The 1126603-nt window shown below is 42.4% G+C and overlaps 99 protein-coding genes, 7 long non-coding RNA genes and 2 other non-coding genes across 207 annotated transcripts in view; 58 read left to right on the forward strand and 50 right to left on the reverse strand.

Moving 5' to 3' along the window:
• The first annotated feature begins 3653 nt into the window (after positions 1-3653).
• On the forward strand, positions 3654-62386 carry LOC108074318 (uncharacterized). The gene is made up of 11 exons (XM_017166316.3): positions 3654-3958; positions 4033-4424; positions 10502-11714; positions 13929-14027; positions 14348-14474; positions 14553-14649; positions 23703-23835; positions 29303-29523; positions 55595-55856; positions 56915-56990; positions 60668-62386. The coding sequence occupies exons 1-11, from the start codon at positions 3655-3657 to the stop codon at positions 60894-60896; spliced, it is 3153 nt and encodes a 1050-aa protein (XP_017021805.1). The 5' UTR covers position 3654; the 3' UTR covers positions 60897-62386.
• On the forward strand, positions 5079-6037 carry LOC108074321 (uncharacterized). The gene has a single exon (XM_017166321.3). It carries the CDS (start codon positions 5311-5313, stop codon positions 5869-5871), a length of 561 nt encoding a protein of 186 aa, XP_017021810.1. The 5' UTR covers positions 5079-5310; the 3' UTR covers positions 5872-6037.
• Ptp36E (protein tyrosine phosphatase 36E) lies at positions 32339-36036 on the forward strand. Of its 3 annotated transcripts, none has more exons than XM_017166318.3 (2): positions 32339-32530; positions 32767-36036. In XM_017166318.3, exon 2 carries the CDS (start codon positions 32851-32853, stop codon positions 34906-34908), a length of 2058 nt encoding a protein of 685 aa, XP_017021807.1. In that variant the 5' UTR covers positions 32339-32530; positions 32767-32850; the 3' UTR covers positions 34909-36036. The 3 variants fall into 3 exon arrangements, with proteins under 3 accessions (XP_017021807.1, XP_017021808.1, XP_017021806.1); XM_017166319.3 differs by having other exon boundaries at positions 32770-36036; XM_017166317.3 differs by having other exon boundaries at positions 32339-36036.
• An 830-nt stretch (positions 62387-63216) lies between the features above and the next one.
• On the reverse strand, positions 63217-64788 carry JMJD4 (jumonji domain containing 4). The gene is made up of 2 exons (XM_017166320.3): positions 64030-64788; positions 63217-63972 (listed from the first exon to the last, which is right to left on the reverse strand). Exons 1-2 carry the CDS (start codon positions 64650-64652, stop codon positions 63318-63320), a joined length of 1278 nt encoding a protein of 425 aa, XP_017021809.1. The 5' UTR covers positions 64653-64788; the 3' UTR covers positions 63217-63317.
• An 825-nt stretch (positions 64789-65613) lies between these two features.
• Ir21a (Ionotropic receptor 21a) lies at positions 65614-70452 on the reverse strand. The gene is made up of 6 exons (XM_017166232.3): positions 70165-70452; positions 68182-70087; positions 67823-68104; positions 66890-67769; positions 66644-66836; positions 65614-66584 (listed from the first exon to the last, which is right to left on the reverse strand). The coding sequence occupies exons 2-6, from the start codon at positions 68590-68592 to the stop codon at positions 65744-65746; spliced, it is 2607 nt and encodes an 868-aa protein (XP_017021721.1). The 5' UTR covers positions 68593-70087; positions 70165-70452; the 3' UTR covers positions 65614-65743.
• A 5981-nt stretch (positions 70453-76433) lies between these two features.
• Positions 76434-81334, forward strand: net. Its single transcript, XM_017166376.3, has 2 exons — positions 76434-76630; positions 79448-81334. Exons 1-2 carry the CDS (start codon positions 76558-76560, stop codon positions 80494-80496), a joined length of 1122 nt encoding a protein of 373 aa, XP_017021865.1. The 5' UTR covers positions 76434-76557; the 3' UTR covers positions 80497-81334.
• An 8390-nt stretch (positions 81335-89724) lies between these two features.
• On the reverse strand, positions 89725-92041 carry LOC108074269 (32 kDa beta-galactoside-binding lectin). Its single transcript, XM_017166239.3, has 2 exons — positions 90791-92041; positions 89725-90726 (listed from the first exon to the last, which is right to left on the reverse strand). Exons 1-2 carry the CDS (start codon positions 91929-91931, stop codon positions 90674-90676), a joined length of 1194 nt encoding a protein of 397 aa, XP_017021728.1. The 5' UTR covers positions 91932-92041; the 3' UTR covers positions 89725-90673.
• Positions 92042-92270: 229 nt separating this feature from the next.
• On the reverse strand, positions 92271-96183 carry galectin. Of its 4 annotated transcripts, none has more exons than XM_017166363.3 (3): positions 95935-96183; positions 93531-93646; positions 92271-93467 (listed from the first exon to the last, which is right to left on the reverse strand). In XM_017166363.3, the coding sequence occupies exons 1-3, from the start codon at positions 96007-96009 to the stop codon at positions 92441-92443; spliced, it is 1218 nt and encodes a 405-aa protein (XP_017021852.1). In that variant the 5' UTR covers positions 96010-96183; the 3' UTR covers positions 92271-92440. The 4 variants fall into 4 exon arrangements, with proteins under 4 accessions (XP_017021852.1, XP_017021850.1, XP_017021853.1 ...); XM_017166361.3 differs by lacking the exon at positions 95935-96183 and adding an exon at positions 94994-95401; XM_017166364.3 differs by lacking the exon at positions 95935-96183 and adding an exon at positions 94122-94492.
• A 247-nt stretch (positions 96184-96430) lies between these two features.
• On the reverse strand, positions 96431-114632 carry dbr (debra). 4 transcript variants are annotated; one of them, XM_070286535.1, is made up of 8 exons: positions 114378-114632; positions 114088-114311; positions 105052-105214; positions 104756-104914; positions 100352-100566; positions 100016-100147; positions 97346-99957; positions 96431-97289 (listed from the first exon to the last, which is right to left on the reverse strand). In XM_070286535.1, the coding sequence occupies exons 5-8, from the start codon at positions 100487-100489 to the stop codon at positions 96995-96997; spliced, it is 3177 nt and encodes a 1058-aa protein (XP_070142636.1). In that variant the 5' UTR covers positions 100490-100566; positions 104756-104914; positions 105052-105214; positions 114088-114311; positions 114378-114632; the 3' UTR covers positions 96431-96994. The 4 variants fall into 4 exon arrangements, with proteins under 4 accessions (XP_070142636.1, XP_017021842.1, XP_017021844.1 ...); XM_017166353.3 differs by lacking the exons at positions 104756-104914; positions 105052-105214; positions 114088-114311; positions 114378-114632 and adding an exon at positions 100925-101148; XM_017166355.3 differs by lacking the exons at positions 104756-104914; positions 105052-105214; positions 114088-114311; positions 114378-114632 and adding an exon at positions 100925-101148 and having other exon boundaries at positions 100352-100569.
• LOC138929639 (uncharacterized) lies at positions 106844-108120 on the forward strand. 3 transcript variants are annotated; one of them, XR_011445871.1, is made up of 3 exons: positions 106844-106980; positions 107091-107408; positions 107468-108120. It is a non-coding gene; the product is annotated as an uncharacterized lncRNA (long non-coding RNA). The 3 variants fall into 3 exon arrangements; XR_011445872.1 differs by having other exon boundaries at positions 107472-108120; XR_011445873.1 differs by having other exon boundaries at positions 107091-107403.
• Positions 109968-146633, forward strand: Cda5 (Chitin deacetylase-like 5). Of its 9 annotated transcripts, none has more exons than XM_017166345.3 (14): positions 109968-110039; positions 111076-111177; positions 132434-132993; positions 133238-133434; positions 133720-136317; positions 136934-137492; positions 137589-137635; positions 137948-138448; positions 143493-143579; positions 143641-143834; positions 144299-144524; positions 144755-145192; positions 145265-145463; positions 145525-146633. In XM_017166345.3, the coding sequence occupies exons 2-14, from the start codon at positions 111108-111110 to the stop codon at positions 145693-145695; spliced, it is 5847 nt and encodes a 1948-aa protein (XP_017021834.1). In that variant the 5' UTR covers positions 109968-110039; positions 111076-111107; the 3' UTR covers positions 145696-146633. The 9 variants fall into 9 exon arrangements, with proteins under 9 accessions (XP_017021834.1, XP_070142593.1, XP_070142604.1 ...); XM_070286492.1 differs by lacking the exon at positions 133720-136317 and adding an exon at positions 139007-142078; XM_070286503.1 differs by lacking the exon at positions 133720-136317 and adding an exon at positions 139007-142078 and having other exon boundaries at positions 137270-137492.
• Positions 146634-147558: 925 nt separating this feature from the next.
• On the reverse strand, positions 147559-193150 carry kis (chromodomain helicase DNA binding protein kismet). Of its 11 annotated transcripts, none has more exons than XM_070287639.1 (18): positions 193056-193150; positions 182264-182791; positions 180429-182145; positions 174047-179738; positions 173808-173985; positions 171887-171974; positions 171548-171686; positions 170278-170566; positions 170041-170130; positions 168392-168601; positions 166395-167448; positions 165344-165742; positions 153282-155619; positions 152978-153218; positions 152701-152905; positions 152343-152592; positions 151596-152226; positions 147559-151536 (listed from the first exon to the last, which is right to left on the reverse strand). In XM_070287639.1, exons 2-18 carry the CDS (start codon positions 182305-182307, stop codon positions 148593-148595), a joined length of 16509 nt encoding a protein of 5502 aa, XP_070143740.1. In that variant the 5' UTR covers positions 182308-182791; positions 193056-193150; the 3' UTR covers positions 147559-148592. The 11 variants fall into 11 exon arrangements, with proteins under 11 accessions (XP_070143740.1, XP_017021757.1, XP_017021753.1 ...); XM_017166268.3 differs by having other exon boundaries at positions 152701-152902; positions 166395-166570; positions 167291-167448; positions 174047-182145; XM_017166264.3 differs by having other exon boundaries at positions 166395-166570; positions 167291-167448; positions 174047-182145.
• Positions 171757-171841, reverse strand: LOC121502508 (small nucleolar RNA U6-53/MBII-28). Its single transcript, XR_005991026.1, has one exon. It is a non-coding gene; the product is annotated as a small nucleolar RNA U6-53/MBII-28 (small nucleolar RNA).
• Positions 172106-173662, forward strand: LOC108074286 (cilia- and flagella-associated protein 263). The gene is made up of 2 exons (XM_017166273.3): positions 172106-172793; positions 172854-173662. Exons 1-2 carry the CDS (start codon positions 172247-172249, stop codon positions 173600-173602), a joined length of 1296 nt encoding a protein of 431 aa, XP_017021762.1. The 5' UTR covers positions 172106-172246; the 3' UTR covers positions 173603-173662.
• Positions 193151-193559: 409 nt separating the features above from the next.
• Positions 193560-194769, reverse strand: Rpp30 (ribonuclease P protein subunit Rpp30). Its single transcript, XM_017166287.3, has 5 exons — positions 194615-194769; positions 194375-194562; positions 194251-194319; positions 193918-194192; positions 193560-193859 (listed from the first exon to the last, which is right to left on the reverse strand). Exons 1-5 carry the CDS (start codon positions 194703-194705, stop codon positions 193562-193564), a joined length of 921 nt encoding a protein of 306 aa, XP_017021776.1. The 5' UTR covers positions 194706-194769; the 3' UTR covers positions 193560-193561.
• Positions 194770-194881: 112 nt separating this feature from the next.
• On the reverse strand, positions 194882-220582 carry Dus1 (Dihydrouridine synthase 1). Of its 2 annotated transcripts, none has more exons than XM_017166281.2 (5): positions 220447-220582; positions 196194-196649; positions 195689-196133; positions 195456-195633; positions 194882-195397 (listed from the first exon to the last, which is right to left on the reverse strand). In XM_017166281.2, exons 2-5 carry the CDS (start codon positions 196630-196632, stop codon positions 194948-194950), a joined length of 1512 nt encoding a protein of 503 aa, XP_017021770.1. In that variant the 5' UTR covers positions 196633-196649; positions 220447-220582; the 3' UTR covers positions 194882-194947. The 2 variants fall into 2 exon arrangements, with proteins under 2 accessions (XP_017021770.1, XP_017021771.1); XM_017166282.2 differs by having other exon boundaries at positions 194882-195394; positions 220447-220581.
• LOC108074289 (uncharacterized) lies at positions 206578-215684 on the reverse strand. The gene has a single exon (XM_017166275.3). The coding sequence runs from the start codon at positions 214542-214544 to the stop codon at positions 211590-211592; it is 2955 nt and encodes a 984-aa protein (XP_017021764.1). The 5' UTR covers positions 214545-215684; the 3' UTR covers positions 206578-211589.
• On the forward strand, positions 217915-220325 carry LOC108074290 (uncharacterized). The gene is made up of 3 exons (XM_017166276.3): positions 217915-218192; positions 218282-219439; positions 219499-220325. The coding sequence occupies exons 1-3, from the start codon at positions 217992-217994 to the stop codon at positions 220159-220161; spliced, it is 2022 nt and encodes a 673-aa protein (XP_017021765.1). The 5' UTR covers positions 217915-217991; the 3' UTR covers positions 220162-220325.
• A 586-nt stretch (positions 220583-221168) lies between the features above and the next one.
• On the forward strand, positions 221169-223246 carry LOC108074296 (acyl-CoA Delta-9 desaturase-like). 3 transcript variants are annotated; one of them, XM_017166284.2, is made up of 5 exons: positions 221169-221317; positions 221728-222005; positions 222078-222414; positions 222550-222735; positions 222810-223246. In XM_017166284.2, exons 2-5 carry the CDS (start codon positions 221744-221746, stop codon positions 223096-223098), a joined length of 1074 nt encoding a protein of 357 aa, XP_017021773.1. In that variant the 5' UTR covers positions 221169-221317; positions 221728-221743; the 3' UTR covers positions 223099-223246. The 3 variants fall into 3 exon arrangements, with proteins under 3 accessions (XP_017021773.1, XP_017021774.1, XP_017021775.1); XM_017166285.3 differs by having other exon boundaries at positions 221236-221321; XM_017166286.3 differs by having other exon boundaries at positions 221238-221317; positions 221733-222005.
• Positions 223247-223590: 344 nt separating this feature from the next.
• On the reverse strand, positions 223591-225557 carry mbm (mushroom body miniature). Its single transcript, XM_017166279.3, has 2 exons — positions 224303-225557; positions 223591-224246 (listed from the first exon to the last, which is right to left on the reverse strand). The coding sequence occupies exons 1-2, from the start codon at positions 225491-225493 to the stop codon at positions 223668-223670; spliced, it is 1770 nt and encodes a 589-aa protein (XP_017021768.1). The 5' UTR covers positions 225494-225557; the 3' UTR covers positions 223591-223667.
• Positions 225558-225628: 71 nt separating this feature from the next.
• Positions 225629-226674, forward strand: LOC108074301 (uncharacterized). The gene has a single exon (XM_017166290.2). It carries the CDS (start codon positions 225841-225843, stop codon positions 226627-226629), a length of 789 nt encoding a protein of 262 aa, XP_017021779.1. The 5' UTR covers positions 225629-225840; the 3' UTR covers positions 226630-226674.
• Positions 226675-226771: 97 nt separating this feature from the next.
• On the reverse strand, positions 226772-229793 carry LOC108074291 (uncharacterized). Its single transcript, XM_017166278.3, has 4 exons — positions 229507-229793; positions 229258-229446; positions 227361-228551; positions 226772-227290 (listed from the first exon to the last, which is right to left on the reverse strand). The coding sequence occupies exons 1-4, from the start codon at positions 229706-229708 to the stop codon at positions 226974-226976; spliced, it is 1899 nt and encodes a 632-aa protein (XP_017021767.1). The 5' UTR covers positions 229709-229793; the 3' UTR covers positions 226772-226973.
• Positions 229794-230095: 302 nt separating this feature from the next.
• smo (smoothened, frizzled class receptor) lies at positions 230096-233747 on the forward strand. The gene is made up of 5 exons (XM_017166274.3): positions 230096-230422; positions 230474-230852; positions 230918-232020; positions 232077-232247; positions 232307-233747. Exons 1-5 carry the CDS (start codon positions 230415-230417, stop codon positions 233745-233747), a joined length of 3102 nt encoding a protein of 1033 aa, XP_017021763.1. The 5' UTR covers positions 230096-230414.
• Positions 233748-234615: 868 nt separating this feature from the next.
• LOC108074300 (androgen-induced gene 1 protein) lies at positions 234616-235686 on the reverse strand. The gene is made up of 2 exons (XM_017166288.3): positions 235117-235686; positions 234616-235049 (listed from the first exon to the last, which is right to left on the reverse strand). The coding sequence occupies exons 1-2, from the start codon at positions 235617-235619 to the stop codon at positions 234716-234718; spliced, it is 837 nt and encodes a 278-aa protein (XP_017021777.1). The 5' UTR covers positions 235620-235686; the 3' UTR covers positions 234616-234715.
• A 108-nt stretch (positions 235687-235794) lies between these two features.
• On the reverse strand, positions 235795-247733 carry LOC108074302 (protein amnionless). 5 transcript variants are annotated; one of them, XM_041776108.2, is made up of 3 exons: positions 246420-246640; positions 237286-237506; positions 235795-236650 (listed from the first exon to the last, which is right to left on the reverse strand). In XM_041776108.2, exons 1-3 carry the CDS (start codon positions 246615-246617, stop codon positions 236326-236328), a joined length of 744 nt encoding a protein of 247 aa, XP_041632042.1. In that variant the 5' UTR covers positions 246618-246640; the 3' UTR covers positions 235795-236325. The 5 variants fall into 5 exon arrangements, with proteins under 5 accessions (XP_041632042.1, XP_017021782.1, XP_017021780.1 ...); XM_017166293.3 differs by lacking the exon at positions 246420-246640 and adding an exon at positions 242061-242270; XM_017166291.3 differs by lacking the exon at positions 246420-246640 and adding an exon at positions 237860-238060.
• On the forward strand, positions 238106-240001 carry LOC108074295 (fibrinogen-like protein 1). Its single transcript, XM_017166283.3, has 4 exons — positions 238106-238245; positions 238403-238479; positions 238642-239741; positions 239812-240001. The coding sequence occupies exons 1-4, from the start codon at positions 238233-238235 to the stop codon at positions 239945-239947; spliced, it is 1326 nt and encodes a 441-aa protein (XP_017021772.2). The 5' UTR covers positions 238106-238232; the 3' UTR covers positions 239948-240001.
• A 544-nt stretch (positions 247734-248277) lies between the features above and the next one.
• Positions 248278-248976, forward strand: LOC108074343 (protein PET117 homolog, mitochondrial). The gene is made up of 2 exons (XM_017166366.3): positions 248278-248515; positions 248577-248976. The coding sequence occupies exons 1-2, from the start codon at positions 248424-248426 to the stop codon at positions 248917-248919; spliced, it is 435 nt and encodes a 144-aa protein (XP_017021855.1). The 5' UTR covers positions 248278-248423; the 3' UTR covers positions 248920-248976.
• Positions 248977-249259: 283 nt separating this feature from the next.
• Positions 249260-250678, reverse strand: U2af38 (U2 small nuclear riboprotein auxiliary factor 38). The gene is made up of 2 exons (XM_017166365.3): positions 250430-250678; positions 249260-250360 (listed from the first exon to the last, which is right to left on the reverse strand). The coding sequence occupies exons 1-2, from the start codon at positions 250471-250473 to the stop codon at positions 249610-249612; spliced, it is 795 nt and encodes a 264-aa protein (XP_017021854.1). The 5' UTR covers positions 250474-250678; the 3' UTR covers positions 249260-249609.
• A 155-nt stretch (positions 250679-250833) lies between these two features.
• On the forward strand, positions 250834-254376 carry LOC108074337 (glycerophosphocholine phosphodiesterase GPCPD1). Of its 3 annotated transcripts, XM_070283324.1 has the most exons (6): positions 250834-250871; positions 251071-251181; positions 251663-252065; positions 252203-253663; positions 253735-253881; positions 253956-254376. In XM_070283324.1, the coding sequence occupies exons 3-6, from the start codon at positions 251664-251666 to the stop codon at positions 254073-254075; spliced, it is 2130 nt and encodes a 709-aa protein (XP_070139425.1). In that variant the 5' UTR covers positions 250834-250871; positions 251071-251181; position 251663; the 3' UTR covers positions 254076-254376. The 3 variants fall into 3 exon arrangements, with proteins under 3 accessions (XP_070139425.1, XP_070139426.1, XP_070139427.1); XM_070283325.1 differs by having other exon boundaries at positions 250844-251145; XM_070283326.1 differs by lacking the exons at positions 250834-250871; positions 251071-251181 and adding an exon at positions 251205-251222.
• Positions 254377-257784: 3408 nt separating this feature from the next.
• Positions 257785-269661, forward strand: Shaw (Shaker cognate w). 7 transcript variants are annotated; one of them, XR_011445926.1, is made up of 11 exons: positions 257785-258045; positions 260926-261200; positions 261413-261708; positions 261772-261889; positions 261949-262143; positions 263403-263621; positions 263684-264287; positions 264354-264488; positions 265477-265917; positions 266261-266499; positions 267297-267385. XR_011445926.1 is itself a non-coding variant. In XM_070289192.1 (10 exons), the coding sequence occupies exons 4-10, from the start codon at positions 261455-261457 to the stop codon at positions 267641-267643; spliced, it is 1872 nt and encodes a 623-aa protein (XP_070145293.1). In that variant the 5' UTR covers positions 257785-258045; positions 260926-260955; positions 261046-261200; positions 261413-261454; the 3' UTR covers positions 267644-269661. The 7 variants fall into 7 exon arrangements, 4 of the variants coding, with proteins under 4 accessions (XP_070145293.1, XP_070145294.1, XP_070145295.1 ...); XR_005990990.1 differs by lacking the exon at positions 265477-265917; XR_005990989.2 differs by lacking the exon at positions 266261-266499 and having other exon boundaries at positions 265477-265937; positions 267297-267358.
• Positions 269662-272439: 2778 nt separating this feature from the next.
• On the forward strand, positions 272440-300437 carry LOC108074262 (uncharacterized). The gene is given in 12 exon segments (XM_070289073.1): positions 272440-272713; positions 289608-291058; positions 291512-291678; positions 291774-291915; positions 293178-293351; positions 293829-294130; positions 294192-294350; positions 294676-294837; positions 294904-295075; positions 295143-295630; positions 295938-296101; positions 297227-300437. Coding segments are annotated over 11 exon segments (3492 nt in total). The 5' UTR covers positions 272440-272713; positions 289608-289935; the 3' UTR covers positions 297666-300437.
• A 4307-nt stretch (positions 300438-304744) lies between these two features.
• LOC108074348 (uncharacterized) lies at positions 304745-317644 on the forward strand. Of its 3 annotated transcripts, XM_070288326.1 has the most exons (20): positions 304745-304936; positions 305055-305101; positions 306125-306262; positions 306333-306514; positions 306576-306743; positions 307193-307330; positions 307630-307734; positions 307790-308091; positions 308154-308475; positions 308734-310303; positions 310368-310615; positions 310667-310845; positions 311167-312605; positions 312669-312864; positions 313889-314023; positions 314846-315258; positions 315338-315543; positions 315616-315779; positions 315849-315990; positions 316261-317644. In XM_070288326.1, exons 1-20 carry the CDS (start codon positions 304849-304851, stop codon positions 316310-316312), a joined length of 6234 nt encoding a protein of 2077 aa, XP_070144427.1. In that variant the 5' UTR covers positions 304745-304848; the 3' UTR covers positions 316313-317644. The 3 variants fall into 3 exon arrangements, with proteins under 3 accessions (XP_070144427.1, XP_070144428.1, XP_070144429.1); XM_070288327.1 differs by lacking the exons at positions 304745-304936; positions 305055-305101; positions 306125-306262; ... (1 more) ...; positions 306576-306743; positions 307193-307330 and adding an exon at positions 307438-307552; XM_070288328.1 differs by lacking the exons at positions 304745-304936; positions 305055-305101; positions 306125-306262; ... (1 more) ...; positions 306576-306743; positions 307193-307330 and adding an exon at positions 307501-307557.
• Positions 317645-320893: 3249 nt separating this feature from the next.
• bowl (brother of odd with entrails limited) lies at positions 320894-334258 on the forward strand. Of its 4 annotated transcripts, none has more exons than XM_017166328.3 (4): positions 320894-320979; positions 321711-321986; positions 329639-330538; positions 331895-334258. In XM_017166328.3, exons 3-4 carry the CDS (start codon positions 329670-329672, stop codon positions 333345-333347), a joined length of 2322 nt encoding a protein of 773 aa, XP_017021817.1. In that variant the 5' UTR covers positions 320894-320979; positions 321711-321986; positions 329639-329669; the 3' UTR covers positions 333348-334258. The 4 variants fall into 4 exon arrangements, with proteins under 4 accessions (XP_017021817.1, XP_017021818.1, XP_017021820.1 ...); XM_017166329.3 differs by having other exon boundaries at positions 320912-321021; XM_017166331.3 differs by lacking the exons at positions 320894-320979; positions 321711-321986 and adding an exon at positions 328787-328994.
• Positions 334259-337543: 3285 nt separating this feature from the next.
• bark (protein bark beetle) lies at positions 337544-354423 on the forward strand. Of its 4 annotated transcripts, none has more exons than XM_017166325.2 (13): positions 337544-337625; positions 342013-342656; positions 344283-344461; positions 344525-348578; positions 348644-350849; positions 350967-351178; positions 351235-351590; positions 351652-351777; positions 351977-352000; positions 352068-352165; positions 352230-352600; positions 352691-352915; positions 353016-354423. In XM_017166325.2, the coding sequence occupies exons 2-13, from the start codon at positions 342144-342146 to the stop codon at positions 354057-354059; spliced, it is 9408 nt and encodes a 3135-aa protein (XP_017021814.1). In that variant the 5' UTR covers positions 337544-337625; positions 342013-342143; the 3' UTR covers positions 354060-354423. The 4 variants fall into 4 exon arrangements, with proteins under 4 accessions (XP_017021814.1, XP_017021811.1, XP_017021813.1 ...); XM_017166322.2 differs by having other exon boundaries at positions 337550-337684; XM_017166324.3 differs by lacking the exon at positions 337544-337625 and adding an exon at positions 341308-341379.
• Positions 354424-355334: 911 nt separating this feature from the next.
• LOC138929260 (uncharacterized) lies at positions 355335-356900 on the reverse strand. Of its 2 annotated transcripts, none has more exons than XR_011445673.1 (2): positions 356336-356900; positions 355335-355656 (listed from the first exon to the last, which is right to left on the reverse strand). It is a non-coding gene; the product is annotated as an uncharacterized lncRNA (long non-coding RNA). The 2 variants fall into 2 exon arrangements; XR_011445672.1 differs by having other exon boundaries at positions 355335-355688.
• A 413-nt stretch (positions 356901-357313) lies between these two features.
• On the forward strand, positions 357314-362179 carry Reph (Regulator of eph expression). Its single transcript, XM_017166334.3, has 4 exons — positions 357314-358151; positions 358432-358519; positions 358716-359083; positions 359149-362179. The coding sequence occupies exons 1-4, from the start codon at positions 358080-358082 to the stop codon at positions 359830-359832; spliced, it is 1212 nt and encodes a 403-aa protein (XP_017021823.1). The 5' UTR covers positions 357314-358079; the 3' UTR covers positions 359833-362179.
• MED15 (mediator complex subunit 15) lies at positions 359962-430239 on the forward strand. The gene is made up of 7 exons (XM_017166300.3): positions 359962-360058; positions 384375-384399; positions 427668-427743; positions 427806-428598; positions 428657-429380; positions 429440-429582; positions 429645-430239. Exons 2-7 carry the CDS (start codon positions 384387-384389, stop codon positions 430215-430217), a joined length of 2322 nt encoding a protein of 773 aa, XP_017021789.2. The 5' UTR covers positions 359962-360058; positions 384375-384386; the 3' UTR covers positions 430218-430239.
• Positions 362668-365399, reverse strand: LOC108074352 (uncharacterized). The gene is made up of 3 exons (XM_017166377.3): positions 365149-365399; positions 363361-365077; positions 362668-363302 (listed from the first exon to the last, which is right to left on the reverse strand). Exons 1-3 carry the CDS (start codon positions 365185-365187, stop codon positions 362815-362817), a joined length of 2244 nt encoding a protein of 747 aa, XP_017021866.1. The 5' UTR covers positions 365188-365399; the 3' UTR covers positions 362668-362814.
• slp1 (sloppy paired 1) lies at positions 380811-382177 on the forward strand. Its single transcript, XM_017166241.3, has one exon. The coding sequence runs from the start codon at positions 380886-380888 to the stop codon at positions 381927-381929; it is 1044 nt and encodes a 347-aa protein (XP_017021730.1). The 5' UTR covers positions 380811-380885; the 3' UTR covers positions 381930-382177.
• slp2 (sloppy paired 2) lies at positions 394399-396526 on the forward strand. Its single transcript, XM_017166235.3, has one exon. It carries the CDS (start codon positions 394845-394847, stop codon positions 396270-396272), a length of 1428 nt encoding a protein of 475 aa, XP_017021724.1. The 5' UTR covers positions 394399-394844; the 3' UTR covers positions 396273-396526.
• Positions 430240-430392: 153 nt separating the features above from the next.
• On the forward strand, positions 430393-515077 carry ush (Zinc finger protein ush). Of its 6 annotated transcripts, XR_011445668.1 has the most exons (10): positions 453602-453746; positions 497222-497266; positions 510444-511450; positions 511532-511983; positions 512041-512241; positions 512313-513687; positions 513751-513896; positions 513957-514824; positions 514883-515004; positions 515061-515077. XR_011445668.1 is itself a non-coding variant. In XM_070288611.1 (8 exons), the coding sequence occupies exons 2-8, from the start codon at positions 497248-497250 to the stop codon at positions 514369-514371; spliced, it is 3615 nt and encodes a 1204-aa protein (XP_070144712.1). In that variant the 5' UTR covers positions 430393-430553; positions 497222-497247; the 3' UTR covers positions 514372-514881. The 6 variants fall into 6 exon arrangements, 5 of the variants coding, with proteins under 5 accessions (XP_070144712.1, XP_070144705.1, XP_017021786.1 ...); XM_070288611.1 differs by lacking the exons at positions 453602-453746; positions 514883-515004; positions 515061-515077 and adding an exon at positions 430393-430553 and having other exon boundaries at positions 513957-514881; XM_070288604.1 differs by lacking the exons at positions 453602-453746; positions 514883-515004; positions 515061-515077 and adding an exon at positions 450979-451094 and having other exon boundaries at positions 513957-514881.
• On the forward strand, positions 431050-432443 carry lectin-24A. Its single transcript, XM_070283483.1, has 2 exons — positions 431050-431738; positions 432239-432443. Exons 1-2 carry the CDS (start codon positions 431050-431052, stop codon positions 432441-432443), a joined length of 894 nt encoding a protein of 297 aa, XP_070139584.1.
• cbt (Kruppel like transcription factor cabut) lies at positions 433891-437517 on the reverse strand. Its single transcript, XM_017166301.3, has 2 exons — positions 437219-437517; positions 433891-435794 (listed from the first exon to the last, which is right to left on the reverse strand). The coding sequence occupies exons 1-2, from the start codon at positions 437285-437287 to the stop codon at positions 434523-434525; spliced, it is 1341 nt and encodes a 446-aa protein (XP_017021790.1). The 5' UTR covers positions 437288-437517; the 3' UTR covers positions 433891-434522.
• A 414-nt stretch (positions 515078-515491) lies between the features above and the next one.
• Positions 515492-516755, reverse strand: lwr (ubiquitin conjugating enzyme lesswright). Its single transcript, XM_017166234.2, has 2 exons — positions 516598-516755; positions 515492-516493 (listed from the first exon to the last, which is right to left on the reverse strand). Exon 2 carries the CDS (start codon positions 516419-516421, stop codon positions 515942-515944), a length of 480 nt encoding a protein of 159 aa, XP_017021723.1. The 5' UTR covers positions 516422-516493; positions 516598-516755; the 3' UTR covers positions 515492-515941.
• Positions 516756-517111: 356 nt separating this feature from the next.
• LOC108074350 (minor histocompatibility antigen H13) lies at positions 517112-518870 on the reverse strand. Its single transcript, XM_017166375.3, has 3 exons — positions 518564-518870; positions 517643-518493; positions 517112-517581 (listed from the first exon to the last, which is right to left on the reverse strand). The coding sequence occupies exons 1-3, from the start codon at positions 518786-518788 to the stop codon at positions 517470-517472; spliced, it is 1188 nt and encodes a 395-aa protein (XP_017021864.1). The 5' UTR covers positions 518789-518870; the 3' UTR covers positions 517112-517469.
• A 1217-nt stretch (positions 518871-520087) lies between these two features.
• Positions 520088-522066, forward strand: nAChRbeta3 (nicotinic Acetylcholine Receptor beta3). Of its 2 annotated transcripts, none has more exons than XM_017166359.3 (4): positions 520088-520364; positions 520437-520624; positions 520683-521310; positions 521574-522066. In XM_017166359.3, the coding sequence occupies exons 1-4, from the start codon at positions 520103-520105 to the stop codon at positions 521984-521986; spliced, it is 1491 nt and encodes a 496-aa protein (XP_017021848.2). In that variant the 5' UTR covers positions 520088-520102; the 3' UTR covers positions 521987-522066. The 2 variants fall into 2 exon arrangements, with proteins under 2 accessions (XP_017021848.2, XP_017021849.2); XM_017166360.3 differs by having other exon boundaries at positions 520440-520624.
• Positions 522004-531058, reverse strand: Ets21C (Ets at 21C). Its single transcript, XM_017166357.2, has 4 exons — positions 530963-531058; positions 528153-530831; positions 523838-524078; positions 522004-522868 (listed from the first exon to the last, which is right to left on the reverse strand). The coding sequence occupies exons 2-4, from the start codon at positions 528907-528909 to the stop codon at positions 522367-522369; spliced, it is 1500 nt and encodes a 499-aa protein (XP_017021846.1). The 5' UTR covers positions 528910-530831; positions 530963-531058; the 3' UTR covers positions 522004-522366.
• Positions 531059-532251: 1193 nt separating this feature from the next.
• rempA (intraflagellar transport protein rempA) lies at positions 532252-537093 on the reverse strand. Its single transcript, XM_017166369.2, has 4 exons — positions 536928-537093; positions 536272-536870; positions 532772-536214; positions 532252-532713 (listed from the first exon to the last, which is right to left on the reverse strand). The coding sequence occupies exons 1-4, from the start codon at positions 537072-537074 to the stop codon at positions 532361-532363; spliced, it is 4542 nt and encodes a 1513-aa protein (XP_017021858.1). The 5' UTR covers positions 537075-537093; the 3' UTR covers positions 532252-532360.
• A 1267-nt stretch (positions 537094-538360) lies between these two features.
• On the forward strand, positions 538361-539321 carry Tspo (Translocator protein). The gene is made up of 2 exons (XM_017166370.3): positions 538361-538808; positions 538873-539321. The coding sequence occupies exons 1-2, from the start codon at positions 538473-538475 to the stop codon at positions 539095-539097; spliced, it is 561 nt and encodes a 186-aa protein (XP_017021859.1). The 5' UTR covers positions 538361-538472; the 3' UTR covers positions 539098-539321.
• Positions 539322-539546: 225 nt separating this feature from the next.
• On the reverse strand, positions 539547-542438 carry uncNacbeta (uncharacterized nascent polypeptide-associated complex beta subunit). The gene is made up of 2 exons (XM_017166310.2): positions 542297-542438; positions 539547-542239 (listed from the first exon to the last, which is right to left on the reverse strand). The coding sequence occupies exon 2, from the start codon at positions 542229-542231 to the stop codon at positions 539718-539720; it is 2514 nt and encodes an 837-aa protein (XP_017021799.1). The 5' UTR covers positions 542232-542239; positions 542297-542438; the 3' UTR covers positions 539547-539717.
• Positions 542439-542542: 104 nt separating this feature from the next.
• Positions 542543-544273, reverse strand: Mis12. 2 transcript variants are annotated; one of them, XM_017166315.3, is made up of 4 exons: positions 544058-544273; positions 543691-543983; positions 543312-543541; positions 542543-542680 (listed from the first exon to the last, which is right to left on the reverse strand). In XM_017166315.3, exons 1-3 carry the CDS (start codon positions 544125-544127, stop codon positions 543356-543358), a joined length of 549 nt encoding a protein of 182 aa, XP_017021804.1. In that variant the 5' UTR covers positions 544128-544273; the 3' UTR covers positions 542543-542680; positions 543312-543355. The 2 variants fall into 2 exon arrangements, with proteins under 2 accessions (XP_017021804.1, XP_017021802.1); XM_017166313.3 differs by lacking the exon at positions 542543-542680 and having other exon boundaries at positions 543272-543541.
• Positions 544274-544328: 55 nt separating this feature from the next.
• LOC108074315 (uncharacterized) lies at positions 544329-546759 on the forward strand. The gene has a single exon (XM_017166311.3). The coding sequence runs from the start codon at positions 544383-544385 to the stop codon at positions 546492-546494; it is 2112 nt and encodes a 703-aa protein (XP_017021800.3). The 5' UTR covers positions 544329-544382; the 3' UTR covers positions 546495-546759.
• Positions 546517-548532, reverse strand: Nle (notchless protein homolog 1). Its single transcript, XM_017166312.2, has 4 exons — positions 547472-548532; positions 547058-547408; positions 546868-546994; positions 546517-546626 (listed from the first exon to the last, which is right to left on the reverse strand). Exons 1-4 carry the CDS (start codon positions 548457-548459, stop codon positions 546614-546616), a joined length of 1479 nt encoding a protein of 492 aa, XP_017021801.1. The 5' UTR covers positions 548460-548532; the 3' UTR covers positions 546517-546613.
• A 217-nt stretch (positions 548533-548749) lies between these two features.
• On the forward strand, positions 548750-553157 carry Sf3b1 (splicing factor 3b subunit 1). The gene is made up of 3 exons (XM_017166332.3): positions 548750-548877; positions 549036-549730; positions 549796-553157. Exons 1-3 carry the CDS (start codon positions 548850-548852, stop codon positions 553096-553098), a joined length of 4026 nt encoding a protein of 1341 aa, XP_017021821.1. The 5' UTR covers positions 548750-548849; the 3' UTR covers positions 553099-553157.
• A 697-nt stretch (positions 553158-553854) lies between these two features.
• Ipk2 (Inositol phosphate kinase 2) lies at positions 553855-555073 on the reverse strand. The gene has a single exon (XM_017166236.2). The coding sequence runs from the start codon at positions 554987-554989 to the stop codon at positions 553994-553996; it is 996 nt and encodes a 331-aa protein (XP_017021725.1). The 5' UTR covers positions 554990-555073; the 3' UTR covers positions 553855-553993.
• A 109-nt stretch (positions 555074-555182) lies between these two features.
• Positions 555183-556847, forward strand: cold (coiled). The gene is made up of 3 exons (XM_017166341.3): positions 555183-555374; positions 555436-555746; positions 555804-556847. Exons 1-3 carry the CDS (start codon positions 555317-555319, stop codon positions 555894-555896), a joined length of 462 nt encoding a protein of 153 aa, XP_017021830.1. The 5' UTR covers positions 555183-555316; the 3' UTR covers positions 555897-556847.
• Positions 556848-556862: 15 nt separating this feature from the next.
• Positions 556863-558736, reverse strand: Ptth (Prothoracicotropic hormone). Of its 2 annotated transcripts, none has more exons than XM_017166339.3 (3): positions 557792-558736; positions 557193-557543; positions 556863-557126 (listed from the first exon to the last, which is right to left on the reverse strand). In XM_017166339.3, the coding sequence occupies exons 1-3, from the start codon at positions 557798-557800 to the stop codon at positions 556863-556865; spliced, it is 624 nt and encodes a 207-aa protein (XP_017021828.1). In that variant the 5' UTR covers positions 557801-558736. The 2 variants fall into 2 exon arrangements, with proteins under 2 accessions (XP_017021828.1, XP_070144928.1); XM_070288827.1 differs by having other exon boundaries at positions 557193-557563.
• Positions 558737-559097: 361 nt separating this feature from the next.
• Positions 559098-561318, forward strand: Pph13 (PvuII-PstI homology 13). The gene is made up of 4 exons (XM_017166338.3): positions 559098-559406; positions 559562-559848; positions 559909-560674; positions 560733-561318. Exons 1-4 carry the CDS (start codon positions 559366-559368, stop codon positions 560779-560781), a joined length of 1143 nt encoding a protein of 380 aa, XP_017021827.1. The 5' UTR covers positions 559098-559365; the 3' UTR covers positions 560782-561318.
• An 8499-nt stretch (positions 561319-569817) lies between these two features.
• On the reverse strand, positions 569818-582492 carry Gsc (goosecoid homeobox). Its single transcript, XM_017166237.2, has 3 exons — positions 581578-582492; positions 580091-580467; positions 569818-570319 (listed from the first exon to the last, which is right to left on the reverse strand). The coding sequence occupies exons 1-3, from the start codon at positions 582233-582235 to the stop codon at positions 570035-570037; spliced, it is 1320 nt and encodes a 439-aa protein (XP_017021726.1). The 5' UTR covers positions 582236-582492; the 3' UTR covers positions 569818-570034.
• Positions 582493-592544: 10052 nt separating this feature from the next.
• Positions 592545-593200, forward strand: LOC108074283 (uncharacterized). Its single transcript, XM_017166256.3, has one exon. It carries the CDS (start codon positions 592641-592643, stop codon positions 593106-593108), a length of 468 nt encoding a protein of 155 aa, XP_017021745.1. The 5' UTR covers positions 592545-592640; the 3' UTR covers positions 593109-593200.
• Positions 593201-614483: 21283 nt separating this feature from the next.
• On the forward strand, positions 614484-615408 carry LOC108074268 (YEATS domain-containing protein 4). Its single transcript, XM_017166238.3, has one exon. It carries the CDS (start codon positions 614624-614626, stop codon positions 615296-615298), a length of 675 nt encoding a protein of 224 aa, XP_017021727.1. The 5' UTR covers positions 614484-614623; the 3' UTR covers positions 615299-615408.
• Positions 615409-628732: 13324 nt separating this feature from the next.
• LOC138928012 (uncharacterized) lies at positions 628733-791356 on the forward strand. Of its 2 annotated transcripts, XR_011444464.1 has the most exons (4): positions 628733-628900; positions 716135-716173; positions 780104-780195; positions 791287-791356. It is a non-coding gene; the product is annotated as an uncharacterized lncRNA (long non-coding RNA). The 2 variants fall into 2 exon arrangements; XR_011444465.1 differs by lacking the exons at positions 628733-628900; positions 716135-716173 and adding an exon at positions 778689-779769.
• ds (dachsous cadherin-related 1) lies at positions 638473-711497 on the reverse strand. Its single transcript, XM_017173124.3, has 11 exons — positions 710699-711497; positions 700255-702259; positions 655766-656444; positions 653972-654564; positions 652868-653321; positions 651519-652021; positions 647983-649129; positions 647472-647882; positions 646999-647371; positions 643175-644454; positions 638473-643033 (listed from the first exon to the last, which is right to left on the reverse strand). The coding sequence occupies exons 2-11, from the start codon at positions 702145-702147 to the stop codon at positions 639675-639677; spliced, it is 10692 nt and encodes a 3563-aa protein (XP_017028613.1). The 5' UTR covers positions 702148-702259; positions 710699-711497; the 3' UTR covers positions 638473-639674.
• On the reverse strand, positions 739285-743683 carry Eaat2 (Excitatory amino acid transporter 2). Its single transcript, XM_017173453.3, has 6 exons — positions 743536-743683; positions 742921-743254; positions 741761-742333; positions 740677-741006; positions 740490-740604; positions 739285-740438 (listed from the first exon to the last, which is right to left on the reverse strand). Exons 1-6 carry the CDS (start codon positions 743681-743683, stop codon positions 740250-740252), a joined length of 1689 nt encoding a protein of 562 aa, XP_017028942.2. The 3' UTR covers positions 739285-740249.
• On the forward strand, positions 743222-771367 carry GABA-B-R3 (gamma-aminobutyric acid type B receptor subunit 3). Of its 5 annotated transcripts, XM_070285164.1 has the most exons (11): positions 743742-743865; positions 760137-761361; positions 762116-762259; positions 762711-762986; positions 763634-763885; positions 764462-764842; positions 764920-765221; positions 765634-765772; positions 767499-767774; positions 769155-769473; positions 769590-771367. In XM_070285164.1, exons 2-11 carry the CDS (start codon positions 760687-760689, stop codon positions 770867-770869), a joined length of 4044 nt encoding a protein of 1347 aa, XP_070141265.1. In that variant the 5' UTR covers positions 743742-743865; positions 760137-760686; the 3' UTR covers positions 770870-771367. The 5 variants fall into 5 exon arrangements, with proteins under 5 accessions (XP_070141259.1, XP_070141265.1, XP_070141264.1 ...); XM_070285158.1 differs by lacking the exons at positions 743742-743865; positions 767499-767774; positions 769155-769473; positions 769590-771367 and adding an exon at positions 743222-743287 and having other exon boundaries at positions 765634-765868; XM_041775994.2 differs by lacking the exons at positions 743742-743865; positions 767499-767774; positions 769155-769473; positions 769590-771367 and adding an exon at positions 750530-750574 and having other exon boundaries at positions 765634-765868.
• LOC108078957 (uncharacterized) lies at positions 749014-749822 on the reverse strand. Its single transcript, XR_001770844.3, has 3 exons — positions 749695-749822; positions 749566-749633; positions 749014-749383 (listed from the first exon to the last, which is right to left on the reverse strand). It is a non-coding gene; the product is annotated as an uncharacterized lncRNA (long non-coding RNA).
• On the reverse strand, positions 767251-768387 carry LOC138928317 (uncharacterized). Its single transcript, XR_011444829.1, has 2 exons — positions 768299-768387; positions 767251-767799 (listed from the first exon to the last, which is right to left on the reverse strand). It is a non-coding gene; the product is annotated as an uncharacterized lncRNA (long non-coding RNA).
• Positions 791357-791724: 368 nt separating the features above from the next.
• On the forward strand, positions 791725-792039 carry LOC121502387 (uncharacterized). Its single transcript, XM_041775798.1, has one exon. The coding sequence runs from the start codon at positions 791725-791727 to the stop codon at positions 792037-792039; it is 315 nt and encodes a 104-aa protein (XP_041631732.1).
• Positions 792040-793739: 1700 nt separating this feature from the next.
• On the forward strand, positions 793740-795530 carry Gr21a (Gustatory receptor 21a). Its single transcript, XM_017173059.2, has 2 exons — positions 793740-794491; positions 794551-795530. Exons 1-2 carry the CDS (start codon positions 793740-793742, stop codon positions 795140-795142), a joined length of 1344 nt encoding a protein of 447 aa, XP_017028548.1. The 3' UTR covers positions 795143-795530.
• Positions 795503-797454, forward strand: LOC108079157 (xylulose kinase). The gene is made up of 2 exons (XM_017173409.3): positions 795503-797250; positions 797312-797454. The coding sequence occupies exon 1, from the start codon at positions 795503-795505 to the stop codon at positions 797222-797224; it is 1722 nt and encodes a 573-aa protein (XP_017028898.1). The 3' UTR covers positions 797225-797250; positions 797312-797454.
• Positions 797214-802128, reverse strand: Pkg21D (Protein kinase, cGMP-dependent at 21D). The gene is made up of 5 exons (XM_017173397.2): positions 801869-802128; positions 799358-799743; positions 797843-799297; positions 797596-797781; positions 797214-797498 (listed from the first exon to the last, which is right to left on the reverse strand). Exons 1-5 carry the CDS (start codon positions 802007-802009, stop codon positions 797336-797338), a joined length of 2331 nt encoding a protein of 776 aa, XP_017028886.1. The 5' UTR covers positions 802010-802128; the 3' UTR covers positions 797214-797335.
• Positions 802129-811425: 9297 nt separating this feature from the next.
• LOC138929686 (uncharacterized) lies at positions 811426-812161 on the reverse strand. Its single transcript, XR_011445927.1, has 2 exons — positions 812024-812161; positions 811426-811970 (listed from the first exon to the last, which is right to left on the reverse strand). It is a non-coding gene; the product is annotated as an uncharacterized lncRNA (long non-coding RNA).
• A 4450-nt stretch (positions 812162-816611) lies between these two features.
• Positions 816612-818144, reverse strand: lectin-21Ca. Its single transcript, XM_017173046.1, has 4 exons — positions 818065-818144; positions 817501-818006; positions 817209-817347; positions 816612-816735 (listed from the first exon to the last, which is right to left on the reverse strand). The coding sequence occupies exons 1-4, from the start codon at positions 818142-818144 to the stop codon at positions 816612-816614; spliced, it is 849 nt and encodes a 282-aa protein (XP_017028535.1).
• A 7944-nt stretch (positions 818145-826088) lies between these two features.
• On the forward strand, positions 826089-827890 carry Dbp21E2 (putative ATP-dependent RNA helicase Dbp21E2). The gene is made up of 2 exons (XM_017173287.3): positions 826089-827045; positions 827114-827890. The coding sequence occupies exons 1-2, from the start codon at positions 826185-826187 to the stop codon at positions 827840-827842; spliced, it is 1590 nt and encodes a 529-aa protein (XP_017028776.1). The 5' UTR covers positions 826089-826184; the 3' UTR covers positions 827843-827890.
• A 112-nt stretch (positions 827891-828002) lies between these two features.
• On the reverse strand, positions 828003-830605 carry Saf6 (SAGA factor-like TAF6). Its single transcript, XM_017173276.3, has 5 exons — positions 830089-830605; positions 829879-830025; positions 828871-829816; positions 828579-828815; positions 828003-828518 (listed from the first exon to the last, which is right to left on the reverse strand). The coding sequence occupies exons 1-5, from the start codon at positions 830479-830481 to the stop codon at positions 828070-828072; spliced, it is 2172 nt and encodes a 723-aa protein (XP_017028765.1). The 5' UTR covers positions 830482-830605; the 3' UTR covers positions 828003-828069.
• A 191-nt stretch (positions 830606-830796) lies between these two features.
• Pex12 (peroxin 12) lies at positions 830797-833725 on the forward strand. 3 transcript variants are annotated; one of them, XM_070288657.1, is made up of 3 exons: positions 830797-832360; positions 832423-832623; positions 833585-833725. In XM_070288657.1, the coding sequence occupies exon 1, from the start codon at positions 830869-830871 to the stop codon at positions 831778-831780; it is 912 nt and encodes a 303-aa protein (XP_070144758.1). In that variant the 5' UTR covers positions 830797-830868; the 3' UTR covers positions 831781-832360; positions 832423-832623; positions 833585-833725. The 3 variants fall into 3 exon arrangements, with proteins under 3 accessions (XP_070144758.1, XP_070144755.1, XP_070144752.1); XM_070288654.1 differs by lacking the exon at positions 833585-833725 and having other exon boundaries at positions 830797-831805; positions 831875-832360; positions 832423-832802; XM_070288651.1 differs by lacking the exon at positions 833585-833725 and having other exon boundaries at positions 832423-832802.
• Positions 833356-834877, reverse strand: PGAP2 (Post-GPI attachment to proteins 2). The gene is made up of 2 exons (XM_017173084.3): positions 834086-834877; positions 833356-833964 (listed from the first exon to the last, which is right to left on the reverse strand). The coding sequence occupies exons 1-2, from the start codon at positions 834714-834716 to the stop codon at positions 833828-833830; spliced, it is 768 nt and encodes a 255-aa protein (XP_017028573.2). The 5' UTR covers positions 834717-834877; the 3' UTR covers positions 833356-833827.
• Positions 834878-835086: 209 nt separating this feature from the next.
• On the forward strand, positions 835087-836419 carry Clp (Cleavage and polyadenylation specificity factor subunit 4). Its single transcript, XM_017173072.3, has one exon. The coding sequence runs from the start codon at positions 835273-835275 to the stop codon at positions 836221-836223; it is 951 nt and encodes a 316-aa protein (XP_017028561.1). The 5' UTR covers positions 835087-835272; the 3' UTR covers positions 836224-836419.
• Positions 836420-836627: 208 nt separating this feature from the next.
• On the forward strand, positions 836628-840619 carry LOC108079094 (integral membrane protein 2B). Of its 2 annotated transcripts, XR_011445678.1 has the most exons (4): positions 836628-836853; positions 839176-839893; positions 839959-840431; positions 840486-840619. XR_011445678.1 is itself a non-coding variant. In XM_017173325.3 (3 exons), the coding sequence occupies exons 1-3, from the start codon at positions 836746-836748 to the stop codon at positions 840099-840101; spliced, it is 969 nt and encodes a 322-aa protein (XP_017028814.1). In that variant the 5' UTR covers positions 836628-836745; the 3' UTR covers positions 840102-840619. The 2 variants fall into 2 exon arrangements, 1 of the variants encoding a protein (XP_017028814.1); XM_017173325.3 differs by having other exon boundaries at positions 839959-840619.
• Positions 840570-842161, reverse strand: LOC108079084 (RCC1-like G exchanging factor-like protein). Its single transcript, XM_017173313.3, has one exon. It carries the CDS (start codon positions 842050-842052, stop codon positions 840685-840687), a length of 1368 nt encoding a protein of 455 aa, XP_017028802.1. The 5' UTR covers positions 842053-842161; the 3' UTR covers positions 840570-840684.
• Positions 842162-842316: 155 nt separating this feature from the next.
• dock (SH2/SH3 adaptor protein dock) lies at positions 842317-850129 on the forward strand. Of its 3 annotated transcripts, none has more exons than XM_017173237.3 (6): positions 842317-842914; positions 846446-847109; positions 847180-847384; positions 847750-848098; positions 848161-848631; positions 848691-850129. In XM_017173237.3, exons 2-6 carry the CDS (start codon positions 846716-846718, stop codon positions 848898-848900), a joined length of 1629 nt encoding a protein of 542 aa, XP_017028726.1. In that variant the 5' UTR covers positions 842317-842914; positions 846446-846715; the 3' UTR covers positions 848901-850129. The 3 variants fall into 3 exon arrangements, with proteins under 3 accessions (XP_017028726.1, XP_017028737.1, XP_017028745.1); XM_017173248.3 differs by having other exon boundaries at positions 846450-847109; XM_017173256.3 differs by having other exon boundaries at positions 846622-847109.
• Positions 850130-852409: 2280 nt separating this feature from the next.
• On the reverse strand, positions 852410-873447 carry drongo (Arf GTPase activating protein drongo). 3 transcript variants are annotated; one of them, XM_017173223.2, is made up of 6 exons: positions 872300-873447; positions 855841-856658; positions 854452-854979; positions 854067-854261; positions 853683-854008; positions 852410-853487 (listed from the first exon to the last, which is right to left on the reverse strand). In XM_017173223.2, exons 1-6 carry the CDS (start codon positions 872467-872469, stop codon positions 853446-853448), a joined length of 2079 nt encoding a protein of 692 aa, XP_017028712.1. In that variant the 5' UTR covers positions 872470-873447; the 3' UTR covers positions 852410-853445. The 3 variants fall into 3 exon arrangements, with proteins under 3 accessions (XP_017028712.1, XP_070142678.1, XP_017028704.1); XM_070286577.1 differs by lacking the exon at positions 872300-873447 and adding an exon at positions 862893-863014; XM_017173215.3 differs by lacking the exon at positions 854452-854979.
• A 197-nt stretch (positions 873448-873644) lies between these two features.
• LOC108079109 (WW domain-binding protein 4) lies at positions 873645-875634 on the reverse strand. The gene is made up of 5 exons (XM_017173351.3): positions 875495-875634; positions 874891-875041; positions 874760-874832; positions 873976-874703; positions 873645-873912 (listed from the first exon to the last, which is right to left on the reverse strand). Coding segments are annotated over exons 2-5 (1023 nt in total). The 5' UTR covers positions 874893-875041; positions 875495-875634; the 3' UTR covers positions 873645-873692.
• kraken (serine hydrolase like 2 kraken) lies at positions 875220-876790 on the forward strand. The gene is made up of 3 exons (XM_017173363.3): positions 875220-875436; positions 875609-875695; positions 875789-876790. The coding sequence occupies exons 1-3, from the start codon at positions 875364-875366 to the stop codon at positions 876625-876627; spliced, it is 999 nt and encodes a 332-aa protein (XP_017028852.1). The 5' UTR covers positions 875220-875363; the 3' UTR covers positions 876628-876790.
• Positions 876791-878320: 1530 nt separating this feature from the next.
• LOC108079127 (uncharacterized) lies at positions 878321-879058 on the forward strand. Its single transcript, XM_017173376.3, has 3 exons — positions 878321-878439; positions 878504-878630; positions 878692-879058. The coding sequence occupies exons 1-3, from the start codon at positions 878366-878368 to the stop codon at positions 878932-878934; spliced, it is 444 nt and encodes a 147-aa protein (XP_017028865.1). The 5' UTR covers positions 878321-878365; the 3' UTR covers positions 878935-879058.
• A 775-nt stretch (positions 879059-879833) lies between these two features.
• On the reverse strand, positions 879834-880218 carry LOC108079135 (cytochrome b-c1 complex subunit 6, mitochondrial-like). Its single transcript, XM_017173386.3, has one exon. It carries the CDS (start codon positions 880125-880127, stop codon positions 879876-879878), a length of 252 nt encoding a protein of 83 aa, XP_017028875.1. The 5' UTR covers positions 880128-880218; the 3' UTR covers positions 879834-879875.
• Positions 880219-880986: 768 nt separating this feature from the next.
• On the forward strand, positions 880987-886233 carry LOC108078942 (32 kDa beta-galactoside-binding lectin). 6 transcript variants are annotated; one of them, XM_070284061.1, is made up of 5 exons: positions 881392-882848; positions 882903-883382; positions 883720-884290; positions 885175-885768; positions 885832-886233. In XM_070284061.1, exons 3-5 carry the CDS (start codon positions 884202-884204, stop codon positions 886097-886099), a joined length of 951 nt encoding a protein of 316 aa, XP_070140162.1. In that variant the 5' UTR covers positions 881392-882848; positions 882903-883382; positions 883720-884201; the 3' UTR covers positions 886100-886233. The 6 variants fall into 6 exon arrangements, with proteins under 6 accessions (XP_070140163.1, XP_017028592.1, XP_070140162.1 ...); XM_070284058.1 differs by having other exon boundaries at positions 882903-883054; positions 883228-884290; XM_070284065.1 differs by having other exon boundaries at positions 882903-883054; positions 884020-884290.
• A 74-nt stretch (positions 886234-886307) lies between these two features.
• aru (arouser) lies at positions 886308-892670 on the reverse strand. 3 transcript variants are annotated; one of them, XM_017173166.2, is made up of 6 exons: positions 892327-892670; positions 888880-889305; positions 888672-888815; positions 887006-888607; positions 886771-886947; positions 886308-886718 (listed from the first exon to the last, which is right to left on the reverse strand). In XM_017173166.2, exons 2-6 carry the CDS (start codon positions 889225-889227, stop codon positions 886617-886619), a joined length of 2373 nt encoding a protein of 790 aa, XP_017028655.1. In that variant the 5' UTR covers positions 889228-889305; positions 892327-892670; the 3' UTR covers positions 886308-886616. The 3 variants fall into 3 exon arrangements, with proteins under 3 accessions (XP_017028655.1, XP_017028662.1, XP_070140152.1); XM_017173173.2 differs by having other exon boundaries at positions 886308-886709; positions 892327-892669; XM_070284051.1 differs by lacking the exon at positions 892327-892670 and adding an exon at positions 890128-890270.
• Positions 892671-893791: 1121 nt separating this feature from the next.
• Positions 893792-895140, reverse strand: dbe (KRR1 small subunit processome component homolog dbe). The gene has a single exon (XM_017173184.3). The coding sequence runs from the start codon at positions 894913-894915 to the stop codon at positions 893887-893889; it is 1029 nt and encodes a 342-aa protein (XP_017028673.1). The 5' UTR covers positions 894916-895140; the 3' UTR covers positions 893792-893886.
• Positions 895079-902245, forward strand: PNUTS (Phosphatase 1 nuclear targeting subunit). Of its 4 annotated transcripts, none has more exons than XM_070284041.1 (6): positions 895079-895172; positions 896078-896322; positions 896400-896497; positions 896575-896849; positions 896978-898372; positions 900019-902243. In XM_070284041.1, exons 2-6 carry the CDS (start codon positions 896320-896322, stop codon positions 901713-901715), a joined length of 3468 nt encoding a protein of 1155 aa, XP_070140142.1. In that variant the 5' UTR covers positions 895079-895172; positions 896078-896319; the 3' UTR covers positions 901716-902243. The 4 variants fall into 4 exon arrangements, with proteins under 4 accessions (XP_070140142.1, XP_070140143.1, XP_070140141.1 ...); XM_070284042.1 differs by having other exon boundaries at positions 895148-895208; XM_070284040.1 differs by lacking the exon at positions 895079-895172 and adding an exon at positions 895439-896004.
• A 957-nt stretch (positions 902246-903202) lies between these two features.
• Positions 903203-904141, forward strand: ninaA (neither inactivation nor afterpotential A). Its single transcript, XM_017173494.3, has 2 exons — positions 903203-903785; positions 903851-904141. Exons 1-2 carry the CDS (start codon positions 903267-903269, stop codon positions 904052-904054), a joined length of 723 nt encoding a protein of 240 aa, XP_017028983.1. The 5' UTR covers positions 903203-903266; the 3' UTR covers positions 904055-904141.
• On the reverse strand, positions 904052-911038 carry LOC108079205 (uncharacterized). Of its 4 annotated transcripts, none has more exons than XM_041775964.2 (15): positions 910853-911038; positions 910666-910790; positions 910399-910609; positions 910208-910340; positions 910019-910155; positions 909330-909965; positions 909072-909273; positions 908644-909017; positions 908017-908573; positions 907659-907958; positions 906992-907606; positions 905871-906935; positions 904820-905811; positions 904263-904644; positions 904052-904205 (listed from the first exon to the last, which is right to left on the reverse strand). In XM_041775964.2, exons 1-15 carry the CDS (start codon positions 910962-910964, stop codon positions 904152-904154), a joined length of 5895 nt encoding a protein of 1964 aa, XP_041631898.1. In that variant the 5' UTR covers positions 910965-911038; the 3' UTR covers positions 904052-904151. The 4 variants fall into 4 exon arrangements, with proteins under 4 accessions (XP_041631898.1, XP_070142528.1, XP_070142531.1 ...); XM_070286427.1 differs by having other exon boundaries at positions 910399-910622; XM_070286430.1 differs by lacking the exons at positions 910208-910340; positions 910399-910609; positions 910666-910790; positions 910853-911038 and having other exon boundaries at positions 909330-909954.
• A 7803-nt stretch (positions 911039-918841) lies between these two features.
• LOC121502386 (protein FAM81A-like) lies at positions 918842-921994 on the forward strand. The gene is made up of 3 exons (XM_070283484.1): positions 918842-919324; positions 921275-921704; positions 921795-921994. Exons 1-3 carry the CDS (start codon positions 918842-918844, stop codon positions 921992-921994), a joined length of 1113 nt encoding a protein of 370 aa, XP_070139585.1.
• Positions 921995-937995: 16001 nt separating this feature from the next.
• Positions 937996-939685, reverse strand: LOC121502384 (low affinity immunoglobulin epsilon Fc receptor-like). The gene is made up of 3 exons (XM_070283493.1): positions 939627-939685; positions 938117-938940; positions 937996-938006 (listed from the first exon to the last, which is right to left on the reverse strand). The coding sequence occupies exons 1-3, from the start codon at positions 939683-939685 to the stop codon at positions 937996-937998; spliced, it is 894 nt and encodes a 297-aa protein (XP_070139594.1).
• Positions 939619-939783, forward strand: LOC121502501 (U1 spliceosomal RNA). Its single transcript, XR_005991019.1, has one exon. It is a non-coding gene; the product is annotated as a U1 spliceosomal RNA (small nuclear RNA).
• Positions 939784-957851: 18068 nt separating this feature from the next.
• Positions 957852-960510, forward strand: LOC138927945 (apolipoprotein A-IV-like). Its single transcript, XM_070283496.1, has 3 exons — positions 957852-958370; positions 960096-960317; positions 960499-960510. Exons 1-3 carry the CDS (start codon positions 957852-957854, stop codon positions 960508-960510), a joined length of 753 nt encoding a protein of 250 aa, XP_070139597.1.
• Positions 960511-963412: 2902 nt separating this feature from the next.
• Positions 963413-967120, forward strand: GluRIIC (Glutamate receptor IIC). 2 transcript variants are annotated; one of them, XM_070283224.1, is made up of 11 exons: positions 963413-963565; positions 963663-963818; positions 963879-963941; positions 964082-964285; positions 964341-964552; positions 964628-964750; positions 964803-965045; positions 965110-965526; positions 965581-965952; positions 966011-966691; positions 966749-967120. In XM_070283224.1, the coding sequence occupies exons 1-11, from the start codon at positions 963529-963531 to the stop codon at positions 967037-967039; spliced, it is 2799 nt and encodes a 932-aa protein (XP_070139325.1). In that variant the 5' UTR covers positions 963413-963528; the 3' UTR covers positions 967040-967120. The 2 variants fall into 2 exon arrangements, with proteins under 2 accessions (XP_070139325.1, XP_017028929.1); XM_017173440.3 differs by having other exon boundaries at positions 963413-963610; positions 966749-967119.
• Positions 967121-974480: 7360 nt separating this feature from the next.
• On the forward strand, positions 974481-1012671 carry Tmtc2 (Transmembrane O-mannosyltransferase targeting cadherins 2). Of its 2 annotated transcripts, XM_017173338.3 has the most exons (11): positions 974481-974960; positions 982394-982653; positions 1005101-1005187; positions 1006575-1007130; positions 1007233-1008358; positions 1008419-1008533; positions 1010873-1010958; positions 1011030-1011418; positions 1011485-1011569; positions 1011627-1011784; positions 1011857-1012671. In XM_017173338.3, the coding sequence occupies exons 2-11, from the start codon at positions 982589-982591 to the stop codon at positions 1012028-1012030; spliced, it is 2841 nt and encodes a 946-aa protein (XP_017028827.1). In that variant the 5' UTR covers positions 974481-974960; positions 982394-982588; the 3' UTR covers positions 1012031-1012671. The 2 variants fall into 2 exon arrangements, with proteins under 2 accessions (XP_017028827.1, XP_041631880.1); XM_041775946.2 differs by lacking the exon at positions 1011857-1012671 and having other exon boundaries at positions 1011490-1011569; positions 1011627-1011741.
• An 8116-nt stretch (positions 1012672-1020787) lies between these two features.
• Positions 1020788-1021717, forward strand: LOC121502383 (mannose-binding protein-like). The gene has a single exon (XM_041775794.1). It carries the CDS (start codon positions 1020788-1020790, stop codon positions 1021715-1021717), a length of 930 nt encoding a protein of 309 aa, XP_041631728.1.
• A 12470-nt stretch (positions 1021718-1034187) lies between these two features.
• Positions 1034188-1044077, forward strand: LOC108079685 (uncharacterized). Of its 9 annotated transcripts, XR_011445534.1 has the most exons (5): positions 1034188-1034400; positions 1034453-1034524; positions 1036754-1036980; positions 1037371-1037396; positions 1038265-1038279. It is a non-coding gene; the product is annotated as an uncharacterized lncRNA (long non-coding RNA). The 9 variants fall into 9 exon arrangements; XR_011445533.1 differs by lacking the exon at positions 1038265-1038279 and having other exon boundaries at positions 1034190-1034400; positions 1037371-1038234; XR_011445532.1 differs by lacking the exons at positions 1037371-1037396; positions 1038265-1038279 and adding an exon at positions 1037091-1037357 and having other exon boundaries at positions 1034190-1034400.
• Positions 1044078-1046704: 2627 nt separating this feature from the next.
• LOC121502382 (accessory gland protein Acp29AB-like) lies at positions 1046705-1047652 on the reverse strand. The gene has a single exon (XM_041775793.1). It carries the CDS (start codon positions 1047650-1047652, stop codon positions 1046705-1046707), a length of 948 nt encoding a protein of 315 aa, XP_041631727.1.
• A 777-nt stretch (positions 1047653-1048429) lies between these two features.
• LOC121502381 (C-type lectin domain family 4 member F-like) lies at positions 1048430-1049437 on the reverse strand. The gene has a single exon (XM_041775792.1). It carries the CDS (start codon positions 1049435-1049437, stop codon positions 1048430-1048432), a length of 1008 nt encoding a protein of 335 aa, XP_041631726.1.
• A 5906-nt stretch (positions 1049438-1055343) lies between these two features.
• On the forward strand, positions 1055344-1056874 carry LOC108079567 (E3 ubiquitin-protein ligase NRDP1-like). The gene is made up of 2 exons (XM_017173909.3): positions 1055344-1055889; positions 1055957-1056874. Exons 1-2 carry the CDS (start codon positions 1055521-1055523, stop codon positions 1056593-1056595), a joined length of 1008 nt encoding a protein of 335 aa, XP_017029398.1. The 5' UTR covers positions 1055344-1055520; the 3' UTR covers positions 1056596-1056874.
• An 18992-nt stretch (positions 1056875-1075866) lies between these two features.
• On the reverse strand, positions 1075867-1086423 carry Atet (ABC transporter expressed in trachea). Of its 2 annotated transcripts, XM_017174010.3 has the most exons (7): positions 1085836-1086423; positions 1083542-1084043; positions 1078901-1079230; positions 1077540-1078837; positions 1077372-1077472; positions 1076921-1077209; positions 1075867-1076847 (listed from the first exon to the last, which is right to left on the reverse strand). In XM_017174010.3, exons 2-7 carry the CDS (start codon positions 1083817-1083819, stop codon positions 1076636-1076638), a joined length of 2508 nt encoding a protein of 835 aa, XP_017029499.1. In that variant the 5' UTR covers positions 1083820-1084043; positions 1085836-1086423; the 3' UTR covers positions 1075867-1076635. The 2 variants fall into 2 exon arrangements, with proteins under 2 accessions (XP_017029499.1, XP_041631733.1); XM_041775799.2 differs by lacking the exons at positions 1083542-1084043; positions 1085836-1086423 and adding an exon at positions 1079314-1079542.
• Positions 1086424-1088681: 2258 nt separating this feature from the next.
• On the forward strand, positions 1088682-1089566 carry LOC108079540 (uncharacterized). Its single transcript, XM_070283498.1, has 2 exons — positions 1088682-1089210; positions 1089346-1089566. The coding sequence occupies exons 1-2, from the start codon at positions 1088682-1088684 to the stop codon at positions 1089564-1089566; spliced, it is 750 nt and encodes a 249-aa protein (XP_070139599.1).
• Positions 1089567-1090400: 834 nt separating this feature from the next.
• On the forward strand, positions 1090401-1091156 carry LOC138927948 (CD209 antigen-like protein E). The gene has a single exon (XM_070283500.1). It carries the CDS (start codon positions 1090401-1090403, stop codon positions 1091154-1091156), a length of 756 nt encoding a protein of 251 aa, XP_070139601.1.
• Positions 1091157-1091558: 402 nt separating this feature from the next.
• Positions 1091559-1101374, reverse strand: bdl (borderless). The gene is made up of 6 exons (XM_017174088.3): positions 1100797-1101374; positions 1095222-1095729; positions 1094648-1095057; positions 1093367-1093595; positions 1092422-1092628; positions 1091559-1092361 (listed from the first exon to the last, which is right to left on the reverse strand). Exons 1-6 carry the CDS (start codon positions 1101007-1101009, stop codon positions 1091781-1091783), a joined length of 2148 nt encoding a protein of 715 aa, XP_017029577.1. The 5' UTR covers positions 1101010-1101374; the 3' UTR covers positions 1091559-1091780.
• A 464-nt stretch (positions 1101375-1101838) lies between these two features.
• Positions 1101839-1126603, reverse strand: part of tutl (immunoglobulin superfamily member turtle) — a 40605-nt gene continuing 15840 nt past the window's right edge. The window contains exons 6-14 of one of the 4 annotated variants that reach the window (XM_017173956.3): positions 1122963-1123245; positions 1122023-1122264; positions 1121707-1121781; positions 1119547-1119817; positions 1117808-1118671; positions 1117353-1117436; positions 1111377-1111790; positions 1106982-1107096; positions 1101839-1106488 (exon numbers count right to left, since the gene is read on the reverse strand). In XM_017173956.3, the coding sequence (XP_017029445.1) occupies positions 1104658-1106488; positions 1106982-1107096; positions 1111377-1111790; positions 1117353-1117436; positions 1117808-1118671; positions 1119547-1119817; positions 1121707-1121781; positions 1122023-1122264; positions 1122963-1123245 (4179 nt within the window). In that variant the 3' untranslated portion in view covers positions 1101839-1104657. Of the gene's footprint in view, positions 1106489-1106981; positions 1107097-1111376; positions 1111791-1112230; positions 1112372-1117352; positions 1117437-1117807; positions 1118672-1119546; positions 1119818-1119894; positions 1120017-1121706; positions 1121782-1122022; positions 1122265-1122962; positions 1123246-1126603 lie in introns of those variants that run through there. The other 3 variants (XM_017173951.3, XM_070284613.1, XM_070284615.1) reach the window with 3 other exon arrangements.

The following is a 1126603-nucleotide window of genomic DNA, read 5'->3' on the forward strand; positions in this document are numbered from 1 at the left end:
CTAATTTACGCCTTGCGTGTGCTCTTGGCCAAAAACTGTTGGCCCGGGTCGAGCATTTCCCATTAAGTCTGCCAGCTGCTTTACTCATAATTCATGCGGCACACACATACACACACCCACTGGCACCCACACATATGCACACAGAGACAGTCACAGATTGGGGCATGTTAATTTGTAGGCCAGTGCAAGCGGAAGTCCTTTTTGAGGTCTTTAAACGCAAATGAAAGGCAGGACGAAGCTTTTACTGCCTGCCAAGAGAGCCCATGTATCACTTGTGTAGCTCTCTATGTCCATCCCCCCCACACCCTATAGCACCCTAGAGCAGTGCGTGTGTGTTGCTCTAAATTAGATTTTCATTTGTGTTTGAGGGCGCTGTTCTTTCGGTTAGCCTTTCTCCTTTGCTAGTTTTATCAGCCAAAAGGACTATCGCACTTTACGACCGCCACATAAAACCCTTTTACAGAGATGGGCCACAAAAGGCAGGCAGAAGTAGTCTAGGGGCCCGAAATCAATGCCGAAATTAATTAATCCAGTCAAGTTGAAGCCGTCATAAACCGTCAACAAAAAGGAGCAATAAATGTGTACAAATATAGAAACAAGTAGTGAAAATCTAGCTCTGTATATGGAAAATAAATTAATTTCTAGTTTAATAATTATTTCATTAAATTTTTCTAAAAATATTAATCAGTTGTTTGAAAATCGGTAAAAGAGTAAAAACGATGGGAATTCTTTTTAAGTATTTATAAATTATTTATAATTTTTCAGCTCTGGCGTGAAATATGCAGAAAAGAACAAAAATCAAAGGGAGATCAAAACAATAAAATAATAAAATACTGGTTTCTCACTTACCCCACTCTGTTGCTTTTATCGTTTTCAAATCTTCAATATTTCTTTCCTCTTTTTTCCAAATTTTTTCTTTCACTTACACTTGCAATGAGCCGCATTGCTTAGAGTTTTCCGGGTTTCCGACAGATTTTCGCGCGTTTCACCGATACAGATCCCTCCGGAGGGATGGTTTTTCACGACGGGACGACTTTTTCAAGCTTTTCCACACTTTTTACGTTTTTTACCGCGTTTTCGTCCAAGTTCCACTTGCGAAATGAAGAGTGAGTGTAGAATATAGAAGACCACAAAACAAACAGGAAGCTGGTAGGGGCGAAAGAGTAACCGACACTCGGCTATAGTTTGTGGCTGATATTGGAAATGTTTCCGATCCGCTTTATATGCTTTGGAACGGAGCAAAGCGGAACTGAAAAAGATGTTTGGAAGGCAGTGAAATTTTATAAGTAATTATAAACATAAGAAAATATGCAGAAAAGAACCAAAACCGAAAGATAGATAAAAAAAAATAAAAAAAAAAACGAAATACTGAAAGCGAAGCTTAGCTTAGAAATTTGACCTGAAATCAAAAGCTCGCTTATTAATTTCATTTCCCCGGGTCCGATTGCAAACTGCAAAGGTATACAAACTATCTGGAACATTCAACAGTTTCGGAAGCTGCCAAACAATGTGCAAACAATTAACTCATTACAGGCGCTCATTAAGTGCCACAACTTGATTAAAGCCTTCAAAACTTTGCCGAAAAAGAATGTTTGAGGTCTCCTGCCCTACTCTCTTAATTTCTTTAACCCTCATCCCCCCACAGAAAAAAAGAAAAGAAACAACACAAACCCAAACAATTTGCTCCCTGGCGGGAGGGAGACTTGTGACAAGTGAAGTGCCACTCGAAATATGCCCAAGATAAAAATGTTTGCTCGGTGTTTGGTTGTTTCGCTTCTTCTTGTCGACGCAAACTTGGCGACGGCAAACTTCTTAAAAATACTTAAGAAGCGATAAATATCGCAAATATATACGAATATATGTACATACATACTTACATATACGCACACGAAGGGTGGCGCTCGTTCGGCTCTTGAAAGTTGCCTCAAGTTGCCTATTTGTTTCGCTTCACACTCATTTTGTACAGATATGATAATCAAAGTTGTACTTTATCTTTGTCGTAGTTAATTTAAAATTAAATAATTCATTTTAAATATTAATTTTAAAATATTTTTTGAACTTAATAAGTTCAAAATTAATATATCAGGCGTAAAAAATATATATTTTTCTATTTTAGAGTAAGATAAACTGCTTTTCTTTCATATATACAGTTACAAATATTTATAAATAAGTTTAAGAATATAAAATCTTTAAAAATTTTAATTTTTTCGGAACATAAACCTATTATTTCTCCCGCAGCTGTATATATTACAACCAAAATTGGCATTGGAACTCTCCCCAGACTCTCTCCCACGCTCGCAGCCAAAAAGCACTTGTTGTTGCTCCTTGGCTGTTCTCATTATCTTTTAACGTTATTATTACATTGCATACTTTCTGGGGAGCTTAGCTGTCATGCCATTCCCATTATTTTCTCCGTTCCGAAACAAATTCCGCCTGTTTGCTTGATTATTATATTTGTTTTTGGCTTTTGTTTTCGTTTCGCCTTGGCTTTTGCTTATTAAAAAGTTGCCATCGATTATGCGAAAAGTTTGACATCCAAATGGCAGGGGGCCGCATCAAAATAAAAAATTTGGTTGCCTGGCAAAAGGTCTAAAAAAAAAAACTTCAATTGGTTGCGTCCAGAAAAAAGAAATTCATTCAACACGCGCCTCAAAAATCAATAGGCCAAAGGTCAGCTGCTAATTGGCTAAAGGTGTCTGCGGCATTTTGGCAACAGGTGGTCTAATTAGGTGTTGTTAAAAAAGTTAACTTTAAATGCTTATTAACTATGAAATATTTAGATATTTAACTTAATTCTAATGTTAAATTCATTATGATATAACCCAAACTTGGGTTACAAGCATATCAACTCTTATTTATTGAATATTACCCATAAAAACCAAACAGGATTTTGATTGATTTCGAATTCCCCCCAATTCTTATGTTCCCTTGGTTTTGCTTTCGAGAAATACTTAGATAAAATAAGTAAATAAAGCCCATCCCATAATTATTTGCACATATTTACAAGGACTCCGCTATCTCTTGTGTCCTGGCAAACAATGAAATCAATTTAGAATAGACTTTTTAGTAAGCACACACATATCGCCTAAGCCTAATCTCATCTCTGGCTCTCTGCTCTCCTTGCAGTTATTATAGACAAACAACCGGCGGCGACTAAGCCAAGTCTATTAACAGAGCAAACAAAGGCAAGCCGCCAAAGGAAGCAGCGGCGGAGGAGTCTCCAGAATCACCAGAAAGTATCCAGAATCGAGGAAAGGAAAATCCAACAGAATCCAGCGAAAAGGCAAAAGAATGTGAGCCAGGAGACAGCCGGCAATGAGAGGGCCAAAACGACAAGGGGCGCGGGCGCCACAATTGAAACAGTTAGCTGGCAAATCGGATTCCGAATCAGCTGTATATTGACACAAGGAAATCGTTAGAGCCGGCTTAGCCCAGCAAGAGGCCAAATTTAAAATTAAAAATATATATAAAGCAGGCAGCAGCCCGACGGAATCGGAATCAAAGTGATATGCTAATGCCGAGGAGCAGTCAGCGAGTGTGGCATGAATATTTCATGAGCAGCGAGCAGTGAGCACCCCGAGCTACCCCCTCTCGATGACAATAAGTCGGCTCCGGGAATAGCAATCAGTGAGAAAGAGTGAAACCGGTGACACGATGACGGAGCTAAGACGGGCTAATGGTCTCCACAAGCAGCACTCGCTGAGAGGTGATCGTCAGGTGCATCCCCTGCTGCACTCGCTGGCGGATCACGGCTGCAATCTGAGCAGCGGTGGCAACAGTGCGGCCAGCACCACCAGCAGCAGCACGGCCACGGCGACTACGGCTCTCGGCGGAGGAGGACCTAGTTCCGGTGGAGGATGTGGTCTGGCAGCGGCGGTCACTGGCCAGCGCAGCGTGGAGTTTGACGAGCACGACATTTTCTACGTCTCGCCATCCAAGCGAAAAGGTGCCCCAACAGGTAGGTTTTACACCAAGAGAACTAGGTTTCCCTGCTACTAAGTTTAAATGAACTATTTTATACCTCTTCATAAGGTTCCTCTGGAAATGTGGTAACCTTTTCGAATTTCGTGAGCGAGCAGCGCCTGACGCCATCGTCGTCGAACCGCGGCTCCCTCAAGCGGAGCAAGGGCCGCTCCAATCAGTCCCTGTGTAGCTGCGATGCCGGTGATGAAGCCCAGCTGGATCTGCAGCCGAATGCGGCCAGACCCCTGTACGAGTACAGTCTGGAACGAAAGCGCAAGACACACACCTACAGCTGCGAGCAGAACGCACAGATACTCATGAGACTGGAGCGCGAGCGTAATCGTAAATTATCGCTGACTGGCATGGAAACGGGATTGGGAATCGGATTGGGAGTAGGATCGGGATCTGGTGTGGGATTTGGAACGGCAGCAGGAGGAGGAGGAGGGGGAGACCCCAGCCAGGTGAGTGAAATCCCCGCACCACTTTGTGTAATTGAAATTGTAATCATGAGCAGCCAGCGGCGGCACGTGCCTCCTCAATGATTTTCCTCCTGATTTTCCACCTGGGCTTCAGCCGCTGCCGAGTTTCGAGCTTCTGCAACAGGCAAATGCGATAAGCAAACAGAGCGTGGCACGTACCTTGGTGTAGGGCAAAGGAGGGATGGTGTATGTATGCTACACCAGGTAGAACACCGACACTGACTAACTGACTGACACCTGCCACATCCCCCTAGCTGCTAGTCCAAGGACCAAATGGAGTTGAAGTTCACTGAGCATTACCATACACACATGCGAATTTTGATTGTTGTGGTAAATGCAGTGCATGGGGAGTGATGTGAAATCGATAAAATTATTAAACAGGATGCCAGGTGAATGACAGAGAAAATAAACTTACTAGAATATACTCCGTCTTTAAAAGAGACTAGCCATGAAAGTAAAGACTAACTAGCTTGTTAAGTAATCTTTCAACGCTAAATACTACAACAACAACAACAATAACAACTAAATAATACAAGATTTTATATGTATCTCCAGGAACTAACAACGTAAAAACAATCGTAGCAAAGTAGGTCAAGCCTCAGATCTGTCCAAATTGTCAGAATAGTTCGAATAGCCCGCTCAAAAAGTTATCAGTTTACTTTCAACATTCACACTAGCAACACTGATATCGATCATTTCGATATCCCGTCCGTGTCATTTCGTTACTGTTTTTGATAAATAAACAAATATTTACAGGCAAATTGTGAGAGAGAAACTATCGTGATTCAAATTGGCTCACACTATATCTACAACATTTACTAACGTCGATCTTGAAATTTTCGATACCTTTATCGGCAAATCAGTCACCATGAGCATGCGAATGATAGGCAGTACGATGTCCTCGGGGAGCGCCATCCAGTCGATGGCCTCTCTGAGCAGCAAGACGAAGCGCCCGAAGAAGCAGAAGCTGCCGACCTTTGACCTATCGCTGGAACAGAAGATGGACCTTAAGAAGGCTTTCGATTTATTCGATACCCAGTGCACGGGATTTATCGAAACCAAGGAGCTGCGCGTGGCCATACGCGCCTTGGGGTTTGAGCCCAAAAAGGAGGACATCAAGCGTATGATGGATGAGATTGACAAAGATAAGACTGGAAGAATTGCCTTCAATGATTTTTTGTATCTGATGCACAAGAAAATGTCCGAAAAGGACACCAAGCAGGACATGATGAAGGCGTTCTCCTTTTTCGATGACGATCACACCGGAAAGATATCGTTACGCAACCTAAAGCGCGTCGCCAAGGAGCTGGGCGAAAATCTCACTGACGAAGAGCTGCAGGAGATGATCGACGAGGCCGATACCGACGGCGATGGCGAGGTCGACAAAGAAGAGTTCTTCAATCTCGTAAAGACAACCAACTTGATCTAGGACGCTTATTATTTATTCACCTTTTTTTCCCTTTTTGTTTTTTCTTTAATGTCGGGGAAACGAAGCTCTTTTCTGACACAGCCACTACATACCAACACTTACAGTACAACATCTTGATGAAGTTTGGATATGCTTCGGTTCAATAAAGCAAGGCAATGTAAATGCATTATTCTAGAATTTGTCATCACAGCCTATCTTGCAATTCTAAAAATTAAAGCTCAGACTGGGGTAGTATACCCTGTTTTTATAATCGGGGGCATCCCCTAGTCTGATTATTTTCCTTGGTCAACTTTTTACAGCAAACTGGCAAGGGGCCGCTGTCATGCATAACAAATCTCTTTGACACATTTGATGTATGCCCTTCCATGGGCCTGTGCTCCACTTACGGTTTTCAGTTTCCAGTTTCCAGTTTTGTAGTTTTCAGTTTGGCTCTCTCAGTTGAGTTTGTTACAGCAAATTGTGGCTGCAATTTGGCGGCATGCGTGGGCGCTTTTCCAACTGCCGGAAGGGATTTTCCCAGTGCTTTTAGGCCTATCTGTCCCTGTATTCACTCTTCAGTGTCTATCCGTTTTTGTGCTCAAACGGCAAACATAATTTAGTAGCAGCATCGTTTTAGGGGTGTTATTTACGCTATGCGTTACATTGAGCTCCATTTAGTTGTTTACTCGCGGTCCTCTAAACTTTAAATTTATCAACTTCCCTCTAGTCGGGATTGATAGATGGATGCACTGATATATGGTATGGTTGACTGGCTGAGTGAACTGACCAGAAATTTACTGTGACAAGGAAACCTTCTACAGAGAGAGAAACGAATCACACAATTTATATATGTTAAATAAAATTTTATGTGTTCTTTGTATGTGCACAGCATTAAACAAATAATTAGCGCACTTTAATAAGTGCTAGGAAACACCCACAACCCACAAATTGATAAATGTGTAATAAAGTGTGGAAAGTAGCCATACATCTTCCCCTACGCCATTCAGTTTTTCCTCACACGCAGTTTTTATGGTCAAACTTGCCACGTTTACAGCCCTAATAATTGGCAACTTTCTTTCTTATTTTTTGGCCAGCTTGCTTTTAAAGCTAACAAACAAAAGCCGAAATGGCCCTTGGTAAAGTCGTAAAGTTAAAAGCTCTGATGGATAATTACAAATTGGCAGGGAGGAGAGTTTTTCCTGGACTCTGCTGCAGAAAACTAAAACAAACTTGAGTATTTATAAAAGTTTTTGCTTATTGCTTTTGCCCAAATCGATTAAAGGCGATTGTTTTTCTCTTTTTGGGAGGGAAAAGTTACCAGTAAAATATAACCAACACTCAATTTTACGAACATTTAACTAAATACCCGGACAGCAGAGGGGAAAAACTGAGACAGAGAAACAGAGACCGAGAAGGAACGAGAAAGGGAGAGAGACGTTCGTAAAAAAGTTTTTTTTCGCAAACTACAAAACTGCCATAACTCAACATTACGCCCGACACACCAGAAGCTCTCCAGAAAACCCTTTTCCCTTCGCCTTTCCATGACGAAAGTGGCCGGCAGGGCAGGGAAGGGTGCACACTCGCGTATAGTTACATAAATTATAGTAAAAAATTGCACAAAATTGCAGCAAAGTAGACGAAAAATTATTATAAAATGTGCATTATGAAATTTAAAACGAGACAAAGACGCAAAGCATAATTCAAAAGAGCACGCCACGAGAGGATGAGGCGAATGCGAAAAATTTCCATCCGAAAAAAAACAACGAGCGACGAAGAAACTAAAGCGATATATCAAGCAATTTAATGCTCAAAAACGCAACGAGATGCGGTTCACCGCAGGTCCTCGAGGGGCTTTCCCTCCGTTTTTCCCCTTTTTCTTCACTTTTCTCCAACCCTTTTTCTCCTCCATAAACATGTAAAATTTGCGACATAAACGCCAAGTAAGCATGTTGCATACAATTTTGCAGCAATTTATTCCTTAAATAAAATACGAAAGTTTGTAAAGAAAAAAACCAGGGCAGGGATTAATTAGAGACTGATTTGCCCTAGACTCTTGAAGTAAAGAGTGAAAAGCTCAGGAGTACAGAAAAAAAGGTAATGATCTGAAAAGAGATGAGGAGAAAAAAGGACTTCAAAGGGACATGTATAATCGTCGACAATTAGTTTTTAAAGCGATTAGTATTTTATATTTTATGCACTGTGTGTGGTACTGCATTAGCTAGATAATCCTTTTCAGAATACAACAAAGAACAGATTGAAGCGCTACAGCATTTTCAAGAGTATTTATCTCTAATTGGCACAACAAACTCCAATTAAATCTCTCTTTACATCACTATTCTCAAATTATCAATTATAATTGCCCAATTTGAACTTTGATCTCGTTGTAAATGAGGAAAACCTTAACGTTTCCCATACCTCACAGAGTGACAAAATAAATTCAAAGAGAAGAAAAGATGAAAACAAGAAAAGCGTTCACAAATTGGCCAGTCTTAAAATATGCAGCACACGCCGGCCGCTAAATATTTGCATAAATTATTTGAGGACGACAGGAGGACAGCATAAATAAATTACCAAATGAAAATATGAAAATTTCAATTTCCACTTAAGCAGTGGGCAGGATGCGCGACACGGGACACGACACGGCCATTGAAAAAAAAGGACAAGACAAAGTAAATAAAAAATAATCAGCAAGGACACAGACACAGACAACAACGGCACAACACACTTTTTCCTTTTGAATCTAAGCATAAAGCAATCAAAATTCAAAGGAAATTTTTATTAATGGCAATGCGTTTCGTTTCGCCCCCAGACGCATAAAAATAATAATTCCACCAAGGACGCAAAAACACACAAAAATACAAAAAAACAAGAAAGGAAGCTAACTTCGGCACGCCGAAGTTTGTATACCCTTGCAGATTGGTTTTGATGTTTATTTTATAGATTTAAATGCTGAAAACACTCACAAAACAGAGTTTCATTACATTTTACCTATACTTATTATGTTTACAGTTTGACAGTTACAGTTTTACATTCTCAGCTTTATATATTTTATACATTTACCGATCGCTTCTATGGCAGCTATAAGATATAGTTGTCCGATTTTTATGAAATTTATACCAAAATTCTAGAATAATAAAAAAAACGTATATCTCAGAGTAAATAAAAATGCGTTGAAAAACAACGAAGCTATAATTTTATTTCTATTAATTTCTCGATCGTTCCTATGGCAGCTATATCATATAGTCGTCCGATTTTCATAAAATTTTTACCAAAATTCTGGAATAATATAAAATGGCTATATCTCAAAAATGATGCAAAAATATTGAAAAACAGCCAAGTTATACTTTTTTTTCTAAAAATTTATCAAACATTTGTATGGCAGCTATATGATATAGTCGTCCGATCCGGCCCGTTCCGACATATATAGCAGTGAGAGCATATAGAAGACTATATGCAAAGTTTCATTCAGATAGCTTTAAAACTGAGGGACTAGTTTGCGTAGAAACAGACAGACAGACAGACGGACAGACGGACAGACAGACAGACGGACAGACGGACAGACAGACAGACGGACAGACGGACATGGCTAGATCGACTCGGCTGTTGATGCTGATCAAGAATATATATACTTTATAGGGTCGGAAACGTCTCCTTCACTGCGTTGCAAACTTCTGACTGAAATTATAATACCCTGCAAGGGTATAAAAAACCCAGGAATAAAAAGGAAAAAAACCGAAAGATGGGCAAGGCAAATCAATGCAAATGTATTTCCCGTAACTGAAATTCAATTTCAAGTCCCAAAGCATCTCTCCTGTCGATGATTATGATGACGACGCCGACGATGATGATGCTGACCGAAGCAAATTCAATTAGGGCACTTGGCATGGCCACGCTCTCTGGGAAGTGTCGGAAAATTTGGCAGGAAGGGTGTGCAGGATAAACCTTTTTCCTGCCCTTTTTCATGCCAAGGAAGCTGTGCGTGAGTGTGGGAGGCCCTTAGTCTGCCCCGGTGTCTATGGCATAATTAAATTTTATGTAGCCAGGGGGCGTCGTCCTACGTCCTACGTCCTACGCTTCCCAAAAAGGAACGTCTTTTCTCCTTCTGCCATGCCTCATCACTCTAAAAATCTCCCATTCTTTTACTATCCCACCCTCCCTGTCTTTTTACACCATATTGCGAAATTTTTTGGCAAAAGAGTGCGTTGCATATTTTTCGGGGCGCTCGTTATGAGTGAAAGCCAATGTTTATAGTCCCTTTTTTCTCGGGGAAAAACTTTAACTACTTGAATAAAAAAAGAGGGAAAAGGTGCTGATCAGCTCTTGAGGAAGCATAATATTCATAGGATAATTTTAAAGGCAAGAATAAATTCTAAACTCTTCTTTTTAGCCCAAATCTGAGAGAAATTAGATTGACATTAAAACATTATGCATGACTTTATCTAAAATTAAATTAAGTAAAGATTATTTACAGGGAAAACCCTGGAAAAACGATAGATGAAATAGAATTTAACACAACCAAAGCCTCATATCCGCCGGAAGCTGCTCATGTCCACATATTGATTTAATGCGAATTTCCCTTCTGTTTGCCTGTCAACCAGCTGTACTCACTTCCTGTCCTTGCTCTCTTTCTCTTCTCTTTTCGGTGCCGCAGAGTGACACGCCCAGTTTGTCGGATGTGGATGTCATACCGCCTGTGCCGCCGCCGCCATCGATTTCGATGAAGCGCAATGGCAGCATGCGGAGTCTGCGACTGCTCCAGCATCTGCAACAGCTGCAGCAGCACAGCAACGACAGCAGCAGCAGTGGCAACAACAACAACAATCACTTGTCGCAGCTGTGCAGCAGCGATCTTTTGCAGGAGTGCACCAAATCGGCGCTGGACGAGTGCACCGCCACGCTGCTCAAGTGCACCACCACGACCAGTAACCACAGTAGCAGTAGCTCTGGCAACAACAACAATCAATCGGCGGCAAAGCCCGATCTCTGCCAGCCGCCGGGACATGCCCACAATCACAGGCACAAGCTGCCGCAGACGATGCCTCCTCAGAACCCACATCAGAACCTACAGAACCCGCCGCCGCAGCAGCCACCGCCCCCCTTTGCCGCCCACGAAGAGGACGAGATCTTTTCCCCACACTCGAAGAGGTCAGATCCCAGTCTGTGCTTCCTGTCGTCATCGAAATACAATACCATTGGGCCGAGCAGCGATTATGCCAGACACTTGGCGCACTATAGCCGCTACCTGCAGAAGCAGCACCATCAGCAGCAGATGGCGCACTTCCAGCAGCAGCGATGTCGCTGCTTCTCCCAGTCCCTGCTGAGTTTTCCCCAACAGCAACAGCAGCAGCAGCAGGCGAATCCTCACCAGAACTCGCAACACCAACACCCCAATGCACATCAACAGCCGGCAATATTTCACACCAGCAGCATGGACTGGACGCTGCCGATTAATAGTCGCAGCTTTAACAACCTGGTCAACATCGATGGCGGTGGCGGAGGAGCAGCACCTGGGGGTGGCTCTTGCCGTGTTCCCTACCAAAAAATGTCGACCACTGCATCGGGGTTGGCCGCCTCCTCCACATTCACACTCACCTCCTTCGACAGCGACATCGGACATGGCCTCAAAGAGCGCGAATCGCAGACCTCGCTGCATCATCCGCACTCGCATTCGCATCCCCACACGCATCAGCATCCTCATCATTATCACGCGGGCGGAATGGGAGGAGTTGGTCCCGGCCCCGGTTCGGGCTCGGTTACGCCGCAGAAGCACCACCAGCTCCACTCGAGCGTCACGAGCATCATGCCGTGGAAGCACCGCCAGTGTCCCAGCAGGGGATCCTCCAGCTCCGGCACAAACTCGTTCCGTAAGTATCGAAGGGTGGGTTTCTTTTGGGGATTTTATAGGATTATGAAATGTGTTGATTTAAAAACCAGAAAATATTATAGATAAATCATCTAGGCAAGTTCTCCTATATATTTGCAACATTTTGTAGAGTTGAAATCATAGAAATTTGAAATTTTTAATCCTTTTTCAACACAAAGGATCCCGAAGGGGATTTGGAACTCATTTAAGATGGAATTTGATGACGTTTCACCGTCAGTTTGCAATGGTATTTGGGCATTTGCCCGTGTAGCGGTCCTACTGCCAGACGCTGTACATGACATTGCACTTAATATTCCGCTGCCCGTTGGCTGCGTCCGTCCTCCGGGGAGCATTGCCATTTAGTCGTTAGCCGTTTGATTGCGCTTCATGTAACATGGCTGCTAAATGTTAAACCTTGCCAATGCCCGCGTGACTTTGGTCTCATCATCATCAGCAGAAACAGCATCCACCAATCCACCAACCTTGTCATGCTCATCACCATACTCATTCTGGTCGTGGTCCTGGTCCTGCTCCTGGTCCCATCATCATCATCATCAGTCTCGGGCTGCTCATTCCCATCCTCGTCATGTCTCCTGGCAACTGCAATTCGTTAGCAGTCAAAAACTGCGTAACTGCGGACGATGTCCTGTGTCTCTTCCCCCTTAAATTTATGCAAATCGCTGGCTGCGGTTGCAGCCAACTGGACCCTTTTTTACACCGAAAAAAAAGTATGGTAATAAATATGAGAAGGTTTTCGCTGGTTTTCTAGATGATAAAATGAATTCGCAAAAGTAATTTTATGAGAGAAGTTTTTAAAGAGAAAGTAGTAAGTCTTGGGACTCCCATTTTATACTTTATTATGTTCCAAAATTTCTGTAATCTGCTTTTTAGCAGTGCTCGCACACATTTCTAGTTGACGTAACAGCGCACACCTATTTATACTCATCCCTGCCTGAGCAGAGTTTCCTCGTTAGGTTGCACATTGCCTTTCATTTTCCAGTTGCTTATCGGTAATTCACTTTTGGAATCGCCCAAGTGCCGGCCACTGTAATCAAATGGATACATTGCAGCCATCGCTCACTCTGGCGCCTGAATCCGATCCGAGCTCCATGCACAGAGCTAGTTTTCTGCCTCACTTGACTTATTTGCTTAGCTCCGGTGTCGGTTTCAGCTTCCCATTTCCATTTTATTCGATTTTACTTGTATAATCAAAATTTGGACTGCAATTAGAAATTACCAGCTCGATATTGATAGCTCGCATAATCAGAATCGCATAATGAGATTGGCATTTACATCGATTTGCTTTGCCTCAGCCTTGTGTGGGCTTCATTTTCACCCGGAGAGAAGTAAGAAGCTTATACCTGCGAGTATTAACGAGTATTATGGAGTATTATGATTACGGCTGGCTCCAAGAGATGCTTAGCAATCGCACAATAGACTGCCACAGTAATTGGTAATTTGAGTATTCTGTGATTGAGGCATTAAATAGTAACATCTTAGCAAGTTCAAACTACTTTTCCTTAAGCTTTTACATGTATAATATTTACTTTCCCAGTTCCCTTCCTTGACTTCAAATAACTAAAGTTCCCAATCAAACTATTCAAGCAAAGCGAACGTTGCTTGAATTACAAGTCCAGAATACTCGTTCCGAGCTAATTTCAGCACATATCCAACAAGTTGTTTTGCTTGATCGAACTCAATTTACTTGGCAAGGGGGAAAAACCAACTCAAAGAAGCTTTTCCTTTCCCCTTTTCTTGTTGACCAAAAAACCAGTACAGCAATTCAATTTTAAACGTTTAACTAACCATATTTCCTTATTATCGTTTTCTTTTCTGTGCTTCCTCGATGGGAACCCGTTGCCGCAACTTGATATTGATGTCGATGATGCTGCCACTGATGCTTTTTCCTGATTTTCTCGATGCTTCTACCCATGCTGCGGCGTTGTTGCTGCTGCTGTAATCAATGCCACTGTCACGCCAATTTGCACACACACAAAATGCAACACAACATCGAACAATGAACAATGGAACCACTGCGACTATGACGTCCTGCTCCTGCTCCTGCTTCTGCTGATGATGATGATGATGATGATGACAACGATGCTGCAAACGACTTGGCATTGAACTGCCAATAACAACGGCAACAACAACAACAACAATCGATGTGGAACCCCTGGTCATCATGAATGCTGATGACGCTGCTCTCCTCCTGCAGGCTTCGATGCTGCCAAGCACTGGCTGGCTGTGAGCTCCATCCTCCTGATAATTGGCGCTGCCAGTGTGGCCGTGCCACTGGCGCTACGTGTGGCAGCAAGTGAGTATCGCTTCGAATCGAATGGGGAAAGGGAAGGAACCAAGCCCCGAACTGAAGCTCAGCATTCCTCAGTCCTGGTCCTGCTGGAGACACGGCCACTCCATGGACAATAAATCAATTACCATAACGCATACGACACGTCGGCCTTGCTAAGGGATCCTTGGTAGCCAGTGTCGGATGCGGTATGCGTACCAGAGTGACAATGACTCTAAGTTGGTTAGCAACTGTTGATAGAGTACTGGGCCAAATAATTCAGAAATGGAAGGAAACTTGTCTAAACTCAAATACATTTTTCAAAAATGAGCATTATCCTTTTGCAGGTGCCCCATTCGAGGAGAGACTGCGCGTGGCCGTTCAGCTGCTGGATCAAGTGCCTTTAATCGACGGGCATAACGATTTACCCTGGAATATCCGCAAGTTCCTGCACAACAAACTCAACGACTTCAAGTGAGCATCCATCACATGGAAATGCAATTAAAATTTAATACCAATTTTGTGTTATTATCCCCTCTCTCCCGCCACCAGCTTTGATGAGGATTTGCGCAATGTAATGCCCTGGGGCCGCAGCCATTGGAGTCATACGGACCTCACGCGACTGAAGAAGGGACGCATATCAGCACAGGTAAGACCCCCTTGGCCTCACCTCCATTTGCTGAGGTAACCTGTAGCCGCTTACCCGGAATTATTATTGCCGGCACAGCTTAAAGTGAAGTTGCCAGTTTCTATACACTATCAATGGTCTGGAGCTACAGTGAAGTTGATCTTTAAAATCTTTAAAAATTATAAAATATATTTATAAAAAATTTAAAATAATTAACCCAAGTCACTAGTCACTTCCTATATTCAAAATGTTCAGGATTTTCTTATTACAATACTTTCCTGAATTGCATTTTCTTAAAAAATGCAAACTAAAGTCAACTAGCAGCCTGATAAATAACACACAAAAGCGCATTCCAACTTCATTGTCCTTAGCCAAAGGGCGAAAATGCTCTTTTAATATTTTATCTAAAGGCAAGTCGTTGTCCAGACAACGGGGCGACTTTTGCTTTGAGTCTTGGAATAAGGCAAAAAAAATATTAATTATGGACCACTCACGAATCTCGACAAGGAGCTGAAGCAGTGGCAAGGAGCTACGAGCTAGGAGCAAGGAGCAGCTGTAGCCGAAGGATGCTCCTATAACAGCTTCTTCTTTCTGCTGTCGATGATGAGGCTCTTAATTATTTTTTGCCAGGCGACCGGCCACCAGGAGTGGTGGAATATATCCACTTGATGCCCGTTATTGATTCGCTTATGGCTCGATTACGCGAGAAATTTGTGAGCTTTATTTAAAGTGAGTAAGCAGATCGAGTGACTGCCATTTAATACTCACGAAAATTGCTCAACTAATTGGGAATAAAAGGACAGAACGAAGAGGAAACTCCCCTCCCCCCTTCTGATTGACGTGACCGGGACTGGCGGCAGCCAGGATTAATGAGTGAAACTGGCCAGAAAATAGCAGAAGTAGGGAAACGATTAACCTGCGAAAAGTTCATAAATCAATGAGGAAACCGAAAACCACTTGAATATTTCAAATTGTCCAGAGAATTTTCCTCTATTTCCTTTTACTCTCCTCTCTCCTTCTCTCTCTCTCTCTGTAACCGCAAGGACGATTTTTCACGTCCGCCGCGAACGAGTCAAAGGTAATGGCGGAAAGGGAAAAACAACACATTTCCACCTGCCTCGACCATAATGAAAATTAACTTTCCCAATGCATTTTCATTCTCGATGCCCCTCTCCCAGCAGTCCCATAAATTTGGCTGCAGTTTTGTGTGTGTTTTCGCCGTTGAGGGCTAACAGGTAATTGCACCAGTTTGCCAACTCCAACCAGCCGCAAAGTAAAATTATGCAGCACTCAATTTAATTACCCCGCCAAATGGCTTGAGTCCTGACTCTTGTAATCACAGGAATGCAGGAAGTTATGTAGTGTGAACACAGCTATAGAGAACAATGCTGAAAATTTTGATTTTAAAAAAATTGTAAATGTTTTATACATTTTATATGAAATATACTTGTGTTGTTTACGTACAATGAAAGTATAACTATGTAAGGCGAACAACTTAATTTATATAATTTTAATACCAAATTAATATAGTAATCAGAGATTTCTCCCTGTGCAAAGACTGCAACTTCTGTCAAGGACTTTGCTTTTATGGAGCACTAAACGTGTGATGCTTATTAAAACTTCACACTTTCAGCAGCTGCGCCCTGCACCTTGGCTCTTTTGCCTTCGGGTTTTCTTCTGAGAAAAACCTTAGCTGTGCCCACACATAGACACACTCCAGAGAAAACTTCTTGATTTTCATGTTCGATGAACGCGCGGCATGTTATTGCAGCAATTTCTGGTTCCTTCGGTTAGCTAATTGAACTTGTTGACGCCTTGACGGCGACGGCTTCCGGTGAACAATTCCGACAGACGGCTGCCAGGTAAATATTGTGCAACTTCGGGGAAGCTGTACTTAATTGCCACTCAGAAAGTGGAAAATGTAACTCGCTGCACTTAATTGGAAGCGTAAAATAATATATACCCTTCAATGTATCATTTATGGTGTTTCTGATATTTGTAGTTTCAAGTTGTAGCGATTGGTATTCTATATATATATTGTTTGGAAATATTTTATATAAAAATTATAGAACAACAAGAAAGAAAACTTTCTTCGGGAAGCCGAAATGTGTATACCCTTGCAGTTTGCCATAGGATCTTTCATTCAATCAAAAATCGATCATAACTAAGCCAAAAAAGCATCAAATTCAAATCGGAATGTTTTTCTGTGCTAGTTTTTTCCAGATAAACAAATCTGCATACTAAGTTTTACATTTTAAGATATTACAATTTTTGCAAATTTTTTCTGTGACAATTGAACCATTTAAAACCTCAAAAATACAAAAAAAAATTTGGAAAAATGTTTTTCTTCCAAACATAGCTAGATCGACTCCTCTTTTTGTGCTGATCAAGAATATATATGAGATATAGGGTCGGAAATGACTCCTTCGCTGTCTAAAATCATGAAAACCCTTCAAGAAGATCTGAAATATTCATTTTTTTCAAATGAATATTTTTATATATTTTAAATGGTATTTTTTTTATAAAAAATAATCATAACTAAGCCAAAAAAGCATCAAATTCAATTCGGAAAGTTTTTCTGTGCTAGTTTTTTCCAGATAAACAAATCTGCTTACTAAATTTTACATTTTAAGATATTAAAATTTTTGCTAATTTTTTCTGTGACAATTGAACCATTTAAAACCTCAAAAATACAAAAAAAAATTTGGAAAAATGTTTTTCTTCCAAACATAGCTAGATCGACTCCTCTTTTTGTGCTGATCAAGAATATATATGAGATATAGGGTCGGAAACGACTCCTTCGCAGACAAAAATCATAAAACCACTCAAGAAGATCTAAAATATTCACACTCTCTAAATGAATATTTTTATATATTTTAAATTGTAATTTTTTTATAAAAAATAATCATAACTAAGCCAAAAAAGCATCAAATTCAATTCGGAAAGCTTTTCTGTGCTAGTTCTTTCTAGGGTAACGAAACTGCATACTAAATTTCACATTTCAAGAAAACAAAATTTTTGCCAATTTTTTTTTGACAATTTCAACTATTTTAAGACCTCAAAAATGAAAAAATAACTTTTTTTTTTTACTTTCTGCTAAACATGCCTAGATTGACTCAGCTTTTTGTGCTGATCAAGAATATATATGATTTATAGGGTCGGAAATGACTCCTTCACACACTTTTGACTAAAATATAATACCCTGCAAGGGTATAAAGGTACAGAGGGCGGAAATTTTTGTCTTTCTTGTCTAGGGTACCTTTAGTAGTTTTTCCTGTTCTTCATCAGTCCAAAATGGTATATGTTGCCCAGGCTTTTGCATAGCATTTTTATGGCTTCGCCTAATGTGTTGGCACAACTCCGATTTGAAAACTTTAGCAACACTCAATTCCCGGCAAACAAGTTAACTCAATAAACCCGCTCTCCACAGCGACAGGGGCAGCAACACCCAAATTTCTGGCAATAACAACAAGCCAACAACGTGGCAACTAACTAGTTGACAACATGTTTCAACAATTTGTTGCCCAAAATGCCAAACGTGCAACGAATGCTCTTCGAAAACGCAAAACAAAGAATTTAAAAAATAAAAAAGCAGGGGCTTGCTGGGCGGAAAATCACGTTGAAACCATCAAGCGCTTAAAATCTTGTAAGTGTGGCTGCAGTTTTTAGCCCAGACCCAAGCCTTTTCCTTGAAAAAAAAAACGCCATCTGTGTCCCAGACGAGGCCTTGATGAGAAATGGAGAAGAACGAGGGATAATGTACCGGAAGAAATTTTAAAAAATTTATTTGATTTCTTAATTATAAATGAGAAAAATCCAATTGAAAAGGGCATAGTTACTTAATCCTATTTCAGAAATTACACTTTAAATTGTCTGAAAAATTCATTTACTTCTTCACTAATCGAAATATAATATTTTTCTTCGTGGACGCGGAAAGAAGATAGCCAAGAACAGGTAGCAACAATGTTGAAACATCATGAAGCTCCAAAAAGTTGGCCACTGTTTTTCGGGGCCGGGACACGGAAACGTCGTGTTACGCTTGTCCGGCTGCATGACTGCCCTGCATTCTTCCTTTGCTCCTTCTGCCTTCAACTTCCTCCATTTCGGCGCTTCTCCTTTGCCCCACTCTGCGGCGCTGCTATCCTTGGACTCCTCGCCCGCACACACACACACACAAAGCCTAATGGGAAGTGCACATGCAGCGGCTGAGGGGGAAACAATGGCGACGAAGGACGCGCTTGGAGCGGAAGTGGCCGCAACGAAGAGTAGTAGTCGTCGACGACGACGACGACGACGAGGAGGCTGTAATCTGGGCCAGGACATCCAGGACATTTGGGGCATGCAGGACACGGAGGACATGGCATCGTTATGGTGGGGGAAATACGCTGCTCGACTGTTGTCCTGCTTCTGGTTTTCATACCCTCCACAGAGATACAGAGAACATACAGAGAACAGGCTTCTGCATAGTTTAAGAACCAAATGGTAGTTAAAAATCTTAAAGTTTAAACCATAACTAAGCCAAAAAGGCTATTAGCTGACCCTTGCAAGGGTATGAAACGTATTTAGTGTTGAGGTAGACACACGGAAGTAGCCACTGACACTGGGTCTCTTGACTGAAAGCCGAAATAAAACCAAAATCCAAAGGAAACAACACCACACAATTTTTTTCTGTGGTCTAAAAAAAATTTCGAGGTTTTCTGGGGATTTGTTTTGCGGACTCTGGGTTATGTGCCTCTTGTTGCATTCTTGTGGGATTGCAAAGGTGTTGGACTTGCGGTTTTTGCTAGCCAGCCGCCACAAGCTGTTGCTCGGCTTATGCACCAGATTTCCCTAAGCCAGACATTCCTATCCCGCAGTAATTATGGAATGCATTGCTATGCCGCAAAGCAATCAAAAAGAGAGCTGCCCTTTGGCGGAAATCCCTTTATATTTCTAGCAAACACACATTCCTGGCATCGAGTCACAGAAATACCTGGGGGTCTGGAGAGTTAATTTCTAATTAAAACACCTGCTGAGAGAAGTATTAATTTAAAGTGAGCCAATGAAATATTTAAAAGCGACCTACGATTGAATTTTGTGTGTAATAACGCCTGGAAAATACTTAAAAAATATAGATTTGGGTTTGTGTATATATTATATATGCACACAAATCTGAATGCTCAGGGGTAAGTTCGGGTCCCAGCTGCTAATGTTATTGTAAATTGTGTTCAGACTTAAATATATGAATTATCTAACAATAATAGCAACAAAGTTACACAAATAACCACAGAAAGGCACCCAAAATTACACAAAGGAAAATTACTGCAATTATGCTTGTGAGCTTCGAAATTGTTAGTTAATTACTCATTGCTTTCTTTATTCCCACAAATTATTTAACCAATTTATCTTGTTAATTTAAACCTCCCAATTGTTTATTTTCTGACTAAACAATAATATGAGTGGTATTTGTTCTTAATTTCGAAATATATATTCATATTTCCTTTTAGCTAGGATTATAGTCGAGGGTCTTAATGGCTTGCCCTAGCATTGTCTTAGTTTAATCCTATTATTACATCCATTTTTGTTATCATTTTTTACCCTGCATAAACACACATACACTTGTTCACATTGGGCAAACACATTCACACGTGCCGCCCATTGACAACAAATCACGCATATGGCCACCGTCGCCACAACAACGGCAACAACATGGCCAGATTCACAATTAACTCGAAGCCAAAATGTTGTCCTTGAGGGAGCTGTAGTTGCACCGAAAGCCAGTTTAAATATTAATGTGCTTTGTGCCCAGCACAGGATGAGTGTGGGGACAGGGGGCGATGACGATGATGGGACCTGGTTTGAGAACACCAAAGGCGACGACACTTTTGGCCACGATGATGACGATAATGATGGCACTGCAGCAGGTGTAAGGAGGAGGAGCACTCGGCCTTGTGGGCTAATGGCCAAGTGCCGTGCTTAAACACACTTGAAGGCGCCGCCTTCAGAAAGCCAAATACACAAAAGGCCGCCCCCGAGTTTCAAGTCACATATTCACTTCTCGACAAACAAAGGTACTTGTCTTGGCCATTGTGAAGTCATAGGGAGGACGGGTGAAAAAGCTGGATGATAACTCAGGTGAAAAAGGGGAAACAGGGGAGTTAACACTGGTGAAAAGGGGGGCTAAACATGGACTGAAAGAGGGTCGAATATAAAGACTGAAAGCGGTACCAAAATGGCATAACATCAACCATCAACAGGTGATGCCCCGCCGGAGACCCAAAGCATAAATGAAATATTTTCGCTGCCCGGATAAAACAGAAAAGAATGCCAACTGCTGCCATTGAATATGCCAGAAAGCTGAACAAAGCGCGAAATTGTGAGAAAATATAGCGAGAAAAATAGGTATAACGAGGGGGCGGCAGAAAAATAAAAAATAACCGTTGGTAAACAGAACAAGTTCTAATATTCATATATACCACAATTTCCTTATGAATTTATTTTCATGTCTGTGTCAGTTCAATAATAAATTCCACTATTCATATTTTCGCAATTCAGTAATAATTTTAAATCCTATCTACCTTACAATGACCAGTGTAAAGCTGAGCAGCAAAGGTAGGAATTTCCCACAGCAATCATCTTCTGAGAAACGTGGGCTTTTACATAGAAAATTGCGCATACGCCACGGTGTACCTGTTGCCACCAATCATAACACAAACCCAGACATTTCACACCCCATCCCATCTGTTGCGAAAAACCCGTTTTAATGCCTAACAAAATGTTTTAAGAGGCTTTTGCGCAAAAAAAAAAAAAAAAAGGGAAAATTAAGCAACAAAAAAACCAAAAAGGACACACGCGGAGCAAAAAGAAAATGCAAAGTTGTGCGTGGAAAATAACGCGAACAAAGCGACATGAAAACGGATGAAAAAGTGAGATTTCCATTGGTCCCTGTTTGCCCTCGCATTCGCCACGAGGCTTCTGTCTGCGGTAATGTCGGGACATTTTCCTTATCTACCTGGCGAAGCCCCCAAAAAAAAAGCATTTTATGTAAATTGCTTTATTTGGGATTTAATGTACCCAAAAAAAGAGGTTCTTAAATGGTTTGTAGAGAAATAAAATATATAAATTTAAAAAATAATTCAAAATATTAATTTTTACTTAATAATTGTATTAAATGTGACTTAAAAACAGAGCATTAAATATTGAAGGTAAGGAAAAAAATATCTAAGTTCCTTAATTCATTAAAAATATAAAGAAAAGATAAAGAATTAACTTTAAGCTGTTTATGCAGATTCATAACTTGTTTTTCTTAAATTATCTTCTTAAATAAAAAGTTAAATTTTTAAGCCATGCAAATACCCCCTCTGAAAAATGGAAATTCCCGTATTCCCATGAAGCCCAAATACCACCCGAAACGCTGCCAAATAATTCCTTGTAATTAACTTAATTACCAGAAACAGACGAATGTTGCAATCATATTTTCCACACGATTTTTTGCCTTTGAACAAGCACAGCCATTAGTACGGTTATCATTTAGCCTTAGCATTTCATTATTTCACCGGGGGGCATGGGGTCACCGGAGCATACCTCGAAACCCGAATCCGGAACTCTGAGCCCAGAGTCCAGGAGCGCAAATGAACGCAAATGGTAATGAACAGGGAGGAGTGTGGCATTGCCATGGTTACGACTGCATGGTCCATACAATTAACCCGAATTGAACTAATGCCCCTGTACTCTGGCCACCTGATAAGTCCCGCCAGTCTGGCAGATGGAAACTTACGCCCATTTTTGGGGTTTTCCGGGCTTTCCTCTCGGTATGCATAAGTGAGTGCTGCCCGGAAAAACTCAACTAAAAATCAACACTAGCGGGGGACTGGGACAGGGGAGTTGTGGATAAACTTCTGCCTTTTGCACGGAATGGAATTCCATGTGCAGTTGTCCTTGTTATTGTTCAGTGTTTATTCGGCGCATAGCAGGTGCTGGGAAATCCACAAAATTTCCTCGTCTGTTGTGCAATTAAAATTGCACAAATGCAGGGGCCAAGAGTTTCCCCAGGAGAGTCCAACAGCCCGAGACTCGCAAATCCAATTCTGCAACTAACACAGGACACACACACACAGCAACTACACACTACACACTACACACACCATTCATCCATTCCATCTCTGGCCGTAATTGTTTTTCTGTGACTCGTTTATTGAAAAGTTTTACATATTTCATATGCACATCGGAGGCCAACCTGGGAGCAAACCGAATTTTCCTCCATGAATTACGCCAAACTTTATCACCATCATCATCCACTAGGGGGCAGGAAAACCGAAACAGAAAACGAAACAGAACAAATGAACATTTAGAGTATGGCCCTTGTTTTTGGTTTTAATTTACTGCCCGGCACTGAAATGGTTTTAAACTACGTGCTTAGCACGTCGAAAAAAAAAAGAAAAGAAATGAACGAAAAATATGGCTGGAGAAATAGGGCCTTTCTTCCGGGTTTTCTAGTTCAGGCCTCTCACGAATTTATATTAAAAATTATTTATTACTGGGGCTTCCTCACATTTCCCGCCAGCCCGCCCGCTCCCTTCCGTGTGCGGAGTACAAAAAGCCAAAACTTTTTAATTGCTCTTTTTTCCGAATCGCTTTTCGCCTTCTGCCACTCTCCTGCACAGCTCGTTCGTCCTCGTTCGTTCCTCATTCTGGCTTCAGCTCCATGGAGACACGTACGTGCCTTTATTTTCCTTTAATGATATAACGTGATAAAACTGTTTTGCCCCTGCCACCACGCTCAGTTTTTCTTGTTTTCTATTTTTCCACGCGCTCTTCAAGGAGTTTCAGTTTATGGAAGGTTGTATATCACTCTTCAAAGTAATGTGCAATTAACAAAAAACTTTCAGATTCCCAGACTAAAAAAAAAAGACTATAAATTGTTGAGTCTTACAAAAAAATACTTTAGTGAAGCAAGATTGTAGTAGTGAATGCTAATTGGGAGGCTTCCCAGAAGTAATATGCAGACATAATCAATTAGCAACCATAATTAAAACTTAAAATTTTCATTAATTTCCCCAATAAACTAATCTGTAATATTTTTCCCACTCTTCCAGTTCTGGGCCGCCTATGTCCCCTGTGAGGCGCAGCATCGAGACGCAGTGCAGCTGACTCTGGAGCAGATTGACGTGATCAAGCGGCTGACGGATCGCTACTCCCCGCAGCTCACCACCTGCACCTCCGCTCAGGGTAAGTTTAACGCCAAAAAATATCGCACATACGCCGCGTAGGCACACTGGCGCATTCCGGAAAACATCTGGGAAACTGAAAGTATTCCGGGAACGAGAAAAATTCCAGACGCTACTGCTGCTACCGCTCTTTTTTCACTAGTTTTTTTTTTTGCTGCCGGAAAACTTCGAGTCTTGGGCGAAAAAGTTGTTGAAAAGTATCTTGGCCGGCTACCAAAAAGCAGTTTCACCGGAGTAGATGGCGGCCCTTGAGGCGGCTTTCGTGCCGCTGCTTACCGCGTGCCATATTTTTGCACCATTTCCTTTGATACGCTGCTGCTGCTCACTCACCTAGTTGGCAGAAGAAAGGAGGAGAGGCCTCGTTTAAGCGAAAGGAAAACAGTTCATATTTCCTTGTGTGCGAGGAGGGGTAGGGAAAAGGGCGGCAGACTTGCCAAACATACCTTGCACTGGCAGAAAATTGGTTGGTAAAGCTTGAAGGCCTTATATATTCACAGAACAGTTTAGATATTGTGTGTTTATAGTATTACTTGTATATTTAAGACATTTTTATGATATTTAATTTCACAACTTGATCAATTGTTAATCCATTATTTTTGCAAGTGCAAGAAAAACAGCATGGTATAATATAGAGAGCAATGGAGCTCAGTTGCAAGAAGCAACTTTTGACTTATGCCCCGACTCCCCGGCCAGCATTTGAGTTTCCTTGTTGGTTTTCCGTTTTGCATTTTGATTTGCACCCACTCCGCGGCACGGACTCTAAGGTCCTCCTGGGGTGTGGGTATACCGAGGTCCTGGCAATATTTTAGTGTTGCAGCTGCTGCAACACACACAAAGAATCGGGGCAAATGGCACAGAGGAAACTACAGAAATAAAAATAAGAAAAGCCTGAAAAAGCAACAAATCGCTTCCGGCATTTGCGTTGAAACATTTATGTAGCCGTAAATGGAAATGTCAATAAATCATGGCTCAGAAGGAAAATCATCCGCAAAACACAACAAGAAATATGAAACAGGAAAACTTTTAGCCAAGAAATATTACTGGCACAATCGCAGCGCATATGTGTGAGTGGGGAGTGGGCCAAGGATGTTTATCCTTTTTTTTTTGTCAGAGGTGCAGAAGAAGCCAAAAGACAACTTTGAATCCTTGCAAATATGAACATCTCTGTGGGAATCAAACAGAAGTGAGCAGTTTGTGCCAATCTCCTTGATGGCCTCCTCCTTCTCCGTTTTCCCAATCCATCTCCGGGGGTCTCCGGGACCTCTGTCGAGGTCAGCAGAAAAATGTTTCCTCTTAATTGATGCGGTTTTTTTCGTGCTGAGGAAATTGGATTGAGTGAACCGAGTGAACTGGCAAATTGAGCAATAAATTTGATTAAAATTGGAGCTTGGTGAAAAAATAATGGGAAGCACCCCATAAGGTGGAAATAAGAGACAATAAGCAAAATGAAATTAAAGCGAGTGATTGTTTCCTATGAGTGACCTTACAGCAGGAAAGTTTTCAATGATATTTCCTAATTTACAGAAATACTAGCGAAAAAATATTGAGTAAAACGTCTCATACCCAACTTTAACCCATCGAAATCTCCTTAATTTATAACATATTTGCTTTTACGTCAGCTCTTAAATTACAACCTCAATTACAGTTGATTAAACATCAACTTTCTCTTATTTAAATCCATTGAAACCCATAATTTTATCCCACTACCGATATGATATGCAAATAATGATAGGCAATCGGCTTTACACTGGCAACAACAAAACAGCTTTCAATTACTTGCCAAACAAATCCCCGCCACATTTCCATATAATCAATCGGAAATCCCCTTTGAGCCTGGCTGTAAACCAGCTTGCGAATCAAAGGCCCAAGTACAGAAATCAAAGTGAAACCAGCCAAAACTGACCTACCTTGGCTTGCTGTACTGTGTACTGGCAAAGTACCAAAATAAAAGTGGAATCAAAATAAAGCGACCTCGCCTCCGAGGTTCGTGAAATCCCAGCTGCCGCTGCATAAAATAAAACCGAGCATTTTATTTTAACTACTGCAAATAAATTCAGCTGAAATTGTTGTGTCCGCTCAACCAACCGCCCGTCCACCCGCTCACATGTCGTGTAAATAAAATGCGAATCCAAGTGACTATTGAGCAAATGCAGCAGGGCGTGCTTTCCCCAGGACTCTGCTCTACTCCCTTTTGACCGGGTCCTTTCTGGAGCAACTCCTGCCAAAGTGATTGTAAAAAATGCAAACCTAACGAACCGAAATACAACGCGACGAGTGACGGGCAGCGTCACTCACTGGCTCCCGCTTCAGAATGCGAATGCGGAATCCAAATCCAAGTCCACACCAGGTCCAAGTTGGTGTCTTGCACCAGGAGAAATGACCTTAAATCAGGGAAGTAAATGCTGAGCTAACAGGGGAATCTACTTGAAGTATAACACAATCTTGGGGTTAATTTATATCTCTTAGCAAATGACGTTTCCCTCTTTAGAGAATAAATACACATTTAAAAAGTGTTTTTAAACACATAAAGTTATTAAGCCCTCAAAGCTTAAACCTTTTCAAAATAGATTTCTTTTTCAAGATGCATGTTTATATATTTTTCTTCGAGTGCAGATCACCTGTCCCTTGTCCAACTAAACAAATGAGCGCTGCATAAACACAGGAGACATGCAGAAAGTGCTCGGGAAATGCGATTGCATATCCCTCGGATGATATCCTTGTGGCAGTACTAGTGTCCTTCTCGTTCCTGTCACCTGCCAGTGGCCAGCAGCCAGCATCGCAGCTACTTTACATTTGGCACAGCCCAATGTGCGAATCGCTTTTATTTGCAATTTTCAATTTTCACCTTCAAAAGTGTAAACTTCAATTTACACAGCTCCGAACACAGCAGGAGCAGCTCGAGAAGAAGGATATTGAGAAAATTGCATTCTGCTGCAGCAAAAAAGAAAAACAAAAATAAGAAGCGAAGGGCGCATTTGGTCGCATCAAGTCGGGCACTCTCTAAAGTACACTCACTAAAACGTAGGGTATACTGGTTTAAGGAGGTTTTAATTCAAAATATAAAAAACGGCAGGGTTGTATTTTTATTCATATGTATATTTATTTAAGATCGTAAGAAGCTGTATATAAATATCAGGAAAATAGTAAATGTACATCAAGTTTATAAATACTTGCTTAATAATGTAAGTCAAGATTTTGTTTAAAAACTAAACCTAAACCTAAACTATGACTCGATCTTTAAGCACCCTCACTTGGCAATAACTCTAGGGTATCTAATGTTTCATCCATCCAAATTCCTGCCGCCTTCATTGTTCCCCTTTTGTATTGCTGGCTGTTGCCCATTGCTTTTGGTTTATTGCGTCAAGTGGCATTTCGGTAGGGATTTTCATTTTGAAATGTATTGGAGCACTTCCCGTGTGTGTGTGTGCAGGCGAGCGAGTGCTCCACAAGAGTTGCCTCAATTCGCATCCGATCCGAGGACGGCCATCTATTATACATTACGGCCCCGGTCGCCAGAAATCGAGGAACCGGAGGAGGACAAGGAGAGCACGGGAACAGCAACAGAGAAGAGTAGTCACCGTCACACAGTCGCAGTCACAGACAATTACATGCAGGAGCAGAACCAAAGGCCGGAGTCAAAGTCCCGGCTACAAAATTGAACTTCAGCTCACGTGGCGTATTTTAGTGCCTTCGGCTGCCAGAGAAGGATTCCTGAGAAGGATTCCCTAGTATTGGTATTGGTTTCTGGTACATTTGTTTATTTGCTCCATATTTTAGGGTTTTACGACGTTTCCGACATCGACCAGGTTATTCTTGTGGCAGGTATTTTGGCCTTTCCCAACAATGCACAGAAAGCGAAGGGAATATATATAAGAAAAGTGCACTGAAAAAACGGTTTAAGGATAAAGAAAAGGAAATACAAAGTAAAACGCTAGACTTTATATCTAAAGTACACTTTAAGACAACATTTTAAATGATTTTAGAATAGACTTTTATAGCATTAAAAATGTCCATTGCAAAAATACCAAATACAGTTAATTTTTTCGCAGTGCATGCTATAGAAAACAGCATCGGCGGTAACAATTCCCCACTTCCTTCCACCTGACGTTGCCTTTGATTTTGGTCGCAGCTTATTTGCTTATAGCCATGAAAACTTCGCCAGTCCCTGTGTCTTGGTCTTGAGTCCTTTTCCTGTTGCCAATTTCCAGTTGCCCCCCTCCTTCGTCTCCCTCGCCCAGCAAGTAATGCCTGTTGGCCTTCGTTATGTGGCAAAATTTATTAACCCGCTTTCCGTTTGGTGGGGAAAGAGGAGAGTGTGTGTGCGAGACATTCGAAATGTTATCAAAATTGGGCACACAAATGCCTCTGATTTGAATAGCTTCTGGGAAATGGGAACAACAACCATTTTCGGGGGACCCAGAAGTGCGCAAAGGTTCCCACAAAAACATGGTTCTCCAATTAGTTGCAGATAAAACGGAACAACATTGGTGATTGACAAATCCATTAAAATAAGGGAATGTTTTACACATCAATCAATGACATATTTGGACCTTTTTCCAAGGGTTCTCTCAATGTACATTTGCAGATAAATTAATAAGAGGTTGGTACATGATACGAAATACAATAAATTAAATGGGTTTTGGAATGCTTTTATTATCGCACCTTTTGCAGTATTTAATAAATTGTTTAATAATTAAAATAGCTTAAACTTCTGCCCACAAGTTCAAGTTCATCACTTGAAAAAGTCCTTTCTAAGCTAAATGATTATTTTAAGTCATTTAAACTTTTCCACTGACCATTGTTGAGTCAAGTTTGTAGCTCAACTCCACTCCAAGACACTCCAAACAATATGTGTGTGGGTACTTTAAACTTTAAGCAAACATTGCTGGTTGGCTTGGCTGGCTTAAAACAATGAATGTAATGAATGAATGAGCAATGCACAAGGATTTTGACAAGTGCTCGTTGGCAGCTGAATAAAATGTCAAGAAACAGATCAAAGCTTTCCCGGAGCCAAGACAAGCGTGAATATTGCATGGCACAGCGAGATGCTTTGTTGGCCAACGGATAAACTGACAAGGACCAGGGCCAGCTTGGCCCGGACCAGGACCAGGACCAGCCACAATGCACTGAGCCCTGAGTGCTCTGCCCTCTATGGAGGCAGGGCAGTCGAGCGAATGACAGGCCGCAGAACAACAAATGTTACTCATGGCCAAAAAAAAAAAACAAAACAAAGCCAGTCGAGGCCAAGTCTGAAGTTTATCCACAAAACCCCAAGCACTTCAGCCACTCGTCTGTCCAGTGAGTGCAGTTTGGGGGGAGGAATATCAGTAGACATGTCATGAAATTAAAAAGCTTTTTGTTTAATTCTTGGCCAAAACTCGTTGATATAAAAAGTAGTTTGCAATTTATTCACAAACTTTTCTGACAAATTCTATTTAAAAATAACATTTCTGAAACCTCTTTTGCAGACATTATCGAGGCGCACAAGAATCAGCAACTGTGCTCCTTGACCGGCGTGGAGGGCGGTCACTCGCTGGGCGGATCCCTGGCGGTATTACGCACCCTGTATGCCATCGGAGTAAGGTACATGACGCTCACCTCCACCTGCCACACCCCCTGGGCGGACTCGAGTTATGCGGATGCCCCAACCTTCAACATGAAGCACGGCGGCCTCACCATATTCGGCAAGGTAAGTCATGGGCCACCACTCTTTCCGCATTTCTTGCAGCTGATTTAATGCTAATTAGTTGAACGGTCCTCGGGTCCGAGGGTTGTTTGTCCTTTGTGGAGCTTACATGGGGATTTTGGTCGCTGATGAGGCGGCTCGTCCTTTCTCGTCCCCTCCTCGCTCCCACTGGGCTGCCTTCCTCAGGTTTCCCGACTCCATTGTACGCGTAACTATGGTCAACCGCAGTCAACGCTTTGTTGGCTTAGCCATAAACATGTGCAGCGGGGAAAGTGTGGGCGGGCACTGCAAGAAATTCAACTAATAAAAAGATTCTAGCCTCCCAAAATAAATATTGAACTTCTCCTAAACTAAGTTCGTTAATCTTCCTTTTTATTAATCCAAAGATCGTGAAATAAAATTCCCTTTCTATGAAATCATTTGACTAAATTCAATGATTTTCCTTCAGAAATCTTACTACCCTTTTTCCACAGTGTCCATGGGAAAATGGTGGCGAGGTGGTCGTGTCTCGGTAGTTATGTACTTAAGTGCCCTTTCTGAGGGGTTTTTGGGGCATTGCCTCTGTGGGCGGATTCGGATGGCACCTTGTGCCCTCTAATGGCTCAACAGTTCGCAAATTAGGTGCCTACTACAGTTTACAATTGCCAAGCGGCTTTGCTCCGGGATTTTCGTGTGACCCGACCGACCGGATCATATATATTAAATTAGGCCCACCGACGACCACTCTCCCGGCCCCCAGCTTTCAGCTCCTCCTGTGGCCAGCTCCCGGGACTTAATGGGGCGAATACTTGAATCTATTATGGATTTGCGCTAAAGAGAATTTCGGGAAGCCGAGGCATCGATTTCATGGTTAGCTGCTAATTGGCTATATGCAAATATCCTTGCCAAATAATCTGTGCAGAGTGCCAACAGCTGGCGATGATTTCACGGTTAGTAAAGAGGAAATTGAATGAGTTAAAGGTAACATTTGCAAATTTCATAATATTAGTGATTTTAAGTTTAAACTATTTGCTAGTTTAAGTTTAAAGAAAGCTGAAATGTTCAAATTTCCAGACGAAATCACGCAAATAACATTTTTTCTGGCAGATGTAAATGAAACCATGAACACCAATGAACTTTTCCTATATTCAGATGTTTTTAAAACTAAAAATTCAACCCGAAAGGGGTTATTTCTCATGCATAACAACTAGATATGGTTTATTTTTGTTCAATCAAAAATTGGTTTATTTTATTCAAACAGAATTTCCACCAATATATTTAATATATAATTCTCCCGCGAATGCAATTACCCATTGAGATTTTTCCAATCAAAATTACAGATGCAAACGCATCTGAACTTGAATTTGCATTCACATTTCTGGGCGCTCAATCACCGTGAGGTCATCAAACTTGAATGTGTCAAGCATCAAGGCCAGATGACAATCAAATTTTTGAATTAAAAAAAAATTACGAGTACCTTCTTCAGTCAGTCAGTGCACAGGCACTGGCACTCGATTTGATTTATCTTCCTCTGTTTTATTTTAACACTCGTGTCGGATTCTCGTGTAATTATTTTGAAATTCGAATTTTTTTCTGTTGCCACTGGCCACCTCAAACCCCATGGGGGGATGGGGTTCAAACACGATTACAGCGAAATTGCAATTGCAATTTGTTGTTTGTTCTTGACGGGCCTCCGCTTCCTCTCTTGTTTTTTCCGTGGGCCAGTGCCAAAATGCTATTTGCAGACAAAGTGCATGCGGAAATACGAAATTCGCAAACAAACCGCAGAAAGACAGCAAAAAGTCAGGCCAAAACACAGAGAGAGAGGCGATAATAATAACAATGGCAGCAGAGAATATCAACAAACCATCACAGCTGGCTGGCTGCGAGCAGGAAATGTAAATTTACTGATTCCGATTATTTATGCATAAAAATGATACATGTTTTCCCTGCCAATTAAATATGGAAAATAAAATGCTAGCCGAACAGAATCAGCGTCACTTCCTCATTTAACCTGCGGAATTTTCAATTACACATCGTTCTACAGAAAACAATAGACGACGAACAAAATACGCAAAATGAAAAGTGAAAAACTCGGCCAGGGCGCAGGCGCCAAGAGAAATTCCCCAAAACGAGAGAGAGAGTGTGAAAAATCAGGAGAGAAAATTCTGGTATGTGGTGCTGTGCTGCTAGATGGAAAATTTTAGCCACTGCTCAAAATGAGCAGGCAATGGGAAAATCGAAATTTTCATTCATACTATAAGGTGAATTGCACAGTGTTTGGAGATGCTAGATATTCTATTATAGAAAATTAGTTTGAACAATTGGTATAACATTTTATTAAATATTTATGGGTTACTTCTTAAAATTCGAAGTAATATATTTACTAAATATCTTAATACTTTTGAGTACTGACAATTCCCAAAATGTATGTTCTTTGAAAATAAACAATTTTCATCATGAAATTGTGATTATTTTCAATTTTTAGGCTCTTACAGCCAATATAAATTATTTTTACCTATAAAAAATCCCAAAAAATAAATAATACTTCTTGTATTAACAAGAAAAACCCACTGTGACCACTTAGCGCTGTCCGCCCGCGCTGTCTAAAAATACCCGCGCACCCCACCGCCCAGCGTCGGAGCGCCCATCAAGTGGCGCCAGAGTCACATGGGTGAAAATGCTGTATGGTGAAAATGTGCTCTCCGCTCGGCATTTTCCCGCTCTTCGGCTCTCCGACTGGGCATTCCGCGCTCCCAACGACAACGACGACGTTGCTGTGGAGGAAAATCGCCAGTTTTTCGACGCAAATCGGCAGCAGTTTTCAGTCGCCGAACGATTTTCGCCACAGCAACGAGGAAAATCGCCTCGTTGCGTTCTATTGTGAATGTGAATGGCAGCGAGAGAACGAGACGGAGGAAGGAAAAACCAGCAGAATATACGAAGAATATACACAGAATATACACGAAATTCTTTTTATAACGAAACCAAACCAAAACGCGCATCGCAACGCACATAGAGCCCGAAAAAGGTGAACAAATTAGCTAACACTCTCGAGTACCACTAACCCCTAAGTTTTCCTGGAATGCCACTAATTTACTAACCCGAAGCGAGAGAAAATAATAAGAAAAGTCAGGGGAATGCTGTTGAAAATGTAGAGACAAGTGGACTAATCGACACACTACTTCCTCCTCTATACACGAATCGAAAAACAACGACGACGACGACGACACTTTCTGGCATCGTGATTTGATGATGACAACGCAGCAGCAGCAGCAGCAGCAGCTTGTGGGAAAGTCAGCGGAAGCAGAGGCGGAAACCGAGGAAAAACCAGCGGAAGGAGGTGCAAAAATGACGGCAGCGACCACTGGGGGCGGCAGCTCGGCATCGGCGGGCGGAAAAGCTGGTGGTGGGAAGCACAGGTCGAGGTCATCTGCCCGATACGACGACGTGGAGAAGCAGCAGCGCAAGAGCCGAGCCATCGTCTCCATCCCGAACACCATCAAGCTGAGTATGCTCAACAGCGGCCTCCTCTCCTTCGACCGCATCAAGCTGGAGGCCCGCGACGAGAACAACTCCCTGTCCAAGACGATACCCATGGGACCCATCGACATCCGGCATTTCCTCAAGCTCTGCGACCTGCGGAGAAAGTTCCCGGTGCTCTATAAGCTGGAGTTTCAGACGGCCGCCAAGGTGGAGACGAACACCTGTCGGCATGCCATGAAAAAGAACAACCAGGAGAAGAATCAGAACCCCAAGTGCATTCCCTACGACTACAACCGCGTTGTCCTGGAGAAGATCGGAGGTCTGCAGGACTCGGACTACGTGAATGCCTCGTATGTGGACAGCTTACTCAAGCCGAATGCCTACATAGTGACTCAGGGACCCGTGGAGGAGACCGTCCAGGCCTACTGGCGCATGGTGTGGCAGGAAAACATCAGCGCCATCGTAATGCTAACGAAGACCTTCGACTTTGCCAAGGTGATGTGCCACCAGTACTGGCCCCCGAACATGGAGGTGCACGAGCAGTACGGCGACATCTACATAAACATCGTTAGGGAGGAGCAGCTGGCCAACTTCCACATAAGGACCTTCAGGCTGTACAAGATGAACGAGAAGCAGGAGGTCACCGACGAGCGCCTGATCCTGCAGTTCCACTACACCGAGTGGTACTCCCACTCGTGTCCCTTCTCCAATGCCCTGTTGGAGTTCCGCCGGAGAGTCCGTTTGGTGGTGGGCAACATCATCAAGGACGGCGACGATATGCGCGGCCCCATCCTGGTGCACTGCAGCGATGGCGGCGGCAGATCCGGCGTCTATATGTCCATCGACGCCAACCTGGAGTTGGCCGAGGAGGAGGAGTGCTTCAACGTCTTTGGCTACCTCAAGAAGCTGCGACAGTCGCGAAAGGGCCTCGTGGAAAACGTGGAGCAGTACAAGTTCATCTACGACACCCTGGAGGAGCACATCATCTGCGGAAAGACCTGGTTCCCCGTCTCCGAGCTGTCGGATCGTCTGAAGGCCAAGGCCAGGCGCAACTCGGGCACCAAGATGAACGAGTACCAGGCGGAGTACGATCAGATCTGCAAGCAAACGCCGCGGTTCACCATCGGCGACTGTGCCGGCGGCCATCGCGCGGATAATCGGGAGAAGAACAGGGATGTATTGTGCGTGCCGCCGGATAACTTCAGGCCCTACCTGACCTCCTTTCAGGGCAATGCCTTCACGGACTATATAAACTCGGTGTTCGTGGATGGATACACGAAGCCCCGGGAGTATATAGTGACGGAGTGGCCCATGAAGCACACGCTGGGTGAGTTTTGGTCGCTGGTCTACGACCAGGAGTGCTCCGCAGTGGTGGTCCTGTGCCAGCCGCCCTCGCAGTCGCAGCAGTATCCCTCCTTCTGGCCGAACAAGTCGAAGATGGAGAAGTACGGCCCCGTCTTCTCCGTGCACTACGTGATGTCCAAGAGCTACACGAACATCAAGCAGTGGGAGTTCAAGATCAACAAGAAGATCGTGTCGCTGACGGAGATGATGGCCGGCGTAAAGGCGCCCACGAGAACCGTCCAACTGTTCCAGCTGACGTGCTGGCCCATGGGCCACAAGGTGCCCAGCTCCACGAACTCGCTGGTCTACCTGATGAACATGGTGGAGATTTGGCGGAACAAGGTCGACTACGGACCCGTGTGCGTTGTCTCGCCCGATGGTCGCAGTCGGGCCGGTGTTTACTGTGCCGCGAATGCGTGCATCGAGCAGGTCATCCAGCACGGCGAGGTCGATGTCTTCCAGGCGGTGAAGACGGTGCGCCGCCACCGTCCTCAGCTGGTGGAGAACATGACCGAGTACAAGTACTGCTACGACCTGGTCCTGCACTACGTCCTGCACTTCCTCAACAAGAAGGAGTGAGTGAGGCAGTCGGCCACTACTATTTTTTGGATGCCCTGGAAAGGGGCTTTAATGGTTAACAGAAGACGATACAAAACGATACTTGTGGTCCATATATTTGAAGCCTGGGTGTTCTCTTTTTAAATCCTAGGAGCAACACACACACACGCCGCCTTAAAGCAATAATACTGAGTATTTTTGTTGTCCAAGGAAGAGGAAACAGGAGCGCCGAGGAAAGGATACATTTTTGTTACGAGCGTCGAAATTAAATTTCACGCGCCAGTTTTTAAACTTGTTTTGTGACCACGAAACATGATACTATTACCCACGGGTACATATATGCTGTATATATATACCCCGTATAAGCTTTTTGATCTGAAATGTATGTGCCATTTGTAACCCTAGTTGTTGTTTGTTATAAACAGAAAGAAGGTGAACAGTGTGATGACCACGATGTTGGGGAGATATAGCGGGGGAGCTGAGGAAACTATAGGAAAGATAACTATTACCATTACAATTTATATTTATATCTGTAGTTTATTACGTTTACTATTTAAAAAAACAAGAACAAAACAAAAGAACTTGCTACCTGGGCAATTGTTGATATATATCTAAACTACATATACCTATTATGAATCTATTTATACATAAAGATATATACATATATGAATGTTATGTACTATGTAACTGTTAACAGAACTTTATTTTTTATTCATGTTAAAAAACAAAGAAAAAACAAATATTTATTGAACAAAAAGTGGCAACTTCGAACTGCAGAAGTAAACAAACTTTATATATTGTTTATTTTTAGAAAACAAAACACAAACAGAAACACACACACACACAAAACACTCAAAGAAGAGTACATCATTATGTATGATTGTATCATGATTTTCCTGTATTTTCGCATTTATGCATTCGACACACAGACCTACCTACAAACCTATATACTTGTATATTGTTGTAACTCTTAATTAACTTATTTTTAATTGTGTATACTTGTGCGTATGTCCATTTTAAACCTTTGTATAAACCAATCTTCATGTGTGAGCATAAAGCACAAAACTCGTATTGGATTAGGCTAAACGAAATGGAACGAAGAAGCCAAGAAATGGAAATATAAGAAACGAAACGAAAAAAAACAAGAAATGAGTTTTATTTATATATTTGTTGGGTTTTTTTTAATATATACAAGTACAACAATTTAGTAACAGCTTTAATATTCTTGAATAATTATTAAAAACTCATATAAAACATTTGAAACTCAAAACTTTCTCAATGTAAAATCAATATTTACTTCTATAAACATTTTTCCCTGCACAATATTTTCCTCTATGTGCTCTCCAGCTAATCCATCTGAATATATACAGATGATCTAGCCACTCCACAATTTTTGGCATTCTTCAGCTGAGTCATAAAATCGAAATATCAATCAAATATACGGCCTTTCCCCTTCCAGCCATTGAGATCATTTGGCCAGCCAAGGAATGGGGCCAGATGAATTGGCAAATGGAAATGAGTATAAACAAAGCATTTAGCGATGATCCCGAAGGGAATACAGAACAGGCAACAACAGCAGGCCATATAAAACCTTGACCAGATTACAGTTTAATGCGTGCAAATCAAACAGAGGCGTTGTCCATATAGATATGACCCTCTCGATAAGGCACGGAGGAGCACACGGCGGGTAACCGATGAGGTAAGGGGTGACACGGAATGGGGTAGGTGCGGTTGCTATAAAATCGATAAATGACAACACACTTTGCTTTAGTCGGCAATAAAAACCAACAGCAATAATAGTAAAACTTCGTGGCGCGCAATGACATCAGCGGAAAAGTCAGGAGGGCAGGAGAAGGTGGTTAAGGGAAAACAGGGAAAATCCGCAATATGAAATTGAAAAATTGTGTAAAAATCAAAGCGATTGAGAACGAGCGATTCAAGCTGAAAACGAAAATGAATATCAACCTGACTGGCACAAAGTTTTCCATTGCCATTTCCATTTTCCTCTTTTTTTCTTTTCACTTGAATATATATTTTCCCTGAATTTTTTCCATTGTTGTCGGCACTTTAATTGTGGAACCTCATGCAGTGCGGAAATTGTTGCCATGGCGGGGCCAAATTTTACGCCAGACAAATAAACCAATTAGCTTTTTGTTTTCCAAAATTTATCTTTACGAGCTATTAATACAAAAGCCAGCGCGTGGCAGCAAATTGCAAGCGGGCTTAAGCGGCGGGGTGGGGGTACATTTAGTTTTAGTTAATTAAAAAGTCAGTGGCAATTAATTTAGGGGCTCTGCCGAAAATTTATGGCTCGCACATAAAGTTATGAAAGTGAATCAAAGTGGATGGCCAAAATTGGAATTTTTATGGCAAATCAGACTGACGGAAACAGTAGAAATTAAATATATATCTTTACGAAATTTATAAGCATTTCTAAGCAATGTTTATAAGGAAATATTCTACAAATACAGGTTAAAAGCTTGAGAGCCAGTTGATTGATTAGTTTCTGGAGCCAAAGAAATGTTTACAGTTCCTTGGGCTTAGATACATTGACGAGGTTTTCTGGTTGGTCACACTCTAGCCTCGCTCGGGATTGCCTCTGATAGTAAATCACTGTTTTAATGGATGAGGGACTGACTAGTGTGCGTTTGCGTTGTTACTGCTGTTGTTGTTGCCTTAAACATCCTTAGTTGTTAGCACACATGTTTACAATAAACCCGGCCAGTCAACTTGAGAGTGCCAACAAACCAAATGGCAGCTGCAAGGACCAAAGACATGACACAAGCTAGCTCTGGCTCAAGCAGAGAAAGTCTACACTGAGAGAAGGAAACTCTCGCTAAAGTCAACTCAATTTTAGAGTATATTAAACCCAGGGTACCATCTAATTTATATAATAATTTCTAGGTTTATATAAGGCAAGAAATGCAGCTTCCCGAGGCTAGAATCCTTTCTTGTTTTTAAAACAAAATTAATTAATGAATTCTGTTCTGTTTCCCTTTGAATCTCTGGTTCCACCTGTTTTTTTTTTCATCTGTACAAATTTCTTGTGTGGGTGCAAGACAATAGATATTTAGCAAGTGCATACGCCATATACTATAGAGCTGCAGCTTTATATTCAGAGCCAAAGTCAGTCACTTAGGCAACCAGGAGCGACCATTTCAATTTGTCAGTCATCAACAGAGCCCAGAGTGCAGTCGTCGTCCCTTTGTGTGTGTGTGTGTGTGTGTGTGTGTGTGTGTGTGTGTGTGTGTGTGTGTGTGTGTGTGTGTGTGTGTGTGTGTGTGTGTGTCCGGGCATCCGAACTATTTGCATTGTGTGCATGTCAAAGTCGTCGTGTTAACATTAATTAAATCTATAGCCCGACATGGCCAACAATAGGGATCCCAACTTTGCACACTTCCCACTGGCCCGGCCGCATTGAATTATTGGTTTTGATTCGAATTTTTTTGCCTAACCAGGGGGAATTTGTCGCAGCTATTTAAATATAAATATTGATTGGCACATTAAGCAAATAACAATTTATACACTCGCTTTTGTATTAATTGCCAGTTGACACCACGCTGAAAAGTATGCCAGGTCCCCGGGGCTGAAACAATCGGACGGACACAAGTGTTTTAATATTCACATAATTGCTTTCGCCTCGCTCCTCTCAGAAGTGTGGCTTTATTTGTGTACATTTTCAAAAACATTCAAGTGAAGTGAGCTGATTTTGGCCTCGAGGGCCTTGAAGGTAGTGTTTTCAATAATAAATAGCCAAGAAGGCAGAATGGCAAGCCACTTTGATTATATGTAAATAGCTAATATCTTAATATTTGTTCTAAATAGTTTGTTTAATTTTACATCGGATTGAAATTGGGTAGTTTCCAGCACTAAATGTTGCTTTAATTTTCTTTTGTTTTCCATCTTAGCTCGCGCCCAGAGCTGGGCTTGTTTGAAATTAATTGAAAACGAGTCGTAGCTGTTGCTATGAAAAGCGATGCCAGGAGCGCACAAAAGGCATTCGTTTAATTATTTAAATTTAATTTCATGTCATATCAAATTAGTGCCACTTATTTTCACCCCGAGCACATGGAGTCAGCCGTCCGTCTACCTTTCTGGCCTCGTTTCCTGCCCGTTGTGTGTGTGTTGAGTGTTGAGTGTGTGCAAAGGCTAAAGGCCAACACTTTTTAACTCATTTCCATTTCGTGCCGCCTCCCCTTTCCTGGCGTATATAAATGGCTGTATGTTTTTGCATTATGCTGCCATCATTTTATTATTATTATTATTACTTATTATAAACTCGTTTCGTTCCGAGTGCGGCTGCCTATGGGTGACTGAGTGCCGAGAAGTGTGTGCATACAGGTGTGTAATAGGCATCACTGCCACTGCCACTGCAACTGCAACTGCCACTGCAGTTTGCAATGGCAATGGCAATTGCACTCCTCCAGGTGAGGGAACCCTGGCAAATACCGGCGCATAATTGAATTAGCTAAACAAGGAGCGGTGAACAGAACCAGAAACGCCACGAACAATGGCTTATTATAATGGCAATCAGCGGTGGAGGCGGAATGGAGGCGGAGTAGAGGAAACTCCAAGTGGCAGCAGCGGAAATTGCCGCAACTTCGGGGAATAGAGAGCGCAGGGGGGGGGGGGGGGGGGGGTTAATACAAATAGAGTAAATTATACCTGAGAAATGTAAGACAGAATGCAGGAACAACAAATAAATGTATATTTTTCAAGGGAAATAGCAGCAGAAAACACAAAGGAGAAGGCAAATTATTGGGAATTAAGTGTTTTGCTGCGCATTAAAAACAAAATTACAATGATTTAAAAATAATATTATTAAAACTTAAGGATATTGCTTAGATTATTAATTCATTATGATATTTGTTTCATATACTATTCGTTTTAACAATTTATTAATTTTACACAAACTTTAACAATTAAATTTTCCCATTTTATGTAAATGCTATTTGAAACCACAAACATTTTCTCCCATTAATCAATCACTAATTTCGGAATTTCGTCAACTGGCAAATAAATAATTTTCAATTCCATGCTTAATTTCGGGCAATTGAAACCCAAATATATATATGCAATAATTTTTATATCCTTGCAGGGTATTATATTTTAGTTTTAGTCACATAGTGAAGGAGTCGTTTCCGACCCTATAAATCATATATATTCTTGATCAGCACAAAAAGCGGAGTCGATCTAGCCATGTGTAAAAGAAAAACATTTTTCATAATTTTTTTTTTTGTATTTTTGAGCTTTTAAAATTGCCACAGAAAAAATGAGCGAAAATTGTAATATCTTAAAATGTGAAATTTAAGCAGATTTGTTTATCTGGAAAAAACTAGCACATAAAATTTTTCCGAATTGAATTTGATGCTTTTTTGGCTTAGTTATGATTATTTTTTATACAAAAATTACCATTTATAATATATAAAAATATTCAATTGAAAAAAATTAATATTTCAAATCTTCTTGAAGGGTTTTCATGATTTTCGACAGCGAAGGAGTCATTTCCGACCCTATAAATCATATATATTCTTGATCAGCACAAAAAGCTGAGTCAATCTAGCCATGTTTAGCAGAAAGTAAAAAAAAAATTTTTTTTTTTTTAATTTTTGAGGGGTTAAATTGTTGAAATTGTCAAAAAAAAATTGAGAAAACTTTTAATTTCTTAAAATGTGAAATTTAGTAAGCAGTTTCGTTACCCTAGAAAAAACTAGCACAGAAAAGCTTTCCGAATTGAATTTGATGCTTTTTTGGCTTAGTTATGATTATTTTTATACAAAAATTATCATTTAAAATATATAAAAATATTCATTTGAAAAAAATTAATATTTCAGATCTCTTGAAGGGTTTATATGATTTTAGACAGCGAAGGAGTCATTTCCGACCCTATAAATCATATATATTCTTGATCAGCACAAAAAGGGGAGTCGATCTAGCCATGTTTAGCAAAAAACCAAAAAAAAAAATTTTTTTTGTTTTCCAGGTCCTAAAATTATTGATATTGTCAAAAAAAAAAAATGAGAAAACTTTTTATTTCTTACAAAAATTATCATTTAAAATATATAAAAATATTCATTTAAAGACAGTGAATATTTCAGATCTTCTTGAAGGGGTTTTAATGATTTTCGACAGCGAAGGAGTCATTTCCGACCCTATAAATCGTATATATTCTTGATCAGCACAAAAAGCTGAGTCGATCTAGCCATGTTTAGAAGAAAGTAAAAAAAAAATTTTTTTTTTTAATTTTTGAGGGGTTAAATTGTTGAAATTGTCAAATAAAAATTGAGAAAAATTTCAATTTCTTAAAATGTGAAATTTAGTAAGCAGTTTCGTTACCCTAGTAAAAACCAGCACAGAAAATCTTTCCGATTTGAATTTGATGCTTTTTTGGCTTAGTTATGATCGATTTTTGATTGTATGACAGATCCTATGGCAAACTGCAAGGATATACCAAATTCGGCTTCCCGAAGTTAGTTTCCTTTCACATTTTAAATTTCCTATTTACTTTTACACGCACTTCTGGTTGAACGCATTGATTGGCGATTTGTAATTTATTCATTACATCCAACCAAATAATTGCAAATCAACAATTATAATCAAATATTTATTGATTTGCCTAATGGCAGGCATTCATACATATATGCCATCAATAAAACCTGTAACGATAATGCCAGCATATGTGCAAGGGCACGGTAACTAGTCGCCATTATGTAATGCGAAAAACCGCATAAAATATATTTGAAATGATGGCAAATGGGAGGCAGAGATAAGGGTTTCCTGCTAAATTACATTCATAACTGGCAGAGCACAACATTTAATTACAATTGTATTGTTATTTCATTTTTTAAGCGGATTATGTGGGCAGAGGAGGAATGTTGTATAAGTTCACAGTAATTGATTCAAGTTGAATGGACACTTTGATCTCTCACATAAATGTAGTTAAATTAATTTTAAAGTTATAGGTGATAACCTATACATATATTATATATATATTACTAATCATTGTTAACCCCAACTTTAAGGGCAATTTAGTTAGTTTTTATTAATGCTTTTTGAAACTCGAAAGGATGCAACTGCCTGCGCCACTAAGCTTCCAAATTATTTAATTAAATATTAAATTATAATTTGATTATTCTACACATAAAGTTTTCAAGTTGTCCGTGACGTTACAAAAATTGTTAATGACATTTAGGTAGACAAAGGGAGTTTTTTGTGGAGGGCGCCAGGACGCCGGAGCATTTGACGAGCGGATGTGGGGCGTGGCAGAGCAAACTTTTCCCAGCACAACTACTCGCATTCGAAACTTTTTGCGGCTTAGTGTGTGCGTGTGTTGGCTGTTGTTAAATGCACAAAAGCGTAATTAAATACATAATGAACAAGAGCCAAACAAAATATAAACAGCGGCGAGGACTGGGTGCCGAGAGTTCGCTGCATATCAAATGTGTCTCATATGAGCTGGCTGGGTAGGATTCTGCCCCGCAGAAGGCACAAAAAGCCTTTCAAAATTTGTTCAACAACCGAGCGGCGGAAGCTCATTATGTGAGCGGAACAACAAAAGCAGTTGCCGCCGTGCAGCTCGTTGAAATGCATCTGGAAATTTGTACCTCAACGCTGGAAAATTAACTGCGGGACAAAAGATTCTTTGTTTGGTGTCAGGAGGAGAGGTGCTGCCTAGGCTTTTTAATTAAATTCAACTCGAACTTTTTTGGAGGGCAGGGAAAATAATTAAGAACTTTGATGTATTTTACACATCAAACAAAAAGGGGAGAGTAATTAAATTATTTAAAAAAAATAAAAAAACATACATTTCATGATCAGTATTAATTAATGGTTTCACGTTAAAGAATTTGAGTGGCTTTCTTGTAAACTTCATATTTTCGAGCTGTGATTCACTGGCGAATCTCCACTTATCACACTGCCCACAAATCCTGACTGGCCTCGGTGTCAGCTTCGGCTATCCATCTTCATCAGCCAGTTGGCCAGCTGCATGAATATTTTAGCCAGGATAGCCAAGGAGCTGGGCGATCCCAGAGATTCGCCCACTTAATTAAAATTACAGAGCTCAGGCCAGGACCAGGAGCAGAGGCAGATGCTGTCAGAAACCGGAGTTGTGTCCTAAATTGCCAGCCTGCCAAGCTCGCTCAGTCACTTATTGTTATTGCTGCTCTTTCTGGCGATACATACAGACATACGTTTATATATGGGAAAACACTTTTAGGATTTAATTGAAAATTATTGTATTTGTAGCCAGTTCAGCATTGATTACTAAACAGAGGGCAGCAGCCAGGGTCCCTGGTCATGTAAATCAAGTCAAATCAAATCGAAGGCTTGATGCCTCTCACAGGGAACTCCCATATGCCACGCAATTAATAAGCTCAAATTGTATTAAGTTTATATATTTGCCCACTGGCATAGAAAATGAGTCATTGTTGCCCCATTATTGTTTGTTATTATTGGGAGCAGAGGGCAGCTATTATCATATTTGAAGTATTCCTTGGCCAGAAAGGGAATTCGAAAATCGAGAACTTATTAGACCAAAATGAGAGTAGAAGGAAATTGTGTTTTGGTTACAAAGTTAATGGAACGTACACGCAGGAAGGTAAATTTCCAGAAAGGAAATGTTTTCTTGTTGTGAAAATGTAAAGGAAAATATATGGGAAAACATGTGCACCTCATAGAAAATAGCTTGAGTATTTCCGAACTTGCTGAACATTAGGAAAATACAAAATCTGAAAGGCATAATTAATATTTTATATTTAAATTTCCCCACAAGGTTGAATAGTTTTTAAGGTTTACAAAATTTTAACTTACATTTATGGGAATTTAAAAAGGGAAGCTTTCCTTTTATACTGATTAAATAAAAGTTAATAAATTATACAAGAACGACGAGCTAGTTACGCCAGCTGAAAACGTCAAAGGTGAAGCGGATAGGAGAGTGTGGGTTTGTGGGAAAAATGTAAATGAAACATATCGCGGATCAAAAAACCAACTGTGAAAAACCAGATGGAAAATCCCCGAGAATACACCTATATACATATATATAAATATATATATATATATGCACGCATACGTAAGCAAACACACGTATGCATAAATTTCACGCACAACTGAATTACGATGCGAATGATGACGAGGCTGCCTTGTATGTAATGTAATATGTTCCGCGATGGATGCGGAAATCTGCACAAAGGAGCGTTCAAAAACAACAGAGTGGCAGAGGGAGGGATGGCGGTAGAGAGAGGGGTCTTACACACGGGAAAACTAGAATGTTTTCTGGGTTTAGTATCTGAAATATACACAATAACATATTTCATGGCTCGATAATAATTTTATAATAATTCTTAATAAATTGCAAGACTCTTTTCTTCATTATATTTTACTTTGAATATCAAAATAACGAGTAAAGGCATTTACAAATATATTTAGCACGAATCTATCTATTTCCCGTCATAGGAATATCCAACGGATATAGAGATACTTTTTGTCCGAGTGCAAGGAAGAGCACGAGGCAGCGGCTACAGATTCGGTTGGGTTAGACAGTTAAATAGACGGAGCTGACAGGTTGGCCGGGGCGTGCAAAAATTCAGCAACGCCATCATTAATCTTTATTTGCGCCTCCCGTTCCGCCACCCACGGCATTACCCATTTCCCACTTCCCTTTTCCCCCCAAAAACCGGGCGCGTGAATAATTTAGCTACCTAATAATAAATCATTGCAGCCTGTGCATTAGTTGACTGTCTCTTACGTCTGTCTGTCTGGCTGTCCCTTGGAACCGGAAGTGCAGAGTTACATGCTTAAATGCTTATCAAATTTTATGCGTCGCCCCTTTTGTCTGTCTACCCTGGTGTGTGGGTGTGTGTGAGTGTGTGCCAGGGACCGCTATGCTCTCTGCGCCACTAATGAGCATTAATTAATTGCCAAGCTGGCAAAGAGGGCGTGGATGTGCCACGCCCGCCTTAAAGGTCCGCCGCCGGCTTCACAGGAAGCATTTTTGCGGCCGCTTAGAGGTTTCTCTCCGGCGAAAGGTTAAATATAACGTATACGCAATTAGATCTCGACGCTTATTTTTGGGCACTGAAATAATGAGCTCGTCCCTGGAGAGACAGAGAGGGAGTACAGATGAAATGGTGCTTGAAATATTGTATTTCCTTGCGGTGGAATAAGAATGGGTTTACGTCTATCATTCTCCACATTCGTCAGTTGAATTTTTGTTTATTTTTATGATGGCAATTGGATCTTTCGTTTTATTTTGGGTACTGAAATAATGAGAGTTCCCAGGAGATGTTTTTTAAATATCATATTTTATTGGTCGGTGATGGGAAAATTATTTAAAAATTTAGAAAAAACCTGTCCTGCCTATAATATGCATATTTTTAAGTTTTTTAATTCTATGAATTTAAATTAATGAAATATATTTTAGTTTTTTATTTTGTTTTACAATACAATTTCTTGCTTCACTTATCAACGATTTCTCTTTGATTTTTATTAGCTCTTATTTTGCAGTTAGCCCACACGTTGTATACGTAATCTCCACAGCACAACCGACGAAAACTTTTAACATTATTGAAATTTTTCATTGAAAGATATTTTTTTACTGATTTTCGTTGCTGTTGCTGGGTGTCGCCTTCTTCCTTTTGATCTTTTTTAAAAGGAATTCGAGCAGCACAATAAAAAAAATTTCTAGAATTTAGCATGCAACATAATTTGATTACTTTGGCAAATAGAACGAAAGAGTTGCAGGCAGCTGACAAAAATGTTTTGTCCAACTACAGGGGGGATGCAAGGTGAATACAGGAATTTTAATTAAACCATGATGGCTTCAAAACTCTGGCACTGTCCACTAAAAACACTAAGACCCAGGACAAAGTGCTGGCATGGAAAGGGAAAAGGAAATGGGATGGGATGAAGAGAATGCCATAAACTATGGTAAAATATTTGGACATCTATTTGCAACTTAGTTTGCGGCTTTTCCGGAGAATGCAATAAAATATTTAAATGCACAATCAATAAACTGTGTGTGCTCCCCAAAGAAAATTCGGCTTTGCATTTATTTTTGCCGGAATGTATCGTTGCAATTTCCTTCGCTTGCCTTCTTTTTATTTTCGGGTGGCTTAAATTGATATTTCGGACAGGGCTGCGGTCGGCTGGCCGTGTCAAATGGACAAATATTCTCAATTAAAAATGTTTCTCGCATTCCACTGGCCAGCCCGGGGTCCCTTGTGTGGCTTTAATTGTTTGCCCATTGCAGATGTACCTGAATGCAAATTGTTGCATAATCGAGAGAGCATTTACAGTATTTACTGGTCGGAAAAGTAGAGGAAATATTCTATATATTAGGATACGTTCGTGGGCATCCTTTGGAGAATCTCTTTACAATTCTCATGTCCGAGTTGCTGCTGTAATCTGTCGAACCAACTTCAAATTCAAATTATTTCCATTTGCGGCCCACAAACACGTTTTTTGTGCTCTCTCTGGCTCGGACGTTTTCAACAAGCCAAAGGCAGCGACTTAGCCGACAACAAAACACCAGACAGAAGGCGAGAGGTGGAGTTTACCTGGGATTTAAATGCTATTTACACAGCTTCTGTCTGGCCAATAACATGCGCCGAAAGTAAAGCTCAAATCTGAGTGAGTCTGGGAGTGCTGGGGATGGATGAGGAGGAGCTGGTCCCGAAATAGTGTTGACCCTTTTGCCATTGTCTGGGCACGTAGGAGGGGGCTAAAAATGTGACACTCCGGGAATGGGCAGCTTGGGCTTAGGTGTGTCTCTTCCGAACCACCACTCACTCGCTCGCTCGCAGCCCAATCCGGCAATTCCAAAGCTGGCCGAGATTCAACTGGAAATTGTGCACACCTGTCGACGGGGAAAGATGGCAATAGGACAGCTGTGGGCGCAAGAATAGGCGCAGCTAAAGAGTTTCCAAAAAAAGAAGGTCGGACTGCAGAAATATTATCTTCATTTTGTATCACAAGTTTGAAAATTATATCAATATAAGCCCAAATGTGATCTTAAAATATTGAAATAGACATGTGCCCTCGATTGTAACAATGGCTATGGGAATAGTCGGAAGGGATGGGTAATATCCCCTCCTCCCGGCAATTCCCTGGCTGAGGCTCAGGCAACGTTATTACCTTGACACATGTGTAACGGCTTTGTCTTCCTTTTTTCCGTTCTTTCACCGGCCTCTTTCACCTGGCTGGTTTTTTATTTTTTCTTGCTGCTGAATTCAACTGTGGCAACAACTGCAAAAGATGCTTTTGTTTGGAACCTTTGGCCCCGAGAAATCCCGCTCACCTTTCACCCCCCAGTGGCGGCCCTTTAACCCTACACAGCCCCAGTCCCCAGTCCCCGGTCCCCGGTCCGCTGTTAACACTCCGAGGGCCTAGCGTGTTGCTAATGCATGTTGAGTAGAGCTTAAGACACAATTTCAGTCTGCTGGAAAAGATTTGTGCGCCCCTGGCCCTTTGATGTGCGGCCAAAAAACGAAAGCGGGGGCCTAGAGCTGAAGCCGAAATCCATTTAGCAATTTCCTCATTTTCAATCAGCTGCCAGCAGCGGCGCGGAATCTCTAGGGTTCCGATTTTCGGGTCGAAATGATTAAGTATGGTGCCAGGAATACCCTGGAGACGAAGCCAAGGCCCGAAGTGTGACAATTTCCCTTGGAAATTTGGTCAATTACGTGAGAAGTTTTCTAAAAGATAAAACCACAATGTTCAAGAAAATAATTATAGAATCCATGCAGAAAATAAACTTAAATATCAATACATTGGAGCTTCTTTAGTTACTTCCACTTCACTTAATATTCATTCCAATTGGAATACAATTATTTCTGTCCGACTTTGAACATCCCATTCCGCCTTCCAGTTCAATAATCGTACACAAACATAAATCGCCTTTGGCTTTCATTAAAGTTCCAGTTACATAATCCATTGAAAACTTCAGGGATCAGGCAATGCTATTTGATGCCATTTAACAGGGACCAGGAGGCGACTTTCTATATATTTCGCCCACAACGGAAAGCTGGCTCCCTTTACTGGGAACCTAGCTGGGGAAAATTGATGAAATTGATTTCCACATTGGCAATTTTCTAAGCGGACTCACGTTTGCACCTGACAACTGCAACCGGCTGACCTCTCTCAACTCCCGACGACCTCCCGAGCTGCTGCCCGACCTGCAATGCCGTCCCTCTCCCTGTAAATACTTTGGCCAAACATTTTGTCATCCATCTTGGAGCCAGGAGCCCAAACACAGCCACGTCGCTGTCTATTAGTTGCAGCTCCAGTTTCTCGTCCTGATACTGCAGCTCGTACCTGCTCCTACTCCTGTTACCGTTTTCCCTGCGGGTTCAGACGTCGCCATCAACAGGAGCATCCATTTCCCAGTCTCAATCTTGGCCAACTGCAGCTCCTGGATTTTTTTCTTCCTTGCAGCACGTTTTTCTAGCCGTTTCTTGATTTTCCTTTTCGTTGCTCGATTTTTGCTTGCTTGCTACAAATTGTGTGCTCTGCTTTCGGGGGAGCGAGGAAGGTGCTCGAGGTTTTCACTAACGACAGTTTATAAAATATTCAGCCTGACTGCCAGCGTGTGCTGCTGCTAGTTGGACGCTGTTGCCGCTGTCTTGGCAGCTAAAAGTTTTTAATGAATTTTTTAGCAAGCTAATCGAAGTCAATGTTAGTTGAAAAATGCATTAAATAACGTGCGGCACGTGTGTTCAACGCGTCGTATGCGCAATGTCGCAGAGAAATGTTGACAGATTCGTTTTGCGGAATAAAGTCAGCCTTTTGGAGGTTCAACTTTGACTTTTTGATGCCAGAGCTCTCACACAGAAGGTCAGACAGTCGGAAAAGTGGGGAACTTCCACTGAAAAGCCAACCGGGCGTATGAAGAGTTTTCCTTTTTTCCACGTCGGCAAGAGAGTGGATATAGTAACATGCTTATCAAATTTGCAATGCAAATTCGGTATTTTCCACTTGGTGGATATATGTGGAAAAGAACCGGGCTGAAATGAAGGGCTTAAGGGCCGAGTTTGGCCAAATAACAAGTTAAATATTTTATAACAAGTGCAAGTAAACTGCGTATACGTAATTTTTAGCTCATAAAAGTTTAAAGCAACAAGACCTCTTGCTTTTCCCACAAATTTCAATATCTATCTATCTACATATACCATTAAAATATAAATTTTAGTTATCCCTATTTATTCTTTTAATCTGTACTTTAAACTGAACCTGAAGGGGAAAACTCATTTTAATACGTTGCTACACAGTCGTAATTAACTTTCTCCGCTTTAGTTGGAAATGCTTGTGGCATTGCTGAAATATTTATCCAATTAATTTCTACCTCGGTTGCCAAGCAATTTATTGCAACTTTCACATTTTCATTACGCTCCTCTGCTCCTCCGCTTCTCCGCTGTTTGCGTTGGCTCATCGCATCTCCTATATCTCAATTTCCTTGCTTATCTTTGCCCGATTCCAGCGATGTTCCCACAGCTGTCTGCACCTAGTGCCCCCGGCTGTTATTTCAGTTGCAGTTTGCACGCTTTCCGCGCTCTTTGATTGCCAGCCAGCTACCTCTCTCATTTTCCCCGCCATTTTTCCGCGCTTTTCTGCCCCCTAAGTAAGCGCCTCAATTATAGACCCAGAAAGATAGACGGACAGGGAGACAGGCCGGGAAATGCGGGGGAATTTTTCAGCTAAGAGACGTGAAAACCGTGGATTCTTCGAAGCTAGAGTTGGAGGTGGAAATATCCCGGCAGCAGGATAGCAGCTTATGAGCAGGGCTTAAGGATCCCGAAGTGAGCCAGACTGTATGCCCTGCAATTGAGCTTTCGGTAAATAGTTTGCTTCGCTGCAGTTTGACGTTTGATTGGTAATCATCCTGACCAAAGTCCCCTGCGGGAATCAGGGATTATCAGGATGATAGGGAATGAGAAGGTACAAGGCGAATCTGCAGATTATTTCACTGATTTTAAAGCTGTTCATAGAATATGAAACTCTAAACTTTCTTCATAAATATACACTTGGATCTTGATAACAAGTATATCTTATTCAATATATATTTTAAAGAAAATGGTTCTCATAAATTTGCCTTAGTTTTTGGTAGAGGCCATTTCCATATATCAGTGGCCGCTAATGTTTTTTGTTTTTATTTTTTCAATTTGCAAATAACAAGTTCAGTGTCAGCACAAAAATTGTTTGGCATTTTGCAAAAATTATTAGCCAAAATAATGAGGCTCCACGCCCCAAAACCAACTGGCGCTGTCCACACTTCATTTCCCAGGGCTTGTTGGCTCTCCCTTCCTTCCGCTTTCACACACACACACACACACACCCAGCCCTGAAAGCCACAACCAGCAATGACCTAATAAATCCGTTTTATGTCTTGGTCCTGGCGCCGCCTTCGTTCGACTCCAATCGCGTGGACGGAAATGCCAGCGCACAGTGGTTGCGCCCATAGGCCAAAAATAAAAAAATGTATTACAACAAAAATGTACGAAAAGTAAACAGATCGTCTCTTAAATATCCAAACTTCTTTGTGGCATACCAGATTTTTTTTTAAATCTAACAGGACTTTCTAAAAATTAAATTAAAGATGTGAAGATGTATTAATTTGCAAAGCGTAGCTACGCGCATCGCGAGTGTTTCACAACCAAACCGAACTTTGAAGTGGTCCGATTATTAATTACGTGTCCAAATTAATATTTTTTGTAATGGATTTTGAAGTTCAAGGTATTTTCTATAAAATGAGATATAATTTAATATATTAAAAATAATTATTGTTTTCATTATACTCATGTGAAATAATCATGTTTCTGGCCTATATTTTAAACGTATTTTTTATGTTTAGCTAAAGTTATAGTTGTGACCCCACAATAATCTACAGTTCATATGTATGCCAATGTGTTTGTCGCGCTTTTAAGATGACAAATCGTAAAAAAAATTTTGCCGAAATTTGCCTATGTGCCTATAATCTTAAAAATACTAACACAGGTTAGGGTAATTTTTTAAATTTTTTTTGGTATTTTTTTTTTTTTTTTTTTTTTAAATAAAGGTTTAATATCCTTAAAATATTGTGTAAAAGTTTTACATCGATTATTACAACATTGACGAAGTTATGGGTAGTTGAACGGAAGTCGTTTGGTGTTCGATGTATGAAAATCACAAAGTTTAAAGCGTTCTCCTGAAAAATGCCATTTTGAAAATCGGTGTACTCTATAACTCAAAAACTACTTAACCAATCGGTTTGAAATTTTGAACATAACTTTGAAATTTAATTGTACAGGTACTCAAGTAAAGCTTTTTTAAATTTTTAATGTTAATATATATATTTTTTAATTTAACTTAATTTTTTAGTCGAAAATCGGGGTTTTGACTTCCAATTTTGATGAAAAATCGGGAAAAATTTTTAAAAATAAAAACGTCTCTTAAGTACCTTGGGGCACTAATTCTTTAAGGAATGCAATACATTTTTTTTGATATCGGACGTTTTTGTGGACAGTTAGGATGTACACCGAAAACCAACTTTTATTTGTGGGGACTCAGGAGATTAGCAATATAGCGTAGGCCTGTAAATATTTTTTAATACAAAAATTAAAAAAAAAATGGCTCAAATGTTTTGTTAATTTATGGTATTTAATTCATTAAGCAAACTTGCTAGCCGTTTCGCCAAAACATTTTTTTGAACAGTGGGCAGTTTTGTACCGAATTAGCCTTACCCCCCTTAAGCTGTGTGCATTTGTTACTAAACAAATAAAATACACAATATATAAGTTAATAATTTTTTTTACTTTTGGACACTTATATTTCACCAACATTCTCTTTAAGAAAAAAAAATTAATTTTAGCTCTTGGAAAAAAATAATTTTATAAAAAATTTGTATGGGAGCTATAAGATATAGACATCCGATTTTAACCAAATTTGGTAAGAATGCATAAACCTGTTCCAAACATATTATCTGTGAAATTGGTTAAGATATTTTGAAAAACAAAAAAGTTTTTCATACTAAATGTTGATTTTTAACAGATTGTTCCAATGGCAACTATATGATATAGACGTGCTACATGGTCAAATTTTTGGACATATACTTAAAACATTTTTCTTGATTTTTGGTATTAATTTCGTAACGATACATCAACTAGAACTATTTTTGGCCGCGTCTCCATACAAGCCCAACCACTGTGCAGCGGCGTCTGTTTGTGGTAAAGCCCCTCAGACACAGCCTCCGTTTCCCGTTCTCGATTTCCCCAAAGCCCAAGCTAGGCACTGAGAAAAATAGGGGTTAGACCTTTAAAGTATTTAAAATACTTTCAAGTTTTGAGTGAATAATAATACATTTTTTATTTTAAGGATTTTATTCAGCACATTGTAAAACCAATTTCGATATGTGGATACTTTCTCTTGAATTTTAAAAGCAATTATAGACTTTGTTACCATTTTATGGCTCAGTGTAGACTCCCGTGCCCTTTTCAATTCATATTCAAATTCAAATTGTAGGCGTGGTCGCGCCATTTATTGTCTGCGCCATTAGCTGCACTAATGATCCATTCAGCAGGAGCCAAATCAGAGGAGGAAAAATTGGAAAAGGGAAACGGAATCGCGGAACGCGAAAGGAGAAAAGCCCTAAGGCGGCCATATTTAAATACGAGCCTGGGATGCAGACTCTCCTGCCATCCTGCCCATCCCAAATACCAAATACAGACAGACACATCGGCATTGTCAATATGCTTAATGGATTTTCAAATATTTAAACAACCAAGAGCCAGAGAGCAGGCAGGGGCCAAGACGACGGCGGTTTATCCTTCCCTCGCCTCGGTTAGCCCCTAAATGCATTTGCACACACATTTACGCATTCTGCAAAGGGACACAAACGCACATGCAGACTTTACATACATATAAATCAAATGTTATGGGTCCCGGGCTAATGGAATTACAAATTGGAAATATTCTTCTGTTTGCCATGCATAAGCGATAATTGATAATTGATAACTGGGTCAGGACAAGTGCCATTATCTGCATTATGAAAGGGAAAATACAAACAAGCGCAATCTCTGAAAGTAATACAAATTTAAATGGAAAGGAAACTCTACTCTGAGATGGTTTCTCTTAAATTCTTTAAAATACAATTAGTTGAAATATTTTAATTTCAATTTCCATTTTAATCTCAAGTTCAGTTAAAATTGAACCCATCTTTTATACATTTTCCCAATCTTTATACGGAAATGGACGCCATATAACTTCACATGAGTTATGCGAATATGCATTTTATTTTATTTCAATTTAAAAGTTTTAATGAGTTTCTGCACTGTGTGCCCTCTCATGTGAAAAAAGGCTATAGCTACAAACTTGCTGGGATTTTATATTCCGTGTGGAGTTTATTTATTTACACTTTACAGCGATTATTCCGAGCAGAGTTTCCCTTGCCATTTTTCCTGAGCTTTCTCTCCCCCTCTCTCTTTCTCTCTGAGAACAAATTTTAAATTAATTTCCGAATTCAATTTAAATGCGGCTTCTGTTGTTTGGCTTAAACTAATTGCCACTGCACTGTTTTGGACAAAGTCTATGTGCCACGTGCATGAAATTTTTATGGGTTTCCCCGAATCTCAAATTGCACTATAAATATTTTCAGAAATCGTGGTTCAACGCGTACAATTTCGATTTAATGGATGAGGTCGAGCAGGAAGATAGAAAATTAATAACAATTAAGACCAAAGAGAGGGAAATAAAGGATTTTCACAGCCAATTCATCAGACACTTGACAATGCCTGTCGGAGAATGTTAAATAACTATGCCGGAAGCCCCTCTCCCTCTCCCCCGCTGCTGACATTAATGAGCAAATGTGAAAAGTTCATGAAATTTTTTCATGCAATTTTCCCTGTCACTTTTGACTGAAAGAAAATGGCCTCTCGTTGTCATTGTTGAAATGTCTGCCAGCGGCTTTGTTCGAATGTCCATTTAAATACAGGACTTCTCTTCGCCCAGTCCCCGGGCTAAGCTGAGATATTTGCACACAAAAATATTAAAATTTGAGCTCTTCACTTTTGCCAAAAATGGAATTGTGTGTAGGGAATGCTTTCGGCTTTCATTTAGTGCGACAAACAAACCGAGAAAACCAAGTTTCCCCGCCCGGAAGACTCCAATTAAAATGGCAATTAAATTCGGGAACCTGAACCTGAAACGCTTTCGAATTGAATTGATTATAATTATGCATATATTCCATAAATGCAAAATAAGCACCAATAAATATCAATAAATACGTGTGTGTGTGTGTGTGTGAGTAAATATTTTGCCTGGCAAATTATTTGCTGCCGCTTCCCTGGGCTAAGTAATTAATCACCAAATAATTTGGTAATTTTAATTTACTGCACACACTCGCGACAAGTGCATGGAAACCAATTTGTGCCAATGCACCGTTAATAAAGATTTAATGTCGATCAGAAACGCCTTCCGCCGCCCCTTTATCCCTTTTCTATTTGCCATTTTGTATACGTAATTAAGCGACAATAAGCATTTAATACACATTTTACCCAGCAGAGCCACCACCCTCGCAAGTTTGCAATTAGTTCAACGGCGTATCTGTCTGTGTTTGTGTACGCCCTTAATGCCACGCCCATTAAGTACACAACACCCAAACACACAGGCACACACACACACAACAAATTGCTTGCTAATTTGAGAGGCAACAAAATGGCAACCGGCTTCAATTGACAAGGACTGTATGGTTGTTATATATTGTATATATATTTATATGTGGGATGTATGCCCATATACATAGTATATATATTTAACATATATGTAAATACATGTATGTATGTGTGTGCCTGCAATTAAAAATTATCTGCGAGACGGCATCGGGCATAAAATACACTGTAAATTTGGCAGGAAATTAAGGAAAAGTGGGGAATGGAAAGGGATTTACAATGGGGGGGAACATTTATTAGCTCTTTTTTTTATCCCCATACATTTCGCATCACAAAATCTGCGAAAGGAAGGAAAAGTATTTAATTTACAAGGCTCTTCCCTTTAAAATCAGGAAATATCAATTGCTTTTCTTAATTTCTTCAGGTTTTCACAACTAGAATCTGATAGTTTTGGCTGGCACTGTACTCGAATAAACCAAGATTTAAGTTCGTGTCCCGGATAAGGGAGTTACAAAAACGTGGCATGTAGCGATTACTCCACCATTGAAATATTTAATCGTGGCTTCCTGATTTAGCATCTAACAGTGTAATAAATTTTGTCCACATAATTTGTGGGACTGTTTTGTGGGGCTGCGGGGGAGGTAGAGGAGCGACTTGCATCAGATTAGTAATTATGTAAGACCCTCAGCAAACCCACGCATAGATTCGCCCCAATGAATCCCCATAAATCCGCGCATAAATACAAATTACCCACAGACAGGCAGCGGCAATATCAATTTACTTGTCGGGCGCGGCCTCAGAGGGTTAAGGAGAGGCCAAGCGGCGCAGTCAAAGGTTAAATAAAATCCCATGCATAATGAAAACCGCTCGCAGTCAGATGTCCTTTGGCTTCATCGTCCTAGTGGTCATTACTTATGTTTTATGACATGCGACTTAGGTTTTTATATCCCTCGGCATTTCATTTCCTAAAGCCATAGCATAAGCACTCACATATATGTGGTAAAGGGAGCGACACACTAATCAGCAACTAAGTAACTAATGCACACCTCCCGATTAATCCCCTCTCCTTGCAGACAATCATCCGCGAAATGAATCGACTGGGGATGATGGTCGACCTGTCGCACGTCTCCAAGGGAACGATGCGGGACGCCCTTGAGGTGAGCGAGGCCCCTGTGATATTCTCGCACTCCTCGGCCTACGAGCTCTGCAACACGAGCCGCAATGTCCAGGACGACATCCTGCAGGCCCTGGCCAAGAACGGCGGCCTGGTCATGGTCAACTTCTATTCGAAGTTTCTTTCCTGCAGCGACAACTCCACCGTGCACGATGCAGTCGGTAAGTAGTTGGAAAAGTTTGCCAATTATCATGTTTTACATTTTTATAAATTTTAATTTTTCACAAAGAAAAATCGAACGTTAAGAAGCCTAAGACATAGATAATTGAAATATTTTAAATTCCCAGAGTTCTTGTTTAATAAAATTTGTATAAAAAAGAAGTAACAAAGGCCAAGTATAAATTTAAAAAAATCCATTGGCGAAGAAATGCCAGGCAGATTGAATGCCTTTGTGGAAGGGGCTTACACTATGTGTATCTTCTTCCATCCGAAATCAATCAAAGCCAGTGACTGGGTCGCGGTTGCTTTTTGTTGTGGCCCTCTCCTTGATTGTCAGGCTATTGTTTCAGTTAGTTCATTGTCTGCTCTTCCTCCCGTGGACTCCCTTTTGTCCTCCTTTGGACCAATGTGCCCGGATCCTATTCTGATTTTTCTGGCATCGCTTTTGACGCGCCATCAAAATGGGTCTCGTAATCACTTCCTGTATTTCGTTCTCTTCTTTTCGAGGCACCTACGATTTCGCCCACTTCTTTTCTAGTTCCACGGAGAAAAATACAATTTCACACTAAATCAAACATTTAAAATTTATACAAAATATATTGAATTGAAATAAAAAATTAAGTATACGCCACGTGTCTCAGTTTTTTAAGCATTAATCAACAGATTCAAATCTAAACTTATTTAAAATCTCTGGTAATAACCTATGTAGAAGTTATTAATAATAAAAAATATGTATTTTAAGGTTCTAAAAAAATGTAAAATTAAATAAACTTGCTTTTAGTTTGTGTAAGTGTAAGATAAACCTCTAATCTCTTCTCTTTACCTCTCCTTTCATGCCTTTGTCACCTATTTTGGCTGCCGGGGACACATCTCAAATTGGCACAAAATTTTAATAACGGCTGACTTATGATGGCAAATACGACAACAATGGCTCGGCGAACCACCAACAATGGCCCTTAATGAACTTGGAAACCCTGCCAAACCGCGGTCCTGCTGCCACCCGATATTCTTTACACCCAAAAATATATAAAAAAAAACACTCATTCACTCCGGGATACAGCGCATATTAATCACATTAAGCGAGTCGCCGGCATCGATCACGTTGGACTGGGCGCCGGCTACGATGGCATTAATTAGTAAGTAAAAGTCATTTATTTCACTTAAACTCACATTTCCTCGGCCCCCCCATGCCTCGCACTGTATTATATATCCGCACGGAGTCCTGCAGGTGCTTGCCATTCTTTTCCTCTTCAGTTTTCCAGTTATTAATTGATTATATTTAAGTCCGAGGTCTTAACATTGGCATATTGCCAGCGGTACGGCGATGGATGTGGATAGACCGTTATTATTTTACCGCTCATTACGGCCACTTTTGTTCATTTTACTTTTTCCGAGCGCCCGTTTTGCCCCCCAAACAACTTGTGCAATCTGTTTACGAGATTTTTAAGATAATTTAATGAGCTCTCATCAGGCAAAAGCAATAAAAGATTATCCCACCCATTGGGTGGGAAAACTTATGGGAGTCGTAAAATGCCGCCATAATAAAATTTCAAAAATGACGAAAGCAAGGATATAGAATTACAATCGAACTTAAAGTTTTTACCAGATGCAAACTACGATAATTTAATAAGAAGAGGGTTTTTTTTTTTTTTGTAGATATATTTCTTTATTTAATATATGGTACTTTGACGAATATAAAATAACTTAAACTCTAAAGGTTTTTAATGACTAGATTTTTCCATTCAAACTACGATAATTTAAAAAGAAGAGGGTTTTTTTTTAGATATATTCCTTTATTTAATATATGGTACTTTGACAAATATAAAATAACTTAACTCTAAAGGTTTTTAATGACTAGATTTTTCCATTCCATTTTAATTGCCGATTTTGTCATGTACATTTGAAACTTAATGTAAATGTAAAATATTTAAAGTACCTGTGGCCCATTAGTGGGACCCAAAAAATGTACATTACCTCAACGAGTGGCCCATTGGCCGAATGTCCTAGTTTGAGGTCCTCTTACATCGTGCCAGCATCATTATCATCGTCATGACCATCCGCGTCATTCGTCTTCATTATCGCTTGTAATTATTCCCGTGATGCTGGTGGAAAATGCATTTGCATAGATTTCCATTTCATTGCGTCGACGGAGGAAGGGAAAACCAAACGCGAAAACAAACAAAATGTGCAGCAAAAATTTTGGATAGAACCTCCTGTGGATGTCCCCCTTATGCCTCTCGCACTGTTTTTAAATTAAATATTTTCGAGTACACGGCAGTGCATATTGCATAAAAAGAATAACAAAAAATTGTCCATGTAAATCAATTTCCACTGAAATGAACTTCACAATTTGTTTTTGGCGGCGACCACAAAAATTGACAACAACAAACTGCTTTTGGGGAGGCCTGACAGCGGTAATAAAAACAAGAAAACTGAAATTGCGTACACACACATGAATATTTATGGGCCAGGAATACGAAACAAACCCGAACATGACACAATAAATAATCTAAAATTCTATGAAATTAGTAAATGTCAAATGGGTTTGGTTCCCAATTTCCATAGGGGGAATAACCAATTGAATAAATTCGCACTTTAAAGGTTCACTTGCTTATGGGTCGCCATTATATACAAATTTACATATATACAATTATATATTGTAAATTCAATTTTAAGCTTATGCCCCTTAAAAAGCCGCAAATGAGTTTGCTATTCATTTAGGCACAAAACACAGAAGGCATAAAGCATTCAATAAATTGAGAAATTTGAACTTGCAAAAGCCAATCCAAGAGGAAAAAGGACATAAATTGTTTTGCTCCTCGTTGGTTGTTAGGGTGTTCTTTTGGATAAAACTTGATTTGTATTCTATAAAGGGTGTCGAAAAAGTGGGATATCTTTTAAAATTATTAGAGACATATAGGGCTATCCAATAAAATAGTTATATTTTGTGTAATACATTAAATATATTTGAATTATTTATTCTTTATTTATTTAATCAGTATTAATTTTTATATTAAGGACCCTGTTTATACACACACATCCGTAGGCGGTTTCTGTTTGTGCCATTTAAATCGTGTTTGGCCTAAACGCCTGCAAATATGTAGAGCTAAATGATTATTTATTTGTATGAAATGTCTGTTCATAAAATATGATTACCGAGCACTTGAGAGCGTTTGGCTAGCAAAATGTTTATTTATTATTTATTTTCCTTTGTGTGTACTATTCATTATTTATTTGTTTTTTTGGTCCAGATTGATGTCCTGCACACACGAGTTCTTGTGTTTTGCCTTGCCAATGGCCCCGCCTTTAGCATTCTGTTGATTTAATTTTATTTTATACCCTTGCTGAGTTTTTAGTTAGTTCAGGTAGTCTATTGACTATTCTTACTACTATAGGTATAAGTTGGAATATAGAAACGCTCGGAAAATTTTATCGGAATTTATAAATAAATTAATAAGGGTTTTTTAATTCGATTTTGTGTTAATTTCTCTGTACAAATAAATGTACAGTCAAGTAATCAAGCCAAAGCGCTTGAAATTTGCAATCCACAAATGTGGATCCTATTTCAGGCTCTCTTTACCGTAAGAGAGCGGTCCTCGGTTCGTTTGCTTACAAACACAAAACCGAACAAGAAAAAAATGGAAAGTTAGATGACAGCAGACAAAAGAAAAGATGCAGAAGGAATGAAGAAGCAAAGCAAAATGAAAAAGGAAGTAAAATAAAGCTGTACAAATCTACCCAGAAATTATTTGTAAACGTGTAGATATTCCTTCTCTAAGCAAAAACAAACGGGACCTTTTCGGCCGTTTTTTGCCCGTTTTACCATTTTTTTTTTACTCTTTTCCCCGCTTTGCTTTTACCGATCAAAGCAAGGAGATCATTTAAATTTCAAGGGCAAATATCAAACACAAAAAACTCACAAGAAAAAAATGAAAGGTTAGTTGGACTGCAGAGCAAAAGAAAATATGCAGAAGAAAAAACATAACGAGAGAAAAGTACAGTAAAAAAAACACAAAATACTATATGTGAGCACTGTAAACTGTACTCACCAATTATTTGTTGCGTCCAAACGTATTTATTCCTTCTCTAAGCAAAAACAAACGGGCCCTTTTCGGCCGATTTTTGCCAGTTTAACATATTTTTTTCTCACTCGTTTTCTTCGATTTACCGTTTTACCGATCAAAGCAAGGAGAAGAGCATGAAAGCAAGGCGAAAACAAACGCGACTTGCTCACATCACTCTGTCTCACTCGCACTCGCGCTTGCACTCGGGCTAAAACTTAAAACTGAAATAAAACCGAACGCTATGCTTTCCGGGCATAAATTTTACCGACTTTCGTTCCGATTTCAATTTTTCACGTCGCGACGATGTTTTTCCGCTTTTTTCCGACCGTTTTTCCCCGTTTTAAGCCCGTTTTCGTAGAAGCACGCGTTTTTTCTGCCAAAAAGTTTTTTACCGAAAAATGAAGTGAAGAGGAATGGCGGAATACTGGTAGAGGACGAAAAGCTGGAGGCTGCGAGAGAGTGAGAGAGAGTTGAAACTGGCTCTCACTCTCTCGCAGCCTCTAGCTTTTCGTCCTCTACCAGTATTCCGCCATTCCTCTTCACTCTCCGGAGCACGATCCGCTCTGTTTACATGTTTTTTAAGCTTATATATATAATAACAATAAATATTATGGTTATTTTTATTTTATTTTATACGATTTAAAAATAATGTTGTCGTTAATTTTTTAATTTTCTCAAGACTAAATTATTGTGTATTTCATGGAAAGCGAACGGAATAATACAGACGTATCTCTTTATCTTGCTTTCAGCACTCCCAAAGGACTGGAGGACGTCTCGTCGTATCCGACCCTCTTTGCCGAACTCCTTGGCGGCGGCTGGACAATTGATGAACTAACAAAGCTGGCAGGTGGCAATTTTCTCCGGGTGATGCAGCAGGTGGAAAAGCTGAGGGATGACAAGAAGGCCTCGGGGGTTAAGCCCTTCGAAGATCACCCGAATTTCCGCACCGATGATCCCTACAACTGCACATCCAGCTAATTGAGCAGCACCGGACATAAGCACGCTGAGGTTGTACCAGAGAGGCCAGAAATCGAATGAATCCCGTAGCAAATTTATAGAAACTAATTTCCAATAGGCTAAGATTTGTATAAGCTTTAAATATGTGTAATTGTAAGATATATATGCCCGATCCTTTGGCATACAAAGTAATATTCTCCCCTTTTCCCCCTTGGTAATCGAAGACGAATTTCTTTTCATTTTAGTGACAATCTACAGACTGCCAGAAAAAAACAAGAAACAAATTAATAAACTTAACTATAAACAGCACACCAAGCCCACAAATTCCAACAAAAACTCGATGAATTTTTTTATACCCTGAAAATAGTAAGCCGGATTTTTTTTTAAAACTCTACTCCAAACTGGACCAACAAGATTTTATTTCATACTCCCTTTATTTCAATTATATTCCACTAATTTACACGAAAACTACATATCAAGTGTGTAATAAATAAAGAAAACAAAAAGTATTGTATTGAATTTAATAAAAAGTACTTTGTTTTTTGCATTAAAAGACAATGCAAACATTTGCGAGTGGGGAAGCATACACTTAAAATTAAAATCAAATACAAAAAACGGATAAAATAATCATAGGAGATCCAATCGATGAAGGTTAATATTTAAATGAATTTTTAGTTTACATTTCGAAGCAGTTTAAAGGCGACGATAAACTGAAGAAATGAATAGCGTAATAAAAACTAAATTAGACAGTAAGCTAGGTGTGGGCGTGGCACTGCCTGCCGCACAAAAATCTGTAAATATAACCCTTAGCCATAAATGTAGTAACATATATAAAAGTCACGATTTTCCAACATATTCCCCATATACAACCACATCGCTCTGTCTCTGTACCTTCTAAAGAAAAATCTAGCCAAATGCGTCTCTAGCCTAAGTAAACCAATTATACATAAACGATAAACAATTATAGCCAAGCCCCAAGACAAATTCAATAATTGTACATTTTTCTAAGCCGAAGCCCAAGCCGAACAACATGTAACTCTATATAAAGATTTATATATATATATATTAAAATCTATTGTTACGTTTTTTGTACGATTTTTGTATGTGTATATAGCATTTTTACACCTATGCTCTCATTTATATAGTTTTCTAGCAAACAATTCAAGCGTATTATTGTACTGGATCCGAATAAGCAGACTTGTTGGTAATCACACCTAGTTCTTAGTCTGGCCTGGAAGGCCGCCAAAATAAATATATCTGTAATGTTTATACATACATATACGAAATATGCCTAGTTATAGTCATTAAACCACAACATATACACTGAAACTTAATTCTCCCCCCCATTAATATCCCAGTATTTATTTGATCTCTGGTTTATTTCCTCAACTAAGACAGCAAACACTCACAGACACGCATATGGAAAACCAAATTGTAGTTAAAAACTTGAAAAATGGTAAAGTGTTTAGCAAATAAAAAGCTCAAATGGCAAAGAAAATTGCGGTAAATATAAAAACAATTAAAGAAAAAGTCAAATGGTTTGTTTTTATGAATGTAGGATGTTGTGCGAAAGGTAACTAGTATATATAGTGGTACGATCTCGTTCCTTCCGTTTTATATAGAAAGTATCCTATCTGGAAAACTGCAAAAACCAGAGCTTGCAAATAACTGTCGACGGGGTTTTTCCTGTGCTCTCGGTGCGAGCAAAACCGAAAAAGATCATACTCTCTCGCTCTCGTTCAGAGCAAGGGAGTTTTGCTGTCTTCATTTCGGTTTTTTGTTGAACGCTTTTCGTTGAGCTCTTTTTGCTTCGGCCTTTCAATGAGCCGTGCGTAAAGAGCGGGACGAGAAGCGTTCGCACACAGAGAGCCAGCAAGAGACCAAGGGACCGAACAGCTCAGCGCGAACGGTCTTCACCTTTGTTTGTTTTTTTTTTTATTTATTTATTTTTGTGAACAAGTGTCCATATAACAAAATGCTATTAAAAAGAATAGAAAAGTTTTAGACAATTTTGTTTTTAAATCGCAACTAAACGTTTAACGATTTGCTTGCCTATGCGTGTGAATGTATACCAATACATACGCAAAAGACTTTTGTTCACTGACCACGGTTCATGGGACAACCGAAACAAAGCAGAATAGAAAAAAACGAGTTCGCTCTGAACGCGCGCGAGCTGATTCCAAGAACTCATGAACGGGTGCTCTCTGAGTCTTTTCGTAAAGAGTGAGAGAGAGACAGATATATGCAGACAATTAGAAACGGTCGACAGTTTTTTGCAAGCTCTGGCAAAAACCAAAACAAAACCCACCCAAGTAGCCTTGTATGCAATTAGTACAGTCTTCATAAATATTTTTAATAAAATATTACACCTATTGTCTGTATATGAATACACAAGTACTTTTTGGTATAAAAATATTATGCCAAGGCCTCTACGAGTGACTTTTAAAACTCCAGTTGGCTGAGTAACTGCTGGCAGCGACTGTGTAGTGGAAGAGAACTATTCCGGATAGTCTGATCCTCCGTCATTGTCTTTATTATCTTCCTCAAGCACTCGAGATCGTACTGCACGTGGAAATCGTTCATTGTATATCGGTTGAATAGTAAAAGCTTGGTGGCTGCGCTTTCCTCAGCCAAACGGCGAGCGGCAATGAACTCCAGGAGCTCTATAAAATCGAGGTAGTTGATGCCAAAGCTGGCCCTCAGCATGGTCTGGCTGTGCGCCTCAAAGTTGTCCATTTGCTGGCAATCCGAGATCTCCTTCCACACGGCTGCAAGGTTGCTTTTGAGGTTTTGCCACACCATGGCAATGTTGCAGGCATTGAACCAGTTGTGATTCACGGATATGGTGTCGGTCAGATTCCACACTTGGTGGAACCAGCCGCTGGGCACAAAGACAGCTTCATTGGCCCCCTGATTGATGGTGTAATATCGGACCTTGTGCTTGTCCAGCATCTCCTCATCGATGCTGAATGGGGGGTTTCCCAATCGATCGTTCAGTTTGAGTTCCTCGCCTGGGGGCATTATCAACCATTTCTTGAGACCCACAATGTTGGTTGACCAGCTGAAGGAACCGAAGACGTCCGAGTGGTAGGAGGTCCTAAAATTGGGGAATTACTCTATTATAAAGTTATAAGGAGAAGGGATAACCAGTTACCATGAATTCTTGGGCCCCATGTAGACGAATCTGTAGTCGTCCCTGCCCTGATCAATCAGTTGTTCGTTGAGCCAGTCGGAGGCAAAATATTTAGGCACCTGGTAGAAGCTATAGCCAGGCATCTGGGCCGCCAGATGCCAGTCCTTGAGGTAGAGATTGTCCCGGCTTGCTGTATCCGCATTACTGTTTACTTCTGGGGTTTCGCTTTCGATTCTGCTCCTCCATCTGTCGAGGTAGTCGTGGAAATTGAGCTCCAGCTTCGTGTGGCTGTTGAAGTACGCGGAGTTGCAGTCGGCTACGGGAACGGGGGTATTCCCAATTTTGGTTTTGAGGTAGTCAAAGTTAATGGAGCGGTGGAGCGAGGGCTGTCCGGTATTGCAGTTCACATCCAACGTGTTCGTCGTCGTCCACTGTTGGCACTCCCAGTTGTTGGAGACATCTGTGATGATTACGGGCAAGTTCTTGTGCATGAAGAGCCAGAAAAAGTCACTGTAGCTTAGTTCCTGGGCACGACATCGCAGGATCTCATCGGGCAGCTGGTCCTCCTGCTCGACTTCGATTTCCTGGTGGGGCTGCAGCCGAAGAATGGAGAGCGCCCCGTCGTCCCGCTCCTCGGTAGCCATTCAATCCGGCAGTGGGGCTTCGATATCCCCAGGCTCCGACTCATCCGCCGGCTTTTAACGCAGATTATTGTATTTGTTTATCAATAAAAGATTTTGCAAAAGCTCGATGTCGTGTGCCCGCCGGTCAGTCCGTTCAAAAAGTTGAAAATTCGATGGAAGTACGGATTTTCTCCGCCACGGCAGCTGGTAACACTCAAAAAACACGAACGTATTACGTAAGGGAATACACGTAACAGGAATATATATATAGATATTTAGCTCTGAATTTGGTGACTTTAAATGGTTAGAATGATTCAAAGATACAATTTTATAATTGTCTCAAGCCCTTTTCCTCCGTAAGACATACAGCCGATAAAAAAAACCAACTTCCAAGTAGCCGTTATCGATTTTAAACGAAAAGGTGTGAAACTTTGCTATATGTTTAGCTCATGGACGAAATCATGGGCAGCATTGGTGCGTTGCTAGACTTGTAAATTTGTTCTTACGTGTAAAACGTGTTTTTACATTTTACTTTTACGTATACTCGTGTTAAATATGAATGAAATAAATATTAATTATAAATACCCCCTATAAAAATAAATAAAAAATTTTAGAATTTAAAGAAAATTAAAATTGATTTTTAAAAATTAAAATAAATAGCAGTTCATTGCCGATTTTCCCGAAATAAAGAGGAATAGGTGAAGCATTTAAGAAATATATACTAAAATTTAAAAAGCATCCAGAAAAACGTACAAAACTTTTTAAATTTTGGAACAAAAGGTTAACAAAAATTTTAAAAATAAGGTTTTCGATTAAAAAATATACAAAAGTGGAATATAAAACCTTCTTTGTTTTACTGAAAACCATATGTCCACGGATGAGAATTTTAATTTGCAAATTTAAATGAAGTGTAAATCAAATAGGAGAGTAATTAGTTCAGTTTCACATTAGGAGATTCGCCCAGGAGCTGCCAAATTAAACCAAACATTCTACAAAAGTTAGTTAACTATCTTAAATTTTTGGTAAAATAAAATGTGGAATATGTTCTTCCTTTTCCTTGACAATTTGAATTGTTTAAAGCTTTCAATACTAAGAATTTTCGTGCAACCTAACTATTGTGTTTCAGAACTGTCCCCCGGTTCAGTGTGTGGTCCAAACACTTCGTCTGGCGAAAAGTCGTGCGCAAAAGACTCATTTTCGGGGCTTTCCGCCTCCATCTGAGAAATAATATCGTCTAAACGGCCCAGGGACTCTAGGGCCTCCCGGGTCGACTCCTCGTCCTCGAAGTAGCTGTAACTGGCGACATTGGCATGTGGCTGGGCATGCTCGGGGACCGCCGCAGGAGTAGATGACGGATCGGGTCTGTTGTAGCTGCCGTAAAGCTCGCGCAGCGTTGTCCTGGTGAGGTTGAACTCGCGCATGCCAAAACTCATCTTCTGGCCATCCTCAGCGGCGTCCCGTCGCGCCGCCTTCCGTTCGTCGTGCGCCTGCTGCTCGGCCTGGGTGCGCGGCTCTCCGCCCAAGTCTGCCGAACTGTGGCGGGAGGACCAGGAGCTGGAGGCCGACTTGCGGGAGCGCTTGAGTATCTGCCTGCACTTGTTCGTTATCCCGCCCACAATCTCGGACACGAGAGCCGTGGCCCCCAGGAAGTAGCCGAGCGCCATGAGCAGGAACATGCCCTCCGTGTCTGCCGTGGTCAGCTGGCGCTCCTCCTGTATGATCTCCCGTAGCGCTGACGACGAACTGGCTTGGAGCAGGCGGCCAGATGCCGAGCGCTGCATTGCCCAGCTAACCTCGTTGTTTATTTTGGTTATGAGCCCGCTCTGCTGCGCCAGAAGGATCATCGAGTCAATCTTGCGCTTGTAGACGGCCTCCCGTGGAAAAAGCAGGCCTATTTGGAAGAGAGCAAAGCACTCCTCGCTCAGATGCAGTGCCGATCGCCGTGATATGTTCCTAGACGTGCATACAAAAAAAATAAATCCCCTGACAGCATGGTCCCTGATTCTGCTTACTCATCCGAGAAGTTCGACTGCACCAGGTACTCCAGTTGAGCCTTGGAGCCAAGGAAGGCGTAGTTCCAGAAGAAGCTCTGCGTGACGTTGCCAATGCCTTCCTCGAGGGTCCCGACAAACTCCATCTTCTTGTACAGCCTGGAGGTTGGAATGTGTGTGGAGTTCTGGAACCACGTCTCCCAGCCCCCATTATCTGTGAGTTAGTATGTGAATCAAGTTGACATTTCCCTTCTCTTGTTTGCTCACCCAAGGTGCCCACGCGAAAGAACAGGCCCAGTAGGTCAAGCACAGAGTCAACGGTATCCGGAAACGCCGGCAAGGTTACAAAGGCTATGATGGATCCGGTGTAACAGGACGTTATAATGATCGTGAAGAGCCAGTAGGCGCCGATCAAGAGACGCGTGGAGTTCTTCTGCGTGTTGCTCCACGAGTATTTGCCGCTGAAGGTGAAGGCGTTGGTGAACATGCCAAACACATACCAGAACATGTTCTCCACCTCGCCCCAGTTGCCCAGCAGGTGGCTGAGGGTCAGGCGGTCGGTGAAGACGATCGGAAAGATGCCGCCAAGGTACACGCAAATGAGAGCCACCCAGACGGGCCACTGGAACGGACCCATGATGGCCCTGTACTTGGGCAGCGCTTTCGACGCCAGCGTTATGAAGGCGGCGCAGTCACGGGAGTGGCCCACGGACATGTCCGAGTCCCGCAGCCTCTCCTCTGTTATATAAATTCCGGACATCCCTATGTCCACTGACCGCTGCACAATCTGCTGCTGGATGTTGTCAACGACCCCCCGTGTAAAGGCCTGCGTGGGCGTCTCGGTGATGTCCACCGAGAAGTTCAGGCGCTTGGCGATCATGCTCAGCAGCCGATACTCCACGCCGTCCCAGCGCAATTGACCCATGCCCGAGGAGTCCAAAGTACGGATGCCGAAGATGAAGGGCGGCTGATTGGCGGCCGACACTTGGAAGCGGTGGCCGGCAAAGCCCATTTGGAACTTTGGCGGAAAGAGATTAATGTGTGGCCGGGACAAAGCTCCCTTTATCCAGCTGGTGAGCACCACGGGAGTATTGGAACCGAGGCCATCTGCGTACAGCTTGTGGGTGTACAGCACGTAAGGACGCTCCTGTGGCAGAAGTAAAGTTTAAATATTTCCTTAATCAAAGCACTCCTACTCACTCGCAATGGGTCGGCCATAAGGGATTCTCCTATGACCAGCAAATTGACAATGTTCGAGGACAGTTCCGAGGACAAAAAGTCACGCAGTTTCCACTGCGTTGACCTGGAGACAAGAACGACCCGACTTTCTGTTTGGGCACCCAGAATTTTTCGCGTCATCAGTGGGTCCGAAAGGAACAAGATATAACTCTTGCAATTGCTATCGATGGGGCTTGTAAAATGGGGGTTTTTCGCCTCATAGCGAGCATTAATCTCGCCATGGTAGAAGGTAATGGGGAGAGTCTGCGAACCAAGATATGTGCGGTTTTTTTAAGGAAACAAATCCTCTAGGGATATTTAAATATGTATGACCAAGTTACCTTGAACAAGTTTTCCAGAATCAGGCCATCTGATTTTTCCACAGAACTATCGTAATATATGACTGGTGGGCATTTCTTGAGGTACTCCTCGGCTATTTTGTTAACCAAACCCACCAGAGAGTTCGTCTGATCGAAGTTGTAAGAATTTACGTGAAATTTGCCAGCCAAAAGCTCTGCCCGCGGCTTGGGATTCCCGTGGAAGGTAGGATCGACACGGCGTCTACTTCGAAATTTCGTCCGATGGCTGTTTCCGCACTCTCCCTGTCCATATATCTCCTCGTTTAACTGATACCGGTTGATGAGTCGCCGGCTAACACATTTCTCTGGCACCTCAGTCTCGAAGGAGGCTCCTGCAGCGGCGACGACCCATGGGACGGTTAATAGAACTGCAACTAGCCAAGCTTTCGGCATAGCGACTTCAAGCACTTCTGGTCGGGGTTCCAAGTACTGGCAGTGGCGGCACTTGCAGCTCTATTTATACCATCCCAAAGGGCACAATGGCTGCACGCTACGGGTCGTCACCCCATCAAATTATAGGGCTTCCAATCGAGAATATTAATCGTAACACCTGCGCCAAAGGCTTATCATAGAACTTGATTGCTTCACTCATAATTGGATCCTGGTTTTTGTTCGAAACAACTAATCAAATGTTATTTTAAATGGTGAATTTTATATATAAGATCGGATCAGTATCAGTGTATAGTTTGCTCCTCTAGTTTGCAAATTTTGTGATGGATATAATAGTAATTTAAGAATAAAACAGTCATCAAAAAGGAAGCCACATGGCGTTTCATTTCAATTTTCATGCGCTTCCGGCCAAAAGACATGTGCCGCAAGTTTTCACTTTCACCCACAAGCAACAGCTGCAGTGGCTTTGGCGGGATTCTTTTTTAGATTTAGAACACGCCGCACACATTCCGGCCTGCCTGGGACTGCGCCATGTTTTTACGACCGGAATGCAGGGGAGGCGGGGGTTCTACTGGTTGCGTTTGTCTGTGGGGGACGGTTGTGATTTTATGTGGGTGTCGGTCGAACTAGCGATGAGTAAGTAGTTCCTGATAGTATTTAATAAAGTGGACAGGCCTGCACCTAGATCTCTTGAATATGCATTAAAAATATTCCATTAAGAGTAAGGTTCACCGCAAATTAAATTCCGTCACATCAAATTGCTTCATTGCGAATAAATTTGGTGGTGGCGACAATCTTAATGAGTTCTTAAGCACATATACTGCACATTCTGCTTCTGCTTTAATCCATTTTTAAACAAATTATGGCCTACACTCGGAGAAAATACAATTTTGGCAAGCATTAAGGAAATGTACAGACTGAAAAATAAATACTTATAGGCGTTTTCAATGTATTTCTTGTGTTTCTCATGGAAATAAGCAAGTGCATATTTATTTTTCTATGTGTCTTCTCTTGGGATGCATCATGACTGCGTACCGATTTCCATTTCGGAGCATGTCTGTTTCGACGACAAATTATGACGAACTGTGCCCCATCATTTCCATGCATCCTAATAAATACCCACATGGCCAGCTGCGAGTTGGTTTATGTGCTTTTTAACCCAGGGTTGCCTCTTATGGGCCGTTAACGTCTCCAGCATTTAGCACGATCACCTAAATATGACTTTAGTGACTTTTCCACCACCCTCCTGTCGGATTGAATTATTTCAAAAGATGTCACCTCAGCACCGTTGATACTCCCAAGTCCCAAAGCAATGGTAACTGGCGGCTTCGATACATCCACCTGCAGCTGTATCACAATGTCCGCCGGCAACGCAGTCTGGGACGCCTCCGCTCTTTTCGTTTTGAACTTTTGTGCCAGAAAGCAAAGACACTTGAACGACAGATGCCACTGAATGCGCCACCATCCTCATCCGAACGTTTGCCAAAAAGATCGGCCGCTGGGTGCAAAGTCCAATTAGTGACATTCTGACAAGATGTTGCATAGAGACCACCGCATATGTGCAGCTGTACATACATATGTGTACGAGACCGAACAACTTAATGAATCGGCGGTCCGCAGAGCGAAGCCAAAATGCTATTCTAATTGTCTACATATTTTTCACGGCTGGCGCCAATTTTCTTCATGTGCAGCCCGCTATCAGCTTGTTAGATCCGCGAATCTTGTGCCCGGTGTTGGGGTTGCTTCGACACCCTATTTGATATTTAAGCCACAAAGGAAGCTACTAGCTTTATAAGGCAAACTTAAGTACGAAAATTTGAAATTAATTTGAGGCCAAGTTAAATTTAAACACAACTTTGCAGAAATGTGCTAACTAAATGATAGGCAACTATTTATATTCAACGCTTTGTACTATTTTTAGTAAGCATATACGAATAAAGCCACATTAATTAACTGTCTAGCACCTTCCGAGGTGTCTGATTCCCATTCTGCAGAGTCAGACAGTGCGAAGTGTGTGGCCTAGGTACTGCGCATTCAATAAGCCCCATTCATTGTATAACTCGGATGGGGAGTTGTGGAATCAGACCTACAAGTTAATACCAAAACTTGGTCTTTGGCCTCCGATCTAGGTTACCTCAGTGGCGGCTGCATCGATAATTTATCCATTTAATTTTCGTAGAAATTGACATCCATTCAGGCCCGTCGCCAGGGTCATTTTACCTGCTGCTGAATGAACTTTCCAAAAGCACCTGAGAAGCCCGGCCGGCCGACCGCACGCTGCAGTTATTAATTTAGGCAAGACAGCGCCGATCAACAGGCTATGCCCGCCAGCATATCATCAGCGGTGGCAGTTGGTCTGCACCTTTCCATGACAAGGTGTCCTCAAAGAACACGGCCGGTGCACGGTGCGGTTCGGCAGACCACTGGCAATAACGACAGAGCATACATACCGATGTACCCATGTGGATATGTGAATAAAAGGTGCACATCTCGTGTTGGGTTTATGCGGGGCAAATCCCTTGTTCACTATCTGCCATACTCATTCCCATCCCCAATCTTCCCAGCAACTTTGAGGAGTCTGGCCGGCTGCGTTTTGCGAATTACCAACTTGCGAATATCGTGCTCGGCATGAACCTGGCAAGACAACCGGGCAACAGATGCCTTCGGCACGCAAATGAAGAATTCAAACCAGTTGCTGGGACGGCGACAAGTAGAAGTGGCGAATGCGCCAACATTGGCAAATGAGTGGCCAATAGCCCGTGACCATCCCGCGTTGGAGCTGCGGTTCGGCATGGCATGTGGCACTGCCGCAGTGGCAGTGGCAGTGGCGTCGTGCGGGGGGAATGGCAGCGCGGGAGTCCGTTCTCCCATGGAATGTTTCCAGCTACGTTCATGCGTGTCAACGTTGAGGCGCGAGAACTGCAAAGCATCTGGTCGGTCAGACCAGAAACCTGTGCTGTGCCGCCGGTCACTCACTTATTTGCATTGCGTTTATGACACGGCAATCGCACCGCACGCTGCAGCAGCAGCAGCAGCAGCAGCAGCAGCGCCGAGGCCACGGCAACCAGCTGTGCAGCTGGCGCCAGCCAAAAATTAACAAAATCGTCTTCTGTCTGGCTCTTTGTGTGTTGACTGCAAAAATGAAAATTCCTATCCAACAAAGGACAAGTGAACAATGCAGTTTTATGACAAGGATTTGACAATGCCTGCGTCTAAATGGGTAACGGGCGATAGCCATATCAGGAAGTGCACTTAGGGCCGACGACTCGTCGACAGGTACCGCAAAACCCTAACGCGTCTGCCTGTGGCATTACGCTACACTTTGCTTTCTATGATCCAATATCCAACAAGGTCTCTTATGGCAGCTTTAGTGCGAAGACATCTCCAATGCGGAACTCAGCGTGAGTGACACAGGCCCCAATCCCCACTCCCAAATCAGACCAGAGGTGGCCCACTGCTAGAGCACGCACAGGCGGGTATAAATAGAAAGATTTGAGGTGGATGCCACCGTCATGACCACATGCTAAGGCATTCTCTATTAAGTAACTCATTCCAGCACCTCATTTTGGAGCTGCAGCCCAGTGGCAGCTCTCGCCCAAAGCGGTCTCGACTTTCGAATTACCAATTTGCTGCTGCTGCTGCCGTATTGCTTCTGTGTAATTTCCCATCTGCAAGAGTGTTTTGGGGGCGAATAGAGGCCACTGACGCAGATGAAGGCTGCAGAATTCTGTTGCTTGCGGGTGTTTCCCGTACCAAGAAGCGTGGGAATTGATGCGATACTGCTCTCCATACCCATTAAATACCCCACCCCAGTCGTTCTTTTTGCGTGCCAGAACCCTTTCCAAATTGCAATGTGGGGGTTGTCTGCGCTGTGTCTCGCCAGCAGTCCCGAACTTTTTGACATTAATAGCGTACTTTTTAGCATCTAATTGTGTTCCATGGGCATGATTTCTTGCACGCAGGTATTTGATTGCCGGTGTTTGCTGTTCACCTTAGCTTGGGGCTGTCACGCTCCCCAAGAGGGAGTGGCATTCAAGCTCTAGATCCAAATTAGCATCGGATAATGTTAATTACTTGATTGAACCGCTTGTGATTCCTGCTTTGGCACCCCTAGATGCTGCATGTTACACTGGTGTCTACCGCTGGGCGCAGACCATTTAACAGATGTGGTTTTTCCACAAACTTTCCCAAATTAATTCCCACGCAAGCGACTTTGCAGGCTTGGTAATAGGCAAAGACACGTTGTCGCCAGTCTGAGCACAACTGGGTGCAAATTTCACACATTTCACACATTCTGGACTCAAGGATGCGTCCGCTGTTCCTGTCCTTCTGGTCAGCATATGTGCCACTAGCCGTCGACAGCGCAATTTCCATGAAAAATTGCAAATCAGGCTGACGCCGCCAAAGGTCACAAGGCGAAGCCGAGGAAAGCAGGGGCGTAGCTAAGCAAAACTCTGAGGGGGTGAAGTATTTTTCTACTACCAACCAGTACAGTGGCTTTTCTTAAAAAAATACACACTGAGATTACTGAACATTCCTGGGGAGTGTAGGGGCCCCTCTGGGAAACGTCCGTGACCGAGAAAACACACATGGATGCTGGCGCAGACGGTCCAAGGCGCTCAGCAAGGTTCCCATGTGTTCCATCTGGATCTGAACTCCATTCCTGTAAATACATTTTTTAAAGTCGGCTGCCGCAAACAATCCTTTCACCACCCGCACTCCTCGCAGTGTATATGCTCGTCGTCGGAGATTTGGATAAGATTTTGGAAATGTGGTAAACAGATTGGCGGAAACTGACTCTTGTCCGTTGTGGGACTCAACTCAAGCGCTTAAGTTGTCTTACTTCCGCGGCAATGCCTGTAGTGTAAACATGGGGATGCTACTGACGATTGACACTTGTGGTAGCCGAGCCTCCGGTATGAGTCGGGGCGTCATTTATAGGTGTTTGCTCTAACGAAAACTATTATTTAATCGTCACTGAGCTAGTATACAAAATTGGGTGGAACTGGAGGCATGCAAATCCAAAAACCACGTGCCAAGGCCGGTGCCAGAGTTGGGGGAGGCTCTGGTGAATGCAACAAACGTGACGTCACATGGAAAAACATGTGCATATTACGGCAACGTTATGTCCACAGGAGAAAAATCGCAGTCAGATGGCAGCCCAGGTAATCTTGCTATGCAGCACCTGTGGCATCTAAGGTAAGAGCATGTGTACACATAACCACCCCGGCACCAGCTGAAACGGAATTCCTCCTTTTTTTTAGGAGTACATCACGTGGCAATGGTACACAAATACACGACATTCGTCGATGATTTAACAGAGATTTAAGTTGCGCAGAATATTGTTTTTGGGAAGGTGAAAGGGTTTTTAAAATAATATGTAAGTGGGGCAGAAAGGAGATTAAAGTAGGAAAAGCAGGAAAAGCTGATGCATCTTTTAAGGGACCTATCAATTAATATAAACTTTTGCTTTATTCTCTCATAAGACGGACGAACATTTAGACTGGAGCCTCGCAAATAAAGAATTTTCTAATGAACGTACTTCACAGCTCTTCTCCCTTTTGCAGACTTGGTCTACGAGAACGAAGTCATTTCATTCCCCGCTACCTGTCCTGGCTGTTGTTGTGTGTAATTCCAGAAATTTATCAATCGTCCGTGTGTCTAGCGAAACTATTGGCCGAGGCCGGAAATTAGTCTGAGCCGACTGAAAGCAATTAGCGATCGAGACACCTACCCGTCGCGGGTAGCGCCAGGCCGAGATCTGTGCAGGTAGAACGGTGTGCTTTGTGTGTGCTGCTTAATTGACATATTCACCTGAACGCAAGTCAATTATAATCTATAGGACTCACGGTTCCCTTTGGTAATAAGCATATTGATATCGTTAAATCCCTGCAGGAATACATACAAATATCGAAGCCAAGGCGATGATGTTACCTCGCTGCTACGAACAGAAGCCAAATCAATAACTGCAACTTTAGCTAATTTTATACGAAACCTACAGAAATAATTCAGGGTAATTCTAGCCGGGCCTCAAGGAAAAAATGGTTTGTTTTAAAAGGGAGAGATCGAATTTCGCCGACACGTACACGGACCATTTTTGGAAGTCCAGCCTCAGCTCCTTATCCTTGAACTTCCAGCTTGACAAAGGGAAACGACTAAAAAGCCCGATCGCGACCTGAGCGGCGGCGGCAGCGGAGGCTGTTTTGGGCCTCCACTGCGGGACAAGGCTGTGGACTTTAATGTGGAGCCTGTCCAGTCCACGAAAACAGGTTAGCCGGCAGCCCAATCGCATTCTTATAAAAGCAGAACAAGTCTCTGAAAAACGAAAGTCATCATTCAAAAAGTATTTCGCGCGACAGCCACAAACTCGTGCCCAGCGTACATCTGCTGAGTATATTGGACTCGGACTGCGACTGGGACTCAGACTCAGCTCAGACAACCAGACGAAATGAACCCTAACGATATTAGTGGCTCTGCCTCTTGTTTTTAAGCGGCAGGGGTTGTATTGTGTGCCGCATTCGAGGGAATGATCATGCGAAATTTAAACTTTTTTCCTAGAATTCCCCACTTTAAAGTTTAAACCGAATACGCATAGAAGCATACACACATCATCCATAAGTGAGCATAAAGGGACAACGACAACCAATGTGTGTATATATTGTTGGATTCAATGAAGAATATCACGGCCTGGATAGGGTCTTGCACTGCAATCATTACTGTTTAAGCATGTAAATAAATGTCAATATGCATAATATTGATTGATCTGGATCCAATGTCGACGTCATTGCAATCATAAGACATGTGTAGCGTCGCCATCAACCGCAGGAGCAGGACGTGGGCCCAGCCTCAGGGTCACTATGACGCATTTGCCACCAAATGCGCAAACGCGTTGCTGCGTCGAGAAATGAAACAAATCCTGGCACTGACAGAAACCACCATACATAGATGCCAGCCAGCGTAACAAAGCTTTAAGAGAGATGCGTAATAAAAGGACCTCCACTTGTCAATCCTCGTTAATGCAATACCATTTCGCCTTGCATCTGTGGCAGATATTCTCGGTCGCTGTGGGTTTAGTGACATAGGTTTGTGGAGCTTCCAACATGTTTGCGACTGGGTTGGGTGCTGCCTATCATCGCTGCCATTGAAAAACCTGCCGAAATCATAGGAATTAAGTGACCCTCAATAGATGGAATATAAATATGGACAATGATGATGGCATTTCTTTAACATGGGAATATTAGAAAATATATAATAATATAATATAATATAATGGATTATGGGGTTTTCTGAATCCATTCTATTCCCACTTTAAAAATGTCAATAAAGCATTGATTTAACAGAAACGGAGACGCATCACTTTATGACTTATCCTCTAAAAGAAAGGCTAGCAGTAGTACTTAAGGCATTCTTAGGGATTGAGGGGTAACGTTTCAGGGAGTATATAGTATATAGTATTGAATTGGTTAAGGAGACCTTCACATTCGTAAAGGTAACAGCTAAGTTAGCACTTGCTAGTGCCAATTCTACATAGGACAATTTCAACGTATCCATTCATAAAACCCAGCGAACATGCTCGACGGCGAACGACTCAGGTTCGACCGCGTGTTGCCGGCCGACCGGCCGCTGGCACTTTCAGATACAGATACTGATACACGTTCAGAACGTCAGATACTTTCGTCAGATACGGTCGTGCTGCGGTCGGAACTGCGTACAAGTTCTCGTAAACATTCAAAAAATCGACAAAAAAATTTTGAAACTGACAAAAAAAATTGTGAAAGTGCCAAAGCTGCTCACCTTTTAAATAAAATAAAGTGCAAGTTATAGGAGCCGCAATTATATTTTACGTGAGATATCAATTTTGATATCAGTTTTTGGAAACAAGAATACAAAGTACCATTAAAGCCGGCTTGAGCCACTCTTGGATTACGCGCTCCCCCTCAGAGGTTTCGGCTTCTGTCCACTGTTATTATGGCAAACACGCAGCCGGAAAAGCTCTACATGCAACTAAGCGCAGCCGAGTTGGCGGCTATTATAATGAAAGGTGAGTTAAGCGTCCGAAAATGTCAAAGACAGCACACCAATGCCACCTGTTGCCTGCAAACTCTGCAAAATGCACAGCGCAGCACTAAAGTAAACGACATATTTCCGTATCAACTTTTTGGACTACAGTGGCATTTGTTGTAGCAACTCCTGAAGTTAGGAATAAACTTTGGAAACTGAAACGTTGAACGTTGGCAACTGAAGAATGACTGTCGACGGGCTCAGTAATTACCCAAAGCAGCTGTGCCAAGCTAACTGGCGACAGATATTCCAAATGGATGTGAGGGGATGTGCGGTGCACCCACACCGAGTCCCTCCCCCAGCTCCACGCCAGCAGCAGGAGCAGCAGCATAATCATAAAAGTGGCAGTCCTTTGAGGGTGGCAATCTAGATACAGACAGATACGTAAACAACGCCAACTATTTGTCGCCAGCGTACTTCAGCTCTGGGTTTTGCAGGGGGGCGGCGCATATGTCAGCCAGCCACTTTGCGCGCTATACTGAATTGGGGACCGCGATGTCGCCAGACATATTGGCAATTTGTCTGTTTGCGGAGCTGGAATGGCAGTTGGCCTCGAGAATGTGTATCCTCATTCACCGCCGCCTGCTGACTGTGACAGCTTTTCCAAGGGGGAAGTTTGAGCTCTCTCCTCTCTGGCCTCCCAAGCTAAAATCTGGATTAAAGGTTACATCTAGGATTACTTGGTCCCCCAACTGTCCCCCCAAAGTGCTGATAACATTGCTTGTACGATCGACTAGTCTAAGATAGTGGACATCTATGGCAATATTATTATTTTTTAAAGTTCTTTGCTCTTTTCCTTTAAAAGTGTATGCAATTTAATTTGTTAAAGAACCAATAATCCCGGCCAGGACCCAAGGACTTTGACCAGAAAAAAGGGGCACGGAGCACCCATGGTAGCTGGGCCACCGATTATGCCACCAAACTGCATCATCTGGTGTGTTGTTGCGTTTCATTCATAAAAGTGATGCGTCATTTTACTACAATATACACCATATAGTCGAGTCGCCTAACATACTTGCATATACATACATACAGATACATATGTACAAGTACAAGTTGCGATAAGCCGCGGCTTCCCACACACGGAACGCTTCCCAGTGGACCGACCGCCAGCCAGCCAAAAGCCGCCTATGATGATAACCTTTCGCTGACTTTTGGCGTGAATATGGGATTTTCTGATGCCTCTGACAGTTAATGTCTGCCGCTTTAAAGTAGGTTTTAGCTGATTTTCACAGGAGGGCATTCATTCTTGGAAGAAAAGGCCAATAACGCGCAAACCATTGACAATTTTGGCGAAAAACCTTTTGGTCTGGACTCTAGAGCTGGAGACGGATCAGATGCATCCATTTAAAATGAGCTAGACAGCTTGCAAGGGGTATTAACAAGAACAAGCCAAAATGTATACTGGGAACTAAGCCCAAAGTCACTAGCTTTCCCCTTGATTTGATGTCGGATTTATCTTTAATAGACTTTTCAGGCATCGCTAAATAGATTATATAATTGGAAATTTGATAACACTCTTAATGGGCCGTATATGAGTCCTGCACAGGTGTTTTGCTTGGAAGATGCCAGTGACGATGGCGATGGCGACTCGTAGGCAAACATTTGTCTAAATATAAATTACAGTGCTGAATATATAATAACGGCTCAGCACAACACAGCACAGCACACAGGGAATGGAGCTGGGCTAACTGCTGTTATTTGAACAGCCTGATTTCGCGGCTGCAATGCCAGTCAGACAGTTGCTTTGAATTTGGCTCCGTTGTTTATCTGTCTAAAATTAGAAGAGATAGCGGAATATTATGCTTATAAATAGTTGTGTCAACAGACGAACAGCACACACTTTCCGTAAAATGTGTACTATTTTAGCGACTTGGATAAAAGGCGTTCAAATTTGATGAATGTATAGGTGCAAAGCCGGGATCGTAGGTAGCGTTATTAGCGTAAGCTGATACCAAATGACTATATACCGCTCAGTAGGACAGATGTTTCGGTTTATTCCAGATTGCGAGGCGGAAAAGCTCACAACTGAGTAGGTTCACCGCTCGGACAGCTGCTGTCTTAATTAGTTAGTTAGCCAGCAACCCCTCCCTGGAGCTGTCGAAGAGGGAGCACTTTGACTCCCCACTTGCCACACTTACCACACTTGCCCCTGCAATCCGGTTAAACGCTCGCTTATTTCGTTTGCGCCTCAATACGTAAATCGCTAACCGGGTTGTTGGCTTCCGATGCAGCGACTGCTGCCTGAACTTGAACCGACTTTACGCGACTTACGCGCCAGACGCGAAATAAATTACTTTTAACAAGTAAGCTGCGTTTAAACACTTTTGAAATACCTGTGGAGGTCAGTGGTAAACTGACGCGGCTGGAAACAGGTTTCATTTTCTCGATGCGATGCGATCCGATGCGAAGCGATGCATAATTTGAATTTACATTTTCGGCTGCACTGCCCGAATCAAGCTTGGCGTTCTCAGGATGATAGGAAAATGAGCAGAGCCAGGGGTATCTCTTTTACGTCTAGGATATTTATACTGAATGGTTTTATTATTATATAATATAAAGCCAACACGGGGCCTTTGTGCGTATTAAAATTTAGCAGCCACAGGGGTGTCGTCGCACAAGAGGCAGTCGAAACGTCAAACCCTATTCGGAATGGCAAATCTGTTCCGCGAAAACGGGGGTTTTTTTTAAATAATACCAATACCAATAACAAATGCCAAAACTGGGCAACCGGTTTCCAACTCTTAAACGTCATAGATAGAAGACAACTAACTCTTTAATTTTGGTTTATTTTTAGATTCACCCAATTCCAATGACCGTGACGCAGGTTTCTGTTCCGCCAGCTCGGAAAGCGAAGGCGGAGACGACTTGGCCGTCGAGCACTCGCGCAGTGGCAGTCCCGACATCGCGCCAAAAGGAACAGAAGACGCGTCAGACCCTAGCTCCAATTCAAACTCCAAGCCCATCGCCCTGATCCGCAACAAGCGCAAGAGCTCGGAACCCTCCAAGGTAGTGGGTTCGCTGCCCGGGCCTTCCGTCCTTTCCACTGCGAGTATGCATGCTACGGGTCCGCTCAAGAAACGCATTCGCTACACCTCCTCGGCCGACTCAGCGGTGGTGCTGACACCCCCGGCCGTGGACTCTCCGCCGCCCAGCGGCTGCCTGGCATCCTCGCTGAGATTGGATCAGGAAATGATGCCGAATCCGGCCCACATATTCGCCCGTCACCCAGGTGTCACCACTCTGCATCGGCCGTTTGCCTCGCCCTATCCTGAGCAGCTGGAACCGCTTGCACTGGTAACGAAGAAAACCCTTTTGGAAGCCGAAAAAGAGGCGAAAGCGGAGTCCTACCCCAAGCTGCCGAGTGCCAAACCGCAAACTCCGAAAAAAGCGCTACAGAAAAAGTCAGCAAAAGCGGTGCCCACATCTTCTTCACTGCTGGACGCGAGTCTCAGCGATGAGGACACTTGCAAGGTCCCCTCCGGACTAAGGTCTGATGTGTCTATGTCGCGACCCCACCAGAGCCAGCACCACCATCAGCGTAACTACAAGAACATGACGCGGGAGCGCCGCATAGAGGCGAATGCTCGGGAACGGACCCGTGTCCACACCATTTCCGCCGCCTACGAAACACTGCGCCAAGCCGTTCCCTCCTATGCCAGCTCCCAAAAACTCTCGAAGCTGTCCGTGCTGCGAGTGGCCTGCTCCTACATACTGACGCTGAGCCGAATGGCTGGCGAGGACTACAGCGCCGACCAGTCCGAGCCATCGATTGCCGACTGCTTGGAGGCGGTGACAGCCACTATTCAGACGGAGGGCAAGGTGAAGCGGAAGAAAGACGAGTAATCGTAGGCATTCAATGCGACTGATTGCCGCTACTGTTCCTGATAACCGGGTGGGCTCGAGCTGCATCTGCATCCAGCATTCCTACCCACACTCTCCGAGTCCTAGGCATAGTGGTGGTCACGGGTGGCCGAATAGCTTTAAAAGTTTTCAAAGCTTTGTTTAGTTGTAACCTACAAGACCAGGATGCGAGTCGAGGGGAAATGAATAATGCGCGAAATACACTGTAATTGTACCATATACTGATAGATTAGAGTTAGAGCTTAATACCAGCGATGTGATCCTAATTTAAAGTCGCTTTTTACTGAAACAATACGAGGTACGGGCACTTAAGGCAGTACAAACAGTCAACACCAAATGATATACAAAACTGAACACTGAAAGCTGAAAAGACAATAATCCTAGCGGGCAATAACGTGAACGTTTGGCTATTTTCCAGGCTTCACACGCACTACTTTTACCATATATTTTTAAAATCCAAATATATTAAAACTGGATTCAAATTTGAAGCAGCCATAACACTATATATTTGTACTTTAAGCTAGCAACTAAGAACTCTACTTGAACTGGATCGTGGAGAAGCAATAAAGTGTGGCTCCGACTGACTCTGATCGATTAGTTACTTGTTCAACAGTTGCCATTGTGAGTGAGAGGAGTGTTATCGAATGATTTGTAACATTTGCATTTGTAAATAAGAAGGTCCTGAAACATTTCAGCCCCCCTGTAAATAGTCCCCAAATGTAATCTCATTGTTTTAGGTTAATATGTAGATCTAGCATTATACATAAGCGTTAGTGCCATAAAAGTGGAGAAATATACAAATCTGACTGTCAAACAAGTATATATTTTGTTTTTTGGGGGATCTTAGGTGGACGTGGACGAGGACGGGGCTGACCCATTAGTCAGCCCGGGTACGAGCGCACTGGGGATTGCAAACAGGCACGAAAAGGGGTAATTTATGTCTATACGTTGAATAATCTTATCGCTGGCAACAAGCTATTTGGTATATAAACTCCAACAGGTGCGCGCCCAAAGCGGCAGGCGATCGATTCGGGTGCACCCGAACTCATCGGCAGAACCGCTATCATAAACGCGTTTTGGCACACAACAGTCAGTGCCCTTATCGGGCCCAGAAATAAATTTGTCAGCTAATCTAGCAGGCACAAAGTTTAACGATATCGCCACCGGCTAAGCGAGGTGCAGGCGCACCCATGACGTATTCAGTCAGGAACGATGCTGCTGCACAGTTAGCTATGCAAATGTCAATCGAGGCGCCTGCATCTAGTTGACCCAGTGCAATAGCCAGCACAAATTACATCAGCTTAGTAGTAGCCCAGTGTAGTCTTAGCCCCGTGGCCGTAGAAAACAGGTTAATTGGAGCAGTTTCTGATCGGCGTATATGATAATGACTCAAAGCACGGGCGTTATTCAATTGAAACCAGGTGCTTGGGCTGGCACTTGTTTCTCCGAAGCCCATTCAAAGGCACTTGCATCTGCATATTTATGTGGCTGAAAAACGGTTGTTTACCCGACACTAAGGCTGTTCTAAAAAGGCGTTAAAATCGAATCAGGCGCCAAGTCCAAGCACTTGTATTTATAAAATATGGATGGTAGTGGGGGGAGCAACGAAAAATATTAAATATTAAATCGCTTTGTGCTGATCATTGGACATGATTCAGCGATTTGACTACATATACCTCCGAAGCTACTATATTTCATTATACTAAGCACTGAGGTGCAATATACTCCCGAGAATCTACAGGCAACATTATCGTTTGCGGATGACAATGACTTTCATCTCCGGCGAAACAACATCTATTTTCTGATCTCCTTAGGAATTTGTTAATACAGTTTCCAAAGTCCTATATGAAATAAGGATTTTTCCACTAATTATAAATATTTTCCGGTCAGCTCAATTCAATTAAAATTATCGCATAGAACTTAGCATAAAGCCAAAGCTGACGCAATTATTAGAGTCTATTGCAGAAACGCCAGATGGGAAGTATTACCAGATACAGTTCTCGTTCTCAGTTCATTTCAAAAGCGCATTCATTTATCAATGAATTCCTCTAGCCTGCATTAATATCATTGCATACCAATGAGCCTTTACCAAGAACACAATTAAACAATTTACTTAATTGGCAAGCGAAGTCTACGTAATAATTATGTTGTTTTGTTTATAAATGCACTTTTGGACATAGTAAAATATCGTGTTTTGCACAATATGCAAAATAGGTAGTTCATTGAACCAGGGCGGCAGTAAGAATTCTTTTTATTTCTTATTTTTTTTCTTAAAAAGCAGCCAAAGGCGGGTCACCCTAGCAATTTTGACTCTTTTACTTAATTGTAAAACCTTTTTTATACCCTTGCAGGGTATTATTGTAGTTTAAAGTAGACTTTTTTAGGTTGAGTTTTCTAAAATATATAAAAAGATTTTTAGGAGTGTGGGGATCCACCACTAAATAACCCTTACCGGTATATACATTTACTGTTTGTGCCTTAATTTAGCGACAAAAAATTGCAGACAATTTTGTAAGGCTTTATAATGGTAGTAATCATCAAAAATAATGAAATAAATTTTGCCAATGCACTTAAATAAGACAGACCTAATTTATATTCTGTCAACGAAACGATTGGACCTCGGCAGCAAAGATAAAAAAAAAAGAGGTTTACTTGGAAAGCTCACGCTCATTTATATACCCTTCCACAGCCAAGATGAATCCTTCTCATTGTGTATACTTTTCGATGGTTTTGTCCGGAGAGGTTGTTGTATTCATTCATACCCACTGTTAGGGCATGCAAACCGCTGAAAGGAGCAGACTGAGGCGCTGTCCATTGATATTAATAAGACTTATTCTCACATTAAAAACTCTTTTTTATGCAGGCCGAGTCAGCCCAGTGCCCAAAGCGAACGAGAACTCGTTCAAGCCGGTGTCCTACCTGTGGCATTGGTAACCGTTCAGCGGCCAGGTTGGTACCCTAACGCAGCTCCGAACATCTGTTGCCACCTAACAATGCCATGAGCTACCACCCATGCCAAGTGTGCTTGGCTTAATTTGAGCTAGCGGTAGCTGTTGCTGCCGACGCAAAAATTAGCATTTGTGTAAACAAGAGAATAAAATAAACTATGGCAAGTCGGTGCATCACATGTCGTGACGAGATGTTGTTTTAGTTTGCTCCCAACTGAGAAATTGTTGCGCAAATATTGGCTTTAATGCCGTCTAAAAATACCCCGTCTCCGGTCGCTGGTAGTTGCAGCTTTAACTTATAGGACCAGACGTCAAATATTGTCGCACCTGTCACAGGTGTGGGCAACGTCTATTTCGGGGAGCAAGTGCGCGTGTGCCGCCTACCGCCTCCCGCCTTGGAGCCAGTGCCAGTCCGATTGCGAGGGTGACTCGAACTGCGTATCGTCTTGGCATCACATGCTGGCCAGCCGCGAGGCGTGATCTTTCCATTAAAGATGCGTAAAAATTAGCACGGGTGCCGCCGATGCTGGCTGGACTACTTTGATAATTAACCAAAAATTTACTACTCGTTATAAAGGCAAGGCTAAAAATAGAAGCCGGCTGCCTGGCTTATTGTTTACATGTTAAATTGCTGGCTTTTGGGTTATTTTAAGATCGTTGTCTAGGGACAACTACTATCTATATACATATGTACTGGATATTTTTGAAGAGTTTGAGGAATAGGTCACTAAATATGAGTGTACTTCTGGGGGCCTTAGTTCTGATATTTGAATAAACCACATAGAGTATGGAAGATGTTATGTAGTACTACTTTGCGGGGCTCTTACAATGCAAATTAAGATGCATAAGAGTAAATGGTACCAAATATACTCAAGATTCCGTTCCAATGTATCTACTCACACCAGCTTCGCTGAGCTAAAACTATTTCTAACCCAAGAAGATGGGTTTAGCTTGAGAGGTCGATTTCCGAGAACATTCGTACAGCTGGCGTCACTCGGATAGAAATGCAAAATTCTTATTTGCAGGGCGGCAGTGGGGATGAGGAGACAGCGAGTGTGCTGTGCCTGTGCCTGTGTGCGCACACGATTGGTTGGCGCCTAGATTGCAAGGCAGAAGTGACAATTTTAAAATAAAACCAGACGGACGGAGGCGCGGAGCTGGGGCTTGTGGCGGTGCCATTGCATCGTTGACCAAGCGAAATCACAAAGAAAATAAAAGAAAAAGAGGCAAAGCTATTAGGCGACACGGCGCGACGGCTACGGATACTCTTCGTCGCATGCCAAATGTTTGTCTAGCAATTTTCGTGTAAAATATTTAAAATAAACTTTCTTGCCAGCTGCCCCGTCTAGAACTCCAATCCCCATATTGAATGTGAGAATATTTGTACACCTATTACATTATCACTAATAGATGCATTTAATTGGCGTTTCTTGGCCCTAAAATATGGCCCAATAAACTCTGGCTCGCTGCATAGACAACCCCCTGGCTAACTGAGCACTGCAGTGGGCAATTAACACGTAATTTGCTATAATTTAAGTGCGGCCGCCAGTCTGCAGCGGTTTTGTTGTTGTTTTCAGTGCGTAATTGACGTGGCAGACAGGAATTTAAATTGACAGATAGGCGACGGCGGTGCGCCGACGCACAGACCGCCCCCTTCCTCCAGGCTGCTCGTTGCCGGCGTCAATCTTTTGGCGTGCGTAAATGTCACTACTACTGGCGCCAATGATCCAATCGCCATTGGCATTCATTTAAATTGCAATCTAATATTCATTACATAAACGGTGGCCCATGCAGAAGCAAGAATTGAGAAGTACCAGGTAAAATTTTACATTTGTATCACGGGAAGGGATTCAAACGATATATTTAGAGCAAGAATGTATTGAGATCCTTAAACCAAAGTAATCATATCGCTCCAATAGTATCTATTAAGCTATTAAGTTGGAATACCCCGCCATACAAATATGCGTGGGGGCGTTCTTTGGTCGCCAATTTATTCAGCCAGACGATGGTTCCTTCAGAACTGAGATCCACTTTTCGGCCGCGTTTATGAATACACTCTTTTTTGCCTCAAATTTTGCACTCGCTTGCGTGAGAGAATTTGAAAGAAATCAACGGTCATCCGAGCATCTGCAAATTTGATTTAATTCATTTTAAACACGCGATTTTCATGGACGAGTGTCCGAGTGTCCTCCTCCTGCAATTTGAATTGTGGTAGAACCAACTTAAGCGAACACAAATCGTTCCACAGCGTTGCCAACTTTATAATTTTATTTCAAATCGAGAGTTGGAGAAATTAAAATAACAATTACTGGATAATAACAACGTGGCTGGTGGCTTGGTGCCGCAGCTGTTGGGAAAGTCTCAGCGAACAAATGCGCCATAGAGCAAACTGACGCAATATGCCCAGTGAATTGCAAGCTTATTGATTTCCCTTACAGAAGCTATTCCGGCTGCAAAACACGAAATACGACGCTTATTCAACTAACGATGTCCTGCCCCACAACAGGGCTTAACAGTGACACCCGACAACCGGGCAACCGATGCCAATCTGCCCTGCGATTGCCCCACTCAAGGGCCACATTTCAACGGCAGAACGGAGCACGGAGCACGGAGCACGAAGCACAAGTGCTAATAATGCAAGTGCAACATCTGGCAGCCTCCCTCGCATCCAGGCTTAAATGCACACTCCACGCTGGCTGGGTTACGTTACCCCTTCCGGTAGTGGAGGCTTACTTTAACTCGAAGGCAGGGTGTCCAGGTAGTATTGCTATGATATGATGCAACCTCCCCCTACTGTCCTCTCAGTAATTTATGCGGACAATAGAGCTTGGCATAACTGACATCGCCGTTTAACCAATACGACGCCTTTTCCAGCCACCAAATTTACGCATTTCTGCTGCAGCCATCTGTGTCCGGTGCCACTGCCATCGTCATACCCAAACCCAAACCTAACCCCATACCATCCTAGTAATCCAAGTCACAGCCTGGACATGCGCAATGCACTGGCGCCAGCATGTCCACGCGTCTACGCAATATGCCCTGCTGGACCAGGACCAGCTCACATCATCCCACTCGTCTGACGGCTCTGTTCTTGCCAAATGTGCCACATTGAAGAAGCATTTGTACATATATACTTTTGTACATACATTGTACATGTACATGGACGAACGAAAGCATTTTAAAGTTGACAGATTGGTATCTGGAAATGCGCATCACTTATAAGCAGAATCGTTAGTTTTGGCAAACAAACTAGTCCTCTCTCTATATTAATACTACATTGTTTTAAACTTGGGAGTCGGGAGTCGGGGAAGCTCTGTGGCCGCAATTAAATGACTGAAATTTTTGTCTTCCATCAGGGCCACGAAAACTTAAGGACGTGCCTTTATAAAACAAAGCAAGTAGCAAAGAAACAGACGCCGACGCCGCCGGCTGCTTGTGCCGGGAGTCGACGACGGCAACGGCGACGGCAACACCGAAAAAGGATGCGGACGAACGATGTGTCCAACTACCATATAAAAATATGCAATCAAACGAGTGTAAGATTGATCTCGGGCGATATTCTGAGAAATCGAGAGCCGGTGCTCCAGTCTGATCGTTGGTCCCTTAGTTGGAGGAGCACACTCACACTCACAGGCATACCGGTAGTATAAGCACAACAATTTTAAACAGGAACGAGCGGAGCGCGGTCAAATGTCGGTTTAACAAAAAACCAAAAAACAAAAAATAAATAAATAAAAATAAAAATAAAAACCGGCACAGCATCTTACCAATTTTGTGGATTTATCGCTGACAGCAATGGGCAAGGACAGTCTTAGTGGGACTAAAATGTTATATTATTTCTGAAAGCCTTTAGAACTTTCCATAATTTGCCAAAAGCGTTTGCTTCTCGGTAAATAAGTTTCAGAACAACGCTTAAGCTTCGCTTTACATCGTTCTATATTGTGGAGCTGCATGCCAAAAGGCAAATCTTTGCAACTCCAATTACCTTCTCGAGGTGTCCTTGCCAAATCCGATATCCGCGTAAAAGGCCGTTGTCAGTTCATCAGTACGTAATTGATTCTGACAGTGCGTACTCGAACTGACACCTCACCAGGGAGAGCGAGGCTAGTGTGAATCCGCGGGATTAGCACATACACAATGCCCCGTGAACAGGGCAAAAAGTGATTGATTTCGCGGACTTTTTCGAACGGCAGTCGGCGGCAATCGGCAAGTTCCATACAAATAAATATGTGCAAGTAAGTCCCAAGCACCAATTTTTCGATAAATTCGCTTTTTCGTTTTTGGACGGCCGTAATTCGGACACAACAGGCAACAACAGCGAACGAAACGGGTTGCATTCCGTTGACCATTTCAAACAATTGGCAGTGGCAGCTGCTGAGCCAGACCCAGCGAAGCGGAGGTCCAGGAGGAGCAGGAGCATCAGGGGCACCAGTGGTAGCAGTGGCACCAGAGGAGGACGAAGCCTCAATTGAGGTTTAATTTAGAATGTAACCAGTGCCACCGCACCATGGAGGCATTGATTGCACAGTGTTCTGTGTGACATGGGCACACAGTCGGAATATTGATAAGCCTTGCTCACTTTTGCGCCTGGCCGGCTAATCGGCGCTGGCCGGCGAGGACATGTTGTAAATTGGTGCGAATGCATTTGTTACCATTTATTCAAGCCAAGCCGATGCCCGGGTACTACCGCCAGCCCAATTTTGTCCAATATAATTGGACTTTTTTTTTGGTCGAAAAATGTCCAAGCTCCAAGGAATGTCCGAGCGTTAATTATACTTCGAGCTTAATTTATTTTGGTTAAGTACTAAAAAACCGAAGGATTTTCTAGAAAAGCTTTTCAATTTCCAAATAAACATATGTACATGCCTTTAAATGCAACGAGCAACACGGCTTATTAATAAATATTGTTGTAGCCAATAAAATTAATAACATAATAACTGCTGATAAATGGCAACATTGAGTAAGTTATTTGCGAAATGCGATCATACGAAAGAGAGATGCCAAAGCCAATGATTGCCATTGAAAAATGTGCAAAAAACGCGAGCAAGCTGGTAAAATATGAAATTAATAAACTGCAGCAAGGCAGAGTCCGTTCGACAACAAATCTCCTGCAGCTGGTTCAGCGATAATTACCTCACGCTCGATGGGACAAGGATCGGGGGCTCGGAACCGGCCACCGAAAGCAGTCATCCTGCAGGTCAGGTAATGGGAAAGCTGCAAGACAGGAGCATGGTTCTCGACAGAGACCAAGACCCGGGCGGCCCCCAACCACTGGCTCCCATGTTTGTATAATTACTTGCATTTTAATTATTGCAATCATAATAATCATAATTATTAGAAGCATATTTGTTTTTCTATTTCAATTTCGTAGAAGTAATCAGATTAATAATAAAAGATGAAAGGAAACGTAACTTCGGCTGGACGAAATTTGTATACCCTTTCAGTTTGCCATAGGATCTTTCATTCAATCAAAAATCGATCATAACTAAGCAAAAAAAACATCAAATTCAAATCGGAAAGCTTTTCTGTGCTAGTTTTTTCTAGGCTAACGAAACTGCATACAAAATTTTTAATTTTAAAAAATAAAAAATTTTGGCAATTTTTGCAAATTTTAATTTTTACATTTTTTTGCAAAAATGGCTAAAAAATAAATTTGTTCCGAACAAAGCTAGAAAGAAGCGCCTGTTAATGCTGATCAAGAATATATATGATTTGTAGGGTCCGAAACGACTCCTTCACTGACTAAAATCATAAAAACCCTTCAAGAAGGTCTAAAATATTCACTTTCTTTAAATGAATATTTTTATATATTTTACATGGTAATTTTTTTATAAAAAATAATCATAACTAAGCCAAAAAAGCATCAAATTCAATTCGGAAAGCTTTTCTGTGCTAGTTTTTCCTAGGGTAACGAAAATGCATACAAAATTTCACATTTTAAGATATTAAAATTTTTGCTAATTTTTTCTGGACATTCAATAAATTTAAGACCTGAAAAATTAAAAAAAAAAATTTTTTTTAACTTTCTTCTAAACATGGCTAGATCGACTCCGCTTTTTGTGCTGATCAAGAATATATATGATTTTTAGGGTCGGAAACGACTCCTTCGCTGACTAAAATCATAAAAACCCTTCAAGAAGGTCTAAAATATTCCTGGACTTGTACAACTTCAGTCTGGATAATACTCATTGGCTTCTTGATGAAAGATAGAAGAACCTCCCCTTCGCAAAATCATAAACTAAAATCAGAGTAAAATTTTCGATGCTGATGATAAAATTTATAGACACTTATTAAAAATAGACTGCTGGGTTTGTATATGGGCATCTGTTGAAAAATGTACGAATGATAAATACACATGTGTTTGTGTGTAGGCACAGGCCATAAGGCATCCGAAATGGAAACCTAATTTGGAGGCACAGTCGCATCAGTAATCCACTTCATTAGCAAAATGGTCCGAGGCATGCGTGACACGTACAAACTTGAACCATAAATAATACTTTTTTTTCTTGGCAGACGCTCGCTACTTCCTTTGGCAAGCCTTGGGAAATATTTGCAGGCTGGACGTTTTCGGCCTGGCTTATTTTGTTGCTCCTGCTGTTGATGCTGCTGCTGCTGCGGCTGCTTTTTGCCGGCCATGACAAAACAATGTCAACTGTCTTGAGAAACACATGTAGACATAAACGTCAATTCAGGACAGCCTGCATGCCCAGTGCCGACTCTGGCCTGCCCGGCCATGCTGTGTCCTTAATCGATTATCATTTTTAATAATCAATTTCCGAGGCCCTTCGATATCAAGCAGCGGCTTCTGCTTTGCCATCCATTATGGGCAGACGCTCAGGCTCAGGCTCTGCTCCTCCTCTTCCTCTGGCTCTGGCTCTCTGGCTCAGTTGACGACGACAGCACGTTGACATTTATGAGTTGGAGCGCGGCGCAGTACCCTAGGCCATTTTAATTGCAGAATCGCAAAATACTTACTCTGTGAGCATGCGTGTGCGTTTGGCAGAGATGAAATCATAAATCTGCGCATACAGTGAGTGACAGGCAGGCTTTGGGTATCATTGCAGTCCTGCGCTCCGTCTCCGTCTGTTCTCCTCCCCAAATAGATGCAACGAAGTCAACATGGCCCTTATAAATTTGTAGAACATGCCTTTCGACAGGTTGCATTTCCGAACAGTAGCATATTAATTGATCTCGAGGTGAACACACATATTTTACTTGCCGGTGGACTTTTCAGGTTGCCGCCAGCGATGAAAATTAGAACGACCTGCCGAAGGTTTTGGGTACAAATGGATGGCGGGCTAAGAAAGACTTGCACAAGCTATAGTTACCTTTAGATGCCTTTGGCCCGGCCTGGCTGCCCTCTATGACCACTTCCCAGAGCTTGACGTCGCCCCGGATGTTTACCATGTCGACGCAGCGAGGGTTCATTTGATATTTGAATTCCAGCATCAACTTTGTGTTGACGAATAGCTCGTAGTATCCACTGCGGCACACAATTACGATGACAAACGAACCGCCAGGCGTGAGGGTTGTGTTTAGGCGCGACTCCTGGCAATTCACCCAATTGCCATTTTGGTAGGCGGCCCGTTTGATCACAGCCTTACCGATCTTGTCATGCCTGCTCTGCAGGAAAATGGGACTGAAATAGAAAGATACTCGCGGCTGGGGCCAGATCTGCTGTCCTTCCTGAAGGGCGATACTAAAGCTTTGGGGCATCAGGCAGACGCGACCAACGATCCGAAGGGCGTTTCCTTCATCCAGCGGAAAGCCTTTCGGAACCTTTCCGTAAAAGGGAAGGCTGATGCCTTTACGGAAGAGAAAATCGTTGGTCGACACAGCGGCCGACAGGAGAAGCGATTCGTTTTCCCAGTCAGCTTTATCATCATCTGTTACCATTCTGGCTGCCCCAGCATCGTTAGTCGCCTTTATCGTTTTCGGCATGGAGTGAGTCAGGCGAACAGGATACTCGGACACGAAGTGACTATTGATAACAAGGTCCGAAACGTCGCCAATTACCGTTACGGCTTCCAGCATCCGGTAGGGCATACGGTGCGTATATGTCGCATAATGGTAGCCGTTCACTGCTATAAAGAAAACATTCTCCGTCAGCAGGATCTGCATCCAAAAGGACGTGCCACGGCTCAGCTGAAAGCTAAGGTTCGATGAATTCTCTTCAGGACCCCACTTCTCCCGGATGCGTGAGTTGCGTGTGATATAGTTTTGGGGCAGTCGGGCTCCCACTTGCAGCAGCACATCGTATACCTTGTCTGGCGGCTTGGAGAGGAAGTTTATGGAAAAGTGCTCACATGCCCGAGGAATCATTCCGTGAAAGACGAAACATTGCCCTGGCCTTGGGTACTCGAGCACTTTGAACTGTTTGCGACAATGGGATTGCGAGCGTTCTTCGTAGAACATGGAGATGGCGTCCAGGTCCCGTCTTAGGGCGATGGCCTTGGCTCCAGGAAACATAGTCGCGGGGACTACACAAATACATAGCAAACGACAATTAAATCAAATTCAGTTAAAACCTTCGACAAAATGCCCCAAAATTTTGACATAATATTCCCAAAAGTCACTTGAAAAAGGTCATACCCTATAAGCGCCTTTTAATTTTGTCATTTTGTTATTTATTTATTTATTCGCTGTGGTGGACCGTAAGCTCTGAAAGCTACATTTGCCAACAACCTGTTGTAGCATTCGAAGAGCGAGAGAGCTTGTTTGATTCCACAAGTGTTCTCGTCTGCGTGTGTATTGCAAGCTTGCCAAGAAACGCATCAGTTCACAATAGAAAGCGTAAAAACAGGGAAATAGGTAATTCCATTTTACTTTTAATTTTAATTGGTAATACGATTATATTACACTATTATTAATTCAACAATATACAGTTAACGTTTCGAGTGAATAAAAACCTTATTGTATTATTGTCGCCTATCAATGAGAAAACAAGCATAACTTTAGACCCTATAATTTGGACACAACTAGTACTCAGTATCAGAACACAAAGGATTGTGATAAATGCGCACATTCCTTCCCCTAATCACTGGATTCTGCTCCAGCGTCACATTCCATAGCTTGACGTCGCCCTGGATGTACACAGTGTCGACTAGCTCGGGGCTGACCTTGTACTTGAATTCCGTGATGAACTGGCGATTGACATACACCTCGAACGAGTCCTTGGTACACACGATGACCAATATGAATGTTCGACCGGGTCGGAAGTTCGTGTCCAGCTCCGAACGCTCCTCCTCGGCCCAGGCACCGTTGAACCAGGCATTACGGCACACCACGGCCTTTCCTAAGGCACCGCTGCTGGCCTTCGAGAAGCGGGGGTTTAAGTGGAATGCTATTACTGGATGTGGCCATATGTCCTGTCCCTGCTGCAGGTTGATGTAGAACGAATGGGGCAGCAGTCGCACCCGTCCCTCGATCTTCAGGCATCGCCCCTCGACCAGCGAGTTTGGCGGCAGCGCGCCATAGTAGGGCAAGGTAAGTCCAAGGTCGTTTGTGCTGTGATCACTCTTTGGGGAGCTCTCCAACTTTTTGGTCGGGGCGCCAATAAGGCACCACTCCTGGGGTATGGTGACGGCCTCCTCAGCGCTTGCGTCGATCTCGTCGATCCCATTATCTATGTGCAGCTCTATGTTTTTTGGCTCCGACTCCGGCAAGCGTTGGGGATAATTCATGACCAGCGCCCGCTGCATTTCCACGTCCTCCACGTCACCCTTGACCTCAAGAATGCGGACGTCCTTGTAGGGCACTCGATGTTTGTACTCGGCAAAGTGCTGACCGTTCACCGATATCATGTAGCAAGGGTTTGTCACGAGCACTTGAATGGAGAACTTCTCCCCGCGGGACAGGCGGAAGGGCAGTGCCGAGGAGACTTCCTCGCTGCCCCATATCTCCTCCACTTTGGTGTTGCGAACGATATAGTTCTGGGGCAATCTTGGGTTGACGTGCAGAGCCACATCCCTCGATTCGTTGTTGCGAACGAGATTGATGGAAAATCTGGGGATATGCATTCAATTTGTAATTAAATGTGCCAACTTGGGCGACTTTTGTTTAGCATACCGCTCGCAGTTTACCGGCAGCCTTCCGGAAACGGTGAAGCTGAGCCCCTCGCTCAATTGCCCGATCTGGTCGTTGTAGTACTTTGGTTGTGGATCCGTATATTCGTAATAGGAGGCCTATAAGGGGAACCGCAGCATGTAAGATAATAAATACAAACACAAAAGAGCAGATCTGCTCGTTAGTTACTGAAATGGATGGTGATGGTTGTGTCCTCGCCACTTCATGGGGGAATGCATTTTGCGAGTCCCAATAGCTAAACATTATATCGAATACTGTTGCAAGGCCTACTCGGGCACCGAAAGCTAATCCCATTTATGACGCCATTCCAAGTCTACTGCCAATTCCATACATTTTATGCGAGCACGTACTTGGGCACTGTTTTTGATTGCCTCAACCTCAACCGAATCCACACTGGCTATTTTTGGCTTAAAACAATTCATTGTTGTATTCGTTTTGTCTCTAATTTTCGACATTTTTTACATATTTAAACAGCAAAGCAAGGTCTTACTTAGCAAGGGTTGATCCTCCAAACGTTCCTAAAGGCACCACAGGGCGAATCAATAATCCCCAACTCCATCAATTGGTGCTTACCTCATTCAAGCCACCTCGCTTTTTCTTGCGGCAGCAGCAGAGCCACTTTTCGGACAGGGCACTGAGACACATTTTATGTCCTGGACTAGATAATAGTTTCTCCTTCTTTTAGACGCAATGATTCAACATCGTCCTTGCACAGTTCACGGCACACGGAATATAAAAATGAATAAGCTTATGCTTATACTTTGAACTGCTTTTAGTTAGTGGACGCCACAGGCGCCGATTTGGTGTGGAAGACCCAGGAAAATATGTGGACAGACAATTGTTGTTTCACAGCTAAGGAGGGAGCTTGCTGCTTGGCCGTTGTTATTTTTTGTTCGATTGTCTCGCACTTCGCGAATGAATCGCTCGAAGAGAATCGAAGGAGACAACACCGCTGCTGTCGCTATGACAGCGTCGAAAAGCTCTTTGTGTTTGTACATAAAGCGCAAATCGGTGTTTATCGACCCTGCGATTCTCTGGCAGTAAATATATATAATATATACAAGTAAGCCGCTGATTCAGCTTCTCTGTGGGAGCTATGACTCCAGCACAGTTTCTGTAAACAGTCCGTACAGATAATTTCAGTTTGTGTGTAAATTGGAGAATTATTTTGTCTCAGCAAAACAAACCGAAGCTTGAGGCGGACGCGACTGTGACAAACAGCTGGGAGAGGGCTTTCGAAGCACACCCCAACAATGCGAATGGAGGAGCTACTGCAGAGAACGCTAAATGTCATAGTAAAGACGCAGTAGAGGAGAGAGAAAGATGTGTGGATGAAAATGAGAATGTAGTAGTGTGAAAACTGGCTCTCTCTAAATTTAAAATTCACTAATTGCAAAGGCACACCAGGTATCAGATGATTGCGCCTCACTTTTCCGATTACGTACTTTATACTCCCGTCCGTCCACCACCTCGATGTCACTGAAGTAGTCCATCACCGGTTCCAGTTGCTGGCCCTCCGCCTGCTGGAACCTCAGGTGCACATTCCGGTCCCGCTCCCGGTCCATGTTTTGACTGCACTCGGCTCCCGCCTCAATGGCCGCAAAATCAATCACGTCAGGTCGATGCCGATGCATGTCGCAGATGGCCGGCCTGTCGGGGTTATCCAGGAACTGACGCAACCAGAGCTCCCGGCAATGAAATCGAAACAGTTGCAGGCGCCGTTTGGTGCGATAGTACCTCAGACTTCGATCAATATCAAAGGCGTTTTGCCACAGCGCATCCGACAGATCAACGAGTTCGCGAACGGAATGGCAGACCAGTAGTATTATCGCCGTCATACTACCACAAAAAACAATTGGTTAGCGTTTTACACTGATGCAGAGATGCGAATTTGTTCTGGGGGTGCTCACGCTCTGCTCTGCTCTCACTTGCTCTCTTTGCTCTCACACAGGCTGGCTCTCGGTCTCGGTTCGCTGATAACTCTCTCTCTCTCTGGATAAACGAGATGTTGTTGTTTGGGGGGGGGGGGTCTCAGTAAGGCTGGAGTTGGGTTTTTTTATGCGCGATTTTTTATTCCGATTTGTTTTCATGCCGGTCTGACGGTCACCTGTAGTCTAATAGCCGTCACCTATAGCCTAAACTTTGTATCGACACCAAAATAGCTTTTTTTTGTCCCCCTGTGATAACGCACACCAACGCACATATGCGGGGGCGACTATTCCTATGTACATATATGTATTCTTTTATATAGGGGACCTAACACGCAGACAATTTCCTAACTGTCCAAACTTCCGATAAGAGTTCAGTTGCAGGGCTTTCTTATCCACCATGAATGGGCGACGATGAACCAGGTGATGCACCATGGAAGATTTTACCAATAACTTACATCGTCGTTTCCAAAGCGCCGATAATTAACCTGATCGCTCCGCTTCCGTTTCCTGCAACAGCAGCAGCAACTCATCTCACTCAGATAGATCACAAACACAAATTAAATCCAAAAACCAAGGCGTTATCAGTGGGTGGCTGGCCTCGAACGACCTTGTTCACTAACACGAGTAACTATGTAAATATTCAAATTTTGTTTCTTATATTTAGGTGGCAAATAATAAATTCTTTGGTTCCCAGAAACACAGGCTAAAAATATTTAGCATTTAGCAACCGACGTCTGTCACGAAACTTTTGCAACTGAATTTCGCTTTGCACACTTTCATCAAGTCGACTGAGTCAGCCACCAACGCCTCGGCATTGTACATTCGTAGATGTACGAAAGCATGAAAATGTTAATTGTATGACAGAATACTTCTAATTGGATATTGTTCATAGATAAAAGTAAGCTTTTTACAGCCCCAAGTTGTTCCCAAATGATAAACTGGCGAGCGTACTTACAAATAGTATTACAAATTTATTAGTTTTGGTTAGAAAAATAGAGGAGAATGGTTTTTAACTCAACCAAATCAACTTTCAAACAAGAGAAGCACTATGACCTGATCGCAGAGATCATAGAACGGACATTGATCGTACAATTGCAGCTGTATCATTTTCAGTAGATATCTTACAAGCCCCACTTTGAAGAAGGCAGCAAAAATAAAACTAAATAATAGACTTCTGGGTAATCGTCGATAAAAATATAATTCAAATAACGCAAACTTTCAAAGATCTTAAGGTTTAACTTTCCATTATAAATGTATATATTTTAAGTTTTATCATTACAATCCGTTCCTCATAATTTGATTTATAAGAGAACGATTTCAAATAGTTGTACTATTGTCCTCGAATCAATAGGGTTCTTCGACTCTAATGTAATAACTAAACGAGGTTCAACATTCGCGCGTACATTGTACACAGTTGAACAATTCCAAGACACTTAAGCTATGTAATTTTTCAAAAATAATTTCTCATATTTCATATGTGAAATAAAATGTAAATCTTTTGTGGCCGGGAACTAATCAGCGCTGCCGTGTGGAGCGCGTACCCATTGCGTGCTGCGATTTGGGGGATGGACCCTTGTAATACTTGGACAAGCTCTTGCTCGTGCGGGTCGGGCGGTTGCTACTACTGCTGCTGCTGCTTCGTTCCATAGCCTTTTCAGCGTCCGTCTTCAACGGCATTTCGTCATCCTCGTCCCATCGCTCCAATTTCTTTTCTTCATCGCCCGAGTCCGCTGTTGCATCCGTCTTGGATCTACGGCTTCGGCGATTCCGCGACGAGGAAGAACTCACGTCGGTGCGTTCAGATTTCTCGCTGAAAATATGGAAATTTTACTAGGTATTTCTATAATAAAAACTGGTTTAACTCACTCCTTAACGGACAACCTGCTGTCATCTCCGGATGTTGCCGTCTTGCGCTTTAGCAGTGCCAGCTCCCGTTCCGCAATCACTTTTTTGCGCTCATCCGCCGATTCGGCAGCACTGAGCTTGGTCGTAGAATCCGCCAGTTGCTTGACGGGCTCTTCCTGCTTCACCCGCTTCAATTGCTGCTGTTGCTCCTGCGCTTGTTTCAGCGAACGTTTCAGGGCGCTCCTGAGGGTGTCGCGCGAGCTCTCCGGTGCCACATCCTTGCCAAGCTGAGGAAGACCGATTGCCTCCAGCAGCTTCTGGCCGAGCGCAGCCTTACCCTCCGACTTGCGAACGGGTGCCGTGTCTGCTTTGCCGTTTTCCGTATCTCCACTGGCTCCATTCGACGGAGAAGCCTCAGTGGCTTCAGGAGGCTCTTGCTCAGTTGTGGGTAGAGGATCGACATGATGGCTCGCAGCCTCTGGCACTGTGCTTGTCGGTGCCTGGGACGGCTCAGCCGTGGGTTCTTCAATTGATTGCTTTACTTTTTGAACAGCATTTTCAGATAGCTTCATAACAGATTCCTCTGAGGCAACAGAATAAGATGCTTTTTGAGTCTTTACAGGGGACGAGTCCCTATTGCTACGCCCTACAGTTTCTGGCGGTTTTGAGGCCTGCATGACGGTTCTACGCCTCTTAACAACAGGTCGATTAACTGCAGGTTGCTCTATTGGAGGGAGTTGCTTGATTAAATGGTCATCCACGACGTCCTCGGCGGCGTGTGGTCCCGCCTCCAGTGGCTGCGCCTGCGGCTGTGGCTCGACTAGCACAATATCTTCTAAATTAACTACACTGCTTGACGCACTACGTCGCCGGCGGGAACTACGTTGTTCCTTCGACTCCTGCTGCTGCTTAAGCAGTGAAATAAGGGCCTCGTTAAGCGCATCCGCAGGATTTGATCCAAATTGTGATAAAAGCATAGCGTTGATGTTCAATAACTCGCTGCTCACATGCGCCGCATTTGAAGTTGAAGCCGATGGTTGTCCGGTTGGCCGTTCTCGAGTCCGCACTTTTCGTTGAGAACGTTTCACAGAAGATACACTAACTGACTTCCTGGGCCGCAGAGGTGGAGGTGGAGGTTCCAACTCTGTGGGGCTGGAGGGTACTAGTTGAACCGACGTCTCTGGTGGTAGTTTGTAAGGCATTGCACTGGATAGGTCTGTCAACTTCAGTATATCCTTTGTGGCTGGCAAGGAATTGCTCAGCCCAGCAGTCGGGATAGCCGCTGAAACAGCCTGTTTATCTTGCTGTTGAACAACCGCCAGCATGGGGCCCAAATAGGGACCCAAAAGCTGTGTGAGGTCCGTGTCCTGAAGAAGGTTGTTATCCGACATAATAACACCAAATTTTGAGCACTTTAATCGAGCCATTTGCTCTTCACAGTTCCCGGCAGATATTGGCCACTTCAGTGCTTTAAGAATGAGCATCAACAAGTCCGGATCCCTTATAACGCTGCCCAGGGAAATTGCATCCGAGAGGCTTTTTACATTGGGCATTGATTTGGTCGGGGGTGAAGCATGTGGGCCGGCCGAAGATTCAGTCAGGTCGAGCGTGACCGGCAATGACTTGGCTTGACTTGGCGGCAGGCCTTTCTTTAACTTCGGCGGAACCGTCTTAACCAAGGGCTCTTCGTCCTCCCGCTTCTTTTTTGGCGCCGCAAAGATCATGTGCTCCGGCAACGCTTCCTCCACCGATGGCTCACACCCGTACAGGGCTTCTTGAGGAACTACTGTCGCAGTGACAGAGGGCCGAATATCATCGACTGGGTTCCGGATTTGCGCTGACTTAAGCAGCGACACCTGCCCGCTGTGTATGGCTTTGATGTTGTTCAAGGCGTTCTTGAGATTTCTGCGTTTCTGTTGTAAGACGTTGCTGGGTAAGTTTGCCATTCCGGTCCCTTGCGTATTTGAAGTTGGAGAAACGGATGCCGTTGTAGTTCTGGTGTTGTCGTGTTTGCCGGCCACCGGCACATTGCCGGTGATGCGTCCGTGCGTCTGAATGAAGTTTATCACCCCGGCCGGCGACAGTTTCTTCTCCGGACTCTTCCTGGGGATACTGATTGCCGAAACCTCGGAAGTTAGAGGGACCAACGAAGGCAGATGTTGCATCGACCGCTGTGCAATCGACATTGGCGCCGATCCGTAGCGAGAATCCACAAATACGCTACTGCGACGCGTCGGCGGCAAATTGCTCCTTCCAGTTGCGATACCAGGAGGCACGACACTTTCCCTAGGCTCCCTGAGTTTACTGGCGACAACGCCATCATCCTTGGGCCTACTCCCAGCCTGCGGCTGAGACACTGTGATGGTGGTCTCCGGCACACGGGTCAGCATAATAGGACGAAATTCATCGGTGTGCGAAAGGTTTTCCTCGCATCTCACAGTAGCCTTGTTGGATCTAGTAGCAACGTTGCTGTTGTCTTCTTTAGGTGTGTTCCCAGCCTGGGGCTTGGACACTGTAATGGTGGTCTCCGGCACGTGGGTTAACAAGATGGGACGGAATTCGTCGGACTGTGCAGGATTTTCCTCGCTTCTTCCAGACAGCTGTGCCGCTGCTGCTTCTCGTGCATTTTTGGGCTGCAAGTTGGAAAGTTTATTAAAATTTTTTGCTAGTGGGGAAAGCATTTCCGTTTACCAATGTGCTGAGTAGGAAATCCCGAAACACAAGCTGCGTGTGCTTGGCAATATTTGAGAGCGAGGCCGTGGCCTCAACCTGTCGGTAGCACGACTTGCAGAGCACCTTTGGCAGTGGATCGTCTTCAGCGACCTAGAGGAGGAGTGAACGTGTATGAGAATCATCTTAGGCTTTACGACTCCTTCATTTGCAGCATTTCAGTACTGATCTCCAATTTTAAATTAAGCGCGCTCAGTTAGGTGGTCTCCAGGGTTGGCGCATAAGAGTTTCGGTATTTTTTTGCGGCACATACTAAATAAGCCGATGCTGCAGTGCAATCTCCGGCAATTTACTTACGTTCAGATAGAGGTGGCGCGATATCTTATCCTTGAGGCCTTGGGTCTTGAAGATGAACACACTCTCCACCACCGAGTTGGTTTTGCTCTTCGTATTGGCCGCGCAAATGCGGCACAAGTGCTCGAACTGGGCATCCATGATGGCTTCGTTGCACCTGCACTTCCCTTATGTAGTCGCCCTTTCACCTCCAGAGTCAGAGCACCGCACGCAACATGCTACTGGCAAAGACGAAATGCATTTAATAAAATCTCCCACGGGGCGGAAAATAAACGAGTGCGTCGTCCCGAGCCGCTCACTTTGCGTTCACACCGAATTCACACACACTGCCGTACAATAATGCGGCTTGCCTTGCACACTACATTTCGTACTATTTTACACTTGCAATTTGAGAAAGTCGCCTTGTCGAGACTGAGCGAAACTAGCTGAGAGCGTGCAAAACAAATGGCAGAAAGAAAAACAAATAATAACAAACTGTATTCCGTACTGAGCAGTGAAGGCAAAGAGAGCACAAGTTCCTAAGTAGAGGGCTGAGAGGGAGGGAGAAACGATCTTCGTGCTCTCTGTCAAACTCACATTTTGCTTTCTTCTTTTGACGTTGTCCGCACTCGCTATGCTACGTTTTTTGAGGAAAATATATTTTCCCTTAAAATCTTTGTGTAAACCTTATTTAATCGGGTTTCGGCTGCCCAAAGAGCCCACTAACTTGGACACGGGGCCACTATAGTAGTTTTATCAGCTTTAAAAAGGCTTTTGCCACAACGATTTCACCAGCACTTGCGTCGCGACGAGAAAACGAAATAAAACTGAGCGAAATAAACGTTGCTGCTGTTTGCCATTACACTCACCACCCACCCATACTGATGCATTCCCGCACGCACACACGCGCGCCGACGGCTTACTGTACTCGTCTCTCCGCCTCGCCTACGTTGTTTTTATGCGCTCGCTGCGGCTGTGGCCTTTTGGGCCGTTGGCTGTGTGCGTGTGCTTGCTGCCTGACTGTTGCTTATTTTACACACATTTACACGATTTTTTTGTTTCTGTATTTTTTTTCGTGTTTCGCGCACTGGTGTGGGTGAACGCCTGGTATTCAGTCTGTTTCATGGCGCACAGCCAGTTTTCCGCTCTATCCATGTGGCCTCAATGCCTGCCCCCATCTAGCTGTGTGCGTTCTGGTCGGTTTTTCTTTCGGCAGCCGCGGAGGAGAGTGCCGGGTACATGGGATCTATGCAATAAATGTCATAGGCCCAACACTTGTCCAGAAGTATCAGGAAGCTTTCGCTTTACCATTGATCTCAGTTCAAACGGCACCTTGGGTGCTTTACAACTTTAAGGTTAAATAAGCACAATCAGAACAATTAGCTTTCAAAATCAAAAGCATACCATTAGACTAAAGGGTATTAGTCGACTCGTGGCGATGCGACACGACATGCGACTCCTCTCACAAAAAAAACTAGTCTCTTCGTTGGACAGTGTGCGTGTGTCTTATTATGTATGTATGTGTGTGTATCTATGTTTGAATGCTTTAGTGCTCTGATCTTTCTCTCCTTTTGTTGCTATTTCCTTACGCTATCGCGCCATACTTTTTTACTTATGGACGACTGCTGTGTGTGTATGTGTATAAAGAGAAACTTTTTACATAAAACCGTTGGTGTACATTAAGCCGACTAGGAATTATTCATTATTTTTTCATTGAACTAGAAGGGTACGACTTTATTAGATAAGAAAGCGGCCATTTTTATACATTTGTATTATTATCTGGCTAAGCAGCTCCATTATATGGAAATATAACATAAACATAAAACAAATAAGTAGGCAAATGTTTGGGTTTTTTTCGTGTTTTAATGACTGAATGTAATTTTATTAAGTTACATACATACACATTTGTATTATTGTAAATACATACATATGTATGTACATTAGTATAGGGGTTCATTAAGGGGCTGAGGATCAATTGGGCAGTGAATTTTAAAACTTTTTTGTTGATTTTTAACTAATCCATTTCCAGACATAAAATCTATGTAGAGATCGTATGCTCTAGTACCCTCTTTCATCACTTACATAAGTACATACATACATACATACATATGTACATATTGCATCCCTACGCCGCAAGGTATGCAATGAATTTTTGTTCGATTTTTATGATGCTTCAGAGAGAACTTTTGCAAAATTTGATATTGCAATTATTTACAGGGGGTTTCATGGCATTACCAACATATGCACAAAATATTATTCCAAGATCACATGCACACTGCAGGTGACGGTGGCATTTGGGGAGGGAAAGAACCCGCCCCAAATTATGGCGCATTTACTCCATGTGATTTGCAATGTAAGGGAAAAAAAGCAACAGACAGAGCGACAAACTTGTGTGTATACTTAGCACATAACACATAGAAACAACAAGAAAAAGGAAAACTTATAGAAGCCGAAGTTTCTATACCCTTTCAAACCTTAATTTGGCTTAAAGATTTAATTATTTATTATTACCCAAGGTACTTTATTTGCACATATGATTTTTATTAAATTTAATTTGTAAAAAAATTGCAACAAAGCCATATCTTGTCTATTTTCCGGTTCCGAATCCTTTATCCAGATTTTAAAAACCTTTATAACTGACTAAGTTGCAAGCCTCTCATTAAAACTATAATACTCTCTGCAACTGTATACAAATAAAAAACGCTCGCCCTTCGTTTTATGGCAACGGGGAGACAAGAGCGCTATGTTAAGGGGTAGAGCACATGTGTGGGTGCGACGTTATTTTTTTTAAGGGGCGTCTGGTCGCTGGAAAGCACATAATTTTTTGCGTGCGTGTTTCCACTTCACTCTACCCATTGCTTATACAAGCTATTGTTTCATATGTATGTATTGTAGTATTGAAGTTGCTTCTCCAGCTGGGGAAAGTCTACAATTACAGCAAAATATTGCTAAAGATGTATGCCACGGAATGTTCAAGGCGCTCATTTTCTATTTTTCGTTGCATACGTCTAGGCTGAAAATTATGAAAGTCGAATGAACCTCTGATGTTCGTGCATCACGTATTTTACACGGACTCTATACATCAGTTCTCGACATATAAATTGCAGAAGCTTACTTTTAGGCTGCCCAATGGATCTCCGCTGCAATCTGAACTTGTTTTTAACTCGTAAAATGTTCAAGTGCTGCGGGGGGGCGGTAATAAACAACAACCAACGGCCCGAGACAGTCAAATATATGCATACATATTTTGACTTTTAGCCTTCGAGTTGCAGCGCCACGTTCTGGCTTCTCGCTGCAGCAACAAAGCCGAATGCTACGTTAGAAATGGGTGCGGATTGTGCACATTGTGCAAATAATAGTTTGCATAGGCCGGTGGCTGGGCCGGAGCCGGAGTATTGCTGCTGCTCTGATCCGAAAAATATGAAGGGAACGTGGACCTGGCCGGGCAAAGGCCGCACCTTGGGATGCCAGAGTTGATGGTTTGTCATAATGTATCGTCAATTGAATCATAAGCCCGAGACAATTGCACTCCATTTGATGGAATCAGAAGATCTTAAAAATTTGGCACATGGCGTGGACTTCGGGGAGGGGCCTGGGTTGGCTATGAAATGCACCTTAGCTCGGATTTAAGTAGAGTCATCAAAGAACACGCCCCACTTTTTGGCCATTACAGGAACACTCTTGCGTGGCGTAAATGCCAAGCTTAAAGTATTAACTTGATTTGTTTAATTTTACACATATCGGACGAATTTTAACGGCCAATACATACATATGTACAGACTATTAGGATTTATTAAATAATGCCATTGGAATACATAGTTGGTAATTAATCTGCCTAAAAGCTGCTTTCGGCCGATAGACATGACCAACTGGCAGTGCTGCTGCTGGCCTGATTTCTGGAGCTCGGGATCGTGTCCTGCCTTTCGCGTCTGTTGTCTTCGTTTTCACGAATTTGTTCCAAATGTAGCGCAATGGCCACAGCAACGCACCAGGGGGTTTGCCTATAGCCGTGGTGGGGCTTCGCCTCAATTGGAATGGTAATTTACTAACTGTTATATTATGAATAAATTATGTGTGTACACATAACTGGTTAACCTTTGATGTAAATTTCTTTACTTTTTATTTAAGTACCTAAAAAAAAAACAGTTTTCTACTAAGAGATAAATGTATTAGTTTGTTTAAAAGTTTGGAGAGGTACCAAATTATGCCAGGTTTTAAATTTCAAATTTAAAAACTAGTTCAAATTAAATGAAAATCTATTTAAAGAAAATTGGTCTCGAAGCTGCGTTTATATTCAGTGGAAAGGTACACTCGCCACATCTCGAAGGGCAAAGAATATAATTTGTAGGGCAAAGAACATTTTTGCATTAAGAGTAAAAGAATATAGGAATATATTTAGTATACAAATTAAATGAATTGTTCACTTACCAATTTATTATACCAATTTTATTCTCGTTTCTTCTTTCTTCTTCGTCTTCGTCTTTTTCTTCTTCGTCTTTTTCTTATTGAATTGAAAATTAAATTATAAAAATTTCCTTCCTTTTCCTTTTGTATTTAAGGCTCAATTTTTAACTCACAGAATAAACACTAAAAAAAAATAACAGAATGGAAAGAAATGAATCACATATTCCCTTTCCATATTAAATTTAAAGCCTTTATTAAACACTCAAAAAAAAAAAAATAAAAAAAATAGAACAGATTGGAAAGGAATGGAAATTACACACCCACAAACACACTTCTGATATTTCACTTTCACATATATTTACTTGGTTTATACACATTTACATTTTTATTTATTGTCCGCGGATGTCGCAGGATTTTATACCCGTTTAATAGTTATAATTTGATTTCGATTTGCCAAATCCTTTGAAAATGTCTTCTAGGACTCTGAAAATACATAAAAAATTACGTATCAATGATATATAATTTTTAGAATATAAAATTGATAAAATTCATATCATCTTGTATTTTATTTTTATTATCGAGTATTTTTATTTTAAGAAGACGATATTTTGATTTTGCTGTTTAACTGAAATAAATTAAAACATAATTGGAAATTTACTACGAAGAACTTGTAATACTTAAACTCGATGCAATCAATCACAATGTTTTCTACAAACCAAGGTTACATTATAATAAAATTTGGTATTACCAATTACTAAATTTAGCTATAAAGTAACCCAGAGAAACAAAGAAGTATATTAAGCGCAAGATAGGGAAAGGAGAGCAGAGCAATAGCACTATGGTAGTTGTGTTTTATGACACCGTGACCTCACAAAGTGCTCCCGGTTAAATCAAAGCAATTGGGTATTACCTCACACAGAGCGCAACAAACAAAACACTCGACCGAGCAATTTGATTTACAATCGGTTACGGCCACAGTGAGGAAGTGAGTACCAAAACCCAGCAGACCCACAATGAAAGTAAGAGTTGTGTCATTCTCCGAGCGGAATTTGTTGCTCCAGAATGTAGTACTCGCAGAGTGACCATAGCATAACAACAATTGTGGGCGGGTCGATGGGTTGATGGCGAAACAGCAGAAACCGAAACAGAGACAGATTGCCCGGCTAATGCCCATTCGCTATAGTTGGAGTCTGGTAATGCATTGACAGGCGAGGAGGCCGTCATATTGTGTGCATTTCGAAAGCAAGCCGAATTGGCCCAGGCAAAGCTGGCTTTCTTCTTTTCCTTTGCTCTTCCCAAAACTCCATTTGCACGCACCAAACTTGGGCGGTCACGCACTTGAACTTGCTGAGCTGATATCGGAACGGGCGGCAGGAGTAACAGGCCCTGTTTCTGGTAACGGTGCGCATTCGACCCGTTGCCCTTGCCTGTGGGAAGGAGGAAGTAAGTGCCACTGCAGATCGATGGAGGTTCTGCCTCGAGAGAACCAGTAAAACACGTCTCTTCCGCATTGCAACGGGCTCGACGGGCGGAACTTGATTCCCACCTGCCTCCGGTAGGTAGGAAAGAGTTGTAGTCCCGCCAGCAGAACGGCCTTGGCGTAAGATACTTTTGCTGGTTGAAATTGAAGTAATTGTTAGTGCTGCGGCTGCTACAGTTTGTCACTGGGATCCGGTTTATTCAACCTGCGCTGGGCTGAGCTGCAGGCGATGTTTCTTAACTTTAAGCGACAAAGTGTGACAATATTGCCAGTGTGAAATGAGAACCTAAATCTCCTAAACCTTAAAATTTGTATTAAATAAACAACAGAGCTCAATTGATTCAATAAAAACGAAAAAGGAAAACATAAAAGTGACCAGACAACAATGGGTGAATGAAGGAAACTGAGGTCGTTAAAGATAATTGCAATGGGAACCGTATTGCAGGTTTTACATACTGCTTATGTAAATATGGTTAAATGCTTTCACATGCAAGATACATATTAAGATTTTTATATATTTGATATATTAAATGTACAAGTTATACCAGGGTTCGATTGTGCACAAACAATTGGTTGATCTAACCACTTCTGTTAGTCCGTAAGAGACCAAATTAAAAGTCAATCAGAGTGAGCTTGGCTGTCGATCAACAACACAACACAAAAACTGACTTGGGAGTCTGGTCATAGGAAGCAAGGCGTGGTCACTAGCTCTACTAGCTAGCCACTCGTCAGCTGGCAGCTGGCAACTGGGTCCGGTAATAGCTAATAGGTAATACCAGCTTGGCGGCTGTTCTAGTCGCCACCATTTGCGCAGCGCCTGATCTGTACAATTCATTTGCTGAATCGCCCTCGCCCCTTCCCCTACTGTCTATCTGCCAGTCGCCACGCCTTTGCTCCGCCCCCCTTCTGTACCGTTTTATCGACTGTTTCGAAACCGTCACGCCGAGCCATGGAGAACGGGAAGGTCAGCAAGTTACTCTTGGCTGCCTTTGTGTCAGCAGCCCCACTGCACTTACACTAAAATTGGCATCAGGATTACAAATTTTGACTGGGAAGTATACTAGGAATCGCTATACCCCAGTCTTTCTATGAAAAGGAAAGTCTTGGGTTCTTACGCAAACATTCCAGCAAAGATTAGCAGTAAATGTACCTGTTTTGAGTGGCAGGTGTGACTACGACTGCCTGTGTATGTGTAAGGTGATTATATGTACTTTGAATTGTTTATAAAAAGACATCATTAATTTAATTTTCATTAGAAAGGCAAGCCCCGAATGCGTGCCCCGAACTCGAGTCATTTAGACCAAAATTACTTTCAAAATACTTCAGTTCATACAATGGCTTAGAGCACAGGTCCGAAAAGTGCGGCGATTGTGTGAGGGAATTCCATGGCATTCGATTGCGGATTTTGCGTATCACTGGCTAGGTGCGATCGAGTTAACGCTAACGGCTGCAATAAATTGGACTACAAGTAGCCAAAGTCGAATTGTATTGACAAGGGCAAGTCAATTAACGAGCTCCAGCATGTGCCAGCCCAAGCACCCCAGACGAACACTAAAAAACTGCCATCAACATGTACAATGTCAACGACAATCAGGTGGTAATCCGTGGAGTTTTTGATTGTCCAAGGCAGGGAAATGAATTCTTAACTGTGCGAGGTCCTCGTTTCGCCTCACAAACTCTCAGTTTTCCAGCTTCCAATTTGTGACTTGTCACTCACATCAAGCACAATTTAGTGCGTTGAATTTCGTATTAACCCTCACCGAATAGACCGGTGATTTAATTAAGCTTTTACCGCTCTGTTCCACAATGATTTTTTCAATTAACGGGACCATTATTATGTATTTTTGAAGTGCAACACTCCCATTTATTAATCGGAAAGCGGGGCGAGCACAATGGATCCGTATTTCAAATACAAGACAATAATGAAGGCCTGCATGTGTGTTTGCTCGTAGGCTTACCGACCGACCAATAAGCTCTTTACAGCAGAAGTAATGGGGAAGTTTTCAAGGTTTCCAATTTAGCGGGCATTTAACGGTCGGTCTTAGTCGCATACTGAATCAATTTGGGCCCAAGGTATGTATGTGCGACCGACCGACCGACCGACCACCTTCTGGCGGATTTCGTTTTAATGAAAACGTTAAACTATCAATACGAACACTGGCCAAAATAGTTCGAAACGGAAACGGGATTATTACGCTGTGATAAATTTGCACCGCCTATTTATAAAGTGAATGGCAAGCACTTTTGGGGCTCCGCAAAAGGTAAGCCAGAAACGACTAATTGTAGGACATTTGCTGGCTTGGCAGCAGCACTCATACATACAGATTTGGTTGGTTCATTTTTGTGATTAAGACATTGGCCCGCATTATAATAATTCGTTTGTGAAATTGTCCATTAAAGCTAATAACCACCTGTCAAACTGCGACAAAATCGCGGGCAGGGTGACCCAACTCGTCTGGGGAATGCTGTTGTAAGAGGCACCCCGATCGTTATCCATCCCAGCCACGTTGCGCATACGCCACGTCATCCGTTCATGGACACCAGCCCCTATATTCTAGAATCCATATCATTTATCATTCTAGTCGAAACTGCCGAGTTCTTTGGGAAAGGTAACAGTCTCAGTACTGAGCTCCAGAAACTCGAATAAAGGTATTTGATTATGAAGGCCCTTCAGTGGCCTCATGGCGGCTCAACTGTGAAAATTATACAACTTCCGAAACAGCGCTGAGATCGCTTCGGGCAGAATGCGCCTCGCCCTCCACTCACTAGCAGAATAAATCGTGTGAAACACAATCCAGCAATAAATAAATTAATACAGAATTATATTAATGCTTATGGCTTGCTTAAGCCATCAAGTCGGGCGGTCGCCGTTCACCAAGGGGCCCCTTTTACTCGGACTCGGGCTCTGGCTCGGGCTCGCTTGTGCTTGTGCTGGTTCGCAGGCCAAGTCTCAGTTTGGTGTGGCTGGTCTTGGTTGGCTGCTTTGGCCCAGTTCTTGGCCGCTGTGTTGCCATGCTTCCAACTCGGTTTCACTTTCAATTCTCTGCCTGAAATCTGTGCCTGTGGTGGACAAGGCGCTGGCGTTAAGCTATGCACACCGCCGCATGTCCAATCGAATCCATCAAGGACAATGCGACTGCGCCAAATGGATTAATCCCAGCTCTGACCTGCCGCTGAACCCTTGTCCCCAAATCTGCTTTAGAAGCGTCAAGACGACAGTCCAAGTCTAAGTGTAACAATGTTTCACAACCGCCATAGAAAATAGTTGCAGAGCCAGGCGGATCACCAGTGGCCACAGGGAGGAAAGGAGAGCAGGTTTGCCGGAGCCGAAGCTTGAAGCTGGTGCTAGTGCTGGCTGGTTTCGTTGGTTTTCAAGAAAACCACCCAAGTAACCCGCCTTGTGGTGTATCTGGTTTGCAAATGACAGACGGACACCACCGTGGGTTCGATTCCCAGCAAAGTGCTCAGCTTCAGCGAGAAAATTGATCTGGGATCGCGTTCTCGCAGTAACTGGTGCAAGATAATTAGTCCAGAAAGATCAGAAGCAGCAGCCCCACACCGTGGACGCAGTGGCTTTGTTCACGCTACAGTGGAACGAGCTTTACCCTCCTTACTCTTACTTTCAAAAGCTTAAGAGAGTAGCTGCTCAGCGAGGTTAACAGGCGCTGTACAGTAACAGCCGGAGCCGAGCGTGGCTCAGACTAAACTCGGCTCGGAAACTTGGCTCTGCCTGCTGCTAGCTGCTTCAGCTGGCCGCAAGACACTCGCTCCGCACAGTCGCGCTGTATAGTTGTTCCGATTAGGACGTGTGGTTCGCTTGAGCGCACGGTAAGCTGAGATCGACCCTCGAGGGCCACCCGGACTTGTACCCTTAAAAAAAATCCGGCGAGCCAGCGCGGACCTGGCACCGTTCAATTGACACTCGAACCCATTCGACGTGCTTAAATACTAATGGAGCTTGGCCCTCGATCGAGTATTGCACTCCGGCCAATAGAAAGCAGGCTCCACTAACTGCATTTTGTGGCTCAACGCTCGAGCGTGTGTGTCGGTAGAGGCTCGTCGCCTCGTCGAAAAGAAAGTTTCGCTAAATATCAAGCATCAACAAACAAAAATAAAAACGTGCAAGTTTTGTTTTATTTTGCTTCGCATTTTCTTCTTCCCCGCACACAGTTTTCCGATCCGATTTGGTAGTGCCCGCGAATACCGTACGGGAAATCTCTCAGGTCTGATGTCTGATATCTGCAAATCTGAATCGCAGCAGGCGGCCATCGGACATCGGCCAGCATCGATCTTCGTTTTGTTTTGCTTGTCTCTTTGCATTTTCTTTGCCCCTGTGAAAAGCTGTGAAAAACCAAAGACTGAGACACCGAACTGAGACAGACACTGAGAAACTGCCAAAAAGGCAAAAAGAGGAGAAAAACCAAGTGTTGTAATCTGTGAACGTGTGTGTGAACTATGCATCGAAAGCTCCAATAATAGGGGCAGCGCAACTCCATCTACTTGCCACTAACAACAATACAAAACACGTCTAAACAAAGTGCAGCAGCGTCAGCAGTCGCAGCAGCCGCAGCAGGCAGAAACCCACAGCCAAGAAAATTGTAACACAAGGCTCGTAAAAAAATCTAAATTGAAAGATTGCGACACTGCCTTCTTAGTTATTTGGCAATTGTATGCAACAAACCAGAGCTTTTCTCAACAGCAACTGCCGCTGCCACTGCTGCTGCTGCTGCTGCTGCTGGTGCTAGTGGTGCTGGTGGTGTGCAGCTGCCCCCGCTCAGACCCGGAGCTGAGCTTGGTGGTATTTTGGGTTCTGTGAACTAACCTCAAAACGCAACAGCACCAACCACATCAAGAAAATTTACAGTTACAGTTACAACGACGCGCAATACCTGCATCATGGAGTACTCAACATGTCGACTAAGCATTCTGTGGCTGCTGGGATTATGTCTATTGCTGTTCAAAACAGGTGAGTAATGCACACTCTCGGGGTTGAGGTTGCTCTCTAGACAAATAGGACTGCAGGGGAACATGTCTACGGATAAACAGCTGAATCACCTTGTCAGGAAGATTCTAATAGCAGTCGAGAAGGAGACCTCACACCTTGGCACTCGTAACTTGCAACTGCCAACTTAAACTAAAAACATTTTAGGAGCTTAGCCACTGCAAATGGCTAACAGACTGGTTGCTACTGGCTGCCCAGTCAACGAACTTGCATAGCCAAAACGACTTTGTCTAATTACAGCAGTCGAAACTTAATGTTTCTACTAAGGCTACTTTTCCTCGTCACAAAGCCTGATGATCAGTCGAGACAACAGCAACCTTTCTAAGTGAAAAGGGGAATCGAATTGTCTAAGCCAAAGCCCAGCCGATGTTACCTCATTCGAGGCGATCGCATGAAAGTAAGAGTTGGGGAGAATAGCCCCGAAGACTCTCCGACATTGTATTTTCAGTTGAATTGAATATTTTGTATATATGATTAGCAGATGAGGCTAAACCTCAAAAATATATTCTGTACTTTGTCATGGAAATATCTTGTTCCGTGAAAGAATTGAGCGGGCAAACTTGTTTTCGGCCGAGACGAACTCACAAAAAGACTTGCGATCCGATGTCAAATTCAATAATCTTTGTAGAAGAAGTCAAACCACCAGCTGCCAGGCCAGCACTTGCTCCGGGCACAAGCCCCGGCTGCTACCAAAATGTTTTTTATTGGCCAAGATATATGAGTATTCGGCCAAAAATTTATATATTTATTTTACGCGATTAATCGCTTGTCAATAGAGCGCGGTGAGTCGTAAATATAGACTCGCGGACTGCTCGAGAGTGTATTTACATAAGGGGATAGCCGATAGATAGATGGATAGATGGATGGCTGGCTAATTAGGTATGTGTGCAAGTGTACATGGCTCTGATCACCTGCTCTATTTACCAGCGAAACAATAACATAATCGAGCATTTCGAGCATAACAACCCGAACCGTGTCAAGCTATTGGTCAGCCCGGGTTGTCCACTCAACGAACTGCTGGGTAATGGTAATGGAATTATGTAAGGTATGCCAATCAGCCAGCAGCAGCAGTCAGCCAACCAACCAGCTTATGGCACAGATATTAATTGCACACAACACAACACAAGACACACTGGCTCGAATGGCATGAATGGGTTGAATAAGTGTTTGGCTAAGTGAGTGAGTGTGTCGGTGTAAGCGAGCAAATTGCGGTTATAATAACTGTTAATAATCTGCAAACAGTTCACTTAATTGTCCGTCGTCCAAATTTAAATATATGCATACAAATTTGGACAAAAAAAACCAAGCCGCAGGAGGGATGGAAAATCGGAAATTGATTTAGATTACGTATGAATAGTGAGCGGGGCGAAGAACTTGACACAGGCCAACGAAAAGAAAAGTGGGGAAAGTGATCGCCTAATATAAACATATTATTAATAAAACAATTACGTGCACGTATTTAATATTACAGCCATGTGTACACGTAGAGCCCTCCGCAGTTCCATGCTGAGCTGGTTTGTTGCCTAATTCACTTTCGCTTTCATTTTAATTTCTAGAGTTTCAATATTAATGGTGGCATTTGTAGCCACTACTGATAGTTTAATTTCTATTCAATATAAACAATATTAAAGATTGTTATTTCTAATTATAAATCCCTTTTCCTGTTGCCTTTCACCAGTACTTTAGCTCACCAGTTTTGACTGGGTTTTTAGCGAGTTTTCTAGTTTCTTGGGTTGTAACAACTAAATGAGAACTAATTGATAGTTTTTAGCAAGACTTAACTTTAAAAACCACAAAAATTAACACAAATTAGAGTGTGTGAAGCAATGCATATGAACTGCAGATCAAGTGGACATTATATATTCATTTAGGAGAATGTCGTCTGGCAAGAAAGTGACATAAACACTCCAAACAGAAACAAATGCGTGTGTACAAGAGCACATTATAAAATAAATAAAAAGCCAAAGAAAGCCGTAAAAAACAAGCTGCAGACTGTCACTAATGGCCGGGGCAGGAACAGTCAAAATACTTTCCATTTCGTTGAACTATAACAAACATTTGGATGTCATTCCTACAAGTTAACGAAAGGTCTCGTCTCGTCTCGCCTAGTCCGGTCTCGTCTCGTTGTTGTCCCGCTGACATGCCCCTTTCCCATCTTCCCATGGCCCTGAATGAAAATATTAACATGCGTTATTGCTGGAAAATGTTGAGCGAAAATGTTAGGTTTTTGAAAGTGTGACTGGTTTGCATGGGAAAGTCGCTGTTGGCCGAAAGTGGCCGCAAGAACTCAGCGTTACATCAGGGCTTGTTTCAGTTTTGGCCCATAGCTGTCGGGCTATAGACTCGTCGAAGTGCCAATGCCAATCCAGCTATTACCGCAAGATGAACCACCCGCCCGCCCGATCACTGTGTTGCCCCTTAGGCGGCGGTGTCAATGCTTACCGTGCGAAAGTGTTGGCGCACGCGGAAGATGGTCATTAAATTACTCGACTATGTTGGGTCCCGGTTGTAATCCAAACGCTTTATATTTTATACGAGGCGCATGCTCACCGTGCACTTCCATGGCGCAACTTTGCTTTGCATGCAGCCACAGCCAGAGCCAACAGTCGCAGCCACAGCAGTGCACTTTCGCTTTCGTACTCGTACTTATACTCGGCTCAGCTCAGTCTGAGGCAAGCTTGAATAAATTTGCACACTGGGTTTCGAAAGGCTCCAGTTAATTTGCGTTGAATTGGAAGTTGAAATATGTTGTCGGCGCTGTGCGAGGAGTACCAATAATGTTTTGGACACCCCGAATAGTAAACAGCAAACACCCAACTTCCCCAATGCTTAACGATTGCCCTACGAGCTGCTGGTCTTAATGGTGGTACTCACCTTGAAATGCACATGTTACCGTCTACGTTGGCTGCAAATTATTTTCGCTGCGCAATGAGCAATCTATTAAGGCATTGCCACAGCAACAGCAACAGCCCGTCGACATCCATAACCGATGTGAATAGAGCTCTTGACGTCTCCATGTGGCTGCTCCACTTAACACTCTCACACCTGCCCTGCTCCACGGCCAGCTAGCACAGCCTGAGCTCTCTTTCTTTCACCACCTGCCCGTGAGGATTGCGTAAAGACTTTTAATTTTTATGATTATTTTATGCGTGTTTCACACTTACGGCAGCAGGTTGCATTCAACGATCCGTGGCCCAAGCAGCCGCCGCCGCGCGTATCTTAGTAATTGATTAGACAGGCGGCGATTCTGCACGCTGCTCCACAAAATCACATAGTATCTCGACTTAGAGGTCTCTACATGGGCCAGTCAATGCGCTTAACTATATTACAAACAGCCACACTTTGATTGATTTAGATGAATTCACCGAATAAGAAAAATGAATTCAAATTGCAATTCTCCTCTTCTTCTTCTCGAAGGTAGCGTCGATAAACTGTCATCGAGCATCGATCTTTTTTAGCGATGTTTTTTCAAGGGTTACGATGTTTTTGTTGATATCGATGTTAACCGATGTTTGAAACATCGTTCTCTGATTTTACAATAATTATTAATTATTTATTTTTTAATTTTATACATAATATATAACAAGTTGAAAGACTGCTATCAAAAATGTGATATATTTTTTCCCTATTTTATAATTTCAAACAATGAAAGAGTCTTATGGATGCATCAATAATGTTTAAATTTTTAATTAAGGAAGCTTGTTTGCAGTTTTTACTTGTAAATAAACAATTAATAGAATTGAGCCTTTTGTAATTTATTGAAAAATTCATCAATGCATCGAATACCAATGTTTTCTTAGCCCTATTATCGAATGTTTTTCCGGGCATCGACATCGAGCTTTTCCTTCAAACTTCCATCACTAGATTTGACCCTTGTTTTTGTCGTTGCTGTACTCCCCCGAATCTAAATATTTAATTAAATTCATAAAACCAAAGGTGCCTCCAAGTCTACAGTTTCTTTACACGATCTCCGTGATTTAGTTACTTGTTGAGACGTCTGTGTTGACATGACCGCGTGCTGCAGACAGAGATTAACGTAAGTCATCCCAAATTATGCATTTTTCAAGACCGTCAAAGTAACGTGAGTTGAATTTTAAAGGCCTTTCCCAACGGAGCCCACGTTCTCATCCTGTTCTCGTAAGCCTGCGTGCTGTTCGAGACCAAGGTTACGTCTTTCTGGGCAATTTAGAAAGGTAAATCCATAGTTATTCCTGGACTTTTGCCAAGTTAAATAACAGGGCAGTTAAGCTCGGATTCACAGTAATTTGGGAAAAGCAATCCCTGGGTCTTGGTTCCATAAATTAGTAAACATGGTAAGCCAAGAATGAAAGTAAAACACAAGGTTTGCGGCTCAGCGGTTGATGCGTTCCCACTTTATTTTTGTTTTTTTTGCAAATAAACTGGATTTTGCAGATGCTCGATGCAACGACCTTGACGCGATTGCGGTTGTTGTTGTTTTCCGCAGACCGTTGCTTTTCGAGTTCATTTCGGAATAAAGGCCCCAAGGCCTTCAAGGACAAGGCGCTGATGCAGTCTGTCTGCTCTTCCTCATCGTTCCTCGCTTTTCATTTATCAAATACACACACACACACATGGAGCGACCACCTTTCACTTTCACCTTCAAAGGCCGCGCACCACAGTGCGTATTAGTGTTGTGCCCGCTTAAGTGAGCGATGACGGACACAGTGACAATATGTTGGCCAGCGGAGCGGCCGGCGTGAAAGTATGTGAGCTTATCGATTAGTGGATTGCATAACGCACTCATCTGCGTCGTTAGGAGCTTCATTAAGTGCCCGGTGTCAAATGTAATGAGTTGCAGGACAGCGATTACGCATACGTATGGCACTCTGGGCGCTCCGAGCTCTCCACATGCAGAGCCAGCCAAGCGGATTGCAGCTCTATTAATCACTAGACGATCTCTTGGCCACAGCGACTTCATCTGGATTGCAAGTGCATCTGCGTAAGCCCACAAGCAACTCTTTTTCCGAGCTGATGCTTTGCCGCTTAGATGATATCTCTGTTGATGCTGCCTTTTAAGTGCATTTCGTTGGCGTTGGCTCATTGCACCTGGCTGCTTTCATCGGGATCCTGAATTCGGTTTTCGATTTTTTCAATGTCACCTGCAGCAGGCCGGGGCGGAAAGCCAACTATCCAACAACAGGTTCCCCATGTAATGGATAGTTTGATGACATTTTACCGAGTGGGGTTTGTTTTTTTGATTGTAAAGTCTTGTAAAATTAAATCATCGCCTTGGTTTTTCTTCGTTTTGTGGCGGCTATTGACTGCAAAAGCTTTGCCAAGTGCTGCCCGCTTGGACCAAAAGGAGATATGCTGCCATAAAGTCATCGAACCGCCTCCAGCTGAGCTGGAGCTGTGAGTAACACGATCTGCATATGTATAGCTGAGTATTGAAACGGAAAGCTAGCCAACTGCAAGCAGCATTGAGATGTTATAACTTATAAATAAGATGCCGGTTTCAGAGTTATTGATTTTACTTATTTACGGACTTGTTTTTTGTATTTATCACAATGCTTCTTTGTGGCTCTTTAGTCTCAATTAACGGTTTTTCGATGTTTGTTTTCATTAACTGGTTTGACAGTCATCGACTACTTACCATTATTTATTTAGCTGGCTCATATTCTTGGCCTTGTGACTCTGCAGTGGCAGCGGGTCAACTCCAACACGAGTCCTATTTCTCCAATTCAATTTGAAATGAGCTGTTTGCTTCTGTTGCGGTTAGCTCCAATTTAGTTACACAAAAGTTGACATTTAAGCCGCAATTGGGTAATTTGCATGATCGTCACGAGCAGCTGCACTCGCAGTTGCTCTGGCGCAGGGTGTGGTCGTCCACTCCAGCAGCCACCATTTAGCGTGGGAAACGGCTGTGTTTCAGATCATTATTATACAAACATACGAACAGGTCAATGTCGTGCCTAGCCAGGTGGAAGCGGTAATTTGATGAATTTATCACTCACTGGCTACACCTGAGATCTAAATAAGCCATTAATCGAACGTGAACAACTGTAGCAAATGCTGGTTGATTTTGCTAACTCCTAATATCCACCGTGATCTTCAGTGGTATCTTGATGAAGCAACATGTATAGAGCAGTAAAAGATAAAGCAATCATGCATATTTCAATTGTTACCCACACCCAAGGGGGGTAATAAATTTGGTGTGACCCTGCCCGAAGGCGTCGAATAAGTTGCAAGACGACATCGCGTAGGACTCGCTAACAATGTGCCCCCCAACTCCTTGCCTTCAGCCAGCCAGGCAGCCCGCCTTCTTGTACTTTATGAGATGGCTTCGGCTTGATTGCATGCCAACAATAATTCTGCACTCTACGCAGTCGCAGTCGCAATCCTGTCCTGGCTTCGCGCCGCATAATTCACAGATGTGACACCGATAAGCACTACTCGATATACCCTGACACTGACACATCCCTGGGCTGATGTAGGCTATAATTCAAATCAGCCAGCAGAAAGTACAAATTCCTCTGGTGGCTGAACGAAGTCGGAGTTGTTAGTCTGAGGCGTTTAATGCGTACTAACATGGGTATTGTGTGGCCGATGATGATGACTCTGAGCTAGCCTTGAATTCGTTTGTCAGCAATGTCTTTGGATCCCATCGAAATATCAACGGGCAGCGCTTGTATGTCTTACAAAGCGGTATTGGCAGAAACATTGGCATTTTAAATATACACGCATAATTTATCAGAAGCTTATGCCTCAGACAGTTAGCCCGAAACCGGATAGTAATCCAAAGGCAACTAGCGGCCAATAAATGATATCCGCTTATGCCGGAGCTACACGGCCTGGGCAGGCTTTGTAGATGTTTTATTCGCTGATTAGTCAGCGCGTTATTAAAAGATTCGGCGAATATTGAAAATTCCCCAATCGGGGAAGTAAACCCAAAACGGTGCGCTTAGCGTGCGTGATCTGCTGCGGAACACTTGACGTGTCACTCACGGGCAGAAGAGCAAAAATGCTTAAGCCGCAGACTGAGCCTCAAGAAGCTCAAGATCACAGCTCCAAAATGTAGCCCACTTCTGTCACAAGTATACAAACATCGACGGCGGCCCTGACTTTGGCTTTTCCCATGATCGCAGTTAGTCGTAGTCGCAGTATATCTAGCAATCAATTTGCTTTGTTAACATTACTGCAAATACTACGGCTGATAGATCGTGTGGCCACCAATCATTTTTCTGAGCTGCTAGCACATCTCAGCCGCTTTTATAATTATTATTTTGTGTTTTCTCCTACATGTTTGTGTTCGGTTTTTTTTCGTTTTTCGTTTTGATTAGTTGTGGTTTGACTTTGCCTTCTGCTTAATAATCGCTGCCTTCACTGTGTTTGTGTTGCCAATTAGACATCTTGATTAAAAGCTGTTAATGAAGCTTTGTCGTATCGAGCGCGAACGCACGCAGCCTCCGCAATTTATTGGGTTAATGTCTTCTGTCCGCCGCAGCTCACTGCCCACCAGTGAGTGCGGAATGCGTTTATTCAGGCAGAACAAATAAATTATGTTGTCCTGTCTGCGGCTAGGAATGCTTCTCCTTCTGCTACAAGCAAACTCCATTTGGTTAATTGCATCTCTTAAAAGCCTTTTCGGATTTTCGCCCTCAATAGTACTTTATTTGGGCTAAAAACCAAAACAAAAGCGTACCTTCAATGTCATGGCCAACAAAGTCTTGCTATTTGGTAATAGCGCCAGCACCCAGTCAGCAGTTACAGGCCACCAGACGTAAGATGCCACTTTGGGCACAGCTCTTGCTGTATTTTCGCTTTTCAATATTCGCTTCCCGGCGTTTTCCTGACTGGGCCTTGTTGTTGCTGGTCTTACTGGTTGCTTTTACCTGCCAAACGTGTGCCATCGGCGGTTCAAGTTCAACGACAGGGTGGACGAGGTGCGGTGCCGGTCCACGCCATGCCGTCACCGGTTGACATTACCCGTGGAGTCCAAAGCATTTCCCCATCTGGCCGGGAATTGGAAATTGACGTTTCGGGATTCCCCGCTCGTCGCCCCTGTTGTATGACTGCCAAAACGAGCCAGCCAGAGAGATATGTTAGTCGTGGCTGAGCATCGGTTTGGTATTTGATTTCATGTAAACGATCTTCTGGCATCGTTTTTCATCTTCGTGCGCGATGAGCAAAAGGTGAAGGTCACCTGTAGCCGCTAGCAAAGCATTTTGCTTTATGCTGACTTGCAACTACATCGACGTCTGTCGTCCGCCGCTTAAGTCATCGCTGCTAGCTGGCTTTGCATCAGTTACCCATACTTGGCATCTTGTCGTGGTGGTGCAGGTCTGCTTTTTGGTCTGATTACCTTTTTGTTTCGCTCAGCTGGTAGTTATAAGATATTTAATTATAGCAAGGCAGTTCACACCCAGCAGCAGCAGCAGCAGCAGAAGTGGCTGCACAAGCCCTGCCTGGCAAGTGCTCTCCACATTACCATATTTAGCATTTAAATAGAAGGCCCAACCTTGGCATGGTTTCAGCTCACAAAGAGAACAGAGTCTCAGGCACACAGCCACGGCAACAGCGACTGAGAAACGAGAACAATTTGCAAAGAATACTGATTCAGAAATTAGAACTTTACAATCACGATCTATGGGCACTCGTACAAAACTCGTATGTTATTAATTTGACGCTGTGACTGCGACTGCTGGGGGTGCGTGCAGCAAAGGTGAGACAGCCGCAACAGTTGTATTGCTGTTGCAAAAGCTGATGGCATTAAGACAAAAGACACGTTTGTTGCTTAAGTCTTTTGTTTTTCGCACTCTGGGGGAAACTTCTTGGCCCACTGCAGCTGCTACCTGGGCTTAGTCTGGCGGCTAAACGGCAGAGTGGGGACCTGGTTTTAATTGGTTCACATTATTTATAAGCAAGCAGCAACAGATCTAATGGATTCCGCGGCCCAGAGCGGAGCAGACACTCCCTCGAGCTACTTACCAGAGCTTGGGAACAGCACTAAGCTAAGCTGAGCTGGGAGTGAGCCGCCGAGTACACGGCCAAATAGCCAATCAACCGACAGACATCGCTGTGCCTGTGCCTGAGCCTGAGCCGCGCTGCTGTTACACTTAATTCAACAAATTAGTTTGCCAAAATGGAATTGAATGCGCCCAAAGGCGGCGACGTTTCTGTTGCATAACTGCCAGGCGAGATGTCGAGACTCAGAGACTGTGGGCGTTTGAGCCCGACGACGACGACGACGACGGCAGAGTTCTTGGGAGCACGGGAATGGCGACTGGAACTGAAATAATTATCAATCCGACTCCGCACAATTGGCACCACGGCAACCTTTCAGTTTCGTTTTAACGGCTGGGCTTGGCACTCATGCGAACCGTTTAACGTTTAGAGCTTGGGTGTTTTAGTTTTCGGTTTTTTGTAGCATGACTCACTAGCAGCAGCACTTGGGTGATACCAATCTCCTTTGACTGCCCCTTGAGAATGCATTTTTGCCACTTTAGAGTTTGGGACCTTCGATTAACAGCTAAGAAGTTTAGTTTCTGGTTGATACCCAGTGGGAAGCCCCTGCTTGATAGCGCCATCATTAAAGTCGAGGGCAGATTCAGATAAATAAACCCAGACCCAGACACAGACCCAGATAGGTATACAAATGTGTAGAAGGCGAATAAGGCCAAACCGAGTTGTTGGTCTCAATTAGATTCAGCTCCACTTATTGTTATTGCCCTGGCATAATTGTTTTCGCCATTGTCATTCTTGCTGTTAATAATTGTTCGGTTTTTCTAATAAGGCGCATTGTTGGTTTTGGCTCAGTCCGGATCCGGATTCGAATCCGACGCCGACGCAGGCGGACTTAGGAACCATAATGGTTATGCCTTCTATTGCATATCGACGGCGGCTGGGGCTGTGGCTGTGGCGTTCTCTTGCGCAACTGGCGGAGCCAAAGCCGCCGCCTTTTATAGACCGCAGTAAGGCGTTTGGCGTTTTGCGACCCTGAATTCGTTTCTGACTCGACTTTTGAATGGATTTATGAAAGCCGCAACAACAAGGCGAACTCCGCATTAACCGCCAGCCGTTGAGAATAATTAAAGTGTCATTTGCTCTTCGGTTCTGGAAGGAATCTGAATGCAAACTCGGGGGCACCGAACGGTTTAGCTTAGTTGTGTAGCGACAAAATTGGAACAAGGATCATTAAGATACCGTATCACAAAACATGCAAGTAAGGCGGATTAGAGCTGTTTTGCATATTTCTCTGCCTGTGTTTTCAGCCTTTTGGGCACACCCAAAAATGTGCCATGGACCCCTTTAAATCCAAGTCGGTCCGGCGATCGTGGGGCCGACCCGCCGCTCACTTTTGGATTCTAATGCCAAGTCGCTGGATCGCAAGTACTGCTGCGGCTGCTGGCTTTTTGAATTTGGCATCAGCAAGCAGTAAATGTCGTTAGCAGGCGCCTACAATTACATTTACGGCGACTACGAGAGGGCAGCTATGTGGGTTGCCTTTGACTTCGAGTCGACTTCGGGCTGCTGCTCTATTTTTAAGTCCAAACCCATTTGGGTTGGCGTATGTCAATCTTACAGGAAATCAAATTGGAATGGATTCCTTGCTGATCAAGAAATGCCAAAGTGCTGGCTACCTAAGTTCGTAGCCCGAGACTGATCTTATAAGTCATCTTAAGGCTGCCCACACTTGGGTGAACTATAAGTGGCGCCTTTGAAAACGATTGCAGCGATTACTTTCCGTCTGCGGAGCACCTCGCCCCGCGGATCCAGGGGGCTGGGCTGGACTGAGCTGGGCGGATCCATTTGTTGGCCAGACCCCTGAGAGCCCAAGGCGCTTTTTGTGGCGGTGGCCTTTGCTTTATTTTTGGCATTTTCCGAGTTGATCCACCTTTATGTGGGGCAGAGAAAAAAAACCAGATATGCCACCAGTGGAATACATTAACCTGGATGTGATTCAATCTTGCAGTTTAAGCTTTTATTATTTTACTCACATTTTTGGTTCTCTATACGATTATTGAGCGTTAAACAAAGACTTTTCGTATTGAAATACTCGGAAATAGTTTTAAATTATTGCCAGAAAATGTTGTAAAGAGCACACATGGGGGCTTTGAAGGCTTTGAAGTGAAGGCAACCCGAGTTTCCCATGGGAAAAGCCGTTGCCGAACAATGCGAGCGGTCTGTTTTGGCTTAAACGCCTGCCCTGTTCGCCCTAGCGGCTCCGTGCGAAAATTTGAATTTCAAATGCATCTTTTGCCGTTTGCACATGCTCTGCCACAGCCATTGCGGCAAGGGAATGTTAATTACGAGCTGCGTTTTAATATCGTGCAGTAGGTGTAGCAGCAACTGGACTGCCCCTGCCGCGTTCGGATACTCGCGCACTCGTATGAGCTGCATTGCTTACATCATAAGCATCGAATCGAATCGAATCAAATCGCAGAGCAGCCATCGATTTGCGGCGGACTCTTGACTGCATTTATTGTAATACGAAAATACCTCCAACGTGCTGCGAGCCCCAGCCGAAGGCTCTGCCTGGCCAACGACTTTACCCACGCACAGTCACAGCCACAGACGAAGCCTCGTCTCGTCTCTGAGCCAAGTGTAGCGGCAGTCACGACCAAATCTCCCAGTGGGTCGCAGCCGACACACATGTATAGCCAGCCGCAGCTCAATAGCCCCATTCCAGTTCCACACTATTCATCTCGCAGTGGAAACGAACTGGCGAATCTGTAGCGGGTTTCCCAGTCACAGATACCCAGCAGATGTGCCCCAAAGTCGATTATTATTTATTGCGTTTGCGACGACAATTGAACGCCGTTTCTCCCGAATGCGGAAGATTTCAATTTGAATGCCCCTCTGACAGGCGCCGTGATTATTGTTTTCTTTATTTACAAATTACGCATACGCAATCTCGCCGAGCACCCTTACGTCCATGGTTTCAAATTGAGCTCGAATCAAAGCTGCCAGAGAAAGATGTGGGTCGAGGGACAGCTGAAGCAAAGGCACTCACTCCTGGGAGACCAGTTGGTAGGGACCACGCACAATTCGTCATTGGCTGTCACTTTAAGATTAAGACATTGCATCGCTCTTGTCCCGCCCAGGCCTCATCAGTGTCATTAATCAAGCGGCGGTGGCCTAATAGCCGTTCGCTCTGGCTCTGAGTGCACCTCAGGCCACTCCCCCCTCTTATGGCGAGCAAGAGCGATTGGGTGCCAAAAACCATCACGTCAACGGCAGCATGTCGGGCCATAAAACTGCAGCGCTCGACGAAGACAACGCATCCGAGTGGCAGGTAATGGGGAGCCAGACCGCAAGCAAGCAGCCAGTGTGATTACCAATGCGAAATTCGAATGCAGGGGCGTTGTCCTCCCGTTTTGATTGTCAGTTAACCGAAAATGCATATTGGCTAATTATTTCAGCTATTTGCAGCTCGTGAAAAGCGGAAGCGCCACACGGCGGCGAACAATGAGCGGAACTTGGGGCCCAAAGCTGGGAGGTTCAACCAACCTGGCGGCTTGGGTTAGAGAGCATTGCAAGTCATAATAAATATGTATATATGTACATATACAAGTGGATCGCTTTGGTCCTTCTCAAACGAGCAAAGTGAGTCTGCAAGTACTTTAGATTTTGGCCAAACGTGTGCCAAAACAAGTACGCTAATGTAAGACACCAGGCACCGAGTGGAGAGCAAAGATTTCCGGCACTATCAAGTTGTTTCAACGCGGACTGGGTCTAGCCCGGTCTCTGGTGGTGGCCCGTGGTCGCTTGGTCTGGCCCGGTCTGGTCATTGTTGCAGTTGTCTGCTGCTCTGGTGCTTATCAAATTCATTTAAATGAAAAGTGAAAGGAAAATTGTTATTGCCCCTACTCCACTGCCGCTACTACTCTAGTCTTATGACTGCCCGTCGCCGTCCATGTCAGCCACGAATTTGTCGCTGCTGCTCGACAGGCTTATGTCTTCTACTCGATCACATAAGCCTTTTCAGGCTCCGGTCGAACCTTTTTCGAATGAGGGATTAGGAGGTTACTGCCAATAAAGTAGGCAAGCAGACGCACTTCCGCGCACCTGCTGCCAGACGAGAAGAATTGCATTGGCATTTCAGCAAATAACTCTGGCTTCAATAAGCTGTTTTAGCAAAATATTAATAAAATTGTGGTGCTGCATACAGTATTTCAGCGTGGAGTATTTTTAATTTGGACTTCCACAATCCGCTTGCCGAAGAAGTCAGATACGAGTTCGAGGAGTACCTTGACCTGTGAGCGAGTGTGTAGCCGTGGATACCGATGGAGCAGATGATGCTAGCGGGGCGTTTTCCTTTCAATAGCGAATCGAGTCGATCGGTAAATAGCAAACAACGCGCCGAAGCAGAAATCTGTGCTGTGCTGCCGTTACTGTATGTAAATTTTTGACTTTCGGACTGCCAGCCAGTTGCCAGCGCACTTTGTAAGTGCTTCCTTCGTGCCGGCTACTTTGGAGTTGGATGTTTCGCCAAATTTATGGTTTGTTGCCTTTGCAATTTGTTACCGACACCGCCCACTGCTACGTCTTCCTCTTGTTTTCGTTTTGGGGCATGGGATGGACCCTGACCTTCTCACAAGATGGATTGGGAGGCAGGGGGGCAGGCGCCGCGGTCAAGGCAAACTCCAAACTGCAAATGGGCATTTTTTTTCGATTGAGGCACAAGCTCAATTATATGGATTTCCCTTGGCAGATCGTACGCCCAAGCGTGTTGCAAGAAGAAATCCATTGAAATGTTACCTGGAGCGGCGGCAGCCGTGTCTGTGACGAAAACAAACTGCCGTCATGTACTACACACGGAGCGACACACAATGCAATCGCAGCGAATCGCCCTCGGAGCGTTTTACGACATCGAATTCAGTTCGTATTTGTAGAGCAAATCACGCGTCGCAAAGTTCCCATTCCCACTCTACGGAGTGGAGTAGCAGTACCCGAGACATGGTCTACCTAGACGGCCGATCGTCACCGCCAAGTCTCTGGACCCGTGCCCGTCTCCTGGTTCGATTATTGCAGCCTTATTGGCAATGCGACACACGAACCGCGGACATTGCCCAGCACATAAATCGAGTGGCTGCCGTTGCAGTTGCCGTCGCCCAGTTGCAGCAAGCGAAAGTGATCGATTTTGAGGTGGGCGTGGCAGGCAGCGAGCCTTGCGCCACAATGTGGCGTTGTCGTGGTCGCTGTCGCTGTCGTTGGAGTCGCAGTCGTGGTCGTAGTCGCAATTTTAGTCACAGACGGCGGCGACTTGCCGTCGCGTGGTCTAGTTGCTGCCACTAGAAAAAAGATCTGAGATACCAACACACACACACGGACACCACTGGGTTGCATGTATGTCGCCGTGGTCTCGGTGAGTGCCGTGTTGTGTGGCTGGCGGTTATGCAACATTCTCGGTTTGACCCACTTTCGCGCCGTTTTCTTGAGCTTTTTGTCGTCGGCAGCAGTCGCTGGCCAGCAGCATTCACTTTCGGGGCAACTCACAAATGCAAATGTAGTTTATGGCCAGGAATGTGGTCGAGTTGCAAGTCCCTAGAACAGCCCAAACACCGACATGATCCCATTAGAGCCGAGCTCAGAGCCGAAACCAGGATAGAAACAGGCATGGCACAGGCTGTCGGGAGCGAGAGCCATATTTTGAAAATGATTTGAAAGTTTGCTGCCAATTAACATTTTGAAAAGTTGCCCAGTTGATAAAATCGTGTGCCACAAGTGTCATATTGCCAGTCATAACGAGTGCACGGACTGGCTCGCTCCGGCTCTGCTGCGTGCCCCGAAAGTCAAGTCGTTTGCGTGTACCGCCGATGACATGTACAGGTGGCCACCGCTCCAAATGACTGTCCCCCCACCTGCGAAAAGTTTAGGCGCATTTTTCCACGATTTGATTGACCAGTATTCTGGGCACCTTTTGTTCAAATTGGCCCATGTTGTTGGTAAGGGTAGGTAGGGGATCCCCCTGAAATTGGCACAGCGGAGAAGGCCGTTATAGTCCGTGGCCAATATAGATGATTATGTGGCGTTAAGCGGACTTGCAGCCCCGTCTCCGTCGACGTAATCGCTAAATCGAACTGGCCGAGGCAGTTAACACACAGAGAGACCCACTAACCATTCTCCTTGGGGCTGGTTGGCCAGGCTACTCCGCTGACTTTGCAGCTCGTAAGTGGAGCTTGCTCGTAAGCAAAGAAAGCCCAAAGCCTGGCCAGCAAATTGGAGCATTCTCCCCGAAATAGTGGAGAGGAAAAGCGAGCCACCACTGCCACTGCCACTGCACAGCACAGCACAGCTCCGAATGTACATTGTCGATTGTACGTGTGGCAACCACACAAAGCTAGTCGATAGGCTCTTGTTGCATAATAGCCGAAAAGCGCTTCAGGCCGGAGCTCCACTTAGTATTTGAATGTGGCCCACAGCTACAGCCACGGCTACGAAAAGGAAAGCAAGCGGCTTCAGCGGGGCATGGGGTAGGGAGAGTAAGTGCTGCATATTTCCTGTTTTGTGGTACACTTTGAAAATAGGTACACTGCTGCTCATTGCGATTATTTCATTTTTATTTCCCTCCATCGCCATCTCTCTATTCCCGACTACCTAAGGCCCCCCAAATCTGTCATGCTGCTGAACGCTGAAATCGAAATTGGTTAATTCCGATGGCACGGAAAGATGCGGTCTGCCCACTGAGTAATGGTTTCATCCCGCTAATATCAATGATGATATTATGGCATTTAGTTGGCAGATGGGTAGCCTTCTTGCAGAAACCGCCAGAGATAACGTTTTACAAAGCTGCTGTGGCACACGTGCCGAGCAAATGGCTCATTATTTATGGCTTATTGCAACAAAATTAATGTCCCCAACAACGGGTAAGGGGGACGCGCATGTGCACATTTATCTGGTATCTCCGGGGGATCCCCGCAGACTGCGACTGCTGCCAGGAAGTGCAGCTGCCGGCGGAGACTTTTCCTTTAGAAAGGTAAAGCGAAACTGATTCCTCTGCCAGCTTCCTGCGCGTGTGAGCATGCAAAGCGGCGCCTTGTCTGCGGTCACCTGGGCCACGTTTCGCAATGGGAGAGATGTTGGAATGCAACAATCAATTGGGGCGGCCGCCTTTGCCACTGCCGCTCTTCGGGGCCCTCCCATTGATTTGTGCAGTCGATTGAAAATGGAAACAAACGAAAGCCCGAGTCGGCAGGCCATGATTTATATTTCCGTCTTGCGGGTGTGCTGTGTGCGCTGGGCTGAGCGTGCGTTTAATTGCGGACCGCACCCAGCGAATCGAAAGACTTAGGCAACAAACTTGCCGGGCACTCGCCGCTGGTCAGCCGTGTTTAATTAAAAGTTCAAGCCAGAAACACGCGAATAGAAATTGAGCCATCAATCGAGGCAAAGACTGGGCAACTTTTAAGCTGCTTTAGCGAGAGAAAAAGAGTAATTAAATCAGATTTCGACTCTTAAGTGAAGAGAAAGGTGCCCGAAAGCAGTAAGAATAATAGTGGAAAACAGGCATTACACAATCCCATTAATCAGATCAATTTAAAGACCCTTCCTTCTGCAACAACAGATCTCTTTTTCGGGCCATTTCAATGTGGTCAAATGGCTCATTACGGCCGACATAAATCAGATCTCGAGGCTGCATCCGACGCTGCCAAACGAGGTGGCAATTAGTGCAATGCTTCGCGCCATTTGTCTAAATTTGGCCATGCTATTGGCGGTTGCCAATTTTATGGCTTCAAATAAGTCGGAGGCAGTGTTGAAATGCCGCCTTGCCGGCCGCCATCTAACGGCTTTTGGGCTGTGTGACACATCGACGCCGCTCCGTCTCTTGGGCCTGGCATTGGTATCATCGGCCCTCGTTAAGGCCCAGAGAGGCATTAAGCAAATGGCGCTTTGCATAAATTAACGCCTTGCCGTGCGGAACCGCTTAATCAATGGAAACAGTCGGCTAGGCCTGATCTCTTTAACTCAGACCTAGCCTTACCGCACACCGTGCCGTGTTACTTATAGGCCATAAATATTCAACATTTAGATGCATACGACACTTTTATTGGTTTTAAATGCCCAGCGAGCATCTCTCAAGCAGCGACATTCAAATAAAATTGATAATAAAATGCCTCGCGCTGATCTTCAGCAAGTTGTCTCAAAGCGAGATGCTTATTTACCACAGCGCAAAGTGCCGTGTTTTATGGCCGCTTCCGACTGACACGAAAGTCAAGTTGCTCATCAGCCGCATTTAACGGCTGAGAAGTTGTTGGTCGAGTGCACTTTGGGCACATCCAATGAAAAGGCCAAGCAACCTGCCAGCGGCTGGAAATGCTAAGGCTACCATGCAGGCGACACTTGCTTCATGGCTCACAATACCGAGGCTTCTAGGGTATTCTGAGAGTAGCTTCACCTGCCGAACTCATTAACCATCGAGTGGAGCAGCATAAATAAGCCTTTGGAAGCGACAAGCGCCAAGCAAAACAAATCAGGCTTACAGCTAGTTGCATAACAGCGGACCAGTCAAGACTCGGCATTGGCTTGAGCTCCGCCATCGGCCTAAGCCTTAGCTCTAGCTCCGCTTGTACGTCAGAGCGTACAAGTCGTATTGTTTAGTGGAGCAGAAAGTACATTGCACACAGCCTGGCAGCGACACAAACGCAGTAACAGTAACAACAACGAACAGCAAACAATCAGCGGCGGCTGCTGCCAAGTGTGGGTTGTGCACTGTGGCCTACGGGTTGCGGACTGCCCGGTCTAATACAAATGTCATCCGTGCTGACGGCGGGTCTAGGCTCTGGCATGGTCAATTGCCATTGGCACGTGATTGGCTTTCGTTGTGCGCCAGAGCCGTATATCAGTCACTCAGACTCGGTCAATGTAGCTGCCTTGGAGACGCCGACTCCGGACATTTTGCGCGCGTTAATTACACAATTTGTGGAGGCGCCCGGCTCCGTTGCATGCCAAGTAGATGCCCTCCCAGAGCCTTGACACTCTTTCGGACTGCGCAGGAGACGAATCTTAATGCTCCCCAGTAGCTCCAGCTGGGAGGGCGCCTTTCTCCCAGCAGTGGGAGCATCGGAGGCGTTTGGCATGCGCTGCGAATTAGCAATTCATCTACGCTCAATTATAAAGTGTCTATCGGGCGACTGGTTTTTTAAGTACTCGGGGGAGTATTGCAAAAGTGAACGTACAGAGCACGGCGCTTTCATCAAACGGCTAAACACATTGTTTTGCTTGTTACTCGTGCCACTCGTGTCCGGTCAAAAGTGCAGCATAACGGCATTGGCTGCTGGCTTATTACAGAGTCGGTTAGGACTCGCGCGTTACAATTATTTTGTGGGTAAAGCTCGCCCCATTTGTGCCTTTAATTGTGTCTCTCTAGACGGGAGTCTCTGGAGTGATACTCAGCCTCAAGCTGAGATGTTCCAAACACTGGGCTGGGCTGGCAGCTTATGCAATGTTTTCTGTGGCCGGAGGCTTTAGCCTGTCTAATTTATTGGGTATCGTCGTCGGTGAATAAGACAGAGATAGATTCCAGCCAAGTCGGTCGCTCCTCCGTTCGCCTTGGAGCAGCCTTACTTGGCGCTGTTTGTGCAGCATTTAAGCTGCAATAACTTTGATTGCAAAGAATTGATTTCAATTGAATTCAAATTGAGCCCCAATTGTTTGCCGTAATCAGTTTTATTTTTTAGTCTGGTCCCCCACTACAAGTGGGCTTTTTCGGAGGCCCCCAGACTCATTCTGTGTTGAGCAGCGCGCGCTCTTTGAGGTCAGCTCTTATTTGGGTGCAGTTACCTTTGCGAAGCTTATAACGGCACGTTTTTATAATTAAAACTTTTTTGGTCCGCGAATTGTCACCACTTGATGGCTGATTCAGCGCAAATCGCTTTGCGGGCGCACTAAAAGTTTGGGACTCATTTTTTGCGCGCCTTTTGGATGCTGGGTACTGGCGATGTAGATTGCCATAACGGCCATAAATTGCGGGTATTATGCAACCACATGTGCCATTCTTTCTCCGGCCTGCTCGTGGGCCGAGCTGAGCTCTGTTTCTCAATTAACATTCCAGCGTCGAACGCCGGGAAACGAGACAAGTAACGCCGCAACGGGGCCGTTCCCCAATATGCGATAATTCGAGGGGAATAAACTTTGAATGATCCACTCTCGGAAGGTATTAAAACTGAAGTGTTAAAAAGAACTTGGCCAATCGCTGCTGAGTTAACTGTTTGGTATATGCATGCGCATACTAATTGGCATTTCGTAAATGATTTTGGCAATTAGCTATTTTAAGAATATTTTAAGAAGACATTAAGAACTTCCGCGATCTTTCGAGTCCATAAGCAGCAGTCTCTCAGCTATATATATTTATGCATATATATTTTTTAGATATTGAAAGGGTATTAATTAAGATAATTTATTTATAATTAAGGCATATACTAATCACTGAATAATAAAAATCAATAAATATAGCCGAAATTTGTATACCCTTGCAGTTTGCCATAGGATCTTTCATCCAATCAAAAATCGATCATAACTAAGCCAAAAAAGCATCAAATTCAATTCGGAAAGCTTTGCTGTGCTAGTTTTTTCCAGATAAACAAATCTGCTTACTAAATTTCACATTTTAAGATATTACAATTTTTGCTACTTTGTTCTGTGACAATTGAACCATTTTAAGACCCCAAAAATACAAAAAAAAAATTATAAAAAATGTTTTTCTGCCAAACATGGCTAGATCGACTCCGCTTTTTGTGCTGATCAAGAATATATATGATTTATAGGGTCGGAAACGACTCCTTCGCTGACAAAAATCATAAAACCACTCAAGAAGATCTGAAATATTCACACTCTTTATATGAATATTTCTATATATTTTAAATGGTAATTTGTTTATAAAAAATAATCATAACTAAGCCAAAAAAGCATCAAATTCAGTTCGGAAAGCTTTTCTGTGCTAGTTTTTCCCAGATAAACAAATCTGCTTACTAAATTTCACATTTTAAGATATTAAAATTTTTGCAACTTTTTACTGTGACAATTGAACCATTTTAAGACCTCAAAAATACAAAATAAAATTAGGAAAAATGTTTTTCTTCTACACATGGCTAAATCGACTCCGCTTTTTGTGCTGACCAAGAATATATATGGTTTATAGGGTCGGAAACGACTCCTTCACCGACTAAAATTATAAAAACCCCTCAAGAAGATCTTAAATATTCACTGTCTTTAAATGAATATTTTTATATATTTTAAATGGTAATTTTTGTATAAAAAATAATCATAACTAAGCCAAAAAAGCATCAAATTCAATTCGGAAAGCTTTTCTGTGCTAGTTTTTTCTAGGGTAACAAAACTGCATACAAAATTTTTAATTTTAAAAAATTTAAATTTTAGGCAATTTTTGCAAATTTTAATGATGTCACCCCTTACATTTTTTTGCAAAAATGGCTAAAAAATAAATTTCTTCCAAACAAAGCTAGAAAGAAGCGCCTGTTTATGCTGATCAAGAATATATATGGTTTATAGGGTCGGAAGCGACTCCTTCACCGACTAAAATCATAAAAACCCCTCAAGAAGATCTTAAATATTCACTGTCTTTAAATGAATATTTTTATATATTTTAAATGGTAATTATTGTATAAAAAATAATCATAACTACGCCAAGAAAGCTTCAAATTTAATTCGGAAAGTTTTTCTGTGCTAGTTTTTTCCAGATAAACAAATCTGCATACTAATTTTTACATTTTAAGATATTACAATTTTTGCAAATTTTTTCTGTGACAATGAACCATTTTAAGACCTCAAAAATACAAAAAGAAATTATGCAAAATGTTTTTCTTCTAAACATGGCTAGGTCGACTCCGTTTTTTGTGCTGATCAAGAATATATATATGATTTATAGAGTCGGAAACGACTCCTTCACTATATAACACACTTTTGACTAAAATTTTAATAATATGCAAGGGTATAAAAATTGCCCATTGGCATTTGGTTAAGAGTTTAAGAAGGTCAAGCAAAGCCACAACAATGATCAGCAGAAACTCGGCAATTCAACAAGACATTCACGTTTGCTAGTGTAGAAAAAATCTATGAAAAGTGCAAATTAAACCGTGACAGCCTATGACCGAGATGTTGCAACTTCAATCAGCGAAAGATATTAGGGTCCGATACGATGTGTCAGCTTTTGGCAGCTTAAAGATCTATACATTAATTATTACCTTACCGAATTATTACCTTGAATGCCTAATAATTCTTCCTCTACTCTTCCTTTTAGGACCAACAGAGGCACAGAGCAAACGAGCCTCACGCATCACCAGCTCTCGCAGCTTCGGCACCAACGTCAAGCCCACCAGCTCCAATGGCCTTAGCTTCGACTGCCCCGAGGAGTTCGGCTACTATCCGCATCCCACGGACTGCACCCAGTACTATGTGTGCGTCTTCGGCGGCGCTCTGCTCGAGAGCTGCACCGGCGGTCTGATGTACTCGCACGAGCTCCAGACCTGCGACTGGCCCCGCAACGTGGGCTGCGAGCTGGTGGATACTTCCTCGGAGCGTGGACCAGCGCGCAGCCAGGGCCAGAGCCAGGCACAGCAGCAGCAACAGCATGTGCCCAGCCGAGTGCGCTTCGGGGCGGCTTTTAGCAGCCCGGCCGGCACTCCGAAGGCACCCACGGTGGCGCCTCAGTACCACCGATCGCCGCCGCAGGTGATCCAGGCACAGGTGCACAACATCCCGCCGCCGCCGCCACCAGAGCTGCGTGTGCCACCCAATCCAGTGATAACGTCTCGAGGGCAGCCAAAGCCGCTGCTCGACTCCCAGGAGGACATAGCGAAGGTTGGTCTAAAATGTTTATTGGTAGAAAGATAGGTAAACTTTGGAACTAGTTGGTCAGTTCCAATCATAGACTAATTAATGCGACTTTGTAAGGAAATTAATTTATGAAACTTCAAACTGGTTTTCGCTAAGAACAACTTGTGGCCTTAATGACTTTTTTTCGGTTAAAATAATCCCCCAAATCGATAAAAATAACTTCCTAGTTTTCGGGCTTTCGATTTATATTAATCATTGTTATCTTCAGCTGTACGCCGATGCTCAGGAGACGCTGCCGCCCGTGGAGGAGGAGGAGTCCGATCGACAGCAGCGAGTGTACCGCGGCCAACCCAGTACCGTTAGTCAGGTGCAGCGCGATCGCGACGGAATCATCCACCAGGCCAGTATCAATGCCATCCCGCAAGCGGGCAAGATCGGATCGTACGCCTTTGGAACGGCCTACAGGTAAGCGGTCACCCACATAGCGTCATTGCAAAGTAGCTAGCTCTCAGCTCTCATTAATCGTTGCTTTCGAATCGATGCCACCTACCACCTCTGATGCTAAATCAAGTCAAAATTCTATGCAACTCATCGTATTCCATGCTCTTTTTTCTCATGCAACGCATACTGCACTATCTCTAAATCTTGCTCCAATTGACACCGACACAACACACACTCCGACGCGTACCCAAACCCGGACCCGACAACCGGACCGTTAAACCGCTTTTGGATAAAACTGTACGCAAACAGCGAAAGCTCAGACGAAGACCAGACGCTCGAATACAAACTGTCCCACAACCGACTCCGCCGGGACCTCGCCGGAGTCACGGTGCTGGAAAGTTTGCCCACAAAACGGACAGACACCGAGAATCCAAACGATTCAAATACGTCCAGCGAAGAAGTAGTGGAGCCCGAGGGCTCCAAAATGTCTCCGATAAACAGTGAGGCCTCCAACAGCTCCAACAACTCACAAGAACGCTTCGAGGACGCGGCGCCAGCCGTCACCAAGCCCCAGAAATACTCCTCCAAGATTAGTCAGCCAAAGGGCGATCCCACCATGGAGTTTGATTACGAACAGGAAGCGGATGAAGAGGCATCTGGAGACGGGGAGGATGCGGCCACGGGCGAGTCAAAGAGGCGTCCCCGGCAGTTGAGGCCCATCTCACACACGTCCTCCAAGTGGCCGGGACAAAACTACCGCGCTATTGACGCACCTCCTCCGCCGCAGACGTACTCGCAGCAACAGACGGGCTTCAGTTTCGGCAGCTACAATCCCTACCTCACGCCGCCCAACCACGCCCACAGTCCACCGGCCTACAGCAACAGCCAGAACTACAATCAGCTGAGTCCCGGCTACCAAGCCTACTTGCACCAGCAGCAGCAGGTGGTTCCGGCGGGTCCGCATCCCCAGCAGAAGCCCAAGGTCGTCTACACAGGCTACAACCTTTCGCTGCCTCCGCCTCCGCTGGAGGACGACTTCCGGCCCATTGCAGGCAACTACTACGGTGCAGCAGGACCGGGTCCGAGCAGTCCGCGACCCCTCAACTCCCAGCAGCAGCAGCACTCGAGTCCTGGCGACTTGCTCCCCTATCTCATCCAGCAGCTAAAGGAGCTCAAGGAGCGGCGCAAGCACCTGCAAGCGGAGAACTTTGCCTACTTCCATCTGGACAACCAGCCAGTAAGCCCGGCCTCGCCTTCCGGCGGCACATCGCTGCCCGCTGCACCCAGCACCACAGCGCAAACCCCCTTCAACCACTATTCGCCTGTTGATCCCTCGAAGCCCGCCCAGCTGGTGACCCCGAACGGTCAGTACAGCACCATGGGCGGATTCTTTAATAACCAGCAAACGGACCAGAGCTCCTATACGTCCTATCCCGGCAAGCTGGTCTCCCAGTACAGCATAGGCTCGGCCGACGGTCAGCGCGGCAGCACCACGGAGAGTAACTACTTCCAGTACAACATTGTGGCCAACCAGAAGATGAAGGGCGTCTTCAGCACCGTTCAGCCGAGCCACAACCAGATCGGGCACGCCCCCGTAAAGGTGCGGCCCCCGGTCACTCCCCTGCAGGTGACGCAGAGCATCAACGTGGTATCGGCACCCAATCTGGCGTACAACAGACCAAACAGCCTGCAGCAGGTGCCGTTCCGCGACTTCTCCCACCTGCCAGTGGGCATCAGTTACGCCAGCAACAGCAGCCTGCCAGAGTCCTACCAGACCTTCACGAAATCTGTAAGCTCCACAATGGCCCCGGCGACAAGCACAACGACAACCACGCCAAAGTCTCAGCTGACCAATTTCCAGTTTAACATCCACGAATTCATGGCCAACCTCAAGTCCAGCGACCTGGCCAGTGTCAATCCGGCCATAAACCCATTGATTAAGTACTTCAAGCAGGTCAGCAGCGACGGAAACGGGAACGGGAGCCTGCGCAACGCTCTGATATTCCGTCGTCCCGTTGCGGCCAGCACGAGTTCGACCAGCAGCCCGAGTACGACCACCCAGATGATTCCCACCACGACGAGCCCATTGGTGCAAAAGAGCCGCCTCAGAACGAAGCCAACAGTGCCCACGCCTTCCACTCCGACCACGACAAGAGCTCTCAAGGGATACGAGAGCTTCATCAAGGGCATACAGAGCCAACTCAACAAGCAGGCCTCCTCCAGTCAAAGCCCCCCCGCCAGCAGCAGTACTCCGAGAGTGACGACCACGCCGAGAACCACGACCGAAGAGAGCATCGACTATTACGACGAGGACTACGAAGTGGATGAGGATATTTTGCCGCCCTCGCAAATGCCGCCCTACATGCCCATGTCAGAGACAATGGCCCCTCCCCGCCCACAAATGGCCACAGTTGCTCCCATCACCGAGTCCCCGGGAAAGGCGCGACCCAACTTCCAGACCGGCTTTCTGGAGGCCACAACGACCCGTCGCCCGTTCCCCAACTTCTCGCAGCTCAACCAGCAGCCAAGTGCAGAGTCTGGCGTGCCGTCATTCATCAACTTTCCCAGCGACATCTTCCAGGAGTTGAAGCAGCGCTTGCCCCAGCTGCCAGAGGCCAGCACGCCCCCACCCATCACTCGAGTCACTGCTCCACGCCCAAGCACGCGTCCGACCTCCAATCCCAACTCGATTACCTCCAGCACGACGCCGTCGTCAACGACGCGAGTGCGCTACACAACGCGTCCGCGTACGCGAGGACAGCAAAAGTGGATGACGATGGCCCCAGCCAGCCAGGACTCAAGGAACGACACCGACAGTAGCCCCGTAGCCGTGGCAAGCAAGCACAGTAACCTGGGCGGCCTGCAGCTGAACTCCATTCATGTGGGCTCTGGCGCGGACAGACACAGGTACCTATAACCGAGCAAGCCGAGGCAATCGCTGCTACTAGCCGTTGCTAGTGGTGCTAGTTACTCTGTGCCGCTACACAAATACACGCAGAAATCAGTGAATACAAGAAACAGCCGATCTATGTACATATACCATAATGGCGACATTACTGCCTATACATACGTCTACCCAGACCCGTAACTAAGCGATCTCACAGATCGAACCTACCAAAGCTGTACAGTTGACTAAACAAGTGTTTTTTGGACGTGGCTACGTTAACGCTAACCCCTAATGCTAACCCTAACTCTAGCTCTAACTGTAACTCTAACCATAAAGCTAACTACGTTTCTCTGCTCCCATCCCCCCTCCGCCTGTCTGTCATTGACTGTTGTTATTTGAATTGAATTGTTTTTGATCTCGTTTTACATTTTTCTCCCCTATTTACGAACATATACATCATCGAACATATATATCTCCTCCTCATACCCATCCATGTCTATTGCTGTGAATTTTTGCCAATGTAAATAATCAACGCTAATTACATGACAACACCACCACCATCACACCTTCTTCGACAACAAATACAACCATAAACAAAATCGAAATCGAAAATAATAAAAACTGCAACGTGTACAGGGTTGAGTCATCCTCACCGTCATCGCTAGGGGCGCCGCCACCTGCTAATATCTTTGTACAGCCCACACCACAAGCTCCATCGCCACAGTTAGAACCCAATCGTAACTACTACAATGCATCCATATTTAATCACGGGGGCGGCTACCAACAACAACAACAATCGCAGCAGCAACAGCAGCAGCAACAACAACAACAACAGCTACAGCCAACACCATTCCAACAAGCGCAATCGCAACCGCAACAACAGCAACATCAGCAGCAGGCACAAGCCCCCCAACAACATCCCTATGATTCATCCTATTATTCTGTTTACGACGACGATATCGATTTATATAGGGACCTCGAGTACCAGCAGCAGCACCAACAGGAGCAGGAGCAGCGACAGCCCCCCAGCGCCCAGCAGTATCAGCCTGCAGTGCGCCAGCAGCAGCAGCAGCAGCAGTCCACCTACCGTCCCCTAGAGCTCTCGGCCACGCCGACTCCGCCCCAGAAGTCTGTCTACGGCAATCAGCCCACTTTGAGCTACAGCACCGACTACGACGATGACCTAAATGCTCAGGTTAGGGTCAAAAGAAATTTAAATATTAATAAAGTCCTAGTTCACTTTTATAATTTTATAACTTAAATAAATCCCCACTTTGATCTCCCTTTGCAGATCGAACAGGATAACGTGTACGATCAGCCCACACGCTCGCCCCAGAGGTAAGTAACATCGACCACAGGCCCAAGCACCGTGTCATAAATCAGGTTGCGATCATCTCGAAGGGAAAGCATCCACCGAAAAAGAAACTCACCCACACAAAAAACAGTCAGCCCTGCAGAGAATCATAATGCAAGTGCACACTGAGGAACCCCTTAGACCACAGACTAGATAGCCTCCTCCTGCCAAGTCAATGTCCACACAATCAGAATCACAATCACCTCCACACACACAGCCACACACTGCATCAAAATTTACACACACCACAGCCAAGTCAATACGTATACACCCAACCACAATGCATTTTCTACCAGGCCGGAGCAGGTGGCTATTCAAAAGCTGGATGCCAGGACCACCCCCTCGAGCGGCTCACCCTCAACGACTCCCGCATCCCGCCCGGATGTCCGCACCTACTACGATACGCTGACCACGCTACCCGATGCCCCGGGCGACTACAGCTACTCCAGTTCAGCGGAGTATGCGTACGGCTCCTCGCCAGAGGACTACGATCAGAGCGAGCGCACTGTGACCCGCGCCCAGTCCTACGCCGAGACGGATGACTATGATGTGATTGCCAATGTCGTTGGTCCCACCAGCAGGAGCTCGACACCGGCTCCGGCGCTCATACGAACAACACAAAACACGAAACAGTCGACCCCGGCGATTGGCAGGAATCCGACCAAGACAACCACACAAACTTTTAAGGTCACAAAGTCCACAACCACAACAACAAGAACAACTCTAACTTCAACTCCAACTACAATAACAACTACACCACAGCCCCCAACGACAACAACAACAACAAAAGTAGCAAGGTATTGTCACCAATTGATAGCGAAATGAGCGCCAAGACACAGGTCTTTCTCTGCCAGTCGCCTTCTATCGCAATCGCCACTAAGTCATTAGCCGGCTTTCAGTGTTATAGTTTAGTTTATATTCCTAAGCTCTCATTCCGCCGCTTGCGATTTTGGCAAACATTATACAGAAAACACACAGCTACACGCCACACTCACAGATAAATTCGGTCAGGGACTATCTTACTGATATCTGCCGGCAGCAATAGGGCATTCCCTGCGATCAGCCATCGATCCAAGACTCTGCTGACTGTTCAAACTATCTATGTTCCCCTGTAACGTGATTAAGTATCTGTATCCATTGCATGACTACTCATAAGATAACTCGCTGGGGGTCTCGCATGAGCATGCATCTTTCGTAATTAGCAGCTAAATATGTGATGATCGAGACAGATAACCCAAATGAATTTCGAAATCTGAGAACCAAAAGGCCAGACAAATAGGACCCGCCCCACACAGCTAGCCCTAAGTTACTAACACCTCTGTGATTACTTATTTAAATACACGTCTCTTCTACAGCTCGAAAGCGCATGCAAATAAGCCATACAAACAACATGTCCCCAACAAGTCAAAGACAACCACCACCACACCACAAGCTCCCAGTACAGCACCTCCCAGTCCCCCCACCACGACCCCTGCCACACCATCTCCGCCGAAACCTCCGGCATATAGCTCCAACCCCTTTCTCAAATCGAAGCTACAGAGCCTGGCCAAGTCGCTGGCTTCCTTTGTGTCGAACAACCAGCCCCAAGGCCCTAGCAGTGCCGTCAGTTACCGCCAGTCTCAGAACCTCACACACTTCCATCGACAGTCCACAGTTCAAGACCCAGTCCCGAATCCAGTCCCAGTCCAAACTCCTCCCCCTGTCCTCCCCCCGCCTTCGACTACGCAAGAGCCTCTGGTGGAGGACAGCCTGAGCAATAGCCAACTGGAGCACGTTGAGACGGTCTTCGATGAGAGCCAAAACATTAACGTTCAGACGGCCGAAGTGCCCAGGAGTCGCTCCTTTGAAACGAGCACCTCGCCCAAGTTCCTGGACTTTATCAATGCCGCCGCCTACGGCACCAGTCCGCGTGGCAATCTGCTGCATTCGGCGCCAGAGAAGCCCTTGAAGACGGCGAGCAGGGAATCAATTCCATATAAGGGCCATGTTTTTGAGTCAAGTGCAGCGGAGCCGGAACAGCGCAAGCGCATTCAGACCTACATCACCTCTGATGTGGCGCCTCAGAGTTTCAGGATCCCGCCAAGCGACGGAGTCACAACGGCGTCGGAGGATATGACCAGCGCTAGTACCACGCGCCCAAATAAACCCATTCAATATAGTCTGCAAAGTGGATCGAGTGGCTTCAGCTTGCGCGTAGAGCAGAGCCAAGGCGAGGCCAACAACTCTGAGCCATCTCTCGGCGTTGTGGAGAAAAAACAGCCAGTTAGTACCACCAGCGCTCCAAGACCTACTCCAACAAGCACCCGAGCTGAGCCATCTGAGGATTATGTGGAGATTGTGCCCACGACATATGCTCCTCCGCTGCGCATTTGGCGTAATGGCAGACCCACCATTCAGCAAGCGTTCTACAGGCCAACGACTAGCCCTGCAACTTCGGTTTCGACTTCAAGTACAACTACGCCGGCTCCTTCCACGTCAACAACTGTCACTGTGGAGACCAGTACCTCCCCCAGGACTACCACCACACCGAAGGCTCAGGGCCCGCCTAGCACCGAGCGTTATATGGCACCGGCGGCGGGCCAGAGCTTCACCGCCCGCGCCAGTTTCCTAAGGGACAGTCTGAACCGGGTGACTGCCAACCCGGCGATGCGCTTTGTCTCTCCGTACAAGAGTCTGGAGAACTTGCTGCAGGAGGACCGCCAGCATCAGCATCACCAATTGCGGACGACATCTAGACCGCGGTACACCAACGCAGCCGCTTTTTCACCCTTCCTCCAGCAGACAACTGCCAAGCCGCCGAAAAATCTCTTTATGACCGCCTCTGGCAGGAACACCAGTCAGGACGTTCTGGCCACAATGGCAACAGGAAACGCCCGTAATTTCAGTGTAAGCGACGCCATCCTCAGCACATTCAGTCCACAGCGACCAGCACCGAGCATGCTGCGAACCACTACCAGTACAACCACGTCCACCACGACCACCGAGCCTCCGCCGCCAGAAGTGACAACCATTGGAAGCAGCACAACAACTGCTTTCGCAGTGGTCGCCTCTTCTCCCATCCGCGTTTCGCCATCTGGGGTGCGTCCACGTGGCCGCTCCCGCTACACGGTAGCCACTCTGAACAGTCTGGTGGACAGCGAGGACGAACCCACGACTTATGCGCCCAGGTTTAAGCTGCCAAGCGGATACGACACAAGCCCGTACCAGAAGCGCAAGCCCCTTCGCGTCCGAGTTATTAGTAACCACCAAAGGACCGTTCTTGGGGCGCCCACTGCGAAGCCGCAGGAAAAGTACGAAGCCTACAAGGCTGCTTTGCAGGCCAAGGACTCCTCCATTTACGGCGCGCCAAGTGTTTCGGCCAAGTCGCTGAAACGTAAGCCTATAGAGAACGAAGCCAGCATTCCGGACGAGCCGCATGCCGAGGCTTTGATCAGCCAGCACCCGTTGGAGGCCAGGCAGCAGAACAGCTTAGAAGAGGCCGGCACGGCGACGGCGTCCAGCTCCACCGAGCACGTCGTGGCCATAACAGATCGCCCAACTGTAAAGTTTCTTTACTCCAATAAATATCGCCAGCAGACGGCAGAACGCACCCTGGCGGAGAGTCTTCAGAACGCTGGCTACATCGCAGCCTCGAACGGACGGGCCCAAAAGTTCCGATCGGCCAACGTGATCGAGCAGCTCAGGCAGTTCCTCGCCGGCAGCGACAGCAGCAGCAATAGCGACGAGAGCGGCACGTCCCAGTTCGTGGACGAGTATTCCCTGCCCGAGATAAAGGCGGCTGTCGATGAGATTAAGCAGCTATACTTGCCAACCGACCGACCATCCACGAAATCGAGCACGACGCCGCGTCCTACCACTACGCCTATTCCTCCACCCCCTCCGCCCTCACCCCGACCCACCGCCACCGGCTCTGTGGCAGCTCCTCAGCGACCAGTGGCCAGCCAATCCAAAGCGAACTCCTTTTCATCCACTCTTACCGATCCCACTACAACCGCAAGAACCTCTCAGAGCTCCCCCGATGTTAGTACCGCTAGAAGCCCCACAGTCTCACCAGTTTCCCTCAACCCGAACCCAAACCCGAACCCGAATCCAAACCCTACCCCTGCCACCGCCACAGCTACACCTTCCATGTTTGCACCGCCCACTGCGCGCGCGTCGAGGGTAAACAGTGTGATAAAGTCGTCGATTGCCGCCGCTGCCGCCCAGGTCGGTCAGTCCGGCGTAGGCCCTAGCCCTGCCGCCTATCAGCCGCAGGTGGCGCCGGGCAAGGCCCACAAATTCCAATTCGGCTTCGCCCCCAACAATAAGAATCAGCACCAACAGCAAGCCAGCAGCAGCAACCCCAATGGCGCCGCAGCCTCAGCTTCAGCCACGGTGAAGTGCTCTGACAGCACGCCGAACGCCAAATGCAACGAGATCCCTTCAAGGTATAGATACCCGTACAGATTCAGATCCTCTAAGCTCGGTCGCTCCCAGCCATCACTCTACTCTCCGTATCCGTATCGCTCTCTCTCTACTATGTTACTTCTCTTTAGCATCACCGTAATTTCGTTTCGAACACAACCAACCATAGCCATAGCCCCCACTGTACTGTATCTCGTACTGCTCCAAAGCTTTCTCTAGTCTCTCATTTTACCACCCACATACCCACCCACCTGTAATCCACGTATCTAGTCACTCCCACTAGGATGGTGTTGATTGTCGGCTTACTACAACGCCCACCGAACAGTATTCGTTCGTAATCTCCACTCTCACTTGAAAATCCCTTCGCTGGCATACTGGCATACTGGCATAGTACAAGGACACACATAAGTGCATACTAAATTCTAGCTGCTGTGTAAAATGTTGCTATAGACTCTGGTATTACCAAACCGTAGACGTTCGTTAACCGATCTAAATTATAAATAAATTGTATTTGAACCGGTGGTGGCCCGTAAAAGTTCTAAAAGTAAATCCCCACAAACTTTCCTTGATCTATATACTCGTTTTTTTCTTTGATTAAAAGTACAAACCGATTGGCGAAATTGAAGTACTGATACTAGCTGTGAGAACTAAGAAGTTTGAGAGGACAAAGCAGACTCAAAGATCCAACAATTAATGCAAAATTTCAGACACTTTTGAAGAACACCTTTTGGAATTGGGCTCAGAACGAAAGCGATTTAAAGACGAAGGCAATTGGAACCAATTATATAAGCACATTTTACCGAGCCTAAAATTAGTAGATGCTTTTGTGTCCCAGACTAAAGCATTATGCTGGTGATAATCGGCCAGAGATTTGTTAGAAATTAACAGGGAATCACAGCTGTCCTGATAAAGCTGTAAACCTTCTCTCAGTGTACTATCCATTGTAAATCTTTCGTCTTCTTCTTAGTGTTCCTGCGGTCTTAACACAAAATTATACACATTATTCGTCTTTTCTCAGCCTGTCAGTCACCGTCAGTCAAGTCAAGTCCCAACACGTGACACACATAAGTATGCTTTAAAACTTTTTGGTTCTCACTGTACAAAAATTGAAAAAAATTAATTGAAATTGTAGGTGGTTTTTTGGGGGGTGAAGGTACTATCACTATTATTATTACTTTTACTTTTACTACTACTATTATTAAGGGAAATCATTGTGAGCGCACCACTAACCACCATTGCGTGATGTGTATAGTATGTAATAATTAATCCTGCATTCATCTGTATCTCTGCCCATTTGTGTAGCACAAACTAGTAAATCTAGTGGCAGCAATTGCAAATTGTATTTGAGTAGAGCCACTCTCTCTCCTTTTACTGACCTCAACCACAGCTATTTTTCCCCAAAGTCCTAAATGAATATATGAAACAAATTGTATTTAGAAACAACAATAGGAACCGGGGCAGTGCTATTTACGCCAACCAGGATCGGGACGTGGTCGCCACACCGAACCGCGGAACGCACCCACCGTAAGCCCTAGGTTTCTTGAGTAACACATGCCGCTGGAATTAAATGAATTCTTCTCTTCAGACGAACCAGGCCCACACTAAAGCCGTCGGGAACCATCGTGTCGAAGGCCCAGGAGTTCGTCGACATATACCGATACCCGCCGAGTCGGCCGGACCCCATTTACCCGCAGCCCACGCCCGACAAGACGGCTGCCAAGTGCCGCAAGGATGTGTGCCTACTGCCGGACTGTTACTGCGGAGGCAGAGACATACCTGGTAAGTGAGAGAGCCCGACCAAATAGACATAGTTTTAATGCAGAAGGTGGCCGAAATAAATGAAATGTAGGGGGGCTGAGCGCCGCGGAGACGCCACAAATCGTGCTGATGACATTTGATGATGCTGTCAACACCATAAACATCGACCTCTACCACGAACTCTTTGATAACAAGTCCCGGAAGAATCCCAACGGCTGCCCCTGGCGCGGCACCTTTTACCTGTCGCACGAATGGACAGACTACGGCATGGTACAGGACCTGTATTCTGAGGGGCATGAAATGGCCTCCCATACCGTTTCGTAAGTTGTGCCGCATCAGTCGAGCCACAGCCTGGCCATCATCATCTGCATAAGTTTTCCACTCGCTTCTGTCTATGTTTATCCTGGTTAAAAGTCTGAGTCGACCTCTGCCTGCCTCTATTCTCTCGACATGTTTTCATCCACATTCCCCATCTGCATTGCTAGGCGATCTGCCGGTCGAGAGCATCCCCCAAATCGTTCTCTTGACCTTTGACGACTCAGTAAACGACTTGAACAAGCAGTTGTACACGGACCTCTTTGAGAAGGGTCGTGTCAACCCCAACGGATGCCCAATCACCGCCACCTTCTACGTCTCCCACGAGTGGACTGACTACAGTCAGGTGCAGAACCTGTACGCCGATGGACACGAAATGGCCTCCCATACAGTTTCGTAAGTAGATGGAGCTCGCCTCGAGATCACGATCCCCGACACAGAAACACAGCAATGACAACAACTAGAAGCAGCACCAAGTCACAGTAGTCAAGTAGCTAGTTAAATCGCCCTCCTCACTGCACTTACGCACCACTTAGGTACCCTAACCCACATCCAAATCAAAATCCATTGCTGAATTAACAGAGACAAAATCGAGAATCGCGTATACTAACCACATTCGTCTACAGTCACAGCTTTGGCGAGCAGTTCTCGCAGAAAAAGTGGACCCGTGAAATAGCAGGACAGCGGGAGATCCTGTCCGCATACGGCGGTGTGAAGCTGTCGGACGTGCGGGGCATGCGCGCACCCTTCCTTTCCGTGGGCGGCAATAAGATGTACAAGATGCTGTACGACTCGAACTTCACCTACGACTCCTCCATGCCCGTCTACGAGAACCGTCCCCCCTCGTGGCCCTACACCCTTGACTACAAGATCTTCCACGACTGCATGATTCCGCCCTGTCCCACCCGATCCTATCCAGGTGTCTGGCAAGTGCCCATGGTCATGTGGCAGGACCTGAATGGGGGTCGTTGTTCAATGGGCGACGCCTGCTCGAACCCCAGCGACGCCGATGGAGTGACCAAAATGATTATGAAAAACTTTGAGCGACATTATACCACAAACAGGTGAGCTCAAGCCTGAGCCCTACATATATGAGAAGTCCTCCTAAACCCAGCACATCTATATTTCATTCACAGAGCACCTTTCGGCCTGTTCTATCACGCCGCCTGGTTCACGCAGCCCCACCACAAGGAGGGATTCATCAAGTTCCTTGACGCCATCAATGCCATGCAGGATGTGTGGATTGTAACCAACTGGCAGGCGCTGCAGTGGGTAAGGGACCCCACGCCGACGTCCCGCATAAACTCCTTCCAGCCATTCCAGTGCGATTACTCGGTGAGTGAATTACAAAGTGGATTTGGAAAGCAGATTGTAACTTCTACTAATTTCCAACTAGGATCGGCCCAAGCGCTGCAACAACCCCAAGGTGTGCAATCTGTGGCACAAGTCCGGCGTCCGCTACATGAAAACGTGCCAGCCCTGTCCCGACATTTATCCCTGGACTGGTAAATCCGGAATCCGATCCTCCCGCATAGACAACGAAAATGTTGAGGAGCCTGCGGCGTAAACTAGAGTCTCGCCTGGACCTTCAGTGGATTAAGACCTTAGGCTAGCAGCAGTGGGCATTGGGACCACAATGCAGTCCCAGATGCTGAACAGTAGCAGCCACTAAATTCATTGTAGCTCGAAATACGGAATTCACTCGTTAAATGTTAAAAATTCCACGTACTTTAATACTTTAGCTAATTTTTCAAGGAACTTGAAGGACAGCAACGATCATAGTTAATTTCTTTTGGAGCATGTTACCACAAATTATTTATTCCCTCTTGTAAACGTATAGCTATCAATACCTATATCTGTACATTCCTATAGATTGCTGCGCATACGGATATTCTTGTAGTTGCACACGCAATCCCAGCAATTGAAGACGTAGAGCAAGGCAATTAGGCGTAAGATTGTAGACTTTTAAGTACTAATAAATTGCGTTTTGGTGCACCGAGTCCAACGATGGGAGGATTTGGCTGCACCAATATCCAAGGTTTCCACGGAACGCATTTAGAGCTAGGCTAATAATATTCGTGTTTAACTTGTGATAAAGAGTTACAGCTGAATTTATGTATTATTAAATGTGCACAACCGGCGCCTTTTCGAGACAACATTTTCCCGTTTTCCACACACACGTACTATCTATATTGTAAAGTTCAAGCCCAAGTTGGATTATTCCCCTGGAACTGGGTGCCTTCAAATAGACAAGTTCTGACTCACCTCTCAATATTCTCTGCTTAAAATCGAAATAAAACGAAGAAAAATTAAAAATAAAAAACCCTTAGCTTCAGAACATTTAGCTTAGACTGGAATGCGCAAGGGATTCCCCATATCCTCGTAATAGAAATACCCATCGGTATCCGAGGGAAGTCAGCAAAGACCAGGAGCCACGTATAGGTAGATAATTAGGTTGAACAATTGCCAATACTTAGCCGTTCTTCAGAAAAAAACAAAAAAACAGTAGGCAATAAACAATAATCGGTTCATTGAAACGACGTGCAAGCAAACCTATCAAGTGTAGTTTACCATCTAAGAATAAATAAATATACGAAAGTATTAAGGGGATTCGAAATGCAATAGTTAGAGACGATAATCGATTAGGAGAAGCATCATATACTATAAGGACATGTAACAATAGAGCTAAGCCATGCACAACAGGGGCAACGACGTAAGAGAAATTTCAAGAAACGAGTGAATTAAGTATTTTCTGCTAATGATTGTACAAAACTATACCTATGTATGAGAGTGTACGTGTGTTTGTAATAAAATGTACCATTTAAAATAACATTACTACGTGTAATTATTCAAAAGGGGGTAAGGCTAAGCTGCAAGGGAAAGCTGCTGCCTACTCAGAGAGAGAGCAGTTTGCTAGAAGGAGATATGAAATATTGGACTTCGTTTGCTAGAAAGAGAAAGTAAATAGCTTCCACAAAGAGATCAGATCTACATAATGGGTTCCCATGTACCAAAATGTTTTAGAAAGTCTTTCCCCCCGAACCCTCTTGATAAGAAATCATTTGTTTTGTAATTTTTGAAATTTATTTTCTTTTTATATTTATTTATTTATCATCAAATATCAATAATTGATGCTCGCTCGGTTGTTGTTGTTGTTATCTGGTGTGTTGCGGTTGCTTCCTCGGTTATTGTTGTTCTGCAGTTCCACATATTATAATTTTAATTAAGATTTATACTTACAAGATAAGTGTATGCAATATATGGTTGTTTTTGTCTCTTTTTTTAGTGTGTGTGTATGTTTTGCTTTTTTTAGGTCTCTCTCTCGTTGAGTGCAAAAATAAAATAAGAAGAAAAAACCTTAATCGTCGTTCATAATTAGTCGCAGCATCTTGTACGTGTCGTCTCAGCTCAATTACACATTAAAAATTGATTTAATTAAAAAGTTATATATATTTTTGTCGCTCAAGTGTGTGTATAAGGGAGTTTCTGATTAAAAAAACACATACAATTGGGACACTTTTTACTAATTACAAAATTAAAAATTATACAAATTACACGCAGCTTGCCAGGGGAGGACACACAGAGACAGGACAGAGAGAGTAAATACAACATAGTGAGGAGGTTATGAGAGAATACATAATGTGTGTGTGTGCCTTCCTTAATATATGTTTGTATATGTTTAGGTGTATATTAAAAACGTTAAGCAATGCGAGAGCCATTTTGTAAAGATTATATAAATTATGTACAGGTATCGTATATATTAAGAGACGTTGTATCTGTGTGTGTGTGTGGAAACCCAATTAGTATCTTCCGTGTCTCTATTATTAAAACATTTCTTGTGGTTGCAATAATTTAAACGATTAAGCCGGATGCAGCAGCAATCCTTCCTCAATTATTCTCGGTTACAATTAAATTATAAGCGCTTTCTTTAAATTATGTTTCGTAATTTTATAAATATATTCTTCAGGGGCAGGAAAAGTGATGTGAAAACGAGTTCCAGATTTTAAGCAGCAGTTCTGAAACTCGTTAACCCAGATCATCAACGAAGGCAGCACCTATCCTGCCTCCCCACAGGGCCAGACGTTTGTTGCAGCAGGTGTCCAAGCCCAGCAGAAGGGGATGGTGTGCGTTCGCTGCCCAGTTCTCCTCTCTCCTCGCCCCCTCGCTCTCTATTTATATATATAGTTTAGTTTATATATCATGATTCCTTAGACTTTACACAACTTTAAGCTTAAGGGTTCCTTCCAACTCCTAGTGGTAACAGTTTCGCCTCGACCGCGTTTGCATCTTGATCATCTTCTGCATATTTTCCTTTATCTTCACCTCTTTGTTTTTTCTTTTGTTATTTTCATTGACTTTTTGCTTCGTTTGTTGTCGTCCAGTTGTGGCTCCTCCTCCTCCTGGTTTCAGAGAAGGCGCCGCCGCCTCATCCTGCTAGCGCTGGCGCTCGGATCTGCGCAATACTCATTCATTCCGCTCCTCGGCACCTGACTCGCTGCCAGCCGATAGATTCAGCGTGCTGGCATCCGCCGAGGAGCGAGTGTGGCGAGTCGATCTCAGCTCGCGTCGCTTCTCAGGCGGTTGTCCCTCCACCGCTGAACCAGGTGCCGCTGCTGCCTGCTCGTTGCCCGAGGACCGCGGACGCTTCAGGCGGTTTGAGGAACGACGATTCTCTTCGGCGGCGGCTGCAGCGGCGGCGGCGGCAGCCGCTGAACTCGTTGAGGAACCGCTCAGATTGGCCACTGCCCCGGCTCCCGCGGTGTCCAGATCCTCCACGCTACCGCCATGGCTGCTGCCTGGAGCAGGAGCAGAAGCCGCTGCCGAAGGCTTCTTGAGTATGGGTTGTATGATCAGTTCGTCGGCCTCCTCGTATGGCGGAGGCAGTTTGGCCGCATCTGCCGCATTCGTGATGGTCAGGGAGATGCGCGACTCGGAGCGCTCGGAACGCTCGCTGCTGGTGCTCGCTCCGCTGCTTATCGGCGGCGCTATGGTTATCGTTGTCTGACTTGGCAGATTGGCGGCCAAGCCGGCAGCAGAAGAGCTGCCCGATCCCCCGGAGGCATTCAGCGGCGTCAGGGTTACCTTGTCTTGTTGGTGGTCCCCTCCAGACAGGGGTGCCGGGGTCGAGCTGCTGGAGCTACTTCCGCCCCGCAGACTCTTCTCGATGCTGCTCATGCTGGCTCCCAGGTTGAGAGGCAGTCCGGCAGCCATGGCTGCAGCGGCCAGCTCCTCCTTGGTGGGATGCATTTCACTGCGCGATCGCTTGGACTTTTGCTGCTGCTGCTGCTGGTGCTGTTGCTCGGCATCCAGGGCGGCAGCGTAGGCGGCCGCCGCGGCATTCGCCGAACTGGAGGCGGAAGACGATGCCGAGGACGTGGGTATCAACGAGATGCCCGATCCCAGGCCCAGAGTCTTGGTATAGTAATCCATTTGCTGTTTGAAGGCGTCCTGTTCGCGCTGTCGCTTCGATGAAGAGCTGCTGCCCGACGAACCGCCTCCTCCACTTGATCCTCCGGCTGAGCCTCCTGTGAGTCCCGCCAAACTGGCCAGAGAGCCAGGACCACTCAGCGGCAGGGATCCTCCGGCAGCGGCCATTGCTTGGGCGGCCATTTCGGCCAGGAAGGCCTGTGAAAAGTCACTGGACATGCCCGGGATTTGTGGCAGTTGGGCTGCCGCCGCGGCAGCTGCCGCTGCTGCTGCTGCAGCAGCTGCCGACGCCGATGACGACGATTTGGAGTTCTTGCTGGAGGCTGAGGATGACCCGCCAGCATTGGAGCTGGATGATGTCGAGGGCATTTTGCCCTGCGAGAATGCCTGCAGGGCGGCCAAATCCGTGGGCAGGGCACCGCGTGCGAGGCTCTCGAACCACTTTTGCTGCTCCTTGGCCTGGGCATTCGCCTCGTTCACCTGCTGCTGGCTGCTGCTGCTGCTGCTCCTCTTGCTGCCGCTGCTGGCGGCACTGCTCGAGGAAGCGCCGCCCGCGGTACCCGGCAGCGGTGGCATGCCCAAGGAGCTCATGAGGCGCGTGGCTTGTGCCAAGTCCATGTTGCTCATCCGGCTCAGCGACTCGAGCAAGTGGGGATCCGCACCTGGCATAAGCAGGCTGCTCAACTGCGCCATGTCCGCCGCTGTGGGCGTCGTCTGGGCTTGGCTTCTGCTGCTCGACGACTGCCTACCCCGGCCCGACGATGAGGACGAAGGTGTGGTTACTGTGCTGGCACCGCCGCCGCCCATGCTGGCCATGGCATTCATGAGGCTGGCCGCGGCCGAGGCTGAGGCCGAGGCATTCCTCGACTGGCTCGACTTGGACGACTGCGACTGGTGAGACTTGGACTGCGTGGAGCTGGTGTTGGAGGCAGACGAAGTGGCGCCACCGTTCAGCAGGTTATACTGCTGCGCCAGCTGGTCGTAGGCGGAGCCCAGACCGCTGGAGCCCAGGGAGTACGGATTGAGTCCGCCCAGGCCCATGGGTGGGTACAGCAGCGAGGGATTGGGGAAAAGGAACGGGAAGCCGGCGGCCAGTTGCTGCGATGCAGATGCGGCTGCATTCTTGCCTCCGCCTCCACCGCCGCCGTTACCGCCTCCTCCCGATGATCCGCCACCGCTACTGGCACTTATGGCCGCCGCCAGCTGAGCAGCTTCATTTTGCGCCTGCTGCTGGGCAGCTGCCGCTGCCGCTGCCTGCTGCTGCTGCTGTTGTTGCTGCTGCTGCTGTTGCTTCTTCTTGCTGGCCGAGGAGGATGAGGCGGCCGACGACGACTGCCCTTGACTCTTGCCGGAACCCGCTCCGCCGGCTGAACCCGTCAAACCGCCAAGAGTTGGCCCGGCAGCAGCCATGAGCGCAGCCAGCGACTGGGTGTCCATCCCAGCTAAGTTGCCCAAACCTCCCATGCCCGCCAGACTGGCGAACAGGTTCATGTTGTTCAGGTTGCCGAGTCCCGGGATATTGCCCATGCCGGGCATGCCGCCAAAGGACATGGACAGCAACGGGTTCTTGGGATCGAAGGCAGCCAGTGGATTCTTCGGATCAAAGGCGCCCAGTCCCGGAAGATTGGCCAACAGGCTGGGATTCAGGCCAGCCAGCGAGCCAAATTGTAGGGCCGCCTGATCTAGAGCCGCGGCAGCTGCCGTTTGCTGGTTTCGTGACGACTTCTTTGATGATCCTCCTCCCGCCGGCGACTGAGCGGCGGCGGAAGATTGCTGCTGCTGTTGCTGCTGTTGGGTATGCGACGAGGAGGAGGCGTTACTCGAGTTGGACGAGGGGCGACCGCCATGGGACTTGACCGCCGGCGAACCGTAGCTACTGTCCATGGAAGAGGATGCGGGCTTGGGCGAGGGTGCCGACATGGGATTCTGCATCTGCTCCAGCCACTTGGGATCCACCTCATAGTTGGGATTCTCCGTGAGCCTGAAAGGTGGGTTAAGAGTTAAGCGACTATGCCTACAGGTTGGCTTTCCTAGACTCACCATTGCATGAGGCGCTTGAGCTGCGGCGCCTTGTTGCCGCCCAAACGCTTGCCCGTCTGCTTGTTGATCACGGGCACGGGCTCCTCTCCCGTTAGATTCTGTGGCCCAGCGGCCATTGAGTGTTGCTGCTGCTGCTGTTGTTGCTGCTGCTGTTGTTGTTTCTGCATCTGCGAGGCACTCGAGCTGCTCTGCTGACGATTGGAGCGCCGACTGTTCGAGCCACTTGCTCCACCACCGCCGCCGCCGCCGACGTAGTCAATGCTGAGCTGGTCGCCCAGGGGACTGGTCATGTCCGACAGCCACTTGTTTACCTTTACGTCGTGCGGCGAGTTGGTGGCGGCTGCGGAGGAGAACTTGGGACTGAGCTTCATGGCCTGCTCCATTTCGGCCAGCATATTCTCGTAGGCCTTGCGCTGGGCGGGCGGCAGGAACTGCATCATCTTCTGTTGTTGCTTGAGGAACGTCTGCGGATCGGTGGCCATGGTCTGGGCCAGCAGGGCGTTTAAGCTGTCCTTGGAGGAGAGGCCGCCCATGGCCATGTTCTGCAGGGCGCTCAGGCCGCTGCCGCCGCCGCTGCTGCTGCCGCTGGCCGATGAGCTTCCGCCGGCGCCGGTTCCGCCGCTTTTGGATTCTGCAAAGAAAGATGGAAATAGACACTCGAGATTAGTCAAGAACTCTTTGGGAAGGGCTGCCCGTCCTCGGGCGGCGGGGTTAGTAAAAAGTAAAAGCGCAGAGACTCCAACTCACTTCCGGGCACTGTGGTCACAGTGATGGTGAATGGTTTCTGATTCAATTGCTGCTGGCTCGCCGAGGACTGCAGATTGGCCGGCGTCACCGAGACGCTGGGCGGTATCTGTGGCTTCTTCGACGACGAAGACGACGAGGGCAGCGAGGGATCGGGGAAGGTCTTCTGCTCCTTGGCAGCCGATAAGCCCAGCACAATCTCGTCTAGCTTCTTGCGCTTCTTCTCCTTGCCAATCACGGGTTCTTCGATGGTCTAAAGTAAGGAAAGAAAAGAAAAGAGGAAAAAGAGTGTTAAATCAAAGTTTTCCCATTTTTAACTTTATTGCAAACAAATAAAGTACATTTTTTAAGCTTTACTTACACAATTGTTCTTCTTCATGAGCTTGTTGAGCGTGTCATCCAGCTTGCTCTTGCTGCCGCCCATCGAAGGGAAGGCGGAGCTCAGAGCCGCATGCACACTGGACTTCTTGGAGGGCATGGAGAAGTCCTGCACCTCACTCAAGTCAATGGCTCCGGCACTGGAGGCCGACTTTAGCATCTCCGTCATGTTCATCTTGGGCAGGCTGCTGCGGGTAAAAGGTTTACAGAAATTAATATGACTTCTTGGCCAGCATCTCCTAGCGTGACATGACACCCACCTTGAGGATAAATCCATGGGTGCGCCCATCGAGGGCGGTGGCGTCTTAAGCGCCGGCACAGCTGGCTTGCTAAACTGTCCCGAGGATTGGCGCGACAGCGAGGCATGTTGGTGCGCCGGCGGCGGTTGCATGCCACTCAGGGCAGCCGAAGAAGAGCTGCCGCCGCGTCCGCGACCAGAGGAACCGCCTCCAGTCAAGGCCTCCATATTGGCAATCTCACTCTCCCAGTCCTTGGGAGCCACTGAAAAAGAAAGAAACATTATATATCCCTATTCGATGATCACATTCCCGGCAGCACACTTACTTGTCGAGCTGTTGAGCAAAGCGTGGAGCTTAGCCCTTTCCGTTTCCACATCGATGGCAATGTGTCGCTTGCGCTTCTTGCCCACTCCCGACCCGCCACCGGCATTGGGCACATTTAGGCCACCACCGAGGCCGGCTGACGAGGCCGATGAGACGCCACTTGCCGCACTCAGCGACATACCCGGCAGCAACGAGGACAATGAGGTGGCATTGCCACCGGCTGCGGCTGCTGCCACGGCAGCAGCCACTGCAGCATTGATGCTGTTGGCATCCAAACCGGGCAAAGTGGGTGTGGACTTCGACTGGCTGCCAGCCCCCTGGGAGGCGGCGGAGGAAGATGCCGAACTAGCGGCCACCTGTTGCATCTGCGAAGCCTGCAGATGCTTCGTTACACCCTGATCGGTGGTGATTGTAATTACATCGGGGGTTGTCGAGCGACGCTCCAGGCTGCTCAGATGGGGAATGGACTCATGGAGGGCGATACTCAGGTCTGTGACGCCTGCCTTGCAACCGGCAAAGGCACTGTACTTGATGTCCACCGGCCACTTGCCACCCTCCACACAGGCCACAATGTGGGCAATGCGGCGTTCCAGGGCAAAGTCCTTGAACCAGCGGATCATGCACATCTCCAGCTTGGGCTTCTCCAACTTTTGTTGCTTTACGGCCGCCGGTTGGATGACCTCCAGATCGGGGAAGCGGGCCTTGAGCTCGGCCGCCTGCTTCTTGCACTCCTCCTCGACAGCCTTCTCCTTCTCCTTCATCACCTCGTCGTCATCGGGATCGGTGGGTCCAGCCACCAAATCAAGAATCTCCTGATCGTTGGCTGGCTTTTTCTTGGGAGAAACAACTGTCTCGGCTTCTGATGCTGCTGATTCAGGTTTCTCCTCCTTGTCCTTGCCCTTTGTGTCTGCCTCCTTGGAGTCTTCTTTAGATTCTTCTTCTGGCTTCTCTTCGTCAGTCTTTGTCGCACCCTTGTCTGCTTCGGCTTCCTTTTCCGGGGATTCCTCCGATTTCTCAGTTGACTCCGTCTCTTCCACTTTAGTGGCGGCTTCGTCAACGTCCATTTTAGAGGTCTCTTCGTCAGCAGGAGCAGCTTCTGCTGGCTTCTCCTCTCCCGAAGATTTCTTCTCCTCGGTTTCAGCAGTCGGTTTCTCGGGGGAGACAACTGTGGCTTCCTCGTCCTTCTTTTCGCCATTTTCAGATATGGCTGGCTGCTCCTCCTCAACCTCCATTTTGTCGTCGCTGGTCTTGGGTTCTCCCTCGGCCTCTGAATCAATCTTCTTGTCAGCCTCAGCAGTGGCCAGCACAGGCACTTTGTCGGCTTCAGCTTCATCTTCTTTATCAGAGACTTCGGCTTTGACTTGCTCCTCCTCTTCCTTGACGACCTTGTCCGCCGCCTGCTCTTCAGCTTCAGTTTCAATCTTTGCCGGCTCTTCATTCTCCTCCTGCGACTTCTTCTCGGCATCTTCCGCGTCCTTTTTCTCAGGACTTGCTTCAGCCTTAACCTCATCCTTCAGGGGAGTAGTAGCCGGGGTGGCCTCCTTCTTGATGACACTATCATCGGTCATGAGTTCATCGTCAAGATCTATCACCTCGTTCTTGACTGCTGCAGTCTTCTCTGCTGCTGCTACTGCTGCTGCCTTCTCTGCGGCGGCCGCCTTTTCAGCTGCTGCCAACTTCTCTGCCTTTTCGGCATTGAAAGCTTCCAGCTTGATGGTACGCTGGATTTGTGCCTCCAGTTCGCGGATGAAACGCCTCTCCGATTCGCCAAAACTAAAGTTTGGATCGTTGAAGATGAAGGTTTCAGAGCGATAGAGTCCGTGCTTGAGGACAGCTGTGATTAGTTCCTTGTCGTGGCGTCCTGCCTCCCACCAGTCGGGAGTATCCGCATTCATGGTGCACAGTTTGAGGCGCTCCTCAAGGTGGGGATTTCGTGCCACTTCCCTCAGCTTGGCCAACAATTCCAGGCGATCCAATATGAGCTTGGCGTGCTCCTTATCAATCTCCTCAATGATTCCCTCTAGACCGCGCTCTGACTCCGCAAGCTTCATGCCCGCCTGTCGCTTGCACATGGCCACAAAGACCTTGTAGTAGTCTGTCAAGGTTTCGTCGCTCTTTCGCTCCAAGTGAGCCATCTGCTTGAACTTGGTCCAGTCGGGACTGCCGCCGCCGCCAGAGACACCGCCCATGGTGGACTGATGCAAGTCAATGCCGTAGCCAGTGAGAACACGGAGGAATTCGTACTCCTCGCGACGATTCCACTTCTTGGGTATGAGCTGCAGGCGCTGGGACTCGCGCTCCTTGGCCGCCAGCTCCATCTTGCCCTGCCGCTCCATTTTCTGCAAGAAGAGCGAATAAATTGGATGGCAAATTAGTAAAAAATATAAATAATTGGATTAGCGAAAGTTTATCTTTTGATGAAGGTGTCAATTGATAGTTATTTGTGTTTGGCTAGGTGAGACATCATCATTGTACATATATGTTTCGTATTAGTGTTGATTGGAGATTGGGATTCGAATAGGTAGATAACTTTATAGGTCTCTTGTAAGTCACCCATTTACGAAATATTAAAATACTTTACTTGCTACTACATATGCATGACTCAATAGATTACGCTGATGCCTGATCCGTTCACAATAACAATTCCCAGTAAATTAACTTTAAGACCAGAGATAAGATAATTCCAACAAACTACGTCGCACACCAAGTGCTTTTTTTTTTTATCAATAGTACTCCAAAAAACAATATAAGATATTATAGGAAAAAACATGAAATAGGTCAGTTAATATATAGTTAAGGGACCTTCAGCTACCTATGATATTAGGCATTTTAACCATGTTTTTCCTCAACTAAAAATCCAATCTCTACAATTTCTTGATTGACTCTCTTTATCGTCAATGTTTATCTATTAATACAGACAAGTTATCACATAGAATTAGTTAAAAACAATTGACTGAGAGCTGCACACCAATTGTCCCTATTTTCCTCCCTGGACATCCCCCTTGAGTACATAGCTATATATATATGTATGTGTATACCATTTCCACAATAAGTACATGAACCCGGGGAGAGAGAACACCCCTTTGGGCGATGGACGACGATGTGTGATTGTGTGTGCATTTTGCAAGTGCAAATTCATTACGAATATTTACACAATTTTGTGCTGGGAAAAAAGAATTAAAAAGCGTCCACCAGGAGTAACAGCAGCACCCTTCCCTGCTGGAGCGTAATGCGAGACTCGAAACAGGGGGTGGGATGGATGGGATCACCCTCGTGGCATGGTTGGTGGTGACGCTGCTGCAGGGGTGGTGGCCTCATCACCATCACCATCATCATCATCTCCTCTTTGTGTACGTAAGTCAGACGACTGACTGACTGACTATTACAGCCTTCCGAATTACAAACGAATTTTTGCGAAACGAAAGACAAAATGCGAATGGCGAAAGCAAAATGAAACGACGAGGGGGGGCGAGACGAGACAATGGCGTGTAGCAAAGAGAGCGGCGAGAGCAGAACAACTGGAACTGGAAATACAATAAAATCATAATAATAAAAGTAAAAAATCCATTTTACACCCCTAATAACGCTCCCGAGGACAGAGGCCAAAGGGCGGACAGGAGTCCTTGTTGGCGGCTGGTGGGAAATAGAGACACGGCGCAGCAATGAGCACGGGGCACAAGTACACGCCGCACTAAGCAAATGGCTACGAACCCCGGACAAGGAGGCGCACGAAACGGAGACGGAGACAAACAAATGAATCCAGTGAGACCAATTGCACGCGCCGCAGCTAAAAAGGACCTCCTCCGAAACACCCAAATAGCCACCCACATCCCACTTCACACACTCGTGTGTGTGTCTGTTCTCTTCTCCGTGCCCCGTTTTGTACATGTTTGTTTGCTTGCTTGCTTGTATACTCTCCTACAGTTAGTTATGATAATAATAATGGGGGCCAAGAAGAAGGAGGAAGAATAGGAGGAGCTACGAGGAACGAAACCAAAGCCATCGCAAATACACAAAATTGCATGAAAGCCTGAATGTCGTAAGGGGACTGTCATAGTGGACGAAAAAACATGGCAGCACAGTGAAATGGGAATACCCTCGGAGCCCGATATTATAGTTTCCTCTAAGGCACATAAGTGTATATGGGTATTATAATTACTATTTATTATTATTAATTATAATGGTTGAAAATGTCCACTGATTGAAATGTTTAGTGTATTTGCTTGTACTTTGCAGGCAAAGCAGAAAATGCAAAAGGAGAGCCGATCCTTCGATATTTTAGTGAAACTAGACAGTCTCTTGCAATATTAACTTATTTTTCTCTCTAATATTGATCTATAATGAGTGCAAAATAACTAAGATCTACATTTAATTTTCAAGTAAAATGTAAATAAATTAAAGACAGTAACAATAAGCAGTTATCACATGCTTTTTACTTCGGCTTTCAGTCAAAAAGTATTCACAAAATAAAAGGGTTACAACCGGCATAATTGTTAGGCGAATCGGGGTAAAAAGTTGCGAAATAAACCCAACAACAAACCCAACAGATAGCTTCACCCCATAAAATAAGCACAAAAAAACAATAAACCCCCTTTTTACGGACTGCAAGTACGACATACGAGCACCACGACAAAGACGCATGATGTCGAGTTCTCGTATAATTGTAGCATGAAATCAAACCACAAAACTAAATGCAATCCTGGTGAATGCGCAGTGTTTGCTGCATGTGCCGGATACGGGATGACGTCGAGTGTTGAGACTCTAATCCTTTTGGCATAGAAAAATCATAAAAAAAAAGGATGCCAAGTGGGCGCGCAGGTTGGCAACCCTGCTGTCTGCCGTGCCGTGTTCCCAGTGTCCGCTCTCCTTCTCCTTGTTCCTCTGGTTCCCTGTTTCTGTTCTGTTCTGTTTATACGGCTAACGGCTTTTTTACCACTACCCCAACCCCCACAGACGACGCCGAACGATGGCCACAACGAAATCCAAAAAGGGGGACAAACAAAAACAAACGACAAAAGCAACGGCGAGCGCAGCGCCATAAGATAAAGAGACCCGAGACCTCTCCATACGTACTATCTTCCCATCTGACTATCTCGCTCTGGCCGCATTCACACGATACAAGTGCGAGCCAACTCGAGCGATTGATTATGATTATTAGTAGGAGAAACCGATGACTACACCAGGCGATGGCTTCCACAGTGACTTCGTTCGTCGTCTTGGAACTGCCAGCCAAAGGTGAGGATGGGGCAAGGAGAGACGAATACAGGGACAGAGAGTAAAAGGTAGAGAGAAAAAAAGAAGGGGAGGGAGCAGAGCTCAGTAAGCAGCCGCGGAAAAACGAATTTAAATGAGCGGCATAACAGCCGCTTCTCGAACAGCAACAAACAAAAAAACAGATAAAACACGAGTACGTTGCACAGTGTCGGTCATAACAGTATGTAGAGCGACAGCCGGTTATCGGATAATTGATTAAACACTGAAGTTACTTGTGGGGTTTTTGATTTTTAATAAATGAGAAAATTAGAGTAATATGCTCATCCATTTTTTTTTTCAATTTGGTAACTCAAGCTCTTTTATTCTGGGACATCTAGGCGGACATGGCTAGATGGACTAACTTACTAATTTGTTACTTTCCTACACTGTAAGTACCCGGACATTTCGACTTTAATTGTAATATATTTTGACCCTTGCACTTGGTGTCTATTATTTTAACCGCAGGTGTCTGCCATCGTCTTGTGCTTCTGCTTGCTCCTCTTCCTCCTTTGGTAGCTACACATGCTACCACCCCCTTTGGGGGAGCGTGTAAAGTGGCAAACGACAGCGTCGCCGCTCATGTGAAATCTATAGGCATAAATTTATTGTTTTGTATTTTCGCTCGCTGCACAACCCGTGAGCGAGATGGAGATATGACCCCACTGCCCCCTCTTCTCTCGCTCGTTGGCTCCAACAACTTGAGTCTCGTTTACTTTTTCTTCTTGATTTGACTCTCCACACACACACAGTCACACACACATTCTTTGCATATTCTGCTCTCTTCTTGCACTCTTGCATTCTCGTTTTAATTAAGAGATATGGGGATACTAATATTGGTATTGGAATTGTCATTGCTTTTTGCATTACCTCCAAATAAATGCCATTTCCATTGCTTAATGTGGTTGGCATCGTGGCTGTTGTCGCTGTAGTTGTTGCTGTCGCAGCTGCAATTTGCGAGGATTTATTGAGATGCTCACAAAAGGCGGAGAAGCTGCTAAAGTCCATGGGTTTAATAACCTCCATTTTATTTAATTATTTACTTTTTTTGACAACAAACACTATAAAACACTATAAAATATCACAGTCGCAGTGTAGAAATCGAAGCCTTGTGGTTTCCGTCACGATTATTGATTTCAATTAAGCACTAATTATCATTCATTGCGCCCCCAATGACAACTATTTTGCACCTAGTTGCTGTGGTTGTTGTTGCCTCGGCAATTACATTATTCCGATTCCATTTCCAATACCATTCCGTCGTTTTGACTATCACTCCCACTCGCTCGCTCCCATTATTCTCGCGATTTATCGCGCGCCCGCTTCTCGTCTCTAGTCCGCTCTCGCTCGGCACCACACTTGGACTTTTTACAACTTTACACCGCGGCGCTCAAACAAATAATGAGCGGAGCGCATTGCGGACTAAAATACAAGAAACACTCCTCATCACACACACAGGCACAACGCGACGGCGACAGCGGCAGCAGCTAAAATCGAATGCGAATCAGGCAGCGCAAGAGAGACTCAAAAGAGTGGCAGAGGCAGGAGCGGAAGCGAGAGGCAGAGGAGAAGGGAAACCAAACAATCGTGAGATTAAGCCAAACGCCGTTTTGGGTGAATGTGAATATGAATGAGATGGGCTAAAAACTGAGACTTGAGACCGATACCGATACCGATGCGGACCGAGGAGCCTCAGACTGAGGTGAATGAGCGTCACTTGCAACAGAGACCGAGAGAGAGAGCGAGAGCCTTCGAGCGAGAGAGCCGGGCTCAAAAGAGAGAGAACGGGACATTAAATGTGACTGAGTAAGTGTGCACTGGATGGACGAGTTGAAGAAGAAGCACCAGCGGCGGTGGCGGCGGCGGCAGGCACATTGTGTCAACTCGGGTAATGTAAGCAAAGAAGAAGCACCAGCACTAGCCTGCCACACACACACACAGAGAATCGAGGAGACGGGGACACAACACACGGCTGAATTGGAGGCAAAAAAGCCAAGGCAATGAAACAAATGTACCACAAAAACTGTTGACGACATATAGAGAGCAGCGAAAGAGAGAGCGCGCGAGGCACTCAGTGGTCGAGGGAAGGAGATAAGGAGGAGGGTGTAATGACGGACGCAGGACAACAGCGGCAAAAGGGATAAAATAAAATAATAACAGCAGCCGCCACAGCGGCAGCAGAACGCTAAGCCTGAGAGGTAAAGCCATGAAAACGGATTAAAACACAAAAAGCAGGTACAAAAGGAGCATAAAAAGTTAAGAACTAATCTCACGAGAAACTACAGTCAGCTCTCACCACTTTCCATACGTTCATTCATTTAAAAAAATCCTTGTTTTAAATTATCGCAACTTTATCGTAATTAAGTTTTATATTTAGGGCTCATAAGACCCTATTGAAGAGTGAGGGCTCATGAAAAAGTTGTCATATCCTTGAAGCTTACTCCCCTTAATCTAAACTTATCTATAAATTATATAGTTTCAGTTTTGTATCTCCATCCAAAACCTTAACCTATGCTAATGCTACATATCTAGTCCCTGTTTATTTCTTTTGTTAGTGTATAGTATAAATATCTCGTTTATAGAACCTTGCCCTTTATATCTTTCTATTGATCTAGTAAGTCTATATCTTAATAGAAGACTGACATACGTTTTATATTGCAGTAAATTGCTGAGACTTTTCCCTTACTGAATGTACAGATACACGTTTAGCATGTGACAGATTTGAATTGTACGGGCTTGACTCTGATTATTGGCATATTGCAATTGTTTAATTAATTCGACCTTTGGGCAATCTACATACGCGACATACACACACACCTCGAGAAAGATTGAGAGAGAAAGAGGCAGCGAAAGATGGAAGCAGGGCCAAAGTGCGATAAGCACGTAGTCAGAGCAAAAACGAAACGAGATTATTAATCAATCCGCAAGATACAGATGCAGATACCACATGAGTGAGTGAGCGAGCGAAAGAGTGAGAGCGGCTGTCCAAGTGTGTGTTTCGGATATACGTACATGGATGAGCGAGCAGGGCGGATATAATCGCACACAGAATCGATGCAATGGCGACACATCTCCTCCTCGGCAAATGCATACGCGCAAGATCAGCGAGTGGAGAGCGACAGAGAAGGGCATCTTTCCTATCGTAAATTCGACTTAAACTAAATCAGCGGAAGAGAGAAGCAACCAAAGATGCGCAGGTAGACCGAGACAGGGGCTCTCAATGAGATATTTAAACTCGAACTGCAGACACAAAGCCCTCAATATATTGACGGACTGATGGACTGACTGGCCATTCGGCTTTATTGGTTAGAGACAGCCGACTTTTCCCAATGCTTTACGACTGACAGGTGTGAAGTGAAAAATGCGCCGACGCGGCAGCTGCACAGCTCCCAAATGCACTCGCTAGATCGCAGTGAGCACGAAAGAGAGAAGAAATAAGATGCGGCAGCAACACGTGAGGTGCACGCGCACAGTAGATTAAATCATCTAAAGATACATCTTTAAAGATACATCTTTGAAGATACATCTTTAAAGATACATCTAAAGATACATCTTTAAAGATACATAATTGAAGATACATCTTTAAAGATACATCTTTAAAGATACATTTTTAAATACAAAAATAAAAGTAATAATTTCATTTGCAGTATTTAAAAATGTTAAATGAATTATTTATATTATTAAAATAATAAAAATCAGTACGAATATAATTTTCAAAATAAATTGAAATCGTTCCACTGTTCAGCACAGCAGCAGTCGAGGCAGTGGCAGCCAAATGCTAATAAAATAATAAATCGAATGGCAGCAATAGCAACAAGCACAAAAGAAGAGCAACGACAGCAACAACAACAACAGCGGTCAAAAGCAAAGAGGCAAAAGGAACCAACAACAGCAAAGCATCCAAGCAGCAAGTCGAAGGTGGGCCCCGAAGATGGCCACAAAAAAGAATGGCCAAAGCCAGCACACACAACCTCCCTCCCTCCCGTACACATACACGCAGCCATTTCTATGCTCCGGTGTTCTAAATACACGTTGCAAAAATGCAAAAGGAATCAACAAAACAAAGCGAAAAGTGCTTTTAAGCTGCAGCCGCAGCAGCATAACGTGAAAAAAGAATAAGAGGAAGGAGGAAAAAGTGAGGAACGAAATGGGAGCTGAGCTCTCAAATGAGCACAATTAGGCGGCTGGCTTTATCGAAAACTCGCGCTCCGTGCAAAAGAAGAGGACAGGAAACGGCAACCGAAACGAAACAGGAACAGGTCACCCATTCTATATACATCCCCATCCCCATCTCCTTCCTCCTTTTTGCTCCGTCTCCCAAGTCACATATTGCGCTCAATAATTCAGTTCGTGAGAGCAGAGCAGCAGCCGCTGCTGAGGAGAGAGTGCCATCCATCCCCATTCCCCTGCCGACTGGCCAGGCATTTTGGGTGGGCGCGCACACGAAAAAGGAAAAAATTAAACATTGGATAAATCCAGAAAATGTAAAATTACAAACACACATTGCAGGCACCGGAGCAGCGACAGCGACAGCTGGTGGAAGCGAGATGGGGCGACACACTCGCATGGAAAACTAATACATACAGGCACAAGTACAGCCAACGTGTAGCTAGGCAGCAGAGCCAAAGCCAAAACCACCCGATGATATCGAATGAACAACAACAACAACAACAACTGTAACAACGATAAAACCAAGTCGTCCACCAACGCCAACGTCTCTGCCGGCTGCGCCGCAGCCGCAACAATCATCGTCACCAAAGAACTTCACCTCGTCGATACAACAACACCAAGAAATACTTGGCTTTGGCTCTTCGGCTCTGCTGCTTCTTCATCTTCTTCAACAAATCCGACTTGCTCCTGTTGTTGTTGTTGTTGTTTTTGTGGGTTTGATTGATGGCGGGCTGCCTTTACCGCTGCCGCCCCTCTGCCATTTGATAATGGCGGCGTCGCCCATTCAGTGCTGACCGAAAAAAGGTGTCTACATACACATACCAAATTCCTAGCTATTTTCAAGAGAAGTAGGTAACAGGATTTCACGTACATATAAAAATATTGAATTGAAATTTTAAATAGTTTCAAGAAATTAATTAATTCACCAAATTTTTAAGGATTTTGGCTAACTCGAGGTCCTTTCCAACCATAACAGAATGGTTATTATTTAAATTCCTAAGGAATGCTATCGCAGATAAATGTATTAATTTGTACATTATAAATCAATTATTTTAATTTAAATTAAAGCCCCTAACTAACTAATATTTTTGTACTAGTTCTTAGGTTTAGCTTTTTCAATCACCCAACTGGCTTGGCTGGTCTTTCCTGCGCATCTCCAGCGTCTGAAACTACAGTGGGAATGCGGCGAATCGAAGCGTCAGGTTGTACAATTGACTCCCGGGCCTCCACTTCGCTCTGGCTCATAATTTGACCCAAGCCTTTTGGCCAACGAGCTGCGGGTTCCACTGTGTTTGTGTGTGGTTGTTGTTGTTGTTGTTGTTGTTGTTGCCACCTCAAGGGGCAGCAAAAAGCGAAGCAGAGGCAAGAAAAACGAAACGAAAGCAACGGTTTTGCGCTAGGCAGAGCAGCCGGAGATGGGGATGGGATGGGGCAAGCAGGAGGAGGAGGAGGTGGTGGTGAAAAAGGAGAGGGAGGGGAAGTTTCATGTATTGCCGTTTTTGTTTCTGCCGCCGAGTGTGCAAAGTGGTTTGACATTTCCTCCGTTTTGGGCCGCTCATTCGCATTCCCATTCGCGAGATGAGTCGAAGGATGAGTAGGGAAAGTAGGATAGGATGAGAAGGGGGAGGAGGCGGAAGGAGCAGACTGTGGAGCATAATCCGAGCATCTCGTGTGAGCACCGTATTTCGGGTTCAAATTCGAGTGTACATGTATTTCTTTTATTTTGCATAAATTAAGCATAAGTGTATATTTGCTGTCGCTCCTCCTTCTCTTCTTTAGTGGCTCGTTTTCGTTTATTCGTCGTCATTTCGATTTTGTTTCCCCCATTCGGCAAGACACGCACACTCGTATAAAAAGGGGGCGGATACACAGACGGAGAAGTTGACAGACTTTTCACCTCTGATACCCCAATATGCCCTCCCTCTTCAACAGCTCAGGTGGTTGGGTGTTGACTTTGCTTTTTATTTAGTCAGATTTCCCGAGCTGTTATGGATTTGTCGATAACAGAAATGGAAATGGAGAGTATCGAAATTCTGTTTGTCAAAAAGAATGTTTCGATATATCACTGATACTTCTGGTTAAGTATTATCATACTTTTGGTTAATTCTGCTGAAATCTTTCAAGTACATTCCATATTTGATAAACATCTCAATTTGTAATGCTTTTATGCTAAAACAGGATGTATTTAGTTCTAAACATAACCCTCACTCATTAAAAGTTCAAAATAGTTCGATATTTTTGAAGCTTAATTAGTTAGTAGTCATGGTTAAAAGTGGATTAATCTCGTAATACTTTGGTAGTTGGACAACTCATGCAGGTTAGTATGATATGCGGGGTTAGTAGAGTAGTGTTTGGTATGGTAGCGTGGCTTTCGTGTCAGTGTTTCATTTTTTTCCTCCTTTTTTTGGGTTAAAGTCTTTCTTATCGGGGGGGATTATTGTTTGGACTGTTCACGGTCTATTGGCCCTTCGAAAGGGTGGCGGCGAGTGCTAGTTAAGGATTGATTTCAATTAAGGGGGGTTGATTTAATCAAACGGGCTTGCTTTTCGGGGCTGGTAGTGTGGTGTGGTGAGTGGTAAGAATGCATACATATGTATATAGAAATAGTAGATAGAGGGTACTCATCACTACATTGCGTTTGCGTACATTGTTCATGCTGACCAGATACATGGCCAGCTTATTGATGTCCAAGTTGGCCAGCTGGCTGACGTCGGTCGTGTTGAGGATGCTCAGCATCAGGCTGATGTCGGCGGCAGTGGGCATGGCTGGCATAGCTCCCGATCCGCCCACTTGCGATTGGGACTGCCCGGATCCGACGGATCCTCCTCCTCCGGCTGCTGCGGCAGCGGCTGCCGCTGCTGCGGACGTGCTGGCGCCCTGCGACTGCATCAATGCTTGCAGACTCCGGCCGCTGGGATCTGAAGAGCCCACCGTGGAGCCCACAGAGCCGCTGCCAGAGCCGCTCTGCAGCTGCATTTGCATCGACTGAAGCGTAGGCGTGGTGGGCACCGATAAAGGTGGCGTCGATGAGACCAGTGCCTGGAGCTGTGGGGCAATCACACACAGAGAGAGAGAGAGAAAGAGAGTTGGAGGCATTGGTAAGCGGGCAACAGAGATCAGGGATATCGTGGTTTCGGGTGAGATGGGCTTTAGGGTCGTGATTTTGAGGACGTTGGGGCACTCTGATCCCCATGTCCGTACATAGTTTTGCTGATCAGCTGTTGGCTGCTTTTGGGTTTATTTATAATCTATGATCTCGATTTCAAGTTTTTCATTTGCCTTGGGCTCTCCGTCAAAGTTCGGGTTTCAGTTCTAGTCCTCGTCCTGGTCCTGTCCGTTCTCTTGTACGCTAACTACGGTTAACTACGGCCAACAGCTAAGCAACAAAACTACGTACTTTTCAAAACACACTTTGACACTACAACATAATTATAATAATAACAGATAACAAGATAAATTATAAATCAGTTTTATTTTGGTTAGGCAAAGAAACGTGGACGTAGGCGTTAGATATTATTTTCACGTTAAAAAGGTATATTTTTTTATAATAAATTCTAGTTCATTTTTTTTGTATATTTCCGATATATTTAAATTTACGTTATTTTCGATGATATTGACCGCGACTTTTTTGTAGAATGCATACGAGACAGGGATACTCTGGGATGTACTGTGGATAAACAATGTCTAGTGGACTCACCTTGGCCTTTTGCTGCAGCTTCAGCTCCTCCTTCTTGTAGTTCCTCTGATAGGCGGTGATGACGCGACGGAGCCGCGTGTTGAGGTCCTGCATCGATGGCCACATGGTGGTGGCATCCTCAACGGCTGCCACGGTGGGCGGGTAGCTACCAGCAACGCTCTCCTCTTCGTCCAGGCCTAAATGTGAGTTGGAGTTAGCATGGTCGTTGGTTGTGGAGTTGGGGGCATTAGAGTTAGCCGCTTTGGATGATGGATTATTGGTGGTTGTGGTGGTGGTGGTGGTGGTAGTGGTATTGGTAATGGTAGTAGTAGTAGTGGTGGTGGTGGTGATGTTTGTGGTAGCATTGTTAGTGCATGATTCCGCTTGATCGCCTTCGGCACGGGCAATGGCAGCGGCTTCGTTTTTGGCTTCCCCAGCAGAAGGAGCAGCAGCAGATGACTCCTTTGATTCCTTTTTGATTTCATTTTCGTTATCGTTATCGATTTCAATTTGGCTCGTAGTTTCTTTATCTTTTTCGATTTTTTTCTCCGATTCGTTCTCTGACTCGCCATCGGCAGTCTTGGCCTCCATTGTCTCCAGATCTTCTCCAGCTTTCTCACTGGACGACAACGAGGTCGAGACTGCCGCGGCCTTTTTCTTGGTCTTGATTTCCGGATCTGTTTCTGTATCTGCCGATTGTGGTGGAGGAGTTGCTGATGATGCCTCCTGCTGGGCGGCCAACGTTGCCGCATTATCGACATTATCGCTACCATGGTCCGGCAAGGGATCGGCTTTGGATTTGGATGAGGATTCGGATTCGGAAGCATTTGCTGCGGTTTCTTTTTCGCATTCCTCCAGCTCGTTGGCCTTCGTTAGCGTTTTTGCGTCGTTGCCGTCGCCGATGCCGCCGCTCTTACCCGACGAACTTGGCCGCTCCGGGTCAAGGAGGAGCAGCGAGTCCTTGTTGCTATCGCCGGTGGTCAGTTTGCCAGAGTCCGAGTCTTTGGTCGTGGTGGTGCCATCATCGTCCACCTCGTCGCCATCGTCGTGCTTTGAATTTGCATCGTCTTCGTTTCTGTTTTGTGCCACAAAGATTAAGTTTTGGAATAAAATTATCAAAGATATTAAGATACTTAAGGTGTTCTAAGGGGGTGGTGGTGGTGGTAGAGTATATCATGCCAAAACGTAGTTAAAACGTTCTTGTAAAAAGCACAGAGAGAAAATTCACAACACACACACACGCACGCACACACATTCAACGCAATGGCAGATGGAGATCTCAATGCTTTGGATGTTTGTGCGTGTAAATGGGAGATACCATATAAGGAAGCTCTATTACGATCCTAGGGTTCTCACAGGTGTAGATAAATTCGGTAGATTTTTATGAGAGGTCTTTAAATCTGCAGTAATCGAGTTTTGCATTTTAACATCTTCATTTAAAACCGTAATATTTGCACATTTTCTAAGAGTGAAAGCATGATTTTCATGATTGGGAGGAATGTGCGTGGTGTGCGTGGGAATGTTAATGAGTTTTAGCAAATTCTGTTTCCTGTTTTAGCTTCAGCTTGAAATACATCTAGTCGGGGGGCTATTTTAGTACTTGTGTGTGTGGCATATGTGGGATTACTTAATGATATTTATGCAGGAGTGCGCCAATCACATTGATTGATATATTCCCTATCATCCGGTGTGTTTTGGGATCTTCAACTCACAGCTAATTCGTTCTTTAATTCTTTCTTTAAGACAAAATATACTGATCTGTGCCTATCAAATCTACTGATCAGCATGTTATGAGGGGTCCAGCTGAAGTTCCTTTATAACGTCTTTCCCTTTAGAGGCACCCTGAATTCTTGAGATATTTTTAAAATTTATAGATTTTTTATAGAATTATTTTTAAGTTCCCTATTTCTTATATAAAAATATTCTATCCTAAACACACCGGATTTTAATATGGTTTTTATTTTGGGTATTTATTTATATTTTTTTGTTTAGTTTCCGTTTCGAAAAATGAGACTTACATCGGCAAATTCGTGACAGCCAGATCGTCGCCGGCAGCACCGGCGCCCACATGGGTCACAAAGCACAGATTGGGATCGGCGCGCATTTGACGATACATTTCACAGCCATGCTTGTAGGTTCCAACCAACAGACTCTTATCACAACAAATGGGATTCCACCATGAGGATGGCACTTGATCTGGCGTTGGCGGCGGGCGAATGGGGAGCTCGCTACATATGATATTCGGTTTTCGTATTCGGTGGTCGATGATGATTTACATTCATGGATTTTGGAGGGAGATTTCACACAGAGAGAGAGAGAGAAAGATGCGCGAGAAAAGAAATGCGTTGGTTTAGTATAAAAATTTCAAATTTTGGTTCAATAATTTTGTTGTTGTTTTGGGTTTATGAGTAAAAATAATAATAGGAAATGACAAAACCAATAAAAAGAAAGATCAAATCATACGTATCATAACATTAATAATTAGCCAATTTGCACTACGGATTTTTACCACTACAAAAATGCAGAGAAATTCATACAAAAGCAACATAATAATAATATCAGAAATAAGACACATCTTATTTCTTCTATTGCCTTTGCTCTGGTGTTGATTTTTTGTTCTTTTTGAATTTTGAATTCATTAGAAAAATACACAAAAGATACACGAATAAAAAAGCAATGTGAAATTTCGATAATAGAGAGATAGTAGCAGGGATTTCCCTATTCGCCAGCATATTTTTTCATCTTCTTAAATGGAACGAGCGATTGACAGAGCGAGCGATGGCGATTTTTGGGTATTATTATTTTTAGGGATATTACCTTTCCAGATTGAGATTCAGATTCATATTGAGTGCCAGCTGCTGCTGCTTGGCTTTCGTACTGCTGCTGTTTTTTGTTTGTTTTTTTTAACATAATATACGTACATGTATATATAGATATTCGCAATGAAATCAATTGAGTATTTTGTATAGGTTTTGATTAAACGAATTGAAATTGAAATAAAAACACGAAACACACACAGCAGATAGAAGGAAGAGTTTGAGATGCGCCGAGGATTAGTTGGCAAAAATGTATATATAAATAGTGAAGCATATGGTATATAATATTTAGGGTGAGAATGAGCACGGATTAATGAAAGGAGGTAGATGTACAAATGGTTATTGGCTAGGCGATCAAAACGTACATAGAAAATAATGACTAAAGTTGTTAAAGAGAGAGCATAAAGGCTAATTTATTTAAAAAGAGAGACAGATTCAAGGATAGAGGTGCATTTTGAGCCCAAAAGTTGGCAAATCAGCTAATTTCAATTGCAAATAGAGAGAGACTCTTCTAGGAGACTACGAAATTAGCTGATCTTAGTTACAAGGAAAGAGAGAGAGCGAAAGCATTTCACCTGAACTTTAGTTCTACAGGACTTTATCAGTTGACAAAAAGATTAACTTAGTGTAGGTAATTCACAAATTGGCATTGTAAGAAAAATATGTATTGAATAATTTAATAAAAGTAAAAACAAAAAAACATATATGTGATCAACACTCTTGAGCAATCATTCAGTCAATCAAGTAATCAATCAATCAAACGACAACAGCAACAAACAAACAAAATGATTCAATGAACTCTAAAAAAAAAGGCTTTCTTTGTTCACTAAAAAGCGCCACGATCGCCTTACCTGATGGGCGTATTGTCCTTGATCTGCTGGACAAACTCGCCAATAACCTCGTGCTGGATATAGTAAAGCATCCTCACGCGCAGCAGGACTCTGTGGATTAAAACGAAAGACATTTGAGAGAAGGAAGAGAAGAGCAAAGAAAGAAAGAAAGAGCGTAGGGATTCGATGTATTAGTTGGATTGAATTTCAATGGGGTTAAGACTAGCTTATAAACAAATTCGATTCCACACGACTCACTTATTCGCGTGTCTGCCCAGATGCTTCTTGTAGGCGCCCTCCAAGTACGCATCCGCATCGTACTTCTCCTTCTTGCTCCAATGATTCGGATCATGGATGCTTGTGGGAGTGGTGACTGCCGCAGCCACTGCGCTGGCACTGACTCCTACGCCTCCATCCTTGTCGGACCCATCCAAAGCACTCGACTTGTGAGCCGGTGTCGTGTTGCCGCTATTGCTGCCGGATGCTGTGCCCGGTGCTGGGGTCGAGCTGCCCGTGGTTTCCTTGTTCGACTTGCCGCCATTGCGTCCTGAAAGCCACAAAATATTCGTACAGAATATTAGTGAATATTTTGTTTAAGCAGCTGCTGCTCTCCAAATACAGATAAAAAGAAAATAAGAACTGTACAGACTTTGGAGGGCAGCTGGGCCGTGAATGTAAAATTGAAATTAATTTTACAAGCTCTACATGAGATCTTTGCTTTTAATATTCACAGCTATTTTTTGTAATTTAAAAATTAAAATGTAACTACAAAAACGAAAAGTAAAACAAATCTTGGATAAAACCAAGTTTAATCATCGTCTTTGCCTGGATTTGGATTATTATTTGGCTTTGTTTTGCAAACACTGTCGGCATTTCAAAATATCTCGGATCCTCCAGCAAAGACAAGAATATTTACAGTTAGTATTGAAAAACTTGGTTGAAATTAAAAGGTTAAAGCAAATTAATAATACAAATATGAATGAGTTTGATTATAAATATGAAATATACATAGAATATACATTAGTTAATGATTACTTATACAAAAAACAAATAATAAGTTTTGATATATAGTAAAAGGCATACAATTGCATGGCAACAAAACATACACACACGTTTTCATCGGTCCAGTCAAGTGTAGGTAGAGTCACAGTCCGGGTCGTATTTAGAGAGATTTGATTCGAGAATTGAAGTAAGTTATGATGGAATATATATAGGAAGTAGAAGGAGGAAATTAGAGGCCATTACATAGACCCAAAGCAACACACACTAGTACACATAATATGGAGTTGTTTCCTTTAGCGGGGAAAAAGGATACGGAAGTACACAAAGTTAGCTAAAAGTCCAGATAAAGCCCCATTTTGAAATAGAGTGTGTCGAAATCGTATACAAGTTTGATTCATTCTAGTTTTCCCATTTTTATATTATATATTTTGAATTTTTTGATGTTTTTTAAAACTCTCTACGTCCGTGCAGCAGTTTGGGAGGTGTGCGTGAATGTATCTTTTTACCATACCTTTGGCATTCCTACCTCGTGGCACCAAATTGTGTAGGCCACTATGATCCCTGCTGATCTTTTGCACCTCTCCGTCCTCCGTTGGCGTAATCAAGTCCCAAATGAACGTCTTGATCTTCTCATCACCCTTGTACACTTGGAGACAGTAAAGGAGCTGTAAGAAAGCAAAAAACTTGTACGTTTAGCAGGCACTTTAGAGAAATACATGTTGTGAAAGGGTTTTTCTCTTTCAGCGGGTTGAGAAGTTAGTTTTTACTCAGCGAAAACCTAAAGTTTTCTCAATATTAGCATGGTTGGTCATCATTAAGAAAGAAGGTCTCAAATAGCCAAGTTTAAGATCAAGAGTTAACTTACGATAATGCGAGCACAGTCCTCGACATCGATATCACGCCAGCCGCGCTTGAATTGTCCCAGCTCCAGGAGTTCCGACCATCGTCCCCAACTGAAAAAGCAAGGTTTACAAATTAATGATGAATAATAAAGTCAAATTTTAGATATATTATTATTATTAGTAAGAGATCCTTTTGAATCTTTATAACCTCTTTTAAATCCTCATCTAGTGATCCTTTGGAATCTTTGTAGCCACTTTTAAATCTCAAAAAAACAAGCATACAGACGTATTATTTGCAAAATATAAATTTTCGGAAGCAATACCCATTTCCTACAAACAAATTAAACACCCAAGAAACAAGTTCCCGCTTAAAAAAGCTCAAAATGTCGTTCCACAGCATCAGAACGGAAATGAGCCGACGCTCCATGAGGTCGCATGCGAGCAGAATTCAGGTTGATAATTGGGTGCCGCAGGAACTGGACGTAACGGGCATCATTGACAAGTTCTTTTTGGAGGATTTTCACACATATTCGGACGAGGAGCGCGAAGAGCGGCTGGCCGGTCTGGATGCCCTAGAGATGCTGCGCACCATCGAGCTGGTGCACAACGATGTGGCCACTTTACGGCTAGAGAATCACATTATGGTCGAGTTTCTAGAGAAGAACGATCCGAAATTATTGATGGGCCTGAGGCAGCGTCGCACTTCGATACTGAAAAGATTGCAAACTAAGCGTGGCTCCGTGGCGGGCAGTCATAGTAGCCGCCACTCGAGCTCCAAGCGATCCATTTCCCTTTCTATGCGCGGCTCCCTCGGCGGGGGAGAAAAACGACGAGGCATGGAGTTCAAGCTGAACTACAAGGCCAAGGCCGAAATGGCCGAGAAGAGAGCCGCCGAGGTGGAGAAGCGAGTGACGGATATTGAGAGGAATGGTAAGTAGAGCTGGAGGTGGTGGCCTTGACACTTCAATCCCTAAACACGTACTCCCCAAGCCCTGCGAGAGGTGAAGCAGCTTAGGGCCAAGATAGAGGAGCTGCGCTTTCGCAGCGAGGAAACCATCGAGACTGAGAACAACTTCATGCTGCACTTTTTGCGCGACGAACAGGACGTGGCCTTCTTGGAGGGGGCCACCGAGCGGCAGATCGAGCGCAAGCTGCGCAAGTTCACCACGAACTGGTTCAAGAATGCACGCGCCCTGCTGGGAACCATGAAGTTGACCATTGTCTCGCTGCAGGAGACTTGCCAGCAGCATCGCGCCGATCTCATCACCAAATCCGATCTTAGTGGCATCCTGACGGCCGTCGATTTCGAAAAGCTGATGATCAAGAGAACAGAACTGGTGAACCAGCTGGAGGAGAAAAACATTCACATGGCTGGACTCAAGGGTGTTACGGGTAAGACCTCCTTGGCCATGACCGAGGAGAAGCAGGCCATGATGAACCTGGAGACGGAAATGCGCACGGTACTCAATAAAACCGAAGAAGTCACCCGAGCCATACAGAAGCTCGAAAAGGAGGTGGCGGCCGTTCAGAATCACAATGCCAAGGATTACGTTACGCTGGATGAGTTGAGGGCCCAGCTGCAGGAGTACGAGGCGCCGAGCGTTGGCGAGTATATCGAACGCAAGGAGGAGGCGCATATGCTCGAGAAGGAGGAGAAGATGCTTCAGCGAAAGATCTACATCCTGAACATGAAACTCAACAATGCCATACGTCGTAAGAATCGTTTGACTGAGGGGTAAATTGTGTATTATCCTTTGTCCTTAATTTCTTGTTAATTGAAGTGTAATTGTATCAGCTAAGCTCCCCTACGACTTTTCTTTTTGGTTAAAGCAAATCCCCGCTAGGAATACACTTAAATGTGACATAAATTCCTATATATTTATTATTTCTTTTACTTTGCTGCTCTCGATATGCAGCCCTAATCCCAATCCCTTCTTTACTCACCCAAAGGAAAGCAGCCCCTTCTCCACCTTGAAGCACTCGGACTTGGCCCAGTTACCGTACTGAATCTCCTCCAGTCCCAAGGCAGCCAGGGCATCACGTTCGCGTGGAATGTACTCATCGTTGCCCTTCTTTTCGCGGGCGCGATCTCGTTTCTCCTTGCGGCGGCGTGAACGAAGACCTAGAGGCAGATTAGCAATAGTTTAGTAAAGGAATAACAGCTAAGCACAGTTCATACTCACCAATTCCTCCCTCCTCGTCGCTATTCTCATTGGAAGATTCCTCCGAGTTCAGTTCCATCACATCCTCATGACCGTAGCGTTTGATCTGCGTGCGTCGCCGCGGCTCTGATAGAACCAAATCCTCAGTCTCGTCTCGCTCACAGGCATCGGGATCGATGTCAACCTTCTTGGCCCACTTGGTCCAGAAATCGGGATCATCGATGGTAATATCCGATCTGTTGCCGGAGGCGGCAAATGAAGCCTTCGAGAAGGTCGAACCCTTCTCCGATTCCATGGTGATGACCTGAGTGCGGCGCTTCAGGATCGAGTCAATGTCCTCTTCGCAGAACTTGTCGCCGGCATTGTCGTCGTCCATGACAGCACCGTAGGCGCCCTTCTTGAGCAGATCTTCGATCTCCTTTTTGGACAGCTGCTTGTTGTTGCCATCCTTAGAGCCCTGCGTGTTCATCGACTGCAGCACGGCCTTGTCCAGGCCCAGCTTCATCGACGCCTTGTCGAACATCTCACGCTCATAGGTGTTTCTGCAGAGCAGCCGGTAGATCTTCACCATCTTGCGTTGTCCAATACGATGGCACCTGGCCTGGGCCTGCAGATCGTTCTGCGGATTCCAATCGGAGTCGTATATAATGACCGTATCGGCGGCCGTCAAATTAATGCCCAGTCCTCCTGCTTTGGTGCAGAGCAAGAAGACAAACCGATCAGAGCCCGGTTTGGAGTACCGATCGATGGCCTCCTGACGCAGATTGCCCCTAATCCGTCCATCGATTCGCTCAAAGGGATACTTCCGGTACACCAGGTAATCCTCCAGAATGTCCAGGCACCGCACCATCTGACTGAAGATCAGCACTCGATGGCCATTGGCCTTGAGTTTGGGCAAAAGTTTGTCAATTAAAACCATTTTGCCCGCCGAGAGGATAAGATTCTTGTAGTAGGACTCGGGATCCTCACCGTGCTGGGACTTAAAATCGTATTGAATCTGCTCCTCGGCGCCGTTCAAGAGGTACGGATGGATGCAGCACTTGCGCAGCTCCATCATCGTGTTCATCAGATTGGGAATATTCGCGGATGTGGTTCCCTTCTTCAGGAAACTGAAGTTCTGTTCGAGAATGCCGCGGTAGTACTTCTTCTGTATGTTCGTCAGCTCCACCTCAATGATGGTCTCCTCCTTGGGCGCCAAACTCTTCTCCACATCGTCCTTCAGGCGACGCAACATCATGGGCTTGAGCAGGGCCTGGAGCTTGTTCACTTCCTCCTCGTTGCGGAGGTTACCAAACTCGGACATGAACTCCTCCTGCGAGGAGAACTGCGAGGGCTCCAGGAAGTTCAGCAGCGAGAACAGCTCGCTGATATTATTCTGCAGTGGAGTTCCCGAAAGCAGGACCCTGTGCTCCAGATTCAGCTGACGCAGCCCCTCGAGGAGCTTGCAGTTTCGGTTCTTCAGGCGATGAGCCTCATCGATGACGCACAGGCGCCAGTTGAAGGCCTTCAGGTCCATGTAGTCGGTGACAATCATTTCGAAGGTGGTGATCAGGACATTGAACTTGATGGGCTCCTTGAGGACCTTGCCGCTGTCCGTCTTGTAGTAGAACTCATAGTCCTGTATCATCTGCTTGCTGGTCACCGACCCGTGATAGACGACCACATTCATGTCCGTCCAGCCCTCGAACTCGCGCTGCCAGTTGGGAATCGTGGAGAGGGGAGCTATGACCAGGAAGGGTCCCCTAATGCCATACTCATAAACGGAGTGGACAAATGTCAAACTCTGGATGGTCTTGCCCAGACCCATTTCATCGGCCAGGATGCAGTTGTGTGTGTTGTACCACGAGAACTTTAACCAATTGAGACCCTCCAGCTGGTACGGTCTCAGGCTGTTTCCCGCCTTGTACACCGGCGTCTTCTCCAGCTTCTTCCAGAGCTCCGGATGCGGCCGCTTCTTGCTCTTCCACTCGCACCTCAGCGGGATCTTGTTGAAGCGCAAGTACTGCTCAATCTTGTCGTTATCGACATCCTCCTCCAGCTCCCAGGTGCAGTCCTCGTAGGGCAAGGACTTCCACTTGACCAAGTAGTGCTTTGTGGTCTCGCCACTGTTCTCATCCGTGTGCACGGACATGTCCAGCACCCGATCTACTTCCGTAAAGTCGGGATTGAAGGGCTCCTCTTCGATATTCTCGAAAATGTTCAGTTGCTGCGACTGCTTCTGCTGGAAGCGTCGAATCTTGGCCGCCACACGGCGATCGCCCTTGAGGAGTTCCTCTTCGGTCCGCCACTCGCAGTGGAGGTAACTAAAGTTGCGATACTTGACAAAGTACTCCTCCACATCGATGAAGACGGGCTCGGGTTTGTTCTCCTTGTCCCCAGCATCGTTTCCCTCTTCACCTTCCTTTTTGTCGGACTCCTCGTCTCCCTTCTCCTTGACTGCCGTTGCCTCCTTTTCCTCAGCTTCCGCAGATTTCTTATCTTTTTCATTGTGTTCCTCTTCGGTTTTCACATCTTCAGTTGAGGTCTTGTCCCCACTGGCATTCTCTTCCTTGGGCTTAGTGGGCGATTCACTCTCATCCACATCCATTTTCTCACCACCATCAGTTTCCTCCGTTTCCTTGGCCTCCTCTGCGGTTTCTACATCCGAAGAGGTGGTTTTCTCATCTTCTGTGTTTTCGGATTTCTCTTCAGGTTTCTCCGTTTCGGTTTGCTCTGTTTCTGGTTTGGATTCATCTACGTCCATCTTGTTGTCCGCATCCTTGACCTCGCTGGAGGCTTCTTCCTCATCAGACTTTTCAGCCGTCTTCGTTGCCTCAGACTCATCCTTGTCGCCGTCCACTTCCATTTCGGAAGTCTCGTTTCCCGGCTTCTTAATCTCGGAATCTTCTTTTGAATCCTCTTTATCCACAGCCTCTGTTTTAGGCTTTTCCTCGCCTTCGGGCTTTTCCGCTGAAGCTTCTGCTTCTGGTTTCTCCCCTTGATCCTTCTCCTCCTCCTCCTTTTTGGTCTGCGGCTCCGGCGTCTTCTCCTTGGGTTTCTCCGGGATAAGTTCCCGTTTACCCATTCGCATGGCCAAAACTAGTTGTACCACCATGCTATCCTCGTCGCCAGTGTTGATGTACACATAATTGGGCTTGGAGGACATGGCTGCATTGGCGGCATCGGTGGCGTTGAGGCGCTCCTTTTCCGCAGCCGCTGCGGCCGAGGTCGAACTCGAGCTGGCTTCCAGCTGGCTGCTTTCGTCGGGGGGAAGATTGGATTTATCCTCAGAGCCCGCTCCAGCTTCCTGGCCAGCCGCTTCGCCCTCAGCCCCTGACTGAGGCTCCGCCTTCTCCACATCACTGCCGGCACTAGAGTTTGCGGCGGCTGCAGCGGTAGCGGAGGACTTCTTGTCTTTCTTGACTGGCGAAGCCACTAGGAGAGAGTTGTCGTCGTCGGAGAACCTGAGCATGACATCGTCAATGTACTTCTTTCGCTGCGTATTCCTCGACGATCGTCTCTTGTTCGAGTCCAGTTCAGAGTCTGGTGGCGGCGATGGTGGCGGTGTCCTGTCCAAGGTGTCGTCTTCGCCATCGGATTCGGGCACAATCCTGCCCCTATTCCTTCGCTTCTTGAGGGCCTTGGCGGAGAGGGAGCCACGATTCCGCCGCGCACTACCGCCTCCCTCCTCGGAATTGGCATTGCGGCGACTACTCCTGGCCGTTGACCTTTTCCGATCCCTCCTACTGGGCGTGGTTCCGGCTGCATCGCCGGCGGAGTCCGGAACTGAGTCCACAGTCTCGTCGCCAGCCTCGCCACCGGCATCCTTGTCCTCGTCGTTGGCGCTCCGCGGTATCTTGGATACAGGTATATCGTCATAATCCGGCGACTCGCCATCGACTCCTCCGCCGCCTCCTCCGCCTGAAGTGGTTTCCGCTTCGCCATCGGCGGATCCAGCCTTAGTTACGAGTGGCTTATTATCCTCCACTTCGCTGCCTTCGCCGGTTTGCTCGGCTCCTTCCTCGCCATACTGCTTCCTTCGCTTGCTAACACTGGCCCTTTTCCGGGCCGGAGCCGGTGCCGGTGTCTCCGGGTCACTAGGATCTTTTGGTTTCTTCGCCTTCGGCGTCCTATCCCGCGGCGGCTTATTCGGATCCTTGGGAGTGCGCGGCTTGCGAGGCTTCTTCTTTTTCCCACTGCCATCGGTAGAGGTGTCTAGTTCGTTGGCCGAGTGGACATCCTGCGAGAGATCGCCCATGCCCTCGCTGTACTCCAGCATGCCAACGACACTGGTGTCGCCGGCTCCCTGGGTCACACAGTCCTCGGAGACGGGCAGCTGCGTTGTGGGTATACTGGGAGTATCCACCACGTTGCCACTGATATCCATTAGGTCTCCCTGGCGCTGTTCCAGCATCTGCTGCTGCTGCTGATGCGCGGCTGTCGACGCCGCCACCTGTCCCCCCTTGTCGCCCTTTTTGGCCCGCGGCTTCCGTGGCTTATTCGTTCCCTTGCCTCTGCCCCGTCCGGTGGTGCTTGAGACCTGGGGACTCTCCACCATTTGATTGTGCAGCGGATTGTTGCTGCCCGGCGGGCCGTACATAGGCGGCATGCTCTGGTAGAGTAGGCACTGTGGGCCACCGCCGGCACACTGATCGTTAATCTCGTGCTGGGTTAGCAGATTCAAGCGCTCCTGCATTCGCATTAGCTTCTCCTGATGCTGGTGCTCATGGCCCGGCGGCATGCAGTACAATTCCTGGATCTGCTGCTGCAGCGCTGCAATCTCTTGCTGATGCAGCATCGGATACGGAGGCGGATACATGCTGCCCGGCGGTGCTCCGCCTACTCCTGCTCCATATGGCGGCATCATGGGCGGCATGTGACCTTGCGGAGGAGCGCCCTGGGCATCGTATCCCTGGGCCATGGGATGCATTGGCATTCCTATGGGCGGGGGAATCTGCTGTTGTTGCTGCGGCGGCGCCTGCACTGTGGTGGAATCCATTGGCGGCACTACCTTGTCCTCTGGCAAATCGTCAAGGTTCTTTTGGGATTCCTCTGTCGTCAGGTCTCCCAGCTGAGTTTGTTCTATCATCTCCTCGGCGGTGGGCTTCTCCAGGAGATCCTCCTGCACAGCGGTCGGCAACTCGGTGCTCAGACCCAGGCTGGTATCTTGTGTCTTCGGAACACTCGACGTCTCATCCATCGGCAGCTCGGTTTCATTGACAGGAACGCCCGCTAATCCCTCGCCTCCCGATTCGCTCTGATTCTTCTCGAACTCGCCGGCATTCGACGACTGCGAATTGCTGTCTAAGAGAGCCGCCGCCGCCGTGGCTGCTGCATTGTTGGCCACCGCAGTCGTCACTGTTGCCGATTGCGAGGACATGGAATTGTTGTCAAAGAGACCACCGACATCCACTCCGACGACATCTGAGTGGGAGTTTGTGTTGTCCATTAGCAAGTGCTGTTGCTGCGGCTGCTGCTGCTGCGGCTGGTTGTTGTTGCCGCTGCTGTTGATGCTGCTCTGCGAGTTGCTGTCATGGACCGAGGTCGGTTGATTGTTGACGATGCTGTTGGTGCTGCTGTTGCTGCTGCTGTTGTTGCTATCATTGGCTGCCACGGCCAGGGTGGAGGAATCGTTCGAGTTGGCCGTTTCGTTAAGGATGCTGCTCAGGTGATGCGACGAGGGTGTCACGCTTTGCTGCGGCGGGGCCTGTTGTGGCACCTGTTGCTGCTGCTGCTGCTGCATTTGCGCTGGAATCGGCGAACTCACATGAGCCGGCGACATTGTCTGTTGAGTCGTAGCTGCCGGCGGCTGCTGCTGCTGCTGGCTGCTGTCTCCCAAGATGTTTGCAAACGGATCAAATTGCTGCTGCTGCGGCTGTGACTGGTTGTAGCTGGGCAGATGTTGCTGGTGGTGCGGCGACTGATGCTGCTGCTGGTGTATCGGCGATTGGTGCTGCATTTGCTGGTGATGCGGCGACGTTAGACTCGCCTGCGCTTGCTGCGCCGCCTGCTGTTGCGCCGGCTGACCCGCCTCCATGCTTGGCTGTATCAAATGATGCATACTGGGCAAGCTTTGCTGGTGCAATGGAGAGGAGGACATGGCCGCCAGTTGGGTCTGATTTTGACCGCTGACCGCAGCTCCACTGCTGTTGCTGTTGCCGCCTCCTCCACCTCCCACAATATCGTTGATGGAATGCTGCAGTTGATCGTTGAGTGATTGCTGCTGTTGTTGATGTTGTTGTTGCTGCTGCTGTTGCTGCGGGTTAGGCACTACTGGTGGTGCCACCACTGGCGGCACAACCTGTTGCTGTTGCGCCGCTTGTGGCTGCTGCTGCTGTTGCTGCTGTCCCATCGCCTGTCCGTACATGCTCAGCTGTTGCTGATGGTGCTGCTGCTGCAACATAGCCGCCTGCTGCTGCGGCGCTTGTTGCTGCTGCTGTTGCGCCTGTTGCTGCTGTTGCATGGCGGCCATGTGCTGGGTGCCCCACTGCTGGTGATGCTGCTGCTGCTGCGGAGACGCTGGCATCCTGGGACCAACCACCGAGCTCCTGTACGCTGACGGATAGTCCATAGGAGGCAGTCCATGCGCCTGTGACGGCATCACCATTTGTTCGAGGGCCTGCAAGGTATTGACGGGAGCAACGGGCGCCGGTACCGCCTTCGATACCGCTCCTCCTCCTCCTCCCCCTGCTCCAACGCCTCCTCCTCCGCTGCTCGGCGGCTGGGGTCGTGGCGAGGGCAGTCCGACCATGCCTTGGATGCTATGCTGGCTGGGCTGGTTGTTCACCACCTGCTGCTGTTGTGGCTGCTGCTGCTGCGCCTGCGTCTGTTGTTGCGTGGGTGGTGGCTTTGCCGGCGACACGCCCACCGGTCGCGGTGACATCTGCGGATGCGGCGACATGGTCGGCGGACGTGGCGACATCTGTGGCGATAGCTGCGGAAAGGGTGCGCGATACTGGGGCGAGGAATTCAGCTGAGCGGCGGCCGCCTGTTGATGTTTGCTGCTGGACATGTAAGGCGGAGCTGCCTGCTGCTGCTGCTGCACTTGCTGCGCCTGCTGCTGTTGCACTTGCTGCTGTTGCTGCTGCTGCTGGTGGTGGCTTCCGTAGCTAGGAGGCATTCCCATGTGCGGAGGGGGCAGCACGGCGCCTGGCAACTGTTGCTGTTGCTGCATAAGCGAGACGTGCGGTTGCTGCTGCTGCTGCGCCTGCTGTTGCTGCGATTGGAGTTGCTGCTGCTGCTGGTGGGCTCCCAATTGCTGCGCTGCCTGCTGCTGCTGCGCACTCAAATGATGGCCCGGCGGCGCTCCTCCCGGCACGTGCTGCCCGTAGGCTGACGCCTGATCCAGCCCCGTGTGGCCGTAGCCCACATGTTGCGGCGCTCCCCGTCCTGGCTGGTGCTGCATGGGACTGCCGTAAGGGCTGTGAGCGTAGGCCTGGGGCACTGTCGGAGGCTGTCCTGCCTGGACAGTGGGTGCTCCCACTACACCAGGATACAGGGGATGTTGGCCAGGCGCTTGCGGATAGTGCTGCGGCAGTCGAGCCTGCTGCTGACTCTGCTGCTGCTGCTGTTGCTGCTGCGCCTGTTGCTGTGCCTGCACCTGCTGGGCCTGCACTTGCTGTGCCTGCTGCTGCTGGGGCGTGGGCGGCTGGACCTGCTGCTGCTGCGATCCGTAGCCGGCCATCATGCTTTGCTGTGCTCCGTAGGGCGCCACCAGCTTCTGCTGTTCCTGCTGTCCGTAGGCGGGCATGTGTTGCCGATACGCGCTGGCCTGGCTCTGCTGGCGCTGCTGCTGCGCCGGCGGTGCTGCCTGCGGATGGCCATAGGCACCCAATCCGGCGCCAGGATACGCTGCTGCCTGTCCCGGTACCGAGGGCGCTGCACCCCAACCACTTAGATCACCCATTCCGGCTCCAACGCCGACGCCCACTCCGAGGCCCATGGCCGCTTGATGATCGGCGGCCCCCAGCCCGTAGAGATTCTCCGCCGTTGGCTGGTACGATGGGTATTGGGGCTGTTGCTGTAGCGGATGTGGAGCGCGGTGGCGAGGCGGATAGCCGCCGGGCGGTCCCATTGCCCGAGGATTTGCCGCGGCGGCGGCTGCTGCGGCGGCTGCCGCATCGTAACGGTAATAGGGATCTCTGTATAAATAAGAAAGCACAAAAATAGTAAGCAACAATTACCTAAACCTAGAGCCAGCTCTGGCCATTTCCTGTGAGGGTTGACAATCAACAAAGATTCAGTGTTTGAAAAACTCACCCTTGATGATTTCCGTGAAACATATTTTGTGCATTTCCATCCATCAGATTTTTGAAACGCAGCGCACACAGAAATGTCCGTTACACGTCGACCGATGGATGACGACGCGACGCCGCTGCGTTTTCAGGTTTGCTCGTCGGTTGGCTTAATTTTGATGCTGCTTGCTCTCTGCGCGTTGGAGTTGGGAGGAGAAAGGATGAAATGCCTAGCCTAGAGAAGTTGTTCTTCTTCACGGCGGGGACGTTGACTGCCACTGATTGTTGAACGGATATCTTGTGGCTCCTCTACTTCTCTCTCCACTCTCGCGCTTCGTCTTAGTTTACCGTTTATGATTGCGTATCTAATATATATATATATTGGTTGTTCTGGGTTTCTAACTACTAAACTTAATTACAACTGGTGTGCAATTTCACGTCTTGTTGTTGTGGTTGATGTTGCTTTCATATGTTGGAGTCATTTGTGTCTCGTGTTTCGTGCACTTCATGGCCGACCTTTGACATATTCGCAGTGAAACACATTTGCTCACAGCTAGAAAAACATTTAAAAAAAACGAAGATTTGAAGGGATTTCGAATTGTACTGATAAAAAAAAATATTTATTATAAAAATAAAAAGTTTTTTTCGCGTCACACGATAATATTGAATTTATTGTGGGGAGATTGAGCGTATTTTAAGCGAGCGTTTCCATATCGAACATTTTTATTGAATTTATCTGTAAGGAAAAGAGAAAAGTGGTTAGGTTAGTTAGTTAGAATTTTAATTATTTAAGGCTATTAAAATATTAACACCTAATTATATATTATTTGAGTATTAATTACAAATCAATTCTTAAACGTTATAGATTTTATATTTTTTTTTTTTTGTATATCTATCCTAATTTTCTGAGAGATTTACCAATTAAATTATTATAACTTTTTAAATTATTACACTTTTTCGTTGTTGTTGCATCAACTTTTAAGGGGAAAAGCTATACGCTTATGAATTTCATAGATTGGCACATATAACGTACAGTTTGACCCCCCAAAATGATGAGCAATAATATTATTCATTCTATTTATATATCATAACACATTAGCTGCAATTTGGACTATTATTTGGGCCCAAACAATGTTAAAAGGAAAACTCAAAATGTAAAAAGAAAGGGGAACAGATAATACACTTTATACAGAACACTATATAGTACTAGAAATGGTTTTGAGATTTCAATGAGTGGTATGAGGGGTTGGTTTTTAGGTTGAAAATCTTTTTTGCGGCAACAGTGAGAAAAAACAATGAAAACTCTATCGATTTTTCCGCATTGTCTCTGCTGCTGCTGCTGCTTTTAGCCGAAAAATCTAAAGCAGCAAGCAGTTGGAAAATCCGCAGAGAGACAGCAAAAAGGAAAAGGCGAGCGAGTAAAAGGCAAAAAAAAAATGCGGGTGGGTTGACTGACTGCTTGTTGTTTCTGTTGTTTTTGTTGCTGTTGGAAGCTGGGGGAGAGCCCAAAAGATATGCAAATGGAATGGTGGGGGGTTAAGGGGTTGGTTGGGTGGCAAGGTGTGGTGTCTGCTTTGTGTGTTTGTTTGTGCAAATGGAAAGTGGAGAGATATAGACACAAAACTACCGAGAGTACATAGAGATATGCACTTACACACACACACGCACACTTAGAGATACACGGCCGAAAATTCGCCGTTCGTTATAAAGGTGAGGTGAGAGGAATACACACTGCCACACACTATATGGCACATCATCAAGCGAAACTTATGTGGAGTGCCTGACACATGGGTTAAGCGGTAAGCTTAGCACCGCTCCCCAGCACCACCCACTCTTCACTCCTCACCCTTCACTCTCCGTTCTCCACCTTTTCCCCCTGCAACCCGCTACTGTGAGCTTGCCGCGAGTTGTTCGCGCTCATTGGACAATCATTTAGCCAGTCGTCGGTCGTTGTTGTTGCTGTTGTTACTACACCGTAAAAAAGTTGCTAACTCAAGAGACGGCCCTATAAATACAAGTGATCTATAATTCAATATTACTAAAGTTATCGCGATTTGTTTATAAAATTGTCAAGTATTCCAAGAATATCTTATTTTATATAAAATTCACATTTAATAATTTAAATTTCTTCAGTGAACTCGAAAATACTATTTGGCTTTAGACATTGTCTACTTGATTAATTTATTTCATTTTATTTTCAGAATCAATTTGAGTCATAATAATTACAGGCTCTGCGATAATTTCTCGCTGTGTCGCACTCGTTGTTGTTGGACCCTCTGGCTGCTTTGACTTTGCCGTAATCAATTACATTTCGCTTTTGCAATTTCAGCTATTTATTTATTTAGTTTCAGCTCTTGCCATTATTATTAGGCGAGCGTAAATACATACATTTATACATAGATATTTGTATGTGTATCTGAAAGTTTGTGTGAGCGGCGAGACTTTACTTTTGTATATCTGGCAGATATCTATCAGTGAGCGAGTGTGTGTTTGTCGCATTTTTCTTTCGCCTTAGTTTTTATTACCCGCTGCTCGCTTCTTCTCATTTTCTTGTTTTTTTTTTTTTCCTTTTTTTTTTTGGCGTGGCTTTTACACAAACAAATCGGACAAAGTAATTGCAAAAAGAAAAAACAATAAACTAAAAGCAATAGTAATATGCATATACGTGTGAATGTTTGTGGTACTGCTGTCCGTTTGTCCATCTGTATGAGTTTGTGTAAGCAAAGCAAAAGCACAGACATCTGAAAAATTGTGAAATTATACTTTACTTATTGCCTCGCCTCTCTGCCTCTCTTTTCGGTGTTTATGTCTATATGTCTATGTCTATGTCGCCGCCGTCTCTGTCTCTGCGCACAACTGTACATTTGTTTTAAATAAGCGAAAAATCGATTAAAGGTGATAATAGACGAGCAAATTTCAGAGTGTCCCAAAACGACGAAAGACGCGAGCCACATTTTTGTGACCCGACGTTGCGACGACGACGAAGCACCACCACCGCCACCAATATATGTAACACCAACAAAACACCATCAAGAACCATTGAAACAGGCAAAACCGAATGGTGGATTAGCTCTTGGGCTGGGTCCACTTCTTCCTCTGCTTTCCCATGCCGCTCCACTCACTCCATCGCTTTATGAGCCATGAAAATCGCTCTCAAAAGTTCATCCAAGTCAGAATTTTCTCACCATAAGACTAAGGAAGCAGTAGAAGCCAACTTTAAACTAGAACATACCCCTCATGCCTAGTTTAAAGACTAACTCCTTCTCTAATGTACCCATCTATCTCTACATCCCAACTTTATAGATATAATGTATCAATATCTTACCTTATTATTTAAATAAGTTTGTTTTGGGAAGGTTAGATCTTTACAACAAAACCAAAATATTGGAAAGATAGATAGATTAACTTCTACAGATACTATCTATCAGATACTTTCTAACCTTTCTTCTATTGCATACAAACTCACAGTCACAAGTATGATACCCTTATTTAGGGTATACACGTGTTAAGCACCAATTGCCCTTTTTGTAAAAAAAAGTGGTGCAAAACTTAACTTGGAGCAATCGAATGCAAATGTATTACATATCAAAACCTGAATGAACATACCTACATACATATGCTACATACTATATGTAAAACTGCCCAAAGCTTGTGATTAAACATTTTGCAATAATAATAACAACAATATATACCCACAAATAAAAACAAAAAACAGAAATACGATAAAAGAGGTTCATTCACCTTGCTTTTAGTTAGCTCACAAGTTTTGACAGTTGTTTTGTGCTCTTGCTTCGCTTTTTAGGGCCGACTTTGTCTGCTCTTTATCTCAAACTTTTCAAATGTAACGAATACCTGACCCACAATAAGCTAACCAAAGAGGGGACCGTGGATGAAATTTCGCACGCTCAAAAGCTTTTTATAAAGATATTTTCGGGTATCTCATTTTTAGAAGTTTTTTAGTCATTTCAATATATTGATAAATAAATACTTTTATTAAATGATTTGGGATTCATCGACTGAAAATTATTTAAAGTACATATAATAAGTTTAAGTTTTAAACGGTTTAAAGTTTTTACTGAACATATTAAAAAACCACCTGTATACGATCCTAAATATTTTTAGCTAAAACCTTTATTTATGAATTATGCTCAGATTTATATATAAACATATGAAGAGATTAAAAACTTGGTTAATTTTTTTTCCTTTTTTTTTAGTGTTGAACTTAGAAGTGTTGTCATTGTGTAGTCACTTTGGTGGTAACACCGCACACATTTAGCGAATAGTATGATGCACGTACATATGCAACGAATAAATCTCTTGCCTTTAATAACAATCAAGTCAAGTGGCTGGGGTCCCTCGCGCTAACAGTAACTAAAAAGTACAGTTGGTTTTTGTAAGAAAAGTGGCAGCAGCATTCAGGCTACATTCACAGAGCCAAGTCCGTCACTCAGCGCGCGCGGTCCAAAAAGAGGCAAAGAGCAGCCCGAAAGGAGAGACAGCAGCGGCAATGGAGGTGGAGGAGGCTAAAGAGGAGGTGGAGGCAAGAGACGACAAGAAGCAGAGCAGAGACAGATGGGCGCAGCAGCAGCAGCAACACTCGCACACAGCCCAGGCCGTACGGACGTACATAAAAATGGTAATAAAATAGGCAAAGTAACAGCAGCGGCGACGGCAGCAGCTGAAGAAAAAAAGAAGAAGCACAGACGCGGACAAAGGCTGAAAAGCCACACACAGTTTTTCGGAAAAGCCAAGAGAGCCACCAAACCAAAACGAAACTCAACTCAACGCACACAAACACAGTCTCTTAGAGAGAAGTTTGCTGGGCAAAAATTACAAACACGTCGCAAGCTTTTTAAATGTGTAACGGTACATTTATGGCATGTCCAATTGGCATTAGAGATGAGTGTGCCGATAGAAGCGTCAGAAGTCAATCCCATAAATTGCCCGGGAGTTGCTCATCGGTAATGACCTCTAACAAACAAGACCTAAAGATATATGAAATCTTAATTTTTAGGGTAAAAACCCCAAAAATGCATTACATTTAAAAGGTATTCAGCAAGAAAGTCATCGATTACCATTTAAAATTGCTGCCGAACGAATAGAGGACTTTGTTTACAGACAGCTGCTTGATCTCGAATGAAAATTCAATTATTATAAGAATATTATTATTTTTATAGTAAATGTAAATAGTAATTATTCAGTATGCGGTTGTTACATATTAATATTTTAAATTGTATATTCAAGAAAAATTACGGAAGTGGGAAAATTATTAAAATCGGCGCTTAATCAGCAACTTCAAGCACCAAATCGGTGGCGATGATTCCATCTCTAATGCGTGGACGACGCACAATGGGGCCCGCGATGACGTTGCAGAAAGCAAGGCCAGAGAGTCCGGAGGAGCAAAGTAGGGGCCAAGTAGAAATGTCTAGTGGTGGCCTGCCACAAGCCCTGACGCCATGTTTCCCGCTAGAATTACCAAAATTATAAAAAAAAAAAAAAACAAGGAACACACACGCTCACACACAGGCAGATACGAGTCCTGACCCGATTATCGAGTTAAACTGTTGTATAAAATTTGCACCTGGACCTAAACCGGATCGAATGGTTGGATATAGAGGTGCCCATTGTCAACCCAGCAACTCTGAAGCCGGATGAGAGAGAAAGAGCGGGAGAACTATGGACAGGAGAGCGGCTCTCGTTGAGCGCCGTGCCGGCTGAATACGAGAGAGCGGCAAAAACACACGACAAAACGAACCGATGGAGAGAAAAAAAAAACAGCCCAACAAGTGAAACGAGCGTATAAAAGCAAAAATGTGGAACCGACAAACACACACAGAAAAAAAACAAAAACAACAAAGAGGCGAGAGCAAAGCATAGCGTGCGCTAAAGAGCAGGCCAAAAGTAAAATTACAAAAGCACAGCGACTATATCACGTGCTGCGACGGACAAGGGCGAAGGGGACGATGGGAGGGACGTGTGCCGGCCTTTGGCGGCAGCGCTGCTGGCGGCGCAGTCACCATGTTAGGCGGACGGAGGCAGAAGCCAAGAAAGACGGAACGGAAGGGAAAAACGACGGAGAGACAGACAAAAAGCGACAGAGCGACTGTTTCGTATAGAAAGAGAGTAGGCAACAGAGACGGCGATGAGCCAATCAAAACAAAATGCGAATGAACTGAGAAGAAGCAACAACAACAAAATGAAGATTAAAACAAATATAAAAATATAAAAGTATTTATAGGGGTTTTAAAAATATGAGAGAAATTTGGTTTTGCCTTGCGTTTCGTGGTTTGTTTACTATAATTTGTGAAGATGAAATATGAATTAAGTTAAAATTAAATTAAAACAAAAATTAAACAAAAATATTAGATAAAATAGGTCACTACAATTTTTTTAATTTAATTTTTAGACTTGTTGGGAAGAGTATCAATACCCTTATAAACATTTTTATAAATATCTGAGGTCAAGAAATAATATAAGAAGTTTAAAGGTAAACAATTATTTTGGCCGGCGCTTTTCACTAAGAGGGTTTTAGATATTTTTGTTGCTGGTTGGGCAGTCTTTCTGATGTGGTCAGTTGTAGTTGTTGGTTGGGTGGTCGTTCATCAAAAGTGAGAGATTAAGAGTTTCGCAGCGACGGACGGGTACGGGAGAAAATCGGCGAAACAAAGCAAAGTAAAGCGAAATGAAATAAAGAAAAGAGGAAAGGCGAATGGCGGCGACAACAACAACATTACGGCGACAAGTACGAGACACGTATTATGCATGGCATGTAGTAAAAGCCGACGAGTGCTGGTATACATGTAGGTGTATCTGTGTGCTTAGGCTTGTGTATTGGAGATTCGCATGATTCGTGCAAATTCGCCGCATAGTTGTTGCTGCTATTTTATTCGCATTCGCATATCGTAGTGCGCGCCTTTGGCTTTTGCCTTTTGTTTGTCTGTATCTGAGAGTTTGTTTGCCTGCCTGCCTGCCTGCCAGCCTGTGTGTGTAAGCGTAAGCGAGCTGGCTCGTGTGTTTGTGTGAGAGTTGGGGTCGTCGTCGTTCATATGTTTGCCTTGCTTGCTGTTGTTGTTCTTGTCCCGTGTTGTTTGGTCGGTTTTGATTCGGTTTTTTGGGATGGATGATACGTATTATGGTCGCGCAGCGTCGCTGCTGGTCTCTGGCCAGAGCTCCCTCTGCTGCCGTCGACGTCGCTGCCACCACACAGCTTTTCCATCCATCGTTCGGTTCTCGTTCGCAATCGCCCGTCATCAACTCCTCCCCACGTCTTTCTCCACCGCTCTCTTTCTCCCAACAGTTGTCGCTCTTTTCGATTTGGCCACAGTGGGTGGCACAAAGAATCTCAAAGTTGTTGAAACTTGTGCATTATTTATTTGCGTTACAATAATAAAAAATAAAAAAAATAAAACGAATGAAACTTTTATTAAAAAAAAAAAATGGATTTTTTTTATTATGACAGAATAACAAATTCAGAATCAGTATGGAATAAATTTATTTATTCAGTTCCACTGTAGCTTGATTCAGTTTTCTGTCCGCTATTAATGTTGCTTCTGTTCTCCTCCTCATTTGCACGTCACACGTAGTTATTTTTTCTTTTCCTTTTATTACTTAAATTTTTCGCCGCAGCTCCTACAATAACAACAAAAATAAACAAAAAACAACTATAAGCAATGAGTGGAGCTGCCCCCACTCGCCTTAACTTTGGCTTTATTCGCATATTAACGAGTGGGGGAGGAAAGGAGATGGCGAGAGCTTGGAGTTTACGGCCCAGGGGAGGAAGAGAAAGAGGGAGAATGAACAGGGAGGCGTGTGACGTTTTTCGCTGCTTCTTCCACCAAAAAGAGTTGATTGAAATTATTTCGTTTGGCGTTTGCGTGTGCTTGTGTTTGTGAGGTTTTTCGCTCAATTCATTGTCCGTCTGTGTGCGTGTCTCGTCTCTGTCTCGCTGTACGCGTGTGTTTGTGTACGTGTGTATCTGCTTTCGGTTAAAGATACATAATTATTTCTAAAAAGCATTTTCTGCCTTTCCATTGTTGTAAATCGCTCGCATTTTCACATGTCTCACTGAAATTTGGTGCTTAACAAAATCAAAATGCATTCGTATTAATTACTCACCATTTTTCCTATATTATTTTCGTGATTCCTCACTCTCGGCTAATCCATATTTGCCTATATCTCGTGCTCGCTGGTTCTCACAATTTACAGTTCATTTTGTACTAGTTTTTACCGTTTTCGGGTTTCTGTTTTTTGTTACCGATTTGTATTTGTGTTTGATTTTTCTTTTCGGTCACGCAATCGATAGTTAGGCGAAGCGCGATTCGCAGGAGAATGACAGATGATGGCGAGAATGACAAACAAACGGGCAACCACAATGCTAATTCAAGTATAGATACACACATGCGAAATAATAATTGTAGCACAATTGCCACAGCTAGCAACCAAGAAGAAGACGAAGAAACAGCTCTGGAAGAGAAGAGGAAGCAAATGGGCGAAGAAAAAAAATACAAAAGCGCAACGATTGCAATTGCAATTGGCGAGGCTGTTGCTTCTTCTTCTTGGCCAACGCCGCCGACTCTCTCTCACACTCACACTAATGTACCATAATTACAATTAAACATGATATACGCGCACGTAGTTTTTCAGCCGAAAAGAAACAAAGAAATCGATAGATATTGCTGGAAGTCAGTGGAAATCTCTGCTGCTGCTTCTTCTTTGTAATTGCAGGAGTGAAGCAAGAAAAAAGGCCGCAGATGAGGAGAAAAGGCAGAAAAAAAAATTGTTACAGCCGCCGAGTGGCTGAAGAAGAAGCAGAGACGCACAACAGACGACGCGACGCGACATCGAGAGCGGCGACAAGCGCATGAATTTTACGCTCTCCCATCAATTGTGTGTTGAGAGCGAGAGCAAAGAGTAGCGGAAGACAGGAGTGGGAGAGTGGTGTGCCCGGCTAGAAAAACGTGTGTCCATGCAATGCCGCTTTGCCAGTGTGTATGGGTGCGAGTGAGGCAGCGTGCGAATGAGTGGAGATGGGAGTGGGGCAGAGGAAGGCAGACAGATGAGTTGACACAGCGGGGCTGAGGCAGAGCAAAAGCAATCAAAGAGGGATACCGTTGCATATGTTGTGCACTGTATCTATGTGAGTGGCGATATCGAGATATCGATGGGGCACAGGGAACACTGAACAGAGACCACCACAGTGGAGCCTGGCCAAGTGCCATCTATTAAACGAAAAGGGGAGCGAATATTCGGCTTCAATTTACTTCACTGAAAACATCTGCAGACACACTTAATAAAAAAAAAAAACTATTTATAACTTCCATGAAAAACAACAACATAAATAATTCCCTTTATTAAAAAAAAAAAAACAAACAAAAATAATTATAATTGCAAGAGATAAAAATAATCCATTATTTGAATTTGTAAAAGTTCGTGTTGCTAAAGTTCCACCGCTCTTAAAAAAGAGATTCAACTTTAAAGAGTGGCACCGTTTAAGTGTGTGAAAGAGGTCAGGCATTTAAAACCCAGCATCAACTTTTATTATAGTTTCTGCTTTAAATTTAAAGAAAACTTCAATTCCATTCCGACTTTCCGAGTTTCGCACTCGCATTTGCCTTGAAACTAAGCCCAACTTGAGCTCTTGAATAAAATCTTCCGTTTAAGATACTTGCAATTAAAAAACTCTTGCCGTGAATGTAGTACTCCTCGGAGCTGAGAATAAATTTAATTGCAATACATTTTAGCACACAAATTGCACTTCGATTTCTCTCGTTCCCGTTCCGTTGCAACAATAACAAAATATGAATAGAGGCAGCGAGAGGCAAATGCAAAGAAGCAGAGCGGTAACAGCGACGCCGGCAGAGCAACTGTAGCCAATGGCCATTATGGCATATGGACAAACGCGGGGGTGTGAATGGATGAGGAGGATGAGGACGCAACGGGGGGCAACGCAGATTGTCTCCTCTGCACAGGTGCAAAATGTGCGACGCCGCTGCTGCTGCGGCTGCATCTCCCGAATAATGTTGGCAACACTGCAGCAGCGGGGCACCAATACATACACAAAATTTATGCGAAGCGCGATACACGAAAAAAAAGAAAAAGAAATGAAGCAAAGTGAAACACAAACACACAATTTGTTGGTTTTGCGATTTGTGGGGAGTTTATAAAGAAAATGGCGAGCAGAAGTTGAAGAAAAGAAATCAACTGCAAAACGTACAGAAAAAAGAGCAGGCAATAATCAGCGCGATGATTACAATCAAACAAACATCATAATGAGCATCGCTCACACACACACTCGCACGCACTCTCGCATACTCGCCGCCGATGAGGTCCATTTTTAATTACATATATTAGACCGACCGCTCCACATTTTTTCATTTGATTTTCGATGTTCTTCGCCAATTTCGCCATTAATTAATCACATATACACACACGGACACATGCACGCCACGGGAGAAATGCACTTGGCAGTTGGCGGAAGGGAAAAACAATTGAAAATTGGACATTGGCTGCTGCTTGCTTTTGCAGCATTTCTTCGTCGCCTCGCGAAATACATATTTCTTTTGCTTTGCCGTTTTTCTCGTCTCGTCTCGTCGCTTGTCTTCGGCGCTCTCTTTTCTCTCGCTCTCTCCTTCTTTTTGCTCTCTTCTTCTTTGCACATTTTTTCTTTTCAAGTGTCTCGGCTCCGGGGCCGCTTTTGAAAAACCATTTTTCGCTTAAAATACGCTCAATTTCGATATGCTTTTGCTTCGCTTTAGTTGCCGGCAACCTTGCGAGCGTTTTTCCGCAACTTTTCGCAATTGATTTGCACTTTTAATTACCGTTCAACGCAAAATTCTAGACCAGCACTTTTTTCAACGACAATTTTTTTCCAACACCTCCATTTTGTTTTGTTGTTGTGCAGTGTGCCCGGCAGGGAACCCGTTTATAAACGGCAATTCACAGGAAAAGGGAGGGTATTTTTTCATAAGAGAAAAATGGTCACACCTAAATTGGGTAAAGCGTTGTAAAACTACGTAAGTGTATGAAAAGTATCAGTTTTGGACGCAAGTAAAAACAACGCAACAATTTTAAATTTATGTGAACAAAAACTTGATCGTTTTTATTAAAAACTTTTCAACGTGTGTACCCTCCACTTAAATTTTTCACACTTCAGAAACAACGTAATGAGCATAACTGGTATACTCCATGGTTGAAAACCTGGCTATTTTGAGAAAGCAGTACAGAACTGCTGTACTTAACTGCTTTACCGACCGTTTTAATATCGATGTTTCGATTGTTGAGACTATCAAGCGCCAAGCCGAAAATTTTAAATTTGTGTCTCGTTTTACGCGGTTTTCAGTCTTTTATTCGCCGGCTTGTTTTCTTCTTCCTCGTTATTTTCTCCATTAGCTCCATCACTCTCCTCATCCAACTCCTCCTCCTTCGGACATCCCTCCATTTCGTCGTCCTGCGAGTCGCCCTGGTTGTCATCCGAGCTGTCTGAGAAGACAATGGGTCCGCCGCCTTTCACGAACATGATGGTCTTGCCCAGGCGTCGCGACTCGGCCCTCAGGAAGAGCTGCCGGCAGTGGCGGTCCACAGCATTCTTGCCTTGATCCTCCGACAGGCCGAAGATGAAGGCTCTAAGAAAGCACAAGGAATTCGAGTAACCCAGAGATTGTAACTTTTTCGTTGTCTTACAGATTGGCCACATCGTAGGGTCCCCGCAGTTGGAACTGGTGCTCCGCTCCGCTGCTGAAGATGATGTTCCGGGACTTTCCCTTGATGCCATAATTGTGGGCCACCTTGATCATGTCCTTCCTGTTGTTCGAATCGGCTATCGCGGGCCCGTACTTGATTTCGAAGAACATGCCACGTCGCACGGCCACCTGGTAGGCCTTCCGATTGACCATAAGCCGTGATCCTGCCGCAGGATCGAAGGTTACCAGGTCACCGTTGAAGGTGGTGCAGCAGTGCTAAACACACACAAATTAGTCGAGAATTTCCGCGAGAAAGGGTGAGCAAAGGACTTACGGTCAAGGCGGCATCCGTCTTGGGCTGGCCAGCAATCAGATTGAACTTGCGCAGGTTCAGGGAGACGCTCTGGAAAGATGAGAAACCTTTAAGAAGTACAGGACAAGGTGCCTGCCTGTCTTACCATCGCGTGCGCCACATTGACATCCACGTAGAGAATGGTGATTCTCTGCAGGATCCGCAGCTTGTCCCCGAACTCCTTGCGCAGATGCTCGACCTTGTGCGGCTCTGGGAACATCTCGGAGCCCCTCTTGCCCGCCTCCTTCCGGCTGTGATCGAAACTCTGGTCGATGGCGATGGTCTTGTAGCCCACTGCAAGGATTCAGAGATAAATGGATGCTAGACGGCTTTCCCGGCTACTCACACTCCACCAACTCGTTGAGCAGGGCCCGCATCACCTTGTCGTCCTTGTTGAAGGGTATGCAAAAGTCGTAGAACGGCCTTGTCTGCTCCATTTCCAGTTTGTTTTGATTTTCCGGCGAGCAGCAAGCGTGCAACTGGTGTCTAGAGTGACCAGAGCTGTCGAGGGGAGAAATGCTGTTCTGCAGGCTATGCTGGTCACACTGGGCAATTTAAAAAAGAAAGAAGTTTAAATTTCCCGGAAAATTGCAATTAAATTAAAACACAAAACTATGTTTAATCTTCTGCTTCATTTAATTCGAACATAAACAAGAGGCGTCATTGGATAAAGCTAGGGTCACAGGGGGTCCTTAGCCTCGACTGTGGGTGATGCTGGCTGCGCTGAATGCTCCTCGAACTGCTTGGCCTTGGCTCGCCGGGACTTGATCAGGATCCCGTGGCCGGGACAGTCGCAGTCGGTGCTGTAGCAGCGGTCCTTGCAGCAGACGCGGCACAGCCGAAACTCGCACTTGGATCCCTGGGGATTGGCGCACTCCGTGCAGTATTCCAGGCGTCGCTCGTGGCGCAGCTGGATCTGGGCCTCCGTTTTGTTGGGTCTGCGCTGGCGTCGCCGCAGCTTCTTCATCCGTTTGCGGGAGATCTCGTTGCCTTCCTTGTCAAAGTACTGCCGCTTGGCCCGGTTGGGGTCCTCGGCGGCGCGCTCCTTTTCGGCAATCTTTTGGCGATGGGATTCGGGTGAGGCACGAATGTACGGCTGGCACAGCCAGGGCTCCAGGCGTAGGCGCTGCTTGGGGTTTATAAATTAGATTTTTGATTCCTTTCAAGAGTACACAATCTTGGCTTACATCTTCACCGGTTTCCGCGCTGAGGTTGACTTCCATATCCTCGGGCTCGTAGGTCATATCGCCTCTTTGGTAGGGCTCGTACTTGGCCTGCACCTTGTCCACGACAGTTTGGAATTGCTTCAGCTGATTGGCTGTGGCCAGGGTCTCTCGGAGCTCCGAGTTCTGGCTGATGTTCATGCTGGAAGAGAGCTAAGCATTAACTAAGTTGCAATTTCTGGATCCCGATCCCTTACAGGTGGTGGAAGAGCTTGAAGAGATGTCCCCGTATGTAGGAGCTGGGGCAGGGATAGAGCTCCACCAGCTCCAAGTACTCCTTCGCCATCTGCCAGACTGGCGGTGCGATGCCTTGGAAAATGGCCGGATTGTGCAGATTCCCCTCGGCGCTCATAACGCCGTCGACGCCCGTGGCCTCCAGGCAGCGGTGCACGTCCTCCAGGCTCAGGATATTGCCGTTGGCAAACATGGGGATCTTAATGTGCTGCCGCACATCCTTAATGTAACTCCAATCTGCCACACCAGTCAGTGGTCCCTTTTGCTCCCGCGTCCGCCCATGGACCGTGAGGAGCTGACAGCCGGCCGCCTCCAGCATCTTGGCATAGCGAATGGTCTTGTCGCGGTCCTCAAAGATGCGGATCTTGCAGGTCACGGGTATGGAGAGCTTGGCGTTCAAGGTGCTCACTGAAAGTCGGAAAGTTATGACAACTATTTATGAATTCCCTGGCGCGCTCTTCCACTCACCAATCTCCGTCAGCAGTTCCCATTCTTCCTGCAGAAACGATCCGTAGTGACCCCTCTTGGCAATGGCCTGTGGGCAGCCCAGATTAATGTCCACAGCATCGCAGTGATCCTGTGCCGCCAGCGCAGCCTCCAGAATCTGCTCGGCATCGTTGCCGCAGAACTGTATGATCAGGGGTCTGTCGGCGGCACATGTCTGCAGCGCATCCTTCCGGTACTTGGGATCCGTGGCGAACAGGTTGGCATGGAACATGGGCGAGTAGCAGAGCTGGGCTCCGTATCGGCGGCACAGCATCCGCCAGGCCAGCTCGCTCTGGTCCACCATGGGTGCCACCACATAGCGCGGTGATCCCAGCGTGGAGCGATAGAAGTCGTAGCCTTTCAGTTTGCTGGAAGAGACTGCCTTCGTAGCCTCATCCGGGCCCTCGTCTGTGTTGACCATATCAAGGGATTTGTAAGCTGGAGGGGAAAAGGACGAATGAAGGATGATTAATATACAAATTAATTATAATATCAAAATAAATATAATTAAGCTTCTTCAAGGAAAGGCAGAGCTCGTACTTAAAGCTCAATCTATATACTAAGAGAGTGAAACCTACAGGCTCTCAAGAGTTTTTACTCCATATTAAACCTCTCACATTACTCATCCCCCATCCCGAGCTGCTCTGCTTTGACAAATTTCCGCAATGCAGTCAAATATTGAGGCTCATTTTTTGTGGCAAGAGGGACGGGACCACCCACGCATTTCCACGGCGCGGCTAATTAGCGACACATTAGCAGGCCACCAAAAGTAGGTGCGGCCGAGCGACCACGGCGGGTAAAGAGCCACGCACAGCTGGGCAAAGCGGCCTAAAAGCGGCTCAAAAGCCAAACAAATTCACATTGAGCACACACACAGCACGAGAGAAATACAAGAAATTAATGGAAAAGGTGAAAATATATGAAAAGGTGTCTGGAAAACACAAGGGGTTATGTTTGGGGGTAGGTTTAGGCCGGAGTTTAACCTATTAACCAGGGAAATTTTGAAATGAATTTGTACTAATGAAAAGAGTATTCATTTGAGGTGATTGAATGGGGGTTTCTTCTTTTTTCTAACCAACTAGAATCTTATTTATTAATCAATTAATAATTGTTTGAGAGGTTTCTCCGTGATATTTACAAGTGTATGTATTTAAATTTATATCCTGAAATTATTTATAATAAAGGAAAACAAATCTTAAAATTTTAAAATCAATTTTAAGCTTGATTTAGAAACCCAAAGACCAAAATCACATACAATCTCTGTTTAAAAAACCATCAGTTTCAGAAATATAAATATATAAAAATACAGAATGCTCAAAAATGTATTATTTTAAATACATTTGGTCATCTTTTTTAACAGTAATCATTTCTGAAATCATTGTCTGGGAAATATTAGATTTTAAATGCACTTAAAGCCTTAAATTAAAGACCCCTTCCAAGTTAAATACAACCATCAGGTATTGCAATTTATCTTCAATTAATTTTCTCTGCTATCTTCCCAAGCCAATGGCTTTTTCATTTCACTTTTCCTCGGCGTTTTCCTTTTTCACTTTCGATTTTCGGGGCTTGGCCCAGTCACAGAAGCGTGAAAATTGCGCTCTGAGCCAATGCACAGAGCCCGGCAACAATTGCAGCAATTAGGAGAAAAGAAAAGCGCCGATGCAACGGCCATACCCGTGGCCCAAACAACATGTAACAATGGCGCACTAATTGAGTTATTCAAGTTGTGCACGCACTTCAAAATAACTTGCAACTTGCAGCTTAAAACTTGAAACTTGAGTCCCACTTGGGCGCAGCTTAACGACACGATGTATTCATCGGACGGATCGCAAAAGAGACCTTTTAAATGGCTAACAGAAGGTACAGTGCGTTTGGGTGGCATAAGGTTAATAATTTTGAATAATAATATTTATTTATTATTATTATACCTTTTTTTTAAAGGAAAAATTCTCAAAAATTAAAGGAGAGTTTAATTTAAGGCAGAAAATTCTCTAAAATGTTTTTTTAGTTTACAAAGATAAATATTTTAATTAAATATAATAAATAAATAAATAATAATGCGTATTACTTATTTATTTAATCTCGGAAAAATACAAAAAATAAAAATAAATAATAAAGCTTATTACTTATTCATTTAATCTCTGAAAAATACTCCATCTAAGCCAAGAATTTAATTGTGAAGAGCCCCTTAAATTCTTCTAATAAAATATTTGAAAATCTGTTCAAATAATAAGGAAAACAAGAAAGGAAACTAATTTCGAAAATCCGAAATTTGTATACCCTTGCAGTTTGCCATAGGATCTTTCATCCAATCAAAAATCGATCATAACTAAGCCAAAAAAGCATCAAATTCAATTCGGAAAGTTTTTCTGTGCTAGTTTTTTCTAGGGTAACAAAACTGCATATTAAATTTTTAATTAAAAAAAAAAAAATTTTGGCAATTTTTGCAAATTTTAATGATGTAACCCCTTACATTTTTTTTGCAAAAATGGCTAAAAAATAATTTTCTTCCAAACAAAGCTAGAAAGAAGCGCCTGTTAATGCTGATCAAGAATATATATGATTTATAGGGTCGGAAACGACTCCTTCGCTGACTAAAATCATAAAAACCCCTCAAGAAGATCTTAAATATTCACTGTCTTCAAATGAATATTTTTATATATTTTAAATGGTAATTTTTGTATAAAAAATAATCATAACTAAGCCAAAAAAGCATCAAATTCAATTCGGAAAGCTGTTCTGTGCTATTTTTTTCCAGATAAACAAATCTGCTTACTAAATTTCACATTTTAAGATATTACAATTTTTGCTAATTTTTTCTGTGACAATGAACCATTTTAAGACCTCAAAAATACAAAAAAAAATTATGAAAAATGTTTTTCTTCTAAAAATGGCTAGATCGACTCCGCTTTTTGTGCTGATCAAGAATATATATGATTTATAGGGTCGGAAACGACTCCTTCACTATATAACACACTTTTGACAAAAATTTTAATACCCTGCAAGGGTATAAATATAAAACGCTTTTTAAATTTCAAGGAAAACTCTTTTGAGCAACACAATAATCTTTCTATATTTTCCCCTATCATTTGATACTCTTAATTTTCAGGGAACATTTTCCCCTCGATTAAATTCTCACTAATGAAACGCACCTGCTTCAAGATGCTTCCCAAAAATAAGGCAAGTCCCAGGTAGCTTGCACAATAACTTGCATAACTTGGCTCGATTGGAAATTTACTTTGGCAACACACACAGACACAGACAGGGACACAAAACAAACAAAGAAAAAGTTTTTGCATTGAAAGTTTACTGACCGGAAATGGCATGCAATTTTATCAGTGGCAAAGGCAGATTTCCTCCTCTACTTTTCGGCTTTTCCTTCACTCCTTCCCCCCTTTATTTCTTTAGACTTTCCGCTCGAGTCTGCCACCCTGTTGCTCCTTACCCCAAAATGTCTGTCGAGTAATTAAAGTTCTTAAATGGGCAGGGGAAACTTTTTTGCCCTCGGAACGAACTATAAATTGCATAAGAGAGCTGGAATAAAGTGCAGGCCCGGAAAACGAGGAAAAGCGGAAAAAGAGGCGTGGCTGCACCGCCGCCAGCTGTTGGCTTTGTCATAATTATGCCCAAATTACAGCCAAGTTGCCAAAATGAGACGTCCGCAGCAGGAGCAGGACCTCCCCCAAGGGGTTCCCGGGCTCGGGCATTGCATTTTGCAATTAAGAACTTTTCGCCGAACAAAACCCAACTGCAACATGAACAAGAGTCCGTTAATGTGGACAGATTCTGGGTGAATTACATTACATACATTTTTCGTTTCCTTATTATTTGCCCAGGAAAGTTTCGGGGGCCATAAATTACTGCGCTAAATAGGGGATATATTTTTAAGTTTTCCGCAGAAAAGAAAGACCACTTCATTGCAGAGAGATGTAGAAGTTGGTGAGGAAGAGTTCAATATGATATAGATATGAAAATAGATACTATGGGATACCTACGGAAAGTATCCTATATCCTTTTGTAGCTTCTATAAATTATATGCAATTTAATTGATTCAAATCCTCTTTAAAATAGACTCCCTCCTAGCTAAGTAAATTATTTAATTTGCATTCAAAAACACAAACAATTGGTCAACCACAAACCGCTGTGAAGAATGTGGCCCTGCAGTTGGCCCGGAAAACTAGGAAGACCAGGGGGTCCATCACGAAGACCGCAGACAAGTGCAGCTGTTGATTTAATTACCAAGCGTTCGATTTCTGCGGCGCCTCGAACGATACTGGCAATTAATAATTTCCGCACCAATTAAGATGGCCCAAGACCAAGATCAGGAGCCAGACCCAGGCAATCTAGGCGAGATACCAGAAATGTGGAGGAGCACTCGACCATGGAAGCCATTAACCGTTGGCCACGCCCACGAAGTCATGCTTGGAAATTGCCTTAAACCCCGAGGCGCTCTCATCCCTCCATCATGTTTTCCCCATCGTTGGCTTTTTCCAATTTTTGTTCTTTTGCCGAATTGCATTGAGCAGAATTTTTTATTTATTTGAACCCACCAGCAACGCCATGAAAAATGCAAGAGATTTTATTGGAAAAGCGTTGGAAAATAAATATTCGAAAATATGAAATATTCATTGAAATGTTTAGGTTAGTCGTTGGGATACTAAACCTTGTTTTTTATTGTTTAAATTAAACAAAATACGCTTAGCCAATGTTCATAAGATATATACAAAATCTATCAAAGGATAATCCCCAACTAAACAAGGATATGCAAAAAAATTTAACTGGAAACTGCTCAATTTTCCAAGTACTTTCCGCGAAGCATTTACAAATCGAATTCCCTGATCCCTGGACGGAAAAACATTTGCCTTTGTGGGGGGAGGGGGGAAAACTGCAGACGTTGGCAGTTCCTGTTTTCCCCCCGGAATCCAGGATTCCCCCAATCGAACCTCTGAAGGCCACACGGCAGACGATGAAGGAAGCTCAATAAAAAATTGGTAATGCGAAAAAATGTGAATTAACTTGCTTGCCATTCAACGAGGCGTTAAATCCTTTCAACCAACACGGGAATGGTGCAAGGACGAGGACCAGGATAGGGGAAGAGTAAGAGCAGACCCTGCTGACTCGGCTCCTTCTTGTAATTCTTTTTTTCTCTTCTTTTTTGTGGTTATGTTTTTGCTTGGCTTCTTCTAAAAAAACTCATCCCAGGACCAGTGCTCCGCGTCACCTCGTGTCCTGACCGCAAAAAGTATCCGCCACTTACTTACACTGAAGGAAATATATTTGAGTTTTGAAGTTATCATTGAGTTTGGGTCAGCTTTAAGCAGATCAAAAAATATAGAAAATATAAAAACCCTTTATAATAAAACAACCTGCTTTTAACTTTAGTTTAAAAACTAAACTTAAATAAAATTAAGGACTTTTTTATCCTTTTTCTAAGTGCTTTCTCTGCAGTCCTTGGCTGCTGTATGCTGCTCCCTCTCCTTTTGTCTCGCTGCTTTATTGCTCGGCCTGCTTTACATTTGTTTCGCTGTCGAACTTGCGGCGCGACAAGAAAAGAGGAGAAAAAGGAGCAAGGAGCAGGGAGCAGGGAGCAAGAACCAAGGAGACAGGAGACAAACACACTCGAAATAACGATGCCAGCTCCAAAATATGACCTCATTCCCACACACACCCATGAGGCTTTCCACGAGTTTTTCTCGCATTACACGCACACAGTGGAAAGTTTGCAAAAGGAAACGAAAAAAAAAGAACAACAAAAAACTCGACAGAAAAGTTTATATACTCTTATTAAGGATACTTTGAAGCTTGTAACTCTGCAGAGAAATTGCATTTAGGAACTTTGGATTCATCATTTTATTATCAATAAAAAAAATAATAACAAAAATTCTACAAGTAAACAGCAAATATTAATTATGATTTAATAACGTACAGTTTATTAAATTTGGAAGCTACTTAAATTATTAAGAAGAAATTAAAATATTCTTTTATAGTAAAACAAGTCAATAGAGTATAAATAAACCGAATTCGTGGAGCAGTTCCGCTTGGTGCTTTCACATTTTCCTCTTACTCAGCAAGCGCAATGAAATTTCAAGTGGTCAAGGATGGAAAATGGGCAAAAACACCAAGGGGGGCAGGGGAATACCCGCTAGTTGTGGTCTATTAAAGCGCAGGCTTGGCCAATGCCCAAACTCTCCGTTGTCCGGGCTGGCGTCACCCCTTTCTTCACATGCAACTGGCGGCCCCACGACTCCCCATGGCGTGATGGCAATCAAATTGAAAAATAAAAACTCTCTTTGCGTGCAGCCACAAAACACATTACAACAAAAAAATACAACAAAAACCTGAAACCCCACCAAAAGCATTCACCAACAACTACAAATACAACGTATGAAACGAAAATTGAACCCCCAAATGTCAGTTTTATTGTCCACCTTAAATTGCATGGCAGCTCTGTGTGCGATTAACCTATTCGAGTGACCTCGAGTGCCTTGAAGTGGCCGCTGAAAAGTGATTAAAGTTCTTGAAAACCAAAAGTACTATATTTTGAGGGCACAAAACACCCTTTTAGATTAATGAAATGATTGGATTTCGCAAATGGTAAAGTGAAAGCAATTGGTAAAAGCTTCCAAAGGCACCTTTTGGGATATTTAATTGTTAGTAATTTTCTATTTTCAGGGTTTTGCTTTTGTTAGATGACCAAAATTACAAGAGATCATCAAACATGATTTATATATTTTTAAATATTTTTTAGTTTCTTATTTTCCTTATTGCCCTTGGTTAGTCATAAATAAGAATGTAAATTCTCACCTTTTCCTTTATTAAAAAAAAAACAGAGTTCAAAAGAGTGACTCAAAAATAGCTAAAATGGGTTAAGGGGCGGGCCTTTAAAGCGCCGTTAGATGTCGTCACTTAATCAAATGCAGGACTCCTTCTGCTCCTACTCCTCTTGGGCTCTGCCACCTCTATTTCGAGGCGACGCCCAACTACGTCTGCCATTTCTTATGCAAGCGGGTCAAAGTCAGGGCACTTGGCCCAGCTGGCGGTCCCGCCCCTCCATTCCAGAGCTCTTCAGAAGCACAGGAAAAAAAATATTAAGAGCCTTTATATAGAATTCAGATAAGAGAAATCGCTAATGAAATCTTAAAACTTGTAAATGTTCCATTGATATAAAAAATAAAAAACGAAGTCGAATTTTGATAGAAAGTTAACTCAAAAAGCATTACTAATTATCTAAATAATATTTAAGCTATTTACCAACCTTGCAAAATATATCTAACTACTAATAAACATAGTTTTCAAATAACATTTTCTTCCAGTGCACCTCTCCACTCGTTGTCCTGTATGTACAATCCATTTGCTGACGTAATAAACCATAATAAAGAGGACGAAGCGCGTAACAGACCCGCATTGTGCCCATTTCAAGGACAACAAACGACAGAGGAAGGAATATAGAGAAAAAGGATGGTTTAGAATCGGCCAAGATGTGGCGACAATTTGGCGTCTTCGGCAGGGCGTTTTCCCAGCCAGAAAAAAAAAAGAAAACACAATTGAAATAGGCCAAGTTATGAATGCAGGTTCTGTTTGCTCTCCTTTCTTTCCTGCCTGCACTTAAATTTTTCAAAAGAAGGTCGGTCGCCAAGTATAATCCATCTTTAACCTGTAACCTTTTCAAATTGGTTTATTAATTAGTTGGGCTGACGCCTAGGATCCCAGATTGGAGGAAGGAGCGCCTTCTTTAATGTTGTTTGCACACTTTTGATGAAATTTTATTACACACAGCTCATTAGGACTAATGATGCTTGTTGGCTGTCAGACTTGATTCAGATCCTGAGTACACACAAAAAAAAAAAATAATAATCGTAGTAATTAAATGGCTAAAAGTTTAAGAAATTGAAACTTGATTCTTAATTTCTTAAAATTATGCTCTCCTCTATTTTTCTATCCCCTTTTCTTCTCTTTTTCTTTACTTGTTAATTGCTTATTTTCCACTTTATTTTTCTCTCTGTATTTGTAGCGCAAAGGCTGCCAACTTGAGACGAGACCTGAGCCCGAACCTGAGATTATGGCGGATGAGGAAGAGTCTGTGGGAGGGGCGGGACAGGAAAGCCAACTGCAGCAGTGACGATAATGAAGGGGCTGTCGGTTGGCCTTGTATGATATATATGTATATACTATATGTAGTACAGGGAGTATCTTTGGATGGGGCTCAGCGTCGACTGTCTGCCTTTGCACTTAATTATATTTGCAGGGCCCAGACGATGACGATGTCGAAGCCAAATGGCCAAATTGAACGTGAATTTCACTGATTCACTGACATGGGAAATGGTCACTGAAAAGGGCAAGAATAACGAATGTTTTTTTTATTGGAAAATCAAGGAATTTTCACCTTTTAAAAGGGGGAACTTTAAACTAAATGTATTTACGTATATGAAATACATTTAAAAAGCTCAGCTTGTACGGTTTATTATTATTCTGTTGATAAGTTTTGGCTATTTTTATATTTAATTAGCTAAAGTTTTAATGAGTGTGTAATGTCACGTCAGCAAAGTAATTATAAACATTACATTACCTTAATTATTTTTAGCCTTTTGGGAACAAGGTTTATTAGAAATAAAACAAGGCAACTTAAAGAGAAAGAAGCTAGTTTTTATAAAAATAAATGTACAAACTTTATAACGAAAGTAAATTTAAATTGTTGTTACTCTTGATAAGTATTAAAGGCAGAAATTAAAGCTAACCAATGTAATGAAATCCTTTGGTAATGCTCAAGTCCTTGTATCCTTGGCTAAAAGAAATGTTGCCTACTTAACGGGCGCTGCTCAATTAGTCGTCTTATTTGCAATGAATGAGAGTTGCCTGGATTTGTTTTTTTTTCTTTTGCTACAAGGATGCAGACAGCAGCGGTTAAATTAATAAGAGTTTCGAAAAAAAATAATGTAAACCAATTAAAAAATTATGATTAAAATATTTTAGGCCGCAGAAACATTCGAAAACAATCAAATGTTTATTTAAATTAAAGTAATTTCCCCATAAAGAGCTTTATATTATTTTAAATAAATATTTAACATATTTAAAATATATGGTAAATGGAAGTAGGACGACTAAAGAAACTATATAAATTCTTAAGGTAACTTCTAGACCATTTAAAGCCACTTTTGCTTTAGTAAAAAAGCCTTTTATAAAGGCTCAAAGCCTGCTTTCTTCAATGACACCTACTATTCTGACCACAGGTGTCACCCACACAGGTTTATACTCCCAAAACAAAGCACTCTCTCCTCTCACAAATACACCTGCAAAGTGGAGAAGCAGACAAACAAGCCAAATGACACGTAGCCATAAATCCCCCTACATTTTATTACCAAAGCGCTAAGCTTTAGGGCCACGTCTCCAGGTGTGTGTGCGTGGTGTGTGTTTGCGTGTTGGTGCGTAGGTGTGCGTGTGTGATTAGTTTTGGCGAGACAAACACACATGACACACACACACGACGCAGACGTCAAACAGGAAACATAAAATGCCAACAACAATTTACTTTGTTAATTTACGTGCAAGTATTTGCATAAATAATAAAAGCAACAGCACCACCGCCAAAGGCTAAATAAAAACAATAAAGGGGAAAAACCCAATAAGAAATTTCAATACTTTCGAGTGATTTCTTTTCCTTCGAAGGAATATTTTTTTATTACCCATTTGGTTATCGATTGGTGTCCGGGTTGGGGGAATTTCGTTGGAATTTTTAGATGTTTCAATAAACAATAATAAATATATTTTAACTACATTACAGAAGTCAGCAGAAAAGAGTGAAGACTTGAAAAGATATTGCTGTTTTATAAACATTTAAAGTGTTGTATAAATTATTCAATTTTACCTATTCAAAACTTAAACAAAAGGTTAAGCACCTATTTATTTATAAGTACAAAATCTATTGCAAACTTTCAGTTTAACTTACCTCTATTACTTAAACAAAAACCAGTATTTAAAATATTTAAATAATTGAAATACATATAGTATCAGTACTTTCTAGATAGCATTTTGCTTTGCTCCAATTAATAAACCTCAAATCGAAACGCCTAGACCTAAAGTTCATGGTTCACTTACAGAAACCACCAAAATTGCGCATACGCAGCGTGGGCAGTTAGGAAGGTGGCAGCTTAACCGCAACGAGTAGCAAATACAGCAAATGAAGCCACTGAGGGTCCGATGGAATTGTCAACACGTTCGAGCCACCCGATGGCCATTCTCTGGCTGGTAAATATTTAAAATGCCAATGAAAGCGGGTCAGAAGCCAGCCCCGAGCAGTGACGGTGATGTAGTTTTACCCCCACTTTTCCCACCTCGCAATGATGGCCAATGATAGTTTTATGGCTCTCTGTTTTGTAGTTTGTTCTCTGGCGTTTTTATTTCACTTTTCTGTCTGGGCTCTTTTTGCGTTTTAACGTTTTTTGTTTTTATTCTCTTTGGTTTTTTCAAGAGCCATTTACAATTTACTTAGGTTCTAAAGGGGCGGCGGCGTACACAAAATATTAGCAAAAATATCAAACGGAAAGTAACTATATTGTTATTAGTAATATTATTTTTATTTCTGGATTTTATTATTATTATTTTTATTATACAAAGCAGGGCCAGAAATCCTCTAGTTCAACTTTTGTTAACCATAAATGTTTCAACTCGTTTCTATAGCATACTTATCTGCTTTCAATACATAGTTCTTGGTTTTCTCTCTATAAATATTTTCCTCTTTGTTTTCAATTTCGTTTTTCAATGGACTGCACATTTTATCAAAACATATATAGGTTTGTATATATTTTTGCTTTATAATCTGTGCACAATTATTACAATTATTATTATCTCTCTGGCTTTCAAATTCAATCTTTTACATTATTTCCCTTGCCACCTCCTCCACCGGTTCCAGTCTCATACGCATTATTTGTTTTATATTATTTTCTCTGTTAATTTGTTGTCAGCTTAAGTTACAGGAGGGACTATGGTCTACATTCGTACATACATATATCTGGGGGGAAAGTCATTAACTAAATTGAAAAGCATATTAAAATAGGGCCGAGTAGGAGGCACCTCCGCCATGTGTGTGTGTGTGTCTGAGTATTCCGCCTCGGTGAAAATCCAACAAAGGAGAGCCAGAGGAGGAGTTCGTTGAACCGAGGAAAAGGAAAAGGAAAAGCAAAGCCAGGCAACTGAAAATGTCACTGCTGGTTTGGAAAACAAAGGCGTGGGGCCAGGTGGAGTGGGACTTGGAGTTAACCTAACTACCATTGCTAATAACAACAGGGAGGAGGAGCAGTCGAAGGAGCAGGTGGAGTAGTCCAAGGCGTAGGCCCTGATGATGAGATATCGCACCCAATTTCTGCCCCAATCAATCATAATTCGTTTGCCTAGCATGGGATAGTTCTCCTGCTGGCGGAGAGGCGTGGTCTTACACTTTAAATAGTTTTAAACAAATTACTGCAAATTTAAGTAACCTTTCTTGGTTAGAAGTATCATTTTAGGATGACCAAAAATATCGATATAAGAAATGATATCTTAACCTCATTGCTTGTACTTTGCAGGCTTTAGATATTGCAAGCTCTGATCTATTCTCTATACTCTGCCCCGACTTTATTTCCAGTGTGTTCATCAAACACAAAACATTTTTCGGCTTGCATGTCAAAGATGTATATCAATATACCTAGATATATAAAATAATCCACAGGCAACAAGCCAATGTTTTATAATTGATGCAAGGCAATAACCGGGACAATAACAACAACAAGTGGTCATGACAACAACAGAAACTTAAAAATAAAATGCAGAGAAACGCAAAAAAACCAAGAATGTTGCATTTGTTACCATAGAGAAAGTCAGTCAAGTGGGCGAAACCCAGAACCCCTCCTTGATTCCGATTGGAATATTTCTGCTTTTGTCCCGTAAACAAACTCCACACACACCGGTTCGTCCTGGAATCAAACTGAAAAGTCGTCGAGGGCGTTGCCTGGCAGTTTCTCCCTACGCCTCCATTTTCCCCGGAAAGCACACAGAGAGAGTCAGGGAGATACATGACACGAACATGCAATTAAAGTCGAATATATATATATAAACGTAGAGAGAATTTATAGAAACACTGACTTTTTATATCTATTCAAATTTCTCTACAGAAAATCCCACAGCAATGCAGAAAGGATTCCACCTCTTGCCAGGTGTGTACAGATGCACTTGCACAGACCGACGCCTCTGAAGAGTGAGACTGGCTGACCAGGACAGACATCCGGATAGACACGAGATAAATGCAAATGCGTGAGGCAATAAAGCGAAAGGAACAAAAAGGATGTACCTTTGATGTTTTCAAAATAAAGTGTAAGGTTTTCTTAGTTTTTTTTCTAGAGAAAAATCCTATTTTTGAGCATAGACTGTGGCACACAAGTCTCGGCTACGTAATGAAGCTTGGTGTTCGTGTGTCTCCCACTGACAGCAGGTGCAGCTCCAAATGTTAACGCCAAGTGCCATCAAATTAAACATTTTCCTCAGCGGAAATGAAGGAGAAAAAGCAAGCTGAATTGTGCTCTGCAAAGTCTGCATTGAAAATCCATTTATAGTTTGTGGCATTATGTTATTTTTGTAGCCTGTCTCCTGTCTGCTGTCACTGCAAAACGAACTCGAACTGGTGGCAAAGGCACTGCAAGTGCACCGCATGCCACTCCGCCCGAAGTCGGGGCTCAATGACACCGTCTCCGATTCCGTTTCCCCTATATATTCCATATTTCCTGCATATTGTATAGTCTGGGAGGGTAGCAGCAATTTTTGAGGTCTAACCGACATGATTTGCAGCGTCAAAAAAATGAGGTTTTTGGCTCTAAAATTAACTTGGCATTTATTTTGGCCTCAATCCGCTGACGGAGTGACCGAAATAAGTAAGCATATGGCTTGAAAAATTCAGTTAACTATGGAAAGTTGGCCAAAAAGGTTTAAGAACGAGATAAATAAGCCTTGAATCTTGCATAAACTAATTTTAAATATTTTAGTATGAAGTTTTTGCTTTGAAAGGATATGCCTCTTGGTTTAGGCTCAAGTTTTTGGCTTGACTTTACACATAGTTAAAGCAGATTTCTTTTAAGGGAATTTATGTTTCTAAACACTGCAAAAGAATCACCTTTTAATTTATAAAATTAAATATATATCTCAACCTCACAATCAAGGAACAATAAACAACTGCCAGGGTATCCCTTTCAGTGATTGAGGCCAACCGAAATTGATTCGGGAGTGCTCACTCACTCACTAGCTCACACTGAGCTCTCCACTAAAAGGAAAACTAATCACACTCGTCCTCGTTGTCGACTCGATTCTCCATCCATCTAACTGACACCACTTGTGCTTCCCGGAGTCCTGCCTCCTCCTTTTCTGGTTAAAAATGGACTCTCCCCCGCTGTCAGTTTCAATAACATGAACTGCCTCTGCTGGAAGGATGATAAAAAAGACGGCAGTGGAGTGTCATGTGCGTAGTCGTTATGGCTGGGCTGGCGTGTCTACAACACAGAGATACTTGGTACCTACAACCGTGCGCTCTTTAGCCGGCCAATCCTCGATAGCTGTCCAACTGACAGCTGAGCAGGATGAGCCCTGAAGGGGACTGAAGGCTGAACTCCACTCAATTCCGCAGTTGACGCATTTCCATTTACAGGTCTTGTTTTCCCCGACTTGTGCCGCTGCATTAATTATTCAGTTTCGGCATATTTAATGGATGGGGGAGAGAGAGAGAGTCAGTTGTCAAAATCAAGTTTAGAACAAAGCCAACAAATATATACCCATGACGACTGCCATCGGGGCTTTTGCATTTGAATTTTAATCGAATGAAAACATTTGCGTAACAATTTGGCAACATGCAGCCATCGTGTGTCCTTCTGCCTGCTGCCAGAGATACAAGGATACACGGATTCCCCGAGCAGCTGCAGATACAATACGTAATCATTCGGCGACGCCTCCGCTTACACACATTTTCCAAAATGAAAATCAATACCAGCGGAGGCGTGGGGAAAGGGGTGAGCTGTCTTTTCTGTCTCTCTTTCTCCCTGGGGGGGAGAAAAGTCCCCGTAGCCTGGCTCCAAACTTCTGCACATGCTGTTGCATATTTTATCAATTCAACTGCAAAGTCATTCAAATGGATAGCAAAGACATGTTTAGAGGGGGGATCTGATGCAGTTAAGGACTAACGACTAACGACGTCAACAAAGAAGCTCCGCATGGGTAAAGCAAACACTGAGAATCCTAAAGAAAGAAAGATTCCCTGGGATAATGGGGTTTATGACACTGCAGTGTGGCTTACGTTAATTGGAATCATATTTCTAGAGTAACAAAAGCAAACAATATAAACTAAAAGCTGGTATAAGTAACAAGAGATAATATTTCAAACTTTTGTTGATTCTAAATTCTTTAAATGGATATTTATCATAGTTTTTATGGTAATTTTTTAAACCAATCAAATTTTAAAAACTACATAACTACGTCAAAAAAGGATCAACTTTAATTGGGATAACTTTTCTATGCTAGTTTTTTCTGGGTTAATAAATCTGCTTACTAAATTTAGTTTTTCAAGAAATCAAAATTTTTTCCAATTTTTGAAAATTTGAAGTTTTGAAAGATGGCCAGAAAGACTCGCCTGTTTATGCTGATCAAGAATATGTATGGTTTATAGGGTCGGAAATAACTGCTTCCCTTAATAAAATCAAAAAACCCTTCAGAATGGGATATTTTCTTTAAAGAGATATTTTCCATAACTACATTAAACAATAGGATTAGGGGCTTAGTTTGCTCAGTTATATAATGAAATTTATTACCCATTTTCAAATTCGTTTTAAAGAAAATGATATTTTATTTACTATTTTTGCTTAACCTTAAACCCTTTTAAAGAGGTGTAACGAAAAAGGTTCCAAATTTCCCATAACAAAATAATTTATTATCTCCAGTAATAACTTATTAAATGGGTAAAAAAATGCCATAAATTCCCAGTATCTTAGGGACATTATTGCCTCTCCAGAACAGACTCTTAATAAATCAAATATGCAGTCCACAAAACTCAAACAAAGAAGCCGCCGGACCACCGAGCGACCCACCGACCGAAAGCGGTAATTAAGTTTGGCCATGAAACCGCATCGCATCAAAGGCAATTTCCTCTCCTGACTCTGACAGCTCGCCCACACTCAATACGCCTCCTCCCGCTCCTGCTTCTCGTCCCCCTCCCCTCCCTCCTCGGGCTTAATTGATTTCAGTTATGACTTTCGATGCTTATTTGCGGATTAATTGATTTCCGGAACTCCAAACGGAATCGAGTGCGGGACGGGGTGGCTACATACATACTAAGACTAGCCTACGGACTAAACAGAAACCTCTTCCTTTCTACTAGGTGCTGCTCGAATTGGAGCTGATGCTCTGCAGGGAGCTGTTGGAGGCGGTCTTCCTTAGGGTTTCGCCCGCCAAACTGCACAGATTCTGGACGAGAAGGGCCGAGTTACCGGATCCCAGAGTGCCGCGATTAAGCAGCGTTGGCGAGGACGTGGCTTTGGCCGGATTGGAGTTGGTTGCATTGGCAAGATGATGGTGCCTCAGTGGCTGCGGCGAGGTTGGATTCGAAAGGCCGGATTCGTGGATGGGCGACAGAGTGGGGGACCGGGTCCTCAGGAAGTGCTTTCTCCTCTGCCTCCGGTAGACGTTGCCCAAACTGGGCAAGGTCCGGCTGTTTGTCTGGCACGATTGCTGCTGCAGGTTGCTGGCGAATCCCAAGGTCTTGGCCAGCTCGGCCAGCTCCTGGCTGGTCTGGTTCATTTTCCTCCTCGTCGGCGGCGGCAGGGCGGGCGGCAAGGTCAGCGTGTAGGTGGTCACACTGTCGTCCCTTATCACGGATGTGGGCAGCAGCATCACCTCCTTCTGCCCGCCGCTCGATGGACTGGTGCTCAGCTCGCTGCTCTCCAGGGAACTCCGGCTCGGCGAGCTGGCCGGCGGTGTGGGCGTCGCTGTCGAGGTGGCATAGCCACGCCCCGCCGCCTGCAGCTGCAGCGGACGTATTTGATTCTGCTTGATGCCGGACCCACCATGATTCTGGTGATGCTCCTTGCCCGCCGCAATGCCGCCGTGGTGCCCACCATGACGACAGCGCGGTCTTCGGTAGCGTCCCAGCAGGCGCAACATGTGCCGCAGCCTGGAGCTCCTCGGTGGCGTCGAGGGGATGGTTGCAGGCTTCAGCGGCAGTTCCTGATCCACACCGCCGTTCAGGGTGCGTATGAACTGTATGGGGGGCAGCTCCTGGGCACTCAGTTTGGCCGCAGCGGCCGCCTCTTCTCGCTCCCGGAATGTCAAGGCAGCAAGGAGATCATTGGGCACATCGGGACTATCAGGGACCGAGGCGCAGCAGTTCCATTTCCTCCGCCAGCGCTGGTGCTTTGAGATATTCCCAGCCGCTGTCGCTGACGACGAGGATCCGCCCGTCTGACTGGTCAGAGTGCGAGTGCTACTACTTCCGCCGGCACTGCTCACAGCCCCCGAGGATCCGGATGCCGTGCCCCTTCTCAGGCGGAAAGTGCACAGGGTGCACTGCTCTGTGTACTGGAGATATGTGGCCGGTCGTTGCGGTCGCGGCTCCGCGGAGAGCAGTGAACCCTTGGCCAGGCTAACGCGACGCTGCAGGGAGCTGGCTGCGAAGCTGGAGCAGCAGTGGAAGCTGCTCAGGGTGTCCTGTTCCAACTGAACCTGCTGGGGAACCCGCCGCTCCTCTAGCACCGAGCACACGTAGATGGCCTGCCGGCTCTGGTGGAACTCCCTAGAGCTGGCGCAGCAATGCATCCTCATGGATTGCTCTCTCGTTTGCCCCACCGCCGCCGCCTCCTGGTTCTGCTGCTGGCTGGGATGCGGGGCACTTGAACAGCAGTAAAGCTGCTGGCCGCCCGGCAACGACTTGGACGGAATGTGTGGCTCGGGCATGGAGGCCGAGAAGTGAACACTGCCATTCTTGGCCACTCCCGTGGGAGGAGCGGCCTCCTGGAGCTGCTTGGCTTTGGCCTCCTGTGCCTGACGGTGGTTCCTGATATACTCGTAGGTGGTCAGTCCCAAAAACGAGATGTAGATGTGAAAGAAGCACAGGTGGAGCAGCAAGCCGGCGCTGACAGCGGCCAGCAGGCCCAGGACACCCAGCAGGAGCAGGAAAATGGTCTCGTTGACTCCGATTCCTCCGACCACAGGTGTTACCGTGTGATTGGTGAGTGAAATTTCCGGCTGCGTTGTGCTAGCTTCAATCAACGCCGTAAAATTCTCCAGGAGTGTGGGCAGAGTGGAGGAGATGGTGGCGTTCGCCTGTAACAGCAGCAGCTGCTCATCGTCATCATCCATTACCCGTCGCCGCTGCTCCTCTTCCTCCATTGCAGGCTGTTGCTCCATGCCCAGGCTCAGTGTAAGGTTTATATAGTCGCCGCCATCCAAGGCAATGTGATGGTGGCTCGTGTTCACCTCGGAGCCCAGGCGACACCAGTAGAAGCTCAGCCACTCCGGCTGGATGTAGTAGAAGACGATCTGCGCCACCACGGCGGCCACGATGACGAGGGTGGCCACCACCGCACTGACCACGCACATCAGGAAGGCCACATAGTTCCGCGAGCCGATGCAGTGATTCAGCCACTTGCAGTGGTGATCGAACTTGCCCACGCACTTGTTGCACACCGAACAGTGCTTCGTGCGGCTCGACGAGGTCCGGATGTTGCACAGATGGCACCGCCCGTTCTCGATCACGTGACCGTGCTTCGTCCGATCGAATTCGGGCACGATCCGATCGTTGCGATGCACCCGCCGGAGCTCCTTGTCCGCGGGATCCGTCAGCAGGGCGGTGAGATGGGAGGCAATGTGGACCAGATAGAGGCCGGTGATCAGACCATAGAGGGGTCCCTGCAGGGGCGTGTGAAAGGCCGGTATGAGCACCCAGTAGCTGGCCACGCCGAACAGAAGGAGCACCAGCCAGCCGAAGAGCTGAAGGGGATGCAGGGGCAGCTGCAGTCCGTGGAGGCGTCTTCCCCGCCGGTGCTGCACATCGGCGATGTTATTCTGATAGCTAACCAGCTGCGATAGCCGGCACAGACCGAGGGCTTGGCTCTGCTTCTGCTCACTGGACGATGTCGGCGGCGATGAGGGAAATCCGCTTCCCAGGGTTTTGGTGACAGGTGAGGTAGGCACTGCTCCCTTTACTGGCTCCTCGCTGCCCGACTCGGTTAGGCTGGCAGTGCTGATGGTTATGATGTGGTCCGTTGCCTCCGTCGGCCTGACTCCGTTGGCTCCTTTGGGTCCGGGTCCTAGTACAGCTTGTGTTGTGGACATCTTGTTGATGCGTCCGAAGGAGATGCCTCGTTCGATGATAATGGCGATGATAGTGAGGCTGACGTAGATGTGGATGATGTGGATGAGGTGTGATGATTGATGAAAGGTCCTGCTTGACAGATGAACATTACATCTGATTCTGAGCCACGCCCTCAACGGATGATGATGCAATCCAGCGGTGGAGAGACCTCATATAATTCCCAACCGATTTTTAAGCATGTTTTAATCTCAAGTCTCTGTTTTTATGTTGTAATTTGTTGATTTAATAGTTAATCACTTAATTAAGTTCTTTCTTCTCTTTGTTTTTGAGTGTGTTTATAAGTTTACGATATTTTTGTTGAATTTGAAGCATTACGATATTGAGTAAAACTCACTTTTCACTTATTATAATTATTTTAGTATATTTTTTGGTAGTTTTTGGTTGTGTGGAATTTTAATAGTATTGTAATTACGAAACAAAATTTACTTTTAATTTGGATTAGAGAGTTCTTCGTCTATTACAGTCCAATTGTTTTATTATATTTCCCTTCCAAAATGCTTGTTTATTTATTTGTTTGTTTATTTTGTTTATTTATTTATGTCAAAATCTCCTTAGCTGGATTTATTTTCGGAAAAACTTTTTTGTTGCCTATTTTCTGGCTCTGCTCCCGCTTCACTGACTTCTCGTCTGGGCACTTATTGTTTTTTATTGGCTTTCTCTTTTACTTTTTCTGTATTTTTTATTAATCTCCTTCTTTGATTTTTGTTGCTGCTTTCTCTTCTTTGCCTTTGTTATTTTGTTTTTCTGAATGGCGCAGCAGTTAACGGTTCATACGTAAACGAATTTTGTTGTGTTCTTGCTGTTATTGTTGCTTTTGCCTTTGCCGCTGTGGGGGGGTGGTAACACTAAAAAGCGGGCGCAGAAAACCAGGATTGTCGCCACCCCCGTCCGCCTCGCCGTTTTCTTTTTTTGCGAAAATTCCTGCTCTATGATTCCCCTTCAGCGCGGCGGCCCTTTTGCTTTTTCGCTCTGCGTTTTGCTATTTGTTTTCGACTCCGCAAACACACATACACACACACAGGCGTATACAAGGGCGTCGCGAGTTAAAATAACGTCCACGTTTACCGTTATTTCAGCATCTGAACAATCCGACTCCTTCAACCGACGCGACCAAACTGACGAAACCTAGCTTTCGGCATCCCCTGCCAAGCAGGCCAGTGCATTCAATTTGTAAGTTGGCAGTCGAGTGGAGAGTGTAATTCAACTCCAACGAACCAACTCAACGGAGAAAGTACTGTAAGCTTAAGCTCGGCCTGTGTGCTAACAGCATGTTTGACAAAAGCTGCCAACTACCACTGTTAACTTACACTGGCCTACACAATGATTAAACTTTGCACAAGTGATTAACCTTATAATAAACCTTTTTGTAGGGAAATAGAAAAGGAAAATATAAGTTAATAATACTTTAAACCCCCAAACAATTATAGATAATAACTTTTCTTTTACTGAAATAGATAGTGCTAGATGGAAATATTAAAAATTATAAATTTAAAAATTTTAAATATTAGTTTCAAGTCAGATAAGATAGAAATTTCGTTATTTGTTAGCCAGTTAAATGTTAAATCTTACTGCTCTCTGCCTCTCTTTCTCCCTTAGCTTGAAGCGCTCTCAAATGCCGTTGAGAGAGGACAACGCTGATAACGATTGAAAGTCTCTCTCCAGCTGATTGAAAGCTGCAAAGCTTTCTCCGTTGAAAGTAGTCGCCAGTCAATTTCGGGTGGTTACAACCCACCCAGGCGCAAGTAAAAGAGAGAGTGAAGGGGCATCGCAGGACAGCTGTGTGTGGTTTTGCCGGTAGCCGTTAGTCAGATGAAGATAAAGAAGAAGAGTGGTTTTCGGGGGGGATTTTTGTGTTTTTTTCGGGGATGTTTTCTTCCATTTGAGAGATATGAACTTATTCTGCGTGATCGTTTAAATATATTTAAAAAATAGTAGGAAAGCTTCTATAAATACTATACCAAAACCATATATTTGTAAAATAAATCTTGGCTTTAAAGCAGAAGATATTTCAATGGTCTATGGACAATTTCAATAACTGAATTTGGGATAGCAATCCCTGTTTTTCTGTTTCCCGGCGGATTATTAGCTTGTTAGCCTTATGACTCACGCTGCCATCCCTGGGGACTCATATCGCAACAGGAAGTAACTATTATATAACGTCAAATGGGCCAGGACAGGAGGGGGACACAGCAGGACGTTGGAGTTGGGCACGCACCTTTTGCTGTCCCACACAGTTTCCCTCTCTACATTTTCCCTTTTCGGTTTCTTTTTTGGCCTGCCAGCATCATTTTTTATTTATTTATGCCATCGACAGAGCTCACGTGAGAGGTGGCGGCGGCAGGTGTTAGATGAAATGGAAAGTACACTCGAGAGAATATTTGGAGCACGTGCTTGCCTGGCTATGGCAGCAAGTATACTTCAGCACTTGGTGTGATTTTATTTACATCGAAAGATGCACAATATCGTAGGGAATTTTCCCAAGGAAAAGCCAAAGGAGACAGGCCGACGCCTGACTGACCGACCGACCGAACGATTGGCAAATATTTATGCTCGCAATCTCTAGACTTGTCGTAGGGAAACGAGGTCACCGCCGGGGGAGGGGAACGACGAGCCATTAGATGGAGACGGATAGTGAGCCGGGGATTTATGTAAGCCGCAGCCAAGCTGGGACTATGGGCACATCCTCCGCTGGAGCTTAGCTAATGGCAATCCAACAGGAAGCAAGCTGCGATTCTTTAGCCTCGTAAAATCGAAACGCAAATTACCAAAACAAAATACCCAAATTATGCGTGTGGATATATATATGTATATGTATATATACATATGTATAGTATCAATGGAAAGGCCACAAATTTGTTTATTTTGCATACGATAAGTAGAGGGAATTTATGAAGACGCCAAACGAAACAGTGGGTTTGTTCCAACAAATATTTATAGGCAATTTAGGAGCTATTTTAATATTTTCAGTCAAGATGGGATATTTAAAAAGTCACTGTTTGAGTTGATAAATATTTAATTAAATTTGAGATAAATAAAATGAGTTTTCTATAGTTTCCGCCTCAGTGTTATTGCCTCCTGGCAACGATAACATAACAGGACGCAGAAGCCTGCCTCCTCAAGAATACCGGTAACAAGAAAAGCAAGCTTTGATAAGCAGAGCTAAGCACTTCCACTGAACCGTCAAAATAACTGGCAAAACAGACTCGGCGAGGAGGCAACAAAATCGAGATGGTTACCAATTTTACGAGCTTTTCCAGACATACCAACGAATAGCAAAGCTTTAAAAAATAAAGTAGGCAGAATGTTTACAGTAAAAAATAATGTTTGGGGTTTAGAATCAGTTATCAATTGAAATTCTCAGAGAATAAATACACAATATAGTCAAAACTCGAATTAAGGGCGGCAAGATGATAGACATCCTGTCGCTGCCTCGCCGGAACAAGGTGTCCGGTAATCCGGCACTTTTAAAGATGCTCTCCTCGTACAAGACCGGGCTGCCCATCAACAGTCTGCCCGGCTGGGAGCTGATACCCCTTAACTGCAAGCTGCCCATGCTCAAGTGTCCTGGGAATCAGGTTATATTCTCCAAGAATAAGATCGGACAATCGGTAAGTGAAGAACCAAAGATAGCTAAGCCTCAAAGCAATCAGATTCTCTCTAATAAATCCTGATAAATTTCGTATAAATCCTTATCCAGTTCAAGAGCGGCATGCAGGAGTTCGTGTCCTCGGTCACGGAGCACATTCCCGAGTACAATCCGCTGCACGACTCCAACCTGAAGACCTTCTACTCCAACGAGCGCAATTTGAAGCGCCTGCGCGAGAACGGCGAGATCACGGAGGACAACGATGTGATCTGCAATCTGAAGGACTTCAACCGGCACCGCCAGGAGCTACACAAATCGCAGCTCTACTACATCCTGCAGGCGTACAAGAGGCGCGAGCAGGAGCAGTATGATCGCATGCTGATCGCCAATGCCGAGTCCATAACGAAGCGGGATCACCAGAATCTGGCGGCTCGCCACCAGAGCACCGACCAGGTGCTGGTCCGGAAGCAGCAGCTGGAGGCCGAGCGTCACGAGCGGAAGGTGCATCTCCTGAACATTACGTACGAGAAGTTCAAGCGGCTCGAGAACCTGGCCACCATGCAGAACTTCCTGCTGGAGCACCGCAAGATGCTGACGAACATTCGAGTGGCCGCGCACATCAGCATGTGCCAGGACCTGCAGCGGAAGGAACTGATCAAGCAGAAGAAGCTCTTCCAGTTCAAGAAGGACCGCTTCAACAAGAACATGCGGCTGCTGAGGAAACAGCGACTGATCAAGAACACCGAACACCAGATCCAGTCCTGGCACAAGCGCTTGGACGAGCGCATTGCCCAGCAGGGCCGCATCAACTACCTGCTGCAGGACGTGGAGAAGGAGCGGGCGAAGTTCATCGAGAGACACAAGGCCCTGTACAGGGAGAAGTGGCAGAAGATTCAGGACGATATCAAGGAGCGCTCCCGCCAATCCAAAGCCGCTCGCAAGCCCAAGAGGAGTGGAAAGCGGCGCAGGCCAAAGCGGCCACCTCCGTCGCAGGTGTCGAAGCACACCTTCTGCGACGAGTACGAGGCCACCTTTGAGGGTCTGCTGGACAACGATCTGTGCTATGCTCTGAATGCCGCCATTGCCATGGAGGGCCAAACGCCGCTGACCTTTGCTCCCGATGATCCCATCTACAAGGCGGCCCGCTACATTCTCGATCACATAGTCACCGGCTTCAACGACGATCTCAGCGAGGACGACTGTGCCCTTCTGGTACTCAGTTCACGCATCCAGGAGTTTATCTGCGATGCCAAGAGATATGTGCACTCGGTGAGTAGATTAGGGGCATCATTTAGGAGTAATCTCGAGCCTTTTCCCTCGTTCTGCAGAAAGCCGCCCAGATCATTGGCTTTGCGAGGGACCACTGCGCCATTGATGTGCCCACATCGTTGACCAGGTCAGCGGCACCGCAAAAGAATCATTCGCGCGCCTCGCACGTATCCTTCAGCGGCGTGGCCAGCACCATTGGCGTGGGCAGCTACGAGATCCATCCGTTTGTGGATGTCCGTCCGTGCTCGGACCGCAGGCCCACGCCGGCGGGTTCATTGGCCTCGCTGGCGGTCAGCCAGATTGGCGAGCGGGTGATCCAGGACAGATCGCGAATGCCGCATCTTAAGCGCAACCAGATCGTGTACATCGAGCACTATCTGGTGAAGTTCAAGCGGGACTTGCTGGTGGGCCTGGACAAGTTGGTCTTTGCGGCCATTCAGTGTCATTTCGAGAACCAGATGATGGAGGTGCGCGAGGAGCTGCTGGCCCTGGACAGGAACTATCTGTTCGATCAGATTGCCCGGGGCATACTCAGCTATGCAGTGAATCCACTTAACTATCAGGCGGTGCTCAAGCTGAGCGTGAGCGTGCTGTCCCACGAGGTCATTTGGGAGCTGCAACAGACGATGCTCAAGCCGGGCGTAGATCCGCGTGGCATGAACCATCCCATGTCCTGTGGCACAGAAAGGGACCGCGAGAATCTGGCCCTCTGCATTCCTTAGAAGGAGGAGGAGCAGCGGAATTACCTGCCAACAAATTTCCCGTGATAACTGGCGACTCTTCCGAGTCCATTCTTGTTTTTCTGGGTCAACAGATCTACCAAATTCCCTGTGCTGTTTGTTGTCAATTTGTTGTTGAATAAAATATGTTAATTGTTGAGCAAAAATGAATTAGGAACAATTACCGAAAAGTAGCTCTAGGTTAAGTTCAAATAGCTCTTAATTTGCATGTCTTTAAGGCGCTCTTGCATATACAATTAATGTTAAATAGTACAGAGAATCACTCACCGCTGCAGCTTTTGGTGTTAGTTGACAGATTTCGTCGTTTTCCTTTTAGATTTCAAGTGTAAACAGAAACGCAACCGATTTAAGACAATTTTGGAGCATGTGCAACAGCTGTCAAAAGGCAAAAACAGCTGTTTTTTCCCAGGGATGGGGATACTTCCGATAAGGACTATCGATTTCAGGAATGCCTAGCCATGCCATCGATAGGTAACGTGCATTTCGCCAGCGAAATTTGAATTTGAATATATTTAAATCCGCCTTAAAATTAGTTTTCGCAGTTGTAGAGGTATAGTTGGTACTTTGGAACTTATTTTATTTTGAAACTAAAAGACAAAACTAGCATATTCACACCAAAACCAAAATGACTTGCCATTTAATTCTTTTAATCATTTTCCAAACATCATAATGAGTTTAGATTTCTTTAAACTTACCCAATTTTTTATAAATAAATGCCAAAAAAAATTTATATTTTCCGTGGAAACTTCCAAATTTAACACTTGTCAACGCTCCACAACCCAACTTTGCAAATGTGAATATATATACCCAAAAAAACCAAGAAAAGCAAATGTAATACAACAAAAGTTTAATTTTAATTGTATTTAAACAAGGTATTTCCAAGTTTCAAATATATTTCCTTTAGTGAAATACCACCCAAGACCATAATGAAATGGTGATGAATGCACCTCTTTGAAAATACGTTTAAGCCGGCCATAGTTGTTATCCAATCAATAATCATTTGCATGTATAATAACAACCTTAATGCTATATAAATAAAAAATTTCACGTTCCTAAAAATAGTTCCAAAAGAGCGGCGAAAGCGACAGGCGGCCGAGCAGTGCCAGATACAAAAACTAGATTTATCCTTAAGTTTAAAGTGAGTGAGTGAAAATAGTACGGCGAATATAGCGAAAAAGGATTCAAAATATTGGTGAAATTGCAAGAGTATAGAAACATTACAAATCTGAAATCAAAATGGTTAATTTATACTCTCTTGATAATTCCGAAAATTATAAAAATTGCGTCAAACAATCAAATTCAAAATTCATATATTCAATATTCCACCTCAGTTGAACCAAATGCATTTCCGTATACGAAATATTGAATATTTCTAGAAAGGTTTCTAATCATGACCCTGTCTGCACAAAGTTTGCTTGCTGCTTTAATAAAGTGAAACATGTGTTGCGACTTAATTTCAATAATTACACTGCCAGAAAAGGGACAAACACAAGAGTACTAGCTGAAATCAATCGCTAACTTAAATGTTTCCCCTAATTTTTAATTTAGAACAGAAGAAAACAAGATGACACCCAATCCCAATCAAAACTTTACACATGAGGAGGAGGTGGAGGATTGGACGAAGCCATCGGGTGTGCTTTTTGAGAGCGATGTGACGACTGACGACGGTGCTCTGTCGACCTATACCGGCGAATTCAAGCAGGCCCAGGCCTGGAAGAGGCCTCTGGTGTGGGGCAATATAATCATTTTTACAGTCACACATCTGGCTTCGTTATACGGAGGTTACCTGTTGTTCACAGATACCAAGCCTGCCACCATGCTATTTGGTTAGTATAGCCCCTTGTCCAATTCCTTCTTTCTGCTTATGGTCTTTTTCCCCCTCGCACTGTGTCCCTTAGCATTCGTGATGTACTGCCTCGGCATGCTGGGAATTACGGCTGGCGCCCACCGTCTCTGGTCTCATCGTTCCTTTAAGGCCAAGTGGCCGGCTCGCCTCTTCCTGGCCATCTTAAATTGTATCTCCTTTCAAGACTCCATCTATTATTGGGTGCGGGATCACAGGATGCACCACAAATACTCGGAAACGGATGCCGATCCGCACAATACTTCCAGGGGTTTCTTCTACTCGCACATTGGCTGGCTGCTGGTGAGGAAGCATCCGGATGTGACGATAAAGGGCAAGGGATTGGATCTCTCCGACCTCCATGCCGACCCCATTGTGATGTTTCAACACAAGTAAGTATAGAATTCGATTTTCATGCTCCCTGAAGAACCGAAAATGCATATCCCCCGTGAATTTCCCTTTAAGTCTACTTTTCCTTGAACTTTTGTGAGACAAACATTTACAACTATTTATTGCACTTACTTTAGGTACTACTATTACCTCATGCCGCTGGGCTGCTTCATCCTGCCCACCCTAATTCCCTGGCTGTGTTGGAACGAGACACTGGCCAGCTCCTACTTCGTGGCAGCCATGTTCCGCTGGTGCGTCCAGTTGAACATGACCTGGATGGTGAACAGCTCGGCCCATGCCTGGGGTGGCAAGCCCTACGACAAGTAAGACTGGACTGGCGAATGGAGAGTCGCAGCAGCTTACCTCATTTTTGTTTTCTTTTTTTTACCCCCCACAGAGGCATGAATCCCTCGCAGAACTCCTTCGTTTCGCTTATGACCTTCGGAGAGGGCTGGCACAACTATCACCACGTGTTCCCCTGGGACTATAGGACGGCCGAATGGGGTGGCTACACCCTCAGTCACGCCACCCTCCTGATCGATCTCTTCGCCAAGATCGGCTGGGCCTACGACCTTAAAACGGTGACGCCGGAGATGATCAAGAAGCGGAGTCAGCGGACGGGCGACGGAACTCATGAACTATACGGCGAGAAGGTGGTTCCTAGCGTTGCTAAGAAGATAATGTGATTTATCCTAAGAGGGGGGCTATCTTGGTTATGTAGATTAATTTTGTTTGGATTCATTTCTATTCTATCTATCAATATACACTTATATTTATGATATGAAGAGGTTGGCATACTTAATAAAATTTTAAGAGGGCATAGCTAAACCAAAACGGATTTCGTATTAATATTACATTTTAATGAGGAACAAATCTTGATTTGGACTTGGACTTTACTGTAAAATCGATACAATAACAGCTTTGCTCCCTTGTAAGCAAAGAACATTTTTATAATATCTGTGTGATAGTTCAATGGAACTTCAAGCCTTTAATTTTATGACATTCATTAGTCCACATTCAAGTGAAAAGCGTGATTGAAGTGTGTGCATAATTACCCGGCTGTGTGTCCCACTCGATGAATTAACAAAAGCTTAATCAAAGCAATAAATTACCTTTTTTTTCAGTCAGCTGCAAAAAGAATTTGAAAGCTTCCAACTTGAATACCAAACAAAAAGTAGTTGCAAGAATCAGGCCTTTGAAGATTTTCAATTAACTTTATGTGTGGTCTAGAGCTTAACCTAGTGTGTGTATTGAATTATTTCGGAAAACTGAACGGCGTCCCATAGGGGTACATCATGGAGTTGTAGGGAGCGCCCGGGGCGCCCAGCAGGGGAAACGGAAACACTTGCGGTGGCAGACCGGCAGCAGCAGAGGTTTTGCTTTTTGAGCCGCGCTTTCGTTTCGGAGGTGCTGCTGGCTGCTCGTCACTGGATTCCGATGCAGCTTCGCTTTCGCTGCTGGCCTCCGTTGCCTCATCTTCGTCGTCATCCTCATCTTCATCATCATCGTCGTCGTCGTCATCCTTTGGTTCAATCTTCATGCGCTTCTGCGGCGTCTTTTTGGCCGCCACCTTCTTGGTGTTGGCCACCTTTTTGTCCTTTTTGGCCTTTACTGGAGTAACTGGTATGGAAGATGCAGCTGCAGATGCTGGAACAGCAGCGGGGAAGGCGAATCGTTGCTGATCGCCAGGAAAAGACGACATCTGCTGCATGATAAACTCCATGAATGCCTGCATGGCAATGTTGAGGTTGGGCGGACTGGGACAGCTTTTGAGGCTGTGGTATCGGCCGGAGCAATTCCGGCAGATCATTTGGCAGTTGAAGGAGGTGTGACCCTGAAAGGAAGATATTATAAGTCAAGTTTGGTAAATAAGCGATGGCCAGGACCCACCTTCTTATCGCAGAGACCGCACACATCTATGGCTTTGTTTTTGCTTCTGCTTTTGCCGGCCTTCTTGTCCTTTTTGCCCTCAGCCTCGGTGCTTTGCTCCTCCTCCTCCTCCTCTTCGTCCGTTATAGTGAACTGGCGTTCTTGGGAGCCCATGCAGACCACATCCTCCTCGGAGGCCGCTTTCTTCAGTTTCCTGGAGGTGGACTTGCTACCAGCAGTTGCCTGACCCTTCTCCTTGGCAGCCTGTTTGCTCTTCGCTGGCGGCGGCGGCGGACTCTCGTCGTCGTCTTCATCGGAATCCGAGGATGAAGCCTCAGAGGATGATGAGACCGGTGGCGGCTTTGCAGTCGCCACGGTTGGTTTGCTGACCTTCGTTTTGGGCGAGACGGCGGCCACAGCGGCGGGTTTGCCTTTTACGGCTTCTCCAGGCTCCGGTTCGGATTCCTCTTCCTCCGAGGAGGAGGAACTAGACGAGCTTTCGTCCTTTTTCGGTGTCTTGGGCTCCGACTTGGCAACCGCTTTGGGTTCCTGTTTAAGCTTCGGCATTAGCTCCTTTTCTTTTTTTATATTAATCAGCGGCATCTGGGGCGGCTGCTCTTCCACAACAGGAGGAGGTGTCTCTGCAGGCGGCGCTATGGCGTTGCTGAAGGCAATGTTGGCAGGTGGAAGGCTCTCCTGTCTGTGTGAGGATGGAGCCGGCGATGTGGCTACCGGTGGGTGAGCAGCAGCTGCAGCTGGGGGATCCTCGGTGAAGTCACCCACGTTATCGTAGTACAGCATGTGACTGCGTGTGGGGCTCTTGGCTTGATCTTTGGCGTGCCACGAGTTGTTGCGTCCACGACCACGGCTGCGTCTACCTCGACCACCACCACTTCTTCCTCTGCCGCCTCCCTTGTTCCGCTGCTGATTATCCGGCTGCTGCTGGGGATCCCGAAACTTGTTGAAGGACTCCTCTCTGCCCCGCCCAGCACCAACGCCACCCGGCACGTTGCCATTGCTGTGATTGTGATTCCTTGGCACCTGACCGCCGCCACCTATGTGTCCACGATCGGCCCAATTGCCATTGGATTGATGGCTGGGCGCCTGGTGACCGCCTCTAGAGTCGCCGCCGCTGCGTCTCTGCTGGTTATTGCTGTAGAAGTGGGGCCGGGAGTGGTTCCAGCCTCCGGAATGTCCTCCCCCGTTGTTCATCGTGGATATTTTTAATTTTTACGAACCGCCTCGGCGCACGTGTTGAGTCGATTGCCGATAGACAGCTATCGGAGCAAGCGCTGGCGATCAAGCGATTTTAAAGCCAAATCTGTCTATTAATCAGGCTCAAATTGTTGCTGTTTTAAGCACCTGTGTAGAGTGTAAACTAAATTGGAGCAGAAAAAGGACCACAAAGCCAGGGTTAATTGTGGCTTTAAACTGGAACAAGCTTATATCGAACTAAATATCCTAGCTTTTTCCCGTCACTTTCGATAGCAGCAGCGCTTGGGCCTATCGAAGTCTGGGGCACCTCTAGCAACAATTCTCGGGAGCAACAAATTGGAAAAATGGAGCATAACAAGAAGCCGTTCTTTGAAAACCCCCGATACCTTGAGAAAAAGCACAAAAGGGAGCTGGAAACTCGCACAAAGACCTGGGGCACGGTCAAGTTCAAACCGCAGGCGTACAGATCCAATAAACCCGCCTTCACGCCGCCCGATCCGCAGGCCACAGCGAAACCCTGGCAGCACGTGAAGAACGACATAATCGACGATTCGGAGGAATTGAGCCATGCCAGTCGCCTGGATGTGGACAGCGAGGACGCCAGGCAGTTCATGCAGCAGCGGGAGCAGAACCATCGGCGCAACATCATCGAGACCAGTCGATCGGAGCCCACCAAGTGGGAAACCTTTGACGATGAGCAGCCCTCTACCTCTAACAAGCTAAAGAAGAGGGAGAAGGAGAAGTCCAAATTTTGGCAGTGCGACAAGTCCAAGGGCGAGCTGCCCACGGACGCCAAGAACTTCACATTCAGGGAACGCAACTTTTTCCGCCGAAAGATAACGATGGGTCTAGCGGTGGGTGGCGTAAGTCTCGAAAGTGCCATACAAGATTTGAAGAAAAACCATAGGCAGCTGCAGCTTCAGCCAGTAGCCACCAATAGATTCAATACAAAAGACTCTAATCCGGCTGAAAAGGTCAAAAGCAATCCTTTTCCGAAAAGCAGTAAGCCCTTCCAGGACCGCAAGGCCTTTCAGAAGGGGAGCAAGCCTTTTCAGAAGGGGAGCAAGCCCTTTCAGAAGGGTGGCAAGCCCTTCCAGAAAGGAGGCAAGGGAAAAAAGTCCCAAGAGGAATAATAGTTAACTACAATTAAAGCCTAGAAATAAATGAAATAAAGCTAAATTTCCAACTGTTTTTTTAAAGGTGGAACAACATAAAATCGACCTGTTCCCAGCTCTGTTAAGCCTCCCGTTTTCCGGAAAAACCAAAGACCATAGGTTAATCGGGTGACAAATCAGAAATGTATACACAACATTACTACACACTTTATGTAAATCTTAGAAGTAGAGTGGTACAAATACATGTGGAATAGGTCGGCGAAAATAAATAAACTAAACAGAACGCAAGGAGGGGTGGAGGAGGGGGAGATTGAAGCGGCGCAATGGATACCAGATCCAGCAGTATGGATCCTCATCGGCCTTCAGCCATTGGCATTGGCATTGGCCACCTTGGCGATGAGCTGATTGAACTTGCCGTTGCTGGTGAGCGGCTTCTTGGCCAGACGCACTTGCTCCGGCGAGTGCTGCAGAAAGTAAACGACGATAAATTCGAGTGTTTGATTGGCTTCCTTGGGGTACATCATGTTGAAGGTATAGTAGTAGCAGATCAGCTGGGCCAATATGTCCGGCAGGTCGTTGTCCTTGGCCCCGAACGTGGCCATTATCTGGCCCTCGATATAAACCATAGCCTCCAGCTGCGATTGCATGACGCCGTCATCATCCGTGGTTTTGGGCGTATCTGCGGGAAAAACAAAAAAATTATATTTAGCTCAAGTTTATATAAAAACGTAGCTTTTTAAGATACTCACTGACTAGAGCCACCCAGGGGGCATTTGTGGGATTCATATTCTGCAGCGCCTCCTTGGACAAGGGACCGTTCTCCAGCTGCTTGAAGATGTAGTCGGGATCTTCATTGAAATGGTATGCAATGCCGCGCACCAAATTGGCATTCGACTCCTCCTCCAGGGCACTGATCTTTTTGTTCTTCGATCCCTTGAAGAACTTAAAGAAGCGCTCCTTCTCGCCGGCCAGACGCTTCTCCAACAAACGGGGATCGATGGACATGAGCAGCTCAAAGTGTTGGTACAACACCGCCTTGTCAAATATATACGGCCAGTTCTCCTTGATGGCCGTAATGTCGGGGATCTTTTCGCTGTTGTTGAAGAAGGCGCGCTGGAGCGGAAAGCACTCCTTCATGTACTCGACAACAGTGGAGGGTTCCAGGGGTGAGCTACCGCGGTAGCTGGAGATGAGCAGCTCCTTTTTCTGCTCTAGATCTCGGTTGAGGGCCAACGCCTTGGCATCGCCATTGGAGGCGGCTGCGGCTCCACCGTATTTGCGCTTCTTGCCGGAAGAGATGTGTATTTCAAAGGTGCCGGAACTGGCACGCTTTTGCGGCTTGTTGAGCGCATTGTTCCGGTTGATCATCTTCGAGATGAGCGACTGCGGTGTGGTGGCTATGAACTGGCCCTCGCGATCCTTCTCAAGCAGGGAGTCGGGGTACTTTTCGGCTGCCTGCTGTGCCACCTGGCGGAACACTCGAATGGGTATGTGCACCGATATTTCGCGCAGCTCCTCCACCAAGACGTTGCCCAGCGTATTTAGGCGCTTGCCCAGGCTACCCTTGCCCCGGAGCAGCTTCATAATGTCCCCAGGTACCTTGCTCCATGGTATCGAGAAGTCTTTGAACAGCGCCGAGGTCTTGGCACTCGACGGGGTGACGCTGGACAACGACAAGGTCTCATCGTTGGACACCGTCGAGTCATTGGGATTTGAGACAATACTGTTGTTGGCATAGAAGCTGGGATCTACCGAGCTGCCGGCGCGTTCCGAGCGGTTTAGCGGTGATGGTGGCGGCAGCACCACGTACTCCTCCGATTCGGCAAGGAGCATGAGCAGTATCTTCTCCTTGGCGGCGAACAGGAGCACGTCGTCCTCGCAGATCTCGCAGCCGTTGCTCTCCAGGACAATTGTACTGCCGACAAGGCCGTATTTGTGGGCTAATATTAGATGAAAAGGGAGTTTATTTATATTATTTGCCATAAATAATTGTATTTATCTAACAGATACTTTTTTAGATTAAGATATTAATACCAGATACTTTTTTAGATTTAGATATTTTTAAATTTAGATATTTTTAGAATAATATTTAACAAAAAATTTAATAGTTTCATTATTTATTCCCATTTTAGGGGAATTGTTAAAAAATAGGTTTTTTAAACAAGAAAAGAAGCCAACTTTGGCACCTCCTTTGCATTTTAAAAATTATATATTAAGAAGTAAAAAATTAACAAATAGGCCAAAAATGCTTCTGACTGAAATTATAATACCCTCAAGGGGTTATTAAAATTTGTAATATTTATCTTTAATTTTTTATGATAATTTCCATGTTTCGAAATATAATAACTGAGCCAAAAAAGCGTTAATTTCAATTCGGAAAGATTTTCTGTGTTTGTTTTTTCTGTGTTAACAAATTACATATTAATTTAAAAATTTTAAGAAATCAAAATTTTGGTCAATTTTTTTCAATTTTTACGATGTAACCCCTTATAAAATTTTGAAAAAATTAAAAAAAAAAAAAATCCACCGAACATGGCTGTATGAACTCGCCTTTTGATGCTGATCAAGAATATATATGATTTATAGGGTCGGAAACGACTCCTTCACTTCAAAAAATAATAATAATAAAATTAGAGATGCCCCTACCTTTCTCAATCACATCCTTTCGCGTCGGCAAGGACATAAAGGTCTTCTTGTTCTTTCGGTCGGCACTACATATGGTAATCAATACTTTCTCAGCCAGCTCTGTCCTGGGCTTGCCTGCCTCGTCCTTCCTCTGCTCCTCCTCCCTCTTCTGGCCAGGCAGTGGCCCAGTGGAATGTGTAGCTGTAGATTCTGTAAACACACAGGAATAGTTTAATGCCGAATCTGGGCAGTATGTGTATATTTTCTCACCGCAGCAGCTCTCTGGCTTTTTTGCTCCTCCTGTTTGTACACCATTTTCGATTGTTGTTGCCTTCGCCGGCGCTTGGCTTGCGTTTTGATTCGGATTCTGGTGGTGGCCCGGCGGCGTCTGTTGCTGTTGCTGCTGCTGTGGCTTCATCTTCATCTCGCCGGCGGCGTGGGCGGACGTGGGCGCTGCGGTGGCGACGTCCATTATTTATTTTGTATTTTTATTCGTCCAACCAAGCCTCCAAGCCTTTTTTCTCATTTAGCAGGGCTGCACAAACATTGATGTTGCTATCGATTGCATCGATACCACCTTCCCCTCGAAGGCAGCTGGTCAGCACTGTTGGTGCTGCCAGACTGTCAGACTGGATACAAATTGTAGGTTTTTTATTTCGTTTTTAACTGCTTTTCGGAGTTGTAAAACTTCGAGTTGCGTAAACTTCCCTCTGGGAAGAATCTAATTTACGCTGAAAAGCCGTAAAGCACTTGGGAAAGTCTTGGTAGGAATCAAGTATCCTTTTTCAGCGGAGCTGCCAGACAACTTATAACGTAACGTAACGATTATTTAATAACGTTTCATCGATAGCACTATCGATAATTATAAGAATCACCATCGATTCGAACGATCGCTGCACGGTCACGCAGCACGATCGCATTTATTTTTGTTTTCCTTGGTTTCCGTGGTTTTTCTTCACTTAAAACTTACCGCAAACCGAGAAGCAACAGCCTCGCAGCACGGAAAATCTCAGCAAAGAAACGGCCACGATGCTTTGATCAGTCCATCGATCGGATCCTCCAAACAAGGAGCGGCTAATTCGCGGAGCTCCCATTAAAATTCACCAAAGGCAGCTGCTTAATGTTTTTTATAAGAGGATAATTACATAGTTTAGCTCTCCACGCACGCCCCGCGCACAATGCAAATGTGAGTAGTTGTGACCAACAAAAATGGAATAACAATATAATCCCCCCCTAGAAAGCACCTGAAACCCGCGATCTTGTACCTATGGGTGATCCTGCCCCTTCTTTTTGTGAGCGAAACAGACGCCAGTGCGACGAAGCTGGATGTGGAGCTGGAGGCCATCAATGGCACGCTCAACTACCGGCTGTACGCCAAGAAGGGCAAGGACGATAAGCCCTGGTTTGACGGCCTGGACAGCTCGCACATTCAGTGCGTGCGACGAGCGCCCTGCTACAGCACTTCCAATGCCACCAATACCTGCTTCGGCTCCAAGTTGCCCTACGACCAGAGCAGTCTCTACTTGACCGATTTCCACACCGAGAAGGAGCTGAACGAGAAGCTCAATGATTACTATGCCCTCAGGCATGTGCCCAAGTGCTGGGCGGCCATACAGGTGAGAGCGTTGTTCACTTTACCTAGTTTTCCTACCTAAAACCCAGAAATAATCCCGTTTTACAGCCCTTTTTGTGCGCCGTCTTCAAGCCCAAATGTGAGACAATCAACGGCCAGGAAATGGTCTACCTGCCTTCCTACGAAATGTGCCGGATTACCTTGGAACCGTGTCGCATACTGTACAACACGACGTTTTTCCCAAAATTCCTGCGCTGCAACGAGACGCTCTTTCCCATGAAATGCACGAACGGAGCGCGTGGCATGAAATTTAATGTTACGGGCCAGTGTCTGAGTCCATTGGTGTCCACGGACACCGCAGCCAGCTATTATCCCGGCATCGAGGGCTGCGGCGTTAGGTGCAAGGATCCGTTGTACACGGACGATGAGCACCGGCAGATCCACAAGCTGATCGGCTGGGCGGGGAGCCTGTGCCTGCTCTCGAATCTCTTTGTGGTGGCCACGTTCTTCATTGACTGGCAGAACGCCAACAAGTATCCGGCTGTGATAGTGTTTTACATAAATCTGTGCTTCCTGATCGCCTGCGTAGGATGGCTGCTGCAGTTCACATCCGGTTCGCGGGAGGACATAGTGTGCCGCAAGGATGGCACACTGCGTCACTCGGAGCCCACGGCCGGGGAGAACCTCTCGTGCATTGTGATCTTTGTGCTGGTGTACTACTTCCTCACCGCCGGCATGGTCTGGTTCGTCTTCCTCACTTACGCCTGGCACTGGCGGGCCATGGGCCATGTCCAGGATCGCATCGATAAGAAGGGCTCGTACTTCCATTTGGTGGCCTGGTCCCTGCCCCTGGTGCTCACCATCACGACGATGGCGTTCAGCGAGGTGGATGGCAACAGCATCGTGGGCATCTGCTTTGTGGGCTACCTCAATCACCCGATGCGGGCGGGCCTGCTGCTGGGTCCGCTTTGCGGGGTGATCCTCATCGGCGGCTACTTCATCACGCGCGGCATGGTGATGCTCTTCGGGCTGAAGCACTTTGCCAACGACATAAAGTCGACTTCGGCCAGCAACAAGATCCACTTGATCATCATGCGAATGGGTGTTTGTGCCCTGCTCACCCTGGTCTTTATCCTGGTGGCCATTGCCTGCCATGTCACGGAGTTTCGGCACGCCGAAGCCTGGGCCCAGAGCTTCAGGCAGTTTATAATGTGAGTTTAAGGACAACTGGGTGATCCTGATTCTAGCTAAAATACTCCCATTGCAGTTGCCAAATCTCTTCGGTTTTCGAGGAGAAGAGCTCGTGTCGCCTGGAGCATCGACCCAGTGTGGGCGTCCTGCAGCTGCATCTGCTGTGCCTCTTCAGCTCCGGCATTGTCATGTCCACCTGGTGCTGGACACCGTCCTCCATTGAGACCTGGAAGCGGTATATCCGAAAGTACGTACGAAAATCGTTTTTATTCGGATTTATTTGTTAATTTTTCTTGCTTTCTGCAGAAAATGCGGCAAGGAGGTGATCGAAGAGGTGAAAATGCCCAAACACAAGGTAATTGCCCAGACGTGGGCCAAGCGCAAGGACTTTGAGGACAAGGGCCGGCTCTCCATAACGCTGTACAACACCCACACGGACCCGGTGGGCCTCAACTTTGATGTGAACGATCTGAACTCCTCGGAAACGAACGACATCTCCTCCACGTGGGCCGCCTACCTGCCGCAGTGCGTGAAACGACGCATGGCCTTGACAGGAGCCGCGGCCGGGGGCGGAGGAACAGGTAATTCGTCGAGCCACGGACCGCGCAAGAATTCCCTGGACTCTGAGATCAGTGTGAGTGTTCGTCATGTCTCCGTGGAGTCGCGTCGCAATTCGGTGGACTCTCAGGTGTCTGTGAAAATCGCTGAAATGAAAACCAAAGTGGCATCCAGATCAAGGGGAAAGCATGGAGGCGGCGGCGGCGGCAACAAGAGAAGCCACCGAAGACGCGACTACATAGCAGCGGCCACGGGCCGAAGCAGCCGCCGCAGGGAGAGCAGCACCTCAGTGGAGTCGCAGGTCATTGCCCTGAAGAAGACCACCTACCCGAATGCTAGTCACAAAGTGGGCCTCTTTGCCCATCACAGTTCCAAAAAGCAGCAGCACGGCAGCTCCATGAAGCGGCGGTCGGGGAACGCGGGCCTGGATCCCTCCATTCTAAACGAGTTTCTGCAGAAGAACGGTGACTTCATCCTGCCCTTCCTCCAGAATCAGGACATGAGCTCCAGCTCCGAGGAAGAGAACTCCCGCGCTTCCCTCAAGATACAGGATCTCAATGTGGTTGTGAAGCAGCAGCAGCAGGAGGAGGAAGACGACGAGGAGGAGCGGCTCAGTGAGGATGGTGGCATCCAGATTGAGGAGCTGCCCAATAGCAAGCAGGCCGTCTTGGAGAACTTCCTCAAGAACATGAAGAAATCAAACGAATCCAACGGTCACTCCCGGCACTCGGCAAGGAGTCGTCAGTCCAGGAAATCCCTCCGCAAGAGCCAGCCCAAATCCACGGGTCTGGAGCTCGACTTCAAACGGGATTATGGACGGAATTGCACGAATAACGATTCCCTCAGCTGCTCCTCCATGGAACTGGACGTGGCCCTGGATGTGGGCAGTCTGCTGAACAGCTCCTATTCGGGCATGTCCCTGGGGAAGCCGCAGAGCAGGAACAGCAAAACCAGCTGCGATGTGGGCATCCAGGCGAATCCGTTCGAGCTGGTGCCCACCTACGGCGACGAGGAGCTGCAGCAGGCCATGCGACTGCTGAATGCGGCCAGCCGGCAGAGGAATGAAGCGGCAGCCAACGATGATGGCGGCGGCACGGAGCTGCAGTCTTTGCTGGGTCTCTCCCAGCGGCAGCCGACGTTTATGAGCGAGTCGGACAAGCTCAAAATGCTGTTGCTGCCCTCGAAATAACAAGACTTGAAACAAAGCATTTACTTAAGCAACACTCGACTTTAAAATGTCCTTCAAAGGTTCTGTTTCGGTTTTAATGACGATTTAAAAGCTGATAATTTTATACATTAGACACAAAGAGCATGGAGCATGTCTGTGGTTAATCTACATATATTTTACAACATTCTTTTGGACTCCCTTTTAAAATACTTTAGATTGTCTCATTCCTTTAACATTTTTCTTTCAAACTAAAGCCATGGACACCAGAAAATTGTATACATTTCAGTTGAATCTAGCTTAGTTTCTTTTGTAATTTGAATTTGAGTCCTAGTCTCATATTTCACATGTATCCTTTACAGAAAAACAGGACAAGACAGGACAGGACAAGTATTGTAATTTGATATTTTTTTTTAATCATACAGAAAAAGTGATATTCCATCAAAGCAGAAGCCCTCTAAACAGAATGTAAAAACCGAAACAGACTTCCAAGCATATTTTTTTATGCTACATTTACACCTAAGCCCTGCGATAGTTGCTCCTTAATTGTTTTATTGAACAGATCAAGCGTGACTACAACGAATTACGAATACTCATACATTGTAAGAGCTACGAATATTATTTTCCAAAACTCTGCTCCTCTGATTTAAGCCAAGGAAAATGCTTAGAGTAATAGAGAGAGCGTTTTCCTTGGCAAGGACTTACAACTAGACTCTAGATTATATGTATAAGTACCCTAATGTACGATACAAAGTACATGCATGGATCGTACCTCTCAAAGTGCCTTTATAAGATTTACAAAATATTCTTAAAATGTTGTCTGTGTGACGAATAAAATGATTTTAAATCCTTACAAAAAGCTATTAATCATGGATAGAAGACAGATACACAATTTCAGTTATTTATCGATTATTTCGATATTTTAATGCCATATTTTCCTACACTTAAAATCTCGGTATATCAAAGTAGCTCTCAATACATCTTTCCTCTTCCTAACCCTGTTTGCTTTTCTGCTCCTTGAGCAGCTTGAACTCTGGGCCCCAGATCACCGTGTTGGCATACTCCCCGAGCAGATAGCACGCCAGGTTGAAGCCCACCAGCAGGGCCAGGAATAGGTAGCGCAGCGGCAGGGGCAACACCTCCAGAATCGGATAGACCCACTCGCCACTGAAGTAACGCACAATGTGCAGCCAGATGATGTAGAGCAGGATGAAGGAGAAGTTGCCCGCGAGGCCGGCCAGGCGGCTGGGGTAGCGACGGAAGCAGGTGAACAAGTCCATAATGGCCATAAGGGCCACATTGGTGTGCACCACGTGGTTCAGCCAGCTGCAAAAAAACAAGAAATGGGTTCAATTAAAGAGGTTCCTCTCTCTGGAAGCCCTAATGTACGTGCCTGGGAAAAATTGCATCCAGGGCCGAGGGAAAGATGAGCTCACGGTCCCACATGTAGACGACCCAGAACGACAGGCAAACATTGTGGGCCACTGGAAAGGCAAAGGCCGCAAAGATGTAATCCCGCAGAGATCTCAGCTTGGACTTTGGCTCGGCGGTGACTGTGTTGTCGCCAAAGAGATCGTTGAGCAGGGCCAGTGTGTGGTAAATGGCCTGCAGGATGACGTCCAGGAAGGTGAGGTATTTGAATTTGCCACCCCATCGGGCCTTCAGTTCGGCCACCTCGTCCTCCTCCACCAAGTCCTTGGGCCAGTGCACCCGGAAGTAGTGGTAGTAAATGCCGTAGGAGAATTGAGCTGCGGCCAGCAGGTGCAGCAGAAAGCGCAGGTATTTGAAGGCTCCGCTCGTGTAGGCATCGTTGCAGGTGTCCAGCCGGGCGACTGTGGCCTCGGCAGCCTCCTTGGCGGCTTGGAAATCGCGCACTTGCTTCTTGCTCTTGGCCATGGTTGCCGGAAAAACAGGCGCCGGGCTGTCACGTCGCTCTTAACAAAACAAATAAAAGCTTGCACAGCTGATTGGGGCTGTTAGACACGACAGGGGAAACATTCAAAGCCAAACAAGTTGGCAGTCCTGCCAGATGGGCGCCATCTTTAAAAGGAAATGAAAATATATTAACGACTTCAAGGGTTTTTAGTCAAAAACTGGAGTTTTATTTGTATACTAGAATTGAATTACAGGTTACAACGCAGGTATTCAGAGATGGTGTGGTTGGTGTGTGTGTGCCTGTGCCTTGATATGATGGAGAAGGCAAATATATGTACGTACAAGTTCACTCAATTAAAATCTACAAGCTACTATAATCTCAAGTTCAATGCAAGTCGTATTAAGAATAGATTGAATATCATTAGCAAACGGGTTTCTGTATGAGTTTCACTTTCACATACAACTTGTGTATCTTGTTAAACTCTAAGCAAAGTACGTTTAAATCACTGAATCTTGGTCATGCGAAGATTACGAATCTTACGGTGCGCCGCCTTCCTAACTTAAGGTAACTCTCTGCTCTGCTCTGACCTTTTGCCTCGGAAAATGAAGTTATCTGTGAGGTAAATAACCGAAGCAGGACTCTTGTTTCTTTTATTAATCATTACTTGTATTTTGTGGCTAATCGAACGCGACTCTACGTGCAACAGAAAACGCCAGGGACACCAGCCTAGTTTATTTTGCGCTTGGCCAGCTTCACCTCCTTGGCCCAGACGGTGTTGTTAAGGAACTCGCCCAGCAGATACAGCGACAGCGTGAACCCGATGACGGCCACAAAGAAGAGAATGCGCTGCGGCAGCTGCAGCACCTCCAGCACTGGATACACCCAGACGCCGGAATAGTGCTTCACCACATGAATCCACACCAGGTAGGCGCCCATGAAGATGGCCAGTCCGGTGAGGCCCTGGCTTCGCTTGGGATATGATCGGTACGAGGTGAAGATCTCCAAGACGATGAAAACGACAATGTTGGTGTGCAGGACATGGTTGAGCCAGCTGTAAGAGGCAAAAATTAATTACTTTTTAGGTCAGTAGTGGAAGAGGGAAATAGGCTAGATGAGAAATGTATAGTCTCTTGTTTACATTGCTTAGTCTTAAGCACTTAGCTGCGGATAAATACTTTTATAAATTCAATTATAATGGTTTTACATTAGGCATTTGCCTCACGTATATGCAAACCACAAAAGCGACTTTGAATAAATTATCAACAACTTGAGGCAAAGTATATAGCAGTTTATGTGTGAGCTAAGAAAACAGAAGAACATATTTATATAGTAACTGAGCAGCAATTAAACGTTATGAAAGGGTTTAATGTCGTACATAATAGTTGACCTAGCATATTTTAGTTGACATTCAAACAATTAATGGATATAAACAAGATAATTATATGCTTATAAAGCTTATATAGCGCTAGGGATATCATAAGAGTTTAAAGAATAAGAAACTCTTAAAGAGAAATCGCCAAGTCTTCAAATAATGCTTTGTTTATAAACAAAAGAGGGCCATGCCTGCAATATAAACAAATGTGCTCCCTTTTCATTTGCTGCGCCTGATATGTCCCATGTGAAACCAAATTCTTGTAATAGAAACTCTGTCTTCTTTCCCCCTTTTTCCTCCTTGGCAAAACTCACCTCGGGAAGACGGGGTCCAGCACCTTGGGGAAGACCAGCTCTCGATCAATGGCGTACAGGGTCCAGAAGGTCACGCCCACATTAATGGCCACCGGAAAGGCCAGAGTGGCCATTAGCCAGTCCTTGAATCTGCGCACCGCTGGCGGCTTTTTGGGGGTCAGCTCGTTGGTTCCCACAAAATCGTTGACCAGCGAGACGGTGTAGTACAGCGCCTGAATTATCTGCAAGTGAACAAGCGAACAATAGACGTGTGTCAGATAATATGGTTCAATATGAAGGGTTGCTTAAGTGGAGTGGAAGGAATTAATGCACAGTAAACAAAAATGTTGCTTATAAATGTTATTTTTACTTGCTTTTAGTGGGAGCTTAAATAATATATATAATTGAATATGTATAATTTAATTTACAACTAAAATAAATATTTAGAAAATACTACATTTATTAAGAATTTCCCCCTGTGTAGCTTTAATTTGCGTGCTAAACCCAGTTAAACGGTTCGTCGACTGTGGAAAAAATCTAACCGCTGGCGAACTTTAAACCCCAGAAGCCTCCCCAGTTGTAAGCTATTGATTACCGCATCCAGGAACGTTAGATATTTGAATTTGCCCCCCCAGGGATGATGGATCCGCATCTCCGGCTCGCTGGTGGGAAACTCGACGTAGGTGTAGTCGTAATATATGCCATAGCTGAATTGGACGGCCGCGGTCAGGTGCAGCAGCGTCCGCAGGGCACCGAAGACGCCCTGGTACACGGAGTTCCCTCTGCCAGATGCCATTTTCCCTAGTTGCAGCTGCTGCTCTTGATTGATTTTTCACGCGCGGGGGGCACCAGGAGCACAACAAATAAACCGGTCGGTCTCGTCGCTGGAAATACTGTGCTGCCAACCCGCCCGTCGCCACCCTTAGAGGTACCAGTGTGACCCTGCCGCTGGAGAGAGAAAATCCCAGATGGTAGTATTTGGTGAGCTGCTAAGCACTGGTCACACTTTACCTTTTGTCTTTGATTAAACCGGCACATCGCACATCTATTCGTTTATTGTTTCAAAAACCACTGCATTTTGCTATATTTGCAAAGATCTCACTTGTTGTTGATGGTGTATTTGTTAATACCTACGCAGGCAACATGAAAACCGACTTATTGGCCCAGACTACCGACGATGCAGGTGCATCGGACGCAACTTCGGAGTATTCATTGGTATGTGTGTGTGTGTGTGTCTTTTGTTTTCTTTAATCAGCCCTTCGTATACCCTTACTTTTCCATATAAGGCTTGGTTATATAGAAAGAGTATAGAGACATCGGCCTACCGAAGATTCAAATCTTCCTTTCTTACTTTAATGAAGTAATATTCTATTTCAGCTCAGTTCCGAATCGCCTGATGGCGAAAATATGGAGAAACTGAGGGAAAAGATTATAAACCAAGACGTTATAATCCGTGATTTTGAGACAAAACTGACAGAAGCTGAAAAAAATATTATAAATCAGAACGAGAAGATCAAGATTTATGAAGCTACAATTAAGGACAAGAATGATTTGATCGAATTGATGAAAGAAACCAAAGAATTCGCGATTAAACAGTTAAAAAATGAAAACGCTTTCTTACAAATCGCTCTCGATTTCAGCAAGAATCCAACTTCAAACAAAAACGACGCAAATGCAGCAGATTCAGCTGAATTTGAGAAGAAATCAACTGAGATTGCAGATTTCCAGACTCTGCAGAAGCAATTAAAGGAAATCCAGTCTCAAAATGAAGCTCTTAAATATACTGTATGTCAGTTGAAGTCAAGAAATTTTAAACTAAAATCAAAGCTGGATGAAAATATTAGGGAAATGAACACCCTGGAAGCAAAATCAGCTACGGATGCAGAAGAGTTAAGAGCTAAGATTGCTGAACTAGAAAAGAACGCTGAAATATATAGGGTAAAGTCCGAAGAAAAGAACGCTATGCTTGCGGAAGGTGCGTCAAATGCTATAAATTCCCAAGTAACAGATGCACCATTTGTTTTACTAAACCATTCGAAAGTGCCCAATATAAAATTCATTAAAATCGGGGACGAAGACAAGCCGGCAATAGTTGAAAATATTCCCACTTTGGGTACCGATTGGATAGTAATTCTGCGTCGCTTTGATGGGAGTGTCGACTTTTCTAAATACTGGAGCAATAGCGTTGGTGACTTATCCGGGGAATTCTGGATTGGTTTTAAATCAATTCACAAACTGACCTCAAGTGTCCGACACGAATTGTACATTCAACTCGAGGACTTTGATGGCGTGACAGCTTACGCCAGATATGATAACTTCGTTGTTGGAAACTTTGAGGAGAACTATATCCTGAAGTCTTTAGGTTATTATTCGGGAAACGCTGGCGATGCTTTGCGGAGTCATGTTAAATCCAAAATGAATTATAAGGAATTTGATAAGAAATGGCGTTACTGGTGGTTCTCGAACAATAATGAATGGTGAGTAAATATATTGGAAGCTAATAAGTAAAGTTTGAAAGATTTAATATTTATCTAAATATATTTTCAGTTGCTTGACTGGTGAATATAAAAAATCGAAAGAAGCACTGACAAGCGAGTTGGGCATGTACTGGGGAAATTGGAATTTGGGAAAGCGTTATCCTCTGAAGGCCTGCAAAATGCTAATAAGACCCTACCCGAAATAAGCTTTCATTTTGTAATCTGTTTTCAATGTTAAATTCAAATAAACTTAATATTATTTAATATAAGGGAAAACAAACATTACTTTCACTCAATGCTGTAGCATGCTTTAATCCCTCTCACAACTCTTCATTAGTCCCATCTATACACAATATCCAAATTTACAAGCTTACCGCACAGAGGAAGGTCAGGAACTTGAATTTGCCGCCAAATGGCACCGCATTGGGCATATCGAGGTTGTGGAATATGTGAATGCCACAGTTGAATTGGAGGACGGCTGTGCGACCCTGGCGCTGGAGAGATGGTAGTGTTGTCGTTGAGCTGCTAAGCACTGGTCACACTTTCTCTTTTGTCTTTGATTAAACCGGCACACCTATTCGTTTATTGTTTCAAAATCCACTGCTATTGCTATATTTGCAAAGATCGCACTTGATGTTTATGGTACCTACGCAGGCAACATGAAAACCGACTTATTGGCCCAAACAACCGACGACGCAGGTGCATCGGACGCAACTTCGGAGTATTCATTGGTATGTGTGTGTGTTTTTGTTTTCTTTAGTCAGTCCTTCGTATGCCCTTACTTTTCGACATAAGGCTTGGTTATGAAGAAAGAGTATAGAGACATCGGCTGACAGAAGATTCAAATCTTCCTTTCTTACTTTAATGAAGTAATATTCTATTTCAGCTTAGTTCCGAATCGCCTGATGGCGAAAATATGGAGAAACTGAGGAAAAAGATTATAAACCAAGACGTTATAATCCGTGATTTTGAGACAAAACTGACAGAAGCTGAAAAAAATATTATAAATCAGAACGAGAAGATCAAGCTTTATGAAGCTACAATTAAGGACAAGAATGATTTGATCGAATTGATGAAAGAAACCAAAGAATTCGCGATTAAACAGTTAAAAAATGAAAACGCTGTCTTACAAATCGCTCTCAATTTCAGCAAGAATCCAACTTCAAACAAAAACGACGCAAATGCAGAATATTCAGCTGAATTTAAGAAGAAATCAACTGAGGATGCAGATTTCCAGACTCTGCAGAAGCAATTAAAGGAAATCCAATCTCAAAATGAAGCTCTTAAATATACTGTATGCCAGTTGAAGTCAAGAAATTTTAAACTGAAATCAAAGCTGGATGAAAATATTAGGGAAATGAACACCCTGGAAGCAAAATCAGCTACAGATACAGATGAGTTAAGAGCTTAGATTGCTGAACTAGAAAAGAACGCTGAAATATATAGGGTAAAGTCCGAAGAAAAGGACACTATGCTTGCGGAAGGTGCCTCAAATGGTACAAATTCCCAAGGCACAGATGCACCATTTGTTTTACTAAACCATTCGAAAGTGACCAATATAAAATTCATTAAAATCGGACACAAAGACAGGCCGGCAATAGTTGAGAATATTCCCACTTTGGGTACCGATTGGATAGTAATTCTGCATCGCTTTGATGGGAGTGTCAACTTTTCTCCATACTTGAGATATAGCGTTGGTGATCTATTCGGGGAATTCTGGATTGGTCTTGAATCAATTCACAAACTGACCTCAAGTGTCCGACACGAATTGTACATTCAACTCGAGGACTTAGATGGCGTAACAGCTTACGCCAGATATGATAACTTCGTTGTTGGAAACTCTAGGGAGAGTTATGCCCTGAAGTCTTTAGGTGCTTACTCGGGAAACGCTGGCGATGCTTTGCGGAGTCATCTTAATTCCAAAATGGAATTAAAGGTAATCAATGAAAATAAAGCGTGTTACTGGTGGTTCTCGAGCAATAATGAATGGTGAGCAATTAAATTGAAAGCTATTAAGTAAAGTTTGAAAGATTTATTATTAATATAAATATATTTTCAGTTGCCTGACTGGCTATTATAAAAAATCGAAAGAAGCACTGGACGAAGTCGGCATGTATTGGGGAAATTGGTATTTGGGAAAGCGTTATCCTCTGAAGGCCTGTAAAATGCTAATAAGACCCTACTCGAAATAAGCTTTCATTTTGTAATCTGTTTTCAATGTTAAATTCAAATAAACTTAATATTATTTAATATAAGGGAAAACATACACAACTCTTCATTAGTCCCATCTATACACATTATCCAAATTTACAAGCTTACCGCACAGAGGAAGGTCAGGAACTTGAATTTGCCGCCAAATGGCACCGTATTGGGCATGTCGAGGTTGTGGAATATGTAAACGCCATAGTTGAATTGGAGGACGGCCGTTAGGTGGAGCAGCAATTGCACTGCCTTGTTGAAGCCCGGAGATGTGGAGCCCTTGCTCTTTGATTTCGTCTTGGGCTTGGCCATGTTATACCTCCTAGTGCCAGATATATACTGATTACGGTATAGCCAGAGTCCAGTCACTAGCAGTAATCGTACGTGTTTGCTTACAGGGATTCCTGACTAAGTTGAATTCCTTGCTTTAAGGGTATAGTTTTCTTGTAGGAAAATGATTTTGCGGTGCTTGTGGCAAAGCATACATTCAAATACTATATATTTCTATGAAACATGCCCTACAATCGAGGCTCCACTGTATGTACTTGGCCTGCGCTTTGAAACTGATAAGGTACGCGCTTATCAGTCGCACTCCCAATCGCCGTGGTACAAAGTATTGCCACTCGAGAATGAATCGGCAGAAGCTAACGGGAAAAAAGGAAATAAATCTGAAAATGGGCGCATAATCCGCATCGGAACTTGTCCCGCCTCCTTCCTCCCCCTTTGAAGCGCAGTGCAGGCTATGAATAGCTACGGATACACAGCAGCGGCATATTTATGAGCCGAGACAATAATGGCTCTACTTATGTTCGCAGCTAATGGCAACTATCGATTCCCCGCCCGTTTCCGCCCACCGTCGTTCGGCATGTGAAGGTCAAGGACAAAGGGCGACGTCGTCATCAAAGCCCCCCAACCAACTGTATTTTCTGGTATCATTATATTGAGGTCTCTTTTACCTTTTGTGTATCGGTTGACGGCTGTGTAATGTCCAAAAATAATCCCATATTAACGTAATATTTAATTCTTTGCTATGTGTAGATGTAGAAATAAATGGTAAGTATATTTCTTACGAGAGTTTACTAGCATTTAACTGCTATACAAAAAATCCAACGAATATCTGCCACGCTCTACCTGCAATGTACAAGCCAAGCAGCGACATTTTCACCTTGAATCAAAGGACACCTCCCGGTTTATTCTATGGTCTCCACTTCGCCATCGCTATCAACGCCACCGGACTCTAGATTTATTTCCGTGAGCTCTTGGTCATCCTCCAGGACACTAGGGGCGCCCAGGTCACCAGTCTCCATGCGAGGGGCACCCGCAATATCCACTGGCTGTTCCTCGGCCTCCCTATCAGCTTCTTCCATGGCTGCTGCCTGCTCGAACATGGGATTATCGAAGGCCCGTTCCCTCACTTCTCCGCTCTCCGGGTCATAGGCCATAATCCCCAAGCGATCCACACCAGATGTGCCGTCTTCATGAGAGCCCTCGCCACCAGCACCGCCAGGCACTGTGTTCTCAAAGCGGTTGAATAGCAGATTCCGGCGCAGTCGCACGCCCAAGTGCCGCCATCTCCAACGCCTGGGGTCGTGGATCCAGTGGGGTATGCGGTTCAGGTAGGGATTCTCCGGCATATAGTGGGCCAGGATGATAACCGAGACCAGGCCTACCAGAGCCATGCAGAAGAGAATCAGGAGAATGGACGAGAAGCTCACGTTCGGATTGTAGGGGCGTCCGGAGACCTTCAGGGTAACATGGGACTTTTTATCAGCCTTCATCAGAGACTCCAGGAACTCCAGACTGCGCTCGCTGTAGCCATGACGATCCGTGACCACGGCCTGCAGGTGGTTTCCAAACTGCCGAGAGCCCACGAACTCTACGTGGAGTTGGATCTGATCCTCCAGACCCTGCTTGGCGATGAGCTCGTTTATCTCGTCCGTGATCTGTTTCTTATCCCCTTCGGAGCAGTGGCTGGTGGGCGTCGAGATGATGGCCCCACAAATGAGGCAACAGGAGCCCAGGGGACGTACTGGCGACAGGCAGTGCGGGACCTCACACTGTTCCTGGACATTGTGGCAAACAGGCTCCACCAGTTGGTCGAAATCCTTGTGGCAGCCGCACAGTTCTCCTCTGTAGTACTCCACCTGCACGTCCTGGGCATTGTGGAAGAGGTATCGCCCCAAATCCCTGGTCAGCAGTTGCTCCAAGTAGAGTTTCGACACCGATGAGCCGGCCAGTATGAGCTGTCCCAGCCTCAGGTACTCCACATTCTCCAGGTCAAAGGCCAGGGGGCCGTGGCCCTTGATTATGACTTGCTCATTGTCACAGGGAATCCGCTCGAGCTCTGGCACTGAGGCAGACACTTCGCCAGCCTTGTCCGTCCTCCAGGTGCCGGGATCAAACCATTTGCTCGATTTGGGCTCCCTAAGGAGAGCCACCTTTGTGTGTTCCGTTTTGCAACGGGAATTGTCCGTGGAACCAAAAGTTATGGTTGATTCTTCGGCCAGAAGAATGGCCCCGTTTCTGGGGAAAACCAAACCTTCAATGGATAGTTCCTCGGGCAAAGGCAGCAGGGCGGGATAGTTTGATGGGAAAACCACCAGATCTCGGTTACAAGGCATGTAGCCATCTATCCAGGCAGAGGGATCCTTGAAGTCCAGGCCCCCGGAGTACCACTTGGTGGCCAGAGTCACTTTCATCGAGTCAAGTAATGTGATAATCAGAAGCCCCCACAGCATGATGATGATGTGAACAGAGTGAACTTCCAACTAGAATTGGAATGTGTCAGGGAGGGAATCATACTCATATTTGGGGGCGTTAGCCCATAGTCTCTGTGGAATTTGCCAGTCTAAATGCAAGATAATATCTGTATACATAAATAAATTCAAAAATACATTTACAAGTAACTTATATTACCCATTTTTAGTATAGTTTTTAACATGAATTCCTAGTACTAAGCAATGCGCGCTCCATAAATTTTTGTTTTAAAAATATCGCACTAATTAATGCTGGAAAATAAGCAACAAAAACATGTGTACCTATGAGAAATCCATATAATATGTACAGGTTCACATTTTTACTATAGATACCGCGTCTGGAATACAGAAAGAATTTCCTTTTCTTTTTGCTAAAACAATGCAATTGTTTGTCGGAAAATAGTTAAAGTTTATTTTTTTATTTTGATTGTGCTGATATAAACAATTTTCCTGCCCATCCGATGCTTGACGGAAGCCATTGGAATGCCCAAAAAGAAAAGCTGGCAACAAAAACAATTGAAAACCGGATGGTAATGGCACCGAAAAATACTCGTGGGGCTACACATGAAAGCCCAATGAGAAAAAAAAATGGGCGAGTGCAGATCTTCTTCTGTTGATATAAAGCACTTTATGCTCACCAGATCAAAGTACATTAATCAAGGCCACACAAGGTCGTGAAACAACAAACTAAAATCTGGTAAACTTTGAAGTACAAAAATTATGTTCAAAACGTGTGGGGAAAATTATATTGACAGTTTTTCATTCTCTAATGGGTAATTTTTCACAACAATAAATAATCGAAAATTAAGTGTATTTAAATAAAAAAGAAGATATGTAGGTTAATGTACATATATTTGTTATTTAATTGCTCTTGGCATTCGATTTATTGAGCCCATAAAGCCCAAGGAACAAAGAGGGAAACCACAAAGAATGTCTTCCTTTGTGGGTCACAGCTCGTTTAAATTATAATTTTTTTTAATGGTATCAGTACAATTTATAGGCAGTAACGTTTAATGTTAAATTCTTTGTCTCTCAGTAGGTCACATAGCTTAAATATATTTGCATTACATTAATTATACTTCAGTAGCTCAGATTTTCAAGTTTTCTGATTTATTTACCCATCAAAAAATGGAAATTTCCCCGTTCCCATGATGACAACCACTTTAAGATATTTGCTTGTGTTTTCTTTGGCTTTCAATTGTTGCCAAGTAGCTGCTAGAAAATAGCTGAGCGATCGATCGATCGATTGGTTTCCTAAACAATTCTAAAGATATGTAAATGAGTGTTGACGCCGGCCAACTGCCTCGTATGGCATATTTTCCTTGGCGCCCCAAAGATAATCTGGCATTCATCAGTTCCATAAATTTTGGCAACAAAAGAAACCAAAAAAAAACCGCAAACATCTGAGCAAATAAAGCTGGAAAACCCGAAAGATGCAGGAAAAAGTGCATTCAGTAGAAGGAGGAGGAACTGCGGCGTATCTGCCAGATACTCTGTATCTCACAGTTGTTGACCCCGGCATGGGCATCCCAACGAGCAGACAAACAAATAAACAAACATATGGCAGGCATAAATGCGAAGAATAATCATTTTCTTTCGCTCAATTTCGGTCACTCGACACTTGAAATAACCAAAATCGGCGGCGGCCGCATTTCCGTCTTGCTTTTTAATTCTCCAAAAATCACGAAATATATATATATGTATCTTGCAGATTCGTACTCACCAGCGACCAGTAGGAGAGGAACTTGATTTTCTGGGACAGCGACTCCGGCACAAGGCGACGGTTCAGGCTGGTCTTCAGCTTGTAGCTGCGCTGGATGTCAAAGGAGCTGTAGTAGAGGCCATAGGCGAACTGGCCCAGGGCGCACAGGTGTATGATGGTCACAAAGACACGCGACTTGTAGAGCTCCACTTTAGTCATCTTGAGGATTTCCTTTCACAACAATAATAATAGTCCTGCACGAACACAAAGACCAATGGAAGGGAAACTTGAAACTGGCACAGGGGGAAATAGTAACACAAATATTCTAATTTGATTTTAATAAAATCTATTTCAAGACTTTTATTTAGATTAAGACTTTTATAACTTTAAACTTTAAATTAAAGCTAATATAATTTAAAGTTTAAAGTTATAAAAGTCTTGAAATTTACAGGAAATTTTAGACTCTTTTTTCTCTCTGTGCACTACAGTAGTTCTCCTAATGACGACGCCTCGCCAAGGTGTTTCTTTTTGCCTCTTGAGCCACGAAGACACCTCGACAAGGCGCGCACAAATTTAAATCAATATTTGCGTCACCGACATAAATATTTAAGCCTCCCAAAAATATAAGAAAAAAGAATAAAACTAAGGCTGAAATTCTAGAAAATCCGGCCGACTGCCCCCTATTGCTTTATGCTATATGCCAGTGTTTATAATTGGGTTATGTTCATAATTTGACGGTTTCTTATGGGCCATATAATGGCAGCATTTGTTGATTGTTTCACATTCGTTTCACTCTCTAAACAAATCACCAGCACACGCACGCTATATGTATGTATTTCCCCTGATTTCTGGCTTTACTCTTGGGGGTATTGCTCGATATCTTCCTGCCTTGACCGACGCTCCTCTCGCGCGCGCGTGCCACAACCGAGCGTATGGAAAACTGGAGTCACACTGGATGCGTTGCTCATACGCCGTGTTGCCTCCTGAGCTCTTTTTCTTTTCCACTTGTACTTGTGCTGTTGCTTCTGGTTGTGCCTGTGTTTCGGCTTCGGTTTCTGCGGTGTCGCTTTCGGTTGTTCTCTGTTGTTTCGCCTCAGGTGCGTGCTGCGCATGTCCGGGACTCCGGTTTTCGCGGTTCCGGGAGTGCGTTTAATGGATGGCCCAATCACCTGAATGAATCAACACACACACACACTGCAGCCCATTGAGATGCCTTTGGTGTTGTTTTCTGTCCAAGTGAATAAACAGATTAGGAGCTTGCAGTCATCATCACATCCAAGGGAGATAACTTTGCGGAGCCGATAAGCATCTGGTTTTATTTTTAGGGAGTACTGCGTCAAACCACAAAAGATAACAAAATAAATAAGTTCAAAAAGGAAAAAACTAAAGTTTTTAAATATAGATAAGACTTATGTATTGTTGGTTTTAACTAGTAATTTTTTTTTGGGATTTATAAGGCTTAAGATGACAATTACAAATTAAAGTGTAAACTATTTAAATAATATATAAATTTAATATAATAAATAATTATAAGTCTTGGAAAGTTAATGTATGAATTTATAATAAATATAAATTCAACACAAAATGTAATAAAAAGAGGAAATTAAATTAAACTATTATGCTCTTTAAGTAATACTTTATTTAAGGCTTTCACATATATTAAAACAGCATCTAAAAGTTAGATGTAGGGATCAGAATAAAGCTATTTCCAAAGCCCCCTCGTACATTATTATTCCCCATTAACTTGACACAGCAAATAAATCTTCAACTATTTAAATTCCCATTCAAAAAATCGTTAATTTCCCGCCTCAAGTTCCCTGAATGCCCCAAAACTTTGGCCATATGAGACAACCCACCACTGGCCACACCCGTCCACAAACTGTTCCTGGTGTTTTCTTTCAAATTCAAAGTAAAGTCATGTCGTAACCCGAAGCTGTACAGCACATAGATATCTATTGGGCCCCTCAAAATCCTCAGACCAGGCAGTTCCCGCCGAAAACTCCAGCTCCAGTCCAACAGCCAGCCATGTCGGCAACTTCGAAGATTACTTTGGGCATGGCCGTGACCGTATCCACGGCGATCATAGGTTATGTGCACTATAAACAAGCGGCGGACCGGTGAGTGCCACTTCTCGGTGTGTGTGTGGAAAGTACTAATGCGGGAAGCTTTTCTTTGTAGCCTGAAGCTCCATGACGGGGTCTTAAGGGACGTGGAGCAGCAGCAGCGGCGGAAGCACGAGAACAGATATGCCCTGCAGCAGCAAATAGACATTACCAAGCAACTCAAGGCCCAAGAGCAAGTAGTGGACATTACCAAGGAGCTTGAGGGAAAAGAGCAAGTGGACATATCCAAGCTGCATGAGGTCCAGCAGTCGTCCGCTGAGAAAACCCCCCTCGTGGAATCCGCGCCATGCAAGTGCAAATGCTGCTCAACCACCTTGGCTGGCTGTTCCAAGCAGCAGCATCAGCAGGCAGGAGCTGAAGAGTCCATAGGTGATGAAGAGGCTACGCCAAAAGTCTAAATTTAATCAAGGCGTGTTTATAATTAAAAACAATAAGATAAACTCGGGTTAAAAGCAGCATTTTGTTTTTAAAATGTTATTTTTCAATAGTGTTCTTACCAGGACAGTGTCTTTTATGAGCTAAAGGTCACTATTTTCTTGTTAAACTATTTTATTTTATAAGGCAAACCAAAGAGAAAAGGTCTTTGCATATGAAGCAAGACCTTAACTATTGTTACATAAGTTTAAAGCGTAGAAAATAAAAGAAAAACCAAGAGAAGATTCTGCCAAGACGGAAAATTGCAAGTATTTCTTCCGGAAGAATCCCAGGATCCCTACAGACCAAATACAACTCCCTCGATTCCGATTTTACAGTATACATTTAGTATTTATTACTCAATTTTATTATTTACGAATGTGTCTGTATAGTTAATTACAATTCTAATGGGCGCTCGGTAAACGTTATTTCGCGGGGGGTTTGTACATGGGTGGCTGTGGAACACACACGCACACCCCATCATCATAATCATAATCTTTGCCTACTCCTAGTCCTCGGCTATGCTCTCCACTCCTCCACTCTCCATCCAAGTTGATAAAATAAAGGCGTTGTAAAAAAAACGTCGAGAATAAAATACAATATGCTTGACGACGTCACTTGTCCGTTTCTCTCATAGAATTTCCACCGAATCGAAAAATGTTTTTTTTGGAGATTTAATAACGTCCACCACCGCCACCGCCGCCTCCTCCTCCACCGCCACCGCCTTTGCGACGATCACGATCATTGCCACGATCGCGTTCGTTGTTCAAGTAGTTGCCACCGCCGACACCATCGCCGCGGCCGCCTCCTCGATCCCGCCTGCCCCTAGAGCCGGACCGGCTGCGTGAGCCGCGTCGCCGGCTGCCGGGAGAGCGGGAGCGCGAGCGGGCACGACGGCGGCGGGAGTAGAGATACCGGCGAAGTTCCCGCGAAATGGGCTTCAAGTGCATGAAATTGCAGAAGCCGGAGCGAGTGCATTCCCCCATTTCGTATTGGCGACAGCAGGCCTCGCGGAAATCGGTGACCGGCGAGAGTTCCGAGTAGACCGGACGACCGCCGAACCAGCGGTTGTTCAAATCATTCGCAGCCTTCTCTGCATCCGCCTCGTTCCGGAACTTGATGTACACGTTGCCCACGAGGTGGTCACCCAGATTGTCGCACACGTTCATCTCCTCGATCTCGCCGTACTTGTCCTCGCACTCGACGAACACGTCCTCGAAGAAGTTGTCGTAGTGCTCCTGCATCTCCTCGTCGGAGACATTGGCCACCAGATGCGAGCCATCGGCCGACTTGGCCGAGTTCTGCGGATTCACGTACAGGTTCTGGAGCAGGACCGTCTGCGAGAAAGTGGGTTTGTTGTGGATGCGCGAGCAGCGGTCGCCGTGTCGGCAGGCGCCGATCTTGAAGTAGAACGAGCAGTTGACTCTGCGGGAAAAACGCGGTTAATTACCGGGGGATGCACGGGTGTGACGGTGCCAGTGCCATGCGACTTACTTGTCCTTTTCTGTGCCAAAAATGGATGCCAAGTACTCGGCCATGGTGGTGGCGGCTCTGTTGTGCGGATGCTGCTGCCGAAATGTGAGTCCTAGCTGCGCGCTTGCCTCTCCAACGCGTTCGTACTAGAATCGCTGGCTCGCTCTGTGTGTTTTTCGCCTAGTTGTAGTTTATTTTCGGTTTTTGCCGTAAAAAGCAGCGTCTGGTCTGGTTGTATTTTGTAGAGCGTTGCCAGCCCAAAATTGGGTGGCTGTCACAAAGCGGCTATCGATACGTGGGTGGTGGGTCTCGCTTTCGTGCGATAGTCACGCACGAGGGAGGAGTTTATCGGTATAAATTTGGTATCTAGTATATTTTAGTAGATCTACCGATTGTTGCGTCTATTGGTTGTTGGCTGCTGGTCACACTGTCACAGTTTCCTAAATTTTAATAAAACTCGTAGGTAAAATCGGTCGCGCTGAAATATACAACGGATTACAAAACTTTAAAAATAATTATAGTTGAAAAACAAGTGCCCTATAATCTCGCGGAGATAAAGTGCTAGTCATCATGCTTTCCTAGTGCAAATCACTGACCGCAAACAGCTGTCGTCGCCCGAATTCCTGCACAGTTTTTGCACACCTTTCTATTTGTTTTTGTAGTTGCGGCAAAAGGAAAATCGAAAAGAAAATCGAGGCAAGGAGGCAAGGAGGAGAGGCGAGAAAAACCAAAACAAAGCAAGTTGTGCATTTGTTTTCATTTAGCAGCAGCAAGTAAGCGATAAACATACATATTTACGTCATCCACTGATAAGGTCAATATATAGAATAATAACAAAAAGCAGGGGCAAACCAGAGGAAGTTTATTTATCCAATGTGTTTATCGGCTGGCCTTTGTTAATAAAGTGCAAAAAATATATGTACAAATTTCATCATTGCTTTGTGACCCTAATTAAACATTTATAAAGTTTTGTTAGCTTTCAATTTACTACTTTCTTAGTGAAATAAACATTAATCATGTTATAAATTATTTGTATTTAATTAATTAATTTAATAAGAGCTTTTTTACACTTCATTTATGTATATTTCTTCATGCTTTTATGTTCAAACTTGCCTTTAATTTAGCTTAAAATAAATTTAAGAAATATCTTTTTTAACACAAAATTGTTCTTTTAGTTAAGTTTAACCATTTAAATATTTATTTACATAATAATCATCAAAATACTCACCATTATTGAACTTTGAACCCACACAGAATGCAGAGCTGCTGGCACGATGGCGACGAGGACGCCATGGCGGCGCCGCCCATCTCCTCCTGCACGGCCACAGAAAACGCCAACATTCTGGGATCACGGCGTACATTTGGCGATATAACCACCAACAGGCTCTGGACATTCCGCGTGCTGATGCACCAGGAAATGGCCCCCAACGAACGGCTGGCCGTTGTGGGTAACTGCGAGGCCCTGGGCAATTGGCAGCATTCGGGAGCGGCCCTGCTCTCCAAGGACAACCAAGAGGAGAACGAGAGCAATCTGTGGACGGGAGAGGTCTATGTGCCCCGCCACTGCCACACCGAATATCGCTACTTGGTCTGCGCCGTGGACCCGAGCAGTGCGGAGCAGCCGCTGCTGGTTCGTCGCTGGGAAACTCAATTACAGGTCTAGAGCAATTGAGTTTTTCATTATTCCTCCCCTGAAATACCCGATGGAGAGTTCCGTTCCGGTAGCCTCTTATTGAAACATCTCAAATCCGAAAAAAAATCACTAAAACAACGAAATCTCCCTTCTCCCTGCAGCCCAGGATCATCAAAGAGCTCGATGAGCAGCCCGCCAAGGAGCACTCGGACATATTTGGATCGTTCCGAGGTCAGGAGAAGGTGGACAGGGGTTGGCTAACCCAGGAGACGCTGGTCCAGCTCAAGTTCTTCTACGCCCCGTTCACGTTTAAGCAGCGGATGAAGCGACGGCATGTGCAGGTGAAAGTAACACCCATGAATCTAAGCATACCTAGTGCCGACCGTTGCGAGGCCTTTGCGCCCGTTTCCCCGCTGGAGGATTCCCTCTCGAATGACACGCACGACACCAAGGAGAATGGTGGCGAGTCCGCGACGGCGTTTGCCTTCAGCGAGGTGGTGGCCTTGAGTGCCGACGATTGCGAGATCAGGGCCCAGGAGCAGTTCGGCATTGGGTGCGGGCCCAGCGACTTGGTAATCTTCCACATGACCGTGGCGGATCTGGAGAACACTGCCTTCCTGATCGACCTGTACACGTATAGCTCGCGGGTGGCCAAGGAGGACGGTGTACCGAATCACCTGGGCTATCACTATGTCCTGCCCAATCTGTTCAAGCGCTCCGAGGGCCATCTGGAGCTACCTATTACCTGTGCCAAGGGCCATCGTCCGTTGGGAATGATGCGGCTGGGCTACCTCATCGTCAAGCCGTCCTCCCAGAGTGCCCTCATGGACATGAGCGTCAGCTATGCCCGCTACTGGAACAACAAGTGGACGGGCCTGGATGTGGGACATCGCGGCTCCGGCACCAGCTTCAAGGCCAAGGATGCCGTGATCCGCGAGAATACGATAACCTCGCTTAGATATGCCGCCGATCACGGTGCCGATATGGTGGAGTTCGATGTTCAGCTGAGCAAGGATCTGGTGCCGGTGGTCTATCATGATTTCATGATCTACGTGTCCCTGAAATCCAAGTGCAGCATGCAGGAGCACGACTTCCTGGCACTGCCCATGCGGGAGCTGTCCTTGGAGCAGCTGAAGAAGCTCAAGGTGTACCACACAGCCGAGGGCCTGTCACGGGAGACGCGCTCCTTTCACAACGACGACCTGCTGGAACACCAGCCCTTTCCCCAGCTGGCCGATGTCCTCGACGCCCTGGACGTCCATGTGGGCTTCAACATCGAGATCAAGTGGTCACAGCGCCTCCAGGATGGGAAAATGGAGGAGGAGTTCGAGCATGTGGTGGACCGAAATCTCTACATCGATTGCATTTTGGACGTTGTCCTGCGGAAGGCGGGCAATCGGCGGATAGTTTTGAGTTGCTTCGATCCCGACATATGCACCATGCTGAGGTACAAACAAAACAGATATCCAGTCATGTTTCTGACACTCGGCAGGACGACGAGATACGAGCAGTATTTGGACCCCAGGGGCAACTCGATGGAGCTGGCCGTTTGGCATGCGGTGGCCATGGAGCTGCTGGGAATTGTGGCTCACACGGAGGACTTGCTGCGTGACCCCAGCCAGGTAACACCCAACATGATGATACTGATGATGATGAACTCGTGAACCATTCAGCCACGCTGGGACGCTTTTAGGTGAATCTGGCCAAGGAGCGCGGCTTGGTGCTATTTTGCTGGGGCGATGACAACAACTCCAAAGACACCATCAAGCTGCTGAAGGGGCTCGGCCTGCATGCGATTATCTATGACAAAATGGATGTGCTGACCACCAAGGAGGTCAAGGTGAGTGTGTAACCCCGATAAACAAATAAATTTTGATTAATGTAAGTGGATCCTTTCTTCTCCCTGCCTTTTAGCAAAGCGTTTTCCACTTGCAGGCCAAGGACAGCCAGAAGGAGCTGCTCAAATTGCAGGCCTTGGAAATGGGTCATGTCTGGCACACCTCTCCCGATGGCGCCGAGGAGCAGCAAGCCTAGAGATCGCTCGAGGCCTTTATACTCTTGCGAACTCTGCTAGGACCAAAACCTCATCTATTTTTCACATTTGTTGTTTCATTTTCTCACTTCTCATTTTCCCTTAGCCAATTGCATTTGCTTAATTTCTTATTGTCTGTATAAATGCCTAGTTTAAACCTTACTAAAAAAAGGAGAAAAGAGAAAACGAAAATCTGTTCTCAGTTAGTTTTTCTAAGCTTTGCTTAAATACTTAACTATAATATATAAGAAAAATTTTAAATAAAAAAGGCCGCTCTTTGTTTACATTTCAATTCAACACTAAGCCTCTTTTGTATATGTTTTGTATCTCATTTGCAATTTAAATGTGCTTAAGTCTTTAAGTACTTGGGTTTGAAACTCGGGTTAACCGCCAAGAATTTAAAAAGACAGTGTAACCAGCTGCTTTTTAACAGACAAAATTTACAATATGGTCACACTGGCACGTTTTTCGTGGCCCAAAGTTTTTATAACAGTTTATACCAGTTTTCAGTTGCTTGCTGCTGATTTCTGTTCGCCTGGTACCCCGATTTGGGAAACGGGCAATTTGCATGGAAATGTTCGGAATTTTGGATGGGCTGCTGTAGGGATGTTGTTGTAAAAAGGTTGTCGTTGCCACCAAGCTGTTGTTGTTGGCAACAAATAGGTATAAATGCATAAAATGAAATATAACAGTTTATACCAATTATTATTTTTGCCCAAAGATTTTTATAACAGTTTTCAGTTGCTTGCTGCTGGTTTCTGTTCGCCTGTTACCCCAGTTTGGAAAGCGGCCAAATCGAATGAAAAAATTTGCTCACTTGCATCAGTGATGCTCATCTCCATCAGTGATGCTCACTTCCATCAGTGATGCTCACTTCCATCAGTGATGCTCACTTCCATCAGTGATGCTCACTTCCATCAGTGATGCTCACTTCCATCAGTGATGCTCACTTCCTTCAGTGATGCTCACTTCCATCAGTGATGCTCACTTCCATCAGTGATGCTCACTTCCATCAGTGATGCTCACTTCCATCAGTGATGCTCACTTCCATCAGTGATGCTCACTTCCATCAGTGATGCTCACTTCCATCAGTGATGCTCATCTGCATCAGTGATGCTCATCTAGCTATATTGCAATATTGGGAGGCTATAAAATCGGGCTTAATGGCAGTGATGCTCATCTGGCTATATTGCAATATTGGGAGGCTATAAAATCAGACTTTGCATCAGTGATGCTCATGTAGCTATTTTGCAATATTGGGAGGCAATATATCAGGCTTAATAGCAGTGATGCTCATCTAGCTATATTTCTTTAGTGGGACAAAATAGATAGATGAGCATCACTGATGCAAAGTCTTATTTTATAGCCTCCCAATATTGCAATATAGCCAGATGAGCATCACTGCCATTAAGCCCGATTTTATAGCCTCCCACTATTGCAATATAGCTAAATGAGCATCACTGATGGAGATGAGCATCACTGATGCAGATGAGCATCACTGATGCAGATGAGCATCACTGATGCAGATAAGCATCACTGATGCAAAGTCAGTTTCAGTGTGCCCAGGTGCATTAAGGCAACATTTTAGCCAAAAAATGTACAATATGGTCACATCTGGTTTGAGTCTTCGCTTACTCCAAGATCCATGGTTCGAAACTTGGACTTTTTATAACAGTTTATACCAGTTTTCAGCTGCTTGCTGCTGATTTCTGTTCGCCTGTTACCCCAATTTGGGAAACGGGCAATTTGCATGGAAATGTTCGGAAATTTGGATGGGCTGCTGTAGGGATGTTGTTGTAAAAAGGTTGTTGTTGCCATAAGCTGTTGTTGTCGGCAACAAATAGGTATAAATGCATACAATGAAATATAACAGTTTATACCAATTATTATTTTTGCCCAAATGTTTTTATAACAGTTTATACCAGTTTTCAGTTGCTTGTTGCTGGTTTCTGTTCGCCTGTTACCCCAGTTTGGAAAGCGGCCAAATTTTAGAAATTTTGCTCACTTGCATCAGTGATGCTCATGTGCATCAGTGATGCTCATTTGGCTATATTTTGCAATATTGGGGGCAATAAAATCGGGCTATATGGCAGTGATGCTCATCTAGCTATTTTGTCATATTAGGAGGCTATAAAATCAGGCTTAACGGCAGTGATGCGCATCTAGCTATTTTGCTTTATTGGGAGAAAATGGCATTTCACTAACTGCCAGTGATGCTCATCTAGCTATTTTGCATTAAAATGCCATCTCACTTACTACCAGTGATGCTCATTTCATTGTTCTTATAGGAATAGGAAAAATAAAATAAAACAAAATAATATAAAATAATGTATTTTATTGTTTTTATTTAGGTTCATTAACATAGAATAAAATAAAGTATTTTAAAATTAAAATGTTGCTTGTTGTGTTCGTTGCTGTTGTTGTAAAAGTAGCCGGCAGACCTGACTGGAAGTCCTATTTATGACAGATTAACATTCCGGATCGAAACTGCCATGATACTTTGACTTTTGGCTTCTGGCGGTGCTCTCTTCTTATCCCTGATTCCTGATCCCTATTCCTCCATTCCCATCCCTTATCCACCATCCTTTTGCGTGTGTCGTTGGTCCTTTCCCTTGGTTCTTGTCCAGGGTGGGTGTCAGGTCTACTGATACTGATGACTAGGAGCGATGGCGATGACGATGAAAAGTCTGTAATTGAACAGAGAAAAATAGCAAATTAAAAACTAAAATAGGCATAAATCTGTCAAAAATGCCTTAATTTGCATTAGGAAAGCGGTGTTATGTTAGTTTTTATAAGGTTAACAAATCTGCATACTTAGTTTGAAATTGAAAATTTTATCAAATTTTGAGAATTTTAATGATGTAACCCCTTATAACATTTTGAAAAAATTGATTAAAAATTTGTTTCCTCCGGACTTAGCCAGAAAGATGCGCCTGCTAATGCTGATCAAGAATATATATGGTTTATGGGGTCGGAAATGACTCCTTCAATGCGTAATTAGCTTCGGACTGGAAATAAAATACCCTGCCAGGGTATAAAAATTATAGCTTCGTTGTTTTTCAACGTATGTTTATCTACTCTCAGATATAAGTTTTTTTTTATTATTCTAGAATTTTGGAATAAATTTTATAAAAATCTGACAACTATATCATATAGCTGCCATAGAAGCGATCGGTAAATGTATAAAATATGTAAAGCTGGGAATGTAAAACTGAAACTGTCAAACTGTAAACATAATAAGTATAGGTAAAATTTAATGAAACTCTGTTTTGTGAGTGTTTTCAGCATTTAAATCTATAATATAAACATCGAAACTAATCTGCAAGGGTATACAAACTTCGGCGTGCCGAAGTTAGCTTCCTTTCTTGTTAGTTTTATTTTGTAGACACTAAAACTATCTGATTAAAAGTGTCTCAACTATAGCCTTTCGAGACACCTATTTCTCAATTTCAAACTTTCCATTACTCATACGCAGTGTTGGATTTTGGCGCCCACAGGCGAATGTCAGAACAAAAGGAATTGCAAGCGAATAAGAAGAGGAAAGCCACTCTCTGCGCATGCACTCGTCTTTCGACAAAGATGAAGTGGAACAACATCATCCCCGAACACTAAAAACTGAGAGAATGTGAGGAAAATGCCGTCAGTGTGTGCTGGCCGCCGAATCGGTTTTGTTTCGAAATTCCTTTTCAGTTTGTTAAATCGCCTCGAACGGTGCGGAACGCGAGTGCGAAGAGAGCGGAGTGGACAACAGCCTGTAGTGAGAACGGAATGGATAACAGCCCGTAGTGAGAACGGCAAGGAGCGCAGGGAAACGGAGAAAGGAGAAAGGCCCACCAAACCCAAACGAGAAAATAAATCAAATAAATACACAGAAGCAGTGTGTCTAGTGTAGTGCAATCCCTGGTTTCCCAAGTATTTTCCAACTATGTCCGTGGGCCGTGCGCTTCGAGACCGCAGGATGAGGGCATAGAGGTGAGGTCCATCTACTATGCGTGTCCCTCTGTGTGTGTGTGTGTAGACTAGAGGTTTACGCCGATGGTTAAAGGCATCGGCGGCGGCGTAGAGGTCAAAATGACTCGGCGGCGGCGGCGTAGTAGTCAGAAAGAACCGGCGGCGGCGGCGCGTCAAATAAGGCAAAAAGGCCATTTTAATGAGTTATTTATTTTTTTTAAAGTTTTATAAAGAACAATGACACTGAAGGCCGCGCTGAAGCTGCGCCGATGCCGCACCAGCGGCGCGCCGCGGCGCGCCGTTATTTTCATAATTTGGCGGCGGCGCGTCAAATAAGGCAAAAATCGGCGGCGGCGGCGGCGTGGCGCGGCGGCGTATATGTCTAGTGTAGACCAAGTCCGGCTTAAAGGAAGTTTCAGTGATGCCCCAAAAAAAAAATACAAAAAAATATAATGAAAAAAGGAACGGAAAAATCGATGCGTGCGCGACACACACGTGTAAGGGGTCTCCGTTTACTCCGTGTGCTCCTCCTGTGCCCCACTGTGTCTGTGTGTGTATATATCAAGTATACGCCAAGTTAACCGAGGCAGGCAACTTCATACCCACAACAAAAACAGAGAGAGAGCGAGCACCAGAGAGACAGAGAGCACGGGAACAGTTACTACTACAACACGCTACTTACAAAACACTCCTGACCTACTGTGTGTGTGCCCCCCAGGAGGAGGCCGTTAAGCCACCTCTAACTACTCTTACTTTGCGTGTAATGTTCTTTCGGCGGGTGGGGCAAGGGAAAGGGACAGGGGCGGGGGAATGGTAAAGGGAAGGAAATTTGGTATAAAAAATTGAGGAACAAAAAACAACACCGACACCGAAAAACTCATTTTAAATACTTGCCAAGAAGTGTGTGTGTTTTCTAGGGTAGCTCCGCCACTCATTAGTGGGTACACACACTCCCCTTTAAACTTATGAATATTAAAGCTGGACTCTTGGGTGTGCGTGTGTGTGTGTATAACACAATCATTAACATTAATCGCAAAGTGAATTCCGAATATTCGGCTGGGAAGCGTGTGAGTTTTCGGTGTCTTGTTTGTTTTGTTTATAAAGCCCCCTCCTTGTATATATGTGGGGAAAATGGTGTGTGCCCGCCTTGTTTTGTATTTTTTTATTGGCGCTGATTTGAGAATCTGGAATCGGTAGGAGCCGGAGAAGCAGCAGCAGCCAGCCGGTTGCAAGTAAACACATCCAATGGACAAGGATGAGAGTCGACAACAGAAAAAGAACAGCCCGGACAGGCAGGCGGACAGCACAAGACGCTGTTGCTCACTTTGTCTATATACAGACAGAGAAAAAAACCTACTTTCATTTACAATTTTGTTTAAATATTTAGAGGATAAATATCACAGAATACACCCATCAGATATTTACAATTACATATAAATATTTACAGGATATGCCTCTCAGAGATTACATTTTTAATCGCGACTAGCAGGTTCTATTTCGAACTCTTTTGCCTTTACTTTTGCTTTCTTTACACCTTCTAGATATTTATTTTTAACAATCATAATTAAAAGATTAAAGAAGATATATCAATATTTTCAAACATTCCCATAATACTTTTATTTTAATTTATAAATATTGCAATACTCTTTAAATTGAAATATTATTCTTAAATATACTTAATGCCTAGCATTTGTTTACCGTGTACACATGCGGGTGTATCTAGATACATTTGTATCTGTGCGTGCGAGTGTGTAAACAATGCAGCGCCAAAACTAAATATTGTTTAAGAACAAATATTTGCCTTTTGTGCAAATCACGAAAAGGCAATTTCATTATTCCGTTACGTTCCGTTTTACTTCCTTTTATTTTATTTTTATATGCTTATATATATATATATAAAGTATATATCTTTAAAGGGTGTCTTCTTCGTTCCACTCTCTGATATTGATGACGCTATCGATGATATTGTTTAGAGTCTATATTTAGTTCGATCTGGGAGGAAAAACAAGCCCAAAGAGTGGGATGATGCGCTTCACGAGCTGCTAATGGGTCAATTTCAGTTGAAGCGAATATTATTGCCCATTTCCCAGATAAATGGCTCTAGTTCGAGCGCTCAATTGCTGTTGATCCTCGCCAAATATAAATACAAATATCTATGCGGCGTAGAAAATGCAAATAGAGTGAATCCAAGCATTGAATCATCGGATTGTGGGGGCGGTTGGAAGGATGCATCCATCAAATGAGGTTCTTTTTCGAATTTCGGAGTAACACTAGCCTCCTCCATCCGGCACACTTTCGCACATAACTGAATCACTTATATCTGGCAGATAAACAAATAAATCGAAGATGTGCGAAACAGAATCCATATAAGCGTATATATACATATTTCTCAATGATTTGTGTACACAAAATATTGATTTAGAATCGATGATTTGTATGCTTAACATTCAAAAGGCATGTAGGCCATGTGATTTGCCAGTCTTTTATTGCGAACTTTTGATTAAACTTGGGTTTTATTAATTATTTAGATCTTTAAACAAATTATAAAACAATTTTTAAATAGGATAAACACCTTGTTTAATTATATCCATTATAAGAACAGGCTTTAGCCTATTTTCTTTATTGGTTTTATTCCCGAAATAGTTGAGCGTGTGCATTAAATCGACTTTTTACCCAGCACACACTCATATACAGGAGGAATGTAGGCCATAATTACTAACCATCAACTATAATGGGGATCATATAAGTGGGTTTCCATGAATTCCATTTGGAATTATTCCACAGGAACTTCTACGAATGATTATTATAAACAACCACTGAAAATATTCAATTAATTTGTATACATATTTAAAAATAATTTCACAACTGATAAGAAAAATCCTATATATATTTTTTTTCCAGCGCCATGTTGTCCAATGTAGCCCCAACTTAGTGAGTAGCTCAAGGCCCAGGGCGAAGCATTTCGAGGATGCTTTGGGTTCCTAACCGTTCCTAACCATTTCTGGTTGAACCATTTTCAAGTGGGAGTCCGCGGGATTGAGACCTGATCCCCACCTCCTACTCACCCCCCCTGGAGGTTGGAGCGTCGTCTTGTTGTGTATGAGTGTCGAGGTGCCTGGGACGCGGGGCACGGATAACTGTACAAATCGTGGGCAAGGACAACGAAAAACAAACAGGTTGGACAGCAAAAGAATACACACATATATTTTATATATATATATTATAAAAAGAAAAACAAAGAGAAACCCACACAAAACACTCTAAATCCAAGAAATTAGTTTTCTTTGTTTTTATTTCGTTGGAAAAAGTATCTAAAAACTTTAAGAACATCTTCAGATCATTTTAAAATATTTAAATTTTCAATTAATTTAATTATAATTTATTTCAGTTATATTATTTAAAGATTTAATTTAGTTCTTTCTGTGAGACAATGACTTATATACCTAAAAAAATGCAACACTATGCGCATGCAGCCATGAATCTAATCAACATGGACTCGGAGAACCGGGTGGTGCTCAATGTGGGCGGCATCAGGCACGAGACCTACAAGGCCACACTGAAAAAGATTCCGGCAACGCGACTATCCCGCCTCACCGAGGCCCTGGCCAACTATGATCCGATATTGAATGAGTACTTCTTTGACCGGCATCCGGGCGTCTTTGCACAAGTGCTCAACTATTACAGGTGAGAAGGATTGCAGGGTATCTATATAGCAGGGGTCTATATATATAAACCAAATCTTTGCAGAACTGGCAAGCTGCACTATCCAACGGATGTGTGCGGACCGCTGTTTGAGGAGGAATTGGAATTTTGGGGCCTAGACTCGAACCAGGTGGAGCCCTGCTGTTGGATGACCTATACGCAGGTGAGTTGGATGTGGGGTCAGTTTTGGGAATTACTTTTAATGATTTTATTTATTTGCAGCATCGCGACACTCAGGAAACCCTGGCCGTACTGGATCGCCTGGATCTGGATACGGAAAAACCGTCCGAAGAGGAGTTGGCTAGGAAATTTGGCTTCGAGGAGGACTACTACAAAGGCACCATATCCTGGTGGCAGGAGATGAAGCCGCGCATTTGGTCCTTGTTCGATGAGCCCTACAGTTCCAATGCCGCCAAGGTAAGGAAGCTTTTTAAGTGTAAAAAGATCATGTAATGTCAGTTAGTAAAATATTTGTATTAATAGGATGAAAATTAAATAATAAAATAATAATTTAAATATAAAAAAAATATAAAAAACAAGAAAGAAAGCTAACTTTGGCCAGTCAAAGTTTGTATACCAGAAAACACTTAAAATATATCATAACTAAGCCAAAAATGCATTCATTTCGATTCGGAAAGCAGTTTTGTGTTAGTTTTTATTAATTTAATAAAACTGCATACCAAATTTAAAATTTTAAGAAATGAAAATTTTTTGCAATTTTTGCAAATTTTAATGATGTAACCCCTTACATTTTTTTGCAAAAATGGCTAAAAAATAAATTTCTTCCGAACAAAGCTAGAAAGAAGCGCCTGTTAATGCTGATCAAGAATATATATGGTTTATGGGGTCGGAAATGATTCCTTGACTTAGAAAAATATTATTTTGTATTATAAAATCTGATTTTTTATATTAAAAAACTTCTTGATTTTTTTTTAAATTAAAAGTATCATAACTCGGCCAAAAGAACATTAATTTTAAATTGGAAAACTGTTCTGTGCAAGATTTTCTACAGTTAATAAATCTGCATACTTCATTTAAAATCTTTGAAAATTCAATTTTTTATCAAAATCAAAAATTTTAATGATGTAACCCCTTATAAAATTTCGCTAAAATGGCCAAAAAATCGATTTCTTCTGGACATGTCTAGAAAGATTCCCCTGTTGATGCTGATCAAGAATATATATGGTTTATGGGGTCGGAAACGTCTCCTTCACTGCGTTGCAAACTTCTGACTGAAATTATAATACCCTGCAAGGGTATAAAAAGGGACTTAAACCGTTGATCTTCTAAACAAAAATATCCTTTAATAGCTTGAATAAATTATTATTAATTATAATTTTTATTGAAATTATCCCATGAATTCAGATGCATAAATAATTCACAAACAAGATTTATTTATAGAAACATTTCACCTACATAAAAAGTGCACTTAAAATGATATATTAATTTTAAAAGTGCTTCGAATTTGAATTTATATATCTGGAAAATACAAGTGTAGTATATTTATAGTTTGTTGAAATGCATAAAATCCATCAACCAGACCAAGGCATATTAAAGCATTAATCATTCCATGAATGAGGTTGACAAGAAATAAATATAAATATATATTAATATATTATACATATTCAATATATATTATATATCCTAAAATCAACATATTCTTCTCTATTCCTCAGACCATTGGCGTGGTTTCGGTATTCTTCATCTGCATTTCGATCCTGTCGTTCTGTTTGAAGACCCATCCCGACATGCGGGTGCCCATCGTCAAGAATGTGACGGTGCGAACGGCGAATGGCAGTGCTGCCTGGTTTTTGGACAAAACACAGACCAATGCCCACATAGCCTTCTTTTATATAGAATGCGTGTGCAATGCCTGGTTTACCTTTGAGATACTGGTAAGGGATCTCAACCTTAAGAAACTTAAACCCATATCTAAACATGTCATCTCCCTCCCCAGGTGCGCTTTATCTCATCGCCAAACAAGTGGGAGTTCATCAAGTCATCTGTTAACATCATAGACTACATAGCGACGCTTAGTTTTTATATCGATCTAGTGCTTCAGCGGTTCGCATCGCATTTGGAGAACGCTGACATCCTCGAGTTCTTCTCGATCATCCGCATCATGCGTCTGTTCAAGCTGACGCGCCACTCGTCCGGCCTGAAGATCCTCATCCAGACGTTCCGCGCCTCGGCCAAGGAGCTAACCCTGCTGGTCTTCTTCCTCGTCCTGGGCATCGTGATCTTTGCCAGTTTGGTCTACTATGCGGAACGCATCCAGCCGAATCCGCACAATGACTTCAACAGCATACCGCTAGGCCTGTGGTGGGCTTTGGTCACCATGACCACCGTCGGCTATGGCGACATGGCGCCCAAAACCTACATCGGCATGTTTGTGGGCGCCCTATGCGCCCTGGCCGGTGTATTAACCATTGCACTGCCAGTGCCCGTCATCGTCAGCAACTTTGCCATGTACTACTCGCACACGCAGGCCAGGGCCAAACTGCCAAAGAAGCGGAGACGAGTGCTTCCCGTCGAGCAGCCGCGGCCGCCACGACTGCCAGGTAAAACAGTCTTAATCTTTAAGAATATAAATTTATAAAGAATAATTTGTTATAAAATCTCTAAAGGTGCCCCTGGCGGCGGCGGGGTCAGTGGCTGTGGCACACCGGGCTCTGGCCCTCACTCCGGTCCCATGGGCTCCGGCGGAACTGGACCACGTCGCATGAACAATAAAACCAAGGACCTGGTCAGCCCCAAGTCTGGTGAGTTCCTACTCAATAAAGTCTGTTCCACGATCCAAGCAAGCCACCAACAAAAAAAGTACAAGAAAAACTACAAAACGAATTCGAGCTGCGCTTCAAAAAGGCACCCAGTTATACATTTATCACTAAAAGTACAGCAAAACCAGGACTTAACCGAGCCCTAGTATATATGCCTAACCTGTCTCTAAAAGCTTGCACAGCTCGCACAGCCCCAAAAGTCCGAGTTGTATGGATTAAGTTGGCACACAAAAACCCAGTAAAAATAACTACTCGTTATCCTTTGTGCCGTCTCGCTCTCAGTTTTATTGACACAACGAAGATGAGTTACAACTTTGGTCCCGTAACGATTAATAAAGATCTTGGGTGCGCTTTTCCCCTCCGGCTATACTATATATATCCATAATTTACCATGTCATTCGTCGTGTGTACGTGTATATATGTACTCTATGTAATTACCATGCATTTAAGGCTTCTTTATTCATAATCGGTTCATACTCGATTCATACTCGATTCATTTAATTCGAGCTTAGCTTTCATTTCCCGCAATTGCATACGAGAGGGGACTGGAGTGATGATGGGGTATTCGGAGAGGAATTTCTAAGGTTTATCTGTCATCAGTTCCTAAATTCCTCTTCGAATTACCCATCTTCAGACTCAAAGCTCCAGCCATAAAGCCCATCATATAAATACCAGACCTCGACTTCCTCCCAAAACACCCATCGAAGGCATTTCTGTATATTCAAGTCATCGATCGAACTTCAATCAGTTTAGGATCTACCTTCAAAGTACAAGAATCTGTATGGTACCAATTCATTTATATATATATATATATACTCTATAATAAGCTATCTCTACAACGATTACGATATCCAGATACGAGACTCTATATATTTTTTGATTTTACTCCTTCGTTTTACCTTAATATAATTTGTTTTTTCATTGATGAAACGATCCAATCCAAACCCCCCTACAAATCTTGTGTAAATAGATGAATATACAACCATGATTGGCAAACCGCGCGACGGCAAAAAGAGCAGGCTGCTCTAAGCCATAAAACACAACGACATCTCAGCAACATCGACAGCAGCAACATAACCAGAATGAAGAACCAATAGTGTAACCAACTTCCCCCAGAAAGAAATTTCCAGGCTTAGAACCTTTCAACTTATATAAGAATCTGGCAAACTGATCTATGAGCAAGCGAAGGGAGAACAGGACTGGATAGCAGAACAGAGCGAGAGAGATCTGAGGATCACAGATCACAGATCCCAGATGGAGGAGCCTGTGGTACGTTGGATCGAAAGCTCACACACACTCCTGGATGCCACATACCCACAGATATGATTATGAATATGAGTTACTATGCCGGCGACGTCTGCTACTGCTATCTACTGTTACTACTACCACTCCAACAACCTGCTATATAATCGTATATATACTCAACAATATGTAATTTTCTACGTGTTTTCTACTCTCTCTATATATATATTTCTCCACCTATCTTTACCTAAATAATATTACATATGCTAAATAGATATATATTACCATATATATCGTGTACGTGTTGTTCTTCAGTTCTGGCTCGTTCGTTTCTTCGTTACCAGTGTGTATTCTCTCTCTCTATCTCTCTCTCTTGTTGTGTGTGCGTGTGTAATTTTGTGATTTTTTTATGGTTTTTAGTCTCAACCCAAATCGGAGGACCCTTCCCTTAGCTGTTAATTATCAAAGAAGACAACGTTGTATTTGTATTATCTCGAACTCTTGTATTTCAGATATGGCCTTCAGTTTCGACTAAAAGACAGAAAGATATTTTGTAATTTCTCAAGACACCACAAAAATATATAAGAACATAAAACTCGACCAGAAAAAAATCGAAAAGAACGAAACGAAAAATCAAAAATGAATGAAAAACCTCAGTAAATGTAAAGAAATAAACCCAAGAAAGACCTTCATCTATCATGCTACCTAACATCGTAAGAAAACCAAACCTCGGAGAATCTCTGCTGGGCGGGTGTGTGTTTTGGTTTAAAAACCACATTTTTAACCCCCTCTTAAACCCCCACCCCCCCCTAAAAATAAACTTTAAAACTGTCGCTCTCTTCCGAATCCAAAAATCCCCCTACTAAAAAGTGTCAACTAGTTGAAAATATAGTTTGTAGCGCCAAGCAGAAAGCCCTAGCCCCCGAAACCGACTTTATATTATCTAAAACTATATATGTGCTGCATGCTGCATGTGTTATTTACCTGGACTTGAGCCTGGAATCTTAGAGAGCGTGTTTGATTTGATTTGATTCCCTAGATGTTAACTTAATATATGTCATGTGTGTGTGAGTTGTTGTGTTCGTGTTCGTGTTCGTGCTACACCCTTCCCAGGAAACACCCACCGCCACCTCGTATACCGTATATATATGTATCGTAGTAACCAAGTGCACCCAGTAATTACTATCAGCAAAGCCTGAACCCAAAGCCCTCCTAAAACTTAAAACTTAAAACGTAAAACTTAAAACCTGCCAAGACAAAATTCAAGTTAAACGAATTTGGTAACTAACCGAAAGTTTCATGAAAATAATATTTACCTTTCTCTCTCTCTCTCTCTTTCTTCTTCTTTTTCTTTCTCTGTTTTCCGCCACCACACCACTTCCTGGACTACTCCTCCCACAACTCCTCTACTATATATATATGTCTATCTATTGTTTCCGGCTATATAACTCCACTTCCTGTACCCACTTCCTGTAACCAAACCGAAACCCGACAACCGATAATCTCTTTCTGTTCTTCCGTGTTCTGTGCGGGGTTAAAAACAAAAAGTTGCTCAACTTTTCGCAGGTCCTTTGGGCGCTAGCATTGTGGCCATGAGTCCCAGGACAATGCTGGATCTCAATCCAGCCTTGGCAATGGGCAAGCCAGCGTTCCAGCCGCGTATACCCACGCCACTGGCCGCCACACCGCCACCGCATCAGGCAGGAGGAGAAACGGGAGGAGGAGGAGGAGGAGTAGGAGTAGGAGTTGCAGGAGCCGCCGCTCCTCCTCCTCCGATACCCAGCATTGCCGTCTCCACCACGGCCAGTGTGGGCAAGGACTCGGGCGTTTCTACAACCACCACAACGGCGACCACGAACAGCGGCCTGGAGACCAGCAAGAAGGCCTTCCTCTAATCTCAGCAAGAAGGAGTGAAAGCGGGCAGCCAAGACTCAAAGCCACCTGATATCTATACCCTATATTATCCCCCATAATCATCACCCGGAAATAAGCAATATCTCGATTCGATATCATATAGCCTTCGCATACGTATAAGGAGTACTTCAGAGATGGCATAAGGATCCAAAACTGATACCTATCATTGATCGGAGATCGTCCTTGTTTTGTTTGGTTCTCTATTGAAATGAATATCATATATTCGCCCAGGAAAAGGTAAAGGTATCAATTTGTTTCAAGCTGGCAGAAATATAACAAAGTGGAAGAAATAGATATGATATATTCAACTTTTAATGTCTTTAGATACAGCCACTTAATGACTTGATTTACTGGCTCTTCAAAGGTTGTTTCTTTTCTACTTATAAAATGTATAACTAAGGCTTTTAAGGTTATTATTAATTAATTTATAAGTTCAACTAAACTGTATGTCATATCAGCGAGAAGCAATATCAAGGGAGAAACCTATGTTTTCAATTACATTTCATAGCTAATTTTTGTGACATCATATCAGTATATATTTCATACAATTCCCCCTTTAGAGGATCCAGGGCCATCTCTGATCATAACTTTGTGTTGACCATATCACACACGATCGAAACCTATCAATATCGAACGCCTAAAACATAACCCTAGCTAAAATATAGATAATCCAACATGGCTTTTACCAAGACAGATGTTTTTAAACCATATACGAGTATATATACATACATATTTACCTTTTGCAAGCTTACTAACGAACCCGTTTTTTACATTAAATAGTTAATAATAAATCGCTGAAGAATGTACATAATCCTAGGATGCTTTATACTCGGTTTGCCAGTTCCTTATGCGTTGTGTAAAGACTCTAAAGCTTTAATTTAATATATAGATATATATAAATGTACCTATATATATACATGAATTACTTGTAAAATGGGAAAGGAAACTCCAAACAGAAGCTTTACCAGTTGAGGTTTTGCCTAATTGAAAACAGAAATCAATCGAAAAACAACTCACACACGCACACCCTTGGCTCTGAAGTCTGTTTAACAATTCACATGTTGACTTTAACTTTTCTGGCGAACTTAACAAAACAGCAAAACAACAAAAATTACATAGGTAAATAAAATAAATTAAGGAAGGTGCACAGGAAAGTGGAAGAAAACAAACAACATTTCGCGCTCATCACACACACTTGGATTCTGGGCTGAGCTTCTTCTAGATTCTTCTCCTTTGAACAACCAAAGTTGGCCCACGTATCAGGCTAAGAGGGAAGCGGAAAAATTAAAAAAATTTAAGAATTCCTACCGCTTTCAAAGGTAAATAATTTATATAGGCAACCAGGAGGCAGTTCCTTTTCCCCTTAAAGTTAATTTAAATTTGCTAAAAAGTTTACCAAACTGCTGCTGGGGTTCCCCCTTCATTTACCCAATTCTCTTGTACATTTTGAATATAAATACGTTACATATATCTATCAGCAAGCATACACATATTTGTAAGAATAAACATGATACTTACTAAGAGCAAGCAAAGGAAAAAGGTAATAAGTAAATAAATAAAAGGCGGCAAAACTTAAGCAACATTTTGGATCGAAGAATGGGCAACAAATAAACGAAAAATAAAAAGCAAGCAAACAAACAAAAATTTGTTAAGTTTTTACAATGAACAAAGGAGCGTTAATAAGAACTAAATTAATATTACAAATATTATACTTGCAAGCTATATAGGAAATGGATACAAACAATTGTTTATATCGTTTTTCATTTAACATTTTCTCGCTATGATTTCAAGAGGAAAAGCTGTTTTTTAAATTGTATAGTTAAGCAAATTGTATACTATTTGAACTAAAACGGAAACAAACCCAAAAACAAACGAAATTGTTCTCTCAATAATTCATGAACAACAAACAAATTAAACTAATTATATATACATTTATATATATATACATCTATATATATATGAAATAAAAACAAAAAACAATATAAAAAGAAATGCAATAAAGAAATCTATTGAACACCAAACCCGAGGCTTGGCCAATTTTATTGAGGGGAAAAACAAATATGGAAATGTTACCTTAGGAGTTAGATAAACAATAAAAATATAATATTAGCAGACGTAGGGAAATTAATTATGAAGTAAAATATTTTATATATAACAAATTAACAAACTAAATTCATTAATTACAAATTTTTTTTTCATAGTTACATAATTACACGAACTAAGCACTAGATAAATTTTTACTCCGAAAAGTGATGACTCGGCACAAATCACAGTGCAAATATCTCGCCCTTCCCATTTTGAATACCAGGCGCCCAGAAAACAGCAGTGGGCAGATGCTAAAGAAATATATTTCAGCCTACAGCAACAGTTTTAATTTGTCTCAGAACCGATAAGCCTTTTTAAGCCCAATATCCGAACTTCCTTGGCAAGACTTCATTTGGTTTGCAATTTTTATACCCTTGCAGGGTATTATAATTTCAGTCAGAAGTTTGCAACGCAGTAAAGGAGACGTTTCCGACCCTATAAAGTATATATATTCTTGATCAGCATCAACAGGGAAATCTTTCTAGATATGTCAGGAAGAAATCGTTTTTTTGGCCATTTTTGCAAAATTTTATAAGGGGTTACATCATTAAAATTTTTGATTTTGATAAAAAGTTGAATTTTCAAAATTTTTAAATGAATGCAGATTTATTAACTGTAGAAAATCTAGCACAGAACAGTTTTCCGATTTGAAATTAATGCTCTTTTGGCCGAGTTATGATATTTTTAATTTAAAAAAAATCAAGAAGTTTTTTTATATAAAAAATCAGATTTTATAATACAAAATAATATTTTTCTAAGTCAAGGAATCATTTCCGACCCCATAAACCATATATATTCTTGATCAGCATCAACAGGCGCTTCTTTCTAGCTTTGTTCGGAAGAAATTTATTTTTTAGCCATTTTTGTAAAAAAATGTAAGGGGTTATATCATTAAAATTAAAAAAAATAGCCAAAAATTTTGATTTCTTAAAATTTTAAATTTGGTATGCAGTTTTCTTAAATTAATAAAAACTAACACAAAACTGCTTTTCGAATCGAAATGAATGCATTTTTGGCTTAGTTATGATATATTTTAATTGTTACCTGCAAGGGTATACAAACTTTGACTGGCCAAAGTTAGCTTTCTTTCTTTTTAAAAGTAATATTCTTTTTAAAATTCTTTATTTATAATCAAACTGATTTTATTTATTATTATTATTTGATGCCTCGCTTTGTGTTAAAAATCTACAATTTATTTAATTTTCTGTATTGAAATTCCATTAAAATAAAATGGGTAAATGGTAAATGGTAAAACCTGGTGGCACGGTGTCTGGGCGCTTTGGGAACCACTTTATGGCCACTTTCGGCATTTGTTTCGATTTCATTACCAACAAAAAAGTGCTATTGCAATAACACAGCTCAACACGCTTAGCTCCCAGCTCTGGAGGCCGTTTGGCAAATAAACCGACAAACAAAAGGCAACAACAAAATGGAAAAAGCTACATTTTGGACCCTCAGGGGCCTGACCTTCAACACTCTGGCATAAAGACCCAGATAAAGCAGGGCAGGGGAAGGAAGGTAACCCAACCGAGTGTAAATCTCGACTCACCTCTTTTTGGGCCTTTTGGCGATGGTCCAATAAAGCGCTTCATTAACCAGAGACTACTACTAACCCCCCTGTGTGCAACTCACCCACCCCGCCACCCCGCAAATAAAAGAGCACAGAGTCCCTCGACCTATCTCTATTCATCCAAAAAACCAAAGCTATTCCGGACTCGCCTCAATCAACAGTTGGTTCCGGGCTGATTTCTCAGGGTGGTGGTGGTGTTGTTTTTTTTAGAAGAAGAGCACCAAGATTTTTGTATTTTTTTCACTGTCTCCCAAAGCATCAGTTGGTTGACAGTCTCCGGGTGAACTAATAATCCATGAAATTTCAATTACAAGTCAAAATTTAACGCGAGCAGTCTCTCCACGGCACTCGCTCTTTTGACACATGAAGAAAAATGTTGCTACTTTGTATGGTATATAATTAATTTATTTAACATTTTTATTTATAAATTATTTCATATTTGACACATTTTTTTTAAATATATTAAATATATAATACAGATAATAATTTGCGTAGGTCCCATTATTTTACATTTGAGAGAATCTTCCAGCTCCGAGGGTTCAACAGTATCTGGAAAAAAAAATAGTTTTTCGGTTAAAACCTTTCGTTATTAATAATTTAAATAAATTAATAACGCATTGTAAACTATATAGTATCCTATTTTTATAATAATATTGCTTTGAATTTTCTCTCAGTGCACTCATTGCTCTCTAGTGTAAGTTGTAATCATTGAGAGCTTTTTTGTTTTTGTTTCCTACGCTCCCCCCTGGAAAAACATGGTTACTATAGGTGTATATATAGATATGTTTTTTGTTTGCCGACTATTTGCAGAGTTTTCCAGTTTTCGGTGAGTTTTCCTTTACTTTCCTTTCCTTTAAAAGCTCGCTCACCGACTCTCTCGTTGGGAATTTTCTCAATGAAGCTCGCTCTCTTCGGCAGCCGCTGCTCTTACTCGCTTGGCTATTTCGGCTATTTTGCATTGCCTTTCCCGTAGAAAGTGACGACGCTCTCCAAGAGCGGCGTGTAAAGCGGTGTAGTGGGTGTGGGAAAGGGGGGTACTGCCTGCCGGTCTGGTCTCTTTTATGGCCAAAATGTGTGTTTTTCTGGCAGCGCGGATTCAGTTGAATTTTGACTGCCCGACGAGCAAGTCTTCGCTGCTTTTTCTCTCGTCCGCGACCGCGTCCGTTGCACGGTCTCTTTTCTCCGCTTTTCCCAAGTGCTCAATGTGACAATTTTCGCCCACAATTGTCCCCGCAAAAAAAGTCACAAATTTACAAAATAAAAATAATAAAAAAACATAAAACAGCAGTCGTGCAAAGAAATAAATATACAAAAATATATATAATAAATTCCTGTGTCAAGCAGCGACGGCAGCGGCGCAATGCTGCCGCTTCCGTGCAACCGCCGCCAACTTTAGGTTCGTTTGCTGGATTTTCCTATTTTGAATATTAAAAGCCAAAAGTGCGAGGACAGGCGGACGTTCAATAGCCAAAATGACGCTGACAGTTTTCCACGACCCCCAGGTACCAGTACCGTTCCCCGACGCTCCTCAGGTTTTCCTTTGGCAGCGATTAAGACCAGTCAAAGTTGTTGGCCCGGCCCGTTGCCTGGCTACGTTTACAAGAGCCAAGAGATGCCGGAGAGATGCCATGCATTATACATAAGCTCTAGCAGTGAGAGGTTTGCACCGTTAAAAAAATGTTTCATCAATTATTTACCACTTTTCATGCCACAAAAAGAGTTTTAAAATGTGGCACCTTTAAGTTGGGTATTTTAAGGAAAGCTAAAGTTAATTAGGTTAAATTATTTTTCTAAAAAAAAGTATGAAATAGGACAGTTCTTCAATATGCCAGAAACTGGAATTAGTTTCTACTTTTTCTTTATAAAAACAGTATTTTAATTGTTTATATTAATATACAATTAATTAATAAATGCTATAGAACATTTTTTGGGACTTATTATTAATTTTTTGAGCAGACAAATGTATAAATTATTGACCTTAAGAGAATTCTGTATAAAATATACCCAAAAACCAAGAGAAAAACTTAGCCAGAAAGTACCATTTTTTAAACCATATTAGATTCATCATATATCCTTTTAATGATTCCCTTAAATCATAAATTTAGGAACATTTAAGAAAACAATTACATTTCCTATCAAACATTATTGTTTAGAGCACTTTTAGCTGCAGGTGTACCATGTTGCTGGTCATGACACGTAATTACGAGTATTTTTGGTTAAAACTGACATGTTAAAATTCATTTGTCAAAGTTGATTAAAATTTTCAAGATTGATTTTCCCTCTGTGTGGGCGCCGGGAGGAAAAGCCGAGATGATGGGGAGGAAAACTAAGCGTAAAAAGAGTAAAGTGCTAGTGGCTGCTGCTGGTCTCGAAACTAGATTAACTGTGAGTCCGAGCTTTTCTCAGTTTTTCTCCATTTTTTTTTCGAATATTTATTATTAGCCTGGCACTTGGCGTCGATCGGAGTGGGTCCCCTGAATATTTGGTCATTGGACACTTCGCCGGTCGGTCCGTCGGCACACAAGTCTCGTTATATATTAATGACAATTTGCCCTGACAAATATTGAATCGATTGTAATGGTTTCTGGCAATGGTAATTGTAACTCGATGCGGTTAGTTAAGGGGTATTCCGTATAATTGCGGTGGGGCTTTGATTTATTGAAAATGTGAAGCACAGGTCGTATATTGGATAAGCTTAAATGGATTAAGATATCAAGTGTGCGGTTAGGCCGAGCAATTATTTGCATATTTATGAGGACATGGAATAGATTTCTTAAGCAGCAAAAAGATCATATCGAAAATATATATCGAAATATGATTGTATTTTCGAAAAAATTTCCTAAAAGATTATTTAATTATCATACCCTTGCAGGGTATTTAATTTGCTAATTATTTAACTTAAAATTAACTTAAGATAACCCAATTATATCGAAAAAGGCTTAGTCTTTTTTTATTCATTGATTACCTCATAAAAACCAAATACTTTTACCTAGTTTTCCCATTCAAGCTAACAATTAAGAACCAAAACACATTGGAAAAACGCAAATATCAAAAGAGAATTAACATCAAAAGTTTACCCAACGACGACCGGCGAGTGACAACCTGACAATTACGCGAAAAACCCTAACTGAAGCCGCACTGATACCGGAATAAATGGCGAAGGAAACTTTATACCGCAAGTCCCAGAGTTTCCTTGAGTTTTCCCGCCTGTGTCGCCACAAAACCTCTGGCATACTTTTGGGCCAGCGCGCTCCATGGTTGGAAAATTGCGATGAAAAATGAAATAAAAAGAAAAACAGTACGAAAATCAAGGTATCCAGCGGGTCGAGGCAACGTTTAGCGCAGTTCTTGGGTTAATTTTTTATGCGATTACCCGGCAGGGGGGCAGCTGGCAGGCGGCAAGCTGTAATTGCATTTTAATATTGATGATATATTGATGTCGACGCTGCGCGATCTGTGCCGGATGGATGGATGTGGATGGGCTCTGTGTGTTCACTTCATTTATGAAATTTACATTTATTTCATTTAGTGACAAGGGCCACCTTTTTCGGGTTTGATTAACGCCCACCGACGACGACGACCCGCTGATTGGCAAGGCTGCGGCGGGGTCACGGTGGAGCTCATTTGCATAGTTTGATTTCCCGTTTCCGGATTGCCATTTTGGTATTCCGATGTTGACACTAGCCGTCAGCTGTGACAACAAACAGCCAGCGAAAAGGTGAAAGCAGCGCGCACTTTTCCGTGTGTTTTGTCAAAAAATCAATTGAACGTTCAAGTGTCAGTCAGTCAGGACATTTCACACGAAAATTTTCCACTCGCCCTCACATTACACGGGGCGACAATTGTCCCGAAAAGGTTTGGAAAATAGATGGTGTTTTGAGATCTCTTAGAAAGGGTGCTGAAAAGTATGCTATGAAAATACGTGTTGGTCTATTTACTCTATATTTTTATGTATTTATATACATTTCTTCAAAGTGATAGACTTTTTTTTAAATAATTATCTATTAGTATTTTATCTGTAAAACAATCCTATACTTCTACAATCTCTAGGTTTTCAATAGCTATACCTTTTAAAGTCCCTGAGTTCATAACTAAGTCAAAAACGCATCGAATTCAATTTGGAAAAATTTTCTGTGCTAGTTTTTACTAGCTTAAACAATCAGCATACTGAGCTTTACTTTTTAAGAAATCTCAATTTTGGTCAATTTTTGAGAATTTTAATGATGGTACCCCTTATAAAATTTTGAAAATTTGTTTGAAATTTTTTTTTCTTGCTAACGTGGCCAGAAAGAGTCGCCTGTTGATGCTGATCAAGAATATATATGATTTATGGGGCCGGAAATGACTCCTTCACTACTTAGCGAGCTTTTGACTATAATTATAATACCCTGTAAGGGTATACAAAGAGCCACACAGTCTTGTCTAAATTGATTCTTCTGGTAACGCAGGCCTGCTTTTTAGGTATCAAAAACGTTTCCTATCACTCTTTTCTCATATATGCTCTAGGGAATCCTTAGAACCCAACAAACCCATCCACATCGACTCGTCTGCTGGCGCTAACCTCCCTCTGTCTATCTTTGTTTCAACACTAGATATCCTAGATATCTAGGACTAATCCTCCGACTTTTCTTTGAGTGAATTTTTCCATCTCCCATTTACAATATTAAATTTGTGTCGAAGGAGTCGTGACTACGAGTTCGGTCCTGTTATGTCCCTTTCCCCAGATTTTCCTGCTGAACTCCGCACAACTTTTCCCTGCCCTCTCCTCCCTCCTGCCGCCCACAAATGCATTATTTTATTTTCTGTTTTTCCCTTTTGTTTTCCTCTCTCAACTCGAATAACAAGTTCATTCCGAGTCCTGTAAACAATGGATTCCCATCACAACAAAATGCGTATATGTCAATCGAAAGTATTTCATTTCATTTCGTGCTCCCGATTCGTCCTCAAAAATTGTTTCCAACAATTTTTCGGGGCTGGCTGAAAAACCTTTTTTCCGTTTGTTTACAGATTGGCTTATCTCAGATTTGTCTATGGATTTCGATTACACTGAAATGGATATTTTGTGAGGCTATCCAACAGAACATGCCAATTATTTATTGATTAGGCAGCAGGGACATTAAGATTTATCTTTTAGCAAACAAAATAGACAAAACAAAAGGGACCCAAAAGCGTATCAATGTCCAGGGATTGACCTGAGAGTCGAGTGTGCCTACCCTCTGGAAACTCATCGAGTCCGGAGCCATGACCTCTTCTGGGCAAAATTTTCCAATTTGAGGCAATTTGCAAGTTGCCTGGACAAAGCTTCTTCTTCTAATTAGATGATGGGTGGAAAGTCATCGGCATAAAGTGTGGATAATTTGCATATTTCTAGGGCGTCGAAAAATTCACGAAACATTGAATGGGACTCCACTCTCTCTCTCTCTCTCTGTCGCTCGGCTAATTTAGTGACTTTAAAACTTTTCTAAATTCTTAAGTGTATGCTAATGAAGAGACTCAAGTTGTGCTTACAATTCTGTGGAATTCTTCTGCTTTTATTGGGTTATCTTTTTGATTTCTTTTCAGCTTTCTTCGGCTTGATTAAGTTTTGCTTAAATCAAGCTGTATGGCGTTGAATTTCACACTTCATAAAGATTGTATATCCATTATTCATTGATACATGAATCTACTGGAGTCCTAAAGTGCTGGAGGCTAATTAAATAAAACGAAGAACAGGCTAAAGATACTTTGCATAAAGCTGAATAATAATTACTTGTTGAAAGCGATTTAATGAATTTAGTGATTGCTGTTTGTTAATTGTATATTAATGAGTGGCCTCTCTGGTTTCAATTTCAATAAATTTTCAGAATGCTAAAGACAAAATATTGCCTAGGAAAGACTTGCAAAAGTTTCCTTTTCCAAAGATTCTTTCTCAAGTATTAATTCTCAAGTTTCTGGAAACTGCTTAAAGTAGCAGACTCCCTGCAGTGTTTAAACCAATTAGTTTGAATAATTCCTTGGCGCTTGTATCATTTATAACCCCCCATCCCCAGAAAAACTTCTTAATCAAGCCGCAGAAACCACACAACGGCTTCCCCCCTGGGGTTTTCCATTTCCCATTTGCCGCAAACTGAAAAAAAACATTGCTTAATTGTCCTTCGGTGCGCTTTTCTCTACTCTCTCTCTCCTAGTTATGAGTTTCCTCCCGATTTTTGGGTCTAATCCTGGGGGATACACTGCATTGTGAGTGCATCTTATCTTAAGCACTTGCCCCGAAAACGCATTGACAGCCACTTGATGGTGCGTTTTATTTTTAGTTTGCTGGACCTCTGGCAGTTTATGGCTTTGCAAATCCTTTATGATTTAGTAGAGTGTCAACCCCCGTGGAAATCCCCCTCTCGGCTGTCACATAAACCGATTAAACTTTGAGCAGCTTATGCATTTTGTATCTGTCAGCTATCTGGTATCTGGCAAATGTGCAGCTCTAAGCAGCAGGAGGACGGACTCCTCCCGAACTCTGTCTTGTGTATCCCCCAAATAGTACATGGAGATGTACACTGGGATATATTGAGTACAGCTTTAGGAAAACGTATCATCTTTCCCATTTCCGCCAGAGTTTTCTTCCCACATCGATGGCCCATAAACTGTAAATGTTTCTCCATTAACGAAGCACTAAATTGTTGTTAAATTTTGATCCATTCGAATGGCTTTTCGTTATCCCAATTCTCCTTAGCAAATGTTTTTGCAATTATCTCTGCCTTGATGGCTTCCCTTACCCTTATTTTTTGTTGGAAAATTTTACTCTTCCGCCTCGCAGCCCCACAAATAAACATGCAGAAAGTTTTCCCTACGATTTGTTTATTATTATTTCCCATTGCTCTTTGAAGCAACTCAACTCTTTGCAGCTTCATTTTCAAGAAGAATAATAAAATAATGGGTATTACACATTTATTGTGCAAGAAACAAAAGCCGTTGAGGAGCAGAGACAAAAAACAGTCAAGAAAAAAGCGTACCAGATGCAAAGGAATTCAAAAAAAGTTGCTAATGTTAGAGGGCTTAAATGGGAACTTTTAGTAAGGATTCCTTTAGTGGGGATGCTTTTTACTGAAATGTGAGAGGGCTAGGACAAAAAGGCTTATCTTCTAATTGGAAATAATTAATTTGCATGCAAAGGGTCTGAGAAAATGGGGAAAATTAATTTTCAACTCAAAACCTCTAGCAGATTTTCTTAAAGGTAACTCGAACATATTTGAAAAACATATTTTTCGGTTTACTAAAATGTAATTTATATTCTATATATATTTAAATTACTTTCTCAATACTTTCCCTTACATTTTCTCTTAGAAAATATGTTTTATTTTAGAGAGTAAACTCTGGTTCGTTGTTACTTAACTACTTTTTAACTTTTCCTTGGTTATTTTTGGCCTGAGCCTTGAATGGTGCCGTTCGCTTAATTTATTATTCAATTAAAGCTGCAAAAAGTAAACTTTAATCGCAGAGCAGTCATCAGAAAAAGGCCCCAAAAGACACTAACGAACACACAAGTATTACACAGAGGAACACTCCACACACACACACACACACACACACCCAAAGAACACACAATAAAAATAAATATGGAAAATCGTGAGTGTGTGCCAAGAAAATTGCAGCAATATTTTTGTAGCTTTTCGTTCGTTTTCTTTATTTTTTAGTATTTTTTTCGTGTAGCTTTTTGTAATCGATTAAAAGTGCATGTCAAACTGTGCGTGTGCTCGCATTTTCCCCATTTTTTTTTTGGCTTTAATGGGCTGCTAAAAACAACAAAACAAATATTAATAAAAAAAAACAAGGACGAAAAATAAGCTCCGGCTCGGGCGCATTAACATGAAAATGTGCGATGAAACAGCAACACCAACAATGAGCGGAAAGCCCAGAGATGAAAAGCGGACAGAAATTTAAGTGCAGAAAACAAAAAAAAAAAACAAAAAAAAATAACAGAGACGAGTGGAAGAAAAGCGAAAAAAATGTGTATGACAAAATTTACGAGCATCGCTCGTTCCTCATATTTGTACATACCGGAGAGACTCGCTATATAAGCCTTGTACGACGCACATCCCTGCTCTCCCCTTCCTGCTCCTGCTCCTGTCCTGGCCATACATCAAACACAATGGCCCACAAAATATTAGCATATTTCTTTTAAAGAGAAATTTGGGATTAGGCCAAGAAAAAGATTGGCTAGGGATATTTATTTATTATTATTTTTGGGGTTTAAAAGTAAAAGTAACAAACACTAAGTTGGGATGAAAGTTTAAGCTGTCTTTAGATTATAAATAGATATTTTAGTTTATTTAAAATCTTAAAAAGCCCGTTTTTCTACTAAAAAGGGTAAACACCCCTAAAAAATATAAATGAATAAATTATTTTGTTTTTTTTTATATTTTTAAATTATTTTCAAATATTTATTTAAATATTTATTTCCAATTAAGCTATTGAGAAGCATATTATACATATTTATTTTCTTTGATTTGTGCCACAGGGAAATCATCGACAAATTATGCTATTATATTTATCATGGCTGTGTTGGCTCCACCAGGAGTTCCTCTGTAGCTTCTCCACTCCTCCGGCAGCTCCTCTCCAAACGCTTCTCTTCAGCTGCCCCGCTTTTCTGCTCCCCCTTCTCCTCCCCATTCCTCCATTCTGGCCACTGTGGTGACGCTTCCTCGTGTGGCTTGTTTTTAGTGCTTTGGCACGTAATGGGGTCGTTCCACAAGCCCAGCCTCCCAATCACCCACCTCCTCCCTCCTCATCAGCCTACACACAGTCCCGCCCCCCTTTTTTTTTTACCCACAATCGCCTTTTGTGTGGCGCCTCTTGTTGTTGTTGTTGTTGCAGCTGCTGCTGTTTGCATGCCGCCTGGTTTTCTTTGGGACTCCGGAGTCCGTGTACTCCTCCAAAAACTCATCGCTTGCCACTTGTGTGCCATATGACGATGATGAGATGAGCGCCAAGTTGAGTAGAGTTTAGCCCCCAGTCTGGGCTGAGCCGGGAGCCCCGAGTTCCCCGAACTAACAGCTAAGTGAATGCCTGGGAGAACGGGGAAAGGAAATCAACACTGTGAGAAAATTTAAGATATGTAGACTAAAGTGGGTTATTCATTGTTAAGGGAAGGAGTTAAGGCAAAAAAGGCTTATTTTAGGTGATAAATGCTATACAGAGGGCAATTATTCTTTAAGAAATGTATCCCTTTTCTTTTGTCCTTAACTATTTATTTCAGTGCCAGCGAGGTGCCATGTCCCCACTATATATTCCGCACTTATCACTCGGTCGTTGATGATGCCAACTCGTAGAGTCAACTCTGGGGCTGCAGCCTGAGACTGAGGCCCTGTTCCTACACTCTCTCCACTCTTTGTTTGATGCGATATGAAGAACCGATTAACGACATTCAAGTGCCTCGAAACGAACTCCTTCGTCCTTGGCCATTTCCACGACCCTGACTAACTGCTGCTGGCAGATTTGTGGAAACCACGAAAGCAAATTACGTTTGACGACGAGCATCATTTTCCACTTTATTGAATTACCCAGGGAAGGCAGTTACAGGGGCAGGCAGCTCCTGTCCTCCCAGCAATGTGTGCTGGATTGTGTTTTCTGTTTTTTTCGGGGTGGTGGCGGTACGGCAGCCAGGACGATTCCTTGGGCCAGATAAACAGAATTTCAATTTAAAATAATTTTATATATTTTCTTTGGCAATTTCTCCTGTGGTCGTGCAGCCACTGCTGCTGCCTTGGCATAATTTCTGTAGGAGATGGCACAGGCAATGTCTTTACTTAGCCCCGGACATAAAGAAGTTATCAGCATGGCGTTTATGGCAGGGAGGTGACTGTGGATGGTGGGTGGTGGGTGGTGGCTGGTGAGTTTTCCCCAATGCCTTTCATTAGCCGCGCAAAATGCGACGACTGTCGAGTCAAGTCGAGTTGCTTTGTTTAACTTTTTGTTTAGCCCGTTTGTTTGACTGTCTGTTTGTTTGGTTTTCTTTTATTTTCTTCTCTGTATTTTTTTTTTGTCACAATTTTGATGAGCCCATCACCTACACAAAGCCAAAGGAGCTCTCTGTGCCTCTGTATATATATATATACTCGTGCGTTTGTATATAATCATCATTGTTATGCGCATTTGAGGCACTTGTGCTAGACACCCAACTAGCAAAAGACAGTGGCCAAAGGCTCTTATAGGATCCCAGTGGTTCTGGGGAAAATGAAGTCATCTGGAAGCTAACAAAGTTCGGGGATTCGATTTGGAATATTAATAAAAATACAGAATAGCAGAAGCTTCACCCAAAATTGTAGAAGTTTGGCAATTGAATTAGACACAAAAACCATTTTAAGTTGTACAGAAATTGGAATTCTAAAAGTATTTGTGAGATAGGAATATTTATGTTTATATAGTTTTAAAATTAAGGAAGAAGTGAAGAAGTATTCTATACTCTCTTTCTTTTTCTAGGTCATTATAATAACCCCAATTTCTTGACAGTTTTAAATTCCTATAAGTGGTTACCACTGTGCCTTGTCAGCAGCAGCAGCAGCCGCCGCATCCCGTTTGTCCGCCCCCCCGTGGGGCGCCATGGTAGCGTGCTCAAAAGAGCATTGCCCGCCGGCATTATGTTTTGTGTCAGCACTAAAAGACGATGTCGGGAGGGGTTAAAGAAGGGGGAAAGCACCTCCCGAGTGCGGGGACACTGCACGTACGTACCGACATTTTGTGGGTTAGCAGGCCTTTCATCCCGTTTGCTCCGCTTTTCTGGCATCGCTCTAAGTTGGCCATGTTGACTGTGTCATTTGCTAATTTAGCACAAACTGTTTGAGTCTATACTTGGCCTAGCCAGCCATCAGCCAGCCAGCCAGCCAGCCGGCCTGCATTCGACAAAAGGTCAACAAAGATTGGAGGGGACATACACACACACACATAGAATACATAGAGTGCAAACGAGCATTAATTAAGCAGGCCAACGATGGATGGCAGGCAAACAGCTATGGAAAGTTGGCTAAAAGGATGTCAGGACATGTGCACAATGCCGGCAAAACGAATAATATACATAACCACAAAATTCAGCCATTCAAAGCGCCCCGAGAGCCATTCATAATTTACATATAAAAGCTCGAAGAGCTTAATGGATTTTCACACACCTCCATAACACATAGTATTTTTAGCGCAGGCCAAAAACCAATTTGTACAATTTTTAGCTAAAATTTCGATCCTCAAGATTGATGAGGTTACGGGGTGCCAGTGGCATTCCCAATTGTGCGACTGTCACTGTGCCCCCTCAAGGCCCTAATGGTTGGGATCCAGCTTCATCGATGAGCTGACAGAGACTAACGCTCGCTGCTCGTCACACACGTTGACACATTGTTAGTCAAACAAAAGATTTCGCATGCTAATTCGATTCTCCGGTCTAACACAAACACACAGACATACACAGACATCTGGGCTAAGACCTCTTCCTCCTTTTTATTTGCTTGGCTTGTCCTTTTTTTTTTGTGTGTTGGTTGCGGCAAAGCCAGCCCAGAAGCCAATAATAAAATTGTTTATGTGGGTCACAGGCTTAAAGGTTTGCACAGTAAAAATTGTCACCGCAAAAGTGGTCATCAAAATTGCTCGTAAATTTTAAACAAAAATCAAAATTTTAAAGCTTTTTTGATTTGGTTTTGTAAGTTTTTTTAAAGAAAATAAATGTTAATATTAGGAATACAAAATAAAAGAGAATTTTTAGACTTAAAAAAGAAATAAATTGGTTAAAAAGGGTTTTTGAAACTAAGTCTATTTATTTCTTGCCAATTAAACTGTTTAAAGTTTAGTTTTGTTCTTTAATTAAATTTATTTTGAATTAAATTTAGTTTCTAGATTTATTTTCTCAGTGTCTCCTTAACTTTGGAACTGATGTTGATAAAGCAAGGCGCACGACACAGGAAATTTGTTGCGAATTTCTCTCCGGCCGCCGGCCGCCTTGTAAATTTCATTGTTTTTAGGCCTCGCCCGGAACGAGATGAGACGATGCTTGACTTCCGCTCCCCGTTCATCATTTTCCCCGTACGGAAGTGTCGTTTTTTCCAGCTAAGAAGGGCTTAACTTTTCCTTTAGGATGCGGCTCACGCCCGCACAGCCACAAGACAAAATCACAGCCGCCGCTTCACCACAATTTCCGGTTGGATTCCGGATTTTTCTGCGGTGCTGTGGTTAATTTTCGAGGTCTCAGCAAGGTTAGCATTAAAAATGTATATCGAAAATAATATTAATTTTAATGTCTAATGGCTGACGCTGACGGCTAAAACCTAATTACGCTTGTGATAGGATTTTTGAGTTGGGTTCACGGCTCGATGGGCCCCGGAGCCCCGGCTAAACTCCCTCCTAACCCTATTATTTACGAGGCAGCACCCTTTAAAATTGGCTTATTGGGGACACATTTTAATGCCCGTGTTCGGTTCAATTCGTAATTTGGCTAAAAACATAAATCCATTAGTCGGCACTGCGGCCCATAAAATATGCGCAAACTTCCACAGACCCCGGAAAATGGTCAAGTTGAAAAGTTTTCCCATTTTATTTAAGTGCTTCTTTTTTTTTGTGTCCCAAGTAAGTCTGCAAACTAAATGAAAAAGTATTAATATATCCCTTTGGCTGCATTGCAAATTATTTAGCCCTGGGGAAAAGCCAAAAAATATCTTCACACACAAAAGGCAAGGCACTTGTGTACATCCCCAAAAGAAGAGCCAGGCACAAAAAAGACATCAAAATTCGTACCCTTTTTTCTGGCACAAATAAAAGTTGTGAATGCAAACACATATTTGGCCAGAAGGGAAGCTAGAGGAGCGTCTCAGCCAGGTCAGGGCGTGTTCCGGCAAACAATTTCGATACAGCCCCAGAAAGTTGTTCGAATTGTAAGCGAGCGACTTGAGTCCTTGTAGGCAAAGTCCTTGCTGCAAAAGTTTAAGTTGTTCGAGCGGAAATGCGAGTGGTCAAGTCATAAAGTTACTTTTCATAGCTGTTTTCGGGATTTCTTGAGATGCGAAACTCATGTCAGCCGAAAGTAGAATTTCAGGAGGTTAAAATGTATTATTAGGCAAGTGTCCAAGGAATTTTGTTGGCCATTTTCAGTAAGAAATTATTGATAGATCTTTTATTGAGAGTTAAAATATATAAATATATTAAACCTCCTATTGTAATCACTTTTCATAGTTCCCTTTATAAATTTTAAACCTTAAAGTCCATCTGCAACCTTAAAGCTTTACTTTTTAGCCATTCATAAAGGAACTTTACACATAATGTGGCTTGGTTTATGGCTCTCCTCCTGTTGTTAATCCCAGTTGGAAACTGTTTTATTTAAAATATTTAACTTTAACAACCGCATAAGCTCTCGACTCCTGCTGTTTTTTTTTTTTGCCCCGAGAAGAAAAGTGTAATTGGAACGCGACAGCAGCGTTGCCTTCGTTTTATTATCTCGCCTCGACTTTTAAGGGTGCCGATGTCTTTGTCGTCGTGTGTTTATTACAATGCAAAGTCCAGAAAAAACAACAACAAAAAAAAACTGCGGGAAAATGGAAACTAAAATGCGAAACCCTGGGGCCATATGATACCCATTATCTGCCAACGGGCAAGCGCTCCAAACGAAGTTTAAATAAATTTTATGTGCTTCGTTTTTGCTGCGGCCCGCTGATGATGGCGCATATGTTTAATCAGCAAAGTAAACCCGACCCGAGACTGACCCGGCATCCAGTTAAATCTCACCTCGCCATGCCCTGCCACGCCCACGCCTCCCAGTAAACAAAAGTTGCCCTTTTTTTTGACACAACCGCACACGGACACACAGGGAAAGGGTTTCCACAGTCCGTTTCTGTGGTGTAAGTTCGTCTGGAAATTACATTAATTTTATTAAGGAATTATGAAAGTTAAAGGGTTTAATTTTGGAGAGTTTTTGGGTTGAATAAATATTTTTTAGAATGAAGTAAGAAGGTTTTATTGGTTTAAATTTGCTTCAGAAGATGTATTAATCACTGGGGGAAATTTCAAAATATTATTATTAAAAGAAAATACCTTTCTAGATAAACTATAATTTTTAAAATCAATTTTTAAGGTCCTTTAATACTCCTTAAAAATATTAACCAATTTCATTCAATGTAGTTTTTGACACATGTTTTCTAATTGCCCACAATTTCCATTAAAGTTTGTTTCCTTATCTTTGATTTATTTGATTTTTGATGCACACTACAATATGACTTTAATTAATGGCTTTCTCTCGCCATAAATTTAATGTCTCTGTTTTTATCTATAAAGAAATCTCTCGCTTAAAGGTGAAATAAATTGAATTTATTCCCATCAATCAGCTTAGGAAAGGACAAACAAAACGCTTTGATATTTATTCTGACAACTGTCTGGAGTGTTAACCACTCCAACTATATTAAAAGTTAATCCGCTGTCAGCCTGTGTGCGTCGTCATACAGTTCTGAAACGGACTGCAAAATTTTTTGACTGCAGCATAAAAGTTGGTAAAGTCAATGACCAGTTAAGTCAACACTTCGCCAGTGGAAGAGGTGGTGGGAGGATGGCAAGGTGGTCTCTGGGGGGCGTGAGGTGAGTGGGTCCATATTGAAATCGTTCACATTTTAATATTGCATTTTAAAGAACATAAAACTGGTGACAGTCATGTTTGTGTCCATGTGCCACAAGCATATTTAAGGATTTTTATTGCAACGCGTCGGGCAACAAAGGAAAACGCTGTGAAAAGTCCGCCAGCGCAAGAAGAAAAATGGGAAAATATACAGAAGAAAATATTGCCTTGTCTTGGATTTTTACGAAAGCAAAGAAAGCTGTCAATAACTTAAAAAATGGGAAACTTTTGTCATCAAAAGGCAATATTATTATATTAATTTTCTTTCAATAAAAGAGAAGGATATTTGTTATGGAAACGTAGCAATTCACACGAAAGTGAGTTCCTTTTGAAACAAATAATTATTAAAACACAAAAGGAAACATCAAGGAAAACCCCTTAAAGTATTATATTAACTCAAAAGTAGTGGTCAGGCTTCTTGGAATATTTTAAATATAATTATAATTATTTAAAATTTACTTTCCCCATATTCATGATTTCAGTAATATTAGAAAAAATATTAAAATTATACAAAAACCCGAGAAAAATTATTTCAAGTGTTATTTTTTATATGGTTATGACTCTTCAAAGGTTCCCACTTATTTCTAGCCGTGTAACCATGAAGCGTAAGAGCGGATAACATGGGATATCGTTATGTATAGCTTGTTTGCTCTTTGCTACAATGTTGTTAAATTTTATGTTTCCACAGGTAATAGTAGCAGCAACAGCGGCGTCGGCATCATCATTTCCAAGAAAATGCACATCCTCGCTCCCGAAGTTCCATTGCAGTAAGCGGGTGCTTTTTTGATTGATGTTCCTTCTTTTCCTTGAACGTTACTCGGAGGCTTCCTTTTCTGGATGCTGCTTCCGGTTTTGTTGCTTTAGGTTCCTCTGCTGCTTCCTCTCTTGCTCCTACGTCTTGCTCCTCCTGCTTGCTCCTTGCTTACAATCAATTTAAATGCGCCTCTGTGCATTGTAAGGCGAAATTCCTTTGGCTAAATCGCTGTGTGTATGTGTGCCGGCCATAAAACTGGATAACTGGGCCATATTGCAGCACCATGCCACTTGGCACCTTCCCCATATGCTCCTACTCCTGCTCTCCCTGCTCCTTGTGCTGCTGGGGTAAACTTTTCCCGATGCAAAATGATGCAAGTTTCCCTTTCGGTGCCTTTGTTTTTCCACTCCCACGGTTTGTTTGCTCTCCTGGTTTTCCCCACACACCGATCATTTATCATTTTTATAGCCCCTGAATGGGACATTGGACTAATCTAAATGATACCATCGCTGCCTGCCTGTGCATAATGGAGAAATAGTCAAACGATAAAGACATAAATCAATCAAGTTTTTCGGGGCGAAATCGAAGGAAGTGGCAGTCGTGAGGGATGTATATCGAGAGGAAAATATATCGGAAAAAAATCGATTGTAAGAAATATTTTTCTCGTAAAATAAGAAATAATGAAATTTTAAATATCGTACAAAGTAACATATTAAAACTTAAAATATTGTAATTGTTCTTTTTAAGAAATTATTAATATACTTATTATTGAGATATTCAAGTTTTCTCCCATCTCTAAGCTGTGGTACTTGATGTTTCATTGCAAGGAGCCCTTGAATGAATTACACAGATTTTCCAGACTCCCAAAAAACATTGATTTGTTGAGATCATGAATTCTGGGAACACTTCCCCCAATAAAGCCATCAGAAACAGAAATTTTTGGCATAAGAAAACATGTTTAAGCTTTTTGGCAATTAACTCGGAGACAAGGAAAATAACGAAAAACTTTTCTTGATAATTAACCTTCGTTAAGAAAGGAATTTTGACAGATTTTGATGAAGGTCCTTTCAATCTTTCACTCTCACCACATTTATGAAGCTTAATGAGCTCAAAAAAACAAAAGAAAAAAGTATAAATATGATATTAAAATATATTTAAAATCCTTGTAAAATATTTTTAAATTATAAAAAAACTTTAAAATCTTTGCAAAATATTTAAAAATAATTTTATATTTCCTAGATTTAAAATCTACTTTATACAATTAATTTTAGTTCAAAAGTACAAACTAAAAAAGTATAAATAAAAAATATATTTAAAATCCTTTTTAAAATATTTCATAGATTTAAAACCTTTTTTATGACATTAATTTCGCTGGCTGACTGACATTGACAAGGGTCCTTCACTGACCTAAGACTATAATATCGATGTTTATGCCCCTATAAACCTTCTTCTACACTTAAACTGTGTGTTTTTTGAGGCTGTGACATGCTTTAAATATTTTACAACCCATTCAGCTTTTACCAACATTCCATTTGCTTTATTTTTTATGCTTTCTTTTTGTTTTAGAAGCCAATTTCAAACACGTTCAGCTAGGGAAATTCCTGTGACAAATATTCCACAAGCACTAGAATAGGACAAACACATTCCTTGGGCAATTTTCAGTTCATTTCCATTTCGAAGCTGACATTAAATAATTTAGAGAGAGCGCAAATAAAATAATATGGTTCATAAATGTGTTATATATAGTGCATACCATATATGTATGAATGTACATTTATGTGGAGTGCCGAGTGCCTGTGCCAGTCGCAGTTGGCTAGCAAATTTGTCCTAATTCTTATGCCACAGTGACCGCAAAGTTTCGCCCCAGCCGAGTGCCATGTGCCACGCCCCCCACCGCCCACTTGACTAACTTAGCTGGCAGGCAATTGAAATACACGCAATTGAACAACAAATTGAATTATGCATTGCATATGCTTCTTGTTTGCCGTCTATGTGTGTGTGTGTGTGTGTGTGTGTTTGCCGGGTGTAGAGTAAACAAATTGATTTTGATTTGATTTATTTATTGACTCCCGCCGGTTTTCGCTGCCGCACATCTCACTTCCCCTCTCTCTCTATGTTCCTATCTCTATTTTCTCGATTTTCCCAGTGTTGGCCACGTTCCGGTTTTTGGCTACACTGAGGGAAATTCTGGGGGTTTTAGGGGGATTCTTTTTATTTTAAATATTATTATTATAGCCTGGCGGGGTATTACCATATATTTTTGGTCAGAAGCTTGCTAGGCAGTGAAGGAGCCTTTTCCGACCCCATAAACCATATATATTCTTGATCAGCATCAACAGGGGAATCTTTCTAGTCATGTTTGAAAAAAAGTTTATATTTTTGCAATTTTTATAAAATTTCATAAGGGGTTACATCGTTAAAATTCTCAAAAATTAAAAGTTTTGTTGATTTTTTTTAATTTAAAATTCATTATGCAGTTTTTTTAACATTGTAAAAAATAATACAGAAAAGCTTTCCGAATTGAATTTAATGCATTTTTGACTTAGTTAGGGACTTTTTAAACTTTGATTTGCCATTAAAAATCTAATATTAGAAATAATTGATTAAATATTAAATTTTTAAAATTCTGGAAAGAAAATTAATTAACATTTTAAGCCTTGGCTCCTTTCTTTCTTGCTAATTGGCCTCCTTTTCTTTCTTACTACTTATTTTTTAGTAAATATATACGAAACATAGACTAACGGACACACTGACGGACAGACGGACAGGCTAGTTTTACCTCCAAAAGACTTGACCAAAGATTGTGGATGAATTAATACTACTGATTTTATATTAAAAATGCTTAGTAAAAACAATTAAATAATCTATATAATAATCTATATAATCTAAATAATCTATATAAAATTTCTATACATTTTTTCTCAGTGTGGAAACACGATTTAGCGCATCGCCAGAATATGTTCGAGATGGCCCCGAATGGATGCAGTCGGACATTGGCGGCGGCAGCTGCCTAGAAATCCCGGGGAGCGTGTTGAGCGAAAACCAGAAACGGAAACCATAAACCTAAAACCGAAACCGAGACCTCAGACTCGAAAATAATGTACAGCAGCAGCAGTAGCAGCGGGCATTGAAGTTGACAACACTCCGGGACACATCACCCAACCCACACACACACACGCACACACACACACACACCACACACCCAAAATACTGAGGAGAAGCATCGGTTGAAAGCTTTTTTGGTCAGAGTACAATGGTCATCCAGTGCACATGTGATTGCAACTGCAGTGATAGTAGAGACAACCGGAGCCTCATCTCCTGCCTGATCCCGGGCAGAAGCCAGCCCCTCAAGTGGGGATCGTCGGCCGGCGGCGATGTCGATAACGGATCATCGGAGGAGCATCATCACCGGACCCCCTACTACCGCCGCCTCTCGAATACCTCATCGGCGCTCTACGGCAGCTGTCCCCAGTTATTGCCCCCCAGCACGAGTGGAGGAGTCTCTGCTTCTGCTGCTGCTGCTGCTGCCCATCCCCCAGCCGCCTGTCTCCAGCGCCTGCTCCGCCACCCCGAGGCGGAGGAGCGACAGTACTCGAGTCTGGTGAGGCCCAAGCAGCGGAGTCCCGTGCTGTGCAACAAATGTGCGCTGTGACGAAGATACAATCTGAGCTGTGAGCATCCCAAAGCCTCCACCAAACAGCAGCAGCAGCAGCGGGATCCTGACCAGCAGGACCAGAGTCAGCAGGGACAGCAGGATCCGCAGGATCTGCAGGAGACAACACAAGGCCAGGCTGCGGCTGAAACGCAGCGATATTTGTGCCACGAGTGTCGGTTTAATAACCAGCCATTGGCCTGGTGGGTCTCCTGTCCACGCCTCTCCACGGTCCAAGCGAAAATGCAGCCCTGTCATAGCGGAGGAGGAGGAGGAGGAGGAGGAGCCGGTGGCACACCACCACCGCCACCCGCCCTGCCCAGATTTCCCAGCAAGCGGCATTGTGACAATTTTGGCAGCTACGCCACATTGCCCACCATTGAGCAGCAGTCACAACCAATGCCCCACTGCAGTCGACACGGAGTCCTGGGCGGTGGTTCCGGCGTAATGCCAGTTCCGCCGCCGCCCCGCTACGCCAATCCCAATTTGAATGGCTGCTGTTACATGTACAATCCCGTGACCACCGCCCATCAGAGTCACCTCCAGCCGCCCCAGCACCACCACCAGCTCCAGCACCAGCACCAGCACCATCCCACCCATCAGTATGCCCCGCAGTATTGCCTCTGCGATAATTGGTACCATCAGCCGCAGCAGCAACAGCAGCAGCAGCAGCACCTCCAACAAAGGAGCAAGCCTCTGGTGGCCAACGGTGGCTGCTATTTTGGTAAGTACTTACACTCTCCGGAAAGCACAGAAACTTAAAAGGAAGCAGCCATAAATTAAGGTCTAATTGAAAAAAAAAATCGAGTGCATAAGGAGCCTTCTTTAGTGGCGAATTTATTTGGTCAATTTGCAGGAAAATATTTTTGGAAAATGTGATAAAAGGAGATACTTTGCAAAGAGGAATTTTTAAAGAGGTTTACTGGGACTTTAAGTTGTTGAAATCCAATATTTTCTATTATAGGAAATAAATATATTTTCCACAAACAAGAATTTCCCCACTTTATAGAAAACACATTTTCCCAGAAAGAGTTTTCATGAAATTCCAACCCAAATACTAATTGACTAATAAAAATCACAAGCCTATTTGTTTTTTGTGTACCATGATGAGCCAGGCAGGCAGCCAGCCAGGCAGGCAATTGGGTCCATCATTTAATCAGCTCGCAATTGTTTTTAGGCTACGAGTCCCACCAGAACCCTCCGCACACTATAGCCCATCCCAGCCACATAACGGACGAGGAGGACTCGGCGTTTCCAGGACTGCCCGATCGGGAGTTCCATTTGCTGCATCGGAATATACCCGCCTTGCGACGCACTGGAGTGGACACGACACGCATTAGACAGGTGAGATATGTAGCCACCTGCCCCCTGCCACACCCCCCCTTGTATTTTTAGTGTGCCTGTCAAACTGTAATTGCCTCCGTCCTTTGTACTTGCAGTACTTTTATCCCGACGGCGGCTGGGGCTGGATCATTTGCGGTGTGTCCTTTCTGGTCCACATCCTGACCACCGGATTGCAGCTGAGCTATGGCCTTTTGTTGTTCTATGCCGTCCAGTATTTGCATAATACCAGTGGCGTAGGTAAGTCACAGGGAGAGGGGGCTGAGAGCATCCTTAATCGGAATCATAGTCCTGGGGCCTTTTCTTGTTTCCTACGGCAGTTATCTCTCTCGAGTAATCAAAATGTTTGCTGGCAAATGCAAATATTTTAAATAATTCCCCATGTTGTTTGTAGGTGTGGACTTTTGCATAAATTTTCGCATCTGCACTTGACATCATTTTTAGGGGGGAGAAAAGTGTCAAAAACGTTGTGTGTTTGTGTGTGGAGTTAACCATAAATCGCAAAGTGTTAATATTGTTTTGTATTTTATGTGGACTCCTGGTGTTTTGCATATTTTTCATAAATGTAATTATTAGTTCGTTTTGTGGTGCAAAGTATATTTGATATATTGAAACATTTAACAGGAATATAAATTACACAAAAGGTGAATGTGTAAATATAGGTTTAAATATTGTAATAATAAATCACATAGGTTTTTAACACTTCACATATAAAAACAGGTGTAAAATATATTGTCATGTTAATTGTGGGTCACTGGAATCGAGCAATTGATGAAATTGTACTGCAAATGTCAAATTTAAAGCCTCGTTTTTGCCTAGAACAACAACAACAAAACTGTTGTACAACGACCACGTCTTAACAACAAGAATAGTTCGATTAATAGCCGCCAGGTGGCCTCTAAAAAGTACGCATCATAACGACTTTCTCAAATATTACGTATACGCACTGGTGTAATTAAGATTTTGATTATTCCTATAACTACTCATTATTTATTTTTGTATTTCTGGCTGATTGGCTGACTTATCAGCCGTCAGCTCCGCTTTCCGCTGCCAATGTGCGAGCGGCCTTATAGCAGAAATCCAAAATATTACGTATACGCACTGGTGTAATTAGTATTTTAATTATTTATTTAACTATTCCCTATTTATTATTCTATATCTAGCTCGTTTAAAATAAGTTCCTTTTTATATATTTCGTAAAAACCAATTGATAAACTCTAAAGTTTTTATAACTTGTTTAAATGATTGATCCCTTGAGGTGGTAACCTGTGTGACTTAAACACATTGTTAAAACCTCATAAAAACCGTTTAAGTGAAGTTCTCAAATTCCTGGCTGTCAATTTTGGGTAAAAGGAAACATTTTAAAATATTACCACCCAGGACGCAACCCCCCTTAAAATGTGTTAATACCCATACAAAACACCTCGTGCCGCGTGACCTTCGTCAAGTTGACTTTAAAATATTATCACTCTAAGAGAGCTTAACTTTCATTCGTTTTGCAGAACTGCTGGGCGCCTTGAGCTGGTCAGTCTCCATGGTGGCCACATCGTTTGTGGTGTCGCTGTGTCGCAAACGCTCCATCCGCCTCCTGTCCATCGTCGGGGGATTGGTGATGCCTTTGGGCATTCTGTTCACCTCATTTGCCACCGAGTTTGGCCAGGTTGTTTTCAGTTACGGTACGTATATACACGGGTGTATATATATATATAAATAAATAACCTGACAGATGGCAGAATGCGGCACGTTGCCGGAAGTTGCTTATCATTTGCAAGCAAAAAAAACACTGAGAAATGTGTCGTAGGAGACTTTAAAAAAATTGAGAACTTAGAGAATTAAATCTAGATATTTCCCTTTCTCCTTATTCCCTTCTATAAAAACTTAAATTAAGAAAAAGAATTAAAACCCTAATTACAAAAATACATAATCTTGTTTTTTACCAATTCGAAATTGTCCAGAAATAAATGAAAATTTCCAGGCTACAAAAAATGTTCATTATGAGAATACAACACTAATTAAATGGATGCCCAAATACCGTCTCAGAGCTCGCGGAAAGAAATCATAAATTTAATTACTGGAAAATAAAAATTCCTTCGCTTTCCCTCAATGTACATACTAAAAAATATATATAAATATAAAAAAAAACTCACCCGCAGGCATCGTCTTCGGTGTTGGGGTCGCCATGGTGCGGGAGGCATCCACCGTGATGCTGGGCAATTACTTTAAGCGGCGCCGTCAATTCGTCGAAATGGTGGCCATGTCCGGCGAGGGTGTTGGCATCGCTTTGTTCTCCGTCATCCTGAAGGAGGGCGTGGGCAAGGCCGGCTGGCGCCTGGGCCTTCAGATCGTCGCTGCCCTGACGGCACTCAGCTTCTTCATGGGCCTAATGTACCGGCCCGCCTCCTTGTACCATCCCCAGCGACGGGCCATTCAGCATCTGAAAAATCAACGCAAGAAGGTAAATTTTACAGGAAATTACATAAAGTTTTTTAGGCAACCAACTTGGTTTTTTTTGTTAGATGCGCGAGAAGAAGCCGATTCTCAGCCAGGATGTGGAGATCAGCTCCCCAAGATATTTATTTTTGGACATATCATCACTGAAGTCGGTGACTGTTAAAATCTTACTCATGACCTCCAGCGTGGCCTCCTTTGGCATCTATACGCCCATGTTCCTAATGGTAAGTGCTTTTAGCCATATTAATTTATCTTAATCATTGTTTGGGGCTTGAATTATGGAGGGTTTTTGGGATTTTTAAAAGCATTTTTATAGTAGAAAAATGAGATTTTGATTAAGACAAATATTGGAGGAATATTTAATTAGGAGAGTGCTGGGTCTATCCAAATATTTTTTCTATATTTTAATAAGCAATCAGAGCTTGCTAGGGGGGTACTTCTTACCCCTGAAAATGGGAATCAAAAGAACCTTTACTTTGTTAATTTTTAGTATAATTTATATAGATTCTCCTAGTATTTAAATTTAATTTAAAATCTCTTTAAAAACAGGCCCTCAATGCCGCCGAGCAGGGCTCCGATGTCCAAGAACTGGTGCTCCTGCAAACATTCCTGGGCATTTCCATGGCCTTGGGTGTGGTCATAGCTGGTGCCTTGCTGCGGCGTTGCTTTGTGATTAGGCACTTTGTGATCAATACGAAAATAGTCACTCAGGTAAATAAAAAAATTAAAAACAAAAATCTAAAAAATACGAATAAAATCCCTCCTTTAAATTCCTAGATCTTCATATCAATTGTGGCCTTGGCTATCCTCTTTCTATCCTTTGTCATGGGCTATACGGGCCTGTGCATACTGAGCTGGCTATATGGCATTGGCCTGGGCGGGTTTCAATATTCATTGAAAATTCTGGCACTAGAACGCATCAAGCTGAAACACTTTTCCAAGGCCTGGGGTGAGTTTTTCCCGTTGAGCATATTGATTTTCTCTGGCTTCATTTCCTCTCTGAATTTTTTTCGAAGGTTTCATACGGGGTGTCGAATCAGTTCCTGTGCTGATAAGCGTTCCACTCACCTCGTTTCTGAATGATTACTCGCTCAAGTATGGCCGGGCGGGCTATTATATATGCTCGGCGGCAGCAGCCATTTCGGGCATCATTATTTTCTTTATAAGTGAACCGCAACAGCAGCAGCAGCATTCGCAGCAGCACCAGGATCAGGGGCATCATCATTACCCACACCGGAATGGTCATCTGCCGACTCCCTTGCTGGTGCGCCACTCCTCTGCCCGGCAGCATCGCACGCATCTACCGCTGGACTATGGCTATGGGGAGTATCCGGCACCAGATCTCCTCAGTCGCAGCTGCATTAGTCTCAATCAAATGGAGCCATATCTCCAGCAGACCAGCTATTGCCAGCGCCACATGATGCAGCAGCAGCAGCAACAGCAACATCAACAGCAGCAGCAGCATTCCCACCTCCAGCAGTTGGCCTGTCACAATCTCGATCAGGTAACTAATACTATTTTGCTTTTAAAATGTTTCAGGTAAGGTTTTTTCTTTTTCCACAATTTATCTTCTTTTCTCTGGATTGAGGATTCTCAGTTGAGCGCTTCTTATTGCGCTCTGTTGAGCCACCGCACTTTCAAAGTCAATAAAATCGATTAAAAAGTATTTGCTCTGGGGTTCAATTGAGTGTTCTGTCTTTTTAAAGCTCTAGACCTTAAATAAACTCTAAAAAATAAATATAAAGATACAAAGAATTAGGGAAGCTCTTCAAAAACTCCCCCAAATAATCCCAATTACCTTTTTGTTGCAGGTCCGCGAAGCCTACCAGCTGGGACAGGGTAGCATTGGCGCCAGGATGGGCAAGCGGCTACAGCGGAGCCTGTCCTTCATCCAGCAGCACAGCAACTGCTGCGACGGGCAGATGTACTGCAGCTGGCACAGCACCTACGAGCTGGGCTGTCACAAGAGCAACAAGTGAGTACACACCTCGGTGAATGCTCAGTGAACCTTTGCTCTCCCTTCTCAAATGTAATTGAATGGCAAATCAAAGTTCAGCTTTGAAATGTTCCGGCGCGTAGAGTTCAATCTCGGAAGAGACAGCTTACAGCGAGCTAAATAGGGGGGAAGCAAAAATCAAAAGGGATTACAAAGAGAGAAATGTTAAAATGATAGCAACAATATATTTTCAATAGGTATTTGGCAGGGGTTTATGGTGATGGTGTTGATTTATTTACCTTTAATTTCTTTTTAAATCTTATCAAGCATTTATTGCAGACAATTTGTGTATTGCCATGGCAGCGACAATTTCCATTAAGCAGACAATTATCAGAAATTAATACTTTAAAGAACAGAAGAAAAATGAATTTAAGCAATTATAAAAATGAATTAATTAACTAATAAATAATGTGTCGATATTTAAAGCACAAGCTGCTTATGAATACATATTTACCTTTGCGATATATAAGCTATGAATCGATATACTCTTAGATATATCGAAACTGTGCCCAAAAAGACAAAAAAACGTAGTTTAAACTGTTGTTCCTGGAAATAAATAAGAAAAGAATAAGGAAATAAATTGAATTGAATATTTTTTTAATGAATATTTACATTTTAATGTCTAAAATTGTAATACATATATCAAACTTTGGTATATTATTGCACTATTTATCGATAATATCGATATTTTAACGTTTAATTCAATATTTTTACAAAATGCATCATTTTCGATTTGATATCGGTGCGATATTATTTTAAATATATCATATCATACTTTTCTGCTCGATAAACAATCCCTTCCCAGTGGTTTCTCGATTATAGGTCAGCCATAAGTGTAGTCGAATCAAAAACCAATTACAGGATTTCCCGCCAAGCAAAACAATCGGCGGCAATCAGCCGAGAAGCCCCAGAAGAAAGACAATCAATTTAGCGATGGCCTCCGCCGCCATCTTCTGGCATTCGTTTGTTCATGCAGGCCGCAATTTTGCCATTTCGCCACTTTGCCACTTTGGCATTTTAGCATTCTGCCATTTTGCCCAGCATTTCGCCACCGATGACACTTTTCCGCTGCCTAAACCTTGGAAAATTGACTTGCCATTGCAGGAGCCCCCACCAGGAGCAGCAGCAGCAAACGGACAGACAGCCATTGATATGCACCTGCAGCAGTCCGAATGGCCAGCAACATTCCCACTCCACTGGCTATGGACTACCCGCCGCCAGCTCCGCCCGCAGTCGCAGTGTTCCGGAGGGATTGTCCACCATGTCGCAGCAGTGTAACTGCCGGCACGGCCCGGTTGGGGGCGGACACGCGGGACCCACGCGGGAGTTCATCTACGTGCCGCATGCCTACGCCTCCCTGCAAAGGACACCGCATCGGCACAGCCAGGGGGCAGGCACGGGCACGAGTGCGGGTGCCGGAGCCGCTCCTGGTGCCTCCTGTTCGGCATTGCGAAACAATCCTCAATGCCGACTGAAGCGCTCACAATCGCTGTGCCGACCCACAGCCGTGCAGTTCGTTGAGCAAATCACCACGTCCGTGTAAGGAAAAGCCTGCGGAAAAGAATGGGGGGCACTTGGGGAAAAATCTATCTGAAATCTAGCAGAATTTTAGATGAATTTGATTTTTTATTAAAGTTTGTTACGTAGTGAAGGAGTCATTTCCGACCCTATAAATCATATATATTCTTGATCAGAATAAAAATCTGAGTTGATCTAGCCATGTTTAGCAGAAAAACATTTTTTAAAATTTTTTTTTAATTTTTGAGGTCTCAAAATGGTTTAATTGTCACAGAAAAAATTAGCAAAAATTTTAATATCTTAAAACATGAAATTTAAGTAAGCAGATTTGTTTATCTGGAAAAAACTAGCACAGAAAAGCTTTCCGAATTGAATTTGATGCTTTTTTGGCTTAGTTATGATTATTTTTTATAAAAAAATTGCCATTTAAAATATATAAAAATATTCATTTAAAGACAGAGAATATTTAAGATCTTCTTGAGGGGTTTTTATGATTTTAGTCGGTGAAGGAGTCGTTTCCGACCCTATAAACCATATATATTCTTGATCAGCATTAACAGGCGCTTCTTTCTAGCTTTGTTCGGAAGAAATTTATTTTTTAGCCATTTTTGCAAAAAGATGTAAGGGGTTCATTAAAATTTGCAAAAATTGCCTAAAATTTTTATTTTTTTAAATTAAAAATTTTGTATGCAGTTTCGTTACCCTAGAAAAACCTAGCACAGAAAACCTTTCCGAATTAAAATTGATGCTTTTTTGGCTTAGTTATGAGAAATTTTTGATTGGATGAAAGATCCTATCGCAAACTGCAAGGGCATATTGTTTAAAAAAAAATCTAGCAAGAAAAAAACGATTTAACTCATTCTTAAATATATTTTCTCCTTTAATTTTTGCTAAATTTCTGGCATATTTTTCTCCAAAGGGGAAAGGCAAACAGAACAAAGAAAATCGAAGCCCCCACGCAACAATTGGGTCCTATAAAACTTATATTTTGGCATTATGGTCCAACCCACATACACGCACACCCTCACTCACACTCACCCCCAGACAAACACAAACACACAAACACACACACGACTACGTGAATCGCATGCAGAATTTGTCAGATCTCTTCTAGTCCTCTTTGTCGTAGCTCTACTTAGAAATGTAAACTTAAAACGAAAGTGTAACTGAAATCCCACAACAACAAAGAAACGAAACAAAACTCGATGAATTTTTCACACAGAAATCCCCACTACGAGGATCAAATTTTTACTCATTAGCATTTATATATATGGTAATATATATATATTATAGGAATAGCAGACAGACGCAAAAGCTTTATCTGAGTATTCAAATGATGGCCAATACATAAATATTTATGAGATAATTCAATCGAGGGCAGAAAAACTTCTTAAATGGTCCATTTTATATACGAGAACGTGCATACACTTTAACCACCGAATACCGAATACCGAATACCGATTACCGATTACCGAAAGACGCAGATGTGTGTATATATATATGCAGATGAAGTCGATCCAATTATAGGACTCGTCCCCGAGGGCAAGGCTGAGTACATTGAGCTGTAGCTGGGGCCATCGCTGATAGTCCTGTCGGCGCAGTACTTTATTTTTCAATAACAATTATATATTGCATAATTAAGAGGCGTTTAACGGAAAATGGAAATTACTTTTGCGACCGAGAGCCTTATTTTTCAATCGAAATGAAGCATATGAAATAATAATGATTACCGATATGATAGCCCCATAATTAATTGATGCTGGCAGCTCAATTATCGCAGGGGAAGTGGTCAGCATTGAATGTGTAATCCCCAAATGAAATACTAATAAAAAAAATACAGACTCAAAATAACAAAAAAGAGAGAGCCAATTTGTAAATCATTAGGAATTCATAACAAAGAGATATGGCAGAAATCGTGTGCGAATTCCGAAACAGACTCAGCTGCATAATCAGCTCAAATAACGAAACCCATACTAAAACTAAAGAAGATTTAATAAAAAGCACGGGCCAGGTGGCAAAATAAACCGAATAAATAAAATATTTGCAAAAATAAACAAGAAAATAAATACAGGAAAAGTTATCGGTGAGTAAAAAAGCAAGGATAAAGTGAATATTTAAAACAAACTAGTTAAATGGCCAATTTCAGAGTAAACAAAAGGCAAAATTAAAACAGTATGTTAAAGGAAAAAACCAAAAACTCTAATGGAAACCGGAAAACCAATTCATATAAAAATTTGCAAACGAATGAAAAGAAAATACAAATTTATATAAAATTTCACCATCGATTGGAAAAGCAGCAAAAACCTCTCTCCTTTGTGTATATACAAAATAAATAATCTAAAAAATAATATGGACTCGAGAAGAAAGCCAACAACTGCCATAAATGCAATAAAGAAAACCAATTTACATATATTTATATTTATACTTAAAGGCATCTATAAAAATTCTTCTTTAGACAAATTTCTTTACTCCTTTTTCACGGTCATTAAAATAAATTAGACACACACACACACTCTCCTTTCTCTTTTCGCCAATTGTGTTCAGCGAAAAACAAAAAAGAATCGTAGCATAAAATAATATTAACCCCAAAAAACAAGCATATCTATGTGCCAAATAAAAAAACATTAACTATTTGAAACTAACAAACTTAAGGTACAACTTGTAGCTAAAACAATTTTTATCTGTTTCGGGGGGACTTTAGATACGTGAAATTTTTTCAGAGAAAAAACAAAAGCAACCTAAGGCAAAACTCATATTTGTAACTCTTTATCATTAGTAGTTTAGTGTGATAAATGTTAATAAAGAAACCATAAACGAGACAAACTTCCTCTTCCCTCCCCCTGGCCTTTCAATTCAATTCAATTTGTGTCTTAAACCGGAAAACCCTTTTTGGCCAGCCGCAAAGTGTCCTGGGTTAAGCCGAAACGGGATAAATAATAAAACTTTGCATTTATTACGTGATAAAATTTAATAAACAGGTTCAACGACAGTGTGAATGTCATATTTCATTTATTAATTAATGGCATTAACATAAAGCGTCAATTTGTGTGTCTCCCACACGGATCCGCAATCCCCGAAACCCCGAAACCCATCCATAAAAGAAGAGCCAGCTCCACTCTAAAGCCGGGGCGATTAAAAAGTTTATCCTAGGCAAAGTCAAGACCGCTCTTAATGTTGCATATATTGTGTGCACATAACCCCGGGCTACCCCATTACGGAACGTGCCTAGACTGTAAACAGTCGCCCTGGGAGTGAATCCGTAGACACACGACGGCATATATAACACACACAACCAACACACAGCGCACAACAATTCCGCAGAGCGTCAATGACATGCTCAATTTTTCATGCATTATGCCGGGGCCTACGGTGCGTATGCTTGATATTTGCCTCAATATCGAGGCCGAAAGCACATTTAAGCCGCCGAAGCAGAAGCCAAAGCTGATGCCGATGCTGAATCAGAATATTTGCGTAGCCAGGGCACAGCCAGGGCGAGAAACTTTACAGCCAGTCCGTTCGCACAGACGAGCCCATGGCCGAAAAGCCATAAGACAATTTGCTGCTAGCTTACATTCTGGCACTGAGAGAAATAATGTAGTGAAAAGGGTAAGTAAATCTAGAAATAAAATTAAAATTAATAAAATTTGCGGTTGTCTAAGGATTAATATAGAATATTTAAAGGGTTCTTATAGAACATTTTTAATTGAATTAATTCCTAGGTGTTTAAAAAAATTATATAATTATTTTATAAAATTATATAAAAATTATATAAAATTATATAAATTTTCTAAATTGAATTTAACACATTTTTGGCTTGGTTAGGCATTTTTAAAATTTCGTTTTTCCCCAAAAATTATTAGTTAAGGGTTTTTTAAGTTTTGTTCATTTCAAAAAATTATATAAATTAATTTTTTCTTAATTGCATTCTTTCCTGTATAATTCCTAGGTGTTTCTAAAATTTTAATAAATATTTTATATAAAATATATACATATATTTTTCCCCAAGTGTCCCCAAAACTCATACATATACACTAGATACACACACCCGATGGCGTTGGTTTATCTTGGGGATATATAGTACGCTCGTGCCAGGGATGATTTCGTTGCTATTTCGGCTGTCGGAATTGTGGGCTTTGAGCAAACACCGAGCAACGGAAACTATCGTCGTCTATATTGAGGAAATGGTTAAAGGCAGCAGCTCGGTGGTCTGGCATTTTGGGTTACATAACTGATTAAAGATTGGCCTGGCTTATGGGGGATATACTGTAGATGTGGCAAGAGATTGGGCCCAGGGCTAACCTCTCGTGTCAACTTGTTGACTAAGCAAAGTTGGCCCCACACAATATGAGTTATGATTTACTCAGCTCTTAAAACAGGCAAGAAGACAATGATGGGGGGAAATTGCCTTTCAACGCCTTTTATTTGGACAGGAAAAAGAAAGACAAATATATATATACAAATAGATACTTGGCTGTCATCTATCATGGGTATTGATCAGCATTAATTAGTTTCGAAGTCAAAATGAAGTTGGATTAGGCATTTAGGTGATTTAATCAATGGAAATTTATTCGAAATAAAATAATAAAATATAGATTAAATGTTAAAGATACTATTTAAAATTTGTAATATAATTTAAATATTTCCTTAATACTTTTCTTAACAAATCAAATCAATTAAGAGTATTCAAACCCCTCTTAAATCCTTAATAAAAATACCTTTTGCAAGGCATCCCCATTTTTAATGAACAAAACTCTGATTTCCACCACAAGTTAAAGATTATCACGGCCCTTAAGAACCGCAATAACAAATCCCTACTTGGACATTTCATCAGCCAACAAAATGAATCTTCAAACGTTTTATATGCGTCCTAATGCCATAAAGCAGGCCAAAATTCGTGGTTTTGGCCATTCTGTAACTGTTGTAATTTTGTTATGACCACCAGCAGTCTCTCTGTTGGCCCCCTCCTAATTCCCACAATTCCGTCCCCCCTGAAAGTATGCCATAGGAAATTTCAGAGTAATTTAGTTGAAATGCTGCAATGGCAGCGCTTCGGCTTCCGTCTGGGCTTTGTTCTTTCATTTTGTGTGGCAGATATCTCAAGCAAATTAACCTAACTACTCTTAATGCCGGTCGACTACACAGCCACGCTTTCCCATTTCCCATTTCCCATTTCCCTCTTCCCAACGCACACACTCACACAAAACCCAATTAAATTCTTCCGCAAAAGCATAAAAGCTTCGTTGCTTCGATTAAAGCTAGCCCCAGGATGATAAGTGGAGGGGTTACACCTAGGAAAAATATAGAGCTCTATGGGGAATTGTTTAAGGGGGCTATCAGGGTTTTGTGTTTAGAGAGTCTTGTGAAATATTATAGAGAGGGAGTTTATCTGTGGGATTTATTAGGAGACTAAAGTAGGGGACTGACATTTGAACTTATTTAGAAATTGTAAAAGGCTGATATTTACAAAAAATATTTATAATAGTTAGAATATAATAAACTTGGCTTTAACTTTAAATTAAAAAAAAACACCCAATGGTTAAGTCAAAATAAAATTGTGGGGCTTAAAGTAGTACGTTTTTTTCTATGTTAACTATGGTAAGTGTAAATTATTTAAATTTTAATATACTACATTTTTTGTATAAAATAAGACATAGTTAAAGAAAAGCACAGATAATTTTATGCTGTTACTTTTATATTTTAAAATGAAGAAGAAAATTATTTAATTTTATAGTTTTAAAACAAATCTTTTAAATAATTACGGTTTTCAGCCTGGTTCCACCAAGTTTAAACCTTGTTTTGCATATTTGTATTCCTAAATCTAAGATAAATAGTCTAAATAGTCTTTCATCAGAAAAACCTTAATATATAAAGTTATTATGTTTTGTATTTTATTTTATTTCCCATTTTCTACTGTGCATGTTTTGGTTAGACATGTTTTTGCTTAAAGCCAGACATGGAAGCCGTGTGAAGTCAACTTTTGTGGACGCCTCGAACGCGTTCTAAGTGAAATTTAGCCGCTGGCTACGTGATGATGCTTCTGCTCCTGCTGCTGCTGCTGCTGCTGCTACCGATGCTGCTGCTCCTGCTCCCGCTGCTTGATGTTGCTGCATGGGTCCCTAGCATGTCCTGGCCAACTGTCTGCCTTGTTGACATACGTCCTGCTGCCTCTGCCTCTGCCTGCTGCCTGCTGCCTCCTGTCATGCGCAAGGAACGCACGCTCTGATGCCTACTTCCAGGCGTTTCATTGTTGCGCTTTTCGCAGCCACAGCTTCCACAGGACACAGGACAGATGCCAAACATCTGTTTTATGTTTGTCTCGCTTCCAGGGAAACTCTCTTAAAATAATTTTTGGGGGAAAACTAAGCTTGCCCGCTCGCTGCGCTCTCTTTTTCTCTCTCTCTCAGTGTGCGTGGGAAAATGCGAACTCACTCGGTTTCTCAGTTTCTCAGCTTCAGTTCCAGCATCAGCGCCAGCGAGTGAGGAGCGACTGCTTTGGAGACCGGAAAAATCCGTGAAAAACTGTCGGGGTTATTCAAGCCACGCAGAGCACACACACACACGCATACGCACACTCGAGTCCTGGCAAAAACCCAGCGAAAAGCAGCCAACACAGCGGAATTTTAAAGAACAATTAACCCAGGACGACAGCTCTCTCCGAGAAAAACAAAACGCTGAAATTATTGAAATAAAAAGGAAACGCCAGCTATGGGGAAAAAGCGAGGACACTGCGTTTTTCCAACTGCTCTGGCTTTGGGCTTTTTCCGTCGTTTTTTGGCCAACGCGAATATCGATTGCTGCTGCTGCTGCTGACTGCCTTGCATAAGTCCAAAAAAGGGAGATTAGTATACAAACGCAGTCTGGAGGAGCGGAGCCAGGTGCCAGGACGCAGGACGAAAGCTCAAAGGCTCAATTCAAATGACATCGAACTCGAACTCGCACTCGTAGTAATTAAGTTTTTTTAATCAACAAATAACTGGTGGAGCCGAAATGGAGATGGAGCAGCTGCCTAGCCCAGACAATTGACGTGGAAATCGGAGCAAGGAACTACAAGGAGCTAACTACAAAGGAAACAAGGCTCCCTGGATATATATATATATATATGTGTATATAAATTGAATTCCGAGGAATATCCGTGAACTATTCTAGACCTACGCGCGTGTGTGTGTGCTTTCATTTTCCATTTTCATTTCCTTTGTTGCTGGGTGAAAATGGATATTGCCTTGCGCGGCACAAACATAGCAGCAGCAGCAGGAGCATCATCATCAACAACAACAACAACGACTGGAACTGGCACTGGTAAGTCCTTGGAGGGTCCTACGAGTCGTCCTCCTCCGATTCCCACGGTAATCACATCTTTTATGTGCGCTGTGTTTTATTCTCGCCAAAGTGAAACAAGCAAACATTTCATTTGCAGGTCTGCATCATGCTGTGTCATTGGGCAACATTGAGGTCTCCGCCAAGGTTCGTACCAGCATCAAACCATCTCAGACATTAACAGGGAAAACTCACAAAGAAAACTCACAAGAAAACTCACAGGAAAACACCACAAAGTGTGCGGCGAACAAAAATTAATTCCTGCCAACGCAGAAAGCGCGTCCAGGGAAGCATTTAAGTGGCGTCCCTGTCATACCGAATGATTGACACAATTATTTTAGTATAAATCTGGAGGATAGGGCAATGGGGGCTGGAGGCAGCCCGGACAGGGCTCAGCATGGGAGTGACTGGAGAAATTAGAAGAGCTTAAGATAGGGCTACGAGGAGCTACAGAAAGAAATTGAGGGATTAAATAAGATTAGCGGGGCTGGGAAGGTATAGAAGGATAGAGAGAGGTAATAAAACTATTTCAACAGTGGGAGATAAAATATATCTCTTGCTTGAAATATATAGTACTTATTCAGTAAATATTAGGAATATTAAGGCGTTTGGGTAATATTAGGAAAATGAGTTATAGTAAGGCGTATATGTAATATGTAAAAGTGTTATACCAAGACGTATACGTAATATATATATAATTACATTTATAATAAAACCATTAAGACAGTGAGGGCTTAAATAGAAAATAGAATAGTAATTATTAAAAAAAAAAGTAGGTCGATAAGGCGTATACGTGGTATTACAACAATATTTTTATAATATGTATACGTAATTTTTTTTCTATATTTCGGGGAGCATAGTAAATAGCTAATTAATATATAAAGCTTACAAAATAAGGTATTTGTTTAGTAAAAATCAAGGTGCTTAAGGCGTATACGTAATATTGCACAAATTTCTAATAATACGTATACGCAAATTTTTTTTTATAATAATTTTATTTGGTTAAATTAATTTGAAGCTTAAAAAATACAACAGAAACATCTAATAAGCTCAAAAATACAATCAGCCATCCTACAAAATAGTAAACTTGATGAAAAATTTTTTTTACTAATCTAAAATCTATAAAAAATATCCTTCTATAAAAAGCTTATAATATTTTTTACCACTCAGGCCACATACTCCAGCCACATGGACCGCAGCTACGACTCCGAGGACGAGCACACTGGTCGCCGCAGACTACGCCACACTCTCTCCACCGAGCTACAGCCTCGCACTTCTGTCTACTCCAGGGGAGATATTAGGGAACAGGTGAGACTATAGCCTAAATAGAAACTATATATTTATTATTTTTAATATTCATCAACTATTTTACTTGCAGTACTGCCTCACAGATCGCCAGCTGCATAGCATAGAGCAGCGTCCCAGGAGGGAGCGTTTTTTTGGCTGCCTTTCGCGACGCGGTCAAACCCAATCGGGCAGCTTCCTGGGCGGCTGTGTGGGTCGCCGAGTGCCCTCCGATGAGAATCTGGCGGCCTATGCACCCTTTGAGAAGTATCCACGGTGAGTATAAAATTCGCTAGTGTAAAGTACAAGTTATTTAGTATCGAAAAAACTGCCACAGCTATCAAAACAACTACACGGACACACAAGAATTGGAAAGTTCCTATTTTCGCCGTCAGCCGGCATCGATTTTGAGCACTGGAAAATCGGTTGAGGCGGACCTGGGTGGTCGCTACACCTGGATTGGTCAGCAGACGAACAACAACTCCGATTACTCAACGGACCACAGGTATGTCCGACACAGAAAAGATATCTATAAAAAAAAAACCTGAAAAACCAAAATTAAAAACTCCGTAAAATGCTATGCCAACTGTCGCTTAGATCATGCTATACTGTCGCACTTTCTGTCGCATTTGTAGACTGTCGCTACCCTTTTCTTCCGATATAAATATATATATATAAACTGCAAAGCTTGCCTGAACTTTCCCACCCAACAAAAAACACTCATTGCATTATGCCGCTTCTTGCCTACTGATGAACTCTACTTGAACTACTCGAAAAAAGCCACCTAGAAATGTATAAAAAATACTCTTTTCGTTATTCATCCGCCTGTCCTACTTCTCTCCTCAAAACGACTGTAAAAATCAACCAAAACAATTAACAATTGATATTGCAAAAAAAAAAACCCTAACCAACCCAAAAATTAAATGAAAAATCAAATAAAAAATATGTGTAAAGGGCAACTTGTTGTACAGCACCACTTGAATCCTTTTACCAGGATGTTTTGCTACGGAATTATTATGTCGAGCTTCGCGCTCCACCAAATCCTACACCACCAACATCACACACCAATCAAATCGCTAATCTAAATGTTTGGTATGTAAAGTGATCTTAAAAACAAAAAAACTAACTAAAAATATAAACTTTAAATAATCTATAAATATAAATGCTAAATCAAGGAACGATTCTATTAAAAAAAAAAACAGTGAGCTAATCGAACAATGTTTTTATTTATGTTATGTGTCTGCACGTGACCGAAGCAACAATAAATCAAGAAATCAAACTTAAAGTTTCAATTAAAATTCAAGGAAATGTAATGTAATGTTTGTGTTTCTGCTGCAAGTCATTGTGGGGGAATTCCTTTAACATTCCGCTGATGTGCTTGCTCTCCACAGCTCGTATCACTGCCCCACATACGCCACGATGCCAACCACACACCACCAGCACCACCATCACCACCAGCAGCAGCAGCAACAGTCGCAGCAGGGCGGGAATGCCAGGTAAGCTTCTAGATACAATTTTCCAGAAATTTACTCAGCTTTCCCTTCCTGTCAGAACGAAACACGTGAGCTTCGCCAGGTCGCACACCCTCACCAGCTTCGACAATGTCAATGCCGGCTTTCGATCCTCGGGGCGCTTGAAGACAGCCCGCAGCCAGGAGCGTTTAATTGGTGGCAAAAAGCCCATCATAGCCACGGGCTCCATGTACGAGACCCTGCAGCCGCCGCAGCAGCAGCACCAGGTGCAGGTGCCACAGCAGAGCTCAACGCTGCCCAAGACCTGGCTGCCACCGCCGGTACAGCTGCAGCCCTGCCAGCATCATCATGCTCCGATTCACCTACACCAGCCCATGCCAGGTAAAGAAAACTACTCCTTAGTAATCTTTAAATCACTTAAAATACTTTTGCTTTTTCCTCAGATAACATGGTTGGCCTGATTATCCCGCAGCCTCTGCCCTTGACCCTCCCACTGCCCAGTCCCGAAGTGCTCATTGTGGAGAAGAAGTTCCGCAATGCCATGAAGACCCAGGCCACACAAACGGATGCCGCTGCTCGACGTAACCAGGGCCAAGTTGGCTATAATACCCAAGTTTTGGCCCTAAGTCCCCGGCCACCACATCGCATCAAGGTCGTGTCCCAGGGCGCCCAGACAAATGGCCTTCAAAATGGCAAGAAGCTAACGAAAAGTCTCTCGGAGATACCAAATGGCAAGGAAGTGCAATCACATTACTATCAACAGGGGTAAGATTTTAATATTAAATTAAAGCGAGTGGAAAGTTGAATAATTTTAGAGCTAGGTACGAGTTTTCTTAAAGAATTTTTCATTATTTTAGTTGATTTTAAATGCATATTTATTTGTGTTTCTTATTTTTCCATATTTTAAAATTTAAATGTATATTCAAGTACGATTTCTGTGCTAACCCTGACAATGTTTAAATATTTTAAAATTAATTATAAATACTTTTAAAATACTAATGTAATCTTTCCCACGCCTCTCAGTTCGATTTACCCCCACGAGATGATCTACCGCACTCAGTCGCAGGACGTGACCCCGCTGCAAACCCTCTCGGATGCCCAGAACAACATCATGTACTACAAGCCGCCGCCACCTCTGCTGGATGCCCACAGCTATGGCCTGGGCATGGAGCACCTGAGCCGCGGAGCTCGTCCTGCGGCCTCTGAGCAGAGCGTGGAGTATGTGAACGTGAATGCCGCCGCCGTGGCCCTCAACGAGAGCTTCGACTACGAGAGCAACAGTTTGCCGCGACGAGCCTGCACCTCGCATGTCCGCACGGAGACGGACTACTACTCGAACAGCCTGCCCAGGAGGCCGGAGAGCCTGCATAGCCACGACGTGTGCAAGCATATCACCGAGTGCTCCGAACTCATCACGGACAGCGTTCCCCTGGACTTTACCCAGTCGCACTTGCTGCCGCCACCCAGTGAGTACTGCAAGAATGACGACAACGAGGAGGAGTACTACGACGACGAGGACGAGGAGGATCACCCCCATGAGACGGAGAGCTACAGCTCGGAGGTCTGCCTGGAGCAGGCGGCGGCCGCTCAGAACCGTCGCATGTCCATGATACCGCAAATGATTGATTCTCCTTTCCGGCGCGATGACATCCGGCGCCAGTCCATGCCCGTCTATGGACAGACGGAGAAGCTCATCGATGGCTTTGGACCGAGGACATCGTTCCGAAGGCGCGACAAGGTCAGCTGCTTTGCCGACCAACCGCCTTCGGCACCGGCCTCAGCCTCGGCTCGGGATCAGGAGCAGGAGATCTTCATAGACTTCAAGCCGCATGTCTCCCCCAAGCCGAGCCTCAAGCTGCAGCTGAAGCACCGCAAGCAGCACAAGGCGGAGATAGCCATGAGGAAGATGCAGCAGCAAAGAATGGCCCAGGCGGCGGCCCTGACCCTGCCGAAGCTCAAGCCACCGCCGCAGCCGCAGCCACTGCCAGTCGAAGTTGAGGTTAGAAAAGTTGAACTTGAGCCCAGCGACGACGAGGAGGAGGAGGAGGAGGATGAGGAGGAGGAAGTCTCCGAGCCTGAAAGGAAGTATCCAGACGAAGAGGAGATCGACGACAAGCTGGACCTGGATCATCCGGAGGATGAGGAGCCGCTCTACGAAAACATAACTCCGTGCAACTGCAAAGTGGAGCCACAGCATCCAGAACTCGAGGATCTGCAGGACAAGCGCTCCCAGTTCCGCAAGCGTTCCGTTAGCCTGGACGATGACGATGCTACCGGAGCTCCTCCTCCATCTGCGTCCGGCCTGCGCCTGCCCTCCACGCCGGCCAGTCCCTGCCGGGAGGATCTGCTGCTGGCCAATGTCTCAACTTATCCATCCTCAGACTCGCTGGCCAATGACAATACCCGCGACCATTCCGACGGCATCTGGAATGAGTCGCAGGTTACTGTCTTGACGGCCGAGCAGCGCGACATCTCCGATGGCTCCTACAGCTCCAACCTATTGCTGACGCCGTCCTCGAAGCGGAAGAATCTGCTGCTGCAGCATCAGCAGAGGAGCTCCGTGGACACCGATGCCTTGGATTTCGAAGAGCAGGTGAGGCTAGTGGTAAATTTCTTGATTTTTTGATTCTGATCTGATTGATCTCTCTCCTGGTTAGAGTCCCACCTATGGCCTACAAACACTGCCGAAGATTGTGAGGACGCCCACGCCCACCACCTCGCGGCCCGCCTCCACTCAACCCTTGATACCGCCGCCAGCTATAGCTGTCACTCCCTCCTCCAACCAGATCAAGGCTGTCCTGGACTCCACCATAAGCTCGCCCCTGCCCAAGCGAAGCCTGGTGGCCAGAGGCTCAGTTCCAGATGCCCGACAGCTGATGTTTATGGGAGGAGCTGCCAAGCAAAGGTTGTTATCTGAAGCTTAGAAAGTTTATATTTATAGTTCCTATACTTCCAGACACTCGGATGCCTCTTTCCTGCCCACCACTGCGGGCGGTGGTACCCGCAGTGCCGACATCTCGGAGTGCAGCACAAATACAGATGAGTATGCCACCTGCACGGACACCTCGAAACGTACACCAGGTATTAAGACACCACCGACGACGACCAGTTCCTCGTCGACCACACATGTTCCAGGTTTGGGGTTCCCCGATAATTCGTACTGTGTGTACTGTGTGTGTGTGTGTGTGTAGAAATCGCCTCGATCCATGAACCACTCACCACTTTCCATGCTTACAGCTGAGATAGAGTTAAGCCGCCGCCCATATAGCTTCTAGTTCGTAGACTCATCTACACATCCTCCACACCTCAGTCTCTTTCTAACTCTCGCTACCTGTCTCTCTCTCTCTCTCCTTAGTTTAATGTTGTTGCCTTGCTCGCCAATGCTTTAGCTGTGCCTTTAGAGGCATCCTTAAAAGTACAACTAACCGAGTCTTAACCCTTCTAACTCCTTGACAGTTTCCACGCAGAGCTCGCAGCTGGAGAAAACGCATGCCGGCAGCTCCTTCGAGAGTGCCAGCTCCCTGTACTCCATGCGGGAGGATCTCCTGCAGCACGATGAAAAGGAGAGGCAAGCCAAGTCGCAACTTAAATCCCCAATTGGCGGTTCGGTGGCAGAGTTGACTAGGAAATCGCCCTCGCACTCCATCAGCAGCACCACTTCTTCGGGCAGTTGTCCTATCTCGGGTGCTGCCATCAAGTCGCCAGGCAAGGAGAGCCAACCCCAGACGGTGTCCAGCTCGATGACGCCTCAAATGAAGGTCAGCACAGCGGAAAGTGTACCCGTTCTCAAGCCCAAACCCGATTCCATCTCCGAGGATGAGCGCAGCGAGGTGCGGTACTCCTCATCGGGCTATTACGAGAGTCCCCACGACGAGGACGACGAGGAGCAGGTGATGCGAAGCAAGGCGCGACGACTGCGCCATGAAGATGAGCGAAAGCGGCGCAAGACCAGCATGAAGCTGGACATCGAAAAGGAGAATATGAGGGCTCTAACCAGTCCCATCAAGAAGCCAACCGCAGGAGGTGTAGGAAAAGTCCAGTCGCCAGAGCAACCCAGCAATAACAACCTGGACAATGGAAGTCCCAGCAGCCGGATGAAGCGCTTCCGACCCAAGATACGACGCCAGCTGAGGAAGAGCTCGCGCGAGGATGTCCTGGCATCGGCAGCGGCCGCAGGACGCAGGAGTCGTGCCACGCCACCGACCATTTTTGGCCTGAGCAGCGGCAGTGGAGACACGGAGCTCCTGCTAGATGCCAGCATGTCCAGTGGCGCTCTGGTAGGGACCACATCCCTGTCCACCACCACTACTGCCATGATTTCCTCTTCGCTAACACTCAAGGGTACTGTTTCGGAGACCATAGCCTCCTCCTCTTCCCCACAACCAGAGGCCACGACCATTCCGTCATCTTCAGTGGTAAAGAAACCCCATAGCTGCGCCACGCCCACAGCCCTGCTCTCGCCCAAACTGCCCACAGTGAGCAGCACCCAATCCAAGTCCACCTCGGACACGTTCCAGCTCAAGGCCAAGTCCATTGAGTCTCTGCGTTCGGTGTCGCCCGGCTCCGATTCGGTGTTTTACAGCGAGGCCGATGGCAATGCGGCCAGTGCCGCCGATCAGAGTCACTGCCTCCACTGCGGCAAGGAAATGGAGGGTGGCAAGCAGCCGAGCCACCAGAACACCATCAGCGAGTTGGCTGGAGATTCTGTGGAATCGATTCCCTACATCGAGCAGGACATTGTCAAGCCGCCATCGGACTTTGCCGACTCGCCGGTGACCACCAAGACCACTCAGCGGCTGTACAAGAAGATGGACAAACGGTTCCGGTCGGAGGAGCGTTACCACGGCGAAAGGGGGAGGCACTACAAGACCAGGCAGGAGAATATCAGAGCCAAGGTTTGAATTAATATTTTTAAAATATTAATATAGAAAATTTATATGGAAAATTTCATTTTATAGAGCGAGGAACGCGGACGGGTTCCTAGCCTGCCCAACACCCCTGTCCTGCGTCCTGCCGGCTCCAGTCCCTGTGTCCTGCCCGATATCAATACGGAACAGAGCCAGCACATCATCTACAAGGGACACTACGACGCTGGTCGCTATACAAGGCTCACCGACGATGATTTGTGGACTCAGTTGGATCATCAGTGCTTTGGTGAGTAAAGGGGATGCCGAGGAGGGTATTGCGAGGGATATTAAAAGGAATATTGAAAGGGATATTGAAAGGGATATTGAAAGAAATATTGAAAGGGATTTTGAAAGGGATTTTAAAAGGGATATTGAAAGGGATATTGAAAGGGATATTGAAAGGGATATAAATCAAATATTCAAGACAATTTTGCTGAAATTATTTCAGAGGTTATTATATACTCCATAGAGCTATCTTTATTAATGGCATTTAATTCCATTGATCAGGCGCCTAAGTTCAGATAGCATGGTCTTCATTTCTTCCATTTGGCTCGTCATATCAGTCTCCATCTTATTCAACTTATATCTGTGCGCATTCCACTCCTGTCAATAGTTTAGAAATAATATTTTATTGACAAACGAAGCTTTACCTTGCACTAAACTTACGTTTAAGGGAATATAAGACTCGACCACATTCAGCACTATGAAAGCACTAAGAAGAAACACTACAAACTTGTACATTATATCAGTGAAAGACGACGTCCACTTAAGTCAAATGTTTCCAGAAAACTGATTCTGCATTGATTTGAACTAAAAGGAAAACTAAATTCTTGCTCAATTTTAATCTATGATTTTTTCTTGGAAATTTGGCCGAGACTAGGTGAGATCATACATGGATTTTATTCCCAGAAAACTTAAGGTTCTACGGAATATAAAAAGAAAAGAAAAATAAAGGTTCTACAGAATTTAAAAAGGTTATCTGGGGTGAGGTGTGCTTGAAAGTAATGAAAATAAAAAAGACAAATGCTAGAATGCGATTAAGAAAGACAATCAGTTCAAAACTATGCAACATATTTCTACAGCAAGATTATAATTAAAATGTGTATAATGTATAACATGAAGTCTACTTGGAAAGCTTTGACTTTCATATAAACTAAATAATTAATATAGGTAATTAAGAGCCCTATTCTTAGTGGAAAGTTCATTTAATTCTCTTCCTACTCGAATTTCCAATTTCTATTTAATTACTAATCAAATATATATCCCAACAGATCGTTCCCGTGAGCGTCGTGCTTCCACAGAGTCGGAAAAGGGCTTCCACGCCAAGTACCAGGTGATCCTGCATCGCCTCGTCCAGCGTCGCTGCACCCTGGAGATGTACCATCGCCAGAAGCACAACAGCTTCCGTAAGTCTAGGAGCACCCTGTTCGAACACCCGAAACAAAAATATTCTAATTTTGGCGCCCCAAAAGAGTGGAGAGATCGAGCGAGAGGAAAGCCCCAAAAAAGCCGAAGAGAGAGCCACTATAGATAATGAATGGCGCTCCCTCGGACTTTTCATGACCGGCACTTGGCATACATAAATATATACATATGTGTGTGGGGGAAAAGCGAGAAAAAAACACATAGTTTTTTATTTTTTTGGCTCTATTATCGAGAATAGTTGAGGTGCGTGCTTTGTTGTGTGCCGACCGTAAAAAAGTCCGCAACGCGCTTACCATTTCGGTGTTTCGGTTTCAGTTTCGGGGTATTTCAAGCTAAAGCCCAATGTAAAGAGAAATATAAGTGCGAAAAGCGTTGCGTTGTTTACAAATAATATTATTTTTTCGTATTTACACACGAGTCTAAGGCCAAATGATTGGTGGGTAAACATAGACAGACGTCGTGGCCGTTAAGTGAATTACTTATTTGTTTTTATTTTAATTAATTAGAATTAATAGCATCGAATTCCGCGCCCGATTCGGTTCGCCGCAAGTTGGAGGAGGTCCTGAAGCTGATGCTCCTGGTCTGGGCACGCGAAAGTTTTGTGATATCCACACTTAGCAACGGTGCACATGGTAAATGATGTCCGGACGAGATCCGGAAATAAAATCACACAAATCACTTGAATCTCGCTCTTGCTCTGCCTTGCTCTTGCTCTCTATAAATAATCACCCATACGCTTAGAGAAAAGTGGAGGGGAAATGGTGATATTTGTTGATTAATTTTTTCTATATTTTATTTCCTAGGCGTGGACAAAACCGTGGTGGTCAAGAGCGATTCCGGTGAGTTTGGCTTTCGCATTCACGGCTCCAAGCCCGTCGTGGTGGCTGCCATCGAGCCGGAGACACCGGCGGAGAGCTCTGGCCTGGAGGTGGGCGATATTATAATCTCTGTCAATGGGGTTCAAGTGCTGGACAAGCACCACACCGAGGTGGTTAAGATCGCTCACGATGGCTGCGAGAAGCTGGAGCTTCAGGTGGCCCGCACCATTGGCGTTTTGATGCACGAACAGTTGGAGCCACCCAGTCAGCCGATCTTTAGTGGATATTTGTGGCGTCAAAGCGGCCAGGCCAAGGGAGCTCCCAACTCCAAGAAATGGGTGCGACGTTGGTTCTCCCTGAGACCGGATAACTGTCTATATTATTATAAAACTGAAGATGTGAGTGTTCCCAAGATATTGCAAGGTTTTTCTAATATTTTTAATACTTTAATTAACCCTTTATCCTCATCTTTTTCAGGACTCCCAGCCCGTTGGCGCCATGATAATGGCCAAGCACACTGTTGACCTCTGTCCCGTGGATGTGGGCAAACCCTTTGCCTTCAAGGTGGATGCCGGCGAGGGTATTCCCATGTTTGTGGCCGCCGATTCCGATGAGCTGGCCAATCGCTGGCTCCAGCTGCTGAGGCAGGCGGCCGCCCAGGACAACCAGTGGCTCGACAAGAGGTGAAGGACACTGATCTTAGAGAAAGGCAACAGCAAATTATATGTAATTCTCTCACATCACTTCCTTCACAGTGCGAGGTGCTTGTACCAGAGTCCCAGCAACATTCAGAGGCCCGATTGCTTTGGCTATTTGCTCAAATTGGGCTCAAGGTGGTGCGGCTGGTCGAAACGCTACTGCGTACTTAAGGATGCCTGCCTCTATTTTTACCAAGATGCGAATAGCAAGAGTGCATTCGGTGAGTCACGATGCTGAAGCAGGTGACTGACTGATTAATTTGTTTCAATTTTCATTTCATTTAATTCAGGCATGGCCTGCCTGCACGGCTACAAGGTGGCCTCAATGTCCGCGAATGCGTCCGGCAAGAAGAACTCGTTCGAGATAATACCACCAGAGACGAAATTGCGTCACTACTTTTTCTGCACAGAAAGCGAAATGGATAAGAAGCGGTTGGTATTACGTTTTTAGGAACTAAAAACAATTTTTTAAGACATATTATAGGTATAATTATCGTACTTAAGGATCGCTTAAAGCGAGTTTCTTTTAACTTTTCTTAAAAGAGAGAAAAATTTAGAAGATCACTATGCTAAAATACTCTCTCGTTCGCTACTGAGAGAGGAAGCAAAGAAGAAAGAGCAAACAAAACTTACACCAAAACCCTTTGCTTATTTTAATAATATTATCCATTAAAAATCCTCTTTTTAATTTCTCTTTTCCAGCTGGATATCCGCCCTGGAATACTCCATCGACCGGTGGATCAAGTCCGGGTAACTAAGGTTAAAGACACGCTCCAGATCGGCTCTGAGTAGCCGGCTCAAGCGTCGCAGTTTTAGCTACTTTATGGACTAGACATTTCGATGGGATAATGTTGGGACTTTCTTCGATTTGGAGACGATTTAGAGACGATTTGATTCGGCACTAGTACGGGTACTACCAAAAAAAACAACCACACTTAGAACTTAAGCCAAGCAAACCAATTAGTTTTAGGCATACATAGATGATTGCTTAGTCCAAGGAATTTAGTGGGTCATTCAAATCGGGTTTAAAACTATTTTGAACAGAGGCGTACATACACAGATATTATATACACTCGGAATATATATACATACATATATAGAGGAATGCAATTGAACATTTTTGGTGTGTGTATTCTTGTTATATAGCTTACAACAACAAAAATATATATACAAACTTATGTTTAGTGAGGTTGTCATGTCACTTATATAGATAATATATATATTTAGCCGCCAAAAACGAATGAAAAGAAAGAGAGAAATGATCGTACAGCAGACCAAAAAATTGATTGTCTAATGTATATAGGATTCTAAAACATGATTAGGTATTCAAAAGAGGCTCGAAACGAAGGCCAACCAATGCAAAAACCCTTTTTAGATAAATGTCTATTTACAGCAACTCAAGGCGAGACCAACAAATTCGGCAATATGTTATAGTTTGTTCCCAATTCTCAATAGCTGCTTCCATACAGAAAAACATTGACATTTTGTGAATAAAAAATAACAACGGTTTTCGTCCTTATTGGAAACGATTCTTAGTTAGACACAATTACGATGTAAGCCAGGAATTAGTTAGCGCTTTTTTGATAGGTTGGATTTTTTTAGGGAACATACAACATACACACACACACACAACGTTCACAGTAGATCAAACAATAATATTAATAGAGTTTATAATTCAGAATCCAGTAGTTACTTTGTCGTATATATATATATAAACAAGAAACAAAGATATGATCTTTAAAATGCTGATTTCCTGATTTTTTTGGGTCAGTGTTCAAATACCGAGATTGAGTGAGGATTGCAAACAGTTTTTGAAGCTTCGTTTTTTGGTTTTTTAGAATACGTAAAATATATATATATATTTTATATATTTTAAATAGAGTTTTCCAATTTCAAGGCGGCGCAAACAAAAATTAGATAATACAAATGTATGCATTATGATTACAACTATTATTATAGATATATGATATACACAAGAGACAGCCATTTTATGTTGTAAAAAGTCATCGAGACAAGAAAACCAAAAACAAAAAAGAACACTAAATAAGAGCTTTAATTATTAAATAAAGAATATACCGAGAATGAATTCAAATGACGAAAGATTGTGCTGACAGGCCTGGGGGGGAGGGGTCATTGAAATGCATCTATAAACATCATTAATTTGGCTCAACGATCCGATTCCGAATCGGATCGGATCCGAGACTACCTGCTGTGTGGGGCCAACGAAGCATTTCAAATGCGATCAATGAACCTGTTGCCTTTCTGCCCCTAGCTGCTGACCGGCCACATGTTTTACACAGAGTTTTTCAAGTAATTTATTTTCAAATCGTTGAGCGATGCAAATGCGAAATATGCAAGCTGAAAAGACCACTGCCATCACACTCAGAGAAAAAAAGAGGTAGGTAAGAAATTTCCTTGACTTTAAATAATTATTATTATTTTTTGTAATTTAGATTATTTTCTTTTATTAAATAAATAAAAATGTTATAACTTACATTTTCCAATCCAGGACAGACACCTTATGTAAAGATGGAAGCTAGGAAACCACCAGGCATGGGAGCTGTATAATATAATATTTATTGAATAAGAAATTCACATTTTTAATCTTATATTTAAATAAACTTTTAATATTTAAACTTAGATAAATCAACTATAAATTTATCATTTGTGCCTTTTCTATAATAATTTTAGTCGTAACTTTATGTAGATTTATGGAATGCGCATAATTTGGGTCTACTAGTTGGCTTCTGATGGCAAAAAAGAGAATGATTAGATTTTGGAAACGTTTTTTCCTTATATAAACTCCCAAAATAATCTTTATAAGTTCTCCTAGTATTCCCTTTACCTAAATACTTATTTCTTAAATATTAAACAATATTTTTCCCAGTGCAAAACATCAGCGGCAGCAAACAGTTGCTGACGGAGGAAAGTCTACCGACGACGACGACTAGCATAACAATTCGCTCGCCCTATGAGGTGGCTACCGTTTTTCCTTCTTCTCTTCTTCCACCGGTGCCTTCGCCTGTCTTTTGTGCCCCTCCTCCGGTTACCAGTTACCATTTATCCAGTTACCAGTTACCAGTTGTTACTGTTTTCGCAGTGGCAGCCAGCCACAATTTAGTTCCACTGTGCAGCAGTGCCTTAATTACATGGGCCACGACGGCTCTCTTTTGTTGGAGATTTTTCGGGGTTTTTTTTCTCGCGATCATCGTAACGATGATCGTCATTAGCGCCCAAAACGTAACTCCCTCTCCTGGTAGGCTGTTACCTTTTTTGTTTCCTTTATTTTGCCACTTGACTGCATTGATGCTGCGCCTGATGTTGCCAGATTTTTAAGGCTGGAGTTTTTGACTGGACTTGAGGGTTATATGAAGCTATGGATCTGAAGCTAAAGTCATTATTAGGACTTGGATAAATATTGTGAAAATTTTGTACACAAATTTTCATTCTATTTCGCTATAATTCACAAAGGGTTCTAGCGTAGAAAATCATTCTCTAACGTGCGAAAAAATCACTAAAAATAGGTGATGGAATGTTAAAGGTAAAACTGAAATGAATCCCTATTCGGTTTTAAAAAATGAATACTATTTTTCGTTAAATTAAAAAATTTGACATTTTTCGTTGGCACAATTCCTAATTTCAAAGCTAAAATTATATAATTCTTTTAGAGTGTTTAAACTTTTAAATTGGAAGAAGCACATTTAGAAAGAAAAAAGTATATTCCTATAAATGGTTAATTTGTTAACTTGGAAAATTCTATCAAGATTAATTTTTATTTTTTTATAAAGTTAGAATTTATGGAATTATAATCGAGGTACAACTTGTGGGTTTTCACTATTTTTGTTAAAAGAGGAGAAACCTATCATAAACTTAAATTAGTCTTAATAAAAGTCAGTCTAGCGATAATTTTGTTTCTGAATAATCGTTTTACAACCTTTTCCGCAAGAAAAGTTTTTATGTATGCTACCCACCAACTTAGTACTCAGGGCATTCATTAATTCATTAATAAAATAAATAATTTTATTACTGTTTGAATTTTAATTTAAATATTTAGTATAAAAGAGTTTAGTATTAAAGAAGTTGTAAACTATAACAGATAGACCTAGAGTTAGTAAAAACTCTCATATAGTTTTACATAATTTATATGTTTAATCAAATTTTATAGTTTAGCAAGATCAGAATGATATTCAGAAACGCTCTATTATTAAATGTATTTATTAATTTATATTCCTTATTTACCTATCACTAGCATTATCGTCCTGGTATCGATCGTTCGCCTAATAAAACATTTGATACGCTTAACAACCCTTTCTCCGAAGTAACCTTATCTCATCCATACTTTCCGATTAGTCATTCCCCCTTGAACACGAGAAACCGCAACAATGACCCAAGAACAAAATACTCCCCCAACCGAGCAGTGGAAAGGAATAACAATAAACGAGGGGACTACCACTGTTACACCCTCCAGTGCACCCTACTGCCTACTGCCTCCTCCTCCTCCTCCTCGGCCATAACGATCCGTAGGCAATCTGGCAACACCCGGGCAGCAGCAGTTTTTACCCTTCCAACAGCAGAAAAAAAAATAACAAAAAAAGCGGTCGGCAGTCGGTAGTCGGACGACGGTAAACAGGTAGCGCTCTAACTGACAATAACTCGTCGTACTCCGCCAGTCGCCGCCGCTCTCGGTCCGTCCCCGGGTCCGGCAGTCCGGCCAGCAGCGTGCGACTGGCGGTCGGTTGGGTTGAGTTCGGTTCAATTCCTCTCAGGCACTGCCCAAAACAATGGGAAACTTTTTATCGAATAGGAATGTTTATTAGGATTTTTGTAAAATATATGTATGATTTCTTCAGAATATAGGATTATTTTAAAAGTTACCCAAAAAGAAAGGAACTAACTAAGCTGTGAAGCTATTTACTGCAAATATATACACTATAATTCCCAAATAGTTCTAGTTTGGTTTTAGTTTTATTTGGATTTCTTATAAAACACTTCGCATGTTAAAGTTACACAAGATGGCTCAGCTCTAAGGCTATTTTAGGGACTTTTACGCTATAATTCTCAAAGGGTTTTAGCGTTCTTTTAGTGAAATCAGTTCTTTAAAAGAGTTTTCTATAAAAACAAATCCTATAAAAAACTTAAAACATTCTGCTAACATGATTCCTATAGAAAGAATTCCATAAATTTATACCACTAAAGTATTTTCCAGTGCACTAAGCTCCTGCTCCCGCTCGCTACTCGCTATTCTCCCTATCTCACTCTCTTCTCTTTTCCAGCCCGTTTCTCCTACTTATTCGACTCTCTCTTTCTCCGTTTGGGCCCTATTCGACGGTTAGTGGCTCAGTCTTCCAGTGATGATTGTGGCCAACGCACCTGCGCGCGGATCGTGGATCATTGATCGGGAAAAGTGAACTGCATCGCATCGTATGTAGCTCTCCCTCTCGCTCTGCCTATCTGCATCTTGTGGTATTTGTGTGTGGTGTGTGTGTGTGTGAGTGAACTTGTTGCCGCGAGAAAAGCGCTTTTCAACTGCAACTGACTGGGCTGAGACTCTCGGCTTGTGTGTGTGGGAAGAGTTGGGGACTACTTGAGGAGCGAATTGGTAGCTGCACTGGCTTCAGCTCCTATTTCAAACAAAATGTAGAAAAACACATTTCAGCTGCCGTGGTTATATCTCGTTCTCGTTCGGTTTCGGTTTTGAGGTTTTCGGTTTTCGGTTCGGGTTTTTCATTCGCCTGTATCTGTGAGATACATTCTCTGATCGGCGTGTGTGTGCGTTGATTGTACGAGTTGTACGTGGTTTTTGTCGGTTTTTTTTTTTTGCTGGCAACTACTACGTGGTTTGTGGTAGCTGACTGCCGTTGATGCTGCCGCTGCTCCCGTAACCGCCCGCCCCCTGTGCGCCCCCTCGAGCGATCGTGCCGTGATTTGTATCTCAAAATTGTCCCACTGCGTGCGTTGGATATTTTTCTAATACAATTTTTATATCGCGTGTGTTGGGAAAATATAATGAAAATATTTGTAATATTGAAAACACAAATATTTCCGAAAACTTGAGTTTTTTAAATTGGAAAACTCATCAAAAAGCAAAACTAAAAACCTTAAATTTCCTTACACCAATTTTCTACAATTTAAATCGTTTATTTATTTCACAGAAATCAAATTTAAAAAGTGCTTTACATTTACAAAAAATCACAAATCAATTTGAAAATAAAAAACAAACAGAACCCAGTTCAAGTGCCTCTTAAAAAATAAAGATTTCCACGTAAAAAACAATGCCAGGCATTTTTTCAATGCTTAAAAACTAAACAACAAAAAAAAAAGCAACCAAAACTTGTTCAAAAAACACAAAAAAAAAACTACTTTGGATACTTGTCAGCTCAGCTCTCAGGCTTACAGAGCCCGCAGGCTTTCTTCGGTTTAAGCCACAGGTAAGAACAGGCCCTGCCCACTAAGATGAACAACAACAAAAACGAAAAAAAAATTAAAAATTCCAAACATTACCCATGTATTTATTATTATCATATTATTATATTTTTGGCCCTATGCCAAGCTAAGCTAATTATTTTTTTATTTTGGTATTTTTGCGTTGGCCAAAACGCCAGCGAGTAAACGAGAAACACAGCGAGTAGGGAGAGAGAGAGAGCAGGAGAGACTTGAGATTTCTCAAAACCTGATCTGGGAGCGGTGGAGAACGAGAGGGCCACAACGTTGGCGGTTCGGTTGGCGGACTGTCGACCGACAAGCGGCTTCCACTACAACTGCATGTGCCACTGTCATTGCCACCGAACTCAGTGTGGTGCCGCACAGTCCGCTGTGGAGTACGCCCCACCCCCTCCTCCTCCTCAACCCCTTTGGAAAATAGTTGTGGCTTTTTTTTGCTTTGCTGTGGCGCTCATTTCGACGCGGGACCGGGCCCGGCTCGAGCCGGACTCTACCGAAAAAAAACCTTCGCTTGGAATTCTGTGGGTCTCCGCCTTGGGATCTCTAGCAGAGAGTACTTAGATTTTCTTGAAAGATTTGTATACAAAAATATATGGCAACAGGGTTTGAATATTTGGAATATATTTGAAATATTTTTGGGATTTTTAAAGATTAAAAATTTCGATTAAATTAAATATTAAATATTTTGAGAAGTCATATAGTAAAGAGTATTAAAAGTAAAGTAAAGTATTAATATATAGAAATTAAATTAAATAACGCAGGTTGTTATTTTGAACAATATAAAATAATACAAATTTAATGCAGAATTTTTAAAATATTTTGAAACTACTTATGGCAAATATTTTTCTATATTTAAATGAATTAGAAGTTAATAATTCTCTACTAAATTCTTAAAGTTGTTTTTATTCTTTTCTGAAAATAAAATATTATATTTTTAGGCTGTAAACTTTCTAATAATAACCATTCTCTAGTTTTTCTCTCCCAAAAATCTTCTTTATTTTTTATTCTTAGCAGAGTATTCAAGAATTCGTCTTGGGAACTCAACCTTCTAGGTTTTTTCCATCTCTGTTTCTCTTTCCATTTTTTTTTTTTATTTGTAAACCAGTTCACTTGTAGCCAGTGCCAGTGGCCACTGGTCGCTGGCTGCTCTTGCCATCTCAGTCGCTCCAGCCGCGACTTTGAATCCGGTTTTCGGTTTTCGGATTTCAGTTTTCAGTTTTGGGTCTTCGGGGTTCAGATACAGAGATTCAGATTCAGTCTGCTTCAGTTTCCGAGCATCATCATCATCATCATCGTCATCTACATCTCTTGATTTCGTTTAAATGCTTTACTTTTTTACCTCTTTACATTTTCCTTATATTTTAAGCTTTTTTTTTTGGGTAAAAAACGCCTCCCGCGCTCTCACAGTCTTGTGAGTTATTTTTTTTTTCCCTCAATTTTTTTTTGGTTGCGGTTCTATAAAGTTATTGGCTTTTGTTTCGCCTCAGCGGAGATCTATTTGGGATTTGTTCATTGTCTCGGTTTATGGGGCTATCCGAAAATGAGTTTTTAGCATAAGAATGGGGAGTAAAAACCATAAAAGTTTATTGCATTCGATCGCTTTGGGTGGGTTTTTCTTTCATTTCATTTCTTTTTTCGGTTGCAACAGTAGGAAGGGGAAACTCTGTTTAATTGCCTTAGGAAAATCGAACATGGAAATTTATTAAAATTAAGATCGTTAAATAGGAAAAACGTAAACTCGTGACAAAATAGCTGATGAATTTTAGTTGGCCATAAAGCGAGACGAGGAACAATGGCTCGTTAGGGTTTTGCCATATCGGACACACCTGGTTTTTTCTTCGTTTTGGCACGTGTCTATAATTCACCTGATCGACCAGTTCAGTCTCATCAATTTTGATGAGGAAATTAGACGTTGTCCAATGGGGAATATGAATATTTGATTCTATTAACACAGAACATATATTCGATCAGGGGTTTTTTTATGGAATTGGGAAAATTGATTGAGATGATTATTACATTATTTTGCATATTTGTTCAGGGTACTAAAACTTGGTTATTAATTAATTCATTATTAATCGAGAAATATGTCTCCTTAAACTAATAAATCGTAGTCTTAGGAAAGGCCGTATGTGTCTGAAACCTACTTAGCATAAACTCCTCTAATAAATAAGAATAACCCACGTCTGGAAAAAGTAGCAATCACTTGAACAAAAGACCTTAAGAGCTCTATTCATTGGGTGAAATTCTTGAATGGAACAGAACAATATACCAAGAAATTTATGAAGAGATCGGCTTAGCATACAAAGTAGATTAACTGCAAGAGGGATTAGTGTTTGAGTCAAAGTTAAGCCGAGAAGAAGTGTATTTGAAGAATAGGAAAACGACTAGAACTCGTGCTAAGCCAAAGGGAATTATTTTTAAAAATGTTTCACTTGACTTTTAGATGAAATTAAATTATTATTTCATTAGAAATTGATCTCTAAAGGTTTAAAAATATATTTAATCGATCTCATTCTCCATTTATCATTTGAATTTAATCCCTTTTGCCACATTCTTTTTGCATCCTTTAATAATACAAAAATCTTTAGTCATAACTTTAAAGCATTTTCAATTTATGCTAACGACATTATCAATCCAGGCTGAAGCAGCAGCAGCAGCTGCATTCCCGAACCCATAAAACTTCATTAGCAGTTCAGAAAACATGGCCGCGAAATTAGCAAAGCTCTTTGAAATTAATGGCCGGCAAAAAGGCAGAGAGGCAAAGGAGAGGCACTCCAAATGTGTAAATCTCATGGATATTAATCAAGAAAATTATATAGACAAGGCTGGGAGCGCAGAAGGCACCCGAAGGAGGATCGCCTTGGCTAGGGCAACTTGTTTTTCCACCACAGGCCATGATTATGCTAGATTTTTAATAGCTTCGACTATAATCTCAGATGCTGCTGCTGCTGCTGCTGCCCCGAAAGGGTTTTTCAGATTAACGCATGTGAAGTGCAGGCAGCCGGGCAGGTCTTGGACTATAATTATAAGTCTGCGTTTTCCTCCTCTCCTTCTCCTCCTCTCTTGGTTTCTTGATTATTAGCTACCTTCGCCCCAGCAGGAAAAATCGTATAGCCCATGTCCCGAAGGGATTAAAAAAAGGAGAGAGAGACGCGATGCCTGGCCAAGAGCATTCCGAGCTGCAAAACCGATCTGGGCGACCCTTTTTTTTCGTCTTTCTTTCCTTTTTTTACCCCCTCCCCCTGTCTTGTTTGTTGTTTTTGTTGGCTGGTGTTTTGTAAGCAAACTGAAGTTGTGTGGAAGTGTGGAGGAGAGGAGAACCCGGTAAGCACTCCTCGGCCCATAAGCGAGATATGGTCAGCAGAAAGGGAGGAGGCCCTGGGCTGATGAACTAACAAAATACCCTGGGGGTGTGGGTTTAGGATATATTTTTCTTGGGAAATAAAATAAATAGGAGTTAAAGGGGGTTAAAGGATGGTTTGTAGGGCTTATAGCATTTGAAAAAAGAAAATATTAAATATATTCCCTTAAAAATAAGCTTACATTGGATGTGGAATAAAATTAAATACTAATGGGATGCTATTACATTATTACAATTATTCTAGATATATTTATTGTAACGTTTAAATATTAATATAGTGCATATACCCCTTTTGACACCTAAAAAACCGTAAGTACTGGGCAGTAAGACAGCCTGGACATTTCCAAGACATCGTAGGCCATCATCAGAGGGACAAACTCCCCTTCTACACCTCCTCCACTCTCCGCGTTTTCTATACAAACACTAAATCCGTTTGCCCAGTTTGTGTGTGTGTGTTTGTATATATTTTTCTGAGTTTTTTTTTTATCAACTGAAACCTTTTCACTCTACGCTGTGCTTGGGCCTCAGACTCTGATGTTTACACACAAAAACCCAGCCAACAAACGAACCGATCCCGGACCCAGGCCACAGAAGACGTAGAAGAAGCAGAGGAGGAGGGAAAAAAGTGGCAGCCAAATTGCTCCTCGATATCTTTTCTTATTTTTCCTACGCCAGCAGTAGTAGTTGGTCTTCTGGCTCTTTTTATTATATGTACGATACACGAGAAGAAAAATAGAGAACGAAAGATATAGGAAATAAATGTTAGCCTTTGAAAAAGTAAAGTTTCTTTGTTTTCAAAAATTGATTTACCTAAGAAAAGGGTGTTTATTAAGAGTTTTTGTCTTAAAATTCCCAACTGGTTCTATACAACAAACGAGAAAGCTAAAATTTATTACAGATTTCTGCAAATTCTAAGTAAAGTAAACACTTTTAACACTTTTAAGATCACTTGCATTCGTAAAACAGTAAAAGTAAGTTATCAACCCAAGAAATTGAGAATTGAGAAAATATCCTAATTTTTTTCCAGTGCCCTCATAGCCATAGTACACATATTGGAAATTTTTAAGCCTTTGGCTTCATTTGCTGGGCAACCGTTTGCGCAAACGCTGCGCTGCCTGTGTATCTGTAGTATCCGTGTATCTTTGTATCGCGGTATCCGCATCTGTATCGGTATCGGTATCTCACAACTCTCTCCCTCCCTCCCTCTCTCTCTCTCTCTAGTCTACGTGCTGTCGCTTTTGCGCTGATGATGTCCATTATTTACATGGATTTTTATTTGTTTTTCTTATTTGGCTTGACGTTTTTTTCTTTTTTTTTTTCAAAAGTGCCGATGTTTCAAAAAGATAATGAACGCTGGAATTGTACATTGTATGTGCACAGAGTGTGTGAGTCCGGAGGGGGGACGGTCGTCGTAAATGCAAAAGTGAGGAAACAACAAAAGCCTAGAAAAAAGTCTCGGTACAAAGCAGAAAAAAAAATAATAAAATGGAAATATGAAAACCAGAAACGGGTTACGGTTACACTTTTCGAGGCTACCAGAAAAATACGTGAGCCAGAGTTGGGGGAGTTTTATTATTATTATCGATATGGGATCGTAATCGAATGAGATATTAGTGGCTCATCCACTGATCATATCAAGGCGGATTTATTGTAACCGGAGTGTCATAAACAGATCAGATAAGCTTCTTTATTGATACACCATATAGATAAGATTAGATATATATTTATACACATAGGTGTAGGTTTGGAGTTCGGTATTATTCAATTATTAAGCTATAAAAATGGGGATTAGTTTGGCATGTGCTTCTGAGGGAAAACCTGTGGAGGTTTGAGTGGTTTAACTCAAAGAGATAGTGTTATGAGTTGGTATTTATTATTGAATAATTCAAAGTTATATCACAAAGCTATGTAATAAATATAATAACAAGAATGTTTTAAGAATCTTCCAAGCATTTAATTAAAATTCAAGTAATTTGTATGTCCCTGAGTACTGTAAGATCATCACATTTTGTACTAAAAGTCACCCTGATAAACCCAAGATAACACCTTCCTTCCACAGATATTTAAATTATGATCATGAGGTTCTCCACATCTATTTTTTTCCACTTGAACTACGCATTCCGCTTGCCAAGTCATTCCCATTCCCTATAAAGCCATAACAATGAGACTCATGATCAAGTCATGATTCCAGCTACTTTATAGAGCTAATCTGACAGCGGGCACTCTCGGTCGACAATGCCAAAAAAAACGTATTTCCATAGATAATAGAGCTCCACAATAAAACTAGAAGAACGGTACATCTACCCACAATGGGCGCCTCTTCCAACTGCCTCAAAATCTTAGCCAGATTTGTATATATTTTTTTCCTTCTTTTGACTGATCTGTTGACTCTTAATGTTGATCTTGATGACGTTGCAGCATTTTGCATTCAAAATCAACCGAGACAGAGAGCCAGAGAGTGGGATTCTAGCAAAATGATAAGCAAAACTGTCATTGCCCAGACAGCAGGGTAATTTTTTTTTTCTACCTTTTTTCTACATTTTTTCTACCTTTTTCCCCTGTCTTCTCTTGGGTTTGCTCAACTGGTTATAAATTTAAATGAGGCGCTCAGACAAAACGGAATGGAGAACACGGTAAAAAAAAAGGGGTTAAATTTGTATTTGAATTTTAATATTTTTTATAAGTTTTTTTTTTAAGCCAAATTAAATTGATTTTCAAGGGGTTCAATAATAATTTTGAGATCTTTTGAGAAGATTAAATATTTTTCAGAGAGCTAAGATAGAACAGAACCCCATTTATATATATTATTCTAAAATATATTATAATACCTTACTTAATATTTAAAACATTCAACAACTTCTAAACTCAAGATCGTCTTGACCCTTTTCATTTTCTCCGTGTTGAGTTTGAGAAAACCCTGGCATTCGGACCGCTCCACAAGTTTTATGGTTCTGGCCATCATTGTGATCATTATTATCTGCATTATTTTGTTATTATCGCGATGATCACGTTCTCCGCTCCGCTCGGCGCACTCAGAAGTCGAGGCTCCTGTTGCGTAAATCCAGTAAGCAGTCGGTCGAGTTCGGTTCGGTTCGAGTCATTTACCAAAAGCGACGGCAACTTGGCTGGCTTGCTGCCTGCCTGCCTGCCAGCCTGCCCCTGTATCTGCATCTGTGTGCGCTTTGTATCTTTGTATCTGGCAGTGCCACTGCCGTATCTGTGAGTGCCGTATCTGAGCCACGGGTAGCCTAGTGTGCGTCTGTGTTTATATCGTTACTACTGTGCTGGCTTACTTGCTTACTCACAGCAGAGGCAGGTTTTTTTTTCGTAGGTTTTTAGACGCACAATCTTATCTAACCTGGCAGCGGCGGCAGCACCAGATCGCGCCAACTGCGACTCGTTTTCAGTTTAGTTTCACTCGCCGTCGTCGGCAGTCCGCCGCTGATAATAATAAAACAACAACAATAAAGGCTCAAAGAGCCATAAAAAAAACGGAATTCATATGGAAAAGCGCAGGAGTGATAAACCCTTTAGTTACCCTGTGAAAATCAAGATTCTAAGTCAAAGCTTATGGGTAACTTTTCAAAGAATTTCGGGTTGAATCAGCTTAAAGGCCTGTTTTGTAATGAAATTAGTGAGTGTTGAGCTGTTTATTTATTTTATTTATTGCAAGTGCAATGAAAGTCGGTTTATTTTGCGATAAGAAGTGCAAAAAATAAACTTAAAGGTGTTAAGGCGCATTAAAAGTGAGTTAAAACTTGGAGTAAATGGAAAATGCATGGAAGACTTTTTGGGGAACTTTGAAAATACAAATAAAAGTTTGTAAATATAAAAAGTAAATTTATAAAAATATTTGGAAATGTTTAAAATATTTTGGCCAACATATAATATATTTTGGAATATTTAGTAAAGGTTTTGAAGCTTAATTTTTGATGTAAATAAGGTTTTCAGGGTACCCAAAGCCCCGAATTTAAGCCCCTAACTAATTAATATAAATATAAACACAAATTAATACAAACTCCTACCAAGATCACCTCCCAGCAGTGGGTTTATCATGCCCCGTTCTACCTTGACAGCTATAAAATACAGCCTGGAAATAACTGTTTATTGCACTTGAAACGCAATTAAGATAAGCCTCAACAAAAAAAAAGAAGAACAAAATAACGAGAGCCCAATTAACCTGCTACAATTAGCACGGCCAAGGCGTCTCCACTAATTGTTATTTACTGCCACCTTACTCCCTGCCAGCCCTAATTTATTTTCCATTTTCGTTTTCAGTTCTAACGGCATGTGAGAGGAGCCCCACACGATGCCCACGGAAAGCTCATCCAGCGAGATCTCCGGCGGAGGAGGCGGCGGAGCCATTCCCATGCTGCGTCCCTCCCGCATGGATCAGTTCATGTCCTCGGTGGCAGCGGCAGCCGCTGCCGTCGGTGGAGCGGCCGCCGCCTCGGTGGAGCGGAACGGACCGGGCGGAGGTGGATCCTCTGATGGTGGCTCCCAGAATGGTGGCGATTCCAGGAACTCCTCGGCCAGCCGGATGTCCGCCTACGAGACACAGCTGGCGTATCAGCAGCATCTGGCGGGACTCCATGGAGGACCACCGGGGCCACCACCACCGCATCACAGAGAGATCTCCGCCTTTGTTCCGGTCCTGCCCACCGGAAAAGTGAGGCCCGGCAGTAATTCCAACTACGAAATCATCGCCATGATGGCGGACAAGCGCAAGGAGCTGGCCCTCCGGGAAGCAGCGGCTGCGGCTGCCATGCTGGGACGTGGTCCTGGGGGTGGCCCACCCGGAGTACCGCCACCGGGAGTATTGTACGCCCCGCCAGGTGTCCCACCGCCGCCATATCTCACCGGACCGGGACCCTCGCCCACGGGAGCCGGAAGCTTTCCCTTTCCGCCCGGAGCTGCTGCAGCGGCGGCAGCGGCTGCTGGTCTCTTTCCGCCCGGCTTGGGACCTGGTATGCACGCCGGCCTGGACAGGCGGTTGCTGCGAGCACCGGGACGGGCTTCAAGGCCCAAAAAGCAGTTCATCTGCAAATTCTGCAACCGGCAGTTCACCAAGTCGTACAATCTGCTCATCCACGAAAGGACGCACACGGACGAGCGGCCCTATTCCTGTGATATCTGCGGCAAGGCGTTCCGGCGACAGGATCACCTCAGGGATCACAGGTGAGTTGCGACTGATATTAAAAAAAAAAAGAAAAGATAACTAAAAGGGGGAGTGTCTGCCTCGGTAATTGCCATCCAGGCGGCTGCAGACCTGCAGTTAAGTTTAAGATTTGATTTGGACAAGTAGGAGGTTCAAGAAATACCCTTAAAAAAGAGGGAAAATATTGGGGATTTAAAGGAGAAATATATAAATAATATTATTTAAGGGAGAAGTAATTTCATAAATATTTAAAGTTAAACTTGGCCTTTAAATAAATTAAAAAGGGAATAATTGTCTTTAGATCTTCAACCAATTTAAGCCTCTCATTTAATTGGAAATCCTTTTCAAAACTAACTATAAAAATTCCTAGAATATTCTAAACTTTCTTTTCCCATAAAAATAATCAAAAATTCAAGCCTTTTCCGACTCCATCTTAACCGAAAGAGTACAACACTTGACGCAAGCCAAGGCAACAAACAGCAAAGTTAATTAACTCTGTTTGGTTTTCCTTTTGCGGGCTCCAACAGCCAGCATTAAAGTCGGAGGGAATGCCACGGGGAGCTATATATATATGTACATATATAGGATCCCAGCCCCGATCCCAGGCAGCAGGTCTCCTCCGTACTCGAGCAGCCTGTCCGCAGAGCGTTCTGTCTTTTGATCGTTCGGTATCGGTCCATTTGTCGTTTGTTTGCTTTTTGCCGCGGGGCTAATTCTTCTTTTTCCACCGCGTCCAAGAGCATGGGAGAAGAATCTCGGTAGAGGCAGAACCTGTTTTCGGGTCTCGCCAGCAGCAGCTGCTGGCTGCCTCCAATGAGGCTGATGCTGAAGCTGATGCCGAGAAGATGGGGACTTCCACTGGGGGCCGAGATGCTGCTGCTGCTGCTCCGGCTGCTGCTGAGGCTGCTGCTTGCCAACAACAAGTGGACACCATTGCCAAGATGGCCGCCATAAACATTAAAAATTAATGCAGGCAAAGGCAAGTTCAGCATAAAGAAACTTAAATACCCTTTAAAGTCGTTATTTAAGCGGTTTTTTTTACTTTAAGAAAATCTTGTTTAGGTAGATTTTTAAAGCTGAAGAGTGGGTTAATCTGTTTTGTAGGGTAAAGGAGGCAGGCTTTAAAGCTATTTCAGGTCCCCATCAGAATTTTTTTAATTCTGTCTGATATTTTTTCCAAAATTAACCCTTAGTTAGGGTATCACAGTATCATTATAAAAGCAAGCTAAATGTTTTCCGTTTTGTCTTTAAGTAAATGCCACATTAGAGCCACAATAACTGTCAACCTGAACCACCAATTGCTGCTACCAAACCACCCACACACATTACCCTATAATATTTCACCTGGCTAACCTCTCTATTCTTTGCCTCCCCAGGTACATCCACTCCAAGGAGAAACCCTTCAAATGCACAGAGTGCGGCAAGGGCTTCTGCCAGTCGCGAACGCTGGCCGTGCACAAGATCCTGCACATGGAGGAGTCGCCGCACAAGTGCCCCGTCTGCAGCAGGTCCTTTAATCAGCGCTCCAACCTGAAGACCCATCTGCTCACCCACACGGATCACAAGCCCTACGAGTGCTCCTCCTGCGGCAAGGTCTTCCGCCGGAATTGCGATCTCCGGCGCCATGCTCTGACCCACGCCGTGGGCGAGGTCAACTCGGGCGACTATGTGGACGTGGGCGAGGAGGATGAGGCCAGGAACTTGAGCGGCGACGAGGAGGATTCGTTGCTGGAGGTGGACTCGCCCCGACAGTCGCCAGTTCATAATTTGGGTGATTCCTCTGGAGCTGGCGGTGAGAAATCCGAGTCCGAGCGAATGAGACTCAAACGAAAGGCCGGCGCCCTGGATCATCATCAGGAGGATAGTGAGGAGGAGTTCGATGACTACGACGAGGAGGAGGATCTGCACGATTTGCAGGCCAGAGAGGGAGCCGGAGGAGAAGAGGAGGAGGACTTTGATCCAGAGGATGAAGAGCGGGCAGAAGTGGCTCTGGTGGCAGCTCGTTTCCAGGCAGGCAAGACTGCCGCTGCTGCAGCTGCTGTTGGTGATGCCATCTCCTCCAGCGTTGCCTCGGCATCTTCCAGTGCCTCCGGCAAGCCGGAGCGGCAGGGCGTGACCCACTGCCACCACGAGGGCGGGGAAACCTACACGATGAGACCGCATGGAGAGAAGCATCTAGAGGAGCCGCCTGCCAATCCCAGTCTGGCGGTACCACCTTCCTTTGTGCGATACCCGCCAGGAGCCGGACCACCTCCTCCACCTCCACTGGGATCGCACCCAGGACACCCACACTTGCTGCCACCCAATGGCGATCCCTACTTGCCGATCCTCCACGTTCGTCGCGATTTGCACCACAAGAGCCTGAACCTCTCGAAGGCAGCTCCACCGCCACCGACTCCTCCTAGCATCAGCATCCAGCCCGAGACGAGTAAGCCACCCACTCAGCCCCTACACTCGCCGCACGAGGCGATGCCCAGCTTCCTGGGTTCGATTCCCATGCGAAAGAGGATCCTGCCGCCACCGCCGCCGCCTCCCACCTTGGACCTGATGGATCCCCAACACCATCACCATCACCATCATCCCGGCCTGGGAGGTCCTAGGACCTTCGTTGATAGCCCGGGTATATATGCCTTGAATATGTCGCGACATCCACCAAGGCAGCTACTGGGAAAGCCTCCGCCGAGTACGGAAACTAGTGGAGTAACCAGCTCAGAAAAAGGAGCACCACCTGGGGCAGGAGCACCACCTGTGGCAGCCCCACCCATAGCACCGCCAGCAGCGCCGCCCAGAAGGACAGGTTTCAGCATCGAAGACATCATGAGGCGTTGACCCTAAACTAAAACTAAGAGGGAGGCCACGGAAATCGTTGTGATTTTGAAATTCACTCAAAAAGTGGTCTAAATAAATGCACTAAATATTTCGTTGCATAATTTAGGTCACCTCTTTAAGTGATTTCAAATCTCCAGCGATTTCTGCCAAACTGAAATCTGTAAAACATGATCTGAAGCCGATTTCGGGTCCTTAAAAACTTGTTCCCATAAGGGGTATTCATCCCGAAACATTTAACGTTAATTTAGAACTACGTTTTAGTACATTTTAGTACAATGTCTCTAGGCAAGGCAATAGACCTAAACTAAGTAATAAAAATATATAAAAATAAAGCATTCCCTAAGCTGTAATTCTAAGCGTAAAGAAACTGAAACTCTGTTGTTGCATTTTATAGAGCCCCTAAAAATATATATATATATCATATATATAAGTTAGGTTTTAAGAAACTTAGCTTAAATCTAACCACTTAAATGCTTAAGTACGAGAGTCTATCGCTTAGTTTTTTAGTTATTTTCTCGTGTATGTCAGTGTGTGTGTGTGCCTGGCCCCAACAACACTAAGTGTTGCTGTTTTTTCGAGTGGATGCCAACTTTTAATTTATGTTTCCTTATCCCGTAAGCTAATCTTAATTAAGAAAAACAAAAGACGCGAAAATCGTAAATCGATTTTGTTTGTAGGGGAAAAAAATGGTTGAAAGTAAAAGTAAAAAACAAAATCAAAAATTGAAACTAAGCAACATTCCAGTTGAACCTTATGTAATTTAGGCTTAGTTTAGTTTTTAAGACTTTTTCGTAGTGCTTAAGTGAGTTGTGTAAGTAAGCATTCCATTCCATGGTCTTCCTTGAATTTTAAATGATTTTTTATTCAATCCATATAGCGAGTTAGTTTTATTACAAATAAAGATTGCATTAATATGGAAAATGAGTGTCTCTTTTTTATTGTTTTAGAGAATAGTAAGCTTATATTGCATACTTTCTGAAGCATCTTGAAATGATTTCAGGTGAATGGCGACCGTGAAACTATTTCTTAAATAAGAATTTAAAGATAAGTTTTGGGTTTGATTATTGTTTTTCTTAAATAAATATAGTAATATAGTAATATATCTTCCTGAATTCCTATTCTGTTAAACAAATAAATATTTTTATGTCAAAGAAATAACATTCTACCCATAAGAAAACTCCAAGGTCCCTCCCCCAACTAAATTCTACTTAATTTTATTAACTACCAATCTCGGCAGTTTATTTCCCATAAAAGCTGTGCTGATTTTAGAGAGATTGCTGTCAAGATCGAAAGGGATCTCCGTGGAGTTATAATAAAATACAAAAAAATCCACTGACTCACTCGCGTTTTGGGGCCATCAATCACACAGACTCTGCCGGCGGCCGTAATAATACTTCGGGCACGTTTCGAGGCCCCTCACCTCACCTTCCTAGACACGGCAGACACGACAGTTTGCGGTTTGTGGCAACGCCTTTAACATTGACTCTCCGGCAAATCGATTTAGAGAGAGAGGTGCGGGCTAGGGACTGAAATCAAGTACGCGCCACTTGGACACGTAGAAAGTTCAATTAAAATGCCACGCAAATTGTCATCATCCTCGCCGCCAGTTGGGAGTTGTGCGTTTCCTGGAATGCCGCCCTTTCCGCCAAATATATATGTGATTTTCCCAGCAAATGACATTAATTTCGGGCTCAACTATAAAATAATTCGCCAAGTTTCTCCGCCAAGATGATATCATCTCGAGTCCCAGGAAAGCACGTGATTTGTTTGCCAAATAAAAAATACGTTGCGTGAGAATGGTCTCAGATATTACCATTTTTTTTATCACTTGCCACGGAAATTTAATGTTTTATATGCAACAAGAATTGCAAATTGTTGGAAATGGTTTTAAAATTTAAATCCCAAAAGAAGCTGAGCATAATATTTACATGCTAATAGTTATGAAAATAAAAATCATTCATACTTACTAAATTTCACATTTTATGAAATCAAAATTTTTGCCAATTTTTATTTGACCATTAAACCATTTTCAGACCTCAAAAAAACAAAAAAAAAATTAAAAAAAAAATTTTTTTGCCTAACATGGCTAGATCGACTCTGCTTTTTGTGCTGATCAAGAATATATATGATTTATAGGGTCGGAAATGACTCCTTCACTTAATAATTTTATAAAACCCCTTAATAAGATCTTAAATATTCACTGTCTTTAAGTGAATATTTTTATATATTTTAAATACTAAGTTTTGTTGGTTAAAAATATCATATCTAAGCCAAAAAAGCATAAAATTCAATTCGGAAAGCTTTTCTGTGCTAGTTTTTTCTAGGTTAACAAAACTGCAAACTGAATTTCACATTTTAAAGAATCAAAATTTTTGCCAATTTTTATTTGACCATTTTCAGACCTCAAAAAATCAAAAAATAAATTTAAAAAAAATTGTTTTGCCTAACATGGCTAGATCGACTGTGCTTTTTGTGCTGATCAAGAATATATATGATTTATAGGGTCGGAAATGACTCCTTCGCTGACTAAAATCATAAAACTCCTCAGGAAGGTCAAAAATATTCACACTCTTTAAACTAATATTTTTATATATTTTAAATGGTAATTTTTTGTATAAAAAATATCATATCTAAGCCAAAAAAGCATCAAATTCAATTCGGAAAGCTTTTCTGTGCTGGTTTTTTCTAGGTTTACAAAACTGCATACTAAATTTCACATTTTATGAAATCAAAATTTTTGCCAATTTTTATTTGACCATTGAACCATTTTAAGACCTCAAAAAATAAAAAAATAAATAAAAAAAATTTTTTTTTGCCTAACATGGCTAGATCGACTCTGCTTTTTGTGCTGATCAAGAATATATATGATTTATAGGGTCGGAAATGACTCCTTCACTTAATAATTTGATAAAACCCCTCAGGAAGGTCTAAAATATTCACACTCTTTAAATTAATATTTTTATATATTTTAAATGGTAATTTTTTGTATAAAAAATATCATATCTAAGCCAAAAAAGCATCAAATTCAATGCGGAAAGCTTTTCTGTGCTAGTTTTTTCTAGGTTAACAAAACTGCATAATAAATTTCACATTTTAAGAAATCAAAATTTTTGCCAATTTTTATTTGACCATTGATCCATTTTCAGACCCCAAAAAATCAAAAAAAAAATTTAAAAAAATTTTTTTTTGCCTAACATGGCTAGATCGACTCTGCTTTTTGTGCTGATCAAGAATATATATGATTTATAGGGTCGGAAATGACTCCTTCACTACGTAAAAACTGAATTTAACCTAATACTTGATTTTAGCACTGCTAAAGAGAAAAAACAAATTTTAAGTGCATTGTAAAAATAAATTATCAAGTTTTATCGTTTTTTTTTTTAAATTTTATTTGATATATTTATTAAAGTTGAAGTTCATATTCTCTAAAATTATATTTTCGATCTTCATTTTACCGAAAAAATCCGATTTTACACTATTTTACAGACGCTTAGTTCCCGAATCTCACACAAAGTTGTGGCGCTAACAATGTACACTTCCTATGGTAAAATATCAGATGTGGGGAGTTTAGATATTTAAAAATAATAGCAGTTATAAATGGAATAGTAAAACCATTCAATTTCCATAGAAGAATTTTTTTTATAGAACGATTTCTATTGTATAAGAAAGAAAAATATTAACGTTAGAGTTAGAAAGAGATATAATAAAAAAATAATAAAGCACTAGAAGTGCTACAGTTTGGTGTGATCGACTAAGAGGTACCCTGTTCTCAAAGCATTAGTAAGAAAGGAACATGGACATGACTATTTCCCCACGTCTAATTATGCTGAGTTAAAAAACAAAGGAAACTTAACTTAAACCGAGGGAAATATTGAAAAAATGAAGGCACATTTTGCTAAGAATATGTTCACCCAAATAAAAACCTTTCCACCCACAACTTAACAGTGTTGCAGCCGTGTTACCAACAGCAACAGGTTCCAGCTACCAACCACTACCTCGCTGCAAGCTTTTTTGGGCTCCGCACTGCACTGTTAGCATTTCGGCCAAGGTAACTGGAGAGTGTAACTGGTGTTTTGGCCGCTCGCTCGTCCGAAAGCTGCTCTGGTCTTTGGGCTTAATGCGATTTTTCAGCCTCTCCAGGCAACTCAATGCGCTCAACGGCGCTCATTGGGGCTTTTTGTAGTCAGTTCGGTTCCGAAGGTGTTCGCTGTTGGACGTGTTCTGTGCTCGTAGTCGCTCGATCGCGGGAAAATAGCGCTAACTTATTGATCTCAGAAGGTGGCTTTGTTGTTGTCACGTATACGTACAGTTGGCCGTTCGAGTGTGTGTTTGTGTGTGTAAGTCTGTGCGAGAGTGTGATCGCTGGCTGTGTGCTGACCGCGCCTTAAAGCGTTGCGACGCTTCTTAAAAAGTTAAAATAAATCTTATTTTGTATTTTTTAAAGAGAGTGTTTTTAATAAATAAAGGAAAATATTATGAAAACAGTGTTTATAAAGTGAGAAATTTAATAAGAAAATACAGAGAGTGAAGAGGCAAAGCTTTGGGCCAACTAAAAAGTGAGGTTGTGTTGGTGCTTTGGCCAAAAAAAAAAAAGTATTACCAAACACACCAATACCTGTAACAGCGCAAAAGTGGAGTGTACACAAAGAAAACATACAAGAAGCCGAGAGAATTACGGCTTCAATTAAGGCTTAAAAGGAGACAGGATTCTTGTTAAAAATTATAGTGCTAAAAAATAAGTGATTTTTTATATAAAATCTGTAGGGAGGTTATGAGTGTTGTGACCGTTAAATTTGAGCTGAAGAGAAGGCTAACAGAGTAGTGAGATTTGGGTTAAAAGAGTTTGGATTCTTGGTCAAAAAGCAAAGGCAACTTTAAAGAATCAATTATAAATAAATAAAATCTATCCTTTTTCTGAAGTAATATTTAAGCATTTTTAAATTAAACCAAGTAAGCAGACTTGCAAATAATATATTTTATTTACCTTTCCCTGGCGGTCTTGCCAAGCCGATTGAAACCGGTTTAATGGCGTTTATTTCTTATGCGTTCTTAGTCAACATCAAAGACTGAATCCTAGCAATTACTTAATATGAGAAGAATACAAGAAAAAATATAAGAAAATTAAAAAATGAAAAGTAAATACTATAAATAATAATAAAGAATTTCATTATTTGATGTCTTAAAAAACAAAAATAGCCTCTAGGGAATTACTATAACTAATTATTTTTCTATCCCCATTTTATGATATAATTTCTGCGCTTTTTCTATAAAATCTTTCACTTGGAACAATCATAAAGCCATGATTTTTTCTTTCTCTCTTAAAAAAAGATTCGGTTCAGCGAAAGACTGAAAAAAACCATCGAAGTATAAAGATTTGGATCCGAAAAAAATTCTGTTAGCTGGCTGCTCTGTTTCTCTCCTCGTTTTGCACGCTTTCTTGGCAACTAATTGCACCATCTATGGATATTTTTTACTCAATTTTTTTTGTTTTGCGTTTTGTTTGTGGCCAATAAACTGCAACTGCAACTGCAACTTTTGAGCCCCGATGCGTTCAGCGAGCCGCAACGTTGAGTTGGTTGCACTTGTTTCCCGCCAAATCCCCCTCTTGCCTAGCGACAGGTTCCTCTCTCGGTAGTTCCTCTGTCAACTTCCGCTCCGCATTACTCATCCGCCGGGGAGCCGCCGATGACGCGTTGCCCCTCCCTCTCTGGTAGGCCGGAAAAAAAAGTGAATTAAAAGAACATTTTCGCCAAAGGAAGTGGGGCATTATCAATCACTTGGCTTTTAGATAAGGGGGAAAGGAAAAACAAAGACAGGCGACGGTGCATTTTCTTGGGGTCTGTAAACCTATATCTATAGCCATATATATTTAAGGAATTGATAAAACAAAAAGCTCCAGAGACTGAGGTCATGCTCAGTACTTTTACACAATATTAGTTTTTAATTTATTAGTTTACTTGATGAAATATAAAAAGGGGGTTTTCGAGTAATAATATTACATTATTAAATGTGACTTCTAGTTCTATATTCAAATTCAATATACAAATAACAAACAAAAAAATACATCAAAAATAATGGATGCAAAACTGGCAGGTCAAGCTAATTAACATTTTTGCGTGTCGAGCATCATCAATGACAGTGTTGAGAGATAGATATATAGAGAGCAATGAGCATTTAGTAGTATTAGTCATTCATGCCGGCAAATGACTAACAAAAACTAGTTAAAATTCTTCGTAAATCAAAGCAAAACAGAACGAAACAAATTGAACAATGATGGGAGCTCTCAAATGACCATAAAATTGGTTAGACAATTGTAATTTTAACAATTTGTAGAGCCAACAGGTTTGATGAACTCTCTTTTTTTTTTTTTTTTTTTTGTTAAAACGGAAACTAAATTAAATTGCTGTAAAATTGACCAAAAACCAGCTGCACAGCGGGGGTATAACCCTTTCACATGAAGAGAAAGCTCAATTAGACCAAGAACTCAGCCTGTGGGAATTGAAACTAAATTTGAAGTCTGACTAAAACTAGTTTAAAATGTATGAATGGGAAAATGGTAATTAAATATAAAAAAAATATATAAAAAACGACTCTAAATTTATTTTTTTAATTAAAGCATACTTGTAAAATATTTTCTAGATAAATTATTTATATATAATATAGCTGGTAATTTTGATATCTTATCTCTAAATTTTCTATATAAGCTATAAGCTTTTCGTAGGTATAGAAACAAAGAAAATGTCTAATGGGCACGTATTCCAAAATAAATCATAATATAATTATTTAGAAAGCTTATATACACCAGAAATAAGCCTATTATCAAAGGCTATATAATTATAATTAACTAAATTTTCTGAATAATAATTCCCTTATTTATGCCTTCAGATTTAGTTTTCTGAAGTAAAAAACCATAGGTTCCTTGGTCATAAAAAACCTCAACATAAAAGATACTTCAGGCTAAGTGCATTTCTTTAATTTATGACAAAACGCGAAATGCCAAAGCACTAACCGAATCGAAAACTAAAAAGTTAATAAACCCATAAAAAGGCAAAAAAAGACAATAAACGTATTGAATGCACTTCAAATGCAGTCACGGCAACCACGAAAACAACATTTCAGCCGGTGACGACGCTGTTCAACGACTTGCATCGCTTGCAGTTGAGTCACACGTCCGAGATACAAGATACAAAGATACAATCCACACACGCACCGTTGTCCCCCCGATAGAACCCGGCTCTCTTGAAGCTACTTTGCATATTCGATACATAATGCTGGCTATCGGGGAAGTTGGGGCTACAGAGAGAGAAATGAACGTATATATTTCAAATATTTTTATTTAAAAAAAGGAAGGGATATATTGCAATACCTTCAATAAATAAATCATAAAAGTATTGATAACTAATGGTTAATAATAATTAAAATTTTTTTAAATATGATTTATTTCCGATCTTCCTAAAGCATCAAAATTTCTCCCCGTGCACATTGGAGGTGGAGAAAAGTTTAAGGTAAAGCCCGTTAAGTCGAAGGTGGAAATGCTTTCTGCTTTCTTCTTTCTTCTTACTACGCACACGTAACCGAAGAAGAAGAGGAGAAAGAAAGTCAAAAGAAAACTGGAGAAAAACACACGAACTTTACTTGCGGTGCGTGCGTCGCTCTCGTAGTATCTCCATCTCTTCAAAGCTCTGCCTCTCTCTCTCTCCCTCTCTCTCTCTCTCTGGCATGAATGAAATGCCTACACATTTACAGTTATTTTACAAAAAGTTTTTGGGGGGGAATTCCAGCAACAACTCCCCAATAATTTACATGTTGTTGTTTCTGTGTGTTTTTTGTGTTTGTTTGCCTCATTTCTTTTGTTGTCGCGTTCGGTGCTCTTGCTGCTATTGTTGTTGGTTGCTTGGCGTCCGCTCTCCCTAGTGGGCAATGCAAGTTACTAAACCCTCCCGAAGTCAGTCACTGCTAACGGTTCTTTGCGTATGGACGTGTTTTTGAAAGATAAATAGGAAAAAAAAATAAAGCTAACTCAACTGCATAGGTATTTGTTTGAGGGTGTGTATGTGTTAGTGTGTTGTGGTTGGAAAGGTGTTTTGGTATGAGTTTTGTTGTTGCTCTTTAGCGGCTTATCACAAAAATTTGTTAACAATGTTGGCAGCACCAACCAAAATTCTCATGTTTCGGTTGGGAAATCTTCAGGGAAAAACGCACAATTGAGCATCAGTTTTTGAGGTCGCCGAAAAACATGAAAATTGGTTAAAAACACCTAAAAAAAGGTGTCTTTTAAACAGGGAAAAATAACAGAAATGGCTTAAATATTACTACAAAAATTAATTTTAAAATATTAATTTATCTAAACAAATATTAAATATAATGTGAACAATTTGAAACACAAAGTTATAGTCATAACTATATGAGAATTATCAGAGAAAAGTGTTGTGAACATAAAAAAAATTAAAATTAGAAAAAATTGTAAAAACTGTAAATAACAATAAGAATTTTTTGTGTTTAAAAATAAAATGCTCCAAAATTAAGTGAATAAAAAAATACAAAACAATGATGTTATAAAATAATTTAAATAATTAACACGACAACATATAAACCTTTTTTTAATAACTGAAATCAAAGCTCCACATCAATTCCCAATAACAAATCTGTTTTTCAATCTCTCCAGCTGTTTAATAATCACGAAAACTGCCATGGCGAATGTGTAATAAAAAAAAGCTATTAGTGAAATAATTAATTTCAACGAAAAGTAAACCAAATTTAACGACAACCGCAAGGATATAAAAAAACGATGCACAAATGAAGCTGCAACGACATAAAACAAACTGCCAACAAAATATAAAAAAAGTAACTCAAGGAAAATCAAGGGAATCAAAACCCCAATGGGCCGCCATATGTTCATGGGGGACCATCCTCCTGTCCCTCATTTTCCTGACACACTTGGCGCAGGCCCAGGAAAATCCAAATCCACCAAAACAAACCGACTTGGAGGTGGAGTTTCTGCCGGATAATGATATCGAGTTCGCTAGTCTCGATGGCGCCACCCAGCTCCTGCCAGCAACGAGGCATTCCGACGTCACGACGGCGCCAACGACTTCCTCTCCCCCGGCCATGACGTCAGCCCTGTCATACACAGAACTGCAAGGTGGAGAAATCCTCAGCGAGCGTATCCTGCGGCTCAGCGAGAGTCCGTACTTGGCCCGCGAGGACTTGGAGGTGTTGCGCGGCGCCAAGCTGACCATCGAGCCTGGTGTCACCATCGAGTTTGCCCCCACAAAGGGGCTGAAAATCAGCGGCGTCCTGCAGGCGGTGGTAAGTTGAGGGAAAATTATGAGGAAATGGGGGAACAAATAAGTGAAAATTCATTATAGGGAAACTCGAGTAGGATTTACTGGGTCGGAAATTTGGTGTTTTATTAGTGCAATCTAAAAGGGTGGCAAGAAAATGCTTTAAGAGGAAATTTAGTAACTAGATGAATTACTTGAAAAATAATCCTAATGGCTTATGTCATTAATTCCATAAATGAATAACATTAAAAGAGAAAAATTAAAATTGAATGGTTTTTAACTAAAATGTATTAATTTTTATTTTATATAAATTTTTGCGCTGTCCACCATATACACCTGTTGTAGGCATTGTTTTTTGGCGAATGATTAAGCGGCACCTGTTGCTATCAGCTACTAAGAGTCCATTATGAGTAACCTCAATGATAGATAAGCCCCATACCAAGGGTTTCGTATGCCGGGGTTCTCTCATTGTTGACTTTTACAGACGCGATAAGATTGCGATTGTCTGATTTACACATCAGGCTTGGTTAAGGGGGAGATATGTATACACAGCAAATAATATACCTCAATTATTTTTATATCGAAATGAAAAGGAAATATATACAGTGAAAATTACGGAAAATTGTTTGTCATTAAATTAAATATAGTATACATAAATAAAAATAAAAAAATAAAAATATAAGAACGAAAAAATATATTATTAAATCCCAATTTCGTCTTGATCGTTGCTACAAAATTTCCCCCAGTGCAATGACAAACCAGAGAAACGCTCCGGATACCAAATGGAGGACAGGGCGTGCTCGTACACAGAGTATAGTGGTAGGTTAGGGCCTCTGGGCATGCGCAATCTTATGACCTGTCTCAAATTGGGTCAGCCAAGTTCAGTTCAGAGACTTCCTTCCAATTATCGGCATCAAAGAGCAATGTTTGCATGTTCCGGACTGTAGTTCTTATGGAGTAAAGTCACTTAATCAGCGGGTTCAAGGGGTCAGCGTGGGTTAATTAGATTTAAGTGAATGTCGGGAGAGCGAATAATTGAAAGGGAAATGTATGATTAAATTAGCTTTTTGTCAAGCGCTTAAGCTTAATTCTTAGCCCTCAATAATTATGTTTTCACACTTTTTTTTGTTGTGTTTTTTATTTTGGGAATATGCAAAATATCTGTGAGTCATGGGTTTTCGTGGGTTAAGAGTTCACCATAGCCAAGAGCGTTAATTAAATAAAAGTGTTTTGTTCTGTTGTCGCTGTGGGCGAAGATCTCTCCTATTTGGGTGGCTGATCTTCGAGGCAAACATAGGTGTTAATTAGTGCCCCAAATTGCCTGGAAATTACTATATAGTATACATTTTTCATGTCGATTTTCATTGGCAAGCGAAGGTTAAAGTGGCGAGAAGAGATCATAATTGAAAACGAAAATAATTGCATGCCGCGTGAGAGAGTCAAAGTGAAAATATGTGTGAATGAAAATGCTGAAGCAAGCAGCAGACATGTCTAATTGAAAATTAAATTATAACTGGGAAATATTTTCACTTTTTATGGTTTGTTATTATTTTTATATCAACATTTTTGATTAAGGGAATTAATGCGAAAATAAAAGTAGAAATGGAATATAAAATGTACATATCTTGTATTAATTTTTAATATTTTTCAGGGCACTCCAACCTCACGTATAGTGCTTAAATCCCAAAGTAACACTGCCAACTATAAACTTGAACTACCGGATGACCAGGAAAAGGGTATACGACTTGTGGATGGACCCACGCCCGTAGAGGGAAGACTGCAGCTTTTCCACAAAGGAGCCTGGCGTTCGGTTTGCTCCAATTCCAGAAAGTAAGTTTAAAAATCATTTTAAATATTATTTTAAAATTCAATAAATATTTTATTCCCAAACAGTTGGACATTACTGGACTATGGCGTGGCCTGCAAGCAGCTGGGCTACCGGGGAGGAAGATTCTGGAACTGGGTGGAAAGAACACCAGGATATTATCCCAGACTCCTCTATGAGCAGCCCAAGTGTCGCGGCGGGGAAAATAATCTCCAGAACTGCGCTTGGACGTCGAGACAAATGGGAGCCGGTGCCTGTGATTATCACAATGATCTGGGAATCCAGTGTCTTCCCGTCCACTCAGAGCCCCTGGGACACTGGCGAGGCATCTACTTTGATAATGCCCCCTCCACCAAGGCCTTGGGAAGAGACAACACCGTCTATGCCGCCCAATCAGAGTCACGTCTAAAATATGTGGACATCATAAGAGCAGGAAATGGTGCTGGCTTTAGTGCCAAGTCAGCAGTCGAAGTCCAGGGATTACCTCCCCAGATGGAGCACGTGGTGATCAGTCATTCGGCCTACACGGGCTTCAATAGCACCCTGCCCTGGGCTGGATTCCAGCTCCAGAATGTCACGGTGATGAAGAGCAATGGCATTGGGGTCTTTGTGAACTCCAGTCAGGGCTTAGTGCAGTTGGATGGATGCTCCATTGTGGACAATGCCGGTGATGGCATCAAGTATGTGGGCCATGATCTTAGGGGAACGGAGAGAAAGGATCGTGCCAGTATCTATGACTTTTGCACCCTGCCCACGACATCGGGACAAACCTATCCCATCTCCCTATCCTTCACCCAAAAATACTATTCCGGATCGGCCAAGGAGTGTGGCAAGTACTTCTTCACGAGACCCGGCTATCTGCTGACCCTGCACTTTGAGCACTTCTTCCTCATGCAAAACGAAACGGTCAGCGTGGAGGTCTACGATGGAGCCTCCACCAACGACCGTTTGTTGTTTGAATGGAAGGCCCGGAACTTTACAAGACCCCAGAGTGTTACCTCAACCCGGGACAAAATGTTCGTGAGGATCAGAGCAGACGCCAGGCAAGAGTTGAACGGTTACTTCCGCATTACATCGGGAGACTCGGTGGCCTATGATCTCAGAGTGGCCCAGTCCACCGTAGAGGATAATGGTGGTCGTGGTGTGGCTATAGACAACATTCGATCCAAGCTGCATGTCCACGGGAGCTCGGTGTCCGGTAATGGTCACGTGGCCGGCGTGCATGTGACCAGTGGCGCTGGAGATGTAAACATAACGAGCTCCAACATCAGCTTCAATAATGGCGCTGGTGTTAACATTACCTATTACGGAGGAAATCGTAACATCTCCAGGTCTGCGGTGAATGCCAACAAGGGTTACGGCGTGGCCACCTGGCTAAATCACACCACAGACATCAACAGAGTGGAGTATATACCCTTCAACCAGACCAGCGTGGTGGAATACTCGCAAATTGGTGGCAATCTAGAGACTGGCATCTTCCACGGCAACTTCTGTCGTCCCATTTGGGTGAACATCACTGGAAATAACTTCAATGGCAGTCAACAGAATGATGTCTTCATAGAGTCCTGTTACCAGGCCACAGCCAATGGACAGCCCAATATGCAGCTCCAGCTGGGACACAATCAGTTCAAGTACTCGCAAGCAAACTCCATAAACCTAAGTCCTGCCTTGAATCTGGTGGGCAGGATAGAGTACAACATGTTCCGATATGGTTCCTATGGCTGCCTGTTTGTGAACAATGATTACATATATCCGGAGTTCAACTACTTTCCCGTCAAGCTTCTCATACAAAGCAACTATTTCATGCGGAACAGTGGTGTCCATGTGGTTTCCCTGGGTCTATCGCCCTACAGCCGCTCTGAAGTACAGTACATACTCTTCACCCGGAACTTTGTGAGGGGTAACAATATAACCGAAGCCTTTGGCCCTCTCATAGCTGGCTCGGAGGGTAGTGATGGTGCTGGCAGGCTCAATCCTCGCTCTCGAGTGGCTGCTCCCGTTGTTATAGGCTCCAGTAATATCGATGTCTTCCGGAATATCCTTCACAATCTAGACTCCATGTACGAGATCGGGTCACAGCTCACGGATCAGAGCCAGATCATCAATGCCACCTGCAATTGGTTGGGCCACACCGATGAGAGTAAGATATATGCACGACTGTTTCATCGCAACGATCGCTATAATCTGGCCAAGATCAACTATATACCCTACTTGCTGCACAGCTCTAATCCGGGTTCCACTGCCATGATCACCGTTTCCACAGTGGTTCCGCGGTTTTTCCACGAGGGTAGTGATGTCATAGGAGGCGAAGTTGATGGCCAGGACATGGTTCCCGCGGGCACATACACGGTTACCAAGGATATTAACATCAGACCCGGTGGCAAGTTAATTTTATCACCTGGCACCATCCTCAAGTTTGAGCCAAGTGTGGGAATGATGGTTGCGGGCAAACTGGAAGCCCGAGGACGGCGACCGGACGATATACTCTTTACCCTGAAGAGGGAAACCATTATTGGAGAGCACAACGACACAGAGACCATTGATTTGGATAGTGAAACGGAGGCCGTGGATATGGAAACGGAGGTGATACCCGCTGATGGAGTGCCCAGAGTTCCAGTTCGATTGGTTGGCGGTGCCGGTGCTAACGAGGGACGACTGCAGGTGTATCTTAAAGGACGTTGGGGCACCGTCTGTGACTATGGCTGGAACGTGCTGAACGCTGCCTTGGTGTGTCACCAGCTGGGCTATTCACTCAATCCCGATGATTGGCGTTTGCTGCGCTCTCAACTCCCCAATGCCGGCACCTCGGAGGACATTCTGATGGCCAGTGTTCGCTGTACCCTTCAGGATCGTGATGTGACCAAGTGCAGGGCCGAGTACGAGTTCGAGAACACCTGTAGCCACGAGAACGACGTGGGTCTTCGGTGCTATGAAGGTGCCTGGGCTGGAATCCGCTTCAGCATGCTCGCCGAGAGAGCTGATCTCCAGTATGTGACCGTGGAGAAGGCCGGACTCTTTGACTACACCACAAATGCCTTTAAGCCCGCCGTTCAAATGGATCATGCCCGCCACAACCTGGAGAACGTGAGGGTGGTGAACAACCTACAAGACGGTCTGGGCATTGTCTACTCCGATCTCTATGCAGGCAAGTCGGTGAACAACATCAAGAACTCGGAGTTCTCTGGCAATCGAGGCAGTGGCATTAGCTTGAAACAACTCGACTTCCGGATCTCGGGATCCATCATCAAGGATAACAAGGGCAGTGGCATTACCCATGATGCCGTGATAGCTGCTCTGGATCAAAAGGAAATTGGGGGATGGTTCAACATGGCGAGGGACTTTAATGCCTATGACACCGACTATGATCCCTATGTACTGCCCCACGAGATAAGTAACGTTGATCTGGGAACCTTTGAGCACAAGTACATCAGAACTGAAGAGCTTCTCGGAGAGAATATCAACCGAAAAATAGTGGTTCAGTGCCCTGCTGGCTATGTCATAGGCATACAGCTCCTGAATCCCATTCACAATCTCTCGTCGGAGAGCATAAGCATCCTGAATGCCCGTACAGAGAATATTAGGAGTGATCTCTGGCAAGTGAAGAGGGATTTGAATGTCTTTCCGGTCACCAGCAGTAGCTATGGCATTATTATTTACTATGAAAGTGGCTTGCACGCTCTTGGTGGAGCTGTTCTGATGCTTAGTACAGTCACCGCGCCTGTTCAAAACATCCGAAATCGCATTGTCAGCGGTCCGGTGCCTACTCTAACAATTCGATCAACGAAAATTCAGAAAAATCTGAGAGGTATTACGGGCATCTACTACAATCGCTATATAGGCGATAATGGGGAGTATTACCTGCGAAAAGCCAACGAATCGATCAAGTTAATCAACTCCGAATTGAGCTTTAACGAACGAGAAGCTATTTTGATAAGATCACCTTTCTGGGATGTCATCTCTAGCAATATTTCCGAGGTTACCCTTCATGTGAATAGTTCCCTGATCTCGCAGAATGGTTTTGGCATACGACAAATGTCCAAGGATCTGCGATCGTCTAATAATTTGTTCCATTATGTGATCCAGGATACGACTGTCGAGCAGAACACCCATGGAGGTTTTCAGGTAGGAAAATATACATTTATTTAAAGCAGAAATAATATTTAAATTATGTTCTTTATTATTTTTAGGTCTCTCTTCCTTATGTCTGGCAATACAACGAAAACTTCACCCACTCTATTTATTTCGGCAACAGCACTTGGCAACGAAATCGTGACTTCCGCATCTCCGTCCATGGACACTACACGGTCTTCAATATAACCTCGAATGTTTTCCGTGAAAACAATTGTCCGGGAGCTCTGATCCTACTCGATGGCATGGAGAAGCGTCTGCGCTTCGACAACAATCGCTTTGAATCGAATAATGCCAAGTTTGTGCTGCTCTTCAAGGCGGATTCCCTTAGTGAGATCATAGGACAAGTACCAGCGAGCATCGAATACAATAGTTTCAAGGGAAATAATATTGTGACCATGACAGCAAACTATCGAAATCAGTATATGAAAGCTGCCCGAAGGATTAGAAAACAGCATAAGATACCCACCGCTGTCATCCGTTTAGATGGCGTCCAGAACGTTCGGCTATATCGCAATCTTATATCGGAAAATGAAATGGACTATAATCTGGTCGCCGGCGTGAGATCAGCCCGCTTGAATAACTACTTTGAGGCGAGAGAGAATTGGTGGGGTACTAAGGATACTGCCTTAATAGAGGCCAAGATCTTTGACTTTGACAATTGGAACGATCATGCCGATGTCATCTATCAGCCCTTCCTCATCGAGGACAGCTACGATGCCAGTGTCTCCGTGGTAGTGCCTTTTAATCAGGACCAGGAAGTAGATCTAACGACATATAGAGGTGGCCGAGTGTACAAGGATTTGATTTTAAAGAAACAGAACACCCCGTACTACATATCCTCTGATATCACAGTAATGCCTGGAAAAACCTTGACCATAAACCACGGAGTTACCATGGAATTTGAGCCCAATGTGGGTATCCTAGTCTTGGGTAATCTCGTGGCCATTGGCTACAAAGAATCTCCCATTGTGATGAGACCCTTTAGGAATGCCACCCGGGAGGCACTGACTGATAGCCAGCCCCAGAAGCGCGCTCTGGAGGATATGAGTGCTCCTTTGACCGAATTCGATGCCATCAGACTATGTACCAGTGCCAATAATTGCTCTGGCGATGCCGATGGCTTGTTTGGCCTGAACGAGGGCTTTTTGGAGTACTTTAACCACACCACTCTTCAGTGGGTGCCCATCTGTGACAGTCGATTCACGGAGAGAAATGCCCAGGTGGTGTGCCGAGAAATGGGCTACGATCCTCTAAATGTCTACTACGGTCATGATCGCCGGATCGAGTTCCACACGAATTCTTTGACCCGGATTTGGTCCTGGGTTCAACCCCTGGAATGTCGCGGTGACGAGGAGCGAATGGAGGATTGTGCCGAGCGCTTGAATGGTCAGCTGTATGGACATCGCCACGAGTGCCGGTGGGATGATGTCTTCGTTTTTGTCAGCTGCAACAGTGTTGCCGACGATGAGGTTTACTGGGGTGGAATTCGTTTTGCCAACTCAAAGTTCGAGGAGATCCAGTATGAACACAGAATGCACAACACAAGATCCCATGCCAGGCTACCGTTGAGGGAAAGCCAATTGGAGTTTGTCCAGATCGAGCAAGCGGGAATCCTGCATAATCACAAGGCGGCTGCCATACAGGCCATCCACAAGAACCCCTCCATAACCTCGGTGAGCATCGAGAACTCGGCCAACCACGGCATAAACCTAATAGCTCCCAGTGGAAAGCTCAACTTGAATCACTTGAACATTAACAAGACCCTGGGCACTGGCATCAGCATTGTGTCCCTCACCGGCGAAGGTCGCGATAGTGATGAATCTAGTTTTTCTCCTTTAAAGAAATTAGATTTACCCTACAAGCTCTTCTCTTTGGTGGACATGTGCGACCCACAGAAGGTCCTGACCATCGAAGAACGCATGATAATCTACTACAAATACGATAATAATCCCGTAAATTGTGTCAAGATCTTTACCTCGGCTTTCCGAGCCAAACCCATTGGGTTCCGATTGCTGCAATCGAATCTTTTCAATCACTCAAAGCTTTATGGAAGAACGGATTTTATTAAGCTATACGATGGCGACATATATAATGTAACAGCTACGTATTTGGGTAAAATTGAATCGGATACGGACAACCAGAGATCATTCTTCAAGACCAAGGGTCCAACAATGAGTCTGCAGTTGGTGGCCAGTGGTGCTCCCGAAACGCATGGATTTATAGCCGAGGTGGTCACGGTGCCCATTTCTACCTTAGGACAATGTAAGTATTATAGTAGTTACTGTCTTTATATAGATAATTTGTTAAAAGTACTTCAACTAGAATTTAAATGTATATTTTGTTTATAATAAATTTGTATACAAAATTATGTTCCCCCAGACCGCGATGCCCTCCACAACATCACAGACACACACATCTCAGGTGCCATGAAGGGAGCCGTAACGTACTCCTCCGCGGGCGAGGTCACGCCCACTCTAACTCTAATAGGAAATCGAATAGAAAGAAACTGTAGGCAATTGTATGGAAATTTCTCAACCTGTGCTTCTGCCTTGAACTTGGATGTGCAAAACATGAACTCTTTGTATTTTATGGTAAATGATAACATTCTTTAAATTTTTCAATTAACTTTAATGAATTACGATTACAGAACAACCTGATAATGGAAAATCAAGGAGGTCTCCGCATTCGAGCCGATTCCCGTGGCTCGGCCACCTCCTTAAGAGGCTTTGTTCATCACAATCTCTTTATGAGGAATCGCAATCGTCCGGCCTTGTATGTGGAAGGACGACAATCGTCGCCATACCAGGAAGTGGAACTATATCGGAATTACTTTGCCCAAAATATGGCCGGCTATGAGGATGTGATACGATTGTGCCAAGTGGTATCCAATTTCAGCTATAACTATGTTCACAGCAATGTGGGAGGAAGAATAATGGAGGTTTCAGGCTTTGAAAAGGTGCGATTGCAGATCTATCAGACCACGGCCCACAATGGTTTCTATAGGTAATATCTTAACTTCTTTTAATTTATATATTTGATTATTAATATATATTTATTATTTTAGAAACTTTGCTACCAATTGGATGACACGGGCCACTATTGTTGCAGGAACAGCGGGTCAACAATATGTGGATAATATTTTTGAGAACTATGAAAACGATTATGAGCTGCTGACAGTCAATAATTCTATGTAAATATTTTTATTTTAAGAAAAAAAAAACACAATTCTTGAAATATTTTGTTGTGAACTTTTGTTTACCTCTTAATTTTATCTTTAATCTTTAAGTTTTTGAGTTTTTAAATTCCTTCTAGACCTAAGCTCTTTCTTTTAATCCTTTTCTAATCTCTAAATTCTTTTTCTCTATTTTCTCCTCCTTTTGCCTGTGTAGTTTGAGTTTTGACTATGAAAACAGGTAAGATAAATCGGTTTAAACTAAAGCACTTAAGACTTTTATTAATTTTCAATTCATTTTCCCTTAGGACCTTTGAAACATGGAGCTCTAAGATCGATGCTCGTCACAATTATTGGAGCTATAATAATACCATTTCGGTGCAGTCTCGTATAAGAGATAAATCTGGTAAGCTTTTTCTGGTGAAATTAAATATTTTCAGCTATATAATAATTAATTCCTTGACCTACAGATGATCCCATGCTCCTGGAGGTGCTGGCCGTACCCTTCCAAATGAACAATGAAACCATACTCGATGGCAAGTGTCCACCAGGCTGGGCTTTGGTCCACGACACCTGCTTCATTTATGTGGGAGCCCCGATGACATTCCACGAGGCCCGAGACTTTTGTCGTTCAGAGAACTCCACCATGCCATTTATACGCACGGATAAGACGACGCTTTGGAGGTACTTGCAGTCTCAGATGAGGCACCTCAAGTATCCCGAGAAGGTTTGGATTCAGGACTACAATCACATTGAGAGGTGCACGAATTTTGTGTTTGGTGAAATCGAAATTGAGGATTGCAACAAGGAGAGGGGTTTCATTTGTGAAATGGATCCGAGGGTAAGTTGATCACAATTGAATATTTTGATAGCAGTATTAAAATCAATATCATAGATATTCAATAATTAAACGAAATTCACTAATTTTCAGGTCATAATTGATCCGCTTTCATGGCGTGCCGACATCTTTGCCATCAGTATTATCTCTGCCTTCGTCCTTGCCGTTATTTTATTGATCCTGGTGGCCTTCTGCTGGTTTGCCAAGTCCAAGCATCGCCATGTCCAGCGACTTCAGCGTAGGAATAGCATACGGCAGAGTTTACGCAGCTTGAACAGCATCGATCCGCAGGGCTCCCTACGACGAAGACCCAATTATGTATGATTTGCTTTTGATTTTCGTTCATCTTAATTTCTTTTTATTTTTAATTTCCCTAATTCTTTTTTGTATCATATTATTATTTCCTTGGTTAATCCAGAACATGTCCAGCAACGGAACCCTTTCCAAGAGCCAGGATTACAAGCAAATGGTGGCCAATGGCTCCATTGATTCCATGGACAAAAGTGTGCTTAGCTCCGAGGCGGGCAGCTTCGAGGGCTACGAACAGAAGCCCCACTACAATGAGTATGTGAACCAGAATGCTTTGAGACCTGCTCAGCAGGAGCACAAGGTGGCCACCATTTCCAAGGCTACAGGTCATCGAGCTCGCGCTGCTGCCGCCGCCGCTGCGGCCCTAGAGCCCGATGCCTTTGAGCTGAGTTATCGGAATGAGGGTTTCCGGGATAATTCCACCTACGGCGGCGGCACCAGAGCCAACTCTGTGAGCACCAGTGTGGCCGAGGACACCCCCATCATACATCACACGGATCAGGAGGGCGATGAGGGTGGCTCCGATTATTACGGAAATGCCAGTACGTTGCCCCTAAGAACAGAAATTGGAGGAGGCAGCAGCTCTCAGGGAGGTGGCCGTCGTGGTCAGCCCGGCTTGGCCTTCCTCAGCGAACTCAAGCAGAACCTGCCAGAATATCAGAGGAGCTCCCATAGCAGCTTTATGCCGCAACGGAGTAGCGGCGAGTCTTTGCCCTTTGACCAAAAGTTGGATCAATTCAACTACTCTACCGAGTCCTCCCTGTACCGACCGGCTCCGGCGGTTCCTCCTAGTTCCCAGAATGTGACGCCAGCGGACATGCGACGTCCAGACTCTTATTACACGGCCGTCAGGAGCAGCAAGGCTCCCGCCTCCCACTACAGGACACCGAGGCCACTGGCCCAGCCGCCGGCAGCTCCTCCTCCCACTCAGACGCACTCGTCGTCGTCCTCGTCTCGTCCCAAAACAGTATACCAAACGGCATCGGGGGAGTCCTCGCCGACCATAACGTCTCCACTATCCAATCCCTATCATCGCTCTAAGTCGGAGGCGCTCCTGGAAACAGATTTCGATGGGGATGGCGGGACAAGTGGTCTGCAGCCGCTGCAAACCAATGGACGTAGTCACAGTCAGCCTCTGGAGACGGCCATGTGATGATGAATAGTCCCCCCAATTTCATACTCTAATTTAAACTCATTTCACACCTTCAAAATGCCGAAATTATAAAATTTCCAAGCTCCTACAACTGCTTCGTAGCTTTTAGTTTATTTTGTGTTAACAAAAAAAAATAATTTTTAAAATCGAGATTACGATTGTGAGAGAGACAAAGAGAGACGAATACGCCCGCCCGTTGTTTATTTTTTTATTTGTGGTAAACTTAGATCATTCCATCCATTAGCCATTAAGTCTTAAGCTTAAATATTGCCTTAACGAACGCAAAAAACGAACTAGGCCTAAGATGTTGTATATATAATAAAAAACAATGTGTAAGAAAAATTGTGACAAAAAAAATAAATTAAACATAAAAAAAAAATCCTTTCTTCTGACATCCTCTCGATCGCTTTCCCTGTTCTTCGCAATGAGAATCACCGTTATTTCTAGCACACGCACACATAGATAATAATATCCAAAATGGTCTCTCCCGCTCTCTGTCTTCCTTTTTAGTTTTTTCTTGCACTCACCTTCTGTTCTCCCTTCTCTCTGCATGCATCGGCCATCATTTGGCCTAAATCAAGAATGGCAGGACACATTTTTTATTATTTTATTTACATAAATAAATACACTTTTACTTTCCCTTGTTAGGTTTTTATATTTACAAAACAAAAAATAAATAAAACACACACTCGCGGGACTTCTCTTCACTTCGGTGTCACCAGCCGGTAACTGAGCAAAAACAATTGAATAAAATCATTTAATTTTGTAGTCTTAAATTTATGCATAAATGCATAATTTGAGGTGTCTTTTTCCCAATTATAAAAAAGCCCAGATTGATTTCTCACCGGAAATGTTTATTGGGTTTGCTTTTTATGCGAGGCACAATATAAGAGAGGGAGAGAGCAGTGATACCATCTCGACTGTTTCCCCGTCAGATTCGGCTTTTTTAGCTTAAAATTGTTGTTGATTCAGCTTTTTCAGCTCCAGAAACAAATTATATTTGTGAGAGAGCGTGCTTTTGAGAGAATCAGCCTGCACTTTCTTATTGGATAGTGAGAGTGGGCGACGGTGTTGCCAGGTGACGACACCCCCGTATAATCTAGATTCGAAGCTAAAAAATAAAACAAGCAGCTTAGTTCGATAAACATTATTTTCTTTATTATTATCTTTTTTATTCGAATTTTTTTCTTGTAAAGCCTGTTTTGTAAACTTTTTAATGCCTGCGTAAACACATTTTTAACATAACCAATCCCTAAATACACATATTTAAATTAATTTTCTTGCGACATTTTTATTCAGGGTTTTTATTTGAGTTTATATTTGCGCCACCACAATTCAGCAATAAAATAATTTAAAATATATATCTGAACATCTATTATTATGCTTTTCCAGTGAGGTAGATCTAGCCTGAAATAAGCCAAAAAAGCATCACTATGGTAAGTGAGAGAGAGAGTAAAAGAGCGGAGAGCGTTTGAGCTTGTTTTGTCAAATTAAATTTGTAGTAGCGCTTTGCGCCATTCATCGTTCTTCACTCGCCGCTGGTTTTCCTCGATGTTCCCCAAACCAAAAGTCCAATTACCAACTTGTGCAAAATATACTATACCAAAAAATTAAGAAAAACAAAAAAATCTGTAATTAAATAGAAAAAAAAAAAAATAAATAAATAACATCGAGCGAGCGAATCAAGTAAGTTTTTTACTAAATAGCCCGTGTGTGTGCGTTCAAGTGCAAGTGTGCGAGAGAGAGAGTGAAAATATTGCTGTTGAAGTGAAGTTGCAAGCTTGCGTGCTAAATTTAGACCTCAAGCTGAAGGCTGTGCAACACAGAACACACCACCAGCCCCCACCACCCAACGCCGCCCACACAACTCTCCTCTCTGCAAAACTGTCGCGATACGTCAGACGCTCTCCAGTCCCGAGCTCGCGCGAGTGTGTGTGGTATGAATGGAACAAAAGTACTTAGACTTAAGCGACGTGTATTTGTTGATAAGAGGGGGGAGGCGGCGGTGGGTGGCAGATTATGTGTGTATTGGTGCATGTATGCATGTATTTGTGGCACGTAGACTCGTAGTAAAATTTTCCGCGTAAAATTGAAAGCAAATTGAAAAGCTCACGAGGGAGCTGCTGCAAAAACGCCAAAAACCTTGCAAAAAATAATAAAAAACTATTTTTAAAATTCTAAAAAATGTATTGCAACCAAATCTATAAGATCTTGTTGAGCGTCAGTGAAAAAGTGAAATTAAAAGGTAAAAATAGATGTACAACAATAATACTTACATAGATTTTAAATAAAAAACATTAAAAATATTTCGAAAATGCCTCAAATTATATAAAAGTGGCTGCAAAATTCCATGGGTCAAAAATCCCAATTGAGAGTAGCCGAAAAACCAGTTCGTGCGTAGTTTTCCATGTCATGTTTTCCCCCAAAGCGAGCTCCAAACAATTTCCCATATCATCCATCGTTGCAACGAGTTTCGCACGCTTCGTCTTTACTTTTTGCACCGTAGTTGCTCTCCGCTTTGCTCTGCTGCCGCACGTTACTACTCACATATGTACACAGAGGCACAAGGAATAGGCAATAGCTCCGACCCCCTCCCCCTCCCTTCCATTTTCCATGCTCCCACATGGGCATCGCATCCAATTCCGAAGTGTAGTAAGTGCACTTTGGTGAGCGCGACAGGGTTGCCAGAGCGACGCAATTTTGCGCAATAGCTGGGTGGGAATGGGCGAAGAATTTAATGAATGGGAAAAACAAAAACTGCACACTAAAACAACTCGGCCGTAGGAAATGTTAATTCAATTCGCTAATTAATGCACGTGCAATTAATTATAGTGCTCAACTTTGTAATGTTGCTTTGTAATACAAGGAGACTATAATCAATGGTAGCGATAAATAATGTAAATGCAATAACAGATAATAGTCCGAGAAGTCAAGTCATTCACCCATCCATCTGGTAACCCTGGAAATTGCAACTGAGAAGAGAGTGGGAGGCACATGGTGGAATAAGAATGGAAGAAGAGAGAGCAGTCTCCAGCGCCAGCGCAGAGCACAGATTTGCGGAGATGCCACATCGTGCGCAATAAGTTTTCAGTTGCAGCTAGCCGGTGACGCGAATGGGCCTTGTGCTACAGAAGCTACAGACTAACGGGGCACATAGTAACGCCGTAGTAATCAGCGGAGTCAGCAGGCGTAGGCGGATCCAAAACCGTTGCACAACTGCACTTTTGCTGCGGAAAACTGGAGAAGCGCGCGGAAAATAAAGGGAACACGTGAATTCAGCCAACACTTCGACGGCGCGGAATCTCGACGTTACCGTTTAATTGCGGGCAGTGCGGTGGTGTCCTTTTAGTTTCCCGTCTGGCTTCCGTTGTTCCCGTGCGAAAAAATCAATAATTCCGTGCTGTATAAGTTACGGCGAAAGGTGCGCGGACTCGGTTTTCGTTCGGCTCTCTCTCACCGCTTTACCGTTACTCGCTAACTACGGAAATTACAACCGCCGAGAGAGTGTGGGCGACACACAGAGAGAGAGAGAGAGAGAGAAGGACAACTTACAACCCAAGTGAGAGAGAACGTAAACGTGATTGAAATTTTTGCACAAAAGGAAGCGCCGCTTACGCTTTACACGCGCGCCAAAGCAAAGAAAACGAGAGAGAGGAAGCGGAATCAGAAAACGAAGTAGCGCGTAAAAATAACAAACAAAAATACATGCGGAGGCGTATAAATAGAAACAGCGTGTAAAGCGCAACGGCAAAAAAGTCAGTAGTATGTAGTAATAGTAGTAGAAGGAGAAACCGGAGGAGACAGAACATCGAAGCCGACTGCGGCGCCGGCGCCGACGCTGACGCTGACTGCGACGTCGTAGTAAGTTTTTTCTGCACTCTGTGTGTGTGTTTGTGTATTTCGCGCGCGTGTGCGTCGGTGTTTGTGTGCTTTGCGTGGGTGCTGCAACGTCGTTTTACGCACACAGCGTAGAATGTGGAATAAATAAAAGTCCGAAGAAGAGGAGCTGAGAGGAAAATCATGATAAAGTTTGTCAGGCAAAAGAATCGCGAAAACTCACTAAGGGCATCCAAAAATTTTATGCGAAAAAAGGTGTGATATCAAATTATTTTTTTACGTTTTAAGGCCCTTGTAAAGGGTATTAGTATTATGCGACCTTATAAAGTACATAATATATTTAAATAAAACTTTGCACATCTTTAGACATCTTTCTATTTTAGACACCATATCCTAATTTGACTTCATCAATAATTTAATTTTTTTTAAATATTTGTTTTTACCTTTAAGTGTAAAAACTTAAATTTAAATTAATTATTAGATTTTACAACTTATGATTTTATTTTAATTAAAGAATATAACTTTTTTTATACAGCGTGAATCGAATGACTCTGGCACCGAATCTGATGGTGAACTCCTCGATGTGGAAAACCAACGTCACTTAGACGTGGATATGGAAACTAGTAAGTTATTTAAATTAGAATTTAAACATAAATTATAGCCCTTTCTTGGATACAATTTTTAAGAACAACCTTGCTTAAAAGTTTAAGAGTTGAATACAAAGATAAATAAATTCCTAATAAAACGTTTTTATTTCTAAATTTTTATAAACTAACAGAAAACTAACTAATCTCAATAATAATCTCAACCTATTTGTAGGTGTTGCTGGCCAACAAAAATCAATCACTGCTCCTGCAATGATGTGTCACCAGCCGAACTCGTCCTCATCCTGCGCCCATCTCATGTACGACCAGCACAGTTCCGAGGAGGAGCTCGAGGTGATCAATGGGCCGTCGTCGCAGGCAGGTCAGCATCCTGGCGGAACGACGAATGTGGCGGGAACGGGTGGTGGTTCCTCCTCGTGCACATCCAGGATCTCTAATCGGGGCTGCAACTCTTCGTTGGACACAGAGGCGCCCCCATACGAGGAGCGGGCCACCACATCCTCAAACTCAAAGCGCTCCACCAGCTCCACTCTAATGGTGGAGAATCGTAAGCGTTCGCTGGCCCATAGCTCCGATGATGAGGTGGGTTACAGTCCATTTTCGATAGAACTACTTTTTCTATAATTTTTAATATCTTTTCTTTACAGCTTCGCAACTCGCTGGAGCCCATATTGACGCCCGTGAATTTTCGTACATCGCCGCCATTGGAGGCATTCAAGCCAAATCGTAGCCATATGATGTTCCGCTCCACAACGCCACTGATATTATCGGAGGCCCGTTGTGGCATCGAAAATATTCAATTATGTGATAATAGTGTTAACGAGGAGAATGGCGGCGGCGACTCAGGAGCAGGAACAGGAGCAGCAGCAGCAGCAGGAGTGGGAGCAACTAGCAAGTGTGCCAAGATTGGCAACGCACCTGGGAATGGAGGCAATGAGAATGAGCCAACAACGAGCGTGATAAAGGCATGCAGCAGCTCCCTGAAGATGAGCAATAGCAGCCATCACATTTATCAGCCGCAGCCCAAGTATAGTTTCCATTACAATAGCTCGAGGAGCAGTCCGGCCAGCACCACCGGCCTGGATATGGATATGGTTCGTTCAGTAAGTCCGCCAGCGAAGCTTTTTCATTGCGCCATATCGCCGCGGAGGCGACCTAGCAGTAATAATGCCAGCGGCGGAGGAGGATCAGGATCAGCCACAACAACGACACAAAATGCTGCCAATTCCGGAAACGGCAATGCCGGAAACGCCGCCGCCGCCACACAGAGACTGCAGCGACCGCATCGGCCGTGTTTAGATTTTGATAAGATGCAGCAGGTGAGCCTCTAATGCAGAGAGCGCTAAAAGCAAGGGGCAAGGATCGGAAAAGAGGAGTAGAAACCGGGGCAAATCAAAGACTTTTATACGAGAGACACAGCAGAGGAGCCGAAGTACCTAAGGATTGAGGTATGCCTCCAGTGAGAACCCCCCAGAGAGGAGCAGCAGCAAGCGAGAGAGAGAGAGGAAGTGGAAGATATATCATCAAATCAAATTAAAAAATATTAAAAACAAAAAGGTAATTCACATTTTAAAATACAAACCAAATTAAAAGAGAAACCACTAAAATTTACAATAGAAAAGCAGCAGCTATTTTTTCACAACTTTTAAACCTAAAAGAAAATAATAAAAAAACATGACAGAAAGCAGGGGAAAGAGAGAGAGCGCAGAGTAGAAAGCTGTAAAAAAAAAAAGCTAAGGATATATAGGAAAGACTCACTTGGACAGGAAGCTCGATGTAAAGGAGTTGAAGAACAAGAGAAAGCTGAGATTTAGATTGTAAACGAAAAAGAAATCCAGTTCTTTGTAAACTGTATATATTGTGTATTTGAGGAATTTTTGAAGAATTGGCGAGCCATCGATAGGAGCAGAAGTATTTTAATTTTTTTAAAAGTGATTGATATTGACAGAAGACTCGAACAAAATTATATTTCTATAAATTGAAGGTGAAGAACGAATATGAAGAGAAAGGAAAGTGAAAAGTAAGGAAAAATGGAACAAAAAATAGCAACAGCAAAAAAAAAAAAAAATAAAAACAAAATGTGAAGAAACAATAGCAACTGAAAGATTATTAAAACAAAAAACAACACACTTTTGTATCAAATCGAAAGCCGAAAGTAACTGGGTAACAGTTTAAAAACAGTTAAATATGTGTTTAAATGTACAACATAAAATAGCAAGCTATTTTATAAACAATATTCAATTTAATCCAAACAATTAAGGGAGAAACCAAGAAGAAAACAAAGAAAAAACAAAAAGCTGCCATCAACATTCATGCATTAAAGCGGTTCAGTTTTACCAATATTGATTGATTGATTGATTGATTGATTGATTGATTGATGATGATAAACGCAACAATTAAACAATTGGCAATATAATAATTTCTTTGTCAAAGCAAAAAATAAAAACCAACTAAAACCCCATATTCAATTCCAAGAAAACCAAATAAAAAGCAAAAGAAAACTTAAACCAATAAATGTGTGCATCCATAGCAAAAAGCAAATGAATTAAGCAAACAAAAAATACATTTTTAAGTACCATATATAAATATTAAAAGCAAGCAAGAATATTCAAAACTAATTGCTAATTTTAAATCATATTTAGTATGACGACGAAATTTCAGTTAATGCCAACCACAAAAAACGTAGTCAAATGGTATTTGATAATTTTTTCTCTCAATAATCATCTCTAAAAACGTTTCACAGAATCACACCCAACAAACACTAAATACATTCAACCTACCAAAACAAACAACAGCATAATCCACACCACCTACACACCAAGAATATATATAATATATATATATAATAATAGCGATGAGATCGAAGAGAAACATCAGGCAAAGTTAGGATCGGGCTGGGAGAAGAGTGACGAAGTGATGAAGAATGGATACTGAATAACTGATGACTAGAAATGCAGTTTTCATAATTTTTAAATTAATTAAGAGAAGGGAAAATATATTATCGGTGTGGCCACACAGAAATCGTTATCTAACAAGTGTGCAATAAAATATTGAACACCCTTTCAAGGGATTTAAGATTTCTGTTGGCCTTCCCGATATATCAATGTATAATGATGTGTAAACTGGAGAAGCGAAGAAATGGGGGAAATTAAGATATCAATGGACTGAGCATTACATTAAAGCGTGAAAGTGGAGAAAGCGGTATGTGAAGCAAACCCAATACTAGGATTTTAGTTGATAAGTTCTTAAGTTCGTGGAAAGGAAAACATTGTGAACAAAAAACGGCTAACAAATATGGAAAGCACACACAAAATCTATGATTTATTTGAATATTTTTCTGAGAGAAACAAAACAAAAATGAAACAAAACAAGAAAAAAAGAGAAAAACAAAAATTATGTTGTAAACAAAAAGGAAAAAAAAAAAACAAACAAAGATTTCATTGTGTTGTACATAGTTACATTAATTACAAACAATATATATATCTTACTCATTAACTATTAAGTCGATGAACGGTACAAGTGCAACAAAAAAAGGAAGAAGCGAAAAAAATATGAAAATAAAAACAAATGGAGAACAATTAAAAAAACAACAACAAAAGAAGGAATAATGAAGACAAGAGAAGAGATGAACAAAAAACATGAAAATAATAAAGAAATGCTCTGCAAAATAGAAGTTTATTGGAGTGAATATTTTTAGATTGGACATCGTGGGTTCCGTGGAACAAATACTTTTAATAATCAAACAATTTATTTTTTAATTTTTTATATTTTTTTATTGTTTATTATTTTTTGTATTTTTTTGTTTTATTTTTATTTATTTTATTTATTATTTCTTTTATTTTTTTAAATTTGGAGGGATGGAGGGAAAGCAGCTGGCTCTCTCTCTTCCTCTGGCTTAAACAAAAATTTAAGAGACCTGGTTATTTATTTATTTATCTTATTTATTGTTTGTTCTTTATTATTATTATTATTCTATCTTATTGTTTATTCTTTTTACTGTCTTTCGTTAAATCCTTATCTTCTCCTTCTTATCTTCCTGACCCACCCCGTCTTCCTCTTCTGTTTACATGTTCTAAAATTTAAATTATATTGTGTTTGTTTTATTTTATTTATAATTTAATCTTTATTTTATTATTATTTATTTTTTCTTCATTTCTTAAATAATAATTTTAAAGTCTTATATGAAGCCTTAGATTTCTTACTTAAATTCCATTCTCACTTATTTTCCATTCTTCTCCATTATTTATTTACATATTTTGTACAATTTTTTAAAAACTACTTTAAAGAAACCTTGGCTTGGCATAGCAGCGTGGCTATGAGCCCGGTATTTCCCCCTCAGACTTGTGGTTTTGTGTGTGATTCTCCTCCTGATCCTGTAATTTATTTGTAGAAGCAACAGCCGCTGCCTTTTCCTTCTTCTTCCCCTTTTCCAAGGCAGCATTTCCGTTTCTGGCGGGATCATGGATGCGTGAATGTCGCTTAAGATCCCCAGACACTCGGAATTTCTTTTCGCAAATCGAACACTCGTAAGGTCGCTCTCCCGTGTGAACTTTAACGTGACTCAACAGATAGGAGCTGGCGCGAAAGGTTTTCTCGCAATACGGACAGGCATAGTTCCTTTCGCTGGTGTGGATTCTCCGATGGAGTACAAGGGAATACCGCCGGGAGAAGCTCTTGCCGCAGAATTCGCACATGTGAGCCTTAATGTCGCTGTGTCGGGAGATGATGTGATACTTGAGATCGCCCCATTGCCGGAATTTAAAGTCGCATTTTTCGCATTTAAAGGGTTTGACGCCGGAATCTGTCGGGGAGGGATTAGTGCTTTATATAATTCTTTTATTATTCATCTCTAAACTCACGTGTTCTCTCATGAGCCTTGAGGGCACTCTGGGTGTAGAAGGATCTCTCGCAGCTTTCGCATTTGTGGGATCTCTGCTGGTTGTGTGTATATTGATGGTACTTTAAAGCATTATACGAGTTGAAGTCGCGACTGCACTTGTCGCAAAAGTGCTTTCTCCTGGCCTTTCCACTGGAGTCTTCGGTTAAACTGGTGTCTAGTCCAGCCAACGAGTAGCTCTCTTGGTGTTCATCAGTCTCTTGGGGATCTCCTTCTTCTTCGTCGAAGGGTGAAGGTGGTCTGCTGTCGTCTTCCTCCAGTTTGAAGCCTTCATCTATCATCAAAGGGGAGCGACGAAGTTGCTCGATTGAGGAGTTGGTTTGAGGATGAGGGTGTGCAGGAGGAGGAGGAGGTGGAGGAACCTGTTCCAAGGTCTGTTCCATATCCTCGTTAGCCTTGGCCCTCTCCATTTTGGGCTCTGTTTTTGGCACTCCATTTAGGAAATCCAGCGCCATGTGTGGACTCTCCTTGAGCAGGGCAGGAGCCGCCGAAGCTGAAGTCGATGACGACGACGATGGTGGTGGCTCTCCTGGCAACAGCAAAGCAGGAAAAGTGATGTCCCTAAAGTTATTATTGAACCAAGGAGCCGTCATGCCACTGGAGGTTAGCTCTAGATCCACAAGCTCATCGCAAGTGTCCTCTATAGACACCTTATCCACCACATTCCGTATGCCTTCCAGCATGTCCTCCGTGTCACTAAACTCCACATCATCGTCTACAGGCACAGGTATGGGATTTGGTGGGGGTACGACTATAACAGGACTGAGTTTATCGGAGGTTTGGCCAGGCAACACCATATTGACGCCCACATTGCTGGGCACAACATCGTCATCATCGTCGTCATCCTCCTCCACATGATGGTGATGGTGGTGATGATGATGGTGGTGGCTGATGTTGTGGAAATTCTCAAAGTTTAGTTGGACATCGTGAAAGACTTGATCCAGTTTGGCCTGTTCCTGTTGGAGCTTATCCTGGGCAGACAAGCCGCACATGTCCAGAGGCTCCTTTTGCAGCTGCTGTTGATGATGCTGCTGCTGCTGGGGATTATGATTCTGCTGCTGCTCCGTGGGCTCATAGTGCTGCTTTAGATGGGCAAAGAAATCCAATTGCGTGTGCACCGCATAACCACAAATCTCACAGCTGTAGAGCGCCGCAGAGCCCGGTACATCCGGCACATCCTCCTGTACCAGCTCCTTGTGCTGATGCTGCTGCTGATGCTCCACTAGCAGATCGTTGTTGTCCATGTTACCCTTGAGCTTCCTGGAGATTCGTTTTTTGTGGGGCAGCACTTTCCTTGCATTCATGCAGGCGGATGAGGCATACAGCAGCTCCTCGGTGGCCACCACATCCATGATGGGCACTGGTATGGGCTCGATGTTGCCCAGAGCGGGAAATGCGGGCTGCTGGTTGACTTCCTGTTGATGATTAACCTGATGCTGTTGCTGCTGCTGCTCTACACTTTCCGGCGACGATGAGGATTTGTTTACAAACTGGAAAATAGTGTTTAGGGATTCTGGTGTAAGGGTGTCCTTGATCTCCACGTCCGCATAGGCGGATCCAGCGGGATGATGCACAGCATTGGTGCTGAGGTTGGTGGGTCCTTCCGCCTTGTAGGTGTGATCTATGAGATCCATTATAAAGTGGTTGGGATCGCGCATTAGCTCCGTGGCGAGGAGGGACTATTTAAGAGGGAAAATGAAGGATTTATCAGGATAAACCTTTGGGGTTTTCTCTAGAATTCGAAACTTACGTGATCCATAAACTGTTGTTCCACTTCCTTGCGCTCCATTTTGTATGATTTTGGCTTGGAAATTCATTCAAGGTGGAAAATGGTTTACAGCTTGGGTTTTCTTCTTGCTGTTGAGGACAGGTACAGCTTGCTGGAAGACCTCCTCTTCTGGAAGTTTTTTTTCTTAATAAATTAATATTTCATTTTTTTTGAGTTAATAACAATTTTAACAATTGTTGGTTCTTTTTTTATTGGTGGAAATTTCTAAATGCAGTTCAAGTGTTGGTAAACGTCAGCAGACCATCAGCTGTTGCTGTTATGTTAACAACAGAACGGGTCCAAGGCAAGCAGTGTAAAGTAAACTGCTTGCAGGCTGTTAAGGAAAAAGAGCGCAATATTTGAAATAGGTTTCTTATCACTAACGATAATTTTTCATTTTAATAATAAATAATAGATATATAAATATAAGAAATTATAATAACTAATAAATAGTTGGAAAATTCTAGGAATAAATTAAAAAAATATTTTTTATTTCTTAGGATAATAAACATTTAGATAAAAAATATCACAATTTCGACAGAAAATAAGGTTTCTAGGTTGATTTCTTTACTTAGTCCCTGCTCTTGTTGTGTTATTGGGCAAATAAAAATTTCATAAAATATGTTAGTCAGCAAATATCTTCCTTAAAATGTTGAAATACTTTCTTAAATTTAATTTTTTCCGTTATACCAAATATTTAATCAAATTTCAAAATATTGTTTGAATTAAATGCTAAGAAATCTCGTACATCTCAAAGTGTTTGTTATGATTTATAGGAAATCATCTCATTCTCTCTCCCAATCTTCAAAGGGCATTTGCAACCCCTTCCATGACTTGTCAATTGCTTCGCTCAAGGTGTTCCTTGATGGATTCCCTCTCGCAGAGATTTCTCCTCCCACAGAATCCAACTCGCAAAGATTCCTCCTCCCACAGAATCCAACTCCCAGTGATCCCTCCTCCCCCAAATTCCTACTCCCAGTGATTCCATTATTATTGTTAGGATTCATGGGAATTCGTGTGCATAATTCAACCGATTCGATACTCGTATTCAGAGGAGTGCCTTCTCTGAGTGAGTCAGAGAAAAGAGATCAAAGCTCTCCCAGAAAAATGTGTGTTGGATTGTCTAATAATTGTTTATTAAACATTAATAGTTGCTAAGCAGCAGCCGTCCCTCGTCACTTGAAATTGTACATAAAATTTTATAGACCTTTTTGCGGTTGAAGTCGAGCCTATAAATATCCAGAGAGTCGAACATATGGCCAACCACTGACTGCTCGGTGCTCGGTGCTCCTTCTCCCTAAGCCCCCTGATCCCTTTACCATAAATATGTTGATATATCACTGAGCAGGATTAGCTTCCTGTTTGCAACCATATGGAGATTGGAGATTGGATGAGGGGCAAATCGTCGTGGATTATGTGCCACTTCAGACGTCACTGTGTGTGTGTATGGGGAATATACTATATGAAGTGTTAATTTGTTAAGGGGAATATATGCTATGAATGTTTATTGCTCTGTTTGTTGTTGAACTTTATGTTTCAACCAATTGGTGAAGCAAATGGGGGAATTTTCGGAATTTTTAGGAGGGAAATAAGGGCGAGAGGGAGCTATTAATTGTAAATTTCTATGTATGGCAACAGCTTATTAGTTAATTTTATATTAATAGGGTTTTAGTTTAGTGTTTAGGGAGGGTCTTTAATAGTTCATTATTTATAGAAACCTTTTATTAACTTAATTTAATTGTATTTAAGGTTAGTTTTGTACCTTAAACAGTCTCCAATAATAAGTATATGTTTTATAAAGTTTAATTTAATATATATTTATATTATTTTTATGTTTAGAAACATGGTCTTACAGATTAATTTTTAATACAAAGTATTTATACATTTTTGGTTTACTTTAATATTTATTGAGACTAGTTTTATTGTGATTTATAAGCTTGATAAGTATTACAAGAAATATTATATAAAAATGAAACATTTTTCAGTGTTAAATTAATTTTTCTAGATCTTAGTTTCAAACAATAATTAAAATAAACTCTGAGTTTCTTTATCTCTTTTTTCTTCAATTTCCAAATATTATTTTTGTCTATAATTTTTTCTCTTTTGTTGCCATTCTATAGCCACTCCTTTAAATTGCAATATTTTCTTATAAATATTATTTTTTCATTAAGGGAAAAATGCAAATTGTTTACTTTTTGGCTCACACATTAGAAACGCCCACCAACCGGCAGCAGCTGCCCACCAGATATCTAGGTTTTAAGTATTCCATATTTCTACCTGACTCTGTATCTTTTGCGGCTTCATTTGTTTATTTTGCGAGCTACCAAACGAATTTTTGTTTTGTTTGTTTTTGGTTTATCGCTTTTCCTTAAATTCTATAATAAATAAATAGCAAAAAAAGTAAATTCTTTGTGGTTTTCAAATATTTTTCACAAATATGCAAAGTCAATATTTGTTTATGGCGAAACAAAAAATAAATACAATAACCTGCGTGGGTGGAAAAGGGGATTGCTATGGTTAGTTTCTGGGAAAAGGGATTTTGATTTTTAGATTTAAGGCTGTGTTTATTTTTTGAGGTTTTTATTTTTTATGAATTACTTTTAAAATAAATTAATTAGAGTAATTTTAGTTATCTAAATTTTTAAAAAGTATTTTTTAACAAGAAAAAGTGTTAATTACTATAAAAACAAGAACTCTAATTATTAAATTCATTATATTTATTTTTGCATACTTTCTTGAGACCTTTTTGGTTAACTTTACTTATAATTTTCCATCAGGTTCTTCTTCTAGAACCTTAAATAAATATTTCCCACTTGATTTCTCCTCTAACAATCCTTGGCTCAGCTCGTTAGACAAGTTTTGCGCAGTAAAAAAATAAAGGAAAAACTGAGAAAAAAGGACTGCGGCTGTCAAGAGATTTTTCATACACACTTTTTGTTACATTTCGGTATATACAATACATAATGCCATTATTATCATAAGCGTGCTTTTTTGTGGATACAACAAAAGCAGCAGCAGCAAGTAAGTTTTTGTAATAAAAAACACACAAAACACGGAGGCTAGGAAGGACCCCTGAAAATCGGGCAGGAAGCGCATGCAAGTGCCCAAGTGCCTTCTTTTGTTCTTCGTCACGTACTGCGGTGCTGTTGGCTCCCCTCCGGAACTAACCACCTTACAGCCAGGAGGAGGTACAACCGGGACCTTACAGCTAGGGGGAGAGGGGGAGGCACCAGGAGGCAGGAGCCAGGACCAACCTACCGCAGATGCCTCGAGTTTTTGCGCAAAAGAGGAAGCGGAAACAGCCACAAACAGCAGTGGCGACAACAACATCATCGAGAGCGGTTCGATCGCTGGAGAGCTTGCGGGATACCCTGGGTAATAGGGGGGATATTGGGTTTTTCAATTTTCAATTTCCAAATTTTCATTTTTTTTAATAGTTTAATTGTTTATTTTACTTTATTTTTTGGATTTTTTTATTATGTTTATTTTATTGTATTTTTAAAATATTTTTTAAATTTAATTATATTTATAGGTTTTTTAGGAAGTAAAAAATTATAATAAAATAATAATATTAATAATTAAACTAATAATGTAAAAATATTAAAAAGAATAATAATTTCTTCTCTTTCATTATTATTTTTATTTAATTCTTTAGTAGAGTACGTTTTTATTTTTCAATTATTTGTTTTTTTATTTTTGAAAAATTTACCCCATAAATTATTATTATTTTCTTAAAAATTAGGAACTTTTTAAGAGATGTTTAAACTTTGTTTCCATTTCTTAAATCTTGTAAACATGTTTTCCTTTTTTAATACCCATTGTTTCTTGTTGTTGTGGCCTCTTCGAGTTTTGTCGCCTTGCGGGGTCCAAATTATAAAACAAAAGCTACAAAATGTAGACAAAATGCAAAAACAAACAGCCCCCCAGAAGCTCCCCTCCCTCCCCCTTGGAAAACCCCATTTTCCAACCTTCCATTTCCATTTCCACTTTGCTGTTGGTGCTGGCTGCTGCATAAATATTGTCAGCAGCAGTGCTTTTTGTCTGGCTTTTCCTTCTTCTCCCTGTTTTCCTCCCCCAAAACTTTCCCATTCTCTGCTCATGTTTTTTCCACCATTTTCCCCTCCCATTTGCCTTTATTTTTGTTGTTAACATATTTTGTGCTCATCTCAGCGAAAAATCTGTTGACGCAATTGTCACGTGCTTGCCTGAGTCCGTGTCCTGCCAAAAGGATGATGCTTTTTACATAGTTTTTTTTAAGAAGAAGAAGAGAAAAAACACATGGTCCTTGCCTCGTGCCACTTTTGTCTCGTGCCTGTGGGCTTTGAGCTGCTCCTCCTTCTTCTGGTTAAGTGCAATGCGACGGCGTACAAGTGGCGATGCTGGCATCTCTGATTTACACTTGTCTCTTCCCAAAGAAAAGGACATTATGTGGTGGTTAATGGTTATCATTTTGCGGTAGGCTGTGGCAGGATTCATAAGGGATTGCGATGTTATCGGGTTCTAAGTGAAAAGCTATTACTGAGATTATTTTTAATTGCTGTTATGAGATTAAATTTTGATGGGTTAATGGGGAACAATTTTATAGAGGTGAAAGTTTGGGTTACTAATGGGTTAATTATGAGTTTATTAAGTTTATAAAAAGGTTATTAAAAAGTACAGATAAATACACAGACAAGAGGTGCAAAAACTCGCTAAGAGTGCACTTATAATTCCCAACTACGAATTCGGTGACACAGAAGTCTTTTTTTTCGAATTAAAAAAAGCAGACTTTAACTCGAGCTATCAACATCGTTCATATGCCATTAAAAGCTGTCTAAAATATTAAAGAAAATATTTAGAAACTCATTTTTGTTACTCCACTAAAATATTGGCATATGTGTTCATAAAAGACGGCTTGTTCCGCCATTCAAACCTCACACTAGTGGGTCTCCACCGCAGGCCAAGCCACCAAACTAATTAAAGGAATCTCCCGCTTTCGAAAGACTCCTGGTTCCTGTTCCCCTTTTTAGAAATATAAATAATAACCAAAAGTAAACCAGGGATCGACTGTTTTGCTACCCCGCTAGGCTTGCACACGCCCTGCTCTACCTTTTTGCCAATCTCCCCGATAAACCAAGGCAGGACACACCCCGCCAAAAAAAGAAATCCCTAAAAACCGAAATCAAAAGAAATATATATATATATATATATTTATTTCGCCATGGAGCGATAGTTTTCACATGTTTTGTTCAAGCATTAATTCCATTTAAATGATTTCCGCAACAGATTTGAGCTTTGCACGTAATCAAGTGGAAGTGAATTTGACCAACACAAGAGGTTTCCTCTTTGCCTTGTTTTCTGCGGTGCCCCATTAGTTTGATTGTTCCAAAGGCCACTGAGCCGTGAACAGAATAAAATATCAGGGAAATAAAATAAAATAAAAACGATCGGCGACCAGCAAATTGTTAATAGCAAATGTTTTGAGATTTAAGCGATAGCCGTTTTACAGAGAATTCGCAACGGGAGGCTATCCTGGGGATCTTCAGGAAATTCTGCGGCTACTCCAAGTCATTGACCCATTTTTCAGATTTTAGTTCTTTCAAAAAAGTAAAAGATTTCAAGATTTCCCTAAGTAATATCTTGCATATTAGTTCCCCCTTAAAGGACCTTGAATGGTCAACCGAAAAAACCAAAAAATTAAACACCAAACTTGAGATTAGTTAATGTCGTGTTGATACATCGTGACTGTGACGGAATATACAAACGCGACAGGATCTCCCTAGATCCTCTCAAGGTCAATGTATGGCCACAATTCTGCGTTAGAAACGGGAGATCGTCTGTGTGGGTTCAATGTCAAAGTTTCCATCATCAGGAAAGAGATTTGTACGGTTAACCAAGGAGAGGCCAAAATATGCCATTTACTTTGGCCACACATCGATGCGTCTCAAGGACGAGTGGCCGAGTCCAAGGACACAAGGCAATGCTGCTTGGCTCTGTCCCGGAGCAGCTGAGAGTTTGGCCTGCTTGCTGTCGTCGGCCTGTCAATGCCAGCGGGTGCCGTAGAGTCCTTTGAGTCCTTTGAGCCATTCAGAGAGACGCGCACTCTACTCGAGGCTCATCATCTCACAGGCAGACGCGGTGCATCCTGCCGCGTGGCTCCCCCCCTGACTTTTGATTCTTGTCCTGCGATTTCTATTCCATTTTTCCCTGCCTTGCTGCCACCTCCGGTGCACTGCTGGTGCAAATCGGCGACATTTAACACTAACCTTCCGATCTCTGCTGCCGTCCGTTGAGGCTATAGCCAGCGGGCGTCTTTGGGACGGAGGCTGCCTTCCAAAATCAAAACAGCACCTGAGTTTTGGAGAGAAAAAACACCTTTCGATGTGGTTTAATGTGGAAATATTTAACACTGCCTCAGGGAATAGGTAATAGAAGCCAGAAAGGATTCAAAGGAATCTGAAAGAAGTCGAGAAATCAACTGATATTTTTATTTAAAAATTTATATCACCAGGAGAGTCGATTTAGACATGTTCGTTTGCCCGCTTATGCTTCTCCTTCTAAAAGGAAATTATTTATATTTTTATGTTATGTTATGTTATGAGATACACTTTAACCTATAAGATATTGTATCTTCTTGGTCTAGAATATTTACAAAAAATATCTATGTAATTATTAATCGATTTTCTAAACAAATTCCTTGATTATTTCTCCAAGTGTCTCACCAATTAATTCTTGGATTTTGCCTAAGAAAATTCCTTGTTTTCCTTGTAGCCTTTTATCCCTTTTACCCTCCGCTACAACCACGCCCTTGCCCCTTCCTCTGCCTCATTATCCTCACACACTCTTCTGGCACATATTTACCCAAAATGATAACCAAATATTTTCCAATGCCAAGACATTTTCCAATTTGAAGCAATGAAAACATACAAGTCGCCGGTCGCCACGGCGGCCTTTGATGTTGCACGTTCGTTCGATGAAATTTGAGTGAGTCAGTCAGTCAGCCGCTAGAGTGGGTCTCCTTTCCCCCTGGACTTCGTTGTGAGTTTTAGATTTTTTTTTTTTTGTAATTAACCGACTTTCAAACACATCGACGTCACTGCCTCCTATTTGGGCTCCTCTCTTGTGTTGCCACGTCCACGCCTAAACACTTCACTTGCCGCATGTGTTTCGTCTCTCCTCGCCCCGCTTGAATTTTCCACCGGCAATATCGAATTTCCCGAAGTGACAAGCCCCGCTAGACATTAGCTCGGCGCCTCGGAAATGTCAGCGAATTTTGCGCCTTGTTTTTGTGTTAATGAGAAAGTGTCAGCCGTCGCGGCAAAAGACCAAACGCATTTCCCATCTTGTCATTATGTCAACGAGGTGTGATCCCAGCCGGGTTATGGCTATGGTTAATGGTCGTGGTCGTTGTCGTGGTCGTCGTAGTGGTCGAGGTTGAGGTTGAGGCTATAGCTTATAAAAGGCTGAGGAAGTGCGCCACGAGCTGGAGCTGTCTGACACACTTTCACGCCTCGGGTGAGGAAGGAAGTCATTTAATTGAAAGTAGGGAAATCCGATCAAGTAAATAACAAAGCTCCTACATTAATTACAGCTTGTGTTTTTGTGGGAATGGGGTTTTTTTAAATGGAATAAAAAGTAAAAGGAATATGTTTTTCTTTTAGAATTATTTTGATAATCTTTTTTTTTAATTAAAAATATAAAAAGATTACAAACATTTTTGAAAAATATGTATAATACAGTTTTTGATTTAACAATATATAACAACATATTATAAATGAGTTTTCTGACTTAAATTATGTGGTTAAAAGGGAGTGGAAAAATATTTTAGAAGGAAGACGGATTAAATATATTATATATATATATTATATATTTTATATTTTTTTCATATAAATTATGTTTTTCATTATAAATTATAAACTTTAGGGTTTAAATATTTATTTTAAATTGAATTAAACTATTTTTTTTTCATTTAAAATTAAATTAGAGTTAATGTATTTATCTTAAATTTAATTTAAAAATTGTTTTTCGATTTCAAAAAGGGTATTTTACAATTTTAAATTCGGCTTCGAAATTTGACCTAATTTTTTAACTAATTATTTATTTATATGTTTAGCTTTAAGCATACAAAATTCCTATAAAAAAAAAAAACATATATATATTTTTCGTTTAAATGTTCATTAAAAAACAAGTTCATTAATTTTATAATATTTTATTTTGTTTATTTATGTTTATTATTATTTGTTAAATACTAAAATGCTTAAAAATTCATATTCCTTTCCACTTTATACTAAGGCAGGGTTTTTCCATACCTCTTATAAGTTTTCTTGTCTTCTTATACTCCCGAAAAGTCCGTACACCTCCTCTCTACTCTCCATTTTGAATATATTTCTATATTAAACACATTTTTCAGGTGTTTTTTCAAACATTAAATACTTTTCCGCTTCCCCAACTCCCTCTGAGCCGCTTCACACCTTGGCTCGAAGCACATTCCAATACGTCCATAAACCGATCATTTTGCTCGTCATATTTGCCAGCTGTTGGATGTGTTTCTTTCCGTGATCCGTGATCCTTTATCCCCTGGTCATATCCTGTTGCCGCATAAATTCAAACATAAATTCTCTGCTCCTTAGCGGCGGCGGCAGACCTTGTAAAAAGTTAATTGCTATGTTAACACGTCCGAAAGAAGAGCAGAAAGAGCCGTCTGCTGCTGCTCATTTCAATAAGACCAAAAAAAGATGAAGAAAAAAGGAATCAATTTTTAAGACTATTAAAGGCAGAACGCAGGCAGCAGGCAGCAATCCGCTTAGCCGTCGTCCCTTTTGACTTTTTAATTGTGTTGGCTTATTCCTTGGGTGATGTGGGGATGCTAACGACGCTTCCTTCAAACATTTTGCACGCGCTGCGATCATTTGTGGTGATTATACTATATATTGTTTGAGTTTTCCTTTGATTGCGTCCAGGATCAAGGATCGCCGTCGCATAAATCAAGGACTCCCGCTGCGGTACAACGTGCAGGAGGCCCCTCTCGGGGTATATATGTATAGGCGTGGCCCAAAGTCGCTCAAATAGAATGTAAGTCAAAGTCCGAAATGCCGAAAAACGTATAATAATTGAGACATTTGTTGGCAGCGGCGGCAGCGGCTGGTTTTTTCCTATTTTCCTGCTCTGTCCGCAATGACAATGTGATAAAATGTTTTCCCAAAAACAAAGGCATCAAAGTCGGGACTCTGGCGGCTGCTTCTAGCTCCTTGCTCCTTGCTCCTTTTTCAGGTGACATTTCCACACGCACACTCTTTCCACCTTTCGGCACGTTGATCGGCTTCCTTTTTAGTACTTCTTTTTTTTCTTCCTCCTCCAAAAAGGACATGCGGCCGGTGTGATCTTTTGCCGACTTGCCTTGATTATGTTGTCACACAAAAAATCACAGAGATTAGACAAAAATCACGACGATGATGGGGATGATCGGGCGATATATATGGTATATTTAGTTCAAAGGGAATCCCCGTCTTTTGGCTACTTTATGTGGATTATGTTGTCACATTTTGGCACTGTCTTTGTTTTTAATGGGTTTTCGGGGAACTTGCTTCGCTGAAAGGATAATGATTGTAATCGTTGGAGATGCCTAGATCAGCAGGGTGATACTTTTATGAGTCTTGTTGCTCTCTATATGTGAGGTGAGAAGTTTTTTTTTTAAGGTGTCAACCCATGTGTGGTATCAACAATGAAAGATTGGGATCAAAAATAAAGCCACACGTAAGCTGTTAATGATATTTAGGATAGGGTTTCACTATAACTTATAAAAAAGATATCTTTTGCAATTCTTTAGGTGTATTCCTCAACTGAAAACCAAAGGATTTACTATTGTAGAAGAAGGAAAATTCATAAAAAATCCTTTTTGAAGGATAAACAACAAAGGTTTTTAGTAAATCTTAAATCTTATAGCCCTTAATATTATCCTTGAATTTCTATAAGAAAAGTATACCTCAGAAACCTCAGGAAAATTCCAAAAAGTAAGCCATATTTTTCCTAATTTAATCTTAAATAAATCTCCAAATAATGAGGTCTAGCCTCCCCTTATTTATAAAATATTTCCCCTAAAATCTACCTAAAACTCCCCCAAGTACAGTCACCTCTGTAGATCCTCTGCCTTCGCTGACATCTTAATCCGAACGGAATCGGGAACCGCATCATGGACATGGTGCCTGCTACTAACGAGCAATTATCGCCAGCTCCCAGGACGTTGTTTCCCGATTTCACACGCCCAAGGAGAGGCATAGAGAGGAGCCTGAGATATCCTTTACAGAGAGCACAACCATCCTCATCCACGCATTTGCTACGCTTTGGGGGGGAGTCTTGCACACACACCACCACCACCAGGGAAACCTGCACACACACACACATATTGTTAGGACACAATGGATGAAAATATTTTCGTCCTGTTGTCAAATGATTGCATTTAATGTATCGAAATCTGCGTGACGAATCAATTCAGTTCTGGCCTGGCCTGGCCTGGCAAGCTGCAAAATGGAGTTGCCTTTTATAATTCGATCCTGGCATCCTGTCTGGAATACTGATCCCAAACCGCATGGACAACTTAATCGATAAGTTGCAGATATATATATACTTTTTTATGTGTGCCAGTCCTGGAACTGATCGATTTTGTAGTGGGTGTACGAGGAGCCTATAAAGTTGTCAAAGAAAGGCTGGTCGGGAGGACCTCCAGCTGTGAGTTGGGCGGTGGCCCTACTTAAGTGGAACTTTCTGACACATATGGTTGGAAAATAAAATAAATTTTAGCCGGTGAAGGGGAGAAGAGGAGCTAAAGGAGGTGGTGCCTCTCGAGAGCTGGAGTCCTTTAATAGCTGGAAATATTAGTTTTTGACAACTGAATTTTATTTATGTGGAAGTTCCTTGAAGGCAAAGGAGATTCTAGGGTTTTTAAAAGGAATTTGGGGAAAGAAATTGAGTCTTGAAGGGTTTAATAACTTTTTTTTACAATATTTTATATAACATTTTAAGGGTTTATTTTTCTAGAATTTTAAGGGTTTATTCTCCTAGAATTTTACTAATTTTTGGCATATTATATAGGTATTTATTTATTTTATTTACATTATTTATTATTTTAGCTTATATTAGCATTTATTTATAATTACACAACTTTATATTATTTATAGGCCTTTATTTTTACACCCCCAATAATTTATTTATTCTTTTACAAGTCTCTTAAATATTCCTACCTGTTTTTTGAGCAATAAACTTGCCAATTTCCAACCCTTTTGCTACCTGAAACCCCTCCAATTTTTGCAGTCATAAAACCATATATAAAATCATACATAAACTTAAATCCGGTTTGGCGGGATTCATTCAAAATCTGGGATTTATCAATAAAAATGGAGGCTTCAGAAGAAAACCCAGAAAAGGACCTGTGATTAGTGACAGTTCTCTAGGCTCAGCTCGTTTCGGATGCATAAAAAATCCAGTTGATCGAAAGATCGATCATGGCCATTGTTCTAAGCCATAAAATCGGACTCGAGGTATATCTCTCGGTCTGTGTCCTGTGCATATCCTGTCGATATGCAGGACGAGGACTGCTGACAATGGCTGAAAGGCCAAGTGCGAGGCGACGACGACGACGACTCGCTGAGCGCGACAAATGCCCGGGCTAGCTGATGTCCTGCTGATGCCATGTGACAGTCTCGCAGGAATGCTGCAGGACTGCTGACAGCAGGGACATCTCAAAGGAATATCGCACATTACGATCAATTATGAGACTCAATGCTCACCCACAGTGGAACGAAATGGAGGCGAAAGTTCTGCCTGGGATCAGAAGGAGGATGGAAATCTTGTGGCGTTAATTGAAAATTACATGGACATTGTCTGTGGCCACGGTGTCTACTTGGAATTCGCTTGGTCTTATTCTATAGATGGTCCCTAGCGTTAAGGATAACGTTCTGTCTTGTAATTCTCCTTCGATTTTTGTGAGCTAATGGACCGGGCGTAGCGTAGCGCGTGAAACGAAGCTCCTCTGGCTTCAACCAAGGCAACGCCCGAGTGTGGTTTCTGGCAGTGAAGCCATAATGTCCAGCCAGCGTGGAGTCCTGCTCGAGGTGACCGCGGTGCGGTCCTGATCGCCCTCTGATCACCCAATCAGCGACCACATGCTCTCGGTCTGTGTGTCCAGGCAGGGATTGCAAATTCGTAATCAATTCGTTTTACTGCATTATCTACGAGGCAGGGAAAAAATGTAGGAAATTTAATTTTCAGTCAAGGATGTATCCTTGTAAATTGAGGTGATATTTTAGGAGGGAATACTTAAGTATAACTTCTAAAAAACCCTTAAAATACCACGAAAAGCTTGTGATATTAATTTTGCCTTAATTATTTTCAAGGCTATATTTAATTTAAGTTAAAAAATGGGTCTTTTAAAAATGTATTTAATTTTATAAAATACATTTAATGCATTAGAGAAATAAATTTATTATTATAAAGTTAAAAATATTTTTATTTAGGGACTTTTTCTTGGCTTTAAATAAATTTCTTTTTATTTTTTAAATTTATTTATATTTTTATTTATTTAAGTTTAATTCTAAATTAAAAAAATACGATTTCCTGAAATGGTTTTTTTATATTATTAAATTTAATATTTAAAGAAAAAATATACAAAAATTATTTGAAGCCAAAAATAAGTCCTTCAAAATTATATTTGACTTTATTAAAATAAATCTTTTAAGTTTAAAATATTTAAGTATTCAAAAAAGCTCTTCTTAAATTGTTTCTCATATATTTTAATTTAAAATAAAAAAGACAGAGGAATTTAATCGCTATATACCAAATCATCAACCTTCTATACCTTATTTCTCCCTCCCAAAACCCCTTAATCCTCCTCCGCAATGTGTGTGTCCTGCGAGCCTGTGGTTTTTGCCTCGTCTTAGGGGATTTCACAAATCAATTAGTTTTATCGCGGCTGTCAAAATTATGCACACCACCGTCAAGTCAGGGAAAAGTCAGGGAGTCATAGAGCCATAGTCGGCGAAAAACCTTTCATCTTTCGCAAATAAATAAGAAAATCTACACAAATTTCCAACTCAATTAGAGAGAGAGAGGAAAAAAAGAGGGGGAAGAGGAAGCCGCAAAAAGAAAATCGAGGCGTTCAAATCTTCATTTATCCCATCGCTTAGAAAAGAAAGAAAAGAAAGAAGAAAAGAATAGTAACTGAACCTGCTGCTGCCTGGCCTTAACGCCTACTTTTTCTACTTTTTTTTATGTTTTACTTTCAACTTTGCCGACTTTTCAGAGAGTGCATCATTATGATCATCGGCAAATTGGAGAACTACTGCGTGTAAAGTGCGCTGCCTACTTTTTCTTCTACTCCATTGTTTTCTGCCAAAAAAATAGAAACGTAGAAAAAATATGAGTAGGGGACGGCAGCAAATTAATAGACAGTCATTTGGAACATGTGTTTTGTTGCTTTGATTGTTTTGTCAAGTTGTCTAAGATATCAAACGGGTAAAGCCGACATTCCCCATCCACCTACAAGACCATTTATCCCGAGATCCATCCAAAGATCTCTCCATCGACCCGTCTGTAATAACCCACAGCGCTGACGTCTTCATTGTCTGCGCACTTGACTTTCGCCCAATTTACGTACATCTCGTTGCTGTCCGTATATTTGTTCAATTGTTCTAACAAAAACATGCCATAAAAACATAAAACAAAAACTACTTGTACTTCCTTGTTATTGTAGTGTCCAGTCTCGGTCCGTTGCCAGTTGAAATTCCAATCGAAAAATCGGCTACCAAGTACTTGTACTATATAGAGTCTAAGTAGAGACGCTTCCTTTGATCTTCAAGAATAATATGTATGTTTACTAGCCACATGAGTTGCATGTGTCGTTAGGGAAGTCACTTGAAATTGTCAACATTGCAATGATTTAAAGTTGAAAAAATTATTTAAAGTATAAGCAGTCATTTTTCTGAGGAATATTTATTTATATATTAAATAATAAAGTATAATTCCGTTTTTAAAAACCACTTAAACCTTTTTTATAATATTTTTGCAACATTTTTAAAAGTCTGTTAATTTTCCTTTCTTCTTAATAAACCTTTAAGAACCTTGCAAATTATTTTCTCCCTTGCCAAAGTCCCAATAAATCCCTAGTTTTCAAAAAATCATCTTTAAATTAAAATCTCGCCCCTTTAAAATCCAATTCCTACTTACTTAACTCCCCCTCACAAGTCACCAAAACACAACTTAACTTTGCCTTGAAACCTAGTTTAAACTTCACTCTAAAGTCTCTGAAGTACAAATATTTATCTGGCTTGCATTTACCGAAATTTATTAATCTCGAAAAGGATTGCCGGAGAGATCCACGTATTGATTTCGCCGAAGCGCGCCCAGAACTAATTCGAAAATCTTTCGCGAAACTAGAACAAATCCCGGCTGGCTTGGAAGGGTTAACCCGTTTAACCCCTTCGGATTACCTGAGCCGAGCCGTTCTGAGCTCCATTGAGCTGTCGAAGATCGGGTGCCGTAAGCCCAGGCAGAGGGATCGGGAAGCGGGATCTGTGTGTCCCGTAATCCCCGGACCAGGCCGCCAGAGAAACCCTTTGAACTAGTTTGGGCGGGATTAAGAGCAGCTCGGAGACAGGGAGAGCTATAGAGAGTCTAGTTCTACGAATTCATTGTCAAATAATAGAAGTAAAAATTAAATAAAATATTTAAATCAAATATTTAAAATAAAATATAAATAAAATAATCCTAAAACTTGATTAAAACGAAACTAAATTTAATCTGAGACACAAATAATTTAAATAATACTTCAAAAACGTTCCGAAAATTTTGCGAATAATTTATATACGTTTTATTTATAATATACATATATAAATGGGTTTTGAGGAGGTTTTTAGGGAGGTTTTATCTTAATTTTCTGAAATAATCAACTTAAATCAATTTATATATTTTTAATAAATTTTTAAAATTATTAAATACAAATTTATTAAAATTCAAAGAAATCTGCGCTCCTGAAACATCCTTGAAAGCTCCACCAGGCGCTGTCACCTTCAATTATTCAAGTGTTGGGCCACTTTTTCGATTAAAAGCTATTCAAAAATTACAAAATCCACTATAAAACTAATAAACATCCTGATTTAATTGCAAACTCTCCCTGAAATCGGTGTGTGTTTTTGTTTTTATTAACCCGCTTGTTAGTGCAATTAATAGTCAAAACAGCGCCGCCGCTCGCGAAACAACCCCCAGCGAATGCCCGCGAGAGAGGCAACCCTGTTTGGATTGGATGTAATGGATATTTTGACGCCGAAGCAGCAAAGACTGCAAATAAACATCCACAAGTTCCAAAACAAAGGCACTGCTCACGCTCTCCCATATAAAAATATACACACACTCGCACACAGGGGCTGTGTGGAAGGCGAGTGGAACAAAATGGTCAACAAAATGGAGGGCGGAGTCACAGGGCTCTGCTACCTACTTTCACCCTCTCTCTCCCTCCTTACCAGCCGGCAATCTACCTATCTCTCTTGTGGACCCTCGCCTTGTGGACTCCCTTCTCTCTCTTTGTAGACTTTGTTCGTGAGCCCGGGGGTAGGACTATAAATAGCCCGGGCCGGTGCTGTAGAGAGTCAGTTCAGAGCTACTCTCCAACGCAAAGCATCTCAAGCGATCCCGAGTCGTGTGTGCCGCAGAATAATCTGAAAAATCAACCAAAGATACAGCAAGCCAGAACAATGGTGAAAAGTGAAATGGAATTCAAGAGCAACTTCTCCATCGATGCCATCTTGGCCAAGAAACCCCAAGTAAACCATCAGCAGCAGCCCGTTATGGGCATCAAGCAGGAGCCCAGTCATCATCATCTCCAGATGCACCATCAGCTGCCCCATCACCAGTACGTCCATCCCTACTCCAACTCGGATGGCGAGCTCTCTGCCTCCGAGGACTTTGACACTCCCAGCAGGACCAGCACGCCCATGAGCAGTGCCGCCGAGAGTCTGTCCTCCCAGAACAATGACAAGCTGGATGTGGAGTTCGATGACGATCTGGAGGATCAGCTGGAGGAGGACCAGGAGAGCGCCGAAGAAGAGGGCAACCCCAGCAAGAAGCAAAAGATGAGCTCCTCCTCCTCTTCAGCTTCGGACAACAAGAAGCCGCCCTACAGCTACAATGCCCTCATCATGATGGCCATCCAGGACAGTCCCGAACAGCGCTTGACCCTCAACGGGATCTACCAGTACCTCATCAACCGCTTCCCGTACTTCAAGGCCAACAAGCGCGGCTGGCAGAACTCCATCCGCCACAATCTCAGCCTCAACAAGTGCTTCACGAAGATCCCGCGCAGCTACGATGATCCCGGCAAGGGCAACTACTGGATCCTGGACCCCTCTGCCGAGGAGGTCTTCATTGGCGAGACCACCGGCAAGCTGAGACGCAAGAATCCCGGCGCCAGTCGCACTCGCCTGGCCGCCTACCGTCAGGCCATCTTCTCGCCCATGGCGGGCAGCGGTTCCCCCTACGGAGCTCCTGCTCCCGGCTATGGTTATCCCGGAGTTCCCTTCGGTGGAGCTGCTGCCGCTGCCGCCGCCGCTGCTGCTGCTGCCGCTCTCTATCAGCGCATGAATCCCGCCGCCTATCAGGCTGCCTACCAGCAGATGCATCAGTACCAGGCTCCTCCTCAGCATCCCGCCGCCGCCCAGCTGCAGGGCTATCCGCCGCATCTCAACTCCGCTGAACTCTTCCAGCGGATGCAGTTCTTCGGCAAGTTCCCCGCCAGCTAAATGCATATATATTGGGAAAAAAGGAAACCAAGCCTTTGGATCACCAAACAAAAACAAAACCAACCAAGGGACCAGGCGGAGCAGCGTTGGATCCAGAGAGATCTAGCCTTAGGTTCTTCCCACCCGCCAGTGACGTCTAAATGCTGCAATTTAGCAAAATTCCCCAGCACTTTGCCTTCGGTTCGACCTGGAACGTCGATCGAAACTCTGGAAGAGAGCAACGAAATCTTAGGGATATATCGCCGAGATCCCGAAAGAGCAGACTTCTTGCGATCGAAGGCCTTTGTAGTTTGCCTTGTCAACACTTTTTTGTATATATTTCAAAATGAATTTTAAACAAAATATAAAATAAATAATATTTAAAAGAAATTTTTAAACAGTTTTCTTATTTTAAAAAAGTTTTACAAGAATTTTAAAGGAAATTTTTGGTTGGTTTTCAGTGGATTTTAGGTTGTTTTTGATACTTTCTTTAAGCAACTTTCATAAATATTATTTCCAGTTAAGTTTTAAATATTATTTTCAACACAAAGCTATTTCCTGGTTATATTTTAACCTTTATAAAGAGCTATTTTCTTCTACAAAACACCCTCTTTATTTAATTTTGACTTCCAGCTGCTGTCCAGCTAAATATTTACCCAGCTTCCTATCCATCCTGATGACTTAATTAGTTGTTTGGCTCTAGCAAGGCGGCAAACATGAAAATGATTCCCTTAAAAAAAATGAAAAGGGAACAGCAGAAAAATGCCCAAGCCAGAGCGGATGAGGTTCGAAAATGAGCCATCACCCATTGACTTTTCATCCTTCGATTTGTTTGGCTCTTTACATGCCCAGTGACAACTCCAGCTGTGAGGCCCGGGGCACCGCAGGTACACTGCTACGATCCTGAGCGATCCGATATGATATCCCATAGCTGCTGGACCCGTTCCCCCTGCTCCCACGTCCCTATGTCCGTCCCCAGCTAGGCCATTGTCTATAGATCTTGGCCAGCGAGAGAGCGCACACTTCGGGATATCTCTCTTAAAATGTCTCAGGCAATTTTTCTTTAACTTTTGTTATACAATTTTTCAACTAATATGTGCGCTACACTGAGGGAAACTAGGACAACATTTTAAAGGATATTTATCATGGTTTAATTTTTATATAATAATTTTAAAGTTTTCTTATTTCATTTTCCTTTCAATATCTAAGTCTTATTAGAATAATACTATCATAATTACTATATTAATTTCTCTCAGTGTAAAACCCATGAACTCGCTTAGGCCTCAATTTGAAAGATGAGAACACGTTAGGAAAAATAGTCTAAAGAAATAGTAAAAAGGGCACCGACTTGGGCGTTGTTGTTCTGAAATTTCTCAAACTGTTTCCTCGGGTTCTCAGTGGATATCTCCATTATTTTGGATATTTCTACGGCATAGTCGTCGGCGGCTTCTAAGGCCTTTGATCACTTGACATGTGTTTGCCAGGAGAAGAAAATAGAGTTGTGAGTGAGAAAAAGGGAGCATCCATCGGCATCAACAAGTTTTTCCCCCCTCTTCCCATAACAAGACTCTCGGCCATATCATAAATACTGCGCTTTCCTCGCTTTTGATTCCCCACCGAAAAGGCGATTTGTAAACGAAATGATAATTAATATCATCGTTACTAGATTAATCTCCTCCTCACTCTCTGTGGCTCTTTATCTCCAGCGATAGACGGGACGATCGGTAGCAATTATCATATTTTGTGTTTGCCCATTTTTCTTCGATTCAATAATTGTAAATTATTGTGAGTGTGTTGTGTGTGAGTTGGTAAATCATGTTATTGAAGCGATTAGCTGGCAGTTTTATAAGGTGTCAGGTTTAGGGGGAACCTAAATGGATGAGGAGGTAGGGTTTTCGATGGGTTTAGAGTTATGCAATATAGTATGGATCTTATGTAAATTACCACTCTGGGTTGGAGTCGTCTCTGGGTAATTTATAAGGTGGTTTTTGAGTTGGTTAATACCGGAACCTGTATAATTATATAGTTAGTTTATTTTTGTTTGGCTATAGTCCTTCGGAAATGGTAAAATAAGAACAAGTTTTATGAGGGAGACTCTCACTAGGGGTGTTAATATTGAGGGGGAACGAACCAATATGATATATCAAAAATCTTAGATGTTGTAATCGATAATATATCGAAATTTTAAGCTTACGAAATATCGGATTTAAATTTAAATTGTCGATCTTATTTTTAAAATATCTGAATAGTGTTATTAAACTTATTTGTTTCAAGATAATATCGAATTTTGGCATGTTTATCGTAAATTTAACATATCGATTTATATATCGACTTTGTAATTTGATGTTTTTAGGGTTTTTTCATTAGTATTATTGTTAATATAATATTTTTTACAATTATAATATCCTTAAATAACATATTTCTTTAATGTATATATTAATAATAATATATTTCTTTTAATTTCAGATCGTGTTTTCGATGTTTTCATGGGGTAAGTTCAAACATCTTTTTCAAATATATTTCTATCGGGGTTATCTTTATTTATTGCTCAAAGGATTAATATATATCCTATATATCCCTATATCCTGCTCTTTTCACCATCGAATTAAGAAAAACTAAACTATCTAGACAATCTTGGATTCCCAAGTCTCTGTATGTACATATTTTTGGGGCTTATGCTCAGCTTAGGTCCAAAGCAAAGAGTTAAATCGGTTTTCGGCCCACACGCCCTAAGCCAACGATTCAAATATTTTGCATTTAAAACTCAAAACTCAAACTGAAACTCAGACTGAAATCTCAGAGATGGAAAAACAATCCGCAGATCAGGCGGATTGCAACAATTTCCATTGGCGGGGCAGCATTGTTTTATTGGGTTGCCCTCGTCCCCGGCTTATGTAGGTTTTTGGTTATTTTTGTTATTGAAATAGATCGGATGAGCGCATTATATACTTAACACGTCGTCGTCGTAGTCGTATGTGCCCTGGATTCCGGATTGAATTCAGAAATCCACTTACCTAAGCCTAGTCCTAGTCCTTCCTAAGCTCTAAGTCGCTAAATCAGTCCGGGACTGCGGCTTCGTTGGGATTCCTTTAACTATATCACTTTAGAATTGAAGAATAGAAATGGGAATAGTGGAATAAAGAGAGTATAGCACGCGTACTCGGTTTGGGAAATGTCTTAACCAGTTTTTCCGTCCAGAGGTATACCGAGGTCTCCTTTTCTGTATATTGGCTTAAGTGCTCGACATGCAATTTACAAAGATAACAAGCGCAGGAGCAGGAACCTGGGATCTGCCTTACTTATCTTATTACCCGGGTTAAGTGCAGGGATTACACTGTCGAAAGAGCAACCTACCAGTATCGGAGACTATATTGTGTGTGTGCCTCAGGCAGATGCAGTAGCATCTTAGGGAGTCCGAATGGAATACCTATGGTCCTATGCGATCTCCTCCTGTGCCTGTACGTGTGCCGCTTGTTACACTTTCTGTGCAATTTAGGACTGCTCCTGGGTGCTCCTTGGCCTCTCTAATGGTTCAAACCCATCGGCTTAGTCTCTGCGAGTTTCTATTTCATAAATATTTTATACATATAATCGGTTAGCTGCTGCTCTCGGTGCGGTTCGGTTTTGTTTTGTTTAAAGGCTTAAGGATCTTGGTTTTTTTTTTGTATATATTTCTCTTTATTATATATTTTTGTTTTTATAAGCAGAGAAGATATATATAATATCTTCTTGGGGTATGGATTTAGATAAGTTGTCGAGGTTTTGAAAACTTTTCTTTGTGTTGAAAGAGGTGTCTCTATGAAAGAGGTGTCTAAGTGGTTGGCAAAGGTGTTCTTTTTATTTTTTAGAATGTAAAATGGATTATTTTTCGGGGTTGTCTTATAAATGTGTAATACCTTAAGGTTTTCTAAGAGGAATTATTCATATTTTATATTAAAGATCAAAGAGATTTATCCAATATTCTTAATGGTAACACTCTCATTTATAGACAACTCAGCCTGCTAAGTTTAAAAAACCCAGTTAGATGACACTAAGTGGCTTACACCAGCCACTGGTTCTCAAGATAAATTATTGGCACAATATCGATCGATGGTTTTTTATAAATCCAGTTTGATGGCCACCACAAGACTCCTCCGCCGTTGCCTCTCCTCCCGAGTCAATGTGCCCACATTGAGCTTGGGAAGACCCTCAAGTGTCGTTTGGGTGTGTCACCTAGGAATCGGGGCTTATAGAGAGAGAGAGAACCCACACCCAACGATTTGAACCAAGTGACCAGTGACCACAAAATGTGTTTTTAATTGAAACTGATGTGGCCTGGCCTGTGTGTGTGTGTGGCTGCCGATGAGGGCCGTGGCGCGCATTCAAATATTTATTAATAAAATAATTGGTAACCCATGGGTCGCCACTCCAAATAATCAAATAATGTCAGCAAATAGGGAAAATATTTGAAAATATTTAAGCGACAAATGCGCAAAGTAACAATAAACCTTCTACGTATGTACATGTGGGCAGTGGTGGTGCTGGCTCTCCTCCTTAATTAGTTTCTTCCATTATCTTGGCCTCTCTGTTGACCCGAATTTCAATTAAGTTAATTTACGCTCGAGCTGGAACCAATAAATAAATGTATGAATGGACCTAGTATACTATAGTTGGTGGCTTCAATTGCCGCGAGGAGAGGAATACGCTCACAATTAAGGCTGGGGGAAAATTATGAATGAGTAATTACGAGTTGCACTTGAACACTCGACCCCGTCCAGTTAACACTACTTCGGGAGGGGATTTTTCTTGAATCGAACGGAAGTGGGTTCATTCCGGCCTCGAGGGTTAACTTAGCTCTGTATGGTTTTTCTTCCTCTGTTTCTGGTTGAAGATGCCGAGATATCTGAGGAGAAAGACAGCTTGCATGATAGGTTGGCATCTCTGAACTTTTTAATTGAAGTCTTACAGGGCGATTGCAGATGTTTTTTAGCGGAAGTTGAGGGTCATTCTTGAGGTGATGTTGGGGGTATTTGTGGAATATATATAAAGGAAAACTATTATATATAAGTTCAAAAGGGATTTTTTTATATTTTGAAATTTAAAACTAAGTTTAGAGCTCATATTTAATACATTTATAGGGATTCTTGACAGTAAATCCAATTAAATTTAGATTTCCTATCTTAATTAGTTTAAAATTTCCCAGAACTGTCAAAATTAGGTTTCTTTCTTCAGAAGTTTCTTTGAAATAAAGTCATTAAACAATTTCAAGCTTCACTAAACTTGAGCTACTTTTTGGATGTTTCAATTATCCTCTAAAAGAGCTCCTTTTTCTATAAAGTTTAGCATATTATATCCCAACTCTCTGCCAGCTAATTGCTTCCTAACCCTGACTTCATCATGAGATTCTTGATGATAGAATTCAGCCTCAGATTTCACACTGATACACAGGAACAGCACACTCCGGCACACAATCAACAAATTAAGCCAGGCCAAGGGGCCAGCACTCGGACCTCAATTAAATTGATTTAGATCAAAAGAACTCAGTCAGAACTCTATATGGAGTTGCCCAGAACTGACCGATGCTGAGCAGGCACCAGCATAATCGGGGAACTATAACTCTGACCGATCTTGTGTAAGCAATAAATCCGCAAAAGTACCCGCAAGTTTTTGGCTTCGAGGTTCAGAGTTTTGTGACTTTTAATACCCTGAAATGGAGGTATATTCAATAGGATATAAAGGCTATAGCATTTGTTTTGGGTTTTTTATTGTTAACAAAAATAAGACTCTAAGTATTTAATGAGGAATTATTAGTTTTAAATGCTCTATTATGATTAGAGATATGAAAATATGGGACAATTATTTAAGGCATATAATTTACCCCAAATAATTGCTAAATTTTAGGCAGCAGTAAACAGTTTTTCTTTATAAAAATCAGTTGTGGCAGAACCATAGTTACCATAAAATGTTTAGATATCTCTTTGCCTTCTTTGCTATAGGATATTTGCTTATAGAGGTTGTATCTTTATCTAAATCCTTAAAAAAGTAATCATTAGTATACTTAATTTTTAGGTTAATTCTCTAATTGAGTTTACAAATATCAATTGTGAATCTGTGGATAAGAATTTTGCCGATTTTGAGTATTGTCATTTGGAAAAAGTGAATAGAACTTATAAATATATAAACGCCAAGGTCCTGCTCTTCAAGAAACCCGTAGACAAAGTTAAAGTATGTTTCTGAATTATTTTTAATATTTTAAAAAGCAAATTTAAAGAGCTCTCATAATAATAGATAAATGGAGCCCTCTATAAGCGTTCCAATGGCTATAAACCTTTTATGTACAATGTCACTGTTGATGCTTGCAAATTCTTCAAAAACCTTAAGGCTCAACCCATTGCTAGAAGCATTTATAGTTTTTTAAATGGTGTTTCCAACCTAAATCACACCTGCCCCTATAATGTAAGTAAGCTCATGGCAAATATAATTGATTAATAAATAATACAACCAATTTTCTAGCATGACCTTTATGTGAATCAGCTTACAGCCGATTATCTGAATAATAATCTAAGTCATATCTTGACTTTTCCAAAAGGAGATTATCTGTTTCAAACGCATTGGTTTGCCTATGGTATCAATAGAGCTGTAATTAAATTATATTGTACACTTAAATGAGTTATTTGTTATTTATAAAATTTAGTTTTTATAACTATTTTGTACAATAAAATTAGTTTTTGTTCTTTATTAAACAAATATGTTACATTTAATATATATTTTTTATAGTATCCCCTCGAAATCTTATCTTTGGCTTAGTATTCTTTTTGTTTAAGGGTATTTCTAGCCTCGGTTATTTTATATTATTTTTCTTTATTCGATCTGCGGTTGCTTGTTGACGATTGTTGTCGCTGCTGCCGTTAATTGTTACGCAGTTCATTAACACACATCACAGGGCAGCACCACGCAGCACCATGCCACATCACAGATCGGGGTCCCCTTGATATAGACGGGACGGCAGGGAGTGTGTTTGTGTGTGCCACCCTCGCGTGGCACACGCGACTTTTCCCCTCTCACCCACTCGCTCTCCCCTTCCTTATTCCCATCCCCGCCCACTGACCGTTCCGCCAGCGCTAACGATGACATCTAAGCGGTTGCTTCTGATGCCCTGATGTTGCACTAAAATAAAAAAATCTTTAAAAAACCAATTTAACTTTGTTTTGTGTTTAATTAAATTATAAGTATTAATATTATTTATTTAACTTATTTATTGAGACTCAAGTAATCCTTAAAAAATTTTTTCAATCAAACAAATTAATCATTTTAAAATTTAAACAAATAATTTGAATTGTTATTATATATTTTCGATTATATTTTGTATTATTAAGATTAATATTCATAAGATTAATATTATTTATTAAAATTTTTATTGGGACTCAAATAATAATTTAAAAATCTATGCAATCAAACAAAATAATAAATTAATACATTTATATATTTATAAAAATATTTTAAATTGTTATTATATATTTTCGATTTTATTAAGTTATCCAAATCTAATTATTATTATTTTTATATTCTTTAAATATTTTTATTATTAATCAAATTTTGTGTCAGTGTGTTGCTGCTGTTTCCCTTAACGATGTCGCTGACGAGTGTCGCATTGCTCATGGACTTCGTCAGCGGGTTGTGGGTTGTGTTAATATTATTTGTTGCTGGGCTGGGTGTTGCTGTCGCTGCGTGAGTTTTGGCAGTATTTTTTGTTGCCGTTGTTGTTGTTGTTTTTTTCGTTTCGTTAAATGCGTGTAAATCAGTTTATAACACATTGTCAACAATTATCAAGTGTTGGCCATTGAAAAGGGCGAGTGTGAGAGAGCACTGAGCTTTTTTTTAAGGGTTTTTTCGACTGATTTGATGCGCTACGTGACTGTAAATGGGAGATGAGAAGGGTTAACTGGAGGCTGGGTTTATTGAAACAGAAGGTAGAGTTTATGAATATGTAATTAATCATTTTTATTAACTGTTAAACAACTTGGGATAATGTTTTCTAACTAAATAAACAATAGAGTTGATAAGCTTGTATAATTTTTGTGAAGAAAAAGATTTAGGTTTATATTTATTAAAGTAAATAAATATAATATAATATAATTTTTTTATTTTCAAATTTTATCTCAAAGAATCTCATTTTCTCCACCCTGTGCTCTTTCCTTACACCTTTGATGATCTCTCCAGATATTAATCTCTTGCAAATACCCTTACAAATAATATTCCCTTATTAAAGCGTACTTGGCAACCATTGAAGCTGAAAGTTTCCTCTTTCTAAATCCTGGTTTCCGGCTCATCACCCCGCTGTATTTTTCGCCTAACCACCATATGCTCGCGCAGCATGGTGGACACACAAAGAGTCCCCTGGTCCAGAGAGTAACCCCATACCCGACATTTCACCCTTCGCTGTACTCAAAGCAACCTCTAGGACACTCATTTGGCTGTTTATTTGCAAAACGAAGCGCAGGATAACAGCAACAGCAGGGACAACAGCAACAGCAACAAAAGTAACAAGTGTGTCCGAAATCCGGAACTGTCCAAAAGGTCCACGAACGTGATTTCAAACAAATTTGGCCAATTTGTTAGTTTCCCTGTGTTTCCCTTTCAAAAATCCCCCCTGGAAAATGCTTCAGAGCGGGGAAAACGAGAGGAAAAATGTATTTTATATTTGGAAAATTGTGTTTTTGAGAGTTTTTGGAAAAGAATATCAAAGAAATGGTCACATTGATTTTTTTTTTTGAGAATATATATAAGATAATAGAAAATAACAATATTAATTGTTGTTTTATTTTTGTTAAAATTTTTAGAATTATTTATTAAATATATTTTGTAATTGATTATCCACTTTATAATTTTATAAACATGAAATTCTCCTCTTAATAATTAAATTTTATATTTAATATACAACTGTTATAGATTTTTTTTAACTTAGTTAACACTCTCAAAACCAAATCAGATGTCGAGTGTTTGAACTGAGCAAAGGGTTAACCCTTTTGGCCTTTAATCGAGACAAATCCCAAATTGAAAATATTTGCATGGCTAAGCGACGGCGATTAAGGGCGGTGGGCAAGGATATCGAGGAAACAAAGAAGAATACAGAGACAAAGACAAGGCCAGAACGCAGCTTGAAGTCCACGAAACGAGATTAATGCGCGCTAAGCTAAGTCCTTCGCTCTTCGATCTATAATCCTTGCTTAACTCTTTCGAAACGGTAGCTGGTAGGGGTGTGGGCTTGACGTAGGTACTCGCAGGACATGGTCAGTGGAGGACAGTGACTGTAAACAGACCATATAAACAGCGGAAGCGACAAGCGGTGATCCTTTGGACGCCTTAACCCCTTCAAGTCCTTTCGAACTCCGCGACGACTGGCCGCAGGTAGCTGTCCCTTGTTTGCATGGCCCGCGCTGATCCGTTGGACAAACAAGCTAATCCTGCGGTTAAACTGCCATTGAGTCGTATCAAAATAAGGCATATAGTATATGTCCATACCCGGAAGGACTTGCGCGGGCGTGGCAACTTTACAGCCCATCGAGCGAACGGGTTGAGCTCGCAGAATGTGGCATGTCCTTAAAGGGTTAGGCTGCCATCGCGGATTTATCAAATACGTTCGCGTTCGGAACAAAACTAAATGCCTGCCATAGATCTGGCTGATTAGTAAAGTACTCTCGCCTCCTTTTGGGAAAGGGAATCATAAATCCCAATAAATCCCCCGGCATTCCGGCATCTGTAATCCCCTTTACGGTAGCGCGGAAATATCTGTCTCCTTTTTCGGCTTTTTGATCAATGACAAGTTGGTTTTCCATTTTTTTTGAGTCGCTTTTTCTGGTTTCTGTTTGTGTCCCCGGGTAATTACGATCTGTAGTTTCCGCCTGTGTTTGTTTTGAGTTTACTCGAAAGTATTTTCGAAAAGGATTTACCCTATTTGGCTTCTGAAATTTTCAGCGGAAAGATGAATCGAAATGGTGTAAACACAATTTTATTTTTATTTATTTGTTTAATCAACTTGCAGTTGGTTGATGGATGGTTTAAATGTTGAAAGTAATTACAAGGCTCAATCCTTAGAGTTATATTGATTATTCTTCAAGATCTAAGAGAGAGAAATTCAAAAGAGCGAAATAAGCAAAGTTCTGTTAAAGCTCTCTCTTTCGCTACTGCTAGTACATTGAGGGTAAAGCATGAACTAGATGCGAGAAGAAAAGCCATATTTATAGATAAATCTATATTGTATTACGCAGTCCAATTTCCTATCCCCACTATTTCTTAAATGTCATTTTATTAATTATTCAATTTTAATAAATAGCCCAAATAATTCCTTAGTGAACTTCACCATATCCTTATAATAATAACATAATCGATAAATTATTTGAAAAATGTCCTCCCGTACATCTCCATTATGTATTTAGAGCAAACATGTAATTTTATAAAAAAAGACCCCCTATAATTTCCAATCCCTGTTATTACTTTCTAAGTTGACCATACATTTAGCTTTGGTATTTTTCCAATCGCCCATCACAGTTTTTTTATATGCAAAGCAACCCAAAACAATTATCCAACAAATGATAAATAATTTAATTGAAATACTGAACAAACAAAGCGACTGAAAATATAATTATTTTTCATTGGGCGCCATTTTGTATTGGGGGGCAACGAGAGAAGTCTCCCCAAGAGACAGAGAGAGAGAAAGAGCAGAGCGCATGTCTCCACTTTGGGGCGGGCGTCCATCCAATCGTGTGGAGACCCACGAAGACCCACGAAACTTGATTCGGACACAGATACCACCGCAGACCTCAAACATGGCGTCGTCTTCGCTCGGTCTTGGGTCTTCGGGTTTTCTTTTTATATCTATGGTTTTCGTTCAGGTAAAACACGTTTTACCCCTCTCCACACACCTCTGGGCCATAGAGATATATTCTCCAATCGAACGGCCGACGTGAGCACGCCCCCAATTTTGTGAAAACAATTATTATGATTACAGCAATAATGATTTCGATTTCGATTCCGTTCGGTTGGGGGGAGTGGCTCTCTGGTTTCTATATAGTCTCTGGGGTTATTGTTGTGCCATGTGGCATGTGTTGTGTGTTGTGTGTTGTGTGTGTTGGGTTGTGGCTCATGCGAATGCCAGCAGCTGCTTTTATTCCACTTTTGCAGTTGTTCTCGAGAATTCTGTTTGGTCGGAAAATTGTGATTGCAACAAATTACAGTTAATTGTCAGATGGCCCGGAAAAGTTTTGTCTTTGAGGAAAATTGCATTGGCTGACATAAGCTTTGGGAAGAATTGTTTACCAGAGAAGTTTATAAATTGGTCAATTTTGAGAGATAATTGGAAGAAAAGTTTTTTATACCAATAATTTTATAGTTTTCTAAGTGAGAAAATATTATTAATAGGTATTTTAGTATTGTTTTATATTCTATGTATTTATTTTAGAATTTAAACCAATGAAATTTATTTTGAAATCTTTAGAAAGAGCAGTTTTTGAATTACAAAATAGTCCTTTATCATCAAGCATTTTTATGTTCAGTTTTCAATACCTGAAATAGCATATAACTTTTAACAAATATCTTTATTAATTAAAAATTAATTTTAAAATCAGAAACATAGTCCATAAAAATCAGTTATAATTTCTCTACAGCTGTTGAAAGAGATAAAACCTATAACTAAAGCGATTTGAAACCGTTCCTCAAAAGTCTTCCATAAATCCTTTAAAATCTCCAAAGCCCCGTTGATTGTAACGAATGATCTTAATGTTTTTTGTTTCTATTGGGAATAAAAATACATACAATCTGGACACACAAATCTACAACCATAACCATATCCCTAAAAACCCAACCCTGCAACCCCCTTTTCTCGTATCTTCTATGAGTTCCATAAGTTTGCAAACTCGCCGAAAAATTAACGAGGGCAAACGACGATAAAAACAACAACAACATAGGTACAAGATACAATTAATAATGGCAACTTTTGTGTGTGAGTGTGTGTGTTTGTGTGTTAAGAACAGCTGCCGACATAAAAGAGCAAAGCGAGAGGAAAGAGAAAAAAAAATATAAAAATAAGTGGGAACGGCGTATCAAAATGCAACCCACAATGCGGAAAAGGGTGACCCACTCACAATGGAATATGATGTATGTACATATACACACATATACATGTTATATTCATATGTGTGTGTGCCTGCGTCGGTGGCAATTAGTAACGAATGTGGAAAAAATAAATCAGAGTCGCGTAACGAGAGAGCAAAAGAGAGAACAGCTCTCGGTGGCAGAGAGAGTGCGACATGAACCATTCGTTCCACAAAGCTGATTGGTCGATTCACCCGAGAACCACCCCCGAATAACACCTCTGGAATTACAGACACAAACAAAAAAAATAAAAGAAAGAAAACCGGGCCTGCGTTTGCGATTGGGAATTTTACTGGGAACTCTCGCCTCTTTAGTCTTTCGTCTTTAGTCTACACTGAAAGCCCCTGAGCAACGGACGTGAGATCACACACACGAGAGGCTCGACAGCGAAAACGTGTATTTTGTGGGCCGTGTTGAGCGTCGGTAAAACTGAACGTAAAACTAACGTTATAAACTCGACGAAGAATAGCCAATTCGAATAAGAATAAGTGAAGTTGGTAAAAGAAAATTACTTATGATCACTAAGATTTCAAAGGGATTTTCTAAATTAAAACAACTCAAAATAAGAACAGTTTTAAAAAACAAAATAAAATTTAAAAGCCTGCCAAAATTAAATCATAAATTTGAAAATCAACTTAAATATAGAAACCGGCTACTGATGAAGGAATTGGCTCTCTACTGAAACAGTTGCTACAAAATCTTTAAAAGAAAATTCTAAAAAGAAAACTCTACAAAGAAAACTCCACAACTAAATCCTCAAAATTAAGTAAAGGCAATGAGGAGTCTCTGAAAGATAACTCTCCAACCATGGTGAAGATCGTCGAAGGTCTGCCGTCCAGCGAGATCAGTGCCCACCACATTCAGCAGCAGCATCACCTGCAGCACCATCCCTCCCATCATCCCCTGCCGCCTGCCACCCATCCCCATCATCCGCATCCGCTGCAGCAGCCGCCTTCCGTTGGCCTGAATCTCACCAACCTAATGAAGATGGCCAGGACGCCGCACTTGAAGTCCAGTTTCTCCATCAATGCCATACTCCCAGAGACCGTGGAGCATCACGATGAGGATGAGGAGGAAGGCGATGTCGATGGGGAGGAGGAGAAGAAAACCAATCTTAATAACAACAACAATAATCCCAGCACGCCCTGGGGCAGCGAGGATCCGGAGGCGGAAAGTGATCCCGAGTCGGATCTGGATGTCACCAGCATGTCGCCGGCCCCCGTCAATGCCGCCAATCCCAACGAGAGCGATGCCGAGGAAGTGGACGAGGAGGATGTGGAAGAGGACATCGAGTGTGACACCGATGGCGATGCTGAGAGCAAGTCCGGCGATGGCAAACCCGTCAAGGACAAGAAGGGCAACGAGAAGCCTCCGTATAGTTACAACGCCCTGATTATGATGGCCATCCGGCAGAGCCAGGAGAAGCGTCTGACCCTCAACGGGATCTACGAGTACATCATGACGAATCATCCGTACTACAGGGACAACAAGCAGGGCTGGCAGAACTCCATCAGGCACAATCTGAGTCTCAATAAGTGCTTTGTGAAGGTGCCGCGGCACTACGATGATCCCGGGAAGGGCAACTACTGGATGCTGGATCCTTCAGCGGAGGATGTCTTTATTGGTGGCTCCACCGGCAAGTTGCGAAGAAGAACTACGGCAGCTTCGAGGTCCAGATTGGCGGCCTTCAAGAGGTCCCTGATAGGACCCATGTTCCCGGGACTGGCTGCCTATCCTCAATTCGGACAGTTTCTGGCTTATCCCCCAACGGCGCCCAGTTTGCTGGCCAGCATGTATCAGCGCTATAATCCCTTTGCCCCCAAGAGCGGTCCTGGACACCATCCGGGCTTGCCGCCTCCACCGCCAGCACCTCATCCTCAGGGGGCAGGCGGCCCACCGCCGGGACCACCACCTCCACCCTTTGTGGCGCCTCCTTCGAGCAGCGAACTCTACCAGCGATTGCAGTACCAACAGCTGTTGCATCAACATGCGGCAGCCGCCGCTCTGGCGGCTCACCAGCGGCAGCTCTCGGTGGCAGCGGCGGCGGCGGCCACAGTCTCACCTCAGTCCCCGCTCCACCCAAGTCACCCGAGTCACCCGAGTCACCTGAGTCACCTGGGGCAGCAGCCACAAACCTCTCCAAGTCACCACCAAGGCGGCGGCGGAGGAGACTCCCCGGGACCCTCGCCACAGCCACTCATCAAGCCCGTCACTGTGGTCTCGCGGAACAGCTGAAGGAGCAGCCACTGTAGTCCCTAAGTATTCACTGTACATAGATATAGCCGCGACTGAGGCGCTAGACGCTTGTAAATAAAAGAAAAATAAGTGAAAAGAATTTAGCTGGATAAAATTGAAAGAAAATTCTTGTGGAAAACCTTTGCAGAGTTTAGGAAAAGTTGAAAGAATATTATAAAAACTGAAAATATAAGTTATTTAAATAAAAATATGATGAAAATAATATTGAAATTTAAAACTTCAAAAATAAAATGTTATTATTTTTGGGAAAGGCTTTTGGCTTTGATAATTTAATACCTTATTTCTTAATTAAAACTAAAACTGCATTTAAACTTTGCTAAACATTACAAATTTAATCCTTAAAATTAATTTAAGCTGTTTAAAAATTCTGTTAAATAAAAATCCTATTATATAAACCCCTAAAAATCAGAACACTGTTAAATTCTAACGTAAATCAAGCAAAAACTAATAAACAAAAGCATATTTGTACCCTTCCCAGCTACTTAATTAATGTCTGTCGTGTAGCAATCGCGCGTTAAACTATAAATCTCCCTCGATATGCCACCTTGAGAACGTTATAAAAAAGTGTATATACTATTTCCACTGAGAAACCAGCTGGAAAACATTACTTTGCAAAGGTTTTCCATGAGTCTGCTAACTTGTTGTCACATATCCCCGATATATATGTAATTAAAACGATTAAAACGATATTTAAGACTCTAAGCACTATTTAATTTATATTATTATTATTGTATATTTAGACACCGAAACGATGGAGCGATGAAAACAGAAAAAACCAATTAAAATTCTAATGAAATAAAAACCAAGAAAATATATGTAGAAAAAGTCGAAAATAAGTGACGTCTGCGGGGGAGCTGGCAAGTATGCGTCCGGCGGGCGTTAAATTGAACTGCAGTGGCCGCTAAATGAATCTGTTGTCGCGACAAACTTGTCGACGACAAACAGGAAGTCCTTAATAACTGGACACACACTCGAATGTACATATATAAATATGTATATAGCTAGCTATTCGAGTGTTGTAAAAGCAGCGCCAAAAGCCACTGCCAAGTGTCAAATCAAATCAAATTTTTAGCGCATGTCCCTCGCATGCCGCCAAAAATTAAAACAAAATCTAGGGGCATGCTGAGTTTGGTACTTGAAAAAATAGAATAAAGTTTTATAAAATAAAATATTAACTAATCAAAATAATAAGAACATTTTTAATATTGGTATGTTTTTTTTTGCAACATTTTAGAATATTGTAAATATTTATTCTTTCACATTTTTTCAGGTTAAAAAATGTCTAAACTGCTTAACTACTTAATTTATATTTATAATTTTTATTATTTTGTATTATTTTTTATTATTCCTAAACATAATTCGACTTTTTTTCACATTAAATACAAGTTTACCTACCTTTTTTCAGTGTACTAGTTATGGTTATGGCGCCAGGCCAGCACAGACACTCTATTTTATTAATATAATTTTTATTTTTTGCGAACTGCCTAATAAGTCCTCATTCCTCTTAGTCGGGCGCACCTTGACTGCAGCTCGATCTTCTGTTGGCGATGCACTTGCTCCCTCCCCAGGCCATGTCGATGATGGTGATTCATCGCCTGGAGGCGCTCAAAGGTTAATAAACTGCAAAGATTGTGCAACTGCAGCTCACGGGGCGTATGCGCGATATTCGCATCCATCTAGCTGACAATTGCCAGCTGACATTTCTCAGTTGCACATTTCAATTGAGGCGAAATAAAAAAAAAGAAAACGTATCTTAGATCCAGACTGGGAATGAGAATGAGATTATCCAATTCACTAAGTTAATACCTCTCGTATTTCACTCTTCACTCACTCGAAAAAAAAAACTGCATTTGTTGTTACAGTTTTCAATTGCGTTTCGCCTGCCATACTCAATTCCATTCAAGTTGCCAATTATGCGGCCATTATTCAATCAAAGTAAATTTATTTGTTTGTGTCTCTTTTCCACGTAAATCTCTCTCTCAGCTGCAGACGAAGACGAAGATTTCTTTGCCATTTCTTTCAATTTATTCGCCTTGCGCGACAAGGGAATTATCCTACAGACGGCTCTCGCATGATGTCACACAGAGGCATTTACTCAATTAACTTGTAAAGATCTCGAGGGGTTATTGCAGTGCTATATTGTGGGGTCTTAGGTTCAAGAAACTCTCTCTTTCGGTCTCGGTGGGCGAGAATATATATTGCTCTAAACTCTGATTTAGATTGAATGTGGCGCCAGTTATGTGTCGTGGGTTTTGTAATACTTACTGTGGTGGCATCTCTGTGGCAAAGTGCGAACTACAGTTGATTGGGTTATTAGACGACATGGACTTGGAGTTGATATATATGGGGTATAGATGATGTTGCAATGGAAAGTGGTTGTGATAATCAAGTTTTTTGATCAAAAAAATTAGTGGGGTTGGATTTATCAAAATTTGAAATATCGAATTTGATCGATTTCATAGTTAAAGAATCGATGCTATCGAAAATATAATGGTGTTTCATAAATATACTTTTAAAATAATATTTAAAAATTATTTTAAACTGAATTCTTCTTATTTATTATTCATTCTAATTTCTATAAATTCTTTTGTTATAGTAAAATATTTCTTATAATACGGTTCTCTTATATTATCCAGATGTTATTTACATTTTCTAAAACTACATTCTCCTGATCCTTGAGAGGGCAACCCCTCAAGCGTTACCCTAAACCAAACCCACTCATTAACACCTCCAGGTCCTTGAGCTACCCACTCAACCCCCAAATTTTTGGGTAGCCTTCTTGAAATAAAAAAGAAAGAAACCGAAAGGATGAAGCGGAGCACATCCAAGAGCAGTTGCCACTCGCTGACGCGGGACTCTGACAGGCCTGGGATCTTTTGTTTGACTTGTGGCATGGCTAAACTGTAATAATTGGATGAGGCGAGACCGACGATGATCATCGGCATAATGACGGTGGGGCAGGGGTTCCTCAGATGACGGCGACGATGATGATTATGATGTGCAACTGTGACTGGCATGAAGAAATCATTTTATTATTTTCCGAAATTATAGCGTGCAACATCGATACACAACAAGCCGCAACTAAAGCGGCAAACGTCACAGAAGAACAATGGTGGCAGAGAGCTGGACTTTAAGATGGAGGGATGGACTAATGACGATAATTGCACACCTCATATATACCGTATATGTATAGAGGAGTCGGCTCTATTCACTTTGGGCCATAAACACAGGCATTAACACCTGACCAGGCCAGCGACAAAAGTTTTTCATTATTTGCAGGAACACCAAGAAAAATTTCTATTAGAATATATAAGAAAACAATTTTAAAATGTTATTCAGTATTAAAAAAGGTTTATTTTTATGTGTGAAAACCCGCTTGGGAATTATAAGGTGTTCGAAATGATATACTTGAGCGGAAAAAGCACTTGGGAATTATAAGGCAGCTTTTCTCAAGGAATCCCTTGTTATTATTTTGTTTTCCTATTTTTTATTAGCAAAATATTATCGATAAAATTGATATTAAAAGATATCTTAAATAGATATTCTTACAAATTTTTCTGACTGCATCTAAAGGTGTTTTTCCGTGCATTGTTATGGTAAACAGTTGCCCAGCGTTTCCCCCCTTCGCTCCGATTTTCACTCCTTCGCCCGGACCCGTTCCGCTCCTATTTATAGTCGCAGCTTAATCTGGAGCGGGACAGCTGAGGCTGAAGCTGAGCGGGAACAATTGGACAATGGGATTGGAAATGGCTATATGTATATGGTAGAGGGAGTACAGAGTACTTTGTAATGCCGCCAGAGGCAAGGTGGTAGCCATCATAATGGGGCACTGGCATACGTACGTTGTTGGCCAAAAAGCGCGCAAGAGTTGCCAAACAAATTCTTTTGTTACTTAATTGTAACCAAATTATTTCCACACGCCGCCTCCTTATTTTTACCATAACCATTGTTCCCTGACTCTGTGTCTGCCATTGGGTGAATATACATATATATATTGTATGCTTTCCAAAAGGCGATCTTTATCGCCTCAAGTTTACAAATTTTAGTTCCTAATGAGCGATTTTAAGCATTGTAATTCATGACTTTCGGCGGTTACCGCTTTTTATGTGGTTTTATCTTGGAATTCTTTTTGTTTTTCGTTTTTTTACTCTTTGGGTCATGACGTTGAGTTGAGTTTTTTGTTGTTTTTTCTTTTTTTCTGGGAGGTGTGGTCGCTTTTGAGGGCGTGACTTTGATGTTTAAGCCCCCGTCTGGCTTTAATCGTGTTTAGGTGTTTTTGTAAATTGGAATGGCATGCGTGGTGCTAACTCATGTGATGCAGTTTTTTATTTTTTATTGCTATGATGGCGGTTAATAATTAATAAGTGCACAAAAAGGAGCCTTGGGGTTTATTATTGATTTAGAGATCCTTTCAAAAAATATTTGTTAAATATAAAAATGTTTTTTTGGAATTTTTCATATATCACAAATCTTGTATAATGAATTTTTATCACAAAAAATTTGTATACATTTATAAAGGATTTTTTAACTAGATTTGAAATGTATTTACAAATTAAAAATATTTTTTAAGCTTTTTATTTTCTCTTTTAATTTTTTAATTTCTTAATGTTGTTCCTTTTCACCCTTGAAAATTCCCTTAAACCCTGAAAATTAACCCATATAAATACATTTTAACGTAATCCCCTTTTTGTACTCTCTTAAACCCACACTTGAAGAAACAGATGATGATCTACTTTTCTATTGAAGTCTAAAGATATTAGACAACAATTGGATCGCTTGATATAATCTACTTTTTGCAACCGCAAACCTTTCTTTCCCCTGCAAAATATCGCTTTCACTCCTCCGCTGGATTATTATTGCCAAAAAAAAAGGAAAAAAATTGCAACTAGCTTGCATCCTTGTATCCTTTCTTTCCCCAGAGTTGCCCAATATTTTCCAACATATTTATCTGGGACATCTGCAGCAGAAAAGGTCAAGGGATTAGACGTGAAAGTAAACCTACACCTCGAGGAGATTCGCATTACCAATCATTTGGCATTGTTTCTGCCTCTCGGCAGCTGGACACGAGGAGTCCTTTTGTGGGGTAATACGAGGCGGACAAAAAACAGCAAGGATAATATTTTCATAGGCAAAACAATTGCGGTTGTGCAAGCAAAAAGCAAATGACTTTTTGGGAATGAGAGGCACTTGCAGCTGGCCCGTAATATCCATAATATCCTTTTCGTAATTTCCTGGGAAAGCTCAACAAACGCAAAACACTTGAGCACTTAAAAAGGCGCATGAACTCGATGCTTGGCTTCCGATTTGGATTACCACCGCCATATCTCCTTTGTGTTTCTCTGTGTGTGAAACAAAACCATTTGTTTCAACTACCTTTCTCGGGCCTGGCTGCATTTTACGGTGTTGGGAAACAGACGAAATGGACTCATTGATTCCAATTGACTGATTTCAATTGAAGTTAAGTGTCCGCAAATGCAGAGACGCCGCTCGTCCCGCCGACTGCCATTTGCCCGCGTTTGATTTTCTCAGCCAGGTCGAACGGCGGCAGCGTCGTTGCCTTGTTGACTCTATTTTTTGGTACCCACTGGAGGTGCTTTTGGGGTTGGATGGGTATGATGGCACTGAGGATAAATTAAAAGCTAAATTAAATAAATTTGTAGAGAATTTTTAAGAGTCCCAAACTTAACTGCTAAGGAAGCTATTTTTCTGGCAAGAAAAATATTTTCTATATTTTTTACACAGTACTTTCAAGTCTTATATCCCAACTCTCTATTAAAACCCAACTCCTTATGCCCTTTTTTTTGGTCATGGCAGCTGAACTCTGCCCTCTTTTGGTTGGGGGTGACTCCCTCCCCTTTTTGCACCTCCCCTACCCGCTCTTCCAAACCCCCTTCCGCTTTCCGTTCCATTTCATCGCCGCAGTCGACCTTGTCAAGTGCCTTGTTAGCTGTTGGGCAAATGTGCCACACAAGTGGCTCACATCAGCGGGTCGGAAGAGCATAAAAACGTTTTCCCAAGAAAAACGTCGAGTCAAAGTTGACTGAAAACCGCTGCTTCCGCTTTAATTGACAATTGAACCCGAATCGGAGGAATATACGAATTATATATGAGAACGAACTCCTGGAGAGCAGTTCGAGCTTGGAGGTAGTGAGTACGGCGACTTTTGAGTCATCTCGAGTCATGCGCTTAATTTCCCGTTTAAAACGCCATTCATTCAATTAAGCGAATGAATTTGTGGCACGGCAGCCGGCACAAAACACTGGGAAAAATTAGTTTTGGGTTAAATATATCTTAAAAGGTGATCAATCTTTTTGTTTTTTAAGATTTTCTATAACCTTTTTTGATAAATTTTTAATGCTTATATCGCGCTTGGTATTTTAAATTCTTTTTAGGGTAGTAAAATATAACAATATTTCTCTCTGTGTTAAAGATCTTTGGACATCTCTCCGCTGGAGCTTCAGATCAGATCAGATCGCTTCAGATGCTCCATAGCATGCGGGTCTTGGGTCTTCCAGCTTCCAGCTTCCCCTGATCTCATCTCTGATCTTTTGTCTGGCCCCCGGGGGCCTTTCTTCACTAATCAGACGCGGGTCAAAATATTTACCACTTGACCCTATTGATTTAATTAAATAGTTTCAAGACATTCAACTGTTTGTTGGCCGCGCAAAACCAAACATTTAAGAGGCCCCGCGAGTAGTAGGTTTCGAATGCAAATACCCGAGACTCTCAGAGATACAGAACGAGAGAGAGAGAGGTCTTCAAGATACAAGATACTATATATATACGTATTCTTCCTGCTCTTGCCTTGTCTCGGAGCTGTCAACACAGATTCCAAGCTGTTGGCTGCCCCTTGCGCCACAGACGTGTTAATTAACGAGAGAGTTAACTAATTGTTGTTAGCAAAATATTTTCGTAATTTGATACTAAATTTGTGTGTTCCGCTCAACTTGGCTGCTTGTGGGCTTTTGTGTCGAACAAGCGAAAAGAGAACTTAAAGCCGAGATACAGTGGGTTTATTGAAAAGAAAATATAATAAAATGTTTTACATAAAAAAATTTAATTTAAAATTGGGTGTTAAAATATCAAGTAACACAAAATTAAAGATATAAGAAATTTTTGAGTTTTATTATATTTTTAAACAATTCTTCAACGCTAAATAGTTGAAGGAAAATATTCCCAACTCCTTTAAACCCGTTAAAAAACTTAAAAATTCTCTTCCAAAAGTTTTTCTTATTACTATTATTCTTTTTCTATAATAATAATGATTTATTTTTTCCATTTTCTATCATAGGATGCCACCAACTAAGTACTTGATAATTCTAAAGACATTTTCTCTTAATATTTGCTTTCATTTCTTAGCTTAAATGAGGGATTTTGTTCTCTTCCTGCCAAGTTTCCTTTTGTAACTTTATAAACTACTTATTATTATTGTTTAGTTTGAAATTTATTAAATTTTTATTTTCTTTATTTAACTACAATTTCCTCTTAATTCTCTCCACTGTCCTTGCCTGTTTTCGCTGTTGTCTAACCATGTCGAAACGCTGAATTGCGAGTGGCAATTGGATACCTGGCTGAATCTGAATCTGAGTCTGAATCTTAATCTTGAATCCCTGAGTCTTTTGTGGCCAATGAACACGGCAATGCGGCACTACAAAAAAATCAACGATAAAATATATATGTATTTTTTTGCGCGCGTGTTCCAGTTTTAAGAATCCCCCCAAAATGGTTTCAGTTTCGCTTGGGCAACGCCTAAAATGTTTTATTGTTTTTTTCTGCTAAAGGCGCTTCAACAGATAGATGTGAAATTTGTTTCCCAAAAAAATAAAAGGAAGGAACATAATTTTTAAATAGCGAGGAGTATTCCATAAATCAAATGCTATAACGTTTAAATATTCATGAGTCCTGGGACAATGTGTGAACAAGCTGAAAAGGAGCTCTAAAAAGGAGGAGGATTGCAATGCGTAATGTATTAATTTCATTTATGGCCATTTTTATTCTCATGACAAGGATGCAAGCCGGGTTGAAGATAGAGATTGCAGTGAGAAAAAAAGGACATGCCTTTTAAGAGAAGATTTTTTGATGTTTTTTGAAGAAAATTAATTATAAAAATCTTTAAAAAAGAATATAATTATGTAGGTTCGTTATTATTAAAGTTTTCTTTTCCTGAAACTTTGTTTTTTATTTTTTTAAGTATATAACATTATTAGGTTCTTAAATAAAGGATTAATTTTTAAAACATTTATAACTTTTAGTACCTATTCAAATTGTAGTAAGCTTTTTTACATCATCTTTTTTCTCGCTGTGCATAAAATGGTAACTGCGGAACGGGTAGCGGCCTTGCGACATATAAATGACAAGGACACTCCCATATTTAGCACGTCTTAACATATGGATGAACACAATGGCAACTGTGGCAGGCTGGCTGCTCCTCTCTGGGTGCAAAAGGTGGTGGTGGTTGCAGCAGCAGCAGCAGCACCCTTGTGGAAATCAAAATCACCCGAAATGAAATGGAGAATGCCATTCGTTAATTACGCGTCCTGTTCCTGCTCCTGGCTGTGTATGTGTATGTGTGTGTGCCTGTGTCCTGGATATCCGGGAGCACCCTTTTAGTTACCAAAAGGCCCCGGCATTTAGGTTGGGCTGTCATCGCAGCCATTGTTGAGCGGTGGCAGCCGCCGCAGCCGCAGGATGATGAGGAATGAAGGACAAAGTTTCTGCCTCGTTTGCTTCACAGAGATCCTGCCACAGCCGTCGTCCTTTATTTATTTGTGTTTATAATACAACAAAATCAGCTACGCTTTCCCCCTGGAATATTATTTATTCCTCCCTTCTTCTTCGTCGCTTGAAAACTGGTCTTCTTCTGGGCTTTTTCTGCATTTTCGATTATGACTGGGACTGTGACTGTTCCATGTCGACGTGATGTTTACATTTATGGATTATTGTTTTCCGTGTGTCCTGCGCTCCTTTACGCACAATCATGCTCATCAGCAGCCTGCGTTTTGTATTTTATTTGATTTTACTTTATTTTATTTGATATTTCAGTAACTGTGTCCAAGTCTCTCTTGGGAGTAGATGGTACAGTGGGTTTTTTGGGGGGTGACTCCAGTTATTTCAATGATTTCAATTGGCTCGCAAAGTCAAGTGGGTCACGCGTGGGCGAATTGGGTGAGAAAGCTGGACAAGTTATAGTGAATAATGATTGAGATTATTTAGGGGGAGGTTGTTTGAAGCTACCAGCCAGCTCCTGGATTTCTCCTTTGCCTGCAATGTACAAACAATTGTATACAGTACCTATTTAGCTTGCGTTTTTCACTCAATTGGCATTCTTTTTTCTTTTAATTGAAAATTTCCTTGGATTTTACACACTTGCTTATTATTATATATATTTTTTAACTGTGTATAAGCGCATCTTAACTTCTCCTTTGCCTGCAATGTACAAGCAACTGAAGCTCAACCTTCTTAGCTTGCGTTTTTCACTCGAATGGCATTCTTCTTTTTATTTTTTTGCCCTTTAATTTAAAATCCTTTTTGATTTCCTCATAGCTTATTATTATATATATATTTTTTGCTTATTATTACACATATTTTTTTTAACAGTGTATGATCCTTGCTAATGTTTTTGTTTCAGTTTGCTGCGCAGCATTGAGATTCAAATAAATAAAATAATATTTGGGATTTCGCACCCTAAATACGGGGTAAGAGTACTCGCCGAGGGTTGTGGCATTAGTTCGGCTTTATAAAAATTGTTAAGCAGAGACGCGCTGACGTTGAGGCAGTTGTTAATATTTTGTATACATATATATTTTTTTATGACTGTTGTTGCTGTTGTGATTCGCTACGACATTACAAAGGGGGAGAGGCAGGCGGAAAAATGGAAATTGAAATGGAAACCAGACGCCTTGGGCCTTCGGCTGAGGTCTTAATCTAACCGAAAAGGCAACCCCGAGGGATCGGAATCCGAGTCCCAGCGCATATGTCCTGTGCCGCCTCATCATCCCTTCCTCTCACTATTACACGGATTTATACATTACGCTCTATTGACTTCTGGCTGTTGCTGCCAAGTGGTGTCCACTGTAGTTCCGGGGTGTTTGCCATAAACGCAGATTAAGACATTAATTTAATTGCCCATCCTTCCTGAGAGAGAGAGAGAGCGGGGAGATCGAAATAACGCCCAAAAAGTTGGGGTAGGAATGGCATTTGCCGCCTGGGAAATGTCTTTGATTTTCCCCCTCACTTCTGCTGACATTTCATGCGGATTTTCCCATGCTGCAGTAGCACCAGTCGAGGCCAGAAAGGAGTGGCACCTGATTGGCTTACATAGCTGTTGAGTTTCTGCTCTGGGAAACAGGTTCCCCAGGAGCTCCAGCCAGCGAGCTTGACAGAAGTTTTTGCTGCGATTAACTTCTCAAGTGTAGCGAAAGCAGAACGGGGGGAAACTTTATTTTATAAACTTCAGAACAGAGCAGAGATTATTATGCAATAATCTAAAAATGATTGGGAAAGGTGTAGCCAAATTTGTATTGTAAAAGAAACTTTAATTAAGATTTGTTCTGAATTTTTTCTTGATTCTTTTTGTACCTTCAAATGTCTAAAATAACGCAATTGCCTGCAATGTACAAGCAAATCAATCTACCGATAGTCTTAGACAAGATAATTAGTAGATTTTTGTCACTAAACTTTTCTGTATTTAGACAAATTATATGGTCTTAATTTTAAGCTTCTTGCAATATTCCTAATTTCGAGTTATTATCTTATTAATTTATATATCTTCCTATCTTTAAAACCCCCTCTAACTTCCTACTTATCTCCCAAGAGATACAAAAACATGGCACAAATTGAGACATTCCCTGTCCACAGGCCGCCTCTTCTCCACACCCATTTCTGTGAATATCAATAACAATTTTCCACTACTTTTTCAACAACAACATCCAAAGGCTTTGGTCTTGATTTTGCAAAGAAAAAAAATATTTAAAAAATACTCTCAAGTAAGGCTAAAAAGCGACTTAAAGCCGCAGTCTGGCCTGGCCCGCTCGCTTCTCTTCTCGTAAATCGCCAAGCCGCCGAGCTTTTGGCTGGGCAAAAATGTTAATTAACTTTTCAATCCTTAAATAATGAATGATCAACGCATCCGCGGCGACACGCTGAGTTCCTTTTTATCACTGAAGGAGACTCGCTCCTCTGGCCAGGGAGGAGCCTGAACGTGGAGCAGCTCTCGGCTGATATTGGCTCGCATATATAATTTATATTCGATCCGATAAATTTATGCGCTGTGTGAGCATGAGCATGTACTGTGACTGTGACTGCGACTACCGACGGTGGAAACGGCAGTCTAGTTTACCTGTCCGAGATTGCTCTCGGTTCCAGCAGCTCCTTGGGCTCCTTCGGCTCCTCTAGCATGTGTCAGCGGGTGACCCGAGTGTTTACACGCAAATTTACACTCTCATTTGTTGTGCGGAAAATTGTGCTGTTGCCCAAATCGCTGACTGCTGGCAACTGGCAAATGAAGATACCAAGATGCACGCAAAAAAAAAATTGGGGTATTTAATTTTAAAAAATATTGGAAAATGTTGTTTATTTAAAATTTTAAGAGCTACATATATTTATAATAATTTTAATATTTAATCAAAAATCAAAATTATAGCCTAGCTTAAGATTAACTACAAGTTCTCCTTGGGTTTTTTGGATTTATTTGTTAAACTCAAAACAAAGAAAATATTTTTTTATAATTTTTTTATAATATTAAAAAAAATATTCCTTGGGGTTAATATTCTTAACATTCCTAAAAAAAATCTATAAAATCTCTATTTACTTATCCATTTTTTGCACAAAAATTCTTTAGATTTAATCTTGTGAAAATCTGATCTTTCTTCTATTAGAAAACCTCCGAAATTTCTTAGTTATTATATTCTCCTAATATTTTCTTTCGGTGTCAACTAAGATACAGATACAGGCAGCTCTTGTTGCCTGCCACTGCTTTTGCCATAAATAAAGTTTTGTATTATGCAGCAGCAGCAGCATTTGGCATTTGGCAGCGCATCCCACAACAGTCCGCCGGGGAGGACCCATTCGAAAGGAGCGGGTATCCAAGGATCGCCGTCGTAGTTGTGCTTGCAATTATCGCGCACTGTGCTGAGAAATTGGTTTTTGCCACTTCGCACTTTCATCATTTTCAATCACGCTCAATTTTAATTGAAAATTTTCAAATGCAGCAACATTGTAGGGATTCCACCAGAAGGTTTTTTCGATAAGGTCTCGCAGGCTACTGTTGTAGCAGGAAGAAGGAACTGCTTAGCGATCGTAAATCATATTCCAGTGTGTTGACTAATGGCTGAAAATAAATGAAATCATTATTTTTGGACCAAGACTGAAGTATTACTGAGAAATTTTAAATGAAAAATGGTTAAAGAAATTCAAAATAAGAAAATTATATTGGTTTTAATAGTGAAAAGTAAAGATTTTTAAAATTGTTTATGTTTTGTTAACGAGAAAAAACAATAAATATTTTTGTTATATATTTAATCCTGATTATTATGATATTTCTGTTGATATTTAAAGGAACTTTTCATCGGGAATAATTTTAAAAATTAGAAAAATATATCTTAAATTGATGTTAAAATATTTTGGTATCAAGAAACTACATAAACTATTATTTAACTAATTGTTTATGTATTTGGTAAAGAAAAAAATGTAAGATACATATCCATTTCGCACTTTACAAAGATTTTTTATATATTTCAAGGATCGTATTTAGGGGAAAAAATTTTAAAATATTTTTTCAATAATTTTTCTTTCTAAAATAAATTTTTTAAATAACTTTAAACCCCTTTTTTCCACTTTATATCCTGTTTTTATGCTTACAACTCTCTCCTTTATAACTAATTAGCATAGTTGTGCCTACAACAATTATGCTTTGGTGACCACATTTTTCGCAGCCGTCCTGCGATCCCCTCCCCTCAAAAGTAATAATAAATTCGTAGCGAGCATGAATCAGTCCGATTATATAAAACATAATACCCAACGGGGAGTGTTGTTTTCCCGAGCCTACCAGCAAGGCTTTAGGTCTTAGCTCTTGTTTTCCTGCCGTAATGCCAAAGGGGCCTCTGCTTTCCCATTCCGCTGATATATGTAAAAATGTATCGAGTTACGATCAGAGATAAGCTGATGGGCAAATACACATATAATATTTATACGCAAACTTGTTCAAACAAGGCCAGCAGGAAGACAAGCAGACAAATGTGCAAAATGTGCTCGTTAACAATAAAAGAAAATGCGAAACACACTCGGAAATTTGTAACGATTTTCTAATTTTCAAGCAAACAACCCTCAGATTTCTCGATTCCGATTTCCTGATTATGTTGTCGAAGAAGGAGCACCACGGCGATATATCTGTTGAAAATCGCTACAACAAACATGGAGAGGACAGCGGGTAGAGAGATCCCAACAAATTGTAACAAAATGCGGATTACTATTCGAGTTCGAATCGATTCCCGCCCCTTTTGCCGTGTTTCACATTAATGAGAATATTGTTAAATTAGCAGGCTTTGAAATGTGATATTGCCCGACCACAACGAGAGAGAGAGAGAGAACGGCCTGAAATGGTAATGGCATAGTGCCTCCTCTGGTGCCCTCTGCTTGACTTTGCCCGAAAAGCGAGCAGCTGTGTGTCACCCCGTTTGGAAGGGGTTTTACGCCCAAAATGCACTCGGAGAAAATGCAGGATAATTTTATATTTACATTATTTTAATGATAGTTTAAAAGCTAAAAAGATCAATAGAGAAATTGTTCCCGCTTCATATTTAAATGGGAATTATAAAGCCCCCAAAAGATGGATCTTTCCTTTTGCATTCTGACTCTTGCTTTTTTCTCCTCGCTTTACCTGCAATGCACAAGCAAAGCTGCATCTCTGCTTTTTTAAGCTCTCAAACTCTGTTGAATAACCCTCTCTCTCTCTCTTTTCTCTCTTGGTAGCGAACGAGAGAGTTATTGCACTCAATGTGAGCCTTGTATATTTTATATTTTAGTTCCTGTAACAATTTCTTTTTAAATTTTCCTTTATTAACCCAATTTCTCCAAGTGCCACTGCAACTTATAGCTCTCTCTCCTTCTCTTATTGAAAATGTCATAAAAATATATAAAAAACTTCTGTTGGCATTACTTTTTTATAGCTTCCCTGGAGAAATAAAAGATGGATTAGGTCAATATTTGAGAAAAGCAGCAAAAGAGAGGAATAAGAAGGCATAACGCATAGAGCTTCGCCACCAAAAGCTGCCTTAATAGGCTTACGATAAACATGACACTTGACTTCTGGTGCCCAAGGGGGGAGTGGGCGATATTCTCCTGTGCGGATGCGGTGCCCAAATTGCCAGTTGACACTCAATTTGACACATGAGCTCGCTTCAGGGTCTTCTCAGAGCCATCTCAGAGTCGCCAGTTTAGCCTTTAGCCTTCGACCTCAAGTGTGCTCCATGGCAACAACTAACTTGGCTAATGATGTGCTCCCTTTTGGCCCCTTTGGGCGTTATGGCCTTATGTTACATTCCTGTCAGGGTGAAAGGGGAGGACATATGAATAGCTAAACATTCGTCATTATGGCAATTCGAATCCCCAACCGAGAAGTTCACTCTCAGGGATATGGTTACAATTACAGTTTCGGGAGTCCTGTGGCCAAAGTTTCAGCTGAAGATTAACCCCAAGGAGGTTTATGTGTGCTTAATTAGAGTTTTGAGAAGTTTTGAAGGTACCCTTTTCTCTCTATTTCAACTTAAAAGGTCACCTCCTTCCTTGACAAACTCTCACCTCATTTAGCCCCAACCAAAATCCCTCGATTAAACTCTTTATGAGCTGCATTTAAGCCCTCTGTCATCGCTCCACATTGCTCATGCTCCCCAAGCTCCCGAACGAACACCAAACGGCACCTCATCAACACATCAGCATTATCATTATGATTCCGTTCAGAGCAATATAATTCGAGCACACATGCAGGGAGAGAGGGAGAGGAGGGAGAACTAATAATAATAATAAAAATTTCAAACCTTTCGGAGCAACAAAAGTGAGGCAGTAACTCCGATGAAAGAGCCCCATCTGTTATGGGATACAAAAATATTTATGATTATGAGAAATACACGGCTGGGGCCTTATTATAAAATACAGCAACTTTTCCTGAAATCAAAAGAAAAATCAAGGCAATGCCGCGCCGGGACACGTTTTTTTTTTCTTCTGATTTTTTATTTAAATACGATGATGACTATTGGTGTGAGGGGGCATTGGGTTCTCCAGTTGTGCTCGAAGATCTCTTAAGTAGCCTCCGCGTTCCGATCGAGACCCCGGCCATATCGACAGGTAGCCCAAATATTTATAGTGTTCCATAATTGAGATACACATTAATGAGGAGTTGGGGCTGGAGTTCAAGTCGAGGCTGGGTTTTTGGAAAGGGAATATTATAGAGTTGACTCAGAATGGTAGTAGCGCGCTTTATTTCATATTGAATAGATGTTTGGTATACAGGAGGGGTTTTACATTAAATACCCTTTGCCATTAAGGGGGTTTGAAAAGGTCTAGAGAGTGGTCAACTTGATAATTATACAATTTTAGGATAAATTTAAAAAAGGAAATTATTTTAGTATTTTTAAAATAAAATAAATTACATTTGAGTACATTTATCAGAACATAAACAAAACTCAATATTTATTATCGATTTTTGTCGCTTTGATCGATATATAAATCGATATTTAAACATTGGGAAATTGTGCGATAACTCGATATTTTGTTTGATATATAAAAACTGTGAAATTTTGATAAATCAAACTAGCATATTTTCGATATGATTTTGATATAATTATGGATACATTATATCGGTTTTATGTTATATTCTAGTTCATCGATAAATTCCAATATATTTCCCTTTATTATTCATTTTCTAATTCTAAAAGAGAATCTACCACTTCGTTGTTTTTCCACTTAAATTTTCCTTTCTTGTTTTTATTTTCATTTCGATTCCTAGTTGTCTCCTCCTCCATTGCCTGTCGCTGTAAATTTAAATAATAATTTCGTTGAAACTTGCCGAGTCTTCGATGTTATTGTATCTTTTCCACAGATGCTTTTCTCACTTGAAGAAAAAAACGTGGGATGAATGCTGCTGCAGCCAAAGATTTGTCGGCGGCTGCCTTTTGTCGGCATTGATCAGCTTTGATTGCTATGCAACTTATTAGTTGTTGTTATTTGTTTGACTAGACACAGTCATATATATCGAAGCAGTTGGAAGCCGCTGCTGTCCGTGGTGATAATGGAGAGAAATAACCCTGGCTTAATCCCCCGGACTCTGTAATCATTTGGGCCCGTTGTCAACAGATCTGGCTTATGTGAGTCAGAATTATGTGACGATCGCTGCGGCAAAAGGCGGCAAAAGGTTTTTGAGGTTCCAGAATCCAGAATTCAAGTCAAAGTCCGAGCAGCATCTGCAGCTCTTTCAGGCCACATGTTGTTGCAGCTTTAATAAAGACATCAGCCGCGCATAATTATGGATTTGTAGTAGCAGTCTCTGCAGTCTGCAGTCTTCCCATCTTCTTTCTTCTCTTTTCCAATCCCCAATTCGTTCTGCTTCGTTCGGAGCTGTCTTTCTTTGGCCGTAAGTCGTAGATTGGCATTATTGTCACGGCCGCCAGCTCTCCGTTTTGGCTATATCTTAATTCTATTGGGCATTTCTTCGATTCTCCTGCCTCTTTCTCCTCAATTAAATTGATATCAAAATGTTTTCCATTTATTTTTGTTTGGTTTTCGTTGATTTTTTCTTGGCTACTGAGCGCGTGACTCTGTCTGGGCGTGAGTTGCAGTTAGTGGAAAGCTTTTAAAAACGTATTAAATTGGGATACAGTTAGACTAACAAATTTCTGATAAGTTTGCTAAAGAGTTTTTCCAGCTACGGGGGGTTTTTTTAAATCAGATTTGTATATACAATTTTTTTCCTAGGTTTCTATAGTGAATTTCTAAGGAATTTGCCATTGCCAGTTAAGATTTATGCACTGCAAAATGTATTTAATATTTAGAAAATTTTAAAAAATTAAGCAAGAAAGGAAATGGTATTTTTTATGCTTTCTCTGTGAATTTAATGTCTTATTAATACTTTTAAACCTTTTTAAAAATTCTTTTCAAAATACTTTCTTAGTAAGAAACAGTTTAAAAAACGGTTTTCAATATTTTAAGGCTTAAAAAATAAATTCAGATCAATAAAGATGTATATTATGAACATCAAATTTCTTTTTCAGACCCTGTTCAAAGCATATGTAGCCTCTAAAAAATTCCCTCTCCTCAAAATAAAACCTTTTTCTCCCTGTTTAATAATAATAATCCTTTCCAAACCGTTGACAATCCCCAAAATGACAAAGCTGTCACAAATGGCAAGCCAATCAAGCTCTAATCCCGCATCTAATGGCAACGTAAACAGCAACACCTCCTCGGATAAAGATCGCAGGCGGAGGATGGGCGGAGGAAGGAGATACAGATGGGGACGGGAACACAGTTTGTGCAACGATGTTGAAACCTATTCAAATTAACAAATGTGTTTTAATCTCCGACAACAAATTTGAATTGTATTTTTTTTGGTGGAATTCCGTTGCCCGGGCTTCGTCTTTGTCATCTCCCGCTGACCGGGGACAGGTACCGAGGGGCACCTACAGGGATCGGTATCCCTCCTGCGTCAGCCACTGCCACTACTGCTACCCTGTTAAATGCCTCTCCTTCTGGCATTGTTGGAACAGGTCGATCGATCTATGACAGATGAGATCATGTTGACTTGCCACAAAAGGCGCACAGTCAGTCGTCCGATGAGGTTGAGGAGCAGGGCCTGGAGAGTGGGCATTGGGCTCGAGCTACGGGTTCGGACTCTGACTCTGACTCGAGCTCTGACTCTGGGCTCTCACTCTGGGCTCTGGCGTTTTCCCAACTCTCGAGTCCTGTTGCTTTCGATGATGTATCGTTTTCGGTACCATAGCTGCCATGGAACTCACAACTCAAGCTCAACGATTTAGGCACTCGAAAAAAATAGGTAGTATTTTCTAAGCTATTATTATTATTTTATTTATTTATAAGTAGATTTCGCAAAAAATATCATTACAGCATTGATATATCTATACTTTGTTGTCATCCCTATTTTATATATTGTTTTTTTTTCAAAAAGCATTCAAAAAACCTGGATTTTTGCTAGAATTCACAACCAGTTTAAGCTTTTAGAAAAAGAAACTAATGAAGGGTTGTAGTAAATTCTTCTAAAAAGATCAATATATTACAATGTTTCAAATATCCGTTAGATTCTCCTCATTTTTCTCCCTGTGCATCTGTGAGCCCTTTAGTCCGTTTGTTGGCATTACCATTACCATCAGCCATTACCATTTTAGCTTCACGCTACGCTACATGGCCCGCCGTCGCGTCGTCTCATCTCGTGGGCAAGATTCATATTCGAAGTGACATTTATGCCATGCTCTACACATTCCGGGCGATATGATTTGACTGCCTTCAGGCGAAAACCTTTTCGTGGATTTCTTTATTAATTTTTTTTCTCTCTCTTTGAGTTTTGAGTGGGGGCTTCCCTGTCCGATGAGGATGATCAGTCTTCCCATCTCTCTATAACTAAGCCTCTTTATTTCTGCCTTAACAATAGCCCTGTTTATTATTGCCGATTTGTGTTTTATTTGTTGACAGTTTAGGTTTTTTGGCCTACGAATTGTTTTGGGTCTTAATCCTACTGTATTTGTGAGAGGCACTGAGAGAAATTTCAAGGAGATTTGAGATGTTTGAATAAAATTCTAAAGGTATTTATTCAGTTAAAACATTTTATTTATGTTTTTTATTAGTGTTCAATATTTTAATTGAAATATTTTTTTAAAAGATAAAATACTAATTTTAAACATACAATTTATTAATAATTCTTTTTTTTATATTTATTAAATTTATTAAATTAAAAAAATATGTTATTTAAAAAGTTTTTTATATTCCCCAACAAAATACACTTACTTTTTATTATAAGTTTTATATTTAAATATTTTTCTTACCCTGTAACTGCAATTTGCATGTGTGCCTCTTCACGGGATTATCTCGCACACACACAAAACTCGCAGATACAAATTCCCGGAGAGAGTTGACAGATACATAGATACATTTAAAGGCACAAATTGAGTGCAAAGTGTGGGCAAATTCTGTTGCCATTTAGGGGTCTCATTGTTGCTTCCGCAGTAGCAGCAGAATTTTGTACAAAGACAGGACACATATCCAGCTGACAGCAGTTCCTTTTGCGATCCCTTCCTTTCCCCTGCTGATCCTTCGGAGTCTGCACAATTGTGGGCCAAGTCTTGGACGCATGTCCTTGTTTTTCCTGTATTTTGTTTGACCAAAAGTCGTGTTGACAGGCCGAGTATCGAATCCTGTAATCAATCAATCGGACAGCAGGGGCCTCGTTCTCATTTTCCTTGGAAACTGGAAAATGCAATGACTGTTTGTATGGCACCCATGGGGAATTTTTGACGGGGATACACCTCCAGGCAGGGGGCTCGTGGATAAAATAGTTAAGGGTACAAGGTATAGGGACTGGGGAATAGAGTCATCTGGTAACCGCATTCGGCGTAATCAATTGTTTGGGCTACCGATGGACCACTCGCTCATCCAATTCCTTGGAGAACCCAGAAGCGTGCCTCTGGGAGAAGAAAGGTGTGAAGATCGTAACGGTCAGCAGCTGTGGGTTATATTTGTCAGTGTTTTCTGGATAATATTAGTGGAAGGGAAAGGATAACCAAATAAATAAGTAACGTATAAGCTGTTTTTGCTGTACATAACAGGCAAAGCCTGAAAAAGAGAGCGAGTAAGGAACATACAAGCGTTAAATTTATTTTAAATTTATAATATTTAACAAACAAAATTTCATTTTAAACCCTATCTTTGACTTACTTTTCACCCCCCTTTCTCTCTGATCCCTGAGTAATTACAATTTAATATTGAAAAAACAACTGATTACCCACATATACCCCTCTTTTTTCTTACAATACTCCTGTAAAAAACTAAAAAGAACAACTCATATGTGAGACGCGCCAAGCCGCTTTGATCACAACAACAATGCTTGCCACAACAAAACAACTTCTTTGGCTTTGTGCTGCTGAAAAATATGTTTGTTGGTGGAGAAGAAAAGACCCCAAGAGGGAAAGAGAGAAGAAGCCAAGAAATCCATCTTCAGGGCTGATGATCACAGATACAAAACGTATCTATACAAGCACACACAGATGCAGATACATTTACAGATACAAAAACACAGAGCACAATGGAGGTTTTGAGGGCTTTTTGGTAGAAATACACACAGTTTTCGTATTGACGCTACTACTTGAATCCGAATCACGATTTGTAAACAAATACAACGGAGCCAGCCACAGAGATCTTTGAGGAGAAAAAATACAAGTGCGCGTAATGGTAATGGTATGCACTGGGGCGCACAGTGGGGTTTATGGGGAAAACTATGGCTGGAATTTACTTTACAATATTCTTAGTTAGTTTCTAAAGAGCCAAGGTTTTTTTTAGATATTTTTAAAGAAGCCTATGAGAGCTCTAGAAGTTAAATTAATGAACATTTCACAAAAAATAATTCATTATAGTAAATTTACTGTGTATGTGGTAGGAAATATGGAGAAATAGGAAAAAATGGCATAATTTAATTTTTTCTTAAAATAAATGTAAGCAAGCCTTATTTTTCAAACATTTTTAGAATTTATTTCTTAAAAGAAAATAATTAATTTAAAAAATTTCAATTCCCATAATCATTACTTCTCACACCCACTGTATCCATTGGTTTATATGGGGCTCCCAAGTGCCTTGGCCCAAACAATTCAATAATACAATAACAACAATCATAATAATAACACAAAATAACACTCACCAACACACACTCTCTGTATTACAACCACCACCCGCACTCCCCATCCACTCCATATACACCCATAGAATATCCCCAGTGTATCCCATCATATAAACATACATCATAACGCGCCGACGACGACTGACGACTGACGAACGACCTTATTCCACTCACAATCAGTCAAAATTGAAAATTTATTGAATAACCAAGAGGAGGAAGAAAAAAAAGGAGAAAAAAAGTTTAAATATCACAGAGTCATACGTATGGACGTGTACGGGTTTTTGTGGTTGTGTAAAGATCAACAAAGGATTTCTTACCAAAATAGCTCGTGTCAAAAGACTTTGATCCATTAATCAATATGCCGCTGCCTCTCGGAGAGAGAGAGAAGGTTTTATTTTCTTCTTATTTTTGCCTGTGGAACTTCATCTTGGCGCTGTTTCGTTGTAAGCGATGCACTTGGAGAAAAGTCGGGGTATTAATGATGAAATTGCAAAGCTGTGTGTGTGTTGTAAATCAAAAAAGTTATAATTCTCAACTAAACCTTTTTGGGAAATTTTTTAGGAATTTTAAGTGTCACATGATTATAATTTCCAAGTTCAATGCTTTTTAGTGGAAAGTTAAGATTGTTTAGATTATAAAATCCAATCTTATTTGCTATAATTCCCAAGTTAGCATTCATGAATGACCTTAGGATTCCCAAGTGATTATTCTGCTGAAGTTTAGTACTGAAAAAAGAGAAGAAAGTACTTATAATTCCCAAGTACAAGATTTTTGATAAAGAAAATAGAAATTCCAATTTAATCCACAATTGTTGACATAATTTGTAATTCTCATCAAGGCTGCTAATTTTCCTTTTACCATAGTTCCTTTATTTTATTTAACGTGTAAGCCTTAAGTTGATGATGATGATGAGACGACCCCCGGCTCCCAGGTCCCATAATATCGAAGATCTGAGATCTCTCCATCTCTCGCTGAGATTTCATTACAAAAGAGCGAACCCACAGCTGGACGACGACGACGACGACGACTGCGCTTTTTGTGCCCAGTCAAGATCATGATGAGGCTGTTATTTTTTGGGTCCGAAGATGATGTGGCACAGTGGGTCCATAACCCCACCCCGTCTTGGCTTTTTTTTTTTTTGTAATTTTATTGTCTTCCGTAATGCGCCCGACGAGCATGTGACATGTGTAAGTGATAGCGTTAATGCCGCCTTTAAGTAGTAATTATGTCTTCAATTGGGCATTGAACGCTGCGTCCACTGAGCTTTGTTATGGTTCCCCGGCGGAGCAGAGAAGAAAAGAGGGATCCCATGGAGAGGGAGTTGGGTTAGCGCGTGTTTCCCAAGTGGGGGGTACCGACCGTCCGTATAATGGGCCAGCGTAACGCTCTTTTAATGAGGGGGGGGAGCCTTCTCCAAACGGAGTGATCTTTAATGGAATTTTTGGTAATACAGTTTGTAATTTTCAAGTAATGTGTTTCGTTTGGTCTATTGGAAGTTTATGGGAATTATGGGTAATAGGTAAATTTAGGGAATTACTTATATTATCTATATATTAAAAAAAAATTATAAAATATTTCAATTTATCATAAATAGAAAACAAATAAAGAGCCTTCTGATAATTAGTAAACAGTAGTTAAGTTATAATTCTTAAGTCATAATTCTCATAATTATTATATGACTTATAATTCCCAAGTTGCGATTCTGTTGGCTTCTGCCAAGAGTGCACCTTGTAATTCCCAAGTACTAGGTCTCGACTTGGCCAAAAGGCACGTCAAGTTTAATTATTTAACTTTTATTATTATTAATTAAGAATGTATATTTCTTTTAATGGTTTTCATCTTTTCAACACTTTATTTATAAGCTCCCCAGAACCCGTTCTTGGCCACGTGGTTGTGTTCTCCCCAAAACTTTTCCAAAACAAATCCCAAAATCCAATTCCCAGTAGAGACATTCTATACCGGCGCTTAGGCCTGCCCGTCGACGACCAATTTCCGAGTTGTGGTCGTCGTCCGCCATTCGCTTTTGTCAAAACACAAATCTTTGGCTTCAGAGCTGGTCGTGTGAAGCAGTAATTGCCCCCTAATCTCCTCCGGTTCTTCGGAGAACCAGGAAGGCAGAGGAGTGATTCTTCCCCGTCGAACCTTTTGTTTTAAGCGAGGGAGTAAATTAAGGACTCAGCCTGCCCTTATTGTTGTCATATAATTATTGTTTAGTGGCGCATCCTGAGGCTGTCCGCCGGAGCCTCCTCACCGGATGGTGGGGATCCCCGTCCCCCCTTCAAGGGTACAAATGTAGTACATAAATCGCGCGCACAAACGAATGGCCGGGGATTAAAGAGCAAAAGATATCGAATTACACACCTGACGACGGACCAGAAACCTGGAATATCAGAAGGAGGAGCAAGAGCAGCAAAAAAAAATGAAAAGGGAGCCCAGACAAAAGCTAAGCCATGGCGTATTTTATGTGAACTTTCTTCGGGAGTTCTCCTGATTCTCCAGCTGGAGAACTGGAACTGCATCCTCCGCATACTTTATGGGCATTAAAAATTCAAGTGGCAGCAATTTTTCGTTGGCAACTTCAAATGGAAGCCGCAGCAACTCGCCGGGTTCTCCTCTACCAGATTCCGATTTCCACAGCCACAGATTCCCCTCCATATAATCCCCGGCTGTGGGAGCCCGGGCTCCCTTCCTCCGCCTTCACTGCCGCCAATTTAATGTGTCGGCGTGTTTATCGGCTAATGAAGTTGACAACACGCGGATTAGCGCATTTAGTTGGCCAACTGTTGGCAACTGCCGGGCGGGGGCTTGTGGGGAGCAGGGAGCTGCGAAGGCCAAGGAGCGCTCTGGCATCAGGAACCCGTCTGAGTTGAAGGCACTGCAAATAAAAGTAGAGTTAGTAGGGCATTGAAAATAGTTTATTTTATTAAAATAATATTTAATTTAGTTTAAATTAATAAATTTAGGCTTTAGATAATTCTAATTACGCTTGAGACATGGGACATTTTTTTTAAATTATATATTGATATATATTTGCATTTTATTGAACGTTAATTTCACAGAACTTCTAAGAAATCTTATTAAAATTTTTTTTACATTTATTGTTTCTCACCCCCAATATTTCTCAGTGTCTAAACTACACTCCTCTGCTGGGCATTAGCACAAGGCAACATAACTTAATAACGATAACGATGAATATTATTTTTATGCACAAATTGCAAAAACCGAAATTGCAAAAAGCCTTGGCTAGCAGTCTCCTCTGTTCCCAGTTCCCAGTTCTCGATCCTCCTCGGATCCCAATGCTCTCTCCTAGCGGTAGATTCCACGATCTTCTCCAGCACAGCATGTGGATGGGGCCCCAACCTAATGGTTATTTGTGGCTCTCGGTCGGGTTGTGACACTGCGAGTTATACGATGTGATAAGACAATAAATATTTTTGTACCATTTACAGTTCAATTATGCAGTTGAATTTGTCTGCAAGCCGAAAGAAGTCCTGTCCAAGTTATAGACTGCTGAGAGGCCTCTCTATTTATGGTCAACTAATTTTTGTTCAGATAAGTCTGGACGGGTTTTTTTTGGATTGGTTCCCGTGATCTGTGATGTGTTGATCGCTGATGGGACATTCGCTGACATAGATTTCATAAGTGGCAAGAGATCGTAAAATATGAAGAGATATCAGCTGGAGTTTATAGAATAAAAATGGAATTGAAAAGCTAGGGAAGTACTGTGAACAAATTTAAAAGTATTTAAGCGGAAATTGAAAGAATTTTTGTAATAAAAAGTGGAGGGATTTAAGATATAGTTTTCCTCAAAAAATGTTAATAAAAAATATACATATACTAGCTTCGGGTAGCCGAAATTTATATACCCTTGCAGTTAGCTATAGGATCAGTCATCTAATCTAAAATTGATCATAACTAAGCCAAAAAAGCATCAAATTCAATTTGGAAAGCATTTCTGCGCTAGTTTTTTCAAGGTTAAAAAAAAATGCATACTAAATTTCACATTTTAAGAAATCAAAATTTTTGCCAATTTTTATTTGACCATTGAACCATTTTCAGACCTCAAAATATCAAAAAATATATTTAAAAAATTTTTTTTGCCTAACATGGCTAGATCGACTCGGCTTTATGTGCTGATCAAGAATATATATGATTTATAGGGTCGGAAACGACTCCTTCACTTAATAATATTATAAAACCCCTCAAGAAGATCTAAAATATTCACTGTCTTTAAATGAATATTTTTATATATTTAAAATAGTAAGTTTTGTTGATAAAAAATATCATATCTAAGCCAAAAAAGAATCAAATTCAATTCGGAAAGCTTTTCTGTGCTAGTTTTTTCTAGGTTAACAAAACTGCATACTAAATTTCACATTTTAAGAAATCAAAATTTTTGCCACTTTTTATTTGACCATTGAACCATTTTCAGACCCCAAAAAATCAAAAAATAAATTTAAAAAATTTTTTTTTGCCTAATATGGCTAGATCGACTCGGCTTTTTGTGCTGATCAAGAATATATATGATTTATAGGGTCGGAAATGACTCCTTCACTGAATAATATTATAAAACCCCTCAAGCAGATCTAAAATATTCACTGTCTTTAAATGAATATTTTTATATATTTAAAATAGTAAGTTTTGTTGATAAAAAATATCACATCTAAGCCAAAAAAGCATCAAATTCAATTCGGAAAGCTTTTCTGTGCTAGTTTTTTCTAGGGTAACGAAACTGCATACTAAATTTCACATTTTAAGAAATCAAAATTTTTGCCAATTTTTATTTGACCATTGAACCATTTTAAGACCCCAAAAAATAAAAAAATAAATTAACAAACATTTTTTTTTGCTAAACATAGGTAGATCGACTTGGCTTTTTGTGCTGATCAAGAATATATATGATTTATAGGGTCGGAAACGACTCCTTCACTTAATAATATCATAAAACCCCTCAAGAAGATCTTAAATATTCATTGTATTTAAATGAATATTTTTATATATTTTTTTGTTAATAAAAAAATCATATCTAAGCCAAAAAAGCATCAAATTCAATTCGGAAAGTTTTTTTGTGCTAGTTTTTTCCAGATAAGCAAATCTGCTTACTAAATTTCACATTTTAAGATTTTAAAATTTGTGCTCATTTTTTCTGTGAAAATTGAACCATTTTAAGACCTCAAAAATACAAAAAAAAAATTAGAAAAAATGTTTTACTTCTAAACATGGCTAGATCGAATCCGCTTTCTGTGCTGATCAAGAAGATATATAATTTATAGGGTCGGAAATGACTCCTTCACTATGTAACATACGTTTGACTAAAATTATAATACCCTGCAAGGGTATAAAAAAATACATAACATTTTCCTTAAAATTTCCCACTAAAGTAATCTCTGTAAAATCCATTTCAAAGTCCTCTTCCCTTAAACCTAAACTCACAAAAATTCCTACCTGTTAATAAATTATTAAATTAACCTTTTTTCAAGTCATCTTCAGCTGCTTGGGTTTCCAATAATATTTTCCCTGCCGCCTTTTGCAAAACTTTGTCATTTTATTGGCAAATATTTATGATAATTACAGACATTGCTACCAACTGGGGAAAATAAAATCATTTCATGGCTTTAAATGATGGGCTTTTCCGGGGAGAGAAGCAAACGGAAATTGGGAATCGACATTTTTTGTGTGTACAAACATGTGACATTCAAAGCCAACTTTTGTGGCAAACAAATCGAGAGAGTTCCGGTCAGGCATATTGATAGTCCTTAATTATAGCCTTCATTACCACCCCCCACCTTCGTTTCCCTCAAATGCTGATGAGTGTCACGCGTTAAAGAAGAGCTTCCCTCCCCCCCAGTGGGTGTCCTGTATAATTCATGGTTTTTCAACCTGAAATTAAATGGAAAATTGCTCGGGAACCGAACAGGCTTTTCAAGGGGGGCTTTCCCCATGTGTGTGCGGGTGTGGAAGGCTATGTAATTTGAGTAAAGTTTTCATGAAAATTGTTAAGTGCCCAATTGTGCGTGTGAATGTGTGTGTAATCGAGCGTCACCAGCGAGGCAGAAGGACGGAGGACGAACCTGCTGCAGCGGGCACACAACACAACACCTGTCCCAGTTCGCATTCATTGTCCTGGCAGGGCGGCTCGGAAGGGGTGGCCCCAGGCCAGGATGGGCCTGTGTATCCTGGTGTATCAGGTGCCTGGGCTTTGGCTTGTGAAATAATTTGTGCAACGAACCAAATTCAAATCACAGCAAGCAGGATATGTGAGGGAAATTGGCAGGCTGTTGTCCTGGTTTCAGGGATATTTTTTTAAATTATTTTAAATTAATAAAATAGATTATCGGTTGTTAGACAGCCAGGATAAAAGAATCCTGAAGGTTTTTTATGTAATATTTATAAAGTTTTTAAACATTAAATTCAAATTTATTGTTAAACTTTTTGCACTTAAATTTTCTAATTTCTTATTATAAATCCCATTTATTTACTTTTTCTTTATTTATCTTCTCAAACCAAAACTACTTCTCCCCCTAAAATAAATTCTATTCTACCCGCATCTCTTGACATTGGCAAATTAATTCAGTTCTATAACTCAACACACAATGCTGTCAAAATATTGAATTTTTTTCATTTCCCTTTTGCTAAATTATCAACGTCAAATGGGAAGAGAAAAAAAGCGGAGAAAACGTCGACGGCAAGACATCAGAGAAGCGGCAAAATTCGCATCTTCACCGCGAAGCTTTTTTTTATTTGTATTATTTTTTTTGCAGAAGCTAAAGGTTGTCTCTGAGACAGAGGCCCTCAAGCACACACACTCAGGCTCAGACTCAGACAAATCCCCAATAAAGACAATAAATTTTCAATTTTATTTTTGCCGCAAAGCCAGAGCGCTTATGGCATTTTTTATTACGAATTGGTGAAAACAAAATAAGCAGTAAAATTAATCGTCGACTTAGCCGGGCGATTAAGGGGAAAAATATCAAAGACGGCATCCATTTTGGAACTGAAAACTTGGAGAAGAAGTTTGAATGGTTTAGCCAGTGGAAACTTTTTTGAGGGCTCAGAGCGGAGTGGTTTTTCTATATTGGCTAATCTTTATTATAGCCGACAAATTGGCTAGATGGATTAAGACATTTTGGGTAAGGGAATTTGTAGATATTTTAAGGTTAAAGTGGTTGGGAAATAAGTCTAAAAAGGGAATGTTTTTTATGGGATTTTAATATTGAAATTATGAAAATGTTGATGGTTTTTAAAGGAATATTTTGGGGAATCTAGAAAATATAGTAAATATTTTTTTTTTTTAGTTTGAAAAATATATTTTAATGAATTTAAAATATGTTTATGAGCCACATAATTTATATAATGAACTTAATATTTTTTTTTTAGCTGAAAAATTATAATTTTATATTTGACAAGACTTTTTGTAGCTTAAAAAAATTTGTTTTTAAATTAATAATATTTTTTTGGTTATAATTTAATATAATAATACTTATAAATATATATAAATATATATAAAAAAATTTATAAAAATTATCTCAACTTAGTTTAAATTCCTGATAAATTACCTTTATTTTTCCAGCTATTTTCCACTATCCTTAGCATGTGTGAAAACTCCTTAAGAATAACAGAATTTTCACAAACCTCTATTCTTTAGTTAATTCAATAAGAAAACCCCTGAGAAATGATTCGGAGTTTGCACTCCTTTATCTTTAGGCTACTCCCCAGGTTCTCCATTTCGTCATCTGCAAACCCTTTGGCACTCCGCCTCCTCAGGCACCTTTCAGGATTAGGAGGATGCTGCTGCTGCAACCATATGTGCCATACGCTATGCGCATCCTTTGTGCTCCGAATAATAGAGTCCTTGGTTCGATTTCTTCGATTACACCTTTTGCCCCCAAAAGTGTAAATTGAGCTCTAATCAAGGCGAGCCGATCGGGCCGAGTCCCAGCTTCGTTTCAAGCCATCTCACGTTTACCAAAAGGTGCCGAAAAAGTGCCAAAAACACACACACAGAACACAGAAAACAAAACTAGTGAAAGGATTAGGGGCACACAAAGCACACACATGTCCCATGGCGGCACCAAATTAGGTATAGAGGGATCCCTATCCTATCCCTGACCCCATATACCATATAACATATATCCCTGATGGCCTTTGTGCATTGTGCAGGCAGCAAATTAATTGCATTTACTCCGGAGGAAATCCGATACTTTTCCACGCGGCAACACGGTAGCGGGTGTGGATTCACGTCTCTTCTTTTCTTTTTTGTAATCCTAAACTTGTGCCAAACCTTTTGATTAAATAATTAATAATATTTTATAAACAAGCGGCGTGCTTATCAGGCTGGGTAAAAGGGAGGAATGGGGGAAAAAAGAAGGTAAATCTTAGGTGTTTCGTGAAAAAGTTAGGAAAAGATGGTGTCTTATAATTATAAATAAATAAATATCATAATAATAATATATAAGAAGTCTTTAGGACTTTACTATTCCTGAGAATTATTATTTGTTTTTATTATTAGAAATATTCCCTCCATAAACCCCTTTTTAACCAACTCTAACTCCAATATCTCTTAACAATCTTTGTTTATTTTTGCTGAAATTCTATCTGTCTATTAGCTCTTAATGTTTATTTGTTTTCTTGCCGTGTAAGCTACTTGTTTTTGGGTCTTAATCTTTAGAAATGGCCCACACAGGCGCATTTAGGCCATATCTGTGATCTCTGATTTCTGATCAGGGAATGCCACTGCGCACCGCACACATCTTGGCCAATGACAAAACACAGAAGGCCCAAGACAACAGCCAACACATTACCCAGTCCCGAGATGTAGATAAGTATATCATTGGTGCAGTGCAGGACCATCCTTTTCCAAAATACACAGGGGGAAAAGTGTATATAAAAGATTTCTAAAAATAGTTATAATAAAAAAGTGAGAAAAATGTTAGGATATATACTAAAAATGGGATTATGTACATAATTTCTTTTTTATATATATTTTTGAGAGGGAAATACTTTATTTTCTTTACCTTAGAGTCCTATAGTTTTTTTCCTCAGTGGTTCTCTCTCTTCTCCCTTTTGGCCATATTCCTTGGACCAGACCTCGTCCAAGTGTTGACGTCTTGTAGGCGGTAACGATGCCTAAAGGCCGCCAACAACTTATCGACGGACTCGAATCATGGATCTCCCTTTGTGGATGTATGTGCTTGTGTGTTCCCTGGACTGCTCCTACTCCTCCTTCTCTGCTGGTTTTGCCGCAGGATCTGCGATAAATCACCTTGCAGTGATGCCGCAGCCATCAAAATCAATAAAGACCACCGCCGGCCGCTGGAGGGGTGTTTCGAGGTGTAGCCGTTGATGGCTTCATCATCATTGGCCAAGCTGCGGCATTTGATCACAGCATTCGTTCCGCTTGCCTGTAGGTCTCCTCTCCGCACTCCTCTCCTCTTCCTTTTTTTGTTACTTTTTTTGTTGTAGTTAAGGTTTAGGTAAAGGTAAAAGTAAAGGTCAGCTCTGACCAGATGCCTGATTTATGTCAAACTGTTTGATGACCAGTTAATCTTTTGAACTGCTTAATTGCTCGGTTTAGGAGATCCTAAATTAGGTTTGATGTCTTATTAATTAATTACTTTTTATGATTTTGGTTTGTTGGGTTTTTTTATATGTTCTTTAAATTATTTTGATTGAAATAATTAAATTTTATTGCGTTTTTTTGTTATTGAAAATATTTTATATATTTTTTATATTCATTATATCTAAAAAATCTTGCAGAAACAAAATAAAACTGACCAACCAACTCTTAAATATTTTTTTAAATCCCTTTTTTAGTAGGTATGGTAATTTATAATATATATTATAATTATAAATAAGTATATATATTCTTACTTTTGGTTGTTGTTTTTTATTAAAGGAACTTAAATCAATTTTTAAAAGATTATATAAAATATTAAATTTAAAACTATATGGAATTAGTAATTTAACTTTTAACATATTCAGATTTTCTACTTTTTTTATATATTTATATATATAATATATATATTTGTTTAATTTGTGATTATTATTTTTAAATTTGTTTATTTAATATTATTTATTGTTGTATTATATATTTATTTATTGATTTCTTCATATATATATATATTTTATATTTATTTATTCACGTATTGTGTTAAAAGACCCTTATTTTATTCAAAATATTTATTTGGTTAGTTTTTAATTTCCGAGCTTAGAGTTTTCAAATTACGCGCTCCCCGTCTGTTGCCCAGCACTGGTCAATTTGAATTATCGGTAATCGATAGACATCAACGGAGACGTGGTTCGAATATTAGATGAGGTTCAAATATCAGATGTGGTTCGAATCAAGAGTGGCTTTTTTAGGAGGAAATCTCAACTTTTTGGGATTTTTTAGGGGTAGACACAAGTCCCTTAAGTCTGGCCACACTGCTAAGAAAAGAAGAAAATTTTCGCAAGAAAGTAAAGTTGAACTTTAATTGTGCGTTTTGAAGTTTATTTTAAGAACCGTGATACCATGACCGACGATTGGCAGAGCCAGAAGTTCCGCCAGAATGTCATCTCCAAGATGTAAGTACTCTCCAAAACCGAAAACCCGCGGTGGGACTCAAGTTCTGGCCACTTTTGCACAGCCACGACTTGTTGCCGCCGAATTCACAGGATCAGACGAAAAATGCCGGCGTTATGGAAAATCACATTTTCCGCAAGTCGCGCACCAAGGACGAGTACCTCGGCCTGGTGGCCAAGCTCTTCATGCACTACAAGGACATGTCCCGCAAGTCCCAACAGCAGCAGCAACAGCAACAACAACAGCAACAGCAGGGCGGCGGCGGTGGCCCGCCCCCGAATCCCGAGATGGGCGGCGGCCCCAACATGATGCAGGATCCATTGAATGCCCTGCAAAACCTGGCCAGCCAGGGCAATCGAAATCCCCAAATGATGCCCATGGGCGCTGGCGGTGTGGGTGCTCCCGTGCCCGGTGGCCCCGGCACTGCCTCCAATCTACTGCAATCGCTGAACCAACAGCGTCCGGGTGTTCAGCAGCAAATGCAACCCATGCCCAATATCCGCGGACAAATGCCCGGCGGCCAGCAGATGCAAATGCAGGGCGGCGGCGGTGGCGGCGTGATGATGGGCGGTGGAGGAGCTGTTGTGGGCGCCCAAAATCAAGGACAAATGGTGGGCAATCCCAATCAGCAAATGGTGGGTGGTGGCGGCGGCGGCGGTGTTATGCCCAATCAGATGGTGGGACCGGGTCCAAACAGTGGCCCGGCTGGCGGAGGAGGCGTTGGACCAGCAGGGCCAGGAGCAGCGGGTGGCGGTGGACCTGGCGTGCCCAATCAAATGCAAGGCGGTGGACCAATGAACGTGAATGCCATGCAACAGATGCCGCCCATGCAGCAGATCCAACAGAACCAGATTGTGGTGAGTATCTCAGTCTCTAAAACATTGAATTCCAATAATTTCCCCTCTTAACCCACAGATGGGCATGAATCCCATGATGCGCATGGGCCAGGGCAATGGTATGGGCGGACCCCAAGTAATGCCCGGCCAGGGGATGCAGGGCATGCCCCCAAACATGCAGCAGGGCCCCGCAGGACAGCAGCAGGTGGTCGGTGGAGGCGCCGGCCTGCCACCCAATGCCGTGCAGCAGCAGCAGCAGCAGCAAGTAGGCATGGGAATGGGAGTGAATATGCCGCCGAATCTCCAACAGAAACCCAATATGGCCATGGGCCAGGCGGGAGGTCAAATGTTTCCCGGAAATCGGGTGGGACAGCAGCAGCCGGGACAGCCCTTTATGCGCTCCAGTCCTTCGCCAGCGGATGCCCAGCAGTTGCAACAGCAGCAGCAGCAGGCACAGCTCCAGCAGATGCAGCAACAGCAGCAGCAACAACAACAGCAGCAGCAGCAGCCAACGCAGCAACAGCCACCCACCCCCCAGCAGATGCCCACGCCCAATATGATACCCAGCCCGGCACTGGTGCCCCAGTCCAGTCCACAGATGATGCAAATGCAGAATCCCCAGCAGCGCAACAACCTGCGTCAGCAGTCGCCGAGTGCCTCGATCAATACACCGGGACAGGTGACCGGCAACAGTCCCTTCAATCCCCAGGAGGAGGCCCTGTACAGGGAGAAGTACAAGCAGCTGACCAAGTACATAGAGCCGCTGAAAAGGATGCTGGCCAAGATCAGCAACGATGGGACCAGTGAGTATTACCTGAAATATAAATAAAAGAATTAGGTTACATTGAAATCTTCCCCAAAGATGTGGAGAAAATGACCAAGATGAGCAAGCTGCTGGAGATCCTGTGCAATCCCACACAGCGTGTGCCCCTGGAGACCCTTCTCAAGTGCGAAAAGGCTCTGGAGAAGATGGATCTCATCTCCTATTCCGGCCAGCAGTTTGGCGTAAGTATTAAATTATTTATTTAAGGGAATTTTGGGTAAATCCTTTTAATTCTTCTCCTCAGAAATCCTCGAATCCCCTCCTGGAAGTGATCAATACCACCCTCCAAAGTCCCGTGGCCAATCACACGCTGCATCGCACCTTTCGTCCCACCTTGGAACTGCTCTTTGGCACCGATATAGCGGCTCCTGTGCCCGCCAAGCGACCCCGTGTGGAGGAAAAGAAGAGCTCAGCCTTCGAGCAGGATGTGCCGCATGTCCTCCAGGGCGAGATTGCCCGCTTGGATAGCAAGTTTAAGGTCAAACTGGACACCACAACGCAGATAAATAACAAGGCCATACGCCTGATTTGCTGCCTGGACGACAAGCGGTTGCCCAGCGTTCCGCCGGTGAGTGTCAGTGTGCCCGAGGAGTATCCATGGCAGGCACCGGACTGCTCCCTAACGGAACAGGAGTACTCTGCCTCGCCCTTCCTGCAAACGGTGCAGCAGGCTTTGATCGCACGCATATCCAAGTTGCCCAAGAACTACTCGCTATCCCATCTGCTGGACACCTGGGAGATGGCGGTGAGGCAGGCATGCTCGCCGCAGGCCAAGCCCAAAACCGTTTGTGAATTTACCGCGCTGTTGGGTGTTTAATTCAAATTAAAATTAAGTGCAAGTAAGATTTTTAATTTTTAATTTATTCTATTTTACAAATTTTGATTTTGATTTTTTACTTTATTATTTTTAATTTTCATTTCAATTTATTTTCTAAATTCTTATTTTGATTTTTTATTTCTTTTTTACTTTATTTTCTACTTTTAAGAGAAAAAAAATCTAAATATAGCTGAAAAAAAAATTAAAGCAACAAATACGGGACTTAATCAAGAACTCGTCGCAGAGGAAAATCTCTGAAAGAATTCAAGAATCATTTCAAGACTGAATCAAGAACATATTTATTTCATCAATGATATTTTCAAAATTTATACCGGGGTAAGTTTGAGGTTTCTTTATTTTCCATCTCTTAACTATTCCCCAATGATTTAATATTCTCGGTATAAAAAGTATATAGAAATTTATTAAGGTTATATAAGATCTTTTGGATACATTATCTAGGATTATACTCCTATCTTTACAAGCAGAGTGTTAAGTAAGAGTATCTGCAGATCTTCAGGATATTTTGCCAGGCAAACTTTAACTTTACTGCTAAAAAATATTTAAACGTAAAAAGGCTTCTATTTTTTTGGAATTGTGAATAATGTAATAAGTGCTTCAAGACACTTTTGGGTTCTAGAGGGTTAAGTTACTTTCTTGGCAATTTTGAAAATATAATTTTGGGAAAATATACACTGGTACACACATCTTTATAAGCTTCTTATCAGTAGCAACTGAAGCCGACTGCCTCTTAGAATTTCATCCCATGATTCTGGGAATCAGTTCATCAAATACTTTTACCTTCACTAGTCGCAAACTGTCTCCGAGTTCCAGAATGCTCAAATTCCTTACTTATCTCCTTTTGGCGGTGGCTGCATCTTCAGCGGAGGACCTACAATCAGGTTATGTTTGCCTGATAGACAAACCCAATCCCCAACAATGTGACAATTTCTGTCTCAACACACTGGAACCGCTGCTCAATAAAATCTCCCAGCGGCGAGATGAAGGGATCACTTGTAATGCTGACGAAGAAACCAAAACGAAGCTGGACCGATTGGAAGTCAAAATGGAAGAGCAACTGAAGCAAGTGCGTGAAAAGTTGGAAGGCCAACTTGGAGGAATTGAACGAAATCTGCTTACGGCGCAGACTGGACTAGTAGGCCAACTGCAGATGGATCTGATTACAATGAAAGCCCAACTGCAGGAAATAATAAACAAGATGAATGACTTTAAGCGGATTGGTTCGAGGTATTTCCGTATTGTAGAAGAAAAAGTGAATTGGTTTACTGCTAAGAAGAAGTGTTTTCAGTTGGGAGGCTATTTAGCCGCCTTTCAAAGCAAAATGGAATTCAAGGCCATCGGAGAAAAACTTAAAGAAAATGAGAACTACTGGCTGGGCATAAATGCCCTGGAAAATGAGGGCCACTATGTATCCATGGCCTCCGGTCAACCACCGCCATTTGTAGATTGGGGAGATGGGCCTGCATTAAGTAGTAGATGTGGTTCGATCCAAAATGGCAAAATGTGGGAGGACGATTGTTATTCTACCTTTTATTTTATTTGTCAGGCAGACAATGAGACTTGATGAAATAAGCTTAAACATTTTTAAATAAACTTACATTTTAGATAGTAATAATTTCCAAAAAGTTTACTAAAAAAGAGAGGGGGGCTCTTATGGCTTTTCAGCATTTATTTTTATTTCAGAAAGTTTTAGCACTGTTTTTCAGGTAATCTCGTTATCGCTTTGTTTTCGCTTCTATGCAACAAAGTCATTCATTTTAACTTTAATTTACTTGTCACTTTCCCATCGATAGCAATGTTTTTCTTTAAGTGTATGTGAGTTTTGCAAACATAATAACCTTGGGGGAAATATACACATATAAATCGAATCAGCATACAAAGTCAGCCTTCTTATCAGTCGCAATGGAAGCCGGCTGCCTCTTAGAATTTCATCCAATGATTCCTGGAATCAGTTCATCAAATACTTTCACCTTCACTGGTCGCAAACTGTCTCCGAGTTCCAGAATGCTTAGACTCATTACTTATCTCCTTTTGGCGGTGGCTGCATCTTCAGCAGAGGACCTACAATCGGGCTATGTTTGCCTGATTGATGAACCCAATGAGGTCCAACAATGTGAGAATCTCTGCCTCAACAGACTGAAACCGCTGCCCAATAAAATCTCCCAGAGGCAGAATCATAATGGTAATGGTAAAAAGAAAGGAAGCTAACCTCGGCACACCGAAGTTTGTATACCCTTGCAGATTGGTTTTGATATTAATATTATTAATTAAAATGTACTTATTTTGTTTGCAGTTTGACAGTTACAGTTTTACATTCCCAGCTTTACATTTTCCATACATTTATCAATCGCTTGTATGGCAGCTATATGATATAGTTGTCCGATTTTCATAAAATTTATACCAAAATTCAGAAATAAAATAAGCTTATATCTCAGAGTAGATGAAAATACATTGAAAAACAACGAAGTTATAATTTTTTTCTATTAATTTCCTGATCGTTCCTATGGCAGCTGTAAGATATAGTCGTTCGATTTTCATAAAATTTTTATCAAAATTATAAAATGGCCATATTCCAAAATTGATGCAAAACTGTTGAAAAACCTCCATGTTATAATTTTTTTTCCAAAAATTTATCAAACATTTGTATGGCAGCTATATGATATAGTCGTCCGATCCGGCCCGTTCCGACATATATAGCAGTGAGAGTATATAGAAGACTATATACAAAGTTTCATTCAGATAGCTTTAAAACTGAGGGACTAGTTTGCGTAGAAACAGACAGACAGACAGACGGACAGACGGACAGACAGACAGACGGACAGACGGACAGACGGACAGACGGACAGACGGACATGGCTAGATCGACTCGGCTGTTGATGCTGATCAAGAATATATATACTTTATAGGGTCGGAAACGTCTCCTTTACTGCGTTGCAAACTTCTGACTGAAATTATAATACCCTGCAAGGGTATAAAAATCAAGCAAAGCTTGACCGATTGGAGATCAAAATGGGAGAGCAACTAAAGGACATGCGTGAAAAGTTGGAAGACCAACTTAGTGGACTTGAACGAACTTGCGATGCAAACTACATTAAAAGGCCAACAGGCAATACTCTCCAAAATGGAAAACCAACTGGAGGCATTATTAAAGATCATGAATTTTACCCAAGAAGCAGACAAGGTGAAAAAAGAAGCTGAGGAAAAACCAGCTGAGGAAAAAGTGCTTTCGATGGAGGACGGTTTTGATTTTGATGCGATTTTTGTTAGGGAAAAACCAGCTGAGGAAAAAGTGCCTCCGATGGAGGACGATTTTAATTTTGATGCTATTTTTCCACCACCTAGAAATACATAAGAATTGGCTTCCTGCGGAAAGGAAAGGTGTATGGAGATTTTTAAATAAAGTTACATTCAAAATAATAATAATTTGTCGAAAGTAAAGAAGGGGTTCTTATGATATTTCAGAATTTATATTAGTTTGATAAATTTTATAACACAATCAAAGGGAGAGTTAACTTTGAGAAGCCAAAGTTTATATAACTCATGAAACATACTTTCCTTTTCGGGGATCTAATCTTGAATTTCCTTGCCCAACCAGGGGTAGTGGCTAAGCCCCAATTATATTCCCCCCGCCCATTTAATACAATCAGTTATAAGATTATTTTCGAAAATATGTATATTTTCATTTGTTTTGAGATTTGAATCTTTTGGGGATCCATTTTCTTTTTTTTTTCATGTTTTTCTTTTCTCTTTTTGTTGACATTTAGCAATAAATACAATTGTTATTAAGTTTAAGAGAATTACTCGCGAATAACTATAGTACGATATAGAAAATAGTTAAGAAAAAACTTAAATATCACAGATGTTCGTCTAATATATATTTACAAGGTATATTCAGAGTCGGGAAATTGAAGTATGAATCTGAAGAAGATTGCTGCTAAGCTATAAGATGTGCTCTTGAATTGAAGAAAAAACAAAATTTGACAAGATCTAGCTCTTAACTAAAGCTTAAGACTAACACCAGCTACACTTGACGAAAAAACTCTGTTGATCCGAATCAGGAATAGAATTCTAAGCTCTTGGAAACACTCTTTAAAGAAAAGATTTTTGAAATGAGTTCTTTCTGGGATTACGAAAACAAAATCTATCAAACTCTACTCTACAAAGACTCTACTCTTTTGTCGATTTCTCTGATTTTTGGTGGGAGTTTTTTCTTTTTTTTTCTAAGCTGGCGATACTGTCGGGTGTGAGATTGGTTCTGGATGCAGGTGCTCCTGGTTCTTCCTCCCCTCATCGCTGCACTTGAAGCAGGGCTCCGCCGAAACTAAAGCTAGCCTGCTGCTGTAGCCGCAGGAGATCCTGGGCGCTGTAGACTTGCAGGCTGGCCGAAGAGGAGGAGGAGGAGGAGGTGGATGTAGAGGAGATGGGCGAGGAACTACCGCTGCTGACCGCCGGTGCTATCGCTCGCAGATGTAGCGTGCTAGCATCGCACAGGGAAGCGGCAACGGAGGTGGCGGCGGACACAGAGGCGGAGGCATTGACCAACGAGACATGTCTATTGACGCCGTTCGCCTTGTCCTTGTTGTGGCGCTTCACGTGCTTGGACAGATGATCGCTGCGCATGAATTTCTTTTGGCAGACGCCGCACTGGAACTTCTTTTCGCCGGTATGGGTGCGCTTGTGCCGCGACAGCTCATCGGAGCGGGAGAAACGCTTGTCGCAGTTGTCCCACTTGCAGATGAAAGGCCGTTCACCGGTGTGCACACGCTGGTGGGCCTTGAGGTGGCTGCTCTTGAAGTAGTTCTTTCCGCACTCCGGGAAACTGCACTCGTAGATGCGACTCCTGGTGGCGGCCGCCTGGGCGGCTGTGATTCTGGGATGATGTTGCTGCTTCTCCTCCTCGGCGGGCATGATGATGGGCGTGTGACTCTGCTGGGCGGCAACTGTGCTGAGCAGGAGGAGCTGACTGGCTGGAGAGGCTACCACTGGGGCGAGATAGAGCACGGGCTTGGCTTCCTCCAGCTCCTCTTCCTCCTGACGCCTTTCCGCTGGTGCAGATGGTGCCGGAAGCTGAGGAGCAACAGGTGCTACTTCCTCTGGTTTTTGTACTGGCGGCATAGCAACTTCCGCTGCCCGCTTCCTGTTCATCTTGAACTTGAGATTACGCCACACATTGGTCTCTGGATAGTCATCCTCGACGGTGGGCGCCATGGAAATTGTACTTGTGGTGGTGGTGGCATTGGACGAGGAGAAGGAGGAACTGCAGCAGGAACTGGAACTGGAGGAGCTGGAGCTCTCGTCTTGGTTGCTGGAAGAGACCGCTCCCGAGCTGTTGACCCTCATGATGACACTGACCCTCTCCAGCTTCTGATCCGGCGGCGGTGTCATGCTCACAGCGGGCTGTTCCAGGCGCGGCTTTTTGCTGGGCATCTCGGTAGCCTCATCCTCCGTGTCCGAGGGATTAGGTGTGATGATGCCGCCATTCTTTTGGTTCTTCTGGGCCACCAGCTTGAGCTTGGCCTTCAGCAGGTTCTCGTTCACCTGTTGCCCGTCCTTGACGACCTGAAAGTATACAAGAGAAAAGTCAGGGATTAGTGAGAGTTCATCAACATGGTGTTTTGGACCTAAAGAGTGCATTCACATTCACATTCCCGTTCCCATTCACTTTTTTCCCTGACCAGCTTTGACCCACAATAACTCTTCCCGTCGAAATTCCGCTAATTACTGGCAGCGACGGCTGCTGTACAAGGCCATTCACCGCTGCTGACCTTCACCCACCGCCGCACCCAACCCACCGAGTTCAATGCTCGGTGCGTGTGAGGCCAAGGGAGCAGGGTTTTTTTTTTGCGGTTTTTTGAACCTGCTTCAAACGGCTTTTCGAGGCGAGAAGTAATGAGTAATCAAGATTCGTTTTTTAAGCATTGTGATTTATTTTAATTTAATTTAAAATATAAAAAAAAGGGGGAACATGTGAAAACTTGATAATTTTGTTTTCAGTATTTTATACAGAAAACCAAAATAATGGGGAAAAAATATGTTCTTGTTAGTTTTTTTTATTTATTTTTATTATTTGTTAATTTATGCAACATTTTCCATATATTTTTTCTCCGTCTCTACTCCCTAGTTCCGTTTTCCCCATTTTAATATATATACTTATGACGCACATATTCCAACAAAAGTATACAAATTTTTTCTAGAATTACATTTTGACTATGACCACTAACTTTCTGGTTTTTTTTGTGCCGTACTTCCCATAAGCGAAGTGCCGCCTAAAAGCAGGCAGCGGAAAATGCAGTCTTACTTTATTATGACGTGCCTCAGGTGGGTGAAATTAGTGGGGTGAGGAAGGGGGTCTTGGCGTGTGTAGACGTTGAAATCTTTTTATGGGCTCGGCACGTTGCGCTCAATGTGTGTGCGTTTTGGGTTTGTTTGTTGCCTTCTTTCTTGGCCAGATAAGTTAAGTTAAAACGACCGAAAGGCAGGAAAAAAGAAGCAAAGCAACCAGCCAGCAACTAGAAATGTGACATATTTTTATGGCTTGGGGCTTGGCCTAGCTATCGTTCCCTCTCTGCCCCACGCCCCCACAGTTGCCAACAATTGGCAACTCACCTTCGCTCTCAAACAAAACTCTCTCACGGGGCCGCTCTCTCTGTATACCTCTCGCGTGTTGTGTTGCTTTTTCTACTACTGCTGCTGGCTGGTGCCAAGTCCAATGTTCAGGCAAGACCCTCTCGCTCCCACTCACACATCACTCGCTGTGCATGCGGTGTTCACGTGAACGCGTGCTGGCTGCGTGATCGGGTGGCCTGGGGGCGAGTGGGAGCGAGACCGAGAACTTTTGTTTTTAGAAACGCGACAAGTGGAAGCGAGAGCGAGCTAGCCACCGATTCCGTTTGATTTTCCGTTGACTTTCCGCTGCCTTGAGTGCACTCGAAACAATTGCTAATCACTTTCAAAGTGTTCCTGCACCTTTGTAGGTCACTTACATTTTCCAATTTGTTTTCACGCAACGGGGGCGTTGCGGGTGGCGAGGGCAGCAGGGTATCCATATCCATTCTGCTGGCTTTTCGCTGCACTTTGAACTGCTGCACACTGCGCTGCGAAGAGTCTGTTGTCTGTTTGTTTGTTTGTTTTGCTCTCTGGCTTATCACTTTATCACTTGGCTTAATCTCAGTTTTTGTGTTCTGCGTGTGGGCCTTTTGCACTGTTTTAATTTCGCACTGCGTTTTTTGAGCCGTGTGCCGAGCTGGGCGAACCGTTGCGTTCGAAATTCAAGAGACGAATGAAAAAGGCAAAGGCGTTCAGCTACCAGCAGAGCTGGCGCTGCCGACGTCGCCGTGTGTGTGAGTGGAGCCGCCGACGTAATCACTTGTAAGTGGGCATGTGTGCGTGCGGCAATCGTCATCGGCAGTGGAGCAACCAGTGCAATGAAACCCGGACGAGCATCAGCCAGCAGAAACGTGGGCAGAGCGCCACCTCCTCCTCGCTGTCTCTCTTTCGAAAAAGGTCAGGTCTCTTACCAACCCACACACACAGCGGAAAAGAGGGGGCAGATTGTGATGATGAGAGAGGCAGTTCTCGGAGGGGAAACACGTAACCAACGCATGGACGTCATCAGCTGTTTACTGCGAGAGGGAGAACTGAGTGAGAGAGAGGCACAGAAGAACTGGGGGGGCAGGGGCGTCTTGGATTCCATGCCATGCCATTCCATTGGGGGCTGTCTATTCATAGGCTGTTCATGCAGTGGCCGCGTGCACAGCCCCAACTCACACACAGACACACCCCAAAGCCGTGACTGAATAGCTGACGCTGACGCAGTTGTTGCCACGGAAGTCTGTGATTAATCGAACACAGAAAATAAGCTGAAAACAGGCTCAGACGAAAAACTGGGCGGCAGACGCCCCTCAAAACCGAAATCCATTAAAATCTGGCCCCGCATATTATTTGCATTAACTTTAGAGCCAAGTCTGACTTTGAGTCTGGCAACAAAAGTTGTCAGCAGACGAAAGATTTCATTAATAAACGAAAGACGGAGCAAGAAAGAGTCTAATGGGGGGCTGCGCTCAACAGTTGAGCGAAGGCATTGCCAGGCGAAAGAAAGGAGCAGATAACGGGGATGAGTCATGGGAAAAGGCAATTTCAAATGAGCTTTTTTACAAGCTCCATGTAACTGATAAATAGTCAGACTGCGATTTAATTCATTTAATTGCTAATCCCGTCTAACCTCCGGGTAAATTCCACCTGGCAATGCCACATCTAAGTCTCTGCCTGTAACAGTTTTTCAATGCAAAAAGGGGCTCGTGCAGCGTACACACCGCAAGAGAGGAAGAGCGAGCGAGCGCCAGAAACAGCTGTGACTATTATACGGCGGCGCTCGTTGGGGCTCTCTTGCTTGCGCAACAACAACAACGCCGACGAATAACTAGCACGCCACCAGACTTGTGTGGCGACTGGTTCGCTCCATCGAGGGTATCAAGGGTATGTTGAAGATAGTATTGGGTGTTGGGGAAAACTACCGAATATTGATTAATTTTTCATCTCAGGTGGTGTTAATATATTTTTAATTTACTTGAAACTCTTTGGTGTCCTACATTAAGTCAAGGGTATTCCCCAGTCGACTCCCTGAGGTAAATAACCTTCTTACTGGCTGAGCACGCTCGCCTGGGTGCCTTGGGTGTGTGTGTGTGAATGTCTGTGTCGGTCCGTCTGGTATCACGCGTTGACCTCATGATGTTCACGTGAACATTTGTTGATACTTTGCCTCGCCACACGGCTGCCTGAGTGGGAGCGAGAGGCGGCGATAAAAGCCAGCAGTCTGCGGCATGCCTATCGGTGTGCCTGTCCTCCTCTATGTGTGCGAGAGTGTGTGAATGTTTGCAGTACTTGCGTTTTTGTTTTTGTTCCCGTGTTCGTGTTTGTGTTTGTTATTGGAATCGGGGAATTGGTGTGTGTAAATTTCGCGCGGAACTGAACTAAAGCAAGCGACGGCCTCCATCCACTCTCTCGGGGAATATGTGGGCGTGTAAATGGGCCGATGTACCGTTACCGCTCCTCTGCCGCACCCCTCCCTTCCGGATTTTCAATGCAAACTGCGACGCAGTTGGGGGAGAAGCTTCTCCGCGGGAATCTGTATGGTGCATTTAGCTAACGTTTAATTTAATCAACAGACGCAGGTTGAAATCTAAAATTAGACGCACATCTCGGCTCCCCTCGGCGGGTTCAAGTTCAGTACAGTTCCCTTGACTTGCATCCGCCCACGCAGATCCGGATCCGTATTCCACGCCCACCTGGAGTACCTTCTCCGGGTGGCAAAATCCGGAATCTGAGTACTCACGTGGGCCCACGCACATTCTCGTCAGCACGTAGGCCGCCGGGCACTGTGAAAAACAGTACTGATAACGCAAAAGATTGACTGACCCACCTCTCATCGGATTTCATCAGACAAGTCCGAATACCAAATATTTTTGTTAAAGGTGTTTCAGGTCCAGAGATACCGTTGTAGTATGATAACGTAACGTTATAAATTATGATACTTTAAAGTAAAAAGGTTAGGTTAGTCTTACTTGTAGGTCCCTCTTGTAGATTATTATCACAGAAACCCACATACCAACTTTGATGCCAATAGTTCTTCAAGGTTATTAATGATAATAATACATAATTCCTGGGAAATAAGAAGGGTTTTTGTGGAGGTCTATTTAAACAACAACAATCTCAAATTTAAGAAGAAAAGTTCCTGGTGCCTCCGAGATATAGTTGCCCGATGATATTATTATACCTTTCAAAAAGCAGAATCCATTTTTATTTTCGGTGTGGCAAAATGCCGACGACTTTGGGGGCAGGAGCGACTTGGAGATGAGAGCAAACCCATTCTTTTCCGCTGAGCGAGTTTGCGCATTGACGTAACACTCTGCTGGTCTGGCATCTGGCATTACGTAGTGTCCCGTGTGTCCCTCTCGGTGACGTCACACCCACGCTGAACTTTACTCCTGTTGCGCGCGTCAAAGGTCAAAAGCGTAAGAAGAGTGACGTGTCGGCGTTAGCTACCGCCGGGTTCAAGGGCGCACCTACGCTTCTTTATGCTTTATTAATGAAAAGCGAAAAACCCAAGCAGAATCAAAAAGCACAAAAGCAGACAACTTGTGCTCGGAGGCGTTGGTCGAGCGTCAATCACAGGTGGACCCTGACGTCAGGGCCCTCTCAAGAAAATAACCTCTTCCTCGCATTCGCATTCGCATTCACACTCGCATTATTCATATTCTCGTATTCCTCGACTCAATCATGTAGACGGCGAGTGGCAAAAAGTCATGAGGAATTGGTCTATAATTTGCCACGGCAACACAATCGTCAAATGCGACGCCCATTTTTGCAATTTTCCTCATTTCACTTTCCCAAAGCATATTTCTTGGCACTCTCGGGGCGTGGGTAAACCCCCGATATCGCCCGTGTTCTTTCCTCTACACAACATTCACCACAGAAAACGCGCCAAGATCATCGTCAAAAATCTCCATGACGTCATGGAGAGCCCAGCTCGTGACTTCAAACTGAAGACACTCTTCGTTAGCTTACTTGTTTACCCGTCTTTGAGGGAGTGATGATGATGAATTAAGCTGAAATTTCCATTTAGCATAGTTGTAAACATGTTTACAAATAAGAAGAATTTCCACAATTGAACACAGAGATTGTGAGAAGACTGCCCTTTGAAATGGGTCAAACTGGTTTGCGAGGGAGAAGACTGACTCTGAAAATCTTTAGGAAAACTCCTTAAAAAGTTTTCTTTAGATTTGTTAATTGAAAAATATTAAAGTAGAGAAATCAAAGAGTCTTTTGTTACCTTGGTAGATTTTTTAGGGAGAACAACCTTTATAGCTAAAATCTTTTCAACATTTCATCATGATGCGTAAATATATCTTTTTTTATTGTCTCAGTAAACAAATGTCTATATTGTTATAAGTAATAATATCTTTTTCCAATATACATATACCAATATATTTTGACGAGTTATAAAAGAGTGGCTCACATGACTAACTCGAGACCCAATATCTAAATTAAGACCTATCATTTTAATGAACCGATCTCGATCTTTTGGGGACTATTGATCAAAATATTAATGAGAAACTCAAATCGGATGTTATTTATATTATGACTTTACGACTTTAGCGTTTCTATATCGATTATAATCACATGGTTAGGAGTCTTAATGGAGAAAACCCGATCCTTGGCGAACCTCGAGACTCTAATAACCACTTAAGATTCCAATTTTAATTAATGATCCTCGATCTTTATGAAGCTTTTCATAATTCTGGATGGTTAGTTTAGGGTTTGACTGTGTTAACAAAATAAGTTAGCAGCATCCCCAACTCGAGACGTGTGTCTTTGTAGATTTTAAGCGTTTTTTTTAAGTCTTCAAGAGAAGTTAAAAGTCTCTCTTAAGCACACTTTGGAGTCTTATCTCTCTTTCTCTGTGTTTGTGTAGATTTTATAGAGAGATCTTTCCCCCTCAGAACCGAAACCCCCTTGTCATGTGTTCTCCCGCCTAATCCCCTTCACATGTGATGCGTTTTTTTCGCTGCCTCTGTCGGCGTCGCTGCTGTCTACGTGCCTGACGACGCGTTGCTCTAAAAACCGAAAGCTAAAAAAAAAATACAAAAAAACGGAACAGAACGAAATGAAACGGAATGGTGGAGAACCACAAAGTTTACAAAGATCTTTGGAGCAAGGCCACCGCCATGTAAACAAGGCGGTACTGCTTCCCAAATGGAAATTTACGATGATGCGAAGGTTTCCCCCGGTCACTTATGCCCATATGATACAGTAATGCAGTTTTCATTAATTAGCTACTTCATTAGAACCTTGAAAGAGTCAGCTATATTGTCATTTTGTTTGGATTTTGCTTGGATTTTGCTTGGATTATTTTGGTAATACGACTACGGTCACACCGACCGTAAAAGGTAAACAAAAAAAACGGCCGCCATTCGCGGCGTATTATTATGAATTTCTGAATTCCTCGTCGAAGTATTATTGCATAAATAAATGCAGAATCCTTTAAATTTATGTTTTTAACCTATAATGCTTAAAATTTTTTTAATTATTACAAAAAAAATAATTTTAATTAATTTTACTGCGCTAGAAACTTGCTACTGCAAAACATATTATTTTTGCTAATTTTCTAATATATTTTCAGTTCAAAAAACAAGCGAAATGATATAAAAATAAAATTCTCATTGTGAGACCATACTGTCAATGAGCTGGCTAATACATTTTTCAATTACAATTTTCTTCATTAAACCCGTATTTTGTTATCGAGTATCTAGTATATAATATGTAGATCTATCGATTATCGCGGCAATGAAGTAGCTAATGCATTATTCTAATGCATTAGAGCGCCATATAGTCGTCTTGCTCGCACTTGTGTAAAACGCTATAGCGCTGTCAAATCTTTAATGAAGTCTCTAATTAATGCGGCAGTGTCATCCCACTATTATTGAATGTCGCCTTTTTTTTTCCATCTACCTCACTGTTCCTCTCATTATTCGCATTCCACTTCTCGGTTCTGGCTGCGACGACCTTGGCCCAGTTCCTTTTGGCTGCCAAAATGTTCCCCCATCTGAACTTGAAAGTTGTTTGTCCCTGGAACAAAACGAAATGGGAGAAGGGGAATGGCATGGGTATTGTGGCAAGGAATGGAATGGGAAGGATAAGGACCGACCCTGAACTGGTTCAGGTGAACGCCTTTCAATGGCAACCGACGACAGTTCATCATCATCATCGCCGTCGGCTCGGTCATGCTTTGGGAATAAAAACAAACAACATTAATACGTAGAAAACATATAGTATTAAAATATGGGACAAAACACAAACAGTGGTATATGATTGCTTCCGTTTTGGCGACTACAAGATACCCAAGGGTTTGAGGTGTATGAGTTTTAAAAGATACACTAGCCCCTGGGAATCAGAGGTACATATAATTTTCCTAATTTAAGATTTTATACAAGTAAAGAAAAATTAATTAACTTATTAATTAAGGACGATATTTGACGCAAACTCCGATATATAAATCGATATTTTTCGATATATTAAACGATATTTTTGAGTAATGATACTTATCTTTTTTATCTTTTTATTCTTTTATTCAAAATTTACCATATTCTCTGTGTTACTAAGAGAACTCGATATCTTTTTTATATTTTTATAACTATTCTACCCGTATTTATCTGTGTGTTACCAAGAGAGCCATGATACTGAAAAGATAATGCTCTTCCCTCGCTCTTAGGCACACTTTTCACACCCTCCTTAACTCTGGCTCTCGAGAACAGGTGTCTGTCATGACAAACATACAACATTCCCTTGGAATACCGCGTATAAATATATTTTTATATATGTAGGTATATATGGCACAAACAGAAATAAATCTTTAGAATAGGCAGCGACCGCTGATAGACCCGTTTTTTTTGTTTTTTTTTAGTATGCCGACGTAGATTCCGATTCCAATTCCGAATGGCGATATTTACGTTGACGAGGTCGCTGGGGCGTCTGATTGGGGCCACGTGAAGTCAACGTGAACAGAAGGAATAATAATAAAATTGCGTTATTCATAATACATTGGAATGGGAGGGACCGGGACCTACATCTCCCCCGGACAGTCTCTGTCCATTTATAGGATCAACCCTACAACTCGGGGGTTCGGTTCTCGCGATAAGCGCACGGGACAACTGATAAGCCGCACGATTCCCAGCTGGCCACCGCATGGTCGGTCGGTCAGTCATCAGTCCACCGCCAGTCTATCAGTCACAACATGAGCGAGAGGCGTGGCCGCTATCAGTCCGCCGCGTTCGCTTATCGATTTCCCAGAGCAGCGGCGTCAATGGGGGGTTTATCAATTTCCGAGGGGCTGGACTGGGAATGCAGGTGCTACGGTTCGTTCGTTCGTTCGTCATCTCTGCATGCCGGCTGGGCTGATCTTGGTCTTGATTTCTGAATGCTGAATGAGTTGTAGGGTTATCTCGGGTGGGGCTTTTATTCCAGCTTAATTAAAATTTCCGGCGATGACAAATGCTGGAAAATAATGTTTTGTAAATTCCTGTGTAATAACATAGACCTTTATATTTTAAGATTAAAATATTTGAGTCTTTTTTTTGTTTGGTTAGGTATTGAACATTTCTGGGTGAAAGAAACACTGCCTCTCACGATTTATGTTATCTTAACTTATCTTTCGCGTGCATGAAACGTTCCACCTTAATTATAAGATAAATATTAAAGAAATAAATCACTTATTAGAGCACTTAAAAAAATCTAAGCAAGGAATAGACTTTTTCCCTTAGTGGTGAATTTTAATATTTTGTAAAAAAAAAGAAGAAAAAACTGAACTAAAAAACCGTGAGGTGCATAGAATTAGGAATCTTTCGTAATGTTTTTACTCCATACAAAGCTTTTACGCAGTTTATATTTCAAAATGTACCTAATGTACTCTTATGCAATCAGTACATCGTAATTTTTTTGTCTAATATCAAGCAACATTATCTTTAAAATAGTCAAATATAATATGTACTTAGTTTAGTTTATGCTGTTTTTATTATGCAGTTTGAATTAAAAACTGTTTCTAAGTAAGAATCGTACTGATTTTTGCCACGTTCCACTCTTAAAATACCCAACAAAATAGATTAGATAGATTTTGACTATAGTTATCATGCAATAATAGAAAACTGTACCTAAATTTCTAGTAATAAATGTTTATATTCTATCATGGATATTATATAACATTTTATAGGAAAGTGCACTCCCGGTAGGCGTGCTCATCCGCTTATATCTTTCGTATATCTCAATTTTCGCACCACACTTCCGATTTTGTTTATCGAACTCATTGTCATTCGGTGGCAACGTGACCATCGCAACCGCAAATTCAAAATCGGGGCGTGTATCGAGTGCGAATCGGTTTGGAATCGGTCCCTTCGGTCGCTTCGAGTGTTTATCTAAGCGAAGCCAGCGAAATGACGTAGCCAGACCTTGTTTATGGGGCGTTGGTTCCTCTCCGCACTTTATTTTGTTGTTTGCGCGATTTGTTTTGAAGGGGAGTGTACAGAAAAAAAATCAAACAGAAATTAAAACGTTGATTTATTGTTAAAAAAAATGTTTTAGTATCTTTAAAATTGTAATTTTGATTCTAAAAAATCGTTTTGTATTAATATTAATGAAAAATTGAAACTGAAATTTTATCGAATTATATCGAAATTAATCGTAATAATTGTAATAATCGTAATTTTATCGCTGGTAAAATGTATCGGCTTAGAAATTTATCTAAAAATATGTCCTACAAATATATATTTCTCACAAAAAGATAATTTTTAATTGAAAAATAATATTACCATTAAAATTGTATCTGATATAAAAAAATGTATCGATAATTTATTTAGGATTTCTTTTATCGTTTTATTTGTTTTCTATGATCCAATATCAACTTGAACCCTTATTTATCCCCATATTTTCTTCAGTGTAGACGAGGGGCTGATAAAACGGGACCGGGGGCATTGATAGGCCACAGAACCTGCGATTAATGAATTGCCCTTGACGGGGTCCGTAAACCCTTTCGCAGAACGTACTATATATACTATGGTATATATGTATAGAGAGGGAGGCTCGCTGCTGCTCACAAACAATGGAAATTGCCCAAGTACACCTCGCCTGGCACTTTCTTTCTGCAATTTATTACTGCGAAGTACATGGTTTTTTTTCTGTGTATATTTTGTTGCTTTTATTATTGACATTGTTGCGTTTTTTATTTATTTTTTATTCTTTTTTGTGTTTGGCTAAGTGGGCGCGTTTGTTGTTGTTGATTTTGAGATGGGGCGGAGGCGTCTGGCTGCTTATCTCCGGCGGTTACAAGCAGCCACGCACTGATTGAATGACTGCCATACACCCAGAATCGGAATCAGACTACTATATATTACAGCAGTCTCGCAGGGAACTCTCCCTATTCGCCGCACTCAAGTTGAGGCTGAAAGTGCAATCGCGGAAATAATATGGGAATTGTGAAATTAATATTTATGGCGTGACTAGGGAGACTTGTACAAAAACTAAATGAAAAACGTATTTCATTTTATAGTTTATTTATTTCTTTTATTTATTAGACTTCTGCTTATCAATTAAATGAGAAAACATGGCTTAAATAGGATTTATTCATAATTAAGATAGAGAAAGATAAACAAGAAATCCCTTATTTAAAATTATAAATATAATTTAAAACCCTTTAAAATATATCCTAAAACTCTAAATTCTTTTATAAATTTTCATTTTATTTTATGAACATTCTTATTTTGTAAATATCTGGTTCCCCAAAAATTCACCTAAATGTTTAAATTTCAAAACATGCCCCCAATTTCCCACACATTGTTGTGTTTTCTTTTGGCTGGAAAATTATTTAGCAATTTTCCCCTGGCTCATCAGCCCAATGGCTCCCCGTTGGACATGAACAAGAGGCGTGCACAATGCTTGCGAGTATTTAGCACATTTTCTGCTGTTGTTTTTTTCTTCTTCACCCGATTGTTGATGGCTAATCGAAGCACGAGCGAAAAAATAAAAAAAACATCGATGCTTGTGCCCACATTTTATATTTATTTTTAGCAAAAGGCGACGCGCGTTTCAAATAATTATTATCAAAAGCTGGGCCATCCGAGGAGATATAGATGGGGGTTAATGAAAGAGAAGCATCTCAGGTGCCGGCCCGAGAGGATCTAAGAAATAATTAGCATATTTCTGCAAATTGCCAACCATAAATCGGAGTTTCGAGATCGAATGATCGCAAATAAAAAATCCAAGCCTCAAAACGGGGGATGACTTGTTATACTTTATTCGTATTTATTTTATTTTATTTTTTTTTTTATTTTCTGCCACGGAGGCTTTTGCACTTTGGCAAGGACAACGACGGAAGTAAATATCAAAAACATGAGCAGCTACAAATTGCATTTAAGGTCAACGAGCAAACTCACAAAAGCGTTGAACCACGCGAGAAAATAAAAAATAAAAATGAAAACAATGCACTCGCTGGGGTGAGAAAAATATATACGAAACAGATTCAAAGCAGGCCGGTCAGATCATCAGCTGAATAACAGAATAAAATTAAGTAAATAGGGCTCGAACTGGCCGACTATGCAATACCCGGGGCTTGTGGTAAAAAAACATTGAGTGAAAAATCCTTTTTTTTAATTAATTTTCTAATTAAATAAGCTTAAATGAGGGTGGTGTTTAATGAATGAATAAATGGTGCCATTATTTAAAAGGGAATTACGTCATTAAATTAGTGAAAATTATCAAGAATTAAATGGTTTAATTATTTATAAGGGAATTACGTCTGTAAATTAGTCAATAATATTATTAAGGAATTAATTAGGTAATAAATGGTACGATTTATTTAATAGGGAATTACGTCATTACGTCAATTAGTCAATATATTAACCATAATTTTTTTATGATTATATAAAAATATATATATTTTTTTAAGTCAACACTTAAACGACCCAACATAAATCTAAAAAAAATTATAGAATTATAGAAGCTTGCATACCAAATCTAAGCTCAGAACCCTTGATAGATCCCGAGATCCCGTCAAGAAATTACAATACTCCCTGATCTCTTAAAAGGTATTTATAAAAAAAAAAAATCAGCAATATAACAAAACTGCAGCGCACCCAGCACATGATCATTGAGTCTTGGTTTGAACTTTGGAATGATGTCACTTGAGTCACTCGCACTCTCTCAGTTTTTCTCTCTTTGTGGTTCATAGCTATAGGTTCCCGCGGCTTCGAATATCTCGATCAGTGCAAATACTAAATAAAAAAAAAAAAAAATCATGCGTGAGGCGAATGATCGATGGTGCTAAAGAGAGAGAGAGAGAGAAAGAAGGTGAAGGTGACCCGAAAGGTGACCCTGGCGGCGTAGAGTCTACCACTTGGGGGTGAAGTACCGAATTTTGTGGTAATCAAGCATTATAATCACCAAAACACCCATGGTATTTCATCAGTTTCCTCTTTAATGTCTGGTCAAAGCAACTTTGGGGGCTATAAATAGATGGAGAATTCGCATTCGATTTGAGATAAGAAAAGTGGATCAGCGGAAAACATATATAAAGGTCAAAGGTCCTAAATCAACTCGGATCAATCAGTATTCATGGGTATTTTTAGACAGTCAACTTTATTACTCGTATGACAAATCTAATCATCTTATTTGAACCGGAAACCTCTACAAATGAATAGCATAATCTCAGCCTATGCCTAGCTTTTAGGCTATAAATATACTAATTTTGAAATTTATAATAAACTTTGAAATATTTATAATCTTTATTTAAATAAGTATTTGTTTTTGTAGGAATGAATCATAATTCAAGACGAGTTTTAAAGTAAGACAAGATTATTGTTCAGATTGTTTAACTCATTTTGCAAATGTACGTTGAATAAATTGATATATTTCCCCTCGACTTGCACACATTCCTAATTTTTCAAACCAACAACATTAAGTTTTTAAAACACTTCCCTTAGCCCAAGAAAATCCTCTATAAATGATTGTTTCTCGTAATTACCTTGGCTCTCTTTTACACCCAAATTACATGCCTCGATTATCGCCTGCCAGATGTACACTTTCGGGTGTATTTATACCTTAATACCGTCCCATGGCCACTTGATTATACATATGTCTGTAGGTACATACACTCGGGGTGGCCAAAGTCGACATCACGTATACGCAGCATGGGCCAAAGACGAACCTACCGCAATTAGCAGCGGCGGCAAAGAGAGCCCCGAAAGTGAGAGGGCGATTCTCTATTATAAATATTGCATTTTTGTTTGCCATCTAAAAATAAATCTGATGAATATCGGGCTATATATCTCGGTGGGGGGTAAAAAGGGGCGGGTTTCGTTTGGACTTTGATCGCGAATGCATTCTTTGGGGGCGGCTATAACGGGTAAATGCAGCATTGCCAAAAAATAAAAAAGAAACCAAAACAAAGAAGCTTTTTATAAAGAAAAAAACAAGTGAATAATTTTATCTCCGCTTGGGAAACAGTCAGTGTCTTATTTTTTTGTTTTTGGCTCGCTTATGCGACGAACTTGGCGGATTTCATCAGCAGTTTTAATTTATGCAAGGAGCCCAGGCCGCCGACGATGATCTTGGCAGCTGGATCAGCATCAGAAAAAAAGAGATATAGCGAGAGCTCCATTAAAAGAAAAGAAACAAATTTAAGAGAGTCAAAGAGAACGGCAAGGTTGAAATGCACAGAAAAAAATACTCTACAAGAACTGAGTTTTTAACTTAAATTTATTTGATGTTAAGAAACTACGAAGAATTTATGAAATTATAAAAAAAAAACTAAGAAACATACATGAAATTTAAGTCAACGCACCTAAAATCAAGACAAGACATTATATTCCGGGTTACTTTATCTGTTTTTCTGAAATTTGGTGCATTTTATATCTGATTCACTTAGTTTAGTTCCTTTCTTAATACAAGATTACATTGCACTAGTTTTGGAAATCAATTTCTCCTAAAAACCTTGGCTAATTCACCCTAAAATTTGTGTTGCACATATAATTCCCAACTGGTTCTAACATTCCCGAAATGAAGTTTATGGTCGAATAGCCCCTGAAGTAGGCAAAATTGTCTAAATATAATGAAAAATTCATTTAATATTTACACAATTTTAAATTAACATAATTTTTACAACCCTAAAATTCAACTCACAACAAAAACAAACCCATATCTTAACCTTTAACCAATATAATCCATTTAAAGACCTTCAAAAACCCATAAAAAAAACATGTTAAATATCACTAAAACCCTAAAGACATAAGTAAATAATACTAAAAACCCTAGAAAACACTCGGTAAATAGCTAAGCAACATATAATTTTGTATCATTAAGGCTGCTCAGTGTATTGACCCCAATTTCCCATATATACGAACTCACGAACACATATTGTTCCGTTCAGGGTAAGGTCAGGCAACGAGGCATCTCCCAGGGTTGGAAGCACTGCTCCGCTTCCGATTCGATCGGATCCGAATCCCATCCCAAAAGCACAGATCAACGGATCATTGCACTCGGCGGAGCAGGCAAGGTAACTGCACCTTGTGTCAATGATATTCGCTTCCCCCGCCAAAATTTTCGGCTGATGTTTAGTGTGTTTTTTTCGTTTTTTCGCGTATTTCCATTTCCATTTCAGTTTCAGTCACGGGCATGGCCTTGCCGCCGTGCAAGTTGCTTGACCTGGAAGAGTTGCTCACCTCGTCGTCGTCGTCGTCGGCAGTTCCCAATCCCCACATTTCGCGCCTCCCCAGTTGGCGAGTGTAATGGACTATGATTACAGCAGGAGGAGGCCGTCTCTGGGTTACATATTATTTTATTTATTTGTTTATTGCCTGTTGTTGGCCAGAAAATGCGGTTAAATACAACGGCTGATTGACAACGAAGCTTCGACTCTATAAATTAGTTGAAATTCCAACTAAATTTGCAGGGAATCCCCCCTTGGGTATTAGCCATGGTTATTAGCTAGATTTTTTCAGGCAACCTGTTAACAAGTTTGAAGATGCGAAGGCCATTATTCTTTGTAGAGAGGCTTTGGCTTTTTTAGGAAAGTGTTTTAAGTTTTTTGTTTGAGTTTATTTTTGATAGAAATTAGATCTTTCGAGACTCGTAACCCTATAACCATTTTTGATCTTGCTTTTTTACCCATTTTATCTTTTATTTTACCTTATTTTTATAGGTTTTTCTGGGCGTTTTGCCGAATTGCATTGAACACAGCAGCAGAGAAAAAACAAAACAAAAAAAGCGATCAGAAACCCGAAAAAAGCGACTAAAGTTTAATGAACGTAGCGAAGGTCAACGGTGCGTATACTTCATTACCGATTATCGCGGGGAAAGGTGGAGGGGAATGTATTAAAAGGGAATTTAAAATCCGCCAAGGATAAACGGGGAGCGGGTCCTATTTTGCTAATCGACTTGGCCATATGTTAGCCGGGATTATGGCCGCATCGCTAACTAACTGCTTTCTGATATTTATTGCTGTCGCATTCCCCACTTTGCATGAGGTCCTTTTTCGTCCAGGAAGCTTTTCATTTCCGTTGCTGTCGCAATTTTTAAAATCTATGAGCGAACAATGCAAAGCAGCTGCAGAAACCATTAAAAGCGGGCAATAGGTGCAAATTACAGGACCAAAAGGTGTGCAAACCTGCAAAGAAAAAAAAAAGAGTCAAGAAAAATTACGCAAAACAAAAAAGTAGCAAAACGAAACGGAAGTGCAAGCTCTAAATAAAATGTTAGCCGGAAATGGAATTCTGTGGCCCAGCTAGAGCGTAATTATTTATTTTTTTATACATTTATTTATGGTTTATGTGAGATAAAAGGAAGCTAGGATGAATATGGGTGTTAAATGAAGAATTTTAAGATTTATTAATTATTTATTTGGATCGACAAGGCACATTTTTTATTTACTTAGGTCGTTGAAGGCCGGAAACTAATTTAGATTTTTTTTAAATTTATTTATTTTTATGTTTGCCTAACAACATTTGCTAAATTTTAAACAATTTGTGAAATTTTAAACTTTTTCTGAGTGGCGCCTTTTCCTTGGCAATGCCTAAAAGTAGACTTTACTTTGGGTCGTCTTCCAAAGCGCCCTCTATCGGCATATAGCCACAGCTAACTCTGCTCAAACTCACAACTGCGTTTGCTGATAAGAAAAATGCTTAACGCCAATTGGAAGACAAAATGAAAAGGAAACAAGAAGCAAAAAAGGAAAACAACAAAGGAATTTTTAACAAATTTAAAGAACCCTGCAAAAAACAATGGAATAAACAGAAAATGTGTACAAGAAACAAGGAATATAATTGGTGTATCGTGAATCTATATAACAGACCTAAAAATGCTGAAACCTGTGTGAACAACAATTGCTAAACAACCAACAAAAACAAAGAGCTCTTAGCGAGTCATAAAAAACAACAAACTCGTCATTTTTACAAATTCCAATAAGAAAACGTAAACTTATAAAAGTGTAACAAAAAGTGATTTAATAACTAATAACCTCCTGTTTAATAATAAGAGAAAGAAAGATGGAGAGAACGAGCAGGTGCGATGTGTGAAAACGTGCGTAAAATGTTTCGGCGTTTTTGTTTTGATTCTTATCAGACGAAAGCGAAGCAGACGGTAAAGCGTGCGCGGCAATGAAAAACAGAGTAAAAACAAAATGGTAACGGTGAGAGCGAGTGAGCTCCAATAAGAGCGTGCTCTCTCTGTAGGGTTCTCTTTCCAATTAAGCTTTTCGTTTTCTGGACATTTTGGCGCTCTCTCTCTCTCTCTTTGGCTGTAACGTTGGTTTCGGTTTCGCTTTCCGTTACTGTTATGTTTCACTTCCGCTGCGTTTCGATCGCATTCATAAATGAGAGCTTAAGAATTATCAAAATGCTAATTATAAGTCTGTTAAGGCAGTTTACAAAAGTGAGTCAGAATATTCATCACAGCTAATCAGAATGCAAAGCAAATTGGAAGGGACCAATAAGTTCGTTTCCATAAACTCGCCCAGTGATATTTATGAAAATTATTAGTTTTGTATTGTATAAACATAAAAATAATTTAATATTCTCTCGTTATTTTATACGATGAGTTTTAAATTAATGAATCGGCAAGTCCCACAAATTCTGGCGCATATTCCAATTAGCAGTGAGAGAGCGGCTCTCCATTTAACAGAGTTCTCTGTTGGCCAGAGCGCAGCTCTCTGCAAACCTCCCTCTGGCGAATGGTATATAAGAAATGAGACGCTAAGAAAACCGTTTCAAAATTTTTTATTCGCGGCACAGGTACACGACGGAATAAACTTGAAATTTCGCCGGAAAAAACGTAATTTTTGTTTAAAAAATTCGCCACGAATGAACGGATTTGTGAAAAAATCGTAGGAAAATATCAAAGTATGGATTTGGAAACGGTGTTCTGGTAGAGTTCAAGTGGATTTTTACATAGATTCCGTTAAATTGATTTGTCATTATATATTTAATAATGATATGCTAACATAATAAATAAACCAAAACCAACTCTGATCAGACATCAAAGTGATTAATCGTCCATCGACAGCTGCATTCCAATTGGAAATATAATTCCACGTTTCATTGCCAACGTTCCACGATCGCGCGCGCCCTCCCGCGTTTTTTAACGCGCCGATCGTTAAAAATTCATTAAGGCTTGTTAATCGCCGCAAATAAAAAAAAAAAAAAAGAATTACAAATAATACAAATAATAATCGCAATCTATTTATTGATACTCGCAAAGTGCGACCGTGTGTGTGAAAGTGAGTGATTGTGTATCGCCGTATCAGTATCTGCATCCGCAACCGCATCCGCCGGGTAAATGTCCGCGAAAAGGGTAAAGCATTTGGATCAGCTGCAGATTTGATGCCGTGACGTAGCTGTCAGGAAAACGTCATCGATTTCCCGCCGCTTGGACTCGCGATGTCACGACGCAAACAGTCCAATCCCAAGCCGTTGAATAAAGGTGAGTTTTTCTTAGATTTTTTTTAATTTACTACTTTTGAAAAATATCTTATATATGGGGGTTTTTATTGCTTAAAATATTCATATTTTTTATACAGAAAATAATATTGTTCATAACAAGGAATCTGGATGTCAAAAATATTTAAAATTAATTCTCGAAAATTGATTTTTAAAATTGATTTCGTGAGTTAATTGGTTTCTTTAGTTTCCCTGTGAAATATACACCTTCACTTCGCTTTCCACGATCGCTTTTCCCACCTGGCGACCCCCCTCGAAGCCAGCTGACCCATTCGAAAATTCGCTCGCTTGGTCAGCAGCTCTCGTTTTTTCGTACAGCATAACATGTGAACGAACACACAGCAAACACAGAAAACAAAGCAAGGGGAACGGCGAGAGAAGGGGAAGACAGCTGATAAACTATGCCAAGACAAAAAGCAGGCAAAATAATAATAATAAAAAAATACAAACCAAGAAACAAGTGAGAACGATAAAGTCAAAGTTTTTTGCGACTATCGGAATACCCGATATTAAAATGATTTATACGACTTTTGATTATGTACGAACTTTTCAAGAAAAGATCTTTGTCAGACGGGAAATTGCGGTGAAGATAAAGAAAATAACTTAAAAAAAGACATTAATATACATATCTTGGGTTTCAGGTTGTAATTATTCTTTAATAGCAAATATTTTTTTGTTCTTTTGGTAGGTTCTGTTTTATATTAAACTACAATAAACTTGTACCCAAAAAGCTTTAGATTTTGGGTTAAACTCATCAAATCAAGACTTGTATACTTCAAGAATTTTGGATTTATAAGTGGTATTATGTCTGGGAACCCCTATATCTTGCTGGTCTTATTAGTAAATACTCTTAAACTGAGAATACTTATATAGAAATATATGTACATACCAAAAAAGCAACCAAGAACTGGAAGATATTCAAAGTTTTAAAAATATTTTCCATGTGGCTCTAAGACAATTAAGCCTTATATACTCCACAACCTTGGATTTATCAAGGGTATTATATATTACGACAAAAATTGTCAACTTTTTTTTTTCGTTGCTCATTTAAATGAAATTTCTTTGTCGTCGCCACGTTATCGATATCGATACCTGTTGTACGTGCTGCAGGTGACACACCTTGTACATAAATATTGCCAGCTAAAGAGAGAGAGAGAGCGTGAAGAGTATTAACTAATTACATTTCGTTGTATACCCATTTGATATATTTATGGCCCCGGACCATTTGACACCCAATGAATGCATATATTTCGGAATCGGAATCGATAAAACGTGCCGGACCTGCGACACTGGACACCGCACCTCAGCTCAGTTCGGCTCACCTCTGGTTCACCCCGGTTGCCATTCCCCCATCCGTTTTCCGCCTTATCCATTTTGCCATTTTGGACTCCTTATCGCTGTCCGCTGTGCTTCTGCTCCGAGCACGTTTCTCGGCTGGCTGACTCTCTGGCCCCACCCAGCCCACCGGCCACCCATCATCCATCGAGCTCCCAAACGAGCTCTGACCCAACAACGAGTGATATCAGCTCCAAAGTCATTACACAGCAAGCTGAAAAGGCGCAGGATCGATAAACTTAAGCTAAAGCCTATGATAAAACTCTAATGGAGCAATCAGTGGGGAAAATAATAATAATAAGATGCATAACGCCATACAAATTTCATTGCTAATAGTTTGTCTTTGATCATTCCTTAGTAGTAAAACCCAAACACAATCTACTTAAAACTCTATTTATATTCGAAAACAAGTTCAAAAAATCCATTAAGCTGAAAAACTTTTAACTATTTAATAGGGTAACCGTTGAAATGGATAACGAAGAACTTCTCCATTTGCGTAAAACGATAATTTAGGGCAGTTTTGTTTTTTATCTCTGCAGCTGTTTGTTGTTCATTGTTCGTTGTTGTTGTTGTTGTGGCACCTGCACTATCATTGGGTAGAGCCACCTAACCACCCCCTAAAGGCCACCATACTCCTCTTAACATTTTGTGCTTTGCATATTTATCTCTTGCCTCACTTTCTGTCCGTGTCCCTGTTGTTTTCTATCGCGTTTTTAAGGGGGGTTTTAAGGTTGTTGAGGAGGCGAGAAAAAAAAACTGAAAAGCGCAACTCGATAAACTTTTATCACAATTGCAGCAACAGCAGCAGCAGCAGCAGTGGCTTTTGTTATTGTTGTTTGCCTTTTTACATAAGCTTCAATAACTGACATTTGTATATCGGCAAAAGTGTAGGAATCGTGATGACAACGCCCTCGGCCTCGCTATCGATTACACCCTTCAAAAGGGTTTGATTTATTTGGAATTGATCTGAATGGTACTTAAAGCTGTTGAGCAAATAGAAAAGCTTTAGTTTTCAGGTGTATTTTAGGTATTATTTAAACCCCAATTCCTAACTGAATGTTTTTTCTTCGATTAACTCTTGTTCCTAATTAATTCGATAAATTTCGATTAATTCGATTATTTTTAAATGGTTATAATTTTAGGGTATTTGAGTTTCAACTGCATTTTGATCACCTGCCGCCCTTGATTCGTATCTCTACACCTTTTAGAGCTCAGAGAGACCTGAGGGAATGTGCAGTTGCAGACTCGCATAGATAAATTCTGTTATTTGTTGTGGTTGCTTTTCGGTTGTTTGTGTTGTTGTTGTTGTTGTTTTTTATAAATTTTAATTACGCTTATCACTAATTTTATATTAATGGCCAGCTGTTGGTTGTCGTTTATCGGTTGCTGGTTGGTTGTTCGCTTGTCAGTTGGCAGCCACAAAAGACACAACAACGGCCCAGGCAGAGCAGCATCGACATCGACATCGACAGTCATCCCCAAATGCGGGTGACAATTTTAGACCAAAAACTCGACTCAAGTTTGAGTTTTACAGTCATATGGGAGACACTGAAAGAAAATATATATAAAGAGAACAGCTGAAAAAGACTCTTCTCGTTGGCTACAGAATAAAACTTGTAAGCTGTTATTGCTGCTTTGCTTATGCATTGCAGGCAAAGCAGTCTGAAAAAGCTTAAACCGCAAGAGATGAGCGAGATTGAGGGGTATTTGTGAACTATTATTCAAGAGAAACCCCCTTGTGAGCTCTGTTTTCTTTTTCATCAATCATTCTTTAATTTATTAAACCTTAACAATAATTTTTTTCTGTGTAATGTTGGCTCTATTCTGCTGCTCAGTCTGGCTCCGCCGGGGCGGTCTCCGGTTGCGTATCTGAAATCGGCGCGGGTACGTGTCAAGCGGTTCGCTTCGCTTTCCATAGCAAAAAGGGGGGCGCTTCAAAAAGGGGGTCTAAGAGCCGATAAGAGCAGCTAGCAGCTAACTACGTACTGCAAAATGCAAACTGCAAATGCCGTTTTTTGCAGTTGCAGTTGCGATAAAAAAAAAGTCAGGGCTCAGGTTGCAGCACCCCATGCCGCTGCCCCTGTCCCTGTGTCCATTTCAATTGGCAAAGATAATCGCCGGGGCTCTCGGCTCCATTTTGACATTGTATTTTAATAATTGCGATAAGCTCTGTGTGTCTCTGTTTCTGTTGATTTGCTGGAAATCGGACCAGGAAATATCAGCAGATAAAAGCACCAACAGTTGCACACAACAACACACCAACAAATACGAAAAAAAAACACCAACACACACCAACAAGCATAACAAATTACAAAAAGGTTGTTTTTTTACATTGTTGCCTTATTTTTTTTTTTTTGTATTGTTTTTATTGTTATTATCGTTGTTTTTGGCCAGCGCACACATTTGCATATCAAGTATGAAGGCAAGTCGATAAGGGGCAGTAACTGGATGATCTGGAAGTGGAAGTTAGTCATAAAATATATATATATTTAAAAATATAGATATTGCAGTTTTTAGCATTGTTTTTTGTGTTGTTTTCTTATCACAAGTAAGAGAGAGAGGGGAAATCGAAACAAATAAGTGAATAATCAATGGATAGGAAGGGCACTGGAAATAACTCTGATAAGTCTTAAATGCGTTTTGAGAGAGGGAGATCTAGACTTTCCTAAAATATTGAAGCTTATTTCATGAAGTGTGTATTTTTTTTATATTATTCATTTTATCGTGTTTCATTAATAATAAAACGTAACCTTATATGGAATACATAAATTACTTGATGACGTGCCTGGCTGAGTCATGGGCCAGAAATTAAAATCATTTCCTCTGATAAGTTTTTTATTTCCGTAAAAACAAAGGAGTCAGCAAAATTAGCTTTTGAATAAAGTCGAGTAATGAACCAAAATGTTATAAATAAAATATTTTACCATTTCAGAACCTATTGAACCTTAAACCTTGTAATTCCCAAGTACAACCTTGGTAAATCTTTAGTATTTCCGATTAATGAGGATTAATTTCATTAGTTTATAATTGTGTTTACACTTTAAAGATATTTTAAGAAATGTCTTGACTGATTTTTTCTTTAGATTTCTATCTTATTTCTCATTTATCATTCGTTGCCACCGGATAAGAAAGGCATTTAATAAAGATCTTGATTAGCATTTCCTACAGTTGACTAATCACTAGACCGATAGTGACACCACAATTCTACCCCATGATTTTCCCCCCCACATCCTGTATCCACTCTGGCTGGGTTTTTATTTTAGTTTTAATCGCAAAATGCAATCGACAGAAAAATAAATAAAAATAAAAAAAAAAACTTTGAAATTTGATGACCGGCCGGCGATAATGGTTTGTAGTCATTTTCCGAACATTCATTCCCTTTTCGTACAAAAATAAAGCTAAAAAAAAGCTTAAAACAGCTGTCGGTTGTTGCTCTTTTTATTTATTTTTTTTGCAATTTTTACCCTGTTGTTTTTGCTGTTGCTGTGACGGTTGATGGCTGGCTGGCTGGTTGGTTGTTGTATGATTTGTACAATGCTCCAGGGGTCTCTCGCTGGTCCGCTTGCCTTTTTATCAGCTGATCTGATGGCAAGATTGTCGCGCTTTGCTTCAAAAAATGAGAGAATGAAACAACAACAACAACAACAAGAGCAGCAGCAACGATAAAATTGTAGCAACAACAATTGTTGCTGTCGCTGTGTGTTTTTCGTTTATAACAATTTGAAGAGAGATTTTCAGCTAAAGATAAAAACATGTCGAATGTGATGTGGTTTTGTCGGTCGCAGATACAGATCCCTAGCTAGCCTTCACGTGAGGATACATCCCCTCCTATCGAAATTATCAAAAAATTACGAATATGGGAAAATATATATTTCTTATGGAAAATTTTGAAAAGCTTAATATAAAACATAGAATATAAAAATATAAACTTTATTTAAAAAGAGAAAATCAGCGGTGAATGTCATATATGATATATCGATTTAAAACGCTCTTTAATCAAACAAGTTATGGTTTTTTCTATATTACAATAAAGTATCGTTATATCGAGATTATTTTCCACACCCAGCCCAAGTATCTCATATATATGTAGCTGGTTTTATATCTGAATGATCGATCTCTAACGTTAAGTCGCGGATTTCCCTTCTAGCAAATGGCGCGATATTTGTCAGTTAATTAATTTCCATTCGTCGTCGTCGTCTTTTGCATCAGATATTAGTTTCATTTCGATACCGAATCGGATCATATTAAATCGAATCGTTGGGGGATCGCACATAGCAAGGGTGACCCTGCAGAGGCATTCCCCCGGGAACCAATGAATTCACTCTGTCTCCGGGGGTATTGATAGCGAACACATTGGCCTAGCAGCGTAAGCGCCATAAATCTCTGTCAACGCCCCGAAACCTCCTCCAAATCTGACTGATAGCCGTTGGCCGATGGCTATCGCTGCCAAAAAAAAAAAAAATAAAATAAAATAGAAGTGATTTCTATATTCAGTAGAGCCGACGGGAAGTTCCAAAGGCAAACGGAAAACGCAAAGTATGTCTTTATCAGCAGGGCGACCCACTAACCGACCGACTGATCGCCCTATAGTGTCCACCGATCAAACGATAGACTTGGGGTATAAACAATGAAGAAGACTGGAAGGTATGATTAGACCAGCTTTATAAATAATTGTGAGGAAAGAAGAGGTGTAGCATTGTGATTTTGTAATTTTGATATATATTTTGAACAGGGATTTTAGATTTGCTTTAATTTTAACGTTATTTTCGATATGTGATATTGTGTGCAATGTTTTGTCAATGGATATACATCGCTGGTTAGGATCTTGGGGATCAAATAGCTTATTCATTTCTCTGTCTGTATAATGAGTTTTAAATTCGATTTACCTTTTATCAGTTACCTAAATCTAGACAAAAACAATATAGCCTTTACATACCACTTTCAAAGAGAGAGAGAAAGAAAGAGACATTCTGTGATATCGGGGCGACAAATCTCAGTTGAAATTTCGACACCTTATCTGTGTGCGTTCATCTGGCGGGTTTCCAATTTCGAGTGCTCCCAAACAACAAAAAATGCTGTGTGATGTGTGATGTTCTTGTGCGTTGTGTCAACGATAATGGTTAATCGTTATCGTTATCGCTACGCTCAGCAAGACGAATGCGCGCCGTCTAGTGTTTTGGCTTCTTTGATTTCTACTTGAGATTGAGATTTCCTTCCACGACGCGACGTTGATTTTCAATTTCGAAAAGGGGGGAACCGTGGGTTCCCAGATAACCATCTGGCTCATCATACAGCCACTCCTCCGTCTTCCTCCTGCCCGGACTTCCACCCACTTAATTAGTTTCGATTCTGGCTCTGAAATTCCCTCTTTTTTTTATCAATCTTTGGAAGCCGCACAGCGACGGCCTTATCTCCGAAATAAAGTTCATGCCGAGGTCCTGTTATCTATTCCCAGCGATCAGAGCGTTCAGCATTCGTTTAATTGACCAACCAAGAACTGACCCAGCCATCCATCCATCCATCGATCCTCTGCTTCTCTACCATACAGCTGCTCCTCCTCCTTCTCCTCCTTCACCTCGTGTGCATTCGTTTCTCCAGTGCCTTGCCGTTGTCGCTTCCATCTGCAATCTCTGATTAAGTCCGGGCTTGGCCTGCCCAGGGGCATTAGACCGCAAATCATCGCCACATATACACCATATATATATAGTATAATGCTGCATATATAGTATGTTCACTGTACAGTACGTGGAGGAGCACTCTGACTCTGTCTTGACGATTATCTGCTGGTGGCCATTGCCAGCAGTCAAAGTGCAGACCTTGAAAATTATTAAGCCAGCCAGAGATTTGATTCCAGATTGGTAGAAGATGAAGCTTACAGCCGAAAAAGTGATTAGTTAATTCTGATTACTAGCTCTGAAAGCTCAGAGATTTCTGTTCTGGGTTTTTGTTTTTATTTTATTATCTAAGGGTTTTTCTTATTAACTTTATAAATAATATAAACAAAGCCTCTCAATCTTAATTCTTAAACCCCAAATATACCTCATGCCTTGCCATAGCCCAAGTTATCTTAATTATATCTCAGTATCTGCTTTGCTCAGCTCTTGATTCACTTCTTGGAACTCCTCTAGAGTTTAGGTTTTTGCTTATTTCCTCAAGCCCCTCATCAATCAATTATTAATTACAAAGTGTACAGCTGAGTCGTATCTAGCTCCATAGCTCCCCCCTCTCCACCGTCTGCTTGATAAATTGATTAAGTTTACATGTCCGCCCGGGGGCAAAAGGGAGATAGCTGAGAGGCAGGAGACAAGAGGTGACATCGAAATCGAAAGCAGCGGAATCGTATCGAAATATCGGGACACGCACACACAATGGCACGGGGGAAAAAATTTCAAAATGAAAATTTAAGTGCTGCGATTAATTTGGCTTATCAGGAGGAGGAGGAGGAGGAGGAGGAGTAGGAGCAGCACAAACACAAATACAAACGGAAAGCAGAAAGCCCGAAACAAGTGCAATTAAAAGATTTTTAAGCAAACATTTGTCATTAGAGATAAGCCTACCTCTGGGATGGGTAAGGGGCAACTCGAGATTGGTAATGGATGGATGGAGGGAACGACACAACCTACGCATAAACCAAAATTAGGATGTCTCAATACGAATTGAAGAAGTTGTGGTTGGGTTTCGAAAGCAAACTAATTACGCGATAAATGACAAGGTTGCGAAGTTTACATCTTTAGCTACATTGATATGGAAAATGTACTAATATTTAAGGTTGTATTTTTTAAATATTTTAATCTTAAATCTCCAGCTAAGATAGTTAGTGTTACAAAGGCTTTAAATGCAAATTTATTTTATTAACAATTTTATTTAGGTTATTAAAAGTCTCTTGAAACAGTAATGTGATTGCAATACTTCAATTTTTGCACCCTGTAACTGGTCAAAGCTACCTACATTTACACCTGCTTCTGAATGACCACCACTTTTGCCTCACAATCCGCTTACTCCAGAGACACTCCCCCCTCGGGGGTATCTCCTGTTTACGCACGACAATCGACAAAAAGCCAACTGAATGCTACTGTCGATGCCATCTCGATGGAATCGAAATCGTTGGCCCAAACCAACAAGACAAGAGAGTCCAGACCAGACCTAGGACTGGCAACGTGCGGCAATCGATTAAAAATCCATAAAAATATATTTCTAGATTTTATTTGCTGATCGGAAATGCGGGGCACAAACGCACTCTGTCTATGTGTAATTAAGATTGAAGCAAAAGGGGAAGCGGAGCGCAAATGGAGGGCAATATATGAAATCTATTTATGCCATTAGCTTTGCGCCGATCCCACGCCGCGATAGCAGCCAGCGAGCATTTGGAGCTCCTTCATGTCGCTTCGGTGGCCATTTTGTACGTTTTATCTTTCGCTTGTCTTCGAGCCCAACCCAAAACTTCTTTTACCCAGTGACACTGAGAATTTAAACTTTAGATTTTAAATTCAAATTTAATTTATAAAGAAAATAAATATGGGAAATAAAAGGTAGAAAAGTACCAGGAAAGGCAGTTACTTGAGAAGGTCTAAAAAAAATTTAAAGAAAGTGAATATTTCAGATCTTCCTGAGGGGTTTCTTGATTTTTGTCAACGAAGGTGTCGTTTCCGACCCTATAAATCATATATATTCTTGATCAGCACACAAAGCGGAATCGATCTAGCAATGTTTTGCAGAAAAAATAAAAAAAAATTTTTTTTTTAGTTTTTGAGGTCTTAAAATTGTTAAAATTGTCAAAATAAATTGACAAAAATTTTGATTTTTTTAAATGTAAAATTTAGTAAGCAGTTTCGTTACCCTAGAAAAAACTAGCACAGAAAAGCTTTCCGAATTAAAATTGATGCTTTTTTGGCTAAGATATGCTTATTTTTATCAACAAAAATTACCATTTGAAACATATAAAAGTATTCATTTAAAGAAGGTGAATATTTCAGATCATCTTAAGGGATTTTAGGATATTACTAAGTGAAGGAGTCGTTTCCGACCCTATAAATCAAATATATACTTGATCAGCACAAAAAGCGGAGTCGATCTAGCCATGTTTAGCAGAAAATGAAAAAAAAAATTTTTTTTTAATTTTTGAGGTCTTAAGATTATTAAAATTGTCAACAAAAAAATTGGCAAAAATTTTGATTTCTTAAAATGTAAAATTTAGTAAGCAGATTTGTTTATCTGGGGAAAACTAGCACAGAAAAACTTTCCGAATTGAATTTGATGCTTTTTTGGCTTAGTTATGATCGATTTTTGATTGAAAGACAGATCCTATGGTAAACTGCAAGGGTATACAAATTTCAACTTCTCAAAGTTCCTCCTTTCTTGTTTCATATAATATCACTATATATTCTCAATTGGTTTTGACTGTCATCAAACTGAATTTATTAAATATGGTTAATAATTAAAGATCAGGTGGAGATCACAAGCTTTTTTTGTGTAACATTTACAGTCAATCATGAACATATTCATACAAAAAACAAAAATAGTTCAATGGTAGTTTCTTTTCTCCACTACGACCTTTTTTTCTTGCTGTGTATTTTTGGTAACTGCAAACAACAGTAAATCGAAATCAAAGATTAAAAACGAATCACTCATGTTACAGATTGAGAGAGGAGTCCCGAGCTTCAGAGGGTGGGGAGTATACCATATAATTCATTCGATTCTTATCACCGAGCCGAAAAATTCATTTGAGAGACTCTCGAGCAGAATCGCGTCATCATCAGTGCCCGAAATAAAAATCTCATTAGTTCGGTCGGGTTTCAGTTTTTTTCTTTTTTTCGCCTTCCCTCAATATCGCTGATGTGGATTTTTCTCGTTCAATCATCATGTGATTTTGGCGCCTTTGGAATGCATTGGAGTCGCCGTTCCGGACGATCTGGATTCCAATCCAAGCTTCAGGCCGAGAGCACTTTAAGCCTAATCACCTCGATGGCCCACAACTTGCATTTGTGCCCCGAGATGCAGATGCAGATGCAGTCGGGATGGGAGACATGAGACAGGAGACATTTGCCGCCGCCAGTCTTATCTAAATGCCAGCCTCACAGTCTCGTCTTCCATTATGATACCGCGATAGGGGGACACACGTGGACAGGGTTAGGAAAAGAAACAGGGACGGAGACAGGAACAGAGACAACTGCTGATATCGCAGAGAGCCCGCGCAAATATATATGTGTATATATCTCTTTGGAGCTATCGAATGCGTCGCCAATGTGGAGCCAAAGTGAGAGAGTCGGAAATCGAAGGCAGTTGGGCGGGAAAAAGGGAGCAAGGAAGAGTTATAATTGCTTATTGAGGAATTTAAGATGCTCTTTTGGGAGATTTTAGTATAATATTAATATAAATATTGTAGTCTAATAATATATATTTATATATTGTCCCCACAAATATGAATTTGTTATTGATACTTTCAGTCAAACCTTTGAATTTAATGTTTAAAATACAAAAACAGTTTTTATTTGAAATAAATATTTCCCTTAAAAGAATAATCATTTGCTATTCAACCATAATTAAACCTTATAATATTCATAAATTTATAAAACTCTTTGAACATTTAGCTAACCCACTATTACCCTTAGAGCCTTACTTATAATTTATTAAATGATATTTTACAATCACCGACTAAGCCACAACTTAAATGGACTTGGGGTTAGGGAACCACAGAAACAGAGAATCCAAGAACCCGAGAACTCAGCCTCTTCCGAGCAGCAAAAGTGTTGAGGAAGCATAATTTACATGGCAACAGGCGCCATTAGGAGCTCACCTGTGCCGCAGTCTCGAAGAGGTGTGCTTGGTATAGTAGCTCTAAAACTGGTCCAGAAACGGGTTTCCAGGTGCGTGGCGGCGGCAGAGAATACCTGTTGCAACCTTGCAACCTGCAACGGAGCTCCTCTGGGGCTTGGCGCTGATGGATGCGTGTTTGTTTACAGCTTTGCTGTTTGTTCAGTTTAGCGTAATTGCCGGCGGGGGTTAAGGCCTGCCGGGGGGTTAAATGAATGTTAACAACGTGTTCTGTCTGCCCATGCTCTCTCTCTCTTTCTCTTCTTTTTTAAGCATTTAAAACATTTTAATTATGGGACCGCAAAATGCGTGGCTGCTTATCCACCTGAGTCTGTGCCGTCTTCGGTGTGTCTCTCATTGAAAGGTGTCTCTCTCATTCCTGGGACTCCTCCACGCCCCTGGCTTTTCTTAAATGGCATTTAGATAAGGTCCTTTTGCCCTCCACCAACACCCCTCCCTTTACAATGTCTTGTGTCCATCGATTTATGAGAATGTTGATAGCGAGAAATCCTGCTCCCTCTTCTCGTGGCAAATCTTGCCCATCATTCTCGGTCTTTGCGGTCTTCTCCTGGCTCTGCTCTCTGCGGATGCTGTCATTGTGCGTCATTTATTGGGCAGCTGATAAGGGGAATCGTACCTCCCTACCTCTCTCCCTCTTGGTCCCCTTATCATTCCACGAAATATGAATTCGATTTGAAAAGAAATTAAGCAATGGTAAAGAAAATGAAATAAAGACATTTTGTCGCCGGCGACATTGAGCTTCCCCCTCAGTCCCCTTCCAACACTAATTGCTTTTTTCAGTTTTATGGGAATTAATAGGGAGGTTTTTGTAGAAAAAATTGTTTGTTATTTTTTCGGATTTTTGAATATTAAATTTAAATTAATTCTGTTTTAGGTTTTAGGCATAATCTGACAAGGAATTTTGAGTTATTAATATAAACATGAAATAATAATCATTTAATTCAAAATGTTAAAACAAAACTACACTGGTTCACCCTAAGCCTACCCTCCTTTTTGTAGAAACATGTATTCTAAATTTTTTAGATTTTTATTAAATATTAAATTTATAATAATGAATTTATTTATTTAAGAGTTAAGGGAGAATCTGACAAGGAATTTTTCATATGAAATAATTATCATTTAATTACAAATTTGTTAAAAAAAAAACAAATCTGGTTCACCCTAAGCATCCCCTCTAGAGAGCCCTGTGTTTTACCCCGCTTATCGGTGATATCGAAGCTGAAATCTAGACAAGACTAGCTACCAATGGCTTCGGCTCCAGCTCCTCCTCCTCCTCCTCCTCCTCTAGCTCCAATTCCCAGCTACCGACGAAACCCGTCAGATACGAATGGAGCCATCCATCTCGTCTGTCGTCCGTCCTTCCCTCCCGCCTAGTTCCCATCCACATCCACATCCCCCACCTCACATCCCCCCACGAAACGCTCTTAGTTTGAGTTTCGATTTCGATTTTGGTTTCGGTTTCAGTTTCGGTTTTCTTAATTATGTTTGCTCCGCTTTGGAGCATCCGTTTGTGTAGATCTCTTCGCGAGATAGAGCAATTTATGATTTACGTGGAACATTGCGCTGGAATTTGATTTGGCTTTGATTTGATTTTGGATTTTTGGTCTCTCTCTCTCACTCTCTCGGTCTGAGTTTTGGCTTTTCGTTCGGCTTTGTGGCCTTGCCTTGCTCTTTCTTTGCTTTTTACATTCGATTTTCATTGCCTGTCATTATGATTTGGCCTGCCTCGCGATTGCTTTCGTTTTCGGATTTTGGTTGTCAAGCTAGTCGCCCTCTCTTTCTATAACTGAGGAAAATTAGTAGGAATTTCTAAAATAATATTTAATAAATATTAAAAAAAAGAAAAAAAACCTAAAAAAATCAAACTGAAAGAAAGTGATATTTTAAAATTACCAAAAGCTCTCTCTTTCTACTATATCATCCTCTATAGTTCCCAAAAAGTTTGATAAAATTTCGATTGACATAATGTTAATCAGTTTTACTATATTTTCTGTTAAAATTCTTAACTGGTTCTAGCTCCTTTTTCCAAGATTTTAGCTTAAAAAGCTTCTGCCTGTTTTTCCTAACTAATTTTGTATATCTTTGATAGAAATATTTTTGTTGTCTTTTTAAAATACTACCTTCTCGGCTCATAATAATTTTCCACAGTTACTTTTGAGTCATATTCTCTCGGTGTAGCTCCCTTTCTCCCGCCCTTCCCCGCCCTTCCCCGCCCTTCCCCGCCAACCCCGCTGCGCAAAGATCGAGGTCAGCGATTAGGCCGCGACTTTTGTTTGGCACGTCAAAGTCAAAAGGCATTTTGTCCGATTATTCCCCGCCTGGAATATCGCTCATGCCATGACTTCGACCACACAGAGCACAGAGCACAAAAGGCGCAGAGCTCAGAGCTCGGCCCGCATTCTTTTCGGCCTCCTCCCGATGGTGGTTCTAGCCGGGACAGGTGGGAGATATTGTTGTTGTGTGTGTTTGTGCGTGGAGCCCGTTGGTATAATTATTTTATAAGTGCAGCGACATCAGGGCTTATCCAATCGAAGAGAGAGAGAGAGAGACCGCGAGCCCCGCCAAGCATGATTCACTTGGCGTCGCCCGGCCGAAACCCGAAAGAGCGCCGGCTCCAGGCCCGATAACTCCGTGTAGATTAGCCCCGACTGACTGACTGACTGAGTGCAGCGATAGCAGCACTCCACGTACCAAACTCCACACTCTCCATACCTTGGACTCCGACTCCGACTCTGCGATCTGTGGTCATAATGTGCGGCTGAAAAAGGTTTTCTTCGAGCGCCGTATCGCAGGAATTGTTATCCCAAAATGTGGCGGCTTCAAGACGCCGGGCGTCGCGATGATGGACCCCGCATATATGGCCAGAGGTGGTGATATCATGGCCCCATCCTTGGTTGCGTTTTGTTTTCTCCCCGAGATATCTAAGCCACTAAAGGGGCCTGAGTCATCAAAGTTGGCAGTTAAGCAATTGGTTTTATGGCGATTAAATATGTTAAGTTTCAGTTGGATATACAGGGATTTGGATTGAATATATTAATAAGGATGTTTTGTACTTGATGTAGATGTTATTATTTAAATATTATTTGAATATATTTTCAAAAAATCCTGATGCTTAGCAACCTCTTCCAGCTTTAATACTTTTACAAACCTAATCCGTTCTTATCGCTCTCAAAATTCTTGGAACTTCTTTTTTCAATTTCTGCTCATGTTCCGCCTCTCTTTTGCGATTATCAAATATTATTATTAATATTATTATTATTCTTTTGCGGTTCTTGTGACTCCCATGAGGTCTTTGGATAAGCCCGTTTTTTGCCATTCAATTGTTGTTGCTGAAACGACCACAAAAGGATTGAGAGCGCAAAATCTTGAAAAGTTGATAAACTTTTTGTGCAGTTTTTCCCCCGAGAAACGATGGCCATCGTCCACTTTTGATTGCCCCCCTCTGGGATGTGTCTCCCCCGATTCCCGGAGGCGAGTGTGGGCGTTCGTGTGAAACTAATGTCGCACTTGGACGGACCATTCCCATTCCCATTCCGATTTCGATTCTCCGATGCCATTTAAACAAACAAGCCAATGCAATGACACATGGGGACAGTGGTTTTATTTTCTAAAGTACAAAATTAAATAAGAAATTTAATATTCCTATACAATTTTCAAGTTATATCCATATAATATGGATATATATATATTTATATTTTATACATAAATTTATATACAATTTTCATGATTATTTATAGGAATGTTTTGTCTTCTTAAATTCAATTTCTTACAATTTTAAAGACCAAAATCGTCTTCAAAGTATTTTTATGATATAATTCCTAATTTGTTATATCTTTCAAATATACTTTTAATTAATTTTAACTGACTAAAGTTTGGTGAATTCTTATAATATAATTTTATGTAATGTTTATAATTTTCCCATTTTATTTATGTTTTTCCTTCAACTCCAACCACTGTCTTTTGTCGTTTTTTTTGGGTCTCCTTTCCAAGCTGAACGACGACTGTTTGCTGCTGATAGGTTTGTGTAGATCGTGTTGAACGCAGCTTGTTTAGCATGCCAATTAGGCTCCTCTCTTTCGGACTTGGAATCGAAATCGCTCTGGTCTCCTGCTTCTCCTTCCCTACTCCTTCCTACTGCTCTACTCCCTTCCTTTCTCCTGCTCCGCCTCCTTTTTTGGGGGGAGAACTCCATCTCAAATGCAAAATCAGCTCGTGCAGCTCCTCCGCCAGTCAGCAGCTGGAAAAAGGTGTTAATTTTGTCTGGCATGAAGGAGCGCAGCTCCATCTCCCAATCCGAGTCACAGCCTCCCTTTGCTCCTCCCTCGCCTGGCTTTTAGCCTTCCTTTGGGTCTTGGCCAAATAGTTTTCGAAGCTGGGCCCACGTTATTGCCAGAAAAAGCGCAGAGCGAGCGTGCTGGTTCACCGGGGTCAGGAGTCAGGAGTGGCAGTTGCAGTTGCAGTTGATCCACACAATTTGTAGATACATTTCCCTCGCCACGAAGTGAGGGGTCAGATTGAAGTTAGATTTGCATTAAAATTGCCTGTGATTTATTCTGTTATTTTATCCCAGGCAAAATTAACCACAAATATACCTTTCATCTTCGGCTATTCCCCACCTCGTGGAGTTTCTTATCTGCTCCCAGACATGGCTTGTAGTTTCTATATGGGCGTGGCCTATTAACGATTATGATTATGATATCAATAGAGCCCGCAGACGTGCTAAAAAAAAAGTACAGAAAACACAGCCAACACCAGAACTAACAAGTAAGGCAAACACATAAGGGGAGGCTTATGAGGTGCCAGATGGTAGAAAGGCACTGGAAGAATTTATTTGAATAACTTGAACTCTTTAAGGAGTTATTTTACTTAATATTTTACTTAATATTATTATTATAAGATAATAAATCAAAGAATTATAAATACAAGAATGAAAAGATAAAGCTCCCTTGCTTTCTTAAATGAACCTCCTATAAACAATTAGCCCTTTATTTTCGCCAGTGTAATAATGTTGCTCTGAAAGAAGGGATACCGTTCCCACTGCCCATTATAACACTTTCACGGCTCGTTTAGCTTTTTGCTGGCCATCCGCAGCCGCAGCCACATCCCCATCTGGGAAGATGATCAGCGCAGTTTAGCCGCCAGAGGAGCACGAGTTCTCCATTGGATTCTCCCGCTCTCTCTTGGTTCTTGGTTAGCCAGCCCAGTCCTCCCTTCGCCCTGAAGGAGTTTGCATGCCATCGTGATTGGTGTGGATCATAGTCTTTGCATCAGAGCCTTGGATGTGTGTGTGTGTGCCTGTGTGTATGCACGATTCGACACCATCTTTCATTTTAGCCCAAGCTTTTGGCTCCAGCTTTGGCTCTCAGGCACTTGGCTAGCGGAGAACCAGAGAAGCATTTTCAATTAATGGCCACACATTCCACAGGAAAGCAGGGGCATCGAAGGAACCTCCAATCTGAGAACGGAGTAGAGGCCTCCACGGGCTCCAAAGTGTTACAAATACGCCAATGGCTGAAGAGACCCGATCTGGGAGTAACACTGGTCAACAGAAGTGGGTATTATTTTAAGGGAGCTATATTAGGGAGAAATAAAGCTAAACAAGCTAAATATTTATAATTCTTCCATCGAGTCAAAGCTAGAAGCAGTTGGGAATCATAGCGTTTTAAGGTAAAGAAATCTATATAAATCGTAATATTCATATATGGGAATTCTATTAAAAACCTAATAAATCTTTAAACATTTTAAAGGAAATATATATTAATAAATGTTAGAAAATGGAAAACTTAAGTACTTATAAAACTTTAAGATTTTGTCCTCCTAAGTAACCAAATTTTGTTGCTTAGTGCTTCTTATATACTTTTTTTCTCTATTTTTTCGGCTCAACCGCATAGCGAAACAAATTGCATCCCAGAGTTTGAGTTCGCTATCGAATCAAAGCAGCAAAGCAGCGGCAGCAGCCAGGCACGACGCCTACGAAAACCGCATTACCTGTCTGTCCTACCCCTTTGGAGTCACTCTCCTGCACTTCCTCTGCAATCTCCCATCCCAGACAGCCAAAACTTCTTTCGGCTTTCCTTCTGCCGGCCTTCTCTCCGGGCTCTTGGGACACGTTTCGTGATTTATGAGGTGCGAATTGCATTGAAATCATTTTGGGCTTTGACTCCCACTGGTGCTCTGCTCCTCGCTGCCACATTAAATTGATGCCAGGGATATTCGTGGCCAACTTCCATTTTTAGCCATATTTTTTCGGCACAATGGAGATGAAATGGCGATGAAGTCGGGGCTAGTTTGGAGCTCTTTCTCTCTCTCTTAGCCTTTTGATTGGATTTCGGACGAGTTCTTGGCTTGGCTCGTTTTGGTTAAATATAGTTTTTTGGTGTTGATTGGCTGCTTACGGTTTATGGGAGTGGAGTTAACCCCTGAACAGTTAGGAAGCAAACAAAATTATCATTTCTTATGGGAAAATGGTTGGGATTTAACGAGGATTTTTAATGTATTTATTGCAATAATATCGATGTTTAAACACTAAATGCAATACAATTATTGATATTCAAAGCTATAGTTTTCAATTTTTCGAAATTATTATTATTTTGATATATATTTTATATCGATAATATTTATCTCCTCAATATATTTATCTACAATCAAAATCAATCTCTTTTATTATTAAAACAGTTTCTAAATACACCCATAATTTCAACCTTTAAGTTTTTTTAACCAATTTAAGACCCCCAACTTTCTGTAGTTAATCCCCTGGGCTTTCAATAATTTCTCCACGATTTCCAACTGGCCATTAACACAGTCTCTGGGAGCTCATGGGCTCATAACTCACCTAGCTACACGGGCTCAAACTGTTAATATTTTAATTAAAAAAGAGTCGCGTGCATTTGGGCCATTAGTCATGGGCCAATTGCAGTGCAGTCTTGTCTACTCAGACTCTGCCTTATGTTACCTTGGCTTATCTTATCATTTGTGGCTTGATATTGCGCGTTGATAAGGGCGACAGGCGGCGAGAGCTCTGCGCCAATCATTGGTCGGCAACGATTGCCAGACAACCGCCATTTTGTTTCCGCATTTTTTAAACGTTTTTATTTGTTATTTTTTGTGATGCGGGTTTTTTAGAGAGAGAGAAAGGAGGGAACTTTATCTGGTTTGACTTTCTAGGCGTCTTTCATTGTCGATAAAACGTTTTTTTTTTTCAATAGAAGAGGGTTATACCATATATTTTCCCTATATATGTATATAGTACATAGGGTAGTATACTGGTTATATCTCGCACTTATCGCAGGAAATTTAAATTTGTGGGCGGACATAAAAAAACCAACAAGGGAGAGTAAACCCATTAAGTGCAGATAGCAGGCAGCGATACTGTACATTATAAATTCTTTTTTAAATATTATAAAATATTTGAATATCTAAATATATAAAAATAATAAAAAAAAGAACAAGTATCATATATTAAAGTATTAAAAAAATACTAAATACAACTAATTAATATTTTAAAATAAAGTATCAAATTATTTCCTTAAAACCCACAAGAATAATAATAATACCAGAAATGATGGGCTAGTAATAAAAATTATACATTTTTTAAACAAACTTTTGAGCATTAAAAACTTATAAAAGAATAAACATTTTTTAAGGATATATGTTAGTCAGAAATTACAGTCTTTCTTCTTACTCTGAAATATAATCGCTCAACTGAAAATGCTCTTTTATATCATAAACAAAAAACTGTTTGAAATCGGAAAAGAAAAAACAGTGAACATTTTAAAATGTAAACTGCAGAAATGTCAAAAAAACCGGAGACGGAAGCTGACAAAACGCCAACTGGATGCTCTGACACTGACTGATGACGTTCGGTTCGCTGCTAAAAAAATGTGCTGAGAATGCTGAAAAAACGCTATTATTTTCCCTTATGTTAATTTTTCATGCTCGCTGGCTTTGTTTGTTGATATTTACACTGTTTACACACACACACACTCACACATTTCACACCGATGCGACTGCAAATGCTGACAGGCCGAACTCATCCGATTTGCATCTGATTGTGGCCCTGTTCTTCCATTTCTCCTACTACTACTACTACCAAAAAAATGGGTTAAAAACGCAGATTTTTATGCAAATCTCCACAAGAGTCATATATCTTTTTTGCATTAGCCAAAAATAAAGCCACGAAATCCCAAAAGATACCAATCTGTTTGCTGACCGAGTGTCGCATTAACGACAAATTTTAGTTTTAAGCTTTTAAATTTTTCGGCTTTTGTTGTCCGAGGCATTTTTTTCGGCGTTATCTTTTGGCCGAAAGGCAATTTCCATAAATTTCTAATTTTATTGAAATCCACACAAACACTCGGGGGGAGCTTTGATTGCTGATAAAATTGCGTATACGCCGCGTTTCGATTTGGCGATTGCCAGCATATCTCTCTCCCTCTCTCTCTCTTTTTCTTCGCTGAGTTTTCTATAATTTATGACCCACAAAAAGACAATCGCTGATCAGTGATCACCACTGGCCATAGTGCCATATGCAGATGTGATGTGCCTTGTGTCTGGTTTAAGTGCTTGCCGATTTTTATATTCGTCCGAGGTGTGATTTTGGCCTTTTGTGGCATATATATGAAGTCATCGAAGGCGCCTTATCGGGGCCCGCAATCTCGCCGCGTCTCTGTGTAGCTTTGAGTATCTGTATCTGTGTATCTGTATCTGGTCTGCCGCTGGCTCTGGCTTTGGCTCTGGGGGCGCTCTCTAAGTGGACCAGTTTTTGATGATCGCATTAATTGATTTTTAATAAACGATAAGCAGGGGCGACAGGGTCGTGTGTGGAGGGGGGGAATTGGTATAGAAAAAGGGGCTAGAGATTGTAGATAAATTTATAAAATTTTTATTTATATTCAAATGCTTAAGAATATATTTTTCGAATAAGATGCAATGAAGGTTAGTTCAGTCTAAAGATTTTAAAGAATAATAAAGAGTTTATAAATATTTAGAAGATTTTTAATTGTTGTTTTTAAAGGTTTATTATTAGAATAAATTGTTTTAATTTTTATTGGCGAAATAAATAAATAAATAAAAAGTCTGTAAGCTTTGTTTACCCTTGTAGGGTATTTTAATTTTATTCTGAAGCTTTCAAAGCAGTGAAGGAATCATTTCCGACCCTATAAATCATATATATTCTTGATCAGCATCAACAGCCGAGTCGATCTAGCTATGTTGCTAGAAAAAAAATTTATTTGATTTTTTTCAACATTTTGTAAGAGGTTCATCATTAAAATTGCAAAAAAAAATTTAAAAAAAAAATAATAATTTCTAAATTTGTAAATAGAATATGCTGATTTGTTAACCTAATAAAAACTAGCATACAAACGTTTTCCGAATTGAAATTAATGTATTTTTGGCTTAGTTATTATATATTTAAAATTTTAACTTTCTCTAAAAAATCACAAAATTATGGAAAATATATTTAAGGCACATATTTTAGATCTTCTGGCTGGAATTTATTTTTTAAAAAATCACACAGTTCTTTAAAAACTAAACCGATAAGCCCGTGATTAGCTTAAGCGTCAAATGCAACTTGGCTCAGACCTCTCAACGGGTTCCCAGCGCAACGGCCAAAAAGGCAAGACTCGGCTCAGTTCAGCCAACGAACGAGGCCGTGCTCGCCGAGGCTGTAAAACCAGATTGGGGCGGCGCGCTCGACTTGGGCCACCACCAATCAGCGCTAGCTGGGGCCCTCCGGGTAGCCCCCGGTCTCCAGTTCCCCTTTTATTTATATATTTTTTTTAAGTTTTTTTCTCCCCAAGATAGTGTGAGCGGAGAGCGAATTCAAAATGGTTGCGCGGCAGAGATTTCCACAGGCAGATAGTGTAAAGTGCGTCGATCAGACAACGCTTGAGAGGAGCTAAGAGAGCCAAGAAAGCTGGGGAACTGGGGAGGAGTAGATATATCTGGTATCTGGTCTGGTCCTTGGACACTGCACTGCACTACACTACTCCAGGTTGCCAGGTGAAAAACCTGTTTCTGGCCTCCAGTTTCCCCTGGCAAATTTGCATTTTCCTGCCACCTTTCGCCTTTGGCCGAAACAGAGAGAGAGAGAGGGAGAATGGGAGGAAGTGAGACAGAGATTTTGGCCAATTATCGCTTTGGCAAATCAACGCTCAGTTAAGGCGACCATCAAAGCCATCCAAGGAATGCTTTAGATGCTTTTTAGATTTTTTAAGGTTATTGAATTTAATAGTGAAGAAAAATAAGAAGTTTGAAGGTTTTAAAGGTATTAAAAATAGATGGAAAATTTTAAAAATCTAAAAATCTGAATCTAAATTATATTTAAATAGGAAAGCTTGAACTAAACTTTCTTAAAATGTAGAATTTACATGCAGAATTTATGTACATGTTTTTAGTTATATACAATTTTCGATCAATCAAAAATGGGTAATATATGTATGTAAATCTATATGTATATATCCTCTTCTCCATGAAACCCCTCCCCCCAGTTTCCCTCCTCAAACTACCCGCAGTTATTTCTCTTTATCGATTGCATTTAAATTGAAATCGCGACGACATTTCCCCGACTGGTTGCAGAAATTTCCATTTATTCCATATTGCATTTTGCATTTCGCACTTTTTTTTTTGTTTGCATTTTCCAACCGCTGCTGGTTGGGGTTTTCCTTGTTGACAACTCGAATGAAGCTGCCGGCCGCCGCTTTCCTTCCTTTCCCCTCTCGCTTTTCCTCAAACGAAACTGTTGCGCCTCGCTTTGTTTTCTCCTCGTTCCTTTTTATTTGTTTTGGTTTTTCCTCTACTAACTTTTTTTTTAGGTTTTGTAGGTTCAGAATGTGTGTGGGCGTGGCCCCGGCCTGCCAGTGACGTGGTGGATTTGTTGTGTGTGTTTTTGTGTTGTGCGCAAATTGAAAACGCTGACAATATTATCAAAGTTTTTCAGTTTACACATCACTGGGCCTTAATTGTGGGGCCCCCGGAATTATGAATTTTCATTTCTAAATTGCAATTTGATCAACAAATGTTCGTTATTGTTTTTTTCGCTTGATGTAAATTGAATTTAAATAAAATGTAAGCCGATATCATCGAGTAATTACCTTGCCTCTATTATTTTTTGGGCAAAGTTTTGGGTGTAGTTTGATCCCACATACTAAATACCTATGTATAAATGTATATACTGTGTGTGTGCTTTTCTAGTCCAGTGTAATTAGCTGGACCCACGTAACGAGCTACGTATGTAGCTGAAGATCTCATTTAGTGATTGCCACAAAAAAAAAAAAAAACTCTACTTTGTACAACGTGAAATGCCTGAGCTTGTTATCCCATTGCACAAATCTCGAAATCTCATCTGGCGATTAGGTTTTGAGTTTTTATAAAATAAAGTAGAGCAAATCACGATAGATAGTATGTGATTTTAATGAGCTAATGTTGTAAATGTAATAAGCTGAATTTTATTTATATCTTTTTGGGTAATTTTTCGTTTACAAACATAACTAAATAGAATTTTTAAGTTCTTCTCATTTTATATTTTCTAAAAAGCTTAAATAATAATTCTAAATTTATTTTTTCTTTCCAGGTGAGTGAATACATATTTTAAACACATTATCTTTCTTGGGTAAGCTTGAAAAAAAGAATTTTAATATAAAAAAAATACATTTAGTTCTTCAATTTATTTATTTTTATTTTAAAAATATTTAATATGTGACTCTAGCTCATTGAAAAATACAAATAAACCGGCTTATTTTCAAAAAGTAACAACAAATGAGCTAAAAATGCTTTGGTTATAAATAAACAGATTAATTATAGGATTGACTTTAACATAAACTAAACCAAAACATTAGCTGTTTAAATTGTATATAAGCAAAAGCCAGGAAAATGTTTATACAGTATTTGAAATTATCTAAAATTTAATCCCTATCGCCAGGCTGTGCAGCAGCTTCTTCACCCTCGTGTCGTGGGAATTATTATCAGTTAGTTGCAAGCATTTTGCATCCTACTTTCCAGCCCTTTTCCTGCAGGAAATCACGTTGCACACACACGCACCAGATAGAGGCGCGTGGCGTATGAGCAATTTTCACATTACGTATACGCAGCGTTTTGGCAACTTTTCGGGTGGGGGCGGCGCGCACTAAAAACTTTTCGACGTCTTTATAGCGCGAATCATGTCTGTATCTCGTGCGAGAGTGCCTTACGTGCCTGTTAATGCAATATTCAAGTGATTGCAGACATTTCCTGGCTGCCTTCCCTCGCAGTTTCCTCCCCCGGTTTGCTTACAACTTCTTCAGCTGTCACACGAATAAGCAGGAGGGGGGTGGAGGGGAGTAACGGCGGGATAAGGGCGAACGTTTCTTATCTTGGCCCGCTCAGTGTGCATGTGCATCTTCGTCCTCCTCAGCAAGTTTTGTTTCCTCCGCCCCCTTTTTATACTCCAAGAGAGCAATCTCTGTGGCACTATCAAGATTCGCATTAAAATGTATCATTTTTGCCTGCTGCCTGCTGCCGGCAACAACAAGTATTCCCTGCTGCTCCTTCAGCATGCATCCTCGTCCTAAAACTTCGTAATCAACTCGTAATGACAATGCATAATAGCTGACTCCGACTCTTGGCTGCCTTGCATCCTGCAGAGTGCAGAGTCTCTGCCTCCTTGTTGTGTGTGTGTGTGTGTGTGTGTGTGTGTGTGTGTGTGTGTGTGTGTGTGTGTGTGTGTGTGTTCAGAAGGATGCAATGGATACACGGCGGGAAAAGGCAAGGTGCTAATCTCAGATCACTTAAAAGGTGATTTTTGCATGTTTAAAGTAAGGAGAAAGAAATGGGCAGTAATTAAAAGTTAACAACAGAATAGGGTTTACTATAAGATGGGAAATAAGTTAATGATTTAATAGGTTTAAATGGTTTTGAAAATAGAAAATCAATTTTGAAAAATGTATTCGATAATACTTATCCAAAGTATTCCATTAAAATATTAATACACCTATCGATATATTACAAATCTCTAAATAATTATATTAATATTATTATAAAATCCCAATTAAATTTTCGCTCAGTGCACTCCTGACTCGGCGTTCTTATCGCCCGTTTTACGTTTCATAAAATTTTGTTGGCTTTTTGCAAAAAGCCAGTTGCTGCTGCAGTTGCTCCTCTATCTGTGCGATGGCGTTTTAGAGAAATATTCACTATATTTAACTGAATTTCTCGAGTCATGAATCAATGTTTGAAAGGGATATATATACTATGAGACTCTAGGACTAAGAACGGGCTTAAATAATGTTGCTTAGTTGGCGGAATCCAAAGGCAACATCCTTGGTATCCTTGGTAACCTCGTATCCTTAATGATTTATCAGCTGGACGTGGACTAAAAATGCTCTTATCTCTCGTTGGCTTTAAGGCCAAAAATAAAAACAAAAGAGTTGAGCACGCAGCATAAGTAAGGGGGAGTTAAGGAAGTCTCCAACTCCCTAATACGCCAGGTCTCCACCTTCCCCTCTCTCCATTAAACCCACTCTCCGTTTCCCTCTCTCTTTCTTTCCTATTTAAACACCTTTATTGGGTTTCTTTCTGTTTTGTTTTTATTTTTCCAGTTGAAAAACGGCACATTTGGTGTATTATCTGCTTCTGTGTGTGTGTTTGCCAGGAGTTGTTGCCATTTGTTTATTTGCTTGTTGTTAATACTTTTCCAATTGCCTTCACCTGCTGCTGTTGCTCTCTCTGTCCAGCGCACACACACTCTTCCTATTCCTCGCTCTCCCTTATCGGTGTGGCGCTCTCTTCTGCCGGCTTTTCTACTTCTCTGTTTGTGTTGTTGTTTATCTTTCGAGGCGGTTTTTATTTGCGTGCCTGACTCACCCTCCCCTCTTCAGTTCCTTTACTCCCTGCTCCTTTTCTTCGCCACTTTTTTTCTTTGTTTTGTTTTGTATTTTTTTTCGGAATTCCTCCGTTGTGTCTGCGGGCTGTGTGTTCTCTCTCTGTTTTCGGGGCTTCTCTCTTTTTTCTGTGGGACTCTTTCTGGGCGCCTGTTCAATGCCGGTCGCGAATCTCAACAAAAACACAAACAAGGAGGCCAAAAAAGGTGAGAGAAGATGCCCAGAGAGATACACAGATACAGATACATCGGCAACGAAAGAGATAGATATACATAGATACAATCGTGGGGGAGATATGTGGAAGGATGATTTTTAAATTAAAGAAAGCGAAATCGAAGAATTTAAAATTTAGAAAATGTAATTTTTTTATTATTATAATTTTTTTTAGCTTTTAAGTAAAGGGCACAAAAAACCTAGTTAAGTGTTTTATTATTTTATTATAATTTTTATTAATTTAAATAGTCCTTATATATTATTTAAAATTTTAGACCCTTAGAAAGGGTTTATAAAGTATAATCTGGCTTTTATAATAATATTATACATACTTCCTTGAATGTCTTTTTAAGCTTATTTCAATAAGTTGTTTTCTATACATTTCTCTCTGAAATTGTCTGTTACGCCTTGTATTTTTGTTATATCTACTTTCACTTGACTGCCTTGTTATCATTTTAGCCTGCTCCTTCTACTCCTCCTCCTCCTCCTATATCCTGTCTCATTATTTTCCCTTTTATTCGTCCTCCTCTGTGCCTCTCCAGCTTTTCCCTTTTGTTTATGAGCAAGTTTTGCGCGCTTTTAAATGTGATTTTCCAGCTGCGATAAGCTGAATTATTATGTTTTAATATTTTCGGGCAGACATCTCGAATCTCTGCTGAATCAGCCAGAGCCTCTTTCGTCCTGGAGATACTTTGGCTTGTGGCTGGGGATATTTTTGATTTGTTGTCATAGCTGAGTTGGCATTTTGTGGGGCTTCACCCTCTCTCTAGATTTCCCTATGTAATCTCATTAGTTGGAGGCTTTAAAAGCAAAATTTGTCAATTTTATCAGAGTCGATACATCAGAGTTAGGTACCCCACGCAACGGGCTCTGCTCGTGGCGGCTAATAAACTAAATTGTAATTAATTATGAGCAAAAGCTGGGGCCAAGCCAACCCTCTAAATGCCACCATTTGTCACCTGCCCACCAGATGGACTTAACCTCCATATAAAATCGAGTCCAATCGAGTCCGAATCGAACGCAGCGCGCTTTGCATTTCCATAAATCATTTTAATGAAAATTTCCCTCATTTTTTTTCTGTGGCTGTGGTTCGCGATAAGGTAACCCCGCCAAGACATCAAGACATCTCATCTAAGTGGCGCTCGAGTGGCGCTTCAAGGCGGCTTTTGTTTGAGGAATCCTGCTCCAAAAACCAAAACCCAAAACGATGGCGTCTTCATTATCGCAGCGACGGCGACGACGACGACGACGGCGGCGGTTGATAAAAGTCCATTCGCTTTTTGGCTCGCCCAGGGAAAACTGGGGCGGCAGGTGTGGCAGAAAGTGGAGGCACAAACAGTCATCAGTCGGTGTGTGTGGAAGGGCCAAGGGGGAAAAGATACCCAACTGGCATACCTTGGCTCCGTTGGTCGTTGTTTCGCTGGTTTTGCCTTTTGTTTCACTCGAAAATAACGCGATAAGGGGCACTGTGAGAAATGGGCATTGAAAAGGCGTGAATGAACATAAAAAGCAGTTGAAATTTGGATTTTTACAATATATAATTTCTTTATATCTGTGTTGTATCATTCTTTTAATAAAAATTATGAACCTCACCATACGTATCCAATATCTTCTAGATCCAATATCTCCTATGTATATTGAAGTTCAAGAAATTATTTATATAAATATTATATACATTTAATAATCACTAAATCCTATTTCCAATTCCTTTCCTTTTCCACATCTTTCTCTGCGATTCCCAATACGATTTCTGGTTGTATCTGGAACTCTAGTTGTAAGCCAAACCAATCTGTATCTTAAACTTTAACTGAAACTAAAACTGCGAGGCCGATGAGGATTTTGTTTGCTCATCGATTTGCTTTATGCCGACGATGACGAGCGTTTTTCCCCCTCCTTTTTTTTCGATTCAGTTTGGGGCACCTGTGTGGCATGCCCCTCATGCCCGTTCCCTTTTCGGTTTTATGCGATCTTTGCTTGTGATTAATTAAGATTGATTGATAAGCTCTGCCCCAAATGGTGTGTCTGTGTGTGCGGTGTGTGTGTGTGTGTGTGCGTGTCTATAAAAAGTTTTCGTTTTTGCTTTTATTGGCAAATATCCTGCTGGTAGGAAAACAAAAGAGGCGGGAGAGCAGGGAGAGATGCCAACTAAGCGATAACTCGTTTCGGCTGCTTTCCTGGGAAAATGATGAGGGGCTGGGAGCGGGGGGAGGAGGCAGTAGCAGGAGCAGTGGAGATCCTAACCCAACGATAGTCGATATATTACCCAAAGCGCGTTGCTAGCCCCGATAGACAAACGATATATATGCAGCACTATTCCAATACAAATGCAACAAAGGTGGGGAAAATTGGGATCTATAATTTGAAATAATTTAAAATAAATAAAATTAATAATGAGAAAATATAGATATTTATTTGTATTTCTTAAAAAATACATCAAAATATCTATAAATTTGATACTTTAATGTTTCTGCATCTCCAGTCTTCATTATTTTAAACAAAAATGTTGATAAATGTCGATTTAGGTATCGATAGTATCAATTTTTATGCCATATTTCATTTTTTCTGAGATTAGTTTTATTATAAAAATGGATTTGTTATAGTTCGATAGGGTAATGCTTTTTCATATATCGATAATTTCGATAAATTGTATTTTAATGATTGATAAATAATTTAAATCTCGATTATTTTCAATTAATTTAATTTAACTCTTATTAATTTCAATTTATTGACATATATTTTTGCCCACCACTGTGTCTGATACACCTTTTGCAGAGGTATGGGTAGGTGTGGGCTTCTGCCAGAGTGTGTGTGTGCCTTGGTCATAAAGCAGAAGTTTATGACTCTGTTTGCTCGCATGGCACATTTAGTTATTTAGTCATGGGGCGCCAACTCGATTCCCATTACCATTGGCATCTCCACCTCCCATCCCCTCCCCAGCAGCCTCATCAATATTAAGCGATACTCGATACTCGATGCTCCGATCCCAGCCGAAAGCGTAATCCAACACCCCAAATCGAATTATATGGGAGGGGCTCGAAACTAAGTCACAAATATGTGCATAAGTTATGGCCGAGAGTCGTAAAGCTCTGCATTTCGGATTTTCTTTCGATATCTTCATATTAAGTTGGAGAGACCATGGAGCTTTATAGCGCCACTAACGATAGTTGGATGGATCATAGTGGGTCTTGAAATGGAACTAACGATCTTAGTGATCTGATAAAGGGAATAGCTTACTTAGACTTAGACTTGGGTTATTAATAATCAATTACAAATACCAAGAAACTGTAGGAAATATTTATTTATCTCTTTATTTACCCCACTCTACTTATTATTTGCACCATTTAGTATGTTACGCTCAGCTTTCTCGAATCAATTGAGGAATTGATGAATTATTCAGCCATTAATAAATGTTTCTGTGGACTTGGCCTGCCGCCTGTCAGCAGACTTATCATCAAAGAATCCATCAGAGCTATCAGCATTTTGGCATCTTGCCCCCCCAAAAATAAACCACAATTTTTGTAGAGACGAACAAAAATTAACGAGAAGATATATATCTGAACTATATGTATATAAACGAAAATGAGGGGTAATGGGCAGCAGAATACGAATTGCAATAGGTATGTTATCAATCAGAGGCAATCATCATTAGCCCCGTCCTTTGCAAGTGACCAAAATTTCATTGTGAAGAAAGGGAATTGAAGAAAAACAAGATGGGAAGCTTCTTCCCTGTTGTATTTTTCAATACCATACTTTTTCTCTCTGTGTGGCCAAATCGATGTGTTGCCCACTCGCTTGTCTATCTAATAGTTATCCCATTCACCTGCAGCTTCTCTTGGCTCGCAGCTTGTTCTGCTGATATTCCGCTGTAGCTGCAGCTGGCGATAAAGTCTATCTCTCTCTCTCGTTCTCTCTTTCTCCAGGGGTTTGAGATAAGCTCAGCACAGCTGTGAATTCGCTAGAGTTGCACGTGCGTTACTATCGTTATCAAAGCATTAAAGAACTCCCCATCTCCCTCGCTCTCCTGCCTGAAACCAGAGTCAGAGGTATGCAGAGCTCATATCGCGACAGAAAGGCGGCGGCGAAGCTTGTATCTCACAGCACACGTGTTGTGCCGCTGCCTCACCTCAGCAGCAGCTGCCACCCTCCCCCATTGCGAATGCGTAATCTGGGTCAGAGCCAAGTGTTTCCCAAACATTTTGGCCAAAAACACAAGTAGAAGGCGCCAGGCCAGAGAGCAACAAGCGAGCGGAGGTGGCGTCGAAAAGTGCGCACACATCTGCAAGATACAAATGTATCTGCTGGATCCTGGGCTCCTGTTATTCCACACACCATTCAACACACACAAACGCACTTCGCGACGCGAGCGGTGCTAGAGTGTGTGTTTGTATGAGTGTGTGCGGAGAGAGAAAAAGGACGAAAAGAATGCTGCAAATGTTTAGCTTTGTTTGGTCTTTTGTTGTCCAACTTGGAAATTTAGATATTTTAACATGATTGTTTTTTGACTTGTTTTTAAAAGCTGGTTAAGTAAAATAGTTAGCCTTAGATTAAATTATTTCTAATTTTTTTTAAGAGTATATTGCTTTTACGGGTTTGTTTTTTATTCAACTCCTATAAATATCTATCAATTTTATAGTTTTTCTAAAGCTTTGGTAGTAAAAAATTTAAGAACTATAATTTCTTAACAAGACGATTTTTAAAATTAGGAAATGATTTTTTTTTTTAATATTTTCTTAGAAAATTTAATGGTTAAGTGGTTATTTTGGGCAAAATAATGTTTTCTGATTATTAAAGTTGTATTTTTTAAATTCAATTAATTAGAAAAACTTAGTTTTTGGCCTAAAAAAAGGCATATAAATTTTATTTTCACTTTACACCATTAGGTTTCATGTATTTTCCTACCCCTTCAATGGGTTAAGAGGTGTGAGAAAAGGTTATTAATGGAAATCCACTAAAAATAGAAACTCTAGAGGTAGCCACCTCACCCTTATCCCCTCTTAGATAACAAGGGCTTTTGCCTCAGTTGTTTGGGTTTAACCCACCTGCCGGGCTTTCCATCTCCCCCCTTCCACTTAGCTGAGTTGTGTGTTTCTGTGTGTGCACGCAATGAACAGGACTTCCCCCGAAAATAGAGCTTGGAGGTGGCTCGGAGCTTGTAGTAGTTCCTGGCTCCGGCTCCTGTTCCCTGTTCCTGCTGCCTTATCTTTAGGGCCTGGGCCTCGCTTGGCTCTTGGCACATTCCAAAACACAGCGATAAGCTTGGGGAAGTACCTCCCCCTACTGTGCCTCTACCTATTCCCCTTGGTCGAGGCCGAAAAATGTGTTTGTTTATCGGGTTCCATGCAGGCGGCGCCATTTTCACTTCAGTTAATTAAGTAAAGGCGTTACACAGCACACTGAGAGGGGCGGATATAAGAGGGAGGCATGGCCTCTGAATGGGTACTGATGATAGTGTGGGCGTGGCTGAAAAATCAATTGCAGAAACGCATAAAAGAGGCGTCACCGTCACTCGCTCAATGCCAAAGCGAATCATTTCATTTCAACAATTTCCATTTCTCAATTTCAATGCGAAAATTGCGCATTTTTCAACACTGAAAGCAGGCAGGGGTGGGAGGGGGGAGACATGGAAATCCTTGATTACAAAAGGGGCAGAGATGAGGGGGCCGGCAGCCAAAGGATTGTCAACTGGTTGTCATTGTTTCTGTCCCTGCAGCATCGATGACTTTATGCTGCTGCTCCGATGCTCTCGGCGAATGGTTAACACCAATCCTGCGCCGCCCCACTTGTTCCTGTATGTGTGCGATAAGCAACACTGCCTCCAGTGTCCTGTCGCGTGTCCGTCCTTCCATCCCAAAAAAACACCCACACCCACCCTACAGGAGCAGAAGCGCTGGGCAAACTGATAACGACACAACGACAACGCCACCAAACCGGCAAGTGAAAATATTCGTGGGCCCGCGAGCGCAGAAAATGGAATTCACTGAATCGCAGGTGAAGGATGAGGAGTAGCAGTAGCAGGCAGGTGGAGGTGACTTCACCTGGCCAGGAACTATCCCTCCCTCTCCCGTTTTGGTCCCACGTCGCATTCAGTTTGAGCTTCGCTCCGCTTATCTCTGCCAGCAGTCGTAGGACAAAGCCCCTGCTACACCCAATTCCCGCCCAGAGATGCGCTCCTGACGTCGCCAGGAAGAAGGGGAGAAGGGTAGGGCAGGCTTTCTGCCACTGATAACGCACTGAGGGAAAAGTATGGGTATTTTTTGAAGGTAAAAACTAGAATTTTCGATTTAAAATTGAGTTGGGATTTAGGGGAATTTAGAGGGTAGCTTGGAAATATTTATTTTTTTGTTTCTAATTTATTTTTTACAATTTAAGAACTTTTAAAAATGTTTTTAAGTTGTATTAAAGTTGATAAAAATTTAGTTACATTTATGTAAAAATTGGTTAATAAATATTATGAGACTAACATAAAGTAGAACGTTGGAGAATAATGTCCCCTTGTAATGGTTAAATAGTTATCAAAACGATTTAGTTGTTTTAAAGATTAAAAGTTAATATAAATTACCAATTTATAATTTATCTAAAAATAAATTTTAAACCGTTCTAACAAGGCTTATAATCACAAACAAGATTTTAGTTACTATCACCTTTTCTACCCTTTGGTAGCCCCAAAAAGTAGGCAATCTTTTGCAACCCAAGCGCCTTCTATGGACTATATCTTTCCTTAACCATAATAATCCAACCATAACTTTAAACTAAACAGATTTTTTTCATACTCTACCCTGCTAGCAACTCCTTGTTATGCTCAGTGTACTGCCTCCTTGCCCCTTGCCTCCTGTGCTCGGGCTGTGTGCACTCCATTTAAAATCTTTTTGCTTATCGCCGCTCGCTGCTCGCCTGATTGATGGCCATAGATAAGACTTGGGCCCAGCCCAGTTTTTGGGTGGGCCTCCCAGTTTGTTGTGTGTCCTTGTTGTGTGTGGGTGTCGGTGTGGGGTGTGGAGGGTATGGATGGGTGTCCTTGCTGTGCAGCTCGGTTCTGTTGTGCTGCGCTGCTCCATTTGGCATTGTTTGGTCCCATTAGCGCCGGGTGTTATCAGTTCTCCAGCTACTACTGCTCTCTGTCTCTGTCTCCCTTTCTCTCTCTATCTGTCTCTCGCTTTCTCTGTTTCTCTGAACGGGAATGGCTGAGTGAGAGTTTTGCGATAAGAATGTAAAATATAAAATATGGCGCATGGCGCTGCCTCCTATCTCTCGTTCTCTTTCGCTTGGCTTTCTGAGGAATGTCCTTTTTGTGGCCAGCTCCTGCACCCTCCCCGCTTGTGTGTTGGTATTTTGTCAATTTAATGGCTCTCGCTCTCGCTACACTGAGACAAACTGGCTCTGGCTCCACCCACAACTTTCCTTATCAGCTGCTGCTGCGTTGTCCTGCGTGCCTTTTTGCTTTGTTTTTGTTTTTGTTATTGTTGTTGTTTTGGTCCTGCCTGCCTCCTCCTTGCAGTTTGTCATTTGGCCGGCTGCAGTCGCTGGCCATGGGAATTTATCGTCCTGGCCCAGTCACACAGCCAAAACGAGCAACAGGATAAAGGATAAGCGATTTATGTGTGTGCGTCGTGTCCGAGTTTTTGCTTTAATGAACACGAATTATGTACAGTCAAGGGTAATTATATAGGGAAGCCAATGAAACTTTTTGAAATTCTTAAGAAATTATTTAAGAATTTTTAAAGATTAAAAAAGAGGAATTAGGGACTTAATGCTATTTTTAAAGAATCACAAAAGCAGAAAAACAAACCTTAAACCTAATTTATATGTTTTTAAAAATGTTTTTTTTAATTACAAAATATTAGAATCAAATTTCTCAAAAATTAAACCTACAAAATAAAGATTTAAACAACTTAAATTCGTTTATATAAATCCCTTATAATTATTCTTTACTATAATTAACCCCTAAACATTTATTATTACTATCTTCACCCCTCTTTTCGAGAAAATAAATAAACAAAAACGAAACACAACTAGCAGCTCCCCCTGAAAGTAATTTGTAATTTACGAAAATTGTTATTATCCTTGAAAGTTGAACCTTGAACTCTCCCCCCTTTGGACATTTACCAAGCAGGACAAATGCTTTTTTATTCGTTGACCACACAAAACTTTCGCTGATGGGAATCTCTCACTGAACTTTAGGGCATGGCAGAAGGAATGATGATGATGACGACGATGATGATGATGATGATGAGTCCTGTCCAGTAGGAACCTTCAGGGGCCACAGCTCACTTTACTCATCATGTGAGGAGGCGCAAGACAGCACATAAATGGTTATGATTTTTATGGTGCGACCCCAGAAACACTTTTTTTTTGGGCATGAGTCAGTCTTGCTTTACTCACAGGACCCTGAATGGAAGACAGGAACAGGAAGAGAAGCTGTAGCTGTGGCAGGAACAGGGGGGCAGGAGCAGAAGCTACCAACAATGGCAGCTCTCGAGAACTGCAAAAAGAGCTGGCAGGAGAGGAATGCCAAGTCTGATAAGGACACCATACACAGAGCCACGTTTCCGATGAGGCCTTCGCCGTCATCTCACATCTCACAGCATCAGCAGCCCATGTGTGTGTGTGTGTGTCTCGGGGAGGAGTCGGAATCGGTAGTGAATCAGCTCAAGAAAGGGAGGAGGGTGGCCTGGCCTCCGATTGAGACAGCGAAACGGTGGGGTAAACTGAACCTGGGGAGAAGGGTATTTGAACTAGAGGAAGAAATTGTGGAGTTTATATATATTTTGGGTTATTAAATTAATTTAAATTTTAAAGTTTACCTTGAGGAGCTTAAAGGTATTGAAAACTGTCATTGAAAAGTATATTTTCGAAATTAAAATGCCTTCAGTTAATTAGTTATAATATAATAATAGAAATATTGTTGTTTTTAAACCCAATTTAATGTATAATATACCCTCACTTTAGGGTCCGTTTCCCTTATTCAAATCTAAGGATATTACCCAAGGGTATTACCTAATTCGTCACAGTCTGCCTGCCCTTCCTTAGATTCCACTTCCTTGCCAATTGAGCTGATCAAGCAGCGGCGCCCAAAAGAGGTATATATTCCCATATTTCCCTTACCAAACCCATTTTCCATATTCCCCTTGTGGTAAGCGAGGCAGAGTGAGACGGCGAGCGTGTAAAATATTTTTATTGCACCTTCCTTTTATGATGGCACTTCCGGCTGCGATAACAGCGACGTCGTCGTCATCGTCTCCGTCTCCGTTGTCCCTGTTCCCCGTTATCCACTCGAGATCTCCTCCTCCTGAAGCACCGTTGACAGGGGCGCAGGCACCCAAAAAAAAAAAAGTGGCAGGCGCAGCCTCTCATCATAGACCGAAGCAGACGGACTCTCGGCAGAGCAATTAGCTTGGCATGTGTGCTGTATCTGCATCTCGTCCCTGCTCTCTACCTGAAGGCATGACATTCCACGGGGCGGCCCTCCTACATTGACATCGCCATCGCCTCGTCATTTGCTCATTTGATGACTGGCGACTGGCGACTGGACCTGCAAACGTTTAATGTTTTACAAGCCACTTTCGGGCTCAATTTGCGTATGGCGACAGGCCAAGGAGACAGGAGAAAGGAGGAAAAGGTGCTAGAGGTAACAGCAGAGAGAGAAAGAAAGGTAGTCAGAGAGAAAGAGACGGTGCTGTCTCAATATCGGTTATAGGATCATTGACACTTTTGTCAACGTTGCCTCGCGCCCGCGTCTTGAAATATATATCGAGTGGCGGCTTTTAGCCAACAGTGCTGGCAGTTTGGTTAGTTAGCTGTTTTGGAAGGAGCTAGGCTTAGAAGATTTAAAGGAAATTTTAAAAAAATTATTTGGAAATTAAAAATTTGTCCACTTAAATAACCCTTGAGTTACTCCTTATTTTATATACAATTTGTTAAGATCTACACACTTTAATTTAACCATAAATTATTTAATAGATATGATTATATTTATAAAATATTTATTTATTATCTAGATTCTATTAAACAAAAATATTCCCAAATTTACGTATTTTCCAAGCCATACCCAATTGCCTTGGCTATTTTCTTGCAATTCCCTTTTGCCTGTTCTAGCCATTGTTTGGCAACACAATTGGCCAAGTAATCTGTGAGGCGGCGGCAGCGGCCGCGAGTTGTTGGCCGGCGACTTGGGTTTTATGGCATTCCGGCTTGACTTTCGCCTCTCAGGAGTCGGAGGAATCGAAAATGAGTCGAGCCCCGAGACCCGGGCTTTGTTTTGTTGGCTGCCTTTAACGACGTCAACTTGACGCCGAACTAATTGATGCGATAACTCGTGTTTATCACTCACTTACCCAGAGAGAAACCGAGCGAACCAAGAAGGAACCAGGGTCGGTATTCAAAACAGAAACAGGCCGAATGTCGATAACGTGGAAATATATATATATATATATATCGTATATATATATAGTATTTTTGAAAGAGCAACGACGACGGCGACAAGGAACGTTTCGTTACCATTTCCATTTCCACTTTTTCGTTATCGCCCTGGCCGTGCTGCATTTTTGTGCTGCCGCCGGTTTTATCCAATATTTTAATCTCGCACTTACCAACCGGGATGACTGACTGACTGAGGAGCCGAGTCCCAGATAAGGATTTTACGACAACAGAGGAGGGGGAGGGAGCCCAGGGGAAGCCGTGCTGAAAAGGGGTTGCAAGCGGTGGTGGCACCCGCATATAGCGGCGGCTTCCTGATGCATTAAGCATATTTTATGACCACTTAGCGAACTCCAAGTCGAACTCGGACTGAAACTGAAACTGGGACTGGGACTGGGACTGGGACTGGGACTTGGTAGGTAACCCACCGAAAAGGAGGTCAATAAAACGAGTCCAAACTGCGGTTTTGGATTACTCACGGTCATCATATAATACTGTCTGTAGATTCAAGATCTGGCGCTAGAAAATCAAGGAGCTCGTAAGGTCATAAAGCGATAGATGATCATTGGCGGATAATATGAGTCACGGGAAGCCAGGTAGAATCAGGGATTTGGGAGTTAAAATAGGAAGATGTGCATATGAGTGGGGGAAAGTATGAAGAGATTTACTAAAATGGTTAAATGGTTTATAATTAACTAATTTTATATTATTTTTTCAGAATTTTTAATATTTAAAATTTATATTTACAATTTTAAAGGTTTTTGTAGATGTACCTCTGACTTCTCTTACTAATCCCTTAAACTCAAAAATGATTTTTTTATCCAAACTCTCGACCCCAGCTATAGGTTTCCATTAGTTTCGTATCTTTTCTGACATATCTCACATTTGTGGTTTTGATCCCACTCCCCCCTCCTCGCTTTTCCTGTCTCCTGTGCCCGCTCTCCTCGTTCTGTTTTCCAACGATAATAACTCAAAATTTCAGTCTGGCTTTTCGGCTGAGTTGAGTTCTTAATCGTGATTTTACACAAGTGTATGTACATAACGTTGTATTTTGTGTTTGCTGGGAGCTATGCCATAATTTCTGGTGGTGGCGCGCAGATACGCGGCATGAAATTTAAATCACTTTGATTGATTGCTAGATTAGCGCAGCAGTGGCGTCGGGCAGGAGGGATTTAATTGGGGAGCCGGGACAAGGTGGCAAACAGAGATAAAACCGAGCAAAAGGGAAGCAAAGCTCGCACCTTGGCTTATGTTAATTGATTTAATTTCGCTACAATGAAGTCATTGCTTATCTGGCAGACTTCATAAATATGCAGGCAGGCAGGCAGGCTCTGGCTCCAAAAGCAAATTAAAACTGGAGGGTGGTGGTGAAAATTCAGTGCAAAAAGGAAGCTAAGAGGTAGGGGATAGGCAGGCAAAGGGAAGTGAGGCTGTCAGCACCTGCAGAGACGCGAGATAGCTTCCAGTCTCAAGGTTGAACAATTTCAGTGTTTTTATCGTTTAGTTTTTGTCTCTTTTTTTCTGTTTTTTGGTGGAAATGAGTTGAGCAACCATGGATTATATAACACCGATCCCGTCTCTCCCCTTTAAAATAATGTGCGAGTTTCGAGTTACAACAGCAACAATTTGTGTTTTTTTTTAGGAGTTTCCAACGGAAGAAGAAGCAGTTTCAGAGAAAGAGACAAAAAAAAACTTAAGTAGATTTATTTCATGATAAATGTTTTTTTCATTGTTGTTGCCACAATCGCAACAACAACAACAACAAATGCTGCCTGTGCTATATAATCTTAACGATGCATCTAACCGAAAAGCGAACGAAATGAAATAAAAGCAACGAATGGGGGACCGAGGGAGATAGCCATAGCATAAGTAGAAATAACCCAAAAAAAAAAGAGAAACAACAACAATAACAACGAGCAACAACTGTGAGTTTACTCGCTGCTGCCTTTGCCTTTTTCATTTTATCAGCGTGAGGATCTCTTATCAACTCGCTTGCATCTGCGCGCTCTCAGCGGAGTTTTATTTCGCTTGCTGCGGTGCTGGTGGGGTGCCCAGGGGGGGTTGGGAGGTGCATCGAGGTCAGCTTGAGTGGGGGGGATAGAGGGAGAGATTGAGAGATTGAGAGAGACGGTGTGTGTGTGGCTCCAAGTGCCGCGTCATTCGAAATTGCAGCCTTTAAGACACTTGAAAAGGTAAAGCAATTGGAAAACTTGAAATTAAAACAATCAGGAATTGTAATTATAAATAAATAAATTATTAATTTGCTTATTTATTTTTATATTTTTTCTTATGATTTTGCTTATTTTATATAAAGATTTATCTAATATCAGTAATTTTTTTATATTTATCTCGCTCTTCGAACTCTATCGCTTGGTTCAGGCGAAGCTCAGAAGCTCTCATCTTTTTTTTTCGGTGTAATATTTCACTCTCATTGCGGCCGCTATTGTTGTTGTTTTCTGTTGCTTTTGCTGCCTTGTATTTTTAGCATATTTTCTTGAAAACGCTTTTTCGATGTAGTGCAATCAGCAGACGTTGATCTGTCGCATTTGTTCATATTTATGTCAATAAATGAGCACGTAACAACAGTGACACACAAAGATACACTCACACGTGGCATGGTGGCTTGTAGCAACATAATTGCTAAACAATTGCCTCTGTCGGAGCAAGAGAGATGGAGAAAGGTGGAAAGAGACAGGGCTGGTGTTGGCAGTTCATCACCCCGACAACCAGCAGCAGCAGTAACAACAATGCGAAACAACCGCAGCGGGCGCGCATTTATCAAAAAACCTTTTGCAGATATTCACGCATGAAGTGTTTATCGCTGCATAAGCAGCAAAACAGAAAAAAAAAGAAAAAACATTAAACAAAAACAACAGAAAAAACACCCACAAACTGTGGTAAATATATTCTAACACATGAGCAGGCGGCAAGAAAGGCTAAAAGTTTGATAATAATCCAGTTAGGAGTGAACGAACGAGGCGATACCCTTGAAAATAAGGGCTTCTAAGCTAAAGAACCATAGAAACTCTTGGGCTCCCAGGATAAGCAGCCTTGTTATTTTTATTTAATCAATTTTAAAAATTAAGAAACCGTTTAATTCATCAGATTAAAATTATATGCATTTTGCGATAAAAATGCCCTTAGTTTTGCCTCACGTAGGTCGATAATTATGCGTCCCTGAACTACACTATCTATCTCATGGTTATTTTTTGCCAGGGTATCTAAGAGTCGTGCCATGGTCCCAGCTGTGTGGTATCGCAAAGGGGGTTGCTGCAAGGGAGTTGGCAGCGGCAAGCGGCACGTTTAATGAATCTAATTAAAAGTCAACAATGGCAAAACGAGATAATCGTCGCACAGGCACAACATGAGCTGGAGGAGGAGGAGTGGTGTTGCCAGGGTGGATAGAGTGGGTTAGGCCACCACAACGCATGCGCAACATGCTGCCAACAACAGCTGATAGCGGCTTCAAACGAAGAGAGAGCAGCAGCAGATATCAGAGAGGCGTTAGAGAGCACAGAGCATAATGCAACGACACAAGGTGCTCTCTTTAGCTCTCATCAGGATGATAAACCTTTCCATATACAAGCGACAGTCCACAGAGACAACCTTATGTGGTTCCACCATGGCACAAACACACTGATAGCGAGAGAGAGAGAGGAGGAGAAAGAGAAACCTCTGGTAGATTATTATCGCTGGGAAAAAGAAGAAAACGTTTTTTGCATCTGCAAAGTTGCCAGGGAAATGGAAATAAACCAAACGCTGATAACAATCACAAGGGGCGGAGAGATGGGGAGTGGCCACACGATGAAGAAGAAGAAGAAGAAGGAGAAAGAGTAGCAGAAGCAACATAAAAATAGATCTACGGCTACCGATAAGTCGCGAAAGGAAAAACTGAGAAAAAGCTGGAACAAAAGCCCCCGTGAGCCAAAAACTGCAGAATGGAGATGATGGAGACGCGCAGATGCAGATGGAGATAGATGGAAAATGGATGGATGTGGATGTCGATGGGTATGGGAGCAGGTGACTGATAACCCAAGGAGGAGAGGAGAATGTCACTGCGAAGAAAGTTAAGCTTTTAATTTAGGCAAAGCGACATAAGGCATTTTAGATATACTTTTCCTATTTGTACTTACATTGGCACTATAATTCCCAACTGGTTTTAATATTTATTTACATATTTAATATTTATATTTATATTATATACAAATACAGATACAATTTTATATACCAACCATATTTAGTTGACTAGATCTACAAACTATCTTAATTATTTCCAAACAAATAATTACAAAAAATTACCAAGTACTCTCTGTATTTCCCCGACAATGTAACCACACGACCTCCCATTTCGCTCAGTGCACTCAGATACAGATACAGAGATACAATTAAACACAAAACGCTTATCACTAAGCAATAATCAGAATTCCATTAGCCGTAGACGCGATATCGCTGAAAAGCATCTCCCTCGCGCACACACAGGCACAGCACAAGCACCAGCACAGCACAGCACGGCACACACACCCTCGGCCGAGGGTATCTTGGTATCTGTATCTGCAGTGAGTAGTGTGTGTATCCGTTCGCTGCTGGTTGAGTTGGCTCAGCTCAGCTCAGTTCAGTTCGGTTCTGTTGGGCTTTGAGTTTATTTCAGCCGCTGCTCGCGATGTTATCTAACTCTGCGCTCGCCGCGCTGCGCTCTTATCAGTGCTTTATCAGTTTTTGTTTCGAATAATTCCGAGGCGAGCGAAGGAAGTCGACCGCAGCAGCAGAGTCGTCGGTCTCTGGGTCTCGGGCGATATCTTATTTCAGTACCAATCCGAATCCCAATGCGAGAACGAGTTCGAGTCCAGCCTCGAGATAGGGCAGCAGATAGACGCTCTGGCAGACGCTGGCAACCGAAAGATAAACAACATCCCGGCCTCCGGTTCCCCTCAAGACTCTCCGTCTCTCTCTCTCTCTCTCTCTGGGTCTGGTCTCTGGTTCCCGGCATCAACAAACATCAGCTGGTCGGAATCCACTTCACTCTTCGCTTCGGCGTCGTCATCGTCATCGTCACTCGGCGGTTCGCTCGGTATCTCTGCCTGCCTGCTTGCCCCGCCGCTGCCGCCTGTATCTGTATCTCTCAGATACACAGAGAGAGAGAGACGAGGCGCTTGAAATTTCATTACTCACTTTCAGTTGGCTGTGGAACGCGAAGCGAGCAGCAACCACGAGCGGTACCAGAGCACAAAGCACGAGCACGAGCACAAAGCACAAGCGACACTCGAAACGTCCGTCACAGCGAAAATTTGAATAAATTTTAATGAAATTTGAATACAGTGAAGTGAGAATCGGGAAGCCAAGTGAAGTGACCACATAATTACAAATCAAAACAAGCTCAAAACCGAAAGCAAAAGCATGAGTGAGTCATAACAGAGTGAATAAACCAAAAGGAACACCTAAACAAGCCGGGATTAGCAGCCAAAAGTGGATTACCTTAAATGACAGCCATGCTTAGCAGCAATTCCAGAGGTGAGAAGCGTTTTAAAAGGGGATTTGAGTAGAGTTGACAAACTGGGAGGCAAGGGAATTAAAGGAAAATAATAAATAGAACCTCCTTAGGATTAAAAATGTAGGGTAAGCTTGGTGAATCTTAAATATTACAATAACATACAGAAAAAATTATAATTAAAACTTGTTTTAGGTGTTGAAATATTCATCATTTCTTTAAAAGCCGGGCTTAACTTATTTATATAGTATTTGATTCCAGGAAAAAGTAAAAACTTATCGACAATGTCTTAAGTATTTTTAAATACAGATTATTCTTTATACATACAACTTTATCAAGAAATAAAAGTGAAAGAAGAACACTCATTCTTGGAAAGCAAAGCAAGAAACTTTTGATTTCAAGTTCATGTTATGTTGATTTAACAGCAATTTAAGTTGATATATTTCTTAATATAAAGTTTTCTTAAGATTCAAAAGAATGCAGGGAATATATAAATAAACTAAAGATAAATTAAATATAAATAATACAACTTAAAAACCCACACTGAAAATGTAAAAAGCTGAAATTAAAATGGTTTTAAAATGAAAATTACCTCTCCCCTTAATTTAATTATTTAATTTAATATAAAATAAATCAATTTAAAATTACAATATATTATTTATTCAAATCAAAACGAGGTCTCAGTTTAAGGATACTTTTTTAATAAATTAATTTAAATTTTTCAAATTATTAATTATACAAATGAAAACTAGCTTCCCTTTTAATGTTCCCTATTTTCCCTAAAAGCATAGCCATATTAGCCCCACTTTTAGCCAGTCTTAGACACTTTTTCCCGCTTAATTTCAACCTGTAGGCCATGTGTGGGTGTTGCAACTGCAGAAATCCCGCCAATTGCCAGCAGTTGGGGAAAACCCAAAGAGAGAGAGAGAGCGGGAAAGGGTCCCCTGGCCCGACACTATAGTCCAAGTCCAAGTCGATGTCTGTGTCCGCGTCCGCGTCCATGGCAGCCAGCTTTCAGTTGCTTATCAGTCGCCTATCTGCGCTGTGTGGCTTCACATTCATTCCACGGCCAGCTCAGTCGAGCTCAGCTCATATGTATCTGCAGCTCTGCGAGTGTGGGTATTCGTATCTGTGTGTGTGTGTGTGCTTTGCTATCTGCAATCTGCGGCCAGCGAGCGAGCGAGCGAGGAAGAAGCTGAAATAAAAACGAAGGAATTCTGCCGGATTGTTGTTATTATTGTTATTATAATTCCTTCGAAGTGAATAATCAGCGAAATATAATCAAAAATGAGAAAAACAACACAAAGAGGACTGGATGAGGAGCCAGAGATACGAAGAGTGGGAAGAGGGGGTAGAGTAATGGAGTAATGGAAGTGGAAGTGAAGGCTTGGACACCGGCCTCGCCGCCAACTATCATCCAACTACTGTGCGTAGTAGGGCCAAGAGCTGGTAAAGACACTCATGCTGAGATACTCTGATACTCAGATACTCGGTTACTCTCAGATACTACTGCGAATGGTTGTACAAACAATGAGCGGCAGCAATTATTATCGCTTTCAGAGCACCGAGAGCCATTTGGCTGGAACTATCTGCGATAAATATCAACGACTATTAGCCCAAGACCTTTGGTATCCATGAAATTCGGAACTCGGACTTGAATTCGAACCTTGCCGCAAGCCCACGTCTCTGTATCTTTCGCTTAGATGGTCATCTTTAGGGTATAGTTTTGGTAGGGAATATGAATAATTGCAGGGTTTCATAAGCTTTCTTAAGGGTTTAATGTAGAGTTAAGACTTCCAGTAGGTAGAATAGTTCTTGAAATATAAGGTACCCATATTAAAGAACTAAGATACTCTATGTCTTTATACCCTTGCAGGGTATTAATATTTCAGTCAGAAGTTAGTTAAATAGTGAAAGACTCATTTCCGACCCTATAAACCATATATATTCTTGATCAGAATCAACAGGCGAGTCTTTCTAGCTATGCCGGAAAGAAATAAAAAAATTTTAATTTTTTTCAAAATTTGAAAATTCTATAAGGGGTTACATCATTAAAATTCTCAAAAATTCACAAAATTTTGAATTTCTTAAAATTTAAATTTTAGTATGCAGATTTTTTAACCTACAAAAAACTAGCACAGAAAAGCTTTCCGAATTGAATTTAGGGCTTTTTTGACTTAGTTATGATATTTTTAAATTTTAATATTCCACACAAAATGATCATATAGAAATATGGATAAATTATGGATAAATAATCCATTTTCTTTAAGGGTATTATTTTTTATTTGGGAAGTCATTTCTAAAACATCTCTCTTTCTTTTTAAGGTGATTGTTCCGATACCACAGAAGACATGACTGTCGACAGCAGAGGTAAGTCCACAGATAAACTCCATTTATAATTTATAAGAAAGAAGTCTAGCCCAAAAGCAGGCCACATCCTGCCGAGTGTCAACCAGTCCAGTTGTCCTTTTTTGTCCGCTGCTCAATCCGCGATAAGTTTGCGGCTTAAAGTCGAAATGGGCCAAAGCCAAAAAATAAATTCTTATCTCGGGGAATGCAGGAAGCAGGCGACACCGACATAACCCGTTAATGCCCAATAATAAATTTCCTCAATGTGTGTCTGTGTATGTGTGTGTGTGTCAGGACATCGTCCTGCCGCTGCTGATATTCTGCCAATAAAAATTTAATCCCAAAAAAGATGAAGACGACGAGCTCTCTCTAATTTAATACAATTTTTATCAGTGCAAAGGCACTGCTCTGCTCTCTTCCCGCATCCTGTGGGCTGTGTCCTGTGTCCTGTGGTTTTTCTGATGATTTTTGACACCTCCACAGACCTCAGAAAAACCCTTTCTCGCTGTGGCAAAAATGGGGTGAACTCTCGAACTCAACCCTCGTTTCAATCGCTGTTCCGATGGACTGCAGGAAATGACAACGGGTCTGGAAAATCCTCCCCCTTAGTTTCTGGGTGGCATTTTGACTCTTCACTCCCGACATCATTGGCATCAATTTCATATCACTTCATAATCATCAGCAGTGTCAACGTCATTGAGACGATGGTCTCTCTGACCCCCCCACCGAGGAGGTCTGGCTTCCCACACTCGAACCCTTCTCCGGCTTACCCCAGGAGCGGATTTGTCTTTTCCAATTGAATGTTTTTCCAGAGATAAAGGGTTGGTAATAAGCCACCAGGATTATCGTCAAGTTTATTTCGAGTTAATGGGAATTTATTTATTCCCTGAACTTAACATTAGGATTTTTAGGAAGAAGTAATATAACTTGATTTCTTTTTGGTAGAATAATTTAGGAGATTTTTTATGGCACGAATTTAATATTTTATAAATTATTCCTAATAATTCTCGTGAAAAACCTGCACTTCATGATTGTTACCTTCCCTAAATATTTACTGAAAATTCTATTATTAAATTCAATTTTTACAGCCAACTTTCAACTATGAATCTTCCGATTATCCTGTAAAACATTGCCTAGTTGAGGTGGCTGATCCAACCCTAAATCTCCTGACTTTCAGCTCCGCTCCTGCTCTCGTTCTTTTTTTTTTTTGCCGCTTGACATTCCGCACCATTTCGCTGCCATCTCGAGCATTCATCATTAATAATCCCCCCAAAAAACTGGCGGCAATTGGAGCATTGCTGCTCCTCCCACTTTCCCCTCCAAAATCTCAGCCCTTTTTGTGCTGCGTCAGTGAAAGATTTCCAGCTCAAACACAGCACAAACACACACACAGAGACACACAGAGAGACACCACCGAGAGAGGGCCGGGATCGGACCACGTCGAGTGGCCAGTGGGCGGAACAGTTGGCCTAAAAAGTGGGCGTTTGTCTGGGCTAATCTTTATCTGGCGGTTGACACTCCATGGCGACGCCAGCGCCGGCCAAACGAAAAACAACAACGGGGTAGCGATGGTGTGGCTTTTGAGCCTTCGCTGCCACCCACTGGCCTCCTGCTCCTGAACCCACTTTTGTGCCCAGAGAGATAGCCACACTTGCATTGCTTTTCTTTGCTGCCCAGATTGGATTAGGCTGTGCTCAGCTTGATCTTAGTTTGGGGGTCATCCAGAGCAGCTGGGTTTCCACGAGCTAGGTTTTTCTTTTATTTTCTAGATATAGTGGTTGGATGATCCAATGAAATATTACCTTAATTACACTCAGGGTTAGTTTTTTAGAGGCTAATTTTAGAGAATTGAGATATATATATGGATAACTTTGAATATGAAATATGGAAATATATCATTAATTATTTTTACGAAAATTTTGTTGATGTATTTTAAAGTTCTTACAAAATGAGAATTTATTTGTTTATTTTACTTATATATTTATTCTGTTCATTCGTATTTTAGATTGGTTAATTTTAAATGAAAACTCAACAATACAATTTTTATAATAATTTTCTTGTTAATTTTATATATATTTCATTTGCTTTATTTTAAATTGCCTGTTCATCAGACTGCATTGTTCAAATCCTTTTCAATTTTATTTGTTTTTGTTTTTACTTTAATTTTATTGTTTTATTTATAGTTAATTTCTTCATTTTCTGTATGTTTATTTTCCTTTATTCCTTTTAAAAATATTTTAACCCATTTTAAACCATTCTAAATTTCTGTGGTCTGAATTTTTCCTGTAGAGTATTTCATATTCTATGTGAAATAATTGCTCTTGTATCTCTTGTGTGTTTTTCTGGGTCCGCCCCTTGGATGTTTGTTTGTTTGTTTGTGGTGGCTTCCGCCTCCAATCCTCCCTCTCTCTCCCACTCCTGCCCTGCGCCACTTGCTGCTCGGGAATCTGGTGCTGCTTCTGGCGATGATGATGATGATGATGATGTTGCTCACTTTGGCGCTCTTCATTTGCTCCAGCTCCTGCTGTTGTTGTTGTTGCTGTTGCTGTGGCTGCTCCTGTGCAATGTACTGTAAGCGCATCTCCCTGAGCGCCTGTCCCCGGGTATCTATAAGCGGCTGTGTGTATGTGTGTGTGTTGGGTTTTTATCTATGAAATTCATGAATGCTTCGGCTTATCTTGCAGAATTGCATACTTGCAGTACCAGCTGCCTGCTCTGCCCTGCCCTAGCCTCCCCCGGCCCCTTTGCAGTTGGTTTGGCTTTTTGGTTGGCTGCTCCTCTTGTTGGTGGCCGTTGCCTGTTGGCTGCCTTCTAATGGCGCTAAGTGGTGACTCTGGCCTCCCTCCTCATCCTCCTCCAGCACTCCCCTATGTGTGTGGTTGCCCCTCTCTAATAGCATTTTATCTATGGCATAATTTTTTATTATGTCTCCCTTGCTGTTCTGGCTTAATGACAATCCACACACACACAGAAACACCGAAGCGAACCTGAACCAGAGACGGCGAACGAGTCAAATTGTTAGATAGCTTTTCGGCATGTAATTAATCATTTGACAAGGCTTCCCGGGGTAGGGGACAAGGGGAGGAAAGCTCAAAGTTTCCCTATCGGAATTTTCTTTTTCTGTTTTTTTTTTTTGTGGTTTCATGCGGGACTCGCAGTGCAATTGCTGCGGGCAAAAGGCAACAAACAGCCAACATCAACATCAGTAATCGAAAGACAGAAAAAAAAAGAAACCATTACACGGCGCTCGACCTTATCTGCAGTGTTCCATCATCATCATCATCAGCTCAGCCCTTACCCCTATTGTGCTCAGTGTAAAATTCAAAATGCAGTTTGGCATATCAAGTATACGACATGTGGGGCACTATAAAAGCGAGAAAATCGTCAGGGTTTTAAGTGCTTACTATTTACCGGATTTATGATTCAAAATATATGTAAAGCACACACACCAACGTCTTTTTTTTATGACCAGCCTCAGCTATGTTTTCTTATCCTGTATAAAAAATGTTGTGGGGATTTTTGATTTAAGATGTGAGCCAAGGAATAGCTTTGTAAATACAATTTATACTATTTTTACAATAAATTACAACAGAGCAAAGGGAGAAGGGAGAGTTATCCTGCGGGTATAATGAAATATTGAGAGTTTAAAGGGGAAAATACAGAGAAAAATATTCTGTTTTTATAAAGAAAATGGTAGAAAAACTGTTGAATTCAAGAAATATTTTTATTGGGTAATAAAAACACAATTTATGGTGTTAAAACTAAAATCTTATTAAAGCTTGTGCTATGTAAAATTGTGCTCTTAATTATCTTAAAATAATCAATAGAATTCCCGCAAATTTCCTAGTTTTTACCCCATTTTCTTTCAGTGATAGAGAGCAGTGTAAAAGTAGCCAGAGAGTGGCAACCTCCTCGTAATCCTTTTTGCGGCGCGGCAGCATTTATGAAATGTATTCCCGCCTTATCGCTGGCCACAGATCGCAGCTGGCGGTCCTGCGCCTGCTCCTGCGACTGCTCCTTCACCAGACTCATCCTTTACCTCCTCATCCCAACCCCCCCGTGACCTCTGCCTAAATCCCCGTCCGGACCCATGGTCCCTGGAATCAGCAGATGATGATGATGATGAGTTCGACTTGGGGGCTTTGGTCATAAAATGCGAGCATCAAGTCGAAGCAGGACTTGCCTTGTCCTTGCGGTTGCGCAGACAAAAGGAGCTGGCAGGAAAGGAGGAGGACCAGGAGCAAGAGCAGGAGCTGTTGCTGGCCCCCTCACATTTTTGTGGTGGCCATAACACCAAAACGCAATCCTTTGGATAAATTTTCTTATCTTTGTCGACCAGACGACGATATTATTTTTAATACAACAACCAAAAATTTGTGCGTGTGTGCAAGGCCGTAAATGTACGTGTATGTTGTGTGGAGTGTGTGTGATTTATGCTGTAATTTTTTTTATGTATGTATATGGCAGGCATTATATATGGTATATATGATGCTTTATCATTTCTTCCAGAATCTGTAGGAAGGAAAGGGTTACTCGCCAGGAATTTGTATATCGCTCGAGGACGCTGGCTTACGACTTGACCTCTGTCTGGGTATGGGTATCCTTGAGTCAGCCAGGGATAATACTTCATTTCATTACTTTTTAAGCCTTTGAGAAACCCCGAAAGAAAATACTTGCTGGGAGAGAGATATCACAAAGCTGGAAAGAAGTTTAAAGAAGTATTTCCCCCCTTCTCCTGTAGCTTAAATCTTCTTTTTATTACCTGGGCTTAGTTTAAGGCATAGCAATAAATATAAAAATATTTATTTAAAATTTTATTACTAAGAAAATAATTTGATTTACTAGAATAAAAAGATTAAGCCGTGTAAATTACATATTTTCTAAGGAAATGTCACACAGCTGGTAAACTACACACTTTCCAGGGAAAAACCTTCTTAAACTGCCATTACTTTTCTTAGTTTTCGCTTATAAAATTCTAATAAATTCTTCGCCAGTTTATATAATTCCCTAGGCTTTTCTGCCATATCCCTTAACCTTTTTAAATCGATTTCATATACTCTTATTGAGAAATCACATTAAGCTGGGACACACATGTGTCAATCAATTAGTTGCTTGTCAGCCTGCCTGCCTTGGCAGCATTTCCCATCCCGTTTTAGCCTCCGTCTGCTTGTCATCTCAGTTGGTCCTGGCTTTCCATTAACCCCTTCTGTCATTCGCCAGTCGCTATTATTATTATTATTTTCCCACAATCCCAGGACTGTTTGCATTCGAACATCTAGCTCACGCACGAATGACCCTCGTCATCGATGTTGATTCCTGCTCCGACTCTGATTATTGCCAAGTATTTGGTGTACAAATTCGTACAAATCCACTGGCGAAAATTCAATCAGCAATCAAAGAGCTTAAATCGCTGGGAAAACGAATTGAAATCGAATTGCCAGCCAGGATTTGTCGAGTCAGTGTTGTGTGTGCGTGGAAAGGAAGGGTACCTCCTTCCTCCTCCAGATTTATGCTTCCTTTTTGCTCTCCATAAATCCCAAAGCATCACAGTTTCTCGGAGCGAAGCTCATTACAAGCTGTTAGCAGGCACTTTGCACTTCATCATCGCCCGGCCCAGGTAAGGTAGCCCCAGTCTGAGCCTCCATCCTGCATTTATGGCTTATTTGCTGGCTGTCAGTCACTCGGCTGCCGCTCTCTCCCTTCCTCAGGCTCCTCCACTTTAAGCCAGCAAAGACCGACCAACGAAACCCAACTCATTCGCAACGTTGTAAACGTTTATTGTGCCACCAAAAGAGCAGCCTGAGGAGTCAGGAGCCTCGTCCTCCTGGCTTCTTCGGGGCCTTCGTGCCTGCCTTTAGCCTTCTTTCTGCCCCTCCTGGCCTGGCTCCATATTCTCCTGGCTCAAACCCTGCGCCACACAGAGACGCACACACTTTTCGGGGCCTAATTGGTAGGTAATGATGTGTCTGGCTCTTGCCGCTTTGTTAGCCAGAAGGCACTGAGCGAAATAAGGTGGGGTTTTACAAGTAAGAAATAAAAATCCTGCCTCAAGACACTTTTCAGACTTAGAGGTTCATCTTAACTAAGTTTTAAGATAAGTTATCTTTAAAACCTTCACATATTTCTGTGATTTCTTTTTATTTAAATCAAGAAAACAAGCTTAATTTCTCTCTCTGTCCTGCCAACAGCTTTTCTTCCAGGTTGCGTGGCCTTTTTTGCTTTCTGCCTGGGAGTTAAACTCCGCCGGGCCCCCAACTTGGACTCGGAGTTGGTTCTGAAGCTGCTGAAGCTGGGGGAATGGGAGTTGCTGCGTGGCGGCCTTTTTAACTTTGTAGTTTTGGCCAACTGCCGGTTGTTGTCGCTGACTGCCTCGCATCTTGTTAGCAACTTGGACGCCTGTTTCCCCGTTCTGCCTTTCAACTCTTTGCTGTGTGGGGTCCTCTTTCCTTTTGTTTTGGACTCCTTTTGTAGCATTTTTCTTATGTTTTTTTTGTTTAAGGAATTTAATTCCCATTCACACAGCTCTGGCGGTTAATTTTCGCGCCTCTTTAATTTACTGAAACCCGTTGTGTTTTTTGTGTTCAGTTGTCGTGATTGGTTTGCTTGATGAACACATCAAAAGTCATCAGAGACAGAGAAAGAGAAAGAGAGAAAACAGAGCAAGAGACAGAGACACGACTTTGGATCGAAGATCAAGGGGGCGTGGCCCGGCAAAGCCCTCACGAACTCTAAGCAGTTGTAACAGTACAAAGGCAGGGAAAAAGTCTAGGGTCGTGTTAGCATAAAGAAAAATCGAGTCAAAAAATAGAGGAAAAGAGGGGGGGAAATCAGGAAAAATCAGAAAAAATCACAATTGAATTGTGACTTCTAGAGAGAGCTATGTAGGTAGTAGTTGTCAAGGCTTGATTGATCTGAAGAAAAAGCGTGATTTGTTTACAAAGCAACTACTCATACTAGCTAGCTGCTAAGCCTTAGTTACAGCTCTTAGTTCCCTCTGATATAACAAACTTGGCATCCTTGATCCTTATCCTTGAAAGCAACATTTATGCAAATATCCCAACTTGTTTAATAAACGCAAATTATGAGCAAGGAAGCTGCAGCTGAAGCAGCAGCAGCGGCAACATGTTGCCTCGTCTGCGATGAACGATTAGCCGACATTCAAAACTTGCACTTTGGGTCAATTTAAATTTGTGCACGGCAGGCTCTACTCCTCGTAGCCCAAGCTACACATGAGATTGTGGGAGCAACATTGGGGTATTCCAATCGCAATTGATCACTGGGGCTAAAGGCTGTAGCTACTCCGGCTCCTGCTCCTACAACTGCTCCTGCTCCTGCGGCTGCTGCTGCTGATCAAGCGATCAAAGCTCTCTGTGAGCGTGCTCACACGATATTTTCAAGTACTTGCTTGCGACAATTTTCCCAAACTCCTACCCTCGGCTTATCAGCTTGCAACCATGCAACAGCAACAGCTACAGCTACAGCAGCAGCAAACACATCTCAACAGTTGCATCAATTGCTCCAACATTGAACTCTGAGCAGCAGCAGTCCGAGGGCCCTCAGATCTGGCCTCCGGCTTCCTCCCTGATCAAGAGACCCCTTCGGTCTTTGTATCATTTGCACGTTTTTTAATTAAGACATCAAAAAGAGAGACTTTGACTTGGGCGATTTCGAGGAATTGCCTGCCTGTCGTCTGCCGTCTGTCTTTGGCTTTGTGTCTGCGGTGCCTGTGTTTCGGTTTCTATAGATCGAAGATATAGTACAAGTACGTACCACATGGGTTGCTCCAGAAAATATACAACAGTGGAGGTGAAAATGGAAGGTTTCAAGAAATATTTGATGTTTGTTAGTAGAAGAAAAATGTATTTAATAATAATATATTAAAATTAGTAGCTTAAGAATTTACTAGATATATTTTTAGTTTTATGTGTTCAAGATTAACGGGGATATCGTAGATATTTGTATTATTTATTATTTTATGGGTTCTATGTCAGCTCTCTTTAGTTTCTTCAAAAATTCCTAGAGCGTTATGCATCTTATTTCTTTTATTGCCTTTGGTTAGATCGACTTGCTAGAGGTTATAATCCTTCCTCAATTACTCTTTCTTGATTTTTTCTTCAGATCTCAAAGCTATATAGCTAACCCCAACTGTACTGATATATTACCTCCCTCTTAATCCTCTATTTTTCCCTCCTTTTCCTTCCCCTTGAGGTTAATCTCCTGCCAACCCATTGACATCAGCAGCACAGCCTCTTTGGTTTGTGTTTGAACCAAGTGAACTAAATTAGTTTTGGTTTCAAATACGAACTTCTGTTGAGATCACAAGAGCAACAACTCCAAGAGAATAGTCCAGGGAGGTGGCTTATCCTCGAATCGAAGGAATTTCCTCTCTCCGAGTTCCCATAGAGCCAAGGTGCTGACTGCAGGGACTAAAATCGCAGCTAAGCTTGAAGGAGAAGCTACGGATCCGGCGAGTAAATCACGAATAGCTTTTGGAAGCCCCCCGAAGATATGAGAATGTTGATTATTTACACGGACACAAGGCCCACAACAAAATAAGCGAAAAGAAAACAGATCTGAGCTAAAGAAACTAAGTTAACTCTTTGCTCTTTTTTCTTGTTGTATTTTTTCCTTCTGGCCAAAGTGTGAAGTGAAATGAAATTTGCGAACTTTGCGCTCCGGCCCCTCTTTTCCTTGATTAATAACAATTGATAAGCCAAGGAGTTGTTGGCCCAGAGACCTCGCTGCTGGCTGATGGCGTTGATTACCCGTGCCCAGGCCTGGGTCTCAGGTCCAGGCTCCTCCGGGCTCCTCCTCCATCGTCCGTTGCCATCGCGATGGCAGGAGGGAGTCCCGGAAACCCAAGGCAAGGTGGCAAAATTTTCGCGCGAAAATGAAGATTTCTCTTATCACAATTGGCAGCTGCATTCGCTCTCTCTCTCTCAGTCTTTCTTTTCTTTTTTTTTTTTTTTTGGGCTGTGCTCACTCACGTTTTTCAATTTCTGCTGCTGCTTCTCCTCTTGATCATCCGATTGCCTTTGCTGAAATTTGTTTAATTATATTCCCCGAGGAGCAGGAGGAGTAGGCTTCAAGGCAGTCGGTCTTCCGTTTGCAGTAGTCTTCCCTCGCACATTTTCTGGCTGACTAATGAGGCTGAGGTTCTGGGAGGAATGAGGTAATGCTAAGTTATAGACGGATGTTAAGGAACTCTAAGGATGTAATAGAGAAACTAAGGAATTGTACTGCAATGGGACTTGAAAGAGGCTTAGAAATGTATCTAATTGATTAACAGCTTGTCTTTACTTATTTTGAGAGAGTTTAGAGTTTAGCAAATATTATATAGATATTTATATCCATCCTCTCTGAGCCCCCTCATTATTTCCTCTTAAGGCGCACACATTATGCCTAAGCCCCACCAAGAAGGAGGAGCACCTCCAAGTACTTGCACCCAGCCAGACGCACTGGCGACTTGGCTTGCTTCCTCCCCCTCCTCAAGCCTTTCTAGGCACCTTTTGGATTATTGCCAGCACCATCTTCAGGGAGAGAGATCCTCGTTTTTTTCGGGTTAACTGACCCTGCAACGATTAGCAGCGGCGGCGGTCCGTGGACTTCAACCCAAACGACAAATGAACAAAGGGTCGCCTCCGCCTCCTCCTCGAAGGTTTCTGGCCAAGATCGGGCTACGTACTACGTACATTCTGGGTTCCAAATTGTTCGATTGTTTATGGCTGCCAACAACGCCCACCGAGCCAAGTGGCGGCCAAGTGAGAAACCGGCAACAATCATCTGCCGGCTGATAAACAGTGCGGTGCCCCCTCTCTCTCTGCCCACCTCCAGATGAGGTGAGTGTGTGTGTGTGTTTTTGTTGTGTCGCTTATCGGCGAGGATCGATCGCGAAGCCAAGGTGGAGAGAGAGACCCCAAGCCGAAGCCTCAGCCGAGGCCTCAGACGGCGGTTGAGCTGATTTAACAAATTGATAAACAATTGTTGGCGTTGGCCAAGGGGCTCCCTCTGCACCTGAGAGAGGTGTGCTGGAGGTGGGCAGGGGGGCAGGAGGGGCAGCTAAACAAACGATCGGGAAACGATCGCAGTTTTCAGCGAAAAAAGCCACTGCTGCATCATGTTCCCAGATCCCAAATCGATTTCGTATGCGAATGTGAATGCCAATAAGCGTAGCCTTGGAATTCCACCACGCACTGCCCAGGGGAGGTGGAGAGGGGGTTATGGAAAAAATAATAATAATAACAGCAACACCTTGTTGAGGATTTAAATATGAATTTTAGGGTTATTACCAAACTCTTTCGTCACTAAAATATTTAAAAATGAGGTTACAAAGCTACATCCTAAAAATGATTTAAAAACCTCTTGTAGAACCTCCTAATCTCTAGTTTCTGGAAGAGATTTCCTTGCCCAGAACCCTTAGTATTTGCAACAATGAAAAGTAGGAGCGGGTGTTGCGATGGCACTCGCGAGACAATCGCTGCCGGAGATCTGCTGCTGCTGCTGCTGCAGCACCAACTGAGAGCTGAGCCGGTGGACCGAAAACCAAGAGCTGAGAGCAGAGATCCCGAGCTAAAGCTAATCCTCGGCAGAGGCAGCTGTCGCTGGGAGGCAGAGCTGGGGTTCTCGGGGATCTTGGGGATACCGAAACCAAAACCGAAAGCCATTGTTAGCTGTTAGTCTCCCGTTCGCACTCTATCGGCGCTGGGCCATCTTCCCTGCTCCCTGCTTGGGCTCCCTGCTCCCGGGTCCTCTGCCCGGGACAAAACACTTTACGTGTGCGGCTTATCGCCACCCAATCGAAGGCAATAAATATCTTACAAATAAGCAGAATGCCTCGGAATGCCAGCGGAGAGCGGCGACCCAAGGGCAGGTGGCGGAGAGCTCCTCCGCTGATTCCTCTAACTGATTGCTCACGTGCAGAATTGTGTGAATTCGTGAAAAATCGACGGCGGCAATTAGGGCGGGCCCGTCAATAGTCGGTTCTTTATTTTTTTGTGCTGTATTTTTTGGCAACAGCAGCAATAGGATACAAAAAACATAAATAAGAACGTAATAAAATGGGAATAAATAAAAGAAAAAATTTCAAGAGATTTTACAAGGCAATCAAAAGACTTAGGCAACGAACTTGGCTTGTCTTGGAAAGAACTTATTTAAATGCCATATTAATTAATACATCTTATAATAAATAATTCGTATAAAAAAGGAAATGATATACCTAAAAACGAATTAAATAATAAATTAAACAAGAAAGAAAGCTAACTTTGGCCAGCCAAAGTTTGTATACCCTTGCAGGTAACAATTAAAATATATCATAACTTAGCCAAAAATGCATTAATTTCGATTTGGAAAGCAGTTTCGTGTTAGCTTTTATTAATTTAAAAAAACTGCATACCAAATTTAAAATTTTAAGAAATCAAAAATTATGGCCATTTTTGCTAATTTTAATGATGTAACCCCTTATCAAATTTCGCAAAAATGGCCAAAAAATCGATTTCTTCCGGACATGTCTAGAAAGATTCCCCTGTTGATGCTGATCAAGAATATATATGGTTTATGGGGTCGGAAATGATTCCCTTGACTTAGAAAAATATTATTTTGTATTATAAAATCGGATTTTTTATATTGAAAAACTTTAAAATTTTTTTTCTAATTAAAAATATCATAACTCGGCCAAAAGAGCATTAATTTTAAATCGGAAAACTGTTCTGTGCAAGATTTTCTACAGTTAATAAATCTGCATACTTCATTTAAAAATTTTGAAAATTCAATTTTTTATCAAAATCAAAAATTTTAATTATGTAACCCCTTATAAAATTTTGCAAAAATGGCCAAAAAATCGATTTCTTCCTGACATATCTAGAAAGATTCCCCTGTTGATGCTGATCAAGAATATATATACTTTATAGGGTCGGAAACGTCTCCATCACTGCGTTGCAAACTTCTGACTGAAATTATAATACCCTGCAAGGGTATACAAATTAAAAAATGATAATATTTTAACTAGAAATCTTCTATCCATCTTAATAATTCCCCTACCCTTTTAATAATTATTTTTTAAATTATTTAAAACTAAAATGTGTTAAAATCTCCAACGATTCCAAGCTGTTACCAATTCCCAAAAAAACAAAATGTTTTCCCCCTGAAGTACCTCCTCGCTTTCTCTTCTCTTTGGCCAAATAGTTGGTCCGCTCGCTCTGGATGTGCTGACATTTCAATAGCCAGCAATTGACAGGTCAACGCGCATTCTCTCCTCCGGTAGATTCTAGGGGGGATTGGGATCAGTTGGAGAAGCTCTTTGGGAGTTGTTTGGGAGTCGTGGTGGGCCCGCACGGAAAGGCAGGGCGAAATGTGTTCGCTGCCACGAGATGTCGAATTTCTGGCGAACCGAGGAGATGCAAAGCTGCTTATCCTGCCCGACCATCTCCATGCCACATGTGTGTGCCATGTCCACGTCCAGTGCCAGTGCCAGGCCGCCATAATCTCGGCCAGCATCGCCGTTGGTCGTTATAATATTTCGCCGTGGCCGAAAGCACACACACAACAGAACCGAGAGAACAAATCAGATGTCAGAGGCTCTCGGGATTTCTTCTTGGCCAACTTCGAACTTTTGCGGGCCCTAATCATCGGTGGCCACCATGAGCTTTTCCTTTGCTTTTCCACGTAAGAGATGGCCAAGCGGGATAAACTTCCCCGTGCTCTTCCCCTGGACTCTTGTCGCATTGTTTTCACAGCTCTTCTTCTGGTCAGCGACCACTGACCACTGACAATTTGTTCGATAATAATTGCCAAAGCAGCTGGCCTGACACATAGATTCCTCACGGGCAGAGACGGCGGTCTTCTGGGATTCTGGGAAGCCAATTTGAGGCACTAAACTGCCATGTGTGAGGAGATTTGACCTGGGGAGCAGATGCCCAAGGAGGGAAGGGGATATATCGAGGGAAAGGGGCTTCAAAAGATCTAGGATCTTGGAGAAATCTCTTATAATATATAAAGTTTTCTTTAAGATGCGAATTAATTCAGATAAAATAATATTTATATATTAATTATGGCTAGGAGTATCAGAAATTATCGTTAAGTCGATATTGTACCGATATTTGTGCAATAAATAATCGTAGATGTACGACATCTTTCGATACATTTTTTAAACAATTTTAAAGCCATTCTAATGAATTCACCTCTCTCTTCTTCAATTCTGCAGATTCCAAAGATTTGACCGCTCAAGAGATGGGCAGCGAGGAGAAGGAGCAGCAGCAGCTGGAGGATCAGCTGGATGACGACTCCCGGGATCTCCAAGAGACCAACAATAATAACAATAACAATAATAATAATAACGAAGATGAAGACGAAGATGACCAGGACGACGCTGTATTTGAGCAGCCAGATGAGACTAATGCCGCGCCTGATCAGGATCTGGGCGAGACCGATCCGCGGCAGGAGGAGATTGAAGACGAACTACCCGTCAACAGTCCCAGCACTCCGCCCAGGAGCAGCCCCTCCTCGCCGCAGCTGATACCCAAGCTGGAGCAGCCTTCGACGCCGCCATCCGAGGCCGAACCCTCGCCCTGTCCCTCACCCTGTCCCACGCCCACCAGCACGCCCAAGTTGCCCAAGCTGCGTCTGAATGCGCTCCTGGCCTCCGATCCCGCCCTCAAGCCCGATGCCAAGGAGCTGACTCTACCAGAGCCTCGCCTGCTGGCACCTCCGTCGGTGTCCATAAAGCCGGAGGCGCCGCCATCGCAGGCCGAGAACCTGGGAGCGGAGCCGCTGATGAAGCCAGCCCGTTTCATGTGCCTCCCCTGCGGTATCGCCTTCAGTTCGCCCTCCACGCTGGAGGCTCACCAGGCCTACTATTGCTCTCATAGGAACAAGGAGGCGGACGAGGATCAGGCGGGCAGTGACAAGTCAGTGACGGGCGGTGGATCTGCCTCCGGAGGAGGCGGGGCCGCGGGACCGGGAGGAGGAGGAGGAGGAGGATCCTCGTCGGAACCACCGGCCAAAATGGCCAGAACGGGCAAGCAGTACGCCTGCTCGCAGTGCTCCTACAGTGCGGATAAGAAGGTGTCCCTCAACCGGCACATGCGGATGCACCAGACCTCCCCGGCCACGCCCACCTTGGTCAGCCTGCCCAATCTCATCCAGAACGGCATACCACCGCCGCCGGGCGTCGTGGTCGCGCCCAACTCGCTGGAGGAGGCCTCTAGTCAAGTGAGTAAAGTGTTGTTGGGGTGCCAGGAGTCACTAGTAAGTTCCCCCGAGTCTAATCCCACCCCCAATCCCGCCCAGCAGCAGACGGATCGCTACTGCAGCCACTGTGATATCCGCTTCAACAACATCAAGACGTACCGGGCGCACAAGCAGCACTACTGCAGCTCCCGGCGGCCGGATGGCCAGCTCACCCCCAAGCCGGACACCTCTCCTGGCGGCGGAGGTGGTGGTGGCGTGGGACCAGGCCCATCCTCCTCCTCCTCGGCATCAGGTGGAGTCCCTGGAGCCACCCTGTCAGCGGCGGCTCCTGGCAAGCTGAGTCCACAGGCCAGCAGGAACAACAAGACGCCAACGCCCGCCATGGTGGCCTTGGGCCATGCCGCAGCGGCGGCGGCGGCGGCGGCAGCTGCAGCGGCTGCCTCTCTTCAGGCGCCGCCTCACCCGCCGCCGCCCTTTCTAGCGTTGCCCACGCATCCGATCATCATTGTGCCCTGCTCGCTGATACGGGCGGCCAGCTTCATTCCGGGGCCACTGTAAGTTTTCCCTTTATTACATTTTTAACGTCGTTAAAATATTGTTTGACCTTCCAGGCCCACTCCCAACTCGGGAATAGTGAATCCGGAGAACACCTGCTTCACCGTGGACAATGGAACCTTCAAGCCACTGGCCACCGCCCTGCTGGGTACTGCCCTAGAGCCAGAGCGACCCTCGGCACCCTCATCTGCAGCCGAGGTGCCAGAACCCAAGAGCAGTCCTCCCGAGCCCAAGCGCAAGGAGGCGGGCGGAAGTCGGTAAGAATCGTCTGGGAGATTCTTCAAAGATTAGGGAAGCTTACCTAATTCATACATCTTCTCCCCTTTAGAGAGTCTGCGCCCTTGGATCTCTCACTGCGCCGTTCGCCCATCTCTCTGAACTCGCTGAGCCTGCGGCAGCGACACCTGCGCTCTGCTCTCCTCGATATGGAGGAGGCGCTGCTGGGCAACGTGGGCAAAGAGATTGCAGAAACCTCGGCTGGCGGAAGCGTGACTCCCGAACAGATCGTGTGCGCTCCCTCGCTGCCCAGCAGCCCCTCGATGAGTCCCTCGCCCAAGCGGCGAACCATCAGTCCCCGGAGCTCTGGAGCCGGCAGCAATGCCTCCATGTCGCCACCTGGCCTGGGTGTGGTACCCAGCCTGCTGGACATGCGCTCCATGCTGCCAGCGGACTTTGGCTTGTCCGAATCCCTGCTGGCCAAGACCAATCCGGAGTTGGCCCTCAAGCTGGCGGCGGCGGCAGCTGCGGCGGCTGCAGTGGCCGGAGGAGGAGGTCCTTCCCAGGCGCAGGCTAGTGTAGGGAATCCCGGGGGAAGTGGAGCCACTGCAGGAGCCCCCCAGCAACCGCAGATATATGTGAAGCAGGGCGTGTCCAAGTGCAAGGAGTGCAATATCGTTTTCTGCAAATATGAGAATTACCTGGCGCACAAGCAGCATTACTGCTCCGCCAGGAACCAGGAGGGTTCCGCTGATGGCGATGCCAAGTCGGCTGTCTCGCCAGGAGCCGGCGGAGCCGGAGGTTCTAGCGTGGGAGGAGGATCAGAGCCTGCCACTTCGGTGGAAACAACACCGGTGGCGTACCAGCAACTCATCTGCGCCGCCTGCGGCATCAAATACACCTCCCTGGACAACCTGCGAGCCCACCAGAACTACTACTGTCCCAAGGGAGGAGCCACGGCTGGAGGAACGCCCTCAGATCCGGTCAAGGAGAAGTGTGGCAAGTGCAAGACCCTTCACGAACTGGGCCTCCCTTGTCCAGCGCCACTCACCAGTGTCCTGGCGGCACCCACAGCCAACTCCGGCTCCTCCTCCGCGAACTCCTCTTCGCTGGCCGCCGCCTCCAATAGCCTGAACAAGTGCCCTGTCTGTGGTGTGGTGAGTCCCACGGCGGCGCTGGCCAAGAAGCACATGGAGATGCATGGCACCGTGAAGGCCTACCGCTGCAGCATCTGCCAGTACAAGGGCAACACGCTGCGGGGGATGCGCACCCACATACGCACCCATTTCGACAAGAAGACCACCAGCGAGGTGAACGAGGAGCACTTCATGACTTGCATCTTTCAGGAGGAGGAGGAGCAGCAGCAGCAGCAGCAGGGTCGTGCAATCAGCCAGGAGCTAAGGGAGCAGGAGTCGGCCATGGATCATCCGCCGCAGTTGTTCAACTGCGATTACTGCAACTACGCCTCCACCTACAAGGGCAATGTGGTAAGTAGTAGGAGCCCCGTGATCTTGGAGAGCTTTTAACTGAGTGAGATTAAATCCTTGCAGCTGCGCCACATGAAGCTGCTGCATCCGCACGTGGCCCTCATCAGTTCCCCCTCGATTTCGCCGGAGTGCAGGGATCAGGATTCAGTGATCTTGAACTCGACAGCCAGCAACCAGCACTCCGAGGGCTCCAATGGCGAGGCAGCCAGGTAGGGATGAGGATTATGAATCTGCTTTTACAAACGAAGTTAATCTGAATCTCCCTTTAGCTTCCACATCAAGTCCGAGCCCTTGGATCCACCCTCGTCCACGCTGAGCCTGGTCCAGGAGAACAACAACTCCTCTCCCGTGCCCACCCTGACGCCACACATCAAGGCCGAGCCCATGGACATTGATAGCCTGACGACGGTGGCCTCACCCTTAGGAGCCGCTGCAGCCGCTGCTGCTGTGGCCGCCGCCGAGGTGATGAAGAAGTACTGCTCCACATGCGACATATCCTTCAACTATGTGAAGACCTACCTGGCCCACAAGCAGTTCTACTGCAAGAACAAGCCCCATCGGCCGGAGGTCAGCGATAGTCCCAGTCCGAACCTGGGAATGGGTGGTCTTAGCAGTGGCATCGGCGTAGCCGGCGGCGGCGGCCAGCAGAAGAACAAGGAGAACCTGCAGGAGGCGGCCATTTGAGAGAGCCAGCTGCGCTGGGAGGAGCAGCGTAAGCAGCTGGAATGGTACTACAAGTGCTTCTGAACCGAACCTAAAATCGAATCGAATCCTAAAACAAAAACTAAAGCTAAGCCTAAGCCTAAAGCCACCTGTAGTCGACGACAGTATTCCCGGAGAATCTCGCTGTCCCACTACGACTTAACCCGATCGTTAGACATACACACCCTAAACGCATATAATACACATATATAGACCATAGATCCTAGACATAATAGAGACGCATAAGCCCACGCTGTGTGGGAACCCCATGACATATAATGCATGCCAAAGCTTACCACTTAGACGGAGAAACTAAAGCGGAGAAACTACAAGTTTTGCCCAGGAGGAAGGAGAATTGTGGAGCAGAGAAGACAGAAGTCGGAATATTCCTATTGTAGAATCCATTATTGTATTGTAAATGAGTACATCAAGCGAGTACGTTTATTTATTAAGTGTGTGCGACAATAAAAATAATTAATTTATTCAACCATAGCTCGGAGTTGAGATGTGTACGAGCGTTGGAGTAGAAGAAGGATGTGTGTTGGAGTAAAAAGTTAAGAAAATTATTTTGTGGAAAATAAACATTGCAGAAAATTCATCAGTTAATTTTTAAAAGTAAGTATTTAGAAACTAAAGTTTATTATTTCCCTAAAAGTGTGTTTTTTATTTAGCGAAGAGTGCAGATTAAGTGAGAGAAAAGGCTAAGAGTTGTGGGATTATGAAGACTCCAAGGGTAAGTGGAGAGTTTTTATCCCTATGAGGTGGTGGAAGAATCGTAGAGTTTTGATTCTAAAGAGGTGGTGGAAAAAACACAGAGTATCTATCGAAAAAAATGTGGAGAATTGCATAAGAATAAAATATAAATTAGCTATAAATACAAATAAAAGAAGGTCAAGAATCTTAAAAGAGAAAACAGTTTTTAGGACAGTAGAAATTGGCCAACAAAGGCGCTACTTGCTTCGTCCCTCTTCGTGATTTGTACTCACACAAAGGGGCTTCCGTTTCCTTTTATATAACTCTCTAAACCCATAAAAATAACCTTTAGTTATTACCTTACCACGAGTAACCCACCACAAAACCAAATCCCACACACACAGTTCCGTTATCTTTATGACTAATACATTTTTAATTTTTTATTGAAATGATACGAGTACATATTTATATCGTATTTAACCTAAATACAACAAAACGTGAATTTTAAGAAGAAATTATAAGAGATGTATCCGCCTCATTTGCTGGAATTCCATAGCTCCACCAAGATCCCGGCGAGTAATGCCCGCCACGTAGTCACAATCTCTTGGTGTGCGTGTGTGTACATGGTTGGGATGATGGAGTGTGTCGGATTATGTGGGAACTTTGTAGACTCTCTCTCTTTCGCATTCAGTTGCTATGTCGTTAAGTGTAGTGTTGCGTTGTTTCTCAATTAAATCGATATTGTAAAGGTGAAAAGGTGCGAAAGGCGTTCTCGAAAACGCCCTTCTTCTAGATGTTTCGACTTTGTTGTGGGTGTGTGTGTGTGTTTATTTCTATGTAAGGGAGTTGCCGGTATGGATTACTCGGTGGCCGCCATGGCACGGGCCTGGGCACGCACACGCTTCTCATACTCCAACCGGTTCTGGCAGTAGATGGTGTAGGCCTCCGCCTGGGCCGGATCCTTAATATTGGGCTCGTTCAGCAGGTCCTGAATGCCCAGCAGAATCTGTTTGATGGTAATGGCGGGACGCCAGTCCTTCTCCTCATCGAGCAGCGACAGGCACACGGTGCCCGATGGGTACACGTTGGGATGGAACAATGGCGGCTCGAACTTGCACTTTGGCGGCGAAGTGGGATAGTCGTCCTTGAAGATCATGCGCAGCTTGTAGAGGCCGCCCTCCCAAGGTGTCGACTTCTTGCCGGGAATGGCGCACTCCCAGATCATCAGGTTGAGGGTGCCGTCCGGGTTCTTGGCCGGTCGGGCCACAAAGCCGAACGGGTGATCCTTGCGCCAGGCCTTGCGCTCCTCCCCCAGCCGTGTAATGGCGATGCCAGACATAGTTCTCTGCTCCTTTTCTTCCTGTCTTCCGTTGCAATCTCCAAGATCTCTGCTCTACACGCGCGTCTGTCTCTGAAAAATGCGAGTGTGTGTGTGGGTGTGTGAGTGTGCGGTTAGGCTTGCCTTGTCTTGTCCGCTCCGGGATCCAAGCGGTGCAAATGGGTCTATTAACCTACCTTAAATGCAAATTGCAATCGCTATTAATAACTAGTAATTGTGGTGTTACAATTATTAATTATTTCGCCTTTTTTGCGAATTCTAGCGCAATTTTCTCCGGAACGCTTCGAGGTGGTGTTAGAGATGTGATAACTTCGATAGCACATTCGAATGCATCGTTTCGGAGTAGCCCTGCCGATAGTTGTTAAACTATCGTTTAAAATATACTAAATTTAAATTTTAAATTTAAAAATTAATATTAACAAGAGTAATGATAAATATTAAAATTCAAATGTAGATTCTATAATCAACCTTTTGTTTTTTGTATCTCTCATGTGATGTTATCGTAACGAGCGATATTTTTACTGACAACTATCGTTTTTACAGTCAAGGTCAGATAAATAGCTATAAATACAATAAAATAATAATTATAATGTTTAATAGTTATAATTAATTATGGGTTTTCAAAGTTTTAGAAATGAATTTCCTAATCCTCCCAAAATCCTTTAAAAAACCTAATTAAAAACAAATCGCTTTGGAATATATTTGTATTTATTTAAATTTACGCCTCCCTTCCCCGGGAGTTACATAAATTAGTGTTATATTTCTACAATTTAATTTGATTCTGGTAGAAAAGTAGACAAATTAGTTTTCTACAATTGTAAACCTAATCGAACTAAATAAGGTTGTTGTGCCTTACGCAAAGGAACGTAACTAACTCAATCTAGTGAATCTTCGTCTTTTTTGCAGTGCACGGAGGAAGGATGCAGAAGGATCTGAAGCGGAAGCAGTGACTCAAAGAAGGCTTGGCTTGGCTAGCGGCTGCAGAAGACTTTTTTACGATGGAACGAATGGAGATGTTGTTCGGGGAGATGGGAGCCTCCTCCCGGCCTTACTTGGCCTTCTTGGACTCCTTCTTTTTGCTGCCGGACGAGCTGGATGTGCTCTCCTCCTTGTCCTTCTTCTCCTTCTTCTCGGGCTTCTCCTCGGGATGGTCTTCGTAGCTGCAAGAGAAAGGAGGCCTTAGAGCGAGGAACACAGGTGAGAGATCAAGATGGAACTTACGCAAACAGAACCTTCAGCTCGCCGCGGACGAGCGCCACCAGCAGCGGCGTGCCCATGCAGGCGGGCACAAGGTAGAGCAGCGCCGGCTGAGCATGCTTAAAGACGTGCATCACAAAGATGGTGGCCAGCAGGCCCAGGAAGTAGGCAATCAGCGTGGAGTAAAAATAAATGCGCGTCTTGCGCTTCTTGCTGTCGTCGAAGCGCAGCAGCAGGGCAATGAAGATGCCCGGAATGACGATGTCGCCCAGTCCCAGCATGGCAAAGTTCGAGGCATTCAGTCCGTGCTCGATGAGATCCTGGGGGAACACTAGCTTGATCGGTGCCTCGAAGCTCTTGGCCACCGTGACCATCACATTGGTGCCAAAGACCCAGAAGATGTCGTAGAAGAACAGGCCGCTCAGCAGGATCACGCCCGTGACAAAGTTGTTCAGGTGAAGCATCTCCACGCCGTTGATGGCAAAGGCCAGACCAAAGAGATTGTTGGCGATCCAGTGCTTCTTCAGCAGATACCACACACCGATCACCGAGGAGATCACCAGACAGACAATGTCGTGCGTGGAGAACTTGTAGTTCACAATGTCCTCCTTGTGCTTGCCCTCGCCCTTGGTGAACAGGATGTGGAACGGTACCTTGGGCACCGCCGCCGGCATCAGCGAGTTGATCACCGGGCTGAGCAGGTGCGCCAGCGCAATCACGCCCAGCACAAAGAAGTACCCGGTGAGCAGGTAGTTGATGTGCACCTTCTGGAACACCTTGAAGAACAGGTACAGGCCGAACAGGGCCGCCGACGCGATCAGCGGGAAGTACATGGCGTCCTTCTTGGTCATCGTATCGGCCTTCTCGCCCGTCGACTATGCGGAGGAGGAAACGAAGCATCCAGTTAGCATCGGGATGGAATCCACACTTCCAATGGCCACCTACCTTCTTCAGCTTGTGCAGCTTCACGGAGCGTATGGAGCCAAAGATGATGGGCAGCATAGCCATCACCACCAGGCTTCCGTAGGCAACCGCCATTCCCTCGGGCGTTGATGGCACCTTCTCCGCCGGCGGCGGGGCCGACTCGTTCTTTGGCGCGCCTCCGCCGCTCACATTTTCGAGGATGCCCTTGATGGCATCCTTAACGGTTCCAATCACTCCCTCAGCCATGTCCTGTCCTGCTCTCTGTAGTGAAAAATCGCCGGCTGACGGGGTGGAAAATGAACGAGGTATAAAAAATGACACGCAGCAGGCACACGTCAACAAATACAGATGGCAATACCTCGATGAAAATATCGATTTTGCCATCGATATTATCTATCGATACAATGGAGTGAAACTTTGCTAAACAGTGGGAATGAAACATGGGTGACAGCGCGACATCCGGCAACGCTAACATCTAAATGGAAAATAGCTATAAATGCTCTAAATTATTTGGTTGTTGTAAATATTTGCCTGTAAGATATTTTGTTGCATATATGTTGTTGTTGTAGTAAATAATAAGGTCCCCGTCTTGACTTTTAGCCATGCAAATTAATTTAATAATGTACAAGTGTGCACAATGCTATATAGCTAAATCAGCAGTTTTGACAAGATGCGAATTTGTCCCAATATTGCAATATAGCTAAGTGAGCATCACTGTCAAGTTAGATGCCATTTTCCCCCAATATTGCAATATAGCTAGATGAGCATCACTGATTGGCATCTATAACGCAAATTGTAACCGCCAAACTTAAATTTTGCCATTTTAAAATATAAGTTGGTCATTTTTGTGGCATCTTTTGCGCTGAATTTTTAAGTCTTTGATTAAAATATAATGTACGGCATACTTTTGGGCGGCGATGAATGCAACTATAGGTTGGTCATTTTTGTGGCATCTTTTGCGCTGAATTTTTAAGTCTTTGATTAAAATATAAAGTAAGGCATACTTTTGGGCGGCGATGAATGCATCTCAACTTTTACAGTTTGACAAGCACTGGTCTAATGGAGTTACAAACTTTTACAGTTTGACAAGCACTGGACCAAGTGAGATTCAATTTTTACAGTTTTAGAGCCACTGGACAGAAACTCCACTTGGGACGCCCAAAAGGGAGTTTCTGACCAGTGCTTGTCAAACTGTAAAAATTGAATCTCACTTGGACCAGTGCTTGTCAAACTGTAATATGAACTTCCGCCTAAAAGATGCCACATTTTTAATAGAAACCCCCCAAAAGTATGCTATAATTTTTATAAAATAAACGTCATACCAAAGAAATATCGTACAGCTCGAAAGTATGCTACAAAAATTCTTACAAATGCAGCCCAAAAGTATGCTACAATAAATAAAAACTGCGATACAAGAAACATTTTCGTTTATTTCAAATGTTGTAAAATGTATATGTACAAATATACAAATAAATACCAGCTAAAAAATCGTATCAATATATATGGAAACTGCTGAATAAAACAGAGTGTGGCAAACGCCCACGCACACTCTCATTCAGTATGTGGGCCGTTATCTGCGACGCCGAGCAGAGCAGTCACTGGCGATATCAGAGCCGCGACCGCGGCCATGTGCCAAGTCGGAGAGCCGAGCTCAGTTACGCACGAGAGTCCAGGGAGCGAGCATTGGATAGGAGGCTTTACTCGAGACACTTCCAAACGAACCCAACCATGAAGGCGAGCCTGAAGATAAAGACACCGACTTCCGGCATGGAACTACTGCTACTGGGCTTGGCAGCAGCTTCCGTGCCAGGCGCCACTGCTGGTGAGCTATAAAAACCTACTTATTGTGATATATTTAACCGATATAATCAATTGATTTACTATAACTAATCAGCAGACTCGAATATTGGCGGTGTGAAGGCCTTGGATCGCCTCCATGCTGGGCTATTCCTCAAGTATGACAGCCTGGTGCAGCCGCAGTTCGAAGGCGTGCCCACGCCCGTCTCGCTGGGTCTGGTGATCAACTACATAGACATCGAGGAAATCAACGGCAAGATGACCGTTCACTGCTATCTGAATATCGTAAGATCTCAGTACTCACCTTGTAGCTCCTCCTCTCCTAACCTGTAATCCTCTTAAGCGCTGGAAGGACGAGAACCTGGTCTGGCAGCCCTCGGAGTACGACAACATATCGCAAATCATTGTGCGGTCCAGTGAGGTGTGGACGCCGCAGATCACGCTCTTCAATGGCGACGAGGGTGGCCTCTTGGCAGACACCCAGGTCTTGGTGGGCTCCAATGGGAACCTGCTGAGGGTTCCTCCGGCCGTGTATACCGCCTATTGCAACCTCAACATGCAGAATTGGCCGCAGGACGAGCAAACGTGCACCTTACAGATCGGCTCGTGGGGCTTGAAGAACATTGTGGCGGAGAACATAACGGGCAAGGACACATCGATGGACTACGATGAGCTGGTGCAGTCGCCCGAGTGGGAAATAGTGGACTCCAAGGCGAAGTTTATCAACCAGGACTTTTACGGCTACATGGAGTACACGCTGACGGCGAAGCGCAGGTCCTCCATGTACACCGCTGTCATTTATACGCCGGCGTCTTGCATTGTCATTCTGGCCCTGGCCGCCTTCTGGCTGCCGCCGCACATGGGCGGCGAGAAGATTATGATCAATGGATTGCTAATCATCGTCATAGCCGCCTTCTTGATGTACTTTGCCCAGCTGGTGCCGGTGATGGCCAACAAGACGCCTCTCGTTGGTGAGTGAATTTGGCGTTTATTTAGGCATTCTACTTACATATCTGTCGACGCTACTTGCTCTGAAAGTGTGTAGGCCTTTAAAGATAAAATTTAGCTTTGTTCCACGCTTGAAATTCACATTTTTCTTCTTTTTAAGCACGTTTACAATGTTTACAGTGGCTCTCAAACTGTTATCTAGGGATGAGCTTACGAGTTAGCTGTCATTTTTGACAGCTGACTTTTGACAGATGAAACTTTATTGTTTATTCTCGATCTTTTGCAGTTATCTTCTACAGCACCACGCTTCTGCTGCTGAGCGTGTCCACGATCATCGAGGTGGCCGTGCTCTACCTGGCCACCGTCAAGCACAAGAGACGCATCCCTGATGTGCTGAGGAAGCTCCTCCACGGCAAAGTCGGCACCTGGCTGCTGCTCTCGCATTTCTGCACCCAGCCAGCGCCGCAGCAGACGGAGAAGACCAACGAGCTGTACGAGCAGCAGCAGGATCAGGAGCAGCATGTGTACGAAAACGACGATGACGAGGCAACGAATCCCTTGGACATCAATCCCAGCGAGGTGCCCGCCTACAAGGCCATCCAGTTCGATTGGGCGCTGCTGGCCACCGCCGTGGATCGCGTTTTCTTCGTGGTCTACAGCCTGGCCTTCCTCATCCTGGCCATAACGTGTGCTGTCTAGGATCAAGGCGGGGAACATGTACTCCTTAAGCATCATTTATTCTTTAATCGACGTGCAAAATTAAAATTACTTAATGATGAGAGCCCTTTGTTGGAATAAATAAAGGATCTCTTACAACTAGAAGAAGCCAAGGATAACGGGCGAAGGATAACAAATTGAGGCTCGTCTCCGAGTATTGCTCCAAGGTTATCACACTTATTAACCCCACAATTAACCCAAAGTGGCTGGAATTATGCGAAACGACCTTTTTTAATGGCCGGCTGACCCTTCATCCGAGACTTGCTCTCTCTCTGCGCAATGGGTGGTCCTGTGCGCAGCTCCAGCGACTCCTCCTCCTTCCCTGAACGAACTCGGCAACAAATTGGGGTTGCTCTACGGGCTCAATTAAATGCATTTGGGGTGGTGCTGTCCTGTGTCCTGACAGGGTCTCCAGCTCCTGCTGTCCCGCCTGGGAATGGAGCTGGGAAATTCGATGTTGAGGCGGACGAGGCGTTGGTGGGTGGCGCCTGGCCAGGCGAGAGCTGAGAGGAGGCCGTCGAGGGCGAGGGAAAGCCCAGGCTGGAGCTAGTGGAGGCGGGCGAGGTGTGTTCCAGCGGATGCAGGAAGTGAGGCTGCCCCAGCTGATGATGTGGATGCGAGTGCTGGTGATGATGCGGGTGATGGTGGTGCGGATGGTGCAGCGGCGGCGGCGGCGGTGGATGGCGGACCACCTGCATTCCTCCGCCCCCACCGCCGTGGTGATTGTAGGAACCTAGCATACTGGCGGCCGGATCTCCGCCCTGCGCCTGGGCCTGGCAGGCGGCCATCAAGCCGTGGAAGTCGAATTTGTACGCGTACCGCTTGCCATGCACCTTGGTCATGATATTCTTGTCGTAGTAGTATCTGTAAAAAATGTAATAATAATTATTAAAACAAAAGAAAACATTAAAATTAAATATCAATAATAAATATCGAAATTATAGATTTGTCAAAGTTTAAAAATATCATAACTAAGCCAAAAAAGCATCAATTTCATTTCGGAAAGTTTTTCTATGCTAGTTTTTTCTAGGTTAAGAAATCTGCATATTTAATTTTGAATTTTAAAAAATCGAAATTTTTGGCCATTTTTGAGATTTTTAATGATGTAACCCCTTACCATTTTTTGAAAAAAATTGAAAAAAAAAAAATTTCTTTGGAACATGGCCAGAAAGATGCGCCTGTTAATGCTGATCAAGAATATATATGATTTATAGGGTCGGAAGTGACTTCTTCACTGCGTAACTAGCTTCTGAATGAAATTATAATACCCTGTAAGGTAAAATAACAATAAATATCGATCCCTAGTATCCCTAGTATGCGCATATTTATTTGGGAAATTATTGTGACCGAAACGTGAACGATTATAAAAAGTTGAATATATTCCAATTTAAAATTTAAATATTAATTAAAAAATAATTTTTTAATAACAAAACAATATTGGAAAAAATATCATAAAAAGAGTATTGAGTATTTTGCACCAATAAAAAAAAAATAATAATTTAACACGGAAAAGCTTTAGTGATTTTCAGTTTTTTTCGTTTGATTTGCACAAAAAAAAAACAACATTAAAATATAAATAAAGATATATATTTAAGAATATGTAAATTCTGGTGTATCTGCTTTATGTATTCTCCATTAATATGTTAATTAATTGATGTTGGAAAAATATGACAAACAAATTGAACTTAATTTTTAACATTTTTTTATTCTTTCAAATTGTCTAAACTCTAGAAAAAATTATGAAAAGCCAATGCATAAAAGCTGATTATTTTATTATAATTATTATAGTTATAAACATTTAAGACTAAACAAAGTATATGTGTTTAAACTCACCTGAGAGCCCGGCTCAGCTTGTCATAGTTCATGTTGGGCTTGGCCTTGCGCTCGCCCCATCGCTTGGCCACCTCGTCGGGGTCGATGAGCCGGAACTCGCCCGATTGGCCCTCCCAGCTGATGCAGGCGGCATTGGACGAATCGGCGAGCAGCTCCAACAGAAACTGCCATAGCTGGATCTGGCCCCCGGAGCCCTGGGCGACCAATCGGTGCGAGGCAGCGTTCAGCAGCTGATATGGATCTGGGGAAGAAGGGGGTCATTAGTCGCCAGATACACAGATATATGTATGTATGTGTTTCTCGCTAGAGAGAAACAGAGAGCAGCGAAGAGAGAGAGAGAGAGAGCAGGCGAATCGCGAATGAAACCCATCCCAAGCTAAACGAGCTTTTCTGTGGAGCAGGAGGCAGAGGCAACGCGTGGACTGAGTGCCAAGTGATGGCTGTGAAAGGCCATAAGCCAGCGCGGATTCGCAGAAAATCAACCGCAAGCGGACATAAATCCTGGACGGCACACTACACAGCGAGAAAGGCCGGTTTCAAAAGCAACTTGTAACCAGTTTAATGGAAAGTAGAGAGAGGATTCATTAAGTGATTTACTTAATTTAATTTATGATAAAAAGAACACATATTTGTGACAATTTTACGATGTAGAAATATTGAAAAATTAGAAATATAAATAAAAATATATACAACAACTGGGTTGTCTTAACAAGCTTTAAAATATTAAATAAATTACAGCATTAAACAATAATAAAGAAGCAAGATTTTAGTTTAGTTAGAAGGTAAATCAACTGAAAAAAAGTCAATAAAAATTAAAATAAATCATGTAAATCAAGCAATAACAATATTTACTTTAATTTAATTTTAGTTTACAAAAAAATTAGAGAAATATAGTTTCTTTCAGAGGCTTAAAAAAATTATTAATATACAAAAATGTAGAGTAAATTTTACTTGAATTTTCAAGTTAAGATTTCTGTTAACTTCCTTTTAAAAAATACTCCCGTTAGTAATCTTTTCTACATCCTGTTGACCTCATTCGACTCGGAAATTAGGGAACCCATTTCATAGGAAGTAACTAATTAAGCAAAGCTAAATTAGCTTTTTATATAGCACAGAAAACTGAACTTCCTGGTCGTAGCAGGAGTTGGTTTCTGACGCTGTAAATATTTGCCAGTTTATTCTTAACGTCTTCATTGGGGACATTCCCACATCCTAGATTTAGTTCAGCGGGGAAAATCCCCTCAAAAAGGCCGCCGCAAAAGTCACGAAAGTGCCATAACACCGAAGGTGACTCATCCCAGCACGCCGTCTGTGATCAAGCGGAGCCGCGGCCAAGAGACACCTCTCACACTGCTCGCAGCTAGACAGTGTCGGAATGAGCAAGAGTAAGAGGAACTGGTACCACCACCGATCCCATTCAGCTCTCTAGGCGCCGGAAATGCCGGCGATCGAGTGGCTGCCATTCCATTCAGAGAAGCCTCGGTTCATTCACAAGTTTTTCGGATATGTTGCCTTCTCTCTTGGCGGCGGAAATTCCGATGATATTTTTCGGCGGACAGATACATCTGTATCTCTTACCATTGAAGATCATCGAGGTGTGCGGATGCTGATGGTGCTGGTGGTGGTGATGGTAGTGATGATGCACCGCCGAATGCGGATGTGGATGCGAGTGCTGGCCGACAACGGTCGGTGCCGCCGGCTGCATGCGGAGGCCGAAGCGCCGGTTAAAGTCCTCCGATAGGCGCCACATGACACCCACGTCCACGCTGACGCTCATGGCGGGTATTTTTGAATGTCTTTAGATATTATTTTATATAATTTGCATTTTTCACTTTTTAGTACATTTTTAAATATAATTTATTCTTTTCTCTAGCACTTCGGCATTTAAACTTTAATAAATTCCTTAACTTAACTCGTTTGAAGTTTAGTTTTATTATTTTTATTATGGTCTTTAAACCTCCATAAAGTTAATCCGTTTAAAAATATTTTTCCCATAAAAACAGATTTTTTAAAGAATTTAAACGCTTTTTAAAATCCCAAATATTTAAAGTTGTTATATATTTATTTTCCTTATTTTTAGGAGCGTGTAAACCGCGTCGGACCAGGGTCCAATGGCAACTGAAACTTTAGCTGGGACGGATTTCGGTCCTTAGCATCTTCGCCTGGCCGCTTCCGAGGACACAGCGCAGCTCCGAGGCGACTCTGGGAAAGATTACGGCTCACCTGCGCAGCTGGTGGTAAATGCTGCTTCGGCATTCGCCGCCGAAGTCGCTAAAGTCAGAGGCCAGAAGCCAGGAGTCAGGAGCCACGTGCAGCCACTCAACCACCGCCACCCACCAACATAAACACAATAAACAACCAGAGGAGGAGAAGGAGGAGGGGGCAGGCTGCTTCCGTCCAGTTTTTCGACTATAGAATACTCATTGGCTATTTCATTCAGTTATTTTTATACTGTCATGGGACTTGATTGAGTTTTAAAAAAGAATTAAATACTTTGGTAAGCGAATTTCCTAAGAAAAATATTTTTGGCACTTGGTAATAATTTCTATTTATATGTGGTTTTAAATGCTATATTTATAAACGGGAAGCCGAAGTTTGTATACCCTGAAAGTTTTTAATTGATTTATCTAAGTTTAAAAATGTCATAGCTAAGTTAAAAAAGCATCAATTTTTATTCGGGTAACTTTTCTATGCTAGTATTTCTTAGGTTTTCAAATCTGCTTACTGAATTTTAAATTTTAAGAAATCAAAATTTTTGGCCATTTTTGAGATTTTTAACGATGTAACCCCTTATCAAATTTCAAAAAAATTGAAAAATTTTGTTTTCTTTCCAAGATGGTTAAAAAGAAGCGCCTGTCAATGCTGAGCAAGAATATATATGGTTTATAGGGTCGGAAATTACTTTTTCACTGCGTTACTGGCATCTGACTGAAATTATAAGACCCAGTAAGGATATAATACCAATAAATATTGATCCCTAGTATAAATAATCCATTAATAAATTTAGATTAATTTATATAATATCGCATGTATATTGAAATTTGTTTTCCATTATTTTATTACGATGATAATGATAATTTATACCTATTGTAAAGAAAACTAGATTATTCTTCCTACTTCTTAAAACCTTCCAACCCCAGTATACCCTAGTTTTCTGCTCTTGTCGAGCAGGCAAAGGGGGCGGTGACTCAGGACATGGGAACAACCAACTATGATGGCAAAACTCCCGGGGTAATCTACGTGACGGCAACGCCGACGACGAGGACAACGCGTAATCCTCGTTGGCATAAAAAACAAATCAATTAAATCGACGTCGCCGGCTCTCGGGATCAGGCTAGCGAGCAACCTATGGCACAGACCCAAATCAGAGGAGGCTTTCCGCCACAGGAAGGATGCGACGAATGAATATTTTCCTGTGCCCAACTCCTGGAAGCTGGCAGCTGACCACCCGCGGTGCTGTTGTCACCGAAAAGCCACCCAATGCCGACGCTACTGCTCCCCTTCTCCGACTTTAACTGAAACTTGACTCTGTGGGATTATTTTGATTTTATTATTAGATGCCACATCCTGCGAGAAATTATCATATTTACATCGTTTATTATTAAGTTCATCACTTGAGGCCAGGCGAAAGCCTTGCCAAGTAATAAGTGGGGAAAAGTGTTGCATACTTTGGCTGTCGCGAAGAGATTTTCCCAGCGATTTACGTTTATGGAGTTGGGTGAAACTTCGCGGAGGAAAAGGTAATTAAAAGGTTGTTGTTCTCACACACACCTTTGTGCCGAGCAACTTTTCTCCCTTATCAAACACATTAACTAAAGAGGGAATTAAGGAGGAATAAAGCCTGGGGCGTGGGGAGTGAGGAGAAAACAATCAATGAAACACATAAGTTACCCCTAATCTTAATCAGTTGCCATTTAACTGAGAGCCTGGCAGAGGTCAGAAACGGATTCAATTGATGCCTGACCACAAAGGATTTTCCACACATGCTGGAGACTGGAGGAGGACTGGAGGCAATCGCACTATTGGGAATAGCACGTGAACCCAATTACCAAGCAGCTCAATCTCTGGCCTCTTGGACGCTTCAGATTTATGGGCAGCGAGATTAGAAGAGAGCTTTCTTGTGGGAAACAATGTGGAGAGGGCAGGATACCAGGAATAATCCTTTCGAGAAAGTCTTAAAACGTTCTTTAAAAGTTAAAATAAACTTGAAAAAATATTGTTTAATATCTGTTTAAAAGCATTCTTAAAGTTCTCTCTCTCTCTGTCTCTCTAAATTTTAAATTAATTTCAAGTCCCATCCCTGCCCCGTACTCACTTGGCTCGTTGTCATTCAACATGGGACTCGTCTCTCTTCCAGTGGCATGGTACAGGCTCAGCGCAAAGTGCTTAGACAGGAGCATCCCACCACGCCTTGATCCGGCACAGACCCAGAAATCCGCACGGGTTAGCTCGCACAGCTCCTGGCCTTCCTTCGGGAACCTGGTGATGTCCGGCTCCGGATCCAATTTGAATTTACGCGTTGTCCAACGGACCCAGCTGGAGATGTCCTCTGCAGTCCAGGCATGTGGATCCACGGGCACTTCGACGGGCGTTACGCTTCGATTCGAGTCCAAGGAGTCCCTTCTAGGTGGTGGAGCCTCTTCTGGTTGGTGAGCGGGGGAGCTGGCGATGGTAGCCAGAGGCAGGGACTCTGGCAAGTTTAGGGCGGGTGGAAAGGGTGTACTGCTTTTGCTGGCGGCGGAGGAGGAGGAGGCGGAGGAAGTATCGGAGGAACTGGTATCCGAGTCTGTGGATGAATCCGAGTAGGAATCACTTGTGTCGCTGGTGGAGCTGCTGCTGCATCGCCTTCTCCTTCGTCGCCTGCCCGGAGATTTGCCTCCTGGCGTCTCCGCTTTCTTCTCCTTCGCTTCCAGTTGGGCTGCGCTCTCTCCACATCCGATGCTCTTTCGCCGGACATCCTGGTGCATGGCATTAACCGCTGCCCTGGGTTGGCACCAAGTATGGTATGGTATGGTCTGTGCGTGGACTTGGCTGGGGTTTAGGCTTTGGTGGCGATTCTGCAGAATGGCCATTAAGCCAGGTGACACTTGAGGTTGGTATTTGTTTAAATTTTTAATATTTTAAGTAATTTGTATTATTCTTAGGACCGAATCTCACAGGGAGTTCATTATCAGCTGTGGGTCTTTGGTTGATTTTTTATTTTATTTGGGTTTATCATTATATTCTTTTGAATATTAACTTAGTTGTTGTAACATTTATTGTTATTTGTGTAGATTCCTTGATTATTGGTTACTTTTTGGGAATATTTCTTTAAATTCTTGATCACTTTTTACTTTACTAAAATAATTCTTGATTGCTCTTATTTTATTAATATTTTTAAAATTTTTATCACTTTTACTTTGTATAATAATTCTTAAGTACTTTGACTACGTTTTTTAAATAGTTATTTATTTCTATAATAAGTTTAAATGTTTTTATAACAATTTTTGGATTATTTTTGTTTTATAATTTTTTTATTTAAATATTTATTTTATATATTTGATCGCTTTTCTTTTGGTTTTCTTAATAAGTCATTTATATATTCTTATTTTTGGCTATTTTTTAATTGTTTTTAGAGTTTTTCATCACTTTTCACTTTCTTATTTAGGTTTCGGGTCTTTTCTTTCAACATCCAAAGACAGTTTATAATTATTGATAACGTTATCTGGTTGTATTTATTTTTTCAACACAACAGATCAACACAAAATGTACCAATAGCAACAGATTCTCTGATTACTTTTCATTTTATGGCGAAATCTTTTGGTAGTTCAAGGAACTAAGAATATTCCAAACTCCAGCATATAATTTTAAAGCAGAACTCGTTTTAAATGTTTTAATATTTTTATCTTACACTTTTTGTAGAACTATAAAAATAATTCACCGAATTTAAGCTTTTATTTTTCCATCGAAATTTGTTTAAAATAATTTTAGAAACTTCTTAAGGTCACTTTTGCACTTTATTTAAACTGATTCCATTTATTTATTGTTTATTATTATTTATTTCGAGTTGTTTGATTCACATTAATTCCTGGAATATCGGCCAATAAAAATCACTGATTTTGCTTGTCGCCTGCAACCGGTTGGTAGGTGGAAAACGACACGGATTTAGGATGTGTGGCCTGGATGATTCACCAGCGAGTATAGTGCGGGGAACACTTCACCTGCTTGGCCGAACAAGTGGCATCAGCTGCCGGCTTTCCGCACGTGCCGGATATCGCGGAAATCTTTGCTCGAAAATGATAGGAAACCTTTTAATGACCGTTATTGTTTCAGCGACCGATTACGACCGAGGTGGTACTGGTACTGGGTGAACCTATGAACCCCGTCCTATTGAGCCTATGCGTCCGCACCGATCCGCGAGTGACGAACTAATGATCAGCGTCGGCAAAGTGTGATAAAGCCATGACGAAGTCGTAGTCCGCGAGAGCTTTTGGCTCTCTCGCGAATCGCCTGGTGCCCCCTGATCAATCTGGCTGAAATCGAGTAGCTTCTAGTGGTCTTCCTACCAGATTCGCTAGGGGGCTCGCAAGCTTTCACTCTCTTGGAGGCGGCTCTCCTTATCGCCAGCAAATAACAACCTTAAGCATGACGTCGTGGAACTGGCGCACACTCGCCTGGTGACTCACCCGTCCATAGAGCAAACACATTGCTTGGCGATCGGCGGGCACTTGGAGTTCCCCAGTTCTTTAGGCGAGAGGAGAGCGGAGGGTAAGGTCGTTCGGCGGCCACACGAAAATTCATTCATCGATTCGCATGGGTTCTCTTTCTCCTTCTCCCTCTCTGTGAGTTCGTTTTTCTCGCTTTTTGTTTATGTCGCGTCATTTTTCTGGGAAATCTGCCATGAGTCGTTAGTTGTCTGTGGCCACAAGCCCACTTTTGGTTAGATATAGCGGTAGTATCTCTTCGATATTTGGCCAACAGGTCGCTTTACCAAAGCTCACACGGTGAGAAAAGGCTGAAAGGTTTGAGATTTTGTGGTATTTGTATTTAAACTTAGAGTTGTTTGAGCAGTAGGTAAATTTAAATTATAATTAAATATATACCGTAAATATATATTTTGTTTATTTTGTATGACTAGTTTCTTACCTTTTAAATGGTCTTTCAAGGGGTCTATGAAGGCTTCTTCTTTGATAAGCTTAAAATTCAAGAGGTATAATTGAACCTTGTTGTGTTTTTTGCAGATTCCAGGATGTTTCAAACTTTTCTCGTTATAAGATTAGTCTAGATGATTTAAATATAAAATTCTTGCCCGAATCCAAGCATCTGCTGATGAGTGTCTTCTGCAAAGATAGGAAGATACATTTAATTATAAGATAAAAATTACAAGAAAATAGCACTTTACTTGTAATACTCACTTGAATATTTCGCCATAAGGTGTTATTTATCCTTGGCTGATGCATCATCAACAGGTAAGATCAGTTATTTATTTTATATTGTATCACTGAGGCATCATTAAGGTAAAGTCCAATTATAAAAAGTCGTATAATAAACCCCTTTTCAAGTCTTCCTCCAGTGTTAAGCTGTCACCACACACGGCAAGATAATGCCTAGTCAAAGAACTATGACCCAATCTAAACACAATTGTTTTCTGTGCACAAACATAAAGCTTATTACGATCCATCTCCCCTCCCCATTTGGAGCATATCAGCTTGCAATTGCTTGCGCCGTCGGCTTGTTTGAGTTTCAGCCGAGGATTCCGGGAAATTGCTTCTGATTTCATAGCCCCCAATGGGGACGGTTTTGGACAAGTGATTCATGCTTTCAATTCGATGGCCCACTCTCTCGAACACTTTTATCGCTGGCGCCGGCAACAAAAATTCATACAATCAAAATCCATATCGCGGTTTATATTTGTTTTGTTTGTGACGTTCTTCGCTCGAAGCCCTGGAGAGCTTTTACTAGACTTGCGTATATCGTATATATAGTTCAGTTCATTCATAAAATGCCCACAATGGGGGTTGTGAGCAATCAAGCGATATAGTATATGTATTTGTAGATTGCTCATTGCCTTTGTGGGAGAACTTTGAACGCGGTTACGCTTTGTTTTGACTTACGAGGTGAATTAGAAAAGGGTGCTTTCCACTAGACTATGAACTATCTATCCTAGTCACGGTCTTATATCACTTTGCGTTATCATTCGTAACAAGTAGGGGGATCTTTTGTCTTGTAGGATTTTTCTATACTCACGATTAGTGGAATTATTCTGTTCATTCCTGTACTTGGGTTTTTTCTTTAGTTTTAATAGATACTTTTCACTCCAAAAGGGATCACTATCGATATATCTATATAGCCATTCCTTGATCTTTCATATCTACCTGTTTAACGTAAACCTAGTGGTCTTCTTAAGACTATTTTCCTTATGTAAATCAATGAAATGTAAACTAAATTCTTGCCTTACGTCTCCACACAGGTATTTGTTTATTATTATTTATTCAGTCGAATAAATACCACCATGACTAGTTGCTAGTGTATTATTGAATCATCCTAATGCAGCTCCTCGGTAATCTCCTCGTCATCGGCCTCGTCGTCGTCATAGCTCGCCCTAGTTGTTGTCATGGCAGAGGTTCTGCTGCTGCTGCTCATTCCTGTACTCAGCGAGGAGGCGGTGACGACCTGGCGACCCGAGTTCCAAATGCGATCAAAGTCCAAGTCGCATTCCTTGGCTATTTTCTGGACTATGCCACGATCCACCAGGCCCGAGGCACTCCATGAGTTGTCCTTGACAGCCAGTTCCTTGAGAGCCCGGCCTGCCTCTGGATATTGCTTGGCATAGACCAGAGATCGCACCAGCATGGCCAGGATGTGGGCATGGCGGATGGGTGGGAGCTCTGGTTTGACTGGAAAAAGTCCCCTCTTGATCACTGAAACCACAAAAAGTTTACCCAAAACACTTACCCAACATGCTCCTACAAGATCCTATGACCAACTGGTGGTCGCCATCTCTGAGGGCCTGCTGTATCTCCAGAATGGCCTTGACATCCGCCACCGTGCGCTGCAGATTATTGTAGGCATGCTGGGCATGGGTGAGCTTCTCCAGGCACTTGGAGGCCTCCTGCATAGCCGTCAGGGCCTTGCCATAGTCCTGGAACTCTTCAATATCGATCTGGGCGCATATGGCGTAGAAGTTGGCCAGCGAATCGAAGGCCTGGCCCTTCGTGTAGAAGCTGACGATGTGCTTGAGGATCTGGGGATCCGACTGCCAGTCCAAGGCCTGCAGGTAGTTGGCCGCCATGATGTACACCTCCCTTTGCCGCGACATATTAGCAAAGAAGATGATTTTGTCGGTGTTTCCGGACTTTAGCAGACTCTTCATGGCTCGCATTTTGTCGCCTGCCTGGGTGAACTTCTTGGTGGCGCTGTGGTAATCTCCCTGCTGCTGCAGGAGCTCCCCCAGTTGGATGAGTATGCTGACCCGTGTGGCCTCCTCAAATTCCCCCTTCTCGGGGGTAAGCATCTCCGACAGCTCTTCGGTTACAGGGACTCCCCTCTCCAGGCAGATGCTCACCGCCCTCTCCAGGTGCCTGGTCTTGGCCAGGAGCTGGACTGCCTTCTGGAATTGCTCGATGCTGCTAAAGAAATCCGCACATCGATTGATCAGCTCGGCATCTGACTCGGGCACCAGCTCGGAGGCTATAATCTCCAGGATCTCGGGCTGCTGGCTCTCGAAGGCCATCTCCAAGGCCTTGTGGAGCATCCCGGCTCGATGGTAGAGCTCCACGGCGTGCTTGAAGTTGCCACACTCCTCGAAATAGGCCGCAGCTATGGCCTTGTCTCGTTGCCGCGAGGAACTGGCCACGGTCCAGAGCTCCTCCTGGAAATCGTTCTCCTTGCAGATGCGTATGGCATTGCTGAATGTCTGGGCGCGTGTAAAGAACATGATGGCCTCCTGGAACTTGCCCACGTTCTCGTAGTGCCTGGCCAAGTGGTAGCAGGCAGCTCGATCGCCCGACTGCCTGGCTATGGCATCGGCTTTGGAGATCTTGCCCAGGTAACACAGGATCTTGACCTGTGAGAACCAATCCTCTGCCTTGTGGTAGACACTCAAAGCCGCATCCATATCCCCAGAGCTCTCGATGTACTGGCCCCACCACTTGAGCAGCTTGGGGTCTGAGGTGGTCTGGATGTAGCGCTTCATGGCCGCCGGGTTCTCCAGCAGCAACTGGGTTATATTCTGAGCCGGATTTTGCGTCTTCTCAAAGTACTCCAAGGCGCCCTTGATGTCACCTCTTTCGCGCAACTCCTGGGCCTTCTGGTAGTAGGTGTGCTTCAAGTGAATCCTGTCCTCCGTCTCTGCCACCTCCAGAGCCTCGTCCAAGTGGCCCGTGGCCTGCAGGAGCTGGTTGAGCAAATCGTAACGCTTGCAGCGACGATACAGATCCTTGGCCTCCTCAATCATGCCCAGTTCTATGGCCAGAACAGCCACCTTGGCTTCGGTCTCCAAGTCATCATCTTCAATGGCCTGCCGGAGGGCTCGCACAGAGCGTGCCTGCTCCAGGTGACCCATGCACACCGTGGCCACATCCAAGCGATTGGTGTGGACACACATCCTGGCCAGGTTGGTCCAGATCACCTTGGACTGAATGCTGCGTATGCTGCGATAGGCCAGATCCATGTTTCCCTCGGCCACATAGAGACTGAAGTTGAGAACCTGCTTTCTGGTCACGGGATCGCACTGCTGGAGGTCCACGAAGTCCTGGAGAGCCTGCTCCTCCACGGCATTAATCTTTAGGAGAAGCACATGGGGCACACAAAGATTGAGCAGCTGGGAGCCCGGCTTAAGGGCTTGAGTCTCTAGGACATTGAGGGTATCCTTTTCCGAGTAAAACAGGAGCAGAATCTGCGACTGAACAAAGTGACTGGGCTGCTGGGCTTGGACATGCGAGTGATGAGAGTTCTTTGGAGGCACCACCTTCTTCTGCATCATGGACTTGACCTCCATGGCCAGGAGTCGCGGCTCGTCGGCATCCCAGAAAATGCGCACAGGCAGGCTAGAGCTCTCCTTCCTGGACTCTCCCTCCCCCAGGCCGTACTCCAGGAGATTATTCCTCTCAAAGTCCCAGCAGTAGAGCCTGGAAATGGGTGTAAAACTGCTGCTGGCTATCACCATGGCCAGATGGTTGCCCTGACTGTTGCACTTCACCAGGATGAACTCCCCAAAGTCATCGAAGATGTCGTGACCCGACTTGCTGGGGAACAGCAGCTTGGGATCGTGCCTGGACACATCGTAGGCCTTCACATAGCCATTCATGGTGAACAGGGAGAGGTGACAGCCGCTCAGGTCCATCCCTATGATCTTGCCTTCGATGTCGCTGGCCTGCAGCCGATGGAGCACCACGCCGCCCACGGAATAGATCATAATGTCGCTGCTTCCCAGGCAGAAGATGTTCTGGTTGTGCAGCCCCAAGGATAGGCACTCGGCGGCAAAGGTCTGCAGGAGCTTCACACTCAGCGAGGGCGAGGCTCCGCTGGATGGCGGGGCTTCCACACCCTCCACCGCCTCCAAAATCTCATCAAACTCATCCAGGCTCTTCTTCTCCACCCTCTGCAGGCTGTAGGAGGAGATGCTTCTTCCGTTGCTTAGCACCAGGCTCAGTTCGTTCAGGGCCAAGGCCGTCACTGGAAACTCCGATTGGACCAGGGTCTCCCGACCGCTGCAGTGCGTCAGCTGCACTGTCTTGGCCGCGCGCTGAACGGCCCACAGTTCGCGGATGTGAAACGCCAGTAGAGGCTGCTCCTTGAGCATAAACACATTCGAGGGACAGTTGACCAGCATGCAGGGTTTTCCCAGCTCATTGAAGCCCCACTCACAGCTCCGAATAGATCCCCCCCTCACCGAAGATATATTCGTCAGCTGCCAGGCTTCTTCCGGGGCACTTACCAGTCTACTTCCGCTCCTCTTCCAGGCATACAGATTCCCCTGTGAGGTTCCGGCACACAGAGTTTGATTCGTGGAGCTGTAGGCCAGACAAGTGAAGATTTCCCCGCCGAACTTGGGTGTCTTGCGAGGCACACTGCTGCTCTCGGTGCTGTCCTGGCTGAAGAACTGATTCGAAGAGGACAAGGTGCCATTGCTCAGGCTGGTCAGGGAGGATCCTATCTGATTGCCACTGGGCAGGTCCATTTTCAAAAGGTAGTTGTCACTCCTTTCGATGTCCCAAATGCGCACAAAGAGATCGCCTGTGATGATGGCCAGCGAGTTGCCCGACCAGGCAATCCCGCCCTGCCTGCCTCCTCCCCGACCGCTCATCTTGACGCGATCTAGCTCGGTGAGTATGCCCGTGGACTCCACCAGGAACAGAGTCACAGTCAGGTCCTCCATTAAACAGATGACTGCGTCTCTAAAATATGTAAAAATATATAAATTTAAGGGCTTACTTTTAGGTACCTCCTCTTACTTCTTGGGATGCCACAGCATCTGGACAATGGGCGGCAGGGAGCCGCACTTCATCACCTCCAGACAGGCACCGCCCTGGTTGATGTAGTACACCACTCCGCCCTGCGTGCACGCATAGAAACAGTGGTTATCCCTCACTCCCGAGTGGGTCATCCCCCGGGCCGCCGTCCTCGGCCTCCAATTGGTCAGAGTATCCAGAGCATTCTCATCGCCGGCCACCGCTGCCTTGGCCAGATTGGCCATCTCCTCCCGCACTTCGCTCTCCACCGTCCGCCGGAAGCAGATCAGCAGCAGTACCTCCCGCAGATCGTGCGAAAACATGGTGAGGAACTGATACTGACCATCGCATCGCCATCCGGTGACCAAGCCCATGGCATCCGCTGTGACCATGCGTCCGCCCTGCTCGCTGAACTGCAGCAGGACAATGGCCGCCTTGTGCGGGGCACTGACGCTGGCGAACTCGCGATGTCCCGCGAACCACACATGGATATCGCCGTGCTCCCAGCCGCTGGCCAGCAGGGCCTTCTCCGGGTGCCAGCACAGGGCCGTGGCCTGTGAGGTGGCGTGCACTGGATATGTGACATCTCGCTGTGGTTCGCCCTTTGGGTTTTTTTCACGTATTTAGTAAAATATTAAAGGCAGACAGAAAATACATACAGTATCTGCAAAAATCGTCACGGAACCTCCTCTTTCTGGGCTGAAGGAGGCCACTGCAAAGAGCGGCTCACTGGGATGCCAGCTGCTGATGGTGCTCACCGCATCCGAGTCCAGAAACTCGATTTTAGTATCGAAATATAATGTCATTTCGCCGCGTTAAAGGTAAATGCAACTGCAAATTTTTCCGGCAAAAGCCAAAACAAAAGAAAATGTTTAGAATGTTAGCAACGGTTGCCATGGTTTCGAAAAGTAACGGTTAAAAGCGGGTGCATTTTTGAATATAGGGTGTTTCGGGTTATTTAGGTTGAGCTGGAAGACTAACTTTTGTTTTTAATTTCATCATAAAACAATTTTGATTAATAATATAAAATAAACTCGCAAAACTATCTAATTTATCCAATTTTCTACTAATTTCAGTTAATAAGTTTATTTTAGGATTTTGAAAAACGTATTATAACGGTTAAAATCCATCCCTGGTTTCATCAACCGGGTGTTTCGTGCTCTTCTGAACAATATTCAAAAGTTGAGTAATATATTCATATTTTCTGAAAGTTTTTTTATATTACATCAATTAGTGTTTCATTACGTCATGCTGGGATTTATTGATTATAGTTTAATGCCTCATTTATCTATGCATGTGACTACTAAGCAAACACACACATTAACAAAGAAGTAGATTTGCAGTAATTTCTATAGTGCTGACAAGGTTTAAATCTTTTACTAGCAAAAAAGTTAGGTTTTTATAAGTCATACAAAATTAACGATGATTTAAAAAAATAATAGAATATAAAAATATATTCGTTAATATAAAATTTATAACAAATTAACAATAAGCTTAACAAATAATTGTATATAAAATATATTCCTTTATGCAAGATTTCGTTAATTTTTTTTATTGTTTTAATATTTAAAAAAATTAGCAATAAACTTATAAAATTATATCATATAAACTATTATCCTTTACGTAAGTTTTCCTTTTTTTAATATTTAAAAAAATTAGCTATAAGCTTAAAAAATAATATATAAAATAAATATTCCATTATGCGATTAGTAAATTTTTTAAATATTTTAAGAGGTTAACAAATATACCTTTAAAAATAAAAAAAAGGAAAACTTACAAAAAGAAATATATTTTTTACGATAATATTTTTTAAGCTCATTGTTTATTTTTAATTAACTATTAATCGTACCTTATTGCCAGTGAATTTTCTTAAACTTTTATAACAAATTTATTTAAAAAGTCAAAAATATAACCTTTTCCGATTTTTAATTCCTTACTTTAATATTTTGTAATTTGTTTTACCCTTTTAATTAATTCTCTATATTTATAGTTTCCATCTTAGCTCTAAAACAACTAATTAACCATCTCTAGCACTTACCCACACACTGGCAGCCATCAAGTATACGCCTTGCGTATACGCAATACTCGTGCACACAGATGAAATCACCGGCAAACAAAACAATATAGAATACTGGAAGAAACCGCAGTCGATATTGCGACTCATTTGCAGTGCAAACTCCTCCGAAGCAACACAACAACCAAGAATGGCCGATCGTCCGTGTGCTGGCAACGCTCTCCGCATCGCCGGAGCCGTCATTCTGCCCAACCTGGGCGGCATCTACAATGGACGGCTGACCAGGAAGCACCTCCAGAACTGGTATGCCCACCTCAAGTTCCCCTCTTTCAAGCCACCCAATTGGGTGTTCGCACCCATGTGGACATCCCTGTACGCGGGCATGGGCTACGGCTCGTATCTGGTGTGGCGGGATGGAGGAGGATTCTCGGGCGATGCCCAACTTCCACTGATGGCCTATGGCACCCAGCTGGCTCTGAACTGGGCCTGGTCACCGATTTTCTTCGGGCAGCAAAATATTAAGGGCGTGAGTATAGCTCATCGTTATCTGAGGTGTAATGCGTTTCTAATCCCCTTTTTCCTCCATTTAGGGTCTCATTGACATAGTCGCCCTGACGGCCACCGCCGGAGCTTGCGGAGTTCTCTTCTATCGCGTGAACAAGGTCGCAGGTTTGCTCTTTGTCCCCTACGTTGCCTGGCTGGGATTTGCCACCGCTCTGAACTATGCCATCTGGAAACTGAACCCCGAAAAGAAGGAACCTGCGTTGCTGGAGGAGGAGAAGCCCTCAAGCAGCCATGCAGGCAAGGCGAATTGAGCTGGAAAAGGGCCTGGAAATGTTTTAAAATCTATTAGTAATTAAGTGTCTTTGTGCATTCAAAATGTAATTAGTTATCGGGAAAAGTTATATATGTAGTACCAGGGATGGTCAGTACTTGGATATATATCGATAAGTGATCCAGAAAAAGAGCTTTAACAAAGAGCAAGCTCTATTTGAAAATTGTATTTGTATTGTAAAATAAAGTTGCTAAATTAATTAAAGTTGTTTATGTTTTGTTTTTGCAGTTTTAAGCTGTTTTTCTTTTGTACAAGTTAAGTATTGTTTGTTGTTTAAAAAATATATTTAAGTAAACAAATGTGTATATCTATTACCAAAATTTACTTAAAAACCCCCAAATATCTTGATAGTAAACCGCTTTTAAATAAAAAAAATCGTAGTTTTTTTTTATTAAATTCATAAATAAAATAAGATTCCACAATAAAATATTTAAAAATTTCAAATTTTATTCAAAAGTTGGCCACAAAATTATCAAAAAGCTGGTTTTACTCTGAAAAAAATAAAGATGCAACTGAAAAAAACCGAAAAATTGAGTCTGAAAATGCGCGGTAAGTTCAAAATGCAAGGTTTGCCGATCGAAAGATTGAATCTGGTTAGGATTAATTGGTGCCGCTAGAAGGAGCCGGAGGAGAGGCTGCAGCGGGCGAGGGATTCGGATTAGGATTGGGCGGTGTTCCGGTCTTGGGGGAGTTGGCTTTCGGCGAGGCGGCCGCCTTGGGCGAGGGCGTGCCCTTGGGTGAGTTTGTCGCCGGCTTCTGCTGTGGTCCTCCTGTCTGCTTGGGCGGCGATGCCTTGTTGTTGGCCTGTTGCTTGGCCTGCTGCTGCTGCTGCTGCTGCTGGGGATTTGCCGGATTGGCTGTCTTTGGAGGCGAAGGCTTTCCAGTGGCCTGAGCTGGCTTTGGTGCCACTGCTGGCTTGGCATTGGCATTGGGATTTGCCTGCTTCTGCTGCTGTGGCTGCTGCTGCTGAGGCTTGTTTCCCCCTCCTCCTCCTCCTGGTGGCTGCTTCTGTGCCTGCTGTGGCTTCTGCTGCTGCTGCTGCTGCTTGGGCTTCTGTCCTCCAGCTGGCTCTGGCTTCTTCTGAGGCGCCTGCTTCTGTGGCTGGGGATTTACTGCAGCCGTTGGCGATGGTGGAGTCACGGCAGCAGCTGGCGACGGCGGTGTCCCAGCCGCCGCAGAAGGTGGAGCCGAGGTAGGAGTCGATGGTGGCGTTAAGGGGGCCACTGGTGAAGGAGCCTCTGCTGTGGGAGTTGCAGCTGTCGCTGGAGTCAAAGATGGTGGCGTCACTGGCTTGCTGGGTGGCTGCGTCTCCTTGGCAGTGGGAGCAGGAGCAGGTGCAGCTTCTGCCACTGGCTTTGGAGTCTCTGCTGGCTTTTCAGGAGCAGCTGGAGCTGGCTCTTGAGCTTTGGTTGGCTGAGCGCTGATTGCTTCAGGAGCTGGAACTTTGACAGCTTCGGTGGCTGGAGCCTTGGCAGCTTGGGGAGCGGCAGCCTTTGCAGCTTCAGGAGCCGGAGCCTTTGCAGCTTCAGGAGCCGGAGCCTTGGCAGCTTCAGGAGTCGGAGCCTTGGCAGCTTCGGTGGCTGGTGGCTTGGCGGCCTCTACGGGTGGTGTCGTCGATTGCTTGGCCGGTGGCGGAGTCATTTGCTTTGGTTTCGCCGCAGTATTCTGGGGAGGAGTTCCCTGCTTTGGCTTCTCCGCAGCATTCTTGGGAGGAGACCCTTGCTTTGGCTTTTCCTGAGCTCCCTTCGGAGGCACCTCTGCTGGGGGAGCACTCTTGGTAGGTGATTCTTGCTTGGGAGCACTCTTCGGCGAAACTTCCTGAGAAGCCACACTCTTAGGAGGCTCTGCCGCAGTGGTTGGGGCTGCCGTAGAAGCAATTGTGGGCTCCACTTTAGCTGGCGGAGTGACAGGAGGTGACACCTTTTTTGGTTCTTCAATTTTTGAAGCCGGAGTTGCTTCTGAAGTTGGTTTCTCCGCCGGTTTGGGTGGCTCCGAAGCCACAATCTGGGCCAGGGTCTGGACACCGGGAGCTCCCCAGGCCTTGGGTGGCTCAGGTTTTGGCTCCGCTGCTACTGCTTTGACCTCAACCTTTGGTTTTTCTGCTTGGTTCTTGGCTTCAGGGGCTACATTTTGAGCGTTCTGTTCGGCTTTGGGAGCAGCTGGTTTGGGTTGGGGCTCCGCTTTCTTGGCTTCGCTGGTCTTTGGTTGAGGTGACTTTTGGTCGGTCGGCTTAGGTTTCTCCAGCTTTTGTTCAGTGGGTTTTGGAGATTCCTTCTTCTGCTCCTGGTTAGCTTGTGGTTTCTGAAGATCCTGTGCTGGAGGAGCTGCTGCAGCTTGGACAGGCTTCTCTTTGTCAGCTGGTGGAGCCTGTGGCTGGGCCTTTGCTTGATCCTTTGATTGATCCTTGACTTGATCCTTAGCTTGATCTTTGGCTTGATCCTTGCCCTGGTCTTTGTTCTTATTCTGTTTATCCTTGTTTCCCTGCTGCTGCTCCTTTTTCTTGCCTTCCTGGCCCTGAGCCTTCTTGTTGTCCTGCTTGTCCTTGGGCTTTGCTGCCTCCTGGGGCTTCGGTTGCTGTGGCTTTGACTCCTGCTTCTTGCGCTCCTCCTTCTTCGGCGGCTGCTCCTGCTTAGCAGAAGCCTCCACCTTGGCCACCTCATCGAAATCCCCCACTAGCAATGGAACTTCATCTTCCTCCTCCGCACTAGTGGGCAAGGCTGCTCCTTCTCCGCCTGCCGTTCCCTTTTGCTGGTTCATGGAATTGGCGTACATCCGGAGTTGGACCACGGTTTCTTGACCCAATTGCGGCAATATATCCGGCAGCATCTCCACCACCTTCCTCGTCTCACCGTGCCCGGTGACGGCGAACGTATTGGCCGAGAGAGAGGCCTGGGCCTTCGGGTTGTTGAAGTGAATCACGGTCAGGTCATCCTTGATAATGTTGACCTCCTCGATGCCGGGTATTGTGCTAACCGATAGCTTCTTGAGCGAACTTTGAAGCTTCTTGTCGTCGGTGGCGGCGGTCTGGTGCATGACCTTCTTCTTGCGGCGGGGCGTGCCCTTGCCGCCGATGCGAACCTGCGCCTGCAGGCGCTTCAGCTTCTCCACGTTCATGGCGTGATCTTAAATATATGGTAAATATTGAATATATATTACATAAAAATGGTGACTAAATCTACCTCAGAGGCGGCGGCGACACGATGTGCAACTCCACGGGCGAAATAACGACGAATGCAGCGGATCCTCGAGCAGAACCAAACCCGAAATCCAACGCAGCGAGCGACAGCGCTGCTTTTATTAATATATTCGTTCGGCCTGCTCTTTTTTTCGCATTTTCGCACATTCTTTTTGCTTTTCTTTCTTCTTTTTTGCGAGAGGAAAACAAGAAAAATGTCGCCCCAGTGCTTAAAAATAGCTCCACATTTCCTCTACACGCTGGCCGAGGAGGCGATGCTTTGCTTTAGTTTTTCAGTTTAGTTGAGGCGACGGCGGCTTCTCTCGGCGTGAGGCGGCTGCCTGCCTGGCCAAGCGGCTGTTGAACTTCCCTCTCGGGAAGCTAGGGGCTGGGGATTGGGATTGGGATGGTATGGGATGGGTACCCGAAATAGATGGCGAACTTTTCTCACTTGCAGCAAAATAGTATGTATTTTTTTGATAAGAGAGAAATGTTAAGGCGGCGAGAAAGCATTTTGTTGCAAATTGAATAATTCATTTCACCTATGACTAAGAGATTCATATTTACTTTTTGGTTAAATGAACCTGCAGCCAAAATGGTTTTAACTTAAATTTTGAGACAAAACAAAAAATTAGGAAATAATTTAAAAAAGTTGAAAACAAGATCATATTTTTGAAATATTTCGTATGAAAAGAATAAATACGAAAGGTACGTTTTTTACTACCTTTCTTCACCATTTCTGTTTTTTTTTAACTTTACTAAATTCAATTTTAAATAAGTCCATCATGTTTTTAGGGAATAATAGTAATATACATTTGAAAATATTAAAATAATATTGAAAATGTCTTGAAGCTTTACTGAGATTCTACTGGCACCTTTCTTTGGGTTCCTAAAACACACAAAAATTCTTTAAAGAAAATTCAACTTTGTAACATAAAAATGTAAACAAACAAAAATACCATATAGCACCTATTTAAAGTATACCGTTCTATCTGGAATATATTTTCAATCATAAATACCTTGCAATCAATATTAAAAATAAAAGTTCCATAAAGATTATCCTTTAAATCTTAGTGGCTTTTGGTTGATCGCTGGCTATTCGGTTGCAGAACTCTGAAATCTTGCCCGCATTGAAGGAGTTGCACACTTCGTGGGCCATTTCCTGCATTTGAATCTCTTTCTGGAGGACATCCTCCATTTCTGCAAACTTTGACTCCTCGGCCTTTAGTTGAGCCAGCATGGCCATGTTCTAAAAAATAAAATATAAATATTAGGAAACACCTTAAAGTTATGATTTACTAATAAAGAACAATATATATGTATAACAACTAAAACTTGATCTTAGAGAAATACCTCTTAATCCTTCTCTCTGTGTTCACTCAAAACTTCCCCACTCACCTCTCGAAATATTATCTTCATTTCCTCCAGCTGGGCCGTCTTCTGCTCTTCGTCTTCACTGGTGAACGTATTCTCAAAATGAAGATCCTGCGCCAAGAGCACATTTGGTGGAACGTGAAACACCTTCTTGTCCAGATCCAGCAGAGCCTGCAGGCCCTGCTGGCAGGTTTCCTGCACCTGCTCCACCACAGCCATTTTCCGGTCATCCAACAAAACCGATGTGGCCGGTGTCTCGATTTGCTTTATGACCTTTCCCAGGGCTTTTGTTATGATGAACTGTGCCAGGTATTTGTCTAGAGAAAGAAAAAAGGTTCAAGGTTGCAACTTTTTCTGTGAAGACCTAAAGAATGGGCTATCTTAGGCTTACGTTCCGCTGCCATCTGTTCCGACGTGAAGTTGAACAGTCTTTGGTCTTGAGCTCTCTGAAGGAAGTCCATGGCGAAGGTTTAAGGTGAAGTATTGATAGTAAATTCCAAATAAGTGCAGAGAAATGTAATTGTAAACGAAAAGACGCGCAATTTGGATTAAGAGTGACCGAACTGGTAAATTCGTGAAAAAACACGCTTATGAATAGTGCTGCCAACCTGTACCTGTACTTGTGTTATCGATATCGATATTTGTTGCTGAGTTGGCAGGACTGTCTGGATCAGCAGGCGGCGACTCGCGTGCGTTTTTGTTTTGATTTGTTTACAATGCTGCTACGGCGAAATCTCCTATTTCCCGCCGTGCGGTTGCTGCACAGGAGTCTCCGTCGACACCAGCATGACCACATAGTGCTCCATCCGGAAGTGCGGCAAGCCCTGCAACTCCATAAGCCGGTGGTGGCTCTGGAGTCCACGATAATTACGCACGGAATGCCGATGCCGGAGAACGTGACAACGGCCCTGGCGGTGGAGGAGCAGGTGCGCCTCCATGGAGCTATTCCCGCCACCATTGGTATACTGGACGGAAGGATCAAGGTGGGCCTAACCCGCGAAGAACTCACCACGCTGGCCGAGAAGCCCCGGGATCAGGTCATCAAGTGCTCGCGTAGGGATCTCCCATTCGTGGTGGCCAGGAAACAGAGTGGCGGTACCACTGTGGCAGCCACCATGATCATTGCCCATCGGGTGGGCATCAAAGTGTTCGCCACGGGAGGAATCGGTGGCGTTCATCGCGATGGTCAGGAGTCTTTAGATGTTTCCGCCGACCTCACCGAGCTGGGACGCACTCCAGTGGCTGTGGTTTGCAGCGGTGTCAAGTCGATCTTGGACATACCGCGCACACTGGAGTATCTGGAGACACAGGGCGTGTGTGTGGCCAGCTACGAGAGTTCCGGTGGCATCTTTCCGGATTTCTATACCCGCGACAGTGGCTGCACGGTGCCCTATGACCTTGGCAGTGCCCAGGAGGCGGCGAAGCTCCTTCAATCCTGGCAGGAGCTGCAAATGCAGTCGGGTGTGCTCATCGGAGTACCCATTCCCGAGGAATTTGCGGCGGATAAGGCCAAAATAGAGGCCGCCATCCAAGAGGCAACGGAGCAGGCCAAGGCCCAGGGTGTGTCCGGGAAGGAGGTGACTCCCTTCCTGCTCGCCGCCATAGCCAAGATCACAGGGGGAAGCAGCCTCAAGTCCAACATTGCCCTCATCAAGAACAATGCCAAGGTGGCAGCGCAAATAGCTGCTTCGCTCAGCGAAATATCCTCGAGAAACGACTCCACCGCCGCCGCCTCCCCTTCTGGGATATCAAGGAAACCCCTGGTTGTTGGGGCCTCCATTCTGGATCTCTCCTTTACCGTGGATGACCAGAAGCGGGATGTAAGGCTGGACGGAGCCACCTACTCTGCGGTGGCTAAGCAGGCAGCCGGCGGCGTGGGCCGCAACATTGCGGAAGGAATTTACAAGTTGTACGGCGATGTGAATCTCATATCGGCCGTGGGCAACGACCAGATGGGCCACACCCTGCTCCAGATGATGCCCAAGGCCCTGAAACGTGGCATAATCCTCGAGAGTAACCAAAATACCTCGCTCTGCTCGCTGATATTTGACAAGTACGGTGACTGCAGGCTTATACTCGGAAACATGGAGATCCATCAGAGCATTACGCCCGAGACACTGCAGGCTCACCATCAATTCTTCGCCGATGCGCCCATCATCGTCATGGACAGCAACATTTCAGAGCACGCGATGGCCAGCATCCTGCATCAGGCGCAAAAGAACAAGATACCCGTCTTCTTCGAGCCCACGGACATGTTTATAGCGGGGAAGCCCTTCAAGCTGCTCCCGGAGCTGACCAAGAACATACGTCTGATCAAACCCAATCTCCAGGAGCTCAAGACCATCACGGAGGCTATCACAGGTCAACCAGTGGTCTTGGAACTTGGCACCAAAGTGCCGCAGGAGAAACTCCTCCAGCAGGCCAAATTCATGATCAAGCAGATCGGTTCTCATTTCAACTGCATCATAGCCACCCTCGGCGACCATGGCGTGCTCCTTAGCTATCGCGGCGATGCCGAGCAGGATGCCAGCCTGCTCTTGGACGTCAGTAAATCCGCTGTGGCTCACCGTCTACGCTTCTACGCCGCCCCTCTGGTCCATAATATAGTCAATGTCTCCGGTGCGGGCGACAGTTTCTGTGCCGGATTCATCACGGCACTGCTGCAGCAGGGACGCATCCTGGACGAGTGCGTGGCAGCCGGCTTCGTGGCCGCCGAGAAAGCCCTGCAATCGGAGTCGGCAGTGCCGCAGTCCTACTTCTCCCACTCCGAGACCTTTGAGGGTCGCTACAAGCAGAAGGCAAAAAGCCTCCAGCAGCAGAGCATTTAGAAGATATTGAAGAGAGGATTAGTTACTCAGGATCACTCGAGATCTCTCAGGATCTTTGCTTTATTTTCCCAGGTAGTCACTTAAAGGAGAGAGTACAATATGAAGGAGGATGTAGACGTCTAGTAGGCCCATCTGAAAGATGCAACAAAAGCCAGATTGTCAAAGAAGAAAAATTAAGTATGAAATAAATATATAAAAAACTATAAAAACCATTAAATGGTTACACTAGTTTTTGACAATAAAGCCCGCCTAAAAATTTACAGAATCTCTTGTCTAATTTTGGTTTCACTAAAAGTCGAAATTGTAATTAAAGAAACGCCTCATTTCGACCCTCATCTCTTTTCTCTAAATCACTTTTTAAGATAATACTCACAGCTTAATGACTTTGTCCTTGCCACCAGAGGCCACCCGAGACCCGTCGGGCGCCCAGTCCACGCCAAACACCTCATCCGCATGGCCAGGCAGCTCCTGGGCCAGTTTCTTGGTCTGAACACTCCAAACTGTAGCAAGAAAATAAACTTTTTAAAAGAGCACTCCATCAGATGGATAGAAGTGTGACCTACCCTTCAATGTGGAATCTTTGCTGCCGGAAACGATCAAGCGTGAATCCGCTGACCAGGCCAGCGTGTAAACAGCCTGCACATGTCCCCGGAAGGTGGCCATATACTGGCCATCATGGGCACGCCACAGACGCACCGACTTGTCAAAGGATGCCGAGGCAATGAGCTTCACATCCGGCGAATATTTCACATCGTTGACCACATTCTGGTGGCCAGTCATGCGCTCCACGCACTTGTTTTGGTTGTTGCGCCACAGATAGAGGGTGTTGTCATCCGAGCAGGAGACCAGAGACTCCACCTCATCGGGACAGACAGCCTGGTAGCGCTTCAAGGCAGATTCCTGCAGTTCTTCAGCTGTAAATGATTGGTTTCTATAATTAAAATAAAAGGAAGGATAGAAGGATCAGGGTTACTTACTGCTCTGGCTGAGGTGACTCTTGGAACGATCCTTGACCGGGTGAAAGGGACCTGTACGCAGCACATAGTCCGTGCTCAAGGCAATGTTATTCACCCAGTGGGCATGGCCAGAGAAGGTGCGACACAGGATGCCATCGGCAGCACGCCACATCTTTACCGTGCGATCCTTGGAGGAAGTGTAAATGAGACCAGCTCCGCCCCATCTCACCGCTGTCACTGCATTCGTGTGACCGGCAATGTTCATCAGGCACTGGCCCAGTTTCACATCCCAAATCCTGCAGTCACCGTCACCGCTGGCGGACGCCAGCCTCCGACACTCGGGATCCCGGTGATATGGCTCCCAGGCGAGGCAGTTGATGTGCTTCTTGTGTCCACTGAGCGGTCGTCCCTTTTGCTGGCCCGTTTCCGGATCCCAGATAATTATGGAGCCCGCCTTGCAGCCACTGGCCAAGCGCTTGCCATCCGGAGCCCAGGAAACGCACAAAACCCACTGCTTGTGACCCGTGCAGGTGAAGTGCGGAGTCTCTGTGTTGAGATCCCACAGGCGCACAGTCGTATCGCCACTCCCGCTGGCCAAATGCGCTCCATCGGGACTAAAGTTGAGGGAAACCACAGCCTCGGCATGGCCCGGCATGGAGCTCGTGCATCTCGTCACAGGGCGAACCTTGAAGACCGCCTGTGGCTGGTAAACAATGTCGATGACATTCTCTGTGTCCACGGTAGCCAGGTCCAGGGTGTCCTCGAGGCTCTTCTTGATCTCGTAGTCGCCCACGAAGAACAGATAAGGCGTGGTCTCCTCATTCTTCAGCAGAGCGTTGCAAATGAGGCCCAGTTGCTGGGTCGTAATCCCCGCTGGCAGATCAATGGGCGGCCCAGCTTCCTCGCCCGTGTCTGATATAAGGCGCGCCTGTATCGTGTGGGGCGTGGCCTGTGGTGCCTCACCGGCGGAGTCCGTTTCCGCCTGCATTTTTTGTTTTTTGGCCAGCATTTTCACAGAAAGCCTCGGCGAGAAAAGAACAAAACAAAAATAAACACGTGCCGCGAGTGGTCGAGTGTGACCAGGCAGGAGCAAAGAAGGCGATAACTCTGTAATCGATAGATCTTATAGCCTTTGGCGAATTTGTAGCCAAATCCAGCTTTTTTCATGAATTTCATTTTATAAAAAATTTATTTAAACAATTAAAATCAATTATTTAAATAATTTTAATACAAGTTAATTAATTTGAATATTATATTGTATGGAATATAATTTTTTAATTTTTATTAAATAACAGAACTATTTATATCGTTATATCGATACTATCGTAACACAACGTCTCAGCTCTAACCGATCCAACGAATTTTCATGTACGCGTCTTGGTGAAATTTTCGTTAAAAAATGGAAAATATACCGCGAACGCATGAAGGTAAGTGAAATAAAGGCATCCAATTGTCCAGCTACCGGGTCAGGGAATACCGGGATGCAGAAATCCACCACTGGAAGTCCATAGTAATCCCAATTCCCAGTACCCGGTTTGCATGAAAATCAATCAACTTGAAACGATTTTTCTTCTCCCCCACACAGACATCGAGGCACAGATTAGCGTGATCCAGGAGAAGAAGACTGAGCTGGCCAAGAGCACGGCGGCGGCAGCTGGCGTCGGTTTGCTGGACAGTGGCGGTTTCTTCGATAGCGACCTCTACGACGATGAGGCCAACAAGGGGAAGGGTCGCTACGAGGGCTACAACACCTCTATAGCGGCCAACGATGCCGAGGAGGTGGACGAGGACGAGGATGATGGCTTCCCCGTGCCCCAGAAGCGCACCACCTACACGGCGCCCACTTCTGTACTGAAAGATGTCACCCAGGGCAAGGAGGATGTGGATCCCATGGCCGATCGGCGGCGTCCCACGATTGCGGATCGTGAGGATGAGTACAGGCAGAAGCGGCGACGCATCATTATCTCACCGGAGCGAGCGGATCCCTTTGCCGAAGGCGGCAAGACGCCGGATGTGGGCTCCCGCACATACACGGACATCATGCGGGAGCAGATGCTGAAGGGCGAAGAGACAGAGCTGCGGCGCAAGATCCTAGAGAAGACCAAGGATGGCACGCTGGTCAAGTCTTCCACGTCGTCGTCGTCAGCAAATGGTGAATCCTCGGCCCCCAAGGAGGGCGCCCGAAAGCGGGGAAGATGGGATCAGACAGTCAGCGATAGCTTTGTGCCCGCCAAGGTGGCGGCCACACCAAGCAGCGCCGCCACTCCCACCTGGGAGGATGTGAGTATAAAGCTAAGATTCCCTTCTCCTTAAAAAGATTTATTAATTTATATTTTTCCCTTCAGAAAACTCCTGGAGACCATCGTTGGGATGAGACGCCAGGCCACAAGGGCAGCGAGACGCCCGGCGCTACGCCTGGACTGGGCACACGCATCTGGGATGCCACTCCCGCACATGCCATGACCCCGGGACACGAGACACCGGGCCATGAGAAATCGGCGCGCAGGAATCGCTGGGATGAGACACCAAAAACAGAGCGGGAAACACCGGGACACAGTGGTTGGGCAGAGACCCCCAAGCCCGACCGGACAGGCAGTGGAGCCGGCGGCGAGAGTATCTCCATTGAGTCCACACCAGGAGCCTCGAAACGTCGCTCGCGCTGGGATGAAACCCCCTCGAATGCCACGCCCGCTATTACGCCCACAAACGCCAATGCCATGACACCGAGCATGACGCCTAGTATGACACCGCATGCCACTCCTGGTCATGCCACCCCTCTGATGACACCCGGAGGAAGCACGCCTATTGGAGTCAAGGCAATGGCAATGGCTACGCCCACGCCGGGTGCACTGGCTGCCATGACGCCGGAGCAGCTGCAGGCCTATCGCTGGGAGAAGGAAATCGATGAGAGGAACAGGCCGTACACAGACGAGGAGCTGGACCAAGTGTTCCCGCCGGGATACAAGATTCTACCGCCGCCCGCGGGGTACGTACCCCTCCGGACGCCCGGCCGTAAGCTTATGGCCACACCCACGCCCATAGCTGGGACACCCGCCGGCTTCTTTATCCAAGTGGAGGACAAGAATGCCAAGTTTATGGATAATCAGCCAAAGGGACAGAATCTGCCCTTCATGAAGCCGGAGGATGCGCAATATTTTGACAAGCTCCTGGTGGACGTCAACGAGGATGCCCTGTCGCCGGAGGAGCTAAAGGAGCGCAAGATTATGAAGCTATTGCTGACCATAAAGAATGGTTCGCCGCCGATGAGGAAGTCAGCTCTGCGACAGATCACGGACAAGGCCAGGGAGTTTGGTGCCGGGCCGCTCTTCAATCAAATCCTGCCCCTGCTCATGTCGCCGACACTGGAGGATCAGGAGCGTCATTTGCTGGTCAAGGTGATTGATAGAGTGCTCTACAAGCTGGACGACCTGGTGCGTCCCTATGTGCACAAGATTCTGGTCGTGATAGAACCCCTTCTGATCGACGAAGATCACTATGCCCGCATCGAGGGAAGAGAGATCATTTCCAACCTTGCCAAGGCGGCGGGCCTGGCCACCATGATCTCCACCATGCGACCGGATATCGACAACATTGACGAGTATGTGAGAAACACAACAGCCCGGGCCTTTGCCGTGGTGGCCTCCGCCTTGGGTATACCCTCGCTGTTGCCTTTTCTGAAGGCGGTTTGCAAATCCAAAAAGTCCTGGCAGGCGCGGCACACGGGCATCAAGATTGTCCAGCAAATAGCCATTCTTATGGGTTGCGCCATCCTGCCGCATCTCAAGGCGCTCGTGGAGATTATCGAGCATGGGCTGGTGGATGAGCAGCAGAAGGTTCGCACCATTACAGCCCTGGCCATTGCTGCCCTGGCCGAGGCAGCCACTCCCTATGGCATTGAATCCTTCGACTCCGTGCTGAAGCCCCTGTGGAAGGGTATCCGAACGCATCGCGGCAAGGGTCTGGCCGCCTTCCTCAAGGCCATCGGCTACCTCATACCCCTCATGGACGCCGAGTATGCCAATTACTACACGCGCGAGGTGATGCTGATCCTGATCCGAGAGTTCCAGTCGCCGGACGAGGAAATGAAGAAGATTGTCCTCAAGGTGGTGAAGCAGTGTTGCGCCACTGATGGCGTAGAGCCGCAGTACATCAAGGAGGAGATCCTGCCGCATTTCTTCAAGTTCTTCTGGAACCATCGCATGGCCCTGGACAGACGCAACTACCGCCAGTTGGTGGACACCACCGTGGAGATAGCCAACAAGGTGGGCGCCTCCGAGATCATCAATCGTGTGGTGGACGATCTCAAGGATGAGAACGAACAGTACCGGAAAATGGTGATGGAAACGGTGGAGAAGATCATGGGTAATCTCGGAGCGGCGGATATTGATTCCCGGTTGGAGGAGCAACTCATCGATGGCATACTGTATGCCTTCCAGGAGCAGACCACCGAGGATGTGGTGATGCTGAATGGTTTCGGCACCATAGTAAACCAACTGGGCAAGCGCGTGAAGCCCTACCTCCCACAGATTTGCGGCACCATCCTGTGGAGATTGAACAACAAATCCGCCAAGGTGCGACAGCAGGCGGCGGATCTCATCTCCAGAATAGCGGTGGTGATGAAGACCTGCCAGGAGGAGAAGCTAATGGGTCACCTTGGCGTCGTGCTCTACGAGTACTTGGGCGAGGAGTATCCCGAGGTGCTGGGCAGCATTCTGGGCGCCCTAAAGGCCATTGTCAACGTCATTGGCATGACCAAGATGACGCCGCCCATCAAGGACTTGCTGCCCCGATTGACACCCATTCTGAAGAATCGCCACGAGAAGGTGCAGGAGAACTGCATCGATCTGGTGGGCAGGATAGCGGATCGTGGCCCGGAGTATGTGTCCGCTCGCGAGTGGATGCGCATCTGTTTCGAGCTGCTGGAGCTGCTCAAGGCCCACAAGAAGGCCATCCGGCGAGCCACAGTCAACACCTTTGGTTATATAGCCAAGGCTATTGGCCCCCACGATGTGCTGGCCACGCTGCTCAACAACCTGAAGGTGCAGGAGCGTCAGAACCGTGTTTGCACCACCGTGGCCATTGCCATTGTGGCGGAGACATGTCGTCCCTTCACCGTGCTCCCTGCCCTGATGAACGAATACCGAGTGCCCGAGCTGAACGTCCAGAACGGTGTACTCAAATCCCTCTCCTTCCTCTTCGAATACATTGGCGAAATGGGAAAGGATTATATTTATGCCGTGTGCCCGCTGCTGGAGGACGCCCTCATGGACAGGGATCTGGTTCACAGGCAGACCGCCTGCTCCGCCATCAAGCACATGTCCTTGGGAGTCTATGGCTTTGGCTGCGAGGACGCCTTGACGCATCTCCTCAACTACGTGTGGCCGAATATCTTCGAGACATCGCCCCATCTCGTCCAAGCCTTTATGGATTCCGTGGACGGCCTGAGGGTGTCCTTAGGGCCCATCAAGATTCTGCAGTACACCCTGCAGGGTCTGTTCCATCCCGCGCGGAAGGTGCGTGATGTCTACTGGAAGATCTACAACTCGCTGTACATTGGCGGGCAGGATGCCCTTATTGCCGGCTATCCGCGCATCACCAATGATCCCAAGAACCAATACGAGCGGTACGAACTGGACTATGCGCTTTAAGTTTTAACCGAGTAGATCTATCTTTATATAGGACACGAAAATAAACACAAAAAAACCAAAATGTAGAAAATTAAAGGTTTTTTTTAACATGAGAGGGAAATCAAAGGTGGTGGTAGGTTTTGTTTTTGTAATTCTTACCCTATCTAAAGCTGTAGTAATTTCTTTATCACTAAAGAAGTCAAGAAACTCTCAAATAATTCTTGAGTTGGAATATGAAAACTTACGTTTCTTAATCTTTTTATCATTTATCATCTTTTCCGATTTCTTATCTGGCTGTTTTGTAGATTAGATAGAGGATTACTGATTGTAAATATTTATGGTGCTCCCAACTGTAGTATTTACTTTAAAAGATAGTAACAACTTTTGCAAGATATTGCTAGTACTAGATTTATATGGGTTGCATTTACTGGAAAATCACACAATAACTAAGCTATTTCAACTATAAATCTCTTGTTTTGTAATTTTTTGTTATGGAAACTACTATATGCTTATGGTTTTTTATATTATTAACCTATTACTAAAGTAATTTCCTTGGAAAACCAATGACTTACTGCATTCTATCAATGAACTCATAAGATGCGTAACGCTCATACTATTATATTTGAATTTCTATATACAAATATTAAGGGGTAACCTCTCTTTCAAGATACTTATAGCTTGTACATTACAGGCAAAGCTTATAGGACAAGATTTTAAATGATTTCAAAACCTTCTATTAAAAATAAGTTAAAACTCCCAGAAAAAAACCCAACTATATAACACAGATTGTACAAAACCGGGTTTTATTCTAAGTTTAGAGTCGCTTTGCTTGCTATACTGTGGACTTAATCTTTTGGCTTACGATAATACAAAAGTGTGAGTGTCTCATTGCCATGAGATTGGAACTTCTTCCTGGTCATCGATGGAGTAATGCCTGGACCACCTCTATCAGGCTCCTCAGGCCGAACATGTAGTTCTCATCGGGCAGAGCCTGCTCCGCTGGGTAGACGTGAGCAAAGTCAATCATACGGACACGCACCCAAGTCGAGGGGGAGGTGGGAGCATTGTCCTCCTGCTCCCCATGATGTGGGTGGTGACCATTGAGCAGCGGCTGGTCCTTCAATCTCGAGTAATCGTAGCAGATGAGCAAGGAGCTGGCGTAGAAGTGGTACAGCCGTTGGCTGTGAAACCAGTTGAGGATGTCCTGCAGCTGACGGAGCACTTCCTGTAGTAACAACTCCTTGCCCGCTCTCCGGGCCTTGGAATGGCTAGTGCTGGCATTAAAGAACAGGGCCATGGTCTCCTTGAATCCGTCCACGCTCAGGCTCTTGCCATAGTCCCTGCCTCGACGCAGAATTGTGGCTTTCTCGGTGTCCTGATCCGGAATATACACCTGGAAGCCGGGCAGGCACAGTCCCAGCGCTTGCTTACACTGCACATACTTGGCCTCCTCCACTTGCCGCTTGTGGGGAGAGGCTGCCGGATCCCAGGTTCGTTTACCCACCTTCACGTCCATGACGCACGGCTGGAGCATATCGCGCGTGAGGTCTTCCAGGCGAAGGAACGTGCGTTCGCGCTGATTCACAACCAGTTTCAGGGGGCCGTAAAATCGGGGGACGTGACCGCGGAGCAGGGCAAGGTCATTATCACCTAAAGCACCTGCCTCGGCGAGTGATTCATAGAATCTCAGCTCTCTTTCGCCGCACTCCGGCTTCCCCAGGGGCTTCAGCACGCAGCCACCCGTGTAGTCTTGCAGGAGTCCAATGGCCTCGGCGTTGCTGGACTCGAAATTGTGGCCGGCCACCTGTGTGTTTAACTGGCGGAATCCCTCGGGCAGTGCCGGCTGCCAGGAACACCTGGCCGGGGGTGGTGGCAACTCCTGGTCGACGACATCCTGTTCCTTTTTGGCCATCTGACCGGGAATGGGATGCTGCTCCTGCTGGAATCTCAGTGGAATCTGAATCTGGTTAGTCGTCTCTCAAACAGGTGCTGCCAACTTGATGGATCGTAAAGAAGCGCTTTAGAAAAAAGCCAGAAATAGCTGAAAAATATGCCACAGGTGGCAGCACCATCCTGTGCTGGAAAACGCCAAAACTTTAGGGTTGCAAAACTCACGCGACTTTTGTTTTTTTTGGGAGTGGTTTTGTTTGTTAATTATTTTTGCGTTTATTTACGGTTTTGCTATCAATTTTAAGCTATTTAAGTTATTAAAGACTTTGTGAGGCTCCATCTGGTGAAGATGAAGTCGTGGGAGATAGCCCTGGTGGCCATTGCTGCCGTTTATTTGTGCTCGCAAGGTAAGTGACCACACCTAAAGAATTACAAACACAAAAAGCCAATTTAATTCCCATTTCCTAGTGAGTTTTGTGGCCGGCTTGGAGTGTTATGTGTGCTCCAACCAAACGGGCAATACGGAAAAGTGTCTGAACACCATCAAGACCTGTGAGTCCTATGAAAACACCTGCGGAACGGAGATCCGCTGGGGATCGCAGCCATACTTCTCGGAGGGCGCCCTCAAGCAGTATTACGTGTCCAAGCGCTGCATGACCAAGGAGCAGTGCCAGTCCAAGCGGAAGCGCTACATGCAGCTGTACTGCACCCACATCTGGTACGAGGATTGGGCGTGCAACGAGTGCTGTCAGGGCGATCGCTGCAACTACTTTGTGATTGTGAGTAGAAAAAATGGGGAATCCTAGAGTCCTTGAACTAACCTTTACTTCTTGCAGAGCGGTGCAACATTGAGGCAAGGCTTTGGGCTAGGCTTGACCCTGGGTATCACGCTCTTGGGTATGGCAGCCCGGCTCATTTCAAGATCTTAGCCGGCAACACACAGAAAATACCCTCCGCTTGATTTATTAATTTCAACAAAGCCGTCCATAAGCTAAGTAAGATTACATCCATAACCATTTCCTTTTGTGGAATGGAACGCGTCCAACTAGTGCCTTGACTCTCGCTCAAATATTTTACAAGTTTTAGTAGAGTAAGTAACGTAAGCACATGATTTTTAAAGACAATTTATAGGCGTTTTTCGAATATTTTATACATTCCCAAAAAGAGAATAATTTCCCTTAGGAAAATATATTTTAATTTCTTTGTTTGCCTCAAAAAGTACAGAAAAACAAAGAACTTTGTAGGAATTTCGATATTTTAAATTCCGATATTTTAAAATTTTACGATATTTTCGATTTGCTATTGAGTGAGAATATTTTTTCCATATGCTAAATCGGATTTTACCTCTTGAAATACATCAATTAAGAACGAACCTGCAACTCACACTTCCTGCTCAACGAAGACATTTCTCTAACGAATTTTATTTAACATTCCTTTTAAAAAATGAACTATTTTCAAACTAAATATTAATACATTACTTGTAAAACCAAATTAACTTCTTGAAATCTAGCCAATATCTACCACAAAAATCTCAAAAGTTGTAAACAATCTTTAAAGAACATATTTTAGAGACCTTTTCTTTTCTTTTTTACCTTATTTGTGTCTTGGAAAAAAAGGAATGATGACAAAATTTACATATAATATTATATTATTCTATAAATGCACAAAAGGCCATCCAAAAGTCTGACAGGCTGCAGTTAATCTAAAAATAATATAAATTTAACAAACCACAATTGAAATAATTTTACAACCAAGAAAATGCCTTGATTAAAACCACTGTTGTATCTTAGAATCTCACACCCCCGACACCCACAATAAAGCAATTCTGGCGTCTGTTTGGCGCTTTAATATACAAATATATCTCACAATTAACTCACATCCTTTCCAACGATCCATCACTTGGCACAGAAGCAGCCGGCGGTCACGGTAACTGTTTTGAATTGCCAAGGCTGGGCCATCATGTCCCTGTTCAGCCAGGAGTTGGCTGCACTAGCGCTCTCTGGTGCCATCTCCTGCGTTAAAACCTTAACCTTATACTCCAGTGGGCGGCAATTGGAGCCGTGAGTGCACTTGGCCAGATCCTTGCCCGAGTGCGACTCGCAAACGGCGTTCATTAGGTAGCGAGGAAAGGCCTGGCTGCCCAAGTCCAGCAGTTCGTTCTAAGGAATCAATGGAGGATCATAAATCATCTATATTTCAGTTTTTCCCAAAAAAACAAAACAAACCGTAACTTTGCAATCACAGCCAGCGGAGTGGACATCATTCCGCTTGGTAGCCAGCAGGTCCTCATAGAAGTCGTTGTAGTACATCGGCGGCAACTGGTGGGGCATGGCTCTTGGTGATGCCGGCGCCTCCATGGGATGAGGTGTACTGGGTGGGAAGCCAAAAATGGCACTCAGCATCTTGGAGGTACTGCGATCCGGCTGCTGCTCATCCTGCACCTGATCTTCAAGACACTGGGGCTCGCAGCGTCTCAGACCGACCATCTCCTCGTAAACGCCATCGCTGGGGTACCGATTCGTGGCGTATCCTTTATTTGCCAGGATCAACAGCGCCAGCGCTATGGAAAAGGGCAACTATAAGGGGAAAAAACATTCTTTTCATCATTTATATTTATTTATATTTTATATATTTTTAAACATATTTTATAAAATTTTTAAACATATTTTATATATTTTTAAATATAGTTTTTATATTTTTAATAAATTATATATATTTTTAAATATACTTTATATATGTTTAAATATACTTTATATATTTTTAAATATATTTTATATATTTTTAAATATATTTCACATATTTTTAATATTTATCAAAAACTCACCCAGGGCATCCTGCTCGATCTGTGCCTGTCCAGCACTAAACTTCTTGTGCGGCTCTGGCAAAGGAGTCTTGGCCCTTTTTATACTCATCTTGGACAAAAGGCCAGAGCCCCGCTCGGATTACCTTTTGTGGAGAAGAGCAACTCCATTATGGGCCGTCACCTGGACAGGATGGAGAACAATGGAATCAACTGTTGACACCACAACAATGACCGCACCAAGCTCAAGTGCTGATGGCGAAGGGGTTGAGTAGAGTCCGTCCCTTGGCTATTTATACACTTTCCTGTGGCTTTCCAAGGCGATGGTGGTAGTGGTGGTGGGCGAGTGGGAAATGGCTTTAAGGCCTTAAGTGTTGTGGGAGTGTGTTGTGCTGGAGTGGGTCCAAAGGAAGCCCACTGACCCAGACATGTGTGCACAGGCAAAGGGCAACCTGATCCTCCCGCCTGCCGCCGTGGGATGACCACTGCTTGTGGGGTGGCTTCCGAAACAGTCTCCGAAAAGTTTTTGGTCTAGGTAGGCATACTTTTAAGCGGACAGGCAAAGAGGGCTTGCCTTCACGATGGGATTTGTATTTTCCGGAATTTTCCCTTAATTTTCCTTAACTTTTGTTTCTTTTATTAGAAAATTTGCTACATATTTTGGCTAAGAGAGGTTAGAAGATATACTTTCTATACAAATGCTTCTAAATTTTAGTAAATACGGAAATATACACAAAAAATTTAGGTATTACCATCTCCCTAGACATCGCCAGGACTCCCTTTCCCTTTTCAGACGCCACTAGGTATGAGCTCACTGTGTCTCTGCTTATTTTTTTGGCCACATCTTGGGTCAGGTGCAGAGCCTATGCCCCCAAAGAAATGGTATGTCCGGCTAGACCGACTGCCAGAGGTATCATTGGGTCAGAGTTGGACCTCCACTGAAGACTATACTATATGCCATAGTAGGGTGCCCGACGAGTGTGTAAGGTATAATGAACGGACTCTGGGTCTGGGACTAGCCTTCTAGGGCTTCCCGTTCGGCGGGGGCTGCTCGCAGCTAGACCACTGTGGAAGTACCCGCCTCTCTCAGTCGAAATCGCGTCGTCGAGGCAAGAACATTGCCCACTGTGTGTCCACAGTTTGACATGCACAGCTAGCCAATTGCTTTCGAACCCAAAGAAGAACTCTGGTTATTCCCCGAGGAAGATGCAGCAGCTTCCTCCGCTGGTCGCGGATTTATGCTGAGCTGCAGCTGCCTTCCAGGAGAGGAGTAGGTTCTTCTCATCGGTGCTGCTGTTGTACAGTTCTTTTTTTCCGCCGTGGAATTTGTCGAAGCGGAAAAGCGGCGAGAAGCAGCAGCAGCGCCCGCGAAGCCCTCAAAGTGTCCGACGAAAATCGTTAAAAAATAGCAGAGCAACAAAAAAAAAACAACACTCAATCGGCGACTATGTCACGACGCGCTTGAAGACCGTTATAGATAGGCAAAGATTTGGGATTTGCAGGAGAGATCCAAACAGAACAGAGCCTGCTACAGCAGCTCCCGAAGCTTCAGCGGCTTCTTTAATCCATTTTCACCCATCTTTAAGCTCAGGATTCGCATGGACAAAGGCACAATGAAGCGCAAGCAGAGGAGATACAGGTGGGGATTTGCTATAATCAATATAGAAATCTGAAAATTACTTATAAACCTGAACTCCTAAGTTAAAGAAAAGGCAACGACCTTAGAATACCCGATCACTAAATCATACATAGTTTTTGATTTTGTCTCTCTCTTTTTGTACCCCAAAAAAACAGAACCACATTCAACACCCTTCAGCTGCAGGAGCTGGAGCGGGCCTTTCAGCGCACCCACTACCCCGATGTCTTCTTCCGGGAGGAGCTGGCCGTACGCATAGACCTGACAGAGGCCCGAGTCCAAGTGTGGTTTCAGAACCGGCGAGCCAAGTGGCGAAAGCAGGAGAAGATCGGTGGCATGGGAGGCGGAGAGTACAAGGAGGGAGCCCTCGAGCTGGATGTGACGACGGCAGCGGCCTACGATGACAGTGCCAGTGCTGTGCTCGGGCAACTAGACAGTGCTTTGGGTAGGGATTACCCAGGGATATATTATAACTTTTCTAATATTTTTTTAACCCACTTCCTAGGTGGCAGTGGAACCCTTCTGCCAGACACACCCCCGCAATCCTCCAACTCCTTGGACAACGAACTTAAGGCTCCCTATGGAACAGGCGGCATGTCGCCTTCGCGGCTATCGCCCAATATCTTCTTGAACCTCAACATTGACCACCTTGGACTGGAGAGAGGAGGCAGTGGCCTGTCCATGGAATGGTCCACCTATCCACCTCAGAGTCAGGGCCAGACGCAACCGCAAATGGAGGTGGAAAACCAACAGCTTCAGCAGCAGCAGCAGCATCAGCAGCACCCGCCTCAGCAGCTTCATCAGCAGAATCCTCACCAGGAGAATCCGCACCAGCAGCAGCACCATCAGCAGGCTCTGGAGCTTGCCAACGCCTTGGACCTGGACATGACCGATGGCTCTTCCGCCTACGATGAGATGAAGTTCCTCAGCGTGGACCAGTTCACGATCGATAGTTTCAAGGCGGACTGCATACTCAGCATGCAGGAGCAATCCCAGCTGCAGCCCTATGTGGGACACTCCTCCCACTCGCTGGGAGTCAGTGCCTCCAACTCGGAACTCTGCCTGGAAGGTATTGGTATTGGCATCGGCATGTCTGCCTTTGGCATGGAGGAAGGCGAGCCCAAGACGCCGCCTTCGCTTTTGGTGCTGGATAAAACGTTGCCCTCGTTGAGTATTGGCGTGGAGGGTATCGCTGATCTGGTTGAGCAACTGCATCATCATCATCATCATAGCCATCACCAGGAGGGCGGAGGCATCACCAGCGATGTTTTGTGAGTCACACTTAGGCGAATTACTTGAATAGTTAATCTTTGACTTAAATATCTCTAGTTCTAATGGATGTGTAGCTGCTCTAGGTCCTAGGGAAGCCTTGTTTTAGCTGTATTCTTGTTTTCTAGTCAATGTCGATAAGTCTAGGCTTAAGTTCCAGACCAAAAAGGATCAACACAACACAGAAACCATGGAAAAACATGGGAAGAAGAATTATAATAACAAAATCTGCACATTATATGGCAGCCAAACCGTGCGATGAGGCTTACTTAAAAAATAAACACATATTTCCGTTAAATATGATTTTGATTTAAAGTTTTTATTTTAAATTTTCCAAAAAGAAAGTTTAAAGATCAAATATACAAATTTTTGGGAAGAAAATATGTGCTCTGATACTCACAATTTCTTTTAGTTTTAATTCAAATTTTAAAATTTTTTTTATTTTTTCTTAAGAGTGAGGTAGTTGTCAGGCTCCACGCTCATAATTCGTTGCCCATCCATGTTTTAAATAAATTTAAATTTTATATATAAATCAAACAAGTGTAATCATTTAAACAAATTGTGAAATTTCAACCTTGTAAGTCTAGTTTAGTTTAAGGCCAAATATAAATTAAATATTAAAAATTTATAAAAATTTGAAAAGATATCTAGATTTCGGGTTTTTTTAAAAGAAAGATTTCAATACTTTTGGGAAAAGATTTCTTCAGGATTCTCAAACAAAATATTACTAAACAAGAAAACGCATGATAATATAAGAAATAAGATGCGTAACGCCATAAAATGTATATTTCTGCAGGGTGAACTCTCCTCCAAGGACTAGGGAGGTCATTTCAAAGCATATAGTAGGGTAAGGTGGGGTAAAGCCGACCTAGTAAATGGTTTTGGCTATAAAATGCTTATTTTACATCGGATAAAGTCGTTATATATACCAAATTAAAGGTTAGACTTTTGGGCAACGTTCTATGCATAGCATTTTATTCATACCTTTGAAAAGTTTTGAGATACAAGCGTTTTACGAAAAAGTTCATTTTTGCTAAGTTCAAAAATGATGGGGTAAACCCGACCGCCTATGTTTTTGGTTGATTTAGTACAGATATAACCTAAATATAGGTTTTGCAATGATAAATCAATCAATGTTATGTTAAATAATGGTAATAAAAGATAAAAGAATTAAAAAAATTTAAATAGCAAAATAATTAATCAGTATCATCTGATTCGCTGCTCAAATAGCTTGCTGGCGTTTTTTGGTTCGAGTTGAACGTCTGGTTGGCTGCGATGTTGATGGTTTTGGTGTGATTGTTGTTTTTTTTGGATTTTTTGCGGCAGGATTTACCCCACTATTTAGAGGTCGGATTTGCCCCACCACGTAATTTTTCATAAAAACGCAATTAAAAAAGAAATTATGAAAAAAAATGAACCAAACTTATATGCACTTTGTAGGACTTTATTCAAAGAATCTAAATCCACTTACCTTTTCATGCGATAACTTTGACAAAAAGAAATATCCTGCAGTCAATTATGCACAAAAATGAAATTCAAAATTGTGAAAACAAACTTGTTGTCGTTTGACCATCTCAATGTTGACTAATAAAATGCTGTCATTTACATTGTTTTCGATGCTCTACACGACAACACTAATATTATTTTGCGTAGTGCTTCCGATTTTCGAAAACAGAGGGAGGTCGGGTTTACCCACACTGTCGGCTTTACCCCACCTTACCCTATTTATACAATATTAGGAATAATATAGTTAAAGCTTTATTTATGATTATTTTTAGTGTAACTTTCCCCTGACATATAAATCGTGGCGTGACGGAGTCCTTGACTACCATCAGGTTTTGGTATTTAACTTTTATGGATTCCGCATATGTGTGTGTGGTATACGTAACAATGGAATCCCTACTCCAATACTCCTGCCCTTGTTTGTGGCTCGGATTAGAGGCAAACTAATTGTGCGATTTGAATGGATTTCGGGTTTTCACTTCTGTTTGTTCGGCAATAACATTTGCTTTTGCTTTTTAACAATTGCCGAACAGAGTGCTCCTCCTGCCTGCTCCCCCTCATTCCCTGCTGGCGGTAATTTCCATTTACCGTTATTAAGGACGACTGCTGCAGGACCTAAGCAGTCTTAGGAAGGACCAACCAGGACTCCTCCACTTCCATTTAAAAGCTGTCCCGGCTTAGGCAAAAAGCTCACAGCGGATGAGGATTTGAAAATAAAGAGGAAAATGGTCGAGATTGTTTTATTTGCATTTATAATAATAAATTATAAAAAATATATAAAAAATTAAATATAAATAATATAAAATATATATATAAATATATTATTAAAATTAATAAATAAAAATTAATGAATTTTATGAAGAATTTAAATTAATTTTAATTTTATAAGCTAATGTTTCTTATTAAATTTCTCATAAAATTGATATTTCCAGTCCCATTTCCCTGATCTGACGACGTGTCCCCTGGTTTGATTAAGACTCCTTCAGACAGGCCAGCGCCCAGGTTCCAGGACTTAAGTCCAAAGCCTTGAAGGGCAGAGGGAGTTTCCGCTGCTGGCGGAGAATGCAGAGCTCACGGCTCAGCTGGCTTAACACCTTGGCAAGCTCCTTGTGGATTTGTTGGGGCCAAGGGAAACGGCCACCTAATGACACCCTCTGCTCCCTGTCCCCCAGCTCACCCGTCCTGTCAGCCATTTTGCCGCTGACAATGACGAGCACAATAAGCTAATTGAGGCTGAGGTGGATGTCGCAGCGGGTGGACAGGGCACAGCATCTCCCGGATACAGATTCAGATACACACACTCTAGAGGTTTACGCCGATGGTTAAAGGCATCGGCGGCGGCGTAGAGGTCAAAATGACTCGGCGGCGGCGGCGTAGTAGTCAGAAAGAACCGGCGGCGGCGGCGCGTCAAATAAGGCAAAAAGGCCATTTTAATGAGTTATTTATTTTTTTTAAAGTTTTATAAAGAACAATGACACTGAAGGCCGCGCTGAAGCTGCGCCGATGCCGCACCAGCGGCGCGCCGCGGCGCGCCGTTATTTTCATAATTTGGCGGCGGCGCGTCAAATAAGGCAAAAATCGGCGGCGGCGGCGGCGTGGCGCGGCGGCGTATATGTCTAACACACACGAAGCCGAAAAAAGTTCATTATCCCCGGGTCAACCAGGGGTTGACACCGTGTCCCCTGGCTGCGGGTATGCCGGCAAGCGAATGGTTGCCATTGGATAATCTTCTCTTATGAGGCCGCCCAACGATGCGCGAAATTCGGTTGGCTTTTTTTCACCAGTGCAACCCAGATACCCGGAGAAGAAGGGGATTCATTCATTAGTCCATAATATATGTATAATGAAAGGATGACATTATTAACTTAATAGGCAACGGAGATTAAAAAGGAAGCGCATTTTTTGTATATAAAAAATTAATAAATGAATAGGGAAATCATTGTGGTTTTGAAATAAATTAAAACTGTGTCTAAAAAAAACTCAACAAAATTTTAAAATGATCATTTAATTCTTGTAATATTTCTTTGTTTACTTTTCAGAAGGTTTTTTATATATTATATATTATTATATTATATATTATATATTATATATTATATATTATATATTATATATTATATATTATATATTATATATTATATATTATATATTATATATTATATATTATATATTATATATTATATATTATATATTATATATTATATATTATATATTATATATTATATATTATATATTATATATTATATATTATATATTATATATTATATATTATATATTATATATTATATATTATATATTATATATTATATATTATATATTATATATTATATATTATATATTATATATTATATATTATATATTATATATTATATATTATATATTATATATTATATATTATATATTATATATTATATATTATATATATATTATTTATATTATATTTTTAATCTACAACGTTTTAATGAACATTTTGGTTATTATTTAAAAATTATGTTTAAAAGTATACAACAAATGTAATATTTAAACAAAGTAAAACCACAAAAAATATATATTTTTAAAAATCTCATAAAGAAATTGAACTAAGTGTTGATCTGAATCTCATTTTGTGACAATTTTTTCCAATAATTCTTAGTTTAAATATATCTTTATCTAATCCAAAAAGCTCTAAAAATTATAAATAAATTTAAATAATACCCAAAAATATGTAAAAATTTTTTAATATTTTTAAATATTTTTGGGAATATTTAATATTTTTAAATATTTTTGGGAATATTTGGGAATTTAAATTTGTTTCTAATTTTTAGAGATTTTTGCACTAAAACATAAAACCAAAAATATTTCTTGTACACTTTTTGACACAATTTTAATTGATTTCCTAAATCCACAAAAATTTCCTTAGGCTTTAGTTTCCTTTTTATATTGAAACCCATCAAAATCTCTGAAGATTTCTTAATCGCTTGATAGAACACGAATTTTTTGTATAAAAAAGATTTAAACTACATGCATTTTCCATTTAAATCTTATATTTTGCCACATTTTCTTTGAACTTGCTAATGGTTTTTGTGACTTAACCAGAATGAATTTCTTCTCCAATTTCTGCAAGCTCCTTCTCCTGCTCCTTGCTGTTCCGCATCTTATTCCTGGCACATTTAAAATTAATCGAAAATCTTTTCTTTGGTATTATTTCGAGCACTCTCGACTCCGGGGCTGTGTGCACAAGGACCACAAACTTTAATCGATAGTCAAATAAGCGTCGGGTCTTTCCAGGAGCAGAGGCAGGGCGAGGACAAGGCAAGGAACACATCAGGACATCGTCTGCCATGTGTGTGTGTGTTGGGAGAGAGAAAGAGAGGGGCTTTCTGCTCCTTGCTCGGCTTTTGTGTGCTGTAATTTCTCTAACGTTTGTTTATATTTTATATCGAATGCGCCCCGGGCCGCATAAACGCAATAATCGCACATTTTATGGATTAAACTCACCTGCTTCACCTGCTAATCTACAGGGCAGAGCAGGACTCGTGCCCTCAAGCGGATCGACCAGTGATTCAGATTCTCTGAAGGTCTTTGATCTTTGGTTAATGCAATGAGAAACACATCCTGCTGAGGAATTATAAGAGAAAAGGGAGAGGGTACTGGGATGTTGTTACTTTTGGTTATTAGAAAATCTAAATAAATATATTTAGGAGATCTTAAGAGATTAACAAACTTTAAGGTAAACTAAATAGATATTTATACCCTTGCAGGGTATTATAATTTCAGTCAGAAGTTTGCAACGCAGTGAAGGAGACGTTTCCGACCCTATAAAGTATATATATTCTTGATCAGCATCAACAGCCGAGTCGATCTAGCCATGTCCGTCTGTCCGTCTGTCTGTCTGTCCGTCTGTCCGTCTGTCTGTCTGTCCGTCTGTCCGTCTGTCTGTCTGTCTGTTTCTACGCAAACTAGTCCCTCAGTTTTAAAGCTATCTGAATGAAACTTTGCATATAGTCTTCTATATGCTCTCACTGCTATATATGTCGGAACGGGCCGGATCGGACGACTATATCATATAGCTGCCATACAAATGTTCGATATATTTTTCGAAAAAAAATTATAACTTTGCTGTTTTTCAACATTTTTGCACCATTTTCAAGATATGGCCATTTTATATTATTTCTGAATTTTGGTAAAAATTTTATGAAAATCGGACGACTATATGATATAGCTGCCATAGGACCGATCAGGAAATTAATAGGAAAAAAATTATAGCTTCGTTGTTTTTCAACGTATTTTTATCTACTCTGAGATATAAGCTTTTTTTATTATTCTAGAATTTTGGTATAAATTTCATAAAAATCGGGCAACTATATCATATAGCTGCCATAGAAGCGATCGGTAAATGCATAAAATATGTAAAGCTGGGAATGTAAAACGGTAACTGTCAAACTGTAATCATAATAAGTATAGGTAAAATGGAATGAAACTCTATAATATAAACATCAAAACCAATCTGCAAGGGTATACAAACTTCGGCGTGCCGAAGTTAGCTTCCTTTCTTGTTTGTTATTATTTTAGTAAATTAAACTAAACTCTTGTCTTAAAAACAACTAACTAAGCTCTTCTATATTCAATTCCCTTAAATATTTCCTCTTACCCTTGGACTCAATTGTATTAAATAAAATTTAAATAACAAAAACTACTTATTTGCATATAATTAATTAACAACATAATAAATAAATTTAATTAAAAAGCTACAACAAAGAGCTCATTACCTATTCAACATTATATTACAATTAAAAATACAAATAAAATATGCAAAGCCCAAGGGGATTTAATTATCTTAAAAGAATATTAAGGCCGGGTGCACCTAAGCCAGCCTCGATTCCAACCAGTATCACCTTTAATCCTTCCCCAAAGCCAGGTTGTGCTCCAATGTTCCATGATAATTCCTCGCCAGCTCCGGACGACACTCATGAATCTCTCATCTCCGTGTCGGTTGGTGCTCTCCAAATGGGTTATTCATTATGCATATGCATTCCCCCTACCCCTGGCCCCCAGATCCTGGCCAGGACATATTAAATAATGAAATATTAAAATCGAATGCGACTGAAATGACTTTTGGCCCGGCTCTCCGCCCGGCGAGGTGTTCATGTGAATAAATTGCAATTAACAATATTTTTATTTCAACAAACGAAATGTCGAACCCTTTCTCCCTCCTGCCTACCCTTGGGCTCCTATAAATAAGAGAGAAAAAAAATGGGGGAGCGGCATTTAATTAAAGGCAAATTTAATGGGTAAATATTTCATATGCCACACACACAGACACACTCATATACACACACAAAGAGCTCGAAAAATGGTCGAAAAAATTGTATATAAAAAATAGGAACATATATATTTATATATGGATACAGTAAAGGTCATAGAAATAGGTTTTTTCATTTATAAATTTTGTTAAAAATTAACAAATCTTAAAATATATATTTTTTTTTAAATAATTATAATTAATAATTAGATTTTACTTTTTATTTATTTTCTATATAATATTTAAAGCGGTATCAAACTATTCTTCCCTACAAAGAAACCTGAGAAATTGTTAAAAATTTATATATTTTTTTTAAATTTTATATTAATTGTATTTAAAATATTTAATTAGACTTCCCTTACAGTTTCGAAACGCACATTTTCCTAACGCTTAAAAAAAGCCCTGACTATATGTGTGTCCTGTGAGTAAATATCAGCGAGCGGGGAGGGAAAGTGTATATTAAATTTCGTGTTGATACAGAGAACAGGAACGGAAAAAATTATGCGAAGCGTGTACTAGAAAAACAAAAGAAACACGAGAACGGTTTGGAAACAAAAAGAAATCAGAAAAATTAATAGAGTGCAAATATTTGTAGATTTTTACACGAACTATTAACAACGCAGGGCAGCAAACAGAGCCCGCTGGAAATAAGGATCCAGATTCGGATACGGATTGCGGGTAACTCGAGATCGTATCATCATCATATAGGGCCTGAGCCACATAGGCCTATGCAAATAGAAGGTCCAGGGCCCGGAATGACAAGGCACAAAGCCAATGGCGACCGTGACAGGGCAAAGGAAGCGGAGGAGCAGCCACAAGGAACTCGGCTCTGGCTCTCTCTCTCAGGTCAAGACAGAATAAATTTGAATTTGAATTTGAATTTTTGGTCTTCTCTCACCTGACTGGGCCCTCAACTCTGTTTCCCTGCTGTTCTGGCTCTGCCAAAGGAAAATAACAAGATGGAAACTTTAGCAAAGAGAAAAACACAAAACAAAAAATCTAGGAGGGAGAAAAAACAAGCTGAAAAGGACACAATACACAGCAAAGCGAGACAAATTTGTCAGTTGCATCTTGGATGTCCCCAATGGAGAGTGGCGAGGTGAAATTCTAGGACTAAGCACAGAGAAAAAATGTTAAGAAAAGTATTTAACCAGAGCTTAGCCTTTACTTATCTTAATTTTTCTGTTAATATTTGCTTAAAACCAAAAAATTTAGTGAAATAATATAATTTCTAGGTGGCTATGATTTTTTTTAAATATATATTTACTTAGAAACCAATTTAGTTCAAGTTTTAAATAAAGGTTAAAGCTAGGGTTAAAGTCATGATTACCAGATAGAAAATTAAAATTTTGAATTTTTTAATAGATTTAAATTATAATTTCTAGATGGTTCTGAATCTTTTCAAGCTTGTTTATACTTTTCAGATATTTCCCAGAATTTATTAAGATATATTTATCAAACTGACTTCAACGACTTCCCATGGGGATGATTTCCACAGACTTTGCCATCTTGTTTTCGCAATGCCAGATAGAAAATGGCCAACAAAATGCCAGAGCAGAGACCTGGCAGATACATCTGTCCCACACAGAGAGATACAGATACAGATACAGATACCGAGACATATACAGATACATATACATTTTCCTCCCCCAATTCACAGACCCCCTCCTCAGACCCATTCCCATCAATTTCAGATCCTTTGTGAGTCTGTCCGTGTGTTTGCAAATTGATTGGAGGCGAAGCCATCAAAGTGTCCATTGGAGCTGCTAACAGGCTGACCACCAACGGCTCTGTCTCTTACTCCCTCTGTCTCTGAGTTATCTCGAGCTCTTGTTACCGGTTACCGGGCAGGTGTGAAAGCTCCTTGCTGGGTCTTCCCACTTATCATTGAAAGTTTTTCCGCGTTAAATAAAAATTTCTTTTCACTTTTTTTTAATTTTTCTTGGACACTCTGGACGAGTTTTTGTGTTTTTTTATTCGTTTTGTTTTCCAATAAGTTACTTTGTTTTTGTTTTAACATTACAATTAATCGTTGGAGGAATTATTACACTTAATTTTTGCTATGGTATGTTTTTTTTAGACTTAGTTTTTTATGAATTACGAATTATAATTAATTATTTAGATGCAATATTAACTTTGGACTTGGACACAGGACACGAAACAATTAGGACTCGCACACACTTACATTACATTACATACATACATACACTTTTACATACAATTAGTGACTGTACAGATTTTACTAAATATATTTAGGTTTTATTCAGTTACTTTTTGGGTTTTTTTTCTCAACTTAAAACTTAGTAACAAAAAAGAGGCGACTCCTTGCTATTTACAAAACAAAACTTAAGGAACTAAGGGCCAGTGAATTATTTATATATTTCAGTTTACAAATTTTAAAGTTATAATTCAGTCACATAAATAATTTTAGCACATTTTTAAATAAATATAAATAATTTGTATCAAAGGTCTTTCTAAATTTAGACTTTAAATAAATCTAGAAAGGTTGAAACTTCATCAAACTTGGCCCTTAACTTATGACTATCCTTTCTCTATATATACAGTTGCCACGCCCTTTTCTTTAGGCCACTTCCAGATCGGAGGACTCGTCGGCATCGCTATAACCATTCGGATCGCTCTTGATGTGCACTAATTGTGTGGCATAGTGTTCAGAGCCCGGGCACTTGATGGCTACGTTTCCGTTTCCGGTGGAGCTGGGTGTGCCTGTGCCCCCGCCGCCATTATTGCTGTTGCTTGTTGTGCCGTTGGTGGTGCTACCGCATTGCTCCTCCTGCAATTTCCGGAGGCGCTCCTGCTCTTCGCGTTTTTGTTTGCGCCACTTGGCCCGACGGTTCTTGAACCACACCTGGAAAAATTAACAAGGGAAATATTTGGTTTTAATAAAGGGTAAAAACGAAATATAGATTAGAATTTTAAATTTTATTAAATAGATTTATAGTTATTTAATAGATAATAAGTTTTATTAATAAGCTTCTAAACATAGATTTTAAACTTAAGTCTTTGCCTGCAATGTACACACATTAACGAACTAGGAGCAGCTGTACTAGTTCTCAAAATTTAAACTCAAGTTTCCATCTTACTATACTCTAAGCTGTTTTATTATTTAAATGTTATCACTTTTCTTTAATTTTTTCCCCTCTAAGGTTTCTATATAGAATCTACTCCCTACTTCTACCTCCTCTTCTGTTACCTTGGTTACCTTTGAGCCAAGTGGCGGGGCTTCAAAAACACTTTCATCCGTTTTTCTCTGGAAATTTTCTCTTCTTCTTTTCGGGATTTCTATGCATAAATATTTTAAGTAATTTTTTGTACCATTCCCTCTTATTTTTCTCCCTCTTTAGCTATGCTTAGCCTTTCGTTGGCTTCTTTTGGCTCAATCTTGGCGTTTATCTTTTGGGGGGCCAGTTGCCAGGGACAATTCTTCTCCTGGCCCTTCGCCACTCTGCTGCTTTTTTTTCAGGATTTAATGAGATGACTTATTGTAATTGTAATTAATTGTGAAGGCAGCAGGAGGAGGGAAAGAAATGGTACAAAATAAGGGAGAGCTGAATAAAACTTTTGAAAACTTAGGGTAGAAATGGGGTATGTTGAGTAGAAATAAAACTCGGAAGGTTAAAAAAAACATAAATAGTCAAAAAATAAATTAACAAATTATAACATATATTTTGAAAAATCTAATATATATTTTTTTTAATTTTTCTTTTTTGTTTTTAATGTTTCTTGACTTGTTTCCCTTATATTTTTCTTTTTTTTGTGCTTTAATTAGACCTCTGGCCACGCCTACCAACCCTTGTCTCGTTCTTCTCCTTCCTTAACCCCCCCAGTACCCTTGAAACTCACTCGCTTAACCCTTTCCCATCTACTTAGTTAATTAAAACAAAAGACGACTGTGAAGTGAAGTGACTTAGGGGTTAAACAGCAACACATTTCAGGGGGGTTAAGCAGCCAGAGGATGGCATTTCCCGTTATGTAATCACCCTTGTGACCCATCATCATCATCTATATCTCATTAGCCCCCCTCACAGAGAAGCTACCCCCAGAGAACCCACTCCCCTGCCGAGGGCGGAGTCTCTTCTTCTCCCCCAAACTCGCTGGCTGTCTCTGTGTCTCTGTTGCTCCCCTGCGATTTCTCCATTTCTCTCTCTTATTTAGCCCAATCCCAGTTGCAACCCTTATTTGTGTATTTCCCTTGGTCTGTTTGTTGATTATTTGTTGAATAAATACTCGAGGAAAATGCTGTGCAGGCTAGGAAAAAGTTTAATTAGAACAATTAGCAGAGGGAAAAGTTGATTTTCCGCAAAAATGAAATGTTATTATCATTTCGAAAAGGGAAAAGTTGAGGTTTCTGTGTTGTTTATGCAGCAAATCGACTGAATTTGTTAAAATAATACAGAAGGAGGGAAAGGAAAAGCAGGGATAAGCACGAAAGGCAAGCGGAAACGGAAATGACAGCAGAAAATGCGCTAAACTTATAAGCAAAGGCAGCACTCTCTCTCCCGGAAGCTCATTTAATTTCGCATAAAATTTGTGTAAATTTCAGCAGCTGCTTTTCATATATATTTTCTCGACTTATTTGCTTAGGATTTTCCCTTCTCTTTTCCCCTACTTTCCCGTTGTGATTTCTGCTGGAAAATGGCGGCACCTTGGCAACCTTTGAAGGCGTCATTCGTCAACGTCATCGCTGCTTTTTTTGATGTCAGTTCATATATTTCTCATTTTCCACTTGATTTAATTAGATTTTTAGACAGCTTTCAGCATTAGGTGTGTTTTGTTTGTATTTTAGTTATTTATTTTCATAATTTTCATAATTTTCATGAGCTTAAGTTATTAAAACAACATAACGCGCGGCGGCCGTTTTTCAAAAATTACGCGTTGTTGGACAGGCAATGAATTTTGTGATTTAGTCAGCTTAATTATGTCAACAAAACACATACAAAAACACACACATTTTTACTCCCACGTAATTGCCAAAATGCAACAGTTTTATAATCCAATAAATTCTAACACGAAAAAAATAAATGGGGTTTTTTTCGGGGCTTTTTTCCGACGCTTATTAAAGTTGCATATTTTAATTAAATGCTTGGCCAGGCAGGCTAAACCGCATTGAACCCTAATCCAGGCGGAACTATAAGGCTGGAGGATGTGTGTGGATGAGTGGGTGGTAGGAGGGTTAGAGTGGCGGATGTGTGTGTGCCGGAAAAAAGCGAACGCGCTCCGCTAATCCCGTAATTTGTACAGCCAACAGTCGAAGTGGAATGTGTGCCAGCTTAAAACCCTCCTAAAACCCCCCTTAAAACCCCCGTTTAAACTCCCTATAAACCCCCCTTAAACTGGTCTAGTACCCCTCTCCTATATCCCCGCTTAAAATCTGACTAACGCACAACAATTTTTGGCCATAACGCTGCGGGGGCCTTTTTTGCTCGCAGTGAAAATTTTCGACAAATTAAATAAACAAAGGCGCAAAAAACTGATGGAACAGAGAGGAAAGAAAGGTGTATAGGCGTGCATGTGTGTTGTGTTGTACGATTTTCCATGTTGATTGATGGCTTCTGCCTGGCAAAATTGGTAACAATATGGCAGAAATACTGTTCAAAAAACAATGATATTAAAATAATATTTCAAAAATCTAAAAAAAAAATATGTGTAAGGGAAATTTTCAAAATAAAATATATTGACAAAGCTAGGAATTTATTTGTATTTTTTAATTTTTAAATAAATCTACAGGTTTTACTCTGGGCATATGAAAATGTTGATAGTAAAAGTGTTTTATAATTAATTATAATATTTGAACCTAATAAAATTCCTTTTTAATTATTAACTAAGTAAGAAATTCCTATTATTTCCCCTATTTTTTCGTTCAGTGTTCATGGGCAGGTGAATTTCTCATCCTCTGTTTTTTTGGAAAAGAACTTGACATGCATGGGCTCTCGACTTGGAGTCGCCAGAGAGATCTCTCCCGACCTTTTGCAAATATTGCCACAGATTTTTCATCCAAAAGCGCATAAATCGCTGATACCGCAGGAAAATCGCGGGGGCGGTGGGGTCTCCCGAGGGGGAAGCGTCTGAAAAGCGGCACACACACATATTGGGAAACGTGCATGAAATCCATTGAACAAACAGACCCACGGCAGTTGATTTTTAATTAACTACAAAAGCGCTTTACGCTCCGCCCCCTTTGCTACGCGCTTAACCCGTTTTTCCCCCTGGGAAAAATCTCTTCTGGCATTCTGGCAGACTGACCCTGGGTATGTGTTATTTTTGGGGTTTTTTGGTCAGTCTATGCGTGTGGTTTGGATTACCAGAAGAGGACCAAAAAGGCTGAAAATGCCGGAAAATGCATCGATGTGGCATGAAAATGTTGCCGAAATATGTAGAGAGCTACACTGCTATCATAACTTTGCGCTTCGTTAATCGCTGCACCTGCTCAATGCCCCTCTTTGCTGATTTTACCCCTTTCCTAATTTTCTTTGTTGTTCCAGTTCGCCAAAAATTGTCCCCGACGAAAGCCAAAAACATTGGCAGCCAGCAAAAACAAAAACGAAAAATTACATTTTTGGCTGGCTTCGAAAGGGTTAAAAGGGGAGCCCCCCTTGTAGATTTAACAGGTGGGGAGCTCGGTGGGCGTTGTGGGGTTAAACACAAAATGGCGGCCGCCTTTTTCGTCAGGCGCTTCTAATTAGTGAAAATTGGCAACACAATTCGTTTGGAAACTTCGTCACCAAAATGGGTGGCACCCTCGTCACTCCCCATCCCTCCCTTTTCCAACCTTTTGTGGCAAATTGTTGACGCTGTTTTCCGTCGTGTTGTTGGATTAAAATCGCGCAGCCATGAAAATTGCTCGTTACGCACATTCCCTTTCTTCTGCCTTTTTTTTTTTGCAAGCACACAAGGGTTAAAGTGCTGGTAGACTAATTACGTAGCAGTGAGCTTTTGCAGGACTCCAGAAGGTTCTTAAATTTATCGGCCTATCGGAGAAGTTGACAATTGCTGCTGCTGCTAAAAAAATCATTTTGTATCCGAAAAAACGTGTGTTAATACTCAAAAAGGGGTAAACCTTAAAACAAATTATATATTATGTCGAAACCATGAAATGCGCATGGAAAATTAGAATTTATAAACATAAAAAAGTAGCCCGTGCCTCTTAACTCAACTGTACTTGTGACAGCGCAAAACGCAATGGGAAACGAGTCATAAACTGCAAAAGCCGAAGTGATCGGGTGTTTCATTAATAGCATAATACGTAACTAGTTGGTTAAAATTGCAGACATTAGCAAACATTTTTGCATTAGCCATAAAAAGTGCAATAAAACAATTGAGACTCCTGCGGACAGTGCAAAGATGGCAGCCGCCATAATACAACATGCGTACAAGTGTATGTGTGTTCCAATTCGCCGCAGCCAGGCGAATATCGAAAGTACCGTATGCAACCGTGCAACGGCGAAGTGTGTCTTTACCTATTTCCTGTTGCCAACGTAAGAAAGAAATCTATTATTTAAAAAAAATTTTTTTTTACCCAAACAAGAAGGAGAAAGTTAATCACAATAGGAAGAAGAATAATACGAAAAGATTGACAATAAGAAGAAAACTAAATTAAAAATATCGGTAAGCGACAAATTTACTTTACTTTTTATTTAATGTATTCCAATTTCATTTAATCATTATTCTTCCTAGGAAATTATAAAAACTGTAATGTATTTTTGTAACTTAAGCTTTAATTTTAATTTTCTTTTGTATAGGTGTTGGTTTACGAAAGTTCCCGAATTCTTTTGGATTTGTTCATGCGCAGGATAGAATAAATAAGAAACAAAAAGAACTGAAAACTTAAGGAAAAGAAAATATATAATATGCTAAATTAAAGCTTAGTTAAGTCGAAAAATGAAATAAAGAAAAATTATGAAATTAAATAAAGAATGACAAAATTAAAAAAAAAAATAAAATAAATTAAGAAACTCTTATACTCTCTTAGACTCTACCGCGACTCTTCCACGAGTCTTCCAAAAGACTCCTCTGGGACTCCTTTAGAAGAGCCCCCCGCGACTCACTTAGAAGTGTCGCATTCGTAGGTACACTTTCTCCCAACAGAAGATTGGAAAGCGATCAGAATGCGATGTCGCAGGCGATCAAATTAATCTTCTAGAAGAGTCGCAGGAGACTCTTCCGCGATTGAAATGGTTGGCTGGGGAGTTATCGATGTGTGGGAAAAAGAAAATGAAGAAGGAAATTATATTGCTTCAATTTATGTTAAAATAAATGTATATTCTTGGAATATAATAAAAATAATGAAAAAACACTATTATGGCTTTCTTTGTTATTCCGATGCATCACGATATATCAATGTTTTGAAATATCAATATCGAAAGTATCGATGTATTACAGCTCTACTATATATATTTAGTTATTAAGGTTCGCCAACTAGGGCCAAACCTTATCCTACTTCTTTACTTATTTATCTACCAGATGTTTTCTGCTCGGCTGCTCCGACTGCAGTGACTGGCACTGGCCGGTGTGTCGCTTTATATAGCCGGCCGACATCTGTTTTCCGTCGATCGATAATCGATCATTTTCCGATGGTCGATAGCCGGGGCGTCGCCAGATCGTCCGTATCTATTCGATTACTAACAGCTGTTGAGGGAACAGTGAGAAATTGACTTTACTTTTTATTTAATGTATTCCAATTTCTTTTAATCATAATTCTTCCTTGCAAATAATAAAAACTGTAAAGTATTTTTGTAACTCTTTTGCCAGACTTTTTAACAGCGCCATTTATGAATTCAAACAACGTCTGCCCCTCTCCACTTTTGCAGTAGCTTTTATCATAATTAAAAAAGGAAGAAATATTCTACAATCTCCCGCAATTAAATACCCGTTAAAATATTTTCTTGACATTTTACAGGAATTTCACAGTTAATCCTCGTAATACGAGCATTTTTTTCCAGCAATTTTTATGATTTTTTCACCCTAAAAGCAGAGCTTTTTTATTATCTTTTCTATTACTTTTTTTTCTTCTTGCTAATCGCCGACACGGGGCGACCTTTTAACAGCTTAGTGACCTTAGTGCACCTGTCCAACCACGCCCCTTCATCGGTTGAATCCTCTAGCTAACCACCTTCGCACTTTTCTTGGGGGTTCTTTGTGTAAATTTATGCAGCTTCGAGGGCAATTTTCTCCCTCAGCGATAATATTTGTCTACGGTTACACGCTTCGACAGCCAAAACTGTAAAGCAAACATGGGAAAAGCGTCGTTCCCCTTGGAAAAATCCCAGCCCCGAGGCGGTAAACGCACTTTACTGCCCGCAATTCCCGCGAGAATCTAGAGCCGAGCTTCCTCAAAACTCAAGTGTTTGAATAATGGAAAATTATTAAAAATTATGACGGCGAGAGAGTGTTTTCACCCACCCACTGGGGGGTGGTGGTTGCTCTGTGCTCCGTGACCTCGGGTAAAATTAACGAAAATCTGCTGATTCCAGCTCATTGCCGTTTTTAATTCAATTTCGAGGCTAAACAAACATATTGCCAACGGGCGGGAGGGAAAGGGGACATGTTTATTGTGTCTAAGGGGGAGACAATAATAATAATAATAATAATTCGGAGGCAAAATATACTTTAGTTAATTGCCGACGCAGGTGGCCTGCTCGAAACAGAAAGAAACCCCTTGACGAAGTCTCTTTCTCTCCCGATTGTGCAACTTCAAAGCGGCATGATCCTGGAGATGGGTAATACGAGGGTGACACAGGCCCTTTCTCAAGTCCTAGCCAAGACAAAAAGACAAAGCAAAAGTGGTAGAAAACAGAAGACGATCGCCTCACAATGAAGGAGTGAGGAGTGTGAGGGGCAATGAGTGGGCACATTCTTCGCCGCACATATACATATATTCGAGAATGGGTAACATCAATATTTGTGGAGTTTTGAGCGAGAGAGAGGAGCACAAATTATGCCAAGCTGATGATTACTAATTTCTTGGCGACGCTACTGCAACCCAAGACAAATATTTGAATTGCCCTCCAGCAGACCGCTCCTCTGCCTATATCTTCCACATACCCGTCCCTCTATCTGGGCTGATCGGGAAACGAAGTCACCTCGATCACTTGAGCTGCGGGATTAGGCGTATTTGACTTGCACGCACCAAAGAAGGCAAAGCGAAAAATATAAGAGACGCCCAAGAAGAGAATGGCTCTGTTTGCTCTCTACACACACACACACACAGGTAACGAACCTCTGTGTGAGCTACTGTTTTACCCGATCTTCTTCGCCTCGATCCAATCCCAAACCCAATCTCAAACCCAATCCCATCCATCGAGTGTCTAAATAAGAATAATAATTGTAAATGATGAAGTCAAAATAAGCAGATCATTTAAATGCTGACTGCTGTTTGGATGGGAACTGAATAATTACGACAAGTTTAGGGGGGAGGGTTTAAGTTTCGAAATCGGAAATCTGTGAGAACCGAGCTTTATGTGGCGTTAAAGCATTGGTATACGAAGGTCTTAGGTAAATGGGTGCTTAATTAATGAAATACTTGGAGAACATGTAAAAACTAAGTTTTCTCTTACGAATGGGAAGATTTTGGTATAATATTTATTCCATAATATCGGATGTTTATAGTTCAAATTAGTTATATATTTTTTAAATTTCTACCAGAAACTATCCGATAAAATTGTTTTCCTTAAAAATCCTATTCCAAAAACTCCCTAATTAGATCACAAAACTGATGTACTCCTTCCCCACAAGAGTAACCCCTGTGTAGGCATCGAATTTGTTCATTTTTTACATTCGACAGTTTTCTCTTTTGTTATTGCTGCTGTTTGTCTTAGGCAAGATTTTCAATAATTATTGCCACTTATGGTACCGCGACTCTGGGGTCTTAGAGGGACAGAGAGACGATACCAAGACTCTGGGCATCGAAATCGCGGAAGAAGGGGCGCTCTCGAGTGGCCAGGCTCTTGGCATGCAAATATGCTAAACAGTAGCAGTCACAAAAGCTGGGGCTGCTGCTGTAGCTGCTGCTGAAGTTGATTATGCTGCTTAAGTCAATGACGAGCGATGACTGAGCACAAGATTTGCTATGGGGGGCTATGGGGATTTTCAGCCATCAGCCATCGTCCACTTTGCTTGTCAGAGACAAGTTTGAAGTCTCTTTTTGTGTGTGTGTTGTATGTTAATTAGTCACAGTCGCCCCAATGAGGCAGCAGATTTGTTGTCAGTCTCCCCCGATTTCCAATTAGTTGAAGAGTTGGGAAATCATTTCCCCCCCACTCTCTATCTTTCTGTAAGAACTCTATCACAAACCTGCATTCTAATCCGCTTAGGATTCCGAATATGATGACCCGTGGGCCGGAAACTTGTCGCCTAATCAAAGAGCTGGCGTCAATTCGCCTGCGGGTTAAGTAACGCCGCTCATTACCCAAATGGGTTGGCAATGCAGGAGAGGAGGTTGTCTTAAGCTGAAGGCTAAACATGTACCCACACCCAGGTGTCAACAAATGTCGCACTTGTCCGCTTTCCTTTACCACGGAAAGGTGAGGGTGAAAGGAAGAAGGGTTTCATTTGGGGTGACGGCAATGTCTAGATTAAACATTTGACCGGTTGACAAACATATTGCCACGGTAACTAGCTCTCGGGACCCGGAAAGCGTTGCTAATCCTTATCAAAGACGACGCCCTCTGATTTCTATGCATTACAAAAATTGTGAACAAATTAAATTGTCAACTTTTATCGCCACTTATCGTCCTGCTTTCCCCCTTGGTGACCTCTCAATTTGTTTGTTTGCCTCCCTGCTTGTTTGTTGTTGGGTTTCCTCGACACTAATGGACTTTGAATCACAAATGTCGAAGTTGTAGTAGTCGCAGCAGTATATCCCCAGATCCAAAGGGATGTTTAGACCCCCGGGGTGGGATTTACAAGGCAGTAAGAGGAGGGGAAGGAGCTGGATGGGAATCCCTGCATATTTACATTGGCAATGATACGATTCCAGAGACATACAACCACCAAAGAAGCACCCAGAAACAAGCAAATAACCATCGCCATCCGTTTAAACATGCGGTCCCATTACCCAAATTAAGTGAATCATTCGGATTGGCATTGTTTTGCTTTCGCCAGAAGGAGAAGCGAAGCCCCGCAAACCGCCGACAACTAAATAAACAGCGAGAAGTTCTCAAGGGGCGGGGTGTGCAGGGAATTCTCTGTGAAGAGGAGAGCAGAGCACAGAGATTGCGATGCAGATGCCAGAGATTCGAATTCAGAATCTGATTCATTGTGTGGGCATTGCGGGGGTGTGGTAGCACTCAATTGGTTTCACGCGGTGAATTAAAATGAGCGTGAAATTAGAGCCAAATAGAGGGAAAAAGGTTGATTACATAGGGTGGGTAAAGGGAGACTGAAGATTTTGAAAGCCAAAATTGATTAAATAAATTATAAATCACAAAAAAAACCTTACAACAAATGATATGAATATGAATTAATCCAAAAATAAATATATAAATTATCGTCTCAAGGGGAATATTTCCCTATTTTTACCTTTTTCTTCTAAAACTGATATTTCCCTAAAAAAACCTAGCTACAAAATATAAATTCTCAATATACTCCTTAAAAATATACAAAAACAATTGGCGACACTCACCTCCACGCGCTCCTCTTTGAGATCCACTTTCAGAGCCAACTGCTCCCTGAGCACCACATCCGGATAGTGGGTCTTGTCGAAGGTGGCCTCCAATTGCTCCAGCTGCTCCTCCGTGAAGATGGTGCGATGGCGACGCTTCCTCTTTGGTGGCGGCCCATGGCCCAAATGCCCCAAATGATGGTGTTGTCCGTGTCCGTGGTGGTGCGCTCCTAGATGCGGATGGTGCGGATGGGCGTGCGGGTGATGTGGGTGGTGGCCATGGCCCGCCGCCAATCCGGCGGCTGCTGCTCCGCTAACATGCGCCTGCATCTGAGCGGCGGCCACATGGGCCACGGCAGCCGCGTGCATGTAGTTGGGATAGAAGTTGGGGTAGGCCACTGTGTGTGCAGGAACGGAGCAGGGAAAAAACAATAAGAAAAATTCATTACTCCCATGGCTGTAATAACAGTCATATCATCATCATCCTCATATATGTAGAGGGTAGGAGTGGGGCCGGGGTAAGAGGAATATTCCTCGGTAAATCCTTAAAAATGCGCATAACATAAAACGCGGAAAAACGGCCGCCATGTTGGCTTTTACACCAGAGGAAAGAAAAGTAGAAGCACAAAAAAATGTTGGTTGCAGCAATTTTACTAAAATTTTACTAAAAAAAATAATTTTAAAAATAAAAAATATTCCTTATTTCAATTTAACTTTCCCCTTTATAGAAACTAAAATGTTTACTCCAATTGTAAGCGTGTGTGCGGCTTCCGTTTCCGGTTGCAGTGCAAGCCGAGGGAAACAAATTTATTGCGCCCGGTTTTTTTTTTAATATTCATATCCTGCGGGGGAGCCTTTGAATGAATTTAAGCGGGGATTCTGCATAAATCTTCGCCAGAGATCCACGCTCGAATCAACACAAGACCCAAGCTTGCGCCCAAAACCAAGCCCACTCTTAAAGCCAACCCCCCAGGTGGCCCAATCTGAGACTTAGGCCTCATGCAAATCCTCTCACCGCACAAAATCGAATGGAAATGGGAAACGGGGAAGGGGAAATGCGGAATCATCTTTCACGGATCATTGCCTAATTATGAATAATGCCATTCAGGATTCGCTTGAGGATGAGTGTGGTTCGGTTCAGTGGGTGAGAGGATGAGGATGAAAATAAGGATGTCGGGCTGTATGAGTGCATGAGTGGATTCCCTCAAGGTGTTTTCCCGTGTTTAAAGTTTGATGGGAAGCCGCATAAAAGAAGTTATTGAACAAGTACAGTGGTTACCAGGAAGTGGAAACTTTTCCACAATCAATATTATGAAAATATTAGGGAAGTTGAAGTAAACTATTAGGATATATTTGGATGCGTAACTAATTGAGAAGAAATATATTAAAAAATATATTTTAAATTATATTATTTAAGCAATAAATGATGATGAAATTTCTTTAAAAAATTATTAAAAAAATACCCTTTAGAATTTAAAAAAAAGCACTTCATTAAGAGCTAAGCTTACCCAGAAAATCAGAAGGCGAGGCGGCAAAACCGCTCGCCGCTGCCGCCGCCAGGTGACCCAGATGCAGGCCGGGATGCTGCAGCATGGCAGGAACCCTCTGCGGTCTAATTGGACTGGCGGCAGCGCTGGAACTAGAGTTGGAGTTGGGCGAGGCGGGGGACTCGGCTCCATTGCGCTTCAGTCCAAGACTGATGCCATTGGAGGTCAGTCCATTGGGCAGTCCTCCGTTGCTGCTGTTGTTGTTGTGGTTGCTGCTCGGGTTGGCCGTAGATCCGGCCTGCCGAGAACCCAGGATGCTATCGATGGTAAAGAGTGAAGCTGCGGCTGCCGAGGCAGCTCCTCCACCTCTCCTATCGTCCTCGAGAATGGTGACTCCAGACTGACTGCCATCATCGGAGGAAGGCGTCTGGCTCTGACTCTGCTGGTGGTGTTGGTGATGGGCGTGCTGCTGTTGCTGCTGCTGCTGGAGCACCGACTGCAATCGTTGGCCAAGGTAGCCGCACTGCTGGGAGTTCAGGAGCATGGCGGTGGTCAGGTGATATGCAGCCGAGTTACCAGGGCTTCGGGAGATCTGTCGCGGCGGCTGCTGCTGCTCGCCAAGATCGCTGGGCGATCGCTTGAGCGTGTAGCCCGCCGGCGGGGAGTTGGTCTCAACCATTTGGGCAAGTAGGGAGCCCGCAGGTGGTGGCGTCGGCGGTGGCGATGGACTGGGCGTGCTTACGACGGTGATCTTGAACTTGGCGGACTTTGGGGACGGAATGATGTTGTGGTCGGGCGTTGTGCTGGGGCCCTCTTCGCCACCTCCAGCTCCTCCTCCGTTGGTTGCGCCGCCCGCCAGCGTCGCCGGGGTCCACAGTGAGGAGAGAATTTTGAAGATTTTTTGTTCTACTTTCGAAGGCGAAAACAGTCTCGACGGCACTTAATTGTACGTATTATAACCCAAAAGGTTCACTAATAACTCGCAGATAAATCGCACTGAACACGCGTCGTGATTTCTCATAAATTTTCACAGGTTTTTCCTCAGATTTTCTTTACCGAAACGGATGGAACCCTTCTTGTCCGCTCGAGCTGCGAAACTGTTGTGAGAGCGTGTGCCACACGACAAGTTGTCGTCAATCCAGTTTTCACGGATACAGATGCAGGCCAGCAGTAGCAGATACACAGATACAGATACAGACGACCGGCTCTCTCTCGTTAAGCGGACATTTTTGGTCTCGGAACCAATGAGATTGCGCTGAAGCCACGCCCCCTTTTGCTACCATATTGTCTGGCCCTGCTCTCTCTCTCTGGCTGTGGCCCTCTCTTTCTACCCTCTTGTGCCCGGCTCTCGGCGTCCCTTTTCCACGAACGAACCATTGTTTCCGGTGGTTGCTGGCGTTCGTTCCTCCCAAGGTTGCCAGGAGAATGAAGAGGTCTTTGATGGCAAAAGATGGCGCTTCAGAGATAATGCTCCCCCCTGTGAGCCCCCCATTTCTTTATCCTATATTTTATTTTGTATTTTTTTCTCTGTTTTTCCTTTTTCACTGACAGTTATTTGTACAGATAAAGTCATCACTGACAGACCCCGTGGCCCCCCAGAAAGAGAGAGAGAAACAGAAAGCTGCACGGAGGGAGAACGAGAGAAAGGGAGTATGTGCAAACGAGATGGTTATACAGAGGTTATCCCCTTTGCTCCTGCTGGAAAGGAGAGCGTTGATAGTGTGGGGAGCATAAAAATGTTGCCTTTGGTAATGTGGAAAATCACCCAGGGTGGCGTCGTGAGCGCTCTTCTGCTCGGGGATTCTCCGCGCTGCTATCTCTGCCGGCGCAGTATCTTAAGAAGATAATGACTAAATTAATGCTTTTATGTTTTTGGCAACACATAAACATCATTATGCGCTCAATCCGCCCACGGAGATGCGCTGGTTCTTTTTTTTTTTGTTCTGCTTTCTTCCCCTACTCCAGCTTCTCGGGGGGTTAACGGTTTTACATAAGAGTCTGAGCGTCAAGGAAGAGGGGAATGGTATGTACTATATACGGAGGATCTATGGAAATCTACGGAGGGATTTATTAAGGAAATAAAAAGGGGCCGGTGGGAGAACTGAGAGAATTGGGGTAGACCCAACTACTACTATTAATCTTTACCATTTTGTGTGACCCTCTATAGCTATTGTGTATGTGTGTTGGCATATGAAAATATTTTAATCTAAAGTTTCCACATCAAACATGCCCAAGTGCAAAATCCCCAATGGCGCCCCGGGTCTCCTCTTCTACCATTCTCTTTCTCTCTCTCGAGTCTCTCCCCTCTGAAATGCAGGAAAACAAAAGCTAAGCTTCGACTAATGATAAATGCAACTCTGGCAAGCCACACACACGAACGCAAATGGAAAGTCAGCTGGGAAAAGCGAATGAAGCGAAAAGTCACCACAATGTCACCGATGTGTTGTGTGTATATGTGGGCTGTGTTTATATAGGGATCACTTGGAGAAAAGCGTCATCTTATATAAGAAACTCAAGATCTATATATTTATTGCAATATATGCTGTAGTGATAAGTATTTTTTAAAACATGGTTTATTTCATTTATAAGTTCCTTAATTTTCCTCTTAGTTTAATGAAACCTGGACTGATTGGCGACTTCTCGCATTTACAACTAAAATTAGTATAAAATTCAAAACTCCGTCGAATTCGAATATTTCTTCTGTGTAATACGAAGGACAAAGAGGAGGTCCTTAGTGGGAAGCTTACATAAATGCAGATACGTGTGCGTGTGTGTGTGTGGGTGTATGTATCCAACTGATTACAGGGAAAGCAGGGGGGAAAATGGCAAGGATTCCGCCGTCACATGCACATTCACATGCTGTAAAAGGATGAAAGGATGACGGCTGATGACGTCGACGAATGTGACCAAATGCTTTTAGAAATTATTGAATAATTAAGCAGAGGCAAGGACCGTAGGACAGAGGACCACCAGGAAATTTGCACTCCCTCCTTGCTCTAGCGAAATCTCTGTGGGTTATTTCTCAAACCCTTGCCACTTTTCTCCAGCTTTTCCATATTTGCCTTTGCACTGAACTTCTTACATGACCAAAACTCCCGACGGGAAAAGCGATGATGATGATGATGGAGAAATGAGAGCTGAGAAAGGGAAGAACAAGGAGGAGAGGGAGAAAAAGGGGAAGCACTGGGAGTGCGCTTCTCACTAAGCTCAAAAGTTGTGCTTCCGAGTTTTTACTATTTTTTTTCTTCTTGCCTTTCACGTTCTCAGTTTCTCCCTCACATTGACCTGTTTTTTTTTTCTGTACTACTCGCACTGTACACTTTTTGTTTTAGTTCGTAGATTGAATTTTAAATAAAAAATTATATTAACTCGTCTAAGTATTGTATTTGGTTAACCTCCCTTCCCTCTGCTTTCTCCTCATCGATTGGCTGTGCTAGCAAAAAAAGTTCAATTGGCAAAAGGACTAAGCAAACATTGTGGAATAAAAGGTTTTTCTACTTTTCCATTTGAGAACTGGGAAAACGAGTGGGATGCGGGGTCCGAAATCTTCTTCTTTTTCGAACTTTTTCTTGACTCCAGATGATGTTCGTTGATTTTTATTTCGATTTTCTGTTGCCATTTCTCTTTTCAACGCCCACGGCAACATTTGCCAGTTGTGCAAAATTAGAAAAGTTTTCTTCCACTCACTCTCTCTGATTGTTTCCTAGAAGCGGAAAAACATGGAAGAGGAGTGGGGAGCAGGAGGAGGGAGGCAAGCGTGTGCTTTGGGTATTTGTCTTGTTAAAAATTTAAGCGAATTTCCTCGAGAAGCCAAATCGAAATCAGCATCAGCAGCAGCAACAGAATCCGCACCAGAATCGCAATCTGATTCGGGATTCAGAAGCTAAATCCCTGGCTGAGGATTTGCAATTGCTCTGCGGCTGAGTCAGAGAGTAGCCTTCGCCGCTGCCTGGTGCTGACATTGATATGTTAATGAATCCGCATCATCGACAACGACGACGACGGTCTCTAATCCTTGCCAGCAGCAACCCCTGGAACATACCGGGATCCTTTATATGGTCACACCGGTTTTCGCTGAGCAGTCAATTAAATGTTTAATCCAAATATCGTTTTATGCGTCGCATAGAGAGCAGAGGCCGGCTTGTTCGGAGATTTGCCAAGCGAAAGATCCCAGCGACAGCTATGTGGACAGGGCAATAAGAGGGCAGAAGGTAGGTACACTGGGAAAAATATACGAAATATGTAATGGGAATTCCTTTGAAATCAGAAGCTCTACAAAGTAAAATTACAGATTGTTATAGTTCTGGTATATAAAGATATATAGAAATGTCTAGTAGGTATTATAAAGATACATGATACAATAAACTTACCGCGATCGGGGAAATAACTACGCTTTTTAACGTCATGAACTCCTGGCACACTTCAAATAAAAAAGCTTTGACCACAAGTTTCTTGCAGTGTACCAAATAGAAGCATTATCCAATGGCAATGGCAGTCGCATCAAGGGATCAGTCAGCTCAGGGATCGGGGGATAAGTTTAATCTTGCGATATGCGTAAGCGTGCAAATTGCATCGATTACGCATGGCGAGCGGGATGAAAGAGAGGCCAGAGCGGATCAGAAGGAGACAGGGATATCTAAATAGAGGGGAGACAACAACAAAAGGTGCAATAAAACCGACAACCCGAGAGCAGATGAATGGAGAACACGCCGCAGAGGAAGCGAGAGGCAGGGCGTGAGGCGAAACCCAAAATGGTTGCCGATCAAAGAGGAGTAAGCCAGAGAGAAAGAGAGAGAGAGAATATGAGGGGAAGAGAAGGAAATAGAGCATTAGCAGCTGCTTTTTTTTCCATCCCAAGGAAAAAGGATCTGTGTTTTGGGTTCATATTTGCGTAAACAAGGCCACACTTTGGTCAGAGCCCCCCATCCTCATCTTCTCTCCTGTTTGATATCGGGCTCAGCTTGTTTGATTTGCTTTGGGAAGAAGTTTCCAAAGGATAATGCCTGAATACAGGCTCCAGAGAACACAGGGGGGAGAACACAATAATAATAAAACTAAGTGAGAAATCAATTGACAGATAACCTTCCAAACAGAATTCTGGTTTCAAGTCCCTGCCCAGGGCCATTTTTATTGTGAAAGAAATCCCAATGGTTTAATCATTTAGTATTAGAATATTTAAGGGAAAAACGGAAGGAAATCCTTAAGATAAAAGTATAAAATAACTTGAAATTATAGCTTGGATCTCTAGTAAGTAAAAGAGATAAATTAAAATGTTCATTATAACAATTTATCGAAATTAAAGTAAAAAAGTAAAGACTGAAGTAAATACAAACCAAAAGTAAAAAAAGGGGCGAAAACAGAGCACAAACATTGCAAGATACATAAATATTATGTAATATATATCTCTACCCTTAAAATGGTATTGTTTTCCTTTTTGTACCTCCCCCTTAAAATGGAACAACCTCCCATAACAACTCTCCCTTTTTTGCTGTCATAATTTTTCGTGTTGATTTGATGCGTAATTAAAAATTTAAATTATATAGCTCTAGGATATTTTTTGGGGGCGTGTAGGTGGAAGAAATATGGAAAAAGGAGCAAGAATGAATGGCCAGAGTCAAATATTTGTCAAGTGGAAAGGCAGGGAAATGTCAGGAGGTGAAAAAAGGAGCAATCCCATTTGGCAAGAACTTTTACTCTTTACCGAAAATTACTTCAACTCAATTAATTAACCGAGTTTTCTTTGCAGAGAGAAACCCCATTTACATCTCCCTTCATTGTTAACTTGGCCCATTGTGTGTTTGCTTTAACTCTTTTTGGGCAAATCTCGCAAATCAGAATGCTGCGACTGTTATTTCCCAGGTTCCTTCTTGTTTCTGCTCCGTCGTCGTCGTAGTCGTCACCTCTAGACAAAGCCAAACAAATTGGCAAACAAACAAATCGCGAAAAAGAAATAGAACTGGAAAAAAACAAAACTAAACAAAAACAAGAAAGGAAGCTAACTTCGGCACGCCGAAGTTTGTATACCCTTGCAGATTGGTTTTGATGTTTATATTATAGAGTTTCATTCCATTTTACCTATACTTATTATGATTACAGTTTGACAGTTACCGTTTTACATTCCCAGCTTTACATATTTTATGCATTTACCGATCGCTTCTATGGCAGCTATATGATATAGTTGCCCGATTTTTATGAAATTTATACCAAAATTCTAGAATAATAAAAAAAGCTTATATCTCAGAGTAGATAAAAATACGTTGAAAAACAACGAAGCTATAATTTTTTTCCTATTAATTTCCTGATCGGTCCTATGGCAGCTATATCATATAGTCGTCCGATTTTCATAAAATTTTTACCAAAATTCAGAAATAATATAAAATGGCCATATCTTGAAAATGGTGCAAAAATGTTGAAAAACAGCAAAGTTATAATTTTTTTTCGAAAAATATATCGAACATTTGTATGGCAGCTATATGATATAGTCGTCCGATCCGGCCCGTTCCGACATATATAGCAGTGAGAGCATATAGAAGACTATATGCAAAGTTTCATTCAGATAGCTTCAAAACTGAGGGACTAGTTTGCGTAGAAACAGACAGACAGACAGACGGACAGACGGACAGACAGACAGACGGACAGACGGACAGACAGACAGACGGACAGACGGACATGGCTAGATCGACTCGGCTGTTGATGCTGATCAAGAATATATATACTTTATAGGGTCGGAAACGTCTCCTTCACTGCGTTGCAAACTTCTGACTGAAATTATAATACCCTGCAAGGGTATAATGAAAGGATTGCAAGGGTGCAAAGAATTGTGACTAGAAATATTCGGCCTTAGGAGTCGATAGAAGCACTGAGAGAAAATGAATAAAATTATCTTATTAAGAGAAGAGAAGAACTAGGAAAAGATAACGTAAGTAATTGGAGAAATTTGGGATTTAAAGAGCATGAATTAAACTTCGAAGGCGTTATTGTGAATACATAATAATAATGATCTATTGAATGTAATGCCTGATCCGGAGCTTAGAATCTTGGGCCTGCTCTTGCGCATGTTCGTTGTGTGTCCTATATCTCTCGCTTTTTCGTTCATGCCTTACCAGCAATGTACAATCAAAGTACTGGAAAAACAGCAAATTAAAACGGAGGCTTTCCGCTCTTTTGAGTTTCATTCTATTTAAACTTGGATCCAGAACCAAAAAAATGTATTGAAAATATATTTATTGAAAAATTGAAGTATTAAAATATAAAGTGATCAATTTTTTCCCAGTGATATTGCTGAATCAGCTCTTCTGAAGGCGGCTCCTGCTTCTGCAGCGTGTGTGGTGTGTTTGTTTTTCTCCATGTTGTTCTCCTCATCTCTTCTCATACGTATTTCTCTTGTACCAATCTCCATTTCCTTGTTATCCCCGTGTTCTCTGGCGTATTTGCCATGTTGTCTCGGGCATAAAAAACAAAGCAAAACAAAGCTGCTGCTGCTCCGAGGTCCTATTTGTTTGAGGTCGTCCTGCGCCGTGTACCGTTGCTGGATCCTGATTGCCGATCGTTTTCCCTGGTCGCTTTTCAATTGACCGTTGCAAATCGTTGCAACAAGGATCAGCCGGGATAAGCCCCTTCGTTGTATGGCAACATATATTTCCCCCGGTGTTCATTTTTTTGTTTCGCTTTTTCAGTGTCCTTTTCTTCACACGCCCCGCAGAAGAAGGAAGAAAATAATGGAAGGCTTTCTCCTCCACAAACGTTTCTCGTTTTTTTTTGTTTTTGCGGTGATTGGTGATGCGCATTTGATGGCTGCGATCCTCAACAAAAAATTATATATAGTGCAATCCCCCGGACCTGTGTTATCCCTCTGTTCGTGTTTAAGTCTTTGGAAAATCGTTTTTTTGCGCCTTTGCCCATTTCCTGCACAGCTAATTGCGAGAGAAATCTGCTAAGACCCTTGGATCACAGATACCGATGAAGTTTTTGATAAAGATTTCGTTTTAGATTGATTTGTTGGAATCAGAATCAACAGCAGGAGCAGCCGTCGCCGCAACCTACGCATCTGAATAAAAAGGGTGTGAAGTGTAGTGGAGGACCACTTGAAAAATCTCGTTATCCTGTCAGCCGCAGGACTGGGCACTTGGCACCACTGCTCCTTTTGCTGGGAAAACTGCCAGTCATTTATGCCTAGCCCAGGGAAGGGGTTCTTCTTCCAAGTGGTGGAGTGCTCCTTCGGCAGCTGTCTCTCGCCTGCAGCCCCCCGTATCGCTTACAGTCCGAAAAGCAGATGAATGAAAAAGAGCAGCAGCCAGCGATTCTGTCACTCTATAATGCACTCGGAAAAATATAATTGGACTGGAATTAAACTTATAGTAAAACTGCAGCTCAAAATTACATTCGAGGTTGAAAGCATGTAATTAAATATTTTTTTTTTAGAAGGAAATCTTTGTAATTAAAATTTTTAAAAACTTTCCGCCGTCATTTTCCCCGAGTGCAGATGAATGAAAAGAGCAGTAGCTCGTTCTTTGTTCTACCTCCACCTACGACAACAGCGACCAGGAGCTGCAGCAGGCAGGATCAAGCGCAGGCAGAGCCGCCCTTCTTTGTTGGGCTTAGCACTAGTCCAGAGCAGCAGCAGCAATTCATCCTCCTCCTCCTCAGAAAGCACATAAAAACCGAAACCGAACCACTCAAACGCCTCGGCGGGACTCAATTGTTTTCGAGATCAATTTGCAACTTAATTGAAATCCATTTAAAGTAATGAGAGTTACTAACTTGTCCTGACCCGCGACCCTATCCTTTCGGGGACTTTTCTCTTCGTCTATTGTGTGCATGGGCATCACCCTTGCACCCTTTTCGGTGGCTTTTGTTGCCCTGATCCCCTGCTCAAGAATTGTAATCCCACGCGCGCAGTTCAGACGAATGAATACCTGTCGCGGTACCACCTTCCATCTCTCCCGATTGTTCTGATGCTCCTGATTGTCCTGATTGTCCTGCGGCCAGAGATCTATTTGCGAGCCGTGCAAATGCAAATTGTCCCTAATGTAGCTCAAGTGAGTAGCAATCTCTCAACTCCCCGCGGCGAGGATGATTCTTAAAGGGATTTTTGAGGGTGCCCAAAAGTGGGAGCTGGTTCTAAAAATTTACTTGCTTAGTTTATACATTTTAAATAAAAGTTTGTTTGAAATAAAATACTTTTAGATGCAAAATAAATTTATAAGAAATATATATATAAATATATAAAGTTAATAAAAATAAAATTAGATATAATTTTATTTGAACTTTTCTAGAGATTTTTAATATTTAAAAAAATAATTTGAAAGGAATTAATATTCTTTTATTCTTTAGTTTAAATTTGGCCAGAAAATTAATATCCCTGAACCTTATATAAAAGGGATCTAGTTCCTGAGCTCTCAACTCATATGAATTAAAATGGTTTTTTGTGCGCGCAAAAAAATATGCAAAAAAGTCGCTGTCCAAGTCCATTAAAAGGGAATAAGTGCGTGCAAATCCTGGCCGCAGGATGTTTTTCATATTATCAGAACGCATATTACTTCATCGGAAATGAAAGCTCCTCCATCCCCTGCTCTTCCTCTCCAGCGCCACTCTGCCACGCCAAAGTTGTTGCCAAAGTAAACATGTGTGAAGTGCTCCGGAAAGAGGGCGGTTTCCGAGGGCGGGATGATGATGATGATGGTCATGCTGCTGCTGCTGCTAACCATATATATCCATATCCATATCCCAATCCATAAGCATAACCACGCGCCTTTTTTCGTTACACTAAAACCGCAATACAAACACAAGGCACACCCTCGCCCTCGCTCTGACCCTCAGGAGGAGAGATCGATGAATGTGCACCACATTCAAGTTGATCCCCTTGTAAATCTCTAAATTGTTTTATGAACATATTGGCCCGGAAAGGTGTAAACCTAATTTTCCTTTATGAGAGCCGGCAGGTAAAGTGGCGGAGGAAGTGCGTGCTTGCAGTCCGCGTTCCCCGGACTTTTGTTCCGGCACAGCAGGATATGTATATATGTATGTAGATCTCTGTGGGTTGGTAGATAGATATATCAATCTGCAGTTTCCATTGTTGGACCGCCTTGTGCTGAGCCTCATTTAAATCGTACCGCTGGCCAATTTGCATTCGCACCACAGCCAAATTGATCCGCCCTAATCCCCAGTCTCAGTTTGAACTGGACTACGGACTACGGACTGCAAACTCCTTTCCTCCTTTTGCTCCTTTGACCCACGACCGATCTTTATAAGCACGGGATTTGAATTTGCTAGAAAAACAAAACACTCGGCTTCGGCATCGGCTTCGACTTCGGCTTCAGCTTCTCCCTCCTCTGCCTTTTTCGCTTGGTCCTCTACTTCTGGCTGGGATTGGCTTGGATCTGGATTTGGATCCAAGATCCGGCTTGGCTTCTGCTTCTGCTCTGGCTTTGGCTTTGCGCTTGCCCTTTGCGGAGGAAGGATAGCGACTCGAACGGGCCAACATTGAAGTCAGTCAGTGCTTGACACAGTTGAAACGTTTCCGGGCATTTGGGAAAGGGGTTGCTTTCGAGGACACAACTGAATCAGGAATTATAATTTTAATTAAATGTATACATTAGGAGGTGTCTAAACATATTTATTATTATTATTAATAATTTTTTATGCATATAAAAAAAATATTTTAGATAAAGTCTTTAAATTCTAAACCCACTAGGTAGTTAGGAGCTAGACTAGACCTAAAGAAGTTCATTAAAAAGTCAAGACTACTCATAAAAAAGTTCATCAGATAGTTAAGCAACTAGACTAGACATAAAACAGCTTACTAGATCTGCTTGTCTGGTGATGCTAATGACACGTAAAGAACACGTAGCATACTTATGTATATTTTACATTCGTTACACACAGTTTTAAAAATTTTACTTTTGCCATGCAGCTGCGCCATCTGTAACTCGTTTTAGTTTCGGCTCTGTGTGGTAACTCTATTTGCCATCAGCTGTTTTTGAGGCTGCCAACTTGTAGAAACTTGGAATGGTGGCCACACTGTCTACCATCATCTTCTTCTTCATCAAGAAAAACATAAACAAACTTTAGGCTCCCCGAAGCCAATGCAAGAACAGGAAGCGATGACCAGGAAGCGTGGCAGAACCCGAAACAGGAGCAAACAGCGTAATCGTCGTCGTGGCTGCCGACAGAGACGGGAGGGAAAGCCACCGCAGCAGCAGCTACAGAGACCACCACAGCCAACAGCCCGGGAGCAATGGGCAAGGGGAGCCGAGATGTGCATCCAGACAAGTCGCAGTCTCTTTGAATGGCACCACAATCAGGTCATGAGCCTCTGCCAAGGCTTGAGGCAGCAGGAAGCCACCCTGGGAACACAGCACTGCCTGGACTATGTGTATGAGAGTTCCTCGGAAGAGGATGAGCAGGAGGAGGAGCTGGAACAGGACCCGGAGCCCATTGACGAGGGTTATTTAAAGTTCTTGGAGGTCACTATCAAGCACCAGGAAGAACTACGTCGAAGGAGAGCAGACACTACCACCGCCGGTTCAGATGAACTTAGTGATAAGAACTAGAATACTAAAATATATTTTTGGACAAAGAATTGTATGATTAAGACATATTTTTAAGTACAAGACATTCAAAATTTGAAAATATATATTTTTTATTAAATATTGAGCATATTTCGGATATTTTCTTTATATTTCTGAAATTATATAGAATATTTCTCCTATATTATAATTTTCGACGAGATTTATGTATTTTTCTTGCCTTAGAGTTATAGTTTTTGGAAAATTCTCGCTTAAAATTAATTTAATTTAATTTAAGACATAGTTGGACACCAAATTTAAGTTACGAGTATGATAAAAATCACAATTTTAAAATCGTGAAAGCCCTAATCATAACAGTAAAATCTTAAAAAACCCTCCTCAGGGTTAAGAACAGAAATTTGCGTAGGCTGAAGAAAGCAACTGTACTTTGGTTCCTGGAACTCTTCATCTCACTCTTCTCACACCGAAAGTTCTTCACTAATGAAGTTGTGCGAAGACGAGCATTTTTCTTTGTTTCTTTGTTTTTTTTTTGTTGGCCAAAAGGAGACGACGCACATTAACCCGGCCAAGACTAATGCGATGTCATTTATAATCGCTCAGGAAGAACCAGAAGAAAGCTTCAAATTGGGGCAAGACCAAAGAGCAGGATGAGGAGGAGGAGGCGGAGGAGCATGTGACCATTTGTGGGTCAGAGACAGCGTGCATGTGAGTGTGGGCGTGTCAAGTTGGGCATTAGCCAGCATTTTTCGGCACTTTTTGTTGAGCTGAAAAACCTAATTAAGACGTCCGGCTTTTGAGCCCAGCAAAGTGCCAATGGATTTCCCCAAGACTCCTCCCTCGGAGCTACTCTCCAGTCCTCCAGCTCCGTGGAAATCACGACTGGCGACGACAACTGCGAACGACCTTTCTAATGCCCGGCGACTGCATAAATCATGGCCCAAATGGCGGCCACCTGCAACAAGCAGCAGCAGCAAATACAACTGCAACTGTTAATGCACTGAAAAATAAAAAATGGGTTTATTATTTACAAAAAAATATATGATAACTCAATATTTTGGTAAAAAATTTCTAGGAATTATTGTAATTTTAAAGGAATGTGTATTTTAAGTTAACTGACTTCAAATTTCATAGAAAAGAAAAGACTACGTTATTTTGGATAGTGCAACGCGAACGGAAACTCGGCTACAACTTAAAAAGTTGGGATGGTAACTGGGGGAATCACAGCTGGACATTCACCGCACGGGAGCGATAAAAGTTTTGTCAAATCGAAATAGAGATTTCAATAGAAAGTTTGCTGGCTCCACCCACTGAATAAGATGAGCAATGGGGGAGTTTCTTTTCTTAATAAAATAACTATCACATATTAGAGATTATTTTTAAGAGAACTTAATAATATATTTATGAAAAATGGAGAGTAAAGAAGGTTCTTCTTCATTAATAATAATAAACTTAAGAACAAAAGCTTTACAAGAGTCTAAGGTATAATTTACATAGAATATATAGAAATAATTCTTGAAAGCCTAATTCAATAAGAAAGGTCTCAGAGTTAGGTACAGGAAAACCCCTACAAAAAATATAGCCTCAGAAGAATCAGTACTTTTTGAATTTCATATATCACTGCCTTCTTATAACAGAAATCCATAATAGTTTAGTTTAGTCGATGTGGGTACTAATCATGTGTTAACAAAAAGAAGCCTCACAAGCCTAAGAACACAAATCTAAAGAACAGAAGCCCCAGAAGAATCGGAAGCCCCGCAAAATGGCTGCCTCGAGGGCTGGGCCCTTGAGATAACAAAAAAAAACCAAGAGAGAGTGTGAAGGAGAGGCCCCTAATTAAATGGGAGTAACTTGGTAACTTGGCTTGAACATGGCTAATAACCAGCTGACGGAGGAGGAGGAGCTGCCACATGCAACATGAGGAGCTGGAGCTGAAGCTAAGCCAAAAGGGCTGGGCTCTGGCCACCTGTTGCTCTGGTGCTCCTCCCTCCCTCTCTCCCATGACGCCATGTTTGCTGGAGATTTGCATGCGATTACGATCAAACAAACACCCCCGAGATTATATATGAATATTTTATGAGCTGGCAACCGGCTGCTGCTGTTTTGGAGGCCAACAGGCCCGACGACAGTCATGGAGCATTTCAAAGTGCCAGACAAATTGTTGCCTACAAATCAATTAAATTGCTAATCAACAGCGACAACAAAACAAAACGGCAGCAGCACCGGCAAAAACAAATCGTGTATTAGGCTCACAATTTAATGGAGCCACATTCCAGAGAGGCATAGAAGGCTAGAAGCCATTGTTGTTGGCTTTATGTCGTATGGTTAGTCCCTCAACCCGCCGCCAAAGCGACCACAAGAAATGCATAAACATATTGCAGAATTTTGTACTCCTTTTTGTTTACTATTTTTTTTTGTTTTTGGGGCAGAGCAACAGAGGGAGAGGAGATAAATAAAGGGGACAAGACAAAGCCCCTGCCAGACTCTTGGACACTAACAAGTGCGCCAAAGAGCGAATAGGAAACGGGGGTTTGGAGCGGAAAACTAGCACGACCCGAAAAAGCAAAGAAACAGAGACAGAAACAGAAGCAACATGGAAACACCACAGGAGGCATTTGACAAAAAATCAACTGGCCAACATATTTGTGTGCCTGGGATAAATAGGCTTGAATATATTATATATTCAAGGGGTAGATTGGTAGTAAGAATCGTAAATAAGTAGAGGAAGAGGCTTAATAAGAAGGCAATGAAAGCTAGCTGAAATTCCTTTAGGAAATCCAAATAAGAACATTGCATTTACAGAATTTCTCAGCCCCCAAGAGGCCTGACAATATTAAGAATATATGAAATTTCCCTACCATTAGTTCTAATTTAATTCAATCTTAGCCCTATTTGAGGGTGTAATGTTCCTCCACCTTCTAGGGGATTTCTGGATTACCAAAACACCACCCGCTGTGGCAGTTGTCGCCACCATCAACGGCAGCAGCTCTTTGGGTTATTTGAGAGTTAGCTAACTGAGAGCCAGGCGCTGTCGAAATTCGTTCAGATTCAAAGCAAAGCCAGTCCCAGATTCAGATTCAGACGCGGGCTTAGACTTGGATTCGGACTGGGACTCGGACTTGGACTCCGATTCAGACTCCAGTTTCAGGTTACCACGCATGAGACTTTCATGTCGTTCTCCATTTGTCGCCTGGCACCTTTTTTTTACTTCTCTAACTGGTGGTGTGTGAAGAAGGAGTGGCGGGGATCGAATGTGAATGTGGAGGGGATAGGATATGGTTATCCGCTGAGAGAGGAGGGTTGAGAAGCGTGAGAGTCGACAACAAACTGCGCCTGCGCACGCGTTCAATTAGCTGCAAATTGCAAATCGTGCGGCGCATGCGCAACGTCCAACGATGCGATGTCGCCACAAACGGCGGCAACATGTTGCTGCTGCTGCTGCAACGGCAACGGCAACTGCAACAGTTGCTAATGTGTTGTCAACAAAACTCATGTTGACAGCAGAATCGAAAATATTTCATTTCAAATTTGCTGCTGCCCGAGCTGCTGCAGCAGGTGTGGGAAAGAGAAAGGCTCCCAGGGAGCAGGAGAGGTGTCGATGTCCACTGTTAATTGGACACAAGGAGGCAGAGGCAGGGGCAAAAGCAGAAATTGTGGCGGAGGCGGTAAAGAAGGAGGAGGTGGAGCTGGTTACCTTGAGAGAGACACATCCTGTCGCCGGTTGCAACCATAACTCACTAGCAGCAGCCTGTGGACTGAGGATTTGCATGGAGGGAATCGAATTTCTTGCCAAGATTCGAATGTTTTGCCGCTGTTGCGCTGAGTGAATGATAACTGACAGTTGGAACAGCAGCAGCAGCAACAACAATGCCGCTGCAGCAAACATTGCAATGACAACATGTTGCTGCTGCCGTTGCATCCTGAGGGAAGTCGCCTGCTTTTTGCGGCCTTCTCCCCTCGCTTAAATGTCAATAAATATTGGCAATGCTCTCGTCCCAGACGCTGTCATTGTCATGGTTGCTGCGGTCGCCTCAGCAGAAGAAGCATCTAAACACTCGAAAAAAAGAACGAATTTTAGCACAGTAATTAGCTATCAAAAATTTTAATATATTATTCGGTGTTGAGATTTCCATGTTTACTTATTTTACCTTGCATAAACACTGCAAACAAATATATATAATTTATATAGGACATTTTTAAATTGGGTTTTAACAAGAAAGAAAACTAACTTCGGGATGCAGAAATTTGTATACCCTTGCAGTTTGCCATAGGATCCCTGTCATCCAATCAAAAATCTATCATAACTAAGCCAAAAAAGCTTCAAATTCAATTCGGAAAGCTTTTCTGTGCTAGTTTTTTCTAGATTAAAAAATCTGCTTACTAAATTTTACATTTAAAGATATTACAATTTTTGCTACTTTTTTCTGTGACAAATGAACCAATTAAGACCTCAAAAATACAAAAAAAAATTTCGAAAAATGTTTTCCTTCTAAACATAGCTAGATCGACTCGGCTTTTTGTGCTGATCAAGAATATATATGATTTATAGGGTCGGAAATGACTCCTTCGCTAAATAAAATCATAAAAACCCCTGAAGAAGATCTGAAATATTCGCTTTCTCTAAATGAATATTTTTTAGTGTAATTTTTTTAGATATACAAAGCTTAAAAAAACCATAACTAAGCCAAAAAAGCATCAAATTCAATTCGGAAAGTTTTTCTGTGCTAGTTTTTCCCAGATAAACAAATCGGCTTACTAAATTTCACATTTTAAGATATAAAAATTTTTGCTACTTTTTTCTGTGACAATTGAACCAATTAAGACCTCAAAAATACAAAAAAAAATTTCGAAAAATGTTTTCCTTCTAAACATGGCTAGATCGACTCGGCTTTTTGTGCTGATCAAGAATATATATGATTTATAGGCTCGGAAATGACTCCTTCGCTAAATAAAATCATAAAACCCCTCAAAAAGATCTGAAATATCCACTTTCTTTAAATGAATATTTTTATATATATTCGAAATAAAGTGTTGTTAAAAATTGAATTTCCTAAATTTTATTAAGCATAAAAAGTATTGATAGCTTTAAAGATTTCTCCCAGTGCAGCAGCTGCTTGGAATGCCGGCAATGATCTCGCGTTGTGGCTCGTTTCTGCCGATTCCGAATGCGCACATAAATTCTATCAAACAAGCAAATGGAAATATTAAGGAAATTTAGACATGCTCTCCGCCAAGGAGCATAGGGGGATAATAAAGAGAGGATATGCAGAGGATCTCCCAGGAAATGGTAGATGTGGTGGGATGTGGACGTGGACGTGGACTCTTGTAAGGTCAAAGCAACCGCCGCCAATTTGAAGGTGCGGCTAAAAAGCTAAAGGAGAGCCGGAGAGTCAAAGGCTAGACTGAAACCGAAACCAACCGCAGAGCCACATACATCATTTTCACACCACCAGCAGCAGCAGCAGCGGCAGCAGCAAATGCAATCTGCGGGGAAACCTCAAGGCGAGAATTATGAGCGACAACAACAGCAAATGACTCTGCTAGTGAATTTGCAGCTAATAATTTACACAAAAGCATTTTTAATCATCCGAGGAAGCTTCTCCTGTCCCTCCTCCGCCGTCGCCTCGGCATCTCTCCAATAAATTGCCGACGTGCCAAGCAACAAAGTAATCAATCAGCGCGGTCAATAGTCAATGATCCCGCTGCGAAGGATTGTGTGGGGATGTATGACAGAGCAGAGCAGAGGAGCCAGGAGGCAAGAGGCTGCTCTATACGGAGGAAGATGCATTTCGGAGCACAGCTCCACCGCCTGGCATTGTGTCAGTCCAACTGCAATGGGAATGCGATGCAATGCCAGATCATTGATAATGATCAGCAGCGGCAGCTTCTGGAGTGCAACCTCCTCCAAATGAGAAAATCAACTCCGCAGCTCAAAGTATGCGTAATGGCCCCAGGGAGCTAGAGAAGAAGCTCAAAGATTCTCCATTTCTCCGATGGGGGCCAGCGGTTGTTTGCCTTTTGCCTAGATTCCACAAACTCCAGCGAGAATCCGCGATGAGAAAATGCGTCATAAATGCGTAAAACCGACGACAGCGGTAGCGTCAGTCACCAAAAGAAGTAATCAGCGATGGGGTTAACTATAAAAATATTATGAGGTATCTAATGATGTAAGGCCAGTTATGCTTAATTTTAAAAGACATCTTGGGAATATTTTAAAACAAGAGGTAACGAATATTGACTACAGGTTAACTTACATATAACTTAGATTATTATTATCACATTTAACTTAGAGATTTACAATTATTACATCAAAGAATGTGAAAGTTTAAAAGTAATTAACAAAATATATTTTCCAAAATAGTTTTTTAAAATCAATTTAAGGGCTAACTTTTTAAAAAGAGCTCTAAAATCCATTCAGCCTTTCCTCACGCTCACGTGACATGGCCATCTCTAGGATTTCTCGATCGCCTTGGACAGTCTTCATCATATTTAATGGTTGTGTGATAATATGCCACGTTTGCTTGCTGCCGTTGTTGAGGATGGGATATATGGGATGCCAGTGGTGGTGGCGATGTTGCTGTTGCCGCTGCCTCAGCCTCTTGCCTCTTGCAGCGATGTTTGCTGCATGGCCATAAAGAGTCCGCAGTTGCAGTTGCACAAATGCAACGCAAAACTCAATTAAAGAACGCATTGCAGTCATGATACTCCCGGTGATGACTCTCCCTGTCCTTGTTTCCCTCTCTCTTCCGATGATCATCCGAGCGCTGCGATGCGATGCGATGATGATGAACAACTGACATTGAAGTGCCAGATCGACAACTGAGCGAAGCCATGCTCATAAATATGGTTGCCCCCATGCCCAGGCTCACTCACTGTTCCCATCTACCACCATATATCCCATCTTGCATCTTGCATCTCCCCCAGCTTTTTCCATTGCCATCTGAGGAGGCCATCCTCCATCGCAGCGCTGGGCTGCTGGCCGCCTGTCTGTCGTCTACAAGTTGGTTATTAGTCGAACGGAATGTTGGCGATGCGCGTTAATTAACTCATCAATTTTTTGTATTGCAGCTCTTCCCCCCCCCCCCCGGCTGCTTCTGGCAGCTCCTGGACCTGAGCTTGGGCAGCTGATGGATGCATTTACTCCTACTTAGCATTGTCCGAGGGTAAAAGGATTTTCAGCGTGTGCTTCCTTTGTGCTGGGGCTTATCTCCGGTTGACACAAAGCCCCCGGCAATCCAATCAGCTCGTGTGAGGTGGCATTTCATCCAGCTCCTAGTTGGCTTTTTTTCGCCTTTATTTTTATATATTTTCATTATTTTTTTTCCTGCCGCCTGTCAGGGAGGCCTCTTGTTTCGAGGGAAATTAAGTACCTACTAGAATGTAGTTGAAAATGTCTTTAATAATGACAGCAACTATGTGTGGAACTTGAAAAGCGCGTAAGCATCACCGGCTTCGGTACGGGATGGGAACACGTTCGTGTGTCTCTTCTGCTGTGTGTGCAATAATCTGGAACGTCATTTTTATTGCTGCCACTCGCATTGGGGCATTCCTGCCCGTTGCCTTCACTCTTATAGAGTATATCCCACTCCTGGAGCCCAGGCTACCAGCTCCCAGTTCTCTCAGCCTTTCAGCCTGCTCGTTGTCATCTTAAGCAATCATCTCATAATCGGCAGTGGCAGTAGCCGAGGCCTCCAACCGGAGGTTGAGCATTTGCTGATGTGTGTGTGCTCTGACTTGTATACACAGTGAATAAATCTTGAAAGAAACATTATATTCCTTAAAATTTCTCTGATTTATTGCTGGATTCTATGTATCTACTATTTTTCTCTCTGCAACTTCCCCTCCCATCGACTCCCTGTTCCCTGTCAGCAAATCCCCACCAGAGTTCTCCAAGCTTGACACATCTTTGAGAGCACAGAGCTCGCCTGACTGATATAAATCTAAGAAGAGCACAGATCTAACATAGAGCGCACCTTTTTGATTGATTGTTGCGAGGACGTTTTTGTCGCTGCTGCTTTTGGTGTTAATAATAATTATTATCAGCGGCGATGTTTGTTGGATGGATCCTCCGAGCAGGGCGGAAGCGACTCACTCGCTTTGAGAGTGCCTTTGGGGAGAAAACGTGAGAATTCTCGATGGAGGCTTTGTTGTCATTCGCTGGCGGGACTTCAGTTGGTTCAGCTATTCCCAGTGTAGTCGCACGTGCTGAGGATTGAGTTGGAAATTCGACTAAATTAAGGTTTTGAAATTAATTGAGCTACACATTCCTCACTCTAAAAAGAGAACTTGAAGTTTGAAGATGTAGATTGTAGTTTGTAGTTTGGGCTAGCAAGGAATTGTATCTTTTAATTCACTCTAACTTAAGATCTAATGATCGCATGGAGAAGCAAAGATGTAGCTGCTGGGAATGTTGGTTGTATCTTGGATTGTTCTTGACCATTTTTAGAGATGGCAACAATCGGCATCGGAGTGAGAAAGAGATAGATGGGCTCAGTGACGTGTGTGGCATGTGGGCAAATTTGTTGCTGCCGCCGCTGTGGAGATGTTGCTGCTGTTGCTGCTGCTGTTGTCATCGAGCGCGGCAACAATGCAACGGCGGCGCTGCAATTTAAATAAGTGCCTAGCAACGGCAACAACTGATCAACTGCGAGAACAACGAACATAATTGCCTTTTGCTTTGTTTCGCTTCTCTTGTATTTTTGTTTGGTTTCTAGCGTCTCACCGCATCGTCTCATTTCCTTTCCAAGACGAAGGTCAGGCTCTGCCTTTGGGGCAGCCGCTTACAAGCACTGGAAATTCCGCTCACAGTCACCGCCATAATTGTTCGCTTCTTTAACCCCCTGAAAGAGGAGTCGCCGCCTCGGTGCTGCGACATGTTTGCAAGCAATTGATTGCTGCCGCCGCCGCCGCTGGCCTGTTTAATGAGCAACCAACGGGCCAGGACCACAACCAGGACCAGAAGCTCTCGGCGATCGGAGCATCTGCGGCATGCGAGGTGTCTAAATTAGCTGGGAACGCGTTTTTCGGCTGTCGCCAGCAATCAAAAGCGGAATATCCGCGTCGCCTTGTAATTAGGGGAGAGCAAATGCCACAGCTTCAGCTCCAGAATCTGCTGGAAAAAAAATAAGGAGTGAGAAAGAGGAAATGGGGGGAACTCTCTTAAATTTTTTGTGAAAAAGAAATACTCAGGGAAAAAGGTATTAAATAAATTATATTATTTATTGCAAGATACATAAGAAATAGGTTAAAAAAAAATCTTTTTAGAAAAATATGAATAAGGAATTTAAGATATATACATTTATATACTTTAAAAAATTTAAATTTAAATTTAATTTAATTTAATTAAACAATTCTTTTATTTTATTTTATATTATATTCAAGAAAAGTGTTTAATAAATTGTTTATAATTACATTTTTAGGAAAACCTTTAACTTTTTATAAATTTACCCCAACTAAGTCGCTCTACTTTCTCAGAAAATACCCCACAAAATTCAGCAAAAAAAGATTTAGCGAGTTCTTAATTGCTTTACTTAGGAACAAAATTAGTTATATTTTGTTTTTAGTTGTTTTTTTTTTGTTTTGCGGCAGCAGCAACAGTAGCACGACGGCAACTCAAACATTTGTCAGCAACTTGGACTCTGAGTTGGGCTAGAGTGGGTCGGGTCTTGGACTCCTCCGATTGGGGTTCTGTGTTTTGCAAATAATAAAAATCGGTAGCAATTGCAATTGTTGCTGCGGCTGCTGCTGAATGCGGGGCCCACAAAAGGGATGGAGCTGGTAGACCCAAGACCGAGGACAGTGGTGGCCATGACCATGGCGATGGCGGTGGTGGTGGTGGTGCAACATGTTGATCACTGATACCGTCTGCACGATTCACAGGCCAGGGCAACAGGTAGAAGTTGTAGAACCCAGGGTCCATCCAGCAGCAGCAGCAGCAGCAGCAACAGCCTCTCCCAGCTTTTTATTCCTTTATTTTTCTGGGCTTTTTCTGTTGGTTTTTGTTGATCTGGCAACTTCATTATTTGACAGCGCACGACTTTGATATGGAACCAAGAAGCGGGATCAGCAGGGGGAGTAGAAGGAGCTGGGGCAGAATGCATTTCGAATGCAACAAAAACCAAGGAACAGCAGCAACCAGAGAGTTGCAGAGACACAGCGACAACTTCTTTTTTTTTGGCCACAAACGGAATATTGTTGTAATCAATTTTACAAGTTTTTATTGATGGCAGCAACATCGCCGCATGTGGCAACTGTTTTTGGGCTTAGAGCGTCGCAGTCGGTATCTGAATCTGACTCCGAATCCGAGTTGAGTTGTTGTCGGACGAATGACGACTCGCCGGCAGTTGGGTGTCCTTGAGGCGACCCACAAAATCTAAAAGGGGGGAAGTAGAACACGATGTCTATGATTTTTTAGAGGGGCAAACGGGAGAAAGAAAGGCATCTAGATGGCAAGATTTATAGAGTTCAGACTTGCAACATGGCTTTCTGCCAGAGAAGAAGATGAACTAAACATCGTATTGATGGTTGGCAATATTTTATAGCTTGAAAATCTTTAATATCTTAGAAGTTCCCAAGGCCTCATATATATTAAATATTTTATAAAATATCCTGTATTTATTTTATCCTTTATTTGTTTTATCATTTACTTTTTAAAGTAAAAGATCAATCCCTCGGGTACTTGCTTGCCGTAGCGAATTTCTAAAATATATTTGCAGTTGTCATGGGGGCCAACCTGCTTCTCCTTGCTCTTATATTCTTTACTCGCCATTCTCTATTCTCCTGTCCTTTCTTCACCGATTCTTGTGTTAACCCCTCTTCTCTCTCTCCTAATCCCCCCCTTGTCTTCACTGTGTGCGGTCTTTTGGCCGCGCTCCAATGGACCAACTGACACCTAGACACATTTTTCTCTGGCACAAATCAAAAGGCAAACATTTTCACTTTCAATTACAGCAATTAAAGCGAGCAATGATAATAACTTATTTAAGCGGCGAACGTGCAGGCGAAGGAGGCAGACAGGAGAGAGGAGGGTGGAAAGGAGGAGGAGGAAGGAGAAGGAAGGAAGAAGATGTGGAGGACGTGAACGAGGATCGTGGATTGCGAATTGCGGAGCGTCGCCAAAAGCGGACACGCAGACGCATCGCCAGCAATGTAGAGGAAGGATGACGACGATGACGATGAAAAACTAGTTCAGGCTAAAAACAGGTCCCCCTGGCCGGCCCCCCGTTGGTGCGCCCCTGTGTCGCTGCATGCGCAAATTGAATTTTCGAGAACTATGCAACACTCATACGCCCCGTGGGTCCCCGCAGTACTCCGCCTCCTTTTTCTGCCGCTGCAATTGCGGAATAAACGCTTTTTAATTGAATTCGAATTCTGGGGCCATCTCCTGATCCAGCCCTTGCTCCCGCGCTCCTGTGTCGTCGGTCTGCCTTGGTTGTTGTCGTCGTCGTCGTCGTCGTCGTCCTCGGATCGATGTTGTCGTCGCTCGTTTTGAAGTCAAACTTCTGCTGCTGCTGTTGCAGTCGCCATCGCCCAGTGGCTCACTTACAACTTGGGCCCCGCCGGCCATCCTTTTTGGATGCGCTGCCCTGTTCTGCTCTGCTCTGCTTTGCTTGTTTGTGGCTCAAAGCATTAACCCAGGCAGGAAAGTACATCAGTTTAAGGAACAAGAAAAATACTAGAAAGCAAAGTGTGGAGGTTTTAAAATAAGGTAAATATAGGTAAAAATCATATAAATGTATTGATCATATGTTATATTTGTATAGAAAAACATTGAAGATTATTTTTTAATATCACAGTTTCGTATTCAACGAATGTTTTCCATTGAAATCCCTTAAAAATCTCTCTAATTATCAAAAGCTCTTGAATAAATGTAGAGCATTTCATCTTCGTTTGAGTATTTCCTCATTCAAACACTCTTGTTTTTTGTGTCTATAAAGTTTTCTGTGTATTTTTTTTTTATTGTTAATTTATAGAATTTTTTTGTGGTTTCCCTGCTTGCTGACTGTTGTTGTTGGCTGAAAGAAATGCCTTTGACTTGGTCTCGTTGTCATTAAAACGCGCGATGGGACATCGATTTGTTGTTGTTGTTTCTCAGTTGATTTTTTTGTTTTTGTTGCTGGGACGATCCTCGATTGTTGATCGGTGGAGCCTCTCTTGTTGATTCGCGTTGTTGATTTTTGTCGTTTGCCTTTTAAATGAAAATAACGATAAATCAAAGGTCGGCGTTGAACCGCAGAATAGGAGGGGAAAAGAGTTGATTTTTACAGCCCAATGAGATATGTTCTGCCTCTGATGCTCTGTCCCTGTCCCTGTAATTTGTTAAGCTTTTAATTGGCCCCAAAAAATAAGATTTAAGATGGGGGGCGAGCAGGGAAAAAGCGTGCTGGGAGAATGCTACCCACCAAACAGGTGAAAAGACTTGAAATCCCCGCCCACCTACCACTTTACATCATGAAGAATCCCAGATAAAGAAATACTACTATTCGGGCAAAACACGGCAACTTCTGAATCGCCAGCCTCGATCTCTCTTTCTGTGCTTTCGAATCCCAGAAAATCCAGGAGCGTGCCTAAAAAAGGGATTGGAAAATGAATGAGTTTATAAAAACAAAATAAAATTAAACAATTTTGTTATATTGTAGATTTATTTGATAAAGTTACCCTATGTTTGTTATCGTAGTTAACGATTTTGTAGGGTATACTTTGAGCTTTGTGGGTATTTAATTCTAGAAATATAGGAAAACATTCAATACTAAAACTTAAGTTTTAATAATGATTTTAAAGTAGGAAGTTACAATAATAGAAAACAAGCCTTCTATAAGATTTAACTATAAAATTTGAAGAACATCCTTGACAAAACAATTACAGAGTATTGAAACAGTGAAATCTATACTTCCAACCTTACTTTACGTGGCTTTTTTGTTTGGTTTTTCGAGGGGGTGAGCCTGGGAACCTGGAGCAGAGGTTATCCAGTTGAGCTGGAATGGTGGGCTGGTGGTATGCCTGCCATTGTGGGTTTAATTAATTACCCACAGTTACCGTTTGCCGCTGGCTTTCTTTTCTAATGTCTGCAGCCGAGTTGTTGTTTTTTGCTGGATGAATGCTGTTTCTGCTGCTGCTGCTGCTGCTCTAATGTAGATATTCCTCGGTTTGCCATTAGAGACTGACTCTGACGACGTCATCAGGCCGCCTCCAAATGCGTTTTGACAGGGGAACGAAACGAACCGAACCAAACCGAACCGAGAACCCCCTTGCACTGCACTTAATCTCGGTCGATCGTCGTCAACGTTCCATCATCAGCATCATTGGCATCACTTTGCCAGCAGCAGGAGCAGCAGCATTGGCGGCACAGCCTCCTCCCCTCCGAGATTGTATCTCATCAAAGGTGCACGTTTTTGAAATTACCGTACTAAGTGGGCGTCTAACTGTGCCATAGTCGCAGTCGCAGAGGCCCCCAGTCTGAGCTTAAGCCTGTTCCTGGGGAGTTATCCAATGTTTTTGGTGTGCGTTGCTTACCCTTCGACCTCTCCTGCCCCCACTCGCTTCCCTCCTCTGCACTCAGCTCAGTCATATTTCAAGCGCTTTTTCAAATTTTCCACGCTTGCTTTATGCAATTTCTCTACGCTTTTCAGAATTTTCTATTAACACTAGACAACACAAGCGAAAAACATCAAGGGTTCTAAGTATAAGTATTCAGGAAAGAAACTTGAGAGGATTTTTGAAACATCTAAGACTTGGAAAATAATCAAAAACCATATAGTTTAAAACTGCATATTTTGGATTTGCACTCTTTGAATTGAGGAATAAACCGAGAAAACCTTAGAACCAACTTAAATTTTAATGTATTAAGAATAATAATATGTTGCTTAGTGTAATCTTTTCTGGAGAAAAGCCAATTTTCCCCCCACGAAACGCGCATTTGCCCGAATCAAAGTCAAATATGTTTTATTAAAAATATTTTAATGCCATTAAGCATTAAACATCAGCCAAGTGTATTAACCCCTGATGGGATCGAGCTGAATCCACCAAGAGGTGGAGAGCCACAAAGTTGCTAAAGACGGGGATGGCCTTAGTAGAGGGACCACACTGAAATGGCTTGCTCATGACCGGCGGCGAGGTCAGAATGCTTCTCCCGGGGCTCGGCCTCCTCCTCGGCGTTTCGCATTTCGCGCGGCGTTTTGGGTCTTGAGTTCAATTTTTGGTGCGTTATCTCTTCCGGAAGATGAAGAGTAGCGACGAGGTGAATCCCCCCGCCAGGAACGCAATGTGGCTGCTGCTGCTGCTGTTGCATGTTCGGCAGCCCACTCGGCCGATGACCAGCTGCACCGGCAGCAGCATCAGCATCAGCAGCTCCCCACAGAGTCTCGGACAATTTCTGGCTAATTTCCTTTGGCTTTTCCCCCCAAAAAAGATATGCCTGCGTGTCTTACGGATCACTGTTTCCATAAATGACCAGAAATTAGCCAGCTCGTGGCAGCTTACTCACGCCACATACGTGTGCCTCACGCTGCCCTCTCTAATGCAAATCGCAGCATCTAAATCGGAGCCAGAACATCAAGGCTGGGAAACGGAGAAGCATCTCTACTTAGAGAGAGAGTGGAGCAAGGAGACAAGAAAAATGTCTGCAATGCTTAAATAAATAAAATGAAGAAATTGTAGAATCACGACCAAGAAGCACCAAGAAGCAGCAAGCAACTGAAGCAGCAACTCAAGTTGGTTCACAGAGAACCAAAAAGCGGGTTAAAAGGGGAAAAATTATATTATTTAATTGATTTATTATTTTATATTATTTGATAAAAGGTAAAATTCTTCTACAAACTTAATTTTCGTACCTAAATCCCTTTTCATAGGTCCGAGTCTCTTCTTGGGCGCCACTAAATTGTAATATTTTGATAGTACACACAATTCATATTCCACGATTTAAAATACAAAGTTTTTCATAATATTTATTTAATATTTTTCTACCTCACTATTTTTCTCTGTGTTTATGCCCCTTGCCTTTATTTGCTGCTGCTCTTGCTATGATTTCCATGACCGTGATTTCATTAGGAGGTTATGCAAACAACAAACCACCAAACAATCGCCGCTGATGAGGAGGCAAGCTTTTCCCCCTGATTTTTCCTTTTCCCTTGATGAATGAAAATTGTTGCTCATAATGTGCCGTTAGTCTGTTGCTCCTGCTGCTGCTGCTGCTGTTGGCTAACGGCAACATTTGTAAGTTGTCCAAAGCCTGACCAGTGCTCACAGCTCACGGGGGTAACTACCAACTCTTGACTCCCAACTAGCAACTCCCAATTGCCAACTGCCAACTGCCAAGTGTGGCCCAGCCTCTCCTGTTCCTGTCTACTCTGCTTTTTTATGGCCAAATTTTCTCAGAGGCGACGACAACAACAACAGCAGCAACAGTTGATCTTATCGCTGCGTTTAGCATTTAATACCAAATTTGTTTTATGCAAATGAAGTACAGCAGCAACACTTGGTGACAAACTGCAACATAGCCAACGGCAAACCAAAATCTCGGCTAGAAATTCCACAGTTTATGCAGAGAAAGAAATGTTCTTAATTACTGCAAAGTATCAACTTTTATAGTCTATGTTTTAGTGGAAAAAAGGTATCTGAAATAGGTTATTTTGTAATTATAAATAGAAATATAACTTTGTTTGACTCTAAATAAAGTTTAGAGAAAGTATTCCTATTATAGAAATCGTATATTTAGATCCTTAAAACATTCTGCAAATATTTCTAGAACTTAAAATATTTATTAAATGCCTTTAGGTACCAAATACTTCCCAAGTTAATGTTAAAAAAAGTTTAAAGTTAGTATTTTTATAAATTGAGGTTTTTTATTTAAATATGTTTGATATTTCTTAAATCTTAAATATGTATATAGTCCCTTTAATTAATTTTTTTTTAAATACATGTCTAGTATAATATTTTTCCCCCTGTGCAGCATTAGATCTGAGATTCCTTTTTGTGGTGGTGGTGCTGGTGGTGCCAGCGGTTGCATTTTTTAATTGATGCTTAACCTTGAGGGCGGAGAACCAAGCTGCTATCCGGTATCGCACCGCCTCGGAGCGTTCCAAGATCCCCAGCTGGCGATAAGAAATCCGATTTGGATTTGGATTCAAAGCCCAAGCGGGGTTTGCCCAAAAAAAGTACGCGATTTAATAAATCTTTTTATGAATTCAATTTATTTTTCGATTTTTCAAATGCGCAATGCTGCTTGCAGCGCGGCAGTTGCGTGTTTCATATATTTAATCAATTTTTGGGTGCTGCTGCAACTGTGTTTGTTGCTGCCACAACTGCTGCTGCAACAACTGTGGAAACTGTGGCGCAGTCACACGCTTGCCTTATCTCAGATTGGGCTTCAATTTCTCAATTTACCAATTGATGTGGATCAAGGGGCCGGCAGGGGGCGGTCGAGGGGGCGGCTCCTGGGTAGCATAATTTGTTGTTAACATTGAACTTTTCATGTTGTTGCCACACAAAATTCGAGAGGCTGCCGCTGCCGAAATAGGTAATCAGATTTATGAGATATATTTCGGAAATATTACAAAATCGATGATAATAATTGCAGGTAAATTATACATATTAACTGAGAGGTTAAATATTTTGTTTGTTTAGTCTAAAGTGTGATTTATAAAATGGATATAATATTTTGGAGGTAAATTATTATTAAGCTCAATTTAAGCTAATTAAAGTTTTATAAAAAATAAAACAAAAATTTAAGAAAATGTGTTCAGCTTAGTAACAAGTATATAAAAAGATTTTTCTGCATTTTTACAATTAATAAAAATGTAAAAATATTTATTAATTCGTTTTAAAAACATTTAAAATATCTTTTTCTTATTCTTTTGTAAAAAACTTAATCTGATTTGCTTCAAAGCTAACCTAGATTTCATTTAATTAAAATATAAAATATTCCTAAATTTAAATATTGATGTCAGTGTTCTACAAAGCTCCCTTTTCCGGGTTTTCCTTTGGCTTTTGGGCCTCTAATGATCTGCAGCTGTGGCAAATGTCCAAGATCGTGGCTTCCAGAGGCGGAAATCGCGGACGACAGGGTTGGCTGAGCGCCCTCTAAGCTCATGACTTTTCCGCGAATTTTCCAAGTGGTGACAACGACAACACCTCTCTCCGCTCTCTTTCTCTTACCTCGAATCTCCTGCCGAGGTCGTGATTCAAATGCCAGGAGGAGGCAGATGCTGCCGCAGTCAAGGCCAGGAAACAAAGGGCCAAGCCAAGTTAAGCCAAGCCAAGCCAAGCCAGGCCAAGATCCAGTAGCTCACAATGGAGTCCAGAGCGAAAACGGAGGCCATAAATTAATCAAGCCTGGGGCCTGGGCCTGGGCTGGGTTATTTTTCGGCCATTCGCCTGTCGTCGTTTGCATTTCACAATTGTCAGGAGGCCATCCCAAACGATTTCTCGATCGGATCGGCTTCGATCCCGACTCCTGACTCATTTCCCACTGCCGCCAACAGGCGCACTTTTGCTTTTGCTTTTGAGACTGAAGCTGAAGCTGAGATTCATCCGCTGACAGGCTTCCTCCAGTCGGCGAAGGATGCTCTGCTCAGTTCTTTGGCTCCTTTGCTCTCTTTGTTCATTTCGGCTGCAATTGACAGGCTGCTGCTTGGACATTGTCGTCGTCGTCGTCGTCGTTGGGCTTCTGAAGATTTGTCCGCCGCCCCGACCCAAAGATAATTTATGTCCATCCCCACAGCTGCAGCAGCAGCAGCAGCAGCTCTTTGCATACCCAAACCCATTCTGGCTGGCGCACTTATTTTTACTTTTACTTTTCCGCCGACTGGGTTGGATTGGCCCGGGATATGGCTATGGCTTCTGTTTCTGCTCCACTCCGGAGCAGAGTAGCTCAGGAGCTACTGTTGCCCCTGCCGCAGGTCTTTTGTGGCGGCTGAAAAGCCGCCCAGGCACAGTGCCAGAAGGTTGTGTATATAATATGTATGTATAGGTATATAGCCTTCTTCTATTATTTATATTAATATTTTAGCTACCAAATTTGATTGCTTAATTTATGATTGGATTCAGGTCTCCAGGTTTTCAAAGGGGTTTTAAACTGGATAAAAGCTTGTTCTAATCTATTCCTAGTGTATAATTTTGTCATTATTTCTCTTTAAAAGATTTCCTTTGATATTTTAAGAACTAAAAAACAAATCTTAAAGTCACCTATTAAGTACTAATCTGTGTGACCTTTAAATAGTTAATGGTTTGCTTCAATTTAATTGGCTTGAACTTTGCAGTATGATTTATTATCTAATTTACGTTAGGAATGGCACAAAATACTAATATATCTGATGCTGATGTATATATTCTCAGAATATTATTCGGTTTTAATATTTCAATACATTTAAATCGTCATTTTATTTAATATATCTGATCCGTTTTTATCTATAAAGAGGTTTTCAAAAAATATGTTTTAAAGATAATTTTTTAAGGGAATTTTTGATTTCTCTCAATATAAATATCCTTAGTACAAGTTGTTCATTGATTTATTTATTTTTCACTGATTCCTGATCCCGTTGACCACTGTTCTTTAGCAGCGGCGACTACTGTGGGTCTGCCTTTATGTTCTTTCCACTCCCCAAACCCTTGCTGAACTTGCACTTCCTACCGAAGATTGCTCCCTTTCGTTTTTTTTTGTTCTTTATACTCCTTTTTTTTGTGAAAAATAACTCCTTTGTCCTGTCAGTCAGAAGAGGTAGCTTTCGGTTTCGGTTTTAGTCCCCTTTGAGTGCCCCGTTTCCCCCGTGTTGTCTCCTGCTTTGCATACATAAATTCATCTGTGTGCCAAGTGCAACTACGTTCCATTCCCAATCCCAAACTCAAAACCATTGCCATTGCCATTGCCACAGCCGCAGCCAGTTGTGGCAAGTAGCTGCTGCGGCTGCATCTGTCGCTGTTAGGGTTAATGTCAATTGCCTTGCCAATGCCATAAATTCGTGGCCAACACAGGAGGGTAGAGGAGAACACCAATCCAGAAAGGAAGCTAATGCAGCCCTCGGCGGCGATTCTCCAGTTAAATCCGTTCCGCCTTCAATTTAATTAGCCAACATGGACAGAGATTGCTCCTCCTCCTCCTCCTCCTTCTATTCTCCTTGATTCTTCCTTTTTGGTTTACTTTCTAAGCGCCCCGCCAAGTGTTGACCAAATAATCATTGTTGACAATCACGAAAATCCACCAACAAGAGCCTCTAGCAACTAGCAACCCACAACTCGGGCCACAACTAGCTCCTAGCTCCTAACTAAGCCAAGCTAAGCAAACCTGAAACAACAGCAACAAACATTTCAATATCGTGAGCACAGCAACAAACAATTTATACAAATCCAACTGGAAAAGTAACAAAATGCCAATTAATTGCCAAATAGAATGTTTTATCTATAAAATCGCGACTGCGTGAAGGAGTTACAGCCACAAAAACAACACCACCAAAAAGCAGCAAACAGCAGAAACTGTTAACTATTAGTAAAAGTTAAGCATTTGTGACCGTAACACATTTGAGAGTTTTGTTGCCAATCGCAATTGTTGCTGCTGTAGTTGCTGCTGTTGCTGCTGCTGCTGCAGTTGCAATGCTGTTGATTATTTGAGGAGGAAAAACTGAATGTAAAATATACACATAGAAAAAGAAAGATTCAAAGAAATATTATAGATCTTAAGTTGCTCAAAAAGCCTCTAATAAAAATTAAAAATATTTAAATAACTATTTTTAGGGCTAGCATTTTTTAATATACAACTTATTGTCTCTGTTTTTTGTAACAGTGTTTAGAAAAACAAAAACACTCAAGTTTTTTTTAAGGTATAATGTAGCTGGTGTTGGCGATGGTCGCTAGTTGTTAGTTGCTAGTTGCTGGCACAGCGGAATCGCTTGGGTCAGGCGGCAGACGCCAACCAGCCAGGGAGCCAGGGAGCAATGGTGACGATCTAAACGAGCGGCATGCATCGGCTGGCGGCATCTTAGATGCTCTCACACAGATACTCACCCTGGCACACAAGTGCAAATTACACGCTCTCATACATATGCAAAGGAGAAGTCGTGTCTCTGATGTCGATACAGCTCCTGCTGGCTGCCATTGTAGTTCTTCTTCAAAGAAATGAAATGCAAAGAAATGCTGGAGTGAGAGAGAGGCGCGACTTGAGTGCCGCTTAAATTTTAAATGGCACTTAAATAGCATCATTTGCTTGCAGTGGGGCTTGTTAACGCTGCTAGGATCCTATGGAGATAGGAAGTGGGGAGGTCCCACCCTCCAAAGAAACCAAATCAATAATATGTGATGAACTATTTACGTTGCAAACTAGTAACAGGCCCTAAAAAAAGGCTTTATTTTAATAATTGAAAGAACAAATCACAGAAAATAATCAAAATATTATATTATCTAGGTGTTTTAAAATAATAAAATATATTAAAATGCTAAAATATTAATCATACGAATGTATTATTGATTTTAACACAAAATATAGCTATATTTATCTTAGTTTTTATTTTTTTAATTCTATTTTCCACCTTTATTTTTGTTTATTATTATTTCATTACTTCCCATGTTTCTTATAAATTGACTTGGGATCTCTCAACCCATATATCTTTAACCTTAATTACCATCAAGATTTGTCAGTTGTACATATTATTTTGCTGTTTCTTTTTTGGAGGAAATGTGTCAAAAAATACGAGCGCCAAATAAATCCATCTCGTTGCGCTAGCTAATCCATTTGATCTTTTTTTTTTTTTCTAGCGCCTCAAAATATTGCATTGGGAGACACTTACCGTTTAATCCCGTTTTTGTGGGGATCCACAAATAAATCAGACGCTGGCAAATTGCTCAATTATAAAATTGCTCAACTCTTCGGTTTCCTTTCCCTCTCCATCCCCCGTCCCCGTCTCTGGCGCTTTTCCGCGTCTCAGCGGTTGCCCAATGTGTGGAAATTAGCATTTTCGGGCAAGCGCTGAGCCTTGGCAGCAAACGGCCGTCATGTAAGCGACTAATTAACATGTCACTCAGCCGATGCAGCCACTGCGCAGCAACTGCAACTGCAACAGCAGCTGCCACCTCCTCTTCTTGGCCAAAATCACAGTGCAGTGCAGTGACCATTCACTAAAGTTACGCACACGGGGCTGAAGTTGAATGGGAAAATAGCAGGGTTTTCCATCAGCGACAACCTGTTGCTGCTGCTGCGGCGACCAAAAAGCAAATCTCTCACGAGTTTCAAATTTGCCAAAAAAAAAAGCAAAACAAAATATTAAGTAAAACTCTTAACGTGCTGAATTTATTAGCCGAAAACGATTGCTTGAGAGGAGGGGGGTATATGATGAGTACTTGGTTTTTGCACAGAAAACAATAAAAGATACACAAGTTTAAGCTCAAAATAAGTAATTTCCAAGTCTTTTAAATGTTCTATCCGTAAGGAGTAGGCTTCAATTTTTCCGTCACCTGTTTTTCAAGTTTTCTTCAAAATTTTCCGCCAATTTAAAAAATTTTAAATCCTTCAGACTTCAAGATAATACCAATATCCCATCAGTGATCATTAAAAAGTGGTGATGAGCTATACGCACCTCTTGCGCCACCAAAACATAATGGACGACAGCCAGCGCGTAAGTTGCTATCGCGGAGCTGAAAACACCGCCATCTTTGGACGCTGCGTGATCAGTCGGGACATTGTCCTGGGCTGCCAGATGGAGGTGAGCGATCTGGATCTGCCCGACATTATGGAGCCCACATGGAGCGTCTATGTGCGGGCGGGGGACAAATACGACAATCTGGCGCACTATGTCCGTCAAGTCACCTTCCGGATGTCGCCACGCCTTCCACTCCGCCTGCATGTGGCGGACAGTGCGCCGTTCGAGATTAGCGAAGTGCTGGGCGGCGATTTTCCCGTGGAGATACAGGTGCAGTATGTGGATCCCAGGATGACGCCCACCAGCTACGTGTTCAAGCCGCGGGTTGTGCGTGAAGGTCACAGCGGTATGAGCGAGGAGCTGCGCGACAAAATGATCTTTGTAAATCCCTCGGCAGCTATGCGAGTTAGTCTAAGTTCGACCCAGGTGTTGTCGGAAGTGGCAGTTGCCGGTCTACAAAAGGTCAGGAAGACCGTGGCATCGAATAGGGATGTGGGTCTGGGCGAGGAGGAGCTGGTGGGGGATGTGGCACAGTCCTCAAAGCCGGCGACGCTGGCCAAGAACCGCCTCAGGTTGAATGTGGGGATTTCGAAATAAAATAATGATTTTCTGGTCCCGTTAAGCAATCATTAATCATCAATTTTTGTTTACAAAATTTATTGTTAAAAATATATATTCGAAATTTAAATCTTTTAGCTTTCAAAAAGCGTTTTCTGTATTTATTTTTTTTTATAAATTATTTTATAAAAATTATTTAAAATTCATTTTTCTGTGTGCTTTTTGGGGTCTCTCTGCAAGGCAATTTCTGGGCTGTCGTCTGCACGGCGCTAATTATCGCTGCTAATGATGCTTTAAAAGGCAGTCGTCGACGACAGGCGGTCGTCCAGCAGAGTCCCCGGGACTCAGGTTCGGCCACTGGACTGGTCCTTACCTCACCAGCACCGTCTTCTTCTCCTCCTCCAGCTGCTGCTGCTTCCCTTTTTGCAAGCTTCCTTGGCTCCGATGCTCCTTTCGCTCATCGCATGAGTAATTGACAATTTGCTGAAGTCAGCGTGTCTCCTGCGCCTCTCGTTCGGCGTTTCCCACTACGGCGTGACCAACGAAGGAAGATGGAGTCTGGAGTCTCCTCCTCATCCTCCTTCCACTCCTTGAGGCGGCATTTGTATATGTTAATTGTGTGACTAATGACAGCCAACTTGTCATATTTTTATCAACATGCAGAGTTAACATTTGTGTTTCGTTTCCTTTCGTTACGTTTCGTTGGGGTTTTGTTTTTTTTTTTTTGCTCAAGGAGAGTTCAAATCTGGTTCTAAGTCAGGGTTGGGCAGCTTTTATTTACTTGAAAATTAAAAGTATTTTTATACAAATTATTTTAAAATAAAAAACAACTTAAATATTTATTAGGTTTCACTCCCAAGACTTAATAAACTGCGAGAGAAATGTTTCCGTAAGGCAACTCTCTTTACAAGCTATAATTAATAATTAAATTCAATGAATATTGATATAAATTTAAAGTCATACCAAAAGTTATTTCCATAAACATTTTTTTAGTCGCCCTGGCATATAGACATTCATTTCCCGCCGTCATCGATCGTTAATCTGGGTTACTTGTGTGTCAAATTAACGCTCTTTAGGAGCAATATGCAAGATACGGATACGGGATACAAGACGCCCACACAACACACACTTTGGCAGGCACACACCACCACACACTCGTAATAACCGCCCCTTTGAATAAGTAAAAAAAAAAACAAAAAACGGCAAAATAAAAAAAAAATCGTTAGTTCAAAAAACTCAATCAAATGTCGAAACTTGAAAATCGTGATCATGGTCCTGGCTCCGTCTGTCCCTCTTCCCCAGTCCTTCCCTTGGGTTCCTTAATGGTTGCTTGTTGTTGGCTCTAGGCGGTAGCTGCAAAAACAACAACAACAGCAAGTCAAACAGAGGAAACAACAACAAAATACAAAAAAGACAAGTAGAAAAAAACCTGAGAAAAACCCAAGGAAAAACAACAAACGGTAGCTGCAAACAAGACAAAAGACAAACTTATCGTTTGAATTATCGGCATTCATTTGCATTTTGGAACCCTGCGAGATCCGCTCTCTCTCTTCGTCGTCCATTAAAATCTGGGGACATTTTCGGGGAAAACGAGAGGCAAATGGTAGTAAAAAACAAAAAACTAAAGGAGAAAAATGCATGGCAAAAAAACATTTGAAATCGAATGACAATTGTGTGGAGTTTTGGAAAAAATAAGTATGTAGAGATATTTGAGGGGAGTGAAAATATCAGCCATAGACAAAACAAATGTGAGTGCAAAAAATTACTAGAAAATTTAACGGTTAAAGAAAATTACAAATACAGAAATACCTTTGAAGTTTCATTCAAACTAAGAGACTAGTTTACCTTGAAAAATAAACTAAAGAACTTTATAAGAACTAATTTGACGTTCTTATAAAATATCTAACAACATTCTTAATGTATATTATATATTAGTATTTACTCTGCCTAGTAAAATGCCCAAAATACCCACAAAACGAAAGATCGTAAAGCCTCTCCTTGCTGTGGAGGAAGTGGTCGTTGGCACCCCGACCAAATGCTTCAGCTTCCAGCCGCCTATTCCACTGTGCTCGGACGGCAGCTCGGACTTACTCCTGTCTGGGGCCTCTCACAAAACTGGCATCACCCTCGACGAGATGGGGAAGCCCCCGGAGGAGCGCTTCACCTTTCGGCCACCCTTACTTCTACGTTCGGAATCCAGCATGGAAGAACCTAAGGCAAAGATCTTGTACGAGGTTATTAAGAAAGTTCGCTTCAAACTGGGCGAGAATGGCCAGCCAGTGGTGAATCGCATCGTTTTCCAGCCTACGTTGCCATTAAACGTTCCACTAAAGGTGCCACAGCCAAAGTGGCAGCGCACGGTGTGTCCTGTGCCCCACCGGGATGCAGCCGACGAAGACAAGGATCCAGTAGCCAAGGCAGAGATCAGGCCGCGTTACGAGCTGCGCCCACGCCTGGAGAGTCTTATCGATCGCAGGACGCTCTCGCGCAGGAATACCTCTGACACATCGCCGGCTGGGTCTCCGATTCCGGCGGAGTCCGAGAGGTGGACCGCCAGAGCCCGGACCTACGAAGTAAGCGAGCCCAATTCCCGGCCAGCCTCTCCATCTTCGGAGACATCGTCTCTATCGCCTAGAAAGCAGAAAGGCCCTGACGCCTAAGAAGCGCGGATTACCTTAGAAGCCTTAATAACATATATTTTTTTCGGTCTTGAGTATGGAAATCTTCTTGCTATCCTAATATCTGTGTATGTTCACCCTTTTTTCTTAATACAAACATATCTACAGGGTATCAAAATCACACAACCATCGAGGTATGCTACCGCTTCTGTTTGGGCTTCCATGCTTCAACGCTCACTTGCCTTGCAGTTACCTGGCCTTTTACAGTTAGTCATCGAGGGCTTCGTCTTTATTCAATGTGGGAGTGGGGGTGAGGAAGAGCGAAAGGGGACACAGCAGCAGGCAGCACCGTTGGGCTAACCGGCAAAAAGAAATTAGCATGCGCACAGCTCCTCAGCGCCGTTGAGGGGATCAAGAAGGGGAAGCCTTGGAATGTCAACGGCAGCTGAGATTTTTTCTTGCTTTTCCCCAACGCGAGTTTTCCAGCAAGGATTTTCAGCAGCAGCAGCAAGAAAACGTGATCGTTTTAACATTTTTGCTCGTTGTCTGCTGGTGATTTTGAATGGCTCTTAGCAATTCTAATGTTGTTGTTGCTGCCGCAGCTGCAACTGCAACTGCTTCTGAAACGGAACGGAGATGAGAGCTAAGAATTGAAAGCTAAGAAGATGAGGGAGCGGCATGGGCATCGGCATCGGCATCTGCATCGTGGCATTGGTTCTCATAACGACGGGAGCTCCACATGCACTCATACCGTACGTTGAGCGGTTTCTCCCCGCCTGCGCAGCGTTTCACTTGATCGATTGTAGGTGAATTGGTCAGGATTGTCTCTTTGGGTGCTCCTCCTCCATGACTGAAAAGATTCTCCGGAAATGGAGACTTCCAAGACAACTGCCACGCAAACTAAAGCTGTCTAGGTGGCGTACTTCTAGTTAGTTCTAGAGGTTTCGAAAGCAAGGCATCTTCTTCCTTGTATTGTCTTTGAAGAAGATACCTCTTACGGCTATACCAGAGCAGTCCTGTTTTACTTCAAAAGATTTAATTGGTAACTGGGAAAATGTAATATATTTTTTGTTAAGTATAAGAAACGTCTTTGTCTTGGTCCTACCATCAAACCCTTTCATCTAATTCATTCCCAGAGCTCCACATCCAACTCCACTCCAGGTGCGTCATATTCCCTCCGCCCACACAGATGTAGAAACAGAATGGAGCAACCGGAGACATTGTCGTCTCTTTTCAAGACTCCTCTAATGTTAATGTTAATGTCTGTTGGCGGCACGGCAATTAAAAGGCACGCTCTGGTTGTTGCCGTCGTTGTTCCAGCTCATTGTTGCTGCGCGGCAGATGAAACATTGAAATCAACGATGTCGACAACGAGCCGCAGCTTGGCCCAGACCCAGGCCTCATCTTCAGTTCCCGGTCTCGGGTCCCCAGTCTTCAGTCCGTAGTCAACAGTCTCCAGAATTCACTCCCTCTTGATCCAAGTCTAACAATCAACAAACGCGCACGATTGCGATTATTTGTGGGGCACGAGGGGCACTGAAACCCACAAAGGGGCGGGAAGAAATGCGAAAATTCTGCGGAGACTGGGGACTCTATCTAATGTCGGGATCTGTGTACCGTAAGTGATGTCGATGTCGGCAGCGCCACCTACATCTTGAATAGAGACAAGCGACGACAACAGCCAGAACTTGGCAAAGGCACTGAGAAAAACAAGTATATACAGTTTAAAATTATTTCTGAAATTAATTTATAATAGATTATAATTTAAATATATTTTTTTTTCTTAATTTAAAAAGCTTATTTAAAACTTGAAAATATATTAACTAAAATACTTACTTAAAGATTATGAAAAGTATTTATACAATATTTTTTACTCTCAAAATTCAGTTTTTTTCTGAAATGTAGCTTCATAGAAATTCCCTCTAATTTCTTCCAGTGCACAGCCTTCTAGGCAAAACGCTGTCTAAAGTCTCAGTTTCTGTCCCGTCAGCGGAAGTTGTTCCCCAGGCTTTTTCGATGATTTCCTTGGCGCATAATTGTGCATAATTTCCCCCCTAGAAAGAGTTCTCTGATTAGCCTCCTGGCTTCGGGGGGTTTCTTCTGTTACTCATCAACTCCCTTTTCCCGCTTTTCTCAGATTGGCTTGGGCGTGTGTAGGGCGTTGATTGGCATGGCAGCGTAAATTGTATTGAATGCTAATTTCTATGGCGAAATCACAGCGCCGTTAGCAGACAATGGCGCTCCATTAATAACTGACAGGACAGGACGGGACAGGACAGGACAGGAACTCAAAACTGCAACTCAAAACAACTCAGAAAGCTCAAAAGCCACCGACAGGCAACAGAAGACTGCAGACAGCGGGGACTGTTTCTCCGTAGACCATGTAGAGGAGTGGGCGCATTAGCTGGCTTTTGTTTTGGGGCAAACCCTTTTCGCCTGGCCTAGAGGCTACAACAATAAATAATAAAATGTTGACACGACAACGTCATAACCTTTGAACGTGAAAATATCCACAAACACACAGAACCAAAGACAAAGTCGGGCGAATAGCAAAGAGGAGTCTCTTTTGCGTGGGCCAAAGGCTTCGTCTGCGTCTTTGGCTTTGTCTTCATGTAGATGAATTCTTCGCCTAGCTAAAGCATTCAATTAGCCCAAGCCCCCCCTTTTTTGAGCTTCTCAAAACCCACTGAGGTTTCGACCTTCACGCCACATTTACCTTACCCCCGTATCGATTCAAGTTGAGTTATGTCCAACTTGTTGACGTCGCCCCGATAGGCATCTTTCCCACACAGTAGCGTCGCCTCAAGGGGGGCTCATTTATAACCATTTGAGAAGAGGAAAAGATGGAGAAGTTGAAGCTCTTAACTTTGCTTATTTGAGAGGTAAAATATAGCAACTAAAATTGTATTAAATAACTCTTAAAAATAAGTCTTACAAAATTACCACCTCATGTTTTCAGACTTATTTATCGTTTTTTAAAATTCTTTAAATAATATTTCATATATGGTAGCTTATAGGTATTGTTCATAAATATATTTTTGGTTTTTTAAAAGACAATATAAAAAGAAAACATAGGATTGTGTTCTCTTTATTGCAATGGGCGTTACTCATCTTACAACTTTTATAGAACTGCGCTCAAGACGTGCTTAATTTGTATCTTGTTTCTTAATATTTTCTTTAAAAGAACCCCTAATTTTTAAGGAGAGACTACGCACCTGCTAGGCATAATTGGGAGCAGTAGCCAAAACAATGGCGACTTTTAGATATCGCTGCAGGTGGCAATCGCAAGTTGGACTCGACTTGCCAGCCAGTTGGCAGTTGCCAATTGGCAATTGGGCACACACAACACTGCCTAGCGAAGCCAAAATTCAAAGCACAGAAAAAGCAAAGCAAAAGCAAGGCAGCAATTTAGCAATTGAGCAAGTTGAACATGTCGCTGGCTCATTACAGCCAGCCAAAATATCGCGAATGCGAGAGCCTGGCCTCTAATCGCAAACGAAATCGAAAAGCTAACAACCGACATGCGCTCAATATATAGTACTATAGTATAGTGTACACCATATAGCATATCTATATAGCCTGGCATATCGGTGGCCGGAGGAGGTTCTCTGGGGCCTCCAGCATTCAGCATCAAATCAAATTAAAACGGCAGCCTGTCGATTCCACTGACTACTGACTTTGATTTCCATTTCGATTCGATTCGATTTGCTGCTGACAATTTTCAAGCCGTCGAGTTAAGTTTTTTGTGTGTCTTAATTGGTGCTTTGCCTCCCGATAAGATGTGTGTTCATGTTGATGTGGCGGCTGGCGGTTTCACTTCTAGATGCAGATACTGAGACTCTGAACTCCAAATTCGACTCTGGCAATTAGCTGCCACTCGAGGCAAGGCAAGGCAGGGTAAGGCAAGGCATGTCCAGGCGAGGGCGAAGCTAATGAATAAACCCAAGAGTCGAAGGCAGCACGCAAAACTCTACCGATCCTGGTCTGCGATCCCTGGCTCTCCATCGCACCCGTTCTATCTCTTTGCATAATTCTCTCATTAGTCAGACTTTGCGGGCCTTCGCGTTGTTTTTCGAAAGTCGAAGTTCAAGTTTTTGGGTTGCAACTGCAACCAGCAAAAGCAGCAGCATGCAACAAGAGACAGCAGCAGCAGCAGCAGCAGCAACTGAAACAACGCAACACCCTCGTCGTGAGTGGACCTCGATCTGACCAAATACGGCCGAAATAAATCAATGGCCGTAGCACTAAACGATTCTGCCTCAGGGCAAATATGAAACATAAGCCAAATTAAGCAGCAGCCCGCCATCGCTCACAAATCGATCAGGCAAGCAGGCAGGCAGGCAGGCCGTACTTGATCGAGTCTCTCTCTCTTGCCTCACCGATTCCCATTCAGATGCAGATTTTTTCCAGGCCAAGTTATTAGAACGATCAGCTGCCGTGTGTTGTGTGTGGGCATGTGGAAAATGTGTCAACGCTCCAAGAAAAAACCCCCCCGAAAAAGCGAAACCAAAAGTGAGCCTGGAGCGGCCGGAACCTGAAATTTGAATTGAATTTGTAACTAGGCTTCAGGCGACAGACTTTTCGCCTTTTGTTATGTAAATAGTTTGTTGTGTGTTGTACCCAGTAGCATTTGAAAAGGGTATCTAGGAAATATACCTAGTTTAGTACTGTGAAACTTTTTTCCTTGATATTAAAATTGAAGAATTAACTTGAAAAGGTTTAGAAACAATTACTGATCCTTATAAATAAAACCTTTTTACTCTTTCTTTAGCTCTAATTAAGCTTTTTAAAATAGTTTTCTTGTATTTTTATCCGAGAACTAGTATTTACATATGTACACCATGTTTATTATTCGTTTCTGGTTCGCGGATGCTGTTTCCAAACACTCCACACACCATGCGAATGCAAATTTTTTCGGCTGTGTCTCAAATATTTTGGCATTTGGCGCATTAATTTCGCATTCTACCCCGTCCCCAGATTTTCCAAGCCCTCCCCCCATCTGTCCCAAGTCCAACCCGACCGGTTGTTGTCCCCAGTCAGTCGGTCGCCTCATAATTCTGAATGCAGTTTGGTCGTGGGGCCCCCGATAGATGGTTGGTAGGTTATTGGTTATGCGGTTGTTCGGTTACTCGGTTGGTTTTGCCTGTTTTGCCTAATACGTGACTATCATGTCATAATAGCGAATTATTAGAATTTAATGCGGTCACAAGTCGATGTGAACCCCGGCTATCGAGTAGTTAGAGTTTGTTCCATATTTTTTAACTGGGTCGACAGTTTACCGATTTCTCAAACGTCGAAAATATACATTTATGATTGCGTAAAGGTGCGAAACACTCAATGGAGGATGCCCGGTGGGCCATATCTCTTGGTCGATCCCCTCTAATTTAAGCGATTGTCGCTTTTAAATTCCCATTGGCTTGGTACCCTCCTTTGGCCACTGGGCGTTTCTAGGCTTTCGCCTGTTAACCAACCAGCCAGCCAGCTAACCATTGTCCATAGAGCCGCCCCGAGCTGATTAGCGCTGAATCGGTTTGAATAATTTCCCATGGCTGGCAGGGAGATCTCCTCCAACTCCAACTCCAACTTGACTCTCCATCTGCGAGTGGCTCTAATAATGGTGATCATTCGACTGGCGATTGAGCGCGCCACGTTTGAGAGATTAGCTCTGGGGCAGCAGTGAAGATCGATTGATGGAATCAAATATGTATTTTCTTTAGTTTTGAGTTGTTTTTTATATTAAAATTAATAAGAGGTTGGTCACACTAAAAGGGAGTTTGATCAAACTATTATTTAGGTTTTATTTAAACATTTTATAACAAGTTCTTAATAGTTTTTAAAAAGTATTTATAAGTTAGTTTATTATTTTTTTATTTTCTTATTTTTTCATTTCTTTATTTTAACGAAACTTTTCCATAAAAGTGATGGTCACACTGCAAAGTAGTGCTATAAAAAATATTTAAACTTTTCTTAATGAGTTATTAGTTAGCTTTTCAAGAGTAATTTTCACTTCGTTGTTCTCTTATTATTTACCAACTATTTCTGTTTCATTTTCCTCCATGTTGATGATTTTTTATGTCTTGATTAAGTATACGCCGCGTGCTTATTGATTTAGTTTCACTCGAATTGCGTTTTTCACGCTTTTCACACAAAATAATCGAACAAAAGAGCTGAGGCTATATTACAGCCATTATAAACGTGGGGAACACCTGCACGATCTTCGATCCGGCTGCTTTTTGGCTCTCGAATGACTCGAAACTTGGGGCTCTCTGACACTTACATGTTCACACTTGCCGGACTGTCTGCTGGTTGTATTTTTTTTTTTTTTTTTTTTTTTGGGAGTTTCGCAATTCTTTTTACTTTGTGGCTTGGTATTTTTGACAACTCCAAACAGTGGTCTGTCCTTATAAGGGACGCCACAGCGATTGGGGGCGTCGCCCCGCCCGCCTTCTCCTCCTCTTCCTCGGGCTCTCATTTATTATTTAAAAATCGAGGGCAGTGCGCGGGGCCCGAGAGGCGTTAAGTTTCATGTAGGTATTGATTTCCATTTGATTTGTCGCCGGTGCTGCCTTCTCTCCGGCCCCTTGGCCTCTCGGTCTTCCAGCCTCCATATTGCCACCGACAATATTTCACAACATTTCACCTCATTAATCAAACAAACTGCAAGGGTCCGGCGAACTTAACTCCAACTCGAACTCAGCTCGGAGTCTCTGCGACTTTCGGCATATTTTCGGCAAGTGTCAGCGGTTTACAGTTAGCATCGGGATGGGAATCGGTATCGGGATCGGCCGTTGACTTTTTAATTGATTAAAATGAGAAATCGTTACGATTTGTGTGCGCTGATTGTGCCGGCAAGGATCTGATTTCAAGGAGCAGAGTTGGAGCCAGCAGCGCAGGATGAGCCCTGGCCATTGTGTTTTTGGATCGGTAATGACAAGTGAACGGGGTATGGTTTCACTGGGATAAATTTTAGGGTTTTTGAAGTCATGAAGGACGTTTAAAAAATACTGTTGAAAAGTTTAAACTTTTAATTAACCTTTAGATGTTGAATAGTGTATAAAATATTAGTTGCTTTCAGTTTAGTCATACTTGAAATTTAATTTTCCCAATTATAAGGACCTACTCCACTATTTCTCCCTGTGTGATTTGCAGCTTTCTATAAGGGACATACACACAGGAAATGAAATTCGATACTTTTGTGCATTTGTTGTGTGTTATTGTTGGTTCTGCGAAATGCAATTCGCAGAGAAAGAGAAGAGTCGCAATAATAAGCAATAAAAATTCTTTGGATTGGATGGATTTTGTTTATGTGTCGAAGATTTACGAGCCTCGGCGGCTTATCCACTTTGATATGTCTGGCTTCGGCCCCTGCGGATCACCTCTCGTGTCCCAGATGTAGCCTAATTGTGCCTTTGATGCAACTGTTTCGCATATTTGCTTTCTATTGAAAGAAAGAGGCAGGACCCGGCACCACCGCCACCGCCCCCCCGAAGCGCTTCGACCTCTGGCCTCCAAGTGCGAGCCGCCGATCGCTGACAACTTTTGTACATTTCTCGCTAAATTAACTGAATTTCTGACCTCGCAAGGGAGAGCTGCCAAAAAAAAGAAACAAAAACAAAAACAGAGAGCACTGCAAGGAAGAGAGGCCCCAACACAACAAAGGCGAATCGTTAAGAGTCCAAGGATCGCATAACTCGCACCCCTCGCGTCCCCCCAGAAGTTTCTCCCAACTCAGCTGCAGTTTCAACTGTGAATTTCCGAAAAAAAAAGGCAGCCCAAGCACAAAACCCAGAATCCAACCCGGGCGAGAGCCCCCAAACCCAAAACCCGAGCCAAATGTTGGCCAGTTTCAACTGCTGCAGCTGCTCTTTTGGTGGGGGGAAATATGCGCAAACTGCTTGATGTCCACTTAAAAGTGTCAACGTGAAATTCTTGCCTGCCCAGTGCAAAAAAAAAAAAAACAAAAAAGAGCCAGCAACAACCAACTCGGTGAGTGTTGCCTGCCTCGTGAGCAGCAGCAGCAGCAGGAACAGTAGTGTCTTTCGGGCGAAGGGACAACACCGGAGAGGTACCGAGTACTTGTGCGAGCTCAAACTTCTTTGGTTGTTTTCTGTTTTTCGTAGTCGTTGCGGTTGACTTCTGTTTTTCTTTCTACCAGAGGGAAGTCGAACAAAAATAAAGAAGGCTGGAGAAGCCCGACTAGCTGCTCAAATGGGGATATTGAAAAAAGAAAGCTTAAGGCTTTTGGATAAGTTCCAAAAATAATAGAAGCAAGGACACAGTGACTTTGCCAAGTTTTAAAATGTTGGAAGGGTCACCTCTGATGCTTGAAAGAGTTGATGAAATATCAAGGAATATTTAAGGAGAGCAAAATATTGGTTAAGAATGCTTTGAGGAATATATTAGGAATATATGTGGAATATATGAGGAATATATGTGGAATATATAAAAAATAAATGTGGAATATATGAGAATTATATGAGGAATATATGAAAAATATATGTGGAATATATGAGAAATATATGAGGAATATATGTGGAATATATGAGGTACAGTGAGTGCTTGCAAAAGGGGATATATTCGAAAGTGAGAAGTTTCCTGAACACACAGAGGGCATACACCCACGTAGAGGAGATAAGGAGAGGGTGGATATTTCGGCTATATATTGTTTTATTTGAATTTTATCTTAATTTTAAGGAAATACTATACTTTAAACTTTAACTAGAGTTTTTAGTTAGGTTTATGGTAAGCTTTTGAATCAAGGTCTATTTCTAAAATGTATTTAAAATCAAATATGGAGAAATATAGAAAAAATAACAATTATAAGAACAGTTTTTACCCATTAAAATTAATACTTTTTTTGAAAAAATATATATTTTGATTACCTATTTATGCAAAAATGTAATTTTAAAATCTAAAATAATATATTAAATATATATTAAATATTATTTTAGATTTTTAAAGTACTTTTTTGCATAAACAGGTGCAAATTTAGCTATAATTATAATTTATAAACAATTTCCCCATATTTCTATCACTAATTACCCCTTAAAAGTGGCCAATCTAGTAATAAAAACAAACACCCAATACTTAAATCTAAAAAATTTGTATAAACAGCAGTGGAAATAACAGTAAAAACAACACGACTCATCCTACCTATCCAATTAGCATCAATTAAAGAATTACAGTGGATTATTTAATTAAATTCAATTCATTAAACTTGCAAGGAAGTCGCCAGCCTGCCCCCGCAATTGGTTTTTCCCTTTCGATCAAAGCAAAGGCAGGCCAGCAACCACAACCGTTATCCGAGATCAAAAGCAAAAGCAAAGTCAATAAAAACACACATATACATGTACGCCTAGGTAGTGTGTGTGAGAAAGACAGCTGAGGCCCTGCAGCATTTGCATTTAATTTTGCGCTTAAAAACACCTGAACTTCCTTGTTTTCTGTCAACTAAATGATGTTTTGTGTAATTTAGTAGTCACAGCATATTAAGACAACTGATTAAACAACTGAGTACACAATTACTTGTTCATTTGTGTGTTTACAAAGGAAAAACCAGCACTTACCTTCCGATTATGATTTTGCAGCAAAAACACCGAGTAAAGCCATGTTTTCCATGAATTCCACATAAAACAAACACTCCATTAGCAAAACACACTATTTACGATCATATTAATTGTCCATAAAGCACTTTTTATTAATTTTTTAACACCGCAATCACAGCCTGAAAAATGTTCGTGCCACAAGAAGAAAAATAAGAAGAAGCAGACGTGCAGCTTGAAGTTAGCTGCATCTCTCTCTCTCTCTCAGAGATCGCCAAATCTAACGGAACTTTTTTTTATCTATTGTGAACTCTGCCCTTAAAAGTGTCCCATCTATTGTGACCTCACAAAAACACACTTTGATGTTTTTCTGTTTGATTTTCTTTTTAATTGTATAAATATCGTTTATTTTTAATTACTTATTGTTTCGCCGTTTTAACACTAGGGTTTTTTATGTATAAATTGCGGTTTTATTTTAGCTGATTTATTTTGCGAATAAAACAGAAAATGTTTAGAAGGGATGATGGCATTATTAATTATTTTATTATTATTATTATTATTATTCATAAATAGCGGAAAAACATTTACAATCTTATTGCCGGGTCACTTACAAGAAACGAAGCAAAAAACAAATAAACAATTTTTGTTGTTTTTTCGTTGCTAAAATTTGCGCTTTAATTTCGCCCTTTTTCTTATTTTTCATTTCTCATTTTTTTATTTATTTAAAATTTAAACTTAAACAAAACAATCGCATATATCGTAAATATTTATTTAATAATTGTTTTTTATTATTTAATATTATTAATTATTATTATTAATTTTATGTAATACATTTTCAACGTGTTTGCTTTTTGATTTTTAAAAATACAAATACTTGTAAGTGACCCGGCAATAAGATTGTAAATGTTTTTCCGCTATTTATGAATAATAATAATAAAATAATAATAATAATAAAATAATTAATAATTCCATCATCCCTTCTAAACATTTTCTGTTTTATTCGCAAAATAAATCAGCTAAAATAAAACCGCAATTTATACATAAAAAACCCTAGTGTTAAAACGGCGAAACAATAAGTAATTAAAAATAAACGATATTTATACAATTAAAAAGAAAATCAAACAGAAAAACATCAAAGTGTGTTTTTGTGAGGTCACAATAGATGGGACACTTTTAAGGGCAGAGTTCACAATAGATAAAAAAAAGTTCCGTTAGATTTGGCGGTCTCTGAGAGAGAGAGAGAGAGAGAGAGAGATGCAGCTAACTTCAAGCTGCACGTCTGCTTCTTCTTATTTTTCTTCTTGTGGCACGAACATTTTTCAGGCTGTGATTGCGGTGTTAAAAAATTAATAAAAAGTGCTTTATGGACAATTAATATGATCGTAAATAGTGTGTTTTGCTAATGGAGTGTTTGTTTTATGTGGAATTCATGGAAAACATGGCTTTACTCGGTGTTTTTGCTGCAAAATCATAATCGGAAGGTAAGTGCTGGTTTTTCCTTTGTAAACACACAAATGAACAAGTAATTGTGTACTCAGTTGTTTAATCAGTTGTCTTAATATGCTGTGACTACTAAATTACACAAAACATCATTTAGTTGACAGAAAACAAGGAAGTTCAGGTGTTTTTAAGCGCAAAATTAAATGCAAATGCTGCAGGGCCTCAGCTGTCTTTCTCACACACACTACCTAGGCGTACATGTATATGTGTGTTTTTATTGACTTTGCTTTTGCTTTTGATCTCGGATAACGGTTGTTGTTGCTGGCCTGCCTTTGCTTTGATCGAAAGGGAAAAACCAATTGCGGGGGCAGGCTGGCGACTTCCTTGCAAGTTTAATGAATTGAATTTAATTAAATAATCCACTGTAATACTTTAATTGATGCTAATTGGATAGGTAGGATGAGTCGTGTTGTTTTTACTGTTATTTCCACTGCTGTTTATACAAATTTTTTTGATTTAAGTATTGGGTGTTTGCTTTTATTACCAGATTGGCCACTTTTAAGGGGTAATTAGTGATAGAAATATGGGGAAATTGTTTATAAATTATAATTATAGCTAAATTTGCACCTGTTTATGCAAAAAAGTACTTTAAAAATCTAAAATAATATTTAATATATATTTAATATATTATTTTAGATTTTAAAATTACATTTTTGCATAAATAGGTAATCAAAATATATATTTTTTCAAAAAAAGTATTAATATTAATGGGTAAAAACTGTTCTTATAATTGTTATTTTTTCTATATTTCTCCATATTTGATTTTAAATACATTTTAGAAATAGACCTTGATTCAAAAGCTTACCATAAACCTAACTAAAAACTCTAGTTAAAGTTTAAAGTATAGTATTTCCTTAAAATTAAGATAAAATTCAAATAAAACAATATATAGCCGAAATATCCACCCTCTCCTTATCTCCTCTACGTGGGTGTATGCCCTCTGTGTGTTCTGGAAACTTCTCACTTTCGAATATATCCCCTTTTGCAAGCAATATATAAGAAAATATATGAGAAATATATGAGAAATATATGAGAAATATATGGGAAATATATGAGGAATATATGGGAAATATACACATGCCAGAAAAAGTATGCGTACAAACTCGATGCCTAACTTTGATCGCTAAAAAAACATATTTATATAATTGATATCGACTTAAATTTTTTTTTATATTGTTTACACGTTTATTGATTATATATATTTTTAGTTTTTATTGTCATAATAGCTTAACTTTATTTATTAAAATTAAAAAACGAAAAAGTGACGAATTTTTAGCCAGAAAAAGTTTGCGTACAAATTTGAAAAACGATTTGTATTTGCTCTGTATGCAGCTTTGGGCACCGTTAGATTACTAAAACCGGTAAACAAAGCTCTAAGAACTCCTTGGCACTCGTCCTTTGAGTTAATTTCTTCACTTCGTGGAAAAAATCGCAAAGGGCAAGAAGACAAAAGAAATTGATCCCGATTTAAGGATATTAATTGTAAAACTCCGAGATAAGGGGAAAACTCTGCGGGAAATCGGGAAAATTGTTGGCAGAGCTCATTCCTCTATACAAATAGTGCTCAAAAACTTTGTTTTAAACGGGTCAATTAGGTCAAAGCCACGTTTTGGAAGGCCAGCTAAGCTGACGGATCGAGAGAAGCGGGACGTTTTGAACAGTGTGAAGCTGAATCCTCTATGAACAGCCTTTAAAATTAGTCAGGACATCAAAGAGAAGTACAACAAAGATATTCATAAGGATTCGATCCGAAAAATTTGGAAAAAAGAGGACTTACATGCCCCTACTGCGCGGAAGACACCCTTGATATAGCCGGCAAATAAGAGAAAGCAAACGGATTTGACCAAAAAAAATTTTCAGGAGCCTGTAGTGTTCTGTTTTATACTAAAAATGCAGAATTTACTCTCGTCGCTAAATAGGACCTTGTTCCAGAACACTACAGGCTCCTGAAAATTTTTTTTGGTCAAATCCGTTTGCTTTCTCTTATTTGCCGGCTATATCAAGGGTGTCTTCCGCGCAGTAGGGGCATGTAAGTCCTCTTTTTTCCAAATTTTTCGGATCGAATCCTTATGAATATCTTTGTTGTACTTCTCTTTGATGTCCTGACTAATTTTAAAGGCTGTTCATAGAGGATTCAGCTTCACACTGTTCAAAACGTCCCGCTTCTCTCGATCCGTCAGCTTAGCTGGCCTTCCAAAACGTGGCTTTGACCTAATTGACCCGTTTAAAACAAAGTTTTTGAGCACTATTTGTATAGAGGAATGAGCTCTGCCAACAATTTTCCCGATTTCCCGCAGAGTTTTCCCCTTATCTCGGAGTTTTACAATTAATATCCTTAAATCGGGATCAATTTCTTTTGTCTTCTTGCCCTTTGCGATTTTTTCCACGAAGTGAAGAAATTAACTCAAAGGACGAGTGCCAAGGAGTTCTTAGAGCTTTGTTTACCGGTTTTAGTAATCTAACGGTGCCCAAAGCTGCATACAGAGCAAATACAAATCGTTTTTCAAATTTGTACGCAAACTTTTTCTGGCTAAAAATTCGTCACTTTTTCGTTTTTTAATTTTAATAAATAAAGTTAAGCTATTATGACAATAAAAACTAAAAATATATATAATCAATAAACGTGTAAACAATATAAAAAAAAATTTAAGTCGATATCAATTATATAAATATGTTTTTTTAGCGATCAAAGTTAGGCATCGAGTTTGTACGCATACTTTTTCTGGCATGTGTATGAGGAATATATGAAAAATATATGAGGAATATAAGTGGAATATATGGGGATACGTAACCTCATTTTGTTTATCCCAAACCTATATAGATAAGGTTATACTACTTTCACAGCTCATAGTGACTTACAGGATCACACTAAGTACAGACATAAAACTGATTTATTTTGTAAATTATGAAATATTTCCCAGATAATATTTTATAAGTAATTAGATCACTTATAATGATGCCATTATATATAGAGCGTTTGAAGTTCGTTTCCAACTAACCTTTTTCTGGCAGTCTTAGTTATTTTGGTTGTTGCTTCTCGGGATATATGTATATAAATATATATGTGTTTTTTTTTTTTTTTTTTGGCAGTTGAATTGCGCCTTTCGCCAAACCAATTCTGCTCATTTATCTTAAACTTTTCCTCTTTCATTTTTGGGGTCTGCCTCTGTGTTTCTGTTTCTGATTCTCCTGGTGCTGCTGCTGCATTTCTGTTTCTGTTTGGGCTTCTCTTAGGGGCAAAGTTGCAGCATTTCGGGAATTTGGGTTGCTCCTTCTTAAATATATATATATGAGCCGAAGTCCACCACAGCCATGTGTGCTGGCATTATTTCTGCCGGCTTCATTTCGTTTCATTCGGTTGGTTTTTCAGTTTTTTTTTTTTCTTTCTTTGCTGCTTTTTTGGTGGGCAACAAAAATATCACACGAGTATAATTGAGTTTGACACAATAAATTGCTCATCGCGGGACAAGAAGCCGCGGCCAATCCCCCCATCCGTTCGCCTCTGTTGTTATCGCTGACCTTTAAAGCCGCCAGCGCGCTGATTTATAAATTGATTCTGCTTAACTCTGTGGCACAGCGGGTTAGCGAGCGCTCCTTGGGCTACTTGTTGGCAGCCACATTCGCTGCAACAGTTGTCCAAGCTGTTGCACTGCCTACCTGCCGCCTGCCTGCCTGCGTCCCCTTTGATTTTGGCACATTAACACATTTGATTGTGAGCTCTGGCGATTCGATTGCGATGCCTAAGCGTATCATTAATGAGTCCGCCGCACAATGAGGAGAGATCATGGCGAAAGATCTCATCTCGAGGAGATCAGAGTTTGTCTTATGGACGTTAAGAAAAGAGTATGGAAGAAATTAAGTATATTCGTGCTCTAAATCGAAATGTAAAATATCGAATTTAGTTTAGAAATACCGATATAAATATTTTTTATATATATTTCTTACCCGATATATGAAATAGAATATTAATATTTCAGAAATATGTTCTCTATACCTTAAAGTATGGATTTATTTATTGATCATCTGGTAAAATATCGATAAGGTATAGCATCGCTAGTTTAAATTTTTGACTATCATTCCCAAAATGTTCTTGGTTTTAATAGTTTATCTTTATTTCAATCTATCATAATTAATACAAGCTCAACCAGAATATAACGTTTGGACTTAATAATCTTGGGAAATTTCATTTCAAAGCCTATAATTTCCTTACTGTGTAAAGAGATCTCTGAGATCTTGATTCGGGACTTTGCAACTGACACTGACGACGGCACGAATATTTCAATTAACTGACAATCGCTCTCTTGGCCGAAAATGAAGCGCACTGAGCCTCGGAAGCCATGGCCTCGCCACCCACCCCCTCTCCAAACAGATGCGAGATCCCCTTGCCGTAATCCCCGCGAGAAATCTCCTCCAACAGCCAGCGGTCGCTGCTGAGGAACTGTCGTCGCGACTGTCAGCTCAGGAGCTTCGGAGACAGAGACAACAAACGAGCAGGCGACACATCCGCTGCCGACCGAAAATGCGATAAAATGCAAATCTCTCTTGATGCTAAAAGGACACCACCGAGCCAGCGCAACAATTCAAATCCAAAACCGAACCGAAAACAAAAAAGCGTGGATTCCAAGATTCCAAGCCAAAAAACCCAAATGGAAGCGACAAAACAATGGCAGCAAAAATGGCTTCGCTTGTTGTGATGTTGCTGCTGCTGCTGCAGCTGATGCTGATGCTGTTGGTGGCACATCAATGTCAAGGCATCGACAGGAGGCCAAGGAGTAGCCTAGAGGAGATTTTGCAGGGGGTGGTGCCGGCAGACAGGAGACGGGCTAATCTTCATCAGCCGCCGTTTGTAGTTGGCGCAAAGTGTAAGCTCACACAAATCCCCAAGGGAAGGAGGCGAAGGAAAAGCGGGATCCGATGCGGATGCGGATGAGATGGATGCAGCTTTATCTGCTCAATAGATGGACATTTGGATAGATTGTTCTTGTTTGGCTTTGACGTTAGCCTGCAGCCAGCCACCTCTATCCCTTTCCTTATCCCGCGCGGCATTATGAGATTCTATCATCGCTTTTGCCGGTGTGTGTCCAAATTGTTTGGCCACAGTAGCAGTAGCAGCAGCAGCCGGAGCAGATGCTTCTCCTTTTGTTGTTGCTGATCATCACACAGAGGGAAATTTTCTATATTAATTTGTAAAAATTATTTTAGAGTTTTATAAACTTGATTCTTGTTTTTCATATCTATAACTTTGTTTTATCTTTAGTTATTTTAGTTTCTACAAAATCTATTAATGGTTTTTCTTGAATTATCACCAATTAGAGACTGTTTTATTTTATATTCTTCACCAAAACTTATAAAATTCACTCTTATGGATAGGGTTTCTAATTTTTCCCCAGTGCACCCTTCAAAAAGCAGCTGAAAAAGAACAACTATTATTATATTTTAATGGCTACCTTTTGTTGCAAGTATTGGGATTGGATTGGATTCGAGTTGGAGTTTGAGTGGAATGGATAGATGGATGGATGGATGGATGGATGGATGGAAGGAAGGCTGGTTGGTTGGATGATTCTATTGCCATTATGGCCGCAAACAGTGCTTGTTCCATTATGCGGCGTTCGCTTGTCAGTCTCTAATGGATTCCCGATTCTTGATTCCTCCTGAACTGTTTGAAATACAAGCTTTTTGGCTGCGATTTGGACATTGGACAGTGGACGGAGGATGGCCTCATCTTTGGTGGGTTCATTGCTGTCCTCGTTTTGTTTCGGCGGCGGCGGCGGCGCCAGTGCAGTCCTCAAACGTATCGAGTTACATTTGGCGTCTTTTCTTCTTTATTGTTGTTCTTTTTCTTTCTTTTTTTTTGGGGGCTGTCGGCTAGCCGACCTTTGATGCAGCTCATTTGGGGATCTGTGATCTGCGATCTCTCAGTGATCTCTCACTCAATGGAGCGGCTTTATCCTCCTGCAGCTCCTCCCACATCTCTAAGCGGAAGCGGAAATGGCCTGCTGGGGAGCTCGGCGGGAACAGAAGAAAGCAGCCGCAGGAGGTTCGTAAAATCTTCTTCTGTTCTTTGGTTGGGGTTTATTGTGATTGTGTTCCTGCTCTGCTCCGATTCATTCCAATCAAGCCCGGCAATTAGCGATGGCCAGCAATTGGCTTCCACTACACACACTCTCCAGGCACTCCCCTTCTGGCTGGCCCTTGTTCCTGCATTTATTTCGTGGCAGCAATTATTTTCGCATTTGTTGGCCACTTGTGAATGCTAATGCCAATGATGCTGTTCGTAATCGGGCTGGAAATGGGAGTGGGAATGGGAATGGGAATCGGAGCTGGAATTGGATTTAGGCTCAAAGGAAGTCTCGAAGCCGGGAGGGGAAAAAAAAACGAAGGGAAACGAGCTTATTAGTGCAGCCATTGCCATTGCCATTGCCATAACTTTGGACAATAAAACGCAGTCGGGGCCCGAGACTTCAAAGGATTCAAAAGTGTTAAACTGACATGCAAGATGAGAGGCAGAAGCCAGAGAAGGAGATGGTCAGGTGGCACCAGGGGGAAGGCAGGATTGAGATCCGGGGCGGTTTGAGGAGACTCTGGCAGGCATAATTCTGCACCTTTAGAAAATATTAGCATTTTATAACCATATAACCATAGTTTTTTGTGAATAGAGTTGGCAAATAAAACCTTTAACTGTGTTATTTTTGTAAAGAAATAAAATTTTTTAAGCTGAAAAATATTTTAATAAAGAACTTTGGTAGATTTACATCAATTTTGAATATAGATCATTTTAATTTTATTATTTATTTTTTATTTTTGGTTCTTATTTTTTTTAAATTTTATTAATGCTTAATTTACTATTTGTTTTAAGAACTTGATAGAATTTGTAGGAATTTTTTTCCCGGTGTACCTTTGAACCATCGCTGAGTTCATCCGTGATGACGGCGGATTGGATTGGGGTTTGAATGGTGCTGGGGATGGCGACTGGGGCCGTGCCCGTCCAGTCAGTTTAGCGTCATCCCCTTGGCCGAACGCCCCTGCCTGGTGCGCCCCCATAACTGACACTTGCAATGAAGACATTAGCCGCTAATGGAATTGTTATTAAGCCGCAGAAGCGCGCCTCTGGAAGAATTCTTCTGCAGATGAGGCGGATGAGAATCCGCGATGATGGCCATCTCTCGCTCGGTTTTCTGCGATTCTGCTGCAGCTTTAATTTGCTCATCAGAGTGCGAGCCGTTCGCGTCGGAATAAAATTATTATTGTATTTCATTTTGAATTTCATATGTGGGATTCCAACTCCTCCTCCTCCTTCTCCTCCTCCTCCTGGGCAGTGTAATCACTTTATTGTGAGCTTGATGTATTGACAAATTATAAAAACATAAGTCCGAAAGAAGGAGAGAGAGAGAGGCTCTTTGGAGATCCAACAACTTGAATTGAGCCTTAACACGCATTCCGCAAATCACTTATTTTGCAATCAGAGGAGAATCCCAGCACTTGCACTTCCACTTCGACTTCCACTTGCTCCTCCGGCATCACCTGGTGGTTTGGTTGGTGGTGATGGTGGTGCTCCTCTGACAGTGGGCAGGGCTCTCTGGTGGAGCTGTCGAAGCCTCGCGATTTGACAGGCCGAGTGAAAAATGCTTGGCCCTAGAACAATGCCAAGGGTTCGATCTACGTGCGCATACTTGGCGAGCCACTTAAACGGCTTTAAAAATAAACCCAGATCAGAACAACAGCTTAAAACTAAGTTCACACAGCAAGAAATAGTAATAAATTCCTACATTTTATTTTAGAAATTATAATTTTACAAAGCGAAAAGGAAATACTTTGATACTGGTAATAGTTTAAGTTGTTCTTTGTTTCATTATGTGAGAGTCGGAGCATTTTTAGGAAAGATAACAAGTCCGATCCTTGTTTTATGTTGATTGGAAGTTCTGTCTGTTTAGTTTGCCATACTATGATAGTATCAAAAACCATTTTTCTCTGTGCATTTCATGACTTGGGCTTAACCCGTAAGCCTTTTGCCTTTTTCCCGGCTTTCAGTCCATAACAAATTAAGGCTTTTCACTTTCCGTCGTGATTGTTGTTGTTTGTGTCTGGAGTGTGTGTGTGTGTACACACCCCAAAAAAAAATGTGCGTAGCCCAAATGAATACCTAGGCAGCAGCGCCAACAACCCATAATCATAATCATCATCATCATCGTCGTCATCGTCCTCATCCTCATCCTTAGCCTCTCCCGATTTGCGTTGTTATTTCCAGTTGGTTTCTTAGCCCCCATCCATTCTTGGCGGTTCGACAATGCACATCCACATCGACGTCCAGGTGGCTTCGTCGTTATTTGTATTCGCTGTAATATGAATTGACTGCTACTAATAATAACCACAAGCGTTTAGATGCCCTCCTTCTGGGTAAGGATAGCGCTGAACAGCGCGTTCCTGCGAAATGTGACCGAAAAAACAACAGATATGTAGGAAAAAGGTGGCGATCTTGAAAGGGTCGACTATTGAAATACTGTGTAAAACTATAATAATTGTTTAATAATATTTTTTGATAAATGGTATTTATAATTCTTCTTTAATTATTCCAATTTTAAAATGGACACTCAATATTTTTATTTGAAACCCCTTTTTATTTAGTTTCCAATCCATTACATTCCCTACCCTAAAAAATAATACTCCTTTTTAGCCAAAACGGTATGGAAAAAAGGCTTACAAAAACAAATTTCAGCAGCTCTCCAGCGCTGGCTTTGTTGATCTGCTGCAATTGATACGGAGCGAGAGTCGTCCATGGACAGTCGAAGCCTGGCAAATGGAAATAACTCAACTGGGACCCAAGCACAGAGATTTAAACTGAGGCTGGAACTGCTGAGGACCTGGTGGTGGGACCTCGAACTGAGGCAAATAATGATAATGACGACAGGCAACGGCGCTGGAAGGGAGCCGGGCTGCGTCAAGGCGGAGGTGTGGTGCAGGCCAGAAATCAGCAACAAATAAATGAGTTCATGCAACGTCTTTGAAATGAAGACAAAGTGGATGTCGGTTCTCGGTTCTCGATCTGTTGTTGTGCCTTGTTGTGGTTGCTGATTCTTGGATCTCCTTGGGCTGTCTGCAGAGTGTCTGGAGGAGCAGGCAGGCTGGGAGGTTACCCCCGCCTATAGGATCCAGGAGTTCAAGATTTCCGATTCTTTCATGTGTTATGGCAGTTAAAGAGTTCACCGAAACTTTTGCCACCTACTACACAGGGCAAATCACTGAAAAAATAAGGATTTAGAGGGAAAATCTCACCCAGATCTGATAAGCTACTTTCTAGAACCTTTTCCTTGTTTTATTTATTACCTTTAGATATTTTCCTCTGTGTATACACTTCTTTCTTAATGCCTGACACGTGGGCGTGCCTGGCACTTTTCCTTTTCCAGTTGTTTAAACTCCTAAAAGGAGAAACCCCTCCATTGTACCCACGTGGGGTCTCCACTCCCTCATTTTTTGCAGCAAATTAATCACACATTCCGGGTAATTTTTTATATTTTTCAGTTTTTAAATATTTATTCTCTTGCTTTCTTCGTTTTTTTCGCTATTACAAACTAATCGCGGGCTTAGGGGCTAAAAGGATCCTTAGAGAGAGACTGGTGAACATTTTTACAGATTTATTTTTTCGATTTGTTTTTTTGCTAGAACATAAGAAATTACACAAGTAGCATCACACACAAGTGGACATAAACACTACGGTCTAAACTCTATATAGCTAGGCATGTACATAAGTCTATACTATATATATGAATATGATAATAACTGGTAACTAGGCTATACTTAAAAGATTCCTCCATCGAATCCCTCTCCTTCTTGGTTTATTATTCGTTCAATTCGGTTTTTATACAGCAAGAAGAAGGAAGAGTTTGCTCTGTTTTCTGTTTCTCTCCCCGGACAATGATTACTAAAACAACTTTTTACAATTTTCCGCTCGTCTCTCTCACTGCTCGGTGTATGGAATGGAGATGGAATGGAAATGTGAATCGCAGCCATGGCCTGATCCCCTTTAAAACAGGGATTGCCGGCTGCTTAAGTGCACTTGGTTTTGCTTTTGCTCCCATAAAACGAGTTTAGGGTTAGAGTCCTACGCTACATCTACAGTTACAGCGATACTTAGGCTACGTACGGATACTTAGGCTACAGATACAGATACAGATTCGAGCGAATTCGGTTCGAGTTCGGGTTCGAGTTGGAGTTATTCGTTGGTTACTATTTCTAGGCTCTAAATGCTTACAACTTATGGCTGTTCCGGCTCCTGCTGCTGCTCCTCCTCGCTATTTCGGCTCTGTTGTGAGCGCAAGCAAAGGAGTTTCAGAGAGTCTATGTTGGCTTTGTGGTCTTTCGTTCGTTTTTTTTTACTCCGGGATCGTCTCTGCACCCAAGGCCCCGCCAGGCTACTGGAAGAGGTTTTTGCTACCTGTTTGAATTATTTTATTACTTTATAATGCCTGTCATTAGTTGATCAAAGCTGGAATTTCTTTAAATATCAAATTAGCATTTTATAATTGATTTAATTAGTTTCAAGGCCCATAAATATAGAAGTTTATTAAGTAATTTCCTAGTGCCATGCGAGGCATTGTGTGCTTGCACGATCCCAACTAATAATATTTTAATGTGTGCGATATATGTATATGTACAACAATTGTTAATGGGCGGTGTGTGTGTGTGTAGGGTGAGTGTGTGTTGTGTATGTGTGTGCAAGTAATACTATATGCATTTACATCTTCTGGACTTCTGGTCATCCTACATCCTCGTGCCCACATTCCCCCGCTGACTGGGCTGTGGGGCGTGGCCATGTCGTGGCAATGAGACATGGGGCAAATGCGTTGGTGGCCCCGCTCCCAGTGGTGATATCGATGGTGACCTGGTGGCCAAGGGCGAAAGCGAAGGCGAGAATGACGGTGACATGGCTGAGGATGTGCTAAAGCTACCGCTTGCCTCGTGACCTATAGGGGAACGGGGCAGGTGAGCGGGAGCCAGGCTCAGGTGGGGGGGCAGCCTCATTGGCAGGTTTATCGCTCGAGGCGCCACATTGGTCAAAAGCGGGGGTGGTATGTGAGTGGGTGCCGAGGGTGGAGGCTTCAGCACCACACTGCCCGCACCCGACGAGTGCTTGCTCTTGGCGGACGAACTGGCACCACTGCCGCTGTGTCCACTATGCTCGGAGATGGTGTCGTCCTTCAGTCTCGCTATCTCGGAAAACACATGGGCCAGCGGCTGATACTGGGGTCCCCAGTCCAAGAGATAATCCCAGTTGTAGCTGCCGGTAAGCTCCTCCTCGCTGTGAACAATGGAACTCAGGGAGCCGCCCACATTGCTGCCACCAACCACGACGGGCACTGGGACGGGCACTTCTCCGTAGCTGCCCATAACTCCGTGGCCATGGGTGATGGCTGTGCCGATGGTGCCTATTGAACCAGCTGTCGTCCCTGCATCATCCGCACTGCTGCCGCGCTCCGATCCCGCTCCAGTCACGTCGTTTAGCTTGGCATAGATGAGGTTCGTGATATCCGACCTGGCGGTGGCATCGTCATCGTGGAACATGTGCATCGGGTGACTGGAGCCGGCCATACTCGAAGCTCCTCCGCCGCCGCCACTGGGATCGTGATCTACGATGCCTAAGCGAGCCAGATACTCCTGGGTATTTTGCACCGATATATCCGAGATCCTGCCGTCGTCACTGCCAGCTCCAGCTCCTCCGTTTCGGTGATGCAGTGGTCCCTCGTTGATCATCCGGATTTCCTCGTCCTCGCCATCATCTTCCGCCGAGCCTCTACCACTGGAACCGGACTGTTCGGAGCCGGAAAGCTCCGAAGTAGTTGCTGCCCCCGAGCTGCCGGCATGAGGACCAAAGGGAGGAATCTCGTCGTACTTTGGAGGAGCAAACTGGCCAGAAGCTGCTCCCGCTGCACCGCCAGTGATGCCTCCTCGTATGGGAATCGTATCAAAGGCGCTGGGATCCACATAGCTATTGGAATTGCCCACGCCCACCGTCTCTGTGCTGAGATGGGGCTTCACCACATTCCTCGGCTTCCGACTCCTCATGTGGATGAACAGAAAGATGCCGGCGGCAGCACAGAGGATAAGGAGAAAGGCCACAACAATTCCAATGGCCCAATCGCCCATAGAGCCGCCAGCTGCGGCACCACCAGCACTGGCCAGATTTGTGCCCGGATGCGCCAAAGGATCCAAAGCAATCTCCACCACAGCCATGCTGGAGAGGGAGTTGTGACGTCCCGACGAGGCTGAGATTACCAAACTGATGTCGCGACCATCCGTGTACAGGTTGCCACCATCTCCATCACCGTCCAGTTTCAGCTTCCTCTTGATCAGCACAGCTCCACTGCTGCGGTTCACCTTGAAGTGCGAGTGCGGGGCACTCAGCTGGTAAACCACCCTGCCATCCGGACCACTATCGCCATCCGTAGCCGTGACTTGACCCACTACGAAGCCCTGGGGCAGAGCCACCGCCGCTGGCAGGACAAACCTGTAGGTGCGCTCCGTAAACTGTGGGGTAAACTCATCCCTAGACTCGATCTCCACTCGCACTGCCACACGTGCGCGTTTACCGCCCATGTCGGAGGCCTGGAGTTCCAGGTCGTAGCGCTGCCGCTGTTCGTAGTCGAAAACGGAGGCGGATGTGACCACACCCGTTTCCGCATCCACGCGGAAGAGCTTCCACGAACTGTCATCGCTGGGAGCTGGAGCAATGCTGTAGTTGAGCTGTCCGAAGGGTCCCTTGTCCAGATCACTGGCATGCGCCCGGAAAACGGAGCTACCGACTGGTTCATTCTCCGCCAGAAAGTGAACGTACTCGGAGAGCGGGAACTTGGGTTCGTTGTCATTCTCGTCGTGGAGTTCCAAACGGAAGGGCTGGAGGCTGCACAGAGGCCTCGGGTGGTGACTATCGCAGGCTCGGAGAATGAGCTCGTAGCTCTTGGCACCGCTGTCGTAGTCCAGCCTATTGTTCACAAAGAGTACACCCGTCACAAGATCTATGGTGAACATGTGCTCATCATTGCCCGAGGTGATGTCGTACACCACTTCGGAGTTGGGGGTATTCTCCTGGTCAGCATCGAGTGCCTGTAACTTGGCTATGGAGTACCTCAGGGGAGCTAGTTCACTGATCTCCGCCTCGTACTTGGCACTTCGGTCGAAAATGGGATAGTTGTCGTTGGCATCGAGAATGGTAATTATCACAGAGATTCCAGAAGTGGAGTTGGGGCTTGAAGAAGGTGTCGCCGAGCCATGAGGATGACTTAAAACCAGGCGGAGCTTGTACAGATCATTGCGTTCCCTGTCCAAAGGCTTAACCAGGACAATAGCCTTGGATTGAAGCAGCTCGAAAGCACCCTCCTCGTTTCCAGACACTATGACAAAGGCCTGATCCTGGACATCTTGTCCCAACTGGAGTACAATCGAACCCAGTGCCGCCGCCTCGCTGATTTGTGCCCTATATTGCGTCTGCTGGAACTGAGACCGCCCTGAGCCACTGTCACTGGCCTGAACTCGCAGTAGAGTGGAACCCTCCATCGCTGGCTTGCCGCCATCCTTGGCTGAGATTCTCACAAAGTAATCTCCGCTCGGGGACATTGCTGCTGGCTGCAATCTGCTCATGTTAACGGAAACCACACCACTTTCTGGATGCACAGAGAAGCCTTCCAGCGGTGGCTCAATCGAGTACTGAACACGGGAGTTACTGCCCTCGGCATCCGCGTCTGTGGCATTCACTGTGAGCAGTTCAATGTCCATGGAAAGACTGTCACCAATGTCGGACAAAGCTGGCAAAATTGCAAAGTAGGCGGGCGGTTTTTGGGCCAGGAATATGGGTGCATTATCGTTTTCATCGTTCACCCGAACAGTCAGAATAGTGCGAGCTTCATGGGCAGCATCTGAAGCAATCACCTCGACCTCGTATTCCTGCTGTAGTTCATAGTCCAATTTACGTTTTAGGACCAGCTTTCCACTGTAGCGATCCAAGGCGAAGATGGACAAGTTCTCGGTGTCCAGGGGGGATTCCCTACCAAGTCGGTAGGTCAGAGCGGGATATGTGTCCACATCGTTGGCGGAAATGGAGGTTATCACGGCGCCCAGTTCAGTGCCTGATTTAAGTAGAATAAATAAGAACAAATGGGGAAGGGAATATATTAACTTGGGAATATATATAATAATATTATATAATATATAAATAGTTCAGGAACATTTTATTTTATTTAAAAATATTTTTTTCAATATTCACTCACCTTCACTGACAGTGACGAGATTGTTGGGCGGAAAGGTGGGTTGATTATCATTTACATCGACAATCTGCACCCTTATGGTTGCCGTGCCCGTCATCTGGGGCACTCCCTCATCCGTGGCGATAACCTTGAGGTTGTAGACATCACGAATCTCGCGATCCAAGACGATGTTCGTCTTTACTATGCCACTGAAAGCTGGCTCAATGACAAAGGCATTGTCGTGGTTGCCATCAACGATGTGATATCTCAACCTGGCATTGGATCCTGCATCCGAATCAAAGGCCTGCACTTGGGCCACAAAGGTACCCTTGCTGTTGCCCTCGGAAACGGTGGCCACAAACTGCTTTTGCGAAAACTGTGGACTGTTGTCGTTTTCGTCCTCCAATTCAATCACCAGCTCCGAGTAGGTGGTAAGGAATGGGGCATCCGTGCTGCGAGCCACGATTACCACATGCATCTCATTGGGTTGGCTGTTGGTCAGGTCGAAGGATGTGGATGTCAAGGCACGTTGGGAGCGGGTGGTGTTGCTGGAATCCTCCTCTGATGTCTCCTGCAATTCCTCTTCGTAGTGCAGGGCTCTGCCTTTATTTAGAGCTGACATGGAGGGCGTGGCAAAGCGATCAAAATCCAGTAGATGCGGCTTGTTCACCCTGATCTCTCCGGAGATCGAATCCAGGGAGAATATATCATCTTCGTTGCCAGCTCCGAAGGAGAATTGAACCCTCTGCCGACGACCGTCGCTTCGAAGGGCCACAACTTGGATAATCTTTGTACCCGACGGGGAATTCTCCTTGACCTTGACTCTGTAGGTTTCGTTTTGAAAGTGCAGCACGGGCGCTCCTGGAGGAGCCTCCCCAACCAGGAGTTCGATGAGACCCAGACTGGATTGCGGTGGATTTCCCTTGTCCCTGGCCAACACCTCCAATTGCAGCAACTTGCCGGACTCGCTGGCCAAACTCTGCGAGGCACTTAGAGCACCCGTGCTGGGATTTATGCGGAACTTGCCGCTAACTGCAGAATTCTCCGCTTTGAGGGAGTAGATCACCTCACCGTTTCCACCCAGATCGGCATCGTGGGCCTGCACCTTGAGCAAAGTCTGTCCCGGCTGGATGAGAGCCGGAACCTGGCCAATGTACGGATATCTCTCGAACACGGGCCTATTGTCATTCACGTCCAGTACGTTGATCTGCACCGAAACCGAAGCCGATCTCACCTCGTAGCGTCCTCCGTCCGTGGCCAAAACCATGAAGCTGTAGCTTGCCTGCAGCTCGCGATCCAGTTTGCTGCAAGGAGAAACCAAGGGGGGAAAGCCAAGGGGAAACGATTCAATTAATGGCTTGAACACGATCAGTCGGCGATGGGCGCCGCTTGCGACACTAATTAGGTATCTCTGGGAGCTGCTCCCCAGCTCTGCTCCTCTATATATACATATATATAATCGTAATCCCACCGACAATTAGCCACACGAAATGATTCGCAATGGATCTTCTAGGCAGGAACCAAGGAAGACGATATGCACAGAGAGAAAAAGTAGGCACAGTTGTGTTGAAAACTGGGGAAACTGTCAGGTTATTTTAGTGTTCTCTTCTGCTAAAGAATTTATTGTTATTTCAAAGTATTTGTTTACTATATCTATATTTTATATTTACAACATTTAATCTTTAACCCTATTTTGCCACAGTGCACTTTAGTATGGGGGTCTGGAGTGGTAATTAAGTCATTTGTTTGTGCTCTTCCCACTGGAGATGCACACTCGCATTAGCATTCTTTGGGGCTTGAGCTAACTTGATCCGAGGCCTCAGCTACTTCTCGTCTTGCTCTGATCCAAGAAACTAATCCCGGCAGTTGGACTGCCTTACTATCGCGCTATCACGCTCCTCTGGAACATGTTTGCTGCCACAAATAATAAACCAAAATGATTACAATCCTTCGCAGGCAGAAGGCAGAAGGCTGGCAGTCGCCGCCATTCCATCGCCATGCCATTCCGCGCTTGCATGTTGGCCAATAAAACGAATTTAGCAAATTACAAGCTCATCCCGTGAGCACAGAGGGCCATTTTATGAATTGAATCAGTCAAACTGAGGAGTGGAGTGGTGTATTCCTCCTCCTTTGCTCCTCCTTATTCCCCTTAAGACTGTGAATGCGAAACAACAGCAGAAATGCTTTTAAGGGTCAGTCATCAGTTGAGGTTGCTGCCGCTGCTGCTGTTGTTGTTGCTGATCATTGGACGTGGACTTGGAGAGTTGGAATGGTGGCAGTGGTAAGGAGTTGGCGAACAAGCCAAGTCGGACGGAGATTGGGCCTAGACTGATCATGCACTGAGCAGAAAACAGTGAGCTAGAAAACTCGAAATCAACAAACTAAAAAATAGGAAGCCTTAAACCTTTTCTATATAATCTAATTGAAGGAAATTATATATAAAAAACCAATTATCTCAACTATACCTCCTTTAACATCCATTTCTCTCAGTGTAATGCCGCCTAGCCCTAAGCTCTTGACTGCTGCTAGCTTGTCCATCGTCAGTCAGTCAGTCAGAAAACAGAGGAAAAAAAATCGCAAAGAAAACTAGCAACATCTTGGCCTGGACAAGCGGCAGGCACATTTTTGTCTCTTTTTTTCACCGCTTTTGTTTTTGTTTTTTTTCTGTGACTGCTCCAAGTCCAAGAGCAAATCCACGAGCAAGACCAAGTCCCAATCCCGAGTTCCAATCCGAGTCCAAGTGCAAGTCCAAGACTAACAACAACGTCACGAATTGTCTCTGTCCGTCTGTCTGCTCTACAATTCTGTACCAACTGCATGCGGCCCTCGTCCTCCTCCTCCTCCAGCTATAGCTCCTCCAGATCCCTATTCTTTTATTTTCATTTTGTGCTTTTTTTTTTTGGCGGCACTGCAGCAACGGCAGTGGCGGTGGCGGGGATTTCGTTTTTATTGTTTGCCGACAATCAGCGAAAGATAAAAATTGGTACATGACAGCGGATCGCGTTTGTATAAATGGCAACACTGACGCTACTGTCATTTCGAGTGCCGGTGTGCTCCCTGCCCCAAGAATATCTGGATGACTCTCTGTCCCTCCACCATCCCGCCAAGTAGTGATCTTGGCCTGGCCGGAACTGAGCAAGAGCTATGTCAGACGGAACAAGCAATTGTTGTCATCATTGATTGTCAATAAGCATAAATTTGCACCAGAGGGGGCCTCCAAGAGAAAAGAATTTACAGAGAAAGAAATTGTAGTGTGAAACATAATACCTTTTATATTGTAAGATTTCATTTTAAAGGCTTCTTTCGGATCAGGAAAGGCTCCATTTTAATGGAAATAGTGAAAATGGGACACGAATAGAGTTTTTGCTGGTGTTTCGCTTTTTCCTTGAATTTCCCCTTTAAATGTACGAAACCTACATCACTTTTCTCGCTGTGCACAGGTAGAGATCACACACGTTTGCGGACAGAGACAGAAACTCATTGAGGAACCGAGTTTAGACTCCATTTCAAGTTCCAGCTCTCCACCTTAAGCTATTTATAGGAATGCGTGCGCGACGCTCTCTGTGGGAGGGGAAGAGGGTCGGGTCCATGAGGAGACAGAGGGTGCAGCAGGAGGAGATGACAGGAGACGGATTCGCAACATTGTCGCTGTGTAGGATGCGTAGGATGTGAGCAGATAGCTCAGCGGCGGATACATTGATTTCCCTGCCGCATTAGTTGTTGCAAAAATTATGGCAATGGTTTTTTTTCTCTCGCGTCCTTGCTTTTGAGATCCAACTTACAGATAAGATCAAGCCAAGCAATGACCCAGAGATACCCAGGACAGAGATCCTTAAGCTAAGACTTACCCGACGGTGGTGATTAATCCGCTTCCGCTGTCGATGGCAAACTGCCATTGCGTTTCATTGGCCAAAGAGTAAACGAGTCGGGCATTCACGCCCAAGTCTGCATCCACGGCACTGATCTGCATCACACTCGTGCCGAGTGGTGCGTCCTCCTGGACACTGGCCACGTACTTGGAGAGCTTGAAGCGCGGCGGATTGTCGTTTTGATCCTCCACCAAAATGGTGATGTTGCAGTGTCCCTGACGACTGCGCGGCTGACCTCGATCAGAGGCTTGGATCTGCAGAGAGTAGAGGGACTGCTGTTCCCGATCCAAAGAACGGGCACTTAGCTCTCCGGAACGGGCATCGATGCTAAACTTGTTGCCCAGATTGCCACCTGGAATGGGGAGGGGAAAAAGCAATGGGAATATTGTGAATCAAAGTAAATAAAGCATATGGGGTTTTTTTTTAATATTTCTTAAGAGTTCTCAACCCACCTGTAATACTGTAAATTAGATCCGCATTGGGACCTTCGTCCAGATCGCTGGCCACCACCGTGTGGATCACTCCGGGCTCACTGTTCTCGGGAACAGATAAGCCATAGCAAGATCCAGGTCGAAATTCCGGTGCATTGTCATTAACATCCCCGATTGTGATGTAAACAGTGGCCACATCAAAGTGCTGGCCATTGATACCCTCGCCGTTGCTCTCAGAAGAGCGCTGCTTCCTCACCGCTGACTGGGAGGAGGAGGTGGCCAACCGGTTGGCATCTCTCACGTAGACGGGCAGGACATAGCTGGCCTGCTTTTCCCTGTCAAAGGGACCTCGCGTGGTGATAATGCCACGCTGCCAGTCCACATGGAACAGATCTTGGGCAACGCCGGCGGGGATTTCATAGCTTAGATTGGCTAGGGAAGAAAAAGGGAAACAAAAACGTAAAGTCAAGATTATGTGATTCTTTTGTCAGAAATAATATAAGAGTTTTAAAAGTTAATCAAGTTTACTCACCATTTTCTCCGCCATGAAAGGACTTTGCGGTGACCTGCAGGACAAAGCTGCCGCTGGGCACATTCTCCAAGATGGTTGAACTATAGACAGCCTGCATGAATCGAGGTGGATTATTGTGACTACCCTGGACGATCAGCTGCAGGTTTAGCGTGCTCCTCCTTGGCTCCGGCTGTCCATGATCGCGGGCACTGATGACCAAGCTAAAGCGGCCACTTTTCTCCACATCCTCGGGTGCCGGTGGCAGTGACTTGACCAGCTCTACAAGTCCCGTTTGGGCATTGATCCGGAAGCGACCCTCTCCATTGCCGCCGGTTATCTCATAATTAATGCGTCCATTGTCACCCGAATCCTCGTCGACGGCCACAATGTGGGCCACAATCTCACCAATCCTGGTGGCATCGCTGATGAACAGCGAAGCCATCTTGCCGCCACTCGTGTTTGGGGACACAAACTGGGGGGCATTGTCGTTGGCATCCAGGATTCGCAATCTGACTGTTACCGATGTCTGCAGTCGCTCTGTGATATTCGATGATTGATCCAGGGCCTGGACAATGAGCAGGTATTCCTGCACAGCCTCAAAATCCAGCGGAGCTTGCAGGCTCAGCGATCCCGTGAGTGAATCGAGGGCAAAGAGCGGCATTGCCTGCTCCTGGCTCTCGTTTAATTGGGGAAAATAGCGCAACAGGCGGTACTGGAGTTCTCCATTCGTTCCCGTGTCCGCATCCGTGGCCGTAAAGTTGTGGATAATTGTGCCAAGGGGAGTGGCCTCGCTCACCTGCAGATCAATGGGATCCTGGGGCCACTCAGGAGCATTATCATTGACATCGGCCACCTCGATTTTCACAGTAATGGCACTGCTCTGGGGATTATTGCTGGCCGTGGTGTCCAGAGCTCGAATCTCCAGTCGGAACTCGGACTGCAGCTCCCGGTCCAGGAGACGGGCCACCACCAGGTTACCCGTGTGTCTATCGATATCGAAGGCGCCCTCGATCAGGTCCTTGGTTAGGGGATTCAGTGTGTAGGTGATGCGCAGCTCCTCCGAATCAGACTCTGCCTCCTCCTCAATGCTGTTCCGGATCACATCCGCCGGACGCTCGCTGGGACTGATGGAGCCGACCACATGACCCACGACGGCATCCTCGCGTACCTGCACAAATACCAATTATAGATTATTTTCGTGGCTTATTAAGAATGGAATTGGGAATTGGGAATTGGGATGAGGATGCGGTCGCTCTACTTGGAGCTGCAACCTGGGACCGGGGGACCTGCGATCGTTGTTGTTCGGCGCGTATCTTAATCTCAACAACAGTGTTGAAAATCCAATCTTAAAGCAATAATTCATACTTCAAGATTACGAAGGCAGCAAACATTTAAAAATTTCAGTTTCCCCACCCCGTGGTCGTCTTTGCCTTTTTTTTAGGATCAAGAGGAGGAGAAGGAGGAGTCGGAGGAGAACCAGAATCTGGAGAGGAAGCCAGTCTGAGCCGCCGCCTGTCCAGTCTCGGGTCCCAAGTCCCCCGACCAATGGCATTAAAAAGAAATTATGCATTCCGACCAAGTTGGCGGCCCCGAAAATCACTGCAGAAAAATGTTGTGTGAGCAGCGGAGAAGAGGGATATGGGATCGGATCGGTTGGGAAGACACAAGAAGAAGCTCTGCGCACAAGAAGAATTTAATATGCAAAACCGCAAAAACCGTTTCAGAAGGAGAAGTCCCTCCAAACAAAATAACACAAAAAAAGAAGAGAAGCAACAAGAAAGGTTCTCTTCTGCAGTTTGGGTATCTTTTTTCATAAAATAAAAACATTGCAAATATTGTTTGGGTCGCCAAAATGGAGACACAAAAATGACAGTCACGAGATTTATGCCCCGCCAAGATTACGCAGTTGACTGAGCCAAAGGGCGGCGGTTAAGAGGGGGGGTTTAGAAGGAGCAAGGCACTGTGAGAAAAATATAATAATTAACTATATTTATATTAACTTTTACCAATTTCTGAGGTTCCACAAACCTTTGGGGTTTCTCTAAGCTTTAAAAACTATTTTTGGAATATTTTAAATAATTTTCGTAATATTTTCTCCAAGTGCAAGTTTAACTAACGACTACTGCGGTCTTTGCGGCTTGTTCATTTCGGTTTTTGGCCAAATTATGCACAGAGAGAGAGAGACCACAGAGCCACAAAAATGGCGCATGATTTGTTGTGCACTTTTATGGCAGGATCTCCTCTCCTCTACTAAGAACAAGGAAAAAGGGAATAAAATCCCTTGGGGGCCTTGGTGGGCTGCTTGATGCTGCCAGTAGTGGTAAGGGGAATTGCTTAATTACAACGGATTTATTTGTGGCAATCCGTCGCTGAGTAATTGGCATCACCGCAGTGCGGGCCAACGCCAACGCAAAAGAACAAAAGCCAAAAGCCAAGATCGCGGCAGGAATCAAAAGGAACCGAAACCAGAACCAAGCCAGGTCCAGCTCCAAGCTTCAAGCCCAACTCCAACCCCAAGCGAAACGCAGCGAAATGTGTCAATTTTAATTGTGGCCGAAGCGGATTTAAGGGACGCACGTCCCCCGCTCCTTGACAAGACTCTGGGCTCGGTGTGTGCCTCTCCGAGAGGCAATTAAATGCATGTCAAAGCGTCGCAGCCATCAGCGGTTGAGGCAGTCCGAGTCCATGGAAGACGGGAGGAGGACAAGAGTATGCAAAACATGTGCGAATCGAACGTGATAAAAATGTTAAAGGGTTCCCAAGAGCCAAAAGGGAAAAAGGAGCAACCGAAATCTAAGCAGGCGGCTGGCGAGTTGGTTCTTCCTTGAGGCACGAGGCGAGTGACTGCACCTCCTGATCTCTCAACTGACGTCTCGAATCGCACTTAATAGGCCTGGCCCAGGCTGGCCCGGCAAAGATCCCCATTCCTGACCGAGTGGAACGAGGCGACTTGTCACACTGCATAGTGACAATTACGCGTGCGCAATGAACACGCCGACAATGGCAAGAGGATAAAGATGCTCTCAAAGCACTGCAAGAAAGGAAGTTGTACCAACTTGTACATTTTCCAGAGCATTTCCTTTACCATCCCAGCTTTTTGGCAAGTGTAATTTCGGCTCTCAGGGCTTTGAATGCAAATCGCGACACTTCCCACGTCTGTGGCACTCTGACATCTGCTTCCGAGCTCTTTAAAGGGGAGGAGTTGCAGTAGGCGAAGAAGCAGAAGGAGGAGCAGGAGGTGCCCAGGAAGGGACTCGGAGCAGAGTCGTGTTCTTGGCCATTGTCACGTGAGGCTTAAAGCTGCGGCTACAAATCATTCGCGGCACAAAAGGCGGCAGAAAAACGAAGAAAAAAGACTTGAGGAAAAAAGGCGACAAACGCGCTGCTCACGATCGCAGGAAAAAACGTTCGTCGTCGTGTAAAACTAGAAGCGTCAAATAGACAAAAGTTTTTCCAGGAAATAACCGCTCTATCCTTATTCCAAGCCCAAGCTAAAGTCCCAAAACCCATCCCAAAAGTGACCTTAGCATAAATCTCATCGTCGTCGTCGCACTCACCCTGAAAACCAGGCTGGAGCTGGTGAATGTTGGCCGATTGTCGTTGAGATCCAAGACCTCGACACGGAGCATCCGTACCGTTTCCCTGGGCGGACTTCCGCCATCCGAGGCCGCCACTCCCAGGCGGTAGATGCTCCGCTCCTCGTGATCCAAGACCACGCGAGTGCGAATCACTCCCGTGCTGGGATCGATGCTGAACAGGCCGTGTCCGTCGGAGTCACGACCCTTGACGATCGAGTAGGTGATGGAGGCATTCTGTCCATAGTCCCGATCAATGGCTCTTATTCGCACCACCTCCGTGCCCGGTGGCTGCTCCTCACGCACGCTAACCACATCCTCCTGCGGATCCGCGATCTCTGGGGCATTGTCGTTGACATCGCTCACATGGACGCGAACTGGAACCCGGGCACTGCGCACCGGTACGCCTTGATCCCGGGCCTCCACCATAAGGTCGTAGAGTTCGCGGAGCTCCCGGTCGAGTGGCTCCCGGGTGGAGATTTCACCTGGAAATGGGAGAAAGGAAATAAAGGTTAATAATGCCGCCTAACTGGGTCGCCTATTATGATGAATGCCCCGCAAAAAGAAATTTGTGTCAGGGAAACCAGTTTGCCAGCCAGGATTAGCTGCATGAAAGATTTTCATATTTAATTTAAATGAGACGAGAGAGGAGGAGGCGAGAGGAGGTGTCGTCGTCGTCGTCGTCGTCGTCGTCTCTCTCCCTGTGTTGCCCGGAGCGGACACGCATGAGGCAAAACCTGGACACGGACACAACAGTGGCTCTGGATGTCAGGCCAATGATATTCCATTGACGGATGAGCTGACAGCGTTAAAACTGTTGTTGCCCGAACACTAATGGTCAGGCATCGGGAGACCGAACCGCTCGAGATCTCGGGTATCTCTTGGCGATCGCATTTTATCGCTTGGCAGGAACAGGTTTGCCATGCGCTTGATCTATGGTCGGCAGCTAAAGCCGGCGGATGCACAGGGAGAAATAAATTACAGATTCGGAATAGAATCTGGAAATTAATACTAATAAAGAAGGATAATATCTTTTCTTAAACAATTCTTCGTTGAAATAGTTTTTTCTTTTGATTTTTTGTACAAGAGGAGTCTTTCTTTCTTTTATTTATATTTTTTTATGATTATCGTCCCCCCCATTTTCTCCCAGTGCCCTAGATGTAAGCTAGATCTTCTTCGTGGCTTTGAGGAGCCAGTAATGAATGACCGTGGGTCATGGCTGGTGGCTTGACAGTTGCCACCGCCACCGGAGGAGCCGCACTGAGTGAGTTGTTCCCTGTTAGAGAGCGGGGCCTTAATTTATGGCCAAAAGGAAGCTGGCCGCGACTCACCTGTGACGGGATGCACCTGGAAGCTGGAGTTGGCCGGCAGCAGGCTATATCGTATGGCCGCATTCTCGCCCAAATCCAGATCACTGGCCATCACCACTCCCACGACGGAGCCCCGCCTGAGGTTCTCCTCGATGCGGAACTCGTATTTGGATTTCTGGAACCTGGGATCATTGTCATTGGCATCGAGGACACGCACAGTGACCCGTGTCTTGGCATGGGCAGCGGGTGTGCCATTATCCGTGGCCAGTATGGTCAGTTGGTAGCGATCCCTGGTCTCCCGATCCAACGGAGCACGCAGGTAGATCCATCCAGAGTTGGGGAAGATGCCAAAGTGCTGGGCCACATCCGAGCTGCTAATGGAATTCGTGACATTGTCCACGCCGGCGTCCACTATTCTATAGGTGATCCTGGCATTGTTGCCCGTGTCCAGATCGCTGGCATTAACCTGAATAATCTGGAAAATAGAGGAAGACCAGGAGAGGAGTTAGAGGAATACACAACCAAAGGGGGGGAATCGCATCAATCATTTGGGACCGAGGACGGAGGACCAGGCGGTGTGTGCCTGCTTGTATGTGTATCTGGCAAGCCAAACCTCTGGAGAACTCGTTTCGATGCCAAAGATATGAAGTGATTTTATGATCAAAACTAGTTCAGGCAAAAGCCGAGACGGCAGCTGAAGCTGAAGGGAGTTAAGGCAGAGAAGGTAGGAAGGAGCTGACGGAGTGGCTCTCTGGAGCTAGTAGTAGTCGGTAGTCGAAGGAGCTGGAGCTAGCTAGAGCTCCTCCTGGGTGTTGAGATATTTTCAACGCGATATGACGGCCGCCTGACAAAAGCGTGACTTTTAGTGGCTGTTAATCAAATTTATGTGCCGCATTTAGTTTGCATTACACAGATTTATTTTGCAATAAAAGAAGGAAACAACAGCAGAAAAACAGGCACCCTTAGCAGCCGGAATTTTGAATGGATAATGGAAATTTCAAGGCAATAAAATGCTTTAACTGGATGTTAAACTTTATAAGGCTCTTAAGGTCTTGAATAAGAAGAAAAGCCTCCAGCTCACAGATCTAGACTAATACCTTTAGACTTTATTATTCTGCTGCTTACCTGAGCATTTATCGATCGCGATTCCGAAACATTGACGAAATATTCCTCTCTTTCAAAGACTGGCGGATTATCGTTGACGTCCTGAACATCCACCAAGATGGTCAGGTTCGTTGAAAGCGAAGGAACACCTCCATCCGTGGCAGTTACTATCAGGGAATGTCTCTGAGAGGTCTCATAGTCCAAATGTTGTGATAGAACCAAGTGCCCAGACCTCGCATCAATAGCAAAAAGTTGTTTTCCGGAATCCCGGACCAGACTATAGGTGACCTGACCACTGCTACCCGAATCTTTATCATGGGCATGAGCAACGTAAAGAGGAGCACCTAACTCTGCGTTTTCCGGCACGGAAGTCCTCACCGTACTGGTCTCGAATTCCGGAGCATTATCATTGACATCCTCCACTTCGATGTTAACCTGAGTGTGTCCATAAACCGGAGGTTCGCCCAGGGTGGCTTGGATATTTAGTAGGACCTGGGACTTGGCCTCATGGTCCAGGGGTTTGGCAATGCGAATATTTCCCGAGCTGGCTTCGATGCTGAAATAACCATCAGGGTCGCCTGAGTAAATGGAGTATCTCACAGGACTGCGTTGGGCTGTAAATAAGATGATAAAAAAATGGTTTTAATAAAAAAGTTGTTAACGAAAAAATATTTTAAAAATTTAACGAGATATTCTAATCACTTTTAGCCTTTCTATTCATTAATTTAATTAAATCATATCTTATTTATTTAAAAAATTACAATCCACCTCTTTTCCTTATATAAATTCTACACAAATTCAGTTTAAAAGCAAAGAATTCCGGTTGTTAACGTTCTCATTTCGCTGATGATGAAAGAGGACTGCAATTATTTTTTTGTGGAGTTGAAGGAACTCTTGGAGAAGCGAAATTAGGAGCTCGCCGCTCATTAAAAGGCCATTCAAAGGCCTTTGGACAATGAGTTTGCAGGAACAATAGAATCTGCTCCAGGGAGAAGGGGACGAGCAGGAGCAACTCTCGTCAGCGATTGACACATGAGGCAGGTAGGAGTGGATCTCTGCTTGAAAGGAAGTGCACAGCGAAAGCAGCAAATTAAAGCGCAAAATCATTTTGCATAGCCATCGTGGATCGTCTGGGACTGGGACTGGGGACTCGGATCCGAGTCTGAACTGAAAACGGGCCCTTGTATCGTGCGCAACTCGATGACGAGGACGTCGTTGATGGGTGCAGATTTCTGCCGAAATTTGCGTTTGAAGTGTTTTGCTTTTGTTGTTGCCTCAGTTAAAAGACCCAAAAATACAAAAAAAGACTCTTAAACTTGAATGTTGCATGTTGTGCCACATTTTATATGTGTTTACAGGGGCTTCTTTAGGGATTTTCGGATCCACTTCATATAAAGGGAAGTTCTTCTTTAGTTTTATATTTATTTTGTATATTTAAATATTTTTTAAAATGTTTCTAAATTTATTTTAAAATCCTTTTGAATATTTTAAGCATATAAAATCTATATATCTTCTTTGAAAGTATTAAAATGTCATATTTTTATCTGTCCGTCAGTCCTTTGTCCGTTATAAACCCTAAAAAATAATATTTCAAAATTATTTCAAAAGTATTAAATCACTGTATCTTCTTTCAAAGACTTCCGCTTTATTGCTTTTTTTTATTAGTTATTTGCCTTTTCTCTGTCCGTCAGCCTGTTGTCCGTTTGTCCGTTAGTTGCTCCTTGTCCGTCTGCCCCTCAAATACCCATATTTTGATTTCCAGCTCACTGAACCAATAAATACCTATAGTTAGAGAGGAAAGGATAAGATTCTTACCAGTGTCTCCACTCGTGGCAATCACCGAGCCCACAACCGTGCCCCTCGGAATGTCCTCCTTCACGTAGTAATTGTATCGGGCCTTCTCGAAGATCGGTGGTCGCTGCATGGCATCAATGATGCTAAGGAAGACCACGGCATCCGCTCTGCTCCTTAGGCCGCCGCCATCGGTGGCCGAGATATTGAGCATGTGCATGGCCTGGGTATGAACCGACAGCATGTCCGGACGGGCCACGAAAATCTCCCCGGAGGAGCGGTCAATCCGAAAGATGCCAGCATCATTGCCGGCCACAATTCGGTACGAGACCTGGCCAAAGTTTCCTGAATCCGGATCTGTGGCCACAACGGCCACAATGGGTGTACTTGCTGCCGCTGCCTGGGATGTGGCTTGAGAGGATTCCCTCAGGGAGACATTGTATTCCCGGGGATAAAACACGGGACGATTGTCGTTGACATCCGTCAATTGCATTTTGATCATGGCTGTGGTGCTGAGACCACCACGATCCGTGGCCAATACGGGAAATTCGTAGCTGCTTCTTCTTTCGAAATCAAGTTCGCCGGCAATGCAGATTTCACCGGAGGCGGATCGCACCTCGAACTCGGTGAGGTGCTTGAAGCCTTCGCCTAGGGTATAGTTTACCATGGCATTCACTCCACAGTCCGGATCGCTAGCAGAGACCTGAATAATAGAGAAGAAAATTTGATTATTAGTTGGGTTGGATTGGAACTTTGGGTAAAGAGTTTAAATATCCATAAAAATTGAGAAGAATTAAACATTTTGTACAGCCAAAAGCTAAGCACAGCTCTCGTTTATTATGAATTGCAAATTCCAACAGGTACAAATGAAGTTGTCAAAAATTTTAATTTGATTTACAGGCAGCTGCCTGGGACTCGCGGGACTCCCGTTCCGCAGGCTTATCTCCGGGCCCTGTTCAGGGCTTAATTTGGCAATTTGTTATGCCTGGTATTCGGCGGAGCTGGAGTAGGAGTCGGAGTCCGTGTTCTCCCCCGAGGCGGTGGCATATCAGGCCGAGTGTCAACTTAAATTTGAGCCAAAAAACTCGAGGTGAATCACATTGGCTGAAAACCAGGAGCAATGACCCCTGCTTAATGCTTGCCAATTAGTTGGCATTTTGCGTAATCGACATTTGCATTCTGTTGGGTGGAAAAAGGAGCTACCTGGGGACTGGGAATGGAGTTGAAGCTGTGTACTCTGGCCTATAAATAGGTAAACCAGCGGGGGCAGCCAAGCATCGATCGCATTTTGACGCCAACGAACAACCAGCCACAAATCAGCAATTAAAACTGTCATTATTTCACTTTAAATAGGAGGAAAAGCGGAGGAGGCCAGCAAGAGAGAAGCAAGTTTTCCGCTCCTTCTCCTTTCAAGACAAGATGCAAAACAAACGAATAAAGTCAAACAGCAAAGACAGAGGGCACTGGGAGAATAGAGGGGTTTCTACAAAGTTAAATTGAAAGAAAAGCAATTAAAGAATTTTTTTAAAATAAAGATAAAACTAAGTTGAATGAGTTTCAGCCTGCTTTAAGCACTTTTATCAGTTACTTTTTGAACTAGTTTCAAGTTTCATTGATTTTCAGTAATTTTAGAATCCCTCTTTTTCTCCCAGTGCATTTTCAGCCCTTCCTTAGGGGCCGCACCAGACTGATATGCATTTAAAGCGAAACGTGTCCAGGGCTCCTTAGCTCTCCTCTCGTTAAATTTCAGCGCTAATTACACTTTTTGTAAGCTGCTACAGTCCGAGGTCTTGGTGGGTATGGGTGGAGGAAACTGGGAGGAGGACTGGGGAACTGAAGACTCGGCGGAGATCTGCTTAGATTGTTGCTGCGACTAAAGACTTTCATTAAGCTTAGTTGGGTAGCAGTTTAAACCCGTTTAACCCCGGCCAAGTGAAATTGTCGCCAGCCAGTTAACACAGGAGGAGCTGCTGCTTGCTTGCTGCTCCTCCGATGGCATGGGATGTCGCGTCAGTCCAGAGATTGGCAATTTTATCTGTCAACAGCATGGAAGTTCTGGGTGCAACTGTTCCCTCAGTGGGCAGAGTGAGGGTCCACCGCGAAGCGGTGCTAAATGAAGGCAACGCCCACACGAATCGAAGGGATAATATGCAGGAAGGGAGTCTTTCGTGGGCAGGGAATAAGTCAGGGAGAGAGGACTCTGCACTGCAGAAAATTCTAACAGGAGTTTGTTGGAAAAAAGCTGAATATATCTTTTCTAAAAGGTTTCTTCCCAAATATTTCCAACTTTTTTTAGTCAAAATTTATGATAATATTTTTAAAATAGTCCAAAAAGCACTCGATCTTTATTTTTAGTGTGATCTTAACACTGATAAGTTGAAGAGCGAACAGAGGACAGCTGCTGCTGCTGCCTTTTGGGCTTGCTTGCGGTTGTGTCAACAACAGAAACAGGCGGCCAGTGAAAGGCAAATCAAATCGAAGACAGCCCCAAAGCCAAAAGTTAAAAGCCAAAGCCAAGTGACATCTTCCACAGCAGCCAAAAAAAAAAAAAAAGAAATACAGGAAAACACGAACAATTCAAGTTCGTTTGCTCAACTCTCTTCATCTCCTCAATATATATGAGGAGTTGGAGCGCTGTGCCTCTTGCAGAGTTATTCATCTTTGTCAGCACGCATTTCTCACACTCTCCTTGCAGGTGGTGATGCCAAAAAGGTGGTTTCACAGGGATTGGAGCAGGGGCAGCATTCAATGACCAATTATGGCCTAACAAGGCCTCCAACTCCAGCCTCAGTCCTACAAGTCCAACTCGAAAGCAGCTTCTGCTTCTGCTGCTGCTTCGGCTGTTGATGTATGCAAATAAGCTGTCAAAAGTAATTTCATTCAATTACCTTATTTAACGTACAAAAACCAAAAACCAAGCAGAGACAGAGAGTCTGAGAAAAGGGGAGTGGGGAGAGGAGAAAGGGGAGTTGGGCCAAACCAAAGCAGTTAACAACAAAAGGATGAAGATGATTGCTGGAAACAGAAACGTTCTGCAGCATCCATGCGGATGTTCTCGTGGTTGCAGTTTGATTAACACCTGAGCACTGGGAAAAATGAAAGATCAAAAAGAAGTATACTGTAAATATAGATATGGCTTCAAGGTAAAATTGTTGGGCAAGTCAAAAGTATGAAGAAAACCTTAATTTTTGAAGGAAATATATTTTAAAACAATATTTCTTCACATTCTCTTTAAATTCCAAACCATTTAAATGGTTTTAAATATTTTCTCTCAGTGCCAGTGGCCATAAGCTAACCAAGGGAAGTCACACCACACAGTTCTGGCTAATAGAAGTTGGCCAAATGTCGGTCGTGTCTCTGGCATGGATTATCACAAGAGCCGAGTGGAGTGGTGTGCACTGTAAAGTGAGTGTGGAATGAGTGGAGCGAGTGGCTCAAACTGAAGCCGAGGCCAGCGAACAGTTTTGATAAGACATCCCCACCAGAGCGGGCAAACTAACACTGTGACTTGTGACTGGGAGACTTTGAGACTGGGCAAACTCTGGGCCTGAGAGACTACTCCATTGGCGAATCGCAGCGTGCGGCTTGCTTGCATATTTCTTATGCAATTTCCGGCAGATGTGGATGATTTAGCTGCCCCGCCGCAATACTGATGAGAAATGGCTACGTGCTCACAAGTGCCGGGCTCGACTTTACTTCTTACAGTTTGAACACTTTTCGGCGGCGGCCCCTCCTCAACACACACCACCACCACGACTCAATCGAAGTCTCATCAATCCCCTGCCAATACCAATTTCAATGCCAATTCGGTGTGTGAAACCCAATACACAGCTCAAAGCTGGAGATTGAGGCGAAGAAAGTGTTGGCCAATGTGGGCGGTGGCGTTGTCGTACCATGTTCGTTGCGAGCAGAAAGCGTGAAATTGTTGCGGTCTCAACACCGCTAGAAAATATCAATAAATCGATATAAGAAATCGATAATTGTAGAGTTTGAAAGTAGAGTTAAAAAAGTTTAAATAAATACGAATTACTTTCAAAGAAATGGATTTTATTTAAGCTTAGAAAATCTTTTAAAAATTGTATTAAAAATCTTAAAAATCAATTTGTTCGCTTTTTGGCTAGCAATCGAATTAGTTTATAAAGACATTTAGCCAGGGCTTCGTAATAAAGTCTCTCCTCTTGTGCGCACCTGGAGTATTCTCGGCGTCGTGTGAAGATTTCACACTTTTGCCTTGATTAGTCACGGGTTTTGTTCGCACCTCGCCCCGGTCCGTGGTCTCTCTGGTCTCCAACATGGCAGCTGATTTATGTTGACGCCTTATCAGGGCCCCTCAATATTTATTGCAATTTTTATAAATTATTTTTTTCGCGCGCTCGCGCTCTCTGTAAAAGATGCGCACAAGATTTATATGTGAGCAGATGTGATGCCGCCAAGAAAGTGGTGCAGCACCAGAGAAAGGTGGGAACGATCTATTTATGTTTACTTTTTTCCTGCATTTACCCCGTTCTTGGCTCTGTAGTTGCTTTTGTTGTCGCTGTGCATCGTCAAACACCGAAAAGCAATTCTAACAGTTGTTGCCCCGCTCTGCAGCATCACGGCTGCACCACCAGTGCACCATCATTGCACCACCGCTGTGCCGCCGCTTGTCGTGTTATTAAGAATTTTTAATTTTCCGGTATAGATTTCTGACTTGTTCTCTACGCTGCGTTATTTTACACTTGAAAAAACTATTGCTTCAAATAAAAGTGGATTTATATTGGTATTTTAAGACCATTCTTTCTGACTGAAGAGTTAAATCTTGAAAGCTTTAATAGTTAGAGTTATTATTATAGGTTAATAGATTAAATCCCTCCTCAGGCGCCATGAAAAATATTACTGTAATAATTTCTTGTAAATTTTTAAACTAATTATCTCAAAAACTCTACCTAAAATTACTATAATCAACACATTTAAACCAAGCTTTTCCCGCAGTGCCTCTCTTTTCTGTGCTCCACCTTGTCTCTGAGTGGTGCTGGTGCTGGGGCATCATCAAAATGCATCTAACAAGGTTGTTAGGTGTTAAATAAGTGTGCTTAAAAATTTATCTTGTACATTTCTTCCTTCATTTGATTTATGTTCTGGCTCTGGCACTCTGGCTGCAGCTGTCTTCTTAGCCCGAATGCCCATTACCATTACTCCATTACCATCCCCTCTCTCGGTACGGTTCAACTTTTTAAGTTAGCCTTTCCCTCAACTTGGCTTCAACTCGGCAAACTCGAGGCTCAACTTTTGCTTTCGCCACACAAACAGAAAAAAAAGGAGGAGAGAGAAAAAACCGCGTCTATTGATAAATCAAAATACCAATAGATGCGAAATGCGTTGGTACAGAGAGTTGGGGGAGATTTACATTTAACCGCCGGCCATGGACTTGACTGCGAGATCTCGCGAGGCTGCTAGGCTGCGTCTCCGTCTGCAAATGGCCAAAAACATGCGAACACAACACAACAACAGGCCGGAAAAAAGGAGAAAAATGGTTACAAAAAAACACTGGCAAGTTGGGGGAATGAATGCGTTTCTTGTGTTTCAAATGCCTCTTTGCAGCTGCAACGATCTGCAGCACCACCCGCCTTGGACTCTCGATCCCCCCATTTCCATCCTCCTCCGATCCCCGACTATGACTCTGCGATGATGGATCGTTGCACACACAGGTCCCGGGACTTGGCTCGGCCTGGAATGTGCGTCGGTTTGGATAACTTTGGATAACAGCGACAAAGTTCACGAACTTGAAACGGAATCAGTTCCTGTTTCGGCGCAACAAAAAATGTGTCATGTTTTTTGCTTTAGCAACAGCAAGAAAAACCTGAATAATTAGTGATACTCTTTTAAAATTCCAAACTAAATTAATGACCAAAATACCAAGGCATTTGAAAAGTTAATAAAAATGTTAACATGAAAGCCTGCAGTCCATTTTATGCTAAGAAATGTCTATAATTTTTGTTATTAATTGTAGCATTTTTAATTGCTATATTTCTTTAAGCTATGATTTTAGCCAGGAAAAAGTTTATTATATAAATAAATCGTATTTTTTTTGCTGAGAAAACTCTTTTTTAACACAATTTAAATCATTTTCTCAACCATTTAAAAACCCCTTTTAATCGAATCTCAATTCATTAGCCTTTATATTCCCTATTTCTTGGATTTCTCTATCCTTCTTGTCCCCATTCCCTCGTAATCGTAGGCGCTAATCAATGCAATGCCTTCCTATTTAAACTGCAGTTCCTCCTTTTGCAGCTAATTAAGTTGGGATGCACGCTTCACAGATTCTGGCCCTAACGAGTTGCTCCTCCCTGCCCACTCTACTACTACTCCCTCTACTCCTCACCAGAAACTCCTCACCGCCCACGCAGGGAATGGAAATAAAATCAAGAGCGACACAGGAAGTCATGCTCATATGACAGCTGGCGACTCCCGGGGACTACTTCTCTAGGGTAATGTCGCCCGTCCAGGCAATAAAACATTCTAATTGGCGACGCTCGGACGACTTTGGTCACACTCTGTCCGGCTGTCTGATGGATCTATGGTCACACCTCCCGAAGGTGCCGCCATTTCCGTCGTTGGGAAAGCGCTCTGCGCTGGACAGCTCTTAAGCTTAATGGCCAACATTTGCGATCGCAAAGACTTTCCCCAAAGTGGCACCCAAAGTAGGAAATTGTCAATGAGTTGTCGATGGCCATAAAAACCGGGCTGCCTGCACCACCACCACAACTGGGCCACACACAAAGTAGTGCAGATCGGATCGGTTGGGAGAGCGGGCCTTTAGCTAAAAGCCGGGCGATAAGAATCATGATCTCCAGCCCTAGACGACGACGACGACGACGTCGAGGCTTGACTCCATTACCCCAGTGTTCCGTGTTTGGCGAAAAAAAAGAAGAAAAAAACTCCCACCACGATCGCTGAATTTGAATTTGAATTCGATTTCGACCGCCCACACATGGATCGTCGATGATCCAGCCTCGGATTCTCCAGCGATTCTCCATCGATCGCTGATCGTTCTCTAGGCCAACAACAATCACTGCCTGCCTTTGCCTGGGATCTTTGCATAAGTTTTGCAGCCAGCAAGCTGCAGCAAGCAGGAGGAGGAGGAAGGAGGTGTCTTCTCCTTGGCAAATTGAAAATGTGAAGAAGAGCGCATAAATTTATTGAGATTGTGTAAATATTTGCGCAGAATTGAAATGTGCAAAATGGGTAGAAAGGCATAAGAAAGAGGCAAGGATCGATCTAGGGGAAATTTATCACAAGAGGAAATCAAAATACTGTGTGTGATAAAGATGGAACCATAAATAAGATGATTGTTTTTATTATATTTTGGGGTATTTTAACTTTAACTTTCTACTCTTCACAGAATTTGTAACAATTTAAGAAACAGGGAAGCCAGTTCTATCACCTTTGAGTTTAATCTTAAACTTTAATAGTCACATTTCTTCTCCTCTCAATCAAGCAGCACTTGGAATACTCTCCCATAAATATACTCTGTTAAATTGCACCAATAAATTAGGCAACATTTTTATTTATTTAATTTTTGGCCAACATTTTTATTTATTTATTTGTTTATTTCCCAACCTAGCAATTTTTATTCACTTAGCTGTACAAACTCGGTGCAATTCGATTTTGATTTTGTTGTCGCACCGACTTTGGTCACTTTCGATCTTGGTTTTTGGTCTTCGAGCCAAGCACACACTCTGGCTTTGGGAGATCTGGCTTTAGGTTTGGGTTTGGGTTTGTCTGGGAGTTTCGGTTTCACTCTTAGTTCGTTCGGCACTGATAAATGCGACCGGCGAGCACGTAAAGTGGACAACTCTGTACATGGCAAGTGCCAGTGCCATTGGTAGTGCCAAAGCCTGTGCCCGGGGATCTTGGATCTATGGAGCGGCGGCTAACGGTACCGGCCATACTTGTTGTGCTCCGTGTGTCCAATAAGTTAATCAAAAGTTCAGGCTCCAACTGCATTCAATTCGTTTTGTTTTTGTTTTTGTTTTTACTTTGGTTTCTGTCTTTGTCTCAGTCCCAGCCCCTTGCCCCTTGCAATTTGAATTTGCGTAATTTAAAGCAATTCCAGTTAGAGGCGAGACGCACCCACACACCCCACCGAGCAGCCGAGCCACTGATCAACCGATGGAGCCACCTATATATCCTATGCCCAGAGCCGATCTACACATACACTGCTTCCCAGCGGGGCCAAGAGCCGCATAAATCAAATTGCAAAGTGGTCACAGCCAAAAGTCGTAGCGGTAAAATGTGTGTGTGAGTGGAACGTATGGGAGTGTGCGGCGAGTGTGTGTGTGGAACGCATGTGGTGTGCACGGCGAATAATGGTAACCAAATTAAACAATTTTATATGGGAATTTTATTTAGTTTTTTTAAGAGAATAAATTGAGAAGCATTTTTAGGAATTTAAGGAGCAGCAGAGATGCTTAGACAAGGGATTCTGCAACCAAAAAGATACTTCAAAGGATATATAATTATTCATTAAACAGAACATTATCCTCCTCAGATTATATTAATAAGTTTTTTGTTTCAATTGAAGCTAAGACTTCATATTTCAGAGTCGCTTTGCTAATATGCTTGATAAATTTCCAACAACAAGCAATTTTATTCTCCTAAATCGTTTTCAAGTATGTGTTTATTTGTATTTTCGGTTTACTTGCTTTTATAGCACCATTTACACGCAAACACTGCCCCTAAGCACCCATTTATTTCTCTATGTGTGGGCTCGCCCGGCGATTTATGCGATTTTAAATATCGATTTTGTTGATTTTTTTGGTTACCCGGGCAGCAGGTGGGACACCAGCCTCAGAGACTCGCTCAGACTGTTACTCAGAGTTACTGCGAAGTGGATTACTCGGAAGCAGGCCAAGCGATAACCGCCGAAATTAATTATGATTGTGGTGCGGCGGCAGCGGCAGCGGCGGGACTTCTGGCCAAATTGAATTTCACTTCATGGCCCCGTCGCCTCGAAGTGTTTTTCAATGTTTATTTGAAATATTTTGCGCCATTAGGCAAAACCGCGAATTGCCAGCTCTCGGTTTTCAACATTTTCCTCCTTTTTTTCACTTAACTTGCATTATGCAAACTCTGCAATTAAGTTGCCAGTCTCTCTAGGCTCTCCAGCCCCACACTTGGTGGTGTTTCTCCCGGTGGTTTTCCCGAGTGATTTATGTTTATGGCTCTCTGGGGGCGGTGGGCGGTTGCCAGAGGATTTGGTATTGGGGCGTGAGTTAATTACTCGCTAACAATGACAAATGCTGTCTGGACTGATTAGCAGCACCCCCCCTCGAAAAGTTCAATAAACCCCCGAACTGGTCACCAACTATGATCCGATTCCAATTCCAGGGATTCCAGAACCACAAGACCCGACCACAAATATCAATTTGATTCCCGCCATCAACTGATGAAGTTGTGTGCTGCTGACAAACAATCTTCTTGTTCTGTGGATTCTCAAAACCGCAGAAATACACGCGGAAACACAATCGAAATCAAAATGATCATCATACACGGTCGGTCTGTCCACTGCATTGGTATGTCTCCATGCTTTGACCACAAAAAAACAAATGGAAATTGCGTTTGGTAATGAAATTGTAGAGGCTACAGGGAGAGAAAATTATACTACTTAGATTGGAATAAAGAATAAGGTTTTATTATGAGGAAAAGGGGTTTCTTTTGTAGGCGGAAATAAGGTTTCAACAATTCACCAATAAATTTATTATTAAGTTAAACTTCAATTACTATTTTGTTATATTTCTTCAAACCAATATTTGAAATTATTACAACACAAGTAATAATAAGTTTACAACAATTTACCAATCATTATACGAGTTTTACGAGTTTTAAAACATAACTTCTTAATATTTTCCCCAAGTGTAATTCTAGAAATTCTTCCTAGCAACCGCAGACCAGGCTTCCTAGTCTCGTCTCGTACCCATCTCCGAGGATCACTTTCACTGGCCTCTGAGTGGACGCCTCTCCTCGTTTTAGTCTCCGAGGAGCAGCAGCAGCTGTTGCTATGGCTGTTGATACCGATGCTGTTGATGCTGGCGGGCATAAATTGGTGGCCAGACCTGGGCTTTTGTATTTTAATGCAAATATCGGCTTGGGCCTGCGTTGGCGACCCCCTGCCAGCAGCAGCAACAGCAGCAGCAGCCTCGCTTGGCTAGAGACCCACTCTTCTCTGTCCAGGCGGTGGCGATGCCAATGCCCATGCCGATTGTCTAGCTGTCTGGGTTTCTGTTTCTGTTTCTGGGGCCCAGCCATATTTTTGGGGCTTCAACTCCGTTAGCTACGAGTACAAACGAGTTACAAACACCTGTCATTACCTGAAGTCGGAGGCTGAGGCTGAGGCTAGAGCTGAGTGAGAATTGCATAAGTCTGGGGCTCTCTGGTGCGGCTCCCATTTGGCCGCGACTTGTTTATGAAAATGATAAGCGGACGCGAATTTATGGGCAACAAGCGCAGCTTTATAATTGGTACACCTCTCTCCCATTGCCCATTGCAATTGTCTGTATTTCTTCGGTGTTTCGAGTGGGAGGCGAGACAGAATCCTCATCATCATCATCACGTCCGACAAATTACGGAGCAACAAAGTAAAGGACCAAAGATGGAGATAGAGCAAACGCTCCCAGTGGAGCGTTTTCCAGCTTGTGATGATGCAATGCCTCCCAAAAAAAAAAATCAAAAACCCGTTGCTCTGCTCTGCTGCCTAATGACGGAAATATAATAATAAAGTGCGTTAGCTTCGTCTGCATGCGATTTTAATAAACCATTTTTTCAATTAGGCCGTTGTGGAGAGCACTAAAAAAATAGCAAAGTAGTGCGGACACAACACGACGACGCACTTGCTAAAAGCGAGCAAAGTAATGGTAAAAGCAAGCGGGTCTAGAGTGGACCCAAAACCAGTCGAAGATTCAGAGTTTCACTTCGAGACATAAAGATGCATTGCACTAAATATTGGATAGTAGAAAATGGGAGTTTAGATACCGAAAATACACCAAAATATGTATTGTAATAGGGTTACATCAATTCACCAACAAAATAGGAATTTAACTTATTGAATTTAACTTTACATTTAAAATCTAAAAAAAAAATATTAAGATACTAGAAAATGTATTGAAATTAATTTACAACAATTCACCAACGTTGGTGTACCAAAGTTTAAAGAAGAAGTGAATAAGTTTATGTCACCATAATCTCTCACAAACAAAGCTTTTTATGTATATTTCTGAAAGAAATCCTATTTGCCATTGTATAAGAGCTCTTAAAACCAATTACAATTTAAAAAGTGAAGTTGGGGTCACCACACCCCTCTGACTAAATCAACTTAAGTGACTGAGCCCGAGTTCCGCCACGATAATAAATCAAAAACTTGAAATTAAATCACTGATTGACAGTAATTGCGATTATGAAAAAGTGGAAATAATCGCGAGCAGAAAAACCAGTCGCTGGACAGTAATAGTTATGAAGATGCCTTCGAATAGTTTTTGACAGGTTTGGTTAGCTAATTTCCATGTGGGAAATCATCGGGGAAACTGTGTATAATGATGTTGGGGTCACCGCATATCTCCGCTTCGCTGAGTAATTAGTCAGGATACCTCTCGAAAAGAAAACCCGAACTGCAATTAGTTGCGTTTATGGGAAAGTTGATTTTGAACGGGAAATCGAAGGAACAACTTGGACGCTTCATTTGATTTGTTGGCCTTTTTTTTTTATTTTTGGATATTTCTTTCGGGAAACTTTCAATTAACGAATTGTACTTTCTATTCGCTGCTTTTTGGAGTCCAATGCAAATGCAAATGGCCTTTATTGCTCAACTTTCGGGCCAAAACGAAAAAGAAAAGAGCAAACAAAGCGAGGCAAAAACTGCAGCAGCAGCAATCGCCTTCGTTGACTTCGTTGAGTTCGAGTTGGAGGCCAATTTTGGTCAGCGATGCGTGACTTGGACCATGTCGTGTTGTTGTTTCTTCCCGATGGAGAGCCCCCCAAACTATCCCAGGGGCGGCAGGGGATTTTCAGAGAGAGGGGGTGCTGTTGTCAGGAGATGCCAAAATGCCAAAAGAGCCACAGAGTCTATAAACAAATTTGGTCAAGCCGAAATGGTAGCCTTTTTCGAAGTGATTTATGCTAATTACGAGCAGCTTCAGCCCAAAAGCGACGGCAGCACAGGAAAGGGCGTTTAGCAAACAATTTTCCGAGCTTCCAGCCAAGCACAAAACTACGAAAACTCTACTATATAGAGGCTGAAAAATAAAAAAAAGAAACAGATTGTGTGCTGCTGCTGCCACATGTGGGAAACTCGACAGCGCGTCGACTCCAAGTATAGAAAAGTAATTTATTTAGCGACACGCCCACTTCGATATGAAGGTTTTCCTTGGCCCAGGGAGTCGTCGACTCAGACTTGGACTCGAACTGGTCACAATATATAATTAAAATCAAAAAGGCCAGATGTTCCACACAGAGAGCGAAAGGAATGCCATGGAGAGAGATCAGCGGCGCAGAAAGATCGATAGAACCCGAGCGAGAAGAAGGCTTATTCTTTATTCTGGGAGAGCTTTTCGCTGCGGATTTCGAAGGGCCAGAAGATTGCCAGTTATTAGCTCAGCAGTGGAGAATCTCTCAGAAAATCGGCCAGACTGGCATTAAGCCAATATGTTGCAGCCACGAAAATTGCACCCGGATCCCAGGCGCAGATTCACTGAAGAGTGAAAAGTGCCAGGGAAATAAGGCAAGGAGCTCTCAGGCCTAGGACTATGAACGTGGAATGTTTATGGAGTAAGTCAAGGCAAAGACACTGCAAGAAAACAATGTAATTTTAAAGTTAATTTCATGTTCAAGTGAAATTCCATAATTGTTTACTTCCCACTTGTTGCCTATTATAAGGAAAATGGTATTTAAAAAGCATAAAGCCCCCTAAAATTTCCCGTCTCAAGTTTAAAGATCAAAGCATCAAGATAAATACAAATTCCCGCGTTTCCTTAAAGTGTACAATCCCTTTTCTTCCAATGTCTTAAAGCCATGCGTGGCCATAAACCCGAGTTACGTGGTAATGGGGGAATCCATTGAACCAACTCTCGGGCCAAATTACTGTACTTGCGATTGATGGGCCAACGAAATGGAATGGCAGCTGGGATGGGAAGAAGCTCCAGCTCTCGGGGAGTGAGAGAGATGACGGACGATGCTGCTGGGGCCCCATAAAGATATCAATAAACGGAAAGAAAGTGTTGCAGGGCGGCGGCAGGTGCACCAAGCAGCAAAGAAGCAGAGAAGCCTCAAAATCAAAATAAAAATCAAACTGAAATTGAAATTCCTTGCCTTGATTCCGAGATCTACGATAATCTTCCAGCTCCACCGCCCCCTAGAAAACGCACAAAAAAAAAAGCAGACGCATATATGCGAGGATCGAAGCAATCGATCGCTGGTAATTACCTCTCCGCTATCGATCGCTCTTGGGTCTAAAAACAACTTTTCTAGATGATTTTTCGAGACCAGAGAGACAGGCGAAGAGGCGGCGGGGTGTAGTTCTCGCTTCATAGTCTCAAGTGTTTGATGGTACTTAAAAAACTACATTAAAAAATAATAACAGCAACCGATGCCGAAGTTTATTGAAGCCAGATAAGTGATCTTGTAATCATCGACGAGGCGGAGAGGAAGAGGGCTCTCCTCCGGACCTCGAGAAAACAATAAGAAATATAAAATCGATCCAAAAAGGAGACGAAGAAACGAAAAAGTATTAAAAGTTGTTGTCCAACTCCCTCTCTCTCTCTCCACTCTCCATGGAGTGTGTCTCCATCTTGCAGAGTATCTCCGTATTTTGTGTGTGGGGTGCGTGTGCATCGAGAGCTGACTGTAGCAGATGCGAAGGTGAGTTCCTGGGCATAAGGTACAAGGCATAAGGCATCAGGTATAAGGTATAAGGTGTGTATTTGCCATAATTTGCCATAGCGGACACATGCGATCGATAAGCAGAGGAGGGGCAGCAGCGGCAGGGAAGAGGCATGAATGAAAGCGAAGTCGATTTGGGGCAGCAGGATCGAACTCCGGACAACGGACTCCGGCTCTCCAGCGTTAACTTTAGTCTCTTCTGACAACGGCACGTCATCATCAGGCAGGAGCATCAGCATCGTCAAGCTTGATGGGCACTCACTGGGACACACAGTCAGACAGGAACGGAAAAGTTACACCAGGAAAAATAGTTGAAGGAATTTGTAACCTAATGGCAAGTTTCGAAGATTCGAGATTCAAGGCTAAACAGCTTCTTGAGCTTCGAGTCTCTTCTCGTTCGCCATAGTATATAATTTGAATATTGTAAGCTCCCTTTTTCTCACTGTGCATTAAGTAACATTACATATATATATTTTTTTTGGGGGCTGAATAAATATTTTCGCTCCATCCAGATTGCAATCACAACACATGGACGGGAGGTTACACACACCGACACACACCAGGCTCAGCTTTTGGAATGTAGAAACCCGAGTCTCGAACGAAGACACTGATGAGGGGGTTGGATGGCTTGATGGAGACGTAGACGGCGCTCTCATGTGCGCTAAAATTGAACAAAATCATCAGCCGAGTGATCGACATGTGAGTCAAAGTTAATAACAAAGCCAGTAAAAGTCAAAGGGAGCTGAAGATGTAGCTGTAGCTGTAGCTGAAGCTGGAGCGGAAGAGGAACGAGGAACGAGGAACTGGAGCTCTGGTGGAGCCTGTCTGGAAATACTGAAAATACGAAGAGCGAAATGATTTTTAATAAGCGATAAAGCAAAACTGCTTATTGGCTTCTTCTCCAGCTGGAGAAGAGGAGACCCCAGAATGGAAGGGTCCAGGTCCAGGTCCAGGCCCAGGCAGCCAGCAACATATTTATGGGGATCTTGGAGCGGAGCGTGGTCCTAAGGGGAGTTCCAAAATTATATTGAAAGCAAATCGAAAAGCCAACAGAACGGCAGAACGGCGGCAGCAGCATCAGCAGCCAAGGGACGGCGGCAACTGTTCGATCATACTCATCATTTTTGAAATTGCTTTCAACACCAGTTGGCAAGGTGTGGTGCTCCCTTCAGGCTCCCCCTTCTTTCCTGCGTTTCCTTCTCTTTAAAGCTGGTGCGTAAAATCATCAACAGAGACGCGCGACGATGGATCCTTTTATATAGTATATGTGGGGTGTTGCCCTCTCGAAAAGTACGCGCAGTTCGTTAGGCGGCAATATACAAGTGGGAGATGCCCGCCGGGAGTGGGAGCCAGCTGGGAGCAGGGATGGGGATTTCCCAGACGCGACTCCGCGACTTCTGTGATAAGCATTTTGCGTTAATTTGCGCGAATGTGGCTTAATGTGCGCTACCTCCTAAAACGGGTTGGGGGAGAAAAAAAGGGTAAAGATACACCCCTCAACAGGCGATGCCTTATCGTTAATTGGGGAAAGCGTTGCTGGGGCTTGTATTTCGTATTTTTAAGCAAATAACAATTAACCAGAACAAAAGACTGAGGCCACAAACTCGATTCTTTTTTTTTTTTATCTCTCACAAGATATCTCTACGGCCAAAAAAATTGATTGACAGTTAAGCCAAATCATTTGTGCCGAAGAGATGGAGGTGAACAGGGGAACACAAAGGAACCCGCCTCGAAATCCTCTGCACATAAATACACACACAATTGACAATGATAATCAAATGTTATGCTAAAAATCTCTTGGATGCAGAAAAAGAAACTGAGAGGGGCGAGTGGAGCAGAGCAAAGCAGATCAAGCCCCAAGACAATGCGTACAAATCGTTGACAAAAATTTATAGTAGCGAAAAGGCAAAACCAAAAGATCGAAAAAGCAAGAGAAGGGAGTCTGGATAGAGCGGAAGAAGAAGGAAACCCAGGAACAGGGTCTCCACAGTGCACTGTTGGAAATATTTTGTGGGTTTTTTAAAGAGATTTTAAGATTATTTCAAAGATAAATATAATAAATATAGATAGCTTTTAAAACTAAATGAATCAGAAGATGAATTTTAGACAACATTTACTATATGTATTTTTGGAAATATAATTTCTGTGTAGTTTTCTTCAGCGTCTTCCTGCTCCATTCGAATCCCAATCCCAATCCCAATTCCAATCCCCATCGCCTCAAGTCGCTGTCCCTGTTTTCCAACTGTGCTGTGTGGTGTCGTCCCCCATAGTAAGTTTTCAACGATACATACAGATCCAGGTCTTGTTCTGTTCAGGCTGTCTTTGTTTGGAGCTGCTGCTCCCCTCCCTCCCGTTCCTTTTCGGAGAGAGAGAGAGAGAGCAAGTCAAGAACGCGGCGCATCCTTGCAGCTATTTTGCATACCAGACTTTGGCCCTTGCCCCTCAACCAGTCCCTGGTGCCGCGAAATCAGTCAGCCATGCGGCTTCCGAAGACCAGGGCCAAGTCGAAGTCGAAGACGACGACAACGACGACGACGACGACGATGCTATCCCTACGATAAGAAATTAAATTAACGAGATATGTCAACGATGAATTCATTGCCATGGCTTAAGCGCAAATGCCGCCATTCCGGACGGGGCCCCGGCTGCCTGCCTTTGTCTCCATCCTCGGCTTGTCCTTCGCTTTGCATTTTATTCCAAGCGGTCCACTGGTCCAGCGATTAGCCTCGCTTTTTGGCATTCGCATTGAGCTTAGACCCACATGTGGACATTCAGTCAGTCAGAGCAGGGCACAGGTAGCAGAGGTAGCAGAGGGTCTGTGCATCCCTTTTGCTGCTTCTGCCTTCTGCTTTCTGCTCCTTTCAATGTCAACGTCGTCGTCGTCGTCGTCGGCAGTCTGCCTGCGCTCCTGCTGCCATTCTTCAATATAATGACATCACAAAGCCTTGAGGAATCAGCAGTGAAGAAGGAGCAAGGATGGGGCCACGATTTTAATCACATTTCTTTTGAATTAGATGCGAACTTTTAGCCCCTTTTCATGAGTCAATCACTTGGGCCACAGAGGCCTTGCCTCTCTGCTCAGTACCTCTGTTGACTTTTCTGTAGCTTTGCATATACCCCCAAAGAGTTTCCAAGAACAGTCCAGGCCAGGCAGCCAAGCAACCTCCTCCCAAAAAAAAATATGTACATTTTATTCTCGATTGAATTTAACAATTTTTGCGAGCAGCGAGCAGCCTCCTCCTTGGCCTTTCGCTTTTCTCGGGAGCACAGAAGGAGGACTGTCAGCAGGTGAATTTATGTGCCCAGACCCAGCTGGACACTAAATCATCGGCTCTGCGACTCTCTGGATCTTGCTCCTGTCGCCCGGTTCTCTCTTGCTGATTGTCTCTGGTTTATTCCTCTAGCTGCGGGTCGTCCCCTACTACCACCTCTCTCCTTGATCAACATTTAACCCGGCCTCGTTTTTTCCTTGGTTTTTTTTTTGTATTGCGGATTTTTAAGCCACATGTCCGCGAGGAGCACTGCTTGCTTGCGAAACTGCAAGCCGAGGTTAACATCATTATTTCACCTTCTAATCAAAATCTGCAACATAGTTGCAAGGCAAAAAATAAAAAAAAAAAACAGTGGGGCACAGGAAGAAATATTTAAAAATTTTGCTTATATATTTATTTATAAAATAACTTGAGAAATTGCCAAGTGATACTCAAGAAGCTCAGATATTGTCTAATTTTTGAATATATATTTTGTATATTCTTTATTTTTGTATTATATTGTATTGCTTTTTTTTAGTGCACTAATTCGTGAAAGAGAGCCTTGTTGTTGGGCGGTTTTTCTATATATATAAATACTTTATTTTTTGCGGCGCCTTTGCCTTAGCTTAAATGTCAGAAATCGCCGGGCTGGGCCTCTCACGCTCTGGGTTTTTTTTGTGGGTGATAAGCTGTGATCACCTCGTGCCTGCTTATTGCCATTTAATGGTGTAGTTTTTGTGAGGGGAATAGGAAGAAATAGCTGACCCAAAGCGCAATTTGTGTCATATTATGTGTGGCATGATGAAGACATTACCCTGAAGCCATCAGATCTGTGGATATATATATATATAGGGAAACTTGCTCCCTTGCCCCTTCACTTCATTAGCGAGCAATTTAATTTGCACACACACTCACTCGTAGCTCTACACTAGCCTAGCAGGAAGTGGTTGTAGGTACTTCTCCATCTCCCTCTATATATATATATATATCTTGAAGATTTATCAGCGAGGATGCCACCACCACAGCTGGAGTTTGTGGCTATTTAGGCATGAGCATGGTCAACAATTGTACAGGTTTCCTTGCCTCGGATAGAGCCTCTCGGCCTGCCTGTGTTTGTCTGTTTGCTTTTGGTTATATTTACTAATTGAATCGACACCAAAAATGTAAATGCAACAACAAACAACGCGCACAGAAAACTGACAATGCCACAGGATGGGGCATGGACCAGAGGTAGGTAGGAGCAGGAGGAGACCGGAGACCAGAGACCAGTTCCAGCTCTCCAACTGCAGCCTCCAAGTCGTAGCTAAAAGGCAGATGCAGCCGTTGCAGTTGCAGTTGCAGTTGCCTTTGCCGCTTTTGCATCTCTTCGTGCAGCCAAAAGTAAACAATGAGAAAATTTATGTTAGTCAAGTGCGTTTTTCAGCGGAAAATGAGAAAAAATACTTGCGCCAGGGCCAGGCATCGGTCGTATATATTGAAAACTATCGCGCGTAGCGAGGTTTCACTCTACAGTGAAATAAAATTTAATTGAAAGCCAAACATATTTTAATGGTTTTAGTTTTGTGTGCAACTATAACTAAAAGCTATTTATTTTGAAGTGTTTTATTCGCTAATGAAGCAGAGTTAAGTGGCTAGAGAGGTATTAAAAAGGGTTTGCAATATACAATATACGATACCATATACTTTGACCCGCAGTTGGAATAGGCTGTCAGTAATAACTTTTCAAATGAATCATTTAATATTTGATTTATTTCTATACATTGTTTATTAAATGGCAAAATATTGCAATAAAAACTAATAGTTGCTATTTTAAATTTGTAGTTTTTATAATAACTATGAGAAACATAAGGTCTTCGAAGTCGTTTTTTTAAAACTATATAAAAAGTACAACAAACTTTAATTAAACCATAAAAATATTTGGAACTTATTATGCTCAAGCGAGTGTTTTTACCTCCTTTCCTGCTTGATTAGCATTTCCTTATCTCAAAAACTGATTAGAGAATCGCAGTCTTATCTTCCCACCTACAAGTGCACTATGAAGGATATCTCTTTCTCCTTCTCTGTGTTTCCCTCCCCTCGATATCTTCCCTATTATAATCCTTCGAATGTTATGTAAATATTAGGACATTCTATTGAAAATAATATACAATCATATTCATGGAAACTTCATTCGAATTTCTCTAAACTTCAGTAAGACAAGATATTCTCCTCGGTTATTGCTTTCTTGCCAGTTTCTGCCTAAAACCCACAAAAAAGTAACACATTCTTTTCAGATAAATCAAGATTCTCTCCTACTATTGAGATTAATATAGTTTCCACACCCATTTCTGCAAGTGTATCATAGACAGTTGTCGCGGTTGCCAAGGAGAAAAGTACGGAGCACTGGCACCCGACTGGCGAAGATAATGCCATGCGCTGGCGGATCGGTTCCGATTGGATCGCGCGCAAATTCGAACTGTACTTCAAGTCCAACTCTTGGCCTTGCCGCCGTCGCCGCTGGCCAAGATCTCGCTGGCCAAAGACACCCAAAACAGGCATCAATCATGCGGCAACTCAACCGCTGACGTGAGAAGAGGATGGAGATGAAGTCGGAGCCAGAGTCGTGGCTGGACGGAGGAGATATATGAGGAGGAGTTGGAGGAGGAACATTGGCAATTTGAATGAGGCGACACCTCTGGAAAGACTGGTCTCTTGTCATAGGCAAATCATATCTCGGGCCCCGCTTATGGAATAACAGTTTCCCCCATTGGCCAGATAAGGTTCGCCTTGCCTTGCCTAATGAGGCGGCGGCTAATTTTGAGACACACCACCACACTCTTCTTCTTCAGCAGCAGAAAAAGAAGAATTCTACGGTGGGAAGCGGCTTTGATTCGGATTCTTCTCCGGCTGCTGCTGCTGCCCACAGAGAGATCTCTCAGGGAAAACAGGAAGACAGACGAGTCACGCGAAATGCAAATGCAGGTTGACAGTGGCAGCTGAAGAGGAATTTCGAACTTGGCAAGGCGTGTAAAATAGCCAAGATCCTACCGGGAACCCCCCACTCCAGCACCAACTCCACCCTCTCTTTCTTTTCCTCTCAAACCCAAAAAGGGTAAAATGCCAGAGTACAGAGAAAAATCTGCTAGAATTTGCCATTTTTGGTTGCGGCTTAAACATTTAGTCGAAGCCCCAAGTTCTTTTGTCTACCTCCGAGGGAACACTTCCTTCTCCCTCTCCTTTGGGTTTCGGGTAATTACAAACATGGCCGAAGCCCAATGAAGAGACAACGAACAAAACTAAAACAAAAGCAAAAAACTGAGAAAATGAGAAGGAGACATGAGAATGAGACATGAGACATGGACAATGCTCTGCAAATTGCTGGACGAATTCGAGTCTTAATTGACTTATTGGGGTCGAGTTTGTTTCTCTGTTTGTCTTGGCTACTTCTTATAATAATTTCGAGCGCCTCACCCACAGAAAAAAGGTAGATGGAGTGCTCAAGATGGAGGTGTCTCTCGAGAAGCAAAAAGTACAGAGAGAGGAACTATAGATTATTTGAAAAAAAAGAGGTAAAGAAAAGAAGTTATAAAGCCATAACACAATTTTTCTTTATTTTAAAACATAGAAAGTTGCCTAATTTGGAAATTACATTGATTTTCTTCTTTTCAATACCATAATTATTTCTCTCTGTGCTTTTTTGTTTGAATAACTGACCGATTGACTGACTGACAGCATTTCGGACCTCAGAGAGGGCCACTCAGTCACGTCATCGTCATCAAGGCATCATCATCATCATCATGGATGTGGTGGCAGTGACCAGCCAATCCGAGGATTCAGCGGAAGCGAATGCCAAGGGGCGGTGCAAGAAGAAGCCACGATGGCGTCTCGGCCACCACCAGCACAGGCGGTTGAATCAGCCGTAGTAGTAGTAGTAGCCCAAGGAAAGTAGCCCCATATTGTCTTTCCTTTCTGCACGAGAATGCAAAAAAAAAAAAGAGCACAAAAAAATAGCAGCAAAAAGTGACGAGACGAAAGAGAGCTAAAAAATGGCTTCCAATTTCAGCAAAGAATTTTTTTTTTTCGGCTTCCTAAGATCATCATCGTGATCATTATTATCATTGGCCCTCAGCTCTCACCTCATAAACACTGGCAAGAAGGGCGTGGCCTTGGCTTGAAAAAAAAAGGGAGAACTTAAAGAAAGAAAGGGAGAAGCATTCTTAGCTATGAATTACTATTGAGAACCGAAAGTGCAACTTAATTTAAGCTTATATACATAAATTTAAGCCTAAACTATTCATTTCTAATCTTCCCTCGAAGTGAAACCAAAGGTGGTCCCATCTTCTCCCATATCTAATTTATGTGAAAGTGGAAAATATTTAAAGACTGAAGAGGAGTTGACAAATGCCGTATGTTTTACGAAAATTAATTAACTGCCCAGAGAGACAGACAGAGAGAGATTTTCAAAGACTTGGCTACTGCCACTGGTAACTTTTACCCAAGTAAGCTTTTACGGTTTTTATGTCTTCCCATTCGAGATGGAAACGTGAGGGAGTTATTAAGCCATAAGTCGTGAGTGGGATAAGCTCTGGGACTAATGAGAGTGTATTAACCAAGTTTAAATTGGGTTTATGAGTCATCAGGATCACATTAAAATGCTTGGGAAAATATTACATAAAATAAACAAGGGGAAAATGGGTTTTAAAAGCTATCCCAAGACTAATTAAATGGATTTCGAGGAAGAATATCCATTAAAAATCTTCTTAAAAGTCTGTTAGATATCCAGAAACTATCGACAAATCCTCTTAAAATCTAAAAATTAAACTCCCTGTGACTCCTTCTTTAATTTCTTTTAATAAATTTTGAATGCGTAAAATCAAACCTTGAAAAACCGACAGCTATGAGACTATGCGACAGCTCTTCATCAACTGACACGCCCACACAAAAACCGGTGAGCTTGCAGCCCACGACCTACGTGGTCTTTACTATTATTTACCCAGATCGAATCGCTAAACCCATGGCTTCCCCTTCCGAACTCGTCCTCAAGTGAGCAATTACCGACAACTCATTTCACTAAACGACAAATGGTTCACCCTAGCAGAGGAGGAGGAGGTGGAGGAGGAGTCGTAGTCTCCGGCGGAGGAAACTGTCAAAATCGCTGACAGCAGAAGTTGGCCAGAAAGCATTTCTCCGTTGTAAGCCAAAGACTGTAAACAGGCCATTAAAGCTAGATTTCTGTGATTTAGTAAACCGAAAAAAAAACCTAAAAAAAAAGAGAATGAAATAAAGGCCCCGGGAAAACAACAACAACAACAACGAACCCAAAGACAAAGAGACATAAACGTCCTCCCACTTGTTGCTGTTAAAGTGTCAGTTACAGTCTTGGTTCCCCCGCTACCCCATACCCCATCCATTACCCCCGTTGACTTTGGTAAATGGTAGCAGTAAGCAGTTACCAGGTAAGCCAACTGCACTCGGTTGCTGGCTGGGAATAAATATTTGGCATTTCGAATGTAGAGGGAGGGGGCTGTGAAAAATAAAGTCGTTGTCAGAGGATCATATGTGTGTGTGGGGGGTGCACAGAAAGAGAGAAGGAAGTGGGTAAAGGGAGGGATTCAGTTCCTCTGGAGTAGCTCCCAGATGTTACAGCTTCGGCAGCTCAAATTACAGCTTGCAGCTTCCTCCCCCTGAGGTGGAGGAGGAACGAACGGTCACGGTGACTGCTGGTAGACTGCTGCACCTAGGAAGTGGCAGATCAACTAGGGCTGCAATTGTTGGGGTTTTAAAAAAAAAAGAAGAATAAACTGAGAAAAAATCTAGAAACCGAAACAAAGTAAGAAAATCTTTCTTTACCTTTTTAAATTCATATTTCACAAACTAAATATTTACTATTAATTTTTTAAATATTTATTATTTATTTAAACTATTGTTTTCAGTGCCTTTCGTAGTGGAAGGTCCCCCCCCTTTATACCCCTTTAACTGCTGACCGTTTGGCTTCTTTTATTTCTCCAACTCTCCTCCCCCCCGGCTGCTGTTTCCTCTTCCTGCTCCCAGAAGTACCTTTCTGCCATCTAACGGTGGTTGTCTCAAACGCCTTCCCAGCGTGACAGGCGACACTTTTATGTGTCACTGGGTTAGTTACGATCTTCTTGGCAATTCTTTTTCTTCTTCGAAAGAGAGAGAGACCTCCCTGTAGCATTATTTTTCGGACAATTAAACCCAGGAATTTATTTTCTAATTACTCGCTCATAGTTTGGATGCATTCTTCATTCACTCATTACACGCATATTAAAATTTATTGCAAAATTTCTATAGTCATTTCTCATAGAAGAAGACGAGTAGCCGCGGCGCAGTAGGAGCTGCATGCCGAAGCCAGCTGCCGCTGCTGCTGATGAGCAACCCGCTCCGATCTCCACTCCTTGTGCAGCTCCTCCACTGACTACTATTGCCTGTGCAGTAATTAAAGCGATTCAATTTTCTGATTAGTTCGCCATGGCCATGGACACACTCCTCCCCTGGCTGTGCCGCTTGCCTTGGCTTTCGGTTGCCAGGTGAGTTTTCAGGGAGTTGCCCCCGACTGGACTCTTGAGTGGACCATAAAATGCAAAGAGAGGCTTCAGGCTTTAGGCTCCGCTAGCTGTGTGAGAAAATGTGGCCTTAAAGTTGGCCAAGTCGATCAGGGAACTTGGGGGAAATATTAAACGTTTTTTATATGTATAAATTGAATAGATTTTAAAGCTAAATTCTTGCTTATATTATGGTTGATTTTCATGTTCAAACTCTAGATATTACTATTTAGGTTTATTTTCCATATCTGATTAGTAAAAAACCTGATCTTGACGGTTCTTTTACGAACCATAAAAACTTTAATTTACTTTATAAAATATATACGTTTTAATGATTACAAAACCAAAGCTTGCAGTGAGAAAAATTACAATTATATTTGAAAATCCAATTCTTTGATATGTGCAAAAATGTGGCACCTTGGCTTTAGCTCCTTTTCTCCCTTTTCGAACGACTTTTAAGTATGAAATTTTCTTCTCTTCTTTGGAATGACATTTTTGTGCGCTTGCCTTGTTGCATTTTCAAATCGCGAAATCACAAAATTGCTATGTGATCGTGTCACCCAAAAGCGGCGCCATGGATTACGTAAACCTCTGGTCTTTGCCTTTTCCATTTTCATTCATTCCGGCTCATTCATCGGAAAAATCGGACTGTGAAAAGCTCAATCAATAGCAGAGATGCCGATGGCGATGCGTTGCTAAATTGCCATTGCCATTTTCTTGAAATTTTAAAGTGGAACTCGCTCTGCTCGGCTCGGTTAATTTCCAAATTTGTGTGTTCGAGGCGAGCAATAAATTACGCACAACGTTTTGCTATGGTTTGTTTTTTTTAGTTTTTATTTATATACTTTTTTTTGTGGATTTTTCCAAACAACTAATGAGCACTTTGGCATTTGGCCTGGCCTGGCCTAACGCGGGGTCTTTAATAAGCACATTTGCCACGGCCTACGTTTCCTCCCTCTTGGAGAATTTATTTAGCGGCGTTTTATTTTTTTCGGGGCGTCCCAGCGATCGACAGCGGCAAACGGGCAACCAGCTTTTAATAATTAATTGAAAATAATAAATTTATGACAGATTTTTCGAGTGGCGCGCGCATGTGAGTTTCTGTTGGCCAATACTATAACGGTGAATGGTGTAAGCCCGAAATGGGTTAGAGGATAAGGAGGAGGAGGAGGAGGAGGAAGAGGAGGCAGCTGAACAGCAAAATAGGCGAACACATTTTTAATTAAAGCATTTGTTCGGGGGACAACCTGCTGTTTCCACTCGATCCTGTTCCCCATTCTCGTCTATATATATATATATTGTGGGTGTTTTGATCATGGAATAGTGGATGTTGGAGGCTGTCCAACGGTTTTCTGTGTAAACTTTAGAAAGAAACCCCCTCAGTTGAGGCTACAAATTAGATTTGCAGTCATCGATTATCCTGGTGATTGTTAAGAATAATTGATTTAGATAAATTACTAAACATTTTAAGGTGTATGAAATCAATATCTAGACACAAAATATATGTGGAATGTATATATAAAATTCCCTAATTATCTAGCCAGAGATTTCAGACCCCTAGGCACTCTCCACACTCGACTCACTCACTTTCTTTGAATATAAATAATTTTCGATGGAATGGAACCTGAAAACTCTTATTTGCTCATTTGAATACCGCTGCTTCTTCTCGTAATTTAGATTTCGATTTTGTTTTATTAATCAATGGAATGACACAAAAACCCCAAAGATATAGGGGGATAGTGCAGATGAGCCCCCGAGTCGTAGCCTGTCCAAATGTTTCTGCTTGGCATTTAGGGCCAATCAATTTTCTCTCTATCTCTGCTTTTGTCTCCGTTTCTCCGGCTGCTGCTCTCTCTAGCAGCGCAATTAATAGCAGATTATGCAAATCAGTTGGAGATATATGATAATACGTTAGAGACGCATACGCATTGCCGTTTGTTTTACTTTGGTGGCGGCTGATGACCCAAAAATTCCAACACAACATTAGTTATAAAAGGGATCTCAACTATATACTTATAATCTAGTGCAAAATTGGTCGATTAGGCGCATAAATCGATAAGCGAAAAGCAATTTCCGATTGGGTCTGAGTTATGTGCCGGCACGATTTATGATGATTTCGATGACGACGACGACGACGACCAAGAGGATGGGGTAAGGAGTTGGGCTGAGTTGCAATTTGCAAGACCCGAGGTGCTAGAGATGATCACCAAGGAGTGGAAAAGCAGGAAGGAGAGTAGCAAAGGCAGCAGCTGCTGTCGAAAACTAAGGCAGGGCGAATAATATAGAATTAATTAAAGATTGTAAAGATAATTGATTAGGCACAGGCGATTAATTCATGCCTCGTTGCTGGAGCGCCTTCCTTCCGATCAGATAGTAGCGAGTGCAAAACTAACGAGTACTAAGTTATGGCAGAAGCATTTCCAGTTTCTTTTCTTTCCTTTTATGAAACGAGAATTGATTAAAAATTAATTAAGAATAATAAAGTGGCTAATAAGGAAGTGGGCTACTTTAATTTGGGAAATAATTTTTAGTTCTTGGAGAGCAAAGAGTAATTTATGATTTGCTTTTGATATGGTCATGACGAGTAGAGGTACAGTAGTAGTACAGAGGTTTTTTTCTTGTTTTGTAAAAAGTGAAAAATTTCAAAATTAGTAAATAGTAATTAGGTTATTCTAGCGAGTAAAGAGTAGCTTTATAAAAGTAACGAGTAAAAAGTAACGAGTAGAGTTTATTGCTTTCTTGAAGTAAGGGTTTTATTTTTGTGACTTTTTACACAAATCAAGTGAAAAATGAACGAGTAACTAGTAGCAAGTACATTCTTTTTCTTTTATAAAATTCTTTAGCAAAGCCCTGCCCTTATTGAACCTCTCCCAAGTATCATTCCTCACTGCCACGGCCATTTTGGCTTGCAAAAGCAACAACCTGTGCAACTGTTTAGCTAAGCACAGCTTCCTGTCCATTTTCCTCCCCGCAGCAGCCTCTTTTTCCGGACTGGCTCATAAAATTTTGCAAATTATTTGCCAGTTTTTTGTGTTCTGTTTTTAGCAATCGGCGGTAAGAGAAGACTCCAAAAGTTATGGGACGCTTTGAGCAACTTGTGTGGCTCCCGCGGGATGCTGCTGCCGTTGGTTGCATTTCCATTGGCAACGTTGTTATCTTTTTACTGCAAATTATTAGTATTTTTTCTTTTTTTTTTACCGCTGACGACAAAAAAAATGGACAACGGTCAACGAATGATGGGGGGAACCTTGCCGAAGTAGCAACAAAAGAAATAAAGAGCCAAAGACGATAATTAAAAGTCTAATTGTATGCGCTACCGACGACGACGGCTCGCTGAGAGTCGTAAACCCCTTGGAGAGACCCCAAGAGACCCCAAGGAATCCCAGTGCCAGGGAGAGGACCTTGGATGGACCATGGGGGCCATGCTGTGAACGGGCAAACATTGTCAGGTTGTCAGGTTGTTTAGTGGGGAGATGCAGATGCAAATGGCTTGCACTTGCAACAAAGTAGTTGCCGACTAAATCCCTAAAATAAAACAGTTGAGTAACATTTATGCCATTTGAGAAAAAAACTCCCCGAGTCATAGATGTTTTTAAATGTCTTTTAAACTTGTAAGATCTCATGACAGTGTAATTTTCCCTATTCAATTATTATCAAAGAGAAGGTGTTTTCTTTTAGGTGAAACAATTCTAAGAAATGTTTAACTCTCTCTCTAAGTATTTTAATATTTTCCTATTTTTATAATTTCTTGCAAAACCCTTTGTGTGTCTCTGCAAATTCTGTGAAAGAGCTCCAATCATTCCGAAAGTGCCTTAATTTCGATTATAATCGCTGCTCGATTAACCTTTGCTTTTGAGTGTTTGTTGAGCAAAACCGCAGAATGCCTGATGTCTGGTGTTGGCGTCGACACCCAATCCGAAGGTAAGGCCGGCTATAAACACCGCTTTGATCTTCTGCAGCCGAGCGCAAAATCAATTCGTCTATTCCCTTCTAAGGGAACTACTACTACACACGGGGAACCCGAGATTGAGGTGTGTGTCTGCTTTTGTGTGTGCTTTTTTTATATTTTTTTTATTTTGCAGCCACTTGTCTCGTTTTGCTTTACATGCAAGCTCAGATTCTGGTGGTTGGCGGTTAACTTGCTCCATGGTTTTACTTTACCTAGTATTTTGTGGGTAAAAGGGTATACTAGTTGGGTGTTTACTTAGGGGAAATAGAATTTAAGTTATAGATTATAATTAAACATACGAATTTTACATGATCTATACCCATAAATCTCATCTTATTTTTGTAGTTTTCTTGCTACAACCTAGTCTTACGTAATACTGGGTTTTTTGAGAGGTTAATCAATGGAAATTTATATAAAATAATATCATAAATTACCAAGTAACCTATAGTCGATCCAATCTCCTTTCATTTCTCGCTCTGTCTGGCCCTATTTCCGAATCCAAATCCGAATCCAAATCAAGCTTGGGTAACCCGATGCCATCGTCTGCTGTCCAGACAAGTGAAACGGAGAATCACAGAGAAGACTCCAATTGATGAAGGAGACAGACAGACAGACCAGACAGTGAAATTCCCCATGGCTCTAATTACGGCCACAGAAAATTGTCTTGTTTCGCATCATAATTTGATTGTAATTTTTGTGTATTTCGGCCAACGATTTGTACCCACACAGTGGTCATTATAAATACATATATATATAGTATTATAAGGTAGAATTTCTCTACTTTGTGAAGATAAAATAATAATTATATCGCACACAAGACCCTTTACCTTTACCTTTACCTCTACGTTATTCTTTTCTTATTTTTTCGGACCCCATTCTCTCTCAATTCCTCATTCTCTGGGGGTAATTTCAGCTTTATTGCCCTGCTGGCTCCCTCCTGCATTTGTTTACAGCATGATTATTGCGTTGATGAAGCTAATTATATAGTGCAAACGGAGGAGAAGACGCCACACAGTGGGAAATGAAGGAATGGCGGATGACTGGGACTGGCGGAGATGAGTTGGCCGTCAGGCGATTTGAAATACGAGGCAGGCGATTGCATAACCGCACAGCGGGAGCATCCCCAAGCATCCACATCCCCATCCCCATCCCCATCCTGATACCAAATGATCACACAGCCATGTGCACAGTGTCCAGTTCCATTTTCATATGCATCGATTGAGACCGGGCGATAAAGAACTGGCCACAACTCTATCGATAGCAATCGATGTCACATTTAATTCATTGTTATGGCCATCATAAATCTGTGCAGCAGGGGCGTGGGCCGGATTTCCAGAGAGGGGACAGGGTAGGGGTAGGGGCTTTTAAAGATCTCTGGTTGCCAGCGTTAATAAAAATGTCAACGCGACCATAAAGCGAACTCCCCGCCATTAGGGCAGCTCTATTTCTCTCTCCCAGAGTCGTCTCCGCCGCTGCTTATCTCCATGGATCTACCTCCTCCATTTGACCATTCGACCATCTTGGGTTCCCCCCTCGATCGTTTTCATTAGTAGAATTTAAGGTGCACATAAAAGCTCACGCACAGATGCGGATGCGTTTGCCACGTCTCACGGTTTCTCTCTTTTTCGTTGTCCCTGATTCTTGAGAGGATTCGGGGTATTGAACAACCAGCTGGGCAGGAGCCTGGTACTGATAAGTCTCGAAATCCTTATAATCTCCCATTGAGAGACTTGAGAAACAGAGAGGGGAAAAAGGGCTAAGCTAAGCTGGCGAGGTGATGGTGACCTCCGCTCGAACCGCTTTTGAGTGACGTGAAACACCGAGTGAACATGGCACTAATATGGCTGCATCTCCGAGGCAATCCAAGGCAGGGGGCGTGGTCCGATCTGATTTAGTTTCTGTGGCAGTTGCTGCTGCCGCTGCCGCTGCTGCTGCTCGATGTTCTTGTGTTTCTTTCGTGTCGGCATCGTTAGCTCACATCATTTGTTTGACATGTTGCTTTGTGTGTTGACAAACGTCTTGACAGGCGACAGGCAGCCACAACCGAACACAACCAACAAAGAGCATCAACAATGGCAAGAGCAACAAAGGGGAGCGTTTGGAGAAGAATTACAGTCACCCAATACTCACGCCTAGTTAAGCAATTCGTATGGATTCATCGCACCAGGGGGACTTACCTGTAAAGAAAGAGAATACAAATGGGATTAGTTAAAATATTAATGTAATTCCACAGAGATAAATGCTAGATTTGTAGAGCTTTTATAATATGGGTAATCAAGAAGATGGCACGAGACAGGTATTAATTATATCTCTGGCTAAGATTTGTGATTGTTTTATAAAGACTCCTATAATTTTTAACAATTTTAAAAGGTTAATGAAATCTTAAGAATATCATATCCTTCCCTGACTCCCATTAGGGCTACATCCCAAATTAAGATCTCGAACTCTTGTAGTTCCCGAGATCCAGATGTCTTTTTTTTTATGACTATTTCTTTGATCTCCTGCAACATTCGGCGTTCATTACTGTTGTTGCTGCTGCTCTCTCTGGCAACAATGTTGCCAAGGCGTGTGCGCAACAAATCAAATGCTGACCATGCAATGCCATCGACAACAGCAACAACACCAGCAACACCACAATGTACAACATTTATGAGCAGCGCCAGCTGAATTCACCTTTTTCTCAACCTGCTCTTTCTCCCTGGCCCCACCTCAGCCTGTATTTCCTTTAACTCGCAACGGTAACACACACACAACAAGGGAAAGAGTGAGAGAGCTCAGGCAGAGCTGCAAGCAAATGCGAGAAATGCAACAAAATTAACATCATCAGACAGAAATAATCTATAATGAACATAAATCTCCTTTCAGCGTGGTGAGCAGCGAAAAGAGGGGCAAAGGCAGGGAGGATCATGCTGACTCCTTTGAGGAAGTACAAATTTACGTTTGGTGTTGAAATGAAATGCTAGAACCCAAGTCTAAAGGCACTGAGAGAAAATAATGGGAATTTATGGGTAAATATATAAGATTTAAGAAAGGAATTAATAAGTTTAAGAAGAAGAAAGGTTAGATATTTAGAAAAGAAGCCCTTGAAATATTTCCCTGAATCAGAAGACTTCTAAAGTACAATAACATTTAACATGTAACAAACATTTCCTTAATTTTATTTATTAAGAATTTTAATTATATTAAAAACCCCCAAGAACCCCTAAAGCAAGTCAAGTTTATGACTTTTCCGTAACCAAAACTATATCTAACAATTTTCCCCCACTGTATTTTCTTTTCGATCTCGATCCACCAACTTGTTGCTGCTCTCCTCTGTCTTGCTCTCTCTGTCTACCCACTGTGCACGTGTGTTGCAGCTTCTTCTTGGCCACATCTCCTGCCTCTTCTTGGCCATCTCTCCCAGCTGCACGGTCGTGTTGTTGTTCGCGCTTGTTCGTTGTCGTGGCAGCCGCCGCAGCAGCCAAAGTAGAAGAAGAAATATTTTAGAAATTTATGCGTTTCTGATAAATAGAGGAAATGTCTGCAAGTCTGCAAAGTCTGCAGAAGAAGCGCTTGAGAGCAGCTTGAGCGGACAAACGGACAAGCGGACAGAGCAAATTATTAGAAATATGCGAGTTTAATAACCAACTCGAGCGATCTTTCTTGCTCTCTTGCTCGATGCTCTGCTCAAAATTTATTAAGTTGTCAACTGGCAAAAATGTTGGCAATTTTCCGCTTGTCCCCCGATCTCTCTCTATCTCTGAAGAAAGAAGCCAAAGTCCACAGAAATGCGCAATGAAGCGCCGCTGGTGGGCCTCGAGTGTGATTACTCCGCCTATTCTATGGCCTCTGTCTCTCTTTTTCTCTACTTTTCCCCCATCTATATCCATCTATTTTAGTATTCAAAGCGACTGTCGCGTTTAATGAACTTTAACAAATGTCAGCAACTATGATTTGCTGTTGTTCTCTGCTGATTTTTGCGGATACCCTCCAGTGGGAATTAGTTTGCGCCTAATTTGCATATTTAATTTTGCTTTTGCCAAAAAAACAGAACTCGACTCTCGAGGTAAAAGAATTGAGACATTAAAGCAAATAAATTAGCCAAGATTTTCTTCTCTCCAGAATACGCTGGCCACCCACTAGAGACTAGGAGCACATTCAATATTTGTGCTCTTCAAGAAGCTCAATTTCAAGCTCTTTAGGCGGACGAGAGCTGAGCAAATAAGAGGCGATGATGGAAGGCAGGCAGGCAGGCAACTCGTTACTCCAAACAGAACGAAGGACTTAGGCAACGAACTCGAAGTGCATTTGAGAATTAAATGTTTGCTAATTCGCTTGATTTCCGAGAGGGTACACAGGAGAAAATATTCAAGTGTTGAGCAATTAAAGGAACTTAAACTAGGAAATCTAAGGAGATTTTTCTAATTAATTTTATGATGTTCTAAGAGATCTTAGAACTCTTCTCCTAGGTAGCTTAATTTTGGAATATGAAGCAGTTCCGCTTATACAAAATTCCTCTGTCTGCCAGAGTCTTCATCCTTCACCAGCTTGGTTTTCTTTTGTCTTTTTTTTATATTTTTTAAGGTAAACCGCAAAGGGAACCTGACACAAAAAAGAATCGAAAATCGACAAGGCCCAGAGCTCCTCCTCAGCCGAATGCTCCAGAGAGTTCCCACTTTCGGTTTCAGGCCTCGTTGTGCAGCCAGGTTCCTAAAAATAGCCAGCAAAGGCAGCCGAGAGCCACTTAAGACCGAGTTGGTTTGTAGTTCCTTCGATTCCTGTCCAGAGCTCATCCCCAGCGACGTTGATTGTATTTCCTTTTTTTTTTTTTTGCGAATTGTACGTAGCTTCGAAGCTTTTTAATTGTCGACAATGTTTGTGGCAAGTTTTTAATGAAATTCGCTGGGCTGTTGGCCTCTTTTTTATGTCTGCGGTTTCGGTTCTGTGACATTGCAGCGTGTCCTCCAAATAATTCATTAACACTCGTGTCTTGTTAAGTTTAATTTGGGATCGGTTGCCGCTTAGTGTTCCCCTTGACTTGTTACATTTTTGTTTCAGTGAAATGAAAGTAGTTTTTTTTCTTCTTTTTTTTTTTTGGCAACTCTTTAGTGGAAAGAAAATCTCTTAATCCCGGCAATCCCAAGTGTATAAAATTTCAAACATGCCAACAACGATACACTTTCCTGTCCATCAAACCCCCGTCTTTCTTCCCGGCCCCACGGCTTTCTTCTTGTTCTTCCAAAGAAGAAGAAAGAAAGAGAGTCCAGAAGAAGGGGTAGAGAGAGAGAGAGAGATAGAGAACGACGACGAGAGGTAATTTGATATTTTCGTTCCCTTTTTTCCTGTTTAATGAGACGAATGCACAGAAATTTATGATCCGGTAAGCAGGCGCAGTTTTGTTCAGCATTCAAATCTTGGCCATCCGCCACGCCCCCCCTCAACCGCACCATTGGAATCTGCGCCCCTGCACCCAAAAAGGGTGTACAGTACAGTTAGATTGATTGATTGATGGCAATTGACGTCGCAGAGTGATCACAATTCGGCTAACGAGAGATCCCCACGGCGGGGCAAGACGTCATAAATCCACTAATAAACAGTAACCACAGAGAGCGACCACAGCAAATAAATTTGTCTGCAGAAATGAAGCCACAAAAAAAATGTGGAAAAATCAAAAAAGGAATTGCAGCAGCCGTAAAGGCAGGCAAAATGTGCATAAATAAGAGTTTAAATAAGAGAAGTCCGAGGAACGCTTCGACACCCCGAACTCTGGCAGGCTGACACTGAGCACAACAGTTACTTTTTTTGAATTCATCCGCAGCATGGATCAAAATGGCAGTGCAGAGAGAGAAAAAGGGGGAGCCATGTCCGTTCGCACGTTGTCCGTTAAAGGGAATAAACACTTCCACCTCAAAAACTAGAAAAGATAAAGCTACCAAGTTTTGTAAAAACACTTTTATAGATTTTATGCATATCAAGGAGGCTTACTAATTATTTTAATAGTTATATCAAAATTTTGTAATATTTTCCCCAGTGCAATACTGCCCGTTCAATTTGCCAAAGTCGAAAAGAATTTAACGCTCGACACGAGACTTTTGCAACTTCATGCCACATAAACTATAAGGAAAGCAGGCTCAGATCCCAAGCTTAAAGCCCCCAACTCTGAGCCGCTGCTGCCTCGCCTGCCCAAATTAAAATGTTCTTTCAACTACGAACTTTCGACAATAAATTGAATTGAACAACAAAAGGCAAAGGCCTCTGGTCTGTCCGAGAAGGAGGGGAGGAGAAAGAGTGGAGGGGCGGCATCCGCCTTCGGGTAACCGAGAGTTCGATGCGGTTCTCTGGGTTCCGGTCAAAGACATTTGTCATGTCATCCGCGGCGGGGACGGCGGCGGTGTCAGGGGCAGGAAACGACATATGGGAAGAGTGAGAGAGAGCAGAGCCAGAGGAGGAGGAGGTGGATCCATCCTCCTGCCAGAAAGGGATGAGTTTATCGAGGCGAGAAGAGAGAAATACATCTAGAGGAGGTGTACCTTCAGAAAGGGTGTCACAAATCGCAACCGGAGAGAGAGAGAAGAACTGAGAAAAATTGGGGTCGCCATCCGCGAACGCGTTATCGCTTCACAAATTAACAATCGGCGGGCAATAAAAAAAAGTTGTGCGTTTGTTTATGGCCCAAAAACTGTGGGTCTCCAGGCCAGGGAGGAGGAGCTGCATCTTTGCCAAGGAGTTATCCTTATCGGAGGCCATTCGCTGGCCTTAACAAATTCAATTAAGCATTTTAATATCCGAGGCCACGGAGGTGTTGCATCTCGGACACTGAAATATTAACTTGATTTAATTTATGAATTGCTGCTGCCCCGCCGCCAGAGAGTTGAGTCCAGTGGCAGTGGCAGGAAGTCGATGCGGTAATTTATGGTACTTTGGGGGCAAAGCCGAAAAAAAGCAACACCCAGAAATGAAGTGGGTCAAAGTTGGAGAAGGAGCTGGAGCAGCCTGAGCTCTTTATTCTGTTTACTCTAAAAATAAAAGGGTTAATCTATATGATTCCTAGATAAATTATAAAAGGAAGTTTTTGACAAAGGGGATTTCCCTTGTTGTAACCATGTTTTAGACTATTTTTTAAAGAAATATATTTTCTATATAATTTAAAGCCACTCCAAATGATTTGTACTACATAAACCCTTAAACGATGACATATCCTGAGGGCTTCTTTTCCTGGCTTTCTGACTTTCCTCAAGGGCATTTACTGCCCAGCAACAGAGATGAAGTTCTTCGAGATGGGTGGAGTTTTGGCCCGAGTCCCGTGCCCAATTTTTTTTCGTTGTTTAAAGCAATTTCCCTTTTGTTCTCTTTGCAAATTGCACGAGCAATTACACGAATTTTTGGAGCTCTACACAGTTATTCCACTGAGTTTTTTTCAACTTGCATTTCTCGTTGCCTTTCGACACGTTCTGTTGTCCGCTGCTTTCAATCAGTAATTTCTGGGTCCCCGCTCTCCGGCTGGCCTTTGTTATGGGCCTTAATCAATAACTGTGCGGATATATGACCCGCTCAGAGACCCCTTTCCATATTTTTTTCTTGTTTTATTTTTTTGGCAGACCCTCGGGTAGTCGTGGCGGCAGCCCATCAACATGCAACAATGTTGCAGGTTTTATTGAGGCGGCGGCACTAAAAGAGAAGTGAGCTCAGGCGATGATATCTACACCGAGATGTGATGATGATTCTTCTCTGCAAGAACACACACACATCACCAATGCTGTTACAAGGCGGTTAAGTTGACACAATGGCCGAGCGGGGAGACGGATATACATTTGATTTATGTTTGCCAGTAGCACTAGCATTTCCCATGAGCACACACAGCAGCTGCCATCAGCTGGGGAATCAACTAATCGCTGTAATTTTTTAGCAGCCGCTTGGCTTTGGCCTTTGCCTTTTGCATAAGTCGCCTAATAATCGGGCATAATTCATTATTTATGTGTGGCTCCGGCCCAAACATAGATATCTTGATAGATCTTTAGATCTTTAGCGAACAACAAAAGTGACGAGAGACAAAAGGGAACCAGAGACAAGCCAATGACTGTTTAAAAATTCAAAAGTATCGTTTATATATATTCGTCTGAATGCTGTTGCCTGCCTTCTTATGTTTTTCACATATCATTTTGGCATTAACTTCTCTTCACGCACACGTCGATCGGGCCAAGTTATAAAAATGATTGACAATTTAATTTGCAAGCCAAAAAACAAACTCTTGTGGGGATTTATGAAATACTTGGCTTTGTATGGGCCGTGTTCTACAACCACGAAAAATATGCAAATCCGTTTTGGGCCCATAATCATCGTCATCATCATCATCATTGGGCCAGCAGCAGCAGCCAAACCTCTCCACCAAACAATGGGGCCAGATTCGATGTTATGAATGTTGGAGGCAACCCACACGAGGAATTCTTAAATTTCGGCCACAAAGCTGGTCAAGATTTTAGCTGTGTGGTGTGTGGTGCACTGGGAGAAATGTCAGGTGGGTTAAGTGAGGTGTTTTATGTTGAATTAGAAAATTGTTAAAAAATGAATTACATTTCTTTTAGCTCTAGTTCTTGTACTCTTTAAGATCTAGGTTTTAGGTCTAAGAACAAACTCTTTTCTAGTCTAAATCGATTCGTCTGGTGTGGCCACATTCTAATTCACATTTATTCGAGTGTAGAGCAAAAAGAATGAAGAACCGAGATTTGGGAATCTGTAAAGTTGGGAGCACGGCTCTCTTCGCCAGTGACGACAAATGAGACGGAAGACAAAAGACAGAAGACTGGAGACAGGAGACAGTAGACAGCAGATAGGAGAATGCAAGACTGCAGGCGACCGCGGAGAATGGCAGAAGGGAGCCCCCAAAGACTGGGCCGAGATGCACGTATGCAGATTGCCGGCCATTCCAAAACCTCAGCAAAAAAAAAGCAAAAAAAAGGTAGGAAAAAACCAAAGCAAAGCCCCAGCTGAGGCCTCCGAAGTTTCGGGATCAAGCCGGGTCGTTGGGATTTCGGGATTGGAAAAGCACACAGCAGCTCCCCTTTTTTTTTATTTGTCTCTGAAATCTTGTTTGCTTAAAAGTAAAAATAATTAACTAATTAAAATTGTGAACTCGCTTGTTGCGGCAACTCTCTGCCTCGAAAGGAGCCAGGAGGCCAGGCAGGAGGAGGGACATTAGGGCCAAATAAGCTAGCTGCCAGCTTTTAGCTGCTGATTTTCCTTACTTCTTTTACCTAGCTTACTCCTCCTTACTTTTTTTTGTGTGGCTCTGGTAAATACTTTTACAGGCAACAACAACCAACGTCGACGACGACGACGATATGCAAAAGCTATCAACGGAGCATCTCTGGGCTGTGGAGAGCTCTGTCCCTGTGCTTTGGTTTGGGTTTGGTCTTGGGCCTTGTAAGCCGTTGATATGCTCATTTAGAATCGCACGTTTTTTCCCCAGAAGTTGTTAAGAGAGTCCCTCCTCCCCGAGTCTCTCGGAGGGGGCGTACCGATTGCATTGATTGCCATTCGCATGCAGATGAGCTCTGTACGAACACGTGGCCTGACCCCAAGACGCCTTGACGCTGAGTCTCTTCAAACCTTCCACTTTGGCCCATCAATCAACACACTTTCGGTTTTTTTTTCAGTCTTTTTTTTTCTTAGCTCGTAAAGTGCTAGTAGAGCTCATCTGGCGTATTGATTTTAGCCGACAAGTCAGCGTCTCTCTCTTTTGCTAGCGGGGCTTAATGGACAGCGAGACGAGTTAATTGTTTGGGCCAAAGCCCAGCACTTGACACCCGACTAAGGTTGCATCATCCTCGGAGAGGAGGAAGACTCCAAGAAGAAGCTATTTGGCTTGGCATAACTGAAATTGACGGGACGAGGATGAAATTAGTGGGGAGAATCGTTGGAACAGAGGCAAATTTCAAGTTCTTGTTCTAAAAAACTCGATAATAAATCTTGAAGCCATAAGCTGAGCATTGTTTATGGTTAAAAGAGCTTCGACTTTGGATGTTAAATGTTTTATGAATGCGGAAATTATTTAATTTCGATTTAAATGCATTTAACAAAGATTTTGGTATGTCAAATTGTGGTCTTTGTTTTATATTATTAATGTTTTTTCAGTTATAATTAATTAACCATTGTCTCAGCTTCTTAAGGTGAATAAATCCAGCTTTCAGCATATTCTAGAATCTTTATTATAGATTTATTTAATGTTAAATGTCCTCTCTCTTATCCTTGGTTCATTTGATGAGTTCCGTTATTATCCCAGCATATTTCCCTCATCAAATCTTATTAAAGACGAGTATATATTCTTCCCCAAAATGGGTGTAACCTCGCGCGAATTCTTCACTTTGGCTTCTTCAGCCTCAGCGAATCGCTCGCGCATCTCCTGTCCCTCCTCGTGACTTTGGAGGAGCTGTCTGGTTCCCTGAATCTTTGCTGCTTTCATTCTGCTCTCCTGCTGCTCTTCTCGTGGTCATCTTCCTGCTCCTCCCGCCAAAGTCTCGTAGCTGCTCAGAGCTTTGAGCTCTTGGCGGCTATGCAAATGCAGTAGCCAATGCCCTCGGGTTGTTGTGATGTGTGCGCGCGCGCGCTGAGCATTTCAGATCCCTGTACATCTCAGTCTTTCCCTCTCTCTCCCTTATCCTATCTGTCTCTTTCTCCCATTTGAGTGTGTATGTGTGTGTGTGTGCGCTTTAATTGCACGTTTAAAGGCAGCCACAGAAGCGGTATTTACTAAATATGGCCACAGAGGCAGCCACAGGAGCAACTGCGAATCACTGCAAGAAATTAGGGGATCATACTTGATGATTTAAAAAAAAAAACTACAATTTATGTGTTGTAGATAGACTATCAATCTTTAAATAATTACTTAAAAATTTTATTTTTAATTGAAAAAGATTTATTTTAAAATATTTAACAAAGATATAATAATTACTTAGTAACGAATTTAAAGAAATATTTTACTGAAGGGAAATAAATCAAACAAAAAAATCAGTCATAGATAAACAGCTTAAATTTTCGTATTTAAATTTGACCCAGTGTCCGTTTGTCCGTCTGTTTCTTTGTCCGTTAACCAGAATAATCACCTAGAACTCAGAGACTATAAGAGATAAATCCATGCAGTTTGAAGACAACATTTAATAGAGTTTTAAGCAGATAAGAAAAATGATTAAGTAAAACTATTTTTAATATATAATTAAACTCTTGAAATATTTCTGGCAGTGTACCAGTGGGGCAGGGGCGTGGGCAGCAGGTTGTGGAGAAGGTAGCGGGGTAGGAGCATTGGTCCAGTGGCATCCACAATGCTGCACGCGTGTCTGGCTGCCTGTTGTCGCGTTTGGACCGCAAATTGATGCGCATTTGATGCGTCGACGTCGCGGATTCTCCTCGTCCTGCTGCATTCCCCCAGCTCCCATCTCTCTCCTTCTCCTTTGCTCTTATGCAAAACGAAAGCTCTTTCTCCGCTGACCTCCCCTACTACCGCCCCCTGCTTCTGCTTCCTCGAAGCCTATCAGTTAAGGTTTATTGATGTTTTGATTGCGATCAGCGCTCTCGGCTATTTTCGCCGTGTTCCCTGACTTGGCCAGGCCTCTTCCTCATCGGTGGTGGCTTCTTGCTGCTGCCCTGCTCCTGCTCCTCGTGGTGTTTGTTATGGTAGAGACGATGGCGATGGCGATTATCTCCCCGATGCTTAACTGGCCAGCGCGAAATTGTGTCAAAAATTATGTTGTCGTGTGACGGCAAATGGCCATTCAAGGCTCTCTTATCGCCACGCGGCGCCCCCTTCGCAACTTAATTAAAATATTAACCGGGCGACGGAAAGGGAGCTGCTGGCTTCTAAGCCTGTGGAAACACACTCTGAGAAAAAATGAGCAATAAAAACCGGCTACGCCATGATCTACCAACCATTTTGTCTTGGTTTACAGGGAGAGAGACATATATATACAGAGAGAATCTGAGATAAAGAGAGCTCAAAGTTGGCCAAAAACTATTTCGCTTCAAAACGCTGAATTTCTGAATGGCAGCCAGGGCGAATTCATATCTCAGAGATACATTCGCCGCATGGCAAGGCGAATATCTTGAGGTGAGTTTCGCTGGCTCTCTGTCTCTACTTTTTCTCTCAATCTCTTGGGGGTTTCTCTCTCTCTCCCAGAGAGAAAGAACGAGATCAGTGTGCGCTGCTGGCATTTATGGAATGTGAGCGCTCAAAAATGCGTTAAAGGTGTTTATAAAATTAAAATTGTGCAAAACAAGTTGCAGAGACAGAGAGCGAGAGCGGATAAAGAGTGTCTAGAGGAGAATCGGAGAAACTGTGAGAGAGTGAGACCTCTTCTAGAGATTCGCCGCTTTAAAGGGCATCTCGCGGTGTTTAGAAAAAAGTGAATTTGAGCCGAGAAGAGACAAAGAAAATTGGTGCACACCGAACGCCGCGTATACGCAATCAAGGAAAGAGGTGGAAAACTGAAGGAAAACGGGGGGCTAGGGTTGGGGAAAACGCAAGGGGAGATTGAGGGGGAAACCTGCACCCTCCGCCTGAACTGAAACCAGTTCAAAAAGTGCGCTCTGTGTGCGTGTGTGTGCGAGAGAGTGTAGAGTGTGGAGTGTGGAGTGCCTGTGCATTAGAGGAGCGGCGACCACATAACTTTGCCAAATGGGCAGATCGTGTTCCCTTTTTTAGCCCCACTCCCCCCCCCCCTCTCTCTCTCTGGCCATACGCCCCTCTGTTAGCCATGGTTGTAATTGTGGGAGCCACCCCGAAAATGAGATTTACGTAGATTAGCCAAACAATGCGAAATTACAACATATATATAGTCTTCTCACACGTTGAGAAAAAAAGAGTCACACGCAAGATTAAAGGGCACAAAAATGGAAATTGAAGCCTTGAAAGTGGCATTTTGTATGGTATTACTTAATTTTAATTGCTAAAAATAAAAAAAGAAGTAGTATATATTTAAATATTATATAAAATCTCTTATATCTCTCAGAACCAGAGTAGGTTTTAGAAGTTCTTCTAAAGATACCAAACAAATTACAGATTAGCAAGTTCATATTCCAGGTTATTAGATCAATTTGCATTGTTAGTTTCTTCAAGAAAAATTTCAAAGAAGTATCCATGTTATGTCAAGGCAATGTTCTTACTTTTTAATATTATTTTCCTCAGTGCAGCGGGGGCAATAACAACTAATTTCGGTGTTCAGGCAACTTCTATTCCGAACTTATTCCAAACTCGTTGGCAGTCCGCGAGAGGCTTCAGCTGCCAATCTGTTGGATTGCTCGGATTGGGGACTGAAGACTGCGGAGAATGAGTTAAGGAATCTGCGAGTGCAGTGTTCCCACATTCCCTCCATCCCCAACTCCATCTCCCCCTATGTAATTGCCTGTAATTTAGTGTGTAACTGCAACACACAGCAACAAACGAATCTAAGATGACAACAACCACACGACGAGCAAATTATGTTGTCTTTTTCCACTACTTTTTCTACTTTTTCTTGCCAAAATGGAAACTCCAAATTGGGCGGAGGAGCTTGCAAAGGGGGGAAAGGGTAGAGAGAAGGTTTTAGTTTTAGTTTTTCTTGTAATTTGCATAATGAGATTTTAATTTTTAACGCTCGCATAATAATCTACAACAAAAAAAAACCGAAATGGGATGGGATGATGATGAGTAATCCCCCAAAAGACACTCCCACTGGGCAAGTTTGTTGCCTAAGTCTTTTGTTTTGTGGCCCAAATTAAAGTGTAATTTGGTTAGCCATTAGTTGGTTGGTCAGAGCCGCAACGCGGAGAGTCTCGGAATGGCGGCATTTGATCGCCTCTAATTAAATAGCATTTCCGCTTCTTCGCCGAGGCTGAGGCTTTGCCTAGAAAATGATACGGCGGTAAAAGCAACAACCAACAGCTGCCTGGCAGAAGTAAAAGGTGTGGCCTCCGCCTTGGTTAAAGACAAAGGCAAGGGAAAGGAGGAGAGGAAGAGGACCATCAAATGTAACAGAAGATATGGTCCAAGAGATTTGCAAGAATCAGAAATTAATACGGATTTTTAAAGAGAATTTTTGAAGAAATCTGAATAAAATATAAATAATTATACAATAATTTAAATAGAAAGGAAAAATTAGATTTTTTCGTTTTAAAATCTCCAGCAAGGCTTCCAAAAATATATCTCCCAAATTAGAGAATTGGCTGTGTCTTCTCTCTCTTCTCTGGCACTTCCTTCTACAGTTTCTTCCGCAATTATCTTCGATAATTGCAAATTCCTTTGCTGGACAGCTCTGAGATCCATTGGAAACTCTGGTTTTTGGTCCCAAAAACCCAGCAATGATGAGCAGCTGGCAAGTATTTCGGCTTCTCACTACCAGAGCGAGTGGCGGCAGTTATTTCAAAAGTCCAAAGAGTTTTCGCTCTCTTTTTAAAACCCCTTTTTTTTTCTTTTGATATGAAAACTTGCAACTATTTGTGGCCTTTGTTTTTAAGAATTATTTCTTAGGACATTGTCTAACCATTGACTCCCTGACTCATATTCTTGGATTTCGTTTTTAAAAAATAACCCTTTGGCCAGAGTTGCTTCTTGTTTCACTTTTTTGTTCTCCTTTTTTGTATAAGAAATTCCGATTTTGCGTTTTTTTCGGGGTTTTGGGGTTTTATTGTCTTCACGGCCACAGAGATTGGCTTCAATAACGAGAAGAGCCAGCGAAGAATCGGAGCATCGTGGGTATTCGAATTTCGAATTTAGTTTTTAGGGCCTGCCGCATTTTATGATTATTGAGCCCCCAAATCGCACCAGATACTGGACAGAGAAGATCCCTAGTATATGGATGGTTATCCATCCATCCATCCATCCATCCATCCCTTTCTCAATTCTTTAGATTGAGGAGAGTTGGCTACCTCGTTGGAACCTCAGTTTCGGTTTCTGTTATTTTCATTTTTGCGTGAGCCAATTATGCGTTTTGTATTTCGTATTTCGTTCGTTTTGTGGTTTGTGCCTTGTCGGCAGCAGCAAATCTCTGGCTTTTCTTTCATTGTAATTAAGGAAACGTGACTTTTTGTCAGATTTCATCAAATCTCTTTCGCTGGACCCCGAGAATTGGCGTTGTTATTCCAACTTATTGTTTGGCTTGTCTCTCCTCCGTCTGATGTCCGTCCGTTAATTTGGTACCTCTCTCACGTTGGTTGTACTTTTGATGAGATTGGATTTGATTTGATTTGATTTGCTTTGATTTGCGGAAATCATCTACGGGGCCAGCAGCAGGTAAGCTGAAATTAGCCATTAACTGGCAAGAGTGAGGCCCTTAAGGTCTGCGAGGAAGTGTTGACATTCCAAGTGGAGTGAGTGTGGCTTTTAGGTATTAACTTAAAACTTAAATGAATCACAAAGTTAAGACTTGAAAGGAATGAATCATGGTAATTAGATTTATGTAAAGCTCAATAGAATTCCCAAAATCACAAGTCTAAATCGATTCGTCTGGTAATCGAAAGCTTAAGACTTACGAGAACTTTATAGATATAGTTATTATCTAGTGCCTAGTCAAGGGTATTTAAATCTTCGAATGTTTTCTTTTTCTAAAACACCCTTACTGCCCCTAATTTTCCCTGACTTTTTGTTGTAAACTCTGCACTCTTGAGTTGAAACTCGTGTTGTTGTTAAATTGTTGGGAAGTTTGGAATCCCGGCTACATTTTCAGTCAGTCGGTCGCAGCGTTTTTTTTTTTTCTTGTGTTTCTTCATTGTCGGTTTGTTTTTTCGTTGTTGTTTTTTTTTTCGCTGAGAAAGACAAGAGAGGTCACATTTGATAGTATGAACAAAAATCTTGTCGACGTCTCGAGACGCTCTTGTATCTACGTGTATATATGTATATATATACTCCTATATAGGTGGATGTTGGAGAAGAATGGGTGATAGCCAGACACGGGGAGAGAGCCAAGTGGCGGCGATGATGAAGAGAGGCGAGAAGAGAGAGAGACAAGGCGGCAAACAAAATGCCTTCGTTAAGCGCTAGAAACGGTTTTAGGCCTTGTTGTTGTTATTGGTTTTTTTCAAACTTTTTTTTTTTGTTGTTTCCTATTTTTTTTGGTTGCCTATTTTGTTTTTGTGAGCGGAGAAAAATGTTATAAAAATGTAATTACCCGATGATGAATGGATTAACTACAAAAGAGTGAGAAGCCTGCATTGCTTGGGGTGAGGATGGAAGTGGTACGGAGATTGGAGGGTAACCTTTGGTTAAAAACGGGAACTGCTTGAAATTTCGTTTTCTGGCTCAAAGAATAAAATAATTTACAATTTAAATACACTTTGGAATTTATAGAATATTTTATTTAAATATAATTTACAGAAAAGACTAAATATTTGAGAAATTCTTTATAATTCCCAACTTGTTTTAGCTACAAAATTCAGATATAAGAGAGTGTCTGCTGTATTTCCAAGTAGTAATACCCTCCTCGACTACCAACTGCCCAACAATTTCCATATACCCTTTCGAACTGAAGTGCAACCTCGTGGCATGCACTGCTTCCATCTAAAAAACCAAATCCCCTGCCCCTCACGATTCCCTACGGATGTCGAAGTCGATGTTTGAGGTCCGCTGTCTGATGTCTGGTGTCCGATGTCCGTTGTCCGTTGTCTGATGTCTGATGTCCGACGACTGACTGATCTGACTGGGAGCGGGTAATTGATGCATGAGATTAGTTTTGGGGGCCCAAGTACGTGGAAAATCCATAAGCAACGCTCGTTCGTTGTATGAGGCTCCCAGCGAGGCAGTTGGCGAGACAAACGCTTTAATGACCCCCTCCCGGAAAGTGGGTCACCACCGCCAGAAAAACGGGAGTTGTGGAATAGTGAATAATAGATAAAAGTACCAAGTGTACCGAGCTAATGACTCACCTTGAGTATGCACCTGCCCACGGGCTCGTTCTCGGCCACGGAAACATTGTAGAAACTCTGGTCGAAGATCGGTTCATTGTCGTTTACATCGTGGATGGTCACCAGAACGGTGGCCGTGGATGTAAGCGGCGGGACTCCTCCATCCTTGGCAATCACCGTAAGCTGCGGCACTGGTTCCGTCTCGCAATCGATGTGGGATCGGGTGGTGATCAGCCCTGTCTGTGGATCGATTTGAAACCACTGGGCATGGGTCTCGGGTGTCTCAGCCAGGGAATAGCTGAGAGCCGAGTTCAGGCCCTCATCTCGATCGTGGGCGAGAACCTGAAGAACGGATGTTCCGGGATCGGCCACCTCCATGACATTGGCATGATACAAATCCTGCTCAAACTCTGGTGGATTATCATTGACATCGGTGATTCGCAGGAAGATGGATTTTGAGGCGTGCAAAGGCGGTGTACCCTTGTCGGTGGCCACAACACTCAGGGTATAGTTGGAGACCATCTCCCTGTCCAGGGGAAGATTCACTATGACCAAATAGATGCTGTTATCCCTGGTGGTCAATGCAAAGTGACCATCTCCTCCATTCAGCGAGACATTCACATTGGCATACTCCGTCTTGGAGTCGGGATCATGCACCGATATCCTGGCCACAAACTCGCCCGGCTGCGCCGACTCTGAGATCTTTGGCGAAGCATCGTCGCTCAGGAAAATCACATTTATCGTTGGCTGATTGTCATTGACATCGGTGACCCGTATGGAAACGAAGGCCGTCGTCTCCAGGGGCTGCTCGCCATGATCTTTGGCCACCACGACGAGTTCGTGAAGCTCCTTGGTCTCAAAGTCCAGTGGCTTATTGATGTAGATGGCTCCTGACCGCGGATCAATGCGAAACATTTGCTCCTTGTCGCTTTGCCTCCTATTTATGGCATATTCCACGAGTCCATTTTCATCGGCATCCGTGTCCGAGGCGTAAACCTGAAGGACACTGGTGCCCACAGTGGCATTCTCCGGAACTGTGGCAAAGTATCGACTTTGATTGAAGATCGGTTGATTGTCGTTCACATCCTGGATGGTGATGTTGACGGTCATGAAACCCCTCAACGGTGGACTACCTCCATCCAGGGCTTCGATGAGGAGACTGTAACCCGGCGTAGTTTCCCTGTCCAGGAATCCGCTAATCTGTAAATCCAAATACAAGACGCCGTCCCGTTCACGGTGCGAGGACAGCCTGAAGGCGTCATTTACATTCCCCGACACAATATTGTATTTCTGGGTGTTGTAGGGTTCCAGGTCAAGATCCCTGGCCGGGAGCAGAGTCCTCTTCACCTCCCTGGGTGTATTCTCGGGGAACTCTATGTGCATCGAGGACTGCAGGAACGTGGGAGCATTGTCGTTCTCATCCTTGACCGTGACCACCACTCGGATATTCTGACCACTCAGGGGAATGGCCACCAGGCTGTAGGAAGCCCTCGTTTCCCGGTCCAGTTTGACCTTGGTGCGTATCTCCCCCGTGGACTGATCTATGGCCAGATCCGTCTCCACTCCCGTCTCGGCCACAATGATGTACGGCGGCCCGCTGTCAATGCCATCGAAATCGCCTATATAGCCGATCTGGTGATCCACAGGCACGCCCTCGGACACCTCCAGCCTCCTCTCCCGCTCCTTATCATTGGAGGCGGCTTGAGAGGATCCCAGGAGCAGGACCAAGACCAGAAGACAGTATGGTAGGCAGCTTCTCAGCATGTGCGAGGGATGCAGGGCGGGTGGCGAAGATTTTGATTTAATGTCAATGCCCGAACGTCTCCGGCATCGATGGAACATTGTGAAGTCCTTGGTGTTGCTATGGTGGTCACCCGCTTCTGTTCTCGTTGTTTCTCTGGCGGCTGCTTTCATGGTTGTGTTGGTGGTGGATCCACTGTGGGGTGGATCTTTGGTTAGGAAACTCTTTAGAAGCTAAGAGCACCGTTGACAGCGGTTGCCTTCTTGCAGCAGGGCCATGGCAAAGCTGAAAGGGGAATAGAGATATTTATTAATATATCATTAAGAAGTAATGCATGAATATTACAATATGAATTACAAGTAAGGTTTCTAATTAAAATAAATATATAAAAACCTGGTTAATAATAACTTCTTGAACTATTCTCATCCACTTTCAAATCCATTTTTAAACCAATATGTTAGACCTTTCAACACCTTTCCCAAAAACATTTCCCTCTAATTTTATGCCAGTGTAATATTGACAAATGTGCTGAACATAATCACCGCCCACAGCCTAGGAGCTTTAGAAAAACTAGAGAAAAGCCCAAGAGAACTCCCAGAGAGACAGAGAAGAACCAGCCATACTTGGCGGCTAATAGACTGATAACTGCCCCAATGCGCTTAGCGCTACGCGATGATGATGCGACTGAGGATGAGGATGCCGATGCCGGAATGGTTGGAGGCTTACGCATGGTGGAGGCATTTCCATTTGGCCATTTGGGGGAATTTGAAATGCTAATAGACGGGGCCAGAAAAGATCAGGAATGAAGACAAAAGAGACCCAAGATGCGAGACGCGCAGCCATGTCGGGGTTCTACCTGCGTGCGAAAGGTTCAAAGGCTAAAAGGGTCTTGCGTTTGCTGCTATACTGGTTTTTTGGGATGAAATATGGCTGGCACACACACACACACACACACATTCTAAGGGGAGAAATCGAAGAGATCCGTGGCTTCGTGGACTCAGAACTAATGCCATGTGGCTGCTGGCTGTAGAATTGGAATTGAAATGGGAATGGGTTCGGACTCGAACTCGGACTCGAAGCAATTCGTGGCCAACAATTTAGTTAACAAGACCATGACTAACACTTTTTTTTTGTGTATTATTGTTGAGTGGCCGAAAAAAAACATTTGTGTTTTCACTGCAATTCTCGGACGAGATAGATTTTTCTCGCGCGATAAGCGAAAATATGAAATAAAAGAAGGCAAAGAGGAGTCGGGGGAGGTTATATAAAAATTATGATTATTATTTTGGGAATGCCTTAGAAATTTCTGTGGCTTCGTGATCAGATAAAGATCAACTCAGGTCTTGGGAACTCGGCCCAGGTGATCCTGCAATTAAAACCGAATTAATGAGACTTTGTGGGGAGTTTGAAGAGTGACGGATTGGAGCCTGATCTTGAGAAAGAGAAATTTCTGCGGAGAAATTAGCAAAACGGGAGACAGCATCTGCCTTTCATGTCCATCGTGAGATGCCGCCTGCTGCCATTAGGCCGCCTAATAACTTTATAATGATCATGTCCCTTCCTGGAAGAGAAGCCATGACATGGGGCGTAATTTAATAAACTGCAACGGAGCTTTTCCTGAACTCTGTGATACGCAAATTACCCAGCCAGAAGGAGCCGGGGAGGAGCATACACACTCACAGATGTGGAGCTGCCGTTGCGGAAACGTCAGTTTGATTTGCACTTGTCATAAGTTTAGATGAACTGCTAATACCCAAACACATTAGAAAGCCCGTTCCCAACTGGCATCTTCATACCCATACCGATCCCGATCCCTGGCGCCTCAGTGCTGGACAGCTCCCGTCCAGCAGATCGGACGAGCAGTCCGCTTTGAGTGCCAGCTGGCGGTCGCGCTCGCCTTGCGTGTGGCTGCACCTGAAGATTGGAACCGATGGACACACGCGGGATCAGGGATGAGCCAGGGAGCTCTAACACAGCAAGAAAAGGGAGTTTAAGAAGCTTTAAATTATATTTAATTTTATATGAAGGGTTTTTTGTAGAAAAAATTATAAGATTAAGGGAAATAATACAGCATTTCGAAACAAATAATCGGAAAAATCTGATAAACTTCTATTAATATTGTAAATAAATTAAAATAAATCGAAGAAATACAATGTATAAACCTTCAACTCCTTTATTTCTTGCCGTGTAATCATCAGAGTGCCCCCCAAAAGGCGTATCATCTTGGGGTTCTGTGCACTCTGCCGGCATCTAATATCGAATGACAAAGTTGTAATTATATTTGTGGTTCCAGTTCGCTTGCCAGAGAGTTCCTGGGAGTTACTAACCATTTCAAGTTGCCATCGCAAAGCCATTCCAGGCTTTTTGGCCATTAAAAATTATGCTTTTTCCCGGGAGAATTTCGTTTGTTTTTACGAGCGCACAAAAGATCGTAAAAACTGTACCAACAAAAAACCAAAACAGGAAAAAATGAAAAATCAGAAACAAAAAAAAGCAGAAAAAAAAACAGAGCGGCATCAATAAAATCTAGTTAATAGCAAATAAAGCCAGCAACAAATACCCATAACCCCGCAGAGCAGCGGCCGTATAAAACGTACACTATCATAACAATAACAGCGTTAACTTTACAGCGCAACTAATTAGGCTAGCGAATGTTAAAAAAAGGGAAATAAAAAAATACGGGAATATGAGAATACCGTAAAAAAAAGGATGAAAAAAAAGTAAAGGAGAGAGGAACAGGATACAATATCTTACAAAGCCAGCCAAGATCACTATTATTCGCAAATTATGCCTGATGTTGAGCTACTGTTTGTATGTACAAATAAATCTTTACACTAAAATTAGACAGTATTTTTTATGGGGGAATATATATGTTTGCCAATTTTCTGAGAAGTAAAAACAAGCCTCAGAGCGAGTGTAAAATAAGAAAGTAAAATAGAAGCCTAAAAAAGTGAATAAAAGTATTTAAAAAAGAAAAATAATTGGAAAATAAAATGGTTTCTTCATTTAAAATTTTAGTTAACAAGCCTCTCTAGTCTTTACCGTGGACAAATTGAAGAATTTAGTCACCAAATTTTATGATTTAAAATATAAAATAATAAGATGCATAACGAGATGCATGGCTGAAAAGCCAATAGTCCCAGTTTCCTCACCAATTTTCTAGGTAAAAAATATTCCTTGATGCTAAAACCATAAAATCAAATAAATAAACCAAACTGGGGCAGTGGAGCTTCCCAGGGGTCTCTAGAGAATAGACCAAGTCGTCAGCCGGAAGAAGTGTTTTGCCAACGCTTAATCACTGACCAAACACAAAACTACAAGCTCTCAAAGAGAGCACCCATTAACATGCACATTAACACATGTAGCTCAGAGATTTTCTACTCAAACAATTACAAGTCGAAGAAGAAAATCAAGTTGTTTGGGTCGCCCCGTTGCCCCGTAGCTGCTCGTGATTTAACTACAAATTATGCAAAAATTGTTGTCTAAAACCAGAGGCTAAGTAGGTGGTAAGTAGACGCTTTAGAGCGTGTTTAATTAAATGTTGAGTAATTTATGAAAACTGGTGGGGAGTCTACCAGCTAATAAGTTACTTCTAATGACTTTCTAATTGTCCAGACAAGGCGAAACTTTAATTGTTTGCATATTAATCGAACTCATTTAGATGCAAATCCGACAAGAGATCCGACAGGAGATCCGCTGCCAGCCAGCCAAGCATGCGGAGCTGCGAAAGCGTGAAGCAACAGCACGATACCTGCTCGTTTTTCTGCTAGGAAAAGTGCGAAAATGCAAGTGAAACCGGGGGTATTTTCGTTTTCATTTCATTATTTTTTTGTGTTTGGTTTCCATTTCGAATTTACTTCATGTTTTCAGTGGGTTTATTTTCACTTTTTAACAAGGCCTTTGCTTGGCCAGTGGTCGTTGGCACTTGACAGAGCCGCGCCGGTGGAGCATCCTCGATTCTGGTCGTGGGGAATGGCGCATAATGAGCGCTAATTAGTGGCAAGTGACAGAGATGAGATGATGTGTTGTATGTTTAGTTTCATATCTTATCGCTGCCTCGACAGCGGCTAAGACATCCAGCAGATGTCGGCGAGGTGTCGTCGAGTTGCAAATATGAAAAAATACGCTCACGTTTGGGATTGTTACAAAAAAATTAAGAACAGAACCAGGAAATGTGAGAGAAAAATAAAAGAAATAAAGAAATTATTTTTTTAAAATATTCAAAAATTCTTCCTTTAATTATTTTCATCTTCAAGGCAAAGTTCTCTTTAAGATTCCAACTTTAAATATATTTTTAGCTTATCTGCCACACCGGAAGCCTAGTCTCACCACTTAGAATCCCAATCGAGACCCTGACGCGTTTTGTTTGGGTAGCAAAAAGCATTTAGCTATAATTGTCATCGTCAAATGTGTGTTTTTGGCCATTGTTTGGCGCTTTTTTATGGCCGCCATTAAGGCGTAAAGCCAAGAAAAGCAGCTTCTAAAGATCAGCTTGTGGCTCTCCCCAAGCTAATCCCCCTTCTTAGCAGGGGGAGCGGTTCATTAACCCATGACAGCACCCGCCCCTTGTCATAAAACACACACACAGAAATGTTATATATATTTCTCAATCAGCATCCGATTTTGATGATCAGGCAAAAATGTAGAACGTTCCGTTTGCTGCTTATCTTGAGACGTACTAACGAATGCGAGCCAATAAAACAAATCGAATTATATTAGCCAACGTGTTTATGGCTCAGAAAGAAAGAAGATCGAAGAACCTAGAGGCTAAAAATGTAGCAGTGATTCTCTGGATTATATAGTATTAGATATACAGGAAATGTTTTTTTTATGATTTCAGAATTTAAGGATTTATTGGTATTTTTAGATAATTTTTAGGTAATTATAAACAAATTTATTTCAAGAATTTAGGAAACATAATTCTGTAATATATATTTATATTACATAATTTTTAAGTATTTTTAAACTAATTAATTTTATAATATTTATTTCGGCATTAAAATACTTAAATTTGAAGTTATTTTAATAAAATTTTGGTAAAGAATTGAAGTATTATTTTAAGCTTTGATTGATTTTAAAACCTTATCATGCCGATTATCATCTTCATAAATTATAGTTTTTAACTTTGTAGCCTTAGAAATAGCTTTTTATTAATATGTTATGGCAATTAAAAATTAATATATTTAATAGAGCAATATTTCTCTACAATTTGAAAATCCTAGAAACTTGTCATAGTCTGTTAAACTAGAGTATATAGAATTAATTATATCATTTTTGATTCTGATTAATGTATTTCTGGCAGGCTTTCTGATTCCGTTTCTATTGATTGATCTGATTGATGACATTCCGAATTTAATCTCGTCTTAATGACACGCTTACCCGTGCAATATCATCAAGAGCCCGGCACATGTGGGCCATAAAATCAAATCTTTCTTTTATCTTCCTCTAAATCAGAATTGGAATCTGATTCTGATGCTCGAATTAAGTTTGTTTATTGTTTAACAAATATTTATGCCCAGCTGGCACGAATCTCTGGGATCCCGTGTAAGTCACAACCAGTTCCATTCGCAAGAAGTGTCTTCATCTGGCGATGAACATATTCGCCGACTAATCACAGGCCCAGTCACATTCGAGAAAGATAGAGAGCGAGGGGAGACTCTTCAACAAAGAAATTAGCGCGACTTGCTAGGCAATCCTCCATCAGCCGCTTGGAGGAGCGGGTGTTTTACGGCAGGTGCGTGACTTTGTACACCACTCTCCCCCTCCTCCTCCTGTCTAATGTAATTTTCCCGGCCGGCCGGCTGGCTGGCTGGCTGGATGGCTGTGTGTGTGGTCCGCTCGCTCTGATGGCTTTTCCTCAGCGAAAAATAGATTAAAGCGTAATCTTTGTTTGCACAGCGAACAGAACAGAGCGCAGAGCAATTAGTGGAGGAAATGGGGAGCAAAAAGGGGAGAAAGCCCACTGGACTTGGACTTGGAGCAATTTAAAGCGCATTAAACTGCGTTTTGCAAGTTTGTGTCCTGAGTCTTTCGTTTGCACTGACGCCGCCCGCATGGAACACCTGCCGCCGCCGAGATAAAAGAGCCAACACACGCACACAAACACACACACTCTTTCCCCGTTAGGTCTGAGATAAAGCAAATATTCAGAAGAGAGAAGAAAATGGGAAATGAAAATTATATTCCATTTCTTTTCCCTGTTCTCGGCTCAACTTTGAACTCCGGAGCCAGAGATCTTTTGTTCGCATACCAAACTCAAACCCGAGACCATGTTAGAAGGAAGTGTAAATTAAGGGCCATAAAAACTGGCCCTAATGTCGGAGACTATATTTGGCTTTTAGCAGCATGAAAATTGAATAGGAACGAAGACAACTAGGGGAATGGAGTTGGAGTTTGGAGTTTCGTAATAATTTAACAACAACGCACAGAAAATTTAATTGGAATGGCATTAAAAACCCGGAGCACGCCCCTACAAACTTCCTTCTACCTAAAATTGTCAATTATAAAATAGTTTAATGTGGCTACACAGAGGGAAATGGAGGAGTTAATAGAATATAGAGAGAATATAGTTTATATAAGTTTTTAAGAAGATTTCTTTAGTTTATTTATAGAAATTAAAATCGTTTTAACAGAAGGAAAAAAAGAGATTCGCAAAGAATATAAATTTTTCTTGAAATACAGATCAAGTTATTCCATTTATAATATTTTAACAATTATTTTAGACATTATAAGGGATTAGTTTTCTATCAAGGACATGTTATACAATCTTAAGACGTCCTAATTTATTTTATTTCTTTGATTTTTAATATATTAAATTTTTTTGAAATATTTAAAAGAATTCATCCAATATTTCTTTACAAAAATAAGGAAACCATCAAAGAATATAATTCATCCTAGAGTTATCTGCCTTAAAAACCACATTCCTTGAATTTATTTATCCTATTTATTATCCCCTAATAGGACATTTTCAGTTAAAGACTTATCCCTTCCTATTGACTTCCTACTATAAATATTTCCGTGTGTATTTATTTAGTATTGTCAGCGTTGCCTGCTCTTTTTTTGTGTGGAGTTTTTATTTTCCAGGAATCACAGCTGGGCGACACTTTGCGCATTTCCATTCCCTTCACGTGTCGCTCTCCGCCCTATCGACAGAGATTAGAGATCGATCGAACCTCAATCGTCGTCGTCGTCGTCGTCGCTGGCGACGTGTAAAACAGGTAGAAGAAAAATCCGAATCCCAATGCCATTCTCAATCCCAGGCACAGCCACAGCCACACACAACACCAACGCCGACGAGCAGAACACCGACTCGAACACCGACTCTATTTGTTTTTCCACATTTTCCCCGAGAGCAGAACACAAAAAAATAAAGAGCAAGGTGAAGATGAAAAAGAAGAGGAAAACTCGGCCCGGGAAATGGAATAACAAAGTGGAAGGCCGAGAATGATATAGAGAGAGAGAGAGGCGGCAGAGCAAAAGATAAAGCAGCGCCCAAGAGGAGAGCCTGAGGAGTGTGTGTTTTCCACTGCATCCACCTCCTCTCCTCCCCCTTCTCTCCAGTTCCTGCCTTCGCTTTCGATTACCAATTTGACTATTTTCAAGTTGTTTTCGCTCCTGTTTCTCCTCAGAATAAAAAAAAAAGAAAAAATAGTAAAAGAAAAACATCTAATTAGGCCCGGGTCTAAGGGGCCGCGCCTTTCGAAATTCGAAATGTTTACTTTGGACTTTTTTTCGGGGACTTTGTGAAGGGCTTTACTCGTTTTACTCTTTATATTTTCACAAGCTAGTAGGGTTGTGTGTTTTTTTAAGTAGTTTGCTTGAGCAGCGGTGTTCTAAGCAAAATTTCAAGATTTTTTTGGGCTTTGCTTACATGGTTTTTTGCTGGTTTGCCGAAATTTTAAGGTTTTATTAATAAATTTGTTTATTTTTATATTTTTGTATTTTTGTGAGTATTTTCCCTGAGTTTTTTTTTGCAGGCTTTAAGTTATAACTTTGAATTTGTACTCTTAGTGAGTTTATTTGTAGATATTCTCTGTATTTTACATGCTTACTAAATTTGTTTCTTGTTTTTAACTATTTTTCATTTTTTTTAAATTTTATTTAAATAGTTCTTTAGTAAAATATAAAACTACGTTGTTTAGGAGCTGACACTCCATTTTTGTACTAATAACTATGTCTCAGTAATTCTTGTAGCATGGCTTAATTTTATTATATTATAATTTAAACTCAACTCTCAATACCTTGAAAATTGGCTCTGTATATTACTTGTTTATTTATTTTAAAATCATATGAATAAAAATACCAAATTTTTGATATTTCCTTCTTAATTTTTTTCTACACAATTGCTAAGGCTATATCTTATTCACAGGATTTTTTATTAACTAATAAATAGGCTTATATATTTTTTGAATTATGTTTTATTATTTTAAATTAAGATTTTTGGTCTTAAACTCCTATTACTTTGCAACACAAGCCTTGTTCTTAGTTTTCCTTGTACCTGAAGACCTTGTCTAGCTTTTATATTTATTTTTTACGTTTTTTAAGCTCAATTGTTATAGCTGTATTTGATTTTCTGCCGCTATAAAGTGGCTTAAACCCTTCAAGCTCCTCATAATTTCTCTCTTACAATTATGACCATTTAGGTGACAGTATTGTCCCCGTTAAATGTTGGCTTATATATATATTTTTTTTTTTGGGTGGTACTTTTTCATCTTTTTCTCTTACATTTTGTGGCCGCTTCTGCTGCTGCTGCTGTTGCTTTTTTAGCTGCTAAAATGCTGCGAAGCTGCGGCTGCTGCTGCTGCCAATATTTTTCACCAAAGGCGGCAACAACAACAACAACAAGAAGGCGCAAAACCCGCTGCCACAACACACAATATTGTTGTTGTTGTTGTTGGTAGTATCTCCGCCACACGGCCGAAGCGAGCCAAAAAGAACTCGTTTGACTTGTTGAACAATATTTCTTTTTCTTTTTTTTTTTTTGCCTTTTACTCGGTTGTATTTCCAGTGCTCTTGCTCGGCTGCTGCTTGTTTCTTTGCTCGCTTATTGGATTTTCTTTGGAAAACACTTGATAATTATTTGTGAAAATGCGAATTTAATTCTTTCTTGAGATGCACAAACAAAACTTTGGCCAGATTTAAGCCCGGCCAACTTTTCACACGAAAACACGCGGCGAAAGACGCGAAAAAGTAGGCAGCGGCAACGACGACCAAAACGGCGACGAAAACAAAATAAAAACGCGGCGAAGAATCGATAACTCGGCGGATTTTGGGGGGCTATATCGTATCGTATTGAATATTTCCTTGGAGATTTCCTTATTTTGTCTGCACTTCACTGGGGTTTTTCACTCTCCACTCCAATACTCTCTTTCTCTTTCTTCTTTTCTCGTATTTATTGATTATTGGAAATATATATAGCCAGATTTTTGTATTCAAACTCCAAAATTCCGACGGCGACACGAGGAGAACGCGACTGAGAAACGAATTTTCTCCGCTCGCTGCGATTCTCCAATGTGGCTGCGACGAAAACACACGACAGACTGAAGCCTGAAGACCGGAGACCGGAGACTGGAACTCTCAAGGCGCTCTCTTGGTGCAAAGTTGCAAGGTAAAAGAAAAAAAGATACCACAGGAACCCACCTCGAAACCCACCTGTGGTCAAGAGATTGCTGTAATGAAGATGGCGAGCCACACGAGAAGAATCGCTTAGAGAGGTGAATAGCGGTGGCTATTCTTCTCCCCAGAGTGGTTTGGTCGGTTCCAGAGAGAGCGCGAGAGAGTCGCGGGAGAGAGACGCCAAGAATTTTAAAAGGTGCACACACAATACACAAAATAAAATCGACGACAGGTCCACAATTAGCCCCAAAGAAGAGAGTGGAGAGCGCGGAAGAATCTCTCCGCCGGAGAGAGAGCCTCTTAACTACCCATTGTTTTTGCAGCCCAGCCAGGTCCCCAGGTGAGTGTGGCATGTAAATTAGCTGCTGCCGATCTCTCTCCGCTCTCTCCTGCTCTCGCTCTCTCACCTGAGCATAAACCGGTTTCAAGTCATGCTCACCTGTGAGCCAAGTTGTTGTTGTTGTTGCTGCCGAGTGCAGTTGAAGTGGGCTCTACAGTGTGGAGTGTGCAGTGGAGACCCCGTGTAAAGGAGAGAAGCGAGTGGTGTGGAGTGTGGAGAGTGCGGCGTTGAGTGTTTGGTATGCAGGCCCCCCTGCCCCTACCCCCCTTTTTTGTTTGCTGCCCCTGCCACTGCTCCTGGTTCTTCCCATTGTTTTTTTCGGGGAGCCTCGAATTAGGCAGGAGCAACAAAGTTGCGTCAACAACAAAACACAGACAATGCAAATGTTGCGTAAGTTTTGCATTAACCAAAAAATATACTTTAACAAAAAAAATAAAAAAAATACTTGTAAATGAAAAGCGTTGGAAAAACTGAGCTATTGAGATCGCCGAAATCGATAAAGGCAATTTTCGGTCGAACAAAGACAGTGGAAATTAGTATATGCTTAAGAGTTGCGTGAATAGTTTGGGTATTAGCTGCACCTTTCTGTGGAGACTCTAAAGAAAAACAAAATATATAAAAAAGATATGGTTTAAAAAAACTTATAAAAAATATATATAAAATAATTGATAAATAATTAAAAAAAAAAAAAACTACATAGGAGAACCTTGAGGGCCTATCTTTCCAACCATTTATCTTTGAAACTATATTTTAAAAGGATTTAGATTTCTTTATTTGTAGATAAAAGCATATTATACTAATTAGATTTTTTAATTTTTATATAATATTTTAATATATAATAATTAAGTAGACTATTCAAATTAGCTTTAATAATATTATTTTTTATTGCTTTTGCAAAAACAAGGTATCTTTATATATCTTATTTTTTAAAATTTCCAAGTAATTCCCATCTAGATATTCATACAGCCTACAGCACTCTAAGAAATCTCTCTTAATTAATTAATAACCGTATTTTAGTTTAACGAGCACTAATAATAATTTAGCTTCCATTCAATGAATTTTTGTTGGTAAAAAAACTATGCTTGTTTTTTCATTCCTTTGACTGTTGCTTGACTTTTACAAACTTTTTTTATCGCAACTACTTGCCTATCGAATTTGGCAATTGCATTTGGAGATTCAAAAGTACTAAATACTTTTACTATTTCCTTTTTTTTTACCCACAAACCATTTCGAATTTCGGCGCCTCAAGTAAAAGTTGCTACGGCAGCAGCAACAGTGAATTCCGACCGACTAGGTCTCGGGGTGGGACCACCGTAGCGAGTGAAAGAGATCCCATGGAGCAGATTCCGATTCCGTTCCCAATTCCGCAGAACTCTCGAGCATTCGCAAATTCTGCAATTTGTCTGGGAAGCGTACACGAAAAGTGCGTGCCACATATCCCAAGATGTTGCCAAGTTGCTGCAACTGAGAATGTGCCGCCGCTCTGTGGACAAGTGGAATATATCGCACTGGAGCGGCGTTGGCTGACAATGGACAATGGTTAACCATTTGGTCATTCGCCGCTTGTCAAAACCGTAAATGACGTCGCTTAGCTGTCGGCTTGCATTTGCCACTTTTCCAAATGAAATGAGTTAACAGCCCCGAGAGTCTTTGCAATGAGAGCAACAACAATCTTGACAGCCACTTGAAAGGCAAAGAGAGCAAAGAGTAATCATGTTTAGAGTATACAGGGAGAAATATATCTGGCCTGAAATTTAACAAGACTAATACTCTCCTCTCCATTACTTTTAAATGTTTATTTTCTTGTGAATTTATAAATTTTTTTTATAAAATTGTTCATCTAATCAAATATATTTTTTTCCGGTGCATTGACAAACCAAGATCAGAGATCTCGCCCAGAGAGCGGTTAGAGGTGGTGGTCACTGCCGCCACCCACATGCAGACGCAGATCAGAGGCGTACTTTTGTGGGTAAGGGGGGGATGGAGGGTGTAATGGAAGCTCTAGAGCTTAGAGATCGAAGTGGAATCCGAGGGGGGGTGGGGACAAATCCCACTGCTCGCCCGCCCGCTGCTTTGCAAATCAGTTAATGGACAGCGGACACAATTCAAGCTCTCAGCTCTCAAAGAGATCCAAGTGATGGATTTATGGATAGAGCTCGATGGATGGATGGATGGATCGCGGGAGATGGCCATAGAAATTTGGCACCGCAGAAAGAGAGTACTGAAGAGCTTGGCTATCGGATTAGCTCAGATCTGGTGATCGGATCAGATCGATCAGCTTTCGCATCTCCCAGCTGCTTCCTGCTTTGTCGACATTTCGGGGACCCAGAACCCGACGTTCGTTCGTTCGACAGTTCAACATTTCAGCTTTCAACAATCCGTAGAGATCGTCGATCGACATACAACGGAGAGCTTGTTGCTAAAGCCCACACACAAAAACGACAAAACGAAGCGAATCGGAATCCATCATGCGAGTAATATGCAAAGTTACATACATCCTATATATCCAGGGGATGGGAGGATGAGGATGAGGATGCCGGACTGGGCTGGGCTGGGCTTTGCTTGGGCCATTCATTCGCCTTTAAAATCAATAGCAACATGGCAACATTGTCGTCGTTGTTGCTGTTGTTGCCGCTCCTGCAGCATCCTTGGAATCGTCATCATCAACAACTGCAAACAACATTCGCCTGTCAGCGGCAACATCATAAATTGTTGTTTAGCCACATGTTGCTCTGCGACTGCGAATGAGAACTGAGACTCTGGCTTTTGGGTTTTATTTTTTTTAGATTTCTGCAGGCTCCCCAAGCTCAGCAGTCTCCTGCCAGGCTCTCTCTCCTTCCTTTTGGCCGCTCCTTAGGCGCGGTTCTTGTTCTGGTTTACCCTTTCTGGAACGGTTATTATAGGCTTGTGATTAAAATAAATAAGTAACTAAAGAGTTGGATGGGTAAAAATAACTTTAAATATTGTAAGAAAATGTTTTTATATAATTTTTACCATTTTGTGTTGGGAAAGTATATTAGAAATATTGCTTTTATAGCTTATAAATAAATAAACCTTTGTTTACAAATCAAAAAATGTTCTTAAAAATTAGAAATATAAAAATTTTGATGAAATTTTATACACAAATATAAAAGTAGACTTTTTAGCATTTAAATTATATTTTAAATATTAAACTAGACTACATTTTAGCATTTAAACTCGAAAATACCCAATATGAACACAGAGTAGACTACTTTTTAGCTTATTTTTCCAGACAAGCTCCAAAAAAATATATTGCAAATTAGCGAACCCATATAACTTTTTTCAAAAGCCGATTAAATCTTAAATTTGCCAAAAATTTCCATAGTTTTAGGTCATTAAAAAGGCATTTTAAGTATTAATAAAATATGGTCATTAAATTGTTTATGTGTTTATTTTAAAATGTAAATCCAAAAAGTAAATAAACTAAAAGCTTTTGCCAGCTCAAAACATCTTTATTATTAGGATTCTGTTTCAAGATCTACAAATTTAATATTATTTCTTAATTTTAGAGCATTTAAAGTTTCTTTTGGTCGCTTTTTCTCTCTGCTTGTTGATTTCCTGTGTCTGATAGTAAGTTTTATTTATTTAAGCATTTGCCTGCGACTCTCTCCTCCAGCTCCTGTTTTGTCCTCAAGCATCTATCTAATCCTTTGTTATGGCCATGCAAATAATGATCGCCAGGAATTCCTGCTCTGATCTTGGCCTGTCAGCGGCTCATCATCGAATCATAATTCGAATGCAGAATAACATTTTTTCGCTCAGCTCTTGTGGGTATGCTGCGGGGGGTGGAAATGTCAATAAATTTCGCTATTTTATTTCGGTAGCCCCAAAGCCGTCATCTCGTTGTTGTTTTTGTTGTTATTGTCGTTGTCGCTGTCGCTCTGTCGACCCCGGCGTCGTTCATTAATCTCTAAATTATGCGAATTTTTAATGAGACGCGCATTTTGTTCGATTTTTCATGCGTTCATACGGAACGCCTCCTGCCTTCTGGAGAAGCAATGCACTGGGAGAAATGAAGTGGGATAGAGACAAGGGGAAATTTTGGGGATGGAAGGAATAGGGTTAATGTAAAAGGTTTTTATTAGAGAATGATTTTGATTTTTAAATTTTTGTAATATTTAATATAATATTTTTTCAAGAGTATTAATTTATTTTGTAATTTTTTCTTTTATTTCTTTATATAGGCTGTGAGTATTTTATAAACAACCCTTAGAATTGATCAGGTAAGTCGAATAACTGAAATAATACATTTTTTATTGTGAATATTTTGTGTTTTTAATATACTTATTTGCATTTTATTATCCTGGATGTTGTAAAATTAAAATAATTAAATTGTTTTCCAATTTTTACACAATTTTATAAAATATTGTATCATATGAAATATCTTTTGTTTCCATGTTTTTCTTTATATATTTTCTGTTTGCTCAAAATCTTTTCCCAGTGTAGGGGAGAGCGGGTGCGAAAGATCTCTCCCGATCTGGGGAGTTCCGCAACTTGTTTGGCCTTCTGTTTTAGTTTTAATTGAAATACGCTTTCGATATAAAGAGTCGAGTTTAGAATGGCCTCGAGTCCGACTTGGACCTGGTCTTGGTTTCCTCCGGCTCCCAAGCTCGCTGATAAGGCGGCGTTCCACTTACATGAGCCATGATCCGAGCAGAAGACACAACTTGGGTGGGTTCTCTGCTTGTGCTAATGAAGTCAGACGGACTTCCACGATCTGGTATAAATAATAGCACGGCGAAAATTAATTCCAAATTTGGCTCTAACCTTTAACTCTGGCGCTAAATGCTCTTTGATCTCCCCAGAGTCACAAAGTCCCAAAAAAAAAAGGTAGTAGAAGTTCGCTGAATCTATAAAATCGCCATAAAATACTAATTGACTTGGAAGCGGGGATTAATTCTAGCGGTGAATTTATGTTACACAACACACAGGCGAAAATTGAATACTTGCCCAGGCTTTATGCGAAATTTATTGAAATCCAAGCGATTTGTCAACTGACTTATGGGAAACGAACTCGAGAGAGTTCTCTGATTAGGGCCCCATTGCCTCTGATCGATTCTTTGTCACCGAAATTATGTAAACGTTCTTCCCATAAACCAAAAAAAGAAAATATGCATAAATCCGAGGCGTGTTCAGCGAGAGTTCTCCGGAAATTCGAGACAAACAGCAGCACCCGTTGCTGGTTGCTGGTTCAACGAACCCCTCAAGAAATTTCTCATAAATACACCGAGCACTAATAAGCCATAAAGGGTATATTATATCCATGAAACTTTAGTTCTTTTAATCTTTAAAATATTTATAAAGAATGTAGTTTTTTAATAAGGTAGTTTTCAGTAGAGCTTGTTAGTCAAAAATATCTATAGAAGTCTGGGTTTTAGGATTTAAGCCTTAATTATTCAATTTTCTGCTAGTTATTAAGTAATTCAATAATTTATTAATCAGAAATTTCATTTTGTAGCTATATTTGATTTTTTATTAAAAACTTCTTAAAGAGTTATCTCATAGTCTGTAAATCTTATACCAAAAATTATATCTTAGCTTTTTGGCTCACACACTTGGCTTATAGAGGATCCTCCTCCTCCTTCTCTGCCATGTCTTTCGCTCACTTAGCATTGCAAATTTTTTGGCCGCTGTCTAGAAGCAGCAGCAGCAGCAACCTGCGTTCTGAGCATTATCCTTTTAGAGAGCCCGGAGAACCGATATATCGGTGGCTAGTGCTCATATGCATATGCCACTCAACTGTGAGGAGGAGCTGTGGCTGACCCCGCCGCATCAATAGTCAATAGGCATCAATCTCTAGGCAGCAACAGCAACTTGGCCATGTTGCATGTTCCCTGAAAAAGAGTCGCCCTGCTGCTCCGGCTTCGTCTCCTCTCTGTTGGCTATATGTTGTCGCCATTACGAGTCGTCGTCGTCGTCGTCGTCGTCGTCTGTATCTGTATCTGATGCTGGCTATCTCTGCTCCTGCTGTGCCTTCCGCTTAAGTCTCAATGTCGCGCTGGCTCCTCCTTCTCCTCCACCGGACAGTACTTGCTCCCTCTGGCTGGCTCCTCTTCCTCTAGCACGCATGTTGCAAACTGATTTCCCATATTTACTGACAACTAGACAAATTTCTGGCATAAGTCAGGGCAGGATAGAGCACATGGACCCGGGTCCCTGGTCCCTGGTCCCTGCATTTGCATAAGTTCGCGCATTATGTCCAAAACTCGCATTTGTTCTTGGTATTGCTGCTGTACTCCATCCTCCATCTGCTTCTCCATCTCTACACCCCTCTGGATTTCCTCTGCATCTCCTCCTGGTTTGCCGCATAAATTATCGTCGGGTATTAAACAAAAGTCTGTTGAGCATTCCGCGAAATTGCGGTTGCAGTTAGCAGAAAAGAAAGAGAGAGTGCCGGCTTGATTGGCCAATGATCATGACCACGATTATGGTTATGATTATGACGATGATGGCGATGAGACTCTCTCTATTGAACAGAGGAAAAAAAACTAAAGGTATTTTCTAAAATTAGTTGTTTACATATTTCTAAAAACGAGTTATACATTTTTAAAGGTATTTTTTATATATTTAAATGTAATTTCTACAAGTTAATTAATGATTCCCTTCTCTTTATAGCTTAGAAATCTATTTATTTATATTTAAGACCTGATATTACCTCCATTTCCCCCTGTGTAGTTCCTAGTTAGATCCCATCTGATTCCAGCGATTTCCCACCGTTTTAGATGAATCGTTTTGTCTGCCATTAAATTTCCATTTCCATTTTTGATTCGAGTTTTGATTAATTGCCTAAACATCAACGACTTCATTAGGCGGACTCTCGACGCTGAGCCGCCTCAGTTGGAATTGGAATGGAAAGTGGATCGCCGCCGATGGTAGATCGTAGATCGTAGATCTTAGATCCGGGGACTGTACGATTCTATGATCGCATTCTAATCAGCGGGTCGCCAACAACTTTGGCTAATTAAGCTACACAATGACATTCGCCTGCGTTCCCTGCCCTGCCCTGCCCTCCCTCTACCTACTCTCGATGCTTCTGCATATTAAATTTCATTGATGATCTACGGATTCGTAGAGCTGCATTTAATTTTTCATCGCAACGGGAGATTTTCACACATCGTCGTCTGCAAGTCAGCGTTGCCTTCCCCTTTTTCCCCCGATTCCAATCGCAATCCAATCGCTGAAACATCTTCGTAGCATCTCTCTGCGTTGGTTCCACTTGGCGTATGATTAATGGCTCTGCATTTAATTGAGTTATTGTTGCATTTCGATCTGGTCCTGGTCGCGGATTAACCCAGCGACCTTGTCACCAATTTATCTGATAATTGTAATAAAGAGTTCGCTTAAGTAAGTGGGAGCTACTGGCCACTGATTTTTCTCAGGGTTAAGAGCGACCTGAGGGTCAAGTTGGTAGCTAGTTGAGAACTTTAAATATAAGTGAGGTAATAAATGAAATAATTAAATAACAACAATAACGAAATAGAGAAGAAAAAGGTTGCCTAAATATTTAAGCTAACGATTTCTAAAAAATATATACCATCTATCGACTCTCACCGATTTAACCCTAGGTCCATTGTGACCTGGTGGAGAATCACGGCAATAGTTCTTCATAAATTTTAATCAAATTAAAGAAGGCCACGCAGTGTCGAGCAGCCGGCAAATAAATTGAAGCTCACCGAGCTCAACTACGCATAAGTAAGGATTACACGAAGGCCAAGTCCCAGTCCCAAGACCCAAGTCCAGACCAATTCAGTGGCTCCACCAGCTGCTGTTCCTCCTCCGCCTCCGTCTCCTACTCCGCCGCACAGATAAATCCGAGGCTGCTTCTGTGGTCAGCAGCTTAGCGAGATTTTCGAGTTCTCGAGGCAACACAGAAAGCCAGAAAAGCCAACAATGGCGCATAATTTTCAGCTTCTCGGTACGGTTTTGACCTCTCAATCCGCCGCCGAGGGAGAAGTTCGAGGCAGAAGAAGTAACCCAGCTAACTAAAGCGGGCCACTGGCAGCGGATGTGAATGTGCAGAAACGGTAGCACTGCGAAAAATCTATAATAAATAAATTATTGAAAAATTATTACTAAAATAATGAAAAGGAGAATCAATAATGGTATATAAGAATGTATAAATATCAAAATATTAGCATATCTAGTGGCAAATATATAAAAAATATTTTAAGGTGAACCAATATTCTTAAATATGAATATGACTTGACCATTTAACTCCAAAAGATTATTCCCTCTGCATCTTAGACATGAAAAAGATCACAGAAGTTAACCAGGGAATGCTTATTGGGCACTACATGCCCCAATGCACTGGCAAAAATATAGTCGTGTTCGGCCTGAACTGCCCTACCTTCCAATTGGAGTGTCTCCCCCCTTCGATGCCTTGCCTATCATAGCTGCCTGCTTCTCTCCCTCCGTTCGTCAATTCAAATTAATCAGAATTAGGCAATTACAGAAATTACAAAAATTACATCGTAATTTTCTGGGGCTCTTCACTTTAAAAGCTTTTGAAAAATTGCGCATGCGTATAGTATTCCCTCCTCCGCTGCCTTGGCTCAGAGATTCCCGTGTGGATTGTGGCTTCTTTGGGCTCCACTTCCAGCTCTCCTTTGTTGTTCTTGTTGTTGCTGCTGGTCAGGAATTTATCGCAAGTCAGTCGTAGCTTAATCTTGGCCAAGTTTAAGGCCAACCAGCACACAGTCTGTGCGGAAAGTGCGGCAGCGCCTTGGGAAATGGAGCAAAGTTTTGCTCTATGGATGATTGGTAATGTTCTGGGATTAAACTGAGCAGGAAAAATATTATTTAATGATAAGTAATAGAATTTTAAGGGTTTCTAGATAAATTTGTTTTTATTTTTAAATTATAAATACCAAGGAATAGTTAATATTATATATTATATATATATATATATATTAAAAAACTTCTTGATTTTTTTAAATTAAAAATATCATAACTCGGCCAAAAGAGCATTAATTTTAAATCGGAAAACTGTTCTGTGCAAGATTTTCTACAGTTAATAAATCTGCATACTTCATTTAAAAATTTTGAAAATTCAATTTTTTATCAAAATCAAAAATTTTAATGATGTAAAATTTATATATATTTATAAAATTTTGAAAAAATGGCCAAAAAATCGATTTCTTCCAGACATATCTAGAAAGATTCCCCTGTTGATGCTGATCAAGAATATATATACTTTATAGGGTCGGAAACGTCTCCTTCACTGCGTTGCAAACTTCTGACTAAAATTATAATACCCTGCAAGGGTATAATAAAGTTCTAGCTTGATTTAAAATTGATTATTTCTTTAAAAAACAATATTTTACCAAGCTAGTTATTTTTTATATATTTTTTTTGATATTAATTTTAAATCTTAGACACTTAAAAATCATATTATTAAAGGGCTTACTTTAACCTCCTTTACCTAGTTCAAAAACGTTTCCCAGACACTGTCCCCTAGTTAAGATCGTATCCCTTTTGCCATCACCTCATCGAGGGGCCTACTATTACGCAGCTGTCCACGCACTTTAAGGCCTCGTCCCAGACCTGGACACGCCCCTTTGTTTGCCCATTGTCCGCTCTGTGACTTTGCATACACAGAAACGAGGAGTTGTTAAAGTTTTCCCCCCAGTGGAGCATTGGAGGAACACGTATCCACTGATCGACAGATGATCCACGGCTGCTCTCTCCTATTTAGCGATATCGCAAAATAACTTGCTGACTTCTGTCCGGCAGCTGCTGCTGCTGCTGCTGAGTAAGCTTGGTATATCGGCAAATCTCTAAATTGCCACAAATTAACAGATAATTCGCGATGGCCAAACCAAACCCGAACCTGGAAAACAGAAAACGACAGGCGATGGCGACTGCTAAACAGATTCCGTTTGACTTCAGCGCGCAAAGGCGACGCTAATAGATACTTTGCGTGCTCACACTCACAGTCGCACTCGAATTCGCATTCACAGCTCTGTATTTCTGTATATATATATATTTTTTTTTCAGGCAAAAAGCAGCAACTGAAACTGAGACCAAGACCAGGGACTATGCACTGTGAAATAATTTAGGAAATTATAATTTTGACTTACCTATTAAAGGAGCTTATAATTTTATAATTTAAATTTGAAATAAGACTTTAAAACGATGATCTAAACTAAGAATTTACGATTCCCCATGAAAGATTATAGGTTTCCCCTTAAAAAAGGTTCAATTGGAACCTAAAAGTATGCTACATTTGCTGCGAGCAAACGAGGCAGTATTTAATGGTAAAAAAAAACTGGTTTTTCTTATATTTTTAAAAAATAATTCCAAATCCCTAACTACTTTTTTTATTTTATTTATTTCTCTTAAAAATACCAAAACTTCGCCTTGCCCAGTGTAAAACACCTGACGTTTTTTCTCTACGTGTGTCACTCGCCTCGCAAAAGCTTGGTGGTTGCACAATACCCAAATCCAATTTTCGAATTCCCACATGCGTTCATTATCGGACTCGGATTCGGATTCGGTTTAGGCTGGAGATCGGGACTTGGACTCGTACCCAGGCACAGGCACTCGTAGATGGAGATGGAGTTGGAGGGACCCAACTGCGGGTGCGCGCGTGCGCATAACTCATTTCGCACTTTGTCCATTTCATAAGACCAATTAAAGCGCCGCTCCGGCCGATCCGGAGAAGCTCAATGGAGGCTCTGAGCTCGCGTTGCGTCGCCATGGGGCGCCGCTTTACCTGCGACAATTTTCCATGCCGAGCATCGGACTGCCGTCGGATTAAGTGGAAAATTTGACAAATGCCCCGATGCGACTCGGAGACGAAGCGAGGTATAAAAGGAGGAGGCTGTGATAATCACCTGATCCACCTGCCCGCCTCTCCTCCTCGCCGCGTACAAATTTGCGCATTTGTCCGGAGCAGCGTGAACACACTTTGCACACAATCAGCCGGGGGAATCCCCTGCTCCTTCACTACCCTCTCTCTTCTCTTCCCTTGGCTTGGTATTCAACCAGCATTTTTATGCGCATTTCGTTTTCGTTTTCGTGCCCGAACCGCCAGCCACGAAATTATGTCAATAACTAAGGTCATATGCATAAATTCTGAACCAGCAGCAGCCGAGAGGAGCCAAGAAGGCTGGACAACGGCAACCAGGTAGACCCAGAGACCCACAGAGGGAGAGAGAGCTCTGGATCTGTGACTGCATACTAAATACTGACCCTGCCATAGAGGCATTTCGCTTTATAGATCGATCAGGTTAATGTTTAATTTAATAAGAAAAGAACTAGAAGGTTTTAAGAAGAATTATTTAAAGTGAGATGTAATATCAATCTTTATTAGTTTTCCAAGATGCTTTTTTATTAATTTTCTCACAGATTTATCCATCAACTAGGGTATTTTGCCTTCACATTTGTGCTCTGCTTATTTTTAAGTCTGACAATTTAAACTCGACTCTGTTTTCTTGCAAATGCACGTGTCTCTCGCTCACAATGGAGACCCTTTAACCGAGGGTATTCAGTGGAGAACGCCTTCACCTTGGCACTTGAATGGCGTCTACTCCCTCTGCATGCTAATAAAATGATATTTTATTGCTTTTTGGCGGCTCATCAGGGAGAGGGAAATCACCTGGCCTATGAAAAGTCAGGCATCTTTCATGGCTAATTGCCTTGGAGAGTCGTGCGTGGCCTGTTACGCATTCCCCGCACAGATTAAATGCTTCATTTGCAATTGTGACTGACAGGGAGCGAAGGAGGAGTATGGGATTAAGTAGGTTTCCAGGGAAGAGGGCAGAGAATAAAGTCAGCCAGAAGTGGGAGTACCATCGCATGGCGGGGGAAATTGCCGAGTGGTGCGGATCAGGACTTGCACAGGTCCCTGACCCAGTAATTGGATGTGAAGAACATGCCGAACCAGCAGCAGCAATCCGAGGTTGTTGGAAGGAGAGGCGGAGCAGAGACAAGCTGGGGCAGAAACTAGCCCAAAACACGATTAACCCACATCTTGGACGCGATCATAAATTATTATGCAGCTGGGAAGCAAGGCAGAAGTCTCGGAGAGACTGAAGATGGTCGCGTGACTTGTTAAGAAAAGGCTAGAAAATAAGGAATTGGATGCAGGATTTAATATTTTCATTGTAAATTTATAATATTCTTAACGAATTTATCTATAAATAAATAATAGATTTTTTTATTTCCCTCAAAACTTGCTTAAATATTCATAGTCAAGTCCTCTTTGGACATTTTCCAACAAATTCCCTGCATTCCTTTCCTGGTTGAATCAGTCGTGAGCCGGGGACGTGGTCACGCATTCACCTCTGGTGAAAAACTGGGATCTTGGGAGCCAAGAGGAGAGCTAGAGAGAGTGCAGGATGAGGACTCCACAGAGCAGGCACATTTTTTCGGCTGATTCTTCTGCTGAGGAGAGCTGCATTGCGGCGGCACACGAACATGACTTTCTAGCGGATTTCTTTGCATGAGCTTTGTTGTTGGGCAACCATTCGGGGGGAATCGAAGGGGGAATCTCGGAGTCGAAGCTCTAACCAGGCAACTATTTATGCGGCCTCCCTCCTCCTATGCGCCTCTTCTCTACATTTAATTATTTTGTTTAAAAAAGTTTTGACACCGCGACGCGCATGCAGATTTACAGTCCAACTTGGGGATTGGGATTTGTTTTTTGTTTTTTTGTTTTTTGGAAGCGGGAGTGGAAGTCATAGAAAGACTGACAGCCTCGGCCAGCGGCTCTGGCATATGTGTGTGTGTACAGCGAGAAGGTTGGACGGGGGACGACAGCGCCGTGACAACAAAATAGTAAAAATACAAAAAAATAAACAGAAGAAGAAAAAACATTTTGCCACTCAATTTTGCCCGTTTGCCGGACGAGCACGAGCTCTCTGCCAGATTGGATGGGATTGGACTGGCTGGGCTGGCTGGCTGCCTCGGCGGTTGTTAGTGCAGAGTGTATCTAGATTAAGGCGCGACAATAAGTATTAAGCATTAAGTTGTCTTTGCCACGGCGAGCCGTGTGAAGTGCCGTCTCTGTCCCCGTCTCCATGTCCATCTCCCAACTGCAGTCTCTTCGGGTCAACTTTCGTGTACACACTCGAACTACACACGTACCGATGTGACAGTACAAATCGCTGGCGGAGATTTGGGTGGGTGTAAAAAAAAAAACATGATTAAGGCGGGGGAGGAGAAAAAGAATTTTATAAAGAAAGGGTTTAGGCTTGAGTAATGGATTTAATAATGAATATATATGATATAAAATGTATATTATAAAATTCTTATTCGTTTGTTAATAGTTCCTTGCCTTAATTAATTAATATTTATTTAATTTATATTTTTTATACCCTTGGGTATACCCATTACCTTGATCATTAATTCCTAGCCAATAGAACGAATTACGAATTTTTTGAGTAATGGCCTTAATTTCTTCTTCATTTCGAAAGGAGGCTAAGTAACCTCCCATCTCACGACACTTTCTCTCAGCAGTCTCCCAATCCGCAAATTCTTCTTTTACTATTCGGAAATACCTAGAACCAATTCGCTCGAAACCAGATGGTATAGTAATCGTTGCTGAAGCCGGGACTGCTTGTTGGGAGGCAGGATCTACCTTGTTCGAGACTGCCTGCAGAGTATTTAGAACCGCCTGAAGTTTGGTTTCAAGCTTGGTCTGCACCGCAAGCAGACTTTCGCCTAGTTTAGCCTCCATTTTGGTTTGTTGTCCCTCCAGTTTAGTTAGCATCTCCTGAAATTGTCTTTCCATCTTAGCTTCCACTCCTTGTAGTCGTCCTTCCAGCTTGGCAAACACCTCCTGAGGTAGCTTGGCCTGCACTTCTCCTATTTTCACCTCCAGTGCCTCCAGCTTCGATTTGATATCGTTGACAGCATTACGAGTGATCGTGTTTCCCTCGTTCTGGGCCTTGACGACTTCGTTAAGCCGTGGGATAAGTTCAGTAAGACAGATGCTGTCGCACTGATTTTTTTTTGGCTCCTCAATCAGGCAAACGTAACCCGACTGGTCCTTCGCAAAGGATGCATCCCACAGGATAAAGGTAGCCAGCGCCCAAAGAATGAAGGTACTAAAGTTGTGCATCCTTTTACTGGAAGATTGTAAGACTTCGGTAGATGAAAGTCTCTAAAGAACTGATTCCAGAATTATTCGAAGACTTACGAAGAGGCATCTGGCATAAGCAATCGGCTCTGAAAAAAGTTCAGCTTTTAGCTAAGAGCTCTGTGTAATCAACATGACGTAAATCAGGGGTTCATGGGTGAAGGTGAAAGTCTCTTATCAAAGTCTATTCCCGAAAGCATGCGATGGCTTCCGAAGAAGCATCCGATCTAAGTTGGGATTGATAAGAGCTTTTATGGGGATGGCCCCACTCTCTGCGTGCTCGTTTATATGTATATATTTCCCAAGGAGGAGTACTAAATACACTGAAAAAAATATCCCGCAATGTGGAACATTAAGACCATTAATGTTTGCGAAGGAACCAAAGACCATAATTTTGGATGAATATTTGTATTATATTCAGCTAATTGTTTTTTAATTTTGTGGGGTGTTCATAAGTACATAAATGTAGAGGTTATTCAAAGTGAAAGAAACTGACAAGAAAGAAAGCTGTTTTGTTGTTTTATTTAATTTTTATTAACTCAAGATTAAGCTCTCAAGTTTTTAATTAGATTCAAAATATCGAATTCCAAACCATTTTCCTGTTAATAAATAGTTTAAATTTTAATGATAATCCAAACTCTATTATTAAACCAGAAGCCCAGATAATCTTTGTCAAATAAATATTTCTGAAAAGTAAGGAAAACCCACATTTTAAGTAAATTAATGACAAGGAACAATATTAATTTTACTATGTATAACTTTATTTAAAAAGATAAATACGAATTTGGCTAAGTTTCATTGTCCGCCTGGCAAATAAAATAAAATAAATAATTGCAAGTGAAGTCCCACATTTTGCCATGATTTAAAAAGACGCAGTTCAGCCTATGATTTCTGTCGTTTGGTTCTCCCTTATACCAGTTTAAAACTGTCGCTGGCTTGTGTGAGGCCACAGATACGAAGTGGCTCTCATTCTCGTGATCATTAATGCCTAGCCAATAGTTCGCATATTTTTCAAGTTTTGGTGTAATGGCGTTAATTTCTTCTTCATTTCGAAAGGAGGCTAAATAGCCGCCCATCTCACGACATTTTCTCTTAGCACTTTCCCAATTCTGTCCTTCATTTACTATTTTAAAATATCTGTTACCGAATAGCTCGAAACCTGATGGAATTGTAATCGTGGATGAAGCCGAAACTTCACCCTTGGGTGCTTGTTGGGGGACGGCCGTCTTATTCGATTTTGCCTGTAATTGACTCCCCTCAGCAGCATCTATCTTGTTGTTCGACATTGCCTGCAGTTGATTAACAACCGACTGATGTTGGGCTTCAAGCTTTGTCTGAACCGCAAGAAGGCTTGCTTCGAGTTTTGCTTGGAAGTCCTCTAACTTGGTTAGTATCACCTGTTGTCCTTCCAGCTTGGTCTTTACCGCCAGAAGACTGTCATCCAGTTTAGCCTCCATCTTGGTTTGTTGGCCTTCCAGTTTGGTTTGCACTCCTTGAAGTTGGCTTTCCAGCTTAGCTTCCACTCCTTGTAGTTGTCCTTCCAGCTTGGCATACACCTCCTGAGGTAGCTTGGCCTGCACTTCTCCCATTTTCACCTCCAGTGCCTTCAGCTTCGATTTGATTTCGTTGTCAGCATTACGAGTGATCGTGTTTCCCTCGTTCTGGGCCTTGACGACTTCGTTAAGCCGTGGGCTAAGTTCAGTAAGACAAATGCTGTCGCACTGATTTTGTTTTGGATCCTCAATTAGGCAAATGTAACCCGACTGGTCCTCCGCGAATGATCCTTGCCACAGGATACAGGCTGCCAGAGCCCAAAAGAAGAAAGTTCCAAAGTTGTGCATCTTTTTACTGCGAGATTTTAATACCGTGAAAGTTGAAAGTGTTTGGTGAACTGATTCCCAAATTATTCTAAAACTTTCGAAGAGGCATCCGGCTTCAACTGGGATTGATAAGAGCTTTATTTATATACACAAATATATAGAGAAGACGGCACTCTCTCTACTCGCATGTATATACTTCCCAATTTTTGTGTGTATTTAAATAGAGCTCTAAAATAGACAACAACAACAATATATAAACATTGATGAAGGTGAAACTCTCTTATCAACGGATTCTCGAAATCGTGCGATGGCTTCCTATGAAACATCCAATTTTTTTCAAGATTGATAAGAGCTTTTATATTTTACGTTGCTCGTACATTCATCCCAAGGAGGAGTACTTAAATAGCATATTGTATACACTGCAAAAAATTACCCTTGATGTGGTTATATTGGACAAATAAAAAAAATAATTAGTATTTACGAGTAGCAAAAGTTTTTTGTAGTAACAAGGTTATGAGTAGTAGCCCCTTTTGGACCCCTTAGTTGCTTTAATTAGATCAACCTTTTTGCCGTGGGAGTTGGGTCAAATTCCGCCCGTCCGTATATTTTTCCTTAATCATTTTTCCCCTTGGTTAGTCTCTGACATTTTCCTTTTAATTTATGCCACCAACAAAACCGACTTGCACCGTTGAAGAGATTACACAGATTGCGGGTTATGCAAATTATTTTGCCACCGTTGCAGTTGCCTATTTTTTTTTCTTCTTTTATTTTTGAGTTTTTTCTTTAGTTGTTCAGTCGCGGCTACCGCTGCCCACTGACAGCCAATTTGGCAAGTCAACCCGCGGGGGACAGAGCTCGGCTAACGCGGCGTATGAGCGATGCCATTTAGGCGAAGGCAAGAGCCTCGACGGTGTTAAATAATTTTAATTATTGAGCATTGTTAAGGGGGGCTCTAAGTAAATGCGGGCCGCCGATAAACAAACACAAATTGAGACTGAAATCGAACGAAACGGACGCCGCCGTCGTACGCATTCCTGGCTTCAATCCATTCGGATTGGATTGGCCATCGATCGGCGGTACAGGAATTTTAATTGCTGGCGGCCAGCACCACCACAAGCACCGAAATCGAGCACCTGCTGCCGCCTTTTTTGCTATGCTTTTCGTTCGTCTCTCTCTCTTGTAGAGGCAATGGGAACGGTGCCAGTTGCTCATACGCCACGGTGGCCAGCTGGACAGCTCACCGAGCAGCAGCGATCAACAACAGCGAGCAGCTGGTTCAAGCTCCCAGCTCCAGTCAAATCGAGTCAAAAAGTTAATTACAGTCAATGCGGCAAACGATTTTCATGCACTCTTGACACCGCCTGGGACGTGACAATATGAGAGGGTTGCCAGTCAGTCAGTCAGTCAGTCAGCGGAGCTTGAGAGCAAAGGCTAAATTGGGATGAGGATGGAGGCTGGTGACTCCCCAAAATGCACTTGAAAATATGGGTTTTGGGGAGTGAAAAGGGTATAGAATTTGGGGAGAACTTAAATTTGCTTTAAAATCAAAGAGCTTGCTTTCTTTTATCATCTTCCTTTACCTTAAATTTCATTTAAAAAATTATATAAATTACATTTCTCCCAGTGCAACCCCCAATCGATAGATCGATTCCATGAACTCAATCTCTGTTGCCCCAGATCCCTGATCCCGGAATGTGTTGTTCGTCTGCCCTGGTAGCCTGGTGGTACTTACGCAAAATGGCCAGATTGAACCGCCGCCGTCCTCGTCTGGCTGGCTATGGCTCATTAAAAACTTTCTTTGACTTTGGCTGCTCCACAATTACCCCGAACGACTTCATCTCGAGGAGCCAACGGCTAATGGCAGCCTAGCCAATGTCAGTGGGTTAATCTTAGACCACAAAAATAACGCAGAAATCAATGGGAGAGTCCCCTGAAGATGAGGCTGCCGCCGATTAATCATAGATCGAGCGAAAGTAACCGCATGGTGACCCTGCAAACAGTGGGATTAACGCCAGGCCCAGCAGGGGTTCGCCTTGCCCCCCCTCTTTAATGGGCATTTTCTGGGGGAAGCAGTGACGTCGAACATGCAAATGCCTCATCAATCAGCAGGGAATCGGTGACGGGGTCTGACACCCGGCTTGGCTACTGTGCTGCTGCTACGACCGCTTCCACATGGCAATCAACGCGTCAAACGGCCAGGAAACGGACTCCGATTCCGATTCCTACGTCTTCGTCATTACAGAGAAAGAAAAAGAGGGTAATGAAACCAAAGGAAAATGGTAGAGAAGTGAAAAAAATATATATTTATTATAGTTTTTTCGCTCTCTGCTCTCCAACATTTTCATGCCATCTCCATTTCCATTTCCATCTCCGTCTCAAACTCCCATTTCCATTTGCTATTTGGCTTGCAGCAAAATGTGTGAATTTCTTTGGCTTTTCCAGTAGGCAGCCCAACAATTTTTGACAGCTGCCTTCGAAATGGGAACAGCCTACCTCTGCGCCTGCCTCCATCTCCATCTCCATCTTTTTCTTCTTGCAGAACTTCTGGGTTCTGTGCTAGTTTATGGGTCAGGCCCAAGGAACACGAGATTGGACTCCACCCAGTTCCCTGCCAGTCGAAGCTTATTAGCTGCACGCTAATTTATTCCGGCAAACAGAAGGCTCCGGCTTCTGGTGTCGAAGATTTCCGAGCCTCGATCGCAGACGTTCAGGCGCCAGACAACAAAACTGCAAGTTGTGTGAAAACTAGCAATTGCCCGCAGACTTTTTTAGACAAATGAACGGATCTGATGGGTGCTTGGAGGAAAATCAATATTAATAGAAGGAAGAAGGGTTTTCCTCGTGATTTATGGTCAATATAGGAATTTAATAATAATATTAATAAAATAAAAAAACCTCGTGGAGTAGGCCTCATGGGGAAACCACGTTAAAACAAGAAAGAAAGCTAACTTTGGCCAGCCAAAAATGCATTAATTTCGATTCGGAAAGCAGTTTTGTGTTAGTTTTTATTAATTAATAAAAACTGCATACCAAATTTAAAATTTTAAGAAATCAAAATTTTTTTGCAATTTTTGCTAATTTTAATTTAACCCCTTATCAAATTTCGCAAAAATCGCCAAAAAATCGATTTCTTCCTGACATCTCTAGAAAGATTCCCCTGTTGATGCTGATCAAGAATATATATACTTTATAGGGTCGGAAAGGTCTCCTTCACTGCGTTGCAAACTTCTGACTGAAATTATAATACCCTGCAAGGGTATAAAAAGGATGACTTTAAGGATGCAAGCCTGATTCCTCAAGTGGTAAGCGAAATTTTTTTAGGTACTGAAAACAACCTTAGCTTCTCTTAAAACAGAATTCTGTACCATTTCGCTGAGGAGGATATTTCTTTCTGAGAAACTTTTGAAGTGAATTTGTTTCTCCACTGGACCAATAGTTTCCTAGTCGCTTGCTTGCTGCCTTCACACTTTCGGTTTTAATTGCAGTCGCCAAAAAAAACCAAAAAATGAAGGAAAAAATTTGGAACTGCGGCCGGCAGAGCGAATCCCCCAGCTGCAGACGACCGATGATCATTTGCATAAAACAAACAGCAATTTCTCACACACATGTGTGGCGGCGTCGTATTTTCTGTGTTTGCGGATTGCATTCGAGGCCCGCAGCTAGCGATTCGTTACATGGGAGTGAATGTTCGTTCGCTCGGTCAGAGTCTCAGCGTCCGAGTCCGAGTCTGGAGCCTGGCCTGGAGCCTCCTCTACGAAAAGCGTCACATCAAACATGCATCAATAAATAAATAATTCCAATTTGCAAATTTTTCATCGAGGGGGGAACGAGCGTGGGCCTCTCGGTCTCTCCCAGAGAGATCCCAGTCAGGTGGCTTTGTTGGCAGTTTGAAAAAGGAAATTGTTCATCTGGCACAACATATTGGGCATCGCCATAGTCGCCGCCGCAACAACTCCATTCCTTCAACGGAAAACTGAGAAACTAAGGCTAGGAAAACTCTGAATAAGCCGAAAATTCAGAAAAAAAAAACAGACGAAAGGCAAATAAAAGGCTATCGCTATCGCTCTTGGCCAATCTGCATGTGCAGCCACGGAGCTTACCAAGCAGCCCACAAAGCATCCAGCAAGTCGGCTTTTTGACTGCGTGTGTGAGGTGTGTGTGTGTGTTAAGTGTGTGTGTGCGAGCTGCTGCGAGTTGCTGCGGACAATGACAACAATGAGCAAATCATGGGCACTTGGCACGGCGGCGGTCCCCCTTCTTCTTGTCGGCAGCTTTTTCTACACGTCGACAAATAATAAAAAACCTTACTTGGACGGAAATTATTATCGATTTTTCAATCTAATTTACACTTGCAAAGTTCAAATAGGTCCAAAAAGTGGCTTTGATATTATCTGGTTTATCGTATAAGTAAGGTTGAAAGGTTTACCAAGGATTTCTATTAACAATTGTTTTAGATTTAAGTAAGAAACTATTCTTAAAATGAAAAAAATAGTAATCAAAAACATTAGTTAATTAAAAATGGAGACTTAATTGTAGGAAGGTACATATATCGATATATATATCGAAAAAAAAAAAGAATTTCTATATTAAAATATATACATTTTTCGAATATAACTTTGAAATTTCAATATTATCTAAACAATTTTATATCAAAAGTATTGTTAACCTTGATTTAACGGAATTTTATTTATAAATAAATATTGATTTTGATTTTAATATATCGATATTATCGAAAAACTATCCTTTAATATTTATTTAAACAATAAGACTTGCTGATAAAAGTATTAAAAGACTGAGAATTGATTTATCGCAAATTTAAAGGATCTCTTTTTATATCAAAAGTCACCTCAATCATCGATATATCAATTTTTCTGTCTTTCCTTATCGTTAAATTTTGATAACTTTTATCAGAATCTTTAAAAATGCAAAGCTATTAGTAATCTTTTCTCCATTTATATGTATTTTGCAAATTCCTCAACTCATTTTCTCCAAGTGCAGACCCTCACACCACCACAACACATTGCCGAAAGGCCAACGAGTGATTGGAGCACAGAGCACTAAATGGCATTTTTAGCTTTTGACATTTCACGCGTGCAGCGCCGTCATACACGGCGTATGTGTGATGTGATACTTTTCGTACTCTCTCCCGTTTTGGTCTTGCCCGATCCGATCCAAACCGAACCACGACCCCAAAAGCGGGGCGGCGGCACTTTAATGTGACGCCGGGATCCCGACACCGACTGACTTTGCTGCGACCGGGGGCTTAATGCCATAGATTTGAGTGGCCGGCTAATTCACGACAATTTGCACTGATCGCCGATTATAGATCGAGGGGGCCATCACCACCCAGTATCCCGGTATTCCAGTATCCCAGTATCCCAGTATACAGAATGCAACATGCACTTCCTTGTGGCATATCGGCCTACGCTTGCTTCTCACTGCTCCTTAGTCGCAAATGTATTTTTAATTACATTGGCAAACATTTGCGTGTTCCTTTGGGAGGTTTTCTAGAAGAACAATGCGTTTGCACTGGGAGAAAAGTGATGGAAAATGTTAAAAAATTAGATATTATATTAGGAAAGGCTAAGAAATAGTCTTTAAAAAGTATAACTTATGACCCCAAATATTTCCTTTAAGAAAATAAAAGAACAAATAAAGAAAATGTAAATATTTATAAGGTAAAAAACTTACAAAATAGATCCTTAATCCTTAGAAATACCAATTTAATTAAAGAAACCATAGTTAAAATACGAAAGCCATCAAATTAGTTCAGTATTCCCATTACATTCCCATTAAATTTAATTCATTTTTTTACTGTGCGTCCATTGGGGAAATGGGAAATGGGGCTGGGTTGGCGTTGAGAATGGCCTGGGTTGGCCTGGGGACGGACCGGGGGTTGGACTGGATTGCAGCTCTGCCGAGTGATGGAGGCAGTGCATCATCCACTTGGCCATTTGCCTGATTGCGGTATTTTGCCTCGGTCAGCTGGATCTCTCTCTCTCTCCCGGCTCAGTCAGCAAAATAGCATATGGTAAATGGCAAATGTCCGCATCGAATGCGACTGGAAGCAGTATCGATTTCAGGCTACCGCTCCCAGTTCCTCTCGAGATTCCTCCCTCCACTTGCTGCTGCTGCATCCCAGCTCCATCTTCATCTGCCGCCGCCACTGCTGGCTGCTCCTTTTGGATGGCGCGTAAATTTTCATGTCGCTTTGCGATTTGCAAGCATTTAACAAAGTCAAAACAATTTTAATGCACAGACCGGGGCAGTTAATTAAAATTGCAACGATCTGTTGTTGTTGTTGTTGTTGGTTGGTTGGTCAAGTTGTTTTAGGAATGGATGGGTTTGGTTTCCAGCCCAATACCCTGCAGGGTGCCCAAGCCTAGCAGGGATTACTTTCCATTCTATAAACTTTTATTTAAAATCATTAACTGATGGCTCTGACCAATGAGATATCAATCTAGGGGAGTTCATGTATGCCACTGCTAGGGCATTAACAAGGTCTGCTATGTGTGTAGACTAGACAACTAGTGTAAAATAATACACAGAAATAATGTACTTGGGAACATTTTCATAGAAAACAAAAATAACACGTGTGCGCTTATAATTCTCAACTGGTTTAAACATCCCTAGAATGAAGTGAAGGTTTCCGGCCTAAGATATAAAGTCTATAACTGTCTATACAGATGTGTGCTATTAAATATGTGCTTTTATATAGTTACTTAACCCAAAATACTCTCAAAATACTCTTTATTTTATCTTAAATTAAGAAAAAATTCCCCCTAAATTTAGGAAAAATCCTATTTTTTAACGATCAAATAAATAGTCCCAAGACTAAGATAAATCAATTCCAATATTAGAAAAATTCCCCTTTTTTTCAAAAAAGTTGTTCCCTTATTTAAGGTAAATCTCCCCATAATCTTCCAAAAAATCTCACAGTGCAGATTTTGCCTAGACTGCGGACACTTGTCAAGATGTTCCGAGGGTTTCGGTACCAAGACTTGGGACTGGGGCTAAGTCTCAGACTGAGACCTCGAGCACTGCGCACTGCGCTTCCCATGTTTGTTGCCTTTGACAAAATCGAATTAATTTTAATGCCTGTTGGCCGCTATGCTGCACATTAATTACCGAGCTTGGAGCTTCCAGCTTCTGGGTCTTCACCTCTGTCCCTCTTCCTTCCCCGCCGCCTGTGCATTTTGGCATTTTGATGCCAAAACCTGACTGGTTTATAATTCAATAAAATTTGATTAGGCATTAATTTGCAATGTCGTCTAATTAATGAGCGCAATATATGCAATGCAATGCCTCTTACCCGCCTTGGGGTTAAGGCATAAGGCCTCCCCTCTCACAACCCTCTCCTCTGCCATATTTGGTTTTGGCTCTAAGCGCGTCTAATGCCAACTTTTAAGTACGAAAAGCACGGTATTAAAAGCGCTTCCTTCTGCCGTGTGAAAGGGGGCGGGCGGACCAGAGTGGGCGTGCCACTGGAGGCGACCTACTGCAGTTTCTCTGTCTCTATCTCTCTCGTCTCTTGTCTATTCTGTTCTGTGGCATAATAGGCCAATTATTACTGCAATTTGCATTAGACCAACACAACACGGGCTAACACAGAGATATATAAAGATATACGCCGAGATGTGTAATCCACGGAGAGAGAAAAAGAGCAGAAGGAAGCTGGGGGAAATTCTTTTGAGGAGCGCGTTGTTATTATGAAACCGTTTAGAGAACGTGTTTGTGAACAGCACAGTAATTTGGTTAGATTACCAGGCTGGCGACGACGACGACGACGACCACGACGATGATGATAATGATGATGAAGATGAAGATGATGAAGGTAATGATGATGCGGATGACGTGGATGATGCAACTGCCAGGGGGAAACTGTGTATGAGGAACCCAAGAGCAACTGCAGCAGCAGCAGCAACAGCAACGCGACGAATGTGGGCCAATCTATCACCGCTCAAAGTCACACCAACAAAATATTGACTACACAAGAGTGGAGACTATACACATTGAGAAAATGTGAATACCTGGTAGTCAAAGGGTTTATTAAAATAATGCAAAGAGTTGCAAAATAACCAAGTTCAGTTTCTTATTATAAATATGTAGCATCATCCCTCCAGTCTTTCTCTCTGTGTACTTGCCAGAGATTGAGTGGCACTGGCACTGGGTCTGGCACAATCCCGTTTCGCTTGGAGCGGCAGCGTGTGAATAGAAACGTTAGCGGAGGCACGTTCTGGACGCTGCCTGATAAAAGTTGATTGCAAATTTATAGACGAGCAGATTGGCCATAAACCCATGTCCAAGCAGCGGGGCCTTGAGGAGTCGTGCTGCTGTTGCTGCTGTGGCTCGGATCTCTGTCCGAATCTCTGCATCAATATCCGCACGAGCAGCAGCTGTACCTGTCCCAGTGCCAAGTACCCAGTACCCCAGCTTCTCAGTCTCCAGCTCGCATCGATCAGAGTCAATCTCTCTGCGTCCCAGTCAATCGTCATGGCGATAAGCGCGCTGTCGTTGTCAACACGAGAACAACTTCCGCCAGTGCTCAATCATTCAAGAATCGAATATATATATATATATTCGAGCACTAAGATTCAGGAATCAAACATGGAGAATCGCTGGCCAAGAAAGTGAAACCGCCCCGTCGAAGCGGAGATTTGCTTTGACTCGCCTCTTAATTGAATTAATTAGCTTGCGCTTATGCAAATGCATTACAACTCTATAATGCATATTCTGCATAGATTCTAGATTCTGTTCAGCAGGCCATATGCGCCAAGTGTCAATATATGTTCGTCGTGAGCCAGTTCTGGCACACATACGAGATTGCCCCCCGACTCTCAGCCATTCCATTATTCTTCAAAATGCGCCGCAAGCCGCCGCCGCCGTTTGTTTCTTCACACAATCCGCAGTCCACGAGTCTGCAAGTCTCCACAATGAGCCGCAGTAGGTCCCCATAAATACCAGGCCCATGCCCTATATCGGGTCCAATGGGTCGATCACGAACTTTGTCACACGCAAGCCCTGTCCATGGGCACAGGGGATTTCGTACAGTGGGGTAAGCCAGCCCACCATTTATGGTCAGTGTTGGTAATCTTAGCTTAGAGCATTGTTTCTTTTTATTTGTATTTTTTTCAGTGTGCTAATCCATGGGGTGCCAGCATGATTTTACATGGAATCAAGGTCATCTTTCCATCTAAGGAGATGTAGATTTAGATTAAAATCAAAGCATTTCTTAAACAAAAGATAAGGTAGAGGCATAAATCAGTAAGGGGCTGGCTCTTATGTAAAGATATTGATGAAGAAATTGATCTTAAATATCTTTTATTAAACTTATTGATAATTTCGATATTAAAACCTGACTGCAACATCTTATAAAGCCTGTAACTAAGCTCTAATAAGATCTCTTAGTGTTTTGACATGTTGATAAGTTTTAATTTCATAAAAAACAAAAAACAATAAACAATAATTAAATATAAAAAAAATATCTCCACTACCCAAACCTATATCTTTCCTTCATTAAAGAGTATCTCAACTTCCATCTCTCCCTGCCGCTCTCTTTGGATATTGTTGCAGTTTGTTTGCACTCGTATTTCATTTTAGCGGCCACTAAAGACTCGGGGTAAACCGTGTGAAGGGGGTGTCTGGCAGAGGGACAGTGGCAATAGCAGGGGCGGAAGGGGAGACCCAACGCCAACACACTCCAAAGCCGCTGCCAAGTAGACCTTCAGACGCCAAACACTCCAACGCCGTCGCAGCCAACGCAGGCAGGCAGGCAGTGAGGCAGTCAGGCCAAGACAAGAGCGCATATTCATTCGGCATTCGGCATCTCGTCGTCGGCATTATTCAGCCAGTCAGAGTCAGAGTCAGTGGGACAGCTGGACAGGTGGCGAGGAGGGGTTCAGTGCTGCAGGGGCGTAGGCAAAGGGGGGGGCACACTCTTGGCAGTCGGACTGCCAAGAGACAGCTCGAGTTTTTGCAATTGCGCACTTCTGAAAGCGGTTCGAGGCGCAAATTTTTGATCCGTTTGCACCGCACACGGAGGTCGTTCCTCAGTCAGCCAGCATCTTGCATCTCCATAAATAATATATATATAGAAATATTGCCACCTTTGCCAGCAGCTCTTGGCTTTTAGCTCGCAGCTTAGAGCTCACAGCTCGTAGCTCACAGCTCATTTGCTTATTTCATTCACCTGTGCAGCTTGCTCAGCTTGTGGGCCCTCGAGTCTGCGCTCAGTCTGGCGGGATTGACACCTGACATGGTGGCGGCGGATCGAAAAGCGAATGCGGATCTGATATCCGCAGAGGCTGTACATCTTACATCCGAGATGCTAGTCAAAAAAATTCAAAAAAATTACTATAATGAGGGTTACCTCGTAGAGAAGTTACTTTATCTTTAAAATATGATTTTACCCCATTAAACATTTGATTTTTGGTTCTACATATACAAAACATTGTGTTTATATGGGATACCTAATTTAAAAGCTGAATATAATTTTCTAAAATATTATTAGACTTGCCATAGGCTTGCCTGTGAGTTGGAAATTGTTCCATTTTACTTATAATAAATATATCTTAATTTAAAATACAAATCACTATCATTTCCTCAGCTTAATAACTTCCAAGACACTTTTTAAACATTAACAATTCCCCCTTGTGATATTACCACAGCTTGCAGCCATTTGTCGTCTGTTTTTATTTACTTACTGAAGTGTGAATAATATAGTTTTCTAGTCAACCGATCTTGCTTTTTGCAATACATGTACCTTATCTGCAGGGCAGGGCCTCTCACAGCTCGTTGTAATTTATTCACTCATTCAATATGCACATGCACCTATGACCGTATCTATATAATTATATAAAGCCCGATTTGGTTCGCTTGTGGCAAAACCACTGGCCAAAGAGTAGCAGGCGTTGAGTTATTGGTGGCCCAGTGATGATTCATATACGTTCTACAATATATATATTCACTCGTCGGAATCGATTGGTAGATTTATGGCCATGTTGATAGGCAAATTTCCGTTTGCTTTGATCGAAAAATACAAGTAGAACGCCAGAACTAGCAGCACAGAATGAAGATATAGCGTGTGAATGCGAAGACACTTAATCTAGTGACAGATAATTAGCAGAGGGATAAGCAGACAAGTCACTTATCATTTGCATATGCGGCAGAGAAACTTAAAAAGCTACAATATGCCATGCATTATGCCTTAAGCGAACTACTAGTGACCTCTAAAAATAATAATCCCTATTATTAAGCAGGCTTAAGACGATGGCACGAACCAAGGGTGTATATTTTTGTTAAGAAATACATTATGTAAGATTTCTCACAATGCACAATGTGCATATAAGCATAGGAATAGGTATTATCTTGGTAAAAAGCCTGAATAGGTGTTAAATGGATACCCCCTCCCATAATTAAAAACCAAACCATAGTTGGTATAATAACTTTTATTGTATTTCAGCGTATGCATTTTGTTGCGTACAAATCGAATGTCTGGATATTGGTTAGTAATAGGTATTGCAATATCTGCAGATACGTATATGTATGTATTTATTTGTTATCGCTACTAAGTCTGCTATCAGTCTACGAATGCGTGTGTGTGTGACAATTGGTAATTGATAGATGATAATTGGTAATTGGTAGTTGGTATTCGTTAATCATAAGTCCTTCTTTGTTTAATTGTGGTTTGTCTGGGTCTAAATCAAAGGCAAGTTCCAGGAAATCAACAGATGATCACTGATGGTGATTATAACTAAAGCTAGAACTAAACCTAGGCCAGCTTCTACGACTCGGCACAACCTGCTTTTAAACTCCTATTATCTCGTTCCGAAACAACACATAATATTTAACGTAGAAATAAGCAACAACACAAGTCAGTGATCCCATCACAATCGAGCTTACAAAATAATACCCATAGATTATGCACATGCAAGTGCCCAGGACACAAGATCACATTGATCACCGATCACCTCTTCGTTTCCGTTTCCGTTTCGTTTTGGGGGGTAAAAAGTATGTGAGAGTGTGTGTGCTATATGTGTTCTTCCTACTTGGTGAATATATATATTCGGTATATAGGCAGAGGTCCTGCCTTAAGTGTTGAGGCTAATTGATTAATTGCTATCCGGCACTGGTCCAAAAGGGGATTAAATTCAATATATATATCTGGGTGGGTTCGTCAGAGACAGTCTCACGATATTAGCCAAGGTTATTAATCCATATATTTCATATCCTTGGTTATTATTTTGGTTATTTGATTGAGTTATTTTTTTGTTTTTGAGGGGAACACGACGTTGGTCTATTGGTGATTTGAATAATAATATATCAAAGCCTGCTGGTGTATCTGTATCTGGATCTGACGAACTTGAAGTGGAGCTATGGGTGGGTTATCCTTTTTGCTTAGACCCTGCGATTGCTGTGCTCCTGCTGCAGGTTTAGGTTTACATTATTCATCACCGCACTCATGTCCACCACCACAGAGTCTGTCATGGTCATGGCACACTTGCTGCTTGTCTCCAGCTCAGTTTGCCCCTCCAACAGGCCACCACCATCGTGGCTATGACCATTTGGGGTGCCAGCGGGCATGTCCTGTGGATAAAAATAAGTGATAAGAACACTTGGAAAAAATACATTTCCCACCTGATAGTTTACAGAGGCAGCATCCAAGGCCATTAGCTCCTTGCGCGACAGTTCCTCCACAATGGCGGCGGTGTAGCAGTCGCCCAGCATGTTGTTGGTAGTGCGAATTCGATCCCTTTAGGAAAACATAATCCCTTTAGGTCAAATATCCCCCTCAAGGATACCAGAAAACCCCCTTCATACTCACACAAACCAGTCCACGGCAAAGAGCAGGGTCACATCCTGAACAGGAGCATCGATGGCGGTGAGGACCACAAGGAGCAAAACCAAGGCTGCACTCGGCACACTAGCCGAACTCATGGAGGCCGCCGTGGAGGTTAGGAGCACGGTGAGCAGCTCCCCGAAGCCCAGCACCATGCCGCTCATCTGGGCAATGAAGATCGAAGCCACGGCTATGTACAAGGCAGTGCCGTCCATGTTGATGTTGCAGCCAATGGGCAGGACGAACCGGGTGATGCGAGGATCCACGCGCAGCTTCTCGTTCATGCAGCGGAAGGTTATGGGGAGAGCAGCGGCTCTGAGGGGGTTCCGGTTTGTTTTTTTTTTTGGTTGGAGAGTTGCAGAGTGTTGGAGAGTGTTGGAGAGTTGGCGAGTTGGAGAGTTGGTAGTAGTGTGGTGGTTAATTTTGGGAAGTGGAAGTGGTGTGTATTAGCGTGGCACACACCGAAAGAAAGAGAAAATACTCATTTAAGGTACTCCTACAGCAACTTGGGACCCTGATCTTAAATAGAAAGCTAGTCTAACGATTTATGGGTATATAAATCTGGACTTTGAGAGCAAGAAACTAATTTTGAAAATTTGTTAAATAAATAGTAACTTTCAGAGCAAGAAACTAACTAGATATAAATTTTATATAGTTAATCTAAAGAGCTTTTAGAGAAAGGACCTACTAAAAACTATTAAGATATTACTTAAAGTTATGTTTTTAGACTATTAAGTATTGAAAAAGGATTAGTTAGATATAATATTATTATTAAAATTAATTCACTTTCCTTTAAAAATATTAAGTTTTTTTTTTCCTAAGTCCTTAAATTCTTTATAAGATATTCCTAAATCACAGTTATTTTTTTCAGAATTATTCTATTTTCTCTACTAAATATTTAAAAATAAATAACTTATCTAAAAAACCCCTTAAATCCCCTTCCAAACGATTTAAGATTTGCTATGGAAAAACTTCAAAAATTTGTAATAAAAAAATCCCCAGAATTCCCTTCTATAAAAACGTCATAGATCTCCCCATTTTCAAGCTGCGATATACACCCAGAACTCACGTTGAGGCCGTGGCAAAGGCGGTAAGCATGGCCTGGATGAGTCCGGCGTAGAACTTGAACGGATTGCGGCGCACGACGACAAAGTAGATGGCCTGCATCACGACAAACTGGTAGAGGAACACCCCGATGGCAACCGTGATGATGAACCACATGAGCTGCGCCATCACTAGTCCCAGGTCGTCCACGCTGAGTATCTTGCCAGCGATCACGGAGCTAATGCCCACCGGCGTCAGCCACATCACACAGGTGACCATCTTCATGATCACCTCGAAAATGGCCGCAAAGAAGTCCACCACGACCTGGCCCTTCTGCCCGATGGTGCCCAGGAAGGTGCCGAAGACGAGGCAGAAGAACACAATGCCCAGGGTATTGGTGCCACTCCGATATTGGACATCGCGCACCAGGACCACATCCTCGGTTAGCTCCTCCGCCTGGCGTTGGGCCTCCACGCCGCCAGAGATTAAAGTGTCGTTCATGGTTTCGTTGAAGGCGTGCATGATGCTCGGTTTCGGTAGGTAAACTGTGTGAGCTTGCTGTATGGAGGCCTGGAATAGGTTGTCCGGAAATACGTTTCTAAAGGGGGAGTAAGAAATTATATATATTTTTTTAATTTTTTATACATATTTTCTTAGTTTTCTTACACTTTAAATAAAAGAAATTTAGAATACCGGAAATATAAAAACTGCTTTCTGTAAGCAGTGCAGCACATAAAAATTTACATGTAGAAAGCGCCTCTAAAAAGTTAAATTGCTTGACTTGAACAATTCTACAGCGATTTGCAAGCGTTTTGCGCGCGACTTTGGACTTAAAAATATTATATTTATGTTTGCTTTATAAAACAGCATTTAATAAGGTTATTAATTTAAGCAAAATAAATATTTAAACCTTAAAATAATAATTATAATAATTCTAGGAATTCTAAAAACAAAATAATCGTTAACTGCTTGCTCTATGCGATTTACTCGCGATTTACACATTGAACTGCTTGATTCAACAGGTTTTCAAGCGATTCGCAAGCGGTTTGCTAGCGCTTAAGGCGCGGTTTCGGGTTATAGTTTTTCATTTTCAGGAATTCTAATTCTATTAAATTATTCGTGATAATTGGTTTTTAATGAAAACCTAAAAATCCTTTCAAAAGTATATAGGTTTCCCCCACTCACCTGCCCAAATCCAAGAGACTATCCAATAGGTTCACCGCCCTCCTATCCGTCGAACGGTCATCGGCATTGTGCAGATCCGGATTCCCGGGATGGATAAGCAGAACCAAGGCAATTCCCAAGGCGGCATTGAAGAACGAAGTGCTGGCAAAGTAGACCAAAGTCCTCAGCGCTATCTTGCCATTCATCTTGGCATTCAAACTCGCCGAGCCGGCAATCAGACTGGATATGACCAGCGGCAGGATCATCAGCTTCAAAACGCGCATAAACAGCTCGCCGGGATAGGAGATCAGCATGATGGAGTCGCCGTGCAAGTTGAGGGGACGCAGCGAAAGGCCTGGGGAGAATGAAGAGAGAGGATATTCAAGGGGTGAGCTTTAGTTTAGTGAGTTTAGATATGGAAAGGTACTACTATATAAAATATTCCTTTTACGCATCAATTCTTTAAAATAGCAATTAATACTTGAATTTTTAAACAAAATTGTAATATAGACACACCAAAAATCGAATCTAATATTCCATAAGTCTTCCTTCTTTCCCCTATTATAATATATATCTCCCTAGGTATATACATAGAACCTGATATCAAATCCCAATATCCTCACCCCCAATACTCACCCAATATCACCCCAAGTAGCACTCCGGAGAGGGTTACCAGGAGCATGAGGTTATCGCTGAGCCACCTGCGGTAGCCGGTGAGCTCGACGGGGGCATCGCTGCACTCGGTGGTCTTCGGGGGCAGCTCAGTGGCGGTGGGGGGACCCATTTTGGCAAAGAGGTAATCTGAAAATTTCCCAGACTTTTCCATTGTCCGTCCGGTCACCCAACAGTGGGGTGACGAGGCGCGAAAAGCAGCAAAAAGGTGGCGGCGGCAACGGCGGCGACAAATTCAGTTCAAGAGAGCAAGAGAGAGAGACAGAGAGGAGCAAGCGAGACAAGGCGAGCCAGGTGAGTGAGATAGATGGACAGAGCGAGGGAGAGACAGACAGAGAGAGAGAGCTAGAGTGGCGTGTGCTTCCCCTTTTTTTGTTTCTTCCTTTTTTTGGTGTTGAGTGAAAACCGAATCCTGAATCAAGTCCTGGGATAATGCTCCTGCTTCCTCCTGGGATCGCTGGCGTGTCCAGTTATTGATTTTTTAAATACTTCACATTGAACTTGAGGATGTTGATTAGGTAGGCCATCGGAAGGCCGTTGCTCCGTCGCTCCTCCTACCGGTGCGGCGTGGTCTTCCTTTTGTTCGGCGGCTCCTGCAACTGCTGCTGCGTTCCGGCGCTGCGTCCTCGTCGTCGTTGGCGGCGTTGATGGGTTAAGGGCTCCGTTGTTGAGGCTTTGTGGGTGCTGCTGGCTCCAAACGAAATTGAAATTGAAATCGAGTGACCTTCGCACTTCGAGCGACTTGCAGTTAATCGATTTTCCAGACAGCTGCAGTCCAACCGGGGGAAACTGTGTCACAGGATGAGCTGCCTGTCTTAAAGCTCTTTTCTTGAAGTCCTTCAGAGGCCTCTTTTCCTTGGATCTCTCCGCTTTAAGGCTGTGTCCTTAGCTGCGCTTTCGTTTTCACTCAAGTGTCTGTGTACTGAAGTGTGTCCTGCTCTTGCTCCTGTTTCTGGCTCTGGTTTTTCAGCTCCTGGCTTTGACCCGTTCACTCCAAGCTTGCCACTGCGAATGTGCGGCTCTCTGGCGGGTTCGGGCTTTTATCCTAGCCGGACTTTCTCTCGCAGGAGTGCAGGAGTCGCAGGAGTCGAGTCGGTGCCATAATATCTACTCTCTCTCTCTCTCTCTGTGAGTGTCTGTTGCTTATTATGGCAGGAAAAGCCGGCAAGGGAAATGAAAACGAAATGAAAACTGAAACCGAAATGGAGGAGACAGCACGCATTGCCGCGGAGCTGATTGACGCTTTGTAATTATCATAAAGCGGAAAATTCCGCTCAGTAAACACGCAAAAATTGATTAGGCAGCAAAATGTAGAGAAATTAAATCAAGTTTTATAGTTTAAGTATTAAATTTTTAATTTAAAATGTAAGAAATATATATTTTTTGGGATAATTAGAGGGATTTTAACTAATATATAGTAAATAATCTATAGTTTTAAGAGATAAAATCAAGAAACATATTCTTTAAATATTAAGATTATTAGTTTTTAAGGGTATTTTTAATTTTTATAGAAATTTTATTTATTTCCAGCCTTTTTAAAAATAGTTAAATACTATTTCCAATCTTAAATATTGGTAAATATTTACCAAAAAAAAATCCTAAAGCCTCTATGGACTGTCTATTATTTATTTTTTTAATAAAATACATTTTTTTTAATTAATTCATATATTAAATTTTTTTTTTTTTTTTCCTCAAACACAATTCCCAATAAAACTTTCTCCTTGTGCAGCATTACTTCCTCGACCCTGTCCAGGTAATTTGATTTAATAGCGGCGCTAATCGATTTAAGTGACTTGGCAATTGCCGCTGGCTAGATGTCCTTGAGGATGGGCATGGGCCTGGGGATAGGAAAGGAGCCCCCAGGAAGACAGGACTCGGAAGACAGCTAAAGGGGTGGCCGCTAAAAGTCGCTTATCGATCCGCCAGACCGAGCAAACGCGCCTTGTTACCTGTCATTCATAAATCATGCAAGGAGAGGGGGATCCCAGGCCGCTCCCTAGAACGGCTGGTGGGCAGTGGGCCAAATCAATAGGGCAAAACTATATTTAAACCTTTTGGGCCAACACACAACAACTCAACACAACCGAGAACACAAAACAAAACGTTCTGCGTCCGCTCGGATCCGGCTGAATTCGGTTGTCATATCGGCATTCGCCTGAGAATTTCCCGCAAGCAAATACCGAGCAGATCCTCGCCGGCCGATCCGATCCCCCCAATCTATCTGTCAGATAATTAAGATAATTGCAGCGACGAGTTGCCGCTTTCCACTTTGATTTTCTATCTCAGCCAGACACTGGGAAATTTATGGCCGAACTTGCAGATGTTCGAAGCGAACTTGAACTTGACATTGGCCAGGTTTTGCTCTTAAAATATATTATATAGATATCGATGGGCTTTGTGGCTTTTCGGTTGTCACTTGGTCTATTTATTTTCTATCGCAGTTTTGCTTGGTTCTGCGGCACCTTAATTGCGGCCAAACACGAGTGATCCGAAGGTCACCCTGGACTGCATCCCTAATACTCTGACTTTTTGACTTTTAAATATAGGGAAATATAGGAGGAAATATCAAGCTAATATTTTAGGTTACACAAATATAGATATATATTTGAATATTAGTCGTACGACAAAAATGTATTTTTAGACTCTGCTCACTTTTAGGCATTTTGTAAAGACATTTCCTGAGAATGATTTATCATTTGTCGTTTGTAATTTCTAGAAAAAATTTTAATTTGAATAGTAAAATATTTAAAATGCCTTAAAATATATATTTTATGATTATTTAAGGCAATTGATAGTGAGAATTTTATTTAATATTTAATAGAATAAATTATATTCATATATATTAATTTTTAAAGTCAAAATACATATACTTTAAAGATTATTTAAATCAATTTAGAGTGAAAAATTAATAGAATATTTAATAAAATAAATTATATTCCTATATATTAATTTAAAAATTCAACTATAAAATGTTTACAGCATAAAAATAAATTAGATCTTATTAAAATAAGCAAATAAAACTCAAGACCCTCCATTAACACCCCTTAAATATTACTGAAAAAACCATATTCCACATTAATTGAAACTACAACAGCTCTATCAATGTGGAAAAACACTTGATTACCGCTCTGCTGCGTGCTGCTTGGACATATAATTCGCTGTTAATGATTATTTAATAACTATATTTAGGCTACCAACTTGTCGCCGCCGCCTTTACACCATTTGTTCTTTGGATGAGCTCACCTCGAACGATTAACCACAGATTACCCAGGATGGAGCTGGTTTGAAGGCACTTTCACCCGCGAGAATTACTGTTTTCTTTAATTTATTTCGCTCACTTGCTGCGCACTTAATTTCCTTGGCGTACACCACTGCGTATGCTTAACGTTTTGCCAATGCAGTCAATTGGAATAATTTCCGGAGCAATTTCTGCTGCCGTTGCATCAACAGTTTCAGAATGCGTTGCACCGCTGTAGCCGTTGTAGTGGATTGATTTCTACCTGTGAATACCCAGAGGTGTTGTGGTTGAGAGAGAGAGGGGTTTTTCAGGGGGTTTCTCAAGTGTTTAGTAGGGTCTTGTAAGGGTGTTTTCTGGTGACTATGTTTGCTTTTCTCTGCTTTGATCTGGTTTTGTGTTGATGGCTTCTTGAGAAAGCTTGACTTCAAGGTTTGTTTACTAGAAAAGACCACAACAATGGGGGTAAAGATGTGGCATAAGAAATATGGAAAAAATATGCGTCTAGCTTCTTGGAAAATTTTAATAAACAGGCTTTTGGGAAGCAAAATTTAAACCACAATTTATAGAAAAATTATAAAAAACCTCAAAAGTATAATTTAATATCTGTAATACTTTCTTTTTCTATATTATAAGGTAAAAGACTGGCAAATTGAATTAAATTCCCCTATATAAGGGTGGGCTTTGGTCTGAATCACCATGCGAATGGTAAACAAGAAGGGGCTTAAGTTGTTCTTCGACTGCCTGCTGTGAGACCTCCAGACCTATCTACCCACCAGTTACATGAACTGTTATGATGGAGGGCTTTTTGCAGGACGGAATACAGGAAGAAAATATACATAAACAGACGTTGTCAGTCTCAGACAATATAACAAGCTATTTATATGCATTAAATAATCAGAATTTATTACCAAAACTCATAGGTAATGCACAATAGAATGGGGATTAAATAAGGCAGCTAATGTGATATAATTTATATCATTTCCAAACTATTAAATTGATTATTTGTGTATAAATTCTTTTTATTAAACTGTTTAATGATGAAAAGTGAGGAATAAGTTTGCTGTCTCATAAAGTCTTTGAACAAAATTCAATCTCTCCTATCACCTCAACACACTCAACGCTCCACGCTCGAAACCTTCGACACGAAACCGAGAAACCGAACCGAGAACTGTGACCGGAATGCCAGGCGATCGACGGACGCTGGGCGTTTTAAAGCGCCTAAAACCGACTGAGAGTCTGGGCAAGATCCGCACGAAGATCTGAAGACGTTCCTCCTGGCTCGACAATTGCACGGAAAGTGAGCAATGAATTTAATTTAAGCAGCAACCGGGCACATTTCTTTGGCTTTGTTTCTGCCGCATTTCGTTTTCACTTTGCCGCAAGGGTTCTCTAGTTCTCTAGGTTCCCTGGGTTCCCCCAGTTCTCTGATTCTCTAGGTGCTGTTGCGCGCTAATGCGACAGCGAAAGAGCGAGAAATCGTCGTGACGCCAACGATAGTGAAAATGCGTCAAAGAAAGAACCTCCGCCTGTCTGTCGGTCTGACTGTTGTGTCTGCAAAAAGCCTATATATTAAACCCAAAGCCCTCACCTCGACCCCTTCATCGTTCTTTAAGACAGAGCACAGCCGAAAAACAAACGACAATTGTTTAATGCACTTTGACACACTTTAAATCTCTGGGAGAATTGCCTTAAACAGACACGAATGCCAAAATAAGTGAATTGATACAAAGATCAAAGAAAGAAAAGGGAGACGAATTTGAGATACTGTAGAAATATGTGGAATATTTGAAGTTGAAGTTATAGTTATAGTTGACATTAATCGATTTTGTATAAAGAAACATTTTATGAGTTTAATGAATATAAACACAAATTTAAACTTAACCAGTATTATTATTAAATGATCACTGAACCCTAATCAAGCTGTACTGCTTGATACCCATTTATTTTTACGTTCTCCCCCTGGCGCTCAATTTCAAGTAACTGATTGTTCTGTTTGTTGCCCTCAACTTGCGTGATGCTCTTGTTGTGGTTGCTGATGATATTACAAACTTAAGTGGAAAATTGCAAAGCCCGAAGGGTGCGAGAAAGCAGCGACAAGCTGAGAAAATTACGCATACGCCTCGTGGCGCTGCCAGCAGCAGCAGCAAACAAAGATGAAACACTTTTGCATATTTTCCGATTTGTCATTTTAATTAGAGCGTGCTGCAGGTGCACGGGGCATGCTTTACATATTTGCTGAAAATAATGTAAAAAATTAAAATTAGCCCATCTTGCTGGCTTCCTCAAATTATAGGCCCATTATAGGGACAATTTCCATAATACATGAGCCTGATTCCTAAGTGGCGGGGTTATTGCGTGCCGGTTGGGATCAGGGACGACGACGGTGTGGTTGTTGTAAGTGGGAGCCCCCGCTAAAGGTTGCCTTACATAAGTCGACGATAGAGCCAAAGCCGAAAGCCAATTAGGGGTCAGTAGGTGGAAAGCGCCAGCAGGAAGAGGTGGAACAGGAGACAAACACAGACAGGAGACGTCATCGCCAAGTTCTAAAAATTGCAATTTGCCGAGGGAAGAACACTGGGGAAAAAATGATGTAAAATTTAAATTAAATTTTTAAGGAATTAATAAGAAAAGTCGAGCCATCTATTAATTGATTCTCAAAATACAATAGGTATTATTATCATTTGTTGCTCTGAATATTATTAGATTTTAAAAATAGATGGTGAAACTTTGGTAAAAAGGGTGTAATAATGATTTACCGGAACAATAAGTGTCCATCTCTGTATATACCAGTTTAATCCAATCCAGTTGATTTTAAAAATACAAACTTAAAAGGTTAAGCTATTATTAAAGGTTAAGCTATTATTATTATTAATGATTTGTTGTACCTGTAGCCCCCTTAGCTATAAGTACATAAACCTAAGGGGGTTTTATAATTAATATTTTATGATAAACCCAATATGGGAGTCTTGTTTTTTTGCGTCCGTGCATCGACTGGCGGGCAAAGTCACGCGGGTCTGAGGGACGCCTGCACCTGACCCACTCAACCGCTCGGATTTGGACTCGGATTCGTGTTTTGGGTACTTCGGGCACGTTGCGAGTGGATTTCCCAGCGTTGCGCGAGGAGAGTAGATTTCGATTTCCCTGGGTTTTTCATCGACTCTCAGCGAGCAGTGCAATGACACCGCTGACGCTGAAGACAGCTGTCTTTGTTTACGACCCGTCTCTTTCTCGCGCTGAGACGGAAGAAGCGGCTGTTGCTTCGCTTTGTTTACGATGCATCCCGCTCGCACACTCTGTTGCTGTCCCGCTTGCCCACTGCCTGGCTCTCTCTTTCGCACTGCTCATGCGCCTCACGGTAATTTATGGCAGCGATTTATGGTTTTCCTTCTTATTATAGCTATCCTATAGCAGGGTTTTGTCTTTACTAAAAGAAAGCTATAAGCTATAAGCTATAAGCTTTAATTTTTGTACAGGTTGCTGGGGCAGCAACAGCTGTCCTTTGTTTACAACCGGCAAATGTGAAAGAGAAGGCTAGAGAGTGCCAGAAAGAGACGCAAGAAAGGGGAGAACAGAGAGCCAACTCGGAAAAAGTTGAAACAGGTTGAAGGCTTCGAAATTGATGCTGTTTTTCGGCTATAAAAGAAGTCCTTCCACTGCCAGCGCTCATCAGTCTGCATTTTCACACATTTCCCGGCGGCTGTGGCGGTTTATATTGTGTTCGGGTACAGTGATCACTCGCTTGAAAAGAAAAAAGCTTACAAATATGTAAAAAAAAATATAAACTATGTATTTAAAATTTGGTTCAATTCAACAATTCATTGATTTCAATAAATTAACAAGCTTAAATAAAGCCCCTATTAAAAAATTGAGTATATATTAAACTAAGTATAAATTAGCTTGAAAATCTTCAATAACTTCAAAATATGGTTTCCAAGAATAGGTTACAAATATTTTTTAAAACTCCCAGTTCTGACATTTTATCTAAAAGTTTCTACTTGCAGAAAAGATTTAATATTATAATATTTTAAACGAATTTTCCATGACTTAAAAAAATATATTTAATTTACAATTTTTAAATTGATTTAATATCACTTTTCTTTTTAATCCTTGATCCTTTATATATTTATTTATAAATTTAAAATTGATAAAAACCATCCTCATACGTGTAAAGTTCCCATAACCGAGCACTCACTGTACTCAAAAAAACGGGAAATCAAAACCCCTGAAGCTAAGTCAGAAAAACCAAAACACACGACTGTCAATCAAAGGGAAAAATCGAGTTAAAACTGCCGATCGCGAGGCAAATCGAATGAAGTTCAATTTCGATTCAGCCCAAAACAAAAAAAACACAAAGCGAATGCGGATTTACGGGAGGTTTGGTGGTCGCACAGCTTTGGGCCAGGCCAGCCTTCTGGCTAATTTAATTTGGTGAAGCGGGGAGGAGGAAAAAATGTCCAAAAACGCGGGGACCTAATCCAATTAACCGGGGCAGGAGCGAGAGCACATGCAAATTATCCGATTCTGCTCCGTTCTTAATTAACATTTAAAATGCTTCAGTTTCCTTTTTTTGTGTGAAACCTTTTTGCGCGAAAAACCACCCGCCGACCGCAGCTGTGGTGAGAGTCAGAGGAATATATGTGTATATATATCCATACTGAAAAGTTGCAGAAATGTTAAATATTTGCAACACCTGAAAAATTGAATATTTTTCATTAAAAAGTTGAAAGTTTCCCGACGGCAGCGGCGGGCTTTGTTTTGGGCTGAAATAGGGAGTGGGGTTGTGGTGAGGGGAAGAGCTTATCCAGGCTCTCAACCGCAGTCAATAAATAAACTTTGGAAAGTGCGTGAAAATGTATTTGCAGATTGAGAAAATGGTGAGCAGAGGGATGAGTGCGTGAGTGTGTGAGCTATGAGTCGTGACTAAGGAATACCTGTGAGTAAGGATCGATATAGATATAGAAAGTCTCTAAGGTATAGTATACCTTATATTATGTATAATTCTTAATATACTTAATTTATTATAATTTTAAATATTACCCAAAGGTATATAAAACCTACCTCTAGCTTAAAAAATAAAGAATAGAATGGAAAAATTAAGAATATAACATTTTAGAGTATTTTATTAAGCAATTCTATATAGTTTAATAACCTTTTTTTCATAGCATTTTGCCATGTCTTAAATATTTCTATTCAATTTTACAAAGTTTTTTAAAAGAAAATCATTTGAATAAATCCTGTAATGCTTGGAGTGTGAATTGAATTCCTTGAATACTTTTTATTTATTTTTTGTTACCGCTTTCCACTACCTTAGCTTCGTATTTGCACAACTTCTTCATCGCAGACAGCTTTCACTTCTTTTCTTGCTGGCAGGTGCTTTATATACATATATTCCTTGGGCCCAGCTTCCTTTCTAGTTTCCCAAGTCGTCGGCGGGAGGGATTCCTGTTTGCTTCTTGTTACTTCTTACCTTTCACTATTTGCCTAAGCTCTCTCTTCAGAGGCTGCTCTGTGCGTAGGACTGACTATGCTTCGATTATTAGTTATCCCGCCCAACGTTGCTTCCTCTTTAATTTCCCGTCTGCGGCGACTAAATCAATTTACAGGCTTCAGTCACAGAGTACCAGGAGGAGGAGGCGGAGTAGCTGGAGCAAACCGCGACAAGAAAATGGACGACAGCCGGTGGTGGCTGCTGGTGGTTTTAGGTGGCTCGATGGTGCTCCTACTCGTGGCTCCTCCTCTGCATACTGGCACGTGCTGTGGGCAGGCAGATGTGGGCTGCTGTGGGATGTCTGTTTAAAGCGCCATCATAATCAGCAGCCTCATCATCAGGACAGAATCCTCCTTCACCCACCTAGCCTGGTCATGTTGTGCTTTGTTAAAAGGATTTTCACGGATTTCCGTTGTAATTTGAAAAGTTTTTTGTGCAACTTTTTTCATTAGAATAAGGCGGCGGCGGGCCACGGGAACTGGGAACCGGGAACCTGAGAGACCTAAGGTAAAAGGGACGTGGGCCGTGTTAGTTTTTGAAGTGGCCTGCCACGAGCAGCCGGCGGAGAACAGGTGTTAATTGTTTTCAAGCTAATTTGCCCTGGCGATAATGAATTTCCTCTCCCTTACCCAAAAAAAAAAAGCTACAGCAAAAAAAAAGAAAGAAAATTATAATTAAATTGCTGCGAAAGCAACGCGGATTTTGGTAAAAGTTCAGACAAGTCTTTTACACGGCTAAAAAAAATTAGAAATAAATTTAAATAAGTCAATTAGGAAAGTTTAAAGAACTTTGAACTTAAAATAAGTGGTTTTTCTATGATTTAAGCTTTTTTATGTTTTTTTATCCCTCTTTTTACCTAGGAAAACTACACTGAATAATTTTAAAATATTTTTTTTATCCCATTAAATGATTTTAAATATTTTCTCAATTTTATTTCTATGATTTTTTTCACTTTAAATACTATTTTTGGCTTGTTTCTATACAAACTAACCCTAATAATTTTACTACCCTATTTCTGGCCCATTAAATTGTCAAAATATGATGATATCAACTCACACTCCGATAAAGGTTTTATTGCCGGCATTAAACCGGGTGAATCTAGATAGCCAGGCTCCTTGTAATGCCTCAAATACCAGTAAAAGTTGCCAGATTAAATAGAACAACATTAGTTTAAATAGAGATTTATGGCTCTGTATAGATATTAAGCCACCCATTCCGCTGTCTGTCTGAAATGAAAGGGATACACTTGTTACAAAACCAACTCCACAACTCCCCCTTACACCCAACACTTTCCAACTGTTGACTAAAAACTCCGAGGAACAATAAAGTTGCCAGTGTGTTCTACATTCCAGCGCAGTATCCTTCATCCCCCCGACAGTTAGTTCCTTTTGTCAACCTTGAAAAGGCGCGCAGGTGTGAAATGAGCGTGCGAAATGGAACCAGACCTACTCCTCTGGTACCCAGAACCTCTCCAGGCTCTGTCTGTGTGTGTGAGGGTGTGTGTGCGTGTGTGGGAGATAATTGAATTTCTGATTTTAAGTGCTACCAAGGCGGGAGACAGGGACATTAGGCAGAGGGTATAGGGTATAGAGAGAGAGCCTAAACAAAAGTGCAAATTTGCGCCGCAAAAGTATTCAGCACTAAATTACGCATACGCCATGTTGTGCCACGACAGTGGAAAGTGGCAAGCGGCAAGCGGCAACTGTGGCAAAAACTGGACCGGAACGTGTAAATTGTTTCGACTCGGTAGGGAAAGTCGACGGAAAAGCGACCACCACACAGCCAGCTGCGAGCTGCCAATTTGCCAAGTGTCCGCAAACAAAGCGAGACACGAACCAAACGAGACAAACGAGCGAACAACAAATAGTTGTCAGCAAATGGAAAAGGTTGGTCAAGACGACTGGGGAATACTCTTTTTTATGTCAAGGAATAGTAAAGGAACAACTTGGGGTACTGGATAATTTTGTAGAATATTTTTAAGTCGAATAAGAGTACTTTTGCAAGGTTAAACCTATTTTTGTGGCATACTTTTAGACAGAATTTCAAGAGATTTCAATTTCTGTGGTGATATTTTTCAATTCACCTTTTTCAATCTACCCAACAAACAAATACAAATATTATTCCTTCCATTCTCATTTGAATTCCTACTGCTGCTGCCCTCTTTCTTTATGATGTTTGGCTCTGTCTTTCCCAAAACAACATTTGATATTATAATACGGCTGTAGAGAGGTGTCCAATCTGCAAGCCGTATTCCGAGCACCCGCTTGAGAGAAGTCCCCGACAACTTCAAGTGGCATTGTAAAAAAGTTTTCCAGCCATCCAACCATCCCAGCCAGCTCTCTCGCTCATTTAAAATGCAAATGGAGGCCAGTCGCACAGAGGCAATCCGGATAAGGGGAGGATACCTTCCCCCGCCCACTCGATGCCAAATTAGTTTGCCAGCAAAGTGAGAGAAAGAAACATAAACAGAACACGGCCAATATATCGCCCATTTGGACTATAAATTATCCAGGCTATCGCTCTCCACCGGCGGGGAGGATGTCATGCTGTGGGGAGTCATATTCCGGATTTATTTTGGGCCTGGCATCATCGTGCTTCTTGTTTGCCTATAATCCGGCCTGAACTTTGGCCTTTCCTAGAGGATTGTTGGGTTGTAAAAGAGATGGGGGGACTGGGAGGCAGTCATCGCACCATCGCTAACTTCTTAAGTGCAGCGCAACTTTTTGACACTTGAAATTGAGTTTTGCGGTGTAATTGCATTTTATTTCGCCAACTTCAGCCGAGAGGGAACCCAAACAAAAGTCGCAATCCAATCCCATTCCCATTCCCGTTCCCCATTTCGTATTCCACGTTCCCATTCCCATTTCCCATTGCAATGCCATTGTAGAAATCCTCTTGGATGCTGTGTATCTCCCTGTCACTTAGCGCCCAACCAGGGACTCTGGGAGGAGGATAATGCAGAAGAAGCCGGCAGGGTGGAGAAGAAGGAGCTGTTTGTGCAAGGGGAAAAGGTGCCATCAAATTTGCATGGATGGCGCCGAGGAGGCTGAAGCTCAAGTCAAGTGGCGATAATCGCAATCTTTGGCTCTGCCCCGTAATGCGCCGCCACCACCCACTTTACAGCCACCCAGTCACCTTGCATGTGTCCCAGCAGTGACAGAAAAATTATGAGACTTTTTAGGGATTTTAAAAATAAATAATAAATATTAAGTAAAGGGGAATTAAAGTAGTAAAATTGTAAGGAATAACAATCTAAATTTGTAGGAAAAATGTGGCTAGATGGCAATTATTTTACAAAGGTCTTTTTTGTATTCAAGGAAATTTTCTACCCATTTGCTATAAAAAACCCAATACTTCCCCCAAATCACACCCCAATTTCTCCAAGTGCAACAGAGAATTGAATTGGATCATTTTCGCAAATGGATTGCCTGTCGCTGGCCAGGAGGAGGAAAGTAATGAAGGCGAGGGCGAGTTTGTGCAAACTGCAGTTTGGCAGCTCATAAAATCAACTTTTCGCCATTCCAGACCCGCATGCAGTAGTAGTTCCACGAAAGGGGAGGCGCCAGAAAATTAATTACAATTTTTTTGAATGGAAAACCATTGAAAGCAAGGGCGGCCGAGCCATGAGGAGGAAATGGATGAGGAGCAGCAATCAAATCAAATTATTTTTCATTGCAACTCAATAGGGGAAAATGTAAACGAAAACGAAAACGAGAAAAAGGGCAGTCGGAGAAGCGAAAAATGAAAATATACTCGGGGATATTATGCAATCGCTGAGAGCTGGGCTGAGGAAAAACCCCGGAAAATGTTCCGCAACAATGCCAAGTTGGACTGAGTTGCAGCCATAATTAAGAGTGTCCTCGCTGGCTGTCAGTTCAGGCCATTGTTTCATATCCTTCGCGGAATCCTCGAATGCGAATCGACAGCTGTCCTCCGTCTTCCGTGGCGCTTTATAAATGAATTTTTCATTAAAACACAGTTGCAAATTATTTAGTTCCACGTTTGGGCATTAATTTACATAATTTAAAGTTAAAACTTTTGCCTGCACAACAGTTTTCAATTGCCGCTTGTTGCTTGTTCCTGCCACCCGGAACTTCTCCTTCTCCAGTCTCCAAGTTTTCCTTTTTCATGAATGAATTTTTTGGCGCCTTTTTCATGGCGCAGACTCCAGAGCTGAGAGAGCTGCCGCCGGTTGAAGCCAGAGATTGATTGAAATCCTTGTTGAAATTGAAAGCACAGCAGCCTCCCATTGAACCAGGATGCCGCCTGGTTCAATCTACAAAAGCAGCGGCAGTCCTTCGGCTGCCAACAGTTGCGGTCTGGAGCTCGTCGCAGGCGTGTGTCGTTGTGTCGGGGAAAAAGTGCCCGGAAAAACCCCGAGAAAATTCGTTTGTGGAAATTGCAAAAGTAAATGAAACAAATTAAATTATGGCTTAAATTATGTCTACGCAAGAGGGCCATTTGAAAGGCCAATAAATTGTCATTTGTGTGTGCGTGCGTGTGTGCCAGTGTTTGTCTCAGAAATAGTGTGTGTGTGTGGCGTATACGCAATATTTATGAATGCAATTTCCTCGACTGAGCAGAGACAATGTTCTATATGCCCGCCCGGTATCGGTTTCGAGATTATTGTCAGCATCTGGCAGTTGGTCCTGGCTTAGAAACGGATCTGCATTGTCTGTGCTAATCCCTGTGGAAATCCCCCACAGCGATGACCCCCTCTACATTTTCCACACAGAGATATTGGCTGCATAACAAATCGCATCAGGCATTCTGACATGGCAGAGGAGTCCGTCCACTCTCCATATAACACCCTCTCAGGCATTACTGATTTTTTGCCCGTTTTTTCCAGCTGCTTGCAGTTTTACACACGAAATCAGCATTACAAATGCAGCCATAGAGCCAGAGCCAGAGTCAGAGAGCCAGCATTTTGCATAATTTATGTCAAGCATGAAAATAACAACTAAAAAGGCGGGTGGGTGGGCCACCTACCTTCTTACCCCTCTTCACCCTCGTCACACACATGGCCATAAATAAGTGCAGGTTTAAATACCACGGCAACAATTGTGAAATATGGCAGAATAATAGAAAGGACCAGCAGTAGCAACTGTAGCACTGGGACTAAATATTCATGTACACAAATGCACTTGGGGAAAAATATGCTAAAAGGAGAGAGAGAGAGATTTTAAATTAACCAGAAAAAATGTGGTAGAAATGTTGCCACAAGAAAAAAGAGGTGGCTATGAATTTTATATGCCCTTTTTTGTGGTTTTTTTGTAGGCTTTTTTGTTGAAAAATTATGAAATAAATCAAATTGCTGGAAATTATCAACTGCAATTGAAATTCTTGACATGTTTTTGCCTTAAATTAACTCTTGGTTTATGCTTTAAGTTTATTTATTTAGAATTTGTATTGAAATTTATAAGAATTGTGATATTTTTTAAGTGGAAAAAGGGTTTTAAATTGTATGAAAAAATTCAATTAATTCAAACTGAAGCTTCTGAGGTTCTTAGGTGGAAGTAACACTAATATTAAATTTTTAGTAATTCATTTTAGTAATTTGAAATTTTACTTAAATTTATTAGGTTTATAATTTTGAATTTATGTTTTAAATTCTTTAATTTTAAGTTTATTTATATTGGAAGTATAAGAAATTTTGAATTAAACTATAAAGAAAAAATTTGTTCAGGAATAATTAAGAAATTATTATTTAAATATTTAGAAATATAAGTTAAATATATTTTAAAAAATTAAAATAATAAATTTTTAAACATTTCTGCAAGAATTCCTCCTAAAAGTTTTATATCCTAATTTCTTATATTCCTAATTTTAATAAATTTAGTCTCTTAAAGCCTTAAATTACACCAAACTTGTAATTAAATATTTTTGATAACAGAATAATCAACTTTCCCTTCTTTTTAGCCTCTCAATTTCCCACAATTAACCCTTTTAAAGCCTCAAATAACACACAACTTTAAATAAAATTACCATATTTCCACTTTAAATAATTAAATTTGGCAAAAACTAAGCTGCCATTATTTATAAAAGGATAATCTGGCTTAATTGAAGGATTAATTATAATTGAAACCACATATGGGATGATGCTCTCCCTCTCTGTCTGCTTTCAAAGTTCAAATCAATCGAGAAACAAATTCAATTAAAACCCATATTCCCTAGTGTCTCTTCAGTATTTCAATAATTCAATGTTCCAAAAAGCTTAGCTGAGCGAAAAGAGAATCTGAACAGGGCCACAGACATCAAGTTTAATCAATTATTTTAAGCCAACACAACGCACACAAGTTGTTGTTGAGGATTAGTTACCCAGTTTGGCTAAGGAATTTCCATATTTTCCTTGCTTTTCCTGCCAGTGCATATGTACAAGTGTATAAAACATACAAAATATATACAAAACACATACAAAATATACACAAATATGAGTTGTAGTTACACGAGTAGCCGACAAGTCGAGCGAGAGCGAGCGGGTTAAGCGAAGGCGAAGGAGCTCGGAGACCAGGGCAAATGTCAACTGTAGATGCTGTGCTGGTGCATTGGGGGTTAAGAGGAGGGGTTAAGAGGAGCCTGAGCCCGAGCCCGGTTGCTGGAACCCCCTTTGGGGCGAAACAAAGGCACGGCACAAAAAAATGGGCCAAAAAGTTATTTTAAGCGAACAGCGAAAAGCGTGCGACAAGAATGAAAAAGCAGAAAGAAGGCACCACGAAAAGCCTGAAAGAAAAGCGTCCATAAAGAGGCTGCTGCTGGAGGGGGGGGGACTGCAAGTTGGTAATCTCGAAACAATTATGCATACGCGCGCATACAGAGGGAAAAACAGCAACAATAACCAAAACGTTCACTGGAAATCTGTGGCGCGTGAGCAGAGACAAAACGAGGGGGAAAAAAACAAGAAAGTAGCCCAAAAGCCCGCAATGAAAGCGCAAAATGTTTGGCCATTAGCATAAAAAATAATGGCCAAACACACACAACACAGCCCAACGATGGCTACTGAGCAAAATAGGGAGTATATAGGGAAGGACATTGGGGGAGAAGGGGGTCTCTGGGGCATGCCTGGCGTCCATTTCATCGAAGACTTCATCTTAATCCTTTTCCAACCAAACCAATTGGCGTGAAAATGCCTTTTCCTGAGGGGGGTTATGCACCCAATCATTTCGATTTTCCATTTGGCATTTAGGGGAAACCCTCACATAAAGAAAATTTAAGGTTTATACATTGTTTTTTATTAAATAAATATTACTCTTTGCTTAAAAAAGAACTTTATATATTTAAACAACTAATAATATTAAATAATAAACCAAAAACTTGTATGGTTTTTCATTAAATAAATACTATTTTTGCTTAGACACGCAAAGTATGTATTTTAAAGATGTATATAGCTTTTTTTTACTTCTTTTTTACAAAAATCCCATTTTATTTCGAGTGTATCTAATAGCCAAAATTCCACCGGCACATATTTCTCCATCATCATATTTTCTAATTTCATTTTGGGCATGAAATTCAACTGAAATAAATTGTTAAAAGGGGATTTTGTTAGCTTTACCACAAAATACATAATTAATTTGTATTTAAAACAACACAACCAACAAAAACAAAGCCAAAAGAAATCAATTAAACATATAATCAAGTGTTTCAATAATAAATCTGTGTGTTCAGTACCTTAAAAACCTTTCAATAAGTGACAATTAAAACAAAATCATAAAAAATATTTATAACAACAAATTAAACAAATAAAAACCAAACCAAACTCCACCATAAACTCAAAAATAAACCCAAATTAACCCTAAAATATAACCAAATTATCTTACATTCTTCTTCCGCTCCAAAAAAAAGGCTTGACTATAAAATATTGATATGAAATATTGAATGAAAATACCCACTTAACTTTGAGGAATCACAACAACCGCCATCGATCGTTACATGGTTTATCTATCGTGAGGTGTAATTTTTCTCCGTGTCACCCAATCCTGTCCTGTCAATCGGCTTCCCTTCACATTGCATACTTTTATGGCCACGTCCTTGGCAGGATAAGAGGATGAGGTGGAGTGTGTTGTGTGTGTGTGTTTGAGAGGCAAAAAAAGATACAAAATGCGAGCAAAAGTGAGGCCAATAAAAAGGCGATAAAATTGACGCCGATACAGGAGAGAGCAGGAGCAGGGACAGGAGCAGGGACAGGAGCAGGAGCAGGGACACGACCAGGAGTGAAGGAAAGGAGGAAGCGATAAGCGTATCCTGTCGGCAGAGTGCATAAAAAGGCGATATATATTCCCGTATTCCGTATTCCCAGTCCGGTGTGTCCTGTGTGTCCTCGCTGCAGCCTCCGATAGCCGGCCGATTCAAATGCCTTGCGGTGATTAATGGGCCATTGGCCATTGCCAACGGGATGCGCATAATTCACCAGGCCAGAAGATACGGCCCCTGCCAATGGCTGGCCATGGGTCTGGGCCTATTCCTGGCTTTGGCCTGGACCACGGCAGCGGCAGCTGGAGCCATGGAGTCCTCGGCAGAGCTCCAGGCTCTGGGCTACAGCGAGGCAATTAAGGTGCCAGGTGCCGTCTCAATTAGCACCGAACGACCGAAACCCGGAGCAGGAATAGGAGCAGGAGCAGCACAACAACAACAACAACATCCCCACGAGAGGCCCTTGGCCCAACGCTCCGAATGGAAGCACAAACGGACGAAAGTCAAGCGCCGTCAGCAGCGCCTCAACTCGCAGCACAGCAATCTCCCCGGGAGCAGCGCCTCCAATGCCACCTCTCATTACCATCACCACTACAGCAGCAACTACAACAATCCCTTGCCGGCCAACCTGCCGCCCCGGCAGCGCTACCTGAAGGTCAACCAGGTGTTTGAGAGCGAGCGCCGCATGTCCCCCGACGAGGTGGAGCGCAATCATGGCAAGATTGTTCTGCTCGGCCTCTTTGAGCTCTCCACGTCACGCGGACCACGGCCGGATGGCCTCAGCGAGTTGGGAGCGGCCACCATGGCCGTGGAGCACATCAACCGCAAGCGTTTGCTCCCGGGATACACCCTGGAGCTGGTCACCAATGACACGCAGGTGAGTGAGAAGAAGGGTTTGGGTTTGGGTTTGGGTTTGGGCTTGGCTAGACTCTAGCCAGCGCCGTTTGTTCCATTACGAAATTGAATTTTCATTTAGTGGCGCATGCAACATTAAAACTTAATAAGAAAAATCTGCAGCAGCGGCACAGAAGGAGCGAGACCAGCTGCGTCTGTGGAGGCCCTTAAAAAAAAAAAGAAGAAAAAGCTGAAATAAGAGGGGCAAATATGTCATCAACGTTCTCAGTCTTCAGGCGCTTTTATTGCGTTGAGTCGTTGCCGCTTTTGATGGGGCACGCAAATGTACAAAAGCACCAAAAGGCACTGAGAGAAAATAACTGAAACAAATTATACACAAAGTCCAAAGGAACCTCTTTCCCTTGGCTTTTCTTGCATAATTCCCTTAAGTTTTTGTTGGTTAGACTTCAAACTTCAACCTTTCTTAGATACAAATCTATGAATTCTTTATTAAAATTACTTATATACCACACCAATTGTTTCTCTCAGTGTTCGCGCATATGCACATCTTCTATAACAGACAGACAGTCATATCTGAAGCTGGGATCTCTGCTCCTTCTGTGTCTCTATCAAAGTCGACATTTTAAAAATGTTTATTGCGCCATATCGCCGCCTTTTTTATGGCGTCGAAACGAGTCGGTGAACAGCGGCCTTTGCCCTCTGTTTATATATATTTTTTTCCTTCTTAAACACCACCTCCTCCGCCATTGCTCATCCTTCATCCTGTGCTACTTCAGTGCGATCCTGGAGTGGGCGTGGATCGGTTTTTCCACGCCATTTACACACAGCCGTCGACGCGGATGGTGATGCTGCTGGGATCGGCCTGCTCGGAGGTCACCGAAAGCCTGGCCAAGGTGGTGCCCTACTGGAACATTGTGCAGGTGAGTCAGCCGACTGATTAAAATGCAAATACAACATCCACCTCCACTGCCACATCCTAATCGGGGCAATTTCTCAAAAATCTAATCAACTCACGTGCCACACGCTCGATTAGCATAAATGCGGGGGGAATCTTTGGAATGGAGGAGATCGGGGATCGGGGGATTGGATACTGGGTAACTGGATACTGGCACCCCATAAACCTTTGAGCCATAAACATTTCCACAGCCGCAGCAAATTATGAGGTCCACAAATTCACTTAGAAGGTTCTCTCTCCTCCATCCCCATTTAGGACATTTGCATTTAACCTTTGAAGTTTCATTTGGGGCAAAGCGTGTGTGTTGAATGGTTGGTTAGAGGCGGGGATTCCTAGGCGGAGGCATGTCTTGCATTTTAAGCGACCCCCGAAAATACCAAGAATATATATTTAGATAAATACTCCTCGAATTGAAGGTCTCCTTTGGCTCAACATCGCCGGCGCTGAGCGACAGGCGGGAGTTCCCCTACTTCTATCGGACTGTGGCCCCGGATTCTTCGCACAATCCGGCCAGGATTGCCTTCATCCGTAAGTTTGGCTGGGGCACAGTGACCACCTTCTCGCAGAACGAGGAGGTGCATTCCCTGGCGGTGAACAATCTGGTCACCGAGCTGGAGGCGGCCAACATTTCCTGTGCCGCAACCATCACCTTTGCGGCCACGGACTTTAAGGAGCAGCTGCTGCTGCTCAGGGTGAGTCAAGCCACAAGAAACATTAAACATAAAACATAAAACATTAAACATTTGTACTTAAATTGCTAAAATTAAAACGATAAACGCAAACTGCTGTATGATTTTATGGCAAAAACATTATTAATTTGGCCGCAGTTTGGTTTTTCTTTTGTTAATTGCAAAGATGGAAGAGAGAAACAAAAGTTAAAGAGCTTTTAAAACTTATTAAACTTGATTAAAAAATATTTTAAATTTTAATTTTATAAACCTAATATTTTATTAGATAATTCTACATTAAAGACAGACTATAGGTTCATATTAGAACCCATTATAGACCATCTCAGACTTCTTTAAAAACATACAAAATTCTTGTATTCCCTTTTTTGTTTTCATTTCTATTATATTTGTTATTTATATTAAAGTCTTAAATTATATTTTCCTATATTTTTCCCACCTCCCCCTTTTCCTATTTAGTTTTTCCAAAGTTTTTCCTTCTTCAAAAGACTTAGAAAAATATTGCATCATTAAGTAAAAGCAAATCGACAGCCCTGGGCTGATGATTGTTGCCTATTTTTTTTTCGAGTGTGTGGGTGGAGTGTTTCTAATCGAAGGATGACAAATGACAAATGGGCATCCTTACGTCCCTTCCAACTTTCATATCGCCACAGGAGACGGACACGCGCATCATCATAGGCAGCTTCTCGCAGGAGCTGGCACCGCAGATCCTGTGCGAGGCCTACAGGCTACGCATGTTCGGGGCGGACTATGCCTGGATTCTGCACGAGAGCATGGGTGCTCCTTGGTGGCCAGACCAGAGGACAGCCTGCTCCAACCACGAACTGCAGCTGGCTGTGGAGAATCTCATTGTGGTGTCCACGCACAACAGCATCGTGGGAAACAATGTCAGTTACAGTGGACTGGTGAGTGTTGGTGGGGTTAGGTGCACGGGGAGAAAAACTAAAGAGAAAATAATAAGCAAGAAGTATTCTTAGTGTTTTAAGTAATTAAAATCAAGAAATTAAAATTAAAGCTTAATTTTAATAGCCTTTAAATTCACTGAAACATAATTGAATCCCTCAAGGATTGTCCCTCTGTTTTCCTCTAGTTTTCTTTCCGTGTTTCTTGTAAACAGACTTTGGCTTGTCCTTGTCCTTCTCCTTGCTCCTGCCTGCCTCCTCCTCCTTCCAGAGTGAAATGATTTATTTGATTAGACAATCCCGAGGCTGCGATTGCGTTTGGCGATGGTTTCAGAGATGGCAATGGCGATGGTGATTGCCAAGTGGCAAGCCGCCGCCGCCACCGCCTAAGTCCTGCCTGTCATCGCATTCGCATTCGTCGTGGCAGACGCGCTCTTTTATGGCTCTTTTAGTGCCTGGTCATGAAATTGTGGGAATGAAATCCTGGCTGGGATGGGGACGGGGGCGGTATAGGCAATCTCATTACTGTGGCATTCCTGCGGCAATCGTGGTCTGTTTAATCGCATTTCCACTTGGCAGAACAATCACATGTTCAACTCGCAGCTGCGCAAACAGTTTGCCCAGTTCCATGGCCAGGATGTGGTCTCTGGATTGGGTTCCAGGATCAGTGCAACGCAACGTAGAAGACGTAGAAGAGGAGCTGGAGGCAGCAGCAGCAGCAGCGGCAGTGGCGGCGGTGGCGGAGGAGGAGGAGGTCACCTTTTCCCGGAGGCCATCTCGCAGTATGCTCCGCAGACCTACGATGCAGTTTGGGCCATTGCCTTGGCCCTGAGAGCCGCCGAGGAGCACTGGCGACGCAATGAGGAGAAATCGAAGCTAGATGGCTTTGATTACACGCGCAGCGACATGGCCTGGGAGTTTCTCCAGCAGCTGGGCAAGCTGCACTTCTTGGGAGTATCGGTGAGTAATTGGGGGATGTAGAAACTATTCTTGTTTTGAATTCCTCAATGTTTTGTTTCCTTTTCTCTCCCTTCCAGGGTCCCGTTTCCTTTAGCGGCCCAGATCGCGTGGGCACCACTGCCTTCTACCAAATCCAGCGCGGCATGCTGGAGCCCGTGGCCCTCTACTATCCGGCCACGGACGCCCTGGACTTCCGGTGTCCCCGCTGCCGGCCGGTGAAGTGGCACAGCGGTCAGGTGCCCATTGCCAAGCGGGTGTTCAAGCTGCGGGTGGCCACCATTGCGCCGCTGGCCTTCTACACCATTGCCACGCTCTCCAGCGTGGGAATAGCGCTGGCCATTGCCTTTCTCGCCTTCAATCTGCACTTTCGGAAGCTCAAGTAAGGACGGGAGAGGGGAGGGAAAATCAATAAGTTGTTTTTGTGGATGTTTCAACGTTTGAAAGAACTTAAAAGTTTTTAAAATATATAATTTTGAAAGGGTTATTAATTCCTCTCACTTGAGATGTATTTTTCTGACTTTATTATTATTGTTTTCATTTTTTAAATATTTTTATTACAAAAGGAAGACCTTAAATCTTTGAAAAACACAAAAAGTTAATCACTTACTACCAGTTTCTGATTTTTAATTGAACAAATCGATTGACTTCCGAGTGGTTTTCTCCCCAAGCTAATATATATAAGGATTACTTTGCACTTTCTCTGCATGGAAAAAATACAAAAAAAAAAAAACAGGAGGAGGAGGAGTATAGGTTCTCGTTCTCATGACCTTCTCCCGTCTCTCACTCCACAGAGCAATTAAACTTTCCAGCCCCAAGCTGAGCAACATCACCGCAGTGGGCTGCATCTTTGTGTACGCCACCGTCATCCTGCTGGGTTTGGACCACTCGACGCTGCCCTCGGCGGAGGACTCCTTCGCCACGGTCTGCACGGTGAGTTATCCGGTGAAGCGAAGCGAAGCTCCTTAGCCTCATCCTGCTCCTGCTCCTGCTTCTGGTCCGCCTCCTTTGTTTGACTTTGACGGGTTTCTGGTGTGTAAGCAAGCATGCATGTGTGTGTGTGTGTGTGGGAAGTCCTCATCAAATATAACTTTCAGTTTCTGGCTGGCAACTTTCGAGTCGCGTTGGTTCTCATGTGTTTGCTTTATTTATGCACCGCAAGAAAAACATTATTGTTTTTGGCTTGAAAGAGGCTTAGGGTAGGGCTTAGGGGTCCTTAAATTGTATTGTTTGTGGGGATTTGCTTTCTTTTAATAAAATATGAATTGGAAAATGTAAGAAAAGATCAGACTTGAAATTTATCGATATAAATTTGATGGATAAATCTTAATTTATTGATATATATTTTTATGAGGCACATTTTTAATTATAATTTATTAGGATTTAATAGGAATAAATATTACTCTTGACAATCACTAGCTTTTTGGCCTGAAATATTTGCATTCTTTGAATCGATTTTTATTTTTTCTTATTTTATAATAATTTATTCGAGAAATATAAGTTTAAAAACTGCATAACTTAGCCAAAAAAGCATCAAATTCAATTCAGAAAGCTTTTCTATGCTAGTTTTTTGTAGGTTAACAAAACTGCAAACTGTATTTTGAATTCTAAAAAATCAAAATTTTTTGCAATTTTTGAGAATTTTAATGATGTAACCCCTTGTAAAATTTTGAAAAAATTGCAAAAATATGTTTTTTCTCCGGACAAGGCCAGAAAGATTTGACTGTTTATGCTGATCAAGAATATATATGGTTTATAGGGTCGAAAATAACTAATTCACTAAATAAAATCATAATTCCTTTCAAGAAAACCGAAAATATATAAATTTTTTAAAGGGATATTTTCCATATTTGGTTTAATTTTATTCTACAAATCAAAGTAAAACAAAAACAAGCCAAGCTAAAGATTATTATAAGCTAAATAATATTTTTAAAAAGGCTTAAAGAACTGTTTAATATTTCATTTAGGTAAATAGCTTTATTTTATTCAAAATAAAAACATATATATATTTTTGTTGTAACAGTGTTTGCTCCTCTTGCCAAGCTCTACTGCCTCTGAACTGGGTTCTATAAATAGCCAAAGGTTTTTTGGCTGCAAATCTTGATGCTGCTGCTGTTGCTGCTGCTGTTGCTTTTTAAGCTAGAAGCCAAGTTGAGAGTTTGACGAGCTTTCCATCCAGATCTGCTGATGTTCCTGTCCCTCCCACTCCTGCTCCTGCTCTGGCACCTCCCACCAACGGCCTTAAACGCCACTCTTGGGAAATTTGCTGGTCGCTGTTGTTTCTGTACCAGTTCCTGTTCCGCTTTTCCTTGTTTCCAGTTTGTTTTTTTGTTATTGTTGAGGAGGCCCTCGGTCCTTGCCAGAGGCAAAGCAAGGGGGACGCCGGAAAATGCAAACACATGACACGGAAATTTACAATTTTGTGATATTCCTTTATTTGCATAAATTTGAAACGCACAACATACACACACGCACAGCTTCGCCTGGATTGAGGTCCATTGATGACTTGTTTTCCTTGTTTGCCAGGCCAGCCTTGTTTTCCTTGGGCCTGCCTGACATGACACTTGCCGTGTTACAAGGCTTCTCCCGCTTCCGCATCCGCTCCCAGTCCTGCTCCTCATTTAACCTCCGCCTTATCCGCTTATCATCCTAACCGCAGGCACGCGTCTATCTGCTCTCCGCTGGTTTCTCTCTGGCCTTTGGTTCGATGTTTGCCAAGACCTACAGAGTCCATAGAATCTTCACCCGAACTGGTAGCGTTTTCAAGGATAAGATGTTGCAGGACATTCAGCTGATACTGCTCGTCGGAGGCTTGCTCCTGGTGGATGCCCTACTGGTGACACTCTGGGTGGCCACCGATCCCATGGAGAGGCATCTCCACAATCTGACGCTGGAGATAAGTGCCATCGATCGCAGTGTGGTCTATCAACCTCAGGTAAGTTAAGATGTCTGCTATGAATCTGATGAAGTGAATTATGGGTAAAGAATAGGTTTAAAAAAAAAATAAGAAAAAAAAAGTTTTAAAGATTAATAAATTTAAATAAAACAATTAACATTCAAATAAAATTTACAAATTAAAACTGACTAAAAATGAGATGATGAATCTTCTTCTAGTGAAAGTAGATAACTCCGATGATGATGATGTAAATTATGGGCAAAAAATAGGTTTAAAAAAAAATAAAAAAATAAATATGGCTTAATTTAAAAATTAAAGAAATTGAATAAAAAAATTAACAATTTTATTTAAAAATTTATAACTTAAAACGCAAATATGACTACAAAGAGGCATCTTCTTCTAGTGAAAGGAGGCTTCTACAGAGACAATGAAGACTCTGAAAATGATGTGATAACATTATTGGTGAAAATAGATTTTAAAGAAAATTAAAAATAAAACATAAATTAAAGTTAAAATCAGAAAACAAAAAAAAAAAAAAAATAAAATAAAATAAAGAATTTTACCAAGATATGTAAACGCAAATAAAAAACAAAAGCAGTCACAAAATAAATAAAAATTATTTAAATAAATAAAAGATGTTCTCACTTCGAAGTCAGCTCTCTGAATGAGAAATAAATATTCTTGAAAGTCGAATGTCAACTAAAAAGCAGCAAGGCCTACTTGAGCTTAGAATTGACAGGCTTATCGATAACTCTAGAGTGCTCTATCGATATTATATCGATACTGGTTAAAACTTTTATAAAAAGAAACATATTTCACAGCCTACTTCTGGCACCTTTTTAATTGATTTAAAAATTTATTTAAAAAATGTTAAATATAATTATTTTTATTCACCAAAATTGCCATTCAGGTGGAAAATAGTTTTAATTAAATATTATTGTCGCGACAGTTATTTATTGGCTTCAATTGAGTGTTAATTGAAAATGCACAGCAATAATAAATAATAAATAATAAAGCAACACAAAAATAGAGACAAAGATTCGTTTGAATTATTTTTTTTTATATATTATTTGAAATGCTTTATTATTTATTCAATTAAATCTGATTTCGATGTGAATGCTCTATTTAATACAGTGTATTTTTGTTAGTTAAATAAAAAGCGGAATTTGGAACGCTTAAAAAAAGAAAAACAAATGTAAACAAATGGCAAACAGCGCCCGTTTGTCCGTAAAGCAAACTCAAAATAAAAATACTAAAAATTAAATATTATTTTTTATTTATTAACAAAACGTTTGCCGTTCATAATTCCTATTTTTTTCACATAAAAATTACTGAAATATTATTTAAAATAATCTCAGAGGCTGATTTTTTCAGAAATATTAATTGGGGTCATTTTCAATATTTTCTCTTCTCTCACAGGTGGAAGTATGTCGCTCGCAGCACACTCAGACCTGGCTAAGTGTCCTCTACGCCTACAAGGGCCTCCTGCTTGTGGTGGGCGTTTACATGGCCTGGGAGACACGCCACGTCAAGATCCCCGCCCTGAACGACTCGCAGTATATCGGGGTCTCTGTCTACAGTGTGGTCATCACCAGTGCCATTGTCGTTGTCCTGGCCAACCTGATTTCAGAGCGTGTGACCCTGGCCTTCATCACCATAACAGCCCTGATCCTGACCAGCACTACGGCCACGCTGTGCCTGCTCTTTATACCCAAGCTCCACGACATTTGGGCAAGAAGTGAGTTTGGGTGTTGGGATTTTTAAGTGTATTTCCTTATTTTTCTTCCTTAATCAATAAACCCTCTAAAAACCCCCTCTTAATCCCCTACTAAACTCCTCCCTCTCCCCTCCTAGACGACATCATTGATCCCGTGATCCACAGCATGGGCCTGAAAATGGAGTGCAATACACGACGCTTCGTGGTGGACGATCGCCGGGAGCTGCAGTACCGCGTGGAGGTGCAGAACAGGGTCTACAAGAAGGAGATTCAGGCCTTGGATGCGGAGATACGCAAGCTGGAGCGTCTGCTGGAGTCTGGACTGGCCACCTCCACCACGACCTCATCCTCCACCTCTCTGCTGACCGGAGGGCATCTCAAGCCAGAGCTGACGGTCACCACGCAGATTCCCTTGCCAAGTAAATCGCGAACGCCCAGCATTTCGGGCATTCTGCCCAACCTGCTGTTGTCTGTGCTGCCACCGGTGATTCCCCGGGCCAGCTGGCCCTCGGCGGAGTACATGCAGATCCCAATGCGTCGCTCGGTGACCTTTGCCTCACAGCCACAGCTGGAGGAGGCTTGCCTGCCCGCCCAGGATCTAATCAATCTTCGGCTGGCCCACCAGCAGGCCACGGAGGCCTCCAAGACGGGCCTGATCAACCGGCTGAGGGGCATCTTCTCGCGCACCACCTCCAGCAACAAGGGCTCCACGGCCAGCCTGGCCGATCAGCAGCAGCAGAAGGGCCTGAAGGCGGCCTTCAAGTCGCACATGGGTCTGTTTACCCGCCTGATTCCCTCCTCGCAGACCGCCTCCTGCAATGCCATCTACAATGCACCCATCCAGGGCAGCGGCTCCTCTGAGGTGACTCCCCTGGACTCCACACACTCGAATGGCAATCATCTGAAGCCCATTCACCGGGGCTCGCTAACTAAGAGTGGCACCCATCTGGATCACCTGACCAAGGACCCCAACTTCCTGCCCATTCCCACCATTTCGGGGGGAGAGCAGGCTTCGGTGGCTTCAGGGGACCAGCAGCAGCAACCAGGAAAGTTTGTAAAGCTGCTGGAGACCAAGGTGAACTTTCAGCTGCCCAGCAATAGGCGGCCCTCGGTGGTGCAGCCTGTGCCTAGCTTGAGGGAGCGGGTTAGGGGCTCGCCGCGCTTTCCCCATCGCATCCTGCCGCCCACCTGCAGCCTGAGTGCCCTGGCCGAATCCGAGGATCGTCCCATCGAGAGCAGTCCCTCCATAGTGGGCAGCTGCAAGTCCATACCCAGGATCTCACTGCAGCATGCCACCAGTGGCGGCACCTGGAAGTCCATGGAGACGGCGGCCAAGTCCAGGCTGTCGCTGGGGGACTCCCAGGAGGAGGAGCAGCAAGTAAAGGTTGAGGCTTTGCCACTAAACGGCCTGGATTAGGTATAGAGAGCCCTCGTAAGTCCATGTCCACGTCAAAATCCTCGTCCAAGTCCTCGTCAATTAGAAGCGAAACACCAAGCAATTATCTCCCGCCCGCCCCAGAGGAATCCCCGCCAGCAGAGCGCGTGGGCAACTGACCAATCATCAGCTTAAAGCAATCAAACGCATTAGGGTAAATCGCTAGATAAGTCACGATAGGAATGAATACCCCAACTTTCTGGTCACGCAGAAATTACACGCAGAGAAAAACCCCCGAAAGAGTAGCAATTGAATTTACAAAGTAAAGTAAGAAACTTAGAGCCAAATCATCTAGTTATTTGTGTGTTGAGTCTTTGTATTTAAATATGGGAATAGTTTTATAAAAACTAACATCAATCAGCCAGTATTCCGCTTGAAAAGATATCTTAGGAACAACTTAAAACTCTCGATGCCAAATTTAGTATTTTAGAGGTTTTTTTTTAGGAAAACGTATATTTTTTGTTGAGAGTATTGGGTTTACTTTTGGGATTTGTTATTTTATAAGTTGTATTTATTTTTTAAGAATTTTTTCTTGGCAAAAAGTAGTTCTTAAGGTAACTTTATTTATATTTCTTTATTTATATTATATTTATATTTTATAAACTATTTATTATTATTATTTTTTCTATCATAAACAAATTTTTAAGCAAGTTCCGATTAGGTTATTATTAAGTTTAAGTTATTATTATTTTATCTCCTTTAAAATCGGACTTTACTAGGATATAATCAAGGTCATTTGAACATAGTTTTAGGACCTAGTCACTTATGTCTCTCTTTCTCTCTGTGTAGAACCTCCTCTCCGCCATGTGATTGAACCCTGGATCCTAGAGACAAAAGCCCTCTCTCATGTAGGCTAAGTAGATGTTCCAGTTGCTCCCGCCAAGTTGTGATTAAACCGCTAGTCCCTAGTCCCTGAGTCCCCGAGTCCTTCCTAGGCTAAGTAGCTGCATTAGTTTGATTTCCTTTTCTCGTTGTTGTGAGGCCGCAGGACAAACTGTATCCTGCGGTGTATCTCTACAGTGTATCCCAGTGAGCAATACTAAGTAAAGTACTTAAAGTTTAGACTTTAGAAGGAGAAGGAATGTCAGAAGCAGAAGGAGTATCCCAAAAAAGGAGTCGAATCAGAACCAGAATCAGTTGTACGGTTAGAGCTGGGGGAAAGTGTATGATTAATTAACCCAAAATCATGTGTAGTAGGAGTCCAGAGATGTTAGGGCCAAAGCCAACACTTGAGAGCTGCTCAAGACTATAAGCCATAAGTTTTAGCATTGTAATCCAATTCCACTCTCACCTTCCACAACCGACCGGCTAACTTGAATAAACAGAAAAGTCTAAGCAGAAATGCCAAGCCAAGGATAATGATTAATTAATTAAAGTTGTTTTATTGAGTGGGCAACGGGAACACCACCACCACCATCACCAGACTCGCCATCGCCATCTCCTTCTCCACTTTCAGCTGCAGATACAGATACAAATGTCGGAGGCGTACCAAGAGAAATGACTTTGTACAAAGCCGTGAAATGAGTTGGCCAAGCTGAATCGTATCCGGCGGATTTTGTGCACACAAAGGAGTCTCAGGACCTGGACCCAAAACGAAACTAAATAGAGTTCGGTGATTAAGTTGACGCTGCAATTTGTTACCATAAATAAATAAATAAATCGGATGACCGAAAAACGGCGGGCGGTCTAACCTGAACCATGAGCTCCTTCGTCCTTTGTCCTTCGTTCTTCGACCTGCACTTTTGGCCCCTGTTTTGTGTGTAAATCCTCGTGAGTTTGGGTGTCGTGTGAATTTATCTTTATGCTCGTAAAACAAAAAGCACATGAAACGGAATCGGCCAAATAAACAGCGACGACAGCGATGTATCTGGGGGGAGGGATAAAAGCACTGAGAAAAATAATAGGTACTTGGGAAAACATAATATTTTTGGGTACTATTTAAAATTGTTTTACACTTCTTTAAATTGATTATAAATAAGAAGTAATTTTAGGGACTTGTATACAGAAAATGTTTTAAGAGATATTTATAATTTATTTATTTATTATTTATTTATTTTTATTTTATTTTATTTATTTATTTATTTATTTATTTTTTTATTTATTTATTTATTTATTTATATATTAAATATTTCTTTATTAATTTTTTTTATATAAATTTAATTTTTTATTTATTAATTTTTTCTCGTGCACAAAAATGAACTGTCTGAGGGGAATAGATGTGATGGCGACACTCGTTGCCAGAACGAATGAATACGCCAACATTTTTCATGGCTCCATTCAGTGGCTTCCACTTCCCCCAGTAAGCATTTCGCATTTCCCATATTCCATCTGCCCCCTTCAGCTCCGAGACTGGCGCATCAGGATTTATCCCGGCGCACTTTGTTGCCACTTTTGGTTGATGGTCGGAGGTCTGGGGTTCAGGGTCTGGGGCCTGTGGTCCATGGCCGCGGGTCGTGCTCCGCTTCCGCTCAATAAAACGGAGCTCTGGCTGCCTGTCTTTACATTTGCTTTATTACAGTTGGAGTACCTTGGCCAAGGGCTGTCACAGCGGCGAAATGTTTATTTATTGCACATATTTGCCACAGCTGCTGGCCCCCGGTCCTGGCCTCCTGCATCCCAATTCCCCACCATCAGCGCCATCAGAAGCTCTAGACCCCATCTGCCTTCCGCCGACCGACGACAACATTTTGTGGCGTCGCAAAAGTTGCGCAAATATTAATTTTAATCAAGCTAATTAATATGGTCAAGTCGGAGCTGGAGATGTACACAGAGACGGAGGCCATTCAAACGAAATGAATAACAAGAAAGGAAACTAACTTCAGCACGCCGAAGTTTGAATACCCTTGCGGTTTGTAATTGCATCACCACAATTAAAAATGTAAAAAAAAAACGGGTCGTAAAAATTGAGACAGTTGACTTCTGATTGGAAGTGGACGCCATTCCTTCGTTAGCCTTTCCAATTTATTTTATTATATTCTATAATATAAACAACTATATTTTAGATTTTAAATAATTAATATAATATAAATTATAAACAAGGTAATATAAACATTCATTAATTAACCCTTCGTTGGCCCTTCGTCCACAAGCTCAAAGAGAGTGCGGAGGACTCTCTCGCCGCTCTCCCGATTATTTCGCCGTCCTCCTGAATTCCGCAATCCTCTCTCCATTTCGCTCTCTCCACTTGCTTCGATCGGTCGAAAAACACGCGGCTCCTGTGAACACGAAGGAAAAACGGCGAAAAACGTTGAAAAACGTTCGGAAAATCGGAAAAACGTCGTCCCGTCGTGAAAACTATCCCTCCGGAGGGATCGGTAAAGGTTAATTGCGTGAAAATCCGTGTTAAAGCCGGAAAAAATCTGCGCTTGGGCTGCGCAGCCAATAAGTGCCGGTTATTGGTGTGCCAGTGCTGTTTTTTTGTAAATTAGGAAAAAATTAAAATGGAATCTCGATCTACAGAAGAATTTACAAAATGCAGAGTGAGTACAGTCATGCATTGCTTTTTTTCTATCGTGGTTAGTTTTTTGTTAGCTTTCTCTCCGTTTTCACGCATATTTGCCCATTCTCTTATGCACCGTTATTTGGCACATGCACACGCAGAGCAAAGCACAGGATATTTGTGTATGTGTTGCGGCTCACACATATCCAAATATCATTTGCCCTGCTCTCCCGCTCTCGCTCTCAATTCTTTGCTACCGCATCGGCTTATTCGTGTTACGCTTTGCATTTCTGATTCTTGCGCATGCAACAAAATGCAAAAGCAAACGAAAACCTCTCTCACGGCAGCAGATCCCAGAATACGATCCAAATTTGTGGATTGGACGTTTCTGGCGTTCTTTGCTTTGATTTCCTGGCTGTAAACTAAAACTGGAAATACATTTAACAGAGTAATTAATTTACAGATCTTTTTGACTCTTTCACTGAGTTGCAAACTTCTGATTAAAATTATAATACCCTGCAAGGGTATAAAAATGGGTACGTGGTCAGTGGCGATATCAGGATGTATTTCTAGAGGGGGCTTTGCCTTGTCTGTCAGCCATAAATTGTGGTGGGAATTAAGGGTGTGAAGATAACACAATTATATTAAAAAGAATATATATAAATTCTTTTTTTTTTAAAGACAATATCATATATTTTTAAAATTTCTTAAAGCTGAAATTCAAGAATTCAGGAATATATTTTCTTTTAAAACCAAAAAACATTTTTTAATTTTAAAACTAAACTATAAAAAGGCTTTAAAGTAGTAAAAATATTATTAAAAAGTATTTTTAAATATATTAAAGGTACTTTTCTGGGCTCATATTTACCCCTCGAATTTATTTAGTTCCAACCAGAGGTCCCTGGACCCCCCTTGAGGTCTGTTCCCTGTTGCCTTTGACTCACTGCTCATGTCCTTTTCGGCAGCATTGACAAATGGCCAGCTGGGTCCAACAGGTTGAGCCCACGCACAGCAACCACAAAATAATAATAAAAAAAAAAGGCAAAGGAAAAAAGGGCGCACAACACATTGTTGGCTCTGCTGGGGCTTCACCTCGAATGGTGTTTTTTTTTCGGGGTTTCGAAGGAGATTTTGCGGTCGGTTCATTAAAGTCCGGGAGGGTGCCTTGGGCACTAAGCCCACTTAATTAGCACCCGCTCCAAAAGGCAATTTACGCATATGCCAAAGTGCATTAAGTGAGCAGCAAAGGAGGAGCAGCAGTGGAGCCAAGGAGGAGCACCCGTGAAGGTCTCTGCGGAGCCACGCGCCAATTCCCGCTAATTATTCAGGATTATCAGCGGGGAAAGCCCCGCACTTCAATGCATATACATGGCAAATACATACACATAAATATACAACAATGCTCGAGGGTCTACAAGGATTCCCAGGCGACGATGGGGGAGAAGGAGCAGACAGCACACACACACATTCCACTTGCACTTTATTTACCTTTGGCGTAAAGCGCTCGAGTTTATGCCAGGTCCCCCTGCTCCACTCTAACTCCACTCCAAGCATCCGCGATGGTGGCCCATAAAACGGCACTAAGTTATTTTCAATCAATAAAAACAACATAAACAAAAAGCAAGCTGTAAAAAATACACTCAAGTGCGGGTGAACACAACCCAGGAAAAGCGAGAGGGAAAAAAAAGGGAAATGAAAGGAAAACCACTGTGCTCCCAATTTGCCAATAAATTTGCTTGCCATGCACTGTGCCTGTAATTCAAAAGAGGCGAGTGAGCAGCATATAACAAGTCAGGAGCAGGAGCAGGAGCAGGAACAGCAACAGAAGCAAGCCAAAGCCATTGCCGAAAATGCGAAAATGTTGGCCAGAAAGTTTTCCCTTGTACTCCTACTCCTCCTCGTGCTTGGGGCCTTTCTTTCAACTTTTCTTTCTTTATTTTGCCGGGCTACGACGTGGCTGCTGTCTGCTGTCGGGCTGTCAGCGCCTGGAAATGACAAAATATGTTCCTACACAGGTCCTGGATGATGTCGTCGCTGGTCTAATCCACCACCCCCTTGATTCCCGCCTGCTTAATCAGGCATAAAAACACCCACGTTAAACATTTTCCGCACTGATGACAATTCGCACTTTTAATTGAGATGCGAGAGAGAGCACTGGCAGGAAAGCAGGGAAGGTTTTTTTGATGGGTATAAAATGGGGGGAATTTTTTGAGAGATATTTTAATTTGAATTTAATGGAATTTTAAGAAGAAATCTTAAATTAATGTTAATAATATTTTAAATACTTTTTAATAACCTTTAAGGTTGTCTTAATCTTTCACCTTTTCCCGGAAAGCATTTATTTTTTGAATGGGATTTTTTTTAGGGATATTTTAATTCGAATTTAAGGAAATTTTAGAGGGAAACCTATTATAAATATAAACAATATTTTGAATATTATTTATTGAACCCTTAAGGTTGGTTTCCAAAAAAGGATTTCTTTTGGCTTTATTTTTTACCTTTTCCTGAAAATGATTTCTGTTTTGATGGGTATATTTCTTGGATTTTTTGGGGGATAGTTTAATTTCTATTTTATGGTATTTTAAGGGAAAATCTTAAATATATATCAACAATAAAGCCTAGAATATTTTTTAAATACTATTAAGCTTGCTTAAAACTTTCTTTTTTCTGATTAAAATAATTCCTTTTAATCCAAAAATTAATTACTACAAATATTTAAACAAATTCCCAACCACTCTCATCTGGTTTTTCCCCACAAAAAAGGCATTTATTTGCAGTGCCTTTGGGCTTGAAAGAGGTGCCAGGCCATAAGCGCTCTAATTGGTTATCTCGAGGGGATTCCCGGCGACGGGAATCACGCCTGAACGGTGTCGGGGAAATGGGAAAGTGGAAAATGGTAAACGAGTAGCGGAAAACGGATTTCTAGACGACTGAGCGGCTGATTGAAATTTTTCAAGGGGGCAAACCAACGGGAGGGAGCCTTGTTTCATGCAAATTCCCGCCGCTGTCAGATACAATCCGGGAAATCAGAGCGAGCAGTTGCCATTCAAGTCATGATTGCAATTTATTATAAGCGAGAGCTGTAAACAAATGCAGCTCCAAGGAGGAGGAGGAGGAGCAAAGCCTTGCCGGAGGAGCAGTTATTGTCGCGACAACTGGATAAGACAGGAAACAGCTGCCAGGAGGAGAGAAGTGTGTGGAGTGGATGTGGACAAGCAGTCAGTGCTCCGACTGTGGCAGGAGGTGGATGCACTCACATGTTCAGTTACCATGGGAAATTACGCGAATGGAATGCCAGAGCACACACACACGCACGCTTACCGAAGAAATAACATAATGTTGTTGACACACTGCACACTTACACACACATACACGTACACATACGACAGAAAGCCAACTAGAAGCGGAAACGGAAGTAGCAACAAGGCGACAGATGGGAGGAAGACCAAGTCGAGAGACTGCCAACTGATTGCTATAGATGGCAGCAAATCTGTAGGAAACGCGGGGAAAAGGTTGCAAAAATTGAGATACCCTTTTGGGGAGAAAAATTACTTAAGTAAGTACATGAGCTATTCTACAAGGATTATGAAGTAATAAGAAGGGTAGAAGATCTTTTATTAGTATTTCAGAAGTCTTTTTAAAACAAAAAACAAAAAAATTTAAAGTTAAAGGAAATAAAATGCAAGATACCACAGTTGTTTCCAGGGAAATAGGTACCAAATGGAGTTCTTTATAGATCTCTTTTATAAATCTGTTCAATAAAAACCATATTTTCCAGGCCCAAGTCAATTTCTAATCCAAAATACCCTCTTAGAAAACAAGAAAGTGCCAAAAGCAAGCCAAAATACTCCATACTTCGAAGGCATCTTGGCAGCCAAATGATTAATTTCAACAAGCTGCCACAAACTGTTGATGGAGCAGCTAGCAGAAGCAGCCAGTCTTCCTGCAGAGCCAGCCTTTTGGGGAAAGGGTACTCAGGCAGGAGGAGCCACGGCAACTGTCGTTCGTACGTGTCTCTCCGCACCGATTTTATCGAGTTTGAGTATGTGTATGCGAGAGACGAATGCAAACTTGAAGCGTTGATTTTGCGCTCCAGAAACGTAATGAACCGCAAAATAACAGAAAAAGTCTCAAGGATACGCCTGGAAATCCCCATGAAATCTGGCAAATATAATATCTGCCATATTTGCCGTCCAATCTGGTCTCCACATTATGATTAGGCTAGCACGTGGATATGGCTGTCGCAGCCAACTTGATTTAGTATTTATCACTTTTCTGAAATGTTTGCTAGCAGCTTGGCATAAAATAAACCCAAGTTGGCTTATCCACTGAAGGAAAAACCCCTATAGTTGGACTGGAAAAAGTATTAAGAAATTAAGGAATGAAGGAAATGAGAAAATCTCACAATACGATGACCTGATTTTGAGAAATAACTTAAGCACACGTGTGCTTCTGATCAGATTACCTGCCAGAGAACCCTTCGAAACCCATTCGATTGGCATTTCCATTGAAAGAGGAGAGCCAACGCCATTCCATTACCATGTCCCATGTCCCATTATCACGACCCATTCCTTACCAGGAACAAGAACAAGTGCTAACTGGCCTGGAGAGCGGAGATCAAATAACGCACAGGCCCTGGGCGGCGGGCGGAGGACAGATTCTGGGGAGTTCAACTGTCAAAACATTTTCTGGCAAATTTCTCAATTTTGCTCCCTTTCCCCAGGCCTATGCTGTGTCTGTTGCTGTGTTTGACTTGCGGTTTGTGCATCCATTTCACTGCAAATGAAGCAAACGAGCCGTGCGGTCATTAGATGTCGCCCCAATCCGAATCCGGAATCCGGAATCCGGCGTCCTTGACTACTGAATGCTGGTCTCTGGCCTGGTCAGGTCCTAGTAAATGCTTGCTGGACATTAAAGCAAGCCAAAGCCTGAAATGGAGCACTAAATTCAGCAGCTGAACTTTTAATTAGAGGTGACACAGGTGGAAATGAGAGGTACCTAAGCCCAAAACGCAGGTGAAAAGCTAAGCCAACGTGTCAAAATCAGCGCCAAAAGTTTCTCGCGAGCTTGTGTGCATGTGTTTGCGCCTCATTTAACTTTTTTGGCAGCGGTAAAGTCGCGAAAATGCAACTTGACACGCACCCCAACTCACCTGCCACACACGGCGTATGCGTAATCTGCATTGTTTGCCCCGAGCAGGAGAGCGCCTGCCGCCTGCCGCCTGCCGCCTGCCGCTTGCCAACTTGATAAATATTTTCATTGGCATCAACATAATCAACAGCAACTGGAGCAGGCAGGGGAGAGCAGGGAAGTCATCCCTTTGTCTTGGCAGAAACTGCAGAAATAAGTTTTAATTAGACGTCAGTGCAGCGAAAGTTTTACGGGCCCACGCGGCGTATGCGTAATGCCAGGCAAGAGATGAGCGAATGCTGACACGAGAAAGGTAGAGCTTTGCTTAACTTTGAGTACGTTGAGACAGGGTTTTCATTATGACATTGCAGGGTATTCTAATTTTTAGTAAATAATATTTAAAATTTAATACATTTACCCTATGAAAAAGCAATTTTTGGTCCTATAAATCATATATATTCTTGATCAGCATCAACAGGCGAGTCTTTCTAGCTAGAAAACAAATTTTTAGAATTTTTTTTAAATTCTTAAATTACTTTTAGGTAATACTTTATAATCTACACATACTTAAAATAACATTTTACTCTCTTGAATTTAATTGCAATAAACAATTACCTCTAAAAACAACGTTTTCTTCTCTCTTTCAGTGCTTAAAACCAAAGAAAATACAAAAACCATTTGAAAAGAAAATATTTACAAGAAACAATTGGAGTTTTTCCTCAAAAGGAGTCTTTGTCTGGTGAGTTTTATATAATTATTCTTGCTAAACCTTTTTATATTTATTAAATAAATACAAATTTAAAGGGAAATAATATTACAATCTGTTTAAAATACCATAAACAGTGCTCAACTCTGAGCTGCTTGGCAGTACCTTTGGTTTTGTTGGTCCAAAAACTTGAATCAAAACTTGTGTTACCTGGCAATTACCGCGACAAGAAGTCAGTTAAAGTGCAAGTCCCCCGCCTCTAACTCTCTACACTACCCTTTACTCTACCCTCTTCTCTATACCCTTTTGCTCTGCGAGGGGAAGCGCAGTTCACCTCTAATTAAGCGATGCGAAGCGTTTTAAGCTGGCACGCGGGAGCTCGGACTGGCGGAGATGCAATGCATCATTAATGCACACTGGCACACACACGCGGTGTGTATGTGCACACACCTACACTGGGAAACTTAATGATTGCAAAGGTTTTAAATTATAAATTTTAAGAGGGAAACATAAACTAAAACGAGAGCATTAAAATGCACAAGAAAAACTAAATGTTGAATGTGTTTTCAGTTAAATTTTTAAATTACCATGTGGAACAGTCCCGCCAAATCATAAGCTTTAATTAACCCATAAAAACATAACCAAGGAAATATAGAAAAATAAAAGAAAATCTATAATAAGATTACATAAAAATAAGTACAAGTAAATCTTTCTTATGGCTGCCAAAGTCCTTCAGCTTTTCCTCATGATGATGATCTAGCTGCCTTCATTTCCTTTTAAATTAGAATGGCAAATTTAAGGAGATAATTTCGGGGTTTTACATCCCCATATTCCTCTGTGTGTAAGGACACACTCTCCAAAATGCCTGGCGAAATGTGCGTGTCCTCAGCGCCGCGAATGGGCTATGAGCCGGGGAGAAGGAAACAGGAACGGGTTGGAGATGAAAATGGAAATGGCTTGTGGGTTTTGGGAGATGTGGGAAAATGGTGAAAAAAATATGCCAGCTAATAGCTCCTTTTATGCTCCACTTGAGTTCCTGGCCTTTTCGTTACCTTCAAGCCCTGCCACGTAGGCGGCATAAAATGTTTCGACCGTGATTATTACGAGAAGGAAGAGGTCGCTGAGAGGGGAACTCACTCGTAATTTCATTAAAATTTTATTAGCTCGATATGGGGGGCTCAGGTGTGGGGCCCGAGGAGTCTACAGTTTTGATTTGGGCAAATGAAATTATCACCTATGCGAAGCTATGAACATAAAACCAGACACAGCTCTTACTTTTAAGTACTCGGCATTTCTACGGGGAAGAGGAAGGGCATTGAAATGGCAACTAATTCTGCAGAAGAATGGTTGAGGAAGCCCCACCATGTAGCAGAGTCCAGAGACGGTTTTCCTTTGGCCGAGTGGCTTTTAATTTACATTTTTGCTATTAATTTCAACCTCAAAGGTTATACAAAGGATGCAAAGGCGCCAGCAGGTGTGTTGAAAGGGGGAGGTGGATAAATGGAAAGGTGGAAAGGTCGTATCACTGCCACACAACAAAGCCTCAAAGCTGCCTTGGCTTTGCTTAATCCGAACACTCGCACACACACGCAGCTAGATCCGGGGAACTAATACTGGACACTGTGAGAAAATGTGGGTTTTTATTTACAAGCAAAATTAAACTTTTAATTTTATATTTTAATTAATATTTAAACAGGAATTTAGACTCAATTTACACTGATATTTGATTTCCTTAGATTTAACCTGAAGTTTAGGCTACTGTTATCTAAGACAAGTAATTATTTAGGCAACGTAATTTTCTTTTCAAAACTTTTATGACAAATTTAAAAAGATTTGTAATAATTCTGAGGATTTTTCTTAAAGTTTTGTAAATTAAAAAGTTCCTTTTGTGCCTTATTTATAGTTTAACCAGTAGTTAAAGTAGCTGTTAACTTAAAACATGGTTTTTGTAGTTAAATAATTTTCTGTCTGTGCTGTGTGCCAGCCGCCTTTATGTTTTCTTGATTGAGTTTCACCTTTTGCATATGAAATTCAATTTAATCAGTTTGCCAGCTCACGATGGCCCCAGCATCCTGACAGCCACACACACCACACACACGCACACTATACACACACACAATGCAGCCAATAATAATGAAGTCCTTTTGTTGTTCGACATTTTCCAACAAGGGCACATACACACATTTTGGTCTCTGGCTACGCAACAATTTTCATGACTGAGGCCAAACCTCAATAATGTTTTCACTTGGAAATCAATAAATACAAATAACATATATTTGATGAGGCAAGAACTGAGGGGGGGTTGTGGATGCGAAAAACCAGAACCGGAGCCGCCGGAGACCGGGGCTCTTGACGGCCATAAACTGGCAAATTGTATGCAAATAAAAAAGCAGAGCCGCAGCATTGCCGCAGGACTCACTGTACCGGCAAGTGGAAATGTCGAAATGTGGAAAAACAAGCAGCTGAAGCGATAGAAATGCTGATGCTGCAAGCCGCTGAAAGGAAGAAGCTCCATAAAACAACGAAGGAATCCTTCTGCTTGCGGGGGGAGACGAAGAAACTTGCTGTTCACTGACAACTTTTTATTAACTCTTTGGCTCGTTGGCTCCTTGGCTGTTCTTCTGCCTCTGCCCGACCGCAGCTGCCTCTGACTTTGAGAGCTTGGGTTGCCCCAATGTCCTTTGGCGCCAATTGGCAAAAACCCAAGGCACACAAAAAGGGACACCGCCGGGGACACAGAGGACAACAAGTTGTTGCCAGATGCAAATCCTGCAAAGGGAATGAGAAGTTCTAAATGATGAACCCTAGTAAATCGAAAAGGATAACCGAGAGAGCAAGATTTAAGGCCTTCGTTTTTGGGCAATTTATCGAAAGCTTGTTGAATTTTAAATAGTTTTATTTGGGCAACACACTATTTATAGCATTTAAATCTGTAATAAAAGCGGAAATAAGCCAGGCTACTTGGTTTGTGTTTACCTCATTTAAATGTGTAATTATTTGAATATTAGGAATTTTAATTAAAATGTTTTTCTACAATTTAATTAAATTAATTTCTAGGCAAACCAGGAAACAAATTAAATTTATATTGAAATTGGAATTAGATTAAAAATGAAATCAAAATGTAAACTCCAATAATTTAAGAAATTTAAATACAAATTTACATAGAAACTAAAGTCTTAATAGACTTAAATTCAAGTAATAACATAAAACAAAGATTCGGCTATATATAGCTACATTAATTTTCATGTGTTTCCCTCCTTCTCCACCCAGACCTAACTTATTAGCTTGGCCAAAGTCCAATTCCAGGCAATTTTCTCAGTCTAATAAAAGGCTCGAACTCGAAACGAGCCCAGATGATCATAGAAAACTTGGCCCCGGACTTATTGTTTTCCTCATTTGGCGACTGCTTGTTGACATCCCCCTGGCTCCTGAGTGACCCTCCTGTTCCCCTCCTGGACAATGAGGTCAGAGTGTAGGAGCTGCTGCGGTGATTGCGGCCCCAAACAATTGTATTGATTTAGGCCCAAGTCTCAGCTCTCTCGGACATATGTTGCACATGCCGCAGGCATGGTCATGTCCTGGCTGGAGGACATCCAACCAAGAGAGGCTCTGACTTTAATATGGCTGAGAGAGAGAGAGTGGCCTGTCTGCTCCAGTTTAATCGCATTTTGGCTCATTTAGCGGCAAATTGAATTTGCCAGAGAGACGAAGGAGACGCCAAAAATGAGAAATTCAATTAAAATCAAATTTTTACAGCCCGCCCTCAGAGGAGACTGACTGCCTTTAAATGGATTTTCAGTAAACAATTGCAGGCTTTAATTTGGCCCACAAAGGGGGGAGACTGACTGTCTGGATAAATAGGCAAAAATAATTGAGAGGCTTGCTGGTGGTGCCATCATTCCATCATTTCATCCATTTTGGAGGGTGACTAATCCTCCCCCCCGAAATACACCCACACCCACACCAGAGATAAGCTACATTTTTACGCCTGGCAACATTTTTTGCGCTTGGAAGAGGGACCCCTCCTCGTTCGTGATTAGCTTTGGTCATGGCTCTGGGTCTCGTCATGGTCATTGGTATTTGTTTGGGGTTTGAGTTCGTTCTGGGGGAGCTCCAAGATAGAGCAAAGGCTTGGGGGCGATAATTATGCCAGCAAAATCCAAGTCCAAGACCCGAAAATGATTTATGAGGTTCGAACTGGCGGCGAGTTCATTGCTCGTTAATTTATTACAGGGATTTGCCGTAAGGAATATTTGCTTACAGGCTCTTAGGAGTTAATATTTTGCTATGGGGAATACAAATAAAATTACAAAACTAAAGAAAAAAAGTCCCAAAACTAAATTTTTCCATCAAAACCTTATAAAACTTGACATAAAATCACTTAATTTCTAATTTCATAACCACCTGTTGGCCCAACTTTAATACGAAACCCGCAAATTAAAGCCAAAAACAAACAGAAACCACAAATAATAAACAAAAAGTAGAAGCTAGACAGCTGTTTCTTGAGAACTCACAGAACAGCTCAATTAATGATTAGTAAACACGAGACTCTTTTCAAGACCACGAGCTTTAAACACTCTTTGTTGCTGCTTTCGGTTTGTTTTTTCCCCAAAAAAAACAAAACATAGTGACTCCCCCCAGACATGGCAATGACGTCGCCAGTCACAGCTGTTTTTCTTTGGAAAAACAAGGAAAAACTCTGTAAAGTGGCGATTATAAAAAGGCCTTGGCTGTGGGAAAAATGGCATCACAACCAGAGAGACTTCCCACTGAGCAGCTGACTGAGCCTGAATCAAAAAACTACAAAAACGAAAATGCGTTGCTTCATCCTGTTTGCCTTCTTCGCTCTGCTCGTCGTCCTGGTGGCCGCTAAGGCTGGACCTCAGCATGCTCCGTTTGGTGGAGTCAAGCATGAGGGACCAGTGCCTCTGAATGGCACCCTTCCCGCCCTGAACAGCACCAGCAGCGCCAATGTGACAACCACTGAGGCCAGCGCCACCACCGAGGGTAGCGCCACCGAAGCCAGCACCACCGAGGCCAGCGCCACTGTGGCCACATCCACTTAAACATGTTACCAGCTTTGTGTTATAATTCATTTATTTATTGGCTTGATTTTGTATATTTTAACCCTTGATTAATAAACGTTGAGTGCATGAACTAAAGGAAATGACATTTTTAATTTCAAAAATATATAAAGTGTTTTCTAAGGAACAAATTAGATTTGAAAATATTTTTGAAAATTTAAAAAAGAAACAAAATATATATAATAAAACAAAAAAAGACTTTCCCAACATATTTTATGTATTTTTTAAAATTTAACTTAACTTTTACCTTAATATGCAACCCTATTTTCAAGCTTGACTTTATAGAAAATTAAGAGTTTAAGTTAGTTTGAACCTTTCCCCTGCTAATACCTCTGAAAATCGCTTAATTCTGCTTCGCTGCGGCTGCTAATTCCCCCTAAACAGTTATCCCCCTCTCTTTCCCTCTTCGTTTGAGCTGCAATTGACGCCAGAAAGTATGCAACACTTTCTGTGGCATCCTCAGAGCCGCTTCCGTCGCCACTTAAAAGCAAATCCCAAGAATGCACCTCACTGTCCCTAGGGGGTAGAAGGGGGGGGAATTGCCAGTGAAAGAGTGTTGTGCCCCCCTCCCCTGCGAGTCCTGCGACAAGAAGCGAGTAGATTGAAAACGAGGCAAAACGCATATGTGCGGTGGCTCATGAAATGCAGTACAGAGTCGTCCTTCTGCTCTTGCTCCTGCTCATCCTGCTCAGCGAAGCGGCCACTTTCAGTGCACTGAAGGGTATGATGTGGGCGGGGGAAAGGGGCGTGGCTGAGCAGCGAAATGATCAATTGATTTGCATTTCCCAGTCCGCGAGGAGCGAAGAGCAGAGTCCGCAGAGTGCAGAGTGCAGAGTGCAAAGGCGCTTTAAGCCCCAACTCTGCCACTGACTAGTGGACGCTGTGGCAGGGCTTAAACCCCAGTTTGAGCGGGGTTAAATGCTTAACCCAAGGGGGTCTACAACCTTAAACGGATGATAAATATTTTATAATTAAGATGATATTAAAATAGTTTCAAGTTGAGTTAAGTCTTGAGAAGTTCCTCTTAAAAAACTAGAGGAAAGCTAGAATTATTCTTTAAAAAAATATCTTTATAAAAATATTAATAATCACTTAATAATTATCACTTAATTTCCATATTCACATTCCCTCTATAAACTCTTATGGCATCAATTTGAATATTTGCAATATTTTCCTATAAAGATTTTTTCAATTTGCCATCAAGGGGAGGCTCGGCTCGGCTCTAGTCCTGATTTATTTCATGATTTTTGCCTATGATCTGTGGGGCCACAGGTGGGTTAAGCTGCCGCCAGCTGGCACATGAGTGAAAGAGGAGCAAGTGGAGGCCAAACAGCTCGCTGGGGAACTGTAAATCACGTCGAGCGCAGAGCGCAAATTGGTTAGTGAAACACATGAACCCAGCCAGCCAGTCAGCATACATTCATCTCTCAGTCCAAGGCAGAGAGGGTGAAAGGGGGATTTAGGAGGATCCCTCCTCCACACACACATGGCTGGCCTGGCAGACTAAATTCGCGCTTTTGAAAAATGAAAGCAGTTGCAGAAGTACAGAAAACACACAGCACACACGCAGAAAATACCAAAGTAGCAAATGTAATCTCTGTTGAGGAACCACAGGGTAAAGGTGGGGGAAAGCAGGAAAAGGAGCCATGAAAAGAACAGGGGGAAAATCATATTATCCTTACATGGAATTAGTTGCCCAGAGAGAGAAACGAAATTGCTTATGAAAAAACACTAAAGAATTATTGAAGCAATCTCCGGAGAAAGTATATCGCATTTTTTTAACCCATTTTCAAGGCCACACTTGCCCCTTAAATCGTGCGATTATATATACCAGAAAATGCAACTATATTAAGCCAAACTTTTGAAAGGAAACTCGGGCTAAAACTATATTATTTTCCTGTGCATCCAGCAGGAAGTTGTGCTGCCCGAACTTAACTCAACTCAAGTCAGCCTGCCCTACCTTCCGCATGCATTTTAGTTGCACAAATTGAAAGGAAAACACATCCTGGCTTCCGCCAGCAGGAACAGGAGCATAAGCAGGAGCAGGACCTCCCTCCAGTTGGCTGCAGGATGAGCAAAGCGTCGCTGAAATGCAGCAAATGAAATTTTACCAAGGCCATAGAAGCCGCTGTGGATCGAAGTGAAATTGAAAAAATAATCATAAATATTGCATGCAACTCAGCTTGGATTTTTTTTCGATGCTTTCAGCTTTTCATTTTTCTTTTTTCCTGATTTTTTTCTGCTTTTTCTGCCGATTAAGCGACGCAAAGTGAATGCAGGCAGAAGCGCCGCCGCCCTGGTTAAGTATACGCCGCGTGAGCTCCACAAAAGCTGAGCCCGAAATGCGCACAAGCCGCTTCATGTCATCCCCGGCTCAGTTCCGGATGGAAATGAGGTGGCTGGTGGCAGGGGGAGAGTCTGAGGAGAGCCATATTTACATGGCACTCCACTCTCTATGGCGCCGGCGGCTAGGAATATTCTAAAATGCTTCGTGTGAAAATAATTTCACGGCACGGAAAACAAGGTTACAGACTGGGGCTAAGGACCGAGGCTTAACGACTAAAAGAGTATCCTGTATTGGGTGGATTTTGTTGTAGAAATGTTCTACAAATATTATGTAAATAAGGGGAAATATAATAGTAATTATAAAATAATATTTATAAATAAGAGAAAATACTTTAAATTTATTATGTCTTGGAAAAATCGGCGTCTTATTAAATCCCGTAATTCCCCTTTATTTCAATTATTTAAGTTTATCCAAGTTCCCTTCTTTGTTTATCCAAAAAAGTATTTAAATATTTACTAATTACTTGGCTAAATACATATTGGTTCAAGTTCAGCAAAAACACATTTATAGCCGAGCTAAAAGCCATATTTAGATTCTCAGAAAAGCCTAGCCACTTGCGTAACTCAATGACGTCTCTTCTAATGACAGTAATTTCCCTGAAAACTTAGTAAAAAAACAATCATAATCAAGACAAAAACGAAGTTATATTATACACAAAAACCAACAGCAAATCAAAAGCAGCTGTTTCACAATGACGCAGACCAAAGTAAATGAGTCAGGCTCTCTTTGCGTGGGTCTGGCTTAGGTTTTACCTAAGAACAGACATTTCTTATCTCATAGATACCTAGCAACAGCTGCTCGTCGGCTTTTTCCAGCTTTTCACGGGAAATTCTCTGGCCAGTAGAAAATATTGTAAACTATAAATTAGGCAGGTAGCCGGGAAAATGGCATCACACTTTGAGTTTCCTTCAAACCAAGCACACCAGCAACTTCAAGAAAAATCAAGAAAAATGCGTTTCCTAATCCTGATTGGTTTGCTCGCTTTGGTGGCCTTGGCTGCCGCTGGACCCAAGGGTGTACAGTTGCAGCATAAACAACTCCCGGCCATACCAGCCCAGGCTGTGCCGGTGAATGCCACTGTGCCTGCCTTGAACGGCACCACCACAAACAGCACCACTGCGGAGATCACCACCGGGGCCAGCAACATTGGAGTCATTGCCACCGAGGCCACCACCTCTGAGGGCAGCACCACCGAGGGTAGCACCACTGAGGCTGGCACCAACGAGGCTAGCACCACTGTGCCTGCCAAGGCCTAAGAATTTGCTTGTGGCTCATTATAAATCAACTTTTTTTCTATATTTATATATCTATTTATTTAATTATTTAAATAATACAAATGTTTAAAATGTAAAACGCCACTGTTTTATTTAATTAGGTTCTAGGTTCTATTTATAATATCTAAAAGTTTAAAGTATAAAATAATACACCTAAAGGCATACATGTACATACATTTTTGCAAGAGGTTCAACAGCCATGTCAATCTAGACAGCTGAATTTGGTAGCCCTTAAAAGCAAAGCATAGGAGAAAGGATCGATATATAATAATGAAATGTGCCGATTCAGAGTTTAAACTATTATTCAAACAAAAAGTATAATATTTGTATAGTTTTTCAATAAAATCGATATTTTATCGATATTTTAATTTCAAAATAAACAAATTTTGGAATATTATCGAGATCTATATATTACAAAAGACATTTTCCACTCGATATACATTCTTAAATATTATAAATTACCATTAATATATGAACAAACACAGAATCTTTATAAATTTTCCCTTAAAGATTCGATAAATGATATAAATATTCTTATCCCATAAAACTAGTCTAAAACTTTCTCTTCCAAACTCGTAAAAACTAACATAAAACCATCAAAGCAGCATACCCCAAGCACTATCCTAGACAGGGGGAATGGATAGCCCATTTAGTAGTAAAAAGGTGTTACACGCCCAGAACAAGGAGAACCGCTTAAAGCGCCTCGGGGGTGGCTTTTTCCAGCATTTAACATAACTGGAAAAGTTTTGCTATTTCCCTCACCCCACTTTACCCACTTGAACATTGGTGAAAATTAAAAGTTAAATGCGCAAAGTCAATAAAAGCCGGCAATGGCGATGGCGATGGCGATACTAACAAATGGAAGGACCAAGAACGAGGCAAATCCTTTAATGCCATTCGCATTTGCATGGCAATGGGAGGAGTGAGGAGGGCATTCCATTCGAGGACAATAGCTCGCCGCCTCTTTGTGTCTTTTGTGCGGCACTTGCGACGCTTTTGCCAACTGTTTGCCGAGAGATAAAACTCGGTTGAGCGCCGCCAACTAATAAAATGCATCCCAGCAGCAATCGCTCTGGGTCCTGGTTGGTCCTGCGAGTGGTTTGCGTTTTGTCTTTGCCGGCTGAGTGGCTGCGTTTGCTTTGCTAATTGATGCACTAGGCCCTGGGCTTGTGTACTCTTCAATTACGGAGCCCCAGCATTTCGGGGGATCTGGAGTAAGTGGCAAAAGGGACTATTGTCGCAGGACTTGCCGCCCAACACCACCACCTTGAAGTGCAAGCGTTTGAAAAATCAATTGTGTGTGTGGGGAAAAATATGCCAAGCTTTTTTAATTAAAATTTTGAAGATCTTCTAAACGCATTGGTCCATGGATTATTGCAAGCATTCCATAGTTGTTCAGTTTTATTTTTTCTCTTTTAATTGCAATTGCAGCGTCGCTCATTATAGCGATAAATTTCCAATGCAAAATGAAAATTTGCATTTTAATTTGCGCTAAAAAGGGAGAGGGAGAGAGAGAGAGAGGAAAGGGAAGCACTTGCCCCCACAATAAAAGGAAATTAGTTTGCCATATTTTCCCCCATTTACACTTTTCCTCTCGCATTGAATCATCCACAGGGCAAGGCAGAGAGTGTGGCCATGTTTGGAGTGGGCTCTAGCTGGCAGTGTGGCCAGAGCAAACATTGAGGGTAGATTCGCTTGCTTTTAGCACTAATTAGTCAATTTATGTCCAATTTGCTAATTTGTGGATGCTCTGGTGTAGCTCCATGGCTACAGTAACGGGCAATGGACAACGGACATATCGACATATGTAGGCTATATATGCTGGTGCTGCTGGCCGGCCGCACACAGTGCGTATGATTAATATTTAATTGCATTTAGCCAGAGTGCAAATCGGAGGGATACACAGCGAGGAAAATGTAGAGATTTCTAAGGGAAATAAGGTGAATAAAAGGAAGGAGCTTAATTTTCTAAAACAAACTCTTTCTAAACTTAGCAAAGTTGATCGTTATTGGTAGTTGTATTCAAGGTAGATTATATATACTTTTTAACTTTTTAAAGAACTCCGAAGAGCTGGCTTTGGCTGTAATGAACAAGCACAAGAGAGATAAATGGCTTATAAATTTGAGATAAAGAAAAGTTAAAGTAATCCATTTTAATTACGTTGCCTGAAATTAGCGAACTTTCTTTTTTTCCCATTTTAATATGTATTTATTTTATTTTTACATATTTTATTAAACAGGAATAATTATTAATAATTAAATAAATAATTATCAATAATTTTTAAACCCTTTAAAATCCCACATTTCTTTAAGTGCATCCACTTTTCATATGTTTCCATTACGCATTTGAGCTTGCCATTTTCAGTGACCAAAGCAAACCAAATTAAATTAACATTTACACATAAATATTGGTCCTGCAGCGAAGGACTCATAAATTGCATCCGCTCTGGCTGCTCGCCCTGATGAATAGCCCGCAAAAACCCATCACCCTCCCACCCGAAAATCGAATCGAATCAGACGACAGACAAGGCCATTAGCTATATTCTATTCTACGCCCCTCCCGAAGGGGGTGACAAATAGACAAATAACGCAAACGAATCAAGAGCAGCTGCTCTGTGACGCAGATGAACGCCAGATGAATGGGCTTTTCTTTGGGAGTTTGGTGAACGGAAAGCATTTGAAGACCAAGAAAGAACACGAGCGAGCTGGTGGGTTTGGGGTTTACCCAGCAACGAGCGGCAGCTGTTTGCCGGGGAAAGCTGACAGTATAAAAGGGTTGTGGCGGCAGCAATGAGACATCACAGCTCCAGCTCCTCAGTTCCCAAACAGACCAAGCCAGCAAACCCAAGCCCAGCAACATGCGCTCCTTCATCTTCGTGGCCCTCTTTGCCCTCCTGATCGTGATGGCAGCCGCTCAAGGCCGTGGTGGCCGAGGTGGTCGAGGTGGACAGCAGAGAGGACCCCAAGGAGGACAGCAAGGAAGACCTCAGGGTGGCCCAGGAGGCCAAGGAGGCCCAGGAGGCCCAGGAGGTCCTCAGGGTGGACCTGGCGGCCCATGGGGTCTGCCGCCAAATGGAACCCTGCCCTGCAACAGCACCACTACCACTACAAGCACCACGGAAGCCACCACCAGCACCACCGAGGCCGCCACCGAGGACTCCTCCTCGGCTTGAGAGATGTAACACAGCTCGAAGCCAATCTAAAATCCATTTTGGCTTGTTCTCCGCCGTTCCCTGGATATTAATAAAAGTTCCTTTTCATTCCTGCAAGAAGTAAATCTTTTTCACATTTTCACACAGACACAAAAAGTTACAGGAAGAGAAAAGTTTTGGGCTTAGAAGCTAGTTTCCTTTCTATAATTCCCACCCCAAATGGACTGGCATTTCTTTCAGTGATGGATGCAAGCAAGAAGCCCGAGGCTAAACCAAGGGATTCCAAATCGAAATGTAACTTGTTCTCCAAGGCCGCTGTGGTGGCTGACAGCCCGGCGGCCATGAGATGTGACAGTCGAAGGGGGAATGTCGACACACGTTCTGAAAATGAGGCTCCTCCTCCGCCTCCATTTCCCCTCGCAAATCCCTGCTTGCCGTTGCACTTCTTTAAACCCCATCAAAGGCTGTAGCTGTGTCAGCTAGGAGAGGCATTCCGCTGGCTCTTCTCCCAGCAATTATGTCACTGGGATAAAAAAAAGCCAGCTAAACACTTTATTTATGCAGTTCGCCTGCGCCGTTTGTCTTGAAAGTTTTCGCATTAAACGAGCGGCAAACTATGTGCAACTGAAAATGAGTTTTCGCTGCCAAAAAAGCAGAGAGAAAAAACTCAGGAAAAGCCTAGGAAAAACCCCGCTTTAAATATAATGTGGAGAAGAGAGCGAGGGTCCCGGGCAACAGTTGTTTCTCCACACATTCCCGACATTCTCCTGGGGGAGATTTGTTGCTCCACCAACTTGGCTTATCCCCAAGGAGCAGGAAGTTGGAGCAGGTCCAGCAGGAGCTGCCATTGCCATGGATTTCCGCTTCACTCGCGACTTCTCTCGACTAACTTTAAGCTCCTTAGCGCCATTGATGCTGCCGGGTTTGGGCTTGGATTTGGTCCTTTAATATGTGAGGCAGAAATAGATCAAAAGTCAGGGAGCCAACTCACATGACGAGGAGTTCGGGACAAAGGCATAAAGGCACAGACCCAGACGGAGACGAAGACCCAAGCACGGACACGGATACGGACTCGGACCCGTTGGTGGCACATTTTTATTGGTCATTAGTGCGAGCCTCTATCGGCATTCGTAAGCATTTACACATCGTTAAACTTTCATTTCCGGCAAATTAAGCGCATTTTATGTACCTTCTCTCAGTTCGGTTGCCCTCAGACTGGCCCTTGTCCTCTCCTGCTCCCTGCTTCCCTGCTTCTTGTCCTTGCTGGCCACCCTGAGCGCTGACTAGGTCACCACCCGATGGTCGTCGGTGTCAGCAGAATGACCACAACAAATGTACACTGGAAGAAGGTGCCAAAGAACTTTTGAGTTTTTCTAAAATAATTAAAGCATTTAATTTAGACAAATGAGAGAAAGTCCTAATATAATATATCGATTTTGTATCGATATTTAACTATTTAATTGTCTGAGTAATTAATTTATTTAAGTAATTTAAAAACAAGATTATTTCTCTCACTGTTGAGGAACCCGGCTCAACCTAGGCTCGTGCCCGGTCTTGAGCATATTTAATGGACGGACAAGCAAAAGGGGCCCCGCCTCCGGGCGTGTCCCTTTCATTGTTTGTCTTTCAATCGAAAGTCAATAGCAAGGACTTTCCGCCATTCACATTCACCGGAGGAGTATAAAAGCTGCCGTGTCTGTCGGCTTTAGGATCCTGCTAACATGTCATTCTGGGCAGTGAGTCGCGGCCTGACGCCACCTTCAAAGGTGGTGCCCATGCTGAATCCCAACCAGCGCCAGTTCCTGGAGGACGAGGTGCGCTACCGCGAGAAGCTGAAGCTTATGGCTCGCGGCGATGCCATGGAGGAGGTGTATGTGCGCAAGCAGGAGACTGTCGACGATCCCCTGGAGCTGGACAAGCACGACTCGTTCTATCAGACCACCAAGAGCCTGCTGGTGCTCTTCCAGATCATGGGCGTGATGCCCATACACCGCAATCCGCCGGTCAAGGATCTGCCCCGGACTGGCTACTCGTGGACCTCCAAGCAGGTGATGTGGGCCGTCTTTATCTACACCTGCCAGACCACCATTGTGGTCCTGGTGCTGCGGGAGCGGGTAAAGAAGTTTGTGACCAGTCCGGACAAGCGCTTTGACGAGGCCATCTACAATGTGATCTTCATCAGTCTGCTCTTTACGAACTTTCTGTTACCGGTGGCCAGCTGGCGGCATGGACCCCAGGTGGCCATCTTCAAGAACATGTGGACGAACTATCAGTACAAGTTCTTCAAGACCACCGGCTCTCCGATAGTGTTTCCTAACCTGTACCCGCTAACCTGGACGCTGTGCGTCTTCTCCTGGCTGCTGAGCATCGCCATCAATCTCTCGCAGTACTTCCTGCAGCCGGACTTCCGGCTGTGGTACACCTTCGCCTACTACCCCATCATTGCCATGCTGAACTGCTTCTGCAGCCTGTGGTGAGTTGCGGAACGATTGTCTTGTGGATTGCCTTACCTTGCATCTGATCCGCCTATAGGTACATCAATTGTAATGCCTTTGGCACCGCCAGCCGCGCCCTCTCCGACGCCCTGCAGACCACCATTCGGGGCGAGAAGCCTGCCCAGAAACTGACCGAGTACCGCCACCTCTGGGTGGACCTCAGCCACATGATGCAGCAGCTGGGACGCGCCTACTCCAACATGTACGGCATGTACTGCCTGGTCATCTTCTTCACCACGATCATCGCCACCTACGGTAGCATCAGCGAGATCATTGACCACGGGGCCACCTACAAGGAGGTGGGCCTCTTCGTCATCGTCTTCTACTGCATGGGTCTGCTGTACATCATCTGCAACGAGGCTCACTACGCCTCGCGGAAGGTCGGACTCGACTTCCAGACCAAGCTGCTCAACATCAATCTCACGGCGGTGGATGCAGCCACCCAGAAGGAGGTGGAGATGCTGCTAGTGGCCATTAACAAGAACCCGCCCATCATGAACCTCGATGGCTATGCCAACATCAATCGGGAGCTCATCACCACCAACATCTCCTTCATGGCCACCTACCTGGTGGTGCTGCTCCAGTTCAAGATCACCGAGCAGCGGCGGATTGGCCAGACGCAGCCGTAGGGAAGAGAAGTTGCTGGGAAAATGCTTTTAAATTTTAGTTTTTAGATGTATTTGATTGGAAATAATATTTAAACAGAGGCTTTTGGGCTGGAAACAAGATGGTTTTAAATGGGGCATACTTTTGGTCTGCTTTGAGAATTTTAATTGAATGAAAAGTTGGCTGGAAGATTGATAATATACAGAGGGTTCTAAAATCAAAATAATTAAAAAAATTAATAGAATGAGTTAAATGCTATTTAACCCCATGAAGGCTTCGACTTTTCTGCTTCAAAATTCTATGAAAAATAATTTCTAAAAATTAAACAAAAAAAATCACAAAATTTTTCGTTTACCCGCCGACTTTTTCTCAACTCCAACAAAATGTGCCACCGCCGGAGCCCGGATTACAGTGGCAACACCTACCTTGGCCTACACCTGGGCACTGATAAATTCCGCGCCTTGATACTCGATGCCAACCTGAAGGCAATCTACTTTTCCCAGGTGCGCTACGACGTGGACTTGCCCGAGTATGGCACCAAATATGGTACCGTGACGGACGGCGGCCCCATGGAGTTCCTCGCCTGCCCCGTGATGTGGGTGAAGGCGTTGGACATGCTACTGAACAGCCTGGAGTCCCAGGGCGCGGATATGCATTCGATAGTCGCGGTATCGGCGGCTGGCCAGCACCATGGCTGTGTCTTCTGGTCGGACCTGGGGCTGCGCAGGCTGTGCAACCTGAATCCGCACCTTCGCCTCCACGAGCAGCTGCCGGAGAGCGCCTTTGAGCTAATCCGCTCGCCCACCTGGCGTGACACCTCCACCGACAAGGAGGTGCTCGAGATGACGCAAGCGGTGGGGGGCTCCTTGGAGATGGCGGCCATCACCGGCTCCCGGACTTATGCCCGCTTCACGGGTCCCCAGATCCGAAAGGTGTTTAAGCAGTGCCCGGAGCACTACGAGCGCACGCCGCGGATCTCGCTGCTTAGCAGTTTCGTGACCTCGCTGCTCATTGGCGGCATGGCCGCCATCAGCGTCTGCGATGCTTCGGGAATGAACCTCTTGGACTTGGGGCAGAACAAGTGGTCACAAAAGTGCCTGGACGCCTGTGCCCCCGACTTGGCCAGGCGCCTAAGAAAGCCGGTCGCCTCGTCGCAGCTCCAGGGACACATTGCGGACTACTACGTGAAGCGCTGGAACTTTAGGCCCGACTGCATGGTCCTCTCCGGCACCGGAAGCAAGGGCGCCGAGCTGGCCGGAGTGCTGGTTGAGAAGGACTTCATTGTGATCTCGCTGGACGTCAGCGACACGATTACAATGCCCCTCACCAAGGCCCCGCATCTGGAGGAGGGCCATGTGATGCGGCACGCCACTCGGCCGGATCAGTTTATGGGCCTGCTCTGTTTCCGAAACGGTTTGGTGGCCCGCACCATCATCTGCGAGGAGGTGGCCAAGGGCAACTTTGACCAGTTCTACGCAATGCTGGATGCCACGCCCAAGGGCAACGGCGGCAACTTGGCCGTCCACTTCTACGACCGCGAAATCCTGCCCATATCCAAAGGCGTCCTGCGCTGGGACCCCACCATGGACAATCAGCAACAGGAGTGCCTGCGGGGCGTACCGAGCTTCGAGACGCCGGAAATGGAGGTGCGAGCCCTCCTCGAGGGCCAGATAATCCACCACTGCGCCATTTCCCGGGAGATGGGCTTCGGCCCGGACCCAAACACCAAGGTGATTGTGGTGGGCAACGACGCCAAATACCACAATCTGCTGCAGATCGTGGCCGATGTCTTCAACACGCCCGTCTACAAGCGGTCCGGGCCCGAGGTCTGCCTGCTGGGCAGCGCCTTCCGGGCTCGCTATGCCTTCTATGAGCACCGGGAGAGGCCCTGCAACTGCCGCGCCTGCCGGCGCAGAGGCTGCCGGGAGCCAAAGCTAAGCTTTCACGAGTTCTTCCGCAACGTTCCCTCCGGGTTGACTCTGGCGGCGGAGCCGGATCCCGACAGTGCCAAGACCTATGCCCCGCTCTTTGGACGCATCTCGCAGATGTGCCAGCTGTTGGGGGCCCAGGGGGCCCAGTTTCTGGATTCAAAGATGAATTTGTAGGGTGTGTTTATTGAGATGGCCTTCTGGTATGTGGTTTTTTCCTCCTTCTCCGAAAAAAGCTAATAAATGTAACGAAAACGTGGCTAGGTCTAGGGTAAGGCTAGTAGGCTCTTAGAAGTCGGCATCCCAACCGGAGAGCTCGTCCGGCGGCTCGTTGGGATCGCAGGGGAAGCGGTCAAAGTACCGCACATCCGTCGGATGGGCAATGGGTCGCACAAAGGGCGGTATCAGCAACTGACTGGTCAGGCCGTCCCAGTCGAAGCCCAGGAACCATCTGAGGAGAAGAGGGAAGCATAAAATTAATATCGATTCATACTCTATAAATATATCTACATTTTCCGTAACCTGTAACCCTCAAAGAAGATACCCACTTGTGTTTCTTAATGTCCTGAATGCCGCCCGTCTGGTAGCCGAGCCTCTCTGAGGGCACATCGCGGCAAAGGCGCTTGATAAGCTGCACCGCCCAGCGGGACATTTGCTTGGGAAAGTTAATCATGTCGATGCCCTTGAGAATGAGGTTGTACGTCTGCATGGGATCGGGGGCACTAAAAGGGGGACTGCAGAAAAGGAATAATTAATGTTAACACTCTCTTCCCCTTTACCACCAAAACTACTTACGTGCCGTTGAGCAGCTCGTGGATGAGGATTCCCAGGGCCCAGTAGTCCACAGCCCGGTCGTGGCCCTTGTTGAGGATAATCTCCGGGGCCACGTACTCCGGCGTGCCGCAGAAGGTCCACGTCTTAGCACTGGTTCCTATCTGCTTGGCGAAGCCAAAGTCCACGATCTTGACGTAGCCACGCTCGTCCAGCATCAGGTTCTCGGGCTTCAGATCCCTATAGATGATGCCTCGGGCATGCAGGTACTCAAAGGCCTGCAGCACGCAGCCAATGATGAACTGGGCGGCATTGTCCTCGAAGGAGCCGCGGTCGCGGAGCATTGTCCAGATCTCCCCACCCATGCAGGCCTCTAGCAGCATGTAGACGTACTTCTCGTCCCGGAAGGTGCGGTACAGCCGACAGATGAACGGCGACTGCGAGCTGAGCATGATGTGGCGTTCGCTGAAAATGTGCTCCTCCTGCTTGGTGTCCACGATGTGCCGCTTCTTCAGGCACTTCAAGGCGAAGATATCGATCCTGTTCTGATGGTGGGCCTTGACCAGCTCCACCCGGCCGAAGCCACCGATGCCCAGGGTGCTGACAACCTCGAGATCCGTGAGCTTGAGGTCGGGGAACTCCTGCTGCAGCTGCTGCTGCTCCTTTGCCTCCTCCCCGTCTGGGCTGTGCCGGGCCTGCTTCATGGCCAGCATGCGGCTCTCATCGCCATAGTCCTTCTCCTTGAGCTCGCAGAGATCCCCAATGAGACGCTTGAAGGAGTCTCTGTCCAGGGTGAGGCACTCCACGCCCGGCGGCAGGGCAATAATATTGGCCGTCCGCTTGTCCTCGTTGATCAGCGCCTGTTCGCCGAAGTAATCTCCCCGGGCCAGGGTCCTCAGCTCCGTCTCCTCGGCGGACGAAGGCGTCAGCTTCTGGGTCACCCTTACATTGCCCTGCGAGATCAGGAAGAAGCTGTCGCCGGCAGTGCCCTGGCGGATGATGTAGGTGCCGGCGGCATAGAACTCCAGTTCCAGGACATCCGCTATCTTGGCCAGCAGCTCCTCGCTGAGGTTCCTCAGCAGCGGCACTGAGCGCAGGAAGTTAACACTGTTCTCGATCCGCTGCAGGCCCGTGCACATCATGATCTGCTGGAAGACCCGACGATCGAGTACCCACACGCGTGCCGCCTCGCTGAGGACCCTTATGGACGCCGTCCTGGTGCAGTTGTACAGGATGGCCAGCTCTCCGAAGGCCTTGCCCGGCCCCATCTTGTCCAGCACCTTGCCCTGCTGCATTACGGCGAACTCCCCAGCGGCGGAGACGTACAGATGGGCGCCCACCTCACCCTCGCGGATCACAAACTCGCCGGCGGCAATGCTTTTGGAGTACATGGAATCCACCAGTTCCCGAACCTGCGAGGCATCGATGTTCTTAAGGAAATCGTTGTCCATAATGGCGTCCTTGATCTGTTGCTTGTCGCTGGGAGAGAACAGGGATTAAGGGAGCTCTGGAGTCGCTTAAAACGAACTGGAAACCCACCTGAAATCCTTGTCGTACTTGGGTATGGGTATGCTGTAGGACTGCTGCATGGACTGCACACAGCTCTCGGCGGAGACACCCTGCTTCTTTATGGCTGCAGGCATAGCCTTGGGTTTTAAATCCGCCGCTGGAGCTTCCACTGGAGCAGCAGCTTCTGTTGGGGACGAAGAAGTCGTTGCAACGGAGGAAGAAGAGGGCAGCGGACTCAAAGAGAGCGCCTCCATGGCAAAGGCCGGACTGGAGGGCAGCACCATGCCGCAGGAGCCACAGACATGGGGATCCCTGCCTTGCTCCTGCTCGCCACACTGCTCTGGCAGCGAGTAGAGCTTGCTCTTAGACTGCTGCCGGGTCACGTTTAAATGGTTAGTGGTCTGCTGGAGCACGCTCTGTGGGGAAGAATCAGAGGGTCAGAGATGGAAGCGCGTCGCTTAATCAATTCCCCGCGAGAGATTCCCAATTGACAGGCAATTAATAGCCAGATCGTCGTCATCGCGTGACTCCCCAGTCACACCGCCAAGCGCGAGTCCAACTCAATTAGGGGAAGATGAAGATGACCCACTGCGGGCACAGGCAGGGAAAGATTTCAAGATGAGGAGAATGTGGGAAATGGTTCTTGGTAAATGTTTCAATAATTCCGAAAACCTGTATAATTTTCTAAAAATTATTTGTAACCCCCTAAGACATGTTATCTTTATTGTTGTTTAAATTAAAAATTTTAATTTCAGTGTAGACCTTCCCCTCGATTTTCTTATCACAAATCCGCAAATAGAATGCTAAATTCTCCCATTTTTTTTACCCGGCGTTGACCCAAAAAACAGCATAGATAAAGCCTAAACAAAGCCAAGACCGCTTTCGAGGCGCCTCTCCCCCAGTATGTAAGTAGAGCTAGTCATAGCCCCAGTTCCAGTTCCACTGCCAGCTCCACCTCCTACTCCACCTCCACTTTCCGTCGAGGGTAAACAAAGATAAGCCGAATGTCAGGGCGAGGTGTTACCACCTCTCGCCCTCGTCTCTGGTATCCCCTAACCGGGCTTTGCTTGTTTTCCAAATTATTTGCATAGAAATTAGCATCGAAAAAACACTTTTTGGGGATCGCATCTCTGGGATCTCTGTTTTTCAAGATGCGCGCGCGTGCTGCCCGGGGTCGGAACTATCTATGTTTGTATCTCAGAGCCACAAAGGGGTTTTGGAGCAGAGAATAGGGGCGAGAAGGGAATGAGGTGGAGGTGATTCGGCAATTAGCGATGCACAGTTTTACAGCTTCTGTAAAAATAGCTCTCTGAGGGAAATTTCCACCAAGACAGAGGTTACAAGAGGCTTGTAGATCTCTCTGAACCTCTTTAAGTCTGTCTAGATCTCTCTAGATTTCTGTAGAAGCCTTCAAGAGGTTACGAGATGTCGTCTTAAGTCTACATCTCTCTTGTTTCCTCTAGGTCTTCTTGCTCCTCTCTAGATGTCTATAAATTTATCCCAGTCCCCCCAAAGTCTGTCTAGATATCTCGAGATATTTGTATCTATAAGTTTTTATATATCTTTGTCTGTCAAGGTATGTGTTAAGATATCTCTAGACCTAGGTCTCTGTATATTCTCTCTAAATATCTGTGTTCTCTATAGATTTCTTAAAGTATCTCCAAGTCTTTATATCTCTTTCTAATCCTTCTAGACCTCCCCACATACAGCACCTTCTTTTCAGTTAAGATTCCAAAGCTTCTTCAATTTATAATGATATTGTGATTATAAACAACAAAACTTTTATGATTTATACGACCTAGAAATCATTATCTCAGCAAAGAGTAGACCTCTCTAGCTGAAAAACCGCAGCTTTATCTTTTTACAACCCCCCAATTAATGGGATAATTGAAATTAAATGATTTTTCGGCTACCGAAAGCCCCTCAATTTACACGGAAAGTATCTCTCAGCTGCGAGACTCGCTCGCTCTCGCGGGCTATAAAAACTGACTACGAGATCTCGCCCAGAAGTGCTAATCACTTGGCTCAATAAATCTGTCTTACAATTTAAATACAAGTCGAGTGGAGGAGGAGGCAGCGGGAGGGAGATCCAAGTACGAATGCCTGGGCCTAGAGAGCAGAGCGTTAGATAGATACGGATATCTCACAGATACAGATACCGCGGCAAGGGCACGGGTTAGGAGTGGGCACAACCAGGGGTTCCGCGGGGTGTATCTGATATCTGGGCAGCGTCTGAGATAACGATAGCCGAGGGCGGCGTGTCTGTGTTTGCAGATACTTTTGTATCTCTGCGATACACAAAGCGAATTCGAAATTAGTCCGAAAAATAATAGAAGCTAGAGTGTTCGGTGGTGGCAATGGCTCCTGCTTATCACCGCTGCCGGAGCAAACAAGGCGATGCCATAGACAGCGATGGATGGGCCAGAAACCAGCCAGCCAGGGTTTCCCCCAAAAAAAAACGGTTTTTGGATCAATGAATGGATGGATGGTACCCACTCCCACTAGACCATGGAGTAATGTAGTTATGGAGCAACCCCTCACCTTCAGCTTGTGTATCTCCCGGTGCAGCTTGACCAGCTCGCTCTCCCTGCTGCGCACCATCTCCTTGAGCGAAAGGACATCCCTGGTCAGATTGCTGACGATCGCCTCGCGCTCCCGGTCGGTCATCATAGCCTTGGCCATGTTCCAAGTCGTCCAACTCCTGCCTCTGTTAAGTAAGCCTTGTGTCCCAGCTCGGGTTATATTCCATTCAGGCGCTGGTCTTCCGCTGCGATTCGCTGGCGGTGGGTTTACGCGCGCGATTCGTTAGCGACTGGCTGTGGCGATCGACGCGGCCTATGCGGCGTATGCGTGATTTATCAGAGAGCCACGGCGGTAGCCACTCTCTGCCAAAGAGCAGGGCACATATCAGTGCACAAAAAGAGAGCGATCAGCGGAAGAGAGAGCAAGAGCTGTAAATTAAATTTGGCTTTACGGCAGCCGCTGCCAAGCTGAAAGCGAAACCCAAAACAAAACCCAAGCCACAAAAGCCCGGGCGTAATTTGATGATGACAGCTACGACGACAGTCTGTCGGGGTGGGAGAGGGAGTGGGAGGGTTAGAAGGGGGTGAATGGGGGTGGCAGGAAAAGCAGCAGTAACTGGAGGGCAAGGGCAGCTGGTCGTCCAAAGCATAAAAATAAAAATGAAAATGAAAATGCGAAAAGCGAAATGGCAGCCAGCAGATGTGAAAGCGAAAGCTAAACGAATCAGCGGACAGGGGCAGCAGTAGGATGTAAAGGCCAGGATACGGGCAGCCAGGATGCGGTGGACCAAAGAGCAGGGCAAGCAGGAGCGCAGACCGGGTCACTAGATAGACAGGACCAGGTTTAAGCCACCAACTACAGGAAAAATTCTGTGACTTTTATTTTTAGGATTACATTTATATATTACCAGAATTATTATAAAATTCATAGAAAAAATATAAAAAAATGTATAATATAAACCAATTAGAAATATAAAATATATTATCACCTAAGTATTTATGAGAAAAACTTAAGTATTGATTACACAAAACTAAAATAAAATAATATAAAAAAAACTTTAAAAGCTAAAGGTAACTTCACACTTGTAAATTCTAATACTCTCACTCAAGTTGCCACCTTTCTTAAATATTTATCTTACACAATTCAATATATAATATTAAATTTAAGGAAATTAAGTAATTCCTAGTTGATTCTCCTCTTTAAAATCCCCCATATAACTCAAAATATAAGCACTAAATCGCAAATAATCCGCTTGAAAATCCCCGATAAAATCTCTTCGAAAACTCCTCCTACCCACTTGCGAGTGCTTTAAGCTTTAAGTTTGAAATTGAATTTTATTTTATTCTTTCAATTTAAGTTTTCGGCAAACCGCTCACAGTGGAGGCCACAGGGAGGAGTCCCGCTGTAGTTCCGTTATAAAACTGCTTTACAGCCATAATAGAATTATAGTCACAAAACTATAGAGCAGACAGCAGCGCCCCAGCACAGTTTAAACTCTATATTTTTTTGTGGCTTTTTTTCGAAGCGAGGCCACGGATTTCGCTGGTATTCAGTGGCTTCACTGGCTGCTGCCGGCGGTGGGCCACATTTAATGGAGACTCGCGTCGCATTCCGGGCACTGAGACAGTGATATATCTCAAAAAAAAAAAACGGGGAGAGAAGGACGTGACAGCCGGCGGGCAGAAGTCGCAGCCCAGACAAAGGAGGAGCAGGAGGAAGAGGAGCACCAACCACAGACACAGAACAGAAGGATTAGCTGGAGCTCAACTGAAGAAGCATCACAGCGTCACACGCGGCGTATGCGCAATGATGCAGCAAATGATCTATTAAAGCATTGGCTGGCAGGAGGAGGTCAGAAGGTGGGGTCTCCGACTACCTACCTTGGCTCTCCCAGCCAAGATAAATTAATGCTCAGCCCCGGAGTGACTGCCAGCTCGTCACTCACCTCTCTGCCGCCTGCCAGGTGAGGAGGAGGAGCAGGAGCAGGAGCAGCTCAAAACTTTGACATGCTGCGGTAATTATCTGCAGGGGCTGCTCAGCTTCAGACAGCCTTCCCTCAGCCAACCCCAAGATTGACCCCCATGGCTGGCGTGGAAACTTAACGTCAATCCCGCAGAGCCAGCTAATTAATGGACGCTAATTCCTGATGGGGAAAGCGGGCCCTGGGGATTCCCCGCTTATCATAAAAGTTTTTGTCGCGCATTTAAAAACAAAAGCTAAGAGAGAGAGCTGAGACAAACAACAAACAGTTGGCAAATAAATACTAAAGTCAGGACGCCGGGCAACGTTTAAATGAAACTATTTCCGAGGATTTCCCAGACAGAATAGTTATTTGTTTTCAAATTAAACAGAAAACTGAAAACATTTAAAATTGAAACTACCTTTTTGAAGGAAATAATTAAGCTTTTGACGAAAAGTTTAATTGCAAACTAAGTGATTACAGCTGGAGAGCATCAGAGAGTGTTCAGCTTCCTTGATTACTTACAGATTAAAGAGGTCCTGGGCTCTCCCAGTACCACTTCCCTGAAATCTCCCACGTCTCATGACAGGATTAGCAACAGGATGTCAGGATTTCCCGACAGAAGACCAACGCCAATCATTGCGAGGATTTGTTTCGCCTGACAATATTTGCATAATGGATAAGATATCGCCTGTCACAGATTCCGCAGATCCGTGATTCGCTTTTGCATTCCTCCTCCATCCTCTTGGCTGTCTGTCAAAGTAGAAAGAAAAGTCACAGACAGAAAAACACATCACCACCAGCAAACGTGTCATCAATTCTTGGTATTTACCTTATCTGTGACTTGGTTTTTTCTCTCTCTGTGCGAACTATTGGGTGGAGTAAGGCAAAAAAGTCAAGCCAAATCAAGTGGCAATCTGTGGTTATGAGCGGGTTCCCATAAACATTTCCAAGGCCCGAATCCTGAACCCCTATCCCTATGCAGATCGTATGTAAATGTGAGGCTTAAGCAGGCTTTTTTCCCCGGGAAAAACCATCAACACGCAGGGAGTGAAAAGAGCCAGAGGAGGGGGCAGCAGTAGCAGCTGACAACTAGGACAACACTAGGGATGTACACATAAATATAGAGGGGAAGGGTAAGATTTTATATATTGCATTAACTATTGCGTTCAATAGAAAATATTAAAGGGTTTAATGTTTAATGAATGTAAAAATTTAAAAAAAATTAGCAAACTATATAAAATATATATTTAGTATCGATACATTCTGTCATCTCTAGACAGCTTACAAAAAGAGGTGACAATGGCAGAACCGACGGCAGATAAACGAAACCAATTTTTTACATTATTTTATTCCATTTCGAGCGGGCAAGGAAGGACTCGATTCCTCCACTCCTCCTCCACTCCACCTCCGACTCCTACGGTAAGCCGACTCTCCCAGGGGATCGCTGCCATATCTTATCGCCTTATCATCAACACAACATAACACTCGTTCGTGTAGTTATTCAATTAAAATCGGAGAACCCACTCCCTTCCAGCTGCGCCGCCGGAAAGGCCAAAGTGTACGCTGGGGATTAATTCGGGGCACTGCGGACCAGGTGGATGGTTGCTGGAATGGTAGTATGTCCATGTAGCTGCCATTATCTTTGGCTTTGGCCTGGCGGGGACTTGACCTGCCAGAGGCCTGGCAGCCATTCATCCCGGGCTTTTGTTGTTGCTGTTCGTTCTCCTCGCATTCGTATCTCAGTTATTGCCTTTGGAGATGCCCCTTAAATCGAAGGGTTTAGAGAGCATTTTCGGCAGCTAAAAAAGGGGGATTTTATTAACAAAAAGAAAGCCTTTGTTGGCTGGGAATCATACCAAAGACTTAGCTTTGCTTTAGCTTTAGGCATATAGTAGTCATTTTCCTAGGTAACTCTCAGGTCGACTTCCTCGCTTTACAGGCTCCTTTTTGCCTCGTCCTTTGTTCATTTTTTGTGCCTGCTTTATCCCCGGCAAGATAAATGTAACATGTTTGCTTTGCCACAAAAAAAAAGGGAAAAGAAGAAAGAAATCCCTACCATTCCCTCCGCCACGCCTCCTGAAATAATAAACCATCAGCGGACAATGCATCATGTGGTGGGCAGTGGCAGGTCAGGTGACCACCGGATAATTCCAGGGGCAGAACCCTCCATGTTGCGGCTAATTCCCCGATTCTGATTCTGATTTTCCGCCTGCTTGTAATGGCAATGATCTCGTGGAGGTGTTTTGCCCTGTCCCGGATGTCGTCGTCACACATCCCAAGCCAAGGAGCTGGAAAATGAATGAAAAGTTCCATTACTTGAAAACTTTTTCACTTTGCCTCTCTCATAATGGGAATGGTGGTGCCTGCAAGGAAATGTTTTCCCAAGATGCAATCTCGCCCAGGCACGCCTCTCCCGAATTGCTTTTGCCAACCCTGGACGGACGGACTACCCCCAGAAATCTCTTCTTATGCATAGTTGGCGTGCCTTCTTGGTCCTTTCTTGCATCCATCCTCCGTGTGTCCGAAAACGAAAAGAGCACCGAAATTTGTTGCAGATAAATTTAGATTTCTCAACTGGTTTAAGGAGGCAAAAACGAAAAACTTGGAGAAAATAGTACATAGTTGTAATGGGAATTTGAATAGAATTAAAATATTTATGGAATTAATTTGGGTCTAGGGATCAAGGTATTATAAGTTTTGAATGTTTTTTATATTTTTAAGACTTATAATAAGAAAATACAGAGAAAATCAGGAACTACCTATGATCAAAACCCGCCCAAAAACAGTCTTGAAAGATATTTAGAAACCCCTTAAAAAAACGCGAAAATTATCTTTGCAACTAGCATCAATCCAAAGTTTTTGAAGTCATAAAAAACTCTCTTCAAATCTTCAAGAAAAAAATCTTGCAAAAATATCTAAAAACCATCAGTAGAATCCATTTCAAAATCTTTTTTAAAATCAATAAAAGGGAAAAGAAAAATCTAAAAACAAGGAAAAACTCTCTAACATGAAAAAATCTCTTTAAATATTACTTTTAAAGCCAAAACCCGTCTTAAAATCCTTTCAAAAGCTGTCATATTTCACCCCTTAAAATGCCATAAAAAATTACCAAACAAATAATACATTTAAAAATATATTTAATTATCTTTAATACCTGCTTTGGGCTTGTCTCAGTGTACTGGGCAGTGCGGGAAATGGCCAAGTTCGAGATGCTGATGGCTGTGCCGGTGCGTGTTTGTGAAGTTTTGCAAATTGCGAGAGCACACACACTCCCGCACACACACACTCGTCGTCAGTGGACAATGATAGATTAGCCTCTGCCTCCTCCCCCGCCCCTTTCCCCACTCTCCACTCCCTTCTCTACAATCTCTTTCGGCCCTCTTTTTTTGGCCTCTGCTACTCGTATGCGCTCGAGAAAACTTCAATTGGCAGTGCCAACATTTCTTACAACAAAATTAAACTGTAATTGAAAAAGTCAATTAAAAAGTTTCGCATTTTGTTCTCAATGAGAGAGAGTCAGACATTCCTTTCTCCTCTTCCTTTCCTACCCACGATGCATCCCGCAAAAAATAAAAAAAGAAAAGGATGTTTGACGCAGAAGGACTTACCGCCTGCGGGCATGCAACGGAAAACAGGGAAGGGAAATGGGAAAAGCGAAAAGCGAAAACTTAACAACCTTCCTCCAGAGTACCGCCGTCATTTGATCCTTTTTTTGGAATCCCCACGGACTTGCGGATTGAGACATTGAGAGAGAGGATAGCCATGTGTCAATTAGCGGGTAGTTGCCTTTAAATGCGCTTTTGAAGGGAACTAAGGGAGCATCTTTTTGGGAAAAACTATAGAAAGACAATAGATATTGGATTAATCATAAATATTTAGTTGATTTATTTTTAACCTTGACATTTTGCCTAACCATTTTTTAAGAAAATCTTTTATAGTTCAACCCAAAAACGTTTCTAGATAATAAAGTTTAATAGCAGCACTTCCCCATAATGTTTATAGTTCCCTTCTATAAATAAACCATCAATAAACTGGGAAATTCGTTTACCAAAATTATCTTTTTTATGCTCACCACATTTATCAGTCTCAATAAAAGTTTTATTTATAGAAAACGAGTTGTGTGGCGTTTTATCTATAATATAACTAAATTTGGTTCTTATTCAGAAATCTGAATTAGAGAAGAAAAATAAGGAAAATAAATTAAAGATTTTCCCTCAAAATCCCATGAAAATTAAGCACGTTTACTGGCATTTTAGAGCGGACAAAGATGGATCTATTCAGGCCGGAAGTGAGTATTTCGTGCTCCGTGCTCTCCACCCCTTTTGAACAACATTTATTTAAAAATGCAACAAGCATCGTAGAGCATTTTTTGTTGCTAGTTTTTTGCTGTTTCACTGTTTTTTCTGCGCTTTTTTCCGACTCAAATCGATAGAAGCAAAGGGTGGCGAACTGGCAGCCAAAAATGCCAAACAAATTGATTGGAATCGAAAACGAAGCGCAAACGAAAACGATTCGAATGATTGACTGGCTGGCTGAGTGACTGACTGACTGGCTGACTGATGGATGGATGGACGGACAAAATATGATGGCTTATGGGGTAGCTGGTGAAACGTAACCAAGGGAACATGGACGTGGACGTGACAAGGCGAGAGAGTTCACCTTTGATTCCTTTGAGGGGCCCCGCAAAAACATTTTAGCCAGGAATTTAATTTGATTGCCGCTCTCATGACTGAATGAATGAATGAATAAACGTCGATGGTCGACAGCCATTTGTGCGGCTTTTTCTATTTTTTTCCTGTTTTTTTTTCTTTTTTGAGAATGCAATTACGCAATGCAACTGCAATGCAAATTTGTGCCAGGCACATCCCGTCGATTGTTGCTCCGCGCACTGATGTGTTCGTGTTGGTGCCCCATTGTTGTCTTCCCTGCTCAGTCATCGAAAATGCATTTGGTATTATTTGCCGGCCGCTGCCCTGAGGAGACATCCGCCTCTGCATCCGCCTCCCCATCTGCAGCCTCATCCCGAGTCCATTCAAATCGAATCGAGGAGTAGAATCGAGCTGGAATCGCATCGAATTGAATGCATGGCAAGTGCATCTCACTTCTTCCCTGCTGCTGCGGCTCCGCTTGCCCGGAGGCACTTCCTGTGCACTGAGAAAAATCAAAACAATGGGTGAGTTTCTAGGTAAAGCAGAAAAAGGTTTTGCAGGAAGAATTCAGTGGGGAATTATATGACTTTACGATTGCTGTTGGATTTCAGATACAATTCTGAACTGTTCCAATTCCCCTTATTTCTTTCCCCTTCTTTTTCTCGCCGTGTAACCGCCGGAATGGCCATGGAGGCGAAGGCTACAAAACCCGCAGCTCACAATGCAACTCATGGCTTCGACGAATCGGCGAACTCGACGTGTTTATTCACTGCATTTCCTGTTGATATTCAACAAATGTCAGCGGGTGCTCCCTCCCTCCCCTTGACTGTCTCTGAGTTTCTGAAGGAAACAGGAAGCGCATTTGCAGTGCTTTGGCAGCGCAGTTTGCAGAGGGAAGTGGCTATGAAGAGGGAGAGCCAGGAGCCGGGAGAGCCTGAAGCTATGCATTGATTTTTCCACTTATTGTTGGCAATTGAATGCTGACTCTCGACAATGCTTTCTTAATTTTTCAGATTTTTAAATTTCAAATTGAGAAAACAAAACAAAAAGTGTATAAAGTTTACTCTCATAATTTCCCAAGATTTCGTTTAGAGATGAAAGCTCTAACATAATTGAACTTATCTGATAAATGCTTCCATGTTTAAACCTCGAGTGTAATTATTAAGTCGAGTATGCAAGCCCAGCCACTAGATCCTTCCTGCCTTCAACTGCATCCTGGCCCCAAGGCCAAGTTCCGTTTGAGTGTGAATTTAATTTTCATAAATATTTCTTCTTCTTTGGCAGCTACAGCTTAAAATGTAGCTGTAGCCTGAAGTTTGTGCAACGTCAGGACGTACGTCAGGACGTCGTCCTCGTCATCGCCTCGCTCTGTGGTTCCTTTTGCTGTTCGCCACAAAACATGGTGTGTGCCAGTGGAGAGCAGGTTGCTTGGTTGGCGAGGAGTGTGGCTAGCGATGCAGTTCAAGTGAAACACAAAAAATGTCAACTAAAAAAAGAAAAAAATGTTTTATGCATGGACAAACCACAACAAAGCGCGTAAATGTCATTTCCTTTCCGACTAAAAGGATACTTTGAAATTGAAATTGTGGTATTTTTCACACAAACACACACAGAGAGAGAGTCGCACAACCTGCAGCTGTTCCTGCCTGCTCCCTATCCAGCTGCAGCTTCGTTTTTAGATCCTTTGAAATCGTTTTTTCTAGCCAGTTTTTGTAGCTTTTAAGTGGCAGCCTTTAAAGTCTTCAAGGACACAGAGAGACAAGTGGCTAGCTAAAAATATGCTTAAGCATAAATGTTCTTCGGAAACTTCCTCAGCAAAAGGACATTATAACCATAACTATTTAGAGTAATATGCAGCCGACACCTTTTCTCTGCCTGTTTGGCTACATGAACATCCTGCAAAGGAACCACCAACTGTCCCAGAGCCAGGAGCAACACTACCATTGATGTGGCAAAACGACAAAGTGGCCAATAGCCAATGGTCACTGTGCAATATTGTGGGAATAGCATACTTTGCGGCTAATTACGCCCGACAAATAGGCAGGGAAGGGACCCTAACTGACCAGCTTGGCCCTTTGAGGGGTTCCCCACGGCAACGGAACATCAGGCTTTTATGACACACTTGCCAGGAGCGAGGGGAAAGGGCTTTCAATTAGGAAGAAGCTAACGTGACACAGAAGGTGGTAGTAAGAGGTGGCCAGAAATCGCACTTTTGTCTTAAGTAGAGCTCAGGCAGGGGACATGGACAGGATTCTTTTAAAACAAAGAGGGATTAGGATTTGAAATAACATTTAGTGATTAAATAAATATTAAATTTGAATATATTTCAACTGCCATTAAGTCTTCTTACCATCTTTATTGCTTAAATTAAAATTATGAGCAACTGTTACCAAGGAATAACCACTGTAAATCACTAAAGCAAGTGGCTCCCGGAGCTACTGAGCAGAACCACTGACAACACAAGCGACTAAGCATCAAAATTGAGTGAGAGGGGAGAGTAGGGGGAACCCGAATGCATTTTCCAACTGGCTGAGCCGCACTCACTGGGAAAACGGGGGGAAAGAGGGGTGTGAACGGATGGGTAATGCCTCAGGCTGATTCTCACGCCTCCTTCATCCCCCCCAAGACCCGGCCAATTATCGGCATTTTGCATTCGGAATTTGAAAATTTTGTGGGCAAGACACAGGAAGAGGCAGGGGAGGGTTCCTTCCATGAATTATAATGCCGAAAAACTTTCGAGCGACAGAATTGTTGAGTTTGGATTTGGATTTGGCACTTGGAATCCAGCATTCCTCCTGCTCTTCCCGGCTCCGAACCCTAGAAACTGGAGCTCAGGCTCTGCTGAAATATTCATGCGTGTGGCGACAATTATGCCATGAAAATCCCATAAAGGAAAGTGCAAATACGACAGCAAATCCAAGGGCTAAAATTAATTAAAAGCAAAAATATGCACTCAAACAATATAGTAATAACATTTTAGTTTAATTATACATTTTAATATTTATAAACTAAATAGTATGGCAATTATTTTCAACAGGAGATGGCTTTAAGCAAAGAAAACCCTAACTATATTAAAGAATATTTTAAAGAACGTAGAAAATATGATTTGAAGAAACCAAAAAATCCAAGTCACTATAAAGGAAAGCGTAGATATGATTTCACTTAAGGCAGTCACAAGATTTTTAAGTATAAGATAAAGAACAAATATAAATATTACAATCCCCTTCATGACATTCTCTATAATGTTGTGAAGATCTTTCAAAACATCAAACAGCATAATGATGTAGGACTTGTTTTCAGTATTCTTTTCAATTTTCGTTTGAATGTCGCCATCATTTGTTCCCTCTGAGCTGGATCCATCGCAGGAGCAAATCAGTTGCCGCAGCTTCTGGTAACAAGACTCTAAACAACGATCCTGTTCTTTGCCTTCATCGCTCTCAGCTTTGGGGCAATGGAAGTGCTTCAGATCTTGAGATTCCTTGACGTCGACCGCTTGTAGTGATTCCTCCTGACCAAGAGAATGCTCGTCACAAATTGGTTAGAGATATGGCCACCACTTACATCTATACTTAAGCCGAAATTCAGGAATAACAACACCAAAACACACACGCTTGGATTCATAGTTAAATTTCTTGAATTTTAGCGATGCTCCTCCTCTGACGTTGGCCAGCCGACTGAAGTCTGATTCGCACACTTCCCGATTGTTTGAGACTGAACTTAAATCGGGAATTCACACTATATCTTTTTGTATTTATGCCTTAATCTTATCGATTGCATTTTAGTGATAAGTTAATAGAAATTGAAAATCTACATTAACCAAAGCAACGTCTTATCTTCATTGATTAGATTCTAAAACATTTGCAAAATGTGACCAAAAGTAGACAAGGTATTATTTTAAATTCGTAAATGCGGTACTTTAAAGTTAAATTTACATGTGAATGGGAAATGCGTAAATGTTTTTTTAAGCTGCAGTATAATTTCTCTCCGTGTACTTGCAGTATGTGTAGCCTCAGAGTGGGTTCCGAGGGAGTATTTCTATGGGTGTTCTAGGGATATAAATTGGTCAAACCGCAACGCACACCCAAACACACACCGAAACACAAATCAGCCGTTCGCCGCAGGCTGTGCGGCTGCAAAGAAAGCGAAGAAGACAACAGCGGGCTGAAAAGCGGAAAAGCGTGGAAAGCGGAGAAAACTTTTACGAGGGCCGCAATGAGCGGCGAAAAGTTTCCTTTACGACAATTATGGTAAGGGCAGCGAGGGGATGATGAGGGAACCCGCGACGACCAACGACGACAAAGTTCAATTACGGTCAACACAAATTGTTTTGCAATTTGAAAACACATTTTCATAGTTTTTCACCCTGCAGCACCAGGGTAATGAGGGACTGCTGCACTCACCCCCACTTCCGCTCCTGCTCCTCCTCCTGGAGGCCGCAAAGTATGCAATGAAAGAGCACGCACAAAGATTGTAATCGTGATTTGCGCATATTGCGTAAAATTGAATTTTCAAGTAACCGAAAAGTTGCCTTCAGTAAGTAAGGGCGGATGGGCAAGTGGGCGTGGCGGCAGGCCAGGAGATTTCTCAATTCGAGTTCTTGGAATACAAGAGTGTGCGTATGTGTGTGTGTGATGGGATGGCAGCGTGATTTTGAGGGTTAAGAAGTTCAGGTCACCTTTACTTTTTATTAAAAAAAATATTATTAATATATTAATAATATTAATATATTTTTCTTTCCCTTTCTTGGCCTGCAATGTACAAGCAAAGCAGGACTCTGAGAGAGTTTTGCCCTTTATTACAACTGAGCGGAATTAAAAGGAAAACGACCGCTCTTTTAGTTTTTTTTCGGTTATTCTAGTGATCGGAGCCACATCTAGTATGTGATCTCTATCATCTACTCTCTTCCTCTCCCTGCAATGTACCAGCAAAGCAACAACAGCTCCACTCAGTAGCCAACGAGAGAGTAGTACTCTGAGGGAGCTTCGACTTGTTTCTCTTTGAATAAAACTGACTCAGTTGAACTGAGTCAACTCACAAAAGAAACATAAAAGGCGTAAGGAACTAACCAAAAGAATATACTATTAAAGTCTAACTGCCTCTATAAGGCCTTAATTTATATTCCTTAACTTTCCCGAGATCAGAACTCTCCGTATCATATTTACATATATCCTCATGTTTCCCGCCTGACCACAAATCACGCTTTCATCTCCTTCAGAGTCATCGGCAAACCGGCAATGACAGTTGCACTTGGTCAACCACTCAGGCCTGATGTGTGTCTGTGTGTGTGTCTGTGCGTGTTTACATGTTGGGCCAACATCCTTTGAATCCCCGAGTCCTGCATCCGCTTACCAACTATTTGCTCTGGCTTAATTGTGGTCAGCCTGCCGAGGAGCAGGGGGTAGGAGGAGGAACTACAGCTCCAAGGAGCAACCAGGTCCAGGCAAATGACAGGCGAACAGGCGAGCTTACATCACTAAGTCCTGGCGTGCTGTAAAGCAATCCTTTAGCAGGGAGCTGAAAATGCAACCTTTGTTCTGTCATTATTATTATTATTTTCCTTTTTGGGCGAAACACGATTTTAATTTCATTCGAAATTCATGGGCTGCAGTTTCTGAGAGCAAAGAAGAAGAAGGAGCAGAAGGAGCTGCTCCTTGGTGTTGCAATTGAATTCGCGTCGAGACGCCAAGCTGGCAAATAGCTTTATTCCGGTCTGGCGGAAAATTCAATTTGCCGCGGAGCTCCTTTAATATGCGGCGCGTCTTAGGCCATTGTCTTCCCCGACTCCCCTCCAACTGGTAAAGATCCCCCCCCAAAACGGCTTTCGAGCTGCGTTTCTGGTCTGGTCCTGTTTCCTGGCCAACTCCCTGTACCCCCCTGCCAAGGCCGTTTTAATTTAATATTCATAAGCAGCAGTTAATGAAAAGCATTTGAAGACATGGCGGAGGGCAAGGGAAGGGGGACACACAGGACATGTGTGGCAGGGCAGAACAGGACATGGCATGGCAGGAGGAGGAGGAGGAGACGGGGACCAGTAATATCATGCGATATTGCGTTGCTATAATAAAATGTCAAATATGTTTGACGCAATTTAACCGCAACACAATCTCGCCAGGGCTCTCCTGTGCCACTCGACGTCGCTTAAGGACCCTCAAGGCAGCCAGGTGGGATGTACCGGGGAATGGGGATTGCGACAACGTCGATGGCCGACACGACATGGCAGGTAAAATGGCAAATGGCTTCAGTTACCCATTGCAGATGCCCCGACAACCAGACGAGGGTGCGGAATATGGCAGATCGAGGGGACAAACGGGTTTAAAATGCTTTCAAAACATTTTTTACCTTTAAGAAAAAATCCAAAAAAGTCTAGATTTAACCAAAAACCCTTGCCAAAGCTGATTTTAATAGTTTAAAAAATTTAAATAAATTTAAAATTAGTACCCAGAGGTACTTAAAGGTCGATAAACCCTCAGCAAAAACTTAAATGCTATTGCTTTCGCGCGATGCTGCTGTTATTTTTATTAGCATAAAATGTGTACGTGAGAGAGGCCAATCTTAAAGAGCCGACACTAACCCAATCAGGGACCCCAAGAGCCAGGTGAATGGGGGTGCCACAAAAAGGGGGCCAAAGTCAATGTATTGATTTTTTTTTCCGTCGACAGGAAGAGCATTTTTCACCTGCCAATCGAAGACAAAGGCGAGATGCACAGGCCATTTGAGTTGTGGCCGCAATGAGACATATATATATATCCAGCAAGGATATCAGGCAAGGATGCAGGCTGGGAGGAAAAACAGGTGAAAAAGAGCTCGAAGAAGACCTTGTCCCTGCGGCCAGCAAAACAGTCAATAAAAGTCCACTTACATTTCCTGCCGACATCTCAATTATTTTCCTTTCTCTCAGACACACACACACGGGGAGGAGCAGAATACACCTTTCAAAGATGTCCTTCGTACACTTCTGGCTTTGACATCCTCGAAATATTCGCTGTGCAATGATAATTCCAATTAAATTTTCAGGGAAAACGGTAGGCATTCATAAATATTTCAATATAGAGTACATATTCCTGGGAGAATTGATAATTTTGAGGTGGCAAAGGGTAAGCCAATTTAATTGATTAATTAACGAGAGAAAGTGAGAGGGTTAGGGGGAAAATCTAAGGGAAAATCAATGGAAAATCAGCAGCAATCACAGGCGTGTTTAATGCTCAATAATTGCATGAATTTGTGATGAGACTTTAAGAACCGCAGGGAGTATTTATTCTTGATAGCTTAATCCTGCTCCTAGGAGAAAATCAAACACGGCCAGGAAATGGCTTAATGAATGGCCTTCGAAATGGAAAACTGGGCGAAGCAGAGGCACCCAGCAATTGGAAAACGGAGAACGACTCCCCCGAGGAGCTCCAATTAAGCAAAAGGGAAACGGACAACGGCCAAATCGCTTAGCTCCTCCTGAGAAGTTGTGTTCGAAAACACTCGAAATGAACAAACCCATTTCGGAGCAACTTAAGATGATTACCGGGGCCCCAGGTCCGTCTCCGTGTCCGTCTCCTCGAGACTTGAGAAGGGCGGACAGCCGGCAATACAATGCCAAACAATTCATTTTGGCAAAAGCGCGGATTTCTTTCGCTTCGCCTCGCTGGGGGATAAAGCAGAACCGGAGAATTAGGGAAGCAGGATAAAGGAGCCGGGTGGGGAGGGGGGAGCAAAACCTGAAGCTGGGAATCCCGTCAAGCTGGCATAATCTGCTCTTCTCGCCGCATTCTCTCCGCTTGCTTATTTGCATAAAATAATTGAAAGGCGAAATTTAAAAGAATCAACAAAGGCGAAAAGCAGGGAAAACACAGAGCGCGAAAACAGGGAAACGCACTCGAGAAAATCCCCAGAAAAAACAGAGAGCGCGGAGTCGCAGGACTCGCACAAAGGATAACGGTCAAGTGAGCGGCTGCACTACACCTCCGACGAGTGCACTAATTACGACGGATGCAAGGCCTGCCGGGTTTACAGTAAGAGAAATTAGGGGTAGGTTATGCCATTAACTTTGAACTTTGAACTTTGAATTTTGACATATGTTATATATTGGTGACAAACAATGTTTAGGTGTATTAATCAGAATTCTATAACAAATATAAATAATTAACTAATTGCTTTTGCATCAGGCACTTGGCTGAATGAAGTGTAGTACGTGGTTGAGAGCTCGGTTGAAGCAGGGTGAAGGTGACAGTCTCTTATCAACGGATTCTCGGAATCCCGCGATGGCTTCCGAAGAAGCATCCGATCTAAGTTGGGAATGATAAGAACTATTTATAACGATGACCGCACTCTCTGCGTGCACGTTTATATATATATACATATATATATATATATAAACAACCGATTTTCAAGTATGATATATTTTTATTTAATTAGGTTCTTTAGACTAATTTTTGAAAACAATATCAATCAAGTGGCCGAATTTATTGGACACATAAAATGTGCCCTTTTTGCTGCATTTCCATTAGTTTTTCTAGCATCTCAGGTGTTATAGCGATGATTTCTGCACGAATATTAGCCATGATCTCGTCATGATCTTGAATGCTTATAAAATAAATCTTTCTGAAAAGTAAGGAAGACCCCTTTTTTAATAAATGAATTGTAAGGAGTTATTATTTTAAAATATAACTTTATTTAAAACGATAAATACGAATTTGGCTAAGTTTCATTGTCCGCCTGGCAAATATAAAATAATAAATAATTGCAAAAGAAGTCCCACATTCTGCCATCTTCCAAAAAGACGCAGTTCTCCTCATGATTTTTGTCGGTTGGTTGTCCCATACCCCACTTTAAAAATGGTAGTGGTTTGTGTGAGGCCACAGATACGAAGTGGCCCTCAATTTCTCGATCATTAATGCCTAGCCAATAGGACCAATTAGCAAGGTTTGATATAATGGCATTGATTTCATCTTCATTTCGAAAGGAGGCTAAGTAACCTCCCATCTCACGACACTTTCTCTCAGCAGTCTCCCGATTCGTATATTCATATACAATTCGAAAATATCTGTTACCGAATAGATTGAAACCAGATGGAATTGTAATCGTGGATGAAGCCGGGACTCCCGCCTTCGCTGCTTGTTGGGGCACTGCCGTCTTATTCGATTTTGCCTGTAATTGACTTTTCACCTCGGCAGCATCTGTCTTGTTCTGAACTAACTGCAGTTGATTTACAACCGTCTGAAGTTGGTTTTCAATCTTATTTTGTACCGCAATCAGACTGTCTTCTAGTTTAGCCTCCAGTTTCGTTTGCATCTCCTGAAGTTGTCTTCCCAGCTTTGCTACGACTCCTTGTAGTTGTCCTGCCAGTTTGGTTTGTACCGCAATCTGCTCTTCCAGCTTATTTTCCACTCCTTGTAGTTGACCTTCCAGCTTGGCATGCACCTCCTGAGGCAGCTTGGCCTGCACTTGACCTATTTTCACCTCCAATCTCTCCAGCTTCGATTTGATTTCGTTGTCAGCATTACGAGTGATCGTGTTTCCCTGGTTCTGGGCCTTGGCGACTTCGTTAAGCCGTGGGCTAAGTTCAGTAAGACAGATGCTGTCGCACTGATTTTGTTTTGACTCCTCAAATATACCCCGACTGATCCTCCGCGAAGGATCCTTGCAGGACACAGGCGGCCAGCGCCCAAAGGAAGAAGATAGCAAAGTTCTGCATCCTTTTACTAGGGGATTAAAAGACCGCGTAAGTTAAAAGTCTTTGGTAAACTGATTCCCGAAATATTTAAAGACTTTCGAAGAGGCATCCGGCTTCGGCTGGGATCGATAAGAGCTTTAAATATATATACACAAATATATAGAGAAGACGGCACTCCCTGTGCTCGTGGAGGTATACGCAAAATATGCATGGACTTATGTAGGATGAGCAATATACAAAATGATACACAACAAATCAACGGATTCCCGAAATCAGGCCATGGCTTCCGAAGAAGCATTCGAATGCTAAGTTTTGGATTGATAAGAACTATGTATAAAGATGACGGCACATTTTCAAATTAATGCATTATTTTTTTATTTTATTTATTATCTTTATTTAACAAACATATAAACGATCTGTATAGGAAAGTGCTAAACTGTAAATATAAAATGTTCAATTTATTTTTTAGCTTTTTTGATTGCTTTTTGCATTTGGCCGAAATAATAGGGTATACAAAGGACGGCTACCTAGGTTGTGTTTATTGTTTTCTTTAATTGTTGTTTAATTTCTTAAAAAAAAATTAATATTTTATAGAAAAAATGTATGTTAAGAAAGTTGTTTACTTAAATTAGGAAAGCTTTTAAAATTATTAAAAAAATGGTTTTATTCTCCCAAAGGTATAACCCACCCTAGAACTTAACCCACAATTGTCCTGAATCCTAATAGGGGGATCTTTGGCTCCATTTTGTTTTTCTGTTTTGTTTAATTGGCTTCGCGTCGCGAGAACTTTGTTTGGTCTCGACGGGAATCACGATTGTTGCCTCCTGCCGATTGACTAATTGGCCAGAAGGAGGAGGAGCAACAGCAGAGACAGAGCCACAGGAAGTCGGAACGAGGAGGAGGAGGAGGAGGAGCCTGCCTGCCTTAAGTGTCGAGGCAAATCATTCACTTATTCAATTTGCCAACGATGCGAATTCGATTCGATTAAATTGCGACTGTGATGCCGCCGTGCAATTAGTTGGCCAGGACAGCAGCACCCAGCACTCCACTCAAAGGATGCTAATGCAATCTTTGACGTCCAATTGAATGGAATTAAATCGAGCATACTGGGTGTAATAATAATAGCCCGTCTCTACACGTGTCCCTCGTCCAACGCTCGTTATGTGTCCATCGATGCTCATAATTGAGTTAACTCTGTGTGACTGCTGCAATCACTGCATCATCCTCCCTGCAGCTCCGCCTTCTCCTGGTGTCGCTTAATTGACAGCGACGTATTTAAATGGAAATGCCCCGATGATGGACAACGGATGGAGACGTCGTCGGGATGTACAAAATGTGATTTTATTGCCACACAGCTGCTCCGCCGGGCAATGTTTGGAACAGAGATGCTCTTGGTTTTCACTGATACTTGGCTTTAATTTATTATCGAGATGAAAGTTTAAGTTATTTTTAAAATGTAACGTACATAGTTGAATAAGATTTAAATTCCCCTTTGAATAGTTATATTTCACTGCCAAATCCATACCAATATCACCTATCGAACCCCAGTTGCAACATCACTGACGACTGCTGTCTCCGCCTCACAATTGTCGTTTCATCGACTTAATTGAATCTGCCTTCCAAGCGTGGGATATCAGGGACAAGGAGGACAGGGTGGGGATCGGCTACAGGTACATAAGTAAATCCTGGTGTCAGGTGTGGCGGAGTATTGCTGGCTCAGCGTCAGGCGGCGGGAAGCCTTTGTAATTTAAATTCCCTGTCGGGATTGCTGATGCGGCTCCTTCGCCGAAATAAACGTCAGGTAAACGACATAACGCATACTTTTTTAATTATGCAAAGAGCCGGAGGGGAAGTCGTCTCCAGTCTCCGGGAAAGCCAAGAACCGGGAGCTGATTGATTGACGACAAGCGCCACTCCGAACGAAACAATTGATGACGAGGCGAGGCGGCGGGAGAGAAACTGATGCCCCCATCGGAAGCGCAAATCTGGGCAAGCCCGCTAATGGCTTCCAATCCTCCTCCTCGGATGCTGAGCTGAGCCCTACCCTGGCACAACTATCGATGTCGTGGACTTTTCAGCGAACGACAAACAGCAGCCATTACGGCGCTCACTGGAGGGGGAGGGCGCTCCTCCTTATCCTGCTTCCGTTTCTTCTGAATCTTTAAGCTCTGCAGAAAACCATGACCAGGACACTCTCTCTCTCTCTCTACGTTAATGGTTCTGGAGGAGATTTAACAAAGGAAGCAACTTTAAGGGACAAGCGGAAGTCCATTTAAAGTCTGGATTTTGTGTAAAAGCTTTGGGAAACGAATCAATATTTCACAGAGTTTATTTCGCAGGGAATTCCTTCTCAGGAGACTCATTCTTAAACTCCAACTGGACTATATATTTTTTGGACATCTTCGATCTTGACGTGTTCAGTGAGTTATCATTTTTATTTTGGTTTTCTGCAAGTCTAAAAGTTTAAACATTAGTTTTCATTAAATGTACTCTTTCCTCTTCCGGTGAATGCAATCGAATGGGATTCGATTTGCCGCGAGCTAGGCTCCTCTTGCCTCCACATTCTGGCATTCACTGCCTCTTCCCTGTGGCCCCTTCTCGGTTATTGGCTCTTCCGGCAAACTGGCTGACAAGTTTCGAATTTCTTGGCGCTTCAATAATAATAACGCAGCACTCGCGCAGCTCTCGAAGGGTTTGGGCGATGGTCCAGTCCTCGAGGTTCTCAGGACTGCCGCAGCTAGACGCGAAAGAAGCTGCCTTTGGCTTCCTAAGTCCGCACACATCGCTGCACATTTATTTCCGGCAAATTAGGCTCAGCACGGTCCGGGAATCCCACGCCTACGCAGAACCTGGAGCTGGAGCTGGCATCTTTTGGCAAGCCGCTTTGCGATTCAAACGTTGACGTTGCTCATACGCCCCGACGACCCGGACGACCTCAAGCCCCGGGAGCTCTGGAACCCCAAAAACCCCAACCGTTGTCAATGCGAAAACATGAAAATGATAACAGACAATTTATTGAAGCGCACACACACATACACTAAGAGAGAGAGAAAGGACATGCACAGGACATACCGCCGGTCGCTCAAAAGTAGGCAATGCGAATGGCCATGATTATTATGATTTGTCGATTCCCAGCCTACTTCTCATTCTCCTCCTGCTCTTGCTCCTCTTTCGTCCTTACATCAGTTTGAGGTTTGTTTTATTTATGGTTGTCCATCGTCCTGTGCACGGTCAGAAATCAACTGTCTCCAGCGAAACATGTCCTAGGAGCCCTTGACCCTCCTCAGATGTGAAGTAACGAACTCCGAAAAGGACAACTTACTGGATTTTGGGCTTTATTTAGATTTTCAAAGGCTTCTATGGTTACCTGAGACTCTTGAAGAGGCAGAAATCATTTGAAAACACTTGTGGAATATCAAATAATTTAATTATATTCACCAAAAAAAATCCCTCCCCTGTTAGTTTTAGCTAAAGACCCTGACTAACCCCAGTATTTCTGCTACCCAAACTCCTTCTTTATTCAAATGTATTCTATCTGTTTTATTAGGCCCCAATCCCGACCAGAATTCAATCCATTATCCTCACCGGGACACACACTAGTACCTGCCTTCCTTTTCGTGACAAATATGCAGCGCTCGCTCTTGAAAACGAAGCTATTTTGCATGTTTTTGATTTTGTACGCACGAGGGGAAACGCTGGCATCTGGATGGAGGAGGTTAGGCCTCATCCTAGGGCAAAGGTCGCCTCGAGAAAGAGCTCCCAGAGGCGGCCGCCATCAACAGCTTAGCAGCCCGTGTCAATGGGCTCTCGGCGCGTGAGAATTTGTTGCCCTGCAAGCTTAGGGGGTTGGCAAGGTGAAGGAGATGGAGCAGGAGAAGGAGTTCCTCCAAGACAGGTGAGGCAGGGCTCACCTGAGCCGCATACATCACCGTCTCCCCGGCACCCCGGCAACTTACCGACACAGGGCCCATGTTTAGTAGACAGTTTTATTTACGCTGATGGCCATAAATATTTGAATTACAATATAATATTTAAGACCGAAGCCAGAGCTCCGTTCAGCTCGGCTCAGCTCCTCGTAGCTTCTCCGGGAAGCGGAAAGAGTGAAAGATTTATGGCCGCCGCAAATCTACGCCAGCCACTTAATGCATTTTAATTTATTAAGCTGTCAATCTGCCAGGTGGAGCCCTCGCACACCTGGCCATGTCGCACATGTGACTGGGATAGGGATTGAGATTGAGATTGAGATTGGGCCTGCGAAGAGTTATGAGACTTGTCGTGGACACGAACGGCATCCAAGTTGACTGCATTAGAGTAGCCACAAGTAACAAGTAACTTTCTTCGTTGAGAACCCAATGTCGTTGCTTGCCAGTCACTTGTCGCCTGTCATTCCGCCGTCAGTAGTCCTCGCCGGACTCCAGCCAAATGGCCAATTTCAATTAGTGATGCAGAGCCGGAGCTCCTGGACCTGCAGAGCTTACAAACGCAGGACACACACGCGTGGGCCGAAGAGTGTCCTTGCAACAGGCCGCCTACACTGGGAGAAATGGAGAGCGACAACCAGATATCATTTGAAGTGTCATAGAATTATAACATCGAATCAAAAATCGAGCATAACTGAGCCAAAAATATTAAAATTTTTTAAAGTGATATTTTCCATATTTTTAAGGATACTTTTTTCGAAAAGGTTAAAATAAAAAAAACCATAACTATGTCAAAAACGCATCAAATTCAATTTGGAAAGCTTTTCTATGCTAGTTTTTTCTGGGTTAACAAATCTCCATACTTCATTAAATTTTTTAAGAAATCAAAATTTAGGTAAATTTTTGAGAATTTTAATGATGTAACCCCTTATCAAATTTTGAAAAAAAAAATTTTTCTGGCGGACATGTCTAGAAAGACTCGCCTGTTGATGCTGATCAAGAATATATATGGTTTATAGGGTCGGAAATGACTCTTTCATTGCTTTGCAAGCTTCTGACTAAAATAATAATAAACAAAAAAGCCCGTTTTCAGACACCTATTACAAACTAATTCAAAGAGCAGATCAATAGAATATATTCCCAAATATTCCCAAATATTTCCATATATTACCCTATAGTTTTTTTATTCTTATTAATTGTTTTTCCAGTGCATTCGATTCACAACAACCTGCTGCCTGCCTGCCTGGCTGGCTGGCTGTTTAAATATGAGCAACAGATTAAAACTTAATTTAAAGTTGACCCTGCCCGCCCTGGGTTTCGTGTTTCCACTTCAAGTTTAATTAATATGTTAAGCCCGTAAAAGCCGCATCGGTAAACTAACCCCGGCAGCCTGTTCTTCCTTCCGTCTCCTCTGTGCGTGTGTTTGTTTTTTGTTGTTGCCAGGATCCTTCTTCCCCTTCATATTATTTCCCCCCAAGCTTGGGCAAACACAAAGGCATCCGGACTCGGATTCGGGATTCCGAATTCCGAAGAGGGAGTAGCTGGAGGAGATGATGAAGGTTGGTTGAAGCATCTTGAACGCCGGCTTACATGTGTAGCTGAGGAAGGACTGCCTGTGAATACCAATTGTCTGGCAAGTCCTACTTACATTTCATCTGCGTGTGCAGTGTTAATCCGCAAAAATCGGTTCTATATATGCTATAGTGAGGCTATATGCAGCCACATATATATGCTCGGATGCTATATGCTCCTCTGCATTGTCTCTAATGCGTGCTTAAAGCGCATTTCCAGCGTTTCGAGCACCGCCAGCACGGTTGAGTGGGTACAACTGCGGTAATTTTGCTAGCAGTCTTTTTATTCGATTTACTTATAAACTAAAACCACAAGGAGTTGGCTTAAAGGCTATAGAAATTTGTTAATTAGGTTCCTTTTTGACTCCTCTCAAGAGCTCAGTTACAGACATAATATCTCCCTATAAATAAGGTAATAAACGTACCTATTTAACCCACCGCTGCTGTGGCTACATGCCCAAATGCAGCAACAAAGCTGGCACAAAGCGTGTCCGCCACTCGACAACAAATGCGCTGTAATTTGAGGCGACAAGTGTGCAAAACGCAAAATTTAAATGCATTTCACGCACTGCGGCTGACGCACAGCGCCACCACCCTCCCCCACGTATCCACTAATCCTGGCAAATCCGCGGAATGTCCACCACCAGCTGTCACGTCAAGTGACAGGCCTGTCGCCGCCAGCCAGTGCCCACTGTGGCGGCTTCTGCTGCTGCACTCGAAACGCAACAGCAACCAGCACTTGACCAATTTACGCGGGGATTTCAATTAAACAGGGACACGGAGTGTCCTTTGTTAGGCCTTTTTTTATGGCCTTGCTTATCAGCCGGAATGGAGCAGCAATTAGAGCGAAAGAGTGATTTATCTAATTAGCTGCGGGACACGCCACTTCCACCATAAAATCGCAAATTCGGGCAACTCTCCACCTGTCTTGGTTGCTTGAAGAGGATTCAAGGAGTCACGCACACTGGCCATGGATAAAAGTTTTGGACTTTTGCTATTAATATTTAATTTAATAATACTAAGATGAAGTAATCTAGAAAATCTAGAAAAGTCTTGAAGTTGTTCATTTTCCATTTAAATTTGATTTTTCAACTAAATTTGTATCCTTTCCTTGACTAAAGCTAGAAATTCCTTGGCCAAAAATGTAGTTATTTAAGACTAGAATAAATTTCCTTTCAGAATTTAAGAGTATGCAAATATCCTGGAGGAGGAAAGTCAACATTTTACAAGTTTTTCACACCCTGTGACGAGGCGAAGGAATATATATGAGAGAATATTAAAATCGCATTTTGCTTGAGGTGTTCGCTTTATAAAGCCATTAGGAACTATGCACTATGGTGGACCTGGGGGATGGATCGGATCCCTGGATGGATACACGCCGCAAGTGTCGGCTGTCGTCGGCCGGCATTTTAACACTTTAATCATTGAAATGCAAATTCCGGGCCCAGTTTTTGGGCCAAGACACATGTGTGTGTATGTTAACACAACGCCGAGTGTGACACGCCCCCCGGTTTCTGGAGAGGACAGCAGCAGCTCAGCAAGCAGTAGTGTTCCTGGGATTTAGCATATTTGGAGGCCGAGTCCCAGGCGCATTTTGAATTCAGACAGAGCAGGAGAGCTCCCTCCTCCGCTTGAAATAATGGAAATGAAGGCAAGCAAGGAGCTCGAAGCTTGGAGCGAATAAATTAACCTGCATCGCATTTATATTCGAAAGTAGTGGCCCAATGGAATGGCTTCTTTATTGCACGTAAATAAAGTCATAAAGTCATCATTACAACCGCGCCAACAAGGACCAAGACCCTGCAGAAGGGAAGCTGCAATGTCAGGTCGCAGCACAAAGGACAAACTTTTGTGACCGCGATAAAAATTCGCACAAATGTGCACAAATTACTTAAAACATATTAAAAACTGTTCGTCCTTTCCCCTCCCAAACAACAGTTTGCTCAAAACGTTGCAGAAATTAAAAACTCTTTGAAGCCACCGCTGCGGTGGTGGAGCTCTCGAGATAAAAGAAATTCTCCATATCCTTGGTTGGGGCAAGTTTTGTCAGCGAAGAGAACTCTCTTCCTCGAAAACAAGTGCAGTGCAACTTTCGCTGGAAACTCTGAATGTGTAGCTGTTCCCCATTGAGAGGAAACTTGAGTAATTTAGTTTAAAGGCTAGCACATTATTATTGTCACGAAATATTATCAACAAAGTTGTGATTAAAATTATAATTTTGGAAATTAATGTATGAAGTTACGCTATGTTTTATGCTTTTATTTTATATATTTTTTTATTTTGAAGTTAAATGTTTATATAAACTGTATACTCTACATTTTGTGGCCGAATTATGTTTATAGTATTTAAAATTAGCGCCATATGGGCAGCATTGTTCGATATGTTTTGCATAGAGATGGAACTAAACATGATGTAACAGTGTGCAAGGTGATGAACATATTCAGCTATCTCTCTTTCTCTTATGGGGGATTATTGATATCGAAAGCCCATCCGCGTGTTATCGTTGCAAATGCCATCTCTATCTCGCCGGCAAGTGAATTAAAAACATTGGATAATCCGGATTCCCAAGTATGCTAAACCTATCCCTTGTGCTGCGGGTGCAAACCTCCAGACAAGTCGCCTCCTATGCCACCGCGGCGGCCACCAAGCCAAAGCCTCAACCCACAAAGACGCGTGAAAAGTCCAGAAAGCAGCAGCCGGAGCAGCCCCTAATCTCGTGCCGGCGCACGCAGTTCAATTTAAGCCAACACGAGCGCCCAGATGCCAAGTTCGGCAGCCTGGCACTGGCCTCCAGCGGCTGGCTGCACCACAAGTCCAAGGGCGACTACTTCATCCTGAATGCCAGCGTCAGAGCAGAGGAATTGCAGCGGGAGATGCAGAGTGTGGAGGCCTTCCTGGAGACCTCAGCTGTAAAGGTTCACCCACAGCTACTGGAGAACCTGCGCGGGGAACTGGGAGTCCGACAGCTGACCGGCATCCAGGTACAGGGCCTGCCCATTGTCAACGAGGGCGGCCACTGCCTGATTGCTGCAGAGACGGGATGCGGCAAAACCCTAACCTATCTGCTGCCCATTTTGGACAGGCTGCTCCAGCAAAAGGCGCCCGAACGCAGGCTCAATACGCCCCGTGTTCTGATACTGACACCGGGCCGGGAGTTGGCCACACAGATAGCCGCGGTGGCCGAGAAGCTCACCCAGGGCACCGGCCTGAAGGTGAGATCCCTCCTAGGCGGCAACACCAAACAGCTGATGATGAGCCCGCAGTTCGAGGAGGTGGATGTACTGGTGGCCACTCTGGGTGCCCTAAGCAAGCTGGTGACCACTGGCATCTACCGGATGGAGCAAGTGCGTCACCTGGTGCTCGATGAAGCGGACACGCTGCTGGATGACACCTTTACGGACAAGCTGACCTACTTCCTCAGGCGGTTTCCCGTGAGTACTTGGAGCAATGCCAGGAGGGAGCTTGCCTAACCTCCTCGTCCTCCTTATACCCTCTATAGTTCCACTTGGTTCACAAGCCGGATGCCGGTACCCAGCTCATCCTGGCCTCTGCCACGATGCCCACAAATACCAGGGAGATCTTGCACAGGGTCATTGATGTGGACACCATCCGAGAGGTGGTGAGTCCGCACCTGCACCACCTGATGCCGCACGTGACCCAGAAGTTCCTGCGCCTGTCCAAGGCCGACCGGCCCGCCACCTTACTCTCGCTGGTCAAGCAGGACCTGGCCAAGCGACGACCCCTGATCCTGTTCAGCAACAAGTCGGCAACCAGCGACTACGTCTCCATCTTCCTCAACAACAGCGGCGTGAACTGCCTCAACCTGAACGGCGACATGCTAATGAAGATCCGCCTAGGCCGCTTTGAGCAGTTCCAGAACGGTGGCTGTGACGTGCTCTCCACCACGGACGTGGGCAGTCGTGGCCTGGACACCACCCGGGCCCGGCATGTCATCAACTTTGACTTCCCCTTGCACGTCTCCGATTATATCCATCGCTGCGGGCGTATTGGTCGCGTGGGCAGCGTGGACAAGGCGCTGGTCACCAACCTGATCTCGTCGAGACGCGAGATTGACGTTGTCCAGCGGATAGAGCATGCGGCGCGGACGGGCGGCTTGCTGCCGGATGTGAATGCCAACATTAGGAACATCATCAACAAGCGAATAATGGCCGAGATGAAGGCGGCGGGTGTGCCCGTTCCACAACAGGCACAGGAGGAGGCCTTTTAGTTGTTGTTTCTTTGTTTTGCGAGTCAATTAAAGTTGTGTTTTCCTGAAGATACTGGATTCCTGACTTCCAGGATAAATTATTGTCCCTGAAAGGTACCTTACTCCCCCTTAAGCTCCCTAGTGGTTTCATCCCTCTCCCCATAATGAGCCGCCAATAATCTACAGTGAAAGTCTAGAGTTTTTGCTTTTATTGAGATCCCCTCCGGCTTCCTCCTTCCTCCCATCAATCAGATCCTCAGATAGTGATAGCCACTGGTTGGCGGCCATCTTCTCACATTTGTCAGCGGCTTGAATAGCTTTCGCTTGGCAATGAGAATGTCGGAGGAACTGCCGCCAGCCACCGCAGCAACACTTCCACCATTTGCCGCCGACGCAGGAGAGTCCAGGGAAACAGCCGTAACCTGGGCCTTGGGCTTGAGCAGCATCGGTCGGCAGCCGGCGAACTTGAAACGTATGTTGCCAGCGCAGTTGAGCTGCAAATTCGGCGGCTGGAGCTCGGGGAAGGCCTCCCGAAGGGTAGGCTTCGGCTTGAGGGCCTTGCTGGGATCATCACCATGGCACATGGCGGCCGCCAAGGTGCTCCATTCCAGGCGACGCACACCGGGCACGGATTCGATTCTGTAAGCGGGGGCCTTTGAGCCCACATAACGCCGGGTTACCATCTTCTCGTAGGCTCCTGGAAGAGACACAAAGGATAAGAAAGGGGTTTCTTGGAATCTCAACTCTTGAAACCTACGCGCATAATGCACCAGAAAGGGCTGGAGGGCGGCGGCTCCACATCCGTGCTCCAGCCACTCGTACAGGTAGATGTCATCCCGTCCGCCCAGGAAAATGGCAGCCGGAGCCAAGTCCCTCCACAGGCTCTCCGGGATCTCCGCCACGCGTAGCTTGTAGATGTAGGGTATAAACTCACGGAAGGCGTACTCGCCCAGGGCAATGAGTCCTCTCACCGCTCTGCTGATGTACTTAAAGTCTGAAAAAGGAAACTCTGAAGGAAACTCTGTGGAGGATTAGCTAGGGACACCCACCTCTCTCGCTGCAGACATCGCGACCCTCGAAGAATCTGGCCAGGCGACGCATGATTAGGAACAGGCACTCTGCCTGCAGGTAGCCACTCTGGGAGGCCAGCTGGCCAATGGTTTCGCAGAGCTCATCCACCAGGGCATTGCTCACGGGACTGGCAAAGTAGCTGGAGAGCTGTTGCGGCTCCTCCGGCTCGGGGGTGAGGCCCTCATCCTCCGTCTGCAAGCTGTAAATAGTGTGCTCCTCGGCAGGGAACTCCAGGGGCTCCTGGTCCGACTCTAGCTTGAGCTGCTGCTGCTCCTCCTCCAGCTCCATCTTGACCGGAGCCTGGCCGAGATCCGCCGCCGCCGCCGCTGCCTCTGGAGGAGGAGCTTCCAGCGGCGCCTTGATGGTCTCGTAGGGAGCCATCAGCTGGCTGACGAGCACCTCCGCCAGGTGGAAGTACTCCGGCCTACAGGCACTGTGGTTGGCATGCGCATTGTAGTTGCAGGCCCGGAGCAGCCGCCAGCAGCGCCGACTCAGTACGTCCTGCTGCTTGAAGGCCAGCAGCTGCACCATTTTGCTGACCAGGACGCGGTAGACGGAACCCATGAGGGGCGTCTGGTAGGCGTGGGCCACGGCCTCGTTCTGAGACTTGCTGTCCGCAAAGAGGGCGGCCGTCACCAGATTCTGGACGCACTGCTTCAGCTGTTCCGCGTGCCTGTCCTCCACGGGCCGGATGCTATGGAAATCAACATCGTCGGCCATGGCCAGGCTGATCTCCTTTTGGAACTCCTCGCGCAGCTCGAAGATCTTGTCCGAATGGAAGTAGTAGCTGCCATCGTAGTCAATGCGGTCCCACTCACTGTCCATGGCGCCCAGCATGGGCGGCACATTGGCATCCTTGAGCACCTCGTTCACCAGGTCGTAGGTGACCACGCCGCCCGAGTGCCGCGAGTAGATCTTTACATTCTGGCAGGGAGACAAGGGATTAGCGAGATGGAAAACAATTGTGGAGGATTAGAGGCGCTTACGTTGATCAGTTCCCAGACCTTGTAGGAGGCATCTTCCGCCAGGCGGGCGCATACATCCTGCGACAGTTCCACATCCGTCTGGTCATGCTGCTCCCAGAAGATCTTGATGCTGCGCGGATCGAAGCCAGCGTAGCTCTTGTGATGACCCTGCAAAGAGGCATTGGATTTGTTCAGAGAAACCTAAGGATATAACCTTGCTTTAGCTCTCACCATTCGACTGGCGTTTCCTGAGGCCTCGCCGGCAGCTATTCCCGCTGCTCCGTGCCCGCCGCCTGCCACCGAAAACGAGGCATCGAACAGGTTGTAGTTCACCAGACTCGAGGTGGGTGTCGTGGGCGTTGTTACCATATTCAAATGCGTGGGCGTGGCCGGCAAATTGCCCACTGCCAAGCCCACGCCAGCGCCCACGCCCAGACCCAGGGCAGAGCCAGAAACGGCGACTGCACCGGCGGCGGCAGAGGCAAGAGATGCCGAGGAGGAGCTCTTGCTGCTGCCCAACTCCAATTTTGCGGTCTTGGAGCGCGATTTGGTGGACTTCTTGCTGACCTTGCTGTGCGATGACTTGTTCAGCTCGTCCGGATTGCCGGCACCCAGGTTTTTCATCGTCTCATCTGTTCTGTTGGTGGAGTTTCAGCGAAAAAACATTGGAGGTGGCGGCAAACAAAAAATAAACAAAAAATTTCGCAAGATTTGCAGCCAACCAGTGTTGGGTAATTTGCAAAAAGCAGTAACAGTAATCATAGGCAAGATTATCTGGCTTAAATTAGAAGTTTTATTAAAAAGAAAAGAAAGACAAAATAATAATTAAGATAAAGCATTAGATCTTTTTTAGAATCAGGATAATTAAGGTTTTTTTTACTGCAATTTCCAGCAATATTCGATAATCGATGACCGATAACTAATCACTTTCCACGCTTTACAATACTGCACACTCAACTGTTGAATTTTACTCAAATTAATGAATTAAAATCATAAATATTGCGCGTCAACATGGCAGAAGCCGCCAACGTGCGCCAAAACCTGCAGAATGTGCCCTCAATCTTCGAGATATCGGCGGCAGAGACACTGGACAATCTGATTTATCCTGCGCTGAGCAAGATCTTCGACTACTTTGGCCTCCGGCTGGACTTTAAACTCTGGGGCAATCTCAGGGTCCAGGAGGAGCTCTCGCCGCTGCTCACCTGGCTACTGCAGTATCTATACCTGCGCAACCGTGCCTCCTCCTTTGGTGAGAGCTTCTACGGGCTGCAGCGCACGGCCACAGCAACCGGCGAACTGCTGACCCGCCGCCAGCAGTTTGCATCCGCCACACTGCTGACCCTTCTGCCCTACGTGGAGCGCAAGCTGCGCAACCGGAGCGCCCGGCACGAGGACTCGAGCGCGTGGGAACAGCGGCTGCTCAGTGCCTTTCATGCCTTCCATGCCGCCAAAGCGGTGCACACATTCCTGTACCTCATCAAGTACGCCTCCAGTCACTCGCCCCTCTTCCGTGCCCTACGCCTCACGCTCCGCTATCCGAGTGAGCCGCCGCGGGAGGATCAATGGACCTACCTTGTGCTCAAGATGCTCGAGGTGCTGGCCTTCTTCCTGCAGTTCGTTCAGTGGTGGTACTCCAACGACCAGCGCCGCAAGGTGGGCGGAACCCTGCTGAACCCCGAGCCGATGCCGCAGCAGCAGCAGCGGGATCTCGACGATCTGCCCGAGGAAGTGAAGCAAGCGATGCCCAAGCGTGGCGAGTGCCCTGTCTGCCTGCTGCCCCTGCAAACGCCAACGGCCTGCTCCGTCTCCGGCTATGTCTTCTGCTGGAAGTGCATCGTTAGTTGCATGAAGGAGCACGGCCATTGTCCGGTCACACGTCACCCCATTACCCTGGAGGACTTGGTGCGCATCTACGAAACGTAGTGACTTAGGTTGCCATAAGTATTTTGTTCGTTTTTATATTTTTAAGACAGTTTTTCCAATACAAATGTGATACAGAAATGTAACTTTGGTTCAGATTGCGGTCAAGTGGACGCCCAGACGCCGATCGTATCAGATGTGGACGTGGTTGAAGTCAAAGTAGGCCACGCAGGTTTAGAGAGAATGTCGTCCAGCTGTGAATACATTTTTATAAATTAAAAAGTAAATCTTACGATCTTTGATGTACAAAGACAAATCCTACACATCCATACCTTATAAGTATGACTAGATAGATCAGTTTACATTTTTCCTTAAAGATATATCGTTCTCTCAATGACTATCCTCCGGTGCACTTCCACCTCCTCCACGTGCTGGACGCTAATCAATCGGTATAACAGGTAGCAGGCCAATCCAATCGCGGCAATTAAGCCCAGATAGAAAATTAGGGAAAAAACCGCAGACAGAAGCACTTCGAGTAGCCAAAAGGCCCAAGAAAGTAGCTTGAACAAGAGCGAGACTAAAAACTGGAGTACAGACCAAATGGTTCGCAGCAACCAAGCAAGGAGAGCCAACAGTTGGGACGGCAAGTACCACAGCACCTTGAAAATATATCTGATTAAGGATATATTCTTTTCCTCCTGACAGCCGTATCTAGTTTCCTTGGAGACCAATCCATTGTTGCGGCAAATCAGCTGCTTCGCCTTGGACAGATCACAGCGGCAGTTTTCCAATGGCTGGCAAAAGGTCTTATCTTTGGGATCACACAGTCTGACGCATTGCTCGTTGCTTATTGCATCAGCTTCGTTGTCCAACTCCTTCCAGCATAGGCAGTCGTCGGTGCAGAGGGCGAGATCTTTGTTTTGTGGGTCCTGGCCATAGGAAGTTCTTAAAAGTTGACCACATGGGAAAAGCAAGACTATAAGACACACTAGGCGGCTATCCATGACTTATGCCGGTTTTTTCTAGTAATTTTTTTTGCGAAGATAATCAGTCAGTTCAGTGCAGTGCTCTGCGGAAAACTGAAATATCATGTTCTTTGTCTAGGAGGTGTGGGAAAAGCTCTTTCTATATTCGGGGATTCACACATTTGGGATCAATTATTATCGGTTTGATTGGAAAGCTACTCAGCTTATCGATTATGTTGTTAAATAAGTATTTAAAAATCATGTAAAATAATCGAAGAAAGCATTCCTAGCCATTTTCAGTTCTTCATACATATGTCCATATTTTGAACACGTATGTATGTACTTACATTTTCCCTGCAGTTCTTCCCTTCCTTCTTCTAAGGAATTCCTAGTCATGCTCTGAACAAATTCCTTCCGAAAATCCTCGGGAATTCCTTCAGAAATGATTTAAATCCTCGGGAATTCTTTATGAATTCCTGTGGTTTGGTACTGAAGATTGAACCGGAAGGGTAACTGCATCCAGCAGGCCAGCATCCTCCTGCCCTGGCGCTGGGAATGATGTTGAAAGCCCGGCAGTAAGTGGAGGTTGGGCCACCACCAAATTGTATACCATGGGCAGCAGGCCCAAGGTGAGAAGGGGAACCCCCGAGTAGCGAAGACATTTATCAATACATTCTTTTTGATTTTAAAAAACGTTTATTTATTTCAATCAAAGCTTTTTTAAAGAGTTCGGTAATTGCCACTGCGCTGCTAAAGCTCAAATAAATACAATCATTTTGCTTAGAGTCTCATTAAACCAATTTCGAATCGCGTTTTGTGTAAAAAATTTAACATTCTGCCTAACTAAAATCATGTATAAATAATGCATATTTTCTCATACTGAATTCATCTAAACTTTCTAGCTTACAAATAATTAATGAAAAGAAACCACATAATCGCGAAAATAGAACCAATCGAGAGGATATAGATGTAGAGCCTTAACTAAAAGCGTGTCCTCTCATATACTGCAACGTTTTCGGCAACGGAATCCCTTTGGAAAAATTAAGTAAACCTTGAGCTTAAGCTAATACCGCGTATGTACAGAATACTCGATGATGGCTGGATGCTAGCTGAGAGCTGGTATAAGATCTGGATCTGGATCTGTGCTAGAACTGTGATAGGTAAAGACCATGCTTGGCATCGCACACCACGTTGAGGGCGTGGAAGTCCCAGTAGGAGGTCATGTGGAAGCCCATGTTGGTCAGCACCACCACATACTCGAACAAGGCGAAGAAGGTGTAGACTGTGTGGGTGTAGAGATTAAGAAGATATATGTAAGAGTAACGTAAACACAGGATCTTCTTGTCCTCCCAATTTATCCTAGAAATCTTCCTTCATCCATTTTTATTATCATTATGACTCACCTCCCGCCTCGCAATGGGAATTGTGCCTCACGAAGCAATATCCCGCCAGTCCAAAGGCCACCACATTGACCAGAAAGAGGTTCCGCTTGTACCTCAGCGACTTCTCTTCGTGCGGCAACAGCACTGCCTTCCGGGCATTCCTGTTCAACAGATACGAGACGAGCATGTAGCACTCGGAGCAGGCAATGAACACCACAAAGGCATTCCGGTGCGTCTCATAGTGATCCGCCGATGTCCAAAAGGAGAGGCAGAATAGGGCAAGATCCTCTACCACGTTCAGGCAGCAGGCCAGGACGCCCAGCAACCGCCGGCTGCGTCTGATGTGCTCACGATAGTGTTCCAGGTACATCTTGGCCGCGGCCAGCCGGAGCGGCAGGTGCAGAAAGATGGCCAGCCGCCAGACTGTTCGCTGGGGCTCATAGTTCCCAATCGCCGCCGACACAGAGGGCAGATAGTTGGCCACATCGCAGTGGGTGTAGGTGCTCCGCACAAAGTCAAAGGCCAGCGACCAGGCCACGCAGAAAAGGAAGCCGCCCAGGGGCAGGCTCAGAGCGGTAAGCGCCAGCCGGGCGAAGGGCAGCCGGAAGAAGACGCTCTTCGGGTCGCTGAGGCGCTCGTACGTGGGCAACATTTGGGTGCGAGAGTGGGTCTAGGAGGTTGGGTTGGTTCAGTCAGCGGGCCGCGATCCTCATTGCATCCAGTGGCTCTCTCCTAATTAGCTAAAAATATCCGCGGACTGCTTACGTTGTAAACATTGCGAAGGAAGTTGTAAACAACTGAGTGATCGATATCATCAGCTGAGCTGGCTATCGACACCTGGCGGGGGTGGGTTTGCACCGCGGAAAGTAACTGCCATCAGAGATGGCACAACAATCGATTGGCATAAATTTAGCTATTTAAAGCCTGCATTTTTTTAATGCATTTGTTTAAATTAATTTAATTTAAGTTAACCAATTTCGAGTTATTCTCGTTTTTCCCTGTTTGTAAAAATTGCCAAATAAAAAAATCAAAAAGTAACTGAAAAAAAGCTAATTTAGCTTAAATAAAAGCTAACACGCGCACACCTATCGATATCGGTGCGTCTATTGCCGGCTATGTGTCATCCCTATCAGTGCTAAACAAAAACAAAACACGCGCAAAAATATAAGAAAAAATTGCCATTGTTTATACCGGACAGATCATCAGAGATGGACATCCTACTGGCCAACGTGAACGGCCTGCAGTTCAAGGCGGAGCGGGACCTGATCGAGCAGGTGGGCGCCATACCGCTGCCCTTCTATGGCATGGACAAGTCCATTGCCGCCGTCTGCAGCGGCCAGGAGTGCGACAAGGGCAGCGCCTGCCCCTTCCGGCACATCCGCGGCGACCGGACCATTGTGTGCAAGCACTGGCTGCGCGGCCTCTGCAAGAAGGGCGACCAGTGCGAGTTCCTGCACGAGTACGACATGACCAAGATGCCCGAGTGCTACTTCTACTCGCGCTTCAATGCCTGCCACAACAAGGAGTGCCCCTTCCTCCACATCGATCCGCAGAGCAAGGTGAAGGACTGCCCCTGGTACAAGCGCGGCTTCTGTCGCCACGGACCCCACTGCCGGCACCAGCATCTGCGCCGGGTGCTCTGCATGAACTACCTCGCCGGCTTTTGTCCGGAGGGTCCCGCCTGCAAGCACATGCATCCCCGCTTCGAGCTGCCACCCCTGGCGGAGCTGAGTAAGGATCAGCTCCACAAGAAGCTGCCCACGTGTCACTACTGCGGTGAGCTGGGTCACAAGGCCAACTCGTGCAAGCAGTATGTGGGCAGCGTGGAGCATCGCAACAATATCAATGCCATGGATCACTCGGGACACTCTGGGGGGCACTCGGGTCACTCCGGCCACTCAGGCGGACACTCTGGTCATTCTGGTCACTCTGGTGGACACTCTGGACACTCGGGGCACTCAGGTCACTCGGGCCACTCCGAGGGCAACGAGGACGGCTCCTCTAGCCACCACAATCAGCACGGTCCGCCCGGCTACGTCAAGGTGCCCACGCCGCTGGAGGAGATCACCTGCTACAAGTGCGGGCACAAGGGTCACTATGCCAACAAGTGCCCCAAGGGCCACCTCGCCTTCCTCTCCAACCAGCATAGTCATAAGTAGAGCCTAGGAATAAGAGTTTGTAATGTAGCCCCCACAGAGGGAGAGAGTTCAGAAATAAATCTTCCGCGGAGACGGCGGGATCTTTCCTTCGATTCCAGCTGCTGGAGGTCTCGAGGTCGCAAAGCAATCAAGTTGAAGCTCTGAAATAACTGAAACCAACTGCCCCTTTGTTATCAGCGAAATAAAAACATAATTTAATTTTACAAATTCGTGTTGGCAAGCTTTTTTTAGTTTTTATTAAAAATAAAAAAAAACACCTAAAACTGGGATTAGTTTCCTTACCTTTCAAATTTCGTCAAAATAATTATAAAATTAAAAAAAAAAAAATTAGTTTTGAATTTGTATCGAATACTTATCGGTATTTAGTAGTCGTTGAATCGATAGGGTCATATCGATAACTTTGGGTCTCATCGATACGATACCGTTGGCTCACCGAGTACAACATCAATTGCGCACCAAATTTTCAGTAAAAACAAACAGAGTCGGATTATTCGGACGGAAGCCAAACATCCAGGAGCAGCCATGACAATTCTGGGCAAATTGCGGGGAGAGATCAAGGACCAGGAGAAGGTGCCACTGCCTATGAACCTCAACGATGAGGCACTGATGCACCATGGCTCGTTAATCGCAGTGAGTTTTCTTCATCTCGCCCCCTCCCCCCTTTTTGCGCAATCGTTTGGGGTGGAGTGTGTCCTTGCCCCCCACCTACCCTGTCTCTGTGCTGTCCTTCGGCCCGCGAGCCACAAGTTTCGCAAGTGGGTGGCTCGGTGGGAGGTCGCATTCCTGCGCTCCGAATTCCGAATCCGAATCCGAGTCCGAAGCGTAATCGGGGAATCTCCAGCCTCAGCAGCCTCGGCTGCCTGCAGGCTATCGATTTTTCGCTCGCTTGGAATTCCCACTGTCCTTGCACTGTTTTTCTCTGACGCTGCTCCTCAGCTACTCCCCTGCTGGCTTCCTACACCCCTCCCCCCCTTCAAGGACTCGCTCCCCGAGGTCAGAGTGGAGGCTCTGCTGGTCCTTCCTGTTGCTGTGTTGCATGTGCAGCTCGAGTGGCCCTGACAGCTGGCTGGGATGGAGCAACCCAATTTGGCTTTCCGAGCTCCAATTTCCAGCTCTTTGTTGTCGCTGACTGGCACTTGCTCTTTGGCCGCGCACAGTGACCTCGATAAGCACACTCTCCCTCCCAGCAAGACATGACCAGCAGGTGTAGAGAGTAGCCCAAAGAAAGTCGTGTCTTATCAGCAAAAACTCCAGACTTTTCGAATTCTCCACATATAACGTCTTATCTGTCAGTCGTATCTTTATAGATATATATTTGCTATTGTTGCTATTTCCACCACCCATTTTGGTTTGTCTAGGGACCACTGTATCGTAATGGGCAGCGATGATGAGTTAATATAATCGTAGCTAACGTAGGGTTCCATTAGGCGTAACCCAAATTTGTTTAACTTGATTAAAGCTAATTAATTAGATTAGCTTTCGCTGTCATATATTTATGAGATTAATGAGAGTATGAAATATGGTATTAAAAATATTTATTTTATATAATATTTCATATATTTTCTATTCTTATAGAACATCTTAGTTCTTATCTTTAAAATAAACGAAAACTACTATATATTATAACTACTATATAGTATCAATGGTAGAGTTTAATATAGAGTTTTCTTATTTCCATTTATAAAAATAATATTTTAAATTTGATATTGGGATATATAAATACACAAATGTTGGATAACATGGATATTTTTAACGTTGAATGGGGATCATTTGATATTAAGCGTTATATAATTGTCTATATATCATTGAACGTCTCTCGATATATGTAAATTTCAAACTAGAATTTATGGATAATGTTTCTAGTTCTGGAATCTCTACTGTAATAATTAATTGTATATTTTTCATGTTTTACTGATTAGAAATATCAAAGTATAAAGCTAATTGACTTGACACAATGTGGCTTGGATGGCCAGTATATCATTTTATTATACATTATTTATGGATTTAAAATAATAACAAAGAAAAGCTTACAATACAAAAGCAATACAATCCAAAAGCTATTCAACTGTTTCCAGAAATACCGATTTTGCTTGAGTCAGCATTTAATCACAACAACATTTAGCTTCTAGAAAATGAGAAAACTTGACATGCTATATTTGTATTTTTTGGTGGAATCAGCATTTGTTGATAAAATCAAAATATGCTTTCGGGATGCCGAAATTTGTATGCCCTTGCCAAAGGATCTTGACACGATCTTCAATCGAAAATTGATCATAACTTAGGCAAAAAAGCACCAAATTCAGCTCGGAAAGCTTTTTCAAGCTGGTTTTTTCTAGATTAACAAATCTGTATACCAAATTTGATTTTTTAAGAAATCGAAATTTTTTTCAATTTTTAAAAATTTTAATGATGTAACCCCTTATCAAATTTTGAAAAAATTGAAAAAAATGTTTTTCTTTCGGACATGTCTAGAAAGACTCGCCTGTTTATGCTGATCAAGAATATATATGGTTTATAGGGTCGGAAATGAATATTTCACTGCTTTGAAAACTTCTAACGCTCAGCAGAGATATTATTATTTTAATATTTATCACTAAAATAATACGACCTAAACACTTACTGCCTGAGTCAAAGCTAAAAGCTCTACTTGTTTTCTTTGTGATTGCAACTTATCGCCCTTTTTATGAGTTTTTCCAATGAAAACAGTTTGAATAAGATAAGGTCTAGGCAATACGACAGCCACTGAATGCACAAACAAGCCTGTGAATGAATCCCATCTTGGATTTTGATTAGTTCCAGGAACTAGTAGTAATTATAATAATGTTTAGAGATTATAAAGGCAAATGAGTCTCAGGGGTGTTGTTATGTTTCATTTTTGCAATAAACATCAAGTTTTAAAAAAAAGTCCCAACTAACTAATTATATATGTACGTATACCTTTATCTTAAAAAGCCCAAAGTCGCCTATAGCGACACCGAAGCCGATGCCGAGTCCATGGTCTTCAACCGGCCACAGCACCATTGCTTAAAATCCTTTATCCTGTTCCTCATCGCCGTCGTGGTGATGCTGATGGGCGTGCTGGGCGGCTGGACCCTGTACCGACTGTATGCACCCTCGCATGCCAGCATGCGGTACCATGCCCTCTGCGAGATCCCCTATCCCGAGGACTCGATGGAGCAGCCAAGAATTTACCAGCGCAGCGACGAGCCCTTCGCCCTCAACTGGCGCGCCCTGTTGCCACAGTTCGGACCCCTGCCGGATAGCGATTCCCTGACCGACGAGAACAGCAGCTATTTCCGCGAGGAAATCGAACTGGACGGGGAGAATGACGACGATAGCTATGCCAGAATTGATGTGCCCGACTTCAAGGACGGACGACGTGGCAGGTTCATGCACGATTTCAAGGAGAATCAGTCGGCCATCATCGATACCACCACCGGCAGGTGCTTTATCATGCCGCTGGACAGGGAGACCACCCTGCCGCCCACCAGTTTCGTGGATCTCATGAAGAAGATGGGCACTGGCTACTACAACATCGATACGGAGCGTGTGCGTCGCCAGATGCGCGTGGTCACGCCCCGCATCACCGATCTCTCGCTCATTTCGGAGCGCATAGCCAACGAGTGCTACGACATGAAGGTCTATCAAATGGAGAAGTTCATCTCGGGGGGTAAGTGTTTACTTGGAGAAGCATCGATCACTATACTTACCTTTCCTTCCTTCTCCTCCTTGTAGTCTCGAAGCGTTCAGCTGATCCCTTGCCCGAGGCCGGCAAGTATGCTGCGTTCATGGGCAAGGGCGTCATCGAATACGATCTGGCCAATATAGTCGAGGTGGAGGCCTACGAGGCTAGCGAGCAGCAGCAGCAGCACGCCTGAGCGGCCAGCTGGAGGAGGATCTTTTAAGCTACAACAACAACAACACCCCCATATAAACCTAAACCTAAACAAATTATTACTTAGAATCAATTTATACATGTAGCGGACGCGCGGAGATCTCTATCAGTCCCGAGGTCTAGGATCTGGAGCCTGTCATCATCATCTGGCCAAGGGAATCGCCTGGAGTCCTAGTAAAGAAGCGTAAACAAAAAATGTACCTAGAGAACGCAATCAAAAGCGATCCACGAAATTTGTGACAAATACGATGGAGCAGGGAAGAGGAGAGCAAGGAGCTAGGAGCAAGGAGAGGATCGGATATCAGCATTCCAAGTACATATTTTATATAGAAGTATGCTCCTTTTAACCACATATTCCAACGGGTAGCGAGTATAGATCGAGCCCAGGAGCAGCCAGAGTCTAAGGATCCCCAAGAAAACTATCATCGGAAACAACAAATTAATCTAAATGTTCTTTAAACTTAATTCAAAATGTATTAAACGCGAATTTGTGATCTTTAAGCGAACCTCTTGCTTTATTCATTAGGAAAATTACAACTAATTAAATACTTAACAGCTTCAAGCTCCTACAGATACGGCTTGCACAGGGCTATGGTGTGATCCACGCCATAGGCCACCTTGCTCACCTTCCCATTGATGGCCGCCTTGAAGGGAAAGAACTGATCCTTCTTGTGGCCCAAGCCGAGATGCCCAAAGCGATTCTTGCCCCACATGAAGAGATCACCGTCGGAGTTGACGGCGCCCATGTGGAAGACACCGCATCCAATGGACACCACCGTCGTGGCATTGCTAAAGTCATTGCGTCCGAACAGAGGCGGCAACAGATGCTGCGGCCGCGAGGTCTGCTCAACAAAGGGCCCAAAGCCCAGGATGCCAAAGCCCCAGGTGTAGACCAGCCCCTGATCGTTGAGAGCCATGCAAAAGGATCCTCCGGCCGCCACATCTTTGATCTTGCCAATGCCCTTGGTCAGCTTGAGGGCTCGCGGTAGATTGATCTGGGTTTCCGCGTGCTCCGAGTCGTCCAACTGGCCGTACTCCGAGTTGCCCCAACCGAAGACATCGCCCGCCTCGTTGACAGCCAGAACGCAGTCAGAGGAGCAACTCAGGCGCACGATCTTCTCCTTGGCTATGTCCCCGGCAATGAGGGTGATCTGGCCAGCGGTGTGGTAGTTTCCCTGGCCGGTCTGGCCATCGGCGCCCCAGCCGCAGGTGTAGATGCGTCCGGATTTAGTGAGAAACATGGTATGATCTTGGCCGCACTCCACATGCACCAGTTCGTCCTCCTTGCCGCAGATATCCTCCTGGGGAATGCGGTGGATGAGGGCGCTCTTGCTGTAGCGCTCCTCCTCGATGATGGAGCGCCCACACTGGCCGTACGAGTTGTTGCCCAGCGTGAAGACGGTGCCGTTGTGCGTGAGCACCACCAGGTGAGCCCGGCCCGCCGACATGCTCTTCACCTGCATGTCCTCGTCCGTTTCCCCCTGGACGCGTGGCAGCTTAATGGCCGTGGGGTAGATTATGACGTCCAGGTTGGCGGGATCCTTGGGATTTCCCTTCACCTGGAAGCCCAGCTGCGAGTCTGTGTTCAGGCCGCTCCCGAAAAGCGTCTCGCCGTCGTCTCGGCGGACAGCATAGGCCGTGAATCCGTAGCCGGCGGTTACATTCGTAATCTCGTTGTTGTTGGAGAACTGCAGCCGCGTCGGATGGTGCACCATCTCCGTGTAGCGCTCCTGGGCCTTCTTCACGCTGGTCTGCAGGCCCAGTGCGCCGGTTTCCTGGAATCCCCACACATAGACGCGGTTGACATGGCTGTCCGTCACCTTTGGCGTGTACTCCTTGATCTTGGACTTGTCCTGCGCCAGCACACTCCGCTTTGCCTTGGCTGTGTAGGCTCTGGTAAGCACGGGGCCGATGCCCCTCCAGTTCTTAAGCATGTCCCGGGGAATTTTTTTACTTAAAACATGTTAAAAAGCGAGATTATTTTATATTTCCCCAATTAATTCTGCCGAGGGTTGATCAGCTGTTCATCCAGCTGGATTCCTATGCGTTTACCAACACTATTTTGCATTGGTTTGTGTCTACGATAACATGTTATCGAATGTGTTAGGGTATTCATCCGATTGTTTGGAAATCGCCTTTGTCATTCGATAACAGCCGCAATCGAACTGATGACCATCAAGGCATCGAATGCGTCAATCGAATAATAAATAAACGAAGGAATCGGCTGCGCTCCGGCGAAATCATTAAAAATTAATTGAAAAACCGCAAAACCAGCGCCGAAAAAGTGTGTAACCAGCTGGAAAATTAGCCCAAAGTGTCGCGTTCAACGCTCGCATAGCCGAAACTCGTGGTTTTACGTGCAATTCAAGTGATTTTCCATCGCAGCAGCAGCAGCATATGTACACACTCACACTCACACTCGCACACGCACACCACCCCAGTCCGCCGTGTATATACATCTGTAGGTGCGTTATGTACAAAGTATTATAATTATAAAATTGCAAGTGAGCCCAAGAGTGTGTGTGTGTAAAGTGCAATAGCCTGGGCGGAGAGTTCGGAGCGGAGTGTGTGCGGTGGAGAGTGGAGAAAAGCAAAGTGAAGTGAAGTGCGCGGCGCTGCTCCAGGAGATTCATATTCATCCGTTGCCATGTCTGGTCAAAGGGCTGCTGGGGCCGCTGGCTGCTAGGGCAAGCAAGTGGATATCTCGCCACGGATAAGGACACACAGCGAAGAGGAGTGCCAGCAGGAGGAGCAGGAGCAGGGATAGGAGTTGCCGTCGCAAGCGCTTCGTCTCCGGTAGGTACACACAAAATATTCGGCTGCTCCTTTTTAGCTCCTGTTTGTGTCGCTCTCTCTGTCTCTCCGCTTTGCTCTCTTTCGGGTGCCGCCCGCTCGCGCTGCGCTCTCTCGCGAGTCGCAAAGCACCTGGTGGTGCAAAGAAGTCCTCTCCGTGGCCCAGTGGGTGGCGGCTTTGGCCTGCAACCCTTGTGGCCCGTCACCTTTTTTTGGGTAACCATGGTCGTGTGCTAACTGTGCCATCATCCTTTGCATTTCTGGCATCACTCCGCATCACGCCTCCTGCAGGAACCCCACCCCAGTCCTGGCTGAAAGAAAGCCACCACCACCTCGCAGAGATTTTGCGCAGCAGCTCTCTCGCAGCGCAGCTCTGGGCACGGCCGGCGACTCCCTCGGCAACAAATCCCGAAAAATACGGAAAACAAAGCCCGAAACAGAAACCGAAACCCAAACCTAATCCCACTCCTCTCCAGAAGCGTCTACTTAATCAACTCTGAGAATGGGCTTCCACAGCCCACAGAATGAGTGATCTTATGTAAACAGGCCACGGATGAGGGGCTGCCCTTTGCCTCCCACAACTGGCTCCCAGATAAGCCCCTGCCCCATGCAGCTGGCCCACTTTTAGTTTCTCCTCCCCCTCCACTTCCTCCGTCTCCAGCCCCAACCCAGTCGTAACTCAATGTTATAGAACTATAAATGCTCCCATTTACGGGGCCACCAATTTGTTTGCCACGGAGGAGGAGCCACCACTGCTACTCCCTCGAATGGAACCGGCGATCATCTCGGGCCACTCCACTCTCCAGAGAGTGGAAGAAAGGGAATTACCGAAAAGCAAGAAACTTTCCGCCTCATAAACTCGTGGGCCCGTCGTCCGTGTTCCCCAAAGCACGTGCAACTCTTTCTTTCTTTACTTTTCTTTCCGTGTTTCTTTTGTTTTTTCTGCTGGCATTTTGCTATTTCTTTGAAAACAAGACGAAATGCTGTCAAGGCAATGGCACCCAGTACACAGCGGGAAAATAAGTTTATCGCAACATCCCCGATAAGATAATCATTTTAATTCAAGATCACAGTTAGTGGGTTACATGCATGTTGTTTGCTTAGCGATATGAACTTGGGTTGATAAAGATATGATAGTACTTTCGTTGTCAGCTGTAACTGCAGCTTATAAGCCATGGCAGAGTAGTGAGTTTCAAGGTCGGTCAAATTGTGATATATAAGGATTACAGGGTATTATAATTTAAGTCAGAAGCTGAAAAAGCAGTGAAGGAGTCATTTCCGACCCTATAAACCATATATATTCTTGATTAGCATAAACAGGCGCATCTTTCTGGCCATCTCCGGAGAAAATGCATTTTTTGGCCATTTTTTCGAAAAATGACCTAAAATTTGATTTTTTGAAAAATTAAATTTAGTATGCAGTTTTGTTAACCTACAAAAAACTAGCATAGAAAAGCTTTCCGAATTGAATTTAATGGATTTTTGGCTTAGTTATGGTTTATTTAGACTTTGATTTGTCCAAATAAATAAATATAGATTTAAATAATGCAAATTGGTCTCATTAGAGATTTATAATTTATCTTTCCATGTATTTAAAGTACCTATTCTCAATGTTCTTCTGCATTCCCAATCTTATTATTCCAATTAACGATCGCATTATATCACCAAACACAAATATCCCAAGTTTATGCGATATAAAGAGACGATAATACCGTCACAAGAAGCTCTTTTCCAAAGTAAAAAACCAAGAAAATAGTTTCCACAATCTATATATCCCAATAAATTCGTCCACACCCTCCTCGAATCGATTTTCAAAACACAAACAAACAGACGTCAGAGTGTCTCTGGATATCTGTGACAACATCCCAGAAAATATAGCCCAGATATATACTGTTGATATCGCACAGATGGTGTGAGAAGCAATTCCCCAATTTCCGGGCTACTATTTCCCCCAGTGCAGCGAGGGGGCGGGGTCGGGGGCGTGGCAGGCAGAGGCCTGTTGTCAATGTCTTGGCTGTTGTTTGGACGGACTTATGCAAGCGCAAACAATAACAAAACAATTGCCAAGCCAAAGAAAATCCAAATCCGAAACCCAACAGCAGTGCAGTTCATTGGCAGCCAGCCAGCCAGCCAAGCGTTTCATGTTTACCCAGAGTGGAGCTCCACCTCGTCCCCCTCACACCTTATCACCATCGGAGACACAATCTTTTTTGGGTTCTTTCTCTGCCGCTATCTGGCTCGGTTACGGTTTCACTCCCCGCTTTCTCCTCGGCACAGAGAGAGAGAAAAACAATAACAGAAAGGGGCTGAGGGTGAATCACTTGGCGACCAGTTCCTCCACTTGAGCAGGGAACTTGTCGCCTATCTCGGCGAAAGCGAAAAGCCTTGACTAATCGATGGCAAAACAAACAAACCTAAAGAGAGGGCTTCGTGTTATCAAATCAGAATTATTATGGTGACAATGGTTTTAGGCAGGAAGTTCAAGCCAAATGTTTTGGCAAGAATAGTCACAGTTTCAGGAAAGAAAACTGGGAAATACCTTAGGAAACATGAAGTTTATACAATTCAAACTCTTTATTAATTGTTAAATTTTTGAATATTTATCTTTAAGTGAATGTTGTGGGAGTTAAGCCTTTAGCTGAGTCATTTTCACTCTATTTATAACCTTATTTCAAGTCATTTTCTTGCCTTTACCTCGGGCTTAAATAAAAGTGAAACCACTTACAAATGTGGCTTAAAGTCAAAGCCCCAGAAGAGCAGAGCGTCTGACACTTATTGATTTTTAATTATGGCTTGGCTACGACATTGACTTTGATTTTCGTTGGGGTCTTTAGCTTGGCCATCGAACTCTTGAGTCTCTCTCTCTCTCTCTCTGGGCGATCTCTGCCAGCTGGCTTATGTCACTCGCTTTGGCCGATAAATCTCGGCCAAGAAACCAATTTCCTTAAACCGTAGCCAAATTCCCGTTTGTGACTCATTGCGGTCGAGTTGCTCAGTCTGTTTGGACCTGAAACAGAGGCCATTATTGCTCAAGATCTTTGGCTTTGTATGTATAAGGGTTTCCCGGTTCTGTGACCTCCTCTCTGTTTACGGGAATCAATAACCGATGATGGTGGCAGTCGCAGTCGCAGTTCCTCTGGCAATTGGTTTCAATTGAGGCAACTTTCACTTGCACGGATTTAATTGCCACACAAACTGGAAAGGCCAGCTCCCTGCTCCCAGCTCCCTCATCACTCACACCACCAACTCACACAAACAGCTCATTCAGTCATCCTCCTCAACGCTGGCTCGCTGACCCAAAACAAACATTTTCAGTTGAGTTCTTGTGTACTTCTTAAAGCTAATCATTTTCACGCTTCTTGGCTGAGAAAAATTGAAACCTAATTTGCATATCATTTGCTCTGTTTTACCTTTCTTTTCCTTCTTCTTTTTTGTGCTTTATGTTTGCGTTTGCTTATCGTTTACGTTTGCCACGCCTACGCCTACGCCTCTGCCTCTGCCTGTGCCCCCTGATAACGCCTGCCCCGCCCCCAGCAAGTATGCATTGGCCAGAGGCGGCAACATGCAGCAAGCTTAGAGTGCCCGCGGGCAGCAACACATAACCCCCGTCATATCAACATCTACATCTACATCATCAACATCAAGTCCAAGACCAAGACCAAGATCAAGACCAACTCAAGAACCCTGTCACACGCCTCCCTTGCCTCCAGGAGCAGCAGCTGTAACAACTGGGCGCCCATTGCGGAGTCCCAGCCGGAGGAGCAGGAATCTTCCCGCGGCGGAGGAGCAGTCCGGTAGTCTGGAATGTTGGAACACCCCCAGCGGTTTGTGCGCAACATCCCCGACTCCTCAGCCAGCAGCAGCAGCAGCAGCTCGCATCATCAGTATCCGCCACAGCTGCCGCAGCATCAGAATCTGAACCAGAATCAGATTTACCAGTACCGTCCCCAGGTGCCAGTTCCAGGATCACCTGCCCACCATCAGCGGCACTCGTCGCTGTCCCAGCAACAGCAGCAGCAGCTGCATCACCGCACCCTGTCCACCGCCTCCACGTGCAGTGCCCAGCACAAAAGTGTGACCTTCGGCCAGCCAGCGCTTGACTGCGGCAACGGCAGCGGAAGCGGCAGCGGGAACTCCTCCAGTGGCAGTGCCGCAGGAAACGCTGGAACCCAACCAATGGCGGGCAACATGAAGCACGGTGAGTTATTGGATTAGATTCCATCTAACTTCGGACTCCAACTTTACTAATAATCGTTATTTTTTCCCAGGCAAATCTCAGGAAGACGTGTGCTATGTGGTAGCCAAGTACGACTATGCGGCGCAGGGTGCTCAGGAGCTGGATCTGCGCAAGAACGAGCGCTACCTGCTGCTGGACGACTCCAAGCATTGGTGGCGTGTCCAGAACAGCCGCAATCAGTCCGGCTATGTGCCCAGCAACTATGTGAAGAAGGAGAAGCCCTCGCTCTTCGACAGGTGCGTCTTGAGACAGAGTCCACTGCCCCCTAACCTAAGCGTTCTTCTTGCTCTGATTTCAGCAGAATTAAGTCCTCTCTATCTGTACCCTAAAACCGTATCTGTAGCAGTAGCCGTAGATGTACATATCTGTATCTGAGAACTCCTTGATATATTTGCTTTCGGCTTTTGTATTTTTGTATTTTGTATTTTTGTTTTCGAAAACAAAACAAATTCCTTTTGCTTTCTTTGTCTGTCGAGCCCCAGCCCCCACCCACCCCCCACTAACACTTGAACTAGGGCTAGACTAATCCCACCCAGAAATCTCACCTAAATCAAGTTTCTCCTTAAAAATAACCTCGAATATCTCTCTCTCCCTCTGGCAGCATTAAGAAGAAGGTGAAAAAGGGCTCCTCCGGATCAAAGACTTTGCCCAATTGCTCGCCGTCGCGTCAAGTCGAGAGTCCAACCATGTCACGGCGCCTGCCACCGGATCCCGCCGATGCCATTGGCACTGCGGTCGTCAAGTACAACTATCAGGCCCAGCAGCCAGACGAACTTTCGCTGACCAAGGGCACGCGAATCCTCATCCTGGAGAAGTCCAACGATGGCTGGTGGCGCGGACAGAGCGGCAATTCGGTGGGCTGGTTCCCCAGCAACTACACAACGGAGGATTGTGATAACGATGGCGAGATCCATACCTATGCCATGGCCGAGAATGTGCTCGATATTGTGGTGAGTGTACACATACTTCAGTTCTGGAGGGGATCGGGTCTCATCTGATTTGGTTTTCCCAGGTGGCGCTGTACAGCTTCACGTCGAACAATGACCAGGAGCTGTCGTTCGAGAAGGGCGACCGCTTGGAGATTGTGGATCGGCCCGCCTCCGATCCGGACTGGTACAAAGCTCGCAACAACCAGGGCCAAGTCGGTTTAGTTCCACGCAATTATCTCCAAGAGTTGAACGATTACCTGGCCACGCCCTATCGCAACACGAGTGCCGGTGGCAGTGCCGGCAATGGAAATGGTGGTTCCAGCAATAACGGTGCCGGCGGAGGCGGTGGCGGCGGCGGTAGCGACTCCATGGAGCGACGCAACGAGGGCAACAACAAGTCGTCGGCACAATCTTCCTCCGGCCAGCCCATCGAGCGTCCCAACTTGGCAGGCAAGTCATGGTACTACGGGGCAATCACCAGGAGCCAGTGCGACACCGTGCTCAATGGCCATGGCCACGATGGCGACTTCCTGATCAGAGATAGTGAGACTAATGTAAGTAGAAAATGCAGATCCCGCTTGGAAGCAACCTTAACTCTGGTTTCTCCCTGCAGATGGGCGACTATTCGGTTTCGTTGAAGGCACCCGGACGCAACAAGCACTTCCGGGTGCACGTGGAGCAGAACATGTACTGCATCGGACAGCGCAAATTCCATTCGCTGGACCAGCTGGTCGATCATTACCAAAGAGCGCCCATCTACACAAACAAGCAGGGCGAGAAGCTGTACTTGGTGCGATCGCTGCCCAAGGCCAATGGAACGTAAGCAGCCAAGCCAGGATCAGCGCGGAATCTCAGCATCCACAGCAGCATAGCACCCGTATTCAGCAGACACACAAAGATTATACCAAGGCTAACTTATAGGCAGCAGCTCAGCAGCGCAGCGCAGCGCGTAAGCGACGTGTAGTTCAATGTAGTTTGGATCCAGATTCATTTTGGCTTTAGATCAGACTCAGACCAGCGTGTGTGTATATAGATCGGTTGGTTCTCGACCCCTCTTTTTGTACTTTTATATATTTAAAAATTAACTAAATTACTAAATTACCACGCTTACTTATCCGCATTGGCTATGTTAAACGTTAAACGAGGAGGCAGGAATAACCAAGCAAGATTCGGTGTCGTCAACATGCAATACATTTACATATTTACATATACCATGTGCACATATTATACTATATTCTAAAGCCACGTTTGTAGCGAAGACGACTAATGTACACAGCAGTTAGAGGAGATCGCTTTTAACCAAAACACATGAGAATATATGATATATGATGTCTATTATCCGTGCGCATACCGTAGGCAAACTAGGAATGGTAGCAAAATATCGACTATATCGATGCTGTAACGATTTCTGCCGATATATAAAATGAGAGAGACTCAACTCAATCGCTCCTAACAGTCATTTTTGTTATTTAAACATTATTTAATCGAGTACGACGACATAACCAACAAATTACAAATGATATCTCTGATAATTAAAAGCATAATCTTAATCGTTTACCGGCGCGGAGAGCGGCGTATAAGCCATACTTGTACAGTTGAGGCAATTGCTAACCTATAATAGGCACTCATCTCCTTCATCTCTAGACATTATTTGCGATTTATCACTTACGATTTACACGATTACGCAGCGATTCCAGCTTTAACAAACAACCAGCTATTTTGTTGTTTTCCTCTAAGTTTACGTTTACTATTATTATTATTATTATGATTATTATTTTGTTTTTATTTTAGATTTAGGAGAGTAAGTTTAGCAAAAGCGAAAGTAAGAAAGAGCGAAAATAGAGTGGCTGCCAGTTAAAGGACTTTTTCATTTTCATACGCGAATTTTTAAATTATAAATCTATATTATTATACGAGTACGTAAAGCATAAAACTTAAATAATTTATAATAGTAATTCAAGACAATTGCTAAACAACCAACAACTAGTACTAAAGACGAAGAAGAGAACAAACTAGAAATTATACCGAAACGGAAATGAAAATAAAAACACATTCAAATAAATCCATACAACTTAAGTGTACTTATTTTGATTAAGAAGGGAATTTTGGGGATTTTTGGTAGGTAAAATGGAATTTGGCATTATAGGTAAGTATTTTAGCAAAACTGAGTATGCCCAGGTGCATTTAGCAACATTTTAGACAGAAATTAACAATATGGTCACATCTGGTTTGAGTCTGTGCTTACTCCAAGATCAATGGTTCGAAACTTGGACTTTTTATAACAGTTTATACCAGTTTTCAGTTGCTTGCTGCTGATTTCTGTTCGCCTGGTACCCCAATTTGGGAAACGGGCAATTTGCATGGAAATGTTCGGAAATTTGGATGGGCTGCTGTAGGGATGTTGTTGTAAAATGGTTGTTGTTGCCATAAGCTGTTGTTGTCGGCAACAAATAGGTATAAATGCGTAATTATTATTATTATTATTATTTTTGCCCAAAAGTTTTTATAACAGTTTATACCAGTTTTCAGTTGCTTGCTGCTGGTTTCTGTTCGCCTGTTACCCCAGTTTGGGCAACGGCCAAATTGGATGGAAATTTTTGCTCACTTGCATGAGTGATGCTCATCTGCATCAGTGATGCTCACTTCCATCAGTGATGCTCACTTCCATCAGTGATGCTCACTTCCATCAGTGATGCTCACTTCCATCAGTGATGCTCACTTCCATCAGTGATGCTCACTTCCATCAGTGATGCTCACTTTCATCAGTGATGCTCAATTCCATCAGTGATGCTCACTTCCATCAGTGATGCTCACTTCCATCAGTGATGCTCACTTCCATCAGTGATGCTCACTTCCATCAGTGATGCTCACTTCCATCAGTGATGCTCACTTCCATCAGTGATGCTCACTTCCATCAGTGATGCTCACTTCCATCAGTGATGCTCACTTCCATCAGTGATGCTCACTTCCATCAGTGATGCTCACTTCCATCAGTGATGCTCACTTCCATCAGTGATGCTCACTTCCATCAGTGATGCTCACTTCCATCAGTGATGCTCACTTCCATCAGTGATGCTCAATTCCATCAGTGATGCTCACTTCCATCAGTGATGCTCACTTCCATCAGTGATGCTCACTTCCATCAGTGATGCTCACTTCCATCAGTGATGCTCACTTCCATCAGTGATGCTCACTTCCATCAGTGATGCTCACTTCCATCAGTGATGCTCACTTCCATCAGTGATGCTCACTTCCATCAGTGATGCTCACTTCTATCAGTGATGCTCAATTCCATCAGTGATGCTCACTTCCATCAGTGGTGCTCACTTCCATCAGTGGTGCTCACTTCCATCAGTGATGCTCATCACTGGCAGCTAGTGAGATGCAATTTTCTACCAATAATGCAAAAAAATAGCTAGATGAGCATCACTGATGCACATGCGCATCACTGCCATTAAGCCCGATTTTATTGCCCTCCAATATTGAAATATAGCCAGATGAGCATCACTGATGCAGATGAGCATCACTCATGCAAGTGAGCAAAAATTTCCATCCAATTTGGCCGTTGCCCAAACTGGGGTAACAGGCGAACAGAAACCAGCAGCAAGCAACTGAAAACTGGTATAAACTGTTATAAAAACTTTTGGGCAAAAATAATAATAATAATAATAATTATGCATTTATACCTATTTGTTGCCGACAACAACAGCTTATGGCAACAACAACCATTTTACAACAACATCCCTACAGCAGCCCATCCAAATTTCCGAACATTTCCATGCAAATTGCCCGTTTCCAAATTGGGGTACCAGGCGAACAGAAATCAGCAGCAAGCAACTGAAAACTGGTATAAACTGTTATAAAAAGTCCAAGTTTCGAACCATTGATCTTGGAGTAAGCACAGACTCAAACCAGATGTGACCATATTGTTAATTTCGGTCTAAAATGTTGCTAAATGCACCTGGGCACACTGAAACTAGACGTTACATTTAAATTCGAGTTTGGCCGTTAATTTTCAAAAATATGTTTAAAAAATCTTTAAAAAAACTAAAAATATCTAACAAATCTAAAAAAATCTTTAAAAAATGTTAACTGCCAGATATGTTCATCTAGCTATTTTGCATTATTGGGACAAAATGGCATCTTACTAACTGACAGTTATGGGCATCTAGCTATTTTGCATTATTGGGACAAAATGGCATCTTACTAACTGCCAGTGATGCCCAGTTAGCTATCTAGCTAGAAAAATATCATTTCTAAGGGTATACTTTACCTTTCTTTCCTTTTTGCATTATTCAACCCCCCCAAAAAAAAAACCAACAAACGACAAGCTTAGCGTTCTTATTTGTTTTTATTGAAAGTTCGTAGTTTAAATATAACTTTAAGGCTTCGATAATGTTTGACACGTTAAGGCTAAAAATGGAAAAATTCTTGCTTCTTATCAATGTAGACATGTGGCGAGTCATGGATTCGATTCGGTTCGATGGATATGGGTAGGGGGACTGGGCTTAATGATGGGCTTTACACGGGGCTTACAGCCAAGACACTATCTGTACAGTGTTGTCTATGGTGTGTCTCGAGCTATCGCTGCAATGCCCGATATCGCACGTACAAGTATGTTTATGTATATATCTTAGCACACGAACTGCCAGCGATTTTAGCAAATGAAAACAAGAAGCAAATTCATTAGGTACAAAAGCATACATATATATATATATATCCGTAACTGTATCTGTATCCGTATCTGTATTATGTTTAGTTTAGTACGTGTTTATTATAGTTTCATAATATATAGTTTTATAATCTTATTAAGGCCACACAATTAATAACTGACAAAAGTCTTAATCGCAACACAAAGTGACAAAAACGGGACAGGGACAGACGGGTACAGGGACGAGAAGAGGAGGAGGACAAGCACATAAAACAAATAACATGGAACATAGGGGATTGAGAGAACTGCATCAGCAGCCCCTTTGATTTAGTTAGTTAGATGGTAGAGCGTGTGTAGTGTGTGGTCGCTTAGTACAAGTAAAAAGAGAGATAGTTCTATGGGGGCAACGGTTGTAAATACAAATATCCACATCCGTATCCGTATCCGTAAACGTTAGAGTAGAGTTACCATGTAAAAGAATATATCAACGCCCGCGCGGAGCCTTCGGCGTGTACATATTTGAGCTATGTACACGGAGAGAGAGTGCTGCTCCTCTCCGGCGTCGTGTTTTATGTATAATATATATATATTAACGCTATTGTTCGTAAAATGGACTAATTTCGGTTCGGCTCCGTCCTCTGCCCATTCCCTTTGTTCGCTGGCTCAGTGCCTGTGCCGGCTCATTGGCGGTGGCGGATTCTCCCGGCCTGTTGAGTCTCATAAGAATGGATTGTTGGTGTTCATGGCGCCGCTGCTGGCCTGTGGATGAAATACAAAAAGAAGAAGGTAAGTAAGGGATTTAAACATCAATCTGGCAATAACCAGATCCGGCTGGAGGTAATCCACTGACTAATCTGGCTTGATTTAATATTCATTAAAGAAAATTACAGCTCCTACCCTGGATTGGTCAGTGAATCAGAAGATAGGGTATCTAAATATCGATGGCATACTCACTGCAAAGGGATTGTTGACCATCACCGGAGCGGGCTGCATGCTGCCAAAGCCACAGCCATTGGGCAGGCCCTGGGAGAGGGCAAAGCCATTGTTGTTGTTGAAGTTGAAGAAGTTGGCCTGATGCTGATGGAGCTGCTGCTGCTGCTGAAGGAGATGCCCCATTTGCTGCTGGGGACTGCTGCCGTAGGCATTTGGTATGAGCGTCAACTGGCCATAGAGATTCTGCTGCTGCTGCTGTTGGTGCTGGAATGGATTCACCACATGGCTGCTAAGCTGCTGCTGCTGCTGTTGCTGGCTCTTGAAGGGATTTGGATTGTTGTTCAGGGCTGAAAAGGCACAAAATTAGTTGACAATTCCTTAGAAGAGAACTCTAGAAGGACTCACCACTACCAAAAGCATCCGCATGGCCATTGGTGGGCGTGGGCACCTCCGAGGCACTGGCCTCGCTGGCCTTCAGTTCACGCAGCTGCTCGTCGAGATCCTTGAGAGCAGCATAACGATCCTCGCTGGGTGCCATGGCAGCTGTGCTCTTTGGAGGACTTGTCGTCGCATGGCTGCCACCATTCTGCAAGGGAGCACCTGCAAGGATTAGGAAGATGGAGTTAGATCGGAGCTGGCAAAGGTTTGCTTATATTTCGAGGCTTAGAACAAAACATAAACCGAAACGAAGCATCAATAAAAACACAGAAAAACGAGGCAAAAATGCAAACTGAACTCAAGAACTCAACGCAAACTCAAGGCAAACCAAAGGACGAGGCCGAGGACTTACTCCACGTAAAGAAATCATGGAAATTGGCATTTAAAATATTCGATTCTTGATCATCATCCGCCGCCGCTTGATATTGATCTTCGTGGGAGCTGCTCGAAATGGAGCTGAACAACAGGTACGAGAAGGAGGCAGGTGGCTCCTCTGGAGGATTCTGATGCTGCTGCTGCTGGTTCACCAAGTATGGCAGGAAGGGATTCGAGGGCGAATAAGGCATTGGCGGAGGCGGCGCTTCTGCTATGCTGGAGGAGCAGGAGCGTGGGCTACTAAAGGTGGAGTAACTCATTGCCCGCTGCGACTCTTGCTCCTGCTCTCCCTCTCGCTCTCGCTCTCGTGCTCGCTCTTCCTCTATCCGCATTTCCTCTTGCCAAAAATTCCAGGCCAGCTCTGGTTCTTCACGGACGGTTGGCAGGGGAACTGGAACTACAGGTGGAGGAGGTGCTGGCGGCGACGGCTCATCGCAATCGTCAAAGGGATCGTGGAAGCCGCGCCTGCTCCAGTCGCTGACCCAATCGTGGAAGGTTGTTGCCGCTGGGAGCAGCCATAGAGAGAGAGGTTAGAGAGAGTGTGGCTACGTTGTGGAGAAGTCACGTGGTTTGTTGTGGTGTTTAAACTGGCAGAAGAGCTGTGGAAGCTACAGAAAGCCAAAAGCCAAGGACTCAAGCAGCGGGTGCGGCAGCAAAGGGAGTGTAGGATAATGCTCAGTATGGCTTAAAATATATTTTCGGGAAATTTTGGGAATCAAAAATCGATCAAAACTCAGCCAAAAATGCATCAAATTTACTTTGGAAAGTTTTTTTATGCTAGTTTTTCCTAGCTTTTCAAATCTGCTTACTCAATTTAACATCAAAAATTTTGGCCATTTTTGAGATTTTTAATGATGGCCTTATTAAATTTCGAAAAAATGGCCAAAAAACTAGTTTTCTCCGGAGATGGCCAGAAAGATTCGCCTATCAATGCTGATCAAGAATATATATGGTTTATGGGGTCGGAAATGCCAGCTTCACAAAATAAAATCATAAATCCCTTCAAGAAGACCGGAAATTTTGCAATTTTTTAATATAATATTTTCCATATTTTTTAATATAATTTTAAATTAAATTAAACTCGAAAAGCTTTTTAATGCTGGTTTTTTGTAGAGTAATTAATCTGTATACTAAATTTCTTTTTTTAAGTTAGAATCAAAATGAATAAATTAAAATCTGTTTTAAATTTATAATGTAATTTCAAGTAAAGAAATTACACCTAAAAATGTTCAATTAATGATTATGGAAAAGTGCTTTTAAACAAAGAGAGATTCCAAGGAACACAAACTAAGTACTTTTAAAGGTCAGCTCTTAAATGGAGGATAGTGTCAAAGGATCAAAGGATCCAACTGAGAGCCACACTTACCCACTGCATTGAAGATGGGCGCATGATCAAAGTCCGCAAAGTTCTCCGTGCCCTGATGTCCATTGCCATTGAGGAGGAGCTGTTGTTGCTGCTGCAACTGCTGCTGCTGCTGGAGGTGAGCTGCTCGGAGGGGCTGCACCTTGGCATAGCCATTGCTAGAGCCCACCGAGGACACCGAGGACACGGCCGGCGATCCCGCCGAGCGTGCCGATGTGGCATCAAATATGGTGGCCGAGCCAAAGTCCGCCACAAAGTCCGAGTCGGCGCCAAAGCCATTGCTGGCACAGCTGCTGGTGTCGGACAGGGCGCCCGTGGATGTGGATCCAGCGCTGTTCAGGCTGCTCAGTCCTCCGCCACCGCTTCCATTGAGGCCAAAGGCATCGTGATTGTTGTTGCTGCTGCTGTGATTGTGATGATGCTGCGGCCTGCTGATCGAGGAGGAGGAGCTCGACGAGATGGAGTTGGCCTTCTGGAGGCCATTGGCTGCTGTGCGCTGGGCGGCCGGCGGTGTCAAATGGATGCTGGCATAGCCATTGTGCTGCTGGTTATGGTGACCATTCTGTGTTGACTTCAGGTTGACGGCATTGGCCAGCGACTTGAGCGGACTGGCCGGCTCCAGATAGTAGCGCTTCCTCTCATACTTATCGACCATCAGCTCGCGCTGCTCCTGCTGGTGGGCAGCTCTCTTGGGATCCCACAGGCCCAGCCAGGTCTTGGCGCACAGCTCGTTGCCGTGCGTGCGCAGGAAGTCGATCTCGTCCTGTGTGAATGTGGCCATCGATATGGATTTCACTCGATGTGGTGGCGTCAGGCCGCGTCTGCAAAAAAACAAGAAAATTTCAATGAAGTTTCCAACTTAATTTGGGGCAAAGTAATACGAGTAATTCTGAGGAAATTGCTCAAGATTTTCCCCCATTCCCCGCCTATTTTAAGCTGCTGGTCGGTCAGGTGGTGGTGGCTTCTGTTTGACCCACTTGCTGCTACCCGAATGACCCGTCAAATGGGCGTTCAATTTCAGTTAATTGCGCAAATTAATTGCACTGGCCTTGGGGGCGCCCCCACCGATGGCAATTGGAGCACTTGGAGTGGCCAGAATGGCGTGGAAAATGAAACCCATAAACACATACACACTCTCGCACCTCGAGTTTTTCCAGCAAATTCGAATCGCAGCGATGGCTAATTTCGGCTTTTCACGAATTTCCCGATACGAAACGAGTCCACGACGAGCAGCAAAGGCAACAACTTGCTAGCAACAACAGCTCCAACTTGGCCACAACATGGCAACAGCCCCACCAACGATGGCCAAATACGCCCGGCTAGAGGAAGAAGAAGCTGGGGCCAGAAACTGGACGTTTCACATGAACGCTCCACTGGCTTCAGTTGGTCGCTGGCTTGGCTTTGCCAGTTGCTGGCTTGTCGCTTGTTGGTAGCTGGTTAACTGGTTGCCGGTTGCTGGAAAACAAGCTATGGTAGAACCTCACAGAGAGTGGGTCTAACGAGGAGGAGGTACCCTGCAGTGCCACAAGCTAAATAAATGAATAATCAATCCTTCTCTCTACATTCTAATTTGTGTAATATTTCCATTATTTCATTATTAAAATTATCAATGAAAATATGAAAAATATTATTTCAAAGCCTCATTATAGCCTCATATACACCACCATTCTTTCGCAAAGGGTATCGGAGCAACCGTCTAATGTGGCACATGGAGAAGCTGCTGATTGCTGGCTAATGGCATTTTCTCTGAGCTAAAAGCCGAGCGGATGAGGTCCTTTGTCTTTGCCATCCTGTCCATCCCCGTTCTTTACCCATTCCCAATTCAATTGTGGCTTCATTTCGAAGCTGTGAAACGGATTCCAAAGGGAAAAGCAGACGAGCTGAGCCGGAGGAGCGGAAGTCTTTGAGTGGCGTACCAGCGAAAAACAATCAACTCTCACCCGGCGTTAAGTAGATCGAAGTAAAACAGCTATAGGCAGCTCCACCTCCTCCTGACCCGTGACCACCGGAGCGGACCGGAGAGCAGCTGAGGAGGAGGACGACTTCCGCCGGCGGCTAAATGATCTGTGAAGCTGCTGCTGCTGCGAACGGAAACCAGATGCCGCAGCAACAGGAGGTTGCTCGACCTTACACACACCACGGCTACACAGTCAGAAATGAGTTCAACCTGAACAGCACCCATAATCTAATCGAAGAGCACTTGAAAAAACACTCGAAATTACAATTAATCGCAATCTATTGTGTTGTTTTGATGAGTCTACACTCGAAATGAGAGTTAACTAAGCTGTAAAAAATATGGAAAATGTATAGTTAATTCCGAGATTAGGCATCTCATTTCCTATTTTTTTTTTTTATTAAAAGACACAAAACCAGTGAACCAAAGGTGGCATTTAAATGCAGAGATTTGCTTTCTTAATTTATGGCTGCTGCTCCCAATCCCTCCTCCCCGAATCCTATTAAAATATCAAGCTGGCTCTGGCCGGATTAAGCCAGTCGCTGATGGTACGTGATGTGTTTTTCCCACTCACTCACTCACTCAGTGGCCCAAGTGGATGCAGTTGTCCGAGTGGCCAGAGAGAACGCACAGGCTGTTCGTTAGGGGATTTCGGGGTGTGTGTGTGTGTGGGAGGCGAGGGTGTGGATGCAGCAGCGGCAGCTGTAAGTGGCAACAAGAAACAACAGCCAAGAGACCGAGGCAGTGGCAGTGGCTGTGGCGCAGCTATTTTTGAAATCCAGCCGCAGAGGCGGAGAAAGTGAAAGTTGTTGCCGGTGGCAGGCAGAGGGAGAGAGAGATGATGATGGTGGTGGCATTAGGAGGCCCCGACCACGCCCACCGCTTATGGCTTGCATTTGGAAACAAAGCTACCGACTGGTAGGGCATATGGGCGGAGGCCGAGGTAATTGACAATCACAGCCATCGTAATGACTGCAAATTTCCATGCAGCTGCTGCCTTTGTTAATGCGATAAAAAACCCAATAAACGAAGGGGAAGTGGGTAGGTAGCAGGTGCTATCCCCAGTTGTATTTTTTTGTGTTAAATTCTGGGAAATAAATCACTTAGAAACAAATTACTTTTACACTGAATAAGTAAAGGTAAAGTTGATTTTGTTGAATTACTAAAAAATTGCCAATGAATGCTCTGAAAATATTTTTCGATAGGCGATATTTCGGGGGCGATCTTTTTGGACTTTTTCTTTTAATATATATTTTATAAGTTTTTTATTTAATATTCAAATAAAAAATAATAATTCAAAGCTTTTATACAAATTCAAAACTATTCAAATCACAGTTTTACCTTAAATTCAAAACCTTTTTATTGCATATTTCTCTATTATTTTGTTTATATGTATATATCACCTTAACACCTTCCTCAGCTCATCTCAATCTCTCGTTTGGCTTCTAATTCTTGAGACCTGATTCCATTTCGCAAATTATTTAAACAGGATGCAAGGCATTGTTTATCTGGGTCTCAGTTGTCCAAGTCTACATGTTTCTCAGTGCAAACTGAAGCTCCCTTCTGTTCAATATTAGCAAAGCAATGCTAATTGAGAGGCGAACACTCGTCGTACACACTGTACATACACCGTACACACCCCACACACACACACACACCCATTGTACACTCATCAGTGGAATACACTCTGGGAGCAATGAGAGCCGGAGAATGCCTTTGCTAATTGGAAGTCAACAAAAGCAGCAGCGCTGAAAACTGGATTCGGATTCGGAATCGGAAAAACTGTGTCACACCTGGGGTGAGGTCATGGCCTGGGTGCCAAAGGGCAAAGGGAAGTCTCTGTGATCTGAGATTTTTGCAAGCATAATCTTATATGTATGGAGTAACTTCCCCTTTATGTTCTGTTTAACTTCTTATCTATTTTCCTGGTATTTTAATGCTGACTTAGCTTGAACTTGGGGTAATCAAAATTATTTTTTTAATAGAAACGAGTGACGCAATTTAAAAATTCGTTTGCTTTAATTATTAAAATAAAAACCAGAATTTGTATACAAGTTACTTGTTTTAAATTCGAATTTGGGGTAGAACAAATACGGGTATATCGATGGTGTATCGATGTTTAAGGCGAAAGTCGATACATAAATCTATCTGTGCAATAAATCAATAATGTTTATCGATTTATAAGATCAAGTTAATTAAAATTTGAATAGATAAATATAATAATAATAATAGATATAAAATTTAATATTTTAAATTTTATTGAGGTATACCTAAAAGTTCGATTAATCAAAATATATAATGTTTTCGATATCATATTGATATCGATATATCACAGATACTTTTCTTTTGAATTCTTAATTTCCATTTAATCTTAAATTTGTAATTTAAAAGTCTTGAAATATATATAAGTTAAATGTAAATATCTCACACTCCTTGCAAAAAATGTTGCCATAATTTCGCACCTTTAAAAATCATAAATTGCTAATATTACAAGCACACATTCCCCCTGAAAAACCCCCCACATTTTTCATAACCAACTTGGACTGTAACTAGCTTTGTTTCAGGGAGGCATTTGGTCTAATTTTGCCATATTTGATGGGCTATTTTATGACAGAAGGTTACAACAGGTGTGCCAAGTCACTTATGCTAAGCTGTGTGACACCCTGGTGACACACATACCCCCTGAAACCCTTCGTTCACTCAGTACCAGTCTCAGCCTCAGTCTCCGGCGGATGGATGGGTCTCTCGTCATAGGAGATCTCGGTCTCGGATCTCGGCGGTTTCGGTTTCGAGCTCCGTGCATGGCACAAGTGGATACAACGAAAATTAAAACAAACACAAACGGAGGCAGAGACAGAGACAGAGACTGTAATGCAGATAAACAAAAAGCTTAGCTTACAATCACACACACACACACAGACACACACTCTAATGTTTGCTACAAAAGTGCAAAACTTGTTTTTTGCGCATTTTGCGCACTCAGCGTGAATAAAAAAAATATATATATAAAAAACGGAAAATGAAAAATCAACTCACTGAGAGACCGCTTCGCTTCGCTCAAAACAAAAACAAAAGTAAAACTCGTCGCTTTAACCAAAAAGCAACAGCAATATGCATAGATAGACTCACACACAAAGAAGCCAACAAATAATGAGTACTTTGAGTACAAAACCCAGAGTTAAATCGGAATTGGAATCGAAATGAAATCGGACCTACCACATAACGTTTAGCTTTGAGGGAACCCTCTCGTTGGGGCTTTGCCATTGTGCAAAAAATAAACGAAACAAAAATAAGCAAAAAGAGCGAAAATAGCAAAGATACATAGCTAAAGGCAAAAGTAAATACAAAACTCGGCAGAAATTATGACAATAAATAATAACTTAAATATGCGGCAAGCGCCTCCACACATTGAACTTTTGATTTCGCACGAAAAAGACAAGAAAAATGGGTCTAGACCAGGCTGATACCCTCACAAGTTGGGAGCAAATAAAGAAAAAATAATATGTAAAATTGTTTTGTAACAAAAAAAATATATAAATATATTTTAAACTAAATAAAATTGTTATATATATTTTTAAGCACTTTTTGGCAAAATTTCTCCTAACATTTTAGTTAATTTTTATCTCTGTGCAGAAAATAATTCTAAAAGTCTGCCTAAACATATGGACAACGCATTTTCCTATCACCAAATCCCTGATTATTTTGGTTTTTATTGACAACAGCATTGATTAAGACCATTAAACACATAATAATTAGTACTATATATCAACCATAAATATATTTACTTCATAATCATGTTTTCCAACACATTTAAGCACTTGTAGTTCAAGTTCCATTATTGTTTATTGAAGTCTTTCAATAAATCTCACACCAAACTTAATATCCATTAATTTTAAGTGCATAGCAAAGTACTTGGTATTCGCAAATAATAACAACAAATACCCTATAAAAATGCAAAACACAAAACAGAGACTGAAAACAAAACAAGAAATCATTCTACGCAATTTCTTGTGAATATATTTATACCATTTCTCCCCCCATGAGTCATGGGGTTTCGAAAGAAAGAAACGCTGCTGCTATCAGGGGGTTCAAGAGCGGTGCCGATTTCAGCAGTTTCACTGCACCTACATATGCGTACACATATTTATATAATACTTATATAGAGTATACAGAGTGTATATGGTATATAGTAGTGTCTGAGACAGAGCACATTCACTCTGCTGGGCAGGCAATTAGTCAATTTCCAAAGAACCCCGCAGAAGAGACGGGGTTTCGAAACCCCAAGGGAAGCTGAAGCTCAGACAGAGGCTGGGACGGAGACCTTGCCCCGAGCTAAATATATATATATTTTTTTATTTTGGAAGGGGAAAGACCACTGGAACAGTTATTACTGTTGGTTTATGACCACTTTGCTTTTGCACTAATTTATATTTTATTTCTCTCCAAAAACCAAACACTTTCTAAGGTTATCTTAAGACTTACAACATCCAGTGAGAGGCTTTATTGGTGCCAATTAAATCAGAGTATCAAAAAACTGATAAATTTACATTGGAATCAATTTGGAAATTGAAAAACAAATTCATTTATCACTTCCTATGGATGAGTTATACCCTTGCAGAGTATTATTATTTTTATCAGATGTTTGCAACGCAGGAAAGGAGTCTTATTCGATGTTCATTTTGTTAAATTTTAAACTTTTTTGTGCAGATTTATTAACCTCATAAAAGCCAACGAAGAAAAGCTTTTTAAATTGAAATTAATACTTGGTTTGGTTTGGTTGTGATTGACTTTCAATTCAATCGATTGACTGCAAGGGTATACAAACATCGGCTTACGGAAATAATGCCTGTTTTTTAAGGTTTTTATTGAGCGCACTGTTACCACAATTTAAGAAATTTCACATTTTTATTAAGTGTTATTTATTAGGGAATAAATTTTCATTTTACACTGTGATTTAAGGAGGATCTACACCCTCTTAGGTTTAGTTTTATTTACTTTTCGGTGTTTCCGATTTTCCAATTAAAGTCCTAAAATTATTATCTTGAGTCTGTTGTATTTTCTTTCTAGGCACCCAAGGACTTTCTTTCTTATAAACACTCACTACTCAATGGTTTAAACGGCAACTGTTGACTGATGAATGGGTGTTGAGTGTGGAGTGCTGAGTAGTGACTGCTAGCTGTGACGAGCTCGGAATGCGACTGTCACCAGAGCCGCCGCCGCCGGAAAAGTCCGGCGAAATGCGTTTCAGCGGAATTCATGCAAATTGCGACGACAGCGACGGCGGCGACAAGTGCGATAAGTGAGAGTCAAGGGGACGTTGTCGTACCAGGAATTAATATTAGCACGGAATAGGGAATCGGCATCACGCCCCCAAAAGCCTAGCTTTAGACTCAACAACCAGAAGGGTACTCCAAACAACAAGCTGCCATCGAAGGGCGTCCATTAAGTGGTTAATTAAACTTCGGATCAGTGACTTTGTTTTGTTTTTCCGCAACTGCTTTGTTTGCTATTTACTTCCCAGTTAAGGAAAAAACAAAAGTCCACATAAAGCATCATAAAGCACGCACCAAGCACACAGAGTTTAAAACTTAAGTTTAAGCTGAAGCTGAGTTGATTGCCATTGATATTGACCTCAAGTAAAAGAAGAGCAGCGGCAACGGCGGCTTGGATGAATCAGCGGAGACAACAATGAGACGAGGCTCTGTGGGTGGCGTCTTCGTCCCTGGGTTTTTTTTCTACCCTGGAACTCTCATCCAGCGCTAAAAATAAAGAACGCAATGCGCCTCGCCGCCGCCGCCTGGTTTCAATTTCAAAACCGCAGCGCCAAGTGACACACAAGGCGAGGCGAAGGCACAAAGCCTGGGCATTGGAATCTCTCGAAGATTTGCATATACAGGGGAGACTGACTGGGTTGGGATATTTTAAATAAACATTTAATCGCATAACTCATAATATTTCCACTCACTGATAGTCTCATTAAATTACTAATAAGATTGAATTATTTATCAAAGCAATAAATAAACACTAAACAAAACAATTTAGATAATATTAATATTGATAGCAAACCATTATATACTTTGATATATTATAATGTGAAATATATACGATATCGATAATATAGAATAAGAAATGAAAAATTACATTTTATTTATCGGAAATATTGCTAGAAACATCTTTATCAACATTGAATTGTGTCAACAGATTCTTTACATACTAAATCGTCTCGCCTGGTGTTGCTTTTACAGAAAAGTTATACTTTATGGCTAGGTTAAGGCAAAAGAAATCCTTCATTCATCATTCATCATTCATTTTAATATGAAAAGCGACAAAGATTAAGTTTTTTCTCTGCAAATCGAAACTTGATTGATGGCTTCTCCTTTAAATATTTATTCGATAATTGCACATTATTAATTGGCAGTTCTCTGGCATATATAATTTCACATACATATGAATGAATATTTTATAATTAATGTTCTAGATTCTAGAACTGTACTGTACTGTACCCTCACGGGTGTATGCCAGTGAGTGTGTTCTTTTAGCAAATAAATGAAAATTGTCGCTAACTTTGATTTCGTTTTCGCTACTCTCTGTTCCCCACTTTTATTCCCTCCACAAGTGCGAAACTGACCTCGACTAGACAAACACTCTAAGTGAGCCAAGGCTCCAAGTCTCTACAAGTCAAAGTCGAACGGAAGGCAAAAGTCCGGAGCAGGCACGTTCCACGTATCTGTGTATCTACGAGGGGGAGAAGACGATCCCACGGTCAAGAGCTCTGGGGGGAAAATTGCTATTCAAGGTCGTTGTTTGGTATAGGAAAACCACTTATCATATAACTAGGCTCCGATCTGTGCCCCCAAAGAACAAACTTTTAACACAAAAACTGGCTCATTCTTAAAGCCAGGAAATTGCAGCAGAAAAACAGGGCAAGTTAAGGGGAAACCGGCAAGAACTTTTTGCTGCAGCTGGTTAAAAAAAAAAACGCTGACCCACTCTCAAACAGCTGAATTGTTGTCCAGCTGTGGAGCATTTTAATTACAAAGTTATGCTAAGCCGCAAAAAAGCAGAAAAATAAAAAACAGCAGCATAAGAACAACTGCAAACATTTCCAACAGACGTTGCATTTTTTTACCCACTCTCCTCTGCTTTTTTTTTTTTGTGGCGTTACTCAATTAGGCCAGGCCAAACGAAAGGAGGGGAATCCCACGCACTCCAAATCCGAATCCAATTCCCATTCTCATTCTGGTTCTCTGCTCCTCCTCCTCCTGCTGCTCCTCCCCGCTATCCAATCCCCAGAGATGTTATGTAGGCGCCGAAACGAGTCCAGCGAGCCCCGCTGCTTATCCCAGGCAAGTGTCACTTCTATGTGGAACTGGGCGAGCGATGGCACTGCGAGAAATGGTTCTGGATCTTTATGTAATTTTGGATAAATTATGTCTCGTTGTGTATCCAATTAACACCTCAGAAAAGGGGAAACAGCTATTTAAATAGAGCAGAATGAAACTAGAATAGCTCGTAGAAAGTCTATCCCATTTCCACGACCATAACTAGTTGAGAATTATAAGAAAAATTCCGTAAACTTTGTTAGGTTTATCTTCCTTGTAGAAAGATAAGTATTTTATATAAATTGTATGAGTAGTCCTTACCGATTTCCTCCACAGAAACTAGTTGAGAATTTTATGGAAATCTCAGATTAAACAAGTTTGTATTCCTTTTAAGAACTCAATTATATTTATACCATTCATAAATACAATTAATTAAAATAAATCCCATTTTGAAAAGTGTGCATGTTTTATGTGACTTTTGGCGCAGAGTGTTGGTCGCCTTTTGGCATTCGCTGACAGTCGTCGTCGCGTTTGTCGCACAATATAAATTAAACTTGGCAGCACCCAAGGGGTGAGGCGTGAGGCTCAGGATGAGTAGGACAGAGGACCCTCCGCTTGGGCTCTATGAATATTTTAATAATGTCATCGTCTGTGCCAGAGCCAGAGCCAGAGCAAGAGCCATGGAGCTGCAAATTGCCCAATGAGCCTTGAGCTCTTTTCGTGGCCATGGATGAAAAATGCAAAAAGGGACCTCCGGATTTTGCCATTTGCCATTGAGCCTTTCATACGGAGCACACATAGAGAAGGAGAGAAGAGGATTTCTTTGGACAAAGCCGCGTGGGCAGCCGGATTATGGCCATCTTCCTCGCCCGGTTTCTGTGGTTACTCTTTTTGCTGTTCAGATTTTATGACTGGTATCTCTCTGAACTTTTCACTGAAACTATGAATATCTTATTATATTCCTGGTTTAAATGAAGAATAACAAGGCAGTGGGGTGTGTTAGAATTTAATTACAGCTTTTCCTGAATGGGTATTGAGTGTGTTTCTTGGGTTATAACAATTGAACTGAGTTCAGACATGTTTTAGTTACTCATTTCTATGATATTTTTATGGTGTACTCAATTAATTATTATGGCAATGCCATTACTTGAACCATTTTACATCAGTTTATGAGTTAAGTGAATTAATTAATGAAAAAATAGACACACTTCATTTATGGAAAATGTTTCTGAGGGGGAGAAATGTGAATTATATCATACTCGAAATTTTTGGTAATAAAATTGTATAACTTTTCAGTAATTATTTGGTAATTTAAGACCCATTTTCCCTGCGACTGACAAGACTTTAAATTGAAAATCATATGACCCTTTAAGGAGGCTTCTTTGCATGCTGTTTTTCTCCCTTGATCCGCTGCATATGGATGCGACCATATGGCTGCCTCGCACCAGGATTCTATCGAAACAACAGCAATCGAGGGGCACAGCGTGCTCCATTGGGAAGATGGGCGGCGGGCCAACTCAGAAGCCATAAATCTCTGTGTGGGCACAGGCGCCTTCTGTTCGCTTCGTTCCCATTCCGTAGCGCTCTCTTTTATTTCATTTCTCTCGGGGGGATATAGCAGCCGCACTCTTAATTGGCCTCTCCAGCTGTTTTTGAGCGGTTTGTACACGAATATTGAAGGGTTTAAAGGGTATATTGATTGCTTTAGTATAGCGGGGTATTAAAAAAGACCCATTTTGTATAGTTTTAAGGAGAACTAAACCTACACTTTATCGGATCGCTTAAAGGATTAATAAAATGTACAAATTTTAGGATACCCTATATCCATGTTCTTGAAAAATTTAAATATTTTATCCATAAAAAAATTCAGTTAGTAAGAAAAAGCATTATGGGGTATCCTACAGTCTTCATTCTGGTTTTATTTCACAACCAAAGAAATGGCGCCTGTTGTGTAAACTGGGGCAGATAGCCCCCCCGCTCATTCTCCCTTGCCCACATATTTCCGCATTGGAATTGCACTCACAAACTGAGAATCCAGAATGAGAATCGAGAAATGAGAACACAGAGCTGAGAACTGAGTACTGAGTACTGGGAATATCGAGAGCCAAATCGCCTGTCGCTCAACGCTTTGCGCCTCTGCATTATTAATAGAATTGAAATCTCTATTTCAAGGCAAACACGCCAAAACCAACGCACAAGAGGGGGGGTTTGGGTTGGACGAAGGACAGGGGGTGGGGCGATGGCTAAGGGGAAACAAAAAGCGAAACAAAGGAACCAACAGCCACAGCAATTACAACAACGACAACGGCGACGACGACACCTTTTCTGAGAGTGTTTGTGTGAATCAAAACTGCGCAGTAATTGCCGGGTCACCCCCACCTCTCGTCCATTGCTATATTGCTATCTATATCACCTAATCCCCCAGATCCCCCTCCCCACCAGTCGATTCTCTTCCTCTTCCTTTATAAAGCTATAAACGATTCACAAGCATTATTTCCTCAAATCAAATGTTAAACGAGTTAGGAAAGATTCAATTCAATTCAATTCAAATCCACTGGCTTTGATTCTAGGAACACGAAAAGTGAAGTGAATAGACAGCGAGAGAAAAACATAGTACTTTTGATAGCTTAAGTTGAATTTAAAATTGTATTTATAATGAAGAAGCAGAAGGTTCTAGTTTTAATAACTTTTATCTGGTAGATTTAGATCTTATATTCTCTGAGATCTAGGTCTTTATTCTAGTTAACGGACAAACTGACTGACGGACATGACTAAATCAACTCGCCTGATGTTGCTGGTAAAGAAATATCGGTTTAGAAGTGTATATGTCTAGAGAAATAATAAAATGTTATAAAAAAAATTCCAATAAAGTTAAATACTTTATTGGAATTTTTTTTATAACATTTTATCATACATAATATATTATTTATATTTATTTACTTTATGTGATATATTTTTTTTCTTTCTCTAGACATATACACTTCTAAACCGATATTTCTTTACCAGCAACAATTTGTTTGCTGTGTGTAAGACATTTTGCATTTTGAATATTTAACAACAAAAGACGAAAAATACATAAATGGGGAGTGCTCTACACACTGGCACACTCTCTTATATATATTTCTGTACATGTTTGCCTGTGCCCTCTGTTATTTATATTTAATTGCTCTTACGTTTTGCCTTTTGGCTGCTTTTCTTTTAGTTTATTCGTTTGTTGTTTTGCCTTATTTTTCGGCGGAAAGGGAGGATGAAGAGTAAAGGGGCCACAGCTGACACTGCCTGGTGAAAGTGTGTGTTCCCCCTGGCCCTCTGCCACTTCCTCTCCCCGTTTCTCTCTGGGCTGTCAAACGCAGACATGTTTATGCTGTTTCATAATCGAAAATTTACATATGAGCCGACGAAGCTTTGCGAGCTTCACGTTCGAGAGCTCCACGACCAAGTTGGCCCAGTTTGGCGCTGCAACTAACTGCAATGCCACGAGGAGATCATGGGGGAGCAGGGGAGTAGCAACTGGTAGCAGTCGGTCCACAGTTCACTTGGCCGCTGACGCATCTATACGAGTCCGAGTAGCTATGAGCCATCGAGACTGACTCTCCCGATGGATAGAAGCCAGCAAACAAACAGACAGGGACAGGGAAATAGTTTTGAAAGGCAGAGAATTTATCAAAAATAAAGTATTTATATAATAAAAAATAAATAAATAAAATTATTTATATATATCTACATTAAATAAACAACAGACAGACGGCTTGTGAGAACAACTTTAAAAACACAAATGATTGGTTTTTGCAATCTCGAAAGAGTGGTGTTGCAATATTGTTGCTTTTTTTGCAATGTTCCTAAAACATTTATATTTTCTTTGTTACATTTTCATAGTGAATCAGTGTGTTTACATTCACATATGTATATCCAGGAAATCACACATCATAAAAATATTAAACTTAAGGAAAGTCATAAAATTGTTTACAAAAGCTACACAAATGTGTGATAAGAAAGGCTAGCGGTGAAAAATGTATGAACTTAAATGAAGCAAACAAAAGTTTACTAAGAAGCAAACCAAGTGATAAAGAAATATATTTACCAGAAAATAAACATATTTTTCACAGAAGAAAGGAAAAACTTGCAACACATTTTAATTAAGGAATTTGTATGAATGTAACTAAAAATTTACCTAAGCCAAATTAAAGGTAAATACATATTTTCTAATAACTTTTTCGTTACAACTGCTTAAGGTTAATGGGACCTTTGGAATTATTTTCAATTTACACGCCAAAGTTATTTAATAATAATGAAAAAGGTGCATTAGCTTCATAACTCCCTCCCATAATTTCCTATTCGAGTGACCACATCTGTGAGTGTGTCTGTGCGTTTGTGCTCCAAGAGTACGCAGTGGGAACGATGACGAAGCCATGGCCCCAACGTCGTCTGAGAAAGTGGCTCACAAAGCCATTGCTCTGCTCTGCTCCCAAATGGGCAACTGGTGCGACTGCGACTGCGAGTGCTCATGCTCGTGCTCGCTAGCTGCTTTCGCCTTATCTAATCAACAAGTTTCTTTGACTTTTATGAGCCAGCAAGCTTTGAACTCTCGGCCAGATTCAGAGTCGGAGCCACAGACACAGCACCAAAAACGGTCGAGACGGAAGAGAGCAGATGGCGGCAACTGCTGCTTGATTGAGGTGCAACAATTTGTCTGCAATTGGTAGGCACGGTGGCCGCGGCAGCGTCAAACCCAAAAATAAATTCATGTATGCATGGCAAAAGCCGTTGGACAGGTTTTTCTTTCCGCTCTCTTCGCAGTACCCAGTTCCCGGTGGTTACCATTCTGATCCCCATTCCCATTCTCATCATGGCATGGCATACTCTGCTCTACCCCTCCTCGCTCTCTGGGTACCCTTCATTCCTGGTGCCGCTTCCTCCATTAAGCAATATCCAAGTGGCCGGCCGGTCTGCAGCGGATTCCATATCCATTCCACACCAAGACGTGAGAGGGCCAGAGGAGGAGGACTGCAACATGCACAGCAATTTCGTCTTGGACTGGGTTTCATTGGTATTCCCTGCACTCGCTCCCTTGTCGCAGTCACAATCGCAGTAACAAGTCGCCGTTTCAGTCGCATTTCAGCCAGGAAGTTCGTTGTCGCCTGCTGGTGCTGTCTCCCCTTGCTGCCACGCCCCTTCCTACAACCGTGTCCCCTTATGCTGCAGTACCTTAGCGCACACACCCCTTTGCCTGCACGGCAAGAAATTTATGGTTACAGTTTGTAGGAAACCAAGTTCAAGGAACCTTAATAAGGGTAAAGATGCAGGAATGTTGCCTTGACGGTGGTAACCAATGGATACTGATGCTCTGATACTTTGAAAACTAAGTTTAAAGAGTCTTGGCAGGGAGCTTTAGGGGTTCTTAGTACAGACTTTTAAAAGGTGTAACTATATACTTCTTGGAAAACAAAGTTTAAAGAGCTATAGTAAAGGACACCAGCAATGAATACTGTTGAGTAATTAGTTGGTTGCCCTTACAAAACATAAAATTTCTATTTAAAGTGACCTACAAAAGCCTGAAACTCTCTTCAAAGTTAGTGTCACATTTATAGTCCCAACCACTTGATTTATTTCTCCCTGTGCACCCGTTTTGTGTCCCCGGCATTTATGCGGCTTTTCATTTACATGCCAACATTTGTTTCCCTTGGCAGTTGGCAACGAGGCTTGAGGATTGAGGACCGAAGACCGTAGCCTGGTGTGGAGTGGGCAATGAGTCATCCGAAGGAGAAGAGTTGGGGAGCTTACACTGCAACCTGGTGTGGCCCATAGATAGATGCGATTATAACTCAACTCAGAGGAGCCCGCATGCTGTCCAATTGAGAGTCCAATCCAATCACAATCTGGGGCACTCACGGGTCGTGGGAGAATGGGTTTTGGACCTGAGCCAGGCGGAAGTTTAAGAGAGCAATCATGGGTAATGTAATGTGTGTGTGCGCCTTGATCCGGAAATGCGTAAATCAAATCAAAACGCAGTAGCAGCGGAGGAGGAGTTATGACCCCAATTCGGGAGATGTAATGCGCGCAAATCAAAGCCAATTTGCCAAATTACTTCGGGGGGGAATAACGACAACGACGACAAGGACACCCACAACTCATCTTTGGCCAGGTGGGCGCCATTACCAGTGGGTGGCTAAACAAGAATAGAAAGCGTTGCCGGCGAGAAAAGACAAAACAATTTCGTTATTTTCGTTCGTTTGGCCCCAAATGTGGCAGCCGACAGCCGACACGATGTCGCGCAATTGAAAGTTTTGTCTTCGATTTGCATTTTTCGAAAAAGGAAAGGAAACCCCAAACCAAATTGTGCGAAATTGTTGGAAATTGTTCGAAATTGCTTTCGCTTTCACACAAAATAATAATGGGGAGACAGACGACGGAGCCAGGGATCGGACGTTGCATCGAGCGGAAATTATCGGTCAATCCACTCCGACAACGGCGGCAACTGATCGAAAATTGGACGTCAAGCGAGTTCAAATTGCGCTGGGTTCAAACTGCAGATAAGAGACGGTGGACCACGCAAAAGGTCCATGGCTCTCGGATTCGATTGAGGTGACTGTTGCAGATATTTTTACATTTTTCGAATCTATTTTTAAACTCAATTGGTTCGGGCAATGACCGCTTTTTAGAGATTAGAAATTTTCAAACATAAACTGAAATTCGCAGTGCCATCCGGTAAACATCAGGAAGCCACGGATTTTTGATAAGTTTATCAGCATTTTCGTTTATTATTGCCACTAATGGCTGAGAATGACTAATAAGGGAAAACACTTAAATTTCGTATACAATCGTTTTGAGGCTGATCGCATGTAGCATACAAAACGTGAGTGGAAACTTTAAGAAAAGGTAGGGAAAGCTTTTTACGAGAGTATAATTTTATTATAGGAAATGTTGGTATAGGGACTTCCCCATATATCATTCTAAGGCTAGTTGAAAAAGACAATGCAAAATGTTTCCCCTGAGATCCTACACTATATTCCCAAAAGAATCTAAAAATCTAGGCCTTTGTACGTTCAGGGAATTAAGGCAACACAGCAACTCCCATTGAGAAAAGATCTAAAAGGTGGCCGAAGACCACCCTCCAGGGCTAAGATGGAATATTTATAATTCGCAGAAACAGGGTCTAGGCCTAGGGTATAGTATCAATGGTACTTACAGAACGCCCGAACAGCGGGTGCAGACAAAGGAGCCGATGGTCATGTTCACGTAAGTCGGTCCCTTTTGGCCGCAGTCGAAGCACTGACGATTGCCGCCCGTACCGCTGGCCACCAGTTCCCGCAGGGCCAGCAGGTACTTGTCGTCCTGCTTCTTGCGCACCACAGCCATCTCTGTCTCTGTCTGCTGCCTCTCCTTTGTTCCACTTGCTCCTTTTGCTCCCTCCTTGACCGCTTCCGGTGCTGTTGTTGCTGCTGTTGGTGCTACTGCGATCAACGGACCTGCTCGCTCCTCCTCCGTGTCCTCTCCCTCCTCCTCTTCGGTGCCGCCGGCTAGCTGCTCGGTGTCCGAGGGCAGCTGCTCCTGGGGATCGGGATGCTGGTGGTTGGGATGACGCTCCGCCGCGTAGGGCGCAAACGGGGCGACGGCGGTGCGGTAGGAGGAGGCGGCGTGGGGCGCGGAGCTGTTGTAAACGTAAACGAACTGAATTTTGCCTGCTTTTTACGGCTACGCACGATCGAGATACGGATACGTCGGATAACGGATAATGCCGAGCTTAACTGACGTAACTCTCTTTTTGCCTCCTTCTCTTTACGCAACTTTCCACGGCTTGACCTTTCCTCTCCTTGCCTCGCACACACTCAAGCGCGCACTCACACAAGCACAATGGTAATTGAATGAAACTATTTCCCTCTCGCTTGCGCTGCCTGCATCGGTATTGTTTACTTTGCACTTTTTTTTCGGCTGCGATTGTTGCATTGAATTCAATTTATTTACAATTGCAGTTGCCACTCGGTTTCGGATTCTCAGGTTCTCGCTGTTGCTTCTTCTTGTCTGGTTTGTTATTAACACACGTACACACGCACACACAGACGGAACTATTAGGCACAACACAAACGAAGGAGGAACGAAAGGAAACAAACGAAAACAGAATGGGAAAATAGCGCAATTCTTCGAAAATACCGACGCCGCTCTCTTTCCAACAACAAACACAGTTTTGCAACGCTGCGTCACGTATTTCCAACAATTCTTCGTAAAAAACGTAACCAGGCTTTGAAAGAAGCTATATAAAGCCGAAAAGAGTATTTCTTTTAGATTTTTTCCAGACTTTTCACAACTTCTTCCGCGGCACGACCGCTTCGTTGAGTTTTTTTTGCGACTGTTTTTCCCAATTTTCCAGTGTGGCCAGATGAAAGTTTTGCTTTAATCCTTCCAAAATTTCAAGCTTTTCAAGCCTCTGGGCACACTAAAACGCATCAAGCTGAATTTAGCTATAGCTAAATTTTTAGTATATTCTAGCTATATACCAAAAAATTCAAACGGGTAAAGATTTAGCAGTTCTTAACTTATAATGTAGATCATACTTTTATTTTCCCTATTTAAAATCATCTTAACTAGTCCTCTACTCGTTGCCGACTGTTTCCCTTCCTGACAAACTTCCTTTTGAACGTGGCAGGTGCACTGGAGGCCGTCTCCTCGTCCAGACCTCCTATTGTCTTCTCCTTGAAGCGCTTGACGGGGGGCTCGGGCTCACTGGAGGTGGCCGAGACCACTGGAGCAGCAGTGTAGTAATCCGTTGTGGGCAGCTGCCAGTCAATGGGCTCCTCTGGGGGCCTAAAAAAATCGATTCTTTATAAGACAACTCCATCAAGGATTATCATTCAAAAAGACCCTTACTTCACCACCACGGATTGCCATTGTCCAATCTCCTTGGTGGCCGCCTCTTCCTCCGTTTTGAAGGCATTGCGCTTCTCCTCCTTTTGCTTCTTTTCCTTGGGATTCTCCGGTTTTCGGTAGGCTTTCATCCGTTCTCGATTCACACGGGCCACTTCCTCGTCGGCGTTCTCCCGAAAGCGTCGCGATTCCTCGGCCTGCGACAACTCCTGCTGGTCCACCGCCAGCTGATTGATGCGCTCGTATTCCTCGTAGGAGAGGAAGCCCTCCTTGGGCTTCTTCCACACCGATTCGTTGGTCTTTACGTTCCAGTAGTACGTGTGCCCCTCATCCGACTTGCCCTCGACCCACAGCGAAGCCTCTGGCACCGCAGCAGTCTCGGCCACCTTGCTTATGTTCACACGCCGATTGTCCTCTTCCTCGTCCGAGAGTCCTTCGAGTCGCATGGGATCCACCTGACGCTGGCGTTGGGAGCTAACGCTGCCGGCGGAAGAGGAGGAGGCAGCGGCGGCAGTGGCCCTCATCACTGTGTTGATGGAGCGGGCAGTCATGTCGCCATGGGCATGGACATCCTGGGCATACGACTTCATGGCCGCCTCCTCCATTTTGCGGATCTCAGCGTCCATCTTCTGGCGCTCCCTCTCGGACTTCTCGCTGCTCCGGCTGATGTCTGTGATCCGCTTGGCCACATTCAGCTTGTGCCGCTTGCCACTCTCGTGGAAGGCCACGCTCTGGGGGGATCTTTATTACTAGGGATCCTTGAAATTGGTCAAGAGTTTAGCCTTACCGCCTTGTTGTCGCTCAGCCAACATTTGCAAAAGTCGCAGAACTTGCGCTCGTTGGATTTCCAGTACTCCGTCCTGCGGGGGTTTGATTTAAGAATGGAGCATAGAAGGAGCGGTTATTTTAAGGACTTACATGTTTAAAAAGGGCTTTTATGCAGAAAAACAATATTTATTTACAGTTTTCCACGCCAAAGCAAAATCAAAACAAGAGGCGTCTAACGGCGTTGCCACATAGTCACAAAACTGTGCGAAACGTCTAGCTTTTTTATAGCCGAATGAGATTACTGGAAAACATCAAATAAATATATATTATATATATATTATTTTTAATATATTTTATCCATATTCGATAAATATTTTTATTCTTTTTATTTATTCTCGAATTTGGGTAAATATATTATATATTTAGCTTTTTCCCCCTGCTCCCCAAACCAGCTATTTTCCCGACACACCGCCAGAGCCAGATGGGCCAAAATTTATTGACAAGGCAAAACTCGGGCGAAACTTTTGTGCGACAGTCTCTCGGAGATTCGCAATCGCCGCAGTCGTCACCAGCTGGGTCTGACCCGTACCCTCGATCGTAAACCCCGTTTCCGCAGCCGTAACATGGGCCAGACACGCGTAGCCAACACAACCACAACGCTGCCTTCATCCGCTGAGGTGTCGTCGCCGAAGACAAGTGAGTGCAGGTGGAAGAGCGCAGCGGGGGGATCGAGGAGACGCGGAGACATGGTCACCTGTAGCCGCATTCATTTGCACCTCCGGGTCCGAAGTCTCTTCTTGGGCTGCGATTTCACCAGACGCTTTGAGTTACAATTTCGCCTGCAGTTGCTAACCTTCCTTCTTTTTAGATGGCCAGGTGGATATAGAGGAGCAGCTGCTGGGCGAGGACAGCTGGGAGGAGTTCTCCATTGACGTGCCCTGGGGCACAGTGGCGGGTGAGTCATCCTTATCGCCGTGCCGATTCACAATCTGACGTGATTTCAAACGTGACGCAGCTACTAATCTCTATCTCTCGCTTATGGCTTTAGGTAAATGGTGGGGTTCTCGGGAACAACAGCCTATTATAGCGCTCCATGGCTGGCAGGATAACTGCGGCAGCTTCGATCGCCTGTGCCCGCTGCTGCCCCGCAATTCGTCCGTCCTGGCCATCGATCTGCCCGGCCATGGCAAGTCCTCGCACTATCCGCAGGGCATGCAGTACTTCATCTTCTGGGACGGCATCTGCCTGATCCGTCGCATTGTCCGAAAGTACAACTGGAAGAATGTCACCCTGCTGGGCCATTCACTGGGCGGCGCTTTGACCTTCATGTACGCCGCCAGCTTTCCGGATGAGGTAAACAAGCTAATCAACATTGATATCGCTGGACCCACGGTTCGCGGTGTCCAGCGGATGGCCGAGGGCACTGGCAAGGCCCTGGACAAGTTCTTGGACTACGAAACGCTGCCCGAGAGCAAGCAGCCTTGCTATGCGTACGACGAGATGATCAAACTGGTGCTGGACGCCTACGATGGCTCTGTGGACGAGGCGTCGGTGCGTGTCCTGATGAAGCGGGGAATGCGGCATAATCCCAGTCAGGATGGTTACCTGTTTGCCCGGGATCTGCGGCTAAAGGTGAGCCTGCTGGGCATGTTCACCGCGGAGCAGACCATGGCCTATGCCCGTCAGATTCGTTGCCGAGTGCTGAATATACGCGGCACTCCTGGCATGAAGTTCGAGACGCCGCAGGTCTATGCGGATGTGATTGCCACCCTGAAGGAGCACGCCTCGAAGGTGGTGTACGTGGAGGTGCCGGGTACCCATCACCTGCACCTGGTTACCCCGGAACGTGTGGCGCCGCACATCAAGCAATTTCTGCTGGAACCGTGAGCTACTTAAGTTTGGAGGCTACCTAGTTAGGATGTAGGATGTAGGCTAGGCTAGAGTGTATGTATGTATATATCATATATCAGTATAATGTTGTGAGTAATAACAAAATAAATATATGACTAAATTGTGCACAAATTTTTACGAATTTGTTGTATATTTTATACATTTTTTTGTTTGCTTAAAACTTGTTTTGGGTGTGAAAAAAAGATCAACCTACTTTTTGGTTTTGAACTTTGAACGGCGCAAAGGTAAATAAATCGTTTTTTGTGACTGTTATTTCTTCACTTTCAGCCAAGTCATCATTATAATTCAATTTGAAGAAAACAGCAAACATTTTAATTACTAAAGAGTTTAGCAAGTCATCATTAGTATGACATTAAGCCATTTTTTGTTGATAATTATGAAGTTTACATTACTAGACTACTAAATATTATTGGCTAAAAATTTTTATATATATTTTTGTAATATTAAGGGAAAAGATTTAAACAGTAAGTGGAATTTTTTTACTATTTTATTTTTACTAAATTAATGGAATGATAAACAAGAATAAAATTAAATTAATTTAATTGAAAATTAATCAATATTTAGATCAAAGTTTCGCTATTTTTAAGGGAGAAAAACTGTGCCAATAATTAAGTTCGTCACTGTACTTGTTGTCTGTCTATTTAATCTTCCACTTACTAGTTAAAAGGGGTACTTGGTCGATAATAAAAAAAGATGTCTGGCTTCAAGTCTAATAATCTATTCTTCCTTAGAAGATAACAACGAATACCTAGGTCCAATAGTAAGGTTATTATAAAATATATATTTATTTCCTGTTTTTTATCATAAAAATGTTGTACAAAATTAAATAAGATATATCAGTTCCTAAAATGAATCATCTAATCAAAGTATCAAAAGAGTTCCTAACTTGATATACGTATATGGGTCAGGTACTTTTTCATTACTCTAAAGTCCATATAACTTTATCATCTGATTGTGAAAAGTTAATTTAATTGGGGTGTTTTGGTTGAATGAATGGGGGTTTTATTGCAATAAAGTAGCTTTGTATTATTTTGATAGGGAGTTTCCCTATGACCAAGAGGAAAGTGGAATTTTGGGATTTAAAAATAAAGCAAGTTTGGGTAAATTTTCACCTAGATCAAGTAAAGTAGTTTACATTATGAGGTTTAATTATTAATTATTCTCTAATAATTTTGAAACCCACAAAAATGCTTATATACTTGTTAAAAATATTTTTGGTTGTGTCCCGGAATGACCTTTGATCGGCGGATTGCCCAAATGGTGCCACTAAAAGCCCATAAAATCTATTCTTTTTTGTTGAAGCTAGCTATTATCATCCTCAACAACAGCTCGTCGATTTGCAAATATAATAAACAACATGCTTAGATAAACTATCACATCAAATGGGCAGATAAGAAGGGAATTGCTTACAAAATAAAGTGATTGGGCCAGTCCATATTTTGATATTTTCATGGAATTATCTATATATATTTTATTATTTATGAAATAAACGGATATATTTTCCCGCTTGATTTTAAACTTCAAATAATTTCTATCGCTACTTAAAATTTTTCGATTGTTAATGAACTACCAGTGTTGAAAAACAGCATATAAACTTTCAAATTTACCGCTCCTACATGCTGGGCAGCACTGGCAGTCAGGTAAAATATGATTTGTTGCTTGGCAACCTATTTGTTTACGTTTACTAATTATTTACTATTCCCCTGGCCAAAAAATGGATGTCATAAAAGAAATAAATGACAAATATATGGCCCTCGAGGCGGAGATTGATCAGAAATTGGAGAAAGTGTGAGTAAACTTAGGTAATTAAGACCTTGAAATATTTTACAAAATATATATATTTCCTTTTTAGCCAAATTGAGGAACTGAAACTGGAACGTCAAAATGAAAAGCTGGCCGAGAGTTCGAACCTACATCCACCTGCACCCAAGGTTTTGTCCTATGAAGAAGCTCTCCTGAGAAATTCCAACACCTTGAAGGTGAGTGAGACTCCTTTTCTCTTTGAAGCTTCATTACTCGATTTCCTGTACCCTCTATTAGGCTCTGGAGATAGCCAAGGCCCGCCTGAGATCCCGTTCTACATATTCTCCCGTGGAAAAACTGCTTCAGCAGGCTCTGGACAACTACAGAAAGGAACTGGAGAGCCTGCAGGAGGTCAAAGGGAAGTCGCAGGAAGTTCAAGAGGATCACGAGGAGGACAACCTGTACGATCTGGTCATGCAGAATGTGATTGAGGCCAAGAAGCAGCAGCAGCAGCAGCAGGCCAAGAGTGCAGAGCTCTAGGTTATATTTCCTTGGCAACCCATTAATGATAATATATAGTCTATATGGAATGGTATTTGCTGTACGCTCTGTGTCTGGTGTCTCAGGTGTCCAGCTGAATAAACACACTCCATATGCACACGCACATGACCGCGGGCTTGAAAAAGTCAGAAAGGAGAATAGAAAGAGAGAGTGGGGTGGGGTGGGGTGGGTATGCTCGCTCACCTTCCGTTCCCACCTCAAACAATGATCAAAGATGACGAGATGGAACCGTTCCACAATCATCTAAGTGCCCGCCCATCGATCGACATGTTCTCCCCATCAACCTTATCATCCCGTAGGGAACCCTGACATATCTCCCCTATCGTGGCAAACACATTTACCTAATTAGTTGGCCATATAATTACTGGGATGGACATCCCCAAATCGGACCCAAGAAAGACTTCTAGCTGACAGACAGCCAACTTGGTTAATAAATCAATTAATGACACTCTTCTCGGTGGTGCTCGTGCAAACATCAAAGAGAAATTATGACGCTTCTCGGCATGTCGCTGTTTGTCCAATGATAAGGAGGCAAGGGGATCGTGGAAGACAATGCCGAGCGTGGCAGGGGTGGGACGAGGACGAGAGTGGTGACTCCAGATCGCTTGGACAAATATTAGAGACGAACGATCGATCGGGTGTTTTGTCACTTGTCTGTCAGGCATACAGGGCCCCACACGGGGGTACAGTTGAGTTCAAGATTATACAGTCGAAAATTAAAAAAAAAAAAAAATTATGAATCTATAAATCAACATTCTGTTTGATATACATATAAAACAAATTTTCACGTTACTTTTCCCATATATCATCACGTACCATATAGGGCTTTTCCCTTTGATATACTTTTCTACTTCTAACCAAAATAAACTCATTAGGGATAATATTCTATGGTTTCATGCATTTCTGGCTTTAATTTTCAATTACTTTAGTTTTGAGAACAGGCTATGTGCCACACAATGATCCAATTCAGCAACAAAATCAAATAATTCTTCAACGCACGTCTCAGTAGTTTTGGATTTTCCATTTACGCGATCATTGCACTCCTGGTAATTATCGTACAACGACTTAATATGTTCCTTAGCTTGGCATTTCTCCCTGAGTGTCTCTTGAGGATCAACTAACTCCTCTTCCTCATCGGCTTTAACCATGGGCAGCGAGAACCAACCGGCCATTTTAAAAAGCTTTTCAAGATTTTGACTGATGATATAATATAACGAATCAAAGGAAAATCTTTGACTTAAAAAGCTAAGATATCAAGATTGAAGTCTGAACAAAAAACCAACTTAAAACAATATATAAAAATTGAAAACAACATTCTTTGCTCTTGGTTTTTCTACTTTAGAAAACTGATTAATAGTTTTGTATTTTGTGAGCTAAAAAATATGTGTTTTTAAACCATTTAACTTTAAAATCCTGACTCCTATTGTCTTGCCTTCAACTGTTTGTGCTTAGATGCGCCTGACCGGGTCGCCGGTAAAGAAGGGAGCCAGCAAGTAGGCAAGTCCCCCCCTACGCTCACCTCACCTCACCTGTTAGCAGTACCTCGGTATTGTTACCTGTGCTGATAACGACACAGCCACGACTGGGGAATCTATTGAGACAAATTGCGGGGCGACATTTCCACTTGGCATTTCCATTTCATTTTCCTTCAGCTAGGAGAAGGGAGGTTGGTGCTGGTGGTGAGCTACACGTTGACAGCCAGGCCAAGCCAGGCCGCGTTTAATGGCCAATACAAATGCAGCCACGCACTCATACCTGGGAAAGGGGACTCGAGAGTGTGAGTGTGCTATCTACAGAAATATCACCCACTTTGTTGCTCCACATTTTGTGCGTTCAATATTTCATATATTTATTTGTTCTCTCACACACTAACACACACACTCTGGTAGGTACTTCTGCTTCTTCGCCACCTGTGCACAGGTGAGATATCGCCTATGCCGGGAGCGATCGTCGTCGACTTCGTTCGTTCGCTTTGGGGGGAAACTGACATTTTAAACTTCACCGTCAAATCCAACGATTCAGTTACGTTCCGAAACGCGACAAGTGCATATAGGTAGTGCCATCGATCCGGCGTTACTATGACATATATAGAGCTCCGAAACGATCAAGAGATCGTGCCTACGTGTAACCCAGAGATACTTTACTCTTCGGGGCAGCGAATTACTTGGGCCAAGGGAATGCAAACTGTGATCGCAATTACCAAAAGTTTGTTCGTTTGGCTTAAGTTATTTTCATGCCCGAAAAACACACAGACAAACGCCACGTGGTTGATCCGTGGAGATCGGTTTCGGTTTCATTTTCGGTTTGGCCTCAAGGAGGGTGTCCTCTTTGGTTAGAACTAACTAGCTTATCAATGGATCTTAGACTGTGTTGCCTACGTCACCAACGAGAATAGCAGGTGAGGATCGAAACTGAAATCGAAACAATCAGAACACCTGAAAAGTGTCGGGGGAGATTTATTCTCTTCCTTGGAAGCCAATCAATCCATACCAAATTGCACAATTCCCACTGAGAGAGAGAGAGAAAGAGTGTGTGTGATGATGACAATGAGATACTAAAAGCCAAGTGATATGCTCCGCCCCCTCAAAAAACACAGACGCCACCTAAGGTTAGCTCCTCTCCCCGAAGCCGGTTGATTATCGATCGGCTTCCGTTTGGAACTCGGGTAGGGAGTCGGCCTCTCGGCTCCACTTGGTGCGCTGGCATGAAATCGGGGGTCGTAAAGCCATTATCACTATATTGCTTGTCCGATTTGCGACGATCCCCGTCGTCGTCGTCGCCCCAGTCCCCTCGCAAGACCGTAAAATCTGATTTCTGTAGACGTGTCGTCGCTCGCCACAAACCAATTCGATATGGTTTTAGGAGCGAGATAAAATAGCTCCCGGAAAGCGCTAGCTAGCTAGAGAGAGGTGACGAGCGAAGCCCTTGGAGGGCAGTAAGGCAGCCAGATAAGAAAGGGGGTAAGGGCTCGAGGGGCTATACGTGGCAACCACCCAGCTACACCTCCACCCAACACACTGATAACTGTGCAACGTACACAGAGCACCACTCGCAGTGCTGCTCCAGTTGCTCCATTCGGTTTATCAGTTTGGAGTGACAAGCGGAAATTAAAGTTGAAATCGACACGATTACTTCATTAGTTCTGTTTGGAAAAGAGTTACCTCGGCTCCCAGAACGTTGCCGGTTGATCAGAGGTCAGGTCTCAGAGTAGTCCCAGTAGCTAGAGCTGACAAGGTCACCCAGGAGCCGATTGATGGATTGGCTTGTTGTCGGATTGTCGGTGGCCATAACTAACCAATTAGCGATTTGCCATTCGTAGCAGGCAAAGCCAGGCACCTGAACTCCTCTGCCAGGGATGCGGCGGAGGAAGGTATTTCAGGGTTCTCCGGTGCCCCAAGGTGAAACGCAATCAGAAATATATGTTTATGTGAGACGAGCAGCCAAGTGCCAAGTCGAGTTAAGCCTGAAGACTTGGACCCAATTCGATCAGGTGCAAGCGACAGAAAAAAAACTAACAGCCAAAGGAAACATAGACAAACAGAGAGGCCACGTACTTGTTCGTGGGAGTACAGTAGGAGCAGCTTATGGGGGAATTTTAAATATATATTGTAGGAGGTAGTTTTTAGTTGTAATATTCTTAAAAGAAAAGGTCTATACACTCTTGGGTTGAGTTAAAGCACCTTTAGCCTTAGGGTTAAGACAGTTTTAACTTGAGCTACAATACATCTGAGAGGTTTTCTCAAAAACCAGGATCAGGGTAATATATTTAAGGGTCCTGAAGTGGAGCCAAGCTTATACTCCTTGGAATGATCCATGGTTAACAGTGCAATAAAGATGAAACTCTTTTTTTAAGAAGCACCGTTCCTATTCAGTTATAAATACCTTTATATATGGTAAACCCTTTACCTCTTTTCAAGTAAATTATAATAAACACAATAATCTCCCAGACTCCTTCACCCGCCTTCAATGACCCGACCTTTCACTGTACTGAGGATGAGTGGAGGAACCCTGAGGAGATGTCATTGGATTGGACGTGGACGTAAGCGAAAGGTGTAGACGCAGACAGAGACGGAGACAGAACTTCAGCGAATATGCCAAGGTACGTCAAAAGAAATGAATTACCCCGAGAACTGGATTTTGGAAAGGGCCGGTATACAAGCTAAGGCGGCTTGGAAAAGTGCTCCCAGCCAACCCCAAGTCGCACTTTAGTGCAAATGCAAAAACTTTAGACAGGGAATCAATTGTTGTTGCCTTGTTTTATTTCACCCGAAGACACGCAACAACAATGGAGCAGTAGAAAGGAGCAACTGTAGAAAGGGAAGTGAGTGGCAGCCGGAGAGAGAGGTTAAGATTGGAGGAGAACACACAGAGAGAAGACAGGGCAAGGACATTGATGGAGAAATGGGAAATCCTACAAGGATTAAGAGGTATGACATAGGACACCATAGAAATTACTTAGTATTTCTATGGTCTTAGAAAAATTTTATAAAACATATATAATTATCTTCAGGAAGTTTTCTGTGATATCCTTCCTTTTTTTTTGAGTTTTCAAAAAGATATCCTGGAAATTATACCAAAAACAGTATCACCAATTTTGTGTTAACCTTTAGTATCCCTTCATAAAAAAGCCTGTCCTGATACCTTACCCAAAGATGTCCTCAAAAAGGATAGTCCCATCAATTTTCTAAAAATTTCTAAAAATTCTTCACCCCTAAGATCCTATTTCAATATCCCTCAAAAAACCAACACAAATTTTCCTCACAGTGTCACTTGTACTAGCAACAAATGGGCGGGCCGTCGTCGGCAGTTGGGGGCGTGACAGCCAGCAACCGTGAAAAGGACTCGAGGATGACAGTTATGGGTTACAAAGGCAAGGATTGAATCAAATAAATAAGCGAGCAAGGTTCTCGTCATGGAGCCCAGAGACCTCCTCTACCTATAGGCTCAGCTCACTGGGCCGGATTTATATGGGATTCGATTGAACGGGTTGGTATGGGGGTAACCTTACCACGTCCACGTCCATGTCAAGTTTGCATGCGGCTGCAGGTAATTCCTCATTTCTAGCCCCCCTCCTTTGTTTCTTCTTGGGCTCCCCCGCTTTACATAATCACAACAAATGAACGAGGAAAGGCGACGGATGGCAAATCTATTAGCATAAAGGCGCATAAAAAACGCGCCGATACCGGAGCCAAACTTTGGATACGGGAAGCAACGTTGTTTCAGTTGCAGTAGAACCGCGAGACGCGATGAACGTGTGGAAGGCAAAGGTGCTAACGGAGGTGCCCTTTGGGCATGTGCTTATCGTAACTGGACGAGTCAAGCCGCATCCCAATAAGTAGGCAATCGTTTTTTCTTTAAGATTGCAGTTGCTCGGTGCAATAGGGTTCTCCTCGTTGTGGTTTTAGGAAAGAGTAAAATATTATAAATATATAAAGTTAGTAAAGATTCTATGGAATATTTTGAATTTTCTGTGTCCGCTTGTCTGTCAAAAGCCCTAAAGATAATATAATTTAAAGGTATTCATAAAGGTTTGCCTGGAGAGACTCTTAAGACTTTGGAATGATAATGTAATTTGTAATTAATCATAATTATTTACCTAGAACGACTTTAAAAACTTTGAAATAAACAGAATAATTAAATAATACGTGAAGATTCTTAGGAATCGTTAGAAATCAGCAACTTTTTTCTAAAGGCTGGACTTTCTAAATCTCAATTATAATATAAATCCACAAAATATATTGATACTAAAAGGTTCTACCTAGATTAACTTGCTTATTTTCTAAAATTCAGAATTTTTTCTAGCAAATTTGAGTTTTTCTTTAACCAAAAACTGTTTTCTCAGGATATAACATACGAATCTATTCTTATAGATAAAGTGTACTTAACGTTTATAGCTTGTACCTATAAAAAATGTAGTTTTATTACCATTTATTAGGAAATTATTCAATCAAAGGTAGGTTTATTACTTATTTATGGAGCTCTAAAAATGTGATATACTAAAGAGAATATGCGGTAAATATTCAAGTCAAATAGGTTGAAGTGATCCGAAGATATAGAGCTTAAATTAAAACAAAAAAAAATTGAGCTAGTACCTGGATACATAAATGTAACCAAAAATAGTTATCGCACCAAGTATCTGCAAAATAAAACTGCCACAAATAATCGCAATTCATCCAAAAACTAATTTCAAATCAAATTGAAAAAAAAATCACAAAACAGAATATCCCTTGACCTCACCGACAATGTCAATGCGCAGAACGAGAGTGAGACGGTGTTTCTCAAGATCGAGGCCAATTTCCGTGAGGGCCAGATCATACGCAGCATGTTCCAGCCGGGCGAGGGCTGGCAGCAGGAGGAGATCAGCAAGAACTGGAAGTGCGACGGTCCCAAGAATCCCCTCCAGCCGGGCCAGACCTTCACCTTCCGTGTGGCCGTGCTGCAGCGCTGCTTCGAAATCTATGTGAATGACCAGTTGTATGGCTCCTTTGAGTTTGTCAAGTTCCCCAAGCAAATCAATTTTGTGCGGTTGTACGGGGACTTTGAGAAGATCACCCAGTTCCATCATCGCATGCTCTTTCCGCTTGTCTTTCCGCGCACCCTGATGTGCCCGGATCGGGTTGCCTTCCAGAGTGACGTGCCCCGGAGATATGAGACGGGCACTGTGGTGGCCATGGAGTGCATAGCCAAGGGTCCGCCCACCACGGAGTTTTCCATTTGCTTCCAGTGCAACGACACTGGGCGCACAGTGCTTCGGTTCCATGTGAACTTTGACAGGACCACGGTTTCACGTAGTTATCAGCGGGATGATAACAGGTGAGAAAGCTCTCAAGGATTAAGTGATTTCTTTTCGTAAATTGATTTAATTTTTTTGTTTAGCTTTGCCCCCGATGACGAGGAAACCGAGGGGGAATTCCCCTTTGTGCGCGGCAAACTCTTCAAGATCGCCTTTGGTCTGGGGGATCGCGCCTTCCTGATCGCCGTGAATGGTCAGTACTTCACCTACTACAATTTCCCGGGACGTCCCTTTTCCATTTCGACGCTCAAGTGCTTCACCAACGATGTGGGTGACTTTGCTGTGAGGAATCTGGAATACCACTCCGACTCGCCGCTACTGTCACGCGTGGAGAAGCTGTCCATAATCTAGATAAGATATGGGACAAATGGGTTCATCTCGTAGCGTTTGCTCTTTGTTCAATCGTTGTCTTTGATCAGTACCAGTATCCTTTAAGCACCAGTTAACTTTTCCTTGTGAGCATCGAAAATAAAGCTTAAAAAATAAAGATTATTTAGAAGAATCTTTTGCTGATGACAGGACAACTCCTTAGTTGCCTTAACAAAAATAATCTAAGAAATCCTTTGGATATAATTTTATTTAAACAAATTATTGCCTTCGCCTTCCCATATTGCTTCATCTTCTCCAACTTCTTCATCTCCATCTCCATCTACATCTTTATCTTCCTTCGGCATCTTCCTCCTTTCATCTCTCACACTTAGGTTAGTCCTTATCTTAAGTTTTAGCATCGGAGCTAATCCGATCGGAATCCTCGGAATCGGGACTAGCATCCTAGACGGAACCTCCTTAATGCTAGATTCTCACTACGAAATATGTAATGCGTGTATATATGGTTGGTATATGGTGTACCGAATCCGAATCAGGATCCTTAGAAGTAACGAAACTCGCCCTTCTTCCCCAGATGCTTGCTGCGCATCATGTCGGTGGGATCCGGGGATCGTTGCTCCATACTGGGATTATCCTGAGGAAACTAACAGGGATTAGTCAAGCAGCACAAGTAGCGGAGTTCTAGGAAGACTCACCCCTGGTCGCGATTTGTTGGCCAGTCCAGGTCCCGCCTGCTGCTGTTGCTGTTGGCCATAGTATTGAGCTCCATCGCCATCGCCATAGTTGAAGGGCGTGACAATCGTGTGAGGCACATGGGCCACCTGTCCTCGCATGTTGCGCGCCTTCCACCATTTTCTAGTGTCATCCAGGATCTGAGGAAATTATGGGATTAAATATGTCCTAGTAATACATTTCCTAGTTGCTTCCCACCTCCAAATATTCGCCTCGCATCACACTCAGCTCCTTGTCGTTGTTGGCGGTCCTGGGATAGGTGACCAGCACTATTTTGGAGCCACCCGCCTGAAGATCCTCCAGCCAGGACTCGAGCATTTGGTCATCGCTAATGTTTGCTGCTCCCCTGCCTAGTTCCGAAGAGGGTCCCGGTCCCGCTCCAGCTCCTGCTCCTGCTCCATATCCATTGCCACCACGACTGTCCCGCGTGTGCAGATTCTGCAGTCCTGCTGTGATGGCGCTGAGGGTGGGCCCTGCTCCGGGCCCATGACCATGGCCATGACCCGCTGCTGCTGCTCCACCTCCCCTGCCCTCAATCGAGTCAAAGGAGAGCTCGCTGCGGGTGTTAAAGTCAGAGGCACTGATGGCTCCAGCACGGTCTCTATCTCGCTCCCGTTCCCGCTCCCTCAGCCCATCGTTGCCATGATGAATGGTGTACTTCTCGATGCCCATACTCATGTTCATCCCATTACCAGAATCATAGTCATCGTATCCTCGTCCATTCAGTCCAGAGGACACCGCTTGGACCTCCAGCCGACGCTTGCTGACATGAGCTGGCGGGGAATTTGGTGGCGGTTCCAGTTCATCGTTGATCAGATAATCCGGGGACCAGCCATCGAGAAAAACGGGATGATACGAGCCCACATCATCCTTCCACTGATCGCGGGGAATCACCCAGGCATCGCCCAGGGAGCGCCAGAGTTCCGTCTCCTTGCTGGTCACACAATTGATGAGCAGATTGATGGCCTCGCGGGTGAGCAGCGGATTCACGACGCGCGCCGGCAGCTGCGACTCGTAGTAGGTGTCGCTGGACGCCTCCACAATGAGGGCCAGCGGCGTGAAGAGGAAATGCACCAGCTCGGGGGCATTGGGGTCGTGGATGTGGGCCTTCAGCTTGGCCAGCAGATTGAACGACAACTTGAACTTGGCAAAGATGTCCACGAACTCCTTCTCGTGCGGCGGTCGAGTCCGTAGGGTGAGCAAGCCCTCGCCAGGATCTCTTTTCTTTGACTTGCGATTGCGACGACGTCGTTCTAGCTCCCGCGAAGCGGCAGCCGCATGCTGCAGCCGGGCTATGAACTTCTCAATGTCATCGAAACAGTGATTCAGGACGGCCACATCCCGTTCGTACTTCTCGCTGGAGGTGGAGCTGGTCTCGTCTCGCTCCGCTCCTACCCCAACGCCGCCGACAATGATGCCGCCATGCTCCGAGTCTGTCTCCCCGCCAATGTGCGCCACATCATCGCCTCCTCCGATTCCTGCTCGCACGCCGTACTGCTCCACACTGCTTCGCTGGTGCATGTGGTGATGGTGCTGGCTGTCCCGATCCCGATCCCGCTCTCGATCTCGATCCCGCTCCCTTTCGCGCTCTCTGTCCCGGTCCACACGCTGCTCCCTGCTGTGCAGCTCTACGCGGCTATGCGATGACGACGACGAGGTCTTGCTCATCATCATGGCCATGCCCGAGGCTCCACCGCCTCCGGACTGCGTGGGCGTGGCTCCTCGCTGCTGGGTAATCATCTTACCACTGCGCAGCTGCTTGAGGTCCTCCACCAAGTGGACGGCGGACACGCTTTGTGACTGCAAAATAAAGATTTGAAATGCATTTAATTTGCAGCTTAAAAATGTTTAATATAAAACTCACCTGGAATATGTGCATCTCGGAGCGGGAACCACCGCCGCCGGATACTATAAAGACCAGAATGTTATTATACAGCTCCATGGCATCGTTGGAGGTGAAGGCTGTGGGTTCTTGGACCAACGAAGCTGGAAATCTTTCAATGATGTTCTAGAAAGGTAGAAAAATAAAGTTTAAAAGGGGCAAACTTTCATGTTTTTGTCCCAGAACTCACCCCCGTTTCATAGTCCATGATGAGCACCCACTGATAGTCCAAACAGAGCTGCATCTTCTGCGACCAAATGCCCGTGGTCTTCTCCAGCTGTAGCAGTCGCCGCATTCCGTCTGCCGGGTAGACAATGCCCGACTCTTTGTTCACCGTAAAGGTGGCCAGATGCTCCAGCAGGTAGGTGGGCTTGTCATGCAGATCGCCGTCTAGCCTCTCACGCTCCTCTCCGCCGCCACTGCGATCATCACCGGAGTAATCTCCTCCGCCGCCGCCACCTCCATGAGCACCGCCTCCTCGTAGGCTGCCGCTGCTGTTTCCGGCACTGCCACCGCCATTTGAGTGATGATTAACCATTCTTTTCTTTTTTGCTTAGGTAGTGACTTTGGACTCAGGAGTCAATTTACAGACCAGATAGTCCGTCTTAAATTGTGTCTTAAAATAAGAATTTTTAGGAAGAGAATATTATGGGTTGGTAAAGCTTAGATGTTTTTTTTCAGATTTTTTTTTAGAAGCACAGAGCACAGTTGTTTACACAGAAACTGCACATCGCCAGGAAGAAGCATCGCGCCCGAAGGATAACACACCTTTGGCAATGCGAAAGGCTTAGAATTTTCGTATTGTTTTCTTTGGTGACTTGTAGAATCAGGGTCCGATATCAACATAATATGGATTATCCACTATATACTATAGCTACCAGTTATTAAAATTTATACATTTAATTTCTTCCATTATTGTGGAAAGTGGCATCAGAAGGTTAAATAAATAAATACCTATGGAGCATATTTGTTATACATATTTAGTCATTATCTTGTTTTTCTGGAATTACTAAAACAAGTGCTCTAAAATATTTATTATCAAAACTTTATTATCAAATCAAAGCCCAGGCTTTAAGATAAAAAAGTTTAGAAGACCCTGTCCTTTGCTTTTAAATATATTTTTTGCAGAACAATAGAACTTCTTTGTTAAAATAATCTTTAAATAAACAAGTTTTGCTTAGAAATGTTTTGTAGGAAATAATTTGAAAACAAACAAGACCTAAATATTTCCAAGTCTGTAAATTTTATTCAAAATTAAAATTTTAAATGCACTTATACGAGGGGATGCTAAAATAAGAGTTAACGAATGACTTTTCTGGGGTGTGGCTAACACATCCGTAGAAGTCTCTTCGAGCCAAATTAGGTTTTCCCATCATGATTTCATAGTTTCCGTTGACCAAGTTTTCTGGGTGAGTGCCGGATGCCAAATTGATCTTACCGAATAAATAAAATTTGTTAAGTCACTACTTTGTACTTCTACCGAGATTTGGAGACGAGATTGGGATCCCCTCCGCAGCCTCAAGCCCCCCTTTGGATACTGCGCAGCCAGTATCGCTGACTCAAACCGCATTCCACACTTCCACTAACGCTAACACACACACACACACATAGACACTCCAAAACGGTCCGCACATGGCCGCAATTATTCTCAAACTTTAACATTTCGTTTGTTGGCTCTCGGATCAGCATTGGAATTCAAAAATCGCGCGCCTTACCTACCGTACCCCCTCCCCCAGATGATTGTCCACATCACTTTGCCTACACAGCGAGAAAAAAAAAGGATAGTCTTTATATAAATACAATAATTTTAAACACAAAATATTATTTTACGTTTTTCTTTCAACTAATAACTCATTATTTAAGACCTCATTGGTCAAAGTTTTTATAATTTAGTAAATTATATTTATTAATAATTATTTTATTATTTTTCGCAGTGTAGCCAATGGAACACACCTGCAAAAAGCACAGACACACACACACACCTAAGCCCAGATTTGCAAGCACTCTCTCTCCCTCTCTCTCATTCCCGCTCAGTAGCACGCGCAAGACACTAGCTCAGCCGCTCCCTCGGCTCGAGTGACAGCAACAACTTTTCCGCTGGCTTTTAGGCTGGGCTCAGAGCGACGTCAACGTCGCATACCGATCCGGTCAGGGGCGGGGGCAGCAGGGGAGACTGTGTACTTGCGGCAGGTGAAAGAGAAAATGCCAGGAGGGGGTCAGCACTATCGGTCGAGCGATCTTGCTCAAACACAATAAACAAACAAAGCGAAATGCAAATAAAAAGAAAACGCTGACTGACCCACTACTACTAACTACACTCTACACCCCTGGGCCTTCTCGGCCCCTTGTTATGTTTTGTTGTTTTTAGTTTTTATCGTGTTGCGGCGCAGTGTTATTATTTTTTTTTTTTTCAGAGTCCGAAATTGCATCACGCCAGTGGAATTTTGACGGATTGACTTTGTTTTCTTTTCTTCTCTGTTTCCTGCAGCAGCCCAAGCGGGAGGGGGAGCGATAAACATTATTATCGCACGCAAATAACGGCGAAAGTGTAACGCACTTGCATAAATCATAAAAGCAGATACTACTACGTCCATTCAGTTGAAGATAATTAATTAAGTCCGCGTTGATAAGCGGCAAAAACAATTACAGCGCACAGGAATCCCATATTTCTTGGGGGAATTAATGCCTCAAATAATTCAGGCGGCGGGGACAGCACAGATTTAGATAGGCGGCGCGCTCCTGACGGCTCAGTTCACTTGTTTTTATCTTGCGCATACTTTTAAGTTTACGAAGCAAATGGGCAAAACAACAAAATAATGACGAGCCAGGCTCTGGGAGAAGGGGGAGACATGGCGAGACACCAACACCCCGAGCAACACTATTGCCGTCCCATTCGCGCGCATGCGTGGCAGGTCCCATGCTTGCATGTGTATTGTTGCTGCGGCTTGAAAAGGTAACTCTACGGATATTTGTCTCCGTGTCGTCTCCACCATCTCCCTTCTTTTTGACCGACCGCATTTTTTAAGCTTTCTTTTCCACCTGTTTTTCTCTCTCTCCCTCTCTTAATGCGGCGGCTGTTGATATTTTTACAAGTCTTTTTCACACACACCGACACATGGACATGGTCCAAGCCGCACACAGGTAGTGGGCTTTGGTGGTGTGCGTGAGTGGATATACAAACTGGGAGCGGCGGCAGGTTTCGTATTGATTTTCAATGCTTTTTGTTCAATTCATTCACTAATTCAACACACACACACTGTATATTATTGTATATTATTCTAATCGACCGCGTTATCCGCTGATATGCAGGGTATTTCGTTTATTTCCTTTACGTAAACCGCACAGGCACACACACATGGACACTTGGGGTATCCATATCTCGTTAACATTTCGATATCATCCTCTCACTTCGCACATTCTTCTTCTAATTAGCACGAATCCGCATCTCGCTGTCACGTTCGGTTCGTTTGTCTGGCATTTTTAACTGGTTTCGGTTGTTCGGTTTTCCGATTTCGGTTTTCGGTTTTGAGGGCTTGCGATCACTCGAGCATTGTTTTAATTTTTAATTCCAAACATTAAAAGTAACTGTAATAAGCCCGCTCTATGCTTCTTCTGCTTCTCCGCCTCCTCCGTTTACCTGTCTTCGCTCCTTGTCTGGCTGCCGCTTTCGGTCCGGGTATCTTTCTCGTGCTCTCTCCTTCTCCTTTGGCTTCTTTCCTCTTCGATTTTTATTTTTAAGTCGGCTTTCTTTCGCTTCGTTCTTTTTAATTCTCCGCTTCTCACAAACTGTTTCTTTCTCCTTTTTTCCGTAGTTGTTGTCGCTTGCGGAGAATAATGAACAAATAACAATAACCCGCAACGTCGCTTTCAGTTACTGCTGTTGTTGTACTTGTTGTTGTCGTCAAAACGCACGCGAGCGTCGTCCGCTGTGGCCGCGCTTAGTAGTACATGTCAAGTCGGTACCAGAATCCGTACTAACTACTAACTTACTACCTGTTTGCTTGCTAACTTGGCCCACTCGCTGTGTCTCACTAAGCGCTAAGCCACTTGTTGATGCGGCTATGACACTGTGTTTTCATATTCATAAATACACCATATAAAATATATTTTTTTATATTTATAATTTCACTCAACATTTTTTTTGTTTCCTTTTTTTATGTTATTTTTGTTCACTTTGTTTTTAAGTTTAACTATTTTACTTTTTTTAATACACAGTGTCATATCTCTACAAGAGAGGCAAGGCAAAGAGAGAGCGCCAGGTGAGAAAAGGTAGAGCGAGAGAGAGCGGCAGCTAGATTTGAATGTTTCGGGAATGTGTATTATTGTAGCATATTTTTGGGATTTATGAAATGGATTTCAAGAATATATTTATAAACATACTTGTATTATTTTAAACGAACTAACTAAGCTTATAGTACCTTTAACAGGAGTGCCGAAACCAGGCAAAACAAGAGCTAGATTAATTTCTTTTTTTCTGGAACAATATGTCAACCCTAATATCGAATAGGTTTGCATACATGCTAGATAAAGGAAAGTTCCAACAGTTTTTATTGTTTACTTATCTCTACATAAACTTATTTTTCGATGGATCTAACAATGTCACTATTTTCGTTAGCATTACTCATACTTCTTGTCCCTGCGGAGCAGTCCTTGGCCAACATGGATCGATTGAGTGAATTGACCAGCGACGAAGCAAAGATTAAGTGGGATCCACTAACTAAGATGGAAACATTGCCAGAGGCTCGCTTGTTCACCTCAATGCAGCGCCAAGAACAAAGGGAAATAAAGCCTAAAACGCCCGGCATGAATCCGGATACTGCAGAGAAAGTGGAGCTGCAAATTTCAATGGAGCAGGACACACCTGTGGTACCTACGGATGATCTAACCGGAAATCCTGATTCCGTTAATGATGACACATTGGATCCTCCTTTGGATCAAAACATTTTTTTGACACGTCCCGTGTACAGGTTGGTGCAAGTGCGAAACACAAAGTACTTAGTGCCAATTAAGCCCAAGATTATTTGTAGGCTACTACCGGCCTTGGAGACATATGAATATTTACCCGAAGCCTAAAAACACTTTGTAAACGTTACAAATTCGAATTTAAAAATGTTCACCTCACAATCCTTTTTTAATTGATGCAAAACCTTAAAGCTAATAATTAAAACTAAACAAAAAGAACGCAGTCTCCGGATGATCAGCTCCTCGCCTTCCTGTTGGCCTTGAGCAGCTTCGCCTTGAGAGCCTTGACGTCCACTTTGCTGGCCGAGGAGCTGTCCTTTTGAGACGAAGATGCTTTCTCCTCTGAAGGCGGCACAAAGTCCTTGTTGCGACGCTCGTCCTGGCGCTTGGCCGCCTCCGCCTGCTTGGCACTGCGCTCCTGCTGCCGCTTGGCCTGCTTCTGCTCCTGGTTGAGGAAATACTCGCCCGAGGCCAGCTGCTTGTCCACCTTGCTCTCCGGCTGCGTGGGCGGGAACGGTGTGTACTCCTTTTTGGTCTTGCGCACCTTTGGCTGCTTTCGCTTGCTAATGTTCTTGTTCTTGAACTTGGGCAGGAACCGGGACCAGTCCTCGTTGGCCAAACGTGGGTCCTTCATCAGTTCGCGCTTGATCATTAGCGCCTTGATGTTGTAAATGGGATGTACGTTGTTCATGGTCTCCAGCACAATGTCCCTCACCTGCTGTAAGCCCTTGTACGGGCCCAGAGCCGAGACAGTGTTGCCCTGGACGAGAACGTAGCAATCGGTGAGCAGTTCAATGGACTTGAGCGTGGCTCCGTTGGGACCGATCAGACGCTGGCGCCGCTTGACGAACTTCTCCTTCTTGTGGACCAGGTTTCCGATCTTGATGATGTCGCAACCGATGTCGTCCTGGAGCACACGCTTCGCCTGCTCGAAGGGCACGCTGCGGGCCATCAGTTTGATCATGTCGCGCGCCTTGATGATGATGTAGGGATCCCAGGTCTTGCGGCTGGTCTTCACCACCATGCTGCCCTCCATCAGGTCCAGTTCTGCCTTTAGGTGGTGTTCCGCCACACACTGCTCCACTAGGGGCCACACTTCCTTAAGATACCGTTCCCGGTACTTGGGGAAGAGCGTGGCGAACGAGCTCTCTTCCACCATGCCGTGCGGATTGTCCTCGGCCCTGAAGGTTGGTATCTTCATGGCCCAGGCATTGTCCACCGGCTCCGTGCTGATCTTGGTCTCCTCCGTCTCGCTGTCGCTCATGGTTTTTAATTATATTATTTATATATTCCCAACCGAGTTTTTCTAGCACGCTTGTTTTTGGCAGAGATGCCAGAGCGGAGAAAAGTGGAGTGTGACCAAAACTTTGGTGCAACTTACCATAGTTTTCCACCTTTTCAGCTGTTTGCAACAACTTCCTAGAAATCGATGTTTAAAAACATCGAAAGTACCGACAGTCACATCAATGTTTTTCGATCTGACGGAAAGAAAATTCAGCGCATAACAGATTAAGACAAATTGTAAGACCGATAAAGAAATTAAAACTGTATTTCCTGGTAGGCTTAATTGAATATTAAATATTAAAAATTATTTTTACTCGACCAAAGTGTCTGCCGAGAAAGTTGCACGAAAGAGAAAGTCCCGCAACTTGGGGCGTGGACGCGTACGAGTTGGCATAAAACGCACTAACTCAGGCCATTCGCCGAAAGAGACTAAGCAAAGCAATAGAAAGTGGCGACATTGTAATGATCTTAATTGCTATAAAAACGCATTTTTGTTGCATTTCATTCTGGTTGCGTTTAATTAATTGCGCAGTGTGAAAAAAATTGTGAAAAATCAATATGGCGTCATCGCACGCCTTTGTGTTCGTGGCATGGCGCTGCCAACCTGCTCGAAAGCAAACAAAGAAAAGGGAAACTAAGTAGCTTTCACTTTTCGTTTGGAAAGGAAAGCCACTCAAAAGCAAGAGACATTCGTGCTTCAATCGTTCGAGCAAACGCACAAATTTTTCAACTATTTAATTTATAAACAAAAAAACAAAGTTGATCTTCTGAAGAGTGGACATCGCTGGTACGCAGGGTTGCACTGCTGCAGACAGCCGCCTATCGATTGCCTGCCCCCACCCCACTCGATAGTTGCCACATCCCACACGTCCGCATTTTCTCAGTTGAAAAAAATCTGCACGCGACGAAAACACGTTTTCCTGCTCTACAAAGAAAGAAATAATATCTGCGGAGGGTTTTTGGTTCTCTACCAGTTTTTGTAATAAAAACATAGCTGAGGCGTTCCTCCATTCTCTTGCGTCTGCAGCTGGAACTTGTTGTTGCCTTCTTCGTCTCGAAAGTGAAAATTGTAGGGCTACAGCAAAGATATTAGGATTCTTGATATACTTTTACTCAGACTTGGTGTTTCTTTGCTATTTTAGATTTTTCGCCAAAAGCTAGCATAAATTGCGTTTTTCATGGAGTTACGTAATCTGTGGAAGAAATTCAGTATCCATTAATTCCGCACACACACAAACAAAAGTCACGCACGTACATACAAACACATGCGTGCATGGTGAAATCTGCTCGTGTGGAAGCGAGACGACGATAGGGCATTGGACAAGGCACCCAGCGTTGCCACCCTTTGCTTTTTTCACACGGAAAAAATCCAAAGGAAAAGAGAATGGTGAGTTTGTGAAAATAATTAAAATTAAATTTCGTTCGTTGACTAACCCGGGAATTATGTTTGTGTTTTTAATTTAGCCGCGGATAGTACCACTGCAGTTGCTTCGGTGCCTTCGGGTGCTGTTGGACGACAACGGCGGCATTTTAAGTGCCCAGGAAGTAAAGCGCATTTCGGGGTGAGTTTACACAAGCGCCCTCTTGCGGCTTAAACTAACTAACCATTTTTCCGATTTTCTATTTTTCTCTCCACAAGATTGATGGCCAAATATTCCAAAAAACTAGTTTCCAAATGCGTTTATGTACAAATATTGAAATCTACAAAGACGGAGCTACTCGGGGACTTCATGTCCGTGGGCGGCTGGTCGCTGGTCTACACCTGGCTAAACGATGCCATCCGGGCTATGAACTGGCCACTGGTCCAGGAAATCCTCGAGCTGCTGCTCCTTTCCCCGGTGGATGTCAACCGGCTGAAGATCAACTCTGCACCGATCTTGGTCAAGGGTCTGTGCAAGGATGGCGGCAATGAAGGTAAGTTTCTCCGAGTCCTGTTTAATCCTGTTTCAACGCTCTACCTGCTTAAGCGGTCCCTCTTTCTTGTTTTCGCTTACCTGTGAAAGGATCACTAATTACCTTGTTTCGTTCGGCCCACTTTCCAGGTGTTCGCATTCTGGCCAAGCGGCTGGTCGAGCAGTGGCTGAAGATTGTGACCGAGAACTCGTGCGGGTCGGCGATCTTGATAGCTGCTCAGCCCTCGGCACCTCAGATTGCTGTCGGCACTCCATCAGCAGCTTCTGGTGGCGACTCTACCTCCTCCTCCTCCACTGGTGCTGGCGGTATACCTCCAGTTCACGATTCGGCATCCTCCAACGACAGCACGGACAGTGCGGGGACCCCAGTGACGTACACCATCACCTCGGCGCCCAGGAATAGCAACTCGAATAGCATAACCATCAAGTGGAAGTCGGCTGACAAGCTAAACCATGACCCTGAGGACGATGACGAGGCTGCCGAGGCGGCAATGCACAATGACGGGGAGCCGGAGAGGGATCCCCTGGACACGGCCGTGCTGGGCAAAAAGTCCAGTTCCAGTTTAGATGATAGTAGTTCAACGGCGGCGTCGGAGGTTAAGTCCGGCGAGGACGTTCATGATAATAAGAAGCATAGTAGGAGCTCCAAGAGCGACAAGAGTAAACGTTCCTCTGAGAAGGAGCGTGAGAAGGATAAAAAAGAGAGGTCCTCCTCGAGCCACAGGTCTTCGTCGTCTAGCCATAAGTCGTCTTCGTCGTCATCTTCCTCCTCTTCGAAGAGCTCTTCCTCCAAGAGCTCTTCCTCCTCCTCCTCCTCGCATCGCAGCTCGAGCGATAAGCACAGCAGAGATAAAGATAAGGACAAGGCTCGCTCTAGCTCCTCCAGCTCCAGTTCGAGCAAGGATAAGGAGCGCAGCGGTTCTTCGTCGTCCTCTTCCTCCTCGAATAAACACAAATCCTCAAAGTCCTCTTCATCGTCGTCGTCCTCCTCTTCTACGTCGAGCTCTGGTTATAGTTCGTCCAAGGATCGCAAGGACAAGTCGTCCTCGTCCTCGTCCTCTTCATCCTCGAAGCAGGAGAGGGACAAGGACAACAAGCTGATGCCGCCGCCCACAGCGACGCCAGCTGCTTCCTCGCCTGCGACGGCGACCAAGGAGAGCGAGGCACAGAAGCCCAGATCCATTCCCATTATGTCCAGAAAGGCCTCCATTTCGATAGAGATTCGACGGGACACGGAGAAGGCCTCCACCGTCAAGACATACCAGTCCAAGTTTCGTTCTCACGGCCTAACGGAAGAGGCACCGCCTCCACCCTCGCGAAAGGGCCTAAAGAAGCCTACATCAACGCCTTCGACGACGTCGCTGGCAGCCACAACTCTACCCGTTGTTCCGGCCATGAAGCGACCATCGCCACCGCCCAGCCGGGGGGATTCGCCGGCGGAGAAGAAGCCCAAGATCGATATGAGCACAGTGGCGGGCCATGTGGAGCGGCCGGGAGCAGCCAAGCTGATCGCGCCCAAAAAGAGTAAGCATTTGATTATGAGAAACCCTATTAACGATCTCTTTTTCTTGTTCTTGTTTCAGGATCTTTGGTGGTTTTTGCTTTTTTGTGTGTGTGGAATCGGAGTCAGTATCTCGTATATATTCTGTATTATTTCGTTGTGTGATCCCTTTATATCTATCGTAAGCGAGGCAAGGTCTGTGCCGCTGCACGGTGGTTTAATTTGTTTTTTGGGCTTTGGGGTTAAGAATCGGGGGGGGCTATATCAAATTAATTGCGATTTGCGGAGATGAGAGAAGGTGCTGCGCCCCCGGATAATTATGATGATGATGATGAGGAAGATAATGATGTTGAAGGTGTCCCGGAGACCTGGTCACTGCGCATGCGCTGAGTGTGAGGCGTCCGCCGCTTGGTGTGTTAAGTATTCAACCTAATCTTTGCTTAGCTTAAGCTTTTTAAGGTATGTAGATTGATGAACTCGGCCCAGAAAGCTAACCCAAACTTGCAAATAAAATACGATAAAAATATACTCTAGAAAAATACGATTTTTCTATTGAAAATAAAAGGAAAGCATATTGAGCGAAATGAAAAACCAAAAAAGAAAACCATAATATTGACTTGGAACTGGCGGTTCTCTGCAGACGTTTTTGGTAGTGGGTCCATGCCTTCCCCATGCAACCCAGCGCTGTTTTGATGATCACAAACCAAGCTTGGTCTTGTTTGCCTGTAACAGTGGGGAGTCGCTTATATAGATAAGGAACAACCCCACCGTCCATGTGGTCCTCCCCTCCACCCACGGATAAATGCATCTGCGGGTGGGATGATGCGTCATACCTGCGGCAGGTAGCTGATCGCATATATCTAAGATTGCCGTTGTTTATATTTTGTGTTTATATTTGGAGTATTTTTTTTTACAAGAATTTTAATGTTTCATTTTCTTTTCTATTTTTATAATGATTTAAGCCTTGCTTTTTTAGAATTTACTTAAAAAATAAATTGTGAGAGCAGCATATCCATAGAAAAAGATCGGGACCTGACTAGTTAGAATTTGTTAACTGTTGTTTAAACTTAAAACTCATAGCAAAAACGAAAGGAATAAACTTTAAAAACTAAAATACATTAAAAATTACAAGACACCGTATCAAAAGATTTAAAAAATTTGAAAAATGTTGAGAAAATGGAAAAATAAGTCCAAAAAATGCTGATTTCTTAGAAAAACACGACCTGACATGTTAGAACCTGTAAAAAATTGATGACTTACTACAATTACCTTCAAAATTAATTAAAATCCTTGACTTTATAAGTGAAGACTATACTTTTTCTACTTTATGCAGTTCTTTACTTTTATTTTTAAGATTTTTGCTTTAAATTTTTCTTTAAAATATTTAGAAATAGTATATAATATTTATTTTAAGTTTTAATAACCCCCAAGGACATCAGCTTAGTTATTTATTAATTTAGTTAATAACGCAAGTTAAAGAGTAAAGGTATGGGGGTTCTCCTAGTACTAGTTTTTCTCTAGAATGGATTGGGTTTTTTTCTCTCTCTTCCAGTAAAAGCAAAAACCACCAAAGGACCTTGAAAACCCACAAACCCACCCAAATCAAATACCTCTTAATTTAATTTAATTTAACAACTTGCTAATTTTTGTGACCTTCCCCATTTTACAGTTTCAACCCTGGTGGAGACCAATCTATTCTCGGACGCCTTGGCCGCCTCCATTGAGCCAAAGAAGACGGTGAAGCGAAAGCGTGTCTTGTCAGCCACATCGCCCACGGAGAAGGATGCGCCGCTGGCACCGCTCAAGTTTTACCAGGACACGCTGGACGAGTCAAAGAGCGACGATAAGTCGGACGATAGCACCAAGGAGAATGACGAGGGCAAGGACACCGATGCCGATGGCGATGGCGATGATGATGACATTCCCCTCAAGCGCGTCAAAGAGCATATCGAGCAGAAGGTGAAGGAGAAGGAAGCGGCTTCGGCATCGGGTGATGCAGGAAATGCATCCGATGATGCTGATGATACGCCACCAGAGCCAAAGAAGCCCGGACCCGGCTGTGGACCGGACGGTCCACCCGGCGTTCTCGTGGTGCATCGCCGCAAGGGGCCCAAGAAGAAGCTGACCTGGAAGCCGGAGGACAAGCTCACACAGATCCGTTACTTCGAGGTCGATCACTCGGAGCGCGTGAACGTGACCAAGCAGAGCTTCAACGAGATGAAGAATATGGAGCGATTCAGCGAACGCGATGCCTTGACCATTGCCAGGCGTGGATTCGATGACACCATGGAGCCGCAGATGGAATGGCGACCCCTCATCGAGGTGGACAATGTGCCCGATCATCCCAATGGCAATTTGTCAAAGCAGCGCCAAGTGCAGGCCGATCGCGAGGCCACCACCCTTCGAGCCCTGTACTTCTCGCCGGACATGATACCGGACAGCGCCGCGGAGGCGGAACTGGAGCCGCATTTTGCCCATGACATTCCTGTGATACCCATCGATGATCTGACCGGTAATCCCGATGCGGTCAACGATTACAGCAACCAGCCTTGGCCCGAACCCAAGGGTTATGGCATGGCTGCACCTGGAATCGTAAACGGAACAAACATACCCACCGGCGGACCGTCGGATATGGGTTTTGTCGGCGAGAATAACATGAACACGATGATGCCACCACCAAATATGATGCCACCCAATCCCTTTGATCCCTTCATTTGTATGCGAGGCGCCGGTGGTCCTCCTCCTGGCATGCCCGTGCCCAATGGACCGCCACAGATCTGGCAAAATCCAATGGTGGGTCCACCGCCAGCTGGGCCACCCATGATGAATGGACCGGGCATGGATATGAATAATATGAATATGAACAATAATATGAATATGCCGCCGCCTCAGAACTTTATGGGCAATCAGTTTGGCAGTCCAGTGCCGCCCTTCGGAGGTGGTCCCCCGCCTGGCTTTAACCAATTCCCGCCCATGATGATGAACGGGCCAGGACCGGGCCCAGGAATGGGACCGGGACCGGGCATGGGACCGGGTCCGGGAATGGGACCGGGACCCATGATGAATGGCCCGCCCAATGGAATGGGACCCGGAGGACCCATGCAAAACAGGAATAACATAAACAACAATCGAAACAACAAGAACAATGGAGGAGGAGGTGTCGGCGGAAACTGGCGCAGCGGCGGCAATAATTTCCAGGACAATTCGGGCGGCAACTGGCGGTCAGCAGGTTCTGGCGGCGGCCCCAATAATCGAGGCAACGTCGGAGGCGGCGGCGGCAACGGCGTGTGCAAGGCCTTCATGCGCGGACACTGCAACATGGGCAAGAACTGCAAGTATGTGCATCCGCAGAAGAAGCGCATGTAGGACACGTCGCCCGAATCTTCTGCAGAAGATTCAGCTGTATAAAACAAAATGAGAGATCTCAGGCGAACTGGAGGAGCCCCAGATCCTGCCACCACCAAGACTGTACCCAGGTTAGCCGTCGTTAGTTAGTTTTTTGTATAATAATATATAGAATTTATATATTTAAATGTATATGTATCTGGTATATATGTGTCTGTAGAGAGAGAGAGGCAGCAAAGCCGGAGCTATTAATTCACAAGTTGTTAAGTTGTTTAGGCTAAGGTTATCGCATTTAGTTAAGCCCAGACAAGAGGAGGTGATTTGTACTTATACAAGAGAAGGCTCATTATTGCTATTATTATTAACGTTAATTATATTATGGTTTAGCTATGTAGATATATGTGTTATTCCTAAGCGCATAAATACTCAATATTAAAGACCAAGTCATATGATGAATTTTCTAAAGCAAAAACAAAATATGCTGTACATTTTCTAACAAGAAAAAAGGGGGAGGGGATTTATCCCCTGCATTTTAGGTACTTTTTTTGTATATATTTTACATTTATAAATATATAAGTTAATAAATTAATTTTAAAGAAATTCTTTTTTTAATATTTAAAACAACAAAATGAGAAATGTTTAGGCATTTTTAATATTAATATTAATAAAAACTTGAGAAAATTTCAAGTATTTTTAATATTTCAAAAAAACCTAAGAAATGATCAACTATTTTTAATATTTCTAAAAAAAATTCAGAAAATTTCACGTACTTTTAATATATCTAAAAAACTTAAAAAAAAACTTAATTTAAAAAAAAAAAAATTGAGAAATTTTCAAAAAAAAATTTAAATTTAAATTTACTTTGGAAATACTTGAACAACAATTGAATATTTAATAAAGCCCTTTTCTGTGCATAATTACTATATGCATACATTAAAATGGAAAATATATAATAAATAGAATAATAAAAGTAAACTATAAAGAATTGTATATTTGTAAACATAAAATAACATAGTTTTAGGTCTTAAACAGAGGTGCCTAGAAGCTGTTATGTACATAAAATCACCAAAAACACAAATAAAAATTTAAAAACAAAAATTTTAATTAAACCATTTAAACACAATTTTTATTTTTTTTTTATTTAAATTGGGTTTATTAAAAAAATTGTGGTTTAAAAAATTAAATAGCTTTGAAGTCTATTATTCATATTCATTAAAAACTATTACAAATTAAATATTCTCAAAAGTAATCTCGTCATTCGAAAATATTTTTTTTAAATCTTTTTTGAACAATTGGTAATTAAAAAAAAAAATTTTTTTTTTCTTCTAAATATAAAACTCAACAAAAAGTTCCAAAAAATCAGTGTCCCTGTCCAAGCCAGTGTCTTAAAATCGATTTGTAGTATGTCATCATGCGGTGCTTGCACTTAACCTGCCACCTTCTAGGGCTTCCGACCCAGAATTCGAATTCACTATTTTCCCCCAATTCTGTAATTCCCAAACAAGAGACTCGCGCAGTCTTTGTTTCAGTTCTGTACATTTCATCAGCGAGTCGAGACCGAAAGCCAGGACTATGAAGTTCCTCAATACCGCTATAATCCTCTGCTACTGCTCCTCTTACCTGCTCACCCTAGTCAGCGGGCTGAGCTTCACGGTAACCTCCCGGATCTACATGGATGTGAAGCACAACAAGCAGCCGGTGGGCAGAATTACCTTTGGACTGTTTGGCAAGTTGGCGCCCAAGGCGGTGGCCAATTTCCGGCACATCTGCCTGCGAGGGATCAACGGAACCAGCTATGTAGGAGCCCGGTTTCATCGCGTGGTAGATCGGTTTCTAGTGCAGGGCGGCGACATCCTTAACGGCGATGGCACTGGCTCGGTTAGTATCTACGGAGAGTACTTCCCGGATGAGGACAAGGCCCTGGCCGTGGAGCACAATAGGCCGGGCTATCTGGGCATGGCCAATCGGGGACCAGACACGAATGGCTGTCAGTTTTATGTGACCACTGTGGGTGCCAAGTGGCTGGACGGCAAGCACACGGTCTTTGGAAAGGTTCTCGAGGGAATGGACACCATCTATGCCATCGAGGATGTGAGTATATGGAATAAGCCCATAAATAATTCCTATATTAATCCTAGAATTTTCCCCTCATTAAGGTCAAAACGGACACCGATGACTTCCCCCTGGAGCCGGTGGTCATCTCCAACTGCGGCGAAATACCCACCGAACAGTTTGAGTTCTATCCGGATGACTTCAACATTTTGGGTTGGATTAAGGCGGCCGGTTTGCCAGTGACCAGCTCGTTCTTAGTCCTGCTCATCTTTCACTACTTTTTCCGCCAGCTGAACATGTACTGCTGAGGGTTTCTCCCCTTTGGAAGCTTTATTACTAATTCTACTTAAGACCACAAAACCACACAATAAACCAGCTTGTTAACCACTTTAAAACAGACTTCTTTTAGGATGCAATAACGCCTCTCAGCAAGATGGGCAACGTCGGACCCATGTGCAACTGTGGAGATGAGTTCGAGTTGAGTTTAAAACGATTTCCTACTGAAAAACCACTCACATCGATGAATATGTAATCCTCTACGAGCTGATTATTCTCATAGAATTGCGTTTCGGGCTTAAAGAAACCCACGATGGTTAGATCCACTCCCGAGTAGTTGGACATGGAGCCGGAGAAGATCTTGGCCAGGGTGAAGTGATGCTTGTGATCAGGATAAACCGAGGGATTCAAACTGTTGTAGTATTCCTCGATCAGGCGACGGTCTTTGGGCGTCAAATCGCGCTGATGCTTGACCATTTTGTCCAGGTCGAACGAGTGGGCATGCTTCAGCTTGGGATCCTTTTCGGCATCCATCAGGCGCTCGAACATATTCCTGTACTTGTCCTTGAAGTATTCTAGGGAGTTGCACTTTTCAGACCAAAAGGAGAACTTTTTGGTGGCGCTGCGAGGAGGTAGATGGTGATTAATCTACACTTGGCCTTGGATATACGTGTTTTTTAAATATTTTAAATATTAAAAATGTATACATATGTTTAAATAAAATATTAAAAATCTAAAAAAGCTAATAAACAATGAATCAAATAACAATTTTTCCCACTTTCCTATTTTTCACTTACTGCTGTGCTGCCGCTGCCACCTTAAAGTCCACAAACAACCCCGGTATCCTCACCGCTGTCCGTGCGGCGGCGATGAGCTTGCCGGGCCCGAAGAAGTGGAGCTTGAGCTCGAAGCGGCGCAGCGAGTTACGCGGCAGGGAGCCCAGGTCCAGAATGAAGCCGTGCTGCTCACAGGGAATGGGCTGGACGGTGAAGTGCTTGACCAACGAGGGCTGCTTATAGCCAGGGGCCTTGTGCAGCTTTAGGTGGCTCTGGTAGACCTGCTGGTGGAGGGCATAGAGCTCTGGCTTTGTTCGAATACGTAGCAGGTAGCGCTCGGCGAGGAGTAGTTGACGCAGGACCGTTGCGTGGGGCAGGTCCTGGTTGTTGTTCACCATCACGTACGTTTTCACCATGCGGAAGAGCTGCAGATCGTGCCGGGCCTGCTGCTCCGAGGGCATGTCCTCCTCACTGAATGACAGCAGGCTGAAGTCTTCGGAGCGCGGTGTGGGCTTATCCTCCATCTGGTTCCCTTCCTCCTCACCCATATTAGCGGGCATCAGCTCCTCCTCCACCACCTCGGTGATACTGCGGAAAATCTCGTATTGGTAGATGCGCTGCAGCAGGCGGTACTCCTCCTCCAGCTCAGCGGGGTCCATGGGGATGGAGGGCAGTGGAGTGGTCATGTCCAGCATGGGCATCACGCCCTGACCTCGCAAACAGAACTCGCTGGAGTCGCTGTTGTTGATCATGGCTCCGAAGGTGTGCCGGAAGCTCTCGCTGAAGCCCAAGATTCCCCTCACCCGGATCTGATCCATTTTCAAGGGATCCAGATGCATTAAGTCGCTGGTTATTAGCTTGCAGTAGCCCTCAACCAGGCGCTTCTCCAATAGCGAGGGTAGCGCTGGGGGAGATTTTAGTGGCTTGGGCTTAATTTCCACTAGGACCAGTTTGAGAGGATAGTTGGTTACATTGGAGACACGAACCACAGCCTCGAAGGACTCGTACCAGGGCTGAGGGGGATAAGGATACCATATGGTTCACTTGTTCCTTCAGTTTGCCTCTAACTCACCTTAATTCCCATGTAGTTACTGTCCTTGTGGAACTTAATCTTCTGCGGAAGATTGACCAGCGTGACGGTCAGAAACTGACTTCGCCCGCCCACAATGGCCAGCTCAAAGAAGGCTTGCATCTCGTGATTACGTCGAATGTGGGGCAGGTGTAGCTTACATTGTAGATCGCCGGGCTGCATGTCCACAACGTTGACGGTGCCCCGTTTCTCGTGGAAATAGATGTATCGACTGGCAAAGCAGTACTCGGAGGAGGGTTCCGACCACTCCTCACTCGAATCAATGTGGAGTCTGGCTAGGATGTCGTCCAATGTTTCCCGCACCAAGCTCGAAGTGCTCTGGTCTCTGTCCTCTTCGGGATCGTTTTGCTCCTTTGGCTGGTAAAGCAGGGGGCGGTGGCTTAGGTCCAGATCGTTGATGACCTCGTCTATGATTTCCACAATCATATCGCCGTCCTCCACGAAGCGCTTGAACTGACAGCGGCACTTCTGGTACCTCTTTGTCATATTGGGCTCGTCGGCACAACTGAAATTGTACTCCAGCATGCGCAGAATCTCCGACAGGATATCGCTGGCAATGCCAGCTGGATCATCCTCGTCGCCTACATATACCTCTTTGGTGAAATGACGCTTCCACTTGAACTCGGCCGGGGCACAGCCTTGGTTAATGAGATTGATGCTACTCTCGTAGGGCTTGCCCCGATCGAAAAGCACCAGTTCGGGCTGGAGGATCACCACATCCGGCACCTTGACGGACACACGCAAGGGTAGACTCTTGAGTTGTATGCCTCGTGCCATAACGTTAATCTTGCCTTCGATGTGGCGACAGGAGAGATTCTTTACAGCTGCCCTGTTCAAGATCACAAAGATTTCCTTTCGTTCGCAGCCAGCCACAGGGATCATCAATTCCTTTTCGTAGGTGTCCTCGTAGAACTCCTTAATCCTGAAGGGACCCGCCACCTGTAGCATTACCCTGTCGATGGGCACGGCGCAGGGATTGATCAGAAGTGGAGTTTCCTCATAGGAACGCTCCCTCAGAGGATCACAGCGTTTGTAGTTGAAGTTTAACTAAAGTTATAGCTTTAAAAACAAAGTTAAAGTGTTGAATAAATTATGTAATTAACCTGCTTGGGACTCCACAGCAGCTGGCACTCCACGAACTCGGCCTGAACACTAACCCGGATAATGTGCTTGCTTGTGGGATACTTCTGGTCGACGACCTGCAGCAAAAAGTCCCCGGTGGCATGACCCTCTACGTACGAGCTAGCCACAATGTCCAACCGCGTCTCGCTGTTGGGATCCAAGTATAGGTTTTTCGGTTCCATGTCAAAGCGCGCCGTCAGGCCGTGAGTGGAGCAGGGGGCGGGATTTGGATCGGTTCCCGGGCCAATGGAATTCAGTCGAATAATAAGGATGCGATAGGCCCGAAATCCTTTGTTGATTACCCTCACGGGAAAGCGATGCGTGAAGATGCCATTCTGGAACTGCTCCTTGGTGTCTGTGTACAGCAGACCGGCATCGAATCCTTCGCGTATGTTGGGCTCAAAGTACAGAGGCACTCCCTCCACCCGAAACGTAATGGGCACCATGATCACATTGTCGAATTGCAGATCAATGAACAGGGTGTTCTGGTAGATATCCGGATCGGTGAACATCGACACCAAGGTGGTGTACATGCTCTGGCCGGTGGGAGACAAGGCTCCGCCTCTCGATGTCAGATATTGGAATTCTGAATCTTTCTAAAAGCGAGATTAATTATCTAGGGATTCTAGGACCTCTTGTAATCCTCACCAATCTTATGCTCAGCATAGTGTGCGTGGGCGTGTAATTGTCAATATAAAAGTGCTGCTTGTGCTCTTCGTAAACCTGCAGCCGCCGATTAATGGACATCGGCGTGATCCGGATCTCTGTGGGCAGAACGTGGGCTACCAAATGGAAGGGGTACGGTCGATTGGCGCCCACAACCTTAACCAAACCCATCAGCCGAGTGTTGCCCAGCGAGCGAAAGGCCACAGCGCATTTGGCAATGATAAAGGCTCCCGAATCAATATAAAACTTCCAGACTCCATCGCGAAATGTCATACCGTTGGGCTGTATTCGTATAGCTTTAAGTATCCTCGCAAATCTAGCTAGGCTTAACCATACTCACAACCACTTCATAGTGAAGAAAGGCACCAACTATGGAACGGTTCTTAAACTCCATATTGAACTCGTACTCCTCGCCAGCATAGACTGTATATTCCGACAGATCTATAATGTTAGACCACTCAATATCCGGGACAACACAATTATACTCGAACCAAAGCTTAGAGCACAGGAACTCCGACTTGATCAGGGTCTTCATGATCGGCTGATCATCACTCGATTCAGGGGAACACGACGGAAGAGCGGGACAGATTCGCACCGACAGGGATCGATGATAATAGCCCGGTCTATTGGGCACCACTAGGATGGTAATGGTGCGCCCGGTGTTCGGACGAAGGTAAATGATTTCGTTGTCGCAATAAACCTCCTGGGGATCACTGGGCAAAGCGTTCCAGTCCATAAAAACAAAGTTGTTGTGCTTGGTAAAGACCGAGAAGTATTTGGTGTGGAGCAAACCAATCAGTGCCTCCTGAATGATGCGCCGATCCGACTCTGACTTGTCGAAGATCTTTTTCTTTTTTAGATTGCTTAAAAGTTGAGCGGCCATGACGGGAATAGGTTCTGCAAAGGCAAGGGAGGGAAAGGACATGCTTTTATTTTACATTTTCTAGGTCACATTCCAGTGACTCACCCATCACTTCCTCCTCAAAGTCCTGGCTGTATACAGACAACTTCGTCTCGACGGACTTTATGGACTTGACCTCCGGTTCTTCCTCCGTTAGGTCAATCGATCCAAACTCTAGCGGCTGGACCAATTCCTCGTGGACTTGCTGCAGATGCTTTATGGGATCGCGCACCGTGATGGGCAGCAACTCGGTGGAGTCACGTATGTTGAGCACCAGCGGTGTCTCTGTCCCATCCTCGGTGGGCTTCACTTGTAGGGTTATGGGTACGGCAAGGGGGTTCAGCAGGAGCATGTAACGCTTTTGGGGAACGGCAACGGGTATGCTCCCAAACTCCACCAGGCTGGGGAAGGTGCGCAGCTGCACTGGCTGTCCCGTGCCTCTTAGGAAGGAGTATAAGTGTTTGGATTAAAGAAGACCAATTAACGGTTACTACCTTAACTCCACTTCATAATGGGTTCCATTCCCCACCTTGAAGCGCAGTTGCAGCGAGAAGCGAGACGGTTCCAGGGAGTAGAAGGACAGATTAAAGATACCGCGGGTACAGGGGTCCAGCAGGAAGCCCTCGACAGGCGTAATGCGTATCCCAGCCAGCTCTGGCTTCGAACAGTCTACATAATTCACTCTGGCGGGAACGGCTATGAAAGGACACTTCAGTTATCCCATATATATCACAATTATCCCATATCCTCACAATCAATGTTGAGGAACTTTATCTGGGCACAGTGCTCCTCGCCCAAGTAGATCTTCCGGAAGTCAACCACCTTCGGATGGACCTCCATTTCTATGCCACCAATACCGCCCGAGAGCACAACGATGTACGACTCGATACAATCCTCGTCGTTGGCAAAGCAAAAGGTGGCTCGGGTTCGCTGAATGTACGGCGGTTCCATGTCATTGGGAAACAGCTGATGAACGTCGTAGGTGGGACGGAAGCACAGCTTAATTTCGGCGGAGGAGTTGCCTCCGATGCGGTTGGGCAGTATGAACTCAAAGTGGCTACTCGCCTTGGGGTCGTAGGTAACCTCCTGGACGGCAGACTCCTCCTCAAAGTCGTAGATCAGGACACTTCGCATACTGACGGCGTCGCTGATTAGCTTTTCATTGATGTCATCAGAGGCCGACTCGTAGCTTTCATCCTGTGTGTCGGTGGTTGCCTCCTTGAAGAGTTGCCCGGTAACGACCACATCTTCCAAGCCCTCATTGCACACCGTCACTGATCGACAGGACTCGCGACCGAACTTGGTCACGGGAAAGGTCACGCAGCCAAGGCTTAAATGCACAGACATGGACTTGGGTGTAAAGGTAAACATCACCGGCTTGGGAGGCACTGCGATGGAGATGGGATTGTCAAGGATCTAAGAGATAATCGTGGGCACCTACACATTCCGAATTTCAAGTTGAAGAAGCCCTTGTACACTTGCAGTTTCCTCGGCTGAATGGCCAGCAGCATTTTGAGATAGTCCTGCGGCGGCAGTAGTTCCTTGTTGCCCGTGCTGATCTCCAGGCCGCGATTGGTGCTACAAAAAGGCATGAATCCTACAGGACTCCTCGACTATTCACTTTACTCACTTTCTGTAGCGCAGGCGCACACTGTCTTTGGAGGGATTATAGACAATCAACTCGAAAAAGGTCTTGTTGCCGGGCACGCAGCTGGGAAAGACTACCGATTCGCTGACCGTGGGATTTGTATCCTTGCCAAGTACTACGAAGCAGGAGAATCATAAGCCCTGTTTGTCATTTTAATCTCTCACTTTGATTACCAACAATGGGCACTTGAAAGATGATGTTCGGGTGAAAGCACTCCACAAAGATGTGGCGGCGCCTGTTGATCTCCCGCTTAGAAGAGGCCCGTATCCAGATTTTCACCTCCAGGTTCTGGTCGGTTTCCAAATAGCGGTTGAGGTCCATTTCAGGTATTGAAATGAATGTGTCGGTTGGACTATCCGTGCTCAGTTGGACGAGGCGTGGGTACTGGGGGGGACAGCTATTGAATGATCCAATTAAGTTCATCGAGTTGATGATCTTACCAATCCACTGTTTCGGATATTCAGCGTCATGCCATAGGTGTAGTTGATCCTGAGGCGCTTTTTTTGGATAATGACGCGTGGCGTGATGTGCAGTGATTCCAGCAAGTTGGCATGTTCACTATAGTCTGTATGGGAAACAGTAAGTTGTAGTATGAGGAGTCCTGAAAGGTATCCCTGTGAAACCTACAATCCTTGCTAATGCAACACTGAAAGCGGCTCGGTGCGCCGATACTGGTCATGCGAAATATGTGCTGGTTATTTATGTAAGAGTTGTCAGGTGTTTGGCCAGTCGGGTCCATAATTATTCTTGTATTCTTGGTTGTTCCGGTGCTCTACTATATGTTTGCCAAATATTTAACTAAATCGAATATTTTATACAATAATGGCAAAGTGAATTCAAAATCAAAGCTCACCAGGATGAGCTTTTGTGGGCTTTTCGCAAAAGGTGGCAAACACCTTACTCACCACAGTTGTATTGTAATTTTTTGGGAAGTGTGGCAAGGCTGGTTGTACTGCTTGCAAAGCAGTTTAGTAACGGTAAGTAAAGCAGTTTAGTTTTTATCTTTTCTTTCAGTTTTAATTAAATTTTAAAATTTAAAAAAAAATTTAAAAAAATTACGATTTAAAAGGGGGGAAACACGTCGAGGAAAATGAAGGGTAGTAAAATATATGTATATATTTCCCATATATCTGTCAATTTGTCTTTATGGTCTCCTGCTTTATTTCCTTTCTCTGTCGCTGCTCCTATAGCTTCCGTTGTTTAGGCAAAACAATTTCAATTTGGCAGGAAAACCCCAACGCAGCATAACCCTCCCAACGAAATGTCGAACGTGAACGTGCTTGCAGGCCCCATCTCCTTTCAGATTTGAGGTCAAGCCCAGTTTCGTCCCCAAAACCCTAGTACACTGTGATCAAATACAAATATTTTGTTTGTTAATATAGAATTTAATAAAGAATATTAATTATGTTATCGATCAAAAAAATTCCGGCAAGTCTATTCTTGCTTAACTTGACTTTTTTCAAGTCTTAAAAATATATACAAATTTATTTAATATTTTATTTTTTTGTTATTTGATATTAGGAAATTTTTTTCATAAGATCGGGTAATATTTAAAGAAACGCAAAAATTTCTTTGATTTAGAAATTATAAAAAAAAATAAATTAAATAAAATAAGAAAGACGCAATTATTTCTCTCTCTGCAAGAGCCCAAAAGCCATTCCAACCGCAGAGCTGCCAATGCACAACAAAGTCCGGCTGCTTTCCTTATTTATTTGTCGGTCGAATCTCCTCCTCCCTTCTCTTCTGCAATTCTGCACTTGGCAATAAGGACGTTTTGTTCAGTTCCTCTTTTTTTTTTTTTGCAAAATTAATGATATGGGACCGGGGCATCGGCTGAAAGCTGGGCATTTTGTGCGGTTTCTGGTGCCTCGTTCCCATTCCTATTCCTTTTCCTATTCCCATTTTTATTGTCAACGAAACTTGAGATAAAAATTCGAAAGAGCCTGCCGGAAAAGCCACCGCAAAACCCCGTGCAAGGAAAATTGAAAGAAGGCGGCTGCGGCCTGTGGCTGCGGCCAGTGTCCGAGGAATTTGCATGTGTCCTGCATCCACTTTGCCATTGTTTGTCCGTGGGCGTGGCCCGGGACCTGCCTCCGTCTGTTATCGCCGGCAAAGCGCTTATAAATCACGGTCCTTTACATGCAAGGACTTTGGGGTACAGGGACAGAGGCGGAGACGGAGATGGAGACGGATACGGGCTTGGACTTGAACACAGATAACACACAACCACATGGCACCGAAAATTGCAGCATCCTTCAATGGAGTGGCAGAGACATGTTACATTTTGATGGAAACCAATTGGCAGGACTCGCTCCCTCATCATGGTCGAGTGGCGCTTTTATTGAGTACAAATTGGCTGCCATAATGATGACAAAGAATCGGTGGACTAGCCTCCATTTCACTGCTCTCTCTTTTGTCAGCCATTCCCGCAGATGACATTTTTATGACATACAATCCGAGGTCCTGCGACTGATTGCTCCCATTGCCTTCCATCCTCCCGCTGGCATTGACCGAAAGGGTGAAAAGGGTTTTTATTTGGCCGGCTTATGTGCTCCTTACGACTGCAAAGTGGCAATTCTTTAACAATTTATGTTGCCAAACCAAAGTCGAGTGTGTGCTGCTGCTCCTGCTGCTGCTGGCCAAGGGCTGCAACAGCTGACGCGCCACCCCTCCGCTCCTGTCGTCGTCGTCCTCGTCGCTTTTTATTTTGTTTGGTCCGTCGGCGGCTGTGAAATTTTCGTGAATTTATGAGCACTTGAGAGCAGGCGCCATCGCCAAAGGCACAGCCCTCCTTCCGAGGCCCTGCTCTGCCATCCCTATACCCAATCCTGGCCAGCTTTCCTCCGCTGGCATACCCATTTTTCGCCAAGCGACTTTGTTGGCTTAATATAAATTTCAACTTGAACAACAACCGGCTGCACTTGAAATAAAATAAATAACTTTAAGATAGAGCAAGGCTAAGATTAAATTTTATAAAATTTCTAGGGTTTTAAAAACCCTTGCGAAGGTCTCTAAAAGTATGCTATAAACTTTTTTTGGTAAGAAATTACCTGTAAAAATTAATTTATAATAAGTAATAACATAATTTTTGACTAACTTTTGAACTCTTCCAAGAACTCAAGAGATTTTTGTAGAATCCGAGAATTTTTTGAAAAATTTACGTATTGTTAGAAAAAAAACCACGATATCCTAAAAGGTTTACCTCAAATTATTAAATTTATACCATAACTACCATTTCCATATTTTTAAAATAAATATTTCTACCCTTTTTACAGTGTATTGAGGGCTCTGAAAAGGAGAACAGACGGAGGCGGTGGCTTGGGCAACATTTTAATGTGCCACGCGGTATTTTTGGGTGTTTTTTTTTTTGGCACTCCTAAGTGGCAGCAAACGGGGCAATAAAACGGTCGCCGAATGTTATGAAAAGGATTGCGGCAAGTGCGAGAGCTCGTAAATCGTAGGCCAGAAAAGGGGCTGTTGCCCAGGGTCAAGCCCTTATAAAAATTAGTTTACGTGGCACATAATTTTGCATTAATTCCGCCTTGGAATGACACTCGACGACAACGAGAGTGGCACTCGCATGTGGCCAGAGAGCTGCGACCTGCGAGCTGCGAGGCTCCAAGCTTCGAGAGCTGAATGCTGGCCAAAAACCACTTTGCCACATTTTAAAGTATCTGTCACATAAAGTGCTCGCTCGAGGGGCAAAGGATGCTGGCCAGAGCCAGCAAAATGCAACAAAATATTTTGTTATGTTGCAGCATCGAAAGAAAAAACAACAGCAAGGAGGAAATGAAAACAAAAACAAGAGACAGAGACAAGAAACAGAAAGAAGGGGTTGAAAAAACAAATGCTTATAAAATGATAAGTTGCAGCTGGAGATGAGGACGTGAAGTCAAGTGAAATGCAGGAGAAGCAACGGCACGGCATCTTCATCCTCGGAAAGGACCTGCCATTGACGATGTGTTGCGGAAATATTTTGTGTGAAATTATTGCGGCCAAAAACTCGGAGACAAGAAGCAATGGAGAGCAAGTAGAGCAAGTTGCTCAGTAAGAAAAATATTCTCCTTAAAAAAAAAAGATAAGTGAGTCAAATTAAGAGCATTCCTGTTTAGGAGTCATTGAATGAACGCGTTGAGAGTGTTTTTGTGGAAAAACATTTACTGAAAGGTCTTTTATAAATATTGTAAAACCTTAAATTTATCAAAGAGAGTAGCTTAGAACTAACTATTTTATTTATGTCTATATATAAAAGACATATATTTATCATATAAATATTTATTGGCTTCTCAACAAGAGCACAGTTACACATTTTTGAAGCAGAAAATTATAATCCCCAAAGGACTCCCTTTGACTTGCATATCCTTTTCAATATTTATTATCTTCTTGATGGTTACGTTCCTCCCGATGACCTGCTAACTCCCAACTTATTGATGAAAATTCCCCGCTTGGTCATCGCTTTGCTCATTTACAAACCAATTTGCATCGCTTATCCCAGGCGGTGGCGTATGCGCAATATTTGTGACATGACCCCCCATGGATAGGGTCATCTAGTGGGCAACCGCAGCAGCAGCAGCAGGACCATCGGAGGCAGCAGCTAATTAGTGTGACAAATTGCTTAGTCAGGGAGGAGAGGGAATGACCACATTCCACAAAACCCATGGCGGTCAGCTGCTGCTGCTGTTGCTGCTACTCCACTGTCAGGTCGATGATGTCCACATGTCGATGGCAGAATGAAAACTCATTAAAAATTTACAATTGATTGACTGCACAATGTTCCAAGGGGAGGGGAGGGGGCGGAACATTTCCCCGAAAATAGTGACAGGCTCGTCGTTGATGGCAAGTTGCTAAATGATGCACACAAACGCATCGAGTGTGGCATATGGCCGCAGTGCCGTTGTGTCCTGTCCCTTCGATATACTGAAGCAATTTATGCTAATGCTCGTTAGTGAAATCAAACATCAGCCGGGCAGCAACCAGGCAGCAGAGCAACAGAGCAACAATTGTGTAAACAACACAGCGGCCGTAAAGTAAACTACGTTCATACGTGAAAGGATCGAAGGAGGAGGACGTGGTAGTGGATGGCAACTGCAACTGCTACTGCAACTGCATTCTGCATCTGTCGGTTGCGCACAAAATATTGACGCATATATATTGGCAGTGACAATTAATCTGCTAATTGCCAATTTAAGCACGTAAACCAAACACAGGCGGCGGCATCGACATGACCAGGGCGTGGCTACCGCATTGAGTTCGTGACAGATAGAAAGGTGCAGTGCGAGAAAAGAGCAGGTGATTTAATAAATAATTAAGAGATTTTACACTTTAGGAAAAATAAAGAATATTTAAGATATAATCCTTTTAAGAAAAGTATCCTCCTCTTCGTAAGTCTCTTTGTCGATTTTTTATTAGTTAGTCCCTTAGTCCCTTTTTCTTTTCAAATAAATATACCAAACTATATTTTAACAATTAAATACAATTCTCAACACCAAAATTTTCCTCTCCGTGCACATATAACTATGAGAGTTGGTAACCATCCAATGGTCCGTGTATCGGGGTCACCATTTATGGGCTGCCAACCATTGGAAACCGACCAGGATGAGACTGCAGCAGACTGTGTGGAGTGTGCGGAGTGCATCTGCAAGTGAATTTGATTTGCCGTCTGATTTATGCGTGCGACGCTCGAGTACTTTTGCGTAATTTGAGCTAATGAAAGTCAACAGAGGCAGGATGCTGGGAACCAGGATGCAGACAGGAGGCTACACCAGGGGTCGGGCCACAAGTGCGTATGAATAATCAGGGGGTTCAAAGAGAGCGAGAGAGAGAGAGGCTCGTAAATAAATTAGTTTTGCTGTTGACACGACGACAAATTGATGTGGGAGGGAGGCGGAAGGCGGAAGGCGTGACCGGGAAGTGCCAGCGACTCCGGAAGCCAGAAAACCCCTTCGGATGCAGCACAATGGTGATCTAATGAGCACGCACAGTGCTTCCTTCATGGCGGCCCTTTCTTTTGAGTTAAGTTTGGAATTTATTTTTTCTTGAAAAACTTTCGCTTCGAAAGACAAGAAATGAAGGCTAAGGATTTTCGGGGCGTGTCTCTGGGCCTGTCAACTAAATGCGCTCCATTGTTGGCAGTTGCCCCTTGCTGCTCCTCTTGCTCTGGACCCTTGATCCATCTTGGCCAGGACGATGACGATTGTCGCAGCTCATTAAATCCAAGCCAAGGCAAAGACAGCAAAAGGCAAGCCGCAAAAATCCCTTTTGCTTTTTTCGGACAAAAGAGCTTCATTGTGTCCGGGGAAGCCACTCGTCGTTTCGTCTCTTGGCCACATTCAAAATGCCATTAAAAGCATACTAAAATTAATTTGTAGCAATTAGTTGCAAATTGCAAGAAAGCAAAGCAAAAGCGACCAAAGGCAAAAGGATGCCAAAGGACATGGATGAGCCAGCCGGCCGCAGAGAGAAATTGCTCAACATTTTTATGTGTTTTTGCTCATTTAGAGAACTGGAGATGGAGATGGAGCTGGAGATGGAGCTGGAGATGGAGCTGGAGCTGGAGTCGTCTCTGGCCAAAATCATAAAAACTCAGTGCCAGTGCCAGTGCCAATTGCCGCAGTCGCAGCTGAAGTAGTCAAGCATAAATAAATTCACTGTTATTTTTGGCAATTATTTTCACATTCGAATCTTTCTTCTTGTGTATGTGTCTGGGTGTTGTATCTCTTGTGTCGAACTCATTTGTAATTTGCAGCTAGTTGGACCGATGAGAACGTCGCTTGCCGCCAGCTCTTTAGATCTCTTGTGCTGATCTAGTAGAGGCTCAAGTTCCTGGGTATATTAGACCTCGGAACAGCTTTAGATTGTTCGATTTATATATTTAAATATAACAAACAATATCGTTATCAGAATTATTTTAAAAAATCTTGTGAAATTGTATAAATAAATATTATAAAAATTTTAAATATAGAAAAATATCGTAACAGTATAGGAAGTTTTTTTTTAAATTATTAAAAAAAATATTTAAAAATGTAACCAATATATTTAAGAAAATAACGATTTATTGCAACGATTAATATTAAAATATATCTTTTTTTATAGATATATCGATCTTTTTTGTCTGAGTCTAGTTTTTCTTTTTTAAAATAAGCCTTTTTCATAATCTGAATAACTTTGTGGAGATTTTTAAAAACATAAATATTTAATTACAATTTAAATTAATATAAAAAATGCCTACTTTATTTCTAAATAATTTAAAACTAATTTTTCCCGTCTAAAATTTAATTATAATGGGTATTACAATTTCGAGTACTGTCTAATTTCTATTTGTTACTGTTGTTGGGCTTGTGATGCCATTAATTAGCCCCCTCCTCGACCTCAGAAGCCCCATCTTCGGGTGCTTGTACCCCCCAAATCCAACCGGGACTCCCAGCCCTGCGATTCCCAGGCGATAGACATCTCGGTGCCGGCATTTGTCTTGACAGGATTGGTATGGGAGTCAAGGACCCACAGAGGAGGCATGACACATGTTGTCAGCAGGCTCATCTTTCTTTCTAACCCCCACCCCTCCCAGCAACTATTCGAAGCTCCGCTAATTGGAAAATGTCACAATTTATTTTATTTTTATGTTTAATTGGATTCTGGGCTGAACGGAACAGAGATGGATGCGTCGCCTAGGAACGATGCATGATAATTTTCTTAATTTGCTCGCCTTGATGAGCAGGAAATCGAGGCTCTTCCCGCACTTTTCCTGTGAGAGAAAGCGAAACTTTTTCCATTTCGCTGATGGCATGTGTACGTGTAAAAGTTTTTGCCCACAGCTGCTATCGGGTAGAAGGGAAGGGCGACTCTTCAAAGGTGCAAATAAAGTAAATTATTAGATTCAGCTCCCTCTTTTCTGCTAGTGCTGCTTGTGGATTTCCGCTTCAATTACTGCTCTCGCATAAATTTCACTTGACAAACTTGCTCGTGATAGTTGGCTTGCACACGCACACCCATACACACACACAGGGATTGACAAATTAAGGACTTCCGCTGGGGGCAACATGTAATTGCTATTAGTTATCCTGGAGCCAAGTTTAATGAGAGCGGAGAACATACGGCCAAAGTTGCTTGCTACTGCTTACTAAAGTCATTTACTTGCTTTTAGATTAGATTTGTATACCCTATAAATATAAATGAGTACAGATGGGTATAATAGTTTAGCGCCAAGCAAGACTGTAAATATTTAAAAGTCATTAGAAGGTATCTCCGACCTTATACAGTATTTATTTTTGATCAGCCTTACCAGCAGAGTGGATTTAACCATGTCCATATGTATTACAGGCCTCCTATCTGATCTATTTTGTTTTATACATATATTAGCTGCCGTATTCCATTCAACGAATGGAGAGATTTCATAGAAGAATTCCAAATTTTGTTGTCGTATACGACCTCTAATTCTATGCACACAGAAATTTGAAAACATACGTACATTACCAGCACATAGAGTTCCGTCGTCTTTGTACATAGCTCTTATCAATCCCAGCCTAAGCTCGATGCCTCTTCGAAAGACTTTGAGTAATTTGGGAATCAGTTCACAAAACACATTCAACTTCTGCGGTATTACAGTTTCCTAGTAAAAGGATGCATAACTTTGGTATCCTCTTCATTTGGGCGCTGGCCGCGTGTATCCTGTGGCAAGGATTCTTCGCGAAGGGCCAGTCGGGTTACATTTGCCTAATTGAGGATCCAAAACAAAATCAATACGACAGCATTTGTCTGACAGAACTGAGCTCACGGCTTAGCGAAGTCGTCAAAGCCCAGAACGAAGGAAACAAAAAGCTGGAGAGATTGGAGGTGAAAATAGAAAAAACGCAGGACAAGCTACTTCAGGAGGTGCAAAGCAAACTGGAGGGCCAACATGCCAATATGGAGGCCAAACTAGAAGACAGTCTGCTTGCGGTGAAGACCAAGCTGGAAGGACAACAGGTGGTACTGACCAAGTTGAAGGTCTCCCAAGCAAAACTCGAAGGAAGCCTTCTTGCGGTTCAGGCAAAGCTTGAGAACCAACTTCAGGCGGTTGTTAATCAACTGCAGGCAATGTCGAACAAAATGGATGCTGCAAAGGTGGCAGTCCATGCGATTACAATACAATCTGGTTTTGAGCTAATCGGTACCAGATATTTTCAAATTGTAAAAGAAGAAGTGAATTGGGAGACTGCTGAGAGAAGATGTCGTGAGATGGGAGGTTACTTAGCCTCCTTTCGAAATGAAGAAGAAAGTAATGCCATTAGACCAAGACATGGTGATTATGACTATTGGCTAGGCATTAATGATCAAGAGAATGAGGGCCACTACGTATCTGTGGCCTCACAAAAGCCAGCACCATTTTTAAAGTGGGCTAGGGGAGAACCAGACGACACAAACCATGAGCAAAACTGCGTCTATTGGTATAATGGCGAAATGAGTGACATCGATTGTAAAACAGATGCCGTTTATTTTATTTGCCAGGCGGACAAAGAAACTTAGTATAACTCGCATTTATTGTTATAAATAAAGTAATATTTTAAAATAATAATACCCTTGCTTATAACTTACTAACAAAAAAAGGGTCTTCCTGACATTTCAGCAATATTTATTTGATAAAGGCTTGAGCAGAATTATTTGGGCTTCTGGTTTAATCATCGAATTTGGATTGTAATGCATGAAATTTATTTAATCAATTAAATCTTGGGTAAATCCTGATTAAAAAAAAAAAATATAGTAAAAAAGTTTTTTTTTAGTAAACATGTATGTACTCGTGTACACTCCGAAAAAATTAATGAAAGCGAGCCGAATACAATTATATTATTTATTGAGAATTTTCTAAAGACTTAATTATTAATACACATAACACAATTAAGGTCCTTTAAAACCAATAATTAATTGCAAACAAATCCCAATCGGTAATTATTTTCTTGAATAACAGTTCAATCTTCTTTTTAAACAACGTATTGTCTTCATAGTTCCACACAGAGGGGTACTTTTTGCAGTGTATTTATGATTCTTAGGTACTTCTGCTTCTATTATATACACATAGAAGCAGAAGTACCTAAGAATCATAAATAGAATTACATAGAATGCGGTCAGCGTCAAAAATAGCTCTTATCAATTCCAATTTTGGCCGGCTGCTGCTTCGGAAGCCATCGCATGTTTTCGGGAATCCCTCGATAAGAGACTTTCACCTTCACCCATGAACCCCTCATTTACGTCACGCTGCTTATACAGAGCTCTTAGCTACAAACTACACCTTTTTCAGCTAAACAAATAATAATAATAATAATAATACGTCAATTTTGTTTGGAATTTTGTATGTTTTCTCTTAAAAACAATTTTTTATATTTATATGAATATAATTTTTTAGGCAATCAAATTTTAAATCTAGAAATGAAGCTAGCTTCGGGACTCCGATCGTTCCTATGGTTGTTATATGGCATTTGGGTTCGATTTGTATAAAATATAACCAAAATTCTTATGGCAGCTTTGTATATGATATAGTCGTTCGATCTAGCCCCTTCCGACTTCTATACTCACTGCAATATAAAGAAATCTATCTGCAAAGATTCATTCAAATAGCTATTTAATCAAGAGAAATAAATAAAGTCTTAATCAATGATTTTTTTTGTTGTGTATAATTTTTTATATTTACTATTTACTCCTCCTACATAAGTCCATACATATTTTGCGTAGACCTCCACGAGCACAGAGAGTGCCATCTTCTCTATATATTTGTGTATGTATATAAAGCTCTTATCAATCCCAGCCGAAGCCAGATGCCTCTTCGAAAGTCTTTGAATAATTCGAGAGTCAGTTCACCAGAGACTTTTAACTTTCCCGGTCTTACAATCTCCTGGTAAAAGGATGCGCAACTTTGGGATCTTCTTCCTTTGGGCGCTGGCCGCCTGCACTCTATGGAATGGATCCTTGGCGTCGAGCCTTCGGTCTGGCTATATATTCCTACTTGACGATATGAGTCCCAATCAGTCCGATAGCATTTGTCTCCCTGAACTACGATCTCTGTTAAACGACGTTGTGCAGACCCAGAACCAAGGGAACGTCTGCGATGCTGTCAACGAAATCAAATCGAAGCTGAAGGCACTGGACGTGAAAAGCCAACTTCAGGAGGTGCATTTTAAGCTGGAAGGACAACTACAAGGAGTGGAAAATAAGCTGGAAGGACGACTACAAGGTCTAGAAAAACAACTACAGGAGGGGCAAACCAAACTGGAGGCTAAACTGGGTGAAAAGCTCCTTGCGGTACAGGGAAATATTGAAAACCAACTTCAGGCGGTTCTAAATCAACTGCAGTTAGTCCAGAACAAAATAGATGTACCCAAGGTCGTAGTCCCGGCTTTATCCACGATTAGTATACCACCTGGATTCGAGCTAATCGGCAACAGATATTTTAGAATTGTAATTGAAGAAGAGAATTGGGAGACTGCTGAGAGAAGGTGTCGTGAGATGGGAGGTTACTTAGCCTCCTTTCAAAATGAAGAAGAGTTTAACGCTATTAGACTAAAACTAATTAATAGCATAGGTAATGGGATGTTTTGGCTAGGCATTAATGATCAAGAGAATGAGGGACACTTTGTATCTGTGGCCTCACAAAAGCCAGCACCATTTTTAAAGTGGGATGAGGATGAACCAAACGACAAAGGTCATGTGGAGAACTGCGTCTTTTTGGTTGGTGGCAGAATGTGGGACGACGCCTGCAGTGGTAACTTATATTTTATTTGCCAGGCGGACAATGAAATTTAGCAACATTCACATTTATTGTTTTAAATAAAGATATATTTTAAAATTATAACTCCTTACAATTCATTTATTAAAAAAGGGGGGTCTTCATTACTTTTCAGCTATATTTATTTGATACAAGTTTGTTTTACAAGGATTTTATGATCCTCTGGTTCAATCATCGAGCTTAGATTATTATTAAAATTTAAATTATTTATTAACAGGAAAATGTCTTGAAATACGGTATTCTGAATCCAAATGAATCCTTCAAAACGAAACTTGAGAATAAAAAGTTAAATCTTGAGTAAATAAAAATAAAACCAAACAACAAAAGATAGCTTTTCTTCTTGTCAGTTTCCTTTATTTTGAACGCAAATGTTGTACAAAAGTAAAAATGTTTCATACGATATTGGAGAATCACCTCTACATTTATGTACTCACGTACACCTAAAATATAAATTAAAACAATTAGCTGAATTTTACAGTTCTGGCTAAATTTTGTTGTCAATAAAACATTGTATGGTCTTAATGTTCAACATGACGGGACATTTTTTTCAGTGTATATATGCTACTTAGGTACTTCTCCTTAGAAAAAAAGAGCACCCAGAGATTGCGGTCATCGTTATAAATAGCTCTTATCAATCCCAACTTGGATCGGATTTTTCTTTGGAAGCCATCGCGTGATTTTGGGAATCGAATTCGTTGATAAGAGACTTTCACCTTCACTCTTGAACCTCTGTTTTACGTCACGCTGCTTAAACAAATCTCTTAGCTACAAGCTTTACTTTTTTTTGCTAAATGCGAATTTCAAAAAGAATTAATATATATATGTATAAGGTCAAACAAATAAAAGTGAGCACAGCTGGCATTGTTTCTTCATGTAGGGTAGCATTTATGAAATGGGATCGCTCAGGCTATTTAGCGAAGAGGGTAGAAGTGGCCATTGGTAGGTTGGGAAAGACCAGAACCTCCAGAACATCAAAAGAGGTGAAGAGGGGAGATCAATCCAAATGGAATGACATTTCCCGTAAGTGGCTCTATCCCCGATTATTGCACACGAATTTCTCTCGACTATTATAAGTAGGCATTCCGATATTTGAGGAAGACCATCATCCTGATAGCCGACGAGCCGAAGCCGGACAATATTTCCGCGTCTCGAATTAACTAGTGGCCTGGAATATACTATCTATCTGTTTGTTTGTACATATTTATACACACGGAAATTGGGAAATGCGTGGACAGACTGTGTCGTCATCTTCATAAAAAGCTCTCTTATCAATCCCAGCCTAAGCTCGATGCCTCTTCGAAAGTCTTTGAATAATTCGAAAATTAGTTCTTTAGAGACTTTCATCTACCGCGGTCTTAACATCTTCCAGTAAAAAATGCACAATTTCGGAACCTTCTTCTGTCTTTGGGTTCTGGCTGCCTGTATCCTGTGGCAAGGATCCTTCGCGAAGGACCAGTCGGGTTACATATGCCTCATTGACGATCCAAAACAAAATCAATGCGACAGCTACTGTCTGACTGAACTAAGCCCACGGCTTAACAAAGTTGTCAAGGCCCAAAACAAAGGAAATACGAACACCCGTAATGCTGCCAACGAAATCAAATCGAAGCTGGAGAGATTAGAGCTGAAAATAGAAGAAGTGCAGGCCAAGCTACCTCTGGAGGTGTATACCAAGCTGGAAGGACAACTACAAGGAGTGGAAACCAAACTGGAGAGTCAACAAACCAAGATGGAGGCTAAACTGGATGACAGTCTTCTGGCGGTAAAGACCAAGCTGGAAGGACAACAGGTGATACTTACAAAGTTAGAGGACTTCCAAGCCAAACTCGAAGCAAGCCTTCTTGCGGTTCAGACAAAGCTTGAAGCCCAACATCAGGCGGTTGTAAATCAACTGCAGGCAATGTCGAACGACAAGAAAGATGCTGCCGAGGGGAGTCAATTACAGGCAAAATCGAATAAGACGGCCGTACCCCAACAAGCACCCAAGGCGGAAGTTCCGGCTTCATCCACGATTACAATTCCATCAGGTTTTGAGCTAATCGAAACCAGATATTTTATAATTGTAAATGAACTCGTAGATTGGGAGACTGCTGAGAGAAGATGTCGTAAGATGGGAGGTTACTTAGCCTCCTTTCGAAATGAAGAAGAAATCAACGCCATTACACCAAAACTTGATTGGCCGGCTTACTGGCTAGGCATTAATGATCGCGATAATGAGGGCCACTTCGTATCTGTGGCCTCGCACAAGCCAGCACCATTTTTAAAGTGGAAAGAGGAACAACCAAGCGACTTATATCATGAGGAGAATTGCGTAAATTTGTATGATGGCAAAATGTGGGACACCGATTGTAATGTTTCTTCGCTTTTTATTTGCCAGGCGGACAATGAAACTTAGCAAAATTTTTATTTATCGTTTTTAATAAAGTTGTATTTTAAAATAATAATACCTTGACAATAATTGACTAAAAATAAGAGTCTTTCTTACTTTTCAGAAATTTTCGGAATTTTGAATCCAACTGAATACTTGAAAAATTAACCTTGAGATTATAGAGTTAAATCTTGAGTAATTACAAATTAAATAAAACAACAAAATGTAGTTTTCTTTCTTATCAGTTTCTTTCACTTATACAAATGTGCAGAATTTGTACAAATCTTTTATTTATTTTTTATTTACTTTTTTTTTTTTTAAATCATGGCTTTTATGTTGCGCATGACGCTACATTTTTTTCAGTATATATATGCTACTTGCTTCTCCTTGGGAAATATATATGTATGTATGTATATACAGTCAGCGTTTTAAATAGCTCTTATCAATTCCAATTTTGACCAGATGCTTCTTCGGAAGCCATCTCGTGTTTTCGGGAATCCGTTAATAAGATGCCCATGAACCCCTGATTTACGTCACGCGGCTTAAATAATGTCATAATCAATAATTATTTCGTGTAGTGTATACGTTTTTATATTTACTATATGGTATATACTCCTCCTACAGAAGTCCATACATATTTTACATATGGGCATTTCCATAATGTCGCACGCGACATTCGTACGCATTCAAATAAAAAAAAAAGTATGGTACATCAATTTTTTTTATTTTTATAAATGTTAACTTATAGCTCTTGTCTAGGACTATAATTGGTGCAAATGTTGATTTTGAGAGTTTGCTCAATTTTAAGAAAATTAAAAAAAACTGAAGGATTCGCACGCGACAAAAACAGAAGTCACTTTCGCGGCGAGCTGTTTAAACACTGATTTCAACGAAACGGCAGGGACTAATTTAACGAAACAAATTTTAAAATATGATGCAATAATGTCACTTTCATATGCTTTAATTTACACGCAAAAATATAGCGTAGTTTATTTTTTATTTAATTTTAATCATATTCGCACGCGACATGTCGCACGCGACATATTTTTTCATCATACTTTGCATGTAATTTTAACTATTATAAGTAAATTGGAAGAGCATATATCTATTTTATTTAGACTTTTTGCATTCTTCTAGTGATGTTAGTAAACAACAGTCAAAGCATAATGCCTCGGTTTGGATGTAATTAACAAAAGAAAACAGGTCCATTTTTATGATGTTTTTCATCAAAATAATGAAAAATCGTGTTTGCGCGAATATGCATTCGAATATTTCGAAATTTGTTTTAGAATATGGTAAAGCTCTTCAAATTTAATCAATTGGCCTTTTCCTAATGTTACTATGTTGGAAAAAAAAATTTTTAGAGAAGTTTTAGTGTTTTGGCCGCGGTTGACCTTTCTGTGGAAATGCCCATATACCATCATGAGCACAGGGAGTGCCGACTTCTTTATATATTTATCTACATATATAAAACCTTTATCAATCCCATCCGAAGCCAGAAGGCTCTTCGAAAGTCTTCGAAGAATTCTTGAATTAGTTCACCAGAGACTTTCAACTTCCACGGTCTTGCAATCTACCAGTAGAAGGATGCAAAGCTTCGGTACCATCATCCTTTGGGCGCTGGCTGCCTGCACTCTATGGAATGGATCCTTGGCGACCAGCCTTCGACCTGGCTTAATGTTCCCATTTAACGATACGAGTCCCGATAGCATTTGTGTCCCTGAACTACGATCTCTGTTAAACGACGTCGTGCAGGCCCAGAATCAAGGGAACACGAACACCCGTGAATCTGACAACGAAATCAAATCGAAGCTGGAGACATTGGAGGTGAAAATTGGAGAAGTGCAGGCCAAGCTTCTTCAGGAGGTGCATGCCAAGCTGGAAGGACAACTACAAGGAGTGGAAAATAAGCTGGAAAGACAACTACAGGAGGGGCAAACCAAACTGGAGGCTAAACTGGGCGAAAGTCTCCTTGCGGTACAGGGAAAAATTGAAAACCAACTTCAGGCGGTTCTAAATCAACTGGAGTTAGTCCAGAACAAGATAGATGTACCCAAGGTGGTAGTCCCGGCTTTATCCACGATTAGCATACCACCTGGATTCGAGTTAATCGGTAACAGATATTTTAGAATTGTAAATGAATTTGTGGATTGGGAGACTGCTGAGAGAAGGTGTCGTGAGATGGGAGGTTACTTAGCCTCCTTTCGCAATGAAGATGAAATCAACGCCATTACACCAAAACTTCTTGTTTGGTTATATTGGCTAGGCATTAATGACCGAGATAATGAGGGGCACTTCGTATCTGTGGCCTCGTACAAGCCAGCACCATTTTTAAAGTGGGCTGCGGGAGAACCAAGCGACAGAAACCATAAGGAGAACTGCGCTTATTTGGCTGAGGGCATAATGGGGGACTACGATTGTAATGAATCAAATGAAGCTTATTTTATTTGCCAGGCGGACAATGAAACTTAGTAAAATTCGTATTTATCGTTTAAAATAAAGTTATATTTTAAAATAATAACTCCTTACAATTAATTTATTAAAAAAGGGGGGTCTTCCTTACTTTTCAGCAATATTTATTTGCCCAAGCTTGGAGACAAACTTCACACTATTTCAACTAAGTACATGGAAAAACTTAACAATCACCCTAATAGTCTGGCTAGAAGATTAGCCACCGCTGAACACAGAACACGAGTCAGGAGAAGACTTAAACGTCACCACCCTCAAGACCTCCCCGACAGGATCTTGACATAAAATATCAGACAAAACATGAAAATCATTTCAAATTATGTAAACATAACTTAACTTAATACTCCTCCATAACAAAGCATTGTAAACATAGAATTAACTTCCAATTAGGTTTAGTTGCCAAATATCTAGGTATCAGTGCACTAGTCAAATAAAATTTCATTATTTTTTTTTCCAAAAAAAAAAAAAAAAAAGGCGGACAATGAAACTAAGCTAAATTCACAATTATAATTTTAAATAAAGATATATTTCAAAATAATAATACCTTGACCATAATTTACTAAAAATAAGAGTCTTTCTAACTTTTCAGCAATATCTAAGCTTTTGGTTTCAGCCTCGAGTTTGGATTATTAATAAAAGTAAAATAATTTATTTGAGGAAATTTGGTTTGGAATTCGGTATTTTGAATGCAACTGAATTCTTGAAAAACGAAACTTGAGAATAAAAAGTTAAATATTATTAAATCATGTACACCCAAAAACTAAAATAAAACTAGCAGATTATAATACAAATTGTTGTCTAAAATTGTGGTCTTTGGTTTCTTCCTAATCATTAACTTTTTGTATCCAAATTAAATTTGGGAAACATTTTTAAAGTTAACAGTTTTGGCTACTTTTTGTTGTCAATAAAACATTGTGTGGTCTTAATGTTCCACATGACGGGATATTTTTTTCCCTCCTTGGGAAATATATATAATCGAGCACGCAGAGAGTACGATCATCGTTATAAATAGCTCTTATCAAAACCAACTTGGACCGGATGCTTCTTCGGAAGCCATCGCGGGATTCAGAGAATCCGTTGATAAGAGATTTTCACATTCAGCCATGAACCCCTGATTTAATTTTTAATTTCCTTGAAGTATTTTTATTTAATTTGCTTAAATATCTGTACCTTCAAGTCAAAAATTTACATTTAATTAAATATTTCATAAATGTTTTAAAGATTAAATATCTTTTAACTTGTTTTTCAAAGTACCCCTTAATTATTAATATTTTTGTTTATGCAACTTTCTCTAATCTTTAAACGAAAACCCTCGAATATTATTGTTGCATCGTAAATTCTGAGAGTTACCTTAATGAGCGGTTCAAGTTATGTGGGTTTCTTGTTATCCTCTTTCGCTCTCCGCCTTCACATGGATTTGGAATCAAAGGCGGCTTTTGGGGTATAATTTCTCAGGCATATAAATAAATCACGTTGTCTGCCAGATAAAAAGCTTTATTGGCTTCATTATGGCAGAAGGCAGAAGGAGCAACAGCAGCAGCAGCATTCCGAGGCCGAGGCTTAATGAGATATATATGCCAGTTGCCTGACGCTACGTTACGTATACGCCGCATAGGCGGTCTTCGTCGCCCGTTGGTTGTCCTTCATCTTGTGTTTTTTTTCTTCTACTACCCCCGTACTTTGAGGGGTGCGCATAATAAATTTTCATTTTAATGACTTAACGCATAAAAACAACAACAACAGGCAGATGATGAAGAATGCAAGGGGGAGGGTAGAGAGCTTACAGGTGGCACAACGTTGTCCTGGCTGCTGTTTTTACAACCATTCCCAAGCACTGAGCACCGCCATGGTATTCGTTACACATTTCCCCAGCTTTTCCAGCTTTCCCTGCTTCATTTGTTACGCATTTTCCCCCCACACACCCCCCCGCTCCTTATTGCCCCAAGAGGCGTCGCATAAATGTGTTGGAAAACATTTTTATGATGACGTGCTAAAGGGAACTGGGAACTGCGGATCCCAGATCTAACGCTGCCCACGCATCGTCGTCGTCGTCGTCGTAGCTCACCTCGAGCAAAAAGTTAATTAGAAATTATGCTCGAGCTGTGTGTGCTCGCACACAACACTAACAACACCTTTGGGCCTTCACAATGAGGCTTAAAAATCATACATACACTGGTGCTAAAGGAGGTGGGGTTAGGAAAAAACCCATAAACCTCGACGGCATGGGCATAAAGCTAATGAATGCCACTTTTGATGTGGCAGAAGCGTGACAAGGCTTAAAGGAGGCTGGAGTCTCTGAGAGAGAAAAGTATGATTTCCAAACTCTGCTGAACAAAAATTCATTTGTCAAACGTTAAATATTTTCGCAAATATAAAAACCAATTGGATATTGGTAACCCAAGCCCCAAGATGCTCATTTAAATAAAAAATAAAAATGTAAAATAAGAAACACTGTTATGACAGGACAATGGCATTTATAGGTTGATGTCAAATGAAGAGTTTCACATTTTCGCAGTCAATTTTCTTTTATGTGCTTTTGTTTTGTGTGTGTGGTGTGTTCTGGTGCTGTTTTTATTGGTGCTGAACATATTTTTCGTTTTTGGTTTTGCTTACTTTGAGGCGTGTGTTTTTAGCTGAGCCAGGGTTGTCGAGCGCTCTCATTATTTTGAATATTTATTACTAAATTAAATAAATTATTATCACATTTTATTTTATTTTTTCATAATTAGTTAAGCAAATATTTTTTATAATAATTTTGGTGTTTATATATGTGTATTCTTTTTTTATGAATTTATCAAAAGGAATAAATTTTACTGTAATTATTGTTTTTTATTATTTATTATTGGGCGGCCTTTATATATATATTTGATATATTTTATGCATATAAAATATATATTTGAGTTTTATTTTTTTTTTATGAAATTATAAAAAATAAAAAAAAAATTAATAATTACAACATTTTTATATGTTAATTACTATAATAATTTATTTTTATTAATTATTAGGTATTCTTTATTATTAATAAAACAGTGTGAGTGTATTTAAAGTAGTACAGTAACAATCTCTATCGCACTCTCTCTCTCCCTTCTAGGATTGCCTGCCATGCACAAGCAAATCATCTTAAAAGTTCAACGAGAAAATTTTCTGGCTCTGTTAAATTTTTGTTTAAGCTTGTTCTTAAAAGTAGAACCAAAACAATATATTTGGACTTAGTTAAATTTACGGGATCTTTAATATTCTAAATAAGCATCAACAGCCGAGGAGATTTAGTCAAGCTAGAAGCTGCTTTAAACGCTGTACTAATTTATTTAAAAAATAAATAATAAATAAATAATCCCACTACTTTGTATTACTTTACCAGAGAATTCAATTTAAAAACAAAACCCTTCAAAAGCGTGACATCCCTAGCTAGGTGAGCTTGTATGTGAATCATCTCACACACTGATATGCCTGTGTTTTTAATACATTTTCGCTTCAACATTTTCGACAATAACAGCCCAGAGACAAAGCTAAAAAAAAAGGCGGAGAAATTACCATGCCATGCCGTACCGCTTATCAGGAAACACACATCGGCGCGGCATCAGCATCGTTTTGCTCGATGGCTCTTTGGGGAGCAACTATAGAGCGCAGCCAGCTCGCAGTGACAGTGACTAATAAAACCACACTCCCACTCGGGCGGCACTCAGCGGAAGAGCAGGAGCAGGGGAAGGTGTGGAGCTCCTGGCATTCCCACAAAAGCAATATAATAGTCAAGCCCTCTCTCGCTCTGGTAATATACAATATTTTCCGCTTTCTTTTTTTGCACAGTTTTCATTTGTTACTAAAATCATAAACAAATGTTGGTGCAGAGTTGCCCCTTGCTATCTGGGCATCCTATATGGATATGGCCCATGGCACACACACACACACAGCCTGGAACTGGCACACACACACACACACTTGGAGAGCAAATAAACTGCTCATAAAGCAAAAAATTGCAAAAAATAACAACAGCAGAGGAGCAGGAGAGCTGAGAAAAATGTAACGAAAAACAAGTAGGTATATATATTTTATATTCAATTGTAAAGACTATCAAATACCCGGTATTATAGAACATAGGGGGTTTCTATTCTCTACATTTTTGCTTTCTTGAGAGTGCTTGCTTTTCAAAAAGATCTTTTCTTAAGTGTTCTTGGTTTAAAATGTAGCGAACGAGAGAGTTTTTATTAGGCTCTCTCTCTGAGAGATATTTGCTTTATAAAATCCAAGAGTTTTATTTAAATTGTTTGACTTATTCAGTTTTCAAAGTATTAATACCCGATTTAAAAAAAGAATAATACAAAATAATACCTACGAATTTATAAACGAAACCCACAAATTTCCGGTTACAATCAGAAAATTAAAGATTAAGATTAAAAAACAAAACTTATTCATATTTGTATACAAAAAATTCGATATTTTGATTTTCAGTAACAACTCTTTTATTTTATTTTCCACCAAACCCAAAACACCCCACAAATCCTCCATCAAGGGGTATCAAAAGGAATGAGTTGCTGAATCTGTGGGTTTCTGTAGAGGCGGCTTCTGTGGGCGGTGGAAAAGGGGTGAGGGGCAGGGGCAGGGGCAGCGACTTAATCTCCATCTAAACGCAATGGAGTCGTAATAACAACAGAAAACAAATAAAAAGCGAAAAACCTACAGAGCAGAGACACAGCGATATCTGCGAATACATATGCATGATCTCTGTGTCTGTGTGTTGTCTTCATAGTTTACGTTTTTTCCACTTCATTTTATACGCTTTTCCCCCCCAAACCCCCTCTGTTTGTGAAAATGCAGGAAGCGTAGGAAAAATGGCAATTTAGTGCGCTGTGTTTTTTCCTCATTTTTCTTTTATTTCAAACTGTTGACTGACTCCTTGACTCACTCTCCGTCCCTTGTAGTCGTTACAAGGTTTTCCTTCTTCTGATTAGCCCACTTGGGTGCCATTGGAGTGCTTCATTTGATCCTTGGCCAAACTCCTAGGTTCCCCGCCTTACCATATCCATGCCCATGTCTGTGCCCTTGTCCACGTCGATGTACTTTGTACACACACGTGGTGTCCGCCGGTGTCCGCTTGTCTCCGTTTAGGTGTAGTTTCCTTGGCCGTTCCGCTCGTCTTGCTGGCCACAAATATGAGCGTGTTGGGGACAACAGAAACAGCAACAGAAATGGGGAAAAAAATGGGAGAGAACAAGAAAAAAAGTTCTATATGCTCGCCAAATGCTGACCTACAATCTGAGCTTATCAGAAGAATATACAATGTTGAATTTAATTTTTTTACTGAAACTCAATTATTTTATGAGATGTATTAATTATTTTTTAAATTAATAAGATTCTATCACCAAAAAATTTTGTAGCTTTAGCCCTTTAGATCTCAATGCACAAACCCAAAACAATATATAATTTGCAAGATGCGTAACGCCAAATAAAAAAGAGAGCTGGTTACAGGTTCTCTTTAAAATTTGTTGAAGAGAGAGGAGTAAGCGAGCTATTAAGCTACTATTATAACTACTCTCTGACTTACTCTAAAGAAATATTATTTCCAATAACTCTCCTGTAGCGCCTTTCCGAGTCTCCCTAACCGAATCCCTGTCCCCCACACGCTGCCCAGTTACAACGACTATGGTATATTATAGTGTTGTTGTCTCGCCTCATTTGTGTCCTGCTAGCTCACCATCCCAGGGCTCCTTCAGTACATTGTCGTCCTTGTTGGCCCTGTCTTTGTGGTCACTTTGCTGCTCTTCCTCCCAAGTCCTCCCAATCGTTCTTCGCACGAATAAAGAAATTCTCCGCAAAATTGCTGGCAAAGGAACAATGATTAAGTCAGGGTATCGAACGCTTCGACAACCATCCTCCCTGGAATCCTCTTACCCCTCTTTGGCCACTGTCATGGCCCTAATTTGGCCATTATCCAGGTTGATGAGATCGTAAAGTGTCGTCCGTGTTTCCTTTTTTTTCGTAAATACATTTCCCCTTGCTGTCCGGACAATTTTCAGGTCATTTAATTCAAAAGTCATATGTTGCCGGTTGGCAGTAATTGAAACCCCCGGGAGCAGGATCTGTGAAGAGTCCAGTGAATTGCATAATTTGATTAAAATATTACGACATATTTATCGTGTATTTACTTGGGGGCTCGATTTCATTTTCATTTTCGTTGGCAAATCAAATAAATTTCCAGGCCGAACGAACCGTCGTCCTGCGGTTGACCCAAGGGGAGACCGAAGCAGACAGAAAGAGAGAGAGAGGAGAAAAAGGACATACAGCACACATACTCACAGTTTTGCTGACTTGGGGATACACAGACCCCCCCAAAAAAAAAGTAGTTTTCGGTTAAAATTTACATTTTATATTAAAGTGAAGCTGGTAACGCAGCTGTCGTTTCAGTTTTTCCTCCAGGCTAAATGAGTTTTTAAGCGTCGAACCAGAGTGGTGTGTGTGTGTGTGTGTGTGTGTGGGGAGTGTGTGACACCACAAAAATCAAGGCAAAGGACCACACATGTTGCGGTATAGTGAAAACTCACTAGCCTTCCAGGCATCTAATTTCCTTATTCATTCAACGCCGCAGCTTCAATAAAAGCTCTTGCCTCTCGTCTTTTATCCGATATTTGTGCGGCTGCAACTAATTAGTGGCTGCACCTGCTCATTATCTTCATCATCATCATCATCATCGTTCTCATCCTGCACCGGAAGCCCTGTGTCAGTTCGGCACCTTTATTAATGCTCCTGCTGCCGCCATGTCATCGGATATCGCCGGCTGGCCCCTTCATCTTCTTTGGTGTCATCTGTGCTTGCCTTTTCCTCTTTTTTTTCTTCTTATTTTTATTTTATTTTTTAATTCCTTTTTTTTTGCAGCGCAAAACCCCAAACCAAACAAGCTGATAAAGTTAAAAGTTGCCTCGGGGGAGTGGAGAGTGTGTGTTGCACCGCAAAATTTAAAGGTTTACAGTGGATTTTAATGTTATGTTTAAAGGATTTTACTTTTAAAATAGATTATCAATGTCTTGTAAATTTAAAATGTTAAATAAATTAATTAAAAAAGACTTTTTTTTAATATACTCTAGGGAAAAGAATGTTATTTTACCACAGAAATCACTTGGGTTTTGAAAACTCTTAAAAATGTTAAAACAAGAATTTAAAATAGATTTAAAATTTGGTATCTACTTTCTGTAGTCTGTATTAATATCTTAATTTCCTTAATAAATATATTCCTCATTAAAATACATTTTTCTCAGTGCACTTCTCTCTTGATATGTGTGCAGCATGACGTTCCACATGCGACAAAGCACACGATTAAATTACAAAATGTCAATAACGATAACGAAATGAAATTTATTGAAACGAGTGGCGACCACACAATGGCTGCGACATACCCTGGCCACAAGCACACAAAAGGCTATAGACTCTATAGTATAGAGCTATCGCAGCTATATACGTACTATATATATATATATATATATATATATATATATATATATATATATATATATATATATATATATATATATATATATATATATCGCTATAGCCAGGACATCATCGTCATTCCCCCGTTGGTCGCGTGATAAATGATGCTGGTGTGTGTGCTTGAGTGGATGACACCTCGCTGATATATGTTTGTATATATAGAGCATACACCTACATATATGCTCCCATAGATCGGGCACAATGGCATGTCAATTAAAATGCATGATGTTGAAATCATTCGCAATTAATTCATAATTAAAACGCGACACATTATCAAAAGTGTGTGCCCACCCAGGGGAGGAGGAGTGGTAGAGAAGGCATTTACATAAATTGCGAATGAATATTTATGAGGGAGCACACTGCGTATACGTAATGCTCGCTGGACACAGACAGCGAGAGAGAGAGAGAGAGAGAGTGGGTCTGTGGAAAAGCTGTGAAAAATATAAGGCAGCCACACCTCAAGCTGCCAACGCAGGCCTGTGGAAATTTCATAGAAAATTTTGGGGGGGTACACTAAAATGCACTTAAAAGCATTTAGTTGTAGCGACAAAATTTCTGCAACATTGCAATGCGGTTTCAATGCGGGGAAATGGAAAATGGAAAATGGTAAAACTGGTGGGAGCAAGGGTAAGGGGAGTGGCCAGTGCCAAAACCCTTTTTCTGGAAATTAATGTGCGTAAATAAACAAGAAGGAGCTGGCAACTTCTGTCCTGTCCTGTTCCTTCTGTAACATAGATGAGGTCGGTTTCCCTCCCCTCTCTCACTCTCTCTCTCTCTAACTTTCGCCCCCTAAATTAGCGCCATGAAGTATGCAACAAGCTTTTGCCAAGCGCTTTTAATTTGTTCCCTGGCACTGCCATCAAATATTCATTTCTGAGGGCGCTCTCTCTTTGGAGAAGCCTCAACCTCCGCCTCCGCCTCCGCCTCAGCCTCTGCCTCACCCTCCACCTCTGCCTCCGCCTTCGCCTCCGCCTCCCCCTCAGCTTCAGTTTCAGCCTTGGCCTGGTCCTAGTTCTCCTGCTCGTCCTTAAGGGGGAAAACTTTCGGCTAATTTGCGTGAGGCAACTAAAAAACATTTTCCCCTTGTAGGCAGCGGTTGCCGCTTTGTTTCTGAACTCAAAAATTCCACAAAATTCCATTCAACTGTCATTTGTGATGGTCTCCAGTTCCCTTAAGTTGAATTTTAATTCCAGCTGCTGTCATAAGCAAATTGACTGACAAGTAATTAAAAGCGTTGGGCTGCACAAAGTCAGGTTAGCTGGAAGGAAACCCTTACCCATCCGTCTCATCATTGGATGGCTGGCTTTGATTGGGTCATAAAATTAAATAAACGGCTGACTAAATTCACTATCAAAATTGAATTCGGCAATTTGTCTCTGTGAACTGCAGCTTTCAGCTCTCAGGCCAGCTCCGTTTATTATGCAAAGGATCGAAGGAGAAGCCTGGGCAGGAGCTGGGGGCCGCCACCAAACTGTTTATGTTGCCTGCTTTGGTCCATAAAAAAAAAAAAAGAAGAAGGCGGACTGCTGCGGTTCTCCGCCGGAAATCTCATTTTGTTTGTAAATCAGCAATTTGCAGCCGGTCACAGGACGTTCTCATTCTCATTCTCATTCTCGACGTCGTTGTCGCCACAGTTTGGGCCACACCCACACACACCCAGCTACACAGAGCATAAAAATTACATTATTTTTAAATGTAATCCCTAAATGGGGTTAGTTTTTTTTTTTGAGGGTATCACAAAGTAATTTAAGGGATAAGGCTTTAGAAATGTTAATTTTCTTTGGTAAAAGTAGAGTGGCTTTGCTTATCTTATTTTATTATTAATAAAACATTAAAATGAACAATACACCATAATAAATAAATTGTAAATATATAAAAATATATTTCGTTCGTTTCGTTTTTTAAACTTTTTTTTAGATAAGTTCTTTATCAAATCTTAAATTTTAAAAATTGTTTTTCTTTCATTTAAAATATTTCCTTAATCACAAAACCTGCTTATTTTCTCTCAGTGCTCACACTCACATTTTTAAACGCTCAATAAGATTGGAAAATTGATGGCGGTATTGCTCATTGGTTTTGGGTAACGCTCAGCTCGTTACGTTACGTTGCGCTCCCCCCTTCTCCTCTCTCTTTATTCCATTCCATTTTCTGGCTACCCGTTCGCTTATCACCCCGGCAGAGGCAGGCAGGCTCCGGCTACGGCTCCGGCTCCAGAGGCCCCTCCTCTCTCTCTGGCCTGGCACTTGGAAAGTAAGTAAATCCCTCATTTTCAGTGAAAATAAAAATTGCCCCAGCAGGCAGCGAGAGCGTAACGCAAAATAAACACATTTAAGTTGCAAATTGAATTTTGCATAATCCCGGGCGCCGTAGTAGATGCCACTTGGGTTGGGCCGGAGTCCGTCTTCGTCCTGTTCTGTGCTGTCTCCTGCGTCTGTCGCTCTCTTGTATTTTTTTGTATTTTTTTTTTTTGTGGCACACTTCACATCAGCGCATGAGACGGAATTTCTGATTAGTTGCCATGGATTCCCCTTCATCTGCTGCGGGTGTATCCCCCCCGCCATCGAAAATCCACACTCTTGTTTACTCTGCTTTGACTTTGGCGGAATTCTATTTATTTTCAAAAATTTCTTTTGGGACAATTTGCCTTCCTGCTTGCTCACCCACGCACTTTTCCACTTTCCCCATATGCATGCCACACACGCACACTTCGAGGAGGAGCGTCTCCTAGGCGTGTGATCCTGGGGGGATTTACAAAGTAGCCGCGTAATTGAATTTACTTTATACTTTGCCTGATTAGAAAAAAAAAAAACGTTGATTGGATTTCACGCAGCTCCATATGGCTAGGCAGAACTGGAGACTGGAACCTTTCGTCCTGCAAGTGGAAACTCCTCGGCGTCTAGCCTGATTCAATTAGGCCCTGCCGGCAAGGGATAGTTGTTAGTTTTTTTCCTTATAGTTTGCCTTGGCTAAGAAAATTTTTTTAAATTTATTTGGGCTCGTAAAAAGCTTATTGATAGCTAGGGGTGACTGACTTCCTCAATCAAAAATCAATTAATTTTGCTTTACAGAGAATTTTTCTTACATCTTTGTTAAATTGTAAATATAATATGATAGGTCAAGAAGGTAATCAAGAACTAACTGAAAAAAGTTAAGCTTGTAGTCAAGAGCTTTGTTTTAGCCGAGCCAAGTGACGTAAATCAGGGGTTCATTGGTGAAGGGGAAAGTCTCTTATCAACGGATTCCCGAAATCACGCGACGGCTTCCGAGGAAGCATCCGATCTAAGTTGGGATTGATAAGAGCTATTTATAACGATGACCGCACTCTCTGCGTTCTCTTTTATATATATATTTTGCAAGGAGGAGTACTTAAATACACTGAAAAAAATTTCCCGTCATTTGGAACATTAAGAACATACAATGTTAAATAGACAACAAAAAGTAGCCAGAAATGTAAACTTAGAAAATGTTTCCCGAATGTGATTTCTACACAATAAGTTAATGTTGGAAAGGGACCAAATTTAAATAATAATCCAAGCTCAATGATTAAGCCTGAAGCCCAGATAATCCTTGTAAAACCTTTGACAAATAAATATTTCTGAAAAGAAGGGAAATCCCCCATTTTTCAGTAAGTTATTGACAAGGTATTATTTTTGAAAATATAACTTTATTTAAATCAATAAATGCGAATTTTTTTAAGTTTCATTGTCCGCCTGGCAAATAAAAAAGTAAACAGAATAAATACAATGGTCATCCCCCATTTCGCCGTTATACAACTTGACGCAGTTCCACATATGGCTTCTGTCTTTTGGTTCTCCCTCACGCCACTTTAAAAATGGCGCTGGCTTGCGTGAGGCCACAGATACAAAGTGGCCCTCTTTAGCATGATCATTGATGCCTATCCAATAGGGCACATCACGAAGTTTCGGTTTAATGGCGTTAAATTCTTCTTTATTGCGAAAGGAGGCTAAGTAACCTCCCATCTCACGACACCTTCTCTCAGCAGTCTCCCAATCCGCTCTTTCTTCTACTATTCGAAAATGTCTGGTACCGAATAGCTCGAAACCGGATGGAACTGTAATCGTGGATAAAGCCGGGACTGCCGCCTTGGCTGGTTGTTGGGGGGCTGCTGTCTTATTCGATTTTGCCTGTAATTGACCTTTCACCTCGGCAGAATCTATCTTGTTCTGGACCAACTGCAGTTGATTTAGAACCGCCTGAAATTGGTTTTCAATTTTTCCCTGTACCGCAAGGAGACTTTCGCCCAGTTTAGCCTCCATCTTGGTTTGCCCCTCCTGAAGTTGTCTTTCTAGACCTTGAAGTCGTCCTTCCAGCTTATTTTCCACTCCTTGTAGTTGTCCTTCCAGCTTTAATTGCACCTCCTGAAGTTGGCTTTTCACCTCCAGTGCCTTCAGCTTCGATTTGATTTCGTTGACAGCATCGCAGACGTTCCCTTGGTTCTGGGTCTGCACAACGTCGTTCAACATAGATCGGAGTTCAGGAAGACAAATGCTATCGGACTGATTGGGACTCATATCGTCAAGTAGGAATATATAGCCAGACCGAAGGCTATTCGCCAAGGATCCATTCCATAGAGTGCAGGCGGCCAGCGCCCAAAGGAAGAAGATCCCAAAGTTTTGCATCCTTCTACTGGTAGATTGCAAGACCGTGGAAGTTAAAAGTCTGTGGTGAACTGATTCCCGAATTATTCAAAGACTTTCGAAGAGACATCGAGCTTAGGCTGGGATTGATAAGAGCTTTCTATGTATACACAAATATATAAAGAAGAGGGCACTCTCTGTGCTCGCATATACCACTACCATAGGTTTTGATGTATTAAAATTGGAGGTGTACATAAAATAAAATATGTATGTACATATGGTCGTATATTGGCAAGAAGAAATATACATTGATTTATTTTTTAGAATTCTCTTAGTTTAAGAGCTATTTGATGAATCTCTGCAGACAGTCCGATTTCTAGGGCAACAACAAATATAAATATTTGTATCTTAAATTCTCATCCCAATATTTTGGGTTCAAATAAAACTCTTTTAATTGCTACACAGAATTTTAAGCTAAGTAATACAGTTTAAAACCAAATAAATGTACACCGATATAAGTTCGGCATTAAATTAAAAACTTGCTTAAATATAAATCAATATTTTCCCAGAGAAACTCATCTGGCCAGCATGTAAACTATCTCATAAATACAATTTTCCAAAGCATATCTTAGGGGTTAAGTTTTACCCGACACCCTTGCGTTATAGTTCCCAACCGGTTATAGCAGCGACGTCATGGAAACCCTCTATCGGAGGAGAGAAAAGCATACTTACCTGGCGTAGAGGTTAACCGTGATCACGAAGGCGGTTCCTCCGGAGTGAGGCTTGGCCATTGCACCTCGGCTGAGTTGACCTCTGCGATTATTCCTAATGTGAATAACTCGTGCGTGAAATTTTTGGTAGCCGGGAATGGCGTTCGCGCCGTCCCGACCTTAAGTAATAAATGTTCAATTAAAAATAAGAAATGAGAAGTTGTGTAATATTACATCACAGATATGATGGAACGAAAAGGATCAGTTTTAAACGAATTGATTAATTAAAATGTAATTTGAAAATCACAAAAACCATATTAAAACAGCGGGATATGGTTAACCCTTAAAGTGAACAACAATAAATTGATTTTTATTAAATTCAATTTAAAATTTATGTATACAATAGGTAGTTTTATATTCGTTGGTGAGAATAGATTACTGGGTGCATGTGGTTTACTCTTCGCAGAGAAAATGCAACGAAAGTGATTTAATTTATGGCAATTACAAATTGTTATTAGAAATTTGCGGTCATCGAGTCGAGCAATGGCACAACCACAGTTAAATTAAAAATCAAAATGTGAAAATGCCAACGGCTGAAAAAGCAGGCAAAAATTATTGTTGACATAAGCCGCACTCTTCGGTATTGGTTGCTGGGCATAGAGAAAAATTATGGGGTATTATTTATAGATTTTGGAAAAAACAACTAAATAAAAATTTAATTTAATTTAATTTAAACATTTTATCTATTTTCACATTTATAAAATAAACATTCGTTTTAGTTAGTTTCTTTGGCAAAAATCCTTTAAATGCTGGAACCAATATACTTTAGTCTACATTGGTTTCTCTCAGTGTCCTTGTAAACTCCTAGTATGTCTGTAAATTGTTTGCTGTTTGCATTGGCCGCTTGTTTGTTTATTTGTTTGTTTGCGGGCTGCTCATGTGTCCTTTTGCATTATTACGACAATGACAGCGGCAGCAGCAGCATCAGCAGCAGCAGCAGCATCAGCGCATATTGTGAATGATAACAGCGAGGACAACGCCGAAGGACTCGCAGGCAATGCATAATTAAACTAACAAACACGACCATCAATTTAGCCTCTGATGGCGTCCCTCTCCCTGTCGCTCTTTGTTTTTGATGAGCCCTTGACAAAACGCTAATGAAAGAGTGACTGCCTGGCTGCGTGTTTTGCGGCATTTTAATTAATAAATGTGCATTCTCGTTGGCCCAACAACAAACTTTGCCACATTAGCTGCAATTCAACTTTATCAATAGGCTTCTAATTAACTCGCCCAAGTGGGGCGAAACTAAGGTCCTGGAGCACTTTTCTGCTTTGAGTGAGTTTGCTGATCTAGTTTTCGTGTTTTCGGTGTGTGTTTCCAATCAATTCAAAAGCAAAGTTATGTAATGCCTCTCTGCATCACGTACTTGAGTGGGTTTCTCTATAAACGAAAGGTGGTAGGGTTGTACACTCAAGAAAATAAAACATATAGGGTTTCAAAGGGTTATTATAATTTTCTAATATTAAAGTTTTGGCTTGATCTTCTAGTTAAAACCTAGAATACCCCCGACAAAATCTATAACTATTTAGATTTTAGCCTGAATATGACTCACTGCTCCAGGAAAAGTCTAGGTCTCAAGCAAACACTCGAAGGGCGTTCAAGTGCGTTGGCTGTGCGTAATTATTTCAGAATCAGAGAGGCTGGAACTTTTTTTCTGTGAGCTAAAATAAAACCCAGAGAACAGAAAGTTTGCCTTCATATTTCTCAGGCCCAGTACTTATCCAGGACCCAGTGTGGGCAGGCATAAGCAGGGATAAGTGCTCCTCCGAGTGGATGGACAGACGCGGCCATAGCCTTCATTAGAGCTGACTGAGCGAATAATAAACAAGAAGCAATCGCAGCACATCCAGCACAGTTCCGAAAGAAGAAAGTCGCTGTGGACTTTTGCTTTTTGTGTCCGTTTAAAAGCATTTCCATGCTTAAAACAAAAGGCCATTCAATAGGATTTTCCTTTATGGGACTCTGGCTGCCCAAATGCGGCTTAAGTGAGTCTCTCTCTCTCCCCTGGTTTTCTCTCGTCCACCTTTTCCAGGGAAGGCAGGACTTTCTCCATCTCCCCTTCATTATTTACAGGCTCAACCTTGGTATTTCCTCGTCCAAGAGTCGCCTTTCTGTGTTCTGTGTTCTCAGTGAAATTCTAAACCTTTTATGGCAAAAGGACGTACGTATATGCAATCCTCCTCCATACAAAACGAAGCTTTTAAAATATTCATAGAATTGCTTTAATAACGGCAAATGAGCAAGCCAGAGGAGAACGATCCAGTTCTTAGACCCAAAATGACATTTTAGGTTGGATATGCACAGGGAAAAAAAATCTGCTATATTGTGGGGACTTGAAATATTGTTTTTAGTTGATTAAAAATTATATACCTTGAATTTTAAGTCTAAAAATATATAGGCAACACATGTAAAGTAAGCCAGCTTTGGTATCTTCAATAACACAGGTACACAGCCAAAAATTTCCACGAACCATTTCAAGTTTTCCATGATATTTGGGTGCTCCTGAGTAAAAGTCCCATACAAAATTGTTTTCCATCACCTACAGGTTTCGCGGTATACCTAAGAATACAAAAAACCTATGTTTGCCGACATTTTGAATAACGTGGCCTATATAATTGGACTTACCTTTATTATTTTTGGTAGGACCTACTCTCAATACATCACGGCACTACTAAAAAATAGTCCCAATCGTGGACCATTGTCCATGTCTTTGGAATTCGACGCCAAAGTTGAAACTCCCAAAATTTTCAACATTTCTGTTATGAAAAAACAATTCTGAGAATTAAATCTTCCATGGGACTAATTTTAAATTTTCATTGAATCTATTGCTCATTGTATTCTTTAATTTCGGTTTAAAGCGTTTTCATGAGGACATTTTATTGGATTTATTAAACGAATAAAACCGATTTTTTGGTTTTATTATCTACTACTATTTGCTGTCAAATTTCAAATAAGTCAAGGCAACCTATAAAATAGTAGTAGATTTGTTTCTTTTTATATATAATATACATTTAGTTGTATATTAAATAAAAAGGTCTTCCGAACATAAAATTTTTAAGACAGCTTAGTACCCAGCGATAATCCTTACATATTTAAGTTTAGTCAAAAAGAAAAAATGTATATTATATATAAAAAGAAACTAATCTACTACTATTTAATAGGTTGCCTTGACTTATTTGAAATTTGACAGCAAATAGTAGTAGATAATAAAACCAAAAAATCGGTTTTATTCGTTTAATAAATCCAATAAAATGTCCTCATGAAAACGCTTTAAACCGAAATTAAAGAATACAATGAGCAATAGATTCAATGAAAATTTAAAATTAGTCCCATGGAAGATTTAATTCTCAGAATTGTTTTTTCATAACAGAAATGTTGAAAATTTTGGGAGTTTCAACTTTGGCGTCGAATTCCAAAGACATGGACAATGGTCCACAATTGGGACTATTTTTTAGTAGTGCCGTGATGTATTGAGAGTAGGTCCTACCAAAAATAATAAAGGTAAGTCCAATTATATAGGCCACGTTATTCAAAATGTCGGCAAACATAGGTTTTTTGTATTCTTAGGTATACCGCGAAACCTGTAGGTGATGGAAAACAATTTTGTATGGGACTTTTACTCAGGAGCACCCAAATATCATGGAAAACTTGAAATGGTTCGTGGAAATTTCACAAAGTTTAATTTTGTGTTCCTGTGTAATTCAAAGTTAAAACCTTTATTAAATATATAAAATTACTTTAAAAACCCCACTAAAAATCAGTTTTTTTCTAAACTCTCTAAGATCATCCCCTTTTCTTGCCGTGTCTAAAATTCACTTGGCTATCAAATTGTCTCTCTATCGAAGGCTGATGATGGCATATGGACTGAGCAAGGGGCTGGTGGTGGGAGTAGGCCACAGGTTATGCGACAAAAAGCAATTTTTATTTACCAGAGGGCTCTCCGTTGGCTCCGTTGGCACCGCCAACTCCTAAGCTCGTTCCGTTGACTGATTGGCGAGACGGCGCCAGAGCGCAAATACGGTAGAGCGGAGACCGGAGACCGGCGACTGGGAGACAAACGAGGCGTCCATCTCAAGTTGGAACCCTCGTACTAACCATCCCCTTATACTGGGTATGCAAATCAGGGACAACGACGACGGGCAGGAAGTTGATTAAATGACAAAATAAATAGAAAGTGAAGGATAATGTCAACATTCTAAGTGGTTTTCTTTTAAAAAGCTTAACTGACAATGAACCGCAGGGCAGCGGTCGTCCCGGCCGCCCACAGCGGCCACGGCATCAAGTTGAATAAATTATTTTTGTGACTGGCGGCGGGAATCCAAGGAGGGTGGCCCGGAGTCCTTGAGGTCGCTGTTGGATGCTACCCCTGGTGGATGCTGAGGACAGGAAATTGACTTTGATAGTGCATGAAATTTGATGATAATTTAACATTTTTCAATTTGGGTTTATGGACCCAAAACCCACGTGACAGGTACACTTGAAGAAAAGCTAAGAGACTGAGTTATAAGTTTATAAAAAATTAGTTTTAATTAAAAGTCTAACTTTGTCAGGGCGAAGCCTATGGGAATTTTCTTAGGTGATTTTGTAGATTTGGGAATTATTATCTTTGAGAGATAGACATTTTTATTTATAACAATCGATTATTATCAAGAATATCGATAAAATTATCGCTTCCAAAATGTGATAAGAATTATCGTTATATTTTATAAATCGAAAAATTTATATTAACGAAATTTATTTGATACATATCGATTTATATCGATTCATCGCAACCTTAATATATAGATTTCGGTACCGATTTTTACTACACAATTTGATTAAATGTCATTATATTTATTATATTCAAAATAGTAAAGCAGTTTTTTATATAAATAAAAAAATTATCGATAAATATCGATATTATCCAACAAAATTTAAGCCAAACAGTACAGGCGGCTCTGGTTACAGAAGTTCTTTTGATATATCACCAATTAAAAATATCAACTTATGAATCTGTATCGAATATTTAATATTTTCTATCATTTCTAAATCCTCTTAAATTTGCATCAAGTATCAAGATATTTTCAGATTTTTCCCCAGTGCCCTTTCATATGAATTTCCCTTAAAGAAAACTGGACGGATGGACGGCTAATGAGCTGGCCTTATTAAATTGAGCGTGCGGAAATGTTGGACAAAGCCAAAGTCCCTTATCTCTGACAGCGGCAAATTGTTTTACCCGCTGACAAATGCCGGGCTCTCAGCATCCCCAGTTGTTGCCATCTCTTTGAGCCGTTTTTGTGTCGCCAATTTAATTGAAAGAAATCCCCCGCTGGGAGCCTCTTTGGCGCTGTTCCTAATTGGTTGCATCCACTTGGACACACTGTCTCTCGCCCTGTCCGGGGACAAATGGCGGCGACACGTATGCATCATTAAGTCACTGGATAGAAGCCAAGTCTGTGACTCTATAGATTTATCGAGAACATGATTAGGTGGGTAACAAAGGCAATACAAGAATAAAGAATTAGTCATGGAAAATACAGAGGAAACAAACTTTTTAAAATTGTAAAAATATACATAGATAATTGTGATACTATATAGAAATAATTAAGAGAGTGAAATGTACTTAAAAAGCTCTTTTGAAATACTATATAAAATTTAATACATTGCAGACTCTTGCTGGGTTAATGCCTCTCTTTGCTGACCCCCAAAAGCTTCAGGGGTTAGTCACCATTGATAAGATCTGCCAAGAAAGCAGCTCAAGCTAAGCTTCCATCTTCAGTTTGCTGAGATTTTTTCCCGAAATTAGATCGCTCAGAAAAAATATAATGCATTTAGTTAAAGTCTTTGTTATCCTAATATATTTATGGACTGCTAGTTCTGTGAATTTTTCAGAGAAAAACAATCAATTTAGTCCACGAATTCTGGTATCTGGTATCAAGGATACAAAGGAACTGCCCATCTATGTGGTAAAGAGCTGGCTCAACGAGCTGGGCCTGATCCAACTGAAGAGCCAGATACTGCAGGTCAAGTACATGACGAGTATGAAAGGAGGAAACCTGCTTTTCGAGCTGAAGACTGACCTGCAGGCCAAGCAATTTGTGGAGACCTGGCAGACCATGCAGGAGAAGAAGAAAGGATTGTTTAGTGGCTTGAAGGCAACTCAAACGGATATAGATTTTTTTCATGATTTTCCCATAAATGAATTTGAAAAACAATGATTGTCTATTTTACTGCTAAATAATAAATAATTTGTGATTCATGCTTATGTGGCTGTCTTTTAACTGATAACACGAGTGGCAGCTGCTGCTGGGGAAAATAATTGCCAGAGGAGGATGAGCTTTTCTAGAGGCTGTGGCAGTTTCGATGCTTGTCAAACAAATTATAAGCCACAGACTCAACTCAAGTGCCTCAACGAAAGCGGTTTAACCACTTGTATGCCTCCTGCGACTCCTTCCCCCAGATCCAGTTCAATCTCGTGCTCATTTCCACAGCATCCTCTCCAGCCTTCAGCTTTCTGTTGTAAACTTTCCCTTTGCGGGAAGGGCCTGGGCATGAGAAGCCTCTGCCAAAAGCAGCTTATGGCTAATCCGCATATGGCAAATGATATAATATACATGAACCACGGAATACCAAGAGCTCGAGCTATCTGTGTGCGGGGGAACTTTCTGGGGATGCAAAACTAAAACCTGACAAAGCCATTTTCCACACACACACACACACACACACAGAGGGAGTGACACATTTTCCAATGGAGGAAAATCACTCTGAAATCCGAATCCTTGCTGCCAGTTTCGAGTGCAATTTATTATTGCTGCATGGGCAATGCACGTGAATAAATACAAATATGAGCATAAATAATAAAAACATATTAGTGCACGTTTTAATTCGTTTTTATTAAAATGCGCGCAGCTTTCGGTTGGAAAATGTGAAGGAAAAACGGTGGGAAATGCAGAGAGCTGTCTGTTCTGTTTGGTTTGCGGCATGGCTGGCTGGCTGGCTGGCTGGGGGTGTGTGGGGATACTAAAGTGAGTGGGAAGACGCACTTACATCAGTGCACAATTTTTTTACATTAATGTGTAAAGTGCTCTGCCAAGGGGGCGTGGAGGAGATACAGATATACAAACAGATACAACAGATACAGATACAGCTACAGCTACAGGAACGTGTGCCGTCGAGGGAAATTAAAATAAAAGGCAAACACAAACAAAAACAAACTACAGCAAATGCCACTACAACTATATGAGCTTCGATATAAGCAGTAAGCGACGAAAATATAAGGTGTAGGGAAGTTATTTCAGGGTTTTTTATTATTTTTAGTGGGTGTTACTAAGGGAGAAATTTGTATACCCATGCAGTTTGCCTTAGGATCTGTCTACCAATCAAAAATCAAACATAACTAAGACAAAAAAGCATTAAATTCAATTTGGAAAACTTTTCCGTGCTAGATTTTTCTGGGTTAACGAAACTGCATACTAAATTTCGCATTTCAAGAAATCAAAAAATTTTCCAATTTTTTGTTCACACTTTTAGCCATTTTAAGACCTTAAAAATTTATTAAAAAAAAAAAAAAATTTTAAGCTAAACATGGCTAGATCGACTTGGCTTTTTGTGCTGATCAAGAATATATATGATTTATAGGGTCGGAAACGACTCCTACACTGACTAAATTCATATAAACCCTTCTAGAAGATCTGAAATATTCACTTTCTTTAAATGAATATTTTTATATATTTTAAATGGTATTTTTTTATAAAAAATAATCATAACTAAGCCACAAAAGCATCAAATTCAATTCGGAAAGTTTTTCTGTGCTAGTTTTTGCCAGATAAACAAATCTGCTTACTAAATTTCAAACTTTAAGATATTACAATTTTTGCTACTTTTTTCTGTGACAATTGAACCATTTTAAGACCTCAAAAATACAAAAAGAAATTATGAAAAATGTTTTTCTTCTAAACATGGCTAGATTGACTCCGATTTTTGTGCTGATCAAGAATATATATGATTTATAGGGTCGGAAACTCGTCCTACACTGACTAAATTCATATAAACCCTTCTAGAAGATCTAAAATATTCACACTCTTTAAATGAATATTTTTATATATTTTATATGGTAATTTTTTTTATAAAAAATAATCATAACTAAGCCAAAAAAGCATCAAATTCAATTCGGAAAGTTTTTCTGTGCTAGTTTTTGCCAGATAAACAAATCTGCTTACTAAATTTCAAACTTTAAGATATTACAATTTTTGATCATTTTTTCTGTGACAATAAACTATTTTAAGACCTTAAAAATACAAAAAAAAATTATGAAAAATGTTTTTCTTCTAAACATGGCTAGATCGACTCCGCTTTTTGTGCTGATCAAGAATATATATGATTTATAGGGTCGGAAACGACTCCTTCACTGACTAAAATAAAAAAAAACCCTTCAAGAAGATCTAAAATATTCACACTCTTTAAATGAATATTTTTATATATTTTAAATGGTAATTTTTTTATAAAAAATAATCATAACTGAGCCAAAAAAGCATCAAATTCAATTCGGAAAGTTTTTCTGTGCTAGTTTTTGCCAGATAAACAAATCTGCTTACTAAATTTCAAACTTTAAGATATTACAATTTTTGATCATTTTTTCTGTGACAATAAACCATTTTAAGACCTTAAAAATACAAAAAAAAATTATGAAAAATGTTTTTCTTCTAAACATGGCTAGATCGACTCCGCTTTTTGTGCTGATCAAGAATATATATGATTTATAGGGTCGGAAACGACTCCTTCGCTGACAAAAATCATAAAACCACTCAAGAAGATCTAAAATATTCACACTCTTTAAATGAATATTTTTATATATTTTAAGTGGTAATTTTTATACCCTTGCAGGGTATTATAATTTCAGTCAGAAGTTTGCAACGCAGTGAAGGAGACGTTTCCGACCCTATAAAGTATATATATTCTTGATCAGCATCAACAGCCGAGTCGATCTAGCCATGTCCGTCTGTCCGTCTGTCCGTCTGTCCGTCTGTCTGTTTCTACGCAAACTAGTCCCTCAGTTTTAAAGCTATCTGAATGAAACTTTGCATATAGTCTTCTATATGCTCTCACTGCTATATATGTCGGAACGGGCCGGATCGGACGACTATATCATATAGCTGCCATACAAATGTTCGATAAATTTTTAGGAAAAAAATTATAACTTTGCTGTTTTTCAATATTTTTCCATCATTTTTTAGATATAGCCATTTTATATTATTCCAGAATTTTGGTAAAAATTTTATGAAAATCGGACGACTATATGATATAGCTGCCATAGGAACGATCGGGAAATTAATAGGAAAAAAATTATTGCTTCGTTGTTTTTCAACGTATTTTTATCTACCCTGAGATATAGGCTTTTTTTATTGTTCTAGAATTTTGGTATAAATTTCATAAAAATCGGATAAATATATCATATTGCTGCCATAGAAGCGATCGGTAATTGTATTAAATATGTAAAGCTGGGAATGTAAAACTGTAACTGTCTAACTGTAAACATAATAAGTATAGGTAAACTGTAATGAAACTCTATTTTGTGAGTGTTTTCAACATTTATATCTATAATATAAACATCAAAACCAATCTGCAAGGGTATACAAACTTCGGCGTGCCGAAGTTAGCTTCCTTTCTTGTTTTTTATAAAAAATAATCATAACTAAGCCAAAAAAGCATTCAATTCAATTCGGAAAGTTTTTCTGTGCTAGTTTTTGCCAGATAAACAAATCTGCTTACTAAATTTCAAACTTTAAGATATTACAATTTTTGCTAATTTTTTCTGTGACAATAAACCATTTTAAGACCTTAAAAATACAAAAAAAAATTATGAAAAATGTTTTTCTTCTAAACATGGCTAGATCGACTCCGCTTTTTGTGCTGATCAAGAATATATATGATTTATAGGGTCGGAAACGACTCCTTCACTGACTAAAATAAAAAAAAACCCTTCAAGAAGATCTAAAATATTCACTTTCTGTAAAAATAATATTTTTGAATATTTTAAATAATAATATTTTTGATACAACAAATTATATATAAGCCAAAAAAACATAAAATAGCTCAATTAATATATAACTAAATAATAAATAATTACTTTACACACATGAAACGCACTGGCTCATCCGCATAGAGGCGTTCTGTCTGTCTTTCTGGTTGACTATCGCAGATGGGGAAATGCAATTTCTGACTTTATGCTGTTCACTTTTCACTTTTCCCAGGTCCATGTCCAAAAAGTGTGAGCGAAAAAAAAAAATAAACAAATATAAAAACATGAAACATTGGTGCTGCGGCAGCGGAGGAGCCAAGTGAATTGCGGTCTAAGGGGTTGTCTTCCAGCTCGCCGGAGGAGTGCAGAAGCGTGTAAGCTTCCATGGCAGTTTTTCCCATATAAAGGATTCTGTTTTTCCTTTTTTTATCCTTTAGAGCCATAATTAATTCATCAAAGAGCCCATCTATTGATGGGGAAATGCTGCCTTGGCCTGGCAAGTGTAGCATGAAATGAGTGCGCGATATATTCATAAATTATGCTCCTTTCATTGCCAATTAGAAGGTCCTCCTGGCTGCTGGCGCCACACGACACAACCCCAAATGAAGCCAATTAGTTGACGTAATGCTAACGACAATCATTGGGGGCCCAGAATGGGGGGGTGTTTTTCTCCGAGTGCAGGTGCCACAAGTGCTGGCGGGGAATCGAAACTGCTGCTGCTGCTGCTGCCAGGCAGAAGCAGACACACTTTTTGAAGCTGCCTGCAAATGGAAACATTTCAAGAGTCGCGCCATGACGACGACCTGTGCACTGAGAGAAAGGGGGAGCCAGGAATAGGTGTGTTTGATATAAAAATATTAATAAAGAACCTTTTATCTAACATCCAAATAATAAAAGATATGTTCTCTTTTAAAATCCATAATTTTAATTATTTATTCTTCTTCTTAATAATTTCTTTCTGTGCATTTTGCTACCTTAGACAGTTGATGGGCGGTGGCACCATCGAGCAGCTAATTAATACGCGCCGCTGCACCCCTGGAAAAAAGGTGAGGTGAAGTCGGTATTCACACAGAGAGAGAGAGTGACACAGTAGTGGGCCTGGACCCGGGAAAATAGAACCTGGCTCAAACTGTCAGCTTCCATCGCGACCTGTAATGAGCGTTCAGAGTTAATTGGCGTGCAAGAAGGCGGCAGAAAGTCGGCAAGGACCGCTAGAACGGTTAGGATGCCATACAAAAAAAAGGTAAATGGGCAGCTCGGAAAACTTGACAAAATTTTATGCGTCTCAAAGACATTAATTAGGAGTAATTGGTGCGGCCTAATGAGCTTGTTTGTTGGTCGGTTGCCCACCCACCCACCACTCTGGCCACGTTTCTGGCCACCTTCGAGTGGATTTATAACCCTTCAAGGTAGCCAGCCACCTTGCTGGTGCCTTTGCCATACGATATTCCTGGCCAATCAACTCATATTTCATGGCATGCCCGGCTGTCATTAGGCGCGAAAGGCAACGAATTGAAACGCGAAAAACAATCAAAACTTTTAATAAAAGAAAAACCAGGCAGGCACCCAAAATCGTAGAGTAGGAAAACGACAACGCACATACAATCGTAGATATTCGTACTACCTCGAGGGTTTCCAGCAAAGTTTTTGTTTTCTCCCTCGACGTTGGCCCCCTCTCAATAGCTTTGTTTTTATGCGATTTCAATCAATGGCCCAGAAAAATAGGAACAACTCGAGGAACAATTCAGATATGGCAACACTGGGAAAAAAAGGGGATTTAAGAAGGAAGAAATTACTTTCTTTTAGGTATTTTTTAAGTTTTTTTTTGTGATTAATGCTTCTATAAATTATTTCATTTAAATCTTCTCTGAAGACCTCACAAAAATAATCTTTGAAAAGCAGCTTGTCTCTCATTTCGTAAAAAGAGAACAATTGCAAAGTTCTCTAAGAGTTTTGCTTGTACATTGCAGGCAACGCCTGGAAGAGAACAAGCTAGAGAGAGAGAGAGAGTAAAAGAGAGAGAAAGTGCAAAATATAACAGCTTCTAATTAAAGATGACTTAAAACACTGAACCAATATATAGTTTTTTTTTAATTTACAATTTGTTTGTTGTATAAAAGGTTAAGAATATATACAATTCACCTCAAAAATTGATAAAATATGCTAGTTAAAGTTAAAGTTACTCAAAGCATTTCCCTTTTTCTCTCAGTGTATTCATATACCCAAAGTTTGGGTAAAAAGGTTGCAACAATTCGTAGCGGCGCCGCCTCAAATGACGCGCGAAATGAAATGAAAATTTCCCCCGAAGCCGCCTCCCACCGACTAGAACTAAAGTGTAACACTTGAATGTTGTTTGTGTTTCGATTTCTGCTTTTGTTTTTCTTCCTTTTCTTTTTTTGCTAGCTAGATTTTCATATTGAACTCTGACACGCAACATGCAAACGATACGATATATGCCATCGATATGGTTAGGGGAAGGTGGGAATAATGAAATATGCCAACTTTGATGATGTGTCATATCGCACGATTGAAATGCTAGACGAAAGCCAAGAGGAAAAGCAGCTCCCTACTTTTTGATTCATTAAAATATTTCGGTAATGCGACTTTACTGTGGGGGATGTGGCATTTATGCAATGCTCCTCCCTGGCTGCTTTCTCCCATTTTGACTGATGGCACAAAGACATGGGCGGCGGCAACGCCATCGTAATTGAGTTCCCCTTGACAACAAAGCGGTTTATATGCCATAAATTGACTTTTATGTTGGCAATTGCTGGGCAAGAGGCAGGTGAGCTGGGTATAGCTGGGGAATTGGTAGCGTTGACAACGACGTTACCTGCATATGCTTTGAATATGCGGAGCATCAATGGAGAAGGGACAGGGACAGGGTGGAAAGCAGCTTATATGAAAACTAACGAACAGCTCAATGGCAGCTGTGACGGAAATAAATAAGCTATAAACAGCTGCGTTTTATAAAGGCATTTTCTCAAATTAATGTAGAAACAAATTAGGGAAAATATTAAGGCAATACGTTTATTTATAAAATATTTATAGTCTTTATTAAAGACAGTTTTTTATGACTTTTTCTGAGCAGCCTTTAAAAATGTAAATAACAAATTTGGTAGGTCTAAGACATATAGTAGCTGAGTTATAGATGGTAAAAACAAGCTAGCGGACAAAAAAAACTGACGGACAAACAAGCAAACGGTCACACTGACATAACATCGAAAGTGAATTAAGAGTAAATATTTGTTAATGATATTTATAATACAATAATACATATATTTTTCTTAATTAAATAGCTCTGGCTTTTAAATTTTCCAAGATATGGAAAAATAACAACTTTAAATGCACCAAAAAACTGACGGACAAATGAGGCAACGGTCACACTGGCAAACCCATAAAATACAAATATATAGAAACTCCCCCTCATTATAATTTATTACAACTTGAACAATATCCCGCTTAATAAGTGCTGCTTACTTAAAACAATTTTCTTTGGAATTTAAAGTTTAGTTTCTTCCCCTTATTGAAGCCCTCGTCCGACCCTCAGGATTTAAATTTGACTTTGCGACTTGCGCCCCCCAGACTAACTGCCCCCCATTAAAATGTTGTGTTTTTTGCCCTGCCCCTAATGCTGGAAATTTAATTTTAATTTTCCTGCCTGCCTGGCAGCTTTCTCTGGTCATTTATTTCTTGGTCGGCGGCGGCTTTTGTTTGTGTGGCGGCGGCGAGTGCTTTTGACGTGGTCGTAATTACAAAAATTTTGCCAGTGCCGGTGAGCGAAGTCCGTCAAGTTGATGATGACACGCCTTCTTAGGCCCCACCAAAAACACCAAGTACAGCCTCCAGCCCCTAGGGTTTCTGATTTTTTGATCCCTAAAAAACAAAAAACAACGAGAAAGAGCCAGAATTTTTGCATTTGATGCTGGTTTCTATGCTCCTCCGGCGATATGATGATGATGATGATTTGGGAGCGGATGGCCAATGCAGCTAACCATAAATAGCGGTTATCGGAAATGGGGAAATCCCCTCGCCAGCTGCTGGCCCCTCTCTCTCTCCCTCTTGATTCCGTGCAACACATACAAATGTGGAGCATTTATTTTAATCCTTGGCCAGGCAGGATGAAGGCAGAAAGCGATGGGCATGGGGACCACGGGGCGTATTAGTAATCGGCATTGGCATTCGCTGTGAAGAGCTAAAGCCGGAGCCAGAAGCGCCTGGGGAGCAACAAAGTTGCGGATTCATAACTCTTTCATTTGGCCATATCTGCACATTTTTTCCATGCTGAGCATGAGGCAGGCACTCCTCCTGAATCCTCGTAAAAAAAAAAACAAAAAAAAAGCGCGCCGAGATTGGCATTTGGCTTTCGTTGCCAATATCCTTGGCGTCCTTTTTCCCCCCGCTTTTCCCGCGAGCTCAGTTCCATGGCTTGTTCTCTCTCTTGCCAAGGCATTCATCAAATTCAAGTCATGTTATCGCAGAAAATGAAACAAATTTTTGCAATTTGATTGCTTTTCGTGTTGATGGCGGGAGCTAAGTGCACTGCGAGAAAGGGTTCCGGGGTTTTATTGAGTGAGAGGAAATTTTTGAGTTAGTTGAGGTTATTTAAATTAATCAATAAGAATGTTTATTGTAAAGGTTTTAGAGTTTTTAAAAAAAAAATATTTTCATATATTTACAAGTTTCAAGCTTAATAAATATATAGGAATTTGTTGTTTAAATAGAAATTTGTTTAAAAAAATATATGTTTAGCTTATTTACTTATTAATTTTCACCTTTCAATTAAAGAAAAACATTTTTTTAAGGTCTTAAGAGTTTATACATTTTATTTTAAAAATAAATTTGTAAATAAATATATATTTAGCTTATTTACCTATGAATTTTAAACTTTAAATTAAAGGAAAACATTTTTGTAATGCTGTTAAAAGGTTATAAATTTTATTTAAAATTATTTTAATTTAAGTTACCCGATCCCGTTATACTTATTTACCACCCATTTCTTTCACTGTAACCCGCATTGCTGAGGCAGCTGAGGGCGTGGCTGTTCATGAGGGAACCCGGAACCCGCCCTCGTATTAAATATGCATGCCTATAAGCTAGAGAGATGGGTCGTGATTTCTGCCAAGTTATGAACTCTCTGCGAAAATTTTCATATTTTTTACGTGCCTAAACCTTCGATTTGCTTCGAACTCCAGTTAGCAGGTGAATGAATGATATTCCGTTATAGCCTTAATCATTTTCTTGGCCTGTTTTACATGTCTCACACGTGAGGGAAAAACCATGAATCCTTGGCCCGTATTTCAATGCCTTTTGTTGTTGTTTCAGTTGATTTCAAAAAGTTAATTTCGCACTTTATCATCGTGTGGAAAATGAAACTTTTCGTTTTTTTTTTTATATTTTTTTGTTCACAGCGGAAGAGGAAAAGGAAGCTGTTCCTGTCCTGCCACTGACTCTGGGCTCTGGGTGTGAATAAAGTAAAACAAATGAAAAGGCTTGGCGCCTCGCCTGGCCTTCTTTCTTTGGCAACAATTGCATTGCGGTAAACAATATTTCTGTTATCTTTCTCTGGCCAAAAGGGGGGAGGGGAGAAAGGCAGTGTCGGTATACTTTACAGCTTCATTTCCGTGCCCATTTTTATTGTTTTGCCTGGAGAAAGAGGGGCAGCCAAGTGTTCAATGCACAACTTTTAGCGCAATTGTTAAAAGAATTAAAAAGAGAGAACGGCAGGCGAGAAAGCTGGAAACAAAAGCCAGATATGGCTGCACGGAAACGGAAGGGAGCTGCCATAGACTCCGGTTAGAGTGGCGGGAACACCAACGTGCTATATGTGCCGTGACGTGGCAAATGTAATGGAAAATGGTCACAGATATCCACCTCATACCCAGCTCCTGCTCTGTCCCTGGCCAACTATCCTCCGCATGCGCTTATTTTTATGCAGCGTGAAACAACGACCCAAGCCTTGGCTCGACAGCTATTTATATGTTTATATTCTCCAACGAGGGAGCCCTGGCTATGATTTCTGTGCCAAGTGCGTAACTGGGGAAAGGGACATTGGTTCCTGTGAGGAGCAGTGGGGGCTTTGCCTACCCGGGACTAACAAGCGACGTTTATTGCCATAAAAGTTTACGACAAAAACTCATTTCCGTCACCGAAAGCAAGGCAATAAATGTGAGGGGCAGGAAGACACCGAAAACAAAATATTTTTGTGAAAAAATATCAAAGCCTATAAAATGATTTTTAGCTGTTAAAAATATTTTTTTTAGGTTTTTAAAAATTTTAATTAGAGTTTTTAACTTAATTTATATTTTAGCTTTTTATGCCACTTTGCTAAAATATTTGTTATTAAAAATATAATTTTTTTAAGCAAAGAACTGTTATTTAAAATTTGACCGAAAATATCGACTTATCGATATATCGATTTTTTTATTAATGTTTGACACGAATGTGACATTTCTCGATAATAAAAAATTGAATAGAACAAAAGTTATCGATTTTTTTATATTACATTACGATATTTTCGATATCTTAATCAAAATATCGATTTTTCTTTTATTATTTGCCATTTTTTAAAATTATCGTTTTATTTTCGATTAAAAAAATGTTTGTTTATCATAATTTTCGATATTTTTTTCAATTTAAAATATCGAAAAGTATAAAAATTTGCCCAGATATCATATAATTTTTTTATTTCACAAAATATATCAAACTAAGCATTCAAGAATTTTGCATCTTTTAATAATAAATGTATTTTATTTATTTATTTAGTTCAAAACAAGGCTTTTAAAACTCATAGGTATACCCAATTTTTTGCTGTCGATCCAGTTTCTAGATCTTGGAGTAAACTCTCGGCTCTCAGCTACACATGTCGCCAAAGTCGAAGTCGCATCCGGAACGGAAGTGGAGCACTCAGTGGCAGCGGAAGAGACACAACTTGAGCCATTTGTCAGCTGGGTGACACTTGGCTCCGGGCCGGGCCCCGGGGTCCATGCAAATGGGATCGGCTCAGGCTCATATAAAAATGCTAAAATAATAATAATAATTCGGTTGACATAGTCTCCCCCTCGGCTGAACGGCAAAGATGCCGAGAAGCAATTTAATTATGCAGATAGTCTTGCCGGGAATTACCTGGCCGGCAGCTGGAGCAGGAACAGGAAGCCAGAGCCATTGCTCATTAGTGTCAATCTATTTAGCATAAATTTCAATTAAAGCAATATCCTGCAGCCCAGGGACACGACGATGAAGCCGACTTAGGACACTTTCTTAGAAAAATACCGCGGCCAGGGAAAGAGTGAGCTGGGAGGAAGGAGAAAATAAAAAAAACAAGCGACAGGCGAAGGATGCAAAATTATGGCGCCCGCTGTTGTCAGCGCTCCTCCTGCGTCTCATATTTCAGGCGAAACTCATTAAAATGCAAAATGAGAGGAAAGTATGTATATATTGGAAAACTCGGAAAGGAAAGGTTAAAGCGGCGCCAACTTAAAGCCGAAAGGCACCGCCGAGTGGCAATCATTGACCAGGAAGCAACAACCGGCGTAAAATATATTCTCCACTTACAAATCCCAGATCTCAAATCCCGGCTAAGAAATGTACTCTCCACACTCGACACTCGACAGTTGCTTTTTGTTTTTTTTACCGTCTTGTGAGGAGAAAATAAAAATAGAAGAAAAGTAGCTGCTATGGGAATCGACATAGGAAATACTCTAGGGTTTTATTTTGGGAAAAATTAATATAAACAAGATAAGAAAATAAAAGGAATCCATCTTCGGGACTTTAATCCTTTCTATAAAAGTTTTATGGAATTTCAAAGATATATTATTATATAAAATCAAAACTAAGAAATTGCAAAATTGAGAAATTATTTAGTTGTATATATTTAGTCCGTTCTCGTCCGTTCCCACATATATATTTTACTTCCCAACAAAAGCATACTTTAATTCTAAGAGCATGAATTCACATAGAGAAATAGTTTTAAGTTCTTTAATCAATGATTATATTTTGTTGTGTATATAAGACCTCCATATTTATGCTCACAGAAATTGAGAAATATGTATATACGCACACAGAGAATGTCGTCATCTCTTATCAATCCCCGCTGAAGCCAGATGCCTCTTTGAAAGTCTTTGAATAATTCGGGAATCAGTTCTTTAGAGACTTTCATCTACCGTAGTCTTACAATCTCCTAGTAAAAGGATGCAGAACTTCACTACATTCTTCCTTTGGGCACTGTTTGCCTGTATCCTGTGCCAAGGATCCTTCGCGGAGGACCAGTCGGGGTACATATGCCTCATTGACGATCCAAAGCAAAATCAGTGCGACAGCTACTGTCTGACTGAACTAAGCCCACGGCTTAACGAAGTCGTTAAGGCCCAGAACACCCGTGATGTTCTCAAATCGAAGCTGGAGACATTGGAGGGAAAAATAGGAGAAATGCAGCTGACAGGACGACTACAAAACGTGGAAAATAGGCTGAATGGACGACTACAAGGAGTGGAATCTAAGCTGGAAAGACATCTTCAGGAGGTGCAAACCAAGGTGGAGGCTAAACTGGAAAAAAGCCTGCATGAGGTAAATACCAAGCTGGAAGGACAACTACAAGGAGTGGAAGCTAAGCTGGAAAGACAATTACGAGGAGTGGAAAATAAGCTGGAAGGACAACTTCATGAGGTGCAAGCTAAACTGGAGGCTAAACTGGATGAAGGTCTCCTTGCGGTACAAACAATGATTGAAATCCAACTTCAGGCGGTTGTAAATCAACTGCAATTAGTATCGAACAAGATAGATGCTGTCGAGGTGAAAAGTGAATTACAGGCAAAATCGAATAAGACGGCAGCCCTCCAACAAGCAGACAAGGTGGCAGTCCCAGCTTTACCAACGATTACGGTACCATTAGGTTTCGAGCGAATTGGTAACAGATATTTTCGATTTGTGAATGAATGGGAAACTTGGTATACTGCTGAGAGAAGGTGTCGTGATATGGGAGGATATTTAGCCGCCTTTCGAAATGAAGAAGAAATTAACGCCATTAGGCCAAAACTTGATGATCAGGGCTATTGGACAGGCATTAATGATCATGATAATGAGGGCCACTTCGTATCTGTGGCCTCACAAAAGCCAGCACCATTTTTAAAGGGGGTTGGGGGAGGACCAAGCGACAGAAACCATGGGTTAAACTGCGTTTATTTGTATGAAGGCAGAATGGGGGCCGCCAATGGTCATATTAATAGTTTGCATTTTATTTGCCAGGCGGACAATGAAACTTAGCAAAATTCGTACTTATCGTTTTAAATAAAGTTGTATTTTAAAATAATAATACCTTATCAATAATTTACTAAAAAGGGGGGGGGGGGGTCTTCCTTACTTTTCAGCAATATTTTTTCGATTTGACAAGGATTTTATGGGCTTCTAGTTTTAGCATCGAGTTTGGATCAAATATAAAAACTAAACTATTTATTAAAAGAAAAAAGGCTTGAAAAACGAAACTTCAATTAAGAAGTTAAATCTTGAGTAAATAAAAATGTAAAAAATCAACAAAATAAAGCTTTTTTTCTTGTCAGTTTCTACCGATTGAATGCAAATGTTGTACAAATGTTGCATTCGATATTATTACCTCTGCATTAATGTACTTATGAACATGCAAAAAATAAATTAAAACAATAAGCTGAATATAATACAAATATTTGTCCAAAATTATTGTCTTTGGTTTCTTTCCACATGTTTTTTTTATACAAATCAAATGTATATCAACAAGCTCGCAGAGAGTGCGGTAATCGCTATAGACAGCCCTTATCAATCCCAACTAGATCGGATGCTGCTTCGGAAACCATCGCGGGATTCCGAGAATCAGTTGATAAGGGACTTCCACCTTCACCCATGAACCCCTGATTTACGTCACGCAGCTTAAACAGAGCTTTTAGCTACAAACTACACTTTTTTCAGCAAAATGCGAAATGCAAAACGAATTAATGACTAATTGTAGTTTTTTTTTAACTATTTCTATAAAAAATCAAACAAACAGAAGTGCCCACAGCTGGCATTGTTTCTTGAGGTAGGGTAGCATTTAGGAAAAGAAATCGCTCAGGCTATTTAGCGAAGAGGGTAGAAGAGATCATTGGTAGGTTGGGTTGTTTGTACATATGTTTACTATTTGTATACACACGGAAATTGGAAAATACGTTGAAAAAGTGTGTCGTCATCTTTATGAAAAGCTCTCTTATCAATCCCAGCCTAAGATCGATGCCTCTTCGAACAATTCAGGAATCAGTTCACCAAATACTTTCAACTTTCACGGTCGTATAATCTCCCAGTAAAATAATGCACAATTTCGGAATCTTCTTCCTTTGGGCGCTGGCTGCCTGTATCCTGTTTGATGGATCCTTGGCGAAGAGCCCTCGTTTTGACTATACAATCCTACTTACTGATATGGATCCCAATCAGACTGAACTACGTCCTCTGTTGGGCAACGTCGTCCAGGAACAGGACACCGAGAACACCAATGATGCTGACATTGCAACCAAAGTCCTGGCGAAGCTTGACAGCATGGCGGAACAGCAGGCTAAGCTGGAAGGACAACTACAAGGAGTTGAAGCTAAGTTGGAAGGCCAGCTTCAGGAGATGCAAACCAAACTGGAGGCTAAACTGGATGAAAGTCTCCTTACGGTACAAAAAAAGATTGAAATCCAACTTCAGGCGCTTGCAAATCAACTGCAGGCAATGTCAAACAACAAGATAGATGCTGCCGAGGAGAGTCAATTACAGGCAAAATCGAATAAGACGGCAGCCCCCCAAAAAACAGCCAAGGTGGAAGTCCCGGCTTCATCCACAATTACTATTCCATCAGGTTTCGAGCTAATCGGAACCAGGTATTTTCGAATTGTATATGAAGAGGTGGATTGGTATACTGCTGAGAGAATGTGTCGTAAGATGGGAGGTTACTTAGCCTCCTTTCGAAATGAAGAAGAAATGAACGCCGTTATACCAAAACTTGATAATTGGCCGGCTCACTGGCTAGGCATTAATGATGAGGAGAATGAGGGCCACTTCGTAACTGTGGCCTCGCACAAGCCAGCACCATTTTTAAAGTGGCATAAGGAACAACCAAACGACAAAGATCATGAGGAGAACTGCGTCAATTTGTTTAATGCCGAAATGTGGGACAGCAATTGTAATGATTCTTTGTTTTTTATTTGCCAGGCGGACAATGAAATTTAGCAAAATTTGTATTTATCGTTTTAAATAAAGTTATATTTTTAAAAATAACTTCTTTGCCATTACTTTGATTTGATATTTATTTGATACAAGTTTTACAAGGATTTTATGAGCTTCTGGTTTATCGAGTTTGGATTATTATTTAAATTTTAATTATTTATTAACAGGAAAATGGCTTGATCTTATATTTAAATTCTTTATAATATATATAATTTATATTTTAACCTTACATTTAATATAGCCACATTTTCGAAAGTTTCAAAGTTTTTTGGACAAATCGTAATACCCTTCGGAATGGAACAGTAATCGTCATAAGCCTTTCAGCCTCAGAATCCGTAGTCTGCCCGTTATAAGCATGTTGCAATATTTCCGCACAGCTTACGTGCCACAAACACACACACACAAACATACACACACCCTGGCAGCCACAGGACACGCACTAAAGGATGCCAGAGGAGGACGAGGAGGTGGAGCGCTTAGGAACTGACAGTTTTGTAAATATGTGTGTGCCGAGGTTCACCAGGATTCCGGCGAAGGAAGAAGAAGTACTCCCCGCAAGCGGAAGGAAACAGTTAATACTTCTGTCTGTTATGCGCTTACTTCCTGTCTCCATTAAAAGTCATTCTTTTGGATAATCCTTTTGGCAACATTATGGCAAGTATTAAAAACTTTTTTGCACTAGCCAAGGGAGTGAGTTCCCCCCCCCTGCTCCCCTGCTCCCTTATCCAGGGTATTATTACCTAGCGAAAAGTTTTGCAGATTCTTCTGCTGTTGTGGCCAGGATTTGGATTTGTTGTGCTCCCGTTGCTCGGTTTTCTCTGTTCTGAGCTCTGTTTTCTGTTATGTTTTTTTTGGTGGAGTGGAGGATTTTGGGTAGTCCTGGTCTGGTCTGGGTCTCTCTGCTGCAGGGCATTCCATTCATACGTGGAGAGACTTCCCCCCTCTACCCCATCGCTTGGTGGCCATAAATATTTTCGTGTAATAGAAAATGTTTTGCAAGTGTGCCTGGGCCAATTTTTTTTTGTATTTTTTGCTTCTCCTCGGCTTGATTACCGCGCAGTAGCCAGCAAAAAAAAAAAATTCCACAAAAGTTTTAATCGAAAAAAAGAAAGGAAAACAAGAAGGAAAGAAGAAATAACAGCGCGAAAAATTCCTCTTGCTAATGGTATTCAATTCGGAATAGTTGGAAGGCATTTATCATCATCAGCGGCATATTGAATATTTGGATTTTAGTCCCAGTTACGCCCAAATGAATATTAACGGTCGGTGGGTGGGAATTATTCAAATTTCGGGGCCTACAAAAGGTGGCAAAAGGTGTGGTGTAGAGCGGCTAAAACACAAAACGTGTTTGGCATCATCAAAATCCTTTGAGCAAACACACTGCGGGTAAAGGCTAAAATGACACCAGCGGCCATATTGTTGCCACCATGTTGGGCTGTTGTGGTGGCCTTAGTCCCAGTTCCAGTTAGAGTTCCACCTCCTCCGGCCATTAAAAGTATGCTCGACTGAATGCTGAATGCTGGCTGCTTCTACCTTTATGCAAATCCCAAAAAAAACCCAAACGGCTCTGTCCCCTTGTTGCCTTGAAAAATTGACACCTCATCGCTTTTCAATGGAGTTTCAACCCAACCTGGCGGCAGGCTGATTGAACCGTGTCCGACTTTAATGGGGTTACTTCTATCCCCCAGGGAGCTAATCGCTGGTTGCCTTTGAAAAGGTTGTCCTTCTGGTTTAACAGAAGAGTGTTTTCTAGAAGGTAATGGTATAGGAAGGTACTGGGTTTAGAGATTTTACTCAATTTTGTAAAGGTTTTTTAATGAGTGTTTAAGTTAGAATTATACTCTAAAGCCTTTACTATAAAGCCTTTATAAAATCCCTAATTAAATATTTTTTATAGCTAACTTTAAAGTTTTAAATTATAAATTTTAATTTTCTAAAATTTTTTGATGTTCGTGTAAGAATTTAAGTTAAAAATTGAAAAATTTGTATATTAAATAAATATTTTTTTATTATTTAATTGATACATTTAATCTTATTACAATTTTATGAGAGCTTAGGTTGCAAAATATAGCAAAATTTTTGGGGATTTTATATGAATTAAATATTTAAATATTTCTTGAAAGCTAAACTTATTCTCAAAAATTTTGTAAAGTTCTTTTATTGAGAATTTAAGTTAGAAAATAGGAACAATATAGTTGTTTTATATTAATTAAATAATTAAATATTTTTTAAAGGTAAATATTTATTCCATTTTATTTTATATATTAGTTCAGTAATCATTTAATTAATAAAACCCTAAAAAACCTTATAAAATAATTCTTTCTAGATTAATTTTAAATTATAAATTATATTTTGTGAATTAAAATCTCTTTCATCTTTATATTTATTCCCATTTTGTGACAGATGGTGACCAGCTGACAGAGCTTTTCCAAGCAGCTGTTCATCTTCCTTCCGCTCCCCGTTCTCCATTCTCTATTCTCCCTTCCTCATGCACCACCTTCGATCTCCCATGTCCAACAGAGCTTTCCCCCAGTTGCCGTGGACTCGCCAGTGCCATCGGATTTCCCGCATGAAAAAACAAAATATTTTTGGAAATAGCTCAACGCCGCTGGCCACAAATTCTTAGCTGAAAATTCCAGGGCAGAGAGCAGGCCAGGCAGGCATGTGGCACCGCATACTTGTGCTCAGCTGCATGTGGAGTGCGTTTTTCGTTTCCCACAGCCAGGGGCAACAAATCAACATTGGTGAGAGAAAAGGTTTCACCTCTCAGTTAACCCTAAACTAAAACCCCTGCAGGTGCCTTCTTCTACGACGATGAACTGGAGCTGGAAAAGGAGTTCCTGGAGGTGATCAATGCCATCAATGGTCCCGAATCAGAGCAAACCATGCGCTTTTTTCCTTTGATAAAACGTTTAAAGCCTGAGGATGGCAGTGTCACCATGCAGGAGCAGGGTGAGTTTATTATTTTTTTATTCAACGAATTTTTGCATGAATTTTCTTTTTGAATTTCAGCTTGCGATCTTGTGGATAATGGTGTCGCGGCTATTTTTGGACCAAGTTCAAAGGCGGCGAGCGGTAAGTGTGGAGGGAACATTTTTGTATAGAAAATGTAAGCAAAATAGAATGGAAAAGAAAAGCTTTTCCGGCGTAGGAAAATTCTCTGTTTGTCAACAGAGCGTATGAGTGATTTGTTCTCTTCTTCTCTTTTTTTCTAGATATTATAGCTTTGGTTTGCAATAATACCGGCATTCCCCACATCGAATTCGATGTGGCGGACGAGGAGCATTTGGAGGAGCGGCCCAACCATCAGATGACTTTGAATCTTTACCCTTCTCAGGTGATACTGTCCAAGGCCTATGCAGATATTGTCCAGAATTTTGGCTGGCGCAAGTTTACGATAGTCTATGATGGAGATGATGGTATGAACTTTATAAGATTTTCTAATTTAAAAACTATTTAATATATACTTTCTAGTCAAGGCTGCTGCTCGCTTGCAGGACCTTCTACAGCTGCGTGAGGTCCACAACGAAGTGGTTAGGGTACGAAAGTTTCACAAGGACGACGACTATCGGGTCATGTGGAAGAGCATCAGGGGTGAAAGGAGAGTGGTTCTGGACTGTGCTCCTGGGATGCTGGTGGAGCTCTTGAATGCCTCCTCGGAGTTTGGTCTAACTGGACAGTTTAATGTGAGTACAAAAACGAACTTATCCTTTCAGTAAGGAACCCTTAAGAGTAATTTATTAAGCTAATTCCACCTTTAGCATATTTTTCTAACCAATCTGGATACCTACACCGATCATTTGGAGGAACTCTCTGCAGACAATGAAACCTTTGCCGTGAATATAACAGCAGCTAGACTTCTGCTCAATCCTGATCCTCCACCGGTGAGTTAACTACAGACACTTTAGCTATATATAAACCATATCTTTTGAGTAGTACTCCCAACCCTATGGCTATGTCATTCAGAAGGACGACATAGTTTACGAGAGCAACGAATCACCGCGCACTCTTCTCCATGACCTGATCCACGATGCCCTCCATCTGTTTGAGCAATCCTGGCGGAATGCCAGCTTCTTTTACCCCGACCGGATGGCAGTGCCGCGTATAACCTGTGACTTTGCCTCCTCCGGAGGTCGCACCTGGGCCATGGGTCGCTACCTCACACGCCTCATGAAAGGGGTAAGTGTACAGTGTAGGGATGAGGGAAATCCCAGTTAATTGGCGAGGTGTTTGCCGTTTCCAGACTTCCGGCGTGAACAGCACCAACTTCCGGACAACGAGCCTGCAGTTCGATGAGGATGGTCAGCGAATAACCTTCAATATAGAGGTCTATGATCCCCTCGATGGCATAGGCATAGCGGTGTGGGATCCCAGGGGTCAGATAACCCAGCTAAATGTGGATGCCAAGGTGCAAAAGAAGATCATCTATCGAGTGGCCACTAGAATAGGACCGCCATACTTTTCCTACAACGACACTGCCGTGGAGCTAAATATGACTGGAAATGCCCAATATCAAGGCTATGCCGTGGATCTCATCGATGCCATTGCCCAGGAGATGGGCTTCGAGTACCAATTTATTCCGGTGGCGGATCAGCAATACGGCAAGCTGGACAAGGACACTAAGCAGTGGAACGGCATCATTGGCGAGATTATTAATAATGTAAGCGAGTCGGTAAACTCTTTATAACAAGTTTTCTAATATGTATTCCTCTAGGATGCCCACATGGGCATTTGCGACCTGACAATCACCCAAGCCCGCAAAACCGCAGTGGACTTTACCGTGCCCTTCATGCAGTTGGGCGTCAGTATTTTGGCCTACAAAAGTCCGCATGTGGAGAAGCCACTGGATGCTTATCTGGCGCCCTTTGGAGGAGAGGTCTGGATTTGGATCCTGATATCGGTGTTTGTGGTCACTTTTCTCAAGACGATCGTTGCCCGGATTGCCAAGATGGAGTGGGAGAACCCCCATCCTTGCAATCGCGATCCAGAGGTGCTGGAGAACTCGTGGGACATTCACAACACTGGTTGGCTAACGGTGGCCTCCATCATGACAGCTGGTTGTGATATCTTGCCAAGAAGTCCACAGGTGCTTACTCTTTCGGTTATTCGCTAGGTTATATTCAATCTATACCAATTTGTTTTAGGTTCGCATGTTCGAGGCTACCTGGTGGATTTTCGCCATCATTATTGCCAACTCCTATACCGCCAACTTGGCTGCCTTCTTGACCAGCTCCAAAATGGAGGGCAGCATCGCCAACCTTAAGGATCTGAGTGGTCAAAAGAAGGTCAAATTCGGCACCATTTATGGTGGCAGCACCTATAACCTCTTGGCTGACTCCAACGAGACTGTCTATCGTTTGGCCTTCAATCTGATGAACAACGATGACCCTTCGGCATACACCAAGGATAATCTAGAGGGAGTGGAGCGGGTCCAGAAGAATCGCGGCGACTATATGTTCCTCATGGAGACCACCACTTTGGAATACCATCGTGAACTGCACTGTGATCTTCGTTCGGTTGGCGAAAAATTCGGCGAGAAGCACTATGCCATTGCGGTGCCCTTTGGAGCAGAGTATAGATCAAACTTGAGTGTGGCCATTTTGAGGCTAAGCGAGCGGGGTCACCTCTACGATCTCAAGCAAAAGTGGTGGAAGAACCCGAATGCCAGTTGCTTTGAGGAACCAGATCCCGACGCCACTCCAGACATGACCTTCGAGGAGCTGCGCGGCATTTTCTATACGCTCTATGTGGGCATACTGATTGCCTTTCTCATTGGCATCACCGAGTTCTTGGTCTACGTGCAGCAAGTGGCCTTGGAGGAGAGGGTAAGAAGGTCTATACCTTTAGTTACCATCCTTATTTATGACTTCTCCGTTTTACAGCTCACCTTCAAGGCAGCTTTTAACAAGGAAATCAGGTTTGTGCTGTGCGTTTGGAACAACAAGAAACCCATTGTGGCTGGGACACCCGTCTCCAGCCTGCGAACAACTCCCCGGAGATCCATTGACAAGTCCTTGGAGCGAACTCCGAAATCGAATCGTCGCATTGTCATAGGTCGCTCTTCAGAGGAAATGCGGGAAATGGCACAGGGTTCGGGATCAGGCTCTGGCTCGGGCTCCTCGTCGCCCATCAATGACAACACCAAGGCGAAGCAACAAGAGGCCCGAGTCTAAGCTTAGGATTTTGATTCTCAAATGAGTTTTTAACCAGAAAAAAAAGTGTATTTACAAAATTATAATAACTTAAGTTAACCAATTAAATTCAGGTTCGAATAACTCCCAGAAGCAAAATTGATTTTTATAGCTTCTATCTCACAATCATCCTTGAAGTTCCTCCCATTTCGTAATCAATTTGAAGCTTCCTTAAGCTTGAAATTACTCTGCTCTCTCCAGACCGGAGCTGGGGTCCTGTTCCTGTTCTGTCTTGATCCCGCAGGGCAATCCGAGATGTCGATGCTGGAAGTTAGTGCACGCCTCGCTGGCCACTACTACCTACAACCTCCTGCAACCCTCAATCCTTTTCCAACAGCCACAGCCGCTCATCCTTGAGCACCGTTTCCCGTTTATTGTTGGCGAGGCTGCTGTCTCAGCTTGTCAATTGCGTTATTGGAGCTTATTGACATTTTATATCCGGCGACTGACGAACCGCGCTGCAGCCGCCCCATCGCGAAAATTATTTAAGCAGCTGCAGGCGAGATGGGCGAGAACAACAGGAGCAGGCAAAGGACCAAAGTACCAAGGAGGTCCTGCTGGGTGATTGCCGTGTTTCGTGTTGGGTCGCCGTTGGCCTTTGTTGGTTTGTGTAAAATGAGCAGCAATGACAACGACAGCGACAGTTTCAGCAGCAAAAGCAGTAGCATCTGAGCGAAAAAAAAACAACAACCAGAGGATGATGACAACTGGCAATATATAGGGGAAGGCTGTGCACTGAGAACATTTTTACTGGAAAATAATTCTAGGTTTACCAGAATGTTTGAATTAGCTTAACGAAATTTTTTAGATTTTTTTCTGCTGGAAATTTAGGAGATACAGACATTTGATAGCTTTTCGGATTAATTTTTAACAAAAACTACAGTCTAATCTCCAGCTATAGGTATTTTTCCCTCTATGGAGCTATAATTCCCAACTGGTTTGCGCACTCTGATGTGAATTCAATCGTTTCATAAGTCTTTAAACTAAGTCATGACGATTTCTTTATGTCCCAGCTCTCTTCTCATACTTTTCAAATTTTAATTATCCCCTTGAGTAAATCTTATATTATTTTTCAGTCTCCCCTCTTTCTCTCAGTGCATTTGTATCTAGAGGGTCGCATCCTGACAGATCGTATTGCATTCCATTTCATTCCGTGGCGAGTGTCATTTGCTAGCTGTTTGTTTGTCTCCTTCTCCGCAGAGCTCTGTGTGTTCAATTTTTAATTATTTTGTAGTGAAGTGGCCTCAGCTTCGACTGCCGGCTACGTGAGCCGTTCGAGGAGGGTACCTCGAACTGTCACCCAGCTGCGGGGTTGGGTATGAGTAGAGTGGGTGACCAACAAAAGTCTCCAACAGAGCCGCTGAATAGCTCTGGTACTATGCGAAACCCAACACACTTGTTGCCCTGACCAGCATGCGCAGTAGCTGCCTTACTGTCGAAATCCACCACCGATGGCCAATGGCTGAGGACGGGCCACAAGGCGACAAGTTCCACAGGCCACGAAAGCCTCAAATGGTGGGAGGGGCGGCGACGAGGCAGGACGAGTCTTATACGGATACGGATACGGCGGGATGTCATTTGCTAATGCCACGCACGTAAGCAATTTCCGCACGAAAGCGCATTCCTTGAGCCTTTAATGTACTTTTTGATGTTAACAAATTTTTCGAACATTTGTTGTTGACTGAAACAGGGAGAAGAGACAGAGGAGAAGGGAGGAACGGGGGAAAGGGTAGGGAGACACATTCATGAACTGAATCTTAAGTTGGCCTTGCGGTTTGTCTGGGATTCCGCCATCGTCCTCTCTGGTTGGGGGGATTGGGTGTGAGTGATTAGAGTCGCATAAACAAATTAATAAGTGGCAGAATCCCGAGTCCCGAATCCTGAATCCCGATTCCTGATTCCTGATTCCTGCAATCAACACCTCCCTGTCCTGGTTGTAAATTGAGCAATTTTCCACTTGGGAAAATTTATGACCTTCGCCTTTGGTATAAATTTTGTGTCTGGCAATCGCCAGACCTCGCTCACTGACAGGCAATTCGACGCAAGAGGGGACAGACCGACAGCCACACATGGACTTGGCTGCGGATATGGACTGCGGATGGACTTCCTGGGCTTCACTGCACTGCACTTCCCTTTTGCGGCCGCAATTTCTTGAGCAAATTGAAATTCTTGTGGCCGCTTCCGACCACCGAGCACGGACCTCTATTAGCTGGAATAAATCTTTCTAGCATGGAGCTAACTTGTATGGGAAATTGCTGGCAACATTTTTAATTAACAGCTGGTAGAGCGAGGCAGGGCAGAGCCGTTGAGATATATTGTTGCAATTGTGGGTTTACACCAGGACTTGGCAGGTGACTTGGGTATAATTTTTAAGACCTCATGCATAGGTTATGTGTGTGAAGTCAGTAAACCAAGGAAGTATACTTATTTCAATAATTTTTTTCATAAATTTAATAAACTTCATTTTAAGAGTGACAAATTGATACAAGTCTGGGCCTGTCTGAGCCTGTCGTCTCTCCTGTCCACACATCGATATTGCTGCTTCCGCTGAAAACCGCAGAAACCGATTAACGCAGACCGCAGGAGGGCCAAGTTCTGGTAACTCCAATTCCAATGTGTGGTCAGTTCGGGTGCGTGTGTCCTGCCAGCAGGTCCTGTTGTCCTGCAGCCCTGTTTGTTTGTTTATTTGCAAGCTGCAAGCTTGGCATCTTGGCATCCGGGAAAGGAACTGCTACTGTTCTTGCCCAGCATTCGCATCCTTGTTTGTTTGCGCCAAGTGGCCAGTCGAGTGTGTTTTTTTTTTTTTTTTTTTTTTTTTTTTTTTTTTTTTTATTGAAAAGAATATAGGCTTAAGTACATATGTTACAGAGGATGGATAGGGTGGAAAGTCCGCACCCGTGGGACTGCCGCAAAGCTATACTTCACGGGGGCGGTTGGCGGTCCTGTTGCCGCTCATCGGTCGCCTTCGGTGCGACGGGTCTGCTCCCGGCGCCTCAGCTCTCGCATCACGGTTGCTGCCATTTCGGCAGCCGCATTCCATTTGGAGGGGGTCTCCAACATGCAACCGACTAAGTTGTCGGGTGTCAGGCGGCAGTTCATTGCCGCTTCCAGCGCGGCTCGTTCCGCCGAGAATAGGGGGCATACGAAGAATGCATGCTCCGCGTCCTCAGTAAAAGCGCTGCCACAGTAGTCGCAGTACGGGTCGACCTCATGCTTAAACCTGTGGAGGTAGGCCTTGAAGCAACCATGTCCTGTGATGATCTGCGTGGTGTAGTAGTCCAGCTGACCATGTCGTCTCTGCAACCAGGGAACCAGATCGGGGATGAGCCTGTAGGTCCATCGTCCTGTGCTCGCGTTGTTCCATCTATCCTGCCATCGAGCCATGGTGCTGCTTCTCTGGATTCTGCTACCTGAGTTCCCAGTCCTGCGCTCCTCTGCCAGTAGGTCTATTGGGATTGCTCCCGACACCACCAATGCAGCTTCTTCTGACACCGTGCAGAAGCAGCTCGAGATGCGCAAAGCGCAGCGTCTGTAGACAGACTTACACTGCCGGCTGTAGCTGACAGTCCTCATGGCTTCCGCCCAAATCGGCGCGGCGTACAAGATGGTCGAGGTCACCACTGTTATTAATCGTCTGCTATGCTGCTTTGGGCCACGGGTGTTGGCCATCATCCTAGAGATAGCGGCAGTGGCCTTAGATGCCTTGGCCGCTGCGTACTCCAGGTGGCTCTTAAAATTCAGCCTATGGTCGATCATGACTCCGAGGTACTTGATCGCCGGACTGGACTCGACGTATGTCGAGCCGACCCGGAAGGTGACCTTCTCTACGGTCTTTCTACTGCTTATGAGCACTGCTTCCGTTTTGTGTTCGGCGAGCGAGAGACCGTTGTCTTTCAGCCAAGACATCATCATGTCGATTGCAATGCTGCATTTAGCAGAGACATCGGACAGGTGCTTCTCCACCGTGACCAGCGCTATATCGTCAGCGAACCCTACTACGGCGCAGCCATCTGGTAGTGGAAGTCTCAGGATCCCGTCATACATGACGTTCCACAGGATTGGCCCAAGAACAGATCCCTGGGGTACACCACCTGTCACGTGGTGCATCTGGTTGCCGTCGTCGGATGTGTACAGAAGGACGCGATCTTTGAAGTAGTCCGCTATCAGGAGGGTGAGGTTCCCTGATATGCCGCCGTGTTGGAGTGCCTGCAGGACTAAGCTCCAATTTGCTGAGTTAAAAGCGTTTTTGACATCTAGGGTGCTGACCAGGCAGTATTGCTTGGTGCCTCCCTGCCATCTTTCGCCTTCAATCGCGTTTGCTGCCATTAGCGTTACCTCTCGTATCGCGTCGATCGTGCTCCGCTTCTTCCTGAAACCGTGCTGCTGATTCGATAGAGCTCCACGCTCTTCGATCTCTCTCTCCAACTTGTTGCAGATTATGCGCTCAAATATCTTCCCCAGTGTGTTGAGCATGCACAGGGGGCGATATGAGGACGGGTCGTCATTCATTTTGCCTGGTTTAAGGATAAGCACTAGTCTCTGCTGCTTCCATACTCTTGGAAAAGTGCGCTCCGCAATGCACCTGTTGTATACCTGTGCAAATAGGCTTGGGTCGAGTGTGTCCTGTTTGTCTGTGTGTGTGCCCAGCGTGTCCTGAGAGTGTCCTGTGTATGTATTTGGTGAACAAATAAAACACAGTTATGCAAATCATGTTGGCCCACCAATAGCAAACATTAACCTCCACCTCAACTGCTCATAAATTTTAGGATTTTGCCACAGAATTCAATTTTCCAATCAATTGAAGGTGAAATTTTCATGCACGATCGCTGGCATTAAACAGTTTTCACAATTTTCACAATTTTCACATTTTTCAGATTTAAAAAGCAAAACGAAAAATGTAATAAATGAAGAAAGTAAACTTGCTGTATCTTGCGGGGTACTTGCTCTAAAAACAATTTCCAAAAACCCTTAGCAACTTCTTTTTCAGGAAAAAAAAAAAACAAAACCAAGAGGAGCAATGCAAGGAGTATAAAGAAAAGCTAAGAGCAAAGAACAAACAGCAGCGGAACCGCAAGAAACGGAAGCGGAAACGCGTCACACAATGTCGATGCTCCTCGAACTCGCACTTCCACATCCTTGGTAGCTCTTCTATAGCTTCTACTTTTGCCACTCCTCGCGCTATTAGATATTTATTTCTGCGGATGTTTGCCCGTGTGTCCTTCTTCCTTTTCTCTGCTCTCGCGCACACACATATTTGCACATGTTTCGCATTTGTATTCCATGCGTTATTGAGCTGAAAATTGATGCACATTACTTACTCTATTGAATTACACATTAGCCAGGACGTTCGATGGCAGAAGACGGAGATGCGCTGCACCGAGCAAAAAGGATAATCCTTCTTTAATTGAAATGATTTTAGGAGGTTTTTTATGTGGAATTATTAAGGGGTATTTTCGTTTTATTGATGTTTTTTGGAAAGATAATTTCCTTTTTTAAAATCTAGCTAAATATTGTATATTATTTGATTTAATTTCAATTTAAACCCACTTTTGGCTCTACTTTTCGCTGCCTGTTTTTACTGCTACTCTCTCGATGCCTTGCACTCCTCGTTTGGCCAATAAATAATTTGAAAATAACAAAATAACAGAGTGAAAAACAAAGGACATGCCGCCAAACGTCACCCCGGGGGTGCTCAACCCACCTCCTTTTTCTGCTGCATCCCCTGCTGTACCCATAGATGCATCGATAGCAACCCTCCACCCCCCTTTCCAGCATGCATGTGAATTATGCACGAGTATGTGCCGGGGGTTTCCCCTTCTTCCGCTGCAGGGGGACCATAAATTGTACAACTAAATACAATTTATTTCTCGTCGTCGCCGGGTCACCCATGACCCTTCGAAGGCGGCGTTATTTATACCCAGCTCTTAGCATTTTTCCAGTTGTTTTTCTTTATTTCTTTGGTTTTTCCCTGAAAGCCGTACATCTTCGATACAATATTTATGCGGTTTTAAATAGTTTTCGTAATGCAATTGCAGTTGTCTGCAATGATTGTGGCTGCTAAGACAGCCGGAAAATAGAAAATCGGGGGAGTTGAGTTGGAAGTAATGGATTTTTAATTTAAGTGATTTAAGTTGATATATTTTGTTTAAATAATTTAAAAAAAAATACATTTTTTTACACCTTAATAAAAATATTTTATAATTTTTTAGAATTTATTTTGTTTGGTGTATGAAAATTTAAAGAATTTCAAAAATCAAATCCAAATTCTCATAATGTTATATGTTATGTTAAGATTTTCTCTTCTGTTAAGTATTTTTAACATTCCATGTCAAGTCTCTTTTCAGCTTCTATTAACTTAACAGCTCTTTGCTATTTTAACCGTTTCGTTGCTCAAACTGTCCTACTGTTAGTTTCCTCTCCAGTCTGTAAATGTATCTGTATCCACCGGATACGTTTTATGGCACTGTTACAGCCAGCTTGTATGGCAAGTCACCCCTTATGTTGTTTAACAGCAAATGTTAAGGAAAGCAGAAAGCGGATAAATGTTATAATTTAGATTTTGTAATTTATGATTTTAAAGGGATTTGTTCTATGTTAAGAGCTTAAATGGGGAAATGTGTTTTATATATATTTTTTTAATTTTATTAAGAGAAAATTTTATAGTTTTCATCGTAATTTAAAATATATTTATTTGCTGTAGAAAGGAAAATAGTGAAAATTAGTTTTTTTTAATTAGAAAAAACAACATTAACATATTTTAGTTAAAATCAGGAAGTTAAAACATACGAAATAATTTATGAAATTTGTGAATTTAAAGCCAATCTTTAAAGAATGCTTTTTAAAAAAATTTTATATAATTTTAAAATGTTTCTAAAAATTTGCAAAAAAAAGGATTCATTCTAAAAATGTGTTGTTTTTTAAGTTTTTATGTTTTGTTTTCTATTTATTGTAAGATTTTTTCATGGAAATTTGTTATCAATGCAAATAATTGTTTAATTATTTATTTTTATTCTATTTAAAGTTAATATATCTTTTTTTCTTTCTTTCAGTTTTTCATTTACAAATATCCATTTCTGATGTTCGATTTTCTTCTATATTTTTCCTTAATAGTTAACCATTTTCCGGCTAACAGAAAACTGTTGCATTTGCTACCCCCGTCTCCACCAACCTGGGCTCTTGAAAAGTAACCATTAACTGCGACTGCCAACAACTCAATTTGCCAAGAACCAAACGTTGTCCTGCTGTTGCTGCTGCCTTTTACTGTTTCTGTTTCTGTTCCTGTAACAAACTCACCACTCGCAGGACTCACAGGACTCGGAGCTCACTCGAAGCTCACTCGGAGATCCCTTGACTTCGCGTGGTCCTGGTCTCGTATATAACAACGAGTGCGCCAACTGGCCGACGCCAGTCTTCGTTTCGCCTCCGAGTCGTGCGGTCAGCAGCTGGAACTGGGTAACAGGGATTTTTGTCAACCTGGCCGAAGCAGGCAGGTCGCGATGCGACGCCTCAGACTGCACTCCGCCTCGCTCTAGTACATATATATATATATCTCCCACTCGATAGCGGGATATATAGCAAAGACTATATTCTAAATTATTCGATATATCCGGATAATGACCCAAGATCAACGCTTATCATCGTGTCGGCTTTAAAATTGGGTCTCTTAAAGCGACTTTCGTGCGCTCGTTTTACGTTTCTCGTTTTCCGTTTTTGTTTTCGTGTCGCGCGTATACGCGTGTGTGTCGCAGTATCTGTGTGTGTGTCTTGTGTTTGTGTGTGTGTGTGTGCGGGCGGTCGGTGTGTGCGTGCACTGTGGCCGCTCTCGGGGCAAAATCGGGATACATTTCCTGGTGGCTGCATGGAGCCAGGAGCCAGCAGCCAGCATCGAGGCGACATATAGCAGGCAAGTCCCGTGAAAACCCCCGAAAAAAAAAACCCAAAAAAAAAAAAAAAAATTCCAAGAAAGAGGAGACAATCCCTGCGGTCTCTGCGGCAAATCGCAATGCATTTCGTGCACTGTCTCTACGTCAGTCTCAAAGTCATCTTCTCCTGGCGGTGACAATCTCCTCCTCTCCCTCTTGTTTGGCTAACTTTTCGTGTTTTTTTTTTTTTTTGTTCGGGCTTTATATGCTGGGTGATGACTCCTGCTCTTGAGGTTTCATCTATTTGTTACACAGTTTCCGGTTGGGAAAACTCTGGGAAAGCTTTAATTCTGTTGTAACTTGTTGTTTGAGGCTTTGGGAGATAATTTGAGGGAAGAAAAGTAAAGTAATTTCAAGGTTTCTAGCTGGAAATCAAGGGTTTACAGAGAAGTTTTTATATTTTAAAATGTAAACCTAGGTTTTTATGTTTAAAAACTAATACAAAAAGTATAATAAAAAGAGATAACAATAGGTTGTTATAATATTATTAAGAAATAATAGACCTTTATTAGTTTCTAACTCAATTTGTTTCCTCTAAAAACCCTAAACATTTCTCATATTTTTCTTACATTTAAAAAAAAAATACAACCGCTTTAACCCAGCAAAAACCACTTAAATTTCCCCAGAAATCTATTTTAAAGCCCATTAAACATTTTGACGAGTCAATTATCAAGGCAAAAAATCCCTATTATTTTCTTTTGTGAAATCTTTTAATAGTCAATTTGGGCAGACATAATGGAATTTGTGCATTAAATGCACTTCTCTTTTCCTGTGCAGCATCAATTATTTATTTATGTGTGTGTGCAGGAAAACTCTCTCTCTCTCTGGCCACCTTGTTTTTCCACGTTTTCACCGCAAATATTATTTCCTTTACGCTTCAAGTGGTGCGTGTGTTCCGAGTTTACGGAATTTGCCATGCAAATGTTCCACAATTGAAATTAGATTTTGTCGTTTTGTGAATGTGAATTGTGAAATCCAAAATCGGTATATGGGGGTTAAGGTTAACAGCAGCAACGCGGATTTTGTTATTGTTTTCCTAGGCTTCCCGCCACTCACTCCATCACTTCCTTTTTGTGCCAAGCGGATCTGCCATATGCGGCAGCCGCAAAACTTTTGAATTTTTAAGTGGCAATCCGTGTAGCCGCCGCCGCTTCCTGCCTGTATTTGTATCTGTGTATCTGTGTAAATGTATCTGAACCCGTAGCAGCTGTAGCTGTAGCTGTAGCTGTATCCTTCGGAGTCAGCCAGTCAGCTGGGCCCAAAAAGAAAGGCAAGAGCCAGCAAGCAGATTGTAGACATAACTTTTTTGTTTAAGCCCTCAGCCTTGGTGGTATTTATTTTATTTTTAATTCCACAGAGAAAGAAAATCATTAAGTACGTTTAATGCCAGTTAAATTTAAAACGGATTAAAAAGGCTAAGACTCAAGTGGAGGTTGGATTTAAGGGGAAATAAGGAAAATAAATAAAGAATGTTATATTCAGATATTTTAAAAATGAGTGGGAAAATCAGATTTGATTTATTTAGAATATATATAAATTTAATAAATAACTAAAAAATGTTTTTCCATTCATTTTCCTTGAAAAAAACTTTTCAAAAATAAGCCTAGACTGCTGATTTGATTTATTTATAAATATATATATATATATACATATTTGATAAACAAAAAAATTCCAGCTTTAGCTCATTTAAATTTCAGCTTATTCAGCTTTTATTTAAATTTATTTCCACTACGTTTTTCTATTAGTTCTGTCAACACAAAAATTTCTATCACAAAAGAGGAAATTAAAACACTTATCTAAGCTATAAAATATTCATTAAAATATTCCCCTGCTTCTTTTAAATTTTAAGTACAATTTTTTCGGTGTAGAAAAACTTAAATTAAATTTGTGTGCCCCCGAAAGTGCCAATAATGAGTCCAAATTCCTGTGTAATCTGGCTTTTTGGGCGAAATAATCCCAGAATAACCCCCAGAAAGTTGAATATATGTGAGTGAGTGAGTGCGGACACTGGCGACATGCAAATTAGTTTGCTGGCAAATGAATAAAGTGAAGTGAATAAGTAGAGAATTATTGTGCGGAATGTGTAGGAATTCAATTAGCAGCAGGACTCTGCTTTCGTTCGCTTTACGCCCTGAAAAGTGCAAAGTTTTTGCTTAGAAAACTTTTTCCTTTTTTTTTTTGTGTGACTGAAAATCCCATAAATAAATTATTTCCATGTAATTCGGTTGGGCAATAATTAAACAAGTGAGAGATTTTGTGGAAGATTTGAATAAATTTTGCAGGGGAAAAATACAAAGGAGAATTAAGGCCAGGGCTCATCAATTATTGTGAGGGATTAGGCAGTTTTTCTTTTAAGAAAAAGCTTAGCAATTAAGTTGAAATAAGAGAAATAAAGAAATTTTTTAGTTAAACTTACCAAAAGACTTCATATAAAGTCAATTTTAGTTAATAAACTCATTGAATTTCTTGATAAATCTGAAAGAAAGATATAAAAATTATAAATAAAATATAGAATAAAAAGTATAATTTATAAATAATAATTATTTCCAAGGACTCAAGTCTCTAGTCCAAATTATAAACCCCATTTCAAGCTATATTTTCTTGAATTTCCCAAAGATAATATGGCTCAATTAGTAGCATAATTTCTGATTTCTGAATTAAAGTGCCACTGTTACTCCCAATTTACCAATCGTTTTCTTCGATTTCAATTTGTGCTGGAAAATACCTCAGAAATGTGGTAAATACAAAATTACAGGCAGCAGACAGCAAGTTCAATGTGGAACTTTCCATTTTGGACCAGTTTACGAATTTCGTTCGTATCGATGGGAAGGAAGAGAGCATCGTCAGCTCATTCCTAGTTGCTGCAAGTTGGTAGTAAAAGTGCAACTTTGTCTGCAGCTGCAGTAAATATGCAAAACTCCTGCTACACAGGGTCCTGGGTCTTGCTTTGTTAGGGGAGGGAGGGGACGAGCAGGCCACAGCAGCTGTTGTTCTAGGTTCACACACACGCCCCCAAAACTAACCCCACACCCCCTCCGTTCCCTGACCACTGTGGAGAGACTTTCAAGTGTGCTCGGGATCTGCGCGTTATGCAAATCTAACTTTTTCCATTATTTTCTGTGTGTTGCCGCCGCCGCTACTGCTGCTACTGCTGCTTGTGGTTTTTATTTATGGTCTATTTTTGTTTTCATTTTTTTGGTTAGTTACCCCAGCAGCCCCTGGCACCCTTTCCCCATGTAAATAAAAGCCAACTGCAAAGTTTTGACAACGCTTCTCGGGTTGTGCAGCAGCAGCAGCAGCCGCCGCCGCCGATGCCGCCTCCGAAAATTGGGTCGGCAAAAGCGAAATTTATGTCGCAGCCGCGTGCAAAGTGACAGCGAACAAATTGCCGCGACACAGACACTGAAACAAGCAGACTTTCACACCAAGTTTATGCTATGCTGTATGAGAATTACTAAAAAACACAAAACTATACACAAAAACCACATCGAAATCGGGAATTTTTAAAGAAGAAAAAAGTAATTTTCTTAAGAATTTTTTTTTTTAAGGAGAATATTATAAAAATTGTGGAGTTGAATATTCATAAACAAGCAATTTATGGCATATTTTCAAGGGACTTGAAAATTATATATATATTTAAACAATAACTTATTAGAATTCGTTGAAGATTTAAAATAAATAAAGCAAAAGTGTTTTGTTTTTCTTATAATTAAAAGTGTTTCCAGTACATTTTTGGGTCACCTTTAAATCTATTTTTATATAATTACATATTGTTTAGCTAATTAATTGCTTAAAAACTAAAATTTTCATTAAATATTTAAAGTACAAGATTTTATAGCATACTTTTCGACAGCATTTCAAGCGATTTCAAATTCATAGCAATTTTTTTTAAACATCAGGATACCAAGGAAATCATTGAAGGAGTAATTTTTATGAAAAAGGTGTCCAAAAGTAAAAGAAAAACCTTATTTTTTTTTTCTTTTTGTTCTTTTAAGATTTAAGCTAAAATTATTTTAATTTTTCTTCTAAATAAAGCTTATAAAAATAATATAAAATTCTAAAGCATACTTTTGGGCATGTATTATTATGTTTCTAAATCGCAAAGTGTTCTAAAATTTAACAGCATTTTATTAAATCTGATTTTGATTAAAAAATGTATTTTTATAAATCCTGAAATCCTAAAAGACCTTACAGCAAGCCACGTAAAATGCCTTCAAAAGTTTGGCTAATCAAGTGACACAACACAAAAGAAGGAAAACAGAAAGCCAGGGGTTTTTAGGGGCTCTGGAAAATCGCTGTTCCCAAAAACCCAAAGAAGCTAATTTTTAGGATTTTCAGAAAATCTCTGTCTAAATGCGGCCAGAAAGTTGTTCGAGGCAACTTTGAATTATTGATAAAATACTTTGACAGTGTGTGTGTGTGTGTGTATGCTTGTAGTTTTCCATTTTCCGCCCAGACAAACAAATTTCCAACTCGCATGCACACACAACTTATTTGATGCACTTCAATTCGTAGCCGGAGAGACAAATCCTGGAAAGCAAAAAGAAAAAGGGAGCGGGGACGACATTGATAAATGTTATTTTGGGCAACTTATTTCGGTTGCTTTTGGGAAATGCACATAGAGAAGTGCTTTAAAGAAAATTTACAAATCGTAGAGAACTTTGGAAAACCATAAATGCAGGTCACAGGGAATCCCGAAATAGTATCCATCTGGCAAATGCTAAACTTTCTAATTAAATTCAATGCTGGACCCTCTCTGAGTTATTAAAAATACATTAAAACTGCTTTCGAAAGCGGCGGCAGGGCGGAAAGTGTTAAGCGCAAGCGGTTACCAGCATTTGTTGCTGTTTGTCGCAAAGTTTGCCGTTTCCCGCCGCCACAAATTTTGAAGTCCTTGCTCTTGGTCTTGCCCGCTTTTCCACCACCTTGGCATCCTTTTCTTCTGACCGTCTTTGTTTGCTTCCGGAAACTTTTGCCGACGTCGTCGACGGCGACTCCTGGCCAGCTGCTCCTGGGTTCCTTGCTGCAGTCTGCAGTTTGCAGGCCGTGATTGTTGTCCTCTCTTTCTCTTTGTGTGTGTGTGTGTGCTTGCTGCTGGCCCTTAATTTGCTGGGCCAACTTTGCCTAATCAGTGTGCCGGCAGCTGCTGGCAGCTTCCTCTCGGATTGCGTATACGCACTGTTGGTCTAGAGAAGCTCTAAGACCGTCACAGGCTTTCCGCTTAAAATTTAATAAAAAATAGGTGGTTTTTGTTATATATATATCTATACCTTTTGGATCACTAATTTATTAAATATAAATAAATAGTCTTTAAACTATTAAATTAAATTATTTCCCAAAAAGGTAATTACAATCTTCCCTACTTGTTCTCCCAACTTGTAACCTCGTTTCCAGCTCCTAACAAAAGCTAATGGCCAGCGAATGATAGTGAATCGAATGGCAACGCCCACGCAAATAGATCGTCCACACGGCGTATGTGTGATATGTGTAATTTGTACTTTATTCCCTGTTCCATTACCAATACCCCTTGACCCGTTCTCTCTCTACCTTTAGCATACTTAAAGCCAAAGCAATTACACTGAAATGAGCTAATAATATTCAATTTCAATGCCTCCCCCTACCCCACCCACACCACTCGATCAGCATTTTGTCCAAATGTCAACCAGAACCAGCAACAACAACAACAACAAGGACAACACCAGATGTCAAACTGTCACAGGGCCAGACGACGAACCGTCAGACAAAGAGACGCGGGGGGTCATGTGTCAATGGCTGGCACTTCACCGGGGGAAAAACCCCTGGTTGCATTGTGGGAACCAGTGCAACTGTGCCGCTTGAAATGTGAAAAATTACAAGAGGAAAAACGAACGAAAACGTTAATAGAATAGCAGCCAAAGGTGGGGCGCGGCCGGGAGAGTCATGGAAATCACTCAATTGGACGGCTAACTGACAGCCACACATTATCAAATATTAATGAAGGGGGGAAGAGGGTATATATAGAGGTGGGCTTTGGGCTCGCTGGCTCATTGAAGCCGTTTTTGGAGGGGCCTTGGGAGCTGGGGGCGAACTTTGACACCAACGCCCCCCTTCAAAAAGTCACAGGAGCAGGGAACACCCTCGAACATTTTACAACCAAAAACATCTGCTTGAGGGTTCCACATCACATGACTAGCTATAAACAGGCAGAGCTTGCTGCGTCACTGGAGCAGGAGCAGAAGCAGGAGCTGGAGCAGAACCTGGGTCTCTGTCTCATTTATAATTCAGCAAAGTAAAACATTGAAGTAATGAAATTACACCAGAAGAATTTGTCCGGCCAGCCAGACGACACATTTGCCTTGGTGGAAATATGAGCGGCGGCGAATAAATAAAAATTTAATGAAAGCACGTATACGCCGGGTGGGCCCCCTGCTCTTTTGACAAAACATTTTGTGAGGGGAAAAAAATGCAAATAATTGAATTTCTGTCAACGAAATTAAATTACGCCTACCCCTAAAACGCGTCTAGCCCTTTTAAAGCCTCATGTCCATACCGTCGTCTGCATAATGCATTTTAAATTGCGCATAATTAAAATAAATGCAACAAATGATTTAAATTTATTATAATGCCAGGCAGTAAAGCAACACTATATGTAATATCTGTGTGTGTGTATATGTTTGGATGAATGGCAGATATATACAATAAAAGTTAATGACAATGCATAAAAGTTCATTACTGCCAGACGCACACGGGAAATGGAAAATGGGGGAGGTGGCAAAGATATGCCGCAAATTGTGCAGCTCAGAATGTGATATAACAGGGGAAAAATAATAATAATAATAATAATAATACTAATAATAGTAAAACGACAAGCAATCAAAGGACACACACACACACACAGGTTGCACAACCCACAACTGACCACTAATTAACCTAATTTCTAGACAACAATCGCTGGGGAAAGCATGGGTATTGGCCACCAAAACCTTCATTTCCGATAAGGTCCATAGATTTAGACAATGACCATTTATTTTTATAATGTTTTTTTTTTATTCCTTTTTTTTTTGGTAATTATTTATGCCAGGAAAATTATTTCAATATTAATTCAACACAAAACTTTCAATAAACCGTAATTATCGACGAATGTAGATCAAATAATCACGTTTTAGTTGCCGCCAAACAGCAATAACAACAACAACAACTGAAAATTAATTAGGGAAAATAACAAAAATGAGAATTATTATCCCGACACACACTTACACACACATCCTGTATTTGTAATTGGACTTAAAACGCCAAATAGCCGGCTGTCATCGATATAAATTGAACAGTTTTATGTTTCATGGAATATTTATTAGCTATATGTATATATATTTATCATAATTAAAGATATACCACATGCCTCCAACTAACTAAATATTTTCTATATATTTTACAGCTGGCTCTCCCCAAAGATTTAAGCAAATAAAAGCACATAAAATGCTGGAAAATCTGCAAAATTCATTAAACGAAAACAAAAACAAAGGCAGACAACTCGCAAACCTACAATATTCAAACTAAAAACCCAAATTCGTTTAAATTCAAAGTCGAGTTTTGAGTCATCCAAGTCCTGTTAAGGAAACTCTGTCCAGGAATGGAACCCTGGCTCGGTGGCGGCGAGGCCTGGCTGAGGCTGCGGCTGAGGATGCATAAATCAAAGTGAGTTTAAACTGCCTTTAGCTTGTTCTTTTAAATCTACGAAATTAAATTCATTTCCCACTTGTTCTTCTGATTGTTAAATTTAGCTCCATGAACAATGAAAGCTATTTTTGCTGCTTAGCTATTTATATATTTATAATTTTCCAAGAAGACCTTCTCTCAACCATGAGAGAAGCTGAAAAGCCTGGAAGAGAGTGAGTGACGAGGGTTACAAGGCATTTAAAAGGTCTTTTTGGTATATAGTACTCTTGGCATATTTTATTGCCTTCGATTTTGGGCCCTCAGAGATGGCTTTAATGGTGAAAATTCTTATAATTAAGCCCAGGACTCGTTACAAAAGTGGCTGTCAAAAGAATTTCATAAATGAAAAGCCATAAAAGTGCGACCGAGAGAACCGAGAGAAAAATCAATGCCGATGCCACAGCTGTGGGCTGCCATTACTAAGCTAAGGACATGACCAGCATCAATAAGTTTTGGGACAAGCAGCTGCTGCTGTTTCCTAGAAGGAATTTATTGACACACACACACACACTAGGAGACTCTGGGGAGGGAAGGTCCTTCGATAATCACTGCGGCTATGTGAAGAGAAACCCCGAGAATTTCTAGAGAAATCGAAATGGACGCAGTGCAAATTCGAGGTTAATGCACAAATAAATCTGCCACAAATTGTAAGCCATCAAAAATCAGGTCTTTATATATATATATATATATATTTAGTATATATAGAAGAGTAAGGGGAAGAACTGCTGCTGCCTGATGGCACAAAAATAATAATTATTAACGCTCAACTGCGTGGCAATCAACAACATTTTATCTGGCGCTGCCAAACCAGTTTTCCAACTTTTGCCGCAGAGTTTGTGTCTCAGTTTCAGTTTCAGCTTCAGCTTCAGCTATACAGTTCCTGTTTCGGTTTCGGTTTCGGGGGGTTTTTTTTCGTCGCTTCCCTCCGATATCGTGAGCCTGCTAACTTCCGATTTCCGGCGTGCGCCCGTGATTGAGCGCCGCTTTATTTCCTGCGAGGCGGCGCCATCGAGGACCACAAGGACTGTCCTCCTGTCCTCCTGCGACGCCTGTTTGACTTCTGATAAACTTATTATACACTCTTAGAGGCCAAAGGCAAGGCGGGTTGCTGGAGAGAGGGTTGGCACTTGTTAGGCTTGCCTTTGCCTATTTCAAGTCCTTTAAAGTTCGGTCGCCTGTCATCCCTCCCGAAACAAAAAGTAAATAAAACGAGGTGAGGTGGGGCGGCACAGCCCACTTTCGGCACAGAGGATATGTTTACGTAACAGCCTTTTGATCGGCTTCCCCTAATGGGTACTTTTAACGTAAATCGACCTAATCTCTGTGGTTTAGAGTCAAGGGTTAGAAAAAATCTTGTTTTTTTTTAAAGCAAAAATTTAAATATATATATTTAAATATATTATTTTTTCTTAAAACAACAGTCAAACAGCACTTTAGACGAATTTAAGTAGGTTTTTCGGATTGGTAAATAATTTAATGAGCTCTTAAGAAGATTTTAAGAAGATTTTGTTAGTATATTTGTGAGATTTCAAGATAAGAACATTTTTAATGGGCTTTAAATAAGTTTAAAATGTTAAAAATGATTCAAAATAATTTAAAGATATTATGACAAGATGACCTGCCAATTATTAAATTTAGAAATAATCAAAAATAAATAACCTTGCAAGTTTTTAATGTATTTTACTTCAAAACATGGTGTTTGTGGGGAAGACAACGAATATGCCACCCTTTGGTTTATAATAAAAACGCACGATAGGTAGTTATTTCATTTCCGTGTTTGTTTTTTATCGGAGCTGCAGACTGCGTATGTAAAAGCTTCGTAAGGAGTGATTATTTGAAAATATAACTTTATTTAAAACGATAAATACAAATTTTGCTAAGTTTCATTGTCCACCTGGCAAATAAAAAACAAAGAATCATTACAATTGCTGTCCCACATTTCGGCATCAAACAAATCGACGCAGTTCTCCTCATGATTTTTGTCGTTTGGTTGTCCCTCTTTCCACTTTAAAAATTGTGCTGGCTTGTGCGAGGCCACAGATACGAAGTGGCCCTCATTTTCCCTATCATTAATGCCTAGCCAATAGCTCCTATTTTTATCAAGTTTTTGTGTAATAGCGTTAAACTCATCTTCATTTCGAAATGAGGCTAAGTAACCTCCCATTTCACGACACCTTCTCTCAGCAGTCTCCAAATTCCATCGTTCATTTACAAATTTAAAATATCTGGTACCGATTAGCTCGAAACCTGATGGTTTCGTAATCGTGTCCGAAGCCGGGACTCCCGCCTTGGCTGCTTGTTGGGGGGCTGCCGTCTTATTCGATATGGGATGTACTTGAGTTTCCACCTTGGCAGCATCTATCTTGTTCGGCACTGCCTGCAGTTTATTTACAACAGCTTGAAGTTGGATTTCAATCATTTTTTGTACCGCAAGGAGACTTTCATCCAGTTTAGCCTCCAGTTTCGTTTGCACCTCCTGAAGTTGTCCTTCCAGCTTCTTTTCCACTCCTTGTAATTGTCCTACCAGCTTAGATTCCACTCCTTGTAGTTGTCCATTCAGCCTATTTTCCACTATTCGTAGTCGTTCCCTCAACTGCACTTCTCCTATTTTCTCCTCCAATGTCTCCAGCTTAGTATTCCCTTCGTTCTGGGCTTTGACGACTTCATTAAGCCGTGGGCTAAGTTCAGTAAGACAAATGCTGTCGCACTGATTTTGTATGGGATCCTCAATGAGGCATATGTACCCCAACTGATCCTCCGCGAAGGATCCTTGGCACAGGATACTGACAGCCAGCGCCCAAAGGAGGTAGTTTCCGATGTAGTGCATCCTTGAAATGTCGGAGATTATAAGACCGTGGTACTTGAAAGTCTCTGGTGAACTGATTCCCGAATTATTCAAAGACTTTCGAAGAGGGATCGAGCTTAGGCTGGGATTGATAAGAGAGCTTTTTATGAAGATAACGACATACTATGTCCACGCAATTCCCAATTTCTGTGCAGTTTGTAGCTCAGTTTAATCAACGTGACGTAAATCAGGGGTTCAAGAGTGAAGGTGAAAGTCGCTTATCAACGGATTCCCAAAATCAGGCGATGGCTTCCGAAGAAAGATTCGGTCTAAGCTGGGATTGATAAGACCTATTTTTGACACTGACCGCATTCTGTGTGATCGTGTGCTGGTATGTATATACATACATATATATTTTCCAAGATCAGTGTATATATTTGCCCAAAAGTAAGCTGAAAAAAAACCGAAAAGGGGTTTAAGACTGGGAAATTCGGAAAAAGAGAACCTTTCTCGCCGCTTCTATGTCTGCGGGCATCAATGTCAGTGATTTATCACAAGGCACAACGCACATAAATAAACACCAGCAGCCATCGGAGACGGAGATGGAGTCCGGATTTGCTGATACTTTTCCACCGAAGCATTGAGAGGGGGGAGTTGGGTGGGTATTTTTTGACAGTGCGTTGCTTTACGCATCACTAGACTTATCCCGGTCCCGTCTCCAGGAGTCCCCTGGCCTTAAGAATCCCCCCACTCCTATGGGTTTTCCTTTTCATTTGACGCTTTGTGCACTTGACTTCGGAGGCTGCTCCTGCTCCTGCTGCTCCTTCTTCGATTTGCTGCCTCTAACGACCCTCATTGTTTGACACTCCGCTCTCTGCTCCGCTATATCTGCGATATGCCTCTCCCCTTATCTCCCGGGAATGATGGCAGAGAGAGAACGAGAGGCGACATTATTTTCACTTTATTGAAAACTTGTAGCCGAAATTGATTTTCTGCGTCTCCTGGCGGCGGCAATGGCGGTGGCGAAGGCGGCACATTCCAACGCCCAGGGAATTGACATTCCCAAAAACCCCAGGCCCCCCTCTGCATTCGCCGCTGGCTTTGTCTTCTGGCAAATTTATTTCGCATTTAGTTGAATACTTTCTGTCATTTTCTGGCTGGTGAAAATTTTAGCATACATTTATTTTAAAGACTGTAATTTCATTTTATTCGCATGCTAATGTTGTGTTATTAAGTATTTATTTGTGCACATTCCACGGCTAATGGCTTTTTTTCTTTCTGCATTGAAAAATCAATTTTGAGCTTGAAAATGTTCAGCTAATTGTTGCTGTGTGGCAGCAAAAAACTATTTTCCAGTTTCCTGCAATGCAAATTCTCATTCAACACAAAAAGCTTAATATCAATAAATTAATATAGAGATGTAAGGGGTTACAGTTTTTATTTTTTGCCGGAAAGAACCCTATAGATTGTAGGGGATAGTCCCTTCCTCCACCTCTCTGGGCTTTATCTTTTTTAGAATATTTTATTTAAAATTCCGCCATAACCCGGATTCTGTGCCGGAGAGCAGAGCAAAACAATAAAAGCAATCAGTGCTTAAAAATCAAATTCAATTTGCGCATATTCAGCATTTTTTGGTCGTTGTGCTTTTGTTTCAGCTTTCTGTTTTCCGTTTTCTCTCTCTCTCTCTGCTTTTGTTTTGTTTTGTTTTGTATTCGTTTTTCATTTTTTTGAAAAATTTATAACAAAAATGCTGGCGAAAAATATGAATACTATGAGCCAGCGAGGAGCAGGAGGAGTTTTCCCAAGGACGCCAGACGCGAAGAAGTACTGCTGGGTGAATCATAAATATTCCCTGAATCAACAGAATATGATGAAAATCCATAAATCATTGTGTGTGTGTGGGCGGCAGTGGAGTTGAGATTGGGATTGTCAGTGAGGAGGAGGAGGATCCAAAAGGGGTGGAGGTGGCAGCCAGAGTCAAGAGGAACTGCAAAGCCTGAGCAAGGATTTCAAATGCAAATCAACTGTGTCAAAAACTTTCGCTGCCAAGTGCTCAACGGTAGAGGAGCCGGGCAACTTTCTTTCCCCACTGAGAGAGAGTCTCTGCCACGCCCACTTCGAGGGGGTTGAGGGTGGGCAGTGCAAACAAATAATGAAGATGAATGCAAACAGTAAAACACCAAGCAAATAACAGAAGAGTGCTGTGGCAGGAGCAGGGTCTGAAGCTGAGGAACTGTACAAAATTTAAGCAAACAATGGACTTGGACGTGGAGCAAGGGGTTCCTTTTGCTCGCTCCTCTCACTCGCAAAAAAGCGGCTTTTGTTTCGTTTTAATGCGATAATTTCATGCGCAAGAATTTAATGGAAAATTATTTCAGCTATTTTCATAAAATTCAGCTCTAGCTTTGGTATTTTCAGCTTGCCTTCTAGAGGGGAGGAAGTTTTTGGTAGCAAACTTATGCCGATGCAAGGAATCCAAAGAGCAACGGGGAGCAGGAACAATGCATGGAATACTATATACTGTTTCCTTCTCCACTTTCCTCTCCTTTATTGTTCACATGAAATTCAGAACTTGCATATTTATATAGCAACTTTAGTTTCATCTTTTCAACAGCAAGAAAAAGCAGTAAAGGAAATGGCTAAAAAAAGAAAAGCAAAGGAAATGGAAATGTCAAGGAATAAGGTGTGAATTTGTTGCCAAGTAAGGTTAGGAAAAACTAAAGGAAAATTGAGGAAAATTCTACGAATGAGCCGCGAATTCAGCTCTCTAATGGAATTTAATTGTCTGCCGCTGCGATTTTGGCCAGCAGCTGAAGCGTAAAATTAAACGAGGCCAACTAAAATCAGCGTCCGAGTCCACGGGCCAAGCTGAGCGGAACCCAAGTGTTGGCCACGAGGGCCACCTGTTGTTGGCTTGGGTTTCAAGGGAAAGGTGGTGACTCTTTCGGCGGGTCGTCTTAAAGTGGATAGCCTGACCTGGCTGCAGCATCAGAAATTGTGAGCACGTAGGACCAGGGAAATAAAACGAAATAAGGCGAAATTCCCACCTCGCAGTTTTCTTTCTCTTTTTTTTTAGAAGGACGCTGGCGAACTTGTCGCCCATAAAACTTGAAATTGAAAAACTTTTACTTTAAACTAGAAATGTGCGCCTTATATTGTGTATATATGTATATATATATGTGTATGTGTATGTGTATTTGTGTAACAATTGAGACAAAAGGACCAAGGACGAGAAGTAGAGCGTTGAAAGTCGAAACACTTTCGCCTGATTACAAACGCGCAAATGATGCGTGTCTAATGCGAGACGGAGGCCACCGAAAAGCCACCGAACAAAGGCGGTACGTACTAACCACAAAGGGGAAGTGTGGGTGCTTATTCTGATGAGAAAGAAACGCATTTTTACATACGAAGGTACACTGCAAAAATGTCAAGAGAAAAATATCATAAAAATATTATAAAAAATATTATAAAATATATTATTAAAATAATATTATAAAAAAAAATATTAAAAAAAAAATTTTTTTAATTTTAAATTATATTATCCCAGCGAATAAAAATCTTTTTTATCTTAAATAATGATGATTTACTTTTTAAGCAACTTAAATAAAGGTAATTCCCTTAAAGCTTGATCTTAATTGCTGCTTTATTTACAATAATAAATATTAATAATAAATCTTTTATTAATATTTCTTTCTAATTATTTATTCCTTATTTTTTTCTGTGTCCCAACCCAAAATTGTCAAATTGTCTGCTGCTTTCTGTGTGTGTGTTCACTCTCGCCGCAGTAAATGTATGAGTGATGCCAGAAAGTAGGCAACATATTTTTGCAGCCGAATACAAGAGAAAGAGATGGGTAGAGGGAGTAGAGGATGAGACAGGAATAGGGCAATGACAGACAGCCGCAAGCTGCTCCCCAAGAAAACGAAGGAGGCGGCGGCTGCTGCCCACTTTTTAATAAAATAAAGCCCAGGGACGAGGATGAGGACGAAGACGACGACGACGACTGGCAAGCGTTTAACATATGCCCCAGCAGCCAGGAGGAGTCCTGGCGGAGTGAGAAAGAGATGGATATAGCACAGGGAAAGGAAGAGAGGAGAGAGAGATAGAGGGAAGGAGGGCGAACAGAGACCGACGACGGCTTGATATTAAGCGCACCAGAGATAAACACAGACAGCACTAAATTAATTCTGCTCAATTTGCATTAAAATATATATGTGTGAGTGTGCGAGAGAGAGTCTGCTGTGTGTCCTGTGTGTGTGTTAGTTACATTTCCGTGAATGTCCTTGTGTCTGTGATATATATATAAAGTATAGTACATGTAAATGTATGCCGCTCTGTGTGTTAGTTTATTTAATTTTAAAGCCTGCCGGCTGAGCGACCAAACTTGCTTCCACTTCTGTTTCAGCTTCCTCTTCCGGCCTTGCCTTCCCCGCTCCCTTTGCTCCTTTGCTCCCTTGCTCCCCCCTTTAATCTCAGTTGGCCCCCGATGCGGTCGCACAGGTGAGCAAAAACTTTCGCACAGCAGCTGCCTAATGACATTGTGGAGGAGCGGCTGCGTCTCTGTGGTCAGGCCAGGAGTCTGTGGATAGAGCAGGAACTAAGCTTTCAGCGAGTGTCAGGGCAGGAGCTACTAAAAGGACCCAGCACCGCAATTTTTTGGGTGGCAGTGTATCCGGATGGCAGAGAGTTATCTGCGGCTAAAGGCAGCAACAAATTGAACTCCCTGCCTCCCCCACGCACCAGACAACAAAGTATTAAAACATAAATGGCAACAATATCAAAACGGATGAACCGCAAAAGTGTATGCCAAATATACATATAAATTTGCATACATAAGGATATTGTACAAATGGGTTTAAGATAATAGGGTCGAAGTTTGATTAAATCAATAATATTAATAATATTTTAAAGTTGATTTAATTCATAAATCTAAAAATATAGTAAATATTCTGCGGTTGTTATTCTGCTTAATTGTAATTAGAGAGAAAAACAGAACCGTTCTCTCGTTCGCTACCGAGTGAAATCATGGAAAAGAGAGCCACTGATCTCTCCCAAAATTTAAAAGAGATTTTTAAAGAGTTATTAATAGTTTAATAATTTTTTAAGTTTTATGCAAAGCGTGACTTTTGAATACACCCGAATATCTATACAACTTAAAATATATTTTCCAAAACCTTTCAGCTTAAAAATCTTACATAATTTCTCCTCTTTTATTATCACTCTTATAATTTTCCTTAAATCCTAACAAAAAACATTAAAAAGACTCCTATTTCCTTGACCCCCATAGTTTACATAAAAGATAAATACACGGATAAATATACACGCACACACAGAAAAGTATATGTAAACAAATTGTTACGCACTTTATGAAATGCCAAACCGAACCCAACACAGACACAGAGAGCGAGAGCCCCCCTTTGGAGGCTGAATTTGTGGTCTTCGCGGCTTTTGCTTCCCCTCTCCGCTCACTGTTATTGTCTTTTACATCATCGCTTTACTTAGCATAAGTACAGGCAAAGGCAACAACAAATTGCAGCCCTACACCCCCTCGAAAAAAAAAGGAAGGCCTCAACCTAAACAGTAAAAAACAAAGGCGTAGGGGGAAAAATAAATTGAAAAGTGAAACAGAACAAAAAAAAATAATATTAATAAATATTAATAATAAATACAAAAAAAGGTTTTTATTTTTAAATGGTTTAGATTTAAAATCAATTAAAAAAGTTTCAAAAAGTTAAGAAAATCACATAAAATATTGAAATCCACAGCACTTTCTAAGATTTTTTTACATTTAAAATGAATTAAAGTTATAAAAATTATATTTCATATTTAAATTAACACCAATTTCTAAGATTTTTTACATTTCAAATGAAAAAAGGCAATTAAAGTTATGAAAAGTATATAATGCTTAAGAGTTAACTATTGTTCATAGCATACTTTTGGACATTATTTTAAATGTTTTAAAAATCTGATATATAATTTTATTAAATTAAACCCAAAACAAAAAAGAAAAGCAATTAACAATACATTTTTTAAGCATTTAAGCTTCTTTAAATGTCTTTAAGGAATTTCCTTAAAAATTCCTGAAATTCTCAAGGTGTTTTGTTTCTTTTTTTATCCTTTCCAAAGGGGGGCCATGCCCACGCCACTGTGCCATGTTGTTGCCGGCATTCCGTGCTGCGCCGCGTGAGCCTGACACCGCCGCAAAGTCTCTCTCTCCCTCTCTCTCTCCAGCGACCAAGCCAACAATCCAGTCCGAGCGCCTTTCTGCCATTGTTAACATTTATTTTTATTTTATGCACTCACACCCCCGCCTTGAGCTCCAAATAAGTATGCACAGCACGGGGCAGACTCCAATTCCACGGCAGGCACTCTGCTTTGCTCCTCCTGCTGCTGCTCCTGCTCCCGGCTGTCCCGTTCCCAATTCCGAGTTAATATTATTGACTGCTTCCCGGGGATGTTCTTACGCCCGTCTCTGGTGGTGTGCTTTGTGCGTGAGCGTGCCAAAGCCAATATTTAGCTAATGGTCTTCATATTTTAAATATTGGTGAAAGGAAGGCAGTGCGGGGTGGCCACTGGCAAACTTTAAAGACTTGAAATTTAAGGCAGGCAAAAGTACCCTGTGTGTGTGGGTGTAAAATATTTAAATTAAACTGCAAATGCAAACACACAAACACACACACTCCCAGGCAATGCAATTTCATTTTCAACCATAAATTGCGCGCATGTGAAAAGTTGTTACTGTGTTTGTTGCTCCCATTTTTACGCTCTTATTTATATGTATTTTTTCGCCCGTTATTGTTTTTACAGTTGCCTATTTATTTGCAAATGTCACGAGGCAGGGCGGCGGCCACTGGGAGAAACCCGAGGGTAATGGGCGTGACAGATAAAAGTAAATTTGTTTGATTATTGTGTGTGTGTGTGTGTATTTTTTTGGCACACTCACTTCAAACAGTATAAATAATTAAAAGCAACTCCGAGGGCAAACTTTGGGCGGCTTTAATGGAGGGAAATAAGAGGTAAGGGAAATCTTTGTGTGTCTGTGTGTGTGTGTGTATGTGTGTTTTCCAGAAAACCCCAACAGAATGCATTACCATATGTGTGCAATAACAAATGACAATTTCAGCAAAGCACAAAATAGGCAAACAAAAGCTGAACACAAAAGCAAAAACGAACCCATGGCACTAAAATGCAACTCTTGCATATTTGGAACAAGTGAATTGAGAGGTGGAAAAGGGGGTGGGAGGGGGTTAGCAAAAGGGGGTTTTTGGACGTACGAATAAAGTTATATTGATGTCAAACATGCGCAAAAAGGGGTAACAGAAACAGAAACAACAAAACCAACGAAAAAACAATCAAGTTGGTATGCTAGCAGGGCCTAAGGTAACCATAGGGTATGCTCGAAGTCATTTTATATAAAGGTTTTAGGAATATTTAACAATATTTAACTTTAAAGAAAGTTTATAATATTGCTAAGAAAGGTTAAAGGTAGTTAAAAATGTTCAGTTATACATTAAAAACAATAATATTTACCCCCAAGCTCAGTTAATAATTTGGTTAACATTTATTTCGTGAACTTTCAAACTATTGTCTTATGGAAAATGTTACCTTAAAAAGTTAGAATATTACTTGTTTAAAATTACCTAAAACAACTAACATGTGTTTTATTTCCCATAAAATATTTAACAAAAACCCCTCAATATGCTTTAGTTATTTAATTTCTTTTTCTATAGAAACAATCAGGCCAGTGAAAAGAATCCATGTTTATGGTTTAACCCCTCTTTTGGCATAGCCTTGGGTCTACTACAGGTAATGGGCTCAGAAAAAAACGTTTAAAACCTGCTCTCCCTCTCTCTTTTGTTACCAAAAACATTGCTGGGGCACAAAAGCCGTCCCAAAATAACTGGAAACTGGAACGCAGTGGAGGCTGCATCCCTATGTACCCCCTCCTAGACCGCCCATAGACCAAGCAATGCAAACGATTTCCGAAAACGGGGCGTATACGTAATCTGCCATGAACCAAATATGCGATGCTAGAGAGGAGGCAGGGGTGCTAGAGGAGGAGGAGAACGTCGAAATGGCTGCCACAATTGTTGATGGCTCGCTAGCTGGCTGGCTGGCTGGCTGGCAAGTGAGCTAAAATCGAGGACACACACATGGAGAGGGAACAGAATTTGTGCACTCGAAAATCGCTGAAATCGCTGGCAAAATGATTTCCCCAGCGCTATGCAATCATCTTTTTTTCTTTCTTTTTTTTGTGTTGTATTTTTTTGTATGTATTTCTTTGCCTAATTGACGACACCCCACCGCGAGTGTGCCTACCGCCTGTGCATACATTTTAATTTGTTTACTTTTGGCGCCCATTGTTGCGAGTAGGTGCCTGGCACCGACACCCACCGTACACACACGGGGCTAAATACACTTTTACGTGACTTGGCGACATCAACGTGCGGTATTTATGGCAAGGATGCGGCGAAGCCTAGTTTCCAAGTCAGGGACTTGATATCGAAAATCCCCTAAGAAATCTCCCGTTTTCCTAAGCTAATTTCCTTCAACTCTAGAGGGTAGACCTTAAATTAAAGCTGGTTAAATGGATTTCCTGCCTGTGCACATTGACACTGATTTCATTTCAAGTTGCATTTCAATGGCAAAAACCCATAAAAGACACCACTGCTAAGGGGGTAAAAAGAGGTTTAAAGGGCGGCTTTGATCCAAAAGAAAAGCGCGAGCAATGCAAGTTAATGCAAAACGCGGCATTTAACACTTTTGAAAAGGAAGGCAGGAAGGCAGGAAGAGACCCCTCACCCCTGGGCTGCAGCCATTCACTGTGAGTCTCAGCCACACTATGGCCCTATAAAATGCTTACAAAATGTTGTTTTATATGAGAGAATCCCCTTCATACATACACACAGAATCACAGTCACGGTGTGTGTGTGTGTGTGCCAGTGTGTGTTTATGTGTGGGAATTGCATTTTACATGTGACGCACGTGTGCAATAACACAGCCAACAAAAACCCAACTTGGCCCGAAGCAACAGAGGTAGAGAAACTGGAGAGAGAGAGAGAGATTGAAAGGAGAAAAACGAATAGAAAAATACACTTTCTTGGAAGAAAAGTAGGAAAATCTAGAAAAAGTTAGGGAAATAATTTTAAAAACATTTTTCCCCAGGATTTTTAACTGTATAACTCCTTAAAAATTCTTCAAAACTATTCCCAGATCACAAAACTCTTGCTAAATACCTAAAAATTAGGTCAAGTTTCATTAACTAACTAACTCCGAATATCCTATAAAACTTTAAGTTTACCTTGAATTTTCCACTACGATCACTTAGGAAACCCTTATATCCTTTCGATCTACCATATACCCTTACCTGTAGAAAGAACATAAAAAGCATAAATCGCTTCACATGCGCAAACAAACTGCCTGCATCGCTTTCCCCCCTCACCTGGCTTTCCCTTTTCCAGCTATGGCTTTTCCTCCTCTCTCTCTTTTCCCTATGGGGTGTGTGTGTGTGTGTGTGTGTGTCAGCACTCATTAGGATTAATTTTCCGGTTGCAGCATAAACTGAAGCTTACAGAGAAGACACAGTGGCGTGGTGGCTGTGGGGGGAGTGCGAGGGGTGCGCCTACACTCAAGTGTTGAATGCGACGGCCGCTCTGTCCGTTTGTCCGTCTGTCCCTTTGTCCGTCAGCCTTCAAACGTAATAAAAAGAGCGTTGCAGCCCCATAGCTCCCTCCCTCTGTGTGTCTCTGGGCGGAAAAAGAAATAGTTAAACTGCATAAAATTTAATCAAGAGCGTTGAATGTCAGCCCTGGCCCTGGCAGCAGTAAAAAGGACTAAAAAGGACACAGGAGCTGCTAGCAGCGGGTAGGAGCAGGAGGGGGCAAAGGCCGAACACGGCACCGAACACGTAAACGAGCAAAATGACATTTTATCATCAAAGGTGGGGCGACAACAACGCAGGCAACCAGCAGATAGAGATAGAGATAGATATATGGATAGAGACAGAGATGGGGATAGAGACAGAGATGGAGAGAGAGAGAGTGAGCAAGCGAGTGAGGAGTAACCCACAGAGAATCGAGAACCATTTTGTGTGCGCCGAAGGATAACCTACATTTTACTTTTCAGTTTTTAGTTTTTGCCCTTTTTATGCACGTCCCTGCGTGTCTGTGCCTGTGTATATGTATGTGCCGGCCAGACGAAGGCTATATAGAGCCATCTGTCTCTGTCTCCTCTATGTGTATGTGTGTGTGTGTGCAATGACAAAGCAAAACTTTCCAATTAACTTTGATTAAAAAGTTTCCACTATCGCCCTACAATGTAAACATGAAAAATTTGTTTGAATTAAACTGCTGGGCTGCCTGGCAGGCAGGCAGGCAGTCAGTCGAAGGACCTTCGATGTGTGTGTGGGCGTGCCAGGTGTACATAAAATCAATTTGCAATAAAATCAGTAAGTTGTATTTGCCCAGCTTAAACATGATAGATAAAGAGAGAGAGATAGAGAGAGAGAGATAGAGAGAGAGAGAGAAGGGTACCCAAGATCGGTATATTGGTCAATAATCATCGATTAGTTTGGTTTTGCAGTGTCGTTTTCCACCTGATGGATAAATCATCGATTAAATAAGGGAGAGAGGAGTTGGGGAGTTGGGAAGTTATCATTGCATTTGCGATTCCGCGACTGTTGGCAGCCGCATAATGGACAGTTGGCCACAAACCACAGCTCCGCCACAGATATGCCAATCCCTCACACAACCAGGCAACACAGTGCCCTCTCTCTCTATATATGTATTGTGTAAATTTGCAATATTTGTTTCCATTTCATTCACTTAAAATACTGTGTTTGGTTGGCATTCATCAGCAGCAGTCGAAATAAATTACACTAAGAGAAAGAGTATTGGAAATTAAGAGTATTATCTGAAAGGATTGCAAAATATTATATTAAAAATATCCTTAAAAGGAATCTAAACAAACAGGTACAGTCCTATAAAATATAGGTTTTCCTAAACTAAACTTTCCTTTTCCTTTTAACATAAAAAATGCATTTAATCACTGAATTTCTGGTAGCAAAAAACCCACAAACATCTTGTCAACCTTTTCTATAAATATACAAAAAAAATATATTTATAATAAGCTGTGACCTCCTTCTTACTAAATAGATTTAAAAATAGATTTTTGCTCTCTGCACATGGCGATGCAGTCAGCCTTTTGTATCTTGGAAAATGCCGGGGTCACCTGCAATCCGCTGCTCCTGCCTCCTGCTCCTGCCGCCTGCTCCTGCTCAATCACCACTTCGCCGCAAATGGCACATCAATTACATTCTTACATTTCATAGCAGATACAAATTTGCAACAGCAAATTGTGCTGGCTACCAGCATGTGGCAGCTGCTCCTCCTCCCCTGGTCCCTGGCTCCTGTTTATTTGCTTGTTTGCCCTGTGTGTGTGTCCTGTATCTGTGTATCTACATCCGAACTTGTATCTGCATCTGTGTATCTCTGGCAAGGCTTAGCCCGCACATGACGAGCATTTTTGCACAATGGCAAAAAATCTGTTGGCTGTCAATTTGCAATAGTGTGTGTGTGTGTGTTTGCTAGGACGATATTGCAATGTGCATTATTTTCGGCAATGGAAACCGGCAGCTGCAGGTGCTTGCCTCCGACTCTTGCTGCAACTTCGTTTGCATTGCGAATCAATCGCTTTGAATGATTGATAGAAATGTTTGCGATATACATTTGCCAGATGGCACTCATACACACATACACACACACTCACACCTATCGATCGATGCGGAAATAGGAAAGTACGCCTTGGGCAGAGTGCACAAAAATTACACATACGCCCCATGTGAGCGCGTGACAAATTTTAACGCTCCAACGCGCCGTTTTGGCAGGGTTTTCAAGTCGCCGCAGGCCGAATGCGAGTGAAGCCACCTAAAAAATAATGCTGTAGCATTAAAAAACCATAAGAAGACATGGCGACTTGGTCTTAAAGCTGCTTTTTTCCCCCATTTTCCGCATTAAAAGTTTGTGGAAGAAACCCTTTTCTTGCGGTTAGTAGGAATCTGCGGTGAGTCTTTAGTGAGGCGTCACCGCCCACTTTGGGGACTTAATAAATAATTTGGCTGACCAGAAAGAGAAAGAGAGAGAGAGAAAAAAGGAATTGATGCTTCAATAAACCAGGACCCCGGCTTACCTTTTGGGACCTGACCACGCCCCGGAGCACATCCCACCAGAAATATAATCAAGTTTGCACGGAGCAGCGCTGAAAGCCACACGGAACGCACTTCAAAAATTGTTTGGCAGTGTGTTTTTTTTATTTTTCTATTTTTTTTCCAACTCATATTTCACCCTGGTTTTGTGCCCTTTTTACGCCTGCCTTCTCTTGCTCACCCTTCAAACTTCTTGACCAAAAAAAAGTAAATAATGAGTGAGAGGTTTGGGGATTTTAAGAGTTGGTCAAGCAGCCTTAAAATGGGAAAGACATTCATTGGAAGTCTTATGAAAAAATCGAAGCTGTCTTTGAAGGAAAATGGGCTTTATTTTTGGCTTCATGACTCTGACAAGGGGGTTTTGTGAGGGGTCTAAGAAGTATTTAAATTTTGGTTAAAAAGATTTTTAATAATTTAAAAAAGATTTTCTTTTAGGAAATTGTATTGACATCGTGTTTATATGATTTTTGGCTTTTAAAAAATAAAAATAAAAACTTAGTTTTTATATAAACAAAGTGTTAAGCTAAAAATAAGTTTACTATTAAATTTTATTTATTTATTTTTCCCACTTTTCCACCTCTTTAATGATCTCTCCAAGTTTAAAATTCTACCTGCTCGGAATTAGTCAGCTTGAAATCATTTATTTCACAGGATTATTCTGCATTCGGAGGAGTCAGTGCATCGGTGGCTAGCCGGGATTATCCATCCCGTTGGCTGCTGCTCCACTGATATACTGATATATATACGTTCCGCAAATCCACAGCCAGGACTGCGTTTAGCTGTGCTGAATTTTATGGGGCTTCATTTGAACGTGCCACCACCAGAGTTGTTCTTTTTATTATTTTTTATTTTTTTTTTATATTTCGCACACCGCAGCGGCTGGCTGGTGGCGTGAGTTGTTTGTTTATTTCGTTGTTTGCCTGTCGGTTGTGCATAAATTGCGGTGTGTGAGTCCCCCCCACCTCCCAACGTTTCATCCTTGCAGATGCTCCGACTCCTGCCCCCCCGTGTGTTGGCACTGAAACAATAAACAACGTGACTTATCACATTGCGTAACTTGTGATTTAATTGGATTTATGCCCACGTACGAATCGACTCTCGGGGGTAGAAAATTGCAGTTGGTGTCACGCAGCCCCCTGAGCATTTCCGCTCAATTTTATTGCAACTGCAACAGCTCCTTTTTCCCCCCGCACTTTTCCCTTATTTAACTGGCCCTGCCACGTGGGTTGTATAATGTCCAGAAATCGGAACGCAATCGCGTTGCCATCGATTGTGGTTGCGCAAAGTTTTTAATTATGTTTGCGGTTAGCAATTGGATTTCTTTCCCGACCTTACTATATATACACATCCTGCATGCACAGCGGGACGCAGGACAGGACACCTGATGGGCACAAATATGGTTTGCCGTTTAATTATTTCCCCGCCAGTTAATGTTTCGATTTGCTGGTTGCGTTTTTTTATTTTTATTTTCACGTTGTTTGAGCAACGCGTCAAAATGTTTAATATTCCATGCCAACTATTTAAGGGGGAAAAAAATTATATCAGGGAGTCTGAGCTGTAAAAACTGGTGGTACGAATGCAACAGTATCGTAAATATTTGCCACAATCACACAGTGGGAGCGAATGTACAAGTTCTTGGTGTACTGAGGGAGAGTACAGGCAGAGAAAAGGGTGGGTTATTTGTTAGTAATTTTCATTTATAGTAACTAAAACGAAAAATGTGCTTTAATAAACTTAAACAAGTTGAACTCTTTGATAACAATTTTATTTATTATGTTTATTTTCTAAGGAAAATATTATTACTGACAATAAACACTTTTAAAACCATAAGAAATCACAGAAAGTTCGGAGTCTGACATAAATCATCTTTAAAACAATACGAATTCATAGAAAATAAAAGGATTTCATTATAACCATATTAAATTTTGGTATCTGAAACCTTTTATACCCAGAAAAATGTATAGATGTTTTTCTTTTATCCCTTAAAATTCGGTATTCCTTCTGAAAAACATTTCAAAATTAAAGAAAGAACTTATTTCTTATAAACTAAACTTATTTTAGAAAGTCTAGTATTTATTTCCAGTGCAAAACAGCGGGCAAATCAAATGCGCGCCAACATGGCGTATGCGTAATTATAATTATGTAATGCAAACAGCACAAAGCGCACACAAACACACACAAACACACTCACACCGACACAAGACAGACAGACAAAAAGCGACACAGATACACACAAACACACACATGCACTCACACAACCTATATACATACGTACATGTCATTTTAATTAGCATATAGAGCAACACGCATACGCCACGTTGGTCGTCGGGACTCAATTTCAAGGCACTTGGCTGGCATTTTGGACATCCCGGTTATAATTGTTCAACAGGCTTACGCAAATGAGTAGAGAAGGGGGGCGACAGTTGCGCATTCAATTAACGTAGCTCGAACACACGCACACACTCAGCTCGTAACTAGGACGCAGCTTCTCTTTTTCACCTACCTCCCCCCGACAAATTTTCTCCCCCAAACACGATTATCGAGACGCTTCGGATTCCACTTTTTGGGTTTTTGACTTTTGTTTTAACCTCCCTCCCCTTTCACCAAAAACATTTTGGCCTAGTAAATCCGTAAAGCATCCTTTCTTCCCCACAACCACCACCCCTTGTTAAGTGTTTTCCGCCCATTTTCCGCCAAACGTGCATGAGTGTGTGTAGGAATACATAATTAAACGATTCACAGTTTTGGGGCATTTAAATTAAATTATGGCCGTGAAGTGTGACAGCGAGTGCTCTGCGTTAATTGACAGATGCTAATTATTACCTAATTATTATTTATGCCCGCTTTGGGTGGAAATATACGCATGTACGTATCCTCAAGTATTTCCCACTAATCCTTACGATCCAAGGGCGTATTGAAAATCAGCTGCACATTCAAATTTCGACACAATCTAAGCCCCGAAAAGCGGAACTGCGGCACTTTCATAATTCCTTCGAAAAGCCGCTCACCGAGACAGGTTTTCCACGACGGCACTGCAATTGTACAAACTGTTGGGCAAATGTTCAACGAGTTATAAAACCGAAACTCGAGCAAAAAAGCCCCCAAAGCGAATGGAAAACTTTACACTGCAGGGCCCAGGACCCCGAAATATGAAAAGTTTTCCTCAAACACAGGCCACGCCTTCACATATGTGGGGGAGTGTGTGTGGGGGGGGAGTGTGTGTGTGTGGGGGGTACGTGTGTGTGTGTGGGCGGGAAACTGCCTTTTTGTGATTAGCATAAAACTGCCAAAAGTCTGACTCTGTTACTGGCTTTGGCTTCGAATTTGACTCACGTACAGTTAAAGAAATAGTTTAGGAAATGATTTTTCAAGGTTTTTTTAAGGGAAATGAGATGATTTTTATTTTGTAAAATATTTTTTAAGAATATATACGTTTTTTGGTTAAAATTTTATAGTATCTCAATACATTGGGAGGTGCTCTTGCTTTGACTTTATTAAATCTTTTATTGAATCCTTAAGAGTACTCACTTTCTCCTTAAGCATTCAAAAGTTCAAACTAGTTTCAAAATATTTCTTTTCTATTTAGAATAAAAATTTTTCGATATTTTCCCAAAATTCCAACTTTTCTCTAACCACATAAGCATTCATACTGTTCTCGAATTACGAGTCCTACTCTCTCGACAACCAAAGACACCCACAAAGCTCAACTGGGCTTCCAAATACCTCAGAAAATATTGGCAGCAGCAAGGGCAGACCTGGGCCTAGCCTAAAGCTGACCGGAAAGTCAGACCCGGGACTCCATTCTGGGTGCACTCTTCACTTTTGGATTCCTAGTTGTTTGTATGTGTTGCGCACTTGCTGGGGCGGCTTACCTAGCACATCCGCACACACACATGTGTGTTGGCTGCATTCGTATTTGGCAGGCTAAACGAGTTTAGTTGGCCAAACATTATCATAACTTGGTCGTTTGCAAGCCGCAATGGTGTAATCGTTTCATTTTTAAAACGTTTTTCGGCATTTTTACGGTACTTTCCCAAAATGGCTGCCTTTCCGTTCATTATTTTGATGTCCGGTTGGGCCATAGAGCCTGGGGCATAGCGAAAACTAAGCTAAACTGCATTTGGTTTACCATTTTCTTTTTTTTTTTTGGCTTATTTAAAATGCAGTGCAAAGCCCCGGCCAAAAGCTGCATACCGCATAATAATAAACTTTCACTTTTTTGGCAGGCTTACTCCCTTCGACAGCACTTTAGGCAGCAAATGATTGCTCACCTTTTTGGGGAACTAGAAAAGAAACAACAAAAAACGAAAAAACAGCAGGTGTACCTCTTGGGTGTCGAGGGTGGTTAACCCCTTTTTTCCGAGGGGTCAAACTTCCAGCTACAGCTGGCCGCAGGTGTCGGCATATAATTAATTTTTATGCATAATCAAGCAAAGTGAAATAAAAACGCCTATTAATTATAGTTTTTTGCTGTCCATGCCAACCCAAATAACTTTATTCGTGGGGAAGTTTAATGGTCGGGGAGGAGAAAAATTAATTCAATGCGCTTAAATTTCACGTCTATTAGTCTCCAGAGTCGAGTTTCTAGTTTCCATACTCTGCTGTTGCTGCTGCTGCTGGCACTTTAGGCAATTAATTTAGAATTTTAATACCCAAAGTCCCCAGCCCCCGATGGCTAATTGAGGCCTGCAGAGTGACCCTGGATCGATTCGGCTGCATCCGTGGTAGTCAAGGGGTTACACAGACGACCTTCGTTTTTCAGTGCGGGGAAAAGTGTGGAAAACACACCTGACCAACAGCGGAAGCGGAAACTGTCAAAGGCACAACAAACAAACGCAACGCAACGCCAGAAAAAAAACAACCATTAGACGACACAATTTACTAGGTCAGCAGCAAAGGATGGCAGGTGGCAGGCCATAAAAAAAATCAACAAAAAAAGCAAAAGTGGCAGGAAAGGCAAGGGAAAATGGACGCCAATGGCAAGTGGCAACTTGGCAAACAGTTTAAAGTGCCACGCAAGTAATAAGACAAAGTGGAAATTTAATCAACAATAAACCTGAAACTGTTAAATAGGCAAACAAACAAGAAAAGCAAAAAAAAAATAAATAAATAAAGGCAGCACACTCCCTCGAAAATTGAGACAATGAAAAGCCCGTTATTTATGTGGTGTGGCCGGGCTAATTACGAAAATAAAACATGATTTATGGCCAAGACTATGGCAAGGACTCCCCCTCTCATGTGTGAGCTAGATTGAGCGGAAGGAAGGAAGGCCAAGGAAATGTACGACCAGCAAACAAAGGACCTTCTTCTGCTTCGTCGTCGTCGTCTTATATAAAGTGCTCAAGTTGTGGGCAATTATTTGCGGATAATTGGTATGCGAGTCGCTCGCCAAATGAGTTGACAAGCTGGAAATGATAGGAGGTCCAAGCACGTTATGCCTGGCCAGCAGTCAATGGCTTGGAAACAGGCGGTAACTGCAGTCGAATCAATCAGGCAAACACCAACAAAAGAAAAGCAGAAGCAACTCCCAGGATCCAGCTCTTTGAGCTCATCATTATGGCTCATTAGCAAAGCAATTTTGGCTGGTGGGTGCCCCAGTGTGTGTTGTATGCCTTTGCTTTCGCTTTTCCCATTTTCCCCTTACTGGCGGCTTACTCGCATATTGAATGCTGCTAATTTGGCCATAAGCCGGTGCCCAACCCGGCCAAATCTCTCTCACTCTCTCTCTCTATTTTGCTTAGTGTGTCAACGTCGACAAAACTATGCCAGCTTAGCGAGAGACCTCCCTCGCCCAACCTCGTTTCCTCTGGCTCCTTGTGAGACTTAGGCTTCGCTTAGCCCACTGCTTATTACTCGCATGTACAAGACCAAAAAAAAGGAAGGGAAAACTAAAGGAAAAGCGCTGGTGTTGTGCAATTTGGTTTGCTCATGAGAACTAGTTCCTAAGGAATACCATTTGGTATGATATAAAAGTGAGAGTTTACTTGTAATTACTTAAGATAATTACATTAATATTTACAAATAAAGAAAGGTAATTTACTGTTTTTAAAGAGAAAAGTTCCCGAAATGATGTCCCTATTAAAAAAGGAGAGATAGTCTGAGTTTAATGCTTATCTCTTTCGCTCTCCGTTTAGTGTAGATGAGCACTGTTGGCTCTCTCAAATCTGCTTTCTTTATGCTCTCATATACCTGCTGGCTCTCTTTTTCTCTCTCATGCACGCCGAGTACAAGGCGAGCAGCAATAGTAGCGAACGAGAGAGATATCTTCAGCTGCACTCTGAGAGAGCTTTTCGCAGTTTGTCTCACGAAAAAACGGTTTAGGAGTGATCACAACATGCCTTCGATCCTGGAAGAGACTTATAATGATCAAAGGGAATGAGTAAATTTTATTTTAAAAGTGAAAAGCTTTCACAATAAAAAACTCTCTCTTCATAAGAACTTATTTAGAAACGAATTGGTATAGGGAATGGTTTAAGGACTCTCTAGATGGTGAGTGTGTTCATTAATCGCTGGAAAAGTCAACGAGTATACCTACACACCTACACAGATTGCAACCAAGGCTTGTTGATAGCCTTTATTGTCTGAAACTCTGGCGACTCTTAATGTCAACGATGCTGTTGGCGCACAAAGGGGGTTGTATCTTTTGGGGGAGTTCCGGCAGGAGGAGCAGGAGTACGTTGTTGACGTTGCCAACCGCAGCAACAAATGTGCATGTATAGAGTCAGAGCAACAGAGAAAAGGGTTGGCAATTGGGTTGAAAGGGGTTACGGAGTGGGATAAGCAAATGCAAGAGCAACAGAAACAGCAATGGCAACAGACTGCTGCCTCTCATTATGTGTAATGGCTGTAGCAACATCATCAACGGACAGTAAACAACAACAACCCAGAAGCAGGAGCAGACCAAGAACAACAACCACTGCTGTCACAGAGTCCTTTCGGACAACAACACACACACAACACACACACAATGACAATGCGCCAAAAAGGAGGAAGTCATGAATGCAATCTACCTGCATTGCATTGCCGCCGCCCTGAAAGGAATGTCAAGCCAAAAGCGGAAGGTAAAGGAAAAGTAAAAAGGAAAAGCAGAGGAAAAGCTGCTGCCAGCAAATACCTGTAATGGAAAATATGATATAGAGTTTGCTGCGAAAGTAAAGCCAGATGAATGTCAAAAGTTTTACTATTCGCGAATCAAAGAGAGTTGCTTTTAAGGCAGAAATATAAAATCAATGAGAACGGTGTTGTATTATTGTATAATTTTACTAAAAGAAGACTTTAAACTAATATTTACTGATATTTCTTATTAGTTTTAATCACTTTAAAAACACCCATTTAAACCCAAATAAATTCTCTCTTAATAACCAATAACTTGAACTAACACAAATATAATTTCTATCTAGTCCTAACTAATCGATTATTCTTATACTCTTCTCTTCCAGCATGGACTACACATGTCTGTTCTGCTGCAGCCTGGCCTTCATCCTGTATCTGAACACCCTGAATGCCGGCTTCGTCTACGACGACAGGTAAGAGTCATTATGCCCTAGATTTAGGGGAAGCTCAAGCAGCTGCGAATGTAAGGGGGGAAAAGCCTTCAAGCTTCCAGGCAAATTTATTAAAGTTGCGATAGGAAATACTTCAAGAGGAGAAATAGAAAAAAATATAAATAAAAGGAAAATGCTAAGGTAAAAGGTCGCCTGCGGCATGCCTTGATGCTGCAATGGAATTCCGTTGGTGCTTAAAATCGAATTTCAACCCCAAACCCACCCACCGCACACTGACAAGAAGGCGCTGCCAGCTCTCCAGCGACTTTATGCGGCATTAGAGTGGCATTTGTTTATGGGAACCACTGGCGGGCGGGACAGGTGGAGCTGCCGGCGCAGGCCACCTCATCGGCATTTCCCATGATATACGAGCTGCTGGCACCGCCGTTGTCACGAACACCCGGCCAAAATCCTACAAAAGTCCGCCTGCCGTGCGTGCAAAGAGTGGCACAGGTGGCACAGGTAAGAATGCAAGGGGGGGAGGGAGGTAAAGGACTGGCAGGAGCGGCAATAGCAGGACTCACCGCCAAAGACCAAAATGCAAGCCAGGCACGAGTCGTTGAGTGTGTGTGTGTGTGTGGCTGAGTGTGTTTGTGTGGGAAAAGCCAACAGGATAGCAGTCGATGATGTTGGCATTGTAGTGGAAGTCCTTCTCAGAATTGAAGTCGCCCGTGTCCTTATACACAGCGAGAAATAATGGGGAACAAATGTAGGAAATGAAAAGTTGGTAAAATTTGAAGTTTAAGTCCTTTGTACAAATTTTTAAAATAGAATGATGAAAAAAAATTCATTGATTTAACATAAATCAATAAATAGTAAGATCTTTTTAAAACTTATTATTTTCAAAATTACAACAATGGAGAAATTTTCTCACAGTGTTCTCTAGCAGAGTACTGTGCGTGTGGATGCCAATGCCAATGCTGATGATGATGCCATCAGTGACAACATGGAGACGCAGCCGGTTTGGCTTTAACCTCGGGCTGGCCTGCGGCTGAAAATGTGCACAATAAATGCATGTGTGTGGGAATGACCTTAATGATTGGACAAAAGTTGCCAGGAGAAAAACGTAAACGAAAGACATGCATTCCCTTTCTTCCACTCGAACACTTAATTCACTCTAGAAGGGGTTAAAAATTCCAGGAAACTCACTATAAGAGGTTAAATTTTTAAACAGTCCTGGGGTTATTTGTTGTATGGGTAAACGCTGGGAACTTGAGAAAGTGGGTTTGTTAAATGTATTATCCATTATCCTAAAGAAACTTTAATAAAATTGAAAAACTATTTTCTGGATTAAGTAACTCTCCAGAATTCCCTACATTTCCTAGGCAACTCTCACTAAAACCTCATTTTTGATATCCTTTCATTGCAGACGCGCCATCCTGGCCAATGCGGATGTCTCTGGCAGCGGTCCCTGGCAACGCAGCTTCGCCAATGACTTCTGGGGCACTCCGTTGACGGATAACGGCTCCCATGGCTCTTGGCGTCCACTCTGCGTGCTCAGCTTCCGGCTTAACTATCTGCTCGGAGGCGGCTTTGCTCCGTGGGGCTTCCATCTGGTCAACAACCTGCTCCATTGCGTGGCCACTGCCTTGGTGGTGCGAGTTGCCCGCACTCTGCTTGCCTCTGTGTGGGCAGTCCTGGCCGCCGGGGCCATCTTTGCCGCCCATCCCATACACACGGAAGCGGTGGCTGGTGTGGTGGGGCGGGCGGATGTCGCCGCTTGCGTCTGCTACCTGCTCACGTACCTCAGTTATCTCCGGCACATGCGTTGGCGGGAGTCTGGCGATCCTCGCCAGTGGTTGGCCTTGGGAATAACTTTAATCCTGGCCCTGGCCGGGTTACTTTGCAAGGAGACAGCTGTCACGGCTTTGCTCGTCTGCGCCTTGTTCGATGTGATGCGAGGACTGAGTGGACAGGTGGATAAGGTGAGTTTCAACTGTACTTAGCCAGATTTTTACAGAAATTTCTTTATGGTTTCTAAAAACTAATTATAATATTTCTTTATATTTTTTTGAATATCCTTTTAGCAACGCATTCGTTCCGTTTGCATAGTCCTTGGCGCTCTCTGCTGTGGCATCTACTGCCGCCTGGTCATCGTTCCGGGACCACAGACGGCCTTCTCCAGCGCCGACAATCCCATTGCCCGCACTCCCTCCGCGTGGACTCGCCTGCTAACCTTCCTCTACCTGCCCGTCTTCAACCTGAGACTGCTGCTGCAGCCGCAGGTGTTGAGCTTCGACTGGGGCATGGATGCCCTGCCCAGGGTCACCACGCTGTGGGATAGGAGAAACGCCCAGTCTGCCTGCTTCTATTCGGTGCTGGTGGGCGTGGCGTGGCGCAGCTGTCGGCAATTGCTGCTCGGCGGTCACAAGGTGGCCAGCGGCGTTTCTAGCGGTGCCTCCTCCTCCTCATTTCCCCAATATCACATCCAGAAGGTGGCATTATCCGGTCGCAAGTCTCGCTCCAAGCGCAAGCGACTGGCCAACAGTAGCAGCAAGTACCAAGCCTTTGAGGCAGCCTATCATCACCAGGAGTCGCTACCCTGCCGCGACTGCAACAACAACAACCAGAGCAGCAGCAGCCATGGCTATGTCTACGAGGGCACCTCGTCACAGTCTGCCCACGCCGGCCAGAGCCAGCCCCATCACCTCGTGTCTTCCGCCTTTCGCGGCTCCCGTAGCAGCAGCAGCTGCAGCAACAGTACCAACAGCAGCAGCTCCAGCGCCAGTTCCAGCTCGAGCTCTAGCTCCAGCTCCTCTTCATCCTCCTCCTCCTCCTCGTCCAGCTCCAACTTTCACTGCTCCTCGGACTATGCGCTGGATGGCATGTCGCCGGGCAATAGGCACGCCTGCGTCCTGCTCATGTCCTGCAGCTTCCTAGCCCTGCCCTTCCTGCCCGCCAGCAATCTGCTCTTCTACGTGGGCTTTGTGGTGGCCGAGCGTCTGCTGTACCTGCCCAGCGTGGGCTTCTGTCTCCTGGTGGGCTATGGTGTCTCCAAGCTGATGGCCTGCTCCCAGCGCACACGCTGTACCCTGCTCCTAAGCCTCAGTGTCCTGCTGGCTGCAATGAGCCTGAGGACAGTGCGACGGAACGCCGACTGGCGGGACGAGGAGAGCCTGTACAGGAGTGCAATTTCCATCAATCCGCCAAAGGGTAAGTGGAGGGAGATCTGTTTTTTTTTTTTCCGGCAGCTAATTTGATTTTACTCTTCAGCGCTGGGCAATCTGGGCAGTGTGCTGAGCTCGCAGGGACGGTATGAGGAGGCCAAGCATGTCCTGCAGGAGGCCATTCGCTACAGGCCCAACATGGCGGATGTGCACTTTAACCTGTGAGTAGTCAATAACCAGGATAACTATGATGGCTCTGGACCATTAGCGACCATTAAGGGGGGGGGCAGGCCACTTTTTTCGAGGTTTTTCCTTTAGTTTCCTTGGATTACCTATATTTTTCCATCAATTTAAAGGGTTCTTTGCCTTGTTTTTCGCGCTTTTAGTTGGAAAAGTTTAAAACAGAACTGGCCTCATTACTACAGGCTTCCGCCTACTCCGCATATGTGACAGGCAAAAGCGATGCGATAAATGGCAGCCATTTTCATTATCTCTCTATGCGTTCTCCACTCTCCATCCAAAAGGACTATTTCATCCTCACCCCCACAACAGGACTTCGCTTGGGTGCGCATTTAGCGCGGCCATTTTATGCAGCCAAGCATCCCAGTTATGAGAGACTACATCCTGCGTCCCTTCGTCCCTTCGTCCTGGCAATACACAATGCCGAACAAGCTGTCAAATGAAGCCCATTTCCCTTTTTGCTCCCTTGTTTATCCCTCTGTTCTCCTTGCATTTCCCTAGAGACACGCACCAATCCTTCTCCTACTCCAAGTCGCCAACAGAAAACTGCATCCTTCGCCGCGTATTTTCCCATTTGTATCCTGCTCAGGGCATTTGCGTGCCGCTGCAGAACTATGCGCATTTCGTGATGTGTACACAGAGAGAAAATTAGGGAAAAAGAAGGTGGATTTTTAAAGGAAAAATTGTTAAATATGAGTCTTCGCGTTTAGAAAATCTTCAAGCTCAAGGAGTGAGTTAATTATTTTACTAAATTGCTTATAAAAATAAAGGAGATCCCTATCGAAAATCACATTTCTAAGGACTTTTTAAAACTACTCTGGTTTTGGTTTTAATATCTTAACTCCTGTTAAAAGTGAAAACCCAAAATGTTCAGGTTCTGATAATTATTTAGAGTGCCAAGCATCCCTTTATCTATTCCCATCTTGTTAAGATCTTTAGGCTTAACTCCAGAGAAATCTGTGTATATTTTTCATGATGTACCATCCAGGATGCTCGACAAAAGTCCTTAGCTTTCACACTCTCCCTCGCACTCTCTCTCTCTCCCGTTCCGTCTGTCAACGTCTGACAAAGTCTGTAAGCGTGCTGTGTTCTTCGCTTTCAGTTCGGTTCTGGTCTGTCCTGTTCCGCAATGTCCTGTGCCGAGCTGTGCTGGGTCTGTTGTCTGTTCGCATTGCATTTTTGCTCATTGCGCATATTTCACAGCAGCGACGCGACGCGATGCGATGCGACAGAAGAAAGAAAAGCCAGCACCAGGAAAAAGCGGAAATACAAAGCAGAAAGCAAAAAAATGAAAAGCAGAAAGCAAAAAGAAAAGTGAGCGCGGCAAAGTTGTGTGCTTTGAATATTCAGTGCGTCATTTCGGGTTTCCTTTTTACCGCCTGTCTGTCAACGTCAGACAGCAGCGGGCTTGTCGCAGGCCAGATTATTGCTTGTACTCAGCCAGGATCCCAGTGTCCTTATGTCTAACTCCTTCAACTCCTCGCCATGCCTCGGCTAATGCCGGAATCCCCGAGTCAATGGTTCAGAACCAGGTCACACTGCTAAGGCTGCCATTATGTGTGTGCTGTGTGTGTGTCCTGTGGAAACCCTTCAACAGGCTAGGCGCTAATCGAAAATCAATGCAGCAGCTTCTACTTAGAACGTATCCTGCGGATACACATCTTGTACATACATTATTTACTGCGATCAAATCATCAATGGCAGTGCTCGCGGCGCCTGTCGCTTGCTTGACTGATTGCCATCTCCTTGAATTTCGAGTCGTGAATCCTGACACACACACATAAACACACACATCGTGAGGACCAGCAGGAGCCAAACACCGAAACCAGAAAAATCACTGAGCTGTATAATTTGATTTTTTACTTTACTTTCGAGCTTTTATTGTTGGTGTTTTGCCACAGTTGCTGCTCTTGTTGCATTCGAAATGGGAAATGGGAAACAGGACCCTTCTCTCTCTCCTCGTTTGCTGTTTGCATTTCCCTCCTCCTTTTTCTTTTTGCTTGAGAAAATGTTGTGGGAAAAGTGCCAGCAGCCAAGAGCAAACTAATTACATAAATCCAAGTACACTTTCGCTGAAGGTCGGTTGCCTTTGAAATTCTAGAAATGCTAGTTTCTTGGAAATGTAATTTCTTTCTGTGTAAGTAGCAACCCTTCAACCCTTTAGGGGCGGGCACTTGACTTGTTAGGCGCTCCACGACACCCACAAGAGGCCCAGTCCGACCGAGTCTCTCCGATTTGGACGCTCTAATTAGATCTTGAGAGGCGGACACAAGTTCAGTCTATTAATGTCAACACTTTCACTCTTGCTCGCTCGCTTCAGGGGCATCCTGCACCAGAATCAGCAGGACTATCCCTCGGCCGTGGAGTGCTTTCAGCGCGCCATCAAATTCCGACCGAATCTGGCGGGTGAGTTTGCCACTTTACAGTTTTCAGTTGCAGTTTTTCAGAGGTCTTACATGTTCTCCTATCCAACACAGTGGCCTACCTCAATCTGGGCATATCATTTATAGCGCTGGGCAAGCGCCAACAGGCCATCGAGATCCTTCAGGCGGGCTCTAATCTGGATGGAGCATCGGTTCGAGATCGTGGGGCCCATGATCAGGCCAGGAGCTCGTCGTACTTGCAACTGGGAGCACTCTACGTAGAGCAGGGCAAGCTACAAAGAGCTCTGGCTATCTATAGGGAAGCCCTCTCCTCGCTGCCAGGATTGCCGCAACAAAGGGAGATCCTGTATCAGCGAATAGGCGATGTCCTGGGTCGACTGCAGCAGTGGGATGAGGCAGAGCGACATCATCGAGCTGCTTTGGAATTGCAGCCCAACCAGGTGGCAGCGCATCTCTCCTATGGCATTACTTTGGCCAGAAATGTAAGTTTTATTGGTTGTTAATGCTTTTAAGGATTTACACCTGACTTGTTAACTATTTTTCTGCAGAGCAGCCGCGCCTCAGAGGCAGAAATGTGGTTCAAAAGGGCCCTACAACTGGCACCCGACCAGGCCAGCGTCTATCATCATTATGGTGAGTTCCTGCAAGGATTAATTAACATAGGTTCTTATAGATTATCATTCTTTTCAGCTGAATTCCTATCCCTGCAGTCGCGGCATCATGAGTCCGCTATCTATCATCGCCGAGCCGCTGAATTGGCGCCCAAGGATTATGCTCTGGTGGTGGCAGCTGCCACTGCAATGCGTCTGCTGGACAGGAAAGTGGAGGCCGAGATGTGGTACCGGAAGGTGAGTCTACTTATGAGAGAAGCTTCGCCTAATGAACCTTAATAAAAACTATATTTGATATCTTCTCTTTAGGCTGTGGCTCTGCGACCGGACGATGCCCATGCCCACACCAATCTGGGGGCCATACTGCATCTACTGGGAAGGACAAATCATGCGGCTGCCAGCTACAAGGCAGCGCTGCGTCTACAGCCGGGAGATGCCATTACGCTGGGCAACCTGGCCAAGCTGGGTGTGACGAATGTCTAGCAAGGAGCTAACGTTTAAAGTTAAGAAAATATTTTTATATAAAAAAAAAAGAAAGGGTGAGGGGGAAAAACGTAAAGAAAAGGCAGCGTTAGATAACTCTACAGAATTTATACAAAGGACTTCGATACATATGTATATCATTTAGCAGCTGGCAGCCGTGTAAATATCCAAGCAGCGACCAAAAGAGAATGTCACAAAATATAGTTAGCGATGGGGGCTACAGATAAAGATACAGAGACAGATACAGATGCAGATACAGATACAAATACCGAGATACAGAGTTACACATAGGGATACCGAAATCAGAGAAGCGACAGAGAGAACAATAATTAAAATATCTAACTGTTAAGGGAACGAACGTTGCTGTACAGCTATGGGAACGATGATTGGGTAACTACTCGTAATGTGCTTAAAATATCCATGTAAATGATTGTAAATATGAGAAAACATATTATTGACTATATATATACGATATATATATATATATTATATATTGACTTGGCTTCTCCAGATTGTTTTCTGTCCGTTGTGTAATGTACATTTTAGTTAAGCAAATAAATGAAAGGATACCAATAATGGAAAGTGTATGGATTGTATAGAGATATGGCAGGTGAAGAATATATAAATAAAAAAAAAAATGAAATGAATTAAAACAGAGTTTTTCTTGGGCAATTTTCCACTCACTCTGTGGCACATTCCTGCCATAATTATGACCGCTTATGGCCACTGCAATCTTGTGGAGCTCCAGCCAAGTGAAATATTTTCAGTGCTCAACGGCTTAGATCCTTTCCAGGACTGGCCTTCTTTAGCTGAGCCCAAGCACAAACACAATCAATGTCACAATTTTCGACGACGACGACGACGACGTCGACCCAAGTCGAAGACGGAGACGCAGACGCCACTTAAGCCGTGGCCAACCACAACAGGAAGTAAGGCGCTGGGCTGGTGTCTTCTGGCAATCGCAGGATTATGAATTACAATATACCCGAGTGGCTCAGCTCCTTGCTCCTTGTCCTTCCCCATCTTCATCCCCATCTCCTTGCTGCAGTCATAATATTGCCACAGCTAATGCCACGTCTAAATGGCCGGCTTGGCAAGCAGTCCCCGGATTCCTTTGCCGATGCTGGCTAGCGATAAAGGTGATGACTTTTGACATCCACCCCGAGGAGAGAGGAGGAGGAGCAAGTGCACTCCAGAGCACCGCCAATTGGCTTGGCAAGTCGAGTGGCATCTTGTTTGTTGCTCTCGGCAGGCCCAGAACGTGCCCAAGAGCACCACGGCGAATAAATGAATGTATCAGACAGTCACTCTGTCCGTCAGAGACTGTCAACCCGTCAGTTTGGCAGAGCGTCACTCCGTCAGTCCTGTGAGGACATGGAGGCCTCCTCCAAAACGGTGTCATGTTGCCGGAGCCACTTTGTTGCACTGCCAGTGGAAGCCGGAGGAAGAGGAGGATGAGGAGACGCCACTAAATGCGCTCTGCCTCCAACAAGGAGAAGAGCTGCTCACTAATTGCAGACGCCTCTGCCTCAGATTGCTTTTGGTCCTCGCTCCTGCTTCTGTTTCCTCCTATTCCTCTCCGCTCCTCTGTTTGGCAGCCTTCCTTGCTCACAAAGTGACTCGTTAGCTTTGTGGGCTGTCGGGAGTGGCGTTCAGTGCGCTAATTACTGACAGCCTCGACGGCGGCGAGTGCTCTCGGATTTATGACAAGACATCGTCAGCGTCGATGGCACCACCATTGGCCACTGCTCTGGCCAAAAGAAGTCTTCGCCAGATCCCCAGGCATTGCTAGCATTGGGTTACGTCTGAGTGTAGGACACCATTCAAGTGAAAGGAGAAGGATCAACGAGGAGTTACCCAGGAAAAGCAACTTTTTATACCCTTGCAGGATATTATAATTTCAGTCAGAAGTTTGCAACGCAGTGAAGGAGACCTTTCCGACCCTATAAAGTATATATATTCTTGATCAGCATCAACAGGGGAATCTTTCTAGATATGTCTGGAAGAAATCGATTTTTTGGCCATTTTTGCAAAATGTTATAGGGGTTACATCGTTAAAATTTTAGATTTTGATAAAAAATTGAATTTTCCAAATTTTTAAATGAAGTATACAGATTTATTAACTGTAGAAAATCTTGCACAGAACAGTTTTCCGATTTAAAATTAATGCTCTTTTGGCCGAGTTATGATATTTTTAATTAAAAAAAAATCAAGAAGTTTTTTAATATAAAAAATCCGATTTTATAATACAAAATAATATTTTTCTAAGTCAAGGAATCATTTCCGACCCCATAAACCATATATATTCTTGATCAGCATCAACAAGGGAATTTTTCTATATATGTCCGGAAGAAATCGATTTTTTGGCCATTTTTGCGAAATTTCATAAGGGGTTACATCATTAAAATTAGCAAAAATGGCCAAAAATTTTGATTTCTTAAAATTTTAAATTTGGTATGCAGTTTTTTTTAAATTAATAAAAACTAACACCAAACTGCTTTCCGAATCGAAATTAATGCATTTTTGGCTTAGTTGTGATATATTTTAATTGTTACCTGCAAGGGTATACAAACTTTGGCTGGCCAAAGTTAGCTTTCTTTCTTGTTATATACTAATTTCATAAAATTCTTGGTTTACTTATAAGTTTTCCTAATTAAATTTGTTTTTTTATTTCTTTTGATATAACTTTCCACCTCTTGATAGATTCACTAGGTTATTTCTTCCTTGGCTGGACAATGCCCTGGTTTTATGTTACAGGATAAAAAAGCTTGTTCATGGAGCAGACTGGCCAAAGGGTGAGGGGACCGAGACCAGCACCCCACCTGCCAAGTGCAGCGCCAGACGCAGCTAATTCGAGCTAATTATAGCCCGAGGCTGTGTGTGAAGACGACAGCAGACGAAAAAACAAAAAAAAACACAGCTTACACAATGTTTGATGTGTGTAAGGCACACACACACACTCTCCCGCACAACAACAAAAGCAAAATCGCTTTGGTAGTTTTATGTTTTAATTGTGGCTTACGTTTGATTTGGCCGAAAGGCGAATACGGCCATGACAGGCACAGAGAAGCAAAAAAACAAAGGCAAACAAACATGCTGGTGTGCACACATCACACACACACACAATCACACATACAGGAGGCCACTTTTATTTACAAGTGGGTGATGGCAGATCCGAAATCATTTGTTATTTGCACATTTGCCAAAAAGTAGGAAAAACTTTGCTCCGGCTTCTAAATCGTTTTTGATGAGGGTCGTCATGGCCTGAGCAGGGTTGGGGGGAGGGGACAGCACAAACCAGCAACTGCTCCCGCCTGACCACTTTGGACAACTCCAAAAAGTTCAACATTTGTGGGGAAGCAGCAGCGGGCGATGCTGGTGCCGCCGCCCAAGGCCAGGCCAAGCCAGGAGAGTCCATCCGCCATGTGTGTGTGCGTGGTGGTCGGGAATGATAGAGTTGAGAGATATATTAGCCAACTACAGTGAACACTCTGTAATAAAATAATACATAATTTGGGAATAAGAGGGGAAAACCCTACGCAAGATTTCATTTTTGAGAATTTGTCAGGGTTTAATACATGTGAAATTTTTAATAGTTTTGCTTTCTATTCTACAAATTTAAATATTTTATTAAAAACCTCTTTTAATTATAGTTTCTTTATATTTAGGTTTACTGTTATACTTAAAAACCTTAGGCTTTTATGTGAGTGAGACTCCTGAAACTGATTTAAGTAGGTTTATTATCCTGAAACATATTTTCCACAACAACAATTAAAGTCAAATTAAAATCAGTTTCAGGAGTAGCAGAAATCTGAAATAGCAAATAAATTAGGGTTTATTTTAGCTCAAGTCGTAGAATTCCAAACAAATAATGAAAAGATTCGTACAAGTTTTATCAAAAGAAGAGACTAAATAAATCTTATTGTTTATTAACTTTGTACTAATTTCTTGTAAAACCTTTTTATGACTTGTAATTATCCTAGCCAGCATGGACTTTTCCCGTTTTTAACATTAATTCCACCATTATCTGTGCAGACTTTCAAATTTCGAGACAATTGCTGCGACTTTTTCAGCTGCTAGTGCTAGCCTGCATTTTTTCCATAAAAAGGAAATGGGCTAATTAGCGAAAGTAGGCAACACTTTTTTTTTGTGCCCCAAGGACCGCCTTGCACTTGACATGCAACAAAACGTGACAACGTCAACACTCTGGCGCTCGCATAATAATCATATTGCAATATAATGGCGTGAAACAGCAGCAGCAGCAACATCTGAGACACAACAACAACAGCAAGAAAAGCAGCAACAAAAGGACGCCACTAGCAAGGACTGAAAAATGTCGCCGACAGTTGACAGTTGAAGCTGGCGATGTCAGCGATGTTGTGCACAATTTTTTACTCTTTGCCGCGCTTTTTGTAATTGCACAAAAATAAACTCGCCTCCGCTGCTGTCGTGGTGGCAGGAGCCAAAAATTCGGAATTCTGAATCTGTTGCATAATTTCGGGCGCACTTTTTGCCAGGCTGCTACTGGCGCGTGTTCAAGTGTTGACATCGCCAGCAGAAAGCACCAGAAAAGCATAAAAGCAAAAGCATGGCCAGAGAAAAAGAGAAAGACACAGAGAGAGAGAGCTACGACAATTGCAATTGCAGTAGCAATTTATGGCAAAGATGCAACAACAGCAGCAGCAGCAGGACACCAGCATGAGGGTCGTCGTCTGTCACTGCTCCAGGACCGTTTCAGGAATTATAATATGCAAATTTTCATGTATGTGTAGTAGGTTTTGTAATTTTCACAATTACCATTGCCAGCCAGTTCCCTGTCTTAATTAAAGAACCCCAAGAACTTGTGTTGCATTGTGCAAATTATTTTTCCATGCCTGCCAGCTGTATGGGCAAACAATTAAAAATCAAAATGCCAAATTACACTTGTACATTCACCAAATTACACAGCGCACACATAGACCCACACATTTGGTTGGAGGAAACACAAGGAGCAGAAATATAGAGACATCAGTAAACTAAGCTGACAGTAAAAAGTCCGTCCAAGCGTGTAATTAGAAATTATATCCAATTGCCCTGCGGCCACTCGAGCATCGGGCCAAACGAATGGACAAACGGACGCAAGGACAAGCAGGAAGGCCATCCTGCTTCCAAAACCCACCCAGCCACATGCTGCCGGCCTCCACACCCATCGAAATCCTCTCGCCTGCGCTCACGATTTTTGGTTTTTCGAGACAGCCACAATGCCTGTGCGCCTGTGGATGCCTCCGGATTCTGCCAAGAGTGATGGCAACGTGAGTGGGAATAAATATTAGTAAAATCTATAGGTTACTTGCTTGTAGTATTAAAGTAATGTAGTGTCAAGTGTAAATAATATGTAATTTAAAAAATAATATAGAATAATTTTAAAATTATTAAAAATAATTTTTTATTTATATATTATGGTATATATATTTATATATTTTATATTTCTTAATGTTTTATATATATTTATTTAATAAATATATCAATTACTATTATAGCTATTTTTTATATACAAATTTAAAAAATTAATTTAGCATTTTCATGGTATATGCAAAATAAATCCTTAAATAAAATAACTTTCCAACTATATATTGCACATTGTTTTCCCTCTCTCTTTCCCACTAATCATGACTTCTGTCATGGATCTCTATATACCTTAGTTCCCTGGAGATCCGCCAGATCCCATCACGCCCTCATCTCGCCTCTCAACTCGTGTGTGAGCGTGACTCTTTGCCTGATTCGAGTGTGCGAGTGTGTCTCTGACAGTGCAGAATGTTTAACTGCAACGGCAGCAGCCTTTCCGGTTGCCGCCTACGCCTGCCACCTTCCGCTACCCGCCACCTTTTCCCGCCTTGCTGCGTCTGTGTGTGGCAGCCCAAGCCTTTGGCAGCTGCCAAATTGTCTCTTGTGGTTGTCACACACTGCGTATTAGTAATGCGCCATACGCAACCCTCGAACCGGTCTTGGACCCTACACCCACCTCGGGGTGTTTGTGTCAAGTGTCAATGTCTGTGCTTTCAATTACGAAATGTCAGACAAGTTGAAAATTAAATTCACAACGCATCCTTGTCGTCGTTTATTAAAGTTGGCGCCTTCGAAAAACTTTCCTAAATGCTTTCCAATGAAGCGTACCGAAGGTAAAGGTGAGAACCGAGAGAGACCCTGCCCGACTACTCATAACAAAAAGCGTCTAGAATTGGCCAAAGCCAACCTCCGGCTTACGACGTTGCCAGAAACTTTGGCCATCCATGCTAGCTTGGGGCTAAATGGCAAGTAAAGCTTAAACACAGCTGAAAAGCCCAGGGTGGAGGCGTTAGGAGGACACACACACAGTCAGCTTTTTAAGCCACTTTACAAACAAGCTGAAAATTCTTAAAAAGCTGCTGGAAAAAGAGCGCCTTTTAAGTCAATGCGCCATCCAAAATAGCTAATAGGAGATGAAAGCAAGAGGAAGGCCCTCGGAAGAGGTTAGCTGATCAGGGAAGGTGTTAACCAAGAGTAAGTAAATGGAGTATTTTATTTTTAGCTTTAGATAAATAAATAAATAAACTTTAAGAAATATACAAACGGGATTCGCTAACCCCTATTATGTTATTCCGTTTTGTTTGCCATCATCATTAGTCACTCTATTCCGCTCATCCTCATCCCCTTCTCCATCTGCCTCTCTATCACCACCTGTCTTTGTCGCTCCCAATAGGAATATCCCCGATATTTGTTTTGCTGTCAGATTAGCCTGACTTGTTGATGTGCTCTCTCCGAATGCCCACGCAAACATGCATAGACAGGAAAATCCTCTCTCTCTCTCTCTCTCTCTACTTTTTACGTATTTCCTTGCACCCACCTTCTGATTCGCTTCTTCGCATGTAGCGAATGGCCATCATTTTGCTACTTTGTTTTTCTTTCTTAATTTGGACACTAGCACTTATAGCTTTGGAAAAATCATGGCACACAAAATAATAAAATAATGGCATATTTGCATGCATACATACATACATATATAATTATTACTCTTTCTCGCTCATCATTTTTTCAGTCTGGCTAAGTCTTTACTTGTCGCACCCAATAGAAATCACCGGTATTTGTTTGGCTGTCAGATTAGCCTCACTTGTTCCTGCGCTCTCTCTCTCTCACGCACTCAAACATAGATCGTAAAATCTCTGTTCCCACTCTGCCTTTTTTACATATTTTCTTGCACTCACCTTCTTTTGCTGTACTTCTTTGCATGTTGCAAATGGCGTTCACTTGCCTTTTTTTTCCTTTTGCTTCTTTTGACACTAACACTTGGCCTTTTGTGAATACATTTATATTGATATTATAGCACAAAATTTGTATATTCATATTAAAGCACAAAAAAAAAAACAAATAAAATAATAGAGGAGGACTTTACATATATATACATATGTATACATATGTATGCACACTTTTCCTTATCTTTCTTTGGCCTTTTGATTCACAAAACAAAAAAGAAGTAAAACACACACACACACACTCTCTGTGTATTCATATTTGATTGTTTGCAATAAAACACATTACTTCACATTTAAACATTGACTTTTAATGAAACACACAGCACGAAGAAACAAAAGAATGGGAAAAAACTTCGCAGCGCACGGCTTCACTCCTTTTTCGTGCAACTTTTTTTTTTTTTTAATGAGAGGATCAGCAGGAGGAGAAGGAAACCAAGAAGCGCAAAATCTATGCAACATCGGAGCGAGAAGAGAGTGATGTCATTGCAACATTAAGAGAGCGATTTCGGGAGAGCGAAATTCAAAGAGACGATTTAAGCAGGAAGAGAGGGAAAAACGAAGCTGTATTTTAGGAGCAAAAGGAGTTAATTGTTTCTTTAATTTTATTATCCAATAGCACAAGATCTAATTGACCAATTGTCTTAAAATTTGAAACGTAATTTCTTCAAGTATTTCTACAGGTACTCAGATCGGCCATTTTTTTATTTATTGTATTATAATTTTTATTTAACAAAGCAACTTTTTTTAGTAAAAAAACCGCGTTTTTTACTTTTTATTGTGATATAAAAGAGATAAATTATTTGAATTTGAAACTAATAAAAAGGCATTAAATTAAACTCGAAAAGCTTTTCTGGGTTTTTTGTTTAAGACTAATAAATATTCGTTTATTGTTTAAAATATTGGTAATCTTAATCTGTATTATTATTATTTATGTATTTTTTATTTTTTATTATTTTTTAATTACTTAAGATTTTAATGGCAAATCGGTGTAAATAATTGTTGGCATTCAGATTTAGCCTGAAATATAATATAATATATATATTTTTTAAGACAAGTAAAGTTTTAATAACAAAGGAAGCTTCGTTACTCCGATCGTTCCTATGGTTATAATATGGCATTTTTGTCAGATTTGTATAAAAATATAACCAAAAATATATATGATTTTGTCGTTCGATCTAGCCCATTCCGACTCATTAAATAGCTTTTAAACTAAGAGAATTCCAAATAAGGTCATAATCAACGATTATTTTTTGTTGTGTATAATATTTTATATTTACTATATACTCCTCCTACATAAGTCCATACATATTTCGCGTAGACCTCCACGAGCACAGAGAGTGCCGTCTTCTCTATATATTTGTGTACATATATAAAGCTCTTATCAATTCCAGCCAAAGACAGATGCCTCTTCGAAAGTCTTTAAATAATTCGGAAATCAGTTCTTTAGAGACTTTCAACTTCCGCAGTCTTACTATCTCCTAGTAAAAGGATGCGCAGCTTCACTACATTCTTCCTTTGGGCGTTGGCTGCCAGTATCCTGTGCCAAGGATTCTTCGCGAAGGATCAGTCGGGGTACATTTGCCTCATTGAGGATCCAATACAAAATCAGTGCGGCAGTATTTGTCTGACTGAACTGAGCCCACGGCTTAGCGAAGTCGTCAAGGCCCAGAACGAAGGGAACACAAACATCCGTGAATTTGACAAAGAAATCAAATCGAAGCTGCAGACTTTGGAGGTGAAAATTGGAGAAGTGCAGGCCAAGCTACCCCAGGTGCATGCCGAGCTGGAAGAACAACTACAAGGAGTGGAAAATAAGCTGGAAGGACGACTACAAGGAGTGGAAAATAAACTGGAAGGACTACTACAAGGTCTAGAAAGACAACTTCAGGAGGGGCAAACCAAACTGGAGGCTAAACTGGGCGAAAGGCTCAAGGATAAATTGAAAACCAACTTCGGGCGGGTTTTAACAAAACTGCAGGCAGTGTTAAAAGATATAAATGTTGCCAAGATGGAAATCCCGGATCGAATTAGTGATAATATACCATCTGGTTTCGAGCTAATCGGTGACAGATATTTTAGAAGTGTAAGTGAAAGAGTGGATTGGGATACTGCTGAGAGAAAGTGTCGTGAGATGGGAGGTTACTTGGCCTCCTTTCGAAATGAAGAAGAATTCAACGCAATTAAAGCAAAACTTAATGATTGGCCGGCTTACTGGCTAGGCATTAATGATCGCGATAATGAGGGCCACTTCGTATCTGTGGCCTCGCACAACCCAGCACCATTTTTAAAGTGGAAAGAGGGAGAACCAAGCGACAGAAATCATGAGTGGAACTGCGTCTATTTGTTTAATGGCAGAATGGAGGACGGCTCTTGTTATGGTGATGCGCCTTTTATTTGCCAGGCGGACAATGAAACTTAGCAAAATTCGTATTAATCGTTTTAAATAAAGATATATTTTAAAATAATAACTCCTTACAATTCATTTATTAAAAAGGAGGTCTTCCTTACTTTTCAGCAATATTTATTTGATACAAGTTTTACAGGGATTATCTGGGCTTCTGTTTTAATCGTCGATTTTTGATTATATTTAAATTTGTATTATTTATTAACAGGAAAATATCTTAAAATCTCCAAATGAATCCTTGAAAACCGAAACTTTAGTTTAAATACTTAAATCTTCAGTAAATAAAAATAAAACAAAACAACAAAAGATGGCTTTTCTTCTTGTCAGTTTCTTTAATTTTGAATGCAAATGTTGTACAAAGGTAAAAATGTTTCATTCGATATTGGAAAATCACCTCTACATTTATGTACTCACGTACACCTAAAATATAAATTAAAACAATTAGCTGAATTTTACAGTTCTGGCTATTTTTTGTTGTCAATAAAACATTGTATGGTCTTAATGTTCAACATTATGAGATTTTTTTTCAGTGTATATATGCTACTTAGGTACTTCTCCACGCAGAGAGTGCGGTCATCGCTTTAAATAGCTCTTATCAATTCCAACTTGGATCGGATGTTTCTTCGGAAGCCATCGAGGGATTCCGAGAATCCGTTGATAAGGGACTTTCAGCTTCAGCCAGGAACCCCTGATCTAAGTCACGTTGATTAAACAGAGCTTTTAGCTACAAACTACACTTTTTTCAGCGTAAAAAAAAATAGTTATAATAATAATAATAATACGACAATTTTGTTTGGAATTTTGTATTTTCTTTCTTAAAAACAATTTTTTTTATAAGTACAGCTTCTGGAGAATGCAGACCAGACATCCCTTTTTCTCTCTTCCTTGCCGCATACCCTTGTCCAAAATCCTCTTAAAATTGTCAAATGTAACAATGTCCTATGTGATGCGATGATGTTGGGGGGTGTGGCGGGAATTGTGGTGGCTGAGGGGAAGGACATTAGCGAGCAGGAACAACAATGCACGAAGGACAATCAAAATCCGAAAGCATGAGACTGTCAGATGCAGGAGACATGTGAGATGGGGAGGAAGTTGGGCGGCTGAGCACTCGGCGAAAACAAAGGGGCCTTTCCTACTTTTACTCCATAAATTCAGGCAAAGAGCAGAGACAATGAATGATCCAAAAAGCCAGGAAAGCACGGGAGAAGGAGATGTGCACTGTTAAAAAAAATTGATCATAAGTTGAGTAAATTGTTAAAGGTATTTGGGGAATAATAATGGAATAATTTTTATTATTTATTTAATAATTATTAAATCTTTATTAATTATTTAAATTTGTTTGTTCTGTTCATTTGTTCATTTATTTTGTTTTATTTTTATTAATGTTTTTTTTGTTTTTTGTTTATTTTTATTAATTTTGTTAATTTTGTTTACTTCCTTTTTGTTTTTTTATAATTATGTTCATTTGCTTATCTGTTTATTTACTTGTTAATTAGTTCCTTTGGTCATTGTTTTAATTGTAAATATATCAAGCCAGTAATTTATTTCCCTTATTTATTTATTTTTTTGTTAAATTGTTCACTAGTTCATTTTGTTCACTTTTGAATGAATACGTTCATTTATTCATTTCATAATACATCATCTGTTCATTTTGCATTTGATTAATTTGCTTACACGTTCATCTTACAAATAAAGTAAATGAAATATATAAAATGAGAATTTCTTATAAATATAATAATAGATTAATTTGATATCTCCCTGCTTTCATTTTTTCCCCGTGCTAAAATGAAGAGCGGAAGCCAGGAGCTGAGACAGTTCGAGGGACGTGTTTAAATTTAATCGTCACTTGGAGGATAGAGACAGGAGGGACATACACACATCCCCTGCTCCCCTTCTCCTTGACTTTATGGCATTTTATTATTTTTTATGATTGTTTACAAGACAAGCGGCTTTTAGGCACGCTGCATTGCAACCTCTAACCCGCAGAGAGGATGGTGGTGGTGGCGGTGGTGGTGGAGTGTCAGGCACATGTTGAAACAAAGTGCTTTTGTTTGGTGACATCAAGTTAAGTACCTGGAACCCAGGAACCCAGAAACCCAAGAGCCAGGACGAGGGGGACAACAAGCACTCCCGAGCTGATGCTTGACGTGACTCGAGTTCGTTTTGCATTTGAAATTTGCATTTTTAATGAAAAACGGTTTTAATTGCATGAAATTGTTTGACTTTGTTAAACAGCAAGATCGAGTGGTTGGGGGAGATTCAAAGCGAAAAAAGGGGGGAGAAAATAAGTATATATATATAGCAGGAGCAGGAGCAGGAGCAGGAGCAGGAGCAGGAGCAGCAGTGGATGTGGATGTGGGAAAGCAAATAAATTCAAGTACGAGAACATTCTATTTACACGCCACTGACTATCAACAGGAACCGGATGCAACACTTGGCAGCGCTGCCAACCGCACGACTTCGACGTCGACTTTGCACACTGTCGACTTAAAGCACTTTTTTTTGTGTGTGTTTAAAATATTTAAGGAAATTGGACAGAAGCTTCATGCATCAGAATAGCATTTATTATAATTTAGAAAGCCAAAAACTAAGACTAAACTTTTCTCTAATTAAAAACTGGTAGGTGTTTTAGTCTAGGGTTTAAAATTTAAAACAAAAACCTTTCCTTCGATATCATTAATTTCCTACGAAACCTTAAGGGGGGGGTAAGGTTAATTCGGTGCAAAAAAGGCAACTTTTCAAAAAATTATTGTGGCGAAACGGCTAAAGTTAGCTTAATGAATTAAATACCATATAATAACACAACATTTGAATAATTTTTGATAAATTTTGTATTGAAAAATATTTAGAGGTAGAGAAGTTATAGGGAATCTCCCGAGTCGCCTCCAAAAAAAGTTGTTTTGCGGTGTACAACCTAACAGTTCACAGGATCATCCGATCTAAAAAAATTATACCTCATTCGTTAAAGGATAAGTGTCCCGAGGTATTCACGAAGCGTTTTTTTTTTTTTAGTTTTTTTGTGATTTTTTAGGAAATTTGAAAGTCAAAAACCCGATTTTTGACTAAAAAAAAAACGTTATTTCTTAATTTAAAAATATATAAAAATTAAAAATTAAAAAAAGGCCGACGTGAATACCTGAGGAATTAGTTAAAGAATGTGTGTGCCAAATTTCAAATCGATCGGTCCAGTAGTTTTTCTGTAATCGTGTACACCGATTTGAAAAATTGAATTTTTCAGGAGAGCGCTTTAAACTTTGTGATTCCCATGCATTGAACACCAACCGACCTTCGTTCAACTCCGCATAACTTCGTCAATTTCACTCTGATCAATGTAAAACTTGGACACAATATTCTTAAGATGTTAAACTTTAAAAATAAAAAATAAAAAAAAATTTACAAAAAAAAAAATTAAATACCTTACCCCCCCCTTAAACCACTGTACATGGCATTGCAAAAATTATAGCCAGACACGACGTGGCTGAAAAATTGCTGGCAAAAACTTGCCGAAAGTGGCAACAAACAAACAAACGGACAGCAGATAGAGAGTGAGAGAGAAACAAGCAGAGGAAGTCGCGGACGGGGATGAGGAGGAAACTGAGGCAACTGGACGCCAACTGATAGCAAATATGTTCCCAAGTACTTTCGGAGAAAACGTTTTTAAGCCAGCGACAAAACTTTTACCTCGATTGCCAGTGGGAGAAAGCCGGAGAAAAGCGGCAACAGGATTGCGAGAAATGGAGCCAAGGGTATGCAATGGCACTGAGAGAAAAAAAAAAGGTGAAGGTATTACAAAAAAACACATTACTGGGGTATAATTAAGCAATTATTTTGTAGAATAAATTATTACCAAAAAGAGGTAAGAACAAATTAAGAAACTGTAGCAGTTTTCAAGGTTTTATTGCTAGAATTCCCAACTGATTCTAGCATTAAAGTTTGCCTGTAACTGAGGAATAATTCTTTAAGTAAAATGCCTTTGTTTTTGAAGATTTTCCAGTAGAATTCCGAACTAATTCTGGCTTAAAAAATACCAATAAATTATGTAAAAGTCGAAATATTCTTAAAGTTCCATTTCTTTCAGTGCTTGAGGAGTGTCAGGCCGAGTCTCGTGCCCGTCTTTGACTCGCTAAGCCGCTTAAATCTTTCATGTAAAATTTTCGTTCGCCCCACTGGCTTTCCTTTGTTTTCCCTCAACCAAATCTAGAGCTATTTCTAGCTCTCTCTTCATTCTCTATACTTTTACCCAAACTGCCGCTACTGTCTCATTTTTGCTCATTTCTGCAGTCGATCTTTGGACTTTTGTCGCTCATCCGTCTTTAATGAAGTTGACTGCATTTTGTCTTTGGCCTTCGTGGATGGTTTCCCACTTGTCCGCTTTTCATTTTTCAAACTGGCAAATATTTTCCCAGCAACTCCCGGAAACTGTTGCTGCTGCGGTGAGAAGGTGGTTGGGTGTAGTTCTGGGGGGGTGGAACATGGCTGCTGTTTGCGTGATAAAAGCAAATTTTCACTTTTGGCTTTCGAAGCTTTTTCTAGCTTCTGCTGGCATCGAAGTCAGGAAGATAAATGCTGATAAATGCATTCAACTGTTTTGGAACAAGTAGTAAACGCAGAGGCGTGAGCTTTGGGAAATGGAAAATTCAAGGGATGTGGAAAAATTAGCCGGTGACACCTTCGCATTTACCAAATAAAAAAAACGGGCCTTTTGCGCCTAACGAGTTCCACTTTTGGCCAGTTCTCCGACGGAATGAGCATAATTAGGCAGCGGGACAAGTGCCACCTGTCCAGGGGTTTGATGAGAAGGATTCAAGGGGAATCCTTTTGATTTGGGTCAACGTACGTCAATTAAGTTAATAGCGCCACATGCCGCAAAAGGTCGTCCCGAAGGCATCCAGAAAGTTGCAAGGAATTTTGTTAACAAAAAGTGCTGTCTTCTTGGAGATTTTTTTAAGTGGATTTACATGAGTTCTAGGATATTAAAATTAGTAAATTCATAAATTCAACTGGTTTTTTTCTTCATTTGTTCATTTGATTAAGTGCCTCATTTGTTCATTTTTCATTTGGTTCATTTGTTCATTTGTTGATTTGTTACTTGCTTTATTTCGTTCAATTGTTCACTTGTTCATTTTGTTCACTTGGTTCATTTTGTTCACTTTGTTTATTGATTCACAGGTTCCTTTATTCATTTGATTAATGGAATTATGTGTTCATTTTTCAATTGCTTCAGTTGTTTACTTGTTCATATATGATTCTGATTTCTATTAATTATAATGATAAATTTCTTCAATATATAAATTTTGTGTCCATTTTAGGCACTTTTCTTTTACATTTTCAAACTAACTTCTAGCCCTTTGCCTCTGTTTATACCATATATAATTAAATTAATTTGCCTGTGGTTTCTTGGAACCCCTTAACTGCTGCTCCACCCACAACTGCACCCCTCCAAGGCCTCTAATTGAAATTACTTCATTAGACGGTGGCCCAGTGTGGTGTGTTTTGGCCCTTTTTTTTGGGGGGGAAGGGGGCCAATTGTGCTGGCCGAGCTTCGGACCCTTGGCCCCGACAACAGATGACAGTTGTAATCAAATTGGACGTGGACCATTAAAAACGATAGCACCCTGGTCTCTGGACTTCTATAGTCTGGACTCCTTCGTGAGAGTGCCTGGCATTGGGCCAAAAGGACTCGCAGGACTCGAAAAAGACTGCCCAAAATGAAAGCAAAACGAATTGAAAATTAAATACACAATTTATTGCATTCGCGCGGGCTCTTGTCACGGAGCAGCAGTAGAAGCCGGACAAACAACCAAAGTAAAGGCAAAGTACAGTTGGCCCCGCGACACATTCCATTTTATTCCACTCCGCCCTGCTCTGCCCTGCTCCTTTCCCTTCCGTTCTTTTGGCAATAAGTGAAAATTTGTTGTACGTTGCACATAAATTTTCGTGCTGCAATGGTGGGAAGAAATGGTACAGGAGGGAAAATCGTGGGGGCCATGGCAAATTAATATTTATTTCCATGGTCGAGAGAGAGAGAGAAGTGAAAAGTGGCTGGGCCAGCAAGGGGCTGCTAATTACAAAAGTCGAATGTAGTCATTACACGAGCGATTAAGTTTTTGTCGTGTGTTTTTGGAAACAATTTTTCGCATTGTTTCTACTATTTTTACATTGCATTTCTAATTTCAATTAATGTTCTGCTAAAGTATAGTATTTTTTAATGGAACCAGAAAACTTGGAACTTTTTAAAGATAAACTAAACTTAAATTTCCTAAATAATTAAATACATTCTTTTACAATTTTTTCGGCTTAAAGCTTTAAGAATATTTTAATAATAGACAAAGCAATGTATTTATTTATTTTCATTTCCAGATCAATGCCAAGGCGGTAAATTCATTCCGCTTTCTTGCCAGAACGAAGCACTCGTGTAAGTTTTTGGGACAATTTATATTGTTTCGCTTTTGTTGCGATTATAAAAACATTTGCAACAGCTGATATCTGCTCAAATTGATGGGAGGACTGGGAGGATGGAAAATAGTTTGTGTCAGGGCAGAGGGGGTGATGGGGGGATATGTACACTAGGAAAAAGGGATCTTAAATAGCTTAGAAAGGTATTATATCTTATAGTTTTGTTTATTATTTTAATGTAATTTATTACTTGATTTGCATTATTATCATGTATTTTAACTTTTTTTAATACGTATTTGAAATTTAAAATATTTAATTTGCTATAGAATATTATTATTTTAATTAAAGTCGGTAAAGACCTTCGTTTGAAGCCAAAACCAGTTGGGAATTCTAGCGTTAAATATGCATATAAAGCTATGAAGTTGTAAAAACAAAAAATAAACAGTATGTTTTTAAAATTAAACATACCAAAAAGGCTAAGATTCGTTAAAAATTTAATTTTTTTTAAATATTTATTTTATTTTACATAAAAAAAATAACATTATGAGTTTATATCGTGTAATTTAAATTTAAAAATATTGGATTTTAAAGTTTAAAGTAAAATATTGACCTTAATCAAGATTTACCTTCGTTTAAAGATAGAACTAGTTGGGAATTTTAGCGAGGAAAAGGGCTAAAGAGAAGCTTAAACCCTGCTAGCAATAAATACATATTATTTTTGATTTTAAAACCTTACAAAATATTTAAATATACATTTTTTAATTTTCCTTTGAAATAAATTCAAATAAGCACCCATTTCTCTCGGTGTGCAAATAAAGATGGCCAAGAACAATCCTTGAAGAGAAGCAGAAGAAGCCGTAGTAACACACTTACAGTTTATTGCATTTATAGCCGTGCGTCTGTGTGGGTAAGTAAGTCCTTGGCACACACACAAACACACACCCACGCACGTAGCACCCACCTCACCTCGCCACCCGCCCAAAGGGACACCATTTGGTAATGAGATTTAGAAATAAAATCTACAAAGATGTTTGCACGAGCTGTTGACGTCCAAGTGTGTGTGTGTTTTTTTTTTTGTATTCCAATTATTTTTATTCCATCTTACAATACTAATCAACTATAATACACTTAAAGTTACAACTAGGACAAGACGGAACAGGTACTTGGGAATAGAAGCTCACGCCGTGCGGTACCGCCGCCAGGCATTGCTTCGCGGGCGTGGAGGCCCCTACTCCGGCCGCTCCTTCCGCCTTCGCTCCATCGCTCTGAGGGTCTTCATGGCGTGTGCGGCAAATGTTTCTGCCGCTTCCCAAACTTTTGGGTCTTCCAGCATCCTCGGCACCAAGGTTTCGGCGCTAATCGAGGATCCCGCTGCTTCCTCCAGTTCCTGTCTCTCGAGGCCGAACCTGCGGCACTCGAAGAGAACGTGGTGCGCATCCTCCACTATGCCGGAGCCGCACTCCGGGCACCAGTCCTCCGCCTCGTGGCCGAAGCGCTTCAGGTACTGGCGGAAGCATCCGTGGCCACTAAGCACCTGGCTGAGGTAAAAACTCACCTGGCCGTGCGCCCTATCAACCCATCGCGCTAGGTCTGGGATGAGCCTGTGCGTCCACCGGCCTTTCGGAGAAGAGTCCCATCGAGCTTGCCAGTTCTCCATGCTCCTTCTTCTAGCGGTATGCTTCACCTCAGCGTAGGACTGTGGTAATCGCCTGTCCTGTAGGGATTCGGAGATCTCCTTCCTCTCCCTAATGAGCTCCGTCAGTGGGACTTGCCCTGCGATCACTAGTGCCGCGTCCTCCGAAATTGTCCGGAACGAGCATGCGATCCGGATGGCACATAGCCGGTAAGTCGCCTCCACTCCTCGCATGTAGCTTTTGACCGAAATAGCTTCAGCCCAAACTGGTGCCGCATACAGGATCTGCGCGGTCACCACCGATGAGAGGAGTTTCCTCGTGTACTGCCTTGGACCTCTAGTGTTCGGCAGCATCCTGGAGAGCGCTCCAGCCGTGCCGCTAGCCTTTTGGTGGACGTACTCCAGGTGCTCCTTGAAGGACAGCCGGGTGTCGATGATAACGCCCAGGTACTTGATCGCCCTCTGCGACCGGATCCTCGTCCCTCCAACCAGCACGCTAGCAGTCTCCACCGCCTTCCGACTCGAGATTAGGACCGCTTCCGTCTTGTGGGCCGCCAACTCCAGACCTGCAACCGCCAGCCACGACTCTACGGCTTGGATGGCCGTGTCCGCGCGCGCCTCCACAGATGCTAGCTCCTTTGCTACCACCACTATAGCGACGTCGTCCGCAAATCCAACCAGGTTGGTGCTGACTGGCATCGGAAGCCTCAGCACGCCGTCGTACATTGCGTTCCAAAGGAGAGGACCCAGGACAGAGCCCTGCGGGACTCCGGCTGAGACGTTGTGCTCTTTGGGACCCATGCTCGTGTCCAACAAGAGTACCCTGTTGCTGAAGTAGCTGTGAGCTACGTTCAGCAAGTACCCAGGGACGTTAAAGTTCCTCAGGGACTCTAGCGTACGGCTCCAGTCTGCCGAGTTAAAGGCATTCCTGATGTCCAGGGTGACCACCAGGCAGTAGGACTTGCTTCCTCCTTTCCACCTGGTTCCGGCAATGGCATCCTGCGCCAATTTGACTACCTTTGCAATGGCGTCCAGCGTAGACTTCCCCTTCGTGAAGCCATATTGCTCCGGGGAGAGTCCACCAGCGGCTTCGATAGCTTGGCTCAGCCGGGTTGAGATCACCCTTTCGAACACCTTGCCGATCGAGTCCAGCAGGCAGATCGGTCTGTAGGACGATGCTTCTCCTGGTGGCTTGCCTGGCTTGGGCAGCAGAAGCAGACGTTGCCTTTTCCATCTGTCGGGGAACGTCCCCTCCAGAAGGCACTTGTTGAACAGGCCGGCAACTTCGGACGTCAGCAGCGATAGAGTCAACTTGGTTGCTCTACTCGGAATCGCGTCTGGCCCCGGAGCCTTCTTGGGCTTCAGGCTTCTACCGGCAAGGAGAACCTCAGCTTCCGTGACCCAACGGATGTCGCCCAACTCGGTGCTGGGGCAGATCAAGACCTGCCGACCGCTCGGGAACAGGGAGCCAACTATCCTCTCCAGCGTCGCCGGGTCGGTTGGGGCACAGCCACCCGCATTAAGCCTCTTTACTACCGTTCTGTAGGCTCCTCCCCATGGATCCTCCTCGGCGGCGTCGCACAGCTTGAGGAAGCATTCTCGTTTGCTGTTCTTAATGGCAGTCTTAAGCTCCTTTCTTGCTGCCTTGTAGCGGTCGCTGCACGCAAGAAGGCGCGGGGTGCCTCTAGCTCGCTGCATCAATCTTCTGCTGCGGTGGCATTTACGGCGCAGGTCCGCGATCTCCTCGCTCCACCAAAACACCGGGGAGTGGTGCTTTCTGAACGGCCTTCTCAGTAGCATGCTTTGCCTGCAAGCGCCGTCCACGGCCCATGCCAGCTTGTCGGCCGTCTCGTTGGCTCCGTCTGCTTCGCCTGCCGTGAAGCCCTCGAGGGCATATGCAAAATCCCGCGGCCTGAAGGTGTCTTGCCGGAACGCCTTCCTATCCGGGAGTAGGGACCCACTCGTGCGATGCGCGGCGCCTATCGAGCACTCGATAGCCTCGTGGTCGCTGGCGGTATAGGCCTCGCTGATCTTCCATCGGGCGCGGCTGGCCAGCGCACTGCTGACATAGGTGAGGTCGATTACCGAGCCCACCCCGGCCCTGCTGAAGGTCTGCCGGGAGCCTTCGTTCAGAAGGACTACGTCCAGAGAGGCGAAGGTCTCCAGCACCGCTCGGCCTCTGGCGTTGGTCCGGGAGGATCCCCATTCCATGGCCCAGGCGTTGAAGTCGCCGCCGACCACGACGTTGCTCCGCCCACGCAGATCGCTGCTCAGCTCGTCCAGAATCCTGCCGAACGCCTCCAATGAGAGACTGGGTGCCAGATAGCAGCTGTACAGCCAAGTGCCGCCGACGTTCGCCCGGACAAAGCCTTCCGCTGCTTTGGTGTCGCACATCTCCGGAGCATCCGCTCCGCAGAGCCACAAGGCCGCCTTGCCAGAGCGGTCAGTGGCCCAGACGCGGCTGGTACCGACCCTGTAGGGTTCGCTCAGGACTGCCACCTCCGAGCCCAGCTCCCGCACCGTCTGCGACAGGAGATCCTGCGCAGCCCTGCAGTGATTCAGATTGAGTTGAATCAACTGCATGCAGGCTTGGGATTCGCATACCCACTGTTCGAGGCTGGACATCCCCTGGCGCCTGCCTTGTGCCTCGTCTCCTTCCTTCCGGCCGCGGAGCATATGAAGCAAGACGGCTCCTTGTTGCACGAAGCCGCCTTGTGTCCCGGCTCGCCGCAGTTAATGCAGCAACCGCTCCTGTCCACAGGGCCCTTGCAGTGGATCGCAATATGCCCAGGTTCTAGGCATCTGAAGCACCTCACGGGACCACTTCGTTCCCGGATCCTGCAGATGGTCCATCCAATCCGAACTTCACCTCTATGGAGGACGGCTTTGGCAAGGGATACGGGAAGGCTGATTATCGCAGTTTGGGTTTCAGCAAAACTGCGGCGCATGCTCCGCACTTTCACCCTCTCCGCCTCGAAGTTAAACTGGCCCGCGAGTGCGGCGCAGACCTCCTGCTTCGTCGAGATCGGCTCGATATTGCGCACCTCCAAGACGAGGACTTTTGAGTCCTCTGTCGTTGCGCGCACCGACGCTGTATCTCCGAGTACCTTCTCGATGCTCTCCCTCATTGTCGTGGCGCTCTCGGCGCTACCTTTCGCCACCTCCAGGAGCAGGTTACCGTTGTTGGTTCGGCGAACCTTTGACACGCAGCGTCCCAGGTCCGACAGCTGCTTGTCCTCTCTCCTCGTAACCATTGCGAGCACCTCGCTGTAGGACTTGCCGCTCGCGTGGACAATGACAGCGTCCGGGCGAGTGCGGCGCGCTGTTCTCGGCTTCCTCGCCACGACCTCCCAGTCGTTTACGGGGATTGCCTGGCTCTCAGGCTTCCGAGCTGGCCTATGCTGCTCCGATGCATCAAGCACCGCCGCTGGCGGCTTCGCACGGGGCTTCTTGGGCGCCCTTGCGCTTTTCTGCTGCGCTGGGCGAGGGGGTGGCGGGGCCAGCACCGGTGCGGGTAATCCCGGCGCATCTGGCTGGCTTAGCCTTCTCCAAGGCTCGGTTTGGGCCGCGGCCTCCTTTTTCCAGGTGGTCACCGTTTGCTGCTCCTTGTCCGCGCTTTTGGTAATCTGGGCGCATTTCCGGCACAGGTTGTTTGCGACCCGGCTCTCCTGCCTGTCGCTGACTCCTGCCGCGGCCGCTCTGCTTGCCGCAAGGATGCTCGAGTGCAGGGTTTTCACCCTGGCAATCATTTCCCTCAGCGGCACGGTGATATGCCGCGTCGACTTATCCATCATTCTCGATGAGACCTCTTGTAATAGATTGCCCATCTCCTGCAGATCCTGCAGGCAGGCTGCCTTCTCTGAAGCCTTGCTCTTCTTCGCCGGCGTAGTTCTCGGTGAGCTAGTCGGGCTAGCCGGGTCCCTCAACCTCTTAGGGGGCGGCGTAGAGCCTGTGCTCTGCCCACCTTCTTGGGCCTCGTACATCGGTGGCGTACGGGAGAGCTTATTGCTCCTCCCGAACGCCGCCTCCTCCTCCTCATCCCTCGGTGCACATGGCGAGCTCGCTAGTGCAGACCTGCCCGCGCAGGGGTTTTCCTCCTCCATATCCGGCTAGTCAGTCCGCGCAGGGCTCCCACGCTGGCCAAGAATTTCCCCCTGGCTCTACGACGGGGGATATACCGCCCCAACTCGGTCCCCGAAGCCCGTTTGCTCGGGACACCGCCTAGGCGGGGAATCGGAAATTGGTCAGATCCGAGACCTTTTTCCGCCTGCCAGCTGCGCGACCTTGCACGGTTCCGGGTTGGCAATTAATAAAATTTATTAATTAATATGTCGATTTAAATTAAAAATTTAAAACGGCACAGGGCGGGAAAGCTTAACCGCAGGCACTTTCCAACACTAAAGTGTGCTGTTAGGCGCGGCTGTACAAGCTCCCGCGGAAGCGTTACACAACACTGGATCAGCTGCGATCAGCTGTGTTTGAGTGCCAAAAAGAAAACGCGGGGAAAGGCTTGTGGAAAGTGGAAAGCAGCGAGAGTGGAAGGCGTCTGCTGGGAAGAGAGGCTGGAGTTCCCCCTCCCCCCTGTCCACCGGTTCCTGAGGCGGCCTGGATTGCCAAAAAACTTTTGGGCGTCCGGGGCCTAGTGGAGCCGAAGCCAGGAACGATCCGGGTACGTACCTGTGTACCTGGGAGTCTCACACTACACTACACGCCTTTTTCAGGATACCTGACACGCTTAACCGGCTTAAAAGGATAATTTAGCGGAGCGCGGTGAAAAACACAACTTCCTCCGAGTAAGTGAGTGTGTGATGTCCCAAGTGTGTGTGTGTATGTGAATCTGTGCGCTTGTCCATTTGTTTTCTGCTACTATCCATTAGTAACAGATGCTACTGCCACTACCAGAGGCAAGTCCAAGTCCCAGCACCCAGCTCCATTTGTAGATCCCCGCATTCAAATGGCATCTATGCATATACGTTGGCGTCGTTTATATATGCGATTTGCGCTCAACAAATACACATGCATATGGGGAAAACATGAAGAACGGTTGGGAAACTGGTCAAGAAGGAGACCAGGGATACACTATATTGAGTGGGTTATATGCTTAAAGTAGGATGGTTATTAGAGAAAAAGATTTTTGTTAAGTTTGGGGATTATCTGACCTAAAAATTAAAGGAATTAAGTATAAAGAAAAGTAACAGCCTTCCACTCGATGTGTTACATAACCGATACCCATCGAAACATACCCTTTGATGACCTCCCAAAAAGGCAACACAAATTTGTATATGGCCAAAAGCATTTGTGCTATTCCAGCCAGCATGTTAATACGGTTTTGGTGCGGCGGCTCCTGGCTCTCCCTCATCCTGCGTGTGGGCATCGCATTCAAACAGTCGCTGAGCACTGACCACTGACTACTGGGCCGTACTGTACACTTGTGTACTAGCGTTTATAGTTCTCCAGCTCTAGCTTATCTCCAGCCCCAAGTTCTGCCAGCTTCTAGGTGTTCCTGGTTGCTCCTTAGGCAGCTTCTTCTTTGGAGGATTTGTGTGTCGCAGCTACGCCTGTGTGTACATCATAAACACGTTTGAGTTATGGCCGCCTCGCCTTTTTATGTGACTTCTGGTGATGTTTAGCCCTCCCTCTCTCTCTCTCTCTCCCTCTGTGCTGGCCATATAACGAGATAAATCATTTTAGACAGCGTCATTAGTTGGCCATAATCATCATGGCCAAGGCAAAGAGGGGGACCTATACTCACAGCACGCGCTCATCTTGATTTTTGATACATTACGTATACGCCACCGACTTTAATCCAAGTCTTCTTGGCTGCGGGAAATGGTAAATTTCTTTTTAATTTGAAGCATTCACTCAAAGTCATAGTCATGTTGGGGATATTAATGCGCGTCCCACATCGTTCATCCGCATCCGAGGCCTCATCCCCTGCATTCCGTTCAGGACTCTCGTCCAGCCAATGACTTATAATTTATGGCGATGGCAGAAGCTGAAGTCTGAAACTGAGGGAGGGTGTGGAAAAAAGGAAAACCATAAAAAAAAGGGAATTTCAGACACTCTTCGAGGGGGAAAAAAAAAAAATAAAATGAAATTTTAAAGGGCTTCCCCCTTAAATTCTATTAAAGACCGAAAAAAAACTTAAGCTGCAGTGATTGATTCTGGTTAGGGTATATACTCTATATATTAGCCTTAATGTATCCCGGCATCGCCAAGGTTGTCTGTTTGTGGACTTAATGGCTTTTTAATTATATTAGCGGCGGTCGATTTCGATTTTGTGCGTCCGCCAAATTCGAGTCAATGAGCCAGCGCATGACTTGCAGGGCGTTCTGCCTTCTGTCCTTTTCCTAAAATTCTCCCTCCTTGTAACCAGGACGGCAGGACCTTAACTCCCTCCATGCCGCACGTCGTAATAATTGCATCATTTGATGTTGTTTGCTGTGCTGCCGCCTTGACAGCCGGGACAAGTGCATTTGTCTCAATGTCTGTAGCTGAAGTTTTTACAGTGAGAGAAATTTGCTTAAAGTTTTAATTTGAGTTTTAAAATTACTTTTATGTTTATTCCATTTCCTCTAAAATGTAATTAAGTTTTTTTTTTTAATTTTGTATAAATATTTTTATTTTTCCGTTATTTGTAATCTATTTTTTTCGATTTATTCAGTGTGCCCGTATATTTTTTCTTCTAGAATTTCATTGATACCGCGCTTTACGCCTATTTTTATATTTAATACTGAAAAATAAAATTTAATTTTATTTATTTATTATCCTTATTTACACTTATAATTTATTTTAAATTATATTAATATTTTGCATGTTTTTTTTAAATTTTATTTTAATTTTTTAATTTTTTTTATATACTATCTGAATATTTTCTAGTTTTTTTTTTAATTTTTATAATTTTTTTCTATTCTTCTTTTAAGAAAATATGTTAAACCCACAAAAATTCTAAATTATATATTAAATTCTAAAAAATTATATACCCAATTTCAAACTTTAATTTCTTGCTAAAATTCTCTCAGTGTTTATGCACGGATACTTCCTGTTGGCTCCTCCTATTCCTCCCACTGACACATCCTGCTCCTGCTTGACTCCATGTGTGGCATCGGCGGAGGCACACTAACATATGCTAATAGCAATTTGTGGTAATGAAGTTGATTAACATTGCAGCCAGGAGTGACAACAACAACAACAACAGAGGCAGGAACACGACGCGGAGACAGCTCTCGCTGGCTCCTTGCTCTCCTTGGTAATTAAATTCATGCACTGCCGCTTGCATCTCATTCAATCTCAGCTCCATCCGTGATCCCGTTCCGCGCTGCTACGGAAATTGCATTGAACCTGGCCATATCCATAAAGGCCTGCGCCAGATGACCACCGCCTCATGTTGTTCTCTCCTCATTTCCCTTTGACATTTGCTCCTCCACCTGCTGGCTTCTGAGTCCTAGAAATTGATGGGCTCTGTTCACCTGGACTCTCCAGCATATCGAATGGCAATTATGGAAAGTACCTAAGTAGCATATATACACTGAACAAAACTTCCCGTCATGTGGAACATTAAGACCATACAATGTTTAATTGACAACGAAAAGTAGCCAGAACTGTAAAATTCAGCTAATTGTTTTAATTTATTTTTTAGGTGTACGTGATTACATAAATGTAGAGGTAATTCTCCAATATCGACTGAAACATTTTTACTTTTGTACAACATTTGCATTCAAAGTGAAACTGACAAGAAGGAAAGCTATCTTTTGTTGTTTTATTTAATTTTTATTTACTCAAGATTTAACTTCTTAATTAAAGTTTCGTTTTTCAAGGATGTTTTTTAATCTAATTTCCTTCTAATAAATAATTTAAATTTTAAGATTACACCAGAAGTGCAGATAATCCTTGTAATAAAACCTTTATAATAACATATTTCTGAAAAGTAAGGAACATCCCATTTTTTAATAAATTCATTGTAAGGAGTTATTATTGTAAAAAATATAACTTTATTTAAAACGATAAATACGAATTTTAATAAATTTCATTGTCCGCCTGGCATATAAAATATAGATCGTAATTACATTTGTAGTTCCCCATTCTGCCTTTATCCAAATAGACGCAGTTAAACTTATGACTTATGTCGCTTGGTTCTCCCTCAAAATGTATCGTTAAATATCAATTTTCCTCTACGAATGGAAATTAATGCTCTTTTTACTTATAAATATATATATTTTTAAACATTTTCCCACACATTGTGTATCGATTAATATCGATTTTTATAATACTCATGTCTAGATTCTCCTTTTTTATTAATTTTTTTCCTAGTATTTTCTAAATTTTAAAAAACAATAATTAAAATTTCAGATTAATAAAAACAGTATCAATATAAGAAATTAATGCTTTTCAACCATTTTCTATTCGATCGAATAATCCGTTTGGAATCTGCAAGGGTATAAAAATGTATTTTTTCACTTTTTAAAAATATTTTAGGCAACTTGAAAATTCTCTCTCTATCCTCGTCCTATAATTTTTGTTTGTTGACTTTTAGCCCGCAACGATGGCGCATTTTTAATGCAATTATAAAACAACGAAAAACAAGAAAAAACGGAAATATCGCAAAATTGCATTTAATAATGCAACAAAAATATTCCATAATTTAGTTACTCAACTCCCAAGTTGATTTAATTTTACACAAAAGCTTCAATAATGCGGCGAATCAAAGTGCATTTAATACGATAATTCAAATGTGTGTGTATATATATATATATATAAATATATATAGAACGGGATAATAAAATATGGCCCATGACGGACGCAAAAAGTCCGCTGGCACGGACAATGCTACCCTGTGCCGCCGGAACCGGAAACGTCGCACGGATGCTGCACAAAAGTCGAGAGCACAAAAGGATGAATGATATGCCAGGCAACCCCACTTAATTTTCAGAATGCAGCTTCATATGTATATATTTATTTGAGATCTATTAATGACAGGGAGAAGGGAAGAGAAAGGCCGACTATCTGGCTGATAATTCAATTTGAAACTCGGCAGGGGGAAGAGGCAGGTGGAAGAGGCCTTTGAATGCAAATGAAATGCAGTCCAAGGGTAGGTAAAGCAGAATTTATAGTTTTGCAAGCGTGAATTATAATTCAATTTTAAAGAAAAAAATTATATTTTAAATATTTGTAAGTATTTTTTTATAAAACATTAACAAAACATTAAGATTTATAAAAAAAAAGGTATAACTTTCACTTGTCAAAAGTATTTAAAAATGCAATAATCTTGTATAATATTTTTAAAATTTATTCTATGATATTTAACTTATATTTAAATTAACCAGTAATTGCCTTAAACTATTTATTTAAATTTTAAATTAATCCTCAAGGGCCACTTTCCAGAATTATAGAAGAAATTAAATGGAATTTGTACCTTCTAAAAACAAATATGCCATAAAAAATAACATACATACATAGAACCTTTCGTAAGGTAAAAATGGATTAATTAATTTTAATAAATTTTATTTTATTTTTAATAATAACTTAACTTTCACTTAAATAATAATGATTTGGCTTAGAAATTCCTCTTTGGCATCAGCTTAAATTTCAGACTAAATTTCATTATTAATTATTATTTTCTGTGCATATATAAATAAATAAAAAGCTTCTGTTCATAATTAAGTATATATTCTTAGCTGCTAAAAAATATTAAAATTTTTTGAAATTGTAAATAATATAATAAGTGCCTCAAATTAAACAAAATAATCATTTGATATCTTTAACTCTATTTTACTTTTCGTTTGCCTCACGCGGCCATCCCTAGAAGTCGCATCCCCATGAAGTCTCCCCTCTTCAACCCTCCAACCCTCCACCTTTTCCACTCCCTCCCCCCCGCCTGGCTTTATTGCATGCAATTAAGTTCAATAAAGTGATGCAACGCATCCGCTGATGGAGCCTGGCGCAAAGGATTTGTTCTTCGCAGGATGCTGAATGCTGGCTTTGCCTTTGCCTGCAATTGTTGTTGTTATTGTTGCTGCTGTTGTTGTTGTTGTTGCGTAATTAACGAAAGTGGGCTTGCGGCGTAAAAAGGGTGTAGGGGGGGGGGGGGGGTATAGGAAGCGAGTAGGCGTGGCCAGCCGGAGCTCATTTACACGATCCAGCTGCATAATGAGCGCCATATGCCATCGCGGATGCGTTGCCATGCGGTTTTTATCGCTGCCACAGAGACGCAGAAGTATGTATACACTGAAAAAAATTGCAATAAACACAAAAAATATATATATTTTTAATGAAAATAAAGAATACATTTCTAGTTTAATTCAATTAAAAATAGTTTTAAAATAAAATAAAAATATTTTCTCTAAGATATATCTTAAATAAGAACAAATTCAAGTTTTCTACAATTTAAAATTACAAATATATTTGTTTTAGTGTTTTAAAAAAAAGCAGCTGAATGCCTAAATTTAATTAAAGTCACCAGCGAGTGTCCGTTGATGCAAGGGGATTGTTATCCTTGGTCCTTGGGTCCTTCTAATTCGATTAACAATCAACGAAAACTGTGGAAAACAAATAAACTTCAGGGGTGGGGCGGCAAGGAGGGGCCACCATTGACCCCAAAGTAATGGCATAATTAAATTGACGGCAAACAGCCGGTCTCCAGCATGCTGTGTGTGTTGGCCAAAGGAACTGATAAATTCCAATGTCCTTTGCGGCTCCTGTGGCTGCTTGTTGTTGTTGTTGTTCTTGTTGTTGTTGCGGCGGAGGCCCTAGTGTCATCTGGCAGCTAAAAAATATATCCAAAAATTTGGATACCAACTCTCGCGTGTAAAACTCCGTTGTTAACATGCAAATTTACATGGATGATGCCACACACGGTGTGGAATGCGGCAGCAACAGGTGATAGATGACAAATGGCAGCATAGAATAGCAACTAAGATTTTTTTTTATGATAATTGGAATGTAGATTGGGGGATTTTGTAGATTTTATCGTATCTGAAAAGTGCTCTAGTGTTTTAGCTTAAACTGTAAGATAAGATAAAATAAGATGCATAACGGGCTTGCTTACAGGGATTAACTAGAGCTGGGAAAAAGTCGATGACAACATCGATTATGATTCTTTCTATCCTTGAAAAAAAAAACTTGAGATTAAAGATTTAAGTCTTAAGTAAATCATTAAAAAAAAATATATATATATATAAGTATTTAGGTATTTTTGGGATACAAATTACTCTTGGAATATCTCTTCATGCCTGTTGGGTTGCCAAATAATTGAATTCTCTTAAGCGAAAGGTTTTTTTTATGTGTATTTATGGCACTGAGGTTCTTCTCCGTGAAAGATTTGAATATATGTACAATACGACCACTCAGAATTAGATCATCGCTATAAAGAGCTCTTATCAATCCCAACTTTGGCCGGCTGATTTTTCGGAAGCCTTCGCGTGTTTTCGGGAATCCGTTGATAAGAGACAGACTTTCACCTTCACCCATGAACCCCTGATTTACGTCACGCGGCTTAAACAGAGCTCTTAGTTACAAACTGCACTGTATTTTTAGTGCTAAACTAATTAATAAATAAATTGTAATTTATTTTTTGGGTAATATAGCTATTGTTATTAATATTAATATATTCTAAAAATTAATTTTGAAGTTTAAGTAACAAGGGTACAATTCTTGCTTGTCAATTTATTTTTTAGTTATTATTATTAATTTAATTGAAGCTGAGAATCATGAAAATTAATTCAACAAAAATGTTTTGGGGGAAAACTAGAGTAAATCCTTTTCAAAGGGCTACAGGTAAGTCTACAGTCCTGATTTAGCCACAGCATTCAAAGGGGAATTTCAAAGATTAGCTGAGGTTTTGAACCGCCGCCCATTCATGCATTGTTCGGGTTCCTCCCCAAATAAATGTTGAGCTAATTTTGTTTGGCATTTGGAAAATGCCGCCGGGACAGAGAGCTTTCCTTGGCCAGGCTTTTCCTTCCCTTCCTGCTGCTGCTGCTGCTCCTGCTGCTGCATTCAGAGTTCAGAATTGGATTAGGGCTGGGGCGTAATAAGCATAACGTTAATTGAGTATGGTAATTCACTTAACCGAAGCCGAGGCGGGGTGGAGAGCCACCTCCCTGGGCCATTTAATTTTGCTGCATTTATCGCTGGCTGTTAATCTTAAACGATTTTGCTGCGCCCGGCCAGCGTCCGGCGGGAAATCTGGGCAAGAGATTCATCATGTTTGCCTACAACTCAGTGTCCAAGTAGTTGCTCCGCGGGCAAACAGAAAAGAGGAGCAACTGCAGGAGACGCCTCCGCCAGCAGCAGCAGCAGCAGGAGCAGGACATTTTTAATTAAATTGCATTTCCGCTTGGGAAATTTTTTATGAAGCTACAAAAAAGCAGCGCGGGGAAAGTCTTCGTCTCTTCGTTCCTCGTTTTTTTGTGGAAGAGAACGCGTAGGCAGCCGCGGAGAAAGCATTTTCCTTTTGTGCTTATTTTTATGCCGCCTCAGTTTTGCGACCACGCCCACACGGCCCTGACACACTGCGAAAAAATTGGTTTGTGAAAATATAACTAATATTGCCTTGGTTTTTATATATTTTATAAAAAAAAATGTTTAAAAACAGACACTTAATATAAATAATTATTAAAATAAATATTAAATAAAATTATGTAAATAATTTCTGTAATAAAAGTAATAAAATAGAAATTAGAGTAATTTTCTAGTTTAAAAAATTAAATGAATTTTAATTTTTAAAAATAAAGTTAATTAGAGTAATGTTATAGTTTAAAACAATCAAATTATAATTAAATAATTAATTTAAATTTGATTTTTAATTAACTTGATTTTTATTTAATTTTAGTTGAATTAAATATAAATTAAATTAAACATAATTGAATCAAAATTATTTAAAAATCTAATTCAAATTAATTTAATATTTAATACTTTTAATTTTTAATGTGTTTAATTTAATTATTTAATCCGATAAATAAAATGTTTAATTAATTGTAACCTAAATAATTTTAATTTAATTTTTTTAATTAATTTAATTTTAAATTTATTCCAATTTAATTAATTTTAATTTTTTTTTTAAACTAGATATTTACTCTAATTTTTATTTTATATTTTTTATTACAAATATTTATGATTTCTAAAAAATATCTACAAAAGTCATTTTTAATGATTTTTAATTTTTTAACAAGTTAACAATAAAATAAATTGAAATTCAATATTTAAAAAAAAAATTAAAATAAATTAAATTTCTTTATGTATACATTTTATATAATATTCATTTTATATCCCCTTAAATATTTGTAGGTATTTTAAGATATCTGATACTTTTGAAACCCATTTTCTTGCAGTGTTTTCCACGCAATCACAGTAGTTTTGCGCCTGCGGTAAGCTCGGACGGATACGGATACGGTTGCTGATAAGGAGATGGCGTTGGGATGATGCTGGGGCACAAACAACAAGCAAAAGAAAGAGAAAGAGAGAGGACGACCGGGGGGCATAGAAGCTGCTGGCTCGCGTGTAATTCAATTTTTTTCCCGCTGGAACCTCTCCCCCAGCCCCCAGACCCTCCCAGCAACCAACAATTCCAACAAAGAAGCATTTATTTTGCGCCCGGCTTTGTATGCGCTTTTCTTTGTTGCACACAAAACTCAATATCCCGACTTGATGTCCTTTGTAATGCATCCGCTTTCGGCTGACGAGCGAGCGGACTGACTGAAGGACGAAGGACGCAGGACGCAGGACGCAGGACGACGACGAGTGAAAAAGCAACTGACTGTAAATCTGCCTGCAGCAGAGGCAGCGCCAGTTGACATGCCAACCGGAGACGGACTGGCTGGCAAAAGGAAGAAGCAGGAACAGAGGAGCTGTTCCAGGACCTGCGAAAAGAACAGGACCAAGAATCGAGAATTGAGCGAAGCAGTGGCTTTAACATCAAACTTAATGACTTTGGCCAAAAGCTAAATTGCACAAAGTGTTCCCTTAGCCCCCTCGCTTCCCTCTGCAATCAACGGGCAGCGGCTTTTAGGGCCATTAGCCAGTTTTCCTAGCACATGTTACTACCTCCCATCCCCCCCAATTGGCCCAACACTGAAAGGCCTTGGGATTGGTTAATACTATTTTGATTTCAGATTTATGCTGTACATTTTTAATTAACCCTTTAGGCCCCACTTATTACATTATTTACAATTTAAAAAAATAATAAATATAATAATACATACATTTAAATATTTGTTAGTCGTTAAGAATTTCGTATAGAAGCTTTGAATGATCTCAGAAGCTTTTAATAGTACTTTTTATTTGAGTTTAGAAGGCACAAATCACTCTACAAAAAAAATTTTCATTGAATTTCTTTCATAATTGTGGTATTAGAGGGTTTAACTCTACGTTTAGCTAATTTAAAATCTATTTTTTATGTTTTATAAGGGCGGCACAGGGCGTGGCCAAATGTAAAAAATTACTGGATCATTCTGCAAGTTGTAAGATTCTTGTTACCAAATTCGGCGGCTGTAGCTCTTAAGGTCTTTGAGATATAAGGGTTTATTCTGGTTAACGGACAAATGCATTGACGGACAAATGCATTGACGGACAAACGAAAATTAAAAAAATATTATATCTCTTTATTTGCTTGTTATATCTAGTGTAAGTTTTATTAATAAAACTTTTATCAATACTTACCAATTTATTTGCGCAACTTTTAAAAATTCTTAAATTTAAATATTTAAAGTAATTGACAACTTTTTTTTTGCAGTGCACAAGCGTATGTGTATGTGCTTTTTTTTCTGTTAGTTTAAATTCCACTAAGCCTGGGTACTCTGGCTACCATTTGACCCACATTAAAATCAAATTACAGGCCAAAAATGTTGCTGGAATTTCAATTACAACAATTCGCCTGCACATGTGGCGCAGGATCGCAAAGGATTCCCGAAAATCAGTTTGCGAAATGAGGCTTAGTTATGGGATCGCCTCTAATTACAAATTCTTACGCGCCAGTAATTTTTTTATACCGAAATTAAACAAGAAAACAAATCAAAACTTACAGTAAAGCCTGCGTAATCTCTACCCATTCGAATCCGTTTTTTATTGTTTTTTCCTGCTATGATTTTTTGCTAATTTGGTGGAAAACATGCCTAAAAAAACAACAACAATTTAAATAACATAAAACAGCCGAGTCGATCTAGCCATGTCCGTCTCTTTGAATAAAACTAAAGAGTCAGATCAATTCAATAATTTATAATTTATTTTATGTAACTAAATAAATAAATATTCATATTTAATATTCATTTAAAATATAGCAAAAAACATAGAAATAAAAACGTAATTTAAAAATTAATAAATTTAAGCCGCGTGACGTAAATCAGTGGTTATTAGGTGAAGGTGAAAGCCTCTTATCAACGGATTCCCGAAATCAGGCGTTGGCTTCCGAAGAAGCATCCGATCTAGGTTGGGATTGATAAGAGCTATTTATAACGATGACCGCACTCTCTGCGTGCTCGTTTACATATATTTCCTATGAAAAGTACCCAAGTAGCATAACAGGTTGGCTGATAAGTCCCCGGTCTGACACATAGATGACGTCGCTAGTATTGAATGCATATTATTTTTATATAGTACTAACCTTTAAATGATTCGTCTCAAAATTTGACGTCTGTCAGTCAATTAGTTTGTGAGATAGAGCGTCTTTTGTGAAGCAACTTTTGTTATTGTGAAAAAATTTGAAAAAAAGGAATTTCGTGTTTTGATAAAATACTGTTTTCTGAAGGGAAAAAATACAGTGGAAGCGAAAACTTGGCTTGATAATAAGTTTCCGGAGTCTGCCGTAGGGAAATCAACAATAATTGATTGGTATGCAAAATTCAATCGTGGTGAAATGAGCACGGAGGACGGTGAACGCAGTGGACGCCCGAAAGAGGTGGTTACCGTCGAAAACATCAAAAAAATCCACAAAATGATTTTGAATGACCGTAAAATAAAGTTGATCGAGATAGCATAGGCCTTAAAGTATCAAAGGAACGTGTTGGTCATATCATTCATCAACATTTGGATATGCGGAAGCTCTGTGCAAAATGGGTGCCGCGCGAGCTCACATTTGACCAAAAACAACCGTGCCACAAGTCATTGAGAACGATGGCAAAAATTCATGAATTGGGCTTCGAATTGCTTCCACACCCACCGTATTCTCCAGATCTGGCCCCCAGCGACTTTTTCTTTTTCTCAGACCTCAAAAGGATGCCCGCAGGGAAAAAATTTGGCTGCAATGAAGAGGTGATCGCCGAAACTGAGGCCTATTTTGAGGCAAAACCGAAGGAGTACTACCAAAATGGTATCAAAAAATTGGAAGGTCTTTATAATCGTTGTATCGCTCTTGAAGGGAACTATGTTAAATAATAATAACGAATTTTGACAAAAAAATGTGTTTTTCTTTGTTAGACCGGGGACTTATCAGCCAACCTGTTATATACACTAAACAAAATTTTCCTTCATGTGGAACATTAAGACCATACAATGTTTTATTGACAACAAAAAGTAGCCAGAACTGTAAAATTCACCAAATTGTTTTAATGTATATTTTAGGTGTACGTGAGTACATAAATGTAGAGGTAATTCTCAAAAATCGAATGAAACATTTTTACTTTTGTACAACATTTGCATTCAAAGTGAAAAAAAACTGACAAGAAGAAAAGCTATCTTTTGTTGTTTTGTTTTATTTTTATTTACTCAAGATTTAAGTATTTAATCTAAAGTTTCGTGTTAATAATAAATAATAATAAATAAAAAAAAATAAAATAAATAAATAATAATAATAATAAATAATTTAAATTTTAATAATAATCTAAGCTCGATGATTAAACCAGAAGCTCATAAAATCCATGTAAAACTTGAATCAAATAAATATTGCTGAAAAGTAAGGAAGACCCCCCTTTCTTAATAAATGAATTGTAAGGAGTTATTATTTTAAAATATAACTTTATTTAAAACAATAAATACGAATTTCGTTAAGTTTCATTGTCCGCCTGGCAAATAAGGAAACGAGTTTCGGTGCAATTGACGTTGAACATTTCGCCTTTAAACAATGAAATGCAATTCTTATCGTGGCTTTTGTCGTCTGGTTGTCCATCACGCCACCTAAAGAATATTCCGGGCTTGTGTGAGGCCACAGATACGAAGTGGCCCTCATTCTCCCTATCATTAATGCCCAGCCAGTAAGCCGGCCAATCTACAAGTTTTTCTTTAATGGCGTTGATTTCTTCTTCATTTCGAAAGGATGCTAAGTAACCTCCCATCTCACGACACCTTCTCTCAGCAGTATACCAATCCACTCTTTCATTTACAATTTGAAAATATCTGTTACCGATTAGCTCGAAACTAGGTGGTATCGTAATCGTGGATAAAGCTGGGACTGCCACATTGGCAGCATCTATCTTGTTCAACACGGCCTGCAGTTGATTTACAACAGCTTGAAGTTGGATTTCAATCATTGTTTGTACCGCAAGGAGACCTTTATCCAGTTTAGCCTCCACCTTGGTTTGCACCCCCTGAAGTTGTCCTTCTAGCTTATTTTTCACTCCTTGTAGTCGTCCATCCAGCTTGGTTTGTACCGCCAGCAGGCTTCCTTCCAGTTTTGCTAGGGAGTCCTCCACCTTGCTGAGTACCACCTGTTGTCCTTCCAGCTTAGCTTCCACTCCTTGTAGTTGTCCTTCCAGCGTGGCCTGAACTTCTCCTATTTTCACTTTCAATGTCTCTAGCTTAGTATTCCCTTGGTTCTGGGCCTTGACGACTTCGTTAAGCCGTGGGCTCAGTTCAGTAAGACAAATGCTGTCGCACTGATTTTGTATTGAATCCTCAATGAGGCATATGTACCCCGGCTGGTCCGCGGCGAAGGATCCTTGACACAGGATACAGGCAGCCAGCGCCCAAAGGAGGTAGTTTCCGATGTAGTGCATCCTTCATGTGTCAGAGATTATAAGACCGTGGAACTTGAGAGTCTCTGGTGAACTGATTCCCGAATTATTCAAAGACTTTCGAAGAGGCATTGAGCTTAGGCTGGGATTGATAAGAGAGCTTTTCATAAAGATGACGACATACTCTATCCACGCATTTCTCAATTTCTGTGCAGTTTGTAGCTAAGAGCTCAGCTTAATCAACGTGACGTAAATCAGGGGTTCAAGAGTGAAGGTGAAAGTCTCTTATCAACGGATTCCCAAAATCACGCGTTGGCTTTCGAAGAAGCATCCGATCTAGGTTGGGATTGATAAGAGCTATTTATAACGATGACCGCACTCTCTGCGAGCTCGTTTATATATATTTCCCAAGCAGAAATACATAAGTAGCACATGTACACTGGAAAAAATTACCCTCCGTGTGGTATTATGCCAATACTATGATAAATCTCCTTAAAGAAGAGAACGGGTATCCTGGAAACAATTTTTGCAAGTGTAATTTGTATCCAAATATCTATATATATTAATTCTTATTTAATTTTCATTTACTCAATATTTAGTTGAATTCAACATACCAAAGTACAATTTATTTTTCTGTTTAAATTTAAATAATAATCCAAACTCAATAATTAAACCAGAACCCCAGATAATCCTTGTAAAACTTGTGTCTAATAAATATTGCTGAAAAGTCAGAGAGACCCCGTTTTTAAGTGAAATAGTGTCACAAGTTTTTATTATTTTAAAATATAATTTTATTTAAAAAGATCAGTACAATTGTTGCTAAGTTTCATTGTCCGCCTGGCAAATAAAATAATAGTCAGCACTACAAAGGTGGCTCCACATTTCGCCAACAAACAATTTGACGCAGTTCGCATTATGGTATTTGTCGTTTGGTTCTCTCTTATGCCACTTCAAAAATGGTGCTGGCTTGTGCGAGGCCACAGATACGAAGTGGCCCTCACTCTTTCTATCATTAATGCCTAGCCAGTAACCCGGCCAATTATCAAGTTTTGGTATAACGGCGTTCATTTCTTCTTCATTTCGAAAGGAGGCTAAGTAACCACCCATCTCACGACACCTTCTCTCAGCAGTCTTATAATCCACCTTTTCATTTACAATTCTAAAATATCTGGTTCCGATTAGCTCGAATCCAGATGAAGTAGTAATCGTGGCTGAAGCAGGGACTGCCTTGGCTGCTTGTTGAGGGGCGGCCGTCTTATATGATATGGGATGTACTTGCGCTTCCACCTTGGCAGCATCTATCTTGTTCTGGACTAACTGCAGTTGATTTACAACAGCTTGAAGTTGGATTTCAATCATTGTTTGTACCGCAAGGAGACCTTTATCCAGTTTAGCCTCCACCTTGGTTTGCACCCCCTGAAGTTGTCCTTCTAGCTTATTTTTCACTCCTTGTAGTCGTCCATCCAGCTTGGTTTGTACCGCCAGCAGGCTTCCTTCCAGTTTTGCTCGGAAGCCCTCCACCTTGGTGAGTACCACCTGTTGTCCTTCCAGCTTAGCTTCCACTCCTTGTAGTTGTCCTTCCAGCGTGGCCTGAACTTCTCCTATTTTCACTTTCAATGTCTCTAGCTTAGTATTCCCTTGGTTCTGGGCTTTGACGACTTCGCTAAGCCGTGGGCTTAGTTCAGTCAGACAAAAACTGTCGCACTGATTTTGTATTGAATCCTCAATGAGGCATATGTAACCCTTCGAAGGATCCTTCGCGTAGGATCCTTGCCACAGGATACAGGCAGCCAGCGCCCAGAGGAAGAATGTAGTGAAGCTGTGCATCCTTTTACTAGGAGATTGTAAAACCACGGTAGATGAAAGTCTCTAAAGAACTGATTCCCGAATTATTCAAAGACTTTCGAAGAGGCAGCTTCGGCTGGGATTGATAAGAGCTTTATATGTATTCATAAATATATAGAGAAGACGGCACTCTCTGTGCTCGTGGAGGTCTATGCAAAATATGTATGGACTTATGTATGTATATAGGAGACAGTATATAGTAAATATAAAAAATTATACACAACAAAATATAATCATGGATTAAGACTTTATTTGGAATTCTCTTAGTTTAAAAGCTATTTAACCCTCTAGTGCCCAAGACCGCCTCTAGACGGGCAATGTTAAAAACACCGTTATTTTATTATTTTCATTCCTTTTCACACGGTTTTCCGTTTTTTCTAATTCAGGAAAGTCCAAAAATTAAGTTCGTTGCGTTTGGAATACATACTAGAGCTAGCGCAAGCTGCTGTATTCATTTGAAGTTGAAAATTTGTGCAAATCGGACAAAATAATTATTTTGTAGGAAATACAACATGTAAATACTTTTTTTTTAAATTCGAAAAAAATTAGAACAAAAAATTGTACTGTGTTGCTGACAGTCTCAATTACATTTATAATAAACATTTTAACAAAAAAAATTTTTTACCTAATTTTTTGTTGGCCTATCTTCCCAGAACTGCCTTCATGCGGTCCAAGGTTTTAGTCGTATAAAACTCGATCCGAGCAAAAGTAAAATTTTTTCCAAAACAAACATTCACTTTTGATACATACTGAATCCAAAAATAATTTTTTTTTTGAAAAAAAAAATTTGGGCACTAGAGGGTTAATGAGTCGGAAGGGGCTAGATCGAACGACTAAATCATATTATATACTTTTGGTTATATTTTTATACAAATCTGACAAAAATGCCATATTATAACCATAGGAACGATCGGAGTAACGAAGATTCCTTTTTTATTAAAACTTTACTTGTCTTAAAAATTAAATATATTATATTATATTTTAGGCTAAATCTGAATGCCAACAATTATTTACACCGATTTGCCATTAAAATCTTAAGTAATTAAAAAATAATAATAAAACATAAAAAACAAATAAATAATAATAATAATAAAATAATAATTAATAATAATAATAAAAGCTTTCCAAATTTAATTTAATGCTTTTTTACCAGTTTCAAATTCAGATAATTCATCTGCAAACAGCAAGGGGGATACAAACGTCGGCGTTTGTTTAATTTTTTTGTTTTACTTTTAATATAAAAATAAAAAGTCAAAAACGCCGTTTTTTTTTTTCAAAAAAAAAAAAACGAAATTTGTTTTGTTAAATAAAAATTATAATATAAAAAATAATAAATAAATGGCCGATCTGAGTACCTGTAGAATTACTTGAGGAAATTACGTTCCAAATTTTAAGATTTGTATAACAAAATTTAAAGAAACTATTAACTCCTTTTGCCCCTAAAATACAGCTTCGTTTTTCCCTCTCTTCCTAAATCGTCTCTTCGAATATCGCTCTCCCGAAATCGCTCTCTTAATGTTGCAATGACATCACTCTCTTCTCGCTCCGATGTTGCATAGATTTTGCGCTTCTTGGTTTCCATCTCCTCCTGCTGATCCTCTCATTCAAAAAAAAAAAGTTGCACGAAAAAGGAGTGAAGCCGTGCGCTGCGAAGTTTTTTCCTATTCTTTTGTTGTTTCTTTGTGCTGTGTTTTATTAAAAGTCAATGTTTAAATGTAAAGTAATGTGTTTTATTGCCAACAATCAAATATGAATACACAGAGAGTGTGTGTGTGTTTTATTTCTTTTTTGTTTTGTGAATCAAAAGGCCAAAGAAAGATAAAGAAAAGTGTGCATATGTATGTACATATGTATACGCATATTTATTATTTTATATTTTTGTTTTTTTTTTTTTTTTGTGCTATAATATCAATATAAATGTATTCACAAAAGGCCAAGTGTTAGTGTCAAAAGAAGCTAAAGGAAAAAAAAGGCAAGTGACGGCCATTCGCAACAAGCGAAGAAGTACAGCAAAAGAAGGTGAGTGCAAGAAAATATGTAAAAAAGGCAGAGGGAGAACAGAGATTGTATGATCTATATTTGAGTGCGTGAGAGAGAGAGAGCGCATCAACAAGTGAGGCTAATCTGACAGCCAAACAAATACCGGTGATTCCTATTGGGTGAGACAAGTAAAGACTTAGCCAGACTGAAAAAATGATGAGCGAGAAAGAGTAATAATTATATATGTATGTATGCATGCAAATATGCCATTACCCAGCAAGCATTTTATGAAAATTCTGATCGAATTCGAGTCATTTTCGATTCCTCTTGCTGATTAAAATGAGCATATATGCGCTCTTTTTCTGATCATAAATGACGCTGCCTTCGGGAGAAAATGGACCCCTAGCCGCGACTCTTCTGGAAGAGTCGTTTTCGACTCCTCCTTCTGCCAAGAGGGGGCTCTTTTTCGAGTCCTATTTGAATCGAATTTTGATCGTTTGAAAGGCATATTTGTAGCAATAAGGGAATCATTTTTGACTCCCATTAATACTAATTAGGGACTCTTCTTCGAGTCATATTAGAAGTGAAAATAATATAAATATTCCATAATATTTTGTTGCTTTATTTTTTATTGGTATATATATTTTTATATGAAATAATAATAATTCAAATTTAACAAATAATATCACTAAAAACTTAAGTATTCCAATCGCCTTCTTCTTGATGCACGATCTTTGGCACACATTACCTATTCTCACTAAGCTTAACAAATTACTAAAACTTAGTTTAAAAATGCAGAACATAAGAGCAAACGATTCAAATTTTGTGAAAAGTACCGTTTAAGGCAGACACAAGAATGCAGGTAAAAAGGAGAACGCGCGATTAGGCTCTCCAAGCTCTCTGACCGAATGTAAATGCAAAGCAATAAATAATCTCATTTCAATCATCCGGATGATCAATTTTCGATTGCTTTTCAATTTTGCTTTGCTATTTTATAAATCGTATTTAGAGGTAACTTACGACTCTTTTTGGAGTCATTTTCGAGTCATTTATTAGTCGCGCATAAGACAAATCTTTTTTTAATCCTTTCAATGACTCGAAAATGACTCCTCAAGATGATTGCGATCTTCCGAGTGCTTGCTGGGATATTTTATTATTTTGTGTGCCATGATTTTGCCAAAGCTATAAGTGCTAGTGTCCAAATATAGAAAGAAAAACAACATAGCAAAATGATGACCATTCGCTACATGCGAAGAAGCGAATCAGAAGGTGGGTGCAAGGAAATACGTAAAAAGAAGAGAGAGAGAGAGAGAGAGGAGGTTCTCTTGCCTATGCATGTGTGCGTGTGCAAATGAGAGAGCACATCAACAAGTGAGGCTAATCTGACAGCAAAACAAATACGGGTGATTCCTATTGGGTGCAACAGGGACAGGGAACGACTAAGACAGGCTGAAAGACTGACTAATGATGATGACAAATAAAACGGAACAAAATAATAGGGAATATAACAAAGAGCAGCGGGGAGGTTAGTAAGTTAGATCAGTTTTGGGGTCAAGAGTCAGGCAAAAGAGAATTTTAAGGGAAGGGGCGACGGGTGACGACACGCTAATTAAGAAATATTTATTAATAAAGCGAAATAAAAAGCGAAGTATTAAAAAATTCTTAAATTTTCAAAAATATATAAACAAAACATACACATGCAGGAGGCTTTTGTTATCTTGTTTTTGTTGCCCGAATTTTGAGTTTTGGTGTTCTTTGGCGCGCTTTGACCCTGAAATTCTAAGCTCAACCCTGATTTAATTCTTTAAAAACTTATTATTTTAATTTATTTAAATAATTTTTGTCGTGTGCCATTTAAGCTGAGGCCTGTTAACAATGCTTGCATTCGGTTAACCCAGCGTTGAACATGCAAACGGGCCGGAAAATGGGGGAAAAAGGGGCAAGCAGAGCCTGATTCTGTGCCTGTTGCTATGTTTGTGTGTGTGTGTCGCCTGTAATTTGTGTGTACACAAAGCCCGCCAAGTGGCAAAACGCAACAACAACAGAACATGCGAAGGAGGCAACACCACACTCTCTGGGGCAGGGGGAGGGGGCACAACCACTTCAGGCGCGCCCGTGCAGGTCGCCAATTTCTAATTTATGCACCGACTCCTCAACTGGACGCGCGTTCTCGTTAAGCTGTTGTTGCTTTCGCTGCTGCAACAATTAAAAGTCCTCGCATGCGGCATGCAAGGACGAGGGAGTTGGGGAGGCGCTCAAGCGCGAGCTGACAGAAAAATTAAAACGGCAACAAATTTGCTGTTGCAACTTGCGACCCCAGAGCGGCTCATGACTGCGGCAAATTAACACAATATCTTAGCCAACCTCGAGATTGAGGTGAAAGTGGAGGTGTTCAGGAGTGCAGAAGGAGTGAGTCCTTCGCGAGAAGGCTTATTTTAATAAATTGTCCCTGGAAATTGGCCTCGAGCTACAGCTTGTATGAGAAACCGGCCTGAGACTTAAATTGCAATGATTATCGCATTAGCTAAACAATTTTCAGCTCAGTTTATTCACTTTTTTATATGGGGAAAATAAAAGGTAATTAAATGTGCCAGCGGATCATCTTCATTAACACTCAACAAGTATGGCAGCTAACTACCTTTGGTTAGCCGACGAATGTATACCCTTGTAGTTTACAATTGAATCATTCGATCGAGTTTAAAATTGAGGAAAAAGTTTTAATTTCAAGTCGGCTATATAGTTTAAAATTATTATTATTTTAATTTCTTTTCATTAATTTGATGATATAAAAGACAACAAACAAGAAAGGAAGCCAATTGCAGATTGCAATTGGATCATTAATAATCGATTCTGTAATATTAAAAAATGCTTATATCTCAAAGGAGATGAAAATACATTAAAAAACAACGAAGTTATAATACTTTATGGATTTTTTAGGGGTAGAGCCAAATTTTCATCTGGCAACTCTGGCCTCCAGCTTTCCGCCATTCCTTCATTCCACTTTTCGGTAAAAAACTGTTCGGTAGGGAAAAAGAGCGCTCCTGCGCAAAACCGGCTTAAAAAACGATCGGAAAATTGCGGAAAAACATTCTCTGTGACGGGAAAAAGGAAAGCCCGGAGAAAGCAGGAAAAATCTATGCCCGGACGACGTGGCGTTAGGTTTTATTTCAGTTTTTAGTTAAGTCCAATTGCAAGTGCGAGTGCGAGTGAGACAGAGCGCGTGGCAGTTCCACTGAACTGGGCAAATCCCGTTAGATTTCGTTTTGCTTTCGCGCGTTTCTTCTTATTTTGATCGTCAAAAGCGAAGGGGAGAAAAAGAGTAAGGACAAATGTGACGTTTGGACGCTACAAACAATTGGTTAGTAAATATATGTAAATATTGCTCTCTTTAAGTTTGGTTAGTTTTATTTAGTTTAGTTTGTATTTTGCTTTTATTTTGTTCTGGATTTGTTGTCTCTGCATATTGTCCTTTGCTTTGCTCTCATCTTACACTCCATTTTTTCTGGTTCGTTTTTGTGTTTCTGATTCTTGCTCTTGCAAAAACACCGAGGACTCTCTCTTTCGGAAAAGAGATCCTGGAATATGATCCACATTTGTGGATTGCAAATTTCTTCTCTTTGATGATTGCTCAACTGATTCTGACAGAAATTATAATACCCTGCAAGGGTATAAAAATTATAACGTTAAGAACAATTTTGTTCAGTATTTTATTTTTATTAAGATATGAACAAAAAATTGAATTATTTGATTTTTGCCAACTAAAATAGGCGCCTTTCCTTTATTGATATTTATCAATAAAAATATGTAGATAATCAAAGTTTATATAGGGGTACCGAAGATCAGTATTTCCCTGTAGATTTCCTGGTGATTTTTTTTTTTAACACGCTAGTCCCTGAATTACATGTCAAACCGTCAGCAATATTATTTGCTGTCAACTCTTGACGAGTCTCTGCTGCCTCACATTTAGTTTGGAAAATTAGAAAAAGAAAAATCGAATATTTCGGAAAGTAGCAAATTTTGTTTCTTCTTTCGGTAAAACAGTGAAAAGTTGTCCAGAAATTTAGTTTTAATAGTTGCCATCTGTCATGGGCTTTGACATTGTCTTGATTGTGGGCCACGTGGACGAGGAGCTGCTTTGTCCGATTTGTGCCGATGTCCTAGAGGAGCCGGTCCAGTCGGTGGGCTGCGAACATGCCTTCTGTCGGCAGTGCATTGATAGGTGGATGCGTCTGAAGCAGATATGCCCGGTGGACCGATCCAACCTGCAGCCCGAAAATCTGGTGAACGTATCTCGGCTGATGCGCAACATGCTTGCCCGTTTGAAGATCCAGTGCAGCTTTACGGAGAATGGCTGCGATCAGCTACTGACGCTCGAGGGTTTCCGGGCCCATGTGGCCAGCTGCGAGCACAATCCCAAGCTGATTGTGGAGTGCCAAAAGGGTTGTGGCATCAAGGCAAGGTTCTAGAGTCGTCACAAGTTACCTCTATATTTATTTTTTTTTTTCCTACTTGGCTTAAAAGGTGCCCAAGGACAAGCTGGCCACCCATAACTGCATCGAGGAGCTGCGCGATACAGTCAAGGTTCTGCTGGGCGACTTAAAGGAGCTGAAAGAGTCACAGATCAGTCAGCAGCTGCGCATCATGACCCAGCGCCGGGAGCTGGAGCTGCTGCAGTACTACATCTCGGCGCTACGTTCCAGTAATCCGGTGATCCATGGCATTGGCGAACAGTTGGATCGCTACTCGCTGATGCAGTGGGGCAACGCCCTGCCCCTGGCCAGGGTCCGCAACTGGGGCAGCCTAGTCTCCACCCCGGACATACCCATGCACGTGATGGTCCGCGAGAGCCTGCGCGCCAGCGGCTGTCCGATGCATCTGTTTAACATGATGGTGGACCGCTGTCACGAGGACCGTTGGCCCAAGGGCCTGTCCACCCTGAATGCTCGCCGCGAGAGCCAGCACCTGTACCAGTATGTGCCACGTCTGCTGCCACCTTTAGTCATTGGGAAGCCGTGTGTGGTTGTTCTGGGTGGCGATAATACACACATGCCGCCGGATCTGGTGCCGTCCCTGGGTATGGTCTTGATCTTTGTAGACGGTGTGACTGAGTTGCAGCAGGAAGCGCAGCAGGAACCGCAGCTGGAAAGCAGCTATGCCTAAGAGGCTATACTCTCTGGTAACACGTATTTTCAAGGACAAAACATAAGCGACGCGGAGATGCTACTGGATCTTCTTCAATTGTCCTGGGAATAATGATTTTAATGTTTAAAATTAACAACACAAATAAGACGAGCAATCGACCTCCGCATTTAACAGAGCGCAACAATATTACTTTAAAAATAACGGAAACAAAAAAAACAATGAATTTTGATTTGGAAAACTCATTCCAAAATAGGGAGTTATGATTATGCAAACGAATAAATAATAATGTAAAATGAATCTTGAGGCAAATAAGCTTGAAATATATGCCAGAATTCTTTCTTTAAAATTTGTAAAATCCTTGAAATGTAATATCCTTAGATCCCTAATATCATACAGGATATGAATGCAAACAGCACAATATAGGAAACGATATTCCCAATTGTCGCAATGCTTTTTTTTTTTGATTACTCCTATTGCTTATCATCATTGACTTTGACTCTTTTTCCACACTGCAGGTTGCATTTGCAACGTAATTTTTAGCGCACACAATGGCCGGGAAGTCCTCTTGCTTCCCCCTCCCTCCCTCTCTGTGCCACCGTTTGGGGTAAACATTTCAGAGGTGACACATCCCAGTATTCCCCCACTCTTTGTGCCTTTCACTATTTGCATATAACAAATAAACACACTCGCAGACACACTCAGTCGCCTGCACCCACACCAATACACAAATAAACTGATAAACTGATTGCAACCGCACGGGGGATGTGACCAGGGGGTGGGGTGGGTGGTAGTGGGATGCATTCAACCGAAACCGAAACAGTAGCGAAATTTATAACCAAAAAGGGAATTACAAAATCGCGTATAAATTTATGTACGAGAAGGGGTTGCTCCTGGCCAGGGGGTGGGGTGTGGGAGTGAGAAGTGAGGGAGCAGACCCCGCGTCCCCCCTCACCCCTTTTTTTGTGCAGTGCACACAGTCACACAGCAACAAAAGCAATAACGCCGGGGAGCTGATAAAACAGATTTCGATATCAGCGACAGGCCAGGGGGGGTGGCAAAAAGGGGCTGATGGTGAGGGGGCTGAAAGAGGGTGCGCAATTGTTGGGGCTGTAGACTAAAGCAGAGACAGGGGGACCGCAATGAAGTGCCAATATGATCGGGATTCGTCACTTTTAAACGAGAAATGGAAATGCCATGTGGCCTTGCTTTTAAAATATTCGTTACTCTCGTTGAAACCAAACTTAAACCGCAAATAAATGGTTTAACTTGTTGTTAAATATATAAAATTAAACATATCTATTTCAATTGGTAATAAACATTCCTTGAAATTTTTTAAGAGGACTTGGAAACCTACGCACTTTGAAGAAAAGTAAAAGTTGATTAAAAAGACATTAAATTGATCTTTAAATAGGCAAGCTTAAGATTTTAATATAAGTTTTAGCTAAAATTCTCCCTGAAAAAGCTTATTTAATGTTGTTTTTATAACCTAAAAAACCAGATTTTCTATTTATTTTAAGTCAATTTCTCTTTTAACAAATATTTTAAAACTTGATTGTCAGAATCACCCATAAAACAGCAACTCTGCTTGGTTAGCTCCTGTTTTTCGTGTGTTATGGTAACCCTGGTCACCCATAATTTACTCTATTTTTCGAAAAATGCCCCTTTTGGGATACCCGACACACACACACACTCTGAGAGCAGCCCCAATGGAAGCGAATATAAGAATATCAATTTCACTGAAAATGCAAATTTCGAACGGAAAGAACTGTCAGAGAGAGAGAGGCAGGTTGGGGGCTGTACTGGATGCCGGGTGGAGGGGTGTATACTCCTCTTCCACTGTTTATGGCTGCTGCCTCGACGCGCAGCGAACAGATTGTTTCCGCTGTTGTAGACTTTTTGGCAAACGAAACACACTCGGGAGGGTACAAGTGGGTGACGGGAGGGGGATGAGTGTAGATAGCTCCAATGACTCGGAAGTAAGTGCGAGAATGTCTATGCCGCCATCCTTAGCCCCCCTTGCACCTTGGTCCTGTGTGATTTTCACAGCTCGATTCAGCCGCCTCCCACGTCCAAAGTGTTAATTTACGAAATTGCAGGGAGAATTCATTGAGTTAAGAAGTTCTGCCGGTGCTCCTTGCTTATTTATGCATGTAAATGTGTGTATGTGTGTGTGCGCCTTAACTGCTTCCCTTAGACGGTTCCGGTTCCCGACCCCCACAACACATTTACTTTCACCTGTATAGGTACATATCCCTGTTGGCCAAGCGCTTAGAGTCGTCGCCTGGCCCTGGGCTGGCCACTAGTTTTATTTTTAACCTACCTTCAGGTAGAAGCCACTCCCCCCTTTTGGCACCTGTTCCCCGCCCCCACTGCATGTTTATAATGTCTGCCTGCTATCGGAGCGCTTCGATCTTGGTAAATGGAAATTTACACGTTAACACTTTTGGCCGCTTGTAAGTGATTTGGTTTTAATTCGCTTGATGGCGTCTGTTGGCTTTCTCTCTCTCTCTCTCTGGCTTTCCACCTCTCTGCTCCTGTGTTTTCTGGCCAACATGTTCGTCCTGTGGGACTGCCACTGTCCATGTGTGTGTGTGTGTAGGCGTGCCTCGTCCTTGGTCTATGTTAATTTTTGGCTCTCTCTGTTCATGTTCGTTTGTTGTTTATGATGCAAGTCAGGGGGGGAGGGGTAAATGTGAAAGAAATGTAGATAAAAATTCCAGACAGAGCAAGGACTCTCCCCCGCATCTTTTGCGGCCAGCAACTTAATCCCTATTCCGTCTCAGAAGTGAGGCACCAGGAGGAGCACAGCCCCAAGGAGTCGCAGAAGAAGCACCAGAACATGGAGCACATTTGAAATTCACATGAGCCACCGGGTAATGCCTGTGGCCACATGCAGGAGCTGCACTAATTTGCATATGACCACTACTACGGCCGACACCGAGTGTGTCGACAGACAGCTAGCTTTCCCTCTGCAGGAGGAGATGGGGGCGTAGTAGCCAGACCACGCCCCCTTCTGCGACTGTGGGTTATCAAAGGAGTCGTTGCCACACACACTACACACCACACCACACACTTCATTCGGCCCTCGAGTCATTTTCGCGCGCCTAAGCTGATGGTCTTGGGGTCTTCTGCTTCCACGCCCCCAAAAACCAATGTCAGTTATCAATGGTGCACTGAGAAAAAAAGGCTTACTGAAAATATATAATAAGTAAATTATATGGACCTAAAAAAATAGCTTAATGTGTCTGGAAAAAACGACTTGCTGTATGAATTTAATCCGAATTCATATGATAAAAGTTTTTTGTAGGACATTAGCAACTACAGACGAATAGATTTAGCCTTGTCCGTTTATCTGTATAAATACTTAGATTTTATAGGGTTTACAGATTTAACCAAATATAGCAAGAAAATTTGATAATTAGACTCGATTTACATAGTTATGTCCGCTTGTCCGTGTGTCCATTTGTCCGCTTGTCTGCTTGTCCGTTTGCCCTTAAAAACATCTAAATTTTAAAGACTATAAAAGCTAAATCTATCATATTTAGTAAAAAGATCCAAACATCTAGCAGGCCATACAAATAGTTTAAAAATAAATAAATAATACATAAATGTATAATATTTAAAGTACTTTCCCTCCCCATTTTCCCCCAGTGTTAAGTGATATCCCTGTTCCAATTTTCAATCGCTGTTTCCGTGTGTCCTTCTATTTGCTTTTGGCCTCTCTCCGCCTTCGCCCGTCCATTTGTTTGTTTGTTTTCACAGCATAAGGCGACAATCATGCGAAATTTCATTGCCCAAGGCGGCCCGGGAAAAGTGTCCTGCCATCGTCATCATCTCGAACAGCCATTGCCATTTCCCATTAAGGCGACATTTCAGCGTTTAACTAAATCAAATCGATATCGAATTTAGTTGTCAACGCGGCACAGAAGTTTTCGTTGCGTTTTCAGTATGTCAAAGTGAAATTGAAGGCGTGTGCGGGCAGCGGCGATGGAATTGGGCTTTACGGGTTTCAATTTCGCCTGAACCCAGAGAACCCAGTGGGTGGGAGAGACCTCAAAAGTTGGCTATGTGAAATGTGAAACAGAAACAGTAACCCAAGTTGATGGCAAAGGCCAAAGGGAAAAGTTTCTTGGTACGTTTCGCCTTGGCACAACTTCAACGCGGGGATTGCGTGTCGTCCTCGGGCTTGGATTTTTCGGTGTGTGTCTGTCTGGGCATGTCTGTCTGTGCGTGTGACCGCATGACAAAAAAGCCACAGGTTATGAGTTTTTCATTACATTGCCATGCACCCAACCTCCTACTATATACATATATATTTTGCCCCGTACCATCTCGCCTTACTTTTATGTGACTTTTGTTTAGTTCTGGGGTCCCTTGGCAGGCCACCAATTCGTAATTGCACGAATTAGTCTGCAGTATATTGAAAGTGTCTTGAGTAAATAATGCCCAAACTGTTGCTTGATGTATGGGAAATCCATAAGTTTGATTTTATTTAGAATTTAATTGAATAAAATTTAATGATTTCTTGTCATAAACATTGATACTGAGTCATTAAATTGTTTTATTCTATTTTAAATATTAATTAAATTTGTTAGCTGTCTTTTGTGTCCTGCGGGTACTATTATTAGTGAATATTTTTGATAATATTTCGTTAACATTTTGCTTTTGTGCCTTGTCAGCAGCAGGCCCAAAGGCATGTCCTTAGCTCCATCATAATCTGTTGATTTCAGAGGTCCCGGTGTGCAATCGCTGGCTCAAAATCCATGGCCACAACTCATTTTCCATGCTATTGCCTCGCTGTATGCGCAATTAAAAGCGCTGCCGGAATTACCGTTAATGGCCGCAGTTGCAACAGCAAAAGCCTACACCCTGATTGTTTATACCCTTTTGAAAGGGTATCTATGGGATACAAGGGTTTTATTATATTGAAGTTTTTATATTTTAGTCTTTTATTATATTATAAAAGCTTCCCCAAGCTATGTTCTATTGTTATTATACTTTATTTCTATATTTTCAATACCAACTCTAATTCATTAACAAAATTTTAGTCTTAGAATCCCCTCTTACTTCTTCCTTAACTTTTTATAGGGTATTCCATAAGGCTATATCTCACTCACAGACCCTGTCCTCCATTGTTTTTTCACTCGTGTGTTGCTCTGGGCTGGTCCGGGATACGGGTCCGGTTTTGGGTCCACGTCCTGGTGCCGGAACCGCTGTCCCTCCACTGCTCCCGGTGTTTTTTTTTTTCCACCGCCCCCCCCCCCCCCCCCCCCCCCCTCAATGCTGCTGCTTTTGTAGCTGCTCCTAGACAAAACGCCGATTTCTGGCGATTCCAGCGATTTCGTTGATTACATTGCGGATCCCGCCTCTCCACGGAACAATTCTAGTCACCATGGGCAGAGGAGGCAGCCCTGTGTGTGTGCGTGCCTAATGAACAAAATTCGACGGGGCTGCTGCTGCTGCTATTGCAGCATCGGCTGCCATGTGCATGACCAGAAAATTGAACTCAGGCCAAAAACTGAGGCAGGACAAATGACCGACGGGGGACAACGGGACAACCGCTGAACATTCAGTGTGACTGCCGGGGATTTCGACGGGGGGCTTGGGTTTTAGACCAGAAGGAGGAGAACCTGTGGTAGGTGGACCTGCCCAGTGCGTGGCTTTGCGGCACTGTCACTTCTAATGACCAAAAAAGCAGGCAGTTGCCGGGACAGGAAAAGGAGCAGCCAGCGGCAAACGCCGTTAATTTTGTTTATTTTTCTCCTCCTTTTTTTTTTTGCATTGTCTGTTGTCCGTTGTCCTGGCCAGCGGATGCACATCCTTCTGCTGCAGACCGCGCTGGAATTTCAATATATCGCGAAACTGACGAGGCAACCATCGATAGCAGCATCCAGAAGCCGTATCTGAATGCACCGCCAGCTGCCTCTGTATCGCCTGCAATTCATCATCATGCAATGATTGCTAATTCCCGGCGGAGACTTTAAGCTCCTTTAAAGTGCTTCGGGAATGAAATCCTTGCCGCACTCAAATCGATGGTTGGCCCCACTTCCTTCAGGTGCCAGGCATCGCTGGCAAACGGAATCAAATGGATACTGCTATTTGAATTCATTTTTTATTTTTTATATGGGACTCAAGTGCCAGCAATGCAAATGTCGGTAGCGAGGGTGCACTGTAAATAAAGCTTAGGAGCATGGTTTTGGAAAATTTACTTATGAAAAAGTGCTGTTTAATGTGTGACTGAAATTAATAACTTTCTAAGTTAAAGGGGAATGCTTTTTGCCAAATAAAAGTGGAAAAATTTAATTAGGTTTGTCCGTCTACTTGTCCGTTAGATTTTCTGTCTTTTTGTCAAATAGATTTAACGTTAACTTGTCTGTTGGTTAGTCCTTTGACTTGTCTGTCTGTCGCGTTGTCCATCGAATTTTCCGTTGATCTGTCCGTCGATTTGTCCCTTGGCTGGTCCTTTAAGTTGTCCGTCGGCCTGTCCGTTAGCTTGTATGTTAGATTGTCCGTTGCCTTCTCCAATTGTCCTTATGAAAATATTGATCTTAAGAACTATATTATATTTTATTTTAAATATTTTTTGTTCTAAATTTTTTTATAATATACTTTTTGTTTTTTGTCTATTTTCATAAATTTTATTTATATAATTTTTTTTATATAATTTTTTTTTATAACATTTTTTCTTTATATAATTTTTTTTTATATCTTTTTTTTTTTTTATATATATAAATTTTTTTTTTTAAATACACCCTACACAATTTTTTTTTCTCTGCATGGCCCCTTCATGAGCTGGCTATCGATGCATTGGCTGTCACTTCACCCTTCCGCTTGCCCTCCTTGCTCGACCAACTAATAACACTTTGAGTGCGGCTGTTTCTGTCTGTCTGTCGGCTCCTGCTCCTGCTTCTAGCTGGCATATTTGGAAAAATTGTAAGCACCTTGTAAGCAAATTTCATATAAGTAATGATGCTAGATGGAGAAGAGAGGCAGCTGGCGACGGAAATGATGTGGAAGAGGGCCCTGAATGAATGGGGCTTCTCTCTTGGACCAAAGTTGACGCAAATTCGATCTGCTGGTAAAGTTTTGCAACTTGGACAAGAAGCATTGATACGCTACTCAATCCGAAGCCAGAGCTAGCTCGTTAAATGTCCAGTGCAAATCCACAAACTTTGCGTAATTGTGTTGGAAACGTTGGGAACAATTAAGTCGAGATTCAAGCAGCAACTCCACTGCATTGCGTAGTATATACTCCAATCTGGCCGGCAAGTTGGGATAATTCAAAGCTGGAACTTTGCGTTGAAATCACAACCGTGGCAACACAGCACTAAACTTTCCCACCTGCCCAGGTGAAGCTTTCAACAGGAGGGAGTTGGGGGTAGGGAGAGAAAAAATAGCTCTAAGCCGCGACCGCCGCTACAATTACAGTGAAGCAGCTCTGCAAGTGAATCCTTGACCAGCCACGAAACCAGGCAGGATAAGTCCCCCTAAACACAGGGAAGAAAGGTTCTTCTATTTAGAATTTTAATTTTAATGAATCTATAAAAACCTAAAGAACTAAACTCAAGTTAATGTTTAGTGAAATCTTAAAAGGACATCTTATGTTTCCTTATTACTTCCCTCTTAACCTAAGCAAATCTCAAGCAAATTAAAAGTCTTGCACACTTTTCCGTGTAACAATGTGGCAACAACAAGGAACAGCTTGAAGGAGAAGGACCTCCTTGAAGGATGCAGCGAGTGTAGAGAGTGCAGTGCCGAAGTTGAGCGAAGCGGAAACACGTGAATTAGCGCAAATCGCAATGCGGCAGCGAATTGAGGAGCAGTCAGCTGCAGCGATGCGTTGCCATCCTGGCCAAGCCATCTGTGGCTTAAACTTGTCCCAACTGGTTAGCCTTTGGACCGGGAACGGCTCTCATTAAATGAAGGAGGAGGAGGAGCCAACACGCCAGCCAAGGCTTTCATATTTTTACAGAGAAGCAGCAGACGTTTGCTAAGTCCTTTTTGTCCATTGCTGCTTCTTGGGATTTTTACTCCCTTTTCCTTTTGGGAGTCGTGAAAGTTTTTCGGCTTCAGTTGGAGACGCATAACTCTTCGGAGGATACTGCTGCTGCTCTAGCCCAAATCCGGCGGGAGTTTACGCATTCTCCGGGGAAACATCTTGAGGCAGACACTGGGGGAAATAGGAGGGGATTTTGAATTTTGGTTTGGCGGGAATGAAAGTGATGGTAATTAAAGGAGAAAATTAGGGTTTAGGTTATAAGAAACTTGAATAAAAGTATTAAATATATATTAAATATATTTATATAAATATTTTTATTCATATTTTGGTGAAGTTGCATATTTTCCATATTAAATTTAAAAATTAAGGATTATTTTTTCTAAAAGCATGAAATTTGGTATTTTGTTTTGTTTATTATTTTATTTTAATTTAAAAATAGGTTTTTTTAAGGTTTAATGGGACTAACCAAATTATAGAAGTCCTTTTTTCTTTTACGTATTATAGAAATCAAAATAGTTTCTTTATAATGATTGTATAATCAGGGCTTTGTGGTCTTCTAAGATTTATTTCAAGAATTAAAAAACCCAATGAAGGTCCCCTTTTCGCCGGGTGCCGCATGGCTCGCTGCAACTTGAGTTGTGTTGCTCCGGCTTCGAGGCCAAGGATCGCATGTAAAACATTCGGGCAAGTGATACGCACCATAAATTCCTGAATTTATAGCGGAAGTGGAAAATGCGAAAATAGTTGTGCATTTGCCTCAGAAAAAAGTGGGCCAAGAGATGCAAGGTTTACCCTTTAGTTGGACATTATTTTCCCTCAACGCTCCATTGCCATTTCGATTTGATAAATGTGGTTAATTTCAACAGCTCTGTGTGGAAATTATGCTTAAGCTTAAGAGTAAACAAGTCAATGGAAATCAATTGGAACAGCACACACACAAAAAAAAAAGAAAGAAATCATAAAATACACTCCATTAATACCCTAGAAAGAAGCCTAAAAAGTTGCGACAAACCCATGATTAATAGACCTTTTGGCATCGAGAGAGTAGAAGCATTCTGTGGCCTGAATTTTTGTTTGTTTCAGTTTCAATTTCATGGCATTTCTGCGGCTAAGCGGTAACTGATGGGTAATTGCGTTTCCATAACAAACACAGAACCCAGTCAGAGAGAGGAGTCAGTGTGCTCTGCCTCAGCTTTGTTTGTGTTGTTTACTCAATTTATTTATGACTGCATTCCCATAATAAATGTTTAATTTATTTAAATATGATTAAAAAAGCGTAGTCGTGGTGTAAATCAAAACGTTTTTGCACATTTATTATTCGATACAGCAGCGGGAAGGACCCCTTCCCCTGGATTTTATATGTATATAGTATTATAGTATGTGTTTAAAGTATTATGTGGGGCGAGAATTTATGTGCGGTCAGATTACTGCACTCGAGTCTCGAGCTTCTCGCGATGTGTAATTCATGGCTGGCTCATCTTTGATGCCTTTGCCTTGCCCTGCCTCTTGGAGAATTCATTTTCCTCTTGCGGCACTCGAAAAAGTATGCTACACAAATGCGCGATGACAGAGGGGGGCATTGCATGAGGAGCAGCATGAAGAGCAGCATGAAGAGCAGCAGCAGCAGGAGCAGCCGCAGCGTTGCGGTTAGCTGCATATCGTTGTGGTTGAGTGCATCAAACATCAATCAATTCAATGGTACTTGAAACCAACACACAGACACACGCATACACATCTCGCTCACAGATACTCGTGCCCATGCAGATGGAGAGCCGAAAGATACAGATACACTAAGATAGCGACACAGGCAAACACATGACTCAACCATTGAAATTTTAGATATGGAAAATGAACACACAGATGAGGGAGAAGGACGTAGTAATGAAGAGGGGTAAGGGAACACAAGGACACACACACACACACACACACACTCACAACTACCGACATGTCATCCTGTTCACTGGGGAAAAAGGGAAAAACCCAGCACAGACAGACATCCAGATAGACAACAACTTTTGTTCGGCCTTCCATCATAGCAAAATCTATAATGACAGCTTCGATGGCCGTTGTCCGTTGGCTTTTCCCCCCTACGCTTTTCCAGGTGGAAAAACCAGGAAACTGTGTGCAGCAGTTGACCAAGCCAAACTCCTGGCTTAAAGGCCGGCCTGATAAATGTTGTAAATATGCAAGTGGCCCCCAGGGGAAAAGGATAAGCGAGCCCAAGTCAGATCGATTCTGTTTATAATAAAACGCTTCATGATGGCAGGGTGTTGTGTGTGTTTTGCTAGTTTCTCAATTCAAATTTGATAAACAGCAAAGGAAAAGAGATGTATATCATGGGGATAGGTAGGAGATGCACTGAATTTTGGGATGGAAATAAGGGGAACTTGAGCCAAGTTATAGAAATGTGTTAGATTGAATAAGATTAACAATTTTCTGGTATATTATTTGGGATTAGGAAAAGGCTTTTTTGGAGCTGAGAGTAAAATCAGTGGAATATATAGGGGATTTACTATATAATATACCTCTAGATGTAAGAAACCTTCTAAATATGGTTCTTGGTATGAAAACCAATCCTTAATCTCACCAAAACCTATACCCTTCAACGCAATAAATCCTTTGCAACTATAAAAACCTGATTTTTTTTAGAGTGTAAATAAAGACGAGACAGGTGAAGCCTGGTCAGAAGTGAGCCTGAGCGAGTGCCCTCGTCGTGCAAATTGTATTTGACGAGCTGTTAACAGACGCTTCTCCAGATGCAGCCCCCTCGCTTAGCACTTGTCTGGCTCCAGCTCCAGCTCCTCCTTTTCCTTCTCATCCTCCTCCTCCTTCTCATCCTCCTCCTACTCCTTATGCTCCTCCTCCTCCTCCTCATCCTACTCGCTCCTGGGCTAATCAACGAGGCGTTGCACCTTGGAGCCAAAACCAGGGCCACTTGAGCCGGCTGTTATTGTCGCTAGGCGAAAGCCAATAAATTTCGCAAGCCGCAAACCCCTCGCGACACAATAAATTTCCGCCTTTGTCTCATAAACCGAAAATGCCGCAAATCTCAGCCGGGGCCCAACCAACCAGAGAAGGAGCAGCCGGATACGGAGATGGAGACCAACCGCAGGATAACTTTCGGCGGCCCAGACAACAACAATTTGTAAATAAAATTGTGGCGCAAATTAAGCGCATAAATAAGCCACGAAACATGGCCCAAAACGCACGTGGTCATAGCAGGGCACATCCGGCAGCCCAGTGGTGGCCGCGAGCCTGGGATTTCCTTCGACAAGGATTCGCCACTCATCATCATCATTGGCATCACTTCTATGCTATTTTAATAGTCGGAATCTGAGAATCTTGGAACTTTTGTGCTTTGGCAATTGATGGGGCACTGAAATGAGCCTAGAAAAGGACCTTGATGTGCACTGCGAGAAAGTTTAAGGTATTTTAGGGGTTTTAGGAGAAATTAAAATGGATTTTTGAACACAAGAGTCCTGAAATAAAATGTATTTTGTTATGTGAAGGCTTTTTTAATATATTCCCAGGAATCTAAAAGCCTTGACCACATTTTCTCTCCCTGTAAAAGGACAAAAGGAAGGCATAGCAGCTGAAGCTGGCCACAGCAAGGTCGCAGCGCTTGTCGTTATTAATTTATTATGAAAATCTAAACGACTTAAGTGGAATAATATGGGATAAATTATTAAAATTTATGTGCTTTCGAAGCAAGGTCCTTGTCGTCGTCTCTAGTTTTGGCCGCCATCCGGTGTGGAGACCATTTTGAATGGCGGCCAAAGTTTTCTCTGGGCATACTTCACTTTAATTTCTTTTGGCTGATGCCGCTTCCGCAGCAGCAGGAGCACCAGCAGGATTTGGGCCCTAGAATGGCACAGGAAGTGGAAGTTGAGTGATTAAGTGGGCCGCTTTTTGCACTTATGCTTTTTGCATAATTTGTCAGCCTAATTTTGGTCAGAGAAGATGGAGGCTATTCCCAAGAGGCACCAGCCAGGAGAGCAACTGTGCTCCACCCTCGTAAAAGTTGACTCGCAGAGTCGCAAGTTTTAATTAAAGGCGATCTCTCTTTCTCTCTTTCAAAGATTTAGTGTCACTTTGGCAGACGGATTTTGTAGCTGCTACAAGGATTTTTATGTCCAAAAGAGACTCCTCTGTCAACTGTGTGTTGGCTGTTAAATTTTCGATTCGTTTTATTGAAATTAATCGAATAATGGCCAGATGCCAGAGAAAAACTCGAGACAGGGAGAAGCCCCCCTCCAACTGTGACTTGGAGTTTTATGGCGCACTTGTTTCGCGTTAATCGCAAATCGTAAACTAAGCATTTTTACGGCACCTGCGGTAATGGATTACCAAAGCAGCGGGCTCTGCAATCGTCATTGGTTGCAAAATTAATAAAGTTAAGTGTCGAGCAACAATAAAAATGGAATTTCATTCAGCCAAGAGGCTCAACCTCTGGCTCCTCACCCCCTCCGAGTGCCGAGAGTGAGTGTGTGTGTCCATGGCCAACAAGTTAGCGAGGCGTGAAACGCAATGTCAAGCACATGGGACTGGGAATGGGTGTTCTCCATAGGCCATAGGCTCTGGGTTATGGCTTTGGTTTGCAATAATTGCAAAAGTGCAATAAATTTTCTTTTATTTTCACGGTTTAAAACTTCAAGTTGGGGGCCATAAAAAGGGGCATAGGTTGGGTTTTAGGTAGAGGAGAGAAAAGTGTATAGAACTTTTATGGATTTAAAGGAAAGAACGGGATTTTAAAGGAATTTATTTACTAATTAAAAGGATAAAGCCTAAGGTTTAATTGAAAAAATATTTTTTATAACAAACCTAGAAGCCTTTATTTTTTGTTTATTAATTTTAAAAAATAATTAGAAATGTAAAACAGGAAATAAAAAATAAGGCTTTATATTTTTGTATAGAAAAAAATGTAGACAAGCCCTTAAACTTATATTTTCTATTTAAAAGCTTAATAAAAAAAATTAAAAATTAATCGCTTAAAAAATATAAAAACTTGTCTTAAAATACATTTAATGTTTATTTCAAGTCAAACATTTCATGTATAAAATATAATTTTATTACCTATTTTAGCATTTTCTCTGAATTTTTAAACAAAATATAATTTTTTTTAAATTTACAAAGATTTTTAAGCTTTAAATATTTAATAAAAAAGCCAAATATCATTAAAAACATGATGTAAGTGAATTCGGCAGTTCGTATTAACCCCTAACCCCCCATGGGCTGTGATGAATCTGCGATCTGTGACTGGCGTATGCGTAATCTGCTTGATTGTTGACTGAAATGGCGGGAGTCCCTGTTCTGGCCTGCCTCATCCTCCTCCTGCTTTACTCCTGCACCTTTTGATTGGAATTTATGGCACGTTCTCTGGGCCATTGTTGGAACTGAAAATGGGGGACTGGAATTGGAGGCAGACACATTAGCGGGTCTGCGCCATATCAATGACCTCACACGTGCTCCTTCCGCTGTCAATTACCGGGGCGGGTGCTTGACCTCCCCTCTCTCTCTTTCTCCACCCTACTTTCCGCGACATGGACACGGACATGGACGCGGACACGAAGCTGAACTGAACTGAGCTGAGAAATTAAATAAGTAAAACACGAGCGGGCAAGGGAACTTGCACTGGCCGGCAATAAAAGCTGACGGTCATAAAAAACTTGCCCCCCCTGTACTGACAGTGCGTGTGCCGTGGGGTGTGTGTGTGTGTGTGTGCGAGACTTAACACGCAGTCGATGGGCACATTTCCGGCGTAAAAATCTCCACGCTGCCGCAGCAACTTCCTCTGCTTTCTCCAAGCCAAGTTGCGTGCACCAATGGGCCAGCGGCAAGCGATGCATAAATCACACAATAAAACCCATAAATTTCGAGTGCAGCGTAAAGTTCGAAGGGGGGTTTAGGGTTAAGGGTTAAGGGGGTAAGGTTGCATCTCGTGGAGAGGCAAAGAAATGGTTAAGGATTGATGCAGTGATGAATATTTAAGAATTTTTAACATTTATAATGATAATGAGAGAAGATGTATATTTTATATATATTTTATATATATTTTATATATATTTTATATATATTTTATATACATTTTATATATATTTTATATATATTTCATATATATTTTATATATATTTTATTTAAAATAGAACCCCTCCTTCATCCAAAATGATTCTTACTTTTACTGAAAATCTATTGACATAAAGTTGAATTTATTTATATTTCATTAATTACACCCTTCACCTTTGGCCATCTTCTAAACCCAAACTACATGACACAAAAGTCTAAATTATCTACTGCAGGTTACCTGAATTTTAAAGTTGCATTTGCAATTAATACCCCAAGTCCCTGAGCCAGCACAGCTGGGCAACTGGACCCTCTCAGTCACTTGGCTATGCATTGCAGGGCATAGCATACATTTCATTTGATTTAGTTGTCCTCGTCACAGGAGCTCCATTCCACACCAGGAATGGCTCTGGTGTTGCCTGCCACTAAACACATTGTGCGCAAATCCCAAGCCAAATCCCCGGCGTGCAGTTGGATTCGGATGAGAATGGGAATTGCATTGGCATGCGAACTGCATTGACAGCATTTTGGAGAGGGAAAAGGGAGCGGGAGCGGTGTGGGTCAGTGGACGCCTTTTCGGGCATCCGGCATGGGCATGGGCGTGCCATTTTAGTGGCATGTTTGTGCTAATTTATTACGCCTGCGGAGCATAATGCCTGCTGACTGCTGCCACCTGCCACCGATCTTCTCCTGCCACCTGCCACTTGGTGCCGAGGGGACATTACAAATTGGCAAACAGAGAGAGAGATAGCAGAGGCCTTGCCTCGGGGAATGCTGCAAATGAATGTCTAATTAATTAAAGTGCAAACTGCGCTTCTCTCGTTGCTGTTTGTGTTCCCCGAATTGGCATTAATTGCCGGGGTCCCCTGACTGTCTCCCATTTCTGTCCAAACCTTTGTCCAAAATTATTTGTTTGATTTATAGAAATTGCAGCTTGAAAATGTTCGAATTTTGTGTGCTGGCACATGCAAAAAATTTATAACTTTTTATTAAAAACTATCATAATTTCCTGGGGGAAATGCACTGTGGGAAACTTTTTTTTATTAGATTTTTAAGTTAAGCAGTAAGCTTTTTTTTTTGTAAATATTAAATATTTATATACAATAACAAAAAAAAAAAAAAAATTAGTAACATTTATAATTATATATTTTTTATATAAAATATATGCTTTTGTAAATATAAAATATATCATTTTCTTACATTTAAGTTTTTAATTAAAATTACTAATTATTTTATAGTCTTAATATTACAACACATTATTATATTGTAAAGAAAAAATGCATACCCCCATTGTTTTGAGTGTACTTTTCTATGTTTTGTACTAAAATTGTCGCGGAATGTTGGACCAGCAGCCCGTGCCTCCCCGTCTGGGCGCACAAAGCTTAGCGGGGACATAAATAATAAATTTGCAACGTTTGCCATTTTACCCAGCCCATGTGACTGTGTGTGTGTGTCGCGACATTAACAATTTATCAGTGAATCGAAAAAGCAACAAGCCAATAAAAATCACTCCGTTTGACCGGTGACATTGCAACTACAGCCGCCAATTCCATGGCATTCCGCTCTCCTTGCCCACATTTCCCATTGCATCTTTGCCGCCTACCCTCTCTGAACTTTACCCCCCCGTTTAGCCCTTTTCTGACCCTTTTTTTTAACCCTGTTTCGACCCCCTCGGCTGCTGCTCCCGCTTGTCGTAACAAAATGTCAAATGGCGCTGCAATATTGATGTTAGAAATACAAGGCTTCCGTCGAGTATGTGTGTGCCTGGACACTGGAAAAATTTTGTAATTACTTGAATATTGAGGCTTTAATATTTATTTGCAAAGGATATGTGGGTTTCTCTCAGTGTTGTCATTTTTTGTGGAATTTTCTTGGCAAAGAAAATAAATTGTAAGTGTGAGAAATATTTCTAAATATGTATTTTTGCAAATCAAATATACTTTTGTTTTTTTTAAGACTTTTTTGCTAAAATATTCCTTATTTTATTACATTTTTTTTTACCAAAAAAAATATACACTTAAAATTAAAATACTAACATATAACTAAAAACTGAATTAGGGCGAGTTTTTCATCTTGATATTACGTTGTTTAAATTGCATTCTTTCGTAAAGCTTAGATATTCATTTTAGTGACAAACAATATTAATATTAAACAAAAATCAATTACAAATTATTAAATAATTAATTTTGCAATTGGCACTTGGCTGGAAAAAGTTCAGTTCGTTGCTAAGAGCTTTGTTTAAGCCGCGTGACGTAAATCAGGGGTTCATGGGTTAAGGTGAAAGTCTCTTATCAACGGATTCTCGAAATCCCTCGATTGCTTCCGAAGAAACATCCGATCTAAGTTGGGATTGATAAGAGCTATTTATAAAGATGACCGCACTTTCTGCGAGCCCGTTTATATATATTTACCAAGGAGGAGTACCTAACTAGCATATATACACTGAAAAAAATGTTCCGACATGTGGAACATTAAGACCATACAATGTTTTATTGATAACAAAAAGTAGCCAGAAATGTTAACTTAGGAAATTTTTCTCGAATGTTTTTTGTATAAAAACAGTTTATGTTTGGAAAGGAACCAAAGACAATAATTTTGAATAAATATTTGTATTGTATTCAGCTAATTGTTTTAATCTATTTTTTGTGTGTCCATGAGTATGGTACATATATACATACCTATATCAAAAGCTACATTTGTACAACATTTTCATTCAAAGTGAAAGAAACTGACAAAAAAAAAAGCTATGTTTTGTTGATTTATTTCATTTTTATTAACTCAAGATTTAACTCTTTATACCCAAGTTTTGTTTTTCAAGAATTCATTTTGACTTAAAATACCGAATTACAAGACATATTTCTTTTAATAAATTGTTTAAATTTAAATAAAAATCCAAACTCGATGATTAAACCAGAGGCCAGAAATTCCTTGTAAAACTTTTATCTAATAAAATAATAAAAGAAAAATAAATAATAATATTGCTGAAATGTTAGAAAGACCCCCTTTTGAGTAAATTAATGGCAAGGTATTATTATTTTAAAATAAAACTTTATTTAAAACTATAAATGCGAATTTTACTAAGTTTCATTGTCCGCCTGGCAAATAAAATAAAATACATCATTACAACGGAAGTCCCACATGTTGCCATTATACAAAGAGACGCAGTTCAACTCACGGTGTGTGTGGCTTTGTAGTTCCTCACCCCACTTTAAAAATGGTACTGGCTTGAGTGAGGCCACAGATACGAAGTGGCCCTCATTCTCTCTATCATTGATGCCTAGCCAATAAAATTTAAAAGTGTCAAGTTTTGGTTTAATGGTCTTGAATTCTTCTTCATTTCGAAAGGAGGCTAAGTAACCTCCCATCTCACGACACCTTCTCTTAGCAGTATCCCAATCCACCTTTTCATTTACAATTCTAAAATATCTGGTTCCGATTAGCTCGAATCCAGATGGAGTACTAATCGTTGGTAAAACTGGGACTGCCCAGACAAAGTCTGATTGTTGGGGGGCTGAACACGTCTTATTGGATATTGCCTGTAATTGACTTTTCACCTCGGCAGAATCTATCTTGTTGTTCGACACTGCCTGCAGTTGATTTGCAAGCGCCTGAAGTTGGTTTTCAATCTTTTTTTGTACCGCAAGGAGACTTTCGCCCAGTTTAGCCTCCAGTTTTGTTTGCACCTCCTGAAGTTGTCCTTCCAGCTTCTTTTCCACTCCTTGTAATTGTCCTACCAGCTTAGATTCAACTCCTTGTAATCGTCCTTCCAGCTTGGCATGCACTCCTTCTATTTTCACCTCCAATCTCTCCAGCTTCGATTTGATTTCGTTGACAGGTTTACGGGTGTTCGTATTCCCTTGGTTTTGGGCCTCGGCGACTTTGTTAAGCAGTGGGCTTAGTTCAGTAAGACAAATGCTGTCGCACTGATTTTGTTTCGGATCCTCAATGAGGCATATGTAGCCCGACTGGCCCTCCGCGAAGGATCCTTGCCAGAAGATACAGGAAGCCAGTGCGCAGAGGAAGAATGCAGTGAAGCTGTGCATCCTTTCACTAGGAGATTGTTAGGCCGCGAAAGTTGAAAGTCTCTAAAGAACTGATTTCCGAATTATTCAAAGACTTTCGAAGAGGCATCCGGCTTCGGCTGGGATTGATTAGAGCTTTATATGTATTCATAAATATATAAAGAAGACGGCACTCTCTGTGCTCGTGAGGTATACGCAAAATATGTATGGACTAGGAGGAGTATATAGTAAATATACAAAATTATACACAACAAAAAATAATTATTGTTTTTAATCTTAGTTTAAAAGCAATTGAATGAGTGAGTATATAAGTCGGACCGTGCTAGATCGAACTACTAAATCATATATATACATATGTACATACATAGCTGCCGTAGTAATTTTGGTTATAGCTTTTAAAAAGAAACATGGAAGAAACACACTATGTTTAATTAATTTTTATACCTTTGCAGGGTATTATAATTTCAGTCAGAAGTTTGCAACGCAGTGAAGGAGGCCTTTCCGACCCTTTAAAGTATATATATTCTTGATCAGCATCAACAGTCGAGTCGATCTAGCTATGTCCGTTTGTCCTTGAACTGCTTCGCCATCTTCCGTTTACTTAATGAACTTGCTGTGGCGCCCTCTTTATATCAATTATATATATCTGGCGACTTTTTTACTCAGAATGGTTCGTGTACAAAATAAGTTCTTGGGTTCTTGTACCCGCTAGGACTTAGAAGGAAACTCAATAGGTGGCCCTTGAAAATTTTAAATACTAGAATATACCAAAAACTCTTGCTTTCTTTTTATTTTTCTGGAAAATGCGAAAATTTGAAAATGAAAAGCTTCTAGAAACAATTTGTTGATGATGATTTGGGGGGTTCTTTATTAGAAAATACTCTACCAATTTAAATTAATTTTACAGGATATCATGCGCTACGAGCTACCGAAATGTACAATAAATATTTAAATATATATATTGTTATATATATTTATAAGGGGGGCACTCCTTCAAGAAGCCTGAATATGTAGCTTGTTTAGTGTTTTCTTATTAATATTATTATTTTTCTTTTTTTTTTGTTGCTTAACTATCACTCGTTTTGCCAGAAAGAAGAAACCCCTGCCAACCCGTAATACCGATCTTGGATCTACGATCACCGCTCCTGACTTTGGCATAGGTAAAAAGGTGAACAAAAAGTAAGGGGAAAAAGGAAAATAATGGTGAGTTTTTCTTTTTCAAAATTAAAATTGCATTTATTTTGGCATGGATAAATGTAGTTTGACGTATCAAAAGATTAAACTAAACACAGTTACTAAATTAAAATGTAATAATCACAAATATACGCCGATTGCCCTTCCTCTCCGCACTCGTAATAATAGTAATTGCTTCATATCACCAAAATCCGCCTTCCAACTATCACAAGGGAATGGTTGCCTCCTGATCCTGCTTCTTGATCCTGGCCCATGCTATTGCACAATCTCTACTGGGTTTTATGGTTCGTTTAAAAGGGTTTTACGAAGAGGGTCTCTGGGAAGGAGTGAGCTCTAACCCGGTTGCTGCTCTACAATTTGGTTTAGGTTTCGTGTATGTTTTTCAACCTACTTAAGTTCAGACTCTTTTCTGCTTGGTCACAAGAATTTATATACCTCGGTGTGTAAGTTTAAGTAAGTGTAAGATGGGGCATTCCTATTTATATATATGTGTATATATGAATGTGTATAAATTCCGTTTTGTATATATAGTCGAGTCGATATATATTTTTAGAAACGTTGAATGCTTCTTCTGTCTGCCTTCTGTCTGGGAGAAATTGAATGAATAAAATGCGGTAGAAAGCTATGCCTAGCTACAGTCCAGTTTCTTCTCCTCCTCCTGGCGCCTTTCCTTCATTTTGCCCGTCCCTTTCTACCCCTTCCCTTTCCCCATATATATTGTATGTACAGGTGATGTCTAAATAATGATAATAACCTAAGGCTATGAACAATTTCCCCGATCGCTTAACGAATCATGTGCAGCTTCCATCGCAGCACAAAGTAGGCAACGATGCGTAGGGCAAAGAATATCCCAATTAGGGCGACGGCATCCACCCAAAACAGAGCATTATCCATGGACATCTCCTCGAGGAACTTCTTGGGCACCCGATAATGGCAGTACATCTGATTGCACTGCATCTTGGCACGATCCATGCCATAAATGGCCACCATGGCGCCTGCAAAAAAATAGATATATTTTTAAAGTATTTAAAAAACCTCTCAAGAAGCAGTAAAAGTATATAAACTCACCCTCGAAGCCGTAGCGTACATAACTCACGTACGTCACCCACTGCAGGTAACCCGGTATGGTGTCAAAGTTCACAAAGAAACCGGAAAACAATATCGTGGGTATCGTCGTTACGGGGCCAAGAAATACACCCGTTTCTATATTCATTCCCGCTCCAATTAAGAGACCCAGTGACTGCGCCACCAGGGAGTTAAGCACGCAAATGAGCACGAACATCGAGACGCGCTCCAATTCCATGGGCTGTGAGGTGAGATAGTACACCACTAGGACATAGACACTGGAGAAGACAATCTGAAAGAGAGTAAAGGTATTATTATAGGGAGGATACAAGAGCTGTAGAATCTAAGCATACAAACAGATTACAAAAACTAAGGATTAGACATAATTTTTGTAATCGATATTTCCTGACCAACCCTGCCTTAATTTTCCAAAATTTCTCGCCTTTAAACTCACCTGAAACGGCATGTCCGCCAATGTCTTGGCAAAGTAGAAGGCCTTCAGGGAGTACCAGTAGTTGAGATGCTCCCGCACAAACACCGACATCTCTGTGGGAACTAATAACCAAAAATTAAATAAAAAGTGAATTCCATTATAGAAAACCCAAAATCCAAGACAACTTACAAGTTAAAATAGTGGGCATCATGGCCGTGAAGGTGGTAAACAGCGAGACGAAAAAGATGCAGCCGGCATTGCTCATAATCTTGCTGGCCTCGTTTCCCACATCGTAGTAGATCATTCCAATGATGGCGCCCACGATGATGTGCGAGAAGAGGCGCATGTGGGTGAGCATGCGGTCGCGCAGGATGGTGCGGAAGGAGCGCTTGAGCAGGATCCAGAACTGCGTCCAGCCGCTGGTGGGGAAGCCCGTTTTGTTGGGCAGCGTGACGACGCTTTCGTGCGAGTCCAGCAGCGAGGTCATGCATCCAACCACGGCACTGGGTCCCGAGCCCACTGCATTGTGGGTGCCCTTCGAGGAGCTGAAGCTACAGCTGTCGTCCAGGGCCGTCGTGGGCATGTTGACAACGCTGCAATCCGAGTTCTGCGATTGCTGCGTCTCCAGCTTCGGTGGTTTCAGCTCTGCGGGATCGTCTCCGACCGTCGGAGGTTCCAGTTGTCCCCCTCCCTCTCTGTCCTCCAGCGGTGGCTTCTCGTCCTCCAGGGTCAGGGTGGCAGTTGTCGCTATGGCCGCGTTCTCCGCCTTGATAACCTCTTGTTGGTTGGACTGCTTTTGGGCCAGCGTTCGGACATAGTCCTTGTGCGCATACTTCTTGCAGGCGCCACTCTTGACGGCCTGCACCAGCTTTGGCACCGCATCGCCGTACTCCCCGGAGGCCACCTCCAGGACATAGTCAGCGGGATTGTGATACGAGGGACACTCGTAGCCCAGGGACGACAGATAGGGCACCAGACCCCTCACACGACCCTCGTAGACACACTGGCCCTGGGCCAGCAAGTACAAATGGTCGAACTTCTCGAAGAGACGCGCCGACGGCTGGTGGATAGTGCAGACTATGGTGCGGCCTCCCCTGGCCAGCGATCTCAGCAGCGAGATGAGCTGGAAGCAGGTGGAGCTGTCCAGGCCAGAGGTGGGCTCGTCGAAGAACATCACGGGTGGATTATTTACTAGCTCGAGGGCGATCGAGAGGCGCTTCCTCTGGCCGCCCGACAGGTTGCAGGTCAGCGTATTCACCGACTCCTTGAGGCCAATGGTCTCGAGGATCTCCTCCACCACCACCACCTTGGCGTAGCTGATCATGTTCTTGCCCAGCTTAAGGTTGGCGGCCACCATCATGGCCTCCTTGACGGTAAGGTTGCCGATCAGCACGTCGTCCTGCATGATGTAGCAGGAGAGTTTTCGAAAGCGTCGCAGATTTCGCTCCTTGCTGTTGATGAGCACCGAGCCACTGAGCTGGGCAGTTCTGTGGTTAAGATGTGGGGGATACGGTTATTGGAACTCATTAAAGAAAGTATTTGAAACTCACTTGTAGCCCGCCAGGATGTTCATTAGCGTGCTCTTGCCGGCTCCGGAGGGGCCCATGATGGCCGTAATTTCGCCATTCCGGAACTTGCCCGACACACTCTTCAGGATGGTCTTGAAACCCCGCCGGTGGCCATCGGCCACCGAGTAGGAGATATCACAGAACTCAATGTCCACCGGCGGCCGCTGAGGCAGATGGGACAGGGCAATGGTGCCCTTCTTCTGGCCATTCGGACTGCCTGTGGCAGCGCTACTGTTGGCCACCTTTGGCGCCAAACTGTGATTATTGATGGCATTGCTGCCCAGACCGCCATTGCAGAGGTTGTTCTGGGATCTGAAACGAAGCAGAGAAAATAGAGATTTGGCTTTAGTGAGGGTTTTTGAGGTTACAAGAGCTTAGTTTCTGGTTCCTCTGACCTTTGCAGGGCGCAGCTAACCCCACCATTCTTGGTCAGCTTGGCCTGGACCATGGACAGGGAGCGGAAAGAACGCTCCTGCAACATCTCCGCATAGGCCTCGGCATAGGCACTGGATCTTCTACGTTGGACATCTGCCTGGGATGTCGCCGCTGTCTCAAAACTAGAGTTTTGTATGCCCCCACTTTCCACGCTGACGCAACGGGTCAGCTTCAGTTCCATGATAGCTTCTTCTTCTTCTCAGCAGAGGCTCATGATATGTGCCCTCAAGCGACCTGGATCAGTCAGTCAGTCGATCAATCAGCTAGTTACCGCACACATCCCATGTACCGCGTTTGAAAGGCCAAAGTTTCCAGCGCCTTTGTTTCATTCATGAAATACTACTACCTTGCCGAGTGCGTTTTCATTAGTGCTTGGTCGCATGCCGGACGGACTTCGATTGATAAGTCCGCCAACGACGACGACGACGACGACGACAACTGCAGCGGTCCAATGCCAATTAACATTACATCTTTTGGGTGCAAGTTGGTTGAGCGAAATTGATTGATTGCTAAGCCGAAGCCCCGCGATGCACGGAAAGCGGGTCTAGTAGCACGTGGGGGTGGTGGTGGGTGCTTAAAGGTCAGTGTATCTAGCTATAGTGGCGAGTGGCTACTTATCTCCTGACAAGCCTGACAACCTGAGGAATGATTAGTGCAAATGGCACAGTAGAAATTGCCTAGAACATACTCAACTTATCATTAAAGCTAAGTTAATGAATTTAAGCCAAGTTAAGCTAATGAATTTAAAAGCTTACTAATTACTTTTACTATAACTTGAACTTTTACTTACTATTACTAACGAATTTGTCTCACATTAGAGGCAGTACTGCCTCCCCTAACCGATAATTACCCTTGTTGTTGCCACTCAAGTGCTTTTAAATCACATTTTTGCATAGCTTCGTGAATGGAATTGAAATGATTAAAGCCTTATGATAATTCTATATAATGATTAGTTTTCTGTCTCTAAATATAGTTGCAAACTTAATGGATTTTGTATACTCCAAGTATAGAGGCAAGACAATTACCGGCGGTTGGAATACGTTTACGAATGTGTTTAATTTCTTGGCTAAGGCAGGGTAAATTGCCAACCAGTCAGCTGTTTGGCTGTGAGCCATGCTAAGTGAATTCAGATACAAAGATACAGATAAACAATTTTCGCTTTGTTTTGCTTTTGGCTTTTGCTTTGCTTTGGCCTCTTTTCTCCCCTCAGAAACGATAAATATGACTCTGCCAGCTGCGGAATACATATATATATATACATATATCTAGTAGCAAATCGTTTCCCGCGAATATCTCGGTGCACGAGCACCCGGAGAGCGAGTACATTTCAAGTGCGCATGCACCCAGAGTGCATGTTAACGAACCCAACGAGCCGAACGACAACACAACGACACAACGAACTCAACGAAGGCCCAACGAAGTTGCGAAATGTGCACCCAAAGACAAGACTCTTGGTCTCTTGTCTCCTCCTCCGCGCTAACTGGAACCCTTCTCAATTAAATTCAAATGGAGTTCAGTAGTCACGCAATCCCTTCCGGGTCTTTCTTATCAATCTTAATGCGTGGTAATTGTTGCCAGGTTGGAGGATCGATGGCGGGCCTACTTAATTGATTGATTGCGGGCCATAAACCCAGCTACTGTGGCAGCTGTAGCCCCACTAAGCTATGTAGTTCATAGTTTAATATACAATCCGCTGTGAACCTTGGCCAGTATTACACTGATTAAGCGCGACCGGAAATATCCAGAGCTGACGCGCGCCAACGGTTTAGATCATCCGCAGCTTGGCGACAATTAAGCAAAGCGATTCGCATAAATGCCATGGAGACACAGAATGTTTATTGCGATTAATAAAAGAATTAATCAAGGCAACAACAAGAGGAGGGGAGGAAGAAAAGGGGGTTAAATAAAAGCAAAGCCCAAGCCTTGAATTAATCATTATTCACCAGAGAGTTTGTCATAGTTTGTGGCATTTTAAGCCTCTAAAGAACTTTTTTTTAAATACATTTAAATCCAAGCTATGGTGACTATAGCCTCAGCATGTGTTCTTTTCACAACGAAATAATGCTTTTAATATGCTATAAATTATTCCCAACTGATTGAAATGAATTCAGGAGCCGTAGCCGGGCACTCAAAAGATTTATTCGAACCCCATTCAAAGCTTATGAACAATTGAGGGGGCTTTAGGCCTATTCAGGACTATTAAGGAAACGGGCAAGGCCAATCAAATGTGGGAAACGGATGTGTTTGTGTGTGTGGGCGTAGAGCGTGGGAGAAGGTCCTGTCCAGGACTGCTGGCTGTCAGCTGTGCCCTCGAAGCAGGGGAGAAGGTCAACAAGCTTCGCTTCGAGTGCTGACTGACTGACTGGGACTGACTTTTACGTTTATGGAAGCGCCCTCAAGGATACGCAGGTTGTCTTTTGAGAAGGCGTCACAGAGTCTGGCACTGCACTGGGTAAAGAGGAGAAAACTCTGTCTCACTCTCCTCTTCCCTGTAGCTTTTCCGGCAACTTCACATTACATAACCCGGCGTTTGGCTTGCCAAAAAAAAAAAAAAGCACAAGATTTGCACGTAAAAACGCAACCACGTGGCCAGTGTAGCCGCTCTTTTTTAGGGTGGGCGACGTTGCATTTTGATTTTTCTAATAAGCACATAAATATTTAAGCCAGAAACCGAACACTATACTGCTATACTGGCAGCACTGTTTCGCCGCAAGCCGCTCTCTCGCAGGACTAAAAAGCCGAACGGCGTCCAACTGCTGACTGCGGCACACGACTTTGGACAGCTTTTGGTTGGCGGCAGCGGCTTGTTCGATTTTTCCAGGCAGGCGGCGCCGCGAGGTCCTCGACTGTTGTCCTCCCTAAGCCCCCTACCTTTTGCCCAGAGGTACTGGTTACCCTTTTAAGTTAAGAAAGTCCTTTTTATGCTTTCACTGGGAATGGGTTTTGCATGGGAAATCTTTTATTAATACCATTTAAATATAAATTATTCCCTTAAATACGTATTTTTATTAGAACAAAATAAACAAATTAGTAGTCGAGTTCCTTATTTATAGAGTATCCCCCATTCGCTGTTAATTCCTGAAGCCGCAGGACCCCTTTTGTCTGCCTCTTCTTGTATTGTTTTGCTTGGTCTTATGACTTTTACGGCTTTTGCCGTTTGACGGCGTTTCATTCACTGTTACATGTTTTGTTTTTTCCACATGCCTCCTGGCACACACACACACACCCACACACACACTTGCTTTTGTGGCTTATTATTTATGACATTGCCGACAGCGGGAACGGTAATAGGGGGCGTTTGCTGGTCGAAAGGACACACATAGGATAGGTTGGCATTTAAGACGGTCTTTATGGCAGTCCTTCCTGTGCCGCCTTCCTGTTCGTTTTCCCACCTGATTGCCGGGATTGTGCAGCCTACATAGCATCATCTTCCTCCATATATATCAAGTCCCTATACCTTCACACAAGTTTAATTAGATTGTGACCTGCATTGATTTCTATGTGGCTGTGGGCGTGTGCACTTAGCATAGGATTTTCCATTTGCATTTTAATTAAGAACCTTTCAAGGCTGCTGACAAAGCCTTAAGTTCTACCTTAAGACCCCAGAGTTCTTGGAAAGTCGTCTACATTTTAAATTATTTTTACAACTGTGCATAATTTCTCACAGGAGTGGGAGCAGGAGGAGGTGGGTGTAGCAGGAGGCGTGGTTGGCACCATTTCTCCATGCCGACACGCGATTTGTGAGACGGCAGAGTCGAGTCATCGATTTTCCGGCACTTCCTTTTGCTCCTCGACACACCTCGATGGCGTGTGGCATGTTCCTAACGGAAAGAAGATACCAGCTCCGGCAGCTACAGATGCGTGCTAATTTTGAATTGACGCGGTCTTATTAATAGCTCCTCCTGGCTCACTCCCACTCCCGCTCATTGCTTCCTGGCTCTGATTTGTGTCTAATGGCGCTAAAAATGGAAGTGTCACCGCAACGGAAAATGGTCTGACACCAACTTTCCGTTGTCCTTGGCCGGCGAAGAGCGGAAATTGCTAAATGCAATAGTATACGGCACATAACTGAATTCAATTCTGCTCTATAATCCCACAGCTGGAGTGACAGGGTCTCCCCCACCACACCCCTTGAACCTAATCCCAGCTAATGCAATTAGAAGAAAGAAAAAAAAAAAGAAGACTCACCCGTGACTGCTCGGCTTCAGGTCGTTAGTCAGCTTCAGCTGATTGAGGAGAGGCACTGGTTCCTCCTGTTGCTGCTTGGGATTCGGGCTGTTGCCGGGATTAGCGGCGATCGTCGTGGTGATCTGATTGCCACTGGACGTGTAGAGAACCGCATTTGGCTTAGTTGTGGTGGCCGCTGAGTCGGAGACCTTGTTGGGACTCTTGGCCGGCGGCAGTATGACGGCATGGGCGGAGCACTTGTCCACGAGCGGGACACTGGAGGCCTGCAGCTCATTCATGGTTGTGTTGTGGTATTGTGATTGGGATTACTTTTGGTTTTCCTATGGGAATTCCCTTATGTTCTTTGCTTTTTTCAGTTGGCACAAAGTTGCGTCAGCATTTGGCTCGCTTTTTGTGTTTTTTTTATTCTTTGTTGTGACTCTCGAGGGCTCCGGTTTAATTGGGATTTGAGAATTGGCATCTGCATTGGAAGTACGTATATAATGTGTTTCTCAGTTGAGCTCTGCAAAGAAAGAAAAGTGTTTTTGACAAATCAGACATAATTCAAATCGGAGGTAACACAAAGCAATTGCCTATTGATTCCAGCACACACATTCTCAAGTACTCTATTACATCACACCATTATGGGGCCAGGAAGTGGCGCCCAACGCGGAGGTTGCTCAATAGGCAAACGGCGAGCAAACATGAATTTCTAATTACTGAACAATGCCAGCAGCAGCAGCAGCCCAGACCGAGACCCAGACCCCATTGAGCAAGAGACATCGACACACGACACGCGTCAAGATAAGCCCTGGATACTTGGATGTTCACACAATATTCAATCCAATGCCAGGCCAGGCTAGCCACTTAAAGTGGCCTTAGTTCCGGCCAAGAACTTGTGGTTAGGACCAGTGCATCCGCACCCGGCGTGCAAACACTGGGGGAGACCCTCGTAGCACATGCCAAAGCCACTGCATCGATGATTTTCTGGGTTTGCCTGCACTGGGTTTTTGCAGGTGGCCGTTCTCTGATAAGATTTCGATTCATTTAAGCGTTTAACGATGAGAATTCTCACAAAGTTTTTGCACAGAGAGAAATTTTTAAAAATTTTAAATACTAGGAATACTTTCTAAGGCATAGAAGTTAATTAAGAAATAGAATTTGTTGGGTTTTTAAGGGTTTTTTTTTATTTTATTTCTAATAAGAAGAAGCAAATTGGTTTAAATGTTCAGCTTCTAAAAATTCTCTAAAAATTCTACCAAATTTTAAAGGAAACATATTTCTTTTGTAGAAAACATCCCGCCACTTCCAGAAACATAAACATTGTAAGTAAACACTAAATGTAAGTTTTTTTTTGCATTTAGTCAGAGAGATATCTGTGTGGGTATTTTGTTTATTTATAGAGTCTCCTCGCTTCTGTTTAGCTTTAAATATTCTACCATTTCCTTGCAGTGTACATATTTATATTTTTATTATTTTTATTTGTGTGTGTTTGCAGCTCGATTTGCGATTAGATGGGCGGGGGCGATAGGCTTCCGAGCTACTGGGCCGGGTTTCCTTTTCGCTAATCGGACAGACGGAGATGTAAGGCGCGTAATCGCAGCCAGAGCCAAGGAACCTAGGGTTATGGCCCGCCGATGGCCAGCCAGCTGTTGTCGGCCATCGACTTGTTATCACCACTCCAGAGAGCTGGCCACGCACAGCTGCGGATTGTCTAATCTGGGGATCGGGGAATTTGGTGGAACAAAGTCGGGGGATGGTGGGGAATTCTTGGCCAGATTCGCGGAATTTAAATTGGTATCAAGAGCGAAACTCTCTGGGCCTTGTGGGTGGATGACCCGAGATGATGATGATGATGATGAGGTCCTACCCTAACCGTAATCAAAGTAGGTCAGTGCCACACCACCTGACCGTTGAGCGAGATGCTCCTCCTCTAAAGTGTGGCCTGATCTTATGTGGTTTTTTTTTGGGTGGCGCGACTTTTGGCCACGGGTTATATTCATCATCATCATCAACAACATCATCACATATGCTTTTAACAAATGGCGGGCATTATAAACATTTCTACAACGACAAGAGAACTTGGCAAAATTATCTCTTGGTTTGCCCAGAGAGCGCAGGCGCTCTTTTGAGATACAAGCAGGAAAAACATTTAAGATACACAAGAGTTTGCTGGGAGCAGGGGAGCGGGGAACTGCTAAACTCCAGCTGCGGAGTTTATATTGGGGTGGGTTCCTGGTGCAGAGTGCAGGAGTTTGCCACCGCTTCTACTGCTTCCACGACGCAATTACTTCACTAGACTTGAACGTGCTCACCTTTGGTTTTGGATGAGTATTTTTTCCGAGAAGAAGAACATCAACGGCGGCCAAAACACATAGGGCATAAAACGTGTTTTCGGTTTATTAGCATTATATAGCATTATTTGTTGTTGGCTTTACATTTATATTCTTTTTTCATTTTTTTTTTGGCCACTGCCAGAGATCGCGCTGGCGCTCATCAAACACTTTTAGCACTTGGTTGGTGGCCGCATAGATACTCAGATACTCAGATACTTGGTTACTCAGTTGTTGAGATACTCAGATACTCGCACTGTTCTGCTGCTGCTGCTGCTGCCCCCCTTTGTTACGGTTGAGGCAGCAAACAAACAAACAAATAACAAAGCAATGCCAGCAGAGTCCCAAGGGCGCGAGGTGGAGGAAACACCTCCTCCTGGACACGGGACACTCGTTAGAGACTCGAGAGAGAGGGGAACTCCTCCAGCTGAGGGGGCGAAAACGGGTTTTTGCTCAACGCGATCCGTTCCGATTCGACTTCGATTCCTGCCCAATATTTTCCGCTCCGCTTAGGCAGCAGGGTGGGAGGCGAGAGCAAACAACGTTTAGGCAGCGCGGACGACGAAGAACTGAAACTGAAACCGAGACTGTCGTAGCTAAGCAGCCGCAGTAGCACCAGCAGCAGCTGAGAGCGTCATGTATCTGTATCTGTGAGTGCGTCTCAGATACTATTTGGTTTCGTCAATGGGAAGCATGTGTCCGCTCTCTCTCTCTCTGTGTCGTTCCGTTCAACGTTCAGTTTTCAGTTCTTTAATTCAAATGCTGGCCATACACTCTGGTTGTGCGCATGTGTTGAGTTCCGAGCTGCGAAACAGCTGACTGTAAACACACATCGAGCACCGTGCGTGTGTGTCTGGGAACCCAGTGGGAAATCTAGTGCCAGTTGGGTACGCCTGCACTTAGATCTGATGGAGCTGTGAAAACTCCCCGAGAGACTCGAAGAGAGAGTGTACACCGAGAACAAAGTGTGGCATTTACGATTTAATGATGGGCTTTAATACTAATTACTCAAGTCAAAAGGGCAAGAGGAATGTATTCTACTTGAGACTAAAACGCAAAACTTAATACTCTTAATATATATATTAAGTTTTTATGATATAATATAGCTTGTGATGGGTATTATGGTGATTATTCTTGGTAGTCTTGTTTACGTTTAGATATTTTTTACAAGGTATGACTATGGGTTGTATTTATCATAAATTTAAGGAGATGTTTTGAGTAATTTGTTTTATTGGAATAAAAAATATCTAAAGCTTAAGATTTAATAATGAAGATTATAGTGAGAATCAATCTTAATTTAAGATATTCCTTTCTTGCAACTCAACCCCTATATATTCATTCATCACGACCTTATTTCTTACTCTGAACCCCGGGAGAGACTCATTTTGAGACACCATTGACAACTTTTTGCAATCACTTACCAGTCTGGGGTTTATAGCGAACTTTGAACCCGCACGATCACTGAACAAAGCATTGGAACAAAGTGAATTCAAACAAAAACAAAGAGAAGAAGCGATCAAGGGGAGGCAGGCAGAGCATCGGGTGGACGATATCAGTGCCGCATGAGTAATCCTCCTCCCTGCTCGATCGCTGATTGACCAACGAAACGTGAGCTATATACTCCGCTCCAAACCAAGTTCCTAGTTCCCGAGCTAAATGCGCAGTCCGGGGGACAACGACTAATCGCTGCGACCTTAATGATAGTTTATTTTCATATTTTTCCAGTTTGTTTTTAGCTGCCGCCGCTTGGGCTATGTAATAATTAAAGTGGAATTGCCAATGCAAGTGCCAATGTACGATAACCATACTCGATATAGCAACGATTTTAGGTTTCGGTTTAGGTTGGAGGGTCATTGAGTTCCTTATCAACTTTGGGATATAATTTTCAAGTGCAAGTTCTCTGCTTGGCCATTGAGTGCAACTTTTGGTAGTCAAGCTCAAAGTGATCATTAACCGGTGCATTCAGGTGTTTTTTTTCGCACAGTCCAAAGTCTGGTTTTGGTCAGGAACATTGATTCCGTGATGGCTTCCGAATGGGTTTTGAAAACAATTACTAACAGTGCATAACAGACTCGTTAATTGGCTGTTAACTGCTCGCAATGTGTGGCGCGTCATCTTTGGGGGGGTTGATGGCGTGCCAGACAGACGGACGTGGGCGATGGCAGTTAATGACCGATGTGTCTGGATTGAGGGTTCTTATAGTTTAAAGCCAACGGCAAAAGCTTTCTCAAGTGAAAGCTGCGATGGCTTTGGCTTAACAAACAGCTAAGTGCTTTTTCAGGCAAGAAAGAGTCGACTATATGAGGCCTATGGGAAAAGCTCCATTGAAAAGTGCTGCCCATAATGCGATTTATTCAATTTTTAAAATAATAATTAATAAAATCAATTCGGAAAATTTGTTGTGTTAGATATATAAACAAAAAGTGGGACATGAGAGCTATAAAACATACATTATTTAAAATTTGTATATATTTATCGATCGTTTCTATATAATATACATATATATGACTAAATTGTTGTTATTAATATCCATAGTCCCATATACATACATATGCACATATATATTACCTGCCAACAAAAGCAGAGTATCAGCAAAGAATTATTTAAATACCTATTTAACTAATCAATGTTTATATGTTCGTTGCGTATATAAGACCTCGAATTCTTTGCTCATCGGCAAATACATGTATATACGAGAGAGTGCCGTGATCTTTCGAAGAGGCATTTGGCTTTGGGATATAATGGCTCTTCGAAAGTCTTTTAATAATTTGGGAATCAGTTCACCAGAGACTTTCAACTTCCGCGGTCTTACAATCTCCCAGTAAAGGATGCACAATTTCGGTACCTTCTTCCTTTGGGCGCTGGCTGCCTGTACCCTGTTTGATGGATCCTTCGCGAAGAGCCTTCGGTTTGGCTATACAATCCTACTCGACGATATGAGTCCCAATCAGTCCGATAGCAATTGTCTTCCTGAACTCCGATCTCTGTTAAACGACGCCGTGCCGGCCCGGGACCGAGGAAACACCTCTGATGCTGTCAACGAAATCAAAGCGAAGCTGGAGACATTGGAGATGAAAATAGGAGACGTGCAGGTCAAGCTACCTCCGGAGATATATGCCAAGCTGGAAGGACGACTACAAGGAGTGGAAGCTAAACTCGAAGGACAACTTCAGGAGATGCAATCGAAACTGGAGGCTAAACTCGATGAAATTCTGATTGCGGTACAGAAAAAGATTGATAACCAACTTCAGGCGGTTGTAAATCAACTGCAGTTAGTCCAGAACAAGATAGATGCTGCAAACGTGGAAGTCCCGGCTTCATCCACGATAACAGTTCCATCCGGTTTCGAGCTAATCGGTACCAGATATTTTCGAATTGTAAATGAAATTGCGATTTGGAATACTGCTGAGAGAAGGTGTCGTGAGATGGGAGGGTACTTAGCCTCCTTTCGAAATGAAGAAGAAATTAACGCTATTAAACCAAAACTTACAGACTGGAAATACTATTGGCTAGGCATTAATGATCAAGATAAAGAGGGCCACTTCGTATCTGTGGCCTCACACAAGCCAGCACCATTTTTAAAGTGGCGCGAGGGACATCCAAGCGACAGCAACCATGAGCAGAACTGCGTCTATTTCGATATTCGCGAAATGGGGGACTATTATTGTAATGAAGAATTTTATTTTATTTGCCAGGCGGACAATGAAACTTAGCAACAATTGTACTGAACTTTTTAAATAAAGTTATATTTTAAAATAATAAAGCCTTGATAATAATTCACTTAAAAACGAGGGTCTCTCTGACTTTTCAGGAATATTTATTAGACGCAAGTTCCGGTTTAATAATTGAGTTTCGATTATTATTTAAATTTAAACAGAAAAATGAATTGTACTTTGGGATTTTAAATCCAACTAAATCTTGTAAATTAACATTAATTAAAAATTAATATATATTGCTATTTAGGTATTTGGATACAAATTACACTTGCAAAATCTTTTCCAGGATAACCGTTCTCTTCACGCAGACTTATCATAGTGTTGGACTAATAATACCACACGCAGGGTAATTTTTTCCAGTGTATATATTCTACTTATGTATTTCTTCTTGGGAAATATATATAAAAGAGCTCGCAGAAAGTGCGGTCATCGTTATAAATAGCTCTTATCAATCCCAACCTAGATCGAATGCTTCTTCGAAAACCATCGCATGTTTTCGGGAATTTCTAGATAAGAGACTTTCACCTTCTCGCATGAACCCCTGTTTTGCGTCACGCTGCTAAAGTAGAGCTCTTAGCTACAAGCTTATTTTGTTTTTTTTTTCTTCTTTTGTTAAATGCGAATTGTAATAAATAATTGTAATATTTTCTGCATACAGAAATTGAGAAATATATATATATATATGCCCAGAGAGTGCATTCATCCTTATAAATGGCACTTATCAATCCCAGTTTAAACCGAATGCCTGTTCGAAAGTCTTTGAATAATTCGAGAATCAGTTCACCAGAGACTTTCACCTACCGCAGTCTTACAATCTCTTCAATTTAAAGAATGCACCACATCGGAAACTACCTCCTTTGGGCACTGTTTGCCTGTATCCTTTGGCAAGGATCCTCCGCGGAGGACCAGTCTGGATACATTTGTATTATTGACGAACCGAACCCAAAGATCCCAGGAAACAACCGTGATGCTGACAACGAAATCAAAGCAAAGCTGGACAAATTGGAGGTGCAAATAGGAGAGGTACAGTCCAAGCAGGAAGCCCAACTTCAGGAGGTGCAGACTAAGATGAAGGAGACCCAAGCTAAACTAGAAGAAAGTCTGCTTACAGTACAGACTCGGCTTGAAACCCAACTTCAGGCGGTTCTAAATCAACTTCAGGCAGTATCGAAAAATATAGATTCTGCCAAGGTGGAAATCCCTGATTTAGTTAGAATTGCACCATTTGGCTTTGAGCGAATCGGTACCAGATATTTCCGAATAGTAAATGAATATGTGGATTGGTATACTGCTAAGAGAAGGTGTGTCGAGATGGGAGGTCAACTGGCCGTCATCCAGAGCGAGGAGGAGAAGACCGCTATTGCGGCCAAGTTGTCCGGTTCGCTATTCTGGTTGGGCATTCACTACGAGCCTAAAGACAACGAGTACGTTTCTGTGGTGACTGACCAAAAGGCCTTTTTAAAATGGGGTGAATCGCAGCCAAATAAGAGAAATAATGACAGAGATGAGAACTGCATTTGCATATTTTCCCATCTAATGCACGATTATTCGTGTGACACCAAAATGCGTTTTATTTGTCAGGCCTAAGCAGATTTTTATAAAACATTCTTTAACATATTTAATTAAATGCAAAGGTTAATAAAACACATTTTCAGTAAATAAAGAATACAATAATACAATAGTTAGCTTTTTTTCTGTTTCTTTTACTATTTTCTTGCAGTGTATATATGCTAGTTTGATTGTATATACGAGCACGTAGACGGTGCGAAGCTCTTATCAATCCAGACTATGATAGGATGCTTCTTTGGAAGCCATCGCGGTATTCGGAGAATCCTCTGATAAGAGACTTTAACACGTCACGCTGCTTAAACATATCTCTTAGCTACAAACTTTATTTTCCTCTGAAATTATCAACTCGCTTATAAGCTCGACTGACAGCTCCGAATTCAGCAAGTAAATTTTGCCAAATTTCAAACAAAACTCAACACATTCGGAAGGTCTTCTGATGTTTAATTTAATTAGTTCTCGAATTGGGTTAGTTCAGCTTTACAGTTAGTGGAGTTTATGGTACAGATAGCAGCTAGACACGTATATTTAAAGTCAGTTTCACACACAAACGGTGACTTGGTGCACGTTGAACAACCTCCTCCACTGGTGCTCACCTCACTGGCCACTGGCCTGGTCGAAGCGCCAGCGGATCTGGAGCAAGCCTCAGGATGACTGACGGATCTTGACGCTGTCCTGCTCATCGCTGTCGCAGTCACCGCTCTCCGCCGTATCCTCGTCGCCCTCCCCCGCGGAGCTATCCCGGGCGAACAGATGCCGCAGGCAGCTCCGCTTCACGTATAAAAAAGCGCACAAAGCGCAGAGCAGAAAGATCACGCCCACGGAGCTGCCGATGATCAGGGCTCGCACTTTGCGCTGCGAGGGGACATCGATGAGGAGCTCGTGGCTAGGCACCGACAGGTGTGTATTGGTACCCACTGCCAACACCTGCACCTTGAAGGTGGTGTCCTCCTTGAGGTGCCGCAGCTGGTAGAAGTTGTCGAAGGTCTCGGCATGGCCGATGAGGAAGTGTTCCGGCTCCTTCCACCAGCGCACGGCGTACAGTCGCAGACCTTCGAGTCCCTGCGTAGGATGCTCCCAGTGGAGGAGCCAGCCCAGCTGATTGCTAACGGCAGTTAGGTTCCCGGGCGCACCCAGGCCCCCGGCAGTGGCAGAGGTTGGCATCTGGCCGAGGTCATCGTGCTGCAGCTGCTGGGCATCGAAGTCATCAGCTCTGATGGGTGAGGCTGTAGGGATAAAGGGTTTTATTATATTTTTAGTGATATAAAAGAGATTGAGTAATTTACCCTGTGTCTGGAAGCGGAACTGCTTGCTGAACATGCCATCGCCGTACTTGTCCTGACTGAGAACCATAAACTCGTACTCCTTACCAGGCACTAAATGCTGCACGGTGGCCTCCATTACCTTTTTGTCCAAGACGCGCAGGGTTCGCCACTCGGGAGCCTCTGTGAGGCGGTACCAGACAGTGTACTCCAGGTTGGGTCGAAGGTAGCCTGGGTGGGGAAGGGAGATTATACTTAGAAGAAGCTTATTAAGTAAAAGAAATTAAGAGTAATTTTAAATAAATTTAAATTTACATTTTAAAGAATTTTAACAATTATTTAAAATAATGTAAAAATAAATAAATAAGGACTTTGGGCGGAAAATAAAACCTTTGGTTTTTTTGGTTTAAAACTACACTCTTTCCAAGTTATGTGGATATATCGAAACTGTATCGATATATGACATGAAAATCGATATGGTTATTCAATTTTTTATCCTAAGATAAGTGCTATTAATCGATATATTGTTTGATATATTCAAAATGAAATGGGTTATTTTTAATGTTTATATTTCATATGGTAAATGCTGTATTTTTATATATTTAACAAATCGATACATAAAAGCTTGATTTTCGATATGATTTTTGATTGCCATATTTATGTCGATACAACATTTCGGACCTGTTCTCTTGATATATGTACACCTTAAACCTTTCCACCTACATGAAAATCCTCCTTGTATGGAAATCTGGCATTGCCTTGATTTATTTACAACTTCACGGGACTCCCTCCATCAGGGGAAACGAAAGCACTCTCAACTCAATTTCAAATTAAATCGGCAGCATTCGTCCTCTGTGCTGGTTTTCACACCATTTTTTCGGTCATTTTGCTGACCATTTTTCCTCACACTTTTCCCTCCCATTTTTCCTCTTTTCCCACCCATTAGCCCCCACGTGATTTCCCTCTCACCTGGCTGCCAGCGTATGGTTATGCAGGTCTCTGTGCTATTCGCCGTGAGATTGTACGGTGGCCGGGGGGCTATGTTCTCTATCATGAGCTCGGCCTCCGCCGTAATGGTGGCAGCCTCATTGGTGGCCGAGCATTCGTACATGCCGCGATCCGACTCCACCAGGCCCGTGATGGTCAGGTTGCCGCCGCTGAGACTGAACCTGTCCGCCGGCAGTGGCTGGCCGTCCTTCTGCAAATTAGTCGAGTTGCCAAATGAGAGGGAGAGAACCAGAGTTTGAGTGGGAGTGGGGGCCTCCACAGCACTATGGGGTTTTTGACCACTTTATGTGGCATTTAGTCATTTTTTAAAAGTTCTTAAATTAAAAAAAAAATAGTGGGATTGTATTAACAAAACATCGAACTGTTATGCCTCATACTCAAAATGTTAATACTTAACAGCATATGTTAGCAACAGAGCTGTAAAGTCAGCTGTTGCATCCGAAAGCGCGTCTGCTAAGTTTGTAATTTTTACGAAGTGATCTTTGAAATTAAACTATTCGTGTAAGACACAATTTGCAAAGGAAAAAACTAATGGACACTGATTTCACAGGTTTTAACTACATGTTAAAGGTATTAATTGTTTAAATTGTGCGTGTTTATACTGACATTTTGTCATTTTATAAATGCACCTTAAGCTGAATTTTGAGAAACAAATTTAAACTTTGGGAAGAGTTTTGAAATAGAAGTTCGCATTAGTTTTCAATGCGTCCAAGTGTATGTTGTAGCGTTGTCAATTCTGAGTAAAAAGCAGTTAGTCTTATCGTGCACTTTTCCGCACTTTTGTTGCAATTTGAATTTTTCTCAGATAACCTCACTGTTTTCAGAGCCAATTTGGTAGCTGTTTGTATGGAAAAACACTGATTTCCCGTATTATGGTTATTTTGGTTCCTAGGGAAAGCGTTGTCCGATTTTGTTCAAAATTGCTATATCGTGTTAAAATAGCAACAAATATAAGCTCCTTAAATTTCATTAATTTATCTTTACTTTTACCCGATCGTTCCTATGGGAGCTATAGGATATAGATTCCTGATCCGAACGATTTTCATACTATATGTGCCTAGGGACAAATAATGATGATTGGTAAAGTTTCATGTCGATATCTTTAAAACTGATCGAGTTATTAATTAATGCCACAAAAACTGGTCAAAAACCCCATAGTGCACAGCATGCATAATTAAAAATGCAATCAAGTGAGACTGCACGATCCCCATCTACCCTTTGCCATGACAATGCTGAACTCACCCGGCTCCAGACAATGGAGGGCCGATTGTTTCCGTCCCGGTCGATGGCTTCGCAGGGCAGCTCAGCGGCCTCGCCCAGCTTCTGGATGTAGATGGCCTTGGGCGTGACACTAAAGATGGGCGGACGGAGCACAATCACGCTGATGACCGGCGACGGTCCATCCGTGCCGAGGTCGTTGTAGGGCGTACACGTATAGCTACCGGCATGATTTTCATCCACCTTGGCGAAAAATAGGCTGCCGTTCATCTTGTAGAAAACTCCCGGCACATTGTACGAGTCGAAGAGGAGGCCGTCCTTCTCCCAGCGCAGGTTCTTTAGCGGTGGATTCGCACGGAAATGGCAGTCGAGAACGGCGGGTTGGCCGTATGGCAGGTAGACCTCCGGCGGGGCATAAATTACCTTGGCCTTATCTGGGTAATAAGAAAGGAATATATAAGGTTTAATGGGCTTAACAAAGGGAAATAATTCGTTTAATATTTATTTTAATTATTTGGAAATAAGATTTTTAAGAGGGTTATTTGGTTTTTTCTTGGATTTCTGGGTTATATACCCCTCATTTCCATTAAAAACTCACATTGTATATTGAGAAAGGCCTTGGCTGTCTGCAGTTCGCCCTCGCTGTTTCGCACCTTGCACTCGTACTCGCCCAGATCGCTCATCATGGTGGGATCAATGCTCAGACTACCGTCGGGACCCATGTAGGAGCGACGCACTAGATCCTGAACCTCCTGAAGCAGTACACCGTCCTTGTACCAGGAGGCTTGCGAGTTATCTGGATACTTCATGACGCAATGAAAGAAGGCCGTCTGTCCCTCCTGAATGGTCTGATTAACTGGTGGAATGCGGATAAGGGAACCACCCTGGACGGCCAGGTGATAGCGGGTGCCATTGTTGCGGACCGAGGGAGAGCGATTGGGAAAGATCACCTGGCAGTGGTACCAGCCCTGATCCGATTCCCGGATGGCAGTCAGGTTGACAGAGGCTCGGCCGAATTCCGGATGATTCTCGACCAAATGGAGGCGTCCATTAAAAAGCTCATTGGTGGAGGTCTCCTGCTCGTACCAAGTGAAGATCTTTTTGTTCTGGTTTGGAAATGTATTTAAAAATATTTTTATTAGTAAAGAAGCAAGAAAATAAAGGAGTTGAGAAGGGAAAAATTAGGGAGAATTTTCGTAAATGTAAGGGTATATATAAAATAAATTCCCAAAAATTCCCTAAAATTCCCAACTTGTTCTAGACTTGAACTAATGAAATCTCCAATATAAAATACTTTATTTTAGCTTTCTAAAGGAAATTACATAAATTTTTTTTTGTTCTAGTTTGGTGTTCTAGTTTGGAAATATATTTAAAAATATTTTTATTAGCAAAGAAGCAAGAAATTTAAGGGGTTGAGGAGGAAATTAGAGAAAAATAATGATCTTAAAAAGTTTTGGGATGATTTTTGTAAATCTATGGGTTTATATATGAGATTAAAAGAGTTTTGTAAAACTTTAAAATACCTTTAAATAAACCTTCTTAACTCTATTATATAAATTCCAAATACTTATCCATGTATTTTATAATAAATATTCGAAATATATTTGTTCTATCTTAGCCTGAGATAATTGCAATGCTTTGAATTGCAGGCAATATATTTGCCTAATTTCTGGGTAAAATGTCTTACGATTTAAATGAATATTTGTTACAAATTGCATTGTCTTGAGTACAAAATACGTAAATACAAATGTTTACTGCTGGGCATGATTATGATTTTGGCTGCAATTGCAGTTGTAAATCACTGGCAATGCGGAATCCACATGGAGAAGCCAGAGAACCCGCCCCCGCCCACACACACACACACACACACCCCTCGATTGCAGTGAAACAGTTAATGTCAGATTGTTTATGCTTGTGCGAGTATCTGAGTATCTCTGTATCTCTGTATCTCCCCCAGCCCTTTCTCCCTATGCGCCATTATAATTTTCGCAAACTCCCGCTGAGCTCGTACTGCCTGTGACCGTCATGTGACGTGGCACAGCGGTGGCCAACGGCTTTGCCAGAGCCCAGAACACCCCTCCCCCACCCTCGAGAAGAATAACAACAATAACCAGTAGGGAGGAGGAGGAGATAGGAAGGAGGAGGCGTGGGACCCATGCCGCTACTTTGTTGACAAATTTAAATGGGCTCACGTGGCGCGGCGCACTTGAAGTGCTCAATGGTAGCTTTCATTCTCTCTCTGGTGCCCCTGAAATAGGATTTCCATGGAATGGGACTCAGAGCACTCTCTGCCAGGTATTACTGTACTCAGATGCACTTTTAAATAAGTTTAAAAGCTGGATTTGCAAGCAATATGTGGAGTAAGCTGTCCATGATGATTAATTTCCTCTACTGTTAAGTATTATTTATTAAATCTATTATCCCAGATTTATTATGATTCTCTAAATACCCAGAAAACATATTAATATACATAATCATAAAATTTGCTTTAGCTTTATTTATTTAAAAATCTCCCTTACTGAGCTTTTCATAAATTAAATTGTAATGTTTCCCATAATACCATTAGCACCTTCTCATAGAAAAACACTCTTCGCAGCTTAAAGTTGATTTTCCTTAAAGTTTTTCTGCACTTACAGGCCATATATTATGGTTTTATGGCCGGATAATAATTCAATGCGATGGCTTTGCAGCTTCTATGCCATTTTTTGCGGTTCTTTTTTTGGATGGTGGCATTTTAAATTATTTTTGTTTTAATTAATGCTGAATATATTTGTCAATATTTGTTATAACAGCAAATAAAAAAAGAAGGAAAAACGCAATAATAATAATATTAATGCGAGCAAACAGAATGTGTTTGCGTTGCATCATATGGCGGAGGAGTTAAGCTTAAATTATTTAAATGCAATTGAATCGGCGCTGCGGTCGCTGGCCGGTGGCTGCTCTAATTGCTTTGGCTCTAAACAAACGCATCGCATTTTTATGCACTTGACTTTAGCCCGGGCCCAGTATCATCCATATCTGTATCTGTATCTGTATCTGTATCGGCATCTGCATCCGTGTTTATAGTTTTGCCGGGTTCGTAGTGACAGTTAAATGTGGACCCATAAACCGCATGCTAGGGATTCGGTTGCCCCGGTTATTGATAGCCGACGACCGCACAACAGCCAGCGCCTAGCAGGCACACAGAAAACAAATATGTATATATAGTATATATTGTATATGAAATGGGGTTGGATTTGATCTCATTTCATATCGAAGCAAGGCGTGTATGAAATATATTAAATTAATGTGGGAAAATAGCAATATATTAGGTAGAATATCAATTTTAATTGAAAATTAATGAAAATTATATATTTTTGCACTGTCTTTTAGATCACAGCTATCTATTTTTAGATCACTTAGACGACTTTCAATAAAAAATTATTTTATAAATAATTAAACTTTAATTTAAACATTACTTTCCTGGCTTTGACAATAAATTGAATCTAAAAATTGTATTATATCAAAATGGTTTCGTATTATTCTAGATCACAATCATATATTTTAGATCAAATTAAGAATTTTTAATTTACATTTTAAAAGCCAAACATATTTAGATCAATTTCTTTAACTTTAAAATTATAAAAAACTAGCCACTAAAATTCCCAACCCTTTTTTTTACAATAGAAAAAGTTTTTTATTTTTTATTCTAACAATAATCTGTTTTTCATATCAAATAAATGATTTAGAATTTACAATTATTAAAGAATAAGAACAAGATGCTCTTTAATTACGTATATTATATAAAACCAGATATACATGACTAAAACACTAAAATTCCCAACTTGTTCTAGACTTGAACTAAAGGAATCACCAAGAAAACAACCTTTTATTCCAACTTTCTGAAGAAAATTAAATTTCTTTTAATGAAATATAATCTAAAACCCTAAAACCATTATAAATAGTTTCGAGTGGATCAAAATTAATTTTGAGCCGCTATAGCAGTGGGTGTCAGTTGATCTATTGACATTTTAGGTTGGCGGCTTTAATTGGGATCGGGAAACAGTCATCAAGATGCACTGCACCGCCTAGCGGCATCATCATCAATGTCATCGCCAGGGCCTTGCCCGGATTGTGGACTGTGGGGATTATTATGGTGCACTCAAGATTCGTTCCCTGCCGACACATAACTATGATTATGTAGTAGATACACCCAACTGTGTGTGTCGTCGGGCCAGACGACACCACACACATTTATCAGCATTATCTAACAAATTACGAAAAACGTAACTTGATTTATCCGGTAATTTTTGTTTTGCCTTCGCAATGTCGACATGGCGCGAAATTTTTTAGCAAAACTAGACCCGCAGTGACCGTGAAAGTCTCTCTCACATACAGTAAATAGAATACATTTGCAGATAATCCCATAAATCAGGCCGATTATGCATATTTCAAGCGCACTCTCTCTCTCTCAGTGGAATTTTGTTTAATTACTGGCGAAGTGGCAACTATTTCAAGCGCAATTAAAGTGAATCTATCAAAATGACATCATGACCCGCTGACCGAAAAAAAGCAGCACCAGGGGGAAAAAAGAAAGAAATACAGACAGAAAGAGCGACAGAACAAAAACAGATTCTGGCGCAGAATCAAATTAAGCTAGATAAATAGTAAAAAAATGCATAAGCGCGACCCAGCCCCTCGATTACCTCGATTGTAAGGGGTCACTGGATGACTGATGACGAGCGTGTGTGCGATGAATAGTAATTCACTCGATTTAAATACAAGAGGAGAGCCCGCGAGCTCCACATATTTTCCGTCTGCAATGAATTTGCAATTGAATTAAATTGCATTACTCACAGTTGTCAACAAATGCCAGCCATTCAATTCGATTGAATCCAATTGAAATTGATTTCAACTCGGTGTGTGTCAGTTACCCCGATTCCCCACTCCCCGATCTCGATCTCCTCCCTAGTCCTCTGTCTGTCTTTGATGTCACACTTCACATTGACACTCTTTGCTGGCGTTTTGTTGGTAATTTAAAGTGAAATCTGTGCCGAGCGTCAAATTAAAAATTTAAATGGCAATGTCGAGGCGGTGGGGGGGAAAAGAAGGAATGCAGGAAGGCAGCCAGGCAGGCACCAGGATGCGGACTCGATCGACTGCATGTGGTTGGGCTTTAATTAGTAGCCAAGGGCGGGCACCACACACATATACACACACCGATGCCACCACCTAGCAGCACCACCCTTGGCCACAAGCCACCCCCCAGTGGGAACGCGATTGCATTTATAGCAATGCAACGCGTTGAATGCACTTAAAAAAAATTATAAATAATAATTAGATAACTAAAGAAATAAAGGAGATAAAGGATATGGAGTTATTTTAGCCTTTCATGGGGATATTTTTGTACTTAAAATATTATTATTATATTGTTGCATTATTATCAATTCAATTTAGGTTTTAAAAGAAACTTCTGGCAAGAAATACTTATTTACTTTGATAAATTTGTTAGCCAAATAAAAAAAATAAACATGAAATTTAAATTTAGCCGGAATAAGTCATATCAAAGATCAATTTCTCATTAAAATCGAATACAAAACGATTTTTAAAAATAAAATAAATAAATAACAATTAATATCTTCACAGTTTCGAGATTTTTTATCCAAAATAATATTTCTGGTAAAAAGCAATGCATTATTCCATTTGTTTCTATTTTAATTTGAAATATTTTTGTCAAGACAAATTTTAATTAAATTATTTTTCTTATATTTGCTTGAAATCAAGTCCTTAGTTTAAAAAAAACGTAGTTTATAAATAGTACTTTTTAAAAACTAATAAAAGATACTCAGTTTTTGAAGTCTTAAACTCTTAAAAATGCTTTTTGAAATCTTCCCTAAATTTATTAGTTTATTAGTAACAGTTTTTTTGGCCAGTGTTGTCTGTAAAGTCCGACCCTTTTAATGAATGTGAGAGTCGCATTCCATGCTGCGCTGCAGCAACCAACGTCCAGCAGACGCAATTAAGGCTAACCAAGCATTCGGGAGTCGGAGTCGGGAGACCGGAGACCACCTACGCGTGTCTGATAAATTAATAATTTCGACAATTTCATTTACAAACTGCCTGCGCGATGGCAAAAAGGCCATAAATAAGTGAGAAGTGAGGAGTAGACCGGTGGAAGGATCCTTGTAACTTACATCCTTGCTCCAGTGCACCAAGTACGGAATGGGAGAGTCGAACGGAAAGTCAATGTAGCAATTGAAGACCACATGGGAGCCAACTTTGGCCTCCAGGTTGGTCTGCCGCCGATGATCGCGGGCGCCGCTGGCACAGGATGCGCCCATTAAGAGCACCAGAAGAGCGGCTGCTGTGGCGGCAAACCAAAGTGTTCTGCTACAAATCGCGGGCATTGCAATGTTTTAGTTTCGAAAGGGGTAAAGGGGATGGATGCACTTGCACTCGGTCACTCTGGCACGGCGTCGTCTTGCATAATAATCCCGTTTCCGTGTCGGCGCGAAAATCAAATTAAAATTCAACCCGAAATCAGGTCAATTGACCCTCTCAGCAAAGGCGCAAAGCGAACTCTCCGTGGAATCTTCTGAGGCGCACGAAAACGAAACGAAACCCGACGCTATATATTATACAGATGTTATATGAATTGTTTTGTGCGCAGTTTGGTTCTGTTTTGTATATCTAGCGGATCTCAAAGGGGTCGCGAACTGCACAGAGCGACTGGAGAAGCGCTACTGAAAAAAACCGAGAACGGACCGCGATCACAGCTGCAGAACGAGTGGCGGCAGATGAGCGACGAGCTGAGGCCGAAACCCGATCGCATTTTCTATGCTTTCAGACTTCAGACCGAGGAACGCTGTCAAACGGTTTTGACATTTGACACACGCCCACGCCATCTGCTCCATGGCTCCTTTGTCTGGCCCGAGTCTCCCCCACAAATTCGCTTTTGCAGACGACGTTTATCCACTTAAACAATTAGTAGCGATCGCCTGGCCAAAGTGTGGATTGAACTATTCATAATCGATTCTTGGATTCTTGGTTAGTGTGGGAATACCCTTACCAGGTCAGCAGGGCAGAGAGTATCATTCACTGGAATTTGTGTGAATTTCATTACTTTAATTGCAACCAATGTGGCGTATGAGTGATATTTCTGTTCGTGGGCATCAATTAGGCTTAGCTTCCGGGTTTGGCCTACACTGGGAGGAAGGTTAGAAAAAAAACCACAGATTTTATTTGATCAATTTCAAGTTTTTTATTTTTATTCGTTTTTTGTTTGTTTTTTTTTTCTTTTCTTTTTTGTTTTGTTTTGTTTTCTTGGTTTTTTCTTTTTCGGTAAGTTTTTATTTGTTTAAAAATTTTGTTCATTTTGCTAATTTCTCTTTATAATTGTGTGTTGTTGTGTTTAATTACAATATATTTCGTTCTAAACTGATTTCTTTATCCTTGTACGATTTATATATATATTTATATATATGCTGAATTGGAGAACTTGCAGTGTGGGAAAAGTCTTGTGGAATGTGAGGCGAAAGTTGGAAGCTGAAAGGTGTGTCGGGGAAATGACGATTGGAATGGAAGGAGAAAGAGTGGGTGGTGCAAAAAAGAATATTTATAGATTTCCCTTTCTTATTAGTAGTACTTATTATTTCCTTTTTTTGTTTTTGTTTCCGTTTGATAGTTCCTATTTCCTTTCGTCGAAGAGTTAACTGGCGCACCTTGTCCAAAAATCAAAGTGGCAGACTAAAGCGTTAGAGTTACTTAAACTTAGCTTGTAATGTATCCTCTTACACTTAATGTACATGTGTGTGTGTGTCCAGTACATATACTCGTATAAATAATCATATCGACGCATTTTCGCGAAAGTATCGTATGTCGAAAAATTCAATTTTACAGGAGAAGCTTTTTTGTGCTTTAATCTCTTAGGAAGCACTATAGAAAAGACAAAATTAAAACTTAATTTTTATCGGAACTATAGGGTTTTCAGTTATAATATTTCACAGGGTAGTGAGACATTAGGTTCCTAACAATTTTGCATTAAAATCTCAATTTCGAAAAAAAGCGACATACGATACTTTCGCGAAAATGCGTCGATATATATATATATATCTCTATATATATATATATATATATGTATCTATTTGCCGTAAAGTCCTGCGCTCTTGCATCGTCAATTAAAATTCAATTTATGCTGTCATTTCTAGCGCTTTTCTTGCTCTTTCTTGCTTTCCATTAATGCTTCTGTTAATTAATTAATTTATTTCGTTCTAGTTAAACGCTTAATGTGTGTAAGTGTGTGTGTGTGTGTATCAGAGTGTGTGGGTGTTCCTATAAGCAATACAAAAGTCAACTTATTCACTTGCAGAATACCCTCTCAACATTTACAAAATATGCATTGCAACACAACTCGATTTTTGTCTTTCCTAGCGTCTATTTTAAATACGATTTATTTTACTCAGTTATCGGAAATCGGAAGTTACTTATCGGAAATGGGGAAATCAATTATCGGAATAGTGAAAAATTGGGGGAACTCAGAGTAGTTCGCATCTTTCGAAGACTAAGAGAAATGCTTGAGATCATTAAGTCGGATTCGTAGTTGATTTCTTCTTGTTCTGATTTGTTTCGCGCTCAAACCCTCCCCTGAAATAGTGTTAATCGTTATCATTATTATCCTTTACCTTTATAGTATTATGCATAGTATTATTTATAGTATTATAGTTGTATATATGCTCTGTAATTTACACATACGTTATACACACTCTCGCGGTCTTTACGCATCTCTCGCTCTGGCAGTGTTTTGGCGTCAAGTTGTGTCAAACCATCTCATTCCGTACAATTTGATCGTTAATCGTTTATCGTTAATCAATTTATCGCTTTATCGTTTAATTGTTTAACAAGTACTTAAAAAACCGAATGCGTTTCGGCGCTGTTCCTTACACACAACTGACCGATATATAACCTAGACCAATCCATACCATTCTCTACATATGTATGTCGGGGGAACCCAGGAAACTGTTCGGGATGGGGATCGATAAGGGATCGTGTCCGGGATCCTCCTCTTCTCTCTCTCCTTCTCTCCTCGCTCCTGTCTCCTCTCTAATATTCCTAGCTTATTCATTGACGTAGTCTTGGGCTGTGTCGGAAAGAATACTTTTCTTATCGCCTCGCTTTTTGGTTTTCCTTCGATTTTTGCTTTGATTTGTTTTGTTTTCCTTTACTTTTTGGGTTAATAAATATTAATTAGTTAATTATCGTGTGTTTGTATGTGGCGTGTGTGTGTGTGTGTGTAGGTCAACAGTAAACATATATGCAGCAGTTATATTTCTTTTAAATTTTTCATTAAACTGGTTTTCGTTTTTATTCTTTTGTAGGTTTTTCCTGTCGTTAAATAATTTAATTATGAAACAATTTCTCTATATGTTTTTCGTTTTCGTTTTCTTTCTTTAATTACGTTTTCTGCGCTTTATTAGTTGTTAACAACTAAATGCTTAACAGCTAGCATATTCCATATTAACTTTAGGTTTTAGTTTAGTTTTTCGTAATGAACATAATTTAGGCTTACGCACTGTGGATTTCGTTAATTAATGTTTAATGCTTTCAACACGAGTGTTAAATAATAGCTAATTGTAATTGTAATTTGTTCTTTTGCTTTCGTTAAATATCCATTTATCGATTTCTGTAATAATATGTCGCTATATAATTGCTATAGTTTTGTTAAATATTATGCTTAAACTTCTGGGAATGGTGCATCCCCTTGCAATATATGTACACAGCTCTCCTCGTTCTCCTTCTAAATCTACTAATTGTTTCTGGGTGTGTGGGGGAATGGGTCTTGGGGGGGTTTGCAGGGTCCAAACTTTTTAAGTTCCTCTCCGAATGCGGGGCCTGATCCAGTGTCTACGAGTATCATGTGTCGCCTCTCCCTCTCCATCTCTCTCTCTCTTGATCTGTGAGTTAACGCGCTCTTTGTGGCTGCCAACTGAAGCACAGAAGGCCTGCGGATGTGCACCTGGGAGTGGCTCCTGGGTCTCCCAATTAACCGCTTCACTGGCTCAGCAGACGCTCTCCATCTGCTGCATGGCCTGGCGCTTGCGGTAGGCATAGAACTCCTCCCGCATGGCCTGCAGCCTCACCTCCACATTGTCGTAGCGCGGCGGCAGGTGGAGGGGCAGGGACCTGGCCTTGCCTCCTTGCCTCCCCCCCGAGCTGGAGTAGGGGGCGTGGCTGTGCAGCAGACTCCCGCTCAGCGGACCCAGGGTGTGATGGTGATAATGATGGAACGGATGCAACTGCGTATCTATGTGCAGGTTGAGATCTTCGCGCAGCATACTGGAGGCACTGGGCGTGGGCGTGGCGGGGTCGAACTCATAGTGACCGTCCACGCTGCCCACGTCCACGGGACAAACAGCGCCGGCCTTGGGCAGGTTGCTATCGGTGGCCGCGTTCAGTCTTGAGATCATCTCCAGCCAGTGGGCCATCGTGTAGGGCGGGGTATTGGCTCGCGGGTAGGAGTAGCCATGGGGCGTCTGTCCCTGAGCCTGCTGGCCACCCTGCTGCTGCTGCTGCTGCGAGGCCCCAAAGTAACCCAGATGCTTGGGCGGCGATGGAGGCGCTCTGTAGGGCGGCAGCAGTCTCCATTCACTGGTACTGCCCGGGTGATTGGAGGTGTTCTTCGAACCAAAGCCACTCGAGCTGGATCGGGATTCGGGTGAGGCCTCCAGGCCGCCAGGATTCATGGAGAGGCCGCTGCGCAGCGGTAGGTTAAGATCTGGCAGCGGGGACAGCAGCTCGTGCTGATGCTGCTGGCGGCTCCCAAAGAGCCGCGAGTGGTGTCGCGGATACCAGCGTGTGCGGGGCCGGTAACTGTGATACGGCAGCTGAGCCTGCGCCTGGTAGTAGCTCCTCCACGAAGGCGGTGAGGGCAGCTGCAGCGGCACGAAGGGCTCTTCAAGAGGATGGTGTTGCTGCTGCTGCTGCTGCTGCTGACGGCGAGTCTCCTCCTGGATGGTTCTCAGTGAAGGCAGCTCCTGGGAATAGTAGCGGTACCGACTGCTCAAGTTGTGGGTCGACGAGGAGCGTTCGGCGGAGTTGGGGGGATAGACGGTGCTCAGGTCGCTAAAGTGCGTGGGGTAGGTGCCGCTGCCACTGCTGCTCAGCAGAAGCTGTTGCTGCTGGTGCTGGAGGTGACTCAGCTGGTGCTGTTGCTGCGGAGAGCTGGAGAAGATGCGCGAGATCCTCGAGGGCGTGTACTGCTGCTGCTGGTGCTGCTGGCTGAGACTCCCGCTAATGGTGTTGATGTGCAGCGGCCTGCTCCGGTCCGCATTGCCATAAAGATTGTGGGAGCTGCTGCTGGCATAGGGACGCATGACGTTCTGGTATCGGGCTCCACTTACAGCACCCTCATCGAAGTAGGGCGGCTTGGCCACGCCCCCGATCTTGAGCAGGCCCTGGAGGAAGCCCCGGGCCGAGTCTGCCGCCGACTGAAGACTCAGCTGGCTGGAAGAGGCAACCAAGGGACGACGCCAGGAGGCTCGCGCTGTGATGAAGTTTCGACGCGAAAGGAAACCCCCATCGTCGCTGGAGGATTTCTGAGAGACATTGCTGTTTCGCCGCTCAAAGAGGCCACCATCCACCACGTCCACTGCAGCATCCAGGGTGGTTTGGGAGTAGCCCAGCTTAGAGCCCTCCACATCCAGCACAAAGCGTCCGTCGAGGCTGCGTTGAATGCGACTCACAGAGCGTCGCCGGCCGCCCTCAGCCCCGTCCTCGAGGTTCGGCGAGCTGTAGATGGAATGGCAGTTGGTGCAGCGATCCGGCGGCCAGATCCAGTGGAGTATGGCAATGAGAATGGCGGTTAGACTTGATATTCGGGTTTGTTTGTACCTGCGGATGAGTTGGACTACCATTAAAAGGGGTCATCTAACTATAGGAGTACTTAAAACATCGAGGAAAATGAAAGAAAAGTAAGATAAACCAAACTTTAACACAAACGCGGCTCAGGCAAGGCCCTTAATTCGCCTAATTAAACTGAAACTAGGAAAATCACTTAACTCAAGCCAAACTCAAACTAAAGAAAATATCTAAGAAAAACTTGCTTAAAAAGTTGAAGAAGTTTTGCTTACGATTTTGATTATGACAGGATGGACCTGGAACTATAAAAACGCTTTCATAATCACGGTAATGTTCAGTATTGCTATAGTTTTGAAGAGCGATATAGAAGATCGGTGGTGGTGCATGGCGTTGGTGTGGCCAATTCAGAGTGAAATATGGGTAGACAGATATACACATAGATGATAGCGCATTACACATACAGGAGAATTTTGGTATCCAATTAGCTGGGGACTACCCAGTTACTCGAGAGTTGGATGATACTCACTTTTTTAAAGGCACTTGACCAGAGGAAATTGAGCCCGTACTGCGATTGTGCAAATGATGATTATTGGCGGCAATGTTACGAGCGTCCGTTATCCTGCAAGCTACCATGTTGAACTCTGCAAACGTATAATTTCTACAATTAATTTGGCGTGCAGCGTGAGCCGTCCTATCCGGTAAATAAAATACCCTTAAACACACACTCTCTATATACACACACATAGGTACGCGCGTTCATACTCGAATATGGATGTATGCTAATGTATATGCATATGTATCTACGGTGCTCTCTACATATAGACGTATATATATATATTAATGCGATTACTCTGGGTCAAAATTCTGTTTAAATCGAGTACAAAAGTGGCATAACGCGGATGTTTGTTGGTTGTTTGTCCAGGGCGGGCCCCAAATTGAGGTTATGTGCACAGGGAGAAAGGTTGTTGTCTTGTTTTAGATAGATTGTTTTGAAATTGGCTTTAAATTTGTTTTTTAATGTATTCAGTTTTAAAAGGTAAGTTAAAACTTTATTTTTTGTTCAAATTTCAGCAACAAACGCACATGGTGGCTTGCGCAAACCGTTGGGCGCCATGAATGCTTTCAGACAAAGTCAAAATGTGTTACTTACAATCTTAAATATTATTAAATTTTTGTTTTTAAGCTATAAAATATTTGTGACTCTCTTTTCCTCCTGTGCACACCTAAACTCTCGTGGGTTATGCCAATTTGCATGCCATCATAGTTCGACTACACACACTCTGATTGTCGTTGTTGTCGTTTTCATCGCTAATAAGTTTAGATTGTTTAGATTTGAGCAGTAACTAACTAGCAGCTATTACTAGGGGACACACACACCAGTCAGGGTAAACAGTTAGCATTAAACAGTCGCCAGTTAGCAGTTACCAGTTAGCAGTTACAAGTTAACAGTTGCCATTTACCAGTTAGCAGTTAGATGACTACGACTAGGCTATGTTGTTAGTTAGTTTCACTTGATTACGCTTGCAATTACATGTATGCAGGGCCAATTAGTGAGCCAGGCTAATTTGGCCGGGATACGGATATAGTATATATATATATATAGTGGAAGGACAATGCCAAACTAAATCGAAACTTAATGCTTCCTCCGGGCCAGCTGGGGCTTGACGTTGTCGTCGATGACAGACTAATTCGAGACACAGACACACACACAATCTGGACCCACAAGGTCGATATACATACGGCTATATGCGGAAAGCTAAGGCACATGTGTATATATACATATATATCATCACAAACACACACTCCCGAGGTGGCACGTAGTATGTAGTACATGCAGCCGTGTGTGCTCTTCGCAGTATTTTATTCAGGATCTGGCTTCGAATGGTTTGGAAAAACAATGACACGTGAAATGGCTTTTGAATGGTCAAGTTGCGAATTGTGCCAACGGAAAACATAGAGAGGATACAGAGATATAGGGAGAACGAAACGGAACTGAACACAAGTTGAATGCAAATCGAAAACCAAATGTATTGCTGATTATGGGAATTATGCAAACCGATAAACGATAACTGAGGGAGGAAAAAGGAAGCGGAAACAACATAAAAGTTGAGCCTCAAAAAAGGTCGAAAGTGATTCTCGCAAAAAACAAAAAACGAACGAAAGGTGTTGAGAGAGTATTTGCTTTTGTTTCGGCTTCTGTATGTGTGTGTGTTGTGTTTTTCGAGGTAATTATGAGTCTGTGAGGTGCTTGAGATACTCGAGAAAGTGCGGCTTGAACGGCACTGAACTGACGGAGCCGAGAGAACCGACAGATTGCGGATTGTTAGTGGAATGCGGATGCTTAATCGATGATGCACAGAGACGAGTGGTAGTAGTGGTGGTGGTGGTGGTGGTGGCTTTGTGGTGGTGTCAAAGTGTTGGTTAGTTGGATGGTACTCGGTACTGGGTACTTGGTACTTGGTACTTGGTTAGGTGGTTGGGGTTGGAGGAGACTCGTCTGAAAATAACCTTTAGTTTTGTTTTTTGTCAGTACTCAGGATCTGTGGCACACGACATCGACTTATAATGATTGGCAAAAACTTACCCTTTGCTAGCACACCGATGTTGGGGTCTTAGTGGGGGCTTCTACTTGATATTTTTTATCTTTTACTTTAATTTCGATTGCTTTTAACGCCACTTGGCTGACCAACTCGGACTCCTTTTGGTATATAGTAGTTCCTTACAGGAGTCCCTGAAGTTGGGCAACCAAGGACGGGAGTTCTGCAATGCACAGGATAACCGATCAATTGGCGACGCGATCATTTTATGCTTTTTGGATTCGGTTCTCCTTAAGCTCTATTATATATCGCTCTATTGACATTTGGTTTTGTGGGCCTTATTTTCATTATATTTTACCATCTTTGTGCGTGAATTGTTTACAAAAAACGTCTGCCCAGTATTGTGCTATATAAATGGTCATCAGCCATGTATATAGTTAGGTTCGTTCTCTTATTTGGAAATACCTTTATCTATCATGAACTCAGCCCTGGGCAGAAACAACGACGATTTGGCCAAGAACATGCTTTGTCAATTGGTTCGGTGATAAAGGTATTTTTTCCCTCACTCATCTCACTGTCTATCATTGTTATCGTTATGGATAATATTACGCTATCAGGAAAAAAAAAAAAAAACAAGTATTACTGAGAGAACAATGTGGTTGTTCTGCTATTGAATATGTACATAATATTTCGCAGTTAATGGCCTGCATTGATTTCAACAAAAGCTCGCAATTTCCCTGCTCTTGTGTTGTGTTTAAAGTGTGTGTTGCGGGCAAAGGGGCGGGGGGGGGGGTTCTCAGAAAGAATACATAAATAATTGATTTAAACAACGCAACATTAATTAATCCACTTAAATAAAATACGGTTGAAAGCAGAAAAACCATAACAAAAGACAGAGACAGACGGAGAGGTTTCGATATTGGCACGGCAGTTCGATTATAGTTCGGTTTGGTCCAGTTAAGTCCGGGTGAGATTCGATTCAATTCGATTCGAGCCTCGAATAATGGATGTCCCGGCACGATTCCTGGTCGTGGCATTTCAATTTCCGCTCTACTTTGCACTGGAGTTTCAAAAGGAGACTTTCGGGGCAGGCAGATGCTTAACTAAAGTGGCAAATACTAGTAGTAGTAGTTGTAGTAGTAATAGTTTACTTATACGATGTTCATGCTTTGAGTTCCAATTCGAAAAAAAGCACTATATGGTTAGGAAGCCAGATTGGTACAAAGATTATACAGACAGGCAAGGAAAACAGGTCCAATGATACCAAAAAGTAAAAGTAAAACAGGGTTAAGTAATTTGAGGTTCACACACAAAACGGATAATTGCAGGAGTCTCATGATGGCCGATTTTCAACTAAGATCTTCTTTTTATCTACGCGGTGGGAGGGGGCGGACCACGAGCTGGGACCACAGACAGAAGAAGGGCAAGGGGTGGAACTCAGCAAAATCAGAAACAGAATCAGAAACCGAAAAGAAGAAGGATAACCAAATGAAGGAAAGCAAACCGAAATCCAATTAGTATGTAAATATAATATATATATACAGAGATTTTGAAGCAACTTTTCTTTCTTGCCAAATTGTAACTCAATTTTACTTGCACAACTACAACGAAAACGTACAAATCATCATACTCTCGCAGACAGGCATAATTTATGAAGAGACTTTCATATCATATGCGAAAATTTCGTCACAAAAAATATATATATATTTGGTATATTTTAAAAACGGTTTCAAATGCAAATTCCAATGTGCTGTTGTTGTTGTCGTCGAACGGAAAGTAACGAAGGACGATAGGACCTTGTCCTTCTTGGCAAAAAGAACTCAAACTCAAAAGGCTGGAAGCCCAAGCAGAACTCATAAAAGCACAGCAATCAACACAAAAACCTTGTAATAATAAGATGCGCAACGCCATACAATTGAAGTTAAGATCATACAAATCTCATGGCGTGAGGCATCTTTTATATTATAATGCCTTTGAATTGGTAATTAACATTTAACGCTTATCAGCTAACAGTTCTCGTTAATTAGTTAAAAAAAAGCTATCGATAATTGAGTGGCCTGCGCCGTCAGAAGATGAAAATTGATTAAAATTAATCTAGTTGGTTAGTTTGGGGCCTCAAGGGTTCTACTATTGTTATTGTTAGGATTAATCGTTTTAGGGTGAGTTCATCGCCAACAACAAGAACATTGTCATCGTCATCGTCATCGTCATCGATTAAAAACGATTATTACGATTAGTATGCTACAAGTATTAGTTATCGCACTGTTTGGATCATCGTTAGGCAGAGTGGCATTTATAATCATTATCATTATTAAATATCATTTGTGATTTTGTCATCAAAAACCATTTCAAGTGTGTGTGTTAGCTTTTGGCCTCAGTGTTACCTTTTTCCTGTTTTCGTCGTTTACGTTTATTGCAAATTTTTACGGCACAAACCGATAAAATGATCGCAACAATAAAAAACAGGATGCCCCCAACGACGCCGGCGGTAATCGCCTTGTGCTTGACACGTGCCGGCACCGGGAACTTCACCTCGTCGCTGGACTCATACGACTTTTCCGAGTTGGCCAGCACCCGGAAATAGTAGGTGCGTCCGCCCACAAGGTTCTTCACCAGATATTGTGTCTCCTCCGGCCGGATCTGGCCCCGGTTGAGAGTCTTCCACTGGGCATCCGTTCGATACTTGATGGTATAGAACTTGACGATGTGCGCCCGCTCCAATGGCGATTGCCACGTGATGAGGAATCCATTGGACACCTCGGTCACGGACACATTTCTGGGCGGGCCGGGCTTGGGACCTGTTATGGCAGAGAGTAAGAAAAGTAACCATTAGTATGTATACACAAGCTGAAGGTGTTGTGAGCCAGGGATGCGGGTATATACATATATTTGTCCTGCCTTGTTTTCCAGCCAGCAATGTAAGCCCCACATAAAAAAAATGTAAAGGTAAAATCCGACATCGAAATATGCCTACACTAAAAATAATTGTGGGGCTTAACAATTGCAAATATGAATAATAAAATTTATGTTTTCTTGACAATAAATTCAGTTTCGATAGGAGATAATCCCTGATTTTGAAATATTTATTTTCCATATTTACATATATATATATATTCCAGTGTAGGCTGGTCCATGTCGGGCTAAATCGTTTGCATTATTTTTGATTTATTTGCATTTCATTTTATGCTTTTGTTTATTTGCACGCGGGATTTTCCACTGCCCTTTTTTTTTTTATTACCTTTTGCCATTGCTAACCTTTCCTCGTTCAATTTCCCAGCCCCATCCTAATTTAAATGGGAATATTTATTGCTTAACAGAAAGGAAATACTCAAATTCGATGATTTATTTTCTTGTTTTAGAGTTGAAATTTTGACTTTTCGGGAAAAGAAGAACTTGTAAAATGTATTAAACATATTTTTAAGTTTCTATAGTCTTTCTCATCTTCACTTTAAATATATTTCCCTGTGCAGGTTCACCCTTCTTGGTTTTTAGATGTGATTTTATTTATTTCAAGCTTTCTCCTTGTTTTTTTGCATTTCGCTTAAAAGCTTTATGAAAATTCCATTTGGCTTTTTGCAACTCTCTTTCAAACCTTTTCCCATTTTTTTTGTTTTGTTTTTTATTCTTTTTTGGGCATGCATTTATTCATGACAAGGACGAGAGGAGCCTTGGATGTGAGAAAGGGATTGACAAAAACAAATTTTAATTAGCATACACACATAAAACTTTCCGTTTTTGTAACTCGCTTTTCAAATTTGAATACTTTTGGGCCCCAACCACATCCGTTTCGCTGTCGAAAGGGGTGCTAAAAAAAAGTACTCCCGCTCTGAATTATAGGCTATAGATAACCTGAATTCTCAGAACTTTTATACTCTTTTTCGCTTGATGCAATTAACTGCCAGTCCGTCTCCAGGGATTGAGTTTGGAATGCAAATTAAAACTGCTGCTTGGAGAAATACAGAATATGTCATGTAAATGGGCCTCCAATTCACTCCTTCTCCCTATGAAATTTTGAACAGCATTTAAAACGACGTGTGTGTGGTTGTGTCAAGTGTGGGTGAGTATCTGTAGCTGAGTATCTAAGTATCTGAATATCTGAGTAAATGCGTGCGAGCTGCTGAGGGTGCGAATGCGAGGATATTACAATTTCCGGGGGCAATAAGTGCAAGCCATTTATCATGATGATGATGATGATGGCGCTAACGAAAAATGCCACGCTCATTATGTATGTATGTATGTTAATTAAAAATGCTTTTAAAGAGCCCTCACGGGATTTGAAAGCGCAGCAACAGCAGCTTCAGCATCAGCATCCTCGAGCGCATATATCAAAAGTTGATTATGCGAATGAGGGGAGCAACCCTTTAATCCTCGGCCCGCATAAAAAATGTGCGCAGATTTGACATAACATAAACGAGACAAGTGACAAACATAAAAAAAAAAAAACAGAAAACAGAAAACAAGCAAAATGGCCCGGGAAAACGGCAGGAAAAGCGCAGGCCAGAGGCCTAAATGAGATGGGTAGACAACACAGACGGACTGTAAAAATGTCAAGGGTAGACGCTGAACACACAAAACCCCTGGCCAGGGTACACGGGTGCGCACGGTTAAATGTTATTTATGGCTGCAGCAAGCTAGGGCAGAGGTTGAGACCCTTAGTAAATCTGCAGTTTGCAGCTAGCAAGTAATACTTAAAAATGAGTGCAAGGCAGGACACAGGACAAAGGACTTGAGGTATTTAAGGGTATTAAGTGTATAATTTAAAGTGATTTTATGATTCCGATACGAGTACCTTTGACTCTCAGCTGGGGCGGCGAGTAAACTAGCCGGCCGACCGAGTCGGTGTGAAAGTAAATGTCAAAATAGGCTAAGAGGTCTGCAAATAAAACAGCAACGAACGCAAAATTCAAATTCAAAATCTGTTTGTAAATAAATATGCATTAAAATTAAAGTGTGTGTTTGTGTTGTTGTGCTAGTGCAGTGAGAAGAAGTGAGAGAAGGATTGAAGGAGTGCAAAACCAAAGTACCGAAGGGTGTACTAACTACAGAGCAAGGTCATCCCTTCCACGAGAGATTTATCGATTACTTAGTTTCTCCTTCGATCGAATGCAAATTCCGCCTAGACTTAAAAACCTGACACGGCCTCAGAGCTCTCCGGGGCTGTAATTATGACAGTGAAGAATGCATTGAATATTCATAAGAGCACACGTCGAGTGTGTGTGTGAGTGTGTGTATTCTCGTTTATAATCAGCCTTGACATGCATTTTCTTTTTGGTTAGTTTTCACTTATTTTTGTGTGGGGTATGATGACTGTTCTGGAAAATTGGGTGTAGAATTGGTAGTTATTTATTATATCTCTTGAGAAATTAAGGATTAAAGTAGATCATTCTTTTATCTAAGATTTTTGTAAACTGGAAATGTGAAACTTTTAATTTTTGGTCTAAGTTTGCTTTTTTTATCTACAAAGATTTCGAAGGAACCTTTACGATAAATATTTTTGCTAGAACTAAAGCCGGCTCGAAGGACCAAAAATATTCCGAATGTCTCGTTTTTCCCTTGCTTAATAAATAAATTAAAAATTATTTAAATAATAATAAGTTCTAAGCCTGCTTCTTTGATCGAAAAATAAATAAAAATCCTGGATTTATATTAAAAAAAATCATTATAGATTTAAGTATATTGTAGATTAAACCCAAAATATAAGCATTTATGTTTTCTTTAAGTCTTTAAGTCTTTGTATATATATTTTTTTAACTATATTTACCTCTAAAAATTATTTATAAATTTTTTAAAAACATTTCCCTTATGTACCCTATTCACTAAAGGGTATTTCCTGTTCCAGCAAAGCTGGCTGTCTCCACTTGCTTTATTTATCCCAAATGTCAGCGTTGAAATTTTGCAACTGTTGGAGCCAGAGTGCGCTTGCTGCCTTGCAGCTCTCATTGTTGTTATTAATTTTTAAGCGCTGCCAGGAAAAGCAGCAGCAGCAGCAGCACGCACTGCTATGCAACGCCCCTGGGGGTGGCATACATGGCGTATGGAAATTGCTTGACATAAACAAATGCGCGCACGTGTGACAGCAAAAGGGGTTGGTTTACCGTTGATGTTTTATGCAGGATTTAAGGAAATAAAAAAGTTTATATATGAGAAAATATTATAAGAGAAATAGGCGAAAAAGTAAACCAAAAAAGAAAAATACAATTTCTGCGAGGCGTTTAACTGCTGCTTCTGGTTGCTGTTTCAGCTGAGAATGAAAATGAGAAGGCAGCGGAGGTGGCAGCTGAGGTGTCTGTAGTGGCGGATGGACGGTGGGTCAGATGGGTGGGGTGGCATTGGATGTTTTATTTTTTTTCATTTCGTTGGAGGTGTTTCGTTACAAGCGCCAAAAAAAGGTACACAACACGTACACGAATATCCAGGGTTGCATTACACAACAACGGCGCACATTTGCCGCCAGAGTTGCCGCCTGTCGTTGCTTATATTTTCTTTTTGTTTCTTGTTTTATCCTGTTTTGTTGTTGTTTTTGCTGCTGTTATTTTGTAGCTGTTTCTGTTTTTCCCTCAATTTTTTAAGCTACGCGTGCGCCAAAACACGTATACGCACTGTTACACACGCACACCCAAGCACACACACCAATGCAAGAAAATTAAATACGCTAAATGGGGGAAACATTTATTTGTGTGTGCGTGTGTGTGTTGGGTGGGGGAAGGGGGGGTATATACTAAACTAACACACAGAGAAAGACCAAGAGCGAGAGAGAGCGAGCAAGAGAACGAGGATAAAATTAACTATTATCGCAAAGCGGTTGGAAAAACACGCGGCAACGTCGACAAAGGCATTCAAATTGCCGCACCTACATCGCCCACAAAAAGGGGCGGTTGGGGGGATACAGGAGCAAGGCAAAACGCTTGTTAAATGTGCCTCGGCATTTGGTAATATGGTTGTTTAAATTACGCCCCAACCCCCTTGTTTTTTGGGCGTGGGCGTTGTCATATCGACCGCACACACACACACACACACACACACAACCTGCAAGACACGGCAGGAGAACGAGGGAACCGTAGTCCTCGTCCTCGTGTGCCACAATTGTAAAAACAGTTCAATTAATTTAAATAATTAAATGTGGGACAAACTGTTTTAATTACGCACGCACAGGCACAGGGGCACACACGGATCTGCTGTAATTCCAGGCCAGAAAGGATACAGGACACCAAACCTGTCCTCATGTGGCTCAAATTATGGCCCATGGGAAATGGCGCGAATTCGGGGCGTGTGTGTGTGTGCTTTGGCAGCCAATAACCAGTCTGGTTATGTTGTAGAAAAGCAGACGGGAATTGGGCTGCCATCGGAGCGATGCTATAATTGCCTTGAATATATAATTGTTGGGCTCTTTCTTTCCATATTGAATTCATTGGGGGAATGTTCAATGTTCAAATTTAAAAATAAATTCAGCTATTTACAGTTAGCCAGCTAGATTTTAGGCCTCATGCAATCTATGGGAATTGGGTAAGGTATAAATCATTCAGGGGGGTTCAAATTGTGTCCAGGTGCTATCGCTCATTCCGTAACTCCTAAAACTAGTCACTTAAGAAACTAAATTGAGCTATACAATCATGCAATATGGTGGTGTATACTCTGAAATAATTCTATCTTACATTTAGAATATTTATAAGAAAAAGAAACCCTAACAAAAGACTCCAGTTTAGGTGAAAAGATATCGAAACTGTATCGATATTTGAAAATATATTAAATCTATATTTTTATTTGCATTAAGAATGTAAATGAATTTTTAAAAAATGTATTTTTAAATAAATTTATAAAAATAAGCATATCGATGCTACTTTTCGATATTATTAGTATTATAAAATTCAATATATCAAATCTATCGGATATTGAAGGTTGAAAATTTCGATATATCGATACTTTATCGATATTTGATTTCCTAACCGATTTAAATGCGCGATAAATCGATATTGAAAATACAAAACAAGTCAAACAACATATTATCGATATGTTGATAGCGATAGTTTTATCAATATCGGACTTTTTCCCCCGTTATATGTACATTTCCTGCTTCATATATACATCACTCAATCTAAAGTCTATGGACAAAGTCAGATAACAGAAAAAAAGGCCAGAGAACGCGGACGCAGCAACAAAATAATGCAAAGGATAATGCCTCTCAGGACTCTTCCGAGGCTCAGCCTGCGCTGAGCCTTCCTTTAAACAGTTAATTCTTTGAGCGTTGATTTACATTCACATTACAACTATGCTTGCTGCGGATTTTTGTTTTGTTTTTTTTTAGGGGGAGGAATACAGAGGGTGCGATTCAGTTTGAGGACTTCAGGGTTCGGTTCTCTTACCAGCTTCGTCTGGCATTAGCTGAAAGAATGAGTCGGGCGGTTGTGTTGCAGCCTTGACATTACGTGGCGCTGCCGGAGCGTCTTCTAGTGAACCCGAATTTTCCGTTGGTTGGATTTCCCAGGAAAAATTCGTGGTCATTGGCATTTTGCATTTGATTTTAGCGCGCATGATTAGTATGAGAAAGTTAGAGATCGAGTAGCGTATTGTTGTTTTTTTTTTTTTTTCGATGAAGGTCGGTGAGGAAAAAGAGAAGAAAACGAGAGAAAACAAGAGAGCGTTATGTTAGAGCCAATCCAGATCAGTTGTGCAGAGGATTTATCATGAGATATATATAATAATAATATATATAGTATGTGCCGGGGAGCGACTGCAGCAAGAACCCAAAATAATAGGACAGCAAGCAAACGGAAGAAGGGAAAAATACGTAGGGAACACTAGGATCCTGAGAACTCACCCAGAGTGCGCACGGTCATCACTTTGCTCATCATTCCATCGCCCAGGACATTCCTGCCCACCACCTGGAACTCGTAGGTGGTTCCCGACGCCAGCCCGTTGATCGTCACCAGAGTGCTGCCCGAGGGCGTCACCGAGATCGTTTGCCAGTCGTTGACTCCGGCTTCCCTGAACCAGATCGTATAGTCCTGCTTGTACTCCGAACCACCGCTGTAGCCTGGCAGCCACTGGAGCGTTATGGAGGACTCGGTGGCCTTGCCAGTGATGTTGTACGGGGCATGCGGTTGCGTGCCCTCGATCACTAGCTGGGTGACGGCCATCAGAGTGGCCACTTCGTTGGAGACCACACACTGGTAGTAGCCAAAGTCCTCGCGGCGCAAGTTCTCAATCGTAATGTTGCCGCCAGAGATCTTGATGCGGTTGCGCTGCGTCTCCGACAGCTGTTCGCCCTCCTGCCGCTGCCACTTGATCGTGGGACGCTCGGTGCCCTCCGCCTCGAGGGCGTCGCAGTGCATCTCAACGCTATCGCCCACCTTGCGCTGATAGAGCGTCTCCGGCTCTGCCGTGAAGACGGGCGGCTTCCTAACGAGCACATCCATAATGCCGGAAGCACCGGCCGTTCCCTGGGCATTGTACGGTGTACAGGAGTACTGGCCCTGGTGCTCCTCGTTCACGCGGGTAAACAGAAGCGATCCGTTGGCCATCACCACAATGTCCTTCATCTGGTAGGGTTCCAGGAGGCGCTTGTCCTTTGTCCAGGTGACGTACTGCAGCTGAGGACTGGACTTGATGTAGCACTGGACCACGCCGGCCAGCTTGAAGGGCAGATACTGCACCGTGGGCGTGAATGTGACCTTGGCGGGGTCTGCAAAAGGGGGTAGGAAGGGATATATATTGATTAATTACTCCAGGGATCATTGGGATATAACATAATCGAGTGTATGTGTAACCAATTTAGTGTCATTTGAATACTTAATGCCCATGAATCATGCCACAAAAGCCATTCAAACGGAATTTATTGACAGCCATTGATTATGACTAAACTAACTACTAACTAGAAAGCACAGAATCGGCACTCATTAAGCTATTAGTGTCAAATAATTTGATTATGCTTAGGCCAGTGCCAGCGATTATTTCATTGGTTTATGTCGCGATTTAAATTATTCGAATTTTGAGAGTTTTTGATTTATTTATTTTATTTATTTGCCATTTTAAACTAGAATTATCCTAATAAATAACCTAAAATGTAATAATTTAATTATAAAAGAACCGAGAAAAAACCCTGAATAGTTTCATAAATGTTTGGTTGCTTAGTCTAGAGGTTTTATTCTTTATACGGGGGCTAGAATTCCCAACTAGTTCTTGGAAAAAAAAAAATTAAAATTACAAATTTACTAAAAAAAAAAAATTATATTCGTTTATTAGAATAAAAAAAAAGAACCAGAAAAAACCTTAAATAATTTTGTAATTATTTTGTTACATAGCCTACAGGTTTTATTATTTGAACAAGCGTTAGAATTCCCAACAAGTTCTGGGATACAACTTGTATGTGACGATCGAGACCTAAACATAAAGTTAAAATGGAAGTTTGAGGCTTTCTTTCTTCATCTTTTACTAATTATAGATCTTCTTATTTAAATTTAACAATTAATATTATGCTAGCTAAGTTTAATTTCCCTTCGTACCGTTAGAATTCCCAACTAGTTTTTACTTTCTACAACTTTTTCGTGTAATACTTACATTCAACGCTGAGATAGGCAGAGGCGCTCTGCGGATCCCCAATGCCGTTGGTCACCTCGCACAGATACTGGCCCGAATCGTCCGGCTTGATGGGATTGATGATGAGCGAACCGTCCTTGCGTATGGTGACGCGCGTCTCCAGGGCGGCAACCTCCCGGACAAGGGAGCCCTCCCGGTACCAGCGCACCGTGACATTGCCGGGCATCGCCTTAGCCTCGCAGGAGAATATCACTTTGTCGCCCTCGATTTTGGTTTGGTTGGTCGGTGGCACCTGTACAAAAGTGGACACAAGGAGTAAGGGTGAGAGGTGTGCCATAAGTTTAGGGTTTTCATAACTGGGTAACGAACTGCAAACTTATGACGGTTGACTGTGGACTGTTGACTGTTTGGCTAATTCAAATCATGAGCCGCCCCCCATCGTTTTCTCCCTGTGTATCCCTGAGGAGCCTGGAGCTTGACAGCTAATTTTTGGCTGTCGCCGTCATCGATATATATCCTTGTGCATTCGCGCTCCCAAGAAGTAACATTTCTGCTGTCACGGCTATGACATTTCCCCTCGGCTGGCTGGCTGGCTGCCATTGACAACTTGTCAGTCAACTGTCAGGCAGCCAAACATTATGGGTCGAAACCCTTTTGCCTGTGTGTGCCTGTGTGTGTCCTGGTAATTGCATGAGTGCATTCTCAGGCCTGGTTTATTTAATGGGACCGCTTTGCTTTCGGGCAATTTGCCGGCAGACTGTTTCATTTGAATTAGTTTTAGTTATGGCCAAAATTGATGTGGGTTCTCACAGCGACGCAAATTGAATTGCCTTCTGATCTGGCCAGTGCGTCTGTGTCTGTGTCCTGTGCCTTTGATTTGGCTTCGACATGGTCTTTTGACTTCCACTGAGGGGCTCTCCCTTGGGCAATCTATATTAAATGTCCACTTTGCCTGCGGCCAGATAAATGTTATTGCAATATTTATGGCCAAGATTGCTGCAAAATGGTTGAGCGGTAATTGAAGCACGAGCTATGTGCCCCATTCTCACTCTCTGGCAACGGCTAAGGCCTCTTGGAGCTGCCTCTCTGGCCTGAAAAGCTCGCAAAAGGTCAAAGTTCAAGCGCTTCAAGACGCCAGCAATTTGTGCCAGGCAGCGGTAGACAGGAAAGGCGAAAAACGGAAGGATTTTTGCACTGAGATTAAAAGATTTTTAATGGAAATTTAAAATATTTGTTAGCTAATATAAAAAGGGCTTAAAAGGGAAAGAAATATTAAAGTTTTTTTGGTTTTTGTTGCTAGTTATTTGTAAAAATATTTGTTAAACAAATTTTAATTTACATTTGCTATTTTAAAAGAATTTTTAGTTTCTGTTTTGTTCTGGAAGAGGTTTAAATATTACTTTATTTTTTACAAATTCAATTTATTCAACTTTTTGCCTTTAAAAATAATAGTTAGTATTTAAATTTATGGTATTTATATTAATAATTTTTTAGTATTTCATTTCTCAATAATATTTCTCTCAGTGCTGGCTTAGGGTGCTTCTCCTGTAGCTGCAGCTAACTGTAAATAACCGAAATGCAAATGCATTAGCGGGCGCGCACAAAAGTGTGCTATACATAGCGAGGCAGACGATGACGACGTAGAGCACACGGGCACACTTTGCCAGGACCTCACGGAACCATGTGAGCTTGCTTGTATGCTGGCTGTAAATAGGGGGATCTGCCTCAGACTCAGACTAGGCGAATGACCATGTCAAGTGTACTACCCGCCCTGCTTTTGCTGTTCTGTTTTGTTGTGTTTGCTGTGTGTGTGTGTGTGGGTCGGGTGTATGGAGGAGGAGCATGTAAATACGGGCCAACACAACACAAAAAAGTTTCCACGCTTTTTACGGACTGATGGAAAACCGGAATCTGGACATGCTTTGGTCTGGTGATTTCTGAAGCCGTTTGGCTGCATTTGCTCTCTCCAAAATCCCATTGCCCGAGGGCCCAAACGAAAGCCTTTACAGTGATTAGTTTTGCTGTGAATGGAGAAGGAGCAGCAGCAGCAGGAGCAGCAGCATCCATGGTTAATGGGAAAGCGCTGAACTGGTTATGCGGAATGCAGAATGCGGAATGCCAGAGGATGCTTGGAGAGCGAGAGATGCGAGCGGATTTGCAGTTTTTTTTTCGGGAACTTACTCGGATGGTCAGCCTCTCATTGACGGCATTCGATTTGGACTTGGTGCGAGTGTGTTTATCGGGCGTCGCCTTATCCTACGTGGTTGGGAAGGGTTTGAGGTTCAGGGTTCAGGGTTAAGGGTTTTTAAATGGGTAAAGAATAAAACTAGACATTAGTAGTAACCCTTGCTAAGTGGGGACCCTGCTGCTACCCAGGACAACCTTTGCTACCCTCTTATCCCTCTTTTATCCCTTGTTTATTCCCATTTTGTTCTTATTTTTCTATACCAACTAAGAATTATCTCGGAAAATTAAGTGATTTGTATTAGGTTTTTACCATGATTACAGCGCCGCCCGCGATTATAACACGGGCCGTATGGGAGACTTGTCCCTCACCATTGCGTGCAATGCAAGTGTACTCTCCGATGTCCTCGTGGCGAATGGTGGAGATCCGCAGCTCGGTGCCATCGTTAAAGATGCCCACCGTGGGCGAAGGATCAACGGGATTGGCATCCTTGTACCAGAGTATTTCCGGCGTTGGAGTGCCGTCGGCCTGGCAATTGAGTATAATTGAATCACCTGCAAGGAAATGTGTATGAGAGAGAACCGAGAGAGTGAGGAATTAATAAGGTAAATGGTGGCAATTGTTACGCTTTTTGGTTTCAAGAAAAATGAGGGGAGAGCAGGAGGAGTAGGAGGAGGCTTTCCGCCTTTTGTCCTTCGTGGCAGACAATGGCAGGCTCTTTGTTGCAGTTTCATCCACAGCTGCTGTCACTCGGCCCCGTTGTTCTCTCTTGTTGTCTTTCTGTGTATGCGTTGTGTGTTTGTGTGATTTATGCGCTGCATCGCCATTTTCTCTCAACGCATTTCCGGCGCTGCCATTGTTTTCTGCGATGGCATCTCCTCCGGAGCCATGCCACTTGGACTTGTAAACATTTTAACTTTGATTAAGCGACGGAAATTTGATTTGATGCGATTGCAAACATAAAGCGCTTATCGATTTTTTCGGTTGCCCGAGAACCTCTTCCATTCCAGAAGATGACAAATGGGCGGCCATAACTCCTCCTCCTCCTGCTCGTCCAAGGTGACAAACTCATTCGTGGCGCTGCAACAAATGGCCAGCCATTTGACACACTCGAAAGTGGGTCTCCCACTTAATCTGTCGCAGCATTCCTTGCCAGGGCATTCTTTCTTACCAAATATGAGGAACAGGGTGCCCCCCCTGAATATTTATGGCCCCTCGATTTATCAAAGAGAGCTAAGGGTTTTGAACTCACCTAAATTAACGTATATAATATCCTCTGGCGTAACACTAAAGCGCGGCGGTGCATGTACGTCTAAGTGGAACCATGTACCGTTCTTGTGCTGCTTGGGGTCCCGGTTAAGGAAGACGACCTTGCACTCGTACCAGCCCTGGTCCGATTCCCGGATGTTGGTCAGGTTGAGCGAGGCAGAGCCAAAGGGCGAATCCTGCGAGACGCGGGACACGCGTCCCTTGTAACCCTCCTCGATATGCTCCGGATAGCTCTCATACCAGATGTAAATAGGCAGATCGGAGCCCTGTTTGTGGGATGGTGGTTGTACAGAAATATAAATATAGTTTGATATTTGTACTTTTCGAATACGGTTAAGGTTAACTAGGTTGATTCTTGATTCTTGGTCTGTCTGGAATGCGTTATATAATGCATGGAATAATGTGCCATGACATTTTTGTACATACGACAAACGGCGGTGTACGATTTGTACGATTTCTGGTACGCCTCGACATGGGTTACAGGTTTACATGGAAGCCAAAATGAATAAATAAGATGCCAGGAAATTTGAAATTACATAAATCTTATTATTAGGTTTCAAGGTATTACTTTTATTATAGCATCTTATTTATTTAAATTGCCTTTGGTTACATTTACAAGGTACACAGACACAGTATACATAGTGGGGGTGGCCTAGGGCTATGATTCGGTTTAATGAGTCGCGAGTTGGGTTATGTACAGTAGAGTTTAGGGTAGTAGGAAGATTCTATTTTGTTTTTTTGATATATTTTTGATTGAAAAATTGATTATATAAGGTCTAAAAGTCTAGAATCTTTCTACTTCCAACCAAAGAGTGTTCTTACTTGCTAAATTCATGCAAAAAATCCAAGCTTAAAGACTAAACACTAAATCTAAGCTGTCAGGCAGGTGCAAACATATACGAAAATAGAAAAAATACAGAAAAAATAGAGGAAAATATACAGAAAAACATGAGAAAAAAAGGCAGATTAAACTGCGTACGCTAATCGGGAATTCTGGAAACTTTCGCGACGACGACAACGAAGGCAAACAACTAACAACTGTCACAAATAAATTGAGTTGCGACAGCGCCAAGGGGCAGGACACGGCATAACTGTGACTGTGACTGCCAACTCTCTCTCTTTCTCTGTGTGTGTGTGTATGTTGTCCTTGTAAAAGTAAAATCTACAAAAACAGTCAAAACAAAAACTCATCACGTTAACGTGGAGAAATTGCGCTGCCGCATGGTAAACAAGACCAGCAACAAACAAGCAGCCAGGACATACACACACATGGTCACACATTTTCACTGTCAACACAACAAACTCCCCAGATCCTGGGCTCAGCGCCTGCCCCCGTCAGCAGCCAGCAAGCTCATCAACAGCCGGAGGAGGAATACACACTACACACTACACACACACAAACGCTGGCTGGCAACAATAAATCATCTGTATCTGTATGTGTCTGTGTGTGGGAACTAAAACAACGAGGGCCAAAGAGATACATTTGAAATTCTAGCTTGTGCTGATAAAAAATGTGCATGTAAAATATTTCGAAAGGGGGGCAAAGAGAGGCTACAGAAATTGGGGTTAACCTGTCCTAGTCCACCTCCCCCTCCGCCACATCCTGGCATATCTAAACCCTTGTGTGCAGCTTGGCCTTTGTTTATTTTATTCGAGAGAGGAGAGGAGGAGCAGAGGATGCATTGAACCGAATGCATTTTGGATTCGAATTCTTTCGCATGACTAGGAGTCCGGCCAGAGCCTGGCCAAGCATTAAACACCAGGCTAGGGCAAAAGGTCCTGTGAGGAATAATAATAAATACTCCGAGAGAGATAGAGATAGAGAGAGAGTAGACATAATTGCGTATACATAAATAATTGGTAAGCAAATTGCTCATACGCCATGTTATCCCCCAGCCAAAGCTAATCGATTTATTCCCTTAATTAGACGAGAGAACAGGCAGGCAGACAGGATAGGCTCTCGCTGTGTGTGTGTCGCTTATTAAAACTTATAGACGTTTTAATAATTTCCTTGGCTGACGTATGAAATAATTTGCTTTGGCAGGAGCACAGGGACCTGTTTCGCACACACAGAGGACACCCGGGACAGGCAGGCAGGCAGGCAGGCAGGCGTAAGAGTGTTAGGCCCTGTCCTGTCCTGGGCCCCAAAATTAATATTCGCACTCGCAGAAGCGTCATAAGTTGGCCTCGGCAAACATTTTTCCGCTTAATTTATTCAGTAGCAATTAATTTAGATTGCAACTAAGGCAACGCCAAGCCTCACGCCTCCCCCTTGGTGGGCTCTTTAAAGAGAGAAAAGCAGGCAGGCAGACAGCCATTTAATGAATTTCCCAGAAGCTACGCGACGAAACTGACGAAACCTGGGACTTTTATGAGGACAGCAATGCATGTAATTACGTCTAGCAAGAAATACGAGCGCATAAATTAAAAGCTCAAAGCCATGTTAATCCCTTTAATTCGGCCATTTACCAACTGCTGTCCTTTTTCTCTCTCTATATTTTTTTGTCCTTACTTCCTGTGTGTGTGTGCAATTGCCACACGTTGGTTTTTATCGCGACACACACACACACTTTTTTTGTAGCAGTACTTATAACTTTGTTTTGGCATTAAAATTGCTTGTAAAACTTGCAACTTTCGGGACATATACAAAAAGCAAAAGACATTATCTACATACGACCCTGCATTCCGCAGGACAGTCGTGACTTTGACGCCTGCTTATCTAACCCGCACTTGCAGTTTATTATCCCTGCGGTTTTTCTTAGTTCCTCCATATCCTTGGAGAAAGTTACTTGGCTTAGGCGTGCTTGAAATTATGGAAAGTAAGCTGTTTGAGGTCGAGGGTCAGGTTCAAAGGAGTTGGTTGGTTGCACTTGAGGTTGCCCACGTTAGTTGGCTTCGTCAAAGTTTGCAGTACTACTAAGGCATGCAGGAAAAGTCGGGGAAATAATTGGATTACGTAACATTACAACAAACCAAAATAAAGTTGAATGAAAACGGTGAACGTGGGAGGGAGACATGAGACAGGGTGAGTGGGTGAGTGAGTGGGTGGCTGTGCTCTATGTGTTGCGTATCTTTGATTGGAATAAAATTTAGCTTATCCTACAGGGAATTCGCAGTGGCAGAAGTCAGTTTCAAAGTGCTGGAAATATGTCACTAACTGATTGTCCAGAAAGAGGGGGGAAAATAGAGAAGAAAGAGACAGAGAGAGAGTTGAAAAGTTTGCGCCGCTTATCTCCATGGAATTCCGACTGGCAAACTCTGTTTATCTGCGGCTCAACTTGGCCAAATATTAGCATATTTCCACAAAACTCCGGCGACTCCTGCCACTGTTTCTGGATTTCTGGGTGGTGGTGTGCTGGGGGAACGAAATGCCAGTCCTGGCCACCGTGATGTCTAATTTGATTTCAATATTTATATATATATATATAAATTGTGGCTCGTCTATGAATAGTTGCGGCTAATTGTTGGGGTATTTTGCATGGATGAGGAATGGAAATTGTCTGCGATTTTTGTGTGTGTTTGTGCTAAGCTATAGATTTTTCGGTGAATGCTTTTGCGATTGCGAACGAATTTCGATTTGATTTTGATTTGCAAATGGAATTTCATTTTCATCTCTCTGGGGAT

Source organism: Drosophila kikkawai, chromosome 2L (assembly GCF_030179895.1).
Source record: "Drosophila kikkawai strain 14028-0561.14 chromosome 2L, DkikHiC1v2, whole genome shotgun sequence".
Lineage (NCBI taxonomy): Eukaryota > Metazoa > Arthropoda > Insecta > Diptera > Drosophilidae > Drosophila > Drosophila kikkawai.

Coding starts and splice junctions, on each gene's coding strand:
- LOC108074318 (XM_017166316.3), top strand. CDS start 3,655: ATGACGGAGCTAAGACGGGCTAATGGTCTCCACAAGCAGCACTCGCTG. Junction 4,425..10,501: donor GAGGGGGAGACCCCAGCCAG/GTGAGTGAAATC, acceptor TCGGTGCCGCAG/AGTGACACGCCCAGTTTGTC. Junction 56,991..60,667: donor GGCTACGATGGCATTAATTA/GTAAGTAAAAGT, acceptor TCTTGCTTTCAG/CACTCCCAAAGGACTGGAGG.
- LOC108074321 (XM_017166321.3), top strand. CDS start 5,311: ATGAGCATGCGAATGATAGGCAGTACGATGTCCTCGGGGAGCGCCATC.
- Ptp36E (XM_017166317.3), top strand. CDS start 32,752: ATGATGACAACGCAGCAGCAGCAGCAGCAGCAGCTTGTGGGAAAGTCA.
- JMJD4 (XM_017166320.3), bottom strand. CDS start 64,652: ATGGCTACCGAGGAGCGGGACGACGGGGCGCTCTCCATTCTTCGGCTG. Junction 63,973..64,029: donor ATGGGGCCCAAGAATTCATG/GTAACTGGTTAT, acceptor CCCCAATTTTAG/GACCTCCTACCACTCGGACG.
- Ir21a (XM_017166232.3), bottom strand. CDS start 68,592: ATGCCGAAAGCTTGGCTAGTTGCAGTTCTATTAACCGTCCCATGGGTC. Junction 66,837..66,889: donor CTTTCGCGTGGGCACCTTGG/GTGAGCAAACAA, acceptor ACTAACTCACAG/ATAATGGGGGCTGGGAGACG. Junction 66,585..66,643: donor CAGTCGAACTTCTCGGATGA/GTAAGCAGAATC, acceptor ATGCACGTCTAG/GAACATATCACGGCGATCGG.
- net (XM_017166376.3), top strand. CDS start 76,558: ATGGCAAACACGCAGCCGGAAAAGCTCTACATGCAACTAAGCGCAGCC. Junction 76,631..79,447: donor GGCGGCTATTATAATGAAAG/GTGAGTTAAGCG, acceptor GTTTATTTTTAG/ATTCACCCAATTCCAATGAC.
- LOC108074269 (XM_017166239.3), bottom strand. CDS start 91,931: ATGTTTCCTGGAGCCAAGGCCATCGCCCTAAGACGGGACCTGGACGCC. Junction 90,727..90,790: donor CGGGCCAAAGGCATCTAAAG/GTAACTATAGCT, acceptor AACCTTCGGCAG/GTCGTTCTAATTTTCATCGC.
- galectin (XM_017166361.3), bottom strand. CDS start 95,386: ATGACGGCGATAATACTACTGGTCTGCCATTCCGTTCGCGAACTCGTT. Junction 93,647..94,993: donor TGGACGGACGGGAGTATAAA/GTACGTAATCGG, acceptor TTCCCCTTATAG/GCCTCCTATTACGAATATAC. Junction 93,468..93,530: donor CTGCCGGTAAACTGCGAGCG/GTATGCTAAACA, acceptor GCATATCCCCAG/ATTTTCCATCAATCTCGTTC.
- dbr (XM_070286535.1), bottom strand. CDS start 100,489: ATGGATGCCCAGTTCGAGCACTTGTGCCGCATTTGCGCGGCCAATACG. Junction 100,148..100,351: donor CGCGCCACCTCTATCTGAAC/GTAAGTAAATTG, acceptor CTCCTCCTCTAG/GTCGCTGAAGACGATCCACT. Junction 99,958..100,015: donor ATTTCCTACTCAGCACATTG/GTAAACGGAAAT, acceptor TCCAACTTGCAG/CCCAAAAATGCACGAGAAGC.
- Cda5 (XM_070286492.1), top strand. CDS start 111,108: ATGGAGTACTCAACATGTCGACTAAGCATTCTGTGGCTGCTGGGATTA. Junction 111,178..132,433: donor TCTATTGCTGTTCAAAACAG/GTGAGTAATGCA, acceptor TCTTCCTTTTAG/GACCAACAGAGGCACAGAGC. Junction 138,449..139,006: donor ACAACAACAAAAGTAGCAAG/GTATTGTCACCA, acceptor TCTCTTCTACAG/CTCGAAAGCGCATGCAAATA.
- LOC108074286 (XM_017166273.3), top strand. CDS start 172,247: ATGTCGTTCCACAGCATCAGAACGGAAATGAGCCGACGCTCCATGAGG. Junction 172,794..172,853: donor GACGGATATTGAGAGGAATG/GTAAGTAGAGCT, acceptor GTACTCCCCAAG/CCCTGCGAGAGGTGAAGCAG.
- kis (XM_017166259.3), bottom strand. CDS start 182,307: ATGGATGGAAATGCACAAAATATGTTTCACGGAAATCATCAAGG. Junction 182,146..182,263: donor TTTCACGGAAATCATCAAGG/GTGAGTTTTTCA, acceptor TTATTTATACAG/AGATCCCTATTACCGTTACG. Junction 152,593..152,700: donor TCATGAAGAAGAACAATTGT/GTAAGTAAAGCT, acceptor TCCTTACTTTAG/ACCATCGAAGAACCCGTGAT.
- Rpp30 (XM_017166287.3), bottom strand. CDS start 194,705: ATGGAGCAGACAAGGCCGTTCTACGACTTTTGCATACCCTTCAACAAG. Junction 194,193..194,250: donor AGACGGATGCCGCCTTGACC/GTAAGTCCTTTG, acceptor GTGTGTGTTTAG/CACTGCTGCACCACCTTCAA. Junction 193,860..193,917: donor CCCTACGATGTGGCCAATCT/GTAAGACAACGA, acceptor GTGCTTTCTTAG/AGCCTTCATCTTCGGCCTGT.
- Dus1 (XM_017166281.2), bottom strand. CDS start 196,632: ATGGTCAACACAGACGAGGGCCCGGATGAGGCTACGAAGGCAGTCTCT. Junction 196,134..196,193: donor GGAACTGCTGACGGAGATTG/GTGAGTGGAAGA, acceptor TCCGACTTTCAG/TGAGCACCTTGAACGCCAAG. Junction 195,634..195,688: donor TTCAAGCTCTTCCACCACCT/GTAAGGGATCGG, acceptor GCTCTCTTCCAG/CATGAACATCAGCCAGAACT.
- LOC108074289 (XM_017166275.3), bottom strand. CDS start 214,544: ATGTCCACAACACAAGCTGTACTAGGACCCGGACCCAAAGGAGCCAAC.
- LOC108074290 (XM_017166276.3), top strand. CDS start 217,992: ATGATAGACATCCTGTCGCTGCCTCGCCGGAACAAGGTGTCCGGTAAT. Junction 218,193..218,281: donor AGAATAAGATCGGACAATCG/GTAAGTGAAGAA, acceptor ATCCTTATCCAG/TTCAAGAGCGGCATGCAGGA. Junction 219,440..219,498: donor CCAAGAGATATGTGCACTCG/GTGAGTAGATTA, acceptor CTCGTTCTGCAG/AAAGCCGCCCAGATCATTGG.
- LOC108074296 (XM_017166284.2), top strand. CDS start 221,744: ATGACACCCAATCCCAATCAAAACTTTACACATGAGGAGGAGGTGGAG. Junction 222,415..222,549: donor ATTGTGATGTTTCAACACAA/GTAAGTATAGAA, acceptor CACTTACTTTAG/GTACTACTATTACCTCATGC. Junction 222,736..222,809: donor GGTGGCAAGCCCTACGACAA/GTAAGACTGGAC, acceptor TACCCCCCACAG/AGGCATGAATCCCTCGCAGA.
- mbm (XM_017166279.3), bottom strand. CDS start 225,493: ATGAACAACGGGGGAGGACATTCCGGAGGCTGGAACCACTCCCGGCCC. Junction 224,247..224,302: donor GCGGTCTCTGCGATAAGAAG/GTGGGTCCTGGC, acceptor TCTTCCTTTCAG/GGTCACACCTCCTTCAACTG.
- LOC108074301 (XM_017166290.2), top strand. CDS start 225,841: ATGGAGCATAACAAGAAGCCGTTCTTTGAAAACCCCCGATACCTTGAG.
- LOC108074291 (XM_017166278.3), bottom strand. CDS start 229,708: ATGGACGTCGCCACCGCAGCGCCCACGTCCGCCCACGCCGCCGGCGAG. Junction 229,447..229,506: donor AAAGCCAGAGAGCTGCTGCG/GTGAGAAAATAT, acceptor GTGTGTTTACAG/AATCTACAGCTACACATTCC. Junction 228,552..229,257: donor AAAGGATGTGATTGAGAAAG/GTAGGGGCATCT, acceptor ATCTAATATTAG/CCCACAAATACGGCCTTGTC.
- smo (XM_017166274.3), top strand. Junction 230,853..230,917: donor AGTGCTGGGCGGCCATACAG/GTGAGAGCGTTG, acceptor CCCGTTTTACAG/CCCTTTTTGTGCGCCGTCTT. Junction 232,021..232,076: donor AGCTTCAGGCAGTTTATAAT/GTGAGTTTAAGG, acceptor CTCCCATTGCAG/TTGCCAAATCTCTTCGGTTT.
- LOC108074300 (XM_017166288.3), bottom strand. CDS start 235,619: ATGGCCAAGAGCAAGAAGCAAGTGCGCGATTTCCAAGCCGCCAAGGAG. Junction 235,050..235,116: donor CTGGATGCAATTTTTCCCAG/GCACGTACATTA, acceptor GTTTTTTTGCAG/CTGGCTGAACCACGTGGTGC.
- LOC108074295 (XM_017166283.3), top strand. Junction 238,480..238,641: donor CAACTTCGGAGTATTCATTG/GTATGTGTGTGT, acceptor ATTCTATTTCAG/CTCAGTTCCGAATCGCCTGA. Junction 239,742..239,811: donor TTCTCGAACAATAATGAATG/GTGAGTAAATAT, acceptor ATATATTTTCAG/TTGCTTGACTGGTGAATATA.
- LOC108074302 (XM_070283328.1), bottom strand. CDS start 246,617: ATGACTAAAGTGGAGCTCTACAAGTCGCGTGTCTTTGTGACCATCATA. Junction 244,709..246,419: donor TCCTCTCCTACTGGTCGCTG/GTGAGTACGAAT, acceptor TTCCAATTCTAG/TTGGAAGTTCACTCTGTTCA.
- LOC108074343 (XM_017166366.3), top strand. CDS start 248,424: ATGTCGGCAACTTCGAAGATTACTTTGGGCATGGCCGTGACCGTATCC. Junction 248,516..248,576: donor TATAAACAAGCGGCGGACCG/GTGAGTGCCACT, acceptor TTTTCTTTGTAG/CCTGAAGCTCCATGACGGGG.
- U2af38 (XM_017166365.3), bottom strand. CDS start 250,473: ATGGCCGAGTACTTGGCATCCATTTTTGGCACAGAAAAGGACAA. Junction 250,361..250,429: donor TTTGGCACAGAAAAGGACAA/GTAAGTCGCATG, acceptor TTTTTCCCGCAG/AGTCAACTGCTCGTTCTACT.
- LOC108074337 (XM_070283324.1), top strand. CDS start 251,664: ATGCAGAGCTGCTGGCACGATGGCGACGAGGACGCCATGGCGGCGCCG. Junction 252,066..252,202: donor GCTGGGAAACTCAATTACAG/GTCTAGAGCAAT, acceptor TTCTCCCTGCAG/CCCAGGATCATCAAAGAGCT. Junction 253,664..253,734: donor TGCTGCGTGACCCCAGCCAG/GTAACACCCAAC, acceptor GGACGCTTTTAG/GTGAATCTGGCCAAGGAGCG.
- Shaw (XM_070289192.1), top strand. CDS start 261,455: ATGACTTATATACCTAAAAAAATGCAACACTATGCGCATGCAGCCATG. Junction 261,890..261,948: donor GTTGGATGACCTATACGCAG/GTGAGTTGGATG, acceptor ATTTATTTGCAG/CATCGCGACACTCAGGAAAC. Junction 263,622..263,683: donor GGTTTACCTTTGAGATACTG/GTAAGGGATCTC, acceptor CTCCCTCCCCAG/GTGCGCTTTATCTCATCGCC.
- LOC108074348 (XM_070288326.1), top strand. CDS start 304,849: ATGGATATTGCCTTGCGCGGCACAAACATAGCAGCAGCAGCAGGAGCA. Junction 306,515..306,575: donor CCCTTTGAGAAGTATCCACG/GTGAGTATAAAA, acceptor AAACTGCCACAG/CTATCAAAACAACTACACGG. Junction 308,092..308,153: donor CCTACACCAGCCCATGCCAG/GTAAAGAAAACT, acceptor CTTTTTCCTCAG/ATAACATGGTTGGCCTGATT.
- bowl (XM_017166328.3), top strand. CDS start 329,670: ATGCCCACGGAAAGCTCATCCAGCGAGATCTCCGGCGGAGGAGGCGGC. Junction 330,539..331,894: donor GATCACCTCAGGGATCACAG/GTGAGTTGCGAC, acceptor TTGCCTCCCCAG/GTACATCCACTCCAAGGAGA.
- bark (XM_017166325.2), top strand. CDS start 342,144: ATGAAGCTGCAACGACATAAAACAAACTGCCAACAAAATATAAAAAAA. Junction 344,462..344,524: donor GTTTGCTCCAATTCCAGAAA/GTAAGTTTAAAA, acceptor ATTCCCAAACAG/TTGGACATTACTGGACTATG. Junction 352,166..352,229: donor TCGTATAAGAGATAAATCTG/GTAAGCTTTTTC, acceptor CTTGACCTACAG/ATGATCCCATGCTCCTGGAG.
- Reph (XM_017166334.3), top strand. CDS start 358,080: ATGATAAAGTTTGTCAGGCAAAAGAATCGCGAAAACTCACTAAGGGCA. Junction 358,152..358,431: donor AAAATTTTATGCGAAAAAAG/GTGTGATATCAA, acceptor TTTTTTATACAG/CGTGAATCGAATGACTCTGG. Junction 359,084..359,148: donor CCCATAGCTCCGATGATGAG/GTGGGTTACAGT, acceptor TTTTCTTTACAG/CTTCGCAACTCGCTGGAGCC.
- LOC108074352 (XM_017166377.3), bottom strand. CDS start 365,187: ATGGAGCGCAAGGAAGTGGAACAACAGTTTATGGATCAC. Junction 365,078..365,148: donor AACAACAGTTTATGGATCAC/GTAAGTTTCGAA, acceptor CCTCTTAAATAG/TCCCTCCTCGCCACGGAGCT. Junction 363,303..363,360: donor CAAGGCTCATGAGAGAACAC/GTGAGTTTAGAG, acceptor CCTCCCCGACAG/ATTCCGGCGTCAAACCCTTT.
- slp1 (XM_017166241.3), top strand. CDS start 380,886: ATGGTGAAAAGTGAAATGGAATTCAAGAGCAACTTCTCCATCGATGCC.
- MED15 (XM_017166300.3), top strand. Junction 429,381..429,439: donor GATCAGCAACGATGGGACCA/GTGAGTATTACC, acceptor TCTTCCCCAAAG/ATGTGGAGAAAATGACCAAG. Junction 429,583..429,644: donor ATTCCGGCCAGCAGTTTGGC/GTAAGTATTAAA, acceptor TCTTCTCCTCAG/AAATCCTCGAATCCCCTCCT.
- slp2 (XM_017166235.3), top strand. CDS start 394,845: ATGGTGAAGATCGTCGAAGGTCTGCCGTCCAGCGAGATCAGTGCCCAC.
- lectin-24A (XM_070283483.1), top strand. CDS start 431,050: ATGCTCAAATTCCTTACTTATCTCCTTTTGGCGGTGGCTGCATCTTCA. Junction 431,739..432,238: donor TCGATCCAAAATGGCAAAAT/GTGGGAGGACGA, acceptor TCCGAGTTCCAG/AATGCTTAGACTCATTACTT.
- cbt (XM_017166301.3), bottom strand. CDS start 437,287: ATGGATATGGATACCCTGCTGCCCTCGCCACCCGCAACGCCCCCGTTG. Junction 435,795..437,218: donor GTGAAAACAAATTGGAAAAT/GTAAGTGACCTA, acceptor GTATACTTTCAG/GTCGTCAAGGACGGGCAACA.
- ush (XM_017166297.3), top strand. CDS start 453,704: ATGTCACGACGCAAACAGTCCAATCCCAAGCCGTTGAATAAAG. Junction 497,267..510,443: donor CATGACTGTCGACAGCAGAG/GTAAGTCCACAG, acceptor TCAATTCTGCAG/ATTCCAAAGATTTGACCGCT. Junction 513,688..513,750: donor CCACCTACAAGGGCAATGTG/GTAAGTAGTAGG, acceptor AAATCCTTGCAG/CTGCGCCACATGAAGCTGCT.
- lwr (XM_017166234.2), bottom strand. CDS start 516,421: ATGTCTGGCATCGCCATTACACGGCTGGGGGAGGAGCGCAAGGCCTGG.
- LOC108074350 (XM_017166375.3), bottom strand. CDS start 518,788: ATGGCTGAGGGAGTGATTGGAACCGTTAAGGATGCCATCAAGGGCATC. Junction 518,494..518,563: donor AGCTGCACAAGCTGAAGAAG/GTAGGTGGCCAT, acceptor TCCTCCGCATAG/TCGACGGGCGAGAAGGCCGA. Junction 517,582..517,642: donor GAGCTGAAGGTTCTGTTTGC/GTAAGTTCCATC, acceptor TTTCTCTTGCAG/CTACGAAGACCATCCCGAGG.
- nAChRbeta3 (XM_017166359.3), top strand. CDS start 520,103: ATGTGGGCCGTTATCTGCGACGCCGAGCAGAGCAGTCACTGGCGATAT. Junction 520,625..520,682: donor TTCACTGCTATCTGAATATC/GTAAGATCTCAG, acceptor AATCCTCTTAAG/CGCTGGAAGGACGAGAACCT. Junction 521,311..521,573: donor CAACAAGACGCCTCTCGTTG/GTGAGTGAATTT, acceptor GATCTTTTGCAG/TTATCTTCTACAGCACCACG.
- Ets21C (XM_017166357.2), bottom strand. CDS start 528,909: ATGGCCATTCTGCAGAATCGCCACCAAAGCCTAAACCCCAGCCAAGTC. Junction 524,079..528,152: donor GTTGAATGACAACGAGCCAA/GTGAGTACGGGG, acceptor CTTCTTCCCCAG/ATCCATATCAGCTGCTGAAC. Junction 522,869..523,837: donor AAGCTGAGCCGGGCTCTCAG/GTGAGTTTAAAC, acceptor CATTTTTTACAG/ATACTACTACGACAAGAATA.
- rempA (XM_017166369.2), bottom strand. CDS start 537,074: ATGACATTATATTTCGATACTAAAATCGAGTTTCTGGACTCGGATGCG. Junction 536,215..536,271: donor ATGCTGTGGCATCCCAAGAA/GTAAGAGGAGGT, acceptor TACATATTTTAG/AGACGCAGTCATCTGTTTAA. Junction 532,714..532,771: donor ATCTTGTAGGAGCATGTTGG/GTAAGTGTTTTG, acceptor GACTTTTTCCAG/TCAAACCAGAGCTCCCACCC.
- Tspo (XM_017166370.3), top strand. CDS start 538,473: ATGGCCGATCGTCCGTGTGCTGGCAACGCTCTCCGCATCGCCGGAGCC. Junction 538,809..538,872: donor GGCAGCAAAATATTAAGGGC/GTGAGTATAGCT, acceptor TCCTCCATTTAG/GGTCTCATTGACATAGTCGC.
- uncNacbeta (XM_017166310.2), bottom strand. CDS start 542,231: ATGAACGTGGAGAAGCTGAAGCGCCTGCAGGCGCAGGTTCGCATCGGC.
- Mis12 (XM_017166315.3), bottom strand. CDS start 544,127: ATGGACTTCCTTCAGAGAGCTCAAGACCAAAGACTGTTCAACTTCACG. Junction 543,984..544,057: donor GGAACAGATGGCAGCGGAAC/GTAAGCCTAAGA, acceptor TTCTTTCTCTAG/ACAAATACCTGGCACAGTTC. Junction 543,542..543,690: donor TGAAGATAATATTTCGAGAG/GTGAGTGGGGAA, acceptor TTTATTTTTTAG/AACATGGCCATGCTGGCTCA.
- LOC108074315 (XM_017166311.3), top strand. CDS start 544,383: ATGCTGCTACGGCGAAATCTCCTATTTCCCGCCGTGCGGTTGCTGCAC.
- Nle (XM_017166312.2), bottom strand. CDS start 548,459: ATGCTGGCCAAAAAACAAAAAATGCAGGCGGAAACGGACTCCGCCGGT. Junction 547,409..547,471: donor GAGTCACCTCAGCCAGAGCA/GTAAGTAACCCT, acceptor AATCATTTACAG/CTGAAGAACTGCAGGAATCT. Junction 546,995..547,057: donor CAAAGATTCCACATTGAAGG/GTAGGTCACACT, acceptor TTCTTGCTACAG/TTTGGAGTGTTCAGACCAAG.
- Sf3b1 (XM_017166332.3), top strand. CDS start 548,850: ATGGAAAATATACCGCGAACGCATGAAG. Junction 548,878..549,035: donor TATACCGCGAACGCATGAAG/GTAAGTGAAATA, acceptor TCCCCCACACAG/ACATCGAGGCACAGATTAGC. Junction 549,731..549,795: donor CCACTCCCACCTGGGAGGAT/GTGAGTATAAAG, acceptor TTTTCCCTTCAG/AAAACTCCTGGAGACCATCG.
- Ipk2 (XM_017166236.2), bottom strand. CDS start 554,989: ATGGCCAAAAAGGAACAGGATGTCGTCGACCAGGAGTTGCCACCACCC.
- cold (XM_017166341.3), top strand. CDS start 555,317: ATGAAGTCGTGGGAGATAGCCCTGGTGGCCATTGCTGCCGTTTATTTG. Junction 555,375..555,435: donor CGTTTATTTGTGCTCGCAAG/GTAAGTGACCAC, acceptor CCCATTTCCTAG/TGAGTTTTGTGGCCGGCTTG. Junction 555,747..555,803: donor GCTGCAACTACTTTGTGATT/GTGAGTAGAAAA, acceptor TACTTCTTGCAG/AGCGGTGCAACATTGAGGCA.
- Ptth (XM_017166339.3), bottom strand. Junction 557,127..557,192: donor GCTGTGATTGCAAAGTTACG/GTTTGTTTTGTT, acceptor TTGATTCCTTAG/AACGAACTGCTGGACTTGGG.
- Pph13 (XM_017166338.3), top strand. CDS start 559,366: ATGGACAAAGGCACAATGAAGCGCAAGCAGAGGAGATACAG. Junction 559,407..559,561: donor CGCAAGCAGAGGAGATACAG/GTGGGGATTTGC, acceptor CCAAAAAAACAG/AACCACATTCAACACCCTTC. Junction 560,675..560,732: donor GGCATCACCAGCGATGTTTT/GTGAGTCACACT, acceptor AAATATCTCTAG/TTCTAATGGATGTGTAGCTG.
- Gsc (XM_017166237.2), bottom strand. CDS start 582,235: ATGGTTGAGACCAACTCCCCGCCGGCGGGCTACACGCTCAAGCGATCG. Junction 580,468..581,577: donor CTCGCCTTCTGATTTTCTGG/GTAAGCTTAGCT, acceptor CTGCACACACAG/TGGCCTACCCCAACTTCTAT. Junction 570,320..580,090: donor TCAAAGAGGAGCGCGTGGAG/GTGAGTGTCGCC, acceptor TAATTTTTCCAG/GTGTGGTTCAAGAACCGTCG.
- LOC108074283 (XM_017166256.3), top strand. CDS start 592,641: ATGCAAGAACAGGAAGCGATGACCAGGAAGCGTGGCAGAACCCGAAAC.
- LOC108074268 (XM_017166238.3), top strand. CDS start 614,624: ATGAGCTATACGCACCTCTTGCGCCACCAAAACATAATGGACGACAGC.
- ds (XM_017173124.3), bottom strand. CDS start 702,147: ATGAAAGCAGCCGCCAGAGAAACAACGAGAACAGAAGCGGGTGACCAC. Junction 656,445..700,254: donor TGGGCAGGTGCATACTCAAG/GTGAGTCATTAG, acceptor TCTATTATTCAG/GTCTCTGCTAGCGATCCGGA. Junction 647,372..647,471: donor TCTAATTTACAGTATTACAG/GTGGGTTGAGAA, acceptor TCCCCATTCCAG/GTGGCAATCTGGGCAACAAG.
- Eaat2 (XM_017173453.3), bottom strand. CDS start 743,683: ATGGGTCCCCCCACCGCCACTGAGCTGCCCCCGAAGACCACCGAGTGC. Junction 743,255..743,535: donor GCTACTTGGGGTGATATTGG/GTGAGTATTGGG, acceptor CATTCTCCCCAG/GCCTTTCGCTGCGTCCCCTC. Junction 742,334..742,920: donor AGTCTCTTGGATTTGGGCAG/GTGAGTGGGGGA, acceptor CTCCCCCTTTAG/AAACGTATTTCCGGACAACC.
- GABA-B-R3 (XM_070285164.1), top strand. CDS start 760,687: ATGCGCATAATTCACCAGGCCAGAAGATACGGCCCCTGCCAATGGCTG. Junction 765,222..765,633: donor CTGCACTTTCGGAAGCTCAA/GTAAGGACGGGA, acceptor CTCACTCCACAG/AGCAATTAAACTTTCCAGCC. Junction 765,773..767,498: donor CCTTCGCCACGGTCTGCACG/GTGAGTTATCCG, acceptor TCCTAACCGCAG/GCACGCGTCTATCTGCTCTC.
- LOC121502387 (XM_041775798.1), top strand. CDS start 791,725: ATGCGCTCCTTCATCTTCGTGGCCCTCTTTGCCCTCCTGATCGTGATG.
- Gr21a (XM_017173059.2), top strand. CDS start 793,740: ATGTCATTCTGGGCAGTGAGTCGCGGCCTGACGCCACCTTCAAAGGTG. Junction 794,492..794,550: donor AACTGCTTCTGCAGCCTGTG/GTGAGTTGCGGA, acceptor ATCCGCCTATAG/GTACATCAATTGTAATGCCT.
- LOC108079157 (XM_017173409.3), top strand. CDS start 795,503: ATGTGCCACCGCCGGAGCCCGGATTACAGTGGCAACACCTACCTTGGC.
- Pkg21D (XM_017173397.2), bottom strand. CDS start 802,009: ATGGCCAAGGCTATGATGACCGACCGGGAGCGCGAGGCGATCGTCAGC. Junction 799,744..801,868: donor GGGAGATACACAAGCTGAAG/GTGAGGGGTTGC, acceptor TCTTCCCCACAG/AGCGTGCTCCAGCAGACCAC. Junction 797,782..797,842: donor CACGAGCTGCTCAACGGCAC/GTAAGTAGTTTT, acceptor CCTTTTCTGCAG/TCCCCCTTTTAGTGCCCCCG.
- lectin-21Ca (XM_017173046.1), bottom strand. CDS start 818,144: ATGCAGAACTTTGCTATCTTCTTCCTTTGGGCGCTGGCCGCCTGTGTC. Junction 818,007..818,064: donor TTCGCGGAGGATCAGTCGGG/GTATATTTGAGG, acceptor TACTGAACTTAG/CCCACGGCTTAACGAAGTCG. Junction 817,348..817,500: donor ATCTGGTTTCAATCTATTCG/GTAACAGATATT, acceptor CCTATTGGCTAG/GCATTAATGATCGAGAAATT.
- Dbp21E2 (XM_017173287.3), top strand. CDS start 826,185: ATGCTAAACCTATCCCTTGTGCTGCGGGTGCAAACCTCCAGACAAGTC. Junction 827,046..827,113: donor ACTTCCTCAGGCGGTTTCCC/GTGAGTACTTGG, acceptor TACCCTCTATAG/TTCCACTTGGTTCACAAGCC.
- Saf6 (XM_017173276.3), bottom strand. CDS start 830,481: ATGAAAAACCTGGGTGCCGGCAATCCGGACGAGCTGAACAAGTCATCG. Junction 830,026..830,088: donor CAGGAAACGCCAGTCGAATG/GTGAGAGCTAAA, acceptor GCCTCTTTGCAG/GGTCATCACAAGAGCTACGC. Junction 829,817..829,878: donor AGGTCTGGGAACTGATCAAC/GTAAGCGCCTCT, acceptor TCTCCCTGCCAG/AATGTAAAGATCTACTCGCG.
- Pex12 (XM_070288657.1), top strand. CDS start 830,869: ATGGCAGAAGCCGCCAACGTGCGCCAAAACCTGCAGAATGTGCCCTCA.
- PGAP2 (XM_017173084.3), bottom strand. CDS start 834,716: ATGTTGCCCACGTACGAGCGCCTCAGCGACCCGAAGAGCGTCTTCTTC. Junction 833,965..834,085: donor TTCCCATTGCGAGGCGGGAG/GTGAGTCATAAT, acceptor ACACCCACACAG/TCTACACCTTCTTCGCCTTG.
- Clp (XM_017173072.3), top strand. CDS start 835,273: ATGGACATCCTACTGGCCAACGTGAACGGCCTGCAGTTCAAGGCGGAG.
- LOC108079094 (XM_017173325.3), top strand. CDS start 836,746: ATGACAATTCTGGGCAAATTGCGGGGAGAGATCAAGGACCAGGAGAAG. Junction 836,854..839,175: donor ACCATGGCTCGTTAATCGCA/GTGAGTTTTCTT, acceptor TATCTTAAAAAG/CCCAAAGTCGCCTATAGCGA. Junction 839,894..839,958: donor GGAGAAGTTCATCTCGGGGG/GTAAGTGTTTAC, acceptor TCCTCCTTGTAG/TCTCGAAGCGTTCAGCTGAT.
- LOC108079084 (XM_017173313.3), bottom strand. CDS start 842,052: ATGCTTAAGAACTGGAGGGGCATCGGCCCCGTGCTTACCAGAGCCTAC.
- dock (XM_017173237.3), top strand. CDS start 846,716: ATGTTGGAACACCCCCAGCGGTTTGTGCGCAACATCCCCGACTCCTCA. Junction 847,385..847,749: donor AAGCCCTCGCTCTTCGACAG/GTGCGTCTTGAG, acceptor TCCCTCTGGCAG/CATTAAGAAGAAGGTGAAAA. Junction 848,099..848,160: donor AGAATGTGCTCGATATTGTG/GTGAGTGTACAC, acceptor TGGTTTTCCCAG/GTGGCGCTGTACAGCTTCAC.
- drongo (XM_017173223.2), bottom strand. CDS start 872,469: ATGGCTGTGGTGCGCAAGAAGCAGGACGACAAGTACCTGCTGGCCCTG. Junction 854,980..855,840: donor GCCCATCTTCAATGCAGTGG/GTAAGTGTGGCT, acceptor GGCTGCTCCCAG/CGGCAACAACCTTCCACGAT. Junction 853,488..853,682: donor TGGTCAACAATCCCTTTGCA/GTGAGTATGCCA, acceptor TTTCATCCACAG/GCCAGCAGCGGCGCCATGAA.
- LOC108079109 (XM_017173351.3), bottom strand. Junction 874,704..874,759: donor GGCTGAGCGACAACAAGGCG/GTAAGGCTAAAC, acceptor AGATCCCCCCAG/AGCGTGGCCTTCCACGAGAG. Junction 873,913..873,975: donor TGGCAATCCGTGGTGGTGAA/GTAAGGGTCTTT, acceptor CGATTTTTTTAG/GCCCCCAGAGGAGCCCATTG.
- kraken (XM_017173363.3), top strand. CDS start 875,364: ATGGGCCAGACACGCGTAGCCAACACAACCACAACGCTGCCTTCATCC. Junction 875,437..875,608: donor GGTGTCGTCGCCGAAGACAA/GTGAGTGCAGGT, acceptor CCTTCTTTTTAG/ATGGCCAGGTGGATATAGAG. Junction 875,696..875,788: donor GCCCTGGGGCACAGTGGCGG/GTGAGTCATCCT, acceptor TTATGGCTTTAG/GTAAATGGTGGGGTTCTCGG.
- LOC108079127 (XM_017173376.3), top strand. CDS start 878,366: ATGGATGTCATAAAAGAAATAAATGACAAATATATGGCCCTCGAGGCG. Junction 878,440..878,503: donor GATCAGAAATTGGAGAAAGT/GTGAGTAAACTT, acceptor TTTCCTTTTTAG/CCAAATTGAGGAACTGAAAC. Junction 878,631..878,691: donor GAAATTCCAACACCTTGAAG/GTGAGTGAGACT, acceptor ACCCTCTATTAG/GCTCTGGAGATAGCCAAGGC.
- LOC108079135 (XM_017173386.3), bottom strand. CDS start 880,127: ATGGCCGGTTGGTTCTCGCTGCCCATGGTTAAAGCCGATGAGGAAGAG.
- LOC108078942 (XM_070284062.1), top strand. CDS start 884,202: ATGAACGTGTGGAAGGCAAAGGTGCTAACGGAGGTGCCCTTTGGGCAT. Junction 884,291..885,174: donor GTCAAGCCGCATCCCAATAA/GTAGGCAATCGT, acceptor ATCACAAAACAG/AATATCCCTTGACCTCACCG. Junction 885,769..885,831: donor TATCAGCGGGATGATAACAG/GTGAGAAAGCTC, acceptor TTTTTTGTTTAG/CTTTGCCCCCGATGACGAGG.
- aru (XM_017173166.2), bottom strand. CDS start 889,227: ATGGTTAATCATCACTCAAATGGCGGTGGCAGTGCCGGAAACAGCAGC. Junction 888,608..888,671: donor CCGAGATGCACATATTCCAG/GTGAGTTTTATA, acceptor TTTATTTTGCAG/TCACAAAGCGTGTCCGCCGT. Junction 886,719..886,770: donor CCAACAAATCGCGACCAGGG/GTGAGTCTTCCT, acceptor AATCCCTGTTAG/TTTCCTCAGGATAATCCCAG.
- dbe (XM_017173184.3), bottom strand. CDS start 894,915: ATGAGCGACAGCGAGACGGAGGAGACCAAGATCAGCACGGAGCCGGTG.
- PNUTS (XM_070284041.1), top strand. Junction 896,850..896,977: donor CAAGGATGGCGGCAATGAAG/GTAAGTTTCTCC, acceptor CCCACTTTCCAG/GTGTTCGCATTCTGGCCAAG. Junction 898,373..900,018: donor GCTGATCGCGCCCAAAAAGA/GTAAGCATTTGA, acceptor CCCATTTTACAG/TTTCAACCCTGGTGGAGACC.
- ninaA (XM_017173494.3), top strand. CDS start 903,267: ATGAAGTTCCTCAATACCGCTATAATCCTCTGCTACTGCTCCTCTTAC. Junction 903,786..903,850: donor CCATCTATGCCATCGAGGAT/GTGAGTATATGG, acceptor CCCCTCATTAAG/GTCAAAACGGACACCGATGA.
- LOC108079205 (XM_041775964.2), bottom strand. CDS start 910,964: ATGGACCCGACTGGCCAAACACCTGACAACTCTTACATAAATAACCAG. Junction 910,791..910,852: donor GTGTTGCATTAGCAAGGATT/GTAGGTTTCACA, acceptor TTTCCCATACAG/ACTATAGTGAACATGCCAAC. Junction 908,574..908,643: donor CTTTGAGGAGGAAGTGATGG/GTGAGTCACTGG, acceptor TTGCCTTTGCAG/AACCTATTCCCGTCATGGCC.
- LOC121502386 (XM_070283484.1), top strand. CDS start 918,842: ATGCATAACTTTGGTATCCTCTTCATTTGGGCGCTGGCCGCGTGTATC. Junction 919,325..921,274: donor ACAAAATGGATGCTGCAAAG/GTGGCAGTCCAT, acceptor GACGTTGTGCAG/ACCCAGAACCAAGGGAACGT. Junction 921,705..921,794: donor AAGGTGTCGTGAGATGGGAG/GTTACTTAGCCT, acceptor TGTTTTGGCTAG/GCATTAATGATCAAGAGAAT.
- LOC121502384 (XM_070283493.1), bottom strand. CDS start 939,685: ATGGCCAAGCCTCACTCCGGAGGAACCGCCTTCGTGATCACGGTTAAC. Junction 938,941..939,626: donor ACGGTTAACCTCTACGCCAG/GTAAGTATGCTT, acceptor ATCTACCAGTAG/AAGGATGCAAAACTTTGGGA.
- LOC138927945 (XM_070283496.1), top strand. CDS start 957,852: ATGCAGAACTTCACTACATTCTTCCTTTGGGCACTGTTTGCCTGTATC. Junction 958,371..960,095: donor TGGATGAAGGTCTCCTTGCG/GTACAAACAATG, acceptor GATCCCAATCAG/ACTGAACTACGTCCTCTGTT.
- GluRIIC (XM_017173440.3), top strand. CDS start 963,529: ATGTGGCACCGCATACTTGTGCTCAGCTGCATGTGGAGTGCGTTTTTC. Junction 964,751..964,802: donor TCAATCCTGATCCTCCACCG/GTGAGTTAACTA, acceptor TCTTTTGAGTAG/TACTCCCAACCCTATGGCTA. Junction 965,527..965,580: donor TTGGCGAGATTATTAATAAT/GTAAGCGAGTCG, acceptor GTATTCCTCTAG/GATGCCCACATGGGCATTTG.
- Tmtc2 (XM_017173338.3), top strand. CDS start 982,589: ATGGAACCCTGGCTCGGTGGCGGCGAGGCCTGGCTGAGGCTGCGGCTG. Junction 1,007,131..1,007,232: donor TGAGTGGACAGGTGGATAAG/GTGAGTTTCAAC, acceptor ATATCCTTTTAG/CAACGCATTCGTTCCGTTTG. Junction 1,011,785..1,011,856: donor CCGAGATGTGGTACCGGAAG/GTGAGTCTACTT, acceptor TCTTCTCTTTAG/GCTGTGGCTCTGCGACCGGA.
- LOC121502383 (XM_041775794.1), top strand. CDS start 1,020,788: ATGCGCAGCTTCACTACATTCTTCCTTTGGGCGTTGGCTGCCAGTATC.
- LOC121502382 (XM_041775793.1), bottom strand. CDS start 1,047,652: ATGCACTACATCGGAAACTACCTCCTTTGGGCGCTGGCTGCCTGTATC.
- LOC121502381 (XM_041775792.1), bottom strand. CDS start 1,049,437: ATGCACAGCTTCACTACATTCTTCCTCTGGGCGCTGGCTGCCTGTATC.
- LOC108079567 (XM_017173909.3), top strand. CDS start 1,055,521: ATGGGCTTTGACATTGTCTTGATTGTGGGCCACGTGGACGAGGAGCTG. Junction 1,055,890..1,055,956: donor AAAAGGGTTGTGGCATCAAG/GCAAGGTTCTAG, acceptor TTGGCTTAAAAG/GTGCCCAAGGACAAGCTGGC.
- Atet (XM_017174010.3), bottom strand. CDS start 1,083,819: ATGAATGAGCTGCAGGCCTCCAGTGTCCCGCTCGTGGACAAGTGCTCC. Junction 1,078,838..1,078,900: donor AACATCCTGGCGGGCTACAA/GTGAGTTTCAAA, acceptor TCTTAACCACAG/AACTGCCCAGCTCAGTGGCT. Junction 1,076,848..1,076,920: donor TGTACGCTACGGCTTCGAGG/GTGAGTTTATAT, acceptor ATTTTTTTGCAG/GCGCCATGGTGGCCATTTAT.
- LOC108079540 (XM_070283498.1), top strand. CDS start 1,088,682: ATGCACAATTTCGGTACCTTCTTCCTTTGGGCGCTGGCTGCCTGTACC. Junction 1,089,211..1,089,345: donor ATCCGGTTTCGAGCTAATCG/GTACCAGATATT, acceptor CAAAACTTACAG/ACTGGAAATACTATTGGCTA.
- LOC138927948 (XM_070283500.1), top strand. CDS start 1,090,401: ATGCACCACATCGGAAACTACCTCCTTTGGGCACTGTTTGCCTGTATC.
- bdl (XM_017174088.3), bottom strand. CDS start 1,101,009: ATGCCCGCGATTTGTAGCAGAACACTTTGGTTTGCCGCCACAGCAGCC. Junction 1,095,730..1,100,796: donor TGGTGCACTGGAGCAAGGAT/GTAAGTTACAAG, acceptor TTTCCAAACCAG/AACAAAAAGATCTTCACTTG. Junction 1,093,596..1,094,647: donor CCTCCATTGTCTGGAGCCGG/GTGAGTTCAGCA, acceptor ACTAATTTGCAG/AAGGACGGCCAGCCACTGCC.